The following is a 1,153,433-nucleotide window of genomic DNA, read 5'->3' on the forward strand; positions in this document are numbered from 1 at the left end:
AAACACCTAATCTAATAAGAAAGGCTAAAATATGAGAACTGAGAAGGACTCTGTGGCATAGGGATTTTACAACATGAAGAATAGTCATTGTACAAAGAAGGTGAAATACATTTGGGGATAGGTTAGAGATTAATCATGAAAGGTAATAGGAATTACCTTTAGGCAGACAAAGCAAGGACAGATATTTAAGGCAAAGAGAATTTCATAAGCCAGAACAGAAATAGAATGGCCAAACTCAAAGATCAGCATTTTTCTTCTTAGCAAACATAACCTAACTTTTTATGGTACACTATAAGGTGAAGATGTTGAGGTATTAGAATGGTCATATACTCCTGATGCAAATGTAAAATGCTACAGCTACTTTGAAAAACAGTTCACATTTTTTGATAAGGGCCTAATATCCAAAATATACAAAGAACTCATACAACTCAATAACAACAAAAAAACAAATGATCCAATAAAAAATGGGCAGAGGACCTGAACAGACACTTCTCCCTAGAGGATACACAAATGGCCTACAAACATATGAAAAGATGCTCAACGTTGCTAGCTATTAGGGAAACGCAAATCAAAACCACAATCAGATACCTTCTCACACCTGTTAGAATAGCTATAATCAACAGGACAAGTAATAACAAATGTTAGAGAGGATGCAGAGAAAAAGGAACTCTCATACACTGTTGGTGTGACTGCAAATTGGTACAGCCACTATGGAAAAGAGTATGGAGGTTCCCCAAAAGACTAAGAATTGATCAACCATATGATCCAGCAGTCCCACTACTGGGCATTTACCCCAAAGACTTGAAAACCCATATCCAAAAAAGATTTTTGCATACCGATGTTCATAGCATCATTATTCACAGTGGCCAGGACATGGAAGCAACCAAAGTGTCCTACGATAGATGATTGGCTAAAGAAGATATGGCACATATATACAATGGAATATTACTCAGCCATAAGAAGAGATGAAGTAGTGCCATTTGTGACAACATAGATGGACCCCGAGATAACCATTCTAAGCTAAATAAGCCAGATTGAAAAAGTGGGAAATCACATGATATCACTTATATGTGGGGTATAAACCTAAAAGTAACAAATGAACAGGACAAACAGAGGCTCAGGGATATGGACAATGGACTACTTGTTAACAGAAGGTAGGAGGTGGGGGAGTAGGGGAGAGGTAGACAGGGTAAAGGGGGTCAAATATAGAAGGGTAGGAGGAGAGCGAAGTGAGTAAAGGGGATCAAATATATGGTAGCTGAAGGAAACTGGACTTTGGGTGGTAATCACACAATAGAATATATAGATGTCAAATTATAATGTACCCTTGAAAATTATATAATTGCATTACCAATGTTACCACCCAAAAACTTAATAAAATAAAAAAAAAATCTCTTTAGCAAAATCCCCCCAAAATAAATGAATGAATGAATAAATAAATAAATAGATCGATAGATAGATAGATAGGTAAATAAATAAATAAAATGATCGACATTTTTCAAAAAAGTTAAACCTAAACCTACGATATCACCTAGCCATTCAACTCCTTGGTATTTACACAAAAGAAATGGGAGTATACAGCAAAGTAAATACGTCTCCACAAATATTTACAAAAGATTGATTTGCAATAGTCTAAACTAGAAATGGCTTAGATGTCCATCAACAGTTGAATGGCTAAACAAATATTGAAATATTCATGCAATAGAAAGCTACTCAGTAATAAAAAGAAATTATTATACACATGTCAACATGGATAAATCTCAAAATAATCATGTCAAATCAAAGAAGTCAGAAAAAATAGCACTTATTGTAGGATTCCATTTATATTAAATTATAGAAATTCAAACTAATCTATTTCGACAGAAAGCAGATCAGTGTTTACCTGGATGGGAATGAATTACTCATTATTATGATTGTGGTGATGGATTCACATGCATACACATTTGTCAATATGACTCAAATGTATAATTTAAATATATGCAGTTAGTTATATATAAACTATATCCCCATAAGGTTATCGAAATAATCAAAAGTTGATAAGATTAGAAATATATAAATCTATAATCTTAGCTATGCATTATGAAAAAGGTTTTCTCTGTAATTGAAAGAAAAATCAGACAAAAAGCAGTAAGGAAGTAGAAGACTTGCAACATTATGCTTAACAAAATTTTACTAATTTACATGCATATAACAATGCAAGCAACCATGGTAGAATGCACATTTATTATTTTCAAATAAAATATTACACCAAAAATTTGATGAGGATTTTAATAAAGTATAAATATATTTTATGTGACTCAAATAAATTAAAATAAGATAAATTATATATGGTTACAGTAAAATTAAGCTAAAAAATAATATCTAGACAATCCCCAATTATTTGGAAGTTCTATGACACACTTCTAAACTTCCCTTAGGTCAAAGAAAATATCTTAATAGAAAACTATAAAATATTTTTACTTAAGCGAACATAAAATTATATGCAGCACAATTTATAAGATGCATTTTAGTGTTTGCTAGGATATTTGCAATCTAAATTTATATATTAGGAAAGAAGAAAAGCTGACAGTTAGTGATCTGAACATCAATCATAAAACCAAAACAAAAATAACTGATTTAATAGAAAAGAAATAAAAGGAAGCTACTAGTATAGAAAGCAGCAGAAATTAAGGACATTTTAAAAATATAGTAGAATAAAATTTAAAAGTCTAAAAATTGATTATTTGAGAAAATAATATCATAATCTGTGTTCTATTGAAAATAGATCTTAAAACAACAACTTTTGAACAAGAATAGTGTATTTAGGAGATTATCCTAAGGATCAAGAATGAAGACCAGAGACACTGAAAGAGAAAAGTAGGAAAATCGATAACAGTATATTATCAAGATGATCACTACTATGTTCAAATAAGTCTCAGTTCTGTTGATACTTATCAATGTTTGTCAGAATCATTGATTAGAAGATTAAAAATAAGTATTTATTCGTAATTTTCCATTCACCTATATTTAATATTTCTCTAGGGACAGTATATCCCCAGTATTTGCATGTCAACAGCTTCCTACCTTAATCACATGCATTGATATTGTAGAATCTACTGAAAAAATAAAGTGTGATGTATAAGCTCAAGTTAGACATGGTACAAAGTAAATTAACTGAACATTTACTAAAAATGCATTTGGAAATGGCGATAAGGCCATTAAGATATGAGGTGAGCCACAGAGGCAGCCAATGAGACTTAAAAAAAAAAAAATTTGATGAACAACATGCAACACTGTCAAAAGAAAAAAAAAATAATACAAATTACTAATATCTAAAATAAAAAGGAACATAATTTCAGAGTATGTAGATATTAAAAACATAAGATATCACAACTTTATGCAGATATTTTTAATTGACATGAAAAGTAATAAAAAATATAAATATATTTTCAACTATCAAATAAGTTGAATAAAATATTTAAAACTGGTGGGCTTATACTACCAATATTAAGAGATGATAAACATATAGTACTTAAAACACATCTATATAAGCACAAGTACAGGGAAATAAACCTAGAAATAAACATATACCTGACACCTGTGACCCTGCAGTATTGTGAATAAGGATGTTCTTTTTAATTAATGATGATAGGTCAATAAAATATACATGTGGGGGGAAAAGTTTCTTGAACTCTATATCACAATGTATTTATAAATTATTTCCAGATCAATAGTTCTGTCTCAATTTAAAAGGGCAAACAAAAAAAGACTTCAGACTAAAATATCGGCATTTATCTTCAGATCTAATGAGACCTTTCATTATTACTTCCATTATTAGTCTCCTTTGATGGTTTTAATAACTTCTTGGGAGTCTATAGTAATTGTAGCAGCTATTTCTCTTTGCTTTTCTATATTAAGATAATGATTTTATAGAAATGTAATGCATTGTGAAAATTTCTGATGAACAGATTGATATGTGTTTTCACATTAAATTACAAAACATATATTACGCAAAATTTGCAACAGGTAAATTCCATTCTTATCTAATGCCACTATACTAATGTGGAAAACTTTTGTTGGCCATTAACTAAAAAAAATATTAATTTATGGAGGGATTATTTTTTCCTCATTAGTAAACCTGCTATAGAATTCTATAAAAACAAGGAATTAAAATTATCGATACTTAAGAAATCAGTATTATTTTATATAGAATGAAACTTCACTAAATTTTACTTTTAGGAGAAAGGATACTTTTAACACTGGAAAAGAAGAAAAATTAAATGCATTTGTTAAATTTTGGTTTTTAGCATCAATGTTATCAATTTTTTTATATATTAAAGGATGCCTAAAATAAGATTAAAGTGTCTATACTCAGAAAAAAAGAAAAATAAAGCTGATCACAGAGGCAATTTCAAACATTAAAATATCTTAAACACAAAAATGGTTTAAACTTATAAATATACACTTTAATTCTGAAACTATATGTATACAAAATAGAATAAATAATCTAGGAAAAAAGAACTGAGAAAGACATAAACTCAAATATATAAATTAGGAGGCGGGGAAGCACAGTGAAGTTCTTTGAGAACAAAAAATTAGAGACCACTACCAAACTCAAGCAAGAGAAAATAAAGAAGTTATAAAAAGAAAAATGATAATTAAATAAACAATATGCCAAGATAACATAGCAAAGTAGTCTTGAAAAGAAAAGGGAAATATTGGGAGAATGTATCATTAGAATACATTTCAAAGGATATCCAAGAATAACTGTTACAAAAGTTATGAAACTGATACAGCTTTTTGTTTGTCTTATAATTTGTCAGACAATCACTTTAAAAGACATTCTGGTAAACTCCCCAGGTCATTTTATGAAGTTATCAAAATCTTAACTCTAAAGCCTAATGAAATAGCTCAGAGTGCAAACCAATATTATTTATGGTATTGTTAAAAAAAGAGGCAACAAGCCTAAAACAAAGTTATGTTCTAAGCCTCAAAGCCAAACCAAGATTAAATAATTAACTTAATTTTAATATTTAATTACCATTTCAGCCTCCCCCCAAAATGGATTCTTAAACTAGTTTATCTGAATTACCTGGTCAGCGGCACTGAAGTAATCTCCTGATAGATCTCTGCTGTCCTCTAAAGAAAGGTGAACTGGCTACAAACAGTCAGCTAATATAACTTCTTTGTCCCACCGCTTTTGCCTGTAAAAGTTTGTAATTTTGTACACCTCCGTGGAGTTCCTTTCTGTCTGCTAAATGAGATGCTGTCCAATTCATGAATTTTCGAATAAAGCCAATAAGATTTTTAAAATTTACATAGCAGAACTTCGTCATTTAATTCTACAAAAGAATAAATATTACATAATACAGAATAAAATTTGTATCTTAAGTGTAGTATATAATGTTGTTATCCTTAACGAAGATGATTTATTCCAGAAATAAAAATATGGCTCATTAAAAACTATCTTTGTAGGATATCATATCAATAGATTAAAGAAAAAAGTCAAATAAACAAAATACCTTAAGAAGAAAAATATAATGCATTTTTACAAAAATTCAACATCAATTTTTCACATGATAAATTATTAAGTGGGAAAAATAAACATATTTTCCTTATAAGATGAGTAAGCATCATTATTAACCTAAAAGATTAAAATATTCATAAAATATAAAATATCCATACATTTACTTAAGAATAAATATGTATGATATAAGGAACTAAAAAAAAGAAACAAAAATAAATCTTAACTAAACAAAGGGAGGCACCAAGCTATGTGGATGGCAGCCGTGTCATCAGTAACATAAAATCCAATTCCGTTTTATTAGTCTGTATCTGTTTTTGTGCCAATACCACACTGTTTTGATTACTGTCACTCTGTAGTCAGGGAGTGTGTAACTCCAATGTTCTTTTTTTCTCAAGATCGCTTTGGCTATTCAGGACCTTTTGTGATTCCATACAAATCTGATGGTTTTTTGAGAATAGAAATAAATATATGGGCAAATAATTTTTGACCAAAGAGCCAAAATACACGATGGAAAAAAGAAATTCTCTTCAATAAATGGTGCTGGGAAAATTAGAAGCCACCTGCAAAAGAATGCAGAAACTAGACTGCTATTTGTCACCGAACACAAAAATGAGTTCAAAATGGATCAAAGACCTAAATATAAGACCTGAAACAATAAAATATATAGAAGAAAATATAGATACTAAACTTAAAACCTCAGTCAGAGAGGATTTTATAAATTTGACCTCAAAAGCAAGGGAAGTAAAAGCAAAAATAAATTAAAGTGTTGGAGAGTATGTGGGGGCCGGCGGGGTGGAACAAACCCTCATACTGTCGGTTGGAATGTAAATTGGTACAGCCACTATAGAAAACAGTATGGAGATTCCTCTAAAAATTAAAAATAGAGTTACCATATGACCCAGCAATCCCTCTTCTGAAATATTTGAAAACATTTATTTGTAGAGATATATAGACCCCTATGCTCATTACAGTATTATTCACTATGGCCAAGACATAGAAACAACCAAAGTGTCCTTTAATAGGTAATTGGATAAAGAAGAAGAGGTACCTATACATAATGGAATACTACTCAATCATAAGATGAAATACTGCCATTTGTGACAACATAAATGGATCTTGAGACTATCATGCTAAGTGACATAAGTCAGATAGAAAAAAATCAAGAACCATATGATTTCACACATATGGGATGTAAAACTAAACACAAAAAAAATAAATGAAATAGACAAACAAAAATTCATAGACACAGACAACAGTTTAGCGGTTACCAGAGAGAAGTGGGAGAGGAGGTAGAATAGGGTAAATGGGATCCATTACATGGTGAATGAGGAGCTTTGACTTTAGATGGTGAACCCACAATGCAATATACACATACATGATGCATTGTAGAATTATATACCTGAAACCTATATAATTTTATTAACCAACATCATCTCCAATAAATTTAATAAAATTTTAAAAAAATTAAAAATCTTTATCTTGCACCAAAATAAATTCTAAATAAATAAAAGTATAATTATGAACATTCATTAATACTATGATGGAGTAATAACAATTAGACATAACCTCTCACTGTAACAAGAAAATTGCAAAATTATTAAAATAACTAGTCTCCAACATTATACATCAGGAGCATGGGACAGGGATTTTTGGTTCGTGACCCCTTTGAAGCCTCCCAGGTGTAGTCTGAAACTAGCTCTTATATGCTGAGGACAGGGAGAGGACAAAGAAAATGGCAGACCAGTCCATACTGGTAAGTATCAGGTTTAATAGCCAAGGGAACTTATTTATGAGATTTGTCTTGGGTGGCAGCAAGACTAGTAGTTTTCTGCACTTGCCTGTCAAATCTCAAAAGTTTATATAGAGGCCCTAACTGGGATCAGTCGCATACCCAAACCAGGTATTTTCGACACCACATTTCTATCTCCAGGTTGTACTCTTAAAGCAGCTTCTGAGAATGGGGAAGACAGAGCAAGAGATGATGTTCGGCTCTTCAGTCAACTGGCAGTTACATTTTTGATGCCCTCCTCCAACACTCACTTATGAATGGCTCTTACAATCTCACATGCTTCCCTTTTCCAAAATGTACCCTGAGCAGTCAGCAAGGAGTTTCACTAGCATGGAGGTGGCTCATTTGGTAGGTATCTGATTACAATATAAGCACATGTAAGAGAAGACACATATTAAAACAATAATTCCCAAAATCAGTGACAACTTTGTCCACTAAGAGCCCCATGGTCTGAATCATTCAGAGCATTTACTTGTGCCTTCATGGGATTTAATAAACATGACACATTAGCAGACTCATTGGATATGAACACACAATATACTGTTTGGGTAATGACAAAGGTGCCTCCTTGAAAAGCAGTAATAATGTCCAAGGCCGTTCTGTTTTAGACAACAATTTTTTTCATTGAGACATTTCGATGTTCAGTAAGGACAGGCTTTATTGGCTATCCTTGAAGGCTTACCAAATGAACTTAGTAAGTACTTCTATGTGTGTTAAAATGTCCTCCAGGCCAAAAGAGAGAACAGAGATGGTGGCCAAATGATTGTACTAATGGAAACAGAATACATCCATTTGACCTTGAGGATAGGGCAGTTGGTAATTACTGTTGCTGTGGGGTGGGTTCTCTCCTGCACCCAGGGAAAACCCTGGGTGCTGCAACTCAACTACCCAGGCCAAAGATTTGTGTTATACAACCATTGAGTCAGTCCTATTCCATGCCGCCCAATAAATACTAGGATAGCACAAGCAGCCAGTGTCAAACCAGTCACTATTCTGTAATATGACAGAATGACTACACAGTTCCAGTGATATCCATCCCATATGCCTGGTATAATTGCTTGTTTTGTTTAGAGTGATTTTTCTCTTTCCAAATATAGGGATGCCTGGGTTCTCAAATGTGGATAACCTGGGGTGAGCCACATGAAGCTATCCTAATATAAGCACAGCCATCCATGGCTCTAATTATGCTATTTTTAGGCTCTTTTCAGTCAGTAGTTTAATGAGCTGCCTATGTGGTTTGATTGACAAGAAAAGAAAACCCATGCCCAATGTTAGTGTGTGCCACAGAGCAGGTCTTTGGATCAATATTAGTAATATAAGATGAATTAAGAGTACTAGTTCTGTCTTGTTCTTCCTTAGGGCCATCTAATCTCCTGATGCTCCTAAGAGGTGTGGTTGCCCACATCCCCAACAGCTGGATTGATTACTTTGTTGGACAAATGAGTGAGCCCACTGTGGAAAGGTATTTCCATTAAGAGCCCATCCCATGACCAGACACCACGGGAGCAGCAGAAGTTGCAAAGACAGATATGTAGTAGGAACTTGTAAAGGGAGGTCTTTCCCCTCTATAAAAATTAGACTTGTGGCCTGATCATTAGATGTGGCTGCAACTTTAAGAATCTGACCAGGTTGTGCACACCTTCCATGTCAGCGGGGAAGGCACCACTGTCAGGTACGGGGCAGGATATGCCAAACCAGGACCCCCACATTCTCCCTTCTTTTAATGGTGCATGTTCTATTTTAACTGTAATGTGTTTCAACAGGTCCATCTTGTAACATGACAGGCCCTACTGGTTGATTAGTCAAATGTATTAAAACCTAGAATAGAACTTTACTTCACTCAGCCAAGGTTGTATTATCTGTTAATAATTTAAGGGGTTTTTTTAATATTTCTTATTTTTCTTCCTATCAACCCTGTTGCTTGTGAGTTATAGGGGAAATGGAATCTCTGTTGAGTACCATGTTCTTTTGCCCACTCTTGCATACCATAACCTTTGAAATGTGACCTGTGATCACTATTCAGCATGAGTACCTACCTGTACATGGTACTCACTTTCTCTAATCCCCTAATGGTGACAACTTGATTTGCAGAGCAACAAGAAAAGTTTGGGTTAAACCAGACATAGCGATCACATAGACCAAGGCAGATTTAGAACACCAACTTGAAGGGAGGGGCCAATATAATCAATTTGCCAGCCAAATAGAAGAGGTGATAGGGTGAAGTACTGGGGGAGTTTGTGTGGAGCTACTGTGCCCTCTCCTGGTGCACCACCCTCTCAGAATTTTATCGTGTTCACCAAACCGGGAGCTCTCAAAGCTTGGCAAGGGTTTTCTAGGGATTTCAGGAAGTAGGCATGACTGATTAAATCACTGGTCATTGGTGATTGAATTCAATCTCCAGCCTCTTTCCCCTCCATGGCGTTGGTAGGTGTGTTGAAAGTTCTAATCCTCTAACTATCTGGTGACCAGCCCTGTCCTGAAGCTATCTAGACATGCCAAGGGTCACCTCATTAGCATAAACTTGGGTAGGATTAAAATCATTCTTTATGAATAATAAAAACTTTCCTATCGCTCAGGAAAATTCAAGGGTTTTAGGAGCTCTGTGCCAGGAACTGAGGATAAAAATTAAACATGTTTTTTTTGTTTGTTTGTTTGTTCGTTTTATAGCACACAAGATTTTTGGACTGAACATCTGGAAGAACAGAATTGCTATTATTTGAAAATGGGAAAACTTCAAGTAGTTTTAGTTTTGACAGGAAATAATAGTTTAGTTTCAAAAATGTTAAATTTGAAATGTCAAATAATTCTCTAAGAGGAGATATTAAGTAGCTATGTCAAGAATAATAAACTAAGTTAAAATTTAATAAAATATTGCTATAATTATTAACATAAATTGCAATAACACACACATATTTAAAGTGAGCTTATACTAATAAATAAGAAAAACACTAGACTTACGATAGAAAAATAATTATGCCATGCCACTCATTATAGAAGAAGCACAAAAGCCTAATCGGCCTGTTGAATAACCCAGTACTTAATAAGTCAAATTAAAATATGATTTTGTTTCTTAACAGACATGAAATTAGTGTTAATATTGGCAAAGGTGAAACTGTTATGATAATAACATTGATGGGGAATGTGTAGTGTTATTATTTATAGTACTAATATAATTTGAGAGGGAAGAACTCAGTGATCCATATCTAACAGCTAAAATATATTCATCTCCTTCCATGAAATAATTAATTTTATACATTTATCCTAAGAAAATAAGGCTTTAGTAGGATCTACATTTGAAGTACTATGATTTTATTTATGATTTTATTTAATTTTTTCCTTCTTCTAAATGGCTTATTAGTGTTGAAAGAACCCATAATTATTTCGAAGACAAGAATCATGCCTTATTCCACTTTAATAAAACTATAATATTTAAGATTTTTAATCATTTAAAATGATTCCTGTTTCCCAAGTGTTATTTATACAATAAATCTGAAAGATCTGCTATTAATTCATTTCAGAATACCGTATTTCCACAAAGCTGTTTATCACTTAAACTCTAGGCCCATGTGAGTAGAAAATTAAATTAATAAGAAATTATTATAATAGCATCTCTAATGTATTTGATATAGAGGAACACTGATTAACTGGGCAAAGACCTTCATATTCAAATATAGTACTTCAGTAGTTGTCATGCACAATTATTTAGCTATTAGGAATTATATCAACATTTGCTATCTAAGGTAGCCATATGTCCCTATTTGCTTGGGTCAGTGCTGGTATATAATTGATATTCCTAAGTAAGCTCTAATCATACTTTCACCTTTATATTTAAAAAAGTCCTAGTTTGAACAACATCTCCACTTACCCATACTGTAGGCTTTTCTTTAAATATAAATGTGAAGATTTAATTATGTGCCAAGGAATATTCTTTCATACCTAGAGAAATAAACCCATAATGAATCCTATTTACAAGCAAGAATCCTCCAGTATTGGTTTACAGTAAGCTACATATTCATCCCTTTCTATTAAGTAGCATAGGCACAGATTCCCAATTAGATACATGAGTAAAACTGAAGAGAAATGCCTTTTATGCAACAAAGATTACAATCCAATTTAGTAGCCATATTTAACTCTTTTAATTATTTTTATATGAACAACTAATGCCTATTGAAAACTCAAACAAGAAAAATAATATTATAAATAGCTCATATTTTTAAAATATTCCTTCCAAATATTTCTCAAATCGATGAAGGGCTACCACCTCAATCTGAACCACTACGATTTCCTCTGGACTACAGGAGATGTAACTAGGCTCTGGACATGCATTGAGTGTGTCCTTAAATCTGTCCTTTCTTTAATTTGATGATGTTATACTCCTCCAACTCTGTACCCTATTCACATAATATACTCTAATTTTAATGACCAATTGATTCTTAGTAGTTTCAAATCTCCTAACTCTCCAGCTTCATGTACCACACTATTTCTGCCATCTGTACTCCAACACTCCAGCCTCCTTCCAAATCCTTGAGGTGTCATACTGTCTTCTGCCTTACTCATTGTACGTGCATTTCTCTGCCTAAATGCATGACTTCCCAACACCTATTTTATCACCTCCGAAGTATTGCTTATATAATTTATTTATCCAGATTCAGCTCAATTCCTAGGACAACTTCCTGAATAAGTCAGTGATGAGACAATATGAGACAATATTGCATGGTCCTGAGTACCCATTTTCCTACCTCTTTTTGATAACTTTTCCAAGAGCTACCTCTGTTAACCTAAATAGTGTATAAGGAGAAACCAATGCCACTGGCTGATGTCAATGTGCTTGGTATCAAGAATGTGCCCAGGTATGAAGAACCTATTGTTGGGATGCAGATTTTAGGCCTTGGAATGTTATTCTTTGGCCCGGAGATCCCTTGACCTATGTCCTGTGCCTGTGTGTTCTCAATTCCTCTTGGACCACCCTAAGTAACAAGGTTGTAAGGATGAAGTTTGTTCTCATACTTGGAGTAAACTCAGCTATGTACCCAAGATGGTTTCTCGCTACTAAAGCCTTGGCCAGAATGCATGTGAGGCATCCACACATGGCCGAGGCTGTGAAATAATGAGAGCTCAGGGGGCTGACTAAGTGTACCCTACTATTTTTCTGGTTGCAAGTTTCCCTTATTTTGTATTTTCATGGCATTCCTTTTTTTATCATTTACTATGATCTCAATTGTTACATTTGGGCAATTGTTTGGTTAATTTCTGTTATTTCATTTGAATCTATGCTTCATGAGGAAATGAAAGAAATGATTGTTTTGATTTGTTTTGTTTTGCTTCATTTTGTTTTGTTTTACATGCATCTCAAATTTCTGGCACAGTGTCTTGTACATAGTAATAAACCCATAGTTAATAAACATTCTTGGATGAACAAAATATATGATAAATCATTTAATTCAATGAAGTGGATGATATAATAGGTATTTGCAGATGGGATGACATTTCAATGCCTCTCAAGTTATCCCACAATGAAAGATAAATTATATGCTTCTGGCAAGAAAAAAGGACAGATTTAAGTGTTTGATGATATGGACCCATCCTGTTAAGCTGATGTTACATAGATTATTTAAATTATGTAATTTATGAATTAGAGGTGTAAAGGATGAGAGATGATGAAATATTTGTCTTCATTTCAGAAAGAGGTGATGATATAAATGAGAATGTTGATAAACTGTTTTCTTTAAGATTTTTTTTAAAGGAAGATGACGGCATCTTATATTTAAACACTCATAAGGAGCACTTTGCATGGATTCTCTAATTTAATTCAGTATCTACCACAACAGGACCTCAATGAATACTTCTGGATTTATGTATTAATAAACAATATATCTCACAGAAGTTTAGCAAGGAAGTGTAATTAAAAAATCCAAAATGTTTGCTCTGAATCTAAAAATTTGTCTGTCTTAATCGGCCACTAAAATGATGAGGCATAGAAGTTATGTCATTATACAACTTTTTATAAAAGCCTTGCTATGTATTAGAAATACATTGGTTAGGTATTAGCCAAAACTTTGCAAGTATGAGTTTCTCAAAATGGTTACTAATGTTATTGTAAGATCTTTGTTTCTTTGAATTCATTAAGTTTTAAATATCCTTGCTACCTTTGCCAATCTCCTTTTTATCAATTTTATTATATACGAAATAATCTTATATTATATATAGTTTATTATGTTGATAATAAATAATAAATATTATAAAACTTGAAAAGATAAAGGCCCATAATAGTAAAATTTAAAAACTTGAATAATAAAAAAAAAATCTTCAATACTTCTGAAAGGGAAAAAAAATGTAAACCAGACAAGAGCAAAATTTACAATGGCATTGTGCTTTACAATATCTAGGTTTGTTTCTAGAAGACATAAAACAATATCTTTAATGTTCTAAAGGAAATTCAATCTTGAATAACATATGTATGCAGTTTATAAATCCACATATTTTATACAGGCAATAAATAGTTCATTCAATTTATTTCTCATGAATTATTTATTGGAATGATGCTTGAGACCACATACAAAAATTTAAATCTAGAAAGAAGAAAACCTGGGATCGATGAAAGAAATAGATACAAACCATCGAGGAAAGTCATAGGATGAGTGATGCAGCAGAGTTGGGGAAAAAAAGAGCCCTGGTTGACTCCTCCCTACCTTACACCATCCAAAACATCAGCCCAGACAAGTAATAGACTGAATATAAGATAAAACATTAAAGTCCATTGACAGTCTTGAAAGATAACTTTATGTCGTTGGCATGGGGAAAGATTAATTAAATGGGATAAAAATGTACTGACCATAAAGTAAGCAATAAAATCAATCAAACTGTATGAAAATAAAGAAATAACTTCTAGTCATAAAATGATATAATAAAGTGATCAAAAATGCAGTCTAGTCAATGAAAGTGATGATGTGCAACACATTTAAACAAACCTATATAGAGAAGTTATTGTCAATCAATAAGAAATTTGGCAGAAAACCCAATAAAAAATACATAAACATAAACAATAAACTTTTTTATCATATAAAAAGGTAAATACAATATATACAAACAACCAGAGAAATATAAATTAAAACCAAAGTAAGATGCCACAACAGATCTACAGAATATCTAAAACATAAAAATTGAAATGCTATATGTTAAAGATGAAATAGAGCCCTAGAAATTCACATATAATGTTGGAAGTAGTATATACTGGTACCTCCACAGTTGTAAACAGTTTGGCAATATTATAAAAATTGAACTTATGATATTTACAGCAATATTTATTTTGGACAAATTCATTCTTGGCCAACAAGTGGCCTAGCAATACATTTAGAAATTAGGACTGATTACAGTCTGAGTAATTCCTCTTGGTTAAGGCCACTAAGGGAGTTTTTATAGCAGATGAAATGGATTCAGGAAAGTGGAAATATGATGATCTAAGCTAGCATAGTGTTAAATATAATGAAGGAATTTAAAGATTTTATCAACAAATCAACTTGACTATCCCACAGTCTGTCTCATATACAGAACGTTTTTGGCCTGCAACATCCTCTATTTATCTGGTCATTTTTTTTTTCACATATAAATACATTTGTTGCTCTCGTGTGCTAGTTCAGTGAAAACAGACACTTATCAACATCAAATATCTCACACTAGACCATTATACGTACTTTAAATCAAGATTTTCAAAAAGAAGTTATATAGAAAATGCTGTTGTACCATGCCCATACCCCTCAATACTTATAATTCAGAGCATCCCAGCCTCACTATAACCCCTTTGACTGAGCTATCCCTCTAGCCGTAAGAGCCTGCCATCTCTGCCTGTAGGACAAACTACAATGTTGGGCAATTAACACTCTCTTGGTGCAGTCCTCAGACAAGACCAATAGGCATTGGTGAATAAATATCAAGCTCATTTATCTCTCAGGCCAGAAAACCCTGAGTCCTACCTACATTGATACTACCCCCCAGGTTTCCTCAGTGACATAAATCTATAGTGGCCCACAGTGGTAACTTGCTCTGTAATGGACCATTTCTTGACATCTTCTCCCTTCCTTTCTCAATTACCCATCTCTACTATTGTTTCCCAATATTACTTTCCAAATAAATAAAGTAATCGCAAAGAGGTCGGACTGGGTCACTTGCCTTCTCAGAGTGATCCCTAACCCTCAGTGGTCAGAAAAGAAATGGATTATAGGGCAGCTACTTTAACTTCTTCCCCATCTAAATACAATGTTCAATAATCTCTGTAGACAGTTTTTTTTTGTTTGTTTTGGTTTGGTTTTTAAATATTCTTCTACTCCCTTCATTGACTATCCTTTTGTCAGAGATATTTTCTAAATTTATTTTTAGTCTCATAATTATTAGCTTTCATTATGCTTTTCAAAAGTAAGCTAAAAATGTGTGTGCTTTTGAATGGCGGTTGGTAGAGAAGCTAGTGTACATTTTTTCTGATGGTCTCAGTAGTTTCATTGGAGGGATATCTAACTACAAGGATCTGTAGAATTGTCTCCTCTCATACTCAGTCTATGACATGGGAACATCAGCATTCCACGAATATCAGAAGTAGTTACCCCAAAACTAAATCATTGTGCCAAAGCCTATCTCTATTTCAAAGTGAATCTAGTGGAATCAAGTCTTTTTGCTTATAAAACTGAATAAAATTAGATAACAATTCCAAGTAAGAAATAAAAATCTGAAATCTCAAGAACTTACATGATGATTCTCATACCTAAAAAAGAGAAAGATACTGTGATCTTACCATGTGCCCCAGATGGAGGAAAACTGAAATGGGTTTAAAGAAATAATCATGCTCTTAAATATTCACTGAAAAGTAGATGAAAGAAAATTTTTCAGGAAAAAAAAAAAAAAACACCATTTAACCTAAGAGAAATCAAATAGCCCTTGGCCAAATAAAATATTTTAAGAGAAATTCAGGAGGGAAAAAATCATGAAAAAGCCTAAAGATAAATGAGACTAAGAGCATTTTAGGAAAAAAAGAGTCTGACGTGACTGTGGAACTGAAAATAAAGGAGAATAATATACATGGATCCTATTATTGGTGATGTAGTGGATCTACTTAGGGATTTGGATATATTTAAAAATCAGTGGAAAAATATAAAAAGATATTAACAATAATGTGATAGGATTGAGATCACATTCATAAAAATACCATTGCAGCTTTTGTGGAGGAAAGACTTGGAGGAAACAAAGGAGAGAATTAAAGCAGAATAGATCAAGAGGGCAGACTAGGTAAAAGCGAGGTTCGCCTCGTCTCAGGTCCACATTGAAATTAAAACCAAATTATAAAATAAATTAGAACCAAATAATCAATGTGGAGAATCACCTAAAATTCAGCTAATCGTTACACTTAAGTCTGATAATTTAAAGAAGGAGCCACATCAAAGCCGGTAGGAGGGGCAAAATCGCCAAATCCAGCTGGACCCTCACCAGCAGGTGGCGGAGGGTCTGCAGGAGGGAGAGCGAGCCGCAGAGGCTCTCCTGAAGGAGAGGGGGCTCCTGGCCTCATTAGGGGCTCTCCAGCCCAGGGTCCCAGCCCAGGAAAGAGTATAAAAAGCAGATGGGATTCCATCGATTCCAGTCCTCTGGGTAAGACGGAAGGAGACTGAAACCCTAGACGCCCCTTTGAACAACCCGCGCACAGGCTTTCTGACCTGGACACTCACTCAGGACACCAGCGGTGGGGCAGAGGCTCGCGTGAGATTCATACCGGGAAAGACCGCATTTCCTGGCACTAGAACAAGGGCTGAAAGGGCAGCCACCATTGTGCCTTAGTCCAGCCCCGCTATGGGGCAATCTACAGACCTCGCCAGCTTTACTGTCCAGACACCCCCCACAGGGCCTTTAGGAAGCGCTGGCTTGAGGACATCAGCCCACCCCACCCAACATGCAGATTCCCCAGGGGCTTTGTTGCTAGATGGCTGCCACGCCCTGTGCCGATTCAGGGCTAAACGTTCACAGCTGGCAGCCAGCACTGTGAGTGAGCATTTTGGAGATAGATTCAGGCATATTACTGCTGCCAACACAAACTTAGGTGGATCTTAGAGATCCATGGGCCAGTCCCAGACAGCAGCTGGTCTGGGACTTCTGTGGGAACACACAAACGGTTACTGAACTTGCTGCAAGACTGAGACTATATTAATCTGACTCCCATTGTCTATCTGACACCTTGCCCCACCCAACCCACAAATTGCTCCAGGCATCCCATTGACAGTCAGCAGCCACTGCCCTGCCCCTCCCACCGGGTCTCCCAATCCACACTAGCAACAAACTTTGGCTAGCACAGGGTGGGCACTGCAGGGAAATCAATTGCAGCCAGACCTCTGCTGCCTGTAAGAGTTGCAGTATTGCGCCCAGGGATCACAGGGGTCTGTGGGACCACCCCAGATGCAGCTGGTCTCACAATGATCTGTGACTACAGTGGGAATGCCCAGGCACAGAAGTTGCAGCAAAACTGAGGCTGTATTGGCCTGATGGCCCTCATCTCCCTGAGATCCCACCATCCAAGCCGCAAAGTGCCAGCAGTCCATTGACAGGCAGCCTCCCTTGCCCTGCTTGGCTCTGGGATTGAGCATTCTGCGCAGGCGATAGACCTTGGCTAGTGCTGTGAGTGCATTTCAGGGAAAACAGTTATGAGCAGACCACTGCTGCCTGTAGGAGCTGCAATATCTCTTGAGGGGATCACAAGGTTTGTGAGACTGCCCAAACAGCTTGTCTTCATGTAATCTGTGACTACTGTGGGAACATGCAGCCACAGAAATTGCAGAAAACTGAGGCTATTGGCCTGATGGCCCTTGATTCCCTGAGCTCCTGCCCCATCCAATACACAAAGTGCCCGCAGCAAGTTTATAGGCAGCTGCCCCTGCCCTGGGGTGACGCATTCAGGCCTGAGGTGTGCAGCAGCTGACCTTGCTACAATTGGAAACTTTTTCAGGGAGCCACAGAGACAGCGCTGGCATATAAACTGACACTGCAGTAGAAGGGGGAATTTACTCAATGGATCCAGGAGACTTCCAGGGTCCCCACACTACCCAACACATATCTCACCCAGATGTTATTTTAGTTTCAAAGACTTATGGGCACTTGACAGACAGTGTCAGGCCTGGAGGAGCACTGGGCTCTCTGCTAAACTGCCCGAGGTCAGGGACAGGTAATAACCAGACCACTGCCTACAGCATTGTCTCTTCCACTTACCTACAGTCCAGCATAGGCAATAACCATCTGGGGTTTGCTTTGCAGTTCCCACTGGGTAGCCCTGAGCAATCAAAAGCAATGGCTGACCTTAGGCCATCTAGCCAAGGCTGAGAGATGAAACAAATATTCCTGACACATAGAAATAAACACAGAGAGGCTAATAAAATGAGAAAACAAAGAAAGATACCACAAATGAAGTAACAGGAAAAAACTCCAGAAAATAAGCTAATTGAAATGGAGACAAGCAACCTACCAGAGACGAAGTTCAAAATAATAGTTATAAGGATGCTCACTGAGCTTAGGGGGAGAATGGAAAATACACAAACACATGGAGGCTAAATAACATGCTACTAAACAGTAAATGGGTTATCAATAAGATCAAGGAAGAAATCAAAAGACATCTAGAGACAAATGAAAATCAAAATCTATAGGATGTAATGAAAGTAGTCCTAAGAAGGAAATTCATAGCAATACAGGGCTACCTCAGGAAACAAGAGAAAGCTCAAACAATCTAACCTTACACTTAAAAGAACTAGAAAAAAAAAACAGCAAACAAAGCTCAAAATGAATAGAAGAAAGTAAATAGTAAAGATCAGAGAGGAAATAACCAAAATAGAGTCTAGAAAAACAATACAAAAGATTGATGAAACCAAGAGCTGGTTCTTTGAAAGGATAAAAAATATTGACAGACCCTTAACGAGACTCATCAAGAAAAAAAAAAAAAAAAGAAGACTCAAATAAATAAAATCAGAAATAAAAGAAGAGAAATAACCATGGACTCCACAGAAATACAAAGGATCATAAGAAAATACCATGAGCAATTATATGCTAACAAATTAAATAATCTGGAAGAAATACACTCATTCATAGAAACATACAATCTCCTAAGGCCAAGTCAAGAAGAAACAAAAAATTTGAAACAATGATTACCACCAATGAAATAGAATCAGTAATTGAAAACCTCCCCAAAAAACAAAAGTCCTGGACCAGATGGCTTTGCAAGTGAATTTTACCAAACATTGAAAGAATTAACACTTACTCTTCTCAAACCATTACAAAAAATTCAAGAAGAAGGAAGGCTCCCTAATTTCTTTTATGAGGCCACTATCACCTCCATTCCAAAACCAGACAAAGGCATAACAAACAAACAAACGAGCAAACAAACAAACAACTATAGTCCAATATCTCTTATGAACATTGATGCAAAAGTCCTCAACAAAATATTAGCAAACCAATTCAGTAATACATTAAAAATATCATACACCATGATCAAGTTGGATTTATTCCTGGAATGCAAATCAATTAATGTGATACACCACTTTAACAAGTCAAAAGATAAAATCATATGATCATATCAATAGATGCAGAAAAAGCTTTTGACAAAAATCCAGCATCCATTTATGGTAAAAACTCTCAGCAAAGTGGGAACAGAAGGAACATGCCTCAACATAAAAAAAGGCCATATATGACAAACCTACAGCTAACATTATACTCAATGGGAAAAGGCTAAAAGCATCTTCCTTAAGATCAGGAACAAGACAAGGATGCTTACTTTCACCACGCCTCTTCAACATTGTATTGGAAGTCTTAGCCACAGCAATAAGACAAGAAAAAGAAATAAAAGGTATCTGAATTGTAAAGGAAGAAGTAAAACTCTCATTATTTGCCAATGACACAATACCAGATAGATAGAACCCTAAAGATTCCACCAAAAAAACTATTAGAGCTTATCAATGAGTTCAGTAAAGTAGCAGATTACAAAATAAATATTTAGAAGTCAGTGGCATTTTTATACACCAATGATGAACTTTCAGAAAGAGATATTAAGAAAACAATACCATTTACAGTTACACTGAAACCTATAAAATACCTGGGAATCAAATTAACCAAGGAAATAAAAGGCTTATTTTCAGAAAATTATGTCATTGAAGAAAGAAATTGAAGGAAATACAAATAAATGAAAGCATATATAGTGCTTGTGGGTAGGAAGAATCAACATCATTAAAAATGCCATACCACCCAAAGTGATCTATAGATTCAATGAAATCCTTATCAAAATACCAATGGCATTTTTTAGACAGTTAGAACAAATTATCTTAAAATGTATATAGAACCATAAAAAAACCCTAATAGCCACAGCAATTTTGAGAAAGAAGAACAAAGTTGGAGATATTACACTACCTAATATCAAACTATACTATAAAACTGCAGTAATTAAAACAGCATAGTAATGACATTAAAAACAGATACATTGAGCAATGGAACAGAATAGAGAGCCCAGAAATAAATTCACACCTATACACTCACTTAATATATGATGAGTTTGGTAAAAATATACAATGGGATAAAGATAGTCTCTTCAATAAATGGTGTTGGGAAAATTGGACAGATATGTGCAAAAAAAAAAAAAAAAAAACTGGACCACCTTCTTACACTGTATACAAGAATAGACTCAGAATGGATCAAAGACTTCAATGTAAGACCCAAAACCGTATAACTTCTAGAAGAAAACATAAACAGTAAACTCTCTGATACTGCTAACAATAATCTCTTTTTGGATATATCTCCTCGAGCAAAAGAAACAAAAGAAAAAATAAACTGACTAAAAAGTTTTTGTACAGCAAAGGAAACCATCAACAAAACAAAAAGACAATCACCTGATTGGGAGAAGGTATTAGCTAATGATACATCTGATGAGATTAATATCCAAAATATATAAAGAATTCATACAACTCAATGACAAAAACAAAAAAACAAACAAACAAACAAAAAAAACAATCCAATTAAAAAATAGAAGATACTTCTCCGAAGAGGAAATACAGATGGCCAATAGCATATAAAAAGATATTCAAGATCACTGATCATTAGAGAAATGCAAATTAAAACCACAATGAGCTATCACCTGACATCTGTCAGAATGGCTATCATCGATAAATCAAAGCGCAACGAGTGGTGGCGAGGATGGAAACAAAGGGAACCCTCATACATTGTTGGTGGGGATGCAAATTGGTGGCTGCTATGAAAAACAGTCTGGATGTTTCTTAAAAAATTAAAAATAAAAATTTTAACTCAGCAATTGCACTTCTAGGTATTTATCCAAAGAAAATCTTTAATTCGTAAAGATCTATGCACCCCAATATTCATGGCAGCATAATTTACAATAGCCGAGATATGGAAGTAACCTAAATACCCATCGAGAGATGATTGGATAAAGAAATTAACATTCATCTATACAATGGAATATTACTCAGCCATTAAAAAAACGAAATCTTACCATTTGCAAATGACATGGATGGACCTAGAGGTTATTATGCTGAGTGAAATAAGCCAGAGAAAGAGAAATACCATGTGACTTCACTTATATGCAAAAACTAAGGAACAAAAAGAATAAACTGATCAAAAGCAGACTCACAAATATAGAGAACAATTAGGTAATAGACAGAGGGGACGAGGGTTGGTAAGGTAGAAGAATGGGGTGAAGGGTTAAAAAACTACAAATTAGTAATTGAGATGGTCACAGGGATGGGGAGCACAGTATAAGGAATATAGTTAGCGTTAACATATTGGCTAGGTGGAGAGCGAGAGGAGAGAAAGAGCAATTAGGGGACTCATTTTATAAACTGTACAAATGTCTAACCAATGTACTGTATACTTGAAACCAATAAAATAAAATTAAAGCAGAACAGATCAGAGATAAGCATATCTCACAATAAAATGGTAACTAAACATTTGGTATATGTTTAAAATGCATTTTTTATGATTAAAAATCACATAAATTTCAAGTTAGATTATACTTGTGAGATTGAATTCAGTTTCAAGATATGGTTTCCAAAGTTTCTGCAATTAATGAAGTTGCTGTTATATACTAAGGTGAGAAAGACAGATAAAAGGACCAAAGTTCACTCTTTGATACTGTCGATTTTGTTATGCTAAGCTAAAATCAATGGAGGTGTAGAAACTAGCCTGGAAAGAGAAAAACAAATTATAATTGTATTTTAGGTAAGACATAATGTCTGCTAGTGCGGGTGCCATGAGAGAGAAATCAATAACAGTTTTGGAGTAAGAATATTCAGAATTCCATCATTTACTGTGTGATTGGTGAGAGAAAAATAGGTTCAAGGATGTCTCCCAAATTTCTCCTATAGGTGTTTGAATGGGCAAATAAATTCTCATAGCAAAATGAAGAACACTTCAGGGAAGGATTGACTGCGTTGTAGACCATCATAAATAGCATGAAGGAATGGCATCATGAGTTTATTTTGGGGAAAAGAATTTCAATTATGGTAATGTCTGTCATTCAATATTCATATTTTTCTTAGTCCTCTATCTTTAATAGTCAATTTTGTGCAAGTGTGGCATAGGGAAATTGTGCCACATTGTAGTGATAATATTTTTTCCATTATAAATGAACTGCCAAGAATAAATTATTGAAATTAGCCAAAAATGATTAAGGAAAAACCATTAGTTTAGTGAAATTTACCAGCATTTGGAGATAATAAGAAGCACTGAAAGAGAAAAGGGACAGAAATTTCCACACATTTATTTTAAGGGAAGAGAAGATTTACAATAATCTCTTTACATAATAATATGTAGCTATTAGGAAGAATGAAACAGCTTTATTTACTGTTATGGGAAAACATATTTAAATATTTCAGAATAAATTTAATTTGAAAGTATAAAACAAATAAGCCTAATCTTCCTGTAGAGTGGCCCCATGAATTTAGATATGTGATTTTCACTTTACAAAAAATATCTATTTTGATACTATAGAATCTTAAAAATTAATAAAATGTATTTATTTCTTCATTAACTTACAACATTAAGCTATCACTGAACTCATAATTCTGCAATAAAAAGTGAAAACAAAAACCTCTTATCTGATGAAACTGCTAAATTTAATGGATATGAATATTTAAAACTTCTAGCAATTACATTTGATTCTTTAACATCGTTTTTTTTTTTTTCTTCATGCACACACATATAATAGCCACACACGGAGGAATTATAGAGCTTTTGATTTACATTATTCTGATTTATTCATCCAGATGTTAATTGGTATTCTTAAATACAGCACTCTCATATACTTAACAGTAAGTGGCCCTAGTTTTATATTCCTCAGATTATACTATAATGTTAGACACTGACATTTAGTTATGAAGTACATTTATATGCCATATCTAGTAATAGTTTAGTAACTTTTATATAAAAAGTGAACATTTTTTCAGTTAAAGAAGATATCATGAATACTCCTTGATATCTTTGATTAAAGTACCAACTACATTCATTGATTGAATTTTCATATATTTGGAGGTATAATGTATAATCATGCTTTCCTGACTTTGTAATTGAAATCATACATCTTCCTATTCAAAAAATAATAATCAGAGGGAAACAAAATTGTCTTACAGCTAGCCCAATTCATGTAAGTCTTTTTCTTTAAAAAAAAAAAAAAAAGGAACTAACTTATGTTTGAATATATCAAAATATTAAGATCTACTTCTGAAGTCCAAAATGGGTCTCAAACATTGCTTGACATATGGAAACACATTTCTCTGAACCCAGCTGCTTACTTGAAAGAAAGAAAACAGTTCCCATGACTTTTATCTGGTTCTTACAAGGATTCACTCTCTTCTAAAGGCCAAATGCCTGTGTGCACCTTGGTTTCTGGTCAATATGTTTCTCTTTTGAAAGTATAAAGGTCAAAAGAGTTCCCTGAAATGTGTAGCTCCCTTTGATTCCCAGCCATGATGTGAATATGCGATACCTGAAAAACAAAGACTGCAGGACCTGAACTAATTTTTTTCATTCACGACCTGCTGTTGAGACAGCATCTGGTCCTTATCATTCCAATACTATATACCCAGAGACTTGTCAGGAAATTCACAGTAGCCATAAAATTATAAATAATGGTGAAGCAAAATTTAATAAACTAATCTCAGATTTTGGATACTTTGAGATGCACAGTTTTAAAGTCTCTTTCTCATTTAAAGTGTCAATTATTTTTAAATGTCAAAAATTTTGAGCAATTCTGAATACCATACATAATATAAATAGAAATTATTTTCTATTTCATTCAAAAAGAAAGATCAACTTAAAGAGTATCTAATATAGTGCGTTTTGAACCCCACCCAACTAGTCAGAGTAAATGATCTGGAATGATCCAGAATATAACAACATTCAGATCATGTTCTAGAAATATATATATTTTTAAGCATTGGCTACTCAATGATAAAAGAAGTATGATAAAGTGTCATGTTTTCTCCAGGAAATATGTAGCATGCTTCAATAATTTTTGTATTAAGTATTTATAGATTCATGGTTGTTTAAATAGCTCTATTTTGAGATGCTTGAGGCCACTATAAACATAATTTCAACAAAGAAAGGTTTTTTAAACTTTCAGTGTACTATATCTATTTAGGAGTACTCACTGAATTCTCGAAATAAAATTAAATTAAAAAGTAGGATCAAGCAAAATAGACTTTTCTAATAGTTTTATATTTTATTTTGTGATATGATTGAAAGACAAGAACATGGCCAATCAACATTTTGCAAGGTACTTTTTTCAGAAATCATGAAAGAAAAGAATGGATTTATCATGCTTCGTTATTCATTAAAGTACTAAATATCATCTCTAAAACATACCCTAAATCAATGTTCATCCATCTCATCTGCTGCTATTTTAAATCTGGAAATAAGGTCTGAAATTAAATAGTTGTAGATTTTTTTTTTTTTTTTGGTAGGGGGAGTGGCCCTTAGAGAAGTTTTTTTTAAAAACTGTCATTGGTATTTGATTTTAGTGAAGACTTGATATTTCCATCATCTGTGAAATTATGTGCCTTAAATGCCATATTTATTTGATGTTTGTTTGTTTGAGAAATCTGTCAAGTGGCCTTGGTTAAATGAGAGGGAATTTTGACTTAATTATTTATGACTTAACATAAGAAAACAAAGTACTGTTCAAGGGTGGAACTTTCAAAGAAATCAAAATACATTTCTTAACATGAGAATCATACAGAAATACAATTCAAATAATTATTTTACTTATTTAGCTTATTATATGGATAAGCTTTTCCCCCTAAAGATGAATCTGCTGATAACAAGCATTTTTAATTGTTCTGGTAAGAAATGGAATTTTACCCAATCAATGATATAATCTGGTTCAAAACACAAACCATATTAAGCAAATAAAGCAAGTTTCTTTAGAGAAGACACTCTTAGAAGTCTTAATGAAGTGCATTGTAAACCTACCAGATAGACATGCAGTAAAGAAGTTTCCTAAGTTTACATGATCATAGAATAATTTTCTCATCAGGACACATTATTAATATTATGTAGTTCTGATATTTAATGAAGCACACCGTGTGTGAGAAACCATCACTTCAGTTTCTCCTGGACATTCTGCAAACATTCCAGACTCTAAGACCATGTTTAGACTCCTCCCCTCTTTCTTTGATCTACCTGTATCTGAACTATATCCTAACCTGGCTGGAATTTGCATATAGCCTTAATTTCAAACTCTGTGTTAAAAATGTCCCTTAAAGATCTATAGAAAAGAAATAACAATTTAGTCAGCTCAATGTATAAAGGATAATTTGGAATTCTGTAGTTTTAACTTCAAACATCGTGTTCCTTTGATGTAATTTTTTAAATAGAATTTCTTTTCTACAATAATTTTTTACAATTGTTACTAACTTGTTTAATACAGCATTTGTGAAATCTCAAAACAGAATAAAACTAAATGATGGTATTTTCTCTATTTATTAAGCATAGAACTAGACCTTTTATGGGATAAATAATTATACAAGAAATGAGAGAAAGCCAAGAAAAATTGTCATAAAATGTAAATCCTGGAATGTAGCTTTGAGATTATCCAAACTTGCTCCCTTATTTTACAAATGAGTTATATATATGGGGTCTAGAAAGGTTAAAATAAAATTTTTTAAAAAGTGCCCTAACTTGACATAGAAATGTGTTTATTTTACTACAGGTAAAATGTGTGTTAGGTATTTTTGAAATAATCATTATTAGTGGTTTTTAGTTACTAGTGTTACTATATCCGAAGTTGAATTTAGGACTAATATTAACATAATAATACCATTATTTATATGGTGTAGGTAAATAAGGGCACAGCTGATGAAGATGCATTTTTACCATGGCATAATGTCTTTTCACTCTTACAAAATGATATTTTTGTGGGACTATAGTTATCTGCCTTTCACAAAATTTCACGGCCATATGAGAAATTTAAAAGGCTTGTACATATTCCTGACAAGGTAGCAATTTAGTATCACAGATCTGTAAAGGCAGAGAATTGAATAGGAGAAGAAATGAGAAGGTGTAAGAGTCATAATGTAGGAGAATTGGACTCACCGTGAAGCAGATTCACTGTATTGAAAGGACGAGGACCTAAGCAAATCCTTCCCAGCATATGCTGACATGATGACATGCCTTATTTCATGCTCCATTGACAAAGAATGCAAGAGTTCAGCTTTAATGTTCATTGTCACTTTTCTCTCTCCTGCTGATATGAGAGCCTTCATCATTGTGTGTAAATGTGCTGCAGCATGCAAAGTAGTATTCTGTGGGTCGTATTTTCTTGTCATTAGTAGGCCTCTAAAATGGGTGCGCAGTATTGCTATATGAATTTACCTCTGTAGTCCACACTTCAAAAAATGGTTGTACGTGGGCAGCAAAAATGTGCAAATGAAGTTCTAAATATAAATGACATAGATCAGCAAAGTATTGTCAACATTACAACATTAATTAATAATTTTTGTGATGAGAAGCACAGCATAAAGAATGTGGTCAAGAACAGGGGTGGAAATGCAAGCCCTATGGTTCACTAATGGTTTTACTTTTAGAGAGCAGTGTTACTTTCCTCAGGTTTATCATCTCTAAGTTACAAATAGAAATGCTTCCCCTGAAGAGTTATTATGAAGATTAGTAATAATGAATCCAAAGCCTTTAATAATATCACATGGTAGCTGTGACTAGAGATGTTCGAGTTGATCAGTTAGGGTTCAGTGAGAGAGACAGAACTAATATGAGTAGTATAGAATAATGAGTTCATTATAGGGATTAGACCTTGACAGTTGCAGAAACTGATGAAGAAGTCTATGAATTGAGCTTCTTATCCATTTGATTGGTCAGTCCCATGTGCCAGGAGACACATCCACAATTTGTTTTGGCTTTTTAGACTTTTGTGTGGTTGGGGGGTGGGTATTTTGAGTCTATTCATTTACTTCCAAGAACCACATGTTGTCGTTTTTTCCTGAGTCATTTTATTCAATTAAAAGTATTTATTAGTCACCAAATTAAAGGGCCAGCCAATCAGACTATTAATTTGGTCTGACACAATGCTAAGTTCTATTTGGCCTCTGTCACTCAAATGATATCTCAACTTTATTTTATTTTATTATTCTATTTATTGACATTTAATATCAATTTTATACTTTAATATTTGCAATCGACACGAAGTTACCTTACAAGTCTCTGAATTTCTAGACCCTCTTGTTATTGGAAGACGATTTTCCATGAGAATGTCCCTTTTTCATCTCCCACAGATGAAACACTAATTGCCCTTTACTTCTTATTCTCAAAGAATGTTTATACAACAGCCTTGGAAAACAGTGTCCTCCCTCCCAGAACAGTGTAGACATGCTTACTCTCTGAGGTAATGAAGATAAAGTCTCCTAGAGAGCAAAAAACAAGTATGTTTACTATCTACCATAAAATACTTGTGCTTCCCAAGATGAGTTCCTCTCCTATAATGCAACCCATTGCGTGTGCAGATGCCAACTGGCCCTCTCCCCAGCACCCTGTGAGAGACTCAATACACTACCATGATCTGCCGACACTCTGGCTGCTACTATTTCTATAACTTTGTTCCTGACTTGGAAGTCTCATGTCTTCTATTGAAATGTCCCCATGAAATTGTAACAGGCTAACTAGCTTGCAAGTAGTATATAATCTCAGACCCCTGTAAGTTCTTAATATTTTCCTGTTATATCTACTTGCAAGTTGACAATTTTTTTTAATGAACTTATCTCTTTTAAACACCCTCTGGTCAGATGTAGCCGATGAAAACAAAGTGCTCTATTAATACTGTTTTTCAATATCTTGGCCTGAAGTTTTTCCAGTAGTACATTAGTACATTACTGCCTTCTAAGTTGTCACTTTTTATCAAATGATTTACAATGGATTATGTACTTTCTGTGACCTAATTAGTTCCTCACTACACTCCCTTCGGCACCTAACGCAATGTCACACTTTATTTTTGTTGTTGTTGTTACATCAGAAATCCACCCCCAGTTCCACCATGGATTTTATTATTCCATTGACAATTCACCATCCGCCATAAAGGCAGAGAACTGAAGAGGAGAAGAAATGAGAAGGTATAAGAAAGGTATAAGAAAATCTTTAAAATTTAAATGATCTCACTATTATTGCCTATATATACCCTAGTTAAATGTCATTTTAGGGGGGTATAAAAAAGGGATCGATAATGAACACCTACATTTTTTTTTAATAAAGCTTTGTCTTGGTTCTTTGGTCATATTAAAACTTCTCTCTTTTCTTTCTGTAACAGAAAATATAGGTCCTAATTCCCTTTGTAACCATTACCGGCTATGTAAGCTTTTCTCTGTTTCCTCACTCATAAAACGGAGATAAAATTATAAACTTGAATCTCAGAGTTGATGTGAGAACTGAGTGATGTCATACAGTACTTAAATAAGAGCTGACACTCAGAGTTACCACTATGTAAGTGTTAATGCATATTAAAATTTTCATAAAATAGATATCTTCTACAATTTTTTTTCTTATCACCAATAATTCCAACTTAACACCTACATGTTCTCTTCTGTGATTTTTATATTATAAAATTCTTTCCTCTTGACCCTGTAATATAACTTGCTTCATTGTCTATCTTCAGAATCAGAAATCTGGTAGGGTATAATTTATTCAGGCTCATATTATTCCGGCTAAAATTGAAGAGAATGTTTACTATTAGGTAGTAATGATTAAAATTAAAGTGTAAAAGAAAGAAGAACATAATAAATGATTAATTAAGGAAATATAGTTTTTCTAATTTAAACTGCAAAGAATCATTAAAAGAAAAGTAGCTTTGTGCCACTATCTCAAATGAAGAGTTACCCTAATCGGTGACTTTATTAAGTTATTTTATTTATTCAGAATTCTCACTTGTGTTGTAAACTTCATGGACTTCTCATTCTCTTGACTTTGTAACTCTTGTGACAGTTTCAAGTGCATGTTTTAAGAAGGCAATTGTCACATCTATTTATTTAGTCCCGTTCTTTCTTCTGAAGATTGATTCAACACTATTTTTATTTAAAATGGCATTGTTACCCACAGTATGGTAAATGTATCATTTTTAAATGATTTTTAAATGAATGAAGCCAATATCCACAGTATATTTTAGAACAGTTTTATTTATTCCTCATCCATTTAATAAATACTATTGTGCATGTGTATGTACCAGACTTCACTCTAGATGCTGGGGATATAAAGAATAGTTAAATGTGTTTCTGATTTCAGAAAATAGATGACCTAGAAAGCAAGAGAAATCAAAATGTAAAAAGTAAATAAATATGACTCAATGTGGTTAAGATTGTAACAAAGATCTGTATAAGTATATTGAAGAAATAACTTTATATTGTTCAAAAAGTGAAATGAGCTAAGATTGTTGAATTCATTATTTCCTAATCATTTCTATTTTACATATATTCTATAATTTAAAAAAAAATCAATGGCAAACAGCTCTTAAAAATAAATTCTAGTTAAAATAAAAGAATAACCATTGGCTCTCTTTACATTCTTAAGTGAAGAGGCCATTGTCTTCAGAAAGATTTTCATCTCTGAGTTGCATAAGTGGAAATGGACTCTCATCTTGGACTCTCATCATCTCACCATCTCAATTAATCACTTTCCAGAAGAGGAGAAATTTTTCATTTTTTTCTTCTTTGTCAGTAAACATATACAAGACCTCATTATGTTTTGTATGGCCTCAGTTCAGACCTTCTACTTTCGCTCTTCATCCATGGTTCATGCTTTCATTCAGAGTGTAGTGTAGAATAAATAGCACCAATGCTCTTCCTTAGAGCTTAGAGCTAACATGCACATCATCATGTAGGAAGTACTAACATTCTAGTTTTATCTTTAAGCTTTCATTTCCACCAACCAAAGTTAAATTGTGTTCCCCAGACTAAGGATAGTGGATTGGACTCATACAAACTCATGACCACATTATGGATGAACATACTTTGACGTGTCTGTAGAATGAATTTCTCTCCTTTGCCTAAAGTAGTTCAGGAGTCTCAAAATCAGGACCATGTCTCTTCTCTGTTCATTTTATTTGATCAATTTCTATTTTTCCCGATACTTAGAGTGTAGTTCTAACATCCATAAATACTACCTCATATTCAGTGATGACCATGATGATAGTCTTCCAAATGTCCTCAGAAAGTACTTGATTTCCTGAAGTTATTCTCTTGGTAAATTCAGATTAATAAATATAAAGTGATTTTAAATAGATTTTTGTTTATGTATTGAAATTATAGTCTAGTTGACATTAGTATCATGAAATTCTGTATATTTTTGTGCTTATCAATCCAAGTTACTGAATTTAATCAGATAATTTATGTCAATAGTAATGATTTATACACAACAAATAATAAATACATTTGTTTGAAATTGTCATATTATTTAATATCTTTTTCAATTGATGCATTTGATGAAATCAAATTGCTCAAAACATTTTCTATACTTCCAAACATTTAAAACTATATTGACAAACAATTTTTGCTTTATATAAGTTTGAATTCTTTCAAAATTATTATCATTTACTGTCTAAATACATTGGCAATCTATGCTGGGAGAGAAGTATTTTTTTTTTTCAAGAATGTATAATGGTTGTTGCTAGAAGAGTAACCTAAAGAGTTATACTCAATTTTTTAATAAATATTTATAACTTTAAATAATACATTTACTGAAGTTTCACAAATATTTTTTTCTCCAAATATTATATTATATTTATTATGTTTCAGAAGTAGATAGCATTAATTCTGGAGAGACCATCACAGTGTTCTAGTGATAATATTATAGAAACTAAGAAAATTGGAGATAAATCTACGGTTATTATTTATATAGCAAAATAGTAAGAAACATCAAAAAAAGTTGATTTTACTCAGCTCTTTTTAAAAAATTCCCTTATATATTTTTGTAAATATTCAATGATTACTTTGTGCTTGCTTTTTTTGGAAAAGATATTTTTAACTTTATTTTGTGATAAACAATGCAACATTAAATAAATATAAATATTCTGTAGAAAAATTACACTTTAAGATGAAATCTAAAATTTAAGAAATATACACATAACAGACTGTATCTTTTTCAGTGACTGCACATTTTGAACTGTAACTTGCTTCTTTTCAAGTTCACAAATTACATACAGAAACTCAAATTCAATTTTGATTTACATATCTGAGATTCATAAAGCAACAAAAACCACAGCATTTATGCGTCTGTATTTCTAATACAACTTATTCCTTAAAATAATTTCGCTTAATTTTTACATGAAAAAAAAAAAAGAGCTTTTTGGAGGATCCATAACTGCGACACATGCATGCATCACTTTTACGTTCTGTGGATGTAAGTCTGAAACACTCACAAACAGATGGCTGACCCTTTGAATGACATTATTCATGTTAAACAAAATGGCTTTCTGGCGATCATAATATAGCACCTGCTCTGATATTGTTCTTCTAAGGGTAGAGGAAATTCGGAATTTGGTGAGACTGCCAACTGTAGTATCAAGCTTATGTTTGCTGACTGCCTTATAAGAAAGTGAATTGCTAATCGATTAGCAACGATCCCTCATTTTATAATGCTCATCACAAAGCAGGAATAAAATTTAATTTGAGAAATTATACAGTTATATTTGTTTATCAAATAAGAGAAGAATTTAATGTACATTTTGGTAAACCTTAGGGAACAATTTTTTTCCCCAAATGCACTAAAAGGCTAATCTGAACTTACTACTAATTTTTTTTATCCTTATATACTTGCTACTAATTTCCCAATCTTATTTCAAGTATCTTATAGTATTTCCTACTTATACTAGATGGTTATTTTATGAATCAAAGTTTCTCCTTGTGAAAATACCCTTCAGATTAAATTATTTTTCCTGTTTCTTATATAACTGTATTTCTGACAAGTCATTTCAATATACAACAACTTTTCCCAATGAAATGTAAACCTATTTACTCGATCCATTTCAAGTTGTCAGTGAAATACAATTAGTCTCCCCAAAGGTTTTACTTCTCTGTACTAATTAATGCTTATTCTGTTAGCATATTTTCAGTTAACTTTCTCAAATACTTTATATGTTGCAAATTTGTTCCCTGACTATTCTGCCAGTCCTATTACTCAGACATACAACTGCACCATACTAGCTGCACCATCATGACCAATCATAGAGCTAAAGGAAGACTTGTCCCTATAGATTTTTGAATCTGCCACTGTCACCAAAATATATTGACATTGTATTTGATGCTCTGGCCTACTTCAGAAAACTAAACACCATCAATAATTAACATAGAAAGATTGTATTTTTGCTATACTTTGTTAGTAATGAAAAGTTTATTTCATGGGTTCTCTTCCAGATGAAAAAAAAATTCATTGAGTTTAGAAAGTATTTGATTATGTACTTATTTATAGTTTTAGACCTAAACTTCATAATGACATTTTAAACAATATTTTGATGTTTTACATACATAAGGGAAATGATAGAATGAAAAACAAACTTTCAGCATACTAAAAGTTACAAAAGTTACTCACTTTAATACAAATTGTACAAATCTTTAAACTTAGTGTCTTAAGTAAATAAGCCAAATCCTTAAATGCATATATCTGTCTGCCCTGGATGAATACATAGTATGTTGCTTTCACATTCTTAAAACTTGAGAAAGTGGAGGATGAGTCATTCACAATCCAGCCAGGGAGATGGTTGGCTTATTTGTGATAGAGTGACAAACTGGGAAAATGTTGAATGTCTCTCAAAGTTCTTTTGAAGTTCTTTATCTCTTTCTCTTCCAAAAATTGACCTTTCAGTGCCATTTATATGCAGTACATAAAATAATTTCCAACCTAGTTTAAGGGCTATTTCTTAAAAAAATTAGCTGTCGCTTTAAGGATAAAAAATTGTAATAGTTGTAGAAGAGTTACAAATAATATAAAACTTGATACACAAGAGTTGAGATAGTGGAAAGGATAGCATCTGCTATAGGCAAAGAGTCAAGAGTTTACATGAATGCTTTGTATTTTTAATAAAAAAAAAAACACCAATGGTTATAAAATTAATCATATTGCAAATCAACACATTATACACCTTATACTTGGACAATGTTATGTCAATTGCATTTCAATGATAAAAAGAAATAAGGAAGGAAGGAGTACCATGTTGACAGATTCTTTGAGATTCTATAAGAATCTTAAATTAGATAAATTAGGAATTTATTTTGCCATCATACAAATGTAATCTTTCTAGATAAGTGAGATTCTCTAGCCCTGGCTCCAGCTCCATATAGAGAGAATATAAGTATACATCTCTTTGAAGGTGACAAAGTTTTACTCTTAATAAGATGGTTATGGCCTCAAAAAGAAACCAGTGTAGTTTGTAACTGATTGCATCAGTCTTAAGACCAATTTGGCTAATTTATACGATGTTATGCTCCAAGGAATAACATAATTATTTTGGAATTTTCATACCACGTTTCCCTGTTTTGAAGCAGTGTTTTCCGAGAAAAATTTTGAGACGCTGTGGAGATTTTTTTTGTACACATCTCTGTGTTGTAGCATTTTATTTAACTCTACTCTGGTTAGAGATTTTAGTTTCCATTAAGATTTACCAGTCCAACCTTCTCCTAGATTGATTACCAAAACACATAGATTTACCTTTAATTTCCTATGCTGAAGATAATTTAATCTAAACGTACCTCAAGAATGTCAAGCATTGTCAAACGGGCAGGGGAGTGAGATCATCTTGAAAATACTGGCATGAGATTCTTCAAGCAAGTTTATTTCAAAGGACTAAGCTGTTTTTCTTTAGAATGTACTCTTTGCTAATTTAAGTCTAATACCACGGTAACCAGACAAGCATCCATATATTGTTTTCAACAATCTGTTTCTAATTTTTTACTGTTTGGAAAGATTTCAATCCATTTCCACATTCAGGAGAGGTTGTGTTACTCGTTAATATCTACGTTGCCAAGTATTTTTTGTTGTTATTTTCTGGAAAGTAGCAGTTTTCTTAAATTAATTTTAACCTTCACCCTCTCTCACAGAGATCATGCCTGCTCATAAGTGAAACTTTTGACCTTTTATATATATCAGAATTTGCACTCTTCAAGTCTTTAAACTCAAATGCCTAGAATGTTCTAAGTTGGATTAATTTATTCCTTTTTTAAAAAATTATCAGTTTACTTTAGATGTCAAATATTATCAGATATGAGACTACCAAAAATAATCTTTATCAGATGGATATTAGCCACTTGTCTTTAGCTATAGTTTTATTTGAGACTGCATTTTTACCTTTACAAAAAATTGTGGAAGCAAACCTTTTAGAAATGGTATAAAATACTTTCCCAAAATCCAAATATGTGACAAATGCTTTATTTCTTTCCTTCATCACTAATTTTGGGATTGTATTTAAATCTGTCACATAAATCTGTAGTGATTGATTATTTAAACCTCATGCTATTAATTATTCCTTTATGTTTTTAATATTTATAACATTTATTTTAATATAGCATGTCTTATTAAGAGGAAATTAACAAAAATATATTTCATATCATTGTTTTCCTTAATCTTTCTATTTATAATTCTTTAGCTTTGTATTATTTTATTGATTCTTCATTTTTCAGAAAAGGATTCCTAAGTTAACTATCTATGATACCTAGTTCACTAAAGTATTAGCCCAGAATGTTTAATGTTCTTAAATTATTTAAAATTCAATTTTAATATTTCTGTCCCTATTAGAGTAAGAATTTTACCAGGACAGAAAATTTGGCATTAGCCTTCATTCCTCACTTTCCTACATATCCCACATATATATTGATTGCCCTTTTAAAAGGTGTCTCTACTCTGTTCAGCTTTCTATATTTCAGCTGCTACTAGGCAAATCAGCAGCAGCTTTTTCTTCAACTACAGCAATTGTCCCTGAATTGGTATCTCTTTTCTTGCTGTTTTATTCCAATTAATTTTCTGCATAAAATTTAGAATGCTTAAACAACGAGAAAACAAACAGGAAGGCATGAATCTAATCAGGTCAATTGCCTAATAAGAGTGTTTTCATAACATCCCTTCGCTTTTAGAGGTCTACATTATCTACCCTTGAACATGCTTTATCCCTCTGTCCACGTCCATAGTCACTACATTCCAGTTCTGCTTCAAAATGATAATCATTGCATGTGCTTGATTTTTAATATTTTCCACCTTTAAACTTGAGATTTGGGGTCTTGGTGCCTTGACAGGTAACATATCATTGTGGTTATGGTCTGGCACTGGAGTCAAACCACCTTTAGCTCAACTTAACCTTTCATTACTAGGACAGCCTCAAACAGTTCACTACATCTCTGTATTGTGTTTTCTTCACTTATAAAATGGGGCTAATAATATTACTTGCCTTAAAAAGCCACAAGGAATAAATAAGTTAATATATGTAAAGCACTTATAGAAATGTGTAATATATTTTAAGCACTTAATAAAGTTTTATTAAGCACTTATTAGAGTTATTTCAATCCAATGTTCTCAATGATTCCACTAGTAACTCCTAAAATAATTGCAATTATATAAGTATAGCTATCTCTTCAATGACTCTTGCTTAGTTTGCTCCCTTTAATTAGATTCTTTCTGTTAGTCTCTAACATCAAACCCTTATTTTTTTTAATCATGTTAAAATCTTAACTATATATGTATTTATCTATTTATATGTGTATAATCCATACAGCCCACTAAACTTTAAGGTCCAAGCAAATAAATACTATGTCTGTTTTGTTTACCACCGTGTAACTAGCACCTGAAACTCTAATAAAAAAGGAGACTAATAAACAAGACCAATAAATATTGAATGAATACTACTGATAGAATTGAATTTCTTTAAGCAACTGAGTGGGGCTAGCCTCTAAGATTAGAGTGTGAACACCCCAATAGGAGAGAAACAGCAATTTATGAACTTAACAGAAATGGCAAAAGAAGACAATGCAGCAGGCTGCTCTTAGCAATACTTGAACTTTCAGACAACATAGCAACAGGCAGATTCAATGAAAGGATCCAACTGGAACATGGACTGATGAGTGGAGATAATGTGGTAGATATCTGTCAGTAGACAAGAGGCAAAATCCAGGCAATCTGTAAGAGGAGAGTATCTGCCAATAATTAGAGTAAATATCTAATCATTTGAACTGTTCTGTTCTGCATCAGGTAAAGTGATAACAACAGGGAATGAGACTTAGGGAAACCAGGTAAGAATTAGTATCCCAGGTAGAGATTTTTTCATAAAAAGTGAAATAACAGGTCAAAGCCTAAATATATTGTGATGATGGCATAATGCTGACCAACACAATTAAAAGGACTATGTCTTCTTAAGTAGTAATTGGAATTTTTTTTTCTTACCTTTAATTTTCTTATGTTCTCACAGAGGGATATTTATTTAGAGATAGTTGTGGGGGTTTTTTGTTTTTTTCTATTCTTTCTTTCTTTCTTTCTTTTTTTTTTTTTTTTGTATAGACTATACTAGGCACACTGAAAAGCAAATTAGACAAACTTTCTAAAATGAATGAAGTTACATTTAATGTGTATTTTACTTGATGATTTCATTATGCCTCACTTTGTCTTTGATTTTCTCACTTCACTTAAATTGTTGTAGCAATTTTTCTTTGCTCTACATCCTCTGCCAAACAGCTGATCTTACTTGAATTAAAAATGCAGCTGTCTTCATCAATTTTTCATGGGATATATGGGTTTAAAAAATAAATTTCTAAGTACAAAAACTCATGACATTATTCAGCTTATGAGCTAAATCAAGATCTGTTTGTCATGATGTGGCTATTTCCATTCCTATGCAAATTCTGCTTTGTTCTTAGTATTGACATTTTCTTCCATTTTGCAGTTGGCAGAATTAAAACATAGACTAAAACTTTACAAGTAAACTTCCATTATATTAATGCAAAAGCTCAAATTATCTTAATTATAACTATTAATATAATTAATCTACAAACAAATGATAATGCCATTGTTAGTTTATTTGACATGTTGATCATTTCAATTTACATATCTTTTTTAGGATTCTCTGTTTTCGTATCTCTAAAATGTTACAAAGTTTATGCAGAAATATCCAAATGCTTCTGTAAATTAGTCACAATAGCATAAAGCATGAAATATAAAATTTAAAATAAACTAATATTTGACATTTATTTTTTTCATATGTTTGAAAATTATTTCAGAAGCTGGAATATCTATTTTGTACTGTAATTAAAATTACATGTTTATTATTCTTTTTATATTGCAATCATATGCATAGTTAAGGAAGAATGAAGTTATTCTCTAGATTCGGGTCTTTGGTATTTGGTATGAGTGAAAAGTTGCTGTCAAAATAATGTACATCTAAACAAAAAATAATATTTATGATCACACAGTTCCAACTTGCCAACAGTACTGGATTTATGAAGAAATATATGCTTTAAGCATGTTCTTACTTTCAAGCTTTTGAACAAATCATTATGCCATTTTACTGAGATCACAGCTCACTCATCTCTGAATGTTCTCAATCACATTATTAATTCATATTAAATTAGTATTAACCTTGTCTCCACTACATACAATTTTATAAGACTGATATTCCTATCTGTCAACTAATCACAACAAATAATTTCACTGCACTGGCATAATTAATAGACCATAATATTTAAGAAGGTGACATTTCTCACTTTTTTAGAACTTTCAACTCGAAATGTGATTTTTAAAAAATCAGTTACTGATTTTAATCTGGAGTAGTATCTAGTTGGCAGTTAACTGAAACAGCTTTCTTTCCTTTAACAGCAATCAAATAAAAAAGGACTAATTACCCCTTTTTATAGGTGCAATTGAAACCTAAACTCTGGAGACAGAGTAGTAAACCACTATTATAGTCTACTTTACCATCTGCACCTTAAAATTATCGTTACCAAATCAACAAACAAAAGACTGAATCATGCTAAGTATATTATTCCAAGTTTTGAAATGGTTTATTAACATTCTCTGTTGATTCTGTATAGTTAAAACAAATATTCATCTAAAAAATAACCAAATTTTCAATTCATATGTGGTTTTAGATAATTAGAACTTTTAAAACTAAATATTAAACAAGTCATAAATCTGTTAAAGAATCATTTTAAAAACTTTATCTTTCACTGCCTTTTCTTAAACAAATTTATTTAGCTAGATAACAGAAGTTGTCTGTTCCAAAATTTGATCATAGAGTGTTTCTTGAAGTAATTACAGCACAGTACCCTCTTTAAAATGGAAACCAAACACAATGGTCAACAGTGTATTTATTTATGTCTTAAGACACTCTCACTCTCTTTAAGCAAAATAAGTTTTAACTATATCCATGAACATAAGAATTAATCTTAGGAAATTAATTTTTACATAAAACAAATATAGCAGCCTTAGACTTAGGGGGAAAAAAAACATATGGCTGTATTCTTTGATTATGTTTAAACCCAACATAAAAGTTAATCTATCCATATATAATATATATTTTAAAAATAAGGCAAATTCAAAAATATGATGTGCTGTTTAATGATTACAGGTATTACATATAAAATCACATTTAATCTGAAGACCCACAGAACTTTAAATCCCAACTTTTGAATAAACTCAGTTGAGTTAAAAATACAGGTTTTGGTTTTTTTTTTTTTTTTTTCAACTTAAGTCAGGAGAGTCTAAAATAAGATTAGGCATAAGAATAGGGTTTGTAAGACTATACAAATTATCTTAAACAACTCACTTTAAATTTCAAATCTGTGTGATATGCTTCTCAAAACTTTAATAAGAACACTTTTTATAGTCTGAAACTACGTTTTTCCAAATCCTGTTCATAATTTTGAAAATTAACATAAATTAACCTTCTAAAAAATTAACCATGCTACAAAATTCACAGGATTCTCTTCTCCACACTCTCAAATACAAAATCACATTTTTATTATTCACTGGAAAGAGACTTATATTTCACTGATACAAAATTAGATGCAATGCATTATTGGAAGTCATGATATCATTTTGCTATGCATGTTAAAAAATTGCCACCTTATATGCGTGCCATATTCTTGCTAGGAGAATAAATGTACATTCTTTCTCCAAATTGTACCATCCTGCCAACAAAGAGAAAGGCCAGAATACTTGTTAGTGTGTATCCAATTACTGACGACTTGATTTAGATTACATGAGCCACCTATCTGACCAGGTTTTCAATTAGAGATCGATTTTCTCTTCTCACTGAGAATAAAATAAAAATCCTGCTGTTTCTGCCATGCCTACTAGTTACAAGAGATAGGAAGTGATGGAATGTTCAGAAGAGGCAGAAATTAGAAAAGAAAAAGGAAGAAAGGAACAGTGGGAAGAGTAAGAGGAGATGTAAATCTGGCCTAGTAAGTTGACAATATTGACCAAATCACATTACGGATTGCACATTGCACAACATCTGGGTCAATCTGAGAGCATATTTCCCTAGAATAGAAATAAAATGTTTAAGAAACATTATGAAAAGAACATGTACATATTTGCCATCTGGTTGGTTCTTTATTTGGTTCGTTGGTTAGCTGCCTAATAGGTTGGTTTACTGATTAAAAAGGCCTTGGAAACATGCCATCTCATGAGTGGGTGAGACCTGTCTTGGCTTCCAGGATATTTGAATGTCTTCAGATATTATTTTATATGCCTAGTGATCTCTGGGGCATTTTGTACTAAATGAGCTCTTAAAAATGAAATCCATTATTTAACCTACTTTTTACAGGTCATATTTTAATATTTGAGGAAAATACAAAAGGTAGTCTTAAGGACAATGATGCCACCAAGATGACGACACAGGTCATTTTCAACTTTGCTCCCATCACAAACACAACTAAGAACTTTTCAGGGACAAGACACCACTAGAAAATTTTAGAACACAGAGGTGAGGCTGAAGTACCTCTCTGCACACAAAGACCAAACCAGACCTCATTAGGATGATGGATATCAACTAAACTTATTGTAATTATTTCACAGTATAGGTAAGTCAAGTCATTATGCCGTACACCTGAAACTTATATAGTGCTATATGTCAACTATATCTCAATAAAACTGGAGAGGAAAGAAGCTAGTCTATTGAAATACAGTTAATTACCTCATTCACCAGAATACCAAGATTAGTCCTCACCATGTAACATATAAAGACATGCAAATATCTATTCGGGTACTCTCAGGAAGACTTGATTTGAGGTCCTACCATCTTTTTTTTCTGGATACAAACTTTTCAATAATTTTTAAAACATTTCCATTAAAAAACTTTAATGCTAAATTATATATATAGATATAATTTGGGAGATAGATTAGCAACTTTAAATTCTTTCTCTTGCCAGAACCACCTTGCAACTCATACTACTATGGTTTTTACTTGATTACTCAAAAATCGATGTTAGAGAGTGATTTTTACACTTTCAGCATATTGTTTAAAAGACATGCCTCAAATGAAAGAACAAAACGAAAGTCCAGAAAAAGAACTAAAACTAAATGGAGAGAAGCAATTTACCCGATGCAGAGTTCAAAACACTAGTTATAAAGGATGCTCAATAAACTTAGAAAAAGAGTGGATAAATTCAGAACTTTAACAAAGAGGTTAAAAACACACACACACACGCATAAAAATAGAGATGGAAAACATAAAAAAGAATCAGTCAGAAATAAAAAATACAATAACTGAAATGAAAAATACCTTTGAGGTATTGACAATAAATTAGATAAAGCAGAGAATAGAATCAGCAATTTAGAAGATAAAGTAGCAGAAAATACCCAATCAGAACAGCAACAAGAAAAAAGAAATCCAAAAAACAAAGCTAGTTTAAGGGGTCTCTGGGAAAATATCAAGCACACATCATAATAGCACCAGAAGGAGAAGAGAGAGTACAAGGAATTAAAAACTTATTTGAATAAATAATAAGAGAAAACTTCCCTAATCTGGTGAAGGAAATAGACATACAAGCCTAGCAAGTACAAGATGCACCCAAAGAGGCCCACACCAAGACACACCATAATTAAAATGTCAAAGGTTAAAAACAATGAGAGAATCTTAAAAGCAATAAGAGAAAAGCAGATAGTTACCTACAAGGGAGTTTGCATAAAATTGTCAGCTTGTCAGCTAATTTCTCAACAGAAAATTTGCAAGCCAAAAGGAATTGGCAGGAAATATTCAAAGTAGAATTGGAAAGAAAGTTAGTAGTCACCCAATAAACTTTATACACAATTCAGAACCCTCCACTATGGCTTTCTTTGGTATTTTTACTATATTTGCTTTAACAGCAAAATAGAGAATTCATAACATTTCCTACCCGATGCTTCATTTTCAGACATCTCCAACTTCCAGGTACATCTTTGTCATATAGGTTGGTTTGTTTTTTCTCGTCTCTAAAAATGTTAGGAAAGAAGGTTGAGAAGATGGATAGATATGAGTTAGTAAAATCTGCTATTTGCTGTCTACATTCTTCTTCTAAGTGTTAAACACCTCAACATTGCCAAAGATTAGAATCCAGCTATCTGGTATACAACTACAAACCATGTAGAATCTTAGCAATTCTTGACTATCTCTAACATGCAGAAACTATGCCATAGAATCTCTCTTCTATTACTTTAGCCTGAGTAGTTAGTCCATTCTTCTTCTATTTTATCTTTATATATGCATAAATCAGAATATCAGGACTCTTTCTTCTGTAACATAAACCTAATTCGAACTTGCAATCTATTGGTGCAAATAAATAAAAGCTCAGAGAAGAATGGCTTGGAAAATGTGACACCCATATTGTTAGCAATATGTCTTACATCACCTTTTAGATGTATTGGCTTCATTAGCAGGTATCTCCTCCTATACCCAAAAATTGCCACCAGAAGCTCCAGACTATATTCCACCAGCTTGCCATCTCTAGGAGAAAGTTGTCCTCTTTTTCTGATTTCACCAGCTAAAATAAAGAGATTGAATTTGTTTGACCTGATCTAAATTATATGCCTTCCCATGATCACCTTTGTGCTCAGGAAAACTCAAAATAATGAACAGACTGTAAAGGACTTTAGCAGAGTCACCAAAAGGATTATTTGCATTCTGTACCAAAAAAAAATGCTGAGTGTCAGCCAGGAGAAAGTACAGATACAGTCACCTACATCTGTATCTACATCTGATAATGGGCAATAAAGTAATTGGCTAGAAAACCAGAAGAGTGACTGGACAAGAAAAATGCAGTATCATGGACGGGAGCTACTATGGTCCACTTGAAGCAAATGGCCACGAAGATTAAGTGCCATCAGACTGCCTTGTTCAACTGTAGAGAAATAAGTAGCATGTTAGACTTTTGTCCATCATAAAAGGAGTAAAAAGAGAATTAAATAATTTAGCTGCAGTGCTTAAATCTTATCACGCAGTTTAACCTGTGTGAGAAGAGGATTCTCAATGAAAGTGTAGCAGGGTCATTGAACTATAGGTACTGATGAGGTCCGAAAGAGTGGATTTTATAGAAAATGCTGTGGAAAGCCAGGAGGTATTCAGAAAGTGAGTGCATAAATTGATCCTGTGGTTGGGAAAGAGTTATCGCAGATAACAATGCTTAGGCCAGTGTGAGAACTGGGGATAGACTGATAGATGGATCTAGATTGATGATCAAGATTATTAAAGGAAAAGAAGACAAGACACTGAAATCCAAGCAATCTGAAAGATTACTGATAAGGAGCAAGGACTTTTTCTTCCTCTTCAAGACCTATGGTATTAAGAACATGGGAGGAAAATACCACCAATTGAGAGGGTTTCAAGGAGAAAATGTGTTCTCAGCAGAGTCAAGAGTCTCTTAGAGAAAAAAGTTAAGGAGTACACGATGTAACGTGCATGTGATTATCATTTATACTTTGAAACACTAAATTTTTTAATTAAGCTCTCCATTTTAGAGGGTTTTAGTGCATTTCGTCAGGGAAAAACTATTTTTACAGGGTAGATGCCAAGTCTATGAGAACAAAAGAGATATGTAGGCATCAGTATCTAAACTTATAAAAACATCTGGTAATGATGAGTTTCGATATTTTTGAAAATAAATTGCTCATGAGTCATCAATCAACTATTCTCCTTTAATTAAGGAATTTGTAAAGTAATTGAACAAACAGCAAGGATTAGAAATGAAACCTCACATAGATTCATCTTTAGTCATTTGTAGATTGTAAGGATAGAAATAAGTTAAAATGTTTATGAAACTTTAGGTCTGGAAATTAACTTATGATCATCATGATTTCAGATTGAGAGATTCAAAACATAATAACATATTTTCTCCCTTTTAATTTTACTACTGAATACAGTTTCCCCAAAATCCAAACTAATCGCTATTACTTTTTTTATCTAGTTTAAATATATACACTAATTTTCCTGAAATAAATATCTTTATGTCCTTTGTCACATTCACAAATGGTATTAAATGTGAAAGTAATGCATTTAGTAAATATCAATGTTTAGTGAAATAGAGGTCCTTATAAGTTAATGTTAGTAGAATTACTTTGGCTATCCTGTATTTATCTAACAGAACTAAAAAAAAATAAATAGTTACTTAGCAATACATTTAACAATTAAGTTGAATTCTTTATTTTACTATACGGATTATTGAACCACACTATTATTTACTTCTTTTAAATAAGATTTGGGTTTTTTTTTTTTTAAGGAAAATAAGATAATTCTACAGGACATTAACACACAACTCTCTTTCCTTTAGACTAAGCACCCAGTGACCCATACGACCATCTCAAAATTTCTTAAACAATTTGCTGTAAAAAATAGATAAATGAAGCCATGTGCATTAGCCTTACAGAGAGGTTATATTAAAGATGAACCAAATTAGAAGTGGGAAAATACAAAATGTAATCGCTTCTGTATGATCGTAAATGAAGGGCAGTGCCTACCTTGTCTAGGAAGCTGAACTAATTCTGAGTCTTTGAAAAGATGAATGCGGTTCCCATTGATGTGAACCTCAGCACTGTTTTCAGGTGTTAGCACTAACATTTCTAACTCAGAGTTTTATAGTTACAATTCTTGTTTTCAGTAATAAATAAACCCATGGATAAAATGACTCCTTGGACACTCAAATTAATTCACAGTTATTCTAAGTCGTGTGTAAGAGAACTTCAGTTAAATGTTTCTTGTGAATTTTTTTATTTTTTCAGAACAACTAACAGGGGATCAACTCAACAATTGTATACTGTGTATCAGGTTTGTTCAAGTCACTGGATACAGCAGGGTAACAAAACATCTGTGACAACATACTCTTGCAGCAAGGAGTTCAAAAATCTCTTTCAGGAGATGGGAAATGCTTGTGATTCCGATATCAGAATCCTCGTGTTATTTATGTGTATATGTTTTCATCACTTGGTGCCTTTTATATACATGTTTCACTCATCTGTCATCCTAGAATATTTTAGAGCAGGGGCAATTTCTGTTTCTATTTCGTGTCTGCAGTCACACTTAGAACTGTCTTGCACATAAAACAGTAAATATTGAGAAACGCTTCGTGGAGACTTTTTGTGTTTGAGCTATCTATTTTTATGCTCAAAATGCCTGTTGAATGAGAGGCATGAATACAAAAGATGCATACCACCGAGAGAATATTCCGATTAAGTAAATAGCATGAGCAAAAGCACAGAAAGGAGAAATAAGCCAGAAAACAAAGAAGAGAAAGATTATTTACTTTAGTTGATGTATTAAAGTATATTTTAGAGGGGAAATCAGTTAACATAAATAAAGATTATATCAAGAGGATAACTGCGAAGTTCAGATCTATTCATTTCCCTTTTGTTTTATTTTTTCCATTACTTTAACAGTATAGCAGTTTTATTGTATTTGTTTCTTTACAATATATTCGGGTCAATAGACCATAAATAATAATTAAATATATTCCCTGTAATGAAAAAGGCAGTAATCACAGCAAAAAGTAATAGAAGAAAAAAAAGAGACATTGCAGAGGTGAAACACCTCGGTAGCTGTATTATACATATAAAAGACAAAAGTACATTTGAACATGTTTTCTAGTTTGGGTGTTAGAAAACATTCATGACCCAAGTAGAATAGTAACATCAGAACCCAGGTCCCAGCTCCAAGTGCAGAGGTGATTCTTTCTCCTGAGGCTGCAGCTGCTTCCAACTCTACTCAGAGTCCTGGTGAGTCCACTGGGACCAGAACTTATCTGGGACTGCATTAAGGACAGTAAATGTAGGACAACTCCACTCTGCTAAGAGTTTGGCTCCTAGACGTAACAGTTTTAAAAACTGCTGTCTCGACATGCGTCCCCTACGTGTTAAATCCTGCTCACGATTTAAATCTTTTCCTCACTCTCATTCCCATTCTGACCTTTTTTTTTTTTTTTTTTTTTTTTTTTTTTTGCTTATTCCTTGCAAACTTTTTTAGCTTCCTGATTTCTTAAACTATTACTCTTCGTTTTTTCAATCCATATAACTTGGTAAGATCTCAGCTGAAACCTGACCTCAATGTCCAAAGAGCTTCTTAGCTAATAAAAGCAGGTAGGTAGGGGAGAGTAAAATAACTCGCCTCTATTTCAGCTGAGGCAGCCCCATTTAAAGAGCATCCTCACATTTTTATTAATGTGACTTCTTCACCATTTTCCAAATATACCTTTCTTCCTCTCCTCTGTGCCTTTTCTTGAACTATTTCTTCTGCCTAAATCTTTTCTCTTTTTCACATGCTGGTTTCTTATTCTTTATTAGCCTTTTCATTCCATTCAAACTTTAATTTTGGTGGAACATTTTATTTTTTAGAATTTTACCTTATATCCTGGGGTTAGGTTTCTTTTCTCTATGGTTGAGAACACTACTCAGAAATTAACTGAATTTTTCTTTGCTTGAGTTTTTACTTGTCTTGAAAAGAACTATGAGAAAAAGAAAACAACCTCATATAAACAGATTTCTACAGCAATATCAATAGTAACATCTTGATTCCCTAAGTATGATATATCAATCTATGAATTAAAAATTTGACCTAAACTGAATCCGGACTTTGATTATGGCCTGAGCTAAAGAAGCTCAGCCACTTGCACATCTAGCCCCAGACCTCCAGCTGGAGGAACTTGGGGTTTCTACAGCCACAGACAACAGCATGGAGAGACTGTGCAGGACTTTGCATCCTACTTGAGTTCTAGGATTTCATGGCAAATTTGGTTTCTATATTTACACTAAAGAGCTTCCATGAAAATAACTGATGGATGTAATACAGTACAGATTGCCTAGGACACTGGCATGTGATAAGGTAGTTTATAAAGTACAGATCTGAGGGATTCAGCACTAACAGGTGAACTAATGCTCCAATGCCTGGGAACATAGCAAAGGAGGAACATGATCTCCCCAGAAGAGCATGCTGGGGAGCTATTCAGTTAGCGATAAGGCCCTAGATATACTTCCAAGATGGAATGTCCTTCTAAGTTGTCCTTAGGGCAACTTAGGTCTGCCCTAAGTTGAGAACCTGGGATGTGAGCTGTTTACTCACCAAATGCAGCCACCTAGAATGACTGCCCTGGTCATATTAGACTTTTGCTTATCAGAGACTGAGTCTCCATTGTTCTCTTGGGGATCCAAGCCACTCAGAGATTGGGCCTGTGCTCTAGGAGGGCTGGATGGGTAGATACAATTGTGCAGGGCCCAGTCTGAGGAAGAGTATATGGGAGGGGAGAGCGTGGAGGGCTGTGGAGGGTCATACTACAAAGCTTGAGGATTCAAGCACGGGCAGCTTCCGACTCCCTAATGCACTGAGGATGTCTCAGGACCTATTGTACAGAGATTCACCCCACTAGATGAAGGTTGGCTCAATTAACCTCTTCTTGCACATTCTCAAACACCCTGATCACCATTAAGCAGCAAATCTTGCCACCTGGATTACCATTATTCATTTGATGGGCCATTTTATCTACTCCAAAACAAAAACCATCAAGGGGTCAGTGTAAACAGCAGAACCTAAAAGAATCAAGGTCCAGCCACTCCACATGTGAAGAGCAGCCACTTCTACCTGTGATGGGACCAGCTGCTTCCCCTGCTCGAGGCAGCACAGGTGGGATAAAAGCCAGGAAATGGCTCAGTCCCCCAGGCCAGAGGTCTGAGCCAGCAGCAAAAGGGAGCTAGGGGCTCTTGCCTTGACAGGACCACCAAAGGGTTTGGTGAGATTATGTGGCTGCTTCTTGGTTCCTAAAGTGCACCCTGCTCCCCTGAGCCGGATGCACAGATAAGCCTAAATGACCTGAAAGAGCCCTGAGGCCAATTAAATATTCTTTTTATTTTTTCCCAAATTTGCCTAGGAATCACCTGGAGCCTACAGTTAAATCCTCTAGTCATGGTCTTATAAATTCTTTTAAAGTGCAAATTGCAATCCGAGACTCGGTTTTCGTTTTGGTGTTGGTCCATCCCACTTCTGACATGAGGCAGAACGCTACGGTTTCCCAAATCAAACATTCCAAGCCTGAATCCTGGGCATAAAACTTCCTGGCTATGAGACCTTGGTGATATTTTCTACATCATCCATGCTTCAGTTTCACCACCTATAAAATGGAACTAATAAAAGATGTTGCGTGATAGAGTGGTTGTGAGCATTAAATGAGACTGTTAATTGCAAGTGTTTAGCACAGAACCTCTCGGATTGCAAGTGCTCAACATATGTTGGTCAATATCCCTCTCTTTGTCAGAAGATGGCTCAAGGGTGGGTTTTATCAGGCCAAAACTAAGAGGGACTGGCTATAGCATGATAGATAGCATAAGAAAATACCACGTAAATTGTAAGGCCCAATGCAAAATGAAAATACAGGGTCCCGTATTTGCAAGATATCAGCATAGTGTCTCAGTAAGACAGCAGGTGTGGGTGAAATGGGAAACAGAGTCTAGGACCAACTGTATGCTCAGATCTACATCATGGGTTTGATTGCAGTAAGTATCTTTATCTTTGATTTTCTTGCACTATGTTCTTGCCTCTTTACATATGGTTCTTTTCCTTTTATCCATATTTTAAAGGTTACTATTTTATGTGTACATTTATTATTGTCCATGATTTCCTATATTTCTTGGATAGGCAGAATAATAAATAAAACAAAAGTTCAGAAGAGAGGAATACTGTAGCCATTGAGCGATACAATAGAAGAACTAGGATTGGATTAAGCCTGGAAGAAACAAATTTCAAAAAATAGAAACCACAGGAACATCAGAGAATGAGAAGTGAGAGGAGAGCACTGGGTTTTATCTGAGGAGTCATTAGTAACTAGGGAGAGCAGCGTTTGTGGGCTGGTTGGGGGTGAGTCAAAGCAATGAGGAAAGATGAAGCTATTCTGGGACAAAAGGCATTTGTATTATGTGCATTTTGTACTGACCACTGTGCACAACTGAATTAAAGTTTTCTAAATTTGTCCACGCTGGAAGCATGCTTGATCCTGAACTGTGGGCAGAGCAGAGCCTGTGAGCAAAGGGTCAACTAATGAAAGCAGACATAGCAGGAGCTAAAGCCAAAGAATTTAATCTGTGGCCCTAATCTGCCAGGGGAATAATTTTACTTCTTTCTATATGTACCAAACTATTACCTCTACTCCTGAGAACTATGGTTATACACAACGTAAATGTTGCAAATCTACTGAAAATGTAACTCAAAGAACATACATGTCCTCTTTAAGTAGGGTTGGCTTAAAGTCCCATCGATGCCCTTAAAGGGAGCCATTTTCTGGCTTGTTGCCATTTCTGGTTCATTTAAAGTGTTCATTTTCTTTATCTAGCCTTATTCTTGTCTATTCATGATTATAATAACTTGGTCTCTTTCATAAAAGTGGTTCTGATGATCATTCCACAGTCATATGTGAGTGTTTTTCTTTCTTCATTAAATACATATGTCTGTAAATTATATCTAGAGAGCTATTCATGGGCATGGAGGGAGACTCCACCAAATTCGTAGGTATATTGTGGGGTAGACGAAGGCAATTTGAGCGAAACACTGAGTGTATCACCTACAGTCTACACCCTGCACCGTTTAGACTCCACCTTTTATTGATTCTTTGAGTTAATGGGTGGTCACAATCCTGAAGAAAATAAATGTGGTTAGTCAAACTAGCGTTTAAACTGATACAGTTAGTCTTAAGAACATAATTGATATTCATGATCTCTCTTCTACCACTGCTTTTAGAGTCTTGCTCAGCATCTCTGCTGGTCTAGATTACTTGACTGGTGGGATACATAGATCTTCAAGACAGGATGTGTAGGAAAGAACTGAGTTTTAGATTGCTATGCCCTTGTCAGGTCAAGGTTGCTATAATTTCCTGTTCACTGTTGTCTCTGGGCATGAACACATCACGAAATGCTCAAATAAATGTCTTATGCTATGCGCATACTCTTCTTTATTCCCATTATATAATATCACTGCTAGTTCTTCATAATGGCCAATGTCAAAAATTACAGGCATGATAGTAACTTTTATTTAAAATCTTTGTTTAAAAATCTAATTTTTCAGCATGAAAAGGACACAATGACCAAAGGGGTAGCTAGCCACTATTATATGTTAAGCAAAAACATTACTCTCTCTCATAAAAAGACCATATTCTCCCAAGAACCAAGGCCTCAAATCCAAATGTGCCTTCCGTTGTAGAACAGAACATATAAATCACTCAAGTGATTCATTGGGAGTGGTGGTAATATGGACTATTCTTTCTTTTATTCTTTGGTCCCAGAGATTTGTTTTCTTTATATTAGAGATATAAGACAATATAATGACTACTAATTTAATGCACACACTGCATTACGAAGGATAACACATAAATTCTACAGGATGTCTTCTCCAAGCTCTGCCTTTAGGAGGACACTCCAACTTTCTATTAGTCTGGCAGCTAATAGGTGATAAAGTAGATGACCTGTGAACTCTCTGGTCATGTGCTTATAGCTGTATTCTTTGCCCTCAAGTGAGCTCCTAATTCAAAGCTATGTAATGTAGAGCCTTGAATGGGAATACCAGACAGACACTCTGTGAGTCTGCAAAATGTGGGTTTAAGAAAGCCAAAATACACTGTTATAAATTCCAGAAAGGAATTTATATTCTGGTAGAACAGATGTGATATAATCATCTATACACAACATAACTATTTGTTCTCATTAAGGGATGATGATATATTGAAGTATCAGAGATATTCTCATCTGCTGAAAGGCCAGTAGATAAATCAGCCTTGATGAGATGGAGCTCATGCTATGGCCCCCCAGTATAGCCTCCATCCCTGTCACCTTGACTATTCCATTAATGGTCCCAGTGTGAAAAAACTAAGATGAGCCATTGTATCAATCTAGTGTTTAGTTTTTCCACCACTGGGCATTGATGTGAATCACAAATATGTACACATTTTTGGATCAGTTTTAATGAGCATTTATATATCTCTTCTCTAAACCTCCTTTCTGTTCCCAGGCCCCTGAACTTCTAGCCAAGCCATTTGCAATTGAACATAAGTCCAAGTGTATCTTTATCTCATATCAAGTGAATTATTCAAATCCCTAGCTACATGGAGGATTTCTTCTCACTTCTTATTTCAGAAGTAGCCTTAACCAACAGTAAATTTTCAGCTCACGTCCACCTATCAAGGTGATCTAAAAATAAATCAGCCCTGAGTTTTTCCTTCTGTACCAGCTGTACATCGAAGGCTAAACTGAAGTTGAGGTTACGCTACAAGAGATTAAAATGGCATGGGCATTTGAATAATCTTCTTATGTGCCTTAATTATGCCTTCTGGATCTCCTAAGACCTGATATCGAATGCACCATTTTCATCATATAATGCATTTCTGCAATATCTTAAGACTTGATGAATTCGATAATACCTGGCTCATGACTCACTGCTAATGAGCAGGTGCTCAGCCTCTTCCTGAGCCCAGCAGCATGCCAGAAATTGCTTTTGGACAGTACATAATTCCCTATTTTACAAGCCATGACTTTCCTCCAAGACCTTAAAGGAAACCTTCCTATTGTGGTTTTCCAGAGAGCATTTGTATCTATAGCAAATATCAGCTTATCTGGAATAAAAAGCGAGGTAGTGTTCCTGAATCACCTTGAGTGCTTCTCGCATAGCCCCATTCAAAACGGGCAAATATACGAATGCAAAACAATGTTTAACTCCTATTATACCTCCAAAGGCATGTAGGAAAGTCTTTTCCTAGTGTTGGTAGTTAGGACCATGAGATGCCCCAGCTTCTTTGTACCCTCTGTAGTAGCACTTCTGAATCTACTAATGCTATGCTTCATCTGCATTCTTCCTGCCAAAGTTGTCAGTCAGGAAGAAGCTGAAATATTCATTCATTTTATATAGGGCATATTCATTATTTATAACACTTCACTGTGTCAAATACTCTAGGCCTATATCCTTTGGACAAAGTTGAAAACTTAAAGAATAAATGTTAAATACTAAAATTTTTCAAATAATCAGCTTGATCAGAACATCAAACTATCTAAAATTTTGACATCTTCTATGGAAATGTTTCATCATTACCACTACTCTCTATCTCTTTAATAAATATCCTCTCATTAAAAATGAAAGTCTGATCACTGAATTGAAAGATAAATTTTCTTTTGATAAATGGCAGGACTGAAACAAATCACCAACCCTATAACTTTAAACATCCATTTGAAAATAAAAACAGAAGTAGCGAGTACTCTAGACATATTGAAAAGACATTTACCTGTCTGAGTATGGGGGGAAGTATGACAACGATTCAGAGGCCTTCTACCTCAGTGAAATTTCTAGGAGTTCAGTGGTATGGGGCATGTCACAATAGCCTTTCTAAGGTAAAAAATAATAAGTCGTCTTATCTATCTGTTCCATCCTAAAACCAAAAAAAAAAAAAAAAAAAAGATACAACACCTAGGGGACCTCTTTTGATTTTGGAGGCAACATATTTCTCATTTGGGTGTGTTACTCTGTCCTATTTACTGAGTAATCCCCAAAGCTGTTAGTTTTGAGAATAAGAGAAGCCTCTGCAATGCAGGGCCCCAGCTATGCAAGCTGCTGTGCCATGCGATCCAGCAGATCTAATGGTGCTTGAAGTGTCAGTGACAGACAGGAATGCTGTGTGGAGCCTTTGGCAGGGTCCTGTAAGTAAGTCACAGCACAGGACGTTAGGATTTTGGAGCTAAGCTCTGCCATCTTCTATGGATAACTATTTATTTGAAAAATAGCTCTTGGCCAGCTACTGGGCATTAAAAGAGACTGAACACTTCACAGCATCCTAAAGTGGCTGTTTTGACAGAATGGTAGAACAGCCCTTTGAAGACTCAGTTACAGTACCAGCTAGGTGGCGATACCTTGCCAGGCTACATATACTCTAAATCGGTAGTTAATATATTGTGCAGTTTTCCCACAGCTGGGATTACTCGGTCCAGGAATCAAGAAGTAGAAATCAGAATGGCATCATTCACTATTACCCCTAGTGACCCACTAGCAAAATATTTGCTTCCTGTTCCCATTACTATATGCTCTTCTGTCCCAGAGGTTTTAGTTGTAAAGGGAGAAATGTTTTCACCAATTTCCCCACAGGTACTGAGGGACAACTTTAGTTGTAAACACCAGTTATGAGCATGTAACCAGTTACAGAAATAAGAACTGTAATTGCCATGAGTATTTACTCCTTATTTTATTTATGAATATATTGGGATGTGTATGTGTATAAAATATCTTTGTTTTCTTTCCTCTTTTATTCTTTTAATATATAACAAAATGCATTGACTTTATATTATAGTATTTTATGAATATTACATCATAGTATTTAAATTATAGGATATCAAGAAGAGCAAATGTCACTCAAAGACTTTACTTCCTCTTCTGGAGAAGGGCTGAGGGTGTTTTTGGTTGATCACAGGATGGTTGTATCACATTAGGTAGGTTTATGACCTTATTATTTTCTTTACCTGGAGATTAACTGTGATTTAAGGAGATATGTCTGGGTGCCATGTTGTCAAGGGGTGGATGCCCATTTGACTGGGCCATGGGTTGCCCAGCCACTTAGTCAAACACTATTCTAAGTATGACTGTGATGGTGTTTTGGGGTGAGATTAACATTTTAATTGATAGACTGAGTAAAACAGATTATTCTCCCCAATGAAGGGGAGTCTCATCCAATTAGTTTAGGCCTGAGTAGAACGAAAGAGGCTGAACCTCCAGACAGTAAAGCGAATTCTTCCTGCTCATCTGCCTTCAAGCAGAGACATCATTTTTCCTGCCTTGGGATTTGAACTGAAATGTCGACTCTTCCTGGATCTTAAGCCCACCAATCTTTGTACTAGAACTACACTGTTGGCCCTCCTGAGTCTCCAGTTTGCTGACAACAGATGTTAGGGCTTGTCAGCCTCCATAATCACCTGAGAAATTCCTTGTAATAAATCTTTCTCTAGTAAATTTCTCTTCACATGCTACATCCATATACAGTGAGAGTATATGTATATATTATTATTATTATTATTATTATTATTATTATTATTTGTTCCCATTTGTTCTGTTTCTCTAGAGAAACCTGACTAATGCAGAGAGCTAACAGTTAATGTTTTTCTTGAAATCATTTGTTCATCAGTGTTTGTAAACTCTTCTTCTAATGAGAACTGCAAAAACATTAAGTCGACTATGTTCAATATGCTGAGATATTGATATGGATTCAGTAGCTATCCCACTATAAGATAAAAGGATTCACTGGTTCATATGAATGTGTTGAAATACAATAGCTTATAGAACTACAGAAGCCTCAGATATTTCTTTGTGAAAAGCTCTAATTAATTTTTGCAAATGCAAGGAATTAATTTCTCTAACTCTAAGTGTGAATCCAGGCAAATGACTGCCAGAGTGAGTCCTTCAAAGTCTCTTTGACCTCAGAAATTTTTAAAATCTTGCAGGAATTGATTGAGCAGGAACTGAGACTACGCTAAAACCTGTAAATATAATAGTGGTGTCAAGGTTGCCTACGAGCCAGGCAGTCTCGGATATACCTATCACCTTGCCCAGCTCCCATGGCCTTCTGTCCTGTCTTGTGCACAGGACATGGTAACACTCAGTCTTTTTTATTATCCTGGTCTATATTTTAAGTAACTCCCAAAAAGATCTCATTTGGTCTTTTGTTAAAGACTAAGTACTCCTGTGATTGGTATTACATAACTACTTACGGGAATGGAGCATTATCTCTTATATTGTGAAGCTATGCCATCCTTCACCCTATTAGCTGTTGTAAAAGTCTGATGAAATCCTGAGCTTATTATCACACACACAAAAAGTCTCTTAGCTTTTAGATTCCTTTCTATACATATCTTAGGTGATGTATAAGTTTAAATGACTCAATTTTCTATTCATCACATTTTTAAGCACTGAAAATGTAATCCGGATGGCTGGGGTTGGAAACAAGAAGAAGCAATTTTAAAAGGACATTTTTCCCTTCTATATCAAATTATGTGATTATACTACAGTGCTTTAAAAAGAAAGGGCTGAAAGTGAAAAGTTGATTAAAAGAAAAGTTTGGGTAGAAAATAAACTCCAAGTATCTCTAAAAAGATAGACTTTAAAAAAACTATTGCTCTCATTTGTACATTCTTCTGTGACCAATTCCATCCAGATCTTCAAAAAGTGAAATTTATATGGATATGGCATTGCATATATATGCATATTGTTTGAAACTTAACTTCGTAAAAGTATTACAAAAAAATGCATGCTTTGATTGTACTTTTATAAATTTTTACATTTGGAGTTCTATAATAAACTTTATTTTTAAGAAAATTTTCTGATAAACCTTTGATAATATTCCAGTTGACATAATAATTTAAATTGGTATGATAAAATTTGTCAGTGACTTTGAAATGATATGAGGATATTGTTGTGTTTGTTCTCACCAGATAGTCCTCGTTCAGCCCTGACGTATTTAGAAGGCAGGAATAATGTCATCCTGTTTGAGATACAACACTACACATGACACTATATTGTGCTGAACTCTCAGCAATGTCATTTGATTGTAGTATTTCAAATTATCACAGCAATAAAAACTGTCATACAAAAGTAGTACATGTTCCAAGAGCAATTGACAAAGTACTGCCTGTCAACATTTACTCAAATCATAGATTGTTAACTTTATTAATAGAACTTTTAAAGTTCTTTTCAATATCGACCTCTGGCAGGGATGGTCACTGTTTTGTTTTCCATCTTTTTATTAGAGAGTGTCCTCTGCATTCAGACAAGACAGTGGTACTAATAGTCATGGATCAAAACGGCAGAAAGGGAATAACTTAATGTTTTAAATTAGCTTAACTTTTCAAAAATATTTTTAAATGCTGAGCTCACAAAGAATTTGATCTTTGTCATTACCCAAGAACTTTGTGTTCTTTGAAGATGGAGCTCATGAATAAAGTTAATAGTAGGTTATATAGTAAAAGAAAAGAATAATTTTGTATGGTTTACATTGGGTAGATTAGGGCTAACTGTAAATTCTTTGTCTATAGCACATATACATGCTTTATAAAATGAATTGAAACTGCATAAATAATTTCCAGGCAATAAGCCCTCACATCTTTGTGGTAAAGCAATATTAATGTATCAACTTCTTGTGCCAAGAATAAGGAGCCAAAAAGAAAATAAGAAAGCAATCATTTCTAGAAAGGTAATCAATATTTGTCCACATTTACTGAATTGTTATCTGCAACAAGATGAGTTCAAGACCTACTAGTTGCTGGAGGCATTGTATATCACTCCATTTTTTTTCTCCCCCCCTTAGGAATAAAGTATTCACAAAATATCCATCTGGCTTGCAAAGTAGCCACACACATAAAATTTGAGTAATGGACTGAACTTGGCTGAGGAATCCAATCAGTTCTCAAGAGCATATTAGAGATGATAGAACTCTAGCTTTGATTTGTCTCAGAGTTCAATTCTCTTTAAAATTAATCACACGTGCTATTTTTTAATATTACATGAGGACCAGGAAAAAAAAAAACAGTCAGAATTAAATAAGTACGTCAACCAAGGATATTCTTTTTGAATCAGAGAGGGAATCTATGACACTAATGAAAATTACAAAGGTGTTGACTGATTTTTGTTGTAAACAATTTGTGGAGTTAACAAAAAGGTTAATAAGAAAGAAACTGCTGTAAGATGATACTTACCATTATATCATAAGATTATAAATGATTGTTCTTTGAAAGCAGACAGCAGTTGACCAGTGGAGAATTATGTGACTGTTGTGAATGATTCCCAATTGTACTTTTAAGCTTAAAATCTCAGATAAAGAAAATGTTTCATTCAGATTAACAAGCCCAGTTAAGGTGAATTTTACAAAGTGGAAGATGGAAGAAAAGCAGATGAATTTTTGCCCTGAAGTCCCTCCCTTACTAAAGATGAAAGGTTTCATCACTTTAAAACACTTAATAATGATATTTGCTTTCTTGTTTCAGTTTCTTATAAAATAATACATATATTTTAGTTTTTTTCCCAAACTACGATAGTCCTAAAATTTCGGATATTGTGTATGTAAATACATGGAACATAGGGGCATTGAACAAGGGGCTTATTAATGGACATCTTTAATCCTAATTATTTTCAGTGAGACTTGATCCATCTCATATAGAGAAAGGTAATTAGTCTGCTATGAGTACTCTCTGCATCTTTTATCGTGACCCTGATAGAGCTAATTTGACACTGATGGTTCTAAAAGAATTCCTTTTTAGCTTAGCTTGTTTTTCAAATTTCCTGATTACTAATTAGTAAGCTTTCTTATTTATCTAGACCCCAGATTACAGAAAGTACTTGTTTCCTTCAAGGGAAGCCAGTTCTTTGTTTGTTCATTTTATTTTCAGTTGTTTTGTTTTGTTTCGCCTTGTTTTGTATACTGATTTTTTGTATTCCCATGATATTTTATCCTATAGGTTTAATTTTAATAAATTGATAGATAAAATAGGCAAAGTGTGATAGTATGCACCAAAAATTATTTATAATTATTCAAACAATCCTCAGCTTTGAAAACAAAGTAGCAATTTAAACATGTAAACACTCAAGAGTTTCAGATAAGTGGTTAAAAAAATATATGATAAATGTAATATCTATCTGCCTAATGATTGGATATTAAAATGCATTATTGAAAAATATCAATTCAAGTACTGGAAAAGTATAAGCTTTCATTATGATATATGGAGAACAGAATCTACGATTTATATCCACAGAGTGAAGAATAGGAATTTAAATGCCGTTCACTTTCGTAATGAGTTTTTTGGCTGAATTAATTTTCTTAAATAAAATAGAGAAAATTTCCAGTTTTTAAATTATAATTTTGTCAGAAAAATATTAAATCAATTTTAATATTATTGAACCAAAAATTGTATCATGACTTAGACATGGTTATCAGAATTCTACATAGCTGTCTTGCTTGATTAGAAAAAATTAAAATTATTTGGAGTATTTACTCAGCATTATTTTTGATAAAGAAAAACAAATAAAATAGTTTATTAGAAAGTTATGTCAAAGATAACTGGGATTTTTATAAAGTTATTTTTCTTAAAATAGCTTTAGTTAATAGTTTTTGTGAGTTTTTGCTACTACATACCTACCTGATACCACATTAAGATGTGTTCATCTATGCTGCTGAGATTTTAAAAAATATAACTTCATTGACAAGTTCTGAGTGATAATCAGAAAGAAAATTTCATCAGATCAATTGGAATCTGTAATTATGTAAAAGGTAATTAATAGTTTCTAAAATATATTTATGAGTGGATATTTTATGTTCCAGGTATTGATTATTGAGTCATAAATCAAACATCATGGATTATGCATGATATAAATATTTTGAAATGTATTTTTTCTTTAAATGGAATCATGAGAGACACAGTTGTGTAAAAACTATTAAAGAAATATTAAAAAAATATTAAAGAAGGTGAAGAATGGTGATTCACTCAGATTATAAGCAAATAAAATTCTTATAATAATCATAGTAAAATTAATAATGTTCATCCTTAAATGTATCAAAGACTCTAGAGAAATCTTAATTGCTTGGGTAATGTGATAATATTCTCTAATGATACTGCTATATTCTAATACATCCACATCAGAAACAAGGGCACATAGTTCAAAATATTGTTGACTCTAAAAGTCCAGGGGCTCTCCTGTGCATTTACAGCTGTAGTCTGTTGAACAAACTGCAAACAGAAATAGATTACCTTAGAGGAAAGCCAACTGGTAGACACAGAAATCAGATTCTAAACTTAGTTTCAGAATCTTCTTTAGACAGATACAACAGCATTCAATAGGCTAATAAAGCAACAGACACGAACACCAGTATAGTATATATGTAAATGAGTGCTGTTGTTTTTAATTCTGTTATTTTTTTCTTTTTAAAAAACCCCATCAAGACTGGCATATCTACTGTGAATCAATGAGGCATAGCTAAATTTCTGGATTTCTCAGCAAGAGAGATGGTTTGGATAATGAACTATAAAAGTATATATAATTGAGCTATTGGCAGTATGTAATGTTTTAGCATAATGCAGAAATCCTCATTGTGCTACAGGTAAATGGGAAGATTCTTCTCTATATGTAGGCAGTAAAAATTTGGCTATCTAAATTTGTAGACAATAAAACAGGTTTTTTTCTTTTACTTTTTGTTTTGTTTTGTTTTTGAGCCAAAAGGCCAGGAGATGAAAGAATTAGAAAAGAAATGTATTGAAGACAAAAAGATGAAGAAGCAGTAGAAATTACAAATGGTCACTTTAGCAAACACACTGATAATGGAAGGAAGTCAGTAATTAACAACCAAAAACAGGGGGGAAAATTGCAGTCTACTTAATTCAGAAAAGCTCATAACATTTTATAACTTATATTTGATTGAGGGTGAGGATGGTTCGGCCAATTTACCTGGGGTTTAAGAGCTCTAGAAATACTTCCAAGAGTTCTAGGCACCCTAAGGCAAGATTAAACACTAAAGAGTAAATAATATAATATATTTTATTTTCATTTACAACATAGTTTATCTGTTATTGACTTTCATATATGAAGCAGCTCACCCACTGCATTCCAAAGAGTATGGTAATCAGATAAACCATACTGTTTTCTAGTAGATCAGAATCAACAGAGTGCAATGCATTGTAAAATAAGTCTTCCTCTGAAGATAACTAATTTTGTCTAGGGAAAAAAGATCCTGAGTATCACTATGTGGCTTGAAAACTTTAGAAAATGCATGAAAAAAAAAAACAACTTTTTTTTCTACTCTAAATGGAAGTATAGATTTTCCCAGACCTCATCAGTCTGTGGGATTTGATAGGATTGCAGCGTGGAAACAAAACAATTTACACATGGACTTATAATGTATAATGTCCCTGGAACCACTGCTTCCTTGGTCTCTCTGGATCACTGCATCAGTCTTCTGTCTCCTTCTGAACAATTTACACATCAATATCACTGTTTATCCTCCAGCAGAGTTGAATCTATTAGTACTTCTTCAGTCTATGAGACATATTTGTGAATGTCTGAACCTTAATATAAACTAAGTTCAAATCCCTTCCTATGAAGTCTCTGGGTCAGTCCCATTCAAACAGGGACATTTTCAAAATAAGTGCTTAAGTGACATCAAATAGTTCTTGATAATTAATGAACACTTTGGCTTCCAACAGAATACAGACAATTTTTAAGAAGGTTCAGTCAGGTAAGAGTTCAATGTTACCTCTGATTCAACCAAAATACATGTCTATGTTTTACATTGATTCTTTTATTTTTTTTCTGCCTTGACTGAAGTAAGTCTTGACTGAGAAGAGTAAATTTAATCTATTATCAAACCCTTTAGAAATTTCCCTAAATAGATAAATTGTATTAAGAGAGGAGGCTTCCAAAAAATGCAAAGGAAAAGGGCTTGCAGAAGTGAGTAACAGCGGTTATAGGTTAACCACACCCTATAGATCTTTAAATGGCCTCCTGGAAACTCTTGCCACGCCTAATAATCTGTAAATAGATAGAACTGGTGGTCCTGAATTCCTTCCCCCTTGCAGTCTCTGCCAGAAACTCTCCCTCCCAGTGCACACAGACCCTCAGACAAAGGAATGCCCCTTGCATGGAACACTACTAGGGCATAAATCATAATCAGCTAACCGGACCAAGCTTGTACACTGGCCTAATAAATTCTGCTTCCTCTAACAAAGTTGTCTGAGCATCCAAATTTTCCTCCGTCGGGTGTCACTTCCTGCAACAGATTCTGGAGATACACTTTCTTGCACTATTTATAACTTCATCAATTCAATTCTAGATGGTAACATGCAGACAGAACATTTATGCCAATTTTTATAGGATATCTTTTAATGGGAGACAGGTACGGCTAGATAAAAATTCTGGAAATTAACTTTGTCACTGAAAGAGAGGCTCTTCTTGGCTTAGGAAGTGGTAGAGCCAGAATCCAAATATCCAAATAAATCAGACTGTAGAGATGACGTTTCCAGCTTGCTTAATCTTTTAATTTTAACTTTCATTATCCTTTCTTTGCTCATTTTCCCCCAACTGTTTATGAAATGCTTGTATTAGTAAAGTCTCTGTATTTGCCCTCTTCATTATTCTTTACATGAATAATCTGAGCATTCTCAAACACACAACCCAACCTTCTACTTGCCTCTTACATGATATTGAAGAGCAAATCTGTGTGGAATCATTTTCAAGAAGTTCAAACGAAATATTTAATAGCCTCTTTACCTCACATGAGAGTCTCAAACCCTTCTCAAAATTAAAATGTTCAAATTCAACTTGTCATTTTTTTCTCTCTATTTTACTTTAGAGAGACAGATCTAAGTTTGAATTCTGGCTCTGCTACTTTAGTCTTTTTATGTATTTCTCTATGCTTTCAAATCTTTATAATACTAGGGAAATAATATCTATATTATGGTATTGTTTAAATATGAGATCTTATTTCAAATGAGTCTAAATTGAGATTATTGTTATTATGCTTGGTAGTAATACTATTATTGTTAATAGCCTCAAAATTCACCCAGATAGATGAGTAGAACTATTGTTTTCTCACAGACTCCTCCAATATTCATTTTAACAAATAAATCTTTCATGAAATAGCATTGACTCTTTCCCTTGAAATACTGCTTATTAGGGATCAACAGAAATCAAGATTTGAGAAATATATACATATATATACATATAAAGCCATTAATTAGGAATATAATATAAATACAGATGAAAATATTATCTTGTGTGTCATTCGAAACTCTTTATTAACTGATCTGAGCAGATGTACCCCTCCAGGCTCATTTCTTTCTATAAATGTCAGAATTTTTTTCTGATTAACATAACTAAAACTCACCATTTGCTAAAAAGACTCCATAGGACATATGATACTTTCTTTATTATGAAATATTTTCCAATATCTCCTTATGGCACTTATACTACTCTATTGCATATTCATTTACATACATTTATATCTGCTAGATAGTGAGCTCCTTGAGTACAAGAACCATATATTTTTTGCCAGTATAATTTCAAAACCTTAGTACAATTCCTGGATATTAGCTATAATGTCTGTTGAGGCTCCTTTTTTTTTCCTTCTGTATCACTAATTCATGGCCAGAGAGTTCTTATATAGTGTTAAAAAGATCCGGTTCCAAAACAATTGATTTGCCAATGGAAATATATGTAAGGGGAATATGTAAGGGAAAACTGCAGAACAGAAATCTGAAAATATAAAAGTAGATATCCTTTCATACTTTGGATATTATTCTTACCAACTCACATTTAATGTTTATTGAATGCCTTGGATATTTCTTGAGGTAAAAAGAAACATACTTTTTGGGACTACATTCTAAAAGTGTCAAAAGACCTGGAGGAGACAATTCTATAATCACCTAGTAACTATAATGACAAAGTAGAGAAACAAATCAATCAGAGAAAGAAAAATTACTATATTATTTATATATGACATTTTGATGCTCAAAAATACCCAATTAAAGTTAAAACATAAGTGTATCTGAAAACATTTAATGGTTTTACATCAGCAGACTGCTTATTTAATGTTCTACTTTGAAAACTATATGTAAAGTCAACATTTAACACATTAAGAAAATAAAATTTATGTGAGTAGCAATAAAAATCAATAATTTAGTGTGCTAAGATAAGTGACCAAGAAAAGGTATATTAAGTAAAATCTTACCAAATGCTATACATAATTCCACTAATTATTTCGAATGTTTAATTTAAAATTGTAGCGAGCAGTATAAATAAAACACATTGTGATTATAATCAATTTAATACAATTTATTACTGCTATTTCCATTTTCTATCTTCTTCTGTAAGAACTGTTCAATTTTACATTTTACTTAAAGCAGTTTCATGTTTATAGAGCACCATACAAAGAATTATATAGAGAATTTGTAGATGTTCTGTTTAACACACCACCACCACTGTGGAACTACAAAAGCAGAACAGAAAAAGAAGAAAATATATATATATATTTAAAAATCTGTTTGAAAGCATCAGAGGGTTACTAAGTCTACATGGGCTTGAGGGGAGGAAGAGAAAAGCTTTCAGAAATATAATTTGGTGGCAGCAAAAGAAGACATCAGTGTGTTTCTAAGACATCTCTTATTGCATTTTTGATAGCTTACTAAACTAGAAATTATTTAATAAATGCAGTAGAAGTAAGGAAGTATATACTGGCACTAGTATAGACCCATGTTCTAAGCATCTTTATTACTATTTTTCAGCTAAGCTGTATGAAACTCAAGTTATCAGTATAACTTGACTCTTAGGCTTGTCTTAAACATCCAAAAATAATTTTTGAAGAGAGAATTTCACACATTGGCATGGAACAGTGTAAGGCAAGGATATAAGTACCGGAAGGTAGCCAGTTAGGAACCAGACCACACAGCAGGAGGTGAGAGGTGAGTGAGCGAGCAAAGCTTCATCTGTATTTGCAGCTGCTACCCAGTGCAAGCATCACCACCTCAGCTGCACCTCAGATCATCAGGCATTAGATTCTCATAGGAGCAGTGGCCCCTGGTGCCAAAAAGGTTGAGGACCACTGGCTAAGGTGCTTTCTATCATTTATTCTGTTATATATATGATGTGACTATGTACCTGCTTTTCTCCTATGACTTACTATTTCTTTAAAAATGCTTCAGTTGCAACCACTATTCAGAGTACAACATCTACAACTCTATAAACACAGCGATTCTAATCCTACTGTGTCAGAACAGGACATTAATTTTACAATTAGGTCACTCTAGACATGAACCTGGAAAATCAGACAAATGCAAGAATCACGTAATGAAGAATCATGCAGTCATGAGGAGGGCTTCCTGAAGCTTCTCAAATGAACAAGTTTATAAGTTGTTATGATTGCTGAATGTCTTTTGCAAGTTGTCTCACTGTGTTTTTTACACATAATTGTCACATAAGAATATTTTAATAAATATTTTATCTTGGTTATTCACATGAAAAAGCCAGGTGATTATGCCAATCACATAGAATTATGACTACATGGACCAACAACTCTTGACTCTTGACTCTCCTAGAGTAGACTATAAATACTCTTTAAATAATGAATACAATAAAATTTAAGAAAAATACTTGGTAAACTGTTAGTAGAGGGAACGCCATCTGAGAAAGCTCACCTGAAATGCGTTAACCAATTAAAACTTTGGAAACGGCGTATTCTAGACCCAGATACAATTTTCCCCAAGATTTACACACCACCTCCTAAGCATGTAATCAAATTAAGTCAGGTTGATCATAACTGAGGATACTCCTGGGACTACCAAATAAAACCAAAATAAAACCTGGGAAAGTAATCAATAAGATTGTGTCACAACAGAAATGTGGGAAACATAGATATTCCACAACTTTAATATCCTTTGCATTAGTTTTGCTGGTAGAGTTTATTGTTGTTGTTGTTGTTGTTATTTTATTTTAACATGTTATATGTCTTCTAACAATAATTATTCTAAACAACTTAATACGTTTAATACATATTAAACAATTTAATGTTAAATCAAGCTCATTTTTTTAGCAGTTTCAATTGTGGGCGTGTGTCCACGCATGTTCAGAAGTTTGGAACGTAGTTCACTTATTGAAATATTATTTAATAGATTAGACAGTCATTACTGAAAAAAAATGCCATTATTTGGTCCATATTAACATTCACAGGCATTGTATTTCCTTAACAATTTGAGCTCATTATCGACTATTATGTCAATTTTATAACAGTTGAATTGAACCATTAAATGTCCTTTGATGAATAATAGATATTCTAAAATCTTTCATTCTCTTTTTTATAAATTGAACTGTTTCAAATTATTTCAAATTATTACAGAGATCATTTAAATGTTACATATACATATATATCTTTAAAATAATAGAGTATCTGAAACATGGCACACAATATATTATACTCAGTATAAGGTCATGCATTTTTATGATCTGCAATTAATTTTAAAATAACTACCACTATACACTTAAAAAGAGTCACATCAAAAAGAAACAAAAGGTAAAGAACAGGTCAAATATATCTTTCTTTGAAATATAGAAAAACGTTATATATCTAGCCCTGCTTTTAGTCTTAATTGTAAAATTTTGTTAAATACAAAAGAAAGAAGACATCTAAGGGACAAAATTTTAATTTTTAAAAATCTTCTGAGTGTCAGATTTACCATTCAAATGAAAGATTTCTTGTCCTTTTTAAATGTTTTTTTATTAAAATAATTAACAAAAAAATGGAATCAACATATTTTTAATTACAAATAACCACCAAAAAAGATCCAAACCCAAGTACACCATAACAAGAGAATTATGATTTGGCAATAATTTTTGGTGTTTGTGAACAAATCAGTAGAACATTATTAAAGAAAAAAATCTACTCTCTAATTATAGTTAAAATCTGCCCAGATTTATTATACAGTTGTGGGAAGAGTTGACAATTTTCCTAATTGAGAGCTTTTGGTTAGAATAAAAATAGAAATGCATTAATGCTTAAAGTTTTCCAGAGAAATGCTATTGTTAGCAATAAGTGTTTTGCTGCCAAGATGTGGATGGTGTGAGTCATCTTGTGTAATGACTGATGTATTCCTTTGGCAGTCGGATACCATCCAGCCTGAACGTGGAAGCGCTGAAGTCCTTGGCAGTGGCAGCTGTGTTTGTGTATAGAAGCTGAGAGGTATGATTCAGGCAGTCGGAAACAGATCTAATCAATGCTAGGATCCTTTTCTTTATGATATAGGCTTTTGGGTTTTGTAATATGAAGTTCAACTCAAAAATACGTTTTAAATATGTATTTTCTTTCTACTTATTAAAAATAAGTACGTAAAACCTAGTCGAAGACCATATTGGCAGCAGAAAAGACAACCCAACACCATAAATTATCTCCTTTGTAGAAATACAAAGCTCTTATAAAACCATTATATTTTACTCTACAACTTAGCTAAATATGAAGAATAATATAAAAGTGACATAAAAAAGGACAAGTTCAATATTTTAGAAAATCAGAGTTTATCATACATATTTTAATCTTTTAGATTCTGTGGAAAATTTAGAAAGGCCTTTGCAAATAAAGCTAGTGATATACATTTGAAGCTGGTGAATAATACTGTTTTTCAGTTTGAAGCAAATATCACTATAAATTATTTCTTTCATATATACATATTCACATTTTAAAATCTGAAAGGAGCTTATGAAGACACCAGTAAGAAAATATTTTAAATTCAAAATATTGATTCCAAATAAAATATAAACAATTGAGACAAATATCAGAAAAAGTAACCTAAGAATATATAAATTGTAAATTTCATCTGAGTCCCAATGGAAAACTTTTAATAAAAGTTGGCTTTCTTCCTCAATACTTAGTCCAAAACCAAATGCAACTCAAAATTTTTCTTGTGATATTAATTAGCTTTGACAAGAGACCTATTACACACATACACAGTCAATAAGAAGTTTTAGGTTAGCAAAATCAATAGTTTAATATTCACTTTTAGAGCATCTGTATACTTAGTTTATTCATAGTACTTGTTCCTCACAAATAATTATATAAAAGAGAAATAAAACCTCATGGTAAAAAAATATTTGAATGATATAAAGCTGAGAGAATTAACAGAAATAGAAACACTCCTACAAAAGTTAGCAATAATTAAATTAAAACCGAAAGAGACAGTCTTTTAAAGAGAGAAATTCAAATTATTAATCAAAAATGGCTTTAGAATAAAAATCATCACATTTCATACAAAATGTAATATATTTGCTGAGTGCTTATGAGTTAATAATTTACTTGTTTTATTCTTCAATTATCTGCTGTGAAATGCAGTAATATTCTCTTCTTTCTTTCTTCTCATGATGCTTTAGGGCACTGGTTCTCAAATTTTCCCACGTATCAAAATCACCTATATGGCTTATTTATTAAAAGACAGATTTCTGGCTACCACACTGAGAAATTCTGATTCAGTAATCCTGGGTGGGACCATATTTCTAACAAGTTCTCAGAGATCGGTGATGCTCTTGGTCAGGCAATTACATTTGAGAGCCACCACTCTAGAGTAATGATTAAAACTTCATTGGGATAGAAATTTGAAAAGAAAATGATGGAGAGAGGGGGTATTTCAAAGCATAACAGGAGCCAATTCAAATCCCACTGGCCTAAGGTAGAACAACTTGATCAGTAAAATAAAGTCTTATTGGACTATAAACCAGAATATAAAATAAATACTGATGAGTTCATACTTATGTGAATGTTTGAACAAGTAGATAATAGGAGGAAAATAACCAAATCTCCTTCGTAGAATTCCAAATAATTTTTATACATACTCTGCCCTCAAGGAGATGAAAAGTAATTCCCCATCCTTAAGTGTGGGCTGCACATAGTGATGATCTTCCAAAGAATAGAGCATGAAAAAGAAGTAAAAAGTGTAATTTTAGAACTGAGAAAGCTGACAAATACTATCTCATCCCTCAGCCAAGTGATCAACAGTTATCATCAAAAGCGATGTCATTTTGACTTTACATACCCTTGATATTACGTGATAAAAATGACACTTTACTTATGTGATCTCCCTCCCAAAAACTCATGAGAACAAAATTAGACAAATTCAAGTTGAGAGACATTCTAAAAATACCTGATGATTCAAAGCTGTTAAGATCGAGCTTGAGGAAACAAGGAAGGTCTCAGAACCTGTCATAGTCAAGAGGAACTTAAGTAGAAATGGAGCCTAAATGTGAACATGATATCTTGAATAAGATTTTTGAGCACAGAAAGGACATTAGAAAAAAACTTAGGATATCTAAACAAAATATAGATTTTAATAATGTATCCATAATGGTTAATTAATTGTGACACATGTATCATATCAATATTAACATATAACCAATAAAGGAAATTGGATGTTGTTTTTACAAACTCAGTACTATCTCCACAACTTCACTGTAAATCTAAAGTTAATATCGAATAAAAAGTTTGTGGCAAAAAAAAAAAAAAGAAGCAGTGAGGATGAAAATGGTTAAGAAACTGGGAGAATGGGAGATAGACTATCATGTCATCTTTTATAGTCTTTTTGGTTCTCAAGAAAGCTTCTAGTGATGAGTCTCATTTATTTTCATGGGTTTTTAGTTGTTTTCCCAAATCCATTTCCCTTTCACCTGAGAACTACCCTAGTTTTCCCTTAGGTAGTCAAACCTTCCCAATTGAACCCATATTTTTCCAAGAAACTGACACCCTTTGGTTCAAGGAGTGAGCCTGATGTGGTTGATACAGCTGAAGTCTAAGATAATGAGCTGGATTTGATCTTCAGAGCCACAAATATTGACAAGTGTAGAATCTAATTAAAACAGTCAGTCTGAGTAAGACCAGCCAGCACAAGAGGTTTCGGGGCGGTGGGGGCGGGAAAATTTTCTGAATACTATAGCACACAGGTATGACATCTGAAATCATTGTTGAAAATCCCAACACAATGGGGTCCAGCTAGCCAGCTGTTGGATCAAGCTGACACTACTGAGGAAATGAAGGAAAGAAGGAAGGAAGGAAGGAAGGAAGGAAGGAAGGAAGGAAGGAAGGAAGGAAGGAAGGAAGGAAGGAAGGAAGGAAGGAAGGATGAAAGGAAGGGAAGAGAGGCAGATGAGGAGGGGTTAGGGAGGGCAGGTGAGCAGTAAAGAGGACAGTAACAGCAGCAACAACAATAAAAGGTTACTGATAATATTATTGATTTTCATAGACCAAACGAACCCAGAAGAAGCTGTTCTATCTCCAGACTCGCAATGACCTAGACTAAGTCCTCCTTATTGTTTAAGTAAATTTGAGTTAGAATTTTTGTTACTTGCAACTGGAAACGTTTTAGTGATCAAAAAAGAAAACTTAAAATATATTCTGCGATAAAGATATCAACTGAACTTATTTTAATATATAGAATAATTTGAAATAGATTTTTAAAGAACAAGTGATATAGCATTTAATTAATCTGTAAAATAGACGAATCCATTAAATTAAAAATCTACAAAAATTTATAAAATTTCAGCTACACTGAAATGTGGAAATAAGTTTACCATAATTTTGTGACTGTTATCAGATTCTATTTTCTCTGCTTCAAATAAATATGTATCATACTTCATATTTCATTTACTCTTTAATTTTTAGGCACAAAACCTTTGCATTGACCTGTTAACTATTAAACTATGTTATATATATGAAATGTATAATATTTAATATAATAATATTAAATTTTGACAAAATTTGAAAACATTTTAAATGTTATGATAATGTTCTTTTTTTAAATTTTATTTCATTATTACTTACAAGTACACAGTACATTGGTTAGACATTTATATAGTTTATGAAATGATCTCTCTGATTACTCTATCTTCCCTCTGGCTCTGCACCTAGCCATTATATCACTGCTGACTGCATTCCCTATGCCGTGGTCCCCATCCCCATGACCATCTATCAACTACCAATTTGCACTTCTTTAACCCTTCACCCCTTTCTCCCAGTCCCCCAATCCCCCTCCCCTCTAGCTGTCACCAGATTGTCCTCTATATTTGTGAGTCTGTTTTTGATTGGTTTGTTCTTTTTGTTCCTTAGATTCTGCATATAAGTGAAATCATATGGTATTTATCTTTCTCTGTTTGGCTTATTTAAATGTTGTGATATTTTTAATAATAGTTACATAATTTCTACAAAAGTGACCAAATGGTTCACAAAATTAATTTGTAAAGATAACCAAACCATATTTAAAAATGGAAGATATTTCAATTAGCATCTGGATGCAGATATTATGGGAAGGCTCATTATTAAGGACTGGCAAGGACAACACAATAGCGGAAGATTTGGCAGTGTGCCTAAGATGATATATTGAATAATTTGGCTTTTTCTGTTGTGAGAAAATATCCTTTTGGCAGGTATCATTAACTGAGAATGTTTCAGGGACGCCTAAGGTGGCTTGGAGACCTTGGGAAGAGGAACATTGATGCAAAATCAGCCCCCAGTGACCATAGATTTAATTAAACTTCAGATAAAAAATGTCTGTTGACTAAAGTGCAATAATAGCTAAATGAAATCAAAGGAAAAGGTCCTGAAATAAACACTCGAGTTCATGCAGGATACTACCAAACATCTTTCGCTGAAAAACTTTTGAAAACATAAAATGATGATGAATCCCTAGGATTGTTTGAAAATGTATGCTTTGCACACACCTTCACTTAGACAAAAGCAAGAAACAGCAATACCGCTCTCTCCAGTGTCAGGTTTGGAATTAGATGTGGCTGTTTTGTGTGATTTCCTCAGTCTCGGTGCTTTGAGAGACATATCTGTTACTTTCATCAGGAGAGCTAGGCAGTTTATCAGTGGCTGGCACAGAGATATATGTCATGATTTACAGGGTTTTGATGTTCTAGAGAATTCTTTGTCTCTCTGTATTGAGCTCATGTTTGGAACTGTAAAGAAAGAAAATGATATAGCCATTCATTTTTCACTTCATTTTCCTGCTTCAATTCAGATTCCAACATCCCAATAAGTAGAGGCTGACAACTCTGACAAGCGTTTCAAGCATTTTGCAACGTAGGCAAAGTTCAATAGTATGTCTCGTAGGAATGACATTGGCTTTCGGTATCACCTTTTACCTTTGGACTGAACTGAGAAACTAATAAAGGCAGATAAAAACTTAACACATTACCCTACTTTACAGTCTCAAATAGCTAAAAACATTTCATAACAAAACTTAATTTTGGCTGTTTTTATAATGACTCAATTTATGCAGCCAAGAAATTCAGTGCACTTCAGTTTAATTCTCTCACCAAAAATATTATGAAAAGCAATGCTTGATAAATTAGTTACCACTTAATCTTGAAGTCTTAATTATCAAATTCTTTAGTGTCACTTCTGAGAGTGATGAGGCTTTGCCATTTGTTATTCAATCTCCATTACCATATTTTTTGTGAAATATATAAGAATTTAAGCTGTATATATTACTTTACTGATTTGCATGTTTTTCTTACATATGTAGATTGTATACTATCTATGTTTTGGATATTAAAACATATCACTCAAATATAACTAACAGCTACAGGGGAATGAATAGCTATTTTACTTTAAGCAGTTCCATTTGTCATATCAGTTAGCTTTAGACTCCCCTGGTTAGATACAATCCCTAAACATGTTTTTCTTCAACAATTTCTTTTAAATACAAAACTGTTGGTTAATTTTTAAAACTAGGAGTAATGCGATAAAAGATGTTATGAAAACGACTGCTTTAATATTTTCATAAGTTGCAGCAGCCAACATATTACAATGACGTACATGAATCTAATCGAAAAGAATCTTGCTGACTACTGAAGTTTTCAAGTTTTTGTAGAATATTCTAGGCATTAGGTGCTTCTTGGTTGTGTTTTTTTCCCTTATTGTATCAATTTGGTGGCATTTCAGTGAGGGAACATGCCATTTTCACTAATTTTCCAAATACTAAAAACAGTTTCACAGATGCTACTTTTCTTCTTCCACGACTTTCCCTCTGCCCAGATATACCAACTCTCTCTCAATCCTCACAGACAGAATCTTCCTTAAATTTGCACACATGTGTTTACATATGTATGTGCTAATATGCTCTATCCCGGTGGTGTGTTTTCCTTCATCTTTAGAGTCATGGCCTAAAGGGAGAAGACCCCTCGTCTGCGCTCTTCTTGTTTTTTATTTTTCTTTCCTGAAGAAAATTTATGTCTTCCTTGTGCTGATTATATTATGCCTAATGTATGTAGACTGCTTCCAGGAAAAATTTAAATGTAGGCAGTTTGTTTGGAAATGGGGTGGAACTTTAGAGCACTTAATTTTTTGAGTGTTCTCAGATTGTTGTTACTGGCCTGTGCTTTTTAAATTCAGATTGTGCATTTATTTAAATAGCTTGAAACAACATTCAGACAGCAAACCGAGTGTTTGACCTTAAGGCTAATAGAAACTTATTTTTCTTTTGAGAAAGAACTAAAACCTCCACAGAAGCCACTCAGCATCTCTATGTAGATCATAAATTGTGCAGACTCTGGGCTCCCAGTGATCATGTTGACCTATGAGCGGCACTCACTCCCATTTCATGGACAGATGACCTTTCTGTTCAGGCCTTAGTGGGAAAGACCTGATAGCTTTCTGACCTTGCTTGCTCCAAGGACTGTTCATCTTTGGCTGCTCTGAAAGATACTACATCGCCTTAAGCCCGTCAGGATTTAGTTCTGCCCAAGTCGGATGTAGATAAAGTATCTAGTAACTAATATTGTGATTAGATTCTAAGTATGTAAAAGTGCTTACAACAACTTAATAAAGAGTGCTTGCTTCCATTTTAGCTTTGGCTCCACCATTCAAGTCTTGCTCCATAAATGTGCTGTGAATATATAACAAACCAATCTGAATTTGCCTGGAAAATTGAACTGAGAGATTTGTCCAAGAAACTCTGTGTGTTTGATGGTCCATGAGTGCCCTCCATAGGGTGCAAAGCAGATTTTTTTTTTTATTGTTGTCTCTGCTTAATTTTCTTGAGTGTTCTGTCTCGGATCATTTCTGTATTAGAGAAAATTCATAAAGGCTTGCAAAGAAATTAAATTCCTTGATCTAATTTAGTGAAGGTTTAATCATTTAAGTTAAGAAGCAAAATGTCAATGCCAGGCTAACCCTCACTCCCACTGTACATCATCCTGCTGCATCCAATTGCTTGATAAGGAGATTCTGAAAAATGTTACTCTGCTTCTTAAACAACAGGTAATGGATTTTTAATAGTTTTTTTGAGCTGTTCTTTCTGTAGAAAATTGAGTTAAGAGCGTAAATGTTGGCAATTATTCTTGTACTTCGTGGCATTTGTTTGGAACTAGTACTTAATAAATCTATTGCAGCATTTATACTTTTCTAGAACCTTTATTTCCAACCCCCTGCTTAGAGTCCTCGTAACATAAACCTCCTCCTCATTTCTTCAAGGGACTATTGTGGGACACAATTTAACTAAGAGACAGCAAAGATTGAGCTGTATCCATATTTATTGATTTTATAAATTAATAATTTGAAATGGATAGAAAAAAATCATTGTGCACTGCTAGAAGGAATAAAAGGAATAAATAACATTCATATTAGAGGATAATTCCTTTTGAACAAATAATTATTGTTCTATCCATTCCTTTAGAGTCAGCCTGAAGAGAAAACCAGGCAAACCAAAACCAAGGAGACCTAATGTTTTGAGCAAAAAATGGCTCTGTCAACCTAACCACTGAAAATGTATTGTCTTAAGGACAGATGCTGAATAATAACAATCATATTTCTCTAAATGGTAAAAGAAAGGAAGATTTGCTAGCAACACAAGTGCCATGCCATATTTGACATGAGATAGTCCAGGAAACCTCCACCCTCTCCAGCATATTCTCTGGCCCCATCAAGCCTGAGGACCAGCAGTGCTGAGGTTCTTATGTGCTTAGGGTTGCTCCCTGAGTCCTTGACGAGGGCTGCTCCTTTCACAATGAAAGCCATAAAAGCCACACCAGTGCCTGGAGTGAGATAGGCAATATGCCCTAGCTCTGGCAAAACACACACACACATATACACACAAACATATTTACTCGACATGGAAAAATATTTAGTTAGCTGTAAATTCCATTTCCTAATTATGGAAAAAAACAAAACAGAGTAAAAGACAAAAATAAGAAGTCTGATTAGTGAAATGAGCTCTGCCACAACCAGGATACCATTTAGAACATCTTCAAAAAGAAAACTTAAGGATGTGTTTTAGTTGACTTCACAGTGACTGACAGAACTAACCTATAAAATAATTTTAAGAAATTTTAGTTGGTTAGCTGTGTCTCATAAATATTTTTAATAGAAGAAAGCACATTTACAAGCTATAGGGGCCCAGGCTTCTTTTTCTTGAAGCTACACCATCTGGAAGAGGCGGTTTTCAAGGTTACTGCAGGTGAGGTAGAAAGCGTGAAAAATATTACAGGATAATTTTTGAAAACAAGGACTGGAGGTGACTTATCACCTCTCCTCACAAACTATTGGCCAAAACTCAGCCAGTAGCATCCCGTCATGGCTGCAGGCGACAGGGGTGGAGGGATGATCTGATAAATGTCTGTTTGTGTCTCTGGGAGGAAGAAATGGTCTGGTGACTGTGCAACTTTGCCCCTGTCCCACCTTCTTCTATAAAATAAATACCTAAGTACGATCTAAGCACAATGCCTTCACTTTGGGCTAATTTTTCCAATATTATACAAATCATCATTGCTTTTATGGCACAGTTGTTTTTGCTTTACTTTCAATATTTTATAATGCAAGCACTTAAATTTAACAATTGACTACTTTTCCTTCGTCTTATTTTGAAACCCTTTATCTAATAAGTTCAGGTTTTTTTTAGGTTATTCTAAAGAAACAAAGCTCTGGGAAAAGCTGTTAAAGTTCAATTTACGATACTTCACTAAATTTAGGTAGACAAGTTAAGAAGAAGCTCTTTAGAGCACTTACTGGGAATTGAACACTCAGACATTTACCCCAATTTTATAATAATGAGATAAAGCAAAAGAAATTCTTGTCAATTTAATAGAAAAGTCATCATCAGAGAGAATTCTATTGGCTTTGAGTTTTGCAGTAAGGTATGTTTATTGCTTGATTAAATATTAATATGATTAAAAGTCATGATCTTTGGTAAAATCCCATTAGTAACCCACAGTGAAGTAAAAACAACTTCAGTATTATTTGTAATGTGTTTAGAATTATATGACTAAAGGCTCAAAAGTAAAGACTCGAGTTTCCTTCCATATACAAGCCATGGACCAGAGGCTGCCATGATACAGAGTCAGAGTCAAGGGGAGATTTAATATGCAAGATATGAAAAAGGAAGAGCTTCATTCTTCTGACAGCCTAGACAGTACAAAAGCATATTTCAAATCTAAGAAGATCAAATTAAAGTTAAGTAAGTATATGTGTCTGTGTTAACCAATCAATCGTTATGATTCTACAGAATAATTAGGTAGAGTTGAATTGTAGCCTATCATAAACCGGTGATTAAATAGTAAGAAGGGAAATTCAAAGACCTGGCTCTATTAATAACTCACCATGTGAACACAGATAAATGGCTAAAGTTCTTGGTACTTCCATTTCTCTATGTGTAACATCAGGATAATACCCACCCGAACTTCATAGTTTTAGTATATTTTAATAAAGAATGCCACTTAAAATGAGTAAAGATTCAAGTAGGAAATACGGAGAAGATCAGTAATAACTGAACAAACAGTGTAAAGACTCCTTGTCCATGATGTCACTGACGTTTTCTATAAATACCAAAATATAAACTTAGCAAAACTGAATTATTAGTTAAAAATGTGTTATGCAATTAAAAGGCGAGCTGCCAAGTTAGGTCAATTTCTAGCTCGATGTTTATACTGTAGCGGCACTTAGGGATTCCATTTCAATTACTACTGTTAAAAATGTCTCTAATCTATAGTATGTTCAGGCCACTTCTTTTTTTAACGAACTTTTCTCCTTGAAAAATCATCATTTGAATTCCTTTATGAGAAATTTCTCTCTTGATATCTTAATTTAATAGGATGTATTTTCTAGTGAGATAACTAGAATCCAGAATTACATACTAATTCTTTAAACCTAGTTTTACTTATTATGGTCTAAGGTCAAGACCTCCAGAAGGTTAAATCATGCATAATTTAAAGTCAGACACCACTTAAAACCTTATATATATATTTTTTCTTTCTTTCTTTCTTTCTTTCTTTCTTTCTTTCTTTCTTTCTTTCTTTCTTTCTTTCTTTCTTTATTGCTTCAAGGACTTAAATAAGAAGTACTGTGAAAAATAATACCTCCTTTTTTTAGTTGTATTTTGAATTGAATGAGTATGAATAAAATTGGGATGATATTGTTCCTAGATAAACAAGATAAAACTCCACTACTGGTGTTCCCACAAAGAATCTAGGGATTTCTATGAACGAGATAAGCCTCTACATTAATATAAGATATAATTCGATTAAAACTGACACATCTTTCTAAATTGCACAAGGAAACACTGCATATCACACAGGAACTCTGTATCACACATATACCATGTAAGAGTAATTTATTTCAGATCTTTTCACATGCTCCTCTTTCAAAGGGAGTCCATGACTCCATACAAGATCTGACTGACCCAAAAGACCTCTTGCTGACGTGTATCTATAACACAGGCAACCACTGTGCAAATTTCTCCACAAACCCGGCATTTATGTGTGAACTACACACACCCTGAACTGATGACAACAGGATATTTGTTGCACTTGGTTTCCAGGGTAACGACACTTTACAGGATCCCCACTTAGCCTGCTCTATGCGAAGCTGCTTTAGAATTGCCTTCAAAGGGCCCTTGTCTCCATCTGTAAGCCGAAGGTAAAATGTTGTGATGGCAGCTGCTAATGAGCTGCCTGGCCTCCATCAGGGCAGCCTAAATTTATTTCTGCTGTCCCCCTAGGGAACCGTCAAGCTGGAATATGAGTGAGAGGAGAAGAAATGATTGCCTCGTCCCAGGAGCATGGCACTCTCTCTAACACACTTGCTAATTTGATAGTTACAATAAAGGATGGATAGTTAAGGGGGAAAATCCGTGTACTTTTGCTGGTACTACCATGTCGGCTAAGTGTTTGCTTCCTAACTTTCCCAGTGGCAGTGCCTCCCTGCCACACTCTCTGTATGTGCCTGTGACTCTTTGTATTGTCAGCGGTGCTTACTCTTAATTGCAGATTTCACGTAGTGTACCCTTTCCTGAGGCCTCTGTTCCTTTGTTCCTAATCTGCCATTGATAGTGAAGAATTTTAACAGCGGCTACTGGAAAGATAAAAACATATGTTTGAAATCACTGGTTTAAGACAATTTTTTGTTCTGGTAATACTCGTTAATGGGTCACTGAAATAAGAGAACTAATAGCAGGTGTCCTCTGTTCACTGAGTCACACACCAGGGTCATTACTGTAAAGTAGAGCCACAGTAAGTTAAACTAAAAAGACCTGATTCTGAGGGACAGTTAGATAAATTCCACTGAGACTGGAGCAAATTGGTGAGTGACAGTATGATTCCGGTTTCATATTTTGGGGACTGTTATAGTTCATTTAGAGGTAAGACTGCTGACTAAATTTACAAAAGGTGAGACAATTGGTTATCACTTAATTGTACCCTCGTTTACACATCCGCTACAACTCATCTGGCTGGACTTATCGTTTACTTACAGAACAATATGTAATCTAGTTATCTAGGACTTATACTATTCAATTAAGAGAAAATGATGGTGAGATTTAGATCACTTAGGCTTTCAGAAGCAATTCACTTCTTAAGGAAAGCTCGAAGGAGGCAGCAGAGTATATTATGGGGTATAAGATCGTATAGGATGTATGCAGATAATGTGGGGTCATGTGTGTGCCTCTGTGAGTGTGTGTGTATATATGCACATTCACACTTGTATATAATGTTCTTTGATTCAGAAAGTTACAGTAAAATTATAATAAGAGAAGTATATTTATTTCTAATATAACTGAAAGTAATCCTTATAAAAGCGTAGCTAGAGATAGTAGCTAATGAAAATAGCAGACTTGGGAATATGCCTCAAAACAGTTTGAAAGGTGAATGAAGTGAGAATCTCTAAAAAATAACAAAAGCGATTTTATGGATGGAAAAGGAAAAAGCCAGGTGTGAAGAGAGAAGAAATGTTCCAAGTGCCATTCTTACATTTCCCCTCTTCCAAACTTTGTTTCCTCCAAATGCCAGTGCAGCAGTGAGAGAAAAAATTGCAGGTTCTCCTTAAATATGAAGTTGAATGAGACACACAGCTGAGGACATTACAAAGATGGCAGAACCACTGATGTCTTCTAAAAGAACTTAAGCTAATGCTCTAAAGGGAGGTTCTTTCTGCTATTAGGTTCTCCAGAGAAATCCCACAATCTGCCATTGCAAGCTGTATACCCAGGAAAGCCAGTAGTGTGGTTCAGCTCCAAATGCAAAAGCCTGAGGATGAGGGGCCCAGTGGTGTAAATTCTAGTTCAACGGCAAAAGACCGATGTCCCAGTTCATGCAGACAGGAAGCAAAAAGGGTAAATTTCTTCTTCTTTCAGGCCTTCATATAAAATTGCCTATCATTCTGAGTCAGACATTTAAAACTCCTTCCTCTGTCTTTTAAGTGGATAAGATTAAGGATGCATATAAGCGGAATTTGGAGAAATGGGGAATATTGATCTCCTAGAGAACTAATGTATAGATATTTGTCATACATTATTCAATGCAAAATAATCAACATTTACCTTCTTTACACTTCTCTGTTTATCACTCTTTTCTCTATTTCTTTGTCAAATATGTTTACTTTTCTAAACAGAAAATTACTTCTGCCTCCTCCCCCCCCGCCCATTGGGGTTCTATCTTCTTCCCGCTTATCTGAATCCTCTCCTTCAATATAGTTATACTCCTATCCAAAAGTGTATAATTTTAGATGACATCAACCACATGCCTATTGACTCAACTTCTCAAAAGGAAAGTAAGTTAACAAACAAATAAACAATGTATTTCTAATGTGTGTTCTAAAAGAATCAGAAATGATGCTCCTTGGTCAAGTCTCTCTGGAGAAGACCATTTGAGAAACTTCTCTGATTGTTCTGCCAAGAGGAGACTGTGGTCAAATACATGCACAGATGTGTGTGTATCTTGGTGCCATGGGAAATTTTAACAGCCACATTAATCACTGACTAGATGTTTGCCATTAAGAAAATGTCCAGTCAGGTAATTCTACTATAAGAATATCTGCCCCATGTATCTAGTATTCTTAGAAATCCTAGGACAGTTAAATGGGTCAGTTAATCCATATTCCAAGAAAGGCATGACTAGGGAATTTGTTTAAAAGTAAACTACATCTGCTGATATTTATGTATATGTTTGTTTGTTTCTATACTGAAACTTAGGTAAAGATAAACTTTGATTCATTCTTAATAGATGGAGAAATAAGAGCCAAAAAAAAAAAAAAAAGCTTGATAATGAGATCTAAAAAGAAATAAAATCAAGAGTATTATGGCATTAAGAAAAATAGCATACAGTAAATAGTGCTAGCTATAGAAATGACTCTTTTGTTTGTTTTGTTTTGTTTTTCTGAAAATGCCTATATTCAAAGCCAACTAAGTTTCCAAGAACTAGGGGTGGCCCTGGACTTTTGATATTTTCTCATTTTTCAGAGCAGTCAAGCAGTATAAATCAATAAACTGTAGCAAAAATATCTCCAATGATAAAAAAAAAAAATTGGCTGTGAAAGCCTTATCTGCAGACTTTCAAGCTGATTAGCATATTTATGGTTGTGACTGAATGACTTCCCTTCCCTCTGGAAATTACAAGGATCCCCAGTGGCCCCGTTATTTTTCTCTATCCTCCAACTCAAGGCCTTCATTATCTTAGTCTCTCTCCACTTCAAGTGGTAGCCCTAAGGTCTAAATTCAGCCCATATATTCATTTGTGTGCTTGGTGATTTAGCAAACAAAACAATTTTATAAATTGAGAACCTTTATTATAAAAGCCCAGTTGCCAACTACTTTTGAAACAACTTAAGAAGGTATGGCAATACTAAATATGCTAAAAATGAGAACCAGCTACCTCTGTAGACCAAAACTTTACTTTCTAATTCAACAAAATCCCCATCACTACCTCTCATCCAATACCTGTCCTAGTTCTACAGTTTGAGTCACCTGAACAGCTTCCTAAAGCATTTCAATTTGAGGTTCTTAAACTTCTTGATCCTCTTTTTCCTCCAGCTTGTAGATTAATAAACTTAATTTTCACTTTTTAAATATTTTGTGTATCTGGACAATAGGCCAATATTTTAACACTTCAAATTTACTTTAGTTCTTTAAAAATCTATGTTAAGCTTGATAGGTATTTGGGAAAGCACCTAAAAATGTTACTGGGTAAGCAACCATGCTATATTAGTAAAATGAAAAAGTTTTATAGTGGTTGGTCCTTTTAGTTAAGCTATTTCTAAATGTAAAATAGCTGAGATAAAAACATAGGGATTAAAGGAAAGTAGTAGTCAAATCAAGGTCAGGGAAAATCAATGAAGCAGCCACTAAAAACTGGGGGAAAAAATGTCTTAGTCCTGCGTTACAAGGGACGTGTTTAATTTTTTTTTTTTTTTACATTTCTCAGAGACTGATGAAATAAAAGCATTGCTCTAACATGCTGTAAAAATATATGTCCGTTTGCTAATGAGAAAAGATCAAATGCGTCAACAAATGCTCCTGGTTCTATATTGTTTAGTCCTTGATGCCAAAAGACTTGTAGAAAGTCAAAAGGGCATTAGAAAATGAGTGCCCTATGGGCACAGCTCTCTGCTCTCTCATGGTCCTCACACAGCTGCATGAGAGAGAGAGAAAGTGAACCCTCTCCTGTCTCTTCTCATAAGGGCACTAATCCCATCACGAGGGCTCCACTCTTATGACCTAATTGCCTCCCAAAGGCTCCATTTCCAAATATCATTACACTGATGTTTGGTAATAGGGTTTCAATCCATGAATTTTGGGGAGACACAAGTATGCCATCCAAAACTTTGGGTAAAAGGACATTTACATTTAACATTTTGATAGTTACTGAAAAATTACCTTCTTAGTATATTATGTCGATTTCCACATTCATCAATGATAGAATATGGAATACATACTCATTAATATTTTATTTATCAGGAAGTTCTGAAATCAGTTTTCACTTTTTTAAGGGGGCCCAAACTTACCACCTTTACCAAATCTAATACTTCCAGTTAGTTATGTCTTGGAAATCTGCTTGTCTTCTCAGGACTTAACTTGGTCACAGTTGTATATTTATTCCTGAGACCATTTTATCGTGTCCCTCAGCTAGACCCTAGGCTTTCCAAACATGAAGGGATATTTTCTCTTGCTTTTTTCTTTATTGTTGTTGAATACTCAAGACCTAATAGAGTATTCAAAAAAATATTTGCTTAATGAATTCCTTTTATTGAATAAATAAATGTTTTGCTAACTCCTTAATTATTGCTAATGTTGCCTAGCTTTGACTTCAGTCATCATTTTGGATGTTCTCTAATGTTTCTGCACTTTACTTTGGAAACTTTTTTTTTTCCAGGTCCAATTTATTGTCCAAATTGAGTATTACATGATGAATTGACATTAATGTAGACATGGAAAATTAACAAATGAGGTACAGTTTAGAAATTCTTATGTTGCTTTCACAGCTAGAGATTTTTTAAGACCTTAATTTGATGTATAACAATAGCAAAGAGGTGCCTCCATATATGGCCTGCAGACAATTAATTCTACCTCTGAGAATATGAGTTGAAATATTTTTTGATACCATCAACTGGAATTGGGCATCAATTGCATGATTTCAGTCTTGCAAAAGGCACAAATTCTGCCTGGAATCTTCATATTAAAAGATAGTCAAGGATATTGTCTCAAATCATTTTGGAAATTAGACACTATATAAATTAAGGAAATAACAAGTTAATAAAATGTTAATTCGTTTGGTGAATTCCAACATGCACAGAGCAAAGAGGGAATTATCTGTGTTATTATAGATACCATGCCATTAATGAAGCTTGAAATTTATAACAATTTTAGAAACTAACTCACTGTTGATTTTCATTGGACTTAGAAGGGTTTGCTGTTGTTGTTGTTTTTAATATAAGGATTTTCTATCCATTCTTTGATTTTGCACTTGGTTACATAAGAGTTCACATTTATTACTATTAAATGTTGCCTTATTCGATTCACCTTATAGATACAACATGTCAAAATATTTTTGGAACCTGATGATAAATCCAAAATCTAAGGTTCAGAGTACCATGGTCTCCGACAAGAAGCCCATTTTTCATTCATTTTAGGGCTTTGCCTGTCAATATGAATAGGAGGTCTAAATTAAACTGCAAATATGGCCATTTGTACGAATATGGCTATTGCACTATTTATGTATTTTTCCCATAACATTCATTGAGTTCTTTGTGTAATACTCATCCCACCTAACCCCTTTTCATCTCTTCCCCTACTGGACTGAGTAAAAAAAAATGTGTCTTGCTTATACTACATGCCTGTATTTATTTTAACAGTAACATATATTGTTGATCAAAACTTGTATTCATTCAACCTAAAAAGCATATGCTGAGCTCTTATGGACTTATAAACCACGCTATGTGCTTGATATATAAACATGAATAAGACAGAATTGGAGAGCAGAAATTCATGTTCTAGTAAGGTGACAGTGCATGAAGTATTAGGAAACAATTCAAAAGTGCACATATAGCAACAAGCAATGAATATGTGTCAAATGTTAAATTGAGTTGAAATAATCCTGTCTGCCCGCCTCTTTAATTATTTTTAGTCCTGAATTCCCAGAATTGCAAGTGGTGGTATGAGGTCTAGAGGCAATCAATCAACTTATACCAAGCTATTCATAGATATCTCCCACCCAAAGAGGAGTTACCAATGTATTATATCAATTATATTATATTACACTAATTATATTATATAGAGAGACAATCAATGTCCTAGATAGCTCTCATCATAATTCTGTTTTGACTAAGATGAGCTCCACTTATCTAGACCTCAGAAATGTGTAGGATTCCCCAATGTATGTACACTGAAATTTTGATAAACTTTTCAGCACTCTCTTTTTTATAATAAAATCTTATTGAATTTCTAACTCAATTTTGTCACAAGATATTATCAAATTATTGGGAAGAAACATATGATATAAGCCCTCCTCAAGCAAGAACTTGAAAGTGGAAAAAATGTAGTATATTGATATAGTCATCAATCTTTGTTACATATTTGTTACTGTGTTAAATGTAACACACACACACAAAAAGCTCTTGACCATGGAAAGTAAATAAAGTATAAAGGTAGATCTATATATTTATTTGTTTATTTAACAGGCATTTATTGAGTCCCATTATATATTCAGTATTAAACTGAGTTCTGGAGAAATAATAAAATATGTTTTTTGTCCTCAATGATCTCTGAGTTTAATGAGAGAAATAGATCCAAAAGCACAATTACAACACTGTGTTTTACTTGCAGAGGCAGAGGTGACATATAGGTTTTTGTAGAAAGTGAGAAGGACTCAGTCTGTTTGTAACACCAAGTTAATGTGGAGATCTGAAGTGCCAGGAAAGTCATCTTGAGGCGACCTTGGAGCTTAGTTGCATACATTGGAATCTTTAGTCCTGCTAATAGTTAAAAGGGCAATCCATGCAGAAGGGGCAGCGTGACTAGCGCTAGGCAAAGAAGGGGGTAAATCCTAGATTTAGGAAGACCAATTTAGGAATGTACAGCAAGAATTTGAGGAAAACATGATTTACCTGAACTAGGACAAGAGGTAGAGGTATGGAAAAAAAGAAAGAAATTCAAAATGTTTCTAGGTGTTTTGGTTAAGGATGAGAGTCTGAGAGGATAATTCCCACATTCCAGGTTGATTAACTGGGTGGATGGTGATTCCAATCTATTAAGTTAATTGGTTTAAATTTAGCAGACATCAGGAACCCCTAAGGTCCAAAATGGTTATGTGGATGCTAAGAAGAAATATTCATTTGATGAAAAGATTCATTCGATGAGAAAAAAAATGTATCTGCTAAGATGGATTTCCCCTGGTCAACTGAGGTCCCAAATTTTATAACTAAGAGCCTTGTGGCCATTTGCTGTCAGGGGCTTCTCATGTACTCTGTATGCCGGGAGGAATCTCAGACTGAATTCTGGGCTGCCCACATTGTGCCTTGTGTGTTAAAGCCATCTGAGTCAAGAAGTGCAGAAAACCCTTGTTTTGTCCTTTTACCAGTGGACTGAGATCTGCCGCGTCCAATCAGAACTGCGCAATTTGGATGCCCCACTTATATAAAAGGGACCTAACTGAAAACCTGAGTGGGAACTTTGACTATAAAAGGCGACCTCTCCCCTTTGTCCTGTGGAGCACAATTTAGGTTGCTACCTGAATCTGTGTCTCCCTGGCTGCAGTTCCTCATGATCAAACAAATGCTTTTTATTCTTTATTATAGTCTAAAATTAATTTTGTTTATAGTTAGTAGGGTTTTGGATGGATAAACCCCTCAGCAGATCACCACAAACCTTGAGAAACCTGCAACATTTTCTTGGAAGCATCTTACATATAATCACTTCCTACAAATGGTCTGGCATGAGAAAAGGTTAGGAGGTAACTACATGGATAATTTTGACACAAACAATAACAATTACTGCTCTACTAAATATCATGCCATAATAAATCTTTCAGAAAAGAAATATTGGTGGTACTTTTTCTGTTATTGAACTGACATTGGTAAAATAAACATGTGTGTAATGGATACAATTAAGATTTCTTTTTTCAGCCATAATTGAGTCTAAAATGGTTTTTTGTTAAGGGAGCTACATAGTTTTAACTCCTAGCAAAAAAAAAAAAAAATCCACAACTGGAATCTTAAAAGACATAAAATAAAACTCCAGTATATCTAAACCTGGATAGAAATTAAACATTAAAATAAGATTAGGCGAGGATTTATTTTTTTACCTGATGGTGAAGTAGTAGCAAATATACCTTAAATGTTGTGAGTACCCAAGATAAACTGTGTAACATAATACATCTCTCATAACCATAAATAAAACATGTCCACGACCAAGCTCATTATCTCCTTCACTGTTTCTTACCCATTTAATGTCATCGCACTTGCTCCCATCATTGTCCAGGCACTATCTTGAATTGATGTTCTGCTAGAATTTGGGAGATGTTTTTCTAAAGATGGATAAAGAATCAAGAACTAGAAAAGGCCAAACAGGGCTTAATGAACATAGGGTAGAGGAATTTAGGCAGGCAGATCTACTTGTTGACATATCCTACACCAAGTTGGAGGAGGCAATTCAGCACTAAGGTACTCAATATTTGATCAACAATTGAGGTACAGAAGGTCAGAGTATGATAGTCTATCAGCTGGACAGGCAGTTTGGGGATCAAAAGTAATAGGTAAGGAGTTCCTAGAAAAGTTGCTGGCTGAGTGAAAGGCTGAGCAGGAATCAGAAAATTCAAAAGAAGCAAAGAGCCCAGCAAGGTCAGAAGGTCTACATCCACATCAGCACAAGAATGAGAAAATTTGACAGGCAGAAAATCTCACCAGCATTTCTTCACCCAGTTCTGATCGAATACGACCAACAGTTTTGCTGCTTTGTTCTTTATGGATTACAGAATAGTTCCAACTATTAATGTCTGGCTTTTAAAGATGGAAATGTCACTTTGAAAACAGAAGTCCATAAGGCTGAAATGACAAAAACAAGTAGTTTAGAACATTGGTCCACAAGTTCTAGTATTGCAACTTCAGGATTATAAGAAAGCTCAGTTCGCTTTTCATTTGTTATTCAATTTAAATAAACACATCAGCAGGACAGTCTTCATGCAAACTATAATTCACACAATAGCATCAGGATTCTTATTCAGCACTGAGTATCAAACAAATTGTGAGGCAGGCAAAATTAACTTCTGTGCCCCTGTTCTTTCTTTCTTTTTCGTTTTTTTCTTTTCTTTTCTTTTCTTTTTTTTTTTTTTTTTTAAGTGCCATCTCACCTCCTACAACACAAAGATGACTGAAATGATCCTGGTTTTTATTGATTGACTTGTCCCATCTATAATTTCAAAATAGATTTGAGATAGCTAAGACTACCTCCATCTAAACTCATAGTCTAACATATCTCTTCAGGCTTATCGAAAGTCGTATTATCACAGCTTTCTAAAGCTATTACTTCAGACTGTGTCCTCAGCCTCCTCTTTCTATCTTCTCCGACATTCACTTTGTCCTTCAATTATTCTCTGTATTTTGGAACTTTCACTTCTCTTACTTCTTTCCTTTTCCTCTTTGGCAGAGAGCATACAATATGTTTTTCTAAATATTATAACACAATTTTTCCTAAATATCATAACTCAATATTTCCTAAGTGATATATATTCTATTATAACCAATATTTAAACCTACTAGTTAATCCTTTGACCCTAATTTCCTATTCGATTTCATTTTACTGCCTGTATTCTCAAATAATGATTTACTCCAGCTTCTATTTCCCCTCCTCTCCATTCTAAACCCATTAACATCTTTCTTCTTTCACCAATACTTTGATGAAATGACACTTCCCAGTGTAGCATGACCTGTTCTTAATTACTTAATTCCACAATATTTTGCCTGTCTTTCTTGACCTAATCTTAGAGTTTTACTTCAGAGAACCCCTCATTCTCTGGCTCTGGTTCATTGATCTCATCTCTCCTATGACTAGCTAAGATAATAATTTTAAATATTTCAGTGGTGGCTTTTCTTTCTCTAACCATTAAATGCAGATTAAACCATATTTAAACCTTTAATCCCTTATTTCCTCATTTCCCTTTGACTCAGAAATGTATCATCTCTTTCTGGTTCAATTAGCATTTCTAAATATAACTATTACATCTATATTGATGATTGTCAGACTTAATTCTTTTCTGCAGCTCTGCCCTGCATCTCTGGGGACAATCATTATATTTAATCAATGAAAGATATTTTAACTTTTCTAAAACTGAATGGAGTTTTCTGTTTTCTCTTTGGTACAAATCCACGTCCTCGTTCATTTGTTTCATGTCCTTCGAGTTTAGTTTCTCATGCCCACTTCTCATCTTCTCTCCCTTCTGAAATCTCCACACTTAATAAATCAAAATCCCTGTGGTTTCTTATTTCTAGAAGACTTCTATATTAGTCCTTTCTTTTCTCCGTCCATCGCCACTGTCATAATTTAGGCTCGTAGCATCTCAAGTTTGTTCTGTGAAACAGATTCTTTAAAGTCTTCTCTCACTGAAGTTTCTCCACATAGGAATCTGTCTTGCAAACAGATTAACCTTTCTAAATCCTGCTTTGGTAATGCCAGGCATCTGATTTAAATAGTTTGGATCAAATCAAAGCATCTCAACATGGAATTCAAAATTACACACAATATAGCCCTAATGTATCTTTGTAGACTTCTTCAACTACTCCCCAACCGTCCTTACAAAAACAGACAGATATTTGTATTAAATGGCACCTGTGTTTGGACCACCCAGATCTCTGAGTTTTTTTCCCCATGTTCTAATGAATGTCCTTGCCACCAATCTGAATTTTTCTCATATTTCGAGACCAAATTCAAATTTAAAGATCTACCATAAAATACTTTACTCCTACTCATAGTGACCTCCTTTGTTCTGTATATACAACACTTGGCATATTTTTCACGTAAAACCATTCAATGTGTGCTATTTTGACATATACAACATATCTTTTTAACTCTATTTCAATTATTGTACTTCAGAGAATGTGTCTTACATTTCTATATTAGCCATTTGTTTTTTAGTTCACAGTAAGCACAGAATGTTTTATTGCTATTAAAGATTATAATATTTATTAATGAAACATAATAATTAAATTGCATTTTCTCTCCTCAAAATTTGTATGTTACATGTGTGTATCTAATCTATTGTTTTATTTTGCATTTTTAACTTTTAATTTTATGGAAAAAAATATTTCTTTTTCCCTATTTGTACCCCTATGTGTACACATACACACAAGCATTTTTACTCTCTAACTCCTGAGATTTAGACAAACAATGACATTCCGTACCTCAATTTCTTCCTTTTTAAACTGGTGATTATATTACCTGTCTTTATCTTCTCACCCTGGGATGTAAATATGGCTATTTACTATGTTATAAAAATATACTGGGTAGATATAAATACATCGTAGCACTTTAGAGGAAAACTAGTCTGTGAAGCTAAGTTATTATCATTATTATCTTACGTTATGAGTAGAAATCTTTACAATGAGTATACATCAGGATTTATCTAACCAAAGCTACTATTATGGAGTGACATATATATCTTCTTTATGTATTTTTCCCCCTAAATTACACCTCAAGGACCAGTAAAATTAGCTTGATAGAAGTGCCAATTTAAGTGCTTAAGGTTTTCAAATTGTCTGAGAGATAATATAAATGGTAACAAGTTTATTTTTCTTTATTTAGAGTATTTCATATTACAATTCAAATTTGCCATGTCGAACCCTAGGTTTTAAATCTTCAGTATCTATTATAGCTGCAAGCCGGTCTGATGTAGAGCAGCAGTGCTCTCTAGTGGTTACTTTCTTTTCCGAAGCTGTATACGTTTTTACTCAATAATTTCAACTCCACTTTGACTCTAATTTATCAGAAATGCTTTTTAATAAAATATGTTACAAATTATAATTAGATATTTTTTCAAAAAATATCTAAGAAATATATCAAAACATATGCACCAATTAACAATTATTTCCAAGGGTTTAACAGGTTTTTTTTAATATAGAAATTAAATCTCTACATTTCTGACAGCTTTCCATCTGAGCCAGTTACATTCTCTTGCCGAATAAGACTAAAAATTCAACATACATGTAAAACTCTGAGGAATTTTGTAAAAAATGTTTTCATTTATTCTATCTATGAAAAATGTTAATATAAAATGACTAAGGAGCCCGTGAAAAAAGGGAACAGCCTGATTGCAAGCCCAAATATTTATCCCCTATTACTAAGTTTCCTAGAATACATAAATACGTTCAAATAATAATTATCTTTCAGTGGCTTATTTATATATCTAGGAAAATGAGCAGTTGATTATTTGCAGTTTTATCCCATTAAATAAATATTTATCTAATAAATATTAGTGGTAGGTGGTGACAATATGCTAATAAATATACTATAGTCATGAAAAGCATTTCTCCAGCACTTGTTTTATTAAAATAATGTCCCATAATTGTTTCATTAGGTTCTCGAATATCAATAATCTTTCTACTTAACAAATAAGAGAGCTAGAGGTTAGAAAGTTTAAAAGGTGTTCGAGTGCATTTTGAATACCAGGGCCAGAACCCTGCTAAGCAGTCATCATTTAAATCTTTAAAGCTGTCAACTTTAAAATACATAGTGTTTATCAACACAAGTACTCATATATATTGATCAAAAATGTGGAAAATAATTCCGTAAGAAGTAAGGTTTTTAAAGCTTCCAGGTCATGCCTATAATTTTGAGAATACATTATACAAGACCATATTGTTTTCATTAACTCTTTAAATATAAAATTAAGTTGTAAAGAAATACTTTATTATTCTGGACCTATTTTGTTAATGCATTCAGACTGAAATAGTTTTCAAGTTTCAGTTGTGCTGGGTCTCTTCCATTTGCCTCTTCACATCATCTCTGTATCCTGTCAAACTCGCCCTCTGTGCTGGAAGGCTGGCATGTATGTACTGTCGAAGTGGTCTTTCTTGCCTTTTTTGCCCTCCAGGAAATGAACAAAGGGAAGGAAGAATTCCCTTCCCAGCCTCCTTTCCTCTGAGGTTTTGTCTGTCTCTCCACCAACACTCATAGCATCTGGCAGGTGTCATCTCCACATTGTCTTCTCTGAATCTGCGTTCATACAACTGCTACTTCTCCTGTTCTCTTCAGGTCTTGCCTCACTAAGAGCACTGTTAAGGATTGAATTGTGTCTCCCAAAAACATTTATATGCTGAAATCCCAACCCCCAGTACCTTAGAATGTGACTATATTTCTCGATAAGGCCTTTAAAGAGGTGATTAAATTAAAGTGGGACTATTAAGAGTAGGCCCTAATCCTAGCTGGCTGGTGGCCTTATAAGAAGAGAGACACCAGAGATGCATGAGCACATAAAAAAGACCTTGTGGGGACACAACAAGAAAACGACCATCTGCAAGGCAAGGAGAGAGGCCTCAGGCGACACCAACCCTGCCAGCACCTTGATCTTGGGCACCTGTCCTCTGGACCCCTGAGAAAATAAATTTCTCTAGTTTAAAAGACTCAGTCAGTGGTATTTTGCTGTGGTAGCTTTAGCAAACTAATATAAGCACCCCCTTGAAACTACCATCTGTAGCTTCCCTACACCCTGATCATACCCTGATAAATACAGTCATGCATAGGTTAGCGACAGGAACACTTTTTGAGAAATGAATCTTTAGATAATTTTGCTGTTGTGAAAACAACATAGAGTGCCCTCACAAAAATCTAGATGGTATAGCCTGCTACACACCTGGGCTATATGAGCTAACCCATTGCTCCTGGGCTACAAACCTGTGTACTCCTGAGTAGTATAGGCAACTGTAACACGACAGTAAATATTCGTGTATCTAAACATATCTAAACACAGAAAAAGCCAGTAAAAATAAAAGATAATATTTTAAAAAATGACACACTTGTATAAGGCACTTACTATGAGTGGAGTTTGCAGGACTAACAATTGCTCGAGGTCAGTGAGTGATGAGCGCATGTCAAGGCCTGGGACATTACTGTATACTACTGTAGAGTTTGTAAACACTGGACACGAGCATCACCACAGATATGTGAGTAATGAGTTGGGCTATGACCTTACAATGGCTGTGACGTTACTAGAGATAGGAAATTTCAACTCCGTTGTAATCTTATGGGCCCATCGTCATATATGTGGTCCATCATGACTGAATTGTTATGTGGCCTGTCACTATAGTCACTGTTATATTGTCTCAAAAACCCAATTAGAGTATGCTGCTTAGTTTCTAATTGATTCGCCCTCTATGCATTAGCCTTGATATTTTAAAAAGTTAATGGCAATATGAGTCTATTAGTTTCCCAGAGCAGTTCTGGTGACTGAAAGCAAGATGTCGACAGGGCCTTACTCCCTCTGGGATCTCTAGGGGAGAATTTTCCCTTGCCTCTTCCACCTTCAATGGCCCCTGACATTCCTTGGGGTACAATACTCCAATCTGTGCCTCCCTTTTCACGTGACTTCTCCTCTGTATCTTCTCTCCTCTTCCCTTCTCTTCTCTCCTCTTCCCTTCCCTTCCCTTCCCTTCCCTTCCCTTCCCTTCCCTTCCCTTCCCTTCCCTTCCCTTCCCTTCCCTTCTCTTCTCTTCTCTTCTCTTCTCTTCTCTTCTCTGCATACTGGTTATGGAATTGAGGGCGCACCCTACTTAATCTAGGATAATCTCGTCTCAAAATTCTTACCTCAATTTTTTTCTAAAGAAGATCACATTTATAGGTTCTAATAGAAATATCTTTCAGAGGACTAGCATTCAACTTACCACAGATAGAAAAATAAATCACAAAAGGAACTTAATATATTCTTACCTGATGCCTTCTATCCAGTGTAGCATCACCCTTGAGAGAATAAAAAGTATCATTACTAAAAAGCTTAGGATCCATATAATTAATATAGAAGTACATGACTTACTTTTCTTAAGCCAAACTAAGACACATGAATATTTGGAACATATAAAAATGTTAACTAAAAGAATTTTAATAATTAGGGTTTGAATTTAACACATTTTAACAAGTATATAAGAAACCATAGTTATTTAAAAAGAGCATCTGTTAACTCCTTTACAGAGTGTTTTTATATCTACTATGTCCAAGATACTGCGCAGTCAAAAAGAAAAAGAGTAGTGGTTCTTAATCAATATTATGAATCACAAAATAACAAAATTTAAATTTAGAAGTTTATTTAATGTAATCATTTATTTACACATGAGAAAACCAAATCTCTATTCATAAAGCTTTTTAACCTGGACGTGGGTTCCTTACTCAAATTCCATACCCCCTCATTAACTCTCACATTAATGATCTTACTTTTTTTTTGGCAGTTGAAAAAAAAAGAGATCATTCATAACTGTCTTTTTCTATAAAAGTGTAACAATGTCTAAAGGGAGAGATATAAACACACATGCCAAAATTTAATCTCTTAAGACTGCAGATGTTCAATTATGGCCAGAGAACTATGTCTCTAGGTATTTTTAATATTATTATTCTTTTGCAAGAAATCATTTCTCCATAAGGATTTGTGGTCTACAAGACCCCTACCAGGTTTCAAATACCATGTTGCAAAGACAGATTGTTTAAAACTTGATCATAGCACTTAGTGAATTTACTGTGTACCAATTAGCAGCTCACAACAATTCCGGTCCTGCAATATCCTTGACAGGTAAATAATAATGTATAGCATCCTTGTTTTATTTTTATTTTCTCTTTCTCTCTGTATTATGCCCAACTTACTTCTTTTTTTCCCAAATAGGGAGTAAAGAGAATATTATTCTCTAACTTCTGAGATGTTTACCTTACCTGAGGCTTGATGATGCTTTAACATTTCAATCACAATATGTCGAAAAGAATAGACTTGACAGTGAAGAATGTATTATTGCTTTAGGACTATTTGACTATGTATAATTACAATATAATTCTTCAAATAAAACCATCCTTTATGATTTTTAAAACTTCTTTTGAAGGCAGTAAATTTGTAGTGGTCTTGTACAAAAGTAATGGATTTAAGATACTTCTATTTATATTTTATTTATATATGCTCCCTGAACTTTTCTTTCCTCCCCAGGAGAATAAGACACCAACACCAAGCCAGTTTGATGTCTGATGCCTCAAGAAATGACCAGGCAGAAAGAAAAAAAGTAAAAAGAAATCAAAGTATTTTCTCTTGGGTGGCAGTTATATTTGGTTTATATTTGATTTATACTCAGATTTAGTCATTTCTATTACATTTATAGTCATCAAAATGCCTGCTGAAAAGCAACCATATATTGATACTCTTCGAGTATTTCTGAAGGAGGCTGAAATGCGCATCGGGCATTGCGGTGCAGTGATGTTTTTTGCTTTCTGTGACTCGTGGCTCAGTAGGAAGACGCCATACAGTGGTGGAGTCATTAAATCTTTACAACTGGACATGTGAGTTAAGTTCATGCCTGATTCTTAATTTACAAAAAAAAATATCTGCTTAAGAAATTATTACTAAAGATTTGAAAATATAAAGGACTTTGTATATAGGCATCTATGTATTAACGGTGATAGATGCCATCTTCAGTATCAAAATCAAAATATATGGACAGCCATGGAAGTCGTTGATTCATTGAAAAGTCAAGGGTATAAATGCCATGAATCAAGCAGCATGATTTTCTTTTTAATTTTTTTTTAAAGTGAACTTTGCGATGACAAGAGTATAAAACATTTGTTTCTAGAGGTATGAAAATAAGATGGGCATAATATTTAAAGATCCCAGATAAAAGCTAAGCATATCTGGATTTTCCTCACTGTACTACGAGGCCAATTCCGGGTAGGGAAATTGCAGCTTTAAATATTTGTGAAACTCGGGGCATAAATATAATTTACAAAAATTGTAAGAGAATAGTATATCTGAGTCTGCAACTTCTACGTTGGTCCACCACGCCCTGCAAAGATTCTGCAGCAAGCTTCCTGATTTTCATACCAATAATGCAGCTACTGGTTATAGATACTTCACTGTCCAACAATCCAATCAAAATGAACGATTCACTCCTTTTTGTTCCCACTTTCTTTATGTTGCTAGCAAATAATGTAGTCCTTAAAATAATTTGTTTACATACTTCCAAGTGTTAATTAAGTGTCTTCGTGTTCATCCACCCATTCCCACCCAGTGCGATGCCTAACACTCAGTGCATTTTACTGGATTGCTGGTAAATCTAACCATAATGGACCTCATCATATGTTTTTATCCAAATGCTGCCTGTAAGCAGCTTATGGATTTTGAGCAAATAACTTATTCTCTCTAGGGCAAGCTCTTAATCAGTAAAATTAAATGTTTTAACCAAACCTAAAATTCTGTGGTTCCAAGTTGAGTGTGCTTAAATAAAAAATGTAAAAGAGCGGTCTTACAATGAAATAGTCTTGGTCTTTGGGGTAAAAAAAAATTCATGACTGAGAAAAAAAATATTTTGTTTTCAAAACCGTGGGGAAAATCTATATCCTTAACATGGGTGCTTAAGATTAAAGGCCTAGCGATCATTATAACTAGCAGCTACATATGCATCAGTTAGCACTACACTAAAGGCTAATTGGTTTGAGAAAGCAACATTTGTTCATAACTGCCGAGTGCATATGATATATAATGATTAGTAAAACAAGCCTAGTGTATGCTTTCTTCCCACTGTTTAGCTGTAGTTATTAGTGGCTGCCGACCTCCCCGCCTCCAGCAACATAAATGTCTCTAGAGCTCTTCAATCCATTTACTTTCCATTCACTGCTTGTCTCACTGCCTGCAGATGTATTAATATATCCCAGAAGAATTTGTTCCCATCAATTATGGGAGAAGTTGTAGTCACAATGCTGTGACACATTAGCACTACTGCAAGCAGACCAAAAAAAAAAAAAATACGTAGAATAAATATGGTAAAAACAGACTCAGCTCATGAGTGGCTGTAATTAAGATGCTAAGATGTGAGAAGAGGAGAAAAATAAAAGGTGCTTCTACTTACAAGATAAATTATTTGACACCTAAGATGCTGTTAAACGTAGAGTATAATAACGATTTCTAGAATGATAAATACATTTTGCATTAGTTAAACTTTCAGAGTGATACTGAATAAAAGGAAAGAAAGGTGTACAACACTGGAGAAAGAGACTAATTACTTCAAGATGTTAATTGTGACTCCCCTGAATTTTAGTCTTAGAAGTTTAGTTTTCCTCTTAAAAATCTGGTTAAATGTTTACTCCTGCTACTTGTAAAATAAGAAATTCCATGCACTGATAAACGTTATGGTATTGCTAAGATTTAAATTATAGTCCTAGAAATAAAAATATTTTCCTACATTTTTATTATGATCATTAATTATGACTTATATAGACTCCCGGAATTTTAAAGGCAGAATAAACCCTGGATATCACAAAACTACTTCATTTCATTAATGAAGAAACTGAATTGTGTTACTTGGAGACTAAGGGTAAATTTGAACCAATCATAGCACTCTGTTTAATACTGTAACCTATTCATCTCTAAGTACTCCTGGCCTTTACAGTGATCTACTCTTTCTTTTTCTTTTCTAAGTTACTAGCTTCCAATATTTTATTAACTCTATTTATTGTTTTTTCCCTCTCATTATAATGTATCCACCAAGAGAGCAGACTCTTTTGTCTATTTTGTTTGCGAATTTGTCCAGACCATATAATGTAGTATTAAAACACAGTAAGGATTGAATACATATATGCTGAATAAATAATAAAAGGATGGGATGATTTATAGGAAAAGTTCCCTAAGAAAGTAGGAGGAGAGAATATTCTCAGTCACATAAATGGAGAAACATTTCTACCAATAAAAATGAAAGAATAAATAAAGGGTAATTATGGCTACAGATGGAGGGGTCTTCATAGTTTAATATAAAAAATTAATAGGTTTTTGTAACCCAATATCGTTTTATTCCAAGTGAAGTATTTGGGCAAGGATATCAGCTAAAAGAGAAAATTGAAACATCATAGAATATGATTCTTGAAGAAACAGTGAAGAATCAAAATAGCCAGTGGGGAAATAGGAAAGAAAGTTCACCAGGTAGCAAATCCCTTCTAAGAACTGAGAAGACTGAAGAAGATGAATGTCGAGTGGTGCTAGTTCAAAGACCTCACCAATCTTTTCCTTTATGAAACCAACCATTCAGGTGTAGTTATAAGAAGATAGACAGTCTGAAATAACAAAAAACCCAGGACTCTACTTTTCTTGTGTTGTGGAGATCAAAGGATACAGATGCTCTAATGAAAATGGTTGACATGGTCTTGACACTGAAGGTCATGCTATTGTCAAAGGAAATTTGCCCTAGATTAAGGAGAAAAATCACAGCTGCAAAGCTAGGAAGTTGTATTCAGAGTGTGGAATGTGGAAATGTGACTTCAGAAGTGTAAGAGCCTAGTTAAAGCAGCATGGCCCCAGCTGGCCCCATTTTAGAAGGCAAATGAAACAGAAGAGGAAGTTGATGTTTTCAGAGGCATATTTGATGTCATATTTATGCATGTTGAAGTAACCCAACATGAATATAAGAAAGAGGAAAAAGAAGAAGCAGAAGATTTATCTAAATATGACCTGTTTGAAGGAAATGACTAATATATTATGAAAATAAATATCAGCAGAAGATAGTATAACTATAGAGCAGAAACCTCAAAAAGAAAACTTCTGTGCAAGATGCTGTAAATAGTCTGAAAGGAAAAATGGGTGACTAGAAGGAGAAGAAGACCCTGAGTTGGTCCCTTCTTTGCAGAAGAGATAGGAAAAGGAGTAGTCACAATAAGTTTAAAGAGGAAATGGATTTCAATTCGGACAAGAAGAATCAGAAAGTGCTCTGTGAAAATGTAGAAGGTATAGGAGTATTTTGTTCTGATGCTAACTTGTTTTGCTTTTCTTTTTATAAGGAAATGTGTTTCTAGTGGTTAGTAATGGTTGAGAAGAATGTTAACAATGGGAAGATGAGTTGTGGGAGAGGTAGAAATTCAGTGAAGGTGATTGGTGACTTTTCTTGCATTTTGTTCATTTCTAGAGGACAATAAAACCATGTATATCTATTCATGAATCATGGAATAAGAAGGACCTCAGGACACATGTAGAAAAAACTGAATAGGCATCCATTGTGTAATCTTTGTTCTTTAAAATTTTTTAGAATTGCTTTATAGCTATAGATATCAATTTTAATAAATACTCCAGATTTATTTGAAAATAATGTGTATTCTGTAAATTTTGAGTACACTATTTTACATGTATCAATTATATTAGTTGATAAATATTTAATTCTTCTGTCTTTATATTCCATCAGCTTGTTCTGTTATTGAGAGATGAATAAAGATATTTATTCGTAGTATCAAATATGATACTACATTTTTTATTATTTCTTTTTGATCTTCCAACTCTTGCTTCATGTATTTTGAATTTATATTATTAGGTACATTTGAAATAAATTTCAAGGCCCAAGATGGAGCCACTTTTACCCAAAATGCCATGTCAACAAACCCAAACTTCTTTGTTTGTGTCCCTGTAAATGTTCCACTTGACCAGAAATGCAGTATATCCAGTCAGCCGATCCCCAAACACTAAGCCAACACTGGACTCTCTACTTATTTCCTTGTTCCTTATCAACCCAAATAAGGTTGACTATGTGGTCCCAGCCAATCAGAAATTTTCTATTTATCTCTTCTTTGTTCTTTATTTTTCATCCTATAAAAGCTTCATGCTTCCTGACCATTTTGCAGTTCTCTGAATAGAGACTGTCTGCTTCATGAAGTATCAAAGTTTGTTTGTATCACTTTAATTATCTTTTTTCACTAATTTTTAAATGTATACTAAATACATAGAATTAAATATGTTCCTCTTTATCTTGATTAATACCTCTTTATCTCTGTTAACACTTTGCCTTGTCATTTTTTCTTTCACATTTTTTTAGAGTCTAATTGACATATAACATTATGTTAGTTTCATGTGTCCAACATAATGGTTCCATAAATTGTGAAATGATCACCTCAACATGTGTAGTAAACAGCCATCATCACACAGTTATATTTTTTTTATAAAAAAGTGTTGTTTTATTAACTACCTATGTAATTTTGGGCAAGGGTCCTCCTTACACTTCAATTCTGTTTTGTTTTGTTTTGTTTTTAATATTGGTAAACGTTTTTATATAGCTGAAATAAGATAATTCATTTTAATGCTTTGCATGGAACAAAATAAAACTCTTAATGTTACCCTGTAACATTTAGTACTACCACTAGCAGTAATTTAAAAACTTTGGTCCAACACTAAAGTCAGATGGCTTCCCTGGGACTTAGTTAAAATATTTTAAGAGAAAGTAATATAAATATACAAACTCTCCAAATGTTTTTGAAAGAACTTACAGAGTTCTGAAAAGTTATGGGACTAATGTGATCCTGAGATAAATATCTGAAAAAGATGTGACAGGAAAGGAAAACTACGGATTTACCTTATAAACATGTATTCTAAAAAAAACATGATCAAATATAGCACAACAATATACAGAAAAGATGATAATAAAGTATATAATAAAGTTATAATAAAGTATAACTTGTTTCAAGAATTTTAGGGAAGTGAATATTCATAAGTAATTATTATTCACCATATTAATAGAAAAAGTATACAATTATTTTAATGGGCGCTGAAAAATCATTTGACAAAATTCTGTACCCATTCATGATCAAAAACAAAATTAAACAAAAACAAAATTTCTGAGCAAAGTAAGAATAGCACCTACAAAAGACCTGTAGCTGGCATAACATCGTATTTGATGTTAAATATTAAGAGCTTTTTCCCCTGACACTAAAAATAAAAAACATATATAAACTATCATCCCTTCTATTCTACATTGTACTGAAGGTTTTAATCACTATGAAAGGAAAGAAAAAACAACACACAAGAATTGAAATAAGGGGGAAATAAAACTGTCATTATTCAGAGATGAAATGATTCTGTGCATGGAATTCCAGTAATTTAGCATGTGAATTGAATACAAGTCAACATGAGAAAAAGAAAACTGTACTGATATTGTTTTCTAGCTATAAATATATGAAAAGTGAAATTTTAAAATATACTGTTAATAATAACAATGGCATACCTAAATAGATTATAGTTTTAATGAAACATATGTAAGAATACTATATTTAAAAAAAAAACATAAAAAAGATAAAGAAGACCTACGTTATTCAATGTATTAGAGCAATAAGTATCATAAAGGTGTCAATTCTTCTCAATCAGATATGAAACCTCGGTGAAAAATCTCTTATTTACGAGGAAGAGACAATCTGATTCTAAAATTTATAAATTAATGAAACAGCTAAAATAGTTAAGATAATCTTGAAGAATAAAAACAAAAACAAAAGAATGCACATTTACAGATAATTTATAGACCTGTATCAATTAAGATGTGTTATGATAGTTCTAGATAATGAAGGTAGAAAATAAATAGGAACAGAATATAGAGCTCAGAAACCAGTTGACACATTATTTAACACTTGCAGTATTATAGAATAAGGTAATTCTTCTCAACATATGGTGCTGTATCAATTAGAAATCCAATTGGAAAAACATATCTTGATCCCAACAACATAGTATATATAAAAATATACCAGATCATTTGCATATCTAAATATAGAAAGTATATGAATAAATGAATCAATGGATTAACAAATGAATAAACAGATTAATATGTAAAAACATATTTTTGAGTGAAAAGGATACAGTTAATGTTAGAAGTGGGTTTGTAACCTTTTTTCTTACTGGGAATGCCTGAGAAAGAAAGAAATGGTCTGATAAAATCACCTTACAATTCTGCTACTAAACAGATGTACTGGTAAAGGCAACACTTAAACCTCTCATGTTAAACCCAAACCAGAACATGTTCAAATGCAAGAGATAAAGGGCATCTGGGGGATAGAAATGACAATTTTGGACCTCCTGAAAGACTAGACATGTCTTTCGCTACTGCCTGTATCATGAGTTAGTAATTTAGTAATGATTAAAAAATTGTTTAAATTATATTGCATCTGATTTGACAATTTGAACTTTACTGTGGGCAAAAATTCCTTAGTTAATTAGGTAGGAAATCCTTTCTATGAATAGACAAATGCATGGTGTATGGTCCATAATGGAATAATACAGAGAATGAAAATAAACAATCTATAACCATATGCAACAATATTACAAAAATAACTTTTTGAGGAAGAAAAAAGTGGGAGAAGGCACTAAATCATAGGTACTATGATTCCAATCATATGAAGTTCAAAATATTTGGGGTTAGATGTCAAATTATAGCTTATCCTTGAGAGGGTCTTCTGGGATGCTGGTAACTTTTCTCTTTTAGATTCTGATATATGGGTGCAGTCACTTTGTGAAAATTCATCAAGGTATACTTGATAATTTGTGCAGTTTTTGGTATAAATGTCATGCTTTGATTTTTAAAAAGATTTAGAAAGATGAGATGGGTTGTCAGCAATCACACAATTATGTTAAGGAAAAAGGTTGATATCCAAGTCTTGTTCTACTATTTAATTATGCATACATATGTGAATAATAAACACATCACACAAACAAACATACAAGCCTTTAAAGGCTTGTACTTGCAACTTTCTAATAATTTTTATGGATTTGCCAACAAAAAAATACTGTACTGTATAAATACAACTAAAAGGAAAAACACCTTACATAAAACACCTGTAAAGACTTGCCCTAGGTCTCAAAAATATCATGTTATAGCAAATGTTAAAAGCAAAACTCTAATGTTAAAACCAAAGAGCTAAATCACAACCAGTTGCTAAACATCAGAGTACAATCTATTTTAGTTGAGAAATAGCCCAAGGTACAGAGAACCTAACTGCTAACTATTTGGAAAAATAATAAATAACAATGGCAAGTAAAGACTATCTGTGCCTTTTCCCTGCTTGAAAACCACATTTTGTCTGAATTCTAGTGTGCTTTGATCAAAATTAAAGAGAGTAAATAAAAATATTCAGAAAACATTCTTAGTAAAAATGGCAAAGAAAATTAAATGTTATAAGTAAAATATTAATAACTTTAATAGGGAATATGAAAAATTTTTATAATAATATTGATATAAAATTGAAGATTTCCATGATTAAACTGTATATGGATGCTAGTAATACTAATTATGGCTGTTTGGAAAGAATGTACTTTGCTATTTAGGACCCAAGAGTTTAGAGATAATCTAAAAATATGAGAAAACAAGCAAAGAAGTTTTAAAATTTTTATTTTTCTGACTTTGAGTAAGGAAATAGGTTTACATTAGAGTCAAGAGCATTAGGATAAAATAAACTAAAAATAAGAGAGAGGGTATTTAAGTTGAATTTAGGAAAAAATGACTTCCTAGAAAAATATTGCATCCGGATATGTCAAATTGGAATAAAGTGGTAAGTGTTCAAAGAAAGGAAGGAAACAAATCTAATTCATAGAATTCCAGGCTAGACTTCAAAAACCTTTGATATTAAAATGAGTTTGGAAATGATTGATTAATTAATTAATTAATTAATTCGGTATTTTGATTTCATGAGGATGGTGGAGAAATTAGAAAGAAATACACCGAGGTGCAGAAGATTGAAACTAACTTTATTCTGGGCTTTAACAAAAATCTCCGCACAAAATATTGTCCTCAGAGTCTGAAAATCTGAAATAGTAACATTTCTTCTATACACACTCCAAAAGAGATATACTATTTTTAGAAATATAAACATATTGATTTACATATATATTTTCTGCAATCTATAGGGATGTCATCAAAATCAATGTTCGATTGGATAGCTGTCAGTTAAGCTCAGTTTACCAGTTATTTATTTATGTTATGGTTCAAATTCATTAATATAAATGAGAAAAGGTGAATAAAATAAAGTGAAATAATATCATTTTAGTTTAAATATTCTTAAAACAATTAGATGTGTAAATTTGTATGAAATAATTAAATTCATAAACATCATAGATAAAATTACATGAACAGTAATAGATTTTCCAAAACAAGGTTAACTAAAAACAAATTAAACATAAGACAAAAGTTATTACTATTTGATTATATTTGAAGAAAAATGTGTTTAATTTATGAAAAAACTATTTTCTCAGATGTTGCTTACATGTTTTCATTTTTTTCCCCCACAGCATTTGATTAGATAAATTAAGATTAATTTGTACAAAAATCAAATCTGTCCTGTGGTTATAAAGCCTTGAAATAGATCCTTGAAAAACAATGTTTGTACTGTTTTGCCTGCCTGTTACTACTATATACAGTTTAGGGAAGTTTCTTTTCATTTAAAAAGGGAGAAAAGAGTAAAAAATTATTGAGATAACGAAGGCTGAACTTTACCAATAGAACTGCGTGTGGAGCTGGGAAAATGGCCATAATTAAGACCTGCCTTTTTGTTTTATCGCAATAAGAAACATTTATTCTCTAATCTGTCTTCTTTAGTTTTTGTTTTTGACAGACTGATAATTTGTGTACAAAGTTTATCAGGCAATTCTCACCCCACCCCCTATCCCTGACATCAAGCATTAGGGAACAAAATAGATTATTCTACAAATGAAAAATTATTTGTGGCATAATAAGTCATATATTTATTCTTTGATTTCTTAGTAAAATATAGATTATACATAACATCTATATAACTTACTGAATAATAACAGTAAAATTGGTGACTTTATATACATTATTGTATTTTATCTTCATAATAATTGATGTGCTCAAAGCCAGTATTTTACAGTCAGCAAAAAGAAGCTCAGAGCAGTCAAGAAAATAGATTAAAGTCAATTGACTAGTGATGGAATGAGGCAGGAACTATTAGCAATACTATAAATAAGGAAACAAAGCCTCAAAAAGGCTATGTAACTTCCTGGAAGCCACAATCATGAAATGGTAGAGCCAAGATTTATATCTTGGTAATCTGACCCCAGAATTCACTATAGCAATCATTACTCCCTGCTTCTTCCCATTACAGATCTCTGATTTTAGTTTGATTCCAAGACCATAATATTCAGACTTGATTGAGTTCTAGTAAGAAAACTATTGATGTCTCATGATGTTAATCAGAACAAGTTGCTTCCTTTTGTTCTTTCATTATGCTATCTTTCTGATAAGTGTCAGTCTTTTTAAAAATAATGACTGGATAGATAACCTCCACTGACTCAGTAATACTGTAACAAGAACACATAAAAATGAGGAAAGAGTTAATGTTCTTTATCTTGTTCATTTCTTCTAGTTTAGTATTAATGAAGCAGAGTCATGAATTTAAATCCCCATTTGAGTCACATAAATACTCTAGCCATAATGGTTACCTATTGCCCAACTAGATCTGATCTAGTCATTTTTTTCCCCTGAGTAATGAATAAGGCTGCTCACAAAGGAAGCAAAAGATGAAAGCATATAAATAAACTTGAATCGCTACAAAACAAGTCAAAGTCCATTCACCAATGATGTCCAGTCATTTCATCTCTATTTATACACTAAACTTGTAGATTTGGGTAGAATTTAAATTCTAATTTAAGTTAAGATTGTGTCATATATGCTTTTGAACTTTTGCACCAGTACAGTTTATATGATGTAACCTCACATAATTAGACCTGGTTGGATTACAAATAGCCTACTAACTTCTCTGGTCACTGTACTATAAAGGGCTGTGATCAACACAGAGCACTACTCAAAAGAGTCAGTACAAGACTTTACAAAATTTGTAAATACCTATACATGAACTAAGCTGAGAGATTTCCCAGGAATGGAAATTCCAGTGCAAACACCAGTATAGTTTTGCACAATCTAGGATGGTTGGCAACTGTATTATTATGACAGAGAGTTGAAAGAATTAGAGAAATTTTATGTGAGATAGCTCTGGAAAAATGTGATTGAAGTTGCATTAGTTGGCTAGGGCTGCCAAAATAAAATACCACAAACTGGGTGGCTTAAGCAACAGAAATTTATTTTCTCATGGGTTTGCGGACTAGAAGTCAGAGATTAATTAAATTGTCAGAAGTTTTGGTTCTTTCCGAGGCCTCTCTCCTTGGCTTGCAGATGGCTGTCTTCTTTTTTGTCTTCACAAGGTCGTCTCTGTGCATGTATACGTCTTTGTCTCTTGTATGTTCAAATTTCCTATCAGTTCATCGGTCAGATCGGATTAGGTACCACTCTAAAGATATCATTTTAATTTAATCGCCTCTTTAAAAAGCACTATCTCAAAATAGAGTTACATGCTGAGGTAATGAAGGTTAGGATTTCAGCATAAGAATTTGAGGGGAACACAATTCAGCCCATGACAGAAGCATTCCAGTATTTAGAATGCTCTCACTTTGAATAGGTTTTAAAATGTTCTTTTTGTCTTCAAATGCAAAAATTTGACCGGAAGAGAAAATTGCCATAAATACATTTGTGACTCAAAACTACCCACTGAATATGCTGCCCAGTGGGTGGTAAACACATTTTAATCAACAGCAGCTTGACAAGCCTTCACAGAGATATTGTTCCTGAGAGGAAATTTGGACTTGATTACCAATACCGTCATTTCCTAAAAGTTGATGAATTCTAAATAGACCTCACTTGACATTAAAAATCTGTGTATGTGTTTTTTGCATACAAATGTATGTATGTGTATACATATGTGTGTGTTTAAATTATATAAAAACTTTACATTTGTGTAAAAAAAAATAATAAACCAAGCCACTCTAAAATGGAATCAGAGCTGCCAACCCAGAGGAACTGCCTTGCACGTCTTATACCTCATATATTTGGAAAGTTAAAATAGGGCAAAATAACCTTTGGACTGGGCCTAAAACAATATTGTGCCCCAAAGAACTGTTTGCCAATATAACAACAAAGCAAATATTATGACTAATGGACTGACGACTACAGGACTGAAATTAAAAAGATTACTTAGAATTATCATGGCTATTTAGCTTATCTGCACCAATAGAAATGTCTTTCTTTCACTGATATAATTGTTCCTCTTCCTTTTCTTATAAATACCCCTTGGTTTTATTTACTAATTCAAATACAATTTGGGTTTCTCCCTGAATCATTGCTTCTCTAGTAGCTTTGTTTGTTTGTTTTTATCTAAAATAAATGCTTGCTGTCTCTCACTTTCAAAGGTTTTTTTATTTTTAGGTTAATGTATAAAAGTATTATACAGAGAGAAATCAGAGCATAAGATTCAAGCCGATGATAGATGATAGATAGATGATAGATAGATAGATAGATAGATAGATAGATAGATAGATAGATGTAGGTAGGTAGATGATAGAGAGAGAGAGACATAGATATAGATTAGACATAGATTAGTTATAGATATATAGATATAGCATTGGGGAGGGAGATCCATACTTTTGAAGAACAGAGAATTAAAAAGAAAAAATAGTAATTTTACAGTAAAGCACCCTAACAAAAACTACATTACCCAAATAATGACTGTTAACATTACCAGTAATTAAATGTCAAAACAAGTGTTTCCTGATACTATATAATGAGATCACATTATCCTGTGGTATTCTTTCCAAAAACTCACAGCCCTAGTCTAATGAGGAAAACATCAGATAAATCCAAATTGAGAATATCCTGTACAATCCTTGGCCAGTGTTTCTCAAATCTCACAAGGAAGCAAGGAAAGACAAATTCTCACAGACCAGTGGGTCTGGAGACATCTGACAACTAAATGCAATGCGGTATCCTGAAATGGAATCTAAAACAGAGAGATGACATTCATGGAAAATGTGGTGAAACCCAAGTAAAATCTGGAGTTCAGATAAAGTAAAATACTGATGTTGATTTTATAGTTTTAACAAATATATCATGATCATGTAAGATGATAAAAATGGAGGAGGAAACTAGTTGAAGTGTACGACAGAATTCTCAGTATCATCCTTCTGTAAATATAAAATTATTATAACTTAAAGGGTTATTTTTTAAACATGATAGCTTAGAGGGTAGAATAGGGATGGATTAAACATAATTCAGGGTAAGCATAGCATAGCCCACATAAAAGATTTACAGATTAAAATGAACATTATTTACTTTTGCTACTCAAATCCATTCACCAATGGAAGATGACCCCACTCCCACTGTGGGTGGTAACCACAATTCCTCCATTTATTTTTAAGTTTTCAAGTTTTTAATAATTTACTACTTAAATTACTGTTAGCATACAATATTATATTCATTTCAGGTGTACAACATAGTAATTAGACATTTATATAATTTACCAAGTGATCACCTTAATAAATCTAGTACCCATCTGGCACCATACATACTTATCTCAATATTATTGACTATATTGCCTATGCTACACATTACATCCCCATAACAATTTTGTAACTACCAATTTGCAGTTCTTTGTCCCTTCCCCTTTTTCACTCACCACCCAAACCCTTGCTCATCTGGCAACCATTACAATTTTCTCTCTATCTATGAGTTTATTTCTGTGTTGTTTGTTTGTTTATTTTGTTCTTTAGCTTCCACATATAAGTGAAATCATATGGCATTTGTCTTTCTCTGTGTGACTTACCCCACTCAGCACAATATCCTCTATGTCTATCCATATTGTTGCAAAGGGTAAAATTTCACTCTTTTTTATAAATATACCACCTCTTTTTTATACATTCATCCATTGGTGGACACTCAGGTAGCCTCCATATCTTGACTTCTAGTTGCTAATTCACATCATAAGTGTAGAACAGCCGGTGGTTCAGCTAGAATTTTGAGATGTATGATTAGAAACCTAACTCTAATTAATATCCAGCATGTGGGAGTGAAGCAAGACTGTCTGTCAGTGATTCTCAAACACAAGAGTAAATCAAAATTATCTGAAGAGCTTGTTTATATTCTGCAGGCTCTGTTACCAGAGTATCTAATTCTGCTTTGGGACTTGGGAATGTAGATTTCCATCAAGTACCCAAAGACGACACTTCAAGAAGTACTGGTCTTAGTATGTAATACTCACCTTTGGTCCTCATTACTCTCTAATTCAATGAATTTCCCAAAACATTTTTTACTGTTTTAAGAAAGACGTTAGGTAACAGACCCTCCCTTTCCCTAGTCTTTTTCTTCCAGTGTTAGACGTGATGATAAGAGAATATGGTGCTTCAACTTGGCATAGCCATAAGAGAACCAAGAGAAAAGTCCAAGAGAATTACCAAGGTACCTATTCAATGTCTTGATCAGCCCCAGATACCTATTTAATACCCTGCCCAACCCTGAAACTGACTTCTTTCAGAGTTCTTGATATGACAAACAAATCAATGCCATTATTATTATTTAACCATTAGTCAGGCACTTTGCTACTCTTAGCAAGCATTTGGAAATGCTTACAAATGTTCTACTATAACTGATATGAAAAGCATTCTTCTGGCTGTAAGTTATTTTAGTGCAACTATGTTTTGCTTAAGTCCTATAAACTCACAGCACAGAGCACAGTTTCTTGAACACAATACATGTTCAATAAATATCTACTAATTTTAATGGTAAATGACAGCAGTAGTTTGACTTCAGTATAAAATAGTTTGGGATTTTTAAGCATGAAAAAGGTTTTCATGTAATTTCTCCTGTTAGTTAATCAAACAGATTGCAGAAGTCACGTGTTTCTTTTTGATATTATAGTTCATTTTTTCTTTTAGGAAATATTTCTCTCCCTCTAAGATTTGAAATATGTTCTTCTACCACATATCAAAAAATAGTTTAATAAGGGAAAAACCTGTGGTTGCCTTTCGAAATCATAAAATAATGCAGGATAAAAATATGGAGTAAATGTACATTTTCTTGTCAAGGAATATTTTAAAGTACACTTAGAAGGACATCATTTCTCAGGATCTTCTAAGGGCCTTAAGTCAGATATTTAATAGAGAAAAATACTAAGAAATATGATTCAGATAAAACAGTCTTATGGCAAATAATTTCTTTTTTCATATATAATTTTTTAATGCTGTGAATGTTCCTATAATTTAGACTTGCACATATTATATCAAACATTTCTTTGGCTTCCTTGGAACAGAGTAAAATACAAGTTTCATTAATAATCTGCATTACCAAGCCCTTAGCAATTAATGTAGATTTTTATATTTCTGTCAATAAAATTAAATCTTACCCTTAATAGATGTAGATAAGGATCATAATTTTATATGAGAAAATAAAATCTGTACAAAGTCCACAAATGATCTTGTTAAAAAAAATAAAAATGCCAAAAGTTCAAACTACTACAGCTATAAGTGAAAGTAATTGCTCTCTTGTTAGTATTACATGGGCTTGCTTTGTCTCTAAGATTATAGCAGTTGTTAATGGTGACCGATAGAGTTAGCAGTTTTCAGCCTAATAACTTATCACTTATTCAAAATTAATTAAAGAAAAAATATATATATAGTTTTGAAATCTCTTTTTCCCCTATATTTTAAAATGATTGGGAAAATACATTTTTGATGTAAGAAAATATTGACTCTAACTTACTGTTTTTAGTTCTATTTCATAGCAGCAAACATTCTGAAGACAGGCTTTTCTTTTCGCTCAACCTTTACTTCAGTTTTGGATGTTTTTAACATTTGCCCGACTAGAAATAATAATTTGGAATGGGCTTTTATATGTGATTCAAATCAAATAAAAAATTGACTAATCTTTCTATTAGATTTTTACACGAGGCCGTAATAATTTACAGCCTCTTTTGAAAAACAAAACAAAACAAAACAATATATTTAGGATCTGACTCTCTTAGAATTTATGTTATAATTATAAAGGTCAGCATGAGAGAGACTACTCAAATGGAGATGCTCTATTTCACTGTCTTAGATATTTCTACCAGGTAGCTGTGTGGTCTCGTTCTACACACACAAAGTAAATATCTTGGGAAAGCTGCTAAATTCATCATGACCCTAATTCTCTGAGAGTAAATTCCTGTGCCTATGTCTAGGCTGCATGACCTCTGCTCCCCTACCACAGAAGAGTAAGGTACAACCGTGTATTCTGAATCAGAATAGGCTTATCTGACCTCTTCTCCCATGAAGTAGGAACCTGGAATGCAGAACCATGAATCCCAAGCGTACTAGAACCCAATCACATCTTTTGCTGACACACCGCAGAGTCCATGAAAACTTTCTGGTATCTCTGGAACTTTCCTCATTCCTGACCTTCCTAGAGCTAGCTTATTTAGCTATTCCTAGCTTCTTTGCAAAATTTTCTTTGTCGAATGTGATAGTCAGTTTACAAATCACGCATCATATCCATATATAGACATAGAAAAATGTACGCCTCTATTTTTCTCTCTATCTGCCTATCTACCTATTTATATTTCTCTGTGGATATATGGATACAAGTGGATAGGTAATAGATTACTTATATATGACATATGGATATATAAATATTTATATATCTATATATAGAGATATGTAATATACATGGCTATATATGACATTTCATATTATCTATTTCATATTACACGAAAGGCTACAGCAGACTTAAAGAAATGTCCCTTTGAAAATAAAATGTCCTTGACCACACTGAATAACATAATGGTCACTGGCTTATATTCTCTGTTTAAAGTCATCTATCTTTTTAATACTACCTATTCGTACCAGTAGACACAATCACATATCAATGACACTTTAGCCAATAGCACAGATCCTTGATAGTAACTCAACTGGAATAGTCAAGAAAAAAAAAGATAATAAATCATATCGATAAAGTCAAATTTCCTATTCATTAATGAAAAAAATACAAGGAAGCCCATAATGTATTTTAAAATTGCCAAACTCAATAATTAATTGTAAAATGTGTTTGTTAACATAGGAGAAAAAAATAGAGAATAATATTTTTAGGGTATGAATGGGTAGTACAGTTAGTTATTCAGCCAATTATATTTTCTTTATAAGAAAGCAATTGTATTGTCCAGTTTCCTGGAGCTGCTATAAGAATCTTTTCTAGATTAAGACTGATTCAGTCAAATATTTATGTGAAGAACAGATAAACTGGAAAAGGATTAAAACATGCATACACACGCGTAAACACACACATATATTCATTTATAAGAAATACAATAAAAAGAAAGGTAGTGAAAAGAATATAGAACTGTTATTATAAAGGGCAAAGTTGGACCTATTGCTTGTTCCTTCGTGTAATTATGAAGTCCTGTTTTGATCTATCTAGCATGCTTTCCCTGATTATAATCAAAGCGACTGACTGGCCTTGGTCATGGTTATGGAGAGAGACAGCCTTCAGAATTTATCAATAAATATAAGTACAAATTTAAGGGCCATAATCACAAAGTGCACATTTTATAAAATAACATTCTACTAAACAACCTGAGCTGAATTTTAAAATAAACCATACTTTTTTTTTCCCCCAGTAAATGACCTTTGTTGTATTTTATATAGACGGTTACGCAAACACAAAGAGAAACTAGGACTTTGATAAATCTACCTCTCATTTTTATGATGTACCAGAATCTCAGCTTTCGATAAGAATGTTTTATTATTCTATTTAACTCATTTATTACTTCTCTGCCTTGGGACTTCAAAAATTGGGCTAGGACCATAGCTTGAATAGATTTCATGTCTAGCCCTTGAAAGTGATTACAGTAGAATTTTATTTGGATACAAACAATAACATCCATCTCTTAGTACCTATCACTGTAATCACGTCTTATTGAGTCATAATTATCAATCTTATGTTATTATTTTGCCTTCATATCAAAATAACTACCTAGAATTCACATTTTCAATGAGATCATTGATACTCGAAAGTATTATGGAGTGGTTTTTTCTTATTGTCCCAACCTCACACATTCTCATTTATTGGTCTTAAGTTATCACTTATCTAATTCTTTTTTCTTTTCTCACGGAGTTATTACACTTGACATTTTGTGTATTATTTCTATTGCATCTCTGGGCATGTTTCCTCTTACTAATTCTTACTTCTTGTCATAAGCTTCTTTATTATTGGTCTCATTTCTTCTTATTTTTTTTTTGCTTGTGCCATTCTTTTAGACTCAAGCAATACTTTATTTACCATAGTATTTTGTGAAATTATTTTGAGCAATGTTACTTAAAAATTATGAAGTTAATGCAAACCGAGTCCATTAAATGATTATATATGTATCACACTTTGGCTTTAAATTTTTCTCATCACCTTGTGTTCTGTATTATTAGAAATATTACTAAAATAATTGACTATCTGACTTGAATCTCGCACATTAAAAAATAAATTTATATATAGATTTAATTTCAAGCTAGTTTCTATAAAGATATGTACAAGCTATGAGACTTATTCTACCTTCAGCCTCTCTTTTCATTGAAAGAAAATATTTGTTTAGTGATATGAAAATAAATGGTCACTAACAAATGGGTGTTACACAATAATTATGTATAAGTATTAAGACAATTTAAACTTTCCCTCTTGATTTTGTATTTCTCTTTTGAGTGGTATTTACTTCTAAAGCAACTTCAGACTAAAGCAATTTTATCTTCAAAAAAGATGAATCGTACTATCTCTCCTTAGAATTTTTATTTTACCTCACATGTTAGCAATTCGCTTCAGCTCACCTTTACACAATAAAACAATGCTCATATTGTCTTGCCCTTTACTCTCACCCCATAGGAAGGCCACAGTGGTTGTGTTAACTTGTTGACTCTCCTTATGTTACTGAATGTATTTAATTCTTCTGTCTCTCAAAAAAAAATAAAAATAAAAACATGTGAGCAAGTTGTAAAGGCCTTCTTGGCCTTTGCTTTGCAGGGAGAGAGACAGCAAAGATCTACTGGAGCAGACAACTTACACTGATATTCCTGGCATACAAACATGAAGACTTATCCCATACTCCCAGTGAGTTTGCCATTTGAGTGACTAAGTTTGCCTGTAAAAGCCTCAATAAAGGTTATCATTAAGTTTTCAAATATACGCATCATTTGTAGAACATGTTTAAGACACTGTGTCTATCCCATATGCTTATTCATTGGTATATGCTTGTTTCTGCACTACATGTTTGCTAGGTTGAGTAAGCATTACTTAAGAAACATGAAAAACACCACATTACGCTGTTTTCATTTCAAAACATAAGATATAAGAAAACTGAAGCCACTACAGGAATCACAGAGACAGAGATTTAGACCATGTACTTTTATTTTATTTGGTTGTTCAAAGTGTTTGAAAAAACACAACAGCTAAAATAACCATGAATGGTGACTAAGTAGAGAAATAATTTATTCTACACAACAGCGACATAGATACTATAGATAGAAAATAAAAGATATAACTAATTTATAAGCGTGAGATTACAAATCCACAAAGAGAATACTACATTGCCCGTGGGTTTTTTTGTTTGTTTATTGGTTTTTGGTTTTCTTTTTTGGGGGGGGATGAGGGATATATCAAAAACAGCCTAATTTCTTTTAGGAGATAACTTGCAACTTTGATACAGTTCTATTAAACTTCAGATTATTGAAACCCAACACTTCTGCCCCTGACAGCAGGAAAAATGAGTTCCATCTCTGCTAGTTCACTCTGTAGTTTGTAGCATTATAGAATATGTATTCCAGTGCTTTTTTGGTATATCCATCTCTCATGGGTAAGAAAGATTTAAGAAGTTTTGGAAAAAATGATCCTCATTTTTATAAACCTTTTTACTTCCCAACTCATCTTTTTTAAAGACCCAAAAATTGGTTTCCTGAAAAATCATTATGTGAGTACTTAGCACAAAAACATCTATTAGTAGGAAAGATATATATTGCATGCCTTTGATATTGCATTTTGAGCTTCTCTGGCTTCTTTTTTGAGATATTAAATATTCAAATAAGATTATTTACTTTCTGTATTGCCCATTCTTTTATATTTCCTTTCTCCCCTCATTTAAAAAAAGGAAAATAAAGAAGCTGTGAAACTTTCAAGTGAGATGTATGTGAAATCAATGGGTAGAATTTATCATTATAAATTTTCATAATAAATAAATTTAAAAACTTCAAGTTATGCTTGTGTTGCTTGTTTTAATACACACTGACCACCTTCCAGAGTATCACAGACATAGGTCAAGAGGATTTTAGATCTAGGAACACCACATGGTAATATTGAAATTTGTAGTTCTTAACCACTTTCTGCAATATTCTCAAATTTTAAAGAAGAAAAAGGCTCATAAAATAGTATAGTTTTTTTTTTGTTTGTTTGTTTGTTTGTTTTTGTTTTTGTAGGAAATATATGAGACCAAGTACCAGGATCTGGAACTGTGCATAAAAAAGAATAGCTATGGATGACCTGAAGGCCTAAGGAAAAGTTGGAAGAAAATGGGAGAAATGGAGATGAACTAATATGGTTGCCTTAGTATGGTTTTCTTTGGGACAGGGTGAAGGAAATTTCCCAAGTAATCAATACTCACCCCATAAAGTGGGACTATGAATAGTAGATTTGTTCATCTGAAAATTTACTAAAACACCTAGATACTTTTCCTTTGTTTTAGACCCAAGCAAATAACATAGTAAAATATATTTTAGATAATCCACTAAGTTTACTAAAATCTAAGAATGATTCTATCTCTATTTTAGTTTTCATGGTGTTTGAGAAAATTCAGAATCACTTTATTTGTAACATGGAAAAATAAAGTTTTTTTTAACATTAATAAAGATACAGGGCTATATAGCATATAGTACTGAGTCTGAGAAGTTCTAATGATTAGCAGAAATAAAAATAGTTAAAATATGATTTCAGAACAGAGTTTATGGGAGATTTTCCAAATTAATGTTGCCCATTAATAATACTAAGTCCTCACCAAATACTATTATAATATGTGACTCTTGCACTATGTACTTCCTCCCTGCCTTAAATCAAAGTTTTAACTATTATAAAAAATGTAGTTATCACAGTTTATATGAGAAGCAAGAAAACTGACCCAGATGGAATTACATAATAATTTACTATACAGGTTCACAAAATTTTTCCCATTTTTTTAAGAAGCTAAATATAAAATTTAACATTTTTATCACATAACAAAAATAATAAATATTAATAATTTATCCAAATGCTTCTTGAAGGCCAAGGATGACAAGCTGATTCCAAGGAAATCCCAGAGTTTAAGGTATCAATTGCATAATTAGATAAGAAAGTATAAATCATAACCTCCAAAAGTCTGTCATTTAAACACTTAAGAAGAAAGTGACCTCTTATTTTTTTTACAAACATTCATTTACATCCAAAGGAATTCTATAATCTTCCAGGCCTTCCTCCTGCCTCCAAACTTTAGTCAAATAATAAACGGAAAAGCTGGAAGTGCGCTGTCCTTGGGGCTGTGTTCCTTAGCCAGGAGAGCCAAGGCTTTCCACAGCCAGCTGCAATTGCTTTTCCTTCTGGCATTTATGTTAAAGCATGTGATTTTCTACTTTATGTACATGCAAATTTTATTAGCAGCAGAATGATTTCTCTTTTATTCAGAGGAAATCGTAATTTAAGACCATGCCTGAATACTCCGTATTTTTTTCTTTTCCAAACTGAAGGTTATTACTAGAATACATTTATTGAAATCTAACAGGGCACAGCTTGCTCTCTGAAAGGTAGAATTACATATGGTACCACCTCAAAGCCTTACGGAGCATAAATTAAAAAGTAGGGAACTAAGTACACATACAAAGTATGGTTAATTATTTATTGTTCAGTGAAATAAAATGAAACATTAAGTGTGGGTAAAAAAAAAACATTACACTCTTTTGAAGCAGTTCTTATATTTTTCAAGCGTTGCCTCATTTCTTAATCTGTAAATCAAAAAAGGTAAGACATATAAATATATATAGTGGAAAACTTAGAAATGATGAAATGGATAAATGGGAAAAACTCTAATTGATTACCTTTTTTGTTTGAAGGGCTAGATGTTTTCCCTGTTTGTTGTTGTTATTGTTCTCTATATACCAGAAAAACTTAAAGTTTTCAAAGAAGTTTGGAAAGGCTAAGCCAGTAAGAGACATTGCAGTCAATGAATGAAGAAGAGAAATATCACCTTTAATAATCAGTAATTGAGTCTCAATGATATATCAACTTGAATTAGATGGCATGTCCTCATAATAAAATAAATGAATTCTTTTTATTCCAGTTTTATTGCGGTATGAATGACAAATAAAAATTATATATTTAGATTTAATATAATTTCCATAATTGAGTTGACTAATGCATCTATGACCTCGCATAGTTAACTTTTTCTGTGTGTAGTGGTGATAATACTTGAGATCCGCTCTTAACAAATTTGAAGTATACAATATAGTATTATTAACTATAATCATTATGCTGTACATTATATCTCTAGAACTTATTCATTGTATAACTGAAAGTTTGTACCCTTTGACCAACATCTAATTTCTGTCACCCTCTAGCCTCTGACAGCCACCATTGTAATGCCTGGTTCTTTACATTCCATACATGTTAGTACACACAGACCCAGGGACCAAAAATCTACCTCCAGAGAATGATTGAAGAAAGAGGATGGCCACTCCAGTGTGGTAATTAATAGAGTTTATTAAAGGAAACATACATATGAGGCACATCTCAGGTGGTTGCAAGACCAAATGGATTCTCATGCTGTTTAACCAGCAACAAAGAATCGTACAGGGCAAAAAGAGGATAGTTACAGGTACCAGTGCCTGAATGCTACCAGGCATGGGAAACTACTTTACAGCTTGACCAGGTCAAGACAGTGGTCTGTTCCAGGAGCAGCCGCAGTAGGAGGTATAGGAGAGGTGCTGGTTTCTGTCAAAATGAATGTGCATTATGACCAGACAGTCTCTAAAGATGGTTAGTAGGAGTAATTTGGCTTGGGTCAACAGCAGTCACATCATGAAACAGTCTCTTCCAAAATGTGTACATGAGATCACCTTCTGTGTCTGGCTTATTTCTTGTATCATGATGTTCTCCACATTCATCTATGTTTTCAAAAGTGGCAGAATATCCTTTTTTATGTTTGCATAATATCCCATTGTGTGTATATACACCACAAAATGGCCAACAGATATATGAAAAGGAGCTCAACATCACTAATCATCAGGGCAATGCAAATGAAAACCACAATGTTGGGATGCTGGGATGACTAGTATCAAGACAAGTGAAAACCGGTTGGAAAGGCGTGGATGTAGTGACCCCCTTATGATTTTATCACCCTTAAAATTTTTGGCAGCTAGAATTAACTAATTTTATTCTTGATTAAGCTTTTGTTCACATGTTAACTGTTCTTTCTGCTCAGCTCCTTCTGTTCTCACAAATGTAGTCATAACCTGTTGATACTGCATCTCTTTGCCAAGCAGAAGGAGATAACTTTAGGGTCACAAGGAGAATTTATGACTTTGTTCTGCAGAAAGAAATAGTATCTCCAAGGTAGCTGGGATCAGCTTCTGCACCCAGAAGTCTGGCTGCATAAAATGTTATCTGTGAATAATGAAATACAGAATTCTCTCTCAGTTCCTTGGAATGCCCCCTCTGTACTCCATAGCTACGTAAAAACGTCATCCTTTTACTTTGGGGGGAGACAAATTTGAGAGACCTTGCTTACCCATCCTCTTGCTTTGACCAAATTGAATAAACTTTTTTCTATAACCAAGCACCAATGTCTCAGCGCTTTGATATACTAGCACATTGGCACGCAGACCTTTATTTTGGGGAGGTAATTCAATAACATCAAGAAAAGGGAATGTGAATTGGTATAGTCATTATGGAAAACAGTAAGGAGATTCCTCAAGAAATTAAAAAAAGAAATACTGTGTGATTTCACATCTCACTTTTAGATGTATATCCAAAGGAAATAAATCAGTATCACAAAGAGATATTTGCATTATCATGTTCATTGCAGAATTATTCATAATTAAGATATGGGAGCAATCTAAGTGTTTTTCAAGGAAGGAATAGATAAAGTAATTGTTTATTTTGCCAGTGTGTGTGAGGCCCTGGTAAGAGCATAGAGAAAAATTATATAGCATGTCTCCCCAATACGTTTTTTAAAAGTTGTAATTTAAAAAAAAAAAAACAAAAACAAAACAAAAAAAACTGTTGTATAGAGGCTAAATCACCACTGAAATATGGGAGAGGAAACTTTTCCCTCATTACTTCTAGGTTCTTTGGCTGATCTAATTTTTGAATTGTCATAAAGCACATTAACAAGAGGAAAAAAAACTAATTTTATATGTACAGGAGCCCCAAAGATACAGAGTCAAAGAGTGACCAAAGAAGGCCACTTTTGTGCTTTTTAAGACAACAAAACAATAAATTTGTGAAGACCTGACAAGACAAAGGGGTTTGAACTTGATGTAGCAAATTAATGAAGAAGTAACAAGATTTGTTTGTACACTCTTCTCAGCTTTGAATTTCCCATCTGTGATGATAAGGATGCCTTTTATCCTCCAGGTATAGGAAGGACGCGCTCACATAGGAGATTTATTTCTTGCTTTCAGGGACAGAACTTACACTAGCTGTTTCATAAATAACTTTAATTCAAAATAGTCAAAAGGCCAAAGCAGCATATTTTGGGGTGGCATATTCTGCTCCCCTTCAGAAGGGAGCCTCTTTGTTTCTTGTCTGTAAGCGAATGGCTTGGAATAGAGAACATCAATTATCCACACAAGATTTCTTAATCTCTGAAGAGCTAAAAATGAAAAGATCTCAATTCAATGTTGTCAACTAAAAATAGAAATTTGTAGAATTTGTTTGAATTAATCAAATGTATATTCCATAATTTTGTTATTTTTACGTAAATGTGGTCTCTTCGTAATTTGCACAGTTTGCCTGAACTTTACCTCTCCTCCCAATCCCACCTCTCTCTCTTGCGTCTTTCCTTGGATTATTTATCCATAATCTTTCTTTTGTTTTACTCCTTTGTCATCTTAGCTTTATTTATTGGTCGCTTCCGCAGGACCATATTATGAAACAATATCTCGTCATGTGGTCATCCTCGCAACACAAATTTTAAGTCTCTGGCTCCTGGTTCTGATTGACTCCGCTTTCCTCTTTCTGCAGACACACACGACTTCTTCCTCATTGTTAAACTGCTATTTCTCAGGTTCAAGAACTTCACTCTGCTTCTTCTCTTTTCATCTCTCCTTTAAACATTTCCAAGTAAAAAAGACTTTTTTAAAAACCCTGATCAATTAATTAATGAGTATTAAAATAATTAAAGATGAATTCTACGTGGTATTTGCATCTCAGTATTGGATTCATTGAGGTTTATTACTCCAACAGATTGATTTTTGTTCTCACATTGTAGCCCCATGATAGGTAAGTAGGGACTTGCCTTACTTTAATCTGAGATTTTCTCAGTGCCTATAACCCATGATATCTAGGCAAATGTTTTGTTTGTTTGTTTGTTTGTTTGTTTGTTTGTTTACTGAAAGTCATTTTATGCACCAATTTTTTCTTGTTTGTACTTCTCATTTTTATTTTCCTTGAACAAACTTCAAATTCTCAAAAGAAATTTGAAAGTAGATACTATGTAAATGATTCAAATTTCTTTATTTTACTTTATTTTAATAATATGTGAGACAATATTTAAAGACCATGGTGTTCTTTCTTCAAATATTGTCTTTTACAAACACAGTAGTTACTTGACTGTGTCTATTAGTGATTTTCCTCATTAAATGATTCCTTTCTAACTACAATACAGATCTCTGCATTAAAGTTATTGTGGAAAAAACAGCAATTCTAAGCAGAAATTTCAAGACTATATATACTCTCTCACATATATCACACTCACATATAGCAAAGATTTGTAAAAACAAATTATTATAATGTATTATAATTTACCACACTATGTTGTTTATTGCCATTGTACATAATCATGAATAATATTTTAATCCTATTTTTAATCTTGTTCCAAGATTTCTTTTTTTCAAAGGCCCAATTAACTATATGGCAGCATTCTGCAGCCTTAAGTACTAGCAATTTGTCTCTTTTGGGGATGGAAACGTATTTTCTTTGTGTTCATAATGCTGTAAAAGGATCTTAGTTGTGACTTTCCCCATCAGTGGAATGTTTACAATCACATTAGGAAGCATAAATTAAAGTCATGTCAGAATTATCAACAAAAAGAATAAGAGATAATGATTCACATTAGGTGAAAAAAAAACTTAACTTTTAAAAATTTAATATATACTGATGAAAGCAGTTTTCCATAGGACATTTATAAAAGTGTTATAAATAATTTTAATAAACAAAGGCATAGAAAGAAACTCCTCTTTCCAGAAATGAAGGCTATATTTATTTTAGAACACATGGAAATAAATTCCAGACAAGCCCAATATCCAAAGATAATTGAGAAATTTAAAAGGGCACTGAAAAAATTCCACTTTTAAGTTATGACCGTAATTACATACCAAATAACTAAAGGAGGGGAGGAATATCTGAATAAAACATTATTGTGAAAAAAGAAACTAAAAACTATGATACACATTTTACAACCTATTTCATAAAGTTTTGCTTAAAACTGAAAACATGTTTAATCTCCGAGAATGGAAACTACATTAATAAAATTCATTTTTCCTTTCTGGAGAAAAAAGAGCAGGTAGAGATCTTAGTTTTTTCCTAATATTCTTACTATTATTAGTGGTACAAGGTATATTAATATACTTGATGAGCACATAATCCAGAGGAAAAAATGACAATTGCAATGTGCAGTGGTTGATTTTATATGTCAATTTGACTGAGCTACAGTGCCCAACATCTGTGGTCCAACATTATTTAGGATGTTTCTGTGAGTGTGGTTTAAGATGAAATTAACACTTAAATCAGTAGAGTTTGAGTAAAGCAAATTGTCCCCCCCATAATGTGGGTTGGACTCATTCAATCAGTTAAGTAGAACAAAAAACTGACCTCTCTTGAGTAAGAAGAATTCTGCAGTAGATGGCCTTCAAACATGAGCTGCAATATTTGTTCTTTCTTAGGGTTTCCAATCTAGTGGCCAACCCAGTAGATTTTCAATATACCAGCATCCATAATTGTGTGAGCGAATTCCTTAGAATAACACACACACACACACACACACACACAAAACTGGTTCTAATTTTGAGAACTCCGATTAATACACAATGTAAATAAAGAGTTGAACAATTTAAGTAAAATGTTGTAAGTGCTATAATAGGAGCCTTTTCAAAGAACTATTGAATTCACCATCTGAACAGAATAACAGAACAATCCTATGTTTCTCTCAATAATTGAAGGAAAAAATTGACAAAATTCAACATTTATGATTAAAATGTAAAAATAGCATAGATGCTATTTGATAAATAGCATCCATAAAAAAACCTCCTGTCGATAACATATTTAATAGTAAAATATTGAACTCATTCTCATTACGATTGATTGAGAACAAAGCAAAAATATCTTCTCTGACAACTTCTCTTCACCACTATCTTGGAGGTCTAATCAAATGCAATGAGGCAAGAAAAAGAAATATAAGCCATAAATATCAGAAAAGTAAAATTATCCTTATCCCAGACAATATATTGTCTATATAAAAAACAAGAAATCTGTTAAGAAACTACAGCAGTAATAAATAATATGTCAACATATAAAAATTAATAGTCTCTATACGCTATCAATGAAATATGGAATTTTTAAAAATCCTCATATAATAGCATCAAACAAAAATTTTTGAAATAAGTTTAACTAATTATGTATAATACCTCTACACCAAAAATTATAAAACATCTGCGAGCTAGTTTATGACAACCTAAATAAATGGAAAGATGTATCATGTATAGAGATTAGAAGAATCAATATTTTTAAGGTAATACTTTTCCCCTGATTGGTTGATATGTTCAAAGCTATCATCAAAATTATAGCATATGTTTTTAACAAAAATTGGCAAAATGATTGTAGAACTGACATGGAAATTAAGGACCAAAAAATATTGAAAACAGAACGACACATTTGTAGGATTTATACTATTTGACATATGTACTGCTTTAAAATTGTAGTAATCAAGAGATGAGAGATTAGCTTAAAAATAGATATATAGATAACTGAAACAAATTGGAGAGTCCAGGTATAAGTGTATATTTATAAGACTGATTAATTTTTAAAAATGTACAAAATTTATCAGGAAAAATTTTATTTCAACAAATCATACTAGAATAAATAGATATCCATATAGAAAAAAGTGAATCTAACTTCACACACATTATATACCTCACACCATACACATGTTTAAAAAAAAATTTAAAAATATATCATTGACCTAAACATAAATGGTAAATCTTAAAGCTACTAAAAGAAATTAAAGAACATCCTTACTATCTGGGTTATAAAAAAAGAAAAAAAAATGATGAATTTGATTTCATAAAATTTTAAATGGAACAATCTTTATAAGATATGTTTTCCACTTTAGAAAGTTCATATGATCACGAGAAACACTGCTTGCTCATGGGATTTTGGGGGCACCTACATTAGTCTGCATTTGTTCCTCAACCATAAATTTGGGGTAAAAAAAAGCCATGAGTCTGGTCAGATTGAGTCTCTTCAACAGGTGTTATAGAGACAACATTCAGAGCTCACCCCTAATCTTTTCTTTGTCTGTAAAATGCTTAGTTTGTGCAGTGAGATGTTAATCCTGTGGCTTTCTGTTCTTAGAGATAACTTCACTTCTCATTTGTTTAGCTACTGCTACATGTCAGAAATTTTCTGAATGGAGGTGTTTTGCCCAACTACTTTGTAAAAACAGCTCCAATTGCTCTAAGCTGCGCTATGACTTTTATTAAAAGATACCCAGTGACCATTATTTAATTTAATCTATTTAAGAACCACTTGAGAGTTTCATCTTGAAATCTCAGAGTTCTAACACAGCTCTCTCACAGTGTGCATTCAGTATTTCTGAGTAGGTGACAGGTTCCAACCCTGGACATGGATGCCAAACTAAACTTTGTCATTCCTTCTCAAAACTATTACTCTCTAACTTTCTAGAAACTGCCTAAGCATTCCAATTTCCTAATTTTTTTAATCATGTGGAAGATTCCAATAGCCATTTCCAGATAGTGTCTGAGTTAGCTAAGTGTCAAGATGTAAATTGGAAAACAGCTTAATCTCAAGCCTCCTTATCTTTTCGTTCTAATTGAATGGCCTTAATACAAGGCTACTAACAACAATGAATAATGGACAAAGAAGGAGGTAGCAGTACCAACTATGTTTCCATTAAACTCCTACCTTAGTCTCAATGCAGGATTCTCTCCCAGTATAGATAAAATCACTCTTAATAAAGGCTATTACTAAAAATGTAAGGAGGTTGTGGTCACTTCTCTAGAATCAAGCTTAATAATCTCTTGGTTCCCAAACGAAATTGGGTGTTCCAAGTTTATCCAAGTACTCAGGCCACAAAATGTTAAACAGATGAATAGGTTGTATCGATTATGGACCATCTAGAAATAAGAATTCAGTCATCTGTTAATGATTTTAACCCACTGGCATTAGAAATTGTCACCCGGTCCTTAATGACCTATCTCCCCAGAAGTAGAAGGCTTAGTTTTGTTGCCTCCTTTCAATCAAGACATTCTCATTAGAAGTGAGAGCCTATTTCTCACTAGCCCAACTGTTTTCTCTTCCTTGCTGAAATAAGTTTCCTACTTCACTTTCACAAATAAAACAATGTTCGGCATTGTTTTGTATCCCTAAACCTCTAGGGCAAGGTAATCACATGGAGAAAGTAAAGCAATCTCCAGTACATAGCTGTACCACCTTGGGTTCTTAATGACAACCACATATCAGCACATTTTCCAAATTAAGTGGGGACATCAGAAATTGCTTGTCTATTTGCTCTGGGACAGAACTTTATTTCTTCCAAGTGAGTAGAGATAAGGGAGAAACATATGTAGCTCCAATATTTCTGGTCCAATTAAACAGAAAAGCCTCAAATAGTCTAAGGCTGACACCATTCGCATGCTCACTTTCCATCTTAGTTTGTAACCCTGTATCAAAAAATTATTATAACAACAGACCACACAGGTTGAAGCCCTTTGTGTAAACACTGTGCTCAGCAAGTCACCTGTAATTTTCTCACTTCCTTCAACAATCCTCTGAAGTAGTTACAAATGCTCTCTATATTTCACAGTGAGAAAATAGGCTTAGATGGGTCAAAAGCTTTGCTGAAGGTCACACAGTTAGGGACATAGAACAAATTCAAGTACAAGTCTGTCTGATTTCAGAGCCTACTTCCTAAGCCACAATGCTATGTTGCCTAAACGTCATGGGCTACAGTATAGAAAATTTAGCTTTGGCTGTTGACAGCCTAGTTCAGGCTGTTTATACACCTTATTGTATGGAACAATACATCTTATATTAAAGAATGTTACCTATCTTTTGAAATAATTACATAATTTTTAAGGAGAAACTTAGAAATCTCTGGGAAAATCTCTTAATTTTTATATATGTGTCTCAAGGATAGTATGTTTATTTCAAATATAAACTTTGATTACTCTCATAAACAGCAGTAGCACTACTTATGTATTAAATCATTTATTTATGATTTAAATTCCTGATGTAACTGGCAAAATAAATAGCCTTTGTGTATGCAGATGTTTAAGTAAAGTGAATTATAAATAACAACATTTTAATTGTTCATTTAAAAACCTATTTCACTAATAATTTCTAAGATAAAAATAAATTTGTTGATGGTGGACACTCATTCTATTTTAAGATCTGGAAATGAATGCTGAAGTTCTAAGGAATCTCCTGGAGGAGAAAGTTAATCTTGAAATACCCTGTAAGGGTTTTACCAACTAGGTTAATTCCCTCCTGGTGGGCTCCTTAAAATTATCTATTAAATAATTCCCTAGTATCTGTTCAAAAAATAATTGCAGTAATTCCATTTCTTTGAAGAAAAATAATTATTTGACTTTTCTAATTAAAGGATTTACTTCTCATGTTAATTATGTTCATTCAATTTTACTCAAGGAATTCATTTTATTTTAAATAATTCCCAAAAAAGACTGGGTTATTCATTTTAATAATATACAAGTAGCCAGAACTTAATTTTTCTGAGGAAACCAAATCAGATTTTATCTTGATTGTTATTCAATACTATGCAAGGACAGACTCTTATTTTTCTCTTTTGGACTTGATTTCCTCCTCTCAGTTGTTAAATTTAGTCACAATTATTTGCTACCCCTGCTCTTCTAAAATATTTTTTAGAGTTTAATAACTATACTTGTTTTCTCCAAAATCACTGATATTCACTGTTGATATCTGACATACAACCAGTGTCTCTTGCTGAGAAGTAAAGGTGATCTTCTCTCCCTGAGCACAGGATCGAAGGGTGAGCAGACATTTTCTTTGCAAAGAGCTGATGTTCAAAAGAGAATGTTAATAAGAGAATAATTCCAAGATCTGGGGAGCTTAATAGGGGTTTGGAAATTGAAGTTCTGATGGTCTAGCATGTAGAGGTCATGACTCTTCACCAGCACAGATATTTCCTAACTGTAGATATAGTTTTCATGTAACTCAAATATTGATGAGGAAATACCTAGAACTTATCTAATAGCTTTGTATGAAAGAATACAATTACATGATCCCATTGACAATCATGAAGCTTTGTCATTAAAATTAATGACATTAAAAATAGCGTCATGTGCCCCAAAAAAGAGTTATATATTTTTATGTTAAAAAGGCTTTGGGACAAAAGAAAATATTTTGTCCTAATTGAAAATTTCAATTACTTGGAATTCTGATAGAAGGAAAGATCCCAACAAGGTATAAAGTATCACATTAACATGGGGGGGCGGATGGTGCATCCAACATCTAGACAATCTTTCCAGAAAACGATTTCAGAATACCTAAATCTTAAATTAGAGCTTATATTAAAAGCACGAGTATGTTCTTTGAAGCTTTGTAAATCAAACTTAGTTCCTTGTGATATTTTCCCCAATGCAGAATAAAAGACTTCAAATATTCCAATTATTAAATTTCTAATACTCATATTTCTATCTTTGATAACTAGATCTCAAGAAACTAAAGATAAGTATGAAAATGTTTTCTCTTGGCTCATAAGATCGAATCTGTATTAAAATTTTCAATAGTTCGTATTTATCTATATTTCTATTTAACAAACAACACTCAAAACCAAAAACTCCCATTGAATTTTAATGTGACACTATATGCTCCTTCTCTACATGTGTTTCTCTTCTCTCTCTCTCTCTGTCTCTCTCTCTCTCTCTCTGTCTCTCTCTTATGTATACTTTGATTTGTAAGTATTGAATAACTTGAAAAGTTATTTTTACTTCTTACCTACGTGTGCTAATTTAAACAAACCTTGCTTAAGAAATTATAAACCCAAAGAATCCCGATGTCTAGGGTAAATCTTAACTATGTTGCTAACCATTCACCCTCAATGCACTTGGAGGGACCATCACATTAATATTAGCTTATCGACTCCTAGCTTATTTCTCTCCAAGAGCCACAAAGTGGAAGGTAGTCACTCAATCCTGCATTGGCTTCCAGAATATTCAGGGGTAGGTAGCTTTTGGTCTCAAGAAAAGTCATAACAAATATTTTATAATTGCACTACATCATTTGGAAGCAGAAATTATAATGAGAGAATAAAATTACAACTAGAAGAACAATTACCTTGTACTTGCCATGAATGTGAATCCTGACATTGGATTGACAGTAATGATTAGCTCTAAAGTCACCTGAACCAAAATTTATAGCCTGTTATTCTGTTTTCATTTTGAACAGCCATATAAATATTGAAACTTTTCCACTCACAAAGTATAGAAAACAGGGAGGAAAAGGAAAGTAACAGTGAATTTAATAATAAATAAAACATGTAAGCTGTCCAAAGCATAAGCTCTGTTCTGCTTTTTGTAATTATAGAAAATTATTGAAAGAAAGACAAATCTCCATTCCAGATAAGCATACAGAACTTTTCTGTAATGCTGTCCCAAGTTAGCTCGAAGGCCTCCATGTTGCCCATTGGTAAAACGAGATTTTACCCTCCTAAGAAGAATATGGGCTTTCATTCTGGGGGTGCTTTATATTCTAAAAATGTATACATTTGCAGTTTTGCGCAATGCCATGACCTATCATCTCATAAAAAAGATGCGGCAGAGAAATCTATGACCAATTCACTAAAATAAAAATGGACATTTAATTCAGTAGGAATTTTTTGTGAACTGCTTATAGCTAAAATAACTCCATAACAATTGGTAAACTGATAGCAGTGTTTGGTACATTATTTCATATCCCCTTTTCATGTTCATGATGGGCTTTTATTAAGAAATGCTATTTTACCTAGATCCATACTCCCAAGGATCTGAATAACTGTATTATAATAAAATTCTTAGTAAAAGCAATATATCTGAAGTGGAAAAGAAGAGTTCAGTGTTAAAAACACAAAAAGTAGGTCAATCTTTTGCTTAAATTTGATAGAACATTGTATCATACTATTGTGCTAGTGATTAATCGTGGATTCCTTTAAAATGAGTAGGGTAAAAAAAATCAGATGATTCGTAATGAATACCACACATAACTATAAAATTTATCATCTAGATCCATACATTAGAAAGTCTCCCTGGCTTTGTTATTGTTTCCAGTGTATACATGGAATGAATCTTTATATTCTAGGCTCCTATTTACCTCTGCTTCACCTGACAGATGTAATAACTTCCAGTATTTTATTTGAAAAGACTGGAATTTATCTATACACATGGCAATCGAACCCCTGAGGCTGACAACAGGGGATGCCAGGAGAATACTGACATTTAAGGCTGCCATGGATTTTTTTCCCCTAGCAGAAGGAGCATTTAAGTGGGTCATGGCCCAAAGGTATTGAACTCCTTCCCTTGCTGACAGCTATTTACCAGAGCACAGTCGAGTAAAGGAAGAAGAGGATTAAGGAGCTCCAATTGATCAGAAAATAGCATTCAGAGTTGAAACCTGTCTCTTCTCCCAGGACTCAGCTTTTGAAAATCTTTTAGCGAAACCATTGTCAAGGGATGGCATAATCACAGAATGAAGTAAGAAGATTTAAATTTCTTAAGCAGACAAAAATGCATTGAGATTCTGTTTTAAGAGCTCATAGGAAATAGCCATATGAAACTGAATCACAGGGAATAGTCATTGATCCTTTCAAACTATCACAAAAGGTTTCAGAAGAAAATAGACCCTTCCATTATACAACTGCAGATGAAATACATGTTAGAAAAACACATGAAATAATGGAATGTGAATTCTATTTAATTTGAATAATTCATACGAGTAATAAAAATATAAAAATTATTTTCACTAACCAGAAAATTAATCTGTACTGTGTACAAAAGAATGCAAAAATACGTATTGAATGAACTATGTTCTGTGGTGTTTATTCCTTTAGAGTTTTCATTTAATCAATTGCTTCCATAAGTTGAAAATAAAAGCCTTAAGCAAAAATACAAGCAATGAAAACTTGAAGAGTAAAGAATTTAAAGAAAAACTGGGCCAAATCTTATGTAAATTATATATATATATAGAGAGAGAGTATTTCCTAATTAAAGGTTTAGTCCCCCATTTTGAGTGGATTCCTTATAAAAGGGAAGATTGGTGTGTCTCCTGGGTCACAACACAAAAGCTTATGTAAAATGAACTGAAAGTCATTCAACGATTACAGTGAATGAGCCCCAAATTTCTTACTGCTAAGATAAGCACAATTTTGAAAGTTTGGTTTCCAGAATGAAATGAGAGTAATAAGTGGTAGGTTTAGGAAGCTAATCATGAGATACGGATTCTTTAAACAACTTACATAAACTAACTCAGTTACAGTCGCAAACACCTATGGAAGGAGGCTCAATGAGTATCCCCATCTTATAGAGGAGGAAACTGAAGTACATAGGAGTTCCATGATTTAACAAAAGTCACATAGTCCATAAGTATTATAATGTCAAGGATTGGATTTATGAAAGTTAATTCTCGTGTACACAAAAGGAAAGGAGAATATTGGTAGAACATGTAGTGGTCATGAAGTCAGAAGACACATGTGTATAGACTGCTTTAGTAAGAGACCCCAACTCCTAGCTACTTCCCATCTATAAAATAGATTAACAATCCCCATCTCGCAGCGTTACTGTATGTTTTAAATAAGGTTAAATAAGTGAAGTGGTTTTTCTAAACTATTAAATTTTGTATTTGATATAAAAATTCTATTTTATATAAAACTATACTTTTTAATTTTTAACTTTATTACATTTATTGGGGTGATATTAGGTAATAGAATTATATAGGTTTCAAGTGTACAATTCTATAATACATCATCTGTATACATGTGTTTTCACCACCCAAAGTCACATCTCCTTCCATCACCATGTACTTGACTCCCTTGACCCTTTCTACCTCCCTCTCTTCCCTGTTTCCCTCTAGTAACCACTAAAATGTTGTCTGCATCTATGAGTTTTTCTTTGTTTATTTTTCTTATTTGCTTGTTGCTTTCAATTTTATTCCCACATATGAATAAAATCATATGGTTCTTGATGTTTTCCATCTGACTTGTTTCATTTAGCAAGATAGTCTCAAGATCAGTCTATATTTTTACGAATAGTAGATTTCATCTTTTTTTATAGCTGGGTATTACTCCATTGTATATATGTGTGCCACATCTTTATTCAATCATCTATCAAAGGACACTTTGGTTGTTTCATGTCTTGGCCATCATGAATGATAGTACAATGAAAATAGCAGTACATATACCTTTACGAATAAATATTTTCAAATTTTTCAGGTAGATACCCAGAAGAGAGATTGCTAAGTCATATGGTAACTCTGTTCTTAATTTTTTGAGGAACCTCCATACTGTTTTCCATAGTATCTGTACCAATTTACATTTTCACTATCAGTGTATTTGGGTTCCTTTTTCTTTACAACCTTTCCAACACTTGTTATTTCTTGTCTTATTGGTAATAGCTATTCTAACAAGTGTGAAGTGGTAGCTCATTGTGGTTTTGATTTGCATTTCCCTAATAGCTAGTGCAATTGAGCAACTTCTCATACATCTCTTGGATACTTGGATGTCTTCTTGGGAGAAATATCTGTTCTGGCTCTATTATTCTAGCACATTCATAAATTGAAAGAGTTAACATGGTCAAGATGGCCATATCACCAAAAGCAATATACAGATTTAATGTAATTCCCAAGAAAATCCAAATGGCATTTCTTAAAGAAATAGAACAAAAAAAAAAAAACCTCTGATCCATATGGAGCAATGGAAGACCCTGAATAGACAAAGAATTCTTGAGAAAAAAGGAGAAGGCTAGAAGTATCACACTTTCTAACTTCAAATTATACTACGAAGCAAAAATATTCAAAACAGCATGGCATTGGAAGAAAAACAGATACACAGACCAATGAAACAGAATTGAGAGCCTAAAAATAAACCCACATATGTATAGGCAAAAAATTTTGAACAAAGAAGCCAAAAAAAAAAAAATACAATGAAGAAAAGAAAATGTCTTCAAGAAATGGTGCTGGGAAAATTGGAAAGCCATATGCTAAAGAGTGGAACGATACTACTATTTGTCACCATACACCAAAATTAACTTAAAATAGATCAAAAATCTAAATTTAAGAACTAAAACAATAAACTACATAGAAGAAAACATAGGTATTAAATTTGTGGACATTAGTCTTTGAGAGGATTTTATGCATTTGACCTCGAAGTCAAAGGAAGTAAAAGAGAAAATAAATGAATAGAACTACATCAAACCTAAAAGCTTATGCACTGCAAAAGAAGCCATCAACAAGACAAAAGGCAACCAACAGAATAAGAGAAGATATTTGCAAACAACACCTCTGATAAGGGGTTAATACTTAAAACTATATTTTTTGAAGCTCTTGAAATAAGGTCATAATTCATTTGATAAATATTAGCCTCATCTCTTCCTTTTCCTTAGTGAAAAAACAAAAAGAACAACAACTCTTCTAAGGCACAGCCTTTAGGTCAGAAAAGCAAATTATGTTTAAATATTTTTATTAGTAGAATGCCCATTCCGCACTTACCAATTAGGTTAATATAACTTACCTATGTGATAAGCATAATTTTCAGATATATTTTGAGGACTAGTTTTGTTTCAAAAAAAGAATAAGACACAAGCTGGAATGTATCTTGAAATATTGAGCAACTTTAAAATCAATGACAGAAATATTTAACTTATACTAATATGTGGCAGTTAACTATTTATTTATTTATTCATTTGTTTGTTTGCTAAGCCTAACAGCAGAAACAGTACAAAATAGCTAATCAAAAATAATGGTTTTTGACATTTATAAAACTAAATTATAAAACAAATGCACAATGCAAATATAATGGGTTCTGGACCTCTGAATAGTAGAATGAGACCCTAGTACAATATGCTATTTAAAATTATATAAATGTGAAGCGGTACATATATACAATGGAATATTACTCAGCCATAAAAAAAGGAATGAAATTTTGCCATCTGCAACAACATGGATGGACCTAGATGGTATTGTGTGAGTGGAATAAGTCAAAGAAAGAAAGTACCCTGTGATTTCACTTACATGTGGAATCTAAAGAATAAAATAAACCAAAAAAACAAACTGATAGATACTGAGAACATTTTGATGCTTGCCAGATAGGAGGGAATTTGGGGGGTGGATAAAGAAGGGGAAGGGATTAAAAAGTACAAATTGGTAGTTATAAAATAGTCACAGGGTTGTAAAGTATAGCATACAGAATATAGTCAATAATATTTAAATAACTATGTACGGTATCAGGTAGTACTAGATTTACTGAAGTGATCACTTTATAAATTATATAACTATCTAATCACTATATTGTACACCTGAAAGTAATATATTATTATATGCCAATAATAATTGAAAAATTAAAAAATTATTTTAAAATATTCTGGTTTTTTGTAAAAAATAAATAAATAAGTAATATAAATGTATCATGTAATAATGCTGTTTCCATTACAAGTCATATACTAATAAATTCAAGTTTGATAATATTCTATGCTTAGAATTTTGATATTTTGTTCAAAATTCAACTAAATAAAAGGAAAAAATCAAATCTTACTGATTCCTCAAAATGTGGCATGAATCTTCTTATCGTGTTGCATCTATTGCCTCATTTAATCATCACACACAGCCCTATAAGGAAGATGCTATTATTATCTCCACTTCGAAGAGGGTGGCAATGTGACAGAAAGTTTGCTTAACTTATCCAAGTTCCCAGAGTTTGTGAGTGTATGCAATGGGGAGGTCTAACTCCAAACAATATTTTTAATGACCCTCCTGGAGTAAAGTATATCAGTTCCTAAGATCAATTAGACACAATGTCATAATCCATTTTTCTGATGCATAGACCAGTATTCTCCAAGTATACTCAGAGAACCAGATGCCTTCTTGGATCATCCAGGGTCAACCAAATCAATATCTCTGGTGATGAGTCTGGAAATCTACATTATTTTAAAAATATAATAAACAATTTAAACAAAATGCCCAGATGATTGTCAAACACATAAATTTGAAAAAAATACAACATACTTTTTAAATAGAACTATGTTTATGTTCTTAGTCCCTAGAACATATATAGCAGGGAAGCTCAGTAAATTACGAAAGAATAAATCAGTATGTAAATGAATCATCTTCTCCCTAAATCAGTAATAAAAAAAGCAAAAATATTTACCATAGTAGACACTTCACGCATATATGCTAAATGAAACCAACCTCTCTGGGTGCATCTTTGAAACTCAATGAACTACAGTTTTTCCATCAATAATATGATCACAGAAATTATTACTTTCTTTAATATGGAGCTATTAGCAGAATTAATCAAAAATTTTTAAGTGTAATGAACTATTCAAATGCAAAGCATTGTAACAAAACAAAAAGGCAATTTGCAGTGGGTAAATTTGTAAAAGCAAATATAGAAATGAATATGAGTAAACCTCAAGTAGCCAGCAGTAATTCTTAAAGATCATATAAGTGATTTTATCTAGTATTGGATATAAAGAAAGAATTGACTTTTAGAGCAGATTGCTTTCAATGGTGTTTAACTATAGGAAAGAATATTTATACCAAATAATACAGAGCACAGATTAATTAAAAGATTTCAAAGAAAACCATATGGACTAAAGAGCTTCATGATTTTAAGAAAGAATAAATGAATGTTCTACAAAATTCTACTTGAAAGCATCTTTTTGCTATAACTTTAAAGCATTAATTAAATCTAGTTCAGTGTTCTCATAGTGAAATTTAACTTCCATTAAATTATGGCTGCAAAAAACCCCACAAATTGAAGTACAATCATGACTAATACAGAAGTTTTCTGTTTTAGATTTATTTTCTAGACAAATACGGTATATCAATTTTTGATTTCACACTACCCAAATTTCCATAATAAATAAATGAATGTTTACATGCCTGCACACATATTTTACATGTAATCAGAGTATAATTTGTTATTAGATTTTTTTTTCGGTTAAAATCTTGACCGAAACTCAGAATCAGATACAGTTAATAGTTTTGGAAATTATTTATAGAATGTAGGGGTAAGGAAGTTCTTAAGAAAGAAAGTATAAAGCACCATACAAATGTGATGAAATGTTTGGTTGTTGCTTAACCATTTTTGTATGTGTTAACCTCTGTTTTACTATTTGTTGGTATAAGGAAAGGTCCAGAAAAGAATTAATAACTATGGTCACCTTTACTTTAATCATTGTAATTTTGCAATTTATCAGAAGAAACTGGAATAAGATGAGGGACAGATGTTTTTCAAGTTTTCCAAATGAGATAAAAGTTAATTACAACATCTCTGCAAAACTCCAGAATAAATTATTAATTACGATGTTTCATGAAAATTTATAAAGTTAGCACCAATGATTAGAAGGTGCATCTGAATATATCTGGTCCTTGCCAAAATCTGAGGTAACTAACCTTCTTTTTGGCTAGGACTAAACTTTAAGGTCTCAAAATAAACGATGAAACAACAATTCCAGAATATTAACCAGAATATCTCCTATTCTATTATTTTCAACACAAAAGTATACAGCATGTGGCTAGCATCAAATTAGTTTCATCATGCTATTCCTGAAATCTCTTCTTGTTACATCAGTCAGGGTGAATCAGGCCACTCCTCCCCATCCTCCAGGGTATTGAACTGCTTCAAAACTTAACAGGACAACTATTCCTAGTAGCGGTAAGGTCTGACAATGACTTCATTGTCCCACTGAAGGCAGATCTCATGAGTAGGACACTCACTACTATTTAACATTAATATTTAAGGAATCAACTTGTACTCTTGCTGAACTGAGATTGTTTTTACCAGGTTATTTTAATTTTTTGCCATAATAAGAAGTTCATCTTTCTGAGAAAGGTACACAGAACTCTTTCTGTGACTTACTTGATAAAATAATTAACTATCATAAATAATTACTTCCAACTTTCTCCTGAGAGAAAAGAATTACTTGATGATTGATGAGTATAAAACTACAAAAGAGAATTGAATGATTTCCCATATTACCTAAGATCTCATGACACATAATAGATTGTTAGGGCTGAATAACAATATGCCACAAACTACGTGGCTTAAAACAACAGTAATTTATTGTTCCCCTTTTCTGGAGACTAGATGCCAGAAATCAAAGTGTCAGCTGGGCTGTGCTCTCTCCAAAGCATCTAAGATCCTTCCTTGCCTCTTCTTGCTTCTGATAGCCCAAGGTGCTCCTTGGCTTGTGGCAGCATAACTTCAATCTCTTTGTCTCCATGTCACATTCTCCCTGCATCTCAGTGTTTTCATATAACTGTTTTACTTATAAGGATACCAGTTGTATTGAATTAAGGGCCTACCATATGCCAAAATGAGCTCACCTTAATTTCACTAAATACATAGGCAATGACCCTATTTCAAAATAAGGTCATAATCTGAGGAACTGGTGGTTAAGACTCATATCTTTGGGGAGATGACACAATTCAACCCATAACATGATACAAAACTAAGCTAACAAAATTTTCATGATGTTACTAAGTATTACATAATTAGATCAGAAGACTGTTGAAGGCATAGTGTTTCCAACTATTAAAAGAATTCAGAGAACACTTATCAGAGGAGAAAATTCCTCAACTTTGTCTAAAGGATTAATAGAAGGGCTCCAGGAACAAAGGAGAAATGGAGGGAGAAATAACTCTAGACTTAGAGAATATTTTATCCTAATAACTGAGGTCATGATAAAGCAAAATATATTTAGGAAACTACAAAAGATTCAGAATTAAAGTTTTCAGATAAATGGCAGGAACTGAGGCTTAAGATAAATGTAAAAACCCTTTATCAAAATTCTTTCAGTTACATTTCAAAAACTTTTATATTAATTTTTCTAAAAGCAAAGGGAAGTCAGAGCATAGTTTAAATAGCGGAAATATAGGTGACCTTTGTGTTGTAGAAATCCAATCTTGTGGAAACGCCAAGGGATAACTCGAAAAAAAAGTTTATCAAATGTTCAGAAAATGTGTTCTGGAGACAATGTATAGGCATTCAGTGGATATTATTGACTGAATAGATAAATTCTATGTTTTAAAAGAAAGAATTTGCAAAAACATGGAAATTACATTAAGAAATGTGTTCTATATATGAGAAAGTAATTTTTAATTAAATAAGTATCCAAATTATTCAACAATGGTTTAGGTTGCCTCAAAGGTAAACACTTAAGTATATTTTGGAAAAGTTTCTTATTAAAGAAAAGAAGGAAAAACGTACACAGTACCTAAAAACAAAATTTAATTACCTTTCAAGATGGTGGCTTGAGTCAACATGCTGAACTACTCTCCTTAAATGTTGTCTTTGAAAAAAACAAATAAACAAAGGGAAAATTCTTAAGGCTTTTCTTGAAAAGGATGTAATCAAAAGAAAGAACCATAAAGAAATTTTGACATGATATTGTCAGTGTGACATTCTACTGAGAAACATGCCGGCCTGACTGAAATTCAGCATGTTCTGAGAAAAGTTGGTGTGGGGAGTAAGTGAACTGGATCTTTAACATAATCTAAAACATGCCAGGATAAAACAGTAAGATCCTATTCTAGGCCAGTTCTTAGGGCATTTGCAGGCCAGATGGAGCACAAATTTTTATTCTATAAACTGATGCCACAGGTATACAATCCTTTGCCTCTCTTTACTGTGAGTCTCCTCAGCGAAGGAAAAAAAAAAAAGTCATCTGGTCAATTTTCTTGTAAACATGTTAATAACAAATCAACTAATGGTCTTGTTACTGGAGCGTCCCATCCTATGGACTGCTTTTAGACGAATTGATCTGTTGTAGGAATGTACATGGTAAACAATTTGGTAACTGTGGACATATGGAACACAGTTGTCTGGACAGTGTCACATAGCTATATAACTTATAAGAATAAGATGGAGATGTTTCAAAACCAAAAGAACTTTCTTCTGTGTAAGTAATGTCACCGTCTACATTATTAGCGATTTTGTACACTAATGTGGACCAGCGTGCATCCTGATGCAGTGAGAAAGAACTGTAGGAGCTATATTGGGGTTCCAGACTTCATCCCACTTTGCTTGTGCCTTGTGACTACTTGTATCTTTGAAAATTATTAGAAGTCTTGGAACGAGGTGAGATTCCAAATGTGAGTGAGGCTGATTTTGACAATCCAATAATTTGTTTTACCTCACCAGTACACAAAGCAGAAGATTGTGACAACTGTGACTATCTTTCACTTGATATGTACAGTATAAGTGAAGTGAGGCTCCTGCCAGAGTAGTTCCAGTTGGACAAGATGAAAAATTCCCAGATGTGCTTGAGCTACCATGGCAGCAATGAAGAATGAATTTGTCCACTTAGATCTGAGTCTTTCTTCCTCACCGGTATCTTTCCTGCTACTCACCTTATAACTAGACCCATGAATAATTAATATAAAATTAACCAAAGAAAAAAGAATGTCCTTTTCTGTTTTATCTGGAACCCAATATATTGCACAGAGACTCACGCCTCCTCTAAGAGAAACTATTTAAATTATCAAAATCAAAATAATATAAAATCTCCTCTAAATATATATTTAAAAAGCCACTAATTATGGCATATAATGTTATTCACTAGCAAAGATATATATCCAATATACAGTTGACCCCAAATTTTATTATCCTATTTTTTAAAAATTACTAAGAACTGCAGCTTTCACAAAGACTGAAATGGGTGTCACAAAATTCATGAGTGATAAGGCACACCAATCAGTGATAAGAAACCTAATGGGTAGGGAGGAGTTATGAGCTGAAAATACACCCATACACACACATACATATTTTTAATTACTTGAATTTACGCTCTGGTAAACTAAAAGTGTATCTAAATAAATAAATAATTCAAGTGAAACTTAAAAAATAAAATAAAATAATTTGAGCCAAGAAAAACTTAGATCTCTTTAAAATTCTTACTGAACGTGAGCGATATCAAAGTGTTAATTATAGTAAAGTACAGCTGATGATTTATGGAAGAAAACTAGGCGAAGCTGCAAGTATAATACAAGTGATTCCAACTTAACAAAACTAGACTCAGAAGCTGGGTTCATTCAAAAGCAAAACAAGAGATTGTTAGAGCTGAAGAATCAGTACAAATGCCACACTATAGGATACAAGAGAAAATATTTTAAATGAATAAGAAGAATGAAATGCCCGCTCTCCTTGAACAGTAACGATTGTCTTGGATTCATATTGACAAGGCTCTTGAGATACAATACGTGTCGCCCAGGATCAAGATGACTGACCTATAAGAAAAGATACAAGACAGGCCACACAACATACACAGTGACAGCTAGCAGAGGCTGTGTGACTCTCAGGCACAGAATGCAATGTTTCTACATTTCTCCGCATTTGGACATGAGTGGGCTAATGGGAAAAAAAAGCTGTCTAGGTGGGTATCAACTCAGCACAGGGAGGTCGGCAGCTCTGGAACCCCTTTGATCTTTATACTTTGATACTCACATGACTTCCTTGGGCTTTCTAGTGCCATGCTCCAGTGTGGCTGCATCTCATCTATTACTAGTGACCTATTGCTTACAGATTTCTCAATAAAAATTTTGGTAACACAGGATGCACACTGAATTGGTACAGTGTATATTCTGCAGTTTTTTTTCCATAGTTCATTTTGATCATGTAAATGTTCCTTAAGTTAGTATCGCAAGAAACATTTGATCAGAGGAAATGTCACAGATAAAGTAGTAAATCTTTCTTTTCAAAGAAATATTTTTTTAGTGTTTTCAATTGAATTAAATGAAAGAGAAATTTTGAGACAATCAAAAATTGTTTTCAGATGAGTAACATGAGCTCCAAATTGAAAAATTCAAAGAAGTATATTGAATACTGAAGATATATAAATCAAGGACATAGAAGACTCAAGATTTTAAGAATTCAGAGGAAAAAGTACATATGTGCTTTTTTAATACATAATTTTTAAGCATTGAAAATAAATTAAAATTTAAGAGACATGGATATAGATAATAGACCCAGTTTTCCTATATATGAATCAGGAATTCTAAAAAAAATTACATAGAAGAAAAAAGAATAATTAAATATAAGAACACTTGTGTGATTTAAAGATTTGAATAAGCACATTTATTAGGTGAACTTTATGATAAAATACGAATCTCCAGGAACATCTTTGAAATGCGAGGACCTGGGAGGAGAAGGTGTAAGCAAAGTTTCACGGCAGAAGCAGATGTCACAAGTAGAGCTTAGATCTTGAATGTTGCCAAAATCTGTTTCTGTATAAAATAAAGATGTAAAATTAAGAACAATTAGAACCTCACACCTTTGAAAGCATCTTTGAAGGAAATAAGCCAATGAATGAAAATGTCCTGTCTTTGATGGGACAGAGTGTAAAGAAAAGAAGCACTCCTAGGAAGCCGCGCTTCTGATAGTGAACTAATAATGATTTTTAGCTACAACTAACATCCTCTATTAGCTATAACTAAAACATAGTCCAAAAGGAGAGTTGGCTGCATCAGAACAGCTTCTTAATGATATAAATAAGTAAAGATTTTTTTCCCCATTGTTAGCATACTGACTTTATTCCCTTAAATATGATAGCAAGGTAGGTGGGGAAAGTAGGTATATCATGACTGGCTTAGGGGGTTAGACTAACCATGATTCTTTGTCAAGGGCTATGCACTTTATACTCTAATCAAAATTGGGGTTCTGTTAGCAAAGAAGGGGGAGAATTTTGGTTATGCAACTAACATTGCCACAGACCAGCACACATGAAACGACTAACCAACAAACAAAAAACTATGTTACAATGAAAGGGAAATAAAGAGGGAAGAATTTTTCTTTTCTTTTTTCCCTTTTTTTTTCATAATCCATGTTTTTAAATTGTTTCTTTTAATGTCTATGTAAAAACATTAGACATAATAAATAAATACAGTAAAGTTTCAGGACACAAAATCGATGTTCAAAATTCCATAGTACTCCATACTCTAACAATTAATTTTCAGAAAAAGAAATGAAAAAAATTTATTTTGCAATTGTAACAAAAAGAATAAAATGCCTAGGAATAAACTTAACGAAACATGTGAAAGACCTATACACTGTCTATCTATAATGTCTATAATTGTAAGACATTATTACTGTCTATAAACTATTAGACATTATTAAAAGAAATTAAGGAACACACAAAGAAATGGAAAGATGTTCCATGTCCTTGGATTGGAAAAAACAACATAGTTAAAATGACCTTATTACCTAAAGCATCATACAGATTTAATGCAATTCCCATCAAAATCTCATCAACATTTTTTAAAGAAATAGAACAAAAAATCATCAAATTTGTATAGAAGCAGGGAAGACCCCGAAAAGCCACAACAATCCTGAGAAAAACGAACACGGCCAGAGGTATCATACTGCCTGACTTCAAATTATACTACAAAGCAACAGTAACCCAAGCTGCATGGTATTAGCAGATAAACAGACACACAGACCAATGGAACAGAACTGAGAGTCCAGAAGTAAACCCTTGTATAATATGGGCAAATAATTTTCAACAAAGGAACCAAAAACATACAATGGAGAAAGGAAATTTTCTTCAATAAATTGTGCTGGGAAAACTGGAAAGCCACATACAAAAGAATGAAACTAGACTGTTATTTGTCACCATACATCAAAATTAACTCAGAATGGATCAAAGATCTGAATATAAGACCTGAAGCAATAAATTGCATAGAAGAAAACACAGACACTAAACTCATGGACCTTGGATTTAGAGAGGGTTTTATGAATTTGACCTCAAAGGCAAGGGAAATAAAAGCAAAAATAAATGAATGGGACTGTATCAAACTAAAAATATTCTGCACAGCAGAAGAAACCAACAAGGCAAAGAGGCAACCATCTGAATGAGAGAACATATCTGCAAACGATGCCTGTGATAAGGGGCTAATAGCCAAAATATATAAAAAGCTCATACAACTCAACAAAAAAAACAAATAATCCAATAAAAAAAAAAATGGGCAGACGACCTAAACAGACACTTCTCTCAAGAAGACATACAAATGGCTAACAGACATATGAAAAAATGCTCAACTTCACTAATTATTAGGGAAATGTAAATCAAAACCACGATGAGTTACCACCTCACACCTGTTAGAGTGGCTATCATCAATAAGACAAATAATAACAAGTGTTGGAGAGTTGTGGGAAAAAGGAACATTCATACACTACTGGAGTGAATGTAAATTGGTACAACCACTACAGAAAACAGCATGGAGTTTCCTCAAAAAACTAAGAATTGAATTGCCCTATGACCCAGGAATCCCTCTTTTGTGAATTTATCAAAAAGAAAACAAAACAAAAAACCCCAAAAATGTTTGTCTGCAAAGATACATGCATCCCGATGTTCGTAGCAGCATTATTCATGGGGCCAAGACATAGAAGCAAATGAAATGTCCTAAGATAGATGACTGGATAAAGAAGACAGAGTACATATATACAATGGAATAGTGCTCAGCCATAAGAAAAGATGAAGTACTGCCATTTGCAACAACATGGATGGATCTTGAGATAACCACGCAAGGCAAAATAAGTCAGGCAGAAAAAGTATATGATTTCGCTCATATATAGGATATAAAACTGAAAGCAACAAAAAGACTTGACAAACAAAGAGAGACTCAAGAACTCAGACAGTGGATTAATGGTAACTAGAGGAAAGGAGAGAGGAGGGAGGTAGATAGGTGTAAAAGGAGTCAAATATTTGGTGATGGAAGGAAATCTAACCATCGGTGGTGAATACACAGTGCAATATATATACAACATACTGTTAAGTAATACACTTGAAACTTATTTAATTTTATTAATCAATGTCACCCCAATAATTTTTAATTAAAAAAAACTAATTACTGTTCATACACACACACAAAAAGAACTCAAATTATGACATGTGGGTAAGCCAGAAAGAACTGAAATATATTGTCATCATTCTGTCAGTTGGTAAACCATTTGGCAACACATTTTTCTACCTCTTTATTTTTCAAATTTTATCAATGAAAATGTACAATTATATAACCTTAGAAATTTTTGGTAAGCTAGGAAATAATATAAGCTAAGTTCAACGGACCTTAATAATGGAACAAATTTTATTGAGATTAACAATTTATCTGAAAGGAAGTTTAAATAAAACTAAGAAATAGAAAGTTTTCTAATCAAAGAGTAGAAGTTACTGAATTCATCTCCTCATCGAGCCTCTTGTTCTACATATGACAATATTCATATGAAAGCACTTTTCTGCAACAAGATCATCCTCCTAAGTTTGATTTCTGAATCTGCCACTTATTTGCTAAGTGACAGTGGAAAAGTTAATTAACTTCTCTATCCTTTAATATCCTCCTCCATAGAAAGGGAATAATATAAATTTCTACCTCATAGAATATATACGATGATTAAATGAGCTAATATTTTAAAGTGTAACTACTTACGGTACCTCTCACATGTCTATATCTGTGTATATTTATACATACATATGTATGTATGCATATAAAGAAAGTTTCTAAAAAAGAGTTTGTAAAATAGAATAATTTCGTGAACTTGAAATTGAAATTGGAAAGAAAAACAGACATCATTACCAAAAAAAAAAAAAAAAAAAAAATTTAGAGATGGAAAAATATATAAATAAAAAGAGAAGTTTTGTTAACATTTGTTACATTTATAGCATAGAGCCTGGTACAGAGCCAAAAATAAATGTCACTTTATTTCTCTCTTTCCCCCTTGAATAATATATTCTCGCTATTTTTTATTCAGGTTATTAAAGGCTTTTAACACCAAGTCTGCTTGAGCTCAGAATAGTGATGCAACTGAATCATCAAAATATCTAAGAGAAATATGTACAAGTACATTTGAAAAAATATCTTAAAACATTTTTTTTTCCTGAATGTGGAATAAGGCAAAACAGTTTCTATTAAAAAAAAAAATGATCACAACATTTGAAACTTTGAAATTCTTATCTGCATATATATTTTAAAATTTTAATTATTTATCTATGTCACTATATAAGTAGTTGTTAAAGATTAAGAAATAACCTCACATATCATATATCAAATTCACATATCATAGAACACATGACAGAAATAGACACAACCCATGAGAATCTGAAGGAACCATTACTCATTGTTTCTCCTGCAACAGAGATGTTTAATTTACTGACAGAAGCCTTTCGCTCAATGGAAATTTACATTGTGGGACTTCTTTGTCTACTAATCTCATAAGTTTTTAGTTGTTTTCAAAGAGTGTAAGAAATATTGCAATTTCAAGCATTATTCAAAGGCAAGACAGTAGATAAGATTTGAAAACCTACTATCCATGATTTTAAATTCAGATTTGACTGTGGAGTCTTTCTAACCAGGCAGATTTGCTGATTACAAGAAAACATGGTTGGTCAATCAATATGAATAAAAATTTCAATAAAAATAACTTTTCAGCCAGCATGTAACTTCTCTACTAGATTTTCCTTGAAGAGATTTTAACGTTTGCATTCCAAAGATGTCTTCCTTTAATTTGGCTTCTTAGTGAACTAATACTGTTCTATATAGTATTAATCATCCATGAATAGGGATTTCTTCTCCCTTAAAATCTCTGGCATCTTACTTTTTTATATTCTATTAAGGTCTTATTTGTTTAATTTTTTCATTGTTTCTACTGTTGCATTTACATCAAGAAAACATAAATGACATGTAACTTCGTAGTCACTCTTGCTTTTCTCTACTTCTTTTTCTAGCTGTTGGATCCCCATCCCTTGTCTAACCATCACCTTATAGCTCATAATTTTTCATAGTGTATTCACTTGCACAGCCCTTCCACACCCCCACCCACACTCCATTTCTTTTGTCGATTCTGTTCATGAAACTGCAAAGTTGGCATTACTTAGCTCTGACTCTGAATTAAACCTATCAGGGACTTGCTTATTTTTGCTTCTTATCTTAAGCAAAATAACATAATGGCTTTTATGAATCAAAAGACTAACGAGCCCATCTGTCATATTTTGCAAGAACGCCACAGTGAATCACTTTTTCTGACTTTAACTGGCACTGGGAAAGTACGACAACTAAATAGATTCACTGAGATGTCAAAACAAGAGTGTTTCATAAAGGGATTTCTGTACAGTTTCTCCACAATGTTTGGCTGGGCTTAGAGATTTATTAGACAATTGGAAGAGGTCTGGGCACTAGAGTTTAAGAAAGATGTTCAGGATTTGAAGAGGTTGAAAAGGAGTATGAAATAGCAGGAAAATAAAATTTTCTCTCAAGTTAGCAGAGGTTATGGTGTTTGGAAAATATCATTCAGCTAAATGGAAGCCTAAAGAATAAAAATAAGACCACAGATAACACCATGAACCTATTGATAAAAATAAATACATAAATAAATAAACACTTAAAATACTCTCTTTAGAGATAGAAAATATAATGGCTCTCCATTTGAGAACTTGGAAAAGAATTCTTTTTCCATTAAAATATTGGGCAAATTATTAATGCCAAGGTGAAACTATTTCGTATTTAAATGAAGCACACTTAAATCTCTCTTTTGTGTTTTGCTTTGTGATAATGTTTCTAATACTTTTTCCAGGAGGAGAGGACAAAGATGAAGATGAGACTGATATTGAACATGGCTAATGATCATAACATCCCTGACATCACCCTAAACACATTAAGGTATAATCTGTTAGCACTAGGGGAGATTTTCTTTTATAGAGAACATATATCTTTGTTCTATAGAGATATATATCAGTGAGGGTTCTATTATGTAAGGAGAACCACCGAGCAGTATGAAATAAGGACTTTATTTTAAGGATTAGACCTTTCACAATTATGAGAGAATCCCCACAGGGAAGGATCAGGAAAGGTATGTTTGGAGGATCACAGAAAAGTCACTAACAAGGAATTATAGACAAAAGTTGGTGAAGTCTATAGAAGACTTTTGCCTCTGTATTTGGGAGTTGACAGGTTGTAGAGGTGGGCAATTGTGAATAAAAACTGTGTCTAAGATAAGAGAAATGAAAAACAAATAAGAATCCATAAGGACAAACCTAAACCTATGAGAACAACTGGAACTCATATTTGTCATTCTGCTTTTCTTATTGTTTCTAACCCTACATGCAATGTAGCTTTAAGGTGACCTGCGGAGAAAGCTGGGGTCCTTCACCTTGGCACTGCATACAAGCCTGACCCACAGTGTAAAGAACCTGAAGGAACTCTGCTTGCTGCAGTCCCTCACTAATGAGATGAGCTAAAGGGAGATGAGATGGCAAAATAGCAGGAGACCTGCAGAGAGGCCTGGAACCCCAGCATCTACCTCTTAGTTTCCTAGGTACTGTTTCACATCCACCCTCCAATTCTCGTAAAACTCTCTCGTGGCCAGCGTAGCCAAGAACCATACAGAGAAAGGCAATTGGGGAAAAAAAGTTAGAGTTTAGCTAAATTGACACATACAAAACTGAGTTTAGTATTTAAATCCAGACTACTTGAATCTATTTCCTGAAACTAGTGCTTATAGGTTAGTTAGTCAAGAGTTCTGTGCCTCAGTTTCCACATCTAAAATGGGAATAATAGTACCACCTAACCCATAGGTTATTGTGAGAATTAAATGAGTAAAGACATGTAAAATTCGTAGAATTACATGTGGCAGAGTATATGACAATTACATGTAAGTAATTATCTTTATAGGTTTTACCTCGTTTTACGCTATTTTCAAAATAATCTCATTAAGTGATGTCTTCGGATCCACTCCCAAATTACATGCTTCTTTTCTGAGGCAGAACACATTGCGATTTTTAAAAATTATTATATGACAAAATATCAAGACATCAAAGGTTTTATCTTCCTTTTATTCTTTATTAAGGATAATACATTGCTTTCAGCCCTCTGCCTAAAGACAAAAACGCCAATAGCCTGAGAAGTCTTTTGCCCAAAACTGGCATTATAATTTTCAGTGGATGTAACCAAAGGGATGTGTCAACAATAATTTTTCTTAGGTCATTGAAGGCTGAACTTAAAACAGATGGTGAAATCTACTTATAGTCTCCATGAAACTTACACTGTTATCTTCTAGGTAAAATTTTATATTAGAAAAATCCTACTCAGACCCTAAAGGAAGGAGCGTACCATTCCATAAATAAATTAAAGAGAAGTGTATTCAATAGACCAAGAGTTCAATCCCGAAATAAAGGCATGGAAATTGCATATATTATCTATTTGCTTAATGAAATTATGTGGTTATCTTATTAAAAAAAAAAAAAAAAAACCACTGATCTCTGGAATGCCTAAATTAGAATACGGCGTATAATTTTATTAGTGAACCCTAAGAAAGGAAAAATTGTTACCTGACCAGGAATAAGACCATCTGGTCTCAAAGGAGAACTTTTTTGAAGCTTTCCTTAACATTGGGGCGATTATCATCCCCACTATATTGATGAGGAAACTGATCTGCAGGGAAATTAAGTAAAAACTATCCACCGTTTTATAGTTAGGAAGAAAAAAAAAAAAGAAAGAAAAGAAAAAGAAAAAAAGAGAAAGAAACAGAAAAAAAGGCCAAGATTTGAATTAAGGAAGTAGGACTCAAAAGCCAATGTTTTCAATCTCTATGCAAACTGCCATCCAGGGTAGAGCACTAAAAACTGCTACTAAGGTCTGGAAACACCAAATTCCTAATTCTTCTATGCAAAGACTGACAGAGCCCATTTTAAGTTCATTTAATATACTACATATTTTTAATATCATTGCAGGTCACATTGATCATATATTAGGATGGTTTCCCAAATTTAGTATTTACTAGTATTAATATTAGTAGTAATGTTCCAAATATTAGTATTTATTAGTTTGAAATGTTTCTTAACATTAGTAGTGTAGTGTTTAATGGTGTAGTAGTCCCAAGTCAGATATTTAAAATAACAGCTACAAAAGAGAATTTCTGAGTTTCTCCCCAAGCTAACTCTTTGAAAATTCTGTGCTTTTAGAACTAATGTATATATAAGTCACCTGAGGATCTTGTTAAAATGGAGATTCTTGATAAATAATTCTGAGGTGATTCTGCATTTCTAACAAGCTTTCAGATGATATTCAGAGACCAAGCTTTGAATGGTAAAGCTATAACCTCTTCACATTCTCTCTAGGTACTTCATGGGGATGAGAGGCAGAAAGATCATGCACCAGGAAACCCTTTGGTTACATGTGCCTGGGACTTGCTGCAGTCATGCCTCTAATGTGTTTCAGACCCAGAGTGATATCTACATGGCAAAGCTCACTGACAGCATTGTCCTTACTGCCCAAATCTAGCCATGCTATTTGTACTTAACAAGAAGTCCAAGATCAAAAGCTTATTTCATACAGTAGCAAGATCAAGTGTGCTTGTTATCATTACATGCCTTGAGCCAACATGTTGTCATTAAAATGATAACAGCACTAAATCAAATTGCTAAGTGTCATGGGTAACACATAGGTTTCACTATGTGTGAGGTACTGCTGGTTTTTGATTTGATGCCCACCACAGCCTGAGTTTTTATTATACTTTTTCAGTGTTGAAGATTTTTTTTTTTGACCACATAGAAATGGTAAATTCAATTGAATTTGTATTCTTTCCAACCACAAAGTAACTCCCTGCTAACCAATAAAAATACGAAAGGCAAGAAATTCCAGCAAAGCTAGATAATGATGTTAAGAACTGAATGTTTATATTCTTCCAAAAATATGTTGACATTCTAACCACCAAAAGGATAATATTAGGAGGTGGGACATTTAGGAGATGATTAGGTCATGAGGTGAGGCCCTCAAAAGTGGGATTCATGCTCTTAAAAAAAAAAAAAAAAAAAAGACCCCAGATAGCTATCTTGTCTCTTCTGCAATGTGAGGACACAATGAAGAAATGTCCACCTGCAACCCAGAAGAGGGCCCTCATTGTACCTTGATCACGCTGACACCATAATCTCAAACTTCCAGTCTACAGTACTGTAAGAAATAAATTTTGTTTATAAGTCACCAATCTATGATATTCTGTTGTAGTAGCCTGAAATGAAACAAATGGTGACTTTAGCAGTGTTGTTTGGGGGTGACTCTAGTCATGCACTCAGTGATGTTAAAGCTGGCTAACATCATCTCATCCAAAACATTCATTGTATAAATGCAGAAGCTACCACTTGAAGAAGTCAGTAAACTGCGTAAGGTAACATTATTAGCAAAATCGAGAAGATAATTTTAGAGTTTTAACTTCCTGGCAGGCATTTAGGAAAAAAACAGCCTCCCCCCATTTGCATATACATTATATCCATATAACTATACCGGTCAGGGTAGGCTAACTTAGGCTGCATTAGAAAATTACTCTCAGGTCTCAGTAGCACATAATAACATCCATTTCTTGCCCATGTTGCCTGCCTATCATTGGTCAGCTCTGACTCTGCTTCATATTATCTCCATTGTATGATGGGTTGATAGAACAGCTCTATCTGGGAGACCACTTTTCTCATCATAGAGGGGAAAAAATGACCTGCTTTTACTCACATTTCATTAGTCAAGAAAATCACATAACATGGCAGGATGTATTGTCCACCTACTGGGAGGATCACAGCAAGTGCCATGGTTAAGCTTGATGTTAGTGGAGCAGCAAAAGATAGTTTCCTACCAGGGTAGTGCAAATAATATTTTTTAAATGATACTATCTTCTAAAATCACAAATGGTGTGAACTCTGTTGCTTTTGTTTAGTAGCACTTATAGTGTAACCTCAATAAACGGTGCCCAGTCAGTTCATTTTTATTTCCTCGTGGTTCTGAGTTCAACAATATTTCCTAGTAGAGATTGGTCAAATTATTCTGAAGTACTTAAACCAGAGTGTTCTTTCTTGTGAACTAAGAATACAGCTATGACATTACAGCAACACTATTTTATAGTTAACAAAACAATCCATAGATCACATCGAAGAGATGAATAGGCAGGAGTGTGAAGGTGAGAGATGGTTGGAGGGGTACCATTTTCCCTGTATTCACAAAAGGCCACATGTGTAGCAAACCCCCAAGCACAGGAAGGCTGTCAAGCTTAAGGTCAGTGCCCATCCAGCTGATGTACACAGGTGGATAACTTCATTTTCACCACGGTCACTTCTACATATGTAACTATAAAATCATTAGGATTCTATAGTAGTGGCAGCAGAATGACAGTCTCATTCCAGTTAGCCACCGTTACACTAGATAAAAATGTGACATAGAAAAGAACACGAGACAATTTTCCAATAAGCTATTTAACTCCCTCAAAAGCAGGGTTACTTTAGACCCTGTATTTTGGATATCATCTGCCAGATGGTCTCAAATGTTAACAAAATTAATGGACTAAACCAAAACAGAAGGGAGGGTGTGTTTAGGAGAAAGGAGAGAAGGTGTCCTTTCTTTTGTGTTGATTGGTCATGATTGAAAAAACAAATGAGAAATACATTTAGTTACCTTCAAGCTGACACCAAGATCCAAAGTGGCTGTTTTTCTTAAATTGTTAGACAAGCTCTACTTCTCCCAACAACAACTCTGGTAAGGACAGTTAGGCTCCTTAAATGTTTCTAACAAATTTCTTGAAAGTAGAAATAGCATTTTGGGCAATTATATTTTGTGTGTGCGTGTGTGTGTGTGAATATGTGTATGCTTTTGTGTAAATGTGCATGGTTCCGAATATGTAGCTATAAATGCATGTGTGCATGTATATATTTATAGGTATGTAGTCTGTAGTTCTAAATGACATATATAGATTCTTATGGTAACAGCATTCTCCTAATTATTTAGCATTGACCTAATTATGGGTCAATTCATATTGAGCAAGATTAGTTCCTAACGATCTCTTCGGATCATTTCACTTAAGGGTTATTTTAATTTCTAGATCAGAAACATCTAGAGGATACAGATGTCTTAAGTGTTTAGGCTCTATTTTTATCACAGGGTTATTCAGCTTGAATTTTAATTAAATTGTGAAACATACCAAACTTTGTTCAGCATAGATACTAGCTTATGTAGTAGGAAATTCAAAATGTTTCAAAAAATAGCTTTCTTTGGTAGTCTCCTGCCACTTAGAAAAAATGCATTAGATATTTTAATTACATAGCTATGTTTGGAGATCTCTCTACAAGATCTCTGTTTATTCTTTATCTGCACAGATCTCAGTCTGGCTGTCATCAAACCTACCTGTTTGCTCTAGCACAACTTTTATTTAAGGGAAATGGGAGTAGGATTATGTAAAATGCTGGAATGGTTTATTGTTTCCTTCCTATCTTCACAAAGTAGAGACTTCTTGATTGAATTTTTAACAACATGGTTCTGGTGAAAAGGGGGAAAAGAAAATTTAAAAGCAGAAGTGTCACAAAAATGGTGATTAGGTTTACATGTCCAAAATCTTGAAACTGTTTTTTTGAGGCCTTTTATGTAAAACTTGGCTTAAATGTTACAATCAATATGACTTTTTTCTATTACAGTTTGTTTTATGTTCACTCTGTTAAAATTGCTACCTCACTCATAAATATTAATCTTATAATTAATTAAAATGTAAATTGATATGACCATTTAATATTAGTTGTACAGAGAATTGATTAACATGGTTTATTTTAAATTGATTCAGTATGAGTAGATAGGCTTCTTTTTCAGAACTAATTCCTTATAACCTCATTAAAACAAAATAAAGATCATAGAAAATGTATTCACAATCGATAATTACATCTAAGGTCTTAGTAGGACATGACATGTGTATATTCTCAAACGAATGAGTTTATCATGTCCAATAGCTAGAGATAAAGTAAAAGCAATGTGGATCTTTTAAAGTCAAGAACAAACAACAGGAAGACTAATTTTTTAAATGCTTAAAATATGCTGCATAGCTTGTAAATTTATTGAAAGATTTCACATTTGGCTCAATATTAGGACTTGACATATTAAACAATATCATTTCCACTTCATTAATGATATATTAGATAAATCGCAGAAAGCCAATGCCTTTAAGAGATCATTGCAAACTGGGGAGATGGCACGTTGGGCTCGCCAAACAAATGCTTTATGTTGATAGTAAGACCACATATTTCCACTGTCCAAAAAATATTTAAGATGATCTGAAATTTAATTTAGAATATTCCAGAAAATTAAAGGTTAAAATAGGGTGTAAATACCTTAAAAATAAGGTATAAATACCTTATAAATATGTAGTCATAAATACATGTGTGCATGTATGTATCTATAGGTACGTAATTAGGAGAATGCTGTTTCCTATAAGAATTAAAGAATTTTAAAAGCAACTAAGAAAAAAGCAAAATCTACATGATGTCTTAATTAACATTCTAGTGGCAGTCTATTTAAAGTTTAGAACTAATACAGTCCTACTCTGGGATAATTACTTCTGGAAAAGAAAAATATCATTAAAATATTATAAAGAATTGCTACTTTCAAATAAGCAAGGAAACACTTTCTAAATAAATTATTTTAATTCTTTTAAAGTGCGTCATGAATTAGATTTAAGTTCCCTATGACAACTCATAGTTACAGTTTTTCTGTGCAGTAGCCGCCCACCCCATAGAATGCACACATTCCAAGACCCCCAGTGGATGCCTGAAGCTGCACATAGCATCGAACTCTATATATACTATGCTTTTTTTCATATATATATATATATATATATATATATATACCTATGCTAAAGTTTCAGTCTTAAATTAGCTCATTAAAAGAGATTAATGACAACTAATAATAAAATAGAACAATTAATAAGGATACACTATAAGAAAAGTTATGTAAATGACTTTGGGACCATTATTAAGTAAAATAAAGGTTACTTGAACTGGTACCAGCACTGCTATCTGACAACCAAAATGGTTACTTGGTGACTAACAGGTGCATATACAGCATGGATAATCTGAACAGAGAACTAATGTCCTGGGGAGGATGAAGCAGAAAAGCATGAATTTCATCACACTACTCAAAACAGCAAGCAATTTAAAACTTATGAATTGTTTATTTCTGGCATTTTTCATGTAATATTTTGGACTGCGGTGACCATGGGTAACTAAAGCCTTGGAAAGAGAAACCATGGTTAAGGGGGAACTACTGTAAAAGCGAGGTAGAGTAATAAGCTGATTAAATAAAACTGATGTTTGTTTTACTCTCACATTAGAGTGCAGATATGAAAAGCCAGGGCATGTGGCTTGGTTCTGCCACTGACAACAAATAACTCCTAAGCAGTTTTCCTCCCCTTTTAAAGCCTTCAAAAGAAAGCAGAAAATCCCAGCGAGCTTCTTTACAGAGACCATCCAGAAGTTGCCCATATCTTTTTCTCTCACATCGTGTCATCCCTGATCCTAATCATGTGGCCACATCTAAACTGAAAGAAGACTGAAAACCAGGAGTTGGAGCTGGTGGCTCACAGGTAACTCGAAGAAAATTCCATCACTATAGGAGGGAAGGGGAGAATGATCTCGACCACAATTTTGTTCATGTAAACTTTTTCTTATTTTGACACAATCTCTCCTGGGATGTGATGTAAGGAATTTAGCTTAACATGTTATTATTGTGGTTAATTCCTTATGTCTAACCAGCTTTACCAGGCTCATGCCTCTATCATTGGCTTTATGGTCCTAAATAATGATTGAACAATAAAGCCACGGTGCTGATTACTGTGAGATATTTTATTTTTAATGTTTATTTCTAGCTCTTAGCAGTGGCAGCAGCATTACTTGAAACATTCATTCAACACATAATTCTGGATACAGTACAACATTATTTAATCAAAAGCACAACTACATACATGGCCACTTTCATGTAGGAACTGAGACTCTTAATAACCAAGAGGAAGTAAAATAATATTCATATAAAAAAGCTATACATTTACCTAGTAAAGAATGTTATATTTATTTGAGTGGTATCTACAGAGACATAAAAATGAAGTACGAAATTTTACTTGGGAATTTTGAGGCCCAGACCAGGCCAGGAAATTTTACTTTCCTTAACCAGATGATTTCTTAATTGAAAATTATATTTATTCTTTCAGTTAGGAAAGAAAAGAAAACAAGCCTTCTGGAATTGTTTTAATGATAATTAGAGAGTGAAAACTTACAAACTGACATGGAAAACTTATTCTGTGGAAAAAAGTAAAGCTTATATAATACTTTGGTGATGATAACAGTGCAATTAGATAAAAGAGCACTGGGAAAATTTGACAAGTAGGCAGACTCTCTTTCGATATCAAAAAAATCTTTTGACCTCCAGGCACTAAGATGATTAAAGTTAAAAAGTAACATGGTGAGAAGATAAATCCTGCCTGAGCTACAGATGTGGCTGGCACAACAATATAAAATCATGGGGTTGTGAATTGGTAAGAATTCTGGATACATAGGGGGTTTCTTTGAAAATGACCTAAACTAGCAGCTGATCGGGAAGAACATGCTGACATTTTTTCAAAGCTCCCTACTAACCAACTAAGATGCTATAAAAAGTGTGGTAACCCCCACTAGGAAAAACCAATCTCTCCCAGCCTAGTTCATTTTTCTTTCCTGAAATACAAGTCTATTTTTGAATACTGCCATGAATAGAGTTCTCTCCTTCGAAACAGTTAAGTGCTATGTAGTTCAGCATGTTCTAGTATAATACTTTTTATTCGAAACTTTCATAATCCACTTTACAGACAAAAGTAGATTAGGGTGATAGGCTTGGTGAGAGTGACATTCATATGGCAAGGTAAGAAGCCACATGGGGAGCAGGAGCAAAGGATGAAGAGCTAGGAAGCAGAATTTGCATTCGTAAAGGGAAAGTAAATATGGTTTCACTGTAGTCAGACAAAAGAAGGATAAAAGAAGCTGCAATGAAAATGAAAGGTCGGTTAGAGACATGAAGGAAAAAGACCTTAAGAAAATGTTTTAAAAGACATTGTCTCACATAGGTGATTGTTTAGGTGTCTGAAAGAAATCTGGGGAAGAAAGGCTTTTTAATGTGAAGAGACATAAATCACATACTTTTCTTTGGAAGGGACCATGAAAATCATAAAGTCATGAAATTTTAGAAATGAAAGTGATTTTTAGATCAATAACTTTGTTCTGCAGATGAGAAAACTGGAACTCAAAAAAAGAGTTTTAGTGAAATGCCCACAGTTTCATGGTAAGGGTCAATGAAAATACGTAAAGGTGGTCTACTGTCTACATGTCTGGTGCTTTTTTCCACAACAGCACACCACCTTCTTTGCATGGCAAATACATTTTTTATCAATTCAAGGCATCGGGTTTTGTAATTTTAAACAGAATATTCCGCAGGGCTTTCTTCACTATGAACCTAAAAGTAGTAAAGGAATCCAGCTCCTGATTGATGGGACTGCTAGACGATGCAAGAGATTATTAGTAATTGAAAGCAGTTTTGATCTATCTATTTGCAGTTTTCGTGAATTCTTCTATGAAATAGTATTCGGCTGTTAAAATAAAAAATAAACAGAGACCAGTCTTGAAAATTCCCCGAGCAGATAAAACCAGTTTAGCCATACAAACAAAGCTTCATTTAGCTGATTTTGCAAGACTAACCTGACCCGGGTCATTTCTTCTTTATGTCTCTGTGTCACTGTTGGGGCCAACTGAAGCTTAGTGTCACGCCAGTGGCAGGGAGGAGAGAGAGAGAGATAACGATGGCACAGAATGGTTAGCATTTTCCCTCGGTTCTTCCTCAAGCGATGCAGTGAAGAATTGCAGAATCACAGGTCATCGAGATTTAATAGCCTTATTAAAAACATATTTTAGAAAGACAAAGTATGCCCCAAGGGGGCACATGGTTCCAGCACAATAACAAACAACAAAGGGGCCAAAATGGCCACAAAAGGGCAAAAAGGCCACAAAAGACCATCAGAGAGAGAATTCAGAAGTGGGAATGTCTGCTTTATATTTGGCCTGTGATGATGGGTGGTTCCAAAGGCATTCCTAGGTGATTGGCAAGTGAGGTCATTTTGATTGACACCTGGCGGTTATATAACTCTTTGCCTAATGCACATGTCAGTACCCAGAATTCTGCTACTATTGGGGTGTTTTTTGGGCGGTCTCTAGGCTGGGCCTTTATCCCTTTGTTCCCCTTGTCGCTCTTGTCTGACTAGATACCTAACATCTGGAAATTATAAACAAAACTTGAACTCTTTCCCAAGGTTGACATGAGGTAACCACTGAAAATTCTATTACAATCAATCACTACGAAGAGTAAACAGTCATGTCTTCCTTACTATATACACTGTTTTATAACAATATACTTCTGAGCCTTATTTGTGTTTTGATTTAAGTGCTCCAAGTTTGCAAACAGTCTTTCTGGTGCATGTACAATAAACTTTTACTAATTACTACCTCAGTGATTTATCAGTTTACTTCAGCTATTTTTGAACTTTTGACACAACTGAAAATATTTTATATAAATGAACTGACTATATTGACTACTCAGTTGTTTTCAGAGCCAAGGAGCTTTAATACGACATCTAAATTCATTATTAGGTAGAGTTTTAGTTGAATAAAATTTATGTAGTTTTTAGATTAGAAATTATATTGGCTGGACTTTTTGGAAAAGCCTAAATTGAAGCTGAAGCTTAGAACATCCTTCTCTAGAAACTAAATAAATGAGTAATAAATTAGTTAAAATGTAGTCAAAAATTCACCAGAAGAAAAAAAAAAGCAAACAGACCAAACCAAAATAACAGAAACAAAGTACATGGCATAAACTTTGACCAATAACAAGAATATTAAGAGACTCGACACTTCTGTTTTTTCTACCATTCCCTTACAAACTCTCTCATCCCCATTAGTATTGCTGGAAAAAAAAAAAAAAAAACTCCAGAAGGTTCTAATTTTCCATTAATACCTTGCAATTTGTAGAAAAGCTGGTCAGATTGGGGAGTAGGCAGCCTAAGAAAATTTCTCAGGTCTAGCTACCCCTAATGTCCAGTGACTACAGGGATCGCAATGGAAATAGGAGGAGACCACAGAGGCTTGTTTTTTTCTCAGTGTTACTCATCCACTCGTAGGGAATATAGTATGCAGCAGAGTGACATCACACACACATTCACGAACAGAATAAAACCCACGTCAGTACAAGAAAACTTTGGTACAGGGTGTAAGGCAAAATTACAGAAGAGAGAAAGGAATATGAGCCATCATACAAAGGCTGTATACTGTATACAACCTCACGTAAATTTATCCTGCTCCCTCAGTACCTCCCCCAACCCCTTAGTTTATAGAAAGAAAAAAAAAAAAAAAAACATTAGTATGCATTCCTCAGACTGAAGCTTACACAAATGCAAGGAGAACTCACCAGCTCTATGGGAAAACCATGGGAAGGAGCCTAATTGGAACTAAGGGAAGCATAAACCATATAAAAAGAAACAGCATCATAGCCATTTAAATATACCTCAAAAGGAAGGAAGAAAAACAGGGAGAGAGAAAAAAAGGAAGAGAGAAAGAAAGATAATAGTATATAAAATGCTACCAAAAGACTAATTCCAGAAGCAAATTCAACCAAATAAATTTTTCTACATTTTATGAAATAGGAAAATAAGTTCAAGACAAGAACTCAATAAGATAATGAAAATACAGAATCAAAGGAGAAAGATCATGATTAAGCAAATCGATTGCAATCTGAATCGACAGCATAACAGCATTATACAAATAATAATTTAGAAGCAGCAGAGAGTTATACATTGCATACAATTAGTATGTATGAGGTAGTTACCAATATTATAACAATTAGGAGAAATGTGTAGATATAAAATAATGACTAAGAGAATCTAACCCGAGAAAAATTGGACCCTAACCTCAGTAAAACATCTACTAAATAGAGCAACAAAAAAAATAAAGACTTTAATAAAGGAAGGTTACTTTTTAGATAGAGAAAATGAAAAAGGTACACCATATGCCAAGAAAACTCAATTCAGAATAATCTATGAATTTACTCTCTATTGAACCTCGAGTATGAAACATATTATATACAAAATTAGACATATAGTTAGCTTGAGATATTTCCACAATTATATTCTGTGTAAGAAAAACAATATTAAAAAATATGTTCAGAATTCTAAGGAAAAAAATAAACTTGTTATTTACCCATGCATATAATCCCCAGAAAAATATCATTTGAGTATAAAAAAAAGAAGATTTCTCACATATGAGTGAACTCAGGAAACATAGAATCCATCAGCCCTTCTAAAAATAATGCCCTTCCCCCCCCAAAAAAAAAAAACCTGGTTGATGATGATACACATGTAATAAAAAGATAAATGGAATAGTCATAAAAAAAGACTAATTAAATACTCAGTGCCAGAGAATACAGAATATCTATAAGATTCTTAGGGAAAGACAATTCAAGACCAAATGTTTATATGCAGCCAAATTTTTCCTCAAATATTAAAACAATGAAAAATAATATTCAGTAAACAAATCTCTGGGTTATAGTACTTAAGGGCCCTCACTAGCAAAGATATTTAATAATTTTTAAAACCCTACTCCCCCTTTTTTTCCCAATAAGATCTTAATCAAATAGTCCTCAGACTTTGTACAAAGGAGGATTATTGTCCTCTTGCAACACCTAAAATTTAAAGAAGCTTACCAATTAAATATTAGAATAGTATGTAAAGTTATATGGGAAGTCAAAGAAAAAAAAAATATCCCAGGTTTGTCTTTTATGTGTTAATTAGTAGAAACTCTTTACACATTCTGGAAAATATTTTCAGTTGTAAACTGTTAAGGATCCTTCCTACACGTGTTCTCATTCATCTCTGCACAGTGACATGGGCTTTCCTGAATGTTCTATCCATACACAGGGTAAGCGAAAAACCTAAGAGTTACGGCCCCAGGAGCTACTCTCGACCAGTGGGTAAGGATATTTGGTGAATAAATATCCTGCTTCCTTGACCCTTGACTGGGATAATTCTGAGGTTTTTTCTCATTGTCTCGCACAGTTCCCAGCAGGACTGTGTGGTAACTGGCTTGATTCGAATGCCTATGTTGACTCCCCATGCCCCTGTCCCCCCAACCCCGACCCTTTCCCACTTTCCAGCTCCTCTCTCCTGGACTTTCCTTGAATTACCTCTCAAATAAATTGAGAATCTCATACAAAACTTTTTGCCTCAGTTCTGTTCTGTTCTAGCCAAACTAAAACATATGCAGTAAAAAAAATTTTTAAAGGAAAGAAAAAAATGAAAAAATCTTCTAGTCCGCATCTTTAGTTTTTTACTTTCTTAATATCTTTTGTTTAAGCAAAAAAGTCAGTGTTAGCATTGCCTAAATTTATCAGTATTATTCCTGATTTGTCCTTTTATTTTTGAGTTCTTATTTAAAAATTCCTTCCGTACCCACCCTATCATCAGAAAGATATCTTTCTACATTTTTTTCAGATTCTTTTTTCTGTACACTTTATGTATTCTTAGCCCAACTGGAATTTATTTTTCTTTATGGTGTGAGATAAGGATCTAATTTAATTTACCCTGAAATGAATAACCAACCAACCCAGCATCATTTATTGAGAAGCCATCCGTTCTCTACATATTATCAGTAACACCTTTTTCATATATCAAGTTTTCATATGTGAATCAAGTTGTCCGTGGGCTCTTAATTCTATTCCAATTAAGATATTTTTCTACCCCTGGACCAAGATCACACACTGTTTACTATTTTAACTCTGTAATGAATTTTGTTATCTAATAGGGCAAGTTCTATTTTATTTTAGTAACGTTTTAAAATTTCAAGACACGCGGTTTGTTCTTTTTCACACTAATCTGTTTGTTTTATTTCAGTCTTTCTTTCATAACTGTTGCATTTTTTAAAGCTATTCTTTCACTCACTTATTTGAACAAACTACAATTTCTTAAAACATATAATTTAAGTAGAATTTATAATATGAATCCTGATTTTATTTCTGAACTTAACTATTACAATAGTTATATAATTAACTATTTTGGTTTTCATTCCTATATTTAATATAGCCTCACTTGTGCTTGGAACAGTGTGTCAACTTATTTTGCTACCTTTTCCTTCCCTTGCATAAATTCAAAAGAAATATAATAAAGTTCTACTTGATTTTCCAAAAAGTAATTGCAGCTGCATCAGCTATAATAAAGAAAACAGTAATTGTGCTTCCATCTCTTTGGGTCCCCAAATTCAAGAGTCACTCTCAAGCTCTAATTTTAGCAAACACTCTGGCCCATTACTAGAATCTTCTACTGAATTACAAGTAAAATTAACCTCTCTCAACTCCATCTGCAGTATCTCTCATTTCATGTATATTTCAAAGTGCCTAACAATACGATTAGCATTAATTCAGTTAAATAAAAATATAAATATATTCCACGACATACATTTTTAAATTTGTATTCTATATTTGTATGAATGAAGATTTCAGAGTACAACACTCCATTTTCTTCTTTCAAGGCTAAAGAAGAAGGGAAAAAAAGTAGCTATTGCTCATTTTAGCCAATTACAATGTGCTGACATTTTAGCATATTAAGGTCCTCTGGTCTAGGACTTCATTACCTCTGGCTAGTTCTACTTACCAGAACAAAAGGCAAATGGGTTTACTTCAGAATAGGTTTGATTTTATTTATTAATTTTTGAATTCTAGATTCATTGTTACTCAAGGTATGGAAATTCCAATAATAAGCTGTACTTGTCAGAGAACAGTCCTGATTTTCCCAGAAAACATAGATCTACAATTATGAGTATGGTTATCGTAACTGTTTTCTTGCTATAATTGATGTGTTTATAGAGATAAAGTCTAGGGCAAGTGAGCAATGTCCTCCCTACCCAGAACACTTTCTTAAAATAGAAACAAATGCTTTATTTCTCTCACAGCAGCTACTCCCATTCATTGATAACTGCATGAGGCCATAAACAGTAGCCATATGATACCTTGTTTAAGCAGACTTTCGTTTAAGTAAAATCAATGCTGTCTTACAATGCATAACTTCACATGGGTGATATAAGGAATATAACAAAACTTGTGATTGTTTCAATAAGAATACGTAGATATACATTTATAACGTCTACACCTACATAGAATAGGAGAAATGCCTTAATAATGATCTGAGTCAGAGCATAAAAAGTTGACCTGTTAGGAACTCTGGACAAATACCAAACGCCATACCTAATGACTAATTTGTTTATCATAAATTTTAGATTTTTCCTAATGGTTTTCAAAATGATAAAGTGTCATTTTTTTTTTTTTTTTTTTTTTACAGCATGCCCTTAATTTCATCCTCCTCGACAAATGGCCTGTTTAGCTAATTAACATTTACAACTTTAGGTATCTTTTTACTCATTAACATCTTCTTAAAGATTAACTACACTTTAAAATTTACTTAACGTATAGAGACATAATGTTGCCAAAGGGACATACACAACTGGTTTACACTGACTAGTAGGACTAGTGTAGACTTATGTTGCTGCTATCTAAATCTTCGTTGAAAACTTGAGAGATTTTGCTCTCCAATTGGTGCAGGCTTTTAAATTCTCTCACAGGGTTTAGATTAACATATATCTTCAAAAGGCAAAAATGGTGTCAAAAAAAGGTGCACCTTCAAGGCACCATTCTCTCAGCATCTATGAAGTTATATTTGTGGCTCTCTTTGCTATTTTGGTGCTGTTCTGTGTTGGATTAATTGCACTGTCCTGGCTGGTAATCAGGGGATCAGAAAGAGGTAAGTCACATGAAGCCGGCTTTTGAAGATGCCCTCAGATAGAGGTACCCACTTTAATCTCAGTTATCCTGCCAGTATGTTTTATTCATTGCTGTGCTTTCATGACAAGATATTTATGTTGCATTCAGACGTTTCTGCTGTATTTCACTTCATGGAATTTTAGAAAAATTAGTTGGTATATAATTTGCAACGTATTTCAGAATTCAAGCATGAAACTAAATTTTTAAACAAAAATAATGTTAAGTTTCTCAGTTTCAACATATAAAAAAGTAGGTTTCATAACCTGTGGGCTAATTCTGAGAGAATTTACATATCATAAACATATTAAAATATGTTGACTATACAAGTCGATAGACAAAGTTAAAGAAAAAGAAATGATCTATTTCTAGAGAATGATATCTTCATTCTCTTATTAGGCCAACAAGTTGAATTGCAACAATATAAGGAAATGTAGATGTAAATGTAGACTTATAAAGAGCTCAAGCTACCTGAGTAGCAACTTGTAATAAACATGGAAAAAATAAGAAAATGTAACCATTGTTTAGAACTAAATTATTTGTACCAACAGCTTTTCAAGGATCTTCAAACATATTTTCTTGCTACGACAAACCTATGAACAAACCTATGAGTTAGTTGTCATTGTTACCCTCATTTTACAGGTAATGAATCAGAGACACAGAAAATTTAAGTAGCTTTTTTATGTTTGCGTTATGGTAGGTCACAGGACATCCCAAACTAGGCAATCTAACTCTAGAATTTGTGCTCTTATTTATCATTTATTCATTTATAGGATAATTTGTCTTTTGTTTAAATTGCATAGCAATAACCTGAATGTTGGGTTCATTTTTTCTGCGAAAACTTTCACATTTTTAAAATTAGGAATTATATATATATATATATATATATGAGCATATTAATTTTTTCTGAAAACTCACAAGGTAGAACCTTTTAATGTGATTGATTTTGGCTTTACCAAAAAAATTCTCAATCTTTGAGTTAGCTATTTTTCTCTAGTAAATGGATAAGTTTAAATTAGAATGCAATAAATATGATTTATGGTTTTACAAAATAATTCCAATATAATCCCCAGTTTTAAATATTATAGCCATATACAAGGGAGATATTTTAAAGAGAAAGTGGTCTTGTGGGGATTTGACATGACTATATGAACAATTAAAGAAATTATAGAGGTTCATTTAGACTTTATGAAAGGTGGCTGCTTGGCCTTATTTAAATGCGGTAAATAACTTTAAAGATGTACAATCATTTGGAAGTCCACTGGAACTTCTAGTGTTCAATCAAAGTACAAAAGTTAGCGCTCTTACTAGTAAAATGGAAAACAAATATTTGTAAATGTTAATATGATTAAATAGTGAATAACTGAATATTAAAAAATCTAGTCAAATCTATAATTAAATATCAGAAGACATAAGACATACTACCTTTAATACAAATTATTTTACTTTTTTATTTGAGATCATTTCAGACTTATGAAAAGGTTGCAAAAATTGTTTCTATATCCTCATTGTCCAGTTTCCTCTGCCAGGATCTTGTACATCTGTAGCACAGCTGGTACAGCCAAGAAATTAACGTCGGTACAATATTACTAACTGAACTGCACACTTTATTCAACTCCCACCAGTTTTTCCACCAATGCCCTTTTACCTGTTAAGGATCCAATGAAGACTTCTACCTAAAATTCAGTTATCATGCTTCCTTAGTCTCCTCCAATCCATGACAAGTTTTTCTTGTTTTTTCTTTTCAGATTTTCCTTATCTTTCATATTTAACTATGCAAATCTAAATGTAATTTTGAGTTTGAAAAAAACAAAATAGTATAAATAATATGTTACATCAATTATGCAATGATAACTATTTAGACTAAATGCATGTTTATCGTTTGAAATATTATTGCTAATATTCCTTCTGAAATAGGACATTTGTTGTTAATATATAATAGATCTTGGCTTCTAGAGTCAATCAATTCTATGCCCAAATTTTACATCTGTCACTTATGACCTCTATTACCTTAGGAAATTTTCTCCGTGAATCTAAGCTCCAATTCCCCATCTGGGAAAGAAGAAATAACATCTTCTCATACTAGATCAATGTGAGAATTATGTATCATTATTATTATATTTACTTATGATTTCATCATTGTGTGAGTTTCTATTAAAGCAATTCATTTTAAATATAAATATTTATCAAGGAAAATATTCTAACAAAGGCATTATGCAGAACTTAATGGCACATTTTAGTACCCATGTTTATATTCAATTTGTTAGCTTTTCCCTTACATTTTTTCATATTGAGATAATATACTTTCTGCAGCAATCTCAATGACGTTCTTAATGATGACATTCCTATCTAATGGCAAAAGGTCATACATGCCAATTTTATAATTATTAGAATAAAAGAAGTAGCTTCAAAGCTAGATTTCAAAGTAACAAACACACTGAAATCTTCACAGCAATCCACATAAAGAAAACCAGCAGTGTCCCTGGATGCTAGGTGTTCAAGAAGTATCTGAAAGCACCTACAAAACTTTTAATGGTCCATTTCTCACCATGTTTCTTTGAGTCAGTTCCCATAATTGGCGGAAGTTGATCATCCCTGTATCTTCCAAAAGGAAACTCCAAAAAGCTTGGAAGCATGGAGGGTGGGTTAGACTTCAAAAAAAAAAAAAAAAGGAAAAATTAATAGGACAGAGAAATTTAATTTTTAAACTTTTAAAACAACCTGATAGGGGGGAAAGCAGCTGATTATGAAACATGAAGACTGCATAGAAAAAGCAAAAGAACTACTGTGCCAAAAGCAAAAACTTTGTCTTAACTGGAATGAACCTATTCTATTTTATAATTCACATTTTTAGTGTTTTATTTCTTATTAATTCATTTAGATGCAGCATCTGGAAAAAGTCACGAAGCCAGAGGGACTTTTAAAATAACATCGGGAGCTACGTATAATCCTAATTTGCAAGACAAACTCTCAGCGGATTTCAAAGTTCTTGCTTTTGACCTTCAGGAAATGGTAGGAGACTTTCTTCAGCTGGTTTAAAAGCTCATAACAGAGTTTCACTAACTACTTGCCAAAAGATACAGAAATCCTGTTTTCTTGCCTTGAAAAATTTAGTAAATATCACATGTTCAGGATGCTTAAATGTATGAATTTCATCTCACCACAGAGAAGGAAAACACCCCAATCCAGTTCTAAGCAGAACATAAAGATTACTGTTTAAATTTTTAACGAAAGCTTAAATCTTAAATTTAATATGCTTTTTTTTTTTTACCTTTTCACTTTTTAGATAGATGAGATCTTTCAATCAAGTAACCTGAAAAACGAATATAAAAACTCAAGAGTTTTACAATTTGAGTGAGTATAGCTCAAAAATTTTATATTGATAGCACAGAATCACAAAATAGTGATCTTTTATTTAAGATTTTGTAAAATCGTGTCACTACTTTTAAGAGAAAAAGGAATATTTAAAATTTTCAACATTTTTCTGAGGATTGAGAAATTTTCATATTAGTAAAAAATAAATAATAACTCCAGACAATTGATCTTATGTTAACATGTTTCTCTCTTCTGAGGGTAAAATCTTGCAGAGACACTTGCAGGGGCTCAGGTTAAATGTATGCAGATACAGATAGAGTGTTCGATTTACTATGAGCATGGAAAAAAATTTCTCAATATACTTCATTTATATTTTAAGTCATAAGAGAAAAGGACTTATTCACTTGTACCCAGGGAGCATCAGACTGGATGGAGAGCACAGTGAGTGAATAAATGAATGAATCTTAGATTAATAGCATTGTGATGTAATTCTACTACAGATACTTGAATCAGGAATTTTGTCAATATTCATTCATTTTACTTTTATCTATTTATCACTTATTACATGTGCATCATTTATAATTTACTAACTAACATTACTAGACAGCGTGTAGCGAGTTACATACACAGTTTGTGTAACAGGAATGCAAGAGAGAAAAAGATTTTAAATGATGTGTTCTAACCTATGTTTGCCTGCTTTGGGCTAGAATGCCCACAGCTTCAGAAAGAAGCTCATTCTCATTCAACGACAACAAAAAAAGAGACCCATGCTGCTTAAGATGGATTCCTGCATATGAGGATATCTGATAAAAATTAGGACTCCATTTTCAATGTCACAATGAGCATCATTGTTATTACTGTGTTTTATTGGTTTCTTTACAAATTCGGTTGCTAAATAATTATTTCTTACCTTCAACCAAGTCTTTATTTCTTTGGTGTTCACCCACTGATCCTGGTTGTAGTTATTATTCTTCTTACAGAATAAATATATCTATATCTTCATATTTCAGCTTTCAATCTTTCAATTGTTCCTAGCGTTAATTACCCTAAATACAGATAATCTCTCAGGTTTTGTCTCAGAAACTCATTTTGACCTTTCATTTCTCCTTCCCACTTTCCACAGACTGCAATACCAGCCTTACAATATTACCCGTAGGCCCTCAAAAGCATCCTGCTCTCTCTCTTTTGTATACTCTTCCACTCCATTTCTTCCTTACTATATATAGTTCATCTATCCTTACAGTCCACCTGTACATGCAATTAAGAACCTGTCCATGTCACCTCCTCAAGGAATGCTTACCTAACAATCAAGTCTGGGTTAGGTACATCTCTCACCTGCTCACTCACTTAGAACATCGTACCTGCATATAAAGTAACAATCTTTGTACTGTAACATAATTGTCAATTTGTCTGTCTTCTTACTAGACCATGGTGTCCCTTAGAGCAGAGATGATGCCTTTGACATCTATATTTTCAGAATCTAGTTAATGTCTGGCTCAGAGTATGTGCTCTATAAAGTCCTAGCAAATGAACACACCATTTATTTAACACCTGTTGTTGATATGTTGAGTACTGTATTAGGTGTTACGTGTTTTCCTTGAACCCATGTCCTATAGATATAAAAATAAGTACACTCTTACTTTGCTTTAACTTTCTGTTAGAATAGGATTTTAATGTTAAACATTCTGAACTAGTTCTCTAATAGCAAATGATTGTTAATGTATTAAAGAACCCCTCAGGTTGGAAAGGTGGATCATAGACAGTTTTGTAAAAGATGTGGGACACTGTCTGAGAAACATGGGTGGCGACTACATAAGTAGGGAAGAAAAGAGAAGCCACTTCTGGTAAAGAAAGAAAAATTAACGTAGCATGTCAAGGATATGATCTTGCTGGCACTGAGGGTCCATTAAAAGTATGTCGAAACATCTGAAGGATGTCGAGTATAAGTCTAGGAGTCTGGCCATTAACTTTTTCAAATAGGAACCGTAGGAACTCTAGGTGTTGGAGAAATCCAGTGAGTCTGACTTTATAGAACAGCTAATCTCTTTTCTCAGGTCAGAAGCAATTGAATCCGAGAGACTGGAGACAGTGGTGTTTAGTACTTGGTCTTCACAGGGATCCTGAGGTGTCATTATTAAAAGAGTCTTTAGTTTTTAGTGATTTAGGGGTAGGAAGGTCAAGTCAATGGCAGAGATCATGTTTAGAAAAACAATGATACAAGGTCAGTAAGGATTATTTAATGGGCCGAAGAAAACCAAGGCCTTGTGATTTTCTGTTGGAACAAAACTAACTCTATTAGTGGAAGGCACAATGAAAAAAAGTCTAAAGTTTCATCTTTTTATATATTAAAAAAAATGAGTTTAAAAATATTTTTCTTCCTTCCTTCTTTTTTCCTTTGTTCTTCCTTCTTCCTTCCTTCCTTCCTTCCTTCCTTCCCTCCTTCCTTCCTTCCTTCCTTCCTTCTTTCCTTCCTTCCTTTGTTCTTTCTGTCACTTATTCTTCCTTTTTTTCTCTCCTTTTTTCTTACCTGTTTATCTGCATGTATTTATCATTCTTTATTTCATTGTATATCCATGACATGGTCGTCCTAGAGGCAGGCCAGCCCTATCCCCATCTACCGTCTTCATTCTTTTCTAACATACAGAGGCTTCTACTCCTGTTCTCCAGGGTGTACTACCGATAGCCTCTTTAATTGGTTCAGCATCAGGACCAAAAGGAAGCATAGGGACTCTGAGGAAAGGTTTTTGTTTTTGTTTTTGTTTTTTGGGGGTTTTTTTTGTCTTTTTCAAAGTGCTTTTTTAAAAAAATATTTATTTTGTGAAGGTAAAATCATGCATACAATATTTGTTTTTCCACTTTAAGCTATTTGCCTACTTTGGACAATTTCTCTTTTCCAGTATTGTAGAAGACTGAGTGTGAAGATTTGCATTAAGCATCCATTCAGATTTATTTGTCAAAGGTTTTAATGCTCCTTGAGTAAAAGTACTCAGGCACCTACCTGCTTCTTCTTCACTGGGTTCTGCTCAGTGAAATCTATACACAGCACAGTATCCACTGAAGAGTTTATTAGGATAATTTTCATACTAGGACTCTTCGTGTTCATATGTTATAATACACTGGATAACTTCATTTTTACTAGATTGAGAAAATTTGTGGAATATAGACTTTTATATATAGGTCTGGGGGTTATCAAAACCCTAGTATTTTATTTAATATTAATAAGTAATCTTTTATTTCTCTAGATACTAAAACCACTATATTTGAAACTAAATTCTTTGAGCAAAGGAATTATTTCTTTCCCCTTCTTTATAGCTACCTCAGAGACCAATATAGTACCTAAACTGCGATACAAATTTTGTAATGATTCTCAAATAATATACATCATCAGTGTAGAAATACTTCCTCCTAGTTGTATCTGAACTGCATTTAAATCAAAAGTGAGTTTTTGAAAGATGCAATGCAAAAGAACTTCATGAAAATCTCTGTAAGATAAATTGCAGGTCAGTACTTTGGGAAACTGAGAAGAGAAGGAAGGGGAAAGAAATTCAGAAGCAGGGAAGAAAGTAACAAGCAAATATTTAAGTTCACCTTAAATACTCACATACAAAATGACATATTTCGCTCAGAGAAAAAAGTGGCAGATTCCTAATTAGCTTTATAAATTATTTTAATTTTAAGCTCCACTCGATAAAATCAAGACACAGAAATGAGGTCTCAACTAACAATATTCACACCAACTGTGAAAAACATCTAAACATTCTTCAAAGTACCTATTTTCTTTTTTGTTACTGATTTTAATTAAACTTACACCACATGCATGTGTATACAGTCAAATCATAGCACTAAGAATACTAAGTCATTAACCTACCTTCTTATTTAATGTAGACTCCTGCCCCCTGGGAAAGTGTGTGTGTGTGTGTGTGTGTGTGTGTGTGTGTGTGTGTGTGACCACTCCGCAGGTCAAGTAAATGTTTTGCTCTCCTCAGGGAACACTTTTTGTTATTCTGCTTTGTGGAAAGTGCTTTGACTTAGAGAGCATTTAGCAGTTGATTCTTTTAATAGAGTGCTGTGTACTCTCTGTGGCAATATGCAGTTTATTCTGCCCTTTGAGCATAGATGAGTCACAAAGTTAGTAACGAAAGACTTTTGTTTACTCAGCAACCCTAGAGGTTATCAATATCATTAAGAAAAGTAAGAGATAAGAAACATTTTGATTTATTGCACACAGGCTCTCTGTACAATGACAGGATTTATTTACTTTAAAATAATATTCCACTGGACCAAGTACTTTGAAATGAAAATGAACATTGTTTCCTTTTTATTTTCCAAAAGGAAGAATTCTCATTTACCTTAATAAAAAAAAAAAATCAATCTCACTATAGCAATAAAAATCATTACTAAACTACTAAAAGAACAACTTTAGTGTCCTTATTATGTAAAATACAAGTGTTTATTACCATTTTCCTCATTTCTACTCTATATCTTTCTTATCTCAACATTTACACTGAATAAGAAAACAAATTTTAAAGAATATAATTGTATGTGGATGTAGGATCTGTAACTGCTGTCCTTGAAAAACATAAATTATTAAATGCTATGTATAATTCACAACAAAGAAAACACATCTTTCATACAATGTTTTATGCCTGAGGATGAACTAATCCAGTTACTTTCAACTCAGTGAAGGAAAACTTTAGATTTGTACTTCCTCTACCCAAAAATATCTTACCTCTTCTACTCCCATAAATGAAATAAAAGCAAGTGTTCAGTCAAATTAAACATGTGCAAATTACATAAAGAGAAAACTCAGACTTAGTCAGAATTAAAACAATTTACTGTGCAAGCAAAGATAAGGAGAAGATGTAGAATCATAGACAGAAAAATTAATGGATATTATTCATGATCACTTTATTTTAATTGTATCTAATCTTGTTCATGTAAATATTAGGGTGGGGGTGAGGGTGGTTAAAAAGTCATAATTAGAAGACGAAGGGGAGGAGGAGGAAGAGATGAGGGGGAAGAGCTAAAGGATAGGGAGAGGAAGACAAGAGGAAAGAGTCTCTTGAAAGTATGAAGGGAATAAAATATCTATTCCTCCTCCTACCCCCCAAAAATACAACTAGCTATTTTCCTCCTCTATTTGGATATAAAGTTCTGGTAACAATGCAAGTTCATTGTAAATGCACATCTGGGTAAATGTGTTTATTGTCTCTTTCCTGGACACATAGTTCATAAAGGTATTGATAGATGTGGTGTCGGGGCTGGGGAATGAGGACTACACAAAAACATCTGGAAGACAGATGTTCTGTCTCTAAATTTCATTGCTATTTCTAATACTAATAAGCTCGCTAACTCTAGGCAAAGTTACCTACTTTACTCTCAGCCTCAGTCTCCTTATGCCGAAAATGACAACTTGGCCAACATCAGGTGCCAAGAATAAAGTAATATCCTTTTTCTGGAGCTTCTATTTAAATAAATATGGGATGAGACTTGAGAGTTGTATACCATTTAGGAATTTTTAAATTGTAATTAACAGAACACATAACTGAAAGTGCCTTAAAACATAAGTGTTTATCATCTATCACCACAAGAAATCTGAGGTTTCACCAGATTTAGAGGTTAGTTTGATTGTACAATAACAGTGACATAATCATTCATTTAGATGCTCTCCTTCCTTCATTATGCTATATATAGCTTGTTAACCATAGCTCGCCTTGTGGTACCAAGATGAATGTAGCAGTTCCAGCAATCACATAAAGACATAGTAACATTCGGCAAACAAGAGTAGTAGTCCACTATGAGCTATTATTTTGTTAGATATGAAAATATTTTTCAGTAGTTTGCCATAATTTTCTCCTCATATTCCATGGACCAGGGCCTAGCCATGTATCCATGAATAAAACTGCCATTGGCATGAGGAATGATTGCAGAAGCCATCACCTTTTGTGAGAAAAAGGAAATTGTTTTCAAATAAAATTAAGGATTGGTCAGCATGGAAAAATAGCAAGTGTGGAATAGCATATAAAAACAGTGTCTGTGACAAAACGTATCTTTATCAAAACAGCATATGATCCCATGCACAGATAAGATTGGGGAACCGTGAACTAAATAGTTGCTAGGGAGCCTTGTCATTGACAAAATTTGGTTACTGTGATTTAATCAAATGATTGGAAAGTTAAACATTCTAACATTTTTAAATACTTTATTTAATAGAAGTGAAGTGTGCAATTACTGTATCAAAGTATATTATTTACTTCAAAAATTAAAAACCAACTACATAGAAAGGAATCACTTCTGTTAAACTGTGAACCTGGGTAACAGCATAGACATTAAGAAGGAATACGCTATAGAAGGGACATACTGATCTACGATGATCTTTCAGGAACATTTTGATCCTGTATACTGTCGCAGAGGGGGAAAAAAAAACAACATTTATTCTAAGTTCTATCAAGATAGATATACGGACAGATACACAAAGAACTCTTTTGGAGTTGATGAAATCCTTCAGGAAGCTCAATAACTAGCAACCATACCATGCAAAATTTGGTTCTCCCTAGTCTGTGTCTTAAGTATCCAAGTATAGTTTGAGTAATCCCAGCTTGCTGAGGGTTACATAATGAAAATCAGAGCTAGAATTTGTCTCCCAAGTGGTTGTATCCTGAAAGCATATCATGAGAGAAACAGAAACGTAGGCAGGAGAGCAAAAATCTCTCAAATAGTATTATTAAGCCAAAAAATTATTCATTTTTTTTTGTTTTTTAAACTGTAAACAAATCACCAGAGACCAGAACTTTTAAATGCATGCTGTAGAGCAAGGAATAAAAAAAGATGGCTTTGGCCATGTCTCTCAACTCCAATGTTATGGTCTAAAATGATATAGGCAAGGTAAGCCCAACGCTAGACAATAAGAATGAATATTCTATAAATCCTCATTAATACAGGTATGCTTTTCTTCTTTCTATCCCTTAAATTCAGAGCAATATATATTTAGATATTTTATATGAAAGATAGAAGAGGAAAAGTAGATATAGATTAATTGCAAAAAAAGCTTGGTATTAGGCCTTCATAAACTATATAAAAATTTTTTCTTTGAAATCAGTAAAACTACCTTAGACTTTTCTCAACTTAGACATCATCTATGAAAAATGACAAATTTACACTCCATTTCTTCAAACAGTAAAATAAGAATAAAGGTCATGATACCACGTGATTTCATTGAATTTATTTGACACAAGTAACTCTGGAAAATAGCTTGGCCTGGAAATTTGTGTGCTAATGTGGAACTCAGAAAATTCAAATTCCAGTTCTGGATCTGTCTCTGTGTAAACTTGGTAAACATTTAGTCTTTTAATTCCTTTTTTTTCCACCTGTGAAATAAAGATAATATTTGACATAACTTATCTTGTACGGGTGTAATGGAGATTAACAAGGTGAGAACTGTAGAGAATTTCAAAGAAATCTTATATAAATTGAGCACAAATCACTTGAAGAAGTCTGATTTTTTTTCCTCTTATGTCATCTTTTACATTGCAGAAATGGCAGCATTATAGTCATATTTGACCTTTTCTTTGCCCAGTGGGTGTCAGATGAAAATGTAAAAGAAGAACTGATTCAAGGCATTGAAGCAAATAAATCCAGCCAACTGGTCACTTTCCATATTGATTTGAACAGCATTGATATCACAGGTACCTGTGAACATTATTTGATTTCTTTGAATCATTAAGCTATGAAATTAAAATGCTAGCTATACACCAGAGAAGCAATGGGCTCACCCTTGAATTCAGGAACGTGTCTTATTGCCTGAGGTAACACGTTTATCTGAGGAATTCATATTTGAAGAAATATATCAGTGAGGAAAACTTTATAAAATATCAAATATCAAAAATGTTCTGAAAATATCAGCATGCATAAATGTTTGTGGGTCTTATCACATTCTTGGCATTAGTCCAGAAAATCCTAACTTTCCAGGAAGTGACACTCATTACTTTCTGAGTTATAGATGTTATTAAATTACAAAGTCAAGTAGCAAGTCCAGTCTCTAATTTACAACTTAAAATAAGGAAAGGAAAGAAAAAGAGGGGTCGATCAGTTTGATTCATCCTAGTTACTTATTTATATTTAAAAAACCCTTTATTTTTAAAATGATAAATAATTTTAAAATAAGAATAAATTAAACGTGAAAAGGTATAGGGCATCAAAAACAATAGCAGACTATATGTCTATCAATGTTTAGGTTATTCTGTTTTTCATTCTAGTTATCCCCCATTCAATTCAATGCACATTTACTCTGTGCGCTTATTTTGGTTGAGAACAATATTAACTGTCCGGACCTATATATGTAAGCCTTGGAACTAGTCATGTTTTAGAATTCAGAAATTTTAAGAGGATAGAAAGCTATTCAACATACAAGTATGATCTGCATCAAGTGGAATAAAGGCAAATTGCAAATAGTCTAATGTCAGCCCAAATAGTTTTGCTATAAAATGAGATCAATCAATACAGGTTTGCCTTTAAATCAAATATGTAAAAAAAATGCAGAAGTTTGTTGTTCTGTTTTGTTTCATATTTGTAATAGTAGATACAAAATTGTGAACTTCTATTGCTTTTCTTTACAACATTGTTCTTCAGTTTCCTCTTTCATTAAGTCTCCTGCTATAGCTTGCAGTGCCTCTTGAGTGAGAAGACAGCTAACATTCTTAGTTCTTCCTCCACTGATTGGTTGGTACCCTCTGGCACAGATGCTAGAGCAGAGACTGGATCTTTGTCTGATTCAGAGGCACTGAAAACTACTGCTAACTATTATTAGCTAAAACAGATGCTTTACCTATCAACACGTTTACTTCTGTATCAATCCTATTGCATGGTGCCTTTATTATCTCCATTTCATAAATGAGAAGACCAACACATAGATAATTTTGGTAAATTGCCTTAAATCACACCACCACTGAGGGTTGGATTAAGGTTTCTGGCCCTGGTGGTTTAATCCTAATGTCTGTGCTCTTAATCATTATACTAAAGTTTGTTTGTAATGGTTTTATCTTTGAACAATGGTGACAATTTTTTTTTCAGTAGTCAATTTTCTTCTAGAAAGTTGAGTTCTTACTATCTTTGTTTGAATATGCATCAGTTTCTGGAGGTCTGTTATAGAAATGAGTTGATAGGTGTGCTAAAACCTGTTTGAGGGAGGAAAGTTTGTGGTTTAAAAAAATATTTGTTTATTCAATAAAACAATGTCTTATGAATTAACTTAAGTACCTTGACTACAATAACTATATCACAATATCAAATCAAGAATATGCTCCACAGATTGAAGTTACATTGAATTTGTTGAACTATGTTTGTTTGAACATAGTTTAATAAAATTATCAAGCTTAATTTTAGGTAAGGTTTAAAATTCATTTGTATCATGTGAATTTTTAAATTTATTATGGTGTTTTAAAATTAGTTAAAAATTGTATAAATACCTTGAATTTTTATATAGTATACTATATAATCAAACAATAAAAATTAAAACATCTTTTTGGAAAAAAACCTTTCTACCATATATTATTTATGAAACTGCTATAGATCTTGTAGAAACAAGATAATGCAGAAATAAAGAAATACTATAACAAATCCCATAACCCACTTACAGTAAATTCAATAGTTTTGACTAAAAAAAAAATTCACTAGATAAGGGTTTATTACACAAAAATACATATATTTTTAAAACTTAAACATGTGAAAGGGTGAAGAAAATAGCTAGTTTTTTTAATATGAAGAGTACTTTATGCTTAGTACTTAGTTCCCAGCAGATATTATTATTATATTATATTATTATTATTATTATTATTATTATTATGCTGTGTTTTAATACAATGTTGGTTCTAGGTCTGACAAGATCAGATGTGTAATGTTTTACTAGGTGTCTTAAAAATAAATTATTCACTATAACTATGATGAATAAATAGACATTTTTCTTAAGTGGGTAAAATAAAGCAAATTTTTTGCATAGGTAAATTTTATAGAAAGACTATACAGATTCTGAAAATTCATCAACTGTATCATGACCAAATAATAATAGGAACATTTAGAATGAGAAAAAAAACAACAGGAATTCTAAAGCATCAAATGTTCTTTGAATTAATATTCAAATTTCACTCAATGTTTTGGAATATATGCATGTTAAAACCCAAGCTTCAAATCAACCTTACTTTATTACAGCATCTTCAGAGAATTTCTCTACAGTAAGTCCTTCAACAATTTCAGGTCAGAACCATAGTATTTAAAAAATTAACTTGATGACTGTCCACAACATTAGAGAAGGATTCATTTTTTTAGGAGCTCTTTTTGAGACATTTAGTGTTTATATTAAAATGTATGAATCATACATTTGGTTAGAAATAATGTAATTGAGAATATTGCTGAGTTCATAATTCCTAGTTAAAATTGCCAAAGATATGCAATTTCCAATTTGATATTTTAACCTCTAAATGCATTTGTATTCACTCATAGGTGTGAGTGAGTGGGTGTGTGTCTGTGTGTGTGTGTGTGTGGTGTGTGTGTGTGTGTGTGTGTGTGTGTGTGTAATCTAAAAGTAAGGTTCTGATCACATACCCTTAAAGATGAAGCCATACATTTACAAGGTTACTAAGAATGACGAAAGAAAGTTTCAAAATGTATTGCACTCTCTGAAAAGGAGCATCTAAGGCTTAATGTTAACTTTGCTCTATTCCAGCATTTTCTTCACCTCATCTTTCTAACTACAATTAGTTACTACTGCCCTTTAAATTTCGAAACTCATTTTGCTTTATCAAAATCACACCACTATCAAAAGAGTTTGTTAGGGGAAATTATCCATAATTTTAGAGTTAACTGCATTTTCTTAAAACATAAAATTATTCTGCTGTAGAAATATCATTTCAAGTGAAGTCAGAAAACATGAACATTAATCCTGTTTCTACCAACTACCAGAATCACTGCGCATGTCTTTTTATCTCTCTGAAAATCTGCTTTTATAAATAATGAATTTTCAGAATATTTTTCTGAATATTTCAGAAGTCATTTCAAATATCAAATTTTTATATAAATGATTTTTAAAGTGAAAAATTATTATAAAACCTTAAAGAAATGGTTTTCTTTATAATCATGGCCATTTTATAATATTTGAATCTCTATTTTTTAAAAATATCTACTTGGGCCAGGTATTATATTTTTCAAATATTACTTCATTTAATTATTAGAATGATCATGTGGAGAGGCAATATTTTTTCCACTTAAAAAGAGTCACACCATTATTAAATGTCAAATTCAGAAATTAAAAGAAATTCATTTGGATGCCAAAGCTCAGGATCTAAGCATATCCTGAGCTTCTAGTTCAAATAACATCAGATTAACCTAGAACATTCAAGTTTACACCCATTATACAATTAATAAATGCTATGTTTGGTTATCTATAATTTTAAAAGTCTTCTTTATTTAAAAAATAAAAGATAACTTAAAAACCTAAAAACCTCTGCTCTAGAATTCTAAAGACTGATGAAAACATAGATTTATTCTTTGATCCGGATACAAATAATATATTCTTAAGATAATAGTTACTGATAATTCACAGTAACTTTAAAAACGGTCAAGTTGAATATTAAACAGAAAGAATATATAATAAATTCCTAATACTCAGTTTAAAATGTAATAGTTATTTCAGTGTCATTTATTTTTCCGGGCAGGCCAACAACCAGCAGTCATCTGGCAACCCCAAGTCAGTTTTAATGATGTTTCTCTCATTTTAAAAAAGTTTCCACTAATGTTTCATTTCAGACTTCTGAGAATTATTTGATAACATGGCAGTTAATATTACCACTGTTTTATAGATTAAAAAAAAAAAAACTAGATTGTAATAGTCTGCAACTTTAGCCTAACAATTCCTCAAAAGTTAATATATTTGGGACTAATACCCAGATTATCTGACATCACTTCAGCCTTCTATTAGAACCATGGTTATTATCTATTGCTGAGAATGCCACCAATGGGATTAAAATGTCGGTTTCATCAGATGTGAGAAATTTTTTTCTTTATTTTCTCTGCATGCAAGTTAGATTTGCTTGCTCTTTTCCTTGTCAGTTTTAAAAATAAAACCGCCAGTTATTTTATGCAAAATGAGTTTACTCAGAAATTGCCAGAGAAATTGAAATTCAGGACACACAAGCTCTGTATGGCAAAACCAAGAGAATGTTAATTTATAGTGAAAAAGGAGGATTTGGGAAGAGCTGTCAAAAACAAGATGCGCTTTGGAAGAAACCGGGAGTTGGAACCATAGTGGCTTCCCATTGGCTGAGTAATGGTGGTTTATCATTGACTGGGTTTGTGGCTACGCAAGGAGAAAAATCTTTCTTCTTCCTGCTAGAGTCAGCAAAGTACAGTGAGTGCTAGAGTATGTGAGAGCTCCCCCTTAAAAGCTGTCTGATTCCAATTCTATTTTAAATGAGATTTTCTGTATTTTCACACCCCTTAATACTTGTACTGGTTGTCAAACTAGTATCAAAGTAACCTTGGATTCATTCATTCACCAATTTTTCATTAAGTGCTTAGTTTGTGCCCACTCCTGGTAGGTACCTTTAACATGACAATTTATCTGGATTTCTAGTAATTATCTACTGTGCTTTTATGTATTTACTGGTTAACTAAAGTGCCTTCATTTATCCTAACTTAATTTTCATGTCGAATGACTTAGATGTACCTTTAATCTTTTCAGGTAAACTCTGTAAGGCAATATTGGGTAGAACTTCAGCTCCTGAAATAATACCACCACTTTCATGTTATTAGAATTTATAGCAAATGTTATATACATACAAGGAGAGCACATTAGTGAAACTATAAATATACTTCTGGGTATAACTGAATAATTCTTGCATAAAATGGTCGGTGTGATGTTTGAAAAGCAAAGTGATACATGAATCATTAAAATGCTTTACAAAATAAATCATCACACCTCCAAATCCATAGAGGTATCTTATGGTGTGATAAGCCTGCCATGTGTTGCATTTAGGTGTTATCTATATACATAATGAAAACAAAAAATGCTCTTCAGCCCATACATAGTCCCTTCTCTGACATAGAAGACCATGTCATCTAAAATTACCTTTCAATACACTTTCACAAAATGCTTTTAGAATCGATAATGGCTAATTCTTTTAGTCTAAAAGTAAACTGAACAATAATTTTAACACATTTTAATTAATTTCTAAAAATTCAGAAGTCAGCAACAAATGTCCAAATTAGTGCCATGTTTTCTATTTTTCTGTCTGTTTATTGATTCATTGAGTGACTCATATAATCCATAATTATCGAGGATCTCTTAAGGATATAAAATGTCCTGAGAGAAATATATGGAACAACTTAAGGGGGAAGAAAAGTCATTGTTAAAACAAGAAATTCTTGGACTTAAAACAAGTTTTTCCAATTTGCTAGCCCAAAGCATACCCATAAAACATGTAAGAAGTGACTTAACCATATGCCCAGTTTCTTCTGGCCAAAGGAGATGATGAATGGGAGAGAGAGAACATTGGGTAACATTCCTCCCCTACTCTTCTGCCCTGGGGAATGGAGCAGAAATCTCCTTTCCTACACGCAAACTATAGGCATGGGATCAGTATGCATTTAGTCTTGTCTTTTATGCTTTATTTAAGCATTTTGTATTCAAAATGAAGACCAAAAAGTAACAATTTTCAATCAATAAAAAGGCATGGTGAACGCACCATTAACCAGTTTCACCGGTTACTCTATATGAAGGGTTTGGCAATCTACCTCATCTTTTAAAACTTTGCATTTATTGTTTGAAAAATGAAGATTGAAATACATATCTTAGAGACTGGTCATGAGGATTGAGAGAGATAATACAGATAGTACTGTACTATCTCAGTTCATGACTGGAACAAAGGAGAAAAATGACAACTGTTAGGGCTCTTATCCCTTCCCTCTCTGAGTTAGGGGATAAAAAGCAGCTTGATACTTTTAGGGGGAAAAAAGCAGTTGGATTCTTTTTTAAAAAGACTTTTCAAAAACTGAACTTAGGCTAAAACAATATGGTTGTACTCACTACAGCTCATTTTATTCTGATCATTTATTTGATGAAAAAAAAAACTCTATTTCTGAAGCTTCCTGTTATTGGAAACTGTACAGAATTGCCTTAATCAATCCCCCAAGAAATATAATAAGGTAAGTAGGTGGCAAAATATCACATTCTGGAGACATGAGTCCCAAATCATCCTTCCAATTTATTCCTCTCTTACGATAAGATACTACAGATTTATAGAGGGAAACAAGGCAATTAAACTTGAAACCTGCACTTTCCAAGCCATAATTTATTATGCATATGCTTTCCAGGGATGGTAAGTTTATTCTCATTTTTATATGCCTGGAAGACAGAGTTTGAGAAAAATCAACAAATGCATGCATCATATACTTGGCATTAATACTATTATAAATTCTGCCAAAAAAAAATTTTTTGTATTATAACAGGTACAAAGTCCATGAGAATTATGTTCTGTTGTTCAACTGCCTTTGTTAACAATTACCATAAAGTTTTACTAACCCATTTGGAACACTAGAGGAGAGAGATGAGAGCTAAGGTTGCATTACACTGATTGATTTCTTGGCTGCTAAAGAGCACCTAGAGGGGTTGTTTTGGGCAATTGTTCAAATGCTTGAAGGGTCTGTAGCATACAGCTTATTCTAGCCTTTTGTTGCTTACTGTGTAGGCAGTGATTGCAAAAAAACAAAAGTTTCACTATCATGGGCTTTCTCAATCTCATACAAAATTCAATCTTGCTGCAGAGGAGTGGTTTGGGGATTGAAGAAAAAGAATTGGCTGATTTGGTGAAGAACATGAAATTAGGTCAAGAGAAGCTAAGGTAGAATAATGTTCCTCAATTGAATTGCCCCAGGACTATAAAACAGAGACTTTATCTGACACCAAATGTGTTATGACTTTAAGTGTTTTTCTTTTTCTGCATTTGAGAGAACAATGCTTGTATTGCTAAGCACTCTCTTCTAATTTAAGACATTCTTATACACATGATATTAAAACTATTGAAGTATCTTTTCATTGTAATTTCATTTGGATTGACGAGTGATAGTCCAGCTAAAAAGATTAAATTTAGTCTATCAAAGTAGAATTTCTGTAGGGTGATACCTATTTTTCCAATGCAGTGTAGTGAAATGAACTTGGTATCTAAGGGCATGCAATCTTGGATTCAGATTCTACTTCCTCTACTAAGTAAGCTATAAAGATTTTGGGTTTACTTTGTCGCAAACAGCTTTGGCCAGGAAAAGTTATTACCCTCATTTAAATAATAGGGAAAATAAAATCTAAGATTTCCAAATATGATTTTCAAATTATTTTCTTGAATGCAACGCTTCTTGTAACTGGTTGGGAATTTTAAAAAAATGGATTTCAGTCTTTATCCTCCACAATGCCTAGCACAAGGCCTGCCCAAGTAGACACATGAAATGCTGGAAACTGTTTTGACTTTGGAACACATTGAGGTAATCATATTGAGTTTATACTGATTCCTTCATGACACAAATGTAAATGGACAATTAAAACCGTCCATTTTCAGAATTCCAAATAACACTAATTTACTGGTGAGTTTTTATAATATGCCAGAAAATTAGTATTTTGAAGATAAAATATCACACACATAAAATATGTGCAGATCTTTTTCCTGTTCAGGATAGCAGTAACTAATATTCAGACTATTTGATCAGCTTCTAATAAATAGATCCAATTATTCTCTTTAAATATTACTTAATTTCTTCTCTAAAAGTTCCCTATTGAGAAGTACAGTACAGACTTAGAAGATGAGAAAGACTGGAGAAAATAATAAGAAATGAAATATCAAATAAAGTAGTCCACAAGTCAAAGAACTTTAGTTTTAAGAATGAAAGATCATTAAAAAAACTGGCATTTGGCTAATTTCTGTAATAGTTTATGTCTTAATCAATGGTTTTATTGGAAATTGTCATCATACATGTGTATATACAAAGAGGGACACAGAAGACTAGGTAAAAATATAATCTGATAAAACCCTAAAATGTACTAATTACATTTATATAACAATTCTTTTTATATTTTCCATATTAGTTTCAATATGAGGAACTTCTGTTTTTTCATTGACCAAGGCAGCTGAAAAGTGCTTATGAAACAGAATCTGGAAAGAGAGAAAGTACAACCTAAACTAGAGTACCTAATATTTCTACTTCCAAATCAAAATTCTTCAAACTAGAGTCATTTTCTAATCCCAGCAGCTCTTCCTTTTATATTCACTATTGTAACTAATGACCATTAGTAATTTTACTGGCCACTCCAAAAGTGCAGGTATCATTCTTAGCACACCTTTCTCCACCTGCTTTTAGTTAAGAGCACATCTGGCCACTAAAGCTCACCACGTTTACTTGTAAAATAGCAGTTGAGTCCAAGTTCCATCTTCTCTGCTGAATTCTAACCCTTATCAACTTTCATCTTGACCATTGAAGTAGCTTCTCAATTTGTCTCCTCTCTATACATGATTCTCCCCTTGGTGCCAGCATTGTATTAATGAAACATGGACTGGTCACGTCACACATATAACTAAAAACTTCCAATGCCATTGCCATTAGAACAAATATGTTTAACATTTTGCAAAGATAAAAAAGAACCTTAAAATTTAGCACTAAACTCCCTTCTTTCCATGACTTTCACAAACATCCTACCATCAAGAAAAGTTAGATTCATCTGTTTCCCATGTACTGATGAGTTTCTGTCACATTATCATGCATACATTTAAATAACTCTCTTCCTGGTACATTTCTAGGCGTTCAAAACCTAGCTTAGGTGTAGATATTTTCAATCTCTGCCTCAAAAGGAACCTAATGGCTCAATCTTTTGTTGTCCTATAGCACTTTTCTATATCTCTTTTTAAAAACTAATTAATTAATGATCCAGTCTCCCACTTAACTCCATGAGAATAGAGGCTCTGTCTTACTCATCCTTTTACCTCCATCCCTAAAAAAAAAGAGTGACACAAATAAATAGACGATAAATACTCGTGGAGTGAATGATCACGAATGAGATCAGTGCTGTCACTCGCCAATGTGGTTTGGAGGTTGGATCTACAGAGTTTAATAGGCAACAGAAGAGACGTGAAACATCCGGAAGTGACATTCCCAATGGGAAGAGTTACGTCTTCCTAGCTATGTCCCAACATCTATTCTTCCAAATGCTGAATACTTAGAACTGTATTAACTACTTACTAAAATGACACATAGAGTTTCTAAAACAAAGTTTTTCTGTTTATTTATGTAGCAAGCACTTATGGAATAGTATTGACACTCTGCCTTTCATGGATTAGAGACTCAATAATTAAAAACTCTCAGTGATTATCTCATGGATATGAAGTTAGAATATGCATTTGAGCTTACTCAATATCATTTTTCTCAGTTTTAAAAATCTTTTAAATTGGGATATTTTGTCATTTGGAAATGGCTCTGATCATTATCCTGTTCTATTTTAAATGTTAGGTGATCCATGAATTTCCTGCTGGTTTATACCCTTCTTAATTGGAGCTAATCACAGAAGTCTAATTTAGTTGTACATATACTCAGTAACCCTGTCTATAAATGTTCCTAATTAAGCATTTATTACCTTAGTAGATTCATCAACACAAGCACTTTTATTTTCTCAATTAATTTCATGGAGCATTTGGATAAATTTTAGAATAAAATGCTTTTAAAACCCAGCAGATGGCAGTGCAGTGACGATTTTAAGATTAAGAACAATAACAAAAAATGCTATTGAGTTTAAAGAATTTTCATAAACTTTAAACCATTATTGTTATTCTAATCAGACAAAAATAATCACATTCTCACATTGCTCTAAAAAATAAAAACACATGTCTTTATCTAGTGAGCATATAACAATATGTCATTTTTAGAATTGCATTTAGAATTTCCAAGTTAATTTCTAGAAGTAAAATATGTTTCCAGGTGCATCTCCACATGTAGGTATGTGGAAGAGGAACAGGTGAAAGACAGGACAGGTCGAGAGGTGCAAACTGATCATAAGGGTATCACATAAAACTCTTAAGGAACGGTATTTGCATTTTTCCTACTAAGAAACTGACCCAAGAAGCAAAATAATATTGAACGGAAATTGCCATTGGGTTTTACAGCAATGTTCTGGGCATTTTAAGTGTTTTATTTTACTATAAAATGGCATTTGTTGACAAATTTTGCTCTGCAGAATTCAAACCTTGACTTCAACCCACTATATTTTCACATAATATGTTTGTAAGTAAATAAAGTGATTACTAGGTACTGCAGATGATGTGAAAAATGTTCTAGTAAATTGCCCCATATAACTTATATACCAATTCTGGGAGGTGTAAACATTAGGGGCCAAACACCCAAACTGTAGTATTGATTTATCAAGGTTAAAATCAACAATGTAAACATTCTATGAAAAAAATTTTTTGCAAAATGTAAAATTCTAAATCTTTATGAGATTAAATACAATAAATATTTATATTAGAAGTTGAAATATATACTCATCAATAAGAACCTAAATGACAAAAAAAAATACATAATAAATAGTCAAACACTGTACGTATGGTAAGAAATTAAATCTACTATGCAGTAAAGTTACAAATTCAATCTTTTTTCCTAAAGGAAATGTCTCAATCGAGTGCCAGCCTGGTTCAAGGCCTTGTGCTGATGCCATAAAATGCATAGCAACTGATTTATTTTGTGATGGAGAATTAAACTGTCCAGATGGTTCTGATGAGGACAGTAAAACTTGTGGTAAGTAATGTCCTCTCTCTACTCTCTCTCCCCCTTACTTTAAATAGACCATGTATATGTACATATACATAGACCATGTTATACATACACGGGCCATATATACATACATAGACCATGTATATACACTGTCGATGTAAAAAAAATGTCCAAACCCGTGGACAATTTTTATATGCATTTATCTGAGCTAAATTTAAAACACATGCTGGGGAGCAAGATCTCAAATGTTCCAGAAAATAACAGCTTTACGATTTCTTTTCTGTATTTGAAATTAAGGAAAGAATGTAAGGACGATTACATGAAGGTGGGAGAAAGCAAGCAGGGCTTGGATTGCAGGTAGTTACAATTATGTGCTCTCACACTTTAGAAGGAGGGATATGAAAGGGGGCATTTCAAAGGTATGTTAACCTGGATGCACAAAAACAATGGACAGGGCTTGCATAAAGCAAAGATAAGCTATTTACTAAAGAAGTTATAAGGCTGAGGTATGACTACCCACTGAGGCTTGACCAGTTAGGAATTTATGATCAGATCACCTTTCTGATCATATTCCTAACTTTCCATAGAACCCTTTTTTTCACCCACAATATACAGACCATGTATATATATACATAAGCCACACACACACACACACACACACACACACGTAGATCCTCGTTGTGTGCACAAACACAAATTAACACATACATAAAAATACGCATACACACATGTACCTCAGGTACCAGAAAATACTGGAGAATAAGATATCCCAACAACCACGATCATAATTTAATACAAAATGTAAAAAGTAATTATATTAATATTTTTCTTAACATTATTACAGAATATTAAAATCAATTTATTAAACAGAATTTCATTTGATAATTATGGGAAGGATGCGTGATTAACAATACCTGTCATAAATGGGGGAAGGGAATGGCATTCTTTTTCATCCCTTATTCAACTATTCCAAACTACTCATTAGGAATTTGAATGATTTTTCATCATCATATCATAATATCAGTGTTTTTTCCAATTTTAATGGTCCCTAACTTAGTAATTGCTATTCTTTAATTTTGACCATTGTTTCATTAGTCTTCTGGCATAGAAACAACAAATGGACAAAAAGTGTACTTGAGTTCTACTTCTATGAATAATGGACACCAGTTTTGAATAAGATCTGAAACTTTCATGAATAAAACACGTGTTGTATTTGTAAATTTTGGCACTTGTTAATGTTATTATTAACACTCAAAATAGATGTTATTATTAATAATAATGTTATTACTATTATTAATTAGTGCTTAAATAGTACTTACTATATGCCAAACATGGCCTTAAGTGATTTAAACATATTTACTCTTTAAGAGATTTATTTCTTCGTTTTATAGCTAGATAACATATATATGAAAGATTACCACATAAATATAAATACAGATTGATAAGCAATATGAATAACTATTTGAATAAGTCTAACCTATATTTGTTCTTGAAAAATTAAACAGAAAGCATGAACTAAATAATTTTTTCGATGTGGTTTATGATCAATTTTAATATTGACTCTGAGCACAATTAGTTCCAGAAATAAGTAAAGGCTATAGTTCCTATTTGCTGTACTTAGCTCTTCTATTATTTGTTTCACTTTGCTCTCCTTGCTTGATATTAATTGAAGATGAACCTCCAATAACAACCGAAGTTTTAAAAATTACCTAGCCATTTGATACATCCTTTAAAAGACAGGCAGTTTGTCTGTTTCCCAGTACCAACTCAAAAAAAGGCAACTTGACTAAAGAAGCTTCCACTAAGAAATCCCAATTCAAATGTTCTTGGATAAAATTCAAACCTTCAAAGTTTAACTACCTACTTTGAAGTGCACTCAGAGCATATTGGAAGAAAGTGCAGGCTACAGAATGTTTTTTAATCTATTTTATATAACTAAGTTATTCAAAGAAGAAAAAAGAAACATTCTTTTTTGCTATGGTTTTCAGGCAGTTTCCAAAACCTTTTCAGGGAAAATATGATACAAGTGTGCCATCATGAGGTAATACAGGTGATGACTTATATTTCAAAAATAATAATGTATGTCAAGGTGAGACACAGAGCTTTATGGCTATGTAATGATTGTCAAAACTTTAAATGAGAAGGAGAAATGTGTAAAATGAATTACATCATCAGAAAATGAACCACACCTATAATTGGTCTCTACTACCATGGAGTTAATAATTTTCATGATAAATTAACATTAGTGCATATCAAAAAATAACCATAGATGTATCTTGAAAGTGTGACAACTTGTCCTAAAATAAGTTATAACACCATGAATTATTTTTCTGAGCCACTACAAACTCATGACATGAGTCTCAGTAATTAGAACTGTATTAACTCTCTAACTTTACATTAAAGATAATCAGAGCACATTATTATTTTCCAGTATCTTGGAGTTTCTGTGTTAATTGAACTTTAGTAACAACTCGCCATCCATGTCACTAATTTTCTTCATTCCCTATATCTCCATTTCCTATTTTTCTTGATTCTCTTCATTACGTATATTTTTATGTCATCATGCTATCTATTTAGGAAAATAAATATAAAGAATTTGTGAATTAAAGAAGTGGACAAATTAATCAATTAATCTGTATTTATCCAGCTAGGATTCAGGCACGTGAGTTGTTTTATTATCATTTAATCGTTAATGATGATAAACCCAAAAGCCAGTGACTTCGCTTCAGCACCAACTCGAGTAGCATGATTTTTATATGAAAGCCCTCGTCCATCAATCTATATTCACAGCAAAATTAATTTAAGAGAATTATTTTTATGTAAAAGTGGCTTATCCTCCCTCTATATTTTTTTCCCCTCCAAATGTGAGCTCTAATTCTAGTTCCTGTTATTAACAGAGTCACATTAATGTTGACTTTTTCACACAGCTTCCTCTTTAGGCCATTATTTAGGTTTGCACAACTTATAGCTGACTATAGCTGAACCAAGATTTCTTTAAATTGTTTTTCTTCTCTTCTGATTAAAATTGCATCAGCAGGAAAGTTCACTTTTTAGCTAGCCTGTAAAAAGGAGAGATGCTGACTCACAGCCTTTAGGCCAATGTTCAGGCCTATTTGGAAGTTGGCAAGTGTCTCCACAGGTTGTTTATATGTGACTGTGTATGTGCACAATAGCCCTGGCGGATGGGCTGCGATCCCATCCACAGAAGTTGGATTTTCATGTTTTGGAGAATTCAATACCCTGAGCAAACACACAGTTAATATTGAGCCAGCAGAGGGAGCTCTCAGTGGGTCGTAAAATCACACCCTTACAAATCCCATCCTATTACAGGCAATATTTTGGAGAGAGTCATAGAACAGCTGATATTATTTGACAGGCTCATTTATAACTCATTCAGAATTTTTTCTGGTATTGTACTGGAAAACACTTTATAGTCTAAAAAGTTATAACCCTGAACACCCAGTAATCCCACTCAGGCACACATGGGTTATAGCTGTTTTTCCAAAAGGTTATCCTGTTTCATTGCTCTATGTTAAATCAGGTGCTCCAGAAACATCCTGAAATTAACTGAAAGAATATGTGAGAAAATCCTTAGCACAAACCTACATCTTGAAATAATAACATTTTGGCATTCCAAACATAACTATTATAAGTAGTTCAATCCCATTGTAATTTTAATATAAATACCTTCAGGAACATTCATCTTAGTTTTTACTTGCATTCAGGAATTCACCAAAGGCCCTTTAGAGCTGAGCTTGACCTGTAGATTATTATTCCCATTAAAACTCAATAACTTTATAGAAAGCTGGACAGTCGAATTGATCATATTCTTTAGGACGGGCTAAATACTATGATAAATAATCTTAAAATTTAAGACAATAGCAGTTTATCACTTACGTGCTAGCCCAAGAAAGATGGCAAAGGGCTGTGCTCTTATGGAGGCATTCAAGATGCCAGCTCCTCCACCATCCCCTCTGTCCTGAGTCTTCCCCTATATCCTTTGCAACTGGTTGACAAACAAGGGAAGAATGTTATAGAAGATGCTTTTAGAAATGACATCTGGAAATACACACAATATTTTCCACAGTAGTTTATTGACCAGGCTCAGTTACGTGAATCCATTGTGGAAGGTATAGTTTAGTCATGTGCCTAGGAAGTATAGCAAACATATAATGATCTCTGCCATAAGGACATAACTCAGCTTTATGGAAAATTGTGAACCCGGTTGTGAGGCACAAAGATGTTGATCCCTTTCCCAAAATATATGTACTGAGTGAATGTGAAGGATGACTAAAACAAACCAGCTTTGTAAAAAGGTTTTACAAGTTCTTAAGTTGGTTTTGTTCTGTTCCCTTTTTTACTCTATCATTTTTTGCTTCCTCCTTGTTGTGGCTTACTATTGGAAATGTGATCTACATTCCAATTTTAAGAACGCTGGAAATTATGAAAAAAGTTTTTAATTTCCAGTTACTTTCATTTACAATTCCCTCCTTGCATTTAAGCTGAAAGAGTGAGTGATATCATAATAACTACATTGTAGTATTAAGCAGTATATCACAGTGGGCTCTGGAGTAAGACTGCCTAACTATGAATTGTCACTTACAAGTTGGGAGAATTTATGCTAGTTACTAAACTTTTTTGTGCCTCAGTTTCCCTACCTGTAACTTCATAAAGTTATGAATACTACATTAATATATATATAATAACTTTAGAATAGTGGCTGGCACATAGTAAACACTTCATAAATTCTAGCAGTTATATTTTAGGGCTGGTAGGACTGACTGCTTTACCTCACTAAATGCAAATCATGATAGCAGTGGACTGTCTTGCATTGCCTATAATCTTGGAGTCCATATATTTCTTGACAAACCGCAATTACAAAACCCTATATGTCACATTTTTAAATATAAGCAGACACTATTCTTAATTTTATAGTCACTGAAGCTAAGTGATTAATTATCTCAATTATTCGGCATTATATGTGGTGGACAGAGTTTAGGGTAAAGGAGATTTTCTTTTCCGTCTAGAAAATTATTAAGCTCTGCATTAAAAAGTCATATTTTGCCATTTATTTTCGAGTTATATATATCAGCCTTAATCATCTTCGTTTCCTGCAGTATTATACAAAAGAAAATGTAGTTCTCTCAACCAGCCACAGTTTTCTTTATTTCGTTTCCTGAGGTCTGTAACTGATTGTTTAGAGTATAATCCTTGCATTTCAGGTGGTTATTTTCTCGGTTTTGTTTGTTGTTATTTTTTGTTGTCTCCTGCTGGGAATTAGGATATCAAGTTATAATCCAATGCTACAGACTCTTAGGTCATTCTTAAACAGTCTTTGAATCTTAAAATTTATTTATCAAAATAATTGTTTATACTTTTAAAAATATATACCAAAAATTTCAAAAAGTCAATCAAGAACATGAGATTTTAACAAGATTTTAATGTGCCATTTCATTCTTCAATTTTTGTTTTTCATCTAAATAAAATATTTGCTGTCATATAATAACTTGTATTTTACAATTTAACAGAGTTGCTGTATAACATCACAATGGGGTTTTCTATCCACAAATAGGATTGGCTTGCTTATTCAGCACTCAGATTCCAAGAGTAGTAATTTAATTTTGACAAATTTCTTTGATTTTCCTATCCTTCATTAATACTTCTTGCATATGAAGATTTAACAACCTACCAGGAGGAAAAGAACACATTTTATAATGTAGTATCAACAGAACTAAGTAACTAAGCATATAGAAAATAACCTGAGAAAAACTAAAGATTGTGAAAATCAAATGGGTTTTATTTTTTTACACATATGATACATTGCAAGTGTATACATAGCAAATGTAAGATAAAAATCTTTAAGGTATGGCCGCTGGTTCCTGCTTTCAAGATGATTTTAATCTAGTTGAAAGTGTTTCAGATATAAATTAAAAATGCCTAATAACACATGACACTGAAAAGAGGGACATGAAATAAATGTGCCACAAAAAAGCAGAAGAGGAAAATGAGGAATCATGGAAACAAGACTTTTTCAAAAATATTAAATGAAAATATTGAGCTAGATGGCAAGTTCATATAAAAGGAACAAGAATAATCAAGTAAAACAGACTTGAGCGAATGGAATTCTCCCCAGGCGACTTATGTCATATGTATCATTTGCCTGGCCATATTCTGATTATTTCAGGAGGGTATAGCACTTTGTGTATACATTTCAAATTTATCCTATCTCTAATTTAATGAGGAAAAGGACAAAAAATAGTAGTTATTTGTCTAAATTGTTAGTTTATAATTCAGATATATTTGTTCTTTATAAATATAAAAGAATAAACTAAAAGTGCAACTAATAAGGTATCAGTGTTTAGAAATAAAATGCTTTTCTAAAGGACTCTATGATGAGGTGTGTAAGAGTATTTGAAAATAACCAATGGATTTTAAGTATGGGATTTGATCTACTCCTATTTGATCTTTTCAGTTTTGTAAAATAGCTTCATAGAATTTAGCCATGAATGTTCATTAACCAATCTGAATCCTATCTGATTTGAGAAACCCTTCCAAGATGGTTTTCGTGTAACATCAACTGTCATATTTTCACAGCCACAGCTTGTGATGGAAGATTTTTGTTGACTGGATCTTCGGGGTCCTTCGATGCTACCTATTACCCAAAGCCTTCTAAGTCAAGTGTTGTTTGCCAATGGATTATACGGTAATATGCCATGTTCTATTCTCTGTTCTTAAGGCATAAAGTCTTTCTGTGATGCAATAAGTCTTGCCACCTTTAGTAGTGTATTTATTTTTTTGACAATTGTTTTCATTAGCTATGAAGCGCAGCCTTTCCAACCTGTCCAAGAAGTTTCTCTCTTGTTCTTAACCTTTTAAAAAGGGATTCTGTCCTATAAACAATACTGTCTAATAAGTAAGGCCATCTCACTGGGCACTGTAGCATGTTTTTTTTTTTTGTGATTGCACAAAGCAAGCACTGCCAGATTACACAGCACATACGTATGTCTACATACCACAAGAAATGGCACTTCACGCCACCTACATCCTGGCTCCAGAATAGTTCCTTTCTCATTTTTTCTGTATTCCTCTGAAAATCTCCTACGGTGTGACTTAGTCATGGCAGATTATGAGGTAGAACACACTCTATATACATTCTTTTTACTGTATCTTCAGTCATACCTGGATCAATGTCTATGTATATAACCTCCAAGCTCTTAATCAGTTGGTAAATCCAATCATGATCATCAAAATAATCAAACTGCTGATGGCTGATCTGCCTTACTGTTTGCTTCAGCATTTTTCACAGTGAAGTATTACCTTATGTTCCTCCCAGATATTCCGAGGAAAAAAAATAATTTTTACTCAAATAAATATAAGGAACACTGAAATAAACATTACGACTTTTAAAAAAAGGTACAGGACTTCTCATGACCTTAAGTAAGTTAGCATGCAATACAAATCTCTAAAAAATATATATTTCCTATTAAGTCAGTGAACATTTTTTCCCCAGAGAGCATTCAGTGTAAGTGTTGTATGGAATTTACTTTGAGAAATGACAGTCTGTTTAGTTCCTTTCTCTTAACAGCTGGATGGGATTATGGTTTCCCAATCTGACCTACTGTAAAATAGTTTTAATCATGATGATGACTCACTCGAAAACTAAGGGAATCAATATAACAGCTGATTAAAGAGGATTAAAGGCAAAGCTTCAAGTTCTTGCCAAACAAATGTTAGGAAATGGCCCCAGGGTTGTTTTTCTGTGCAGACACATCCCAGAGATGAGATGGGGTATGAAGGGAAGATTATTCTAAACACATTTACTAGACATTGTTCAGGGAAAGAAGAACATCCTGTTTCTTTAGATAATTTCTATTTTGGAGCTAAGCTCCATGAAATTCATGTAATATAACTAGGAGCGTAATTTCCTCTGTTTTTATGTCTAGACAACATGTTACTTCTGTGCCAAAGATATGATTTTGTATTAAAAATGGCAGTCCTAAGTAATTCTTGCCAAGTGAAAAATTAACCAATTTGGAGGATATTGTTTCCAATATAATCACATGAAATTCGTAAAGCACCATTTATAAATGGCTATTAGCACTGTTCATAAGTAAAATAAAAGATATTCTATTCCTTACCCTAAATGTCAGCAGAAAGCCATAGAAAAATTTTAAATTATTTCCTCTAAAAATGGAAAATCATGAATCCTAAATGATTTCTTCATGCAATCTTTCAAATTGTATTAATACCAAATAAAAATTATTTAGTTGTTATAGTCACTTTAAAAAGCTAGGTCAAATTTACAGGGCTTATATGCAGAATGCAATAAACTTTTTCATAATAGTGATATCACATATAATAATGACACTGTTAATTAAGGATGTGTATAATTCTATTCTTTTCACTTTGTTTTCTATTACTTAATTTTAAAAACTATTTTAGGGAAGCCACCATTAGAGTAAGAATGATTTTTAAAATCCAAAGAGTCTACAATATTACCCTAAACAAATACTGTACTTCATGCTGAAATCAGGATTTAATTAATTATATAAATAAGATAACTATTTTTTTTTCCTCAAAACTGATTACTACATTAGAGAGGCATTGTATCAGGTAATTTGTTTTTGCTAATGGTGATCAAAGTGGGAATAAAACAGTGATGTTTCCTATAAACTTAGAAGATCAATTAAAAAGTGGAGAAATGTTCAAGATGTCATTAAACTATATTTTGGGCTAGACCACCCTAACCCTAGAATTATACTAAAACCACATTTAGCAGAGTGTTGACCATTAAGAATGTGAGCACTGGAGACAGTCTGTGTGGATTTGAATATGCCTCCTTCAGATGCAAGCTGTGTGATTGCTGGCAAATAACTAAACTTCCTTGACCCAAATTTCTACATCTGTATAGTTCAACATCTCTAACTACAGGGGCCAAAGACATTATTAAATATAGTAATGAATGGAGAGTGCTTAGTCACATATTAAGTGCTCAGTAAAAGTGGCCTATAAAAAGATTAACTATCGATACAAAAATGCAAAATACATAAACTAATTTAGAAAAGTACCCATTCCCTTCAAAAAAAAAACAGAAGGTTACCATAATGTCTAATGTTATAGAAACATCAGATATTACATTCTTTTATCTTACTTTTATAAATTCTTGTGTTTTCATTGCGAATTGGCTTTTCCGAATCAGAAGAAAATAAAAAGTAGTATGCTCTCATTTCTCTTCTACCTTCAATTATATATTTTGTAAAAGCAAAGGACTCCTGAACACAAAGGTTCCTAGGGAGTATCTCTTGCAACCCTTAGATTCATACTTTGAAAACAACATCACATGATGAAAAATTCACTATAAACCTGCCTGGAGACACCAAAACTTTAATTAAAAGAACAGAAATCATCCCTGAAGACTGCTTCATTTCTTCTTCCTCTGTCTTCTTCAGCTTTGACGCTGTGTCCCCAGAGTTTTCACCAACAGGCTCACTCCCCCAATGGCTGCACTGAACTTACAGAGGCGGAACTTAATATAAATGGCTGCACCACCCCTCTTCCTCGCCTTTTCTCGGTCCGGGCTGTGAAGATCTCCTGCCCCTCGCCTCAATCCCCTTTTACTCCTGCAAACCTCCTGCGGTTTCCTGAGATCTACTGATCTCCCTCCAGTGGCCCTCAAACCTGAGAGCACTTCACAATTACTCCTGGAGTACTTAAAATTATACATTCCAGAATCCACTCTAGACCTGTTGAACCTTACATCTCGGTTGATCCAAAAACCTGGGTTTCTGCTCAGATGTCTTTTAATCCTGTTCCAATAGTCACTGTTATTTCAGTGTCATCAATCCCACTCCTTGAAGATTAAACTCCATCCCTTAACACTAGCCCCTGACCTGGATTCTAATACTGTGTTTGCCAAAACTGAGGTCTTGACACAAATGGACATTACCCAAGGATGATCTTTAGCGTTTCAAATTAACTACATTTATGATGAATGTCCCAAATTCCCAATTAGCCAAAGTATTACTGATAACTTACCCAAAAACTAAGCTTGCCATGCCCTTGGCCAGTAGGCCTTGTTCACCTGGCATCCTTCATGGCAAGGCTCTGAGGCCAGGTCACTTCTCAATCTCCTGCTTGGCTTTGAAGGCTATGTATTTTCCTATTATTCGCTCTCTCAATCCTTAGCCAATTTAGACAATATTACCCATGCTTTGCTTTGTGTTTCAGCCACCTTCCTTCTGAGGCATTTGGGGGAACATTGCACCCCGAACCACTCAAATTATTCACATTTCTGATCTTACTACTTCAGTGGGATAGTATAGTTATAAATAGAATTTGCCCTAGACAGCTTCCCCCAAACGTAATATCTGAAAATGAAATCTTACATTTAAATACTAAATTAAAACTTTGTAAGGAATCTGTCATGCTTTTCCTCCTATTCTCTTATACTGGCAGCTACATAGGCTAATTTTTTTTTTTTAATTTCTATTGAACAGCATGTACTAGTTTCCGCAAAGTACTGGAGAATATAAGAATGAATAAAGTAATCTCATATTCAAGTCATACAAATTCTGGTACATAAGACAATTAAGTCCATAACTAGCAATTGTTGTGAAACAGATAACCAGGGGTATCTCCTCTGAGTACTGGGTAGCAACTGATCAAAATCCATATACTTTTTAAAGGTTTCCTACTTAATCTTGCTCCTTTTAAAAGTAAGTATTTATTGAGATTTTTTAGAAAATAAGTACTGAAATATAGTAAGTGAATATAATATAAATTATACATAATTTGTTTTAAAACTTTCAAATGAGAAAACATTCATATATCACTACATTGGGCTGTTTCCTAAGTGATTTTTGACCTTCTAAAAAAATCAAATGAAGTTATCCATATTGAAAAGTTGATTTTTGATAGTATAATGTACGTATTCTTTCCATTGTGTTATGTTGTAGATATATTGCTCTCACAGTATAATTTAAGCATAATAATTGAGCCTAAATTCATCTGAAAACTAGTTTGAAATATCTATAAAAAATATATTCAAGAGTAATGTGATAGAAGAGGTACCCCTAGTTTTTGTTCCCCCACAGAAACACCAATTTAGCAATGATAATACATTCATGAGAAATCCAGAATTCAATTAAGTTGCAGTTATCCCCAAGTGAGCACAAAGCCAAGAATAACCACATTGAAATGAACAAAAAAATCAAGCTCGTTTTATTTGTGTTAGCTCCTTCCCCAAGCCAACACAGCTCAGCATCAAGAGAGCATCTGGTCTTGCCTCACTACTTCTCACTTGGAGGGGAAAAGGAGAGTGGAGTATGTGTCCAAAACTGTAGCTTTTCCAAGGGCTGCCCAAGGGACTAGTTTTTGTCTTACCTCATTTGGAGCACTGATAGAACCAGGATAGTTTGGACACCTGAGGAGTGCTGAGAACAAAGAGAAACAGGGGTGACTGGCTGTGGCCAGCATGGCTTGACATAATTTCACTCAATGCAAAGCCTCTCTCTCAGGATGGAGGGAGAGGAGTGCAGCATTCTTCTGACATTGCAATTGCTCCAGGGGCTGTCCCAGAGACTTTTATTTGTCCCACATAACTCAGGGAGGTGAGAGCCTGCACTTTTGAATATCTGTTAGCTGCAGAAAACAAGGGAATATGGGGTGGCTTGATGCTATAAAACCAGAGAATTTGCAGTTCCACATAGAGACACCAGAGAGAGCAGGAAATTAGGACCTTCTGAAAAAGAAACCAGCAAGCCTCTAATTTCTCTTGAATAACCAATGGGTCTTAAACAAATATTTTTTAGAAATTAGAAAATATCTGTAGGCAAATGAAAATGAAAACACAACATACTAAAATTGGGATGGAGAAAAAGTAATACTAAATGGAAAGTTTATAACAATAAATACCTACATTAAAAAGAACAAAGATCTCAAATCAACAATCTAACTTTGTTCCTCAAAGAACTAGAAAAAGAACAAACTGAACCCAAAGCTAGCAGAAGGAATAATTAATATCGAAGTACAAATAAATGAAAAAGGGAGTAGGAAAACAATTTTAAATATTAATGAAACTAAGTTGTTTTTCAAAAATGTTGACAAAATTGACAACTATTTAGCTAGATTAAAAAAGAGAAAGAATGGTCAACTAAAATCAGAAATGAAAGAGGAGGCATTATAACTGATGCTAAATAAAATTAAAGAATTATAAGCGACTAGTATAAATAATTATATACCAGCAAATTGGACAACCTAGAAAAAATGGATAAATTTCTAGAAACATAAAACCTATCAATATTGAAAAATCTAAACGGACCAACTACTAGTAAGGAGATTTAATCAGATATGACATATTTAGAGTATTCAAACTCACAGAAACAGAAAGTAGAATGGTGGCTGCCAGGTACTGGGGCAGTTATTGTTCAATGCGTATAGAGTTTCAGTTATGTAAGTTGAAAACATTCTAGAGATCTGGCATACAAACAACATTGTGATATTTATGAATACTGTACTAAAACATTTGTTGAGTGTTGATCTCATGTTATATTTTTTATTACAGTTAGAAAATTGTGTTCACATTCTAGAATGCATTAAGAGTTGGCAATTGTTAAGTGTAGTAATCTATTTTTTGCTTTTACTTTAGTGTAAACCAAGGACTTTCCATTAAACTGAGCTTCGATTCCTTTAATACATATTATACAGACATATTAAATATTTATGAAGGTGTGGGTCCAAGCAAGATTTTAAGAGGTAAGTTCAAACAAATATACAATCCATTATCAGAATGAAAATACGTGGGGAACCTTTTGGAGTGATGTGTTTTTTTCTTTATTTTGAATTAATATAGATTTAAACTTGAAGTTTCTAAAAAAATAAACAAAACTAGTCCTCATTACAAAATTAATAATATAGAGCACTATGTAATCAATCTTAGTAATAAAACAGTAACGATTGCACATGATCTTCTTTTAATTGATATTATTTAACATCATGTGGGATTTAAAAATATATAATTATATCAAAGATATAATTAAATAAGTATAGGCTTTGTTTGAGCATTACTCTCCATTAAGCAAAATTCAGACAAACAATAAAAACTATTATACTATTTTTCTCTGACATTGCATAGGTTATAAACTCATAGAATCTGTTTTTTCTATTTTCACTACGCATCTGTTTCTCAGTCTCTTGCAGGGCTACTATGAATAAAGTGGGTAAAATAATAACTAGCTCCCAATATAGGTTTAGTAAATGGTAGATGTGGGTAGTATTGCTATTACATAACCATTTGTCATTATATGGACACTGATGGAAGCTGAGAGGAGGTCAGAGAATGCAGTAATTATATACCTGTGCCCACACCTATTTTATTCTATGACTCCAAAATGCAGAGACCTATTCATGGTAGCCAACAAAAGTAGGCATAAAATTCCAGGAGAAAATAACATAGGAATGAAGAAGTGAACATGGGAGATGAGTCAAGGGAATAACTATAATTTTCCTTACACTTTACAAGAATAGTCAAGTGTAAGGCTAAAGTGAGATTGCAAATGGCACCTGTTATTAAAGTGTATATAATAACTGTATATATTTTAATCATTTTGACTTTCAAATTGTATTGTGAGCAAGGAAAAGTGGATTATATCTAATAAATTTTTTTGACTGACTTATTAATTTGAGAAATATATATGCTTACCATAATATATACTTTTTATTGAGTACTATTAATGTGATACTCCATACTGAGTGCTTTATGTCGATATTCTTATTTAACATTTTCAATAAATGTGCAAAGCGTGCATCACAGGAGGTGAAAATGAATTGAAAGGGATTAAATAACCACAAGTCCATGGAGCTAGTTAGTCATGGAGACTGAAATCAGACCCCAAATTTCTGACTCTAAACACAATGCATTTCTTCATTGTACTTTAAAAGACCTGAGTACAAATATAGTAATGAGTGTACCTAAAACACATGAATTCATGGTAAGTTAGTTATATTTACTTTAAATTAAATCACCAAGCCATTTTATAATCTACTTATTTTTGCATTTGATAAATCCAGTTCTTAAACTTGTCAACTTAAATATTTACACAGACAAGTCAGTTCATATGAATTTCTTCAAGGGCTAACGTAATAATAATAATAAATTTTAGCATACATCAATCACTGGCAATGTGCAAAGTAGTATTCTCAGCACTTTAACTCAATAAATGTTCTCCAAAACCACATTAGTTAGCTGCTATTATAATCTCTACTTTACAGATGGTGAAAACTAAATTCGTAGAGGTTAACTGATCAGAAATGATAGGTGTAAGTTACCCTCGTGTTCCTTTATCCTTCAAATATCTTGATTTGCCTAAATACTATTTTTAGTTATCTAATATGCTCAGATTATCAGTAATTCATAGATAAATATTAGAATCATTAGGCATAGTGATGTGAATAATGCACAAATGATTCTGATAAAAATGTAATAAAGAAACTAAAGATCCAAATAGAAAAAAAAAGTATGAAATGTACTTAAATTAAACAAGTAGGTAGTTTAATTTTTAAGATCTTTTAAAATATATATCTATTTTAAAGTTTTAAAAGTTAAATAATTTAATAACTTGAAAAATTTGAGAAATGGCATTAACTGCCAAAATCAAGACAGAAAAAATGTTAAAATCAATATAAAACAGAGTAATATAATCAAAATAAATCAATATTAAAAATTAATATATAGTAGAACAAATTCCTTGTTATTAAATATTATTTTAAGGACCCGTGGTTATATGGATAGAGAACCAAAGAAATACTCTTATTTCTATTATTGCGACTAAGTTCAGCCCCTGTTAGTATTGCATAGGAAATATCTGATAGAGCCAAACTATCTTTGAACTTTATAACTGCCTGACTTGTTTGTTTCTTAGAGGAACTATTTCAGTAAAGGAATGCATATTTTGTAATATGTATATATGATGTATGTAGCTAATAATTAAAAATAAAAATATAGATCTTTCAAGCAATAAATATGTATAATAATTTGATTTTCTAATGCTTTGGAGAAGAGTTGTTTCAATTAAAATAAATAAATCATAAGACTAATGCTTTTAATTAAGTGAGTGGTATCAGATAGATTGATAGATTAATCAATAGATCCATGGATGGATGAATGAATGGATGGATGGATGAATGGATGGATGGATGGATCAATCGATAAATAAATGAATAGATAAATATGTACATATAACAGTAATTAATTTTCTTTTGTAGCTTCTCTCTGGGAAACTAATCCTGGTACAATTAGGATTTTTTCCAACCAAGTTACTGCCACCTTTCTTATAGAATCTAATGAAGATGATTATACTGGCTTTCATGTAACATACACTACATTTAATAGCAAAGAACTTAGTAGTAAGTATTGTTTATTCTTTAACTTTTGAATCTTCAGATATTTTAATATCATAATGGAATTTTTAAGGTAGCAGAACCTAAAATTTTAGAACAAGATCATAATCCGTTTTATTATGCAAGTTCTTTAATGACTATCTCTTATGCATTCCTCTTCCTACCTAATACATGGAAAGAAATGGACAATTTAAAAAGTCCACATTATTCAAAAATATCAAATAACTAAGTTGAGTAACAATATAAAACAATGTAATAATTAAATTTTATGTACTGCAAGTATTCAAACTAAATTTTTTAGATTAGCATTGAACTAATCTGTGACTGTTCTGCATTAACTTAATTTTGACCAGGGTATTAAAGTTAGTAATAGAGAGAAAACAAAATATGGTACAGAGTTTATGTTGGTAAACGAATGGAAGTAAGATGTAAAAAATAAAAGGCCAAAAAGCTTGTCTTTGTTAAAGTTTTAATTGGGTATAAGAAGGTTATTACTTCAACACAGTTGGCAACAAAAAGCTATTTTTTTAAACTAAATGGAATAAAACTGAGTTAAGAGAAATCAAAAGAAAGATTTTGTGCATGCCACTTAATTATAAACTCTACAAGGTTAGATTATTTTCAATACAATCTATTGCAAGTAGTCACATGTGGACTAAATTTGAAGTATTTTCTTATTTTTTTAATTCATAGATTATGAGAAAATTAACTGTAATTTTGAAGATGGCTTTTGCTTCTGGATCCAGGATCTAAATGATGATGGGGAATGGGAAAGAGTTCAGGGAAACACCTATCCTCCTCTTACTGGACCAGATTTTGACCACACTTTTGGCAATGTTTCAGGTATAATTTATATTAAATTTGTAAACCACAAGGAAGGTGATGTGAGTTGTTCATCAGACGAAAATGAGCAGTATTAAATGCAAGACAATTTTTTCATATTTTTTAAAATCATGGACTAATAAATGCATTTAAATGAAAATGGTGATCAAATAGGCAAGTAAAAGTGATTGTTTCAAAAATACATATATATATTATCATATATTTGCACAAGATATTGAAAAGTGCAGAGAGCATTAGAGACAAGGAAACAGGTTGCTACCCTAGATTTGGCGCTTATAATTAACTAAGTAAACTTATGTGAGGTAATTAACTTTTCTGAACTTTGGTCTACTTTGCCTTAATTTCATTTTCTCATTGTTCATTGTTACTGCATAGAAATATAATTTATTATTTATACTGATCTTGTAATCTGTAGACTTGTTGAACTTGTTATTAGCTCTAATAGTTTTTAAGAATTTCCTATTTTTCAATATACAAGATTATGCCATGTTGAAACAGAGATAGGTTTACTTTTGTCATGCTACTATAATGGAATACCACAGATAGGTTGGATTAAACAATAAAGATTTATTTTTCACAGTTCTGGAAATCTGGAAGTCTGAGGTCAGAGTGCCAGCAAAGTCAGGTTCTAACAAAAACCCTCCTGGTTCACAGACAGGTGTCTTCTTATTGTATCTTACATAGCAGAGAGACAGAAAGAAAAGTGGGAGGGAGGGAGGGAGGGAGGGAGGGAGGGAGGGAGGGAGAGAAGGAGGTTAAAAAGGAAGAAAGAAGGAAGGAAGAAGGGATGGAAGGAAGGAAGGAAGGAAGGAAGGAAGGAAGGAAGGAAGGAACCCTATAAGGTTACTAATCCCACCATAAAGGTTCCCACCTCCTGACCTACCTCCCAGAGTCCCCATCTCAAAATATCATGATGTTGGAAGATCAGATTTGAACATATAAATTTGGGGGAGACACAACCATTCAGTCCATAGCACAAGGACAGTGGAAGAACTGATTCTGAAGCATGACCCTAAAAGAATGGTTGTGATTTGTGAGTACATTTTTCATGTGAATGGAATATTAGAATTAAATTTCTGGTGGAAATGTTAACAAGAAACAATAATATTTTACTGAGGAGACCAGAAATCATGGGGATTTACCAAGAGATAAGGAACTCCTAACAGAAAGACCACCCATGAAAACCTTTGTAGTATGTACCCATAACATCAAATGTAATCACTGAGAGTCACAAATCTAGAAATATATATATATCTCATAAAGTAAGAAAAATTACAAAAAGGAGAGAATAGAAATTAACGTATTTAGATAATTTTATTAATCAAAATCTATCCCACAATATAACCATTTGTAGGTTACTGATCAGAATATGATTTAATTCTAAAAGCACATATGAAAATCTTCCTTTAACCAGGCCTGATTCTAGGCATTGAGGTCACTTCTAAGACGTGTCTCCAGAACTTCCAAATTAAAACTTTCCTTTCTGTTAATCATTATAAGCACCTCTTGCTTTTCTTATCATCTTATTTGTTTCTTTTCATCCCAGTGTTCTTTTCAGGAGCAAGAATACTGTCTTTGTTATCTTTGAATTCTTAGTGTGTTTTCACTGCCTGAATCTAATTAATACCTATGTAAAATTATTCTTGAATATATGAATGAATATCTACAACCTTGACTCAATAAGTCATTTATGAATGAGTGATTGACTGAATGAAATTGCTTATAACAAAAATAATTTGAGCACAAGTCATTTATTATTAATGGTTACTTCTTTTACAAAGGTCAATATTCTCATTTTTATAACCTGAAAAGTAAATGGCTGACTTATGTCAACTGTGAATTACATCTAATAAAAGGATATTAGAGAATTATTTTTTTCATGGTAGAAATGTATCTAATCCATATTCTTTAAACAATGACACCCCTAGAATAACAAAATGTGGTTCATCACATTACTTCATCTTGATCAAAATATTTCTTAACAAAAAGTGACTACTTTTAATCTATTTCCACATTCATCACTAAAAGCTCCATTCAAGAAGTATTTTTTGAGTTCCATGCCCTATTCAAGGCATTCAAAATATATCTGTGAATGAAAGAAACCAGACTTTCAGCCCTCATGAAACACATACTCTAGCAAAGAAAAAAAGAGCAATAATGCATGACAAGTAATTACATTTTAGGAGTATGTTAAATGTGAATAAGTACTATGGGAAAATATAGAGCTTGGTAAAGGCAATGGAGAAGGCAGGTATGTGGTGCCATTGCAAATTAAAATAAGGCGATCAGGTCAGGGCTCACTGAAAAAGTGACATTTGAATTAAAACTTGAAAGGATTGAAGGAATTAGAAAGAGATTATTCCAGACAGAGGGAATAAGCAGGGCAAAGACTCTGAAGGGAGCATACCTGACCTGTTTGAAGAAAAGCCAGGAGGCCAGCATGGCTGCAGTAGCGTAAATAGAGCCAGTAGGGTCCACATCATAATGGGTCTTCTATGGCTTTGGCTTTTTTTTCTCCATGAAATGAGGAGTTATGAAAGGTGCTTGAGCATAGAAGTGGGAGGATTCACACTGACTGGTAGAAGAGTTTGTGGAAGGGCAAGAGTGTTGTCACAGAGACCAGTGGAAGGCTTTTCCCTACCTCAGAAAAAAGATCGTCAAACTGTCAGGTCAGTGGGAGCAGATGTGGTGAGGAGAAGGGCGGATTCTGTGTATAATGTTAAAGTTAACGGGATCCTGCTAAATTAGTTAACAGTGTGACCCTACGAACAAAAAAATATACTCTGTGTAGATGACTGATCCCATTAAACCAAACATGTTTAGTACCAAAAATTATGACATCCAAATCTCATACATAATTAATTTTCTTTGAATAAATTATTTCTCAGGGCTGGATCCTCTGTGGATAAATTTGTTATCTATACAGCTGAAGACTAACCCCAAAGTGAAAATCACCCTGACCCTCTAAAGAAGCCTGGCCTAAAACAGTCACATAATTTGACCACTTTTTTACTATTAAAAAAAAAAGTCTCTACCACACTTGGAAAAGTTAGAGGAAAGTGCAAAAAGCATTTATAGCTATTCACAATGACAGATACCTTTTCTGTAGTTGAAATCTTTGATGTTCAAATTATCATTTTTCTACTTTTATGTCATCAGATTAATGGATAAAATAATTTCCCTGATATTTGAAGGATATAAGTACATTACAGGAGAGAAATGGTTTCAGCTTGCCATCAGATTAAATAACTAACGAGATAAGATAAAACTGACCGAAGTAAAACAGGTTGAATGTCAGGTAAAGGTTTGAAATAGTTGAGTCGGAAATGGAGTCTCAGGAGAAAGCGTATAGCAAGAGTTATTTAAAGTGAGGCACGTCAGAGCAGTTCAGAGCCCACCAGAGGCAGCAGGGTAATGAGAATGGATGATGGGGTTTAATAGGTCTTCTCCAATTCTCATACCAGTGATTTCATAATCTACCAGTCGTTCCCCACCCCAGGGCATTTTTCTTCCAACCTGCTTTTTTATGTCAGAACATCCTACCTCTGAACTGGAGGAGGATTAAATCTCTCCTGCTGTTCCTTTTATCAGTGCAGAGGTTTTTTGGTTTTTTTTTTTTTTTTTTTTTTTTTTTTTTTTGTTCTTTGCCTTCACTTTAAATGACAGGAAAGTCTAACTTAAACAGATAAACTTTGAATTAACATTGCTTTTAGAAAGAATATCTAAGCCCCTTCCTTTCTGAGTTCTTCTGAAGAACTCTGTCCTGGTGAAGTACTTGCTCCTAAATCTGTCAATGCTCAGAGTTTCTCTGTACCTCTTAGAAGCAAAGGGATTTGGTGGAGATGGTGGCACTGATTTCGGGTAGCATCTTGGCGTGCTCAGAAGTGGCCCATTTGTTCAAAACGGTCAGGGAAATTGAGGTTAGTAATTTGTGAAGACTTCAGAAGTGCAGAGGTCGCAAAAGGGCTAGACAGACCAAAGAAAGCACATCTTTGCTGGCCTTTCTCAATGAAATCATAGTCGTTGCCAATGGTTAGAGGTTAGCATGGGGTAATCGTAAAGATCATTGAAAAAGATATCTTGAAGTCTTAGCTAGCTTTAAATCTTAACTGTGCCATTTAAACAAGTTACCTTTCCTCTCCCTGTGCCTCAGCTTCCTCATCTGAAAAGTGGGGTTGATGATAATACGACCTGACTTTAAAGGCATGTTATGAACATTAAGTTGATTAGTTGAAAAGTGCTATATAAATTTTGGTATTATAATAATTTTTTTTTTCTTCTCACGAGTATTTAACAGACACAGGTTGGCTGTGGTACTGTTCTAAGTAGTATGCTGGGAAGGAAAATAGTTATATTGCTAAATTTAAAAAATATATATTAAGTCTTTAGATATCTGCATTTCGTTTAATGTATAAACTCTTTATAAAATAAGCACCTCTAGTGTTTTTGAAATAATTGTCTATATTTCTTTATGTTTCCTGTGATGTTGAATTTTAGAAAATAATCTTACTTTTCAATATTGACAGAATCTGAATTTGGTTGATTCTCCAATCTAAAACTTTCAATATTTATCTACTAGGTTCAGTTGATTTTACATATGCATTCATGACTTACAGAGTGATTTACCTCAGCCTATTTTCTTCTTGAGAAGGGATCTCCAAGTTTCCAGAAAGTTCTACTGTCTCTCCAGTTGCTCTGTCTCTGCGTCAGCGTCAGCACAGATTCAGTACTTTTACTCTTTAATTGCGATGCTGGATAAGAGAGGTTAGGTTCAGCTCATGGAGAAATATGCTGAAAGAGAGAGATAGAAGGAAGTTGTAAGAAAAACCTAATGGCTCAAGAAAGAGGTTTATTCACTGCGCTTAAATTAATTAAATGTATTCAATTTTCTGGGTTTTAAGCTGACCCTGAGGTTAATTGTAAGACCTCTCAAAGACATTTAAAGAAAGTTGAAGGATTTTAAAAGAAATTATCATTTGACTGTATAAATTTCCATATGGTTATGGAAAATATCTATGTAATGATTCCTTTTGAATAGTACTTTAATAAATTGAAAAATAAAAAAGCAAGCCAAATTAGGGTAACATGAATATATATAGTATAACATGAAACAAAATTCAGCTAATCCATATAGAGAATTCAAAAGAATGCTAAGTATCTTTTCCCTAAAGTTCTAACAAGTTTAAAAAGTCACATATGGACATAAATATTATACACAACAAAATTTATAAGTAACATCAGAGAAGTACACCCGAAACTGTGAATTCTAATTGGGAAGACTAACAGAGGTTTTTCCAAAGGAGATGGCAATTGGATTTAAATGACCTCAAAAAATTAGTAAGATTTGACAGGTAAAATTGGAAGAGAAAGTGGAAGGACAGGAAAACAGAAAAAAGATTATAAAATTTCTGGGTGTTAAAAAATTAAAACAATCTCCTTTATAGAAATGCTGCATATAAATAAATAAATTATAAGAACTATGACTAAAAAATGATATTTGAGTCATAGTACAGAAAACTCAAATATTAGAGTGAATTTGTACTTGGTTAATAGGAAATAAATAGACAGTAAAAGATATTGAATAAGGGACCAATTAGATTGCACAGAAAGAAGCATTATTAAGCTACGATGTAAGTAATGAAATATTCTCATGGAGAGTTAAGAGAACTAAGCATGATGGTCTGAACTTAGTCATTGTCCCAAGTGTTTTGATGTTCTAACTCTCCACCTGGTGAGAAATTTCAATGACAATACTCTGAGAGGAACCCCCTGCAGTGGGCCCAGGAGGCAAAACTAGAAACAATAGGTGCACAATAACTTACTCTTAAAAAATAAAAGAGTTTTCTAATTATGTTAATTAAAATGGAACAGGCTGCCTCAAAATGCAGTGAGTGATTCCTGCCGCATCTGATCTGTGTTAGAAAGAGGTTGAGTGCCCCCTATAGTCAAAGCATTACAGATGAAATTTAATGACAATTGGATAGCTAAGTTAATTTTTTTTTGTAAACTAGAATTCTCTACTATTAAAATTCATAATTTTATAATTTCTTTTATTTACTAACTTGTTAACTAAAGAATTAAGCTGGTATCACAGAAATATTAATATAATATTTTATTTTACTATATTCCAAAATATGCCATTCTATATATTTACTATATTGTATTTTTTAAATTTATTATGCAAAATTTATAAGGTACTATAGTTCACAAAATTGTTTTATCTGGACAATGATACAAAACTCATAACATCATGATACCCTCCTTAACAAACTAAGAACTCCTAATACATTACTGCTTAATAAGTAAACAATAGATTAAAAATATTTTACATTATAACAAATTGACTATGAACATGGCCAAACATTAAAAAGGTCATGATGTGTGTTTATGTTATATAATTGCAGCTAACTAGAACTATTTCTAAATAGGCTAGTCATTCCAGTACTTACTTGTGGCATTCAGTGGAATTTTAATTATTTCCTCCCCAACTATATTCTAAGCAACTGAAAGGTCAACTCAAAAAGAATTTAGAGTTCGGCATTTAGAGTGAATTGCTGAATACCTCCTTTGTATCCATGCTACTTTTTTCAGTAAGTTGAATAATTAGGCATTAACTATATAGCTAAAATGAGTACTCATGAAATATTATAGCATTATATAAAATATAACTAATATGTTAACAATATAAATGTTAAGCATATATTCTTTTCTATTTTATGTTTTGTAATCTAGATCCAAAGAATGTGTATATATTGTATTTATTAAGATGTTTGACCATGATTTCACCTTGATAAAAATACTGATTTATTCTGAATAATTTTTGCCTCACTGATCTAAATGTGCTTTAATCTACCTATTGGCAGTTCTACTAGCACTTTTCTTCATGTCTTTGTGTATTATAAATAAGTTTCAATTTTATGCACAGCATTGCCTATAAAAATTCTGTCAGAAAGCACAAGAAATAAGATGCTTGATTTCAAATAAACTCTAAATTTCAGCATTTCATAAAGAATTACATTTCAATAAAATTAGATTTATCTAATATTTCATTTGCTTTTTATCATATTTTGTTATATGATTCTTATTTCTTGTCATAATGTATAAGCTACAAACTAAGAATAAAAAACTTCAATTCTCCTAAGGAAATGTTCAAGGTGTTCTCACCCCAATAACTCTTCCCACACTTTAAACAACTCAATTCATTGGTTGGAATAATGAGTTATAGACCAGTGGGCACTTTATTCAGTAGCTTCAGCTATTTAGAAAGATTTTCTGTGGATTAACATGCTAATTGCTTCTCTGTAATCTGATTAGTTATCATTCAAAAGAATATGAAAAATGAAACAATTATAAAATTAGATAACTTCCGATTTAGAGAAATCCAGTGTCATTAATTGGATAAAAAAAAGGACGATCTTTGAAACTTTTAACTTTGCTTCGAAAACCGTACTTGAGTTATCATGAGTTATCCCACCAGTATATCTAAATACCTTCAGGGACTGATTGTCTCTAAAGAGCAAATTAATCAAAACATCTAATAAATGAGAATTAAAGTGGTATTTGGACATGATGATATGATGCAATAATCGTGAAGACTCAATAGTAAGTCAGATTTTGATATATTCCTAGTAGTGCCGAGTTCAAGATTCTTGTTTTGTAAACTAGGAGGTCCAGAGTCGAAAAGTGATTTTTTCCTAAATAACAATTTGTTCTGCCAAATATAGTGCCTTCAGTCTAGTGTCCTTTTCACTCTACCTAAATATGATTTCTTATATTTCCATCTTAAAGTTCCTGCTAATGAATATGTTACATAATATGAGTGCTGATATTTCAGTGAAATGAAAACGGTTTTGTTGTTTTTACAGGGTTTTACATTTCCACCCCAACTGGACCAGGAGGGAGACAAGAAAGAGTACAACTTTTAAGTCTCCCATTGGATCCCACTTTGGAACCAGTCTGCCTTAGTTTCTGGTATGTTGTATACACATGTTAAATACCATATTATTTAATCAATAACATTGTCTTTCTCATGTTTCCAGGCTCAGATTTCACTAAGATGTTATCCCAACATTTAAGGAATTCGACATTACTTTTCTAATTGATAAAGAAATAAAATGCCGGGTGATTCCCACCCCTTCTCTAGCAACTCCCTCATCAAAGGGAAAAGGGGTTATTTCAAAAACAGTAAAAAATTTGGAAGAACTCCAAGATGCATTTATTCTAACGTTGTAGGAATTTATTTATTTATTTTTTTTTGTTTCCAAACTAGGTACTACATGTATGGTGAAAATGTCTATAAATTAAGCATTAACATCAGCAGTAACCAAAACATGGAGAAGATAATTTTCCAAAAAGAAGGAAATTATGGAAAAAATTGGAATTATGGACAAGTAACAATAAATGAAACAGTAGAATTTAAGGTTGGCAAATACTTTCTGTTTCATAATCACATATTTTTATCCTTAAGATTGTGATACAATTAGAGTTTATGATGATATAATGAAAAATAAATTATTTATTTTTCTGAATATAGCTCAGTCACTTTCTCTACTTTCTTAATCTACCTTTTTCTCTTTTTAAAATCTTTTCATATCTCTATTTTTATTTATTTATTGACTTATTAAAAAACCATTAATGAGGAACAATTTACTTCAGGAAAGTACTACTTGTAATGAGCCATAGAATCCATGAAAACCTTGTAGGATATTTCAGCTTTCTTCAGCAACTTTCTAGCACAAGCTAATCTTGTCTTCCTGTGCCCCTGCCCAACTAAGACTTCCAACTTGTTACAAATACCACCTAGATCGGCTCTGCAATTTTCTAAGGAATATCCTTGCCTCTTAGAAGATCGGTGCCTACCAGTATCCAACCAATCTGCCCCACTCTGACTTAATCTCCATATATTTCCTTAAAAAATTTTATCAGTTGTGTCATTGGGAAGTCTCTGATCATTTATTTCATATTAGGGTGAATTAATTTTTCAGATAATGGCTTAATGTGTTCTCTTCCTAAGGGTGTTTACAATTAAAATATAGGATAAAATAGGTGAATAGTTTAACTAAATTAACAATGTCTTCATTGCGTAACTTCAGACAAGAGAGTATAATTTTCAGAAGATGTATTATTTGGACAAACATTGTTATCAGTGAAGGCTTCATTCAGTTCTTTCCCGGTACTTGTTATAAGGCAGGCAATAATCAACGACCCTCATCTATATTTCTCACATCTTTTTTTCCTTTTTCCTTTTTTTATTTTTTCTGAGTCTGTCCTTAAGTTCTGTGAAGTTTTTTTCTACACCTTTATTTGTTTTCTGTTAATATAAAGAAGAGTAAAGGAAAATAGAACATCCCAGGAACAAAGAGATAGCAGAAACAGGGAAGTAAGTATTGTAGTGACCAAATCTGGCTGAAGTCACTGAACAGGTTTTGTTTTGTTTTGTTTTGTTTTGTTTTGTTATAAAATAAGCACAACTTTTTTTTTAAAGTTAGCTCATTAAACAGAGTGAAAGCATCTAGTTCTAAAAATATTTTCACTTTAGTTTTGCCATTTTGTTCTGAAATCTTGAACAAATCACATTAGTTCCTTTGAAATTCAGCTTGTGTATTCATGAAAGAGAAAAGTAATGCATATTTGGAATAGTGCCTGGTGTGAAGCACATGGAATGATTGTACAAATGAGTGAATCAATGACTACACGATAATGTCGGAAAAATTAAATGAGATAATGTATAACATGTGCATAGCATAGCAATTAATGTATAGAAGACATTCAGTTTCTATCTTTTCTCTCATACATAGGAGAGGATTCAAGAAAGTGCAGCTAATAATACCCACTGTCCCAAAGAACCTAATATAATTCGTATTACCACTGAGCCTTTCTCCCAAGTCTGTGTCTGTGTTCTCTGACCATCACCTCACACAGTATCCTACACCAGCTTCCTAAGTGAATTACAGCTGGAACTAGCTGGCCCTGAATGATCATACTGTACTTAAATTTTCTCTAGTCTTCTTCTTCTCCAATTCAAATAATTTAATCAGTGTATCTTCTCTTCGGGACATATGCTCTAAGAAGGCAGATACCTACTTGGATTTCTAATATCACTGGAAAAGAATCTGGGAGAAGTTCTTCCCTGCTGGACAATGTATCTGCATGACAGAGTACAGTAGAGTATGACAGTATCACAAGAGAAAAAGGCTAAAACAGAGAGAAACTGACAATATTGCCTGACTAAGAAGGAAGATACTAGTGAAAATTTAGACTAATATGAACACAAAATAAGGGAGACGGGCTCAACAGAAAGACCTTAAATAACATCAGTGTTTCCCTATGTGGTAATTTGTCCTTGGGTATTTGGAGATGGCAGTGTTGACTCTCCAGAGAACACTGGGTCATAAAAAGAATCAAGTCAGGAACATTAGAGTGGAATCATTTCATATGCCTTTCTGAATTGCAGGTTGCTTTTAATGCTTTTAAAAATCTGCTCCTGAGTGATATAGCATTGGATGACATTAGCTTAACAGATGGGATTTGCAATGTGAGTCTTTATCCAGAACCAACTTTGGTCCCAACTCCTCCACCAGAAGTTCCTAGTAAGTAACCTTAACAGGTATTTTCCTTAATTAAGCCATTAATATTTTCAGGTAGATCTTTCTTTGGCTTATATATTTTCATCTTGGCCTAATATTATTCTTTATTGGAAATCAAAGATGTTAAAATAGAAGTAAAATGAAAGCTAATGGAATATTACATGTTCTACATAAACCCATAATAGAAAATCACTCAGTACTTTGTTATGCATCTTATTTGTGATAACTAATACCTTTTCATTTTTGAAAATAATGAAGGTACTGATTTCTATTTTGTTTTCACTAGAATACAAACTAATTGTGTATGGGCCATTGAGCATAGCCTATAGTTTTTTGGGAAGAAGCCTTAAGATTCTCATAGCCTTCTGAAAGAGTGATGATAAGATCTCAAGAAGAGTTAGGTTAAGCCTGGCATTCGTCAAGCCCGTTTCAAAAATAATTTAATATTAATGATTAGCCTGGACTTTGAATATACAGACCTAGATCACACAAAAGATTTCTTTCATAAAACGGAGCTTCTGTAAGACCCCATAATGTGCTTCCTTAACAGAGGCACTAATATTTTGCAGTTGAGCAGCGACTAGGCTTTCTGGTGTCCTATGGCATTTTTAACTCAAAAAAAAGTAAAATGGAGCCTGTGTCTACCTGTGCTAGGTCAAAACAGAAACACAACATTTCAGAGGGAAAGGGGCGTTACCATTAATTTTATCCATGTCTACAGAAACGAACACTTCGTATCACTTTCAGACTATGGCATTTGACAGAAAGAAAAAAAACATGTAATGATAAATGATATCAAACACCTTTTATTTTTCTCTTGGGATGCTTTCACTGCATTACGTTTTAATGTAAAAACATCTTTTTTTTGTCTTTGGTGGCTGGAAGCTGACCTAGCTCTACAGCTTTGCTGTGTCAAACCTCATGGAGATTTTGTTCTGTCGTGGGTGTGAACCCACAAACAGAGCACTTTGTCCAGTTCTCATTTTCTTCCAAGCACACTTGAGACTCTTCTCTTATTCACATCAGCAAATCAGATTGATGAATCTATCCAAATTTGCTTTCACTTCAAAAACCATGTGTCTTACTGCTTTCCAATCTTTGGTTAAAAAGAATACAGGCTTTTCAGATGAGTAGTTTAACAACTAAAAAGCTCTAAAGATGACTGATATTTGACAACATATAACAAATGAGTTGCTTTTAAGATAAAGATAGTAATTACATTCTCATGTTGGTTCCATGATATATTGAAAGTGTACTTATATCCCAGCAAAAGGCTATGCCTTTACAGGCTATAAATGAATTTCTCAGTATCTCAAACATTCATTCAAATTTTATAAATAACTACTATATACAAAGTACTACTTAAGAAATATAAGATGTAGCGATAACCATTGATACATAGAAAAATTAATAAATATTAAAAGCAATATGTAATTATGTGCCCTAAAAGTAAAAAATGAGAGAAGTCTCTTTGGAGAAGAGAATGTGAACTGGAGAAGTCTTTAAGGAAGCATTAAAAATAAGAGACTGAATAACACCCATAAACTTGAAACAAAAGCATGGAAGTACCACACATTCCCATGTCATAATATTGGCCACAAACTTGTGGCAAGAAGTGAATTTCTTGACACCATACTCTGGGTCTAATTCACCTTTGCTTTATGCATGTCTGACTCGTTTGTAATATCACATAAAAAGATGATGAATAAATATTATGAATTAACAACCTCTCTTTCCTTCTCTCTCTACTTCGTACTTTTCTTTTGGTGAAACAAACATTTTGCCAAAAATTTGAAATAAGAACTAAAGCTTGAAAACGATGATGGGGGTAGGAGAAAGTATCAACATGAATGCAATAATTTGGGGTTTGTGGCATTGTTTAAAAATAATTATTTCACTTTATTTTTTTTAGGTGCCTTAGGCTCTATTCTCTATTATATAAAATATTTTCATACAAAAACAAAAAACAAATTATAATTATTAAAATCACTGCCAGTTTGATAAATAGTACCTATGTATATCAAATACTAGTGACAGCTTATTTTGATATTGGAATTGTTTAAAATAATAGATTTTATTTGTAGTCTTTTCAGCCAGTATGTTTTTCTATTCATCAATAAGTGGTCAATAAGAAAGATTTTCTTGGTGGAAGTAATTTAGTTTCACAGGCTCAGTATTTTAAAATCTCATTATCTAAAATAAACAATTTGAAGTAATTTTTGTGTGTAATATCATATATAAATAAAACTTTAACTATGATTTCCCACATTAAACTTTTATCTACATAATCCATACAGTCCTTATGTTTATTACAGTCAAAAAGAGAGGAGGATAATACCTCGATTTCAAAGAAGCATGTTATACCTGTATATTTTAATAGGGAAATTATAATGGTAGAATTACCCATCTGATTTTAAAGTGTAAACTTCAGAATTTTCCCAGAATGCATTTGTTCTGGTTTCAAAATGGTTGGTTCACTTCAAGGAAATATTTTAGCCCAGAAGAAAATGTTAGTTATCATCAAATACATTCTGAACAATTTCATTCTAATACAATTGCACAGAGATTTCCTGGTTCCAGATCGCTGATTTGTTTAAGAGGAAATGAAAGGAAACCATGGTTGACTGGCTAATAAATTGGCTTTCTTTAGCTCTGATAGAGCATCTATATAAGAAAATAATCCCAGACAAGTAATTGACTAGCAAATATCAGTTTCCTTCCCTTTTTTTTAGGGATCCACATTGTGCCCAATTTGTGGAAATGAAAAGTTCACTTTCATAACTGCAGGAATTCTATTTTGTGGCTTCAGTTGCTGCCACATCAGCTCTAAGATTGTTGCCCTGTAACACTGGCACAAATTATTTAAATGTGGATATTGTACTGAGAATGTTTTTTTTTTAAAGTTAACATTTCATTACACAATTATCATGCCAATTTGCAACACAAATGAGATAATTCATGACAAGATATCTATGACATAGAATAGTTATATAAAAAAAGAAATCCTTATTTAGGCCCCCGACTTGTTTCTGTGACTATTAAAGATAATTAAGAAAAAAAAAAAAATAAGACAAACTATAGTTTTAGCTATTTTAATAATCAAGCTTTATTTCTACAGTTTGCTCTTTTGAGCCATTATTAGGCCGTTTTCCATTTCCAGAGACAAAATAAAAGTTAATTTGGAAAGTTTAATAAGCATGACACTAAATGCAAACAATCTTTAACTTTAGTTCTTCATATAGAAATAAATCAATAGCTATCCACCTCTCTTATAATTGATAGCTGTATTTCAGCAGAGCTAATTGCCTTTTTATATTATTAGTGTGACTTGACATTCAAACCCCTAGCAAATGACATATTAAGTGTATTCCTATAGTTCTGTATCATCGTGTTTTGGGCAATTTTATTTTTTCATCTTTTTACTTTTAAAACTAATAGCCTACTTATTAGAGCTAACATTAGGTAAATCGCTATTAATTACAAATAAAATTTAAACCACAAGAAATGAAAATTTAAACTTTATTGTCATAAATTTAATTTAAAAATATTACCATTATATCTGGGCACTATAACCTTTTAATAGAAATATAAATTTTCATTAATTGAGCACAAAATTTAATGGAAAATTTCATAGTACAATCTGAACTTCTAAAGTGTTTTCTGTAATATTGTAAAACTATGCATTACTACGGTAATGAAAAATAATTATTAATTTTAAAATTAGTAACTTTTAACATATTCAGATATCAATGTGATATATTATTTCTCAAGCTACATCTATTATTTCCTTCACATGAATACCAATCAAAAACCTATTTTTACCATATTTTTATTTCTTGTCTTACCAAACAAATCGTTAATTTGAAACCAGCTATTTTAAATGAAAGCTAGCCTCTCCTTTTCACCTCAGAGTAAACATCTCCACATTGACACATACCTCATGGACGTCAGGGGCTTAAGCATGTATTAAAAATGACATACTTCAAGGAAACTATCTATCCCTGACAACTACTTTGCAAAATACTGCATATTATTTATATAGTGTATGTAGTGAAAATTCCTATTGGCAGTGTAAGAAATTAATCAGAATACAAATCTTTGAAATAACAGCTCCAAGAAAAAGAAAAATGAGAGTTTAACAACTGTAAATAAATAGAGTTCCTCATACAAGCCAGGCTATTTAATTCTCGTTCTCTGGATAAGGATGATTTATCTAATAACACAGCATGACTGTGATATCCAGAATTACATTTCATGAGTCTTTGGCTCCTCTATTAAGAAGCACATGTTACGTTTCCACTACAGCAACACCACCATTAAAACAGATTGTGTCATCAGATTTAGAATGGTTGAAAGTGTCTTTGTCAATTCCTCACAGCCATTTATATACAGAGAGTAACTGAAATTTTTATCAGACTAGAGATATACTGGTCAGTTATTCAATATAAAAATATATATGAAATGCATTTCAAAAAATGTTTCTTAAGTATTTTAAAGAAATGAATTTTCAAGACTTCTGTTTAGTGGAGAAATGCCAAGTAAACTGTCTACCGTTAACAGGCTTAACAGTTACACTTGACAACATTTTAGTTCAGTTGAGATTTTATTTAAGTCCTCCTTACTTATCTACATATAATATAATGTACCGTTAAGTATTCAGTTATGTGAAAATTCAATACATTTTCTAAAATGGTGGCTATTTACTATATTAGGAGTATCTGCTTTTGAAATTGTCCTATTCCTTGAAGAGAAAATGAGCATGATGGTTAAAAATCAACAACAAAAACAAAAACAAAAATAAAAACAAAATAAAAATAAAAGTACTGATCATACTGGCCGTGGCTAAACTTGTGAAATAGAAAAAGCTGGTTTCCCCAGTCTTCAATCTGCAGTTTTGTTTTTATTTCTACATTATACTTTTCCTTCCCCGTTAGTTTTGTTGAAGATTGAAGCAAGCATTTCATGACACTTAGAATTATTAAAATTAAATGAGTTGTGTGTATGTGAGAGTTGGGAGAGTTGTAGTAGGTTTTTCTACAGAAATCTTTGCAAGATAATTTGTCACAAGATTAAGGGAAGTATTAGCTTCAGAGCAACAGCTTCTTTGAGAGCAGACGATTCCCTCGGCCTTTCTCTCACGCTTACCAGTAGAGAAGCTGCCCTCATTCCCCATTATCACTCTTTCTGTGATTCAAGTATCTTCTTCAGCACCCTATGGACAGTGCTTCCTTTCTTCTAAATCTATCTATCATTGACCTTACTTGTTAGTACTTTCATTTATAGTCTTTTCTGCCCTCCTTCTCTTTGTCTATACCCATCACAAATATGTCATATACCCACCATCTGCCACTTATTGTGACTCAGTCTAAACTCTGCTTGTGGCTTAGACCAGATGGTAGAAATAATTCAGAGTTTAATCAACCTAATAAGAGACAATAAGATGCTGTGGGATGAGTTTGAAATAAATTGAGCTGAAGTTTTGTCTTTGACAATAAATGAATGTGCACAGTATTAGCAAGTTACTGAATACCTCCGGTGCTTAAATAGACATATTAATAGTAATTATTTAATCCACAGAAATGCACTGAAAGCCAGTACTGAGAATGCTGGGCAATATGTAGGCACTTTCCATAAATTAGGTCTGAATTTTACAACGACCTGAAAATCTCTAATACATATCTGTTTTATACATGAGAAAACCAAATCTTGAAAAGACACAACTAGGAGCAACAATTTAATGCACCAGTTCTAAGATATCTTCCTTTACACACAATGGTCTTTTCCCAGATGAGACAATGTGTGTAGAAGCACTGTGCAAAAGACAAGGTTTTGTAAGAGGTTTTTTATTCACGCTAAGCTCATCTGGGTCCAGACAAGCTTGACCCAGGAGGGTGTATAAGGTAGACCAGACCCTAACATTCCGCAGAATAGGATAAATTGACAATGATACTATGATCAAGCCACAACAACTGCTTCTCTGTCTTAGCAAATACATCACGAACCCATGGCCTTCAAAAAATCTGCGTAAATAAAACAAATGATTTGTAGAAGAGAGATCAGAAAAGAGGGATGACTAAAGGCATTGTCATAGGAGTAGAGACATTTAATTATCCCTCCTATAATCTGATTACTATCTTATTGGGTTTCCAGTATCATATGTCTTTAATAATAGGAAATATCTATGTACTTATTCTACTTTTCTATATACTTCAAATTAGGTTCCTTTTATTCTTTTGATCATATATATGAAATGATAATAAAAGTAAGATAAACTAGGAATACTAAAAGTAGCTTATGAGTTTTTATGCTACTCTAGAATTTTCTTCTATAAGAAGATAAATATAAAGTATGTTAAAAATTTCATTAATTAAATCTACCTTCTTGAAGTATCATACTTTTAACTGTAAGATTTGTGCTCTTTCTAATAAATTGTGTTAAGCTCAGTCCCAACTTGATTCCTGGACACTATTGAGTATCAGATCACTCTGTGGCAATAATTAAGCAAATGGATTTTCATTTGTCTCTCTTTCCTGACAGTCAAGTGCCTCAATACACAAGATGTGAAGCTTCCTCTCTACCAAAAAAAAAAAAAAAAGGAAAAAAAATTTTAAAAAAGGGAAAATGCAAGAAATGACAAGATTAGTGATTTATTAGCCTTTCTCATAAAAGACTGGCAGATACAAGATTTGTTCTATTATAAAGAATCATTTTCTTTCTTACTGTGCAAGGTTGATAACTTACTCATGCAGACTATGAAAGATGTTGAGCAAAATGTTTCCTTGCCCAAATATTTGGGAAAATGAAGTAATCTATTATGTGCTTTTGGAGATTCACAAAGAACAGGAGTATTTGATGTTTTGAGACCTTCCTCAGTAAAGAGACTTGTTTACTGTATTTTTCCTTTATTTAAGTTGCAAGGTTTCCTCATACACAAAGTCTAAAATTTATCTGACAAAACTAGTATTCCAAGAAATGGAATTGAAAATAAACAGTATTGATAATGATTTTACATTGCTTTTCTTTTCAGCGGACTGTGGAGGACCTTTTGAACTGTGGGAGCCAAATACAACTTTCACTTCTATGAATTTTCCAGACAACTATCCTAATCAGGCTTTCTGTGAGTCATTTCTTTTCTATAACATGAGAAACAATTGTATGTATCAAGGTTTCCCTTCAACACAGTAAAGTGGGCTACAAATTTCTCATATCTGGATACGCCTACTACATTTATGAGAGTATGAGATAACAATAATATATTACTAACTTTTTTAGTAATTATTTCAGGCCAGGTTCTGTGCTAGTGTTTAATATACATTTTTTTCAGTCAATTCTTACAATAATTCTTTGAAGCAGATATTATTAGAATTCTCAAATCTAAAAGTTGAATAAAACCAGTAACTGAAAGAGTTAGCTTTACTCCAGATACCACTTTCTTAATCACACTCCTTGGTTATACGTATAATGTCTGTAGTGTATATAACAAGTTTGCAATTCTATAGAATGAAGTTAATGAAAAGTCTAAGCAGCAAAGAGCCAATTGTGACATTCACACCTTTTGTAAATATAGAGTTAATAAAGCAGCTAGAGTAATATGATTAGATTCTCAGTATAAAAGATGAAATAATAAGGAAGATCACTAAAACACACACACACACACACACACACACACACACACACACACACACCCATAAATCTAGTGAGACTAGTTTGCTAAAACTAGTTAGCATGAAGCATAGGTCTAGATCATTATTCCTAATAAGAAGTTCATTATTGCTGAGGAGAAATTATGTTAAAGATACTGATCCTCCAGCCCATCCTACAAAGATTCCATTCTGGTGGGTCTGGAAAACAGACCTGTTCTTCCTACAGCTGCACCTCGTTAGCACCACTGGTCTAAATGAAGAATTCTACTAGTGAAAGGTATGCCCTAATGACAGTGAAAAATGTGCTGTTAGAAAATGTCAACTTTTCTTGCTTCAAATGATCCAGAGATAAGTATCACTTTTATAGAATAATAGAGTAACTATTATAAGAGGATATCTGATTTAAAAAAGTAAACAGCCATTAATCTAATTTGACGTGTTTGGAAAACCAGAGATTATCATCTCTACTTCACATTGAAGACATCTTTTAAACATATCACTTGTACAAAGTAATGATTTAAAATTCTGAAAACCAGTGGAACACTGAAAGATTTGGAGAAATTTATTAAATGTATTGATTTATTCAAAGTAACTACTTCAAATTTTGTGGAAACTTTGCTATAAATATTTATTATTAGACTAAGGTGTTTCCTCACATACACATAAAACATTTTAGAATACTGCTTTTCATAAAATGGAAAAAAAATCAAAAGCGATATGAAATTCTCAAGAGAGTGAAGATTTAAAAGAAATGAAGTGTGTTCTAAACTAAGTGCTATTATTTATTACTTTTAAGGTGTTTGGAATTTAAATGCACAAAAGGGAAAGAACATACAACTTCATTTTCAAGAATTTGACTTAGAAAATATTGCAGATGTAGTTGAAATTCGAGATGGTCAAGAAGATGATTCCTTGCTCTTAGGTAAGTCTGCAATTTAAATATTATGAAGGTTGGATGGCTCAAGGCATTAGACTGAAAGAGAGAGCATTTCTCAATAAGTGTAATCACTCTTACAACTAACAAAATGAAAATCTAATAGTAGCATAGCATGTGGTATTTTATGTGGAGCTTTTAATATGGGGGTGTTTGCAATGATGATAGTATAATATTCCTCTCGAGGATTCTTGATAAACCAGGATTAATATTTTTGAGTCAGCAGTTCTTATTACCTGGTATTAATTCACTACAGTAAGCATTGTACCTTGGAGACTAAGAGCTAATAGTACCCACTATGTGGTTTTTGATGGATCATGTGCACATCAGATGTCCAAAGATAGCTATTGAATCAAGTTTTATTTCATTCCAAACTAAGAAAACAAATTGTTTGTTATGCAAAAATTTTAAATAATTTTTATTTTATGTTTTATTATTATTTTGATTATCTATATCTCTAGTACTAGCTACTTTTAATAAATATCTAAGATTGGTTCAAAAACTGACTGAAGTTGATTTTTTCCCACAATCTATTTTGTATTGATCATTAACTTTTTAATAAACATGGGAGAAATGTTCTATTCTGGAGGAAATTGTTGTACCTAGATCATAAAATACATGTTAACATAATAAAAATCTATCAGTCAATATAATAGCTAATCTCTTATTTAACCACTATCAGTTTTTAAGATGTGTCTCTTGCTAACTCATACGTTAAATCATAAAAATGATAAAGGGTAAATTAGAATGCATAAAACAACACTCATTATAAATAAAGTGTTTTATCTAACTGTGCTTTGAACTCATATTAATAATTTTCTATAAACTGGCCTGATGCAATCAGGATGCAACCACATAAACATTGCAACCAATGGATGAGGACTGCAGAAGTCACTTTCTATAACAATGAAGGGGCAGAGTGATGGAGAGGGTTCCACAGCCATAGTAGTCCATCGCCCATTATGTAGATTTCTTCAGCAAAATTCCACAAAATTCCAGAATACGAGCTTCTGGGGAGAGGATTTTGAGAGCCACATGAGGACAAATAAGCAATGAAAGAATCAGTGGAGCCAGGAGGTTGGTGCTAGAAAGAACCGGGGAACTTTATATTTGATTTTCTAACATACAGTTATAAAGACATTTTGGATAGTTTTCTCATTTTTAGGTTATGTCGTCCTTCTAATAAATACTTCAGTGTTCTCATGATCTAAGGAAAATTAGTTTTTCATCATTTCACCTCTTACAATTTACATCAGTCATTGAAAAGTAAATAAGAATTCCAAAAGGATCTTAGAATCATAGTTTTCAAATCTGTGGGCAAGAAGTTCTTTTGAAACAGAATTACTTTCAGGGACTCCAAAATGGAAATTATTTACTAATATGAACATATTTTTTAATTAGCTTAAGCCTTTATTGTTTAGTAAAGAGCATTTCATTGTTTATGAAACCCCCAAAGCCCAAAGATTAGTTCAAAATATTTTAAAAAGCACCATTTAGGTTTATTTTATCTGTCTCTAATTAATCCATCCTTCAGATTAGGCTAATGATTCAACTCATAAAAAGTATCAAACAAATTTAAATGGAATTACTAAGGGAGGCTATATTTCCATTGTTTTATAAAGGTCTTTAAAAGGAGGCAAATAATCATTTTTCTGAGATAACACTAACTTAGAATAGTAGTGGTGCTAAGTCAGAAAATGTTATGAGTAATTCATCATTAAATTTTAGAGCTACAGAAACCTCGAATAATATTGAGAAAAGTCAGGAGAGAAGTTGGCTTTCCAAGAAAAAGTGCCTAAAATATAAGAAAGATATACATTTACTTACATGTGGCTGCTTCATGAGCAAGCCATGTCATATGTTGTGTACCTCTAGAAGGTGGAAACGAGAAAAAAGGTGTATTTCCTTTTAGAGTTAAAGGATCATCTTTCTGATTATCTTGTTTTCCTTTGGAACAGCTGTGTATACAGGGCCTGGTCCGGTAAAGGACGTATTCTCAACCTCCAACAGAATGACTGTGCTTTTCATCACCAACAAGGAATTGACAAAAGGGGGATTTAAAGCCAACTTTACTACTGGCTATCACTTAGGGATTCCAGGTGAGTGCACTTGGGATGACATGTTGCATCATAACTTTTAGAGCAACACAATGAATGCATATTTGGACTTGAAGGCCTCAATGTGATTTCAATGTTTGCATTCCAAAACATTCTTTTTTTTTTTTTCATCTTAATGAAGATTTTCTTCCTTTCTTTACATTTGCTTAACCACTGCCTGAATTTGTTCAAAGCAGGAATCCATACTATTTCTCAGCAGATTTATTTGCATCTCTTGGGGACATAAAGAGTCGTGAATTTTATTCACCGAAGAGAGCCATTCTAAACATTAAAAATGGGGTTGTTGGCGCCATGAGCAAAGAGGACTGTCTGTCATGTTCCCTTTGCCAAGAGCATTTTCAGAGAACAGCAGGAAGACAGGCAAGTGAGCTGTTTGAATGCCAACAACATCCAATTAAAATATTAACATCATTAACTTCTTAGAGACAAGCAGCGTAAAGCGACTGCCATCAAGGATGAAGGAATTCGATGCCGGCTTTTGCTGGTATGCACAATCTTCTTACCTTTTGTTTTTTATTATACCCATAATATAATCAGAAGGGGAGGAAATTGGTGCCTGCCTGCTCATCATGGATATATCTATATCTATAGTATTATATGCATGTATGATACAACTATTTGCATTCAATAATCTACAGAGAATTTTTTATTGACTGCTACTCCTCTTGGACTATGATTTTCCTTAGGCTACTGCCCACACCCTGTGGTTCTCTCTAAGTAAATATGTCAGGAAGACAGAATACAGGTTTCTTCCTCCATCTATCTTTCCCTTCCATAGGAGACTATGGTCAGTTTGTCTTTAACTAGAATGTCTAGTAAACAGGTAAGACTGGAGCTTTGATTCTCATCTGGCCTATTATCTTATCCTAGATCCATCTGTGCAAATATCTGTTCCTCCACTCAAAACTGGCCTAGATCTTTGACTCCATCACAGAAAGTTATATGTTTTCAGCTTCACAGCATATATGGAAGTTGACTTGTATCTTGTCTACCCTCTGGCTTTCAGTAGAAGCCACAACAATTGTGAGATTCTGCAATGTGCATGCAGAAAAAACACAAAAGTACAATTTAAAAATAACAGGCATTTCCAAAGGAAAAGAACTAATCAAAACTAACAGTGAATGGTATAATGGGGGAAAAATTATATAATTATTGGATGTGATAAAAGTGACTTAAAAATCATCAAGTCTTATTGCTTGCTATAAAAAAATTAATAATTAGAAATCAGTGTTATAACATTTACTATATAAAATTTTAAATTTTGTAAGGAAAAAGTTTTGGAAAATTCCTAAGCAGAATAAACATCACTTTTTAAAGGTGTTAAAAATCATATCAGCTTTATAGTTTACTCATTTTATTTTGAATACTTAAAGACAGGTATTTCTAAGTTTTTGAAGAGAAATTGCTGCAATAAAAAAATGTATAGGCATCAATATTATTCATATTTGAATGGAATAGAATATGTGTTCATTTCTGCAAAGTATCTTAAAATAGAGTAAGGAAATACCTAATACTTATTTTACTGAAGAGGAAGGCCTTCCAAACTTTTTCCAACAAAGATGTTATGGAAAGTATTTTTGAAAGAAGTATTATATTTTTAAAGAAACAGTGATAAATAGTAAAACCAACTGAACCAATGAGATAAAAAATCTAATAGCACTAACCAATAGGGGAGAAAATTTTCATAAATCAAAAAAAAAATGAAATAATTATTGGGTATTCCACCATCTGAAAAAAGAAATCATCTTAAAACAAAATTTTAGAGAAATTAGTAGGTCATTAAACTCATATTCTAAATTGCAAATGAAGAGGGAGGAAAGAGGTGTAGAGATAAGAATAGATTGTGAAAAGGCAGACAGCAATACATTTCTTTCATCAAAAATATTATAGTTAATGGTTTTTATCAGATTCTTATAATGAAATAAATACAACATCAAAGATTATGAAAAAATATTACAGGTAATTCCTATTCAAGATAAAAACCAAAAGAGCATAATCTATGGCTTGTAACACAAAATAGAGACCAGATTTATGGTGTAGGAATTGTATATAATGGTTTGCCTTTTCACTAGATTTCAATGACTATGATGACGTTGCTTAGGAAATAAATCATTTAGAGAAACAATCCCCTTGGCTGAATTTAGGATGGAGTTTTCCATGACCATCACTGCTTGGTGAATATGCTGGGAATGTGGTTTCACATTCCTCCTGGATATGGTACAGATGCTATCGGGGAGTAAGAAAATTGAGTGATTGAGTCATCGTCGGCACAATCTTCTCCTGGGGAGATGTTTACACCAAAAAACTGAAAAGCAATTACAGAAACAGGGATTTGGCAGTGAAAGATAATTAAGCTGGTAATGGAAAGAGAGTTTGGGCACACATATCTGTTTATAGTGATGTTCTGCTTTGCTGGTCATTTTGGAAAAAATATAAAAGGGATATCATAAATGTTCAATGTTTATGTGCTTCATTTATTTCCTGAGCTATTTTGGGGACACCTTCCAAACCTTTCAATTGAGATGTAAAACAATTACATAACATATTTTTTTATCTTCTTTCTTTATCCTATTTCGAACATTTCCAGTTACATTAAACTAGAATATATAAAATACAGATTTATTGAGATCTGTCTCCTATAAATGTCCTTTCATTGCTCTTTTGTGATACTGAGAGTCTTCATTTAGAATTCAATAGTGCTTATCAGGCAACTGTGGAAGTGGCAGCTGATTACATTTAGGGGTTTAGAGCCCTCCCCAGATTGTGTGGCGTATGCCTTAGAGATCGATTCAGTTCCATTTAAAACCAAGCATATGTTGACTAAATGAAGCAAGGCTACTGGAGACTTCATAAAAAGAAGATAGGGAAAGTCAATTCCTAGCAATATTTCTTTTTCCCTCTCTCACTATGAGCATAAAACAATCAGAAATAAGATTTCAGAGGCCACAGAGAGTTAAACTTTTGGGTTAAAGACTTCTTAATGAAGCTAAACTGCTATATATTGCAAACAATCAGAATCCCGTTCATTCATGTAAGGGAAATTTTCAAAGAGTTTATTTATACCTCTCCTCAGAATTTATAATTTCTATTCAGTTCAGCAACAATAGATCATTTTGCCCTATTCAGCATTTTTTCATTCAGTCCATTCCTCTTATAGAAACAAGTGAATTTTTCTAGATTCATAGGGTATAACCTTAAAATCTTTCACTGGAGCACAAAAATGAATTATAATTTTCAGATCTTTATATCTGAAACTCATTCATATTTTAATTTCGATATTTAAATTTCTATTCAATAAATATGTGCTTTTTCAACTAAATATGCTTTGACAACACTGGTAAAAAAGTAAAATTATCAATAAATTTAAATATTATTACAAAGTAATGAGATAATTTAAAAATAACTAGTGATGACTAACATTCTATAAGTATATTAAGATTTTTGATCATGGATATTTAATTAGGCTGTCGACTTTTTAAATAAATATAGCACATGTTAAAGTATAGATTTTAAATAGAATATATAAATACTAATACATGTATATCTAGCTTTAAGCCTTCCTTTTTAAATAAAAATGAATTTTAGGAAGATATATAAAGTCAGTTAAAATAGTAATGTTTGCCTGTTGAATATTTAGTTGTCTTTGCCCACTTATCATCTTACTAATCTGCTTAAAAAATACGTGTTTGTGAAACAAACTGGTAATTACATTTACTAGAACTTCCTTAATAGTATTATATTTGATATATGTATCCTACTTCTCTCATGGGACAAAGATTTATATAAATGATCAGCCTAGCTATGTCTTCTTTAATTTATTTTTTTATTAAGTTAACTTATATTTGGGTTGAAAAAATATAGAATTTTTCAAAGTTTAAAAGAAAGTATACAAATATTTCCAATTATTATTGTAAGATACTGAAAGGAATAGATTACACGTGATTTCTTGTTGTTTATATGGTTATCTGGAAGGGAAAGAAGCACAACTGGCGCCTGGAAGTAAGAATGTTAAATTCAAATTATCAGTAAAAAGGATGATGTTTATTTTTTTAAATTTTTTAAAGGACGATTTTTAAATGTTACTACTTTTGCTGTCAAGAATATAATTTATTGAGTGTTCAATGTGTTTATGTTACTATACTAAATACATTTTAGTTTTCTAACTTACTTTCATGATATACCTAAGACATAAATAATAGTTGTTCCCATTTGAGAGTCAAGAAAACTGACTCTCAGAAAAACTAATTTTTTTGTCCAAAATCAAAAATAAATTAAAAGAAAATGGCAAAATTGAGTGTTAAACCAAGTCTATATGCTTACCAAGCTCATACTTTAATCACCATTCAAATTCAAATAAGTAAATTTTACTGTCATAATTCACAAAACCGACTTCTATTTTTCAAATCAATAGTGTTACCATCAACCAATCAATTGCCTAATTTAAATATATTTTTTAAAATCATACTTTTAAAGATTGCTTTATATGGTGTCAACTCTACTACTGAGGCTTATGTCAATTTGGGGGGCATATCACTAATTTAACATAAATTAATTCAGTTAATGTTCAACAAATATATGTATTTCCTATTTTGTATCTGGCATTTTGTCACACTCTGGGCATATAAAGATAGAGAAACCAGGCATTATGAGTATTACAATTAGTATATTGCATATTCAACATACAGAATGGACTCAATGAGAGTATAAACCAGAAAAGCTTATTTTTCTCCATTTACTTTATTTCAAATCTCCCTCTTGCCTTTGAATATTTCAGGCAGATCTCTTCAGTTTGCCAGTTATTTCGGGTATCAAGTTTTCTTAACTGGGTAATTAAGACTCACTTTTAGATATTACAATGTACTTTCAAATACAGCATCAAAACTTTAATATCATCTAATCAAAAGTTGTATTTTTTTAATCTCAACAAGAGCACAAAACTTAGCCCAATAACATAAGGCAGAGGAGGATAGAAATACTGTCTTTGACTCATTTTTCACTTTCTTTCCCTTCCATCTTCCCATACATAGCTACAGTGTCAGGGAAGAGGAAGACCAGAAAAAATTCTATCACCACTATAGTTTTCTTTTGGCTAACAATGGCTCTGGGCAAAATGCTGGCTCCTTTGTAGAATGGAGTTCTGGATTTTTTTGGAGCATTCCTCTCTCCCGCTTGCTCAGTACAGTGTAGGCATGAATAACATTCTTCTAGATGATCCCTTATAACCTGGCTCAGCTTCTAATATTCACCATCGGTCTCCATCCCTTCACTTCTTTGTACTGGAGCCTGCTTTTCCTGTCAGGCAGCGGTCATCCAATTATAATTCTCAGGGTCTAATAGGAAAATGGAAACTCATACACTGTCCTACACATAGATAAAATGCACAATGTTTCCACTGCCACCCTCTCTCCTAGCCTGAACTACCATCAAGGGGAGTTAGAGCCAACTTCTGAATTCATTAGATAGGAAGCGAACATCAATCTTCATACAGCTATCTGCCCACAAACTCTAGTAAACTAGAGTTATTATCTTCCATAAAATTTTTCACTGTACTGAAGCTTTGCTTGATATCTCTCAAGCGGTGGGCTATGAAATTAATTTATTTGGTTTTGACCAGCATTCCTTGTCATGGAATGAGTGGGATGGGATGGGATGGGATGGGGTAGAACAGAACAAAATAGAACAGGACAAAATTAAGGGTATTATATTGAGTCATACGCACACAGATTGGTATGTCTTCAAGTATGGTTTGAAGTCTATTTCTTATTCTAGTCACAGCTGAAAAAAAAAATTCAAAAGCCCCCGCACTAGTGCCATGAAAACACCAGTCCTTGGGATTCTGCACTGTAATAAACTTTCGCCTGGGGAGTGAGGTGTTGGTCTCACTCCGTTAAAGCAACCAGTATGAATTGATCGTCTTGGGGCACCACTCACTTGTGTGGGGTGACACCATTTTCCCCTTACCCATCCGAAAGTACAGCTCCTCAAGAACTTTATGCAGTCTAATTTTTAGAAAAACAACTCTAATTCTTTTTTTTTTAATAACTGGAAATAGGTGATGGGTATTGATAGTGGGCCAGTTTTTGGTTTTGTATACAGTAAGTATAATATGGCTGTAGTAACTCTCTTTAAAGTGCAATGGCATCATCAGTGCTCTCAGATCAGATTTGGAATGACCACCTAGATTCTAAAACAGGAATGCTTTCTTCCAAGTGTCATTACATTTGGTCATCATAAACTGAGAAAGTCCGCATGAAGATTAGTACAATTTGGTTTTGAAATCATTTTAACGTGAATTTTAAACCTATATTTTGAAAGCTATTAACAAAAATTAATCATGCATTATTTTTAATATAAAAATTTATGATTAATTTCCTTATCAGGTGCTTTTGCTTCCCTATTACGACTGTCCATGTGCCATACAGGAAAAGAAGCATTAGGCCTCTTCATTCAAATCACCATTTTTCTTCTCAAGGGACCCAAATTCCACGTGATCCTCAACAGAGATCCTAGTGTCGGCATGTAGCTATCCCTCTTAAGCCACAATTAGAAAAGAGATCTCAAGGGAAGCAAACCCCTCTTTCTGTGAGATGACATCTCTCTCAGGACACAAAACCCTTTAAGATCAATGAGTTCCAGGAAAGAACACTACCCACTCTCTTCAAGCAGTCAATATTTCTAGTAGGCCTCCTTTCACATGACTCAGACTCTGAAAACCACCAAATGCCCCCAGATCTACTCGATTCCTTTATTATTCAGTCTCTTCATTTTCCTTCAGTTTCTTTACATTTCAAGTACGTTCCCAGGACATTAATCCTGCTTTACTTGTGGGGAGCTCAATCCCCAGCTTCCTTTCAAATAACTCTTATTGCGGAGAGTCCATTTCTCTGTGACTACTTTTTCCCACCTGACTATACTTTAATTGAGCTCACTGTTTCTAGCCTAGGCCAACTTTGTTCCTGGCAAAAGGAAACTTCTATATTTCTGTATAATAAAGGTTTGGAGGTATCATTTGGATGGTAGAACCAAGAGATCTCTCTGTACTCGTGTAACATTCCAATGGTTGTTGCTCATACATTTGGAATAAAGGAGTTCATTAAAGAGAGAATAACAAAGATTGTGAGGGAAGAGTGTGTGCTAAACCCCTCAGCCATCTCTTGGCACTACCGTGTGCAAAGGATATGCTTAAGGTTTTATCCACACTCTTCTCAAGCCATATCTCTGGCTTTGACACTACTATTTCTGAGCATTCCGAGCAACCAACTGTATAGTCTTATCAGCAGAAAAGCCAGCTCAACCATGTGTGGTGCCAAAGGGCTGACATTAAAAGGGACGGAATGGGATAGGTCATCCAGAATGATCTATTTGTCACTTCTTTATTTTATACAATGAATATTCTTTCCCCATAGAACCCTGCAAAGAAGATGATTTTCAGTGTAAGAACGGAGAGTGTATTCCGCTAATCAACCTCTGTGACAGTCTTCCACACTGTAAGGATGGCTCAGATGAAGCACATTGTGGTATGTAGTATTTTTAGGAAAATATTTTTGTCACTTTAGCTTCTACATTTGGATTCTACAAATGTGAAAGGAAGATTAAGGATGTGTGTATTGATGCTTTGGGGTCTGAACATCTCTCACTGATATCATGGCTCTTGTATTAGTTTTTTTGTTTAAATTTACTACACTTAATAACTTTAAGTTGAGGACAATCCATATTTACATAGAAAGTATAAAATACCACAGAGAGGCAGTAGCCCACACAAGGCAATCGAGCACCATTTTTAGTGGCAATTATACTCCATGCATCACCTACATACAGAGGCACCTCAGTTTTATTTATAATTGACTTTTTACTTGGCCCTTTGCATGCTTGATTCTTCACTATCTACTACTACTCCTGCCTTGAGTATTCAAGTAAGTCCAGCCCCACTCCAGATCTCTATGACATGAGTAATGGCTACTTTTACTATGCCTTACTTTCATTTCTAAGAAGATATTTATTGCTACTTATTATGTGCCATGCACTGTAACTAAGTGCTATAAAACAATCTTAACATAACAAGAATTAGTTCTATTTCAACCATGAGAAAACTGAGGCTTGGAGAAGTGGCTGCCAAACATGACACACCTAGTAGGAGGTCAAGCTGTGTTTTCAACCTAAGTGTGTCTAATTCTGAAGTCAATGCTCATATTCTTCATAACAGGGTAAAAACAAAAATAATAGCATTCACTTACATAATTACAATACGGTGATTTTTGGTAAAATTTCCATTGGAGATTTTATTCTTATTTGATAAACTAACTTAGCTTGATTCAATCCCTAATGGCCTTAAAACTCTATCCAAAATGGTTGTAAGGTGGTGAGAAAGATGATGGAAACCGAACAGCAAAAGAAAAAGTGCAAGGGGAGTGGTATCTGGAGAAAGAAGTAGGGGACAATGCCTACAGTTGTTCCTGAACTTGAGTTTCTCTTCTTTCAGAGACTAAATGTGTAAGATACTCTCTTTGTGAATAACTTTACCATATGTTCATTTGCCATATTGATGTGCAATGACCTTGCATATTTCTTTTTTTTTATAGTTATATTTTCAACTTAGGACTTCCAATATACTATCTATCTACCTATCATCTATCTATCTATCTATCTATCTATCTATCTATCTATCTATCTATTTTTATTCACTTAATGTCATTTACATAACTTCCAACTTTACATATTTGATCCCCTTTACCCCATGATCTTTCCCCCTTCCCCCTCCCTCCTACCCACTGGTAACCACTAGTCTATTGTCCATGGCCATGAATCTCTGCTTGTCTTATTCATTTGTTGCTTTTAGGTTTTTATCCCACATATAAGTGATATCACATAATTTTCAACTTTTTCTGTCTCGCTTATTTTGCTTAACATGTTTCTCTTAAGGTCCATACACATTGCCACAAACGGCAGTATTTCATCTCTTCTAATGGTTGAGTAATATTCCATCATATATATGTACTGCAGCTTCTTTAGCCAATCATCTATCATAGGACACTTTGGTTGCTCCCATGTCCTGGCCACTGTGAATAATGCTGCTATGAACATTGGTGTGCAAATATCTTTTCGGATATGGGTTTTCAAGTCTTTGGGGTAAATTCTCAGTAGAGGGATTGCTGGATCATATGGTAGATCAATTCTTAGTGTTTTGAGGAACCTGCATACTGTTTTCCATAGTGGCTGTACCAATTTGCAATCCCGCCAGCAGTGTATGAGGGTTCCTTTTTCTCCATATCCTTTCTAACACTCGTTATACCATCCAAATATACTCTTAAGAAAAATTACAATAAATCTTTAAACTCTAAATGTTAAGAATATTGCATGTTTAGTTCAGAGTCCATCATTTATCTTCATCAGCTTAGGTCAAAATGACTCTGTGTCTAATCTTTTTAGTACGTCTTTCCAATGGCACCACGAACACTGGTTTGGTACAGTTCAGAATTCAGAGCATATGGTATGTAGCGTGTGCTGAGAACTGGACCACCCAGATTTCAAATGATGTTTGTCAGCTGCTGGGACTGGGGTAAGTAATTCTACTTAGCTCTCTTTTAAGAGATTCTCAAACTTTTTTATTGTTATCAAACTGGGTTTATTAAGATATTTCAAATTTATGGAAGTTATGGATTTAGAAAATATGCATGAGCAAAATCTTGCTTAACCCCATTCTTAAAAAATCTTGATTAACCCCATTCTTAAAAAATAACTGTTAATAACTTTTTATTAAATATTATGTAAATATAAGTATATAGAAATATTATATTATAAAATTATACAAAATAGTACATTGTGCTCCATTTAATAACCTACTTATACATGAGTATCATGTCATTAAATATTTTCTATAGATTATTATTTTTTAAAAAATTAAATATTCCATTTTATACCATAGTATACATAACTAATCACAAGCATGAAGAGAATATGCTTTTGCTATATCTTTGCATAATGTTTACAATAGTTTTTTTTTTGGAAAATTTGTAACAGTATGATTATTGTGAGAAAAAATATGCACTATTTCAAGATATACTCAAGAAGGGTAATGCAAGTGATAAATTCATATTAATGACTCACCAAAAATTTTAATACCTCCAGTCTAATGTCATAATATATTACATCAAATATAGATGTTCACCATATTCAATTTTTATCTTCCCATCAGTCTCAAAAGTAATGAGTTGGAAAATGGAAGGTAATAATAGTAGCAATAATTTTCTTTTTTTTTAAGTTGTACAATCAATCAGTCAACTCTAATTCACCATTCTGATTATTTGGTATTCATAATTTGGGAGATTTAACCATAGTGGGTCACATATGGTTATTTTATCACTTATAGCACTGTATTACTTATCGATTTGGCTTGTCATATTAAACTATAGAGTTTATAAATGTGAGAATCATGTTTATTTTATTTATTATTGCATTTTAACACCTAGACTTATCATTGTCTCAAAATATAGGTGCTCAATAAACATCGTTGAAGCAATAAATAATGAATTATATATAAATATATGTACATATAAATGTAGATATATCTATCTAAAAATATGTCAAAAGTTGTCCAATATGTCATTACCATTTATTTTTTCTGTCCTGAAATGGAGAAAGATTTTCTAATTTGTTCTAAAAGATTTCATAAAGTTACGAAGGAAAATAATTTAAGCCCACATCTACATTTACCCTCAGCATTTGGCAATTATTTCAACTATTCCTAGTTCATCAAAATCAAATATAATTAACTGATTGCTGTTTGCTGTTTTTTAATAAGGGGCCCTCATTATAACTGATTAATAATTCATATATCAGTCTTCATGTTATATACAAATTTTTCAAAATTTATTTCAAAATGTTTTTTTTTAACCAAAAACCTGTCTTCCAATAGAAATAATAGGGTAATAGTTAGGTCTTAGCATAGCCCATAATAGGTATTTAATTTCTAGTAGACTGGGAGAGTTAGATTGTGTATTAATGTCAGGGTAGTACTAACCACCACATACAGATATTTTACTAAAGGAAAATGTGTTGAGGTTCTAGCCAGAGTATCAGAAATGTTCCATAGCTTCTTGCAATTGGATTGAAAGCTTTCAACTCCCTTACTTCCTAAAATTCTCTTCATTCAGAATGGGAATTCCCCAGCTCCAAACCTCATTCAAGTGATGTCAGACTCACCAGAAAGTCAATTTCTATCAAGAGCAGAGAGAGAGAAAGTGAATTTTATCATCTATTATGTAAATAATCATCAATTTAACTTATGTGGATCATTTGGAAACTTCCTGCACTCTATATATATTATCCTTCCTGGTATACATTATAGCTTGCATTCTAACAAAAACCCTTTCAATGTGGTGGGCTTTGAGACCTAAAGAGTCTTGGAGGTGGGCGAATTGCAGGAGGAATAATATATTTTGAGGATAAGTCAACAAAACACTGAAACTGACACTTGTTTATTCTCACTTCAAGTAAAGCACTGGGTAGGTAAGTGGCATTGATTCTGGGTTCCCACTTTCATGTTGATTTCAATGCAATGGCAAGTTCACACAGGTGAAGCCGTAAGAAGTCATTTTCTTCCACTACTAAACTTGACAGTTCTGAGGAGCTGTTTTATAGACTCGGGAACTTAGTAAAGAACAGGCTAAGGAGATTGGTAAATTGACCTTATTTCCACAATTAATGAATCCAAATGCCCTGGATCACATGTGCATATATTGGGCTTTCACTGCACTGGGACTTATATTCCAATTTACCACCTTTCTAAGTGTGACTTTATGACTATAAACACTGGATTTTTTCCTATCGTGGTTTGTGCATCTTAACTAAATTGTTTCCTGAAGGATATATGGAGATAAGGCAAAACATTTACAAAGGTGAAAAAGGTCAACATATTCTTTGACAGAAATCTCTTTTAATGTGTTTGAATGAAATATGTTGCATGGTAGCAAAATGCTGATTACTATAATTGCATGAGAGAGCATATTGGAAAGGAAACATATATCTTTATTACTTTATAACAGCTTCTAATATAAATATATTATTTAGATTACTCTGATTATTCCTGGATCAGAAGTCTAATCATTTATTTTTTCTGTCCTGAACTAGAGATTTTCTAATTTGCTCTAAAAGATTAGCAGTGATATTGTGTCTGTTCCATGGATGAATAAGTCATAGGTCTTGTTCTAAGCGTGGTGAGGATAGACACATAAATAGATAATTACAATATAATGTGATAAATTCAATATGCTGTAGGAGAACTTATTCAATCTGTGCATGTCAGGAAAGGCCTTCTAGAAAATGGCCTGAGCAGAGTGGATGACAGCCAATTCCACACAACTGTGTACTATTTACATGTTTTCCCCCAGCCAGATTTTACTCTTTAGTTCACTGACCTCATTTCCTAGGAATCACAATCCTTCCATCTGGAGACATGGACAAAGAACTAGATTTTTTTAATGTGCATAAAACAAGCAGTACATCCCACTGCCTTAGCTGCAATATTTTTGATGAAGGTCAGGCACTTGCTTTCTTCAGAAATGAGGTAATCTCTGCAAAGACTTTAATCTTTGGGCCTGCACTTATTAAATAGTCTCCATAGTGCCATGATAATTGCAAGAAAGTTATAGCCTTAATGAGAATATGTCTGGTAACACAAAAGAAACTTAGCAAGTTTAAAATGATGTGTTTGGTACAGTGAAAAGTAATTTAGGTGTCAATCTACTTAAAAAGCACTGTAGTCTCTCAAGATTATTTATGCAGATAAGGTACAAAATGCAATTCCCCAAACATTCTAGTACATCATACGAGGCAGATTTCATCAACCTTTCCTTCTTTAAATGAAACATTTTCATTCCCTGCCATTTATAGCGTGCATAAGTAAAAGTACTTTGGACAACATGTTCATGTCTCTGATCAAAGCATGAAAGAAAATATTTTATACTGATGTGAGAATAAACGTTAAAGAAATTTGAAGTAGTTATTTTTAAAATAATATTTTTGGGGAAAGCACACTACCCTGTTACTAACTAACCCAGTGAATGAACTATGCAGTAGATTTGTTTGCTAAGCCATTAAAAACTAGAAATCATCAGGTTTGTTACGGCTTTACAGAATTTAGGAAATACTAATGTGTTAAAAATAGATTAGTTACAAGTATCCTTATTAGGCAACCTATGAAGAATTGATGTTAATTTTTCAATTCCATAATAGTTCTGTGCTAGATACCTTCAGCTCAAATATCAGAAACATCGCTTGAGCCTCCCATTCTCAAATCCAGTATGAGAACTGGAATTACTTCAATATTCTTCCATTTCAGAAGTGTTTAAAAATGTAGAGGGTGAGGAGTAAAAAATGTTTTTAATAAGACGTCCAAAAAATTAGAGTATAATGATTTAATATTCTATGTAAGCATGCAGCAAATTCGTATCTACAGTTTAGGACTGGGTCCTGGAAACTGAAAATAGAACTGGTTTCATATTAGTTTGAGAAGTCGTCGAGAAATAAGTGTTCTTGTTCTTATCATCGTCTCCAGTTTTCACTTATGTGAGAAAAACCTTAACACAAAATTACAGCAAATATAAGATGGGGGAATTAGTAGAAAAAATATTACTATCTTCGACTTTAAATGATTTCTTATTATTTGTTAACTTTACCCAGAAATAATTAAATAGTGTTTTCTGTTATTTTTAATTTACAAATTTAGCACTAAAGAAAAATAATTTAATTCTTAGCTACGTTCCTAGTGTGGGAATGAGGAAGATGGAGTACTGAGGGCGAGATGGTGGGGAAAAATACTATTTTACTTGGTTTAATTGACTAAGCTAAAAGCTCATCATTTGCCTGAAGTACAAATTATAACTTAGATGTCTTTTCTGTTAAAAATAAGAAATAAATTAACTAAAAATAAGAAAGAAGAAAATGCTTAATAGCAAGCACGGTAATTTTATACTTTCTAAGATTAATATTTTATAGGTTTATTTTCTGACAGGATTGGGAAGAGCACAATGAGTTAGGTAATTATGTCTGCTGTGGGCAAGCGAGTGAAAGCACTAGCTTGCAATCCAGGAACTGGATCGGCTGCTCCCTAACCTGGTTATATAGTAGACTCATCTAGTCTTGGTCCCAGATGTTTGGATTCAGGGTAGTCTAGGTCAGTGCTGCTCAGCCTCTGAGTTTAGAACCAAACTTGAAGCATCTGCAACAACTGGGATGCATGTATAGAAATGCAAGTTTTGAAACACCACCTCAGACCTACTCATCAGAGACTCTAGAGTAGGGCCAGCAATCTGTGTTTGAATAAACCCTTCAAGGGACTCCGATGCACCCTGAAGTTTGAGAATGATAATCTGGGGGGGGAGGGGGAGTGTCCTTGTCCTTAACCTTCTTTTGTGTGTCATACACACTTTTGGAAGTCTGGTGAAACTTACCAACTTCTTAGGTTCAAATTATTAAGTGTATAAAATGCACATAATTACAAAGGAAATTAATTACATTAAAAATAATTATCAAATATTATAAATATGATATGCTAATATATTTCTTTATCAAGAGGTATTAAGTCAGATATCCTGGTGGTTGTAACAATTACTGTCAGATCAAAGGTGAGCAAAAATGATATTTTTAGATGTATGCAGCAACTGCAATACGATATGAAGATATCTGTAGTTAGTGACAAAATTATAAGTGCTGCTAATAATATTGTGGTTACATGTATCAGAAGGAAAGATTAAATTTCAATTAGAGGTTAATAAAAATAAAGACATAGTTATTTTTCATCCAACTGCAAACCCCTCCATAGTATCGCAGACGACTAGACTCTCTATAGACTCCGGTCCGGGACCTTGGTAGTGTGAGGCCCAGAGGTCTCGGGTCTTACAGAGCCCTAGGTGATTCTGATAAAGCAGAGAAACCCATGAAACTCTGTGTATTTGTTTCAGTAGAAAATATAGAACTTGTCTAAAACATCTCTAAAATTGGGCAGTTTGCTTTCACCTAGCATTAAAAACAAAACAAACTGAAAGAAAACAAAACATCAAACATTTTATTTTTCTACTGTAGCCAGGTTGAAGACCATCTCTGACTTGATCCAAGGGATTCTTTAGCTTGTCATTGTGACACCAGCCTATTTTAATTCTATGGAAAAATTTTTTTCCTCTAATAAACCAAAACAAGAGTAGGGAGTTTTAAAAGGCCGCTATAAGAAGTATATCATTTAAAAGGTTAAAAAAAAAAAAAATCTACGACTAGATTTCTGTCAACCACAAGCTGGTAAAATGGCTTGCTTGGAAAAAATCATTTCTGACTTCTCCCACCAAGTATTTGAAAACATATTATTGGGCACTCTTTTATGTGAAATGCCACTTATTTGTGTGAATACAATTCAGGGAGAATTCTCATTGTCTTTAACTCTTATTTTGACTTACACTCTAATTGGTATTTTGTAACCCCCCCAGAAAGATTTATGTGGCAAGAAAATTACTAAGAATTATGCATTTAAAGGGTTAAGAATTTTTTTTACATATTTTGGTATAATTGTGGATCATTTTCTAATTAACTTTCTGGAACATATAGCTAATTAATCTATAAAAGTATATTACAGCCTTTTTTTCCTCAAAAACTTTTTTTACTCAAAGTCTATTTGACAAAAACAAGAAATTATAATTATCCCAAGCCAATATCTTTACCATGCCCTTAGATTCTGTCACACGGGGAAGGGGAAACTTCTATATTCTAAAATAGAAAGAGATAAGGACATGAGAAAACTTTCACCCTATAAAATAAATAACAAAAGTTTTCTTGTTCATTCTAATTCCCTTCTAAAAATTATTTCCAACTGTTCAACCTGTAAATAATGTTGCATATTCTATGAGACTAAGGGCAATTTTGAATAACATTGATAAAAATCTAATAGAATAATATACCTTCTTCCTTCCTTCAATTTTTCCTTCTTCGCTCTTCCTTTTCTTCTTTCTTCTTTATTTTTTGTTTCCTTTCTCACTTCCATATTTTCTCCCTTCTTTTTTCTTTTATTTTTTTCCATCTTCTCTTCTTTATGGTCTTATCTCTTTAAGAGAAAGGGAGGTGATTTATAACAAAGAGTGTGTGCAGTAAGTTTAGGAGAGTAGTAGATGAAAATAAGGTCCAAAGAAATAAGGAAGCAAATCTATAAGAGATACAAGGTCAGCATAAATACTAATGTTTGTGTCTGAGATTTCTGGAAACCTATGCAAAAAGGAAACATTAAAAATTGCATAACTTTAGTTATGAGATAAAGTACATGCTACCAGTTCCATAGGGAAAACAGATTTCTCTTGACACTAAATTCTAAATGAAATGTATGTATGTCCTTATACAGTAATAATGCACTAAAAAATATATGCATTTAAAAAACTATAGTAAATATGGTGGTATATATTATATACCTCTTATTCAACAATAAACTTCGATGGAAGCTGAGAAAAAATGTAACAAACAAATCATGGATACACTACAAGAGATTAAGACCAAGTTGTGCAAGATGTTGCTCACAGAGATCCCGTCTCTGCCAATTTCTGCTAAGCATCACTTCTTTCAGCCATATTTTTGGTAAGAGATGCCAGGAGTTCGTTACCATCCTAATACCATTACATCTGTAAGACAACAGAGAGCAGCCAGCCACCAGACTAACCTATCAGTTTCTCTCTTGTTCTTAATACAGTAGCTTGCGTAAAGGAAGAAATTGATTACGTGAAGATTATTCTTTTTCTATTGGCATTTCTTCTGTGTGTCACAGAATTTTAAGAGTTGAGGTCAGAAAATCTAAAATGAAGCTTACCTGTGTGCTAAGCAATCATAGTGCTGGATGAGTGCTAGGTGTGTTGCTATAAATATGATAAATTAATAAGCAAATGTAGTTGAAATGTGTCCAGTTCAGTCACAGTGTTTAACGAACAGCACACATGTCTTGACTCTCCTAGTGGGAAGCTTTGCCATCCTTTGGCTTAAATCCCTTTCTTTCACCGATCTCCAGCCTGTTAAAATGCTCTCTCCTACTTTCTGTCTGCCAAATCAATCCTCTTCTTTCCCTCCAATCTGAAAATGATGGTCCATTCTTCTACAGAAAAAAAAAATATATATATATATATGTATATATATATACACATATATATACATATATATATATATATACATACATACATATATATATATAACCTTTTCAGACTAATTCCACCGGGCTCAATTCATTACTTAAACCTTCTTTTGGGGGTGTGAAATGAGCTATAGTGCCTGGAAGCAACATTTGCAGCATTTGTTATTATTCTTTTTAGCTTTAATGTGTTCAAAAGCTTAAGACATCCCTACCTAAGCTCCTGCTTTAGGGAGGAATTCTTATCACAGCAAACAGTCTGAGGAGCAAGACAAAAGAAGGAAACCTAAGCAGGGCCTGAGAAAAAAGACAGAAGATTGAATACTGTGCAATATGCCTTGGGATATCCTTCTTTCTTTCCCTAGAATTCATCTCTGAGTATAATTTTTATACTCTGTATACGACCTCAAAAATATTAGTGGTGGGTTGCATCTACGTGTGTTTTTTCTCACATAGATTAAAGTTTCCCTGAAGTCAAGGGAGCCCTTTGAGGCCATACAACCTATAAAAATGATAATAAAGGTTTAGAAATATTCAGGAGGCATTAGCATGTTGAAAAGGTAATGAATGGTATATGGGCTTCTCTATGTGATACCAAAACTTTTGATTTCCAACAGCTATGACAGTGTGTGATAGGGTTGTCTAAATCTGCAGACGTAGAACCTTTTCAAAATTTAAAAACTGCAAATTTTAGTTGTAATCTGGACAGACCACCTCTCTAAAAACTAGCTGATTTCCTTGTAAGAAAAATAAACTAAGGCAGGGAGAGACTAAGTTGCATGCCTTGCTTGTAGAACTTAAAGTAACGTATTCTCTCTTAAGAATTCAATTGTTCAGTTGTTTTGAGGTTTTGTTTTTCAAAAACAAATGGTGATAGCATAGAGTTGCTAACCTTTTATTTTGCTAGGAACATTTTTAATATATTTCTATTGTTTCCATCATTTTTTAAAATAAGAAATAGTTTGTTGTAAACTTTGTCTGCCACTTATATTCTGCTTACTGTGAATACAAACTAGAATAAATTGTGTTCAGTCTGAAAAAGGATGAGCTATACTTGGCAGAATTTCAAATGCAGGTAGTCTGTCTCAAATTAAATTTCAAATTCTAACATCCAGCACTGACATCTGGAAATGTTCGTATGAACTGATAGTCACTTAACACCACTCGCAGGTTGCTGATACCAGTATTTCTTATGAAAAAAAATAATTAATTAATTATGTGATTACTTTAGCTTTTTTTCAAAAGAAGGTTTTATCTAATTATTCTAAATAGCCCAAAAACAACATAGCTGTACCATTAACTGTAGTCTGTTTTCTCATGTAAAATTGAGACTAAAAATGTGAAGAAGACAATCTGAGAATATAAGATGTGCTTTTTTCATGCATGCATACATAATCTCTATTTTTCTCATCCAGATAGTGAAAACGTCACTATGAAACAGTATTTGAGACTATCAAGGTAGAAAAATTAGCACTTACTGAATTCTTTATTATTTAAATACATTCTTTATTTAATATATTCTTTATTATTAAAGCTTTGCCTCTAGTCTTCCTTTATAATAAACTTATGTTAAAAATATAACTGCCAATTCTAACATAGGCCAATGCAATGGTAAATGTATAATAAATAGATACTAGATTTAAAAAACTGATTTATAAATTATTTTTAAATATTTTTCAATATTTAATTTTGTTTAGATTATTTCTTAATTTCTAGAAAAATTAATGCATCTCCCTCACAGTCTATCTTCAAAGAGATAACCAAGGGATGGAATAAAAACAGCTAGAGATAATGAAAAAGTCTTAAATCTACTTTTCTGAGATATATTTTCATGAATTACCCTTCAAGATGATCCTACACAGATAACAAGTCTTGACTTAACATTGTCTGTAGATTTGCAACTTTAAGTGAAACCACGTATAATGCTAAGTTCTGAGGCATTAGACTTCATTGTTCCAGTGGATGAAAGGTACAGGACAAACACTCTTTCAGTTTCTTTAAGGCATTGTCTCATCTGAAAGAGAGTGGAAAACACCCTCTACAGGTTTTTTTCCTCTTATTGATCATAACAGCTATGAAAGTTCCTTGGAAGTCCCCTATACACAGATAGAAAGGGGTGAGTGTTGGCTTAGTCTAGAGAAGACATTGAACCTTCCTTTAAAGAGAGAGTGGGTGGGTTTGCCAAACTGAGTCAAAAAGAGAGAAACTGTGCCTAATCTCTTCTGATCTCAGAAGCTAAGTAGAGTCAGGCCTGGTTAGTACTTGGATGGGAGACCACCTAGGAAGACTAGGTACTGTAGGCATAAAAAAAAAAAAAAAAAAAAGACAAAAACTACAATCTCTCTGTAACCAGTAGAAGATAGCAAAATTAATATATTTCCAGCTGAAAGGCATACTTTTATACCAAAATTAAAATTTGGAATAAATAAAAGCCAGGAAGAAAGATCAGGAGTGGAGAAATCATGAGTCTCCAGTCGAGTCAAAGGAGAAGGATCAGGATAATTGAGAGAAATCTTCAGTTAAGACAGTTGAGAGCACGAATGTAACAGGTTTTCAGGGAAAAGAAAGACTAGGAACTTAATGGCTCATGTCGCATGGAGGTGTCTCTCTTTCCGTCCTATTCTGACTCACCAGTTGACACTTGCAGGTCCAGTTTATGTACTTCCTTTTTCAGAGCGGTCACTTAGCTTCCGGCTTTAAATTAGGGCTTGTTGGACTTTGAATTGAATGAAATATGAAGAACAAAGCAACATTTGGAAAGGTAAACAGAGATAATCTCCGTTTTCTAGGTTGTTTTTAGCATGCATTTTTGAAAAGACGAATTACATTCAACAGGAATAAAGTTTAATCAATTATGGTGCAGCAATTCTGTGAGGTTATCATTAAAATTGATCATTATGGAAACTGTTGAACAATGTAAATAAGTCAAATAAAAAAAATCAGACACCCAAGTTAAAGGCACTGATTTTAACTTTGTTAAGTAATATGTGAGTATGCAAAAAAGAACTCAAGGTATTAAGCAAAAAACGAGATTACATTTATTTCATTATGGGTAATTTTTCTACTAATTTGTATCATCTTTCAGATAGCAAAGCATTTGAAGTTTTATATTATAATTTCTTTGTATGGTATTCCGTAATTTCTTTAACTATCCACAGCATTAAATAACTAGAAATTTAGTTTATGTTTTTTTATTTGTTTTCATTTTATCTGTATGTGTTTTTTTCCCTAGGAGTGGAAACTCATCAATGCCAGTCTTCTCTACCGGAGATGGACCATTTGTAAAATTAAACACAGCACCTAATGGCAGCTTAATACTAACACCAAGGTAAGTTCCAAAATCTGTTCTCGGACTAGTTGTACATGGATGGAAAGGAGGTAGATTTTTGAAGCCAGTCAGATTTTAATTTTACCACATACTAGCCATATAATATTGAAAGTATTTAACTTTTTAATTCTACAGGTAATCTCAAATAGTCTATAATTGATCCTGTCTGATAACGTTGCCTAACCTCCATACAAATAATGACAATCAAATGAGATATTATACATGTAATTGTTAAACACGCTGTTAGCAATTCAGTAAGTCTTAATTCTATTTCCTTGTTATATATAGCTTCAGATTCATAAACAAATAAGTTCCGTTGAAAGAAATTGTGAAACTTGGGATAAATAGGTCCAATGTGTATCAGATCAGAGAGCAACACCAATTAGCTATCATCAAAAGAGAAGACAGATAGGAAAACATCAGGTTAATCTTTTCTCTCTGCCTTAGAAAATGAAACACGGATAATAAGTGAAGGAGTCCAGACTTCTAGTGGTGCCTACACATTCTCTTTTATTCTTTAAATTAGGTTTACTTTTATAGCTCATACTAATGTTTTCAAAAGCAGCATTCTTTTTATATTCAAAGATCTGTTTTAGCTTAGTTTATGTCATTTCTCCTATTTGAGCATTAACGGTAATTTTTGTTGACATTGACTTCTGAATTCTACAGTTTCATCAAAGGCCATCTGTGGGTGGGAAGAAAGTAACGGCAAGAGCAGCCATAACAATGAACGAGAATTTAAGATGTCATTGCTGGTGTATTAGCCTGTAGCTTTTTGTTTAATATACTTAATGATGAAAATGAAATTATTCAGCTATTCATGAAAAGTTACCATTTCTGTGAGATCAACCAGTAAAACAAATTTATAAAGGGATATTTTTAGTACCAAAGGAATTTGCAATTGAGTATTCTGTACGGATGGTTTCTGGGCCGTAAGATTTTCGATCTTATAAGGGCTGAATGAAGCAAAGCATCTGCAAGAAAGAAGACTTCTAGCTCTCCTTTCTGTGAGGCATGTCTAAATTTACATTGCCATTATAGATCTTGAGCAGCTTGCACATTGAGATTTTCTTTCATTTTTATTTTATAGATATTTAAGAATGATAAAAACTAAGGAGACAATATAAAAAAAAAACCTTTCCTCTTAATTAGATGCAAGTTGGAGAAAAAACTAAATTATTCTATGCATGCCAACAAAATGCCAGTATCATCTTACCTTGATGTCTCTATTGTATGAATGTGTGTTATTGAAAGAGACCCCTTTTATAGGCACAAATACTTGAACCTTTCATCACCTCAACAAGCCAGAGATATCCTTGGTGAGCCACCTTATACTGGTTTGGTGAAATCAGACATATACTTCATTAGTTAATTTATTTATGTATGTATTCATTTATTGCAGGGATTATTACAATAATAATTTCCACCCCATAAAAAGTGTTGTTTTTGAAAACGCCTTTGCTCTAGTGGTACTAATTTAAAAAATAAGGAAGTAAAGAGAATATCAAGGAAGATAATTCTCCCAACTATGAAGATCTACTGACCTATATCCCCATTTTTTTCTCCTATTGTGAGGCATATGCAAGACTCAGACTATTATTTCTCACTTCTGGGAAACATCATGCAACATGAAAGCAGCAACCTGGAAATGTAGGATTTAGGCAGCTGCCAGTGCTGGGTATCCCTCCCTTCTAATTCTTCACACCACTCCAACAGCAGTTCTAGAAGTCAAATAAAATTTAACATAATGTATGTTGATTAACATTGTGTTCTAAGCACGGTGCTAGATGCAGGCAAAGTGCTTATCAAACACTTTGTTGAATGCGTATCATGTGACTGACACTGCAGTAGGATGTTTACAAAGGCCATTTCCAGGCCTACAGCACTGGTCGTGTTGTTCTGCTAGAAGGATGAAGAAACAGAAGCCTGATATTGATCACTGACGTGGACAAGTTCACAGAAGCTGCAAGGAACATAAAGATTCTAACCCTTCAGACTCAAAAGCCCTCTACCTTTTCTCTCCACTGTGCTATCTTCTAAGTTCCCCAAGGCAACAGCTCACTTTCAATAGCAATTCTGGAAAGGGGAAGGAAAGAAAAAGAATAGCCTTTTCAACAACAACAACAAAAACAAAAAGGCCATGTTGTTAGGCTTATTTTGGTAGGGAAATGAGTTCATCTTGTTAATAGAACAGATAGAAACCCATCTATTTACATCACAGTATTGCCCCACTAGGCTGAGAGAAAGACACAAGATAATGGCATTGCCTCTCTTCCTGCCCAGAGGGCTAACCGAGCTCTGACTCCAGCGACAAAGGCCAGGACTGTAATTCCCTTACTCTCCGATGTCTCTAAATACACCTGAACAAATAATAGATTCACTGTTCATTCTGACCAGAGGTTAAGCAACTTACTCTTCCATGATGAGACACTGCATGTTTATGTTTGAGTATAAAATTTTTGACTAAAATGCATGAAGAAAGAGGTTCAAAGTTTAGTTTAATTTTCTTTTCTGTGCTGACTAAAAAGAAATTCATCAGTTTTATACATACCACAGAGTATGAATCATAGTTTAATATCTAAGAATGATGAACTATTTTGAATATGGATTTTCATTGATGAGTATTATAGATGTAGAAAGAGTTTAGATGAAACTTGACACATTCTAGAAATTATTTCTTTCTCAACCATGAGTAGATAATAGAAGGGGGTTTAATTGAGGCTTTTTTGAGGAATTGTGAATACATATTGTTATATCCATATCTAGTTATACATACATGCACATTGCTTATTAATAAGATATATTTCCTTATACTGCAATTGGAATTATCTTCTATTCTAAAAGCTTTGTCAATCAGATCACATTAATGCGTATGATTTTAAATTAGCCTCTTTATGTATGTTCCACAAACACTAAATTGCTTTGATTATACTTATGATCTCATATCAATCTTGGGTCTTGTTTTGTGTTTTGTTTTGTTTTCCCCTAAAATTTCAGACCCTTAAACAACATGCACCATAGATGTAGTTAAATGTATAAACAGAAATCATTAAAATGATATGGTTGTGCATGTGTGTGTGTTAACGTGACCAATATCTGCAGTGGTTGCATCAGGAAATAGTGTGGGCAAGTACTTTAATTCCTTGTGTTATACTGATCTCTAGTGGTTGGTAAGTATAACACATTTTTAATTTTTTTTCTTTAGGTTTTGTTTAAAATAGAATTTTTGGCTTTGAAAAAGTTGGCATGCAAATATTTAAAACAGGTAGTGAGTTTTAAGATTATTTATTCCTAGACTTTATTATATATTTGTCTATTTATATGTTTACCCTCTTGAAAGCAGGACCTAGGATTACTTCATCATTGAATTCCCTGAATAAAGTTCACAGCCGCCCACACAGAGTGAGGCCCTAAATAGTTGTCCGATTAGGAATATTGAGGCATGTTCTATGTTACAGAATGAAGTCCAAGATTTGTTCAAACAAAATAACAGTAGCTGTCATTTACCAAGTGTTCTTTGTATATAAGGCACTCTAATTCCATTGAAATTTTTTTTACTTCTCAGAAATTCCAATAATGTAAATGCTATTGTCCTCATTTTATGGATGACAAAGGGGAGTCTCAGGGATATTGAGCATCTTACCCAAAATCTTATGAAGTATAAGTGGTAGAGTTAAGGGTACAAACTCAGCTCAATTGACTTTAAATTGAGAGTTTTTCTGCTGTGCATTTCAGCCTCCCTGCATTTCATGTGTGATACTTTCATTTAAAAGTCCATTTTACTAAGAAAAAAAAAGATAAGTAGGCTAACCTACCCTATGTTTTTCTTTAAAATGCTAAGTGCAAATTTCTAAAATATAATTGTTTTTCTATTGCAGTAAACAGTGTTTACAAGATTCCTTGATTCTGTTACAATGTAATCACAAATGTAAGTAAATATTTTGTCATGTTTTCCTCCAAGCCTTCAGTTTAAAATTCTGGATAGAGTTGATATGTCATCTGAAGTTATTTTGTAGTGATTCACTCAATTTTCATGATCAGAGGAAATCCAGCAAAATAAAAGAGATGCCCTTTCTTCAATTATTTTATTAGCATGTGGGGAAAAAATGGTGGTTCAAAAAGTCAGCCCAAAGATTGTTGGAGGAAGTAACGCCAAGGAAGGAGCCTGGCCCTGGCTCGCTGCTCTGTATTATAACGATCGACTGCTCTGTGGAGCTTCTCTCGTCAGCAATGACTGGCTGGTGTCTGCTGCCCACTGCGTGTACGGGTGAGTGTGACATCATAATGTCTCTTCTCAAATGAGATGACCTCAGGAGACACCGTGCATCCCATTTCACGCAGCCTCACAAAACCATCCCATCAGGAAAATGTGCCCACTGTTTGTGACATTGTAAACTTTACAATCATTTTTTCCATTAAAATCATGTATAAAAATAGAGTAAGTTCAATTAAAAATCCTTCTTCATTAGGTACATATATCAAGTATTATGTTTCCTACTTACATAAATATTTAAATTTTGACCTATTCACAAGGTAAGCATTTTAAAGGTATAAAATTAGTATTTAATATATATATATATATATATATATATATATATATATATATATATATATATAGTGCTGATTTTATTGTCATAAAATTGTCAGTATCTACAAAGCATGTATAGATAGCTCTCTAGTTCCAAGCAAATTGTGCTTGGAAATTTCATGTGTAAAGACTCTGTTATGAATTAGGATAAAAATGTTTACTTATTTCTAAAGTTAGATCTATGTTGATACTACCCATAACTAAAACTTAGAACTAATATCAACCATGCTTAATTTTTTTTTGTAATATGACAAAATACATGTTGAATTCCAGCATTTATCTTCTCTCTACAAGCAGCCATTCTTAATGCAATGCCACAGGAGAAAATAGAGTGGGTAGAAGGAACTGGGAGAAAATAAATTTTCCTGGGCTCAAGAACATGTTCATTCTCTGCTTGTGCATGAAATATGGAACTTCTTTAGGTAATCACATTCCAATTCTTCTGGTAGCATCCTCAGAGAAGATTCATAAACCTGAACCTAGGGCAATTTCTTGCCGCTAATTAAATAGAAGAAGCCTCCAGAAAATGACCTTACTTGTAAGGGTTAGCCAGCATCCAGAATCTCTGAGGAAAGAACCACATGTGCTCAGGAATGGAAGATGCAGGCATAGTTAGTTAGTCAGATTAAAAGACTTACTCCCTACCAAGTTCTTGGATGGATGGAGACAAATTGTAGATACAGAAGGTTGTGAAAATGTTAGAGAAATAGGGAGGACTAGGGAGAATGAATATTAAAGCATTGAGCCTACACCTAAATACCCATTGTACCAGAGTGGGGTTAACCCAAATTCATAAACCTGGGAACTTGGAAATGAAGACCCTCAGACAAATCACAGGTTGGCCAGTTACCTGGTCCACAAAGAAACTGTTCATAGTACTGCCCATCTACATCTACAGCTCTGATTCTATGCACTGAGCCTTACAATTCAGTGGCTAAACTACAGCCTCCCCCATATCTAAAGTGTACCTTCTTGACCTTGCTGCCTCTCGATAATTATATTTTAATCTATTTTAAACCATAGCTTCAGAAAAGTGGCTACAGAATTTGATCTCCACATGTATTACAGCAATTTTCCCATTCCCCTGCTAAACATGACTTTAACCTTTACCTATATATAATCTATGTCTTGGGCATGTCACAGATGGGTGACCTATATCCTAACTGTGTTATAAGTAAACGGTATCTGTAGCTAAAGATTCAGTGTTCTCTGTTGCACACAAGTAGGTCTTAGTAAGTTAGCAATCTCCTGTATTGACCTCGGATTTGGTAAATTCTTCTATTTGATGTTCTTGCAGAACACATGCTTCCTAAATGTCAACCAAGCCTGCAGTAATTTTAGTGACATCTTTCAATTACCTACCTTACAGTTGTACTTATTGCAGGCCAATGATACCAATATTGAATCTTTTCAAACCACAAATATACAAAAAGCAGTTTCATTTAATATAAACACATGTTCAGTCATATAGAACATAAAATGTCTTTTCACACAGTTTCAGTTTGAACGCAAGCAAACAATGGTAAGCTATAATAGAATTGTGATGAATGCCAACTTATCCTCACTAAGCTTGCATTTTACTCTCCTCAGTACTGTCATTACTTCTCTTTCCAGTTCCCAAGAGTTCTAGTTTCTTGCTTTCTACTTCATGTCCCTATCGAAGCAAGAAAGTTTCTGATCTTAAGATATTTGATGAAAAAATATTTTACCAGTTAATGCTACCTGTTATCTGTCTTTTAAAAGTCCTAACAATGCAGTAAAAAGCTTAATTTCCTAATACATAAATAAAAGAACCAAATCAAGCAACTTACTGAAATCTAGTTGTTCTCATTGTAAATTTGTTCCAAGTATTTTACCCTGCAGGTGGTTAAATGGTTTAATTGGACAACTCTTCTCTGTCTCCATTCTTCTCTGTCTACATTCCCATTTTAATTCAGCCTCAGTGTTCAGGATGACCCTAACAATTCCTGTCTCTGTTCTGTTTTTTTGTCTTCTTTTCCAACCTTTGGAAAGCATGGGCCAACTTTGTTGTGGTTTAAAGTCTAGGTTGACTTTGAACGAGGGGACGGAATTTTGATTCTATTTATGCTACTGATTTCATGTGACTTGGTATCTCTGTTTTTCAGTATCTTCATATGTAGGGTGTTTATAGGTATCTACTTCCTGAGGTGATTGTCAGTACGAAATTAAGAAGCTATAATACTTTCTCATACTGTGAATATAGTTGTGCAATAAAAATTTTATCGTGCTGCTATTCCTGCACAAGGAAGGTCCATGAAAAAAGACTCTAACTCTTGCTTAGAAAGTCAAGAGACATTCAGCATATTTATTTTTCAAATGTTTTATATTGACATAATTTTAAAACATGGACAAAAATTACAAATAATAGTGCAGAGAATTCTTTTATAGTTTTACTCAGACTCACCAATTGTTTAAATTTTATGCTGTCCAAACTTTTTTATTCTTTCTCTCCAATCTGGAGAAATTCTTTTTCAACTGTTTTATAGTAGTTTAGACATTGTGCTTCCATACCGTTAAATATTTCAATGTGTCTTTACTAAGAACAAGGATATTTTCTTATGTAATCACAGAAAATGACGGAAATTTAACATTAACGCAAAAACAGTTATCTAATCTACAGTATGTATTCATTTTTGTCAATTGTCCTAAATATGCCCTTACAACATTTTTGGCTTGTTTGTATTTTGCCACCCAAGAACCACTTCAGGGTAATGCACTTGGTGGCTATGCCTCTTTCATCTCCTTTAATCTGAAATAGCCTTTCTGTCAGCCTTTCTATCTTTCCAGCTTTCTTAACCTTTCTTTCTCGTTTTTGATTTTTTTTTTAACATAAGCAAGTTATTTTGTAAAAAGTCCTTATATTTGGAAAAATTGTTTAAGCTCTTCCTTTTTCAGTACTGATATACCCTCATTCTTTGAGAATGTCTTTACTTTCTGGCAAAATAAGATGTTCTGAGTTCATCTTTTACCTTCCCTTCCCCAGCCCTCAAATCAAGCTTTCTCTAAGGCACTCCAGTTCCATTTAGCTAATTTTAGTTCCTTCTACTTTTAATATTTTTAAAAAAGATATTGTAAGAAAATTTTAAAAAATGAAACAAGGTATCATGTGCTCATTGCTATTGCTTTTACGTCCTGCTCTTAGGCCCTCTCGACAGACACAACTATATATCTATAAATATATGAACTCAAAATGATAGCTCCATCTAAAATAGAACACCACGGGGTATATTCTTGTCATTTCTCCTTCCATATTTGTGACTATTATTTGTGCAAACCTGGAACCCAAAAAGTAGTTTGAGAATTGTAACCTTACTATTTTTTAAAGCAAACTTAGCAACCAGAGTTTAATATTCGTTTCTCAGTTTTTCCCAGGGACATATAGCAAAATGCCAAAATCTTCAGTGTACAATTTGGTGAGTTTTGAAAATACATACACCTGTGTAACTCAAATTCTTTAAGACATTTTCATCACCTGGAAAGTATCTAATACCTCTTCCCAGTCAATGACCATCCTACTTGCAGAAGCAACTACTCTTCATTCTGTTATTTGGGCAGTTATATACAGATTTACAGTGTGAATCACATCTATCAAATAGACATATATCAATGATGAAATTATTCATAGAGGGGCCTTTTTCCACTTTTCCATTCTTTGATTTTTTTAATTTAATTTAATTTTAACTTTTTTTTCATAACCACTTGTGCTGATATGGCTCGACGTACAACTCCCCTTCCTATCATATGTGACCACTGGTCGTGTTCAATCTTTCTGGCTCCTGCATTGTTTCCCGTTTTTCATATATACATTCAGTCAAGTGAGCACTTGTGGGCCAGGCATTGTTCTAAGCTTTTGAGATGATATACTCTAAAGACCAACGAAGTCTTAATAATGCTTATATTCTAGACTAGGGTAGAAAAAAACAGAAACCTCAAGAAGCCTTGCTATTTCTGTTGACCAGGAAGTGATTGGCTGAGGGGTAGGAACAGTATTAGACCAAATTGTAGGCCCTGGTGAGGACTCAGTTGGTCATGGTAGATGGGATGTCAGACCATTTGGAAGGCTGAAGAGTGTTATTATCTAATCCGGCTGTTGGTGTGGAGGTGAGAATGCAGGGAGGAGCAAGGGTGAAAATCGGAGAGACCAGTTAAAAAGAAAACAGTAGCCAGGGGACTGTGGCTGAGGAAGCTGGATAAATAGCTGGATCTCATTAGTAAGTTCAAGTGGTTAGAGTCATTCTTTTTTCAAGAATTGTATGTTTTTTACTCTACATTTAATTTATATATTTATATTTATGAGAAATTAATCATAATTGCCACACCATGTTGCATACTTTAAATTTAATATTGATTCATAGATATTATATTTTGCATTATGATTACATTTTATATAACTGGTATGTTATATTAATTATAAATAATATTAATTATAGTAATGGTATAACATTTAAATCATAACTGATAAAATTTGTTCAAAGGCCATATAAGTTCATCATGTAGAGTTAATAAAGTACATGTAATTATCAAAAAATGATAAAATTGTCTCTTTAAGTGCTTCGTACATATTTTATCTTCAAAAATAATCTCATAGAAATTGAGAGATATAGGTAGTTTATTTATTATAGATTTTAATCAATAATAAAATAATGTAGTTCAGAAAAAGACTACCTAATCTCCCAAATTCTTCTCTCTTGTAAGTACTGTACCTCATCTAAAAGTATAAATGATATGAGAGAGCATATAGGTAGCACAAAGTTTAGTAATAATCATTTCTTCTCTATTTTCAGGTACCGAGTATTAAACATACATGCTTCAAGCTATTGGTCTAATTAAATACAATGTACAGTGACATTTTTAGTGATTTCCAAAATTGTCATTGTGCTACATAGAAAATAGCCTCTTTTGCATGTTTGCACCTATGAGTAGCATGATTGGAAGGAACTATTTCTCCAACATCTCTCAAACATTTACATTTATCTCTCAAGTCCTACTCCATGAACCTTTCTGTGTCTATGTAATTTCTTACCATGGCCCCCCGAACAAGTCCAACACCACATTAAACTAGGCATTTGCAACCATTAAGAATTAAATCACTAGCTCTGCAATAACTGAAGTTATTGAATTTTGACTTCATAATGAATATGGTTTAATTGGCATAATTCCAGCTATTCACTGGTAATTTCTTGGAGTGAAAATGTTGCTGGCCAATAGCACATTTAAAAGCTCCTGCACACTTTCAAAATATAATACCCAATTTAATCTGTCATATAATATAAATGTTACCCTTTACCAACACATTATCAATGGCCCACATTGTACACAAAAATTATTCAGGTTCATTGCATATTGAAATTACTCAAGTTCGTATAAGCATCATAATAGCTTTTATTGGTTACCTTAACTCTGTGTAAATTCAATGTCTCTCTAAATGGGAAAATGCTCCTAAATTTTCTTCCATTACTACAGTAGTTGCTGTGGTTGTCTGAAGAAACCCTGGACCTAGATACCATCTCCACAGTGCATTGTGCTCTAAAGCAGTAGTTTTCAAACCTGGCCATTCATTAGCATAAACTTGGAGATTTAATTTAAAAATTAGTTTTTAAAAATTCTCCTGTTCCATCCAAGACTGTTCATCAAATCAGATCTAGGGAAGGAGGAAGCAGATATCAGTGGTATTTAAAACCACTCTGGGTGACTCTAATGTGAAACCAAAGATGAAAAAAACAATCTAGAACTAGAGATCGAGAGATGATTTAAGAGAAGTGATAAAGAGTGATTAACATTCACAAAGGCTTCTTCTGTGGTCTAGTCAGAAAAATAAAAATTAAAGGAATATTTTTAAGGAAGAATCCTTCGGAGAAATTCAAGAACATTTTGGGATGGGAACATCCTAAACGAAGACCTCTAGGACATAATCGCGGTGGAAGGAGAGTTTCTTATACTTCTTTATTATAATCTTCAGGAGAAATTTAGAGCCATCTAAGTGGAAAGCGATCCTAGGCCTGCATATGACATCGAATCTCGCTTCTCCTCATGTAGTAACCCGGCTGATAGACCAAATTGTCATAAATCCACATTACAACAGACGAATAAAGAACAGTGACATTGCCATGATGCATCTTGAATTTAAAGTGAATTACACAGGTAAAATCAATCACTTTTAGTCATCTTATCTGCTCAAATTAATTCAAAATCAGATTTGAAATATCGTCAGTACCAATGCATTAATAGTCCACAAAAGTTGGAGAATTTGTTTTGGAAATGATTATAATTTAAATGGAATTAAATATTGGAAAGAAATATATTAAATTACCTTCTCAAGGTGTTTAAATCCAACTTTCTGGAAAGTTGACCATAGAATAAAACTCTCAGAGCCACCTGTAATAGTAAACTCGAAGGAGCAGCCCAGAGAAAATAGGGCATGTTATAATGTATGCTTTCTCTATTTCTCATGGAAAAGAATGGCAGGTTCATCTGCCACAATAACTAGAGAAGGACAAACTGAGAGAAGGGCATATGTTCTAATAGTAAAGTGAGTAAGAATCGCTATCCATAAAATAAAAAATTTTAAAGGAAATTCAATAATATTAATAAAGTGGCTGATGGAAGACTTCCCCCCAAATATCTGGAAAACATGCAAATCACCTGAGAAGTGAACTTTATCCTAAAGGGCTCTGCTCAGCTCCAACCTCTACCCTGAAGACCTTTCTGAGCCTGGTTAGGGGAAAGCACCGCCATCTCTGTGCTTATGGGATTTGATCTCCACGAGTATTACTGCACTTACCAAAGGCAGGCTACTCCTGTGGTTAGTTCTATAGCCCTGACCTTGAGGGTAAACACCAAATCTGATTCATTTTTGAGTCAGCTCTAGGTCTTACATGTAGTGGGTGCCTAATAAATGTCAGGTGACTTGCAAATTGTTGGAGAAGGGCTTTATTTAAAAGTCAGTGACCAGTGCTAATGCTTCCATAAATGCCTGGTGAAACAATTGCCTAACAGTTTTTTCAATATGGAAATAAGTGGAGGATGAGGTGGTGGTGGGGGAACAAAACTCAGAACATTTGCCCAAGTTTCTCTTAAATGACCCTGAAAAACAGCCTTACCAAGACTGTCACAGAAACACTTTCTGTTAGGTACTATTAAGCATTATTTTCTATTATTTAAAAATAAAAATGATTAACTCCAGAACTCAGACATTGTTTATATTCTAAAAGAGTAGTTAGGAAGCAATGTAGAGGATCCTAAGAGGCCACCAGAGGTACCTAATCTATTGTCAGAGAAGTGCTGATAAGTCTGAGATGCTTCTTTCTCCCAAGATTGATGTCTAATGTCAAGTTAAAGAATAATACAACTTGCTGTGGATGAAATGTTGAAAATGATGGATTTTTAAAATTTGTTGAAAATGCATGTGTGGTCTGTCGTTGTTTTTGTTTTGTTTTGTTTTTCAGATTATATACAACCTATTTGCTTACCAGAAGAAAATCAGCTTTTTCCTTCAGGAAGCATTTGTTCCATTGCTGGCTGGGGGAGTGCTGTATATCAAGGTAAATTATCAGATTTGAAAAACAGAAAATGTTTAGTGGGGGAAAAAAAAGTATGCTATTGCACTATCTTCTGACTCTTTCCAACACTTTTTGCAGCTCTTAGACTGTAACAATTTTCTGCAATATCTCTTAAAAACACTGTCAGCCAAATATTCACATGTTGAATATTCGTATCATTAAGAAAATGTTTTTCCAGATTGTGTAGCTCATATTATAAAACTATAATCCTTATTGGAGGGGAATTAAAGCATCCCCCAAACTCAATATCTAATGTTGGTATTATGAACACTCTAATAAAGAGGAAAGATACACCTATTAAAATGAATATAACCAATGGTTCCATGATATTTACAAAATTTAATTGTATTTAAATCTTTTGGAGAGATGCAAGTCCCGGAAGCAAAGCATTCACAGCTAAAATATTCTTACTTTTTGTAAAAGGGAGTATAAAGTTTAGGTCAAACCCCTGCTTGATGATTCCGACAGAGGTTCTCTGCTGCAATTTCATTATGCTGCCGAAAATGCCTAATGTCTGCTGTCCATAAAAATGTACTGAAGTCAAGGACTGTATATTCTTTTATTTCTTCCACTTGAAAAATGTCATGATTTATTAAATTTGAAATCTAAAAAGTAAAAATGATTCCTAGATAGATATTTTCTCTATCAGACTTCAAACTAAAAGACATTTATGACTACAATGTAGACTTTTCAAAACAAATTATCCAATAACAGATAAATTTAAGACTCTTTATTCCAGAAGAAATGGGTGTGTTTTTTTCAGAGCTGAATAAACTTGGCTGACAGTTACTTATTGTTACTAAAGATATGCATTTAACTGACTTAAGAAAGGTATATAAAAGTGGTATGGAGCCAAGAAAAGATCTGTATCTGAGTTCAATTTCCTTTAGGAATAAACAATCAGCTCATGTTTAAATATTTCCTAGGTGACAGCAATTTTAATGAATTTTATGAACTCTGCCTTGTGGTTTCTAGCTGCTTCATTTTATAAAATCCCAGTTCTCCTTTTTAAGTATATTACACTGACTAATTCATAGAAAAAATCATGAACATATTATTTACCAAGAAGAAATGAAGTGATATTAATTGATTAAATTAAGACGATAAACTTGAAATACATTTACTGATTTTTGAGGATTTTGTGTGTGTGGAAATACGTATATTCTCAATCATTCTCATGCAATTACTATTAACAAATAAATATTAAATATACGAGAACTGCTCAAATTTTCCTTACCAAAGAGTTTTGTCATACACCCAACCAATTTTTTACTCCTTGACAAGCAGCAAAATTGGCTTTGATTTTTATTATAAACATGTCTCCCCGCCTATCCTTGATCTTCATAGAATGAATGACAGTGAGATGCTCAATTTTCTCCTGCATCATAACCTCTCTAATTCACAGTCTTAAAGTTCATTGTCAAACTTTAAAAGTCCCCCACGGTGTGCTGCTGGAGTCACTGGCAGCAGCTGGGAATAGCAATTTGTACACATCTCCCAATTCCATGTTCATTGTCATGCTGGTATCTTGAATTCGGCTATGGCTGGAGTGTTTATACCACGCAAATTGGCATACAATGCACATTGGGGCTTTTTTCCTTGAAAACCGGTTATTAAACATTTACCTATGTCACTTTGCACCTAAATCACACGCACACACAAACACTTGTTCGTTTCCTGTCTTTTCAGTGTGTTGATTAAACTTTCTGCCTCTCTTGAGGAGCCAAATAGATTTTCTAATAAATAGATTTGCTTATCATGTCTTTTTTTCGGAGTCACTAGACACCTGTTTATTTCACTTCTCTCCTGGGATTAGTATTTCAGTAGAGATCACGCTTCCAGTAGATGAGTCATTTTATAAAAAGCGTGGAAGTACAACCTGCTACAGAATACCTCCTTTTTCTTCACCTGTACGTGGAGGACAAGCTGATTGCCCTTAGACCTGGGCGCAGTTCATCTGAGTTTTGTCTTTTGTCCAATGTGCACCTGCTCACTCATGCAGCATCTCGAGGAGCTGAATGCCGTTATTTATAAGGGAGTACTCCTTCAGGTGCCAAATGAAAAGCACTTCTGATTTCTCAGCTGTTGCTAATTTCCTTGAATAAAACTCTATGTTGGTGGGCTTCCTCCCACCTTCCATAAGCAATACTGTAACCATTTAAAATTACTGAAAATGCCTAAAGACTGTCTGGTCCAACCCACTTCTCCTGCTAGCCCTCAGGCACTCAAGAAGTACTTTACTGTTATCCCTTTAGCAAAACCCATGAATGAGCTTTATTATGTGTTTTAAAGTATAAGGTTTAGCATTTAGTTCCATTATATATCCGCACAGTACTAGATAATGAGTGAACTGTTGACATAAGTAAGACTGATAGTGGCTCATTCAGCGATGCATGTTGATCACTTCTGACTGTCTGGCTGTAATATCCATTTTGAGCAGGTCCCACTGTAAACATATTGCAAGAAGCTGATGTTCCTCTTATATCAAATGAGAAATGCCAACAGCAGATGCCAGAATATAACATTACAGAAAATATGGTGTGCGCAGGCTACGAAGAAGGAGGAATAGATTCTTGTCAGGTAAATATGCAAAACTGCTTGCCCTTCATCTCCAGAAAGCATTGCAGTATAATGATTTCATTGTTTAACAATGATTCAGGAGTAAATAAATCCTTTGGGCCTTAATTTCCTATTTTCTTTTACAGAACTGTGACTTTTCGCTTTTGTTTGTAGATTGTTTGCATAGTACTCCTAGGTGGACCTGATCATTAGAAACAAAACTAATTTTTACTGACAAGAGTTATAAAACAGATGTCTTTAGAGATGAGGCATAAAATGTGTAAATGGGAGACAGCCAGGTAAACTGCACTGGTGGGCCTGGGGGTGAGCTGGAGAGGATACACCTTAGCCAAAAACATTTATTTTCAAAGTTCGATTCTTTAAAACTCCTACCGACTTAAAACAAACGAACAACAAAATAGGTCTCAGGGCCAATTTGGCCTAACAGCCTCTGATATTGAACCCTGATTTAGAGCACAGCCCTGATGTTCAGTGACGCATAATAATTTCTGGATGAAAACCAACCTGGTTAGCCCGGTTAGACCTAGTTTACAGCTAACTACTTGTAAGAAGGTAACTTAACTCAATAGCCTGGCACAATCCTGGCTCTGGAAATCCTATACTAGAACTTTCATATTATCTTTTACATTTCATTGGAGAGAAGTAATAATGTGAACTCGCTGCATGTCGATACTGCAATATATTTGAAGGAACAATAGCTTTAGACATGTGTGACCTTCAGAGAAAACTCTTACCCACAAACTCCCCTCAATGAAGACAAAAACATCTACTACCTAGAAATAATCTATTAGTTCCATGAAATTCACATACACTCAACAAATAAAAAGTAAATTCTGCTAGATCGTAGAATTATACTTCCTTTTCAGTGCCGCATGGTGTGATCATGAAGAACATGGATCCATGCTCGGGCCATTCTCATTTGCCCCTCATTTGTGAGACTTTGGGCAACTCATTGAGGCTTTATTGAGCATTTAAATAAGATACTTTATGTAGGACACTAAGTCAGCCCTCAAAAATATTGTTTTATTATGAGATGTTGTAAATAAATTTTCTGTCGTGTTCTGTATTTGAAAATTAATAAAATATTAATGCATTAACTTCCACTGGAATAGATTACCTGATAGCAATACCGAGCAAACAAATAATTTACAAATGTAGCAATTGATACTATGGGAAAATGGTTTTACTTGTTAAGTGTAAATAATATGTTATATATATTAATACATAAATATAATAATTTGACATGATACAAGACTTTTTTAACAGACATTTAAGCAGATGAATCTATATACATATTCTTTAGTTAAATCAATGTCTCAAGTCATGTTAAATTTTCAGCTTAGTTTTACATTTATCTTGTTTTGATAAACTCATGAATTCAAGACAAAAAAAGGATGGCTTTCCTCACACTTAAAATTGACCTCTGGGTCTTATATTTCCTTTTAAAATGAAAAGTTTGAAAATGGTAAGATATAGTGCCACTCAGAAGGTGATTCACAGAATTATTGTTCAGGGGAGAATTCAGATGGACAACCTCGATTACAATTAATGGGGATTACGTGGCAGATACCTCATGCACAAGGTAGAAAATACGACTGCTGAGTCCATTGATGTTAGAGTTATGCCAGTAATGCATGCTAGATCTCTGAAATCTCATTTTCAGTTCTGATTTCTAGAGTCTAAGCATGTTGTTCATTAGCATGTAAGAAAGCTCCCACATAAAGCAGTAACTTGTATAGTATAATGTTATTATGACTGAGCAATCAATAGTCCAGAGTCATGTGATTTTCTTTGCTCAACTTTAATACTATGTTACACAAGAAGATAGATTAAATAGGAATACATTATTTAAAATTATGAATATGTTATTATTGACACAGCACTTGGCTAAGTTTTTCCCCTATAGTGTCATTTGCCTTTTTAGTCATTCACTCATTTCTGAATATCTTCGAGCTTACCGATTTCAAGGCACCATGAGTGGCTATAGAATATCCTTCCTTTACAAAACTAAGTAAATGGCACAAAGAGCAAACCTGTTTTGCTAACCATTCAAAGCTTTAGTAGTGGTCTCCTAAGCGTGGCCTCCAGTCCAGCAGATCAGCGTTACCTGAGAAAGTGTTATAGATGTAAAATCTCAGACCCCACCACAGACCTACCGAATCAGAAACTCTAAAGGTGGGCCCGCCAATGTGTGATTTCTCAGACCCTCGAAGATTCTGATATACACTAAAGTTTAAACAAAAATGGTCATCAACCGTTAGCCTCAGACATCAAAGAATGTGGTGATTTGGGTTTTGTTTTTGTTGTTGTCTTACAAATATAGCATCTAATGGAAATATAAATTTTAGGTTAATACTTTATATTCCAGACACTTACTCATATTTTCAAAGTATTTACACATCTCTGAGATAGTCAGAAAAAGAACTATCTTCACTGAACACATCAGAAAATAAAGACCAAGAAAGGTTATAAAACTGAACTGAAATGGTATAATTAGAAGATGGGAAGTATAAGAATTAGATATAAGTCTCTCAACCAGACAGACCACCCAGTTGCTGGGCACCAAGCCTGCTGGTGGACCCTTTGAATAACAACAGCTGATATAAATTGGGTAATTTAAAAATCCTTGTTCATGTAATCAGTATCTGGCTTTTACTAACTATCAAAAAATTTAGATTATTTTAGATAACATGAAGAAAACCAAATGATTTTTTTCAAAAATATCAAAAAAACAGTTGAGGTTTATTTTTAATAATTTCTCAATCAAATATAATTTTGAGCCTGTATTTATTCTTACCTTGTATTGATACTATTCTATAAATATTTCTGAACCCATTATGAACTAAGGGCTTAGGATTCAAAAATAAAAACCCTAGTACTCAACTTCAAACAGCTTAAACACATTTGTTACATCTAGAATAGAAGTAGCCTGTGGTTACTAGTGCAATTTATGCACCTCTGCACCCAAAAAAAGATGATTTTATAGACCACATTTTCCCCTTAAATATAGGTCTGTCTCAAATACAGTAAAAAATCAGGAAATAAATCTCTCAAAATATTTCTAATATCGATTGTGGGGTGAAATAAGCTATTGGACCAGTGTTTTTAAACAAACAAACAAAAAAACCACGAAGCTTTAAATAATTTCACATATATATATGCAGATTAATTTAAATTTTTACACAATTAGTATAAAAATACTTGTTAATTCTGTCATTAGTGGCACTATATATTTGCACTGTATTCCTTTGTATTACACAAGAATAGTCATGTGCAAATAAAACCTATGCAATCAAAGTAACTAGAAATTGCTAATATTAATATTTATGAAAATTAAAAACATTTCAATTGAACTCTCAGATGAAAACATGTGTACCTATCACTAGAAATTATATCACTAGAAATTATATCATAGATTTGCCTGTTTCAGTTGAAATGTTCTTTCAAATCTGATTGCATTTGTCTAATGCCAAAAAGTTAATGCTACCTGAGAGAACTAAAATCAACTTTACATTGAGATTTTAGTTTTCCTAAAGCACATAATATGGAATAATTGTCTTTTCCACAAAGGTCTTTATAATTATAATATTTAGAACATATCTCTTTTCATTTTAAAAAATAAGCTTTTAATATGTATTTTGGTTGAGATGCTTCTCATAGTTGTGCCTTAGAGAATTTCTCAGTACACATTAAAATGCCATAAGAAAGTAAGGTAACTCTTATTCTAAAGATGCATTATTTAAAATTACATATAAACAATGTATAAATCACAGTTTTTCTGTGTTTTTTACTGAGTAGCAAAAGGTTCTCATTCTTGACCTTGAGTGGTGGTGAGGGCATAGACAAGGGACTTGCAATTAAATCACATTTTTTATCTTTATTTTTGAATCGATTTGCTAAAAACAATTTTATACATTTTTACCAATTGACCACACACAATTTTCTTCTGTAATTTACTCTTTAGGGGGATTCAGGAGGACCGTTAATGTGCCAAGAAAACAACAGGTGGCTCCTGGTTGGTGTGACATCATTTGGATACCAGTGTGCACTGCCTAATCGCCCAGGGGTGTATGCCTTTGTGCCAAGGTTCACAGAATGGATACAAAGCTTTCTCCATTAGAGTGTTTCCTAAATGAAACAGGAAAATCAGGCAGTTTTCCCATTCCACTCTAAGGAGCATGTAAATTGAGAGTTTTGTAAAAAAAAAAAAAAGTAGTTCCTAAAATTGTTCTTACCTAAGCCACTGAAATGCTAGGGGGGTAGGGGGAGGAGCTAAATTAATATTTACAATACTAAGTAACTTTAAAATAATAATATATTTTGGTTTTATTGTGGGCAGCTCTTCTTTCACTTATATAGTTTCTATAGTGTCGTTTGCTCTTAAACATTTTTATCATATTCTCTTATTTAAAGGACTGTTATTTTAAAGTGTATATTATACACTTAAGGCAGCTTAAGTAAAATTCGGAAAAGAAGTGATATAAACTGCTTTGCACAAGGATGTTATTGTTTGAAATAAACTGCTGTAAATTATCTAGTTCTTGCTTAGATTGCTATTATCAGGATCTCAATAGTCTTCCTGCTTTTCTATCCAAATGCATTTCCAGTTCATCTTGACCGTATTCCCCACTCATAAAAATATGTAGTGCAAGCTTACATCACAGACCTGGACACACCGTACATTCCTCTCAAGCTAATTAAAAAGCAAACAAGCACAAGTCTACATATTTCCTTTGTATGAAAATAAAAGGCAAGTTAACCGATATTGTAATTCTTTTATTGGATCATTTTTTACCTGGATTATTCATACTGTCCATTTAGTTCAAGATAGTATTTTTTAATTTTCAAAAAAAAAATCAGATATATCAAAGAAATGCAACTATTAATTTTTTTTCTGATAAATGTTACAGTGGATGTTTCTAACATGTGCAAAAACTTATTTAAACACAGCTGAATTGCCTATTTGAAGGCCAAAAAATGTGGAATAAATGAATTTGCTTCACTGCTTTAATCTCTTGGATCATTTCCAGAGTAAGTGCAAACTTCAATTTAGCTTACTACACAAATCTATTGACTTATTAGGGAAGACAAAATTTATACCTACTTAATACACACACATGCACACAGACACACACACACATATACATTCTTGCAAGGGGGTACATGGTTCAAAGTGATAGAAGAGAAAGGTTTAAAGGAGTTGAAAGACAGGATTGATCAGTCTAGATTGGTCTACGGAAGAAACAAAACTTGGGCTACACCCAAAAGGAATGATCATTATTGATATACCGAGGAGGCGTTGAGGACCACCATGTAGATGGAAGTGATCTTGAAAGTTCAGCGAGAGAGGACAATAGATAGTCACGGGTTGTCATAAAAGACTGTCTCTCTCTGGAGACTGGTCAGAGAAAGAGAGAACAGTATCATATAAAGAAGGCATTGCCAGATGATTTGAAGACTATAAACTCCTGGTAACCAATTGTGGAATTTATTCTTAGGACAAAAATCAGGAGTTCCTGAACACACTATTCTTTTTAAGACCTTTTTAATTACCTGTTCCTAATACTTAGGAAGGATGGAGAAGCAAGGATACGGTGTACTGTTTGATTTTATTACCTGAAATGTCATTCCACAATTCACCTGCATTTCAAAACACATATTAGCAGTATGCTCTGAAAATACAATATATTCACAACAGATACCCACACCGCATACTCCTTTTTTATTTTTCAAAGTTCAGCTAAAATTTTAAGAAATGCTTAAGACAGTCTTACTGCCATCTTCTAATAAGAGAGAAGTTTACTGTCCCACTCTTAGTAATTTGTGAGTTCAGTAATTAATACCAGAAGAGTCATCCAGACCTGGATCAAGATAAAAGGCAAAGCCAAGGCCCTTCCCCATCGCTTTGCCTCTCCTGCATGCAGCTGTTGTAGTCATGGGTGGCAGAGGCAACGGGGAAAGCCTAGTCTCGTTCCATCAAGTCCTGACTAAAGGAAGAAATGCATGGTGGGAGCCTGGTGGGAAGAGGTAAATCCCAGCAGCTGGTTTCCCATTCTTCCGAGAAAGATGGGCAGCCAAGAAAAGAAAGAGGAGTGCTAAATGTGGGCGGATCTAAGCTTAGAATGCAGCTGCCATTCTCTCAGTCTCTAAGCAGCTGAAAAAGGGCCAAGGCCCACAAATGTCTATTTTGCTTTTTAGTTTTGCTAACTAACTCTAGTTGTAAATTGCCTTAATGAAAGCTCTTTATTATCTAACTGAAAAGGAAAAAAGATGAGCTTTAAAACACTCTATTACCACAAATTCCATTCTTACCACTCTTAAACAGTAATTCGTTTTCGTCTTCATGTATTGATGCACACATATCTGTATTTTATCCACTTGAGAGATTTAAACAACACCAATGATCATTCTTCAGAAACAAGAACTCTTTATTTGGTTAAAAGGAGCACAGGGACATTTGAAGGTAAGATAGTTACAACTCTCGAGAAGAAGGAGCCACAAGCATTGAAGAAATTAGGAGATAAGACAGAAAGGAGCCCCGGTTTACTTTCCCAGTCAAATGCTCAACAATGAACATAAGATCGTTGATGCCCTCCAGCCCATTTTCACACTAACTCATAGTTTCTTTCCTTGCTAAAATGTTAGCGTGCTGTGCTAACCTCCACAGCAACGTGACAATGCATCTGGTCCCAACTGTAAAACCCCTTAATACACTAATAGAGGCTAAACAGAGCTAGAAAAAAACCTTAGCCAAACTATGCAGCTATCTGCCTCCAGTTTCAGTCCTATATCCTAAACAACCCTCTTTATTCTGTGTGCAAGGGAGGGACCAAATTGATTGCAGAACCCTCAGGCAGCTACTTGTGGTTATATAGGCAACATGTGAAGACATATGATTTATATTGTGTATGCCACTTGTTTCTGTCTTCTAGATCGAGTATATTATTGTTTATACAGTCATTAACAAAGTTATTACAAAATCTGTTGAATTTTAAACTAAAAATAATTGTAAGGCACATGTCTTGCACAATTGAAATTAGACAATTCTTGCCTCTAAGTAAAATATTTGAGTAGATTTATACCACAGTTCATGAAATAGCTTCTTATTTCTGAAGAGATTTCCTACACGTTGATATAAAGCAGAGAAACTGAAAAAGATGAACCATTCTTAGACAAGAAACTTTCTCTATGGTAATACATTTTTGTGTACATGAATTCAGTTGACAACAGAGATAAATTTCTTAAACAGCATGTACTGAAAAATGAAATACCATAAAAATAAATATTAGAACAGTGCATTTTTATCAAACACTTATGTAAAGGTAAAATATTTTTGCACACCATAAATTTCAATACAATTTACATTACATTAACTAGATCACAGCCTATGAAAGGTAAAAGAAACAAAAATAACTTCTTCCAATATACGTACTTCTGATGTGCTGACAGCAATTTTATCTGCATGGTCCATTCCATTCACTAGAAGTTTGGGTGTATCATTTAGCAAAATAAGTATGTCTCACTCCATGATTAGCACAGCGTATTTTGTAAATGAAATAAACATAGAAAAACCATTTAAATATTTGCCTCAAGGGGGAGCTTAAAGTTCATCTTGCAGATCCTTTGAGATTTCAAGCCATTCCAAGCTAATGTTCTGATGCCATTCCTTACACAGATCCAGAATTATACAACTCCGTTGTCTGGAGCCAAATCGGTGAATTATTACACTTCCATGCCACTTTCTTTTCTCGTGCTTTTTGAAATCCACAGTGTGGACTGGTTTGGGCTTGTTTTTGTTCTTCCTTTACTGAAAGACATAAGAAGAAGTAAGTTCAATGTATGAGGTTTTTTAGCACACTAGGCTTGTCTTGGTCCAAAATGGAGACATCTCAGAGCCTTAGTATAAAAAGGTCCTTCTCTCACCAGCATATTTTTTCATTCCTACAAAAATTCTAGATTATTCCAGTATGTGAAGGTGGTAAGCAGTTCATATGAAATAATGAAAAACAAAGCAAAACAAAAAAACCAGATCGTTCTTTTCTACCCTTTATAGTTTAGAATTCAGAGACACACAGATATGTCTAATACAATGCCATAATTTTCATTGTAATCACCAATAAATCTTCATTTTCTTTGGTCTGGAAATCCTGAAATGTTGCTTTTTGAATATTCTTCCACTAACATATACTGTATTTAATGCTAAACCATCAAAATAGTGCTTTTGTCCTAAGTATAAAGGCCTTCCTAATTCCCTCTTTCCATCAGTTTTCCTGTCCTAAATTGTCACCTAATCCCTGAACCTTTAATTTTGTTTCAGCCTCTGAAACCAAGGTAGTTCAAAGCAGATTCAGATCTTGATAACTTCTGGGTGTCTGAGTTCCCCTAGATCTGAGATTGAACTTCACTCTTATAGATATAGTCTGAGTGCACATTTTCTGCCTGTGCCTTGGGCCGTACTATCTTCTCTCAATTAACCAGCCACTTCTTGGGCTCCTGCAAAAGTGCCTGCTCCTGAGCATATCTAGTCATTGTATACTAGACTACTACCCAGATCTAGACTCTTTGTGGTTTAGTTTCCTGAGAACGAACCCTCAGCTGCATCACTAACCACTCCTGTCTCAATGTACTGCATTCTGCATTTCCTTCCTCTCACAGACAACCTTTCCAACAGCACACTTTTCGATCCCCACATGCCTGCCTTCCACTCCATTCCATTCACTCCCTACCAGGCTTTGCAGATCTCCTTCAAAGAAAGAAAAGAGCTCTTCCTAAACAAGGCTGAGCAGTACGATTTTACAGTATTACTTAACTGGCTTCAATTTGTGAAAAGTTATGAATAAAATATTATGTCTAAATTATATGTTTTGGAGATTCGCATCCAAATAAGATGAACACATCTTAATCTATGAAGTCATCTAACATGAATGGAAAATACATCTAGCAAAGTTTATGAAAAACATAGTGTTTTTAACGGTTAAAAAAGAGGTATTTGTAATTCATGTAGTTTTTGTGTTGCATTAGTATTTAATTTTAGAGTTACTACCAGTTAAGGAAATAAGAATTATTTTGAACATGACAGGTAATGATAGAAACCATCATGTGTACCAGATTGCAATTTAAACTTTCTGCAAGTCACTCAGATGATAATGGAGTTGAGTCTTTGATGAGGTTTCTCCTTGCTTTCCTAGAAGAAAGGAAAAGGGGAGGATCTAAGAATGAATGAATGAAGCACTATAGCTAATTCGGCATCTTGAGATAATCTATTTTGGCTTATTTTCTCTCTCTCTGAGCATTTCAAACTATGAAAACTCCACAGATCTTCAAGATGGAAAACCTGGAAGATTTCTGATTGAAGAGACTCTCTACAATAACACACAATTTGAAAGAAGAAAAACAAACTTTAGCGAAAACTCAGTTGGCGCGTTAGTAAACTTTATCTTAGAAATGAGATACATTTCTAATATTTTAATATATAATATATTACATAATATTTTTCAAGTCATTTTTTTCAAGCTGACTTATAATTTACAGATCTTCCTTAATCATTTGGCTGAGTTATAGGGTTTTACATCAAATCCTACCTCTACTTCATTGTTTTACATAATCATAAATCATCTTTCCATCAACAGTCTTAGGAATTAAGAGAAAAAGCTCGATATTTACTATTGTCTTTATTCTTTACAAAATATTGTCAAACAATTTTAACTGTGTTTTATATGTACATTGGAAAGCTAAGAGGACAAAATAGGTAGTATTAATTTGCCAGGCTTTATTTATTACTATTACTCAAAATGCCTTACTTAAACAGCCAGTAAATCACGTGTTAGGTCCTTTTCAAAATTTATGTAAACCATTCAGAGTTTACATCTATTTAATTTTTTTCTGGAATTTTTGTTATTTAGTGAATTCTTTAGGGTTTATTTCAGGAAAAGAAGAATATGAAGTAAAGTCAAAAGAGAAAAATGGCTCATTTGCAGGTCTTCCCCTGACAGAGGCATTTTCTTGATCATTTTTCATCTGAAACACTCTGACAAAGATGTCTAGTTTATTCAAGCAAACATGCTCTTATTTAAACCCATGATTTTTTTCTCTTTTCATTTGACACAGATTTATATTTCATATATTACTTTAATTGATGATTGGACACACATGAAAAAATTTTACCTCTAACTCAAGGGAATAGGTAAACAGATACAAGCATACTCCCAAGCATTTGGCCATTAAGATATATCATTTTATTTTAAGATGCTTACTAAAAAGTGACCTCCTGTTATCGTACTTTATTTCCTACACTTAAAATATACTTTTGAAATAAAACAGAAGGCTATGACTTGAAATTTTGAAACAGTTCTACAAAGTACACCTACAAAAATCAAGTCTTGCATACAACTTGAGGTCAAGTTTGAAAGGCACACCATTGCTTATACTTAATAAACAAGGGACAGTATGTATAGTTGCATGTGTTGTAAGCTTACAAGCATTCAAATTTCAGATCTACCACACACACTAGCTAGCTATGAGACTCAAGGCAAACTGTGTAACCCATCTAAGGAACCATCTTCTCAACTGAAAAACAGACAGAAGCGTACAGACTTCATTTGGCTTGTGAAGATTAAATGAGATAATGCATGAATCCTGTGAAAAGGTATATCTAATTAGATTGTTATATACTGTATTTGTACTGAGATATTAAAATGAGAACTTTCTTAATGTAAATTAAAAATATAATTTTATACTAAACATTTGTAAAGAGTTCTGAAAACATTTAAAATTTTTCAAGATGTCTCTACATATATGAATTATTTACCTTTTATGCAACATCTGGAAACAGCAGGTTCCAAAAGCAACCAGTATCAATAAGAGCAGTGGGATCGTTGGTATAACAACATAAATTAGGTTGGGAATTATGCCTACAAAAGTAAAACAGTCTTAGTGTAAAAAGACGGTTGAGGCAAGATTTGATTATCACGTTACATAAAAATTTTTCAAAAATTTAAGGTAAAATCAAATTATTTTTAATAAATAGATCCTAAGCAAGGTTCTTCCCTTCATCCTAAATAATCTAAAAAATAATATGTTAATGTTTGTGAAAAATTAAAAATCAAATCACACTGTACTGGTTGCCAAGCTCCAATTCAATGTCCATATTTTTAAAACTATTGTTATACTTGAAATTCGGATAGAGGCTAGGTTGTATAATGCATTAATAATCTTAGCTATCTCACTTCATTAATCCTTCTCCGTTCTTACTTATAGAAATAAGCACTGATTATTAAATAATAACCATTATTTAAAAATTGTTGATTTATTGGACATATAATTATCCTAACTAATAAGCTCAGTGCCATGATGAAATGAAAGACTCCCTGGGATTAAACCAAAATATGTAAATATTAATTGCTGATATAGTTGTAACCCAGAGACACAAGACTCCAGAAGCATGGAGACTTGATCTTAATTAAATTCTAAAATAAATCAATTTTTAATCCCATCATTTCAAAATGCTGGGTATTCTTAGTAAAATATAAAACTGAAGTCCCATAAGCTTAACATAATTTTATTAAAGATTTTTTCAGTGTCACAGAGGGGAAATATTTTTAATATAATGATTACCAATATCTTTAATTAGAGTTAGATGTTCTGAATAGTTTTAAAATAAAGAAACTGAAAAGTGAAAAGCACTGTTTTAATACCATGTCCACACAGAAAAGTAAATTGAAAATTATGCATTTAGCTAGCAAATCAAAAGCCATCATCATCATTATTATTCTAAATAATTCCGGAGAAAGTGGACCGAACTTAGACCAAACTATCCATTTAACTGCACATCAATTCCTTTCTTAATGGAAAAAGAATTATTTAATACAACAAATGTTTCTGTCCAATTAGCATAGGGCCCATACTAAAATTCGCTATGGTTTCACCTACTCTTGAGCTTCTATCTAGTAAATGACTTCAAGGATTTTGAAAATTCATGAAATACTTTCTTTCCTTTTCAAAATACCATCGTGATCCCTTATACATAATACTAAAGATAAAGAGAAAGTATTTCCTACTTTTTTAAGGATTTTGGATCACCTGTGGAAACACTTTCAGACTTTAGGTCTTTGACTCTATCTTCACAAAGCACTAGAGTAAATCAATGTTTCTGTCCAATTAGCATAGGGCCCATACTAAAACAATACCTGACTAACATGCGGTTTGCATTGGGATTTCTCTGTTTCTTTCACAGACAGTAGTGTGCTAGAGGCAGCTGGGTTGAGAGCTCACTGTATGCATCCTTTCCACCCCGCTATTCAGTGATGGCACTTTGGTAGCCTGAAATCAGCCAGGGACGATTTACATCACAACAAAATTGCAAAGGCTACAAAGCAGGCTTCCTATTTTATACCTACCTCACCCTAGCAAATCCTTAAATGTTTAGCAGCACACCACTGTATGCAGGCCACCGCGGAACGTGCCAGTTTATATAGCATAGTGCTTACATGTTGTTGGAGAAGTTCCTTGTACATAAGGATTTTAAAGGGGATTACTCAGTTTAGTACTAGATATATCCAATTGAAGTGAAAATGAGGAAACAAAATAGGTTCCTCTATTCAAAAACCAGCTGAGCATCATTTGTTCTAACTTTGCTGAAAGGTAAATTTCCATAGATTCAAATTGAGCGTACCGCCTCACCAGCGAACAAGAAGAGTTGGGGCTAACTTGAAGCAGAGTTTAAATATGCAGTTTCTGACTTTAATAGAGGCATTAAAGACACAGGAACAAATTACCTGCTTCAGTAACAACCACGTTTTGATGGGTGTCTACTGGTTGATTTGTAAAATAAGTCTTTTCTCCAGGAGCTGTTGGATTAATCTCTGTAGATAATAAGTACAGATATCATATATGATGATAAACAAGAGAAAAGAAAACATAGATGAAAATAAATGTTTATTATAAAAACATATAAACACCAGAGCTTTGACTTATGAACAATTTACAGCTAAAAGGTATATTTTGAATTTAAATGCACATGAAATTAACTAACTAGAAAGTCAATATTTAATTATCTTTAAATCAAGGATCCACTTGGTGAATCCTTGCAACCCAAGACTGCATTTAGCAATCAACAGTGTGTCTATGCTGGTGACAGCCTGCTATAGGTAATAATGACAAAGCAGGCACAAAGTGAGGCAAAGACAAGTAAAAACTGGTGATCATAAGAATGCGAGCCACTAATTACATTTCAACAAGCAAAGATTATTTTTGCTGATATCAGTGCAATATTTAGGTTTCTCTTCACAGTAATAATCAGCAGAAGACTGTATGTGGATTGCATTTGGAATTGATGAGTCACATAAAAATGTTCTAAAGCACATTTCTGCCTTATGCAAACAATACCATTCTTAGATTTGCTTTCCAATCATGTCTGCCTCTTTAAAAAATAATAAGTTAAGGCTTGTGAATTGTTTCTTTCCCTGGTTTTATGAGATGAGACCTCTTTAGTTCTCATTCTCTTTAAAAAAATTTTTAAATATCATATCATAATCTGGTACTACTCTGTCACTTAATTTTTTTTCCAGGTCTCATTTGCTAAACTAATAGTTCGGTAAATATAAATTGAATTAGTAAGAAAATACTTCATAATTTGTTTTCATTTGTTCCCAAAATATAATTTCCTGTTTATTTTTAAGTGATGGAAAAGAAAAAAAAAATACATGCAGTCTCTTATATTGCTTTTAGAATAGTAAATCATTTGAATGTAATGTTTACTACTCTAATTTGCTACATAGTTTCTATTCATTGGAAGTCTAATTATGCAATACCCTGTAAAAATATTTATTATTCTTGTCTATCTATTGTCTATACCCTGACACTTTAATAGCCCCCTCTAGGTTTCAAAGACAGTCCTATCCTACATGTACACTCTTCTACAGAACCTAGGTACTCTATGCCTATGCTTAATTGGTATTTGCTGAACAAATAATCCCATATATATTATTTTCTATTGTCTAAGGACAAGATTATATTATACAATTTCAATAAATACAAAAATTAGATTCAGATGTAACCCCATAAAAAAATGTCTTTAGATAAAGGACAAGATTATATTATACAATTTCAATAAATACAAAAATTAGATTCAGATGTAACCCCATAAAAAAATGTCTTTAGATAAGAGATATGCAACTTATAGTACAATTTTAAAAAAAAACAGTGGAGAAGAGTGTGAGAAAACTCAGAAGTGAATAATGCAGTTTCTGCACAGCTAGGTTAAATTTTACCACTCTGGATGTCATGCTATTCGATGGTGTATGCGAACAGGAAGAAATGACTAAGTTCAAATCATACACTAGTCCTGGTGTAGTTGAAGAATAAAGTTTAAAACAATTAGTGTTATAATTTGTAAATTTTAATTAGTCCCACTGGTTAATTCTCCAATCCTCTCCCACTAAAAAAAAAAAAAAAAAAAAAAAAATCCTAACCACTCACCACGAATAGAGCTCTGACTCTATAAGAAATTTAATCAAATCAACATCCTTCATAAATAAAACACTAAGCTCTAGGAAGGTTAACTAAATAAAAAATAAATAAAGATGAAAATACTCAAAGTAAAATATAAAGAATAAAATATCTAAGACCAACTATAAAACTGCATGTGCTTCAAAAACAATAAATACATAAAAGAATCTTGTTCACAAAGTATAGATATTTGAAAATTTTGGTAGAATAAAGAAGATAAAGAAAAAAATAATTTTATGTCTGCAATACTCTTCCATGAGTAATACAAACCTAGATTATTTAATACGAGTCACGAAGATCCTGGGGTTAACAGCACCCTAAATAATGTGGTAACTATAAAGGCAAAATAAATAAATGAATAAATAAAATAAACAAATGTACTTAGGGTCAAACAGTTTATCTAAAAGCTCAAAGAAAGAAGATAATACTGTCTTAAGAAGGTTCTACAATATACTTTGTTTCATTTAATAGTTTTGAGTACACACTGTTACAAATTTAAACTACCAGAGAATTTCAACTTCATATTTTTCTAAGAAAAACATAAAGACAAAGAACATAAGAGCATAAGAGATTAAGCTCTGTAAAGGCTTCTAGGAGGGTAATGATGGATTTAGCAACCTAGAGGTTTAAAGAATAAACTCACCAGGGACATAGAAAGTTGGCTAATATACTGAAGAGCAGGATAAACATGAGAGAAGAGTAACTCTAATCCAAATAATCCCTTGTGCTTTATGGTTTTATGAGAAAAGGAATCATGTAATTTCAAGAGAATAATGGAAAAAGCAGTACTTGATTATAATTGCCTTCCACGAACACATGAGGTCAAGCCTCTCAGAAGAGTTAAAATGACATTTACAAATACTGAGAAGGAGACAAACAGCAGAAGAATCCCAAAGCCTAAGTACCCAATTTGACTTTCTTAAATGATTTTTACAAATGGGTTTCCACAGTTTTGATTAGTCTCTTTTGGCCAACCATCAATTCTTTTGAGCTGTCTTATTTAAAGTAATTCAAATTAACTATTTCCACAGGAAATCACTCTGATGTAGTTCAGGTAAACGCAATCGTCCCATTTGCTGCACATGGCAACAAGTTGGAGACTTCAAATGAGAGCTGGTTAAGGAAGTGTATTTCAAAGAATGAGGATCATAGGAAGAACGTGGCAGGTGCCCCTACTTTTTTTTTCACTATGGTTCAATGACCTATGACCCGTTTGACATTCATTGAAGAGCGCATGACAAGTATCATGACATGAAATGATAAGTCAGTGTTCTACAAGAAAGTTCCCTTAAAATTCCCCTGATAACCACACGTTGATCGGAGGTGTGAATCTATAGGTTCCTTGATGATGTGTACCTGCTTCACACCGGCTATACTAAATATTTAAAATATTTAAAAATAGATACTTATTTTTCATAAATTCTATTTACAAAAACACAATTTGACCTTAATATTAGAAATGATTATTTTCCCTTAAAGTCACTTCTCCACGTGTTTCTCGTTACTCCCTAGTTCTATTTCTAGTGACTGTAGTTTCTATTTCTAGCTATTCTAGTTTCTATAGTTTCTAGTTGCTTTAGTTCTATTGAACTCATCAGGCAGTTTGTTCTACAGCATATGGTGTGCTTCAGTATACTGAGTGATATGAGAAGCTGCAAAGTAATGCCATTTTCATAGCAGAAAAACAAAAGAGCCAAAGGTAGTGAATCTTAAAGATAAAACTTAAAATCAAATGTGCATAAAATGTGCTTACCAGCTTACAGCACTTCCTACCTGGTTCGTACTTGCAGATGTAATTGTGCTTCATGTTGCACCTGTCATCATTCCACTGGTAAAGGTAAGGGCCTCCGAGGCCAGGATTGGCCGTTGGTTGATGATACATCACCACGCACTTTTCACTTCCACAGGAAGGTTCATCCGTATACCAGTTTCTGCAAATACAGAGCAGCAGGAACACTTCTAGGTGATCCAGGTGATTTTACCCCTTCTGCTCCGCCATCCTCTCCAGGTAACAGAAATCTCCTTTTGCCCTTTCAAGTTCCCCAAAGCATATTCTACTCTCCAGGACACTACTCACCGGTACTGGGAACTGCTTCCATCAGACCACTGGTAGAGGTCTGGGCAAGCACCAGATGCTTGCCCCTCTCCACTTCTCCAAAGCCCTATCCAGAAATCACCATCAGAAATCCCTGTTCCTGGTTTTGTCAGGTTTTGCAACATGCTTTCTATTAACTTCTGTTCTGCTTCATTCTCAAGGGTGAGAAGGGCTCCGCCCTCACTCTCACAAGCCAGGCGCGCCTCCTGAAAGCTCACTCGACTGGACAGTTCATGGAAGTAGGCCATTTTGTAGCAGGGATGCCTGAAGTCAGCAAAACACACTTTTTGGCCTGGAAAAAAAAAAAAAAGATGAAGACTTACATACACAGGCACCAAAACAAAAAGTTTGATTAAAAGAACTCTCGAAATTTAATTTTGCATATCCCCACACATATATTAAGCAGAATGAATTTTCCTGATTACTTAGGGACATTACTACAAACATGCATGAACATGTCGGATCATGACCAAGTATAAGATTTAGCTAACTCTACCAGCAATGAAATTCCTACTGTTCTATTGCTTACACCCTCCTGCTTCTACCACCAAACACATATGCCAAGATTACAGAGGCGATCTCCTGAATGGTCATGCTGTTTCGTTTTGGTTTTCATTAGTTTCTTTGGTTCACTTCTGATCTCTGCTGTCAACTTTTAAAATTGCCACGAATCCTTCTCTGTCACTATTCCTGATTTCCAACCTGCTGTCCATGGCCTCCACTAATCTTCCTCTGATTTCAGCTTAGGTTTTGCCTTGGAAAAGATACTATCTTACTATTTTACATAAAATTAAGTTAAATTGCTTTAGCCTAAGAAATTAACCATTTTCTTACGATTCATCTGCACGAAGATTTTTCTTGTTGAGATTGAAAGCTTATTTTCATTATGTATTTAATTTTATAGCCAATCGAGAAAACTTGTCAGTAGTAGAGGGCTGGGTGTGGTATTATACTTAAAACACTGGCTAAAAATTAAAGCATTCAATCTTTGTACTCTTAATTACAGTACATCACACTGAGCCAGTGTTGGTACCATATCCATTCTCCCCCAGAATCAGCAATTAATAGCCTATGATGACAGTCTTGCAGGAGGGAGCAGAAATCAGTGGAAGGCCATTAACCTCGCAACAGTGTTCGAGTGATAGGCACTCAATAACTTGACACAAGCTGAGAACGGCCAGCGAATAGAATGGCAGGTCCAGCCATGCAAGCAAGATAGCTAGCTGTCCTCTCTGTCTCATTAACTGATCTAGACCCAAGAGCAACACCCTGAATAATATGAACAAATTAACAGAATGTCCCAACCAATTATTAATAAAAAAATAATAATAATAACAATCTAGTACGAATGACCACAGGAAACTGGAATTAAAGAAATTTCAAATGGACAAATCAGTCTGAAATAAACATTCCTTCAGAGATGATTATGGAAATCCCAATGGTTGATTCTAATACAATTATTCTTTTTTTATTTCTCTTAATTTATTATTAGGTTTTGTGATGACTTCCTTATTTAAAATTGTTCTTTCTGGTAATAGTCTAACAATCCCATTAAGCCTAGTGATGTTTATGCCTACATTTTAAAATCAAGTTCTGTTTCCATTTTTCATCTTCTACATCCTCTACATATTTCTGTCTCAAAATATCTCTTAACTACATTCCCTTGCGATTTCAATTTGTTTAGCTCTTTGCTCCAAGAACTCTCAGACTTGGATTTGATTCCACTTTTAAAATATTAAACTTGTCCAACAAGATTGTTTTGCTAGATGTCAAAAAGCCAAAATAAAATAAAATAATTAGTCAGAAGTCTTAATGAGCAAAAATTATTTATGTAAAAAAGCCAGCACATTCAGAGGATACATGTTATTTATATGCTAAAAGTCTATGTTCGTTATCTTTGATAAAGTAAAAAATAAATACAACACAGATTTATTATTTAGGGTTAGGATATACAAATGATAATGAGAACTAACTTGTTTATAAAATTAAGATAGCACTTCTAATTAAACACATGAGAGCTCTAAGTGTCATGAGGAATTCCTAATACCATTCTTAGGTACTGGAAAGTTTAACCTGTAGATTAATGTTAGTCTGTAGAGAAATAATAATAATAAAAGAAAAATCTACAAAGGATTATATGTAAAATAATTAAGAGCGAATACTGCATAGGCCCTGGACAACAGCTAGCCTTGATGCTCACAGTGGCTGTAGATGATGGAGTGGCCCAGGGGTCCTGGGAGAGGGGGTGGAGACTGTGGTGGCTGCATCTCAGGGGGCCTCTCAGAGGATCAGGACAGTGGTTACTTACCAAGAGCAGATAGATATCAACTCCGAAGTGTACTCTTTGAAAATCAGTTGCAGCCACAGACTTTGAACTGAAAAGTCCCTAGCAGTTCAGCTTGCAAGGCAGTTTTCAGGAAGTTATAGATACACTGCAATTTATATATATATATATATATATATATATATATATATATATATATATATATATATTTCCAATGAAAGCTGACACTGTGAATTTCTTTACATCCCATTGTATTTCACTACTTATTTCCACTTTATTGTGCAAATTTGGTCCCACTTGCAGCAAAACCAGCAAAGGAGGAAGCTACGGAATTGCTGCTCACTGTCATTTCAGTTAATCGCATTTGGCTATAATCGCAGTGAAACTCCAACAGCTGGGAAACAAATGTTGCCCTAATTCCCAAAGTTCCACTAATATGGATCTTCTCGAAGCAACTTTTCCCACTTCTGTAAAGGCCAATCTTCCTAGAGAACCATTATAATGACCTCCCCACTCATTCTGTGAGATCCCGGAGAGAATTTCCTTTCCTCTTACTTTAAAATAATATATTTGGATAAAATTGTTCATTGACTATTTTGAAATACAGGAATTCTAATCTTCCATCTATTACATCTAATTCCATCTACTACATCTAATCTTCCATTCTATTATTCTACTATCCCTAAAATATTCAGATAAATAATCAGATAACCATGTAATAGTTTTTATTACACTAAGATTATCTTGATATTGTCTAACAATAATTTACTAAATGTTCCCTAACATTTAAAATGAAAAACATCCTTTGATTATTGGTTTATTTAAGCGGGAGAGAAAAGACCTTCCATCTACGAGTCTACTCTATTGGCTTCATACACACACTCACATTCACACTCATACACGACTACGAATATCCGCATGAACTTTTATTTAGAGAAAATTCGCATCTTGCCTGTCACAGCAAGACCAATAGATGGTTTTGCCTTTTTTCTTAGTCATGAAAATGCCTTTAGAGTTAAATATTAGCAGAGTTTTAAATGCTTTTAGCAATGATATAAAAGTGGGGCCATACTCATAAATTCATGGCAGTTTACTTTTTTCTTCCTGAATAGAAAGGATCTATAATTTGGTTTTATTTTGTTAATGTTAATTAACTTTCTGATGGTTGAATCCTCAGTTAGGAAAGTAATACAATAACTTGTTTCTTATACCTCACATTATAATCATATATTACCAACATTAAATGAGTATTGAATTTATATTGCATTTTTTCAATAAAAATGTGTAAGACATTTTATAAATTCTTTATTTCAATTATGATCTGCCCTTAGTTGCGAAGAGAAAGTTGCACAAAACAGGATCTACGTGATAAACCAGACTGACTGGACTTTGAACATTTTCCCAGAATTCGACGGAATAATTTTTCATAATTCTTTCTAACTCCCCCCAAAATCACACTGATAAATATGCTGATACTATAATAAACAGTGTAACATGGCCTATGATAGTACTGCCAACACCTTAGAACTACAAAAGAAGAGGTGCTATTGACCTTGTGTTCTGCTTTCAGTGTTCTGTATTACAAAACTTCTAAGGAATTTTCCTCTACTTAAAAAAAAAGTTTTCTTATAATAAACTTTGTTTTTGCAACAGAGATTTCCTAATGCAATTAACTGCACAGTACACTATTAAGATTGGGCTGGCATCATTTTTCCGACATTGGTAAATGAAATCAAAACTATAGTCTTGGGTGTATAGTTTTTATAGACGGTGGTAGCAGTTGTAAGCTCTACCTCTACAGCTAGGAAATACCACCAGATTCCTAACAAGGGAATAAGACATGTTTCCTTAAAAAATCTTAATATTTAAAATTGAAATCTAAATACAAATGATAAACTAAGTAAAATGTGTGACAAGATTTCAAGCATTCAAGCAGTAAGAACTGGCTTGGAATCTCAGAGCTATACTTGAACCGTGCGTACCTTGAAGACATTACTTAGGCCTGTTTTCTTACCTAAAAAGTGAGAGTGGTTATAAATTTTAAGGAAATAATGATGATAATAGCTTGACATTTATCAATACTTTTGCATGCAGGGCCTCGCTGATAGCACAATCCATGCCTTTGGGTAAATTAGGAAAAGATGATCTCTCTTTGTGATATTGGCTGTTCAACTAGAAAAAGACTATGTTTTCCTCTAGGTGGCCTCAGCTCCAGGCACAGCTTCTTGGCATGCGCCCCTGCATATGACACGACCCGTACAACAGTATTCAAACCCCTTTCGCCTTCCAACGACCCAGTGCTGTCAGTGTTCTCACCCCACTTTTAAAACAAAGGGAGGCATAGAAAAGTTCAATGATATGCCCACGTTCACAAAGTCAGGGTTTAGAACCAGGAAGTCTGGCTCTCCCATTCATCGGTTTACTCAGATTGTCATGCTGCCTCTATATGTGTGCAAAATATAATAATTTTCTAAGGTGAGAGATTTCACAAACAGTGGGATTGATGTATATATACATTATTCAGATTTTCTATGTTATAGTTATTAGCATTGACCCACTAGTGATTCTTGAATGGCTAATACATGCAAGGAATTGTGCCTTGAGACTTTGTCTCTATGCAGATTGTGGATTTTCTATTACTGAACATTTAGACTCAGGATTAATATTGGAACATTGATCTCAGATTTTTCAGACCATTTATGTCCTTAATGATAGTTTTATCTAGCCCAAATAAAACAAACAAAGCCCAAACTGATTTTTTTCCCCCAACTACAAGGAGGATAACTTTAGTCGAGTTGTCTGGCCATGTTATATAATCAGTAATCTGTTAAAACCTTGAAAGAAACCATCTCTCATGGCAGTTGTGTACATCTATCTACCTGTATGTGAAGTGCCTAGCACAGAAGGCCATTATAAGAAGTAAAAATTGTTAGTGAGAACATCAGCTGGATTTCTGCTCTGCACCCCTTTATGTAAAACTGCCTGTTTTTAAGTGTTAATGGAATAGATATTACCATTTTCAGGAAAAAAGAGTTCGAAAAACAAAACCATAAAACGTTAGAAAACAGCAGTTAAGGATTAATGGCTGTGATAAATGTGTAGTTTATTAAATGACTAGTAATAAGATTAATTTGTTCCTTTCTTGCCCAAGAGATACTTAAAGTAATTGCATCTTTGAAAACTGCATTGTCATCATTTTATGCTTTTGATGATGTCATGGAATAGTACCATAAGCTGGGATAATGGTTTTTATATCCCTTTTGCTGTTACATTAATCTATAGGCCTCTGGACACTACCATGATTTTGCAATATTCTACAACATTTGTATGATAAAAGACAGGTCTCTAATCATCCTGTTTCCTAAGTGAAATGTTTGCCAATTTTAATGTTAAAATTAATGTATTAAGTGTTCTGCAGAAATTTGGAGGTACCATAAAATACAATTAATGCCATTTTGCAACATAAACATGTTGGGGATCACTAATGTGTTCACTAAAAATAAAGAGTAAAAAGAAAACACACACACACATCACTTGAAAACACTTCAAATGTTTAAAAATGTCCACATGCTCTTTGAACATATCCTCTCATCTTAAAGACCTGAATTTTTGAACTCTTCTTTTTTCATTTGTATCCACATCCCCATAAGTAAAATCCTCTTACCTTTGTCCCAAAGAAGGTATCGTTACTTACCAGTCACTTCACAATGACTACAGCTCCCACTGGTATTCTCTGAACATGATCTCTGTTCAGTAACGAATCAGTATAGGTCTAAGACCTTAGAAGTAGTTTCCAACTTAGACTCACAAATTCACTAAATACTCTTTGATTGTTATCTTCATGGTTATATGTTTATATTGCATATTCATGCTTCAAAATAAGCATGGTTATTAACCTATAAAAATACTTTTCTATTACTGCTAGATGCTATTAAATCTTACAGAGCAGATTATGATGATGAAGTTGTTTGAAATGTTATTTCTTGTTAAAAGATTTTCACTTCATTTATAAATAATGTTCTTAACTTTTAAGAGGGTGATGTATTTTAAAGTATTAGAAAGTATCTTACTGAATATTTTAAAGTACTAAGATGAAGAGAATTTCTATGAAGCATTATTTTGTGAGTTCCTATCTTTTTTTCTGGGGTAAATGATTATTTTGGTCTACTACACAGAAATTATAAATGGTTGTATTGCTATTTAACAAACAGAAAAGGTATTCCATATGTTCTGTCTTCCTAAGAGAGCTTGTTTCAGTCAACAGACACATGAGAATTTTGGTAAGTGGTTCCTAGTGATGTGAAAAAGTTCATTTACTTCTCAAGACCTAACATTGACCAGGCAGACATTAGACCTACTACTTCCAAAATGTCCAGTTTTAAACACTTTGTGCTCATGTCATCATGGCTGAAATACATATTTTTAAAAATTAATCTTCAAAGGATAAAATTGCAAATCAATTTGTAATGGTTAAATGTCAATGTGAATTTTATGGCCAAAGACAATTAAATTATTCATAAGAGAAACATAACTGTTTTAATATCAAGTAAACATCATCATTTATGCTAAATCAAATAGATCATGTTCAGTTAATTAGAAATTTTCCAGATGTCACTTACGAGATGCCTATAAATACTTAACAGGAAAACAGGAAAATGTTTGCAAAATTTTATGCTATAATAGGACACAGAATAAACTTTCACCAACCATTTTTTAGTTTTAGCTTACTTCATATGTCTTTTTTCTCCCTTGAAAGTTTAAGGCACACAACAAGAATATACCAAGAGGATACAATTTAAGTCAAAGAAGTATTTCTGTGTGTTTAAAAAATACCTTATGCTCAAAGATTGGTCTCTGCTGTTCATTAATTTGCAAGAATAATTCCAACAAATACACAGAGAGTCAGATATGTAATTCACACATTCAGATGAGTCTAAAGAGTGAACTTTTTCTTCAAAGCTAAATTATGGGAGAAAGGGAGCTAATGTTATGGATTCTGTAACATTCTTATTTGATACTGTAAAATTTTCATTTTATAAACTGCCTGATTTTCTTCTTCTTCAAAAAAAAACATAAGCAGCATGCATTTTCAAATAACATTTTATCTAATTACACTGTCTTCAAAGGGCCTAAAAGTTAATAGTAATCGATAACTAGACATTTAAGAATTATATTCTGAAGATGTAGAACATCACACATTGCTGAGGGGAAATCAGTAACAATTAAGCTTAATGAGCAGTTTCTAAAGGTCTAGCTTCACTGCTGATTAAGCTGCTGTCATCTGTCATCTATCTCTACCTCCAGTGACACCTGTTATCAGATGCACAGAATATTAAAAGAAATGTGTGCTTTTTACATTAAAAAACCTTCCCGCACTTAAAACACATGCCCATATACATTCAACAAATATTTATTGCAACACTTTAATTAGCATCACAAGAGATTTCAATAAGCATAGCTATCTATGCTCAGTTTTCACGTATGGCCCTACTCATGCATGCTAGGCTTTTGAGTATCTTCGCGGTTTTAAAGAGACCTTTCCAAAAAGAGAGAAAGAATGAATCAAATATAAATTGCTCAACAACCAGAGAGTGAAAGTAGAAGAAAAAGAAAACCCAAAGCCAACGCTGGGAAGCTTGCCAATTCTGATCCATTCCCCGTGCAATGACTCCACCGACCTAATAGGGCACCTACTGTGTGCACTAACGTGCGGTCGTCACCGTGCACACCTCAGTCCAACTCGAGTCCACTTCATTTTCGAAGAAGTCCGCAACTTGGAACGAGGTGTGCAAAAGAAAGGCCAAGTCCCCTGTTCTTTGTCAGTTCTACTGAGAACAAAGGCTGCGTGCCCGGGGATGGCGAGCGACCCACAGAGAGCAGATTTGATCTCAGATACCGTCAGAGCGAACACCGTGCAGAGACTCAAGTCCAGCCAGCCCATCAGGGGTTCTCTGCTGCAGCGGCTCCTCTGCCTCCCGACTCCCTCTGCCTCCGCGGTACCCCACCCCTCTCGCAGGTGCCGCGCCCCGCCCTGTGGCCAACCGTCTTACAAAGAAAGTGGAAATTACGCCTGGAAAGCGCTGTGCTGCTTATGATGAAGCTGGGTTCGCTTCGCAGTTATTGAACCAGATACTTTCAAAAAAAAAAATTAAAACTTTTTTAACGTGAGTTTTGGGGGGCGGGGAACAAAGCAGAATGCAATCGGGTACCCCCGCTTCCTCTCGGCCCCCTACTGTGGGCACGGGTTCCCAAAGGCCGGGAGAGCCTCCACCCCGGGACAGGCTGCCCCGCACCGCCCTGGCCCGCGCGCTCCACGGGCCCCCGCCCGGCTCGTCCGCGTGGCGGGCGGGCAGAGCCCTTGACTTACCGCTGACCACCCGGCGGCAGAAGACTCCGTGGCCGCAGAGCAGCGCGGCGCCCAACAGCAGTGAGACCACGCGGCTCATCGCGGCGCGGCTGCAGCAGCAGGTGTCGCGTGCGGCTAAGGCGGCCTCTGCTCACTGCGCAGCCCGGGCTCGAACCCCTGGCCCTCCCTGCCTTCTCTCGAGCCCTACTCCTGCCGCCCAAGCCCAGCCGCCAGGCCTCCCGTACGCATCGCCTTTGGCCGGACCTGGCGCCGGGCGCGCTGGGGCCGCGCGCGAGTGTGCTGGACTGGAGCGCACGACCCGGCGGGTGCACTTTCGGGGAGAGGGAAGAGAAGTTAGGGGGTCTTAGGGGTGCCTATCTCAGGGGTGAAGCAGGAGCCCTGGGTTGGAGCCCACCGACCCTCTTTGCTCTTCTCCCCGGCCTCTGGCGATTGAGGGGCTGAGCCCTTGCGCCCTGGTCGCAGCTCACAGCAGCAGCAGCGTCTCTGCGCTGGAGGCGCCGTCTTATATACCCACATCCCAAGGTTCCAGCCCCACGCTAGTAATAATTTTTAACTACTTCGTCTCTCCCGCTGTGCGGAGCACCCCGGCCCCTCCCCTGAAAACCCAAGCCACTTCGAAAACAGTCCAGTCAGCAGCTCCACCTCCTCCACGCCACTCCTCCCGGTCTCCTCTATCCATTCGCTAACGGACCCGAGACCCATTTGTGTAGAATGCGACAGCTTTGCTATTAAACTCTGGCAAAAGTTGGATCCATTTGGTTTTTTCCAAGATTAATGTCCACGGGGATGCCAAGTTGTGGGGCCTTTCTCTTTTTTGTGCTAAATTGCTTGATCATATGTACTGAGAGATGCGGGGCACCAGCCACTATTTAAGATGGATCGCCAGAGTGGGAGCCAAAACTTGCTCAGTGAATTATATAATGTGGCAGGTTTCCCCTCACCTAGGTTCTGCAAATAGATTACTTCCAAGTAGGTTGTTTGACTAAATTGCCAGAGGAAAAAATTGAAGAGATATTTGAAGCAAGTTTTCCCAGTGGATTTCAAGCTCGTATTTGCAGTTCCAGAGAAAACCATCAAGGCAAAATATTCTGAATACTTGGGAATTTCCTGGATATAAATGTATCTATTTCTTTGCAATCACCAGTGACCTACAGTTGTTTACATTAGAAGCAAGACTCGTTTTAAAACCAACAAAGGCATTTTCCCATAACCTTACTGAGCCTTTATTAAAACAATCCACCCAACCATGCTAGAGTTCCCTGGATCATTAGAGAGAAGTTCAGGAGTTTCATCTGTCTGGTCCATGAGAGGAATCTTGTGGATGTTCTCATAACGAATGAACTTCAGTAGAATTGGTATTTTGCCATTACGCTGTTTTAAATGCCCTAGGGTTTATTAAATACAATCTTTTGGTTTTAATGGGTAGTACACTTCCCTATAACACCTTCCTGTCTTTGGTTTTCTTAATTCACAAGTTCACTCTAAACATCTGTTGGACTATTTTCTTGAAAAAAGGTCAAGTCCTACAGAAGACAAAATTTTAGTGTTTGGAAAGGCCTTAAAGATTATTAAACGCACCCTACTCAAGAAAATAGAATTCCAAAATAATTATTAAGACATTTATCACTTTATTTTTTCTTGTATAACCATGAAAAAATACTAATTTTATGTCTGGACATGGGCAATTAATAAATCTATAGAGGGTATAGGTTTTTGAGTTTCACCGACAACTAAACATCCTAAAGAAACAGGCACTGCTAGGATTTTTAATGGAAAATGAAAAATAGATACATCCTCAAGGCAAAGGAGGATAGTTCAGCCCTGTGAACCCTTTCAAAGTGTCACTGGTGTGGCTGTGGTCCAGGGACTCACAGTCCAGTGTGGACAAAGAAACGTAGTAACAACTGTGTGTATAAATGATACAGTGAAAGAGTAAATGGAATGTCATGGTTAGCACAGAGGAATGATGAGGAATGAAGTATTTTTGCAGGAATTTTCCAGTAGCAGTCCAGGTTGAGGCTGATGATCCTCATTCACTGGTGACCTGAGTTACTTCTCCAAATGCCTGCATAACTAGGATTCTGAATGGGAGTTCTCACGCCGGCCTCCGGCCTAATTCCAGATATTTCTGTAGCCCAGAGCTATCATGAAAAGGTCCCTCTTTGGGAAAGAATATCAGTGGATTACAATATAATATTGGATATAATTTCCTATATGTCAGTAGACCCCCAAACATCCCAAATGTCTCCAATATCCAAAAAGCCAGCAAATCCTCAAAGCCATTATTGGCAAGGGGGAGCCCCCTGGTTTTCATATTTCAGAAAATCCAAATTACAGTAATACCTGAATCTTTGATATGGTTGTACAGACGCCCTAAAATATAGTTTCTTATCTTTAGGTTAGAATTCTCTCCTTTCAGGGTGGCCCTTCTGGTTTACTAGGGCTGCTCAGCAGTTATTTGAATAGCTGTTTGGTTTATCAGATAAACAAAGTATCAAGGGCTCTTATTAGCTATGATGTTTTTCAGGGACTGGCTGGTAAGACTAGCTTTTTTCTTTGTTCCTCCATCACTAGAAAACATCTGGATGGAACATCACTAAATTGAGAGAACACATTTTGGGTAGTCTTAAATATAGAATATAAATGGTACTAGATATCCCTTTTGAAGATCATGGCAGGGGGGAGATGTCTCCCACATAATTTTTTTTCATGCAGTGTAGTAGGAGATATAAACCCAAAACTTTCAACAAAACTGCATTTAAAAAAATATAGCAGTTACTGGTTGTCAGGGGGAAACAACAAATATTCACTTTTTTAAATAAATGACTTTCACTGTTTTTCCATGTGGAAATATATAAGGTATCACAGCAGGCAAATGACTTTCTCATACAAATATATTTTAGCTCCACATTAGTGGATCCAAATGAGAAATTTAAGAACTGCTTTCAGATCCGTCGAGCGACAGGGGCTCACCCAAGGGCCACCTTGGGGTTATATGAGGAATGTTTGAGCATGTGCAGAGCAGGGCCTCAGATGCCCTGAAACCCAGCATGACCGGACCACATAACTGGTGACTGGCAATCAGGAGAGAGGTCCATTACAAGTTAACATTCTCTGCCCAATTTTTAAAAATTTCAACTGAGAACTTCAAACTGATGAGGCTAAGGAGGTCAACATTGATTCAAAATTTAAAACACATCTCTTCCAGCTCCAGAATAGAAAGGTGAGCTCAATAAGAGTGATTCCCGATGAAATCTCCAGCATGAATCAATTGCTGAGTCTCCTGAGGCTCTGCAACATCAATTGAGCAACGTTTGGAATCCAAAGTTTTGGAAAGTGACATCAGGGCCCTTAATAGTACACTATGGAATCTGTATTTCCCAAATATACAAATTACTCTTTCACTCTCCCCATTCCCTTCAAATATCTGCAATTCCCAGTGAGCATCTGTTTCACATGTCCATTAATAAGTCTTCAGGATAGACAGTCTGAATTCCAGGCACTGATTTGCATTTCGTGGCTCCTCACTTGGGCAACTTGAGACAGGGGTTTCAGCCTCCGTCACAGCAGGGTTCATCATATATGTCCCAGAACAAAAAAGTGGCAAATATGGTTGTCTTAATGAGTTCAGGCTGCTATGGCAAAGCACCATAAACTAGGTGCCCTATGAACAACATAAATTTATTTCTCACAGTTCCAGAGGCTGGAAATGTGAGATCAAGGTGCTAGCACAGTTCAGTTCCAGTGAGGGCACACCACAGGGTTACAGATGGCCGACTTCTGGTTTTATCCTTACACAATGGAAAGAGGACAAGAGACTTCTCTGGGGTCCCTTTCACGAGGGCAGCAGCACCACTCATGAGGGCTCCACTCTTATGACTTAACTGCTTCTCCAAAAGTCCCACCTCCCAAAACCATCCTATTGGAGATAGGATTTCAACATATTAACCTGGGGGATACAAACATTTAGTTCATGTCAACAGTCTACAAAAGAGATTTGTTACAATGTTTGAAATTATTACAACTTATTATATTTGAAATGTTAGTGGAATCCAATATTAATTCCATTATACTTTATTTAGTGATAGTTAATGATTCTCCTAAGCCCTATAAATACTATTGCTAGGACATAATAAAATAAATATTTGAAAGTGAAAATATAAAACCATTCCTATATAACTACTTTGATAATAGGCAAAAACTGTTTGTTTGTTTGTTTGTTTTTCTGAGTAATTATTAGCTGTCAATTCCAGGAAGACAGCATTGAATCCAAGAGTTTTCCTCCCAATTCTTCAGAAATGACACATTGGCATCTGTGTGGACATGTACCTGGCTCAAATGCAAGGATGAGCAGTTGGCCAAATTCCCCCCGAGATTTATTTATTCTTTACAAAATATGTCTGTCCTATAGAACACATGACCTCATTCGAGTGCTAGTTCTATTCTTCCTCTAACCCCAGAAGTCTCAGTCATCACAGGGCTATCCAGGGGACTGCCACTGTTCATAACGTTGTTAGAAATTTAATGAAGCATTATACACACTACAAAAAAAAAATCACACTTTCCAGCCATTTAAAATATTAATTTAGGAACTGTTGAGTCTGTTACATGCTCTGACCATTCAGGTGATGATTTAAAAATATTTATGGAACTCAGTTACTAGAGACATATCTTAAATCTGAAGAATCATACACATTTATGTGCATGTCTAACTACATACCAACTCAGTAAATTAAAATTTCCTTTTAGTACTTCCTTATTCTTTTAAAGCAATGTAATCCAGTACTGTTATAATTCTAGCATAAGCACATACTTTTTATTCTAATGTTGGTTTATCACTAAGTTTGGTCTTAATATACATTAATACAATAAAACAAAATTGAAATTATTAAACCAAAAAAGGTATAAGCTAAAGTCATCCTTGCTTCAAGTGTCCAGCCTGAATTATCTAGGTATGCAATTGACAAACTCCTCATCGTACTGTGATATGGAAAAAATCACTTGGCTAACAGAAACATAAATGTAAATTCTCAGTTAATACGATCTTGGGCAAGTTTCTAGACTTTTTTGGTTTTCGCTTTTAAAATTTAAAAAGAATGGGTCAAAGAAGTTCTGTACTTCCCAAATGGGTAGCATTCTGCCCCAGAAAAATTCAGTTATTTGACAAATTTTTCATTCTTAATATTTATATACATTAAGAATTATCCTCAGCCAGAAGAAGTCATGTTATCTGTATGTATGCAATGAATTTCCAAATGTATATAGTTTATTTTTTAAATGTTACTAAATTCATAAAATATTCTTCCATATATTTTTGATCAATAGTTACTGACAGAACAAATGTTGTCATGTAGTGTCCTTGAAAAATATGTACATTAAAAATAAGGCTTAATCCTCAAAAATGTTGGGAATCACTAGGCTAGATTATTTCTAAAGTCCTCTTTAGCTTTACAAAAGAAAATCTAACACTATTTTTCCTTCCTTTCTTCCTCCAGCCCTCTCCTCTTCCTTTCTTTTACTCTTTCCTCCCATTCTTTCTTTCTCTCTTTCTTTCCATAAAAAGATGTCAGTTTATTAGGAATGGGTATACTCTATTATTATACAGATTAATCAGAAAATAGGACTCCTGGAAAAATATCTGTAGTTCTTTGTATAACAGATGGACATATTACAGATGCCATATAAATAGAAAATCCAAACAAAGCAAAATAAAACTGAGTGCCAAGCTGAGTGAAAGAAAATTAAACTAAGAGACCATAAAGCCATAAATGAATATTTGATGAACCAATATTTTTTTTCTATAAAAGTGCTCCACTTTACCAGAAAGAAAATTGTACCACGAAGAGAAATAGCTAAAGATCTACAAAGCATAAAACATGGCTTTATGACATTCACAAATATCCAGTGTTTCTCCAAATACATCAAGTGATTAGAAAACAATGGTACCAAAGCAGCCATAATAGCAATAAACTGGGTTATGTAGAATGACATATAAAGTTAGCAGGAATTTGAGGGGAATAACACAGGTATTAGAACCAAAAAAAAATCAATTTAAATATCCTTCTGGAGGTACATCTGTCACTCCTCTATTTTTTCACACACCGTTTCTAAGGGTAAATGGCTCATGTGTCAAATGCATGTGTAGAATGCAGCACAGCAAAATGGAAATTTGGGGCATAGTAAGGAACATACTGTTAGGTAACTTGCAGATACTGGTATCCATAAAAGTCTCTTTTATCTGTAGACTGTGCTTTTTTAAAAAAAGTAAAAGTTACCATTTATCTGTAATAAAGTTTAAATATTCTGCTTTCAAAAATACTTCTTTAAAATAACCCTGAACAGAAAGGGGGAAAAAATGACAAAAGTAAGTACATTTCTGCCGCCAATTCCTTTACACCAAAATAAATATATAAATTGACCCTGTCACATAAGGAATTGATGCTAGATGCTATAATATTTCTCTCCAAGGACTAGACACAAGGATTTATAAAGCAGACTTAATTTTCAAGAGCTTTCAAGACAGAAGAGAGGCAAGAAATCATTGTGAATGTATTAGCTAAGTACCTCCTATCTTCTCTAATGGATAGGAGTCATTTAATAATCTGAGACTAAAAAACAATTTTTTAAATGGTTTAGATTTTTAAATATTTATGAAGTTAAGTAATATACTCATTGCAAAAAGATACAAAGTTCTTAATACAGGACAGAGGTGGGCCTCAATATTTTAATCCCCTAATCAGTCCCCCCACCCATCTACATCAACCCCTCCTTAAAACACCTTCTCTACATGGCTTATTCTCTACATGTAGAAGGTCACTAGGACCCTGGGATCTTCTTCCAGACTCTACATGGTTTTCCCTAATCCAAGTTAATAGTTCAGGGTGCTAAGAAGTTCTTCATGATGATCATAAAGGGAGTGAAGACACTGTCTTTCTGTCTCTACCTTGATCTGCAAAAAGACCTTCCCTGACCACATAATCCAAATCCACCCCGGTTTATCCCTCTGCTAGTTTGTTTCTGTGACTCCATCTGTTATTTATTCAACAATCATTTACTGAGCACAAGTTGCACTTATTCTGTTAAAAGTGTTACTTTCTTATGATATCAGGCTTACAAATTGAAAGGTTTCCCAGTGTAATCCACATCACTTGCATTTAAGAATCTTAGGTTAAACATTCCATTCCTATTTTGCAGAAATTGCGATCGCCCTCACTTTCGCTGCATGTATTTTTTTGTGAGAGTAAATATGAATCCCAAATTATGATGTACATTCCTAGATGATAATATTAGAGAATATAAATTTTGTTTCTCCCTCCACACAGCTATATATTTCCATCAGTAACATCTTCCTTGAATACAGTGGCAACACATTATTTGTCTGGCAAAGTCCTAATTTGCCCAGAACAGTACCATTCACGTCCTGACACTCTCCAAGTGGTTGACTATCACCTCCTATATGTTTATTTTTTAATTTCCAGAAAAAATATTTCCTGCTCTTACATATTTTCTAATATTACACTATATTTTTTCTTCAGTAGTTAGTTGGGGACATTATGTCTCTTTATGTGTACACATCAATCTCTTTTAGAGCAGATACAATATTATAATATATCCTGTATCCTAGTGCTTAACATTAGGAATTCAATAAATTCTGACTTCAATGAAGAAAATTTTAAAGCCTACAAATAGCAATTACAGAATAAAATCTTACCCATCTGAATTTTAATATAACCACACTTTTATTGAGGATATCTAATAAATATAAATAAAAACATGCCATTGCTTGTTCAAATGGTTATCTGAAACTCATGTGAAAAATTCTTAGGATTTAAAATAATTTTATAACTTTTGATCAAATTGCTCCAAACTTTCTGAGTTATGAAATACCTGTTCTATTGCTGAGTTTCACAGCTGCAATTTCTAGTATGGTGTTAAGATGAAACCCAAAAGAAATAGAAAACATCTCAATCAAGTGGCCATAATAACCATACCTCTTTCCAAAGAAGCCATAGAGATATTTTGTGGAGCCCTTAGGATTCATAAAACACACTTTGAAAACCATAGTTTCAATCAACAACTAGCAATAATATCCTGCCCCGAGGGTCAAAATGTTCAGAATCTACCAAAAGCAATCAAAGCTCAAATAGGTTAAAAAGGCTTTTGAAAAGATTCATAAAAAAATGGAGGAGAGTTGATTCATTTTATTTAATAACTGACAGATGATACAAATGTAATGATATTCTAGCCCTATACAATTTTAAGGGGAAAAAATTATTCATTTTTGAACTCAATGATAATTTCAAAATTCTCCCTGCATTTATAAAAATTAAAAAGGAATACCATCTAGCTAAATATGAACTACTTGTCTGTCTTTTCCGTCTCACCTTTAATGTTCTAGTTTCCAATTGCTGTTCTAAGTTGTCATAGCAACAAAATGCTATTTTCAATAAGTTTTGGTAGAAAACCTGTTCAGAACACCTCATTTATTATAAGTGGAATACATTCAGTTGGTTGCATGTATGACAGATTTTTTAATTTTTTTAAGAAAGCATTCGATCATATTATTCCTAATGACTACTACTTCTTAACCCTTTTATGACATAAAATAACTCTCTTAAAATTCGTACATAATAATAGGAATAACTTTCGTGCAGACACATCTGCAGTTAATTCAAAGAGTTAACTGGAATTTATGTTTTAGCTTCCCTCAGCACCAGTACATCCAATTATCCTGTACCAGTCTATCAACATATTGTTTGTCAGAAATATAAGTTTCTCATATATTCATTATTTTAACCTCTCGACTTGCTTCCACTGTTAATATAAATACACTTGTAGAAAAATAATACCAAAATTAGAAGAAAATTTTTTGCATACTGCCACCACCAAAAGCTCCCATTAAAAAAGAATACGCTGATTTTTACATATTCTACTACTCAAAGTTTTCAATTTATTCTTTTTGGCCAATACGATAAATTTTGAATTCTTCTTTACTGTATATGAAGCCCTCCAAAATTTGATCCTCTTTATCTTTCTAGATTCATTTACATTTCCTACTTTCATAAATCAGCCTGTACTACCAACCAGGTGACCAAACTTTTTTGGGGTGTTTTCTCACCTCTGTGTGTACTTCTACAATTTCTCTACCCTTTCCATTCTGGTCTCTTTTGCTATATCTGTCCTAAATATTGGCTCCTCTTTCATCTGAAAAAGCCATCTCTCAGACGTCTTTCTTTTCTTCCCTGAATGGATAAAAATTATTCACTTATTCATTGAATAAAATTCACCTCGTAGAATGTTTCAGACTACCAATGTTCACAAATTACTTGGCTGCTTACATGTTTACATTTTACCTGCTCAACTGGCAGCCGAGTTCATTCAGAAACAGAACCATATCTGGTATGCCCTTTTCCAACCCAATGTTAATTTTGTCTATTTTATTTAATAAAAGAGAATTTAGAATGCAAATCATATCCCAGATCCTTCCTGCCTTCCAGTGACACATGTTAATAAGTCACTTTACACCCACACATCATCAGACATATGGGAACATTTGAGGGAATTAAAGATGAAGGAATGTATTGTTCCTTGTCTCTTCTTTACATTGCATTACCTTATTCCCAGATACTGTATAAATGTTACCAGCAACTACTTACCTCAAGAATTACCGATCAACAGAGACCTTGGTATACCCATGAAATGTACATATAAAAGCTGTGAACAGGGGTTGAGAGGCCAGGAAACAATACCAGAAATAAGCATTTCTTATGCCATCTTAAGGTTTCATGACAAGAAAAAGAAAATAAAACATTGTACATTCTTGGTTCCTTTTCCTATACACCTAAAAAAGTCACCTGACGTCCTTCCAGAAACACAATTACCTGTGGAGAACAGTCTCCATTGAGCCGGCAAAGACCCACTTTCCACTCACAGGGCAAGCCTGACAGGGATCACGGAGTAAGAGTGGAGCATTTGAATGAGGACACATTTGTTTTCACGCACAGGAGTAGCTTATTTAATGCCTTTAAAGTTAACAAAAATAAGGTGTGGTTTTCTTTCTTGCACTTATTTTAATGCAAACAATTCACCAAGAGCCTTGGGCATGGCAAATTTCTTTATTCTGGCATTTAAAAAAGTTCAGCTCTATTGATTCATTGTGTGAATAATACAATTTGAAATATCATTCTTCAATATATCACCAAAGAATTAAAATATCATGCATTCTGTATTATGTGTTTTTTGAAAGTTGTGGTCTGAATATAGACAGTATTTTATTGACTTAAACTTTTAAACCTTGATAGATTTATTGTTTTAAGTCGCAGTGTAAAGTAATAAATAATACAATTTTGAATATGAAATCCTTTCATTGGCACTTTAGAGGAGCAGAAAAGAGAATGCATAAAGTCTTACCAGAAGTAGCCTAACCATTATGAACTAAGGCCAAAGTATCTTATTTTTAAAAAAGATTCAAAATATTTTATTTGGTGTTTCATTAAAGTATTATTAGCTGGGCTGTTAAAGCTAAACTCAGGTCTTTGCACTGCACAATGTTATTGGAGACTCTGAGATTGACTTGGTCTTCTCTTTTTTATGAGGCAAATAATAATAAAAATAATAATAGTAATAATAATAATAATGTCATTTTATAGTTATGTGCCAGGCAGTGTTTTGAAAGGTTTATATATCTCAACTCATTTCATCCCCACAAAAGTCTGAGGATCCTCTTGTTATCTCATTTTTAAAGATAAGGAAACTGAGGCACAGGATGCTAAGTAACTTGCCCAAGGTCACACATGGCTAACTGATAACGGCCAGGATTTGAACCCCGGAAGTCAGGCTCTAGAACTTGTGCTCTTAACACAACTTCACACCACATCTTGTGCAACAGAAATAGAAAGACTGGAAGCTCCACTAACTGCTGTTTGCCAAGATATTTCTTTCCTATTCCATGTACCTATTCCTCTACCCATCATCACATAGCCATTCACCAGCTCTAACCAAAACTAAGTCAATGTTTCCCAAAGATGATTGGGATTATTTTAGGTGAAATACAGATTCTTAAAATTTTAATAGTTATATATGTACTTTGAGATGTATTAAGAAATCAATAAAATTAGCCCATAAAAACATAATCTTACAAATATTACTGCTTGGCAAACCCAAATAAAATGATAAAGAATTTACACACGGGGTAGAGTTTTTGAGGCTCTCGTTACTAGTGACAGAAGCTTACCACACATTAAAGCCAAGCTCTTTTCTGAGAATTGGGTTTGCAGATAGGCCGGCCCTGGAGTGTCTCTGCTAAACTAAAACAGAATTACTTTCTAGCCGTGTCACAGTGTGGCTAGACTTCCTCACCTTTTTCTTATATAAAACTACGTACTTTCTCCTGTCACAACGCAGGGTCACCAAGGCAGTCGTACCCATCATTTAGCTACGGCCTTTCTAACCCGAAGCCCATGTCGAGCCCAGGGGAGCTCACATCTCTTCAATCCTCAGAACACCTAGTTGGGCCCTTTGGTTAAAGGCCTGAGGAGCAAACAGGAGTGAAAGTGAGAACAGATGGAAAGAATAAGAAATTGTGTTGCTTGGGGGACCAAAAGGGGAAGGCAGCGACTCGTGCCTAGCAATGTCTTAAGCACTGCAGTGACTAGCTAGTTTACTCATGTGAATAAGTCTGAGGTGAAAGCATCGTTGTCCCTGTTTTACAGATAAGGAAACAAAGCCCACAAAGCGAGCAGGGGGTGAGGCCAGGCCCTGCGATTCCGAAGCTGGAGGACTTATACTATATTTTGCAGTAAAGACTGAAGGAGGTAATAAGCAATACATAGAGGATGAAATGAAGCTAAAAGTTGACTCTGAAAAGATAAATTTCAAATCCTTATTTTAATAGGTTCAAAGGTAAAGTAAGACAGAGCAACGTGGTCATGTCCCCAGAGTTACAATCTAGATATTCAAATGGCCAGCTCAGGGCTCTTCCTAGCACCTTTTCGGAAAAGGCTTAGGCAGTCACTGGAAGGTATAGCTGAAGAAGATGCTTAAATTAAACCAAATGGAAGGAAGCACTGCTGTGCCAAGTCACAGAGTTAGCACACATCCAATGGCTGGCAGCCATGGAAACAATTTCTGCTGAATAGGTTATAAAATAAATAGGCTACTGCAGGGCACACTTCAAGCAGTGTCATTTCATGATGTTGAAATAAAAAATATTGAGTATTTAGTGGGTTGGCAGGGATTGGAGCTGACAGTTACCCTGTGGAAAATCTTTATTAGAAGTACTGATACTTTCTTGTAACACCAATTAGTACATTTAAAATTTTAAATCCTCATATATTGTTGGTGAGATTGCAAATTGGTACAGATGCTATGGAAAACAGTCTAGAGGTTTCTCAAAAAATTAAAAATGGATATATCTTTTGACCCAGCAATTTCACTTCTGGATATTTATTCAAAGAAAACCCAAACAATAATTCGTAAAGATCTATGCATCCCAACATTCATGGCAGCACAATTTACAATAGCAAGATATGGAAGCAACCTAAGTGCCTATCAACGGATAATTGGATAAAGAAATTATGGTTCATAAATACAATGGAATATTACTTATCCATTAAAAAAATGAAATCCTACCATTTGCAATGACATGGATGGACCTAGAGGTTCTTATGCTGAGTGAAATAAGTCAGACAGAAAATTAAGTACCATATGACTTCAGTTACATGTGGAATCTAAGGAAAGAAAGAACAAAGTAATCAAAAACTGACTCACAATTATAGAAGACAACTTGGTGACAGAAAGAGGGAATGTGGAGTTGGGAGTCTAGGAGAATGGGGTAAAGGGTTAAAGAAGTACAAATTAGTAGTTGAAAGATGGTCACAGGATGGGGAGCACAGCATAGAAGATATAGTTAGAATTAATTTATTGGCTAGGTGGAAAACCAGAGGAGAGAAGGAGTAATTAGGAGGATGGTTTTATAAACTGTATAAAACCGATGTACTGTATACTCGAAACTAATAAAAAAAAAAATAAGAAAGAAAGAAAAGAAAGAAAGAAAAGATGAAAGGAAAAAAAGAATTTAAAATTTGAGTTAAATTGTTTCTTCAAAGACAAACTACAACAGACATGTTCTTCTCAGTGACTTACCATATCACCAATTAAAGAGCCATCTTTGCTTTCATCTCCCCATGGTGTCTTGCCCATGATTGGGGTTATATAAATGTTTTTTTTGAATTGAATCAAACTCATTATAAAAGTTGAAACACCTGCGCAGAAGTAAGTGAAGATCCTTTAAGTATAAATGAAAGAAATCATAAAATAAAAAAGCATTTGTATTTCTAGCAATTTGTATTTATCTTCTTCTATACTCATCTGTTAGGAAAGTCATTATCATAAAAACAATTTTGATCAATAATGACAAAAATTATGCCAAAATTATTATAACTGTGCTTACTCAATGATTCATAGTCATATATTTTACCTTCTTGATTGGTATTTTAATGCATAATGCTGTTATTTAGAGGCTTATTAACCCACCTTTTAACTTCAGACAATCCTCTTTAACCAAGCATTTTATTTTTAAAATGATGCCAAACATAAGCTTTCTGTTATGCTAATTTCTTTGCATTTATGAGTATTTCCCCCACTGTCTTTAAATATTTTATAATAAATTATAAAAACATATTATATGCTATTACAGATAATGAAATCCAAGTAATCATAAGCCTAAACACTTGAAATTCTGTTTAGTTATTTCCTTTTCCCTTCTCTAGTAATCATAGAAATGTAAAGCTGTTTAATTTAAAAGATCACAATTTCACAACAAGGAACTAATAATGTTAATTTTGTAAACCTGAAATGCATGATTGCCTCATTGAAAATAATCTTTTCAACATAGTAAAAGAATAACTGTCTATGGCCTACAATTTGAGTGATTTATATTATAGGGTTCTACTTCTTCCCAGACCTTCAGTCTATAAGAAATTTTCCAGCAAAGCAAATTTTGTGTGGAACTAAAACTGTGAAGACCCTGAGTGGCACTGAGAAAATTATCCAAGGAAACAAGGCAAGATATTTTTAAGGCAAGAGTTTCTTCTTAGGGTAAGTTCAGAAACTTTCCCCAGCCTCACCCCCATTCCCACTTAAGACCATAATTACATTTTATTTGGCTACAGCCTCTTAATCATTTTAGGTAGATTGTATTACTTTGACAAATATTGACCCTCCCATCGAACCTTCTATGGGAGAAGTAAAATTCTCCACTTTATTGGTTTTTATTTGGCCATGTAATTTACTTTGGTTTTATGAGACATGAGAGGATATAAGTCACATCCAAGCAAAAACTTAAAATGCTCATGGGTGCTTTGTCTTCTTCTCTTGCACTTTTGATCTCTTCACAAGGAAAGATCTTTCCAGATAGCAACTGCTCCTTCGGCCTGGGTGCCAGGATAATCTGATCCCCAGGACAGTCTAGAGCAGAGACCCCCACAGTCAAATCACAGGATCATTTGTGAGAATAAGTTGTGTGGTTGTAAGTTACCAGCATGCTTCAATCCATTGTTATGTAACATCAATAAAGCAAAAAAAAAAAAAAAAAAAAAAGCCAACTAAACCAGAAGTTGATACCAGGAGTGGGTAGTTGTCTGAAGGAAAATGTAAAATTTGTGACATTGGCTTTGGGCACAGAGGTGGGTAGCCACAAATTACATATTTTTTGTAAATTATCCTGTCCTATTGCACCATTGAATGTTGGTTAGGGAGGAAGAGTAGATATGACACAGAGACTATGATAAGATCTTAAACTTCAAATCTGATGCCATAAAAGCATAAAATTTTGAGGGAAGAAAGGAGTCTTCATTGGCAAAGAAGTGAATATGTTTTGTGGATGCAAGAAAGGAAATTTAATATTTGTTATCCAAAGACAAATTATGGGTAGATTATATAATTATACCACAAATATTCATCCTCCTACCCCACCACCGGAGAAGTATACATTTCCACCCTATTGATGTTTGGTTTGATTATGTGGTTTGCCTTGACCAAAGGAATATGATGGGATATGACAAACAACCTATTCAGACAGAGGCTTTAAAGATGCTTATGGGTTTTTTGGTTTGGCCTCTTATCTATTCCCAGCCATGAGAAGAATATGCCCTAGTCAGCTAATATTCATTCTGTTTGCATCTCAGACTGACAGAAATGTTGAACACACCTCAATGCACCCAAAGCCTGGAGAAGAAATGTCTCAGCCATCTTGCAGATCTGTGAGTATAGAACAAATGTTCCTTTATGGAAGCCATCATAGGAAATCTTACTAATTTATAAGTCCATAATAAAAAAATGTCAAATCATCACTCCATACTCATGAGATAGCAAAAGTTATGATTTCACCTGACTTTGCCTTCTCCCTACTTTCTATTTTCATGTATTTATATGTGTGATATTATAGTTTTCTTTGTAGTTCTGCTCCATCATGTCACAAACATATATTTTTCTTTATGTCTGCTGTTTTAACTATACTTCCCTAGGACATCCAAGGGGCTTTAGGAGGTTCACAGATAAACTGTGGAGCTCCATGAGGTCAACCTTGCTATTCTCCCAAATATACCTTACAGACATTTAATCTGAAAATATTTATCTATGTTTTGTAAATTAAAAAAGTGCTGCTAAAAACTGTACTGTTGCAGCAACTTTATTTTGTGAGGTAACACACAAAACAACAAAATCTTTGTGATTGCATCTAGTAGGGGCCTCATTATTTAATCACCCTATATACGTTTTAGCTTGTTATATCAATGTTTTTAGTTGAAATGAAGCATCTTCTGATTTACAATAATCCTAAACCTCATTGATCACAGCTACAGAAAAAAAATCTTTGACAAATCAACCAATTTAAACACAAGAAGGAAGTTAGATATTAGGGATTTAGGATTTAAGAGTCCTAGCTATACACAGAATTAACAAAAGGATTTGGTTGGCTCATAAGCACCTTTTTGTGCCAGAGTAAACACCAGGGATCTGAATACACAGCTGGGATACTCAGATGACATATGTGACAAGCCCCCAAGGAACTGTCAGCCAGATGCCCATAGTAAAGCCAGCGTTCCTTGTGTGGCACAGACATGAAACTAACAATGTACCATGATGCAGCCATCGAGATAAAACCATCTGTGGTTTATCCATCCGCCATTTTGTCACTATAGATGTGCATGAAGCAAAAAACATGGCTGTGCATGAAGAAAAAAACATGACATGGAAACAATTTACATGGGGAGGTTTTTGGTACGTAGACACATCCTGATGACTATGCATATCTAAAAATTTAAAACTGTCTATCACAATGCCGTCTTAGGTTGTACCATCCACATCGTGCACGTGACCTCAACCACTTGAAAAATTAAACTACTGGCATCAGTTATGAGGCCAATAAATTAATTATACTATGAAATGTTGATATGGGATGTAAGAGTCTTGAAGAAAGTCAAACGGAAAAATATCAATAATTTTTAAAAATCATGAACAAACATCACTACTATTTGGAAGAGCTAAGTTTGTTCCTGTCAAATGAAAAGATGCAAAATTGAAAAATTAGTGTGATCCAACCATAGCAAAACTCATCATAGTGGCTTTAACACAAGTCTCGGTGTTTGAGAAAGTTAGAACTTGGGAAACTATTATTCACTTTTATCACAAGCAGTATTTTCATTCAGATGTTGTCAGTCACTACCGTTTGCGTTGTAGGTACATCTACCCAGCAAAGCTTGTAAAGCGGAGGCTTGTAAATTTTCCAGTTAATCTATACCATAGCAAGTGAATAATAACATGTTCACATGATTAAAATTTCAAAAACATTTTTATACAATTTCATATTTGATTCTACTAACTATACAGCGTGTTACATTCTATCGGCTGCATTACACCACGAGACACCTGGGATGTGGTCGAGATGTCCCTATCCTCCCCCCCCCGCCCCCCCCCCCCCCCCCCCCGCACACATATTGTCATTCAAAGAGTCTAGACTTCAATCTAGATTTTCTAAATCTAAATCGGATTGACTTTCCACTAAGTGAAGAGGTGATTTTATTTACTAGCTAAATTATCATGTTTTCCCTCTCAAAAGAGTATTACATGGACAGGACAAAAGTTAAATAGCCAAGACATATGACAAACATGCTGTAAAACTTTAAATGATATTTTAAAATGTAAATATCAGACAAGGAAATCTTAACAATTCATGTTAAAAATCTTGACTTATAACAAAATTATTTATTTTGACACTTGTCACAATTAGAAATTTCATATTATTTAGGTCAATTATCTTCCTTAGTATTTGTTTGGCAAGAAGATACAAATAAGTAAAACTGGCTAACACAGGAATGTTTTAGAAGCTTTCATATAAAAGGGTTGAACATTTTTTCTGGAGTGATAACAAGAACTTACCACTTTCTCCGTCTTTCTGTCAAAAAAAATTGAAAAGTTTTGCTGCTTTAAAACAAACTCTGCACTATTAGTTTAAATGTGTGAATTTACATATTGTTTTATTTTAAATGACAGGAAATATGCAAAGTTCCAGAAAACTATAATAAAAAATCAATTTATATAAAAAATAAAAGGTATTAGAGCAACACTTCTATGATTATTGCTAAGAAACAGGAAGAGTATTTTCTATTTAGTATATAAAATGCAAAACATTTCCTCTCAATCACAAAGCATTTCATCTATAACTTAAAATATTGAATCCATCCCTTGGAACTCTGGGAAAAAGAAGCAATTCGTCTTCCCAAGTGTGAAGGGAAAGAATCTTTGTGAAAATGACATACCTCAGTTTCCCCCCAAAGGCATTAAGAAGATGAACCTTACAAGGCAGCAAAGTTTACCTTTGGTTCCTGTCCACATCTCCCCCTACCTCCCCTCCCTTCCTGCCTTTTCTCCTGAATGCATGGGATTCCCTTGTTAACAGTGAATTGCTCCAGGTAGAGTATATTGTCTTTGAGTTTTATTTGGGTCTTGAGGATAAATATCCCTAAGACCTAAATAATTAATATCTTAGGAGACTTATTGCATGTTTGCATGTCATTTGTTTTGAGGAGATTATCTGTATTTTTCATTAACTTGAAATCATAAAGATATTTACTGTGAAGTATCTTCTCATTCTGATTTTGTTCCCAATTTTCCTGGTTCCTACCCATCCCACCAAAAGAGTCACTTTTATTCGTCTCTTATGTTCTTTCAGATATAGTTTAAACACATATATAGAAGAAAATTAAATACAGATTTCCCTCACTGTCCAAAAGTAGAGCCTTCCTATGAAACCTTCTGTAAACTGAAATGGTATGAATCAAAGAAGCAACTACCATTAATTTAAAAGTGAAAATCATCTTTAGATTTCTTTCAGTTAGCAAAACAGATACTAATGCAGGTTTTTTGAAAAAGTGAAGTTTTAAGAAGTAGAGAATAGCTATATGTAGTCTCTCGTTTTCCTGACTATTTTTTACTCAAATAATAGAATAACACACACAATGTTTTTGGTTACTTTTTTAAAAAATTCACAATATATTTTGAATATTTTGAATTCAACTACATGAGATTCTTCTTTTAAATTGCTAAAATGTGCTTTCTTTATGTTAATAATATAAGGAGATCTGTTAAAAAAAATACATAATCAAGTTATATAATCAGTTTACCAGATTTTTTTCTACTGATGGACAAATAAGAATGATTACATTTTAAGTGGAACTATATGTATTTCCTTCAAACAAAATATATCACCTCTTAATAATTGCATACTTAGGGTTATTACACAACCAACAACAACTATTTTATGCAGTACACGAATCATAAAATGAGTATGTGTGTGGGTAAAAATTTTCCAATCTTGCAGAAAATCAGTCCTATCACATAAAAAACTAGACTGCACTTCTACCCAAGCCTTTTTAAATGTAAAATTTAAGAAGTATAACATACAAAAAAGTGCACAAATCATAAATTTCCAGTCTATTCATTTTCACAAAGTGAACACACTTGTAAAATCAGCACCCTCTTAAAGAAATGGGCTATTTACCAGTACCCCCAAAGCCACCCTAATGAAAAGAACAGAGATATTATATTAACTGAAAAAAAGAAGGAATACCTCTTATGAGAAGTTGAAGAAAAGAAAAAGAAAAACTATGAAATTCCTGAAAATTTTAACTCCAATACCTCACTCTCTGCCTGTACCCTCCAATCCTCTCTTATGGCATTTGGTATGCCAAACTATTCATGTTTGAAATCACAGGAACATGCAAGTTTAAAGATAGAGCATATTCAAGAAGGGTACAAAAGTCCACATTCCCAGTCCCAAGAGAATATAACAAACTCTTTACTGATTTGTGTCTGGAATTTAAATCTCAGAGATTAGACCCAAAACAGAAGGCAAGGAAGAGTCAGAGCTTCTGGTGCAGCTTTTGAACATCCGAGCAATAATAACGAGGAGAGCTGACGATTACTGAATGTTTTGCTGTGATAGAAACTGTTCTAAGCACTTTACACGATTTACCTCATTTAATCTTCATATCAGCTCTATGAGATAAGTGTAACTATGATCCCCATCTTCAAATAAGCAAAGTCAGGCAGAGAAGCAATGGTGTGATAAAAACAATTTATGATGGGTCATCTTGCTGGAAGGCAGGATTCAAAGCCAGTCACTCTGATTCTAGTACAGTGGCTCAGAATGAGTCTCTAAAGAAGTCTGAGGAATCTAAGAATTAGTTTGGCAAGAAGGAGTGGAGCATAGAGAAGACCTCAGTCAATAAGGCCACAATTAACAGTAGGGCTCCAGGCACAGGAGCTTGGGGAACTACTGCCCAACTCAATATTCAGTCTCAAGGAGATTTAGCATGGTCTGTGTTGGGCTCATCCTCAGTTATTCCACTGTGATCCCCTCTAAAGTAGCACTGCCAATAGTTGGATCTCCAAAACTGAAGTAATTTTCCTCCAGCAATTGGTATTCTCTCGGTCAGTCTCTAACACTGGCCTCTTGGTAACAATAGGCTTCTTTTATTTTTCCAGTCCTTGCCACTGAGGTATTATTCCAAGAAGGCTCACAGATATCTTCTTTCCTGAGAAGAGAGTTCTAAGCCTTCTTATATTACTATATTAATAATACTATAAATATACAAATATGTATATATTTCAATGGCTTTAGACAATAAAAGTTTATTTTATGGTCATAGAATCCAATGTGCCGATGTGGGTAACCTAGACTATCTTCTAATCATGCTCTCTGGTGCTGTTGGTCACCGTGGAAAACTGATAGAGGAATGGAAGAAGCACACCTACTGAGAACTGCCTCGGCCTATAAGACTTAACTGCAGAGGAAGCTGAGAAGTAGAGTGGCAGACGTGGGTATTTGGTGAACCCTATCTGCCCAACACAAGGAGCTCACTCTTCAGAAGTTAGAGATTCTTGTTATTGTTCTCTGTTCTGGAGAATTGATCTTGGCATTCTGGTTATTCGATTGTCTCAAATTTCATTGGCCTTTTCTTTGAGACACATCCAAGTCCTTATACAAATTCGCAGTGTGGACATGACCCTCTTTTAAAAATAATTCATTTTAATGTAATTTGAATTAATTTCATTTTGTAATGCAAGAAAAAAATTCCCTATGATTTTCTCCTAGTGCCAATGATGGCACTGTATAGATGCTGGAGATAGAACGGTCTAGAAAATATACTGATTGAGTTAATTCTGTGATTCTAGATTTCCATGACATTTACCACTCTACAATTTCTAAGCATTTTATGTGGTTGTTTACCTCTAATCATTGGCTTTTTACTTTTTAACATTTTTTCCATTTAATTACTTTTTAAATGAAAATTGTCATAGTTTCATGCCACTAATATAGAATTTTACTGTCAGTGAGTCTCTTTATATCCCTGTACATAAGCTGTTCTTAGAAGTTTTATGTTTTCTGGCTGTATTCAAAATGCATGATATTAAATATATATTTTTAAATTGTTTAAACGGAGTTTAATAATAATTTTCAGTTGGATGAAAATACTGCTCCATCCCCCAATTTAGTTTGAACCTCAAGAGATGCTTGAGGGTATACATAAACTAGACATAGTAAATTTTTCAACTATATGTTTCTTCAGGATTTTTCTCTTTCAGATGGTCCCCAGGGTACCTGTTTCAGTTTAATCCAGAGGATTCTTGGTAAATAAATGTTCAATAATAATAAGGACTCCAAGAGTCCAGAACCAATCAAATCCTTGGGTATAACCTTTAGGTGAAAACTGAACCAAAAAGCAAATTCAAGAATTAAATTGGCCTCTGAGTCACAAATGGCTTGGGGCCACACAAACTGAACGTGCTAAATATTAGACTAAAATGAATATATTATTCTTTTGGATTTAAGTAAAAATATTTATACACATATACACACACTTATATGTATCAACTCAAACTAGCTTAAGACAAAAGAGAATGTAGTAACTCAAAGTAATATGGAAATCAAGAAATTAAACTAAATTTGAGCATGTCTAGATTAGGAATGCAAAGACAATAGATATCAAGACAATGCCACTTTATAGATCTCTCTGCTCTGCTTGGCCTCATTCTTAGGCATTTCTCTCCACATGTAACAAATGTTTGCAATCTTGGCCGCTCCTGCTATCATCCTGGTGAAGATCAGTCACCCTATCTCCTAAGGTGGGTGTCGGCAGTTAGAAGGGTATGGCCCCACCCATGTTGAGCAAGATTACTATGGAATAGTAGAAGAGGAAATTTCCCAATGGAGGTGACTCAAGGAAAAAATTTTTCCCTGAACTGGTGGAAATTAAAGGATATGAGTCTGAATTCTCTCTTCCCTGTGTGAATTACCTAGAATGAGCCCACACCTGCAGAGAATAATGAGGCAAGGTCCAAGATACTTATCACGGACGCCAACCTAAGAACACAGCACTGTCTTTGGCAAAATTATGTTTAATTTACTTAGGCTTATTGTGGTTATTTTATCATAACTATCTTTGCTTATATTTTCCTGTTTAATATCATTTTCATTTACTGCATTTATCTTTTCGAATTCTACTTTTTTCCTCTTCCTGTCCATATGTTACTAATTTTACATTATTATTTCCATGCTATTTTTTTAAAGTATCATTCGAACAATACACTTTCAACTGAGGCAGAAATGATGTTGGTCAATGCTATAAATCAGGGATATTAGGTGGCTGTTTCATATGTGAAACTGGCCAAGGTTCAGATGCTGTCTGCACTGAGCTGGCCCCGCAGAGATTCTTCTGGCTTGGCAAACTTTAGCTATACAATAAATAGTTATGGAGTTATATGACTGTCTCTTGTTTTTTCCTTATGGGATTTCCCTAACTATAAAATTAACATACAAATTCACTGATATTAGATTGTCTCCCCAATTTACAAATGAAGTACTGGGGATAAGACAGGCTAAGTAACCTAACTGAGAACAATATGTGATTCATTGAGTCAGGCTTAGAATTTGTGTAAATAATCAAACAACTTGACTTAATAGACACATGTTGATGGTTCACTATATGCAAACCACTTTGCTAGGTTTTAGGAAGATAGGAAGATAATTAAGACATTAATTATCCATCCTAAGCAGAGACTCTAATTGGAAAAATACATAAACAAACTGAAACATAACATGAAATAAGTGCTGCTTAGTGGTAAAGTAACAGGAAGTTCAGAGACAGGAATGATTCATTATCATGAAGAGATCTGGTAAAGCTTTCAAAATGAGGTGACTTTTAACATTCCTTTAATGCGTATATAAGAATTTCAGAGGCGAAGAATGGAGAATGTTGAGCTAATGTAGTAATGTGAGTCATAATTCAAATCAGTGAAAGTTTAAGGAAATGGGATATGGGGAGAAAATAGGTGACGATGAGGTTGGCATTGCACATTTATTAGATTCATAGACAAAAGAGAAAAAAACAATTCAGTGATCGTACACCGATATTTTTGAGCGGAGACTTGCTACAGCTCCCCGTGTAGTTTAGAATTTTTAGCACGAACCTTTCCCAGTGGAGGAGGAATAACGCTGATTCAGTTACCAAGAGTCTGTCTCTTCTTCCAACTTCCTCAATCCAGTTCACTGTTTACAGTGGCGGGAATACTGACCTGCCTACACCCTGACAAGTGATGAATAAACTCATCTTGACCTGACCTATTTCCATTGGCTCAGCTCAGTTCTTGTTCCAGTGCCTTGATTTTATAAATAAAAATCCCTATTTTGGCACAGTGCTAATTGAAATCTCCATGGCCTATGCTACAAGGGTTTTAAGACACACACCTAAAATTAGATCAGATGCCCCTGGGTTCTTAGCATCTGGTCTTGTTTACTCGACCCCTGTTCAAATTTATACTTAATCTCGGCTGCGTTCCCTTAACACCCAGGCCTACCGTAGCATTTCATTCCTTCTATCTTCCTACTAATTTCCTCAACCTCTAGGCTCAGCCCACAAAAGGGCTGATACCATGCTAACATACCCAAATCCTGTTTGTTGCAATAACAGAGAACTGTTCTTTGTGTCACCATAAGATAAACAGGAAAATTGGACATTAATAACATTCTGGTTTGGGGTTGGTAAATATTAAATAACACAAAATGATCAGTCACTTTGGGATATTTTGTTTGGATTCTAGGTCAGAATAGATTGTTTTCCAACTTCTTTGAAATTATACGCGTTTGGGTCATGCTAATAGCCATTTCATAATTGATAAGCAGTGTGTACTGGTACAAGCCTTACAGATATTAAAGGCTAAAAATGTCCAAATAACAATCTAAAGTAGCGATGCTGGCTAAATGTTAAGAGTGTCTCAAAAGATGTACTTTCAATCAGAATATTACTCACAATTCCAGTAACACATGCCAAAAGAAAAATTTTCATGTATCAGAGATGGGACCTAGATAATTTGCTTGACATCTAACAATTTAGGAAATAGACCATCGCACCTCGGTTAATGTTTCCTGAATGCTGAATGAAATCAATATGTGTGATTGCTCTTTAAATGATAATACCAAGAGTTCCTCCAAATAATATAATAGTATTTACACATCTCACTGCAGATAATTAGCAATCTCCCTATGGAGACAAAATTTTTTAAAAGTAATATTATCACAAGAATCACAACACATAAATTATGTATAAAGGAAGAAAGAATAAAAGAAAAGGATGAAGAAACTATTCTCATTTCAAGAGAATATTTACCAAAACTTTTTTTATATGTCTTAGTAAAGTCCAAATATCTTATTAAATATCTTATTAAAGTCCAAAATATTTATCTCAGTACATTTTAATAATTTACTGTTTTAACTATAGTTTATGCAAGTTTTAAATTTACTTAGAACACTATTCTTTAGCTGTGGCTTTATTTATGAATTTTTTTAGTATAATACAGTTGTATCTCCGGTGAAAACATACAAAGGCTCATTAAATTTAAATAGTATATAATTATGTATATGTTTGCATTGCTTTAAGTCTAAATTTACAGACTTTAAAAATAAGAATTTTGCTTCTATTTAGCTTTCGAACTAATTTTAAATTTGTCTGTGCTGTAATAATCAGAAGTAACCTTTTCAAAATAAGATATATGGTTCAATACTTGTATCTAAAACCAAGGAGTCTTTTATTATGTATTGATTTCCGTGGGCAATTATGGTGGTTTCAGATATTAAAATTGCTATTAACTACACTATTGTTGGGGCAGTGGCAAAGCCTTGCTATTAGTTAACATTCTGGCTGATCTTTATTGACTTTTTTCAACAATAAATATAAACTTACTAAACACCAGTGTTCATCAACTATTTCTTTTCTGACAGTTACAGCAGTAGCAAAAGAGATTCAAAATGTGTGTTGCATGACCAATCCCATACCTGAAGCAAAATTAATTACTGTTTTATTTATGTTCATATGGCAGTCTGTACATACCTCTAATGGAACACTTACTGTCAAATGTTATGGTTTACTTTTGTATATTAATTCTAAGTTCCTTAAATTCCAGCATCACATTTAACAAAGAGGTTCCTGAATATTTGTCACAGAATAAATATTTTCAAATGAATAAACTTATGATGGACAAACAAATTATTTTCCACCAGCAAAAACAAGACTAGAGAGGCATGTTCAATAAAACTTTGTAACAACTGAAATGTTCTAGGTCAGTGCTGTACAATGGAAAAATCACTAACCACATGTAACTGTTACAGACTTGATATGTAACTGCCACCAAATTTTAAATTTTATTTAATCCGAAAGAAGTTAAGTCAAAATATAAAGAGATATCAATTTAGTGGCTGCTGTTTCAGACAGTACACTTCTAGAGATTCTTCAAGTAATAAACTTCAGTAATCTTTCAAACCATAGATAATTTTCTTTCTTAAATGCTGTCAGTAAATCAGAAATCTGAAGTGAGAGTTCAACCAAAGATCCCTTTAGAGCTATGAGACATGTGTCACAGTCAAGTTTTCATTGATTAAGACCAAAAACCACCAAATTGCTAAATAGTGAGACAACCAAATCCAAAGGCCCTAAAATTGATGATTTTTGTTCTTGTGATTAGTTACTGAGCCCCAGAGCAAAAATCAGCTGAAGTAGAAGCAAAAGTTAATTACTTAATTCCAAAGCCAAAAAAAAAAAACCTGAAATAGGCAAAAAGATGTGAACCTTCCCTCAAGAAAGAAAATTAAATGCAAAAAAACTGTGACTGTCTACAGAGCTGGCCATTTGCGGTGACCTTTACCAGCATTTATTCATCTTGAAACCTGCAGGTCTCAGGCATGAATTTTCAGAATGTAATAGGCTAACTCACAATGCATCAAGACCATATGCCATGCCACCTAAACTCCCCCTAATCTGTTTAGATTCTAATACTAGCTTTTTCCCTTTGGACTCATTGCTTGGTCATTGATTGCTCTTAATTTAACTTACTTTACTCTACGTTAAGTGATTCATTTATTCACCTACATGCTATTCAGTATCTTAGGCACTGGGATACAGATCTGAACAAAGCACAGCAAAATCCCTGCCTCCTAGAGCTTAGAGTAGGAGATACAGAAAATGAACAAACTACATAATTAAAATATATCATATGCTAGTGAACAGTAAGTGCTATGGAAAAAAAATAAAGCAAAAAAAGAGGAAGTCTAGGGAGTGTGTGTGTATTTATGTTTAGGGTGTAGGAGAGCAAGCCATGTAAGTTTCTGCGGAAAGCCTATCAGGCAGGGGTAAGAAGAGGGATGGAGGATGGGAGTCTTTGAGGCAGAAGCATGCCTGGTTGTTTTAAGGGAAAGCAAGAGAAATGTGTAGCTAGAACAGAATGCAATAGGAAAAGAACAGGAGGAGGCAGATCAGAGAGGCAATAAGGTACAGGTGGAGTAAACTTTGAAGACCATTTTAAAGACTTTTACTTTGAATGACATGGGGAAACCCTGGAGGAGTAACATGGCCTTTGCTAGAGTTCCTCTGCCACTCTGATTACTTTTGAGGTGAGGCTGCAAGGGGTCAAGGGCAAAGCAAAGAGATCTAACTTAGGAGATCAGGATTAGGAAATTGCAATAGCCCAGGTAAGATATGATGGTGGCTTGAATTAAGGTAGTAACTATGGAGGTGGTGAGATGTCATCAATTTCTAGATATGGTTTTAAGATTCAGCTAAGAGATTGGAGGGAATGAATGGATCTACTGTAGATATAAGAAAAAGGACTCAAGATTTTTAACCTGAATCACTGAGCAAATGAAGTGTTATTTCCTGAGATGGAGGCAACTGGACAGTAGTGATCTGGGGAGGCAAAATCAGGAGCTAAATTTTGAATTTGTTTGATTTAAGATGTTTCTCAGACATCTGTGTGTGGTCATTGATTTTGAAAATTTTAAAGTTCACAGGAAAGGTTGGAACTACAGACACAAACTTGACAGTCATCAACATCTCGGCTCTGCATGAAACCCACAGATACGAGGGAAGACACCAGAAACAGAGACAGGTACAAATGGGTGCAACATGTGCAGACATGGACCTGTCCGAAGGTGAGGTGTAAGGTCTTGCCTAGAAAAGCCATGAATCCTAAGGGCAGGGGACAAAACAAAAAACTAATGTTGCTTATTGGCATCTAATATCATCACAGTACAACAGGCAAGGATCATAACAATAACCTTGAATTCCTCAAAGGAGAAAAACATTGCATAATGTTCAAAATATCTGTTCATTAAACAGAAAACTCTGAATTACATTTTTAAATTTTTCCACTATAAAGGTTTGCACATAAACATTTTCATAATGAGAATTTTTATCTTTCAGTAATTCAGAATACCTATTCCTCTAGGATATACACTCCTTCCATTCCAAAAACTGAGGTGTCACTACTACTGCCACCTGAGATATGTGGGACAATTAAGCAACTCTTAGGAAAGAAAACATGTTCCTTGTTCTTCATTCTATTCTTCTTTCCATATGCCTATTGAGCCTCTGGAAAGTCCAGAATTATATAAGGGACTCTACATCTGCTATTTGAGCCTTTTATCTGTAGCCTGAAGAAATTATTCTTTTGAAGGTATATGAAAAAAAACCCAAGTGACACCTATTAAGTAAACTAAACCCTTTGTAGAAAATGTCAGTCTCTTGGAATTAAGCAGTATGATTTTTTTTCAATGGAGATATTACTCAGGGGTCTTTTGTAAGGTATAAATAGGGGTAACCAGGTGGTTTTCTTTCTAGAAGTTACAGTCTCATTATGATCACAGAAAAATAGTTTCTAAGAGTTGCTTTCTTTGCACCTATCAGTGAAGGAGGAAAGAAAAATATTTTTAAAGTTCTATGTATTTTGAGGAAATGAAATGCTATCTGTGTTATTACGTAAAGCAATCCAAACTCTATTGTGTCTTGAAATTCACTCAGGGGTGTTGAGTGTTTTCTCAGGTACAGTGCCTCAGATGGAAATAAGAAACTGAAATGGAAAAAAATGCCTTATGTTTTGTATTAAAAATACATTAAATATCATAGAGTGACATACTCTGACATTTAACGTAGTTGCAATCTGTTTCTGAAAGTATAAGTATCATTACCACCATTCATTACCTATTCCCCAGATAACTGCGGTACTCATTTTAAAACAAGCTTATCAGATAATTGTATGTCTTAGAGTCAGGCATCCATAATGGTGTCTTAATAGTTTCTGGTGAGATGCCAGTTTCTATGAGTTTTTTACTATTTCAATAGTAACAATATTTTTTTAAAGTATACAGAATCTTAATTGGTAAAATGTATAGATGCCTTGAGATTCTATCCTAAAGTTTTAAAAATTAATCAAATATTATTAAGATGAAGTTTTAAATTTTTTTCAGTGAGCTGATAGATTTTTTTAAAGATTTTTGTCAATCACTGAATTATCTCCTAGTTATCTCTTCTAAGAGTATAAAAATGTGTCATAGTAGACTTTGATTAATGTGTTACTTTAATTAAAATATTTTTGTTGTTTATTTCCTAAATAGTATAGCAGATTTTGAATAAAAATGAGATGCCAAATACCAAGGGACACTATGATAGGTTATTTTGACATATATTCTAAGATTTGTATCAGTTGTCTTCAAGATGGTATTTTTCCGTGAGGGAATCTAAGGATAAAAATGGGGTCCACAAATTAATTATCTCATAAAGATCAATCGGTCATGCTTTGCTTACCTTTGCTGTGGATCCAGCTACCTAGGTTGTCCCAAATACTAGATAATCTTCCTTTTAACTGAAATTATATCAACTTAGTGACTAAATTAAATATCTCATGCTGAGCAGAGTTTGGTAATGCATGCCTTTGATTAATATAAAATTAGTTATGCATTATTTCACAAATACTATTTAGTCCAAAATATATGGTAGACGAGAGAAACTAATTTTAAAAGACCCATAAATGAAAAACTTACAAATGACAGACTTTTAAGGAGCCATAGTTAAAGACTGAAATTAATGTAATTTAAATTTTTTATAATTTCACTTATAACAAGGAAATGGAATGTATAGCTAGAAACAAAACTTGCAATTATAAATCCATATTAATGTTTTCCATGGCAATTTAAATATAATTTAGAAGGAAGGATGTTGGAAATTTTAAAGCAAACTGTATGTTTAATTTTTATATAAGCATACATTTTTACTCATAAATTGTTTTGGTAATCACTTAAGAATACTATGAAAATTTGTTCAAAATTTGATTTAAAAAAAAAGATATATCAGCCTCAACAAATATAAGAGTTAAAATCATATCAGCTATATTCTCTGATCATAATGCTTTAAAACTAGAGATAATTGTGAAAAGAAAGCAAGAAGAACCACAAATACATGTAGATTAAACAACATGCTACTGAAGAATAACTGGGTCAGAGAAGAAACAAAAAGAGAGATCAAAAGATACATAGAAACAAATGATAATGATAGTACAACATATCAAAACTGTTGGGACATGGCAAAAGTGGTCATAAAAGGAAAGTTCATATAATTACAAGCCTATCTCCAAAAACAAGAACAAGCCAAAATAAACAACCTAATGCTTCATCTTAAAAAACTAGAAAAGGAAGAACAAATGAAGCCTAAAGGCAGCAAAAGGAAAGAAATCATCAACATCAGAGCAGATATAAATGACATTAAAAAAAAAAAAACAATAAAAAATAAATTCAATGAAGAGCTGGTTCTTTGAGAAGCTGAATAAAATTGACAAACCCTTGGTTAGACTCACTAAAAAAAAAGAGAAAGGATACAAATAAACAAAATCAGGGATGAAATAGGGGAAATTATGACTGACATTGCAGAAATACAAAGGATCATGCAAGAATAGTATGAAAAAGTATATAATACCAAATTTAATAATCTAGAAGAAATGGACCAGTACTTAGAAAAATACAATCTTCCTAGACTGAATCAAGAAGATCTGGAAAATCTAAATAGACCAATCAGCAGTATAGAAATTGAAACAATCATCAAAAACCTACCAAAAAGTAAAATCCAGGACCAGATGGCTTCGCCAGTGAATTCTACCAAACATTCAAAGATTTAATACCTACTATCCTCAAATTCTTCCAAAATTTCAAAGAGGAGGCAATACTTCCCAACTCATTTTATGAGGCCAATATTACTCTGATACTGAAACCTGGTAAGGATAACACACAAAAAAGAAAACTACAGACCAATATCTCTCATGAACACAGATGCAAAAATCCTAAATAAGATAGTGAACCAAATACAACAACGTATTAAAAAGATTATACACCACAATCAAATGAGCTTCATCCCAGGGACACAGGGATGGTTCAACATACACAAATCGATTAATGTGATATACGACATAAACAAATTTAAAAATAAGAATCGTAAGAGCATATCAATAGATGCAGAAAAACCTTCGACAAGATACAGCATCCATTTATGATCAAAACACAAAATCAGTATAGAAGGAAAGTACCTTAACATAATAAAGGCCATATACGACAAACCCTCAGCCAACATTTTACTTAATGGTGAAAAACTAAAAACATCCCCTCTAAGATCAGGAACAAGGCAAGTCTGTCCACTATGGCCATTGTTATTCAATATAACATTGGAGGTCCTAGCAAGTGCAGTCAGAAAAGGGAAAGATATAAAAGGCATCCAAATAGGAAACAAAGAAGTTGAACTGTCACTATTCATGGGTGATATGATTCTCTATATAGAAAACCCTGAAGACTCCACAAGAACACTACTAGAAACAATAAGCAAATAAAGTTTCTGGATACAAAAGCAACGTTCAAAAATCCATAGCATTCCTATACTATAATAATGAAGTGTCAGAAAAGAAGTATAAAAAATAATTCCTTTTGCAGTTGCAACAAAAAGAATAAAATACCTAGGAATAAATTTAACAAAGCATGTGAAGGGTCTATAAGATGAAAACTACAAGACCCTACTAAAAGAAATCAAAGAAGATACAAAGAAATGGAAAGATATTCACAGTTCTTGGATTGGAAGAATCAACATAGTTAAAATGACCTTATTACCTAAAGCATTACACAGATTTAATGCAATCCCCATCAAAATCCTATTGGCATTTTTTTTTAAAAAAAAAAAAAGAACAAAAAATCATCAGATTTATATGGAAGCACAAAAGACCCCGAATTTCCTAAACCATCCTGAGAAAAAAAAGAACGAGGCCAGCGGCATCACTGTGCCCGACTTCAAATTATACTACAAAGTGATGGTAATCAAAACAGTATGGTATTGGCAGAAAAACAGACACGTGGACCAGTGGAACAGAATTGAGAGTCCAAAAGTAAACCCACATTCATATGGGCAAATAATTTTCGACAAAAAAGCCAAAAACATACAGTGCAGAAAGGAAAGCCTCAATAAATGATGCAGGGAAACCTGGAAAGCCATATGCAAAAGAATGAAACTAGACTGTTGTCTATCATTACACACCAAAATTACCTCAAAATGGATTAAGGATTTAAATATAAGACCTGAAATAATAAAATGCATAGAAGAAAACATAAGAACGAAACTCAAGGACCCTGGACTTAAAGAGGATTTTATGAATTTGACCTCAAAAGCAAGGGAAGTAAAAGGTACAATAAATGAATGGGACTATATCAAACCAAAAAGCTTCTGCTCAGCAAAAGAAATCGTCAACAAGGTAAAGAGACAACCATCTGAATGGGAAAATATATTTGCAAGTAAAGCCTCTGATAAGGGCCTAATATCCAAAATATACAAAGAACTCATACAACTCACTAACAACAAAAAAGCAAACGATACAGTCAAAAAATGGGTAGAGGACCTGAACAGACACTTCTCCCTAGAGGACATACAAATGGCCAACAAATATTTGAAAAGATGTTCAACATCGCTAGCTATTAGGGAAATGTAAATCAAAACTACACCTGTTATAATAGTTATAATCAACAGGACACATAATAACAAATGCTGGAGAGGATGCAGAGAAAAAAGAACCCTCAAATACTGCTGGTGGGACTGCAGATTGGTACAGCCACTATGGAAAACAGTATGGAGGTTCCTCAAAAAACTAAGAATTGATCTACCATATGATTCAGCAATCCCTCTACTAGGTATTTACCCCTAAAAACTTGAAAACCCATATCCGAAAAGATATCTGTATACCGATGTTCATAGCAGCATTATTCACAGTGGCCAGAACATGGAAGCAACCGAAGTGTCCTGTGATAGATGATTGGCTAAAGAAGCTGTGGTACATATATACAATGGAATATTATTCAACCATAAGAAGAGATGAAATACTGCCATTTGTGACAATGTGGTTGGACCTTGAAATAATTATGCTAAGCGAAATAAGCCAGACAGAAAAAGTCGAAAATCACATGATATCACTTATATGTGGGATATAAACCTGAAAGCAACAAATGAATAGGACAAACAAACAGAGATTCATGGCCATAGAATATAGACTAGTGGTTACCAGAGGAGTATAGACTAGTGATTACTAGTGGGGTGGGCAAGGAGGGAGGGATGTAGATGGGGTAAAGGGGGTCAAATATAAGGGTATAGGGGTAGAGTGAAGTGTGTAAAGGGGATCAAATGTATGGTAGCTAAAGGAAACTGGACTTTGGGTGGTAAACATGTAATAGAATATATAGATGTCAAATGATAATGTACACCTGAAAATTATATAATTGTATTAACCAATGTTCCCCCAGTAAACTTAATTTAAAAAAAGATATATCAGCCCCTTCAGCTGACTTTTCCTCTCAAAAGTCAAAAGCCACTAGATACTAAAACTAATATAATATTATATGTAAACTATAATTTAAAAATAAAAATAAAGTTAAAAAAAAAAAAAAGAAAGCCACTTCTCAAATGGGTCTTAAAAACTTTGCTTCTATCTCAGCTCCTTCCATCATGATCACAAAAGAATATATATGAGCCAGGATCCTTGTGAACCAAAGATCACTAAATAAGGGAATAATTTCGATAGTTTTAAAATTTATTTGATCTGCAGTTCTGAAACCTACTGAATTTAAATGCAGTTTCTTTTTAATAATTGGATTAATCTTTACTATTAAAATATTATTTTTTATATTGGATGACATTCTCTAACAATTTTTCAAGGTGAACTTTTCTTTTAAATTATTCAAGTTAGACATTGAATGATAAGCTAGCTTTGGTAGATGTAGAATATTTACTGCCCATATTAAATTGTACAGGATATTATAACATTAAGAACCAAGAAGGACAAAGATGAAAATTTGATCTTACTGTACTGAAAACCAAATGACTTTTCTATTAGTATCAGTCCATTCTGTTAAAAGTGAGAAAGAACATTTATACAAAATTACTAAGAAATATGAAACATTCAATTAAGTACTAATGCTATGTTTGTATACTTTCCATTTTTCAACCACATTATCAGTGAATCATTTTAACTTAAAATGTGTTAAATAAGTTAGTTCAGAATCTAACTAACTTTACATCTCAGAAATTATTAAAATAAAAAAGTAAGTTTTTAACAATCAAAAGCTGTCACAAGCAGCTTTATGAACTTTAATGAAAATTGTTTGTAAAATATAAACTTCATCAAAATATGTTTCTGCCTTTCTTTGATAGATAAGGAGAATTACAATATACACTTCAAACCCTTTCAGGACGCAATCTCTAAAATCCAAATGATTCTCTGCATTTAAAGAATAGAGCTTTAAGAATATGAATTAATTAAACAATTATGTCCTTTGTTCACTATAAAATTAGAAATGGTTCCTGTCCTAGTTTCATACATCAAGGAAAAGAAAACAGGTTTCAAAATAAGTAGCTACGAAATGCTTCGTTGTTCATTTCCTTAGGGAAGTTCAATAAGTCAGCTTATCTTCTGGCCTTCAAACTGGAAGCCTTTTCTGTTATTAAATTAGCATCAAATTCATAAGCAAATTACTCTTCTGGGAACTAGGTTCAAATGTATTAAGGCTAAATTTTGATTACCTTTTTCAAATCAAGCAAATGATTTTGTACCATAAGAGTTTATGGAAATAAATTTTATGTAAACATTTTAACAATTCCCTATTTATTAAATCGAAGCATTGTAATTTGGGGGCATTAACATGCTTACAGTAATGAAATAAGGAAAGACTGGGAATAATAAAAAGATCAGTGACCTTATTTATAGTTGAGGTCTAAACTCAGCTTCATTAAACTGATAGCCTGCTCCTTTATATCACTGTGTTATTGAGAATGTGATATTACCCAGATATTCAGATATTAAAAATGCTCTGTATTTATTTATTAGGGCTTCCATAACAAATTACCACATACTAAATAACTTAAAACAATAGACATTTCTCCTCTCACAATTTTAGAAACCAGAAGTCTGACATCGGAGTGTTGTTGGGGCCATGCCCCTTTGAAGGCTCTAGGGAAGAATTCTTCCTTGCATCTTCCTAGTTTCTGGTGGCTCCCAGCCAACCTCGGCATTGCTTGGCTTATAGATGCATCATTCCAATCTCTGCCTCTGTTTTCACCCAGCTTTCTTCTGTGTGTGTTCTCTTCTCTTCTTATAAGGATACCAGGCACTGGATTTAGGGACCATCTTGAGATCCCTACTAATTAAGTGTACAAGGACCCTATTTTCAAATAAGATCATATTCATTGGTACTGGCAGTTAGGATTTGAACATGTCTTTTAGGGATATGCAATTCAATCCACTACAAGCTCTAAGTAAGTAATTAGAATAAAAAATTGAATTGATTCAATCTCTTTCTATTCTAAGAATTGTTAAAATTTTGGTAAATGTATAAAATGTCCAAGATATGTGAGAAATGAGATGAGGGGCATATAAAAGAGGAAAACTGGTTATCTTTGTTCATAATTACTTTTTACATTCACCTTTCTCTCTAAAACTAATTATATTTCTAATTACATTTCTAATTAGAGAGGAAGAAATACCTGACCGCCACTGATGAAAGTACTTTCTTCAGGAAAGAAAAAAAAAAAAAGAGTAGGTGAAAATATTCTGCTGCAAGTCTACTATCTTGAGGTAAGCAGTGTACTTGGAAGTTCAATTTGATTACTGATTCATTTATATTTCTAATTTTATACATTTATAAATGTAATTAATTAGATAATTATATCTACCATTTATCTTTTTGTTGTTTTATGGTCTTAACAATATTATGACTATGCAATTAAAAAATATTCTTTTAAAGACCTTGAAGTGAAAATTTCTATATGGTAAAATCCTTCCCTCTCCCGTCAAAAAAAGGCAGCACCAAATGCTAGCAAGAATGAAGAGCAATAGGAATCCTCATTCACTGGTGGTGGGAACTGATAATGGTACAGTCACTTTGCAAGATAGTTTGGCAGTTTTATACAAAAGATTCTTATCAAGCTCCAGCAATCCCACTTCTACACACTTACCAAATGAGTTGATGACTTAATGTCTACATAAAAATCTGCACATGAATGATTTTAGAAAGTTTATTCATTATTACCAGAAACTGGAAGCAACTAAGATGTCCTTCAAAAGGTGAATGAATAAGCAAACTGTGGTAAACCCATACAGTGGAATGTTATTCAGCAATAAAAACAAATGAGTTACCAAGCCACAAAAAGACATGGAGAAAACTTAAACAGATATTGATAATGAAAGAAGCCAATTCGAAAAGGCTACTAACTGTATGATTCCAAATACATGGCATTATAGAAAAAGTAAAATTATGTCGGCAGTAAAAAAATCAGTGATTGCCAGAGGTTCAGGGTAGGAGGGGTAGATGAACAGGTGGAGCACGGGAATTTTAAGGCAATGAAACTACTCAATATGGCACTATAATGGTGGATATGTGACATTACGCATTCGTCAAAAACCACAACTGAACTCTCGCATAAACGATGGAATTTAGTTAACAGCAATGCATCAATATTGGTTCATCGGTCATAAAAGATGTACCACACTAACCAAGATGCTAATAAATAGGTGGCTTTGGGTGTGGAGGGTGGTGAGGGAGAGGGAGTGTATGGAAAAGAAACTCTCTGTACTCAATTTTCTGCAAACCTAAAACTTCTAAAATAAATAAAAAATAAAAATAATAAAGTTGTGTTTCTTTTTATCCTAGATCAAGTTTGATTTAAATAATGTAGCCCTTGAGAGTTTTCTAGGATTACCCTCCTGACCTACAATGCTGGGTTTCTAAACAATCATTCGATTTTCCTCTTTTCTATATTTTCTGGTGCTCTCTTAAAATGATATCTAAAAGCCAGCAAATAAATCAAATCTGTTTTTTCGGAACTAAATCTCTAAATGTAAACTTATTAGCATTTTAGATTTCCAGTAGGAAATTACTTAATTAATTTATTTTAATTCCTTGGCCTGTAGGATCTCTCTCAATCTCTTTAAAATGGTATTAGACAGGGGCTGGAAATTTCATTTTAAAAAATACCATTTCTTATTAATTTATAATAGTTTATATCCAAGAACAACTGTATGTGTTAAATGACAGCATCGATACTCTACTATATGCTTATTTTTCTATTTCCTCTGTGTTCTTCGGGCATTTATGGGGGCAGGCTGTCCACTGCCACAGAACATACCTTTTCTTTTTGGTAATGTTATTACTACCTTTTTTTTTTTTTAAAGTTTCAATGTTTGTGTAGGATACATGACATATTAATATAAAGAGCACACCCGAAATTCACTGAATCCAAAGACATTATATTCCCTCAAGAATATAATGGTTTTTACCTTTCTATAACACTACCACAAACACCACCAAAATTTTTTTTAAAACCTTGCTCTTTGGGAATTTGGAGATTTCCTTCAGATTTGTATGGGGATAAACTATGCCAAAGAACAATATCAAATCTTATGAACTAAATTTATTATGGATTCATATAAAATTATATTTTTTTTATATTTTAAATAACTATAATAAATCTTTCTGCCATTTTTAGTTTAAACATCACTATTATATAATTACAAACTATAAAATATAGGTTAGTTTTTGAGATATAAAGGAGGAAATAGTAAAAACAGTCGACTAAAATAGTCTATATAACTTTGTTGCAATATTTATATGATCTTCTATAGAATGATGCATATCATCTTGCTATTGCTTTCCCATCACCCCAAGATTAATAGAATGTAAAGCCTCCATAACCTATTATGTCTACCTAAGGAATATGAGAGTTCTTTGCATAATGCACTGCATAGCATCTAACTGAAAATCTGATTAAGTAGAACTGTAGATGCTAAAAGTACCTATGTGCTTTCAATTGTCTGTTATTTGCTGACCTGTAGATAACTTTTCAATTGTTTATGTTATTTGCTGACCTGTAGATAGATTTCAGCTTGCTATTTTCAAATAAATAATAAAGTCCATTAAGAACAATGTTTTTTTATTAACTAAATGCCCTACGATTATCAACTCAACTGTGTATCTCTCTCCTTAATGGTAGCCCAAAATGCTTAGGTAAGTTTGAACTTGCATGAAATATTTACTTGGTTGCATTTGCAAATTGTCCGCTCACATGAATAACTGTGAAGTAGGCATGGCTTCCCTTTCAGCTTGTACATTTGCTTTCTCTGTCTCGCATTTTATGGTCCTTTGCCTGGGTGTCTTTGGCCTCCATCGCCATTTCTTGGGCTTCTTTGGGACCCCACTGTGGCATTCTGTATGACATCCGGTATGCTATACAATTGTGTGATTTCCCTAAGACTCTCTGGCAAGGGCGTGAGCTTTTGGCAAGCACTGGTGGCCTCAGGGTGCAGAATGCTGCAGGAGTCAACAACACAGAGCTCTAGTTGTGCTAAGCAGATGCGGCTGAGGCAAACATTATAGGAAAAAGAGATAGTGGTTATAGGGAATCAATAGTGTTAGGTTTAAATAGGCAGCATAAACACACTTTCCAAATTAAGTTACTCTATGTTGTTTTGAACTCTCTATCTTTAGGGTCAAGAAATGAACTTTGGAGGAGCTGAATTCAATTCCTATTGATTTTCCATAGGCTCAAAGATCATTCTACCAACATGGTCTCTCTCACTTTGTCTCTAAATGATTTTAGTATATACAATAAAGTAAACTTCCCATGTGTGTCTTTGTCATCCTTCAGTGATTACTCAGAAACAGGTAGTAGAAACAGTTAGTGTGTCACAGGACTAAAAATGTTTGCTCATGAGAGATGGCCAAAGCTTTATGATTATATACAGCACACACTCAGTTCAAAAACAAAATTTTAGATTAGAGATTTTATTAAAATATGCTGAATGGGAAACAAAGAAACCTCAAATAAGACCTACGATGGGCATTTCTGACACCGTGCATTTTAAATTTTACAAGAAGACCACGTATTTTCCAATTGCTCTTCTCTGAGAGAGGAGGCACTATGCACAGTGGGCTAAAATCTGACCTAGAGTTGAGCTCTCCCAATAGAGTTGCAATTTATTTTCAAGCTGTGGATGATGGATGATTGGCATTCTGGCAGAAATAACACTGAGAAGCATCCTCAGATACCACCGGGTCCCTGTTATAACCCTTGGCAAAAGATATTAGACTCTGGAAGGATAAATTGGCCTGAGATAATGCTCCAGAAGACGGAAATTTGCTTGTTTTCTAAACTTGTGTGATTGAGGCAAGTGTAATGATAATCTTTTGTCTTATTAACTCTTTGGTCTCTTTCAAAAGTCAAGCATGTCAGAAAGTTGGTCCTGCAAACGTGGAAGGCACTGTGTGACGGAGCCCACTCCAGGTGGACACAAGCCCCACCGCAGCTGTAGAAGAAGCCCAGCTCTTCCTCTGCACTGAGAACATCTCTGAGACTCAAGAAAGAAAGACGGTGGAGAAGCCTCTGGATTTTTCACTTACAAAAGTTAAATAATTCAAATTTGGATTTCAATCCTTTGGCCATTGGACTTTAACTTGCAAAGGAAATTAAAGTTTGGATATTAATTTTTCCCATGAAATTGATGAGCAGACTTATACTCAGATTTCTTATATTCCTGTTTCTAGCACTTTATTATTGGACTATAAGCAATTTTTTCTTGAAACATACTTTAATCTTTACATTTCAGTAAAAAACATTTAATGTAATTGGACCGAGTATTAAATGAGAAATAAAAAAAGGATATTCAGTGTTAGTTTCATTGTGATCATGAAGTCAATTTCGTTACTGTCCTGTTCTAACCATTTGTTTCCAGAAAGATACCCAACAGGGTAACGGCTGGAATCAGAGAAGTGGTCTCATGGAGGAAGCAGCCAGAGACTCTCTGGATTCAGCTGACCTCCTCTATACCGGATTGACAAGATAACTTTGTCACTTGGCATCTACTATTTCTGTATAATAACCCAGGAGACATTCAGTCTCCTTTCTCAGAGAAGGGTATTTGAAGAAAAAAGTTCTGTGTTCTTGCGAAGCTTGAAAGAGAAGAAACCTTTGGGATATATTAAGAGAAAATGACTTTGTTTCCTTCCACATGGAAGTCGATCAGAGAGAATAATATTCCCAGCCTCTCTCTCACTCTTTGCTCGCTCTGCCTTTGCCTGTGGAATAGAGGCCGCCTCTGCGTCTACAACAGCAGGACTTGGTTTCCATAGAAGGACCTTCTTCTGGTGCTGTTGTTAACATGATAGGAAATTTTATTGGCTTTGCCAACTAGCTTCGTAAATCAGCTGCTACAAAGGATTATTGCTTATTGTTTTAAGGAGAAGTAAAGTATGAAAAAATATAATATATATTAAACATATAAATATATATTAAAGTATGAAAAAATCCAAAGATGTTCTGAATAAAATTTAATATCCATTTTGATATAAATAAAGGCATACTTAATAGCATATATTTAACACATTAAAAAAGTACTTTTAAGATTCTGGAAAATTTTATGAATTCCCTTTAAGTAATGCTTGCTAAAACTGATACGGTCACAAGGAAATGAGAAAATTATCGAATAGGAGGAAAATATTTGTGAGAAACATAAAATCATGTTCTTATGTGACACAATATTTGACGTGCAGATGTTTAGAAGAACATTGCTTTTTTCATTTTAGTTTCACACTGCGTTTTCAATAAATGGACAAAAATTCGGTGAAGATATTTATATTTCTCTAAACAACTCCACTTTCCTAAATGGATTCATATTGATTTTGTAAATGCCTCTCCCCTCACAACAAGTAATGTGTTTGTGTCAGTTATACACGCCAGTCACCACTTACAGTTAATTATAACATAGCAATGCCGTAGGAAATGGAAACAAATATTTCTAGTTGAAGACAGAAAATGTATTTTTGAAAAGTCTTCCACAGTTAAGGAGAAAATTTCCTAAGATTTAAAATGTTATCTTTTTCATTTCATTTTAATAAAAGCTTCATGCTAAAAATTTTATAGCAATAGTTGTTTGAGATATGGTTTATAATAAACATGTTATAAGGGGATATAATTTGAATGATGTATAGAAAATCTTAGACACTAAGGATTAGTATTAATAACAGGTATGATATTCTTGCTGTTACTGTACAATTTTTTCACCAAGTTTAAAGTTGAGATTGATGTAGATACTTAGTAATTAAGGCTACTCACAGCCTAAGATACAGTTTACCACAGTGCATTATAAAAGTGTATTTATAGAGCTGGAAAGGGCCTTAAACATTGTTCTGATCCAACACCATCATATTACGCATGAGGAAACTAAGGTGATAAGGATATAAATACAACTTACATGTCACACAATATTTACCATACTGAGAAGGATCACACATGCTTCTGAGCTTCTTAGAACTTAGTTAGAGCAGAGATGATATACCAGTTACTGTCAATCTATATTTTTTTAGTGTGGCCATTAATTTAAAAAGTTCATTTATTTATTCTTCAAGTACTTTTCTGTGTCACACACCACTATTGGCTGGGAACATAGTGTAAACAACACAGATAAGAGAGAACATCCTGAATTTTCATTAAGTTTGCCTTCTATTGGGAAGAAACCAAAAGTAAATCAATCATGTGTAAATCAGAATCATACAATAAATATTATGTAATTATATATATTAAATATAATTATTAACCTACAATATAATAAATAAATCATAAAATTTGGTGCCATGCAAAGAATTGAAACAGAGATATAATAAAGAATGACTTGATGGTCTCAACTGGGGCTCAGGGAAAGCCCCTCTGATGGGTGACATTAAGATGTGACTTAAGATACAAGGAGGAGATAGCCATGAGAAGATTAGGAGGGAGCTGTTTCCAGGAAAAATGAAACTTGGCTCTTTTAGGGAACATAAAAGAGTCCAAGGTGGCCAAAACATATGAGATAAAGTCATAGATGTGGACAGGAGACTGGCCATACAGGCCTTGGGGATAAGATCTATGTTATTTTTAAGTACAATGGGAACCACTGAATAATCTTAATTTGGAAGGGGGGATAGGGGGACCAAAAGGGCAATCTGATTTGAGATTCTCACCATTTTTCCAGTTTCTTTAGTAAAAAAAAAATGGACAGACAGAGGGTAACAGTGAGGGAGACCAGTTAGGTGGCTATTTGCATAATCATGGCAAGAGATAGTTGTGGTTTCGACAGGAAGATGGCAGTGAAGATACAGAGACATATATTTGAATACAGGATATCCTTCAGAGAGAGGTTGGTTGGAATCACTCTACTGAATGACAGGAGGAGAGGAAAGAAAAGAGAGATTTCAATTTGGAAATTGGGTGGATGGATGATGGTGCCATTTACCAATAGAAGAAAATCTAAGAAACAGCTTTTTAGGATGAGGAAGAAAAGCTTTATCAGTAGGTTTAAATATCAAATTCCCTTCTCTGAAAACTGAGGAAGTGAATAGGTTCTCACCAACGACATGACTTTTCTTTATATAAGAAATAACCTCCTTCTGCTACTAAATAACAGGCTTCCTGACCCTTTTTACTGAGACTTTTTAAATGAAAGCTTTATACTATTTCGAGATTCCAATAATCAGCACCTTTACTTGTAGTGAAGTATCTATTCAATTTTGCAGAAACCATTACTACATTTGTCAACTTTTTGCCATAAAGCACAGTTAAATAGGAGGATAATAGGGATGACTGGACAATAAAAAACAAACAAACAAAAGTCAGTAGAAGTAGCTTTCATCATAAAGGGTTTGTGTTGTGTCTCTTGTTGCACTAGTGAAATCATTTGTAAGATTGTATACACGCCTAGGCTCAGAATCCTCAGAATCCTTCATCTTTAAAAGTCACCACATTGGACCACCAAATGTCTTTGTAAAATACAGAAGCTCATAAAATATAAGACAGAAGGGAGTCATAAATAAATAAATGAGAAAATTGCCAAATATATGAAACTTTTACAACACAAATACTTTCTAACTTGCATAATCCCTGTTAGGCAACGTTTCTAACAACAACAAAGTCATGAGGGTGGGGGTGGGGGTAGCTGAATCATAAAGCAAAAAATTCCTTCTTTAGAATGAAAATATCCTTCCAATTTTCTATTACATTTGAAAGGTCATTCCTTTTAGTCAGTCTGCAGTACATAAGGTTGGTTGTACAAAATAATTTGTGAGTGAAAAGCTGACACCATCAGCTCATTTCCTCTGTGCAATTCGGCACTCCCAGTTATCGCGGGGCTCCCCTAATCGTGTCGAAGACAGAATTAAATGAGAACAGTCCTACTGTGCGCTGCCACGTGAGACTGACAGGCCACTAAGAACCTGCACGAGTCCATCACTGTGGGCACTGCCGTCACAAACCATGCTCGACTCAAAAAGTGATTTTTTAAACCTCACTTTCTTATATAATCTTAAAGTTTTATGGAACCCTGGTTAAGAAACAAGGGTCTAAAGAGTTTATTATTTAAGAAACAACACTTTAATAAACCTGACTTGTCTGGATGTATGGGATGCCGCTACAATGAGAATGAAAGTCACACAAGCAAGTAAAAAAGCCAGGTCTCCATAACTCAATGGCTCTCCTACATGGCTAGTAAATTATGCAGGTAGTGCACACTAGTTACTCCAAAACCAAAATATCAAAATATATTCTGGCTTGGAAAAGTGTTCTTAGGAAGCTGCCTATGATGCCGTGAGGCACCCCAGTTATCAATGTGGCATCTGGTACCCCTTTCTTCTCCATTCTTAATTATAAATAAAGGTCAGTTTTGAGTTAAATTTATATTTTGTTTGAATCAGATTGACAATTTAGCTATTGATAATGTAGAAGGAAACAAAATGTTTTATTTTGGTCTCGTTAAGTCTGACATGCCTATTAAATGACCATGTAAAATATCAAACAGGCATAAGGATTTTAAGCCTGGAGTTGCAGTGTGAGTCAGAGCTGAATATGTATGTATATTTATGAGCGTGAGAATAAATGAAATAACATAGGGTAAAGAAGTCCAAAAATTAAACCCCTGGTATTACAATATTTTAAGGATGAAACAAGAGCCAGAAACAAAGTAGACGTATATGTAGTAGCCAATGAGAAAGACAGTTTAGAATATTGTCCTAAGATAAAAATGTATTCTGAAAAAAAGAAAAGGGTCAATTTTAACAATGCTGCTAAACATCAAGAAAAAGGAGTTATGGGATTCAGAAGCACGGACAATGCTGACAAGAGCATATTCAGTGTAACGTTGGGGTCACTCCACTGCTTTGAGGCTGTATGATATGGAAGTGGAGAAAATGAGACCTCAAGTCAAGGGTGTGTCCTTATTTAAGATACAGGGTAGCGTAGAACTTTATAGACTGATGAAAATAAAATACTAAGAACACAGTGGTGTATGGATGGCGGGGATGATTTCACAAACAGAGCACTTAAGTCATGGAGGAATGAGATTCACAACAGAATAGAGATAACTTCTCAGGTAATAGAAGGAAAGGTAGAGAGCACAGGTGGTTATTTTGTGCTAGGAATAAAAGAGAACTCATGTCAGCTTCTATTTCCTCAGTGAAAATCAAGACAAGATTGTGAACTAAAAGAAGGATTATTGTAGGAGGTTTGAGTGAGTGGGAAAAGAGGAAAGACAGGAGTAAACTACACCAACACGACAATTATAACAAAAATGATGCGATAAATGTCATAAGAGATAACATAAGATGCTACAGTGTCATCAAAGAGAAAGGTCAAATCCAAAAAACAAACAAACAAACAAACAAAACAGTTAAGTGCAAAGCATTAATGGAGGGGAATGCATTTGGGCTGAGTATCAAGGAAGTAGGATGGTCAGAGGTAGACATGATGTGGGAAATGTGGTCCAGGATGAAGGAACAGAATGAAGGGAAAGAAGACAGAAGAGCACACATGTGATAGCCCAACAGAGTTATCCTATCTGGCCTGACTTCAGGGCGCATAAGCAGGAGTGGCTGACTCCAAAGGAAGGTTTGAGCTAGAGCACTGAGGTCTCCTAATGTCACATTAAGATCCTGGACTTTCATTTGGAAATGAGAAACCTCAAGTAATCCCACTCCATTCTGCCCAAACTCTGCATTTATGTCTTGATTACAGTACCTTCCACTTTTGCTATTCTTTATCTTATCATGAATCTGTTGTTTTCAACAAATTGAAAGCTCTCCAAAAGTATGGTGTCACATGCCTAAAGCCCTAGAGCTTTGCATGTTTTCTGGAACACAATAAACGCAAGACACATTTTATTTTATAAACAAATAATCAAAGCTGGACATTATGAGGACTTATCTAGCAGCAACCTACCAAATGCATTTCTAAAAAGAGTGACTGGAGGAAAAGTTACCAGTTAGAAGGTGACTTCATAAGTCCTAGTGAGACAGAGGTTCTAACCTAACCTAGAGGTATTACTGTGTGTATGTAATAACTTTAAGCAAAATGCTAACAAACAGAATGCTTTTATGTTTGGTATCATTGAGACACTTAAAAATATGCAATCTACTTAAAATATAGGAGGATAAACAATTGAGATATAAATATGTATTCTGATTTTACTACTAACAGAGATAAAAAATGTGAGGTATTTTACCCTTTCATATCCTAAGTAAGTAGGCAAACATTTGTGTTCTGATTTTCAGGCCCTTGTTTAGATAAAGGGAAACATTCTTTAGATTTCAGGGCCTTGCTAAAGAAAACCTTATAATAAGCATGCCTCCCCCCCCCCCCCACACACACACCAATAATCCCTCTCTAAGGAGCAAGCCTCTTCCCCATTCCCATAATTAAGATGGAATTTATCATAATTCCTGTCTCTTAGGTTGGCCAAACCAAATATTCTCCCTAGCCACAATAGCCACTTCAGGGATGAGTCTATACTGATTCGGAACATTCTCTGAAAATTTTGCAAAACCTAATAATAAAGTGAACCAACGCCTGCTAGAGGCATCTATCAGTGGAGAGAACCAGCTTGAGAAAACAGCCAACAAGGAGGAAAATCAGAGCAAGGAGCAGACAGGGAGGGATACTGTTTCAAGCCCTAGGCCAACCCCATCTGAAGCCAGTGGTGCCTATTGAGTTTCCATTTCTTTATACCAATAAACCCACCTTATGTGCTTAAATGAGTTTGAGTTTGGTTTATGTATTTTGCAATGGAATGAGCTTGACTGATGCAAGCCACCACCAGGATTATCTGGAAGTTGAAGATCCACTGAGAAAAGAGAAAAGAGATTGTTGGCAGTTCCCTGAAAAAGGGAAACACAACTCAGCCGAGGAGAGCTTGTATTTGCAAGCCTGGAGTGATAATGGGGATTTGAAACTTTTCATTAAGTGACAAAGAACTGGATCCCATTTGTCCATAGTTCTCCAGACAGGAATGGCTTGCAAGACAGACCTAGAGAGTCTAAACACTAGCCACTGGGCTTTAGGAATCCTGATGGAAGACCCTGTCCCCAGTTGGCTCAGGAGGGTGGCTCACTCATGCCCTGCAGCAAATTCTCCCCACCCCCGCGCCCCGCCCCTGGCCCAAGTACTGAAATCAGGGTCTTTCAAAATTTGGGAACCTAAAAGCTTCGCAGAAGTTTCTATCTACCCATAGTGTCTGATATTGGCCTTATGACTTACAGTCAGATTCAGTTCAACTTAAAATAACGAATAGTTTTAGTAGTTTACACACTTGGGTATTATACAGAAAATTCATAGCAACTACATATTTTTTAAACCAATACCTGATTAGACTTTGTAAAAGTGAAACTAAATAAGTGTTTATTTCTAACGTCTTCACTTCTTCAAAAATGTGCTTTTTCTCCCATTCTCATTAGCATTTTATTTTATTATTAGCTTTAAGTATACATACAGTATGTTAGTTAGACATTTATATAGTTTATGAAACAATCCCCCTGATTACTCTATCTTCCCTCTGGCTCTACTCATAGGTATTACATTACTGCTGACTGTATTCCCTATACCGTGCTCCCCATCCCCATGAACACCTATCAACTACTAATCGGTACTGCTTTAACCCTTCACCCTTTTCTCCCAGCTCCCCCAGGCCCCTCCACTCTATTTGTGAATCTGTTTCGATTAGTTTGTTCTTTTGTTCCTTAGATTCTGCATATAAGTGAAATCGTGTGGTATTTATCTTCCTCTATCTGACTTATTAATAACCTCTAGGTCTATCCATGTCATTGAAAATGGTAGGATTTCATTTTTTTATGGCTGAGTAATATTCCATCGTATATATGAACCATAACGTTTTTATCCAATAGTCTGTTGATGGGCATTTAGGCTGCTTCCATATCTTGGGCATTGCGAATTACGCTGCCATGAACATTTGGGTGCATAGATCTTTATGAATTTAAAATGTGCTTTTAATAATAAGTCTTTTAACTTGATTATTTTCCAGTTAAATTTCTCATTAGTTTGAACTTCATTTACTATTACACTGATGGTCTTTATTCTGTTTCAAAAATAAAAGGAAAATCATCCAGATTTCAAAGTTAGCAGATCTATTTATGTAAAAGAAACCTCCAACCACTAAAATTAGCTACATCTGCAGAAAACTCTTTCAGTTACTTTTAACTCAAAATCCTTTTTTTCTTAATATAAAATTGTTCAATTTGTGATTTCCTTTTGTGATTCTTTTGTAATAAAAAATCAGAAAATAGGTGAAACTACATAAGTTCATTATTAGAAAGAGTAAATGAATTCTAAATATGAATAATTTATAGTTAAATCTTATTTAAATCTAAAGTAAAAACAATAATTTTGGAAAAGTAAACCTTTGATATTTTGCTTTTAATGAGTTTTTTAAATCATGGAAAATGTGTGTTCCTAGGCAAAAAATATAATCAGGCTTTCAAAAAGCTAGGACTTCATTATTATAAGTGAAAATTCACATTCAGATGACACAAATCACTATGACATTCAAATAAAAGGTGTTCTGTTTTTGTTTTTAAATTTCTGATATTGAACAGAGGGTCCCTGGCCTATTCTGTAGCTCTGTCCCCTAGTTTGCATAATATAAACAAAAGACACACCCCTCCTAAAGGATTTTTTTTGTTACAATTATGGTACATAGAATTGTGACATTTTATATACACAAATGCTACTCCTATCAGCAAATGCAGGGAAAATAAGGAGCAACATTGCTTCCTTCTTTTTGTGGCTCCAGGGAGCTTGAGTCTTTATTATTCTTTCATTGCAAGTAATGGAACTCAAGCTAGCTTAGTGAAAAAAAAAGTAGAGAGAAAATTATTAGGAAAAGTTGGGGATGTCTCATGAACACCAAAACCGATATCAGAGTTAGTTTCTCAAGAAAGACTAGAATCTCGATTTTAATACATCCCTCCCCCTTTATCTCACACGCGCGCTCCCTCTCTCTCTCTAGATATTTTACCTTCTATATCTTATTTTTTTCTTTCTGCACTTAGATGACATGATACAATTGGTACAATTTATCCCAAATCATGGCTGGAATCCCTTGGATCCAGTTTTAGATTCCGAAGTTAATAGGTTAATATAAACGAATATAATATAAACATGTATTTTAAGGAGTATCCCAAACCCTTATGGACAGTTGTGGGAAAAAGTAGATGCATTCTCAGACACAGGAGCCCAGAATGTATCTGCTCCAAATACCTTTTTAAAAATGTATTTAGAAAGCAACATAGAAGTTTTTCAATAGTTGTCCTTTTTAAAACTTTGGACAAAAAGCTTTTATATTTCCTCAATATAACATAATTTCATCTTCTTTTCTATACTGTAGACCATGTAAGATGTAGGTTTTATGACCTCTGCTTTTGGCCCACCTCCATACACCTTGACTAATACTAACTTTTGCAGTACTGCTGTAGAGAGTGTGGGTGGCAGTCAGAGCAACAGTCAGAATACCTCATCTTGACTAAGTCCACAGAATAGAATAACAATTGGGTGACAGGGATTTTGCCTTATATAGTAAAAAAAAAGAAGAAGAAGAAGAAGAAGAAGAAGAAGAAGAAGAAGAAGAAAGCATTCCTGGAAAGGGCTAATGCACTTGCTTTTACTTTGGAATCCAGTTTACATAAAATTGATTGAAAGGGTGTGAATTTTACTTTTCCATTTAGATACGAGTTATTAAAATAGGATTTTATCTTTTCATAATTGTTTTTTTTCATTAGGTTCCATTAGGACATAGGACACACATCACGGAAAACAAGGTGTATTTGAAACGAAAATATTAAGAACCAATGGACGTTAAATGAAACTCTACTGCTCAGAGTGTCCCTTGAGGACTTGTTAGGGCCGTAGAGGAGTCTAGGCCTGGGAACCAGCTGGGCCCAGGCTCGAGTCCTGATGTCTGTCTTCATCTCACACTTTTGAGACAGCCATGGTGATAAATTACCTGAATTCTTTCTTCATTATGAATTTAAAAATTACTATTCTAAGTAGTGTGCTCGTGAATTAAAACTGGTAATCGCGTACTTCTAACTGGAATGTAAAGTGGTACTGGTTCTATTCTCTTCTGACAGTGCATTAATACATAATTATTAATTTACCTACACAATATTATCTTGGAAAGACTCCTGTCAATGCTGCTGAAACATTGTGTATCACTCTGTAAAATGGTACAGCCAAAATTAGGTTAAACATAGTTAATGTATAACCCAGAAATTCTACTGCTAGGATATATATCCAAGAAAACTGAAAGCATACTTCCACGCTAAAATGTATACACGAATGTTCACAGCAGCATTATTAATAATATCAAGAGTGGAAAAAACTGATAGGTCTATCAGCTGATGAATGAATAAACAGAATATATATGTTTATTCAATGGCATATTATTCAGCAATAAAAATGAATGAAGTATTGATATATCCTACAACATGGTTGAGCCTTGAAAATATTACCCTAAGTGAAAGAAGTCAGTCACAAAAAACCATATAATATATGATTATATTTATGTGAAATGTCCAGAATAGGCAAATCCGTAGAGACAGAATGTATATTAGTGGTTGCCTAGGACGGGGGAGGATGGAAAGTGACAGTTAATAGGTACAGGGTTCTTTCCCTTCATATTTCTATTCATATCACCTCATCCTACCTTAAAATAAACAAGAATAAAACAATAAATACCCTGAGCACTATTTAAATGCTAATATTACTAACATTAAATATTACTAATAATACCAATATTAAATAATATTACTAATATTGACTAGTAATGACACAATTAATAAAATTTATTGCCATTCATTATAATTTATCAATTACTATGTGCCAGGCACTGGGCTAAGCTTTTTTTTATTCATGAATTAATATTCATAATAATCCTATGAGAAGTGAAGTGCTAGTAATCCAATTTACATACGAGGAAGTTGGGGTTCAGAAAGCTTTGATTAATTTTTCTAATTTGTAAGTCTAATAAATAACAGAGCAAATAAATCCAACTGTAGCTGATCCCACAGGCCAACTCCTCAAACAATATGCAGCCTCCCCTACAATAGCCTGATGGGTGTGTGTAACTGATTACAGAACACCTTGCTTGATCGTGTCTTTAGAATTTTCCCCAGTATTTTAGGTAAATTCATCATATAAACCAGCCTAACACACTGCTGTCTCTTCTGTAGATTTTCAGTACCCTGAGAGGACATTCAACTACCTTCTGAGTTAGATATTGTAACGATAAGCATTCTCTTAATCACCATTTTCAATTGGTACAAACCAGTTCAATACCAACAGGCTCACTAGCACCCTTCACATAATTAAGGCTAATTGTGCATTCATCACAGAGCACCATGTGGGTATCCACTGGGATTTTGAGTGATGCACAATGTTTCAGCAACATTCACAGGAGTCTTTCCAAGACAATATTGTGTAGTTAAATTAATAATTATGTATTAATGCACTGTCAGAAGAGAATAGAAGTTTACTGCTATGGTATGAACTGTGGGTTTTTAAAAAAAATTAACAGAAAAGATGCATCCCATGAAAGTAGAGCCTTGTCTTAAAATGTTTACAATAATAATAGAAGTTAACACTCATCAAAATGCCTACTATAACCTAGGTATTAGTGCTTTACACGTATCATCTGATTTAATCCTAAAACAATACTGCAAACCAGGTGCTATTATAGTATTATTCTCTTTTTACAGATGCGGAGTACAGGACAGAGGGAAGGACTCGAGTAAAGATATCAGGCATTCTAGCATACAGCCCATACCCTTAACCACTGCTCTACAGGGACTCCATATGCTTAAAATTAGTTCCAGTTTATATAAATCATTAACTGATGTCAGCTTAAAATATATATAAAAGAGGATTCTATGCTAAGAAAATAATTTAAAAACCAGTGTTGAGAGATGTTTCGGAAAATAACTAGAAATATTTTGATTGATTTGTTACATGTATTTCTAAATATATTCTGATATTGTTAAGGGAAAAGAAAGCTATTATTACAACAAATTTATTCCTACATAGTAACAGGAAGAGGAGAGTCAAAATAAAGTGAAGCCCCCTTGATTTATTAATCTCCAAAAGCTGTTCTTAGGTTAAATTGCCCTAGGGTAAAATTGCCCAACTCTAGATTTGTAGGAATAAAGGGGCAAAGACAAATCTTTATGGGTCTGGAGGAGGTGTCTGAGAAATTCTGAAACAAAAGCCATAAAACTGGCTTGAGCTGAAGCCAGTTATAAATCTGAAGCCATAAACGAGAAGAAAAATTGAATTGAGAATGGTGAGTATAATGGCCAAGATGATTTCAAGGTGGGATTCTGAACCCGAAATAATAAAGATTGAAATCAACAGAGGCAGAATCTAAGAGTTAGGGCTAAAGGCTGAAATGGGCCAGAAATGGGTAAAATGGCAAGTAAAAGAAATGGAGGGCAAAGCAGGCACCTGGCTGAGATTTTTTGCCAGGCAACTGAGTATTCTTGTACTACCTCAAAATTCCACAAATGAGGGTTTTCAAATCAAGACCCTGAGTTTGTTGAAGTTTCAATTGTTTAAAAGCAGTATCTAAGGATGGCTTTATGTGACTGCTGGTGATCAATCAGCTCTCTTTTTAACAATATTCAGTTCTTATCAACAGAAGACAGGGTTTGGGGAGACTGGCAAGAATGAGGTGAGCTTCCAGAAGACATTCCTTTATTATCCTCAAACTCTGGTATAATTCCACAGCAAAATTAATATGGTGTGTATCTTAAAGCTGAGACTCAACAGTAACAAAAATAATTAAGATAACTATAATAATTCCTAACATCTAATAAAACTATATTTACTAGTATGATATGAATTGGTGATCATCTGAATCCAAACTCATGACCTTTCAGAAATGAAGGGGAAAAAAGATAAAAGATAAAGCAAAGTAGTGCAAAACATAAAATACCACCACCTTCTCATGTCACTGAAACACACAGATAATCTTATGGGAATGCTATAGAATGCAGGTTATCCAATAGCCATGTGAAAATAACCTGAATCCAGTATTTAGTTATGAAATTTCTATCACAAAGTATAATTTGAATTATAAGATTATATTATAAAAATATGGCTTTACAGTTAAAGAATTAGCTAAAAGACCTCCAAATTTATTATTAACAACCATAGCCTAAAGACTGAGACTTATCCCTACTCACTTTCTCAAGTTTCATGTCTATTCTGGGAACTAGATAAAGAATGAAAGTATTGAAAAACATCCCTGCAGTGCTCTTGTTAGAAATAAATATTTTCATTTGGACCAAGTACATAGCATTTTTTCAATGATTAGCAACTTTTTTCATCAAGTGACATTCTAAATCAATTTAGTAAACTCAATTAGCTTTTCCTGAAAGTGTATTCTAAACAATTTACTGATGACATGGTACTCTAAGCTAGTTAAACAAACTCGGTTAATTTTATTAAAAGTGTATTTTGAACCATTTACTAATATTGTGAATTAGATAATATAATTTTACATACATTTCAATACATGACATTTTGGTAATTAGATTTAGGGAAACAAACTATTGATTATACCGGTATCATTTTGTTTGTAAATGCTGGCACATTTTCTGGCTTTATGAGGTATCTATAAGGTGTCTGAGCACTTCAGTTTTGAATTAAAAAAATTTCCTTTGTAAAATAGATTAATACTAAACTGAACAGTGTGGCACACCATCGAGATAAAGTCGAAATACAATTCCGTAAGTTTCGCATGTCAAGAATTATAGTGAAATACATACAGGAAAAACAAAAGCAAATGATAAATGTCTGCATAATATGAAGAGACAGACTGCAGAAGTAAGAAGGACCTAGATTTAAATTTCAGCTCTTCAGCTTTTTTGCTGTTTTTGAATTTTAGACAATTTATAGCTTTTTCAACCTTGGTTTATTAAATAGAAAAATAGGTTTAACATTGCCTGCCTTGCAGGCTTATTAAGAAGATTTATAATAATATCTGTAAATTCCTTAGCATGGTCCTTAGCATACAATGAAAGCTATAGAAATTTCTGCTCTTGCTAATGTTATTTGTATCATTATTATCATACTTAAAACTCTGGATAAATCAGAAATTGTGGTGTACCACTCATCTAAATTATTTATGTCTCAATCTAATATCAATAATATTTTGTTATTAACATCTAAATTCTTCTATTCTCTCTGGTCAGTAGATACTGAATCTTTTTTTCCAACTCTAACTCTACTCAACTTTATTTCTCCTGGGTTTATGTAACAAAAGTCCTTCTTTAAACTATTTTTAATACCCTTTTATCATCTGTACCTTCATAATATTTCAATGCATGCATTTTGATTTAAAATACTTTCACATTTATTAATAAATAAAAATTTATCTTTCCCCAGTAGTTAGAAAATAAGTTTGGTACTGTGCCCCAAACACTGTACTAGGCTCAGTGGACACCAAAGAACACTGTCTATCATTTGGGGGCTTATGATCTAGTGTAGGATACAGAAGTTAACCTGATGTGTCATAGAGAGGTTCGGCATGCCCGAAGAACTCAAAAAAAAAGTTATAGCTTTTTTATGATAATATTAGGTATGTGACAGATGAAAAGGCAATTAATTTTAAAAATGGATTGTTCTGGTAACAAACTAGGAAGATGAAGCCGAGAATCACAATAGATACCAAAAGAATGGAAAAATTCTATAATCTACTGAATGTGATATAAACTCAGCAAGGAATAAACAGGAAAAACAAGAGATTGGCTTCAATAGACACTTGTTTCTCAGATTAAATGAATGCCACTCTATGGTTTATTCACAGATGTTTATGTGATAAGGACTAACTCTGGCTTCCTGATGAAAAATTAATGTCCCTCTATTAATAGTTCCCAGAACCTCTAATGTACACAAATCTTATTTGATTTTGTAGAACCCAACTTCCAACTCCATTTCCCAAACCTATATCCCCTACTGTGTTTTTGAGTTATTACCCATCTCATGGTCCAAGACTCTCTGGAAATAATTGATTCCTTCTAATCCCTTACCCGCCTCACAACATAAGATACTTTTCTTTCTGCAATAAATGTTGCATCTACGCAAACTGATCCAGGGACACCAGCATCTCCATCACCTGGGAGCTTGTTAGAAAGGCAATACTACAGCCCCCTGCAGATCTCCCAGGCAGAAATCTATCTTTCAACACGCCTGCCCAAGTGAGTCCTACACATACTAAAGTCTGAGAGGCACCAGACCAGAGCCTCCCACTATACAAGCAAGTCTGGCCTGCTCACTGCTGCAGTTCTCATGCCTAAAACACTGGACCCTCGGTGACCGGTCAGAGGGAGGCACCATTGGTTGGCTGAGTAACTGGCAAACCTGCAGGCCAAGGCAAAATCCAGCCTGCAGGGGTGGTTTGGCCTCCCGCTTTTTAAAATTTGGATTCATTTACAACACTAAAAAATCAAGAGAACTCACATAAAAATTCAGAACTGTGGTTTTTCAAAAAAAAAAGCCAAGGGCCCCAGCAGCAGCTATAAGCCAGAGGGGCCTCGGAGCCTTTCCACGAAGGTGCAAGTCCCTGGTTGCATCTGTTTCCTTCCTTTTGCCCATCTTCTGTTAGCTGACCACCCTCCTAATTGCTACCCCTGCCTCCAATCTCTCTTCTCCTCTCCCTCCTTTATGCTGCCCTGACAGTCGTTTTCCTACATTGCAACTCTTATCATAACATTCCCCCATTTCAATAAGCCCTTTTGGATTCCAAAAAGGGAATCTGTCGAGACATACTTTAAAAACACATTTATTTTGAGTGCCCTTCTCTGCAGTAATTATTAATATTTGGAAAGAATACTGATTTGGTTGATCTCAAGGATAATAGATGGCATCAGATTAAGAGGCCTTTAAAAACTCACACAAGGACATGGTTCCACAGTGTAGCAGTTAGCAGGTGCACTTTACAGAAGGTCCTGGGTTCCCATCCCAGTGGAGCCACACATGATCCATGATCTACGGCAATGCCACCTGAACAAGCCTGATGTCTGATCTCAGAAACTAAGCAGGGTTGGGCCTGGTTAGTACTTGGATGGGAGACCACTTAGGAAGACCAGGTGCTGTAGACATAAATAAATAAATAAATAAATAAATAAATAAATAAATAAATAAATAAATGGCAAGCTACTTTGCCAGCATAAAGGAGGCAAGGGTCCATTTTGTTATATTTGTCTGGGAAAAAAATGGATTCCATTTATTCATATGGATTTAAATGTAACAAATACACCGTTATTGCCCAAATTTTTCTCTATGCTCAGACTTTTGAGTTCCAAATCTATGTATTAGACTGTCCACTAGACATCTCTATAATATGTCTAAAAAATTTTAACTGAACTAACATATCCAACACTGAACTTTTGACTCTTCCTGACCACCAGAAGTGAGTTACCCCCCTGTTGCTATAGTATCATCTTTAGCTTTTTAACAAACCAAGGTCTTTTGTGCCTTAATCATCTTTCACATATCTAGAATGCTCTTCCCGTTACTCTCTGGTTCATTCTTAAAACACAAAGTTAGTTTGAAAGCCACCTCCTCAAACAGGCCTTTCCTGATTACTCAATAAATTAAGTAGCTGCTTCTTGAATATGTTCTATCTCAGTATTCTATTTCACACAATTGGTTATAATACTTCTGTTTTACAGAATTTCTATTTCACAGAACTTGTTACATTATGTCATTTATCAGTTCCTTTTATGCCTGTCTCCATTTCTAATTATAAATACCCTGAGGGCAAGGACCGTACCTTTCCTGTTCAATAATATAGCTCCATTGTCTTACACAGTACCTGGTACATAGTAATACCTTTGAAAACATCTGCTAAACGAATAAACATACACAAAAGAAGAAAAAAAAACAGCACTAGATGACTATGTTAGATATCACTGTAAATGAGAATTCCCTTACAAGCTACTTTTAAACTGAATCTGTACTGCAATTTAGGAAACCTCAGTATATAAAAGCAGAAAAATCACATTATAATTATCTTAAAAAAAGATAGCTATTTCAAACAATAACCACTTTGGTTTAAGTGCTTTATAGACAACTACTACTTAATTCTTTCTACAAACTTATAGGATAGCAATAAATATTATGCATACTTTACAAATAAGGAAACTAAAGGGCAAGTCCACGTCTTGCCCGAAGTCACACAGTTAAAACTGGAAAGCTCAGGATCTGAGCACAGGCAGTCTGGCTTCAGAGTCTGCATGTTAAACCACAATAATTTTGCCCCAATGCCTCTATACCTAGGCATCTCTCTTAGTATTTTAAATGTAGTTTAATCTGAAAAACAGAAAAAAAGCAAAATGCAAGCAAGTCCTCAGAAGTACATCTGTGGTACAAAATGAAGGACAACCATATCCCCATCCAGGCCTGACAAACAAGCTCTGTCAGATTTGAACATGGGTATATTTTTCCCTCTTTGACTTAAGTGGAACCAGTTTGGTCCCATCCTTTCTAATTAGACAAAAACATTTTATGCTTTTCAATATTTTTTTGTACAAACATACATTCATCCATTAGGTATCTTCAAAAGCTCTGTCAGCAAAAGTTCCATTTTCAAAAAATGACAAAGTAAGAAAAGCTTATAAACTTGACCTTAAATATGTAAGTTAATAGCTAAGAGCAACTGTGTTTTATAATCCAACGTGGTCCTTAAAGAATTTTAGAATTACTGATGTCATAAAAACTTCATTTAATTAGAACTTTCGCATTAAGATTCAAGGAAAACTAGTAGATATTGAACCCAATTCTTGGAATAGCACTTTATCTAGTATTAAAAAAATTTAATTGTGAGAAATAATTCCTTTGTGTGTTTTGTACATATAATTTTCAGAGACTATCACATTCTAAGTGTCCAGACTTCTAGCCACTTCTGTTGCCATAAGTAGAGCAGGGATAAGGCATCCTTGCCAACTACTGCCCAAACTGCAGATGTGTGAGTAAAATAAGTGTTATTGCTGCATTAACCACTGAGTTTTCAGTTTTTTTAAATGCAGCAATAGATACCAGAATAAATAAAACAAAAATAAAAGATTTTAAAGATGGAAAGGAGGTAGAATTATCTTTATTTGAAATGGTGAATTATATTATCATATAATAAAAATCTAAATAGATCGACTAAAATAAAATCAACCATATAACACTTCAAGTAAGCTTTGTGGTTAATTTAATGAGTCAAGAGATAGTAATGATGACTTATACAAGTGCAGTGGTTCTCAACAGGGGTTGACTTTCCTCTTCCAGAAACTAATGGTCAATTGTCTTTTGGGGTTCAAGACCTAGGAACTGCTACTGGCATCTCATGGGTAGGGGCCAGGGATGCTACTAAACATACTGCAGCACAGAGGACAATCCTCCACAATGAAGAATTATCTGGTCCAAAATACCAATAACACCAGACTTGAGAAACACTGGCCTAGTGTAATGGTGATGGAAGTAGAAAGAAGTGGGCATATTCCCAAGTACATATCAGAACTAGAATGAACAGAATTGCTTGTGTGAGATGACGGAAAGTGAGGAACAATGGTTACTCCTGAAATTTTGGCTTAAGTAGCCAGATGGATAGTGGAACCATTACTAAGAGGGGGAGAACTGAGGGACAAAGATTTTTTGTGTTTGGAATAATCAATAGCTGACTCCAACAATTTAAGTTTGAGATATCTATTACAAATCCAATTAGAGATGAAAATTAAGAAGTTGGATAGGCAAGTTTGGAGCTGTAGAAAGACCAGGACTAATGATATACACTCAACATCCTTAGAACAGTTCTCCATCAATCTACAACTATCTTATGATGTAGGTGTCATTCTCATCCAACATTTCAGGAAGTAGAGGCTCAGGGAGAAGTTAAGTCAGTGAGGCAGGGGTTGCCAAATCTAACATTTGAAACCAGATTTGCCTAATTCTAAAGCTTTTGCTTTTAACCAACAAGAACAAAATTACACCAGCCAGAGAACCAGACTCCTATGTTGTCTAGACAACAAACATATAGGATGAAGAGTATTATTGTGTATCAGATTCCTAACTTTTGACAGTGGTCTAGATCCTATTTATACTGCGGCCATTTTTTAGTGTTTTTTGTGTGTGCGTGCGTGTGTTGCTTTAGACTGAATTCCTGGGCTCATGCTTGAAATCAAAGTACCTTAATTAAATTTCTCCTATAGATTTGAATTCACTTGCCATCTGGAACAGAAGCAGCTCAGAGACTTTTAACTTAATTGGGGTGCAAGCCCTTTTGTTTGGCCCCATGCTGTTTGGCATTCCCAGTCCCGTTGCCTCTGTCTGGGGCAAGCTTCCCTTCAGACTGCAGTCAGCAAAATGAGATGTCAGGAAAAGTGCTGATGCCTGAACACTGCAACCCAAAAACACTTAATTAATATACAGGTTTAATGCATTTGGTAATTAAAATTTAATTCTCTTAAGATGTACAATAGCAACAACTCCTTTCGCAAGCATTTAATCCATTGTGCTGCTAAGAGTAAAGTTGAAAAGGGAATTGAAATGAAGTTGTTCCTCTTTTTCTCAGCATTAATTATACCCAGATCAGTAAAATGATAGTATGTGCTTAGCCCTGGCTGATTGATCACCATTCTTACTGAGTTTTGAGTCCTCTCTTTCAGAGAGATGCTTCTTTTATCACAGAAAATCTGTGTGTGCTGAGAAGCCCGTATAAAAATATGTTTTATCATTGAAGTATAAACAATGCTTCAAGAAATTTAAGCTATCCTTCAAACAAGCAAACAAACAAACAAAAAAATTCAGTATAAGAATTTAAGTTAGCAGATGGATTATGGTCCAAACCATATTTTTATCCTCTTGAGAGTCTTAGTTTTAAGAAATTCACCAAAAGAGATCACAATATCCTATTTGGAAAAAAAAAAAAAATCCAGTATCTATTTAGTAAGGAAGTATGGAGCCTAATGGAACTTTCATCCCTAATTATATCCTGCTCAAAACAAATAAAAATGCTTCCCTGTCAAACAAATTTGAGAAATAGTACATTTCATATTCACTCTCTAAGAGAAACACAATTTACATTAGCATCTTAAAGCTCTGGGAGAAAAATCCTGCAGCATAACTAAGAACAAAAAACAAAATGTCTTACTTTGTTCAATCCAATATTCCCAAGCTATGGAACTCTTTTAAAAAGTGATACTCATTAAAAGCCTGCAGAACTAATACACCAAAAAACATGTCTGGAGAAACACTTGACTTCCCCTCCCATACTAGGACATTTATTCATTTAGTAGTGCTATTAAAGTGAGAGTAAAGTACTTTAGCTGCCTTATACTGATTCATCTATTCAATAAGTATTTACTTACATTTATGCACCAAAAGTCATATATAAAAATATCCATAGTTGCACTATTTGCAATGGCCCCATTATAAACATCCCAATATCCTTCAACAAGATGGATAAATATATGTGAGATAAGTATTCAACAGAACACAGTACAGCAATGATACACATGATTATAGGGACAAACCACATGAATACAACCTTGGGTCAAAAAAAGACAGAATATATACTATATGGTTTTATTAAAGTTCAAAACCAGGCATGATGGGTTGAATTGTGCCTCCCCCTATTCATATGCTAAAGTCATAAACTCCAGTACCTCAGAATGTGACCTTATTTGTAAATAGGGTTCTTGAAAATATAATTCAGGTGAGGTCATAATGGAGTAGTGTGAGCCCCCAATCCAATATGACTAGTATCTTTATAAAAGGAGAAATTTGGACACAGAGACATACACATTGGGAGGACACCATGTAAAGATAAAAGCAGATATTGGGTGATGCTTCCTCCTCAAGCCAAAGAATCTCAAAGATTGCCAGCAAACCACCAGAAGCTAGGGGAGAGAGACTGAGCAGATCATCCCCCACAGCCTTCAGAAGGAACAACACTACAGATAATTTTGATCTTGGATTTCTAGCCTCCAGAATAGACAATAAATTTCTTTTGTTTAAGCTGTCCAGTTTGTGGTTCTTTGTTAAGGCAGCCCTAACAAACTAATACAACCGGCAAAACCGATTTGTGGTATTAGAAGTCAGGACGGTGACTATTTTCAGGGGTGGGTGTGGGAAGAGGGAATAGTAACTCATAGAGAAGTCGGAAGAGGGAGAGTGACGATGTGCTTCTGGGAAGCGGACAGTATCTTCATCTGAATGACGGTTACGTATGTATGTCACTTCATGAAAGCTCAACAGCTATACACTTAGGATTTGTGTACTTTTCGGTTGTAGCTTATACTACAGTAAATATTTTTTTAAGGAATATTTACCAGTGGACAGGAACTTTCAGGCTAGAGGGAGATGCAGACAAGGCAAAGGGAAATCGGAGTAGGGGAAATAACTTCTGATGGGTTCAGTATGAGTGCAGCAGAAGCACACTGAATCTCGGGGGTTCGGGGGCATCCGGAGACAGACTTCCCAAAAGAAATTAATAACAGAAAACTGAGGCTTGAAAAATGAGCACAAACTGGCAAGATGAAAGAGTGGAAAAGACATATCAGTCAGAGCAAGCAGCACGTGGAAGAATAATAAATACATAAATAACGGAAGCGAAAGTAAGTGACAGAGAGCATGACCCATTTAAGGAACTCAAAGCAGTTCCAGCACAGAGTGGAAGGTGTGGAGTGTGTGAGGGAAGCTGGGAGAACTGAGTGACAGCCAGGACATGGCGGGCTTCGGAAGAAGCCATAAAGCTTTGTAGGCCTGACTACAACTTCATTGAAAATCAGATCATTTTAAATATTGTTTATTCAAATATTAGAAAACAACCTGTACAAATCTATGGAAATACACTCTCCCCTCTGCCAGAGAGAATTAAACTCTGAAAATTCAAAAAAAAAGGATTCTTTGTTCAATCTAATCACAAGCTAGCTTTCACACTTTATAAAGAGAACCAAAACTAAAGATAGGGGTGTGTATTTTATACTTTTAGAAATAAATAATAAACTTTCATCTAAAAATTCATTTAGAGGTCAGTTCTAAGACCATTAGTTCTAAAGTGAAATGTACCTGCCTTTGAGCACGAGTCCTCCCACCTCCTAGCTGGGCCCTGTGTACATCTGACAATATGTTTATTTCCCCATCTGTGATTTGGAGAAAATGATAACTTCTTTCTCCTACGGCTGTTAAAAAGTTAAATGAGATATACAAATAAAATACTTGCATTAGTTTTCTACTGCTACCATAATGGATTACCACAAACTTAATGGCTTAAATAAACATAATTTTTCTATCTTACAGTTTTGTAGGTATAAAGTTTGATGAGGGTCTCACTGAACTAAAAGCAGGGTATCAGCAGGAGCATAGTCCTTTTAGAAACTCCAGGGAAGAATCAATTTTCTTACATTTTCCAACTTCTAGAAGCTGTCCCTATTCCTTAGCTGATTACCTACCACCATCTTCCAAATGAACCATAAGTTAAGTCCTTCTCACATAGCCATCTACCTACTCCTCTGACTACAGATGTTCCATTGTTAAGGTATCATGTGATTAAACTGGGCACACCTGGATAGTTCCCAGCTCAAAGTCCTTAATCTAATCACATGTCCAAAGCCCTTTTTACCATTTAAAGTAACACATTCACAAGTTCTGAGAGTAACAACATGAACATCTCATGTAGGGAGTCATTATTGTGCTACCATAATACTGAACACAATGCCCAAATATAGGAGGCTTTCAAAAACTGCCTTTTTATGATTTTTTAATTTTTCCCAGTTTTATTGAGGTATAATTGACATACGACACTGTATAATTTTTTTTAACAATCAAATTATAGTTAACAATCAAGTCATAGGTATGGAAAATTTACCCCAATAATATTTGAAGTCATCTCACAAGACTAAGGGTTTCAATGTCTGATAAGGCTTCCTTTGGGGACAAAAAAATCTTAAAACAGCAAACTTCAAATGGCGATTGAGGGACACAAAACACTTCCCATATTAAATCATCGCCATTTCCAACCTTATATGTCAGTCCTGTACAGGACAGGAGAGCGCTCCCCCCACCCCACCCACCCACCAAAAAAAAAAAAAGTATTATCTGGCACAAAATGTCATCTGTGCCATGGTTGAGAAACCTTGGTATAGGGCAAGAAAACTATTATGGCATGTTTAAAAACAAATGTTTGGCAGAGAATTAACCGGCATATATGTGCAGAAGCCTCTGTGACCTCAACAGGCTAGATGCCATTAGCATTCTCCCTCCATTGTGATGAGCAAACGTGTCTTCAATACTATGAAATGTCCCCTGGGGTGGGGAGTCAAAACTGCCTACAGTTGAGAAATACTGCTTTAAACTAAAATATATAAACTCTCTGTTTAATAGACTCACATTTAAGAAATAGCACTGAAAACAAAAGCCAGGACACGCTGCCAAAATGTTTATAAAAAATGAATCTACTTAAGATATATGCTACATTCCATTTGCCTAGATCCACAACACAATAAAAAATTCAAGAGTAAATACGTATTCTAATGCTTGCTTTTCTTGAAATGTCAATTTTCAGCAATATTTCCTGAGCGTGTAGGTGAAGTGAATAGGAAATATAAATGGAAGATGCAGGTGCAAAGTAACACAAGGGAGTCTGTCTTACAATTAAGTCTTTTGAATAATCTGTACTTCTGCCTTATACTTAGCAAAGCAACACCAATGAGGGCTTGTTACAAACAAGACCTTCTGCTGCCCCCTTTCAAGTTACAGGTAGATGCTAAAGGGGCCATATTCATGAAACCATGGGGGTTGGACAAATAAAGTGATTAAATAGTATTCAAGACTGAAAGATAGAAAATGATCTACACAACACCTATTGTATGTCAGACCCTGAATGTTTCCACTTTCATAAAATGGAGTAATTGTCTTTCATTTTCACTCCCACCACTTAAAACAGCTTGCTTCTAGTATCTCTAGAAGTTCCACTAATGATGAACACCTGAATTTTCAATTAAAAAAAACTTCTTGGAAACTTATGTGGTTGAAATGAATCCTCAAGTAAAACACACTACAGACCCATCTTAATATTTCTACTAATTTTTCAACTTATTTCAACTGGCTTTTCTTCTTTTCCCCACTTCTTTTCTGGAATATGTTATTTTCAGTTTTTTAATCTATTATACAATACAATAATTATATGCAATTATCTTGGCAATAGAAGCTTTAAAAATAGTAAAACCAGAAAGCTGGACTTAATAAAATAATTTTATTTACCTGATCCCAATTTCTATGTATAGAAAAGTGTATAGATTATGAACATTTGATAATATCAAATTGAATAGGATGAAATAATCCAATCCGAAATTTAGCAAAATAGTGTTACTACAAAAAAACTCTCCAGTACTAGGTTGAGCCAGTATTGCACACAACTATAAAAGACCTGTGTATACATTGGACTCTATCCAGTAATTACTACAGATGATAAGATAGTTTTTATTCACATATTTTATTCACATGTTATGGCCCAAATGAGAACATCTGCCCAAATGCATTATGGGCAGGCCATCTGCTATTTGGCTGACACAACTTGCCTGAATGAAGAGAAATAAACTCTTCACAGAGATATATACAAATGGATTTTTTAATGTAATATATCTATAATGTTACTAGTAAACTAAATAATAAAAGTATCATTGCATTTTTCACTTTAACATTTGTTCTCATCACTATTATTAGAATATGTAATTTCATTTCTTTTTTTGACCACAAATATTTTTTTCTGAATAGTTCCCAAGTGAATAATGGCAGGTAAGCAAGACAGACTGAAGCTAGGAAGATAGCCTCAATTGGATAATAAATATGTACCATAAACATCGCAACAGATTGCACTTTCAAAAACAGCCTCAACATATCTTTAATCTACACACCCCTGCTTCTACAATCTGACCTTGGCACTCCTCCAACTGAGAGATGGTGCCTGTGTCCACTCCCCTTGAATGTGAGCAGGTGTGTGACTCACTTGTAATCAACAGAGGTGATGGCAGTCATAAGAGTGGCACCATATGGTTTCTAAGGCCATGTCCACCTTGATCTTTGAAACACTTGCACTTGAACACTGAACTTCAAGTAAGCTACCATGCTGTGAGAAAGTCAAGCCACCTATCAATGCCAAGTTTAGGCACATCTGTCAGCCATGTTGGACTTTGAATCCTGCCAACTGAGGGGCTACATGTGAGTAAACAAGCCATCAGATGACTACTCCCAACCATCAATTTACACCCCACCTAACAGCTGTTGAGTCTTCCAGGTGGGGCAGAAACAGGTCATCCCCACTGTGCCCTTTAGAAATTCCTGACCCACACAAGCCATGAGCTCCATAAAAACTTGTTTTATACCACAGCAATAGTCACTCGAGCAAATAGGGTGATCGTAAGCAAACATTAATATGACAGTCATATTAAATTTAACAAGTATAACGATAACAAATCCATGGATAATATTAAACTTCACTGTTACTTACTACAGTGACTCAGTAAGTAGACTTTAAAATCATATCCCTACAAATTTTGCTTTACCAGTTATACGAGTGGTAATTTCTATTTTTGTAAAGTAAAAATAAAAATAATTTAAAAAATAAAAATTTTAAAGGTTAAATTTGTAGGCCATCACTCATTTTTAATTGCAGCAATTTATTTTTCTTTGAAAGATAAATTAATTGAAAGTAATTTGCTTTTCAGAGTGTCTTTTTATCCAAACAAAATTTTCATCAAATTTCCTAAGCAGAGTAACTTTAGTTTCCTCCTAGAGTGCAAGATCAAAAGAAACACATTTGGCCATATTTCAGCAGAGACTCTCTCTCCCAGTTGCTCTGAGTATCTAACTACAGTTCAGCAGTAGTAGCAGTTGGTCTCTGACCTGACTTTAAAAGTACTCCATGTTCATAATGCCTGTAAATTACTTGGTTCCAGGATTTCCTTTTAGTGAACTGATGACCCTGAAACTAAAGCTATTTAACGTAAGTGGCCTTAGTCTAGCATTGCTTAGCAATTTAAGCTAGGTTCAAAAGGACTAGAATTGAATCAGTAGTCTCCTCCCAACTGAAGTACTAAAGCCTTAAACTTCAATTTGAAAGAACGATTGCAGTCAAGATTACTGTTTCCATGGCTGCCTTTCTAATGCTGGTAACCTGAGTGAGAGCCAACAGCAGAAGACAGCTTAATAACTTACTTATCGACTGAAGTGTTCCATGAGTAATGTGATTTAGCTAAACTCAGTGGTCTTGTTTATACCACAAGGTTTCTCTGAAAACCTCAAAGTTCTCTCCTTGTGTTTTACTGTACTATATTTAATTAAAATTATATCTGGAGGATTTGTTGAAGATGAATACTATTTCTCTCCAGTTGAGGACAAAAGTTTGCAGAATTAGTGGGGAAGAAACTCTTCCCTCCTGGCTCACATTCCTGGCCTCTTACCCATCCTGTCACTCCCTCCTGTCCAGAGGGGAATATGTAAGAAACTTTCTTTGGGCGTGGTGGGCAGGGCGAGCAGACAATATATCTACAAGGCACATAAATTCTGGGTTTCTCCATGCCACTGGAATTACAAGGGCAGGTTCTCCCAAGGGAAGACTGGACACGTGGCAAACTTGGGGACTGAGACTGGGTAACTCTGACTTCTTAGCCTGTTCTCTTGTATTAGATTTATCAATTATACCAGTGATATTTTGATTTCTTCAACTTGACTTTTATCTCTCATTTGACTCCAAATTCTGGTGAGGAACAGGTGTATTAATAGTAGTCCCCTCTGGTGTCAACAGACAATAAATGTCAGTCTAATTCTCTATGATGGGTTAATTCACAGTACAGATTTGCTAGATGCCCCTTTCAATTCTCTCAATCCCTAGTGTTAATTCAAGGTTGTTCTTTAGGTCACAGCCCTATATATGGTAATGTCTGTGTGCCTGCCCACCACTATCATCCCAATCTACTTCACATATCCTTCCCAAATACAATCTCTGCATATATCTATCACACTACCTCTTATATGAACTTGAATTTTTCTCCCATTAACTTTAAGCTCTTAAAGAACAGTAAATAAATCATTTTCATTTTTGTGTTCCTATATTTAATGCAGAATATTAAACACTGAAGGTACACAATAAATATTTGTTCATTTATTCATATAAAGGATGTAGTAAGTAGAATTCTAAAGATGTCCTCCTAAGTTCCGCCATCTCCTGGTTATTCAAACACTGATCTAACTACTGTTATGAAGAGACACTGTACATGTAATTAAGGTTCCTAATCAGCGAAACTTAAAATATGAAAATTGTCTTGGATTTACCCAGGTGGACCCAATAGAGTCACATGACCCCTTAAAAGCAGACAAAGAAGACAGAAGAGTCAGATATATTGCAAAAGAAGGAGACAGAGGAGATATGAGGCAACAACAACAACAACAAAGATCAAAGAGATTTGAAGTCTGAGAATGACTCAACTCACCATTGTAAATTGAAGACAGAAGAAGGAAGCCATGAGCAAAGGAATTTGGCAGCTATTAGAAGCTGAGGACGACGCCCAGCCAATAGCCAACAAGGAAAGAGGGACCTCGGTCCCGCAGTCACATGAAACAGAAATCTGCCAACATTCTAAATGAGCTTGGAAGTGGATTTACCCCCGGAGCTTTTGGAAAGGAAATCAGTCCTGCTGTCACCTTGATTTTGCCCTCATGAAACCCAGAGCAAGAACCAGCTGAACCAAATTGTGCCTGGACTACTGGCCTTTTAAACTGCTAGATAATAAATGGGTGGGTTTTTAGCTAAATTTGTGGTAATTTTCTATGGCAACAATAGAAAACTCATACAGAGAATGTTAAACAAAATAATAGCAAACAATCAGTTATGTGTAGGCTGCCATATTCAAGAGAATACTTAACATGATAGATACAGAAATCACCAGTGAATGACAAGACCATGATGAAGCCCTATATCAGGGCTCATCATTTTTGCTGATGGCAGTGGCTAGTCTCCCTCCTGACTTCTTGTCAGAAAATTTATTGGTTGTCTCATAATTATTGTAGTAACTTGAATATGTTTATGTATGAGGTAGAATTTTAAGATGATCCCCAAGATCCCTACCCCCTAATGTACATACCCTCCTCTCATAGGTGATAGGATATTTGTGTATATGATAGGATATTTGTCCTCGATTATGTTACATCATGTAAGATCCAACAAAACACAGTGAAGTGGGATTTTCTTTCTGGTTTTGAAGAAATAAGCTGCCATGTTTTGAGAGGGCCACGGGGTAGGCCCTGGGGGAGGCGTCGAAGAAGTGACAGTAATCCTTGGCCTGTACCCAACAATTAAATGAGGACCTTAGTTCTACAACTACAAGGAACAGAATTTTGCCAACAACCTCAGTGAGCCTGGAAAAGGACTGTGAGCTCCAAGTGAGAATCCAGCCACAGCCTACACATTGATTTCAGTCTAGCGAGACAAGGAGAAGACTCAGATGAGCAGTGCCCAGACTTCATAACTCAGAAGTGCATGATAATAAATAGGTGTGCTTTAAGTCATGAGGTTTGTGGTGGTAATTTGTCATACAATATAAAACTAACATAGATTTATTCATTTAGTTCAAGCCTATTGTTTTATAGGCAATGATACAAAGGACAACCGCCCTTCAGAGGAAAAATTACTGCTAAATTGTACAGCAGGAATTAAAAGCCAGGTTTTGGTTCTGTGCTTGCATATTGTTATCTGTAGAATGAATTATTCACAGATTCCAAACCATTCCACAAACTATTTTATCAAGCTTCCTCAAAATATTTACTACATATAATAGTTACTACAAAATATTTACTACAGTATGATACTTATGTTATATATAAACATTCACATACACCCACGGAGACATGTATACACAATTACATACATATGCCTCACGCCAGCAGCCAGCTTCCCATCAAAGGACAACGAGACTTTTTGGAGAGCCACTTAAGACACTTGGTGGTTTTAACTTTTACAAAACTGGTTTAATTTTACACAAGAAACTTTAAATGCTTGAATATGTATAACTGATTTGACATTCTCAAGAGGTAAACAGCTACACAGAGAAGCTTGAGCCCCCATGCCCATTTAGGCTTCATAGGATTAAAACAGCCCAGAATAGCCGAAAGACTAATCTTACATGTTGTCCATAAGCAAAGAAGAATCTTCATGTAGACAAACCCATGAGATTCTTTCTCTTTAATAAAACTTCACATTTCCTGTAAATGTTGGATTGCTATGGTTCTGAGGACCCTATAATGTCTACTGATTTGAACACCAGTGCCACAAGAGCAACTGTGCATGCATCTCAAGGACAGTTTTCCATCAGCATTTAAGCATCAGGAGTATACATATGAGGATGGTCCATTCAGTGTTAGACCCCTTTTTCTGAGACAGACCATGACTGCCAATTATTGCCAGATGGAAGAGCAATAAAAAAAACAGCAAGAGAACTATACATCTGAATTCAGCTTTTCTTTTCTTGTTTTTCCTTTCAAATGTCATCAAAGCTGAATCCAAAATCTGACTCTCATTGTTATGTTTTACTTTTAGAAATCAGGAAGAAATTAAACAGGACAAGGAAACAAGTTCAAACAGAATGTTCAGCAAGGAAAAAATAAATTCTCCAATTAGAAAGCAGGACAACTGTTATTAAGAGCAAAACTATTCACTATAGGCAAAAGAACTTATTAAAATAAATTGTCCTTACCCCATGATCATTATCTGAATATTTTTCCTTTGATAGCCAAAATTTTGAATTAAGATTTAAATTATTTGAAATAATTTCCATTCGAATTTTGACACTAAGTAGAAAAACAAAGATATTTGGGGGGATTTAATAGGAAGTTTTTCAATGTCATCATGTCATCAACAAAACTGCTCAATTCTATGGAGTTTTAAGATATGAAATAAGCACAATGTAAATATATAGTAATACTTCTTGGACAAAGAAGGAATCATAGAGAAGAAAATAATTCACATAAATATGAGTATTTGGAGTCTGGCAATGTGGCTTCATACCTTATAAATGGCTCTATGAGGTAGACTATATCCATTTTCTGATTAATGGAATATTGTAGATATGTGCATAAATATATAAACCTGTGCAATAAATAAACCTCTATAAAACCTACAAATTCTCTGCAAAAATCCCCAACTTTTTAATCAAATTTTATTCTCTCATTTCTCTTAAATCTTAGGAACTATTCTTCAATGTGTATAAAAATTATACTAAGTGTCAGTGCTACACTCCAGAATTAAGAGATCTTGAAAATAATACTTAGTTATTTTGCAATGATATCTTTTTAAAAGATAGCTTTTCAAAATACTTATCCTTTCATGATATTTTAGGTTTCTAGGGACAGAAGGTTTATCTTTGCTGCGAGTTTGGTTCTTATGAAAAAAATTTAAAATATCTATTCTTAAATAAATAAATAAATAAATAAATAAATAAATAAATAAATAAATCTCTACCAAAAAAAGTGATACCTATGTGTGTCACAGATGAGGGTGTAATGATGAGTTGAAGTTAACACAAATCGTCACTATTATCACTATTTGATAATAAATGTGATATAATCACATCCTCATAAAGTAGCTGCCTACGGAACCTACTTTTCTTGTGTGACCTTCGCTTGCAAAAGAGTTACCAGAAAGCCCCAACAGATTTCCTCTCATGTTTCTATGTTCAGAAATAAAATTTACATCTATCTCTAAACCAATCACTGGCAAAGGGGATCCGTATTGGTTTAAATCAATCATAATTTATTACCTGAAGCTGAGAAAGGAGCCTACTTTCATAAGTATGTACTTACCAACTTGTACTGAAAAATATGATTTCAGCGAGGAAAAATGGAGAAGCTATCAGATAGCCCAGGTGTTAGCAAACTACAGCCACATTCATTTATTTCCATATTGTCCACGGCTCCTCCCCTGTTACAACAGCACAGTTGAGTAGAAGTGACAGACTAAACGGCCCACAAAAGCTAAAAATATTTACTTCTTGGCCCTCTGCAGGAAAAGTTTGTCAATCTTTGAGATAAGCCAATCAATAGTGCCTTCCTTAATTTACATGGCTAGATCAAAAAGTTCTGGAACCCCTACTATAATTATGATAAAAAAAAATAACTGAGGTTATGTCCACAAGCCATCCATAGAGAGAAGACTCACTGCTTTAGAATCCTGTCATTTTATTTAGCAGATTAAGCCAGTTGTTAGGCAGTTAACAGAGAACTGGGAATGCAACTAGAATAGGAAAAATGGGAAGTAGCATGAGGACAACCAGTATTCAGAAAGGGGAAGGGTGCTATCTCAGACATGTGGAAGACTAACTATTTCCAAAATCATCGAGTCTTCCAGAGAATATTCTTCTTAGTCTGTAGTATAGATTACGCCTCTTCTGTGTATTCCTCTAACTAAACCAAAACATTACTCTAACAAAATATTCTCTCCCAAGTGATTTTTAAACTCAAATACAGGCATAAGAAGAATTCAAACCAATGTTAAAACCTGTCTAGCAAGAAACCCCAAAGGATTGTAACATATTTAAAACATATTAAAACTATTTCCAGTGGTCAGAACATAAAGCTCCTTTCCCTTAGCCAAGTAGAGTACAGAAGGCCAAGAAGTTGAAGCTAAAAGGATCAAAAAGGGATTGGAACAAATGAGTCACTTTCCTCTCTCTTCTAAGATGCCCAAACATGAGCACTCAGAGAGGAAGAAGGTAGACATTTCAGGTTTGATCAAAATAACATTAGTCAGAAATGCCAGAAAAGCCAACAAGCTGGAAATAATTTTGATGGAGTAAGTAAAAAGAGCAAGTTCTAAAACATCCTTCTTTACAATATTTAATACAAGCAAATAATAAGACAAAGGCTCAGATTAACTGATTTTCTTGGTATAAGTGAAATCAGAGAGATAAGCAAACAATGTATAGGCACAGTATACTAATTAAACTTCATCCCCACTTTTCAAACTTTTTCCGATGTGCACAGGATTCTTTCTCGATGTCCACAGTCACTCTGACTCACAGAGACAAAACTCCGAGTCCTGGGTTAGAGGCATGGGAGAGTAGACATATGTGTGTCTACCTGTGATAGATGTAAAAATCTTTCTCAGTCATCAATGGAATCATCATAAAGTGAAAGGAAAATTAACTATCATCTAGTTTCTTCGATCAATAAACACACTCAGACCAGGTTCTCAGGCTCCAAACTGGAAGCCTCTAAGATTCTTTATGAAGTCTTAGAAACAAGAATATAAAACTTGATATAAAACGATGGTAGAAAACAATGGCGTATAATTTGGTGGAACCACAGGTTTTCTTTCTTAAACACATCGATTCTGAATAAAATAGTTTACTGCCTCATTATAACAGTTCCCCTCCATTCTGTGCTATTGAGCTTTAAGAAAAAACAACTTTTAGTTGTCGGTCGCTCAATCTTTTCACATATAGGTTCAATACAAGCTCAACATCACTCTGTCTGTTGCTTTCCATTGAATAGTATTATAGAAACGCTCCTTGAGTTAAATATTGTCCCTTTGTCCACAAAATATATTTGTAGTAAATAAAAGTTTTTAACAAGACAAAGATCACTTTTTTAAGTTCTTGTTACTACAAACAATAACTGAGTTTAAATGAAATTCGTTACAATTGACATGCAAACAATATATTTTCAAAGCTTGGAAGTAACAATTTTTCATTTAAAGACAATAGTCTTTTGAATCTTTACTTTGTTAATGTGCTTCTGAATATAACCTGCTTTCAGTTAAGGCTTTTTATCTTTTCTATTACAGAATTCCTCAATATTTACCTCTTCCTAAACTTGTTTGTCCTGCCCACCCTGAATTCAACAATAGTGTAAAAAGAAAAATAAAAACATCTTCATACACCAGGGAAAAAAGTTACATCTCTTTGCTAACCTCCAGAGAAGGAAGGGGTGAGAAAATTAAACATTTTGGACAATATAATCTGATACAGATATCTCAAAATGTGCTTTCTAGAGAAGGAGTTATAAAAGCTTGTTGCATCATGGAATATGTCAATGGGATCCTTGTGGTCTTTGTGAGAATGTAAATCGCTTTAAGTTAATTAAGCACTTATGGAAATTGCTTTATATGACGTGAACTAGAAATCACTGCTGGCGACACAGACACAGTTCTATGTAAACGTGGCCTTAAGGTTAGTTGCATATGTAAAGTTAAAAGTGATAACTGAACAAGCTGCATTAATTCTTCTAGTGGTAGAATTTAAATTCTTCTACTGTTTTATTTTAATAAAATATTCCCTATAGCATTTCAGTTCCTCAAGCTAAGAGGTTAACAGAAAAAAAAATATCTATAAGTGATGTAATGCAATATAAAATTATCAAACATGAAGGACTATCTTTTCAGTGATCAAAAAACTTTGGTGTGATTCCTTTTTAGTTTGAATAATCACAGGAATCTAAAATAAAACAAGTTTTATGAAGAAACATATATACCTAGCCTCAGGTACTACTGTTAAATCAAAGATGTTATCGACCAGACTCAAGTAATCCAACTAACTACAAGCAAATATCTTTCAGATAAATCTGGGTAGTTATCAAATTACTAGGCCAATTCTGCAAGTCCTTAAAATCTTAGTTATGTTATTGCTTCAATATAATCATTTAGGTTTTGTTAGAAAAGTTAATGAAAATATAATACCCCAATATAAAAAGAGAAGGGAAGAAATATTCAGTTATATTGAATAAATGTTAAATATGTAATTTTGTAAGAGGCTAGCCTAATTAATATCCATAAACGGGAAGCAATTTTTCATAAATTAGGATGTTATTATTTCGAAACATCTCTGTAAACTGTCTGAATACCCAAACAAATACACATTGATTAATAATAATGGCCAATAATTATATAGCATGTTTTGAACATCGTGCCTAATGATTTACAGATTTAAATCATCTTATCTCAAAACACCACTACAGAGTAAGAGTTATTATTATTTCCATCTTATAGATAAAGAGGCACATTGAGTTTAAGTAACTAGCGTAAAGTCACACAACTAATTTGGGGAAACGAGGATGCCAACCCAGGAAAACTAACTCCAGAATTCATACCCTTAACCATACAAATTTTAAAACAATAACCCATTTGCAATAGTAGCCATTGACAGAAATACATAAGGGAATTCACCTCTGTATAAAATCATTACTAGTCATTAAAATTAAAATTATGAGATTTTTCTATTTCTTATAATGTTAGACATATAGATAGTGAAGAAATACTGGATATTGGAGAAAAGTAAAAGGATCAACTGATGTGAACATTTCAGCTAAATACAAGCATGGCTACAGTATTCCTACGCCTTTATTGCTCAATATGTATGGGGTAACTTAGAAGTGCTTAACCTAGAGAATGTGCTCCTAGCACTTAGTGCTTTGACAAACATTATATTTATGTAACTATCAATTCATTTATAAAGTGTCTTTCCCCAGGGTTTACTAGAAGTCAGTTCTAGCCACTGAAAGAGTATACAAATATGGAATGAAAAAATGAGTAAGATAATTGGGCTGTCAGAGTTGCTGAATCCTCTGGTTTTAGTGGAATCTCAACTACAACTGAGTTGTGTTTCTCCCGTCCTGAAATATATTTACACTGGGTATCTAAAATCTTAGGGAGTGCTCTATTTAAGCAACCCTAACACAGAAATGTGTGACACACTTAAGTATTCTGCAACTGTTAAATGCAAAGTAGATCCTGGCCTGTTGGCCAGCTTGGCTTAACACGTACTGACCTAGGTATTGAGCCAGCTATCATCTGCATATATTGTCAGAAAATCATATAACATCTGATGATTCTCCTAGCAGATCTACATATGTATTTAATAAGAAAAGACCACTTGAACAGCAGGAACTCCAGACTTGGAAATTCTTGGAATATAAAACAGATGGTAGAAAGAGGAGAAGGAAGAGAACTCCAATGGAAGCAGACACAAAAAGGCCTTTCAGGGTAACACGGCCCAGGTGGATTTGCCATGCTCTGAAGTCTGGTCATCAATCTCTCAAGGCCAGAAACTAAGACTTAACATTGCATCCAGAAATAAGTGATACAATTACTCTAAATTTTCACAAAACAGATATATAAGTAAGAATACCAACTTATTAATTCATAGTGGAGGATATCATTTCTAATGTCCACATTTGCTCTAATCTTTATAGTCAATAATTAGACCAGTAGGTAGACTGATGACACAGGATTAAGGCAAAGTCCAAGGACAGACATAGGGAGTATTGCACTCAAGCCATGATGAGGCCTAAGAAATATTTCTGCCCATGGCTAAGAACACACTTTGCTCAGGAATAAGCGAAGTCCTCCGAAAGCTGAGACACTTTTCTTCCTGGACAGTTGTGGAGATGAAAGTCCAAAATGTTTTTTGTTAAAAAGACTTTTGCTCTACAGGCCAATTCATTTATTCTTTAACTACATTTTTCTGAGCAGGTCTACAGAATACAATTTCTATTCTCAATAATTATTATTGTTTTGTTTTACTCTAAAAAAGCAAATATGTTTCTATTATCTGAGTTTTTTGGAGGCACCTTCTTATTATTCATGCCCCATGATATGATCTCATTGACATATAAGGTTGGAGAATTCAAGTTTTAAGTAAAGCCCATGTCAATTTACAGTAGATCAATAATACCTGGGCAACTGCCATCAAAGGCTCCATACAGGCTAGTCAGACCTTATAGTTTTTTTAAATGCTCCTTAATTCTTACCCTCAGTTTGTTTGTCTCTCTGAATTATATTTCTCCTACTGATTTATAAATGTATGTGTATGAGTTTCCCCCAATATCACATTACCATTTTTTTCCTACTATTTCCCTAGGGAGATCTACTCCAGTTGCCACCATATCCATGAAGATGACCAACGGATCTGTATTTCACTAACTGCTCTCAGCATTTCAAAATATCTAGAAGCCCCACCTGTACAATATGCTGTTACCTTCAGCTGTCAATCTCCAAAATGAATTCATCATCTTCTTTTAAAAGCCCAATCAAATCCAATCATCTTCTGTGTTTCCTATTTCTAATGATAGCTCTACTTCCCAGACACAGACAGGGACATTCAGACTGTCTTTTCTCTACTTCTGTCCATTTTACTTCAGGGTGTGGAGTTGGGCTTTTTTATTATTGTTATTTTTTCACATATTCGAAGGGGTTAAGGAAATATCTTCCTAATTAAACTCCCCATTTTCAGCATCTCTATTTCATTTTATCACTTCTAAATTATTCCTAAAGCGCAGTGATGATTAAACAACCTTCCTGCATAGAAAACTTCAGTAGCATTAGCCTTTACTTGCCAAATAAACTAAAGGGTCCCCGTGATTGTTCCAAATTCATTTTTCTAGGCGTATCTGCATTACTGTTTTTTGGGTGTTTTTTTTTTTTAATTTGATCTTCTCCATTTCATGCTTGATGCATTCTTCTACCTCATGCTTTTTTGTCTTTGTCTGAAATATCTTCAACTCCAGTATGGATTAATCCAATAAGCCCTATTGAAAAGAACTCTATTTATTTACAGTATGTAAATAGCTCATGTCATACTCAATGTAGACATCTAACACAAAGCAACAAATACATAAGTTTTATGTCAAAATTCACATTTTTAAATGTGAAGAAAGTTCAATACAGCAATGTTACCAAACGATGGACATTTATTAAAATGTAGGAGCTCTAAAAGTACCATTAAACTTCAAACACACAAAGGAAAACCATCCAAGTTTATCTTTCCTTTATGACTCATCTCAAATGTTCTTAGTTCATGTTACTATCTTGAATTCTCTCATCCTGCTTCCCCAACAGCTCCCTACTGCCTCATCAACTAGATTTTAACTCCACATCTACAAACTATGTATTTATTAATAAACATAATTCTAACAATTATTATTAAATCTTGGATTATTTTCATCATGTTGCACATATATCCCATGCAAGAAGTTAAACTTCTTGAAAAGAAAGTTCATGTCTGATTTATTCTGATATATTTATGTAGCGTAATATAGTCCCTTGCACAAAAGGCAGTTCAGGTATTAAATGACTTTATTCTTCACATCTTTGATGTTAATAAACTTTGATGTTAGGTGCATAAACAAAGTTTACTTTCCACATTTAATAAAAAATTAAATTTTATGTTGAGTTGGGATGTTGCCTTTCCAATGGAGTGAGTTTAATGTGTTTGTAATGATGTATAAGTATGTGTGTGTGTGTGTGTGTGTGTATAACATGTATTATATATTTATATTATATATTACATAGTATAAGATATATATGACTATATTATTATATAATTATACTGTAATTACATACGCACACATACACATATCGATCAATACCAACACCATTACCAACTTTTCACATTATTAAAGGAAAACAAAAATATGAATTATTTGTACTGTCCAAGTAAATTCCCTACTGCTCTCATTTTTTAGCTCTATTTTTCCAGCTTTTCCTGTACCTGGGAATTTTCAGATCCTGGAGTAAATAGTGAGCTATTGTGGAAAGGACCTCAAAGTAATATTCAGTTTTCACACTCCATAGCTTCCTCTCCATCTGTATGGAACGGGTCTACAAGGGCTTTTCATATAATTTTATGAGCTCCAGGCAAAAGGACATATTGGAAAGCCACTGGCAAAGTCAAAGAGTAAACAGTGGCACATTAGAAGGGTTATATGTTTGCTACATATAAAATTCTAGGCATACAGAATGGGCAGCAGTTCTGAGCTCAGCACTGTCCCCTCTGAGACTATTACAGGCCTTTTACATTTTCGAGATTTTCAAGTTTACTTTCCCATTGATAAGAAAGTGATTAAGGAGTAAAGAGTTAAGTAAATTGTCCAAGCCAAGGCACTAATTATCCATGTCTCGAAAATTTTCAAGTTCTTTTAGTCCTTTTTAATCTCCCTCATTTACCCTAAGCTCCTAGGAGAGTGTTCTGAGACAGAGGACTCCAAAAAGATGCACTCTTCCTAGAAATCTAGGCATTTGTATTAAATTAGTCTGGGAAGTCAGGGAAAAAGTAGACATTTACTAACACTTTGTTTCTGTGAATTTAGGTGGCAGATGATGGAACTGTACAATGAGATAAGGCGCAGGAAAGAGATTGGGACAAATAATTCAATTAAGATAACAGAACCATTTTAGCACCATAATCCATGTGATATTTCTTCGGTTCTCCCAAGTTTTCAGTGTCATTAAATCCTTGTATAGTTTCCCAGTCCCATCTCCACCCTTTTTCCTGTCAATTCCAGACATTCACATATAGGATTCTTTAAAAATTAATTGATAAACATAATTAACAGAAAATACTACATAGTACATACAATGAATATTTGAAATTTCTTAGATGTTTCAGGCTACAAAAGTCATTGCCATTATCTGTAATCATTGATGTTTTATTTAGTTTTCTAAATGGACCAACAAAGCCTTGGGGTATCAGAATTTAGCTTCCCAACTTTCCCAGGACTCCACTGCACACCGTGAATCTTGAATGCAGCCAAGAACTCGTGATTGGCACTGCCTAGTACATCATCTTTCCATTGGCTCTGGCTCTGTTCCCAAATTATCTGAGCTGTAAAATTTCTTGTCTCAAATTCCAATAATAAATTCTATACCATGTAACTCCACCTCACCCCCAAAAGGGGGAACTGTATCACTTTCATTGATGATTGCCATTTGTTTTTGTTTTTTTTTTATTTTCCGTTTGTTTGTTTTTTGGTCATAGAGTAAATTTCTCTCCTATAAGCTCTCCAGTGGCCATTCACTGTACTCAGCCAGCCCTTTGTTGTTGACACTGTATATGTCCTCTCCCTACATCACAGTCTTAGTACCCTTGCATTTTCCAAAGAGTACAGAAATTCCTACTTACACTATTGAACGTCAGATGCAACTATGTTTATATGGCCATGTGCCACTTAACAACAGACATACATTCTGAGAAATACGTCATTAGGCAATTCTGTCATGTGAATATCATAGTGTGTACTCACATCACACAAACCCAGATGGTACAGCCTACTACACACCTCGGCTAGATGATAGAGCCTATTGCTCCTATGTTACAAGCCTGTACAGCATGTTACTGAACTGAATACTGTAGGCAATTGTAACACAGTGTTAAGTATTTGTATATCTAAACATAGATAAACATAGAAAGAATGCAGTAAAAACATGGTATAGAAGATAAAAAAAGTAGTACACTTGTACAGGGCACTTAACGGAAATGGAGAGTACTCTGGGTGAGTGAGTGAATGAGTGATGAGTGAATGTGAAGGCCTAGACCTTACTGTATGCTACTGTAGGCTTTATACACATTCTACATTTAGGTGACACTGACTTTATAGAGCAAGACGAGATTAAACCAAGCACAACAGAAAATGATACAATCTAGCGACAGAGCAAACATAAAATGTATGAGGCTGCTGCCAGCATAACACAGCATACTGTTTTACAGCAAATTTTTTTATTTAAGTAGAAAGAATACAATAAAAAGTGAATACATAAACTAGTAACATAGTCATTAATAATTAAGTATCATAAACTGCACAGAATTGTATGTGCTTTACTTTTATACAACTGGCATCACGGCAGGTTTGTTTACACCAAGAAGGAATGCACACACACACACACACACTATGAACACCTGAGTAATGCATTATGCTATGACATTACCAGGGCTAATGCACTAGGTGACAAGAATTTTTCAGCCCCATTATAATCTTATGGGACCACCATCGTATTGTATATGTGGTCCATCATTGACCAAAATGTCATGATGTGATACATGACTATACAAAGATTAACTGTCGAATGACTATAATTAACATAGTTTTTATTTAGGTAGAAACACATACGCACACATACACACTGATTCACATATTTATTCATAGGCATGTACACACACACACACACACACACACACACACACACACCCCAGCAGCCTGGTTGTAGCATTATTACCTTACGTAAAATAACATTAAAGGGAATCAAATAAAATATTACCGAAACTATCTGTTAGCTTTTTCATCTCTACTGCAACTACACTTAAGCCCATCCATGCCTGTATCTGCAGTTGAGAGGCCCTGCTCAAAGAAATGAGACATCAACTCCTATTTGATATATTCCTAGGTCTTGGCTGAGAGCATTTCATCAGAGATGAACTGCACCTAATGCAATCACCAGAATTAAAGCAGTTAAGAGAGTGAAACTCTCTGCCAAGAAAACTCAGCTATATTGTGCTCTTGCTCGCTTGCTATTCCAGAAAGTACGTAACTAGTACTAATAAGTCGCTGGCTGCCGTTCCAGAAAGAGTAGCAGGAACAAAAATGCTGACCTCGGTACATTTGTCCTCACTTTACAATCCATGATATTCTCACTGATTGATCTACAATGCAACGCATCCATCCATTCCATTACTGTTCTTTCCAAGAGCCTTTTAGGAACTTGCAAAATCAATATAATTCTGTAAATAAAATAAATCTCCATCAATACGATAACAGAAAAGTGTCATATTTTAACTGATAGTTATTTAAACCAAAAAACGTGGGGGGGGGGTAGTTAATTCGATTACAATGATTCAATTTTACTTCAAGGAAATTAAGTAATTACTATAAAAATAATAAGAAAAGGTATTACCCTAATTAAAGTTTATTTAAAGCTTCTTAGATTTCCATATGCAGTTAAAAAATACATAAAAAATTTCTTTCATTTAGGCTTATATATGATCCAATTCCTAATACATATGGACATGGGATAGAGTGAGTATTTTTCAGTGTAAAATAGGATAAAGAACACTTTTTGGATTGGTTATAATTCTGGAACTCATGTATCAAGAGAATAAGATAATTCTGAATATAAATTGTCAGACATATCAAAAATAATCTATTTTAATGATGAAGTTATGTAACAAAATGCTTTTTCATAGGAAAGGAAAAATTAAGCTTGACAATACATCTTTTAATTTGTGTGCAGTTTTTCAGTTATTTTTTTTCTTGGAATTTTCAATTTATATTCCCAGAGACAAATTAAGTTTTTAAAATTTAATTCAGCTGGAAAATATTCTTACTGTGGATAACAAAAATACACATTGTATATCTTTATACAGCTAGATGTGCATACACACAAATCAGCATAACTGTAAAGAAATGGCGACCTGAATGAACCATTTCTCCCAGCGAAGCCAGCACTTCCAAGTATACAAGGAAGCAACACACACACACACGCACATACACACACACACACACACACACACACACACACAATCTATATATGGTAATCTTCCCTTATCCACAATTTTGCTTTCCATGGTTTCAGTTACCTGCAGTCAATCATGCTTCAAAAACATTAAATGAGCCATTTGTAAATTTTAAATTGCATGCTAGTCTGAGCAGCATGATGAAATCTTAGTCCCAGAGCCTAGTATAGTCTAAAGGTTGAAAGTAAATTTGTCCTGCACAATGAAAAATGTAGAGTTTGAGAAGTGAAACTTGAGAGAAGTTAGAAAGAAACATCTTGACAATTGGTGTAGATTATTAGAGAAAGGCACTTGTTGGAAATGCTCTAAGATATTTAGCAAATTAAAGTTTAAGTTGTTGGCTATGTTGTAATTCTCTTTCAATTCAAAAATGCTAGTAATGACAGTTATTTTTAGTTGATTTCTTTGGAGAAGGGAAATAATGAAGAGAAAGTTGGTAGGAGAGAAAACCAATCACTGAAGCAATGTGAAGTGATAATACGGTAAGGGAACAAATTCAGAATTAAAGGCATCTGGACCACATACATTCCTTGAAAATCCTCAGGAAAAAAAAAATGAAGAGAGTACTAGTTTCACACTGTATATTGATAAGGCTTTTATCCCATTTTAAGTGTATATTAGAGGAAGGCTTGGAACTACTCAGGATACCCAAAATCTGTCATTTATCATTAGTACTAGAGATATCAAGCACAAGCCATTGTCATATTATAAAAACTGATCATTTAGTGTGATCCAATGTGAAATGAGATGGACAGGAAACAATCTTTGCTCTGTATATCACAGTAAACGGCATTTAGAATTCAAATTAAGCACATCTGATTGAATTATTACACTGGGACTGATTATACAATGTGCCTGTCTTAGCTCTGGCTGTCATACCCAAATACCATAACCCAGGTGGCTTAAACAACAGACATTTATTTCTCATAGTTCTGGAAGCTGGGAAACTCAGCATCAGTGCACCAGCATGGTCTGCTGCTGGCAAAGGCACTCTTTCTGGCTTACAGATCTGCCGACATCTTGCTGTGTCCTCACATGATGGAAGGAGAGAGAGAGGGAGGGAGGGAGAGAGAGGAAAAGAGGGAGACAGGGGGAGAGAGAGAGGAAGCAAGCTCTCTGGTGCTTCTTCTTATAAAGATGAGTACTGTCATGAGGGCTCCACTACCAGGACCTCATCTAAACCTAATCACCCCTCCAAGATTCCACTTCCAAACACCATCACATTGGGTGCTAGAGCTTCAACATATGAATTGGGGGGTACGTAATTCAGTCAATACTTCATAATGAAAACTACCTATATATTACATTTATATTATATATACATATTTTTATATATCATATTCATATGAATAGGAACATATACATATATTAGTGTATATATGCAAATTCTTTATTGAGGGAATTTGTTTCTCTGTAAACTTATTCTGTAAACAGTCTAGACAGCTTAAATTTGACACACTTTTGCCCAGCCCTTATATGTACACAAACACAGAATAACAGAGTAACACAGGATAGACTACTAAGTGAAAATGTAACCTGCAACAAATAACTATTTCTCTGGGTAAAGCATCAGGTCCAGGTAAAATATTCAGAGGTGGCTTCTTTTAGGGTGGTGATTAGCATTCATCTAAGAGATGATGCTCCTCATCCCCAGGCTGTGTGGTATAGGGGAAGTATTTTGAAAGGTAAAAACAGTGAACCTAGACAGTGTACAAGTTCTTTCTGGGTCAGCTCTATAATGGGACTCAAATATTTTGAGCAAAATATTGCAACTGACCAAAAAATCAGAGATAATTAATTACTCATTGAGAATAGAAATGAATCCTAATTCCAAATCAAAATACTTTAATACTGTGCATTTCATTCCTCTTCTTCCTGATGTTTGAGAATCGAGAGTTGATTGTATTTGTGGAGTGAAGCTAACATACAAAGGAGATATGCTTTAAGGCAGAAATGGTATTTTAGAAACTCTTACTCATCCATTAATTCATTCAGCAAATACTTACTGAACACCTACTACACTAGGAGGAAGACAATAATGAATGAGTCACACCTGTTCTCAAACAGTATCTGATCCTGTGGTAGTGAGAGATAGCCTGCTCTCATAGAGCAGGATAATGTACTGTGACAGATGGAGACTGGACTGCTGTGACATCTCAGAGAAGACTGCAGGTTAGAAAAGACTTCCAAGAATGAAAACTTTGATGTAAGGAAGGGAATTTGCTAGATGAAAGAGTGGGAGACAAATGGATAAAATTCAGTAGGAACATGACGACAGTCTACGAATTGGGGATGGAAGAAGATAACTGGGTAAAGTGCTGGGGTCATTCCTTGCTTCCAAAAAAGCAACTCTGTTTTTGTCTGTTTTTAAAATTTCATCCAAGATTTTATATGAGTGAAGCTTCATGAAAATAAAAAAAGATTAAGAGCTTACAGTAAGGAAATTTTAAGGGTTTAAAATAGCTGGAACTGAGAGGGTATGTATAAAAATGATAGAAAATTAAATGAATGGGGTTGTCACAGGACAAACAGTAAACTTGATTAAATGAGAATCTAAGTGGAATAGGATGAAATGGAACTTTCCTCTTATATAAAAGTCTCCAATCAGAACTGGCAATATCACACCTCATTAGAAAAAAAAAAAAAAGAGAGGAACATTTATTTACAGTAAGTATGGTTTCTCATAATGGAAGCATGGCTGTTGTGGGTCAAGGAAAAGCAAAGTAAATGGTAAAATCTATTTTTCCAGACAGAACAAAATTGAAGCCAGGCTAATAAGAAAAAACACGTTTTTCTTAACTTAATTTTTTTCCATTTGAACTTTCACCTTGTTGCGATATGTTTGTGTCTTAGGTAATCTGATAAAGTCTAACACTCTACGGTACTGTGCACATGAAACTAACAGAAGATAATGCTGAGTGTAAATAGTAATTGAACAAAAATAAAATAAAACATCAAAAAAAAAAAAAGACTAACACCCTCTAGTGGAAGATAGGACTGGAATGAATGCCACTTCCCTTCTGTACACTGAATGTTTGTGTCTCCCCAAATTCATGTGTTGAAATCCTAAATCTCAACATCATGTTGTAGAACCTTGGGCCTTTGGGAGGTCCATGAGGGCAAGAGCCTCCTGAAGGGGGATTAGTGCTGCTATGAAAGAGACCGCAGAGGACACAGCAAAAGCATAGCCATCTATGAACCAGGAAGAAGGCTTTCACCAAACGCTGAATCTGCTGGTGCCTTGATCTTCCACAGCATCCAGAACTGTGAGAAATAAATTTCTGCTGTTTATAAGCCATCAGGTCTTGGATAGTTTTGTTATAGCAGCTTGAAGAAAAACTAAGATGCCATCGCACAACCTTTATGCCTTAGAGGACAGATCCACTAGCCTTTGGCTGAATCTCAAAGTGTCAATCAAGTCTGCAAGACTTAAGGTGTAATGCCCTCCTCTTGTGAAAAAAGTAAAGTACCTTGACAGAAGGAACAAGAGCCCCAGCATGACGAATTTAAGTGGATAGCTGAAGAGGGAAGAAAAGGCAAAAGAGACTATAGACTTCAGTATGAAAGGTTCGATTTTCATAATACAGAAGACTACTAAGTCTACACTGTGTCTAACTTTGTCCTTCAGCCCATGTACTAACATTTTGAGAGTTTTATGGCCATTTGGTTGCAAGGTCTACATTCCCTACATTGTAGTCCAGTGTGTTCAGTCTGAAGGAAATGAGCAAAGCAAGATGGCCCAAGGAAGTGATGACAGACTTAGAGGCATAACTACAGAAGTGGGATGTCAGCTTCGCCAAACCACTTCCATCCTTCCCTGGGTGAATTATATAGTGACGTCACCACTGTTTGTTAACAGCAGCCGAGAGACCCATAAACTACTAGTGGCAGAATAGATCATCCAAGTATAAAAATAGCAAGATCTGCCACTAGTAGTTTAATGACAACAACAACAACAACAAAAGGTAATTTCATCATGGTGATGGAGAACTACTGAAGGGTTTATATAGAAGAACATAGATATGTATATATAAAAAGGTACATGAGAGCATGATATATCTTCTTTTTCCACACGAAATGTGAACTTTGCCTAGATAGGTTTTTCCCCTTGCCAAAGCCAATTACTCAGCTATATCTCTAGGTATAGATAGCTAGATTTATAGATACATAGATAATTGATACTGATGATATAACATAGTAGTAAATATATAGTCAAGCTGAAGAGTCTGAAATTTTAAACTGCTAGCAAACTAAGTTATCCTGACACAGTTTCATTAATGCTGGCAGAAGACACAAAACAAAGGACTTAATTACAGCACAAGAGGAAGCATGAGCTTCATGTTCACACAGGTTCCTATTGGTGTGATGCCCAGGTGAACGCTACACATATGGTGAGTCTGTTAGAGCTGAGGAGCCTTGAGCTCTTCCAACCTTAGAAACCTCCACTCTTATAAAGGGGCTACAAGCAAACTTACTCAATCTTTGTATTGGAAGGAGATATCACCTTTATGATCCTAGACAGCAAACTTACCTGTTTTCAACCCCAAGGAGACACTGGTTGTTATATACAAACTTACTGTAAAAATCGTCCAGAATAAAAGCTGATAAAAAATATGCAGAAACGAAAGAGCCACATGGTGAGTTATATATGTGCATATGTATGTGCGTATGTGAATTTTCTTCTAATTACTTCATAATTTTTAATGTTTAGTTCTTTAATCCATATGGACTTTAATTTTATGTAAGGTCTCAGAAGATGTTTTCTATTACATATAGCAAAATCATTCTAAATGAAAGAGAAGAGTGGACTATTCAAGTTATATAATTATTTATTTGTGTATACACAGGTATAGAAAGAAGACCAGAAAAAATAGGCATCAAACAGTTGACAGAGGATACCCACAGAGAGGGGTCTAGAGGGAGTGCATACAAAGGGCTTTCATATTGTTTCAATTGTCTATACTGTTTGCTTCTTACAGAAATAAAACAAATTAATAGATTACTTAGGTACATATTAGTTTACTTTAGGTGATGCTGAGGTTACAAGAATCCCAAATTACCAGTATATAACAATGATACATTTTTATTTCTAATTCAATTAAGCTGGGTTTAGTATGGTTCTGTTCTACATTCTAGAATGGAAGCTGAAAAAAAATACCAGCCCCTATAATATATGCTCTTCATGGCAAAGAAAAAAGAATACTCAGAAAACCATAAAATGGCCCTTAAATTTTCTGCATAGGCCTATCACACACCCCTTTCTCTTGCAAAGCAATGACCATGAATAAAATCAGTGAGACAAGGTTGCATAATCCATTTTCAGGGATGATAAGAATAACAAGTAGGAACAATAATAAAATAATACCACATGTAACTTTTAAGAAAAAGAAAAGGTAATTCTGTTTCAAAATGACAGAAGAATGAAAAAGAAGGGAGAATGAAATTAAGAAAAAAAGAAAGGAGAGAAAGGAAAAAGGGAGATTTAGATGCTGTGTTGGTGATAAACTAGAAATGGACCAAACAGGAGAAAGAGAGACCAGCTACAAGGCTCTTGCTTGCTATCGTCTATATAAAAAATAATGAGACTGCTAGGGCGCATGCCCAATGATGATGTGGGACCTGTAGTGCTATGACTTTCATCTTTATTAAAGAAACTATATCTAGTATAATTTTTTAAACAAAGGTCATGGTAAGATCAAATATTAAATACTTAAATTAAAGCATGGAAGTAATAGGACAAATTGTTACTGAAGGTAAATTTTCCCTGTGTGTAATTTAAACTGTTTACCCAAAGCCAATATATTAGCACTTTCAATATTCTAGCTTATTGTTACATAAATAAAAGGGTTATAAATTGTAAGGTGTAGCAAAGTTGTAGGCATAGATTTATATTGGAATGTTTCTAATAATTTGTGATATTGCCTATCTATGAAACAAATGTTTCTATCTCATTATATTAAGATATTGTTAAGGACTGAATGTCTGTGCCTGGTAAAAATTCACATATTGAAGCCCTGGCCCCCAATGCCTTAATATTTGGAGATGGGGCCTTTGGGAGATAGGTCAGGAAAGCACAGCCCTTGTCTGATGAGATTAGTACCCTTACGAGAAGAAATCCCAGAGAGCTTGCTCCACAATGTGAGGACACGTGGAAAAGGCAGGTGTACACGAGCCAGGAAGAGAGTCCCCCCACCAGAACTTGCCCACGCTGGCACTCCGATCTCAAACTTTAGCCTACAGAACTGCAAGAAAATACATTTCTGTTATGTAAGCCACTCAGTCTCTAGTATTTTGTTATGGCAGCCCAGGCTAACTAAGACAGATTTATTAACAAAATAAATAGGAGTACAGACATGGCAAACCAAAAAAAAAAAAAAAAAAAAAAAAAAACCCTTCAGAGTGTTTCAGTATTTGAAAAGATTCAGTAAGTACGTAAATAGTTGCAATAAATAACACTCTTCTTTGGAACCAAGCCACATCTGTCCATCTCAAAGAATAGAAAAAGCATTTGCCAAGCCGAAGTGTTTGGAAACTATCGTACATCTTTTTACAATTTGATCTTGTGCTTCCTTCAATTAATTTGAAGAACATTTTTTTCAGACAGATTGGTTCATGCCTGTTACTATGGCCAATTCCTTATGGCTCTCCATGCTACACTCTCCACTGAACGTTGAATAAATGAATGATTTCATTTCGATTTGAGGGTAGACTGTAAGTTCCCAAGAATCAGGCCCATCACCCCTTACTCAGCTCCTAGACTGACTTTCTAAAATGCTTTTTATTCACATAGATCCACTCTATACCTATTTAAAGTATAGAAACACCTCAGGCTGTCAAAATATCCATTTCACTAGTTAAGAGCTATTTTAGTTACACACAAAGGTGGAGAAAAGATGTGATCAGTCCTACTAGCCATCTTTGTGGATGTCTGTAAGCACCAGGAATAGTAATAAAACAATAACATCTACTGAGTAATTCGTATGTGCCAGACATGGTAATAACTATTTTACAATACTTTTTAATCATCAAAATAACCCATGACAAACATACTATTATTATCACCATTTTACAAATGAGGGAACGGAAGTTAACAGAATTCAAGTAAATATCTGGATTGTTTACTGCCTATCATAGCCATGATCACATGAAAAAATAAAACCAAAGTTAGAAAAAAAAAAGGTTAAGAGATTAAGACACATTTATCAATTTGATCACTATTCCATCTCCTTGCTGCAGTGAAAATCTGTGTGTAGAAAAAAACTCCTTGGCTTTCCAAAATGTTTGCTTAAAAAGATCTCTGTCATAGAGACTCTATTAAGACCACACACACACAAACACATACACACAGAAAATATTAGAGTTGCATTTATTATCCAACTTTTTTTTGCTTTGCAACTGCCAGGCACTCATCAGCTACATTCCAGGAACATCACACCATTTCTATATTATCAGAAACTTATCCACATATGATTTCCCCAAGGATAAGTGTCCCATAGGGAGAGTTTGATGAATGTCCTCCTGCAGAGAATTTTAAATGGATATTTACTTCTGTCTAAGATGCTTTAGTTGAGGCTCTGCTGAAGGTAAGGCAATGCCAGATGACCTGTTAGGGTCCCTTCTAAATCGCAAGCTCTAATATTCTGAAGAACTCAAGAACCTTCGCCATCTATTATTCAAATTCATGGAATTTCCTCTGGTGCTGTGGCATAACATTTTCCTCCTTAATACATTAAATTATGCAATTCATTTCCATTTTTTCCCAGCCCACCCCACACTTCCTTCTAATATGATGCATTCTGAATATACGCTGCTAGAAAGAATAATTCCTGCAAATTAATAAGTCTTGTCATAGAAAATGTCAACTTAGTCTTGGAATAACAGAACAATAAACCAAAAGCAATTCCATAAAGTAATGGTGCATAGCTAAAGAAAAATCTGTCCTTTGTCAGGTTTTGGGTAAGTATAATAAGAGAGCTAGTCTTTAAGATAAAAATTATTTTTAATATGTTTTAAAATGTAGAATTTTATTAAAATAAACCCATCATTTTTTTTATCATTAAGGAGCTCTTTTCTTATGTATAGAAATTATTGATGTGGAATATCCAGCAACTGATGTGAAGAAAATCCAATAAGATATAAAACAGATTTGTTTATTAAATATATTTCAAATTTCTTAGTATATACAGCTCATGTAGCTAACTTTGGCACCACACAGAAGACATAAACAACATAAAACTATTAAGTGGAGTCTAAATTATTTAAAAAATACATCCCACTTTGAATTTAGGGGACTAAAAGAATTACACAGTTTTGCGAATCTATAATGAATTTCATAGCACTGCCATTACTAAGTATGGAACATTAAAGTAATTTTACAAATAAGTTTTATGAATAAGCATACAATATATCATGTATGTACATATATGAGATTATGATATATAGGAATATATTTTGATATGTAAATTATACATATTATTGATCTTCTTATTGAATATTATATTCCCCATACCCTCTTCTCTTACAATAGAATCTATCTTCTCCTAAAATTATAAGTATATAATTATATTTAGTATGATGTTAATTGTTTATTAGCTGTCTCATTTCCACTAGAATATATGACCATGTGGGATGAAATCTTTTTAAAAAACTTTTGTATTATATGAAATTTCAAACATATGCCAGAGTAGACAGAATAGTATAATACGCCCCCTTTACTTGTAACCTAACTTCAACAATTATCAACTCATGGCTATCTTTTTATATCTATACTCGTATATTCTACATACACCCTGGATTATTTTGAAGTAAACTGCTGACTACATATTTTATCTTTAAATATTTCAGCATGTATCTCTACAAGAAAAAGCCTCTTTGTAAAATACATAATTGCAATGATACTCTCACACCTAAACAAAATCAACAGTAATAGCTTAACACCATCAACTATCTAATCACTATTCTGAAGTCACTTACTGTGCTGCTAATTTTTTCTACAAATTTTCATTTGAGTCAAGATCCAAATCAGTATTGTCACTAAAAATAAATAAATAAGAACTTGAGACACAGTGAGTATTAAAGTACACTTACTACTAGGCAAGTCAGTGAAAACCTGATCCAACACAAAGAACCTAGGTTCTGTGAGACAGGGTCTTCAGAGTAAGTAACAAAGAATAATCAGAGACCATTAGTTGAAGTATTGAGAATTTACTCATGTATAGGAATATATAACAGCCTCTTAGAAGATTATCATCCAGACCAAAGGCAAGGATAAGGGTGGTGGCAAGGCAAAAGCCTCAAAGTATTATAAAGAAAAGCAACTGGTCTTTTTAAAACAAAGTCCTTGGCTTGTTGGTTCATGACAAGGCTGAGCAGAGGCAGGTGGCTGACCTCTGGTTCCCTTTACTGAGGACGGGTAGAGCAGCTGAGCAGTAGAATGCAACAACACTAATAGTAGACACTGAGCAGGAGACACTGCAACTAGGCACGACGTTCACTATCAGGCTATTGTTCTGCTGCTTCTGACCAATTTTTCCAAGAAGTCTTGGCCCTACTTGCAGAGTAACTCACATCTTCATTCTTCCAGACTCCAAATCATGCAGTAGGCAAGTCCTTATGCATGTGTTCAAAGTTCAGAGGGCTTTCTTTGTTAAAACGTTGTAATTCCTTGATTTGACCCTTACGTCGCTCATAAGTTTCCAGTCCATCATTTACTTATTTTTAATTTCCAATTTATTTGTTGAGTTCTCAGTCTAGAGTCCAGAATAGATTTGCTACCTTTCCCTGTGATAACATATATTGTGGTCCTTTGCTGTATTTCCTACATATGGATAGTGAGACTTTGAAGCTTGATCAAATTTAGATTAAATTTCTTTGGTAAACAGAGTTCATGTATTTTGTTCTTCAAGGAGCATACAATGTCTGATTGTCAATTTATATCTTAACAGTGTTTCATGATCAGTTCCTAAGATTAATTCATTAGAAGTTACCAAATGATGATTTCATTCCCTCTCTCATCTCTTCTTTTTTTATTTGATGGAATACTTCCATAAAGAGAAACTTCCCCTCATCAAATATTTGAGCAAAAAAAAAAAAAAAAAAAAAAAGAGTAAATTTTAAAAGGTAGGATAAATGTTAAATTCTTTTTTTTTATTTATCAGATTTAAAAATGGGTTCCTTCTCAAGCATCCTCCAAATATGATTTTAACAAGCAAAATTCTAAAATAACCCCCAATAACCTTTGCAGATATAAAAGCTCCTCCCCTTGAGTATGGGCAGGACCTATGAATATGAAGGATCATATCACTCCTGTGATATCAGTACATTACATTACAAAGGTAAATGTAATTTAACTTAATTTAATAAGAAGCAAGATTACCCCATTTGGTCCTCCATTAATTATATGATTAAGATTTAAAAGAAGGACTGTCCTATTCATAGTAGCATCAAAATCAATTTAAAAAAAAAACCTAGGAACAAATTTAACCAAGGAAGTATAAGATCTGTACAATGAAATCTATAAAATTTTGTTGAAATAAATCTAAAATGACACAAACAAATGGAAAAACATCCTGTGTTTGTCTTTTGGAAGAGTTTATATTGTTTAAATGTTCATGCTACCCAAATCTATGTACAGATTCAATGCCGTCCCTATCAAAATTCATAGGGATTTTTCACAGAATTAGAAAAAAAAATCCTAAAATTTTATAGTATCACAAAAGATCCCAAAGAGCCAAAGCAATCGTGAAAAAGAACAAGACCAGAGGCACCATTCTTCTTGATTTCGAACTATATTACAAAGCCATAGTAATTGAAATAGTATGGTTCTGGTGTAAAAATAGACACATAGACCAATGGAACAGAATATAGAGATCAGAATTAAATGCCTACAAGTGCAGTCAAGTAATATTTGATAAGGGAGCCAAGAACATACAATGAGGAAAGAATAATCTCTTCAACAAATGGTATTGGGAAAACTGCATAACTGCATGCAGAAAAATAAAATCACATCCCTATCTTCTACCATTCACAAAATTTAAGTCAAAATGGAGTACTTAAACATAAGATCCAATACTGTAAAACTTCTAGAATAAAACACATGGAAGAAGCTCCTCAACATTGGTCTGGAAAATGATTTTTAGATATGACACCAAACACACAAACAACAACAACAACAACAAAAAACCACTGGAAATATATCAAACTTTAAAGCTTCTGCACTGCAAGAGAAATAACAGAAATAGAAGGTAACCTACAGAACGGGGGAGAATATTTGCAAACCATGTATCAGATAAGGGGTTTATATCAGAAATTTATGAAGAACTCACAGAACTCAATAACAAAAAAATAACAAACAAATAATCTGCCCATTAAATAATGTGCAGAGGAACTAAATAGACATTTTTCCAAAGAAGACATCCAAATGGCCAAAAGGCAGAAGAAAAAGTGCTCAACATCACTAATTATCAGGAACACAAAAACCAAAACCACAATGAGATATAACCTCAAACCTGTAAGAATGACCATCATCAAGAAGACAAGACATAACAATGTTGGTGAAGATGTGGAGAAAAGGGAACCCTTGTGCACTGTGGGTGGGATTGTGAACTTGTCTGATACAACTTGGAGAATAATATAGAGGTTCCTCAAAAAATTAAATATAGAACTACCAAATGTTCCAGCAATTCCACTTCTGAGTATATATCCAGAGGAAATGAAAACATGTAATAGAAGAGATTACCTGCACTCCCATGTTCATTGCAGCATTATTTACAATAGCCAAGACATAGGAACAGTCTCAGTGTCTGTCAACATTTGAATGGATAAAAATAAATAAACACCATGAAATTTGCTGTTCATACTGATATTCAGCCTTTTAAAATAATAATAATAATAATAATAATAATTAATAATAATAATAAATGCTCCTTGGATTGTTACAAGCCTTTGACTAATTTCCAGATTCTGGAAAAGTTGATTCTGAGCATCTATGCCAGTGTTCCAATTGTCTTCATGGAGGGCAAGATATCAGGAGGTTTTATTCTCATTCTGAAAATGCTTCTCCATGGTTCCTTTTCAAGGAGAATGGTATTTATAGACCACAATATGGTGCTAAAAATGCTCATTACTATTGCTCTTTGGTCTTCTATTCTTTCTATACCTTCTCTATGTTTAAAGTTAAAGTATAAAAATTAAAATAAAAACACTTCATAAGTTCAACGCATTAAGTTCATACTTTAAGTTTAAAACCACAGGATCTGCATTTAACTTTACCAATCTTGATCTATACTTACATTCTCCTATGATTAAATTACTAGTTCTCAACAAAATCAACCACGTTTTTGTCAGCATATCACTGGGATATGTATTTTTGCTAGATATTGCACACTACCCCTTTATAGGGGTTGTATCAGTTTGCAAATATATAAGCATGTCTTTTTCCCCAGGGCTTCACCAACAGATATGTTGTCAAACATCTGGCTTTTGCCAACTTAATAATTGAGAAATGGTATTTTAATATAGTCTTAATTTGCAATTCTCTTATTTTCAAAAAAGTTTAACATTTTTATTAAGGTTGAAAGCTATTTGCATTTCCTTTTCTGTGAACTGTTCTAATTTTTTATTTTTTAATGAGCTTAGTACTCTTTTTTAAAGTTTTTTACATAAGTTGCGATGTCTTTTTCAATTCTGTTATTTGTTCTTTTACTTGGTTATTGTTGTTCTTTTCCATGTATAAAGCATTTTTTAAAAAATTATCAAATTTATCAATACTTTTCCTTCTAGATATTAAGACACAGTGAGAAAAGTATTCCCCTATTACATTATAGAAGTACTCATGTTTTCTTTTAATTATGCATGATTTTATATTTTATATTTGAATATAATTTATTTGGAATGTATCTGGTGAATACAGTAAGAAGTGGACAGGGGTAGAGTCCTTTGCTTTTTTTCACTGATGCATTCCAAGTACCCAGAAGAGTAACTAGCACATATTAGGGGCTCTGAAAACATTCACTGAAAGCATAAGTAAATAAAAAGGGGTTAGGAATAAACATGAATTTAATAACTAAAACATCACTTGTGCTTTAACATAGATTATGTCAATAATAATAACTTTCTAAATGGCTTTTTATTTTCTGGCTTTTTTCCCTTTAAGGAAATGAGAGATCAGGCCGTTGGTAAGTGGCAGAGCTGCAAATCCGTGTGCCACGCTTGATCTGTGTCGCTCCCCACGCAGGCACACACATGTTTGCTGCAGGGCAGGGTCCTTTTCAAGATCCTAGGTCTGTATTTAGACAGATTTATAGGCTCTAAGCTTATCTCTGCCACTTGCTAGCTCTGGCCAATTTATTTCACCCTCTATGTGTTGGGAGTTCATTTTGCTTTGTTTTAATCTATGATAATTGTACCTACTTCATAAGTTTACTGTGTGAACTAAATGAAAAAAAAAATACATGTAAAATTCTTAGATCATGGTACATGAAAGAGCTTGGTAAATCTTAGCCATCATTATTTATTCAGAATATTACTCACGTTCTCTTTTCTTTCTTCTACCAGTTTATCATCAAATGTCCAAAACATCCCCAGAGGGTTTGGTTATATGCAAAGCAGGCCATTTCTTCCTATGTGTGCTTTCAAGTGCTTCGGTTTTCCATTGACTGCCTTCTTAATGTTCTTTAAAATCTTAAAATTCTAACCCACTCATGGATTAGAACTGAGGTAGCTATTTTGTTTATAGAAAGCCAGTTAAAATACAGTTGTGCATGTGGGGCCAGATATGTTTATGCTATCAGCTAAATGCCATGTTTGACCCCCAGGGATGGATATACAAGAGGAGCCTATTTCCAAGTACAAGGCTAGCAGTGACATAGCAAGATATCCAAGGATGATGGGCAGCAGCACATTTGAGAAGGATCAAAGAAAAGAACTGGGGTGGGGGGCAAGAGAGCATCACCTGTTCGGATCACCTTCTCTTCATCCCCTTTATGAAGGATAGAGTTCTGCCATAGGGCAATGGGATGGCCCAACACATGACACCTGACACTGGACAGATGAAACCAACAGTTTATTAGTCACGGCCCGGAGGGAAGAGGACACTGCATGCTGTGGAGGGTCACATAGATAGATGGTACTCAGAAACAGAAGGAACAACACGGGGTGATGGACGGTAGGCTCTGCAGCATCAAGGGAGCGAGGTGCCCCAGTTCCTATAGGAGAGTGTGGATGGCTTATTTAAATAAATCCACAGGCTGGCAGGGGACTGAAACCGACGTCTCACAGATACGCAGGAACTCGGTGTGACTTCTTTCATAAGGAAGGTTGCTTTCTAGGGGGGCCTAACCCAACAAGAATAGAGTATAGCAGGAACTTCAAGTCAGGCCAAATGAGCCCTTCTGATTTCATCACATGTCAGGGCAGCACATGATATTGGTCTTTAATTTTAGGCCAGAGAGGGTAGGTGCCTGAAGGTAAAAAAGAACACCTGCAAAAGCTCCTGATGGAGATCTTTAACTCACCCCTTTGCATAAGTCTACCCTGACTTTAATTATACTCCTATACACAGTCCTGTGCATGAAAGAGTCTGGGCACTTACTCTGTTGCTTAGTCAGATATCGTAGATGTTGAGCCCTAAATCTTCAACATGGAAAGCCAATTGCTTATCTCAATAATCTCATACAGAAACCAAAATAACCATCCAAAAAGAATGGTGTAAACTCATATACATAAATTGATGATTCAATTAATATATAACTATGGAGAAGAATATGTTGCTTTATATCAAATGATAAATATAAAGTGATTAATGAAACCACATTACACTGACAGACACCTTAAACTTGGTAAAACAAATAAGCAGGCCTGTAATGGAAACATCACTGTTAGAGTTGACAGGAAGTATATATCTATTTGATAAATGCATTTTGTAAATATCTAGCCATTAGCTTTAATAGTGTTGTATTTCTAATCTACATATATCATCTTTATTGTACACTACTCTCATTCTCAGGTAAGGCTATTTTCAATGGTGTTCTATTCTTTGGTGATGTTACTTCTACATCCACATTGATACAGTAGATTTCTCTTATTGACAGAACCTGTTAAAATAGAAAAAAAAAAGAGCAGAAACATGTTCAAGGGTTTGACAGTTATTGAGTTGTTAAAGTTTGGCACAGCCTTTTAATTAGCCATTCGAGCTCACAGAGCATTTCTTCCAGAAAATGGCAAAACAATATGCTAACTTTATATTTAAGCTGCTCAAATTAATTATCTTCCTTCGGAAAAAAAAAGCTCATCTTTTACAAGAATATAATGCAGTATATGGACTTTGTCCAGTGACTGTAAGAAAGTAGAAAATATTAAAAGACACTAAAAGATTTTAAGAGGAATATATGTGCACTGGCAGTTTTGAATGCATCTCCTCTTACATATATTATTTGGTTTCAGTTTTTTAACAAAAATCAATTACAAATAAGATGATTTAAACTGAAATAGTTTAGGAATTTATAACTTCACAGTTTTTTATGCAACATAAAATTAAAATCTTCATGAATAGAGATTAAAACAAAGACATCATTTTTAGAAAATTTAAGATGATAGTTCTTAAAAGCTATCATTTGCGTGGGTTAATACAACCTTTAGTTTATTTAATATAGATAAACAGATGTATAGATAGATAGGTAGATAGATAGATCATTTACTAAGTCCATGGAATTGATGATAAATATCTATCGCATGGAATTTATACTCTGAAGGATGGGAGAAAGAAAAAGTAAATAAGAAAAAAAATATTAACTAGTGACCAGCACTATGCAATTATTAAAATTAGACAATACTATTAAAGAGTGTGCTACCTTAGATTGAGTGGTCAAGGCCACTCTAAAAAGTGGCACTAAGGCTTAGTTCTGAATATTAAAAAAAAAAGAAAAAGCATAAATATCAGGAAGAGCATTCCAGTACAACGGCTCTAAGGCAGAAATTGGTTGAAAAAAATTAAGTCTAACATGTTTCAAGAGGGAAGGCAGTATGAAATTAGTCAAAGAGTAAAGACTAGGCAGGGTCTAGATAAGCTGAATAAATCAGGGTAAGGAGTGGCTTTTAGCTCTCTAAGAGAGTTAAAAGCAAGTGTGACATGATCACTCTGGATCAACAAGAAGAAAGGGTTGTAGGGCTGCAAGGGTCAAAGCAAGAATACCAGCAAGGATATAGTATCCAAAGGATTGGATATGTGATTATAAGGGGAAAAGGAAGAACCAAAAATAGCTTGATTTTTTTGACTTAAGTCATGTGGGCGAGAGATGCACTGCAAGTATTAACCAAAATGAGAAAGATGAGTGAGGAGCCAGTTTAGGAGAACAGAAAAGTAAGAGGCAGGAGTTTGGGCCATGTTAAATTTGAGATGTTTCTCTGACAATGGAAATGTCATGTAACCAGTGGCTATATCAGTCTGGAATTTTCGGTGCAGTAGGAATTAGAATAATCTTTTTAAAGATAATATAAATAAAATCATGGAAATGGATGAGATTGCCAAGAGAATGTATAGAGAGAAGAGATAGGGATCTTGGGAACTTCAAAAGTATGAGTTTGAGAGGAGGAAGAATCACCAAAGACAAAAAAAAAAAAAAAAAAAAAAAAAAAAAGAATAGCCAGTGAATTGGATAAAAAAATAACAGAGAATCTGGAACATGGAAAAGTTTTAATGTCTTATAAATGTAATCCTTGCCTTATAATTAAAGGTAACTGAAAGACAACTGGCTGTTTATCATATCATCTTCTCTGAGCTTGAAAGAAATGAGATTTTCATTTTATTTCTCTTGGTGACGATTGTATTGGAGTGTGCCTACATGTGTGAAAGCACATGCAATTTGAATACAGAATTTCAGTTTTTCAAATTTATCAGAGGATTAAAATGGATGAATAGTTAAGAAAGAAGGCTATTATATTCTGAGGATAGTCACAGAGGTCTTTTCCAATATCGATCGAAGTAAATGAGAAATATAATTAGTTATGTATAAGATAGGAAAACACTTTTAAAATATATATATATGTAGATATAGATAGGTACACATACATATACACACATATTTTTTAAATAAGAAGGTACAAACAATACACAGGTTCATTTTCCTTTCCAATAAATGTTCTATATGAGTTAGTTTCATCTATTTGAGGAAAGGAGAAGAGTCCAACTGAAGTGGGAAAGGTAAAAGAAGATCAAATTGGCTCCTTCTATAGTTTCAGTTCAGAGATGTATGAGTCTGATTACAAATGAAAATAATGTAGACAAATGGCCATAGAAACACATTAACACAGCCAATATTAATATCATTATTTCATTGCCTGCCCCATACACAGGGTAAGTTTGTCCATGATACAAGTCAGAAAATAACTTCATAGTGGCCATAGCTCCATAATTTATATATTTAATACATACCATCAGCACAAAGTAGAACAATTCTTATTCTCAAATGTCTACAAATACATGTTTTTTTTCCTTTGCTCTAGTAGTTTTAGAATTACTCCAAAGCTACTAGAAATTATTTTTCACCTAGTCACTAAAGGAAAGGGACCTGTGACCACTGTCTCAGGGCTGTTGTGCTTCTGGGTCTCACTGCTAATTAAAGTAGTTAATTTTAGCAGACCCTGGTATGTTTTGTTATCATCTATAGCAATATTATTTTTTGAGAAAAAATTCTTACAGATTCGAAAATCAAGAGGCTTGGATCCCAGCTCCAGGTAGGTCACAAGTGAACTGGATGGCCCTGAATACCTCCCTTTCATGACTAAAATAAGAGCATCAACTAGAGGACTCTTGAGATTTCCTCCAACACTGAAATATAATTTTACAAGCTACCTAAATTTCTATCTTTTTTCAACTTTTTTATTTATTTCCATCACTACTCTATGCTCTTTCCTCCCCTATTCTGTGGCCCACCATAAACCCCAGCGCTGAGTTCATGCCAGGCTTCATAGGGCAGCTTCTTAATTTAAAACAGCTCTACATCATGTCCAGAAGTTCAGAATTTTGCTCCTCTTGACTTCCATAGTTGAAAATTCTCCTGCTTCCCCTCAGACAGCTCTTAAGCTAATGTGATCCTCTTTTAGGGCACAGGCCAAGATCATTTTGTAAGCAACCCCATCCTTGGCTACACCCGTGGCTAGCACTTTGAACACTACATTACAGGTAGTCTGTAAAGTTTGGACTGGAAATAGAACTTAAAACAAACAAACAAACATGAGATAAATCCTCTTAAGTTTGAAGTATATAACACATTTGTGTTGACTATAGGTGAAATATTCTACAGCAGATCTCTGGAGTTTATTCAGTTATTTTGCATAACTGAAACTATATGTCCATTGATTAGTAACTCCCCATGTATCCTCCTCCAGGTCCTGTCAACCACCATTCCACTTTGATTCCATGAATTGACTGTTTAGATATCTCACATAAGTGAGATATGTGTCTGTCTGTCATCAGCTTATTTCACTTAACATAATGTCCCCAAGGTTCATACAAAGTATAGTTAGCTGTCCTTTCAAGACAGTTAGAAAAAGAAGTACACAATTAATGACAGAGCAGTGGCAGAGACAAGTGCTAGAAGAATTCATAGAGCATTGTTCTGTTATTGAACAGTGTGAAAAAACTGTGTCATTCCTTCCTGAATTAATTGGTTAGAAAAAAATGATCAGTTCTATATAGATGTAGTGTCAAGTTAATTATATGAAATATAAGACCCATTTAAGTTGCATTTGTTAACATTTTAGAATCATTCCAATAGTGGCTATTATGTGTATTTTTACTGGAATAGTAAATTAGAATAATGGTGGATAAGCCCAATTTATGTACTGAAGTTCATAAAATAGAGACTTTTATAAGGTTTTTGAGAAATAATTTGAGAACGTTAGTGTTTTTGAAGAGGAACTAGTAATCGAAAGGTGTTGTCTGTCTTATTATCATCTATTTTGACTGATTTGTGTTCATCTCATTCAAATTATCTGCCCATTAAGGTTGGGATTCATTTTGCATCTTCCAAAATATCCTAAACAGAGCTTTGAAGGAGTTGATGTTCAATAAATATTTATTGAGTAGATTAGAATAAAAAACTTCTTCTCCAAAGCTATTCATGCAGTTTGTCAATTAATAAAAAAAAATTATTAATAAAAGCACATTTTAATGATTGCCAAATCATTAAAATAAAATATACATGTGCTTCGAACATTGTATTTTAATCGAAAACATACAAGCACACAGAGTTCCTCAATTTTTTAATGTAGGTTTCAGGTCTTGTTAACAGGACTCCAACGAGGTCCCCTATATTTTGTGTACCATACAAACCCCCGTAACATTCCTGCCAAACCACCTCAGGTTTCAGTTTCTTGAAAATGGAGTGAAAACTTAAAGATTACTATGAAGTAAGTCAAAGATAGAATTAAAATTAGAATTTTTCCGTAATTTTGCAAGGATTCTTGCTTAAATTTAACTGCAATTTTTAAACCAGTCACCTTCATCAAGTTTTCTAAATTTGACTTAATCTCATAGCAATGCTCTTCTTTTAAAAATTTTTTTCATTTTTATTGGATATTTAATTAATTATAATAATTACGATAATTATAATAACTCATGTGTTTATTGTTTTTCTCTCTACTAAAATATGAGCTATATGAAGATACAAAATTTACTAGTCTTGTTCATTAGTCAGTTTTTGGGTGTGGGGGGATTTCACTGATGCATTTTTGTATGACTGAGTTAAATATAATTGGCATAAGCAGGATTGAAAATAGTCACAATTGACTATATTGGGTACGTTAAGCTAACAACTGAGATTGCAGGAGGAGCCTCTGAGCTGGGAGCCTTTAGTTTGAATCAGACATCAGTCAATATGGATTACAGAGGGAAAGGAACTGTTGCTTAATCCTTAAGAGGTGGTTAGAGGTGCCTTAAATTATAGACCTTCCAATATGTGGCTCATCACAGTACTAAGTCCTGAGGAAAATAATACTGTTAGAATTGTTGGGATATGTGATCCAATACAACAGTCCTGAGCGCTCCAGCTGCCCAAATCTCTGCCCAGCCATTCTAAGGGCTGAGTAGCTCAACACCCCATTCATTGGTGAACACTTGCCATGGGAAGCTGGGAAGCTCTGACTCTGAGGTCCTGCTTTTAGGTTCTGAAGGGTCCAAACAGCATCAACTACCTACACCATTGCTTTACTGTTGATAGTTGTTTCATTTATGGCCTGACCATGTTTCTACTCCTTTTGGCTCCTCGTGTCCTCCTGGCTGATCCCACCATGAAATCAATGTCAGTGTTGCTCCTTGCTGAAGCTCTGGCTAGCTATGAAAATGTGAGCCCAATGGAGGTAGCTGCCTTGGCTTCCCTGAGTGCTCCACCTTCTGTTAGTTTCTTTGCTCATTCAAATAGCCACAGTGATTCCCTACCACAGAGAGAAGGAAGATCCTTCTCTCACTGTCACTCGTTTCGGGGTGTCCCACAGCAAAACTGCTTGAGCCGCAAATTCTGAAGCTTTCTAGCAGGAGTTATCTTTTGCCTTAACCACATTCTTCCCTCCAAGAAGCACCTACTTCAGCTGGGTGGTGGCATCTAGATGATTGATGCCCTGGGTCGGCTCTCCCCTTCAAGGACCCACTAATCTCAGACACCTCTCTCCAGCCTCCCTTTCCCGAAAACCTGGCCTTGATTAGGGATCCCTTAATCTATCATATGCATTTCTCTATTTTTCAATTCCAACAGAAAAAAAAGAACTCAATCTTTTTTTTAAAAAAAAATTAAGTTTATTGGGATAATATTGGGTAATACGATTATATAATTTTCAGGTGTAAATTATCATTTGAAATCTGTATAGTCTATTGTGTGTTTACCACTCGAAGTCCAGTTTCCTTCACCTATCATATATTTGATCCCCTTTACCCTCTTCACCCTCCCCCTAAGCCCTATATTTGATCTCCTTTACTCAGTCTACCTCCACTCCACTAGTAATCACTAGTCTATAGTCCTCTGGTAACCACTAGCCTATGGTCCATGTCCATGAGTCTCTGTTTGATTGTCCTGCTCATTTGTTGCTTTTAGGTTTATATCCCACATATAAGTGATTTCATGTGATTTTCATCTTTTTCTGTCTGGCTTATTTCACTTAGCATGATTATCTCAAAAAAGAACCCAATCTTGAATTAATCTATAAATAAGATGATATTGATCTGAATTAGAATGGCAGCAATGAGAATAAAGATAAGTGGAGAGATCATAGAGGTATTTAGAAGACAGGTTCAGTGGGACTTGGGGATTGACGGGAGACCGAGGTATGGGAACCAGCTTTTGGTTTAGGCAATGCTATTGGGTTTGGGTATTTCTAATTGAGATTAGGGGAGTGAAAAAAAGAGAGAGAGAAATAGGTTTAAATGACATGTTGACTTTAACTTAAATGTAGAAGTCTACACAAACTCACCATATGGGTCAGATCTCAGGAGAAATTTCACTTCATTTAAGTAATCAAAGCCATGAGGAAATTAGATACCTCGAGGAAGTCTTATAAATTACATAAAAAGAAAAGAGTACTTTGCATGGACTTCTAAATAACATCAAATTTTAAGGAACAGACAGAAAAAGATGCATAAAAAAAATATTTCCAAGGCTTAGAAAATAAAGTAGGAGAATGTTAAGGAACCCAAAAGAAAAGAGTATTTCAAAGACAGTGTTCCAAAATGTCCAATACCACTGAAAGTGTGCACTGGATTCAATCAGTCTATATTTGAGAGATTTACAGAAATGTTCTTACGGCAGAATCAGCCGTCAGTTTCGGACAATAGAAGAAACATCCCATGAAGAAATAGGATTTGTCTTCCCGCTAAGGTTCCAGAGTCCCTTTCAGCCACCAGTCTGTCCATGCTCTGGCAACTGGGGACTCTCGTGCTTGTCTGCTCATGTGCTGAGGACCCTGCCAGGCCCAGAGGCAGCGATGACCTGTGCTGGTGACCTGATTGCAGTGGTGGTGGCCTCTGATTCTGGCCACCTCATGGCCCAACTGGGACCTACCATTTGACTATCGCAGTGGTCAGAGAAGCGGGAATATGCCATAATGCCCGAAGGCACAAGCAAAGCCTTCATGGAGGTGAACTCTGACTCACAGAGAGATGTACATCCTGGGACTGGCCCAACCACTGTGTCCCAAGTGAAGCAGAAGCCGCCTCATGCCAACCACCATGGAGCAAAGCCTTGCTAGCCTAACAGTCTTGTGTTTTTGCCATTGCCATGTTGCTAGTTCAAAAAATGAACTAGCCTGTCAGTTCAACATGGAGAAATATACAAAGCAGAGGTGCTCCAGCCAAACCCAGCCTAAATCAGGTGATCCTGAGCTTACCCACTGATGCATAAGAAATAAATGCATAAGTGTTGTATGTAACCAGTCTAAGATTTGAAAGTCTCTTCCCACAAATAGGCATATTTTATGAATTACTGTAAACTCTAGGAACTCAGTTATGTCCTGTTGCACCAATTTATTCACCTGATAGATCTCTCACACATGGAGAGTGTAGGTGAGTAAAAGCTCAATACTAGTCTTTAAATCTAGCACATTATACTTAAATATCCACCTAGCATGGCAGCTGTCTTAGCTTGAGTCTAAGAGAGATACAGACCTTTCGTGAGTGTGTCTGGAGAACTTGTGGAGCAGAACAGGAAAACTCTATTCACAGCATTACTGAGGAGGCTTTGCAGAAGAACAAATCCTGAAAAGGAAGGAGCCAGGCACAATGAGTTTACTTCAGTAAAGAAAAACTATGAAAACTAAGAGCCTCGGTTATTGGAAGAGAGAGAGAATCTTGAGCACACTGAATGTCTGTTACTTGAATCTGTTTCATGTTCCAGGGCACTATGACTCACAACTTATACTTACAAAATGAGGAATTTTAAGTTATTCCAAATAGTGGTGAACAAATAACAGTACTTCCCTTGTCCCATTTTAAAGCGTGTTACAAAAAGAGAATTTATTTTATAGTTTTTCTGTCACGAAGACTCCAATCTTTAGTGATGATGCCTGGCAGAGCTCAGCTCTAGCTGTTGGCTGGAATGAGTGGGATAGCTGGGTCCCTCACTCTCCAAATGGCTTCTTCCAGGCATGACAGCTGGGGCTCAAAAAGGAGCATTCCAAGAGGTAAAAGCAGAAATTGCAGATCTCTTAAGATCCAGCCTCAGACACTAAGTAATATTTCTGCTGCATTCTGTTGGTGAAGACAAGTCACGGAGCCAACTCAGAATCCAGAGGGAGAGAAAAGAGTGATCTCTCAATGGAAAGTGTGATGACAAATTCACATCCATCTTCACTTCACCACATGAGACACCCCCTATGGATTCCTGGAAATACCTGGGAAGCACTTTATATGAGGTCAATCAATGCCTGACATTAGAAAGAGGAAGCAGAACTCAGTGGAAGTGGAATATGAGTGTCACTGCAAACCTGTCTGTACCTAGAAAAGACTGGGGAAATTCAAATGATAACAAAGCTATTTCTATCACATCCATAACATGCCCAGTGCCCATCGCACATATCTCAGTGTCCATTTCCAGCACCATACTCTCAGTCCAGAACTTTCAAAGCACCTTATATGTTTTTCCTTTTTGATTTTGCAGCTACTTATGGTCTTTACTTCCCCCATCTCATGCGATATTTTAAAAGAGTATATCAACTCCAATCTCCCTGACCATGTTGAAAAACTACCTTGAGTATCAAATGTGTTCTGCTTACTCCTCTAGCTTTTTGCTTCTTGAATTTAGAGCTCTTTTCAGTTACTCCACCTTAGGTCACCTAGGAAAAAAATACTAATCTCACCTTCCTCCTTCTTGCCTTTCATCCCTTCTCTGTCAGAGTTTTTGTTACATGCAACAGAACAAAATCTCTTGCAGACTTAAATATATTTAAACTATTTAAAGCATATGTTGTAGCTCTGAATATCTAGAAAGATTTCCTGAATCTCTAGAAAGCTGGAGCTGAGGGATTGAGGAGGCGGAGAGGATATGTATGGAGAAAGACAGGAATAAAAGATGTGAAACCTCAGCCAGGACCATAGCTGAAGCCATGCCAAAAAGTAAGTCCCCTAAAAACTTAATGCCAATTTTGGGACACTTGATGCCATTCCTGGACCACAGCCACAGATCCCCCTTGGAAACTCGATTTTGTTGCTACTGCTGCTGCAGCTTATTAGTACCAAAATGGAGTCTCCATTTCAGTTGCCTACTTGAGTCATTAGTTACCCATGCAATCCCATGGTGACTGCATCCAATAGTCCAAGTGTACATCACGTATCCCAATTCTAGCTGGAAGAAAGGCTAGGATGCTAAGTATCTGATTTCCAGATTCTGTAAGAGAAGGGAGTGTTCTCTTTTCTCTACTATGACTCATGAGGTAGGCAAGTCCCAAATATATGAAGGGGGGTTGAGATGATTCATGGGGGAAAAAACTAAGTAATTAATATAATTTATCTCTTTGACTTCACAATATCTGCAACCTTCCTTAAATTTTTAAGGTTTAAAAAATGCTGCCACATAATTAATGTGATAATTATTACCTTTGTGCTGAAAACACCCATAGCTTTTATATTAAGGAGGGATGATCCAAATTTTAATTTTAATCAACAGTCTGCCATAAGCCCTGAATCTGTTACAACTATAGTCTGCCATGACCCTATTTTGATATTCTTTAACATGTGTACTAAATTGTAAATTTAACTGCCAACAACTACCTCATATAAAAGAGTAAACAAAATAAAAAGGAAATACACATGCACACTTACATACATATAATGATAAGTCAAAGAAGAAAATGTGGGAGAAAACTACAATCTTGCATCTATAGCCATTCATAAAGGTGTTTTTGTTCTCATGAGTCCCCTCCTAGTCCTCCCTTCTCATGATTCTTTTTCCAATAGCTAGCTGGTTAGGGTTTTCCCAGTGGAGTGACCAAATTCTAATTTATAACAGGTCCTACCAAAATAGAAATGATTTATACCACTTCCGAAGGTGGTACTAGGGAGGAGCCAAGGTATCAAGTGGGTTCTATTCATATATATGTCTTGTCCTTTAAAATATATCATACATATTATTACCCTTGACTGTCAAGATCAATCATTAGAGCCAGTATCATAGCCTTCCTTTTTGATTGATAATTTGATGCTTCAAGGAGTTCAAAATGGCTAGATAAAGTCTTTTCTAATTCAACATAGAATTTGCTGATCTCTTGATGAAAACATTTCTCCCTTGACAAAACACACACACACACACACACACACACACACACACACACACCTTGACACTAGCAGAACATAGTGTTTTAGGGACAAGAAAGATACTTAATGACACAGATGTCATTAAGAACATGCCACTCCCAATTCTATCGATTAGTAAATGATACAACACCCTTCATTAACTGATGGTTAAGAGTAGCTAATGCATCCATGTCCTAAGCATGCAACTGTCTCTTCATAGACATGATCATTTTTAACCATTCCATTGTTCTGAAAGGCCAACAGCTAGCTATGAGATCATGGAGTATAAAATAAAGTCAGGAATCTGAGTGAATGTCTTGGTTAGAAGCAAGATTGTGGGCAAACATCGTTTTAGTATAAAAGGAAATCAGTAAATTTATGGATTGTCAAATGCATGAAAGGTGGGCCAAGCAAATTCCAGTTCAGAATAATTGTCTACTCTACACAGTAGAAGTGTAGTACAATCAACCTGTGATTATATCCCTAATTAAGGGTTATAGTTTCCACATACTTATCAATAAGTTTCTCCACTAGGGGCCTTTTGCCCAGCTTTCCCATAAGAATCAAAAAGTCTTACATCTAAATACAAATTCATAATACAGTCTTCTTCTTTTTTCATTTTTCTTTTAATTTCCTTAACTTCACCACCAAACTATTAGCCATGGTCTAGCAAGCAGTGTAGCTACTCAGCTCAGGCCATGTCTCTGCCCAGGCCATGTGGATGAATAGGATGCTTTGCTGCAGATTCTTCCCAGTGGGAAGATTTTCTTTTTTCCATTTTCCTTCAAAGCAAATCTGAAGTCAGCTATCATTTCCCATCATTCAAGGCTCGCTTTTACTAGCAACTATTCATGAAGCTAAAGATATAAATTGAGGGAAGAGAGCAATGTGGCAAAATGGACACATTACAAGCCACTTGTACAATTTGTGCCTTCAGGGCAGGCTAAGGCCTAGTACCGCCAATACCAAGTTGACAAAACCCTTTATTTTTTGTGAGATATGCTCTTCCCCTGTCATGCATGTGTGTTTTTGTGGTGAAAACAGAATTCATATAATAGTATTTGATTTTGGGGTAGAGAAACAAAGTTTAGCCAGACTGATAGCTGCATACCAGGAACTAGGTACTTTATTGATTTGTTACTATTAACAGATCACATCTGGTTAAGCTTCCAGCAATTTAGTATCATAAAGTTCATATCCAACCTCTGTAAGCAACAGGCAAGCTAGCAGATTAGAAGAAAATGTGAAGAACTCATTATCCCTGTTTCTTTCAAGACTGAAAATGGCACTAGTATTTGTATTTCCCTTAGATGTACTATTTATTAGGGAGAAGGTGCTCCAGAGATTTCCGTTTAGTTCTTTTTATCTCTTGGTCTAGGGTAAGAAATAAAAGAGTGAATTCTGCCGGTTGCTAAGCATATCCTTTCCTTCTAGACACTCAAGAGCAGGGTAAACGACCACAGTGTGGTATCAAGGTTGCAAAGAGCCTGGCATATGGCAAACGAACCAAGACTCCAATTGTGTTCTGACTCCCAGGATGTCCTGGGGTCCCCAGGAATTAGAATTAACACAGATCTAGTAGAAAAAAAAAGTTGAAAAGTTTGTATTTTACTTTTCCCTGTGCCAATTCAAAGTCTTTGAGCTACCTGTAAACAAGGACACTTGAGGAATTACAGTCTCATTGGTACCTATTATGTTATCACAGGTTTCAGCCTCAAGGGCATTGTCTGTTTTGTTTGTTTGTTTTTTGTTTTTGTTTTTGTTTTTTTTTAATCAAGGGCTCTGAGTGTGTGAACTAACTTAGGTCTGAAAATTGGACATAGATCAATGACTATCAAAAGATGAATCAAGTCAGAATTCCAGTTGCCAGGCTTGAAAATTTTCCACTTATACTAATCAAATAAGCACTTTGTGGGCTTGTCATCCATTTTATTCCTAGGAACCCATCATTAACTTGGCAACACCAAAGATCCTAGCTGGACCAATCACTGTGATCATAACGCAGGACTTCCGAACAATAACAGTAACTGTGCCCTCCTTCACTCCTAGAAGTTAGGTATGGGTAGTTGGCAACTGCTCCCTGAGATCCTGTTATCTACACTGAAGTCAGAGAACTCACTCCAAAAGCAATGTTTCTACAATTTCTGGCTTAGAGAGAATAGCTACAAAAGGGATTTTCAAGAATGCTGTAGCTACCCAGAGCCTTGGTAAAAGAAGTATCTTCTGGGCTTCTTAGTGGACATAATTTAGGGATGGACTGTATTAATTCCTCACATTAGAATCACCTACAGATTATTTTTTTAAAGTATCAATACCTGAATCTTGGACATACAATGTGATTGATTTGGGTTGGTTTGAGGCGCTGGCATTCCTCAAACATTCTAGGGAATTTTAATATAGAACCAGAAGAGGAAACCACTACCACCATTTCCCTGTGAGTTCGTGACCTGCGAAAACTCTTCACAGTAAGTTCCATAATGATCAGTATTCTTAATTCAAGGCACAGAATCCAACTGTGATTTAAGGAAAAATACATAATGAAATGATATTGAGTAAGTCCCGAAATTGGGAACACTGGAGAACCTGGCTTGGATAAAGCCATAAATAATAAGGCAGGAATCAACCAGGATTAGAGTAAAATTGTGCAGCAAAACAAGTCCGGTGTGCACAACACTGCTTGCTCTAGAGGCTGCAGCTGTCCCATTCTCCCTGCTGCTCTTACACACGGCTGTGACCACGGGTTTCTAGGATGTATTTTCCAAGGCCCTGATTTTTTATATCACTAGATCACAATGCATCTTATGGAGCAGCCGTGACTAGTTAAGCCGAGGTCAAGATGGGTTTACCCCTAGTTGCCAAGAAAACTGCGAGAGTGAATATCTGCCCTTTTCAAGTTCTTAGTGTAAGGTACTCTCTGAGTATCACCAGAACTCAAGGTAAATAACTTTGAAAACATAAAAAAGAAGGTTCAGCTGCGAGTCAGCCCAAAACTGACAGGTACTTCCCTCACCGGGTCATAGAAAACTCATCAATTATAAAACACCATCAGGGAAAGAAAAATTCCATGAGAAGGAAACCTTGAAACTAACTACACATTTAAAATATGCATACGTCATATTACAGGAGACACCAAACAAAATTCAAAGTGGTGTTATTGGAATCATTAGGAACAGCAATCCGTGATTTACGGTATAAAATGATAGTTACTGAGATAGTTATAGCCTTCTATTATTTCATTAAAAAGCCCCAGAACGCTAGACTTTTAATGTCCTGTGCTTTACATCTTTTTCCCCCTTGGCTGCCAGGTTCTTCAACTATGTCTCTTTTTAGCAGTTTAGCTCTCTTCTAATTTTTTCTTCCTAATTTGCTGAAGGTTAGAAAAACAAGTAACTGCGAGAATTGGCCTACATTGCATTAAAGATCCCCCCCATTGTCTGAGCCTCAGGTATTTTCTGTGATTAAGGTAACAAAAACCCTCCTGACTGCTGTTTTGAATGCTCAGGGGGCAGTTGTGCTTATTTCAATGCTTCCCAGGTATCCTGGTGACATTGGAAAAGGTGATCTCTAGATTCAAGAGGAAGGAAAAAGAGGAGAATTCAGTAAGGTTTTGTGAGAGGCACTGTAAAGACTGTAAAGACACTGTCTCATTGGAACTCACAACTACTTTTGGGGGGTAGGGTTTACAGAAGGGGAAGCTGAGGCTCTGAGGTGTTGTGATAGATTAGGAGGTGGAGTCTAATCCCCTTCTTCTTGAATTTTGGCTGGTCTCTGTGTCTCCCTAGATGAAAAAAAAAAAAAAAAACGTGACTGATGGAATGTTCTGGAACTTCTAAGCCTAGGCCACACGAAGCCTTGCAGCTCCTGCGTGGGCCATTGGTATGCTCGCTCTGGGAAAAGCCAGCTTCCCTGTGAGGAGTTCAGCTTCCCTGACACTGACATGCTGGAGATGACAGGCACTGGCTTGCTGTTCCCCAGCCCTGGCTGAGCCCGGCCTTCTAGCTCTCTCCAAAACGGTGCCAGGCATGCACAAGAAGCCATCTTGGCTCCCCCAGAGCAGCCCACCCACCATGTGAATACCACTGAGAGGAGCCAACGCCACACAAAGCCAGGTAAGCACTAGCTGTATCCACTCAAAATCCTGACCTGCAAAATCATGATACAATAAAACAGTTGTTGGTTTAAGCCACCGAATTTCTGGGTAGTTTTTTTTCAATCCGAATTAGATAACTAGAAAAAAGAATGAACTCAATTGATTGGTTCCTTCAGCTAACTTGTGTTTAAATCAGGAGTCAAATTCAGGCTGTTTTAACATCAGGGCCTATAATCTTTCCCTTCTTTCATCGTGCCTCCAGTGACGAAGAAATTCATACTTTGAAGCTATTTACTTTTTAAATAAACAAAATGTCAGTCTATTATTTGAATATTTGATTTTTGTCTAAAAGCTTATAGCTTAAAAGTATTTCATACTTTCTCATAATTTCTTTCATTTTTACAACCAACCATTGAAAGACATCTTATCATTTCTGTTTTGTAAAAGAAGCAGCTACAAAGAAATGAAACTTTGTCTCCCATTGGGTTGCCTGATTCCAAAAGGGACACTCTTACCAGTAAATTAAAATACTTTTTCATCTATCCCATACTGGGTTCTTTATAATACAATTTTTAAAGAGAGAATAATCTATCTTCGGTTTGGATTCCAGTAGAAAGCTTAGTATTATTGCTATCTTTGTGCCAAGATAAAACTTCAGGATGAGAAGGCAGAAATTTATGCCAAGGAAATTACTTTTGTTACTTTCAGTTCCAATTTTTACTTTAAGTTTTATAGTATTCCATTTACTAAAGTTGTCCCTTCAAGCACTAAATAGTTCTATCTTGCTACTCAACAGAGAAATCCAGAAAGTGTTTCTATCAGCAAAATGTTCATTAGCCCCCTCAAATGTTAGAGTGATGGAGCTGATGGCAGTATGCATGTATATTAAGTTCCATCCTTTCCAATTAAGACAGAATGCTTCTCTTCCTAGTAATTCTTTTAGATCCTAGCTCTTCTCTCACGTTCATTTTTATGACTGGTCCTACTTGCGTAAAAACTATGAAATCAATAAATGAGTTAGACAATTATAAAGAGTAATATGTATTTCTTCAGAGTTTCACACAATAACTTTCACTCCTTTCAGTGAGTATTTTTTAAATAGCCCTTGTTACAGATACCATTAATTGTTTTAAAACCTTTTTCAAAATTGAACGATACATTTTAAACAAACCAGAATAAAAATAGGCTTTCATTTATACTCTTTCTCATACAGATGATTGAATAGACTCCACCTAGAGCTCCATCAGTTACTCCATCATGCAACTGATATAACCAACAAGTATATTTAGTCTTCTTGTACAGTTAAAATCCAGCCAGTGTACAGTCCACAGTAGTAACTCACTGTGAAGAACAGACCTAGAAAATATGTAGATAAAGGGGCATAAGGTACAATTCTCAAATGGCAAAAGGAAGTATTGGGCATTACTTGTGTGACTAACAAGGATGAAAATCCGGAAGTTGTAAAGAATAACCTCCCTTTAATGGAAAAGTCCATTAGATTGGAGTGCAGCTCTGCCCTAAAGGAATAGACTAAGGAGATGAGGGAAGATATAAAATGCAAGGTCCACAGCAGCTCTCTGTCTCCTATGACATTAAGCTTACACGCAAATATCTTTTTATCCTGGCAAGATCTGCTGAATTATATAATATACATCAGTATTAATTCTTGGACCTGTGTAATCAACAGCTACTCATCTTTAATTGTAAATTTTCTCTTTAAATTCCCCCCCCTTTTTTTCCCCCTTATTAAGTTTTGGACCACTTCATCTGCCTCAATTAAATACATACTTTTCAAAACCAACCTGGACCATGACCAAACAAATATAGATTTCATTATGGAAACCAAATGTGGATTTCTCTCATTTCTCAGAGTGCTACACAGTAATTTCATTAATGCTCTTTATCCTGGATGAAACACTTTCTTATATACTCACAAATACAGACATCAGCAAAAAAAATATGTGGTAAATAGAAATAGATGATGCTGTTGAAAACGTAGCTGCTGGCTGCATTTCTTACCTTTCTGTTTTTCAGTATTGACATATTCGCAACTGTGATGATGATGTATTTCAAATGCAGGTTAGACATATTTTTTTACTATAAAATATTCAAATATCTACCCTCCAGCTCTTTCAGTATTAAAAGAAAATATCTACATATTTAGTACTAAAAAAATCCTAAATAATTAAAGGGTATGAATGAGAAAATAGGGGGAAAAAATAAATGGAGGATAAAAAATTAAGACACCATAAGGATTCCAGTTAAGAAAAACAAACACTTTAAAACTAGAATAAAGATCGCATTACTTCAAACCTATACATGTATACACACACACACACACACACACATGTCTAATATACTATATGTATATGTGTGTGTGTGTGTATACATACATATACATATGTATAGATAGCCATCTCTGATCCAGTACCTCAATTGACTGCTGAGTAAACTGAGGTCTCACACACTCGCTGATTTGCCTGAAGTTGCAAAATCAGAGTAAAAACCTTAAGAACACTATCTCTGTATAAGATGAATTTCCCAAGATAAACGAAGTTTCTCAAATACAGCTGATAGGTACTCTTGCGGACAGTTTATACGTACACATGCTCAGCAAGCTTTGGTAAAACTTTAATAAGGTCCTGGCTGACTCTTCAGTTTGTTCCATTTTACTTTTTTGTGCTCATCAAAGCAATATATGCACACGATTAAAATGCTAAGTGATTTACATCCACTTCTACTCATCCAACTTTATTCCTCCTGAGAGTCGACATATTCGAACGGTTTCTATTATTAGTTTTCCAGGTATTCTTGTATCTTTAAATAACATAATAATACTACATATTGAATTACTACCACACAGAAAATGTTTCAGCTCTTTACAAACCAAACACACACCACCTTCTTCCTTCCATGTCCTATGCCAATGCCCTGGTATAGTTATAGTTCTACTTTGATGTTCCTCCTTTATTTACTCCATCAACCACATGTAGTCTATCCTAGCTCATATTTATGAAGATACTATCACTCCTGTTAATGCCCTCACTTCTGTTTGCCTTCCACTTACAACTGCTGCTATCTGTACCTTTACTCTTTAAAGTTTTAAGGTTGAAAATGTGTCCATCCACGCTTTATGTATAGTTGATTCAAAATGTTGAATATGAAAAAACAGCATTTACATTATTCAGACTACATAAATATGTTTCATTTAATTTACATGGGGTGTTATTATTATTGCCCTCTTTTTTACAGCTAGTTTTTTTTTTTTACTTTTCCTAGAATCTCTAATTGTCCTTATCGTTTTCCATTCTCTGTCTGTCATGTCACACTCTAGCACACTACTGAAACTATGCAAAACATGTTTTTACTTGGCTGTCTTCTAGAGTCCTTCATTCTCCTGTCCCAATCAAGTAAAACCTACTCTAGTCTTGCTTCGCTGAAATCATCTGACAACTTTATGCCACTGCTCTTCAGAGTTGGATCTGAATTAAAGTCCTGGATGATATGCATCCTTTTATGGTTTACTGCCTCACTTCACTTAAGTACACTCTCAAGTAACTATCAAAGAGTGTGGTGAAGTAAATTTTCTGGATTGCATGAAATATATGTATATCTGTTTAATAGTTTAATGAGCACAGATGTTTGGGGTTGAAAATATTTTCCCATTTGAACTAGAAATTATTGCTTTTTATCTTCCAGTAGCCAGCAATACTGGTAAGAGTTATGATTCCAACGGATTTTTTATCTCTTATTGGGTGATTTTTAGAAAGATTTAGGATTATCTCTTTATCCTTTTTTTGAAATTTAACGATGACACATTCAGAGTTAGTTCTTTTCTTTTCCATTACATTTGACATTAGCAGGCCTCTAGAAATTGGAAACTTACATCCCTTTTTAGCCTTAAGAATTATGATATAATATATATTGTCTTCAATATATTATAAACCTGCCTTGGTTTTCTCTGGTTTTTAAAACTCATGAATGGATACTCCACATTTTTTATATTCCTTCTCATATTTCCTACCTCTCTTTTTTATTCTCCACTTTATATTAAAGCCTTTTATGAGTCTATTTGCATACTATTCTTATATTAGGAATATAAAAACCTTTCAATTGTTGAAGTTCTTAACTAGACTCTTCTTTCAAAGTCATCTTCTATCACCTAAAATACCTCTAGAGATCATTCTTAGGTTGATCATCAACACACAACCAATGTCTCCTAGGGAGACAAAAGTCATATTATCTGTCCTAATTATTATCACTCAGCTTATTCATTTTTCTAGAAAAGAAGTCGCTGTTGTTTGTTGTTTTGTTTTACCCTTGTTTGTTTTATGTTTCTTTTTTCCTTTTTTTTTTTTTTTGCCAGAGTAAAACACCAAGCTTCTAGTCACTCTATGCTCAAGTGTAGCTAAAGAAAACTGTTATTTTTATAGGCAAACAGGAGTTATAATTAATCACTATACACTGTACACTGACAGCGTCATTATTTAATGTTTATTCTGACTGTCCACTTCAATGTATTTTTTGTATCAACAGTAAAGTTTTTTTAATATGAGTCTAGAAAAGAGCTAAAGAACGCCACCCACCTAGCACCCCTTTCTCTCTCCTGCCATTCATTTACCTCGCTATTTCTTGGTCTGCAACTCTCTCCTACTATAGAACTTCTTGTAAATATTCATGTTGGAAACTTCCTTTACCCTGTCTCCTCAAGGTAAACTCACTCATTTGATTTTGATTTGCAATAAATGTGTTAATATATCCTGATAGCCTTCCTGCTATCCCCTTCATTGTTGTAAGTTTAAGAGCTTCTTATTGCTTCATAATTTTAATAGGGGTCTCAGAAAGAAGAGTTCCACATAAGCTCAAGCTGTAGCCTTAAAGTAGAAATTAAAATGTATTTAATATCTTAGAATAAATTATAGTTTGATAAAGACGACATAAGGCAAATTACAAAATAAAATATACTCATGTGTTGATTTGTAAAATAAAATATATTATGGAATCTAAATGATGTTTTTGTATTTCAGCTGCTGTAACCAACCCAATTGATTAGAGAGTTTATAACATGTTATTCTATGACTAGACTAATTTAAGTCAACATAATACATGAGAAAAAAAATATTGTCCCCTCACTTTAAAAAGATGAACCAAAGAGAAACTAAACTTCTAATAAAATATTTAAGTTTGTGAGTGAAATAAGGATATTGTGAAGCTGATAAAACTAATGGTATGTATACACTAAAAAATGATAGAAGGAAATAGAGGAGAAAACTGAGTAAATAATAGGATAACTAGGGAGAAGAAACTGTTAACAGAAAGAACAGAAGAATAGAAAAAGGACATCAAATCATCACCAGCTGGGGTATGGACTCCAGAAGGTGATGGTGAGAGACAAGGCTGATAAAATAAGTTAGGGCTATGCTGCGGAAGGCTGTGCCTCTCAAACTGAAGTTTGCAAGAAACCACAGGGATATGCAGCAATTTGCCAGATGTTTACATACTCCCTGGAACATATTCCTGGAGCATCAAAGTAAGGAATTTAATAATAAAGATTTAAAACATTATTGGAATATGGTGACATTTTAAATAAATTATAATAGAAAATATGAAATATCAACGATATATTAGTTTGGGAGATGGCTATTGCATTTGCCTGAGAAGTTTTCTTCACTATCTTTAGCAGTTAGGAGTACAGTGATTAAAAGGTTTAAGAATCATCATTACAGCTTTATTTTAATGAGCAGACAAGGATCCAAGTTGTGGTACAATCAAAACAATGTTTTAGTGTGTCTAACCAGAAGCAGGAAAAAAGATGGAGTGACAATGGGATAGATCTGAGGTCCTGGAATCTTTCAGGAAGCTATAACTACCCCCAAGCTAGAAATTATCAAAGTTAAAACAGAACAGTACATTGTAGATGAGAACAAAGATATAAAAACAAATTCATCATAGCTGATGACTCCATCAGAGCTGGCATGTGACTACATCTGGGGACTGAAGAAAAGTCTGGATAATCCGTAAGATATTGCGGTGCTATCGATGGAATGACAGGAAGAGGTTCATAAAGTTACATTTTGGTTTGGGGCTCACATTGCATATGGATGTACGATTACAGTTTCTTTTGTTTGTTAATTATATAATATTCAGAAATAAATGAAGGTTAGTATCCTGAAGAAGATATTTTTGTGTTCACAGAAAGAAGGAAATATTTTGTGTAAGATGATTCCATCAGAGATTTAACAATTAACCTCAGAACCAGTCACTCTGACCGCTGTAGAAAAAGTAATTAGGCACCTACAGAAATGAAAGCACTGCTTGGCAGCAGATGCTCAGGGTAAAGTTTAAGGTGGGAAGGAGGGTATAGTGGGAATAATTAGCCGCTTCATGCACCTGTAGCAAGGAGCAGGCTAGAGGAGAGTAAATAAATCAGAGTTCTAAGGAAAACTGAGCCATTCTGTGAGGGAAAATAACAAAGAAAATTATAGTGTCTACATATAAGGGGAGATCAAAAATGCTTTACTGCAGTAATCAAGATAATTAAATCATCTCCAGGATCTTATTATTTTCTTACATCTTGTTTCGTCTTCGTATCCCTTGTATAAAGCGAGAAATTTATATTTATTCAATACTTGAGATGTCACTTGAATTAAACTTTTACAGAATAGCACAGGAACATAGCTTTGCTTGAGAAATAATGTGTCAGTGGAATGAAAGGAAAGAAATTTGAAATAAGAATCAGCAGATCTGGCTTTAATTCTAACCTTCTATAATGAGCTCTGGTTTTTTATAAAATTCATGTTTGCATTCATTCATTCATTTATTCACTAATCATTAACTAAGTCCCTACTCTCTTCCAAGATCTGTTCTAAGAATCTGTGATACATCAATGAAAGCAAATATTCCTGCTCTTATGGAGATTATATTCTTGCTGGAAGATACAGAAATAAAAAGTAAAAATATATAAGTAAATTTAGTATGTTAGAACATGGTAAGTGCTATGGAAAAACATTAAAAGTAGAATAAAGGGAATAGTAAGTTGGGAACAGTGTTGGGCATTGAGGGAGTCAATGTTTAAGGTGTGACCCAGATAGGTCTCATTTCGAAGAAGCCATGAGGATAAACGGGAGTTGTGGGTATGTGAGAAAAGTATACTATTTTGGTATTACTCAGTATTATATCACAGATATAATCAAATTCTAACATATTTATGTTTAATATATATAAATATTAAATTATTTTATCTCTCTATGCCTGTTTTCTTTTCTACTAGATGAAGGAACTGAACCAGATTCAGAGTTGTCTAAGTGAAAACAGCAAAGGTTAAGAGCTGGTTGTATTAAAGAGAATATGTAAAAAGTCCCTGATATGGGCAATACTTTGGCCTGTTCATAAAACAGAGAAAAGGCCAGTTTTGCTGACACACAAAGAACATGGAGGACCAACTATTGTGTAAGATAAGATTGGAATTGAAAGGGGGTCCTAGATCAGTGTTCTGCAACATTAGTTGGTTATGATTTTAAATTATAAAATCCAACACCTACACTTTTAAAAATAAATTGAATACATTGGATAAAAAGATAAACTAATACACACAGTAAAGATACATTTTATGTTCTGAAGTATCTGTTTCATGTATGTGTGTCAGTGTTTGTGTGCATAACTGGTCACCATATAAAGATTTCTTTTGGGAAACACAACAAAAAAAGTTTGACAGAGATCATGCAGAACCTTAAAAATGATGTTAAAGCTTTAGAAAGTATAACACAAAGGAGACTTCCAGGCCTAATCAGGGTAGCTGGAGAAGACAAATCTTAAAGTTGCAGGTAGCTGTATTTATGCGCACCGTAAGAAACAACTTCCTAACAGCCCCATCGGTTGAACCATGTGATTGGCTTTCTGTCACTGGAAATTGAACGCTCATCTGTCAGAGATGCCATAGAAAGGACTCTTGCATACCTTTGGGACATGTGCCTTCAGAGCAAGGCTTTGCCCCAGGAAGTGGCAGATGCATGCTAATGTCTTTCACATCAGGAAAGTTGCAATTAAATTTAGTTTTGCATTAACATAAAAAATAGTAATAAACAACAAACAGAAAGTGTGAAAGGAGTGATACAGATTGTAAAAGTTTAAAGGTAGGTGAGACTACTCTGAATCGGTAAATTAAGGAAATTTTCATAAGGAAAAGAAGAGTTTTAGCTAAATCTTGAGGCAAAGGTGGCCATAAACAATTGGGAGAAGAAGAAAAAAAAGAGGGCCCCTTCTCCATCAGGAGAAGACAAATGTGCATGAGACAGGATGAGCAGGTGCAATCTTTTTGGTATTTATAGATAAACTCATTTGGGAGATACCACTAAGGAGAGGGACCTCACTGAGTCAGGGTATGTTATAAATTGGGAAGTTAAAACTGGGTCAGCTTTTCTTGGACTTTATCTTAAAGTATCAGTCAGATGACGAAATTGGTTCAGGAAAATTATTTGGACAGATGTGTCCATTTACATTAGAAACACTGTAAGAGAAAACTGAATATATATATAAAGTGTATCGGTCATGGTCCAGTCAGGAAAAGAAAAAACATTCCAGGCATTTCAATCAAGAAGGAATCGAATACAAAGCATTAGTTATCTATGAAACTCATGGAAGGGCTGTCGGAGTAAAGCCGAAGTAGGGGGTGGTATAAGCCCTCCAGTTGACTTCTAGCTTTCAGAGGGTTGAAAACTTCAGGAATTGGAGGGAACCTAAACCTACAATCAAAGCTGCTTATAGCACCCAGCGGAGTGATTTACAAGAGGCCACTGAAATCTCCCCATTTGCCAAAGTCCACACATCAGCCTGCTACAAACAAAGGAGCAACAATACAGCTCTGCTTCACTTCTGCCAAGTCTCACGCGGTGCCTCTCTGTGGTGAAACTGAAAGCTAGACCTTGCTGGGTGCAGAGAAGTGTCGTTCCTAGACATCCAGACTCACTACCCAACAGAAAGCCAGCAGGGGGTAAAAATGATTGCTTGTTAAAAATATACATGTATATACACACACATATACATATATACTTTTATGTATAGTTGTAGTTATATATATATATATATAATTGTAGTTGTACACATATATTTATAGTTACATAATACAGGAAGTAAGAATAGAATAAATTTCTGATAGCCCACTAAAAAACAATTGGCCAGAAATTAAAGTAAAAGTGAAGTAGGAAGGTAAGGTGAGGAATGCCAATTTTTGATAATAGAGTTTTCATTTACCTCATTGGCAATAAACAGTTGTTTTGACCAGCTGCACCTTCACTCATTCTCAGCAGCAAGCAGACGCCATGTAAGCAGAGTGGTTACGCACACAAGCTCTGATCCAGACTGGCTGCAAATCCCGACCTGGTCCCTGTTAGCTATGTGACCATCAGCAACTTATGTAATATTTTTGACCCACCATTTCTTAAGATGTACAAAATATTACCTACCTCATAATGCTCTTTGAGAACAAAATGTGACAACATTCATAAGTTTCCTGACACAGAGAAGACATAATAAATGCAACAAAACAGCACTGAGCAAGTAACATGTGGTGGAGAGAAGCATGGTGATTTTTTTATATAAATATGATGTTCTCATCTTTGAGAAACTCATACTCAGATAAAAAATATTGACTAATAAAAACATAGCAGAAATAAAAATAAATTCTAGTTACAATAACAGAAGTTATTAATAATTCAAAAGTCTTTGAAGTATTTCAGTACTATCATCTATTGAATACTTGTTATTTAGTAGATTTAACAGTCTAGAAGGCATACATGTATTAATTCATTTAATACTCACAAGCACTCTAAGGTATATATTATTTCCCTTATACAAATGAGGAAGCCTATGTACAGAAAGAATAAGCTACTTATCCAGAGAGAGACAGCAGGCAAATGGCAGAGGCAGGGTTAGAAATCCAACTAGTCTGACTCCAGAGTCCATGCTCCTAATAACACACTATACTACAATTACTCTTAAATCTCTCCCCTTATTTCCAGGCCCTTTTACATAACAACTAGCAAAGTACGCCTCTAGTTGGGGTGGGGGATAAAGGAGGAAGATGACCATAGATAACAGTTAACGAAGGCAGATGTAAGGATCACAGACACAAAATGAAAGGGCACCTGTCAGTAGGAAGAGGATGAGAGTGACCAGTGTAGGACAGTTTGGTCAGTGGCAATCATCATCATAATAGCTGCCATTGATTAAATACTGTGATCTATTTTTCCATTTGTTCTTATCTACAAATTATCCTCATCTTAAAAATAATGAAACTGAAGCCCAAGGAACTTAAATATCTTGCTCAAGTTCTCACTGGTGGGAGGAGAGACCAATCTAAGTGTGTCTGACTTTACAGTTTGGTTATGATCCTAGTGGATTATATGATATACATAGGAAGAGGGATTTCTTGGAATCTGTTTTGGCACAATCCTTCTAATTTATTCTCTTTCTAGAATATTTAAAACCACAGCATGAATATTGTAAGTTTTCAGAGTCTGATGAGGCATAATTCACTGTAACCTGGGAACCCATCTTCTTGGAAGTGGTATCAACCCAGAAAATGGAAGCGGGAAGAGGAGAGCATTCCTCAGTCCTGTGGCTGGGAACTGTGTGCTTACAACTAAAAACTGAATTTCATGACTCTTCTGGGTAGATGATAAATGTCTTAGTCTGTTTAAGATCCTTTAACAAAATATCATAGACTGGGTTGCTGATAAAACACAGAAATGCATTCGTCACAGTTCTCGAGGGTGGGAAGTCCAAAATAAAAGTGTTGTCAGTTCTGCTGTCTGGTGAAAGCCAGCCTCCTAGCTGACAGACAGCTGTCATTTTGCCGTGTCCTCACATGATGAGAAGGATAAGGGAGCTCTTCGGGGCCTCTTTCACAAGGGCAAAAATCCCATTCATGAGGGCTCCGCCTTTATGACCTAATCACCTCCCAAGGGCTCCCCCTCCAAAAATCATCATATTGGGGATTAGATTTCAACATATGAAGTTTGTGAGTACAAAAACATTCGGTCTATGGTCTAAGTTATCATTTTGAATTGGAAGTGGTTCTGAATATAAGTTCATAAACTCAAATATGCAAGGAGACTTCTTAATTTTTCAAATTCAATCGACCGAGTGCCCACTTTTCTCCGGGGTTACGTCTAAATTCAAGGAGCCGGTCTCAGAACATTTCATTGGCAGTCATCTACCTACATCTCAAATGTTGCCCCTGCACAGATGTATTCCATCACATCTGATCCTCAGTGCCTGGTCCCTGTAGATGCATATACCCTCCAGTTTTTCAGTGTGTCCTCGAGTCTCTCTCCTCCTCTTCTCCCTCCCCACAATCAACCATATTTTTCATCTACACTTTGAATAGGAATTCTTTCTGTGAAACATCATGGAGACTTTGATATTCTGGTCTTAGCCAGGAGTAGATTAATTTTTCTCTGCATTCTTTTCTTTCCTTGGGCAATAAACACAGAAAACTCTAATAATAGAATGAGGAAGAAAAAGAAGAAAATTTCGGGGGAAATTTTGAATAATATTTCAAAAAGTGCATCCTACTATGAGTTAGGCAACTTCTTTTTTTTTCTCCTCAACTGCTTGAAACAATTAGGCAACTGAAAACATTTAAAATTTTTTAAAATTTTTAAAAGAACAAGGAAAACATATTTATCTATTTCCATCTCATACACTAAACAGTGGATCCTGCCATGTTTCAATGTGTGTGTGCATTAGTATCACGTACATATTCCTGCTTTATCTTAAAAAGAAACTTACACGAGAGCTACATAACATTCTTTAGAACACCAGACACCAGCAAATCTTAACAGTAACTTAAAAATTCTTAAGAGTGCTCCCATATTGAAATGTTCACTGCTTAAAATTTGTGTTATTAAGTTTTGCTCATGTGGCTAGTGAGTTGTGTCTAAGTCAGAAGTTATTTAGCAATTATTTTTCATTGTTCTAATAGCCAGCTAAGATTTCTTTCCAGGGATAATTCTATAAAGGCTGATGGGCAAATGAGAGCTTTCTCATCACTCAATCATGTGGAGAAGAGTGGCTACTTTCTATATAATCAATTCATCAGCCATTATGCTGGTCAATAGCTCAACAATTCATTCAGCAGTAATCCATTAGATTCATTTGTCTCAGTCACTGAAACGATCAAAGTTTTTTTCAACATTTAAGTTCATATATGAGATTAATTTCATGTGTAAGTGACACAAAATTAAAATTTTGTCATAAAATAAAATGAGCTATTCCAAACTTAATATTATGAAATTTATTTTAACTCTTTATACTTTAAAAATAAAGGTTACCACTTTAATAAATTATATCAAGATAATAATCTACATATAATCTGTAAATAATATATGATGTATTATATAAGGGAATTGAATAATTGAATAAAAATTAAAAATCAATAATAAACTTATTTGGGAGTGTCTGAGTTTGGGGGATAAACCAAGTAAAACACATCCTGTGGAAAAGCCATTTTTTTTATCCTTAGCCATCCTTCCCCCCGCCCCCCCCCAAAAAAAACATATTTAGAAAGAAATGAGTTGAAATCTCAATGTGAATATTACACTTTTTAATTCAGATAAATAATGTTGCTTGAATAATCATTAGAGCTCACACAGTAAAACGATAAAGTAAATGGGAATTTTTTTTTCTGGCTGGAAGTGAATAATTTGTAGGAGAAAAATCATAGAATCTTACCAAAAGTTTAAATCAATTTAATATAATCATTGGAAATACAAAAGGCTTCTTGCTATGCCATATATTACTGATACAAGAGACGAATGATGATTAAAAGTAATTATTCAAGAAGACTGCAACTAATGCATTCATTTTTGGCTAGAGCTTTTCCCTTTGATTCTCCACCTGAAGTCTGAAGCCCTTGCACTTGATAATGTCAATTTTTAAAATAAGAAGAGTGAGGGGTGGGAGAGGTTTCATCCACATTTGGTCTCAAAGCTCAGGGCTCCTCCTCTATAATGAAATCCACTGAGTGTATGAGCATCTCCTGGCCTTCATTGTGTCATGCTGTGGGAGTTAGGGCTCAGAGAACAGTATAAATGCTGATTCTCTGGCCATTGCTAATGTCGTAAGTTATAAGATTCCTTGTCACTTTCTCAAGAGTCGCAATGAAAACTGTGGCAGTTTACCTTGCAACTAAGGGAAAATCTCAGACTCTTCATAGTTATTGACACCTGGTAAACCTCAATATTTAAGGGTTAAATGAAAAAATTGCCTCATGATATTGAAAATGGCTAGTGAACTAGTCAGAAAAAAAATGGTGCTTTATAACTCAGAAAGGAGAGAATTTTAAAGAAAGAAATTTTCAGCAATGCAGAGATGGCAAGTAAGATGAGACCTTCAAAAGGTCAATTCAATTTGGTAACGTCAACAAGAATACTTTCGAGGTGAGACGGGGTGCAAGAACGGGGTCCAGCTGGGCAGAGGGGTGAAGTTCAGGAAAACATATGGTGAGAGTAGATTAAAACATCTATTTAAAGAAGTTTGGTCTCTAATAGAGGTTTGGTCATGAAGAGAAGTATAAACACGAGGCTACAGTTTAAAGAGAGGGCAAGGTTAATAAAATTATGTGTATGGTTTTATTTTAAAAAATACGAGAGGAAATCAAAATAAATAAAAGATATACCTCAGTATTTAGATAAAAAGAGAAAGACTGAAGTTTGGGAGGAAGAAGAAATTAAACAGATCAAGAATTAAAATTAAGCGAATGCCCAAATGAACCTATATTTTTTAAATCTTCCCAGCAACTCTTTAGGTATAGAAACAGAAAAGTTGGAGAGTCTATCACAAATGACCTTTCTGGCTGGACTACTGGCTAAGAATATCACAGGTAGAATAAAAGAAGAAAATTATTTGGACTAGCAATGCTTAAGAGAACCATACTGCAGATAATAAATTAAAATAAATGAAGGTTTATGATTCATATATCCACATTTCACAAGTATGAAGTAAAATAAACCAAATCAAGGGTATGTTAGTTTCCTAGGGCTGTTGGGTGGCTAAAACAATAGAAATGTATTGTCTCACAGTTCTGAAAACTAGAAGTCTTAGATCAAGGTACAAGCAGAGTTAGTTCTTCCTGAAATCTGTGTGGTTTGCTATGGGCCTTCCTTGCAGAAACATCACCTTGATCTCTGTTCATCTTCACATGGCATTCTCCTTATGTGTGTGGTGCCCTTGTCCAAATTTCCCCTTTTTTATAAAGACATTAGTCATATTGGATCGTGGTTCACCCTAATGTCCTCATCTTATGCTGACTATATCTGCAATGACCCTATTTCCAAATAGGGTCACATTATGAGGTGCTGGGGGTGAGGACTTCGACATATCTTTTTGGAGGACACAACCCAACAAAGTTTAAACTCATCTTTCAAAGAAAAGTCTCCTCCCACTAGCTCAGATAACTCTCTAAATTGCTTGTGAGTCAGACACCAACATGTTGAGGTGCTGCCTACGAAGAGTGCCTCGTACTATCTGGCGTTAAACACAGCTCACTAAGGATCTTCTACATCCTTGTATTTGTTCACTAGGACAGCCATAACAAATAATCACAGACTGGGTGACTCACATAACAAACATTTATTGTCGAACAGCTCTGGAAGCCAGAAGTCCAAGAGCAAGGTATCAGAAGATTGGTTCCTCCTGAGACCTTTTCCTGGCTCGCAGATGGCTGCCCTCTTGCTGCCTCTTCATGTGGCCATCCCTCTGTGCATGCCCCTGGTATCCATATGTCCAAATTCCTCTTCTTTTTTAAGATACCAGTCAAACTGGATTAGTGCCCGCCCTAAAAACCTCTTTTTAATCACCTCTTTAAAGACTCTGCCTCTCTAAATAAGGTCACATTCTGAGATACTAAAGGTTTGGGCTTCAACATATAAATTTGGAGAAGACATATTCCGACCCATAACAGCCACCTAAGTTATACTTCCCAGAAAATGTGGTAGCAAGGATTCCAGCATATTTCTGTTCAGAAAATAACAGAAGACTTATTTCTTCTACTCCCTACGTGATTTTTTTTCTATCTCCATTCCAAAGGCCATTCCACAAGTTGTTATGAGATCTCATTCATGGAGAGAACGGGGTGGGCTCTCTAACCAGTTACCAGTCCCTAGAGATGGTAATTCAAACCTGTAGCATCATATAAGAAGGAACAATACAGAAATAAAATACAATATTGAAACATTCTCCTATTGTGATTTAAAAAGCAGATACAAAACTGTATAATTAAGAGAAAGAAACCCACTAGAATCCTTCTAAGACCTGAGTAATTTTTGGCCTGAAAACCTTAATTTACAGGAAATGAAATGCTGCATATTTATGAAATAAGACTGGAAACCAAGTACATAATTTCCTAGCTTTTTAATAATTAAATTAAAAACATAACCTTATACTTCATAGAAAATGTAATTTAGCAGCATAAATCATAAGTTGGGAGCATAAAAAATTTCCAAGTTCCCAAGTAAATCTAACTCTAACCCAGATTTAGAGTCAGTAATCAGTACCAAAATCCTCCATTAACCTAACAAAATTTGCTATGGGTTTACATATTGGGTGATCATTAAAATATAACAAACAGTTGCCTTTCAAGTCTTCCGATGAAGTGGCTAAATTGGAGTAGGTTATTTATGTTAAATAGCAATGCATCATTATCAACTATAGGCTTCCTCCTACCCAAATGTGCCATCACAGCATTCATGCTAAAAATGGACTTTTAATGCATTTCTTAATACCCTCAAACAATTAACCAAAACTTCACTGGAACTTTTCTTGCCAAGGAAAATGAAAATGCTGTAGTCTTTCATATTCTATCAAATGTGCCTCCAATATTGCATTTAATGAGTGCCTCTGAGTGATAAATGACCACTTGCTTTGCTAAAACACTAATGTTCTCCTTCTAAGTGTCTTAAAAATTTTAATGTGATGACCATCTGCCTGGGGTTCTTTACTCAGGCTTCATGGACAACTTGATTGCAATCTCCAGGAGTGCCATGCTTTGGTTTAAATTCTTCACTTCTTATTAAAAAAACACTCTACTCATCATCTTATCAGGAAAGAAGTAACACTACCAACATGAAATTTTAGGTATCCAAATACATACGGCATTCTCAATTCTCAAATATCCCTGTGTGAACTAGGCGCATTATATATTAATCATAGAGATGCATGTCTTTGTGCATTCATTTATTCATTAAATTCACTCATTTCTCATAAAATGATTTTTTAGAGTATGTTTTGAGGCAAATACTCTATTAGGGCTTGAAGATTCAAAGATGAAAGAGAAGGTTCATGCTTTCTGGAGGTTTACATGGCATTATAATGCCTAGTAAAACACAAGACCAATATCTGTGTGTTGAATCAGAAAGCAGGCATGACTATCAAGAGAATCTGTGCATGTGTGAATACATGTGTCTGTGTACATGCCCTTGTATTCAGAGAAAGAACGGCAAGACAACCATGATATATTAGTGGGTACAAGGAGTAATCTTTTCCATGAGCTTACCCATAAAACCTATCCTTCAGCTGGTAGTGGCAACCACCATTTTCAGAAGCATGAGCTGTATCTCATTTACAAATGATCTTCGTTCAGATAACACACAATGAGATAATTGCTAGTATCACATATACGAACCATTTGAAGCCATAATTCTATTTGTGTTAACAGCAATAATAGCAAATATTCTTGTTTATTCTGCTTTCAGTTAATTTTAGTTAACTATAAACAGCTGCTGAAATATTAATGAGGCAGACACTCATTACACATCTTTAATTCGGATTCATTTTGATTAATTTTATCAAAACCTATCAAATACCCATTTTCTCTCAGGCCTTGTATTAGGTAGCAAGAACAAGTTACTAAGTAAACAATGACAAAACCCAACCTTCTTGGAGCTCTCATGGGAGAGACTGGGATCATTTAAGTCAAACACAATTAAAATAAGTTGCAATTGTGATGAGTGCTAATGGAGAAAGGCACTTAGAGAGACCTTTGACCCTGGGCTGGAGGCAAACAAAGGAGTCTTAGAAATAAGTGAAGACTGATCTATGATCTCAAGGAGTAGTAGAAGTAAGAGGTGAAGAAGAGCTTGAGTGTAAGAGGACGTCATCTATAAAGAGGAAGTGGCCTTTACTGAGAAGCAACTAATGACCAAAATCATACTGAGAAATAGAGTGAATAGAGAACAGAAAGTAGGAGTGAGAAATGTGTGTGTGTGTGAGAGAGAGAAAGAAGGGGGGGGAGAGAGAGAGAGAGAGAGAGAGATGCAGAGGAGGATGCAGAGATGGATGCCAGACTACTTGGGCCTGGGGGCTCTTTTCACAATTTTGGTCTTTATCCTAAGAGCAATGAGAATCCATAAAGGTATTTTGTTTAACTAGGTATTCTATTGAGGTATACTCGACATACAAAAATCTGTACATATGTAATGTATACAACTTGATGAGTTCATAAAGAACTGTATACCCATAAACATATCTATCGCCTCCAAAAGTTTCCTCTTGAACTCTTTGTTTAGTTATGCTTCTTTCTATAATAAGAACGCTTAACATAAGATCTACCTCTTAGCAAATTTTTAAACATAAAATATAGCATCGCTAACTACAGACACATGCTGTACCACAGGTCTCTCGGGCTTATTCATCTTGCATAACAGAAACTTTGTACCCTTTGACCAACACCCTCCTCTTACCCCCCAGGCCCTGGCAACTACTATTCTACTCTCTGCTTCCATGAGTTTTATTATTTTAGATTCCTCGTATAAATGAGATGATGCAGTATTTGTCCTTCTGTCACTAGCTTATTTCACTTAGCATAATATCCTCCAGGTTCATCTACATTGTCACGAATGGCAGGATGTCCAGAGGTAACTACTTCTTCAAAGTGTTTTTTTAAGTAATAGTTTTTACATAATTATTTGATCATATAAAAACTTTATATGCTTACAATTTCAAATATCACAAATATATTTTAATTCACTATTATTTAACCAATCAAAACCTAAAATCTTCATAAAAATTTATTTTAAAATAGTTGTGGTTCTTTTCCTTTTTTCTCGACTAGTATAAACCTGCTGGGTTTCTTGCAAATACACCTATTTTTACCCCAAGGGCACATGATTGATTCTCACTTAAATCAATTATTTTTCCCAGAGAAAAATCTGTATACGAATAGGGACAGTTTACTCTAAATTAATGTCATGCTGTTCGTCTTCAATATATGCTCAGTAAATAAATGAAAGGAAGTCAGTACAGTAAACTAAGACGCATATTGAATCTTAATTATAAAATTCATTCTCCCACTGACACATCCTTCCAGCACTTTCTGCCATTTTCTCGGCATTCTTCTCTCTAAACTCCGAGTCAACCAGCAGTTCTACACTGATTCTGTTACTTTGCTCCTCAGGGATTCATGAATGATAAACACAGCTGGATTGTCAACAAAGGCTTCATCTGGAAACCATCTCTATCTCCTCTCCTGTAAACTTTTTTGAATCCACGCTAATTCCATCTTCAGTTCTTTGAAGCACCGTTTCACTTCGACCATCATTTTTGGGACTTTCATCAAACCAGCCATATTCTAATGTTTTTGTCACTCTTCTTTTGAGTTTTTTCAAAATCACAATTGTAATTCTCTATATTATAAAGTAGTATTATTTTTTCAAAATGAGAAGACATAATGGTTCTCTGTAGGAGCTCTTTTTTTTTTTTCTTTTTCTTGATCTAGATGAAGATTTTCCTTTTATAGTTTTTTCTGTATCAAAGTTAACATGCCAACCCCCCAAACTTAGATCAGGGTCTGGGCAGCTGCTTGTTTTTTTCAAAAGTTTAAACTTTGTGCTATTTGATAGATCTTCTTTGTTAGCGAACTCACACTCTTTATCATTTTCATGGACTGGTGGGCCTTCATTTTTTGTTCTTTCTCCTCTTCTCCTTCTGCCTGTTGCTCTAGTGCCAACTTCATTTTCATTGTCTTCTATCAAGACTCAATCCAGGGATTATGTCAGTCACAAACAACACACTGTCATATGCCATGTCCCATGATTCTATATTCAATGGCTTATTTTGATGATTATGTTATGCTAAACACAGTATTTTTATCATCTTCATTGTTTCAGATATCTGGCTTACATAAATACTGAGAACCAATTAAACAGAACCTGGGTTGTGTCAAGTTTAAATATCATTAGCATAGTGCAGTATCACGTTCAAAATTTACACGTTTTAGATGCTTATATCTTCCCTGAGGCCCACTTTTGCATTCGTCTCATTGTCATCATTGTTGCTGCCACCAATACTGAATGGCAAAGTCTCTGTTGGCGCTCCCTCTGTTTTCATCCCATTCACTTTCATAACTGCAATTGTTCGAGCTAAAGTCCCATTATTATCTCAAAATCCATATTTGAAGACTTTAACATAATTTTGTCATTTTAAGAGTTTGACTGTCTTTGAGAAACTAATAATAAAGTCTACTCTACTGACACAGAAATATTTTCATCCTTTCCTTTCGTTATGCATTAGTTATCAGTCTCTTCACCTAAACACAACAATGCTGCCTTGTCACTTCTCTATAAAGTATAACATTGGGATGTTTTTGCTCTTATTTTAAGGCTTACATGTGTTTGTACTGTTAGTATTTCCTGTAAATTTCCACTAAAGGAATTATCAAAACAACTATGAATTTTCTTTAGTATGAAATTCACTTATAAAATTTTACTACTTTTTTTTGAATCACTTGACCCTGAAGTAAATAAACTATGCTGTGCCTTCATCTATTTACCTTTCAGATGAGTCCCTGGAGCCTGGATACAGACAAATGATTTGAATATGTTTCAGAGGTTCTCTGTCACCAAATAGTTTAGTCAACCAGTAATAAACCCACCAGTCTGCTGTCTTCTTTTTGTTTCAAGGGGAAAAATTTGCTATTGTATGTTCTGTGACTCAGCAGTACTCAGGTCTTCAGATTGGCATTCCCTCCGGCTTGGGTTAATCTATATTTATACTCATGGTGATTCAGCCAGTATAGAATCTTTCTGTGAGGTGAATTCAGTTGCCAAATCTTGGTCTGTAGACTGTCATGATGATCTGATAGTAGATGACCTGATCTCCAGGCTTCTGGCTTCCCAGAGTGTCGCTGACCCTTCATCAAAGTGTCTGATTCATTTTAAATTTTAAAACTATCTCCTTGGCTACAGAGGGAGTATTGGTTGGAAGGAGGTAAGAATAGATACAATCAGGAGATTGCCACATCAAGGAAACAACTGGGTCTTAGAAAGGGCCTGGTTGAAATGGAAAAAGAGAAATGTAGACAAATTTAAGAAATATTAAAAAGGTAAAAGATAATGGAATGGTGGAACGATAATGGAGTACAAGGCTAGGAGGGGAGGGGGCTGTCAAGAATGACTTCTGGGGTCTTGACTCAGCTTACAGGATGAAGACTATCATTCACTGAAAGAGAAAGTATTGTGAAAACACTGGGTTTTGTAAGCTGAGAGCGAACAGCAAAGTGTACTATCATGAGTTTGAGTTTACCAGAGGGACCTTTAGAGGATACGACTGAAAAAGTTGACATCTGAATAAAGGTCTGGGGACCATTTGAGATGACCAGGGGTATTAGTCTACTCATGCTACCGTAAAAAAAATACCTCAGATTGGGTGCTTAATCCTTTTATTTAAGACATATATTAAGACATTTATTCGGCAGCTGGAAGTCCATGATCAAGGTTCTTGCAAATGTGGTTTTTGGTGACAGCCTTCCTACTGGCTTGAAGATAGCTGTTTTTTCACTGTGTGCTCACATAGCCTTTCCTCTGCCTGGAGAGAGAATAGAGAGAGGGAGAGGGAGAGGAAGAGGGAATGGGTGAGTTGAGGGAGAGGGAGAGGGAAAAGGGAGAGAAGAGAGAGAAGAGAGAGACAGACACAGACACAGACAGAGACAGAGAAAGCTGTTTGGTGTCTCTTCTTATAAAGACACTAATCCTATCTGAATCAGGGCCTTACCCTTATGACCTCATTTAAGCTTAATTACTTCTTTAAAAGTTCCATCTTCAAATACAGCCACACTGATGGTTAGGACTTACACATATGAATTTTGTGGGGACACATTCAGTCCACAGCACCAGGTCAGAGATGTAATTTTGAAAAGTGTCCTCATATTGGTGGTGACTAAAGCAAGGAGAACTGATAAGACTGCTTTGGGAGAGAATAAAACAAGGAAGAAAATAAAAGCATCGCTGAACTTTGAGACATTACAAACTAATCATGATTATAGGAGAATTATTCTGCAAAGGAGGCAAAGAATAAACTGTATAACACATGTAACGAAAATCATAAGCCTGAAATCCAGCAAAGAGGTGCTCAGGAAAGACCAGGAAAGCATTTAAGTGAAAACTATCCATTTTTTTTTCTTTTGGTATTTGGTGACACATTTCAGAAATATTTATTTTAGAAAAGTGACAGGGCTGGAAGATGGACTAGACTGGCTTGAAAACAGAGTGAAAAAAAAAAAAAGGAGTTTGCCTATGTAAGAGAGGAGAGATTTAGGGGATAAGGTAGGATTTTTTAATAGAGGGTATTTAAATATGTTTTAAAGATGATTAAAAGGGCAGAGCCCAGGATTTTTCAGGGCAGTGAACTATCATGTTGGTAGATGTCATTATACATTTGTCAAAATGCACAGATTTTACAAAACCAAGAGTGAACCCTAATGTAAACTATCGACTTTCGGTGATGACAATGTGTCAGTGTAGGTTTACTGACTGTTAAAAATGTACTGCTCTGGTGTAGGATGCTGACAGTGATGGAGGCCATGCCCGTGTAGGTTTAGGAGATACATGGGAATCTGCACTGTCACTCAATTTTGCTGTGAACCTAAAGGTACTCAAAAAAATAAAGTCTATGTTAAAAAAAAAATGATGACAACTATACACTTGAAAAAGAGAAAGGGAGAGAAGGAATGAGTATAAAAAATATGTGAGAATGAGGGTGTGGCATTTTATGGAAAATGAAAAAAATAAATAGCCATATGAATACTGAATATTGAAGGCAGAAAATCCCAGCCATCTTTTCCAACTCTACTTGCCCAGCTCTATGCTCGGAGCCAGATCTTATCATCAAGGATAAGAATAAAAAATAATTTCCTGGAGAATATAATTCTACCTAGAAGTAATACCTGACTTTACAAATATAGGAGTTCCTCAACATATGGCTTTTTCAAATCATCCTACAATGAAGCTCTACCTTGGGAACACTACCTGTGCACTTAGAACTTCCAAACTACTTCTGGGCAGAAATACTAGATATTTAGAAAAACTTCTAAAATAAAAATTTAAAAATCAAAAAACATGGAAAAAAACATAAAATGAAAAGAAATCTATAAAATAACTACCATTAATATCCTCAAAAAATCAGGGAAAATATTGCATTCATGAAACATTAATAAAAACATGATAACAGAAAGGAAAAACAAAATAGCAGGACTGAGAGATAAGTTTGAAGAAAACTTCCAGATGAAGGATATGAAAATTAAAAGATGAAAAACAGGGGGAGAAAAGAGAGAGAGGCAGTACATGTTGTCTAACGCCTGGAAAAGAAAAGATCCATAAAAAAATAACAGGAACTCATGAATGACAGAATTCAAGAAAAATTTCCAGATTTGAAAAACATATGAGCTTTTGGATTACAAAGCCTCATGGAGTAACCCTCACAAAAAAAAAAAAAAAAAAAAAAAAGAATAAAAATAAGTGTATGCCAAAGCACACCACTGTACAATTTCAGAACACTAAGGACAAAAAATAATTCTACAAACTTTAAAAAGGTTAGTTAATTAATTAAAAATTACCTACATGAACAAAATTTGAAATGGCTTCACAACAATGAGACTGAAGAAAATAGACACTGGGAAAATGCCTTCAAAATTCTGAAGGTTAATGATCTGCCAATGAGATTTCTAGATCTCTTCAAACTACTATAAGTAATATATGTGTATATATATATATATATATGCATGTATATACACACACATACAGATATATATCACATATGATATATGTCATATGTATGCATAAGAAGATTTATATGTATGATTTGATGTGTGATATATATCATAAATTATACATATTTGTCATATAAATTTATCATGATATATCACACATGTGTATATGTGTGAATGATGTGTGATATATAGCTATAGGGAGAAAAATAGAGATATAGATGAGGATGTTAGACATAGAGATAATAGAGATAGGGATAGAGATATATAGAGAGAAAAATAGAAAGAGATAGAAATGATATAGATATAGATATAAATAGATATAGATGATAGAGAGAGATAGAGATATGGAGAGAAAGAGAGAGAGAGAGGGAGATTATAGGGATAGAAAAAGAGAGAGAAAGGATAGACAGGGATAACATGTATCTGTGATAAAACATATAGCTATGGTTATCTTGATACAGGCTGATATAGGGCTGCTTTCTTTGTATTTTTCAGTCCTCAGAAATGCAACAACTCTGCAAAATAATCTACTTCTTCCTGCACAATTCCTTATCTACCCTTTGTATGTGTCATTCTATTTTCAAATGAAGCAGAAGAAAATTTGTCCAAAATAAATATTAGTAGGTAGGTAGGTAGATAGGTAGGTAGACAGACAGACAGACAGACAGAAATAGATTTCTTTTTTTTCTCTGAAAGCATGCTGCTGTTGACTTGCTTTTGTAAGACTACTTGAGAGTCTTCCAATAGACAAGGACCAAATGGAAGTTCAGTTCTAAAATACTAATCTCATTTGCAGTGAAGTCACTGTAAAATTTTGGTCCTTCCATCCCCACAAATTAATCAGTGTCAGACCAGCTCAGTATTTTAATGGAAACCAAACAAAACTATTTTGGCTACTTCTGCTATTGGAAATTCTTTAGGCAACAAAATGTCTTCCGAGGTCAAGGCAGAACTTCAACATCAGCATTTCAATAAACAATACCTTTGTTAGTAGTGCCAACAGCAATGACGTAAAGATCCTATGGCTCTTTGGCAGAAGAAAAAAATATTTCCTCTTTCTCATTCACCATATTCATTTTATATTATTATATCTTTCCTCTTCCACTATATTTAACTGTTGGTAATAGTGTATATTCCATTTCCAAAACTTTTGTGCAGAATTGTTCTGATGCAGCTAGCACATTTAACTCTTTCAGTCTGGGTCTCCTCTTGCATTCACCATTTGTAAGTTTCTATACCATATATGTAAAGAGCTTGGGGCTGAAAAGTGCTACATAAACCATATGAATATTAAACTTATTGAGATGCATGCAGTGTATCTAATGAAAAATTCAGTATACTCTGCAGTACTTTTTTCTATTTCTTCAACATGTGAAAATATTCCTCATCTATTTAGACATGGATTAAATATAGCTAGCTAGCTAGATAGCTAGATAGATAGACAAAAATATGACAGATAGATTTGGGGGGTCTAAAACTTTTATTCTCTTAGCTCAAATTGTCAACCAGAGCAATCAGGTAGAAAATATCATCAACAAAGTCAAAAGGGACAAACTTAATTCTCATGTTTCAGGGAGCACCACTCTAAAATATTGGCCAGAGATGTTTTCCCTCATTCAGGACAATGGTTGCAAAAGGTCTGATATCAAGGACAACTAGAGCTGGGCAAAATAGAAAAGATGAATCAATACTAGTCAAAAGACGTCAATATGTTTGAGTAAAAGCACATGGAGACACAGCCCACCCTCCCTAGCAAATCTTTTATATCTATGGTACGAATTCACAACAAAAACTGCAATTTCTTATTTGGTTAGTACTTCTAACCAAGTACAAATGCTGTGCTTTTAACAAAGGAACTCACCAAGTATTTTGTTATTTACCAAAAGGAGAAACCAGGCCATAAAATGCAGTATTGTGATTTGAAAAGCAGCAATGAGAATCCCCAAGTTCTAGCCCTAGTTCCTCCACTAACCAGCTGTGAGTTTGGCACATTTCACTTATTTGGAACTTAGTTTCTTTCATCTGTAAAATGAAGAAATTGGAGTTAGGGAAAATCCTTAAGGTTTTTTTTTTTTATAACACCCTATAAAATTAATCACTACAATTAGAAAAACAATTCAAATCCATGCCCTACTAATTCTCACTACTCTTATGTGAGTGAATGAAGATTAGCCTTTGGTATGCACAAATGCCAAGATTTCTGCTGATCTATTTAGTGATAAACTTCTCCTGGTAGATTGCTCACTTTACTCCTGGGAGCAATTTAAACGCTGGAAATAAAATCCTACCTGCCAAACAAACTTCTAGAGAAGCTGAGAATGACAGAATAGCCAAACTGTTTTTCCTACCTTTAAAATCATATTCAACTCTTTATCATATCTATCTACTGTATAATATACTCTATAATAGATGCTTTGACTCTCAAGTCCACATTTTTATTAATACTAGAGTCTAGTTTATTTTCCTGACCACTGTTTTTCCTTATAAAGTATTTTCAAAAGGAAGAAACATTTTAAAACTAGAAAAAGGCCTTTCTTAACTTATAGAAATACAAGATTCTTTTTAAGGCCCCAATAGTGTGGGGTAAGCGAAGTGATTTACTTTCTTCATCAACAGCAAACTTTTTATCATCCTATCTTTCTTCCTAGAGCATTAAATATTTAAGAAACTGTTAACAAGGAGTCTTTATTAAATCACTAAACTCACTAAATCACTAAAGCCAGAAAAGCCAAACATTTCTTAAAGTCTCTGCCAGACTTACAATTTGCAAAGTCACACTAAAAGCATTTTGCTTGGCACTTTCGTTTAAGTTCTAAAATACTCTTTTATTACACTTCTAAAATCTGGCATGAGAGTCATCATTTTCAAATAAATGTGACATTGCCCTTACAAGACATCTTTAACAACAACGCCATCATATTATATAGTAACGCAAAGGTAAAACCCTCTGAGTGAGTCAGGTATCCATGTCATCTGTATGTTTCCAATATCTGTTTTATTGTATAGGAAAAAAAAGCCAACCCTTTAGTGAAAACTTTATTTAAAAGCAAATTATTTAAGCTTACAGATACCATTTTAATTATGGGCCACTAGCAATCGTTAAAAAATGGATATATTTGTACTCCAACTTCAAATACTTTTTTCGTCTGCTTAAACAACCCTCTAACCCTCCTAGTATAGCCTAATAGGCACCTGAAACTCAACATGGGCCAACCTAAACTCTTAGGTCTCAACACCGCCTCCCAAACCCACTCCCAGTGTTAATCTTTTCCCCCAGTCTCCCCATAGCGAATGGCACTAGTATCTACTCTGCTGTTCAAATCTGAGTCATTCTTGGTTCTACTCTCTCCTTACTCTGCATATCCAACTTATCTGCAAGTCTTGTCATTTCTACCCCTAAAATATGTCTTGACTCTATCTACTTCACTCATCTGACTGCTACTGTCTTCACCCAACCCACTATAATCACTGCCGTGAGCTACTGCCTTTAAATGCATCCGCTGCATTCGCTCTATGCCTTTCCATCCACATCACAGCAGCCAGGGTAGATTTTTAAAACAGAAATCCTTTTCTTGCTTAAACATGTTCAAGGGCTTCATGTGGTAAGTCATATAAAATGCAAACTCTTTCCCGAGGCCTATGAGGTTGTGCAAATCCAAACACCTGATAATCTTCCAACCGATCTCACTTTGCGACCCTTTATTCACCATGCTTTGACCACCCGACCCCATTTCGGTTTTTGAAACACAGGCTCTCACCTCTCAAGAAAATGCTCCTCCATGGAGGTACTTTTCCTAAGGACCCTATCTAAGCAGGGTTCCCACCACCTCCTCCCCTCTCCCCATTCTGTCAATCTTCACATGTTCTTTTCACTCCCTTAGCATTTACTGTGTTTAAACATGTAACTGTTTGTTTGCTCAACTCTCAGCTGACGGTTTCCTCCATAAAACTGACAGCTCCCTAAGGGCGGAGACCCCAGCTTACTGTCTCTCCTGAGCCTAACCTGGTGCTGACACCTAGTAGGATCTCAATGAATACTGGTAGGTGTGTGAACTACATTGGCATTATGGGCTAAACTGTCTCCCCCCAAAAAATCACATGTTGAAGTCCTAATTCCAAGTACTTCAGAACGTAACCATGTTAAAAGACAAAGGTCTTTAAGAAGTTAATGAAGTTAAAATGAGGGCATCAGGATGGGTCCTAATCAAATCAGACTGGTGTCCTTAAGAGAAGATAAAATTTGATCACAAAAAGAGACACCAGTCTACGGCCATGCCACCTTGAACAAGCCCAATCACATTTGATCTCGGAAGTTAAGCAGGGTCGGGCCTGGTTAGTACTTGGATGGGAGACCACATAGGAAAATAAGGTGCTGTCGGCATAAAAAATAAGGGATTGTAAGGTGACAAGGCTCTTGCAATCTGTGTGATCAACCAAGGGTTGTCTTGCCTAAAAAATAAAAAAAATAAAGAGACACCATGGATACATGCACACAGAGAAAAGACCAAGTGAGGGCATAGCAAGAAGGTGACCATCTGCAAGCCATAGAGAGAGGCCTCTGAAAAAAATCAAACCTTCCAACACTTTGATATTGAACTTCTAGCTTCCAGAACTGTAAGAAAACAAATTTCTGTTGTTTAAGTCATCCAATCCTTGATATTTTATTATGACAGCCCTAGCAAATAAAAGTGGAATTAAAATATAAAAAGAAAAAAAAATCACATTATATTCCTAAGAGTAGTATTGTTATGTATTTGATCTGAAATTTATAGTTATAACACAACATAGTGTGAAATCCAGATCTGTTCATTATCTAGTCAACCTAGTTAATAAAGACATAAATTCTAAAATTTCCACTTGGACTTGACAAACTAAAATTTCCCACAATGATTTGTCAAACTTATTAACTGCATAAATGACCATTCTAACTAATATGCTTCTATAATGCATCCAAGTCAGCCTCATCTGAACTGCTGATAAGATTATTTGAATGTGTCACCATCAGCCATTACCAAAGCTGTATCTTATAGACTGAGCTCTGTTTATACTGCAAAGACTACATGAGAACAATGTAGGTCATAAAAATTCTTCCAAAGAGAAAACAGTAATATTATATAGTTCCGTAACTCTCAATTTTTAATTTTGAAATGACTAAATAATAAGCAAGTATTCTTTAGTCTCATGTGAAAATCACTATAAACCAATTATTTTTTCAAAATTTTGAGGTCCTGAACATTAAAACATATCTGTAACCAGCACGCTTCTATAAGTCTAAAACTGCCTGTGGGGAAGAGGTTGCATTTCTGCCTCCCAACCTCACTAATGTAAAGATGGATGTCAAACAGAGATGTTACATATGGTAAAAACTGTAACTACTGTAAATTCAAATTGGATCTAGAAAAAGATTTTATCTACAGCATTATCAATATGTTTGGGCAGTTCTGATGCTTATAATTACTCAATTTAAAGAACTGTTTCATCAGTTGGCATGCCACCCATTTTGAAGTTCAAAGATTATAAACAGGTTTTTCCATAAATTTAATCCTCATTATAGAAGTCTTGCCAATTTTTTTGTCCATAGGGTTCAATGGATTTCAGAATTTTTCTTTCTCCTTTTTTCCTTTGGTGCTTCACTTTTTTTTCAGCTCTTATTGACTCCCATTTTTAAGTACAGGGGTTTTCTAAATTCACAGATATGAAAAAATACATCAAACAATATGTAGCTGTGAAGTCATAGATCCTTATATTTAAGTCCTCCAACAATTTCTTTCTTTCTCTCTTTCTCTCTCTACCTCTTCCTCTCCCTCTCTCTCCTCTATCTAAATTGCCTTACCAGGAATTATCTCATTTTACAATACATGTATGTATGTATGTATACATGTATGTATGTATATATGTGCACACACACATATACATATAGGCACACACACGCGTGTGCACGTGCGCACACACATAAACACACACATGTAAATTACACAATCCTATCTATTTTCGCAATAATTTTGGAGCTAAATAGATGCCAAGAAACATTTTCAAGTTCCTTCAGAACTTCCACTTCTACTTAAGGTTTCAGGAGAAAAAAATTACACTCCATTATTACTGAGAGAAGAAAGTCAATTCTTCCTCTTTTTCTCAGGAAGATGTAGGTTTTAAGTTTGACTGCTTTCACCTGATTGGACAGTTACCAGTGTCAACTCCTTCCTCTGTTAATAGTTTCCATGCCATCAAATAAAACTAATTTCCACACTCTTCACAAGCACAGCACATAGTAGGTGTCCAACAAGTCCCGAATGGATGAAAGGAAAAGGTGTAATATTTTCCTGAAGACTGTGAAGATACAGCACAAGCAAAACAATGATGGAGTGGGTAGCCGTTTTTCTAAGATTGGTGGTTAGAGTCATAGAACCCATGTCTCATCTTTTTTTAAAATGGTCTCTTGTCCTCTTTACTCAAATTTTGTAATCTCATCAATTTTTGTCACAGTCATCTTCCAACAAAGTGCTTTAGGTCAGACCTGGGTGTATAGCTTAGAGAAAAGTTGATAGCTTTTCTTCAAGTTTCCCCTGAGAAGAAATCAGCTACCTATATTCATAGGACACATGATGGTTGAGCCTGTTTCCAGCCAAAATGAGGCCAGGACCACTATCACTATGTATGGCACTCTGGTCTTTCCCAGTGTTGCTGGTTATATATTTACTGCAATGGTGAATGTGAGAAGGACCAGTGATGTATTATTCCCTACTTTGGTCAGAAAGAAGCTCCCCTGCTCAGCCCTGCCCAGGCAAAAATACTTTAAGCAGTCTAAAGTGATTAAATTAGTACATAAAGTTAGAAGCTATAGAAAAGGAGTTGAATGTATGTGAATAGTTGAAAATATTCCATGTTTAATATAAAAATATTTATTCAGACTTTGAGAGGGAACACCGTATTCAAAGCAGTGGCCTATAGACTGTATATTCTTCATTTTACATTAAATAATCTCTCTCTTACAATTATCACTGCCAAGCCACCTATATATCTTTTATCACTATGGCAACAAAGTAGTTCGGTTAATCTAATTAGGCAATATTCAATTACCTGTGTTGGGGAAAAAGATATACTTTCTCTTCCTGCCAGTGTCATTATTGATTAAATGGAGAAGGGTTAGAAAGAGCAGCTATAAGCCCATATTTTCAGACTTCTTGAGCCAAGATTAAAGTAGAGTTTGGGCAAAAAGTTGATTCTTTCAATTCTTCTAGTTGGTAGATTGAGCACTCAAGCAAATACTCAAGTGCATAAAATTGCTTATTCGGTGGGAATCACTTGCTATGTTGTAATGAAAGTTATCCCTAAACTTAAAATTCTCTATATGACCTGCGAATTGGTGTAGAAATATCAAGTATGGAGACACGAAAATTAGCTCGGCTCTTGGAACCTTGCCCTTAAAGAACATTAGTCTCTCTAATTATAAATGAAGGCAAGAACTAATTACTGAGTGATAGTAGTTGTGAACAGATGTCCCCATGAGATAAAACGGTTATCTTATGAGAACTAAACTAGGAAAATCAAGCCATCATTAAATGTTAAAGGACACGTTCATTTTTTTGAGCAATACACAAGTGCAATTAATCAGGCCTTTTGCATACATTATCTCCACTAGTGCAGCCTAAATAACACTTTCATCTGAATTTCTAGACCTTAATCATGTTTAAAGGACTCCTGATTTGCACCCTTGACAGGGCATACCTTTCTCTCTACTAATGATTGCCACTTCAGTAAACAACTTTGTTGCTTTTCATCTGTTTGCAATAAAATTTCAGAAGTCATCTTTGATCCCTCTCATCCAAACCCTTAGCAAGTCCTGTTATGTCTTTCTCAAAATATATCTCAATCTGGTCCTCTCACTCTATCTCCAGGACAGCCAGATTTCTCTGGGCCACCATTATCTCCCAGTGGGTCAACTATTGTAGTCTTCCTGTTCTATTCTTTACCTGATGGCCCATTCTCCACACTGTAGCTTAAATGTAGACCAAATGATACTCTAGATTATCATCCATCCATCAATGGCTTCCCATGACTCTTACAATAAAACCCCAGCTGCTTCCCATGGTCTGCCCAATCTCTCAGAATCTGGCTTCTGCTCACTTCCCTAATCCCCTCTCAGTCTCCTCCACATGCTCACTTTGTGATCTCTTTCTGTTTTTCAAAAAATGCCAAGCATATTAGTTTTCTAAGGCTGCCAAAATAAATGACCACAAACTGGCTCAAAACAACAGAAATTTATTCACTCCCAGTTCTGGAGGCCAGAAACTAAAAATCAAATTGTTGGCAGGGCCGTGCTTCCCTGACGTCTCCAGGGGAGGGTCCTTCTTTGCCCCTTTCTAGTTTCTAGTGTTTCCAGGTACTCTTTGGCTTGTGGCAACTTAACTCCAGTCTCTGCCTCTGCCTTCACGTGGGCTTCTCCTCTGTGGCAATGTTTTCTCCTCTTCTATCTGCTACAAGGTCACTTTTCGCTGGATTCCAGTCCCACCCAGTCAATCCAAGATGATCTCATCTCAAGGTCTTTAACTTAATTACATCTGCAAAGACTCTGTTTCCAAATAAGGTCACATTCACAGGTTCTGGAGCATGGGCAATTCTTTTTGGAAGCCACCGTTCAACCCACTATGCCAATGGTTTCTCATCTTTAGGCCTTTGCAATCCTTGTTTCCTCGGCTAGGAGCACTCTCCTCTCAGAATTGGACTTACCATTCAGGTCCCACCTGAAATATTACACACTGTCCTCACTTAGTTCTTCCTTGGCCATCCTACCCAAACTAGCCTCCCATCACCACTTTTGCCCTCATCACACCATATATTATCATCACAGAATTCATCTAAATCTAAGGAGGTTTTTTTTAAATTTATTTATTTGTTATTGTCTAATGAAATTTCCATGAGGGTGCAGAATCTGTCTCTTATTCACTGCTGAGTCCCTGGCACCTAGCACAGTGTCCCACGTGTAATAGTTGCTCAGTGAATATTTACTGAATAATAAATTTAGCCCTCATGATAAAATTTACATGAAGTAGGATAAAATTAGCCATCTGAGGACGGCTTGTAGATAGACAAGCTTACAAATAAAATCTAAATCTAACTAAGGAGATAATCTCAAAAACACATGACTCAGTTACTATTGATATACTAAAAGGTTGTTTGGTCAATTATATTGAAATCTCTCTAAAGGGGAAAAAGTCTTTTTCCCCTTCTATAGGAAGAAGATAATCTTGAAATCTTGAAAGTGAGAAGCCCTAAAACAGGAAAATAGCAATGTGTTTCCAGAATGCTACACATTGTTCTTTTAAGGATCACAAAGAGTCAGAACTGGGGACATAACTTAGGGGGCCAAGTGCAAAACAAAAATACAGAGCCACTTGTTAAGAGTAGAAGAATATATCACTAAAGGTACTAAAAAAATTAGGTGTTTTATTTCTTCTCTTGATTTTCATGGTGTTTTTCATTTACTATTTAATGTCTAAATGAAGAAAAATAATATTTTAAATTATTATGAATTTTACAGTTTATCTTGTAATATTGTGCAATGTTAATTTTAAATGCAAATTACAAGCATTTAATTATAAGTTAAATCATCGAAATTACGCAGTTTATACTCTGTAGCTCATACGTCCATGTGTATTTCATTCTTACCAGAAAAGTTGAAACACTGAAAGGAAATGGAATTATAAGTTGCTCTATCTTTTTTCTTCTGTCATCATTTTCAGCATTAAGTGATAAACTAACACAGGGGAGTAACATGAATAAGAAAGAATAGGTCATTTGTGCCTCTCAAAACACCAGTGCCGCCTTCTGCATTCTAAGGAAGTTCTGGTTAGAATAGAAAGCACGGCCTCTTGGGCTGCCAGTGCCCTGCTTACTCAGTACAAGTAACAATTTTTGAGTCTCTGTGAACTCCCAAACATCATGGGTCCACTGGGATTCTGTGTTCATGGAGCATCTTGAATGAAACATAAGAATGGAGTGACAAGAAACAGCAGACATACATACTGCAGGTATCTCCTCTGCCCACAGACATGCTCCATTGCCCCATCGGATTTCACTTACAAAACACGTATTCAAAGACAACATTATTAAGAATTTCAAGACTGCAATGGCAGAGCATTACACCAAGAGTGGGTGCCTTCTGAGTGTGGGCCCTGTGTGACCTCATGCCCTTGAAGTCAGCCCCGCTATGAGTATTCTGATATTCTAGGCCAACACACATGTACTGTGGAGACAGATTCATCTAGAAATCATCTCAGTGAACTGAGTCATTAAGAGGATACAACCAATTTCCCTTGCTCTGCACCTCTGATGCAATCTTACAACTCTAATGTGTCATCCCATATACACTTTTTTTCAAGTAAAAAATAATAATTTATTACTCAGAAGTTAAACTTCTCACTACAACACTATCATTTTGGTGTATGCATAAGACTATCATAAAACAAAGACAATGACCAGAACACGATCGTCTCTTAAGTATACTGCCAAAATCAAGTTTTCTATACCAAGAAAGATAAATATTACATAATGACCAAAGTTGACACATTGAAAAATCAACAGTACTGCATATTAATCTCCAAACAACCATCCAAAATCCACATCTCCGTTATTTCACCTGGTACTCAAAAAAATTTTCTCCTAAAATGTTACATGATATAAAGCACATTTTTAACCAAATAATTTAACTTATTGGTAAGCTGTTTGATCTGTGGAATAAAGGAAAAATCACTTAGCTATGATTTTGCTCACCTGAATTATAGTTTCCAGATTTGCTTCATACTGTCAGAGTAACAATGGCAAGTTTTATCACTCCTCCATGTTTCAAATTCCTCATTTGCAAAATATGGGGATTTAGAATAATCTCTAATATCCCTTCCTGAATTAGAATTCTATAATTCTATAGTACCCAAGAAACTAACAACGAAAGTGCATGTTCTTATCACCATAGCTCTAATGCAGGCACATGCCTCCTACACATCTTGTAGGCCTCAAAGACGAGGCCATCTCAAATGGGATAAAGAGTATTTTCAGAGGAAAGTGAGTATAAGAGGATCATTCATCTGAGATGTAATTAGCAAATGCATATTTAAATCTGTGCCATGTTCGGAAAATTTTTTTTTGGAAAACAAAATAAATCATTCTTCCTGAGAAAAAAAATTAAAACTAAAATCTTGAAAATAGAAAATATTCCCAGAGGCTTTTCAGCAGGAATGTTTGTGGATTTATTTGAATCTTAAATTGGATCTTGAGTATATGCTTTTCCCAGAAGCCTGTAGGAAACTATCCATTGGCTCCTGAGAAAGGCTATCTAATGTTTCAGGCAAGAATGAAAAGAACAAATATTTTTCTATCTCTCTAAATTCTGCCTAAAAGTTTTTTTTAAAAAGAGTTTAGCTTCCCATGTTACATCATCCCAAAACTGGAACACAAAAGGTAGCTTTCTTTTATATAGTTATTGACAATCTATAGTATATTTATTATTGCCTTTGACACACACCAACACGTACATGAGTCATAAAATTTGTCACTAGAGTAGACTTGAATAAGTCTTTCCCTTGAATCTCAGTTGTGATTCATTAATCAACTCATTTAACTTCTGTGAGCCCCAGCTTGCTCATTTTTAAAAGAAAATGGACTGAACTAGAAGATGCATTTATTTATTTGAGTCTATTCTAAAATGCTAAAAAATTATAGTTCCTAGTTTATATTTTCTATTACTTTTGATTTCTGATGAGTGATTTAATCTTAAATTACACTTAGATTTTTATGATTACAAAACTACATTTGCATGATTTGTACCTGGGTCCTAAGTAAAATATTATAACCCAAGTTTATACATATTGCAGTAAGCAGTAAGATGGTGTTTTAACAAATAGGATTTCATTTCTAAAATAATAATTGATGCTGTTTCAGTGTTTTACCTTAAGATATTTATATGTTTTTAATACTCAAACTATATTTTGACACAGGCATAGTTATTTCCATTGTATAGTAGAGAAAACTGAGACTTAGGTTACTTACCCAAAGCCCCAAAGCCCCAAAGCCAATGCCAGGATTCTAACACGATCCCTTTGTCTCCTTGTGCCATCCTTGTCATTGAGTCTCTAGAGTATACCTTCTTTATCTATGACGGCCAACAACAACAAATGAATAAAATGATGTTCTAATCACTGATCAAACAAAATCAATGCAAAGATACACTTTCAGCCTATAGGGGACAGTTTTAAAATTTTTAAAGTCTTTAATAAGTATTGTTTCTCTCAAAAAAAAAGTGTGGCGGGGGGAGTGGGGGAAGAATCACAATTAAAGCAAGCTGAAGAACATTTAAAATGCAAATCATATGACCAGAATAAATTGTAAATTTTAGTTCATTTTGATTTTCTACTTTCAAAGGAATCTAAAACCAGATAAGAAAATTTGGTAGGCAATTTACTACCGATATAATCAAGAAAGGAGGAAAAGCGAGGGAATAAAGAGAAATCATTCATTAAATGTTCTCTAATTAAAGTATATCATGTCCTTTTTATACCACTTGTAACTAGGCAAAAGAAATCTGTTTTTGAAAAAAAAAAAAGGCTTTGGTTAACATTCAAGATCCATTAAAATAAAATGTCCTCGATTAACAAAATGGCATGAAGTTTGATAGCCTATAACAGTCTTTTTATGGAAAAAAAAAAATAATACCCTGTAGCTTAGGAGCAGTAGTGTAAAACACACCTGTTAGGCATTAAGAAGTCTTTTGTTATGAAACTCTGAAACGGTGATGCATCCGTGGTATCAGCAAATACATCACTTTATTGCAGATATTCGAGGCTCACAGCAATTCGACAGAAAATTAATTAGTATCACCTCACCATAAATCTCAACAGTATTAGCTAAAATGCCAATTTTGTAATCACTTTTCATTAAAGCCAAAAATACTAATTAAAATTGATTTTTGCCTGTGCTTTGGTGAACGCCTGCCAGTTAATGGCTTTCCGTTGTAATGCAGACCTTTACTTAAATTAATTTTGTATGTTGTCTTCTTTCTTTTTATAAAGATAATGAAGTGTGAAAGGATAAGAGATGTGGGTGCAGAAAAGGGCAGTTAACATGCAGGGAGAATAGTGAAAGATAAAGAATTCTAGGGCTTCTGCTAATGCTAGCATGACCACCCTCCTTTTTAAGGAGTTTTTGAATTTGTTATTTCATAAGCAAAAATAAATAAGCCTCCTTAACATATAAATGATAAGAATTTATCCTAATAAGTGATTCGAATTATTTAAATAACATATTTCTTTCTAAAGAGTTTCTGAATAAAATCACATCCCTATTTGTAGAATCTGACCCATTTGTAAACAAACAAGCCCATGTACTTGGCCCATATTTGGAGGATCACCTGGAACCAATCAAGAATAATTCAAGTCTCAATATACAGTAAATGAAAGGCAATATCTATATAAATGTCAAAGCTGTTTCATTAGAGCTAAATAGAAAAATAACAAAACATACGTCTCTTAAAGGTTAATTCACAGAGGATTTAATTGTTCTTTTAACTTTTTAATTAGAATCATTAATATGGTACCAAAGTTGAGCTTTAGGTGGTATCAGGATGGGATAGATGAAGATGAGGAATTGGGTTTTTCCAAAAGTACTAAGGGACACTGAGTCACTTACACTCAGGTTCTCTGAGGAGCCAAAAATTAGAACAAGAAACCACATGGGCAAAATCATGTTCAGAGTTCTAGAGTTCTATAGATGCAGAGTGAAAAGTTGGCTAATATTTCTGGATTTGGATCAAGCATATACAAAAAGGTAAAAAGGAGACCCCAAATAAGAAGGCCAGGTTCAAGGCTCTAAGAGCCAATATTCTAAGAGCCAATAAGCACAGGCAAAAATCCATTTTAATTTGTATTTCAGGCTGGAACAAATAATTGTAAAATTAAGGTTAAATCTTAAAATCTTAGATTAAATGTTAAGATCCCTAAAAGGTAGGAATACATACTCGGTGTCCAGATTCAAAGACTCGCATGGAACCTCTATCATTTTTTATAGGATTCTGTGTGCTTGAAACTTTTACTTCTTACCCCCAGCTTTACTCCCTAACTAAACAACTACAAATACACTTTCTATTCCATTCTCAGACAAAATCAAAATACATTTCTTCTTAAGACACTAAGAGGGTAGCAATCTTAATAAACAAGTGTACTCAATGAGTTAATAAATAATAGTTGTAAATCTCTCAAGTTTATTTGCAATGTGTTAACACAAAGGAATTATTTAGTACACCCTCAATGTTAGAACAGCATAAATCCTAACTATTACAAATCTTCCAAATCAGAATTACCACTATACCAAATTAGCTTTCTCCCAAAATGGGCCATAATATCACTGAAATTTTCAGTTTGAACCATGTGTTCATAACAAAAAAAGACATTTTGGGCTCCCCATAGGCTTGCCTTATGATCTCTTTATTCAAGTATATTTTGCTTATATAGCTAGGATCATATTTTAGATTCTGATTTCTAAGCATCATAACAGAATATTTCAGAAGTTCTACATGCAAGATGACATGAAGAGGAGATTTATGATTGATGTTTACCATTAGATTGTTAGACACTCCCAATATCTAAAACTCCTCCAAACTTTCATCAAGTCATTTTACATTCATCTTAATGATATAAAAACCATCCAGGAAATATCTAGTGACCATTATATTGTTTTATGCAGCTCTAATCTGAGGTATGTGTGCTCAGTAATTTTCCAAGAAGTGTCCCAAAACAATAATTTAGCAACTGTTGGCAGGTATTTTGCCATTTATGTGAAGTGCTCATCAAACATAGAGATTTTACTAAACTGGGTTTGAATAACATAGCATAAGAAACATTCACCCTTGTCACTGAAAATAGAGCTAAAACAGAAAAACAATTGAGTGAAATGTCATAGAAACAACTTTTATCTTGTGATACAAAATCCAGTTAAAAGCTACAATCCAATTGGCTTCCTGAAATTGACTCAAGAAATACCCACGGTGAATTTCTATCATGATTAGCACTTTTCTTGAATTTGTAATTTTTATCGACCATTCAAATGTCTAAGGTTAATTTATAGTTTATTTTTGTTTGATTTAGATGTGAGATATATCTACTAAGCCTTTGAATATTTGAGAATGTCTTTCTATTGTCCCCAAACATAATTCTATCACTTTATTATGGCATTTAGTGCTGAAGAAAGCTCCAAAGGTAGACTTTTTGTTCTTGTTGTCTTTTTGGAAACAACCTATTAACCTTTCCCCAAAGAAGGAAGTACCAGATACTTTTCTTATTTTTTTTTTTCAAAATTTTTGTAATGTTATTTTTCGATGTGGACTTCTGTCATTGATTTCGCAGAAGTAAAAAGGAAATTTTCAATCTGTACACCAATCTTTTTCAATTTTAGTATATTTTCCTCACTTAAGACTCTGGTAATTGTTGCTAAGTGTTCTAATGTCTACGTCAGATGCTCTACAATTATCAAGCATTCTACATGTTCTTTTCCCTCATATATCTTTATTTACTCACTCTTTTTTATACCTCTATCTTTATTATCTCAAACATTGGAGATCTTCTACAGGTGACGTCCTACATCACTATTTCAGTTCTTCTATAGTATCAATTGTTTTTCACTAAACCCTTAAAATACATAATACCTGTCAACCAGTCAATCATTTTCAGACATACAAAGAAAGGAGGAAAATATGTTCCATAGTAAGGAGAAAGAAATCAACTAATAAAGACAGATCAGAAGTGCTAGATGACAGAATTAGTAGAAGGGGGCATTAAAACTTGCACATAACTATTTTTTATATATTTAAGAAGGTAGAGGCATGATTGAACATTTGAAGTAGATATGCTAGTAAAATCTCACTCGCTATAATGTTGTAAAGGTCCAGGCTGAACCTAAGGTTTTTCCCTATCATAATAGATGGGGTGGGCAAAAAGATGCTTATATCTAGGATACTGTTTCATCTGAGATGACTAGGTCTCTCTGAATTGCCTGAACAATGAGCCAGCTGATGCCATCCCTCCCCTTCTCTAGCCATAAGATTATACTTAGACTTCAATTTCCATGTTACTAGAGGCTTTCTCATCCATGGAGAAGGGACTTCAACTTCCTATGGACCCTTCAAAGCACCTAAGAATTGGGCTGCAATTTTTCCCAGACGATTTATGTAAACAGCTGGCTTCTAAATGCAGACTTCCCAGCAACCCAGTAGTCTGTTTATATGCCCACTAACAATGCTGCTCTCATAATTGTCCTACATAAGAAGTCAGAGTGACAGGAAAATGGAGACCCTCCATGCTAATGAGAATCTACTCTGTACCTAAATTAGGTTACCTAGACTCTGGCATTACCTCCAAGAGACAAAGAGAATGCAGATACCACATGCCTCTTGCATTCTTACTAGTGCTTGATTTGTAGGCTTCCCCCAGTAAAGCCTGTTATCTTAACTCTGACTGTGTGACACTGCAGAAGTCTTCCCGAACAAGCCCTGACATATGACAAGTGGTGGAGACCCTGATGAGACTCAACCCGCACCATACCTATCATGTCTTTTATACTCAAAATGATTTACAGTGATGACATCAATCACCACTCATTTTTGGTCACTTGGTGAAGATCAAGTTAGATCTTCTAACGAAGATCTTTCAAAGCACCAAGCAGGCAAAAGTTTTCATGACACAGTTAGAGAGATAAAGTATTAAAAAAAAAAAAAAAAAAACAGTTTATGCTTTCCTAACATTACCATCATCATAAATTATTTCATAAGACTAGAACATCCTCAGCCTAATTGTACTGTGCTTTCCTAATGACCATTTTAAATGTGTGCATTCCCAGAAGGAAGCACAGTCATACTGCGAATGACAGGAGGAAGATGATGGGAAAGCTTGCTGAGTCACTGGATGAGCCACCGATAGGGTTTCATGGACCTTGCCGTCAGTGAAAATTCCTCTCAGACTCTAGAATTAGGCTGATACTCGAACTTATTTCAAGGTGCTATGAGTTTTCTCCTTTGTCTTATAGGCATTTTTGTAAGACTATAGTAGAGACTATGTCAATAGATCTTAATTTAAATAGACATCTTTGAACTATGAGTCTTGATTCTCTACTTTTATCTTGAGCTCTTTCCCGGGATGTTTTCATGGTCTCTCATATAAATATATATTCTTGATGGCTCCATCTCACCAGTCCTTCGGAAATGGAGAGTTATGTGAAAGAACTCTGATTACTACAAAATACAAATGGGTTATCACTCCTATAGTTCCTCTGCTGGGAGTGAACAACTATGTTCTAATCATCCCATAAGTCACAGTGATTTGGACCTTGTAGTCTGAGGTTATAGGACTGTTACCTAGTGGAAGCTTACTGCAAATAAATATACACATTATTAATTATAAGTTTCAAAATTATTTTGTCACAGGATGCTACAGGAGGAATCTGTTCTTGACATCACCTGAAGAAAAAAGAGAGTGCATAATGGCAGAGAAGTAACAGGTGGGCTGAATGAGGTGTATCTGTGAAAAATGGTGATTTTCAAAAATAAACACTAGCCAATTAGTAGGCTGTGAACTCAGTTATATAGTCTCAATCAGCATTTTTGAAAATAAAATATGAGAGAATAAGAAAAATAGAAAAATAAACCTATATCATACATACTAAGAATACACATGATTGGGTATTTGCATGGGGTATATGCACCGGATCAAGCTAATATTTATCTTTCTTGGTGGGTGATGGGCAAAAGCCAGTTTCCTAAAATGTAATTCCAAGTTGGGTTCTTTTTCTACTTCTGCCTTGAACACTGGTATGTTTACAAAAATTGAAAAATAATTTTTCTTTAATTTTTACATTGGATTATGTTACATATACTTATCTAAAATCTATAGTTATTAAAATATGTAAAAGACCATGGACATCAATCTAATATTCTGTTTTCAGTGACTGCATAGTATTTCTTGGTATGGATGTACAATAATTCATTTGATCAGCTATTTGGGTAGTTTGCTTTTGGTTTTCCAGTTTTGTCATTAATTAGCCTGTCAAAAACATTCTAAAACACACACGCCCTTAACTACTGTAATTTTATTTCTCTGGACTAAATTCTCATAAGTTGGAATGCTCTTAACAGGATTATAAACTGACTTATAAAGTCATTCCATAATATCTTTCTATCTTCTTTCAGACTTGTTTTAGTTCTAGCTTTATGTTTTAATTCTGGCTTTGCTGAAATTATTTATTATCTTTTCTTCAGAATCTGGGTGTGTCAGTCTGGGTTCTTGGTTGCAAACAAACAAACAAACAAACAAACCCAACTTGGGTTGCAAACCAACAATATCTAATTGTGAAGTATATCAGTCACTAACACAATTGAGAGAGTGCTGGAATATTAGATTTAGAACACTCAGAACAAGGGAGGAAGGCATCCAAGTCTCATCATGGGTATAGTTTTGTGAAAAGTCATCTGATGCCATACTACTTTTAACAGATTTGGATATTCAACACTGAAGCCTTAAAAGTCTTTAACTTTCTGTGAGTCTATTCACTCCCTAAAGATTTCTAAGTCAAGGGTAGAGAATCCCTTTACATGACCCACTTCATGAGTTTCTAGGAATCAGTCACCAGGATTCTACGTCCCCCTTAGTTTCCCGTAAAATACGAAGGCCAGTGCCTCCTATCTGCTTCCATTTTCTGATGCCTTCTGAAGACACTGGAGTTCACAACTTTCACTACCCAAGATCCCCTTACAAACTTCTTTCCACGTTTACCATTCCAAAACAAAAATTTTAGTGACACAATACAGTTTTTTCTGATATAGTCACAAAAGTGCTCCCCTTCTCCCAAACCTCATAAATTACTTCATCTAGATTATAATTATCCTCCTATAGTTTTTCACTATTTTATCTGAATATTCTATAACCAGCAAACTAACTTGTAAATTTCACCACACCTATACATTAGTACAGGAAAAGAAAATAACGACAAAAAGAAAACTAGTTCAACTGACTAAAAACATTAAAAACACAGTGAAGAAGAAAATATACACATGGGTACAGTTCTTAATTCTGCACTGGCCATATAGTTGATTTCTTTCCTCCACTGTGCACTTTATATTCTCTTTGCCTTAAAACTACTTCTGTCAAGATTCTTTATTTAGTGAGATATCTCAAATTTTTATTCCTAAGGGATGAGAACTTTGTTGGTCACCTCTGCTGTGGTAACGACTCCCAAATCTCAGAGGTTTACAAGAACAAACATTTTTTCCCCGTCAAGCTGCATGTAAGTTGCTAGTCAGCTGTGAGTTGGCTTCAGGCTGCCCATCTACTCTGTCTCTTGTTGATGGATCCACACTGAAGGAGCAATCATGCACCCCTTTCCTGATCCATTCACTCTTCTCCCCAATCCACCAACACTCCCCTTCCCACTCTCCAATTAGGCTTTCGCCCTCATCTCTCAGTAAACAGCTCTCATTAAGCAGGTATGGAGTTTGAGTGAGGTAAGTGAGGCCCTTGTGTTGGGTACAAAATTTAAGGGGCACCAAAAATTCATCAGCTAAAATAATTTTCATGGGATTAAGAAGTTCAAATTGCCAGTTATAAAAAACAGTCACAGGGATGTAAAGTACAGCATAGAGAATATAGCCAATATTGTAATAACTATGTATGGTGTCAAATAGGTACTAGATTTACCACGGGGATCACTTCGTAAGGTATATAAATGTCTAATCACTATGTTGTACACGTGAAACTAATATAATAATGTATGTCAACTGTACTTGAAAAATATTTTTTAATCAAAATTAATGCTTAAAGTCACAATGAATTTATCAAATGTATAAAGGCAGACTCAATATTACTCATGCTTCCTTTTGCCTCAGTCTCCAATATGGCTCAGCTTGATACTGTTACCAATTCTATCATTATTTAAACTTTTGACATTGTGTTCACTGTGGATTTTTGCAATAATTTTAATCTTTCAAAATATTGCATTGAGATATCATTTAATTGCATTTACATACTGAGATATTTGGAACCTAAGACAAGTACCACACTTATCTTACCCTAGTTCTGGCCATTATTAAGATAACCAGTGATATCTATATTGCTAAAACAATGACTCAATTCTCAGGCTTCATCTTACTTGACCTGTGGGCAGCATTTGACATGGACAATCTCTGTCTTCCTTAAATATGTCTTACGTAGGTAGCCTTGAGGACGTGTCGTTCTCCAATCTCCTAGCTCACTAAGCACTCCTTCTGAGGGTCTTTTTCTGGGTCCTTAACCCAGAAACATTTTCTTAACATTGGAGGGCTAATATTTCTGTTCTCTAACCTCTTCTCTTCATTTTTTCCATTTACTCCCTAGGTTATTTAATTGAGTTCCATGGCTTTAAAAAATGCTTTTAATATAAAAATTCATATTTACATATTGTCTTAGTCCATTCAGGCTGCTATAACAAAAATGCCATAGACTGGGTGGCTTATAAAGAACAGAAATTTTTCACAGTTCTGAAGGCCGGGCAGTCCAGATCAGGATACTAGCATGGTAGGTTCTGGTGAAAGCCCTCTACCAGTGTGCAGATTTGACTTCTTGTGTCCTCACTTGGGAAGGGGAAAGGGGCCTCTCTGGAGTCTGTTCTGTAAGGGCACTAGTCCTATTCATGAGAATTCTACCTTCATGACCTAAGCATCTCCCAAAGGCCCAACCTCCTAATACTATCACCTTGGAGGTTAAGATTTCAACATATGAATTTTGGAGGGATACATACATTCAGATCATAGCACTGTGAAATCCAAATTTGCACATCCAACTGCCTCTTGCTCATCAACTCATTTCCCTGTCTGTCTTCTCTTAGATTCATTCCCTGTCTTTCTGTTTCCCTCCATTCTGGATTCCAAACCACTTCAGCTAATGGATGACACTGGAAGAAGACAGAGCAGGAGAAAACAGTGTATTATTTTTACCTCACTCTGTTTTAGGAGAAGTAGCTACTGCTTCTCCTCCATTGCCTCTGCTCTAGCTACACTGCCCTTGCATCCACTACGAAATGCTCATCTTGGCTCTGTATCCATTATGGCTGTAATTTTTTGACTCTAGAAATATTACCTCTTTTAGTGATTCCCCCAGTTCAAAGAGTAGAAGCCATTTCCTTCTGTGACTGATCTCAGGTCAAAAACTTTGACTCTTTTCTCTTATACCACAAACTCCAGCCATCAATAAAACTATCTGCCTCTACTTTAACAATATATCCAGAATGCGACTACTTCCATTACTACAAACTTGTTCCAAGACGCCATCATGTCTTACCTTAATCATTGCAATTTTAGTTCCAAATTTAGTTGCAAATTTAGTATCCACTTTTCCACTTAGTATACTCATTACACATAAACCAGGATAGTTCTTTTAAAATATAATTCAGTTCACGTCACACCTCTGAACAAAATTACCCGTTTCCTAACTCACTCTGAGATGACTTACAATACCCTGTATGATCTGCTGCCTCATTCCTTATTCCCACCTCACTCACTATGTCTCAGCTACTCTAACTACCTTTACATGGAGGTCACTGTTTTCCATACTCTTTGCATTTTCTCTTCCTTATATTTGGAAATTTCTTCTCTCAGATAATTTCACGGTATGCTCCCTCTCTTCTATCAGGCCTCTATTGGTGTATCATCCTATCAGGTAAACTTAACTCCAATATTAAATTACAGTGTCCCACCCTCTGACCTCTCCTATTTCCCTTGACTCTATTTTACTTTTCTGCATAGGATTCATCAGAATTTTGTATGTCATGTACTTAAATGCTTATTTGTTTATTATCAGTCTTTTCCCTCTATGATGTTCACTCTTAAAGACATAAATTTTTTCTCCTTTGGTCACTGCTATACTTTTTGCTGAGGTTACTAACACAAGATAGTACTCAACAGCCATTTTTGAATAAATAAATGAATGAATAACATGCCCATGTCACACAATCACATTTAAGATAGCTGCATTCCAGGTCCTATCAGCATAGTATAATCAATATAGTGAAACTACATGATGATGGTATTCTGGGTGAAATTTTGGAGATGCAATGCTAGCTTTTAAAAGTTCTGGTATCTTCTGCTCAATAAAATAAAACAAATAGGAAAAAATCATTTTTCCGGTAAATAACTCCATACCAGGTGTCAGGTACGTTGATTTGCTCCAGTAAGGAGCTCACATTTAAAATAGCAGCTGCTATTGAAGTAACCACCTGTCATTTTCTAGAGCTCATCTGTCTTCAGCACCAACCATATTGGAAAGATAAATGAGATGGGGTAGGAATCAACTGCCCACATCTTTCAAGTATTTGACTGTGGCTCTAATCTCTGCTCATCACCAGTGATACAATATTACTTGGGTCAAAACTCTATTTATCAGCTGACTCTTCACAGGACCCTAAGCTGACTGGTAGTCTGTGGTAGCACTGTGAATCCTTAGAAATTCATGTCTGCTCACAGGCAGTGTCAACTAATCATAAAAATGGTACAGTTGTGATGGCAAGTGGAAACAGGATGATTTAGAGAATCTTAGAATGAAGATTTACACTGTAGGTTTCTTCTTCCTCAAAGGTACTTTAAATTCTCTTCATTCATAGATGCTGGGTCACTGAATTGATTCATTTGACAATTAGGAAAAGGGATGTAGATTCTCTAATAATGTAATTCATTGAGCCTCAGTCAGAATCAAGCAGGATCTTAGTGGACTGGTCAACTATTTTAATCCCCCTACCTAACACAGGATGAAGGTAAGTCATTCTGATGCTAACTCTTGCTCACTTTATCAGTGACAATGAAAGGCTGCTCCCTGGCCTATACTTCCCCATGATCCAACCATCTTTCCTGCAATTAAGGAAACAGTTTCACCTCCAGCAACTCATAGTGAGCCCAATCTACAGGGAACCACCTCTAAAGCCCCTTTCTGGGATAACATTATTTCTCTCACAAATTTATTTTTCAAGGTCTTGGAAAATAGAGTATACCCACTGGGTCATAGTAAATATATTCACCCCATTGCTTCTGTCTCCCGAACTATTTCTTCTCCATTAATACCAAGAAATTTCTGGCATTAAAGAGGCCATAAGAAGGCTAAAGAAATTAAGGAAAGTAACAAAAGGAAGAAGACATAATGGAGGACATAACATGTTTAGCCCACTTCATAATTTTTCATGTCTGGTTCTAAACCAGACCAGGCCCAAAAAATAAAAGCAATAATAAATTTTTTAAAAATCTCCTTTCATTTTTATCATCAAAAAAGAGATTTATGTTCTGTTTGTCTTAGATGATGAAGTATATGTCTATAAACTGAGCTGGGCTAAGTAAGTTTCTTTGAAATTATTTATTCAACAATATTCAACAAATATATATTGGGCATATATTATGTGGTAGCAACTGTCTAGGCACTGAGGATAAAACAGTTAACTAGACAAACCTAATTCTTGATCTTATGAAGCATATATGTAAACAGAGATAATAAACAAGTTACATAGAAGATAAATAGAAGTGCTAAAAGGAAAAAAGGTGCAAGGACAGAAAATAACAAGGAGAGGAAGCTAATTTACTTGAAGTATCCAAAATATTCCCTACAGACAGATGACATTTGAGATTTGAAATGTGGGATTTCTTACTTTTTGTGCGTGTATTTTTATTAATATTGATTAATAGAGAAACTGAAGTGACTCTTCGATCACAAAAAGGTATAGAATTGAGAGTCAAGCTAAGAAAGAACAAGCCAGTGGTTAATATTAAACGGCATCATTCTTTACTTGAGTGTTTGCTTCCAACCACTCATTTCAAGAAGAAATTCTCATTACCTAAGTTAAATCTAAAAGTATGAAGCATATCAAACTTGAAGTAATTCACATGTTATTCTCCTATGTAACTATAGAGCAATATTAGCATCATTAATAATAATTTGTACTTTGCTTCTTTTCAATGATTCCCAAATCTATAATTAGAATTATTCAGACTTGTGCCAATTTAGTTTAAGAAAAGTATTAAAAAGGTATGTTATTTCTAGAAAAGAATTTTTAAAGTTATTAGTACTTGCTTTGTTCTTGAGTTTCCATTGTTGAAACAAACAAAAAAAATTATGAAACTCAATTTTAAACTTCGTATACTTCAGAAATTGTCATTTTGAAATCTGTCTAAAAAAGTGATGATTGTGTTTAACCTTTAGACTATAAAATTTCTTGTAGGCTCCTTGATATTAGCAAATTGTGTCTTCCACATATTTGTGTATAGTCAGCACTAAACACATGCTTACTTAAGACTGATTTAAAGGAATCGAATGGATTTCATTTATGTAAAACATCCTTTGATTCCTTTTAATCAGTAATGATTTGGTGTTTGAAGAAAGCAAAGGAGTGAATTTTCTGAATGTTAATGCATAAAATGCAGGGAAAGTCACATTTGTTCTAACCCTGCCATAAAGTGGAGCTGTAATCTCACCACGCATCTGCTCCATCTGCCATCGATTAGTTTAATGAAAACAGGCTAACGCTGCAGAAGTGATTAGCAGGAAAGATTAAATTCACTTCAGTTTTAATTACAAGTCGTTGCCCTTAAAGTTTTATTGGCTTGAAAGGACCCTTACTGTTCCCTGTTTCTCCTCCACAGTTGATGTGCATTTTATTTTTTCACTTTGAAATTATTAATGCATTTTATGTGGTACTTATTTCTAACTACAGACTTTACCCACAAATATTCCTGATAGGCCCACATGCCAAAATAAGCACAACTAACACTATTCAGATCTTACTAATTCAAGTACAAACGAGCTTTGGTAGCAAAAGTGGCATGTTATATGTAGAGAACTCTGTGGTTTATATATTTGTCACTCAACTTATTTGTTTCATTCATTGACTGATTCATTTATTCATTCAGCAAATATTATTTAGTACCTTTTATTGCCCAGGCACTGATACAGGTGCATAGGATACATAAGTGTACAAAAGAAACAAAAATCCCTAACCTCACAGAAACTATTATAGTGGCTGGAAACAAATGCACTGTTATGGGCTGAATTGTGTTTTCCAACATTTGAACATTGCAGTTCTAATCTCCAGTACCTCTGGATGTAACTGTATTTCAAGACAAGGCCTTTAAAGAGGTAATTAAGTTAAAATGAGGTCTTTAGGGTGAATCCTAATCCAGTATGACCGGTATTCTCATTAAGAAGAGGAAATGTGGACACAGTTATGCATACTCAGAGGTAAGACCATGTGAAGACTAAGGAGGTGGACAGCCATCTACAAACCAACCCTGTCCAAACCTTAATCTCAGACTTCTAGCCTCCAGAACTCTGAGACAATAAATTTCTGTTGTTTAAGACACTCAGTCTGTGGTATTTTGTCGTGACAGCCCTAGCAAACTAATACACCAGTAAACAAACAAAAACTTATAAAGAAATAAATTATATCATATTTTAGAAAGCTGTTTGCATTATAAAAACAGCAATAAAAGAGAACTGTAAAGTAAGAGAACATTCATTTACTTCCATCTCTGAGAAGATCATTATAAAGTATGGAAACCCACCAATTCTATAAAAATAAGACAACGGCCAGAAGGGTTCTCGATGAGGGAAAAAATGTTCTCATAAGACTCTACCAAGTGTTTTTCTTCGACCATTCTTCCCTTGTTAATAGCCATATAGCAAAATGTCATCATTTATGTTTTGTAGCATTAAAATTTTCTACTGTGTTTAATATGTCAAGATTAAGCTAGCCAAGAAACCAGTATTGAACCAGGCTGTCTGATATTTAAGATCTTATTTGATAAAATTTTCAGAAGATATATAAATGTCTACTTTTAAATCTTATATTTTTCGTTGTGTCTCGAGTCTAAAACTCGGTGCTTCTGAATCTGATATGGCAGAAATTATGGACAACATAGCTACTTTAAAAATTGTGAGAAGTCTTTTTCCCTTTAACTCTAAGAATATAACCAGAAACTTTCTTATGGGTGCAGTCATTTTGTCTCTGGAAAATATTACTCTGGTGTGCAGACTTGGTCAAGTAAATATAAGTCACAAGTACATTCACTGCTTTTGAGGTTGGTCCAGACACAAGCAAGTAATGTAAATGCATACAGTTCGACCTTGTTAAGGTTTCTATTTAATAACATAAAATTTCCTGGTCAATGAGTGATGGGTGGTGTAGAAGGTACGTCTCCAAAGAATGTATACTTCCATTACCTTCTGTGGGTTAGCCAGGTCAAGTCCCATGGCATTATTACAGCCCTGCATGGACTTTTCTAAAGATTGGACTTCTAAAGATTGGAAAAATGCTTCATGATATTATCAAAGAATGAGGTAAGGAATGATTCGGTGGATCTGGCCCCTACTCACTCCCTCCCACCCCCGCCATGCAGAGACCTACCCTGGCAGTTCCAAAAAGAGCCATCTATAGACTGACCATCTTCAGAATTGCATCTTTTCAATTAGGCAAGGAAACAAAGAAACAAAATGTTCCCCCTTGAGAACAACCTCAGATTTGTTCACAAATCAGGAAATTCCATTATATTCCATTTTTATATTTTCTTTCTTGTATATACCTAAATAAACCAGTTTAGAAACTTGATTTTGCCTCAACTTCTAAGTCTTACAGACTTTATCAAAACTCAGGATTTGTGCCTGGCCCTACTTTTTCTCTCTCATTGTTGTGCCCACAATTCTATCTATCAGAGTATAAAATTCAGAATTAAAGGAAGAAAAGGACACTAGTTGTCCCTAGGCAAACAAACAAAGCCTTGTCTTTATTATCGTCGTGAGAAAGATTTCCAAAATACATTGTAAGCATTTAGGTTTTGAATTTCTTCATTGACAACTAAGTTAATTAGGGGGAAAAAATGAAAGGGAGATAGTTTTAGGTGGAAATGCAGGGGAAAAAAAAGATAGTCTTATCAGAATCTCCAGTTAACAATTTCAGCAATGTGAAAAAAATACATATTAAAGATTGCAGAGCAGTCAAAGTTATTCCCATAGTGGGGAAAAACCCTCTGCCTCCTGCCTTCTCTTTTACCATAGCTAATCACTAGTTTTCATGCTTTGAAAAGCAGATATTCTGTGCCCTTTCAACTCCTTTCCAAGGCATGTTGATCTTGCACAGAAATTCTTTCCAGGAAAGCCATTTGTATACTTTTATTGATCCTCATAGCCTATGCATGACAGAGAGAGATGGAATGTAAAAACATTTACATTTCATGACTTAAAAATATTAAGGTTACACAGAGGTAAAGGGCGATTCCTGCTTTAAACCCTACATCTTCTGACTCCCATACCAATATAATTAGTAAGGAGAGACAAGAAGCTAGAGCATATCTACCAAAGATGATACAGGGGACAAGGTCAGAAGTGTCAGATGCTGTACCTACCCAAGCCAGCTGTGTCTTTATGGAGTAGAACTAGATGCACAGCCAAGAATTCCACACATTTTGACAGTTGGTTGCTCTTCATTCCTGACTGGGTTCATGGCTCCACACACTAGCATCCTTTTGTCACCCAAACTCAGCGCTATTCCTAACCCACACTTTTCCCACCCCACCTCCTACCATCACCACAGGGTGGCCTCCATCCCGTATAACTACCAGCTGGAACTGGCTCCAGTAAATAACATCCCTCTCAATCTAGTGCATACCACAACCAACTGGCCGGCCACCCAGTTGTTCATAGCGCTGAGACCCCACACCACCTCCGGCTGAGAGCAGCTCCAGCTGGGGAATCCCGTTGTCACGAGCTGGCCTCACCCTTTTATCCTCAGCTGGTCTCAGCCAGTTCCACAGTTAAGCAATCAGACCCACTGTATCCTGACAGGGGCCAAAACCAAGAATACTAATGAAGTGGGTAGTTTCTCTCTACTTTCAGCGTCCCTAGACACTCCAAGGCTAGCCCTGGCCCATTCTTAATCTCAGATAGCTGTCAAATAATTCCTATTTAATCTTCAATTAGGTATTTGGGCAATAATCATTAACATCTTAACGCATGCCTTCTTCCCTCCTTCCACAATCCTGCCATCCTAGGTTTATCTCTACTGAAGAGGAGAGAAAGAATTAGACTTCCCGTTGTTTTATACCACCAAGTTTGTGGTCATTTTTACAGGAGCCCTAGGAAAGTAATATAAGGACCTTGACAGAAACTCCTTTGTATTAGTCAGTTCAAGCTGCTACAACAAAATACCACAGACTGGTTGGCTTAAACAACAGATATGGCAAGTTTAGCATCAAGATGTCAGCAAATTCAGTTCCTAGGGATGGTCTTCTCTCTCCTGGCCTGCAGACAGCTGCCTCCTCATTGTGTCCTCCCACGGCAGAGAGAGAAGCAGCAAGCTTTCTGGTGTCTCTTCAATCCCATGATGAGGGCCCTACCTTCATGCCCACAAATAAACATCATTCTCCCAAAGACCCCATCTCCAAGTATCTCCAAGTATCATCACACTGGGCATTAGAGCGTCAACATATGAACTGGGGTCGGGGGAAGGGCCCACAAATATTTAGTACAGAACACTCTTCCCGTGATGTTTCAGGAACACAGATCCCTCTCAGGGGATGACTTGGTTCTCCTTCCTCCACTGTCACGCACTCTCCCATCACTTACCACTCATGAAGAGGGGGCTTTGCATTCTCCACTATGAGGTAGTAAGGAAAACACAGAGGCTTAGAATCTCTAAACACAGTAGGAGGAAAAAAAAAAAAATGGAAGACATTATTTGACAAGACGGAGTACACAGACCTGAAGTTTAGGAGATCCTGACTTTAGTTCCAATGTTTCTTCTGAACAACTAATAAATTCGAACCAGTCACTTAAGCTTCTTGACCTCAGTTTCCACAAGTGTACAATTACCTGTTCAAGCAGAAGATACCAATTAAGTTATCCTATAGTCCTGTGTGCATTAATAAAGGTGATGCCAAGTGCTTTAAGATTATTTGAAGAGGTATTCTTTAAAATTTTTCAGCAAAGGATGGACTGATAGTGATGCATTTCAAAGATTAATCTAGAGAATCACTTAGAAAGTTGGAGGCTACTGCAGTAATCTAACAGTGAAATAAGGGTGTGACATGGAGACTGTCAATACAAACTGAAAGAGGAGACTGATGTATTAAAGCAAAAACATTTGTAATGACAAATGAGAGTAAAGGATCAGCAGTCACAACGTCATTAATTTTGGTGCCTGCGAAGAGGGTAACACCACTGGCTGAAGGCCTAAATACTCACATCATCAGTGTCCAAATGACCAACCACTAATCTTTCTTGGCTCTATCAGTATCCTCTAAGTCTTCACCATGTCAAAACAGAGAAGATACAACATGAATTAACTTCAAATAGAGATTAAATGCACTTGCCAGAATAAAAGACATCACTTTCCTTCAACTTAAAAATAGAACATTAAAGATGCACCTAGAATGATGTCCAACACATAGCAGGCACTCAATACTTGCTGAGTGAACCAAATCCATCTGTAGTCAAGAAGTCCCATAAAACAATCTTGCAAAATAGCATGCTCTGCAGTATATTACATCTAGGAAATCTGCAAAACCTCCCTTGGCAAACTTGCCTTATGGATATGTCGTGACCTTTTGCTACCGTTAGTAGTATGAAAAAGAAGGAAAATAACAGCTTCCTATTACCTGAGCTTCAAAACCTTCTGACATATGCTAAGAGAGTAGATGATGTATTCGTAGCAAGGCTGCAGAGCTAAGGACTAAACTTCAAGCTTGAGAGAACAATAACAGCAGGGTCCATTAAAAATAAAAAAACTGCCTTTCAGTAAGAGCTATAAAAGACTTATAACTATGTGGGACAAATTTTTCTCTCTTTACTGGTGGGAGAGGGAAATTCTCAATAAAAGTAAATAATAGCTATGCCAAGTTATATTTTTATATTCTTTTCCCTAAAATCCAATGGAAGAAAATATGCCTTTCTATCACTTGAATCTTCAAGACCCGAGCTCCAGCTTTTGCCTGGAAATACCCATTTGTTGTTTCTTTCTTTCCTGGCCTTGCTGTCTACTCAGACTGTAGCACCGATTACTATTTACCTGTACTTATTCTTTCCCACCAAAAACTTAGGGAAAAGTAGAAGCATTATAGTACATTTTTTTCTGAGCCAAGTTATCTGCAAAAATTCTGATATTTGCCAACTCATATTTAATATGATTATAAAATTTGGACAGGTACATAATATCATGCTTCCCCCATTTACTTATCCTCACTACCACACATTTGCCCCATTACAGAGTAAATATGAGACTTAGCAGCATTACATACAACGTATATAACTGGGACATTCCCTTTAAATATTTCACCATATTAAAATTCTACTAACTTCAAAAAGCCCTTTTGTTGAAACATTTGGATAAATGCTCCAAAGTCAATATGTCTTCTAAGAACACCAGAAAGGGGTCCTTGTTAATACTATTACTTATGCTCTCAAAGAAGAATCTTGCTTCCTGAAAGCTAGACTAAATCATTATTTTTTTTTCTTTTCACCTTGTTCAAATAAACAGAGCTGTTAAAATTTGATGGATCTTTCATAGTGCTGGTGCTAAAAAAAAAAACTTAAGTGGAAACACTAGAAAATCTCAAATTTTTCAGGCTTCCCCTGAATAGCAAGTTTGTTTTTAAGCATTTTTGTTTCTATCTCCCTCAAATAGTTGGGATTTGAATGCTGCATTTCTTCCAGGTATAATCCATGAATGATTCACATTATTAAAAAACCTTACCTGAGGGGAAAAGAGCCAGCACAAGGAAACTATATTTGCAGAAAAGCAGACTCCTGATAAAATAAAAACAGATTTTAAAAAGCAGATGTAGAAGACTGGGACTTTGAGATGAAATCGGTGGGACTATTATGATGAGTTTAAATGTAGGACACAGATGAAGAGGCAGGTAAGTTGCAGTGATAATTTATCAAGAGTTCTGGCTGTAGGTCTTCAGCAGATGAAACTTATCCAGTTACTTGAGGGAACAGCTGACCCACCAGGCAACTTTTCTGAGTTGATCCACTTTTCTTTTCAATAATTCTAACTGTAGACAGCCCAAGTTGGCCATATGAGAATTTGAACACGGCAGTGATTTCAAAATAGTGTAGATCATGTCTGTGTATCTCGCTGGACTTATTTGCCCTGTCTCTATTCCTTCAGCCTGATTATTATTCAAATGGTGTTCTTTTGAAAGGTAAATCAGCCAACAATTCCAATGCATTGTGAATTCCAATTAGGTTGTATAGCATTAAGAGTAAATTTGAGTCTTAGAGCTATAGATTATTTTTCATATTTTCCTCATTTTATGCTTATTATTTATTTTCTAAATAAAATTAAATTTACATTTTATTGTCCAATTAATTGTGTATCCTAGGCATTTAGTAATCATTCCTCAACTCCCAGGTATGTACGTTCATGGGAAAAATATATTTCTGTATTTAATTTTAGTTTTTTCAAAAAATAAAATTATATCTGTTGAGCACAAGTTCAAAATAAAGGTAACTAGAGGAGAAATGATCGCACATTTAGTACAACTCCCATATTTTTAGTTATATAGTTTGAAATACATGAAAGAATAAATGACCATTGGACCAAAACCATTCAACTAAATGGAACCTTATCCATAAAGAGAATCATTTACAGAGTATGGACTCATTTGTCTATAATGGAAAAAATATGAGAAGGCAATGCTTCAGTATAGCAAAAATTAGAAAGTAATGTAACAGTGTGTTGATATTTTTCACTTTTATTCAGCACAGAATTCTACACAATGAATATGTTTGAAAACTAATATTGCCATAAGGTGAGTACATCTGAAACTCAATATTATTTTAAACTGGGTTTATTTATTTCAAAAAACATCAGTAATCAGAGTGTATTTCTGGGACGTTTCATCTACTTTAATGAACCTTTCCACAGAGTAACCAGACCAGGCTAATTTTGAGTCATTTATCTAGAACCAATATGCCAACAGAGAACCATAAAATAAAATATGATTTGGCCATCCCTATCATTATAGAAATTGGCACAATTTACACAAGGGAAATTATAAGGCTTAAACAATAAATGTTTCCCAACTCAATATGTTATAATACCCCTAGGAAAGCTTTTTTCTCTGGAGCAATAACTCCCCATGATTTTTTTTTTCACTGTCTTTCAAATAAATGCACTTACTTAAAACTACATAGTATAATAAAAGATTTGTGCATGAATTAGACCATTAGAATTCAAGAAAATATCCTACTATTCTCCCACTGACCAGTTTTCAACAGTTTCAAACTCCATGTGAAGATTTTGCCTGAACCACTATTGATCTAAAGTATATTTAATGACATAATTTCTACGTGGAAAATATAGAAACTTTACTGTGTTTGATGCCACCATATTTTTTCTATAAACTGAAAAACCTTCCAGGAAGTTTCTTTGTATAACCTCTGCTGCATGGTTCATTTATTAGCAGAACCTTAGTCTGAAGAGAAAAAATAGTAGTTTAATTTAAAGAGCTCATGGGTCCCCTTGACCTGTAGAATGCCCTAGGCAACTTAGACAATGTATATAGTCAATAAATGCCCATACTTCTTCACATTAATATTTTTGAAACATTCATCACAATGCATGTACCTAATCAAAAGCTAAAAGTGTAATAAGTACAGATTTGAAACCAAAGTATTTAAGAAAATTAGTGCAAATAATGGCCTACCAGCTTGGTGATTCATAATGAAGTATACAGTAAATACATATTGGATAAATGCAGAAACAGTTCATTGGGAAATATGCATATTTCCATAATGGTTATTCGATAAGGCTACAATGAGCCCTCAGCCCATGTCCTGATGAGCATACCTTTAGGTTCTATGATCCTTAACCATGTCTGCTTGATTTGACTCTGAGACAACCACATCATAACCCTTTTCTTTTTTTCTTAAATTAGTTTTCTTTCCAGTTCAACTCAGCAAATATTCTTGAAATAAGTAGTTGTCTGAAAATCTACTATGTATACATTTGTTATGAAAATCACTTGACTATCTTGATTTTTCAGTCTAAACACATCAACACAAAATATTTAATGACGTAACTAAATTCCCATTTAAAAAAAAAAAAAAAGCTCTGTTATTCAGTGACAGGTTCATAATTACATCTGTAACATCAAGCCAAGAATTGTTAAGCTGAGGGCCACTTTTGAGGTGTCAGACCGAAGGCACTAAGCTGCTTAATTAAGTGCTTCATAAAGCTGCCATATTGCAAAGGAATGGCAGAAAAAAACAGGGTAGCATTACAATTCTGCCACCAGCTTCCTGGTAGCAAAGTGTTAAGTACTGGAAAGAGTTACCAAGGATGTCTATGAAACCATTTTAAGAAATATATCTCAATAGAGAGATAGCCCTTTGTGAAATGTTCTAGGGGTAATCTAATCAGTTTAGTAACTACACCAAATCTAAATATCAGTACAGACATAACCAAGTTCCCTTCTTTGGGTCTGTTTGTTCCTCAGTGCTCCTAAATGGGAGGAGATCTAGAACAAGCAACAGAAGCGGCAGTAACATGTATAAATGAGAAGAGCTCTTTGCTGGCTCCCACCTGGGACGGAGACATGGATGGAGAGAGGAGCTCCATATTTCCTTGAGTAGATGTGGATTCTGTCAGCTCCGAAAAGACCCCAGCCCCTTAAACGGGGCCAGTGATAGTCAACATTTGTGGAATTTACACAAAGATGCTTTTGACCTACAGGACTGTCTGGTCCTTCGCTCTCTACTGATTCTGGAATATCTTCCACGTAACTTTAACACTAACCTTTTTAGACCTGTGGGTTATAATACACTCACAAAAATTCCTAACCAAAGCTATTTAAAATTGCACTTTAAGTCTTCTTTCCAATATAGACTGTAATTTAGAGATTCTTTACTTCGTTAAGCAAACACTTTATAGCACTTTCTATATACTAAGCACAGTTCTAAAGTGCCTCATAAACATTACCTCCTTTCACAATTCTAACAACCCTAGGAGTCAGGTATTATTATTATTATTATTATTATTATTATTATTATTATAATACAAATAAAGACACTAAGGCAGGGACAGCGAATATGCAACTTGCCCAAGTCATGCTGCAAGGAGATGGCAAAGTCAAAACTCAGATACTCTGGCCCACGTCTAGGCTCAAAACTGCTCCGTTATGTATCTATCATGTGTACTCTTTTTTTTTTTTAACAAATGTCACTTGCTAATGAATAAAGATGTATTTGAATCCACAATCTGTCATTTATCAACAATTTGACAAATTATTTGCTTTCTCTACCTATAAAATGGGGATACAGTAGTCCAGTATCCCAGTGGATGCCAAAAACCACAGATAGTACCGAACCCTGTGTATATAGTATATTTGTTCCTATATATACATATCTATGATACAATTTAATTTATAAATTAGGCACAGTAAGAGATTAGCAACAATAACTAAAAATAAAATAGAACAATTATAACAATATACTGTAATAGAAGTTATGTGAATGGCTCTGGAGCAATTATTAAGTAAAATAAGAGTGACTTGGACACACGCACTGTGATACCACAATAGTCAATCTGATACCCGACATGGCTACTAAGTGATGAAAACACAGGGAGTGTCTATAGCATGGACCCACTGGGCAAAGAGATGATTCACATTATGGCTGGGACAGAGAGGGACAGCATGAGATTTCATCACGCTATTCAGAACAGCTCACAGTTTAAATCTCATGAATTGTTTATTTTTTGAATTTTCCATTTAATAGTTTTTGGGCTGCAGTTTTAAAACCACAGAAAATGAAACCATGGATAAGAGGGACTACTATAACATGGCCTACTCAAATTAAATGTTGAAGTAAAGTTAAATTCAGCATCGTGTCTGGCACCTATGCATACCACAGGTGGTAGTTGTTAGTTTCTTATCATAGCATTGCAAGTAGTGACAGCAGGGTATCATCACACAAATAAAAAAATACTAATAGCAATTATGTTTAGGACCTCCAATATATATATAATTTTTATTAAATTCATTGTGGAGATGTTGGTTAATAAAATCATACGTTTCAAGTGTACGATTCAATAATATGTCATCTGTATACCGCATTGTGTGTTCACCGCTCAAAGTCGAATTTCCTTCCATCGCCATATACTTGACCCCCTTTACATTTATCTACTTCTCCCCTTCCCTTTTTCCCTCTGGTAACCACCAAACTGTTGTCTGTGTCTATGAGTTTTTGTTTGTCTTGCTCATTTGTTGCTTTCCATTTTATATCCCACATATAAGCAAAACCATATGGTTCTCAACTTTTTCTGACTTTTTTTGCTTAGCATGATTATTTCAAGATCCAGACACATTGTCACAAATGGCAGTATGTCGCCTTTTATTACAGCTGAGTAATATATATACGTACCACATCTTCTTTATTCAATCATTATCGAAGGATACTTCAGTTGTTTCCATGTCTTGGCCATCATGAATAATGCTGTAATGAACATTGGGGTACATATATCTTTATGGATGCTTTCAAATTTGGGGTGCAGATACCCAGAAGAGGGGTTGTTGGGTCATATGGTAATTCTTTTCTTAGTTTTTTGAGGAACTTCCATATTGTTTTCCATTGTAGCTATACCAATTTATACTCTCACCAGTAGTGTATGAGGGTTCCTCTTTCCCCACAATCTCTCCAACATTTGTTATTACTTGTCTTGTTGATAACAGCCATTCTTGCAGGTATGAGGTGATATCTCATTGTGATTTTATTTTGCATTTCCCTAAGAGCTAGTGAAGTTGAGCATCTTTTTGTATGCCTATCAGCTGCTTGTCTGATTCTTGGGGGAAGTGTCTGTTCAGGTCCTCTGCCCATTTTTAAATTGGATTATTTACTTTTTTGTTGTTCAGCTGTATAAGTTCTTTATATATTTTAGATATCATCCCCTTATCGAAGGCATTGTTTGCAAACATCTTCTCCCATTCAATTGGTTGCCTCTTTGTTTTGTTGATAGATTCTTTTGCCGTGAAGAAGCTTTAAGTTTGATATGTAATTCCAAGTTAAATTATCACTTTTTGCAGACTACATTATTCTTTATATAGAAAACACAAAATATTCCACCAAAAAAACTATTAGAAACAATAAACGAATACAGTAAAGTTGCAGGATACAGAATCAATATATAAAATTCCATTGTGTTCCTATATATTATCATTGAAATTTCACAAAAAGAAATAAAAAACAATTCCTTTTGGAATTTCACCAAAAATAAAATACTTAGTTATAAAATTAACAGAGGATGTGAAGGACTTATACACTGAGAACTACAAGACATTAAAAGAAGAAGACACAAAGAAATGGAAAGATACTCTATGTTCATGAATTGGAAGAATCAACATAGTTAAAATGGTCATATTACCCAAAGCAATACATAAATTTAATGCAATCTCCATCAAAATCCCAACAGTATTTTTTAAAGAAATAGAACAAAATATTATCAGATTTGTATGGAATCACAAAGGACTCTGAAGAACCAAAGCAATCCTGAGATAGAAGAACAAGGCCAGAGGTATCACACTGCCTGACTTCAATTTATACTATAAAGCAATAATCATCAAAACAGCATGCTATTGACAGAAAAACAGACACACAGACCAATAGAACAGAATTGAGAGTCCAGAAATAAACCCCTGTATATATGGACAAATAATTTTAGATAAATGAGCCGAAAACATACAAGGGAGAAAAGAAAGCCTCTTCAATAAATGATGCTGGGAAAATTGGAAAGCCACATGCAAAAGAATGAAATTAAACTTCTCTATGTCACCATATATCAAAATTAATTCAAAATGGATCAAAGACCTAAATATAAGAACTGAAGCAATAAAATACATGGAAAAGAACATAGGTACTAAACTCATGGACCTTAGATTTGGAGAGAATTTTATGAATTTGACCTCGAAGGCAAGGGAAATAAAAGCAAAAATAAATAAATGGGTCTAATATATTTTTGACAATTCATTGTCTAATTTAATCTTTGCAACAATGCTACAAGAAAAACATCATTCCCATTCACATATTAAAAATATATAAGAAACCAAAACTGAGTAATAAACAGGAGATTTCATATCTATAAAGTAGTATGAAAGTTTGTGTGATTTTTTTGAAAGACTTAAAAAAATAATAAAACAGCGGGCAGAGAAGTGACTGCTTCTGTGTGTTTGAGAGAGAAAGAGAGAGTGGGTTCTGAAACACACAAACAAATGAATAAACGAGCCGTAAAATTTAACCGTCCTTATTTGACCTGATTCTTTTCCGTTTAATTCAGATGACTGTATGCTTTATTTCCTAAAAGCCATGGGTATATATTTCAGGTACATCAACAAGCATAATATTGACATCGTTCTATTTTTATCTTCCCAAGAGTATTTGTGTTGTAACTGATGTGTCATTTTCATTTTATTTTGTTTTGTTTCAAAATCCTTGAGGAAGATGTAATGTAGTAGAAGTACAATATACTAATACATATTGCTTCAGACCTTTAACGCCGCTCATAGAGTAGATGCTAAAATCTTCTTTCTTTTAAGAACCAGTTAACATATTAATTTTTATTGCAAGGGAACGTTGTCTATTATAATATCCATTAAACACAATAAGTACTTTAAAATATATATAATCAAATATGTCTCTTCAAACCAGCAAAATATATGAAAACAGAAGAATTACCAATTTGCCTTTTCTCAGACCAGTAATGCTCTGCTTAGGTTCAGCTGTTAAAAATTTTATTTGCTTAATTATTTTTTCTAAGAAAAAGGCAAGCTAATGAAACATTTCTCTTAATTGGCAAATTAAGGCAGAATTAAAGAAATTTTTGCATCTGCATTTTGAGTTATATATAGAATAACTGACATCCATCCCATCAGTATACTATTAACTGAACATTTTTCATTAAATGAAATAACACATGTAAAGTGTCTAACAGTCTCCTTATTACTTAGAAAGCAAATCAACCAACATTGGCTTTCATTTCTAATATTATGCTTTAGATTGATAATATATTTGTCTGAAGTCTGTACGATCTGCCAGTGTAGACAGTATCAAAAGTGCTTAATTTAAAAAGGATCTTAACTAACGGGTTTGCCATTGCATACCATCTGCCATCTGAGTAAAGTTTAGCATGTATTAAACAGCAATTCTCCTGTCAGCATTAAGGTAAAAAAGGGAAATGTATCAGAAGCTAGATGAAGCCAGTGGAGGTAAACACTCAGGGCTCTGGATTTTAACAGCCCATTTGTCACCAAAGAGTGTGAAATGTATGGAACGTGCCCTCCCAAGTACATGTGTTGAAACTCTAACTCCCAGAGTAATGGCGTTAGGAGTTAATTAGAGAAGGATTGGTGCCCTTAAAAAAGAGACCATAAAAGAGACTGCAGCCAGTTCTCTCACCCTCTTTCCACCACCACCACGTGAGGATACAACTCAGAAGAGGGTCTAACCAGAACCTAACTATGCTAGCACCCTGTTCTTGAACTTCTAGCCTCCAGAACTATAAGAAATAAATTTCTGTGGTTTATAAGCCACCCAGTCTATGATACTTCATTATAGCAGCCCAAATGAAGACAGAGTGCATCCATCCTAAAGACATTGGTGTCTCTGTCTACCAGCACATATTTCCATGGGCCCTGTAAACAGTTTAGAGTGGAAGAGAGGATACGTCTTCCACCCCATGAGTCTGTGGGGCCCATCGGGACTTGCACGTTAGAGCCATGGCCAAGGCAGAAGTCCCTTCTCTTGGGGGCTAATGTGCTCATGATAAGTTCATGGGGGATCTAGTTCTGCTTGTAGACACCCTGCTTCAGGATCAGAACCACATGCAGTTCATACATCTCAGAGCAGCTACCTTACTGCACTCTACTTAAAGCCAGTATGTGAGAAAAGAACTTAAAAGCTGGAAGTAAATATTAAAACATTAAAGAAAAAAGGCATGAAATATAAAAATTATAATAACAAAGTTTTAAAAAAAGGGGAAAATGAAGGAAATTAGAACCAAGCTCTTCTTGACATCTTTAAGACTGGGATTTTATCTATTAGTGTTCATTTCTACACTGGCCTTTGTAGCATGGAAAAATAATCTTTAAAAAACATTAAATAGCTAAGGTCGGTATTAAATTTAATCATTTAATTCATATAACTTGACATGTCTAGAAAACAAGTAGATAAAATCATAAACTGATTTATTATTATACTCATGGAAAACAGACTATATCGAGATATTTTCTACAAAAGTGATCTATTTTATAATTACTAGATTTGCTTTTGCTTTTTTTGGCAAAGAAGTGGACAATGATGATAGAATTATGGGAAATAATCAATGAGAGAATGAGGCCGACTGCATGGCATAAATTTTCTCCCTTCACTACCTAGTCCTTTTTAACAACTCATGAAGAACCAACATATCACAGTGTAACATACTGTAATAGGAAGACTAAATGTACTTGCTGGCAGCAGAAACATGAGTCTCCTCAATAGTCCCTGAGTAATCCTTAGCATGATGGATCTGCATAAGCTATTACGGCTTTAACTGTTAAATGAGGCATGTCATTACACTGTATTTATAACAAAAAGAAAGACATCCTCATGGGCCATTTGCCTAGAGCCTCACGGGCTCTTTAAACACACCCCTAGGAAAGTTCCCCGTATAGGCAGCAAGGCCAGTAAAACCGAAGTCTGGCATGTTATCAAATAGTTATCAAAATTCCCTGAAGTGGGTGGCCCTTGTTTTCATCTACTCTGGCTCCATTAACCGAAAATGCCCTCTGGTTTTCAATTCAGCTATAGTCTAAATGTCATTTGGCTCTCTTTTTTCACTCTGCCTTGCCATCCCCTGCATTTGTTCTGTGGTCTCTAGACTCAAGGCCTGTATACTTTCACATCTTCCCTCCAGTGTTATGTGGTGGCCCATACCTAGCACTGGGCAAATAGCCTCTCATTCTTTACCTGGCCTAATCCCGGGCTCTGATTCTGTCATACAGCAAATTGTTGTTTTTATTAATTCATTTGTTTATTCTCTGTTTAAAAACAAAAGCAAAAAGTAGAGTATGCTAAACTAATCTTTAGGATCAGGTTGCAGCCTATTTTTCAGGAAGTTCAATGTTGACAGCTGAAACCTATCACAAAGAGGGGAAAAAAGAAGCTGTTCTGAAAGAAAGTTTGGATTTTGAACTTTCACCCCTGTTATTTTTTATAATTAATATGAGTATTTATCACAGTGCTGTCAGCAGACCCACATTTCCCTCTCTTGCCCATGAGACCACTTTAATAATTTATTATCGGTGTGGGGAAGCTAAGGAAGCCCTTTCTCCATGAAATGAGGAGAAATACTTCATAGAAAATCAGGTGAACCTTTTTCTTATTCCCCAAGAAAGCTTTTAAAGTTCACGAGAGAGGAAGAGCTAATGTGTTTCCCTCATTTGAATGATGCTATGGGGAAAAATATATATATATATGGATTAAAAAGTGAATTCTTGGAATAAGAACCACAAATGGGAGCAGTAATAAGTACCTAATTAGACATCTGGCCCAGTTACATCACATGTAGTTACCAAAGTCCATATAGGACTCAGGAAACCAGGAATGACAAGCAGAAGAGCACTGCCCATCCCAAAATATCGTAAAAATATAACTCTGTTGAATTTTATTTTGGTCACATATTTCCTGCAGACCAAGGGACAAGCCTGTGCTATTCTTCTATGCATTTAGCAAATAGCCAGTGAATTTCACCTTTGTGGTTTGTTTAGGAAGATCTTGGAACAGAAGGACATTAAAATAGGACTCGATCTCAATTATCACTGAGGCCCTACATCAAAAAAACCGATTACAATCATATTCTGAACCGAGTTTCTAGACTGCAAGAATATAACAGTATTTGAAAAAGAGATGGTCAAAACTCAATTTTATGACTTTTATTTTAGCACTTACTTTATGTATATAAAAGGTTGAAAGTAGATATTTGAGAATTTCTTTGAAAAAATTGATTGGAGTGCTCTGGCTATTTCTCTCTCTCCTACTCTGAGAACAAGGTGTGTTTTCTCTCCTCAACCCTAGCATGATTTAAAAAGATTCAAAAGGTCCATTTGGAGAGGTTGATGCATGTCTCCTAGTATGACCAGCTGGAGACTGCCCACCCATATGTGAAGAAACTGCAGGAAAGGGATCCCCGGCAGAGGCAAGGTCTGTAAAGATCCTATAACCTGCCATTTTCCACCTACCAAGGCTGGAGAATGCTGACGGCTTGACTTATTAAGTAAAACTTCCCTGCTCCCTTGCTCTGCATGAACCTGGTAGAGCCAGAAACACAGGTAGTAAGAAAAGGGAGAATACTAGAAACTTTCCCTAGGGGAAGCAGAATAATTAGTCCCATAGTATGGATTTGAAGAAAAGGTGGGAAATAAAACTGAAATTGCTTTATAATTGACACTAATAGTCTCATTTGTACAGTGATCTGCTTACAAAAATAATTTTTCATGTTCTTCTCTCAGAATGAAATGTGTTTTTCCTACAAGCCAAAGAAATGGTTTCATTTGTTAAGTTGATTTTTTAAAGTAATATACAGTTAGTTAATAAAAATTGTCTTGTGAAATAGACAATTTAGTCTTTTAATTCCTCTAAGAATTTATGGTAGATAACACATAAATTCAGGTTTTTCAGGTCTCAGAGGTTTCATCCAAAGAGTACACAAATTTCTTCCATAAATTCCTCAAAAGTAGTCAACTTACTTCTGATTAGACACTCCCAGGTCCATGACTTTGTGAGGCATTTCAGTTTGCTGGAGAGTATTTATTATTAAAAAGTCCTTCCTCATATTCAAGATAAAAGCTAAACTTTCAGCCCATCCACTGAATTATCTGCTTGGCAAAAATATGCTCATCCTTTTGATTCTCACTTCAAGCCCTTCCCTCCCAACACTGAACGCTTTCTGTGGTTCCCAAGAGTTGACTTGATTCCCTCCTCTTGTGTCCCACTGTGCCTCTTCTTTACTTATACCATTTATCACAATGTGTTTCTCATCTTGGTTTATCTCACTGCCTCCTTCTCCAGACTAAGCAGATGCATGTTGCTTGTTAAGCCATTGTACCGGGTCTTGCAGAGGATTCCAAGATAATCCAAACATGGTCCCTGCCCTTGGGTTGCAGTAAACCCACAAACAGGAATAAAGCATGGACATAGATAATCTTAACATAAACTACAAGATCTCAAACCAAATGAAAGAGATTCAGGGACCCACCTCTCACTTTAAATCTTGAAGAAACGGATGTCTTCTCCCAACCCTTCAGCAAGTAGGCCAAAAGCATGAAAATCACTCTTGGCTGGTCAAGCGTTCTCCAGCAAGACCCTGAATATATTTGGGATTGACCCTAAGATGTAGAGACAGTTAGAAATCATTAAGGTTTTGGCAAAAGCTGAGCCAAGAGCCCAGTTGCATAAGAGTTGGGATTCTTATTTAGTATTATTTAAAAATGTGATTCCCACAAAAACACCAGAATTTCTTAGAATTAATTCTCAACTTCATATACAATTGATATTTCTAGAATCCAACATTCTTAAATTCAGCACTGAAAATCACCTAAACTATTTGAAACTGTAGTGAAAATGTTAATACATGGTCTATAAAGATACAACAAAATATTCTTACATACCACCATGTTAGTTGAAGGCAAACCTCTCATTTTCTGTACAGGAAAAAAAAAAGGATGTAAAAGAAAATCTTCATAGTAGAATTGATAGGAAAATATACACCATATGTTTTGTGTTGAATTCCAATAGGTATCTGGCCAGCATTACTCTTCTCCAATATATATTTATGCTGAACCTTTACAAGGCATAGGTTAGAACTTTCCATAGAAAATAATAGCCAAAAGCCAACTAGTTGTGTCCAGGTTGATGAGGTAGGCCCAGCTTAACATGAAGCCTGTGAAGTTAGTATCCCACTATATCAACAAACTTAGCAAGATCCATGACTTCCTGCTTGTGAATTATTCCTAAGATCACCAAATGTTCTATTTTTCTCATGACTTCAAATACCAAGAGGATTCAGGTAAGGCAAAAGTTAATGCTTTTTGCAACTGCTGGAAATTTTTATCCTCTACATTGTGCCAATAATACTGCTTTATAATTATATTTTACATTATACTTTTTTTAGAAATTTGGAGGGAGATAAATGACTTCCTTTGAGGCCAAATGCCTTGTATTCACATCAAAAGGTTTGCCCCAATGCACCCTCCTCCCCCAAATTGTGTCTTTCTCAGAGTCATGAAGCAGGGGACCAGTTCTAAGTATAATGTCAGATGGCTTACAATTTTGTTTTAATAACCAGCAGTGGGATGCTTGTTATTCACATTAAGCACATAACAGACACAGCAGGTGGTACAGTTTTTGTTCCTGATAGATCATAAGAGACTGAAATATAATGATGTTTTCTATAGTACATTTCTCCTCAAGCTCTCTCTCCAGAATCAAAGAAAATTTGTATTACTGTGATTTAAAATACTGCAGGGGTACCTCTTTGCTTTGCTTTGTTAGGGAAAAAAAAAACAATTATGAATACATATTATCTTTTAAATATTCTCCTTTGGCAAGGGTCTGGATAAATGCTCTGGTTACCTAGGAGATGAAGACAAGATGAAAATTGATTGACTTATCAAATTGATTGTGAGCTGAGCTTCAAGTGGCAGCTGTGTGTGCTGCACATGAAATGTGGCTGCTTGGAAGTGACTTTTTTTTTTAGTCACATCAGTAGTGATGCCACATAGATTACCACGTAGAATAAAGTGGCTATATTTTCTTAGAAAATGCAATATTGAAGTATTATCCTAATGATTACACTGGGGGAAAAAATATATATGTTAAAGAAGTAATTCTGGCCTGGATGTTTGTTTGAATGTGTCACTAAAAATGATGGCATTGATGATGGCTAAATTTTATCTGTTGTAGGAGTCCTGTTGCTGGTTTTCTTTTAAGTAATAGTAACCCTGCCTTCAGTTGGCTGAGATTGCACTGGTGGGAAGACAACTTATGGGTCTTACTGGAAAAGCAGCTACAAGCCTCCATCCCCTCTGTTCCTTATGCAATTATTCTATTCAATGAGGCAGGACAAGCTATAGACCAAAAAAAAGAAAAGTTTCCTTCACTGAGCTCTCCCAACTTCTCATCAATATCCTCTCTTTTCAAAAGACCATGCCTCTTCTTCCCACTTTGTCATTTTGTGATGTCCCTTTTCCACCCATAGCCATCTACCATGGTCCACCCTTTGAGGTACCTATTTTTGGCACCAGCCTGCTATTAAAACTTCTACATCCAGAGTCTCATAACAGTCAGGGTCATGCCCTTATACAGCAATCCAGATAAAAATAATTTGCTAATTAAGGGTTACTAGGTTATAAGAGTCTAAGGAGTTATTCCTCCAAAAGTTGCTTTCATTGTGTTGGAGACAGAGCCTTAAACCAAAAGAATGGACCCATAATGGTGGAATATAGCTTCTCCTGGGAGACGAGGGTCATAAGAACCTTCCTCTTTACTCCTCAGTTCACACCCTGTAGTCACCATAAAATTGCAACATATGAGCCAGAACAATTTATCTCAGGAACTAATTGAAAACTAGACCAAGAAAAGAAGAAAAACAACTGGAATTTTCCTTCTCTCATTGTAGAAATGCCATTCTCCCATGACTGTGTGACTCCATGAGAACTTCTAGTTAATGCAGATGTTGCCAAATTTGCTTCTAACTGGTGAAATTAAACAGATAAATAGCAAATTCCAGAATGAGGTGAGTAATGGAACTGAGGAGCAGATAACTAATGCTGGAAACAGCAATTATCCAATTTAGTGATACCTTTGATGTAATGAAGAAAGACTGCTAAAGGAGCAATTAAGAAACATGCTGGGTTTAAGAAAAGAAAAATTCACATCTTACTGATGGACATAAAAGAAGAACTGAAAAATGTAGTGATAGTCAATAGTCTCTGGCTAGGAAGTGTCTATATTATAAATATATCATTTTTCGGCCAAATTAACCTATAAATTTAATGCAATTCTAATCATAATCTGAATTAGAGTTTTGGGAAATAGATTATAAGACTCAATGTCATCTCAAAATTTGTGAAAACAAAGACTAATCAGGAGGAACTGTCCCTATATAAGATATAAAAATGAATTATACAGTTATAATAAATCACGAAATATTTCTAACATACTAGGTAACTTATTAATAGAATGGATAGATTCAATATATGTAAGGATCAAAGAATCTAGTAAGTGATAATGAAAGTATTTCAAATTAGTGAAAGCAAATAAATTGGATTTCCTTAAAATAAACTGTTATATTCATATCTCCAAACTTATACTAAAATAAAATATAAATCAATTAAAGCATAAGTGGAAAAATAGTATAAATAAGAAGAAAATCTAAGGGTCTATTGATATAAATTTAGGGTGAGGAAAGTTTTTCTATATATAATACAGGAGGCAAAACCCATAAAGAAAAAAACTAGTGCGACTACATAAAAACTTAATATTTTTAATTAAGAATACTTCACACAACAAAAGCAAAAAGTAAACAAGTGAGATCACATAAAACTAAAATGTTTCTGCACAACAAAGGAAAAAATCAGCAAAATGAAAAGGTATATATGCCCTAACTAGAAAATGTCAATTTTTGAAATATACTCCAAATAAATAACCAGACAAATGTGTAAGAGGTTTGTGCAGGGACATTTATCCAGACATTTATAAACAATGTAAAAGAAAAATGATACAAATACCTTAAAAATATGGACTCTGTTAAATGACTTGTAGGAAACTACAAATGTTAATGCTGATTTTATGGGTATAGTCTTATAATGATATTTATGGCATATCTGAGTTTAAAAATAAGGCAGGTTAAATGTCATTTTTTTACAGAGATAGAAAAAAACATTCTAAAATTAATGTGAAACCACAAAGGATTCTTAATTGCCAGATCAATCTTGAGAAAGAATAAAGCTGGAGGCATTATACTCCCTGATTTCAAAATACACTACAAAGCAATAGTAATTAAAACAGTATGGTACTGGCACAAAGACAGACATATATTCAGTGGAACAGAATCAAGAGCCTAGAAATAAACCTATGAATATAGAGTCAATTGAACTTCAAAGAGTGCCAACAACACACAATGGGAGAAGGATAGTCTCCAACAAATGGTGTTGGAAAAACTGAATTTCCACACACAAAAGAATGAAACTGGACCATTATTTTACAACATACACAAAAATCAACTCAAAATGGATTAAAGACTTAAACTATAAAACTCCTAGAAGAAGATGTAGGGGAAAATCTTCATGACATTGGTCTTGGCAATGACTCCTTGGATGTGACATCAAAAAGTACAGGCAACAAAAGCAAAAGCAGTGGGATTATATCAAACTAAAATCTTCACACAGCAAAGGAAACAATCAACAAAATGAAAAGACAACATATACAATGGGAGAAAATATTTGCAAACCCGATATCTGATAAGAGGTTAATACCCAAATATATCAGGAACTCCTACAACTCAATAGCAAAGAAGTGAGTAACCCAATTTAAAAAGCAATTGAATAGACACTTCCTCAAAGAAGAGATATACATGTGGCCAACAGATATATGAAAAGATGTTCAATATCACTAATCATCAGGAAAATGCAAATCAAAACTACAATGAGATATTTAAGATGGTTATTATCAGAAAAAATAATAAAATAAGTATTGGTAAGAATATGGAGAAATTGGAATGCTGTTAATATTTTTAATTAAAAACACTTTGCACAACAAAAGCCAAAAATAAACAAGTGAGACCACGCTCAAACGCAAAATGGTACAGCTGCCATGGAAAATAGCATGGAGTTTCCTCAAAAAAAAATAGAACTATCATATGATCCAGCAATCCTATTTCTGGGCATTTATATAAAAGAACTGAAATCAGTATCTTTAAGGGATATTAGCATGTCCATGTTCACTGCAGCACTATTCACACACGATTGCCAAAATATAGAAACAAACTTAATGTCCATTGATGGATGAATGAGTAAAGAAAATGTGCTACATACATACAGGGAATATTATTAACTCTTGAACATGAAGGAAATCCTGTAATATGCGACAATGTGGATGAACCTTGCTATTGAGTCATTTTGCTAAGTGTAATAAGACAGTCACAGAAGGACAAACACTACATGATTCCACTTAAATGATGTATCTAAAGTCATCAAACTCATAGACCCAGAGTGGAATCATGGTTTCCAGGGTCTGGGGAAAGGAGGATATGCAAAATAATTAAGCTCTAGAGATCTTCTGCCCAACACCCTGTCTACAGCTAAGGATACTGTACTGTATACTTAAACATTTTCTAAGAAGACAGATCTCATGTTAAATGTTCTTACCACAATAAAAACATTAAATTTATTTTTTTAATTTTAAATAAAAAGAAAATATCCACCCAAAATAAAATAGGTTAGAAAGAATATGTTAAAAATTCATATCAGTATATATATGACAGTGTACATGTTAATGAATAATATGATTACATTTAAGTCAAAATTAATGTAAAAGTCCATGTGATGGCGTTTTATGTGTATGCTTTACATGTGAACACATTTTTTAAAAAAAGTGACCTGCTTTGAAAATATGTTAGGAACTCAAAAAGTAAAATCCTGATTTGTTTCTCCCTCTACGTGATGCAGAATTACTGTAAAATTTTACTAAACTGAAAACTACCTTCCTATCAACCAGACTGGGAGATATATAAGGCCATTGTTAAATAGTAAGAAATAGAAAAATCTCCACGAAGACTAATAATAAAAGCCCTCCATAGAAATACTTGGGCCTACGTCAGATGAACACATCCGTCTTTATAATTTGGCTTTCATAAATTTTTATTTTATTTTTTATCTTTCACAGTCAGCTCTATGCTAGTAAATAATAGGATCATTATGTGATATTTTATTAATCCTCACTCTTTGAGCCTCTTCCAGTATTACCACACTCAGTGTAACAAAAATACATTGCAAATAGGTAAATGGCTTAGCCACTCAGATAAAGGTGTTTAGTATGAGGTAAAATCTCATAGCGTCTAGCTATGAATTACATCCATGAGTCTCTCTATTATCCATCACACATGCTTTTCTCAAACTCATAGCACTTGAGTATATATAATTTGGTAAATGTTTGGTTTATTGTTCCTTCCTTTTCTCCAGAGCTCAGCTGACTGTTATTTCTGTTGGCTCCTGTTATTTCTGTAGGTGCCTTGGGACAACTGACATTTGCAAGACTTAACCTGCGCCCCACCAGTTACAAGAGCTTAGGGGCCTCAGCTGTCACTTCTGTTTCCATGGAAACTCAAATCAGATTGCCAAAAATGAGGTTAGTCACTTAAAAATCATATTTTTCAAAAGAAAGAAATACTGCCCACCACCATCACATTATTTGAAACAGTGCTTTGTTGAAAGCCGTTGTCTTGTTTTTAAAGATTAAATACCGTTTCCATGGTAGCAGATTAATAAACTACAAAGACAGAGCTGAGCTCCGAAAGTTCTTTCTGGCAGCACCTACAATTCAAGCCTATTGTGCTCATGAAGCCACCGCAGTATGGGGCTCTAAACATGTTTTTTTAAACAATAATAAATAACTATGTTTCTATGCATGTTTCCCATAGGTGGAATACATTAATTAAATATAGAAACAGGAAGTGTTTTGTAATAACAATAATAACTACTATTTATTAACTGTCTCCAGGGGGACCGAAAATGCATGAGGTGCCTTACCTCAATTATCTCCAGTCCTCAGTGCAGATATTATTATCTCCTGTTTAAGTGGAAACCAGGACTCACTGAAGGTCACACAGGTCGTGCCAAGGGTGGGAGTTGTGTGATTCAAATGCAGATCTGGCCTACCTTGAGGCCACAGCTCTTCTCTCATCCTATTCACAGTGAAGAATGGAACAGAAAGAAAAGTTTGTCCCTGCCTTCACTGCCAGCACAGGCATGTGTGTGTCTAGTCACGTACACAGTATATTTTGGGGACTCCATCTATATAGGGTGAATGAGATGAGAGAGCATCATACTCAGAAGTGTTTAGGACAGTTAGCTCTTTCTCTGACCAGGTCATAAAAGAATGTCCAGGTACCCCTACAGCCCAAAAACAGAACCGGATCTCACAGGGCCTTAATCTTTCAGTGGAATTTGATGCAATATCCTTTCCCTCTTCACACCTCTCCCTCCTACTACCAACCAACTATCATATAAACAACAAAGTCTTAGAGTGTGGGCTTTACAAACACAGATGCACTGCTTTAAATGAATGAACTTCTTCCAATTTCTTAATCAAGTGATGAAAATATTAGTCAATTTAAATGACTGCAGCAGGAATTGAAGAGATGCATTATTTTATCCAGCAATAATATTCTTCTGGTCTACTTGAGAGTGGGCATTTCTACTGCGCAATCAAAGGCACAGGTGAACACACATTCTTCAGAAAATTTGATAGGGACTGTAATGGTCATTTATATCTTATTCTAAATTAATTCCGTCAGGGTTAAAAATAAAACCCCAAAAGCTCTGAGGATGTACGTAGTAGAAATTGGATCCATTTCTACATTAAAACTGCTGTCTTCCACATTTTCTTCCTCGGGCAAAATGCAGATGGAAAACTAATATAACAGATTTTGTCTCCAGGCAAAATGAAATGGATGATTTTAATGTCAATATAGAAAAAAAAGGGAAAGGGCAGGTCCCAAAAGAGCAACTCAATACTTGCTTTTAATTTATGTCAATATTATTCCATTGAAGTAAGAAAAGAAACCATGAAATAGAACATTTTTTAGAAGAAAAAAGTTGAGACATCCCTGACATCACAATGACACACTGTTTGACCTTGAACTACTTGGATGCTTTGGAACAGGGCAAAGTTATTTTTAATTTAAACAGCTTAGAAAACATGGCATCAAAGGCTTTAGTGCCATTTAATTTGAAGATACAATTACAGTGTTTCCTAAAATCACGAGTACCTCTCCAAAGACCAAACACTCGAAAACCAATACAAAATATAATTTTTCAAGGAAGGAAGTAATTTTTCAAACAAAATAAAAGTTGCCGTTTGCAACTCATTACTGCCAACAGTCTGCTTTTCAAATTTCAGATCCCTGGAAGTGATACTTAGAATTCCCAATCCCCTGTGCTCGGCCATAATGTTAATCACTGTGGCAATCCAAATAAAGCAACAATAAACCAAAAATCTGAAGTGATCAATGAAAATGTGTCCCAAATGTACAAGCAAAAAAACATTTTTCAAAATTCATTTAATCACATCTGCAAAGTAATAAGTTAGAACCAACAAATCAAAGTAAAATCTGCCTACATGAGACATGGAAGATGAGAAGACCCTAAACTATAGTTCTGTATATTTGTTTAGCCATAAGTTCCAACTAATTGAGAAAACAATCATTAAACAGGGAATCCTATACCTAAATTTTATCTAACAAAAAATTAATAATTCTCTCAAATATTCTTCTAAATTAAGAAAAAGTTTTTCTCTCGTCTGCTCCTCATTTGTCTGTGGTAGGCATAATGGTCCCCGCGAAAGGTCCATGACCTAACATGACCTAATCCTTGGAATCTATGAGTATGTTACAGCATGTGGCAAAAGGTGCCTTTTAGCTACAATTAAGGTTATGGATTTTAAATAAGATTATCCTGGATTATCTGGGCAGACGCAGTCTAATCCTATGAACATTTCGAAGCAGAGAATGTTCTCCAGCTGGAAGAATATAAGGAATAAAAAGGAGATCAAAGCACAAGAAGGATGTGCTTTGATGGCTCTGAGATGCAGGCGCACATGGGCAAGGGCCAGAGTGGGCCCTGTTGCAGCTAAGGGCAGCTCTCAACTGACAGCTATCTCAGTCCTACAGCCATAAGGAATTGAATTCTGCCAATAACATGAATGAGTCTGGAAGTGGATTCTTCCCAGAGCCTCCCTGTAGGAATCCGGAAATTGGCACCTTTTTTATTATTGAGATATAATTGACATATAACACTGTGTAAGTTTAAGGTGTAAAACATAGCAATTTGATACATTTATACTGCAATACGATTGCCGTTGTAGCTTTAGCTATTACCTCTATCACATCACATAATTATCATTTCTCAGAGGTTGGCATCTTGATTTTGGCCTTGAGAGAGCCAGAGCAGAGAACCCAGCCAAACCCATTAGAACTTCAGATCTACAAAACTCTGAGATGATAAATGGAGTTGTTTAAGCTACTAAGTTTGAGGTAATTTGTTACATCAACAAGAGAAAACAAATACATCACCAACCCAAGAACCTGTTTTCCCTCCAACTCTTATCTTCCATTTACCCTCTTAAAAAATAAAAATCAGTAAAACATATCTTAGGATAAAATCTCAAAGAATTTTATTTCTGCATTGAACAATCAGAGTATGCAGTAATGTCTATTCTTAAAAAGCATCTCTTGCTCTTCCTGGAAGATGCAAAATGACAAAGTACAAAGAACTAAAGGGGGAAGAAGATGAGCAAGTTCTTTAATTTCTTCAAACTTTAGTTTCTTCATCTATACACTGGGGAGAACGCTAGCTCTTTGACAAGATTGACGAATGAATAAATGGTTTAATGAATGTAAAAGCATATAGAAAATGTTTAATCCTAATCAGTCCCCTCGTCCTTTGAAGTTTTCTGGAGGCAGCAATGCCAAAATCGAGAAACACTGTTTCCACCTCTCTATCTATAGATGGCTGGAGAAAGCAATGAAGGTTTATGTGACAAAGTTGATAAACATGATTTAAATCTTCCTGGAAAGCATTGCCAAGAATCATCCCACAAAAGTCAAGCCTGATGTCACATAACCACTAACTGTGCTTACCAATGACTCAGATGATCTTATTATTTCAAGTTTATACTGGTTTTCTTACAGCCTGAATGACAGAAATAGTTTGAAATGCTTTTAATAAATTAGAGGGAAGAAAAGACTGTATCCCCCCCACCAAAAAAAAAGATATGAAGAGAAAGAGAAGTAATTAAAGACAAGAGCGCAGTAGTACAAGTTGACCAAAAAAAATATAATCTGTCCAATCCTAATGTCAAAAATTATAGTGTTGTGTGCACACTAACGATTTTGTAGCCAAAGAGTTGTTAGGAAACAGCACCAAGAGTTTTGAACTTGGTGAATTGGTTGAACTTGGTGAATTATTAGATGAATTGTTTAATGGGAGAACTGATTTTCAGAGATTGGGCTAACTTCTCATTGGCTCATAAAAGGTGCCCAATAAATATTTGTTGAATGAATGGTGAGTACTGGTATTATGTGTTTCCTAAAAATTAGTTCTGAAATTCCTGGAATAATACAATATTATAATTAAAATAAAAAGGACTGAGTATCTAGCCCCTTTTCTAGACATCTAAAGTGTAGAAACTAAAAAACAATAAGCAGAATGTTTTTCTTTTAATCCATCAGTTTTACAGTTTTCCCAAGTTAACAAAAAGCTCATCTCTCACAGAAACTGCAGAGGATAAAATATAATGTAGTCTCTGTGAAAATATAACTCATTACATTAAATGTGAGAATCATTCATGACTCAAAATTATTTTAAAATCTGGACTTTCATGAAGAGTCAAAATATTTGTTAATTCTAATAAGGGTTCTAAAAAGGAGTGTAAATTTTGAGAGCACTTTGTGTCCCTGGTATTTATTAATGACTAATTGCAATTCAGCATAAGAATCACTGACGTTGGAGCAAGGGAGCCATGTGAATATGAAGAGAGAAAGACATGACTAACCCTGAAGGACAGAGCTTCCCAGCAAACAGAGCAGGAGGCACACCCCTGGCGGAACACTGCACAGGAAACATCGGATTCAAGGCCTTGAGGTCAGGAAAAATTGAGTGGGTTTGAGGAACTGAAAAATGGCCAGTGTGCCAATAATCTGGCATATGAAGGAAGAAAATACTGTAATAATATTCAAAGTCAGGCAGGAGTCAGCCACTGAAAGGCTTTGTAGGACATTTATAAGCAATTGGATTCTTTCCTAAGAACAGCGGGAAACCTAGGTTTGAGGTATAGGTATTTCTTACAAATTTTTTTTTTAGTTTATATTTCTATTTCAATGGTCTTACTGTTTCTTTTTTAAAGGAGTTGGATATAAATGTTTAATAGTAATAACATACCTATAATCTATTAATATATTACATATTAACATGAAGAAAATGTTACTGGTCTTTCTAAATGCAACTTCAAATATCTGTCTTGAACAATTAATAAAATAGATATTTTACCTGCCTTAGCAGTAATCTAAGTAATCTTCTTTATAAAAACATTTGATATTTGGCAATCCTTATTCTCCTGATGTAATTCTTCTTTCTAGATTTATGCACTATTAATGAGCCTTTCATTAGTGATTAAAGATGTTTTGCTTTACAAGGAATTATCTCTTTGGATGTATCTTTTACCAAATTAATCTTCAAATGCTTACCATACAATATTAAATAATCCAAATTTCAAGATTTTAAAACTGATTTTTACAGACAATTATATCAAGAAAAAACCTTTGAAAATATGTTTATTACCTTTTCCGGTGGATGACCCAAGTTAGAATACACTGATATTCTTATTTCAGAAAAGTGTATTTATACTAAAAATTCTATAGGCCAGAAAAGAATTTAATCTACTTGATTGCCTACTAATCAGGTAATTTATCATAAATGTTATTTCAGATCGTTTGTTATTATTGTTTTTGTTTTGCAAAGCCTTACTTATATTTCAAAAACTTTTGGAGGATTCAAAGTGGTCTGAGACTGGTAGGAAAGTATAAGGCCACCAGAATGAGAAATTAAGAATGAGGAGCATGTGCTCCTGGAGGAAGCTCACTGTGGGGCATAGGAGCAGATAGGTCATTATAATTTCTTACTGCATTCATTTAATCTGGATTTTAGCTGAATCTACCCTAGATGTATTTTCCTAATCCATCCTTTACCTTGATCTTTCCATGGTTAGAGACTGACAAGAAGGAAAGAGAAAGAAGGAGGAGAAGAGGGTAGGAATAAAGAAAAGTATTGCTAATTCTAAGTATTACTTTTGCCAGGATGTATTTTCTGATAGATAATAACCTAACAAGGCAACTTTGTAAGAAGTCTGTGTATTTTTAGGGACAGAATCCTTTGAACATGCTTATCAAGGAGGTTTTAAGCTTCTGGATAAGCATCAGTAATGCAATTGAGCAGGCGTGTCTTGGTCTGGGTAGATCAACATTTTAGGAAAAGCTTTGTTCTCTGTAAGTAAAGCATTATTCTCTACATTATTTCTGAAATGGATGGTGATGTCCCACACACTTACTTTATTACAGTAACTGTGGAGGTTTGGCAGAATTCCTCTCATCTCCTGTTGACTTTGGAACAATCTTGGAAATAAGACAGAGAAGACAGATAGAAATAGAAATATTAGATTTATTATTATAACCTGATTGGAAAAATAAATTTAGTTCTATGGTCAAAAGGCATACTATTGCCACTGTTCCCACACCACCACCATCCCTATGCACATATACATGCCTTGTACTCGAGGAAGTCCACCAAAGAAAATTCCAAATCTACACAATGGATGCGCTTATCACTCACACTGGTGCAGGGCAATGTGAGAAGGAAAAGAGCGTTGAGGTTCAACTATCCCCAGGGCCCAACAGAGAAAACAAACACAGATGTCACTTATCAAGTAGGAAACTCACTTCATTTCACGGATGAGAATGAACAATGGGTAGGCGAGAGCCGAGGAGGAAGCCCCTCGACATGGAAACATGAGGCAAATGGGAAGGAGGTTTGCTCCATCTGAGACCCAACAGTAGAGCCCAAGAATTCTCCAGATATTAAAAATTAATAAATCATAAGGTGGCATCCACCTTTAGAACATCAAAGTTCAGAATCTAGACTGAATATCATATCAATGCCTCAAAGAACTCTCCTACATATTGTATGCCATTATTTAAACTATCGTGCTGTACGCCCAGGATTTAGAAAGAAGAGGGGGAAAGCCACTCTGTTATTATTCTAAACCACTCAGAAAATAATAATTAGTTAACTCTAATTTTCTTGTCTTAAGATTTTTATATACTATCACAACAGAGAAAAAGACAGCGTTTCCTTAAAAAAAAAAATGTAAATGTAACATAAGCCAATATTTATTTCCTAATAAAAACTTAATCCACCTTTTACTTCTGAGCTGTTTGTGAATTTGTTTCATATAACATTTTTATATAGTAGTCATTTCAAATGGTATTAATAAAGAAATCTTAGCCTATCCCTTTTCCTCTTTGCCTCACATTATCCTCTTAATTTTTGTCCTTTCATATAGTTACTCTATTCTCTCCTTATGATAAAAAATGTGAATTCATAAAATTCAAAACATCAAATGAGTGTTTACATTTAATTTCTATATTGCTATAAAATGTTTATAATAATTTGTCCAATGGAGTGACCTATTTTTCTTTTTGATAATTTAACCTAAGAAATTGCAAATGAATGTTTAAGATAAAACAAATATGAGAAAAATATTACCCAAGACTTTGACACTGGAAGCAAGTTATTTATGCTTTCAACTTATGAACTGTAAGATTTCAGGGGAGAAATGGCTTCATTTAATCATGTTGAGCAAAAGAATAAATTAATTCTATAAAAAGGGGCAACTTAAATAGATACCCTAGGTGTCCACACTCCTAAAATATGTCATTTTCTGGACAGTTACAAAAACATTACTGACGGCTCCTGGCAAGCCACTCACTCTGGAGCATAAAGAAACTCTTATTCCTAAAGGTCCTTTGATTTCTAAAGTTGAAAGGCATTCAGTAACATTCCCTGAGTTCTGAAATGACGCAAGTACCAGATGCACGGGAATCAACAGTGAAAATAAAATAAAAATTTTTTATTCCGTCTAAAAGAAATGACCTCCATGGTGAGAAATTCCAAAAGAACTCTGTACTGATCCCTTTGGTTACAATTTGATAAATGCTTATCAGGTATCCACCATGTGTTTGTCACTTTCTAGATACTTGGGAGAGGGGAAGGGAAACTCAAAAGACTGACAAAGCATGGGTCTTCCTTCATTGAGTTCATCCCAATTTTGTTGGGGGTAAATATGATAAATAACAATATCATATAAATGATACCAATAATGTGCTCAGTTTTTTATCTTTGATTTTTAAACAAAGCTTGGAAGACTACTTATAAGAAAATTAGGCTATAAAGAGGAAGGACTGGTTCCCAAATGTAGCATCCTTTGGAATGAGCTTTGGGGGTTGGTTAGGATTAGATATAAGCTGACTGACAACAGAGATTTCAACAGGTAAGACAGGCCAAAACTATGAACAAGTTCCCGACAGCTGGCAAGTGTTTGGAGGAAGCTCTAAAATTTCCCCCAACCCAACACACACAATTGCTAATGCTTGAGAGTAAACACACATTCCCAAGAGACCTGAGCAAAAGACAGAATGATCTCAAAATGGTCTGAGACCAATTTCAATGTGGGGTTCCAAGCAGTTCTCTGATACCAGCTAGGTATCCCACAATTCAATGCAATTCTGACACTATCTATAGATGGCATTAGATTCCAAAGGTTAAGGGTTCCGTCCCACAAGATTGCACCCCCATATACTTCAGATGCCAGTCACGAGACCAGGTTATCAGCTGTGCTTCTGAGCAACTATAGATCAGAGGTTTGCATGAAGAGTTACGTAATGCAAAGTATATGGAAAGGGATGTAGAGCTCCAGGCCACTGTCCCCAAATCTCCACGTGTTCACCAACCCAGCAGCTCTCCGGAGAATGCTGTTCTTTTGGGTTTTTTGGAGGCTTCATTACATAGTCATGATTGATTAAATCATTGGCCATTGGTGATTAATTCAACCTCTGGCAGCACTCTGCTCCTTGGAAATCAGGGGGTGGGACTGAAAGTTCCTACCTTTGAATCTCAGTTGGTTCCCCTGGCAACCAGCACCCACTCTTAGTAGACCTAGGGGCTTTCCAAAAGTCATCTCATTAACATAACAAAAGACATCTTTATCGCTCTCCTCACTTAGGAAATTCCAAGTGACAGAAATGGGGACAAGGACCAAATATATATTCCTTATTATAAATAACAAAATCACAGCCTCGCAATGAAGGAATTCAGCAGTGAATGCTACCTGACATCACCCTGGAGCATATGGAGATTTTTAGGAAAATTCCTGCAACAACGAACATTTTTTTAATGCAGACCATTCATTGGTCTACTCACGGATTCTGAAGTATTAAACTACATAGTTAAGTGACATCTCTCATGTGTCAAGCAACAAGACAGGCACTGGTCCTGCTATGATTCTGCCCTTCAAAGAAATGGTAATTGTTGGGCCCATAGTAAGTACATAAACTATTCCTTGAATATTCAAATATCAATTGATCAATTGATTGATTGACCCTATACCACTAGAAACACATCAGAGACTGCTTGGAGCAAGACTCCAGTTCCAGAAAGAAAGAACAGAATGAACATTAGCTTTGCACTTTTTTTTCTTTCTCCCTTCTCCAAACCCCAACCACAGGTCTCCTGTTGAAAGGAGAGGAACCTTCGCAAGTAGAAGTGATATTGTTAATGGGAAGAAAGCATTTTGAAAAACGTAGTGGAACCTACTGGGCTCATTCAGTTCAGCAAATCTTAGAGCCTGAGGTTAGTCCCAGAGTCTAGTCTCTACTTGCATTAAGAAAACCCAGGCTCCGAGGAAGAAACTGTGATGAGAAATCTGGGGGGAAAATATAAAGATACATGAACCTAGAATGAAAATTTCTCACAAAGGAGAGGATATTATGGAGTGTGCCAGGAAGACAAGGGATTTTTTTTTTTCAGTACTGAAGAGTAAAAGGAGATGAGTCCCCTTTGGATAGGCTTGTCGTCACCGAAGACTCACTTGCATTGTCAGCAAGAGCACCGCGCTAACTGTGCCCTCGTTCAAGTCTCTGGCATAAATACCTCGATAGCTGGAAAAGTAAAACTTCCATGATCAAAATAAACTATAGTTATTTGCCAGCTACACAAAGAAGCTCAGAGGCAAATAAATCATATCACTAATGAACACAAAGTGGCTTCTTTGGGACGTTCTGTATCATCAGAAATGGAACTGGAGCAAATGGAAATCAGCAGCAATAGAGTTCCAGGCAAGAGGCATTCCTGGGAGTTGCTAAAAGGGGGCCAAGTACCGAAAAATCGCCCTACTTGAGGCCCTTTTCTCCTCTCAACAAAGTGGATTACCTTGGCTCTACGAAAAATGATGGGAGAGCCTGCGAGACAATTCTGGAATGGTGGATACATACAGAAAACAAGAAACAAGCGTAGTATCCAATTCAGAGGCATACACCCAGTCCTGTACTTCTTGATTATAATTCACGCTTTTAGTGCTTTTCCTGTGGTCTAGGTGGCCAGAGAAACAAGGAAGGCCTCAACCACTTTCCATATAAACAGGTTAATCAAAAGGCTTTCTTGAACTCTAAGGAATACTGGGAAGCAAATAATTTTTCCCTCTTCCTTCCTGATACCTGGTGCTTGCATACTCCTTCGAATTCCTCTTCTTCTCAGCATACTCCCTGTGGCGTGAACCTGGAACTATATTTCAACCGTCACTGCCAGTACCAAACACTTTCTTCATGGCCCCCTAAATTTAATTCAAGACTAGAGTCATGAGCCCAAATCCGAAGTAAACTGCCCAAGACCACAAGTGCCATTTCTCCATCAAACACACAGAATGTTAAAATGTTAGGAAATTATATTTTAATAATGATGTAAACAAGAACTAGAAATTTCCATATTGTGTCAGAACCACAATCCAGCCCAGTTTTCTGTTGCCTAAACCAGTCTCTCAAATGTTTTTTAAAATCTGAGCTTCCCTTGATAGCCATTTATAGCGCTGTCAATTAGTAGAATAATTAGGTAATTTTTAATTTAAAATTGGTCATGTAACTCAATTTTTTTCTTTTTGTGATAAGATGACCCTGGGTCTTTTACGCATTCATCTTTTTTTCCCCTTTACTAATTTGTATCGTGTTCTTCTTTAATGTTATGCTATTCTCTCCACTACATCTTAATGCCAGGCACTGTGAGATACAACAGTCAATAAGACGTGGGCCCTGTATTCAAGGAACTCAAAATCCAGCAGAAGAAAGTGACTTGCAAAGAGTCACTAAAAATTGGAACAATTGCACTTTAGGGGTATGAACAACATGTGACAGAAGCCTGAAAGAAATGGTAATTTGTTTGATGGAGGAGCTGTGATGAAGGCAGTATGTGAAGAATAAACAATCCATGAATCAAAATCAACATCATGATGATGAAGATGATGGTGATGATGATGATGATGATGAGGATGATGGAGAAGGAGGAAGAGGAGGAGGAGGAGGAGGAGGAGAAGAAAGGAGGGCGAGGAGGGGAAGAAAAAAGGGAAGCGAATGAAAAGCATGTATAGGGAAACAGAAGGATGCGGCTGGACAGACTACATAATGTGTGAAGCGATGCGACAGAGGCGAGACCAGAGGATTCTGCCGTATGGTGAATGTTGAATTTGAAATGAGTAAGCTTGAATGTTTTCAGCACGCCATGGGAAGACTTGGGAGGTTTATGAAGTGGAGAGTGCAAGATTCCCCACTCCGTGTTTTAGAATGAAAATTCTTCTGAGTAGAGACTGGTTGCGTATGCTGTGAGGAGTAAGGGGGGCTAAGTAAAATTATTACTAAATCGAGACAATGACAATGTAAATGGGAAATTAATGGTTTTAGAGATGTCATGTAGAGGAACTTTCCAGATGAAATTAAAGTGTAAATTTAATCATTCTATGAATAGTCTTTTTTGAAGCATGAGTCTAAATGAAGCAGAAATTTTCAAACTGTTGTTTACTGATTGCTTCCAGATGTCCTTGGCTTCTATTTTATTTGTCTACATGTAACAAAGGAGCGCACTAAACGGGACGAAGGGGAAACAGCAGTTACTGACCTAACACATCTGTGGCACCATGACATATATTTAAAAATGGCAGTTGGCAGCTATTTGTTCAAAATAGATCAAGCAAATGAGAAATAGATCATGCAAACTAAAAGTTACCTAAGATACCCAGACTGACAGTCAACATTGAGTATGTAAGATAGACCACAAAGTAAAGAGAGATTTTGGCAATGTGTATAGACATTCACTAATAGTTAAACTAGGATTTCTGTTTTGAAAATATCCCTCAACCTATTAGAAACAAAGAATTAAAAACGAATCTTTTTAAAACAAACACTGAAACAGATCGGACCCAATTCTTACATAAAAGACCACACTATCCACAAAAGTACATCCACTTACTCAGAAAAAAAGGAAAATCATTCTCCTTTATAGCTACCAAGTCACTTCCACTGAACTCTTTGCTAAACTAAATTGTTGGCTTCTTTATTTTTTAAACAGAAATAAATGAATTCTCTTCAGCTTGGGCATTTTCCTGTACACATTTTAAGTAAGTCTATGTGTGTGCTTGTATCTGTGTATGTGTATATATTCATTCTCTCTGCACTTCGAATTTCCTTTTATTCTATTTAGATAAGTGCTATAGCTTTTTGCAGGTCATTCACATGTAAAATATGAAACACGTGTATCTATCACTAATTGAGATGAATTTGATACATATAAAGCAATTTTTGGTTATTTCAGCTTCAAACATAGCTTTTCTCCCATGAAGGAATTTCAAAACATGAATGACGTGGTAATTTGTATAATCTTTGATTTAACAAGTCTCTTGATTTAATACCTTCAAAGTCAAAGACAAATAACAGGGAGTAATTATGCCCTGTGAATACATTTTCCCTTAACTGTGTATGTTGGTGAATTTTTTTGGCAAATCGTTTCTATTGATGGGAGAATAAAAGCCATTAAAAAGTAAATATAAAGAGATTTCATTTTAACCAAATGCTTTTTATGTTTTTCATGCTTTTCTCAGAGCATTTATATAAAAGGTCATCAACAGGTAAAATGATAAGGACACAAGAGGCAGAGCAGTGTAATGGCATGCCTTCAGCTGCATAATACGGAGAAACTTTAAAAAGATGCAGACACCAAACGCAGAGAAGAAAAAGGCGGGAAATGTCTGTTTTCTGGCCAGAGAGATGATAATTATTAGGATGGTGCTTTCTTCTGGAATTTTCCCTATCTGACATTTTTCTGTGTAAATATCTATTTGACAAAAAGGTTAGCAAATTAGAAAGGGTTTTTACTACCTCAATTTTGGGATATAATCTCTGAAGTAAATAGCCATGGATGCCTAGAATGGCATCCCTGACACATCCAACTTGAATAATCAAGAATGGATAAAGGTAATACTTTTGTGAACACTTTTGGAGAGAAGGATTAGCTGAGTACCTTCCATGAAGGGAGCGTTATTTCTTAACAACAATTCACACTAGATTTATTAGGTACTCACTGTATTTGTGATAATGTAATTTATTTTTTCAAAGCTTTTTGTATTTCAGGGGGGAAGAAATATTACTTTAAGAGCTGGGCTTCCCTCCAGTTTTTCTGAAAGTTTCCTTTTAATGGTCACATGTGGCAATAAGATAGCTCCCAGGCCCAGGTATCAATATTATAATAATTACTCACAGATGGCGAGTGAGCCATCCCAACCCAGACAACGAAGACACATACATCTCCAGGGTCGCTTTGCTCGTCTGCATCAGACCACTACAAGAGAACTGCAGAGAATCCATGTATCAGGATCACTGCCCACATCCACCTTCAGCTCATGAGGAAACTGCTTTCGGATCAAAAATATGAATAAATTAAAACCTGACCTCTCATCCAGGACATTGAAATAGAATTGATTATATCCTCGATTCTTCACTTTGTACCAGTTCAATTTATTGGAGAAAAAAATAAGCCATTTGGGTATTTATATGTTCCAAAGTACGATAGATAGATAGATAGATGATAGATAGATAGATAGATAGATAGATAGATAGATAGATAGATAGAATAAACAAACAAACAAAAAAACCCAGAGATATTTAGGATATCTACATTACACCTTTATAAGAGAATAAATATTCTTGATTCCACATTTTTGAGAAAAGTATAGAGAAAATGCAAGTTATTTCTGTTTTTTCATGCCTTTGAAAATAGGTCCCTGGACACCTAGCCATTGACTTTAGAAGTAATCCAGTCCCACATATGGAAGACCCTGAATTTACTGATGTGGTTTGATCTACCAGGATCAGGAAAACTCCTAGAAACTTCTGTTCACGGAATTGAATTTGTCTTGCTTCCAATTCTTTCCAGCATCTCCAGCTCTTTTGATGTGGCCACATGAAAGAAGGAAGAAGAAACAATGAAAACCTTAGGAAGAGCAAACACTAGTCCCTTTCTTCTTTTCCAAATAAGTCCATTCACTCTTGTCCATTCTTTGTATGAGCTCTCAGATACTGAGTATTTATTTATCATCCAAAGCTTGTTTACATTTGAGAAGTGCTATGTTACCATCCATTAGTCTTCTTGAACAAAAACTGTATTAGCAACATAATCCCATCTCTAAAACATATTTTAAAGCTTTTGTTAAGAGATGTGTTTGTCGCCTGCTCATTGGAAATGGCTCTTAAGGATTAAAAAAAAAAAAATCACAGTTTAGGAATTGTGATAAGTCAATAAATCAGGCTTCTCTCTGCTCAGAAGCAAGCATAAGGATCAACTGGGGATAGGTGAATTAAGTGATATACTTCCCCTAGTCGCTGTTTCATTTACTGATCATGTTTGAATACTTTCCCACAATATTTTCCCCGGATACCTCTGAAAGGATTTTAAATAAGGATGCTTCTCTGTGAGCCATCTGGCAGCTTCCTGGAAAGCAATGGCACAAAATGCCCCTACTCACAGAGACTGATGAGATTCCCAGGGGAACCTTTCAAAGCTGGTCATTTACAACAAGATGCTCACTGTGGGCCAAACTGGCTTTTAGGTAGCTCTAACTGAACCAATACGAATACAGGCAATTGACATTTCAAAGATAATAAGCTCAATTCTTAGACATAAAGAAGTGGTAAAAGAATGGGCTATTATAACACTGAAGTCTTACACAAAGGGAAAAAGAAAAAAGAATTTCCCCCAAGAAAGTGAACATTCAGATACAGTGTACTGTTCACTCAACAAGCATTTACGTAACAGACATTAGGAACTTGGTATATGGGGATGACAGGGGCATAAATTTGTACCCCAGAAGCTCATGGTCTTGTAAAGCAGAGAGCCATACAAGCAAACATACTGCAGTTTAGCTTGAAGGTTATTAAATACAGGCAGTAAAACATAAAAGAAAGATCCCAATGAGAATAAACACAACAGAAAAAAGAGTAGAAACTTAAGAGATATAAACAATTACATATTCTTAAAGATTCATTGGATGTTGGAGATGTCGAAAGAAAAGCATTCAGGTTTTGGAGACTGAGCAGAAAATGCAGGAGGAAGATAAAAGAGAAATCTGGAGGACATAGATTGGGGAATCATCAGTGTATCAGTATAGGTTAAGGTCATTATAGGGCTAATAGTCTACTGTGCTATAAGAAAGACCAAGAACAGATTCTGAACAACGCCAAGTTTTAGAAGATAACAGAATAAATCTGGTGAAGGAAACTGAGAATTAACAGTTGGTGAAAAAGAAAACCAAAATACAGTAGCTTCTAGGATGCCCCCAAAATTTCTTTTTTCAAAACAGGGAGCAGCCAATTGTATCAAAATGTCTCAGAAAAGTTAAGATGGGAACTGTAAAATATTCTTGGGACTTGAAATTTTTTAAAATGTTATTATAGTTTGCCAGAGCAGTCAAAAAAGCCTTGAGAGTAGTGTCGCATGCTGGGCATATTGGTGTTTGAGGAGCTATTTAATCTATCATCCAACATGACTGAAGAGCTTAACAAATCACATTGGCTGAGAAACTGGAATATATATTAAGTCAGGCCAGCTATAAGAGACAGACTTTTTGTCAACTTGCCCAAAATATTCTGGATCCCACAATTTTAGATAGCTGTAGTGCTGCTGTGCCTGTGGCCAGACATTAACCCTTTGTTTGCTGTTACCATGGAGAAGTACAGAGCATCTCCAAGGGGGATACGGCTAGGGCCTTGAGTTGGAAGGATGTAGTGGCTTTTTACCAACGGAGTAGAAATATTTTACCAACCTGTAATTTTACCAGCCTGGAAGTTCATGTCAATATGTAGAGAGTGATTATCAGCCCTCAGATAATAACCAAAGTTGACCATGCAGATAATTTCAACTTGAGGTCATTAGCTTTTTAATCATAGAATGCTAAGTGGTAACATATTTTTTCAATTTACTGTGCATCCTTTATTCAATATATACATACTGAATATATTTTGCATTGTTTCAGAATCCAATATTGTTTAGACAATAAGAGATCTAAAACAGGTGGGAGGCCATACCCCGTGACCCTAAATTCCATTCAGGGAAACCAATTGTTTACATCTAAAACAACTGGAAGTAATTACTAACATCTAAGCAATAGTGTGGCAACAAGGAAAATAAAAGTAAATTTTATATAAATCCTAGTGGACCCCAGCTCAAGGGAGTGATCAGGTCAGGATGGTACAATGTTATTTAAGAAAAGCTTCAGAGCTGAGACTTCTGCTAAAAAAAAAAAAAAAAAAAAAAAAAAAAAAAAAAAAAAAAAAACAGAGTACTAATGAAATACTTTCTTAGTAAATACAACAGAAACTCTTTACTAGTCCTTTGTGCTCATATTTTGTCACTAAGTAAAGAGGAGTTATTGGTAGAGTAAAACGAGCTCTTGACACAATAGACCAGAATCCCACACTTTTGAAATACTTTGTGGCTAGCTCCTGAAAAAGCAATCTGTCGCTTTTTTTTTTTTTTTTTTTTTTTTTGTCTCAACTGACCTTATAAGTAAAAGGGCTCTTTGGATTACTTGCTTTCTAATTTCTCCTCCAGTTCTAGGAGTCCAATCTTCCACTTCTAAGACTCTAAGGCCTCTCTGGTTGAAGAACAAGGCCAATATTAGCACAGAGCAAAAGAAGAGATTAAGATGAAGAATTATTTTCAGGGCTCTGACAATGGCATCTTGAAGAGCGGATACGCACATCCAACTCTGCTACATCATCCAACACAGGATGGCCTTCTCCGCCAACTCCTCACCCCATAATCATCTGCTCCCCTATCATTTCCTTACTGCTCACCAATCAAGACATCACTGCTGATACCACTAAAGTTTTTGATAATACTTTACAGTGTAATCACTAATATTTTTTAAAGAGCAGTAATTCCATTTTAATTTCCTGAATTCTAAATGTGATTATACTGGAATATATTTGTTATAACATTGAATCAGCTTTTTAAAATTAAAACTACCATTTAAAAATAACATCAACATTGTCCTAAGTATGGAAATGTAGGAAAATAATTTTCTTTCTCTTTCTTGATAAGACCTACTTTCTCAAAATTAGCAATATAAATGCCAATCGACTCGATTGGTTAGTTTTTGGAAGTAAAAGGGGAAAATGAGGTAATTTCCTAGGAGTGAGTTAAACTTGTATTCTTTACAATAATAGATTTTTCTTACTTGTATTAAGTAGTAGGTATTGTAGTCTATGATTCTGTATTCTTTTCTTTTTTATTTACCTCACCTGTATTGATAAATGAGAATTTTCTCAAGTTAATACTCATAATCAAAGCCATGATTTTAATCAAAAGTCAGAGTACAGAATTTCCTAAAAATCTTTTCTGAATTCCAAGTGGCTCACTGATTTAGAAATGGTATCTCAAACTATGTCTTCACATTAACAAACATTTGTATAGACACTGAGAGATGCTAAGGCAATGATAAAACCAAAAACAGTGAACCAAGTCAAGTTGATTGGGAAATCCCAAAGACACATATATATTCTGCCTGAGCCAAGGATTTACCACCGTTTTATTTTATTCCATAACATAGACTTCATTACTTCTAAGGGTACAATCAGAAAGATGCAGGAGGTATGGGATACCTCAGAGGCAGGACTAAAATCTGACAGCAGCAGATATATTTTGTAGAAACAGTTACCATCTTAATGGCTAATTTTAGTTGACTTTGTTACCCTCCCCCACCTTTCTTTTTAATCTTCCTATTTTTTTATTTCCTTTTAGTGAGGGTGATTAGATCCTTAACAGAGAAATAGTTAGTGTTTTTGTCTTTACGAGCAAGCAAGAAAGGGCAAATTGAAGAGATTTAAAGAAAGGGAAAAATATCCATGGTACAGAATAGTGTCAGCCAAAAGAAAAGACAGGGAAATCAGGCTAAATGCCTCATCTTGCAACAAAATAGAAGTAACATAGTGAACCACTCTGGACCAAAGCTGAGCACTGAAAGACCCATGAGCAGTTTCTCCTATATTCAAAGAATGGACTGAACTTTCCAGTTTAGAATCAAAGTCTCAATGCTAAATAAACCTGTCTTTGTTACATTTCTCTCTCCTTGTATTTATTTCCCCCAGGTTTACACAAAAATAGCATCTTAGACTCTTACTTTATCACTAACTTTCACTGAGAAAATCTTAATTTTGGTTTTACAATTTTCCCTACTTGTATCCCCTTGGCTCTCAACACTGCATGCTTATTCCTACCAGGGATCTAATGGAAACAGATGAGCATCTGAATTTTTTTTGATACTTTTGCAAGCTGGCTCTGCACATAGACACTGAACAAATGCCTGTGAAGATCATATTATTGGAAGAGAAAAATATAAAAAGTAGTAGGATACTAGGATATAGTAACAGTAGTTCAACTTGCCAAGTGTCAGGAAGCAACCTTCCCTTTCTTTTTGGCAATGGTCTGACCTTAACAGAAGACTGTAGCTAGTGTTTGTCTTTTCAGTTTAAAATAAATGTGAAGAAATTTGAGAGAAGCTAGAGGAGAGCAAAAGAGTAAAATATAATGAGAAAAAAATGGAAAGCTGTTATTTGGAGAAAAGATTAAAGACACCAAAATTGTTTAATCTGGAAAAGAAAAGCCTACAGAGAAATTTAATAAGAAGTGTCATAGTGAGTAAAAAAAAAAAAAATCAACACAATGTATATATATGCCTTACTGTTAAATTGCACACTCAAAACTTACTGGAGTTTGTTAACCAATGTAACCATAAAAAAAAAAAACTTAAATAAAAATAAATAAAAATAGAACAATAAACCAAATTATTTTTCATCCTGACCAAGGAAACAATAAGAAGAAATGTGCTAAAAATTAGAACGAGGATGAGAGAGCCTGGTTAGGCATAAGAAAAAAACTCTTGGTCTTGACATTGAAACTTTGGAACATACTGCCAAAAAGAAAGTTGTGAAACTGCTTGGAAACATCAATAACAATCTGTACTAACTGATGAAGGCATTTCTCTGCTGCAAGAAAAAATTTAAATGAGAAAACTTCTTGAAGTCCCGGTTCTGGAACAGAATTTAGCTACTAGGACCTTTTAAGGCCTTGTGGTTATTGAAAAGAAGATAAGGACATTCTGGTTTATAGAATATGAGACATCCAAATTGACTTTATGATCAAGGCTTATATTAAAAAGGTAAAAAATAAAACCATCTCCCATTTCTACATTTCCCGGTCCCTTCCAAGATGAATTTCCTTCACCACATTAATAACAGCCTACCCTATGTGAACAACAGAATGTGGAGAAGAGAGAGATGAAGATAAGAAGAGAGGAAAAACAAAATCAGAAAGTGTGAAAAAAGAAGAGTGAGAAGCTTGAACTTTATCTTGATGGGGGAGAGGATCAGACATTGAAAATTTTTAGGTAGAAAAGTTATATAATCCAATGTTTATTTTATTGAAATCATTCAGAAAGCGTGGAGAATAAAATAGAGTGAGGTGAGACTGGATGTGAGATATGAATATGGCTTAAATATGGTACTGACAGCCAAGATGGAGCAAGTCCAGGAGTTCCAGAGGTATTTAAGAGGCAGAGTGACTGACTGGATGAAAGACAGGCTTGGTGAATGAGAGAAGAATCAAGGACAATTCTCACATATCTGACACAAGGAAAAATTGAGAGAATCAAAGTGCTTACTTTCCTGACTCAGTCACTGACGCCCACAAACTCCAACGGAACATAAGAGAAGACTCTCCAGAAGTTATACAAACTCCTCAAAATCCTTCTCTTCCTAAATCAAAAGTATTCAGTTAAGCAACTAGTTGTATTGCCTTTAACATATTTCTGAAGCTCATTTCTGAGATAGCTTTGCTTAATTTTCAAAGTAGCCCCATAAAGTATTTGACAAATGAAGTACTGGAGACACCAACTATAGAATTTGTAAACTAGTTTGCAAGCTCGGAGTCCGAATATCAGGAGTAGTTTCAATAGCACTTCGTATTTTTGTAAAACCCTATTCACAAAACTCAAGTGATTTTTCTCCCCCTTAAAGTATATAATTTCTAAAGACAAATCAAACTCTAACTACTCTGAATCTTATGTGCAGTAGCAAATTTACTCACTATATGTTTTCAAGTTTACTTGGCTCCTCTAAGATAAGCTGCTCTGGTGGTTTTTGCATTAGCAGTCTCCTGGTGGCTGTCTAAAGGGTCGTCATGCAGAGTTTTAATTGAAAATGCCCAACACGCTCCTGGAGATTACAGGTAAGTGTTTCCAAGAAGAAAAAAAAGTAATAAAACAGAAGAGCTTAAAATCAGGCTGTAAGAGAAAGGAGCAGAACAATCATGTAGCATTTATACCTATAATGATAATGGCACAACCCCTATAAAAGAAATACTTAATTCAGGATTCGTTCTCCAGGAAACTTTCTCAAAGGCTGACAACAGAGAATGAAGAGTATTCATTTAATCATTCACTGATTGCTATATCTAAAATCATGAAATAGTTTCCAGGAATATTATTTGATTCCATGACTTCAGGTAGGTAAGGTTGTTTAAGGGAAAGAAAAGAAATCATAATTTTTTTTTAAATGGCTGAACTTTAAGTCAATTGGTCAAGATGATAGGCTAAAATTTCTTAGAAGAAAATTGCTCTTTGTTTACAACACCTTAATGACATGTTTATTTATAAAAGATAATGCCAACCAGGCATAGAGAAGATGGGAAGAATTTAAATAAAGACAAGATTAAAATTTCAGCATAATGAATTAACAAAAAGTGTTCTATTTTCCCTCACCAGGCAAGGAGAACTTGGATTTTCTTACACCTTTGAATGTTTTTCTATTCCATTTACTCTCTTTCCTTTTTTAGGGTACACACAAACACACACACACACACACACACACACACACACACACATATTTCTATTCCTTTGTCAGTATTCCTTAGTAGACTATATCCTGTAATCATTTCTATGTCTGTGTTCTATCTCATCTCTGAGAGAATGTTCACCATGAAAATTTCAGTCACGTATATTTTCATTTTTAGTTGCTTCCAAATATGTCTTTCATCTCTATAATATACTTTTATGATTGGAGAGATATTATATATCTATAATAAAATGCACCAATCTTCATCTACAGTTTGATGAATGTTATCAATTATATTCAGCCACGTAACTATCATCCCATTGAAGTTATAGAACAATTCATTCTACCTGCTCTCGTACTTCCCTTGTGCCTCATGTTAAGATGCTATGGGATGATTCCCTTACGAGGCCTTGAATTCCTTTTGTCTAGCTGAAAGGGTCTACTGTGCCTTAAATATCTCTGAGGTTTTAACAAAATGTCTAACAGTTACATCTTTGATCTTTTACTCTCAGGTCACTTCTTACTTTGAGAAGCTTTTCCAATTTGTAGAGAATGGTGACTAATTTTATTTTCCAATCAAGCAAGTTCTGGACCTTATTTCTTCTAAATTCTGCTGTAAACTAGACGATCCTTCCTTCTTTTTCTGTCTCTCTTCTCATATTTTATTGTGTACAGCTAAGAGAAGCCACTTGATAAATTCAAATTTTTGCCTGGTAATCTCCTTAGCCAGAACCATAAATTTATTAGGTATGTTCCCTAACTTTTCAGCTTGTCTCAGGAAAGAATTTTGCCATTATTTTACCTAAGACATAAGACAAGTCAATATTTTTAAACCTCCAACAAAAAAATCATTATTTTCATATCTTTATCACTTTTTCAGCGCCTGATTTGCTGACCAGTACAGGTCAGCACTAAGCATAATATCTCTCATTTCAGTCCGCAATCTATATTATTTGGCAGGTTTATGACAAAGTTTGAGGCACAGGAATTTAGCCATTTCCTTTTTCATTAAAAATAAAGAGGGCTCTCACAATTTCCCTTCCCACATACTGGCTTTGTTTCTTTGGTGGCAGTTTCTGAGTGAATAGAAATGGAGATAAAACATCTTTTATCCACAATTTTTAACTAAAAGTTCTTTCTTAAAAGAGACATATGATATTTAACTTCCAACTGGAAAGCCAAGTATGTGACACAATTAGGTTTCACTTCCAGAATATATATGCTTTTACACTTCTCACCCAGACAATTTAATCTGGAAAACTTCTTGAGGCCAATGTATTATCTAGGATTGCTCTGCAGCTTTCCAGAAATCAGGTCGCAAAGTCAGCTAAATTACAACTGAGAACTGGGAATCCATTTCCTTCCAGAGATTATTCACAAGAAGAAACAAACACTAGGTTGTTTTACGCAGCTTCATGTCACTACTGCAACCACCATTAACACTGCACTCAGCGTTCATAAAACCAATGAAATCGGTTCTCAGCTAGAAGAGGTAAGCTGAAAGTAATCAAATCGTTACATAATTAGACATTCTAAGTCTATATCCAAACTTAGCATCCCATAGAGCTATATGTACCCTGTGAAGCATTTTTAATCATACAAATAATAGTTTACTCTCTGAGTGATTTCTCCACATTCATACCCTGTAATGCATTCACAAACTAAAAAATGCTTTTCACAGCACTTTCCAAATACATACAAAAAGCACCTCCCACGCGAGGGTGAAAGCACCAGGGTGAAAGCAATATGAAACCAATTTCATAATTCCGATTTAGTGTTAATTATAGTCCTATATTATGCTCCCAATTTAGCAGGCAAAGAACTCTAAAAGTTTCCAATCTGCTACGAAGAAGCTGTAACTAAATATTCTTGAGGTATGAAGGGATGTTCTCATTGGACAAAACACAGTAGTTTCTAAAACAACAATCTAAGATTCCTTTTTCGTATTCAGCCTTGGCCAACATATACCAACTAATTAACTTAAGTTCACCTCATACAAAATAACATTGATAATAAAGAAATCATTAAATCTCTGTTTCTAAGAAGTTTGTGTATGTGCCCACCACTTTCACCCCACTACTCACTGCCAGATGGGTATCAGCAAAGAAAATAAAACATGTTTCTTATCAGAAATGCAGTGGGGCCAAGGAGGGGAGGCCACCAACAGTCTACATAATGGTAACACAAACATTGGTCTTGAAACTTTCGCTCTTTCTAACCTTGGAAAGGTCGAGCATCCTTGTAACTCAGAAGCAAACTGTAGGAATGACATAGGCCTTAAGAACACTTATTCTGCACTAACTAGTCACAGTCATTTAAGACTAATATCCACAGCAAAATAAATATACATACATATTAAAAAGAAAATTCCATGGTTCTTATATCAGGAATTTGTGATCCCAACTGGACAATTCAATTATTGGCTTAAGGAAGAGTCCATTAAAATAATCACTTTGAAAAGACCCCAAAATTGATATTTTTATGACAGGAACGTTTTATTTTTTTTTTCAACATTGTCATTATATTATGCATTGTATGCTCACCTCCCATAGTTAGATTTCTGTCACCACATATTTGATCCCTTTTACCCCGTCTACCTCCCCTCTCCATGCCACCCTGTGGTAACCACTCGTCTCTTGTCCATGTCCACGACTTTCTGTTTGTCATGTTTGTTTGTTGCTTTTAGGTTTATATCCCACATATAAGTGATATCATGTGATTTTCAACTTTTTCTGTCTTTATTTACTTAGCATGATTATATTGAGGTCCCTTCACGTTGTCACAAATGGCAGTATTTCATCTCTTCTTATGGCTGAGTAATATTCCATTGTATATATGGAATATATAACCAATAATCTATTGCAGGACATTTTGGTTGCTTCCATGTCTTGGCCACTGTGAATAATGCTGCTATGAACATTGGTGTTCAAATATCTTTTTGGATATGGGTTGTCAAGTCTTTGGGGGTAAATACCCAATAGAGGGATTGCTGGATCATATGGTAGATCAATTCTTAGTTTTTTGAGGAACCTCCACACTGTTTTCCATAGTGGCTGTACCAATTTGCAGTTCCATCAGCAGTGTATGAGGGTTCTTTTTTCTCTGCATCCTCTCCAACACTTGTTATTATTTGTCTTGTTAATAGTAGCTATTCTAACAGGTATGAGATGGTATTTCATTGTGGTTTTGATTTTCATTTTCCTAACAGCTAGCAATGTTAAGCATCCTTTCATATGTTGGTCATTTGTATGTCTTCTTGGGAGAAGTGTCTGTTCAGATCCCGTTCCCACTTTTTAATTGGATTCTTTGTTGTTTGTTGTTATTGAATTGTATGAGTTTTTTGTATATTTTGGGTATTAGACCCTTATCAGAGGTGTTGCTTGCAAATATATTTTCCCGTTCAGATGTTTTATCTTGTTGATGGTTTCTTTTGCTCTGCAGAGCTTCTTAGTTTGATGTTGTCCCATTCATTTACTTTTACTTTTACTTCCCTTGTTTTTGAGGTCAAATTCATAAATCCTCTCTAAATCCAAGGTCCATAAATTTAGTACTTATGTTTTCATCTAAGCAATTTATTGTTTCAGGTCTTATATTCAGATCCTTAATCCATTTAGAGTTAATTTGAGTGTGCGGTGATAGACAACAGTCTAGTTTAATTCTTCTGCAGGTGGCTTTCCAGTTTTCCCAGTACCATTTATTGAGGTTTTCCTTTCTCCACTGTATGTTTTTGGCTCCTTTGTCAAAAATTACTTGCCCACATAAACAAGGGTTTACTTCTGGACTTTAAATTCTGTTCCACTGGTCCATGTGTTTGATTTTTTGCCAATACAATGCCGTTCTGATTATTGTCACTTTGTAGTATAATCTGAAGTCAGAGTGATGCCTCCACCCTCATCCTTTTCTCTCAGGATGGCTTTAGCAGTTGAGGGTTTCTGTGCTTCCATACAAATTTGATTATTTTTTTTCTATTTCTTTAAAGAGTGCTGATAGGATTTCTATGGGGATTGCATTAAACCTCTATAATGCTTTAGGTAATATGGTCATATTAACTAAGTTGATTCTTCTAATCTAAGAACACAAAATATCTTTCCATTTCTTTGTATCTTCTTCAATTTCTTTTAATAGCATTGTGTAGTTTTCATTATATAGGTCCCTCATATGTTTCATTAGGTTTATTCCTAGGTATTTTATTCTTTTTGTTGCATGAAAATTGATTTTAATTAATTATTTCTCAATTTCTACACCTTATATCAAATAATATCAGTTATATATATATAGCTATACTTAAAAGAGAAAAAGATAATTTTTATTTTTTTATGGTGACATTGGTTAATGAAATCCAATAAGTTTCATCTATATACTTTACCAGTAAGGTATATATATGTTTACACTGTGAGAAAACTGTAATTTTTCAAAAGTTCATTTTCATCTCATTCTGCAACCTGCTCATCATAAACAGGGAGAAATTCAAATCTGTCCTTCACTTGTATGGTCACGTCCAGTTTTTCAGATATTCACAAGCAGCATCTCTACTAGAGGAGAGATGCTTCTGGCCGCTATTAGTATACATCATCACTGTTGTGTATGTGCTTGGTCAGGCTAACGACATTTCACAGCATTCTTCAGGATCCAAGACTTTCAGATGCCTGTAAAGTCACTTCTTCCTTTACAGTTCTTCCCTACTAGGAGGGGTCCTTGTTTGACTCGATTTGAATTCTGCCAAGAGCTTTAAGCGGTGGCCAATCCAAGCTGCAGTCGTTCCCTTTCTTCTACGCCACCTGATCAGCTGTCCTTCATCCTCCACCTCTACAGCGACAGCTTTCATACCCCAGAGAATCATATGGTATACCAGGTCAGGTTCACCGTGTAAGGCATCATCAAAAGGTTGCTCTCAATGAAGAAAGGAAAAGCTGTTCTTTATTGTCCACCCAATCTACCACAGTATACTTCCTGATGACTTATAAGAACTTTAATACCATAATTTGGGGCCCAACAATTGGATATTTTGCAGTCTGGACTCTGAAGCTGCTTACAAGGCACCTGTTTGTTCTTTGGGCGCAGAAACTGCCCACGGGGCAAACAGGCCCCCTGTACTGAGGGTGCTGTCTGATAAATCGCACTCCCTATCTGGCTGATAAGCAACACCCTCTGTATCGAAACTGTTTGACCTAAAAGCAATCTGTTCTGCAAGGCCTAAACTGAGACTATGATGCTGATAAATACTCAATCATAGGCTACTGTCTCTCATTGTGCTTATCTCACAACCCCACTTGCTGACTACTGAGCCAGCTGAACACTGAAGGTCCATTTGTCCTCATCAGTCAGAAAATGATATAAGTTTATGACAATGTTTCCCAAACAATCTATCTCTGTTAGTTACCCCACTATAACTTGCATCTTTAAAAACCCTGCCCCATTTCACCCTGTCCCAGAGCTATGTTCTTGGTTCATGCCAAAGACTATGTTCTCTGATTTTCAAATTACATCAAAACAAAACATTTTTTCTTCTAATTTCTCAAAAGGATCTTCTGGACTTTTGTTTATATTCCCATCAGCATTTCTGTGCCTAGTTCTCAACAAGCCCTATCCTGATACCATTTGTGTCCATTTCTAGCCTGGGGAGAAAAAAAATTGGGTACACATCTCAATGTTAGACCACCCCTTATTCAAACGAGGAGTACTCGCCAATGTTTATATATCTGCCAAAAGCAGAAAAAGCACTGCCCCTTTTTAGTTAAAATAACAGGGTCCCAAACACCTACTATACCAGAAACATAATGCACAACAAGGGAAACGAGTCTCAACTTGTGGTGGCCTCAGACTGACTACCATTTCTTACAAGATGGGGCCTAGTCATCGATAAGTCTGACATCCAAATCTCAGAATGCAATGAAGGAAATGGAGTTCAGAGCCTAATGGATGGTGAGGTAACACAGCCCTCTACTGTCAGTGAGCCCCAGAAAGCACGACAGTATCTAATGTATAGTTTTGGCTTTAAAAAAACTGTGATCCTAACACCAAACCACCCTTGAATACTTCCTCATTTGTCATCCTAAGCATCTCCTGTAATTATTCTTCCAATTAGAAGCTTGGCCAAAGAATGGAGTACTCTATTACTGAAATAATGTTAGTTAACAAAAGTATGGGTCAGTGTAACCTTTTTGCAAATTTAGTTGAAATGGCAAAGACTCAGTATACACAAGGAAGTAGATTACTGAAAAAGAAGAAACCTTGCTCTCTCTTTCTCCATATATATACATATATATGGATATATGTACATACTTGTACATATATTTGTCTTAGTCCATTCAGGTTGTTATAACTGAATGACAAAGACCAGATGGCTTATAAACAACAGCTCTGGAGAGTGGGAAGTCCAAGATCAAGGTGGCAGCTGATTCAGTGTGTCTGGTGAGAGTCTACTTCCTATTTCATAGCCTTCTTCTCACTGTGTCCCTACTTGGCAGAAAGGGTGAGGGAGCTCTCTGAGGTCTCTCTTTCTAGGACTCTAATCCTATTCCTTAGGGCTCCATTCTCATGACCTAATCAGCTTCCAAGGGCTCTACCTTCAAATGCCATCACACTGGGGATTAGGTTCCAATATGTAAGTTTTGAGTGAACACAAACATTCAGTCTATAGCAATATTTATATGTGTACATATATTTTAATCACACAGGTACATCATGATTACATGTTAAAGTGTTAAAACATGTCAGATAAGATCAAAACTCTTCTTTAAGTAACACTTTCCCCTAGTCTCCCTCCCCTCCCACCATGCCCCAGGGATAACCCCTGTTCTTGCAGCTTCCACTCTCACCGTCTTATAACCCGGCCACCTCAATGCTATGAAAAAGCCTAGTCAAACCTACCAGAGGGTGAGAGATCATGTGGAGGCAAACTGAGGAATCTCAGCCAATATCCAGCACCAACTGCCACACATCTGAGTGAGGACAATCTGGACACCTTCTCCAGTCACAGTGGAGCCTTCAGATAATTGCAACTTGGATGATCCCTGGTGACATGATGATATGGCCTTCTCAGACTGCCAACCTATGGATAATGAGAAACAATAAACCACTGCTTTAAGCCATCAGATTTTCGACTGGTTTGTATACATAGCAATAGATAACCAAAACATATCCTTTGTCCATTTTTCTATTAGGCTAGCAAGTTTTCTTTTTTCCTAAAATATTGTTTTAATTTTTTATTCTAAAATCTACTCCTTTTTCTAATTTAGATATAATTGACATATAACATTATATTAGTTTCAGATGTACAACATAATGATTCAATATATGAAGGTATTGCAAATGATCGACACAATAAGTTTAGTTAACTTTCATCACCTACATAGTTACAAAATTATTTTTCCTGTGATGCAAACTTTTAGACTCTTTCAGATATAAAATACAGTGACCGCACTGTATATTACATCCCCATTACTTATTAAAATCTACTCTTTTTTAATGATAGCTTTCACAAATATTTTCTTCTAGTCTATCGGTTCTTTTATCAGTCAGCGTGCATCAAGAAAAACAGAACCAGTAGGAGATATATATTAACAGGGTTTTTGTAAGGAATTGGCTTGTGCAATTGTAAGGGCTGGCTAGGTAAGTCCAAAACCCATCAGGCAGGCCCCTGCCTCTCCATATGAACCGAAGCTGCAGTTCATAGGGTGGAATTATTTCTCTTTCAAGGAAACCTCAATTCTGCTTTGAAGGACTTCCAACAAACAAACTGAATCAGGAAAAACCACATTATCCAGGGTAATCTCCTTTATTTAGTGTCAACTAATTACAGTCTTCTTCTAAAAGTATTGGTTCTAGAGATAAATGTAACCTTAAAAAGGAAAACAGAACTTTGCCTTGTCAAAATAGAAGAGCAACCATCTTTAACAATCAAGGGTTTCACTACACCAGTAAACATTTTGAGACCGCCTGTGAAAGTGGCAGCATTTCTGCACAAACATGACAGAATCCAGTGGAATAAATATGATGACTAATGGGATGAGACAGTGTCGATGATAAGTATAATACCATCGGTACATACCAAAGCGAGATGGGAAGAAATGGTTTATATCATATAATGATTAACCAAATTTAATGAAAAGCAATCCAATAAAGTCAATGTGTGGATTGGGGAAGTAGGGGGAGGGATTTTTTCAGAGAGCTAGATTCCTCACTAGCAAGTAAGAGCAAAAAATAAAAGTCATACAATTTGGGAAACTTAAGAAGCTTAAAAATATACTTTTTTTTTTTTTTTCAGTGGTATAGGTTCGTTCTATTTATACTTCCCGGCTAGGGTTCTGATGTCCAAAAGCGCATCCAGGACATGTGCTTTATGTGCTTTGTTTCATTTAGCTTTGTATCCTTGACCTTTAGCACAGCACCTGGCACACCTTAGGCACTTAATAATCATTGTTAATTATCTGACATATGAATTAAATGGGGTGACAAACTGCGATTAAAAATCCCCAGAAAAACTTTCCACCAATACAAGTTATTTGAAAGGCCTATTAAAATGAAAACGTGAGAAGATAGAAAAGTTTTCCAAAAACTAAAATCATAGTTTATAAAGAGCCAGGTATAAAAAAGAAATCTAGGCTTCAGTGATTAGGGAGATGACATTCAAGCCAACGTGAAGATTATCAGAACCACCGAAATATAAAATGTATCCATGGGGAGACACTGTATTTTTATGAAAAAAAAAAAAAAAAAAAACAATGAAAAAAGATAAGAGAAAACTATTAGTATGGCCTTGGGCAAATAATTTAATCTATTTTAAAAGTTCACAAACCTGAATCACCCTCACTTTGAGTTTTTTCTGCCTGTTCCCAGGACACTGAACACTACTGAGAGAAGACAGAGAGCTATTCAGCCTTAGTACACATAAATTCTTGCAATCTAACTTCAGAAGGGCCTTCTGTATTCAGCAATTCTGTAACCATAACCAGGTTTGCTCTTCTTCATGGCTAGTTCAGAACTTCCCTTTTTTCACTCTCCCCTCCCCTCCACCTCCGTCTATGTTCTCAGTCGTACCCTGTCCTAATTTCTGTGGACTTCATTTCCCATACGTATCAATTATCTCCCCAGCATCTTTTCCATGTTGCTGGGTTCCTACACTTTTTATGATTTCAAATACGCAAATATACAGCGTAACTTTAAAACAAAACATAATAAAACAAAAATCATCTACGGACTCTGTTCACCTTCTAAGTACTGTAGATTTTCTGTGAACTACCAAATTTTTCCAGGTGATCTCTGCCTGATAACTTTTTCTTTACCCTATTGTATAATATCTTTAATTCTTTGAAAAGAATTTAAGGGTTTTCTCTTCTATTTTTCAAATCTACCTTCCAGATTTACTTCATTATTTTTTATAAATGATTTATTCTCCCAAACCAAAACCCATTAAAGTCATTTTGCCAGTTTCTTTTAAATCTTTGTACCTCACAACCCATCAGTCACCAAGTCCTGTCAGTCCCTCCTTGACATTGACTTTTAGATTTATCTCTCATTCTTCATTGTCTAAATCCCTAACCATTCATGTTTGGGATACTGAAATTGCCTACTAGCTAGTTTTCTAGGCTAGGAAATGATTCCAATAAATGATTACAAAATCTCAGTGACTAATAGTATCAGAGTTTTATTTCAAGTTTAAGATACGGGTTGTCAGGGAACTGTGTTTCATTCTTCTTAACTCTGCAATTCAGGTTAATGGAGTAACCCTGGTCTTAAAAGTTACCACCAGTCTGACAGCAAAGAGAAAAGAGAGCTTGGCAAACCACAACTCAGCTCCTAAAGCTTCTGCCTGAAAGTGTCACTCATTACTTTTTATTACTTCCAAATATCATATTCCCTTTCTGTCTTCACGCTCGTCTCCACCTTCAAAACCTTCAACATTCTTCAACATTCTCAGAAGGTATTTCCTTGTATCCATCTAAACATTCCAGATCCCTAATTATTCCTTCCCTAATTACTGTCTGTGCTATAATCTGAGAGATTTAATATATCAGTATACAATGTGAGTATAGATATGGCTAGTTTTCACATTAACGGCATCTATATATCTCCAAATATATTGTAGATATTTCATATCAAGGACAATGCTTAACAGTTGCCATTTAAATCAGGGGTTTTTGCTTATTTCTAAGCAATCTCTAATGTCTCTGACATAAATAAATTTGTAATGTCTCTAAGACACATCATGAGACAGCCATGCTCCTAACTAGTATAAGCTTGGTGGGCGATATAGAGGAAACAGAGTAATAAAAGTAAACGTGGTTAAGATAAACAATCTGAGTTCACATCCATTATTTCACCACTCACTGGCTAGATGACCATTAGCAAGTTACTAGAAAATTTTTTCTGTTTAATGATTACATTAATATTTTATATCATATGATTGTTTTAATGAATAAATGAGTAAATACATAAAAAGTGATTATAAATTGACTAGAACATATTAAGCCTTCAATAAAGATTAGGTGGTGGTATTGCCGCTACTGTTAGTGAGGAGTCTAAAATCTCAATAGAGCTTTGTTATTTCATATTCTCATGATCATCAGAAATAACGTGTATGAGGAAACATATTCTCTATCAGTACTTGCAAATCTGATGTCAGGAAATAGTTGTCAAATATTCCAAGTATTTATTATATTTCTTTTCCTTAGCACTGAGGGCTGCCCAAGATCCATTCAAGGTGTTTAATAAATATTTGTTGATTGGCATAACCTCTCATCTCTCAGCTTCTAAATCTTAAAAATAGGAATAATAGCTGCATACTTAAATTAAAAAGTTATTTTAAATATAAAATTTGAATTTGTTTTAGAAAACAAGATGAAACAAAACATATGCACAAAAATTTCTTTTGATGGGCTATTTGGGGTGATAGGAAAAAGGAAAAAGAAAAGATATAAATTTTGCTAGTCAACATTTTAGAATGTAGAGGTAATATGAGTATATTTTATGAAGATGTTATAACAGTAATAATTAAAAGTGCCCAAATAATATGACATTCTTGCTTTGAAGTTAGAAAAGCAAAAAGTGACATACTTTGAGAAACTATAAGGAAAAAAATCAAGTTCTTGCCATAGCTTGAAAATAAAGGGAGAAAGGAAGAAAGGATCATGGTTAAGAATTAAGCTCAAGCTGAAAACATTTATGAAACAATACTAAAAATCTGGAAGATTTAGAGAACAAGAGTGTAAGTGGCAAGAGGGTAGGTGAGGAAGAGAAAATTAATGAACTGTAATATTAACAAAATAGCTCCCCATTGCCATTTACCAAATTCTGTTAGGTGCTAAAATATTTTTAACTCCAGAAAATTACTTTTCCTATTCTCAGCATTTTGTGGTATATTTTTGTTCATGTATTCTATTTTATTTTACTTATTTGTACTTTTCTATGTTAAAATTAACTTTCAGTGAAATTGGGTTTAGAATTGATAAATTATTAGTGATATTATTCTTGTTGTGAAAGTATACAGTAGCAACCTGACAAAGACATTAGTTTGATGAATATAAATATCCTGTATCTGTTTCTGAAATACATGTTCATTTCAAAACAAAAACACAAAAGTATTGCTTCTGTAGTAGATTTCCATTTGGAAATGTAAAATGTTCTTAACTGAATGTGTGAGCTTTCTAATAAAGGCTATATTTCCTTCTGCCAAACCCTTAGTTTACCAGCACTTGATGTTAGAAATAACTCCTTAGTGAAAAATAACATTGTACCATCACCGGATCTCATCTTTTATGTTAAGTGAGCTTCTAATGACTATGATACATGCATGGGGTTCAGGTTGGAATTTATCACTAATACTATCTTAGCATGGAAATCGAGACATAGATTTATTATGTCTAAGCCTACTTTCTTAAAATACATCATAATACATTATATAGGTTTGAAAGCAAACTCAGCATAGTAACTGTAAATTCACAGTTCATAAGTAAACTGTACTTCACCCATCCCGAACATTCCTCCTCTTCCACGGGCTCTTGGTGGTTTCTACAGCAATGGAAGTGGAAAGAGCTTAATTTTCGGGAAATATGTCTATCCTTTCATTATTCTCCTACTCAAGAATGTTACGTAGTTCATCTTTTTCTATAGCTTCAGTTCCAAAACTTTTTATGTTATGGGTCTAAGATTACTTTCCCAACTCTTAGCCCTCACTATTACCCAATTTGTATTTCTGCTCTAGTCTGTTTTCTGAATGTACCATATTCATCGCTTCTACATCTTTATGCAAGCTGTTTGTCCCAGCACACCCTCCCTGTCTCTCTCTATCCAAGCTTCACTGCACTTTAGGAGTCAGCTCAAGGCCCGTTTTCTGTGTGCAGCCTTCCCCAGAGTCTTGAACTCAAACTGGCCTCCCCTTCTTCAGAAGCTTTTATATCCCAGAGCATCCCACTCGCTCATTTACATTAGTGATCTATACCTTTTATGGTTACCGACGTTTTCATGTGTGCTAGTCTTGAGACTCCAGGGAGATTGTAAATTAATTGAAGACAGGAGTATGATTTATTATTCTTTTAATACTGTGTATTAAATTTCAATACGGTAGAACTAGACAGAATTTCCAAAGAATTGATAAACATGAATGTTAATTCTTAAACTACATTTAAAGACCTGAAAGATTAGAACTCCTTAAATTTAAGCTCGTGCATAATGGCCATCATGCTAAAGAATCTGTTTTGATTCACAGTCAATTTATTCAATATAATGTGACGAGAACCATCGAATACTTCTGCCTGACTCTCCCTGCACTCTTTCCAATAACAATAAGCTAAATTTCCCCCCCATCAAAGTTAGCCTCACAAAAAGGAAGAAAATTTTTATTCTATACTTTGGACAGGTAGAAAAGCAGCTACATCTTCCATTTGTCCTTTTAGGTCTTTATTCATTTATTTAACAACTATTTATTGAAAGCCTACTATATACAAAGGACAAACCTACTAAGGACCAGAAAGCTATCATCCTCTGATCCATTCCCTTATGCCTTGAAAAATCTTCCAGTCTTCACAAATAAAATTCAAATAAATGTAAATACACTCAAGAGAAGAAATACTCTGAACCATTATTAGGTAACACCTTTACCAGGATCACCTGACCTTCTGAGTTAAGAATGTCACCTGGAAGCAAGGGACAGAGAAAGTACTGAAGGAAGATGTGGTAAGTGCTAAAGAAAACCTCACCTATAATCTGGTCTAGGAAACGATAAAAACCCTTTCTGTAGAGGTAAGTAGGGGTTTACTCAACTCTCTTCCATTTCCCTGTTTTGTTAGGGCCAATCTTCAAGTTTTCTTCAAGTTTTTGAAATATATATATTTCAAATATATATACATATATTTTTTGAAGGGCTTTCTACCTGAGATAGATTACAAATGGAGAGGCAATTTCCAAAATGGCCCCCATAAAGTCAATCACAAGCTTTATCTGGTTACAAATCAAATAATTTGAGGAGAGGGAGCTCTTAACATTGTTACCCATAGTAGCTTAAACATTTGTCCTTGTTAAACAATGCATTTTGAGACCCCAAGCAAGTTTGGCTCTTGTGTCTAACTTAAAAGGAAAAAGAATTTTTCATTTCACAAAGGAAAGGCTAAACTTTCATAAAATGCCAATACAAATTTCAGCACGTTGTTTCATTAGTTGAAGTAATACAAATAATCATCAGGTCAGGGGCTGTCCAAGAACCTGCTTTTCAAGATTTTCCTCCTGCTCTTTGAGAACTGAGCTATGCGGTTTTGCTGCCCTCTTGAGGAGAGTCAAGATTCCTTACATCTACTAATTGGACGTTTTCTGATATTCTTCATTATGTTTATTAAAACTGATTTAATTACTGACTATGTTAATCAAGTCACAAATTAAAATAGTAACTATTGCAATAAAAATAGCTCTCTAAACATCTCAAAGAATTTATAATCTCTACATTATTAAACTTCCAAACTAACCAATACAAGTTTTGAGGTCTACTAGTTATGGACAACTAACATGGAATAACTACAAAGTGTGTTCCCCACTTAGAGTCCCAGATTCCTTGTATAAAATGCACTGAATAAAATAGCCCCAAAAGAGGAATCTTTCAAATTCATTATAAACTTTCTTTTATTTGCAGATGAATTTAAAATTTATGGATCTTTTTTCTAGAAATATTGCCATTTCTACAATTTAAATCTTTCTCCCAACTCACAAGAGTAGAGAAGCAAATCACATAATAAGTAGTTCCCAGTTTATTTATTCAACAAGATTCATTCCGAACCTTCTGTGAGCTCTTCCTGAATTATGGCACAGGTTGGATGAGAAACTGATGACTTTAATTCTCTTCTGCCTGCCCTACAATATGCCCTCTGATACTTCAAGTGTGTGACAAAATTTACACACAGCATGAAAGTCAGCTATCAGGAAACTGACCTAGGTGCATTCATCCTCACTCCTTCACCTGAGTAATCAAACCATGACTATGTATAAAAACTCTCTGCCTATACAGTTCAAACGCTCTAAAATTTTAAACTGGAGGAATTGGAGTCAACTTCCAGATTTTCTGCCACAATCACTGCCCCCATACATGTGTTGAGTTATGGCACCGAGCAACCACTAGAGGTCGCATCAGGTGCGCTTTACTGAGGCTGCCCCTCAGCAGAACGGATGAAACAGAGAGCACCTGGACTGTCCTCAGGGCTTTCCTTCCCCCTTTCTTCTACCCACGCAGGTTCCTAGTGCCCCTTCCTTCAGTTTGGTTGCCCAAATCTCCCACTACTGCACTCTTTACCTGAGACTTCCCAGTGTCTTCGGCTCTAGACTATCCTTTTTTATAATTTCTACACCTAGAATGTCTTAATCCTGAGTCCCATAGATGGGAACCTGCTTGATAAGGCGGTATCAAATTGGATTAATTAATTCAGACTACGGGCTTAATGAGTGATAACTGGCTGATATCTTTGTCTACTTACATAGCATTTTTTTTAACAAACCAAATAAAGATCTTCATGGCAATATAGTAATTAAGAGTGCACCTAGTTGAATTTTCAAGATGGATATGACAGTGCATAGAAAAGAAAAACAGATTTTAATTCTCTCGGGACTCATCAATTTCCACCCTGGACCTAGACCTAGATTAAAGTAAACAGCAAGCAAACATTATCTCTCTGTGTTTTTGTTTTTGGTGGTGGTGGTGGTGGTGGTGGTGGTGGTGGTGGTGGTGGTGGTTTTTGCTGTTGTTGTCTTGCTCAGCTAAAAAGTCCTCAGCCTCTTCCAGATGGTGAAAAGTCCAGAGCAGTTCCCCTGATCACATAGCTGCAACTGTCAATTCAAGTTATAACTTCTCCCCATTCCCAGCTCCATCAGCCTCAGAAGCCTGCATTACTAGGTAAATAGAATAAGGCTGACTTTCTTTCTTTTCCCAGCTCACCCCTTCTTTTGCTAGGTCAGGCCTAAGTATGAGAAACCGGCAGGAAAAGGCAGCGTTCTTATGTGATGGTACAATTGTGATACTGTACCACTGCCCTCTGGTCTCCAAGGTTGATTCTTCTCTAAAGGGTGTTTGGGTCAGGCCCTTAGAGACCCTCTCATTGGGGTTCATCAACACCCCCTCCTCCGACAGACCATTTATTATTCCTCTCCCCCCAGCCCACGGGCATCTGACTGTCCATTCCTCTCATGTTTACTTTCACCACTGACAGCAACACTTCATAGTAGAATGAAGAACAGTGTAATAAATTCCCCATGAGACGACCTTTACCCAGCGAGAGACAGTAGACATGAATGAGCTGGCAGATAAATTTCCCTTCCAGACCTCCTTCTGATGGACTAGTCTGTGGCCCAGTTTTTCTTTATGGCCGTGGAGCAGTGGCCCACTTGGCATATCGCCTTGAATTTGCCTCTCGTCTTCATTCTCACTACACTGGGGTACGCCTCTTAATTAAGTAGTATCACCTCAAATTTGCTTAAGACCTTTTTTTTTAATTGGACTTGACTAGAAAACTAGAAAGTATCATATTTCATAAACTTCCCTTTATTGTAGAGCGAATCCAAAGAATTTATCCAGGAAAAAAAAAATAGAAATTTGGAGTTTGCACTGAGACAATTTGGTAAAAGACTGAAAGTCTGTTACTAGTCACAGCATGATTAATTTAGACAGCTGCATACCCACTGTACCAACCTAGATCAGATCAACATCACCTCCTGCCTAGGCTTGTCTCATCAATTCCTAACCTGCTTCAAATCATTCTTAATGCTACGAGAATGACTGCATTGGGGTAGCTAACTGCATTTGGGACCTCTGTTAAAGAGGTCAGTTTCTCACCCTAAACTTCTTAGGAATGAGTCCAGTATGAGTCCCTGTATGTCTCAAACTTCACAAGGCCCAAGTGCTCCTAAACACCCTTCACCTCTTCCAAAGAAGGGGAGGAACAGCATGCCAACAGCACTATCCAAAGAATTCCTGACTCTCAGTTTAATTTAATAAAAATAAATAAAAAATAAAAAGCTGAACACTGCATATGCTTCTCTCTCACACATGGCACAGTTCAACAAGAGACGGAATTTAAATGAAGGCCCCGTTCCATCCTGGCTTTCAGAGACCCAGCTTCCTTCCATCCTATTACAGTCCTATTCTAGATTCTCCACTTCCCACCTGCCAAGAAGCAAAGAAAGACAATATAGAAGATAGTGCGCAAGTGGCTCAGAGGCCCTGCCTATAAGGAGCACATATCACTTCTGCCAAATAGCCCTTGTGATGGTTAACTGTCATGTGCCAACCTGGAGGGTGTTTTGGCTGAGATTGATGTTTAAACCCATGGACTCTGAGAAAAGCAGATTCCTCTCCAAAATGCAAATGGGCCTCACTCAATCAGTTGAAGGCATGAAAAAATAAAAAGAGCAGCCTCCCTGAGTAAGAGGGAATTCTCAAGCAGACTGCCTTTGGACTTCATCTGTACCATTGGGTCTACAGCCTGCAAGCCCTCATTGCAGATTTTGGACACGACAGCCTCTGTAATCTTGTCAGCCAACTCCTCATAATAAATCATGTATATCCTGATGGTTCTGTTTCTCTGGAGAACCCTGACTAATACATCTTCTTGCCAAAACTCAGGGATATGAGCCCTAACTGCAAGGGAGCTTGGAAATGTGGCTAACATGCCCTGGAAAAAGAGGTGAGTAATGAACAGTGAGTGCCAGCCATTTCTGAAACAGACATTTGATCACTTAACTTCTCTGTGATAAATCCGTCAGAGACTTCCCATTGCCCATGGAACAATGATGTCCAAAGCCAAGATCAAGTCATAGGTGCTCCAAATTCTTACATTTATCTACATCTGCAACGGAGCTTCTAATCACCTCCCACGAGCAGTATACACTGTTAAATTTCTTTTGATGTGTCCCACAACCTACTGACTCCAGGTCTTCCTAAACACTGTTAATAAAAGCTGCCACTTGCCGAGCACTTACTGTCTGCCAAGCACTATCTACCCCAAAACACTCAAGTGTATTTTTCATTTAATTCTTACAACAACCCTGTGAGATAAGTTATTATGACTAATTTTACAGATAGAAAAATTGTAGCACAGAGTAGGTCGGTAATTCATCCAAGGTTAGAAAGCAAATAAACAGTAAAAAGAATGTAAATTCACAGTAAAAAAAGAATGTAAATTCTTCATCTAACTTGAAAATCCCCTTCGCCTCTTTACCATACTCCACCATCAGCCCCTTCATCTACCTAACATCTTATCATCCTTAGGATATCAATGTAAATCTCACCTCTTTCAGGAGCCATTTATGACCCCACGGACTTCACCAGGTCTACCCACTAAAGCTTTTGTGATATGCTTCATCTCCCGCATCATAGCACATTTATTGTAACTACTTGTCCAATTGTAAATCATCTCACTTAGAGTTTAATTTCAGGGATGGAATAAGTACACACACACACACAACAAAATATTTTATTTATAATTGTAAAAAAAAAAAAGATGAATATGTAGAGTACTAAATATCTCTCATTTACCCCTCCAAATCCACTCTTGATCCTTTCTCAGTTTAGGCTGTTACTGCGAAGCACCATAGACTGGTGAACTATAAGCAATAGAAATTTATTTCTCAGCTTTGAAGACTGGAAGTCCGAGATCATGGTGGCAGCCTGGTCAGGTTCAGGTTCTTGTGATAGCACTCTTCTAGGATGTAGACTGGTGACTTCTCATTATTCTCACATGGTAGAAACAGGCAAGAGAGTCTACAGCCATGCCACCCTGAACGAGCCTGATCCCGTCTGATCTCAGAAGCTAAGCAGGGTCGGGCCTGGTTAGTGTTTGAATGGGAGACCACATAGGAAAACCAGGTGCTGTAGGTGTAATAAATAAATAAATAAATAAATAAATAGGGATTGTAAGCTGACAAAGTCCTTGTAGTCTGTGAAGTCAACCAAGGGTTATGAGAGAGAGAGAGAGAGAAAACAAGCAAGAGAACTTTCTGGGGTTCCTTTTATAAAACCTACCCTCATGACCTAACTACCTCCCCATCTCCTAATACCATCACATTGGGGGGTGGTGGGGGGTGGGATTTCAACATGTTTGCTGGGGGGACATAAATGTTCAATCCATTTTACCCTTTCTACTCTGTGCCCAAGAAGGCTGACATTTGCAGGCCACATCAATGACCTCCCTTGCCCTCTGGCTCCTGTAGTGTTCGTCCCATGGGAGGGCACTGACAGGGAACCAGATGACAAGACAAGAGCAAGGTCTAGTTATCTCCATCTTGGGTTTTCTCTGTCCTTCTACAGATCGCCACAGCTCCTATAGGGTAGACCTCTCCTGTAAGTGTGTAAAATTTATATGAAGAAACTCTAAAATACTATTAATGAACACAAAAATAGGTATGAAAAATGGAAAAGCATATCTTATTCTTGAATAGGAGGAATCAACATAAGAAAGGTGCAAATCTCCATTCATTAATCCATAATTTTATATTGATTCTAGTAAAAATACTAGCAATACTTTTAACTAAAGAAGCTAATCTTAAGGTTTATATTAAAATATGACAAGCAAAAAAAAACAGAAAAATTCTGATAACAAGGAGGAACTAGCTGTACTAATTATAAAATATATTAGAAAGCTATAATATTAAGAATAGCACAGTACCTGCTCAAGAATTGATAAAAAAAATTCATTGGGATAAAAGAGAAAGTCCAAACATAGACCTAAGTATATAATTTAGTATGTCATAAAAGGGTTATTTCAAATCAGTTAGAAAAGATGAATTATTCAACAAATGATTTGGAGAAAATCTAGATATTAACTGGAAAAAAAGTAAGCTTTCTTCTCTTTTTTTTATTTTCGTTTTGTTTTTTTTTTTGTAGATATATTGAGGCATAATTGATAGACAGAAACTATACATATTTAATATAATTTCATGAGTTAGGATATATGTACACACCTGTGAAATCACTATAATCAAGGTAATAAACATATCCGTCACCTACAAAAGTTTCCTTGTGTCTTTTTTTTCATTTTTTGTTGTTTATGTTTTCATTTGACGGTGAGGAAGGGGTTGCAGGACACTTAATATGGGATCTGCCCTCTTAACAAGTATTTAAGTACACAATACTCTATTGTTAATTACAGGAGCTACGTTACACAGTAGATCTCTAGAACTTATTCATCTTGTAAAACTGTAATTTTATATCCACTAAACAACAACTACTCTCTTCCCCTCCCTCTGTCTTCGGCAACTACCATTCTATTTTCCTGCCTCTGTAAGTTTGACTATTTTAGACACCTCATAGAAATGGAATCATAACAATATTTGTCTATGACTGGCTTATTTCACATATATGTTCCAGATCCATCCATGTTGTTGCAACTGACTGGATTAAAACTATGTTGTTCTTTTTTAAGGCTGAATATTACTTCAATGTACGTATATACTACATTTTCTTTACCCATTCATCTGTAAATGAACTTTTGGGCTGTTTCCATGTGTTAGTTGTTGTGAACAGCTGCAATGAACACGGGAGTGCTAATATCCCTTTGAGATTCTGATTTCTTTTGGATCCATACCCAAAAGTGGGATTGCCGAATCACATGACAGCTATTTTTAATTTTTCAGGAAACTCCGTACTGTTTTCCTTTTCTCAATCTCAGTTCATTTGTGCTCCCTTATCCCTTTTTCCTGAGGCTCTGTTTAAATTCTGTGGTTATTTGTAGTACCTAGGCAACAAAAGAAGATCATCTAGTTCTGTGTGTCATCTGAGCCTAGTGGCATACACTAGCATATCCACTGCCTCCTTCTGGTCCTTGGTGCAGACAGAGCGTATGGGGACATGCCTTATCCCTGGTGCGTGGCCCCTTCACGTCCAACACAATCTCTGCTGCTTCTGGGAGACTTCTGAGGGTTCAGACATATTCCACATCAGTACCATGCTGGAGTACAAGACAGCCATGTGACTGTCTAAGGTGCCACATCTCTAGTCATGACATGCAGTCATTTCCTCCAAATACAGCACTTCGAGAAAATGGTTGCGCTAAGTGTTCTTAGTCATCCTATATACGTATACCATTCGAGATTACAGTATTAGTAGGCTCCAGGTTTCTAGAGATCAAAGACGGGCAACAGCATGTATATAAGTCAGGATCCAACCAGGAAACAGAAACAGATGGGACCTTACGATCTGCCCAGTGCTCTTAATCACACATTCCACAAATTCATTTGAAATATTACTATTTACCTGGAGAAACTCTACCCTACTCCCATCCCCAGCTCTGCATTTTTATTTTAGGGGGTCTTAGCATTTTGGAAAAGAAAAGTCAAGGAAAGAATGGGAACCAATTTGATTTCACCAAACCTATACCTTCCACATCCTATCCAGCAATGAGCACAGAATAACAAGGCTGCTTGAAGACAGGAAAGAGAAGAAGAGGGAAGGTAAAAATGAGGGTGAGAAGGAGGGTTTGGATTTCAAAGATCTATACAGTGCCATATTTATCATATAAAAAGATCCTTTAAAAGGACATTGTACACCACAAAGAAAACAACGAGAGAATCGACTGATCTGCTTGACAATAATAATAATAATTAAGCACACCTAAGAATGAAAGAGAGAAAACAGAAAAAGTAAATTCTTTGGGCTTTCCTGAGAAATTCATCTGGATGACTTTTATTATAAACTTCTATTTCCAATTGTATATACGGAAGTACTTTATTAAATCTACGGCAATAACCATTCTCGACTAACACCCTCCCTTTCATTTTCCTCTTAAAAAGAAGCTCTCCTCCCCATCTATGTTCTTCACTTCAAAGTGTCACCACTAGGACCTTAATTCAACCAACAACCCTCCCAGCATCTCCACTGGCTCCTTCCTCTCCTTATACCAACATGCTAGGGCCTCTTGTCTTGTATGTACCTTCAGCCCATCCCACGTATATGTTCCAGACCATCTTCCTGCCTTATCAAAACCCGCAGCCTTACTCCAGCCCTAGGGCCATCTTAAACCTCACTTTCTTCATTTGTAAGTGGACATTTTAATAGTCCATCTCTTAGGGAATTATCACATTAAAACAGATAGTACATGTAATGCAATTTCCTTTTTGACTGTAAAATATAATATGTACCTCTTGCTCTTGAATTCGAGCTCTCCAAATTATGGCACTTTAAGAGAATGGTCATGCTAAGTGGTCTTAGTGGTTCTATCCATGTATGTCACTCGTAATTAAAGTATTACTAGGTTCCAAGGCTTGTAAAGATCAAAGGCAGGCAGCACAGTATGGAAATCCAGATCTAACCGGGAATCACAAACCACTCCGAGCATTTAGGTCAGAAGGAATTTTGTGCAGGAAACTGATAATACAAGTGAGGCAAGAGCTGAGAAGCCAAATAGGGTTGGTGAGGTAACCCGACTGGCACCAACAGGCTTGAGGAACAAGACAGGAGGCGGTGTTACCAGAGCTCTAGGCCTGCATCACCCCGGAGAACCTAGAACCAAGGTGAGCTTCATCACAGACAGTAGGAGCCACAGAGGAGATGCAGCCACGCCCAGAAATGCCACTTGGGGCAGAGACAGAGGGAAAATGCCCCAGTTGCCTGTGTGTTTCTCATCCCCGCAGACCCCAGCAACCCGCCTTGCTGTCCTTCTGTGGCCTCACTCTTGCCCTGTGGTCCTGACACTTACCCTTCTTCCCTGTTTTAAACTTGGCTCAGGTGGCCCTCACATCCCTGCATCTCCAGATCCTAGCCCATCCTCACAACGCAAGCGGCCCAGCTCCCAAGACCTCGCTTGAGTGGGATTTCTGTCACTGGCAAATGAAAGAGTCCTGACCCAATTCACAAATATCAACGTGGTCTGTCATTTGCTCTGTAAATCTTTGTGCCTAAGAATAATCTTTTTTTTTTTTTTATGCACTTTCTGACTTTCAATTCATTTTCATCACCAGCCGTATCTCTTGACATTCTTTGGGGAGTTATTTTTCATAAAGAAACATAGTTTTAATACTTTATCAGCCATTATGTTCATAAGGACAAGCAGGAATAATAAAACCCTTGTAAACTAGAAAAGCTACACAATCTTCCAGGCTTAAGGAAAAAGAAAAACACATTTTTAAGCTGGGGGAAGGGAACATCAGGGGAAAGCACAGCAAGGCATCAGGACATCTGATTTGGCAGTTGGACACAGCGAGTATACACGCAGGCTCTGGAGCCAAGGTGACATCTGCCGGTCCCGTGACCATCTTAAGCCTCGATTTCTTCATTTGTAAATGGACATTTTAATAGTCCATCGCTTATGGAGTTATCATATCAAAACAGATAATGCATGTAAGGCAATTTCCAAAGTTCCTGGCACATCGTTAAACTGATAAAGCACCAGCTATTTTTTTCAATTGCTGTTAGAAGTGGCAGAGGGTGAGAACAGATGGAAGGCAGAAACTGGCATTACCTAAGGCATTAGAAAATAAGTGAAGCGTGGATTTATGGAATTGTTGGTCAAAACATATGCCTGTCATTTTTAGCAAATTAATAAAGGATTCTCCTCATAGCCACTTCAGTGCCTGAGGCAAAAGGAAAACTTGGTAATCCTAATCTTGTATTCACTTCAAATTCTGATATTTTGTTCATCATGTACTTTTACATTAATTTTTAGTTTCCAAACATTGCATGAAATATTCTTCTTGATTACTGAGGTTTTTTTGGCACCCCATTAAATTTCGTACCCAAAGTGGGGGCCTCACATGCATTGCCCTAATTCCAAACCTTCTGGAATAAAGTTTAAGTACCAGGAACTTATATAGTTGTGCCAAGATATTAGTCAGGATGGAGAGAGTGGGTTGTCTTCTCATCTGTCAACACAAGCATTCTTTGAGATGCATGTTGCTTACCTGGTTGCATGTTGCAACTTGATCCACCTAGAGTGCTGGCAGGTCATCAACTGACCTCATCTCCGAGACCATTCAAACTTGGTCCACACTCAATCACTTCCATGCCCTCTCCAGGATATTCAGAAAGCTCTGATCTGTAATCCCATGTCTCTCTGTGGCCGCGGGTCAATTATTAGGATTCTCATAGATACTTTACCACTTCTGGCCTGCTCTGGGATGCATGGAAGTTGTTCTACTCCTTCCCATGGCACGAAGAGGCAGGAGCCGTGGGAAGCTGACTAAGGCTCATGCCCTGCCTGCACCACACCACGAACTTTGCAATTGATGTGAAATTTCAGAAGATGTCTGGTCCTTAGCAATTCATCTAGTTTCCCAGGTCACTTCTGGGAATGGAGGCACAGGTCTAGCGGGCGCTGATAAATATTTAACAACTAGCTCTTCTGGGTGGATTGGAAGAGCATTTGCTGATCTCCAGAGAGTAACACTCTCACTCTCCACAGCCGATTTCCAATCACCAAAGTGATACCAACACGCTCACAAAACTCCTAAACATCTAACAATTGGCTCTTGAAAGCTGGGACAAGGCAGGTCTAGCACACTGCGGCACAGATCCCCTCGATTTCAGAGCCCCCAAGCCTATCCAAGGTCTCTGTCACCCTAGGATGGCAGTCAAGGAAGGCCAAAAAGCAGTGTCAGGCTCTAGTTTTCAGTGGCAGCCTCACACTTGGACTCTTGTTGACCTTCTCACTTTCTTCCTTCTGGGCTGAGAGAGTCAGGAACAGAAAAACAATGCTTTATCTAATCTTTCAAATCCACTGTTCAGGACAAACTCCTGGACACAGAGATAGATTAGCCGAGCACTTAACTCTTTTCATCATCTGACTTACCTGTGTTGTCCCTTCCCAAAGGCAATGAATGCATAACTTTTCAAGTGGAAGAACCAGTTCAGGAGATCTGAAAGGAAAAAAAGCATCAGTTCATATCTCAGTATATATTATTCCACCGCCTAATCAAAACAATCTCCAAAAGATAAGTGAAATAATGATCTCTTATTTAACAATTTATAATTTGTTTGCTCGAAACAGATGTATTGCAGCTATGACATGCTCATCAAATGTCAGGGTCTGTGCTAGGTACTAGATATATAAAGATGAGTAAGGCCACCTAATCTTGAGTTCACAAATCTCACACATATATATTCTCTAATTAGAGTATTGGTTAAATATATATATATGTACATATATATACATATATACACTTATACATAATTATTATAAACCATAAGTGTGTAAACTATATACATACCACATATAAAGTATACATGTATACACACATTATACATATATACATATATAGTGTATAGTGTATATAAACTTAGGTGTTAACACTTTTTAAAAAAGTGATTTATCATTAAAAAAAAATCACCTTTAGAGGTGCAGCGGGGAGTTCTATGTAAGGAAGAGGCTTCTAGATGCTGGCCAAGCTCTATTTCTTGATACAGGTGGTAGTTACATTGGACTTAACTGGTCATTACAGATCTAGTTTCATGCCCTTTTTATTTTCTTATTTTTTATTTATATTTTATTATTTTTTTTAAAAATCTCCCCTAAGTGATTTTGCCATGTGACTGTCAAGAATTTTTTCTTTTTATACCATATATTTTTCAATCCTAAGAACAATCTTATCTAGGTTTCTGGCGAGTTGAGAGTTTTTCATATTTTCAAGAGCAGCTGCGGAGAAACAATATCTTCGCATGTCTCCTTAACAATGATATACATGCAGCCTTGGTTTTCTTTTCTAAATAGCAATGGATATATTTTATCCTTCTTTCCAAGTAGATATTAAATTACACTGAGATCAGTGTTCACTGTGACCCAATCTTTCCCACTGGTCTAGGATTGGGACTGGGTGTCTCCATGCAGACCTATGAATAAAGGAAGCTTGGACCAGTAAGAGTAGGCAGTAACCCAAGAATCAGGGCATAGGGTAAGGATGTTCCCATAAACAAAAAGGGAAGTAACAAAAGGGAAATCTGCAAAAAATTTTAGTCCTCAGATCAGAGACTAGTGCCTAGATGTTCAAAAGGCTCATGTCAGACTCCTGACTCAGCTCCTTACTAATTATACGACCTGAAGCAACTCACCCCACCTCTGAGCCTGCTTCCTCGTCTGTGAAGAGGCAGAATAATAATAGTAACTTCTTTGGGGTGGGGGGAGAGGGGGTTATAGGACTATAATAATGTATGTTGAGTGCTTGGTAAATGTAAGCGTACATTATCATGGCAATATGTTCATTTTAAGAGAATTTCACACTAAAACAATTGACCTGTTTTCTAGATTTATTTTGTTGGCATTTTATCTGGAAACTTCCCAGAAGTTAACAATGTATTTATTATTCAGGGATAGAGAGATGCTTTAGGTTGTCTAATAGCTGATGCTAAAAGAAACAAACAATTATAATCAATTTACAGATCCCATCTAGAACACACATTATGCAATATCCATTTGTCGTTAAAAATAACTGAATATAAAAATATTATTTTCGAGTTGCTTTGAGTGAGAATTCTAACATACATTTCTAAAAACCCACAAAAATACTTAAACTCACATTTGTGGAAGACATAAGGGAAGTTTTACATTCTGTTGTTCTACTTTTGCTTTCAAGACTCAGGTATTCAGCGAGGCTGTTAGGGCGAAATCCCATGAAAAGCTCCACATTTTATAGGACGGTAGAGAGGTCTCAGATCAATCAACTAAGTGCCAGGAACTTGGTTTCAGAAACATTTCAATCCTTGACATAGACTAACTTCACTGTAACGCTCAATAGTTACTGTGCCCATACTCCAATGGATTTTGCTACCTAATTTTCCAAAACAATGGTTGAAAGAAAATTTTAAAACTCCAGGCAATTTGTCCCTGACTTATACAGTCTCACCTAGGAACACAGCTGGGGCAGGTACTGATGCGATCATTCTACCACGCTCCCTACAGCACCTTTTCTGCCCTCCACCCACCGCACTGACACTACTCCCTTCCGGCGCCCAAGTATTTGTTCCAGGGATTTCTTCAAATCCCAAATCCTTACATAATGCTTGAAATTTCATGTGATTCCGATGCAGGAAAGGAGCAGGAGTCCCCTGTCATTACCTCAGCCGTCTGATAACCTCCACTCCCCCTTCCCCTTTATTAACTTTAGTAATGAAAAAAATAACCCCACGCCCAATCTTAAAAACCCCCTTCATTAATCAATCAACAAATTCTACTTTCTTACCTATCAATCTAATCAATGAACAACAACTACTTCATCGTGTCGCTACTGTCCTTACTATTTTACTTAATCACCCCTTCCTCTCTCAGTCCTAAGCCCCTTCTCCTCGCTCAACCACCCTCTAGAAAGAACTTTCCCACCGACCTGTGTGAAGCAGGCTTCTCTCTAGACCTTCTCATTATTCCATCGCAACACCGTTTGAGTCTTTCATAATCTTTATGCCAATATAATTGTTTAATGTTTCTTCTTTAGTGTTGATGATCCTTGTTTATAATTCCAAAAGGCATTTTGAGCACCACAGGGCAGGATCTCGTCTGCCTTGTCCACCTCATTGTCCCAGCACCTAGCCCAACACTTAACATACAGTCTGTCAAAAACGGGGAAGGATCAGAGATTCTACCCTATTTGCAAGCTAATAAATTAGGCTGCCACAGTTTCATAGATACTGATAGAAGCCACAAGACTATGGATCAGAGAAGTACAGTTTATTAATCACAACAGCAGCAGTAGTCACAGTATTGGCATTTTTGCACCAGGTCCCTGAGCCCCAAGTCCTACAGGGTAACGCGAAAAGGACCAGATGACATCTGCACGCACGGTGGGTTGTGATAAAAAAAAAAAAAAGTTCCCTAAGTATAGAGAATCCAAAATGTTACAATGGGCAGTAAGTGTTCCTGCCCTTCGCTCCAAAGGGAGACACGATCTCTGTCTTCCAAGGCCATTCACTATAGGAACACCGTGAAAGGACACTCTGGGTCAAAGGCAGCCAGTGCCTCTCTTGCAAGATGTGCAGAAACACAAGAGACCCTGGAAAACTGCCGACAAGTAAAGAATCAAAAAATATTTGTTGATTGAATGAATAATGAATCAGAGGTAGAATTAAAAGTATAAAATAAAGGAAAAAGTAAAGTAAAATAAAATAATAAAATAAGATAGGAAACCTCTTTTTTTCTCAAAGACACCTCTTTACCTAATGGTATGCCGGCAAAATGTTTAACTACTAACTCCTGGAGGGAAAGGAGGGCCTTGATTTGTAGCATTTTTCAATTTCCTTGGCAAAAACATTCCCGTCATGACCAACTACAAGCTGCTGATATCACTGAATGCAGAGCTGGTGAGAGCAACACACCATTATATAGTATGTCCACCGTACGAATACCAAACATCTCAATGGGTGATTTTACTACTAATGATATAGTAAAAATGCAGTAAAATAACTAGGAAACGATGAGTTTGAGTGTGTTTTCCTAGTTTTAAAAGCAATTTTAAGTTCATATGGTCTAATTTTTAATAATGTCTGTGTTTAACAAGTGGCTCGCCAATTCTTGAAAACTTAAAAATAGACTCTTACGAGTGGGTACAAGCCTGCTCCAGCAGACCACAGCTATCCCCTCCCTGACTTTGGTCTCATTCTTGTTCCTCCGGCCTCCATTCCTAGATCTTCTTTCTATTTCTCTCAAACCTGGCTCCTCATCCTGCTTCTCAAGGCTGAGCTCAGCCTCACTTCTTTTCACCACTCCCACCCACCCGGTCCCATTCCTGAAAGCCTTCAGGTCTCTACGTCACCACCCCAGCCCCTCTCCCACCCACACACGCACAACACACACAACACGCACACATACATGTCCAGCCCGCAGAAGCACCCTGGAGAAGAATCTGGGAAATTCCACTTAGCTTTCCTCAGTAATTAAGGCCACAGCAGAGGAGAGGGGTATGCATTCTCAACACATTTTCTCATGGAAACATCAGCACAACTTTTTGTTAGGCTCTATTACTTTGGGTGCCATATTTTAAGTACATCATGTATTATAATAGGGATTTATAAACAAATCTGAGGTGCTGATCTCTCTTCCTGTATGAAAAAAATGCATTTGGTTTTCCAAATTTAGAAAGAAACTTTGGGAACCTACTCAAATAGAAGACTACTTGATATGTATTTATATACATTTTATTTATTGAACTATGTCCACCAGAGGGCAGCAAAAAAAAAACTGTATGTAAAAACATTTACTCAATAATGAAATTAAGAGTAAACCTGTATTACTATTGGCTGATAAACAGGAAATTATTAGAGTCCTGGAGAGCAACGTGACTTCAAGTTTATGTGACCAAAAACAAACAAACAAACAAACAACAACAACAAAAACATCTAGGAGATTTTCTTAAAACTAAAGGGAAAAAAGCATGAATGCATAAATGTTCCTATTTCTTTTTTGAGAGTTTCCATATTATGGAGAAAGATCATTTCATTTTTTTTTTTTACTTCAAAGCCTCAATATTAACTTTCATGGTAGTTTTAATTGATCTTTTAAACATATATTATTTGAACACTTTTTATGTTTAAAACGTTGCGCTAGCAATTACTACTTCTGAAGCATAACTTGAGGAATACAGAAATGACAGCCTGTCTTTATCAGGGTTCTCCAGAGAAACAGGCCAACGGGAGATATATATGTATAAAGAGATCTATTTTAAGAAATTGGTTCGTGTAATTACAGAGGATGGCAAGTCAGGAACCCGTAGGGCAGGTCGGCGAGCTGGAAATTCAGGCAGGAGTTAACACTGTGGTCTTCAGACATAATTTCTTCTCTAGGAGACCTCAGCTTCTGCTCTAATGGCCTTCACTTGACTATGTGAGCCCCACCCACATGATTGAGGTTAACGTCCTTTACCTAATGTCAGCCAATGGTAGATGTTCACCACATCTACACGAAGAGGCTTCACAGTAACACCTAGATTAGATTTTAATGAAGTACTGGGTACTACAGACTAGCCAAGTTGACACGTAAAATTAACCATCACGTGGTTCCAAAAACATCTCCCCTCTCCAGGCGCCCTGTCCCAGAAATGTCACCCTTGGGAAACCATGCTTTGACTCATGGGTTACTCCTCCCAGATATCATCTTTTAAAACATGTACATCCCTGGTAGGTTAATAGACCTAGTGAGACACTAATATGTGCCTGTCAGGTTATCACATACACTGCTCCAGACAGAAGAGTCTGTGGAGTCCTGAAAGCAGAGTAGCAGGAGGTTCTAAATGCTAAAAGGGAAGCTGTGACTTATCATCCACAACCACCAATTTCCTAATTTTACATACAATTTCCCCTCTCCGATGGTGTTCGTATTTTTGGTATGTTGTGAGAAACTATATTGTTGTTTTTAGAAACTAAATCTAACTTGTAACTCGGCAACTAAGCAACGACAGCATGATGTCTCTCTCTCTAACTCCTGTTCTGTGTGCTCTGCAAAGTTTCAGTTCAAAATGCTTTGCTTGTTCTTCAATAAAGAGTCCTCAAAACAATGCATGACCTGACTCTGATAATGAGGAAACATGAGACAAGCCCCAAATGAAAAATGTTCTACTAAAAATGGGGGGAGTGTGTTCTTTAAAAATGTCAATATCATAAAAGACCAAAAAAAAAAAAAAAAAGGCAAAGAGGAATATAGACAGTGGATTGGGTTTTTTCTTTGGTTGGTTTGGTATTTTGTTTCATTTTGTCTTGGGTTTTTGTTTTGTTTTGAGTTTGATAAATTCTGTGACTGTATATGGAAGAGTCTCCATACTGTTAGAGGTAGACCGAGTTCAGAAAAAAATATAAAGAATATGTAGATATGAGAAGAAAGAGGAAGAGATGAAGCAAATGGAACAAAACGCACATGAACCAGGGTGAGGAACGCACAGGTGTTCTTTGTGCTGTTCTGACAACTCGTCTTGTCTTGAAATTATTTCCAAATGAATTTTTTTTTTTTAAGTTTACTAGAGTTAGCTATGCTCCATTGTAAGAAGTTCCTTCATATGCTTTAAATTAATAGCAATACTGCTTTGGGAAATCAACTCATCAGGATTCTAGCTTACATCATATCACATCACAGTCCAATTGAGTGGCAATGAGAAAAAAAAGGCTCTGTCCTATGCCCACAACTTTGGGACCAGGGTCCTTGCCACCAGAGAGGCCTCATCTTCCTTTGGATCCCTGGAGTCTTCTCCAACCAGCCAGGGAATAAAAGAGATTTGCAGATGGGAGGTTCTCTATGTGCCAGTCAGGAAATGGTTCCATCATTCCCACTCATGGGCCAATGCTCAGAATCCTCATATGGCTACATCTACCTGCGAGAGAGTCTAGAAAATGTCATCTACCTGAGGGCTCAGGAAGAGGGTGGGAAGCACTAGCTTCTGCCACGATTAGTATTTTATTTTATAGAGATTCGGAGATACTTAACTAAAAAACAGAGAGAAATAACTTCTCCCGAGTCAAGCAAGCACAGAAAATTATACATGTAAATCTTGAGATCAAATACCATGTTTCTCTCTCAAACTCTTTCTCTTCATGGAGGACAAATAGTCAAGATGGTGGCGTTGAAACCGTAGGTAACTTAATATCTGAAACTGGTTTTTAAGAAAGCAGCCACAGAAATCATTCTATATGTGGGCACCACCGCGTTAACAAAATCACAGAGCCACTGATGCCTGCAAAACTTAGGTGCAAGCTCAGGGATGATGCACGCGCCTGGGATGAGTTTGTGAGGGCGGGGCACCTGCTCCTCCCGTCTGCTTGTCCAGTCCCCTCTTTCCCATCCTTCTCTTTGTAGGAACATCTCAGATTATGTCTCTTTCATGAAACCTCTTTGCTCCAAATCAGATTAATTTCTTCCTATTTGTCTCTTATTGCCTCTATAGCTAAAATGAAATGTTTTAGACTGTGAAAACTCTTTTGTGTATAATTATTGGAGGTTCAGAAATATGGACGGTCTCTATTTTGTACACTTCACACTTAGCCCTGTGCTGGGCCCGTAAAAAGAGATGACTAAATATTTGTTACTTGATTTGCTTCCATTTCTAGAGTTGGGCAAGAGGGCTGTCTCCTTAGAACACCTGGATCTTAGTTGTGAACGTAAATCGTATGCGTTCTTTAGCACACTTTCACAAACAACGCAAGTGACAGTAAGAGAATGAGCACCGTCACTTGAATAAAATGCTAAAGGAGACATTCTTTTTAATCAATTCACTTTTTCCCCTCAAACCCTCTTATAAAGACTTTGGTGATTGCTTTAAAAAAAAAAAATAGATACTATCTAATACCCCTAATACCCCAGATTACAACAAGGATGGCAAAAGCAACATTCTGGAAAAAGGACTGATTTCCAGATTTTGCTCCTCTGGGTCCCAGATGCAGACAGCTGTTTTCAGGTAGTGTCTTCCCCATGTAGTCGCCTACAATAGCATGTAAAGCATACTCTCATTCAAGAACCTTGTGACAATAAAAGGATTAATTTAGACTGAATGAATAGGCATTGTAAAATAAAAAATGGCATATTTTACTATATAGTCGACTAATAATAAATATAAATATAATCATAATTACAAACTCAATACAAATAATAAATAACATACAGAAAAATTCTAATATTAATTCGCAGTATTTTCCTAAATACATCTTTGGTGAAAATCCTTAGATGATTCTTAAGAGAATCATCGCTGTTGGTGTTTGATATGAGTCCAATTTCTCTTGTCTTCTGCTTTTCCAGTTTCTGTTGAAAGCCACATACTGTTTGTGGTTTTACAGGCGTGCATCAGAGGTCATTTCCTCCTAGCAGAATCATTATTTTTACTATCTGCTCACGGGCTTGTTCAATGTTCCATTTAATATCCACTCTTAATAGTTACGCTGTTAACACAGTTGTCTTCACTGCTCTCTGCTATATCTACAAAATGCCATCTGCCACTTGTCACCATTCTATGCCCTCTGTGTCCACTTTGAGTCTACTCTATATAAGGTACAATTTTCCTCACATTCAAAGACAAAAAAGCTACCCATAAGAGCAGAGCTGAAAAGAAAGTAACGAGGAGGCCATGCTTACTGCTCCTGAAACTTTCAACCTAGAAGGTGAGCTCAGGAGTATTTCTCAATGCTCAATATCGAGTGGGCAACAGTAGAGCATGTATTATATTTTTCAGTATTTCTATGGGCAATCTAGCAAAGTATTAGGGAAACAAAATTACTTCCTGAAATGCATTGAAATATTAAATCAGTGGCAAATACAGATTGCCAACATTTCAGAGAAGAATTTTCTTCCATGACTGTCAATCGATGTTTCTGCTTTCTGAAATTTCTCAGCTGAAATGTCTCACCTCTCTTCTCAGAAGGAAAGAAACATTTCACATTTTCATAAATTACGCTTCTAACATTCACATAATAAAGACTATTATAAGTGGTCTCAATAACCATCACACTCTGAAGTGAACAGAGTCACAGTAACTCATGACAAATGTAATTCTTTGCTCACTTAACTCTGGTTTACAGTTTGACACATTTCCTACCTTTAATCCATTCAGTCAATTCTCACACAGGCCCATTGAGGTCAAGGCCACAGAGTTCAATTTAACAGGGATCAGTTAGAGCTTCACTCCTCTGATTTGGAACAAACCACTAAAACTTTCCTCTTGATCAGTCCTCCTACAAATTCACCTCAAGGGTCATAGGTGAAATCAGACAAATATTCATCTCAACTATTTGAAAAATAACTCCAAATGCATGCCCTGACTGACATGGGTCAAAAAAACCCAGTTGCTCCAGGAAAGATGACATGCCTTAACTGGTTTACAAATCTTGCAGGCAGCAATGATAAACATAAAGTCTTTCTTATGTCACTTACAATATCATAAATTTTCAGAAGATATACATAGGCTTTTGGCTATGGTTAACAAGTTTAACCTACCATTTAAATAACATATTTCATGATGAAAATCATGCTGTATAATATACTGTAATTACCATTTGTCATTCAAATATAGAAATTCAGCACATTTTGTACCACTTAATCAAGATCAATATTGCATTTCTCACTGTGTTTATTTCTACCTATGTCAAAACTGACAAGTACAATAGTATGCTTATAGCACTCAAACAAATAGCAAAATAGCACTCAAGGATTTAGCAAATGGTTAGTTGGGATCATGTTTTAGAATAAGTGACTTTTAAGTTTCATGGATCATTTTGATCAACGATCACACTACTTCTAAAACTCTATTTTAAGTTTCTAATATAACCATAGTGTGTAACATTGTAACATGAAATGAGTATCAGAGACATGACTAGTTATATTGGTCAGGGTTCTTCATAGAAGCAGAACCAACAGAATATGTGTATTTAAGGAATCTATTTAAGGAACTGGCTCACCTGATTATGGAGGCTAAGAAGTCCCAAGAGGCAATCCTCAGATTGGAGACACAGGAAGAGCCAATATTCCAGTTCATGTCTAAAGACAGAAAAAGATCAATGTCCCAGCTCAAAGCCATCAGACAGGAGTTCCCTCTTACTCAGCCTATTTGTTCTATAGTCTTCAATTGACTGGATGAGGTCCACTCACATTAGAGAAAGCAGTCTGCTTTCCTTAGTCTACTGATTCAAATTAATCTCATCCAGTCACACCGTCACAGACACAACCAGAATGTTTAGCCAAATGCCTGAGAGTGCTATGGTCCAGTCAAACTGACACAGAATTAACCATCACGCCCATATATAAACAAAAAGCTTATCATTTAGGGAAGAAATAAAACAAATATAATAGTGTTTAACAATGACAAAATGGCATAACTAAGTGCTATATTGAATGATAATGCCTGTAATTCCTACAGAATTTCATTAAAAAAAAAAACAGAATTTCTGATTAACTAATTGTATAATAAACGTTTTCATTTGTCTACAGGTCATTAAGTCCAAAGAATTAAAGGGTAAATAAGAGCTGACTGTTCATCAACAAAAAGCAGCAAAAAATAAAATGCCTAAAGTGACTTAAAAATGAAAAAAAAAAAAGAAAAAAGAAAACCTCCAGCACAGATATAAGGGAGAAAATAACACATTGCCTCAAGATTTTTCCCGTCTGAATCTTTACCATTTTCCACCTCCATGAGAAAGGCGGCTTTAGCTCTGAGAAAATTGTTTTTGATGCCACATATTCCAAAAACACCTGCTGGTCTTAAGCGTCGCAGCAAATTATTCAGCCTGCTTGAAAGTCTTAGGTTACAAATTTTATATTCATAGCTTCTCAAAAAATTTTAGAGGTTTTCAGCAGAAGAGATAAAGCGACTGATTCCAAGTTAGACAATCTTTCAGAGTAACAGGTATTATATTCACTACCTTAGTGTGCTACCCACTACCCTCGAGATCCTATTCTCTCACGGGCAGTATTTTAATGAAAGAGGTACAAAGAAGTATGTCACATTGAGTTATTTTTCCAAGGATTAGGGCATGACATATAAGCAATTTCTTGGCTACTCTTCATAGCAGTTTTTACAAGGAACTGATACTAGAAACTATTATGTAAAAGTTTGACAATATCTCTCTAATCTTTCTTGAAGATAGCAATCCCAAACAGCTTGGCAGTCATCAAAGACTCTGCAGCTGAAAACACATCACGTTTGTTCGGCTTAAATTTCAGTATTTCTAGATCAACTCACCAATCTTATGTAACCACAGTTTTCCAACAAGGCTCAATAGCCTAGCAGAGGCTGACTGAATGCCACCATTACACTGACAAGAATGGCAAAATCGATTCCACTTTTCTTGATTCTCCCAGCTGTCTTATGACAATGATTTCTCACTGGTTACTCCCTTTGCTGGCATCAGACTGATCGAAATTATGTCTCTCAAATGTTTCCTGTAAAAACAAAACAGCCTTGCTCAGTCATGGAGGATTAGACATGAGCTGATGGAAGTGAGTCTCCCTATCCTACAGATCCCAGAGTTCCCATGGTTCAAGCTAGGGAGCTGGGAAGCCTTGGTGCTGAGAGTTTGAAGGGTCTAGTACTGGGAGAGTGAGGCCATAGAACAAAGAACTTTAGAAACCCCACACAAATGGAAGAGACTACAGGCTTCAATAGGGGGGTCCCACCAGGAAACCCAAGTAGACGAGATGGGATTACCTATACCTCACTGGAACCCAGCCAAAGAAAACTAGGCACTAAACAGGCTAATCACTCTTCAAAAGAAACCAATAAGAATAAAAATGGTAGCCAATACCAGAAGGCTGCCTCCGCACTGTGTTAAACAATTCAATCTTTTCTCAGAGCAAAGGAGGCAAAGAGGAGACCACATGAGAGGCAGGGGGAGAGTCCTGATAAGGAGTCTGTACTCTGAACTGATGGACTGTTATATTCAACCACCCCCTAAAGACTAATCAAAAAGACTGTATCAATCACAAAGGTACTTTCGTTAAACCAGAAGAGGCTGAGTTACCTCTAACAGGCAAGTTGAGTGTTTTTCTAGTATGTTCATGCTCTCACTAGCAGCAGAACTGAGGTATCCGGAGCTAGATACGATTTATTATAACAAATAAAGACACCATGTTTTTGAGATATGTACTGTAGTGTAAATTTAAACCCCCAAATTCTGAAATGAGTAAAATGTACTTCATACATTCCTTGAACTCACTTTTTATACAGCGAAAAATTCCATAAGAACATAATGTGTTAAATGGAAAAATAAAGTAGGTCTAAGCACAAATGTAGCCCAAAGAATAAACTGATAAAATACATGTGGAAGGTAAGAGGAGGATAAAAAACTTTCTGGAGAAGAGAGCTACGTGGGGCTTAGAGGATAGAAAGGAGTTCATCACGCATTGGTGAGAGTTCCACACAGGTACAGAACTGTAGGTCAAAGGCGCTGAGGAATGGAAGAGTTACGAGTGTCCAGATTTGTCTCACTGGAGCATAACAAAGAAACCTAATCTTCAGACTGAATTCCATTCTCTGGTGACAAAAACTGTAGCTTAGAGCAGGGGTCCCCAACCCCCAGGCCACAGACCAGTACCAGTCAGTGGCCTGTTAAGAACCAGGCCACACAGCAGGATGAGAGCTGTGGGCAAGCAAGCGAAGTTTCATCTGTATTTGCGGCTGCTCCCCAGAGCTAACATCACCACTTCAGCTCCGCCTCGATCATCAGGCATTAGATTCTCATAGGAGCACCGGTCCCTGGTGCCAGAAAGGTTGGGGACCACTGCCTCAGAGGACTGAAACTATTGTTTCAAAATGTTAAAATTCGATTTTTAAAGAGAAAATATTAATAGTGTAGGTAGTGGAAGGGGGAGAAAAACTGTAGTATTGTTCAACCACCAAAAATTAGAAGTGACATTTCAAAGATAAATTTGTGAGATTATTGTTCCTGTCCTCAAATCAGAAAATAGACTCCAAATGGTTACAAATGTTTATTTCTAAGATGTAAAAAATAAGGTCTGTTTTTATTCAAGATCTTTAGTAATTTCCAGTTTTAAAGAATAACAAGTCTCCATGCAGGAGGTGCTTGATGTCACTAATTAACCATTTTGTTTTGAAGATTCTTAACGACTATTAAAAATGTTTATCCTAGTGATTTTTGTGTCCTATTGACAGTAATTGGGTATTTTTAAGCCACCATTTTATATATTCTTTATAATTCTTGCTCAAAGGTTATTATGTACTATTTTCTTTAAGTGGTATTTTAAAAACCAGCTGTTTCAAATGACCTCAACAGTATTTTTATTGATTACTTTTTTCAGGTAACATTCAAAGATTAAGCTGAAGAATAGAATATTGATTTCACATGAAAAGAAGCACTTTTAGACCATAGCCAAGACTATGGGGGCTGTTTTAGAAATACATGATATGACCTAGCAGTGGTCCCCAACCTTTTTTGGCACCAGGGACTGGTGCTCCTGTGAGAATCTAGTGCCTGATGATCTGAGGTGGAGCCGAGGCGGTGATGCTAGCACTGGGGAGCAGCTGCAAATACAGATGAAGTTTCGCTTGCTTGCCCACTGCTCACCTCCTCCTGTGCTGCCTGGCTCCTAATAGGCCATAGACCAGTACCAGTTGAAGACGCCTGACCTAAGGGATTTAGGAAGGCCCACCTTCCCAAATATATTTCATCTATTTGTCAGGGCACCAAGGATGCTCTATTAAAGATAAATGGCTCTGAATTTCAAAAAATTGTTGACCATCATTAACCCTGTATTATAGTACTAGGGTTAATAGCTAAAATAGCTTTGAGCAGCATTTCCTAGCAAGTGTTTGGTGCTTCCAGAAGGGATACTATGCCCAAATAAGGTGAAAAAATACTGAACGTTATTTTTCTTAGAGAGTCACAATATATATTAGTGTTTTAAAAGCTCTGAAAAGACTAACGTTTAGGGAAAAAAGTCTCAAATTTTTTAAAACTCATCAATTCGGGTAGGCTGAGGCATAACCTCAGAGTGGCAGTGAGAGGGCACCAGAAAAAGGTCAGAGGACCTGACCAGTAACTAACTCCAAGGGAGACCCTTCCTACGGCAGAGGGCTGAGAGAGAGTCCACCTTTTCTTCTGAAATCAGGTTGATCTGCCAACAAAATGATGAGGTATGACTTACAGGGAAGGAGATACACATGCACGCACGCACATACGCACACATACCTTTTGTGTGTTTGGGTGAGTGGGTGTAAATTTAGAGGGCAAGAAACCCCATATTATCTACTCAGAATCCATTCTGTAATGAGAAGAAATTGTAGGACAAGCATCTGTATTCCAAAGGGCTCGAAAAAACATGTCAATATATAGTTGATTGGTCACATCAAAGAAACCACATTCAGATATGGCTCCTGAATATCACATTGCTGACTTTATTATCTATTAATAAGCAGAACCACAAGTATTTTAATGTTATAACTTGAAGGTTAAAAGCTCCCTCTCTCACTCCTGAGAGATAAGCAGCCAAAGAGTAAAAATACCAGAATCTATAGAGTTGGGGAAACTGTGACAGGCACTTTGATTCTCATTATGGTTTTCTCAGGGCACAATTATGGTCTGAGGGCTCCTTATATATGATATTTTGTAGGTTAGCTATTCTGGAGAAATTACTGGAGGGGGTAGCATTAATGCTTATATAATTTTTTCAACTGAAACTACATTGATTTATTTATTACAACAAACACAGAGAGTTCACCATGTCCTGCCACATAATGGGGGTGGCGCTTATAAAGTCTAATAAAACAAGATCCCTGCCCTGATGGGGTTAGTTAAGGGTCCCAAAGTTCTGACTTTTTTTTCGTCAGTTGACATTTAGTGCCTTTCAAAATCCCTGACCTTTTGCAGCAGAGAGAGAGTATCGGCAGGGACGGGCGTGGTGCTCCTAATGAGTGCACTTGCTTTGGGCTCTTTATTGATTTTCTCCTGAATTCTCTCTGAAACCTGAACTGAATAACCCTGGCAGCCCACTATGCCTTCCTGATATAAGAGTTGTATACTACTGCCGATAATTCTGTGTTATTTGAGATTTGCCAGAGAATGGAAGTAAGAACAGGAAGTCAGGTCCCCACACTTCTAAACAGGGGTTTGTTTTCTGTTTTTTTTTTTTTCTTTTTTTTTAAAGGAACTTCTGGTAATCCTGGGCATTATGTCCCTAACTTCACATTTCCATTAATTTCATCTCAATTTCTCTCCTTTCCTTTAGCCCAAATTTCTTCAAGATAGATCTACCCTCACCACTTTCGTTCATCTCCCATCCACTCCTCTACTCACCGCCCTCCTCACTCCATCAAAACCACCTCACTAATAGGCAGACTGCCTCCATGTGGAAATCTGAAGACCAATCTTGAATCCTTTTACTTGAGTTCTCAACAACATTCAACACATGTGGCCACAGTCTATTCTTAAATATTCACACTCCTTGACCCCTGTTAGACTAGACCCTCCTAGGTTTTCTTTCCTATTCTCTAGCCACTTCTAGAATGTTATTCTCATTATATTCTTGATTCCTCTTCTATCTCTACCTAACAATTACACATTAAATTCTGTCAGAAAAGTATTCTAGACACCCTGTGAACATCACTCTCCATTCTCACACAGGGACAGGAGTTGGATGTGAATGGCGCCTCTTTGCCAATAACTCTAACTTGTATTTCCAGCTAAGAGCTTCCTTTTAAAGCAGATCAATTGGTTCACACCCTCTGCAACATCTTCATCTGTGTATTTCAATAAACCTTGGTACTTCATATATTCAAAACTGAACTTGAGACTAGCTTTGCCTGCACTGTGCTATCTCAGTAAATTTCTCAAGACAAAAAACCCAGCTTTCTCTGACACCTTTGTCTCCACTACTGCCCATATCCAATCACCCGCTAAAGGCTGCCAATCCTTTCAACGTACATCTTGAACCACATCCACTTCTCTTTCCCCGAAGGCCGCCACCATAGGGCAAGTCTCCAAATGAATCCCCACCTGAACTAGTCAGCAGTCTTCTAAATCAGTGGTCTCCAACCTTTCTGGCACCAGGAACCGGTGCTCCTATGAGAATCCAATCCCTAATGATCTGAGGTGGAGCCAAAGTGGTGATGCTAGCACTGGGGAGCAGCTGCAAATACAGATGAAGCTTAGCTCACTTGCCCATCACTCATCTTCTGCTGTGCAGCCTGGTACCTAACAGGCCACAGACCAGTACTGGTCTGTGGCCCAGGGGTTGGGGACCCCTGTTCTAAATGATCGTCCCAAATTACTCCAGCCTTCCACAAGTCCATTCTCCACACATCAACCAGAGTATGATTTTGTAAATGTGTAAGAAGTATGAATTCCATATAATCAGAGAATTCTACTGTGCGGAAATATAACATTCTTTAGCTCTCTAAAAATCAGCTTAGTTCTAAAGCCCCATATATACTTAGAAGTGGAAAACTGAATCTTGAAAAATCAAGGTACGGTCCATCATTTGGGTTAAATGCACCAATTTAACCAATCAACCAATTCAAGAGTCTCCTCAGAATTCTCTAAACTGTTTCTTCAAACTAACAATGATGTGATACAGTGATGATTACATGTTCTCCCAGCCTCAGGAAGGTGGTGTATGAAATAACTCCTCTACAATTATCCTTTATTCTTGGTGAGTTCTGCTGAAATTTGCCTCATCCTGACTGACCCCAACCAATGACATCCTCTGTCCTTCCACAGCTTCTGACAGTCGACTCACTGATGATGATGATGACTGGCTTTTACTTTAAATCCTCTACATATATCAACTCATTCAATCCATAAGCCTTTGTGTCTGCCTACTGTCTCTCAGAACACTCCATCTTCCCTTCAGGAAACACAGTCTCTGTTGCTCTTTTCACATCCCACCGCATGTACATGCTGCCCTCAAGCCTATTCAGCCCAGCATCTCACTTAACCACCATTTTTCTATCACTCGGGTGTCATGGTGGGCATGAGGCTTCTCTATGATGGCTATAGTCTCCCATGCTCCCAGAGAAACAAGATACGGGCTCTCTCTGCTTTCATATTTGCCCAATAGGTCAGATGTTCCTGTAATTTGCCCAATCCTGCCCCCATTGAGGTCTAAAACTTGGGAGGTAAAAGGATACCTCGACCCTCTCTTAGAAACACACACCAACTGCTAACCCTCTTGCTCCCTTTTCTCAATTCTGAAGCTCTGCTCACTTGCCAAGAATGTGTGTGTGTGTGTGTGTATATATATATATATCAGAGGAAAACTGGCTTTGACTCTATTCTCTCCCACACTCTTGTTTATGGATAAATTCTCTGCACCCTTTCTTCAGGCTTTGACAATCGATGTTAGTTTTGGGGAGAGTCATAAAATTTTTCTGGCTCAAGAATCAGGCTCTTCACTGAAAACTTAGGCTTTCAATTATACTTCAGTAAAGCTGAAATAAAACCTAGGGCTTTCGAGTTCCTTATTGCTCTGGGTTTCAAGCAATCAATGGACTTCTTTTTCTAGGCTGCATCCATTCTTCTTTTTAGGTAATGGATGCCACTGCCTGAAAGAGTAAAGACCATGGAACACTGAAAAGAAAAAAAAGTAGAAAAGGGAAAAAAATCTCAGTTTTAAAAACCTCCAAATTTTATCCTGAGACAAATGCAAACAGGATTAGGCTCCCATCCCAACATACACATGTTCCTCTTGAAACTCTATGCATTTGATTGGGATATAATTGACATAAAACATTGTGTAAGTTTAAGATGTACAATGTGTTGATTGGATACATGTATATATTGCAATATGATTACCACCACAGCACTAGCTAACGTCTCTATCGGGTCACATAATTGTTTCATCTTTATGGTGGGAACAATTAAGATGGAGTCTCTCAGTAACTCTGAAGTTTACAATACAATATGTTGTCTATCATCACTATGCTGTATATTAGATCTCCAGGACTTATTTATCTGCAGCTGCAGGTTTGCACCCTTAAACAGCTCCACTATTCACCCATCCCTCAACCCCTGGTAACCACCATTCCATTCTTTGTTCTTACGAATTTGGCCTTTTAATTATACTCTCTCTTAATGTATAGCTCATATACAGAAAAGCATACAAATCATGAATAAATGGCTTGATGAATTTTCACCAAGTGAACACATACCCTTGTCAGGGCCACAGGGCAGGAAGTAAAACATGACCAGTATCTCATCTACACCCCCAAAAGATACTGCTATCCTGACTTCTGTTACCACCCATTAACTTTGCCAGCTTTTAAACTTCATGTAAATGAAATCGTACACTGTGTTTTTCCTTGTCTGGCTTTTTTCCCCTCAAACTTAAGTATGTGGGATTCATTCAAAAGTGTTGCCCATGACAACACTTTATTCACTCTCATTACTTTGTAGGTTTCCATTGCACGACTATATCATTATTTATTTGTTCATTCTGTTGCTGATGGACATTTTGGTTGTTCCCTCATTTAAGGCTATTGTGAACAAAGCTGCTAAGAACACTCATGCACATGCCTTTTGGTGCACATATCTATGAATTTGTTGGTATCCACCTAAGAATAGTATTATTCATGCATAGGGTTATATGTTTAGCTATGTAATAGATATTTCCAAATGATTTTTTCAAAATAGATGTGCCAGTTTAAACTCCCACGAGTAACATTTAGGAATTTCGATTGCTCCACATCTTCACCAACACCTCACCAATACTGATGGCCTTCTATATAGTATATAGTGTATAGTGTATAGTGTATAGTGTATAGTGTATAGTGTATAGGATATAGGATATAGGATATAGAATATCATATAGCTGTTCTTCTGAATGTATACAGGTATCTTATTGTGATTTCCTAAGTGATAAAAGCATCTCTTGTTCTAATATCTGGTCTTGGACCCTGGCCCTGACACAGGGCTCCTAAAACCTTTGTAAATTCCTAAGTGAGAAAAACACCAAGAACATATCTTGTTCTACTGAGACAACTCTGAGTGGGCTCCTGAATGGCTCTTAGATGGGGCCTGGTCACCAGAAATCCAAGCCATGATGAGAAGCTTGGAATTGTCAGCCTCAACCCCTATTCTCCAGAGAGAGGAGAGGGACTGGAAATGGAGTTAATAACTAATCATGCCTACAGGATAAAGAATCCATAAAAATCCCCAACATACAGGGTTTGGGGAGCTTCCAGGTGGGTGAACACATCTGCATACCAGAAGGGTTATACACCTAGACCCCACAGGGACAGAAGCTCCTGCACTTGGGACCCTCCCAGAACTTGCCTTATGTGTTTCTTCATCTGGCTGTTCTTCTATATACTTACAGAGGTCCCCAACCCCTGGGCTACAGACCTGTACTGGTCCGTGGCCTGTTAGGAACCAAACTGCACAGCGGGGGATGAGTGGTGGCCAAGTGAGCCAAGCTGCATCTGTATTTGCAGCCGCTCCCCGGCACTAGCATCACCGCCTCAGCTCCACCTCAGATCATCAAGCATTGCATTTTCATAGGAGCACTGGTCCCTGGTGCCAAAAAGGTTGGGAACTGCTGCTTTATCATATTCTTTAATAAACTGGTAAACAGTTTATTATTTTCCCTGAGTTCTGTGAGTTGCCCTAGGGTTCCTCAAATTCATTGAACCCAAGGAGGAGGTCATTAGAACCTCTGATCTATAGCGTGGTCAGAAGCACAGGTGATAATGTGGACTTGTTACTGGCACTTGAAGGTGGGGGAAGAAGGAGGGGATGTCTTGTGGAATTGAGCACTTAATCTATGGGATCCGACACTATCTTCAGGTAGATACCGTTAAAATTGAGTTAAATTGTAAGACGCCTAGCTATCGTCACAGATAATTGTTTGGTGTAGGGCAAAACCTCCACACATTTGCTGACCAGAAGTGAAGTCTTCTGTGTGAGTACTAAAGGACATTCATGAGTAGAGAACAGAGTTTCCCCTACACAGAAGGTAGAAAACTGAGTTTTTCTAATACAACCATAGTGCCTTAATTTCTATAGCTATATAATATGGTTTCTTCTTTTGCTTCAAAATTGTCTTGGCTATGCTTGACTTTTAGAAAATTCCATATAAATTTTAGAATCAGTTTCACACTTCTATAAAAATGTGTTATATATATGTATATAGGTATTTTATATGTTATACACAATATGTACATACATACATAGTTTGGAATTTTGATTGGGGTTGCATCAAGTTTATGAATCAACTTTTTTAAAACAGAAATCTTTACAAAATGACTTTTCCAATCTTTGAATTTAACACAGTCCCCCGCTTATTCACATCTTTAATTTCTCTCAGCTTAATTTCGTAGTTTTTGTGTGTGTGTGTGAAGGTTCCACACATATTTCATTAGATTTATTCTTGCGTATTTTACTTTCGTTGCCATTGTAAGTGATTTTTTAATTTTATCTTTTAATTATATGTTGGAAGCATATAAAAATAAAATTAATTTTTATATACCGGCACCATATCCAATGAGTAGTCCTAACTTATAGATGGAATCTAAAGAACAAAATAAATGAATGAACAGAACAGAAACAGACTCACAGATACAGAGGACAAACTGATGGTCGCCAGATGGGAGTGGGGGCTGGGGGACTGGCTGAAAAAGGTAAAGGGATTAAGAAGTACAAATTGGTAGCTATAAAATAGTCACAGGGTATAAAGTACAGCATGGGGAAATACAGTCAATAATATTATAAAAACTATTTATGGTGCCAGATGGGTACTAGACTTATCAGGGGAATCACTTCATACATTATATGAGTATCTAATCACTATGTTGTACACCTGAAGCTAATATAATATTGAATGTCAACTGCAATTTAATAATAAAAAAAATGAATAGTCCTATGCAAATATTGAATCAGTATGGTGTACATCTGAAACTAATATAGTGTTATATGTCAATTATACCTCGGTTAAAGAAAAAATCCTGACTAGTCCAAGAGGCACCAGAGGTAGACCCAAGGATCAGATGGGATCTCTGGGATCTGAACTCTCTCCCGTCTCTTGGCTACTTTCCCTACACTTGGCTTCTTTTTCAGACAAGCTTTATTCATGTTGTGTCAAGGTGGCTGCTGGCAAATCTAAGGAGAAAAAATTCTCTTATCCAAGCAACCACATAAATTAGACTACGACTAACACTACTTGGAATACATCCCACCCTTAACCTAATCCTTGTCTCCAAAGAGAGTGGGTGCTCTTATTAGCTATCCTGGGATGAGAACCCACTTAGGTAACTAAAAATTATATCAAAATCTCAGAGTGGACAAGAGGCAGTTTCTTTAAAAGATGGAGAGGCTAGACAGACAAAAGAATTTTGAAATGGTCATTGCATATGGTTCCCATTTCTCTTGGAATATGGCATAAATATGAACTCTTCAGTCTCACGTGAACTATATCCTCCCTACCTTTCTAAATTTGTCACATACTTCTCTCCCCTTTTTCTTGTGTTTTATCATGTTGATATTTCAACTAAAATGCATTGCGTTCTCTCTAGATCAGGGCCTTTGCTCATGCTGTACTGCTGTACTCTCTGTAATACTTTTCTCAATTTTAAGCACCCCGCTCACTTATTCACTTAAATATCGCTTCCTCAAGAAGGCCTTTTCCAAACTAGCTATAATCACCATCTTTCAAGCTCCAACAGACTGTTCTTTTCTTGTGTATCATTCATAACAGAAGTAAATTCTATTTAATGTGTCAGTCCCCTACACTCTAAGATCCATGAAGAAAAAGACTACGTCATGTTCATGGCCGGATTATTAGCCACAATACAGTGCCTGGTCCACAGGAAGCCATCAGTAATCCTGTTTTGTTTTGTTTTGCTTAACTCAGTAACCACTCAGCCTAATATTTCTTCATTGCCTTTCAACAGGTGTTTCCTCCTCAAATGTTTTTTATCAGCAGAGTTTCTTGGTGGTCCTCTCTGCCTACTCTCTATCCAAAGGCAATCTCATCGTTCCACGTGAATAAACTACTCGCTATATGCCGACTTAAAAAAATATTCCTCCCACCCTGGCCACAAGCTTCGGATTAAATATCTAATTGCCTATTAAGTATTTCCAACTGGATGTTACACCGACACTTCAAACTCGGCATATTCTGAGCTCGTCTTTTTCCCACTGCTCCACTCCCACACCCCCCTGCCCCTCCTACTGTTACGATCTCAATTAATGGTGCCATCATCTGCCAGTTTCCTAAAGCAGAAATCTTGCAGTCATTCAAAACTTTCTCTTTGTCTACCCACATCTTTTCCTTAATTATTCCTCCCACATAGTTCTAGAATGCTTCTCCCCATCCCTACTACTGCTGCCTAGTCAGGTTGCCATTCTTTCTTCGCTTGACTACTGAGATAGCTTCCTAATCTCTCGCTTTAGCTCAATTTTGACCTCCTTTGGAGCTTCCTCCTCATAGCAGCCTGAATAACGCATCTAACTCTCAATTTGATTATGGAGTTCCCATGCTTAAACCCCTGCCAAGGCTTTTTATAGTCTTGCTATTTAGTAAACCCACCAGGGCCTCTGTAACTTGACTCTACTTTTTCACTTCTACTTCCCATTTTACTTCATAATAATCCCTAGCTGCTTTCAATTCCTATTAAACAGTGATGTTTCCTTCATCCTTAGCTTCCCGTATGGTGTTCCTCAAGCCTAGAATGTCACTCAGCTCTTACCTATCCTTCAAGATTATCTTCTGGGAACGTCTCTTGCAGAAAGCCCACATCTCCAGGTTGGACTGAGTTCTCTGCTCTCCCATAACCCCCCAGCAAACTTCTCATTATTACCACAAAATTCAAGACTAGTTGTTCATAGTCTGCCTCCTCCAGCAATCATAACCTTGAGAGCTGGCCCAATATCATATTTGTTTTTGTGCCCCAGGCTGTAGTGGACAGCCTAGCACGTATTACATATCTAAAAATAGATACTGCACTGAAATTTTTGAGATCATTTTGAATCTCTGTGACAGAACCCAATACCCACTTTGCCCTTTCTTCCTTCCTTGTATTCTGTTAAATTTTATTCCAACTGACAATATGCCAAGCTCGGTAACTACATTTCCTACCCATCTTTCCCATGACAGAAGACCAACGAGATGTAAGAACTTACAGCTGGCTTCCTGGAAACCTCTTTAAAGGTGACTGACTCAACTAGGGGCAATATTCTTGTCACTTGCTATCCTCTCCTTCTTCTTGAAACCTGTGATTAGGCTTTTAGGTCCCTGACAATCTGATTACAACATTAGCCATCAGCCACCAATAGGTACAGCGACTTACCTCAGGCTTTCTACTAACAAAGTGAACAATCAGATAAATTGTTTGAATTTATGTCCACTGGAAGAATTTTCTTTTTCCACTGTCCTACAGGGCCACTCCAAGGAGAGGAAAGGATGTCACTCACAGCCATCTACTGCTAGTTGGTGCAAATGTATGCAGAACTACTTTTAACCAGACTCAAACAGGTTCATGTTCAGCCAATAGATCTGAAAGAATTCTCCCATGAGAGAGGGGTGCTATGCAGGAGGAGGAGGTAAGGTGACAGTTAATGAAACTACTTATGCCACTTATTTCTGCCTTCACAACTGGATTAGACCTAGGCCCGGATACATCACTTCCACGTGCCGATGGAGGACTTCAGGCATGCCCATCATCCACGTTGGTTTCTAATCCTCACTACTTACTGTCTAATCCTTTGTTCTTCATCTTATGGGTAAAAAAATAATTCAAACTTGCTCCACTTCACACTGCTGACCTCACCTCCTACGATTATCACCTTGGCTCACTCCACTCCAATTACTCTCTTCTTCCACCAAGCTAGCCATGTTTTTGACTTTGCCCTTCTTGTACTTTCCTTCTAGAATACTCTTGCCCTAGAAATTCACAAGGCTACTACAACACCTCCTTCAGGACATGGCTCAAACATTACATTCTCAGTGACACCTTCCCGTCAACCCTTTTTTTAAAATTGAACCTTTCCTCACCCTGCTAATTTTCATGTATTCTGATTTATTTTTCACCTTACACAGATCACCTTCTAACATACTTTATGTTTCAACTTGTTTATTTTCTGTCCTCCTCTACAAGAACACATTTACCTGAGGAAATTTTCATCTGTCTCGTTTAGCATTATTATCTTCAGTGGCTAGAATGCTGTATGAACATATTGGATATACAATAAATATTTTAATGAATGAATGAATAAGTGAATGAATCTTTACCCCCAAAGACCTAATAAATTTTAAATTTTGAGAATGTTCCAATGGATCGAAATAGTACTGTTAAATGACTATGTCTAATCTTATCCACTTATATTGTCTAAAACCCCCCAATTTACTTTCTCCTTTTTTCCCTTACATTATTCCAATCTGTATATATTATAAAAAACTTGAGCAAGAAAAAATCAGGTCGTTTTGTTCTTCTTTCCCAACATCTGCCAGTTTTTAGAATAGTAATGCCATCGGTTGTTTTTGATTCAAACACAGTATGAGGCTTTGTTTCTTAGACAAGTCAACAGAACAAGCCAACAATCAGAATTACTCCCAGCTTGAAGAGGCACATTGAATCCAGAATCTCAGTGAGAATCCCCATCATGCTAAAATTGGCCTGATCTAAAACCATCAGTTCCCCTACGGCCTTACGACCTCAGAATCCACACACACACACATACTCACGCACGCACGCACGCACGCGCACTGTAAAATTCTGATATAAATTAACAAAGTTTTGCAGTTTTTTGTGGGAATTCTTTCATCTCACAAATTTGCTTTTAAACTGGTTCCCAGGGCATATTGGGATCTGACAACAGTCAAAGCTCTGGAAACGAAGCGAGAAGTGAGGGTGGGACAGAAGAGGAATTGGCCTCCCCTGGCCAGGTAGATCCTTAGATGGGCCTGTCAAAGGATTCTTTAAGTGTCTTCAAGCAAAAGCGAGAAAGAACAGGCTGCTTGATGTGGCAACAAAAATCAGTGGGGAATTGAAGTTCCTCCACGTAACAGAGTTTCCATTCTCAGCATCCTACTTCTTGATAAATGCCTAGACTTCACATCAGACACACCATAAGGATGTATATTCAACTGACATTGAATTTAGGCAACCCACAGACTCAGTGTTCATGTGTCTTTTGACTCGATCCAGTGCTGCAAGAAACGTGATATTGCTTTCTCAGAGTCAAAAAAAAAAAGTCACCGATTTTCAATCCATGCTTTAAGCAGGAAATTGGCACCAGTGAATTTATTATTTAAAGCTATGTGGAAACTTTAATAGTAAATATTATACTATACAGGTCTGGCGTTTCTCTTTGTACTGGCCTCTAGCAGAAGTTAACTAATCCCCCAATGCCTTCCTTCATTAGCCCTATATTCCAGAGTCAATAGTTTAATATACTGTGTCACCTCTGCCTGCCATAGTTTGCCAGAGACCCAATTCTTACTAGCAAGAGTTTTCACTACATTTATCTCTGTATCAGTTAGCTATTGCCACAATACTGCAGCAAAACAAAACTACATGACGTGATATAATCACTTATGCTTGCTCTTGTAACTTCAGGTTGGTAGAAGTTGGGTGATCTACCTTGAGCTCACCTGGGTCTTCAAGTTGTTCTACATACTGCTCATCCACCTCAGAACAACAGGCTAGCTACAACATATTGTTTTTTCTCATAGCAATGGCAGAAATGCAAGAGGCCACACCACTATTGCATACCTCGGACCTTTGCTCACATCACATCCACTAACATCCTACTAGCCAAAGCAAATGACACGGCAAAGCCCAACATCAGTGAGACAGGTTAGAATGTTCCACTCACAATGGGAGAAAAAGGACAGTGAATATTTTTGAACAATAATCCAAACTACCATAATCCCTAACAAGGTCAGACAAGTAATCCTGGGTCCCTTTATCTCATTGAATGCCTGTACCTATACAAACTTCTGATTTAAATTTCTTTATCAATAGGTTCTGTGTAAACAATGGAAACCAACTGTCAAAAAATAAAAATATTGAAAGAATACTGAAGTGTTAACAGATGCAACAGGCGGATTGAAGAACTAGGCTCAGAGGCTCCAAAATCAGTACTAGTGCATAAATCATGGCACAGATTTGGGTCTATGTGAAGACATGGCTTCCATGCCCCTAACCTGTAGTCCTGTACTGTCTGACATGGGACTCACCAGCTGCATATACATTTTGAGCACCTCCAATGTGACTGGTCTAAATTGAGATATGTCCTATACCAGATTTTTGAAATTCAAAGGAAATCATTGTAAAATAGCTCATCAATTGAAGTTGATTACACATTGAAATTACAATATTTGGGTTAAACAAAACATATTCTTAAAATCAGTTTTAACTGTTTCTTCTTGCTTTTTTAAACAAATTAGACTGCTAGGAAGTTATAAATGGCATATATGGCTCACATTACATTTCTGCTGGATGGCACTGCTCTTTGTACTGCAGCTTGCACTCAAGACTCAGCCAGCACTGGATGCTAGTAACTGCTGCTGGCACCACCGTCAGTGTGGTCTCCAGAAAGTGGAGGTTGCCAAAACAGCCAACACTGGCAGAGAAGAGTCTTTCCTATCCTGTCTTCTTTGCATCCCAAACATAATCTGGGAAAGATCCACCTGCTTAGCAAAACCAGGGTCCCATTCTTATGTCCTAGCTTCAAAAGAGGCTAACAAAGTGAATATATGGTGTTTCTAGCTTATACAGAAGGAAATAAACTGTTATCTACAACCAAGACTCATAAGGTGGAATTTCTCAAATATAGGTAGAGATTTTGACATTGAGTATTCAAAGTCAGTAAAAAAAAAAAAAATCCACTTTTTGACCCAGTATTTCTCTTTTGAGGAATATAACCCTAAGAAATAAAAATGTAGGCAGAGATGTCTTTACAAAGATTTTTATTTTAGCTAGGTTCCTCCAGCAGCAGAAATAAATAGTTCATTTGTAAGATAATCCAGACGCATCAATAGGGAGTTGAGGAAGTAAAACGAGGAGAGTTCCAAGGTCTGAGTCCTGGGGCCACAGAACGTTTAGAGATTTCTGATGCTTATTAGACATCTAAGAAGAATTCTGAGTAGGAGGTTAGGCATGTGAACTTGGAGATGAGGAGAGAGATCTGAGTTTGAGAAGTAAATTTGAGAATTCTTAGTACGCAGACAGTATTTAAAGCCATTGAACTATATGAGATCACCTAGAAAGTGTAGAACATGAAGAGGAGAGATCGGAGACTGAGTCTAAAGCCCACCAGTATTCAGAGATTGGGGATAGATGGAGGGACAAGAGCACAGGGCACAGCACAAAGGAGCCTGAAAAAGAGGCACCAGTAAAGGAGGAACAAGAGTGCGGTGTCCTAAAAGTCAAATGGATAAAATATTTAAAGGAAAAGTGATCATCTCCGCCAAATGCAGCCAACAGCTCAAGTAAGAAAAAAAATACTAAGACTGAGCATTAGTTTTAGTTATGTGAAAGTTGCTGGCAATTTTATCAGAGCTGTTTTGTAGGAGCCCTAAGAATGAATGCCTGATTAGAAAATGGGAGATGAGCAAACTGTAGCTATCAAGTAGATATACTACTGATAAGATCTGCTTTTTACAGAAGACAGAAGTAATCTAGTAACTGGAGGAGGTAACGAGTCTGGAAAATTTCTTTCCCCCTAAAATAGGAGAAATAATATTTTATAAGCTCATGAAATTGAGCAAGCAACAGAGAAAACATGATTTTACAGAAGAGAAAAACCAACTGCTGATGTGATATCCTTGAACATGTGAGAGGGGGTGAAAACTAGTGAGCAAGCAGAAGGGACTGGCCTTAGCTAGGAGTGTGGAAATTCACCTGCAGAAATAAAGGGCAGAGCATGTAGGCACAGAGCAAACAGGGAGATGGAAGTGGTGGCGGAACATGCTGAAACTGTACTGGTGGCTTTTAATATCCCAGTAAAATAGAAAACGAGGTCTGAGCAGAGAGTGAGGATGGGCGATGAGGCACTGAGGAGAGAGAATGCAGAAGAAAATAGCCTCCGGGCAATGGGTGAGTGGAGGAATAGAGAAATGCGTTCCTGACGCCAGAGAATATTCGGAGCCCACTGGCAGTTAGTACCAATGAACTGAAAATGAGAGCAGTCGGCAAGGTGGTGTTTTTCTCCAGACCTGTTCAGCCATAGGGAGGCAGACCCTGAAAAACAGAGCTAGCTTTAACCAGAGTTGGAATTAACAAAATGGGAAAACGTTCACAATTTTGTAAAAAAGAAAGATAGGCCATTTTACATAGAGCACTTTCATAGAAACAAAAAAAAAGACTGAAAGGGAAATTTATATGTAGGTATGGTTTTATAGGCAATTAAAATTTCTTTCTTTCTTTCTTTTTTTTTTTTTTTTTTTTTTTTTGCAAAAATAAAAGCTACTCGATCTATCTTAAACATCCTAATATTTGGGACTATCCAATAAACCCAAAGGCAAGAAGTAGGACAAGACAAGATCTCACAAGAAATTTAAATCTGAAAGCAATAAAACAAGACAACTCTTTTTGCCCCTTCTCTGACTGAGCACATCGTCTCTTGAACTTACTGAGCACAGACATCTTATTTCCTTCCCTCGATTCCCTATGCAGGTTAACACACAGGGTCCCAACGTTACTGCTCTTGTCTCAGCCCATAGTTCCAGAGACCACCATCATTTTACTAAACCTTTATCTTTCCCAGCAAAATCCACAAGAGGATAACTCACTGGCTCAGCTTGAATCAGGGCTCTTTGGATCAATCAGCTGGAACCAGGAATGGGAAGTCAGCTGATCAAAATATGTCAAACACCCAACCCTTTTCCCAGATAACACGTTTGTGCATTTAAAAGTTCAAGTAAATATAGAAGCATATAAAGAAAAAGGAAAAGGCTCCTTTGGTCTTACCCATCTCACCTCTGAGTACCCCCAATTCCACAGCCCACTGCAGAGAAAAAAGCAGCCAACAGTTTGGGCTGTACCCATTCAACTGTTTTTCTAGGTTAGGTTATTTACTACTTTGTTCTCAAGACTTCCCTTTACTGTTTTTAAACTTGCTTTTCTTTCTTTATGCTGATGGTTTCCTGTCAGTATTCCTTGTAAGTTATATACATCACTGGCCTTGCATCCAGGCCCTATAAAGTCATTTTTAGTAGTATACTCCATGATCTAACCTCTTAAGGCACTCATATTTCACTCACTTTTTAAAAAGCAGATATTTTATGGACCGGCAAAGCAATCACTTAGAAATATACATCTCTGAAGCCATAATCATTTCATAATTTGTTCCACTTCACAAACAACCACAGCCAGCCTTCAAAGAGGACAATCCTTTAAACCAAATCTCTACCATTAAAGCCGCTTATGGCTATTTCAGATAATGGGAGCTGTCCAGTCTATGATGTGCTCAGTCTCTTCCACTTAGAGAGGATCTCCAGTACTAGTAATTGACTTGAAAATGAGCTCTGCACTAGAAATTCAGCAGTAAATAACAAAAATAAGCGAGCTTACAAAATTTATTGGATTTTCCTTCTGAAGGTCAAAGAATGTATCAAGCACAATAGCAAATGTGCATTTGTTAAACAGTGTATCAAATTCTTGTAAGACTGATGTAAAGCTTATGGTGCTACTATTTCAAAAGAACAGGTTAAAGATATTTCGACCAAACCTACTTTTTCAGTTTGTCTAAATTTCTTAAATAATAAATAATATGCAATAAAGGGAAAAAATATCCAAAGATTTCCCCTAAAAAAAATCCCCCAAAAGATGTCCTTTGCGGACTTTTTTGAGTCATATTTGTGTAGAATCACCCAACTGAGAGTAGAAAATTCCCATGCCTATGGCAAAATGCTTCTCTCTCAACCAATAAGAAATGGGAGTCAGTGGACAAAGTCTTCTACTTCTTAGAGGGATAATTCTGAAGTCCATTCTATACAGTTCCTTGGAGGGTCCCCAGTGAAACTGAGCACTAGTTCCCATAATGCGCCATTTGCCAGCTTCCTGGAGTCATCTTTCAAATAGAGTACCTATTCCCAAATGCTTGTCTCTGCTTTGGGGGGAAATCAAATATATAAAGTGCTTTTAACAGTGCTCAGTGCAGAATATGTAGTTAGTACATGATGTCTCCCTTCCCTGCATCTCCTCATAAATACCATCCATCTACTGATTAATCTGTTTTCTAGTCCTTATCAAGGACTCACACTTGACAAAATAATGCTCTAAATACAATCTCCAATAAAACGGCCACTAGCCACACATGGCTATTGAGGACTTGAAATCTGGCTATTCCAAATTGAGAGGTGTTGATACTATAAACTATACAACAGACTATGAAGACTTGGAATAAAAAAAAAAGAATGCAAAGTAACTTGTTAACAATTTTTGTACTGACTGGTTGAAATGATGTTATTTTGGATACAGTGGATAAAATAAGTTATTAACATTAATTTCACCTGTTTGTTTACTGTTTGCAATATAGTTACTAAAAAGTTTTGAGTTACATTGGTGACTTATAATTCTCTTAGCGCTGCTCTAGAAATTGTGGGAAAGAGTTATAGTGTAAAGGAAGGAAGGAAGGGAAGGAATATGTGTAGGTAACTAAGTATATTCAATAAGGTTTAATTATAAGCCACGGAAACAATGTACACTGATATAAACAAAAAAATATTTATTAAAGAATAAAAGAGGTTCCAAAATCTGATCAAAGAACTAAGCTTGGAGGCTGCACAGCCAGGCACCATGTCTGCAGATTGTTTGCAAAAAATGGCTCCATCATTCCCTTTCCTGTATCTCAACCCTTGACAATATGACCTTGAAGGTCCTCCCATTAAGAAGTTGGGTACATTTCTTTACACCTTGATTTTGACCTGGCTTTATGACTTGCCTTGGCCAACAGAAGCAGCAGAAGTGATAGCTGCATCAGTTCTGAACACAGGCTTCACAAAGTTGTCCTTCTTGGAACCCTACTGAGCTGTCATGTGAACAAGCCCAGCCTGGCCTGCTGGGTGAGGGGGACACAGTAGTCCAGTTGTCCCCATTGCCTCAGCTGATTGTCAGCCAAACCACAGAAACAAACCTGACTAGCTGAATAGAAGCTGAAAGCAGACAGACACATTAGTGAGCCTAGAGCCACCCAGTTAAACCCAGTCCAAACTGCTGATTGCACAGAATGAGCTAAATAGCCTACCAAGTTTTGAAATAGGTTGTGTCAAAGATAAATCTGAACACTAGTTAAAATAGTAAGGATAGACTATTCAGTAATAATCATTGCAATGATAAAGAGGATCAGCATGAACTCAACTCAACTCTGATCTATGCGGCAGTGACTGAGAGCTCTTTTTTAAAGAATGAAGGAGTAGGAAGGGGAATGAGCTGAGACTGTGTTTGCTAACTGGCATTTATCTGGAAGAAAAGCAAAATTCTTGTACCTCTATGACAGGAGGTAGTAGTATAAGTTAGAGTAAGGCACTCAGCAGATTGGGAGGGAGAGCTGGAGTTACCTCCCTGAATGTTTATATTTCAAAGAGATGGCTCCTCAGTCCATCTGTGAGAAGAGAGTTCTGGGTGGTTGGAGATCCACTTCTCAAAGAGGGAGAGAAAAGATTTACAACTATAAGCTTTCCAAAGTAATTGCTCTAAGAGAGGAGGTTCTGGGACCTGTTACCAGGTTTGGGCGGGAACAAACAGTAATTCTCCTGGCAGCCTTGACCTTCCTCTGAGGCCTATTGTGATTCTAATTTAATACTGGGTATAGGTCACAAAGGTTTAAGGTCACTAGCCAATATTCTTTAGTACAGGGCATCCCAAAGATTTCCAGTCCATTCTTGGGTCAGTTAAAATCGAAAGGAATCCAAAAAGATATGTTAGGTATTGAAGTTGACTAAATAGCTAATATAAACTCTAGAGCAGTGGTTCTGGATGGGGAAGGTGGGGAGAGGCATCAGATGGCAGGGGGAGGGGTTGCTCTCCATAGGACGGTTGGTGATGTCTAGAGAGAGGTTTGGTTGTCACAACTGCAAGATCCTAATTACCAATGTTTTAAATGAGAAAAATTATAATGTAGCATACATCAACCACAAACCTGCAGCCAATTTCCTAAAACTCTATAAAACACCTCTAAATAAATAACAAACTATCATGTTAAAACATAAAATGTTTAAAATATTACTTCCCAATACCCAAAAAATAATATAGCTAACAATTAGTTGTTTGGTACACAGCAACCTACTGAACATCTCCTAGTCTTAATAGTACAGAAGAGGCGACATAACTGTGGGTGAAGCATTAACAAAACCCTTTGTTGTTTATGAACAAACTTTATAGCACTGTTTCCCTGGAAACCTGAAAAAGGTAGAATGGAAGTGATGCTCCTAGGCAATATTTCTTAAGGTAAAAAATGACAAATTGAATCTGGCAGGAGAGAAACTATACATGAACTACAAATACCTGGTGGGAAATGATAGCTTTGGGCTCCCTGAGTGTGATGACTCTCACAGCTCAGCAGGCCCCTTGCAGGGAATCTGGCGTTTCTGCCTCAAACATTGTAATAAGAGATGTTGGTCCCTATTAGAGACATGAGGCTTTCATGCCAAGATGGACCACATGTATGTGTCTTATTCTCCTTGCAGTTGAACTGTCAACTTAGAAGCCAGAGGTTAGTCCCTTGATTGGCGTGAGGACTGATGCAAGAAGTCTTACTGAAGAGGGATGGCATAAAAATCAAAATATGCTTAGGTACAGGCATCGTTGCTAGCTTTACCCTTTCTGACAGTTTTGATGATCTATTTTGTTTTCATCACAGATATTTGCATTAGTGGTTTCTCTTTTTTAAATAAGTGTACATGTATCAAAAATAAAAATTACAATCTCTCTTCTACACTACATTCTTTTGCACCTAGCCATTATGTATCACAAACCAAAAGTAAACAAAGGGAACAGTCAAACACCATTAGAGAAGCTGGTGACCACAGAGTAGACAGGAACGAAAAATGGAAATCCCAAAATCATTCTAAAGCAGAAAAAAAAAAATGTAAGGATGCTTAGACTTAAAGGTACTTGACATGAACTTTAAAAAATAAAGCAAACCAAGAATAAGTCCTGAATAGTTCCCATGGGCATATAAATTGATATTCTAGGTTTGTCAGAAATCATTGTACTACCCTGAGTCACCACTACTTTTTCTCAAGTTTTCTATATAAACTTTTTTCCTATGTAAACTTTTAATGAGCCTAACATAAAGAGTAAGTCAGTAAACCTAACATTCTATGACACGCTTTAGAGAGAATAACACTCATCCTGGGCATACAAACATTTGTCATTTGAACTTTAGTTATGAAAAAGAACTCGATACAGGTAACTTTCCTTACTGAGTTCTAGGTATAAATTCCACACCCTCATTTGACAGCTAACATTACCATTTGTACATATCAAATGGCTTTGCCAAAAAAAAAAAAAAAAAAGGTTCAATATACCCATGACTACATAGCTGGTTTTGGATGATAAAGCTGCAGGGCTTTTTGCTTTTGTTTTTGAAGATAAAAAAAAAAAAAAAAAAAAAAAAAACATAGTTTTCCAGATAATTAAAGTGATATGTTTAACAATCTGCAATTCTAATTTATTTTCTAGACATACATGAAAACTTTACCAATAGCCTGTAGCAGCACACTTACACTGCCACAAGTTTATCGATGCATTCTAATCAGTCAGTTACATCCTCCCGGGTGTGTAAGAAAGAGCTATAAGTGGACATGGAGGAGAAAGAGGCAAACTATCCCACCTGATTGCTGAACGCTATAGTCTTCTCCACCAAGTTCATGTCTGACCAGGAAATAAATAATATGGCCAAAACTGCCTCCATTAGTGCCACTCCTTCTGTGGCGATGGAAAAGAGCCTCCCTCAAATGCTGACTGAGGGCACAATCCATGTGGGCCCCTGGCAGAGACGACTGGACAGACTCCCGCTATCCAACCGGGTCTTCGGAGAAGACTAATCAAGTCTACTAGTCATGCTACATTTGAATACTAATAAACACTTTCCCTGTGACAACAGTGCACTAGATAGAGAACTCTGAATTTGTTTATACTCCTATCATCGATTCCTTGAGGATATGCATGAACCGTATCTTATTACGCTTTTCACTCTAAGTCTTACATATAGCCTGACATTTAAACTTAATGAGTGAATGAGTGAAAAAATGGTTGAATGAGTAACAGTATGGTAGCTAATTAGTCTCAGAAGCTACTGGAGATACAGCTACTCTATCAGGATGTTTTTAGCTGCAATCAACAAGTAACAGAATAGTAGACCAAGATGGATTAAATGAAGTAGACATTATCTCATTTACAAAGGAAGTAATTCTACAGTAGGTACAGTTATTCAATTATGTCATATCAGTCCAGGTTTTTTCTATCTTTCCACTCTTCCAGCCTCGGTACGTTCGTGATGTCCGCCCTCATAGTCACAAGATGGCTACTAAAGCTTCAGCATCACACCATCACAAGAATAAAGAACAGCCAAAACATAAAAGAAAAGAGCAAGCAGAAACAAAATAATTTGTCTCATAGGTTCTCCACTCTACCACACCTTTGCTTACCTCTCACTGGACTGAGTCACTTGTCAGTTATTAAACTAGACAAAGAACAGAAATTTCCCATTACTGGCAGAGAATAGTTCTCTATGGTTAGGCAACAGAGGTACATCCTCCTTGCCCTACTCCACCAAATGAACAAAATGAGGATTCTGTTTACATGGAAGAGAAAGAAATGACTATAATCCACAGTTATTTGCACAGCTCACTAATAGCATGATATATAATAGATTCTGAAAAGTCAGGACACTCTCAAATCATTCATTCATTTAGTCAATGAATATTTGTTGAGCAACTACTATGTGACAGCTCCATCTCTGATGTATCAGTGAACAAAATATAACTTCCAAACCTCATGGAATTTACATTCTAGAAGAGGAAGACAGACAATAAATATGATAAATAATAAGATATATCATGTATACATTTCATATTTATGAAAATAAGTGCTTTTTTGTTGCTTTTTATTTTTTAAAGATCAGGGTAAGGTGGAGCTGGGTGGAAGCTTTGAAGAGGGTGACCAGAGGACTCCTGACATTGTGACAATAATTTGAAGGTGAAAAACCCTAAGATTAAGGCCTCCTGGCCCGAAAAAATGAATGATTCTGGGTACCAAATGGCAGAAGCTCAGACTGTTGCCTTGCCAGCCCAGCCTAATTTTTCAGATGACCTTGAAACAGCTGTAATTAAAATGAAAGAACACATCAGAAGATCAATAAAGCAAAAACTGAAATACTATGTTGAATACATGCAGAAAAAATTTTGGTTGTGCTCACTGACACATTAGAAGCAAATAAACTAGATTTCTAAGATTAAGGAAATTGTGTTGTTAAAAAAAATCTATGAACCAAAACCCAAAAAACCATGTGACTCTGAGCCATTTTACATCCATAAGCCTACAAACAGCTGCAATATATATATATGCACTCCCAAACAGAACATATTTCCAAAACCCATTTCAGATGTGGCCAAGAAAAATAATAGACAAGAAAGGTCCTTCCATAGAGCAGAGCAGGGGCCACACAGAGCAATGGATAAGAATTTCCTCCCAAAGAGCAGAAAAAGGGTCCAATCAGGAAATTTCCTCCACTGCAGGAGTACGGGTCGTTGAAACTCCTGCCCAGCTGGTCTCCATCAGTGCTATGGATCAGTGACTGCTATTTCCCATTCTTCTCTTTTCTGAATAAGAGTTCTGATTATCTGATCTACATGAGCCACATCTGGACTTGAGTGAAAGAGCTGAACAGCACCTAGGCATTGTGAGATTTGAGCTGAATATAGCAACTAGAAAGAACTTTGAGTTGTCTCCTCTGGCAGAAGGGGTGAGTGTGCTCTGTGCTTTGCTTAAAGAAAGGATGAGTATGAGAGATATGCGCAGAAACTAGGCAACCAGAATTGCAGGCTGATATTCATCCACCCCTGATTCCTGGGCATGTAATTAGGTTATACTTCTCAGTCTCCTTGACAGACTGATGTAACCATGTGACTAAATTCTCAACAGTGATATATGAGTAGATGTGATATGTGCCTGCCTCTTCAGGCCTTAAACAAGGTATATCTCCTCCACATTGTTCCCTTTCCACTAGCTGAAACCTAGATGTGGTGAACAAGCTTTGACCATGCACCTGAGGACAAGGACCCAGAGGATGAAAGAGTCACAAGATAGAAGAATCCTGAGTTCCTAGATCATCATGTGGAAGAGAACTGCTAACAACCTAGAGCACCCCTGACTACTACATGAGAGAGAAATAACCTTCCCATTTCCTTCAGTCAGTGATTTTCTAGGTCTATTTTCACAAGAACTTAGTCCACTCTAACACAGGAATTTAACTCCCTGGCTAATGCAGAAATTATCTTCTATATATTTTAAGATGGCAAAAAGAATATAATATACTTTAGAAAGCCTTCATCTTAGTTCGCGCTGCTATTACAGAATACCACAGTCTGTGTGGCTTATAAACAATACAAATTTATTGCTAACAGTTCTGGAGGCTAAAAGTGCAAGATTAATATGCTGGCAGATTCAGTGTCTGATGAGAACCCACTTCCTGTTCACAGCCATCTTTTCGCTGTGTCCTCACGTGGCAGAAGAGAGCACTCCGGGGTCCCATTCATGAGGGCTCCACATACATGACATAATCACCTCCCAAAGGCCCCATTACCTAATACCCTCACATTGAGGGGAAGGATCTTGACAGATGAATTGGGGAGGGGGACAGGGTATAAACATTCCGTCTACTGCGGCTTTCTTTCAAAATAGCTAAAATGTTTAAAGTTTTAAAACCACCATTTTCCAGTTACTTTGAAAAAAAAACTATAGTGAAACTCCTCATTTCCTACAGATTATAGATAAGTGAATCATTACTATACTGAATTATGTAAGATTTCGCAGAATAATAATAATGAAAAAACAGGAGAGAAGAATATTATTTGCCAATGTGGTACTTACACATCATTACAGTACTACAATTAAAATGCAAATATATTTCAAAACCATTAAAATCTCCATTCCAAAAGCGATTGCTTAATGTCTGTTTCTTGCACTAGGCAGTAAATTTCTCAAGAGTACAGACTCTGTTTTGCTCTCTACTTTATAATGCTTGGCACAGTATCTCACATGTAATAAGCATTTAATAAAAATTTGTTGAAGGATTGAATGACTGAATGAATGAAAAAAGCATGTTTGTTAATTTTAACTTTTGTGGAAAAGTAACATTTGGTAGAAATAAACCAAAAAACAAAAAAGTTATATTCTTTTCACTTACCCTTAATGTTATCATCTTCCATCAACAATCTTCCTAAGTTACAGAAAATTCTGAAAATTTTAAATTTTAAATCCTGAAATTTTAAACTTTATTTCTAACTCAATGAGTGCACTAAAAGTTAATTCAAACTCTACCTTGAGTATTCCATACCTAGACATCTGATACTTATACAATGAAATACAAAAATAAACCTCTGGTAAAATATTATGAAACAGACTCTTTTCTAACTAAAGACATCAATCCTAAACTTTCCTGTTATCACCCTGAATTGAACAGTGGGAATTGTGTACATTACTAAAGACTGGATTTGGCCCAGCGTGGAAAAAAAAAAAAAATCAATAGCTTGATAGTTACCTCCCAATCTGCTCCCAGCAACGCCAACAGTGAATTTATCCATAGACTGAAAATAGGTTTGGTTTATTCTGCTTTTACAACAGAACAATGGATCAGCAGACAGCTTACCTATAATGTTAGCATTACTGAAACCATAGGTGGTAAATCCCTTTAATGCAAATATTTGTATCCCAAACTTTGAAAGGGATGCTTGTCTAAGCTTAAAGGAGCCATAATTTTAAGACTTTTTTTTTTTTAAGATAAAGATTTCAACAGAACAGAACTAGACTCTGTCTAGACTTCTGTTAAAAATCAGACTTTTAGAAAATGGAGCCACAAAACTGATATAAGCCTGCTACATTGTTTAATCTGATTGCAAATTTTAAAAAACATATGTAAGTTAATTTTTGCTTTCTTGTTTATTAAAAATAATAGTTCAAATAGGTATTTTAACCTCAAATATATTCTTTAAGCGAGCATTAAATCTAAGATTACATTTAGTTTTCAGTGTTATTAATCAATTTTAATTTTTAATATCATTTATTCACTTACACATTCATTCAAGAAATATTTATTGAGGACTGTGCTTGTTGCCTGTTTCAATAGTCATACTCTCTCTCTTAAAAGCCCTGATTTTTGGCTGGGTATATGGATGATGGAATAAAGGCCAGCATCTGGGGGGGCAACCTGAAATGGTATGTGGCAGTTACTAAGAAATCCTTAAAAAGCAGCTGGTCTGTATTCTTTGCCCAGTGTTCTCACCCTCCTCCACCCTGAAGTTTGGAATGTGATTCTATTGAAGGGGCTTATCTTTTGCACACAAAGACCCACAACCTAGGAATGAAAGAGCATGTATGCTTGAAGACTCTGTGGATCAGAGTCACCACACTGGCCCTAGACTGCCCAACTCAAGACTTTAATGCAAGAGAAAAAATAAAGTCTTATCTTTCAAAGTCACTGTTATCTGGGGATTTTATAGTGAAACCTAGTCCTAACTGATATGAGCACAGTTATAAGATATCGTGTTAAAATAAATACAAGATGAGTAAGGCGGAGTCCTGCACACAACCAGGTTAAAATTTAGCAATGAATACCGAAGTATAAAGAGTACCAGAATGGATGATGATAGTTTTGCCTGTTTGTTATGTTTTCAAACAAACTCCCTTCTTCTATTAACAACCACTACTTTCCTTTGGATAAACTCCTCTCTCATAACATGAGATCAAATTTTAATTCCTATAGCCCCATTCCTGCGGCATCTTCAGTCATTTGGGGAGGTAGGATGGGGCAGGGGGCAGGTAAAAAGGTAATGCAAGCCTGTCCAATTATAGTACTAGCCATTGTCCTAGACAAGAAAAAGCTAAAGTTCATCACCACCAAACCAGTGTTATAAGAAATATTAAAGGGACTTAAGAAAAAATATGAATAATAAAATGGCAGTAACTACATACATATCTATTAACAATTACTTTAAATGTAAATGGATTAAATGCTCCAATCAAAAGACACAGGGTGGCTGAATGAATAAGATCACAAGACCCTTACATATGCTGCCTACAAGAGACTCACTTCAGATCAAAAGACACACACAGACTGAAAATTAAGGGATGGAAAAAGATATCTCATGAAAATGAAAACAAACAAAAAAAGAAAGATGGAGTAGCATTACTGATACCAAACAAAACAGACTTTAAAACAAAGGCTATAACAAGAGACAAAGGACCCAGTAATTCCCCTTATCTTCAAAACACTAATTTGAAGAGACATATGCATCCATATGTTCATTGCAGCATGGTTTGCAATGGCCAAGACATGGAAGCAATCTAAGTGTCCATCAATGGGTGAATGGATAAAATTGTACATACATATATAATGGAATACTACTCAGCCACAAAAAGGAGTGAAATTTTGCCATCTGCAACAACATGAATAGACCTAGAGGGTTCTGTACTGAGTGAAATGGGTCAGAGAGAGAAGTACCATGTGGTTTCCCTTATATGTGGAATCTTAAAAACTAAATAAATAAACAGAAACAAAAAATCAGGTACTGTAGTTTAATAAAGAGATAATCATAATCTGAAGTAATGAATACAGAGTATTTTCTTTTAATAAAAAGACAACACTAAAAAGTACTAGCCATTATAACTGATTGAGGAATGAGCATATGTATTAAACACAGTCATTTAGAATCCAGCTGTATTAACAGATATAACAACGAGATGAATAACAGAACAACCCACAATTCCATGCTTACAAAAACATCTATCATGGGTCTGTAAGTCAGCTGGGATTACTCAGCTTTAGGTTACAGATTGGGCCCAGGTCTGCTCTACATGTCTCTTACCCCCCTTGGACCAGAATGGACTTTGAAGGACGGACTGAAAAAAAATGGATTAAAATCAAAGAGAAATGCAAAGAACCTCTTGTTTGGTGAATAAATGATCCATTGACCAAAAAAAAAAAAAAAGGCAAGAGATTGTAGGCAGGATGGAATAAGTGCAGAATATCTGTTCAAAGTTAGAAACCGAGGCAAAATATTTATTTTCAGACACTGTAACAGACAAAACAGAAATGTGATCCTAAGTCCTAAGTAGTACGGAAACAAATGAGAAAAACAGAGAACAAATTGCAAGATGGTAGATTTAAACCGAGCTATATAAATAATTACATTAATTATAAATGGATTAAACATACTGATTAAAAAACAAATTGTCAGACTGGGTTAAAAAAGCAAGACATAACTATGTTGCCTACAAAAAACATTAATACAAAGACAGAGCAGGTAAAAACAAAAAGGGGAAAAGATACACATGGAAACACTCATCATAAAAAAGCAGGTGCAGCTATATTAACATTGAATAAAGTAGATTCCAGGAGAAGAAATATTACCGGAGAGTAAAAAAAAAAAAAAAAAAAGAGTGCCGTGTTCATCAAGACATAACAGTCCTAAATGGAAAACCACTTGGGCAATTCTACTCCTACGTATTTACTTACAAGGAAAAAAACAAACAAACATAAGTATACAAAAAAGACTTTTAAATGAATATCCATAGCAGCTTTAGAATAGCATTGCCAAAACTCCAAACTCAAATTGTGAAATAATATTCAGCAATACAAAGGAATTACCATTACGAAACATCATTGGGAATCTCAAAAACATGCTGAATGAGAACAGCCAATCACAAAAAAAATACATATCGTTTAATTCCAAGTACACTAAGTTCTAGAACAGTAAAACTTGTCTTTAGTGATATAAGTTAGATGGTGGGCTCGACTGGGAAGAGGCATAAGGGAATTGCAGAGTTGTAAAAATATTCTCTATCTTTTTTGAGGCTGTGATTACACAAATATATGCATTTCTCAAAATTCGTCAACTGTACTTTTAAAATGGGAAAATTTTATTTCTATAAATTATACCTCAATATGTTGACATTTAAAAAAAAAAGGGAAGTGTTTTAAGAAGAATAGAATTAAACACCATAGATAACTCTGAGAACTGAAAAGTACTTGTTTCGCTACAAGGAAATTGTGAGACTTTAGAGACCACTTTTGTTGAAAAAAATAGGTAGAATCCAAGATGCAAGGCATTTTAGTCATATTTACCTGGCATGAGAAATTCAAACAGAAAACGCATGAACTTTTCTATTTCAATTAGTGCTTATCTACCTTTGATGTGCATAGGAATCGCCTGGAGATCCTGTTAAAATGCAGGTTCTGATTCAGAAAGTCTTGGGTGAGAGTTGATATTCTACATTTCTAACGTGATAACAAGTGATGTGGATGTTGCTGTTTCATGTACCACAATACTTTAAGTATCAAGAGTATTGACGGTTTATATCCAGAAACAATTTGGTCTAGAAGTTCCCAAGATCAACGATATCCATTCCTACCATTAGTCAAACGTAACTTAGACCCCTTCCCATTTGTGAATATAATCAGTGCAGACGCTTATGATGATCTGGAAAATGACAGTAATTTTACATCAGCAGCCTTGGGTTCAAGTCCTAGTTCTGTTTCTAACCAATTAATAATCTGGGTTATCACCCCGATGCCGCAAAATGAGAAAACTGTTCTTTCTAGGCTAGTGTAAGGATTACAATAGAAAATGTAAGTGAAAGTAATTGCAGGAACCGTAACCTAAAAAAAAAAAAAGACTTCAAACGTCAAGCAAAGAGCAAAATAAGATCTTACGTACCGATTTTTAAAAGAAGCGGGATCTAAAATTAGAGGTGGGGCTCAGGGATTATCCCTGTGGGCGTGCAAGGAATGTGCCATGTTATTGAGGGGCGCCCCACTTTAAAATTAGTACGTAAAATATAAGCATCTGTATTTAATATTACCTCTAAATTATGAAACTCCAAATATGAACTTTCCCTTCATTATATACTTCAACTGACACCTAACTCAAACTTCACTAATACTATTTTGCTTCAGTGTGCTAATTTCGAAGTCCTACCCACGCAGCTCTGTCGCTTTCTCGCATCCACTCGTCACTTTTCTGGCCCCGCACTCTACGGCCCCCGCCCCGGGGCAGTAGTTTCCACTACGGAGAAGGGAGAGGTGGTAACGGACTCCTCTATCTACTTGCGTGAGGTGGGGGCGTAGCAAGAGCCACGTTCCAAAAACGGTAAGAAACCCCGGCCAAGAGACGCAGAAGCCCAAGAAAATCCGAGTTGACGACGCGCCGTCGGGGCAGGAGGGGAGACGCGGGGCCCCCGGCCGCGGTGCGAGCGCGCGACTGTGCTCCCCGCCGCGCCGCCACCCCCGGGGCCTTCAGGGATGGCACGGGCGGGAGGGGGCGGGGCCGGCGCGCGGCAGCCGCCTTCGCGGCGGCCGGAAACAATAGTGCAGGAGCCCGAGCCGCGCAGAAGAGCTGCGGCGGCGCGCGGAGCTGGACGGTAAAGCCCCTGTGCCCTCGTCCCCGACCCACCTGCGCCGCGGCCCCCGGCCGCGCGGGCTTTGCGCTCCTGGGCCCGCGGCCCCCCGTGCTGCTCCGCTTGCGACGCCCCGACGGACGCACGGAGAGACGGGCTCGGCACCCCGAGGGGTGGGCGCGCGCTCCCAACGCCGGAGACGGGGCGGGGGCCCGGCTTCCTGAAGCCGCTGAGGCCGGCGGACCGGCTGCCGTGGCCCTCGGACGCCTTTTCCGTGGGTAGGAGGAAATCTGGGGCGTGGGGAACCCACGGCTCCTCTGGCCCGGTTTGATCACCCCGCCTCCGGCAGTGCCCGACCCGACCCGCACAGTGGAGCCGCTGCCCGGCTTTGGACGCGGGCGGGACGCCCTCTCCGGGTGTTCGCGTTTCCACGTGCGTTTTCCTGCCACGGATCTCCGGTAGGAAGCCTCGCTATGCCGTGTTAGCGAAGCGCGGCTCAGGTTCCCAGGGAAGTTAGCGAAATAGTGTCCCGAGCTGGTCGTTTTTCCTGCGTGTAACAGCGTTAAGTAGGTTGACAGCCCCCCGGCAGCTAAAAAGGCCTTGCTGCTAAGTGCTTTCTGTGCGTGGTCTGGGCATTGGGGGATTGAGTGGGGGACTAGAATCCCTGCAAACTGCTTTTCTTCAGATTCCCTCCTCAACCAGATGAAATCTGGGACCAAAAAAACACTTAAACTTAATGTCAACTATGGCAAAGATTTAAGTTTTACTAGGCTTATGTCTTTGCACAATTAAAATATGATATAGAGGTATAAGTATGGTGATGCTTGTTTGATGGGGCTGTTGCATTAGATAAACTGAACAAAATCCTTCTCTTTTCCTAGAAGTTCCTAGTATTGCAGTAACCACAGTTCTTGAAATTGCGTAACTTGCTTGTCTTGTCTGTTTCTTAATAGGGGCACTATGAACGAAGAGGAGCAGTTTGTAAACATTGATTTGACTGATGACAACATATGTAGTGTTTGTAAACTGGGAACAGACAAAGAAACACTCTCCTTCTGCCACGTTTGTTTTGAACTAAATATTGAGGGTAAGGACAGTACAGATTTATCTTATGGCATGCTTTACAGTGCTACTTTACCGTGAACTAGTTATAAGGTAAAGCGAAAATTTCTTGAATGATTGGAAATGGTGCCAAGTATAAAGTGTGGAGAACTGTTAAATATAAGTGTTCGTGGAAATGAAGCTGAAGTTAGCACAGATACGAATTGAAGAGAAATTTTTGTTTAATTCCCCCAGTACTAACTAACCCCATTTTTGCTAATATAGCAATAACTATTGACTGATAAACATTTTCTGATTTGAGAGTTTAGGTTATCAGATTAACAGACATTTGTGTGAGCATGTGTGTTTTGTTTTAATATTAAGAACTAACATAACTATACATTTACATTGATGGACAAATATAATTTTATTCTTTTGGCCTACTATGATACTACGTGACTGAAGTGAGCTAGAACACTTTTCCCCAATGTTATTGTATTATCTAGAAAACATTTTTAAGTTTTAGATAACCTTTTTTCAGTGAACACATTTTTAATAATTTTTTAAAACTAAAAACTAAATTTCTTAATATCTCTAAGAATATGAAAAAAGTTGAAATACTAAAAATCTTATTGGAAGTATTTGTTTGGATTAGTGCAGTCGATGTATCAATGAATATCAATAATCTGCCCCCAAGAAACATGTGAGACATGTTTCTTTAATCTTGATGTTGTCGTACTAAAACTCTAATTTTTAAAAATATTTGAGCCACACTAACAAGAATCTTAATATTCTGGCAATAAAAAAGTTTGCGTGTCATTTGAATTTTGAATTGATAATATCAGTAGAGATTTTGTTAGACCTTTAGATTTTGAGTAGTTTCAAAGCAGTATTTCATTCTAGTTAGCATATATTTGAAAAAAATTTGTTATCTTTTTTCTATATATTTAGGAGATATGAAATGTTCTTACAGAAAAAAAAAAAGGAAAAATTAGGATTATCTACTTTGAGATTCCTATTAGGACTTGTTTTTCAGAAATTGTTATAGGCACCAAATTAATATAGTTAGATATTCTGTAGTAAGTCAAAATTATAACCAACCATAAGTAGACTACTAAAAACATGTAGAGTTAATTATATAACATTCATCTTTCATTTAAGATCGTATTGGTTATGACAGTTTTGCCATTATACTCTTGGAAGAATTATAGTTACCGAACATGATAACTGATAGAAGATCATGGATTTCCAATGAGTTTCATAGAATATATATAACTTTGACTTTAATAAGTAAGTGTAACTAATTTCAAGAGGATGATTTAAAAATATGATTCTTTTGTAGCATTTAAATTACCGTGTCCTCCGTTGTGCTACAGTGAAAGATTATAAATTTATGTTCTTTGGAAATAGAGTTGGCACTGTATATTCTTTACATTGTAGATTTTAATTTAGAGAGCAAAAGCATCAGAAAGATCCAGCTCAAACCTGTATTTTACACTGAAGGAAACTGAGGGCCAGATAGTCGGACTGTTCAAGGTTGTTCTAGTGGTGATGACAAGCCATTGTTAAGTGCTAGGCATTTACTGTGACAACCTCCGTGCCAGGCACTGTACTAAGCACCTTACATGGATTATTTTATTCAGCTCAAAATAGCTCTTGGAAAGCTACTTTTATCCATTTTAAAGGTGATGGAACCTAACCTTTGAGACCTAAGAAATGCATTTTGAAGTTACACAGCAATAATTGGCAGTCCTGGGCTTTGAAGCCTGGCAATCTAGTTTTAGTATAGATGACCTTAATTCTATTGATCTGTTGTCAATAGGTATTTCAGTTAGTTGATAGGGCTAATATTAGCAACTTGTTTTTCCTGAATCCTAATCGACTGCCTTGCTATTCAGTCAGCCAACTTTTCCTAGCCAGTGATTCCTGCTAAATCATCACTAATGGTATTCATACTATGATAGAATTTTTCTACAGAAATCTGAACTTTCGTAATTGCTTTTCTACCTTTTTTTTTTTTTGGTATAGTGGTTCTCAATCACTATATAGAGAATATGCATATATTCTTCAGGTGCCATCTTTATAAATATTTCATCTCTGATAGCATCATTTCAATATATAAGCACGACATAGTCCTACATTGTTGAAATAATAGTTGTCTTTTAAAGACAGTTCTCAGTTTGAATTAGAACTATTTTATATTCTTCGTACACTCAAGGTTTATTTTTTATAATGCAAATTAAACCTTTGTGGGAAAAATTATTTTAGAATTAGATATTCTAGATTTATCTGAAGTCCATTCTCAGTTCTTAGAAATATAATACATTTTAAGGTTTACTACACTGATGAGCTAATTCATTGTAGCTGTTGTAATATCATAAGATTATTTTTTTAAATTTTAGAAATTTTAGGGGGGAAAGTGGGGGGCAATGAGGGCCCTGAATTCCACAAAATTTTAGTTGTACAGATTTTTAGAAATCAATTTTAAAAAGCAATAATCATATCTAAAAATAACAAGGTTTATTCTCTATGTCAGTAAACATTTTAAAATGTTTTTGTAGTGTTCTTTGCCCTATTAAGTTCTTAGTACAATGCCAGTCCATAAATATTAGACTATAAGAGGAACTTTTAAAAATATGACACTTAACTTTACTAGGTTGATATAACTTTTTGTAGAATGGTAATGTTGCTGTTGCCTGATTTCTTAGCTAACTAATTGCTAAATTTACTCTAAAACATTCTATTTTTTTCAGCTAAGAGCCCAGTTAAAAATTCTCTTGAGGAATTTTCAGACTAGTTTTGAGTGCAGAATTAGGCTAGCTTAGCGGCCACACATTTGTAGTAAACATTGCTTACGTCAGACCAAAACTGGTCTAATCAAATGGCCTTTTGTTTAAAAGTCATATGTGTGCCTACATTTATAAAACGAATAGAAAAGAAGAAAAATAACAAAATAATCTTGTAGGAGAGATTTCACATTCTGAGCATGCTCTAAATTGCCTTTTTTTCTGTGACTATAGAGTAAAAGGAAATGGGTACCTACATTTTATATATGTACAAAACATAGGTAAAAAACTTAAAGGACCTAAGAAATGTACTTTGAAGATTCAGATATTTTCAAATGTTTACTAGATTTTTTTGTACCTATAATCCACCATTAAAATAACATGTCTACTTTTAGGATTAGGATAAAGAGTCATAAACTTCTTAATACTTATGGCCTGTCCTCAGCCTTAAGATACTATAAACTTTTTTATGCATGATCAAATGCACTACTATGCATCGTAGTTCATTGTGCTGAAATCTCAAGTTATTTACTGATCAAATTACTACCATACCCTAGGCTGTTGTGGCTGGGAGGAAGGTAGCCCAGGTGGTAAGAAGCCAATAATGAAACAACTGTAATGTAACAAAATCAGAAATAAGACTAGAGGGGGAAAAGGAGCCAGAACTCCAGTCTGTTACTTCATACTGTTTTCATTTTGTGCCAAAATGCTGTGCAAATAATTAGTTTTTCTACCTTCCTCTAATAATTTGGTTCCTTTTCCATAAACTTATTTTTATAAGGTGGATCAATTCGCCTTAGGCCAAGCAAAGTCTCCAGTGTAAACTGATCTTGCTAGCTGATTAGTAAGCATTACTGATGCTTACTGGTCCATCTTAGACTGTAGAGTCCACCTAAGTCTTCAGTCTCCATTAATTTGCTGAACTTTCTAGAAGCCAACCCAAATTCAGATTCTTGATAATCTCACCAGCAAGAAAATCCGTAGGTATTTTCTCTTGATTAAGGCGGTGAACCCAAAGCTTACTTTTAATCTCATTCTTCCTTGCTTCTCTGTGTCTTTGATATGCTATTCACATGGTCACTAGTCAGGGAGCAGTTTGAATCTCAATATTAAATCCTTGATTTAGTTTCGAAGTTAAGACTACTCAATGTCTATTAACAACCCTCCCCTCTGTCCTGCTTCTGACACTAGCTTCCCTAGTAAAGGGAGCCACCACTTGTGATAGTGAAGGTGTATATAGGTAATTCAATCTGGCTTTAGCCTTTCTCTTGTTTCCTATAATGAACTAAAAGAGCATTTTTAAATATAAGTCTAATGTGACTTTTGAACTTTAGCTCAGCTTTCTTTGATGTACTTGGAAATACAGATGCAAGGTTAATTTTTTTTTCCTTAATTGCCTTTTAATGTCACTTTAAATAAATTTTGAATACTTTTTAAATGGCCCCAATAGCAAAACCGCATTATTTGGACAGAAGTTGGGAGGAATGGAAGTGGAAAGTGGATTAAATTGGTGCTAGGTTTAAATTATAGATATTTTAAAAGAAAAATAATTGAAAGTAGGCTAACAACATCTAGTTGAAGACATGTGACTTAACTAATAACCCATATGAGGAGCCAGGTTCCAGATTCTTATCCCTGTTCTGATTGTGATGGCCTCTCTTTAGTTACTCTTAACTTTTCTCCCTTTTTAACTTTATTAAGCTTCCTAATTATAAAGTGTAGGGTGAATTTAAAATTTAGATCATACCCAAATTTCGATTGGGAAGACATTCATTAGGAATTAACTGATTAAAACACAAAATACAAATGATGATGAAATAAAATGCAACTATACAAGATAGGTTATATGTTATCTCAGTTTGATGAATTAGGGAAAGTAAATGGAGAATCTGGGTAGCTAATCCAAAATCCCACAGCTTAGTTCAAACTCAAGGTCCCTGGTTCCAAAAAGCCCAAGTGTCTTAAGTCATTTCTGCTTAAAGAAAATTAAGAATTTAGGAGATATTAAGTAATTTTTAGACAGAGTTAGAGATGAATTACACAAATGTGAATATTCAAGTAAGGAACAAAATTTAGGTCCTAAGAGATACTTAATTTTTAAAAATTTTACCCATGGTATTATATGATTAATACACATTCAGTGAAATATCTAAAAATACATATTTCTGATGACCCAAGAGAGTGGGATAATGCATTCTCCATATTGATTGTAATGTAAACAAACAACACTCTGTCAGAAAAATATAGTTTTTGGAACTCTGGATTGAACTGATGATCAGAGAGGAGGGAGGAACTAGGAAAATAAGAGGCACATACATGACAGGGACAATCTAGTTGAACCTTAGACTGACATTTGCTGCAGAATCATGCAGGTTCCAGCTGGTAGTGAAGCAGTGGTTGTAGCACTGCTGTGTCGTTCGAACCATCCAGGTGAGGGAGGCTCATGTAGTATCTTGATTACTTGTAAGGAATGGAGTTCCGCCTAATGGGAGATAGTGCAAACACGAGCGAAAATGTCACACCAATCCTGGAATTGCACACCATCTCCGTTTTATTCATCAGCCCCACATCTGATCCTGGGGGCACTTTTCTAGGCGGAAACAGGTGGTTTATGACGTGAGGTTTCTAGTTTCTGAGTTTAGAACACAGTGAGCATTAAACTTCGGTAACATCAGTTGAACACTTTAGTGCATATTTAGAAAACCTGACCCTCTGTTGACATTCTAATAAAACTTAATAAAATTGTCCAGTGTTCATTACTGAATATAATATAAAGACAACATGACTTTGTATTTGTATAGCACTTTAAAGATTGGGGCATATCTTAATCTTCACAGTATATAGGAAATTAAGTGTGAATTTCAAATAAGGTAATATGTACTGAAAAATATATTAAGTATTTAAAATCAAATTTGCTAAGTAACATTGCAGAATTTGAAAAATGTCATCAACTATAGTTCTAGTTAGAGTGGATTTAAATTATTCTAATCCAATTTGGCACACCATCTGTTAGGATCTTGATGGGGGAATAAACCGTTGAACATTAAGCCTTGGATTTATAGTTTGTAACAAGGGAACCATTTGTTTGTTTACATGTAATTTTAAACTAGTGTACCTCTTTCTGGCAGCTTTTTGCCATCACTGTCTCAACTATAAAATAGTGAGGCAAAATAATGACTTGTGTGTACCCATCAAAATCTAATCTCAAAATTAAAGTTATGTAGTCGAGTCCATTTTTAGCAGTTTTTAGACATATTCATTAAATCGATAATGTTTTTCCATGTATTACTTTATTTATAATCACACTTAATGTTCATTTCCTATATAATAACAGATTAAATTTAAAAGACAAATTTAAATTTAAAAGTAAAAGTAACTTCTAACCTCTAAAATGCTACACAGATACACTTAAGTAACATGTTTAATATCTAAAACTCCTATAATGAATTTAATGAACAACAATTACTAATTTGTTTTGAAAACAGAGCCCATATGTTAAAGAAGTTTGATGGTATTGCGAGTGTTTCAAAATTAACATGAAATATGCTTACTCGTACTTTCATTTTTCTATCTTCAAATATTAGAGGATCATTAGTATTTATTGGTGACAGTGTAAAATATTTTAAAATTTTTATAGGTATATAAAAGGTAAAGGGGGTCAAATACATGGTGATGGAAAGAAATTTCACTTTGGGTGGTGAACACACAATATGATATACAGATGATGTATTGTACACTTGAAACCTATGTAATTAATCAGTGTCACACCAATAAGTTTAATTTTAAAAATTAAAAATAAATAGTCAAAACAGTAATAAAGTTTTTATATTCTTTCTATGTCCTCACTAACACTTTGTTTAATAGTGTTTGCCCTGAAAACATTTCTGTTACTTTAAATTTTTTGAGAATCCTTCACATTTTTGACCATGTTACTTTGGGTCACTAAATGATCTTCGGCATATCAACAGTCAATTTTCAATTCAGTGCCAAGCAACATTTTGGCTAGTAATAGAATAAATACTCTATAGATAAAATATAATTCCTATATCAGAAAGTTCTCCAGAAAACACAAAAGTTTTAGGTTACCAATGTATTAATGAAATGTGTCTGATCAGTATCAGTCAGTAAGTATCTTGAGAAAGAAATTAAAACCTCAAATTCTCTATTCAATTGAGACTGGAAATAGAACAGTTTCATGCTTCTTAGAGCCTGTCTTTTCCACCAACCACTCTCCTAATTTAATTTATTTACTTCTCCTCTATTTGTTTTACCTTATACTAACTCATCTTGCCTACCTACAGTTATCTTCTCTGTAACATGACAGATTGACCAAAAAGACGATTAGAGTGATAGAAATGGTAGTGTCTCCTATATATAAAAGACAACAAAAAATCAAGGGAAAAAACTTTTTTCCGTTTCCCTGAAACCATCATTCTTGAAAGAAAGTGTTCATTCAAGGTCTCCTCTGTCTCCTCCCAGCTTCCTCTTCATCACCCCTATAATTCGCCAACCTCCTTTGCTTTCACTAGTGACCTCCTAGGAGGCGGTACAATAAATAGTTTCCTCTTTTTGCCATTTTCAAGATCTGACATTTAACATTGCTCTTTCTTAAACACTCAGCTTCCTAGGTTCTGTGATAAAATAGCTCTGGCCTCTTATTTTTGTCCACTTTTCTGTCTTCTTTCCAGGTTTATTGCCTATTACTGGTCCTTAAAATGCTAGGGTTTCATTTAATTTTGTTTTCATCTGTCTGCTCATATTGTGCTCATCTATTTCTTTCATCGCAGTGGCTTCAACTATACGTCTGGTAAGCTAATGGAATTCCCCAAATATGTTGCCAGGCGAAGTATTTCTTCTCAGTGCCAGACCTATATATCCGCCTGCCTGCTTGACCTCCCGAGTCAGATAATCTGCAGGTCTCATGAAGTTAAGTTTCTCAAACTAAATTTATCTCCTTACATCCATATACGCTTGTATTTTGTATTTCATTCATCTTTGGTTCACATGGAACTCCAGGCTCCATCTCCCAGAGATGTTGATTCTTTAGGTCTAGAGTTGATTCTGGGAATTCGCATTTTAGCAAGAATCCCAGCTAGTTTTTAATGTAGGTGGGCTAAGGACCAAACTTTGAAAAACCACCCTTAGTGAATGAATGGCTCCAGATTCTTCAGTACTTTCCATGTAGAGTTGTGTAGGTACAGTGACAAATTAGGGCTGAAATCTTACCTAAGCTCTGCTTGTCCGCCTGTGCGCCCTGCTGGCAGGGATGGTTTTCCAGTTTGCCTTTTCATATTGGCCAATGGGCTAGCAGCAGCCCTGTCCGTTACCTTCACTACTTCCCTCCCTCCCACCACCCACCCACCTTCTCTCCAAGTAGTCTGTCCCTGAGTCCTCTTGAGTCTCTCTAGTCTGTTCCCTGCTTTCCATTCCCACTGCTACACCTTTGTCCAGGCCCACATTCCTTCAGGACCCACTTTAATTAGTTGCATAGGCTTATCCTCCTTTCCCCATCACTACCTCATACCCCAGTTCTCTCTTAGTATCACCAGAATGTTAAAGGACACATTTGGTCATGCCATTTATTGATTCATTGTCTTAGTACTTTCCATTGATTCTTTGCTGTTTTCGTGAGGTTAAGATATTAACTCACATGACACAAAAGACATTTCATGGTCAGGTACCTGCTTAACTGGCCACCTTCATGTTCCATTACCTCTCCAAAGTACAAGCCAGTCCATGTGCCCACTCCCTCCAGTTCCCACCGTTTCTTTCTCATTTCTTTAGTTCCCTCTGTCCTACATAGCGTTTACTTCTCCTTCCTCCTAGTATGTAACTGCTTAACTTTCTGAGTACATGTATTTAATAGAGGTGATGATAAATATCACCGCCTGTGTGTTCACAGGGCTGCCGTGAGGAGCACAACAGATGTTGATAACAGGAGCCTTTTGGTAAATACAGTTTGTGATGCAAATGTTAGCATTAATTTGAATTCAAGTAAAAAAAGGTTTGTTCTCATCTTAAAAGATGAAATAACTACTGAAAAGATTGCTATGATTGTTTAGTGTATTAAACAGTCTCTCAACTGACAATTTGATATTTTATGTACATGGAGGAGATTTGACTTTATTCTGAGTTTACTTTTATATGAGTTGGTTTCAGTAGGTTTTTCTGCTCTAGCTGCCTTTATTTCCATCATGTAGCAGCTACTCAGCACAAACCAGTTTGTTTCTTAATAACAATGATAATTGTGTTCGGTTCTCAGTGTTCCCCCCCCCCCCCCCCCCCCCCCCCCCCCCGCTTCCTTTGGGTCTCTAAGGATTGCCAGATAACACTATAATGAGGTCAGGATTTTTATTTGGGGGGAAGGGACTGCTGTCATTCAAAGGTTAAATACTTTTCTTTGTGAGATATATTGTTAGCCTGAAAAGAGATTCTCAGTCTTAAATTCAGAATTTCAGCTAGTACGTGTGTCTTTTGCCATTTCAGTATCTTCATCTTTGTTGTTCCACTTAGTTCATGGGAACATACAGTGCAGTACATAAAGACTAATTTGTTTTAGACTGAAGAAAAATATGTTCTTTCCCGAACCAAAATGTATTTCTTCATAGGCATTTTTTGTTTTTCATTGGAAAAGCAAACTATGCCTATTACAGAAAAATCAAAATACAAAAAGCAAAAAGAATATTAAGATTCATAATCCCCCCACCTACCAGTAATCTCTTAATATTTTTGGTTCTAAATTATTTCTGCAGTAGAGAGAGACAGACTGAGTGTGTGTGTGTGTGTGTGTGTGTGTGTGTGTGTATGTAGTGCCTGCATGTGCACACTTGTGGTAAATTGGGTTCAATAAATGAAATCAGGCTATATACATTTTTTTATAACCAGCCTTTTAATTTAATATGTTAAGAAAATTTTTTTCCATGTTCATATCTACCATGTTGATTTTTTTTTAAAGGTTGCATCCCATTATACCATTATTTAACCAGTATCCTGTTGTTGAATGTTTAGTTTGCTTCCCATTTACTAGTACTAAAACATTTTTATGTGTACATCTTTTTTGCATGTCTGATTAAATTCCAATTCAGTTGGGTCAAAGGTGTGTTCCAGTTTGCAGTTCTGTCATTTGTTATAAAGTCTTTTATTACTGCTGAATAAATACCATGTAATTAACCATTTAAAAAAATCTATAAGGGAAAATTTTTATTTTGCACCAGTTCTCCACTTTGTTTAGATCAAAGTTGTTTTACTGTAGAATTAAGATGCAATTGTAACACAGTCAAAATATTTCTCTTAGTATTTTGCAGTGTGATTGGTGAGTTGCAATTGTTTCCCATCAGCCTTGAGTTCTACTGTTACCTATAGCAGTGACTGAATTATAAATGTCTTCAAATTCACTAGCTAGTGTATATCTACCAGGTGCTGCTGTAAAGCATTGTTTTAAAGAATAGTCAACTAGAATTTCAGGAACAGTGGTTCAGATGTATGCAAAAAAGTTGAAATGCAAAACTGGGATTTTAAAATAGCTGCAGGACAGCTTTTCATTTTTTTTTTACTCTTAAGACAGTAAATCTTGCAGAGCCTTCACTGGGCAGGGAGCAGTTCCTCAGATGAAGGACAGAGTTTACAAGGCTATCACATTTCCTGCCTTCAGAATTCTTAGGTTTACTTTGTGCTGTGCCCCATTCATCTGGTGTTACTATGAAGGCCTTGTTTTCATGTTCTTTTGTTTAAGTAATGAGTCTCTTTAACCTTGTCTAGCTTTAGGAAAGATTTTTTTTCTGGAAATCAGTGTCTCTACGTGCCACATATAAAGCTGATAATTCAACATAGTTCATTTGAGTAGCTTTTCAGGAGTGTTATGACAGCCTCATGCACAAAAATTTTTAGAATGTCAGTACATTCAATTAGAGCTATTTAAGGGAAAAATGGAACAAGTAGAGTGTTACTTGGGTCAGTTAGATTATTGGTCTAATTTATATTTTAAGTACCAGAAAAACAGATTTAACTTTTTATACTCCGCTGCCGTGAGCTTAGTATTTTGCATTAGACCATTAGTAAGAACATGGAAGACCGTGGATACCTTTCATCAGGTTCTCGTTGCAAATATCATTTTGCTTAATAAATAACCTATGGACATACTGCTCTGTCCAATTTGGTAGTCTAGCCACAATGTGGTTATTCAAATTTAAGTTAATTAAAATTAAAGTTAAAACTAGTTCCTTGGTCACACTAGCTACAGTGCAGCATATTAGCATAGATACAGAACATGTCTCTTGTCACAGAAAGTTCTCTTGCACATTGCAGGTTAAAAACCAGGTAGCTACATTAGGGGGTAGAATTGAGTGTGGATTGTTATTTTTGTACCGTCAGTAATAAACAGTTGTTATGTAGGTGTATTTCCCTATTTTCCAACTGTTCAAATGCAAAAGTAAAATTTACTGAGGTTTTCTTTTTTGACAAGTCACTCGTAATTTAATATGTCTCCTATCAACATAAGAACTCAGGTCTATCCTGGCTTTCTTGGTTATTTAAGGTTTAGATTTACTTTTTAGCATCTTTCTGAACTCTTTGTTCACTGAAATTTGCCTTTATAATTCACTTATTGGATTAAGCTGCTTTAACTGCTTAACCCTTCTCTTAGCACACACACAAAACTTTAAAATGGAGTAAACATCTCTAAGCTAAAATCTGTTATCTAAAGACCACCTGTTGGTTTATCTTTCTTTAAGGCAATGATTCTCAAAATGTGGAAAAACAGGTTGCTGAATCCTATTGTATATTGGCTTGGTGTGGTTGCCAGCAATGCCATCTGCTACCAATGCAGAGATAAACAATTACCTATTACTCTTAAACAGTGTGTTGGGTACTTGAACATGACAGACCCTTTACCTAAAGGCGTGAGGAGGAGAGTAGTGGGGCACTCTAACACAGTTCTCACTACTGTACGTAGGAAAACCAATAAAAATTTCCAGGAGGTAGAAGCCTGTCCTATTGTAGGTTTAGAAAGGAAGTAGTAGGTACTTTTTTGTCCTTCTCACCTTTGGTCTAATCTCTTACCTTTAGTCTATGGCTGAATAGACAATCTGAGCATCCTCCTACTGCGTGTCTGTGATTGGAAAAAGGTATAATGCTATTAACTCTTACTGAATGTGGTTTGGCTGCTGCTGCTTGCTCATCAGATACAGAGTTGCCTGGTCAAATTGGGTGTCAAAGCATCATTGAAACAAATATTTACAAGGAAGCAATCTAGACCTATATGCTGCACAGCCTTGGTGTAGTACAAGTGTCACTAACCAGCACGGCTGCAGAGCTTGCTAAGTCACAGGGACCTACACAGTCATGAAGGAAATGATAAGAAATGTTTTGAATTGAAGAGCACTTGCCCTATTTTCAACTGGTAGCTGCTCTTCACTACTAACCAGTTGCTGCCAGATCTTATTTTGTTCTTAAGAGAAACCAAGAAGTTAAAAATTGTAAGTGGATCTAATTTTTTTTTTTAAAATACTTGTAGTCTGTCAACAAAATTTATCGGCAGTGTGGATCCAGACTCAAGGCCATGGCGATGCCACTCTACTTAACCGAGCTTTTCCTTCATTCTTTTTATCAGAAATGGGAATCCGATCCTCAAAAAGAAGTGACATTTCTATCCTCTGAGTCTTAGTACGGCAAAGTTCAGCTCTCCTCCCATTTTTACAATTAACACTTGCTTAAAGAAATTCAGGAGTACTTAATGTAAGCAGCACATAAACATTCAGGTGCTCGTTCTCTTGGCAACCAAGATAAGACCATGATAAAAAAAAAAAAAAAAAAAAAAAAAAAAAACACCTCACTCTTGGAAAATTCTTTAAGCTGGGCAAAATGGGAGCCTTCATTAAAAAAAGATTTTAAAGCAGTACTGTGTGGATTGTTGCACAAATTGTTGATCATATTTCAAGGCAATATGTTTAAAATTTCTCCACAGCCACAGCATGTTAACAACCTTGAACTTAAATCATAACTAAATTTTCTTGCCTTATTTAAATATTTAGGAGTACAGAAACTTACCATTTGGAAAACCAATACTGCCAGATTTCCAATTCTGTTTCAAGTTTGAAGTTAAAATGCTCACTGTCTTGGAGCTTTCCAGTCTGTTACCCATGTGATAACGTTTATTATGGCTTTGTATCCAACTACATACAGGTCATATTATATTTGCTCTACCTATGGAACACCAAATGATATGAAGCCATTCCTTTGATTGGGAAATGAAACATGGTAATCCGATTCAAAATGAAGTCTTATCTAATTGACAGAGTAAACATGCATAAGGCAGGCAGATGATATGATTCGGGCATGTGTGAGCTACAAAGCCATGTAGCATGAGTGTAGTCAGTGGAAGGACGGTGCTGTTTGACAGGACCAGCTGGTGAACCATCAGAAAAAGGTAGCTTACCTCATTACCGCCAAATCATAAATAAGCTAGTCTTCAAGAGGATGGGAGTGGAAAGGATTCTGGTCAAGATGGCGGAGTAGTTAGTACTGGAGGGCCTGAAGTACAGCTTTATGACTTAAAGTCTGTTTCTTGTTCCCACATACTACAAGGTGTTTTTTTATTTGTAACAACTACTACTTTGAGCAAACCATTCAATAAAAAGAAACGTTACTGAAAAAAAAAAAAAGCTGGGAGGAAAAGCCAAGAATAGTGGGACATGTGGTAGAACTAAGTGTTTTGGTGTTCGTGGCTGTGTTTTAAGATGATACTTAGGGAAAAAAAAATGCGTAAACTACCATAGGCAGGTTAAATGTAGCCACCGGAGTATTACTTTAAAAGGATGACAGTGGTAGAAAGACAAAAGGATCTACATTTGAGTGGCTTTTGATCTTTGGGTTTAATAACCAAGTTTTCTTACAGTAAATTGATCTTAAAGAAGGACTTAAAGAATAGAAATGGTGATAGCATGCCAGATGGATTAGTGGGAGGGTTCTCAAAGCATGTGAGAATGTTATAACAATCGGAGATGAAAGTGGGAAACGATAAAAAAAGAAAACTATTGAATAGGAACAGCTTAACTTTTTTTTAAATACCACTGTTAATACAGAAATATACTGCCTGTGTAAATTTCTAAAAAAAGCCTCTATCCAAAAAAAACTAGTACTTTTTCAAATATTAGCAATTATGGTTGCCAATTAAGGTCTTGGTTCTATATAAAAAGAACCTCATGATAAAAAAAAAAAAGTTACATGGGCATCTTTAAAATATGTTTTAAAGAAGTTTTCATAATAGTTAGGCTGTCAGTTATATCGGCCTTCACATTTTTATCAGTAAGCAAGCATAGTACAGTTTTTGTTGAACTGGTTTAGAAATTCCTTATATCTCAACTCAAAAGTTTCACCTCATTTAGTTGTATTTAGGTTCATTCCCTTTCAAAAGCTGCTGAGGAAACAAATTAGTGCTCAGAGCCTTTTACACTTATAAATACAATTAAAATGGAAAAGTCAGTTGGAAAACTTGCTTGGGGTCTCTGAAAATAGCAATCGTTGTTTCTCTTACATTCAAACTGATGAACTGGAAAAACAAAATCACTTCAAGAGATTTTTAAATGGTACGTATACTGCTGATACAAATTAAGGGGGCTACTTACATTCTTTTCTAGATTAAGAAGTAATTTGTTCAAGTATATGAAATAGTCAACGTGTTATATTTTTTTAAAAGTTTGTGTCCCTTGCTACTGCATGAGATATTTTATACTGTTTATAAAACAGATACTTTAAAATTGAACTTTAAAACTCAGTTAAGTTTTAAATTTTTAGTGAACTGAAAAGATAGAGGTATAGATCTGTGAGAACGAGCTATAGTTTACATAACAGTCTTTTATATTCAATGTATGTAAATTTCTATTAAAAAATGTGTAATTGAGTAGAAGTTCCTGACTTTGCTTGGCAGATCGAATGACGCCACAGGAATGCCATCTCTATACCAGTGCCACCCATCCGTTCTGAAGGCCAGTAGCCCATTAAACTAAATATAGGAGTACCTTCAGCGGATGCCTTTAATTAACCTCTGAGCAGCCTGGAAAAACCGCACACCACGATTCCCTTGCTAGCATGGGCACAAACATTTCATTGCGGTAGCCCTTGCATGGTAACTGGCAATAAGTTTTGGATTAGTTTTTTAATATTTTATTTTTCCTTTATTCGTTTACCCACTTTTTCTTGAGTTCTCACTGTGTCAGACACTACGAGGATGCATATAAAACGGATATGAACCCCTTTCCCACAGAACTTCACTTTTTAAACAGGAGCTAAAGGCCTGTGAAGAGACCATTGGAAAACCTGGTGTGATCAACTAATTCAGATGTTATTGGTTAGGAAAGGTTTCTTGGGGGAAATGAGAACTAGATAGGAAATGATGATCATCTAGATAGTGTGGCAGCCAATGGTAATGAAATGAGGCAGAATTTGAGATGTCGTGGTGCTGGAATTTATGAGGGGAACAATCTATAGACAGCAAAGGATCTCAGAGAGAGGGGTAGTAGGTGCTGTCAAGGATGACTCCAGGTTTCTTCCTTAAGCAATAGGTGGCCCCAGACTCAGGAAGAGGATTTGGGGTTTGCGTGATGATAATGAAGGAAGAGGAGTTTATTTAGGCAGGATGACTGGGACATCTAAGTAGAAATGTACACTGTATTCAGAACTGTTCTTGCCCATGACACTTTTTCATTTCTTTTTTGGAGGATTTTTCTCCTGAATGTCTAAAAGAAATCTGAAATTTGTATTGCATTTATGTATTTAAAAGTAAATTGAACATTGTGATTTTGTGATTTGCTGTTCATCTCAACAGATTATGTGCATATAATCATGTGCTTATGTGGGTTTCTAGCATTCACATGGGGATTTAAGTAAAAGTTAACAGATAAATTATTTCTGGAGAAATAAAGGTTACATTAGAATGAATTACTAAAAAGAAACATTGAATTATAAAGGCTTTAACTTTAAAAACTCACATTTTTTTAAACAGACATCTATTGTTGAAGCCGTAGGGTACATCAGGAAATTCGTTGTTTCATATAATTTTTTATCATTTTTAATATTTCTGAAGTTTCTAAATTTTTTAAATTAACAGAATTAATTACTTTGTGTAGCCTAGCTTAGAACCCTTTTTATATATAAAGAAATTTTGTACAGACTTCAAGAAGACTCTTCTAATTTACTGTTTAGATTCAACTAAATTATTGCTACATGAATTAGAGCCATGGCAATCAGATGAGAATGAGACCAATGTTTTGGGGATTTGGCCAGCCATCTGTTGGTAACAAGACCTAAAAGAGTTTCAAGTCAAGAAGCTCTTTAATACATTTTCTAGAGCTAGTAAAGTAGGCAGGTTTCAAGTTCTCTCTGCCTACCTGCTGTGTACCTAGAGCAGGAAGTATTAGACTCAAAACAGCAGATTGGAGCTCTTCATTTGGTTTACATTGCACTATCTTTTTTGTCTTATTTATGACCTAAAACATACATAATAACAAAACTTAGTTTTTTTTATTCTAATAAGCAAGGTTTATCAACTTTTTATGTTAATTTACCTAGTTTCGAACGTGTACACTGGGTTATCAAATAGAGCTTTGAGGTTTTACACTCAAGTACTTTAAACTTTGCTGGAAATTTGACCTAATTAGAAAATAACTGGTTTAAAAAAATACACATACACACACAATTGCAGTACACGTAGCACGTAAAACATATATGAAATTCTTTTAAGTCCAGTTTTTGTGCTCAGTGGAAGAAACAGGCCGATATATTTGAGTTTGCCTCTCAAGACCGGTTGGTCACGTGTCTTTATAATGTCAGTGTTCGGGTGTCCTCACATAGCTGGCTTGTGAGGGGACTGACCAGCCCATTTAGCACTAGTTTTGGCAGTCGAGCAGGTCCCACCCACCATTGCCTGATATTATATCGTTTAGAACAAATTAATATTTGCAAGCACTTTTATACCTGATTTAGTACCATTAAAGTGCAAATACTTCATTATCTTACCGTTAGCCAGAGTTTGGAGCTCAATTTTTAAAACAAAGAATGAATACAGAATGTGTTTTTTTCTGATGAAGTGGCTAAAACTTTTTTTTTTAACCGAGCACCTGAGTGGCTCTCCACTTAATCTGTTTTCAAAGCTCAGCAGCTTTTGAGTGGTTGGTTCTGGCAGGCGTAATCTTCAGCCCTACGTCCCTTACTCACCTTCAGTATAGAAGCACTGCTGCTTGACTTTAAAAGCATGACTCGAACTTATGAAAATGATCTTAAAGTTTTCATAAGCATAAAACAGAAACTGAAAACATTTTAGATGCTTTCTTTTCATACTTAAAAAAAAATCTTTGACTTTTTGAGGCTTTTATTAATGTGTATTTTTCTGGTTCTGGTTTATCTTTCCCCAGTAAAAACATAACTAATAATTTAAGAACATGATTTACTATGGGGTTTTTTTTTGGGGGGGGGTGGTATTGTCATCCATTTCTCTTATTGAACCTTGTAGAAACTTTTGCGAGTTTGTATTTCAGGAGGATTATGAAGAAAGCATTATGATCTAAAAAGACAAACATTCTGTAAATGTAAATTGCTGGTTCAGTAGTATTATTTTATATTGCGTGCAATAACATGCCTCTGGACTAAGGTTAAAATTGAATCCTTAAGTCCTTAAAAAGGCTTTACTATTCGTAAGAATTTAATAATACTGAATGTATAGTTATATTGAAGCAGAAATTAGTTCATATTTTATATTAATACCAATATTCTTTAGCATTTTTCCTCTAATTTACAAACTATTCATGACTCTGTTTTACTTAGGCTTTGTGTATTCTTAATGCAACTTATAAAAAAAAAAACAAAATCTCAAGTCTCCTATTCCTTGTTTTGTTTTCTATAGGAGTACCAAAGTCTGATCTCTTGCACACCGGATCATTAAGGGGTCATAGAGACTGCTTTGAAAAATACCATTTGATTGCAAACCAGGATTGTCCTCGATCTAAGCTTTCAAAAAGTACTTACTATGAAGAAGTTAAAACCATTTTAAGTAAGAAGATAAACTGGATTGTACAGTATGCACAAAATAAGGATGTGGATTCAGATTCAGAATGTTCTAAAAATCCCCAGCATCACCTGTTTAATTTCAGGCATAAGCCAGATAAAAAGTTACTCCCACAATTTGACTCCCAAGTACCAAAGTATTCTGCAAAGTGGATAGATGGAAGTACAGGGAGCCTCACACACTGTAAACAAAGAATATTGGAGCAGAGGGAAAATACAGACTTTGGACTTACTGTGTTACAAGATTCGGGTGCCACTTTATGCCACAAGAGTGTATTGTGGCCTCATAGTCCCAACCAGGCCCAGAAAAAAGAAGAGACAATCTCTACTCCAGAGGCTAATGCCGAGGCCCAGCATCCGCATTACAGCAGAGAGGAATGTAAGTGAAATGAAACAAAGGTGAAGATTGGGGTTTTGTTGAGTTATTTTACGTTTTTATGTATGTCATGTGTCAAGAATTTTGCTATAGATTTATAAATGTGGAAAATTAGAGTATTTATATGACAGATTCACCCTAGGAAAAAAATAAGATGTCTTAAAACTTTCCATTGGTTCTCTGGAATACTCCTCTGTGTTGCCAAGCTTTGGTATTCTACAGTCCCATCAATCGTTTCGCGTTCCTAATTATTAAACTAAATGGAATCAACAAACTGAACTGAGAAGTTCAGGGTTAGTATAGTTTAGAAATACAGCCTCAACCTCATCACATTTCTAATTCCTACAAGACTAATTGGGGGTGGTGTTTCGAAATCAAAATCTGACATTTTACTGAAGACCAAAGGTATTGTGTTATTTTGAAGTTGGAAAAATGACTCATTCGGTTCGCATCTACAAAAACTCACAGAACTGAGATAATTTTAATTGACTTCAAATGATTTTAGAGCTAGAAGGGACCATGAGGATATTTTTATACAACTTCTTGTTTCTACATATGGACTATCTAAGGTTATTTAACTAGATAGACAAATTGATTTTTTCATACTGTTTCCAGAGTACTTTACAATAGTGTTTCCAAACTGCAGATTATGGACTGTGTAGCGTCTAGCAAAATCAACTTGATAAGTAGTGAATTACACTTTATTTCTGGTGGAGGTGTACCAGAAGTGATGGAAAATGTTTCTTAACGTGGGTCAAGGTTAATTTGAAAACTCCACATTGTAGGAGTTAATGAATCCTAGGATATTGCTGAATGTTATATTGGCGTTTAAGTACAAATACTATTTTTTCTAGGATAATATGTTAGTGACGTAAGCAGCTTTTCCCAGGTTGTGGTACTAATGAATATATCTTCACGTTTCAGTGAATTCCATGACTTTTGGTGAGGTAAAGCAACTGAAGGCAAAGCTCCGACAGCAAATACAAGGTAAAGAATCAATCGGTGCCAGTGTTTTCTGCATGCGAAAATTTTGACACAGAAAATCTCCTATTACAGGAAACCATTAACTTTATCCGAACTTGAATTTGGAAGCGGGATTAGATCCCGTTAGTTTCCAGAGCAAAAAGAATAAGAAAACAACTTCTTTATGAACCGTGGGGGAAATTGATTTTTCTTTTTTAAGTGAAAATGGAGAGTACGACTTAAAATCTGCCTCCTCACTATCTTATTGACTCCCTGCTGTTGTGCCAGGCACTGTGCCAGGCGAGCCCCCCGAATAGTTCCTTAAGGCAGGTTTTAGCCTTGGGTTTTATTGATTTTTGTTTTTAAATTATGAACGAGTTCAAACACAACAGTAGCGGGAATAGCACACTGAACCACCTGACCCACCTTTAGCAGTATCAGCTGTTATCAAAAACATAGCTAATTTTCCTTCATCTCTCCTTGCACCCATTCCCCTTGTCCCAACCCCACCCCCCAGCATGGATTATTTTGAAACAATTCCCAGACATACTATTTTGTCCCAAAATACTTCAGGGTTTTCTCTAACAAACACTTTTTTTAAGGCAATCATAAACTCATCACACCAAAAAAAAAAAAAAAACCTTGTAATTCTTTAACATTATGAAATATGATGCTAACACCAACAGTTAACAGTGTTCAAATTCCTCAATTGTCTTCTTTTTTTTTCACAATTGATTCCTGTTTGCAGGGAAGAGATGCATTTCAGAGATCATTAAGTAATTTACAGAGTTCATGCATTCAGTCAGTAAAGAGTCTCACCCCTGTCTTTTTAACTCCAAAGCTAGTGGTCTTTCTTGACCACACAGTCTCCCAGAAAAATAAAATAAAAACAATAATAGTAATAACAATTTACATTTATCAAGTATTTATTCTGTGGTAAGCACTTCACAAGTATGATCTTATTTCATCCTCATAGTAACCCTATGAGGTGCCTACTCTCATTTTTAAGATTATACTTAAGAGGAAATTAAAACATAGTTTAAATTACTTGCCTAGGAGTGATAAGACTAGGAACAAGGATTAATAGTCCAAGTAGTCAGATTCCAAAGCCTCTTAGAGGAGTTTCCAGACCTCGGTACCAATGGGCACTTACTTGTCATAAGTCATATTAGATATTGACGGAACTGCATAGTCATTGCTTATGACTCTTAACTTTCACTAGAGGAATGCCACATTCCTGTTGGCTATGCAGAGTACACACATCCTAGGATGATCAAAACATAAATTTCCTTGGTGTCAAATCACTTTCATTACAGACTTCACCCAATGCATTCAGTCAGGGTGCTAGAAATATAAATCACAGGATTAGCTTTCTGTGTATTCATATTGAACTCCTTTTTAAATCTTTACAGAAGTTTTTGAAAAGTTAACACACCAAGTACAAGAAAAAGATTCTTTGGCCTCAGAGCTCCATGTCCGCCACGTTGCCATCGAACAGCTGCTCAAGAACTATTCCAAGTTACCATGTCTGCAGGTGGGGCGGACAGGATTAAAGTCACACCTACCCATAAGCAACTGAACTACACTTACATTTACGTCCTGTGCCCTGCTGTTGACTGGACTGCCAGACGTGCAAACTTTGAAAAAGTTACAATCCATTTTTTATGGTCATTAAATTTGCAAAGCTTAAAGGCAGTATTTAACATCTTTTTCAAATAAAGCAGATCATTACACTCTAGTCATCTAGGGTTAATCATTCTGGTTTACTTTGAGAATCTTTTCCCGTAATTTCTAAATGGCCCTCCCTAACTTTTAGCACATGTGACTACTTAAATATACTGTTACAGTGTGATTTTATTAAACATAGTTTAATGTAATTCACCTTTCAAAACAATAAGTTAATAAACTCGTTAGATTAGTCTGAACTACAGATAAATTTTAAAGGGAAATGGAATTCATAATATCACCTTATTTATTATAAGCAATATTTTAATATGAAAATTTTATATATAAAAATGCTATTTTAGGTACCTTTCCTTTCTCTGTATAACTGTATCTGAATGGCTCTGTATATTATATTTACACTTTTATGTGTGAATATGTTACCCATATTTCAGATCACTGCATTTTATTCTCTTAATATACTGTTTTTACAACTATTATCTTGTTTTCCAAAGAGAAATGTATTTTGGAGTAGAAATCTAGTTGAATTATTTGACTTCTAATAACTCTTAAGAAAGAGGAATTAATAACTTTTTAAAGCAAATATACAAGAAAATAAAATATTTTTCGTAACAAAAGCAGTTCTCAGTTCGTTTAGGAAGAAAATGCTAATCTAGCTTTTGTAAGTTAACTTGTCTCAGTAGAAGTAAAAGCCTCTTCTATTTCCTTCTAATGACTTTGTTAGAATTTGAACAGAGTAAGTCAAGCCTCACTTCCAAGTCAAATGTAATATCTTCAAATTTGAATGCACTGTGAAATAATTGTCCTATCTTTGAAAAAATTAGAATTATTTTGTGTGCCACTTCAGATAAAGGTACAAGGATCCTTAAACTGTCCAAATTCTGTTATCAACATCATTGAAATTCGTGCCCAAAGAAAGCATTGTGAGGTATTTTCCTAAACTTTAGAATCGAAAAGGAAAGAGAAGACTGCTTGACACAGAAAAACAAAATTCTAATTCAAAAAAAAAACCCATTTTAAAAAGGATGTTCACATAGTTGTCTATGATGTTTCCAAAGAGTTCTGAACTAATAGCTGGATAAGTTTTCAGTAATGTATTATAGTAAAAGCTGTAACATTAAAATGGGTTCTAAATTCTGTTCTCAATTGGTGGTGCTTAGAACGTATTTATAAGGTAAGGTCCTGTGCTTGAAGAATCTACAGAAAAGCTCAGAACTTGGCAGCTTCATGCGTAAAGATGTGAATGACTTCTGCCATGAACTTGGCAGCCCGCCCCAGCCTGGGTCACATTTTAATCTTAAACACAAACAGTATTTGACTAAGCAAAGGAACACCTCAAATTAATGGAAAACAGCTTTTGTATTGCTAGGGTATATTAAATTTGCCTGAGAGTATTACTTGATATCTCATTGATTTTTGGTGTTTTAGGTGTTTTGTTTTTTTTTTTTTTTTTTTTTAACTTTGAGGTCTGATATAACTGCTTTTTGGAGGAAGCTTTTGGAAGATGGTTTCAATTTCTCTTGATTCTTTGAGTCATCCAACATGAATTTAAAATCCAGGGAGTGGGGGAGGCATTGCCTTACTTTTGATAAGCTTTAAACTGAATATGTGCAATATCAAAATCTCTATAAATTTACAAGTTGAATAAAGGCATTTCTGGATGATGCTAGCGAGTATCTTAAGTGCTCAGTTGTCATGGTCACATTTTCAAATTTGACTTCACTCTTTTGGCATAATTCATCAAGAACGTTACCAGCCAGTGTGCTTGCACACTTTTGTGCTTCTATTTAGATCAGTTAGGGACAGCCATCAGAGCTTGGGGTATGTTGCACTTGCTCTCAGTAGTAGCATATTTCCAGAATGTGAACCATATGGTGCAGCCTTGAATACAACAGTGTTATCCAAAGAAAGTATTCACTTATTTCTGGCAAATATGTAGCTTTACTAATGACTTTGGAACAATTGGGATTGTGCCTGTACCAAAGTCTTAATCTGGCACTCTGATTTATTCCATTTAGATATTTCTGCTTAAGCTCTTCAAAGGAAAGGTGCTCTTAAAAAATAACCTGAGGTGCTGATACTCACATTAGTACTTTATTTGGATAAATATTCTAGTAAAAAATTATTTTAAGTATTTTGCACAACAGTTTATCCAAATGTTTGATAAACTTATTTTGTATTCCAATGTTTTCTTAATTGAATATGCAATTCTTGTATGTACTAAAATAAGGTTAAGGGACAGTTGAGTTCTACCTTACGATAATATCAAATACCACAAGTACCACAAATATTGGTTACTAGGTTATTTTTCTGTACAGCTAGTACTTTTTGAAGAAGTTTAGAAGAGAATCTCATATACCTTCAGTTTCCAGAATGGCAAGACTGACTACAAATTAGCCATCAGTAATATTTTCAGAGCTTATGTGATTAAGGGAGCGAAATACACTAATATTTTTTCACCTTAGATTTCATAATTAGATAAGTTGAATTGAGTTTGAAAAACTCAGATTGAAGTCAGAAGTGATTTTAACCACACAGGACTGTTCTCTTTAAAAATTAAAGTTCACATCTGGTCTTTCATCATTCTTTGATCCTAGTATTTAATACCCTAATTTATTCTTTTAAAGACATGCACTTAAGATACAAATAATGGATGATGCAGGCAGTAAAATTCATAGTGTTTTGTTCCATTATGTAGTTTCTGATGCACAATGTTAGGGCAAAGAAATGTTTTTACTTTTTCAAATTATATGCTCATTTCACCACAAAGTGCCCATTTTTATATGCATTCGAGGATTATTTTTGAAATAAGTTCACATTAGAAAGTGATTTCAGAAATATAAACAAAATACATTCTATTTTGTTGGCATCTTGAGATTTCTTGGGTTTTTCATTTTACCATATTCTTTACCACTGAAAATAGTTTTAAATGCTTCCTTTTTTGTTTATATATTTTTTTACTTTGGTGTTTATACTTTTGAGGCTTGTCAATTTTCGCTATTTTTTTTAATTAATTTTTTATCTATTTGTGCATTTCAATGTTTGCCAGTTTTTAAGAAGAAGCTTGCATTGTTAATATAAAATATAATAACATTTATATGCTCAACTTAATAGGAACTTATTTGTTTTGATAAGAAGTTTATTCTTCGTAAAATTAGGTTATATGACATGAAAACTTTTAAATGGTACAATGTGAAGTTCTTATAGTGTTATTTTTTTCTGATTTATGCCAGTTTACTTACTGACAGATGTTACTGCTTATGCTAAAGTAAGGTATTTATTTGAGTATTTTTAAGTACTTATTAAAAAATTTAGGACTCTACAAAATTCTTTATCTTTTGTTCAGATGTGGCTATAAAGCAAAGATATTTTCATTTCAATGTTTGCATTTTTAACTTTAGATTGGTGGAAATAATTATTTGAGGAAATTTGTGGTAAAAATCAATAAGAGATAAAACTCAACAGGATACTCTCGCCAAAATAAGTTTTATGGTGGTAGGGTGAAAGTTTAATCACCTGAATAATAAGGTAATAGGGCTCTGCCACAAGTACAGGTATCTTAGAGGAGGGCTAGAATCCAGTGTGTGGGATAACAAGGTTCTTTGTTGCATCTCAGTATTTTCATTCACTTCATCCTTTCATAATTGCACTTGTTATAATGCACCTAACGTAATTAAGCAATTTGGTCATCATAGCAAGTGAGATTTTTTTTAGCATCTAATTTGTAACACATACTTTTCCTGTTTTTAGCTTGAGAGTCCAGATTACTAATACATTTTAGTAATATTGAATAGTCCACAATTTTACCAAAGTGAAAAAAAAAAAAATGGAAATGAGTATTACCCTTTGTTTCTCTCCCCAAACGTGCTAATTGAATTTCCCTCACCTTCACAATGCAAAGGGAATTTTAGTGAATATATATTTATTTCTTTCAAACAGCTAGAGTGTTTATTTCCATTCTACTACCTCCAAAAGAGGTCGTTTAGAAAGTGTTCAGTGGTGACTTCTATTAAAGCCATTCCTCTTTTAATAATCTGTATGTATGTTAACCTTGCTTTAAATCTGAGTAGTTTATACTGTGGTCATTGCACTTAATCGCTCTGGTGTTAGAAATTTATAAATTGTGCCAAGATGTTTGGAAAAAGAAAATGCAACTGGTAAGAGCAGTGATAAAAAACAAGTTGGTTTCAAAAAGTTTATTTAGACATTACTTGGCTATTAACATGTTTAAAGCTGCAATAATTTACATATTTGTATTGTTCTGCTTTGGAACTGTAACTACATATGCTTGTACACTATTTTTAATTTTACAATAAAATAAATATTTTGTTATCTGTTAGTTTCAGTGGATATATTTAATAGAACTTTTTTTAATGGTTGACCTGTATAAAGGGTTTTGTTTTGCAGGCTTAAGGAGTCTATACTTAGAATTGTTATCTAATGGTTTCTACCTTAACTTCTTGTGAGAATCTTTCTTTGAAACTTAAGTGAATATTCTCTGTCCCAAGAGTCCAGAAGCAAGTAATATTTGTGACTTACTGTATATCTACGTAACTTTTTTAATCGGATTGTACTTTTACAATAAATATACAAATTTTACTTGCGTTTGAGTTTTAACAAGTCCCTATAACCATCACTCTGTGATCCTTTCCAATCTCCACCAGCATTTCCCTTCTTCCACTGTTCTGATCTCTGTCACTGTAATTTGCATTTGCCTGCTCTAGAACTTTACATAAATGTTATGCAGTATGTGCTCATTTGCCTCTGGCGTTTATCACTGACTGGATGCTTTGAAATTCATATTAACACAAGGATCAAAAGTTCGTTCCTTTTTGCTGATGTATTCTACTGTATGAATATATTATTTGTTTATTAACTCACCTGATAATGGACATTTGAGTTGTTTCCAATTTGAGGCTAATAAGAATGAAGCTGTTGGGAATTTTTTAATTTGGCTTTAAAAAAATATAAAAAATAGAAATAATAAATTCAAGTCACTTGTAATTAGCATAATCTGAATATTTATTAAACTACCATTTTTCCATGATTTTAAAGTAATTTATAATTTTGCGATAATATAGGAAACAGTTGTACAAAATGTCGGACAGGTTACAAACTAAGGGATGTTTGAGAACACAAACATTTAATGGGGTGCTGAGAGAATCTTAATCATCCTTGAAGTTCTTTTCACAAGTCTTAATAGTCTATGTCTGACCACTTTGTTTTCCAAAAGAAGCAATGATGACCAAGAGTGGTTTGGCAAAAGTATTGGAAAGAGCGTCTTTTAAGTACAGGTTAGTTTTAAGTACTTTGTGACATTAAGGGAAATGTGTTGCTTTTCTGAGCCGGAATTCACTCAGCTAGAGCAAACAATGGGTAAAATGTAAACCTGCCAAAGCATTGTCACTTTGGTCCTTGCCTGGGAATTTCAAACTATTCGTAAAATGATTGCTCTCCCTCATTTGTAAACGGTGTTATAGGACCTGGAATTCTTTGCAAGTGTCTTAAGGACTGGCAAGTAGGTATGAGTGTGTTAGACATAATAGGACCGAGAGCTGCAGGTAGAACAATATCCTTTATATAATTTATACACTGGTATTCTGAATTATTTGTAACAAGCTCTTAAAACATTTTACTTTTAGAATCTGTTCTAGGTGATGTCTTAGATCCTTTTATCTTGAAAATTCCACATGACTTGCAAGCTGACATCATCAGGTCTTCTACCGGTGGCGGTGGTGGCGGTGCTCTGCCTCCAAACCCCATTCCAGTGCTAGGAGAGCACAGACCACCTTCACCTCTAGAAGCAAAGCTTTACAACCCCAGCCTCCCTTGTATCTTAGGTACCTCACCTTGGCTGATGACACAAACGAGGTAGAGGATCCATGTTGAGAGCAGCAGTGTCTGACTATCAGTAGATGCAACACCTGACGTCCTACATCCAGCAGAGGCTCCTGGCATCCGGTGTTCAGTAGCCATTGCCCTGTGCGAGTTTGTGTCAGCCCCATGCTGATCGAGAAGGGAAGGTTTCCGTGGTGAGACGCCCAGTTGAAAGAACACACGAGGAGCCAACGTGAGAACGAAACGGCAGGCACAAACTTTATTGCGGGGAGCACGCTTCCGCGTTAGGGGACCACATGGGCTTTATATAAGTCAGAGAACAATAGTAGCATTCTGCCACACATGCAAGATACAACAAGCTGAATCATGCTTACGTAAGCTAAGCACAGGCACCCTACTACATTAATACAACATGCTAAATCCGGGGGCCTATCCCTAGCCATGAGCTGATGGGAAAGTTCTGAAAAGAAACACTTTGGCAATGCATATGTCAGATTTTCCTGTTAATGTTCATTGTTCACAGGTGGGGTGACTTTGGAGAACTTCCCACTGTCTGCCACCAACTGTCAAAAATGCTCACAGCTTGTAGCTACCAGTACCTAGGAGGAGGTGGTCTAACAGTCACAGCCAGAACCTTCGATCTGGGCCAGGCCTGTGTTCTCCCTGGAGATACTGATTCCCACCCCAGTGAGCATCTGTTGAGTGAATGAGAGACTTCAGAGACTGCATCAGGATAGCATGTCCTCTAAAACTGCATCGGTAGCTAGTCAAAAAAATGTCTAAGGCCTTCATCCGGTGGCTGAAAACTGCATATCCTCTCCATACACCCCACTCTCCACAACATCTCCACGAACCTATTTCCAGCCTTTGCTAACTCCCACTTGTTCTGCCTCCATTTCTCCTCCAAACCAGTGGTTCTCTGACTTGGAGGTTCATGAAATGTATTTCAGTACACACCTCCAGAGTTTCTGAATTAATAGGTCAGGGGTGAGACCTAAGAATTTTCATCTAACCAATTCCCAGGTTATGCTGATACTGCTGGTGTAAATAGCATGTTGCAAAAACACTGCTCCAAACCCTCCGTTGCCCCAGAGTTTACTTCCCAAAAGATATGATAATGCTACTCCCCTCTTAAAGACTTTTCTAGATTACCATGGCCTAGAGAATAAAAATCAATTTTCACAGTTCAGCATTAAAACCCTTCCACCATGTGGCTACTGCCTACTTCCCATTTTAATTCTTTCACCAAATTGAGATTTTTATTATGTACTGTGAAACTTAACAAACTCTGTAGGCTCTGGGTTGAAGAGATATAAAAGTCTTCAAGACTTTGTCAACTGAAAAGGATTCTGCCAAGAGATTAAATAAGGATTGAAAAATGTCCATTGGATTTAGCAACCAGGAATTCAATGAGTTTTGATGGACCTGTGGGAGCAAAGATAGTTCACAATGGATTGAAAGTGGGTAGGGAGGTAAGACAGCAGATTTTGGGGGGTGATCTCTAAAAAGTTTAGCCATGAAGAAAAATTGAAAGCAGATAGGATGTGTCCAAGGTTATTATTATTTTTTTTAAGTTGGGAAGTACATGAATGTGAATAAATGCTGAGAGGACCCATCTAGTGTAAAGACTAAAGGCAAAAGGTAGAAATCATCAAAGGAGTAAAAGTACTGAAGAGATGGCACAGGACAGCACATCTACAATGGTCTGTCTTTGAAGAGGTTTCAGATCACCTCATGCTTTGACACTAAGCGAAGGCAAAACTGTAGGTGAGTGTACTTGAGGGAAATTCACTGCAGAATAGGTTGAGAAAGTCCCTATCTGGCTGCTTCTATTTTCTGTGAGAGAAAGAAAAGATGATGGGGTCAGAGGCCCAAGGGATGTGGTGAAGTGCTCAGTAGCTTCTTCCTGAGAAATGAGAGACATCTTGGCTACAATGGTAAAGGTTACTGGACTATTTAGAAGAAGTGGATATTGAGGTCTGTGACTCACCGTTGGTTGAATCTCTCTAAATTTGCATTCAGATTTTGTTGCCGTAAATATATACAGAGGAGGAGTATTTTTGCAGTTGGAGTAAACTAAACTGAGTTTAGTTTAAAATAGAACCTGAAACTTGGATAAATGTGTGGCTCAAAAAGAAAATTTACAAAACCTTACCCACTAGATGAAATTTCAAGTGTAGGGAAAAAATGAGAAATTTGAAAAGCTACTGCAAATAAAATGGGGGTGGGGTGATTAATTATGTAGCTTTAATTTAAGAAATAATTTTCAATCAAGTATTTTCATTCATCATCTCAGTACTTGCCTCTATAGGCAACAGTAGACTAAGACTGTGTTGAAGACCAGGACCTTATAGGTCAGTCAGGTATCAAGCTTCAGCAGAGAGAACTGGGGGAAGTGTCTACCCTAAACAAAAAGAGGTTTATAGAGGCCTATCAGTATACAGAATGTGAGAGAAAGCCAAGGCACAGCTAAACAGAGTTTCAGATATGTATTTTCAAAGCAAGGAAAAGGCAAAGTAAAAAGAGAAGGGCTTTTCTAGGGGAAAGAGGCAACTGAATTGAAGGTGATGAAAAAGAGGAAGTCCTAATGAGCAAGGCGACTGCTAAACTAACATTTGAGAACTTGGCTTCTAGCCCTCCTCTCTACTCCTGGGCGCTGCTTTACCTCTCATAGACTCTCTTTCATCATCTGAAAAAAGTAGAATTGAACTTGATGATCTTTAGGGGAATTCCAGTTCTAACACTATAAGGACAATGAATTCTAAGAAACCAGCAACAGAAAATCACCCCAGTGCCTGCATGAACAGCAGAGCTAAGCTGAAGGGACAAAAAGGAAGTGTGGTTTCATTTAAGAAGAAACTGTGAGGCACTTTTACAGCAAGATGTTTCTATGACCATCTGTGACAAAAGAGAAAAGATAGCAGAACGAACCTGGCTCATAAATGGCTATACAGTGCTTTATATACTGTTTGCAGAGAGAAAAAGGACTATAAGTCTTGATGCCTTATAATTCTCCTGCATTCTCATATCAGGGAGAGTACTTTAAGAAGACTGTTCTCTTAGAAATGACATTGGGATGGATCTCCCACACAATCAAAAGTTGGGTCACCTACAGAACAGTTCCTAAACTGTTTCAGACATTTCCACCTGTCTGTGGAATATGAAAAAATGTATAGGCAGTGTGGTAAGCTGTATAGTAAAACAATTTATTCAATCAACAGAACTGTCCTTTACTCTGATGTTATATCTTTCCTATCGTGGGAGTAGAAAATTGTTCTTTCTTTTATGAAGTGATAACAGAAGATAACAAATTTTCATTTTTGCTTGTTTAGTTATGAGGGCTTACTTGGTAAAAATTAAAACACAATCTTATGATCTTATGTTGATATATCAGGGTCCTCCAGAGAAATAAATAAAATCAATAAGGTGTGTGTGTGTGTGTGTGTGTGTGTGTGTGTGTGTGTGTGTAGATGGATGGATGGGTGGGTAGATGGGTGGATAAGATAGATAGATAGATGATAGATAGATAGATAGATAGATAGATAGATAGATAGATAGATAGATAAAGAGGTTGACTTGTTATTTTAGGAAATTGGCTCACACAATTATGGGGGCTGGCAAGTCTAAAATTTGCAGAGTAGGCTGGCAGGCTGGCAATTCTGGCAAGAGTTGATGTCGATGTTGCAGTCTTTATTCTAAATGCAGTCTGGAGGCAAAATCCCCTCCTCTTCAGGGACCCTCAGTCTTTTCTCTTAAGGCCTTCAACTGCTTGAATGAGGCCCACCGACATTAGGGAGGGTAATATGCTTTATTAAAATCTACTGATTTAAATATTAATCACATCTAAAAAATACTTGCACAGCAATATCTAGACTGGTGTTTGACCAAACAACTAGGCACCCTCACCTATCCCAGTTGACCTTTATAATTGACCTCTATTTTTTCATTTTATTTTAATGCTCCATGAATTTGTGAAGTCTGCAAAGCATAGATCTGGCATTACCACATGCAGACAGCTGCCTCTAAGAAGCACTCCTCAAAACTCTGGATGCAGGTCTTCATGATCTCCAAAGAAGGAAATGCACTCAGGAAGCTCTTATACTACTCTAAATATTCCATGTGTTCTAGAATGGCTTAGAAAAACAACTTTGCATTATTTTTTGAAATAATCCTTAGTGTAACAAAGACAGCTACTAATTATTCTTTTTACTCTTAATCTAGTGTTGGTCTTAAAGACTGAGGTTTAATCAAAATGTTAAAGATATATACAGCTCCTAGTAAACATTTACCCAATAACTTTAGATAAATCATCTAAGGCTGTTAAACTATTGAATGTTTAGTTTGTCTCTTATCCTCTCTGCTCTCTCCTACCTCCACCCCATAAATAAATCTCCAGGGAGTTATTTTGTATCAGAGAAAGATATAACTCATTTTCAACTTCTACCAGCCCGAAGCACACATTCTTGAAACAAATATATATATAGTCCTGGGTGGTAGAGAGAGCTTGAGAACCACCCCCCACCCTCCCGAACAACTGTGTTAATAACTGAGACTAAAAAATGCAGCATCTGGACCCCCTGCTAAGTTTTTCTCCTCTGTTGCTGCCACATTGCTTCTCCCAAAAGAACCAGGAAAATGTGGGGCCTTGTGCACTGCTGCCAGCCTGCAGAGATTAGGGGAGCTTCCCTCACTTAACAGAAAAGAAAATGCAGGGGAGCTGAGCTAGTGACCTTCAAACCCACATTACCTGTGTGAACAAAGTATGGGACACATCCTGCAGGGTTACACTGCATTTCATCCAAGTACGAACAGAATTTGTCCCATATTGACACAGATCAGTCTCATCTCAAAGAATAAAGTGAACTTGTTGCAGAAAAGATCCAAAATCAGACCAGTGAGAAACCAAGCAGCACTTGCAGAGTTAGAGAACTCAGGTTTATTACTCCGGCTGTCCCAGAGGAGCTAGTGCTCTGAAGATCTGGGCCCAGAGCTCAATTGCAACATACCTTATATAGACCCTTTCTGGCATGAGCTGATTGGTTATTTTGTCCTCAGCCTGTTACAAACCATCAGGAGTTGCTATAGGTTACTAGCAGTTATAAAGTGTTATAAAGCCCGGGAGTTGCTAGGGGTTACAAACAGTTACATCTGTTGCTTAGACAGATCAAACAGAATGGAAGGTGAGTCTTTAGTCAATTTCAAGTACAGCCCATGCAGCAAGCATATTTACAGAGGCAGAACAGAGAGCTGATTAGCCTTTTAAATGAAAATTCCTCTTTAAACCCACGTGTGAGATATATAAATATCATAGGAAATCACTAAATGTGTGATGCTAAAGGGTCCTTTGAAGGGCTCATAGCTTTGATTTGATTTCGTTTTATTTTAGAAGAGCCCTTTCTCAAAAAGAAAAAAAAAAAGTCCTTCAAGAACAACTAAGGTGTAATGTATATGAAAGTAGAGCTGCTGCTGCTCTACGTGAAGGAAAACACAGATTGTTTAAGCCTCCCTCACATCCCTCTCAGTAACACTCCCCAGTTACCTGAAACTGCCACCATGAGTCCTGAAGCAACCAAGTGACCTATAGGACCCTGGGTATCTACGAAGTGCCATTTAGAAACTGCTGATCTAGGTTCACTCCCTTAGATGACCTAAATTGCTTAAGAGACTTGCAAGCAGCCTAACAGACCTTATTATCCATAGAGGCAAGGACCAAACCCAAAATCTCCTGATTCCATTTCCAGAGTTCCCAAGATATGATGCCACCTCCATCTGCGCTCCTAGTATTTCTGTCATACAAGATCTTCTGTCTAATAGAATCGTAGGCTATTTCTCCACACTCCAGTGGATCACAGACACAGTCAGGAGAGGAGAACACAGGGAAAAGGTGGGGCAAGTTGTCCCTGCTGAGTAAAGCAAGCTTTGGCACAAGACTCGTGCTAGTGAATCCAGAAGGCATCTTAAATTCCTCATTCTGGAATACAACCAGGGTAGGCTCTGACGGCAGCTCCCAACACAGCCTATATACAGCAAGTGCCTTTCTTATATCAAAAAGCCAGTTTCAGCAAAATTCATTCCTAGGAAATATCAAAACTTATAAATGCCCATCGCTATTACCTAGAAAAAAAAGGAAAATACGTACTCTGCTGATCTTAAGTTGTTCTTCAAAGCAGAGGTACTAAGGTTATATAAGTCATGATTGAGAGTCTGTGCACCACACGAATAGGAAATGGCGAAGCCCCAAATGTCTCATATTGTATTATAGATTATATTACTTATGTTATCTTTTGCAGAAATGACATATTGCTGTACCACACCCTAGAACTAATGAGAAGGCTAATGTAGCTGGCCCAGCAAAGAAGCTCATTAAGAAGCCACATTCTAATCATATACCTAAGTGAATATGAAATGGAAACCTAGTTAGATACAAAGAAACTTTAGATACAAAGATTTGAAACTGTTAGCTAAATAATCCTCTTACTCATTACCCCTAACTTAATGCTCATTAGAAAAAAAAGGAGGACCTATACAATTACCCACTGCTTGATTTCCTGTTGTGCTAACAGACGGGAAGAGAAATAGAGACTGTGGCCAAGCAAGAATTCGTGCCTGAGTGCAGCCCACAGCTCGGCCACTGTCTGGGTGTGCTGAGTTGTTCTGACCATAGTAAAATCTCATTACTGGAGATGCTAGAAATAGCACCAACGAAATGCCCTAAGAAAATTTAAAAAGGTTGTGTTGCCCTTTCCTTCTGGAACAATTCAGTCCAAGATCTATTAGGTGGGACAAACGAGGTAGGTGTCCAAAGGGGTGTAGGAGGGTGTCAGGCATTAGAGATGGAGCAAGTGAGCTTGGGGCTGATGTAGGCTGTCAGGCTGCCAGAGGGGTAAGGAGAGCACCCATAGGGGCATCGGAAGGGATGAGGGCCTGGATGTGGGGTGTCAGAGCCTCAGTGGGCTAAAGAGGGCATCTTTGGGAGAGGGGACAAAATTGGCAATGGAAAATGGGTTAGATACACAGATTGATCAAATAAGTAAAAGTCACTTAAAACAAAGGCTATTAAGGTTGTGGTGTGGCCCCTATGCACAACACATCTTACGCCTCAGTTCTTAAAACTGCTATTAAATTGCTAGTCTGCTGCTGAATTGGATTAAGGCGGAGCCATAAACATCCTGGAACAACCACTGCTCTATGGACGCAGCGTGGACAATACTGGCTCCCTGCAGGTTTCACCTCCTCCATTCGCATGTTGGAACTAACCAGTTCCTGTTAACCCAGCTCCTGATCCTTCATTTGCATGAAAGAATTATACCATGTAGTTTTTGCCTGTATTAACCCTGTCTTTCTCTGCTCTCTCCAGAGCCCAGTTCGAGTCGTTAATTGAATGTGTCTCTAGGATTCCAATGCTTTAAGACCCCAAATAAACTTATTTTACAGCCTCGGATCTTTATTGGTTAATATTACAAACCATCATCTACCAAATCAGGGCCCTTTGGGGGAAATGATTAACTTTTGGGGAAAGGAAAGAACAAGATGAGTTATTTTGTCCCAAAAAGTATAGAAGTGCTTAAAAAATTATGTAGGCATGTCAAGACAATTCAGGAGCCATGCCGAAAAGGTTCCATTGGCCAAATCAGACACAATTTAAATGTCAAAATAATTAGTGAACCGGTTGAATAAAATAGAAAATATGTGTCCATACTGATTTTTAAAAATTAATAAATTGAGAGTTCGTCATGAGCAATGGGACAGTTACATAATCACAAAATACCTACCCCTAAATAATCATTATTTACAAAGGGGAGAACTTTAAGGCTCCACCTTCATCAAGTGGTCAAAGTGATACTAAGGAGTGAGGGTGAGATGAAAAGAGGCAAAAGATTGCTATTTTCCATAAGAATGTTATAATACAATTTGATATTTTAAATGACAAAGCATAAGTGATTAAAAAAATTAAATTGAAAAAATTTTAATAAAAATTCTTGTCTATTCTTAGGTCTTATTCACTGAAAGCTAGAAAATAACAAATGTCAATTAAGACTTCTATAATAACATACTGCTTGAAACAAAAAATAAATGAAAATTTTTTTCAAAGAGAAAAAGAAATCACATAGTAGCTCTCAACACAAATCCTGATCCTTAGAGTTTCGAACGTTACCAGTGTGAAAAAATCAATTCTAAAGTTAGTGAATATTATTATTATTTGTGATAAATAGTAAAATTCTATTTAGCATTTGTAGCGTTACTGAAAGATAAGCATTATTCTTAGTGCGTTATCACATTTAACTCATAATTTCTCAGTGAGGAAAGTACCATTATTATCCCTATTCTGCAGATGAAGAAACTGAGGTACTGAGAATTTAAGAACCTGGCTCCACATCACAGTTAGAGGGCTGAACTCAGTTGTTCAACTTTTGTGCCTATGTGTTTAATCATCGCACCAACAGTTTTAATCCGTAACTCTAACCCTTTGTTCTCTTTCTCCTCACATTTAATCAGTTCTCAAAGCTATTCATACTGTCCCCTCAAACATCTCTAGGAACTTTCTCTGCCAATGTGACTACCTCGACCTTAATTCTAACCCTCCTATTTAATGCCTTGGTTATTAAGGAGACTTCTAATTACTGTCTGTTATGCACTGAATGTTTGTATCCTCTCAAAATTCTTATGTGGAAGCCCTAACCCCTCAATGTGATGGTATGAGGAGGTGGGGCCTTTGAGAGGTGATAATGTTTAGATGAGGTCATGAGAGTGACCATGATGGCATTAGGGTCCTTATAAGAAGAGGAAGAAAGGCCAGAGCACAATGCTTTCTTTCTCTCTTCTCTTACTCCCTTCCCCTCCCCCCATTCTCTCCCCACCCAACTCCATTCCTCTGCCTTGTGAGGACATAGTGACAAGGTAGACGTCGCAAGCCAGGAAAATAGCCCTCACGGAATTGGGTGGCACCTTGATCTTAGACTTCTTTATGCTAGCCAGTCTACGGCATTTGTTAAGGCAGCCCAAGCTGCCTAATATACTCTCCCTACATCCAGACTCTCCCCATACTGATCCAAATTCCAGGCTATCTCCCAAATTAACTTTCAAAGACAGGCTGATCCATATCATACTTCTACTTAAAAAAAAATTTGTAATGGTACATTGCCTGAGAGTGGGGTTCAAGCCTTCAAACCCATCAGGAGAGCATTCAGATATCTGTATCACTGGACCAGGTACTTTCACTAACTTTAATTCTCACTATACTTTTCTATGAAATGTTCCCTCCAGCCAATTCCCTAAACACATCTTATATGGCTCCTTTTCTCTGCTTCCTTAGATGCTCCTGGGCTATTTCCAGAATGCTCAGTGCCCCTGCTTCTCACTCCAGAAATTCCTCTTTACCTTTTAAGACCCACTCTAAGTATCCAATCATCTGAAAATATTTCTCAAAATTTCTGTGCTTCCATTAACTATTTGCTTACAGCTCTATTTTGGCAAGCATTTATTTAAGGTCAGTTTCAGCCGAAAACTGAAAATGCCCTAAGAGCAAGGACAGTATCTCCTCATTTTTTCTATCTTCATCCCTTGCATATAGACAGGTAGTTAGTAGATGCTCATTAAATTAATGTCTAGGTGATGAATTAAATCTATAAACACACTCAAATTTTGATATCATTAACTCTGGCTGAAGTAGTAGATAATTTTAACAAATAGAGGTTTATTTTAGAGATAGTCTTGCTTATCTAATTTCCTAAGGTTGCCTTTTTCCTGCAGTTCCACATTCAGTTCACTGAACAACTATCAAACTGAAGATAGCTTGTCATTACATCTGCAGTGAGTCACTTGCCCGGGGAAAAGCACATGTCAGGCATTTACATTTTGGCCTTAAGGTAAAAGCACTTTTTTGTTTTCAGAATAGAGCAAGACTCTTGAAAACTAAAACAGTAAATTCAGTGCTGATTATGGTTGGTGATGAAAACCTGGTGTCAATTATAAAAATGTAGTTTTTGGAGGTGCATTCCTGGTCTTGGGCTGGTATCTGTGACCATTATCACCACTGATGAGGCGCCCAACGCTAAAGTCCCACCCATTGGACTTGTGCAAACAGAGCCTGTAACAAGTAATTTGGACAAGACATTTTCTTTGAGAAGATTGTCAGCTGCTAACTATATCGCTGGGGACCTTAAAACTTCCACTAGAAAAAGAGGCCCAATATTTGTATGAAAGGTCCTCCTGGGGCAGGATGGTACGAGTGATGGCTAAGGAGAGATCACTTAGGAGGCACCTACAGCAGTCTAGATGTCTAGATGGTCTTCCTCAATTTACTCTTGTTCTGTTTTGTACAGCAACGGGCTATACAGGCTTATAACATAGGAGCAATAGGCTATACCATATACCCTAGGTGTGTAGTAGTCTCTACCATCTAGGTTTGGATAAGTGCACTCTATGATGTTTGCCCATGATGAAACTACCTAATGATGCATTTGTCAGAATGTATCCATTTTTAAAAGATGCATTACTATATTTGAAGTACAGATTGCTACATTAGAGACATGTGTGTGAACACATACACACACACTTTCAGTTTATGTATTTACCACCATAATGTAGCATATTTGAACCTACAGGTTAGGTTCTCTTCTGGGTAGCAGTGGTATCAAAGAAAGAGCACTCAACTGAAAGTCAAGATATCTGACCAGAGGAACTTGCAATGAATGAGAACAGGAAATAATAATAAAAAGGTATATAATAATTACCATGTGCTATAAGTTGTTCTAGCGATTTACATACATTAAATGAGTTATTTTCTTTAACAAACCTAAGAGATGGGTATTTAACAAACCTACAGATGGGAAACTGAGACGCATCAAGATTGGTCTGACTGCATTGGGTGGGTGATGGAGCTGGGATGTGATACCAGGCATCTGGCTAACAGGGTCTGTGCTTTTAGCCACTAGCTCCAACATTTAGTAATTGTAGTCTCTATTTACAAAATGTACTGTTTTTGTCAGCTCTTTGGAATTTTCCCATTTGTTTGGATTTTTAAGCATGAACAGATTTGCCTTTTGACCTGCCCTCATGCTAAAGAGTAGCTAGCTAGCTATATGAAAGGAGAAATTATACATTCAAATAGTCATGTGATATTAATAAAATGGGCCAGATCATAGATGATCTTTTAGTTTAAAAAGTAGGAGACAACTAATAAAAGATGCTATTTCTTCAGCCATGATTCAAACGCCCATTCATAAACCTATCCTTAGGTCATAAAAACTCCCATTTTGTAGCAGGTACGTAAACAGACACTTCCTATAATTCAATGACTCTATCCCCATCACCATCTGTATCACTTCAATATCAACGAAATAAAAAATGCTTCTCTTAAAAACCGGAAAGTAAAAACCGTGTTGAAATCACTGCAGATTTAACCCCTCTGGTGCCCAAGTGTTTTCTCTTTGGCAAAGCTCTTGAAGCATAATTCAACTCAATCATAACTCTTACTACATTGTATCACTTTACACTAACAATCAACACAAATTAATGTTCAGAAATTAAACCAAGTGAGAGAAGTCGAATATGCTAGATGAGAGGAGGCTTGCAATTCTTGAGTGTCTAGCAACCTGATCTCAGCAAAAATGTCTGGTAAACTCGATTTGCCTCATGATTTCACAGTTCCACTTTCACCTAGATTAGACTTCAGGATTTCATTTCTTTTCCCAGAGCGAGAACTAATTCGACTGTATCTGTTTCTCAGCGTGCAAGTTGTATGGGGGCAGCGAACTTGAGTACATTGTATTACTAAACTATAGCAGGCAGTAAGTTACATGGAGAAAAACAAAAGCAGACTCTGCTGAGCAGGGTGTGTGTGTGTGTGTGTGTGTGTGTGTGTGTGTGTGTGTGTAAGAGAATGACTGACTCTACCTTACTCTCAAGGAGCGAATAGTGAAACATTTCTTAGGAATTTGTCATCATACATCATCTTTATTTTGTCTTTAGGTCAGCTATATAAAGAAACAAGCTCCACACAGGGGGAGGTAAGCTGAGAGAACACTGGTGCTCTAGCAGTGTGACACTTACCAAATAAACCCTGTTTCAGTAACTCTTAGCATTTTGCTTTTACATCCATGGACAAACACACCAGGGAGAAAATCAAACTCCAATATTTCAACCTTCTTTCCCCCAACTGCTGAGTGTTAGCAATAGCATCTTTTGTTCACAGAGTTCAAGTTTTTCAGGCAGAGGTGATGGGGAAAGGAGGAGGCAGAACAATGCCATAAAATAGACAAAAACCAGCCACAGCCCCAACGAAGTAAAGACTATGGGGGTGGGGTAATGAATGGTAGTTCCTTGGGAGGCCGAGAGTATTCCTCTCCCATCAAACCTATTTCTAACTAGTTGTTTCAGCCCACTCCCACTCCTAAAAGTGGAGCAGAATTTGAGAGATGAAGGCCACAGCATGTGTACTAAATAGGAAAGCACAAAACTCAGTAGCATCCCTGCCTCCTTCAGTAATGACATGAGCAATCATCACCAAAAGATCCTTAATAAACACTCATGTGTGTCACACTATCAAAAGATGTCGAGGGAATAAAATTGAAGTGACATCATCATGCATCATGGGATGGGAATTAATGTTTTAATTAGGTAGATAGGGAACCTGAGGTTCTAAGACTTTCTTATATCTTTCTTATGCCCACAAAGCTTCAAAGTCTCTGTGTAGCAATTCTGAGAACATGAAAGCTGCTCAAGGTCAAAACCACCCATTGCACTAACTCTGGATCTTTGAGAGCCTCCCTTTTGAATAAGTTCTCAGGCTCTAAAGAATTGGAAGGATTAAATTTTGTACCTTGTTCAGGAAAAAAAGAAAGGTCAAATTAAAATGTTTCCTAAGATTAATATAGTCATAAAAGTCTTAAATGTTATATGGTCTCTTTAGAAACGGATGCCTTTCACCACTGGAGAGAGAGTTAAGGAAGATATTTGCACTAAAAGTGACGAAAAGCAACAATTTTCATCAGAAGAAAAGGGACTCTTACTAGAAATTCAAGACTTCAGAAATATATAAAGGTCCATGAATTTCAAAGATTGCTCACCTTTAATTTTGGTGAGAAAACTAATTAGCTCTTGCTCAAGAGGGTTCTGTAAAACAAGGCTTTTTCAAGGATAAAAAAAAGTAGGAAAAAAAGAAAACAGTATATGGGAGTGGAGAAGACAGCAATTATACTCCTTAATAAAAATATTAGAGAGCAGTCTGCTCACCACGACAGATAGAACCATGTAATCAAAACTGTTATATCTCAAAATGGAAGCTAGCAGAGTGCCTGAAAGAAAAAATAGGAAATAGAAGCATGTGCTGCTCCCAAACATTTTTTAGGCTATCTCTTAAATCCTAGCATCTTGATATGTTAGCTCTAAAAGGAACATTAGACATCCGTCCATCCTGACTGACATACAGTAAGTCCGCACTAACCCACGGTTTTGCTTACCCACAGACAAATGAGGTCCAAAAATATTAAATGCACAATTCCAGAAATAAACAATTAATAAGTTTTAACTTGTGTGCTGAGCAGCATGTTGAAATCTCACACCTCCCACTTCATCTTGCCCGGGAAGTGAATCATCTCTTTGTCCAGCATATCCATGCCATATACACCACCTGCAAGTTAATCACTTAGCAGCCATCTTGGTTATCAAGTCGATTATCACGGATTACAGTGCTTGTGTTCAAGTAACCCTATTTTACTTAATAATGGACACAAAGCACAAGAGCAGTGATGCTGGCCATTCGGATATGCCAAAGAGAAGCCATAAAGTGCTTCCTTTAAGTGAAAAGGTGAAAGTTCCCAACTTAACACCGCATTTTATCATTTCACATCATCACAAGAGAAAGAGTAAGTACTGTATAATAAGATATTTTAAGAGACCACATTCACACATTTTTTATTATAGTTTATCATTATATTTGTTCTATACTATTACTCATCATTAGTGATCTCTTACTGTGCCTAATTTGTAAATTAAACTTTATCATAGGAAAAAAATATAGTTTAGTAGGGTTTGGTACTGTCTGTGGTTTCAGGCATCCACTGGGGGTCTTGGAACGTAGCCCCTTAGAGGAGGGGGAGACTACTGCACTTAGATGTTTGAGGCCATTTCCAGGCAGCCCAGCCACTGCTCATATACACCCCTTTTGTGAAATCTGTCTCAACTCCTTAGGCAGAGGGACAGTGGCTGTCCCTCTAGATTGAATCCACTAGATTCAAAGAGCCCTTTCTCATTTTCATGTTGTACTGGGTTCCACAAATTATCTTTTGATCCCACGCTTTTGAAATCTCGGCATTAGGACCACATGGGTGGCATGTCAGCATGACGCCTGACCTCTGTGTGGTGTACGCCAACCCATTATCACAACAGAGTGTTGAAATCTAAATCTTCAAATGCTACTGTCCTTCCTCTGGGAGTTAAGAAATACAGTAAAAGGATTTCTTTGGATTCCTTCACAGGCTCAAGGGAGCAACAATTTCCAAACAATGCCAGCAACGATGGTTAGTCTTGTCATCAGTCATAGTCCAGTGACACGCTGGCACAGTCCAATTGTTTTTGGAGTCTATCGAATATCCTCCTGGGTAAACAGATCAGGGGTAATTGGACAAAGAGATGAGGAATAATTCTGTTATTACACTCACACAACTACCATGGATCTCACAATCTGGTGCCTCAATCTGAAGCATCAGCGTCACCTGGGAATTTGTTAGAAATATACAATCTCAAACCAACTAAATTAAGTTCTGGGGATGGAGCCCAGCAACCTGAGTTTTAATAATCTATCCAGGTGATCCTGATGGCATTGAGAATCCCTGGCTTATTAGAAACAGAGGAAATAATATTTTCCAGTTATAAATATACAGCATCGGTTATAATAAATGTCTTCCACCGTTCAACCCATTTTATTCATTCATTTAATTCATTCAAAACTACTTTTACGCTTATACTAAATACATTGTGTGTGTGTGTGTGTGTGTGTGTGTGTGTGTGTGTGTGTGTGTTTAAGCCCCTCACGTGAGTCAGGCACTGCGGTGGATATAAGGGTAATGGCCCATAATCCAATGCAGGGGAAGATGAGAGACAAATTCATAAACATGAACAGCTCTGCCCAGAATGTCAGATGAGAAGTAGGAGAAAGTGCAGCAAGAGTTTGGCCAAAGGAGAGATTACAGAGTTTGTCGGGGCAAAGTTAGGGAAAATTTAATGAAAGCACAGTGCAGCTATAATTTTGACATGTAGTACATAGGAAAGAGAATCTTCCAGGCCCAGGGATAGCATAAAGACATGAGGTAGAAAAGAATAGAGTGTGTTTCCAGATAAGCATCTAATTCCGTTGTGTCAGAGTGTAGAGTCTGTGAAAAGGATTAATCTGAAAATAAGCCAGAATAATGGTGTGAGAGGGACTTTCGGAGGCAGGGCTCTGAGTGGGAGGCAGAGTTCTGGCTTCTGCGAGAGAGAAGGGTCCCCTGCGGCCTGTAATGGAGGCAGGTAGCACTGCCTCCTCAAGTTCCTGCTCAGTCTTTGCCATGTGGGGTCCCAGGGCAAACACTTGGGCTCTCTGAGACACTGTTTTGATAAGAGCAACACATGCATCTCCATTTTCATAGGTAATGAGCCAGGCAGAAAGGAGCCTGAGCCATTCGGAGGTGGAGTTATATTGCCAGGCCTGCCCCTGTGGCACCAGACATTTCTTCAAGGCTCTTGTCAGCCGGTGCATGAGATGCTATTTGTAAATTGCTTTTTTTATTCTTTCACATCAGAATCCTTCATGGTGACCTTTTTTTTTTTAAGTCAAGAGTAATTTGTACTTTGGAAACTTTTCCTGAGCAAGGCTATGTTTAAGCTTCCACTTTTAGACACCAGACTTCCAGCTCATTTCTCTCCACCCTCATCTCCTGTGTAGTGTCACAGATGGACTAATCAGTAGCCACAAGCCTCTTTAAATCCAGGGGCAAGAGACATCCATGACAGCAAGATGGGCCCTGAGGCGGGAGAGGACTATCATTTATTAACTACCTTTCTAGCTGTTTCTGCCAGTTTTATAACACTCGCTCTTCCTGACTTTTCTGAAGCTAGAAATATGTGCAAATAAGTTGCAAAAAGCAAAAAAAAAAAAAAAAAGAGTCAATTAAAAAATATGTATGTGCTTGGGAAAAAATATTTATCTCTTGAATGTTAGTTCTTGAGGCAAAGGCTATCTCTAGTTAATTCTGTTCAGCAGCCATGATATAAAGTAATGTGATACTTTGAGGGCCTCATTTAAGAAGCAATACAAAAATAGCTAAGGGAATGTAAATGAGTACTACCTCTATGTCCAACAAGTCAGCAACGCCCATTAAAACTTGAAATACAATGTGAGCCAAAGTTATACTTTTAGGACTTTATCTTATAGATATCCTTAAATAAACAAACTGGCTCTATGTATTCAATGAGATTTTGTGTTAATAATTTTTTTTTTTTTAATTTAGAAACTGGTTAAATAAAGCATAGCCATGGAATGCTTGGCAACCTAAAAGAATGTGGAAGCGCTTCGTGTACTGATGTGAAGAAAACTCTAACGCATAGTTTTTCACAAATGGAAAAGGCAGCACAGCATGGTCAGCATATTACCAAAACAATCAGGAAAAAGAATTTATATATATTTGTTTGCTTATACAAAAAATATGTGTACAAAAAGAAATATAACAAGGACAGGAACGTGGGGGCCCGGACATGGGTTGGGGGACACTTTTCACTGCATATCCTTTTGTTCCTTTTGAGTTAAGAGTTCCATCAATGTATTATCCATTTAAAAAAATACATGTCACCATAAAAAAATTTAAAAATTAAAAAATAAAAATAAAGTAAAATAAGAATTCTAAACAAGATTTAAAAAACAAATTAGTAACTTGAGAAATAAAATAGAAATTCTAATTTTTCATAAAATAATCATTCTAAAAGATTCAGTTTTGAAACTTTCTTTCCTAAAAGCACAACAAAACTTCTCTCTACTTTATATATAAAGAATACTTTAAAATCCTGCTAAGTAAAACAGGGTGAACGAAGTATGCTTCTTTACCCTTACCCCAAAGACACAAGGCCAAAGACGTGAGCCAGGAAGGAAAGCGTCACTGGAATAGTGATCATGAAAAAGCAGGGCAATGTGTGAAAGTTTGAAAGGGGAAGCTACAGTAAGCTGAGAATTTATTTCGATACCTCTTGTTTCAAAAATATCATTGAACTTGGTAAATTACAGACCACACAAAAATGCAATGTCCATAAAAATCAACTGATTGCTCAATAAAAATTAAGCAGTCACTCACTCAACAGACTCATATGATTTTATAATGAAACCAAAGAGAAAGTCATTGCATGTGACCTCATAAGGACAATATCATGCCATGTAATAAATAACTGACCTAACAATAGCCTTAGAGTAGTAGCCACTGGAAGCTCACGCTGCTGTTATTTAAGCTTTTGAATGTGGACGGACGTCACAGTCACAAAACATACTTGAGTTTTGAAACCAAACTTAATTGTACAAGGGACCAAAAGAATGAAATCTAGATAAGCAGCCCTGCCATGATCTGCTTAAGCTAAGGTTGGATTTCAGATCACCAGAGGAATAAAAGGACTATATATTCTTCAAGCCGCCCTCCTTACATATTATACTTCTCAGCAAGCTTTCGCTTCTTACAGAACGGTTGTGAATTTAATGTCATAATATACTTCCTGACAAGTGCCGAGAGATATTCTCAGGTGCTGCTGTAGGCCAGAATGATGGGCTTTAATCATCAGCAAAGCTAGCACTGAATTAACATCCCTTAATACCAGCTGACAAGTGTTTCCATCCTCTGTGAAAGTAGAAGATCTAGCTACTTCTGCATAGAAGTGACCTGATGAGAGGGTCAAGGTTTCCCTCAGGAACATTTTAGACCCATTCCAACATGTGCACAAATGGAGGATTGATGCTCAAAATTTGACCAAAGTTTAATATTTTTGCCTGGAAAAGATAAAGACATATATTTCAAAAGTTTATCTTAGTCATTTTTTAAAACCAGAAAAGCACACAGAGAACATTTAAATTTGAGCAAATTGCTTCATGGTAAAAGACCAAAAATAAACTGGTTGCAAAATGTATGTCTTGATAACTAAATCAGTTGACTTACATGGATGTAAGCAAAAATCAGTTAAATGTTAGAGGATACTTAAATAAGAAAGCTGATATGGCTATATTTTACTGGAAGTTATTCTTTCTGGCAGTGTATCAGTTAGAATAAGTTTCAGCCTCATGTAACAGAAAAACCAAAATAACAGTGGCTGAAACAAAATAATTTTATTTTTCTTTCACATAAAAGTAATCTAAAGACAGGCAATTCAGGGATGATGCAGTGACTCCCTTAGTGACCAGGGTCCAAGGTTCTTCATATCTCTTCCTCAACATCTTATCCATCCTAAGGTGCTTTCCAACTTCAAAGTCACCCATATAGTACTAAGAGAGGAGAGGAGGCATCCGAAAAATGCAAAGGAAAGGACATGCAGAAATGACCGACTCAGCTGGTTAAAGTCCATTCCTGACTGTCCTCCCCCCTCCTCCAGGACTCTCCAGCTAACATGTTTTCCCATAGCTACCTCCCCCACCTCAAGGCCTCTCCAGCTCATATCTGTTGATTCATTGCTATCCAACTAATGCTCTTCCTTATCTCTGTAGCTGTGTAGGAATAACAAGACTGTATAAAATTGCTTGTCGTGTTACAATCCAGGCTCAGCCTTCGGATAGGAATCCGCCGAGCGGGTGCCATCATCAATAAGTGCTACTTTCTGCTTATAGCCCCGTCTCTCCATTCAAGAATCCAAAACAGTGCTGATAACACCAAGATGGTAGGTTCTACAAGGCAAACGACCTGTAAATAGATAAGACCAGTAGTCTGGAAATTTCTCTCCCCTCACAGCTCCCCACCTGAAGCTCCTCCTCCCCATCCTGACTCATGAAGCACACATGAAACCTCAGACAAAGGAATCAAGCGCCCCTTGCATGGACACCGCAAAGGTATATAAGCTGTAATAAATCTAACCAAAGGGAGCTCATGCGTTGGGTCTGTTCAAAGCCCCACCCTCTCTGCCAGCATTAAATCCTCCTTCCTCTAACAAAGTTGTCTGAGCGTCCAATTTCCTCCATCAGGTGTCGCTTCCTGCAACAGTACAAGACAGTGGCTGCAGCTTCTGCCAACAAGCCCAACTGAGTGTGGGGGAGGAAAAGTAAAACCAAAATCTCCTCTCCAATCCAGAAATCCTCTCCACAAAGGTATTGATAAAGAAATAAGTGTTAAACAATAATGTGATGCACATCACAGGGAATCTGATAAGAGACTGCAAAGACAGACAGAAATCCCATCTTTCACCCACATAGCCAGAAGGAAACGACCCATTACATACATGTTCTCAAGGTAAACAACGACTAGACCTAAAGTCGGCAGAGTGAATGGCACCATTTTATTTCACATAATTCATCCTAAATTTACCTGGTAATTGAGGTGCCCATCTGTTTAGTTAATTGACTTTATACAAAAGAAACACAAACTTCCCACATCTTTGTGATAGCAGGTAGTTTTACAAATTGAAGCCAGGTCAGTCAAAGTTAGGCTCCTACCTCTTGCCGAAACTTGGAGATAGGGCACTATCCTCCTTGAATGTTTACAAGGAAAGGCAAGGATTCCCAAGTTCTTGTGAAAGGTATTCCTGAGTTGATAAGCTGACCAAAGCCCTATCTAGTTTTCAAAATAATTTATAAACACTTTGAAAAGAAGAGAAACTACTTCCAATTACAAGTTTTTAAAGACGATGCTTTAAGGAAAAGGGAAGGAGGGGAATCTCTTCCCTAATTTTCAACAGGGAGAATTAAGCTTCTTAACGTTTCATTTTTATTTATCCTTACATATATCAACAGCCTTTAAGGGATGGTCCCATTTACAATAGCAACAAAAATTATAGAATACCTTGGAATCATCTTAAAGCGAAATGAACAAAACCTGAAGGTAGAAAATTTTAAACCCTTTGGAGTACACAAAAGACGAACTGATCAAAAAGTTTTCTCGTACTTTGTTTTAGTATGAGAAAAAAAACTTACAGCACATAAGTGTCGACTACTCATAAGTTTTTTATCTTTTTAATACAATACATGACTTTTTTTTTAACGAGATAAGAACACTGAAGGTCATTTCAAAACAGTAAGTAGGCAAAAACAGCTAAGAAAACTGTGACAGTGAAGAGTAACAGGAGGACTGGCCCTTCTAGATGCTGAAATATATTATAAAGCCTTAACAGTTACAGCAGTGTCGTCTGGCCCATGGATACACAGATCAAATCACAGAATAAAATGTCCAAAAATAGACCAAAATACATAAAAGGATTAAGGGTGGTGAATCAGATCAACAAGGAGAAGGCAAGCTATTTGATATACACTACTGGGACAACTGGGTAGCCACTTGGAAAAGAAAAAAAAAAAACTTTAATATAATTCAAGTCTCACAATGTACACCAGAAAAAGTTTGTAATAAAATCAAAAAAAATTTTAAAAAGAAAGTTATAAATGTACTAGAAGAAAACAAGGAAAAACCTTTCTGACTATGACCCCAACATCCAGAAGTCTTAGAAGACTGATAAATTGAACCACATAATCAAAACTTCTGCACGACAAAATAAAAGAAACCAGAGAATCAAAAACCAAAAGTTTAGAAGCAAAATCAGAAGACGAATGCCAAATTGGTAAAGATATTTGAAATTTATTGTAGACAAAGACCTAATATTCCTAAAATATAAAGGTTTCAACAAATAAGCACAAAAGCAACAAAAATGGATAAAGGATATGAATAGATAATTCATCAAAAAGGAAATGTAAATGGGTTTCAAATATATGAAAAAAGGAATACAGGTTAAAACTGTCATTTTTACCTGTCAGATGGTTAAAAAGCCAAAAGTTTGATAACACGTGGTGTTGATTAAACTGTGGAAAAATAGGCACTCTCATACATTGCTGGAGGGGTTATAACTTGACACGACACCTAATGGAATGTAATTGGATGACATCTACAGGAATAACAAATTCATAACATTCTCTTTGAATTAGCAATTCCAATTTTAACATTTTATTCTACTGAAATACTTGCACATATGTAAAATAGTGTATGTACATAGTTACTCACTGTAGCATTTTTGTAATAGCACGAAATTGGAAACAATCCAATAAAATATTATGCAGTTTGAAAAAGAATGAGGAACTATTTGTGTATTGTTATATAATTATCTGCAAAATATACTAATAAATATGAAAAGAGATGTAGAACAATTCGTATAGTATGCTGCCTACAATTTATGCAAAAGGGGCAGAAAATAACATTTGTATTTGTTTATATATTAATAAAATTAATTTCCATTTCTCTCCCTCTCCGTCTCTCCACCTTCTTCCTTGTTCCTCTCTCCCCCACAAATATACAATAAAAAGTTCAGGATTAATTAAATAAATGTGGTTATTTTTTTGGAGGGAGGTGCTAAATGGGGCGACACAGGATGGGGTAGAACAGAGACTCCTCTGTTTACAGATTTTTATAGGTATTTTTAACCAAGCAAATCAGTTACTATTTATTTTAAAAGTAGTGTAGGAAGGGAGCCAGAGAATTAAACTGTTAAATCAAGCCACATTCAGAGACTGCAATGTGCTGATCGGCCCTGTAGCCAGGCCAGGAGGATGCCTGCAGAACAAAGGAAGATTTCTGCTGGGATTGCTAACAGCCCATCTCCCACACCTATGTAGGGGAAACAGGAAAAAAAGATGTAGCACAATTTTTAAGTGGCTGCCCTGTGCAGTCATTCATTCCCTATGGCTAAAACCGTGGGGAACCTACTGTTTAAAGGCTGGGAACTGCCAGCAGGCCTTTCGCGCTACATATTCTTACCTTTTCACACTACATACTGTTCTCCTTCCCCTTCCTGTATGCCCGTATCAAAGGAAATGGGTAAACAAGTCTTTAAACTACAACTCACAGGAACTGAAGAATGACATAGAAGCTAAATTCCCCGAACACGTCCCTCTCACTGCCTTTACTCTCAGCCTTATTTTCTTTGTATTCTTCACTCTGTCTCTCTCACTGTCCTCGTCTCTCAGGCTCTCTCTCTGCCTCTGAGAGGAGACCACACTCTGTCTGTGGAGTGTTGCTCCTTTTCTAATTAGCTTTCCTTTTGACTCTAACTTTGGCGTCTGTGTTGGATTCTTTCTACATTCTCCGCCAAAGGACCCTCTTCTCTCGTTGCAGAGCTTGGTAACCCCCACTCAGGGGAATTTGCCCTGCCCTGCATCAAAAGTCAACAATTAAAAATTTTCATAATAGGATCTCTATTAAGCACACACAAATTACGCCATAATTACTTCTGCTTTTAGTCAAAGCTGGAAAAAAGTCAATTAAAAATCCTAAGTGCCTATATTTTTCTAAAACATTTTACACCTAATTATATAAATGGCCACTAGTAGAAGCCTCAGGTCTAAAGTCTCCTTGCTGAATGTTTATCTGGGAAGCTCAGACTTGCAATAATATATGAGGAACAGACATTCAATTTAGATGATGTTTCCATTTAGTTAACGTATTTATAATTTACCAAATGTGATAAATTACTTTCTCAATTCTATCAGATGGAATTGCATTGGCAGAACTGATTTAAAAAAAAATTTTTTTTTTAACTGGCTAAGATTTGGCCACTCCTATTTAGAGTCTTCTCTGGGTAACTTCTATGAGATTTTTAATTTATGTATAAAATAGAAGGAAACATAAATGAAACGCTATTGCAAAGCAGCTCAGCATCTCAAAGATCTGGCAATTGATCTAATTATCATATTTAATAAAAGAGAGCCTTCTAAGAACTGAGCGTCCACAGCCTCACTCATATACTGTATAATTTAGGTAACTATTTCACAGTAATTGCTTGGATTAACCTATCTGACCATCTTTCCACACAAAATTTTTTATACCTGAATTTTTGTTTTTTTAGTCAATGCAAAGCTTCATATGAAAAATCTGAATGCAGTAGGGTGCCTGTGCAGGAAGCAAAGATGCTCGATGTGGTTTAAAAATAAATTAGAAAAAGTCACCCAGAAGCAATATCTCTTTTAGGAAACAGCTCGAGTGGTCTTCCTTAGTTAAGTAAATGATTTAAGGGGGAATAGGCCCTTATAAGAGTGGGTGAAGGGCTCCAGAGGATGAAAAAGAACCTTTTGTTTTTCAAGTAAGGTTTTTATTATTCAAGGAAACAGCAGGTAGCAAAAGATTTTACTTGGGAGAAACCAGTCTTTTTACATGTAGAATCCAGAGACTCCTGGGAGTGAGTATCAATAGTCCAACTGGGCTCGCAGAGGCTTGGAGTTAGGCTCGGCATGGGTCAACCAGGGTGGCCTTCCACGCAGTGACCTGGAGAGGAGGGTCAGTGTGACTGGGGAGCTGGGGTTTGTGAAGGAACTGGAAGTCACTGTTGGAGGTGGGGAAGCACTGGGTTGAGCACAGTGAGCCCAGATGGATCTGACCTCAACAACTGTGTTTAGAAAACAAGCACTTCGGCCCCGGCCCCTAAGATCGGCCCCCTAGGTTTGTTTCCAAAAATCAAGGTTTACGATGACAGCGCAAAAGCAACTGGCCATTGGAAGGCTGTGAGGATTACAGTGAAACTGACCATTCAGGACAGGCCCAGATTGAGGCAGTACCCTCTGCCCCCGCCCTCATCATCAAAGCTCTCAAACAACGGCCAAGAAACGGAAAGAAGAAAAAAAAATTAAGCACAATGGAAATACCACTTTCGAAGAGACTGACAACATTGCTCAACAGATGTGGCCCCGATCTTTCGCTAGAGAACTCTGTGGAGCCATTAAAGAAATCTTGGGGAGCGCCCAGTCTGTGGGCTGCTATGTTGATGGCTGCCACACTCGCGATGACATCAACAGTGGTGCAGGGAATGCCCAGCTAGGTAAGAACTACAAAGGAACATATTTCAATTAAAGATCATTTGACAACCAAAAAAAAAAAAAAAAAAAGGCATCAAGAGAACTTTTCGACCAACTGCATCATCGGACTCTGACGGTGTTTGGAAAGGCTGGTGTGTACAAACATGACTGATCTGTCTGGAGTCCTTAAACAGTTGGGCAGGTCCTCACGGTGCAGGTTCTAGACTTTCTATTGATAGAGCAACTGGATACCAGAGCCACTAATTAACAAATAAAAAGATGCAGGCATCTCCCCTAGTTCTGAGGTGGCAATGCAAAACTGAAAACATCCTATGTAAACTTCTGAAACTTTGTTTCCTTTATCTGCTCACTCACATCAGCTCTCTCAGCTGACTGTGGTTTTTTCTTTCCCATGTAGTGGGAAATGCCTTCAGGTATGAGGCTGGTAAAATAATTGTATCGTAGAATAAGCAATGTTTGTGACCCCAGAAAACTGAAGGGTGCATCTCTCTTCCAAGGGAATGTGCACACAATGACATTTCAAAGCCTGAACTGATTAAGACAAAGAAAAAACTATCATAAGTCTATAGGCTGAATTTAGCATCTATCTCAGCTGCCACCTTGATACCCTACAACTTCATTGTACCTAGAATCTGTTTTAATTTATTCAAATGTTTCTGCTCCCTGCAGGTCACCGTGGAAGTCTTTTAAAGGATCCCATAAAGAAGAGTCAACATATTACTGGGCCACAACTCATTTCCAAGCCCTAGGTCCTAACGATCCAGAGACGACTAAGACAAGTTCCTTCCCACACACAGTCTGATATTGTCAACACCATTTGTTCAGTTTCCTGTCTCCAGTCCCCTCCTTTCATCAGGATACTTCTCTGTAACATTGTTGGATAAACCCCATTTTACCTTCTTTAAGGCCAGGTGTTTGTGTAGTATTTAGAAGACCCATTTCCTTTAAGTACTAGAAACCTATTCGTAGTGCTGCCTGCTCTAGCCTACCCACACCTTACCCTCTTTGTCCCCCCTGCCGCCGAAGCCCTGGACACTCGTGAAGCCTGACTTATGTCTCTGACTGTGCCTTTTGTGCCATGCACCCAGCAGAGTTCCTGGCACACTGTTTTTCGTGTACTTAATGATTTCAATTGAGTTCCGTCGATGTGGAATTCTGGTTAGTGTTCCTGACCTTTCTCTTTGTGAGTCTGTTGATATGGACCTGAATCTTTGGACATTAAAACCAGACCTAATTTCCTGGTCTCTGATCCTTGCCTTCTATTTTGGTGTGGTATTTTGACTTCAGTTTTCCCTTTTAGAAGCAGAGTTTCCTCCTCCACCTACTTTTCCCCACGAATAAACATTTCTACACTAAGATACAATTTCTATACTCTCAGCTCTTCAAGATTGAAGTTTGTCCTGTTTCTTCTCAGTTTGTCCCATCTTCTTATTACTCAAAATTCCCCTGATATTTTTGAAGGTATCTTTCTGTAAAGCTGCTTTTAGAAAGGCAAGACAGTTAAAGTGTAAAAGTAGAATAGAATAAGATGTAAGTCATACATAGGAGAAAAGTGAATCCCCATCATCTATTAAAAATGATGAAGCATCAATAGGAAGATTTGGGCTACAGAATAAAAGCCTTGCCTTGATCTAGCTTACTTGCCCTACTCTGTTCCCCCATTCATAGTCCTCAAATTACTTGTTTTTCTTTTATCAAGGAAAATATCCATGTGATTATACAGTTATGTTATAGACTACTTTTGGCCACTTGATCTCTTTAATTCTTAGGTAAGAAGCTGCTACCTGTTTACCTCCTCTAAAGGTTTATTTCCTGAGTGATTTCCACTCTGGGTTTGCCATTTAATTAATGAACTCCATCTCATTCCTGCAGCCACGAGACCTTTCTAACCACCTGTACATTTGGTTTTGCCAATGCAAATACTTCTTTCCTTCCTCGTCCATTTATTTCTCACTAAATCCCCATAGGGCACAGTGATTAAGGCTTGGCAGATATTTCCTTCAAGAATAATTTTTTTAAAAACAGAAATTACCTAATTAAATATCAAATACTTCTAAATATGCTTTCTAAATAGATGTTAAGTTTTAGGGATGGCAGTAGTGAAAAAGAAAAGTCAAACTCCAAATTATTCCCAGTTATCTTGATTTCACATAGTTTTCCTCTGGCAAAATTTTAGAATTACAACATTTTGCAAATATGGGATGAAGGCCACTCTTAGAGATCAGTCAACTGAATCTTGTTCATCTTTGACTTGATCATTATACTATGCCTACAACAGTAGTCTAGTTTGATTGTTTCAGAAGTGATACATTTCTTAAAATCACAGTTCATTTTGTTACTAAACGAATATGAATAGTATATGAATATAAATAGTGCTGGAAGCCCAGCAATTCCAATTTTTCTCAAATCACCATCTCCCAACCTCAGAATCAGTTGTTTAACATACTTTCCACACAACCATTATTATGTGATGATTTGGTTCCGAGGCTGAGGGCAAAACCTCTTCAACCCTTCCTAGAAAAAGGCTACCAGGTAAATTCCTAAACCCAGAGTTTCAGTTTGGACTGTATCAAGTATGCCCATAATCCCAGAGTTATGAAACTCTGCTCTGGCATCAGGAAAAAGGAGTGACAAGATGGGTGAGTGCTGGCAGTGAGGCTAAGACAGGGAGAGGCGGCAGGCATGTAGAGGCCTGAGTATGAGTGACAACACAATTTTGTCAACTGGAACAAGAGAATAAGGAAGCTCCTGATATCAAGGAGAGACACGAACTCCATAGAAGCCACAAAACAAGAAGTGTACATAAAGGATGTTTGTAGAATGCATGCTCATGAGCGAGAGAGTATGCCTCCATTTGACCTTAAATGCTTGTTATGAAATATTTTGGGACTTTTCTAAGGAGAGAACTGCAATTGCTTGCTATTGCCGGAAACTGCCTTGCCAGTGGCCTGGCATCGTGGGAATTTGCCTGGCTTTTTGTGGCTGCCACCCAAAACTGGTAACCACTAAGTCAAAGTTAAGTATAAGCTCAAATTAAATTACTTCCCTTCCTTGTTTATGTATTTCTGCTAAATGAGGACATTTTAGTAATGATTTTATATTCATTAGGAGGATGGGATGTCACACAGCAAATCAATCACGGTCATAGTGAAAACACTGAGACATTATTCTATGTTTTTCCACAATCTACTATGTTTAGTTGAGATAAAATACTGAAAACTGAAAACTATTCTTCTAGAAAAAAAAAAAAGGAAAAATACATAGTGTTTTCAAAGGGAAGAGAATCATGATCGACATTCACAAAAATGGAGGGTGGAACGGTGGGGAGTATGTTAAGTATAGACATGTCAGAAGCTTGAACACAGGAGTGTTTAGAAGAGAAGAAATATTTCAATGATTCTGAATCCTTTCGGAATTGCTACCTACAATCCACAATTACACTTTTTGCTTCATGATAGGTTCCATCCTCTGAAAGCGTGCAACCTCTTCGTACACTCTATAGGCTTAGAAAGTAGATAATAACATGTATCATCATTATAATATCTTACAGAGTATTTTCACTGCCCTAAAAATCCCCTGTGCTCTCTATTCACCTCCAATCTCTTCTCCACTACTGGCAACCACTGATCTTTTTACTGTCTCCGTAGTTTTGCCTTTCCAGACTGTCATAGAGTTGAAATCATACAGGGTGGAGGCTTTACAGATTGGCTTCTTTCACTTGCAATATGCATTTAAGTTTCCTCTGTGTCTTTTCATAATCTGCTTATAATTTTGTACATCTGATGACTAGAAAAAAGTTCCCCTAAACTAGCACCTAACACCCTTCATTTCAAGCCTTCTTTCTTCTCTACCGTCCACTGACCTAGGGACCATAGAATTAGAGTTTGAGTCTACGGCCATGCTACCCTGAACAAGCTCTATCCTGTCTGATCTCGGAAGCTAAGCAGGGCTGGGCCTGGTTGATACTTGGATGGGAGACCACCTAGGAAGACCAGGTGCTGTAGGCATAAAAAATAAAAATAAATAAGGGATTATAAAATGACAAGGTCCTTGCAATTTGTGAGGGTTTTTAAGGGTTGCCTCACCTTAAAAAAAAGGAATTAGAGATTGAGTTCAGGGTAAGGGGCACCATAGGACACATTTGGGAAGCTATGCTTACCCTGGAACAGCTATCAGGAACCTAACCACATGTGGACTTGTGGACTTGACCAAGACCCCCCTCAATTCATTCTAGTACATCCCATCTGAATATATCCTCGCCTCGACTTCCCTCAGCCAACTGCCAAAAATGCCCCAATGTTACCCAACACGAGGTGAAGCATGATGAAGGAGTGAGAAGCGGCCAGAATAGAAGGAGACCACAGTGATCTGAGGGTTGTGGTTCCTCTCGTAAAAGGTACAGAAATACGTAACAAAGCCTGCACGTGGTCAGGGACCCTCCCCGAACCCAGGGAGGAGCCTGTGCTGGCGAAGTGTCCTGAAACTTACACTCCTTTGCTTCGCAATAAATCCGTCTCCTTTTTCTCACATGTAAAATTGGGATAATATTGGCCTACCTTATTGAAAGGATTGAGGGAAGAAGATATTCACGATCATTTTGAAAACGAAACGCTCCTGGGAAAGTAGATACATGCACACCTGACATGGGGAACTCTGTGGCAGACAGGCCTCCAAACCTATCATCTCATGAACGTAAAAATGAGCACCTTTCTAGTTTATTTCCATCTGCGCTTGTTTTCTTTTCCTTTTATCCTCACTTTTGCATTAATTCCGGTATCTCCTTCCCTCCATGTTGCTTATACATTGTTCTTTTTGCCATGTTTATTTCCCACTTTTCCTGTTCCCTCTTTTTCCCTCCCTCGAGTCCCTCATCTCCTCCTCAACCCCGTGGTTTGTGTCCACTTATGTTGCTGTAGAATTGCTCCCTTAACTTTTTCAAAGTTGTTTCCATATCTTTAAAACCTACAGATGCTGAGATAGCCATCAATCTAGGAGAGACAGGTAGCCGCGTGATGCCTGCCTCTCCAGATGTGGTTTCAGGGTGACCCTGTCTGATCACCAGGCTCAACTTATGAAATACAACCACTGATGAAATTCGTGGCAGGCAAACTCCCCACACGATGTGGGACAACAGTTTGATGGATGGGCCAGCAATGATGGATCACCTCTCTCTTCCCCTTAGTCTATGAATTTTGGTTCATGAATTTCCTCCAGCAGAGACTGAGTTGTCCCAGAGATAAGATAACACTCATTTGGGAGCTGGACTCTGGGCTTATTGCTTGCTTGTGGATAGCACCCTCATTACTCAGTAAAGTAAATTATTAATGACAATGTAAGGTTTTACTCCATTTCGGTGCTTTTTAAATTTAACAGACGGCCTGGCACATGGATCTAGATTCCTAGCACTGTAAAAAATCCTCTTCTAAAGTATGGACAAAATATGGAATTAAAGTAAAAGGGAAGATATATATATATAGAAGCTTAATAATCCTCTTTGTCATTTGTTCCTTCTTTTTGGGAAATAACTATTACAGCTCACTATAATCTTAATCCTGAGTAGTTGCTTTTCTTTAAATACATCATCTTTTTTTAGTATTAGGAAATGAAACTGAAATTTAAATATATAAAAAAAAAAACTGGGTGACTTTGATATGCCTGCTAATGTTATCTCATTAATCCTCATGGTGCTCCTGAAAGATGCATGCAATGTATTCTTATCTCCATTTTACAGAATGTGAAACCACGCTATCCCAAAGCTCTTTTACATACTTAAGATCACACAGTGGCTCAATAATATAGTCTGAAATAAAAGCCAACTTTTTAAAGAAGAAGGGCTCTGATAATTAATCAGAAACACAGCAAGTCCGCTCTTTGATGACTAGAAATTTTATCTGAAACGAAAGCTGATTTGAGCAGGAATGAAGTTGTCACAGCTGGTGATTTTATATCTTTAGGAGATTTTCAGTCCAAAAACCTATAACAAAACATGAAGCTCCTACTTTGATTTGCTACATCACAGTAAAGAAATTTACAAAAAAAAAAAAAAAGACTTACAAAGGAAACCTTATTCTCCCCTACTTATTTATGAAATTCAAAAGTTATTCCTATAGAAAACAGAATCAATAGACGCCAGTCAAAAAAGAAGCTGCAATGCAGAATTAAAGATTTTGTAAGCAGACAGTCGAGCATCTTGGAAATTAGACTCAGTTACCTCCTAGGGCTTGTCCCTGGTCCTGAAACTGACAGTGCCAAGTGTGAATAATTATAATAGGCACATCTACGTGAAACAGATGTGGCTAAAAGTCACCCCTGTATCCCCAGTACTTGGCTTAGCCTAATGAGCAGGTATTTAATGCATAATTATTGACTGTAAAGGGGGAGGATATATGAATAATCAATGATATTCAAAGGGGCCACTATCACTCTGCCCAACACATCTCCGTCTGCAGATGATCTTATTCCTGGAATACTTCAAGTCCTTTCCACTACCCAGTGCTTTTCCAACCAAGAGATCTCTTCCATCTACCTTCAGCAAAGAGAATTTCCCATCACTATGAATACCAAGCTTTTACATTTGTAACTGCCATCATGTCACGTTATTGAATAGATAACCACTACTAATTCGGTAGTTTTCCAACTTTATTGAGCATATTAACTACCGGGGGTGCATGTTAAACACAGATTCTTAGGCCTCCAGCAATTTTGATTTAAATGGGAGGGCAGCGCTCAGCATTTAAACAAGAACCTCAGGGGATTCTGGTACAGGCATTCCAAGGACCACTCTTAAAGAGAGAGAAAAAAAAAAAAATCTCCCTATAATAACCCTATTCCACAGATAAACCAGTGGGGGTTCAGAAAAGTTCTTGCCCAAGGCAGCTAATTCATTCTATCATTCAGTCACTTGACAAATACTTATTGTGAGTGTATATGCTCAGACACTATTGGTTTGTGCAGAATGGGAGCCTGATCTGGTCCCCAATCCATTGCTATTTCTACGCCACATGCTCGCAGGTGTTATGAAAGTTCCAAATAATACAGGAGATGGGCTGTGGGCGGACTCAGGAAAGGCTTCCTGGAGCAGGCAGAATATGGATAGAATTCCAGCTGTCAAGATGAAGAGAAGGGAACTGGGCCAGTGAAGATATTAATAACAGTGTAACGGCTTGTGTCCAGAAGTGCAGGTTGTACCCAGAAGGCCAGACGAGTGAGGCAAAGAAGGCGCAAGGATGATATAACTCAGGGATCCCACTAGGCACATTTCAGGGGACCTCAAATTCTTGTCTCCTGCATCTCCTAGGAAGTTCTCACTAACACATTCAAGTGTGTTGATATTCCCATTGGGAACAGGAAAATCCCACCAGCCCTCCCTACCCAACTGCCCTCTAGTCTCCAGTGTCAGCAGCCTTGTTCTGAGCACCTCTCTTCCCCTAGGATTTCCAGTAGAAATAATCTCTTCTTCACTAACAACTTACTGATGCAGAAGGATAGGAAATGAGATGGACAGGGATGCACACAAAAACTAGACAAGAAGTATAAATATGACCTGGGATAAGTCCTCAGGATGGTGGGGCCTCGTGAGGGAAGAGAAGCATTAATAAAAATGGATGAGCATGAAGTAATTCTTCAGGGCATGTTTGTTCTCAGCTCCAGCTGCATACTAGAAACACCTAAGTAGCTCTGAAAAAATACTGATGCCTTGGCATCGCCATGACCAATGGAATCAGGAGCTCTAAGGACTCTTTCAGACATTTTTAAAGCTCACCAGGAGGTTCTAATGTGCATCCAGGGCTGTGAACCACTGACCTATTAGGCAGAGCTTGAAGACAACGTATACAAAACAAATGTGTTGGAGCCAATGAGTTGAGATGCAGATGGCTTTAAGCAGATTTATTTCCACCTCTGACTAAGAGGTCAAGGAAGAAAGGCCTAAATAACCCAAACAACACATTAAAGGTGTGAGCCATCCAATCTAAGGGAGTAACACCTAGAGTTTTTGCCTGTGGAGGACCTGAAGTAGTAAGCCAACATGTGCCAGTCTAGAGAAATTGATTTCATAAACAAACAAATAAATCTATTATTATCTCCAATTTTCAAATAAGGAAACTGAGTCATGCAGAGGTAAAATTGCCCAAAGCTCTTAATGGGGCATTTGCTCAAAATAAATAAATAAACATTAATTCAGCTGCTGTCGATGCATGCAATTTGGTTGAATTTATAGGGCATTGACATTTTTGTAAGTCACAAAAAGTTGCACATAGGCAACTCTTCTATTCCACATGGCTTATCTTAATAAATTCCCATCTTTAGATGTGTTTCTTATTCAGTTGTTACTGCTCACGTTTCCACAGAATGGCTAACTGTATCTCGACTTGGTATTCCACTAGAACCTTCTAAAGACTAATTTAGAAGATTATAGGGCTACCAACCTTAGCATGAAGAATAGAGATTGACAAGCTAGCTTTCAGGTGTCCATAAGATCAGGGGCAAAGCTTGCAGTAAAGTAACAGAAATCGTCTACAGCCATGCTACCCTGAACAAGCCCGATCCTGCCTGATCTCAGCAGCTAAGCAGGGTTGGGCCTGGTTAGAACTTGGATGGGAGACCACCTAGGAAGACTAGGTGCTGTAAGTGTAAAATATAAATAAATAAAATTTAAAAAATAAGGGATTATAAACTGATAAGGTCCTTACAACCTGTGAGGTCAACCAAGGGTTGCCTTGGCCTGCCCACCCCCCCCCCAAAAAAAGTAACAGAAACCAAGCCTGTGAAGTTAATCTCTAAATTTTTTAATAAAAGTAAAGAAGAAGAGCAAATTTTCTCCCCTCAAAATTTCCTGGGTATCAGAATATCCTAGAGGAAGCTATGCTGGCTCTAACACTGGTTCTGTAGGTAAGACTATGCCAAGGGAGGTTTAATTTGATTGTCATCCTATTAATTTCATACTCCATCACAAGGTGCCAGCTTTCACTCAACCTCATCAGATTACATTCAGTCAGCTCCATGAGGCCAAGACTACCTGTCTTATTCAGTATTTGATTACTGGTGCCCAGCATAGTACATGGTATGAGGTACAGGGAGATAAGTATTTTGGAAAGAATATGTTTATAAAAGCATGAGTTGATATAGTCACATTACAATGGCTGGTTTTCTAATCCCAACTTGATGACTGGTTACGTGATAGTAGACGAGTCATTTAAATTCTCTGGGCCTCCTTTTTCCTCATGAGCATCAGGGAAGATAGTCATGGAATCTCTCTCCACCTCTGTAATTCCAGTGCACAGAAGAGAGTCGATTGGGTTAGTCTCGTGCAAGGCGTAGCTAACATTTCTGTGCTCTTCCCCTACTCTACTCATCGGTCCTCTCTAAACTTACCCAGAGACGGATAGGGATGCAAAATTTTAAACCAGATTACAAAGAATTTTCAGAAGGTTTCTCGAGATATCTGAATTTTCCTGACCATATGAGATTTTACAGTATAGCGAGAGGCTCATAGGGACAAAGCCTCAGCATGCAGAAGTAGGATTCTTTGTGCAAGTCCGATTCTATTTAGGAATAATTTCTCAATTATATTTCCTTTTATGAGGTCCACATTTTAATCACAGTTTAATGAATGTTCTTTCTCTCTTTTTAAAAACAATTGAAAATTTTTCATTAAAAAAATAAAGTGCAAGAACAGATAATGGCCTCTTCTTTGCAAGGTCAGACTTTTGAAGTTCTCTGTCCCTGTTGAGAGATACAGCCCCCAAAGGGCAAATGCCTTCTGTCCTAGTATTTCATTCCATTTTGAAAAAGGGAAGGTGACTTCAAATACCATAGCTTTTAACCCTCTATTTACCAACCTCTCCATTTTCATTTCTACAAGGTTTATAGCTTAGATAAAAAGGACTATAAGGGAAAGGGGGAAAAGGGGAGAGAAAACACAGAGAAAAGGACTTGGCACTCTCTATATCTACTCATCTAATAGTGAAAAAAAATCCTCGAATTCCAATGTACACCCTTATGCATGTCTAGGCAGAAAACAAAAAAGGTGTTAGACGATCTCTTAATGAAGCTTGAACAACATATTTAAAGTGTTAATACATTTTTGGAACATTTAGTTGTAGCACTTATGAAACAACTATGAAGAAAATACCGCTGTCTGGTCATAGTCTGAGAATGTCACATATCTGATGACTCCATGAGTTACTGTTGTGTAACAGATCAATCCAGCCTTAGTAGCTGAAAGTGATACTCATTTTATGATATCTTAAGATCTTGTATATCAGAATTCAAGCAGGACTCAGCTGAGTGATCCTTCTGCTCCCTGTGGCACTGGCTGAGGTTGCTCAGGGTATTTGGCTAGAGGACAGACTGAATGGAGGATCCAACATGGCTTCATGCACTAGTCAGGCACCCAGGCAGAGATGACTGACAGGCCGGGCTCAGCCCGGGCCACTGACCAGGGCACCTCTGCCGGCATGATGGTCTCGGGCAGTTGGACTTCTTACACAGATCAGTACTCTTGAAGAACGTTGTCTAAGAACCTGAAAATGGAACCTTCAGTACCACGTCATTTCCGCCACCTTCTACTGGTCAAAGCAATCACTGGGTCACATATTCTCAAGGCAAAGGGACATAGAAACCCCCAACCCCAACCTCTTTAGGTAGCCATCTTTAATATGCTACATCTGGCAAGGTTCCCCCAAGGCAACACTCCTTGGGGCAGCCACATCCGCAATTGGCAGGTCAACATCGGCTGCTGAGACCTACCTACAAAAAAGTACAGGAGGTCTGCCCAAAAGAGGGTTGGGAAACACCGACGCCAGTGCCAGGATGCAGGTGTGTGAATGCGAAGAGAAAGTTCTGTGCATAATCAGAAATCATCGGTTTGCAATGCTCGAGCTGGAAATAGAAACCTCTCTGAGCAGATCTGGTATGGATAATTAAGATAGGTGTTATATCGTGAAATGCTCATTATATTGTCCTTTGATCCTGCTGGTGAGGAAACTGGGGTCACAATTCTTTTCAGGACATAAGGCTCTGAAAAATGGAAATCGTGTATTAAGAGTTACCACCTTTAGAGATTTGTTAAAAATGATGACAGCTTTCCTACTTTGGAATTTAATAAAACAACTTTAACATGCTCTATGGGAAGTTTAACTTTTACACATCTTTTATCCTTCTACATGTAGTAAACGTGTGTGAGCCCTCCAGATTGCCTTCTCGTCCACTGGAAGTATTAGGGCCAATCTATGGTTCTCAGCTGAGTTCCTCCCTGAGAATCACTCTCCTCTGAAGAGTCACCTTATCCAGCTTAATTACTGGTCCTTCCCATACCTTTTTGATGACTACGTTGCAGTTCGATTATTCCTTGTGCGCAATCTTACCTCCTTCTCTCCTCCATAAGAGTCGAACTCAAGCACATTCCCCAGTAAGTTTTTGCACACACAAATCTCCATCTCAGAGTTTGTTTCCTTGGAAACTCAACCAAAAATATAACAGCAATTGGGGTGGCAACAGTGATAAGATGAGCCTGTGTCAACTTGGAAGCCCTGTGAGTGACAAAGCAAAGCCATACAGGGCACTCGCCACTTACACCTCCCTCGACAGGGAAGCCTAGACTGGCAACCACAGAACCAAGGGAAATGGCTCTGAGTGCTTCCTGGGGGTGAGCCTGTTCTTTATTCCATTCAGCTGTGTGCTGGCAGACTGCCTCTGTGGGGAAAAGGAAGTATGTGTTATTTGTAGCTTTTTCCAATTTCTTTGGTGTAAATACTTCTACCGTGTCTGATTTCAGGCTATTGACTTAACAACTGGGCTCATCAAATTGTTAAATTGTTTCACAATCAGTTCTTGGGGACCAGTAGGAGCTGCCTCCAGCACACCACTGCATGTGAGCATACTGTCCCCCGCTCAGACATGCTTGGACCAGCATGAGCACCAAACTTACTGGCAGAAAAATCTAGTATAGCTCTGTCAGTTGCCTAAGCTTGTGGCATGAGAATCAGAAAAAGGTAATAGTGATTAAACAAACAATCAGATCCTCTCTGGGTGAATTTAAGTGCAAAGTGTATAGAGAATGCGAGCAGCAGACACCAGGGAGTAGAAGCTAAGGCTGGAGCAGTGATGCCTCCGAGACCAGAAGATGGTGGAAACTATGAGCAAGGAGGTGGTAGTGAGAGGTAACCCAGCGCTGGCAAGAACAGAAGCCGAAAGATACTACAAGCGATGCAGAGACAGGAGGAGGAGGTGAGCTGTCTTAGTGGGGCCATGCAGTAGAGAGCAATCGCCTGGCATTGCTGACGCAGTGACGGTGATGAGGACTGCCTCAAGAGCTGCACTGAACTTCAAAAGCAAAATAGAGCTCTGCTGCCTGAGCGGACTGCCTATCCAGCTGAGATCCTCATCCTCCTTATTTTCACAGTTATCCTTACAATCAGCCCCCGTTATTTGAAGGAATCAGAGAGAATCTCTGGTGCTTGCAGTGACACAAGTTTATTAACCCCAGGTCACCATCTGAGTTGAGCAGCCATAATGCAAAAACAAACATAGTGTGTATGCAAAGGTTGTCGGCATCATCAGAAGTGATCCAGACTAGACAGCAGAATCCCTGTAACAACAAAGGGAAGATAAAACGATTTTCTTCTGAAAGTCTAAATCCACCAGGGCCACATGATTGTCACTCTTTTACTCTGCTAGTGAAGGAAAAAACTGTTAGGGACTTGGTACCACTCGTCATCAATTCAACAAATGTTTAATGAGTGTCTATTCTGAGAGCCCCACACTGTGTGGGGCTCTGGGGAGACAATGGTAATCAGAAACAGACAAAGACCCTCCACCATGGAGTCTATAGTCTAGTGGGGGAGATAAATAGTTGATCAAAAAATGTCCAGAGAAAACATAACTTGACTGAGCTAAGTGCTAAGAAGAGATATGTGGAGATGAGACTTCCCAGTAGGCTTGAAGGTATTTGGCTTAGTTGAGGAGATTGAAGAAGAGTTCCCTGAGCAGTGATAATGAACTGAGGTCTGAACAATGTGTTCAAGTGAAGAGAGGAGGAAAGAGTATTGAGGAAAAGCAGGAACAGCACGTACAAAGGGAGCACGGGGACTGGCAAACCTGTGGATTCAAAGCAGAGTCCTGGACCAACAGCGCTGGCATCACCTGGGTGCTGGTTAGAAATGCAGAATCTCAGGCCTTATTCCTGACGATCTACTTTACATGATTGCCAAACAATTTGTATACTTTCTAAAATCTGACAGACTGAAAGACCAATGTGGCTGGACCTAAGAAAGTGAGAGGTGGGGTGTGGTGTAAGCTGAGGCTGGACAGGCAGAGAGAGCCCAACATCCAGAGTTACATCAGCTGTGGTTAGGAGTTTGGCTTTATTCTAAAGGTATTGAGAAATCATGAAGTGCGTGTGTGTGTTTGTGTGTGTGTGTGTGTGTGTGTGTGTGTGTGTGTGTGTGTGTGTGTTTGGGGGAGGTAGGAGGGAATCTATCTGCAATGTAGAGACTTATTAGACAGGAACAGGATTAACATTGATTTGCAATTAGGTGGTGATTAAAACTGTCTGAGCAAGATAATGAGGGAGTGTGGGCTCTGAAGGTGGAGTTGGAAAAAAGGGAATGAATGTGAAAAATATTCAGAAAACAATGTCAACAAGACATGATGATGGTTTGGATTTGGGGAGGGGGATGATAAAATATAGGATGCTTTCAGATTATGCAAGTGATATTCATGGTCTTTGTTGATTTTTACTATCATATTCATAGAGCCAACATTTATGCCAGCAGATGCCCAATATTTATTGAATAAAGAAACGAGTGAACTGAATAGAAAGTTTGAGGTATAGTTTTAGGGAGAAGATGATGAGTTTGGCTTTAGAATTCAGGATAGTTAAGAGTTGAATCTTGTCTCCCTACAAGATATGTCAAAGTCCTAACCCCTGGTACCTGTGATCTTATTTGAAATCAAGTCTTTGCAGATGTAATCAAATAAAGATGAAGTCATTCTGCATTAGGGTGGGCCCGTAATCTAATGACTGGGGTCCTAATAGGGAGAGAGAGATTTGGTGACACACAGACACATAGAGAGAAGACGGTCATGTGAAGATGGAGCAGAAACTAAAGCAATGTGTCTATAAGCCATCGATGCTGATTACCATCAACCACCAGAAGCCAGAAAAGAAGGGAACGGAACGGATCCTTCCTCAGAGGTTCCAGAAAGAACCACCCTGCCTACGCCTCAATTTTGGCCTCCACGATTGTGAGAAAATAAATTTCCATTGCCTCAAGACACCCAGTCTGCGGTATTTTGTTACAGCAGCCCTGAGAAACAAACACCTACACACCTGTTCAAAATCCAGGAGATGTTTATGTGGTTCAAAATTCAGATCCGAAACTGAGCAATTACCCTAATGAAGGCTCTTAGTTAGAACCTGCTATTATTAACGCAGACACCTTTAATAATATCCCTCTTAACCACTGTGCCCTGGGAAATGTGGGTATCCACCTTTGTTGTAAAGAACAGTCTGCGAGATCCCAAGCATTCTTTGCCAATCTTAGCATTGAGAAAAGACCGAAATAACAGAAAAGAAAGTGTTAAAAAGAAAACAAGATAGGATAGAGAGCATCAGGAAAGTTGTTCTATAGGAGTGCTCCCCTGCTTCAAGGGACAGAGGGCGCTTTTCTTACGCTTGAGATTGGCGTGTTATTTAACTACTTGGCTATAGTACAGCGGCTGCCCAGAAGTCACTTGGAAATTTTCTCTAGTTCGGTCATCATTTCTTAAGAAGGGCTGGAAGATGAAGTTTCTGGGCCTTTCCTGGGATGTAAATATCATTATCAATTCCCTGTAAGACTTTAAAGGTCATCCTCATTTATCATGGGCCAGTCTGCTTCCCATGTATCAGAGATCAAATTGTTGCTACAGGCTCATCCCCAGTGGTATTCTATATCCAGTATAACTGGGCCTGGAGCCCAGAAAGAGTAGGAAGTCTAACTGCTTGGGAAAGAAGATCTCATTGTTCATCCTGCCTGGGTTTCTCCAGGTTTCTGTGCATGATGGAGAAGCCCACTCTGCCTCCAGAGCTGGCCAACAGGGATTACCCTAGGCTGATCCTAAAGAGTATTTGCCTTCAGCAGGGTGATTAATTAATATCAGCTACTAGAGGGCAAGGAACAACAAAGACATTTCACATACATATGGTTAAATTACTGAGAAGAATCAGTAATTTAAGACTTATCTCTACTCTGATAAGAAGTACTCAGTGTCACCAAGCCAATTTAGGAAGTAGTGAAAATTTGGGGAGTCAGAAGCCAACCCTGGCAATTGGACTGTGCTTCTACCTTCCTTTTGTCCTCTCTATAGGCGCCTGGGGCTGTGCAGCCAGTCTCCTTGTCTCTTTGGATCTGGAGTGGGAGGGGAAACATGGAAGAACCTCTAACAGACTCATACTTGCTCAGCAGGTGGTGGGAGCATGGGTCCCAGTCTTTGAGATAATGGAGGCTTTTTCTCGGAAGCAGATGACGCACCAGAGATTCTTTAGGCAGGAGCAGTAGTACTGCCTTTGACAATCCTGCCTGGATAAAGTCCCCAGCTCAATTGAGCTCATTGATGAAGAGATATGAACCTGCAAGGAACTAAGAGTACAAAAACAGCAAAGGTATAGTGAAGACAAACAGTCTCTGCTACTCCTCACCTGCTTTCTGTGCACGGGGTGCCTATGAAGATCAAAGAGAAACAATTCCTGCAGAGGGAGGGGAAGGAGGAGAGAGGGAAGGGAAGAGAATGGGGGTGGGGCAGTGAAGAGGAGGAGACAGAGGAGAAGAGGAAAGAGGAGAAGGAAGGGGGATGAAGGGGAGGGAGGTAGAAGAAGGTGAGGTGACTAAAGAGGAAAGTAATGAGGCTCTAAGAGCTGATGCTGGGCCCGCCTGGTTTCCCCAGCCCCTGACCTCCGGCTCCCTGCAGCAGATGTCGCTGATGACCACCTCCCAGAGCAAGTTCTTGCCTGACCCTATGCTGTAGTCAGAGAAAACAGGCTTAACCACAGCCTTCCTTTCTGATATGACTCAGAATTGACTCAAACTCCTAAGACAGGGCCTCATGACCAAGTAAGAGGACCTGTGCTCTACAGTTGCCTGCTGGCTAAGATCCTTTTGCTACTAAACAAACTCTGGACTTGGAATCATTTGTTTTCCTACCAAATATTTTGATCCAGCTGTGAGTTTCCAGCTGACTCTCCTTTCTGATTGTTTTCCTAAAATTCTGTGTTCTTTTCAGCATTAGGCACAATAGCCAAGTGGTGGAAGCAACCTAAATGTCCCTGATGAAGAAATGGATAAAGAAAATATCTCCAAACACACACACCCACCCACCCACACACACACGGAGACGGCACACACGTGCATGTGCGTGCACATGCACGCGACTATTATTCAGCTTTAAAAAAGAAGGAAATCTTGTCATACTTGACAACATGGATGAGGACGTTATGCTACATAAAATAAGCCAGTCACAAAAAGACAAATACTGCATGATTCTACTTCTGTGAGGTATCTAAAGTAGTCAAACTCATAGAAACAGAAAATTCAATGTGGTTACTGGAGGCTGGGAGAATGAGAAATGGGTAAAGTTTCAGTTTTGCAAGATGAAAAAGTTCTGGAGAGCCGTTGCACAACAGTACGCATGTAGTTAACACTGCTGTGATGTACTCTTAAAAATGGTTAAGATGGGGTAAACAATAACAGTAATAGAGTCATTTTAAAACAGAGCCAGAGCCAGTGGAATAGAATTGAGAGTCCAGAAGTAAACCCATATTTATGTGGGCAAATAATTTTCGACAAAAAAGCCAAAAACATACAGTGGAGAAAAGAAAGCCTCTTCAATAAATGGTGCTGAGAAAACTGGAAAGCCACCTGCAAAAGAATGAAACTAGACTGTTGTCTATCACCACACACCAAAATTAACTCAAAATGGATTAAGGACCTGAATATAAGACCTGAAACAAGAAAATGTATAGAAGAAAACATGGTAACTAAACTCAAGGACCTTGGACTTAAAGAGGCTTTTATGAATTTGACCTCAAAGGTGAGGGAAGTAAAAGCAAATATAAACGAATGTAACTACATCAAACTAAAAAGCTTCTGCCCAGCAAAAGAAACCATCAACAAGGTAAAGAGACAACCATCTGAATGGGAAAATACATTTGCAAGCAATGCCTCCGATAAGGGCCTAATATCCAAAATATACAAAGAACTCATACGACTCAATAACAACAACAAAAACAAAATGATCCAATCAAAAAAAATGGGCAGAGGACCTGAACAGACACTTCTCCCTAGAGGACATACAAATGGCCAATAAATATATGAAAAGATGCTCAACATCGCTAGCTATTAGGGAAATGCAAATCAAAACCACAATGAGATAGCATGTGACACCTGTTAGGATAGCTGTAATCAACAGGACAAATAATAACAAATGTTGGAGAGGACATGGAGAAATAGGAACCCTCATACATCTGGTGGGACTGCAAATTGGTACAGCCACTATGGAAAATAGTATGAAAGTGCCTCAAAAAATTAAGAATTGACCTACTAAATGATCCAGCAATCCCTCTACTGGGTATTTACCCCAAAGACTTGAAAACTCATATCCGAAAAGATATGTGCACACCGATGTTCATAGCAGCATTATTCATAGTGGTCAGGACATGGAAGCAACTGAAGTGTCCTAAGATAGATGATTGGCTAAAGAAGCTGTGGTACATACATACAATGGAATATTACTCAGCCATAAGAAGAGATGAAATACTGCCATTTGTGACATGGATGGACTTCGAGATAATCATGCTAAATGAAATAATCCAGACAGAAAAAGTTGAAAATCACATCATATCACTTATATGTGGGATATAAATCTAAAAGCAACAAATGAGCAGGACAAACAAACAGAGACTCTTGGATATGGAATATAGACTAGAGGTTACCAGAGGACTATAGAGTAGTATTAGTGTTACTAAGGGTTTGGGGAGGAGGGAAGAAGTAGAAGGGGGTCAAATATGTTATGTGAATTTTGTGTTATGTGAATTTCACTTTAATAAAAAAAATTAAAACTTTAGAAAAAAGCAACACACACACAGAAGTCTTGGGCTAAGGGGAGATAAGGGGAGGGTGAAGTGGGTAAAGGAGATCAAATATATGGTAGCTGAAAGAAACTGGACTTTTGGTGGTAAACACACAATAGAATATACAGATGTCAAATTACAATGTACACATGAAAATTATATAGTTGTATTAACCAATGTTACCCCAATAAACTTAATTTTAAAAAAATAATTATTCAAGTCCTTAAATATTCTTTAGAGGTATCATTGCCACATAGTTATTAAAAAAAAACTAAAAATAAATAATAAACACACAAACAAACAAAAACAGAGCCAGAGCTTCCATGCCAGAGGAACTGCCTTGTATGTCTTACGTCTCAAATTTTTGGAATGTAAAAACAGGGAAAAACAACCTTTGGATTGTGCCTGGGGCAACACTGTGCTCTCAAAAAAACTGAGAGCAAAGATAACAGGAAAGCAGTTACTATGACTACTAGGCTAATGACTACTAGACTGAAATTAAAATATTGTTTAGAATTAACATCACTATGTTATATCATCTACGCCAATAGAAATGTTTTCCTTCTGATATATTCTTCTCCCTCTCTTTCTGATAACTACTCATCTCTTTTGTTTCCTAATCAGAACATAATTTGAGCTCCTGCCTGAATCAATGCTTCCTGAATAACTATTCTTATCAATCTCATTAAATGCTTTTTGCCTGTCACTTAGAAAAGCCCTTTTACTTTTAGGTTAGCAATAGTAAATTTTGTTACATGTTTTTTACCATGGTTTATAAAAATGGAAAACAACCCAAGTGCCCATCCCTGGATAAATGGATAAACAAATCATGATATATTCATATAAGAAAATCTTATTTGTGCATAAATAGGAGTGGAGTACTGATACATGCTATAACCTAGATGAACCTTGAAACCACTATGTTAAGTGAAAGGCGGCAGACACGGGAGGTCACATGTTACATGATTCCATTTATAGGAAATCTCCATAATAGGTTAATCCACAGAGACAGAAAGCAGATTAATGTTTGCTAGAGGATGGGGGAAGGGAGGAATGGAGAGCAACTGCCTAGTGGATATGGGGTTTCCTTTTGGGATGATGAAAATATTTCAGAACTGGAATAAGGTGGTGGTGGTTGCACAACATTATGAATGTACTAAATGCCATTTAATTGTTTGTTCACTTTTAAATAGTTAATTTTATGTTATATGAATTTCACTTCAATAAAAAAAAATAAAACTTTTAAAAAAAGCAGCACGCGCACACACACACACACAGAAGTCTTGGGCTAACAACTTCTTACTATCTAACTAGATTAGATAAGACAATAGGGACCATCCGCTATAAATCCCCTTAGTTTTAAACCCTATCATCTTGCATGCAAATGTGTGGACAGCCACAATTTTACTATTTATTCGATGCTAAGAGAATAAGGTGTCCTCATGTAAATACAGCTCAGCCAAACCTCTCCATTCTTTCTTTCAAGCTCTCGCTCTTCCAACTTATCTTTTCCTCTTACATATTCATTCTCTTCTTTTTTATTCTTTTCTTCCTACCCTAAAAAATATTCTACTAACCTTGAACTATTCCCTGCAATTTGCCTCCTCCCATTCTCTGCCAAGTTTCTCAGATAGCAGTCAGCATTCACTGTCTGCCTCAATTCACCTCCCCAAGGTCACCAATGACTCCATTCTATCAAATCCAATGAGCGCATTTGTCTTTATTATAAAAACGATTCCTTTGATTTCTTTCCACATTTCCTCTGTTGATAATGTTATCTCCACCCACTCTTAAGATATTCTTGTTCGCAAAGGCCCACTCTCATCCCACTCATGCTGCTCATCTGTGCGATATCAGCCATTCTGTGGTTTTAACCTCCTATATGATGATGAGGAGTCTCTAACCTACACCTCCGACTGAGAGTTCTCCCAAAGCTTCAGACACGTCTAATTTCTGACTCAACATTTCCACCTGGATGCGCCTTGAGAACCTCAGATTCAGCATGTCTAACATAACACATCGACTTCCATACAAAACTTTCTCCTTCTGTAGCAGCTACTCATTTGGCTAAGTCAAAAACCTGAGCACCATTTTTGAATCTCTGAACTTCCTCACTGTACTCTCTCCTTTTAATGTATTTTAGAAATCCCCTAATTCTTCCAATTAAGTATTTATCATAATTGTAGATCAGATGATGAGATCCTATCACACTCTCCAATGTCTTTCCATTGCACTTGGCCTAAAATGAGAATTCCCAGGCCCCACACATCTGTTACCTCTCCCTCTCCACCCCCATCTCCCACTGCCTGGCACCTCTCTTGCTGGGCTCTGGCCACACTGTATCTCTTTGTTTTCCTCAAATACTCGAGCCCATTCATATCTCCAGGTTGTGCCACCTGAGGCTTCCTCTTCCTGGAAAGGTTTCCTGCCAGCTCTTGGCTTGCTCTTCCCTCAGATCCACTTTTCAACACAAAAGCCATCTCTGAGAGGCCTAATCCCGCCCTAACACCCTCAGCAAGCCAACCCTCCTAGACACAGCATCACTTTTATTTTTTCATGGCATTCATCACTGTTTGGATCATCTGATTTATATATTATTGTCTGACTCCTTTCCTAGAATAAGCACTTATCATTTTGGAATTTTTTTTTATTTAACTAGTTTTTGGCCCATCAACCCTACTGGAATTTAAATTTTATGAGAGTTGAGATCTTATAGAGAGAGAGAGATAGATATAAATATTATATAGATTTATAGATATTATATAGATATATATATATATATATCTTATATAGCGACTCCATACCCCTTTCTGGCAGGTCATGGATTCCTCCCTCACCCTCCTGGCCCAATACGGCTGATATCTCAGCATGCTTTATGCCTGTTCTTAACTGAACTAGGACAAAGAAAGCCAGAAAGACAAACATCTGCCTTCATTCTCCTTCTGAGAAAGGGTCTGGAGCTTCTAGTTTGAGTGGCGCCAAAAGTAACTTGGCCCTCACAGTCGTAGCACCATGTTCACATAAACACTCTGAGTTCAACATTAATTAAGCATGTCCATGTCTCTCGTACTATATTGTGTGATTACACTAGTGAATTCAGCATTATCTTTGGCCTATGAGAACTTATATATATATATTGCTTTTACTGGGGAAGACACATGAGCAACTGCAATTGTGGTAATCAAATACCTTAGATTATCTGAGGTGATTGTGATTGCTGGATCGTGTGTCCTGGTTTGTGATTCAGAATATCTTGACCTTGTAACTATAAACACAAAATGATAACTTCCAATGGTATGAACTAAGTTCTTCAGGAGCATAAAAGAAGTAATTAATTTACTGGTAGAATCAAAGGAAATTTCACAGCAGATCAATTAGACCTTGATGCAGCTATAGGATATTTCAACTGGAGAATATGGGGAACAGTATTCAACGCAAAGAGAAAGCTATGAACAAATGTACAGAAGTGAGTGGGATCAGCAAACATTAAAGAAGAGAGAAAGGAGAAAAAAATACACACAAAGTGAGTGACTACAGAATGATGGGAGCTTGACAGCTGACAGCCTTGGATGCTATGGTGAGGAATACTGATTTTTGCCCCCTCTAATTCACTGGTTCCTCCACACCTGTGCAGAATTGGCTACGGAAGAATTACCTGGAAAACGTGTTTAAAATACATATTTCTGGGTATCAGACCCAGATAACCTGATTCAGACCATTTGTAATGGATCCCTAGAATCTTCCCAAGAAATTCTGATGAACTCAGGCTGGAAACCAGGGCTGTGGAGAATGGAGGAAGCCCCTCTAAGTTGCCCTGCCAATGTTTCCTGATCTGAAACTGGTCTGCTTAGCCTCAGAGAGAGTCTAAACGGAACAGGAAGTAGTTTGGTTACACCACACTCATTGGAGGTTAGTTCTGCTGTCACTATCTGTCGCCCAGAGTTCTTGGGCACTCCAGCCTTCTCCCACCCTCCCCATGTGCCCAGTGCATACAGCTGGACTTCTATCTCAATGTCCTCACCAACAATCCAGTTTTCCCATAGACGTGTGGCTTTTGGAAGAACCCAAATTACTTGGCTGGGTCTTGACAACTCACCCAACCCCGAAACTCCTTTCTCTGTAGGGGCCGGGTGCTAACTGTTATGAAGGTCTTACTTCGAAGCAAAGAGATCCCCAGAGACACTGGTCCTCATCAGAATCATCGGAGTTGTGGCAAACAAAGCTTTTCAGCAGGAGGGTGACACAGTCTGGTCTGTGTTTTAAGAGAATGGCTTCCAAAAAATAGGAGAAAATGCAGAAAAACATGTAGAAAGCTGTTATAGTAGTTTAGAGGGAGGGACAGTAAAGAACTGTGCAAACCGTAGCAGAGGAAATGGAGAGGAGGGGACTGAGACCTTGGCCTCAGGTCAGAGGCAGAGAGAACAAAAACAAAGATGAGGCCAAGGACTCTGGTTTTATAATGTGATATTTTAGTTGGATTGGCTATTTGCTTCTCTATCATTTGGTGCCTATTTCTGAATCTTACTCAAAGTTTTCATTGCATGGGGAAGCACCATGATTAAATGATGTCACAGTGTGTCACAGCCCATTTGTAAAAAGCACTTTATGAGCCTCAGCTTGAAAGCCTTTCTCCTGTTGAACTAATTTTCTCCACCACAAATATCAAAGTGCCTGGAAATGTACAAAGCAGTCTTTTTTGACCACCAAAAGTAATGCTATTATTTGGACCTCAAAGTAATCCCTTGAAATATTATTTTAGAGAAACAAAAAGCATTAATAGTTGACTTTGGAGATGAGACTCTTTTTGCATTCGAGGCTGTTAATCTGAAAATAAAATAAAAAAAAAAAAACAAAAACAAGTCTCGAGCCACTCTTTTTTTTCACACAAGTATTTCAGCTTTATTTAACTATTTTACTTCTGATTAATTTCAACAAATGCGCACTGCTTTAGCATTTGGCTTGGAGAAGATCTTTTTTGGTAAAAATAATGCAAAGTCATGTTTTGTTTCTGAAATGTTCATTTTTCCTGAGATTGTGAGAGATGTTTATAAATGTAAAATTTAGACTTACTTTTGGACCTTAGAGTTGTCATTCAATTTATAGCGCTACTGACCTAAATAAAAACTACTAATATTCAAATGCCGTCCAATTAACATGTCTGGATTCCTTGAAAGATTATAGCTGTCTTCTTTGAAGCTGCTAAGTAGGACCAATAGTGAAATTCAGCAGTAAACCGTTGATGTAGGATTCTTCATTCTTAATTTGGCTAATGCCCAGCTCTAAATTAGAATACAAGAAAACCCTCAGGTTTACTTGCTATGAAACTTAATTCAAATGCTGAGTCCACAAACTTCCAAAATGCAGATTTTGCCTTCCTGACTTGCCAGCCACAACCGCTGGGGAAGCCACCACGGACCTGTAAGTTAAAGCAACTCTTCCTTTTGCCGGAATTTTCTTTTTCCTAGCTTTCTTCTTTCAACAAAATAACGAAATGACTGCCAAACTCCACTTCTGTTCCACAAATACTTTGCTACCGTGGAGGGAGCTTTAAAAACATGCACTGTGAAATTATTTTCCTCCTTGATGAGCTTGTTGCAGCCTTGCGTGCTCAAGGAGAATGCTCCTGGCCACAGGAAGGGAGTTGCCAGCTCCCTCCCCGATATCACGTCCCTGCCAAGTGACAGTTGGTAGGCTGCCCCGTGATTTTCCACACTCCAGATTCAGAGGGAGTGACATTCTTCTTCGTTCAGATAAACTCAAGAAAAGGGAAAAAATAAATAAAGGAGCACTAGGTGTGGTCTAATTCACTGCTGCCTGAACTTCTGACAGAGAAGCAAAACCCTCCTACACCTGCATGTGCGAACAAAGCTTAACTCCATCCAGAACGGAAAGCCAAGTTGCCAGCAATAAGCATTTGGAATTACCTTAAGCCAAGTTGTGCAGAAAGTCAGCACAGGCTAGAACTTGATGGGATGCCTGAAGCCTTGGCATCTCCCTCCTGCAGTTTCTCCCCAGCTGGTGCGTAAGAATAGAGATGGCGTACCCCGAACCCAGAGTTTTCGAGAAATTCAGGAGAAAAGCTTCCGTGAAGCAAAACTTATGTATCTTCTTTAAAATGCCATACACTGTGTGTTTACCAAAGTTAAATTTCCTTCTGTCACCATGTATATATTTGACCGCCTTTACCCTTATCTACCAATGCAATATCCGCATGATGTATTATTGAATTGTACACTTGAAATTTATATGATTTTATTAACCAATGTCACCTAATAAATAATAAAAAAGTGCTCTACACTTTTAGTAAAATTCTATGTACTGGCGAGTGTGGCAAATCCAGCTACATTGTCCCCATGAAGAAAGGTGAGAGAGGATGTAAAGAGCTGTTGAAATAACTTTCTAGGCCCAAGATGGATCCTCTCCTGCCCAGAAGGCCACATCAGCAAACAGAAACTGAGATCACTTCCATGAGCTGGAAATGCTCCGCTTGTCCAGAAACGCAGTATATCCTGTCAGTCAGTCCCCAAATGCCAAGCCAGCGCTGGGCCTTTACACCTCCAGCAAGGTTGATGGTGTGGCCCCAGCCAATCAGACACTTTCTGTCTCTTCCTTGTTCTTTATTCTTTATCCTATGAAAGCGTCCCACCTTCTCTGAATGGAGACTATCCACTTCATGAAGTGTTAAATAAAGTTTGCTCATGTCACTTAAATTGTAACCTTTAATCATTTAATATCACAAAGCCGAAAGCGGCACAGCCACATCAGATTTTCGGTCCTTCCAGTAGGGGTGAATGTTGGCTCCATGTAACAGGTATTGTAGCTGAAGTTTGGAAATGTTACATCACTAGCTCAAGGCCAAACGACTAATATTTGGCAGAGCCTGAATTTGAACCCAGCATGGCCAAACTTCAAACCCAGGGTTTGTCCCTTATCCTAGTGGTTCCCAAATGCCAGCCCCCGGGCTGATGCTGGCCTGGCTGTTCCAGACACCCACCTAGGCAGCATTGTCAAAAGGCCTGAGCCACGGGCTCCAGAAAAATCTAATCCAATAGGTCTGGCATTCCAGACCTGAGAAATCACATTTTTAAAACAATCTCCTTGACATTTCTCTGTGGCCACACCTGAGAACCATTGCAATTTATATTCCTCTAAGCTTTTTCCGCCGCAATTAATTGATTTCATGGAAATCTTAGCTCATCTCGCAAATCAAACTATAATGCATCTATCACTCTTGGGGAATGTATATGATCTTTCTATGAATCATAAAATGTATTTTCCAAATATTTAAAGTTCCAGTGGTGCTTCAGAAAATATCCTTGAGTTGGGACTCAGAGGTGCTTCTTTATGTTCATAAAATTCAGGTGCATCCTTGGGGCTCATTTATCACCCACAATTATCTTGCTGCAAAACTCTTTAGCTTCCTGCAGGGTTCAAGATTTTCCTTATCTCTTGGTGGTTAAAAATGCCAAGGCTACATATGCTCAAGGCAAACTCCTCATCTCTTAGACATTTTGGATGTACTGCACCCTCTGGGCTTTACTTATTTTAGACATGGGGCTATGAATCTGCTTCAACTAATTTTCTAAAATACATGTTTTCCTAAGACAGTTTTCCTTTTGGCTTCTTGCTAAGAGCTCTGTCGAGCATCTCTCGAGACTTGAGGTAAGGCTTTTCACATCCTGTGCTCCCCAGCAGAGGTTCTTTGTGTGCCCCTACGTCCAGGTCTCCAAAGTTTATTTCTCTTTCTCACTCACCCCTTTTCTGTGAAGGGGTCCACAGCTAAACTGAAGCAGGGTTCTGCCAGCTGCAGTTCTGGGGTGAAACCTAGCCTGACAATTTTTGTAAACATTTCATTGGAACACAAGCAAGTCCATTCAGTTGCTCGTCTATGTCTGCTTTCATGCTACAGAGCTGAAATTGTGTAGTCAGAAGCAGACAGAGACCATATGGCTTGCAAAGTCAGAACTATTTTCTATCTGGCCCTTTACAGAAAAAGTTTACCAATCCCTGGACTAAAGAAACATTTCCAGTGAAAATATGTATAAATTTTCCTCTGATACAGAAACACTACATATACTTCCAGGATTACTTCAAACCACATATGCTATGAGAATTTTGTTTTTTGTCTGTTTTCTTTATTTTTAATCTGTAGCTTTAGGGCATAACATGTATATTCTTTTTTCAATCCCATGTCAGAATTCACTGGTTGTTAAAGAGGCAATAATAGGGCCTAAAAATAATAGACAATCTTGTCAATAAAAGCCATTCTTTAATGATAATGAATCACATTGTAACATGTGTGAGAAGAAGGAGTGTGGAGAGTTTTTTGAATCTCTATTAATTTACCATAATTGTCTCCATTTAACTTTCCCTCCATCTAATAAAATAAAGCCTGATTTCACCAATTTGTAACTTGCACTGCTGCAAACAAAACAAAAAGGAATAGTTTTTTCTTTTGATTTTCCCCAAACCATTTTGATAACTGGTGATGCTACAAAGTAAATATCTAACAAAATATTAACCCAGGGAAATAAATTTTTAGGGAAAAAATCTCAATTCTTTCTATGAAAATAAGAAGCAATATGCCTTAAAAAAAAAAAAAAAAAAAACCTCAATACTCTTTTCAAATCCTTATTACTCTTTTATGAAAGGTACTAAAGAAAATCTTCCGGATTTCGTATATAATGACTGTAAAAAAGCAACTGGCTTGTAGCTGAAATTTGCACCTTGTCTTTAATTGTGCTCACTTTGCCGGCCATGTTATTGATATTTAAAAGTACCAGCGTGCCCTCTTGTGGTAAATTGTAATTACTGTTCTTTTCTACTAAGAATTTAGAAGTTTGGTATGGACTCACTACATTTTATGTAACTCATTTTACAAGAGCCCACTCTACCTTACATTCCATCTGCAAGTGATTCATATGGAATAATAATCCATAGTAGATGTTGGGACTTGCAGAATGAACTGCTAAAATTGCCCTGGACTGTAATGAAATATGGCTACCACTATCTGACACTCAGTCTGAGTTCCCAAGAGCAGCAATCCGTCTTTGGGTCATAGGACTACTTTATAAGAGAAAAAAACATAAAGTCTAACATTACCACATTCTTGCCCATCGGGTTGTATGAAGAACTTCCATCTGCTCTGCTTTCCAATTTGAGGATGTGGATCTATACAGAAGTGTAAATATTTTTATCAAAGGGCTCATGAAAATTCCCCTACATGGAAGAACAAAAAGGCTTTTTGACAATCAAATCTACATCACAATGGCTGGTTGTCTCCTTTCAAAGGGAGCTTTGGGAACCTGTTCTGGCCACTTGACTTTGTGAATTCATTGGTTTAGACCATACTGCAAGCACCATGGATCCCCTAGTTTGTATTTTGGCATTTGTGAAACCAACTACTCATAATATATCCTCTTGACTGGTCGGGCTTTTTTGTTGCTGTTGTTTTTAAACATATACAAACCCCGCCACTTATTAGCTTAAGTGGGATCCCTTGAGCCAGTTACTTTAATGCTATCAGCCTTAATTCCTCATCTGTAAAATCGAGAGATTCATAGACAACCTGGTATAGCTGTCACGGGGATTAAGTACAAGAAGTTTAACAAGCATTACAATCAGTATGACTTCAAGGCTTCTGAACATATTCTAACGCTGTGATCCCTTAGCATTCCTCCTCTCCTTTTATCACTCCCGACTTTTCCAGTGTATTTTTTTGGTCTGATAATTTTTTGTTTATGTTTGCTTTTGCTTAGTGTGTAGCAATGGGAAAGCTAGATTTAAAAGTGTAGGTTCTTGTTTTAGAACCCTGCATTTCGAAGGACTTATTATCATCTCTAACCCAGGAAGACTGCACAGTAGGGCCAATACCTAGACATATAAATAGTGGGATCTCTCTGTGGTACTCAGATGTGACTCTTTAGATACTGTTTCTATTGGTGAGCTAAAATACACCAGAAAGAGCTTTTTTTTTTTAAAGTATGAAGAGCAATATAATGAAGTACTTACCGTTTGTCCTTTCCGTGGTCAGGAGATTCTTCTGCATTTATCTGGAAGTTTCTAATGCAAGTTGCTTTTGTGAGAAAGAGCTCCCACATCATGGGCCTGTCCATTTTAGAAGAAGAATAAACATTGAATATGACACAGCATCACTGGACAGAACAGATGCTTTAACTATGGAGAGTAATTTTTTGCCCACAGCTTCATCAAACATCAACAGTGACTTTCTAGGTCAGCTCCAGCTGAAAAGTACTTATTTTAGAATGCTCGTTTTTTGTTTCCCTAGCAATGCTATGACATCATGTCAAGGTTCTTACACTCAAAATTAGGGCCTAAACACACTTCTTGGTTCCTTTGTACAACTTATATTTGGAAATGTTTCAATGTCCTCATTAGATATAGTGAGCCTAAAATTTGCTGGGGGTGGGGAGGCTTTACAAAAAGATAATATTTAATAAATAGAATTTTTACCTATGTCTATCTTGGTATCCATGATTGTTGCCTGTTACCTAGGAATTAAATGTTGAGTTGAAAGGAACGATCACTATAGTAACTGGTAGGACACTGGAACGTTGTAAATGTGGGAAGATGTTAAATTTAGATCAAAGTGAGTATATGTCACATTATCAATTTTCTTCCTGCAGAAGCTAATATTCTTCAACAGATCTTCCTTATACATCACATGAAAGGCCCTTTTTGTTCCTTTGTACCAATTTTCAAAACCTTTTAAATTAGCAAACATTTTTTTTAGTATTCAGAAATAACTGTTTTTGTTTTTTTCAAACTATAACTTAAATTAATCATGTCTCAATGCTATTTAGCTTTTCACTGAATATTAAATAGTACAAACGTCTTGTGTTTTCTGGATACACACTTGTAAGTAACCCTTTTATTATTATTTTTTTAACCCCAGAAATGCACCATCTGACCCACATTGTGACTGCTGTGAATCACTCAAATCTGGCATGTTGTAGGATTTTACTGCTCCTTGTGGCATTAACGTCCCAACCCACAAACGAACAGCCTTCAAACTACCCAGATGAGATCAAACAGTTGATGGTATTTATATTTTTCCTAGGCCTCAAAAAGAGGAATTCAATCCCACAAAATTAAATGCCTTTAGGAGAAAAAAAAGTTACCATGTGGATGTTTGACATCAAATACAGAAATATCTGCTGTCTCTGTTTAGTATTCTCAAACTCCAGGCAGCCTTTTTCATTTTTTTGCTTTTTCTCCATTCTCTTTCTCCTGACTCTCTGAATTATAATTAGGAACCTTCAGGATAGATTTGACCTTCACTTGTGCTCATTTTTAGTAATACACGAAGTCTAATGAAGGACTGTTCTGCTTCACAAATGATTGATTCTGCTTCTTTGGTGTTCCTTACACAAATCTGTGGGTTGTTTGGCAATTGTCTCACCAACAATAAATTCTTGAAGGAGGACTGTGTTCCAGATAGTGCAAAAGCTTGTGTTGCTAGTTATATGTCCTGCTTTGTCCATCACCTATTGTTGACTAAAAATAACAAATGCTCATGACCCAGATTTTTACTAAAACTTTCAGGAGAAGTTGACCTTCCTTGAGGCTTATGTCTCTGGAAGAGCTGGGTTAAGGGTTGTGTTCTGAAAGACCGTATTTTGCTTCCAACCAGACCTCCTGATAAAGCAGGCGCCTCCTACTGGTCTGGACCGAGGAGAATCCGGATGAGAGGGGCAGTGGGTCCATGGTCCAACATGAACAGCTGGATACAGTTCATAATAACCAAAATATATCCCTCCTCTTTTCTGCCTAAAAGTCTGAGAATGAGGTATAGTTCATTACCAAAAAGAAACAGTCCTACTATTAAGTTCAGAGTTCAGAGAATGTCTAGCGAGTTGCCTGACAGTCCTCACAAAATCTGTCTTGAGTGGGAGCCCAGGGGTCCCTTTTCTCTACAGTCTCCTTTCTCTCCCCATGTCCCCACCGATGCCCAGTCCCCTCCCTGGGTGCTGCCTACATCTTGGGGGTGGAGTAGGCAGTAAGATTTCTTGAAGCCATGATGACCATTTCTCCTAGACAACTCAAACTCCATTATACTTGCCTTCTCCCTTGTAAGAAGAGGCTTAGGCATTTCAGAATCTTCTAATGGAGCATTTAAAATAAATCTCGACCTTTTTTCTTATAACATTGACCATTGCTCATTGTATCACATTTAATATGCTTAAAATCTCACTCACTTAAGTCTGTATTACAAAAATCCCCTCATCAGAGGTAAGGAAAGAAGAAAAGATTTAAGAAGTCCAAACATGAATTAGTGTCTTCTTTGAACTAGGAATTGTAGTAGGTGCTGGGAGTACAGAAACGAATAATTCATAGGCATAATCTCAGTGTCTATAATTTCAGAAATTAGCTGAGGGTGGGGTGGGAGTGGTAAACAGACATATAAAAAATTAATGGTGTGCAGTCCTGTAAGAACTTGCATCTAGATGTGAACAAAGCCCTGTGTTCGCTCCAAGGAAGGCGCTAGTCCCTGGGAGAGCCTGGACGAGTGGGAGGCAGGCACAAGGACACAAAGGAAAGCATGTCCCTTGATTAATTCTCCTGAGCTTAGCCTCCCCAGAGCCGTTTCCAAAGTGGACACGTGACATTTTACAACAGTGGGTTTGCATTCCACACGGCCACTTAACGACAGTGAAACAGCCCCAGCCACCAAATGCCGAGCAGAGATGCCAGGAGAATAAGGCAACATTGGTATAAATAAACTTTTGATGTTCAGATCATGGTAGGGTATATGCGTTTGCTACAGCGACCATAACCAAGTACCACCAATGGGGTGGCTTGAACAGCAGGAATTTACTTCCCCACAGTTCTGTTTAGAAATCCAGATTAAGGTTTTGTTAGGGTTAATAGCTTCTAAAGGTCTCTCTCTCTGGCTTGCAGATGGCTCTCTTCCTCTGGTGTCTTCACATGGTCTTCACTCTGTGCGTGCATCTGTGTTTTATCTTTCTTTCTTATAAAGACACCAGTCATACTGTATTAAAGTCCAGCCATATGACCTCATTTTACCTTAGTCACCTCTTTAAAGGCCCCTGTCTCCAAATACAGTCACATTTGTAGGCACTGGTGGGTCAGGACTTGAAAGGTTCTCTCCTTGACAAAACTGAGCTTTCTTTTTGCGTAGGTCTGATCTTGGGCTCCCATGTCCTTCCTTGTAGAGTCCATTTATAACAAAAAAGTCCTTCTAAATCAGCCATCATCATCCAGGTGAATTGATCAACCTGGTCTGCCTTCAGTAAGAATCCTGTTAGGTTCATTTAGCCAGAATTCTCCCTTACCCTGATGTCTCCTCTCAGCAATTTTCCATCTGCTGACCCCACCCTATTTCATGGCTACAAATGCCCATTTCCCCTTGTATTTAAAGTTGAGAAAATCTCTCTCCCCTACCACAAACCCCACAGAAGTGGTTCCTATATCTATCGTGAAAGTCCTCCTGAATAGTCTGCTTAACTGTTCTTTAACAAGTGTCATGAATAATTTTCTCTTTAACTTCAACATATGAATTTTGGGGGCACGTGATTCAGCCCATAACAGAAAAAGTGTGGGAAAAGTATGGTAAAGAAGCTCCAGCCACGAGCTTCTCTTACAGGAAACAGGAGGAGAGGAAAGGAAGGCAAGGGAAGAGGAGGGAAGGGGAGAAGAGAGAGGAGAGGAAGGAAGGGGAGGGGAGGAGAGGAGAGGAGAGGAGAGAGGAGAAGAAGGAAGGGGAGGGGAAGGGAGGGGAGGGGAAAGATTCTTGGTTTTCCTAGAGCTCTGCAGTGTAGGACACTGATTGGTTAGGATAACCCGAAGCTCTGTATTAGGGAGTAAGGAGGAGAGAATGGAATAAAGTAGTTGGTTGTCATCCTATAGGATGATACTTCCATTTGGTTTAGGAAAAACAAACTTAAGGAAAAAAACAAAATCACAAAATACAAACTGCCGTATTATCTCACAGCAATTGAAACTCCTGCTACTATTTCATCAAAGAAGAATAATTTTTATAATTATTACCAGTTATCGATTGCCTACTAGTTCAGTCCAGCAGAGAAGTTAAGGGCAAGGGCCCTAGAGTCAGAGAACCAGTTCTACCACTTACCAGGTGACCTTGAACAATTCGATTTCTCTGCACCTCATTTTCTCACCTGGAAAATTTGAATAATGACTGTGTCTTCCTCAGAGGGCTTTAGTGAGAATGATATGAGATCATAAAAATTATTTTTATTTATTATTAATATTTTTCAGGGACCATAATATGTTAAGTGATTTTTATATTTTATCTATATTAATCTCCAAAAAAGTCCTATTAGGTATATATCATCAACCCACAGCCTCCTAGTATCCTACCTATCCCTGCTATCACTGACAACAATTTCCATGACATTCATGAGAGCTTTATTCCCCAAAACTGATGGAAAGAGTAGCTTCGAGATCATTTCCTTCTTCTCTACTTTGGAGGATGCATTCTATTCTGTTAGTAGCTGCTTTCCTGGCACGGTTTCTATGACAACCTGTCTCTGGGATATTTTTCTGCTCACCCATAGTACTCATGGCTTTTTTTGTTACCAAAAAAAAAAAAATCTATCAAATCCAGCCTTACATAAAGGTTTTGTTAATGGAAACCCTTTTGTTCATGGAGAATCTCACGAAGGAGTCATGATGCTACAGCAACCAAAGCGGTCAATTGCTTTAAACTGTTTTTGTTTAAATGTTACTAAGCCCCGTATACTCTCACTATTTCCAGCACAATAACTGGAAACATGTACAATTAGATCTCACAGTTCCTAGTAATACGCAAAGCAGACATCCAGTTTCGTTCTCATGTTGGAGCTTGATTTTTCTTTGTCTTTTATTATTTGTTGTAATTGGCCTTAAAATCCCACAGTATGTAAACGTTGGGAACTCTGTGTACATAATTTAACTCTAATCTACATCCTAGGAATCAATAAGCATATGAAGGGGACTAATAGAGTTAACAAACTAAGAACTGGCCAGGTGGCATTCCTATGTATTCTTGTCAAAATGATGAACATTGGAAGTTATATTATTTAACATTAAAATTTCTGATTGACAAAATAAGTGGAGTTGAAGTTATGTGATTGTTAGAAGTTGGGCACCTCTACCTTTGCAGGAATAACATACAAATAAAGACCAGTCCAGCCACTAATTCGTACCAGGGAAATAGTTGGTAAGGTCCTGTGCCTCTCTCATCAGTGGACTATCCTGTCATCCGATCTGACTAAAAGGCCTGATCCTCCCTCTATCAGAACATGCCTGTCTTCATCTTGGAGAGAGCCCTTCATGAAGGTGCTGGTGCCTGTGTAAAGGGCTGAGACTGAAAATATTGCAAGCAGTATGACGGTTTTGTGCTTGCTTGCTAGCAAATCTTTGTTTGCTTAGAATATTATGGCCTGGAATGTGCTTTTACTACAACTGCCTGGTAGAGAAGGTGGTGGGTTGGACACACAGAGCTCACACCCCCACTCTAAGTGCTGGAGAGTTCCGATGAAGTCCAAAATGACCTGACATTCATGGAATGGTAAACTGAGTTAAGCTGATTCAAATTCTCATACTTTGTTCTTCGATGTGTACCTCATAGTAATCCTGCACACCTGAATTTCCTCATGTCACACTAGCATGCGTCTTCATTATTGGCTCATTGATCTTTATTCAAGTATAGTCTACTGGTCAGAATATCATATTCGGGCCATGTAGAAATGCTCTGGTTTCCATAACCACCATTCAGGTACTGAGTCATGCATGAATCCTCATGCCAGCTTCCAAACTGTTTTATTTTCCTTTTAAATTCATTTTTAGAGCACTTTTAGGTTCACAGCAAAATTGAGTAGAAGGTACTGAGATTTCCCATTACCTTCTGTCCACACACACACACACACACACACACACACACACAACCTCTCTCACTATCACCATCTCCCCACAAAATGGTACATTTGTTGTAAATGGTGAACCTACACTGGCACATCATTATCATCCAAAGTCCACAGGTTACATTAGGTTACACTGACAAATGTATAATGACATTTATCCATCCTTACAGTATCATACAGAATAGTTTCAATAATCTAAAAATCCTCTGTGTTTTGCCTATCTATCCTTCAACATATGAACGGGGTGGGAGGGGGGCGGGGGGGAGAACCCTTTCCCCCTGGCAACCACTGATTATATTGTCTCCATAGTTTTGCCTTTTCCAGAATGTCAAATAGTTGGAATCTCACAATATGTAGCCTTCTCAGATTGGCCTTTTTCACTTAGTAATGTGCATTTAAGATTCTGCCATGTCTCCTCATGGTTTGATATCTCATTTCCTTTTAGCGTTGCAAAATATTCCATTGTCTAGATGAGCCATAGTTTACCTGTTCACGTACTGAAGGGCAACTTGGTGCTTCCAAGTTTGGGCAATTATGAATAAAGCCCCTATAAACATTTGCGTGCAGGTTTTTGTGTAGACATAAGTTTTTAACTCCTTTGAGTTAAAGGAGTTAAAAACTAAGACATTGCTGAATCATGTGATAAGAATATGTTTAGTTTTAAGAGAGACCACCAAATTGTCTTCCAAAGTGTCTGTGCCATTTTGCATCCCCACCAGTATTGAATGAGAGTTCCAGTTGCTCCATGTGCTCATCAGCATTTGGAGTTGTCAGTTTTATGAATTTTGACCATTCTAACAGGTGTGGAGTGGTATCTCCTTATTGTTTCAATTCACATTTCCTTGATGACATATAAAGTAGAAAATCTTTTTATCTGTTTATCTTCTTTGGTGAGGTGTTTTTCAGGTCTTTTACCAATTTTAAAAATCAGGAAGTTTGTTTCCTTATTGTTGAGTTTTAAAAGTTCTTTGTGTATTTTGGATAGCAGTCCTTTATTAGATATATCTTTTGCGAAGATTTTCTCCCAGTCTGTGGCTTATCTTGTCATTCTCTTGACCAGACTCATTTTTAATGTAGGAAAAACATGAGTATATGCTTGTGCATTGAACTTATTGAACTTATTCATTTATTTGTTTTTTCATTCATTTGGCATGTATTTATTAAGCATGTGCTAAGTATAAGGCACTGTGCCAGGTATGCAGTAACCAACATAGGCATAGGGTTGCATATGCCCTGTGCCATAATAACTCATATTTTGAATCCTCAGACATGTATTCACACCCTTTGTGATTCAGCCTCTGAAATACCATGGAGCTTGACCTCTCCTCTCTATTCCCTGTGATTACCCTGGTTACTCTCCTTAACCTGGCAGATGATCACACCTAACTGGTCTCATTTTTCAATCAGGTCCTCCCCTTCCAATTCTTTCTCTATATGAGTGACAGTTATCTTTCTAAAATTTAGATACAAGCAAATTATATTTCCGGCTAAACCAGTGGACACAGGAAGTGGGGAGATTGAGGGGGTGGTGGATGCATAGGAAGTTGGTGCACATGTCCTTGGGGCCATTGCTGAGTTCTCAGAACCCTGGGAAGCCAAACCATACACTATGGATGTGCTAGTCACCTGTTCACTGGCCAGGTCACCCCCTCCTAAAGTTTGATCTGCAACCCGAGGCTCTGAGAGCAGCCTCCTTCCACGGTGCTGCCCATGGGGTCACCTGCAGAGGTCTATGTGTATGTTTTACAGCTGTAGCAGGTATCAGTTTTGTTCTACAACGGTGAAGTGCAAGAGACATAATTTCTTTTAACTTCCCTAAAATAGTTAAATTATGCAGAGACCTCTTTTACTCAATCTATGAGAAACTCAATTCCAGTCTTTTTACTGGGCTCCTTCCTTCCACCAAGGCTCTCCTGAAATGTACAAGAATCTCATACAGAATATTCTAGAACACTGACCTCAGACCTTTACCTTGACTGTATCCAGGTGGTCCTGTGAAAGTAGGAAATGCCAAGCATAGCTCTTTGGAAATATTTGGTTTCTGGTGCTCGCTTCAGCAGCTTAAGTACTAAAATTAGAAATATCTTGTTTCTGCCCAGCAGTACAAAAAGCATCTGAGACAAGGAAAAGCAGAAGTTAGGCAACCTCTTTGATAGTAGAAGGTTATACACACACACACGCGTGTGTGTGTGTGTGTGTGTGTGTGTGTGTGTGAGAAACAAGACCATTAGTAATATTTCAGATTATTCTACCTCATGGAGAGAATCCAAATTCCTTAGCAAGGCTATAAGACATATCTATACTTCCCAATTTCACCTTCATCCATGATATTCTGGAGCCAGTTCACACCAGCTCATGAGAGCCAAGTGCTAGATTTTCAGATAAGTTGTGAGCCAGTTGTTAAACATAGTTATTATTAAAAATTAAATGACATAAATATCACTCTCTCCCTCTTGCCATCTCCCTAAAGAGCTGTTCAATCATCTGAGCTCCCAAAGCACTTTGTAAGTGTTTATACTGCACAAATCTGACATTGTTCCTAATTGTTCTTTTCACTAAAACATCCCCAGACTATGAACTTGTCCATAAGATTTTTTATTCATATTTGTCTCACTTGCTTCAAGCAGAGGGCCTGGCACATAGTAGGAATTTAATAATTGTTTGGAGAGTGAGTGAGAAAATGACTCTTGGAGATTAAAATCTATTCCCTTCCTGGTATCTTGGGATCTCTCGGCAGCACTCACAGTTTCCCAGCTCAAGCTTTACATACCTAGGAGCCTGAGTCCTTCCATTCATCGATCAGTCTCTACAGGAAAAGCTTGGTTTCCCCTCCACCAGAGATGTGACTTTCATTCTCCAAGACTTTTACTCTGGGGAAGAGTAAAAAAAAAAAAAAATGCAGATTAAATACAAGTAGTAAAGAAATAAAGAATGTCTAACAATTCCCTGACATATAGAAAGCAAATTACAAGTGTCAGCATCCATACATAATGCCCTGTGTGGCGCATGAGCCTGAGATGGAAAGTCCATGCGGCTGGTTAGTAAGCCAGTGCAGGGCTCCCTTCAGCCCCATTGATATTTTGGAGGCGGACAGTGGATATGGTGAAAGCTGTGGGAATGGCCGGGGTGCATAGCTTTGTTGAGTGGTTTGGTAGATGGACAAAATGGCAGGAGGGCTGCTCATGACGTAGATATACCTGGAAAACATCTTTTAGAAAAGGATGTCATAAACGTTCTGGAAGGTTCATGCCAGAAATGTGACAAAAACTGGGAAAAACAAAGGTTTAAAACCAGTGCTTTTGATTTTAGACTATGTAACCCCAAGTAAGGAATGGCTTAACCTAATTTCTGATTCCACAAACAGCTTTGGGGAATAGTCATTGCTTCGCCCTAGTCTTCTCAGAACGAGAACCAAACATCCCTGAGGACACCAAATGACACCACCACCCCACCGCCAAGCTGGCACCAGCAAAAACGTAGGCTATTTGCAGAGAGCACACCGCCTCTGCTGTGAGTGGGCAATAAACTCCCAGGGAGATGCGTGCTGCCTGCCTGGAGACAGGGTTGCTAGGTACCTCTGAAGTAGTGAGACCGAGAGGTGCACATTATTTCCCCCACACTTCTTATTTTACACAGCAGTGACAGTTGTAGCCTGGAAACAAGAGCGAAGAATAGCATCTGTGGTCTTAGAAATAAGGGCCAGCCAAGTGCCCTATGGGGCAGAAGGAGCAGGGTTGAGGCTTTTATCAAGAGCAGGAGAAAAAAAGTAATGTGATTTGGTTTCACCATAATTGCTTAAGCAGTCTGGGTGAGAACTAATTATGAGTTCATCTGGCTCCAGAGAAACCCCCCTCTTCCCTTCTCCTGGATGGTACTAAAATATCAGCATTGCATCACCAGAACTCACTCCAATTGGTGGCCTTTCTTGAGACGAGCAGTGTGCTCTGTCTCTCTGAAAGACACTGGAATCTGTATAGACCCAGGAACTTATATCTTTCCAAGGCAAATAAAATATTCCTGGCACTCACTTGTCACTTGAAAACTGAGAGGGCTTGCCCATTATTATATCATAGAGAAAGCGTTGTTTTAAAAATGTAGGAATGATTAAATGTAGAGAAGGAAGAGAAGGGACAAGTTACAGACCCTACGTCACTACAACAGCCCCACTGTTAGACTCAGGAGAGATCCTGAGTTTCAGAATCATTGATGATATCTGGACACTCTAGGACTTTCATTAATGGTCTTAAAGAGACAAGTACTTTTACTTAGAAAGTTGGTTGCCTAATTCTCTAAAGAGTAGAACTAACATTGAAAGTCAACAAGAAAGGACTTGAATTCCATCTAGGTTAGTAGTCCGAATTACAAATCTAGATGAAAGCTATGTAATGATGCTATAATATGCTTATTTGAACTCTATATGAGCTCTGAGAATAAAGTGAGTTGGACTGTGGTAGCAGAAAGAACATGGATTCAAATCCTGTGTTAAACCTGGGTTCAAATCCTGACTCTGATGCTTATAGCCACATGTAAATTACCTTCTTTCTCCGAGTGTCATATTCAACTGAGAAATGAGGTAAAAATATCAGTTCTCTTGCAGCATCTATGTAAGGATGAGAAATAACATGTGAGTGTCTACATGGCACTTAAAACAGAAGATGCACAAGATGAATGGTAGCACATAGCCCAGTTCTCTCTTGATGAGAAATCCCAATCTGAGCATCCCTCCGCAAGTGGTACTGTGGAGGTTATACCATGCATGACTCTGGTCACTTCCGAACCATCACGATTTAGTTAGACAGGGAGGGGTTTGGGGGCAGAGGGGAAATAAGAACTGTCCTCAGCAAGCAGCAACGAAACAACACCATAGAATCAGATCTGAAATCATGTCATGCAAATTCTAGGTGGGGTAAGAGTCCAGGGAGAAGGAAGAACAATGCAGATGGGGTAATAACTTCAGCCTCTGGGACAGAAAAACAAACACAGTGGGATTTGCCAACTGCTAAGATTTATGCAGAAGTCAAACTACAGATTTAATAAAACAGAAGACCAATCTACTGAGAAGAGGCTTATTTTAGCACCGAAAGGACATGGTAGCAAAATCAGTCAGCTCTGAGTACTTACTCCCCAAAGTCACAGTCTTAAAGACTGGAGCACTTTCTATGTTCTAAGCGTGGACTTTATCATGGCTCACCTGTAATGGATAAGAGCTAAGTGGCCATCTTTATTTTGCAAGAAAAGTCAGCTTACGGTTAGGAAATGAGAAGCAGAAATAAACCATCCAGCTCCATGAAAAGTCCAAACTGCAATACAAATTTAAAATGTATTACTTTATAAAGTTACATGGCTTCATGGCTTACTCTACCCACCACTCTGCAGATCTCTCTCGTCACAGATTCCTTTATATATATAAGGGGCTTATGCCCAATTCCATAAACGTGGAAGAACAATAAATACCACTGAATTTTTTGTAATTCATAGTAATTTGAATCCGCACCCCAGGAAAATCCAGCATTTGTCATTTTTGACCACCTGCTTAATGCTAGCAGAAAAAATACAGTAGCACTGCTTATGTATTTAAGTTACCATGCTTTATATTTTATTTGCCTAAATACCATATGATTTGGACTATAACTGATATTTTCTCCAAAAAGTATGCCAGAGAAATAAAAGGAATTGCCTTATATTTGAGTCTTTACAAAGTCTCTCCTGTTATAGGAGGTCTATTAAATTATTTTGAAAAGCTAATTGTATATTTCTGAATCAAAGGTATAATTTTCTCCCTGTTTTTCCTTACAGAAAAAAAAGATCAACTTATATTTGAATTGGTCCAAAGTCTTTCCTGTTACAGGAAGCCTATTCAATTATCCTGATTCAGTCTCAATAAGTGGAAGTTCAAAAATGCTTGTAGAAGTCAGCTAAAGAAAAAAAGGAGGCAAAATATTTTATATAGATTTGAAATTATTCCTGGAAGTATGAATTCTAAATTGTAACAATTGGGTGAAATTGTAAATAATCCTTTCAAAGATCACCAAAAAAAGACAGTCCAGTAAGTGATTAGACTGGAAAGATTATATAGACCCATGGTATGGACTGAATATTTGGGTCTTCCCAAAATTCACATGTTGAAATCCTAACCCCTAATGTGATGGTATTAGGAAAAAAAGGAAATGTGGCCTTTGTGCGTAATTAAGTCATAAGGGCAGAGCCCTCATGGAAGTGATAGTGTCCTCACCAAACACCAAATCTGCCAGCACCCTGATCTTCAACTTCCCAACCTCCAGAACTGTGAGAAATAAATGTTGGTCATTAAGCCATTCAGTCTATGATATTTTTTTATGGCAGCCTGAGCAAACTAAGACAATGCACATATGAAATAAACCAACTGTGGACTAAAGATGACTGACTGAACATACTCATCATTTCTTTTTTTTATACTTTTCTGAAACCCCACTAAAATATAGTAAAGATTTTTTTTTCAGGACATCAAATTATAAAGACATAGAATGATTAAAGACAAGACAGCATCAAAATTTGAAAGCTGAGAAGATTCGTGTAAGGTAACTGATGCGCCAAGTTCCAGCGTGCTGGGTCCTGAGATAGGAGAAAAGCTGAAGAGCATCTGCATACACGCAAGTCTTGAGAACTGGTGGCGCTGGGCAGCTCGGGAACTGGACTAAGGTAGAGCAAAAAAAAACAAGAAATAATTAGAGCCTCAAATCTCCTAATCACCCTCAGCAAAAGCCTAGAAGGTATTTTTTAAAAAACTAAAACAGGGGGCTCTAGGAAAGCTGCGGGCGGTAGGCGCCAATACTGAACAAAAAATTAACATTAGGTAGATGTTGGCGTATTGAATACAAAACTCCTCCCAACCTCCTCTAGTCTTCTTCTCTCCTTCTACTCAGCTCTCAGAATGCTAGCAATCAGGCCTAAACTCTTCAGAAAGGAGTTCAAAGCTATTTCTCTAATGAACCCAACCCAATTCACTGAGAGAGAGAGAGAGAGAGAGAGAGAGAGAGAGAGAGAGAAGAGAGAGGTCTGAATTGTCCAATACAGTAGTCACTAGCTACTTGTAGTGATTTACATTAAAATTTAGATTAATTAATTAATTTAATTAAGTAAAATTCAAGCATCAGTTCCTCAGTCGCCCTAGCCACATTTCAAGTTATCAATAGACACGTGTAACTAGTGGTTATGATATTGGACAGTGTCGCTATACAACATGGCCAACACTGCATAAAGTTATGTTAACACTGACTTAGATCTTCCTGTAGCAAAGTCAGTAATATCCACTCTCATGCTCTAAGTGTGCTGCACTCATAAATACATGCAAACACAAAGAATCACCAGATACCTTAGATATCTTTTAAAATAAAAAAGAGCTGAGTAACAGTTAAAGCAAACTGGAAGAACCAGAAACAATACAGACAGACAAAACACATCATTAATATTGTTATGAAGGCAAGAGAAGACATAGCTCCTATGAAACAAGTATAACATGTTGTAAAAAAAAATAAAATAAAAATATCAGGTAATAGAAAAATTTAAAAATACAATGGTATAAATGAAAAACTCAGTAGAAGTGTTAGAAGATAAAACTGGAGAAATTTCTTAGAAAGTGGAGCAATAAAAAAAATAAATAAATGTTAAAGAGGAGGGAAAAAAATCAGAAAGTTACAGCACAAGTTTACAAGTTCAACATTCAAATAAAAGGAGTTCCCAAGAAATAGGACAGAGAAAATGAGGGGAGAAAATTATTTAAGAAATATCTTAAGTAATTTCCCGGAACAGAATGACCTAAGTGTTCAGTGTGAAAGTGAATCCAGAACACCCAGGCAATAGCTGAGAATGAACCACACCAAAGTCACATCACTGTGAAATCTTGAAACACTGGGCCAAAGGCAAGCTTGAGGGTAAGGGAGTGGGGGAGAGATAGTCATCTAAAAAAAGAGAGAATCTAAACAGATTTGGATTTTTCAATAGCACATCGAGTAGAAGAACAATACCTTAAAATTTCTTAAGAGAAATGTTTTCCAGCATGGATGTCTATATCCAGCCAATCTATCAATTAAGTATGAGGGAAGAATAGGACATTTTTAGACATTCAGGGTAACAAAAATTTTACATCACCTGCACCCTCTGCCAGATAGCCACTCACAGGCTGTGCTTCATCGTTGGTAAATTAAGAAAGAAAGAAAAAAAAAAAGACATGAGACCCTGGAGACAGGAACCCTACAGGGGAGAGAAGTGAAGAGAATCACAGAACTCCAGTCAAAGACAATTCCATGGTCACAGCCGTGTGGCGGCCCTGAGGACAGAAACACCGAACACCATATATGTCTAAACACAGCAAGAAGAGATTTAAGCAAATAGCAGAAAGTTTCAATTAGGAATACACAAAAACCTGATCCAAAAAAGATTTTTTAAGGCAAGCATTTAATCCAGGGAAAATGCGAATGGAAGGAATAATCTTACTTGTATAAATCACTGTATTCTAGAAGGCATAACTGTGAATAGCATTTACATAGCATCGTCATAGTAATATAATAATTTTTCTTTAACCTAAATTATAAAATAACTACACTAGATAGATGGGAGCAAAAAAGAAGGTATATCATGGGATGGGGTGTAAGTATGAGGACTAAAGAAATTCCATCATCTTCTAAAATGGGATATATTAATAATAATAGATAATGACTAAAACCAAAAAATTAAGAATAGAAATATTAGTATATCATTTAGAAACAGGAAGGTCATATACCCAAGGGGAAAACCCCAGAAAAATAAAAGAGTTGAAAGTAGTAGCTTGTGGGTACAAAGAAAAGGGTGAGAGAAACTAATGGTTTTGTGGGGTTTTTTGTTTTTGTTTTTCTTTTTCTTTTTTTGCTTTTTTTGTTGTTGTTGGACTATCCTCCTGAGTTATTTTATTCTCTAAACTTTGTGCACCTATAACTTTGATTTTTCTAAAAAAATTTAGGGGATATGGGATTGAAAATTGGTCCAGCCACTCTGGAAAACAATCTAGAGTTTTCTCAAAAAATTAAAAATGGATATACCTTTTGATCCAGAAATTGTACTTCTGGGTATTTATCCAAAGAAAACCAAAACATAATTCATAAATATTTATGCTCATGAACTCCTATGTTCATGACAGCATAATTTCCAATAGCCAAGATATGGAAGCAACCTAAATGCTCATCAACAGATGATTGAATAAAGAAATTATGGTTCATATATACAATGGAATATGACTCAGCCGTAAAAAAATGAAATCCTACCATTTTCAACCACGTGGATGGATCTAGAGGTTATTATGCTGGGTGAAATAAGACAAAAAGATAAATACCATATGATCTCACTTATATGTGGAATCTAAGGAACAAAAAGAACAGACTAATCAAAAACAGACTCACAAATGTAGAGGACAATCTGGTGATGGCTAGAGGGGAGGGGGATTGGGAGAGCTGAGAGGAAGGGGTGAAGGGTTAAAGAAGTACAAATTAGTAGGTTAGATGGTCACAGGGATGGGGAGCACAGCATAGAGAATGTAGTCAGCAGTAATGTAACGGCTAGGTGCAGAGCCGGAGGAGAGAAAGAGCAATCAGGGGGATTGTTTCATAAACTAACCAGTGTACTGTAGACTTGAAACTAATAGTAAAATAATTTTTTTAAAAAAATTGAGGGGTAAAAGGGTAGAAAAAATTCCAAACTTGCTGTCCAAATGTTGTCCTATGAATAATTTTCTACCTACAGCATCGTACACAAATTCCTTTCACTCTAAACGTTGCCATCTTTTCTTCTAAGCTTCCCATAGGTTTTCTGTTCTACATCATGATTCCTGCCTTCAAATTCCTCCATTCAATTTCCCTATGGCCCCTCCCATGTATCACCTGTCTGCATTTCTTGCTTAGAGATATAAACCTAATACTTCTAGATAGTCCTATATAATTAGTCTGCATCTCTAATTATAACAAAATCCTTGAAAACTACAAGTAGGTCTCGTGCTTCTTTGGAAATCTAGCACTTGATTCTATTCTTGCAACAGTATGGACATATGTAAATATTTCCTGGTAATAATTTATTGAACATACATAATGTGATATAGTCACTTTATACGTGTCATCTAATTTAATGTTAAAACAATTGAGCAAGGTGAGTTTAATATTCGCAATTTTACAGATGAAGTGGAGGAAAGAGAAAGAGCAGTGAAAATTTCACCATAACTCTGGGTATAAAAAATATCGTATTTCCTTATTTTGTTTAAATCAAATTGAGCTGCTTAGAACAGCAAACAGCTGGCAGGAAACTCTATTTCAGACATTTCTGTACTGCCCTCCTCCACTCTTATTTCCAGGCAATACAAAGGTTGGGGTGAGGGTGTCTTCTGCAGTCCAAAAAATTGAATGAAAAGCTTGAGGCTGCCACTGGTCCCCACTGATATGCTCATTGTCCAGGCCACATCATCTGGTCCCTGAGGAAGTGGTATTCATGGATGAACTTGAAACGAGGGTCTCTGTCACCTCAATTCCTGAGACCATGGCTCCTAGAGTTCTTCCTCCTTAGTGTCCTGGAGCAATCCACCCAAGTGGGAGTTAACAAGCAGGACATGTGCTATTTCTTTGGAAACCACCCAAAGTCCCATCCTCCTGTTCATCTCAAGGGACTGCTTGCCTACAGCCAGTTCTATTCCCACTTCCCCAAAGTCCTCATCTTTCTTCTCTTCCACTTTGGGAGATGTAGCGTCGTTCCCACCGTGGGTCTAGTGTTACGAAACAAAAACAACAAGAAAGCATGAAGCTGTCCTCTGGCAGGATCTGTTTTCTATTCAGTAACCCAAAGCTCCCTAGGCAAAGAAACACAATGGCTTGGCTACTTCCTTAGAATGGGAAAGGGAAAAAATACCTTCAGCAGAGAAAACAATGTGCAATTTTTTTTTATTGTAGGGCAATAAAAATTAAAAATACCACCTCTAACATAAATACACATATACCTATGTAATATAAAGAAGCAGGTATCTATAGAATTGTATTTAGAACACACACAGTTGAATGAATACCTGTGCGAAAAGGAGACTGGCATTGTAAAAGCAGTAACTTTTATTACTACAATGACCCATCTCATCCTCTAGTCTTCTACTATTGCCTTTGAGCCACATTCCAAACCCAGGGAAAAAACATGTTTATAAAACTGCAAAGGTCAAGGCCAGTAATGGAAATTGATTTTACACGCTTAGGGGAGTGTTTTTAAAACCATGGAACAGTCTAAGGGAAAAGAAATCTATTTAATTACTCGACAGTCTTTTGCAGTCCATTAAAAAGGCTCCACAATTGTCTACCTCTCCTGAACCAACTTAACATAAATCCCTCCCATTAAAGAAGCACTTCTTAGAAATTGCATAGAATGCGCCCTTTGGAGGAGGTAAAAACTCCAGAGGATGAACTCAAATTGAGAATAATGATTCCTACATGAAGACAAGCTGCTTCCTTTAAATGTTTTTAATGAGGCAGACATTTTCAGTTGAAACTCCTGCCCAATACCTGAGTAGCTGGTTCCTTTGAACTTGTCTTTTTCTCCCTTCACTTTCCATTTGATGAGATGATGGGGAAGAAGTCAATAACAGTCTTTACTTCAGGAGCAATTATGGTGTATTTTTGCCTTTATTCTTTTTAAATATCAGTCTATCACGGGCAGCATTAAAAATCTTTTTCCCATATTTCAAAGTAAATTCATGATAAATAATTTGAAATGTGATTTCACTGTTATTAACAATTGACTACGTTTAAAATACTTAACATTTTAGATGGGAAATAAAGAAGACAAAAATGGTATATAAATTAGATTTTAAGGAACTGTATATCTGAATGACTTCTTGGTTATGCAAGCAAGTGTGCTTACTACGATAGGTTGGTCAGTGCTCAGATGAGTATCCTGGGACAATTATTCTCCAGCTACGGGAAGTCAGACTGTGAGTCTTTCTAAAGATCATTCTATTCATTTGATCATTAATTTAATGGATTCCAATTAATTAAAGTTCTCGAATAAGGGCATAGTCAAGCACTATTATCTGGAATTTTAGCAGTGTTTCTATATAAACCATAATTACTTAGTTATACATTAATTATACAGTATCTATTTTAGGATAGTAAGTTGGAAACCACAATGATTTATACTACCACTATTAGTTTAAACAAATTATATTTCAGATTGATTTATACTGTTCTCTCCTTATATTAACAACACTTCACTATAACTATATGTCAAGGTAGGTACCAATCTAAAGCTACTTCAACTTTCTTGTTTTAACTTTAGCTTTTAGAAATTTAGCTTTCTCCCAATTCCTTCCTTTGCAGCGCATTGCATTACAGCCCAGTTCCAAATCTGCATGACAGTTGCCATTTTTCTTCTTCCAAACTGGTGGTTTCAAAGCTATTTTTAAAAACTACCCTCAGTAATTTCTATTGCTCTTTTGAAATTCATATTCTATGCTTATATTATCCAGGCCCACATCAGCAAGTTACCATAACCTTCCATAAGGTTCTGAATAACTAGGTTAGTTTTCTTCTCCATCTATGATAATCTAATAAATGGGACCCCAAAACACATCCATGCCCTAATCTTTGGAACATGTAAATGTTACCTTATTTGGGAAAGGATTTGATGCAATTAAATTAAGGATCTCGAAATTAGGAGATTGTTCCAGATTTTCATTGTGGGCCCTAAATGTTGTCACGTGTCCTAATATGAGAGAGGCAGACGAAGATTTAACACACATGTAAAGAAGGTAATGTAAAGATGGAACAGAGAGATTTGAAGACACTGGCCTTAAAGACTGGAGTGATCCCAAGGCAAGGAATGCCATAGCCATCAGAAGCTGGATGAGAAAAGGAACTTTTCTCCTTTAGAACCCCTGGAGGGAGCACAGCTCTGCCAACACCTTGATTTCAGCCCAGTGGTACTAATTTTGGACTTAAGGCCTCCAGAACTGAGAGATATTAAATTACTGTTGTTTTAAACCAACAGATGTGTCGTACTACAGAGTCGTAGGAAACTGATATGCTATCTTATTCTTTACTTTCATTCTCTAAGACTTTAACATCTATACAGTGCCAAGAAGTCATATAGAAAATCAGTAGAAAAAGATTCATAGAAGCCCATGGATTGTCTCAAGATCAAGGAAGTAACAAATGTCTTAAAATATGACCAAAAAGTTGAAATAAAGATTCTAAAGTGCCTGCGATTAGAAAATTAGAAAGTCTTCAATAACCACATGAATAGTTTCAGTATGCTGGTAGAGATGGCAAGTCAATATGATGAGCAGTGAATGGAAAGTCAGAAAGATGAAATCAATGATAGATCTAATTTTTAAAAATCATGTTTGTACATAAAAAGAGAAATATAAGGTAATTATCTGGTGTGGAATATGGAGCCGAGGATATATTTATTAATCTTAAGGAGGAGACGAGGATATTCATAAGAAAACAAGTAGAGGGAAAAGACACAAGAGGAGAATTACTTGAGATCTCTGAAGAGGCAGGCAAGGCTAAGCACAGGTTGCTATGTTCAAAGTCAATATAGAAAAGCCAACTGTTTCCATATATTAGCAATAAATAATCAGAAATTAAAATTTACCATTTACAATGGCATCAAAATATGAAATGTTTAAGGATAAATTTGACAAAGGTTATTTGTGACTCATATAGTAAAAATTACATTGCTGAGAACAATTCAAGAAACTTAAGTCAATGGAAAATGTACCATGTTCATAGACTCAATATTATTAAGATGTCAATCTCTCCAAAATGATCTATAGATTCAAGGCATTCCATTCAAAATCCCAGCAGGCTACTTTCTAGAAGTGGCAAGCTGATTTTAAAATTTACAAGAAACTGCAACAGATCCAGAATAGCCAAAACAACTTGGAGAAAAAAACAACAAAGTTAGAGTTCGAAAACAGGTTTTTGAAAAGTATTTTTCTAGAAAGTTATTTCTAGGAGTATAACTACTAGATAAAAGACTGGAAACATCTTTAAAAAAAAAACAGATCTTATTAAAGTACTTTCTACAGCTCAAAACCCTTTTAGATTTGAAATATTTTAAAAATAAATTAGCAGTTGTCATGAGCTTGAGAAATGCCTGAGAAACTCCATCTTTCAGACATTAGGTGAATAAAATGGGATGGGGTGAGGGTGCGGCATGGAATTACTTGCCAGTAAAGTACATGATAGATAGGAAGAAAAAAACTAATTTGCTAAATACATTAATATAATGGTAAATTTACTAATAAATAAAAAATATATCTTATATAAAAGATATTTTACAAATGGTTGATGCTTATAATTATGCTTTAATAAAGCAAAATAATAACATCAGTTTTAGGAGCTCCAGTAAATGCACTGAACTGGGAACCTGCTGACCTAAAACTTTAATACTGGGTCTGTCACTAACCAGCCTTTGGGCAGGTAAGTTTACCTCTCTAGGTCTTCAAATGATTATTTAAGGAAATAATTTCTAAGGGCCCCTTCCAGATCCATACTAAAAGTTCTACTTAGACCTTTCTGTATTTGTGGGGGGTTTTTCCAGTGTCACTACATTTTGAGATAATGTCTATTAATTTATTCTCTAAAGAATCTAACTCCTTGAAATTTACAGATCTTTATTAGAGAACACTACTATAGGATTGTTGTGGTTGTGTTCAAGAAATCAGGGCCTATAAAATGGTTTTCCTTTTCACCATCCAGGACCCGTAGTGAAGCATTTAGCATGTCTCTACCACTGATTACGGATACTTCAATTTTTTCTTCTTTCTGTAGTCCCCCAAAATGTAGTCTTTGACATATCACATGCACTATTCTTTCTCTCTACTGATTTCCAGAGCAAGCTAGAGTATACGGGGATACATAAGTAAACTAAAAAAGGTTCAGCATTCTAAGTGGAAATAACCAGTTTGAGTTTACCAACCACCCCTCTCTAGCTATCTCTGAAAAGTTCTCTCTGATAGTTTTGTAAGTCTGATTCCTTACTGGAAGAGCTATTGTGTTTATAAGAATGCTAGTCCAAAAAGAGCCCTGTTTAGCTTATCTCTTTTTAGTGCACAAAGCCAGAATTTAAAAAGATAAGCACAAAAAAGATAATGAATGAAATTTTGTAAAGTGTTAAAAAGTAATTTATCTTAATTTTAGCTATGATAAAATGAGGTATTCCTACCTTATTCTGTCTCAGTCAGTTCCCAAATGGTAGATCCTCCCTACAAGGTTTATGCAGAGTTTAAGAAAGATGAATCTCCTCTCATCATACTCCTGGCTGGGTTAATAACCTTTTGAAATTTTCTTTCCTCTTCTGTTCACTTTATTCCAGAACATACCATCATTGCAAAAGACCTGCTAATTTCTACTAGTGTGTATGAGGCCATGATGATGTAAAAGCTTCAAATAGTTAAGGAAAATTCCAGATGTGATCTCGTGTTACACAATTACCTTAGCACAGGTTTAAAGAATTGGATTTAAACCTTGGGACTATCTTGACTATTGCTCTAGCCAGAATCATTGCTCCCTCCTTCAAACCCTTCACACCTGTAGAAACGGGCTCTGACCCAAGTTTGCTCCCTGTAGAAGTTATTATCACTAATGACCACCTGAATTGCCAACTTAACTTGTGTTGCCTAAATGTTGCCTTTGGGAAAACCTGACCAGTTTTTCCTGATCCTATTTTAGCTGGCCCTCCACATCGATGTGCAACTCTGTTATGCTGCATGCTTCCCTTATCTGTCCTTTATTATAGTTCTTTTCATAGTTGTTTCCATTCTTGATCTTTCCTAAGGCTGTTAACTCACATTGTGTTCTCTTAAGTTTCCCTCTGAATCCACTCAATCTTTTACTATGTGGAACTGAAACTGGAAATAAATAAGTTATTTATACCCAAATTCAGACAGTTTTTAAATGGTGTGAAATAAATCTCATCTTCTGTTTGTTGTCACCACAATCAAGTGGTGTCTAGTCTACTGCACTTGGGGGTGGCTAGGCAGCACAAACGTCTTTAGTTTATAGCCTGTCATAGATGGCAGTAAAGTGAAGAAATGTATAAAATAAAAACAATATCAAGAGTGAATTTTTTAAAAAGCTAAAATTGTTAATACTGTCATGTTCATCTCACCAGGTCTCTACGAGAATGGATATTTGATATGCTTGAGGTGTTGCTGGGGTCTATATTTATTACTGTACACTAAATTTTCAAAGGTAATTCTGGCAATGTTTTAGTGTACTTGGAATTCATAAAAATTATTTCATCAAAAAAAAGTATAAGTTGACATCGGTGAGTGCCAGCTCACACTTAAGTAGCTACGAAGTCAGCTGCCGCCTGGCTGCAGCTGTACTTTCATTTGACACTTTCAAATACTTGGCTTAAAATGAAGGAGTGTGCAGGCCAAGAGAAAGCGAAAGAGCATGGAAAGCAGTGGAGCAGTGAAACTGGGTACGAGCATAACATTCTCTGTTCAACTGTTTTAATTTATAATCTAAGACTATGTAAAAGCAACAAACTGTAAAACTGTACTAAACCATTTACCACTGAATTTTACATGATTCTACAGTAAGTGTCATAATCTATCCTCAAGAAAAAATCGTCGGTTCTAAATTTCAGCTAAAGAACCTACAATGCCAATATAACCATAATTCATTTAGTGGGTTAATACATTTTACTATTCAGATTTCCATTATCCTCTTAATATAATATTAATCTTTCTACAACTATTTTAATGTCTACTACACTCGATGTCTCCATTTTTCTCAAATTCAGTTCACTTTAAATTCAGTAGAAGGGAAAAATCATAGAGATTCCAAGTGTAAAAAGAATACCTTGTGCTATTGCTAGCTCTGAGATGTAGGGTCCCATGATCAAGGACAAGAGAGAGGATTCTGGGAACTAAGGGCAGCCCCTAGCTGACAGCCAACAAGGAAACAGGGACCTCAGTCCTGCAAATATAAGACATGGGATTCTGACAACAGTCAGAGAAAACAGCTGAGCCAAACCAACTTCTGACCTATAGAACTGTGAGATAGTAAATTTGTACTGTTTTATGCCGCTAAATTATGCAAATTGTGGCATTTTGTGATCATTTGTTACGGTAGCAATAAAATAATACAGACAACGACACTGGATTGAAATGGGTGGGGGGCATAACTCATGAGAAGAGAGCTGGGTGGATAGATTAGAAGAAGAAGGTAAATGAGGGGGCAGCTACTGCGGGACCTTGTAGAGCATCGTAAGGCCAGTTGAATGGGTCAAAAACAGTGGAAAATCAAAGGATGAGTCAAGAGGATTTGCTCATAGATGACCTAGTGGGTGTTGGGCGAAGAGAGGAGTTCTTTGACTCCAAAATCATTAGCCTGTGCCAAAGGTAGAAGAATTGTACTGAGGTAATGAATAACTCAGGACGACAAGTTTAGTGGGGGTTGAGAGGAAAGGGCAAACATGGGTTATCTTGAGACATGTTATGTATGAAATGCCTATTAGACATCTAAGTGGAGATGTTCAATCAGCTGTTAAGTACACAAGTCTGGAGTTCAGAGGTTTGTCTGGAGCTGGAATTACTAAGCAGGAAGTCTACTCACATCAAATGTTTAAAGCCATGAGATGATGAGTTCAAACACCAAGAAAATGAATGTAAAGAAAGGTGTGGTGCATTGTGACATACCTCTTTTTGAAAGTTTCTCCTAGATTGCATTTTTTTTTTCTGACTTGAAAATAAAAATATATAAATAATCCCACAAACCGAAATATTTTTAAATATTTAGTTATGCATTTAATGTTTCCTGCCTTAGAAATAATAGTAAATGAAATCCATACTGTCACAGAAAATCTAAAATAATGATCATTAATTTTAGGCATTCCCAATTAAAAAGATTATATAGTTGAAAAAGTCCATTGAAATTTGCATAAGCTATGCACTCATATCGAAAGATTAATGAATTACTTTCCTCCAATAGCTGTTGCTCTGAGACATTTTAATGCCCTAGAATTGTGTACATTTTTAAATAACATTTATGCTGAACATCTGAGTAGTAGTCTTCCAATTCACTTTGGTTCCTCAGCACTATGAAAACTCTAGTATTTACATGTTTGCAATTAAAAACAAAACAGAAAATTACCAATGTAACAACTTTGTTCTATTCTCTGTTACCTTCCACACATACTGCACCCACCGTGTTTCAGTCATTGCTAATGATATGGGTCAAAACTGGTTTATTATTCTCACCAACTTCCTTCCTGAAAAGAAAAAAGTATTTGTCAGCACTTTAGGCTAGTATAAACATACTAAAAAAAAACCCCTTCTCTCTGTCATAAGTTGCTGTGCCATAAACATCTGTCTCTCTTCTTCTCTCTTGCTCACTCTCTCATATATATATATGTTTATACATAAATAAAATTAGTAATAACTCTTTATAAACACACACATACATACTTATATAATTAGTGATAACTTTTTATTTTGGATTTTCTGTGACAGTATGGATTTCATTCAAAAAGCATATATTTACATATACATATATATATACACTTTTTGTTCCACAAAAAAAAAAGAGTTGTCGAAACTTTCCTACAAGGTAGAGAAAAACCTGACCTGCTGCAATTATCTGCCTAAAGCATTCTTTTAAGCACAATTAGAAAGTATTTTTGCCAACCACATCACTAATAATTATTAATGTGGTAACTTTAGCTCCATGTTTTGAGCTTCTCCCAGGCGGGGTGGGGGACGGGAACATGCTCTTTATGGTGACACTTCATTAGATCATCTGCTGACAAAGCAAATTTTTAAACCTTATCCATAATTACCCTAATTGGGCCATCAAATGTTAAGACTTGCTGTGTGAATTTGATGAATTCTAGCCATCTCTGCGGCACAACTGACATTTCCTACAACAAAGGAATGACTCTGCCTTAGAAACAATTTTCTTATGCTTATGGCCTCTACCTCTCTACCTGCCTGTATTGAAAAAGTAGTAAGGAAGGTAGGCAATGCTATCCCCACAAGTCTGTGAAACTTCCTTTCAGCTGGAAGCACAATCAAATCTAAACCCTTTTATCTACCTACAGCACTATTGCCTTTATACGCTTTAGTGGCACTTAATTTATAATACAGTTTATAAGTAGATTGTTCATACGTCTCTATTTCTACTAGATTTGTTCATATTTTGACCCTCTCTAATAGACACGCTGTCCCCAATGCTTTAGCACAAATATTTGACGTGGTTATACAGAAGGGGGCCCCTGAAAACTGACACCCAATCCTCTCTCCCCAACTCCACTCATCCTAACCACCATACAACTGACTAAAAAGAGCAGAGAAAAGTAAAAACAAGGGGATTTGTTTTCTTAATGAAAGCATGCTTTATGTCATTCACTAAGGGATTTATTTATATACTTAAACCCATTTATCTTGTACCTTTGAAGAAATACTTTTGTCGTGATTAATTTCATGTGTCTACTTGGCTAGGCCATGGTACCCAGTTGTTTGGTCAAACACTACACTAGATGCATTTTGTAGACGTGATTAACATTTACAATCAGTGAACTTTAAGTAAAACAATTACTCTCAATAATGTGGGTGGGCCTCAATCAGTTGAAGGCCTTAATGGCAAAAAGTGAGGTTTCCTGAAGTAGAATGTATGCTACTTCCTTAAGACCGCAACAGAATCCCTGCCTATGGATTTTGGACCCAACCGCAACTTCGACTCTTGCCTGAGTTTTCAGCCTGCCAGCCTGCCCTACAGATTTCGGACTTGTCAGCTCCCATGATCAAATAAGCCAATTCCTTAAAATAAATTTCTCCATATATGCATCCTATTGGTTCTGTTTCTCTGGAGAACCCTGACAATTTTATTTCAAAGCAGTTCCATCTTTTATAACATTTGTGAACCTTTTGTTAAGTGAATATAATGATATTCTTAATTTTGTGACATGTATTAAGAGTAGGGGTTTGTACACTACTTATTAACAGAATTCAGTTTCTCTGCTATTACGGAAGATAACAGAGTATTGTCAAAGGAACCTGATAACAATGTACCTCTCATGCCAAGCAGGGAAATTTACACCAGGGGTTTTTAATATCAAGCTCTACTTGAGCCCAGAGCATGTAGCCAACCTAAGTATTATTGCCTATACATTTTTCCAAACCTAGTTCACAAGAGTTAACAAATCATAAACAATTACCAACAAAGAATCTGAGAAGTTGGATCGACACATTTTTTGGAAAATATAGAATACATATGGGGCACAGCTGGGATAGGGAGGAGGGTTTCACCAGTTAATGCAACTCAAAATAAAAAGTTGGTGTGTCCAGTTTTCATTGCCTCATTCATCAACGGAGTTTGTGTTGTGTCTTTTGGAAGTCAGTTTCATTGTATGATGTAATGGAGAAAATAATGTTGATTACAAATTTTCTTTATGCCTATGTTTTTTTAACCACTGCTGGTTTATATTTAAGAAATTTAAGCAAAGAAAGATTTATTTTAATTTAGCCTAATGATTAAGTCTGAGAAAACTTTAAAGAAATATATCGATTTTTAGAAGCAAAAGTCTTGGATCCCACTTGCTAGACCTCCAATGGCTCCCAAAGGGCCACTTCTCCCTACAGTTATATAATAGAACTCTGTCCATTATAAATGTGACAGTATTATATTCAAATTCCAACTTGACATGTGGATTAAGATAATACCTGAGATTGTTCTGTTTTAAATACTGAATTTCTCTTCTTTAAAAGGAATAACAGATTTTAAAGAGTTCTATAGTTATTTAAGGTTAAATAAGTCCTGATTTTGAAAGCTAAAAAGCCGGTTTTTGGTGACTGTGAGCCGTGTTTTCTGTGACTTTGGGATACAATCACAAGATATGTGTGATTTTAAAGTCCCTTCCCTACTAAGGTGGCTCATTTTCAAAAGTAACCACTTATGCTAAAACTACACCTATCATTAACACACCATCTTAGTGAACAGTTAAGAGTTCACTGTGAAAAGGAATCAGTTGTGAAAGGAAAAATACATATTAATGTGTAATTGTATCAGCTCTGCTCCCCTCCTCCAGCCTCTTAAAAAAGAGCCTCCATTGCTAGACCAACTCTGTGAGGCTTTTGTGATTCTGACTCAGAAGGAAGTGGCGAGTGGGGGAGGGTGGAGATCTGGAGCACATAGCCAGGGCTGGAGAAGAATCTGGCAAGTTTTGAAAGACAAAGGCACACAAGCAACTACATTCTGCAAGAACAGAGGATGAGAGAGAAAAGAGAAATGTTTTAAGATGTATTGTTTGTTATTTATCTGCCTCGCAGTGTTCAGGCTATGTACTGCTAAGTCTGGACCACGTGGGTCACAGATTTATAAACATTACACAAAACAGCAATCTTGAGCCACAGAAATTTCCGAACAAATTTTGAGTATTGTCTGTGGCTACCTAGCTATTTTATGAAATTGCAAAGATAAAAGCCTTTATCAGTAACATAACTTCAATCAGATTGCTATGAGTTTAGAATGAAAACACCCTCACATCTCCTAGAATACTCCAGGGTAAAATATCAGTATTCTCTTTAAATTGATCAATCCGGTAGCCCTACGTAGAAAAGCATAGTTTTTAAAATATAAAGTTTATTGTCTTGGGAGTGCATATTTATTACTGCTGAAAAGTTATCGTTTTGAACTGCTAATAGCCTACAATCACTAACATTAGTAATAAAAAAATTTAAATATTCATAAAACTGGGCTGAAAATATGCTTTCAGGCCTAGTGGACTGTGAGGAATCTGGTCAATCTGTAACTTGAACAATCAGTTCTTGAATAATTTACATATTTTAGTCAGGTTGAAAACTGGCTCTTTTAATAATTTTTAAGAAGTAAAAATATATTTGGGGGCTTGATGCATTAAAGTTCTTTCACAAAATGAATACCATGGTGCCAATTCAATATCAAAGGATGAAAGGATGTTCCTCCTTTTCTTCAGAAAGTTGATGTACATTTTCAACTTTTGTATTTGCTCGAAGAATAAGCTTTGAATCTGGGAAGCCGCTAGATAGAAGCATCTCAGAAATAAAAGCCTGGACTCAAGGTTTCACTCGTCCCAGGAGCCCCTCCTTTACGCTAGACACTGTGCTCAGTGCCAGGCTGGGCAGGACGCACAAGAGGTAGGTAGTCTCTGCTCTGAGGGATCCACCAGCACGATCAGATAGGGGCCCAAAGTAGCTCTAAATAGCCTAAAATCGGACGTGGTGGCTGCGCAGTTGTGCCTGCAATTACTGCAGCGAGAAGGACGAGGATCAGACCATGAATGCAAAGTCTTCCTTCCGTCTGGTCCGTATCGCCTCCCTCCGGACCCCAGGGCCTGGGACTAGAGAACGAACTGGACCTCTACAGAGCTGGCCCTAGAACTCGCACTCCAGCCGGAGGATGTGAGGGCACAGAGTGGTAAGAACAGACCAAAGAGCAAAGAAGTGGCCCGTACACCCCCGAAGGTGCTGGACCGGGTCGGGCGAGCGACAAGGATGCCCTCGGCGCTCGGAGCGGGATCGTTGGCAGGGAGCGGAGGACGCCCCGGCGTGCGGCCCTCGCCGTCGGGCTGGAGGGTCTGCGCCGCGCGCGCAGCTGCCCGGGTATCGGGGCAGAGCTCTCGGCGAAGCCACGCCCCCAGGCTCCTCCCCCCAGACGCGCGAGCCGGTCCCGCACGGCGCCAACCCTTTCCCGGGTCATCGCCCCTCCCCTCTTCCGGGCTGCGAGTCCCCCGCGCGCCGCCTCAGGGCCGCGCTCGCGCGCGCTCGCCCGCCGCCCGCCCTCTCAGCGCGCGCTGGGCCGCCCGACGACGCGGGAGCCGCACGCGCCGGACCGGGCTAGCAGCGCTGCCTGCCGCGGAGCGCCAGCCCGCTGAGGCGGCGCCCTCGGTTCCCCCGCCTGGAGACGGTCGGGGCCGCGGAAGCTACAGCTCCAGAGCGGCAGCGGCGTTGGTGAGGAGACCTGGCCCGGGAGGCGCGCGTGCTGGGGCTTGAGGGCGCCGCGGGGAGGAGGGTGGTCCGGGCGCCCCTGCGGCCACGTCGGAGGCTCGCTGGAGGGCGGCGCGCGGAGGACCGGGGAGGAGTGCTGGACCGAAGCGGGTTGCATCGGGTCGGGCGCGGCGCGAGGGCAGGGCTGGGGGCCGCAGGGGCGGCCCGCGAGGATTTCCGCGGGACCCTCGGCGGGATCGGGACGGAGGGGACGCCGCGGCGCGGCTTCTGCCACGTTCCCTCCGCGCGTTACCTTCTGCTTCGGGGCGGGCGACAGCCCTGCGTCTTCCCTCGCCCCGCCGCCCCTCTTCCGCGTCCGTGCGTTTTCTGGACCTGGGAACCCAGCTTCTTGGCCGAGGGTCGCGCGTGAGGGTCGGCGGGTCCTCGAACTAGGGCCATCCGGAGACTGGACCCTGCCGGGGGGGGCGGCGAACCCACGGGCAAGCAGTGGGCGCCCCCTGCGAGGCTCTGGGGGGGGGGCGGAAGGGGATGGGGCCTCGGGGCCCTTCCCCCCGAATCCGGGGAAAACCGCGATTGCAGAAGTTGGACGCGCTTGCAGGCGGTTCCTTGAGGAGCGGGCGGAGGAGCTCGATGCGCACTCCCCTCGCGCCCTGAGGAGCCGCGCGCCAGCGCTCCGCTGCGTGGCTTTGCTGGCTTCGAAAGTCCAGCTCCCGGGCCCGTGGGGATCCCGGGCCCCCTCAGCGTCCGGGACCCGCTTTGTAACGCGGCTGGGACTGGTCCAGGGCTCCTCACCCCCACGGCCGGGGGCCCCGGCTTCCTCCACCTTGGGAACGTGTATCTGGAGACATTATTTGTTTCTAGAAACGGTTGCGATTAGCTTTTCGTTACAAGGGAGGAAAAACTACAAAGTTACAAACTCCTGGAAGGCGAGGCTGGCTTTTCCTCCGGGCTCTATGCACGCCCCCGTGAGCAGAGGAGCCTGTGGAACAAAGTACAACTTGAGGAGCAGCCGCCGCGGTGACGACGTCCCGGGATGACGTCACCGTGCGATATTTAAAATGGGAGCTTTTCGCTCCGAGTGTGGGTGGAGGAATTGCGGCTACTTACTCGAGGCGCCTAAGGTCCTACGAGCTCCGCTTGCTTCTGGTTTCCCCTTGACCTTATCACTCTTCCTCTTTTACCTTTTGGTACTTCTAGAATACTGTCTTGTGGGGGAGGGTTCATTTGTGAGCTATTCAGGCGTCATTTCTTCAAACTGGAAAAAAAAAAAAAAGTAATTCCGTATGACTCATCTTGTGTTACAACCAAGAGCAACCACTAAGTGGTTCTTTCCTTCCTTTTATTTTTGATATGGAACAGAGCAAAAAAGGAGGAGGAACAAAACCCCAAACACAGATATGTAGAACGGAGTTGGCAATTTAATGAATGAGGAGAAAGATCTAGCTAAGGATTTGGTACATTTCTTTATTGTGGTTCCTTGTTTAGTGGGGTGGAGGCTAATGTAGTTCCATCAGCAACTTTTATTCCAAACCATATATTAAATTGCAGTGGGTTTTCTTTTCCATCATAACATGGTGGAATATAAATATAGCTTTATAAAGTGGAAATGGCTCACTTTTTTCCCCCAGAAGTCTGCACAGCAGTTGTAGAGAGGGCTTGGATTGTGTGTGCTTGTACACTCTGGTGTGCAGCCCAGTACCTGATGCCTGGTAGCTGGCCATAGAAAGTGAATTTGGCATTCTAGGATTCCAGGAGGAAGGTTTGGGTATCTTCCCATCCAGGATCAGGGTGGCTATGCTGCCAGCACACCTCTCAGATAACTATATAGAATTTATTTCACAGTAAGATCCCTTGTTTGAATTTGCACAAGGGTTAAAGCAATCATTATGAAGAGAGACTTTAAGAGCAGGTTTGAGAAAAGAAAAAGGTAGCTAACAGAATCAGCTTTATTTTTTGAATGTAAGAACACACTATCAGGTTAGTCAAGTTTTATACTAAACATAGCAGAAGCTGTAAGTCTTTAATAATTGGCTTGGGAAAAGGTGATGTTGCTTAGTAAATGCAGCATCTGACTACAAGTTACAGCAGCCAAATGAATGAGCTCATCACATACAGACAGAATATACATCGAAACAATCCCAGGACAAGGTTTTTGCCTTTATGGATTAATCAATGATAAATCAGATCTGCCATTTAGAGTCCTCCTTGAGGCACTTCCAAAATGCAGCTAAATCTGTAATTATTTTAGTTTGATTTTCTGTAGATGACAATGAGTTTCCATTCTGAGAGAGTCACTATTTTCTTTCATATCTTTTAGGTAAATTTCTTTTTCTGAAAGAATGCTTGCAGACACTCCATACTAGATTTTTTTCTTTACGTATAGCAGCTTTACTGAAATATAATTTACATACCATACAATTTACACATTTAAAATGTGAAGTTTGTTCATTTTAGTATGTTCATAGAATTGTACAACCATTATTATTACTACTGTCACTTTTAGGATATTCTCACTGTCTCAAAAAGAACCCCCATACTTACTGACATCATTTCTTGTGTTCCTCTTACCCCTAAGTCAGTAATCTACTTCTCGTCTATATAGATTTGCCTGTTCTGGATATTTAATATAAATAGAATTATGCAGTTTTTGGTCTTTTATGACCAGCTTCTTTCCTTAGCACAATGTATTCAAGGTTCGTCCATGTTGCAGTATATATCAGTACTCCATTTTTGTTGGTGAATAATATTCCATTGTACACATATACCACATTTCACTTGTCCATTCATCAGTTGATATTCGTGTTGTTTCCACTTTTTGGCTGTTATGGATAATGCTGCTATAGACATTTGTGTACACGTTTTTGTGTGGACATATGTATTCATTTCTCTAGCATATGTCGCTTGGAGTAGAATTGCTGGGTCATATGGTACTTTTATGTCTAAGCTTTTTAGAAACCGCTAAACTTTTCTATAATGGCTCTATATTACTGGATTTTAAAGTGAACTTCTTTTGTGTTTTAAAGTTCAAATTATTTCACAGATTTTAAACTTAAATTATTGCAGCTAAATAGTAATACTTTCAGTAAAAACTATATAGTGGTATTATAGTGCTTCTCTTTAAGTGATATCTCTGATTTTAGTTTGGCCAACAGGAGCAATTTTGTATACTCTTGTCACTGAACTTCACAAAGTTAAATGATAAGGTTCTTAAACAGTATTTTGTGATAAGGTCTTTATGGCATAGATTAGTGATTGTTCTCTACCCCAATTAAGAGTCAATGAAACGATAAAATTGGAAGAAAGAAGGGGAACTGCAAGAAGAGATACTTGGCAGAGCTTTATCTTCCAGTTCTTATGTTTTTTTTTTTTTTTTTTTTTTTTTATTTTTGAGGCAACTGTTTTATCTTTGCAGGGAAAGATGAAGAACGAAATTGCTGCCGTTGTCTTCTTTTTCACAAGGCTAGTTCGAAAACATGATAAGTTGAAAAAGGAGGCAGTTGAGAGGTTTGCTGAGAAATTGACTCTAATACTTCAAGAAAAATATACAAATCACTGGTATCCTGAAAAACCATCAAAAGGACAGGCCTACAGGTAAAGGATTAGATCAGATAGTTGGATTGGACAAAGTAAAGAGGCCTATTAGCTCCTGAAATGATTGCAAGGCCAAAGGACTGAAGGGTGTCCAGCCCATGCCTTTCATAGTTTATCTGCAAAATATATAACTCTGAAGTGTTTTGGTAGTTTTTTCTTACTCATTTTAAAATACATGTAGTTGTTGAAGTCCCTCTGACTGGACTTGGAGGACCAATGCTGTAGGCTCATAAGAGTTATAGTCTTCTTGTGATTATAGTATGGCTCCTGATACAATGAATTCTTCTATGAAGCACAGGTACCTGGGGATTTTTCACAATTCTAGAGGACCTCTAAAGCTATCACACGTAAATAGACACAGTAGGAGTGGAAGGAAATGAGTCTCCTTGTATCTAAAAGCAAATTACATGATACATGTTTTTTTCAAAAGATAAAAATTTCTTAGTGAAGGGCAACTAAGACGATTGGACACCTATATCCTGACAGGATTAATTTCATTTATAATGCTTAATTCTTTATGGTAGAAGCCAGTGCAGTTATTTTGTAAAAGAAGATAATATCCTGTGATCCACACTGATAAATATTAGCTCTGAGATTTGAACTTGGGTCTAACTAACCCTAAATTCTTATGGGGCTTTCTGCACACCACAGTGTGAGCACTGACTTGGCTAGCTCAGAGTCTTTTGTACTGTGGTTTATAAGTTATATTTACAGCTTATAGTAAAGAAGGGCAGACTCCTGCAGAACATGTCCTGGCATGCTCACTCCTTAGTATTTATGTGAGCATTTGGAAACCTGGGTTGAGAATGTTCTGCCAAACTCATCTGTCAAACTTTGCTGCATTTGTGGATGTGGCCACAAAAAACAAAAGTGGAACAGTTGTGGCTATCATGACTACAGGAATTCTTTTATTTATGCATATTGCTGTCCTCAGAGTTTCCTTCCACAGATTAGCACTTGTGTGCTATGATGTAAAGAGGACTTCCTTTCAGTCACTGAGCTCTTGCAAATGCAAGACTATTGAAAGACTCTACAAAGGAGGTGAAAATGTTTATTTCTCATTTGTTAAAAGCCAGGTGAGCTTGTATTCTGTTGAAAAGAAAAGAAAGTAATTGATGTATTTTCCCCTTCATTTTTATCCAAAAGTTTCCTGGTAAATTGGAAAATGGGAATTAAAGTGGAAATGTAGATGTTCTATATAAAGCAGATTCAGGTTATCTTCTCAGTTGATTCTCTTAATTTTTCTCTTCACATCTTCATTTCTAATAAGAGTGAACAGCTTTTGTGAAGAGCTGTTGAGGCTTTTTACACTGATGTAATTGACATTGGACAAAGGCTTTTGGAAGTGCCAGGCCACCATACTATTATTGAAAAAGGAGACACTGTCAAGTAAATGCTTAAAGGTCAGACAGTGTACAATTTCATTTCCATTAATTCTAAAAACTTGAGAGAAAAAGTTAGCCAAACAGGATTAAATTGGCATATTATCAGAAGTATCATTAAGTCATTTTGAAGCCATCTTTGAAATAGAAAACTATCAGACTTAATAGTGGGTCTTTACTTTATAAAAATGAATAAAATATAGGATTAACCAGAGCTAGTATACTTTTCAATCCATAAAATAGGTTAAAAGTGTTCTCTTTTGTTCTAACCTGTTTATAAATTAAAATTGTTTTGCCATACTTTATACAAATAAGATGCTTTTGGAGGGCAATTTGGCATTAATAACAAGGTCTGTAAAAATATTCTCTTTAAATAGTAAATCTAAAATCTGTTCTAGAAGCATAATCAGAAATGCAGATCCATATATATGAATGTGGATGTTTCTTTTACTTTATAATTGCAAAAAAAAAAAAAATGGGAAGAACTAAATTGTTAACATTAATTGATAGACTTTCAATGCAACTTTTAAAATCCTGGGAGGTTTTTTGTGTGTTTTGTGGGTTTTTTGTGATTTTTGTATTTTTTTTTTATATTTTAGATGAGGCAACCTTTGGTTGACCTCACATATTGCAAGGACCTTGTCAGTTTACGATCCCTTATTTTTTTATTTTTTATTTTTTACACCTACAGCATCTGGTCTTCCTACGTGGTCTCCCTCCAGGTACTAACCAGGCCCGACCCGGCTTAGCTTCCGAGATCAGATGGGATCAAGCTTGTTCAGGGTAGCATGGCCATAGACTAAAATCCTGTTTTTGAAAAGTTGTCAAGGGATAAGTAGTCACAGTATATAGAGTGGGAAAAAAACAGCATAAAAATATGTAAGATATGTAAATTTTGTTGAGTCTGAGTTTCTAAGCATCTGTATTTACATAAATATTTTTTTAAGCTTTGAGCCTGCATCACTCTTATTGTAGGTAACAAAAACACATAATATCTAGGCTCTGTCTCTGTACCCTTAACTGCTTTTGATGCTAGGGCACATGGGACTATAAAATCAACCTACACAACATTAGAATATATAACATGGGACCATCTTACAGAAAGGAACAAGCAGCATCTTACATGGCTGTAAGTTTTTTTTCCCCTCTCAGTTTGCTAAATTGTTAAAGGTAACATTAAGACAGAACAAGATTTTGTTTAATAAAATGAACTTTGGCATTTTGATCTGGATTTGAACCCTGGATTCACCACTTTCTAGCTATGTGTTATTGGACAAGTTACTTAAATTCTCTTTGCCTCTTTTCTTAAAATGGGAGAAACAGTATCCAACTCGCAGGATAATTAAGAGTTAATATTTGCAAAGCATTTAGGAAATTGTCCAAGGCATAGTAAACTTTCAAAAAGAATTTTTAATTACATTCGACCCTTGAACAAGGTTGGGTTAGGGGCACTGACCCCTGCATAGTTGAAATTTCTGCGTATAGCTTCTGACTCCCCCAAAACTTAAGTTGTCCTTCAGTATCTGTAGAGGATTGGTTTTAGGACCCACCTTGGATACCAAAATCAAGGAATGCTCAGTCTCCTATATAAAATGTAGATCATTGCATAGTTAGCCCTCTGTATCCATGGACTTCAATAGAGAGTCAAAAACAGAAAAGATATTTATTAAACAAAATTTGCATGTAAGTGGACCCACATTAATCAAACTTGTTTTCAAGGGTCAACTGTATTATTTAGATATATGTATTAGCTGTTTCCTTAAGAGAACTTTTTCACTTTTAAATGATAATGCAAGTCAACTAATAAAAACTTTAGTACATTATTCTGTTGATGTTATTGTATTTAATGGTATAATTACTGTTTGTCAGTTACATTGTATTTTCAATATTTAAATTCACCCAATAAATAAGTACTAGTACTAAAACCTGGGTTCTCTTGATTGATTTCTTAGTAGTAGGCAGTAAATACTTTTCATGGTAGCTACTATTTCTCTATGTAAGCAGAATGCTTATCTTAACATGTATTTTTGCATTTGTACTGGGAGCCATCTTTGAGCATTCGTCAGGTAGATGTGGTATTTCTTAGGTTAAAAAATAATAGAACAGAAAACCTATTGGTTAAGACATTTTTTCACTTATTTTAACAGCTATTAAAAAAAAAGAAAACCCATGGGTAACAAGTTGAATGAAATAAGCCAATAATACTTTTGGATTATATATTTTAATCTCAAGTATGTGATATGAAAGGTTCTGTGTCCCTTACAGAATCTATATTTACAGAACAATTATAGGTAAGGCAAAGGATATCCTTCTTAACAATTATTATGTTATCTAGGACATATAAGCAAGGTAATGACAGATCAGATCTTGTCATGAAGAATTTCCAAATATTATTTGAAACATTGATTGGGGTCTTTTGTTTGGAGGTTTTGTTATATATAAACTTGGCCTATTAAAATTTGTACCAGAGAGGAGGGGAAAAAAACTTTTACCTTCAGAGGTCTAAGTAAATTTCATATAACTTTCATATTCCTTGCTCATTTAATGTAGATGATAGCTTGTAGTTTCTAGGTAAACTGAGGTAGAGCCATTTCTAGTGATTTCCCTGAACTGGCTCTACCTCACACAGATTCCCTCTTCTTTTTACCATACTGAGTAGTCTTGTTGATGCTGCCCCATTGCCTTTAATTCACATTTATTATCTATTTAGGATACTATATACTCCTGGGTTCTCCCCTAGTTGTTTATTATTTTTTTAAGTCATGCTGGCAAATGCTAATAGCTATAACAAGGCTTATGGTTATGATTCAGTTAAAACTATTAACATGACTTCACTTTGTTGTAGATGCATTCGTGTGAACAAGTTTCAGAGAGTTGATCCCGATGTCTTGAAAGCCTGTGAGAAAAGCTGCATCTTGTACAGTGACCTGGGCTTGCCAAAGGAACTCACTCTCTGGGTGGACCCATGTGAGGTGTGCTGTCGGTGAGTTCTTGAGAATTTGGTGGCTGAACTGATTACTATGCTGGAATTGACTATGAAATTCTCTCAGGTACTGCCTGACTCTGTCTCTATGGACAGAAGCTAGTTGCTTGCCTTTCTCAGATTTGGATTTTGTAAAATATTCTTCCGGAAGTGATAGTGAAAGATTGGACTGGTTACATACTTGTTCTACAGCTAAGGAAACTCAAAAAACTGACTGGGCAGGGTTTTTCTAGGTCTTTGCCAAGAAATTTATGGTACACCGAGACATAGAATCTAGACACCTAGGCTCCTGTAGGTCAGTTGTTGTCTTCTTTCATTATTGGTGCACTTGTTTTCCCCTTTTGGAATTAGGAAAGAAGCTACTTCCAAATAATAATTGGATAACAACTTCTGGTTTGTCTCTGCATCGGTTCTTGCTTTCCTTTTCAGTTTTTAAGTGACTGATTGATATCTTCATGGTTTTGCTTTCATAATGGAAATTATTTCTTTTAATGAACAGAATTGTAAAAGGTGAGTGTTAGGTCTAAAATCTAATTGTACTCCATTCTAAAAACATAGTCCAGGCATTCTTAGTTGTGGCATTTTTTAAAATGAGAGTGTCATTTGGCTTTCAGGTTGTTCAAAGGGCAATAGGTTAGAAGAAAGAACAAGCAGATTACAACAAAGTGTGATTCGTGCTATAATTAAAATATGTACAAAATGCAATAGTTGGTGGCACAGGTTAAATTACTGCATCTATCAAGACTCAGGAAAGACTATTGAGTAGATGATACTTGAGCTGGTCAGGGAAGAATGAGTTTCACTTTGACTAGATGGGAAGGTGGGAAGGACATGTCCAGGCAGGAGGAACAGGATAAACAGATGCTTGGACCCTGCCCTGTGAATGACTTCTTAGAGCTGTTCCTTTAGAGTATTTCTCTTTGGTTTTGAGGTATAATTTACCTGTTGACTGTAACAGAGATGCTTTTCAATGCAACCCTAATACATTCCAGAGGTATTTATTAATAATAGCCGTTCGACCTTATCTATAACAATGAAAGTGAAGCTGAAGACATGTTATGCCAAGAATGCATGGTATTCGTTTACTGAATTTTCTGGACTGCCCTGAGGCTACTTGTTATAACCTGTTGGTATAAGCTTTTTGCTTTGGGAAACTAGATATAGGTCGAGCTTCTCTAATACTTCCTTCTCAGTTAGAAAAAGGAAGAGCAAGACATTTCAAAGTTTGATCCAAGTAGGTCAAACAATTTTAGATTCAGTATCTAATTAAGGATTCATCTTGAGGCCAAGGTCAGACTTTGTAGACTTTGGCCACTGAACCCTTTGCAAAAGACCTCAGTACACAAGAAATATCATATCCATCACAAATTTACTATATTGAACTGTTTGCATTTTTATTAGGCCTTCACTTAGATCCTGATTGACTCTTTTTAACATACAGTTGTTTAAATAGTTGTGTAGTTTTCAACCCATAAAAAATTATAAACAGCATTTGAAAGGGAGTTCATAGTAGTCATAAATCTGCAAAAAAAAAAAAAAAAAGTCCTAAAGACTAACAGATGGGAGCAAAAAAGCTAAAGCCTTAGTATAAATGTATTATGTATCACATAGTCAAATAATGCATTATTAACACAATGACCTTAATTTATTAGGGTGAAGTTTCTGTGTCTAAGGATGATTAAGAAGTCAAGTAATTATGTAAACATTTTGGACATATTTATTTGAAATGTTTAAATCTTGGCACCTAAAGATAAAATCTTTAGTTATGTGGACATCCTTCTCAGTTAGAAAAAGGAAGAGCAAGACATTTCATTACTTGATGATACCAGATAATGAAAAATTATTGTGCTTTCATCCTGTTAATATAAGAAAATCTTTATCTTGTAGCCTTCTAAGTAATTTTATATATGATTAAAATTTTGCCAAACATTGGCTGTGATGCAATTTTTTTCACAGATATGGAAGTCACCTTCAGAACGTGGGGTGCTCATTCAGTGTTAACAGAACCCTCAAAAGAAAGTTGTGTTGGCAAATGAGTAGAGGTGATGCTACCAGGTTACAGGAGATTTAGACAGTGATTAATGCTTTTGGACCAAAACTGGAAAGAAATATTCTGAAAATTAAAGCTGACTTAGCAGTTACACAATTGAATGACTATCTGAGATTCATTAAAAATAATAACTCATTTGGTGTACTAGAGACTAAGGTTATGAAAAAAAATTGAAATGCACTCAAAAAACATTCTTCATAGAGTTACTCTATCAGTATAAAACATGGGAAGGATGCATAGTATTATATAGTTAGAAAGGTTATTACTTAGTGAAATATTTGAGAGGATACAGAATAGATAACAGATCTTTCCATTAAGAAGCCAGCAGCTTTATTATCTGCTCAACATGTTTCTGTACCTTTTTTTTTTAATTTCTGTAATTCTTTCTTTTCCCAAAAAAAGAGCATTAGATACTAGTGATTTGTTTCAAATTAACTAAATTGGCCTTAATGTTTTAGCAGTGTGTCATGGAAAAATGTAAAGTTTAAAAGTTGTTCATTGCTAATTCTAAGGACCTAACTGCACATTCTAATTTTACAATAATGTAGGTAGCAGCTTCACTTAACCATGAAGAGAGCAACTCATACCCAAATACAAAGGGAAAGATGTAGAACCTAATTGAACTTGAATATCAAAGAAATCTGAGTTAATACAGCTGATCTTTAATCATTAGATGTCTGCCCTTGATTTAGGTTTCTGCTTCTACAGAGACAGGGATGTTTCTCAAATTTCCTGCCTTTCTGTTTTGCTTGAATTTTGAATCCATTAATGGGCAAAACTAAACGTAGGCCTGTACCTCTTAATATTGAGGTTAACATGAATAACCTTTGGTTGTATCAAGATTTGCTAAGACTAAATTTTTGTTGTTAAAACCCTATGCTAAGTAAACTTGAAATTATAAAACATTAATTCCTTGTTGTGAGGAACTCCCTTAACTAACTAGCCAGCATTCAACCAGCTTCAGCTTCCTTACCCAGCAGATAGGAAATTGAGGCCCAAAGAGATTAAGTGACTTGCCTGTGGCCATAGACCTAATTAATGGCAGAGCAGGAACCAGAAATGTGTCTAGCGCTCCTTCTGCCATTTTGTAGCCACTTCTCTTACAAGGTAAACTGAAAAAGGGTACAAGAGAGAGTTATGCACCACATTTGGGTAACATTTACCGCCCAATTCAGCCTGTGAGAATGGAAGATAGCACAGCTATATAAAGAAATGGGACTCACCTATGAGACTACTTGATTTCTATATAAACTTTCAAAGGCTTTATTGCAGTTAGTATTACTTTTGTTACAGATACCTTGATTCAGATATAATTTGAGACAACAGTTATTTGAAATGAAATTGATGTCGTCAATTATAGTTAATGAACCTTTTTTTCTACTGAAGTTTTCATTTTTTAAGCTAAGAATCACTTTGTCTTTCCCACTTTAATTACTGTTGTATAAGAACTGCTTAACAGTTCATTTCCTTTGTTTACTAGAAATTGTTTTATGGTGTTTATGTTATGCAGTCTATTTAGATTTGTGGGTTTCCCTTTGTCCTCTGAATGACAGCTCTTTAGTTTTACTGTTTGTTATGCTATTTTCCCTCGTGGCAGAATTTATTTTCCTTTTTTTAGTAACCAACAACCGAAGTTACATATTTTGACAATTATTTTTCATAGATCAAGGCTTTTAAAAATGTTTTGGAAGGATAAAAGGGCTTGCTGGTTTTACTTTAAAAAACAAACAAGCATTAAAATGAGAAGTGAGCGGTTATCCTAGGAACCTGTGAGGTAAGCAGTATAATTCAAGCAAAACCTTTATTTTTCTCAACAATAGTTTAAAAAAAAAAAAAAAAACTTTAACCTCAACAGTTACCTCAGTTCTCATTTTTGTCAGTATGGATATAGGAAACACAAGCCCCTTTTTATTTAATCATGGTAAAAGTAAGTCTCACAGAAAATGTCTACTTGATCTTAACATATTATTAGGATCTACATTACAAGGTCAGTTAAAAATACATTAGAAAATTTTACTGTATAGACAGTTTTAATGATACATACAAAAATGTAATCAAAACAACTTCTCTTTGTTGTTTTAAACAACTATTTTTATTAGGAGGCAGTAGAAAATAAAATTGGGAAAGAAAATAGAGTCATTTGTATTTGTAGTTAAACAGACCAGAAGTAAAATTGTGGCCAGCCTATGGGCATGGAACCTGAGTTAGGATATTATATATGTAGGGTCAAGTTCTGGAAGGGTTCTTCCTTTTCCTTGGACCTATGGTATGTCCAGACCTATTTAATTGTTTTTATGGATATTTCTTGTTTCATGGATGTGACTTCAAGGTATGTAAGATTTTGTTTTCCCTCTTAGCTATGGAGAAAAAAACAATGCATTCATTGTTGCCAGCTTTGAAAATGAAGATGAGAATAAGGATGAGATCTCCAAGAAAGTTACCAGGGCCCTTGATAAGGTTACCTCTGATTATCATTCGGGATCCTCTTCTTCAGATGAAGAAATAAGTAAGGAAGTGGAAGTGAAACCCAATTCGGTGACTGCAACCCCAAGCCCTGTGTACCAGGTAACTGTGAAACGGCTTCATATTGAAGGTCTATGAGCAGGTCTTGCCGGGTCATTCCAGGTAGTCCTGCTCATGCTGCCGAAAGTTTCATTGATTTGAAAATCTGGATCAAAGTTCTTGCCTTTCCACACAAAGCTGTTCCTCTAAGAAGTAAATGGGCATCTTGAGTCACTATCAAAGGTCCGCTTTCATATTCAATAAGTAGGATAAATGTGTTTCAAAAAGTGTGGCGAAGAAGAGAAAAGACCATGGTGATAAAGCATTCCTGATGTTTTAATCTTTGCCATATTAAAAAATAGCCAGTCGTTTTTTATAGTTTTTAATACTTCCAGTTTGTACCTTTAAGTTTAATTTTCTTGTTCTTCTTTTACATGATTAAAGAGAAAGCTAACTAAATTATATTTCAGTCAAATTTTCACTCAAGCCAAAACAGTATCTCCTTTGCTTTAACAGTTGAAGAGTTACATAGTTACCATGCATGCACTTAAAAGATACTTTCACTTATTTACTATTTATTCCTCACATACTAAAGAATATTTAACATACTTTAAAAGTTCTTAACAATACTTTTCAATAGAAAAGATATTTTTAAGTCAAAAGAAAATTAAGTCTTGAGTTTAGCCTTAGTCTGTATGTGTTGATATTTTTCCAATTTTGAGCACAGTTGACCCTTGCACAATATAGGTTTGAACTGCACAGGTCCACTTATGTGTGAATTTTTGTCAATAAATACCTGTACTGCTGTTTGGTCCGAGGTTGGGAGTCTGAAAATAAGGAGGGCCAACTGTATACATTGATCTATATCATTTATATAGAGGACTTGAGCATCCTCAGATTTTGCTATCTGAAGGGAATCCTGGAACCGATCCCCTGGGAAGACCAAGAAACAGTGGGTGTAGTTAAGTTTTCAGGGAGTCAAGTTATATGTCAATTTGGTGGGGCGTCAGTGCCCCTAATCTTCATGCTGTTAAAAGGTCAACTGTACATTTTAAAATATACCTATTTTATTAATTTGGTCTTAATTAGACAATGAAACATACCAGGTTTCTGGTAGAGTCGGATTTGGGCTAAAATGAGAATTTAGATGTTAATAAGTAAGAAATCAGAGTATCAAAGTTTTAAGTATGAGAAGCTAAATGTTTATATTCAGGTTATGTTTATGTAATGGACATCCTTTCAGTATAATGAATTTTTCATTTCTCAGGATTTTTAGTTGAATTTTTCTCCCTAGGCTTGCGAAGAAGATTAATTCTAAAGATTATCGTATCATTAGGGATATATGTATATATGTGTATGATGAGATAACATACACCTGCTTTCTTTTTAACATGTTAAAATTTGTATTGAACTCATGTAGGACCCAGGCAGCTATTATATGTTATACATATGGAGGCAAACTGGTTTCACCATGAGGAAGGAGGATTGTCACTGGAACCTCTGCTGGAAGAGCAGGAATTTGCTAGTCTACAGATAAGAGTGGTTTGGTATTGCTATCAGCTGCTTAAAATTTATAGAGCTGTAAAATTGGTCAAAGAAAATGCTAATGCTGATTCATACAGCCCTGGAAAGTGTATTAAATAGAGATGGTGCAGTGAGCGATGATAACCGAGTCACTGAAACAAAATTTCCTTGCAAGAACAATTCATTCAGCAAACACCTAGAGAGATAGAAAATATCTGATCGAGTGGTTGCCAGGGATGGTGGGATGGGGAATGGGGAGTGACAGCTAATGGGACAAGAACATCTTTTAGGTGATAAAAATTTTAGAACTAAATAGAGGTGATGGTCACAAAATATTGTGAATGTATCAAATGCCACTGAATTATATACTTTTAAATGTCAATTTTATGTGAGTTTTAACCAAAAAAAAAGAGAGAATACAAAAATCCCATTTTACATCTTGAAAAATCAAAAATCTTGAAAGACCCTGAATTTGATGGAGAGACTTTCCATTTTGGAGTTTCCCTGGGCCTGCTCCTCGCTGGAGGGGGCGCCCAGGATGGAACAGGAGAGAATCTTGGTGTGGGAAGAAAGGCAGGAGATGATAGTTATGATTTTTTCTTTATAGATCGAGGTAGCACTGAGCAGTCCGTAAGTGCATTCTGATTTAATCAGCACCATGACCTTATCAGGTGGCATCAACACGTGTCCTGTAGATGGAAAAACAATGTTGTCTGGCTTGTCCTTAGCAGAGGGGTTACCTGAGTGTGTTTGGGGAGGGCATGTGGATTAGTGAGGAGGTTGGTGTGAGTCACCCAGGCTGGGATGGAGGTAGACTCTACCAGTTTCCGGGCTGACATGCAGAAGCCTAGTCTTCCTTCCCTGAGTACACGGTTGGTCTGTAGAAATTGCTGGGGCTGACCAGGTTAATGCACCTGGCCTGCGGTCCCAGCACTAACTTGCTCACAGAAGTATGTGACTGCAGGAGGAATGACAGAACCAGGTTTATTGCTCTGGGTTAAACCAGTGGACACAGGAACTGGGGAGGTTGGCGGGGTGGGTGCATAGGAAATTGGTGAACATGTCCCTGGGGCCATTGCCGAGTTCTCAGAACCCTGGGAAGCCGAACCAAGCACTATGGATGTGCTAGTCACCTGTTCACTGGCCAGGCCACCCCCTCCCAAAGTTCAATCTGCAACCCAAGGCTCTGGGAGCAGCCTCCTTCCACGGTGCTGCCCATGGGGTCACCTGCAGGGGTCTGAGCATGGAGGCGGGGGCTGTGGTGATGCCCTCCACTGGGCCAAGTCCTTAGGAAGACGCCTTGGTGGAAGAGGTGGAGGCCGCCCCCTTCTTGTTGCGGGCTTGCAGCAGCACCATCTTCTTAGGCGTGCTCACGCTGGCTTTGATTACCACATCATGTGTTTGATCTTCCAGATCCCAACTTCTAGGCCCTTCTTGAGCTTTGTTGCTGCACAATGCATGCCTTCTTGGGAGCTATAACATGACCCTTACTTGGACCCCGGTTCTGTTCTGAAGCTGCCACCACTATTGGGCTCTTCTCCACCTTGGAACTAATCTCTCCATGATGCATGGAACTTGGGCTGTGACTGCACTGTGAGCAGTCATGCCCATACGTACCTGCTTTTAAAATACAACTTCACACAGTATAAAAGTATGATAGTGACAAGTCTCCCCTTTTCCCCCAGCCGCTAGTCCTGTGCCCTTTCATGAAGGTATTCATCACCAGTTATATTTATATTCTTCCTGAGAGATTTCCTATATAGATAAATAAATATGACATTTGTATTTCAAAGATCATTTTTAAGACCTTTGCCTTAAATATGTTGGACATTTTTTCTCTCCATGATGTATTATATGCTGCAAATTATCATTGTTAAATTGCCTGGAATTTATTCAGATGCGTGGCAGTGTTATTTCAGAATTTTATTTGTCGTTACTCAACAAAGCAAGAATGTAATTCCCAAATTGAACTGATTATTGCTAATTCCTTACAAGTAAATTGACCTTGAAATTTTAGATTTTATTTTTAAATTGTATTTCCTCCCCCCATGTTGAAAATCTTAGGGTAAACATAACAGAAAGGTAACGGACATGGAAGTTTATTTCTTGTGTTTTTTAAATAAAACATTTCTCCTTGACATTCACAAACAAAAGATTTCATGACAGAAGCATGGCTATTACAGGCCATTGTGTAGGAAGCTGGAGCAAGTAGCCAATTTTAATCTTTTCTTCCAATCTACTTTTTCATTTTGAGCATGTGTTTCCAAGAGCTTTTAAAGTGAGGGTTATCAAGGGACAAAAATTCCTAGTTTTGGATCTTTGTTCTCTAAAGAGTTGGTATTCTTTTGAAAGTTTCCCTCAGATATAACGCTCCACTAATTAAGAAGTAAAGATTATGTCATTTCTCCCTAAATTGATCTATAGATCCAGCTCAGTATCTCTCAAAATTCTAAAAGGTTTTTTAAACTAGAAAGTGACAGATTGATTCTAAAACTTAAAAAAAGAGTCAAGTTGGAGGCCTCACACTAATACAAAGCTATTATGTTTATATAGTATGGTAATGGTTTAAAGATACAGATATATTGGTGGTAACAGAATAGAGAGCCTGGAAATAGACCCACACATGTTCAGGTGTTTTTTGTTTATTTGTTTTAATAAAAGCACCAAAGCAATAAATAGGGAAGGTCTTTAAGAACTGGTACTGAAACAGTTGGGTAATCTATATGAAAAAAAAAAAAAAGAACCTAACTGCTGCCTGATACCATACACAAAAAAAAAATAATTTGAGGTGGATCATAGACTTAAACATAAAAGCTAAATCTCTGATATTTTAGGGGGAAAATGGAGTCTTTAATTTTGATGAAGTCAAATCTATCAAAATTTTGTGAGTTTTTTTTGTCTCCTGGAAGAAGACTTTGGCCATCCCAAATTAAAGATCTCTTCACAAAGTTCTGTTCATTCTGTGTTTTGATTTTTTCTGGTTGAAATAATCAGAAAACTTTCTGGTGCTTCGGAGTGCTGTGTTTCAGTTTATTCATTTTCATTTATTCAGAAAACACTGATTGATCACCTATTATATATGAGGTTTTTAACATATTTAGATTTGACCATAGGAATGTCACTGTTTGGGTCATGGGTGAGTGATTTTTTTTTTAATGCTGAGTCTGGAAACTTAACTAATTTTTATATAACACCTGAATAACTTTTCCTTTGAATTAACTTACTGTATTTTCTTCCCTACAGATTTCAGAACTGATATTCCCACCTCTTCCAATGTGGCACCCTTTGCCCAGAAAAAAAACAGGAATGTATCGAGGAAATGGCCATCAGAGTCACTACCCTCCTCCTGTTCCATTTGGTTATCCAAATCAGGGAAGGAAGAACAAACCATACCGCCCAATTCCAGTAACATGGGTACCTCCTCCTGGAATGCATTGTGACCGGAATCACTGGATTAATCCTCACATGTTAGCACCTCACTAGCTGCTTTTTTGATTCTTTTGGTGTTGAGAGAAGGTAGACTAAGCCTGACTATATATTAAAAGTTAAAAGTTCATATTCATAGTAGTAAAAGTTAGATGGGTCAAACCATCAAACTTATTTTTATAGAGAAGTTACTGAGAATAATCTTTCTTAAAAATATATATGCACTTTAGATATATTGATATAGTTTGAAAACTATTAGTCAAGTGCCTGAGTTTTTAATATTGGACTTGAGTATTTATATATTGTGCATCAACTCTGTTGCATACGAGAACACTGTAGGAGTGGACGATCTGTTCTAGCACCTTTGAACATTTACTTTATGGAGAGTATGTAAGTTATTTATATACAAGGGAATATATTTTATGTTCAGAAGAATTGCGTGAAATCATGTAGTTGCAAATAAAAAGTAGTTTGAGGCATGACAATGTGTGCTTCTGTTCTGTGCATAAAAAAGGAAGAAAGCAAAAGAAATGTTTCACTTTACTGTTTAATTAAATATTTTAACAAAGAAAAAATAAGAATTTAAAATTTCCTTTAAAAAAAAATCTTTTTTTCCCAAAAGGATACAATATCAAAATATACATATAAAAGTCTAAAATTGGTTAGTAGCACCTAATTGAAAATATAATAAAACCTCTTTCAGCCATCAAAGTCACTCACCACATAGGATTTTCCTAACCAAGAATTTGACCTGTACTAATTTTGATAAGACATCTGACTTATGGGCCATTGCATAAAGCAGAAATGTTCTTTCAGCCACTCATTTCTGTGCCTTGTGCATTTTTCCAACACATTAAAGTCTTTACTAGAGGTTTAAAATAAAGCCAGAGTACAGTACTTCGGATTCTTCAGTAGTCTGTCATATTTATACCACTGTAATGCCATCAGTCTTGTAAGTACAGTCGAACTACAAAAAGAAAAAAAGAAGATATGTGAATTTGGAATTTTTTCCAAAGGTGAATTAAAAAAGAAAACATCAGTACTTTTTTCCATCACCCAAATCTTTAAATTTGTAGTCTTATTTAAAAGAAAAACAGCTTGCTAATCAGATGGCCTTAGCTACCCTAAATATTAGTTATTTTTTTCTGATAAATTCTATTGATGTATAAGATATCAGAAAAGTACACAAATCATAAGAATATATAGCTCAAGGGTTTGAAAGTTTGTGGAAATTTAAGTGGAGACTTTTCTAGTTTTAATGTTATTGTACTCTGATAAGCCATATACAACTTTTAACATTTTAAAGTCATATGTAGTTTTTCCCTGAAATACATAAAGGGTGCCTATTTAAATTTCAGTTTGTTTTTCTTAGGGGTAACTGGCATTACAAGGGAAATTAGTTTATTTAAGTTTGAATTTTTTTTAACTGTTACTGTTCCCTTATGGTTCTAGGGAGTCTGGTGTGAAAATGGCAGATTTGTGAGTAATTGTAAAAGTGGCAAGTTACAAGTATTTTTATCATGAGTTAGATTATTTGCTTATGATGTAATTATAAGCTTGTTGAGAAAATCGGAAGTATACCTATACTGTCCAGAAAGGATTTTTTTTTTTTTTTTTTTTTTTGGCACATACCTGGTAACCGGACCTTCCTTTCCACATTAGATTACTATAAAATCTAAATTTCTTGTCTGTTAGTACTGACAACTAAATGCCTTAGCGTCTTAGGGAAAATAATAATTTGGGATTGGACTGTATTTTAGATAAGCTACCAATAGAAGATTCTGCTTTTCATTGACTAGCCACCACCCACCTGGTTAAAACTTATTTCAATCAAAAGAAAACTATACCAAGATAGCTTTTTCAGTCTATTCCTAATGAAAACAACCTTTTCAGTAGCTAGGTGTTAAATTCAGTCTGGTCAGCATGGGGTACAAAAGTTCCTCCTAACTTTCTCGTCGTAATTAGGATCCTAAATGTAACCTCTCTGTCTACTTTGTATGACTCCAAGACTGCTCTGATGAAGACAATGTGGCTTCAAAACTTTCAGCTTGAAAGCCTCGGCCATGAGGCTGTTTGTAGCAGGAGTGTATGTGACTGAACAATGATAATCTATTCTCCATTTTATATTTGTAGGCATAATTGCAAAGCTTTAAATTTAGAGGTTAAACTTGGACATGGAAATTTGTTTTTTAAGTATAAGTTCTTTTGAAAAAAAAGTACAAAATTGTTAACAGGACTTAGTGTTCTTAGAGGCAGGATAAGGGAGGCAGATAGAACTTTATTTTTCTACATTGTACATTTCAGTCTTCAAATTTTTATACTGAGCATTATTACTTTGTAACTGGAAGAGTAAAAAGGCAAACATTTTTAAAAGCACTTAATTTAAGACACATTCAGTGGATCTATTTTTATTAAATACAAATACTATATACATCCCTGCTAACCAAACTGCATGTATGTTTTGAGGGCAGTCTGACATTTCTGAATTAAATGATTGCAGTGTGGTTACAAAATTTTGTTTGCTGATCAGTCTGTACCTAGAAGGAGATATTCCAAAATAAATACTTGTAATAAAGTGGTAATATTACATACTTTGCCTCCAGTGTTCCAAATTATACATATAAAACTATTAATTTCACAAGAAAAAATTTAAATAGTAACTTGTGGGAGAAAAATCCCTATTAAGAGTATTAAATACGTGAAAAACTTTAATAACAGTAGTGAGTCCTGTAGAGAAAATTTTTTTTTAATTTGCTGAAAGACACCAAGAAATGACTAGAATATACCATATTTCTAAATTGTATTACTTTCCAAATATGTAAAGTCAATATAAATCACAAGATCCCAGTGAAATTTTAATGGAACTTAAAAACTTGATTTAAGTTTACATGGAAGACTTAATTCTCAAGAATAAGCAAGAATTTTTTTTTAATGGAAGTGTTCTTCCTTTTGAAAGTGATTTATTAATATACTCAAGTAAAACATAGAAGTAAACTAATAAGGAATGAAAAAGAATTACAAGTGCATTACCAGAAACTTATACAGTCATGAGCTGCCTAATAAGGATACATTCCAAGAAATGTATCATTAGGCAGTTTTGTCTTGTGTGAACATAATGGAGTATACTTACACAAACCTAGATGTTATAGCCTACCATCTCATTTTATACCTAGGCTATAAAATTAATAGTGAACTCTTTGGCTATGCATTTTTTAAAGTTAAATTCCTACTTCAAGTTATAAAAATATAAAGATAAGTCATGAAACAAAGTACTGAGAAAATATGTAAGGATTATTTAAAAACTAGGAAAAGTTCCTCCATGATGACAGGAAGATTGGTGATTTGGAATTGGAAAAGAAAAACAAAAAGACAAAAAGGGAGAAACTCCAAAATTTCCACAGAACATTTAAAAAAGTGAATATACAAAAAGCTACATAAAATTTATTTAGCAGACTCAAATATAAGCAAATGGGTGAAAACAAGATATGCTAATGGATACTAACGTGAAATAAAAGTTGAAACCATGAAATACTGTTTTGTACCTAACAAATTGACAAACTTTAAAAAGATTGTGGTTTGCATTCTTTGTGGAAGGCAATTTGATGTCAAAAATGTATTTTCTTACCTAGTAATTCAAATTCCACATATTCAGAAGATAACCTGTGGAAATACTTTTGCAAATGTGTACAATTGATGCAGAATTATTTGCCACAAAAGATTATGATTCATTCATACTACATAACAGCATAAAGCCAATACAAGAATGATATTTCTACTGATGTGCAAAGTTGTCCACCATACTGTATGAGAGGTGAAAATAGGTGCAAAAAAATGAAGATAATAATAGAACTTAACAGGTTTATCTTAAAAACTGAGTCTCAAGAGTGTTCAAGTTAGTTGCCACAGGTGACCTGAATTAGTAGGGTTGCAAACCCAGGCAGTGTGACTTCAGGACATACGCTTTTAGGAGCTAGATAGAGGATTGGAAAGATAAACTAAACCATTAATAATGGCTACCCTTAAACTGTCAATAATAGTATGTGGGCATTATTATTTTGTCATTTAGAAAACGAGATGTTTTGGTATTATTTAGACCGGATTTCGGTGAAAAGAAACAAATCACCTTTTAAGAAGTATTGGCCACTAGAGGGCATCAGATATTTTCCAACTTCCAAGCTAAACGTTGTATTTGCAAACTCCCTTCTCCATTAAAAGCATTAGTGGTTAGTTTAAATCACTGCTTTTCCAATAGATCTACATGTAGAACTTGCCATTGGTGACGGAGAATTTTAATTAAATATGCCATAGTTATCATACACAAAACATCAATTATTTTTCTGTTAATAAAAGTAACATTCATTTAGGGGAAAAAGCTAAAAGCACAGAAAGACCATTAAAATCACATATAATCTCTTCAGCAAAGATAGCCACTATTAATATTTTAGTGGATGGGGGATGTTTAAAAGAGGGAGCTTTTAATTTGCATACTTCCATACTGTTATGATATGAAATAGATTCATTTATGGTCAGTTTGAAAATGGAACATTTTATGTCATTAATTTTTTTCTAAAACTTTTAAATTTCATGATATTCATATGTGTGCACCTTAGATATTAAACTACAGATCTCTTATTAATATCTTTTGAGTAATATATCTGAATAGATACCACCTTTGTTGAGGGTGGGATCAGGGGAGTATTTCTTTCAAGACCAGAAATGGAGAAATTGATCTTGTAATATAGAACTGCCAACTTTTTAAAACCATGCAATAGACAATTATAGACAATAAATATTTTGGAGTCAAATTGATAAGTAAAACTATAAAATTCAACAGAAACCAGCCAATGTGATTGACTTTCACTGAATTCAATGAATAAAATGTTTTTGCATCTTATAGATCATCCATCAAACATTTCTTGTAAAGAAGTGAAATAAAATTTACTGAAATAAAATTTAATGAAAGTGTGTTTAAAATTTTTGAACTTTGTCTAAAGGCCCAGGAACATGAAAAGTGCAAAATTCACTTTTATCATCTGAGTTATGACTAAGTAAAACCTATTTGTCTAATATTGCCCAGTAATAAGGCAGACCATGCTTAAGATCTGCTATTGATAGCTAATAAGATCCTTTGGTAAATAATTTCAAAAATACCATGTTTGATACTGTGAAATATGGAAAGGAATGTACCAAAAAGTTAAAATATAGGATATTAAATAGAAATTTGGCGTGCGGATTTACAGTAAAATCTTCTATGACACAATTTAGGAGAGCCAATCCAAAAAATTTAAATGTAAAACTATTAAAAATTATTTGTTTTAAACATTTTTAAATGTATAAAATATATCAGTACACTCTTAGTCAAAATTTTTGATGGAGAATTAAGAATTTTACTTAGAATTTGAATAACTCCATTGCTAGGAGTTATCTGTTTTCTCCATAACCTACATCCATAACTATTATATCAATCTTCAAGTTTGGTTTCTGTGCAGTGAGTGAAAATATATTTTCGAATGTGCCACCAGAGTCATTTCCTCAGATATGTTGTCTTCACCATATCTAGTACAGTTGATATGTACAATTTATTCAAATTATGTAATCAGCAACATAACCATAAACGGGCTTGGTACCAATCAGAGCAGACTTGTCAATCATACACTGACTGCACTGGGGCCATCACGGGCATCCCTGAGAAGAGTGCAGCTGTCAATGCTCAGTGTGCCCCGGGCACCGGTTAGCATGTTTCGGAGAGGGATCAGAGGGCACTAAGGGCCAGGGTCTGCTCTCTCACTGGCCGCCTCCCTGGCTGGCATTGCTGGGAGTGAGTGAGAAGTGAGAGAGAGCTACACACTTCCAACTCTTCCCTTTCCTTTCACATAGTGCTCTCAGGGCCAGGACCTTCAAGGACTCAAGGGTCCTAGAGAAATGCTAGACCAGGAATCAGGAGACCTAGACTTTGTTCCTACCTATGTGGCCTTGGGAAATCAGAACCTTTCTGGATCTTGGCTTTTTTCATAAAACAATGTGGAAGTAGATAACATCGCCTATGTATATTTTGGGATTTTTTGTTTGTTTTTTACAGAATTTGAAGTTCTATCTAAATTTTCTTAACTATCACAAATCTTTTGCCCACAATGTTACAAAAAGTTTGAATCAAACCCACATAAACATGTTCATAAAGCCCTGTGGGGCTACTATACAGTTCATCTTTACCTTGTCTTGGACATATCAGAAAGTATCTTTTAGTTGGCAGGACAGAGATTACATTTCCTTTCACATAATTATTCTGTGTTCTGTTGTATCTATGAACATATAAAATGTCCCTTCCTTATCAGCAGAACGAAAGACTGGTGGAGGCTGACTGTCAGAGGATTGTGATTTTCCAACAGGTTACAAATCATTGGCATCCTCTCTTATTGTACTCTCAGGGGCATTCAACTGTTCCCTAGAAATGTTCGCACTGATGACAGTTCTGGGACTATGTTAGAGGAAAAATGTCTCACTTAGCAACATTAAAAGAGCACAGTGCCGGTAGCCAACATTCAACTTGGAATAGTGTATGACAGCTGACCTTAATACATAACCTAGACGTATCTTCTTTTCAAGTGCAAGATAACTAATTTTCTTCATTAGTTTGTGCTGATTCCATAAAACTGCTCTGGGCAAAAACTCCAGAAACAAGGAAACCAAAGAGAAATTAAGAAGAAACACACTGTGATGGGAATACATGTGGCAATGGCTTGACAGGAGCATAGCCAGAGCTGCTGCAGATATCATCATCGACAAAGATTACTGAGAATCTATTATGTGTTGAACATTTGATGTAAAGATGCTCCGCCTTTGTGAAATCTTGACACCTGCTTAGGGAGAGGAGGTAAACACAAAAGACAGGTGAGGGTACTATTTCAAGGAGGGAGAAGTCAGGTTGAACAAGAATAGTTTAGGAAGGATTAGGATTATGTAGTCAGAGAAGGGGGTAAGACCATAAACGGAGTCAAAGAGAAAGGAAAACCTGGCAAAAGTCTTATTGCATATAAGAAAGAGCTAATTTTATTAATATTTAAGAACTCCAAATTAGCACAACATAAAAGGAAAATGGGCAAAGCATATGGACACAGTTCTCAAATGGTTTTTAAACTTAAGATGCTCAACCGAACAAATAACAATAGAATTTTAAACCATGAGGTAATTTTCTTCTCAGGGAAAAATCAAAAAGTATTGGTGAGGATTTAGGGAGAGATAAGCACTCTCATCCATTGCAAGCATAAGATGCTACACTTATGAAGGTATTTTAATAATCCCTCAAGTTTTTTACTCAACACCTCCCTTTCTACAAGTTTAAAGATGTATTTACACATAGGCAAAATGATGTATACACATTCTGCCTGTAATTATTACTCATCATATCAAAAAGATGGGATCAATTTAAAGTCATCAATTGAAGACTTTAAATAAGTTAGAGTGTATCATTTTGATATAGTTTTGAAAATAAGGTTGTTTTAGGTAGATAGGTATAAAAATGACAAATATCAGATGCACAGATATAGGAGAGGATTTTCGAAATTAAAAGAACTGTATAAAACCTTTTTAAAAAAAAAAAATATATACGTGTGTATGCAAGCATTAAGTATGGTAGTAGAGGGCCAGCTATGAAACTGAAAATCTGGGAAAGTCACTGACTTCACCCCAGACCGACTTAGTTATAATCTCTGAGGAAGGTTTTAGAAACTGATTACTAAAATCTCTATATTTCTCCACATTGTTTGTGAATAACGAGGCTTGTTTTTAAGTTGGCTCCTATTGAGTCAGGTCACCCCATTCCGTATTTGTGCAAGTAAACTTTTAAGCCGTGTGCACTTTCCCCTCACCACACACGATCATTCACCCTTTTTCTCTTGACACTGCCTTTTGGGGAGAAACCAGACCAGCTGTCTTGCAGAACATAGGATGTGAACTTACTGAATGCGTACATGTCCTTCCTGCCCAGTTTCCTTTCTAAAAATTCATTTGGTATTTACTGAATATGCCAGAGTTAGGAACTGGGGATAAAGGTGAATAAACCAGGTTCAAACTCATAAAAGGGATATATTAAGCATGTTAAGCAATTAGATTACGCAAGGTATTATTAAAAGACCTGTACTGGCAATATCGAGGGCCCAGACGCACCCCTAAGTTAGCTCATGGGGGGCAGGGGTGTGAATCAGGGAAAATGACTCAAAGGAGAGTGTTTGGACTTATACTGGCGGGGCAAATATGCACTGGGCAGGTAAACAAGGAGGGCTGCTCTCTTGTTCATGAAATTACATGTTCACAAAGATATGAAACCCTGGCGCCTAGCAGGCTCGCAGAGGTGTTCCTGGAGGTATGGAGAAAATAAACCATAGAGAAATAGAATGGAACGTGAGAGACCTTTTATATCAGGTTAAGATGACCTGGTTTTTAATATAATCATGTTCACATTTTAGGACAACCAATCCACTTAGATTGGGGACAATGATATGGAAAGACAAATCAAGATCATGATGACTTCTAATACTTTGGGAATGACATCAGGCTTCACTTCTGTAATTTCCTGTATCTTCTCCCACCTCATTTTCCATTAGAATTAAAATTTTCATACCTCAGCAGGGAAAACAGGAAGCAAACTGATCAAGGCCCTAGTCCTTCATTAACTAAAGTAAAACTTTTCTTGGTTTTTCATTAACGCCTCAAATTCTTCTTTTTCTGTAGTTACCTTAGGACGACTTTTTTTCTATAGTTTTTAATTTTAAAAAAATCATTAGGTGACAAAACGACAAATCACATTTCATTTATATACTTCGGAAATACCAACACAAAAACTGAGCTAAATTCCTAAGATTGCTTTCCTGATCTTTTCGGTTACCTTTATTGCATTTAAGAAATTACATTTGATTATGGCTTAGAACTAAACCACTTTTATTTAACAACAAATTGCTTTATATGTACTTTTGTTTTAATTTCATCAGCCTTACCATTTGGTATTTATTTAATCATCCAGAAATATGATTTGGCCTGTAGAGCTGCAAGATTAAAATATAGTTTAAATGAAGGCATTAAATTATATTCTTTAGTTTCACTGAGCACCTTTTATTGTAATCTTTGTTCTTTGAAAATCTGTGTATTAAAATCAGCATCCCAGCTACCAGGGACAAACGCAAAGACTTTTCATTACATCTCTTGTATACGGGTATTTTTATCCCCATTTTAAGCACTAGGAAACTGAGGCATCTAGTAATGTGTGGTGTTCAAACATGACTGACCCCAAGGCCTATACTTTTCATCTTTTAACCTCTAAGTAGAAAATTTGCCCTTCACTCCAGTGGACATTTGGCAATGTTTAGTCATGTTTTTGGCTTTCACATCTGGTGGGAGGTGGGAGGAGTGCTCCTGGCACCTCGTAGAGGGTCGGGATGCTACTAAAATACCTACATAGCACAGGACGGTACCCCAACAACAAGGAATTATCCGGCCCAAAATGACAGAAGTGGCAAGACTGAGAAACTATAGTATAAAGAAAGTATTCCTCAAATTGTCTTCTTACAAAACCATTACCAGCCTATACAGGGTTTTCCTGAAATCAATGTTTAGAATCAATGAGAAAAGCTTTAAACCAATACCAGATGTGCATATATTTAATACATATATGCATGCACATTTTTAATGCAGCTAAAAAACCTCTGATTTCATATTGTAAAATACTATGAAATGATGACAGAACTTTGGAAGTTTCAACCCCAAATATTACATTACAAACTATCATATAAATGCACAGTAGAGTAGGGATATATATTCATATGTCTGACGTGTTTTCATTGACGTGATTGTTTTTTTCGGATTTTTATTCTGTTTAATAAAGTATGCAGGGGAGGAGGAAGAAACTTTGACTCAGAAAAGCAGGAGGAACAGCACACTCAAGCTTTATAAAGTAGGCATTAAAAAAAAAAAAAAAGGTACAATGAAGCCACACCATGAGGCAGAAAACTACTTTCTTGATTTTATTTTAAAAGTACACAAGGTCACAAAACTAGAGCAAGTTCTTGGTTTTTTAGCCATATTTTGTTCGTACAAATTTCAAAATCTGCACCATTGGATATTTAAGCCAGAAACTAAATATAAAAATCATTTTTTTTTTGAAACTGACACTATCAATTCTCTACTTGCATATGTGAAGTGTCAAAATATTTTTTTCTCAGTAGTACAAGTGCATTTATTACAAAAATTCACAGTTAGGGATGAGAATAAGTGAGTTCTGGTCCTCTTAACACTTGTGTCATTAAATAAGTTAGTTGAAAACACAAAGAACTTCCTTAATTGAAACTTTCGGTGTCCAGGACCAAAACTAAACCCAACTGATATTCACCGCACTCTCATATTATCAGATAGGATATTTTGTAAAACTCGGTTTTAACAGTAAGAAGCCAGATACAGCAAATCTTTGCTGGTGTTTACTATCCATAAAATAAAATATTTGCTGGTGTTACTATCCATGAGATAAACTATTTGCTGGTGTTACTAAACAGAACTGCAATTAACAAATTTATTTATTACTCTTTCCGGCTTCTATAATATTTATAAGTAGGATTTAAGCACAGTTATGGACCACATTTTAGTGTCGAAATAGGCAAATGAGTAAAAAAATCCAACTGTAAAACATGTTGCCTTTACTCCAAGAATACCCAAAGGCATCTGAAATAGTAAAACTTGCCCAGAACATTTACACTCCTAAACACAGAAATATTACAAAGATATATATACATATATATAATATATAATGTCACAAGCCACTAAAAAGTTAAAATGGTGCCAATATTTTCTACAGACTACTCCTTACATGACACATCAAAGCATTAACCACATAATATGGACTTTTTCTGTTTACACTGGAATAAGGCATCTGAAAGCCCTAAACACTGTGGAGGTGAAAAGAGATTAGAAAAAATTTTAAACATTCACATAACCTCAAATTTACATGCTGCACGCACACAAAAAGACAGAATGGTTATTTTAAGAAGCCATACATTACAGAATCTGATATCCAATTTCATGCAATGAGTTCTTTTTATATTCAATCAAAATGTTTACTTGCCCCTTCACTTGTTCCAAATTTCTAAAACGCAACCTTGAAAATTAGCTTTTTAATGAAAATTAGATATTAATTCATACCAATAACCAAACTGTGTTTCTTGAATTAACCTCCTCCTAAAACACACTCAGACTGTGTTTCCACTGTAATGACTCCATGGCAGATAGATCCAAATTTAAAGGAAGTCATTTACTTGGAGTAACTGGTCGGTATAAACAAGATATTTTTAGGGGGCGAGGGGCCCTCTAACAGGGAATATTATTAGTAAGACTACCAATAAAAAAAAAAAGAGCACCCATAATCTACATATCAAAGCACAGACCTACATCCTATACGGTATCGCTTGTTTACAAGCTTTCCTATGTAACTCAGCAAGATGGCGGTGGGTCTCTTCTGTGAAGAAATGGTTTTGCCTCGAAGATGCAGTGCCATCCTGGTCTGATATTATTTAGCTCTAATGGAAATGTTTAACAATTTCTTGTTGAACTGCTTCATGACTACCAACAATAATTCTAGAACCAATATCTGATCTCTGGTTCAACTGAAACTATGGGTGTGGATTCTTTGGGAAGTCATCAGTACTATCTGACTTTTGGATTAATTGAAATTTACAATAGGAGTAGCTGGAGACATGGCCTACAACTGAATTCTGTCCCTTAAACTTCAGTACTTCCAATAGGTCTCTTCAGGTTATACAACTGATTTTTTATGGGCTCGTTTCTCAGGTTGTAGGTGATATGTACCTAGACTGAAAGAGCTTCTGGAAGAAATTCTGATTTACTTATAGCTAATCCTAGACTAACCACAAAATCTAAGAGAAGGTAAGTCTTATGTGTCCATTTTTTTGCAGCAATTCCTACTTAGATTGATTCATTACATGAAAACGAGGAATAGAAAGGACCAAAAATTTTATTAATGTTTGTGCTGTTATTTATTCTTGTATTTATCTTATAAATTTTATTCACATAAACAAACCAGACATCTGGCATTCAAAAATAGTTACTGTTAAAAAATCAGAAACACAGTCAAAGAGTGTTGGGGATGTTGAAATTTTAAAATCTCCTTGAATAATGCGACCAGTTAACTTACATCCAAAAAGAACAGAAAAGAGGAGGCAAGATTGACAGTGTGAGGATAGAAAGGTGTGTCACAGTGATGCATTTCGAAGAACAGTACCTTCACCTCTAAGCACCTTCCAGGTGATAGCTAGCTCATAGGCACCAGCAATTCATAATAAAAATTAAATTATCCAAAAGGCACAGAAGAAAAAAGTTAACACAAGTATAAAAGCAATACTATGTAAGGTTAAAAACCTATTTAAAAAATGCTTCCAAATGATGTAAACTATACGCTAATCCATTACACAGACATTCAGCTTAAATTTACCATTAAAAAGTGTACACAATACTTTTCCTAATCATAAATTCACGGCAAAATTAATTTATAATGTAGCATGTACCACCAAAGCACCCAAAGAGATTAACAGAAACCAGCTCCCTACTAAAATCTAGGGAAAAGGTTTTAGAGCTAGTGAAATAATTTATTGCAGGCCTTATTTACTATAAAGAGACTGTCAGCTCATTCTACTATATCTACACTCCCTCACAATCTTAAGGGAAATACAATAAATTTACTTTTTTCTACTAAAACAGTATTTAACACATTTGGCAGTTAAAGAGTATTCCTTTTACTCCTTTTCCTTTCCTTTTCTTTCTTTCTTTTTTTTTTTTTAAAGAATAAAGCACTTTCACAAAACTAAAACTCAAAATTTTCAAAGCTCAACTTGATTTTCTGCAACTACACAAAGACATGTTGGCCATACAACAGCAACTATACATCCTCCCAAGTCTGAAATACAGAATTGATGGAGCACACCTACTAGCTTAAAATGTATTTCATCATTCTGAATCTATGAAGAAACATCTTCCAGTAACCACATTCAAGAAGGCAAATTTAGAATTACATGTTTCTATAACATATACCATGCAATGGCATCTGAAAACAACAATAAAACAATGAACCAGAAGAGAAAATTTGAATTTGGAACCAATAATTAGGTAATTCAATCTCTATCTGTCAAATAATAAGCAAGTTCTGATGTTTTCTTTTTAGAAAAAAGTATCACCTAAAGTAGAGAGCCAGTATTTAGTTGGGAACTACAAATATTCCATCCTTGATTCAGCTGGTCAGCGTTCTGAAGACCACCACAGGCCTCCAGGTATCAGATTACTCATGATCCAGAATCCATCCTCACTACTGCCTCCCTAGTGTCATTGCTCTGTGTGCTGACAGCAACTTTCCTAAATGAATCTGCAGATGCTCCTTTATTTTAGCATATAAAGAACTTACTATGTCCCTGTTGCCTGTAGTGGTCTATCAATTAAATACTTAAATCATTCATAGATGAGGTTTATGAATGACTTGAAGGAAAAACTAGTAATTTCTAGAACACTGTAGTGTTTTCTATGTTATTAGAGCTATTCTAAACACTAAATTTAGAGTTTTCCAAGAAGCTATAAAAACAATAACAAACATAAATTATGTAAGTATTTTTGCCATGAACGCTCCTTTATCAATTTTGAGGGGACTACTGAGTCATAAATTAATTGCAAAAGGCATCCTAAAAATAATGGCAGCTATTATAAAGTACCACTTCCAGATAATTCAAGTATCAACTTGGTGTGCAGGTTAAGTTCACCCATTTCTTCACCTATGATTTCATATTCAAAGTGCTATATGTTGCTTAAGCAATGACATTTAGAAACCTATAAAATCAACCTCTGAAAGGAAATCTTTTTTGAGGTGGTGAACTTTGTCTTTAGTTACCTTAATGCCTTTACTATTTCAATATCACCAAAGAAAACTTTTGGAAGCACAGCTCTTAACAGGTTCTGGTTAACTTCTTTTGGATCTATTTTGAGGCTGGTAGCAAAATTTGGAACACAATAGGTTTTCACATTTTAAGAAGGGAAACGTGGAGCACACAGATGAGAAGCATGGAAGCTCTACGCTATACGATAGACCCGTCCTTGCTCTGTGCAGGAATCATCACGGGTACCGCTCCCATCCTACTGAGATTAGGGGCAGCTACCTTAGCAGGTGGGAGAGTCGGACTCTGAGGAGCATGTTCAAAGTCTTCGCTTGGCACCTGGTTATACTGAGTCTTGGAATACCCTTCCATGTTGGAAGGAGACATGGACCCCAGGGACGAGTGATTGCTGCCGATGTAGCTTCTGGCGGTGGACGTCCGGCTCTTTGGAGGAGGCACGTCTTCCCTAGAAAGCAAAGATCCCAACACAAGTTCAAAGAACAAGTTTCTCAAACTTCACAGTTATGTAACCTGTGAATCATGGGTGGGGGTGAGGGAAAGATACTCCATTTAAGCATTAAGTATACAAAAGTGTGTATGTGAAGCAAAAAAAGCAAGTACAATAAGCACAAGGTCATGAACTGTGTATCTGTCCCCAATTTTTTATTTATAGGTTATCTTCACACACAATGAAATAGTTTTTACAAAAATTATGATTCTATGTTGTCTTACCAGCAACAAACTTAAAATATTTTTATATTCTATTATCACCAATTGAGATGATCTAATTAGTCAAATAACACTTATATTTGATAAAGCACTAATAGCTACAGATATATTTCAAGCAAAAAAAAATAAAATAAAACCCTTCTTGTTATGAAGGTTACTTATCTAAGACCTTAGCTGAAAATAGCAAATTTAAGTCTGCAAAAACTAGGAATTTAGGCATAAGAATCTTCATACCAAAGACTGACTATATATATATGAGTTATCTCTGGTGCATTTTAAAAATATAAGTGCCCAGAGTCCACCCCCTACCTACCCAATGTCAATTTCTGGGTGTTATTTAAATCATGTTATTATTTTTAAAAATTCTATAATCCAATATGTCAATATGCAGTTCTAGTTAATATCTACTAGATTATTCTAAAAAATAAATAGAATTATTGGTAATATGATTTTATTTTTTAGAATATTACCAATAATTCTATGAACTATCTATGTCATTTGATGCAATCAGGTCTTTTCTTTTAAACCTCAACATCTGGTCCAGTTTTTGAAAAGTTCATGCTTGCACTTTATTGGGAGAAGGCACCACCTTGAGATAAGCCATTGTGCAGTGGTTCTTAAAATAGGGTCCAAAATTGGAGGGGGGTCGGGTACAGGACATGTCAGAGGTTTGGCTGGATCTGCACACTTGAATTGAAAGCAAAAGCTTTCAAATGTGTTGAAGGGGAGAGCAATAGCTTGTATTCAATATTCACAGGGGTAAATGCTTTGGACAGTTAAGAGAACTAATGCTTTAGAGACAAAGATATACAACAGTCAACTCTTGTGTCACTTAATTACCTGATATCATGATGAACTTCCTTTTCATACTTCTTTTCTCTGCGCTTTTTATGACAGCAAAAGACGATGAGACCAATGAGCACCAGAGCAAGCAAAGTTCCTATAACAGCTCCTGCAATTGTCCCAGCTCTATTTGAAGCTAGAATAAAATGTTCATAAAATTCTTTTTTTAAAAAGGAATAAATAGTAGAAAAAAAACTCTATTTAGTCATGTTAATGATAAAGATACACACTGACAGACTGATTTCATTGTGTGTAATAATGACACATTAGCTTTTTTTGATCCGGAGGGAAATTCACTAAAATAAATTTCCTCCTATTTCAAGCAGAAAAGTGATAAAATCAGATTAAAAGATTTTAATATTTCCAGCTGTTTTGGTTGGTATGTAAGAATGCTCTAAATAGCTTGTGCTTATAATGGCTAAATATGGTTTAACAGTTGATTTGATAACTCTTACCTTCTTACTGTCACTATAATAACGAAGGTTTTATTATTAATTTTTCCTTTTCACGACTTAGGAAAGCTAACAAGCAAACCACATTAGCATCCACTTGCTCTCCAAACACTCTTGCTGAATGAACCAAAGAGAGCTGTATAAAGGGAAACAAATGTTATCATAACAGAAAAAAGATACTTACCAGGAACAACATCCAGGCGCAGGAGGCATTGATCAGAGCCCACTCTGTTGGTGACTGTACAACTGTATGTCCCAGAGTACTCAGTAGTGGCATTTTTTACAGATATAACAGGTGAAGTCATTTCTATGAAAAGAAACACGGGGAGAGCAAAACCCATTTTTACAGGATTCTATTGTTGAGTGTTTAGTAAAGCAAAAACCTACTAAGTTTGACAATCCAAGCAGAAGTAAGATAGGCTGAAACTGGGTGCAGAACATACTGCCAGGGAGACACACACACCTGTCTCCAGAATGCAAACAACTGTGCCAACGGTTCATTTGTATCAAGGCGAAAATAACCATGACCTCCTTGGCCAGGCACAGGGAGTCTCAGTTTGTTTATTAGTTTGAAAATGAAACAGAGGTGGAGAGAAACCCTACTTAAGATCAAGAGTGGCAGGAAGGTAGGGCGCGTAATCAGTATAAACAGCAGGTCAATTATAACAAAGTGAACATTGGATTTAACCAATTTGTAACTTTCTAGTTAGTGCCACAGAGATGTTTGCTTTAACAGGCACACCATGGGTAAATTACCATATCTGTAACAGGAACCAAGCAAAATTCTTAAGATCCAACTCTTGTTTTAACTTAGCCATTAATTTATAATCATGAACATTTTCCATTAGTATTACCATCAATTTAAAAATCTATAACAAAGAAATCAATTATATCCAACACTGTGAAATTGTTATAAAAATATCTCTATATCATATGACATCAAGTTGTCATTATAAAACACTAATTCCCATGAAATCCTGATCGTTCTGTATAGAAAAGGAAAGGAATTTGGGGATTTAAAAATAAATTAAACACACACATACCCTACTAGGTTTAAGTACAAATCAGTGGCACATGGTATAAATTGTATAATCAGCAGTACCTGTTATCAACGATGTGGGCAGTTTCTTTGAGTTGGACAATTTTTGCCATTCGTATTGCAATGGAAGTGAACCTTCTTTCGGTTCACACTTTAATTTAAAGTCATTTCCAATTTCTTCTGGTCCATCAACATAACATCTTGTACCTGAAGGCTTAACTGAGAAAAGAAAATAAATTGTAACTTTATACAAAATAATGGAATTCATGTTTACCACGACTAAACACAAAGCACGCTGCACAACCACTGACTCATCGCATGATCCTGGGTTCAGAACTGACAAGACTGAAAGGCTGTAACATGCTGTCAACACGTTTTTCTCAGCTTATACCAACACAGAACAGCCAAACATGAGCTCAGACAAGCAGCCATTGCATAGGGAGGTCTGGCAGCTTCTCAGGCACAGCTGTGTGCCCCCTCTATTCCACGGGGCATCCCTCAAAAAAAGCAAGCGTGAAGTGGACCATACCTCTTCAAACTCAAGGAAGCTTCCCCTCCATTCCTAACCTATTCCTCTATGTGTGACATGTAGCCCTCTGGGAGTGTGTGCCACGTCACATCCCTCTGGGTGCTGTTCGCATGCCAATCGGGGGTGAAGGGTGGGGTTATAATAAATAATCCTGGTAACAGGGACAATTCACTTAGTACAGCAAAGACCAAAAACGTAGAATTAATATTCTACATTTACATTAACCTGAAAGCAGTGTTACAAAGAGGTGTATCTGGGGTTATCTACATTCCAGGTCTCTCTGGGTGACTGTTTAGAGCAGCTGTTAACCCTATTACCTGCAACTCACCCCAACACGAGATTAATATCTTGGCATTTCATACTTTTGTTGAACTTTAAGGCATAATATACATACAATCGCATGAACACATTTTAATAGTGTGGGTTGATCGCATTCAACAAGTGTGTACAAGTACATACATACACAAATACACACATACACACCGCCTTGTTAAGCACCACTCCAATCCATTCCCAAGCAAGTTCTCTTGTGCTGGTTACAACTGATCTTACTCTACAACCCTTGGCCCCAGAAGCCACTGTTCAGATTTTATCATTACAGATTACTTCTGCTTCTTCTGGAGCCATATAAATGGAATAATACAGTACATATTTGTCTTCTTTTATTCATTGTGAGGCTCTTGAACTTGATCCTTGTTTTATATATTCCAAAAATCTATTGTTTTTTTATTGCTCAGTTGTTTTCCACTGACAGACTATAACATACATTTGCTTATCCATTCATCTATGGAGGAACATGGATTTCCAGTTTGGGGGCTACCGTTAAAGCCTAATTAGCTAAGCTGCCCAGGAGCAGGCCCGTGGACTGACTGACTGACCAGTGAGGAAGGCACTGGGGAGAGCTGTGGAATGTCACTGGACGAGAGAGAGGAGGGACTCTGAAGGATTCCAGAAGAGTCTAAAAGTGGAGATCAGTTCTCAATCTGATGCTGTTTCCGAGGGAGGATTAGGAGAAGCCACGATTAAATGAGGGCCACATAGCAACCAAGTACCCCAGGAAAAAATGGGTAGCACAAAGCGGGTCTTGGGGCAACATTGGGGAGACAGCGGAGGTCCACAGTTTACTGCTGTTCCACGACTTTGGGAGAAACGACGCTCCCTATAAACTCTGCGACTGGCTACAGCTGCACCTGTCCTCCCAAAAGGCAGGACTGCTGCCTTTTCCTTTACAGTCTGAGCTGGTTGTCGCTCTTTCGGTCCTGGGTGGGCTTTTATTCTTTTACTACTGTGAATAAATGTGAGTGGGCTTTACAGTTTTACACTATTATGAACAACACTGCTTGGACAGTCACATTAATATTGTTTTCCTTTCTCTTGGCACCTATCTACAGTATGTGAATGTTTAACTCTAAAAGAAACTTTCAAACCGTTTTCCAAAATTTGGTCAACAAGATCCATCATATCCAGTGGGGCATCTTTAACCAAGGCTGTCAGGCATGACCTCACGTCTTCATACACTTCTTGAAAGTTCTTAAACCCGATGGTGTTTCTCCCCTTCATGTGTTACTGCTAGTAGTTTTTCATAAGGATTGAAAGATGCATTTAAACTGCACTGTTGATTTTCATAAGCAAATCTGTGTTTCAGATTGATCAGTTGCTCTGGAGACATCGACTGGACGTTTAAAAACCAGTTTTGCAAATTATTTCATTCTGTGAGTATTCCACAAACTAAGCCTTGTTCTCCATTTCTTCAAGGTACCAATAAATCCTTTATTTCATAAACTAGCAGTGAGCTATGAAAGCAGTGCTTTGTATATCAAACATCTACTGATAATACAGCATTCTAACCCTAACTCTCATTTTTTTCTACTGAGCATGAGCCTTTCCCATTTAACAGTCATATCCGACAAATGGGCAGTTACGCAAAGTGGCTGCTCGGGAAATTCAAGACCCCACTGAGTTTAAGATCTCAACATACTCCATCCACTACCGAACAATATTTTACCAACACTGGTTTTGAAATGTCGCCTTAAGAGTGGCCCACCTACTTCCCATTAAGAGAAAGTACAAGTCTTTTACATGCCAACTCCAACCATTATACCACAGGGAAGATTAACTCTTCATCCGTGGCGCTTGGCTGGATCAAAAGAAAAATAAAACCACAAAGGGACACAGAGAAAGTGTTAACCCCTAATGTTTCTTTGATCTTGGGTTCCAGGATACCTAGCCATTGTCCTCAGAACATTTGCCTCTATAATCATTAGCATAGCTAACTAATAGTTCTTCTCGGGTTAGAATACATGAGTGTCAACTTGTAATTAGCCACATGTATTGCATCATTACCCCTCCATGCTGGCGGCCGACCTCAGCCTGTAAGAAACACACTCTAAATCCCCTAACGGGGAAAGGGTACGCTTGTATCATCACATCTTTCATTCAGAAATGCTTCTTTTACATGGTTCGAAATGCCCTGACTCCAGGTGAAATCCATGCCTGGATGCTAAAAATCAAGGAGCGAAGTTTCAAGACAAACAAGATTATCTGCATAGTTTGAAAGAGGCTCCCTGAGATGCACTTTTTTTATTTACAAAAGGAAAAATCATAAGTGGAAAAACCTATCAGATAAAATTTAAACAAGTAATCATGATTAACAATGAGACACGACATCACGTGCTCCTTGACATGCGTGGTAGGGGCTAAGGAGACGTAAACAAAACCTAGATTTTAGACTTGGTCCTAGCACAAAATTACATTAGTAAAAAACAATGAAATTCAAATGAGGCCTGTAGTTCAGTTAATAGTATTGTCCCAACATTAATTTCTTGGTTTTGATCATTGAACTGTGATTTCGTAAAACGTTAATATTAGGCGAAATCAGATGATGGGTACACTCTCAGGAATTTTCTATCTCTAGTATTTTTGCAACTTTTCCGTAAAACGAAAACCATTTCAGAATAAAAAGTAGGATGGGGGGGCGGGGAGGTCCTGCTGCCTACCGATGGCTTCTAAAGCCGTGTTGCCGGAGCCACCGCACGCGTTGCCGCTGTGTTCCGGGGGCGCAGGTGCAGTTTCAGTGCACTGCGCATGTCCAGGAAACCGCCACCTGTGCATGCTCTACTCTGCAGAACAACCCAGCCTGTGTACACCCGCAGGTCTCAATCACAGGCCTTTTCGGAGTTGTGGGGAAGGGCTCTGGTGATATGTGGCCACCATACCAATCCTCAGTTCACCCCCTTTGTTAACGCCACCCCCTTTCGGCTTGCTGAGCTGCATCCACGTGCACATTTGGTGCATGTGAAAGAGCAGGCAGGCTCTGGCAATGAGGCACACGATGGCAACGTCACCCCTCGCACTCGGGCAGCTAATGGTCCTCCCGGTTCGCGTCCACGCAGCGCTCGGGGCTCGGCCCACGAGTGCTCGTTACTCCGTGAACAGCACAGTGCTGTGTCTGTCCTCCACGTCTCCCCCACGCAAATCGAAGTTTAGGCAGAGCCTCTAATAGCTCCACTGGACCACTGCACAGTCTGGTCCCTGGAAACCACTTCATTTTGTCCTCCAGATTGTCCAAACAGATTTTTCAGGATAAGTTGACAGACAAGCTTCTGTCCAACTCTCACTTCCAAGAGAAAATTCTAGTGGTTTCTCCCACAGCATGACTCACTTGAAAATACGGAAGAAAATCTCCTGCAGCTGAGACAGCCTTGCAGGATGAGAGTATCGTCACCCCCACTTCGCCTTGGGATAACTTCCTCCTTTGTCCTCTTGCCCTTCTTTTAACCCCTCTCCTTCTCTGCTATACAATCTGGATTCCTTCCAGGACATGTGCTGCCTTGTGCTATAATGATCCCTTCAGCGGAAACCTGCCAATTCAACCCAGAACCTGGTCCTACAGAATCTCTCAATCTCAATCTCAATCTCAATCTCAATCAATCTCTCTCTCTCTCTCTCTCTCTCTCTCTCTCTCTCTCCCTCTCTCTCTCTCTCACACACACACACACACACACACACACACGTTTGTCCTCACCTCTTCTGGGACTACAGGCCAGTCACATGCCTCCCAGTGTACCTGCCCCCATAGAAATCACTATAAAAAATTCTGAAATTCTGATAAACTGACATATTCTGTCTGGTACATCATGAACCAGTTAAAATTCCAGAAACATCTTCTCTCAGTGCTTTCCAAGGAGTAGTGTTCTTTCAGAGAAGATTTAGTGTCAGGGTTATAATCCCAGGTACGCCTGGGTTGGAATGAGGGTTTAGGCAAGTTATTAAACTTTTACCTACTTTCACGTTTTTTTTTTTTTTTTTTTTTTTTAAAAAGGCAACTCCATGTTTACTGAAAGTAGACATGGAAAGCTAGAATTTCTAATGTTACCATGTTGCTTTACTTGGTTCCCTGTTCCGGTTCACTTGCTTTCATACCACAGGGAATACTTGGAATGAGGGCCATTTAGAACGAAGGGCCTTTTACCAGGCCCCCTTGTGTGCCCACTCAATGCTGCTGCCAGCGGAAGACCGCCTTCCGGACCGAGACTGCCCCTAGGATTGCCACGGCAACGTACAAAAATCTGCTTTCTTCCTCCTGCTGATACTCATTCTTCAGAAAAGAGTGATATTCAAAATGAGTCTGGAACCCAACACACATAGCCCCTAAATTAGTTTTCTAAAACAAAAGGAATGAGGTAGAAGTTGATGTGGGGGAGATCAGCTACGGTAGGCAATTCTAGCAATCAGCATTTCCTACGTAAAATGGGTCTCTATGTCTCCTCCAAAACCTGACACCTTAAGTCACAAAATGGGAACTTGCTGTTATAAAATAGTGATAGACAGCTGTTTACCTATATGGCACTTTTGTGTAAAGTCTACCAAAATAAGATTTAAGAAATATATTTATGAACAATAACCTTTCGGAATTTCTCAATTTAAAGATCTTTGGAGTGTTTGTGGCATGATCACAAACTCTAAAGAAAGAGAATAAATGTCGCAGTCTTTGACAGTTTAACTGTACTAGAGAGAGCTACAAGACACCCTGGTGACCATCTGGCTAATCTTCCACTCTAAGGATGAAAAACAGGGATGCTCATGGAGGTTGAACGACTATGATGTCTAACAGCCTCATCCCAATTCAACATTCCTTCTACCATATTCCGTCTCCTCCATTCTAAATACTCCAATTACTCATCATAGAAGCATCATTACTTTAAAACTTTTATGAACTGCTCAAAAAAGTCATTTATTTTTTCTATCTAAAAAAAGTATGCTAGCTTTCTGTTTTATGCTCTTTGAGGACATGAGAATTACTTCGAACGTTTAAAATTACTCTATAAAACTAAGCCTTGTCTCACATGAATACTTCTGCTATCACACTGTGACCACTCACCCTATTAATAAGTAACGTTATGACAAATAACTTACCAAGAACTCTCAGCTGAATCTTCTTATTTGCAACACCGGGGGCTTTTTTCACTTTGCACTGATATGTGCCAATATCTGACAACTGTAAATTTGTTACATTTATTGATGCGTCACCAGATTTGAGATCACTACTTGTAAAATGTACTCGTCCTTTCAGATCTTGATAGTAGTTATCATAAATTTTGTCTCCAGAATATAAAATAATCTAAAAGAAAACCAAAATAAAACAGAGAAAAAACAAAACAAAAAGCAAACACTATCTCATTAAAGGAGCTCTGGATAACAGCATACCACTGTGGGATCCTAAAAATAGTAGGAACACAGTATTATGAGGAAATCTATAATTATTCAAAGTACAGGTTAATAAAACAGGAGGAAGTCAATATGATCCTTGAGTATAGTCACACACTCTCATTTTAAAAGAGGAAACTAAGACAGAACATGATTATGTAGTACAGCCCAATATTAGAGTGATTTAGTAAAACTGAACAAGAACACAGATTTATGAATTCCTATACACTTTATTTTTCAGTTGCCTCAAACTGCAGTATGCCAATCGAGTGTATAAAATCAAGTACACACCATCACTACAAAAAAAGGGTTTATAATTTGCCTGTGAAATCTAACAAAAAAACAAAAAAGACATTTTTTGTCTTAACACTAAGTGGGAGGGGTAATATTTTATACTTGAGGGTTCTAGACTCTAATAAATAAAATCATAAAATAAATCTCTTACAATATGTGTGCCCAGGTTAACAGGACATTTCTGTAAAAGCAAAGACCCTTTTCCTAATTCCACTGAGTTTTCTGAGCCACTGCTACAGGCTTTAACGGAAATAACCAAAGGCTAAATTTAGAGGGAAAATAAATTCTGTGTTAAATATGATTTAGAATTATAATCATCATCTCTAACTATAACTAAAATTAATTTAACACAATAATTTTTCACATTTGCTAAAAAATGTGAAAATCCTTCATTCTGGTCGTCTGAGACCCACAAGTCAAGAAGCAGAGGCGCCAAACTCAAATAATAATCAGAAAACATCCTGTGAATAATTTTTACCTGAGATGTTAATTATGAAGAGTACAATCAGAATAAATATCATCTGTAGGAATTTCTCAAGGGCAGGGACTTGAGTTCTTTTCTGTTTCCTCGCCTCCCCTACCATGTTAACCCCACTCTTCATTCACTAAATAGCTTTTATTTATATATTAAGTGTCTGCTTCTAGGAAGTACGCGAGAGCAGTTTGCTAAGTCAATAAAAGAATCAGTTGAAGGGTCCACAGCTGACTTACTCTGTAAACACAGCTATTACACCATTTGCTCCATCTTCTCGCCACACCCACTGTCAACTGTCACACTGAGAACTCCTCGAAGGAGGCTGTCATATTTTCCTTTGTATTTAGCTTTGGACTGCCCCATAAAGTTCCATCTATTTTTCAATCCCTCTCTTTGCTACACTTTCCTAGTCTTTTGAGAAGGGCCTGACCAAGATGTGGCTCCACTGTTAGTTATTTTGTAAACAATCTTAGTGTTTTCCCACAAAGACAATGTTATAAACAGCAGTTAAGAAATGGGGAAGAAACATTAACAAGGCAATTTTGATTCCTCTTTACCACCAGGCAGGATGGTGGCATTATCTACATTTAATCTTTAGCTTGAGGAAAGAGGTGGCTCTCACAGATCAACTTTTGCAAAAGTCACTCAGCTAACACGCAAACCAGATCCCTCTGAGTTGGCACAGTATACTGCCTTTATTAACATTTCTATATGGCTTGTAGATGTACAAAATACTTACACATACAGTATAGTATTTCAGTGAATTCTCGACATAATCCTGAGCTCTGTGCTGAGGATTTTACACCTCAGGAAACAGGCTTATGGAACATGGGAGGCAGTACAGGATAGTGCAAAGGAAAATAAGGTGCAAAATATGGTGGCAGGGAGGGGGTCAGAGAGACCTGGGTTCAAACCCTAGCTGTATCTCTTACTGGATGTGCGACCCTGGGCAAGTTCCTTCAAATCTCTGTGCCTCCATGTGTATAATAATAATCTTCAGTTAAGAGTGTCGTTTATATAATTATATAAGTATATATAATTAAAGTATATGAAATACCACAGAGCACATAGTAAGTGCATAATACATGGTAAATGCTTGCTGACTAAAGAGATCACACAAGGAATAAGGATGGAAATACCTCAGGCTCAGCCATCCCTGCTCCCCCTGCCCGCTAGAATAAAAGTATTAAAATAAAGGCTCATCTAATATATAATGCAGCTAAATTCTATGTAAGCATCTTCTTCTGCACCAGTCTCTTCCTAACCCTTCTATTTATTTTCCTTTGGTGTGATCTTACTGTGTTGTAAGTTAGAGACTAGGATTTTAACCCACAAATGGACACTTAAACCCAGTCCCTGGTTGCTTGCTGTCTCACAAGTCCAGCAGGCAGCAAGGCTACGCCTCTCGCTCAGCACAGAGCTCCTTCCATGAGGGGACACACAACGCTACAGGGCACACTGGTGCTTTGTGGTCTCTAGAAGCTCCCTGTCATGGGGCCTCACTCGTGAGCCTTAAGCCAGAAGCATCTAAGACCGGTGGTCTCCACTCATTCATCTTAAGCATGAGAACAGAGTCCTGGACTCGAAAGGGAGACGGCACTGCACTGGCAAGGGTGTGGGGGATCCGCGAGACCTCTGTTCAGGGTGCTGGAGCTTCAGTGAAACAGAAAGGGGAAAGCAGAGCAAAGCGGGGAGAAAGGCAACACGGTGTCTGGGCTGAGTGGACAGAATGAGTCAGGCTTGATTCATTTTGCTTACAGTAACAGAAGGAACTGCCAGCAGCAGAACCAGGGCAGAGATATGTCCTTGCGGGGAGGTGGCCCTAGTCATTCACGACTTGGGAAAGCACCGTAATCATTTCCTTTACAAACTTCTTTAACTGCCTGGACTTGCCAAATGTAATAATGACCTAAGTGCAGTGACTGATTCAGCTATTAAATGGCAGAATAACCTCTTATTTTATATGGACCATAAGTAAAAATAAAATTTCTCACCCAAATACATATACAGTTGACCCTCAACATGGGTACAGGAGTGCCTTCCCCCACAGTCAAAAATTTGCATATAACTGACTTTCAAAAAAGTTAACTAAGAGTGTACTGTTGACTAGAGGTCTTACTGATAACATAGTCGGCCAACACAACTTTTGTATGTTATATGTATTACATACCATATCCTTAAAAAAAAGGCAAAATAAAATGTTATCATGAAAATCATAAGGAAAAAACATTTATAGCTTTAATAAAAAAAAAACAAACACATATAATGGACCCACATATTTCAAAGCCGGGTTGTTCAAGTGTCAACTGTATTACCACATTCCTCTAAATATTTGGACTTATTTTTCACTCCCTGGTCTAACATAATTTATTAATATTGATTTTATTTTTAATTACATGTCAGATGAAGCTAATATGCAAATTAAGTGAAATATTCTGTACCTTTAAAAGGCAAAGGGCGAGATACACACACACACACACACACACACACACACACACACACAATTTGAAGATGAGATTGGGCGATTTTCCTCCTTTGTGCTACTTTTGGTTTTCCGGGTTTTCTATATTAGGCTCTTTATTTCTTTGTAATTAGAACATTTTCTATAACAATATTTTGATATTTAATTTTTTAAATTTAAGATTAAATAAATACTTTATAAATTGCTATTTTGCTCTGAAGACTTTGTTTTGCTTCTTAAGAAATTCATTATATAGAATATTTAACTTGAAGAAATAAGGAAAACAGACTTGAATAATAAATAACCATGTTACACTATATTACATGTGATAACACTTTTTATGAGTAATGGGATCCTTGTGGTAAAGTTAAAAATTCAATTCTATCAACTTCTCACAAATGTGTATGGTATGTGTCCCTTAACACATACCATACACATTTCTGCCAAGCTACTGTGTCTTCTTCACTCCTTCTTGACCCACACACACTTCCCAATCCAGGTTTTCAGAAGGTTAACAGGTTCCCATGTGCCCCACACCTATGTGATCAGTGCAGTGATGCACCTACGACTAGTTCCACAGACATCTGGTGAGTGAGCAAGCACTTAGCAAACTTACCACTTGGTCCACCTTCTGATTATCAGCTGGTGACAGCAGCCACTCGATGTCCAGTGGTCCCTGGTCTTCAGAACTAAGGGTGAATTTGCATGGCAAATAGGCAGTTCCCCCTTTGGCCTTTTCAATCATCTGGTCAGCACTAGTAATACTCAAACTTCTGGTGAAATCTGGAAAAAGAAACATACACATAGACTATGCATCTGCACGCTCGGCGCTCCCAGCACACTCAGAAGGGCAAGGATGCGGTGGAAACGGGATGAGATTTGGGACCAGAGTAACAAGAATTCAAACTCAATGGTGCAGTTTTTAGTTTATGGCTTTGTGAAAATGAAATGACAGTATTAATCTCTCTCTTATTCAATACAACTTCCTCTAAAAGCACAGTGAACTTCCCACCTTTATATGTTTCTATTTGTAGAGGGTGTTTTATACGCACGTAGATGTTCAAAACTAAATTTAGCTACTAGTCTCTGAGAGGTCAGTTGTGCTGTACTAATTCAAGGCTACATTAATTCATGCTTGCCTCGGTGCCACAAACATACTGGGAATTCCTTGTCACTGAGGCACATGCTGATGAATTTTGACACGTTTTCTGCCAAGACTTCAATTCTAAATTTTTATTAAACTTGATTCTATAATTTTTATTGACTGCTTAAAAATATTTCTAAACTAAGAGAGTATATCCCAAGAGTTCTCATCACAAGCAAAAAAAAAAAAAATGTTTTTTTCTTTTTCTTTTTTTTGTGTGTGTCTATGAGCTATCGGGTTATATTTCTAAGCAATAAATTTATGATAATTCAAAATGAGGAAACTGTCAATTTATATTTTAAATTTACCAAATAGTTGACATCAACATTATCTTTAAAACATTTCCTTCATCCCTTCCTAGTTCCCTTATGAAAAAGTCAGTCATATTATATTATTTTTAAAAAGACATCTTAAAATACTATAACTTATTCTAAAATTTATATAAAACTTCCATTTAGATCAACATTAAAAGACAGAATACTGAATGGTAATATTTGAAAAATATGGAAAAGCCAAAATAAGATGCCCTGAGCCCCAAAAATTCTAAGCTCTTTTGATTGAGTTTGTTAAAAAGAGATGGCTTAAACCCACTGAAACACTGTAAGAATTTTCAAAAAAGTGTCTTCCTTGCTGCTAATCGCTTACAACAAAACTATTCTCTTTCATATGCATTAAAAGTAGAAAGTTATTGAGCAAAATGGCACAATTTCTTGATCTACATAAGAGAAAAAATAACAAGCTATATTAAATCACATACAAAAGCAGATCTGATAAGACTGAAGTTTAAACAAGGCAACTTGATATACAATGCAATTTAGTCTATAAATGAACTATCACACAAAACCTTATTTTATTTTACCATTTACACTCTAAAAGTTTGCATAGCACAAGTTTATCAATCTCTGTTTTTCTTACGAGGACCCAACATTTTCTTACGTATAAATTCAAATATCTAATGTATGTAGAACCAAAGTTTCAACTAAACATTAAACATTAAACACCATTCAGACCTCTACATCTCTCAACATGGGCTTTCAGGGCTGGATAATGATCTGGAAGAGGCCTGAAGCACTAAGGTTATGGTACATAAGTCCTGGCTCTCTCTCTCCTCCTTTTCCCCTGGTCCTACCAGAAAAATAAACACATTAGAGAAAAATTTAGAGTAAGTAAATCCAAGCCCCAATTCTCCATGACTACACTTTGATGCTATCTTTCAAATAATAAATTCCAACAGAACAGACCAAAATGAAGAATTGTTAGCCATCCCATGATACTTTCCATTAGCCCTACGAGAAGCTAACATACACTATCACTTGTAAAAAATGTTAAAATTAAAGCCAATAGATTCAATATAAGAGAAAAGCCAGATTACAGTCAAGACCACTTATATTCCAGCACCATTTCTAAGTGTTTAGCTACATGTAAGTGCACTCCTCAAAGAGCAGATGAAAAATGAACACAAACTCTCTGCTCCTTTAAATCAGAGGCTGGCGCTGTGTGAACTTCAAGGCTAGGCTCCAAGAGGTCTTGCTGCTCCCACCCCTGCCCCCTCGGACCCCTGCCACCTGCCACCGAATGGACAAACCACAAACCACGTAGGAGAGAACTGAGGTGTTTGACCAACAGCCGGAGCCAGCTCAGAACCCCCAGCCCCGCCCTGGAGCACACAGGCCTATGAGCGGGCTCAGGACTTCCCATCCCAGGTTAGCCTAAACCAGCAACCCACAGGATGAGGAAGTAACACATGATTTTTGTTTTAAACCTCTAGAGTTTGGGTTGGTTAGTTACACAGAAAGAGTGATGATACACCAACCAACCCACTGATTTAACCCTAACACTGCCCAAAATAGTCCATACTACTCCAATCTGCATTTCATGTCCACATTTCTATTTGAAATTATAGGAGATGATAGTTGCGTATAATATCGAGTGTCTCCTCTGAATTAATATTCAACTCTCCAAATACAATCTTAGAGATTTGTTTTTTCTTTATAAACTTTATTGTGAAGCTAAGGTAGGCTCCTTGGTTTTAACATATCTGCTAGATGGTGATGAGCTTATCTTCTTCCCATACTACCTTGTATTTTTAAGTGAATTTTTTAAATGCATGTCCTGATTTACCATGAAATCACTAGCTCCATTAGGGGTGGGAGAAATTGTGGGTACCTCTACTTCCTGTTGTAGCTCCTTAGCAGAAAAGAACTGGTGACTAGATTATTAGTTTGATCAAGTTTAGAAATGCTGAGAGCATTAATCTGCCAGAAGTTGTTCCTGCTGCTTGAAGATCTACTTTCCATAGCTACTACAATTTGTCGTCTGCATTTGTCTGGATATTAATACTTTATGTATTAAAATAAAAACAATCTGAGTGTGCTCCAGAATGAAAATTCCATCCCCAAACAAATCAAGACATAGCCCCAAATATGGAGGTAGGAATATATGAGAATGAAAATTTGCTATATTAAACTTACTGATTACTATGCTTTTGGGGTTTTTATTTTGTAAAAACATTTAAAAATTTTTTTTAAAAAAGAAGAAAGTTAAACAATACCAGACATCTAAATGTGTCTCAGTTCAAATCCTAATGTTGCTCTCAGTATTTCTAGGATAGTCAGAATAAAATCCAACTTAGTTTTCATGGAAGGATCTTTCATGCTTTCTTCATACATAAAAATTACTTTATCTTAAAAAGAGTACCATAGAAAAGTTCCATATGTATAAAGATACCTTGGAAAGATATACTAAACTGTTAAAAGCAGTGAGTGTTTGAAATTTAGATTTTAAGAAAGGTGATTGCCTGTTTTTACTTTATACTGAGATTTTCTTAATGTGTGTACTGCTAAAGAAATTTTAAATAGACTGTTAAATGGCTTTCAGTATTTTTCCAAAAAAATGTTTAAAACATTTAACTGCTCTTCATTGTGTAGTACTAGAGATGAATTAAAACCTCAATATCATAAGAAACAGTTATTGGGTTTCCTAGCAACAATAAAGGAGCCCCTTTGCACAGAGGCAATTTTTCAAGTGTTGATGTAGGCAACAGTCACATACTGTAGTAGACAAAAAGCAGACACTTGGTCCCATGCAGTGTCTCTAGGGATTCTTTCCTAATACTGCCAATTCTATTTACGGAGCAAAGTGAGTGATAATTTACTTTGCAAATGACTTGCAGGTTCAAACATAGTCTGAAAACTCAATCAGATAAAATTTTTTTTTTTGTAATTTTATTCAAACATATCCAGAGTGTGATGAAATATGTAGCAGATTATCAACAAGTATTTGCAGGGTCCATTTAGTAAGTGCTCAGTACTGGATTATATAAACAAGCTGAATCACACACGCCCCATTTTGACAGTGACTAAAAAAAACACCCTCCAGTTTTCTGCTTGCTTTTTTTTAATCTCCAAATTCCAAATCAGTTGGATCTGTAGAGTGTCTCCTCTGCCCAGTCTAACTTCTGACTGAGCATCACGGTGACAGAGTTCATCAGTCTTTTTTAGTCACTGAGGTTCTCAATCTCCTACTGAGGCCTTCGACTTCTTTCTACCCTGAGAATGGAGAACTGAAGATAACGGAAGGTGCTAGTTCCCGAGAAGGCAAGCAATATTTGCAACTGATAACCTGCCTTGATTTCTTTCATTTTTTTTTTCAAGTTTAAGGTACACGTTAACCTGGATGGTCTGCAGCTATTTCTTTTTTTCCTTCTGGCAATCTTAAAATCATACAAAGTTGTGAAGGGCTTATGAAACTTTGTAGTTGATTAAAAAGAGAAAGAAGTAAATGTGTGAGAACTTTTAATAATCTTTTGAGTGAGGAAGGCCTAAGAGAAAAATCGAGAAGAAACACAAAAACCATAAAGGGAAAGAAAAATTTCACTATATTAAATATTTTAGGTTAGGAAAATCACCAGTTCAAAAACCACTTGCTGAATGAATGAAGGGAGGTTTTCTATTATTTTATCGCTGAGGAAACAAAAAGAATGCTTTGGAACATGTTCTCCATGTATTTTTCTATTCCAGCAAGATACAAAATGTGAAGTCTGACCAGTGACAGCATACTCACACAGATTTTAAAGATCATGTCTGTGTGTAGAATTCAAGCGGCGACAGGTGAGATCTTTCCTGCCACCCTGTAGCCCCAGTATTTCGCATTTCATTTTGAAGCCCAAAACCACGCTTCCTGATTGTCATTAGTTTCCCGTAGCAGAGTGGAATTTCAGGTACTCGGCTAGGGATAAATACACATCTCGTAGGCACAAGGACCTTTATATAAGAGAAGGGAAACCGAATCTGGCAGAGATGAGAGATGGTCTATTTCAAAATAGTTAAGAAAAGTTAAGTTGTAATGTGGCTAAAAGGTGAAAATAAAGTAAGACCTTTATCTATTAAAGATGTAACCATAGCACTGAAAGTGTCCTGGTCTGGGACCAACTACACAAGGAAACCAAAGATCAGAGGAAACACAAAGGGATAAAGAGCAGTCCCTGTGTGTAGAGCACTCGCGTTTCTGCATGCTTTCCCTGTCTGAAATGCCCATCTTCTCTCTTGCTCCACTTTCTCCCACTGCTGGTACCCGCAGCAGCCATTTATCAAAACTTCTCTTACCTTTAACCTCCTCTCTAAAGTCTTCCCTGATCGCCGCAGGCAGTGTTAACTGCTTCCTCCTTTCTGTTACACAACACTCTGCTGGACATGGTTATTTACCTGCCCCTATCCTTAAGCAAATAGTTTCACTCACTTAACAGGTTCTCAAGGCTTCACAGCTGGAGGGTATGTCCCCAGCCTTACTGAATAAGCAACCCCCCCCCAAACGCGCGCGCGCGCGCGCGCACACACACACACACACACACACACACACACACACACACAGAGCTGTGGTTGGAGACAACTGCTAAACTGCAAGTGGGGGTGAGGGCTCAGAGGAGAGGGAAGGTGAAGAAGGAGCTATGTGAAGAGGTGCAGTGATGGGAGAGAGGGCCACCAGGAGACCGTGTATCCGGGGACACAAAGGGGTGGGACAATGGAGCCCAGAGAGGAGATGCAGCTTAGAGGGGAGCTGAGGAAGCCTGTCATATGCTGATGGAAGCACAGACTGATGTTTATCACTTTAATATCCACATTACAAGAAATGTTAACAAATCTGCTAAAAAACTAACATGCACTTTATGTATGCAACATATGTAATGTTAATGTGAGAGAAATATGCCATTAAGAAACACTTTTATTTGTGAATATTCTAAAATCACAACTATGAAGACAAGTTGCTTGTCTCTTTCAGCTATGTCTAGGATAACATGAAGCAGAAAAATAATACACACTGATGGGTGGTTTCTCAAAATATCTGGAGTCATTCCAAAGACGTTAACAAAAAAAGGGAAAAATTTAGAAATAAAAATAAAATGTTTAATTCCAAAATTCTTGCATATTTCTTTGGTTTCTTAGAAAGCAGTGTGTTATAATGACCTTAATGTTGGTTGACATAAACAATTTATTTGATATTGAGGTTTTTGAGAAATGTCAAAGAATGTCTTAGGGTTACCATTTTAAGTAGAGAAAACACATTGGATTGGATTGTTAAGTTCAGATCATAGAATTCAAGAACCTGACATAAAAACACAATAGTCAAAAATGATTGACTAGAGCAACATTAAGAAGTAAAATGGACAAATCAGGTACTAGTCTGTTTAAGGGATTAATTGGGACAAGTATAATTTAGTTATGTGTTTGATAAATAGTACAAACGTCTGGGTCAACAAGCAAATCTCTGTGATATTCTAAACCACATGCAAAAAACAAACCCTCATGTTATCTGGATTGCGTCCCCTCCCCCCTCACCAGAGGCTAACTCCGACCTGTGCAGCCAACTTCCTCCTCACCAGGAAGTTGCTTGGGATTAGCAATATTTAAGTCACCTAAATGTATTTCTAGAAAGCAAAAAGAAAAACACTTTAAATGTTAACATTAGTTAACTACTCTGAGTAGGCTTTTTTTTTTTTTAGTTTTTACAAATGTTTTATTTTAATGAAGCTGGTACAATGTCCATTTAAAACCCATATCCCAGGCCCAAAAGTATAAACAAAAGCAAAAAGAGCAGTGTTCTGTTGTACACACTTTTGCATGCACATTTTATGAACTGCTAATGAAAACAGAACTTTTCTGAGATCTTCTGATATTTTTTCTTTAGTCTTAAAATGTTTTCTCTTCGGTAAAGCCATCTTTGAACTTAGTCTTTACTCTCACCATATCTGCCACCTTGACTCCTCTGTCATATTCCTCTTCCTTTTGGTCCAGACCCTCAGATTTTAAAAATGGCTTCAAGTTAAGGAAAGGTCACTTTTTCCACAGTTCGGTTCTCTGAAAAATGTCCATCTGCCACTGAAAGTCGTAGTCCCAGAGAGAAGCCATCACGCGATAGAACTTTAGGGCTGGTTAGAAAGTCATTACGAAGACCTGCATCAGTCTGTCTTACCACAAGCTTGAAAATGCCCAGTCCTGAAGCAGGTGGCCTTGCTGTGCATGTATATAACATTTAAAAAATGAGAGAGCAATAAGAGGGAGCTGCGGTTTGATCATCAAAAATCATCGGCACAATGAAAATAGACAATAATGAACAATGGGTACTAGAATTCAAATTTCCAGATGTTTTAATGAGATAGGGTGCCATTTCCATTTTGAACAGCACAGTACAAAAGAACTATTTGTTCCTGATAAACTTCAATCATATCTTTTTCCATTCCCAATTCTTTGGGAGTGTGGTTATCAGCAATTCTCTGACCTTCAAAGAGAAACTTGAATACATTCACTGGAACACTCCCTGTCTTTGACAGTGTAATTCTCTGAATTTCTTGAGATGTACTGCCATTTTCACAAGTAACTCCCACTGCTATCCTGTCCAATGACTGAGTTTAATGTATTCTCCTTCCTTCTTATCCTCCAAGTCTTCAGTTGACGGTTTTGCCTCCTGGTCACACATGGTGATGGTGGCTTCACTCTAACTAGGCTTTTAATAATGCTGGAGGACTGAAGAAAACATAGAAAGGTAGAAATTATATTCTTCACCGTCTAAGAGTTTTGAGTGTTTACTCCCTTGTGTGATACTCAGTTCTGTATGTTAATATGTACCTAGAGCTATGAGAAATAACATTAAGTATACTTATCTGCTTTTCAATGCATTTTTTTTTAAATACAAATGCCCAGCTCCCCACTTTTGATGAGAAATGAAAAAGCAGGCACTCAGGAAATAGACTGAGATAGAAACCATCATTTTAATAGTAAGTAAAAGTGACTGAGTACTTATGTACCAGGTACTTTTCAAAATACTTTACACAGATTAATTCTTTCAATTCTCCTAAGAATTCTGAGGGAGGTACTACTATTATCCCCACTGTATCATGAAGGAACAGAGACTGCGGCATCTAAGCTACTAGGGGGAGCAAGACAGAAACCTAGGCAGCCTGGCTCCCAGGCCACACTCTTGTGAGGAAGCAGTCTATCAGTAAACACCCCTGGACATAGAGATTTTGTTTTAACAACTTAGAAACACAGTGTGTTATAGACCCCATTCCAATTACTGTAGTCATGTTCTAAGGGGACATTTGAGGTAGCACATAGCTCAGGAGTTTGGGTGAAATAAATACTATAGTAGGAATCCGTTGTCAGGATTTTCACAAGAAAAGCTTGATCATTTTGGACATGTTGCTTCTCTAGGGCTCAACTTAAAATAAATTAAGGGTGTTGAAATGAATTATCTATTTTGGATCTAAATATGTTCTGATTTTAGAACATCAATCAATCAACCAACGTAAAGCCTCGCCCGGACATCCATCTCCTCCTCTCCCCATGCCCTCCCACTCCGACCCCCCAACTCAGACGCAGAAGCAGCAGTTCTGCCAGTTCACTTCACAAGGGCAGACGTTTCTGGAAAATAGTAGCATACTGAATTATGGAAGCGGCTCTGCCCATTAACACTGTGAGCGCTAAATGCAGATCTGGGTTCAAATTCAAACTGAGCTTTCTAAATGCTTGGCCGCAAGCAAGGTTCTAGCCTTTTTAAGTCTTAAATGCTTTCGTCTTTAAAATGGGAATTAGTAAGTAACAATGCCTACTTTGCTGTAGGGATTAAATAAAATAATGCATGTAAAGCATTAGAACAATGCCAACACAAGCTGGTATGATCCTTTCAATAAACAGTATCTGGTATGACAGTTCATCATCATCTTATAAACCTGCCACTTCTACTAGCACATAAACTACTGTAGTGTTGGGGAGGTATCTTTTAATCTTTATCCCTCACACTTTGCAGTGAATTCCATATAGTAAAAACTCAAAATCTGTTATGTAAATAAATGACAGTGAAATGTATCTATCTACTAGGTTTGATGATCAGAACATTATTGGCATCCCAGGCCTAATTTGAGCTAGTTAAGGCTTTGTGGGGGGTCGCAATGGGATACGTCTGACTACAGAGGCTAAGGTATGTGAGTAGAGACAGCTGTGACTGACTAGTGTGTTTTGAGGAACCTGGCTCTTAAGGACAGGAGAAAACCCGCAGAGTGTGATGTGTGTGCAAAGAAAGTTTGTTTTGAAATGAGAAATGTATAGCATGTTTGTAAGTCAAAAGAAAAGAGAATAATAGAAGGGTGAAAAATACATAGAGTAGAACACTCAGAGACAGAAGGATCAAGACCCCAGAAAAGAATGATACCTAGAAAACTGGAGACTGGACACTTTTAAATGAAAACAGAGGGAATGACATAAGGATCAACACAATTATGAATAACTGTGGAGGATGTGGAGCCACTGGAACTCTCGCAGTCTGTTGGTGGGAGTGTCAACTGGTATAACTCTGGAAAACTGTTTGCCAGTATCAAGCACAGCTACACTTAGAGCCAATGTAGGCACATGGGCAATGAAACCCACACATGAGAATGTCAATAGCAGCATTTTTTTTTTTTTGCCACAGCAAAAAAAATGAAGCAAGCATCCATCAAAGGTAGAATGGGTAAGTCGACTGTGGTACAAGTGACAAGAGAATACCGGAGCAATGCCAATGAACAAACTAGAGCAACACAACACGCACGATCTCAGCAACAGGACCGTAGGTGAAGTGAGGCAAAACACATACACGGTGTAACCCCATTCGTATGAAGCATTAACACTAATCTACATTGTTAGTGATCAGAAGAGAGTGAAGTGACTGGAGAGGGCATGAGGGCACTTCTGAAATGTGGGTTACGTTCTGTTCCTTGGTCTGGGTGATAATTACTTACATGTGTCTCCTTTGTGATAATGCTTGTCTGCACACTTACCAATAATGCTCTTAACTGCCTACTTGCCTACGTATGAATGCCATACTTCAAATCAAAGGTTTATTTAAAAATAAATTTTAAGGGGTGGCTACCTAGTGTAGTGGTTAGCACGTCTGCTTTACATGCAGAAGCGCCAGGGTTCACGGCCCAGGTGTACCAGGCCCTGGGTGTGCGTGGGAGGAGACACCCCGCCTTCAGAGATCCAGTTCTTAAGGGGAAACAGCAACATCCCAGGTCAGGGGTGGAAGTGGCGGGGAGGGAATTAAATAGGGGGGAAAAACAAATTTTAAAAGAGCTGAATGAGTTAGAGACAAAAGTTATTTTTCTTTTGTCTTTGTAAAAATAAAAATGTTCTGATGCTTTACAGAGAGGTACTTAAAAAAAAAAATTAGCCAAATTACAGAAACCAGTCTCCACAATTTACACGGCTGTAACTTGGCACTTCCTCTCCAGCTGTGCACCAGCAGGAGCAAAGAACCCGACCTGTAGGACTGCTCCACATCGGGGACGGGGGATGAGGTCAGACCATGGGACTCGGGGTTGGTAGAGAGAGTCTGTTTTAAAGCAACCAGATGACTAGCAGCAGGTGAAAGCAGGGCAAGAACTCAGATCTCACTGAAGCAAGAAGGTGACATAAGCTCAAGAAAGCTGGGAGACAATGACGACGGAGTTCAAGATTTCAGAGGAAGAACTAAGTATAAGGAGAGGATTGCCTAAGTAAAATGGATAGAAAAATCACTGTATTTGAAGGCAAGAAACTGTGGTGTAAGGATGTTAGAAAAGTAAACTGTGAAAACTGTAAATCCTAAGATGCTAAGAGAATGCTAGGATGGAGCATTGGGGAGGGGATAGGAGTATGAGGTGTTGGGGTTCGGAACCAGTCACCCCAATATATGCCGCTGTGCTATGCAGATCATTTTGAACTAAAAGCAACAGAGACCCTTTGGATTCAAGAAAAACTTCTGCCTCCCCTTTTACCTACGAGAATTTAAATTAGGGGCCTTGCCCATAATAAGGTATATTGCAGGGCAAACAACTAATCACTGAACATCTACTCTTCCTATTCTGCAAGGAACTTCTGAGCCCCAAGGCACCTTTCCTCATTTAACTTTCCACCCCTGAGACTCTCATGTATGTGGGGTCTCCGACTCTCACATATATGTGGGGTTCCCATGCTTACATATATGTACTAAATTTATTTATTTTTTTCTGGTTAATCTTTCTCATGTAGATTTAATTATTAGATCAACTGAAAATTTCTTTCTCCCAACAATGTCAAGGCATTTCTCGGTCAATGTACAGAAGCAACCAGAGGTTTGGAATAAGCAAGAGTGTCAAGAGCTAAAGGGTTAGTACACACGGTGGAGGGGAAACTGGACTAGAGAAGCCAGTGGGACCCCAAGAGAATAATCAGAAAACCATGTTTTTACGTCGCATAGCACGCCTGCTCTGATCCCCGCCCTGCCCTGCGATCATAGCTGAGGATAAACGTCTCACTTCTTTCTCCAGACTGAAGCTCGCTGGCGGTACCAGACTGGTGTCTTCCTATCTCCCAAAGCACTTATTTCAACACCTCGCCTATATATTTACCCCTAAACTTCATCCAATGAGACTGAGGTTCTGTATAAGAAATAGTTGATATATAATTTATAAGTCAGGACCAGGGAAAACAGAAATTATAATTGAAAGTCAGACAAAGAGAGTTAAGAAGAACGTGAACATGCAAACAGCTTTCCTGTATTTATTGAATGAGATTGAGACTAACCCCTTCCCCATTCCCCTCACACACACACACACACTCATCTCAGGAAAGCATTCAAATTTCAATTCTGATCAAAATTAAATCTTGGCCTTTCTTCAATCTACATAGCATATTACCTTCCCCATGTTCTCTAATACATGGATGCTGATTTCAAAATTCTATGCCAAAACAAATGCAAATAGGGTATTTTGCATTATGGGTAAAGCAGACCGTTGCCATGGTGAATATTTTCATCATCTTCATAGAATAATCTGTATTGCTCCATTTTAAGAAATCTGCCTTTGCCTCTTTGCTCATAAAAAAACTCAGGCTCTTTTCCTTTAATTAGCACGAGACAGGAACAGCGACTGAGTACTTGGCGTTAAAAAACTCAGGTACAAAGTGTCATAAAGATGAGATCACAGAAAATAAGAAATGCAAAATGAATAACGTTATCTATTTATGGAAAATGTCAACGTTAATAAAGAAAGGGTTAATTATAATAAGAAATTCATCTCTGTTATAAGCGTGTCTAACTCGATTGCCTTAGTCTTGGCATTAATTCCTTTCTAATATCCCAAAGTGAATTCAAATTTCCCTAGCAACCATCACCATGGGCCACTCTATCCTTATTTTCTATCTCCTCATAAATGCATTTATTTTCCCCATAGGAGAATTAAAAATGTGATTTCTGTGCGTGTGTTTTTTTCTGCCTTATAGCTAAAATATAAATGCATGTAACTTGAGTACATACTGTTGATATACTTTTGTGTATGTATAACAAATGCTGATGATTATAAGAAAGAGACTTTAGCTTGTTGCCAACAGGAGCAATGCCAAAGGCATGTGCCACTTAACAGAGCTATGTTGATGACATACCACACCCATGCTGTTTTAGTCGGAATGTTCTGAAACCAGATACAGTGAATGGTGACTGGAACTAAAGCTCCAACTTCCAGACCTGTGCTGACCGAGAGAGCAGGTGCTAGCCACACATGGCTACTGAGCACCTGAAATGTGGCTAGTGCAAGTTGAGATGTCACATGCTGACCAGATCTCTAAAAGACTTAGTATAAAAATTTTTTTTCATCTCATTAACGCTTAATTTGACCACCTATGGAAATACTGTGTACATATGGGTTAAACAAAATATATTCTTCTTGAAGAGCTAGAATGTCTCACAACTCTGGTCCTATTATTCCTACAAGGTATAACCTGCTGGCGCCAAGGAAGAGCCTGAGAGCTCCAAGTCCTGAATTCCACTGTTCACGTAACATCTGCTGATGTGCTTCAGACAGACCAGGAAAAATTTTTTTTTAATTATATATTCTTTAAATAAAATAAAATTTTAAAAATGATATCGTTTTCATTTATAAAAATATATATTAATTTGAATGTCTTCAAATTAATTTCACTTTTTCTTTTTACTTATAAATGTGACTACCAGAAAACTTTAAATTACATATATAGTATGCATTATATTTCTATTGAACGGCACTGTTCAAACCAATGCCACAATTTTTTATATTAGACTTATGCCTTGGCTTTAGGACTCGGTTCCTATGATGAGAATACACGTAATATGAAGTGCTCTTCCCTACCCCAAGGTTGTCAGGAGTGGATTCAAATGAGATGCCTATGAAATTGTCTTAAAAAATAAGACATGATCACTTTTCTAGCCCAGAATTACCAGTTCTTTCTCAAAGTATCAGATTTCACATTGTACAACCAAGTAGGTTAGAAAGTCTTTTCAATTCTTACTGTAGAAAGAATTGAAACAAAACACTTTGAGAGTTTTTTGTCTCTTCTATTAGAGAAAAACTTTCATGGGAATCGTCTGGTATTCAAGACTTCAAAGTACTCCTCACACTGGGGAATCAGACAGAGGAGGGTCAGCTAGAGTCACTCCCGCAATTTAACAAAGATGTGGCTCAACACATTTGGTTCATTATATCTAAATATTCCTTGAGAGCATTTCATCTGTGCAGCCAAACCATCCTTCCTTTGGAGAAACCTATACTCACAGAGAACATACATCTGCACTGTAACAAGGTGAAAAAGTAACCATGATTAGTTATGTTGTTTCTTCTTGAAATCTATACACATTTTCATCTCCTAGAAGTAAATAAAAACAAAGTCATTTCCATTTTAAATAAAATATATTCAAAAGGATTAAAGTGATGTAATAGTTCCCAAAGGAAGCAGTATGTATAAACACTGGTTAATTTGACCACTAATCCTTTTTCTCACCAACTATCAAAGGACAAACTAAACTATGCTACTGACCTCACACATACCCTAAAATAGACTTGCTATCTCCTTCCCTTTGATAACTGGGCAGGCAATAATAATAGTCTTTTCTTCTAAGAGCACCTAGCCAATTTAAAAAATTGTAAATACTGCTGAGTCAAGACCTTTAAAGCTTAAATTCTAATTGGCTATTAGAAACCACAATGGGTTATTCAATAAGGTGAAGAAAGGCTACAGAAAAGACCAATGAGAAAGCATGAGATCAAATGTCTCTTTTAGTCATGGCATTACCACTGAATGTAGAAACATTTTCAACTTTTCTTTTACATGACACAGGAATGGATTCAGCAAAGTGAAGAAATACCACTAACAGAGCCTCAAGAGAACACCAAAGCAAATCACGAACTCGTACCAACTTCCTGTAAGATCACTTTGCCATGCCAAGGTGACGTTCTTCCATACCCCTCACTCCGCCATTTGTAATTTCAGCACCACTGAAGAAACCAAGTGGAAAATAAGGTAGGGAACCAGAGCTACAAATGGTTACTGATCCTTCCACTTAGCACCACTCCGAAGAGAAAACAAACTAATTCTAATGCCAATCTAACAATAATTTTAGAATGTTAGATTTGTTTTCTTAAATACGACAAATGAAAGATAGTAAAATAAAGCCATAAGTTCGTTTTAGGTAGAAAAATTTTCATTACTTTCTGGGTTACTTTAATAATTCTTTTAATATTCACAGACATTACTTGCTGGCCACCAAATGCACCTAATCAAAAGTTGCCAGTCTCAATTTTCACCTTTATTTAGTTACATATGACACTGATTTGTGTATGAGAGAGGAAAGGTGTAAACAAGAGATGGAGAGAACAGGCTGCAAACAAGAGGTTAAAGGGAGACTGGAGTGGTAACAAATTCATTCCATTTCTGAACACATGGCAAAGCTGATACAAAGTTGGCTTGTGCAGAATGCTGAGCCCAGCCCTGCTCACCTCTTCCAAGGTGGACCTCTTCTCGATCTTCAAATGCTCCTTCCCCTCTAGGTCTTCTCAAGCCAACAAATGTGAATCATGTCTAATACACTTTTCCCTGATTTTTCAATTAACATGTTCTATGCCACATATATGGGAATAAAAGGAATAAACAGACAATCCCTGACCTCATAAAATGGATAGTCTGTCTGGTGAGGGAAAACAACCACAACAAGGGACTCTGGTTAAGTTACAACGTGCACCAGTATCAGGAAGTGCCTGAAGCACAGGAGAAAGTTCGCATAGCTCACCAATGATGAAGCTACCTCAGCTATCTCAAGAGATACTGGTATGTTATTCTAGTATAACCTGGAACAGTGGCTGGAGAGATACGAATGACTTAGAAACTGACGGGATGTAAGCAAGTGAAAGAATAAGAATGGTCAAGTAAGATACTTTTATTTCTGCCTGGGCATTTTGGTGGCTAAAAATGCCATATAATGTGAGTGCAAAAAGTGGTATGTAGACCAGTTGAGTTGGAGGTGCCCGTGGGAAGTCTAAGCAGAAATGTCAAGTGGGTGGTTTGAAATTATGTGCAAAGGTTGAGGAACAGACCAGAAACAGACTGGAGGCTTGGGGGCCCCAGGCCTGGCTGGTTCCAGGTCTGGCCCAGACCCGGCACGTTACATTAAACACAGTAGTTTGCTTGCGCGTAGCTCACGTAAGGATGACTGGGCTTGTTGTACTGCGCAAGTGTGGCGGAATGCCACTATTGTTCTCTGGCATGCATAAGCCCACGTGGTCCCCGAAAATAAAGGCATGACCTGCCCTCCTGTTCTCATGTCAGCTCCACCTATGTTTTTTCAACTGGGCATCTCACCACCGAAGCCGTCCCTTCTTGATCAGCTCACCGCTCACAAGGCTGTGAGGACGTAAGTGGCAACTGAAGCTATAACTTGAGAAACCCCAACATTGAAGGTACAAGGAGGAAACTGGGCCTACCAGGGAAAATGAGGAACAAGGTTCTAGGTCTGGGTGGCGGGAAATTAAGGAAGTGTTTTTCTGCTGGCTTGTGCCTTCTCCTTCGAGTCTGCTACTGTTCCCCAGAATTACAGCCACATGTACAAAGTTTCACTGTCAGGCCAACTGCAAGTGTACAGTACATTTGTCGTTCTCCACTTACCTGAGGCCCACTATTAAACTCTAGCTTTCCTCTCACCACTACAGAAACTGTCCTCCCTGTGGAACTGATCAATGTCCTGAATGTTCTCAATAATCTAATGGTGAGACCCACTGGCCTGATTTCTGTGTCAGCTTCTGGGACCCCCTCATCCTGCAGTTCTCCTATCACTCCTTATCGTTCACCTTTTGTCCACTTGCTAGATGTTGATGTTCCCCAGCGTCGTTTTTCACCTTCTCTTCTAGCCCTACCTGTTTTTCCTGGTTAACCCCACACAGATGCCACATACCAGCAATGTTCCCAATTCTCTAACACTAATCTTTGCCCCTCTCCTGAGATCCAGTCCTTTGTTGAAATCTTTCTATTGGATATTTTTTACCTTCATTCCCCTCAGGCACCTCAGATACAACCTGTCCAAACTTAAGCTCATTGTCACCTCCTAAAACTTTCTCCTCTTTTCTTTATACCCTGTAGATTAGTGACATCACCTTTCACTCAAGCCAGAGATAGTAAGTACTGCATTCTGTTTTTTCTTGCCACTCAACCAGCTAGATATCAGGTTTCACTGCATCTCCCTCAAAACAACTTTCCAGATCAAAGAAGCCAAACGCCACTCTGCTGTTTCAACAGAGACTGTTTACATACATGTCAGCCCAGATGCAGTCCTCCATTGGCTCTATCAGTTCTACCTGCTTCCAGAACAGCTACAGTTCTGTGTCATTCCAGAGAATAATGTCCATGTAAAAATGGCACTTCTTTAATGCCTCTACGAGGTTCTTAGTGCCAATGTTGGGTGGGGCTTTAATTTTACAGATGTCTATCATGTCTCATGTAATAAACTCTTGAATAGCATTTAGACCTTTGCCTAGCCAAAGTGTGGTCAGCAATGGCATCCTGGGGGAACTGAAAATGCAAAACCACAAGCCCCACACTTTCTTATAATGACTCAGGTGCACATCAAAAGTTTTAGAAGTGCTGGTTAGATTCTTGATACACGCTGAATTTCTCAACGTCCAAGACACATCATATCTTCTCAGAGCTGTACCAACTGCTGGGACTGTCCTATCTAATCTTCTGCACCTTGCAAAGTCCTATACTACTGTAAGGGCCCTAGCACAGACACAGTACATAGTAGGCCACCAACATGTGACTGACTGGATCACTTAATCAATTAATTAACAGATGAGACTGAGGTACTGAAGTGAATTCAGGTGGAAGCTGAATGTTAGGCAGTTGGAAAGAGGCCCGGAAGTCAGAGGAGAGATGGGCTGAGCTGGCTCTATTTTTACGTCACTGGTAACTATTTGGAAGTTATAGTAACGGGTAAGTGCGGTCACCCAGGTTTAAGAGACTAAGATGAGTACTATGGGACAAATCACTGAGAAGGCAACCATTTAAGGGATCTATTGTAGAAAGCAGTTAAAAAACAGGTAATAGTAGGAAAGAGTCAAAATAGATGTCGAGGAGCTCCAAAAACAAATAAACGAACTTGGCATGCAGTTATTGTTACCTTTGCCAACTGAAGGGGGAGGCAGGTGGAAGAGGGGGACACAGAGCAATGAGGTCAGACATAAAGCAGACACTTAACTTCTTTAGACTAATAACTGTACGAGATAAGACTAGTGAAATGATCATTTACAAGGACCATCTTTACTGGGTGAGAAAAGAAAGAGAAATGGAATTGATGAGAGCTATATCATATACATGGGCGTAGAGTGTCAAGAGTTTGGAAACTTTCAATCACACAACATTTGCTGAAATCTTGCTATCTGCCAGGTGCCACAAGCCAACACTGGGTCTACTACAACAATGAACACAGAAAATGCCTCTGCCCTCTGGCCTAGTGCAATGAGATAAATTGAGTAATTGATGGAAACTCCATAACAAATAGAGTAAGGAGCCAACACAGTGAAGAGAGGCAACTTTTGCTCTGGTGGTTGGTGTAACGGCAGGCAGGAATGTAAATATTAAGAAAGGTATACGGAGAGGCTATAGTTTACATCCATAATCTTCATTTATTTACATAAAGGAAAAGACTCGAGAAAAGCAAAATGATAATTTCATTTTTTGATTCTCAACAATTTTGAGATAGTAGGATCCCCATTCTTGACACGTAAAAGCAAGTGAGGCACAGAGAGGAAAAGGGACCACTATATCAAATTGCTAAGAAGTGGCTGGGAGACCAGAATCATTGCCCAGTACTTTAGTTCCACTGGTGTTGACTGAAAAACAGTAGCACCCCAAACTTTAACAATACCCCAAGGTGGTGGTGGTGGTGCTGCTGCTGCTGATACACTGGACACGTTACTCTACATACCAGTCTAAGCCCTGGATCCTCATGTTTTCACTGTGCCTGAAAGTATTCAACATCAACAGGCTGACAATTTAAAGAATTTAAAGAGCCAACAATAAAAGCCTTCATACTAGCTTACAGTTAAGCTAACAGCAGGTACTTAATAAATGACTTACAATAAAAATTTAGGGTATGGATTAGAAGTAATCAAAGAGGGAAGCTGCTTTAGAGGCAGAATAGCATAATTATAAGAGCAAGGATTCCAAAAGAAATTTGTGAACTTGGCAAGTTAACCACTCTGTGCCTCAGTTTCCTACTGAGATCATCATAATATGTAACCTCTAGGGTTGTTAGGTAGGTCAAGTAAATGTAAAGCCCCTAGAACAATGCCTGGTATTTAATAACTGCTAGATCAAGGCTCTAATTTTATTGCTATTGCTATTGTTCTACTACTACTGCCACTACCATTGCTAGTACTTGTTACCTGGTTGGCAATTAAAATTCATCAAAAGGAGTTCCACCAGTAACCAGAGTAGACAACAAAACTCTTCACAACCCACACAGAGACAGATCTAGAGGAAGAATCTACCACTGACGGCACTGCAATTTTTAAAATATGTAAACCTCCACCTTGTTTTGTCAACTGTAGGAGCCAATCATACTACCACTCAACCTGAGTTCGTAGCAATGAATTTCTAAAATGGCAAGAAGTTTCTGAAGAAATACTTAAAGCCATATTTCAATTACATATAGTTTTTCAGTTGTCTCCTAAGATGGAAAATTAATATTAAAAATAGTCATCTTGTTTAGCTAAAGACAATAGTCCTTTAATGAGATGTTCACAGTACACTTTCTGAGAATAATTCTACCTGTATCCAAAATATCCTTGGTTGAGATTGTGCTTACAAAAAGCAAGAAATCCAGAAAAAATATAATCTGGACAATTGCCCGAATATCCCTGGAAAAAGAAATTTCTCTATACGGTTTATGTTCACTCTTCTGATTTAGATGTAGTCTAGAACATTTTTTCCCCCCACAGAGAACAAAACACTGTGTTCTCAGTTTCGACTTCAATTTAGTCCTTAATAGAACAAATACGGAAAGGTACCGCGTAAACTGGTTACTTATTGCTATAGACTCAGATCGAAGATTAGACTTGTTAATGGAATGCTGATCCCAAGAGTGAAGCTCACAGCTGTGGCATCCAACAATGGAATTAACATTTCAACAGGAAATAGAGAGCCATCCCAACAGAAAGGGCCACCTGATCCTGCCTTAGAGCACTTAAAAAAATTATCCTTTTAGAGGCTACACAAAGTGTGCCTTCTAAGGTCCCACCTATACATTTATTTAAATGAATCATTTGGTTGAGACAAGTGCTTACTGTGACAAACATCAGTTGGTTAAAAAAAAAAATGACAAGGACAAAAATCAGTCTGTTAAAGTGCCAAATGATCATACTTTCCAATGGTCCACACATTTTTTAAATGGCTCCTTCTCCCTCCTGAGAAAGGCGCAGCTGAAAATGTACTAGAAGAGAGTCCCTTAAAAATTATACAAGTCATCTCGTCTTATCTTTAAAATGAACCAACTAATTACAAACTCAAAACCGAGGTTATGACTTTCTCCTTTGCACTTTGCCCCAAGACTGCGGAAATCAGTACTGCATTTTGCCTACTTCTGATTTTCCACGATCTACTTTGTGGAATCACCGTCTCGCTCACAGCTTGCGCCGGGGCTAGCCTCTCCGACGAGACCAAGAGCGCTCAGGCTCGCTGCTCAGCCAGCACGGGTTTCCTAGAGGCAGCCCAGCGATCCCGGACACTGACGAGCTCGGTGTCCATTTAATCATGGCGTTTGCAATCCAGTCTCGACACCTGAAAACTCGCCGCCCAAGGCTTTTGAGATCGGGTGACCCTGGACGGACACTACACCGCGGCTAACAAGGGAAGGGCAAGAAGAGCAAAGAAAGCAGAGCTTGCGGCCGCGGCAAATGGGGCGGGGAAGACGCCGGGCGCACCCATCACGCCGCATCCCGGGAGCCCCTCCACCGCTGCCCCTCATTCCCAGAGCTCGGTCCCCGGCTCCGCAAACGACCCCCAACCCATCCCCCGACACCTCATGCCTCCGCACGGCTCCCTTCTGAGCCGCTCCACCTTCCGGGCTCGCGAACCCAGCCGGGCAAAAATCGCCCCATGCAATCACGCCCGCAATGCTACCACTGCCGCAGCGCCCCCAAATCGCGCCCGCCCCCTCCCCCACGCTTCATTGTTCCTGGGTGGCCGCAGGCAGCGAGCACCTCGGGGCTGGCCAGGCAATGAGGACGCTGGGGCCAGGCTGCCACACTCACCAGCGACTCCGCACAGGAGGAGGACGCGCAGCAGAAGCGCCATGGTGGCGGCCGGGCCGTGGGCGGCGACTGCAGGTAGGGGGCTCTCGCCCGGGGTCTCGGTCTCCCCGCGCCTCGCGCGCTCCCGACTGCCAGGCAGCTCTGGCACCTCTGCGCCCCCGCCCCACCGCGCCCTCGCTCGGCAGGTGAAACGCGTCACTTCCGGTAGTGGCCAGCTCCCCGGCGCGCGCGGGCCCCGCCGGACGCGTGGGTTGCCATGGCACCCGGAGCACGGGGCTGCTTGGACCCAGGACGCTCTCAACGAGGAACTCCCCGGCTGGCCTAAGGAAGGGTCCCCAGCCTCTGCTTGCCAAGCGGGAGCCCGGCTCCCCGCCTCCACGCCTCGGGTTAAATCAGGGTTGGTGCGCGAGTGTCGGGCCAGCCCCTCTCCCCAGTCAACTGAAAGTGCTGTCACGCCCCGGCCCCAGGGCGCGACGGCGTCCTACTCTCGCCCGCGCGCCTCGGGACCTGAAGGGCGGCTTTTGGATTCGGCCCTGCTGCACTCACACCACTCTTCCCTCGGGGAAGGAGTGGGTGGGGCGCCCTCCAGCCTCGCGTCCCACCTCCGGCGGTTTGCTGCCAGGCCTGCTCCTGCCTAAGGCCCCGGGGGAAGCGGGCTGGGCAGCCCCCAGCATTCGCCTCTTATCTTACTGAGTTGGGTGGACTGATGGAGAAGGAAAGCTTTTCCCCCAGTAATGACTCAACCCCTAAACTGCAGCTACAGATTTGGGAAACTCCCTGATTGCCTTTTCCCCCAACTGTGTTTAAAGGTGGCTGTAGACGACGCCTATACCACCCTGAACAACCCCGATTCGGTCTGATCTCGGAGGCTAAGCAGGGTCGGGCCTGGTTAGTACTTGGATGGGAGACCACCTAGGAAGGCCAGGTGCTGAGGCGTAAAAAATAAAGGATTGTAAAGTGACAAAGTCCTTGCAATCTATGAGGTCAACCAAGGGGTTGCCTCGTCTAAAAAAAAATTAAAGAAAAAATAATTTAAAATTAAGGTGATTCTAGCCCTGAAATCAGGCAACAAAGACGAATGAGTTTGAAAAGCGGGGCTAAGTCTTGATGGTTAAACGCTTGCGGGTAGATGGTTTCAGGAGCCAGGAGTTAGAGATTTTGAGCCGCCGGGTCAACCCTGCAGTGTACCTTCTGCCTCCTGGTGCCCTCCATACGTGTCCTTATGTCATTTCGCAATTGCTCTTTCCAGATGATGTTTATTTATAGCTGCTGAGACACTGGTGTTCTCAAGAGTTGCCTTATCAGGAATGAATTAGAGGAGTGAAGCAGCGTTGCGCAATGGGTAAGTTATTGGGGCCCCAAATGGGGCAGTAACTAGGCAAGTTACTTGGAAACAATTAGCTCCTACCTCAGGTGTAGCTATGAAAATTAAATGAAATAATGTAGAAAAGAATGGTTGGCACCATGTCTGGCACAATAGTAAATACTTAGTAAAGTACCAGAAAAGAGAAATTAATTATCAAGAAGACCAAAACTGCCCAGCTGCAATTTAGCCCAGTGGTTTGCAACCCTGGCACATTAAAAGTACCTGGAGAATTTTTACAAAATACCAGTACCTGATCTCCACTCCAGAGATACTGGTTGAACTTATCTCCAATGGAGTCCTGGCTGATCTAAGGAAAGGCTTATTGGTTGAGGATACAGGAATTCTACTGGATATAATTGAAGGAATAAAATACTTGGGACTTAAATTTTTGCTCACTACATTGTATTTTATGGAATTAGAGATTAAGCATTAAAAGTCTATTTCCAGCTGCTTTATGAGAACTTTTCTAGTATTAATCGCTCTAAAGTAGCATAGATTTATTATGAAGTTGCTACCCTGAGTATCACCTTCACTGGGTAGAAATTAAACTCATCTTTCAGCAGTCATCTCAACCTTTAGAAATCTTTAGAAATTACCCAAAAGGGCTTTTTTTTTTTTTTTTTTTAGCCTTACCTTTTGCCTCCTGTGGTAGCTAGTTTCATACTTATCACAAACTTCTCTTACACTGAATATTTCTAGAAGGCCAAAAAGACACATTATTCATCCTTGTCACTCTTGGAAGCACAGCTCATTGTAGGTTTTCTAGTATTTGTTTAATTGAATATATTCAATTTATATATAAATATATTGACATGTATTAATAAAAAATATTTAAATATCTATGAAATAACTCCCAAAGCATTACCTCTTAATATATCTTTTTAGACTTTACTTTTAAAAATGTAAATTTTAACAAATGTTTTATACTTTATATTATACTTCTGAATGTATCATCTCTAAGATTTAAGTAACTTTGAAAGGAGCAGTTTATCTTATTTAGGGAACTATTGTTCTTTTTTAAAAAAATTATGTTGAAGTTGAGAAAAAAGGGGGAAAAGTTATATGAAGTCATCTTTGGACTTTAGCTTGTGACTACATTATTTCATATAAACAGTATCTAAAATTATGAAGTTATCTGAAACTTAAAGACACCTTAAAGCCTTTGTAGCTATTTGTCAGCTTGGAAACTATATCTCCTGGAAGCTGAAATGAAATAATCTTATTAATTCTGGAACATACAAATTATTGATTGTTTGGTATCCTCAAACCAACCTAACAAATAGTGTACAATCATAAAATAAATCGCCCTGTCTACGCCCATGAACAAGCCCAATCCGCCTGATCTCAGAAGCTAAGCAGCGTCGGGCCTGGTTAGTGCTCGGATGGGAGACCACCTAAGAAGACCAGGTGCTATAGGTATAAAAGATAAAAAATAAGGGATTGTAAATTTACAAGGTCCTTGCAATCAGTGAGGTCAACCAAGGGTTTCCTCACCTCAAAGAACTTTTTTTTAAAATAAAATAAAATAAATAAAATAAAATAAAATAAAATAAAAAATTGCCCTAAGTAAAGCATCAAGCACTCCACATTATATGGCCTCCATACCAGAAGAAAGGTGATTCATGGCCTATCAAGATAGTAATAATTATAGAGACATAAATAATTCTGTGGTTAATGTAGCATTTGTCCTTAGAAAGATTTCTTAGCAGTAATGGTCTTTTGAACACACCCACAGATGATTAGAATCCTATATCACATTCAGAGGTTGCCTTACCTTTACTAATTAAAGGATTTTCACCTCTTCCCAGCCAGGAATATGAAGGCATGTGAAGGAAGAAACTTTCTTTAATACATGACACTACAGATTTTTATATTTTCTAGAAAGCGATAATACTATTCTTAACAGGAAATGACGTTTTCTCACAAGTGTGTTCCGCTTAGATTAGCAAGCCTGTTGGTTAAATGGATTAATACCATCCAAGACATCTATTTGCCCCAAAGCAAATAAACTTATAAATACATACATTTTTAGTTTTATAACATGTACATAATATTTATAAATCGATCCTTAGCCAGTGACCCAGAACTTTGTTTAGGTTCCTAATAATGTAGATTCCAAATGAACACAAAAGGCATAAGTTTATACAGACACAGAGCAAAATTGAAGATCGAATTGATGGGCTTTTAAAATGTTCTTATCCAAGGATCACCTGTTTCTTCCAGTTGCTTTCTTCTTTGTTTTGGTCTCTGTCAATTCATACTAGTCGCTTTATTCTAATTTCTGCTAATTTATTATTTTCTGCTTAAAGGTTAAAATAGGGCAGAAAAAAAGAAGCTTATTAAAACTTCGGGGTTATGTAGGTGGTACTTTTCAATTGTGATATCAAAATGGGTCAGTTTGAGGAGATTCCCCCCCCCCAAAAAAAAAATTACTTTTAGAAAAGACCACTAATATCCAGCACTCGGTGTAAACACAGGGCGGTTAGCTTTCTGGAAAAGGGCTAGAAAAGCACTGGGGGCATCCACTTTAGAATATAAATCCCTGAATATACAAGAGTATCCCCACCCTAACCCTGCTTGATAGCGCCTCTTTTTACCCACCCAATCTTACACCTGCTTGCAGGAGAGGGAATGGTGGGAACTGTTTAACTTTCTAAACTGACTTTGAACCATTGCCCCGTTTTTAGCCCCACCTTCATTCTACTCTCAAATATTCCTGATGCCACCAAATCCTGAAACTCTGAAGGTGCACTTTGACCACTGCTGGCTTAGAATTCAGCTTTCTTGAGCACACTCAGTCAGTGAACTTGCATCCATCTGCTTTCTAGTTTCCAAGAATTTGGTGCTGTTGTCTTCCATCCTCTTGCCGTCATTGTCCTTGTACCAGTAGGCCTTTAAAAAAATCCACTTACTGTAACTTTAAAGAGGTTTTCTGGAGAAGTAGAGGCATGTGTTTAATTCTCTATCTTTATTTTAAAATTCCTCAGGGTGAAACATTCTCATGCATATAGGAAGTTTAAGTCTGAAGAGAATTAATGTCTTTACTTTTCTCCTGAATAATACGAGGACCTTAGACTTGTTTAACTCCTATCAAATCCCTCTCCTATTTTATCTTGTAATTCAGTGCTTTTGTTCTGTTCACCTTATAAATTAATTACACATTGTTAGTTTTTATATACTCAATGGTCAATTATATTTATCTACATATCTTTGTTTATCATTTCCTCTTGCATCTTGAACCACTTTTGGGATCATTTTCCTTCCAGAGTACGTCCTTTATGAAGTTCCTTACTAAGTATCTATTGAAAGTAAACTTTGCTTCTATGTATCTAAAAATATCTTTCTTTAATTTGCCCTCATTCTTAAAGTGTAGAGTTCTTGGTATAGAATTTGGGACTTACTGGTCTTTTCTATCAGTATTTTCAAAATACTGTTCCACTCTATTCTGGCTTCCTTTGATGCTCTAATGGAATAAATCTAGTGATTCTTATAGTTGATCTGGCTGTTTTTTAAAATCTTTTGATTTGTTGTTCAATCTCATTATGCTGTGTCTAGTTTGGAATTTCTTTCTATTTTTTTTCAGCCAAGAATTTCCTGAACCTGAGAGAATTGCTGTCATTCCTCAATTCTGAAAAAATTCTCAGTATTCAAGTTCTTGTTGAATATTGCATTTCCCACACTCTGTTACCATCCTCTGAGATGCCTATTACATAATATTACACCTTTTCATTCTGTCCTTCACATCTTATTTTCTTCATGCATTTGATATTCTTAGCTAAATTCCTGGTAAATTATTATTATTATTATTATTATTATTATTATGACATTGGTTAGTGAAATCCAGCAAGTTTCAGATGTCTAATTTAGCAGTAAATATATATATTACGTTGTGACTGATCATTTCTTTTCAGTTAACAACTTTGCTGTTCAGTTGTGTTGAATCTATTCAATCCTCCAAATGGTTTTTAATTACAATTACATTTTTTCCATTTGTAGATATTATGTTTTTCATATCTGCTTGGCTTCTTATTTTCTTCTCACACCTCCAGTTATCTCTTATTTTTCTTTAAATATAATAAACACTTTCAATATATATTACATGTGCAATAATTAAATGATTTGAAATCATTTCTCATTTTTTTTTAAAATTCAGATTTTTGCTTATATTGGACTTCTTTTTTTCATCTGTTTAATGATTTTTTTTTCCTCAGAAGCTCATGTTTGTGGAACTGTGTGTGTGAAGTATTTAAGGATTTTAAGCGCTATCCTTGAAGGGAATTTGTATTAGCTTCTGCAAGAATCCTAGGGGCACTAACCAATCCAGGAAAATTTTAAATAATTTTTGGCATTAAGTTTCTCAGATTACACAGTTAATGTAAATTTGAATCAGAAACCAGCATGAGGGAGCGCTTATAGTTATAAATTCTCAGATGAGTTTCGTCACTTCGTTCTCTTCAATAGCCCTTTTAAATAAAATAACACTGCTGTACTCTGTAAATGAGCTGTACAGAGAAACCTAACCACATCTTCCTTTGTTGATAGCCCTCCAGGGTTCTTAGCTTGTGCTACTCAGTTTGTTGAGTCAGTTGAAAAACATTATATTCTGTTCCTTTTGTGACATTTTGTATCAGGCATTTCTGCAGCAAGTTTTCCTCAAAACATCTAAATTAGGGCGTTGGCAAGGCCACATTCCACCTTTCAGGGGCCCCAGGCGCTTTTGCGTTTGTGGACCTCTGCCACTTCAGAAGACATTTTAAATTGTTTTTTTTTTTATGACTGTATTGGTATAAAGACAAATTTAATCCAGGCTGGGTCATATTCTTATTTCTTCTGATTTTAAAAGAAACAAAAATGTTTTCACAGGCTCTGGATAAGTTGGGCTCTGGGCATTGCCTGTCTTCCTCTCTCCGTCCACCCCTGATGTCAGTTGTTCTGGTGATACCAAGGTTTCCTACAAAAGGGCTGGAAAGGAGCAAACGTGTAAATGTCCCTCTGCCCTCTGTCCCTGTTTCAAGTCTTTTGCCAAAGTCCTTATCCTCATGCTATCTGCCTTTCCAGTCCTTTTTCTTTCCTTTTCTTCTTAGGCCCAAACAATCCACAAAGTACTAAAAGATAAGAAAGACACCGATATTTACCTAGAAATAAAATTTTGTTGCTTGTTTTATTTAAGCTCTTCCTTCATTTTCACAGTTCTGTAGTTTGTATTTTGGCTTTCGGGTGTTTTGTTTGCCTATTTAGGTGAAAGAAATAGGATTGGCAGAATAAACCCAGCGAAAACTCAGAGCATCTACCCTCTTTCTGGGATTTTACACTAACTTTGGTGGTGAACTTTAGAAAGAAAATTAAACTTTGTGAACTCTATCATTATCCTCAGGAAGAAAGAATTATAAAGCCTGATATTTGTGACATACACTTAGGTTGTTTTGAGAATAGTGACTTAATGTTGGCACAGTGCTCTGGGCCTTTTAGATCAAAGATGCTGTGTGTACCCAGCATTAAACCCATTTAATATATACCCAGAGTATAAACTTAAATATTACAAAAGTGGATGGAGGCTCCATATACTTAACATCTTGCTGGTTTCTTTTTGGCTGGAGGCAACTTTCTGTCTATAGGTAATGACAATACTTTACATTTACAAGCCATATAACATCTGTTATCCAAGGAGTTCAAAGAACTCAGCAATTATGAATCATTGTTTCTTAAAATATCTCTACACGCATTGAGGTAAACTGCTTATAGGTAAAGAGACTAGACTCCTGGAGAGTTGCTGCCAGCAAAAGCCTGAGATGTACTGACCGGTTGCTCAGGCATAACACACAGTGGACAAGGATCACTCTTCTTAGAAATCTGACTTTTTGATTTAGCAGTAGGAGCAACTAAGGTTGTGTGTGTAGTGTGTATCTGTGTTATCATTGTTGTCGTTTTTGTTTTAAACAGGACCTGTCATAATCCTATCTGTGTTTTTTCCAGGGTGGTGGGTAGGGGGATGGGGAACCTCTAGAGGCAGTACCAAAAGATGGATCTGAAGAGAGTAGGAAGAAAGAAAAGGAAGGAGATCATCGAAGAAATTATTGTCACAGTTATAGTAAAAGGTGGCAGGGTCTGAAACCCAAGTTGTGGTAGCGAAGGAGGTTTCGGGGATATTTCAGAGAAAGAACTAACAGGATTTGAGCCCAGTTAGATGTAGACAGTGAGGAACAGGAAACAAAGCCATCTCTGGTTTCTAGGTTTGGGCAATCAGTGGATAAGGGTGCTATTAACTAAATAGGGAATAGAGAACAAGCAGGTTCAGTGGAGTATAAATGTTAGGTTTTTGGCACCTGAGGGACATCCAAGTGGAGATGCCAGAAAGAGAGACAACCTGGCTGGAGATCCAGATTTTAGAAGCCAGATTACACTCTGAGGAATTAGTTTGCTTTTTGTACTGGTTGTAAATCTCATTGCAGCCATGCTGTAAATGTGGTTGATTTCCCAAGGTAACCCATAAACACCCATTTAGACTACAGAGTACCTGACAGAGCAGCATGAATGTCATTCATGAGAATGTCTCTTTGCGGACTTGTGTTCGTAAAGCCAACTCAGCACTCCAGTAAAGCAACTTCTCCAGCTTAGATATAGAATTGGGTGTCAAGACGTCTTTGACAAACTTTATTATCTTCCCAGGAACAATGGAGCATAGAATGTTTAAGAGCAGGTTACATATATTGTGGTATGGAACTAGTATTGTTTGTAGTTTTAGGGAGAAGGGACTGCATTTGCTTTTAAAGCTGTAAGAGGGAGAAGAGGCAGACCTTTCAGCTAGGGAAGAGGGATCCAGCATGGGTAGAGGCTGATGGGGGTGCAGTGGAAAGTCAGAGCGAAGGACCCTGGTCAAAGTTTAAAGAGCGAGTAGCAGGGGTGGTGAATCAGCAACGATGGAAAACCTGAGACCACAGATCCAGGCTTTGGCTATCATTGAATGGATTTGGGAAGATATCACTTGTGGTATTGTGATGTATAAGAAGTATATATATTTATTCAGATGACCGAAATTTATTTCTCATGTATATACCTGGTCTTCATCCACATTCCTGGCTCACAGCTCCCTAAACTCTCCTCATTCCTGAGTGATAAGAGCAATGAGAACATCGTTTGTTATAATGTTTGGTCTTTTATTATTTGTAACAAGCTTCTTTCTACCACCACTGGGCTTATGTTAATGAGGTGCCCTTTGGAAATCCCCTGAAGATGGGGACTGATTGCTGGGGCGGGGGGCGGGGACCAACCAGGAATAAAGAAAGGGGTGGACTTTTCAGTTCTCCGCCCCGCCCACCCCCAATTTCCAGGAAAGGGAGTAGGGCTGGAGGTTAAATCAATCACCAATGACCAGTGATTTAATCATGCCTAGATAATGAAGTCTCCATAAAAGTCCAAAAGAAGGGGGGTTCGGAGAGCTTACAGGTTGGTGAAACAGGACTCTTCCATTGGCCACTGCTGGGGACAGAAGCTCCTTTGTTTGGGGACTTTGCTCTATGAATCTCTTCATCTGACCATTGATTTGTATCCTTTAATATTCTTTGTAATAAACCTATAATCTAGTGAGTAAACAGATTTCCTGAGTTCTGTGAGCCCCTCCAGCAAATTAATCGAATCCAAGGAGGTGGTTGTAGGAACCTCTGATTTATAGCCAGTCAGGCAGAAAGAAGTACAGGTAAAACCTGGACTTGCAACTGGCTTCTGAAGTCTGCTCTAGCAAATAAACAAACTCCAGAGCCTCCAATCTATAGCCAGTTGCTCAGAAACACAGGCACAGGTGATAAATAACCTAGTCTTAATTACTGGCCTCCAAAGTGGTTGGTGGTGGTATGGGAGTTGGGACGCATCTCTTAGGACAAGCCCTTACCTTGTGGAATCTGATGCAGTTTCTGGATAGGTAGTATCAGAATTGAATTGAGTTGCAGGACACCGAGCTGGTGTCAGAGAGTAGCTTGATGGTATGAAGAAACACCCCCAACAATCATATTGTAATTGGGGAGCAGAACCTTTATCAGCCATACATTCTGCTAATCAGCAGTAAAGAAGAGAAGGAAGGTAAGGTGTGGGGCAGGGGCCGGGGAGGAGGGTGCCCAGAGGCAATGGGAATGGGCAAGGAAAGGGTGTTCTTTTGGTCACCAGGTGACTCCCTGGCCAGGACAACCATTTCTGGGGATACTGGATATTTCTAAATTTTAGATTGCTAGTAGTGAGAATGTTATCCCAGTTCACAATTCAAGCTCTAAATGACTAGGAAATTTGTAAACTTCTGATAGAGGAGGAATTTTACTATTGTAGAGATGGGCATGCTCCCAAGGTGATCTTACTTGTCTCTACTTTTACAGGTTTACAAGTCAGTTAAGCATTCCTGATTCAAAAACACTCAAAAGATTTAAGAAGTCCCCTTTCATTCAAAAGCTTTCTTGTCATTGCTGAGCATTACGATTTCACTTTTATGTAAATATTTTTGCACGTAAAAATAAACTGTGGCTGATTTCATAGGGATTTGTTTGTTTGTTTGTTTTTTCTGTTTCCCTGGTGCGGCTATTGCTAAGCAAAGAAGGAATATAGTGAGTGTCACTGAAAGGAGATTAATTTCTGTTGTGTCAGTGAATCATACAAACCAGTTTGGCAAGAGATGCTGGGTGGGGGTTGGGGTCGCAGTTGTCCCTCTGTAGAAACAAGAAAATTGAGGAAAGTACATTTAAACATGTTTAATATATATTTATTAAAAAGGCATTTAGGTAGCTCCAACTTGTAGTGTTTTATTTGGAATGTGTCAAACCAGAGAGTAAGTGTACTCTGGTCTGACCAAATAGAAATGCATTGAATACATAGTTGGACTCTGTTAACGTGATAGTAATTTTCCTCACTGTCCTGTAGATGTGGTAGGCCATATCTCTTTCAAATTCTTTATTCCAATATCGTACATTTCCTACTTGCTAGATTAAAGAAAAAAATGTACTTCTGGTGAGTAGTCCCGGCATACCCCATATGGCTCTCAACAAACGGCTGCTGGTTTCCTGACATTCCTTTTCTGTAGATGCTCTTTCATGCACTAAAATTGCTTAATGGACGGGAGAAGAATCAAATGGACAAACATTGGCAACTCAAACAGAAACTCAGATGACAACTCAAAATGGGTAATTAGGTTTGGTCTGCAGAACGGCAAAAAACCATCTGCCAGAGGATCTGCCTGCAGATTCCAGGGGCCAACTTCTTAGATCGCTAGGACTCCAATTAATCTCTTAAGAAGGATGAGAACCAAGTAAAGGCAGTAAGAAGGAAGGGTCTCAATTCAAGCCAAAAAAATAAAGCAAAGTAGACTGTAATCTTCAACGGAATGAGGAAATAAACATTTACCCTCCTGATAGTCTGGGTCAACTGCTTTTTCACTTCTTGTATTTTCCCCTCAGGTCCAAAGAGCTGCTGAGAATTTTTAAATAGCAATGCTGGGTTGAACCCTCATGAATGGAATTAGTGTCCCTATCAATGGATCCCAGAGAGCTCCTCAGCTCTTTCTGCCACATGAGGACACAGAAGGCCATCTATGAACTAGAAGGCAAGTTTCACCAGACACGGAATATGTCAATACCTTGATCTTGGACTTCTTAGTCTCTAAACTGTGAGAAATGTTTGTTGTTTAAGCCCTCTACCCCCAACCTATGCTATTTTTGTTAGAGCAGCCCCAGCAGACTAAAACAAGTATCTTGCTAAACTGAGGGAATTGTCAACCTTGATTTGATTCTAGTAAGGTGATCTAAAATTCCTCTAGGAACAACACAATAGCCTATTTGATCTTACATTTTGTTTGTTTATTGAGGGGGGTGATGCAATTGTATGCCTCCAATTTTAGTAGCTGTAAAGGATATAAAAATAGATTTTTTTTTTTCCTTTTGCCCTGCCAACCATCTGGAATTCCTCCAGAAGCAATAACTTAAAACCAATTTCTAACACAGTCATATTGATGGCTGTGGGAGGGAGATTCTTAGCACCTTGGAGAATGAATCATTATTGAAATTTCTATGATGTCATCGTGATGTTGAAACAAAGACAACATCATAAAATCAATAAATACGGTCCCCCATACCTGCTCCAAGTTAAAAAGGAGGCTTTCTGGTTTACCGGTGAGATTTATATCATGGCACAGACATTGCACATTGTGATATGCAAACTCTTATCGTGGTAGGATCAAGATTCACTGTATGTCCCTTAGGCGTGGGTTATGTCTTAAAGAATGGCTGGTGACCCACTGGTGGGGATGCAGCACAAAGCTGCTGGGTTCTGGTACAGCGCAGGGGGTTAGACAGGCAGCAGACTGGTTTGCTGCTGAGACAGAGCCTTTCTCTTAAACAGGACCTGGCCAGCGTAGATATCATAAAACAACTCTTGGAAGACGAAAGAATTCCATGCTTTTGTTTTCCAGGGGGACCAGCTGATCCAAAGAAATGCTAGCAACGTGTTTGGCTTACATGGCTCCCAGGTAGTGTCTGAGTAACTGGGGGTCATTGGTGGGGAATGGGAGCCATGGTTTATGGGCAAAAATCTCCACTTTTTGGGTGCCAGAAGTACAGGTGTTTCAGAAAATTTACAGCTACTAAAATTTGAGGCATAAGCTAGAAAATATTGAGAATTATACCTGTTTCTTAACTAATTTAAATAAATTATGGCCAAAAAGGGAGTGGGGGAAGGGGGACTATTGTTCATGATTTCACTTCTTGATCATCTGCCAATGCTTGTGGTTCCTGATAGTCTATTTTAAACATAGCCCGACTTCCCCTAAGACTGACTCTAAGGTCTCAGTCTAAGGTTGGGTCTCTAAAGCCAACCTGATGGCCAAGGAGTTTGGGCTTTGGTCTGAGTGCATATATGTGGAGTGGGGAAGTGTGGGTGTCAAGTAAATCTGATAGTTCCACTTGCCCTGAGTTGTTGAGGGAGATGTGCGCACATAGGAGTGAATAAACAGATTATGACCTGCGTGTCAGTTCAGGTTCTTCAAGAAGCTGATGTCAAGGCAGGACTTGAAGTAGAAAAAGTTTCTTAGAGAAAATGCCTTCAAAAGAAAATGGAAAGGGAGCAGAGGAGGCTGAGAGAGCCTAAGCCCTTAATACCAATCTGAATCCTGTGAAGGAAAGAAGGAAGGAAAGAAGGGCTTGTGGGAAGAGTCTTAAACTAAGGAGCAGCTCTAAGTTTCCACAAGGCAAATGGGGAGTCCTTAAGCCAAAGTCACTGCATAAGGAATGAGCCTGCCTTTGTTTCCCTTGGTCATTGGCTGGGAGCAGCTTGTGGATAGCTTGACTTTGGCACTCACCCTGTAGTAGGTTCAGAGCATAGCACTCAGGGTCATCCCCCATGACCAGGATGTTTTTACAATTTTGAAGATATTTACAATAAAGTCGTATAGGAATTTAGAGTATTTCAGGATAGTAGGGGAGGGGAAGCATCATTCCAGTGACTAACAACAACCTGGACAACTGACATTCACATGTGTACCAAACATTTGCTAAATAATATGCATGCATTAAATCATATAATGCTTGCAGTAGCATTGTGAAGTGCTGTTCTAAATAGGACTCTTTTGGTTGAAAATGACAGAACTAAAATTGACTTGAGCGAAGAAAAAGTATTTATAAAATTTATCTGCTCATGTAACCAGGATGTCTCAGAGCTGGGATTAGAGGTAGGCCACTGAAGAAGGTCATGCAAGAGTAGGACCCTGCTTTTATTTAAAAAAAATCAATATATTTTTTTCCATAATGGATTTTTGGTATTAATTTTCAGTTTGAAATGTATTATTTAAAAATGCTTTTTTTTTGATGACTGAGGGGTTTTTTGGCATCCCCTTCAGTTTTGCTCCCTAGATGGTGCCTCACTTGCCTCATCCTAATCCCAGTTCTGCTCCAGGGATAGCTGGATCTGGAGGCTCAAATGCTCACATCGGGACTAGCTAGCTCTTTCAGCTCTGCTTCTTCTTGGTTTGGCTTTATCTTAGGTAGGTGCTTTCTAAGTGTAGCTTTTAGCACTCACAATTTCAGAGGGAGAGAGACTTTCTCCTATACACTCTTAGAGGGTTGAAAGGACTCTGCTTGGATCCATCTGAAATCTGGGACATTCTGGAAGAATTTCGAACTAGGGTATACTTCAATCCAGGAAAACCTTGAATTTCTGGATTGATTCTTATTGCCTTCTTCTTGGAAGTCAGATTCATTGGAATAATTTCTCATTGGAAAGCAAAAAAACAGTTTTAACTAACTCCTCATATTGACTAGGTGAGAAAACCAAAATGTCTTTCCTTGAGGCAGCTTTTTATGAAATATTAATATATTCCCCTTTGTGAAATAATATATCAAGAATATTTTGTAACTTGAAGAAAGCAAGATGTAAAACTCTACCATATACCATCATTTGTGTGAAGTGTGTGTGTGTGTGTGTGTGTGTGTGTGTGTGTGTACATTCATATGATTATTTTCCCTGAAAACATTTGGGGAAAAAAAACTGAAGGAGTAATTGTTTCTGAGGAGGGTCGTTGAGTTTTCACTGTATATCCTTTTATATCTTTTGAATTTTGTACTATATGCATGTATTACCTATCCAAAAAATAAATACATTTTAAAATATTCTTCCCCCCACCCCCAAATGTGTAATGGATACTATTATAGACATTAGGGACAAATTATGGAACAAGACAGACAAGTATTCTTTGATCCTAGAGTAGATTACCAGGCCTTGATTTAGCAGAAAATGAAATTCATTATAAGCTCTGTGGAGTATAATAGAGTCAAAATGACATGAATGGTTAATATTGATATAGAAGGCAGTTTTCATTTTTTCACTCTTGACTTCTATTCAAAAGGAGATACTGGCAGAGGTACAGACCAGGAATGCTAAAGTTTTGACAAATTTTCTGAGATTAAAGAGATGGAAAACCAATGTTAGCTGGTAATGGCGGTCTGTTCTTAACAAAAACTGCAAAGTGGAATTCGTTACTGACACCTGCTATTGGCAATAAGTATTGGTGTCCTGTCAATAATGTTAAGGGGCTATCTGAGCCTTTAATGAACATTGGTATCTAGAATTCCTGGAGCACCTGGGTGTCAGGTCTGAAGGGAGGTACTTTAATTTCATGAAACTTGTGATCTAAAGACCAAAGAATTTACAGAGTCCCTCAGGTTACCATGGTGGGGGGCGGTTCTGGTAGTGATAAGGGAACATACAGATCTCCATGAATTTGCAGGATCTCTAGCTACTACTCTAGGTGGTCGTAGGTGGCCATGACAAATGGTAGTAGATGCTAAAGATCTTAGAATGCTCACCCTCATACACTGTTGGTGGGATTGCAAATTAGTACAGCCACTTTGGAAAAGTCTGGAAGTTTCTCAAAAAATTAAAAATGGATATACCTTTTGACCCAGCAATTGCACTTCTGGATATTTATCCAAAGAGAATCAAAACGATGATTCATAAAGATCTACGCACCCCTATGTTCATGGCAGCACAAGATATGGAAGGAACCTAAATGCCCATCAACAGATGATTAGATAAAGAAGTTATAGTTCACGTATACAATGGAATATTACTCAGCCATTAAAAAAATGAAATCCTACCTTTTGCAACGACATGGATGGACCTAGAGATTATGATGCTGAGTGCAATGTCAGACAGAGAAAGGTAAATACCATATGATTTTACTTATATGTGGAATCTAAGGAACAAAAAAGAATGAACTAATCAAAAACAGACTCACAAATATAGAGGACGATCTAGTGATGGACAGAGGGGAGGGGTTTGAGGGGCTGGGAAGAAATGTGTAGGGTTAAAGAAGTACACATTAGTAGTCGATAGATGGTCACGGGGATGGGGAGCACGGCATAGGGAATGCAGTCAGCAGTAATGGAATGGCTAGGCGGAGAGCCAGAGGAGAGAAAGAGCAATCAGGGGGATCGTTTCATAAACTATATAAATGTCTAACCAATGTACTGTATACTTGAAACTAATAATAAAATTTTTTTAAAAAATCACAAAATGCTTATGCTAGGCTGGGTGATGGCAGTGTATGCTCCTCCATCTAGGAGACCTTAAGAAATAATTGGAAGAAATAGTGAATCCATAATAATGAGTATAGTTACCTCCTATATGCTCCTATGCTCAACCCCGTTAGGTCCAGTTTCTGGGATTAAAAACTTCAGTCCCAATATTTACTCACGGAATGTGTCAGTTCTTGGGAGAGTTCAAGGGTAAATGATAATTGACTTCTGTGAACATGATAACAGTAATAGAATTTCCAGAGTCTGTACCTAACTGGGTTAAACTCTTTGGTGTTTCCAAGATCAATATCAAGAGCTGAGGGAGGACATTTGGATGTGCAGGAACCATGGGGCCAAATGGATATCCCATACCGAAGGCAGGAGAAGGCACCATCATGTTTCCGGCTTGTCCACAAACAACAACAACAACAACAACAACAACAACAACAACAAACTACTCTGCTCCTGATGCAGCTCCATTTGAGGCTTCTGATAATTTCATTCCTGAATTATTTACCTTACAAGGATGGAAGAAACAGCTTTTCTACCTTTCTTTTTATCTTTTTAAATATCTTGAATGTTGCTTGTATGAACACAATCGCCATTAAGAGGTGGGTTATTCAAGTCTGTCTGGACTTGTTAGATGATTGCCTGGTTGGTGTATTTAGTCTCAGTGTTTCCTCCTCTTACAGTTTTAAATCACCATAGGTTCTTTTCTAACATCTATGTTACTACATCACAAAACTTTAGACACAGAGAAAAGGCAAGAAGTCGATGCATTTAATGCACTTTGCAAATGTGGATGCTGAGGTTTAGGGAGGGAAAAGGTATTCATCTATATTCAAAAAAAATGATTTCGCTAACATTAGTTGACAATTTGAAAAAAAAATGTTTAATTAGTTCACTTTCCAACAACATACCCAAATGGATTAAAGAATTAAAAAATAAAGGAATAAGACAACCAGAGGAATATAAATATGTATGTGTATGTGTGTATATATATCTATATGTATATATATCATATAAGCTAGAAAAGAATTTTACAATTTTTGGTAAATTTTATTGAACTATAACATACATATGGGAAAATGCACAAATCATAAGTGTGCTGGATAAATTTTCACTGAGCGAACACTCCTGTTTAATTACATTAAACCAAGGGAAAAAAGTCACAAGGGATATGATTGATAAGCCTGACAACATAAATAAATTAAAACATCTGTATATCAAAAAAATGTCAAACAGAATTACAGGGGAAAGTTACAAATTGGGAAAATGTTTTCAAATATATAACAAGGATAATTACCTCAATATTTATTTTTTCAAAGTAAAAAAAGTCATTAAGAAATTTGAATACCCCAGTTAAAATATGGGTAAAGTACACAAGAGGTTATTTTATATATCTCTTTCTCTTACAGTTAAAGAAATTAGAAATCCTGAAAAATATATAACACCCCCTAATGGAAGATGCTGTGAACAGGCTTTCATATACATTTCTAGTGAGGGTATAAATGAAGTCCTGTTTGAATGCAGGGTGGTGGTGGGGGCGGTGGCTGTGTGCAATTCGTAGTTGATATCATAAGCCTGTAGCATGTATGGACACTTTTACCCCAAAATTATGCTTCTTGAAGTAAAACAAGAAATCATTTAAAATGTCTAAAAATTGGGTTTGATTAAACAATATATGTTATCTTCTCTAGCCATTTAAACACATTAGAGAAGAATAATGAATAAAATGAAAAATATTTACAATATGTTGACATCAAACCATAAAACTAAATGTATGCTAAAAACTCAGATTTTGAAATAAATGATATACATATATATGTGCCAAAGGGAAAAAAAAAACTCATAGATCTTACATCGAAATATAAACAGGTGAAGAAATTTGGTGATTATTTTTCTTTTTGTGCTCTTCTAAATTTTCCAAGCTTTCTGTAGTGAATATTAATTTGCTAATCAGAAAATATATTATAGGTAATAAAAATAATTTTAATGTTTCCTATAGTGTGATTGCCTAAAGTCTGCATCTAAGTAGTAAAAAATTCCTTTTTGTGTGTTAACTGCACAGAAAAGAAATAGAAACATTGACTCATTTTATCTTTTCTGTCCAAAAGGATAAGAAATTTTATACTTATCTCTAAAGATGTAGAGGTTATGTTATGGGTGCCTCTGTGGTGAAATCCAGAATCTTGACACAGCATTAAGATATACCAGAAGATTAATCAAAAACAACCACAAGTAAACTACCAACATAATGCTCTTGAAAAACAATAGAGATAAATATACTCCTGTAACACCAACTACACAAAATATATTGAATTACTTGTGTATCAAATTACTATGATAACAATGTTTGAAGGGTTCCACTCAATTCCACCAAATTATAAGTATGTAAATATTAAGCTTTTATGAACTTGCCTAATAAGATCATCTGGAAGAAATTACATGAATATTTTCTATCTTTTCTTTTGCAAATGATGTTGGCATTTCCTCCTTGTGTGGGAAGAGGTGGAAGATCACCTCTGAGCAGATCATTATGCATTTTGTATCCCAGAAGGACGTGGGTGATGACCAGGAGAAAGGTGAAAAGTGGTGTTTAGTTTAAAGCCAGCCCCTGGGCTGAGAAGTTGAGGGAAACCATTTTTATCAGAAACCAGGGGCCTTCTGGGAAGTGAGAGACAATTTTCTCTCCCTTCCCTCTAAGTGTTCTATCTGAAGATTGTTTTCCAGTAGATTCACAGGTTTGGACTATGGTGATCAGATTTTGAAAAGCAGACAAGTACAAAGAAGAAAATCACAACCATAAATATTCCTAACCATCTGGAATAATCACTAAACATATTGTCTTATTTGCTTCTAGTGTATCTTAATTATTGATAAAAATTACTCAATTATTATAACATCAGCATATGCAGATTATAATTTGTGGAATGCAGTAAAGTACAAAAAGGAAAGCGAAATATCATCAAATTCTGTCATTAATAAATAACACAGTAGTGAGCCTCACTTAAGATATTTTTCTGTGAAAGAAGAGAAGATGAGGGAAAGATAAACTTCTGTACAAATGAGATAATATAAATTCTATTTCTAAACACAATTTAAATATATAAGAAAATAAACAAGTGAAATTAAAGGAATTGTTGAAATTCAGAATCAGTCTACAGCCATGCCACCCTTAACATGCCTAATCTCATCTGATCCTGAAAGCTAAGCAGGGTCAGGTCTGATTAGTACTTGGATGGGAGACCACCTAGAACTACCAATTACTATAGGCTTAAAAAAAAAAGAAAAGGAAATTCAAAATCAGGATATATCTTTTCACTACAAGAGATAACATTTTCTAAAAGATTCTTAAGTTAATGAAGAATTTATGAAAAATACAAAGAGAGTGGAGTTGTGTTTATTTTTTAATAAAAACTTTACATCTTAACTGATAGTAATTCTCCTTAGATCGAGGACCTTAGCACTCTCACAATTACTTCTAATGTTTTTGTTATTTACATTATTATACTTTATACATTGTATAGTTTTTTACATTTATTTTCCAGTCTGTAGCACAATTTCTATAGTAATTTAGTGTCATTTCTCAATTTTAACAGTTAACTACTCATATTTTTCACAATTTCGGTTTTTCCTTTCTTTGCTTTAATCTCCTAAATGGTTGATTTTTTTTTTCTGAATAAGTAGTTCTTTTAATGAATCTTGCATTGCGAAACGTTCTTAAGTCATGGAAATATCTACCTGTTATTTTGTTCTTGAATAATATTTTGTCCAAATAATAATTCTTGGGTTACACTGTATATTATTCTTGGTCCCCACACTATTTCCCTTTTTGAGGATTGTTTTAATTATCGATTACTGTGTAACAAACTACTCGAAATTTTAGCCACTTACAACAAACCTTTGTTATCATACACAGTTTCTGAGGGTCAGGAATCTGGGAGAGGCTTGGCTGTAGGGTTTTGGCTCAGGATATCTTGTGATAACCCATTCTAATTGTAGGGTAGGGCTATAGTCATCTCAAGGGTTGATGGGGCCTCAAAGATCTGCTTCCAGAATGGTTCACTCATGGTTGTTGTTGAGAGGCTGTTTCCTGCCTGGTGGCAAAAGACTTCATTTGGTACCTCAATGCCTTGGTCCTTGCATAATAGTTAGCTTACTCCAGAATGAGTGACCCAAGAGAGTGGCAGTGCAACCAGCACAGAAGCTGCAGTGCCTTTTATACCTAATCTTGGAAGTGAGGTACCATCACCTCTGCAGGATTCGCTGTTGGTCAAACGGACCAACCCTGCTAAAACGAGGGAGGGGACTACATGAGGTGTAGATTCCAGGAGTCAGGGATCACTGAAGGTCATCTTGGAGGCTAGCTACTATTGCTCTTCTCCCTCTGGCATTGAGCATTGCCACAGAGAAATCAGAAGCCATACTAAATTCTCTCCCTCGCTAGTAGTTTACCTATAAAACCCGATGCCTGGGGGGAAAACTTTATTTTTGAAGCTCATTAGTTTGTCAGTTTTCTTGGGGGTGATATTTTGTTCTGCAGAGAGTTTTTGGTTCATTTTAGGGATAGTTCTTGATATATCTTTGAATAAAACTTTCCTTGAGTTTTCGGGTTCTCTTCTTCAAGAAGGTGAGTTATGCTTAGATTATCTTTATCTTCCATATCAATTAGTTCTTTTCTAATTGCTCCAATCTTTGGCTTTTTCATTCTGCTTTCATTGTGATTATCTCTTTTACTAATGTAGTTTTTATCTGCATTGATCGCATCTCATACTATTTACTATCAATTCATTAGTTGTGTATTAATATTGTTTTGGTATTTACTTTTTTCTTTTAGGACTTCAATATTTCTACCTTCAAAAATAACATTCTGTTATTTGATGATTTATCTGAGAGTTTTTGATTTATTCAGTTCATGTTTTCATTAAGCTGTTTTATAGTGTAAAACAATTGAGAGACATTTTCTTCTGTTATATTTTTTATAATATGTGGCCCTAAATATCTCCCAGTATGATTTGGTCAGACAAACAAAAGTGAGAGAAAAAAGAAATAATATTAAGTAACTCATTGCAACTTTCAATCTCTCAGGTCTGAGGCACCACAAAGAAGTGATTTTTTTTCTCAGCTCTTATGAACATGAAGAGCGCATGATAATACTTAAATAACTATGTGGCCCTACCAGTTCTGAGATGTTAGTAAGAATCCGGAAATGACAACCTGAGTACAAGTTTAGTAGAAGAAAATTACCAATAATGTACAATCCCCTTTTCTCCATAAAATTATATAATCACTAATCCTTCTTACAACAAATTCCTGGAGATTATCCATTTTTTTCCCATTGGAATTTTGCCATGTCATTATTGTTTAAAATAAACATCAGGAAGGAGGGGCTTGGGATATCATTTTGAGTTCTAAACCTTATAGATGCAATTTATTGGTCCTTTGTTCATTCTTAATTTTATGGAATTCAAAGTGAGCAAGGTATTCAATCAAAATATCTGAAATAGCTATTGCCACAGACCACCCCATCAGTAATTTCTAATATATATTTCCAGAATCGTGCCTACTTTTTTACTTATGGATATTAGAAATCTTTTAATATCAGAACACAGAGATTTAATTCAATTTTTTAAAAAAGTACCATGATTTGGTTACCCTCTTTGCTGCAGATAAATATTTATTTCTTTTTATGCATATTTAAACACTGCTGCATTAAGCATCTTTGTTCATATGTGTGTATATATGAAAGTATGCCAACAGGACACGTTTCCAGGAGGAATTCATGAAATTCTTAATGTAGGTTAGATATGACCCACCAGACACCATCCTGTAAGAGATACTTCATTTTGTCTGTATTTTTTTGATTCTGGGCAACTCAAATGTTAGAGGAGTTTATCAGACTTGATGTGCTCCTTAATAATGCCTGAAAGTCCCCGAAAATTATATTTTTCTCCTTTTTATCTGATAATTTTTAATTGGTGCTTTAAAAATAAACAACACTCATTTTGTACTAGGATTATTTAATTAATAAACGAGGTATGATTTATTACATCTCCTGGATACTTGGTTCACCCAGGAGTAAGTCAAATCAGGGCCTATGCAGAGCCTGCTTCTGAGTATAGCACCGTGTCTGCCATTTATGTTCTAGGCCAGTCTAGGTCCTAAAGTGAGGAGTTGTAATTAAAGACCAAGTTCAAAATGGGCAGAGCTATTTATTGCATTAGAATGTGGAGAGTGCCATTTTCTCCTTCCTTCTTACCAATAATAGCAATATCAGTACATTGCTTAGCTCATGCTATAAACGGAATGCTTGTGTCCTCTCAAAATTCCTATGCTGAAATCCTAACCTCCACTGCGATGGTATTAGGAGATGGGCATTTTGGGAGGAGATTAGGTCATAAGAGTGGCACCCTCATGAATGGGATTAACACCCGTGTAAAGGAGACCCCTTCCATCATTTGAGGATACAGTGAGAAGGCGACCGTGAACCAGGAAGGGGGCTCGCACCAGACACTCATTCTGCCAGCACCTTGATCTTGAACTTCCCAGTCTCGAGAACTGCATTGTTCATAAGCTACTCAATCCGTGGCTGTTCTATTATAGCAGCCCAAACGGATTAAGACAGTATGTAATAAGCACTCAGCAAATGCTAAGGTGCTTTATACGCTTTATGTTATCTAATTATTAACACAATTCTGTCAGGTAAGGGTCATTAAAGTTTTCTCGTCTTTTAAGTATATAAGTGTGCGTCAGTAGTAATATACCTAATGAAATTTGAACCCTGGCCATCTGACTTCATAGATCAGACAAAGGAGATGTGGCCTTCTACATCAGATGTCTTTAGTCGCTCCTAGAACAATTCTGGAGGAATATGAGAAAATTGGAGTTCCCAAAGGATAAAAGGAGCATATCTGGGGAAATACAAATTTGTGGCTGTGGTTGTCTATTGTTTTACCCTGAGACTTGGCTTAAGTTTAAATACATATGCATATCTATATATGGTTCCTGACAGTCTTGAGAACCAAGATATTTAGACCATATATGACCATAAGGGTGTGGACGAAAAAACGGGTTCTTTGGAAAGTAACCTCAGAGGGTGGTCAGATCATAAATTCCTAACTGGGCAGGTCACTAGGAGTAGTCATTCCCCAGGCATATATCTTTTTTTAGTGAAAGGTTCCTCTTTGTCTCAAGTGAGCCGGGTCCATTGTTTCTGCGCATCTAGGTTAACACGCCTTTGGAATGCCAGAGTAATCTATCTTTTGACCCCTTGGAGGCAATCGCCTTCAAGAAAGCACACAATCTTATTAACTGTCCTGTAATCCAATCCCAGCCTTGCTTTCTCTCACCTCCAAATAATGTTTCTTACCTTCCTTCCTTAATGCCAAATGCAGAAAAGAAACTACAAAACTGTCATTCTCTGAAGCATTTGAGATCTTGCTTCCTGCCAATTGTCCTCACTTTGGCTCAAACTCATAAAAATTCTCTACAGGTTTGGACATTTATCATTATCGCTTTGACAAAGATTTTGACTCAACACCTTCTCAGTAGTATGTTAGAAAACCTGTAGCTGAAAGATAAACAGCTCTAACTTGTTTTCCTAATAGTCCTGGCTCTGATTCACCTGCTGATCCTTTCGAAACTCTCATACTGGTCTTTATCCTGGTTGTAATATACAGATTCACAGATTCATGCCAGGCTTGGAACTTCCTGATATGGGGCTAAATATAGAAACTGTATGAAATTCCCAGTGACTATCTACAACTGTTCAAAGTTTAGACTGAAACACTCGGACTTTTCATCTACATCATGCTAATCGTTCTAGAGATTTCTGTTTCTATTTGCTACAGTCAGCTCCGTGTATGTGGCATAATTCCCCTTTTGCACTCTGCAAAATGGCTTTCTTTGTGCTTCTACTGCTATGCTGGGAGGATTTTAGTGATGGCTACTTTTGGAGGGAAGTTCCAGGTAGAGGGCTTTATGAGGGCTCTCCCACTATTTAGAAGCAGTTTTGGTTATTTGAGGCCTTACCTCCATCACTACCTCATTATTTATAATTATTACATAGCCTGAAGCAGGAAGTATATTTGCATACGAAGAGCAAATTGTTAAAAATGAGGATCTGGAGTCCGACTGATTTAGATTCTGGTCTAGACCTTGTTCTTCCCAAATGTGTAATCTTGGTCAAGACACTTAACTTTCCTAATTCTCGATTTCCTTGGCTGGAAAATGACAATTAAATGAAACCCAGCAACAATTCCAAAACGTTTCCACGCCTTTTTCTTTTGCATGTTATAAACACTTAAATGGCGGGGGCAGGCGGGGGTGGGGGGCGGGGGGGTGCGGGCAGGCAGTGCCTGCCTGTGTATGGGCTCCTGACAGCAGCCCCATCCCCTCCTGCTTTGTTATCCTGTTGTAGGACCTGCTCAACTTCTGACTCTTCAGGACGTGAATTTCAGGCCAGAGACTCCAGCTGGTTTGACACCCATCTGCCAATGTCAGCTCAGTTTCCACTCCATCAGGAATTTACCATTCAGCAATCCAGCCCTGTTTCCTCCAGTCCAAATACTGACCTAGTAAGAGCATGCAAAACCTCTGTGCTTATCTGTAAATCGAAGAGGATGAATTAGTTCATCTCAAAGGTATTTTATAGCTCTAAAGTTGTTACTCTCTGTTTAAGACAAACAACTAGTGATCCTGTTGTAATAGGCTAGATAAGATTCTCCTACAGAAATTCTTTCTCATGCTGTTGTTTGTCTTATTTACATATAAACACAAATGCCGTAAGTTTTATGTTTGCTTTGAGGGTTCAGCCAACAGTCAGCAAAGGGTTAATAATTTAGGAGATAATATAATCTGTTAGTACAAAGAATTTCATATCCTGAATATAATCCTGAAAAAATTGGAGATCTCCTAGGGACTTTTGGATGGACTACATTGCCTTTGCATAAAAAGGTTTTGACTTTCACTCTAATACAGCCTTAGCCCAGGGGAAGGCAAGTAGCTTGATATTTGATAGGGCTATTTGCATTTCAAAGCTAATCAGTATTAAATAATCAGCTGCTAAAAGAAGAGTAAGAGGGTCATTGTGCGTATTTTATTATTGTGTAAACTCAGGAAAACAAACTGAGAGGCTGAGAGAACTCAGTCTAATTCTAGCAGATAAGAAAGAGGCTTATGTAAAAGGTCTCTTAATGAGTGAGTTACTCATTTCCTGGAGAGAGAGCCCAGGAGGGTCAACTGTCTGCTAGGGCTCTATAAGGAAGTAAAAACAAAATGTAGAGAGAATAACCATATTTATTTACAATACAGACCTTATGCTTAAGGTAAAAGTACCTTTTAAATCTTTAGCTTTCATTCCTCTGTAACTAGATGGTTACTTCTCAGGATCTTTAAGAGTTTGAATTAATTGTAATGTTTCATTGGCCAATTCGGATCAAACTTGATTGTAACTCTAGAGTCCTCAAGGGAAAAGAAAATATTGTTGCTGGTTCCCTTCACAGAGAGTGGATATAATTAGTTTAGAGTGTGGGACCTGGCCATCAATATTTTTCAGTAGTTACCAGTTGATTCTCTAAAGCTGAATCAGGTTGAGAACCACTACTCTAATTTATATCTGAGCATTTTTTTCCTGAAAAATAAAAAGGCCTCATTGACTTACTTTCCCAATGTCTATAGCTGTGGTCTCAAATTTTGATGGCACACATTTATTAATCAAAAAAAAAAATTAGAACACATACTAAAGTATCTATCTGTATGTTATGTACTATTTTACTAATATATTATCTGTATCGTAAAACAGAAGTAGACATTTATAAAAGTATAAATAATAATATATATTTTTTCCCCAGACTCTGAGCATCCTTTCAGTCATTCCAACTTGGAAATCACTGTTCTGCAGAATAAAGTCCAAATTCCTTAACAAGGAATCCAAGATTTTCTCCAAACAGAATTTTATCTATCTCTTATCATCATTATATACCCCACTGTCTTGGGTTTTGTTTTTGTTTTTGTTTTTCATATTTCTTACTCTCTTAGGTCCTCTTTCCGTGGAAATAGACTGTTAGATGGAGCCTTGCATGTGGAAATTTCGTAGAGTGAAGGAAGTAGATGGGGCAGAAGATGAAGAAGATGCAGTTGTAACAAGGAGTTACGGAGCCGGGGTTGACCCTTCAGAGTGCCCCACCTTGAGGCAAGGGAGTTAGGCCTCATATTCCCACCCTTCGTCTAGCATTGAATAGTTATCTGTGTGGGCTGCCCTGGTAAGGTGGTTCTTTTTGAGAGCAAATCCCACAGAGCCATCACTCACTAACCTACCGCATTCCTTGAATCAGGCCTTAGGACAGTCGTTTCTTACACTGGAATATTTTACCCTCAATCTCTGCACGCAGAAACATTTCGTTCCCTGGAAGCCCAACTCAAAATGACACCGCCTCATAGAAGTTTCTCTACACTCTGTGGCTAGGAGTAGAACTGGGAGACATAGTGGAGAGAGTAAGGGCTTTGGGGTCACTGACACGTAGGTTCGAATCCTCTATTTTGGAACCTTAATTCCTGAGTCTGACTGGAACTATTGAGACCTCTACAGGGTTCATGCAAGGATTAATTGAAATAATCACTCAACCAATGGTATATTTTCTCTTGAGCTTTTACTGTCTTGTTTCCAGATTTATGTAGTTTACTTAAATGATTTCAATGGTGAAATAAAAATAATTAGGATGCTCTCATGATTTTTATATAGGTTTATTCAATTCAAAACCTTATTCTTTATTCTGGGGTAATATGTCTACGTTGATGAAAAGATCTTTTTTCAGCTTTATGAAAATCTGATAAGATTAACAAGTTTTTGTTCCCATAACAATTTTATGGTGGTGTAATTTATGTAACAATAGATTTCTGAAGCCATTTTACTTAGGAAAATAAACTTTTGTCATATACACATGTATATGTGTATTAACTTAAAAATTACTGGCTCACGAAGATAAAAAATGTGCAGATACATGCACTACATTTTAACACTAGCCTATTATGCTAATATGTATACACAATTATATATTATATATATTTATTAACTTCTTATGTAAGGGTCAATTTTTTGTTGATCACCTATAATATGGAAAACATTTTAATTAGTGGCATTAGAGAAACGAAGATGAAATGGGATCTCTATTCTGAAAAATTACTTAACTGATAAAAACCTAAATAATAATAAGTATTTTAAATAACATTAAAAAAACTGTAGGAAACATTTTAGATCATTTACACAATTAGTACTGATATTTTTAAGCATACCGTAGAATTTCATGAGCCAGGCTGGTCTGGAGAAGTTCTCTCAAAGGATGGATAGGATTTAGACAGGTTATAACTTTCTTCATTAGTAGTCAACTAATCTGGTTACTACTTTGTATGTCACACACTGCTTAATATATACTAGTCCCTCAGTTTTTTTTTAAGTTATTAATACATACATACACACGCACCTCTATAATTTAAATAAATGCAGAGCGAAGAATGGGGAAGGATCCCAGGCCTGTGGAAGAGTTTGAGGGAGACACCAGAGGTGCTGGAGTTCAAGACCTGCTGGGAGGTGGGAGAGAAAGCCGCGTGGGAGTGGAGCGCCCAGGAATGGAGCGGGCAAGAGCGTCAACGTCAGGAGGAAGGACAGGGGTGATCTCTCCAGACATTGACTAATACAGTTTAGATTGTGCCCTGTATGAAATAGGGGGAATGCCTAAGACGGTGCTCAGGAAACACAAACCTGAACATATTACATCCAAGTCCCTGGATTTACATGGATTAAGTCCGAATTCCTCAACCAGACTCCATTCTTAAATTTCTCAAGTCTCTCTTCATTCCTTAATCTTCTTGTTTTCCCATTCCTCTGACATCCCCACGTGGTTGCTATACACGCTGGCAAATCCCCCACTTGGAATTAATCTTCTCATATTCAAGAAGCTCTCCATGTAATCCAGGGTTATAGCCATTGTTAGTTTGCCTTTTGAGTAGAGGTGGGTCTCTGGCACCAGACAGTATACATATGCATATATGGAGAGAACAGAGAATGTCTTGTTCATCTTCATCCCACCTCCTTCCAGCATTCAGCGCAGACTAGTTATTAAATGAAGGTTATTTGAAATAGGGATTTCTTATAAACTAGTAAAAATGCTGAATGTCGTTTCCTCTTACAAGCTGACATTAATACACATTACAAGTCGGCCAATCATGAAAAGCTGCTTAATGGATGGTAAAAGACGCCGTCATATAAATTCTTCTGCTGGAAGAATTATTTCTACCAGAATCACAAGGTGTTTTTGATCCAAGTAACATAAATAGTCATGTCAGGTCTTAGAAATATTTGACAGGGGTGAAAAAAAATATGGCAAAGGTCAGTTACTATTAGGAAAAAGTTTTCTGAGTGAAAGAATGTTTTTGTAAACGATGAAAACTAAACCTCTTATGACTAAACTTTCTGACCTTCCTGGCTTAGTTGTATAAAAGAAAGGCCATTTCCCTGTTGTTATTTCTTGATTAAAAAAATAGAAGGAATGGCCATGTTAATGGATTTGACTTTCAGTTGTTTATGAAGGTCATGTCGTCATCTGTGTTGGTACAGGGCTGGACTTTATTCCATTGGTTGATAAGCGTTATCAACATTTTACAAGACAGAAACTTTACATGAAAGCCAGCATTTTTTCTCACCTAGTTCATAGTTGGTTTCAAATCTCTGCCTGCTTTCCTGCTTTGTGCTTGCATTGATTAGTAAGTGTACTTTCATGTCAGGGATACAGAGAGTCTCTGGACATTGAGAAAGCCAAGGGAAACATAAACCTAGGCTATTCATTAACGAATAACTAGGAGGTATGAATGAGTGCCACAGTGAATGCATAATGATCTACTTGTTTTGAAAATGTGTATTAATCACAATTACGCCCAGAAGGCCCGTGCTAGGTGACTGTGTCATACTTATTTATTTATTTATTTATTTTAAAAAATCCTCTTTGATAAATGCACAACTGCAGAGAATGCCATATCTAGAGCTCAACTCCAGAGAAAATAATGGAGTTGGGGAACATGGGAGCCCTGCTCCTCCTAGAAGGTATTTAATAATGATTCTTAAATGAAGAAAGGAATGAATTAAAAGGAAGAAGGCAGTTTGACTGAAGCCATTTTTGAAGTTAAGGTCATTATTATATTAGTCTGAACAGGGTGACCTGTGAATAAACATGACAGTGCCATATTAGCCATACTAGACACTCAAGAAAATATGCCTCCCTAGGAAAATCGGTTAAAAGAGAATAATTCCACATAAAATTACTTTAAGATATGTTTCCTGATGGAAACACTAGGGACAAATTCACATCGATATGAAATTTAGAAAGTTTTTCCTGAATGTCAGTGCTCTCCTTCCCATACTGCCCTCCTCCACTTCCCTTTTCTGAGGCACAAGAGCTGTCCTTTAGTTTGAGTAAGTTAAGAAGCTTTGGTGAGTTATATTAGCTATTTTTAATACAACAGATGTGTGAGAGACCTGTTTGATACAGGATTTGCTTGCCAGCAATTGGATTCGAGAAAGTCCAGGCTTTGAGCCAGATTCTGGAATGAGGCAGAAATGGAGACTAGACAGAAAAGCTCATAGGCTCCTCAGACTAGAACACAGAGAATGCAGATGTAAAACTAGGGTTCGAGCAGTAATTTAGAATAGGTATTGATTTAGGAAGACCTAAACGATATGGAATTAATGGGAAGGTTAGTGATGGGCCTCTTGAAATGAGAGAATGATGGTAAATAATTGAACGTGTTCAGGTTTTAGTCATTGTGTATTTTAATACTAGGTGCTAAAAAATAGTAGCTAAAAATAAATAGTGGTGAATTTTCAAGTAGTAGATTTCTTCCTTTTCATGAACTTCTAACCTTATTTCATGAACAGGAACCTAATTTTAAAAGTAAAGGAACCTACTCCTAGGCAGCAAAGTAGAGAGATTACATTAGTTCTTTAATTACTAGTAAAGAAGAACTTATTGAGACTGGAAAATTACTATTTGTGTGCTTATTTATGGTATTAATTTGCAAATTTGGAGCCTTTTTCCACATATAATTTAGGCAGAAATGATAGTCAACTTAGGATAACATCACACTGATGCAAAACTTCCACACCCAGCCATCTCCCATCTCTAGAACCCAGGTGGCAAAATAGAATAAACCCCCAAGACTCTATGCATATAATAGATGATTCATGTATTCAGTGAGTCAGTACTTTTCAACCATAAAAAAAACCCACTCAGACCCTCATTCATTATTTATTTACTTGAATTTTAGACATAATTATAGTAAGCTTAGTTATCTGAGTTTATCCAGCCCATAGGAGACCAGAGCAGCACATTGCTGCACATTTCCTTGGCATTAACAATTATACAAGGAGCTTTCACATCCATTATTAGCTGCTCCAGGCAGACATAGCAATAACATCAAAAAGTGGCAGTTGACTGCCTGACAGCCCTAAGACTTCGAGAATTCTAAATAGTAGGCACATAAACCACAAGAATACACTAGCCTACAGCCATAATTAGGGACAAAAAGAAAGACATGCATCCCTCTTCCCAGGAGTCCAGACTCAGAACCTCAAATGAAAATAGAGGGTATCCAGTCTAGCCTGTACTTTGGTTTGCGCATCTTTCTCCCGGCTGTGAAACCACGTACTGTCATGTACATAAATTGTGAACCTAACTGAATTATAAAGATGAGTTCCTTTTATATTGAACCAAAACCTGCTTCCCTGTATAAGTTTTACTCACTGGTCCTAGTTCTCTGCTCTAGGTATTTACAGATTTAGGCATCTCCACAAGACACTCTCAACATTTAAGTATTTATCTTCTTTAAGTTTTGTTTTGTTTTGTTTTTGTTTTGTTTTTTTAAGCAAGGCCTCTCTAATTCTTTCACTCATTTCCCTGTCCTGGCCTTATTTTAAGAACATTTACCATCCTAGCTGCCCTTCTTGGCTAGAATACTCCACTTTCCTGATGTCCTTCCCAAAATGAGACATGCAGCACAGTATGTCAGAGTTCAGGAAGCAAGCAAACTCATACTCCTGATTTTTTCTGCACTTCATGTGTAGGCTTTCATTTCATCCATTTCTTTGGAAGTTGTGTCACATGTCATTGAAGCACAACTCACCATGATGAATAAGAGATGTTTATCATGGTGCTGAGTCATCAATGAAGCCTGAAATCATATTCAGCATTCTCTGTTTAAGAAGGCCGGGAAGCATTTAGTGCACTTGATGTGTTTATATAAAAGACGCAAATTCCTTTTAAAATTGGTGTTTGTTAAAGAGATATTCACACAACTATCTGGAACACTAAATTCTCAAAAACAAACAAACAAACAAACAAACTCAATTTGCCTAAGGATCTAGGGAGACAACATTTAATTGTACCACGAATCAGAATGAATCAAGAGAAACCATTCTAGAACACAGCAAGAAGCCTAAAGATTAAAGATAGATTGTATGTGCCAGTGATTTCAAAGCTTTGTTTTAAAATACCCCAGAAGATTCAGAATTTTAAAAAAGTTACATGGTTTACCAAGGTCACTTGAGAAATTAGGGATATAGTCCCAAATCCCAGGTAAGAGACTAAAATGCTAAAAATAAAGTGAACTTTAATATTTTGCCTGTAAAAAGTCATGCATCTCAAAGATGATGTATTTATGTGAACAAATGATCACCGTGCACTCAATTGGTGTTATGTCTCTGCAAACTCTATTTATTTTTGAATTTTTATAAGAGTTATTTGAGCCAAACTGACAATAATGCTTAGGAGCAAGAAGTTAAATGTTCCATTCCTTTTTTTTTTTTAAGTTGGTTTATCTATAAAATCATTGGATTTCTATCACCCTTTAGAAGCTGTTCTTTCTACAAAAATTTGAAATACATCAGAGCTACCAGTGAACGCCTTTGGGCAATACTTTAAGTGACCGAAAAATTATCATCTACCACCTCCATCATCTGTTCTCTTCCAAGAAATAAGGCTCATCTTCTATCAGCAGCACTTTGATCATGTTACTACCCTTCTCAAAAGCCTCAAGGAGCTCCCAAGTGTTTTTGACAGCAAATGAAGATTCAGAGTTTGAGGAGTTTGAGGCCCTCTTACAAATCAACCCTTCTTTATCACAAAAGGCTCTAATTTTTCTCCTACGTAGTGTTTCCACCTCAACCAGGAGAAATTGTCTATGTTCCCCCGCAAGAAGACTCACCTTCACCACCTCTAAAGTTTGAGGTCATGTTTGTTAAGTTAGTTCATCTTTTGTAAGAGCTCTCTTTAAGGTTATGAGATGTCTGGAGGACCCTGCCTTGTTAGGAAAAAAGTTCTGGACTATTCTTATCAACTTTTTACTTATTACTTAATTCTTCTTTATGTCCCCACTCTGAACCTCTTTCTGAAGGTGAACATACAGGAAAATAGTAAAAATAGTAGCTAATACCTGGTGTTGAGTATTTCAGTTATGTGGGGGATCTTTGCCTATTTTATCACTAAACTTGACAGTAATTATACAAGGCAGAGGTTGATACACTTATTTAAGATGTAAAATTGACTGAGAGAAGTTTAGTAATTGCTAAGGATCCCACAAGTACAAACCGCCGAAAAGGCAAATAAAAGAAAATTTGCAACTCATTATTAGATACTACTGTACCTTATGGGGAGGGTGGAAAAAGGACATTTATGGAGGCAGACATGTGTATATAAATCCAAGAGCCATGCATGGATTCTGTTATGAAAAAATGGAAGAATTATGGATTACGGTATGAAGGCAAAGGAGTGGGTATTAGGGTATGTTTCCCTAACACTGAGTCAGATTTACTTTGAAGTTGTAACTATTTGAATTTTTGAAAACAAACTGATAGGCAAGAGAGTAGATGCAGAGAGCTAGAAAGTCTTATACTTTTATTTTCTCATGAACTTACCATTAAGATTTGGTAAGTCACATTTGGGTGGGGATATTTCTATGTAGTTGATGTTTAAACTGGATTTAAAATGGAATTTTTGAGAACTGAGTTTGTGAAACACATGATTCAATAACATAAAATACAGTGACCGGAATATTTCAGTCAACTCACCATTTTCCATGATGACAACCTGGGTCAATAGTATCTATAGATAATTTCTGAATTTCAAGTTGTTGGTTGTTCTTTATCCAAATTGCCACAATATCTACCAAAACTACTAAAAAGAAATGATTGAGATAATTTGAAGATTTGCTTTCTCTTCCTTTCCAGGTTGCTCATGTTTGTCTCATGAAGGAGCAACTGGAAGGAAATAGATATGAAAAGGGTCTTCATAATCTATACATTGACCAGTCAGCCTTTGAAATAAGTAGATGTTACTTTAATATGGTAAAAATAAAGGTTACCTCTTATCTATGATATATGTAAACTGTTTGGTAATAACAGTCCTTGCTTTATAATGTTTTATTTTTCTACACGTGATATATAAATATCAATGTTAACACCAGTTTCAGGTGCATGATAAGAACCCATGGCATTTCTGCCCTCGTTAACCTCGCTAGACTACAGCCACATTTTTAAAGAGTTTCCTGATATTAACACTAATTCGGGCCTTTGTGTATCCTTAGACTCCAAATTAAATTTGAAATAAAAATTGGAAATTTATTTTTGTATGTATATAAAAGCAGGAAGCTAAGACCTATATTTCAAAGGTTTCTATGAGTCAGACAATTATATTACTTGCTATATGATCAGGATCACAAACTAGGGTAGGTGGACTATAACTGAAAGGTTCATCTATATATTTAAAGAAGTTGAGAAATAGTATTAGGTGATTACTATGTGAAAATAAAAGTCAAATAATAAGGCAAGCAGTTTTTGTCCTGGATGAGACATTCTTTGAGTCTTGGAACTTAACGACCATCTGGAAGAATTGTTGACTTAGGAGGAGGATGAAGAGATTGGAGCTGTTGTTGGAAAACAAAACAACAACAAACTCTACCTTTGTCCCTTGCTTCTCTGCAAATAAATGTTAATCGACCTTCTCCATTGACCTTTCTCATGGTCATGCCCAACTTTAAGTTTTGAAGCTTCTAAATTTGCAAGATAAATCCGAGAAAAATTTGACCTTTTGCACCAATATAATTTCTATTCTCAGTTCTTGCAGACCTGGGAGTCCTCTTCTGTTTCTCTTTTTTCAGGATTAAGTCCTGCATAAAGCTGTAAATTCGTGCTTATTACCAGCAAAAGATTTATTTACAAAAAGGAAACTACAAGTGAATAGAGTTGCTATATAGTCCCGTTTTGTTAAATTTAAAAATAAACCTCATGTTTGTATAATCTTGTCTTAGCTAGTTCTTAGTTCTGTTTATTCAGTCAGGTTATTTCCTATACTGATCACGCTTTCACTGGGCAGTTGATTTTTTTTTTTTTTTTTTTTTTTTTTGCTTTACGTCACTTCTCACTACACCTGTTTTGAAGTGCTGCCACACACAGCTTGTGGTTGTTTTAGTTAAGCAAATCTCACCCAAAGTGATCATCTTAATTAAGCAGGTTCTTCCAAATCTGTTGATTCCAGATCATTCCTTCTGTAATGAATCACACGGTTTCATTAGACTTTACAGGATTTATCTTCTCACCTTTACAGAAATGACTGTTCTTAAGTATGATTTGATAAAAAAGAGATCTACATTGTATGTTGGGGAGTCTTTCTTATTTTCAGTGTGCCCCCTACCTACTTACCCAAGTGACTTTACTTTTCCTTTTTGCCTCTCCAACAAAATGAAACAGTAGGATTATATCAGTTGTTCTCAAGTTAGGGTACATATTAGAAGCATTTTCAGAACTTTAAAAAATATTATCACTTGGTCATAGCAGACAAGCTAAATCTGATTTCCTTGAGGTAAGACCTGGGCACTGACGTTTATTAAAAGTGCAACCAGGATTAGAAGCCACTGGATGAATGATTTTCATGGACCTTTCCAACTTTATGATTCCCTTATTCTTATCCTTACTGATTTGGACTCCGTTTTCTACTTAATCTTTATAGACAGTGAAGGAAGAGGGCTTTCTTGATTTGATTCATTAATGCTTATAGGTATGAGCTATGCGGTCATCATGTGATATTTTAACTACATGAGGTCGAGAGCAATAAGTACAACGGAGAGAAGAATTTGTATCCCAGATCTCTTAAGATTTTCTAGAAGGGTTAATTTTTATTTCCATTATTTTAAAAAAATGCCCCGTATATTCTAAATGCTAAATGTACAATTAAGATGCCTTCCCTGGTGTCTCTACTATGGGAGAGAGTCAAGAAAACTAGAGATTCAGAGAGGTATGCACAAGATGCAGTGGGAGCCAAGAGAAGGGCCACCTGTCACAGACTGGGGTACAGCGAAGAATTCCTTACGATCCTGTTTCTAAGCTGTGAGTACAAGTATATAGAAAAAAACGGGAAGACATTGGAGGGTGGGGTGACAGGGAAGATATGATATCCTTTGAGAAGTACAAATTCAGAGTAATGTTGGCAGTTAGGGATGATAAAGATAGCGAGGTTATGAGGGAGCATATTATAAAGACCTTATTGAACTTTATCCATAGAATTATCTCCCCTTACTTCCCAAGAGCTTGATGTAATTGCTCAACCTCTCTCTACCACTCTGAAATTGGATATTTTCAGAAATTTGTACTATTATATTTAAATAAATTTAAACAATAATAAACTCTGAGAAAGAAAATAATTCAAAATATGCATATAGCAAATTCCTAGTTTGGTAAAACTTTCATTCACTTTGTGAGATTTTAGAAATTTTTATTTATTCTTCTAAGGAGGGAAAATTTTTGGTAACTGGAGGGCCCTTTGTTTGGCTGATCATTAAGACAAGTTTGAGGAAGCAAGTTGAGGAGAACTGAATTGTTTGCAAACACTCCCTAGTGCAGCCGGATTTAGCTGATAAGGAATAAGAACAGACATGTCCAGTAGGGATTTTTCTGGGAGGTGTGTTTTGCAAAACCTGTTCTCCGTCTTTCCTATGAAAACTCCAGTTATGTTTATTTAAGTTTTTGCATGAGAAGTTTCTTTAAGGACATCAAAGACATGCTGAGTTCATGTATTGTGGTAGTCTGAAGCATGGGACAAACACAAAGACAGCTATATGGACACTATGCCACCCTCCTCCCTGCCCTAATTAAGAGACATCTGAAATCTGTGATACCTTGGAAAAATGTTTGCAATATTTTTTATGAAGTTTTAATAACCTATATAATAAGAATGGTCTTAAATTCAGTTAGGAAGAGGAAAATAAAAAAAATAAAAGGGCAAAGGCAGTTCAAAAAATAAACAATACAAATGGCCAATAAGCATAAGGAAAGCGTACAACTTTACTAATAATCAAAATAAAGCACATCAAGAGTAACAGATATATAAATCATCACCTATCAGATTGAAAACATCTATCTATTTTTCATGTATCCAAAAACAGTCTTCAGATAATGGCAAAATTGTGAGAAAAAGAAATAATCATACATTGATTGATGATGAGATATCAATTGGCAATATTCTTCTACATAGCGATTTGGAGTTTTATTTACTTTAAAATGAAAATAGATGATAGATAAATAAATAGTACATTACATTTTACTGTTTAATCACAATTTTGAGATTAAACAGTAAAATTTAATTAAATACAGACAAAAGTATGTAAAAAGGTGTTTACTGTAGAATTGTTTATAAGTATAAAAGTTGTAATGAACTCAAACAATTAATGGTAAGATATTTGTTAAATAAATAATGGTACAACCACATTAAAGAATACTATGCACCCGTTAACAATGATGTAGTAGATATTTATTTAGTGACATGGTGAAATTTTCCTGATTTGCTGTTAAGTAAAAAAGGCAACTTATACAACGAAATATAATTTGTGCTATCATTTGGCTAAGAAAGATTTCTCTATATGTTTGTATCAGAATCCATATGTATCTATGTATCTACAAACACACACATAGTCTACATGTTTCGAAGGTAGAATTGTAGGGGATCTGGACGATTGCTATGCTTCTCTATGTTTCCTATTTTTACATAAAACAAACGTGATTAACTTGTATGATGATAATAATAAAGATTTACAGCCCCATTGGTATTTTACTATTCCCTGAAAAGTACTTAAGTTCGTTCTTGACTTTAGTTTATAACTTTAAACCTTGTTCATTTAAAACAAAGCAGCAGCTTCTGCCGACATCTCTCTTAGGGTGCTACATCTTTCCTTGTATATTTTGGCATGAAAGAGCTGGAAGGAGGGCAGGTCTTCTCATCAGCCTCAGCAGCGTTTACAGGTAAGAACATTACTATTTTGGCACCTGTTCCAACATTACGCAATTCCACCGAACCAAGAACTTTCTCCGTGTGTGTGTGTGTGTGTGTGTGGTTTAACATTCCAAGAAATGGCTAGTTAAACAATAAAAGAAGAGTTGGATGAGAGCTCTTGGGAATGTGTGTGCATACATTTTCAGACAGAAGGCCTAAAACCACGCCAGCAGACAGACTACATGGACAATTGGACCATTTTTCTTGCTACTTTCTATGTATCTTACAAACCAAACCAATGTTTGCAGATACTCTTGCGTTTAAACCTGAGTAAGCTGCCTTTAAAATACCTTTTAATGTGCTTGTTGAAAAGACAGAGTAAAGACTGCTGGGAATGTGGGGATTGAGAAGGGCAGAGCATGTGGACTAGGTAGGCCATTCCTCCAGCCATGTAATTTGATGTTTTAAATATTAACACATCTTTTAATTGACAAAGAAGTTATGGGGTAGCTTAGAAAGAGAAATCACTTAAATCTTAAATGTAGGATACAGAGAGGAGGATAGAATCTCACAGTGAAATCTTTTAGTAGCATCTAAGTCCTTGAGGTATTTTTAGTATATCATAGAATTTACATTATAAAAGAATGTAACCTGCCATAGATATCTGTTCTCTCATGTGTGCAGACTTGTGCAGATGAGGATGAAAAAAGGTGTGTCTGCTTTGAAATGTGATCCTCTGGATCAGACTGTTTTTAGTAACATTAACCCTAAACTGTTAATGAACTGTACCTACTTTCCTGATTTGCTAGTAAATTATTGGGCTAAAAATTTATTTTAAAAAATAAAGAAAGAAAGAACTAATAAACTACTCGAGTCATCTGAGCAGACTGAGTAATTTACCATATTGACTGGTTACTACGTTCAGAGGAGGATTTCTAGAGGGAGTTATTGGACAGACAGGAATGGAGGATGATGAATTTCTTTTTTAGTGGCCTTTTACCGCCACTAAAAAAAAGTGCCGATTACTACAAAAGTGTCTGGATATTTTAATATTTTCCTGCAAGTTTTCTATTTCTTGTTTATGTATTCCCCATTTCCTGTAGAGGAAGGAAGAGCAAGAACTTGGTGATAAATGAGACAATGACAGTGGTTTAGTAGGCTATCATGTCTTCCTTTTGTGTTTCCAGGATTTGCCTACTGCTAAGGAAATCACAGTACATAGAGTATAAGTAGGGCAAAAAATTTCACCACTCAGCACGTTAGTAAGAGCCACAGTTCTCAATATCACTGTGATAGCTGTAGACAAACAACCAAACAACAACAACAAAAAACAACTCCAGAGGATTTACTGTACATGAAATGAGCTGGATGCACTGACTTCCAGCTGTATCTTACTATTTTGTTCACATTCTGCAGGCTATCCAAATGATTTTTTAAGATGCCCCCAGACCATCACAGTTTCCATAATGACTCTTGCTCTCTACAACTAGCTAAACTTATGATTTGTCAAAGGTTAACTGAAAGGAGCAGCCAAGAACTCAGAAAATAGATATAGAATGAAAGAGGACAAAAAACCTATTTTGAATGGATATGATTGGTGATCTAACCAGGGAGCAAAATGGCTCCAGAGTGAAATGCAAGGGACAAAAATAGGAACCCGGCTGAGTAGAACAGAAAAAAACATGAACAGTCAAAACAGAGCAATGCGAATATGGCTCTTGAGTCCATTACATTTCTGAAACTGAGGGGGGTAAACATATTAAATGTCTTTATTTTAGCAAACTGTTTTCAAAAGACAGAATTCTTATTCTCAAAGAGTGAGCTCCCTGTTTAAAGTTTGTCTCAGTATTTTTCACATGGTTAGAATTGGGATGCATCAAGTTAATAGAAATACTGTAATTCCCCACAGGGTAGTAGTAAAGTTAGATCCTGCTGATCAGAGCAGTTCCCTTCTGTAGGATTGTGATCTCATAAAACAGCTGGCATTGCCTGAAAGGGAGGTATTGTTGGTAGGTAAGCCACCGTCCTAGAGGCTGGGACTTGGCCAGCATCTCATATAACAAACACACTGCTGATCCGCTTTTGGTTGTTTTCCCAGACAAAAATGATTGCGACACATTTCGGGGCCAAGGCAAAAACTTTGCCTTTGTAATGTATTAACTTGCCCACAGTAATGAGATGTTCTAAATTGCTAGATTAGACAATATCCAACTCAAAAAACAAAACAACAAAACAAAACAAAACAAAACAAAAACTCAGTTAAAAACCAAATTGGCCAAAGGGTTGATTGTATATTTTATAAAGTGATCACTAGTTTTGGCTTTTTTTGGGGGGTGGAAGGAGAGACTTTGGGTATTGCTAAAAGGAAAAAAAATCCATACTTCTGTAAATACATTCTTTACTTCCTTTCACCAGGCATCTCTGATGAGTGGAACACATACTAGATTCAGTTTTCAAACACTTGGATACTAACTGTGTTACTTTGGGCAAATCGTTTACTCTCCCTGAGCCCCAGTTCATTCATTTGTAAAATGAAGATAATAATACTTCCATTGACTGTGCACTGCCTGATTAAAATGGTTAAATGAGACATTGCGCTTGAAAGCATTTATTAACTCCGAAGTATGATACTAATGTGAGGGCTGTAAGGGTTATCTTTCTTTTCCTTGGAGCAGATGCTGGTCCTGGAGCACTGGAAAAGTAGGGGAGACTCTGCCCCAGTTGTATCTTATTTCCCCAGGTCTGAGAAGCTGAAAGAAGAGAAAGAAGTGAACCCTGAGTTGACAACTCCGATTTCTCCATAATATGCTTAGTAAAATAATCTTCAGGCCTCTCCTCTCCATGAATTGAGTCCCTTAATTTAAAGGTTAGAGAAACTCATTAATTATCAAGGCTTTTCCCCAGTGGTTTCTTTATCTAGACCTGTGTTGTCCAATACAGTACCCAGTAGTGACTTGTAGTCATTGAACTCTTAAAATATGCCTAATGAAAATTGAGGTGTGCTGTAAGTGGAAAATACATGCCAGAGTTTGAAGATGATAGTCAAAAAAAAAAAAAAAAGGCAAAATATCTTGTTAATATTTTTTATATTGATTACATGTTGTAATGATAATATTTTGGATGTATTAGATTAAAATATATTGTTAAAATAAATTTAATCTGTTTTCTTGCTTGATAAAATGTGGTTACTATAAAATTTATAGTTACATATATGGCTTTGTGTTTCTAGTGGATAACAGTGCTCTAGTCAGAGGGGAAGGAACGACATGAGTCTACGAGCCTTATTTACATGCTTCTTGCATTTCTCAGTCTCTCTCCATCCTGGTGCAGGACTCTTTCCTTTTCGGTTCGGTTCTTGAGCAGCCAGTTCATGAGAAGTACATGAAGAAATCAAAGGAAGATCAATAAGAAGGCCAATATCACCCTTACAGCTCATGGTACAAAGTAGGCACTCAATATTCCTCCTTCCTTCCTTCCTTCCTTCCTTCCTTCCTTCCTTCCTTCCTTCCTTCCTTCCTTCCTTCCTTCCTTCCTTCCTTCTTGCATTAATTAAAATGAAGAAATTTAGCAATTTCATATCTTGAAAAGACAGAACGGGGATGAATAATTTCTCTTTTCACTCTTTTGAGTTCTGAGAAAGGAAAGATGGTATGCTTTAACTTTGTACTGTTCTGTGTCCAAGTCACTTAATAAAATCTTATTTTATAAGATGGTTATTTACATGAATTTCTTACCTCCTTTCTGAAGGTCTAGGTGCTTCGAAGTCAGGAAATGTGCTTTACATATCTTGCTTTGTACGCAACAGATGCTCAGTAAATGTTGTCAAATATTACAGGTAAAATAAATAGTCTAATGTCTATTAATTTATCTTTCTGACCAAAATTAAAATTTGAACCCAAAATATCGTATAGTTGATTTGATGTTGATGATATATGCATTTTTTAAAATGTGGCTTGTGGTTTAAGATATATTACATTGTCTTTTATCTGTTAAAAAAAAATCTTATTTTTAAAGCCCCTCCAGAAGTATTTAAGGGTGAATAAATTCTTTCCAGATTAAATCCTGGTTGTTGAATGAAACACTTATTCCTAAGATACAATTCCCAGTCACTTTCGTCATCTGAGCAACAAACTACAAATTGTCCCAGTAACAAACTGATAAATTCTGTGTGAAATAAGAGAACAATGAGAGAAGGACAATATGAGAAGAACAATAACCCCTTTAACCTGGCAGACGGGAATGAAAGCTCAGTGGGGAAGTGGAGCAGGTTGGAGGTGGGGAACAGCCCAGGGCGCAGTCAACACTCACGGGCTCCGGGCCCTGCAAACCCCCAGAGTCAAAGGGAAGACTTGGGGGAAGGGCCAGGCCTGGCTGCAGGGATCAAAGAGAAGCAGAGGAAACAGCCAGAGCCGTGTTGCTCTTTGAGCAAAGATAATGGAGTCCTCTGGGGTGAAGAGAATGAACACAGAGAGATTTAAAAACACAGCAGACCCAGAGCTGATCAGGTTCCTTTATTCTGTACCTCACACTCATCAGGCTTCTCCTCAGTTTAAATTCCCTGTATATTGAATTATGTATCTGATATGTATAAGAGGGTTGGGAAAAAAAAAAAAAATAAAAGGACATCCCCGTTTAGTGTTTTCCAGATGGTAGGTTCATCTCCTTAGTGTGCAAAATCAATTCAGTGGGTGAAGATTTGTACTTAAAAATGAACTAAAATGGAATGGACAGTAGAAGGGATTTGTAAGTACTAGGGATAAATATTGTTTTATGAAAATTTTATTGTATGTTCGTGCGTATTTGTGTGTGTGCGTGTGTATGTGTGTTTGGTACAAATGAAATTTATTTCTTATTATGGGTCAATCTGTAAACTAAGGAAAAACTGATCTAATTTATCCCCCTGCCTTATTATCAAGATATACTAAAATCAGTCCTGGAAAATGAGGCCTTGGGGAATAGAGATTTCGAAACCTTCACGGAGATATTCCTCCTGCAGTCTACAAATGTAGAAAATGTTGCATATTCAGTGCAGCCCCTCAACAAAGACAGTCAATTCTTCAGGAATGAGGTCCAGGGTCAGGCATTTCATTCTGATGAAGCTAACGTTGTTTGTCAGAAACTGTGGGCAACCTCCCTTTAAAGCCCCTAATTAAGGAGAGTCAACAACAACAACAACAAAAAGGTAATAGCATGCCTCAAACCTGAGGTGGCCATTTGGCCACTACTCATTAGGGAGCCCACAAACTGTAGGCTCCATTTAGGGAAAGTCTGGGATGGTTTGAGGGGAAAACGAAACAGCATGGGTCAAATGCTTCCCTCCTTACTCCTAATTCTGCTCTCAGCTTACTTATCTCGCCTTCATTTATTTCTTATGCTTAGTCAAATTCAGTTTACAATTTACTTTATGACTTAAGAAGCAGAGAAAAAATAAATACAAAAAGAACCAGAAAGTAAAGAGAGCAGAAGCTGTATAAAAGATTCTGGCAAAGCCTGAGGACGTTCCCAGATCCACTATAGATAGCCACCTAGCCACCAGCGGCCAAGCAAACTGATTTCCATTTCTAAGTCTCAAGAGATTAAACAAAATGCAAAGACAGCTAGGTGAAGGAAGAACCCTTAAAGACAGACTTCATTATTTTCTGCAGACCATGTAAGACCAGGAGAGAACCGTGGAGGGAAGACTCCCTAAAAGAAGTGCGAGCAAAGTTGTGTAACAATAACATGGCAGACCTCCTCCCACGCAGACACAAAAGAAAGTGCTGAAGGTTTTACAATGGCGTGGCCACTAAAAATGCCATTTAAGGATGAGCCAACTTCTTTATCGCCTCAAGAAATCAGAGTAAACCATTGGAAACCCAAGCCGTAGGAAATCCCGCTGCTCAGATATAGTATCCGACCTGACACTGAATCAGCATATCACTTTCAGAGAGCAAGGAGGCTGCCTGGCTTAACCTCCAGTGAAACCTTTCCCTGGCACTCAGTTCCAAGAAACAGACATTCTCTCAGCTGTATCAGAAACATGGCTTTTAGCTGTAATTACGGTCTGCTGATCTGGTGTAGCCCTAGTCAGACAGATCAGCACATCGTCATTAGAGCGGCAACCTAGTTTCTCTCCCTTGCACAGGGTTTTGGGCTGGGAGAGAGAACTATTGAAAAGTTTGCTGGCTCTTGCCAGCTTTGCCTCTATCTAATCTTTTAGGAGCTCAGTTTCTCCAAGTGGAGAAATGCGTGCCACCCTCCCATCTCACGGAGTGCTGGGAAACACACACACACACACACACACACACACACACACACACACACAGAGGCAGTGTTCCAACATGTCGTAACTGGGCACTGAATTGCTGCAGATGAGTGTATGTACCATTTCATCCTCTCTCTCCCACCTACCCGGGGAAACTGGCACCCAAACTGGGTCTTATTTTCTGTTTTTCTATCCTTTTATTCCCCCAGGACCTTCTCTCCTCTCGGTTAACCTAGTTAGAAGCCTTGGGGGGCGTGCTGTCATATTTTAGATGCAGAAGACTATTTCAGATTAAATGGTTATTTTCTCCCAGTTCTTAAATAAAAAAAAAAAATGAATGTATAATGGTGGGAATTTCAAGATAGCTGAAAGGCAGTATTGGAGATAATTTTAAGCAAAGAGCTCTTCTAGTATTTCCTAAAATCATACCTGTAACACTTGCCTAATTTATGAGCCCCTTAATATACACTTGTCTCCTCTCTTTCCTTCCTTCCTTCCTTCCTTCCTTCCTTCCTTCCTTCCTTCCTTCCTTCCTATTTCCTTCCTCTCTTTTTTAAAGACTATTTTTTAGAGCAGTTTTATGTTTACAACAAAATTACAATCAAGGTCCAGAGATTTCCCTTATGCTCCCTGCCCCCACGTATGCATAGCCTCCCCCACTATCAACATCACTCACCAGAATGGCACTTTCCTTCTCTCTCTCTCTCTCTCTTTCTTATTTTACCAAGGATGAACCTACATTGACATACCATAATCACCTATAGTCAACAGTTTACTTTAGGGTTCGCTCTTGATGTTGTATATTCTATAGGTTTGGACAAATTTATAATGACATATATCCATCATTATAACAACATATGGAGCATTTTCACTGCCCTTAAAATCCTCTGTGCTCTGCCTGTTCTTTCTCCCCTGGCGATCGTTGATTTTTTTATTGTATCCATTTTCGCCTTATATAGTAGGTGTAGGGGAGTCTGCCTGAGCTGGTGTTGCAGGTATGTCCCTTGTGTGGGTTGTACGTGTCCTCCTGTTGTAGTCGAGCCTCGATTGCTGTTGGCACATTAATGGGAGGGATTGGCCCATAGAATGATTAGTCATTAGGACTGGCTGTGACTATAGCAGAGGAGCTGTTGTGCAGGGGTTGACCCTGTGGAACAGGACTCACTTTAGCGGGGCTCTGATGCCTTCAGAGTCTGCCTTATGGGTATGTCATTTTTTAGAGGTGGTTGGGTGGTGCTCTTTTGTGGTCTGAAGCTTGCTACCAGATGTGTTGGTTTTGGGGCCTCTTTGGAGGGGCTCTGGTACAGACAAAGGTCAGCTGCTGCCTGTGCCCTGCTTGGGCCACTTGGTATGCGCTACAAAGTGATCTGGAAGTTGCCACTTGTGCTGGGGTTGGAGATACCTAGAAGAAGCTAAGTTGTGAACTGAGGCCAGCTGCTGCTAGTGCCGGGCTTGGGGCTGCTTAGAAAGATGTATGGAGCATGCTGAGGCCCGGTGCTGCTTGTTTGGGGTTTGTGAACATTTGAGAAGTTTTAGGAAAGTCCGCAGCATGAACCAAGACAGGCCATTTGCATGGAAAAGCCATCGAAAGGGGCTTAGGTGGGCCTGCAAGTTGCAAGGGGCAGGGTCTCAGGAAACCAGTGGAGTAGGGCCAATGGCGTTAGCCAGGTTGATGGAAACTCAGATATGGTGCTTACCTGAGAATGCAGGTTGGGTGGGGGTAGGGCTCAAAAGAACAATGGCTTCTGCCAGCACTTCTGTCTGGGAGATAGCTGCCCTTCCAGCCCTCACCTTGAAGCCAGATAATTTAGTTCCTCCCTGTACATCCCTGGTGACTTTTGAGCTGCTGTGCCAGTCCTGGAGTCAGAGTGAATGACTCCATCAGTAAGTCAGTCAGAATGGGTTTTTTAAGAGGAACGCCTGGGACTCCCTCAGTCCCTTGAGTGAAAACTCCACTGTTTTTCACAGCCAGATGTTACAGGGACTTCTCTTTTTGGCACTGGAACCCTGGGCTGGGGAGCCCGCTATGGGGCTGGGACCCCTCGCTCCTCAGGGTGGACCTCTGCTGCTGAGATATCCCTCTCAATTTTAACTACCACATGTAGGTGTGAGACCGGCCCATTCTGTATCTCTGTCCTCCTTCCAGTCTCCATGTGACTTCTTTTATATGTCCTTAGTTATATGGGTCTTCTGTAATTTAGTTGTGCTTTTGACATAGTCATGAGAGGAAGCAAGCACAGCGTTTATATACTCCACCATTGTTACCAGAAGCCCTTCTTTCTTTATCAAATATTTCTGAACATCTACCATGTACTAGACAGTCTCTAGTACAATCCCTCTTCCAGAAGCTCAGAGTTTAGTGAGCAAGGTAGATAAATAAACATAAAAATTGAAAACAGATGTTATTATAAGGGATGTATTTCCTGGGCCTTGGTGGTGCAGGGGTTTTTGGAGAAGTATGAAGTAAGTCTTAAAGGATGAGCCTTATATGAAGTGAAGGAACAAGGGCATTGAAGACAGAAGATGACAGAAAGGGAAACACATGAGAAACATGATTGTTTTTCAAGAGTCGACGTATGACTGAGCAGCAAAAGATAGGACTGAAGAAGTAAGTGGGGTCACACTCTTGTTAAGGACCTTGCTTTTTATTCTATAGATCAATGATTTTTTTTTTCCTAAGTGATTTTAACAGCATACTTTTTTTTTTTTTCAAATTAGATGTTGTAAGGCACACCAATACAAAGTAAAATTAAGAGGAAATCTAATTAGTATACATTTATTTTATAAATTAAAATAATAAAAATGCTGACATTTGTTTAAATATAAAATTAATATAAAGAATATCAATGACAACTATATCACATATTAGCCTCAGCTTTACAATTCTTTCATGTCTGAGTTCTGTTTGTTGTACAGTGGGAAGATAATCTTGATTCATTGCAAATGGTAACAATTTAAAAATGTTGTCTGGGAATCCCAGGATATGTTCTACAAAAAGAGGTAGAACAGAAGGTTTAGTTCTTAGGTCTACACAAAAATTAAATTCTGGTTTGGATGACTAGGAGGATGATGGCACCAAAAATGAAAACTGAATATACCAGGGGGAAATTTCCAGGAAAAAAATGAGCTCAGTTTTTGAAATTTTGTATTTAAGGTATTTTTTTAAAATCAGAATATAAGAAGCTTATTATAGTTATGGAAATAGTCAGTTTATTAAAAATCAAACATGAAATAGATATATTTTTAGAGTTGTCTAGCCTCGTTTTTTTTCTGACTTACTGTGGCCTGCTTTTAATAAAATTTTAATGCTTCTTTTAAGAAACTCTTCACTTCTAGAAATTCTTACAGCTGCTCAGGCCGTGGTTCAGAATTTTGCTGCTTCACCATTTCAGATTTCTTGACTCAGCTACAGATTCATCCAGACCAATGTCATTTTATATTTAGCAAAGTTAGAACAGTTCAGAGGGGACTCTTGTGTCCTGTTTGATTGCTCAACACATTTAAGCTAGGTCATGCAACTACTTTTTCCCCTCAGTCATCTGAATGAAAATGTGTTTATTTTTTGAATGGCTTGTTAAACAGCAAAATGTTCTTGATGTTTCCCAGCACTATGGCACCATCATCACTCATTTATTCATTTACTTAGTTACTCATCCAGTGGAAATAGATGCTAGGTTCATCCTTGATTTTGAAAATATATGATTATATGAATTTGCTAAGGTTGCCATAACAAAGTACCACAGACTAGTTGGCTTAAATAGCAGAATTTGTTTTCTCAGATTTCTAGAGCTTGGAAGTCCGGGATCAGGGTGCCTTGGATCAAGGTGAAGGTTTGGTTTCCTCTGAGGCCTCGTTCCTTGCCTTGCAAATAGCCACTGTCTTGCTGCCTCTTCACATAGTCTTTTGTCTGTGAGTGCACCTCCCTGGTGTTTCTTTATGCATCCAATTTCCTGTTCTTATAACACCAGTCAGAATTAGGGCCCACCTTAATGTCACATTTTAACTTAATCATCTCTTTAAAGATCTTATCTCAAAATACAGTTACATTCTGAGGCACTGGGGGTTAGGGCTTCAACGTAGGAATTTTGGAAGATGCAATTCAGCCCATAGCAATGATTGAATATTTTGTTTTGAGTCTTATAAAAAAGATAAAACTGACCTCAGTAGATTCAAATTTTCTCCATAGCATCATGACTTCTTCCATTTTTATTTTTATTTTGATGAGACTCAAACCAATCTTTCCCTCCCTCATGGGGCAAAAAGAAGGTAAATCTTTTCTTCTGGAAGATGTTATACATAATACAATATTTCTCAGCCTTTTTACTGTCCCAGCACATAGGAGGCATATTACATATCTACAACAAACGAATCGCTTACTAAGCTTGAGCTGTAGAATCTCTTATTCGTAACCTGTGTTTAAAGTCTTATCTTCTTAAGAATACTGTCTAAGCTACTTTAACAGAGATCCCAATAATACCCTGGCTTAAGAAGAGAGAAATTTGTTTTTCACTTCTGTGATATCCCATAGCGAAGCAGTACGGGGTGGGATAGAGCCTCACCCATCCTCAAAATACAGCTTTTATCTCTTGACCATTTATATAAGCATCCTTATGTTCACCAGAAGTGTTACTGTACAATCCTGCTAGGTAATGGGCACATGAATCTCTTTTCTAGAAGATCGGGAGTTTCCTTGACTCTGTCCTTGTCCCTTGGGCCTTTCAGCATTTGCTCGTATCATCACCTATAGTCATCACCTATCACATGAGTGAGAGGCTATGGTCTTTCTATTAACCCTTAGCTTTACTCATAAGGTATCCATCTTCGAGAAGGGACAGTACTGGTTTTTCATGAACAATATAAGACTGTGAAGTATCAAAGATATATTTTTTAAATCAGTGTAAATTGTTCTACTTCAGATTTTTCTAAACTTTTTTGGTTCATGGTGCCATTAGTGTCAATAATTTTTTTTGGTGACACCCCTGGGCCAAGCCCCCTGCCCACCCCCCCAAACCTAACAGTTTTATTTCTTAAGTTATTAGGTGCAATCACCTTAATAAATATTTATGTTTTAACAACCAAGTATCTATTTAGAAAACATATATACATAAAGGAAAAGTAGTATTTAGTTTTATCCTTGAATGAATATAATTCCTAATAGGCTTCATGTGCCTCTTGGGCACTGTCCACCTTCACCAACCTTAGAATGTCTGGACACTGATGTTCTCATTTCCTGTTCCACATTGATTTTCATGTGCTACTTGCTTTTTATTGCAGCAATCATTGATAGCCCAGTTTTGCAAAGAAAGGAGTGTCACTGGAAAAACAGTAGTAATATGATCTAATGAAACTGTGAATCACCTCAAGGTAATAGTGGTGTCCAACAGATGCTGCTGTGATGTCCTTGAAAACTTTGAGTATCTTCTTCAGTCTCCTGAATTCTCTGTGGCACCTGGAGCACCTCAGGGCACAGTTTGGTAACTGCAGTGGTAGGTGAAGGAAAATGAAAAAGACATATTCCGTGTCAGGAGCCCAATTATAGTATGGCATATAGGTACGTGGTCATTTAGGTATCCATCCCATAAGGCAGGGTACCTCAATCGAGACACAGTGGGCATTTTTTTTTTTTTAATCTGAATCTCTTTCCTAAATTTAGGAACTCTGTACTACGTGTTTCTTGGGTGGTAGAGCTCGTTTTCCACTATAGAATCTGAATCGGCCTAAAGTTTAGTTTTCGGTCTCCCATGAGCAAAGGCCGTGGTTCTTAGGCTTGGCAATCAGACCCATGTGTCTCAGATTTCAAGTGAGAAACTGTTAATACAGAGAGTCAGGAACATTGAGGAACTCTTTCTGGATATGGAGTGTCAATGTACACACTGGCAACAAAGGCAGCGGTGGGGCGGGTGTCAGTGCTGGCAGCTCGAGTGGCAGTGGCCCTAATACATGGCTCTGTCCTCGCTGGACTGTTTCTGTGACATGATTTTTGCTGTGGTTTGGGTGGTGAAGCCTCCCTTCGGTCTGCCCATTCGCAGTTCTCTAGTCTTCCTGACGATGTGGACAACCAGATAGTCTTCCAGTAAATATCTTTCTCTGTTTAAATTGGCCTAACTTCTCTTAAAAGTGGGACAAATAAAAAGGAATATGACCACAGATGTCCAATACCAGAGGAGAGGCAAGAGTACAGAGAGCATATCTCACTGATTTCACCAGATGGAACAAGGGTCTGAGAAAGTACTGAGGTGTGCCTTCTGAAAGCTCTGGATAGTTAACAATAGCCATTGGAGAACTGGTCCTCAAATGCTGAAAAGCTATTTACGGGGACGGTTTAGAGAATATGGGCAGATTTGAGAGAGAGGAAGGCTTGGGAATTTAGCACAGACTGCATCAGATTCTTGTAGGTGAGTTTCAAAATGACACCTCTGTGGTAAGTAGGGAAGTTTGTAAAGTAGATGTCTTTAGAGACTATGCTCAGAAAATCCACAGGCTCCCAAGGAAGGCAGGGCGATGCAGTCTAAAGGGGAGCTAGCCAGGGCAGCAACAAATAGAAATCAGATCTGGGATAAATGTTAGGTTGATGAGAGGATTAATTTTAGGTGAAATTATCCAAGTAGGAGAAATAAGGATGGACAAGATTTATTTGGGTGATGAATGCTTTCTGTAAACCGAGAAGTCATTAAATTTATATTTGTCGCTAGCTGGCACTCCATAAGGCCAAATCTAGAGGAGTGTGTTAGAAAACTAGGCTCGGAAAGCAAAGGGAAAGGAAAGCAGAGTCTATCTGCAATTTAAGAGGCAGGTAAAATGTTCGAAGCTCAGGTGAGCCTACCTGAAACAGGAAAGGAACAATATCAGGAAATGAAATCCTAGAAGCATACTCATGGCTGAAGAAAAAGTTGTGGCAGGAAGAATCGTTCTGTAGTAACACAAGTTCCTCAAGATGTAGAGGCAGGTGTGGAGGTATACATAGTAGAAGACATGAGTCTTTTCTTGCTTCAATAGAATAGGACATGTATTCATGAACTCTCTTTAAAATAAAATTAGTCCATATTATTGGAATTCACAGATTGTTAGGCTTCCAAGAAATGAAGCAATTTCAGATATGACTCATTTTTTCCCATGGTAAGTGATATCATGATGTCATGTACACATGCCATTGTTAGGTACCCACGGGCTCGTGGGACTTTCATGCTCTTAGGAGAACTACTTGGTGAAAGTATTTGGCACAAGAGCCTCTCAAATATTAGGCAACATTGTAATTTATGTTACCTGTTCAAAAATAATTGCTGCTTATAGCAGCGCTGTTAAATATCTTTAGTGTGAAATCTCATATCATTTCTCAAAACTCGGTTTAAAAACAATTGCCTAACTTGTTTTAATTACGTTTTAGTGTTCTAACCTATCCACCCATCTCGTTGACCTATATGCTCTGTGTAAACTGTCTCATCTATGTTCTCGTAAAGCAAGTCCTTGTACACCAGCTCTTAACCTCTGTCTTGGGAAGAAGGTAGTTTTATCCAGAAGAGGGATCTCTTACATTATTACACTGCTATGGGGATATATTGCTTTTATACTGTTGAAATTGTGAGATGTGAGACAATTGGTTGTGAGTTTGGATCAAGATTTAATTTTAGGATTCAGTTTTCCTTTTAGGATGGTCAAAGACAAAGAAGGAAAGCATCAGGTTGGGAAGAAACCCCTGGTAATTAAAGGAAATTATCTGATAGAAGATGTATACTGATTCCATAGGGCAACCAACGCACCTGAGTCTTCCTCTGGATGCTGAGCATAAAATGTATCAGGGAGTCTTCCTTATCCCTTTAGAAAATAGATGTGGGAAGAACCTTTCACATCTGACCACAATTAGCATTTTAATACTATAACCTACTCTAAGCAACCACCCTACAGAGTTCCTTCCTCATGATGTTCTTTCTACTTCAAGACCTTTTGTGATTTTGTCCTTTGTTCCTGCTCTTGTTTCTTTAACAAAATCCTAAGTCTTCTTCCTCCCTGGTTTAGAGTCACTTGCTCTGTCATTTGTGCCCCCACAGTGCTTGGTTCATAACTCTGTAAAAGCATAGCGTCTGTGTTACTGTTCTATTTTTGTTGTCTTTTACCTTCACCACATGGGCAAAGTCAATCGCTTAGTCATCTTTGATCCTGCCTCATTGCAGGAATATTCAAAACGCTCTCAAAATGTCAAATTGCATCCTGTACATTAGTGTATTTGTGGTCAAACTTACTATCTAAAACGTTTAAGGTTGAATGCATGTGTTTGTCTCGATTTTCACTTCTATAGTGATATGTTGTGTGAGATAGTCACTTAAATTAACTAGACATTTTGTTTCATCTGTTAAAAGTTGTGCTTTTCTAGATGACTTCTAAGATGCCTTTTAGCCTTACACCTTAGTCTATAATTCAGATCTTTCAGTGTGACCTTGGGCAAGTTACTTAATCTCTTTGTTTATGAAGAAAATACTTCCAAATTCCAATGATGGTTGTGAAGATTAAATGAGATAATATCTGAAATGAATTTAGACTGGTTCAGCAAATAAATGTTTTCTGAGCATCTGCCCATGTGCCATGAACGGTGCCAGGTATTAAGACTATGGAGATGACTAAATCACTATCCAACTCAGGGAGAAGTTATGATCTGGAAGCCTTGCCTGGGACATAATATGGACTCAGTAATTGTTCGTTCCCTTCTTCTTTTCCCTCCCTGGCCTATCAGTAATTTAACATTAGGATTTGGAAAATGGAATGAGTAGATAGTTTTACATTTTACATTTATTTCTTACATGATATTAAATTACTTCAAGACCTGAAGCTAAAGCTCATGTCATTCCTTAATAATGAAGGGATGACATAATTTGGAAATAACAAGGGCAGACAAGAACAACCCTAGTTCACGCGGGAGTTGCGTGCTTCCAGAAGAAGAATGTTGTGGGAATAACAAGTCCAATGTACTTTCAGCCTGGGAATGACATTTAAGGTGCCCTTATATTATAAGAAAAAAAAAAAAATCGCTTCTGGTTTATTAGCAGAGGAACAAAGTAAACACAGTGACTAATTTTCCTAATGCAGGAGTTTTATATGTGTTACATGTAATGAAACAATTGCTTAAGAAGGTTATGCTACTTTTTTCAAAACAAGCCACCCAGTGGGTTTGGCTTCCAGGAAAGCTACCTACACATTAAAAAATGTGCACTAGCCATCAGTTTTGACACTTTCCTCCTGCCCTACTGGTTTGCTTCACTTCGCCTCATTTAGCACCATGTCTCTGTGTCATTCATTTACATATGTCTAAAGTTGTGGTCACACAACACCGGACTCCTTGATGAAAATGAGCAATCCAATGGTTTCTTTTCAAAAATGTACTTAACTACCCACAATTTTTAAAATATCAAGATAACAAAGTCAGAAAATGCTGAACATTTTTTTTTCTTTTTTAATTATAAATTCTTTGGCTGTTTTTGTGGAGTTTGGCTAATTGTGTTAATATAGTGAGTTATATCAATAACGAATAATGGATAATAATCAAAGTAGAGGAAGGAATTCTTGGTAGAGGAAAAAGAATCTCAAATAAACCCTGGGTAGAAAGGAGTGCTCAAGGATGTCAAAAGTTTATTTGGATTACAAAGTGAGCACTGAAGCTCATAGGAGTGATTGTGCCTGTATGTAAGGAGTCCTGCATGCAGTTCCAAGGGGTGGGACACTTTCTGTGTGGGGGCCACTGAATGTTTTTAAGCAGGATAGTGCAAGTCTTGTATTTGTACTGGCATTTTGTCAGTCTGCCCACATGTCTCTAAGCCCACCCACACTGCCTCTGTGCCTCCTACAGGAGTCGGTAAGGACTTCCAGAATTTCTCAGGTCCAAGTGCCATTCATGGTCTCCGGCTGCAGCATCTAGAGTGTAGAAGCCTAACTCTGGAGCAATGGAGCATTTAGGATGTGTAGGTGGAGGAGAATCTCTGTTGTCCTAGAGGGAAGAGCATAAGGACTGTCCTGGAGCATCAGCAAGGGACTACAAGGTTGCTGCCATTTTACAGACAGAATGAAGCGTGCTTATAGCACTTACCTCCATTTGCAACTGTGAGGATTCTGTCCCTGTGCAAATGATATGAATTGAGTAGTATGTCAAGTGACACCAATGCCAACTTGATTCTTTGATAGAAAGCCCGAACTTTGTTTATTCTGAGAATTGAAGTCATCGTTTTTTACCACCCTCGACCTACCACATTGAGGGAAGAAGCTGACGAAGTGTCACAGATGTGATAGCAAACCCTGCAACAGCTGCCGCCATTCTATGGAGAAGCACAATGGAATGAGGAAAGATGGCCTCAGCTCAAGAGTTGGGTATGTCTTTTCTAAAGGAAGTGCTTTTTTTCTGCTGACGATTGGTGTAGAAGTGGCATGTGACCCACTTCTAGTCACTGAGATGCATTTCACAAAGTTCTCTCTCAAAGTGCTGGCTGAGAAATCAGCCCATCTCCTGCTGACTATGAGCAGGGAGCATATAGCTACAATTGTACTGGCAGCCACCATCTTAGGACTCAAGGTTAAGTTAAAGCTTAGGGCTGAGAATAAAGATAGAAAGAATCAAGGTCTTGATGTCATGGTTGAGTCTTTGAATTAACTAGCCCTGAAACCCATTCCACCTCTGGCCTTCCAGTTAATGATAATTAAAATATTTCTGTAAACTAAAATGGTTTAAATATCTATCTATCTATCTATCTATCTATCTATCTATCTATCTATCCCTTGTTTTCTACTTCATTGCTTTATATCACCCCTCTTTTTAGAATCATGCATATCTTGGCTCTGCTCCTTTCTTCCACAGTCATTCCCTTGATTCTTAGGTCATTCTTTTATACTCACTCATTTAGGAAATTGACACCTGACTGATATATGTCTTCTCAATTCCTGCTGTCATCCTTGGTAATTTCAATATCCTTGGGATATCATGTCCAGCATCCTTACACCAGGGACACTGAACCCCTACTCTGATGACTTTTACTTTTGTTCCTCCCCAACACTCATTTCTGAAGTCACATTATCATAAAATGCGCTTTTCCATTTTCTGACCAGAATGCTCTATCCCTGTTACTTCTTCCTTCCTTTCGACTAAACCTGTTTTTCTACCTTATCACACAGCCCAGCTCCGGCTTCCTTCCTGGTTTCCCATTTGTCAAGTTCCTTCCTAGTTTCACTTCTCTCCCTGAACTAATCCAGAATTAATGTTTGTGCATCCCTACTACCCTTTTATTGGTACCCTACTTCTCTCTCCCCTTTGGCCATCTACTAGTTTTCAGTAGTTCTTAGCTTTTGAATGATATGGTCATTATTTTTACAGCTAGTATTTCTGGGTGAGGTGTTGCTGAAGAAAAGGCATAAAATTAGACTGACTCCATTTAAGTTCATTATTTTCAATTCATATGGACATAAGTACTATTCAGTGTTCTTTATATTTATACATGTCTGTGATATTGACCTTCTAAAACTTTTATCTACTCTTCAAACCTCTATCCATTTTCTTACTTCCTCATTCTTAGCAGATGTCCTGGCTTCCTGCTTCACATAGAAAAGAGAGCCACCAATATGACTTACTCTCATGTTCTTATTTTTAACCTTGCTACTTCTTTCTCCATCTTTCCAATTTCTGCTTCTGTCTCAAAGAGAAAAGCACTTAGTGGAGAAAGACCTTTCTTAACTTTTGAAGTTTTGCCAGTTCTAGTTTTAACCAATGATTGGTCAGATCCACATGTATCTTCTCTGTTCACAATCTCTGGGTTTCTGCTTACTCTAGTTCTTTCTCATGGAAATTCGCACGCGCTAGCTTGGTCCTGGCAGATTCAGTAGCAACCATTTCCTAAGATGCACTTTACCAGAGTAGGTGGTCTTTGACCACCTCATCCTCACCAGCTGATGGCAAGGGAGTCACCTGAGCTGTTGAAGGGTCAGTAGCCAGCCGCCTGGGGAGAGTCCCAAGCAAACTGCCCACTAACCTCTACGTTCCCTTAACACTCTGTGACCAGACTTCTACCTCACGCTGCTGCTTAGCTCCCTGGTCATTGCTGGGATTAGAATTTCTGTAGAAGTTTGCCTGCTTGGCTGGTGCCATCGGTCATGTTGTTTTTAGTGCAAAACCACTTTTGTCATTATCTTAAGCGAAAAGAAAATCTTGTTAGAAGGATGTTGAAAACTCTAAGTATCAGTGAGAGACTGCAGGAAAAGTGTGACAAAGGGCAAGAAGCAGAGCAGCTCCAGAAGATCAGGAGGAAGGAAGAACAACGGACATCTGACTAGGAAGCTGTGGCTTTGCTACAGACACTGTCCCTATTTTTGGAGCTGTGAACAGATTTTAACTGTTCAGTTTTCTTTGCATTACTTACTCAGAATTCAAAGTCCTGGGCAAAAGCCTTAGATAGTCGCTTGCTTATGTCGCGACTATCAGGGTAGGAATGAAGGTGATGGCAGGGAGGAAAGGATCCGATTCCTTCATGTTCCGTAGTGGGAGGTAGGATGCTTCAACCAATCAGGACTACTCGAGTAGCCATCTTTTTGGCTTTCCAATATCCGCGCACATTCTCACAGTTATGAAAAAGATGGTACGGTTTAATGTAATACCTGAAAACGAAAGCATCTCCTTCCTAGTGGGATAAGAATCCTGATTTACTTCACTCAGTTACAAATTTAGCGGTTCAGATTTTCACTTCATTGACTTGAAAAGGGAAATGCTGCCATTTTCTTTATAAGGCAGGTAGCAAGATTTAAAAATAGTCGTGCCTCCATTGCCTCTGAAAATGAGTTTAAGGAATTTAGAACCATTACGGCAAATAAGCAGCAGTATGTTTATTTCATAATGTGATAACGTACCCCCAACCTAATTTCCAACTAATTTTCTTTCATAAGGCTTTTTTGTTTGTTTGTTTGTTTTTGCCAGTAGAAAAAGAGGCACAGCGGGAAGTTCAATGCTGGAGTAAGAACGTTCTCTCTATGAAACCATGGTGTAACCCAAGGATTAGTACGTTTCTGTGAATACACATAATGAAATACCAGACCACAAACACACAAATACCAGTTCTCCTAACTTCCTCCCCTAGAGACTTCCTCTATCTGTTGACATTCCCCAATCCACTCTTAAATGTGAATCCTACATAGCATAACCATGGTCTGAAAAACAAGACAAGAGGATAAAGCATTTCAGCGAACCCTTCTATATAGTAAACATGAATGCCTGCCTTTCCCCTCCTCTGCTTCCAGCAAAGGGCCTGAGAAACCCCGGAAACATTGTTAAAACTAGATATTTTCTTCACACTCTGTCGACCCCATTAAATCGCATGGGTTTGGGTGGGTAGCTTATTTACTTTCTGTTAACAGTATGGCAAACTTAAGCTAAATGCCATTAATTAAGAGCCACATTTCTCTAGACTGTTCAGACTGTAGACTAGGACACCATTAAAGATTTACACAACCCCACTTGCTGGAATTTTCTCTATCATCTTGATTATCGGTGTTGAAAGACAAAGCCAAATGCTTTTACAGAAGTGCTCAACAGGCTTCTTGGGGCTTTAAGACTAGGAATTGCTTTGTTTATTAGCTGTTCTCAGGTAGACCTCAGAGGTTATGAAATCTCGTGTCCCTGGTCTTTAGTATAGAATAATATTGCTTTATAGCAATTTATAAGGATTTAAGGGCTTACCGATTAGAATGATTGTAAAACTTTATTAGTATATCAATTATTTATATAAACATCATAAGTTAATTTGGCAAGTCAAATTGTTTTGTGTCTTATTTGCGTTTCGGTATTGGAGTTTTCACAGTTTATATCCCCTTTAACAGATACAGCAGGCAGGGAAATGTGCCGCATCTCTGGCTGTGCTGTGGGTAATTGTGGAAAGCCCCAGCTTCTGGCCTCTCAATCTATTATTGCATTTCCCCAAGGGATACACTTCCCACAAGCTGCTTTCAGCCAACAACTAAGCATGCAGGCACACTAAGGCAGGTCGATTCTTGCAAAAAGCAAGTTTCCTCTACAAGGCAATTTTGTCTTGAAGACTCCTCAATGTTCTGGCTGACGCATCTTAGAATGATCCTGAAGTCTGAGTCTCTACTTATCCAATCCTTCATTTCCTCTCACCTTCACAGTCGGACCTGCACTGTGGTCTGAAGGTTTGCCTCACCACTTTTTTCTCCCTGTTATTTTTTTCTCTAACAGGTGTTTCAAATGTATCTCTTGCATGTTTAATCCCATCTTGGTGTCTACTTATTTTAGAGTATCTTTTGAATTCTTTTACCACTTATAGTTTTCAAAGTGACCAATCTTTCTTTTAAAACTTTTTTTTAAATAAAAGTTTTGATTTATTTCTTATTTTTTTAAAAAAATTATTTTAAATTATAGTTGACATACATTATATTAGCTTCAAGTGTGCAACAAGGTGATTCATTGTCAACATGACCAATTTTTATGTTTGCTGCATCTGCTAATTCTCATCATGATGGTTCATTTCTTTATGTGTACTGTAATATTTTATGGAGATCTATTTGCAGGAAAGACTTGTTGAGGGGTTCTTTGATGCCTAGGTTATGAATATAAAATGTTAGTTTTGAGTTTTCTTTTGAACGAGCCCTAACAATTTCAATGATCTGGATGAATTATAATATTATATCCATGTGTTTGTATTCATGATTTTTTCTATTCATGTCAGGTCAATCTATTATGTCTCTATATGTCTCAGTAGGAATCTGTAGCATTGATTATCTTCTGAGTAATTGTTACCAATTCAGTGTACATTTCTATTGCTCCTACCCCTTCTATTAGCTCTGTTTAACTTTTTAAATCATTTGTCTTATCCTGTTTCCCTTGAGTAGTTTATAAACTTCTTGGGGGAATGTATCGTGTTGTTCTTTTTGTGTTCTACCTGTCTTCAAAAAGACCTACCATAATAACTGTTTAATGAACATTGTAAAAATGGTGGTTCCATGAGAAGTTTTAAGAATGTGCGTTGACTGGTGAAGAACTATATCCCTCACCAAAACAAGATTCAGGCTTTGGAATGGAAGTGATGATGTTTTGTTTATGGTTTGTGAGAATTGATAAATTATTGAAGTGTGTCTTATTAACATGAATCATGACATTCGGGTCATATGAGCAACAAGGTCACCTCTATGCCTGCTTTTTATTACCTTAGAGTAAATCTTTTTACTCCAGTCATTGCTATGGCTACCAGCCAAGGCAGGTGAAAACAGACTGTACCTTGTCTTAGCTGTACTGTGAGGCTGCTGCTTTTTCTCCTGGCTTCTCTGTCACAGCCCAGGGGAGATGCCTGTGGGAACTTGTTTAGCCATTCTGCTGCATGGACAAATCCAAAAGGGAGATAATGTTAACATCTCAATAGGGCAACTCTTTGGGATGAGTGGAGGAGGATGGGAGACTGAAAGACTACTTTTTGATCCCTATGGTGAACAACTCTGAATCACACTCTACACAACTTTTAAAAGAGTCTCCAGTAGGATCAAGGTCCACTGGCCCACATTGGGAGCTAGTTGATAATACACATTGGTTTTTCTTTGACTTCCCAATTCTGCTCTACCAACTTTTTTATTCTTGTTTCTTAGGATTAACTGTCCCAAATTACTTTTACTTTGTCACAGGCTCTGTTTTTTTTTTTGATGGGAAACAAGCTAAGACAACTAAACTGACATATTATAGAACAGTTGGTGAAGAGGCCTAACTTCCATGAAGAGAAGGTTCATCTTTATCAACTAATTTATAAATCTTATTTAGAAACGTATGTCTAAGTGAGAACATATTGGCCAAATTCAAGAGTCAAGGCCAAGTTCAAGCTTTTAGGATCCCGGAGCCTTGGAGAGATCTCCAGAAAGACAACTCCAGTTCTGGTGGAGGAATCTTGAAGCCACAGATGTCGGGGAGAAGCAGGGAGGTGGACTGACTCTGCAGGGCCCAAAACACCAGAACTTAGGACTTCAAAAGAAACTGTATGTTGTTTTCTATATTTTGAACTCTATATTCTCAACTATGCTCTTCTTTTTCTTTAAAAAAAAAAAAAAAGCCAAAAAACTATCGTTGTTTAAAAGATGTGTTATATGAATCAAGATTCTGGTGGCCAGAGTGTATAGACCAGATGGCTAACAGGTCCTGCAGCATGCTCCTTTAATAAAGCCCATTCTTCTTTGACTGATAAACTAGTATGTGACAACTCAGAGTATGAAGCCCAAGAGAATAAAATATTCCTTAGGTACTTTAATCCTAGTTGTTTTATTCTGCTTTGACCAAATTTTGACAGTGCATATCTCCATAAGCTGGAGAATTGTGTGTGTGTGTGCGTGCGTGTGTGTGTGTGTGTGTGTGCGTGTGTTCCTTTCACAGTGGCTCTGATAAGCCTCATAGTTGAGGATACTGGTTTGATTTTTAACCACAACTCTTTTTGGAGTTATGCCAAAGGGAGCTTGAAAGGGACTTATGAGACAGAAAAATCTTGTATATCTCTCGAGTAAACATTTACAGATGGACTGGTGTATAAATTTATCATACCAAAAAGAGCCAATTTTATATGAAGTATGACTTTCTTAAGATAAAACAGGCTGTTTTATAAATAATAAGTGGTAGTGAAAACAATAAGAACAAATTATCAAGAATCTATCTGTGCTAGGCTAAATACTGTGGCTAGATACTTTCCACATACCATTTCTGTTCCTCAGAACAACGTTGCAAGGTCGATATTATTCTTCCTTATTTTCCAGTGGAAGAAAGTGAAGCTCAAAATGTCTCACACAGGGACATACAGCTGGTGAATAGTAGTGCATAGATTAGGATAATAATCATCAGCATCGTTATCATGAAGATTGATGGCACTTATTGTGTACGCACTGATGACCACACCTGGGATGAGCACCTTACATATATTATTTTATTTGATGCCCATAATAACTTCTTAAATTAATCATATCATACCCATTCTCTATATGAAGAAAGTGAATTTTGAAGGTTAAGTGACTTCATCAAGGTCATACAATGGCAATATAGCAGCTCTGGAATTTCAACTGACTGGTGAAGGGCTCTAATGCCTTCAGCCCTTACACCAAGGGCTGCTCCGAAAACAGATTTCTTAGGTTCTGCCCTCTGCCTGTCTTAGTCGACATGTGTCTATCAAGCAAGTGCAGGAGAAGTTTTATTTCTCATTGTTTCCCTCAAGGGTCTGACTAATGCTGCTCTCTTTAAGGAACTGCTAACGTGTCTAGTTTAAGCGATGTGCAAAACAACCGATGCGAATAAAACCTCTTCCTCCAAGGCTTCTCTTATGCATGGTTCATTTTCTGGACTAACAAAACCTAGAGGTGGCCCTGCAGAGCCAGCCAATGAAACATTGGTAATTCCAGTGCCTCTTGAAGCGACGAGCAAGATTTAATGAAAAATAGCCACATTTTATGGTGAGTCAGTTTCATTTGTGAGAATTCCTGGAACATTGTCTAAGAAGTTGTGACAAGCCGGAAAACTAGATTGATGATTGATTCAGATATCTACTGTTATATTTCCCTTCCTTTTGACACAGCATATTTTTTCCTTAAATAGAAGAATGATAGATCCTCAGGATGAAAGGTAGGGAGAAATAATGTCATATGTAAGTTGCATAGCAACTTTCTGGGTTTTAGCAAAGTGTCTTTGAAATGTTTGTGTTTAGGGAAGAACCTAAGAACAATACAACAGAGAGAAGCAACAGTCTCATTCTTATTTCTAGAGTTAGCAACAAGGTGTCAGACAATTTTCTTATTTTCTCTTTGAATTCTTAAAATGCCCAGCCTCCCTTTTTACATTCATTCCTTAAAATGTCTCACCTAAATAGAAAGCATGAGTTTTGTTGAGAATTTCTTAAAATAAACAGAAGATCTATTAGCTAGTTCCTAAATACCAGGACAAATACAGCACACAAAAATATAGTTTCCACACACACTTGAATACATAAACTAAAGAGGTATGTGCATGGCTGCAGTTGGGACCCATAGCTCATTAGCCGTACTGTGTTCGAGAAGGCTCTTGACTTGAACAGTTTTTTGTATCTGTAAATTGAGCCTTTCTCTTTTAAGAATCTCTAAAAATTTCTCCAGGTCTTAAGATTTTTATGTATTCTACTTTATACAAGTGTAAGATTACATTATAGGTAATACCTGAGGAGAAAAGATGAGGAATTCCTGATTATAATCTGCTAATTTATGAAATAATTTTTATCCCCTTTCCTTTCCACGTCTCTTATATGGTCTGTGGTTTTCCTTTACTGCCTTTCCTCTCAGCGTCTCTGAAAAGGGACACCAATGAGTTATTATTATGCAATCTCTGTTAAGAGATCATGTCCCACAAGAGGGCAATCCAGCTGGCCCAGGCCAGCCTTTGATTTGACAGGGTCACTAGAAAAATAATTTCTGCCCATGATTTAACAAAGTCCAGACTCAAGAGTGAGAGCAGAACCCAGGGGGTTGATCTGATTTTCCAAATCTTCTAATGCAAATTGAATAGTCTCACAGTGTGGCCTTTCATAGGCTAATAGCGTCACTTTCTTCTTGCATCACAAATACGGGAAAAGAGTATGGAAACTGGTTATGTAAAAGAAAAAGTAAGCTCTGTCCTCATGCCCCAAGAAATAAGAGAAAAGGGAGCTCTAATATTTGTTGAGAATCCTCCTTAGGTAAAGTACTTACTATGATAGATCACAGGAAAGAACGAGCAAGAAAACCTTAACTTCTTTAATTGACAGATGAAAAGACCGAGGTTCAGAATGGTTAAATATCTCGGAAATTACACAGCTAGGCACTTACAAGTGGGAATTTCATCCTAGACATCTCCTTTTCCTGTCCTACTGTGCTTGGTTTTGCTGTGCGAGTAAAAGCACGGAGTGACCTTCTGAGGAGCCTGCTGCCTATGGCAATTGCTGCCATTAATTAGGTTATTTCCCTATTTTTGAGTTTAAGAATTTGAGCTGAATTAGCAAATGTTTTATAATGGAATCCTAGTGAAAAATAGTGCCATGGACATCTTTACCAGAATTTAGTGCCAAATATTATTCTTTGTACCTATCAATTTTTCATGGCTTTATACGTAAATGTACTCAGAGGAGGTGAGGAAATATGTCCCCATTAACAGAGGGTTTTGGGGCACCAGATACACATCTACCAGGAAGCAGCCTCTGATAATAGCTTCCATACATGGCTTTGCACAAAATTTATCATTGGTGGAAATTTAAAAATGACTTTTCCCTGAACTCTTGAGGAGAGTAAGTCAAGGATGAAGAAGTGTCATCTATACCACATTTTCTTTAGTTCCAATCAGAAAATGTTAGTTAAGATTTCTGAAAATCAAATTACAATCAGGAAGTTGGTGTTCTCCTAGAAGCCAGTATCTGTTAGGCTGTAGTAGCGGCAAGAACATAGCAAAGAAGAATAAGCGTGGGCCCCCCCGTCATCTTTATTTTCACAATTTCCTTTTCCAGATTGCTTAATAACGTCTGCTAGCAACAAAAAACCCAGCTAATTATAAACTCACTGTTCATGCTTTGGAAGGAAATACTGCTGAATAACTCATTTCTGAGTAAATATTCCTGAGGCATGCTACAGCATCATCTCAGTTTGCCCTCATATTTTTGTAAATATTAAGGAATATTATTTCTATTGCAGACTCCGCCCACCCCTTTGCCCTCAATCCACGAAAACAAAATAAATATACCTCGGAAAATCCAGTCAAATGTAGATTGGACTTGACATTTTTACTAATATTTTTAGTTTTGATGAAGGACAGGGAGACCAAGCCCTGTACTGAGAGAAGAAGAGGGTCCTTCGGCAGAGAGTGAAAAAAGAATTCAACACATGCCAGAGTTAGAGTCAAAAGGAAAGTTTGTTAGAAAAAGGATGTGGTCTCCTCTCAGAGGTAGAGAGTGAGAGGGACAGTGAGAGAGAGACAAAGTAAAGGCACTGAGAGAGACTGAGTGTTCAGGGAATTCAGTTTATACGTCATTCTTTATTTCCCATTTCCTTTGATATGGACGTATGGTGAGGAAAGGGAAGGGTATGTAGCTTGAAAAGGTAAGGATATGCAGAGTGGAAGGCCTGCTGGCAGTTCCAGGTTTTAATCCCTAGGTTCCCCACGGTTTTAGCCTTAGGGAGTGACTCTTGGTTCCTGCACCCCCCACCCCCCCCCTCACAGATGTGGGGAATGGGTTGGGAGCAATCCCAGCAGAAATCTTCCTTTGTTCTGCAGGTGTCCTTCTGGCCTGGCTGCAGGGCCGATCAGCACATCGCAGTCTCTGAATGTGGCTTGATTAACATTTTTAATGCTCTTGCCTCCTCTCTACATTAATTTTACCAGATGAAAAGTAGATACTTTGCTCTCTCCCTATCTCCCTTCTTTCCTTTCTCTCTTCCACCTTTCTTTTCTTCTTTTTTTGTTTTTACTTTTTATTTATATCAAGGATACAAATGTGTGAAGCTTAGAGTCAAATAATTATGAAAAGTAACAATCCTTATTTCTTTTTTTGTCCATCTTCTCCCCAAAAGAAACGACATTCACCCATTTTAGTTGCCTAATTTTGTATTTACCTTTTCGTCTCTCAATAACATGCTTATTTGGCTACTTCTTGATTTTTTCAGTTTTATGCATTATATATCAGTTTCTCTAGAAGATAAGGATTCAGTTCTTTCCACCGTCAATCCTTACCACATCTTTGTAATTTTTCCGTTAACTCATCGTTCTATTGGTTATACTATAATTTTGTTTGCATCAGTGTTCACATTATTTTAAGGAATGGTCACAGGTTTGCCATGTAGTAAATTACATTGAGCTTTTCTTTTTTGCAGATACAAAATTTTGTTTATACCATTGTGGCCCTCATCCCACTTTACGCCTGTTGGTCTGGTGTAATAAATGTTACTGTCAGTATGTGCCAGTTTGGAAAACATGCCGTTCCACTGAAAGTCTTTGCAAATTATCTGCGGTATTCTAGCCTTTAAATTGTATTCGAGGAAATTTCTTCCAGAACCTTTTGCTTAACTCGAGTTGGAACTGATTGTCCTCTGTGCCAGCGCACGGCTGTCATTCTGGGAATTACATTTACATCATCCGGTGGAGTCCCTAGGAAACCCTTTCTTGTGTTGATCTCCTTTCCTTACATTCTATGACTTCCTCTGTGTTGATTCATTCCCCGTTAATGGGCCTGGGAGCTTCCACTTTCTACTTTATCCACTGGCGTAACTTTTTTTTTTTCCCCAGTACTGCAAATCTATATGTAGAAGAAAAGGTTAAATGAGACAACTTGACTCTATAAAATTTTAACGTATTAGCTTCCTTCTCTATTCACTCTCTTTTTTTAACCTCTGCCCCGCCCCTCCTCCCACCTATATTGTCCAGCACAAATGAATGGACCCTGAGAATTAACAGCCTGAAAGGCTTTACAAAGTCAAGCTTCCTTTGCTGTGGAAACAGCCCGAGGATCTGGGAGAGATTATTACAAACATCACACCGACAATGAGGTTTGCTGTTTCTCTCCCAAAGTTCTGTGAGAAGGGCATGTAATCACTGCGCTGGAGTGGATGAATGCTAGAGTGAAATCCAATCATCCCTACCTGGGCTGAGGAGGTTGTCCTATGGGCCTTTGGACAATAACTGGTCCTTAAGATGAGTGGGCTGTCTTTATGACCTTAAAAGCACTCCCCACCCACCCTACGTTCTTAGAGGCATTTGGGGGCAGATTAATTTTTCTAAAGCTGTAATCTCATGGCTATAATAAAATTACTGTGCCCCAGGATCTCTTCCTTTTAAAATTGTATTTTAATTTTTATGAACAGATTTAAGTGCATAGTTTAAAATGTCAAATAGCTTATGTCGGGGGGAAAAAAGCAGTCACTTGTTCTAACTTTCCCATCACATGAAAACCATACCTTGGAGGCAATACCTCATTCCACGCTTTAGTTATTTCTCCTTTTTAAAAAATAACTTATGTCTACTTCTCTTTCTTGATTTTCTCCTTTAGATATTACCTAATTATTTCCTGTTTTGAATGGTAGGATTTACTACCATCGACGTCATTTTACCTTCCTCAACACACTCTTCCCTTTCCTCTCTTTCCCCATTATATTTAAGTCATTATTTTTGGTTAAGTCAGCATCCAGAGTTTACTTTGTCATGACTTTTTACTTTCAAGGGTAAGTCACATAGTCTTTGGGAGACAATTCTCCATGGGTCTTTTGCGTTTCTGCACATCTTGTGACCAGGGGCTGATGGCGTGTGTTCCAGACTACCATTTCAAGGATGTGTGCATTGTGAACAGCCTTGAAAGATAACACTAGTTTCTCCTTCCAGGGTAGAGGACGGGTTTGTTTACTGTCCAGTATGATAAAGATAATGTTTCTCTTTGGGGCACAGGTCATGCAGGTTTGCTTTCAGCCCATTATAAAAGACTGGGGTTCCCTAAGCTCGGGGTTCCCATGTGTGTGCAGCATCCACTTCGGCTGCTCATTATCCACCTCCACCCCCGCAATGGAACTTGCAGCAAGGGTACTGGAAAGTCCAGAAAACAAGCTTCTGCTGCTTATTTTTTCTGAACTCTTCAAAAAATCCTTTGTTCCTGGTCCAGGGGTCTTGTGTCTGTTGCTGGCATCTGTGCAAATAGGGTCAAGTCTCTGATACTACCTCTTCTTTACGATAGTGAACTCCGTCTGGCTTCATTGCCTTTCCTGTACTTGGATAAAATTTCCCAGACTTAATGCTTGCTTTCGTTTTTGTTTTTTCTTTGTTAAGTTTGAGAGTCCTGATGAGATGCACTGAGACAAGCTCACCATGGGTACTGTCAAAGACACATAACTTGCATCTGGGTCTGAGAAACATCGTGAAGGCCATTCTACAGAAGGAAGCTTGTACTCTGTAAAACCGAGGACGTCTAAGATGGAGAAATACTTTTTTAGGTTGAAATTGTCTAAAAAGATAAGAACTAAATGTAGCTCATGTTCCTTGGTCAAACTGTAGACCAGGGGGAAGAAAAATAGGCAGTTTCAAACAGTTGATAAAACTTGAATGGGAGAGTCCCTCATTTGGGGGAAATAGGCTCTGGATTATTTAGAAGTGATTATTTAGAGACTTCATGTCTGAAGCTTTCTTTTAAAATGTTCAGAGTACAACAATGATAAAGAGTGTATTACCTACACACGTGCACACACACATGCACACACACTGGTGGGGAAAGAGAGAGAACAAGAAAGAGTTGACATCCATGTATATTCGGTAAAATGTTAACATTTGGGAAGTCTGAATAAGGGATATAGGAGGTCTTTGTTCTGATCTGGAAGTTTTAATGTAAGTTATTTCAAAATAAATTGAAGAGTGGGGCACTGAAATGCTGATTGCAAGCTCTGTGTTCATGAGTGTCAGGTTTCGCTGTGGAGTGATCAGGCACGATGTGGTTGTCTTGTTGCGGGACTCCTGGTGTCCATATTTATTCGGGGTAGACAGTTTCCTCAGAGGACTTCTCCACTCCCTTGCGTGATGAAGTGTAAGCCCGACGACAGTCAGCTTGCTCAGGGTGCAGTGCGGCAGGGACTAGATATCTCACTTCTGAAAGCAGACTCGTTGAACATCTCTATTGTCAGTAGAGAACCTACGGTCTCCTGTGACGTGTAGTCACGTGCCTGCATGGACGGTGTGGGAGAACGCAAAACCCTACTAACTCCATTCAGGCTTTTAAGAAATTCTCCTATCTTTAGGTCTAGTTGCAAACACAATGCCTTTGGGAGCCCTTGGCTCCTCTATTGATGGGAATGTTCTTGGTTCTGTGGCATGACTCAACTTGCTGCTAGTTGGCTTTTTTCTTCTTTGACTGCTTAGCAGAGCAGAGAAAGAAGAAACCTAAGTCATTTACCCTAGGTTAACAGCGTTCCATCTTTCAATATTTTGTGGACAATGATCATCTGCTGTCATCACGTCTTCTTTCTCTGTTTTTGTGGGATCGTGCCTTTAAAAAAGAATTTTGTTATTTTAGTGAGGTTTCTGGAAGGGGCAAAGAGAAATATGTTAGTTTGTTGTTGTTGTTTTTTCTGTTTGTTTTGTTTTGTTTTTCTATTTGCTGCAGTTAAGAGGAAGATTTTTTAATTACTTGAGCTTTCTTTTTATGGAAGACTAACTTCCTATGAGTGAGGAAATAGATGTACTACGTAATCATTTGGCACAGACTCCAGGCTAACACTAAAATACCATTATATTAGAAAAGAAAACATTTTTAAAATATATATTTTTATTTTTATAAAAAAGAGAGAATTCTTTTTTGGATACTAATTTCTTTCCAAAATTTTTAAAGTTTATTTTTTATTTTCAGATTGCTTTTTCCTCATATCCAGCTGATATTTGGCTAAAATGGGTGGAGAAAATTTAGAATATTTTACATTCAACAAGCATTTATAATAAGGTAAAACTTTCATTCTATTTCAAGACCATGGATAGAAATAGTATCTTCATTTTTCTTTTAACATTTTCCTGGAATAATAGAGAAACTATTTTTTGCCTATCTAGGAAGTGTTTTGAAACATCCATTCAACTTTAATTTTCATCCCTGAGAAAAGGATCATTGTCTACGGTTCCCAAATTTTGTATTGAGGCAGTCTAGGGAGGCTGCAGTGAACTTAGAGGGGGATATATGACATTTTTAAAAATTTTGAAGGAAACAGCGTCATCTATTAGCCACCGCGTGAACTATTAGCTCAAGGAAGCTTGTAGTTGCGACCTTACATTGTGCTGCATTACTTTTATAGAAGACATCGCTTTTTGAAGCTGGGTGTTCAGTGGTTGCTGTGATAAAAAGCAGACGGCAAGTGAAGATCAATGTGGAATGGAAAATGAAGGCAGCAGTTCTCAATCTGATTCCAAAGTTTGAGTGTAGATCGCCTATACTAGTCAGGGTTCTCCAGAGAAACAGAACCAATAGGATATACTTCTATGTAAATATATAAAAGGAGATTTATCATGAGAGATTGGCTCATGTGATTACGGAGACTGAGAAGTCCCACAGTCTGCCTGTCTATATGCTGGAGGCCCAGGAACGCTTGTGGTGTAGTTCTCATCTAAACCTAAAGGCAGTAGAGCCAGGAGCGCTGATGTCTGAGAGAAGGAGAAGATGGATGTTCCAGCTCCGTTAGAAAGCAAATTTGCCCTTTCTCCACCTTTTTGTCTCTTTTTTTCCTATTCAGGCCCTCAGTGAATTGGATCATGCCCACCTGCATAGGCGGGGGCGATCTTTACTCAATCTACAGATTCAATCCTAACCTGTTCCAGAAACACATTCATAGACAAACACACTCACACCCAAAAATAGTATCTTACCAGCTTCCTGGCACCATTAGCTCTGTTGAGTTGACACATAAATTAACTGTTACAATGCCCAATAGGTGCAGGCACCTTACTGGTAAGTGTAATGGTTTTAAACTGTGTCCAGAATTATTCAATAGTCTTTCTTTTAAGAAATGGAGCCGAATTCCTTTCCCTGTGAGTATGGGCTGTATGTAGTAACTAGCTTCTAAAAAACAGAATATGGCAGAAGTGATGGTGTGAGACTTGCAAGTCTATGTCATAAAAGGCATTATCACCCTGTCCTTGTTTTTCCCGTTGGATCACTCACTTTTGGGGAAGCCAGCTGCCATGTTGTGAAGACACTCAAGCAGCGCCATGGAGGTGCCCATGTGGCAAAGAACTGAAGCTGTTATCCAAAAGCCCATAGGGCAGTAGGACCTCCTGCTAACAGCCATGTGAATGAGCCATTTCGGAAGTGAATCTTCTAGTCTCAGTTGTGACTTCAGGTGGCTGCAGCCCCGGCTGACATCCCAGATGTGACTCAGGAGAGATCCTAAGATGTGGCCATCCAGCTAAGCCCCTCCCAGATTCCTGACCCATAGAAATAGTAAGATAATAAATACTTGTTTAAGCCACTACATTTTGGGGATAATTTGTTAAGCAGCAATAGATAATAGAATCAGTGTGAAATAATGAAATGATTTTTTTCTTCTTCTTTTTTTTTTTTTAAAAAATAGCTATTATGTTGTTAGAACCTAAATACTCTTGTTATTAAACCTAACTATTCAATCAACAGAACCTTTTTTTTTTTTTAATGGCCTGAGACACTTATAAAAGGTTTCTGAGACACTCAAGTGTCCCATGCACTGACAAATTTGGGAAACTCATCATTAAGTTAAAGATAGTTGCTAAATCTTTTTTACCCTTTAATTTCTTTAGGCATATACATAATTGTTATCTATTTTTGGAATGGAAAAGTTTATTACTTCTGATACTGAACTTTTTTTCTTATTATGTCAGTGGAGCCATGAAAATAGGAAAAAGGTTACACTTAGATATAATTTCAAGGAAAATGATCATTTGAAAGTAAATTTACTAGAATTCAATAAACATACATGAAATTATTGGCTTAGAGATGTCAGATATGTAAAGACTAATATGAAATTTGAAAATAAAGTAATGTGTACAGACGAGAAGAACGAAAGTTTGTTCATATGGCAACATGTGCCTTCAATGCAGCAGTCTGTTTACTGGAAATAAGAAGAGAAGAAGCACCCTCTAGTGGTAATTGTTGATACAATTCAGTGCAGAAAAAACTGTAAGGTTCCTTCTTTATCTTGGGACAGTGTTTAAAAAGATACTTAACCTGTTTTTAATTTCACTGCTATTATTAAACCGTTGGCTATAATTTTGGATTCAAAGTTTTTGAATGCACCCACGACTTTTTAGGCCAACCCTAGCAGCATCAGGTAGCCTTATTTTATATAGGAAAAAACAAAAACCTTTTCATATTAATATATTAAACAATAAAAAGAACAAACTCAAGAAAATATGAAATTTTCTCAATGCAGTTTGTCTCAGCACAGTGCAAGCAATTTACAAGCATAGAGTTCTCCTTGCATTATGAATTAAGTTGGTTGTAATGTAGCATCTTTCACCTTTCTTGCCCACGTAGTAAACAAATATTTAACATACTAACTTTGTGCTGACCACTTTTAGCTGTGCTGAGTGAGGGGTATGGGGAAAGGCAGGGAGGAGCTCAGAGAAGTGAATACATGCTAACTTTGTGTTGAACATTTTTAATTGTGCTGAGAGGTGTGGGGAAAGGCAGGGAGGGAACTCAGAGAATTAAACGAATGTGGTAGGCGTTTGTGAATAATGGGGAAAGTACGAGAGGCTGTGGGAACCCATACAAAAACTTCAACTGGGTCCAAGGGAACAGACAAAGCCTCCAGGAGGAAGAAGCGTGCAAAGACATTGAGTCAGAGCTGACCTGGTTAAGTTGTTTTGCTGTCTTGATTTAGCCGAGCCTCACAAAAGAAAGGTCTTAATAAACTGTTCCTTGGATTAAAAATAAATTGCTTTAACAAAAGGATAACAACCATGCATTGTGAATTTGCTAATTACTATTTGCACTTATAATAGGAATATCTATTCTATTTTTCTTAGAGAACTGCGACACCTCTCAGAACAATGAGTCATTTTTCACTAAGAAGACTTCTCCAAGTGCTTACTTAACCTTGTCTTCAGAATTGCCACCCATCTATTTTCCAAGGGTGATTAATAATTTATGCCATGTGAATAGAGGAGGAATGATGTAATCCACAATACAGCTGGCAAAGAGCTTAATTTTAAAAATGTGCAATGATCTCAACTTTAGTGTGAATCAAAAACAATTAGTTTACACTCTTATGGAGACATGTAGTTAGTTGGTAGACATATATAAACTTGGTGGAATTTTAGGACCCAATAACATGTTATTTAGAATACTAATTTAGCTTTACAAATGTCTATACCTCACAACTGAAACTGCATTGTACCCTTTTCCCCGATTCCAGAAATATAGTCACCTATAGGGAAGTCACTAGAGAAACATAGGATGCTAGCAGAGTAAACATAAACATTTGTAATGAATACCATTTTTTTCCACTTAATTATTGAAACAGAAGCCTTAAAAGTATTATATTAGTTTTACTTAGATCATGACTACTATTATAAAAAATTGAATTTCAAACATGTAACAATTTGGCAATTATATATTTGTTCCTACTTATTTCTTATAACCATGAGTCAGAATTCATAATTCTTTTAGGTAGGTAGGTTGCAAGTGTAGCAAATGAGGAATAGCTTTGTTCAGGAGAGCTTGGATACTGTTAAATTGTATCGAAAGGTTTGTATATTATGCATTCTTTTGGTTGCAAGTGAAGAAATCCAACTCAGCCTTATTTAAACAAAGAGTAGATTTATTGGCCTGTGTTAACTAGACTGAGGAACTGGCACCAGGTACAATGAGCTTGAAGTAGAAACAAAGTGATTATTTCTCTTCCCACCTCTGCTTGCCCACAGCTGGGTGTTCTCTGTGTTGATTCGTCCGCCTGGTATTTTAAGAGTGCACGACCCTAGAGCCCAGAGAGAGGTCTAGGTTCTTGCTTCTCCCAGTATTATCTACAGATCAGTAGCAGAGGCATCATCTGTGAGCTTCTTAGAAATGCAAACTCTCAGGTTCTTACATCCTCTGAATCAGAATCTGCATATTAAAAGATACCTAGTTGCTTGATGTGCACATTATATTTTGAGAGTGCCCGTATCTACCAGTGTGGGAAGGGAAAGGGGTTTTTATCATTGACTGAGCCTGGGTCTCAATGGCCTTTAAATGAGTATAGAGGAATGGGAGGTTGACGGACAACCCATTGGTATCATGTGATTGGGGTGAGAATGTAATCAGAAGTGTAGGATGGACAATGAAAAACAATTGCATTATCACCACAACTGACATATTATGATTTTGGTCGCAAGAAAGGAATGGTTTAAGATAATCTTATTTCTGAGAAAATACTGAAAACAAATTGGGGACTTCTAAGATTGTTTCTAATGGAAAGATAGTGTAAAGAAGAGAGTAACTGTGTAGATATTTTATTTATTATACACATCTGTTACTCTCAGGGTCTTCTTTACAAGATAAACTGTGAGTTTCAGAGTAAAATAAACAAGTGGGTCAAACTTCTTACTTTGATGATCTGCCTGAGAAAATTATTTTATTTCTCAAATGGACTTTGTCATCCTTATTGGCTGCCTATGTGGCCCTTCCTTCTGATGTTTGGGGAATTTCGTGTTTTATGTTACTTGCTGGGAGGCATAGCCCTTCTTCTGCTATATGAGGAAAATGTCAGGTACTTGCTTTCCCAGAATGCTGTGTAGCTAGAAGAATGGGCACAAGCTTAGGCTCTGTCAAATGGATGTTTCTACCCCAGAAACTGAATCGGGAGCTAGTGACCCACAGAAACCAGGGAACATAGAGAATTTTCTCTTTAGCATTGATAGTAGTTGCAATAAAATTAAATTATTTGGTCTATGGTGGCAGCAACACAAGCTATATAGCCTGAAGTTACGGCAGGGGCAGTATGTCTTCAATAGACTAAAACGGGGCTGTAATTTTGCGTGATGGTTCTTTTCTGTGCAGCTTTGAGTCTTGTACGTAACTTTACTGGAAACAATTGTTACTGAAATTAGCCAGTGTCATTTCTTGCTTGTACGCAGGATCGGCTTTATGAGTTTGTGATCTGTGAAGTCACAATGGTCTCTGCACTTTACTTAATGCTCAGATGTCATCATTTAAAAAATCCTAATAATTTTAACAAGGAGATCTGCATTTTTCTTTGTACTGGGCCCCTCAAATTGTGTAGCTTGTCCTGCTGTACCTAACAATGCTGCCTGAATTGGCTAAGAAATCAGGAGTAAAAAGAGGTGCTCCCATCTACTACTTTCTTGGGCAGTTATAATCTTCCCATGTGCCACAGTTGTTTGTGTATCCATGTTGTGTCTTCTATTACATCGGGAATTTCTGAGAGTACAAATCATATTCCTATGGCATCATATCACTACCATCTATCTATCAATCTATCTAATCTATCATCTATCAATCATCTATCTACATGTAATTGAATAACACATTTTTAATTATATAATCTCATTTGATTCTCATCTAATCTGCGTAGGTATTGTTATTATTATTATATACTTATTATTGTTGAAGGGCTGTAACCCAGGGACATCATATGTGCAAGTCTGCTTCCTCCATTTCAATGAGGTTGGGGTTAAAACACAACGTGATGTGGATGGCTCCTCTTCCTATGTGCTTCACACTTTCCAAGGGACTTCTGTAATCATCTCAGGGACGAGAGCTTCCATTGCACTGACGAAGATGTTCCAGAGATCTTGAAAGACTGCTCAAAGTACAGACATAATAATTAGCAGACTTAAAGTTTGATCTAAGCCTGAATCCATGGAATTTTCTATGGTGGTAGAAAAAAAATTGAGGTACATGTGCAACCGAACTGTTGTAGTTTGCATTCCTAGAGATTTTTGAAAATGGTATGTTTGTACTAGCAAATTTTCTTTAGACAGGAGGGAGGACTAGAAGATACTACCTGCTTCTTTTTATCTCTGCAATTTCATTTATTTTGAAAATGTTTCTTCATGTGCATTCCGGCTGCCACAAAATCTCTACAAACATAGTTAAAATAGTTTCAGTTAGTCTGATAACATGAATGTTTTTGAGAACATAACCAGCAGGTATAGTCAGTATCTTTAGAGTTTATGGCAACAAAAATAATTATAAGAGTTATATATACAAGTCATGTTGTTCAAGTATTTAAACAAATATTTGATTATCTCATTAGTTCTAAAACAAATATTTCCAACTAATGATTAAAAAAATTTCTATTTAAAAAATACACTATTTTTTTTTTGGCAGAAAGTGAGATTTATGTTGGAAGGAAACACCTTGATGAAATATCAATTTTCTGAAATTAAATATAATTTGAAACCTGTTATGTAATGTTTATACAATATGACTTGTAACTCGTTTAACCTCCATCCACATGGACATAGGAAATTGGCTAGTTTCAAAGTTCCCTCATAAAAATAACTTTTATTCTATTGCCCTGTGATGATATCCGCTAATCCTTTGAAATAAAATAATTTTAAGAAATGTGATCTGTTTTAAGAAATACAGTCACTTTTTTTGAAATTTGAGAGTTCATTAGACATTTAATGATATCAAGGAATTGTTGATCATTGTTGGGTATGTAACAGTCACTGTTTAAGGTGATTGTTTTTCTGTTAGTATTACCAGGAAGCAACGTAGCAAAGACTTCAGGGTGATAAGCGAGACTTGCTCACGAATAAAAATCGACACCCTCCATTACAGAAAGAGGAAAGGAGTTATTTTCCTCGGCTACAAAATCGAGAGGTGGAAAACTGCCTGTGGTCAGGAGTTTAGTCACCTCCTGTCTTTCTTCTTTCTCATGGGGAGAGTTTTTGGCTAGAAGCCATGGAGGGAATCAGAAATCTGGCCTGTAAGTCTGGCTTGAGGTCAGCACAGACTCATTTCGCCATGACCTCTGATCTGGGCCCGCTTCACCGGCTTGTCACCCGTGCAGTCCCCCAGCGCCCCACACTCAACAGGCCCTGTGTTTCTTCTTGTTTCAATGCAGCGCTTTTGTTGTCTTAAAATTCTTCATAATTTTTGGGCAAGAAATCCTGCTTTTCATTTTGCAATGGAGCCTAACCTAGGTAGCCACAAGCTACGTGGTCACTCCGGCCTCTGACGCTGCTGAAGTGGAATCTCCAAGCTGTGGACAGTCCTGGACCATGCCCGACTTTCCTCTCTCAGCCAGGTTTTGCTTTTTTGTTTCACCAAGTGTGAATCACCTCGGTTCCCAAAGTGCGCCTGAAAAGTTACCCGGATCTTGACTTCTTGTTCCCCTCCTGCCTCCTGTAAAAGATAATCCTTTCATTTGGACCACGAAGTCTCATCGTGTTTTACATTTTCCAGGACCTTCTTCCATCATTCTCCCTCCCCTCCCCCCCGCCCCCCAGGTCTTTAACCTTTCTCTCTTCATTGGTTTATTCTCAACATGCAAAACACATGCTTTTCGAACAGCCCTCTTGCTGTGCAAATTGGTTTAACTCCTAGGCAGCTTCTGCAGGGTCCACCTGTCTGATGGGAACAAACCCTTGCTGAGCCAAACGGCGCAGGTTCAGCTCTGCCTTGGTTCTGGTTGAGAGCGATGACGGTGGAGCCCGCCTGCAGTCCCCCTTCCCGCTCCGCTGTTCACTAGCTGTGTGGCCTTGAGCAAGTCGCTCCACCTCTCTAGGCCTCCATTCTATATGAAATTGGAGGATAACAATAGTACCTTCTTCAAAGGAGAATAACTAAATGTGTGGAGAACAGTGCAGGGCACACTGTAAGTGCTATCTAAGTGTTTCTAAGAATTACTTTGCCTTTCTTCAGATCCACCATCTCCCTCCCGCCCTTTTCCTTCACATCAAAAAAAAGACATGTAGGGGACAATAGAATATTAATCTGCTTGTGGAGGAATTTATTAGACATTTGGAAATAAGTGGAAAAGAACGGGCATCGTGTTCTTTCAGCGTCAGATCTTTTGTGCTCAGCTGTGGTTTTTAGTTGTCACATCTCAAAAATGGAAACGAAGTCATTCAGTATCCTGCACTCTTCTCTTTCAGTTCATTGCTAAATGAAAACTAAAGCATTCTGTTAAAAGCATCGCCAGACCGGTGCTTAACCTGGGCTGTGGCATCTTCCTCAGAGGGATGTTTGGAAATTGCTTCACGTGTGTATCACCAAAGGGATATTCTTTTGATCCTCTGTCCCTCCATGTTCTTCCTCAAAACTGTAAAGGTAATGAATCCTTAGCATCAAAAACTAAAAATGTCAGCATCTTCCAAATTCCTGTTCAACCACCAAATAAAGTTTGGATTTGCTGGGTATCTTCATTGAAGTAGTACTTATTTAACTTTTTTTTTTTTTTTAAATAAACATCTTGTTCTTTGGGTGAAATCTTCTGAAACTTTGTCTGGTAGAGTTAACATCATCAAAATCAATCTAGGAGCCCAAGCCAGGAAACTAGGATATGTCGAATTCTATATGTAACCCTGCCCCCTACTCCCTGAGCCAATGGGATAAGAAAGTGTTTAAACTAGAATGAGGAGAAGGGGGTAGGTGCGAGAGATTGGAGGTAAAAAGCAGGGGAACGTAGTGATAGAAGGGATGGAATAAGGGGTGTATATTTATATTTGTTTATTTACAAGCCCACCCCAGGCCCAAAGTACCAGAACCTCTGGGGATGAGGCCCACTATTACTGTTTTAAAAACGTTCCCATGTTGTTCTGATGTTCGTCCAGGGCCGAAGACTTTCTTGGGCAATGCAGAGACTACCTGGCAGCTCTCACTGGGTCTGCTCACCCTCCTCCATGGATTCCAGGACTGACCCCAGAGTGATCCTCTGGCTGATAAATCGAATCATGACTTGCTCTGCTTAAACATCTTCATGGCTCCCTTTCCATATAGGTTACAAACTAAATGAAGTTCTTCGTAATTCCACTCAAGCCATTTTTACCCTAACTGTCCCATCAGTTGCTCTGTATACTTTTACATCAAAAATGTTCGCAGTTTTCTTCTGCATTATGTTTTCAAGACTTTGGCAATCTTTATTTTGTTTCCTCGGCCTAGAATGCCTAGACGATCCGTCCTTATTTTAGGGGTTACACCCTTTCTAAATGCTTTCCTTTTCCCTTAGATTTTTTTAGGTGCTCCTTCCTGTATGCTATCACTCCATCCTGTGCACACATTTCCCAACCCCCACTTATGTAACAAGACTAACATTGATTTAAGAATACTGCAAATGCTCATGCTTAAATCGGTCTCTTCTCTATGATTTCCTTCTCCTTACGGATTCTTATTCATCCCTAAATGTACCTCGCTCATAAAAGCACTGTTTGTTAAATAATAAATGTGCTTGAAATTATGTCAGAAACAGAGCGTGAAAGAAGATAATCATGGGAATGGGACGAAGGACAAGGAGTATCTAAAAGCTTCTGGTTCTCTCTTCTTGCGTGTTTCTGTCCTACATTAGCTTGAAACCCAGAGAGCCAGCCAACCCTTTAAAGAACACTTTGGCACCAGCTGAGAGGAGTGGTAAATACAGAAATGGAGGCAACTTTAGAGGATATAGTGCTTGTATTGTACTTTCTCCCCTCCACCTCCAATTGCGCTCACCCGGGTGATGCGACACCCAGTCAGATGATGACAACCATACTGACCACATGTCCAGTTGTCCGGGACAGTCCTGGTTTACTTCTATTTTCTGATGTAATTACTAACAGTGCCCCCTTTTACTCTCAAAAGTGTTCTAGTTTGGTTGACAAATTGCAAATGAACTCAAATTTGACTCATTGAAAATAAATTTCCTATGTTTACTAACTCATTTGATGTGAATGAGTTCCAATATAAACATTGTGAACACACACATTAGCCTTCCACCTAAAATAGAAAATAAATTCTTTCCATGAAAGCTGAATATTCTATTCCCTTTTCTGGTTTTTCATGGTGACAATGATGGTGATGTTTGTGAACATATTATCAGAAGAAAAACTCATGAAAATCAGATTAATTCCCTCTATTTTTTCATTTTCTCACTTTCTATGTGCTTTAAAACTAGAGATAAGCCATGTCGATGCATGTTGAACATTTTGATATGTGTTTCCTATTACATTTTACCTTTAATTCATAACTAAAAGTTTATAAGTGTAAGGGGTGCTGAAACCAGGGCTGTTTAAGACATGATTTATAAAAATGTGAGCAAAAAGAATATGTATTTTAAATTATGTAAAGGTCAGGAAGAAATGCTTGTGCTTAAGGGCTAGCTGAAAATAAGCTGGTAAAAACATGCTTAGGACAAGAAAGAGAAATGAAATCGTATCTTAAGGGTTTGGTTTACTAAAGCTATAAACATCACTGGCTTCAGTATTTGTTAATGTTTACTGAAGCCTAGTTTAGGTATTTTAATAAAAAGATTTTTCTTTTTCCTTTTTGGAATAGAATGGGGGGAATTATTGGTTCAGATAAAATCTGGGCAAGCTCAGGATAGAGCTACAATTGTAAGCCCCAGGCTAACTTCAGTCTTTGAAGTTCAGAGTGACTGACCATGGCAAGATATAGTCATGTGGAGGCAGGAAATTCCAGGACATCTTTTTAAATTATAGGGATAGTTTTTGAATGCTCCGGTGGTGAAATTGCAAAACAAACAGCAGGGGTAGGAGTAGGAGTAGTCCCAGTAGCCGTAGCCAACATTTATTGTGTGCTAAACTTTTGTCAGCATGAGGCTCAGGATTTTATATGAACTATTTCCATTAATCCTCACAACAGTCTTATGATAGAAGCCTGTCTTTGACTCCATTTTGTAAATGAGGAAACCTAGAGCTGGTCAATGGCTGAGTCTGAAAAGGAATATCCTTTAGTCTGAATCTAGAGTCCAGCTTTTTAATCGATATGCTAAGCTGCATCTCTAAGAATAGTGTCCTAATGGCTGTTGCTTATTGAATATTCACATTGTGCTGAATGCTTAAGAACTGTTTTTAATCTTCACAGTATAAATGTATTAGTTCAGGTTTTCCCAGAAGGAAACTGAGGCTCAGAGTGCCTAGATTAGTTTTTAGTTGTGCAAATTACCACTATTTTAACAGTTTAAAACAACATCAATTTATTCCCATACAGTTCTGGAGGTCAGAAGTCCAAAAATTAAGGTTTCAGTGGTGCTATTTTTCCTTCGATCTCTGCTTCCACCATCACAGTTCCGTCTCTGACTTTAACCCTCCTGCCTTCCTCCTCTAAGGACCCTTATAATTACATTGTGCCCACCTGGAAAATCCAAGATAGCCTCTGCATCTCAAGACCCCTAATTTAATTACATCTACAAAGTTCCTTTTGCCACATAAAGGGACTCACGGGTCCCAGTGACCAGGAGGTGGACAACTTTGGAAGAGCCACATTTCATCCTAACTAATTACTCCCAGGTCACAGGGCTGGTAAGTGTTAAAGATGAGATTTGAATCTAGATATCTTTAGCCTCTTAAATTCACACTATTTCTGCTCTACCACATTAGTGGGGATCCCATCTGTTATTCAAAAAAAACATTTATTGAGATTATAAAGAGCCAGACACTGTGGTAGGTACTGGAAAAATATAAACTGTTTTAATGAGTTTGAGTCATCTTTGGGCAGGTGCCTTATTAATCTCTGTATTTTTCAAAAATGCAGGAGATTAAAGATTAATAAGCTTGAATAATTAATAAAGAAGAAAAAATAACTCCCAGAATAGGTATTATTAGGTTCTACTTTTTTACATGAAGATATTTCTTTACTGAGTTTTTTTTCTATCTGAGATTAACACAGGTAAAAGTTTCAGATAGTGTACTTTTTAATACTTGATTTTTTTTTCTCAGATCCGTGAAATGGAAATCATTCCTGGACAGATTAAGGATAAGAGCAACATCTGGTTCTGTTTTTTTTTTTTTCCTTCACTTTTTTCGATATCTCCTTCCTTTGTTACTAACAGAAATAGTACAATGCTTGGTGGTCTTTGTATTTTAGAAGAGGCATATATATCCACTCCAAACCTTTAACTATGGCCTAAAATGCTGCCTGCCTGCTTAAAGTGGGTTCCAGAGAAAGACAAGTCTTTTTACCTGGACAGCAGATCAGCTGAGTATCTTTTAAGAGCCACGGGATCCATGGCCGATCTGTGTGAATGAAGTCTATGGCAGGCGCTACCAGGAGAATTGCAATGTTCTCTTTGACAGATAATTATTCTTTTGAGTAGCAGCTCTTGGTTTTCTCCTCGTTCCTGAGAGAGATTCAGATCCTGGTCATGGCACCCTTTGTCTTCCTAGGACCGGGAGCCATCAAGGACTGGTTGATATCTGAACCTAAATCACACACTTAGGTGATGTAGCAGCCCTTTAATATCAAGTTGAAACAGTATATTTCAGATCCAAAAGACCAAATTAAATCGAAGTGTTTATACTCCCAATGCACTTACTCTTGTCTCATGGTCACATCTCCCCTCAACTCTTTCCTCAGATTTCAGAGGGATTTACCTTTACATGAGTTGACTGTGAAAAAAAGAATGAGCCTATTTACTGATGGCCAGAAATGGATTCTGGCCAGATTATACCCTTAGAGGTGGCCCTGAGGTGAGGGGGAAGAGAAATCCTCCCAGATGACAGCACTTGGACCAGAACATTTTATCGTCTAATTTGTCTGGAAGATGGCCCAAGAAAACAGATCTCTATCCAGAATATTTTCAGAGAATCGTATGGAATAATACTGGAGGTCTCATGACTAAGGCACTTGAGAAAGCAGTAGGTAGGTGCATTTTTGGGGGATGTGGGAGTGTATATGCTTTATGTGCATGCTTATAAGAGGTGACCTCTTGTGGACAGGATCTCAATGATTAAGCAGACATGAAGACTTGTTACATTCATGTTTTTTTTTCCCAGTACTTGCTTAGCGGATTCATATACAAAGTAACATAGTGACTACAACCAAGACTCAGATTATGCATGACTTTAACAAAATAGATTTTCTCATACCCTAGCTATATTGGTGAAGCATGAATAACAGTAGCAATGGTAGTTGTAGCCAACATTAAGCCAACAAAGCTTCATAAAGTGGAGCCTAATAATACCTACTCTGGTAGATCGAAGTATTGCAAGGTACCAAGGTCTCCAATCCATAAGGAATACAAGTTTGTCATTTCACCAGATAAACAACCTTGAATTGCTAGTTTAGGGCATGGATGATGTGGCAGGAGAAGCGAGTCTTGTCAACTATAGGCTTATCACCCCTTGTAAAATTGCATTATTTATTTCTATTTCCACCCTTGTTCTCTCAATTATTTATTTTAACAGATATTCTGCTGTCGTGCATAGGATATGCTGATAGTGTCTAACTTTACAATTTAGACCAAAGATTATGGAATGTCATGATGGGGATATTATCATGATATAGATCTAAATATAATATCTACAGATCATGGATCGTGGATATTACAGATAGCTCATGGCTTATATCATTATAAAATATTTTAAGAAATAACATAAATTGTAATATAAATTAGATTAGATTACAGATAATGGTTTGTTGCAAGTGTTTGCAAATTTAAATATAGAAGAAGATATCTGTTGATTTTACAAAGCGAAGTAGAGGAGTGGAGTGGACCCTTTTAAGCTTTGTTATTGTCCAGTATTTTTGGAATACCTTACTTAAGAAGTTTGGAAAAATTTCCATATCATATTGGGAAGTTATCTTCTCCAAGATAGAAACCTGAAATTAAGTTTCCCAACCGTTTTTTTTTTTTTTTTGCACTTAGTGCATAGACCCTTGGCTTTACCAGCAAAGTGCTTAATATTTTAATATGGAAGAGTGGGACTTGAGGACCGTGTGCCACACAGGATCCATTCTTTTCTGGGAAGGGAAATCTGACTTTTAGGGGAATCGGTGGTATGGATTCTGTTTTTTAGTGTTTAGAATCAGAGCTTTGACCTACAGTGTCTGTACCCAGTGATGCTAATCTGAGATATCTCCACTGGGGGCCATCTTAGTGGTTTGGTACTCTTTCTGCCTGCAGAAGGCTTGAGACTGATTTTTTTGGCCCTTGCGGAGATTGTGAGAGCCACATAACACATTTTTATACCTTTTTTTTTTTTGGTAGTTTCTGTCTCCCTCTCATTTTCTCTCTCAATCACATCATATCACTTACTCAGGGCCAGCTGCCATGTTGCCCTGTGGAGCGAATCATGTGGCAAGGAATCAAGACTTCTTTCCAACAGTTGTATGAGTGATTAGTGAGCATGGAAGTGAATCTAGCAGCCTCAGTCAAGCCTTCAGATGACTGCAGTTATGGCCAATATCTTGATTTCAACATCGTGAGAGACCCTTGTAACCAAGATGCTCCCAAATTCCTGACCCACAGACTGGGGTAATAAATGCTTGTCATTTAAAGACACTAAATTTTCAGGCAATCTGTTGCATAGCAATAGATAACAAATACAGGCAGATGTAATGAAAGGAGAAATTCCAGGATGATCAAGGATGAATTGCTGGCATAACTGAGTTCACAGGTTCCCTGAACTTCAAGATCTTGTGCGTAATGCCTTATTTACTACTTGTCCATATCTCCTTTCTACTGCCTGGGTTGAGGCCAACACCGGGAAAGCAGAATCCTTGAAGTTGGCTGCATGTGTCTGCTTCCCTAGGGAGCCCTAGTGAAGCAGTGTACACTGACATTGGATATGCCAGACCCTCAGGCATGTACTACTGGAGGCCTGTAGAGCTCGTGGCATACAAGGAACTCATCAAACATTATCGAGCACAAAAGTGTTGTTCCATTTATGTAAAGCTGATGGTATTGAGCATTTACCCAGAATATGGAAGACTCAGTGACAATAAACTGCTTTGTGAACTAAGCCTAATCTTAAGAGATGGGAAGTTGGAGATACAATCAGATGTATGCCTTAGAAACAGCAATTGATCACACTGGCTGCATTCTCTGTTCTTTACAACCCTATTCATTCTGTCTTTCCCCAAATAATTTCCCTTATTTATTGTTTTGACCAGTTAAATTGTATTTACCTTTAGAGGAGCCATTTGGCAGTTTACTGATAACCTCGTCTCAGTCGTCTTTCACTGCTGCTGAAGTGAACTGGTTCACTTTCTGATACCACGTGGTCAAATTCTTCACCTCTGCTCATTTCTGAGACATTCCACCAACAAGTTCTTGTTCTGCCTTCATTGTGTTCTCCCTTTCAACTCTTCAGGTACGATAGTTATAATGATAGTGAAATCAAAAACTAAGTTCGACATTCTGAGGTTGAGTTAATAAGGAACATTCAAATACAAACTTTGTTAGGAATGGGGAAAAGGGCCATTGAATAAGTCTGACAACACAGGCTTGAGAGTCACCTGCATAGGCATGTGATTTGAAGAAGGTTGTGCATCAAATCATGGGGGAAAAGGATAGAAAAAGAGGCACAGAGAATTAGACTTAGTAGACCTATTTAGATAGTTGGAGAAAAAGCTAGAAGAAATAAATAAGTTTAATTTAAGTTACGTATTATGATTATAATGGAATTTCTATCTTTTACCAGAGCTACTGAAAAGAATTATAATAATACCAACTGATTTTCAATTGTACTTCTTATTTCTTCTAACCTTTTTACGTGTAGGGGCTAAGTTACTAAGTATTGACAGAGAAAAGGAGAACTAGAAATTTGTATGCATTTACTGGATTTACTGGTCACTGGAAGAAATTAGTTTATTATTAATTAAGCAGTATTTTAAATGTTTTACTAAGGGTGAGTAGGAGTCAGATATCATTATTGAAAGCTAACTAGTCATTGTTCAAAGATGAAATAATCTCTGGTAAAATTAAAAAGCTTAATTTTCTCATATAGAAAAGAACACAAGTGATTCTTATTCCTTAGGAAATCTATTTGCTGTGAAAGTGTAATTTCAACATTCAAGAAGAGAGCAAGCGATCCTAAATCACTTTGAAATCACATTAAGTCAGTAGATGGATGTATGAGGAAATGAAAAGAGGGCAAACAGAACTTGTGAGATGTGTTGTTCATGAAATGGTTTGAAAGTTTTACATGAATGAAATTCTTGTATACATTTATTTGCTAAATTTTATGGATACAGCATAAATGTCTCTTGGGAAGAAAAATTAAGAAAACCTTCAAAATGAAGAAAAATGTTTTAAATATTTTTGTTTATTCTATAGTAGCAAATGAATGAGAGGAGTTTAAATTACTGTTAAAGTTTATCTGATTGAAAGTTGTAGTGACCTGGCAGCCGTGGTAGGCAAAATAATGGTCCCCAAATATGCCCATGTCCTACTACTTGGAACCTGTGAATATGTTAGCTTACATGGCCAAAGGGACTTTGCAGATATGCTTAAAAGAAAGGCCTTAAAATGGGGAGATTATTTTGGACTCAATCTAATCACAGGAATCCATAAAAGTAAAGCGCCTTTCTGGGGAGAGTCCTAGAGATGAGAAAGAAAAAGGAAGAGAGATTTGAAGGTTGGGAGAGACCGGACCTACAATGGCTGGTTTTGAAGATCTAGGATGGGGGCTGAGAGCCAAGGAATGCAGGGTCCTCTAGAAGCAGGAAATGACACTCAACCAATAGCCAGCAAAGAAACAGGGACTTCAGTCCTACAACAACAGGGAACTGAATTTTGCTAATGTCTTGAATGAGCAAGGAAACAGATCCTCTCCTAGACACTCCAGATAGGAACACAGCATTTGATTTTAGGCCAGTGGGACCCATGTCCTCCAGACTTTTGTCTTCCAGAACTGTAAGATAACACATTTCAGCTACTCAATTTATTGAAATATGTTAGAGCAGTAATGAAAAACGAATACAGCAATTTTATTTGAGATATGCATAACTATTAAATAAATGACCTTAAGTAAATCTCCCAGTCTAGATAAGTTTGTACTAAAGCCCTTAATATACTTTTGGCAAGGAGCTGGCTTTTAGCTTCCAATTAAAAGCAAAATCCAATTCAATTTCTACAATACCTATCATTGTCTTAAATTACAATTTAACCGAAGAAGAGAAGGTTGGAATCATGTTTTCAGCTGTTATTACAAATCATTAACAATAATAGATAGCTCCTTTAACTTTCTCATACCTACTACAATATATTTATTTGTGAAAGGAAGAATTTTCTCTCACTAATTCTATAAAATGATAACCTGGATGGATAGTGTATTGGTTATACATGCAGATCTGATGGTTTTCCCGGCTACGCTGAGAAGACTGACACATAAGGTACTATAGATTTCTTTTAACGCAGTAATGTTTTAATGCATGCAGTACGGTATCGTGGAATGAACATGGTTTTGAAATCAGAAAACCCATGATTGAATGCCAGCTTCACCATATATTGTGTCAGGCAAGTCAAGGAATCTCTCTGAGTGACAGTTTCCTGATTTGTGATATAGGAAGAATATCTACCTTAGAAGTTTGCTCTTGAAAAAGAAAATTGCTCTTCAGCTCTTATACTGTCATAAAATGTTTAGTGTGATATTCAAACCCTGAGTACCAACGTGTTATTCTGGAACTTCCACCAGGGATTGAAACAAGTGGAACCAAATTCATTATAGAAAAGAAAAGGTGGGGTGGGGGAGGTACGGTGGAGGAGGAGGAATGTTTCCAGTAAAACTGACCCCAGTAGCAAGAAGAGGTGCTGGCCGCCCAAGTGACTGAGACCAAAATGGAGAGGGCAGTCTCAAATTCCATCAGACTAGCGCCGATATTCCTGAGAAACTCAGAAGAGAGGAACCTGTGCTGTGATTCCTTTGGGCGGTGCTGGTTTTCATGTCAGTGTGGGAAGCTTCTGGCCAGGGCTTATTTAGACTCCAGGGTCTCTAAATTCAATTTAGAGGCAAAGGGCTCCTGATGGACCACCTGGTATGGACCTTGTGGACTATGAGGGTGGGCAGGGCTACATGTGTGGGTGGTAGCCATCATCAGAGGTCTCTGAGACAGGACTGGGGATGGCAGAATGAGATAAGAAAGGAAGGAAATGTAACTGAACCCTGGGCCTCTGGGTGTCAATGGGATTGTATCAATAGCCATTGGTTGAATTTCTTTACTTGTGGTCTCACCTGAGTAAAGCATACTGGCCTATAGCTATTTTAACCCTTTAGGTTGAAGATGTAAATATAATTTAAATAAAAAGAGAGATTTTGTTTGCAGAAACTGGAACGGCACACAAAACTTCAGGCTAGGCTACCAGGGTCTTAGGATATAGGTCTAACAAAGAACTGAGGGCACGTAGGTATCCATTTCTGGCTCTTTTCTGTTTTTTTTTTTTTTTTTTTTAAATTTATTTTTATTTTATTTTTATTTTTTATTCTACAGTTACTTCATTTTTTCCCCCTCTGCACACTTATTTCATCTCTTCTTTCTAGAAGATTTTGGCCTCCAACCGCTTTCAAAGTTCACGTTAAACAGGCTCAGCCACCCAGAGAGGCTGATCGATCTCTTATTACCAGGTCAAAAATCCCTGGGGCAAGAGCTGCCAGTGGTCAAAGCTAGAACAATGTGAGCAACCAAAAAAGTAGTATTGAATTATAATTTGGAGTCTAAAATAAGTATCCATGAATTCATGCTAATATAAATGAATGAATGAATGAATGAATGAATGACAGGAGATACAAATCTGTGCAGAAAAATTCTAGATAACTTATGTAGGTATTATGTCTTCAAAGAGGTGGAACATTATTTCCCAGTCTTTAAGTGTGGCTTTCACATGGTGACTTCCTTACGCATACAGTGTGTATAGGGGGAGGGAAAGTAAATTTACAGTGGAGAAAACTGACAAGCACTACCTCAGTTGGGTGAGCAACATTCATATGGATAGTGATGAGTCATATTGATAGAAATCACCCTTGAGAGATGTGATTAGAATGACCATTTGTCTCTGTGGTCTTTTTCCTCAAAACCCGTAACTTCAGTCTAATCATAAGAAATTCATTAGATACATTTCAGTTGAGGGACATGCTACAAAATACTTCACAAATGCTCCACAAAACTGTCAAGGTAAGAAAAACAACAACAACAACAAACCCACAAAAAAACGACAACTAAAAAACAGAAAAACAAGAAAAGTATTAATGTAATGGTTCATTAAGTGCAACAAGTACTACACTGAGGAAGATGTTAATAATAGGGGAAACCTTCACAGCTTTTCTATAAATCTAAAACTATTCTAGAATAAAAAGTTTGTTTATAAAAAAAAAGTCTTTGGAGAAGAGACTGATGAACTCATCTTGGCTCAGATATATAGCTTGAACCATCAGCTGAAGTCAACAGTGGTGAGGCCAATCTCTAGAACATGGTAGCTTATTGTAACCAGGTGTGTGTGTGTGTGTGTGTGTGTGTGTGTGTGTGTGTGTGTGTGTGTGTGTGTCTGTGTGTGTGTGTAAGTGAGCAGGGATGTTAGTGGAGAAATCCAAGATAATATCGCTGGGCAGATAGTTTAATAGATGCTCATTCAATTTGGCTTTTTTACCCATATCCCTGGTATGGTTCTGTGGGAAATCTGTGGGATTCTCTCCTGATGTCACAAATAGTTCTTTCATTGTTCCACTCCATCTCCTTCTCTCTGACACCAGGTCGATGTCTGTTACCCTTACCCGACCAATGTCCCTCATGCCCTTCATAGCACCACTGCCAAGGGAACTAACTGCCCAAGGCACTGACCCTGGGGAACAAAAGTCTTGTTAGAAAAAAACTCAATAGACACTTTAGAAGATAAAGATGAGAAATTGGCCAGAAAGCAGAACAAAGCTAAAAAAGATACATAATCCGAGAGACCAGAGAAACCCAGAATTCTGCAAAGAACAAAGAAATAGCACAAAGAACACTGTCAAATAAAAAATACAAGGTGATTTCCCAGTGCTGAAACTTGCAATTAAAGACTGCACTGAGTTCCTGGCACAATGAGTGAAGACACATCCCCAAACATGTCATTGTGAAAATTTAAATTACTGAGGGTAAAGAGAAGATTCTAAAATTTTTCTTGAGAAAAAAATGTGACCTACAGAAAAATGACAAGTCTGGTATCACATTTTCCATCAACAATGTTGAATGTTAGAAGACAGTGAAGAAATGTCTTTAAAGTTCTAATGAATAATGTCACAGGATTCATAAAATATTTCCTGTACTTTTGAAAGGGAGGTTATTTGAGGTTGGACTATATCTAAATGAGGAAGAAAATTAAGACAGAAAAAATCTTGGCATTTTTGAAGTAGTGGAGCTAATTTGTCTCTAGAAGAGCAGTGAAGGGAAACTCCAGAATTACAGCTACAGCAGTACTGGAGTTCCACCAGTATAAACTGAGGCAGCAGGAGAAATGATGAATCAATAGAGTACCTATTACCATTTTGTAGTAACACCTATTACTATTGATACAGGAATAAAGGTAAGAAAAATCACTACGATTAGGAAATTAAAGACTGAATGTTGAAAACATATCACGATAATGTTCGCTGCTTGGATTTGCAGGAAATCATGTTTATGTTCTTAATATTCTTATTGACTTTCATCTTTTCCATCGATCTACAAAGCCTGGAAGAATTAATCATATATAACAGTGTTAACCTCACCATTGCAAAAGTTGTTATACAGATGATAGAAGAAGAAAAGAACGGAGTGATGTTGAAATGAAAACTATGGTCATGAATATCATGTTAAAAAGTGGGAAGAAAAATTATGGACATAGCATGTTTGAGTTTGCCTTGGTATTTGGCCAAAGTATGCATTTGGTTTACTGCTATAAAATATACTGCTCACAGCTGTTGAAATAAGGAAAAGAGATGTTCATATTTCACTAAAGATACAAAGTATCTGCATGAGAAACTCAAAATAGAAATATAACAACTGGTTGGAAAGGGGCCGGTTGTAAGCCAGTTCATTCTTCATTTATTATAATAAATTAGATTACATCTAAAATTTGCAAAATAGGAAATAGGATGAAAAGCATATCATTAAAAGATATGGAAACAAAAGTCAAGCAAAAATGATATAGGGGAAGAACAGATATTTCTAGAAAATGGGCTTATAGATGGAAAAAGAGGTAAAGTGTACATATTAATTTAATAAGTGGAAAAAATATTTAAAAGAGATGAAGAGTAACAAAAATATGTCTGGTGAGGATGAAAGAATTATGTTATTATATTAATAGATCTTACTATAATTCATCTCAGAGAGAAAAATGTGTTTATTTAGAAAGCTCTTTTGATAAATTGCTTAGAGCTGAAAGTCCTTTTATCTTCTTTTAGTAATTGCGCATACCATTTACATTCATCTAATAGTATTTCACTTCAGTTATTTTAATATTTCAAAAATATTATACAAATAAAAGATGTCTTTTATTATTAGTCTAGTCTCAATAAGAACAGTCTATTCAAAATGGGAAATTCGAGGAGAGTTTGCTTACAAAGGGACTATTTACAAAGGTGCAGAAAGGGGACCTCTAAGGGATGGTGCATTGACTTGGAGCTTAGCACAACCAACATGTCACTAACCTCTAGGTCTAGAGCAACAAGGAGAGGGAACAATTTCTAGAACCGGGAAGGAAGAGGTTGTGCATAGTGTCACCATGAATGGGGTATTGACTTTGAGATGGAGAATATTGCCATCTTAAGGTGACCTTGCAAAGAAAGATTTAGAGGAATAAATACGGTAGTTTCACTTTCTCACCTCCATAAACTCTCCCATCAGCGATTTTCATTGGTAGACGCCAACGAGGAGACAGAAGGTATGAGCATCTTGAGATAGGTCAGCTCCTTGGGGCTAAGAGAAGGGTGGAGAGGGGAAAATGGAGGATTCTCAACCCCTGACTGACTCCCTGCCAATTTTTCTTTATGTATAGGTGGTAAGCTTGTATTTCTAACACAAGGGGACAAATAAATTTTTAACAGCTATCATGTCATGGTGGCATACTGTCGACCTGTTGCACTCCTGTTGAAGTCTACATTATTCACCGTTAATATTCTATATAATGTAATAGGCAGGAGAAGAAAAAAAATAGAGTAATGTAAAGCACAGCTGGTACATTCCTGTCTTTATAGATAATCATTAATTCTAAATTGCATGAATGTATTAAGTGATGCTCCAGCAAATTCCTTGGGTTTCAAATGGCCTTCCTTATCCCTAATTTGTACTAGTAACTCTATTTTCCCCAAGCAGTTTCTTTCAATCTCTCCTCTCAGGAAAATAACCTCCTTTCTATGCCTTGTGGTTTAGAGTTATGAGTAATTCAGAATAGTTAAAGGGCAGTTGCTGCTTCCAACTCGCCAGACCCATCCCACGTTCTCTGATGAAAACATCTTCCTATTGGAATATAGAACTTACAAACACACTAAGCTCATGATCATAAGATGGGAAGCAAAAATATTTCTAATAGTTTATTTGAGTATTTCGCAGAATATATAATAATATATAGTAATGTTTTGTTTTAGTGGTTGCTCTAGGTATTATTTTAAGCATCCTTAACTTCACAGGCTACTTAGAGATAATGTTGTATAACTTCACATGACATGGAACTATTTGCAATTGTACAAAGACATTTACTTTCTTCACTGTACTTTATGCCATACAAGTTATGTATATCACATCTGCACATTGTAAAACCCATAAATCAATGTCATAATTTTGCTTTAAACATATGTATTTTAAAATACTCTCAGATGAATAAATTTTCATATATGCATAGGTATTTACTGTTTTTGATGCTTTAATTACTTCCTAAAGATTTGAGTTTACTTCTAGCATATTTTCCTTTCAGTTTGAGAAACTTCCTCTAACATTAACAGCGTATAAGACTGCTGGACTATAATATTGAGTAAGAGTCAGGCAATCTTTATTTTAGATATTCAGGACTAATTATTTTTGATCATGGATTTCTTAAATTGAAGCTTGTGTTAAAAATAGAGGTGAACAAAGTGCTAAAACCTTTTAAAGACTTAAAAAAGAAGAAATATTATAGTGTAATACAGATGTCCTCAAAGTGTGTCTCTTAGAACACTGTAGCATTTAATGAGGAATAAGTTTCAAGGTCCACAAGAAATTTGTGTTGACACAAGATTAGGGTTTAGATACTTTTGTCTCTTAATGTCTACTCACTCATAAAAGAGTCATTTCAGCACTCTTAATTTCATATTTTATAATTCCTAAAGTGACACATATCAAATTTTCAAATACCTTCACAATTCAGGCAGGATACTCAGAGGAATAAAGCATGTAGTGAGAGCAGCATGGCTTGGTGAGGACGTTGGTAAAGTAGAGAATATGTGCCTTATCTACACATCGGTGGCTTCTAGAATTCAGCCCATTATTATTACTTGGGAACATCAGTCTAGTTTTCCCACCCAGATCTTTAAATATCAATGTGCCATCTCCACATTTCAAAATGCGATAATTTAAACTGTTTAAAAAGATTGTGTGTGCTAAACAGCACATCTCTGCAAACTAGATTCACCCTATGGAGGAGCAATCTGTAACCCTTGGATTAGATCATTTTTAGCCAATCTTCAAATAGTGATATTTGTGATTCTATAGGACTAGATAAGAATGAAAAGTATTAAGTCAGGGCCACCTATTAATAATTTTGGTGTATTGTTGCTGCCTGAGCAACTTATTGTGGAATTTTAGTGCAGCATACAGAAGTTAGTTATCCTCTGTTTTTGAATTATTATTAAGGCATAACAACTATTTCATTTATTGAGAAAGAAAAATGTTCGGAGACTCTAGTCTACATATGAGAAAGCTTTTAGGAGATCTGTAAGTAGAGCTTTTATGAAATGTTAATGCACACATGTGGTAGATGGTTGGGGATCAACAGGATAAAATTCCAGTGGGGTCGTAACTCTGGACTAGATTTATGGGACTCAACTCAATCACCAAGTGTATTACTAAAAGGACGGTAAAAGCCTATGTAAGGATCCAGCTATTGGTCACATGACCTGATCCAGGGAAGAGATAAAAGCTTATATGGATCTTGTGGAAAACTGCCAATACTTGTCTCCACAATACATGATAAAACTCTGACAGTAAACTACTCCCGGGAGTTTGGTATTAAATTAGAGAGGCGGCAGCTCTCTTTTCTGCTGTTCTCAGATATATAGGCATGGCTTTCTAATATGCTGCTAATGTAGAAGCCAAAAGATGAAAGTTCTATTTTAATATCTCTCTGACACTTCATCTTTTCTATCTCTGCTGTAACATAGTTCAGGGTTATGGAAATATTAATGTGTGATATATTCCATTGCCTATGCTACGACCTTCTTAGGATCATATCACACATGTATAGATTAAAGACTGTCTCAAGAAAAAGCATCTCACTCCTTGTACAAAATATGTAGACAAGTACTTGTGCTTTAGTCAAAGATAATCTTTGTCTTGAGAGAAAGTCAGTCAGTCTAACTTACATTTAATGAGGAGGAGTAAATTTTATTTTTTAAATAGCAATCACCATAATTATTTTTGCATAGAAGTGTCTTTATTTAGAATAATAATGACCCTTGTAATAGAAGAGGTGGAACTTGGTATGCCCTGGGCAATGGAGAAGGGGCTGAGAGGAACAGAAGTGGAAAGAGAGAAAAAGAGGAAAATAGAAGACTGTATTTACATAATATGATTCCTCCCTGGAACCTCCGCAAATCTTTAATAAAGTCCACTAAACTCCTAATTTACAAAATTTTAGTAAAATATATATAACACAAAATTTACTGTTTCAACCATTTTTAAATGTATATAGTTCAGTGGCATTAAGTACATTTACATTGTTGTGCGACCATCGCCATTGTTCATCTCAAGAATTTTTTCATCATCCCGAACTGAAAGCCTGTACTCATTAAACACTAAATTGCCATTCCTTCCTTCCCCCAGCCCCTCGCAACCACTATTTTACATTCTGTCTGGATGAATTTGATTACTTGTGCAAGTGAAGTCATATGATATTTGTTCTTTTGTGAGAAATTCTTATTGAGATTGTTTTGAGTTATGGAAATCAGTGAAAGAGCTGAATTTAACATGAGGTACATGAGCGCTGGGTCAGAGGACTCTGAAGAAAGCACAGGAGGCTGGGGGTAGAGGTGGCTCCAAGAATATGACAGAGGTGGGAACGAGAGCCACAAGACCAGATCGGGCACACAAATGTGATTAGTCCATAGAGTGCTTTAAAACATTAAAATTGTAGGGCATCATTTACATTGGGGAGATTAATAAAGATCTGACTTTCTTGCCCATCTTGTAAAATCTGATAACAATGGACACACATTTCCCTAGCTACAATCAGATAAGCAGCATATGCAACTCCAGTTGTTTCCTTATATCCATAATGTTTTATTTATCCATCCTTAGTTTATTTCCAAGATGAATAATATAGTAAACTGAATATTCATAGTGATTTTAGAATAGGTGTTTAAATCTCCAAATATATGGAGATGGTTTCAAGTTCATCCAGATCTTGAGTGGCAGGGAGGCTTCATGTGACATCTGGGCTACAAATCAAAAAAAAAGGCATTTACTGGGAGGATATAGAGTTGTCTTTTGAGGGGGGTTGGTCAGTAGGTTTTGTGGGCACCCTGAAACAGGAGAGGAGCCAGGCAGCAAAGCAGACCCCTTATTGAGCTTTCATTAAACTGGGAAAGCACACTTTCTACTCTTTGCATCTTCTATATATCTGCTTTATTCATATTCATATTGCTGTATGTCTGCTGTTTCTTTAGGACAAAACTGTTTTTACTATGGCTCTTGTAGACACTTACAATTCTTCCTGTCCAAGTGCCACCAACCAACTGATTAGAGATTCTGAAGCCCAATTCATGTCCTCAGGAGAGAGTATCTGGTGGGCTGGTTGAAGTCCACTCAGCCTCACCTCTGATTTAGCTGTAGCTGGAGTGGAGAGCTCTGGACAGGCTTTCTCTCACTTTGGGTTGACAGACTCATATCTTTGCTTTCTGCCCTGGACTCCTTTGATGCTAGTGATGCCTCTGGGAGCTCACTTAATCCATGTCCATTGGTTTATAAGTGTGAAGGAGTTAACATCCCTGGGAGTTAATACCCTCTCCAATAATGAGGAGTGAGAGCTGCTGCATAAAAGCTCTGCTCTTCATCCACCTAACAGGTGATTCTGGGAGGCATTCTGAACACTTCTCTGAAAGTCCAAGCAGAATCAAGCCCCTCATGTCCACAGTAACAATCTCAATAACATATGCTTCTATTGGTTCTTTCTCCTTTACTCTTTTCATCCCCTCACCCTTCTTACTGGGATTACTTCCTAAAAAATGCTAAGGCATTGAATTCCCTTCTGATATCTAAGCCAACCTGCTCACAAGTCTTGTCACAGGCTCTGCTTTTTGGGGAAGCCGTGCTGAGACAAGCTGGTTTGTGTCAGGTGTTTATCCATTGTTATAGGTTAAATTGTGTCCCCCCTCCCAAAAGATATGTTGAAGTCCTAACTCCAAGTCCCTCATATTGTGACCTTATTTGGAAATAGGGCTGTTGCATATATAATTAGGCGAGATGGGGTCATATTGTAGTAAGGTGGGTCATTAATCCAATATAACTAACCGATGTCCTCATAAGAGACGCAAACAAAAAGAGAGGAGAATGCCACATAATGATGGAGGCAGAGATTGAAGTGCTATAGTTGCGAGCCAAGGAACATCAAGAATTTCCAGCTACCATCAAAAGGTAGGAAAAGGCAAGAAAGAACTGTCTTGTGCTGGTTTCAGAGGGAACACGGCCATCCTGAACTGTGAAATGCTAGATTCCCATTGTTGTAAGCCACCTTGTTTGTGGTTCTTTGTTACATCTGCTCTGGGGAAATAATACACTATGATTGTAACTTCTGTTGCCAGATAGTAAGCACATATACGTGGCCTACTGTCCACTTATTGGGGGCCAGACTATCAGAGAAGTGGATGTGAGTAGGTTATTTATAAGGGGGATAGTGAAAATTATGGGTATGTATAATATAAGTGGAAATATTTGTAAAACGCTAAAATGATTATAACTAAAAAATAAAATGGAGAATTGATTTAAAGTCTATTAAAAAAGAGTAGAGTAAAAATCTCTACTAGCACTCTACTAGTAATAATGCCATGTTTTCTGACTTTTGTTTTCCTCCTAGATATACAACTAGACCATGTTTCTCAGTATAGTTGGTTGACAAAATTATGGCCATAATCAATTTAACGCAGTAAGTTGATAAGTATATTTCTGATGCAAGTGATATAGGTCCATATTGATTTGATACAAGAAAAGCAATCAAATAATTGTAAGATAATATAGAGTTTTCTCAATCATACAATATCTGAGCTCTCCTAAAAGCATTTAACTCTCTTCTGATATATTTAAACCAACTTATCATCTATGAACCTTAGGATCAGACAAAGTCTTAGACAAGACATGTCTGTGGGGCCTCTTTTGTTCAACGTTCAGTGAGGATCTAATGAGAATTTCCACATGACTAGTTAACTAAGGAAGACAGTTACTCATGTTATACCGATACCACCAGAATGCGGATTGCTGCAGTACTGTAACCCAACTTTGGGGTGCTCCTGAATGTCAGTGGAGAAGGAAAATCTTCCTAGTTGGCAGAAATTTAAGCAGTAGTGTGGACCTTGTTCATTTTGCCTAGAAAGAGAGATGACTGGAGGTACAGATCTATAGTATTTCATGGAAAGCTAATAATTTGACTTGATAGGTTAGGGGCTCAGAAGGAACGTGATCAGAAACTCAGTGACACAGAGATTAGGGGAAAGAGTATATTAATAGGCCCCTCAGAATGGGCACAGAATGTTTATATTTGCGTCCCATGTAAATGATCACCAAAGAGCAATTTCTGCAGAGGAAAATTATAATAATACATGGACAATATGAACTATTTTCTGGACATAAGTCAGCCTCTTAAACCAAAAACTCTCATTCTTGCTCAATGGGCTCATGAACAAAGTAACAAAGGCAATATGAATGAATTACACATGGGCTCAGAAGCATGGATTTCTACTCACTAAGGCCCATCTGGCTTCAGACACCAATGAGTATTTAACCAGCCAATAGTGGAGACCAACAATAAGCCCCCAACATGGCACCCTTCCTGGAGAGCACCACCCAATTACCTGGTGGTAGGGTAGTAGCATAGAACCATTCATATCATGGAAGAGGTAGCATTTGTTTTCACATGCATTTAACTTTTTTTTTCCTGTAATACTTTTGCCAAAACCATCACCAACAAACTTACTGAAAATCTTATTAAGAGTCATGGCATTCAGTACAACATTGCTTCTGACCACTAAACTCATTTTACAACAAATGAAGTTCTGTGAAGGACTCATGCTCATGTAATTCACTATTTTTACCACATTCCCCTTATCCTGAAGCAGCTGGCCCAATAGAGTATTGGAATGGCTTTTTCAAGCTCTTTTATGGTGCCAGCTATGTGGCAAGACCTTGCAAATTAATGATAATTTTCTCTAGGATACAGCACATGTTCTAAATTAGTGACCAATGTATTGTGTTATTTCTCCTGCAGCCAGTATTCACAGTTCTGGGAACCAAAGGGCAGAAATGGGAGTTGATCCTTTCACTGTTAACCACAGAGATCTACTAGCAGTATTTCTTGTTTGTCTTTCTCACAGTTTTGGGCTCTACTGGTCTATAAGTTTTAGTTTCCAAGGGAGGAACACCTTCAGCAGAGTGTACAGCAATGGTTCCACTAAAATGGACGTTGAGTCTGCCACTTTGGACTCTCTAGGTCAGTAAATCAGTAAACAAAGAGAGGTTTCACTCTACTGGCAGGGGTGATTGATCCTGACTGTAAAGAGGAAATCGCTTCTATCTAATGAGGATAAGAATAAATATTTTTGGAATGCAGGAGATACTCTGAGGTGCCACTTTTTACTTCCAGATCCTCTGATTAAAGTCAGTGGAAAACTACAAAGTAAAACACATAGAATGCCAATGATGTAGACCCATCAGGAATGAAGGTTTGAGTCACCCCTCCAAACAATGAACTGTGATCAGCTAAGGAGCTTGCTGAAGGCAACGGGAGTATGCAATGGGTAGTAGAAGAAGGCAGTTGGTTGTAAATACTAACTTTGACTACATGAACAGTTTCGGAAACAAATATTATAATAATTGAGAGATTCTCTTTTCTTAATTTTGACATGAAAATGTTACATGTATATATATAAACCATTTTTTTCTTCCCCTAATATCAGAAGGAATATTGATGCTCAAAAATAGCATGTAAAGACAAAGAGGTTTAGATGTAATAAAAAAAGTAGCTATTCGAGGTGTCTTTCATTACAGTTGGAGTATCCTCTTTTTACATTTGGAAGTTGATTAACTTAATGAGGAGGATGTAAGAATCAACACTTCTGTAGTTCTTGTATGGTTTATAAGAACAGAACCCGATGGTTCAGAATGGAATTCTTCTTGGAACAAATTGCAGGTGTTGGAGACTTCGCTGCTTTCCTGTCTCCAGTAAAAAGTTAGTTTTTCCATTAGAAGCAAAGGAACAAAAGTGTAAATGTGTCTATCATCCAATGAAAGGAAAGAACAAAGCATTATGGGATAGATGGATAGCTCTATATTACATAGAGCTGCTATATGATTATAGTAACACAATTTTTAGAAAGAAATAAACTCAGAGGAATTTTCTTTCTCTTTCTTCTTTCTACTTAGAGCTTCCTGGGAGACATTATTCCAAACAAATAAGAAAGTTTTTATCAAATAACCTACATGCTGTTTTAATTTGAAGAAGCCTATCATGAAACAGCTAACCCACCAGAAATAATTAGACTATATGGAAAGAAATGAAAACACTAATTCGAAAAAATACATTCATCTCCTTGTTCATTGCAGCAGTACTTACAATAGCTAAGACATGAAAGTAACCTAAGTGTCCACCGATAGATGAATGTATTCCACACACACAATGGAATACTATTCATCCATAAAAGGACAGAAATCTTGCCTTTTGTGACAACATGGATGGCCCTTGAGGACGTTATAGTAAGTGAAATAAGTTAGACGGAGAAAGACAAATACCATATGATCTCACTTATATGTGGAATCTAAAGGAAAATAAAAAAGAAAGAAAAAAAAAAGAAAAAAAAAACAAACTCAGGTACATAGAACAGATTAGTTTTAGGAGGTGGGAGAAATGGATGAAATAAGTGAAGGCGATTAAAAGGTAACAACTAGATATAAAATAAATGAGCCATGAAAATGTAATATACAGCATGGTGACTACAATTAATAGTACTGTATTGCATATTTAAAGGTTGCTAAGAGAGAAAATCTTGAGTTCTCATCATAAGAAAAAAATTATGACTATGTTTGGTGATGGATATTAACAAGACATGCTGTGGTGATCATTTCACAATATATACAAATTCTGAATCATTGCGTTGAACACCTGAAACTAATACAATGTCAATTATATCTCAAAAATTAGATTATGGTTAAAAACAAAAATAAACAAAACCAACTTTTCATGTGCTCACATAAAGGACTATGCAATATTGTCCTAGTCCTAGGATTCTCATCTGGAGGTGATTTTGCCTGTCAGAGACATTTGGCAATGTCTGGAAATATCTTTGATTGTCACAGGGGTGGAGTGAGAGGGGTGGAGTGGAAGTCAGTTAACACTGTCATCTAGTGGGTTGGTCAAGATGCTGCTACACATCCCAGAATGCACAGGCCAGTGCCCCACAACAAAGATTTTTGTTGGCTAAAATTGCCGAGGTTGAGAAACTATCATAGAGTTAAACAAAAACTATATAGATACTGACCTTGTAATGTGTTACACATCAGTTCTCCAATAATGTTTTTTGTATCAGTTATACATTCTAAAATATAAATTTAATATTTGCTATGTTTAGCCCTTCATCTCTAGGGTGAGAATTTTAAAAAATCTCCATTTGAGCTAAATATATATTTAGTAAAATAAGACACAAATCTTCACATCTATAGTCTTTAAATATTGTAATCTTTAAATTAAAGAATGCATATTCTTGGAGATGAGAAAGGTTTTCTAGAGGATATGTCATCATGGGTCATTACAAGGAAATTAATTTTTGTACCCACACTTCCGTATGCACTCTTCTGAAATTAATCTGCTTGAAAACTTCTCTGTGTGGTTTTCCAGGTCTCTTTCCTTACTCCCCTTTCACAATACATACCTCTCACTCTTTTACAATCATATTGTTGCACTAGAATTGTAAAAGCCTCTGGACACCATCAATGGGATTGTTCGAGAAAGTATCCTTACTGAGGGAGAGCCAAAGTTTCAGTATGAAATCTTAAAGGCAGTGGTGGTGACATATTTAATTTAGGATCCAAACCAAAGACAAAGTTATTTTTGCCTCTGCCTATTTTTCTCCCTATCTGTCTACTTTAAAAAATAAGTTAGAAGTGAGAAGGTTGTCACATACATGGATATTAATTATGTGAATTTAAAATTAAGCTAGAATTTTGGGGTTTTGTTTTATTTGTTATGAAATGCAATTATTGCCCTGCTTGTAAATGCAGAGATGCCACCACGGACCAATCAAAAAGGTTGTTTTGTTTATGTCTCAACTAAATAGGCATCTCAATTGGTTGTATGCCTTTGGTCAATTTCTAGAGTCTTGAAGTTCTAGAGTCTTGAAGTTCATTTTTTTCTTTTGACAATTTTATTTCTCTTTATCATTGCTTTTTGGGGAGAGCTTTTGCTGAGCTTCTCATTCTGTCTTCTTTAAAATATCTAATTGTTGATAAGCATTGTTTACTTCCCAGTTTTCAGTCAAGTTGCAGATAGTTGAGATGTGTAGATGACAAACAAATGTATTTTACCTGTGGCTCCATAAATATAACATTCTGATTTCTGGAAATAGATGTAGAAACAAACATATACGTGAGCAAGGCTGATTTTCTTCATGTTTTGGAATGAATGTTTTGTACTTATTTTTAGTGCTTTACCTAGTTCAACTCTAAGATGGAAGATGATGAAATAGATAAAATTGAAAGCTCTTGAAATGCCTAGATAGTTGAATAGATATTTATGTCTTTTCTTTTTTTCTTGATGACATTTTAGTTGTATGAAGTAGAGGGAGTCAACCATTAGTGGTAGAACATGTACAACCTATTTGAAACCGAGTCTTTGAAGAATCCCAGGAGCTGACCTGACAAGCTTTTGCAGGTCAAATGCACAGCAATCGTTAAAAAAGAAAAATCTGACACGTTACACTTGACCATGTTGGGAAATAAAATAGAATTGCCTTTAATTTGGTAGCTTCAGAGGGATTGTACAGATATTTTTTAATGGATATTCTGAAAATAAATTATGAATTTTATGTTTAGAAATTCATGATCAAATTTGCCTTCTCATCTGTGAGGCGTTCGAGCAAGAAACATGTAAGTTAAGAAAAAAAAGCAGGAACAAAGTTCCTCTATTTAAGCGAAATGGAATTTCGCTAAAACAATGAAATTTAAAATTCAAATGTCTTCAAAGCAGTTGTAGTTATAATTGTTTCCACTAAGGTGTGCTAGATCTCCAAATATTATTCATGCTCTCCTTGTGTTACAAATGCACTGCCCTGAATTCAGCAGTGTGTACTGCTTTTCTCTGGGCTGCCAAGCCCTCTGCCACACACGAGGTTTCTGAACTGGAATAACAATGTACTATGCACGGATTCAGCTAAAACACAAAAGAGGACAAGAGACCATTTAAAAATTTTAAATGAGAAGGACAAATAGTAGCATTTTGAATTGGTGATTTTCATAAACAGACTTGGATATTGGCTTTGGTTTTGTAGAATAATTTGGTTTGTCTGTGAAATTCTAGAAGGTTAACCTGATAAAAGGGAGTTTTTCAGGCCATTTTTCTTCTACTAAAACTCTTTAATGTCCTATTATCATTTATAACTAGTGTTACAAATGTGAGTTATCTTTGCTTTAATAGCACATCAATTTGACTATCATTATTCATGATGATTTAAATCCCTGTTGGTTTCTGAGATCATCTAGTGAAATTTGAAAAACAATTAACACAAAAGAGCAGTTCTAAATAAGTGTTTCAGGCAGGAAGTGGCACAGATCTGAAAGAACAACAACAAAATTTTGTGGGTAGAAAGAAAAATTAATTCTTCTTATCTGCAGTGCTGAATTTAATTTTCTCTAAGTCTCAAAGCTACCAACCAGAAATTTAGCTATCTTGTTAAAACCCTTCTACGTGGCTGGTAATTAAACAGTAGATTCTGAAAGATTTGTCAGGAGACTATGCCAACTTCCCCATAAACCAAATACAGATTTTGCATATAGGGTTCTACGCGTACACCTTAGTCTGGAAGCACTTTTATATATGCAAAGAACTCTTTTTGGTCATGCAATTCTATCCAGAATATGCTTTGGAGCTCCTTTTTTTTCTTTATCTTGCAGTGGTTTCAGTTTAAAAGACACTTTGTACTTTCTACCTCCAAGTCACTGTTATCATTGGTTAGCATCGGCAGCTTATCTATTTCCATAATTCGGTTTTATAATTTTAAGTACATTGAATGATTGTTGTGATCAATGACTTTAATAATAGTTAAAAAATGTTAGCTCTAAACTTAAATCAGTGTTAAAGAAAATCTCATACTATAGCAATTAATCTTAAATTGTTGACATGATTTATTTGTGTAGGCAAAAAGTACTTTATATTCAGCTAAACAACTGGGAATCGACTGATAAGTAACTGCTTAGTTAGAGGTTGTTTTAAAAACAAAACATTTTCAGGCTGAACTGAAACCTTCCTACCAAAAATATTTCTTTATAGGTAAAAACTATGGTTATAATTCTATAGTTTATATCATTATAAAATATTGACTTCTATATCCAGACCAAACTTCATAATATTTAAAAAATCTTTTTGACTATGGTGAGACTCCTATTGTTTTGATGAATTTCAAAATAATGGTAACGTGCATAATCAAGTAAGTGAATTTTCATGTATGTAAATGAGTTTCTGAAAAATTTCATTTAAGTATTGGGGACAATGACATGTTTTGTCTTTCTACTTTGTCATCTGGTTATTAAGGTAATAAGTTGGACAAATGTAAAATGACATCCGTACTTTTGCTGAGAGATGTTATTTAAATAATTAATAGCAGAATAATCAGGAAATGCTGCAGGACTGTAAAGTTTTTACAATGTTAACCCAGAAAACCCTTTCATTTGTGAGATTTTTTTGAGTTGATTTATTGAAACAATTGTCTCCATAATTATTGCCTGCTAAGTAATGGTGATTAATTACTATTTTCTAAAACTTTAAATAAGAGAATAAGATTCATTAAACTCATTTTGAATATATCTAGAAGTAGAAGGGAGTAGTATGTTTCCCAACATAAAACTTTAGCAAAATTATTTTCAACATAACATAAAAATAAGTCAAATACAATTCTTTATGCCTGACATTAACTTCAAGTTGTGTAAAAATACTTTCTAAAAACAAAGAGGAATTAATGTTGAATACCACAGAGCTAAAAGCTAATGATAGAAAATTAGGATCATGCAGAAAGGTATCTAAGCATGCTAATTAACTTATTAAAATAACACAAAGGGCAACATGAAAATCTTCAGCATTTAGAAAACCGGCAACCCCACCGCAAGGGAACCCCTGTCAACCCTGAATTTTAGGAACACGTCGATGGTGCTTTACTTTCATTAATTCAGGTGTTTTCTAAGAAGTGAGACCTGTTTGGAATTTAATTATAAGTGTGGAACTCCACCAGGAATATTTAGATCAATTAATGCTCTATATTTAATATGAAAAAAATTTAAAGAAAAAACACCCCATTTTCTATTTGACAAGAAACTAGACTAAAATGTTTTTTCAGAATTGCTTTCCCAGAAACATTTAAAATAAATATAACCAATGTGAATTCTATGCATAATGCTTTTTGAGAAACATGTGCATGCATTATAGTAACTTCAGTTATTATTATTATTTTTTGCTTGAGTAAATGAAATAAGTTGCAAACCTCATATAAATTAGAAAACACTACTCATTTACACTTGAAGAGAAATTTTGTTTGGTTCCATGTCAGCGTCATATTGAGACTAACCCTAACTACATAAAGCCATTTTAAACTTTGCTGTGAAGCCATTTTAGTATGGAAATGAGCAATTCTAAACAGGTTTTGGAGCAGAAATGAAGTTTGGCTAAATGGAGGCGGTGGAGCTGATGGGAGGCTGGGGCTGAGTGGAGGCCGGAGGCCCCTGTGGCGGTGGCGCTGGAAGCCTGGAGCCTGGAGGAGGACTCTGAACAGGACAGAAGGAAAGAATGTAGACTGATTTCATTTCACGATTTTATAAGGATCATTCTGAATTGATTTGTCTTCAAGTAGAAGGATGATATTATACATATGAAAGCTTAAATATGGAAGGAGGAAAGCCAAATTGGGAAAACTTCCAAGCTGTTTATGGGCTAGGGGGATTGGGTGGTGGTGACAGTAGGGGACAAATCTTGGGAGACACAGCAGCACTGGTATTATACACATATCTTTATTCCAGAGAAAGTGAGGTAGCTTATAAAAATCAGGACCAGAGAAAATATAATAAGAGGTCAGAAATGAGAAAACTATAGGCCTAGGATCTGAAAATATTAATAAAGGGTAAGCTGTAAATTCGGCTTTATATTTCATGATACTCAAGGCAAATTACTTTCATCATCCATGGGGAGAAATTACATCAGTTTCTCAGGAGAAGCAAATGATTTCCTTTCACTGTGTTCTAAAAGAATTTTAACAGTTTATTACTTTGCATTACAATTTTGATCCTTAATTTTTCTTTTAAAATGCAAATATCTCAAGGAGAATATATGCTTATTAAGTTACTAATATGTACAAATTATAAATCTTTTTCTTGTAGTCTGTGGTGGTAGGATAGGCTTAATTTTACCAAGAGTGAGCCATAGAATCAGTAAAAGAATGGTTTAGAATTTAGATTTCTCCTTCCCCAGATTTTATTAGTTCCGATTCTTTGAATTCAGGGTTACCTACACTGGAAAAGACACAGCATCACTCGTATAGAAAATTATTTAATGAAACTACTAAATGATAACTAAGTGACAGTTTTAGATGGGCACATGGGAACATCTTTATGGTTGCTGGCTTAATCTTTATGACCCATGTTTTCAATAGACCTTCACTTTTTAACAAGCAAAGACTATGGATAATTTTTGAGAACATATTTTCTACTTAGGTCATGTTGACCATCGGCCGATTTGGGGAAACTATTTTTTAAGAGAAGAAATATCCATAGAGTAGCTTCTTGATTTGTCCTTTGGCTGACTCAGGGTGAGGGGAGTAATCATTGTTTATTTAAGGTGTGGGCTATAATACGCTTGCAATAAATATTCTCCAATTTTGATAATGAGAAGTAAATATTTGATGTTGGCAGGTCATATCTTCCTTCATGTTTACTGCTTCATTTCTTCAAAGTGCTGCTTATCTACTTTATTAATATTTTAATTATTGGAGCTAAAGAAAGCATTCTATCTCAGAATATTTCTTCATATGCGTTAGTTTTCTTTAATTTTTTTGTCTTTTAATAATTAATGTGCAAATAAAAAAATAAATTACGTTTAAAAAGCTAAATAAACTCCACAACTCAATAGCAAATTAAAGGGTGAGATTGAGAGCTCTGACAACATCAAAATTGTGAGTTAAAATATAATCCATATTCATTTTTAGTTGTAAATATTACCTTTGTGATTGATTTTTAACATTACAGTCCTGTTATATATATAAAAGAAAGGAAATGGCAGCTTTAATGGGCTATGTATTTTGTATACTTTTTTCCTTGAACTGGATTTGAAATGATTGAATAATATAGTTTTTTTTACTGTGGTCTCAAAGGACAAAATTGCTAGTTTCTTTCTAAGATGCCCAAATATTCCAAAAGAAAATGAAGCATTTCAGTGTGTTTCTTCCATCTGGTCTTTCATAGGGGGCTGTTTAATGTCCCTGAGAAGCCTAGAAGATGCTCATCAGTTTGCCTCTATTTTATCTCCTGCTCAAAAATCCTTTGTTGTGACCTTCCTCCAGTTAAAGAAGAGAAGATGGGGTTTCTTATTTTAATTGGTCAATGGGGAAATACCTGCAGTGTGACAAATCTCTTTTTTATTATTGAATGAAGTATTTTGCTTTCTTGTGTATCCTGTCCTCACAGTCTGGAAAATGAGATGTTTTTATCTAGGACACAGCAGTAAGAAGGTGCTTCTAATAGTCTACTGGACAAGGCATTGATTTCATTTGTATTAATTTTTCTAGCTGTCTTCTTGGGAACTCAAAAACCACAGACAGTCTTTCAAACAGGATAGGAAATATTGCACGCGCACAAACTATTTCTACCTTCTACAACCTTTATTCAAAGTAACTGCAAAAATAAGAAAGGAGAAGTTATAGTACTGTGGAATTGAAAGACCTAGGAGCCTGAAGAGAAAGGCTATTATGAGATGCCAATATCCTAACTCAGTTCAATAAAGAAGAAACTAAAACTTCATTTTATTTACAAGAGCGGGGCTAGTTTTTAGATGAATGTCTTTCATTATGTAAGTCAGGTAGCCAAAGGAGTTATCATCAGTATATACTTTGACTAGCTAGCAATTATAACATTAGCTATCTGTTCTTATCTTTTTTCTTAGGCAGAAAAAGTTCTACTGATATTTTGTTATCAATTATGTAATATATGACAGCAGGATTTTCCTCTTCTTAAAAAGTCCCAAGCATAAATATTTACTATTTCTAATACTTAATAGAAAGTTAAATGTAATATTTTCGTAGCTTATTTAAATGAATTCTTACATTTTGGTAGCAACTGCTACTTTTGGTAATTAACTGAAAAACTGAAACTTGTATGCTAATATAAAAACATATGAAAGTCAAGCTTTAGCCTCCTATGTTTAATAAATAAATTTTTATTCACGATTATAACATTTAAAGTCAATTAAAATATATCATTTATTTTTGGTAGATCAGTTGTTTCAGGCTCCAGTATATTTTTGATAGGTATATGTATATTTTAAAAATTTATTTTCATTTGTTTTTTTATTCCTGAATAGCAAAAGTCTCTAAGTTTTCTGAGTAGTATTTCTGGAAAACATATCCTCCTTGAATTTTCCCTATGTAGATATGAATTATAATGTTTATGCTTAATGGATTTTTAACTGTAAAAGAGAAGGTCACACTGACAAATAGACAAGAAACAAAAAGCTGCTTTTTTTCCCTCAATACTATAAAGGATTTCTGTCAGAGAGTAAAACCTAAAGTTAGAATTTATTGGACAAGGGATGGAAGGCAATCTGTGGTTATGTTTGGATTTTCACAATTTTTCAATTTAAAAATTTGCCACAGGTTTTATGTGGCATTTATAAAGGAAAATATCATCCTTTCTGTATGAAGTCATGAATATTATTTTATAGAGTGTTTTAGGGGTAATCATGGTTTGAATTTTTGAATTAATGCAGAAAAACTAAGGAAACCAACATAAAACAGTCTAATGTTTATGTGGACTTATTTAGTCAAAATATGGCATTTATCTGAGGTAATATTTACACAGTGCAAGCAGTCAGAAGAAAATTTCTTTTCCGTAGGATCCTCATAAAACAGTGTCCCTAAGAGACAACTATTAAACTATGTGTAAATACTTTTAACTTTCTTATTAACCTACTCCTCAACACTGCTTAGCATTCCAGAGAAGGTCAGAAAATATTTTGGTCTCATTTTCATTTGGATTATTATAAACAACATATTTATAGATGTGAGTAATGTATTCTTTAACTCTTTTTAGTGTGTAATTCTGGTTATAGCTTTCAGGAACTTAGAAAGGTGATGTTACATAAGGCTGCTAAGTGATACTATTTATTAGCTATGTGACAGATGGAAGAAAATGACCAGCAGATGTTTCTTATTAATGACCTTAGGATTCTTGTTTTAGTGAAAGATTTCAGTACATGAAATAAATATAAAAGTCCTAAGACATAAATGCAGTAAAAGTATATATTGTATGCACCACTAAAATTGTATGTCACACTGTTTGAAAACTTTAAAGTTCAGAGGCAGTCTAAAAAGTCAGGTGAAATTATATTTGCTAGGGTATATATGCGTTTTCAAAATTAATGTATTTTTTAAGGAGAGTAGTGGAAATAGCTGTGGAAAATTCAGGCATGTAACATAATACTTTTGTTGGTATGCTCAAAAAAGATCTGCATCTTACTACTAAAACTAGTTTCTATTTTATGTGCAACATTTTTATTTTATGCAGTCCTCAAAAATTCACCAAAGTTTATCATTGCAGGTAGCAAAAAGCCACTAAAAATGGGGTCATAGTTGAAGGACACCTTCAAGGCAACATGTACCTGCAAGTAACAAAGTTGTATGTCTAAATTTATAAAGATTTTTGCTTTACGAAACAAAATGTTGAATCTAGAGGTTAAGATATTGGTCTTACTTACATACAGGAGATTGATTTAGTTTTGTTAGAAATATACTATCTATTTAGTTCGGATATTCAGAAGTTCATAAAATAGAAACGATAATGTTATCCTTAAGCACTTTCAAAAGGTCTTAGGGGAGAAAACTTTCAGATATTAAGATGGTGATCAATTAAAATTCAGCAATGCAGCCTAATTTAGAATGATCTAAATTCATGGATTGTCTACAGGCTTGAAAAACATTTTTATTATTTTTATGTGCACAGCCAGGCAAACCAAATAAACCTATTGTTGCCTTTTTAAAGTTGTTTTAATTACTAGCTAAGAATAATTTGTAGTTGAGTGTACAAACATAACAATACATGCCCTTGCTTATATAGCAATTACTTGTATGAAAGTAGAGCCTTGTAAATTTGTAAAATAATGTTTTCTTTAAGAAGAAATTTTTTTCCTTTGGAATTAACTTATGAGGTTTCCTTGTCTATAAATAGTGCAAAAGTAATTTCATCGAACTTCTGAATGAATTAAAATAAGTTCTATACAAATCAGCTTTGAACTAATTAGCAGTAGGGCCAGTGCATTTTCAAATAAGAGGAACTTGTGTGTTGCTTGTCCCATACATATATATATATATATAGAGAGAGAGAGAGGGAGCATTTCTTCATACTTATGTGATTCCTAGATTGGCCTAAACTTATGCAATATGAAGTCCATATACAAAAAATTCCCTATTGGCACCTAAGATAAATTGGAGATAATTTGTTTTAGAAGGGATTCTTCACTTTTATGAAAATATTCACATCAGAATTACTTTGAATAATAAGATACTCTTGATGTCATTTAAACACACACGTTTTAACTCATACGTTTTAAATATTAGAAGTCAGTTTCAAGATCGTCTAAATCAGTGCTTTCCAAGCTTTAATGCATATACATGTCACTTGAAGATATGTTAAAATGCAGAAATATTTCATTATTGGGGAATGGGGCCAGAGATCCTGCATTTCTAACATGCCTTCAGGTGCTACTGATTGAAGGACCAAACTTAGAGTTACAAGGATCTAAAACATCTTCCCAAACGCAGTGATTTTAAGGGTGATCTGATCATTATGAAGTTCTTCACTCCATTAAGATACATAGTGCATGATTGTGATAGCAGATTTTTTCTACATTACTATTACCTGAAAAACTCAGCAAAAGGAAAACAACTATATTCATAACTGGATTTAAACTGAATGAGTTTTCATAGACTCAACCTACGTCTGTCTTTTAAAATAAATTTGTTCTGATTTGTAAACTGGCTTAAGACATTTTAAATCTCTGGGTTCTAGTTTTATCATCTGTGAAATCAAGGTATGGAATAAAAAGCTGAGCCCGAAGAAGGTATTCGTTGTATGAATAAGAAAATTACTTCCAGCTTTATATTTTTTGATTTTAATAATAAAGGGTGAGGTGCTTTCCTTGAAAAAAAATGAAATGTAGATCTAGATATTATTACTAAAGAAATTAATTATTAGAAAAGCAATTAATTTATTTAGGTTTAAAAAACACTAGGCTGAGCTTGTGAATAGTAGGTGAAGAGAAGCATTTGGATGGGAGTGTATTACAATTGTATTTTCAAGTGACAATGCTCTCAGTGACTCAGTCTCCAAAGTTCTGAGCAGCCACACATACATTAACTTTGTCTGAACCTACTTATCTCAGGAAAAATTCACATTCCCTTACATGGTCTACTTGAGGGACTGTTTATTTAAAGCTGAAAGATGGTCTCCACGCCCTTTATTTCAATTAATCTTTTCTGTGTAATTTACAAAGCATAAAGGAAGTCTCTAAACCCATTAAAAACCACACATCTCTCTCTCTCACCATGCATTTATTTTCATATTTGGCTTTCTTATTTTCTCAGAGAATAAGTACTTTTATGCTTTATGTAAGATTTGTTATATGCCCTATAGTTACAGACTACAGTGACTAAACCAAAAAGTGGTGAACATGATAGAAAAAATGACACAGGCTATTTGAAATTATAATATCCAAGATGTATGTTAGCACTAACCATAAGTAAAAATAAACTGTTCTTCTTTTCCATACCAACTCTATAACTCTACACCTTCAGTTTATGTTCTCAAGAAATTTCTGAGTTATAACTCAAGAGCTTCTGAGAACAAATTTTCCGGCTGACTCTGTGTGTGTGTGTGTGTGTGTGTGTGTGTGTCTGTGCATTTTCAGGGTGGACAGTGGGGGAGGGAAATTGGACAGTGGGGGAGGGAAAAGTGTTAAGGAAGGCAGAGTAATCAGTAATGGAAAATAACACCACATGCTTGCTCCAGTCTCATTTCTAACTGGGCAGAGCTGACTCATGGATTGTGAACACGCCATCTTTAGTAGGTTTAACCTGGCAAGTAGAGAAGAGCATATGGAAAGCTTTTCTTTTTTGACAAATAAGAATTTGGATTTAGGAGAAATAATTTTTAAAGGAAAAGTTTGCTTAAAGTTGAAATTCAGCTAGTAGGAACCCATATGACCATGCTAGTTATTAAAAAAAAAAATACTAAAATACCTCTCTTCTCTCTATTGTTAAATGGCTATCTATTGAGTCCTCACCCCCCTCATCTCCATCCCTAAAAGCCTTCCCACGTTTCTGGATTCCTTGGCTTCTCTCCTAGGCCCCAGTTATGTAACTAATATTTTTTAATATCACCATTGAATGCTCTCAATTTAAATAACATCTATCTTCATATTCTAGAAAAAAAGACAGAATTTGAGAAGGGAAAAGATGGTCAAGTATATTCAAAGAAGAAAATATGGTGCATATAAGGGCAAAGGTAATTTAGCTGGCTGTGCGCATGGTAGTAAGATTTCTTTTTGACTGTTGCTGTCAATGACCACTAGAAAAATTGGCAACAGAAATTTTCTTGCCAATCAATCTCCAATGAAAAGCTTTTTGAGATGCAACGAAAAAAAACCAGGAGAGACTTCCCCCACCTTCCTAATCTTTGTTGCCTTCTTAAGAAAATTGATTCTGGGACTGAAATAATAGTATCATGGTATGGCTTTAAAATAATCACAGAATATCTTAAACAAATTTGTCCACTTATAATCTCACTTTTAGGATAGGTTAAATTAGAAGTTGCCTACATGATTTTATTTTAAAGGGTGCTTCTTCCTAAATATCTGCTCAACCAAGTGCCATGATCTTTAGAAACTCATTGATATGAGTTTTTGTTTTCTTTTCCATTTGATTTCCAGTTCAGTGCAAATGCCCCTCAGAACATTCGTAGCTATGGTGCACAACTGGCTCTCAACTCTTTTTCCAACTGTGAAGGAATGTTGATTGACTACAGATGAAGAACAGGGCAGAGTTCTAGTGGACACTGAGTTGGCAGAAGGAGTCTTCCTGCTCTGAAACCAGTGACAACTATTTAGAAATGATGGTTACTAAAGGGTACGCAATTCTGATGGCGAAAGGGGCATCATCTCTGGGACACCTGCGAACGCTTGCCAAGTAAAGGAGAAACTCAGCTCAGAAAAGTGTAGAGACACCATTTTTGTGGGTTTGTTTCTGTTTCAAACTTGAAAAGAGAATTAAAATATAATTATTAGCTTGAAAATTAATTAATGCTGGTAGTTCTTATTAGAAGTAACATGCTCTATATTCCCCCCAAAATGATTTATTTCCAAAATCTCTGTGGCATTTGACAGAGTTGATCACACTATATCCATAATGAGAATTTTTCTCTTCTGATTTCTTTGATGTTGTCTTGGCTCTTTGGATATCTCTGAATACTAATTTTGGGTTTATAGCTTTGCCGTCTCCTTTTGCTGTGTCTTTTCTTCTTCCCACAATACCACACGGTTTCTTTCCTCATACGGACTCCCTGCCACCATACACAATTTGTTTTTATTCAGTTCTCACCATTCAAGATGTAGCAGCTCTGTATTGCTTCATGCAGATGACTCCCAGTTCTACAGCTCTGCTCCTTAACTTTGCCGCAAACCTTCAGCTACACATTTCTAACTGCCTTCTAGGTGTCATAATTTACATCTTTCATAGTTATCTTCAAGTAAAAATTTCTCGAACCGGATTTATCACCTTCCTCCATAAACACAATACACTCTTCCTAAATTTCCGAATACTGCCAAATATCATGACTTTCTCCCTTTAACTTAGCCTGAAATATATAGTTTTGTTGGAGTCTGTCATTTCTGTTTAATCAGATATCTCCTTTCTTTCTGATTTTAAATTCTGCCTATCACTGCTTTAGTTCACAGCTTAATACTCCTTCCCCACTTTAGCACAAGTGCTGTTGTAAGATCTACTTATGTGCTTGATTTACTCACACCAGAGGATTTAGAATTTATATAGCAAGAATTGTGACTTCCTACTTTTTAAGCCTGGGCACATGGTGTAGTGTCTCAAGCACAGCAGATATTCAATCGATATTTGTTTAATTAATTATTTTATTACTATTAACTCCATATAGTAGGAGTGGTGAAAAATAGTAAAACAAAAATAACGCTCAGACTTGATCATTAAAACAAAGCATCAAAACCTAACAGGTATTATTTTACTGGCTTGATTTGGGAAAAAGCCTTGGCTGGCCAATTTAAGTTTAAATTTACATTGGAATTTCTTTAAATTATTTGACTTCAGTGTGACAAATCCTGTCTCACAAGATTGACTTTAATAATTTAAATGTTTCTTTGGAAGTTAGGCTTGAAAGCTAAGTGTATGTGGGTGGAAAAGGATGATTCTGACTCGAGTTAATAGGATTAAAAAATAACTCAGCTGAGTAAGCTTTTGTGGCTATGATTCACTTAAAATGCAAAGGGTAGAGAGTTGTATAATGCTAGAGACAGAGACTAATTTTAAGTATAGGAGAGAGATTTAGACTTCTAAATAGCACCTTGCTTTATGCAGTCAAATAATTTTACATTTTTTTCAAAACAAGAATTGAAAATTGCATTTGTTTTAAAGCAGCCAATAAAACCGGTACAATAATCAAGTATCTTTATTCTCCATCTAAACAAAAATCATATGACAAAACTGGGATGGAAAAATACAGATGGAAATACCCTTGGGCATTAGAATTGCCAAGACATAGGCTTCTTAGTATTCAGGTCAGCTTTTGCATTTGGCGGTAGCTTATCGTCAGCCCTTGCCTTCCCTAGTTCTGATCATCTGGAGGCAGAGAGTTCCAGCACCTTCAGGTCCAGTGTTATCCAATTTTGGAGTCAATCCTAGACCAGACTGGATGAACATTCATAGCCCATAATTATCCATAGATGGGAATTACTTGAGTCCAGACTGTTCTGTGTCATCTTCCTAATCCTTATTCCTCTCTGGCCTTCACATTTCTTCCTATCCAGCTTATATTCTACATATTAAGAATTTTTTAAAAACATGTATTTTTTTTTGCCTTGAGCTAAATGAGATCAAGAGTGAAATTAAGTTCAGTTAGAGAAAAATAGAATGCTATATTATTTTTTACAAATAACCAATTTAAATACCTCTCTCAAATAACAAAATTGGTTTGCTTCTCTGTCTGTCATCCCATCTCTCTGGCAAAACAACAACCCTGATTCAACCCATGAGCAAGTGAGCACTACTAGAGAAAATCATGAACTCAGCAGATTGCTTCTAACATAAATTCATTAGTTTCTTCCTTGGACCCTAAACACCGCCCAGCAAGCTTGCTACATTTTACTGGCCAACTCTCTCCCACTCTGCGCAGAAATGATTTCAAAACTTTTCCACTCTCCTTAAACTTCTGGATGCAACTTTTTTATATTTCTTCAAGAGTATATAGAAACCAGTAGATGAATTTTCTCAACTTTCATCACCAAAACTATGCACTTACCCATGCAGTGATATATCTGGATTCATCCTCTCTTCAGTTCTTTTGTATAGAGGATGAACTGACCTTTTTCTTAGCTAAGGTCCAGTCCTCTCAACCTCTTGGTTTCTAATCATATACCTTATAGTCTTTTGTACTGGCCAGAATTCTTCAGAGAAACAGAATATATATTTATAAAATTAGGTAGGCTCTAAGTCTCATGATCTGCTATCGATAAGCCGGAGACCCAGAAAAGCTGGTGATGGTGTAATTCCAGTTCAAGTCTGAAGGCCTGAGAACCAGGTATTTGATGGTGTGAATCTCAGTCCAAGGCAGTAGAAGACCGAAGTTCCAGTTCAACCAGGCAGGCAGAAAGGGAACAAATTCTCCTTTTCTTTGCTTTTTGTTTTATTCAGGCCCTGAAAGTATTGGATGACCTCCACCCAATGCAGGGGAGGGCAATTTACTTATAGAGTTCACTGATTCAAGTGCTAATCACATCTGGAAATACCTTCAGAGTGGATCCTCAAGCAATTTTTAGGAGTGAGTAAGGAGTAAAGTTTAAGATCTTTTATTTATGTGGATATTCTAAATCTTAATGAAGATCTATCGATCTATCTATCATCTCTCTCTCTATCTCTCTCTCTCTCTCTCTCTCTCTCTCTCTCTCTCTCTCTCTCTCTCTGTCTATCATCTATCACTATCTGTCTGTCTATCATCTATCTAGCTAGATAGCTAGCTATCATCTATCTCTAGCTATCATCTATCTAGCTAATCTATCCATCTACACTACTTTTTCTTTTTCTTTTTCTTTTAATTCTACCTGCTTCGCATTTATTAGGCCCCTTTCAATCTGGTGACCATTGTCTTTCTTTAGCTTTCAGAAGTGTTTTTTTATGTTTCTTTAATGTTTTCCTTTCATTTTGTCTCTCTATTCTGTCTTTTTTTTTGGGAGGGGGTTGATTTTCTTTTCTATCCTACTATTAGATGGATGTTGGATGTCCAGGATTAGATTGATCATATATGTATATATGTATATCTACATATATGTGTAAATATATATATATACATATACACACATATGCATATAAAAATTTAAATCATTTTCTTATCAAATGTCTTTTCCTTATCTTTTTTGCCTTTTGTGTTCTTGGATGTGAACTCAAATTTTTTAAAAGTTATCCGATATTCATTCCACACCCATTTTATTCCCTATTTTTTAAACAACAGAACTAGTAAGAACTGAATGAATGGGTTAACTCTATGTACTTTCTTAGAAACATAGTGCATGGAAAAATGTTCATAAGTTACATTACCAGAATTAAATATTCATTGACTAAGTGCCCATTATGTGCTGAATATTGTTATTGAAACTGGGGACGAACTGGTGAATGAACAGACAAGCTCCCTGATTTTATAAACTCAAATTCTCTACAGTGGATATAGGAAGGGGAAAAAAAATAAATAAACAAATAATTAAATGATAAAATGTACCAATATGCATACATGCATTCAAAAATATGTGTATGAAGAAAAGATCGAAGGAGTAAATAAGAAAGCGTCATATCATGATAGTGTTGTGCAGAGAATTAAAGTAACGGTTATGTTCTAGAGATCGGTTAGGCAGTTACTTTAGATTGGGTTGTCTGGTACAGCCTATTGGAACAAGTGACATTTAAGTTGAAAACCGAACAGATGAGTAGAGAGAATATTTGAGGCAGAAAGAATAGCTTGTGCAAAGCCCTAAAACAGGAACGGAAAGAAGACCATGGCGGTTGAAGTGTGGTGTGCAAGAGAAGTGGTGTGAATGGGGTCAGAAACAGAGGCAAATCCCCTAGGGCTTTGTAGGCCATGGAATTTGGATTTTCTCCCAAGTAAGAGGAGAAACCACCAGGGGGAATATGAGGAGGGTAGAGGGGCAATCTGATCTGTGTTTTAAAATGATTGTTCCAGTTGCCACATGAAGAATGAATTGCAGTGGGGCTAAGGTGGAAGCAAGGTCTGGGATCAGCGAGGAGGCTATTGTAGTAGTTAGGCAAGACGTGATGGTGGCTTAGGATCAGGGCTAATGGCAATAAGTGGACCCAATGAGATGGCAGTTTTTCAATTTTGCAAGTTCCACAAAAAGATTTTACTACTTTACACTCCTCCAATTGTGTATGAGAATGTATAATAATAATGTAAAACTGGAAATTGTCTTAGAGATCTACACTTCAGTTTTATATGCAGTGAAAACAAGGCCCACTGGTCTTACATGCATAGTTCAGATGGCGAGTTCCTTTCCTGGGAAGGAACCCCAGCCATCTGCCAAGTTCTGGTGATCTATTATAGACCATAATGTTTTCTCCACATTTCTCTTCCCTGTGCTGTATGTTCTTTCATTTGATACTCCTCTGTAGCACCTCTCCATATTATATATTCACGAGTATATATTCTATTTCCTCTTTTATATTATGAACTTTGAGGGCAGGCAGAACCTGTCACCTATGTCGTAGTATTCAGCAAGACTGATGCTTAAGAATCACCCAGGATCACATGAGCAAGCCTCTGAAAAAGGAAAGTGATCGTTCATTATGTTTATGTTCTCTGCCATAATTTGGTCTCTGAAAGTAGTGAATCCCCACTGTTTTATAATTATTATTCAGTGTCTATACTCACATTGCAAACACTATTAGAGAAAGAATCCAAAAAAATTCCTTCTAACTGTATACAGTGGAAAAGATTTAAAATTTATATTCAGAGACCTTGGATTTAAATACTGGCTTTGCTCCTTTCTGGTATTTGTGATCTTGGGCCTTTGTTTCTTCAAACCAGGCTAGGTTACAAGATTTTTGAGATTCTGAATGTTATATGTGAAAAGAACTTGTAAGCTCTAATAAGTACCCTATTTAGTAAAAGCTACCGTTGATCGAACTCTTGGCTATGCTGCAGAATACAGTTCTAAAGTTTCACATGTCTCAACTCATTATTCCTCATGACACTCTTATGGGGCCAAGGTTATTACTATACCCATTTTTTCAGATGAGGAAATAGAGGAGAGATTAAATAGCTTGTTTAGCTAAGGTCACACACAGAATAAATGACAGAGCCAGGACTTGAACCCAGGTAATTTGACAGTATAGTCTCAGCTTTCAACCACTATGCTCTGTTAGTACTCTGTAAAGTTGATGTTATTAAAATATTCTGAGCACACGTGTTAATATAAAATATATACTAGGCACTGTGCTAAATACTGACGATACTAAAAGGAAAAGGCAGGGTTGGTCAAGGTCTTTTAAATATCTGTGCAGGTGAAGAATTTTTTTCTTTAGATGAAGATAAAAAAACCTCATGCTTGAACAATTGTGATGACATTTAATTAACATGCATGAATTCACAGGTAATGAGTCAACATAATAATATAGATTGGTACATATTTTATTCCATAAGTATCTATTAGTAAATATTCTTTATTAACTGAGCCATATTTTTTTCAGAAAAATAACTTTCTGCTTTAATATTCCAAAAAGATTAATTTTCTTTCAAAGAGATCATTATTTTAGTTTTCTTTCTTAATATTTGTGGATTTTCAAACACATCTTTTAATCATGAAAACCTTAGCTAATGGGATACCACTTTTATTTTCAATTTAGTGAACAGAGTGACTTTTACTTAAAAAATTCTAAAATAAATGTGCAGGTGGGTTTATAACTATATATTTTTTATGACTATAGTGCCATGGAAACTGGATTTCTATGGCTTTATAGAACATCTCATCTTAGCTGCCTAATGGAAGTATGATTTTGGAATATTTAAAAGAATTTTCTTCAGTTCCATGTTGTACAAATTTAATCTCTTCTTGCATGAATTTTCCTGAGACACAACAGATGATTATGCAAGGCCATTTATGTAAGTGAATTGCTCAGTGATATTATCAGCCAAAATTGTAGGTTGAGGTCAAGTGATGTCAAGTCATTATTTAAAGAAACAAAGACAAAGAGAAAAGACAAATTATAGAGGAGAAATTTAATACATTTTGGCAACATAAGTAGGAAGGTCAGTAAAGGACAAGAAGCTAGAGTGATGTCATTATAACTGGCTTCAGTTCAGAAGTGGCAGTGTGGCAGTTAGCCAAAAAGGCACTTTGATGTTGTTTGTTTATATATTGCTATTTAGCTATCCATATCCAGAAGTGGAGATTACAGCAGATAATTTTATGGTGGAGGATTGAATATTGTGGTTTCTGCATAATTTTAAACTTTATTTCTAAAGTACAATTACTATATCTTATTTAGAACTTTCATTTTTAAGATGCATTTCTTCCACACACAGATCTGCAAGCCCGCAACAATCTAGACAGGTCCAACTGCTGTACAGGTAATTGTTTGATGAAGTGATCTGGATATAGATTTTTAGTTCAGACAAAGCATTTAGAAAAGAGTCCCGTGATCTGCTGAAACTATGAAATAATCAGATCTCTGCAGTCTTCTGTCCTGCTTCATGTGTGGTATTTATGTCATGCCTATAAAGAGGGAGAAAGGAGTTGGCTGGAAGAATATATGTTTTTTGTTCCTCATTAGCTTACATTATGCACCTTTTCCCCAAGCAGATGATGGCCACCTAAATAGCTCTTACTCTATTGGCTAAGTCACATGTATTAAGGTGAAATTTTTGTTGCATGCAGATGTTGTAAAGGAAACCTGTCCAATAGAAATATAATGTAAACCACTAATATGAGCCACATGTTATTTTACACTTTCAAGTAGCCATATTAAAAAAAGTTAAAATTAAGTTAAGGATATATATTTTTTAATGCAATATACCCAAAGTAGTATTATTTAAACATGTAATCAAAAACAGCCCCAATACTGCAGCTGGTTTTGAGGCTACATCTGACACTTATTGCCTTATTCCTCTTCTATCCAGTGTAGATTTTCTTCACCCTTGGTTATCACCTTTGCTAGTCTTTGAGGCTATTCTAGCAGGTGATCCTGCCCACGTTTTCCTCAGGCTATGGACTCGCTGTCAGATCTAGGCAGAGGCATCCACTTGGTCTTTCTCGCTGATGGTTCTTAGCTCCAAGGGCTGAGACAACAACCTGGGAGACGAGGTTTGCTAATTACCGAGTATGTCTATGTAACATGGAGAACAGAGGAGATGATTACTGGGTTGTTCCATGGCTTCATTGTACCCATTGTAAATTGGACCTAGTGAATCAATTTATTACCACGTGCCTCCACTCTGACATGGAGTCCTGGATGACTCTGGTTTTTGAATAATAAATATGACCTTGAAATTTCTGGGTATTATCTTTCTCTAGTGTATGATTATCTGAGTAAATGGCCATAGGTTTCCATGAAAAAGAACTGATTGAATTATTAGCATATAATATCGCCTTAGTATTACATGGTGATGTCTCATGGATTCCTTACCTTTTCTTTAGTATTAGAGGCCTATAGAGGAGATTGGAGTAGATCCTGAGAGGAACATGTGTTATACTGAAAGGCAGAAATCACTGCAACGTTTTCTTTTTCTTTTCTTTTTTCTTTTTTTTTTTTTTAGGTGAGGCAATCCTTGGTTGATTGCACAGATTTCAAGGACCTTGTCAGTTTACAATCCCTTATTTTTATTTTATTTTATTTTTTATTTATTTAAAAATTTTTTTACATTTATAACACCTGGTTTTCGTAGGTGGTCTCCCATCCAAGTACTAACCAGGCCTGACCCTGCTTAGCTTCTGAGATCAGAGATTTTTATCTGCTGCCACAGATTCTCTCTGGTTTTCACCTTTTACCTTCAATTGGTAATTAATTATGTCCATCTTTTCATTGTTTTTCTCCAAAGAATTAGCCCTCAGCAATAGCTTTCCTTCTATAGTCTCTATAATTTTGTACCACTTTCCCCAAATCTCGCGAGTGCTTGAGATGTTACCTGTAGCAGTGCCTTTACTTTCTATCAGTTTCACTCCTGGTGTAAGTCTTAATAATTTCATTACTATGGTATGCTATGGACTATTAGCACTCCACCTATCACCAGCGATGGGGTTCTTACTGCTAGCCATTAGCAGATGATTTGGCTTCAAAATCCCATTTTAGAATCTGATTCTTAGGATGACTCCTCACTTCTACGGCTTTAGGTCAGTATTCCCAGAAACAGACATTGAGATGGAGACTTGCATGCAGTAATTTTATTGGTGGATGCTCCCAGAAATTAAATTTGAATGCACTGAAAGCAGTAGTATTAGGCAGAAGGAGAGATGGAAACTGTCTTGTATTTGCAATAAGAAGCTCGGGAGTTTACAGCTCTTTATAATTGTTCACAATTAAAGCACAGGAGACTGGTCCTTAAAGACCCCCTATCCCTCTTCCTTAACCAGTCATTGGATGTGGACTGCCCTTCGGCATAACCTTGGGTTAGGAGGCTCCCAGATTTTAGGAAAGAAACTCAGCTATGAGCTATTAGCAGCCTATACTCCCTGAAGCTGGGGTGTGAGTGCCTTGGTTCAGAAGGATGCTTTACTATAAGGATGCTCTACAGGCACACACATGATGAAGTAGTTTGAGTAGTCACAAATTGGGAAGCAGAAATGTAATTTTATGTTCTAGCTCATTTCCTCCCAAAAGAAAACAGTTATTTTGAAAACAGTAATTACAAAATTATCTCTGAATCTATGGGCTGGGGTACATACCCTAAGTAAATGACTGAGGTCTTTCTTAATTGTTCACTTATTAAATAAATAAATTGACTGTGGAATAGTGTTTATCCACATTTCCATAAGAATCACTTGGAGTATTGGAGATTAATTCATTCCACTAATTATTACTGTGGACCTGGTGTATAAGTCAATGATTTGGAAATTTTTATTTTTACGAATACCTTCAGATGGTTGTTATGACCAAGAAAATTTGGGAAACACTGATTTGAAACATGCTTTTTTCAACTTCACTTGCAGATTTTAAGTCTTGAACTATGGATCCCAGAATGACCCACTGAAAAGTCTTATTTAGTCCAGTTTTAGGAAAGTAAAGTAAGTTTTCTGAAAATTTGGTTTGATAATTTCTCCTCTTTAGAAGCACAACAAATACTTTATTCCTAGAAAGCAGTGTTTATTGTTTCCATTTCTGGCCCAGCTCTTCTGGATCATGTTTTCTTTGGGGCATCCATTTTCTTTGAGTTGAGGTATAGCAAAACAAAAACAAAAACAAAAAAAAACTAGTTCCTTATTAAAGGGCTGTTACCTTAAATAACTTTTGCTTGCTCTGTTTTGTTCCCTTCTTTTCTGAAACTTGTTAGAATTTAGGGTGCTTTTCACCTTAAATCTCATATTGATTACTCTAGACATGCCAGCCTAGATCTCGTTTTTTTGGGTTCAACTCCCTTTGAAGTCCTGGGGATATTGCCTTTTCCAAGGTTATTATCTTAGAAATGTAGATGATGATGAAGTAGATGTAAAAAAATCACGGAAGATTGAGATCGCTGTTGACCTTAAGACAGAGCTTCAGGTTATAAGGAACAGGGATCTTCTCTTTGGCCATGAAGCTCTTGGCCAGAGTCCAGGGAAGTCCCTTCTTGCCCTCATCCTGCATGTCTCTGGCTGTCAGTCCAGGCACAAGGCATAACTGGCCACATAGTCAAAGGCCATGGCCTTTGAGACAGCACAGCAGCTCTTGCCCATCACCACTCTGTTTGAGCTCCTGGTACCGGCTATGGTTGTAGGTGGACATGAGGATGGGCAACCCTCAGGGCATAGGTGCTGGATGATTTCAGGATCAGCTTGCTTGGTACTGTGCTCTCCATCTCTTTGGCTTGGTCTGAGTAATTCCTGCCCACTTCCACGATGATTCTTCCCCCACGTTCAGAACTGGGACAGTCACCTGGGGGCTGCCATGTCTTTATTAAGTGCTCCTGGAGTCACATAGATGCTGTCTGGCTTGTCTACAGCTACCTGGAGAGGACAAACTTACCTTGGAATGCTGGCCTATCCGCAAAGACCTGCTCCGCTTTGTGCTCTGCAGAGTGCCCAGGAGTTATGTGCTCTGGTTCTTGGAAGCCATTGCTAAGTGGCTGCCTCATTGCTATCCAGCCTTAGGACAGTAGCCTGGTCCCCCGAGAAGGGGGGGGGGCTCTATAATAATTCATTTCATTCTCAGGTTTAGTGAGGATAGGTATCATCATCTCTTGCTTTCTAAACATGTGTCTGTTCCAAATATTAATCTCATTTTTTTCCTCATAATTTCTCAGTCTCTCAAATTTTCCTCCCACCCTGCAGGATTCTCGTCTCCATGTCCTCCTTCCCAGAGGGTGTTTGGGTGCAGAAAGAAGCTTTTATTTCTTAATTCATTGGGGGAGGGGCATCTGGCCCTGGCTCTTCTCTGCTCACTCTCACTGATGTTCAGCCCACCTCACCTGGTCTTTAGCACCAGTCTATGCCCTTTGCAGAGTAGACTGGCCTGCTTGATCTATTGAGTATCCTGAGCTGATCCTCCCTGTAGTGTGAATTGTCCCACTGTGTTCTTGAGGTATGTTCTCTTGGTGACTTCTCACCACTGCTTTGAATTATGTGGTTGCCCTTGCTACCCTGACCTATCCTTTCTGCGCCTGTCCTGCAGAACAATGCTCCCTTGCATGGCTGCCCTCAGGCTCTCTTGAATAACCACTTACCTCACTAATTGTTATTTTACATACTCATGCTGTACCATACTCTCTATTGAGTTTCTTTAACTGACTAAAGATTTCTCAGTCTAGGCCCAGGGAATAATCAGCTCCAAGATGTTTAGAGCTATCCTTTCTCTCCCCCGATGTATCCAAGTGTGTTTCTGTCAGTCCCACAACCTTCTCACCTCAGGGGTCTTGATTCTAGACTACCTCAGTCTCAGTGTGTCAGTCAGAGTCTTGGAGGAGCCAGAGATGGCACACTCAAATTGGGCAATTTCAGAAAAGTTTGGTAGAGGGTCTATTTACTAAGGCTTGGGGTAACCACAAAGGACAGTGCAGGACTTGAGCTAGAAACAGCAAAATGGTGAGACAGCGGTTGGGGGTCTTTGGTGGATGTAGACAGTTTGTGACAATTCCATAAGGAAAGAGATAGTAAGTGCCCTGACTCCCTTTTCTCCCTCTGATCTTTTCTAGGTGCTCTTCGTTGGCTGGATACAACAAGAAGCCAGAGGGAGGGGTGGCTGTTAATGCAGCCCATCCACTGATGCAATCCAACATATCTAGGTACTTCATTACTCTGGTAGGAAATCTGGAAATTGCCCTTGATCTTTCCCTCTTTTTATCGCTCTGCTTTTACCATAGCCAATAATGATTGCTAACAGTTACTGCACTCTTACTGTGTGCCAGAATGGTGCTGAGCATTTCACACGCATTATGTCAAATGCTATCTTATGTGGAGACATTATTTAACTGACAGGCAATTGAGGCTTAGAGGAGTTAATTTCCCCATAGTCCTCCTACTATGGTGGAACAAGATGAAAACTCTGGAAGTCTAGTTTCAAAACCTGCTTTATTAACCTCCGCAGTGTATTGTCCCAACCAGATTGCCAAGTCATGTGTTGACTCTGTCACCCTTTCTTTGTTCTCATCTGGGATTAAGCAAAGTCCTGATGGGTGTACATATTTCTGTTTTTTCTTTTTTCATATTTGCTTTTTCTGTCTCTAATCCATACTTCTTATTGTTATTTATTGCATTCAAAAAACAAATCGGATTACTCTTTACTTAAGTCCTCTTGTTAGTTATCTTTTGATGACAAGATAAAGGCTACGTGCCTTCCTAGGGTATATGAAACTAACCATGAACTGGGATCAATTTTGTTCCGTTTTTATTTTTTTACTCCAAAACTTCTCTTTATATATGTTCACTAGTATCTTTTTCTTTAATAATTCAGATTTTTCACAATTTCCTGAACATATTGGATTATTTGTGTGTCTTTTTTATTCACTTATGTTTTTGCCAGAATGCTCAATCTACCACCGCCATCTTTCACAGTTAATTTTTTATACAATCGTCAAGACTCTAAATGTTATCTCCTTGGTGATGCTTTTCCCAAATTTCCCCCCCGTGAGAGCTTTTTTCTCAGTGCCTCTGTAGCATATTTTTGCTGTAGGTATTATTAATTCATCTTATAATTATGGTGGAATTGCATCAATGAACATTTAACTTACACAAATTCATCTACATCTGTTTGCCAATGAAAGGAAGAATTTGAAAGGTGGGGCAAAAGTGTAGACTTTAGGCCGTGGATGCACTTGAACCTGAAACAGGCTATACATACCTAAAGAAAGAAAGTTAAGGATTTTCTCTTTTTCTTCTTTGGCAAAGAAGAGAAACATAGCTTTTATGCTCCTGGGCAGGTGGATGATGATGGCTTCCTAAAAATAGTGTAAGAGTAAGTATTGTACTGAGAACAATTCAGAAACATTGATTAGAAAAGTTATATATATATATAAAAAAGGATAAAAGTTGTCTCCATAAGATGAAAATGATTATAAGAGATAGGAATGGCTGACAAGTTGATATTTTCATAAATTTGCTAAAGCTTTGTGAGTTGTAAAACATGTGCCATAATTTCTGAATATGATCTAAGGAAATATATTTTTACATTATCGAATATATAGCACATTTATATGTATGTTACAGAGTAAAGTATATATAAAACCATGTGCACTCTATTTTACAGAGAGCTTAAGGACTTTTATGGATGACTTTGTAGTGCACAATTTTGACTTATGCTATGACTTTAGAATTAATAAATTTTGTGTGTAAGTTGATATGTTAGTCTTAAATTTTTTCTCTATTTTCCAATCCCCATGCCTCACTAAACCTACTATTCTTAACGGGGGAATAGCATATTCTTGGCAGGGAATACATATCAGAATCTCTAAGTGGAGACTTCTCAAAATACCCCAAATACCATGATTTCTCAAAGATTCTGGTATATACCCTCAGAGGGTAAGGGAATGCTCACAGCAACCATTAACCATGAAGAGACATATTACTGATGTCTCATCAGTAATATGATTTCCCATCAGTAATATGTAAATCATGTGCTGCAAAAAAAAAAAAAAAAAGCTAAGACTACTACATGACTGTGTAGAGCTAGAGCTTATCCTTCACAATTCTTTTTCTCAGCATTAATCATGTACCTAGCACAGAGGAAATACTCCAGAGATTTATTAATTAATGTTCTTTGGATCTGTTTTTATCCTAGGAAAACAAACCTGAAGTCAAGGTGTCTTTATACAGTATAATGGCTAATTTTATATGCCGACTTGACTGGCTAACAGATGCCCAAATAGCTGGTAAACTATTATTTTTAGGAGTGTCTGTGAGGATGTTTCTAGAAGAGATTAGTATTTGAATCAGGAGACCGAATAAAGATCTGCCCTCACTAATGTTGGGGCCCCTGGACTTCTACCTTGTTCTACCCTTGGACATTGGAATCTTCCCCCTCTCTTGCTCCCTCAGGCTTTTGGCTTCAGACTGGATCATACCACATGTTTTCTTGGTCTCTAGCTTGTAGATGGTAGATCATGGGAGTTTTGAGCTTCTATAACTGCTGTAGTCAAATTTTATAATAAATATTCTCATATATATACCTGTTTGTATCTTACTGGTTCTGTTTCCCTGGAAAACTCTCATGCACAGTTGTCTTACTTGAACATTTTCTCTAAACTGGGCTGATGACTATTGGAACTCCTCTCTTGGCAGTGATAATCCTTGCTGAAAGAACCCAGTTGCTTATTTAATCAGAGGAATGTTGCCTAAAATTTGCTTTTTCTTTGTTCTTTCTTCAGCAGAATTTGTCTATTTATAGTTATTTTTTTTCAAAATGAAATTTGTTTTCCTTGTAAAAATTTTCCTTCCCACCTGTTTGCAGAGATGTAGCTGGCTGACTAAAAAGAAGGGTAATATTGCTCCCGCTCCTCCTATTTTATCTTTACAAACAACCCCAAGATTTGATTCTCTAGTCTTTCTTGGGATAGTCTCCATGATCAGGCTTTCTCTTCTAACATCTAATGGTCTTGGTGGCCATCCTGGGAACTCCCTCCACATTTCCCATGGCAGCCTCTGATTCTGGTCTAGATGGATATTAAGGATGTGGAATGATTATATACTCTAATGGCTACCATGTAGCTATGGTAGCACAGAACTTGCTTTAAAAGTCTACCATGTTAAGAGCAGGAAAAATGGCATAGATGATAAAGGTGCTTTTCATCCCCCTGGTGACCAAATCAAAGTTGTGATGGAAACAAGGAGCAGCAGCAAGGAAAAATCACCTGGGATCTAGAGGAACAAGCCATACAAGTAGGGAGAAGTCCAGGAAAACATCTTGCAACAGCAGAAGGCAGGACCAGGTGAGGACACTGGCTGGCTGTCTGGTCCTGAGCAGCTGAGTGAGACAGAGGCTGCGGCAGTGGCAGAAGCCTCTTAAAGGGGCCGCGTCTGTGAGCAGATTTTTGCAGTGATGGACCTGCTCGCTCTGAGTATCAGTGCCCATTCTGCTGCATGCAGGGGGCACCAGGGACTTACAGGGAGATGTTGTCAGAGTGAAGGCCCAGGTGAGACAAGCTCTGTACAGAAGTGCTGGTGGTACCCATTGTTCCCTGTTGAGCCCTCCCCATCCCCCAGTGCACGGACCCAGTGCCGCCATAGCCGTGATGTCATCAAACTGGATAACAGAGGTTGCTGCACCCAGAGGATTTCCTGAAAATCTACCCCTCGCAACTTGAGGCTCCACCCAAGCCATATCCAGGTGTGTCCTCAGCGAGTCAGGTGCTCCTTGCTGAGACTCACACTGGAGGCAGCTACCCTCAGTTTCTCACGTGGCCTTTTGTACCAACTATAAGCACAGCATCTGTGGATTGTTTGCTGAATCTTAACAGGTGGCCCCGGAGGGGTAGAGGCTTGGGCTAAGTTTGGCCTGTAGCTGAGCCCCTCTCAGCACTGAGCCACTGGACACTTACTTCACAAATTCACACTAATTAAGACCGGGAGACTTAAGAGCTTTGCTTAGTAACTAGAAACAGAAACGGAAAGGCAGCCAAAATGAGAAGACGAAGCAGAAATCATATGACAGAACAGGACAGTGATCAGATATAATGGAGACAAGTAATCTAACAGATGCAGAGTTCAAAACACTGGTTATAAAGATGCTAAATGAACTTTGGCAAGTGTAGATAAATTCAGTGAGAACTTCGACAAAGAGATAAAAAACATAAAAATGGAAGTGGAAATTATAAAAAGGAACCAGTCTGAAATGAGGAACATATTATCTGAGACAAGAAATATATTAAATGGAATAAACAAAGAAATAAACAAAGTGAATTAAGAAGAGGATCCAGTGCCCTATCTAGAGGACAGGAAAGCCAATCAGGACACTCAATCAGAATGGCAAGAAAAATGATGCCAAGACTATAAAAATAATTTAAGGAGGATATGGGACACTAGTAAGGCTCCAAATATTTGTCTGATCGGTGTAATTGAAGAAAATCAAGATGTTGAACAGCTGTTTGAAGAAATAATGTTGGAAAAATTCCCTAACTTGGTGAAGGAAATGGACATAAAACCCCAGGAAGCTCAGAGAATTCCCAAAATCAGGGATCCAAAGAGGCCCACACCAAGACATATCATAATTAAAATGCCAAAGGTTAAATACAAAGAAAGAATATTAAAAGCAGCAAGAGAAAAACAAATAATTACCTACAAGGGAACACCCATAAGACTGGCAGCTGATTTCTCAAAACTATGCAGGACAGAAAGGCTTGGCAAAAAATATTCGACAGGATGAAGACCCAGGATATATAACCAAGAATAGTTCATCCAAAGCTATCATTTAGAGTTGAAGGACAGATAAAGAGCTTCCCAGACAAAAATAAGCTAAAGGAATTTATCATCACCAAGCCGATATTACAGGAAATGTTGGAGGGATTTTTTTTTAAGAAGAAAAATCATGTATCAAAACAGGAATAAAGAATAGTAACAACTACATCCCTATCAATGAGTACCTTAAATGGAAAAGAATTAAATGCTCCAACCAAAAGATAGAGTGGCTGAAAGGTTAAGAAAACAAGACCCGTACATATGAAAAGGAAGGAGATGGAAAAAGATATTGCTTTGATGGACCTAGAAAGTGTTTAAGTCAGACAGAGAACGATAAACACTCTATAATTGCGCTTACATGTGGAATCTAAGGAATAAAAAGAACAAACTAATCAAAAACAGACTCACAAATATAGTAGACGATTTGGTGTTAGACAGAGAGGAAGGGATTGGGGGTTGGCAGAATGGGTGAAGGGCTAAAGAAGTACAAATTAGTAGCTGATGGATGGTCACGGGGATGGTGAACACAGCAGAGGGAATGCAGTCAGCATTAATACGTTGGCTAGGTGGAGGGTGAGAGGAAGGAGGGTACAACTGGGGAGAGCATTTTCTAAACTATATAGATATCTAACCAATGTACTGTATGCTTGAAACTAAGTAAAAATAATTTTTAAAAAGTCTACCATGTTATATCATTTCTAATCATTTTTTCTCATTTCTCATCTACATGTACGAATGTTCTTTTATTTCTATTAAAATGTCTTATTTTAATCTTTATGTACAACTTACTTTATACCTGGAAACATAATCAATATCATTTTTCATGTACTTTGTAGTCCGGGAGCAGCAAATTCAATTACTGTGAGGGTCAGTCAGGTAACAAAAGTGCGTGAAGCTGCCAGATAGGAGAAAACGGGGTGATGTTGAGACTCTGAAAAGAGGAATACATGGTTTACCTCAACTTACTAAAATTTAACATACCAAAACCACTTTTCTTCCAAAAATCAATTTAAAAATTGTCTACAGGTCTGATTCAGTCTCTGATTTCAATCGTTGACAAAAATATTAGTAACATGAAGGCTCTAGTGACACTTTTGCTCATTTATTTATTTATCAAGCATTTATTGGATGCTTCAGATTTTCAGGTGTTTATTTACAATGCTGTGCCTCTACATGCTGATACTAATACTAACGCTAATAATACTAAGAATTAGTGTCTCAAATTTTTGAATCTTGTAAAACAGGCAGAAAAATAAGTGCTTAATTATAGAACTATGTGTGATTAATGCAATGAAGTAGTGAGGTTCCAGAGAAGTTGGAAACTTAGAAAAGTGGGTGGGTGACACTTGATGTCTCAGTGTTTAACAGACGAGCTACCTCTTGCTACAATCTCAATAAATAAGTTCATGGATTTGGGACTGTGGGAAAGAGAAGTCTGGGAAATGTAGGCAGGAGACAGTATTTGTAAATCAGTAGGTCAAATAGTGACTCCCCCCAGCCCCCTTACCTCCTCGCCAAGAAATTTATATACTTGGAAACATTTGCTACATTCATTAAGATTTGTAAAATTTCAGAAAGTATTCCTCACAATGCTGGTGATAGTTCATTATAGGTTACATTATTCTAAGGGTTTTTAAATAAAAAGAATAGTTGTTTTAGAATTATTCATAATTAAGGTTAAATACTGGTCTTTCTAGAATACCAGGAAATGCTAACTAGTGAGCAAAGGGAAAAAAAGTGAAGTGTTACATCCTGTCCACCTTTTTGGAGTTTTATAATACATATGTACACACTAAATGCCTCCTTTACCCCCCTTTTTTGTTTTTATAGCTATTACCATTCTGTGAACAGTATTCTATTGAACAGCAGTTTATAAGGTTCTGATCAGCCCTATAACAATAAAATTGCTGAAAAATGAAAGGTTATAGTCATCCAGGGATATTTGGGATATCATGGCCCAAACAATGCTTTTAATTCTTTCTTTTTCTGCTATAAGCAAAACCTTATTGATCACTTTACCAGTTCATTCTTCCACTGAATTAACTTTTTTTGAAGTTTAATTGAATAGTGATACAGGCCTCATCTGTTATAAATAAAGGGAAATAAAAGGTATTTACAAAGATTACATAATAGTGTTGCAGTAATGATTAATTGTGCACTAGTGTTGTTAGAAGGCAGGTTCTGATGATATCTTATTAGACATTTAGTGTTCTAAAAAATATAAATAAAAAAGATATATTATTGAGTATTCAATTAAAATTTAGGTTTATGCCTATCAAGTCACAATGTGCATAAAGGATAAGAAATAACTAAGAAAATAATGTATGAATCTTTAGGCTGGTAGGGGCTTCCAAATAAAGCTAAGTGAAATTTTAAGAAGTATAATGGAAAGTGACTGCTTTCTTTCAGCTTTAGTAAGCACTTTTCAATTTCTTTGTCATGTCATTTTTTACAACATTGTGCAGTGTGAACAGAAAGTGCCAAAACAGAGTTATTTACATGAAGGCAGCTAAAATGGAGCCAGGAAGCTGGAAAGAATTTTGACGTTTGCATGTCCCACTCATGATCTTTTGAACTTATAAAACCAACCATGAGAACCACATCTTGGACTGGACTTTCTTCTTACCATGGCAACCAGACCATCTACATTCTTGACTTTGAAAGGAGTTGATCCTTTTCACCAGCAAGCATCCTTCATTTACAAGGAGGAACCAAATGAGAACAGTACTTTTAGATTTTGCCTCCTTCATTTGCATACTGGCATTAACCAATTCCTGTTAACCTAGCCAGAATCCCTCATTTGCACATAGGACCTAAATGAAAATGGCACTGTGGTTTTTTGCCTTTATAACACCTTGCCTTTCTTTGTTCTCTTTGAGCATAATTTAGGTTAGCACCTGAATCTGTGACTCCCAGATTGGAATCCTTTGCTCATGTAAATGCTTTTTGTTCTTTATTACAGCTTAAACCTCTTTTTCTGGTTAACAGGAGATGATTGCAGGTTGGAAATTAACCTGTAAAGAGTCTGTTTTCAATAAGTGTAACATCTAAATCATAAGACACTCAATTACTCATGTTGTTCTTAAATCTCTGTAGAGAAAAGCAAGCAGGACTCTCCCTAGAGATCTTTTTCTTTTGCAAAGGAGTTGCTGATCTGCTCAGGAGTGGTAGACAGCAAATGCCAAGGTCTGTGTAAGACTTAAGTATGAGCAGCCAAGCTGGAGAAGAATCAGAACAAAAGAAACCAAAACTCACATGTGTGAAAAAGTAGCATTCAGCTTTGTTTGAATATTAAAAACTGAAAAAAATCCCCCTAAAAGCACATTGATAGAGAACTACTTAAATATATTAATGCATAGACATGAGATAAACTACTTATTAAAATGAATGAGATAGATCTTTATGTAGTGAGGGAAAATATTGCATTTGTTAGGAAAGGGAGAAAAAAGAAAAAGAAAAAAACCATCATACAGAACAAGGTATCAAATATATTCTTCATTTTCGTCTTTAAAAAGATGAAGAATATTTAGGCCTGGAAATTTCTGAAAATATACATAAGAAATGATGATAGTTATCTATGAGGAGTGAGACAAATGTCTAGGTTAAGGGTAGAACTCACTTTTTAGTGAATAAACCTTGTGTGTATGTGTGTGTTCTATGGAGTTATTCTTTTGTTTAGAAAAAGCCAACTAGACTATGACAAAGTCAATTTGGTGTTGTTGAGCTAGGAATGAGGAAGAGGTTTCCTTCTGTATATACTGGATATTCATTCTCATAAACATTGCAAGCATTCCTAGGAGAGGCCATTGGGAGCAGTAGAGAATGAATGGACTGTGAAGTTAAGTAGATTACAAGAAGAACATGTTTGAATCTTGACTTTTATAAGCAGTAATTAACTTAATGGAGCTGAGCCTTGGTTTTCTTGTCCGTAAAATGGAAATAACAGTTCTTGCCTTCTGGATTATTATGAAGCAATGCCTGATGTTTTGATTTCTGTGTAATGGATTGCCATCTTGCTTTTAACTATTTTAAATTTTATTAATTATATTGATCTCATGCAATATGCCATCTTTTTTTCTGTTTCTTTTCTAGATATCTGAAAGTTAGAGCAGTATTGGGGAGGGGAAAATTTTATCCTACTCACCTTGGTTTTTTTGGCTGGTCTAATAGTCAACTTGACATAAGACAGATTAGCAGAAGGAAAGCAAACATTTAATTTTGTATGGAAGCCCCATAAGTATGGGACCTAAGAATTGACTGTAGCAGATGTTTATATACCTTTATAGACAAAGAAACAATTATTTGTGAAGATTTGACAAAATAAAGGGATTTGGGCTTGGAGTAGCAAATTAATGAAGAAGTATTGAAGTTTGTTTATGTAGCTTTCTTTGCACCGATTCCCGATCTCCAGTGAAAAAGATGCCCACCATCTTCCTGGCATAGGGAGGATGCCTTCACTTGGGAAGTTTATTTCCTGCCTGTAAGGGAACAAAGGAAGGTCATAGTATTCTCTTGTATTGGCTATTTCTCAAGTAAATTTAATTCAAAGCAATGACTATGCCAAAGCGGCATATTCTGGGGAGGCTGATCCTGAATCCCATCAGTAGTACCTAATAAAGTTAACCCTTGACGATATGAAGGTTAGAGACACTGACTCCCTGTGCAGTCGAAAATCTGCTTGTAACTTTTGACTCCTCCAAAACTTAGTTGTACCTTGGTATCCACAGGAGATTTGTTCCAGGACCTGCTGCAAATGCCAAATCCACGTATGTTCAAGTTCACTACATAAAATATCATAGATCAATGCATAGACTCAGCCCCCTGCATCTGCAGATTCCCAGCTTTGGATTGAAAACAGTACAGGTATTTATTGAAGAAAAAAAAAAAAAACACCAAACACTTATAAGTGGACCCGCACAGTTCAAACAATCTTGGGTCAAGTGTATATGTTAAACTCTTAAGATATAATAGTTCCCCTACATTTTTCTCTAGGTGAAGAATAAATCTATTATTTTTGCTGTATTTTGTCCCCATTTTATGCCTCTATGCCCTAAAATATCTTTTGATAGCTAATCATTCAAATTATGACTCCTAGGACAACTCTTCTTTTCTTCTTTCCTTCTTCCCTTACTCCTCTCTTCCTCCCTTCTTTTAATTCTTTTAGTCCTCTGCTTTGGCAGAAGTACCATCTGGAAACCCATTTTTATTTGAAATTTGTGCACTGAGAAGCTCTTTATTTGTTTTTCTTCCCCCAGTTTTCTTCTCGTAATCGATTTCTAGTTTCTTACCTTTGTGGTTGGAAAAGATACTTGATATGATTTAAATTTTCTTGAGTTTATCAAGACTTGTGGCCAAATGTGATCTATCCTGGAGAATGTTCCATGTGCACTTGAATATGTATTCTGCAATTTTTGGATGGAATGTTCAGGAAATACCTATTAAGGGTATCTGGTCTAGTGTGTCATTTAAGGCCAATGTTTCCTTATTGATTTCTGTTTGGATGATCTATTCATTGATGTAAGTGGGGTATAGTCCCATACTATTATTGTATGACTATCAATTTCTCCCTTTATGTTTGTTAATATTTGCTTAGTATATTTAGGTGGTTCTATGATGGGTGTGCAGATATTTAGACTGTTATATTCTCTTCTTGGATTGGTGGCTTTATCATTATCTAATTCTCGTTGTCTCTTTTTACAGTCTTTGTTTCAGAGTCCTTTTTGTCTCATATAAGTATTGCTACCCTAGCTTTCTTTTTATTTCTATTTGCATGGAATATCATTTTTCATCTCTTTACTTTCAGTCTCTGTGTATCCTTTGATCAACCATTTCATGTCTTTTATTGAAACATTTAGTCCTTTTACATTTAAAGTAGTTATTGATAGGTATGTATTAATTTCAATTTCATTAATTGTTTTTTGGTTGTTTTTATATTTCTTCTTTGTTCCTTTCTTCTCTTGTTTATTTCTTTTATGGTTTGCTGGTTTTCTTTAGTATTATATTTGAATTTCTTTCTCTCTATTTTTTGTGTTTTTTTTTTTTTTGTTGTTTGTGGTTAACATGAGGTTCTTACATATCTCTATATATTTACATATATATATATACATATCAATCTCTTTAAGCTTATAGGCATTTAAGTTTGAACACATTCCAAAAATGCTATATTTTTACTCCCCCTCCACACTTTGTTTTTGATGTCATAATTTTGATCTGTTTGTTTTGTGTATCCCTTAAACTACTTATGTATTTATACTTGATTTTGCTACTTTTGTATTTTAACTTTCATACTAGATTTTTAAGTGGCTAATCCTCTACCTTTACTATATATTTACCTTTACCCATGAGATATTTTTTCTTTCATATATTTTTTGTTTCTGGTTATAGCATTTTTTTTTTCTGCTTAAAGAAGATCCTTTAACATTTCTTGTAATGCTGGTTTAGTGCTGGTGAATTCCTTTAATTTTTGCTTGTCTGAAAATTTATTTTTCTCTCCTTTAATTCTGAATAGTAACCATGCTAGGTAGGGTATTCTAGGTTGTAGGTTTCTTTAGTTCAGCATTTAAAATATATCCTGTTACTCCTTTCTGGTCTGTAAAATTTCTGCTGAAAAACGAGCTGGTAGCCTGGATTTCCTTTGTATATGGGCAGTTGTTTTCTTCTTGCTGCCTTCAAGATTCTCCCTTAATTTATTTATTTTTTGCCATTATTATCTTTTGCCAATTTAATTACAACACACTTTGATGTGGGTCACTTTGTCTTTTTTTTTTTGTTTGGAACTCTTTGTTTTCTGGACCTGGATGTCTGTTTTCTTCTCCAGGTTAGGAAAGTTTTCAGCAATTATTTCTTTAAATAAATATTCTTCTCCTTTCTCTCCTTATTCTCCTTCTTGAATTCCGATAATGCAATGTTAGTGTGTTCAATGTTGTCCCAGAGGTCCATTAAACCATCCTTGTTTTTTTCTATTTAAATTATTTTTCTTTTTGCTCTTTTCATTTTACACTATCCTGTCTTCCAGATTGTTGATCAAATCTTCTGTATTATCTGATCTTCTGCTGATTCCTTCTAGTGTATTTTTTCATTTTGATTCTTGTATTCTTTAACTCCAATGGGTCCTTAATTATATTTTCTAACTCTTTGTTGAAATTCTCACTGAGTTCCTCTATTCTCTTAAGTTCAGTGAGCATCATTATAACCATTACTTTGAATTCTTTATTGGACAAATTACTTATCTCTGTTTCACTAGGGTTTTCTCCCTTGTTCTCTCATTTGGAACATATTCCTTTGTCTTCTCATTTTGTTTGACTTTATGTGTTTGTTTATGTGAATTAGATAAAACTGTTATCTCTCCCGATCTTGAATGAGTGGCCTTATATAAAAACCACCACTATGTAGGCTGTGTGTGCCATATAGTTTTGGCAGGCTGGCTGGAAATGAAGTGGGTATGTGTAGTGTCTGGGGTGCCCTAGTTGGCCAGCTGGCTTGGGACATACAGCTCTAGGGGAACCCTAGGGAGCCAGCTGGCCTGGGTCTCTCTGTGAAGGCCTTGCAGGGTGGCTAGAACACTTAGACTGAGCGCCCACCTGCATTATCTAGGTGGAGGGGGAACATAAACAGTGGTGTTCATTAGCACCTCTGGTCTCAGAAAGTTCCTGCCAATCCTGGAGAATTCCTGCTATCCTCACCTGTTTGGCAGGCACCTTGGGTTCAGTAAATACATTTTTTTCATATCTATGCTAAATACCCTGTAAACCACTGTTTTTACTGCTGTGCCTCAGGGGCAATGAGTCTGCCTGCATAGGTGCCTCAGTGATACCCTTCTTTACCGCATTTTGCCCCTTTGGGTAAGCTTCTCATGATTACTATGTCTCCATTTTCCTACCCTTCTCTGAGGTACCTCTCTTGTTTGTTGTCAGAAGCTGTTCAGTCAGCCCCCAGTTATTCATTAGGAGGAATTGCTCTATATGTTGGTATATATTCAATGTGTATATGGGGGGGAGGTGAGTTCAGGGTCTTCCTACACTGCCATTTTGGGCCTGATCTCATGCACGTTGAAAAACTCTTTATGTAAAATAATCTATTCCTAAAGGTTACACATACACACACACACACACACACACACACACACACACACACATATTCTAGAGAAAATAGATGCCTAGGGAAACCACATTTTCTAAGAACTCATTGGATTCTCTGTATGTGCTTCCATCCCACAACCTAAAAATGAATTCATCACTGCCAGCATTTATTATGTGATCTTATAATATAAGATCTTATAATATAAGTTTTATGTGTCAACTTGGCTAGCCTATAGTACCCAGATATTCAATCAAACACTAATCTAGGTGTTGCTATGAAGCTCTTTTGTAGATGTTGTTAATTGTAGAATAAAATTGACTCAAAGGAAATTATCCTCAATAATATGCATGAATTTACATCATTTACTGTAACAAATATGTAAAAATGTGAAACTGGCTTTAGAATTAAATACTGGGTAGAAGTTGAAAGAATTTTGTGGTGCATGATAGAAAAAGTCCAGATTTCCTTGAAGAGCCTTGATAGAAATATGAATCTTAAGGATATCTCTGGTGAGGTCTCAGAAGGACATGAGGAATATGTTGTTGGAAACTGGAGGAAAGATGATTGTTATAAAATGGTAGAAAACTTGGCTGAGTTGTGATCTAATATTGGGTGGAAAGCAGAACTTATAATCTGTGAACTTGGATATATAGCTAAGAAGATTTCCAAGTAAAGTTTTGAAAGTAGAGCTTATAGTAAAATTCAAAAGGAAAGAGATAAATTGAAAGGGAGCTCAAGTAAAAAGCAACAAGCACTTGATGATTTGGAAGGCTCTTGGTTTATACACATCACAAAGGATGCTAAAGTTAGGAAATTCACTGTCAGAAAAGCATGTTCTGGAGACAGGGCCAAGAATGTGGCTGGACAACCTTTTGCTAAAGAGATTAGGTATATGACTCATGGAGCCAATCAACCATTTTAGCAGAAGCCAGGAATAGAGATGGAATCATTCAGGAAGGTCTGTTGAAAACCCTCATCTGTTGCATAGATCCCCATGAATACACAGAACACTGACAACGTTTTTAGAATTTTATACCAGCAGAAATGCTACCAGCCTGGACTGAAAGGGGAGGTTGGATAAAATGAAAGAATATTGGACTCCCAAAGCTATACAAACAGACTGATAAAGTTACTTGGGTGCAAACATATACTTCTATTCAGGAAAAAAGAAGAATGACTCTAAGGGCAGTACTGCAAATATTGAGACAGGGGTTGACAGAAGCTCTACAGACCCAGAGGCTGGGGTCGATGGACCATCCATGGGCTCAGAGGGTTGAGCTTTGAGCTACGGAGGATTTTCTCAGGCCTTAAAACCTAATGAAAATTTCTCTGTTGAGTTTTATACTTGCTTCAAGCCAGTGATCGCTTCATATTTTCGTTTTCTCCCTTTGGGAACAGGAACGTCTATTCCATGTGTGTCTCATTATTGTATTTTGGAAGCAAATACCTTGTTTTCTAGATTTACAGATCCACAGATGGAACGAAATTTTGCCTTAGGATGGATCATATAGAGAGTCTCACCTGTTACTGATTTAGATAACTTAGAAGGTGAGATTGGAATTTTTTTGAGCTGGTGATATTTAGATGAGATTTTGGATTTTGAGTTGGTGCTGGGATCAGGTTAATGTATTTTCATATGAGACTGATGTGAATTTTGGGGCAGACTGCAGTTGTTGAATAATGTCCTTCAAAGAGAAATATCCAAGTCCTAACCCCTGGTATCTCTGAGTAATATTTTATTTGGAAATTGAGTCTTTGCATATAAAACTAAGTTAAAGGCATTGGGTTGAGATTTTCTTTTATGTAGAGTGGGCTCTAGTTCCAAAGACAAGTGTTCTTATAAGAGAAATAAGAAGATCTGAGACACATGGAGACACACAGAGGGGAGGGCCATGTGAAGAGGGATGCAAAGATTGGAGTAATGTACCTGCAGGCCAAGGAATGTTAAGGATGCTGACAGCCACTAGAAGCGAGGTGAGAGATATGAAACAGATTCTCCCTCAGAGCCTCCAGAGGGAACCAACCAGCTGACAATTTGATTTCTTACTTCTGGTCTCCCATATTGTGAGAGAATAAATTTCTGTTGTTTTAAGTCATTTTGTGGCATTTATTATACAACCCTAGAAAACTAATACAGATTATATTCCAAAAAGATAAAATACTTGTATTTAGCTCCCAAGGTATATATTGTTATCTTTTTGAGTTGACATTTCAAGTAGATTGAACATGCAATTAAAATACTGCCTTATTTTACCAGGAGTTCTATACTTTTCATATTAGAAGAGATATAAAATATTAAAGAATTGCAAATGGGCAGATAATCAGAAGTACTGTAAAACCAAGTCAATGTCTCAGTGATTCTCTTCTCTGTTTATCAACCACCAATTCTGCCTCAGATAGAGTTACACCATGCTTCAGACATGTCTTTTTCTAAAGTGGGTTTTGTCATTTGAACTAAAATATAATTCCATTGTGTTTAATCTCTCCTATAATACACATAAATTATGTTGTAATACTTTGTAATGTTTACAATTATTACAAAGTTTCCCAAGATTTTCTAAAAGTGCTTCTTTTGCCAAAGGGTATTTACTTGCAAAAATATTTGGGACAGTATAGATTCACAAAAGTTTGCAGCTGAAAACATCCTCAGAGATGACATATCCAGTGATCCCCAACATTTTCTCCACTGGAACGAACGTCAAGGATGATTATGTTTGTACTTCAGAACATGCTCATGAGTGAACTCTCAGCTGAGAAATGCAAAGTGTTTTCCTTTTAATCCCAACTAGCTTTACCTTTTTCCTTTTAAAAACATACCCATAGATAAAATCGCTAAGAAATTTTCAGTGAAGAGAAGTATAATTTATGAGAATTATAATAATTCATAATCACTAAACTATTAAAGGTACATATGGGCTATTACATGAGATAAAATAGCTTGTATGTTATGAGGGATTCCATCGTTATTCTCTGAAACTCTACTTCATTTACTCCACCTTAAAAGCAAGTGGTAGTACTAGTGACTGATTTTGATGTCATAGTGGGGATGGTTCTAGGTATTTTTGCTTTTAGCATTTTTACCATAAATGTCTTTGCCGCCAGCATTTTCTCCACACTAATTGGCTGTAAGTCAATTTCACTGTAAAAGATGAAATAACAAAAAATAAGAGAGACATTTGAAAGGATAATAATAAAACATGAAAAATTAACAACAAAATTAAAAAGAGTTTATTGTGCAAAATGAAAATACATTGTCTTCAAAGTTTTTTGTTCACAGTATTATTCTTTTTTTTTTTTTCACTCGTTGATTCTTCTCATTCAGGATTGCATTCCCCTCACTCCAGTTTCTTCCTTCATTAAAGGAGGTATCAGTTTCCAACTAAGAATCGATAATTAATGTTCTTATAGACTTATGAATTGATAGTTGCCTCTTTTATATTTGCCATAGCTTGGTAGATTTTTGGCTTTGACTGGTGTAAAGGGTGACTACGTTCACCAAAGTTTTTTGCAAACTGATATGTTGTCATTTTCTAGTATAATCTGCAATCTGCTTTACATATAGTTTTGTAATCTGGCTTTATATGTAGTTGTTATCATCCAATATTTTAAGACCACCATGTGTACTCATCACTGTAGAGACCATTTTGAGGAATAAGACATATATAAAAATTGGAGCATTGTGAGAATTTCATCGGTGGAGAACTAAAACCAAATTGATAACTAGCTGAAATACATTAAGTCTGACAAATGTAAACCAAACTGTCAACCAGTTATTTTATCTTTTACCGGGAAATTTCATTATGGCATCGTTGCTGCAAAGATACTGCTTACTGCACAAATACCGACATGAGTGGGGATGACTTTGGAATAACTCTACATTTTAGAGAGAAAATTATCTGCAAATCTTGGTAAGTTAACTATTATTACACTGAACTGTTTGTGACATATTGCCCAGTTGCCCACGACATAATAGTGTATCATGACATTAGATCTGTGAATTGTACTTGCTCAGCTCTTTCTTTTTATGAAGAATAAGCTGAGACCTAAAGAGTGACTTACGTAAAACCTCATGGTGCACTAATAACAGGACCGGGGTGAGGGGAGGGAAGGAAATCAGTATAGAGAATGCAGACTATGCACCTGGTATTGTCCTAGTCATTTTCTACGCATTCTCCCAAATTTTTACAACTCTTTAATGTAGATGTTAATTTTTCCATTATACAGAGGCAACAGCAGATTTTCAGACAGTTTAACAGCTTGTTTAAGAATATACAATAAATAACTCACCCAACGAGGATCTAACACAGGTCTAAATCTCTTATTATTCTGCTGTGCTTAAAAATAGAACCTATGCCTCTTAACTTCAGTTGTGAACTATAAACCATGTTAAATTTCCTCTCTAATAAAAAAGTTATAAAAAGGCAAATATGTGTATTATTTATTATATTGAAGATGTATTTCTACATATATAGACATATTTGTCACCACAATTTATTACATATTTTGCTGATTATTTTCAGAGCAAAATAGCACTTCCTCTACATGTTTGGGTCAACTATTGAAACTGTTGCTATAAAGTGCTTAGACTGACCAATAAGGGTCAGAAATGTTAGCAAATCACTGAAAATGATTGATTGTATTTCTAAACACACCCAGTTGACAATTTTTTTTTCTTTAATACTAGTTGAACTAAATTGTTACTTTTGTCATTATGGTGTGTTGACCTTAATTTAATCATTGAAAAACTGATTATTGAGATAATTTAGGTAAAACTGCCTTTGGTGAATGGCATGAGGTTTAAGTAAAATCTTAAAAACCTAATACTTTACCTGAATTCATATAGTCCATCAGATAATTACTTACCTATCACATTGTTTTGTCTATATAGTCAGTCTATTTTATTATAAACATGAATTATAACTGCAGCGATAATAGAATTCTTTCTTCTGTCATAGTCCCTTGTAAACAGTCATTAACTAATTTATTTTGGAAGATGAATGGCAAGCTATGAAATCTCTAGTTCAGAGTTGTATTCAAGTACATTGTTTTCACAATAACAGGAGTTATGGTCAAAGGTGTCAGAATAATTTTAGCTGTGCTTATTTCATTTATAAATCTTCTATTGTGCTATTAGCATTCATTTTTTAAACCATAAATGGCTATATCATACTATATTATAAAGGATTCATCTGTTATCTGGGAGTCCGAATGTGCATAGTTACTTTTACCATCTGTATTGACTATTTTTTTTCCCTCATGAATGTGTTATATCTATCTTCTATTTATCCACCTGTCTATCTTTTCTATAAATATATCTAGAAATAATAATTGACTTGTTGAAATAATCTAATTTTTACTTCTTAAAATTCATTATAGAAAGCTTAGTGAATTTGAAGGCTTCAGTATATCTTAATATAAAATGGAGGAGAAGTTATACCCTGATAGAAAATTTACATTTTCCTTAGGAATTAGATTGATACTATTGAGCTAAGAGAAACTTTTAAAGCTAAAATTCTGCATCCAGCTGCCATAGATCATGTCAATAATAGATAAAAATATTTTGAATGATCAAAACTAAATAGAATTTATATATTTTTTTCAGAATAAAACTATAACTAATAAAATTGAACACTGTTGTAAGAAGGAATAAAGATATGGCTAACTACTCATATTTTTCTATATGGCACACTGAAGCTGCCTCAAATCCTTTGTATGTTTGTCTAATTAAAAGAAAGAAGGTAGGAAGAAAGGAAGGAAAAAATCTGTGAAAAGTTATAGTAAACCTCTTCACAGAGTGATCGATAGACCACAGGGGTGTTTTCGAAACACTGCAGAGGTGTGAAGGAAGCAGAATTAGGAGAGGGAAAAGTTGAACTGGGGTGCAGCTGCAACAGACATCTTAGCAATCCTATGGAGAGATCTGGAATTGAGTGAAAGAAGCTGGACCTTTACACCACTGCATCATTCATTGGTTGCAGGCTTCTCCGGAGGAGCGGTCATGACATAGGGGTAAGTGGCTTCTTTTAGCCAAGGCAATTCCTGGAAAGGGATTCATCTACAAGCTGTCAACAATCAACACTCCCATGAGCTGGGGGGAATTAGCGGGTGATGAGTCAGATCGGGGAGGCAGACAACATTATCTACTAGAATGGAAGACTCTCAACGTAAGTGACCCTTGGCCTTTTAAAAGAATCTTTAATATAAACATCCTGTTGGAGTTAATTCAGTAATTCCCATGGCTGTCTCTGCAGTGAAGGCCTTACCTAAATTGTTGTTGTATCTATTGGCTGGGAACCTGCATAGATGTTTTGGGTCTCTGCCCTGGGCCAATTCTTCCCACTCCTCCTTACAGAATGCTGGCTGGTCCTGTTTAACATGGAACAATATCTGGCAATGATTGCTGCTCACCTTCCAATCACTGTCAATATCTGTCTCTGTACTCCTGGATTCCCTTCTACTGGTTCCTACATATGTGAATGGATACATTAGTAGGGTATGAAAGGGACAAGGGTTGTGATACTCGCAGGCCTTCAGTACCCTGCTGGCCTCTGAATGTCTGCTTCACTTCAGCTAGTCATCTGCAAGCCCTGGCTCTGCTACAGTGAGTTTGTTTCTTTGGGGCCTTCGCTTACTCCCCCAGTCTGAAGCAGTAATCAGACTCATTCTGACTTAGCCCTAGACTTTACATTAAAATAGCCTACACCATTAAAATAATAGGAATATCCTGTGCATTGATCATGCTATTCATCTGTAGTCTCAAGTTGCAAGAATTTTGCAAGGCAAATTTTGAGTAGTGGAAAATTTGTGTCATATATAAAATTGGATGAAGTTTTGTGAATTTTTTAACAGTTAAAATTTAGTGCAGCTTTAGCCAAGCAGAACTTAATAGAGATTGAGGCTTTTATTTCTGAATCCCATACTGTACATTAATTTTGCATACATTGAGACTTTACAGCTGTAATGAAAATGAGTGGTTTGTTGGATTTAACACACTGTGATTTTAAGCCAAAACAAGAGAACTACTTTGGTTCATTAAATCATTCTACTTGTTACTGTCTTGATTTCTGCTCAGCTACATCATTCACAGAAAAAGAGGAAGGGGGTGTGATAGTGTGTCCATTTTCTTCTCTATTTTATTGTTTATATCTCTTTCATTAAAAAAAATCTGAATATGTCACCAACTCTTTGATGTTCTATGAACTGCTCAAATTTAAATATTCAACTCTATGTGAAGTTAAGCTTACTGGATTTTTGTCAATTCTATTTTCTATTTTCTTTCTTATAAAATAGCTACCTAAGAGTACCATCATTTACATGTTGTTATCTAGAAGTCTTTTATTTATATTTTCTAGTTTAATAGGTTGTCAAGAACTATGAAGATTGTACAATTTTATCCTGATTGCAAAGTAAGAAGCTAGCCTGCCACAGTTTTGTGGATGCTGTAAAAAGGTACATGACTCTTGGGTCAAAGCTTGTTACTCACAGACATAGCAGTAACTAGAGGATCATCAAAATTCATTATAAGAATCGTTTCTGTGAGACTAGGTCAAACTGGTTAGATGGGAAGGTGTGAACATTATCTGAATCTTACAGGAAGAAAAATTCTTCCTGTAAGGTGACTATTATTGACAGCTGACTGCCTTCCTGAAGAGACACTAAAATAATATGTTGATTAAGCAAAGTGAAATTTATTATTTATTCTCCAGTAAGGAAGACCACCTTCTTGACAGAATCTTGGTAGTATCTTGGAAAAGGAGAGATCCAAGACAGATATTTATAAGAATTTGGGTCTTTTAATGGCAGGGGGCTAATTGGGATTGAATAATCCTCATATATAATAGTTTAGGATTAGTGAACATAACAAGGTGAGGGTTTTAAATTAAGTTTTGATAATTAAAGGCATTTGGTAAGCAAGTGATTTGCCCTTTCAAGTTGTATATTGTCCACAGGAGGAGTTATTTACTGTAATGAGCAATTTATTGCTTTGAGAAGGGGCTAGTCAAATAGTTGATTATTTGGATAAATGAATTTTCAGGATTCTTCTAACTTTATTTTACTGGAGAAGAATTTCTTATAGTAGTAAAGTCATGTTCATATACTGTCTTAGTTTTTGATCCTGTTAAGATGTTTAGTTGTAGGCAGCTTGTTCTCTCAAAGCATTAATTTCTTAATCCAAGGACATTATTTAATTAATTAAATGTAGGAAAATCTGTGGGAAGGAGAGATGAAGATGTAATCTGAAAGAAGTAGAGATATGAGTCAAGCTGAGAGGTGGAGGCAAGGCTGTGAATCACAAGAAGGAGTTGAGCAAATGGAGTGAGCATCGAATCTAGAACAGGTGGGATAGGATAATTCTGGGCATTGAGCCCTGGACAACAGGCAATGTGGGAGTAGCTTGTGTGGCCGCTCAAGGGCACTAGAACCAGCTAGGCATATGTTGTATAATAGTTTGTCTGGCTTTTGCCTGTGTTCCTGGCAGGGAGCTCTTAAAACTCCTTAGAACTTCTGAGTGATAGGAGTATCTTTTTATGCTTATGAGGTGACTCATGGTAGGCTCCTAGACAGCTTCAGGATTGGGGCAGGTCACCAGAAAGACCAAACGTGTGGTTAAAAGGTTGTAACTGAGCCAGCCTGAGCACAGGGGTGGAGAGGAGGGCTGGAGAGGAGATTGGGTTCAATCACGTGGTCAAGATCTCATCAATCATGCCTTTGTAAAGAAACCCTAATAAAAACTCTGGACATGAAGTCCAGTGGAGTTTCCTGGTTGGTGAACACATAGATGTGCCAAGAGGGTGATGTCCCTGACTCCATGAGAGATGGCATGGAAGCTCTGAATTCCCTTCTAGACATTGTTCCATGAGTCTCTTCACTTTTCTGGTCCTTATATATGTATTCTTTATAATAAAACCCAAGTTCTGTGAGATGTTTTATTAAATTAGTGAATTATCGAATCTGAAGTGGGTCATGGGGACCTCCTGGATTGGTAGGCAGTTTGTCAGAAGTGCAGGTGGACTGGGGGACCCTCCAAGACTTGGCAGCTGGCCTCTAAAGTAAGACTAGTCTTATGAAAGACAGTCTTTAAACTGTGGAGCCAGCTACTAACTTGGTGTCATAATTAATTGCAGTACACCCAATTGATGTTAGACCATTTGAGGTGGAAACAGAATAGTATACCACTAAATAAATTATTTCTCTAGATTAAAGTATGTGTGGGGGGAATTTTCCATTGCCTTGGGTAGACAAAGGAAGCAAGAAGTATAGTCCTAGTAAAAATAGGAAAACTAAAAGAGAAATATAAATATTTTTCCTTTTTTATAGTTTTCTTTAAAAAAATGATTAAAATCTACTTTGTTTCCTTAAAAGTTATGACACTACTTTCAAATTTAGAAAAATACGATTCTTAGTTTTTTATGGTTTCATTTCTCCAATTGGTTCAGCCTATAATGGCTATACAATTTTCTAGTAGTGTAAAGCTTCGGAAAATTTTTTTAAACTAAGGATGTATTCTAAGTATAAGAGAGCACTTCATAATTGACTTAATTTCCCCAGTTATTTCAATGATTCAAAAGGAAAGAGAAAGAGGAGAGAAACAAAAGATGTATACTCAAAATCCCTACCAGAATACTGGCAGCAGCTTTAATCACTGGAGAAATTTTACTCCTTTTTACACCTGCAGCTATATAAAGCATTAGTTCTCTAGCTATTGAAATAAAATAATTGCTAGAGGTGAAATGTTCAGATTGTGTACTTTGCTGCTAAAAAACATATCAGTAACTTTTGAGATTTTTTTCTATTTTATTTTTATTTCTATAAAAAAGAAAAAAGGAGAACTATCACCTCTCACAGATAGCAAAAGAATGGAAGATAAACACAACCAAGTCTCTTTGCTTCAATCTCATCTCAAAAAATGTATAGAAATTGAAGAGCATTTTTATACTTATCCTTGTCATTATCACAAAAGGCTCAGAAAACATAGTAGAAAAGCATCTCTCTTTATTGACTGTTGTGAAAGTGCATTGAAACAGAGATTTAAGTTACTTTCCGGGACTTGTAAATAACAACCTCTATGTTATTGGTGGAATAATTCATTCGTGTTAAAAGAGAGTCTTCCTTGGAGAATGCTGCTATGACTTCATAGTTTACCAAGCCTTTGTCAGAACTGCTGCCTGTTGCAAGAGAAGCACACCAAATTGAGTTTATGCAAAGGAAAAAGGTGAGCAATATCAGCAAACATGAAATTATGAGACTAAGAAGGCTAATAGAGTTAATAGAATGTGAAACATAAAATCTATAGAAGAGTGAAAACTGTGTTTAGTACCAATTGATGATTTTCAACTGATTAAATTATTACATTGGAGTTGCAAAATTATTAATTTTATGATTATCACATTTATTTTATACTTATCTGGCATTCTTCTTTGAACAAGGGGCTCCTCCCTTTTCTTACTTTTCTTTCTGTATTTTTTTGGATGAATTTCCATATTTTAAAAAAATTCAACATATTATAATACCTTTCTATCATTATTTATCGTGGTGCTCATAGTATTCCCAATTTGTGTCCCAATCATGTTAACGGCTTTGAGGTATAATTGATATATAGTATATAATTTGATAAATTTCGATATATGTATATACTTGAGCAGCCATCACCACAATCAACATGGCTATCATTTCAGAAAGTGTCCACGTGCTTCTGTATAATCCCTTGCTCATGCCTGTATTCACCCCCATCAACCCTAGGCAAATGCTAATCTGATTTCTATTACTATACATTACTTTGCATTTCCTAGAATTTATACAAAAGGAATTATATAGTATGTACTTTTTGTCTGACCTTTTTACTCAACATATTTTGAGAGCCATCCATGTGATGTTTATCAATAGGCCATTTATTTTTATTGCTTAGTATTTCATTGTATGTCAGAGTTTGTTTATTTACTTAACTGATGGTAGACATTTTGGTTATTTCTAAATTTCGGCTGTTACAAATTAAGCTGCAATGCATGTACAAGCCTTTGTATGGATCTATTATTTTATTTCTCTTGGTTAAATATCTCGTAGTTAAATGGCTGGATCCTATAGCAGGTGTACTTTTAACTACTAAGGAAACTGCCAAAATGTTTTTCAGAGTGGTCCAACCATTTTGATTCTAACTAACAGCAAATGAGAGTTCCAGTTCCCTTTATGTCCTCTCCAGCACTGATACGGTCAGTCTCTTAAAATTGTGGCCATTCTAATAGGTGTAGTTTATCCAACTGTAATTTAAAATTGCATTAGTCTAATGACTAATGTTATTGAACATCTTTTTAATGTTCTTATTCTCTATGTGTATAACTTCTTTGGTTAAATGTCTGCTCAAATCTTTTACCCTTATCTTTGTATTGGGTTGTTTCTTATTACCGAGCTTTAGAGTTCTTTACATATTCTCAGTATACTTTCTCTGTGAGTATGTGATTTGTAAATATTTTCTTTCATTCTGTTGATTGTATTTTTATTCTTATAATAGTGTATTTTAAAGAGCAGGAGATTTTAATTTTGATGTAGTAAAAGGTATTGATTTGTTCTTTTATGCATTATACTTTTGGTATATAAGAAATCTTTGCTTAACTCAGTCATCTAAGTTTTCTTTCATGCTGTCTTCTTGAAGTTTTTACAGTTGTAGACTTTACATTTAAGTATATAATACATTTTGAGTTAATTTTTTTATATAGTGCAAGATATATATCAAAGTTATTTTTTATATGGATATACATATGGAAAATATTCCAACATCAAAATATTCCAGCATCATTTGAAAACACTATTATTTCTCTAACAATTTTGCCTTGGTATCTTTGTTGAAACTTATTGTCTATATGTGTATGGGCTTATTCCTGGGCTCTTTTTATTCGTTCTATCAATCTATTTGTCTATCATGATGCCAATATAACATTATTTTGGTTACTACAGCTTTATAATAAGACTTTATATCATTATGTAGTGTTAGTCCTCCTAATTTTTTTTTTCATTTTTTTTGTTTGTCTTTTAAATCCTTTGCATTTCCTATGTGAATTTTAGAATCATCTTGTAAATTTCTGTCAAAAAACTTGCTAAGGTATTGATTGGGGTTGTGTTGAACCTATAGATAAATTTGGGGAGAATTCACATTTTACCAAAACTGGGTCTTATGACCCATGAACATAATATATGTCTCCATTTATTTAGACCTTCTTTGAATTCTCACAGTATTAAAAAATTCTACATACAGATTATTCATTTACTTTGTCAGATTTGTCCCTAAGAATTTCATCTATTCTGATACTATAAGCAATATTTCTAAAGAGTTCTATTTCAGATTTTTTGTTTATAGTCCTAAGAAATGCAATTGACATTTTATATTAATCTTGTGCCCTATTAATTTTGAAAACTTACGTATTAGTTCTAGAAGCAGATATGTATATTCCAAAGGATTTTATATATTCTAAATAATTTTCTAAACAGACCATCATGTTGTTTATAGATAAAGATAGTTTTCTTTCCTCTTTTCCAACCTGTATGGCTTTATTTCTTTTCCTTGCTTAATTGCCCTGGCTAGAAACTCTAGTACAATAAATAGAAGAGATGAGAGTGGACATCACTGTCTTATTCTTAATTTTGGAATCACATTGTTTGCTACCATTAATTACAATGTTAGCTGTGGGTTTTTCATAGATACTTTTTATCAAGTTGAGAAAGTTCCCTTTTATTATTTGTTCTCTGCAAGGTTTTCTTAGGAATGGAAGTTAGATTGATTTAAATGATTTTTCTACAGGTATTGAGAAGAACACATGCTTTATCTTTTTAGTTTGTTAATATTATGAATAATATTGGTTTTCAAATATTAAACTAACCTTGCATTTCCTGGATGAAGCCTACTTAATTATAGTGTATTATTCTTTTTATATACTGACAGATTTTTCCCCTAAAATTTGATTAGAAATTTTTTATCCATGTTAATGAAAGATATCAGATCTATCAATCTATCTATCTATCTATCTATCTATCTATCTATCTATCTATCTATCATCTCTTTATCTGGTTTTGATGTCAGGGTAATTCTTATATTACAGAATTATTTGGGAATTATTCATTTCTTTTAAATGTTTTAGCAGCATATGTATAGAATTGGTATTATTTTTTCTTTAAATATTTGGGAGAAATGATCTATAAAACTATTTAGGCCTTGAATTTTCATTGTGGGAAAGTTAACTACAATTAAGCATCTTTTTAATTTTTTAATTTTTGTTTTTTTATTTATTTTTTAATTGAAGAGATGATTTAAAAATTTTCCCCCACCTACCCCTCAAACATTTTTAATAGATAAAATTTCTGTTTTTTTTCTGGCATTAGTAATTGTACCTTTGAATGAATTTGTCCATTTCATCTAACTTGCTAAATTTATTGCCATCATATGTTCACAGTGCTCCCTTATTATCTTTTAAATATTCATGGTATCCATAGTGATGTTACACTTCTCATTTCTGATATTGGCAACTGGTGTCTTCTCTCTTTTATTTTTTTCTGGTCAGTCAGGGTAGAAGTATGTCAATTTTATTAATATTCTCAAAGATAGATTTTGGTTTTATTGATTTTTAAAATTGTTTTCTGATTTCTAGATACATGATTTCTGCTTTGATATTTATTTTCTTTCTTCTATCTACTTCAGAAGCTTTAAGTGCTTTAAATTTCTCCCTCAGTTCTATTTTAGTGGCATCCTACGTATTTTGTTTTGTTGTATTAGTTTCCTAGGGTTGCTGTTACAAAGTACCATAACTGGATGTCTGTAAACAACAGAAACATGCCTCACAGTTCTGGAGCCTGGAAGTCCTGAATCAAGGTGTCAACAGGGCCATGCTTTCTCTGAGACTCTGGGTAGAATTCTTCTTTGCCCCTTCCTAGCTTCTGGTGGTGGCAGTAACCTTTGGTGTACCTTGGCTTGCAGGTGCATCACTCCAATCCCTGCCTGTCATCATGTGATGTTCTTCAGTATTTGTTTCTCTTCTTTTAAGGACACCAGTCATACTGGAGTGGGGCCCACCTTATCCGTTACTTTATCTTACCTAATTATACCTCTAATGACTCTATTTTCAAATAAAGTCACATTCTGAGATACTGGAGGTTTAAAACTTGAACATAAATTTTTGGGGGGACCCATAACAATTGTGTTTCAATTTTTGTTCTGTTCAAAATATATTCTAATTTGTCTTTTGACTTCTTTTTTAGACTCATGGATCATTTAGAAGTGTGTTTTTTAGTTTTCAAATATTGGGTTCTTTTTTAATTTAATTTTTTCTGTGTATGCTGATTATAAATTCTTTTGGCTTTTGTGTCTCTGAAGTAAACCTTAAATTTTACTTCATTTTTCAAAACCAATATCTCTGGTTATAGAATTCTAAGTTGATAGTTTTCACCCCTCTGTACCTGAAACATATTGCTCCGCTGTCTTCCCTCTTGCACTGCTTCTGACAAAAAATTTGCTGTCATTTTCATGTCTTTTTATTTTGTATGTCTCCCCGCCCTTGTTTGCTTTTAAGACTTTCTCTTTACCACCAGTTTTGAGCGATTTTGTCATGATGTACCCTGGTGTAGTTTTCTTTCTGTTTCTTGTGCTTAGGGTTTATTGAACTTTTTGGGCTGCAAATTTAAAGTTTTAGTCAAATTTGGAAAGTTTTGGAGGTTATTTGTTCAACTATTTTATGTTTCCCTCCTCTTTTCTCCTCTCCACAAAAAACTTTGAGTATACTTATTTTGGATTGCTTGAAGTTGTCTCATAGCTCACTGATGCTATCTACGTTCATTTTTTTTTTTGGGGGGGGTGTAGGAGTTAATTTCATTTTTATTTTGGATAGTTTCCATTTTTATATCTTTAAGTTCATAATTCTTTTTATCCTCAATGTCTAATCACCATTAATCTTATCCAGAGAATTTTTCACCTTGGACTATGTGGTGTTTATCTCTAGAAATTTGATTTAATTTAAAAAATCATCTATGTCTTTACTTAACTTTTTAGATATATGGAATATAGTTATAATAACATTTTAAATGTATTTTTTGATAATTCTAACATTTGTATTAGTTCTCGGTCAGTTTATAGTGATTCATCTATCGTCTCATTATGAGTCATATTTTTTGGCTTTTTGATAATTTTTTTCAGCTTTGTTGAGGTATTACTGACCCATAAAAATTTATGTATGGTATAAAATATAATGTTTGATATATAAATGATTACTATAATCAAGCTAATTTATATATCCATCCCCTCATATAGTTACCTTTTTTCTGAGTGTGAGAACTCTTAGCAAATTTCAGCGCATGATACATTATTACTAACAGTAGTCTACATGCTGGGTATATTGAGCCTTTAGAACTTATTTGTCTTATAACTGAAAGTTAGTACCCTTTGACCAACATCTTCCCACTTCCTCCATACCTCTGGTCCCCCATTTTACTCTCTGCTTCTATGAATTTTACTATTTTAGATTCCACATGTAAGTGAGGTCATGAAGTATTTGTCTTTCTCTGTTGGGCTTATTTTACTTAACATAATGTCCAAGTTTCATCCATGTTGTTACAAATGACAGAATTTCCTTCTGTTTTAAGGTAGAATAATATTCCATTATATAAATATATCACATTTTCTTTATCAGTTTATCCATTGATAGATACTTTGATTGCTTCCATATCTTGGCTACTGTGAATAATGCTGTAATGAACATAAGAGTGCAGATATTTTTTTTTTGAGAGTAATTTTATTTTCTTCGGATATATATACAGAAGTGGGATTGATGGATCATACAGTAATTCTATTTTTAATTTTTCTGAGGAAACTCCATACTGTTCTTCTTGAAGGCTGTATCAATTTACATTCGCATCAATAGTGTACATTTTCTCCACATTTTCACCAACATTTTTATGAACACTTGTGATGCTTTGTTATTTTGATAATAGCCATACTAATGGGTGTGAGGTGATATCTTATTTGGTTTTGACTTGCATTTCCTAATGTTAAGTCTTCTTAACACATATGCATACACATATACACACATGCACACACACAGTAGATGGGGTGGGAGGAAGCTTTTGGGGGTAGTGGATATGCTTATGACACTGATAATGGTGATGATTTCATGGGTATATGCTTATCTCCAAATTCATGAAGTTGTATACATTAAATGTGTGCAGCTTTTTGCATGTCAGTAATACCTCAATAAGTTTTTTTTAAATAACTTACTGTAGTTTTAGTAGATTTCAGAAAACATTGCAATTAGATTTATGTGCTCAATCTACTGTATTGAAGTAGAGTCAATGTTAGTAACTATTAATTATTAGCATTATTCTAAATATTCTCAGAATAAAACATATCCTCAAAATGTAGACTTATTAAACTTCAAATGGAAGGTTAGATTTTTGCCCCTTTCATAGTTAAAAATAAGGAAAAGTCATTGAAATTATGTTTCTAACTTTCTGGAGAATCCTAATTCTCACATTCTTCTAGAACAGAAGCACATTCAAAAAAGATTGATTATTTGGGGGACTTCCTGTGCATTATCATTTTGAAGATGGTTTGGCTTATGGAATTCTTCTTTAATTTATCAAAAAACTCAAAAAATAGAAAGGGAATGTTGAAAACAAACAGGCCATAGTCCTTTAAAAAATTAATCTGTAACACCTGAATGTTTTTCTTTGTAGTCCTAATTTCCCACTCAATCAATTTAGCCCTACTTTGTTCCAGGACAGATATGCTAAATACTATGTAGTTGGTCTTGCCAATGACCTTTGTAGTGTGAGCTTGAAATGCTCCCTCTTTTTGTGCATTAGTTACCATGGGATTTTTTTTTTTATTAAAAAACAAGGCTTATCCATTTTTTTGCTAACCTGGATAAAATTATCTCATCACTATTTTGTAGTGTTTACATTTTCTAGTACCAGTGTGATCAAGTTTACAAAGTTTTGGCATACTTTGGAGGGAAAGCCAGTTAAAGGAGATGAGTAATGTGTTACAAATTCTCCATTTTTAAATATTCCTTTTCTTGCTTCTGACTCAATTTCAAATGAAATAAGATTGCTCTTAAGAGTTAGAGAGATTGGACTAGTGGAAATTTGTAACTCTTAAAAGTTGTATCAATTGTAGTTTAGTTTTGATTGATCTTGTAGGAAAGTGCTCAAACTGTCCTTTGATGCAAGGTTTCATTTGAAAAGTCTAGACATGCACCTAGAAGCTTGGATGTTTTCGTTGAAATGATGTTGGCCTTTTTTTTTTTTTTTTACCCTTGTGGATATTTTTCTGTATTTCTAGGTGCCAAAAAGATTGGCCCTTTCTAATTCTATGAAAATGTATACTTACTATACAGATGATTTTTTCCCTCTAATCTTTACCCTAGTTCAGGGAACTTAAGTTTCTTTTGTTAAGTCATTATTAGGAGAAATGACTCCTACATTCTTTGTGAGCTTGCTTTAGGGAAAAAGACTTTTTATTTCTTCCTTTAATTTAAAAAATACAACTGGCCTTTCAAAACAAATCTGACTCTAATCTAATTTTATAATAAAAAGTAGAGGCTGTGAGGGAGAGTTTGTGTATGGTTTCTAAAACTATACTTAGGTACAAAGTAATTACTATCTTTTTTGAATACTTATTTATGAAACTTTGGAGTGTAATGAAGAGTAGAGAATAAGAACAAATAAAAAAATAAACGTGGGGGTAGAGTTATTTTTTGAAGCACTGCCATGAATTTTCTGGCTCAGCTAGTGGGAGATGTCAAACAATAAACTGAAATAAATGAACACTGAAACCAAATAAGACCCATAACTTATTCACACAAGGATGTGTTTTAAGTTTGGGAGAAATAGTTTTTGCTTTGGCTTACAACACCCTGTTGTTCAGTTTTGCTTGTTTAATCAGAGCATATATATTGACATGCACTCCGATATACATGCACAGCTTTTCAATGTGACTCTCCCTAATATTAGAAATTCTTGGCTACTTTCCAGTCTAAAGAGAGGTTAGCCAAAGACTAAAGCTTTACTAAGACCACCCAAAATATCAGACTCCACTGTTTCTCTGAATCTATGCCACTGTAATACAAATGGATAAAACTTGAAGAGGGTAGAGTAGAGGGCATTTCGGGAGAGGAAAGAAAAAGAAGACAAAAGAAAATGTAACTTTTCATCAGATGAAATTAGATTCTTTTTTCCTTCTGCTCTCTGAATGTATGAAAAGATGTAAAACAATTAACTGGTCACTTCTTACAAGAATTTTTTTTTGTGTGTTTGCTGTTCTTAGACAGAAATACACATTCTGATTTTCTATTATACTCTTATGTTGCCAACTGTAATGGGTGTTTTGGGTCTTTCTCAGATTTTAGTTTTAGCATACAGAATATTTTGAGAACATCTGTTCTAGAATATTTGCCTAGTTCCAATTTTAGCTCTAAATTTGTAGTGTAATATTTTGTATGGCAGCGAACTATATAAATTAATTCCATGACATCTTGAAAGCATCTTGGAAAATTCTCACTCACTTTAATGAATCTTTTTGTTTGGAGGTTTTTGGGTCAAGATGCTGGGTTCTGCTGAGATCTAGCTGAACTAAGATACTTTAAAAGGTTACCACAAATGTTTATTAGAATAAATCAAATGATTATATGCTTATCGACAAAACATTCTTAACTGTCCTTCCCGAAGTCATTTCAATTCCTTTTCTGTAAGTCTCCTCAAATTTTTAAAAAAGTTAAATGTGAGCTCAATAAACAGAGATGGTAAGCAGTTTCATGTGCTGCGAAGGAACTCACAGTTATTTTTTTAACTAGCCATGAAATGAATATGAAATGGAGAAATGCATAGTTTTTCTTCAGAGCATGAGAAAATATTCCATATTCCAGAAGATCAAGGAAGATAAAATTCGAGAGAAAGAGATTAGAGAAAGCAAATAAGAGACAATGAGAAAAAAGCGTGATGGAACATTGAATGGTGAGGGGAGGACAGATGTGAAGTGTAAAGATTTGGAGAAGAGAACTGGACGACTGTTTGCTCTGGAAGAGATGTGAAATCCACTGCTTCATTAAAGTGGAACGGGTAGAGAGGTTGCAAGACTAATGACAAGGAAGAGATTGAACATTGTGATTGTATGCTGCACATGGTTCTCTTATAACTCTCCATGTGTGTGCTCCCAGGCTTTTACATTGCAATGTGCATAGAATTGATTTATTCACTTCTGTGACTATTGCTCACTTTATATAAACATTCCCTTAGTGGTTTAAACATTTCTGGGAGCAATTATGTTTCTTAGAAGTAACTTCATGCTTTCCAATTAACATGCTATGAAAAATGTTGCCAGTCTTTAAAGTCAGACATTTTCTATTATTATGAAGGATCCTTAAAATTCTCTTGAAGAAATCACTGTCAGTGACCTAGGATCTTGGAAACTTCTACATGTATACATCTAAATATGTATCTACTTATCTATCTAAATCTATACATATGTTTTTAGATGCTCACATTCTGTTATAAATATGTACATACTCACAAAACTGGCCTATGATACTCTTCATAAATTCATGTTTCAACATCCTGAACTTGGGAAAAAAATGATGAAAGCTTTATTTTTTTTCAAGCAAAACAGGTTTGAATTACAATATTCTACAAACAACAAATATTGCCAGTCTTCATTTCTCAAAAGTGAAAGAAAGAAAAATCCACTACTTTGAAGTTCTGTCACTTTAAATTGTGCATTTTACAACTACTCAGATAAATTCAAAATTTTAATCCTCAATTCATTGACAATGCAAATTATTTGCCAGCATTTGGAAGTCAAATAGGGTGAGAGGGGAGAGCCTTTACATATTCCAGGTTTAATAGCTGAACACCAGATGGAAACAATTCTACAATGAAAGAAAGAAATCTGTTAGGATATTTTGGAGATCTGTTCAGTTCAGCAGCACGTCACTGGTTATGGAGGCCAATTTCTCAGAGGACTTATTTAAATTGCAGATACTGAGGTAGTGTACTTAATTTAACTCAGAAAATGCTGAATTTTGGAGTCATTTCAATTTTAATAGGTCTTAGATTAATAAATATCCATTTTTCTTTCAATAATGACTCATACACCTGATACAAAGACTTCTGAGGCAGATAAGCATGAAGGGAAGGAGTGATTTTACATAAAATTGAAATAATAAAAAGTTTTACTTTTAACATCTACAACTACAACTATTTAAAGAGAATGTACAATTGTCTATGTTTAATCTTCTTATGAAAATCTTTCATTCAGGACAGTTTATGGTATTTAATATGGAAGGAATTGAAATGATTAACAACAATTAAAATAAATAAATTAGCTTATGGATCTTTAAATGGCGATTTTCAAGTGAATCTGAACAGAAACAAAGGGCAACAAAATCTGCTTGGCGAACAATAGACGTTGAGAGCTTTGACAGTGAAAGACTGGGGAACTAGTGGGATATTAAGCAATAACTCTCAGAGGGGGCCTCTTTCATATTCATACCTGTGTTTTCTGGCAAAATAAGTGTCAAAATTTGCAGCCATATGACAGCAAAATTATGCATTACATGGCGAGTTATAGATTTTGGATGAAATCCAACTCAAATACTTTCATAAGAACTTGACATGATAAACAAAATACATGGCTTTTCCAAACTGCATTTGTTTAAAATAAAAGGACAAAATACTATTATTATAATAGATGATCGGAATGTCAATCCTTCTTATTCCCATTGCTGGATTTTCATTTCAAAGAGAAGATTGTGGGAGGACTGTATCTACATACAATGTGCTGAGTGCCTGAAATAAATGAGGATGGAACTAATGGAAAACAGGCAGGGAGTGAAGCTTGTCCATGCCTTATGGGTGTGGAGAGAATAGTGGGAGTCTTTGTAGTGAGCAAAAGAAATAGAATATTTAGCCTTTAACTTTCTGACTTGGTCCTACCCTTTCTGCTGTATATTTGGATGTTTTGAGCAGAGAGGTAGAAATAAGGCTAAGAGGAGATAGGAAGGAATTTAAAAGCAGCAAAGAGGAACAGAAGAGAAGCATAGAGGAGATAATGGTGAGGAAACACTATCCTCTCGAGTCATCTATAAGTCTGAATTCTTGGTTTCTATGTAAAGGATACAGCTCAGTTACCTTTGTGGTTGTCTCTGAGACGAGTTAACCTACATTCTTAGTATTAAATCAAGGGGATGATCTCAGACTCTCCAGAGAGTAGACTTCATTGTGCTGAGGTTGTCTCTGAGCAATTTAGGGATCAAGAGGAGTAATTTACACTTCCTCATATGGACTTTACCTATGGGTTGCACCCTTAGAAAAGATGGGACAACTTTCTGAAATTATCTGCAGTTGCTCTAAAGAGGTGGAACTAAAACTGCCAAAGGATGACTGGTCCATGAATCAAGAAACCTGCACTTAAGTCCTACTCCTGCAGCTAACTGTGCGAGCTAATCATATTGCTTTTCTTTTCAACACTGCAGTATTCTAGCCCATAAAAGAAGGAGATTGGTTTAGATGATTTCTAAAGTCTCTTTAAACTTTAAAAATTGATATTCCTAAATTTGCTTTATCCTAAGAACTGAAACACCTGTGCTTCCTCAATATACTGGGTATACCAGATATGTAATAAATATCTGAAAGGCGCCTGAGAATATTTGAGTGTTACCCCCACTTACCAGTATTATTCTTATTTCTGTTTTCTTTCTGTTGGAGTGTAGAAATCTGTGCCTTAGAAATTTAATATTTGGAAACCATTGATTGGATAGCTCAGTTTATATTGCTTGACCTATTGATTGACTTTATTATTGAACATAATCAGTCCTGGCATCATGGAGATACTTTTCTGAGGCAAATTGTTTTTGATAATGGGAGACCTTACTAAGGCTGATAATATGCAGTATTAAAAAGGAGGGTAGAGAGAGGAAATGGGTCAATAATGGACAGTCTTATATAGTGAATGGAAAAAAAATATTTTTAAAGTAGAGAACTACTTGCTTACGTACTCTGGAGTTATAATCCTCAGACTCTGATTTCAGAGAGTTAGCACTTAATTCTGATTTCACATTAAAGTCACTGGGGTCTGTTCTTTCTCATATCCAACTTGTTCTGTATTGGTGAGGTATAAACTTACACGGTCTTTCTGCATTAATTGAGGAATTTCAGGGTTTGAGTACATCTTACTGGTGATCTTTTCCAACTTACTACTTAGAGATGATTACACCCATAGTAAAATGTTTAAATGTTTATTAAAGTGGATTTAGAATAAGAATAGTGTAATCCCCAACTTCTTTGCCTTTTAGCTGATGACTTTGAGCATTTATTTTTTGGGGGATACAGCTGCCTTTTATTTACTTTTAAAGACACTTTTATAATACTTTATTGAGAGTCCCATAAAATATATCCTTTTAAAGTGTATATTCACAGAGTTGTGCATTCATCATCAGCACTATCTAATTTCAGAATATTTTCGTCACCCAAAGAGAACACTCATACTCATTAGCCATTCTCTCCATTGTCCTCTACCCTACAGCTCCTGGCAACCACTAATCTACTTTCTGTCTGTATGGATTTACCTACACTACATTGTTTATTTCATATAAATGAAATCATACAATACACGGTCTTTGGTGTCTGGCTTCTTTTCTTTAACATAAAGTTTTCAAGGTCACCTATGTTGCAGCATGTGTTGATATTTCATTCCTTTTTGTTTCTGAATGGATTTGACACATTTTATTTATCCATTCATCAATTGATGGACATTTAGATTATTCGCATCTTTTGATTATTATGAATAATGTTGCTCTGATATTCTTGTGCCAGTTTTTGTATAGACACATGTTTTGAATTCTCTTGGTTATATACTTAGGAGTGGAATTATTGGGTCAAATGGTAACTTTTGTTTAGCTTTTTGATGAATTTATTAGTTGTTTTTCAGAGTGTCTGCATAATTTAAAATTTTCACTAGCACCGTATGAGGGTTCTAATTATTTCACTTGTTATTATCTATCCTTTTATTATAACTATCCTAGTGTATATTAATTGATACAACACATTGTGGTTTTGATTTATATTTCTCTAATGACTAATGATATTAAGTATCTTTTCATGCACTTATTTATCATTTGTATATTGAAAAATGTTTTTTGGAATTCATCTATTTATAAATTGTATTAATTGTCTTTTTTGTCATTGAGTTGTAAGACTTCTTTAAATATTCTGGATACAAATCCCTAATGAGATATATGATTTGCAAATGTTTCTCTCATTCCGTGAGTTTTTTTTTTTTTTTGATAATGGCTTTCGAAGTGCAAAATGTTTTAGTTTCAATTAAATATAATTTCTTTGTTTTTGTTGCTTTTGCTTTTGGTGCCATACCTGGGAAGTCACTGCCTAATCCAAGGCTACAAAGATTTTCTTCTGTATTTACTTCTAAGAGTTTTGTAGTTTTGGTTCTTACATTTATTTAATTCTATGGTCCATTTTGAGTTAATGTTCATTTATAATATGTGATAGGGTCTAATTTCATTCTTATGCATGTGGTTACCCAATTAGCTCAACATTATTACTATTTTTTTAATTAATTTATTTTTAATTCTTGAATTTCACCACATATTTGACCTCTTTTACTCCATCTACGTCCTCTTCCTCCAACATTATTTTTTTAAAAGACTGTTTTTTGCCCAGTGAATTACTTTGGCATCTTTGTAAAAATTAATTGACCATAAATTGAAAGGTATTATTTCTGGATTCACGGTTCTGTTACATTGTCTATCCTTATGTCAGTATCATACCATATTAATTACTGGAACTTTGTAGTGAAATTTTGAAATTGTAAGTGTGGGTTTGACAACTTCATTCTGCCTTTTAGAGATTGTTTTGGCTGCTCTCGGTCCCTTGCATCCATGTGAATTTTAAGATAATCTTGCCAACTTTTACTAAAAGAGCAGTTGACATTTTGATAGGAATGCATTGAATCTGTAGATTGATTTGTGAAATATTGCTGTCTTAATATTGTCTTTTAATCCATGAACATATGATGCCTTTCCATTTATCTAATTGTTCTTTAATTTCTTTCAATGATGTTTTATAGTTTTCCAGTTAAGTACGGCTTGTACTTCTTTCAAATTTATTCCTAAGTACTTTATGTTTTGTGCTATTATAAGTGGAATTATTTTAATTTATTTTTCAGATTATGTATTGCTAGTATCTAGAAACATAATGGATTTTTGTATATTGAGATTGCATCCTGCAACTTTGTTGGTTTGTTAGGTTTAATAATTTATTTTTGTGGATTTCTTACGGTTTTCTAAATATAAGGTTATCCATCTGAAAATAGTGATCATTTTTTTTCCATTTCAATCTAAATGCTTTTTATTTCTTTCTCTTGCCTAATTTCCATGGCTAGAACCTCCAGTACAATGTAGAAGCGTGAGAGTGGACATTCTTGCCTTGTTCCTCATCTTAGAAGGAAAGCATTCAGTCTTTCACAATCAAGTATGATGTCAACTGTTGACATTTTATAACAGATGGTCTTTATCCAGTTAAGGAAGCTCTCTTCTGTTCCTAGTTCAAGTGTGTGTGTGTGTGTGTGTGTGTGTGTGTGTGTGTGTGTGTGTGTGTGTTTTATCGTGAAAGGGTGTTGAATTGTGTCGAATGCTTTTTCTTCATCTATTGAAATGATCATGTGCTTTTTGTTCTTTATTGTATTAGTATGGTATATCACATTCATTGATTTTTGTATTTTGAACCAACTTTGCACTTCTGTGATAAATAACACTTAGCCATGGTGTACAATCCTTTGTTTATGTTATCGGATTTGACTGCTACTATTTTGTTGAGAATTGTTGTATTTATATTTATAAGGGACATTGACCTGTAATTTTTTTCATTACAGCTTCTTTGGTTTTGGTATCATGGTAAAACAGTCAAGTAGCATAAATTTGGAGGTGGTCCCTCACTTACTATCTTTTGGAAAAATTTGTGAAAGATTGATTTTGATTTTTTAAACACTTTAGCCAGTGAAGCTATCTGAATATGGGCTTTTGTTAGTGGGACATTTTTTGATTGCTAATTCAATCTTTTTGCTTATTATAGGTCTATTATGATTTTCTGTTTCTTCCAAAGTCAGTTTTCATTGTTTGTGTCTTTTTAAGAATCTGTCCATTTCATCCAGGTTATCCAATTCGCTAGCATACAATTGTTTGTAGCATTTCCTTTTAATTCCTATTAGAAACGGAACTCTAACTATGCGAGGAAATACACAATGCAATGTATATATTTCTTACTGTTAAATTGTACACCTGAAACTTACTGGATTTTGTTAACCAATGTCACAAAAAAGAAAGAAAGAAAGAAATTTAAAAAAATTGAAAATGATGTTTCTTTTTTTTTATTCCTGATTTTACTAGTTTTAATCTTTTTTTTTTTTGTCAGTCTAGCTAAAGTTTTGCCAATTTTGTTGATATTTTCAAATCCACTAATTTTGTTTTGTTGATTTTTCTATTGCTTTTCCCCCTATTTCACTTATTTTTGCTCTAATCTTTGTTTCCTTACTTTTGCATACTTTGGTCTTATTTTGCCTTTCTTTTTCTAGTTTATTAAGGTGAAAGACTGTTTTATTTATTTGAGAACTTTCTTTTTTTTAGTAGTAGTATTTATAGCTATAATTCTTCCTCTAAGAACTACATTAGTAGCACTTACAAATTTTGGTAATGTTTTGTTTTTGTTTTTATCATCTCAAAGTATTTTCTAATTTGCCCTGTGATTTCTTCTTTGATCCATTTTTTTTAGGTGGGTGTTATTTAATTTATACATATTCGTAAATCCCCCAATTTTTTTCTGTTGTTTATTTCTAATTCTATTCTATCACAGTTGAGGAACATACATTATATAATTCAAAATTTTTAAAATTTATTGAGGTTTGATTATGACTTACCATATGGTCTGTAATGGAGAATGTTCTATGTACACTTGAGTAGATTATGTATTCTACTATTGTTGGGTAATATTCTATAGATTTTTGTTAGATATAGTTGTTTTATAATGTTTTGCTTCCTTCCTGATATTCTGCCTCATAATTGACAGTGGGATATTAAAGTCTCTGTTTTATCGAATTGTTTATTTCTCCATTCAATACTGTCATATTTTGCTTCATGTATTTTGGGACTCTTTTGTTAAGTGCATAGAATTGTTTATAATTGTTATGTCTTAGAAATGAATTGTCCCTTTTATCACTATATTATCTCTTTCTTTATTTCTAGTTCGATTTTTTCTTTTAAAGTCTATTTTGCCTCATTCATATAGCCATTCCAATTCTCTTTTTATTCTATTTCCATAATATTTCTTTTTTCATTCTTAACTGTCAATTTGCTCATATTTTTGAACCTAAAATGTGTCTTTTATAGGCAGCATATAGTTAGATCATTTAAAAAAATTTATTTTGCCAATATCCATATTTTGATTGAATTCTTTGGTCCACATGCATTTAAGGTCATTACTGACAAGGTTGGATTTATATCTGTCATCTTGGTATTTATTTTAGGTTTCATGTTTTATTTTGTTTCTTTATTCCTCCATTTTTACCTTCTTTTTTAAAAATAGACATTTTCTAGTATATCATTTTATTTTTTATTATTTTTTAACAGTATTTTTTGTTATTGGTTGCTCTGGAGATCACTGTTAATATCTTTTAAAAAAAACCTAGTTTGGATTAATACCAACTTGACTTCAGTCTTATACAGCTTTGCTCCATTATAGCTTCATTTCCTCACCCCTTCATTGTGTTAATATTGTCACAAAAATTATAAAAATACATTTTAGACATTGAGCATTTAAAAATATCTTTAAATTTTGGTTTCTTTATTTGTAAAAATAGTACTAATAGTAGTTCTGATGTCAAAGTGTAATCATTAATACTAAATGATGCAATCCATGTGATGCTAACACAACACAGTTCCTTGTCTGGACTCAACAAAAATATTATATAAAATTGGGGATGTATACACCACTTTAAAAAATACACAAAGTTAAGGGCCACTAGTTAGCCACTCTTTGAAATACCTCAAGTGAAGAGACATTCTTTGACTAATGTAGCTTTTGATCATTGTTAAATAGCTTTGTTTTTGCCTTCTTATTCAGATCCTTGTCTCCTTGTATTTTCTACACATTGATTCCAGACTAATCTCCTGGAAAAATATCGATGAGGTTTTTCTGCCCCTTCTAAGGGGCAACCCTTCATTTGGTTTCTTTAAACACCAGTGATATGCAGTTCATCAGCTCTTCCACAATGAACATAGTCTCTGGACTTGCCCTCTCTTGATGGTGTTTTTCTATACTGATCACAGTTTTTAATGTCTCCTATAAATATGAAACTTAAAACTAGTCCTATTATAAATATGGTTTAAACATGGACAAGTAAAAGATGCTTATGAGATCTCACGGCCACTCAGCCCCATTTATAAGTATATAAATATACACTTGATAGAGCAGATAGAGTGTGCTTTTTCTCTTGATTGAAACTCCATGTGTTTGTTCTTTCTCTATCCTCACTTTATTCCATCAATTAAAACAAAACAAAACAAAACAAAACAAAACAAAACAAAAAGACCTCAGTGAATATTGAAAGTATGTTTTAAGAACCTTGAGAGAAAGTCAGATGCTAGACATCCAAATTAAAATTAGACAACACTTGTTTCATTGAGGTATAAAGTTTATTAGTCATTCCCCCCACAGGCATAACTTAGATTAATCCTGTTTGAAAGTTATTACTTTTCTCTCTCATGATTTATTTAGACACAAAACATATCTCTATAATTTTCTGTTTAGCCATGGAAAGCTATACTGAAAAGCTCCCAAATGCTTTCCTCCTTTACAAATAGAAAAGTTGTTTATATTCAGTTATGTAATAGGAGTGAAAACTCAGAGTTTCACCTACAAGTGGAAACTCACATCTCACACTCCATTTGTACTCTTTCTTCTGCACCTTTTTTCGTGGTTTATGGAAATCCTGGAATCCCAGAAATTCAAACAATATTGGTGAATTTCCACACCTGGTCTCCCAACTCTCAGAGACTCTGTTGGTCTCACGGTTTTATGAAAACATGCACCCAACAACCATATAGTGAAGGGAGTCTATATTTTAGCTTTAACAGGTAGTGATTTTTTTCTACCAAATTCTAAAATCATTATGACCAAGGATCATTTTTGAGTTTCTAGAGGTTAAAAAAGTATCTGGGGGTAAAAAAGAATATTTAAAAAAAATTCTTGTTGACTAAGCCAAGAATGAAAAGCTGTGAGTGAAAACCGAGGACAGAAAAACAAAATCTGTGACAGTTAGAATTGGCTAAGAATAAGGGAAGGAATATGAGAGACAGTCTTTATGAGATTGCAAAACAATCTTTTAATTACCCTTCTTGAATTAAATAAAGGCTATATGGTATAAAGAATATAGTCTTTGTTGTTAAAAAGTCTTTAAATTTCAGCCTTGCCATTTTCTAGCCATTTGATCATGAGCATAGTAACACACTCAGTAAGGGGTAGCAATTATTATGTATAAAAAGAAATAATAAGGCAGTCCTTAATTTATAAAATGCCATATAACAGAATTACAAATTTATTTCTTAAGTTCACTGAAACAATTCTATGTCAAAATATACCTTTGCTTTTTATAATTACAACACTGGCATTTCAAGTAAATACAGAGTTTTGAGGCTAGCAGACAATATAGTAATCAATATGATATTAGACAATAGATCAAACTAAAGCAATTATCTACATAATATATATCTGTGAGGCAAGTATTCTAATATATGTAGCTTCAGGAATAGTCTATTAGCAAGATCTACATTCATCTTACTTTAAATCTAACAAGTGCTTAGAGACCATCTATTTTGTGAATATTTCACACAGACAGAAATGGATAGAGCAATACTATATACTTGGTGCTGTTTTTCTGGTTTGCTTACTCTGGGCCCATAACCTTGACTTAACCATTGGAAAGTATATATATCCCATTCAAGGCAGGTATCTGATAATATTTACAGTAACTACAGGGTTTCTTTAATTTGTGACTTTTTAAAAGTGGCAAAAGAAATCCTATATTATGTAATAGAATGAACCCTAATTGTAGATGACAACTATAATTAAAATACATTAGGCTCCTGATAAAATTTCTAATTTATTAAGAGACACAAAAGCCATTTTCTAAAATTTCATTGTGGTTTTGTTTCTATACCTGTTCTTTTTGTTCTCTTGATTCATGTCTGCCTACTGAAGTGGTCTTGTCTCACTCTCTTCTGTACTGAGGTGTCACGTTTGTGTATCTGGACTCTAATCTCAGTATCTACTAATGGATCTATTCAAAGTACAGCTTTATCACTTTTGCAAATCGTTAGAGATGATTGCTTTCTCCTGTAGGGTTGCTAGAGTTCTTGCTGTGTATTTTATGTATTATCAAAGTGAATTTCCTCTCTTTGCACCCTCTTTCTCTCTGTCCTAACGAGTGTGGGTTTTTTTTTTCTTCCTTTCCTGTGCTACCTTCTTTGCTGCACTGCACTTGGGACAGGTGTTTTGAACATTTCTTCCTGATCAGGGTCCAAGCTGCAGATGCATTTCTTTCTTTTTGTCAGAATTAATTCCTTTGTTAACACCATTATACATCTTCTATCCTAAATATAGCAGATCAGGGGACACTCCTGTGAAAATGTTTTCTAATTGATATTGTGAAAGCTGTACTCACATGGAGGAAGACACCAAAGGCTAGATTATGATGCTGTGCAAATAACCCCCAAATATCAGTGGTTTAAAACAATAAATGCAACATGTTCATCCTTGTTGATTGGGTACTCTGCTCATTCTGATCAGCGAGAGATAGAGGCTGACAGAAGCTCCATTTTAATATATATTTTCATGCTTGGCAAGTTAGAAAGGAAACATAGCAAATTGCACACTGACACTTAAAATTTCTGCTCTATAGTATTTCATGCCATTTCTACTCATATTTCTAAAACCAGTCACCTGAGCACAGTTGATATAAATAGGCAAAGAAGTAGGATCCATTATGTGTCCCGAAATAGGAAGACTCAGCAAAAATTACAACTTTATAGGAGATAAGAGATGTAAGCCCTCCTGAGGGGTAAGTAACATATTCAGGATTATCCAATCTTATTAATTAACTCAGCAACAATGATTAGATAGGATCTTAACTGAAAATTCATTATGGCACAGCTCATGTACTTCTCAACTGAAATGGGTCTCATAAAGGATCTGGATCAAACTTGAATGGTGAGCTGAAGAGAACAATGGCAACCTGAAACAATGGTTTAAACAATACACATACTCAAAGAAGGTGCTATGACCTTGGCTTGCTGGGAAATAAGCAGCAGATAAAGTAGCTTACATACAATATCCAAAGATGAGTGGATCCTTCTGGGCAAAAGTTGCAACTGTCTACAGTATGCAAAGAGAGAAGTTAAGACACAACATACACTGCATAGAGCAGGTGGAGCAGACTATCACAGAATCATTCTTACGTGAGCAGCAAGCATGGAAGGCCTCTTTCCTCCATGCCTTGCACTGGTCCCTCTACAGTAATCACAAATAAGTAGCATTTTCCTTCTGGCGGAAGGATCACAATTTAGAGAGATTTTTTTAAAACATGTTTCCAGGAGCACATATTCCTCATAACGATAAAGCATTTGAAAATATAATGTGAAAAGAGTGTAACCTTAATTAAAATGCTCTCCTGTTGCTAATTCTATAGTCAAAATGAAAAATTAATAGCAATTTTTTTTCTGTCACTTTTAATGATCTTTGGAATCTTTCCAGACTATTTTTTTTTTTTTTGGTGCTCACTGATGATGATGAATCAGATTAGACTTGCTAAAGTAGAAATGTTTACACGTTCTAAGAAACCTCATGTTTCCCTCAATATTGGATGCGACATGCTTGCTTTGTAACATAGTCAGGTGGAATTGAATATAAACTTGAAATGTGTTTACTTTTACATTTATTACATAAGCTTTAAAGAAGTTTGGTATCCATGTGAGTGCATTTTCACATCAGTAAGAAGGAGGTATTTCTATAAAATGTTACCTCTCCTGCTTGATTTGAAATCACATCTTTCAGAAGATCAGTGTAAGTTCATATTATCAGTGGATCTTTTTCAAAAGTAGCCAGTCGAATTTTGCTAGGAATGAAGTCTTTCTAATTCACTTACTTATGAATTCCTAATTTTACATGAGCTTAAGAGTTTAAGTTTGAAATGTTTATAGAAACTGGAGATTTTTTTTAATGGTACAAAGATTATTTAGATAAAAGTAGAGACATTTAAAATTATAATACACTCAAGTATATCATTCGTATCATACTTATTAATGTTTAAAATGCTCTGACAGCTTGCTGATTTTTCTAACAAAGTTAAACTGAACAATATTTATATCCATACATTCAAGTTTAGACAAGAAATAGTGGGAGGTCTGCTTTCCCTTTGTCTGAAAATTTCAGTGCTTATTTTCTTTATATGTTCATACAAAATGTACTTTATTTCAGATGAAGCAATTTTGTAATAGTTATGTGTAAAATGATTCCAGCTGGTTTATTTCAGAGTTTGCAGCACCAATTTTTTCTCTTCTTTCAAAAGCAGTTTGAGCACTCTTTCAGTTATCTATTTCTGCGTTACAAACCGCCCTAAAACTTAGTGTCTTAAAAAAACTATTTTATTACTCATTATTTTGTAGGTCAGGAATTCAGGCAGAGCTCAGTGGGGGTGGCTTGTCTCTGCTTCACCTGGTTTTGTCTGGGTGGCTCATCTGGAGGCTGGAGGGTCCAGGAGGGCCTTCCTAAAGTATCTAGGACCTTCGTTCATTTCCAAGTGTCTTGTTTCTTCATGTGGTCATCCTTCATTTAGTTGTCTTTTCTGAGTTCCTTTACATGAAAAGTGAATTCTGAAGAAACAAATGCAAAAGTTGTAAGAGTTTTCAAGACACAGGCCTTAGTCACACAGGGTCACTTCTACTCTATCCTACTGGGCAACCAAGTCATGACAGCCTAGGTCTCAGGAGGGTGAAAATAGACTTTATACCTTGATGGAAGGAGTGGCATTATCACATTGCAAAAGGGCATGTGAGAAAGGAGGGGTTGTTGGAGCTATTTTTGGAAACAATATGTAGTTGACCCTCTGTCATTGTGGGTTCTGCATCCACAAATTCAACCAGCCACAAATTGAAATATTCAAAAGAAAGAGAGTTATGTTGTTGCTGTTATGTACCATGTAGTTAAGCCCATGATGGTTGCATTATACTAAACATGTACAGACTTTTTTCGTTGTCATTATTTCCTAAATATTTATGTAGCATTATATTGTATTAGATATTAAAAGTAACCTAGAGACAATTTCAAGTATACGAGAGGATTGCATAAGTTACATGAAACTACTGTGCAGTTTTATAAAGCAGAGTTGAGCATCCATAGATCCTGGTATCTGTGGGGGGTCCTGGAACCAGTTCCTCCATGGGTATCAGGGGTGACTGTATAACAAACACGAATGGATGAATTACATTTCTAAGGCTGCTACTATATGTTCCTTTGCCCAAATCATAACCTAGTAGTTTATCGTATGAAAGTCTGCATCATTGTATTTCTATTTGGGAGCTATCAAATGTCTCATGTCTCAGTAAGTTGAAGTGAATAGTTCATTATCCTGTCTTTCAAATCTCTGGCAGTTTGATGTGATTTGGAATATGCTTCACAAAATGAATGAGTTTGGGGACATCATTAGCAGTATCAGAGACATTCATTCTTCAAACATGTCTTGAGTACTCACTGTGGTTAAGTACAATTCCAGGCATTGGATATGCAAATAAAGATGGATAAGAAATAGTTTGTATTCCATGTTATTTGATTTACTGGTCACAACTTATCTCTCCCTGAATTGATTTTATGCATTCGCAGCCTGGTCATGGATCCTACGGGTGGACTGTACAGGGGTCTTCAGTAGAGCCAACTGCCAAGTGACTCCCAGATCTGTGAGAAACATGGTTATTGTATGCCTTTGACATTTTTTTGGTTGTTTTCTATATACAAAAGCTGCTTGAAATAAGTTATATGCTATAATTTAGTGAAGGAAGACACGTAGACAGACAACTATGCTATAATGTACTATAAGCAGCAATGGAAATCTCCAAGGAGGGGCAGCTACCCCATTTTTGGGGGGATGTATGTGGGTTTTCGTAGAGCATGAGGAAGTTATACTAGAAGGAGGTAACATAAAGCTGAGGTTTCATAGTATAAGAAGGGATATGTAAAAGCTAACTGAATAGGAGAAAGTATTACAAGCCAAATGTCAGTGTGAACAAAGGCCGAGGGGTAAGCTGCAATGAAGAAAACTATAATAGCAGATCATTGTTCCTGGAAGTTTAGTAAGTTAGTCAGTCCTGATTAATAGAGAAGCTCAATCCCTTAAGTTGGCTTTGCCTTAGGTTCCAATTCTAAGAGCTTTCTACCATGATAATAACTAGGATTGACTTGAATTTTGTTACTCTAGCTAAACATTTTAGAGTACATGCACTACTGAAATTAATATGAATACAGTTTTATTGTTTCTGCCTTTACAAATAATAAAATTACATCTCACTTAAAGATTTCGATTGTGCAGCCATAAAAAGCATAGACGGTAATTGTAGACATGATTCCAAAGAGGAAAATGATCATTTGAAAATGAACAAGAAGTAATATTGACCTGGCCTGATCTTTTATGTGAAATTACAAATAGTCTTCCTTTTAAATAGTAGCTTTTAAAAAGTTTATAAGTAAATTACATTGGATATCATTATAAAATTATTCTGACAGAGAATAATTTTTAGAACTATGGGTAATGTGTCTGTTTTATAAGCAAAATTTTCTTCTTTTCTCCTCAAGCAAAATTTTCATACTATGACTTTTTATTAATGCCAGGGTTACCTTTATGCAGAGTTATAGTTCAACAGGTGATTCCTATTTTAATATGAATTTTAGAACTAAGGGTACCTTTAAATATATTTTATTGATTATTTAGACCTTAGTTATTTTTCTGGTTCTGTCCTTTACTCTCTATGAGAACTTGGGCAAGTTTCTAATTCTCTCTGTATCTCACTGTTTTTACCAGTAAAATGGGGAAATAATTCTTACTATACGTGGAGCTCTAGTAGTGATTAAATGAGATCTTACAGCACTCTATGTAACATATGGCAAGTACTCCAAAAAAAAGTTAGCTACTGTTATTTTTATAATAGTAATAATATAATGAATAATTACTGTTGTTACTTAATCTTATGGGTGAAGAAACAAGAGACCAAGAGAGTTTAAAGGACTTGGGCAAGATTTGTGCTTGCAGCTTCAGAACCTGAAAGATGTTTGGTTACTGACTTCCCCACCAGTGCTTTGCCCAGAAGAAGGCCAGTCCTTGCATGAAGTTTACAAGGATTCATAATGAAAGTGAAGAATAATATTGGAAACCACTGCACTGGTGAAACTGCTTTAAATAGGAAGGACATAGATTGCTAACTGTAAATATCAAAAGGGTGGATAATTGTCCTCAAACACATATGTACAATATACAGTATATATATTTATAGAATCAAATACAAACATATTAATTCAAACACTTGCATTAAAATTAAACTTTTCTTTCAGGGAGCTCTTCATTTATGATAAATAATTTCACTTGTAGTTTCAAAGCTTTTGGTCAAATTTCAACAAAAGAGGTGGTAGAAAATTTTTACATGAAATTATTGAACCACTTTCTAAGGGTAAACAAAAAGGGCTGCTATTCAATTTAAAGAATATAACTGTTGGAGCTTTCGGTTTTATCCAAATGACTGCACATAGTTCTACTTCAATTTCATTAGAAAAGTAAAATTAGAAAAGCTAAACATTAAATCTTATAAAGAAATATAATTTGATTTAATGTCATTAGAAGCCAGTGCAAAGTAGAGGAGACTGTAGAGCTGGCTTAACTGCTTCTGTGCTGAATAAAACATCAGCCCTTAAACCATTCACCTACATGCTCCCTGCTGTACCTATTGAAGCTCACTTTTACTCATTAGCTCAGTTATTTTATGGTATGCCATTTTAGGGACACATATGTTTCCTATTAGCAATAATGAATTAATGGGAGATGTGTGGTAATCTGATAGCAAAATTCAGTAAAAATTCTATTTGAACTTAATTCTGTGGGATATGAGCATAACCCACAAAGGAGTACTCTGATCTATGGTGAAGAATAATTTGCCTACTGCTCTGGTTTGCAATTAATGAAAAGTCCTCAGGAAATCCCAATTTCTGATTAAAGAGAGTTGATTATGATTAATGTATCCAAATTAACTGCCAAAAATGAAACCACCTCATAATTATCTACATTATTCCTCCAATTTTAAATTCCTAAGGCTACTCATATCTGTGTCCTTTTCTTTAATCCTTAAAGATGTATATTTCATTTTTTAACTTTTGATTAGCATGACAACGGTTGTCCTTTGTTTCTGCATGTAGACAATATTCAGGGTCTTATGAATTTTCTTTTCACCTTTCTCTGTCCTTCTGTAAAAAATGTCACTGGTGTTTCAGAAAGTTCCATAAATCCAAGATGTCAACTTTATGATCTTGAAAACACTGCCTCACTCCCGAGTACTTACTCTTAGCCATTGCGTGTGGCGCCTTCCATGTCACTTGGTTGAACTTTGGGAAGGCAAAAGACATATTTCAGGCAGATATGGCATGGAGGGCTACTAATTTCACTTTTTGAGCTAGTTCCCTAAGTAAATAAGTAAGTAAATTCTTACAGATCAAATTTTTGTAACATTATAAGTTTTTGCATTTTTAAGGGTATTTGCAAATATTTTTGTGGGAAATTTAGAAATGTTGCATCAATGTCTCTTAATTGGATGCTATCCTAAACTGGAAGTCCTCCAAGTACGGTATGTATGTTAGAAAGTAGCTACATATGTATTTTAAAAGCAGCAAGAGGGTATTATAATTTTTAAGCTCTTTTAATTTTTAAGTTAGGAATTAGTCAAAAGGATTAATATTTACTTCTCCAAACAATTCAGTTGGTTTACAGAATACTTTCCTCCTACAGGAATTTCTTTCAATACTTCAGTTGTATTTTGGTATTAACCTATTTTACACATTACTTAGAATTACAGTAGGAAATTTGAAAACACAGATAAATAAAAAGAAAATTCAATCAAGATCTCATTATTTAGGCACAAGCACTATTAACAATTTGGCACTTGTCACATACTGTTTTGTAGTTTAAAAAATGCGTACATATATCTTTTATTCTAAAATAAGCTTATTTTAGAATATTGCTTTGTAGCCTACATTTTAAAATTTAACAATATATATGGACTTTTTCATAACATTTAAAAAATCAATATTTTTATTTTAGTGTGTGTATAGTATTTTGTTGCATAAAAGTACCATTATTTAGGTTGAGTCCATTGTTTTTGCAATTATAAGTAAAATTGAAAAGATCATCACTGTAGCTAAACTTTCATGTAATTAATCATTTCTTTGGAAATGTTTACACATTTAATTTCTAGGTTGAAAGATATACTTTTGAAATAATTATAATTTAAAATGCTTTTGAAAAAGAATGTTCCAATGTCTACTGTTAAGAGTAGTATATGAGAGTCTCCATTTCTTAATAACCTCACTAATAGTGGAGAATATTTCTAGTATTGGATAATTTCATAGGTTTGACATCTCATTGTTGTTTTAATTATTATTCATTTGGTTATAGTTTTTAAAGAAGAGTATTGATCATTTGTATATTTTTCTAAAATTTCTTTTATTGTCATTGACCTTATTGTTCCACTTTAGTATTTATCGTTTTAAAAAATTATTTTGTAAGAGGTCTTTACTTTCCCTTTGTCTTTTATAAATACTGTAAATATGTTTTCAGTTTGATGTTTATTTCTAACCTCTGTTTCTATTGTTTCTGCCACCAGTTTTTAAAAACATTTCCATACTCAAATCTACCAACTGCTCTCGGATACCTTCAAATTTCATTATACCCAAATGTTCTTCCAAACTTAGTTTTATCTACTTCATTCCAAAACTTAATCTAAGCCATGATGCAGAGTGTGCAACTTGCAAATGTAAGTAGTCAGAGAGATTCTGTACTTCAAAGGCACAGGGAAGTGGTACATATGAAAAAGTGTAAGAGAAAGGTGTCATTTCTTTGCATTTGTATGACCTTTTGCAGAACACTTTTCAAGGACAGGAAATCTTAAAACTTTAGCATTAGTCAGTTGATGAAAACTGTAAACTTAAATGTGAATTCTAAGCGTTCCTAACTAGAGAAACTAAAAATGTTATGTCACTTGAATTAGGAGATCTGACACCAGAAAGTAGTCATTAAAATGGAAATTGTGTCACACATGTGCAGTATGACACACCAAGGGAACATATCGTGAAGAAAGCACATCCGAACAGAAGCAGGATAGAATCTTTGACAGACTTTCTACCCATTCGCTGAAGCGAGTCTGAATAAAATATTAACAGCAGGCCTATTGAGTATAATATATTAAATCTACTGTATTTATAATCATATTTATATTTATTAATTTGTAAACTATATTGTTTTTATTCTAGAACAAATATCCAATGATTCTTCGCAAATTATTTATTTTTATTAATATTGAATTAAAGAATGCTTCTGAGTATGTTACATTCTCAATACCCAGGCAAGACCCTTTCTGTTATTGGAACCTGGATTTCAGTCCCCGGAGTTTGCTAAATCAGTAAGAAGTACCAATTACAGAAAGGTGACTTGATGAAGTATATTCCTGCTTGTGTGTGCTCTATGGGGCACAAGCACAAAATTAAGTACTTCAGGAAGAAACATAACTGTTTCCTGCATGCTCATTCACTTTTATATTTTGTATATTATGATATGGAGATACATCATTAGAATGTCACTAAAATGCTGAAGACTGTCAGAAATAGCTAATGTATACTCTGAAGATATGATTCTGTCACTCAATAAGGTACTTGGTATTCTGTCACTGGAATTGCCATTATTTTCAAAATCTTAGAACTCAATCTGGTATTGATTACTTCTCAAAAAAAGGGATAGTCTAACTAACTCACTCACTCACTCACTCATTCACTCCACCAAAATTAATGAGATGATAATGAATAATGGGTAATTTCAAGGTCTACTTTGTAATTTATTTGTTGAGTCAATGTTACATGTTATAAAAAAAGAAATCTAGAAACATCTACCTAATGTAGCCGCCTATTTCTCCTGTTTTTCTCTTTTTGTTTAGAGAAGGAAAATGTCAATGAATAAACATCTATAGCTTCATTGTCACTAAAACTTATTGAAGAGGGCATTTGGGAACCTCTCTTTGCCTCTCATCTGTAAAAATGGGAACAATAATACCAACCTTATAGGATTGTAATAAGGGTGAAAATGTTTGTAGTGGTGACTGATACTTAGCAAGCATCGACAATATTAGTTATTTTGTCATCGCCATTATCATCTGCAGCAGCTTCGCCTTTACATGGGTTCTTCATGAAGCGGACCTGAAACAAGGGCTTAGGGCAACTGTATGATCCCAGAGATCCAGGTGAGCAATAGGGAAGGGAAGCACAAAGAAGAGGCAATGCAAGATACCTTAGCAAGTTGGCCATTGTTATAGATGCTTGGTTTATTGATCCTACAGAATCATCTGGGAAGCAGTGTAAACTATGCCTTGGAATCCCCTGTAGGCATGGGAGTAAAAAGAGAGCCTATATCTATTGGCTTCCATCTTTGATTGGTTAATATGTGGCTCCATGGAACGTTAACCCCAGATGTCTCCAGGTTGTGTAGATATGGGCAGCAAGCAGATTTTAGTGGGATCCCACCCAGCAAAGCCCTGTATAAGGAGGGAGGAGACATACATTACAGACCTATGACAAAGATCTGTCACCGTAGGAAGATGGACAGAGCTTATGCAGGGCTGTTGAGGCCCAGGGATTGGAATACGCCAGGCAAGGCCAAGGGAATTCTTCATGGTTCCTAGGAAGTAGTTGATATCATCACCACCATCTTCATCATCATTATTGTCATATGTTAGCCATCCCCTACCTCTAGTTACTAGAATCTACCATTGTTTACAGGAAGAATCACAGTGGATGAACGGCCAAATTGGCTTAGGTCAGTTTTTAATATATCTTTTAACAAAGCGAATCGCTTTCAATTATACACCCTTATAAACATCTGGATAATCCTGTTCGTTCTTGTTTTTCAAGTTGCCATTCTTATCTGTTTTTTTCTCAGCGCCACCATTTTGGTGTTAGAATCTATTATGTCATACCTCAAATATCTTTATCCTTCTTGAGTTCTCTCTTTGTTCCTAGTGACTCTGATAGTCAGTTTCAACATACTGTTACTTAATCGCATTTTATGAAATGCAAATTTCATCCTACTAGTCTTCTGCTCCAAACTCTATCTCCAGGTAAACAAAATATGACTTTCCACAATATGGTCTTAAACTACTTACCAGCTTTACTGGCTCTTCTGGTTAAGCAATGCAGTATACCCTTTGCTATCTGAACGACTTTTGAACTTTTCTCCTCAGAAGCTCTGGTGTATGCTGTTCCATCTGTCACATGATCTCTGGTTCTTTGAGGAGCTAAATTCTATCTTCTTTGGACACCTCAGATATTGCCTTGTTCACAAAATATTTTAAGTTTTTCCTGGGCAGACTTTTGCATTTTGATCTAGAAAAATCTGTAAACTGCTCAAACCACTTATCATTGGTACCATTTATTTAACAATCACAGACATACTGATTTATGGCATATCTTCTGTTATTATCTGAGCTCTTATTTTAATAGTTGCTCTCATCTTGAAAGTTAATGAATTCAGGTCTTTTGTCTTCACAGGCAGGGCCTATGACTTACTTTTCTCAGTGACTCTCACAACATGGCACAGTGTGTACGTGCAGAATTTGAAATTTCTGATGTCCGTGGGTTTCAGGGTTTCTCAACCTCAGCACAATTGACTTTTTTTTTTTTTTTTTTTTTTAAGGCGAGGCAACGCTTGGTCGACCTTGTCAGTTTATAATTCCTTATTTTTTAATTTTTTATGCCTATAGCACTTGGTCTTCCTAGGTGGTCTCCCATCCAAGTACTAACTAGGCCTGACCCTGCTTAGCTTCTGAGATCAGATGGGATCGGGCACGTTCTGGGTAGCATGACTGTAGACACATAGACATTTTGTATTGGATAATTCTTTGTCTTGGAGGGCTGTCTTGTGCATTATAGGATGTTTAGAAACATCCCTGGCCTCCGCATATGGTATCCCATAGCACTTCTCAGTTTATGACGGCCCAAAATATCTCCACTTGCTGCCAAATGCCCCTGGGGGGATTTACCCTCATTGAGAACCAGTGGGTTACATGAAAAAAAAAATAGTGAAATTCAGCATTTAATGAAGGGTTTGTCCAAGAAAAGCACTCAGAAGCAATTTATTCCACTTAGATGTGGGTTGACTATACTTCTTCTCTTAGATTTTATCAGAAAAGTGCCCTTGCTTTCTTTAATCGCCTACACAAGATCGAATAGTTGTCATTTCTCTGCTTTCTCCAGGCCCTCTGTCTCTCTGGGTTACCTAAGTTTTCTTCATCAAGCTACATTTCCTCCTAATTAAAACTCCCTATCACCTATGCAAAACTGTTCTTAGCAGCTGTTATTAAAAATGGCTGGGGTGAGAATATAAAACTAATGTTTAGTTGTATCTGCTGTTTCTCACATCTAATCAATCACCAGTGTCAGCAATTTTATTTTCTAAATATCTTTCACATGCTGTAAAAGTTTTCCCTAGTAGTCATGTTTCAAATTAATATGATGAAATAATGTAGGACCATAGACAATTGGAGCTAAAAGTTTAGAAATCAGTGAAGATTTTACAGAAGGGGAAACAACCTCACATTTCCCAAGTTATTGCGTTGTTAAGGTTATGGTCTGGCAGGAATAGTTCTCGAGTTCAAGTTTTCTGATCCCTAGTTCAATGGTCTTAAGCTGTGATTTGTCTCAGGTGGTATGAGTTACAGTTCCTAGGAAGAAGCAGGACCCACAGTAGCTGGAGAGACTGCACAGAGCTGGAGGCAGAGGAACAACATGGCAGAGAACATGAGGACAGCAGCTTTATTTTTTTCATTTTAATACTAAAGAAAATTTGCTTTAATAGTGCTTTGTACTTGAATTTTCTGGAGTGTCTCCTGCTAAGGGAATAGAATGACAGTTTACTGAAGTCAGGTTTCAAAATAGTATATCAGCCACTAGTATCTTTTCTTTTTGTTGTTTATAGTAAACCCCTCGTCTTTATTCTCACTCTATTCTACTTCTTCCCATCAATGGTGCTCCCTTCCTCCATGTCGCTTTCTCTACCCTTCCCCCTCCCCCTTTCCCTCCCTTCCCCTCCCCCTCCCCTCTCCTCCCCCGCCCCCCTCTCTGTCTCTGTCTCTCTTCCCCATCTCCTTCTTAGTTACATTTACCCATTTTAATTAACCCTCAATTAGATTTATGGGTCATTTTCTAGTTTTAAAAAGATCACTTAATACAGTTTTGGACTTGGGTTATTCTAAGTAGCTCCTGGAGTGTCTACTGGACAGAACGTCGCCTAATGAAAAATTTCTCTTTTGTCTAAATCTATTTTCCAAAATTTTTGATTTATATCCCTGTCAATAAGAAATATTTGAGCAAACAAGTATCTTGTGATATAAATATTTATGTCGGTAACATGTACCTTATAAGTCTGAATATTAATAAAGCTTGATCACTGACTTTTGGATATCGTCAGGAGCCATTTTGAGAAGCCATTATGAGGCACTGAAGAAGTCACATAGCTAAAAGCCATGGTATGGCTGATGAGTTTAAAACAATGGTCTTGTAGCTAAAAGCCATGGTATGGCTGATGAGTTTAAAACAATGGTCTTGTAGCTAAAAGCCATGGTATGGCTGATGAGTTTAATACAATGGTCACCTTGGTAAGCCTCATAAAGTCACCTTTTAAGGTAATGGAATGTTATACTACCATGGAAACAAGAACGTGTAGGATCTTATGTAATTGACAAGCATTGTTTTAGATATGTATGGTGTGCTTTGCTATGGTAACGTGGTGATTGATTATGGTATTCAAAAATCACATAAAAAGGCTATGCTAAATAAACTCGGGGCTGCAGCTCTGACTGTATGCCCTCCCGGAAAGATCTTTTCTGTCTTCTCTTTTTTCGCTTAAGCTTCACCCCCCTCTTTCAGGTACTGATTGACTTTAGCCGGCTGGCTCTGGCAGGATATATGTAAGAAGTTCTAATATGTTCTTTGCATACCTCCATAGCCTCTCTTGCTTATCTTATGGGGTATATGTACCCTACACGTTAGCCCACTACCAAGAAAACAACTCGTATTTATAAGCCCACTGCCAAGAAAACAACTCGTATTTATAAGCTGATGTACTTTCACCACTGCAGTTTAGTTGTTAAATTTTCTTCAAATAATTCTGTGTCTAGAATGATAAGGAGAATACCCATGTAATGTCCTGTCTTCACTTCTTTATTGCTTATTGACGTACTTGACGTAATTTACCAGATGATTCTAGCATGGAGGTGAAATTATATAGAGCGTTTGAGTAAAATCTTATCATTCTGAGTTGCTTCAGAATAAACTCATTGTTTTTCTTAAACATTCATGGACCAATTAGAAATGGCAGAACTTTTTAAATGTTCGTAACAATATTTTAGAACCTCTGTTTCTATTAATACCATTAGGGAGCAACATTCTCATTAGACACATTTCTTGTGGCTGGTAGGGCTGGAAAGATTGTAGCATAATGATTTTCAGACCTGCAGCCTCCATCAATCAAGAATGAGAGAGAGACAGAGAGACAGAGACAGAGAAAGAGAGAGAAGTGCAAAGGTACAAAAGGATAATTACTAAAACATGTGTTTCAGATTTTAAAGACAATTAGCTGGAGACCTCAAACTTTCTCATTCAGCACATAACAATAAAAAATAATGCTTTGTATTAGGTAAGCATTTTATGATTTATGAAAAAAAAAACGGGATTGTTTCATTTGATGTTTATATCAATCCTGTGAAGTAGCCAGGAATTATTTTCTCATTTTTTTTTTCATTCAAAAGAATTGATAAAGAGGGGATAAATGACTTAAAGTTTATCCAGCAAATCTGGGTAGAACAAACTAAATCTAGGGCTCCAGTGCTCTGAGCCTACTTTTCTTTAAAAAAATTGTTTTTGTTTGGTGGACCTTTAATGATTTAGTTGTCTATTTATGTAAATAAGATTTTCATAATGTTAATTATAATCACAAAAAACAACTCTGTAACCTAAGTGGAATAAATATTATTTGTAAGTTTGGGGGCTCAGCTGATTCTCCATTCTGAAAATCAGAGAGTTGGAAAGAAACTCACTACTGTTCCTTTGAGCTCTCTTAGATTCTGGTCAACCCTATTTGCCTATCCAGTTCTTTAAACTCTCTTGGAATGAAAATATGCAGATTTACTCATAATCTTTTTGTGTTTTATAAAAATAGAATATAAATTTAAATGTGTCATTTTGGCAAAATTTCTTCAACAGAACAATGACATTATAGCATATAACAAATAATATTAGAGTGTGAAATTGAATAGGAAAGTGTTACATTACCAAAAACTCAAGATAGTATTTTGGCGGGCTTCCTAACTTGCCTGCTTTTACAAAGGTAGAATCTTTTCCTGAATAAAATTCACGATCTACCTCAAACATGGTAGCAAGTGTGTATAATTTATAGAAAAATTATTATTTACTAGTATCCATTTAGAATGGCTTTAATCCTTAAATCTTCTAATCTTTAATAATAATCTCTGTTATTTTCTACATCAGCATCTGAAATATTTATTTACTATATATGTGTTATCCTTTATTAGGGAGATCAAATAATTTAAATTCCTTCTTTCTAATTATAGAAATGGCAACAACATTAAATTTTTTTCAGGATGCATAAAGTATGTCTGTCAATTTGTGGTAAATTTTATTTATTATCCGGTGATCCTGATTAGAATATACCATAGGTGCTGGTCTAGTTCAATGATGTGAGAGAACTATGTAAAAGGGGAACTCTTCTGGTAGAATGATCTGGGAAGAAGCTGAATTTCAGCAGAATCCTGAACACTCATCAGCATTTTCTTAAGTCAAAATTTGATGAGCAACAACTTAAGGTGAAAGCATGAAAATGAGAGAGGAGATGAATCAGGGGCAACAAGTAGTTTTACTTAATTTTCTCTTCTAAATCATATTTTAAACTCCTTAAAACGGGCCTAGCCATCTAATTCTAGCTTTGTAACCACACGAAATGTTCCTTTGTGTTACCTTTATAAACTATTCATTATGTAAACACACCCTTAATTCTTAAGGGAAGAAAATATGAATTGTCCCTATTATTAGGGACAATTGTGGGGCTGCTACAAAGCCCCACAAATCTCTGTTCTTGTGCAAACCTAAGAACTATTTCCATTGAAAGAAAATGTTCCCTTCTACTTAATCCCCTTCTAGTAGAATTGATTCCACGACTCCTTGAACTGCCTGGTCATTTGGTTTTATAAATACGGGCTTAAATGTTTTCAGATATCATCCCTATAAGCTAAAACCTATGTTACATTTTACAAGCTATTTTTACTATATACCATATTTTATTTTCTATTTACCATATTATTACGTTAAAATTCTGCAATTATTTCTTTTGAAACTGTTGAATACTATGTATTTATACTTCCTTTGGGAAGAAATGATTGGTTTTTAAATCACAAACACATTTCCACTATTAAAAATATAAATGGAACCAGATTTGTTGTCTGGATTTTATTGGGGAAATGTGAAAACAACGTTTTACAGTGTGCTGGTTCATGGGGTAGATAGCAAAACTCCTGTGACTTACTGCTACCTGACTGCAGCAGAGGTCCTCGGGATGCAGCAGAATCACTGTGTGGTCTTGGGGTGCACTTGAAAGGTGTGAAGCTTCCTCATCAAGGATTCAACCAGGGCAATCAGTGGTTAGAGAGGAGTTTGAGGTTCTATACTTTTTGGGTTTAGGTAATATCAGAGGACAGAAGGTGGGAGAATTTCAGAAAGGTAGGCGGATAGGTCCTCACGATATCTGAGCAGTTACCATAAGAGCACTAGGCGTAAGGACTGAGGAAGCCCAGCCTGAGGAAGTATTTTCCTCTTTATTCCATTTGCGGCCTACTCATAGGCAGGTCCCCAAGATGGCAGGTCTCATTTGATCATTCTTTGAATGTTAGCCATAACTAACTAATGTGATTGTGATGTGGATCGAACAGAAAAAAGAGTTTGCAGTTTTTGGTAAATTTGCGCTATTTGGTAAATATAGCACGGGTCTTCCATGAATGGAAAGCATCCTTGTTTGGGTTCAGCTGTGTAAAGAAATTTCACTACTGCCTTCTGACTACATTTAAAATTGATGCTTGGTAAGGTGGATGGTGAGGAAAAAACAAAGGAAATCTTTGGTTCTATCTTCCATGCCTCGATCTGAAGAATGAGAAAATTCTGGGTACTTGTATTTCGCTTTGCTCTTAGTTTGAAGTCCGGATCTGAAGAACAAAGTCTCCAGTAGGTTTTTTTGTGCTATTCATTTAGGGTCAGGGTGACCTTGTTCTCAGAGGGCTTCTGATGTATTCCATTCGACACTCCTTCCTCTGCTTTGCTGTCTCTCACCTGCCAGGAAAAGCTCTGCCTCCACACCAAGGCAGGACCTTGAGTTTCAAAACGAGAGGATGACAGTCGGCAGCTGCTATCGAGACAAGCCTGCTTGGCAGAAGCTTGTCAGTAACCTCAACAAGAAAGGACTGGTCCGGAAACAACTTGCACTGGGCATGGGCTGATTATAGGAGTCATATCTCTGGAGGATTGCAACAACTTTGAAGTTCCCCACAAGCATGTTTTTTCATTCATTAGTGCAAAACAAGTTACAATATATGATACTCAGAAAGCAAAATAGTCAGAAAGCAAAACAGGTTAATCTGTGAAACACGTCTGGGAAAAAGAAGCTCTTTTTCTTTTGTAGCTCTTAAAAACATCTTCCACTTGGCAAATTATGTTTCTTTAAAATATAGCATAGAGTCATGTGGTAGGAAATGAGAAAACAAAGGGGAAAGTACTCTAATATACTTTCGGAAAGTTATGAATTAAATTTTACCTCTCAGCTTAATCTGAAAATAGTTGGTTTTTACTGATGAAAAGTCATTATACTTGTTTATCCAAACTTTTCTTTTCTTTTCTTTTCTTTTCTTTTTAAATAAAGCTATCCCTAATGGAAGTTCAAACAAAGTTTTGGCAGGAGGCTGTTGTTCCACTTTATCGTTCTATTTCTTAGAATGTGTTGTTTTTCAATTAGAATGTCAACGAAAATACTTTTAGAACTGTAAGTCAGTCCTTTTCTGCCATTTCTGTAACAATTTATTTTCACTGCCTTTTTTAGTTATCATGAATGTAAATTTTTATTGATTTAAATGGCATTTTGTTATGGGGAATTTTAAACAGAAATAGAGGAGAGAGAGCAGCAGAATGGGTCTGCATCGTCACTTTTGAAGTTCTTCATGAACTCCTCTTCATCTGTCACTTCCACCTCTCTCTACGGGATATTACACCAAGTGTAATATATACTTTGTATTTATTTCAGTATATATCTGTAAAAGATAAAGACTATTTAAAAATGCAGCGGTAATATAATTAGCATGCCTAAAATATTAATTGTATTCTAAGTATCAAATATCCATTCAGTGTATAAATTTTCTCAGTTGTCTTGTAATTTTTAAATTGATGTGCCTGAAGATGGAAACGTCTAGGTATGTTAGGTAGTTAGTCAAGCATAAGCAACAGGAGCCAAAGCCTTACTCAGTAACCACAGAAACTTCCCTGGAAGACCATCCTTAAGGACCTCCCAGAAACACCACCCTTCAAGGGTTATAAATTAGCCTAAATCCGAGAGCACAAATGTCATAAAAGCTGCTGGCTAAACCAGCTACAAACACATGCTCAGAAAGTACTGCCCAAACTTCAGCCTCATTATACCATCATTATCATCTCATGACTATGCCTGGAAGTTCTAATTATAACAGACTGAATTCTGGGTAACCTCCTGTGCAGTAGGTAAAGTTATATAGCAGCCAACTGTCAGTCAAGGTGACCTCCCGTCTAGGATCTCCCATCACAGCCCAAATATAAACAGACCTTCCCATTTCTGCATTGTTACAGCTCTCTTGGCTGAAAACTCACCCTTCTCTTTGGTGTGTACTATGTTATATCTTTACCTCCCAAATTTCACAGGGCTGCAGCCTTCCTTAGCACAGCCTGTCTCCTAAAATGTACTTTCAATAAATTTTACTTTATCTAAAAAATAAATAAATAAATAAACAAACAAACAAATAAATAAATAAATAAATGGAAGTGCCCGAATCAGTGTTTAGACAAGGTCCACGCATTGTGTTTGTGGAGATGTACTCTGCTCTGTCTCGTCAGTCTTTTAATAGTTAGGTTTGCTTGCCCTCTGTCTCTTTTTCCCCTAGAATTTATTTTTTGAACACACTGATCGCATTGTCCTTTGGAGTTTGCTACATGCTAGATAATATTAATTGTGTCTGTGTTGGATCATATAAGTTTCTCCGTCTCCTATAATTCTTGAACATTTTTAGTTGTATCTAGAGGCTTGATTTGATTCAGGTTTGATTTTCTGGCAAGACCTTTTCAGAGGTGGTGTTGTATACTTATATCACCCACAGGAGGTGCATAATTCTGAGGGTTTCTCTTTGTGTTATTAGCGGCCATTGATAATCATTTCTTAGACTCATTTTAGATGGACAGACTTCTAATTCCACCAATTATTCTTTATTTCTGGTTATGTACTGAAGGTAGACACATAGAGATATTCAAGATAGAGGTATATGAATCCCTTTATATATCTCCTTATACTGAATATATATCCAGCATATATAGAGATAGAGATATATGAAGGCATTTGTTAGAGTGATTTGAACTTATGCAGTTCTAAGAGCTGTTTAAACAGTCTCTGTAAAGCTGTTATCTTTGTGTTTTATATTGAAGCTTGAAGTCAATGGGTCAGACAGTTGGGAAGGAAAAAAGGATGCAAAGTGGAGGAGAGCAAGAACAGCATATACTAGAATATATAAGCATGATCAGTTAGTTCATGGTGCCTTTGACCTTGATGGTATGAATCTCTTGAAAAAACCAGGTGTTTTTTTTTTTGTTTGTTTGTTTTTTTGTTTTTTGTCAGAGAGGTGTACTTACATGGTTGGCCCTGGGATCAAAAAAGCTAAAGGCTATGCTAGGAGAAAGTGGAGCAATTGCAGGTCCGACTTTTGCCTCATGTCAACAAGGAGAACCGACAGATAAATGAAAATAGATGGGAATTACAAAATGGCTGCTGCTTTACTTTTGTCCTCTAAATCTTCTATAAGAATCTCTCTTGAGACCCAACCTACCCAGAAACGTATTGTAAAGGAATTCTGGGAAATGTAGTTTAGTCTAGCCAAGTTGATACATGACAAAACCACCACAATATCCAAATTGAAGTGTTTAATACATAGTTGGATATATGACTGTGGAACTTAGGAAAAATAAATGAGGAAGTTGGTAGTTATATAGATGGTTCTTAAAGGCTTGAGACTGAATGTAATTACTCAGGGAATGTGATTAGAAAGAGAAGGGAACAGGTTTAAGGATTTATGCTTGGTGCTTACCAATTTTAGGAGATTGGTGAGAAGAGAAAATATAAGAATAAACAGTGAGACACATGATGAGTGGAGTAGCAGGAAAACTGAGAGAGTAGGGTATCCTGGAAGCTTCAAGAAGAAAGTATTTTGAGGAGGGAGAGACCAACTGTGTCAAATCCTGCTGATAAAACAAATATGATGAAGACTGAGCATTGAATTTATAATAACCTAAGGAGAGTATATAAAGAGATCCAAGACTAGTCAAGTGGATCCAAGCAGTTACTTTCACCTTAAGAGGTTGAGCAGAAAAAGAAGGCTGGGAAGGTGTGGCAGGTGAGGGAAGAGGAAAATCAGAGAAGAATGTAATTCAAGAAGAAATGGCAGTGAAGAAATACAATTTCTTGGTGGTGTGCTAGTTTTGATTTTCCTGAAAACAGAGACCAAGACTAAAACTTGGGTGCATGTAATTTATTTTTAGAAGTTGACCTCATGAAGCTGAATTGATGGAGTGAGAAGAAAGACAAGAAATAGGAAGAAATTAATAAAATGTATTTTGAGCTGGTTATCACGTCAAGGCTTCTTGTAGAAAACTCTTTAGAATTTTCCCTCCAAATAAATGGAGACTCTCAAGAATTTTGCCCTGATTAGTTAAGAATTGGCACCAGATGGGGTATTACTTTGCTAGGGCTACTCATAATAGCATAGACCGGAAGGCTTAACCACAGAAATTAATTTTTTCACAGTTCTGAAGGCTAGAAATCTGAAATCAAGGTGTAGATAGCATTAGTTCTTTCTGAGGGCCTTGAAGGAAGGATCTGTTCCAAGTCTCTCTTTTTGGCTTGTGGATGGCTGCCTTCTCCCTGGGTCCTCACATCATCTTCCCTTTATACATGTCTGTGTCCAAATTTACTCTCCTCATAAGGACACCAGTCCTACTGGATAAGGGCCCATTTTGATGACCTCATTTTAACTTGATTATCTCTATGAAGATCTCGTTTCCAAATACAGTCAGATTCTGAGATATTGAGGATTAGGATTTTAACATGTAAATGTTTTGCGCAAATGCAATTCAACCCATAACTGGTAGTGTTTACCTTCTCATCCTTCTAGGATGTCTTACACTAGGGTTGAGCAAATTTCCCTGGATTAGTGAAAGACCTCTTGAAGAATATCTGAGCAACTCAGTTGGAGCTTGAGGTGGAATTCTGTGAGAGTATGTGAGAATTGTTCACCACAACTGCCACCAAATTAGAAACAGGCCCAGGGGATAGGGTTCAGGGTACCCAGAACATCTGCAGTATGTACTGGTATCACTGTAAATTATGATTACTAACCTGAAATGGGCTCTTACCATCTTGCAAAGTTACTAGTAATGTACATTTTCTTTCTTATCAAGTCACTTTTCACCTCTGTTGAGCACTATTTCATCCCTTCTCTCTTCTAATCTCCAACAATTCTTTCTTCAGCTTTAATCCCAGTTGATGAACTTGCTGCTGATTTCACTGAGAAAATCAAGCAATCAGAAGAGGACTTCCACAAGTCCATCCACACCGTGTCATGATTGATGCCCAGCTAGTCTAACTTCTCTCCTGTTACTTGGATGTGTGTGCTGCTAGCTAATGTCAGCCCATCAACTATCTCCTGTGCCCTCTTCCTCGGTCTAGGATATTTCTTTAGTCTCTTATATCTTCACTCTCACTTCTTTGACATTAGTTTTTCCCTGACTATTTAATCTATTCCATTAGCATAAACAAGCTATTATTTCTCTCGAGTTCAACTTTTCCATTGTGCTACTATCCTATGTTTATTTCTTTTTATAGCAAAACTTCTTAGGATAGCTGTCTCCACTTTCTGTGCCCAATTTCTTCCCAGTGGTCTCAATTGACTCCTTGCCAAATAGGCTTTCACTAGCCTATCTACAGTCTCCAGTGTGTCCATCAGTGTGTGTTGCTGCCACACTGGAGACTGTAGATAGGCAGGTTCAGTGCTCACTCCTCATTTGTCTTGATGTATCCATAGCATCTGATGTGCTGATGATTCTCTCCCACTGGAATACTTACCTCACTTTGATTTCAGGTGACTACACTCACCTCTTCTGTTACCTGGGTGACTGCTCCCTCTCATATATATATATATCTCTACTTAGATAATTAGTAGATGTTTCAAACTTAACTTGCCCAAAATGGAGATCTAGAAAATTCTCCACCAAACCTTTTCTTTCACAGTTTTTAACACATTACTGAATCTTCTTATTTTTCTGTGTTAGAAACCCTGGAGTTATCTTTAACTCTCACTTTCTCTCATATCCCACGATCCAATCTTTCAGTAAATCCTGTCACTTTTGCCTCTAAAAATATATCTAGAGTCCAACCACTTCTTTCCACTTCCACACTACCGTGATTTCCATGCCACCATTGTCTCTTTCTTGGATTGCTCATGGTCTCTCTGAGTTTGCGTTCATCCCTCTTCAACTTATTCACAACAAAGCAGCTGGAGTGACTTTGTTAAATACAATCAGATTCAATCTCTCTACTGCTTAAAGTCTTTTAGTGTTTTTCTTTTCACTTAGAATAAAAGGTAAGAAGTACTTACGGTGGCTTTTTCCATCTTACTTCACCTTTTCATAGTTGCGTTCTTGCTTTTGCTTAAACATACCCATCACACTTATGCCTCAGGGCCTTTACGTTTTCTTTTTTTCTTTGTTCCCCATCTGCCCTAAAGTTATCTTTTCCTCCCTTGGGCCTTTGTTCTTATGCCACCTTTTAGAAAGGCGTTTCCTGATCTTCCTATCTAAAATTTTGAGCTCCCTTCCAATACTTCTTATTTTTCTTTTCCGGCTTATATTTATTCTCAACTTATCACTATTTAGCATAGCACCTATTTACTTATGGATATTGTTGATTTTTGGTTACCTATTAGAGTGTAAACTCCACGAGAGTGAGGATATTTGTTTTTTTTTTTTTTTTTTTTAACCTCTGCATCCCCAACACTAGGACCAAGGCTTGCATGATTCTAGCCAATTGGTCTCTTGTTCTGAATGACACACTTTTCTTGTCCCATTGACTCACAAGTCAAGTCAGTATGCTTTATATTATTATTTTTACTATGATGTGGAATAAAAAAAAGCCCAAACAGGAAAAGGTATGTTTTTCAGAACTTAAACTAACATAAGTTCAGGGTACTGAGAAACCAGTAAATAAATCAAGATATTGGCTTTGAAACCATGCTGGTTGAGCATTTTCTGGGCCACTCAATATGTTAGCAATATTTTAAGGTCGAATAATACATTTGAGAATTAAAATTCTTAGAATTTTAGCTTGCTGTCTGACCTTGGTTTTTTTTTGTGAAAAATGTAGAAACTGACAAAGGATAAGTAAGAGATACCCTTTTCTAATGGTAAGAGAAAATGATTGAGAGATTGTTTTATAAAGAAGGAAAATAATGAGTTAAAAAGCAAGAAAAGAATTGTAGTATATGAGAAAAAATCACAACAATCGAGAAAAAGGTATGCAAATAAAAAATGGCGAAGAATAAGAATAAATAAGAAAGCTGAATTATCAATGGCTAATTCTTAAAAAAATGATCATAATCTCTCATCTAGCTCTTATGAACCTGTTTTCCAGTTTAGAGTGCCTGTCATTCCCTTCTTTTTCTCCAGTTAATTATTTCAAACTCCCAAGCTATCCTCATTGTTATTAATATTTATTCTTGAGACTTCATCCCAAATTGTCCAAGAACCCTGAGAGTGGACTAAATGCTAAAGGTGTAAATCTTGCTTCCAAAGGCCAAATGGGAGGAATTGGTAACCTGCTCTGTCAACGGACACCATTCCTGCTCAGGCTGCCCTCTGTAGCTGCCGTCGAAGACTGGTTCTGCTCATTCTGAAGAACGCAGCTGAGTTTTGATGCGCCGCATCTCTCACCAACTTTATCATGTCCTTCACTTTGGCTGCATAGGAATGTGTATTTCTGATCTTGAATAGGATGTCTTGCCTGGGCTATTATTGGACTTGGAGAAATGTCAGACTTTAATCTGACATTTCTGTTAGGCCCGACCAGCTATTTTCCTATTACAGTCAGTTCATAGTGCTCTGCATCGAGCCTGGATTCCTAGTTTAAACTCTCCTTCCCTTCTTTTAAATTCTAATATGAGAATTTTTCCTTTGGTTTCTTTTCTTGCTGCCTGATGTTAGATTAAGCAATTCTTGTTCATTGGAGCAATTTTACCTTATTTTGAATCTTGGAAAGTAGAGTTTGTGTTCTCAGTACCTTTCCATTTCTATGTCACTTTGCTCCTATGGAAATTGGTCCATAACTCCAATTGAGATGTGTGTGTATGTGTGGGGGGTGGGGTGGGGTGGGGTGGGGGGGTAGGATGGAGGGACTGAGGATGATGGCATTAGCCCAACTTTTTATATTAAGGGCTAAAGCAGACTTAAAAATTAAATAAAAATTTATATCTATTTGCCTTAATCTTGTGCAATTAACATGGTTCACTCAGGCGGTAACATCTCTGAACAAAGAAAATCTGTTCCGGTATTCTCTACCTGCCTTATTAGTGATCAATTTATATTAATAATGAAAAAGAAACAATAAAACATGCAAAGTGACAAATATCTTAGAAAATATTACCCAGAATTGGAAAGGCTATGAAGCTACAGATATCCTACTGGTTTGAGTGCAACTTGATACAAATATTTGTGTGGGTATCGATATTAAACAGTATATCATTTATTTATTACTGCATAGCAAACTACCCTAAAATTCAGTGGCTTAAAATAATAAGCATTTATTCTTCCTCATAAGTCTGCAAGTTGGCTGGGAAGTTCTGCTAGTCTTGGCTACTTTTATTCACATATCTGCAGTCAGCTGGGATTAGGTAGGTAGCTCTATTGATCTTGGCTGTGCCCTCTCACATCTCAAAGATTGGCTAACTGCAGGCTTGTCTAGGATGGCTTTGCCTGGGATAAATGGACTCTCCTCTCTGCACTTAGCAGGCTGGAACAGGCTTTTCACATGTGGTGGCAGGATTCTAAGAGAGTGTGAAGAAGCATGAAAAGTCTCTTGAGACTGAGGCTTGGAATTTACAAAGTTCCTCCTGCCAACTTATATTGACCACACAAGTCATAAGTTTAACCTAAATTCAAGGGGTGAAGAAATAGATTTCACTTTTAAATGAGAGGTACTGCATAGTCACATTGCAAATGCATGCGTAGTAAGACTCTGACTCATTTTTTGATATTAAACTGCTGGCGGCTTTTTTTTTGGCTGGCAGCTTTTAATCCTCACTCATCCCATTACCCTTTCTGCCCTACATCTGGGTAAACTAATAAGGAAGCCTAGGTGCATCCTCCTTTGGAGCCAGTGAGAAGTTCAAACCATTTCGAACCCCCATTCATGCAGGAACCTTTACCCCAGTACCACCTTTTAACCATCATAAAACCTCAAGCTAGATTGTTTTCCTGATTTCTCAAAGCCATGTTTGAATAAATATGGGAGACATGCTCTGCTCTCCCTTAAACTTCTCATTATTTAAGTGATACATCTTTTCATACCCTCTTGTTGTGTGTGTGGCATCATTAGTCTTGACATCAAAGTCAAATTGGGTGTCCATCCTGAGTGACACAACAGTGCGAATACAGGTAAATGTGTAGAAATACAGCCATTTGTGAAACTGATCACAATCAGCATCTGCCATAGTATGTCAGTCACAAACAACCCTCCAATCTCAGTATTTTATAAAAGACAAAGGCATATTTCTTGCTGATGTTAATGTCTCCTCCTCCTTCTTGTCTTCCTCCCTCTTCTTCCTCTTCTTCTCCTCTATCTCCTTCTTTTTCTTCTCCTCTTTCTCCCCCTCACCCTCTTCTTTCTCTTTCTCCTTTGTGGGCTTTATTCTATTCCTATTGGTGTGGCAGTGGCAATGGCTCCTGATTCCACCACAGAAGGTTGGTAGGTACTATTTACATGGCTTTGTTGCGTGGGTCCTTTGCATTCTGGAATCCAAGATGATGAAACAGTTCTTACCTGGGACTGTTTCTAATGCAGTTCTAATGTCAAAGGAAAAAGAGCACAAGACCTGTGGAAAAAATTCATTGGCTTTTAAAACTTCTACTTGAATGTGGTATGAGTCACACCTTCTTATAGGAAAATGGACAAAGTCAGGCAAGTATTCATGCTCAATGGCAATGGGACAAGAATTTATACTCCTTCCACAAGGGCATCATAAATCACATGGAAATGAATGAATAATTTTCTTAATGGAAGGGAGGAGATTAATTGGGAATGATAATACAATCTACCCAGAAAATTTTATAGTAAGGTCAAAGCTTTAAAATTTTCCTTAGTTTTTGATCTGCTAGGTTTATTTTTTATTTTTTATTTTTTATCTAGGAATTTAACCTAAGCAAACAAGATGTTTGAAAAAATGGAGCTATGAGGAGGATCATCACAGCCTTGTGCAAGAGACACTCCCATTAAAGGGAAATTGTTAACACATCATATACTCTATTTATTCATTAAAATAATATTATAGGAGAACAGTTAATAATATAGGAAAATGTTCACAATATTGTTATGGTTTAAGTTTATATAGAGAGTATATACCAAAAGGCTTGTTTGCTTTTAGAAAGTTTTAATTGTGGTAAAAAAAAAAAAAAACAAACCAAAACTCCCAAATAACATAAATTTTATCATCTTAACTATTTTAAAGCATTTGAGCTTATTTGTATTTAAGAAATAATTATTTATATAACTATGTATTGGGAAAATACCAGAAGAAAACATATTTAAACACTTATAGAGAGATCTCTGTTAGGTAAATTTTATTTTCTACTATTTACTTACTTTTATCTACTAAAATCTTAAAAAGAACATGTAGTGGCGAAAACTTGGACTATTTTTGATGTAAAGAAATATAGGAATGCATTTTTTTTAATGAACGCAAAGTGTTGATAAATAATAGAGTATAAGCAATAGTATTTGCACAAGTTGAATTTGACACCCAGATTGTGATCTTCTAAAAATGTTAGTGGTTTGGTGATTTTCTTCTCATTCACTGATTTAATTAACAGTAATCAAGATATCCCAAAGCATGCTATTGGAATACCTTCGAGTTAGAGTTTAGACAGTTAGCATTCCTTGATACGGGAAGGAATGTATGACCATTCTGGGTCCTTGATTTTCATAATCTAGACTATTTTCCCCCAAGAGTAGAAGAAAAATATAAAAACACTTTTTATTAGCATTCAGTTGGATTTTTAATATCCGGCTATTTGACAGCCCCTCTTTGGTGTGTCAACGGCTGGAAAGCAGGAGCTGTATCTGGCATATACTATGCCAGAATGGATCTGCATCCCTGAAATGGGGTGCTGGTAACTGATGGCCAAGATCTCAGCAAGGCTACAGCGAAAGAGACCATCAACTGTCTCAAACAGTGCGTTGTTAAAAGGAACAATGATTGTCATTTTCCTATTACTTTGTCAATAGTTAGGGACTTTTAAAAGTTAATTCACACATTCCTCCCATGTAACCTACATAATTTAACTACATTTAATAAATGAGACACTAGGTAATTAAGTGGAATGTTTGTATTGGGATTGCAGGAATTTTGTAAATTATTTCTCTTTCTCTTAAATGTCGAATCAATGTAGTTTTACGTTAGTAAAATAAGCATATAGCATATTTATAATAAATGTAGATATGATGCTATTGCACTAAATCGACAGGAGGAAAAGGCAGAATATAGACACTAACTCAGTATTACATATTATGCTATTATGGGTTGTTTTAGTGTAGGGAGCAGCTGGCCTGCAATGTATGATGTTTCCTGGGGTATCAGTATGTTATTTTTCATACCAATTATTCTAAGTTTTAAGATTAGAGTCTCTATTTAAGAAGAAAGAGATATAAAACACATGATTTCAATTTGTCTACCAGTAGTGATTGTATAAAAATAATTGCAAAAGAAGAAACTTCTTTTATTTAGAAAATTGTTCATGTTCTTGATCGTTGAGTCATTTTGTCTTAAAGAGGTCAGGTTATTCTGTGAAATGATGGGGAGAATTTTATTTGCTGTGTTTTCCTTTAAGCCTCGGAATAAATTCTTCAAACAAAGGCTTATATGGGAGTCTAGTTTATTACATGGAGCTGCTATGCCTGGGGCAGTAATGTAAGAGAGGGGATGGGAGTCCTGTTTATCTGGCATCCTTGATCCAGTTCTCTTTGTTGGTCCTCATGCATCTCAAGAGATCTCCTGGGCTCCAGGAGAAGCCAGTTTTAACTGCTAATTTGAAGTATAAAGTAGCATAGTTTTACTCTTACAAGTAAATTCACATATGGTCCCTTCTACCATCAACACTTTAAAAAATAACCCTGCTAAGACCCTGCAAGCTTCTAAACTACATTCAGCTTTCAAGAGTTTACAATTTCTACTAAGGAAATGTTTGAATTTCAACATTTGCATTAAAATGATTGAGCAATCACATTTTCATAAGGAACATCTGTTGGAGTTAAATTTAACATGGCTTTACCTGTAATTATGGCCACAAAAGAGTTATTCAGACACTTGCACATCGGGTTTAGCATGCCACGTGCACCAGTCTCATATTTTAATATGAGAGAGGACAATCTGCAGCTCTGTAACGTGGAACCAAAGGTTACAAAATCCAGGTAATATGAGAAATAGAGGACATAATTTTTTATGTATGGAAAGGGGCAGATTACCTAGAGTTTACAGGCAGAACAAAGAAAGCTTTGAGACTTACATGATGCAGTTATTAATGGAAGCAGTAAATGTTTAGAACTAAGCTATGTTCAGGAGAGGAGTGCAGAGATGTGATTGAATTCCTTCAAGGTTTTGATCTTCGTGAAACCCAATTCTACATCAATTATCTTATGCTAAAACCAATAAGCTAGTAGATGTGCGGGGCTGTACACAATTTGTGGTGTCCAGTGCCAAATGAAAATGTGAGTCTCCTTGTTCGAAAATCAGGAAAAAAAAAAAAGGCGTACTAAAGGTAGCATGAAGTTTTGTCCTTCCTTTCACGGTTTCTCTCTACTTATCACGATGAATTTTATTTGCTTTTTAATGTCATTCTAAGTAAAGAAAAATTAAAATTCGAATTATTAGCAAACTTTCACTGTTAATTTTTATTTCATGCGATAGCAGTTTTAATGCAAATTTAGGAGCATTTAACTCTTTTGCAGAATCATCCAAATTACCCAATTCATATTTTGTAGTTCAAGCATGCATATATATTTTATTTCTACCAGAACATTAGAAACACTACCCAAAACTAACTCGACTGTTGTTATATCACTTTTTGATATGTTCACATTCTACCAATACCCTCTACCTTCAGTTTACCAATAACTAAGAAAAGATGGAAAAGAAAAGGTACTATGGATTATCCAACTTTCCCTTTCCATGTGATTATTTTCAGCATAAATGATTGGTTAACAGACGGAAGTAACATGAGTAGGGAAGAATGCGATGGTGTTCCTTTGACATTTCTATTTCTGAGAACACTATTTCCTGCTTTAGGCATTTGAAATACATTCTGGTTTGAATGTAGCATGGCCTCTCAGGGCTGTCAACATCCCCACTTAGTTATAAAGGGAACATGCTTATCTTGGGCTCTCTTTGAGTCTTGTTGAATTCTGACACATATCTTGGGTCCACCACAATTCTCTACTCAGTGGTATCTTGAATGTTATTTGCAAATGGCAAAGGAACCTAAGTAATAATTACCTCGGTTATCATTACTATTACTACTATTGTTATTGTTTTAGCCTGTTCATTACCTAGGTAATTATAATTACTCTTACTATTGTTGTTGTCTTAATCTATAACACAACAATATGTCAAAATACCTGCTATAACTACTATTACAATATACCACAGACTGGGTAGCCTATAAACAGCAAACATTTATTTCTCATAGATCTGGAGGCTCGGAAGTTCAAGGTCATGGAGCCTGCAGATCCATTGCCTGGTGAAAGCTTTTGTTTTGGTTTATAGGTGGCCGTCTTTCCGCTGAGGCCTCACATGGTAGGAGGAGCAAGAGAGCTTTCTTCAACCTCTTTAATAAGGGCATTAATCTGTAGCCCTCATGACCTAACCACATCCCAAAGGCCCTGCCTCCTAATACCATCACCTTGCAGGTGAGGGTTTCAACCTGCACAGTGAATTTTGGGGAGATCACAAACTTTTAGACCCTAGTAGTGATATAATATAGGCTGTGTCGTCTAATGCTTTTCATGCTGTGCTTGTCCCTGCCTTCAGTTTCTTCTCTACTCAGCAGTGTCTGTTTGTTTGCTATGTACAGTGTTTCTTATCCTGGCTGACCCATTGGTCAAAAAAGAGAGAGAATCAGTGGGAGGTGGTAGATGCGACTTTCCCAGAAATACCATTCCCTTTCCCCATGCCTGGTTTTCTTTCTTGTGAGTCTCACCACTTAGTTATATTTAGATCTTAACATCCTGTTTAAAGTTCTTCTGTCACCTAGAAATGTGGCTCTAATAGTGTGATTGAGCCTTTTGTTTTCTTGATATCTTAGTTTTTAATGTTCTTCGGATTAACTTTTTACAGTAGGCTGAAGAGTGGTCCCCTCAAAGATGTCCATGTCCTAATAGCTGGAACCTGTGAATAAGTCACCTTACATTGTAAAAGGAACTTTGTTGATGTGCTCAAATTAAGAATCTTCACATGGAAAAAAAATTAACAAATAACAAGTGCTGGTGAGGATGTAGAGAAAAGGGTACCCTTGTACACTGTTGGTGGGACTGTAAATTGGTGCAGCCCTTGTGGAAAATAGTATGAAGATTTATCAAAAAATTAAAAATAGAGCTTCCATACAACCCAGCAATACCATTTCTGGGTATTTATTCAAAGAAAACAAAAGCACCAATTTGAAAAGATATATGTACCCCTATGTTCATTGCAGTATTATTTACAATAGGCAATATATGGACTCAATGGAATATTACCCAGCAATAAAAAAGAATGAAATCTTGCCATTTGCGACAGCATGGATGGACCTAGAGAGTATTATGCTAAGTGATATGTCAGAGAAAGACAAATATATGATTTCACTTATACGTAGAATCTAACAAAACAAATGAACAAACAAAACAAGACAGAAACAGACCCATAGATACAGAGAACAAGTTGATGGTTTCCAAAGATGAGGGGGATGGGGAGAGATTTGAGAAAATTAAAAAAAAAATAAAAAGAATTTTCACATGGAGCGATTATCCTGGATTATCTGAGTAGGTCCAATGTAATCACAAGGGTCCTTATAAGAGGGAGGTAGCAGTAACAGAGTGAGGGAAAGAGAGAAGAGAAAAGTCGGAAGTTAATGTTAGAGCAGAGGGAAAACACTACACTGCTGACATTGAATGAAGGAAGGAGCAATGAGCCAAGAAATATAGGTTTCCCCTAGCAACTGGAAAGGAAAATGACATATATTCTTAGAGCCTCTGGAAGGAATCAGTCCTGCTGATAACTTGATTTTAGCCAATGAAACTGATATTAGATTTCTGAACTCTAGAACTATAAGATAAGAAATGTGTGCTGCTTTAAACCACTGTTTGTGGTAATGTAGTAGCAATGAGAACCTGATAAACTGCTCTTCTTAATATTTTTGGTAATTAAAATATTTCCTTCAATAGATGGATTATTCTACCAAATAAAATATGCCCTCATGTTATGATAATAAGGAGAATTTTGATCTTAGTGATTGAGTATCTCCAGAAGGGTGTATTAATCTGGTCTAATGGAATTATATAAAATAAGATCAATTTCACTAAATTCTTTAAAAATTGCAGAACACAGTTGATGATGAAAGTAAGGAATTTATTTTAGTCTGTTATCTAATGTTAATATATTGATTATAAACTATGACCAAGAAGGTGTGTATGATACAAAGAATAATACTTGACTTCATGGAGTTTATAATCTGGTGAAATAAAAAATGCACAAATAACTGTCAAAATATGAGTGCCAACCTTGTAAAACTGTTACTATTTTACATCTGTTAAAATGCACATGTCAAATATGGATGCCACGAGAGATATAATGTGATATAGGAAATTAATATAGGGCACTTCTAAAAGAAACCTGGGAGGGTAAAGAATTTCAGGTTGAATAATTTCCATGTTCCTATGTTGATGCGATTGAATTTGTTGAGGATGAAAAAAGTTTTTGAATGGTAGAAAGCATGAAAAAGAGGAAACGAATGATTACTGCTGCAAATCCAAAAGGGAGTTAATAATTTAAAACTAATTTAATTAATTAAAATTAAAATAATAAAATTACATAATAAATAAGTTTTTAAAAAGTGGTTTGCAAAGAATAATGAGTGAACATGTGCTTAATCAAATATAAAATGTATAACAAGTTTGCATTAATTCAAATGCATGGATTTACAAAATGACTAGGCAGACTAATAATTGGATCAAAATACATAGTCCAGAAATAGATTTGAGTAAATATAAGTTAGCATATGATGGTGAGGGTTTTAAGGGTCAGCAGGAGGAGGGATGGCTTTTTCAATGTATAATGTTGCATCAATCTTGTAAAACTGTTAATATTTTACATCTGTTAAAAACCAGGCTAACCTTATAAAATTAATAAAGCCCAATCTTTTCCCTACTCTATGTACCGAAATTTGCAAATGACCCAGAGGTTTAAGTATAAAAACAAAATTATAAAAAAATAAGTATAAGTGATGAATATTTTGATAACTCTTCAGGTAGGTGGTTCTTTATCAACATGAACACAAATTCAAAACTTAAAGGAGATTAGTAGTGTCGAGTCTCTCTAAAATATTTCATAAAAGGTGAGGAGTGAGAGAGATGGAAGGACATTAACTAGAATGTTAGTAATCACTTCTGGAGAGTAGGATTTTGAATCATTTTTGCTCTCACATCTATTTTTTTTGTATATATATTTTTACAAGTAAACTAATTTTTAATTTTGCTAAGAGATAAAAGGTGTTCATTATTTGGAGGTATTTGGAATACAAGAATTTGGGCTGAAATGAGTCATTAGTTGACACTGCTTTGTCAGCCTATGTGTTAAAGTAGGAAAATAAGTTACGAAGGATACTAAATATTAAGGACTGAATAAAGCAGGTAGGTGGTATATGAGCTTTTAAGACACTGGCGAGAAACTCATTAAAGGGGGTATCTGTATACTTCAGGGCAGACTGAGAGATAAAGCAATGTAGAGAGACAGTTGACTAGGGGGCACGGAGTGGAAGAAATCAAGCCTGTGAGGAAAAGGACAATAGAATCATTAGGGTGGACCTGATGGCAGGACAGGGGAAATTCTGAGTTCTGGATTTCAGAGATTAAAAAATTCAGAATGATGGTCAAATACAAAGAATAAATGTTTCTTATAAAAAGTTGAAGTAGATCGGAAATGAATGTAATTTGAGTTGTTCAGGGTGACAGTTGTCACCCAATACTTTTATAGAAAGGACTCTTAGAGGAAAAAACTAAGAATGCTCTTAAAAGTGTAAACAATTAGAGCACTATGTATTATATATTATTTATTAATATCAATGATATAATTATCTTAAAAAGGTAATGATATTAATAAAATTTAAACCATTGCACAAAATCTGTATTTATACAATTTGTACAATTTGTAAACTGTTTCTTAATCTGCCTTGACTATCTCCTCCCATTTTTTTTTTTCTTAAGTAACATTTAACTTTACTTCTGGACCCCTATTGACAATATAATTATTATTATTATTTTTTTGCAGAAACGTGCACATTTAAAAAATAAAGTTACACAGTCTTGGCACCTGTTGAGTGTATTTTAAATGATTAGTTTTAATGTGATCAGCACTATTCGGTGACCTCTATGATTTATATTAGTTGAAATATAGTTTTATGGTTTAATAAAAGATCCACTGAAATAAATCTAAAGAGAAGTATTGAATTTGTTTATGTGTCTATGGTAGAGAAGGGTATAAATGAATCTTACAAAAATTAACAACCTTTTTCCACTAATGGTTCACTATCCCTGCCAACCTCTCATAAAACTCAATTTTTATATCAGAAAATCTTTATATTCTGATGTTAGCTTTCATTACATTGTTATATGATTGCCTATTTATGACCCTCTTTCAACTATTATCCCCTGTTAAAGGCAAAAAAGTTGGTCTTACTATCTTTTTTTATGCTCAGTGAGGTTAACTGATTAGAACAAGGATACATACAAAAATAATAAATAGTATTTGCTTAGAGTTAAAAGTGCAACATAAGTTTATTCCACAGAACCATGTTTTGAAAATACTTTGCACATAAATGTAAATATAGTTTTTCCTAATTCTGGTGAGTAGAGATATTTAATGAAAGGTTAGATGAATAAGCCACAGACCTTTAAAGGCAAATAGTTTTATTGACATAATTTCTTCAGTTTGGTGAGAAGTCAGTTTTAATTCTTAATATCAAAGAGTTTTTATTTGGAATTTTTCTCTTTTTTAAATTTATGATAGTTGAGACAGCATATTCTGTAAAAACTTGAAAGGGCTAATTGGAATAATTTAGGCAATGTTCTAAATTTTCTATTCAAAATTTTCTATTAAAATCCCCAAATAAACTTGAATCAAAGGAGATTTTTCTATAGTTGGAAATTTTCTCATACTCGAGGCTCTTTAAATGCCACATGTACACTTTACAACATTATTCCATCTTACTTTTGTTTGCAAATATTTTCTACTTGTAAAACTGAAGTGCTAAGACACCGAGTGATGTTATCTTGCTGTGGACTGAGTTATATCCTCCTCCAAATTCATATGTTGATGTCCCATCCCCCAGTACTTCAGAATGTAACTGCATTTGGAGGTAGGACCTTTAAAGAGGTAATTCAAGTTAAATCAGGTCAGATGGGTGGACGTTAATTTATGTGACTGTATCTGTAGATTGGGCCTTTGGAGAGTTGATTAAGTTAAAATGAGGCCAATGGAGAGGATGGGGCTCTAATCCAATGTTCGTAGTGTCTTTATAAGGAGGGGAGGAACTCCTAGGAATGCACATGCACGGAGGAAAGGCCATGTGAGGACACAGTGAGAAAGTGACCATCTGTAAGCCAAGGAGAGAGGCATCAGGAGAAACCAAACCTATGTACCTTTGATATTGGACTTCCAGGGTTCAGAACTGCAACAAATGGAATTTCTGTTGTTTAAGCCACACAGTCTATGGAATTTTGTTATGGCAGGCCTAGCTGACTAAAAGATGACTCGCCCCCCACCCCCAACCGGAATATTCTATAAGATTGAAACTTCGGGTTTTAAAATCAATCATTGCTTTATTATGTCACTGCTCCAAGGCAAATGGAAGGTTAGATTCCTGGACCTCTAGTGTATTGGGGACCTGTGTTACTAGTTCTGGAACATTTAATTGTTGGTGTAAGAACCTCCAGAATTTCCTCTGCCCAGGTGATTGTGGAAGCATGAGGTAGGATTGCCGCCTGAGTACCTATACACTTTTATATAAAAACTTTCATTCTTTTATTGAGTTTGGGAACTGAAGGTCATCGTTTGTTACCACAAATTTATTCTTTAATTTATCCTTTCTGATATAACTGTGTGTTATATTAGTTCAAAATAAGTGACAACGAACTAATATTTTCCTAAAGTTAAATAATACATAAACAAACAAACAAACAAATAAAACAAGTATCACCTTAGGAATACATGACCAGCAAAATCATTTCGATACCTTTTTTATGCAAATTATTGAAGCCGCAGAAAATTTGATCATTCCTATTCATCTCCCTAGAACAAAGTTAAAAATATTTTATTCATATCAGGGGAAGAATATTTGGGTGATTAAAGGCCTAGAGCTGGCAAATGTGACTCTTCACTGTTTATAGAACAGCATTGGCAAGATTCCTAAACATCACCATTTATAAAATCATAAAAACCCCTATTCAACATGAAACAAAGCCAAAGTTCATTTGCACAGTTTTGCTGCTGTAATTGAAACCATTTAGGGTTGTTTATTGTTCTAAGATCAGAAACAATAAAGATAGCATAAACGAGAAACTGACCCAGTATGATGCTATCGGATGAATCAAAGAAAAACAACTAAGTTTTTACATATACAGTTGAGCTCATTCTCTTCCCGACTGTGGTCAACATGCCAGCATGAAGCTTTATATTGTCTTTTTTGAAATTAAGGATGGGGTAAAGGGCAAGTCTGTGGTGATTATAAAGAGAGCTCTTTCTCAGTATGTTTCTCTTCTCTTCTTCTTTTTAATGTATACACTATAATATAAATCTGATTAGGGAGGAAATAAAACAAATATTTTAGTGTAACCAGTCATTCTGTACTTCACAAAGACAAAATGTTTTTCCCTTTATTAAAAAAAAGTTTGGTTCAGGAATTCAATATGCATTACATAAAGACTATAAATATTAAGCAAACATAACAAAGACCAAAAGTTAAAATAAAGTGAACTGATTCCCAAACGTTCTACTAGGAGACAATAGCAAACTGGAGCAGGGCTCATAAATTGAGAAGGAGCAACTGAGTGGTTATTAGTCTTTCAAAGAAGACATTGGGCCATTCCATTTGTTTTGTTTTCACTGTTCGTGTTGGTAGATTTTCAGACCTGATTCTATTGATATATGTGAATGAGACTCAGATAAGAGAAATAGGATGGTGACAGTGAGAATTCTTTTAGGGTCATATCCTTTAGGAGTTTACAGAGGGTACCCACTTAGACACCTCGATGCCACTGAATGCTTGAATAGAGCCATCAGCTGAATTCTTGGAAGGCTAACATTAGACAGGTGTGAGGACACCTGTGGTTAGGTTCAGGAGAGAAGAGACAGGTTCTACCAGCTACAACTGCAGCTGGGGAAGTAGCCAGCTGTCCAGGGTCCCGACCAGAGCAGCTACCCAGGGTCATTCAACAGTAAAGTCCAGTGAGTGACAGTGAGTGACGAGGTGCTCCTTCTCCATATGGACACATTATTTTTTGTTTTGTTTCTGTTCGATAATTGTATAGTACGGTTAGAAAAATTATTGAGAGCCTAGAATCTAGAGGCTAGTTTACCTGAAAAAGATTGTATTATGACAGTAGAGAGTAAGATAATTATTTGCATTATTATTATGTAATTTTCCCCTGATACCCAGTGGAAGGTGGGCTCATGGATGATAGGTTTAGATTCATTATATAAATCCAAGAAGCAACAGACTTTTGCACAAGTGGAGTTGTACTGTGTATATTCTTGCTCCTTCTACAAACATTTATTGATATTTGCTATAAATAAGGTATTAGGCTAGTCATTTTACTCATTAGTCATATTAATTAAAACATTTTAATTGTTAACTTTTTCAGTACACAATTTGTTGTGGTGATAGATTGCTCTTTTTAGTGCTCTAATTATTCTAAGTGCCTATATTTACTTAGGTTTAATTTAAGATTTAAAGTTTAATTTGCCTTCACTATTTGGGAACATGTCTTATCTATAGTGTCTTTAATTTTTGTTTCACCTCCATTATATGCTTCAGAGCAATATATTTGTTTATTTGACATCTTATCCCTCCTCTCTCCCTCTCTCTCAAGTATATTACACTTATTTCGCTGCCTACAATATCACAGGTACTCCATAAAGGTTTGATGAGAGAATGAGTGAATATGTAATTTTTTAGATTGTATTCAACTTGAAGTAAGATTGCAGATACCGTATAACCCAGAGCATACTCTACAATTCAGAATAATCTGTTTAAAAATAATATTTTTTAACCTATTGATAAATGTTAATGTAGAAAATCAGAAGGTGAAAGTGTCTACTATCAGACAAGCAAAATGTATAAAAGTGTGCAGTTATGTTGTCTCCTAATTTTCAGTTATTCTTTTTTATGATAGCAAGATATACATATAATGTTATCTGATAATAGCTAAAATGTAATTCTCCTTGGGAGTATTTGTTTTGTAAAGGTAGTTTTTTGAGTCAAAATATCTCCAAGAGACCATGAAATGACAGTGGGAAGATGGCAGATTGATTTGTATTTTGAGTTGGGATTAAATAGTAAGAGAAGATGGAGATCTACTGAATCGTCTTGTCATAGTACAAGAAAAACTCATTTAAATATACTCTGTCCCAACTCTGATTTGACTTTTGTTTTTCTATAAATATGCTCATATTGTGAATAAAGGAAACAATAGTTCAAATTTAATGCGAAAGTCCAGATATACTAAGAGACAGTGTTGAATAGTGTTTAAGACATAGTCCCTAGAACCAGAAGGTCTGAATTCCAATCTTAGTTTTGCTACTTACTAGATGAATATCCTTAGGCACATACTTAACCTTTCCATGTTCATCAGAAAAACTGCTAAAATATGAGGCTTGAGCTCACAGAGCTGTTGCGAGGATTAAATGGTTTAATGAATGTTAACAGTTCAGAAAAGTGATGGCACAGGGATAACTAACAATGGGACTTCTGATCACTTCAGATTTGGAAACAATCTTGGAGGAGAAGGAATCAGAGGATAGAAATTGAAGTAATTTATAAAATAGAAGAATTAATCTCATGAGGGAAAAAGGGGTATAAAATATGTATCACCTGGCTAAGGAACAGGAGGGCAGCGTAATAGCCACCTACTCATCTTTAAAAGATTCAAGTCATAAGGAGAATTATTTAAGACAGTCCATAGGAATAAAACTATGATTAATAGGACTAAGTCTAGAAAGGAAAACTTGTTGACTGAACAGCAGGAAAGCAAAAAAGAGATAATTCTTCAAAATGAGGATGATATCATTGTGGGGAGCCTCCCAAGGAAGGTGAGTGAAGCCTTTCTAGTGAAAGCATTTTCACACTCCGGTGTATAAGATACTGTGAAAGGTCACTGTCCTGCTCAGTTCGGCAGGCAAGCTAGAGCAGCTTTCAGTATGCCAAGTAAAACCCACTCTTCTTTCTTTCTCCTGTGTCAGAGAGATGACAGTTTACCAGCAAAAGTTTCAGACCGTTGTGATACTTATTACGTCTGCAGGACCCAAATATTCAGCTCATGGCAGGAATAGACATGCTTAAATAAAGTAAAAAATGAAAATACGTTTTTCTTCTGAGACAATATTATAGTAACTTCCGTTTCCTAGCTATAGGAAAGCCAGATCACCACTCTGTGTTTCTGAGAGTCGTGGGCCTCCCACTAGGCCAGCTGGCAGCCTGACCTACCTTCGCATAGAGAGGACATGTGTTGTCCTGCCTTTGCTGGTCTGGTCTGTCTAAGTTTGTGTTAAGCATGCACAATGGGAGAGACCAAACTTTCTTCTTGGGTACTTCTTATTCTTTAATACCATTAAAAAAGGTGAAGCTAAATTTTCATGTCATAGGAGAAAATTTAATAAGCAAAACCAAAGACCCAAGTCAACGTATATGGTTTCTAGAAAATGGGAATAATGGGAAATATATTTCAAATACATGATGTATTAGGTGAAAAGCAAAATAAAAAGCAGAGAGCAGACTAAAACTAAAAATGAAATAGAGCACACAGTACTTGCTATAATAATTTTAAAAGCATGATTTAATTACCCTTTGGAGGTATCCATAAGGAAGAAAAATATTTTAGAGTTGTTTACTTTCTTCCTAGAGTTGGCTATGTCGAGATTCTAATGAAGACAATGTAAACTAATGGTCAGCTTGGAACTATAAAAATAAAAAGCTGGTGGCAGATTGTTAATCTTAGATGGTTTAGTTTAGTACAGTTGAATAATAACAGTATCTTACACACTTATAGCACTTTCTAATTTTCAGGCAATTTCATATATATTTTCTCGATGATCAGTTTTGATATATCATTTTAAGAGATCAGTCAGGGAGGAAGGTTAAGAAATATAGACAAATTGCCTTGTTTCTACTGGCTTTAATGTATAGAGATTTTTTTAATGTATAAAGATACAGAAAATCAGAAAAATTTCCAGAGAAGAATATTAGCAATTTCATGAATTGTGTTCCTTTTATGCTTGTATTCCCAAAGCTTATTCAGTGTTTTAACCACTCAAAATTGGAGGTCAAGATATATTATTTGTTTTATAAATCTTGACTTCACACTGTAAGTTAGAGTTCTCAAATATTTATACATGCTAAAATTGACTTAGAGCCAAAGCCTTAATTGTACATTATGATTAATAAAAGCAATTCAAAATCTACACAAAACACTTTTTTTTCTGGTTTCATCATGCAACAACCTTATTTTTAATTTAATTTTTAAAATTAAATTTATTGAGGTGATATTGGTTAATAGAATTATATAAGTTTCAAGTGTACAATTCAATAATACATCACCCGTATATTGGGTGTGTTCACCAACTAAAGTCAAATCTCCTTCTGTCACCATATATTTGACTCCATTTGCCCTTTAAAATTACTTTTTTTTTTTTTGAAATTGATTTTTTGTTACACCATGACTTGATGAATGAAAACTGAAACAAAATCTCAATCCAAAATGACTGAATCTAGTCTAGGTGCAATTGAACTTGGTGATTAAAAATAATTACTCTTAATAATTTTGAAGGTAAGAGATTAGATAATCCAAATAATTGTTTGAAGATAATATGCATTTTATGTAGAATTTTAAGCAATAAATTTACTAATCGGTCTTCCCTGCCACAGTTATTCCATGTCTGGCTTACAATTATGTTATATATGGAAGTTGAGAGATACTAAAAAAGCGATTCTGTAGTCTTGGAACACTCTCCTTGCCTCCCAAGCTGCAGTTAACCTTTTAATTTTACCTCTTAAATGACGGGATCCTTGGGCACTAAAATTTTCTGTTTGAGCACAGGGCTTCATTGAAATAGCTTATTCAAATAATGTCAAGCCAGAATAGCTTTGTTTTTCTTTCTTAAGCACTCCTGTGTTGATAATTCCTCCTGAGACCGGCCACTTACAGCACAGATCTTGTCTCTCTCTCTGACATAACCGAGGGCAGCAAGAGGTAAGCTGGAGGTCTAAAGCAGGGAGCGACCTATGCCCGTGATCCGGTGGGTTGTGAGAGTCAGAAAAGCTTTGCAGGAAAGGGACGTTTGGTGTGTGTCTTGAAAGAAGAGGAGAATGTAGTTCTTCAGGAGGACAAAGGGGGAAAAGAATACTAGGTATAAAGGTATAAATGCTAATGTGGGAAAAAGAAGAGTGTTTTGGGTCCTGCATTGACAAATAAGTAATTTCATGAGCTTGAAGCACAAGGGATGGGCTTTTGGGTCAGTGGGTTTCAGCAGATGAGCAGCCCACTGGAATTCAGAATTTAATTTAAAGAAATGTATATATATATATTATATAGACTTTTTATATATGGCAGTCTAAAGCAAGGATCCCTGGGTACTAAAATTTCATGTATGTATGTATGTATGTATGCATGTATGTATTATATATGTATGTATATATTTTTTTACTGGGCACTGAGAACACAGAGAGGATAAAATAAAAGAGCATATTCCTCAAGAATCTTGCAGTCTGCTATCTACAGACTGCCTCCTGCCCACATCAAGCTTCTCACAGTTTGTATGAGAGCATTTACAGGGGAACAGCAATAGGAGTCAGTATAAAATGATCCCAACTTTGGAGAAATCCAATAGCAAACATTTCATTTTGATGGCTGACCAGTAGCCATTAAACTTTTCATATGAACTTTTCATATGAAGACTAGTTCATTGGAGCGAAGTAACTAATTTATTAATTAGTCATAAATAATTCCGTCAAGCCTGACCTGTGTCCACATGTTTCTAATTTTTTTTTTCCTGGAGCAGCTTCTACCCGCACCATTATAGTACTTGTCCAACACAATGTGGTAGAAGAGCAGTGTACTTGGGGTCAATGGCCCAGGGCCTGATTCAAGTTCTGTTACTTTCTAGGTGTCTGCATCTAAGGTCACTGAGTTTTATTTCTCCCCTGGTAAAAGCAACGTCCTATTTTCCTCTGCCTCATAGAGTTGTGAGGATAAAATAAGATGATGGATATAAGGGATTATGTAAACTGTAAAAAAAAGCTATATAGCTATAATGAATTATGGTGCAGCTCAGATGTAGGGCATTAGCTGCAAAAAGTGGCAGTTAACCACATTTAACACCTTTATTGTGGTGGATAGACATTTAAAAACCAAGCTTAACAGTGACTTCTATAGCTCCATTAGATCATTGAGAAAACAGCCAGCACTATCTGAATATAAAAGTATCCAGATTATGAAGAAATAGTATATTTTAATAAGTTATCTCTCTTCAAGTATTTAGATAACATTTTGAAGGCCTTCTATTTTATTAACCTCAGTGGATAAAGAATTGAGAATTACATTCTTGTATTGTATGAGGAATTTCACTTTATCAACATCTGACATGACTTTAGAAAATGCTGATGGTTCGGAAACAGTTTGTTGCTCAGTGCTTCTCCCATCACTGAAAGCATTAGAGACCCTTATCAAATAAGAATTGATTAAACTTACAGCTTCCCAGAAAGGCTATTAATACAGATTAATGAGTTTCTGAGAGATTAGAGTTCAGGAGTTTTGATATAAAACGTGTACCAAAATGAGTAGAATGCCATGTCAGGGAAGAACAAAGGAAAATGACATTCAAAACTTTCTGTCTGATCATCCAATCTTTATTTAGTGTTCAGCTATTGGTATGCATACTTTAAACAATGATGATGTTAAAATATCATTAATATGTTTTAAAGACTAATTTTCTAGTGAGTGTAGACATGTAATTTTATCCTTCACATGAAAAACTTTGGTTATCTTTAATTAGGTTAAATTCTATATTTGAGTATTGCTATAATTTTCACTGAACTCAAAAACCAGTGTCCCTAAATACCAGAGTTCAATTTATTTGTACATCCATCTGCCTTTTATTTCATTTTTGGGAAGAAGTTAACAACTATTCAAAAAGCGTAGGGTAAGATTCTCCAACAATGCTCCACTAAAAACTTTAGATTCAGGTTAACAAGTTCCCCCAATACTGATAATTTTTAACATTGGATTACTTAAAATCTAATGGTTACTTTAAGAAAGAATCAATAATTCTTACAATAATATTAAGTAAACATATCCACGAAAAATAGCCTTTCCATTAATTTGGGTTTTCTTTCAGGCCATTTCAGAGAGTATAACATTTACTCCATTAAGCTCCTATATATGTCTTGTTAGGTTAATCCCAAGATACTTTCCAATCTTATTTTTATTATATTTTCTCACTGGTTATTGTGCTGGTGTAGAGCAGGGTTTCTCAACATTCTTACCATTGACATTGAGGGGTGAATAATTCTTTGTTGTGGAAGGCTGTCCGGTGTATCATAAGATGTTCAGCAGCATATCTGGCCTGTACTCACTAGATGCCAGCTACACCTTCCCCTCATGCCCCACAGTTTTGACAACCAAAATGTCTCCATATATTGCCAAATGTCTGCTGGCAGGCAAAATCACTCCCAATTGCGAACCACCAGTGTTAAGGAGCGTTTCATTTTTATTTTTGCATGCTAACCTTATATTTAACAAGCTTGATGAACACTCTCATTAGTTCTAATGGTCTGAGGATTCTCTTGGTTGTTTAAGAATTATTTACCAATTGCACATAAAAATGTTTTTATCTCTTCCTCTCCAATTAAAAAAAAATTTTTCTTCTTTGTTGCATTAACTAGGGTTTAACATTCCCTCTCGAACTATAGTAATAGTGCTGACAGTACTTGTCTAACTGTAGACTTTAAAGGGAATTGCCTGAAATTCCTCCATTGAGTATATTTGCTGCAGTTTATGATAATTTTTATCAAAGTGGGAAAGTTGTCTGCTTTCAGTTTTCTACAAGTTTTCCTTTTTTCTTCATAATCATGAATAGGCATGGAATGTTCTATAATTTTTTTTGCATTTATTCAGAAAACTATATATATTTTTCTTTATTTCATTCTTGTGGTAAATTACATTGCATATATGAGATAAAATCATCCTTGCATTATTGGGAAAATTTCTACCTGGATATCATTAGATCTCTTTATGTGTATCTATAGCTCTCTACATTAATTTTTGTGAATTTGAATTAACTTTTATATTATGTCCTATTGCATATTTAGTCGAAGTATCAAGTTTATACTAATTTCATAGATGAGTTGGCAAATTTATTTTCCTGTACTCTTGAAAAATGTTCATTACATTGATATTGTCTCATCCATTTACTTTGCTTTTAATCACTTATTGTCTTTCTTGCTTAGTACTTGTACTCCTCAGATATTTTTCTGTCACTCATTTGCCCCAGCTTTCTTTGAACTATCTACCACATTCACCAGAAAAGTGGACTTGGTGGTTGGGGGTAGAGAGAGGTATAGCCAGGCCATAGTTTGTTCTTTTCCGGGTAATCTTAGGGTGTTTAGGGACGTGATTAGGGCAAACAGCCTACAGTATAGCAAATCGTATTCGTTTAGTCCTCATTCGGCCATCTTAGCACCTCTGGTGTTGAAAGCATAGTGGGGTTAATAGCTCAGCCAACTGTATTAGATCTACTAACTTTTTCCTTGATGAGGATCATGTATAGGTATTTCTCTTTCAGTATTCTATTTTATAAATGTTTTACTATTTTTGATTTATTTCCTCAAGTGACAGGTGAAGAGATTCTGAAATTCTGATTTATTTCATAATTGGGTCAAAAACACTGATTTGTTTTTTTGTATTAGTTATCAGATACATTTTCTTAATCCCTGTAGGTACTAAGATGGTGTTCCCTGTCATGGGACTAGATCAGGGTCATGTCCAGACCCCGCTTCTGATTTCTTTTTGTGCTATCTGGAAAATTACTGGTTGGAAATTACTGCTTGGCTATTGCCCATGGAAACATGGGCTGTCACCCATGGGAACATAACATTCTAACAATAAGCTTTCTGCTTCTGTACCCCTGCTTGCACAACCGACCTGTGGGTTGACAGTAAATAGAAGAAAAATAGACTTTTGTGTTAAGACAGAATAAAGAATGGGGTTCAGGGCTTAAAAACCCTGTACCTCTACATTTTGGAGCTGCTTAATTTGGGGTCTGTGTACCCCTGGCAGACCCGGCTGGCTGAATAAAGAGTTCCTATAACTCACTGATTTCTGGTGGTCCATGTGTCTATCAGGGGCAGGCAGCTACAACATTTTAAAATTTCTAAATGATAAATTCTCCCATTGCCATGGTTTCCAGTTCTCCTGCCACACCTTGCCCAGTACCACCTCTCTACTATCTCTGCCCAGATATATGGCTAACTAGAATCCTTCATTGACCTTCAAAGCAGGCTTTCATTCTGCTTTCCATATTATCTGTCTCAAATGTTCTTTAGGCAGAATATCTGACTATCTATCACGTGAAAGAACCAAGCACTGTGTTGTAGCTACTTTGGGTGGCATTAACTAACAGATACTTCAGCACTAGGTTCATGGTTTCTGTCAAATGTTCAAAAGCACATTTAGATAGATTCAAGTGAAGCTTTTGCCTGGGTAAAGCTGAAGTCTTGGGAGCTGAGATCTCCATGGTGAGATGCCCTGGCCTGGGGGCAGAGCCTGAAGGCCCATTTTTCTCCAGGTTTAGGGATGGTGTTGAGCATACACAATAGTTTGTATACGCTGATTTTTTGGGCACGTGTTTTTATTTTTTATCAACATAAATACTTTATGGGATTGCTTTGGCACTAAAACAACAGCTAAAGAAGAAGGAAAACAGTTTGGTTCTGGTGGAAATCTAGTGTTATGATTGCACATTGTCCTCATTATACTAGTTTTGCCTCTAATTCCTTGTTCGCATTTCTTTCTTCCCTAACACATGTTTGAAAGATATGTGTGTTTCCTACCTACTCTAATCCTACCCACTTTCTAAATCTGTTTTACCTAATCCATTAAACTTTCCCTGATTATTCCTTGCTCAATTAGTCTCTCTTTAAATTTCTTAAAAGAATTTGAGTCTGTGCTCTAACTTTTATAGTTAACGTTGTCTCCTATATTTAGATATATTTTTTTCACTTTTATTATTCTTGCTTCCCCAGATAAACTGTTGGTTTCTAGATTGGTGGTTGCCAGAGTTAGGAGTAGGTAATAGGTGAAATGAGTGAAAGGGTTAATGTTATAAACTTTCAGTTATAAAATAAATAAACCAGGGGATGTAATGTATAGCATGGTAACTATAGTTATTCATAATGTGTGGCATATTTGAAGGTTGCTAGGAGAGTAGATCTTTAAAGTTCTCATCACAAGAAAAAAATATTTTTTGTAACTATGGTGACAGATGTTAACTTGTGGTGATCATTCTGCATTATATACAAATATAAAATTATTAGGTTATACACTTAAAAACTAATATAATGTTTTATGTCAATTATAAAACATTATATTAGTTAAAAAAAAAGGAAAAGGATAAAAAAAGTTGGTCCCTGAATGTGGACTTTGCCTAGACTTTTTTATAGCTCCCACAACACTTAATAGAAATAAATACAAAGTTGATGTTAAATCGTGATAGACATTACTAATAAACAGATAGTTAGAAGACGACATTTATTTTCTTGACATTTTCCAAAGCAAACAAATTTTGGGAAAACCTTGTATATCAATCAGTTTTTAATTCAAGAGCATCTAAAACAAAGATATGTTGACTGCTTTTGTTTTATTTTTGCTTGTAATTAATTAATTAATTTGAGTACATAGAGGAAAATTGATTTGGTTCAATACATAGACCACAGTCTAAGCAAAAGTTCCAGAAGTCCATCCTGTTGGATTCTGGCCTGTAGCGAAGTAGGATTAAAAGTATGGAGTCTGGCAAATAAATCCATCTCGCTTCTTCTTTACACTTCATTTTGCAGAATGTTTTTATGAAGCAGTGGCAGCACCAGTGGTGGCTTTGGTGAAGAGAGCCACATTAAACACCTGTGAAATCCATGTAAATACAATGAGCTAATAATACAAAAAATGCTTCAAAAGAAGCTCCTTATTCTTCTGCCCTCCAAGCCTCTTTCCAACCCCTTCTATCTATAAATTCCGGAGCTGACACCATTTTGGAACATAGTGCGATGAGATATGATGGTCCTTAAATTTTTTTGTGGAGTTTATTCTGTTATTAAGTCTTATTAATTTAAGAAAAGCATGATTTCTTCTGTAGAACAATTGTGATAACTCTGCAAGTCTCATTGTCATTAAAAGTATTTAAGACATTGCTAGACATTAAAAATTTTCTCTGGTCATTAGGTTTCATTACTATGATACCTTATTGGTTAGCAGCTATGAATTTTGCAGGGTAAGCCATATATTTAATTGGTCACTGGCTCTTGTCCTACTTTTTTGGATATGTGTTCACCCTTTTTACTTGCTAAATATTTATTGTAATATATATGTATTAGTTCCTGATTCCTCTAGTCTACATCTTCTGGTCTCTCATTTCCTCTAGGTGGTTAAATCACATTTTGTTCTAAATGTCCGAGGCTGTGCTGTGAATAGGAAAGGTGAGAAAAGAGTAAGTTCAAAGTAAAACTTACAGTTGCCTCCATTCAGCTACCAATAGCAAGGAAAAAAGAGAGGAGAATATTTGAACACTTCATCTCATAGTAAGACTGAGAACAGAGACTACATCTTTTGTGTGTTCCTTCACAACCATTAAGTGATTTGAAACTGTTTCTGCTTAGAAAGTATGTATTCTCTCAAGACCAGGAAAGGGACACAAAGCCTCACAGTGTAGTAGAATACAAGAATGGAACAGATGGAAATTTATTTCATTTAATTGGTTTTATAGGCTCTGAAGGGAGGGAGAAAAGTAATTTTAAGGAGGTCAACCAGGGAGGAAATCAGTTTCACAGTTAGAAGGAATGAATTTTCCATGCAAGAAACATAATAAATATTAGAAATGTACCCTAAGAAATACTATCTAGTGTCAATAACATCAGTTATGTATCATAGCAGTCAAGAGGAACAAAAAATTCCTTGAATTCAGAGTCTTTTTTGTTTGAGATTCTGTTCTTTAAATCTGTGAAGTTATGGTTATCATAAATAGAAGGGATTTATGATAGTATAAAGTGAGTTCCACATATGGAAGCATCTACTTAGAGGGATAGATTATGATGTTGAACTTGCAGATTTGAAGAACATGGATTCTGCAATTCTATATCCAATCTCTCTCTTATAGATCCGTTTGTGGAAATCAGATTACAGGAGAAAACAAAACAAAACAAAACAAAACAAAACAGAAAAAGAAATCATGTGTCTTGGAATGGCAAATGTAGAGATTATGAGTTAGAGTCTCATCCTTTACAAATTTATTACTTTGTGCCTTTAGACAGGCTGCCTAATTGTTAATGCTCTCCAATTTCTCACCTATGTAATCTGAGATCAAAATTCATTCTACATTTAAATCTGAGAAACCTAATGACAACATGGTCTTTACATTGCTATTGAAGTTTGGGATGAGAATCACTCACTCACTATTATGAAATCACTAAAAATTATAAAGGAGGATAAATAAAATTTGAATTCCATCTTCTAAATATATTAACACCTAACATCTTAATTGAGCCATTTTTAGTTTTAGAATTTCCCCTGAGAACAATTTTGATTCTGGGTGGTAATGAAACATATTTCCCTAATCAATTCCTTTGATATTTTAATTTTAAAAGTTGAATTTTCTAGTGCAAATTGTTGACATAAAGTTTAAAAATGATTTCTAAAGAATGTTTGAAATAACAGGTATCTCACAAAAGAAAATGAAAAATGTTTATAATGCCAACTTAAGAAACAGTTAAAAGCACAGTGACAATCTTTAATCCACCACTGATTGGTTACAAATGAATTGAAGCTAGTTTTTAAGATAATTGAAACTCCTCTTAAAATTTTTGAATCTCATTTAAATTATTTTTTACATGGGTAATACTTTCTACATTCTATGTTGATGTGCATTGGGCATTATTTAGTTTCTTCTTGATGACTTACAGTTATCACTAAGATCTTACGTTATTTTCATGCACTAATGCAGATGCTCTTCTGGAAGTTTTCTTGATGTTATTCAAATGGCCAGGCTCCTAAGCTTATTGCCTTCTCTGCTTTTTGTCATCTTTTATTTCTCCCCTTGCTGTCATTCATTCTTAGGTGTTACTTCTTACTGCTGTGGTGTGCCTCCTTTTACTCTCCATTCATTTCCAATTTTTTCTTTTTAAACTTCCATTGATCATGAACCCCAAAGTTAATGAAACTAGTTAATAAGATCTACTTTTACAGAAATTTCAGACCTAATATTCAGGATGAAAAGGATGAATTGAAAAGGAGTGTGCCATGATGAAACCGATTCTGATACATAGAAATGAAGAATAATGTACTGCATAGATGTGGTGATAACATAACTCAGGGGGTAAAGAATCTTTCACAAATAACATGCTAAGTTACCTGCATCAGGAGCAGTATACAAATAACAAAAACGCAAAATAGTTTGTATATGAGGAACACAGCAGTTGTACTCAATTTGCATACTTTCTGTAGCTTGAATTGTATAGTTTTTGTTTATCCTTTTTAGAAACTAAAAGGATGAATAGTTCCTGTCCTGTGTAAGTAGCCTGGGAGTCTCTTCAAATATAAATAAGTACAGAAGAGAGGAGGAGGAGCTGGGGTGAATCCACCATGCGTTTATCAATAACCACTTGATGAGTGTCTGCTCTGCCTAAGGTGCTATAAGGCAGACGTGTTCCCTGCTCTCCTGAAACTTATTGCCTTTCCTGGCACTCTGAACAATGTTTAAAATGTTAACTTTAGGGGGGAGATAAGTGAGAAATATGTGAAAACTGTGTACTATTTTTGAAACTTTTATGCAAGTCTAAAATCTTTTCTAATAAAAAAATTAAAAAGTATAATGACATTTATGGTAAGTTCATTTGATGAATGAAGATGATCTGGTGGTCCAGAACAGAAGATCTAAATCCAGCCAGAGGAAATGGTATATGGAATGGATCTGTGGTGAGAAACAGCAGCAGTGTGTGAGTGAAAATGAATAACATTTAGGGTGGCCATAGCATTGGGAGTGAGAGGAGAATGGATGGCAGCCCACTTGGCCTCTCTATTATGATTCCTGCTCAAATGACAAGGATGCTGGTGACAAGGTTCTTGGAAAATCAGAGCTGCTAATTCTTAACATGTAATTTTGGTCTGACCTCTTTTCCCTTCTCTAGTACTCAGTTATTGATGCCAAGCCACTGCTCAGCCAAGGTTTACATTATACTTTACCCACTTCCCTTTTCATATAGATCAGAAACTAGATTTTGCCAAGGGAATATGAGACTACAGGAAACTGGAGCCACAAGATAGGAGATGCCTCAGTCTCTAAATCACCACATGGAAGATACTCTCCTGTTAACAAAGAATACTTTCATTAAACTTCTACTGTGTTAAGTCACTAACATTTTGCTTTTATTTCTTGTAGTAGCTAGGATTGCCTTAACCAACAGAGATATTAGAACTTTTTGGGTTTGATGTTAAGAATCCTGTAATTTCCAGATTATTAAATGACTTTGCAATATGGATGTTGGTCCTCACTCCTTCAGATATGTCTTATCCTTTGCTCTAATTTAACAATTATTTGTTGAGTATTAACCATAAGCAGTAAAGGCAATATTGTAGAGTAGAAAGATCCCTGAATTTGGGATGGGGTAGGCAGCATTCAGGGCCTTTCACTTACTGCTGGCTGAGTGATACTAGATAGTATCCTACACTCTGGTTCGCTTGTGAATAGTACTTAGGCTCAGTATAGTTTTTTAGGTTTTCGAATATTTCTGTTTACATTATCTTATTTATTTCTTGAAAGAACTCTATATATGATTTATTATCACCTTATACTTCCTTTTCATGGATGCATTTTATAGTAAAGAAACTCAAATTGGTGTGTCAAGCAATTTTGCCAAAGTCAAAGGGCTGATAAATATTGTAGCTAAGTTTTCTGACTCAGAATCCCATGTACATTCCTCTTTCTCATAGCATCTCGTCTCCTATAGAATATGAGGATAACGTCAGGAAAAAAGAAAAAAAATTACATGAAAGTTGACCTGATATTTATTATCTATTTTCCTTTCTGAGTGTTCAGCCTCAGTTTCTATTGGCCATCACTGTATACAATTATACTCAAGAGTCTATATTAGAAAACAAATTTCTACTCAAGCCTCTTGATGTGCTTGTAGTTTATAGAAAATGAAGTTGCAAAAAACACAGAGAAATTGGGTGATGGGTACACGAAGTTCATTATAGTCTGTATTTATTGCATGATTGAGAACATCATAGTCAAAGTTAAGGAAAAAACATGAAGGGCAACAAAACCTTTATTCATGCCATAGATACATTTTTCTTCTTTGCGTCTCAGCTAAACAACTTTCAGGAACAACTATATCACTTCATCATTCTCCCCTCACTCTGCACACATCTCCCTTTCTCCTATCTCCTCTAAACCTTTGCAACTGAAAAATCGGTCATCAATAAATTCTCTATTGTCAGTTTAACGAGATGAGTAAGTTCCAGAGATCTGTTGTACAACATAGTGCCTGCAGTCAGCAATAGGTAATCGTGAGCTTAAAATTTTGTTAAGAGGGTAAATCCCTTGTTATGTGTTCTTATCACAAAACAAACAAAAACAAATAAGGGACATAAGAAAACTTTTGGAGGTGATGGTTGTGTTTATCACTTTGATTATAGTGATGGTGACATGAGTGTATTTATATATCCAAATTCACCAAATTGTGTACATTTATTATGTGAAGTTTTTGTATACCGGTTATACCTCAAGAAAGCTGGAAAAAGAAGTGCATGGAGATTCAGCAAGACTACAATATCTTAGAAGAAGAGGCATTTGGAGGAGATTTTCACTTTTATTGTGGAGGGAGAGAAAGAAGATATGATAAGAAGTTGCTATGAGATGTAGATCTTTAGGAAGAGAAATGAATTAAGAGGATTTTAGGAAGTTTTTGTGTGTGTGTGTGTGTGGTGTAGAATGTAATTTCTCCTCTGCTGTCTCCTCATGAGACATTCAGTAAAGACTTATCTTACTTTAAGAAAAAATCAAGGATCACCCTAAATCCCTACTTCACTTGAAATTTCCTTGGCATTTATTATTATGGCTGCCCAATGTCGAGGCACACGATATTTTATGATAAAAAAGTTATCTTGGATTTTATGATAGGAAATGAAAAATATTTTCTCTGGTTTTAATTCTCAGCCTTACTGGTGGGCTCTTTCATTGCTTCTGCCTGTGATGTAGCTATCCCCATATGTCTGTCCGCATTTGGTCCTTTTCTCTTTTAGCCTTTATGTACAGAATGATCTCAGTCTTGTCTATTCTTTCCACCATCTAGTTCCATAAATAGCTCATGATTCCCAAATGAGTATTGCATTTCTAGATCTTGATTCTGAACTTTAGAGTAGCTACTGGATATCTCTGTCTGTGTATCCCTTAGAAAACTCAAACTCAGCATGTCTGTGATGCTTTTAAAATGTGACCACACATTCCTTGGTATGCTTCCCTTCAAGAGCTGGAGCTTACTTCTCCACCCTATGAGTGTGAGCTGGACTTAGTAACTCACTTCTGAGGAATAGAATATGGCAGAGAGGATTGTCTGACTTCTGAGGCAGGGTCATCACAGGAATAGCCACTTCCTCCTTGGTTTCTCTCTTGTATAACTCGCTTTGGAGTAAGCTACTTGTTATGTTGTCAGAATTTTCAAATAACCTGATGGAGAGGCCCAGTTGGTGAGGACCCGAGGCCTCCTGCCCACAGCCACCTGAGTGAGTATGGAAGCAGGTGCTTCAGTCCCACTCAATCCTTCAGAGGCCTACAGCCCTGACTAACATTTTGATTGCGACCTAATGAGAGGCTCTAACCTAGAATCACCGTGAGAAGTGCTCCTGAATTTCTGACCCATAGAAACCATGAGATAATATTTACTGTCTTAAGCCACTATGTTTTAGGTAATTTTTAATGAAACCGTGAGATGTTTCAATATGATATCTGAAACTGAACTCGTTATTGTCTCCACATCAGACACCTCTCTCTTTTCCTTGATTCTTTATACCCCAAAGCCAGAAACATCCATTTTCCTCACTTTCTTTGGACAGCCAGTAGATCTCAACAATTTAAAATCCATAATATGGATGCTTCTCTGGAGCTGCTGCTACTTAGTAGCATATTACAGACCCTTGTCATCTAGACTTTTTCGACATTGGTCTCTTCAACACTGGTCATCTTACTCCTTATCGAAATAGTCTACATATTGCTCTCTGAAGATTTTTGTCTAAATGTAGTATAGGTTTACTTCTTTGCTTAAAGTTCTTTAATATCTACCCCCATTTTCATCACTTATCATAATGGTTCCCACACTCTGTGAATAAATGACATGAGAAAATTTGGCTTTTTGTGTGGAGTTGAATTCTAAAATGTAAATTCAACATAAAGGATCATCTTTTAAAAGGACAATTTTAGTATTCCAAGAAATAGAAGAGTAGTTCATTGTTTTTGTTGTCATCTTATGTGCCCTTATGTGGCAATATGAAAGATAATTTCAACTTAAGAAAACAATTTTTGGTTCATGAGATTCAATAAAATTGAATCCTGATCTTTCATCACTCCCACAAGGAATCATTATATAGTAGAGAGCAAAACCAGTTCTAGTCTTCAAACATCTGGAACTATCTTATATCTTTATGTCTTTGAATGCTTTAGTTCTTCTACTGGGAATGTTTTTTTCTTGAACTACTTGGAAAACTTCTATTTATTCCTGAACACTGAGCCCGTTCGCCTCTACTCTGTGAAACTCTTTCTGTTCTACCCAAGTGGAATTGGTTACTGACTGTATAATTGCACCTGCATATTTCTGTTACTATGATTGTTTTATTCTTTTAATATTTACTTATATATCTGCCTCTCATCCTAGACTTTTTAATTGGAGAAACCAAATGCATGTGTAGTATTTAACCATTATGGGGAATATAGGATTGAATAAGACATGTTAATTTATTCAAAAAGAGATAACCTCTTAAGGAAGATAAAATCTGTATTTAAATAGCTATGACACAAATGGATATCATGTTAGGGGAATAAGCATTTACTATAATTCAGAGAAAGAGAATTTCTAGCTGAGATAATTGGTAAAGGCTTCATGTAGGTGTAGTTAGCTTATGAATTATATGTGTAGGGACACTGGGATTTTTGAGATCAGGAAAGATATTTCAAATGGTAGGAGAAACCGAATGTGATATATATGTCACATTCGGATATATATGTATATATATATCCAAGTGTGGAAAACTTTTAATGTAGGTCGAGAAATTCAGATGCAAATGGGAGCTATAGAACACTTTGTGCAAAAGGCAGCGGCCTGATCAATTTAGATTTAAGTAGTAGGACTGTGGAGAGCAAGCCTGAGTGTGATGAGACTATGGAGGAAATGTTATAGAATCCCAAACAAGAAGCAAGTGGAATCTGAGATATGGTGAAAGTAGTGGGAATAGAAATGGGGCAAGCATGCTGGAGATAAAACTTCGAAGAAATTGACAACTAGTGGAATATAGAAAGTGAAGAAGAAAAAGAAAGGGAAATGATAATTGGAAGTTTTGAAACTGTGCTATCTGAAGAAATGTAAATGAGGTATTGGAAGAGTAAAGTGGTCTATTAATTTGACCTTATATCTTGCATAATTTAAAAGAAAGCTATTTTAAACAATAGTGAGATGACCAAGATGGGATCAAACAAATGAATCACTGTTGAAATACCTCATTTTAAAATAATTTAACCTTAGTTTATAATAGTGTAAGCTTTAAATCCAAAATGCATATTCTTTTTATTTCAACAGTGTCTATCATATCCTCCCCACTTACTCCCCAGCTACCCTAGTTTGGGTAGGAATTTTTATTTGCCAAATGACAAAACATGTGGTTGGGGCCATCTGGGACTAGGTAGACCATAGATGACCTTCCAAATGCCACAGATACATGGTCAAGGTCAAGCGTGGCTCAGACCAGTGACTGCCCATTGGAGTTGTGAACTAAATGATTGGTTGTTGTTTAAGCCACCAAGTGTTTGGATAGATAACTGATATAGTCATCTTATTCCTCTCATATTATAAGACTTGCTTAATTTTACCCATAAGATTGTACCAAGGGTGGAGATTATCTTTTATTAGTTATCTTTATACAGTGCCTATTGCAATACTTTCCAATTACTATTTGTTAAATTTTATCCTAATGTTATCAGAAAATGTTGGCATTTTCCTTTAAACTTGAATTAAATCCAAGAGAAACATATGAAAACCTCTGGTTAGATGTGAGCTTTGCCTAGTCTTTGTCTAAATGTGATTGATGGTTGGCCGAGATTGACTGATACTTTTTGTCACCTAATTTTTTAAAAAAGATTCCTATTTGTCAGAATATAAACTAATGTTTTTCCATTTCAAAATCATATTTCAACTCCTAGTCTAATTTTGTACAGGTTTACCTTTTGGCTCTCATGTAAAGTAAAAGTTTTCTAAAAGATACAGCACTATATTTAATAGCTAGTGCTAGGTAGAGGCAACCAGAGCATTACTGAAATTAAATTAATTGGCCAGGAGGTACTGTGCCTGGAAGCATTTTGGATTAAAACTGTTCTGTTTGCTGCTGTCTGGGACAATATATTTCAAATGAAACTGCTTTACATAAAAGTTCTGTTGCAATTCAATTCTACAGAGATTTTTCTTTTCTCACAAAACATCTAGAGTGTTTTCTCAATAAAAAACATTGAATTGGGATTCTGTTTTATCTTCTTTCACATTGACTTCACATATTTCCCATGATAAAATTAAAAATAGCTCACCTGTTTTATGCATCATGTTGGAGCGCCTTTATATAAATACATTATAAGAGTTTAAAGGTGTATATGTACCTCTATTTTGTTTATGAGTCTAGCTACTGGGGCATTTGTAAGATGAGAGAGAGCCTTAAGTAGCAAAGAAAGAAAACTCTTGGAGGAATACATACTGTTAAAATTTGCTCGTGTTCTCCTGAAGTGTTATTATTTCAGAAAACGCACTGGAGAAGGCAAATCTTCACTTTCGAAATAACTGAAAACCTGAAATAAAGAGAGGATGTTTCGAAGACTGCATACATATTTAAGCAATTTAAGCTGTATGTTATTTTGACATATTTTGTTGGTAAGAATTACAATAAAGCATGTAAATGTAAAAAATGAGAGACATATTTCCTAAATTACTGTACCATAGCTCCTTTAGAAGGGATAGCACAGAAGATTACTACTTCTTCATGAACTAGGCAGCGTCCACTGCAAACAATAGGTCGGCCAAGTATTTCTTTGGCAAAAAAAAAATTTATTTGGGATAAAGCAAAGATGGTAATCCAGTAGGCACAGCCAAGGTGAACACATGCAAAAAGAGAGCACATGAAGAAGAAGCTCTTTTATAGAAGGGAAGAGGAAATCAGGGAAGGGGCTGTTACAATCATAGATTTCTCTTTTAACTGTAGAGTTCTTTCCGTAGGGCTTTCAAGACCAGCGTAAGATGTGAGAGTTCCTCCTAAAGGCCCTCCTGATTCCTATTTCAGTTAAGATCTCTGCCATAAATTTTGACAGCTTTAAGGAGTTTCTTCAGGTCTTACTAGATATCTTTGAAACATGCTTATAGTCTCAATTTGCATTTTCCCTGATCCTTGTGAGGATAGCTAATAAAAAAATTTTAATTTTGCTTTCCATTTTCTTCACAACAGGGTTGATATGTGATCTTGATGGAATGAAGTATTGAGAAATAAGACAATATTGTTCAGAAAAGGGAAGTTGGAACAAAGCTTTCTTTCCTCCAAAGTAGAGGCTCCCCCTTCACCTCAGTCAAAGGAATTAGTCTCTTGAAACCTAGAAGATGTCAAAAGGAAACATTTAGTGAAAATTACTAGGGATGAGATTTCATTTTGACAGTTGTAGGAATTTGTCAGGGTGAAAATGACTTAAAACAGGCATGGATGGAAGTTATGGAAATGTAGTTAAAATAAGTGTGGTACTGTACATATTTTCTCTTAACAACCACTTTGCTTTTAATGCTAGAAAGAAAGGTCGTTTGAGGAAAGTTATAATCAGAATTCAAAACACGGTTAAATTTTATGAACACAGATCTTATTAATGGGGGATTTGTGGAAACTGGATCAAGACTTGGGTTAAACTTTAGAATTTCCTCTTGTATTATTAAAAAATGAAACCAATAAAAAATTGAAAGTGTATTACAAATACTCATATAACCTTTACCTTGATTCACCAATTGTAAACATTTTGCCATATCTCTCCCTCCAATGTTCTTTAAAAAAAACTTTTTAAAATACATTGGTAATATCAAGACAGTTGACCCTTAAGTATTTCAGCAGGTAACTCTGACATAATCACAATTGTATCATCACACTCAATTTTAATATTGATACAATAATTATATCTAATACATAATCCATACTTATAATCACCCAACTGAGTCCCAAATGTCCTTTTTAGTTTTTTTTTTTAATTTTCAGTTCAGAATAAGATTAATGACCTTACAGTGCAATCGTCTGTCATATTTTTTTAAACTCTAATTTAGGACAATCTCCTTATACTTTTTGTTTTTCATGATTATGATATTTCTGAAGAGTCCAGGATAGTTGTCTTGTAAAGTATCTCACAATCTGGGTTTGTCCAATTGTCTTTATGATTTTAGTTTCAAGTTAAACATTTTGTCAAAAATAACACATAGATGATATTTTGTCCTTCCCATTGTATCAGATTAGAAAGCTAATGATTTCTGTTCTTTTATTTGTGAGGTTAAATATGATCACTTGGTTAAGGTAGAATCTACAAGATTTTCCCATTGCAAAGGCGCTTTTTCTGCTTGGTAACTAATGCATATTCTATATGTTGATACTTTAAAATTATGGGTATATCCTGGTATATCCTCGACGAGTTCTTAGCCAATAGTTTTAGCAACTATTGATAGTTAAATCATTACACTGAAGTTTGAAAATTATATTCTAATTCTTTCAATTCTGTCATTTTATATTAATTAACAGTCATTATTCCACAAAGAACTTCTAGTGACCCACCTTTTTTAGATAATTGTGAACTCTTGGATTCTTTTTCATTAAATAGCTTAAAACCCATTATTATTTTGTTTTTATTTGATATTAGCCCACAATTAGCCAGTGAGATATCTTTCAGCCTGGGTCCTATGCCCTTTTGAAATGTCTCTATTAATACTAGAATCCTTCAGTAGTGATGCTGGCCTGTGTTACCCAGATCACCACTTCATGACTAAAGGATTTATTACTAATTGCTCAAAGATTGAGGGCTGACACTCTCAGCTGTCCACTCTTTCGGGAATTGTCTTTGGTTGAAGAAAAAGCTGCCTTATTCAAAATCATAGTACCTTTTTGCAGTGGGAGTGTTGAGGGGAAAGCTGTAAACCAGTATCCAATGACTAGTGGATGAAGGTTTATAGAAGTCTTGCTCCCTCTCTTCAATTTAGGACAACTTGGAAGAGCCATGACAACTTCAGAGCCCCTATGAGTTTGTCAGCACTTGCTATAAGTCTACCACAGCTCAATTTTTTTCTTCACCCAAATTTGCTTTTGTTCCCTTTCTCACAGTTATTGATACCAAGAGCATTCCTTAATGAACCTACAGTTTGCTAATTTTCATCACAGAGTGTACTTCCTGTGGAACTGAACTGTGACAGTTTGTCTGACAATGTTTTGATAAAACCGATACTTGAATGAGATTTTGGAGCTGAATCACCCACTGCTCAGTGAGCAATGAGGTAGAGTATAAAGAGGCCCTTGGCACAGGGGAGCAATTATAAAGTTTTCATAATAGGTAAAATGGGATGCTATACTTGTGAAAGAAAATGCAATAGTAGTGCATAGTATTAAACATTTGAGATACACAGGAAATAGTGATTTAAAGGGCAATGATATTGAGTAGTGCTTGCTGGGAGCAACCGATGCTTTAATAAAAGCATCAATAAAAGACTAAGTATAAAAACTGAAGGGCCTCCTTGGAAAAATAAGAGATTCTCATCTCTTGTAGCCTGAGTGCAGAAAAGACTTAGAACTAGGTTCAGGACTTAAGAACAGCAGAACTCTAGTGAAAGTTAAATTTCCCACTAGTTAATTTTACCATGACAAGGCAAAAACCCACTTGGCAAATAACTGGACATAAAGATATCAGATGAGGACATGTGTTTGATGCACTTGCAAATCTTAAGTTCCCAGATTCCCCAGGATGCACTGAGCCTACAGAAATAGCCCACCATTCTAATCGAGAAAAAGTTACTTCATCTAAAAATAGGGTGTGGCTTATCAAATTCAAATGAAAAGCTAACTGTGAGATATAACCTCGCCCCTGTCAGAATAGCTTTCAATAAATCAGCAAACAACTAGTGTTGGCGAGGATATAGAGAAAAGAAAACCCTCATGCACTGTTTGTAGGATTGCAAATTGGTGCAACCACTTTGGAAAACAGTTTCGAGGTTCCTCAAAAAATTAAAAATAAAACTACCTATGACTCAGCAATTCTACTTCTGGATATTTACTCAAAGAAACCCGAAACTAATTTAAAAAGATATATGCATCCCTACATTCACTGCGGCATTATTTACAATATCTAAGATATGGATGCAACCTAAGTGCTTGTCAATAGATGACTAAATAAAAAAGTGGCCGTAAAAAGAAGGAAATCTTACCATTTGAGACAATGTGGATGAACCTAGGGGGTATTATGCTGAGTGAAATTAGTCACAGAGAAAGACAAATACTATACACTCTAACTTATATGTGGAATCTAAAGAACAAATGAAATGAACAAACAAAACAAGTAGACTCATAGATACAAAGAACAAATTGATAGTTGTCTGATAGAAGGAGGGTTGGGGGCTGGGTGAAAATGGTGAAAGGATTAAGAAGTACAAAAATAGTCACAGGGATATAAAGTATAGCATAGAGAATACAGTCAATAATATTGTAATAACTGTATATAGTGCCAGTTGGTTACTAGAATAATTGGGGGGATCCCTTCATAAATCATATACATGTCTAAGCACTGTGTTGTTCACCTGAAACTAATATAAAATCATATCGAATGTCAACTATAATAAAAAAAATTTTAAACAGCTAACATCGAAATGTAAAAATTGGCTTTGATAGAAATTTAATAGATATAAAGGAAAATAGACTTTGATGAGAGGGAACAAGTAACATGTTATTGATTCAAACATTTAGAGCAATGCAAAAACACAAATTTCAAGTAGAATTTTTATAATTCTCATGAAATAATGAGTTGTTTGGGATGGGAAAGTGACAAAGCATAAAATAATCTATTGGTATTAGATTTTTCAAAGTATTTGTAAGAGAAGGTTTGCTTTGACAATAAGTTTAGACAAACAGATTTTATTTATTACTAAAGCAGACAAGTACTCTAGCATATAAAACATAAAGTTAAAAATATTTTACACAAATGAAAGATATGCATGATGTTTACAAGTACATTTTTTTTGAAATAATAATTATATTGATCGTTTTGTAATGCTCAGCTTTTACTGGATGCCATTTGAGCTTCACTGAAAAATAAAAAATCAAGTGAGAGGTTATATATCGGTCTCATTTCCTGGCCAGATTAAACCAGGCACAATACTATAAGGCCACTGGCTCCAAACCAGAAATTTTCAAGATTAAGGTTGACGGCTGTTTTATATCCAGCCAAAATTTATTATCGCTAGAAACAATATGTATGTCTTCTTCAATTATGGAAATTCAACATGTCTGGATATGATACTTCATAGAAAGAACTAAATTCATTTGTTAATCGTTACCCTGATGTGGAAAACTGATTAAGAAGAAAAGAGCCTCTCTATTGACTCAACAGAGGCAACATATAAAACAAAGCTGACACCTGAGCAAAAGCACAGGTATGTAAAGAACAAAGATTTTGAGTTATGGGCAAGAGCACTAGTGGTCCACAGTTTAACTCAGAGCCCCACATTTAGACTTTCTACTAAATAGCTGCCCCATGTAAAGAGAGGGCACTCCCCCGAAATGCATACGCATTCCCCCACCCTTTCTTCCTTCCAAACCAGGAAGGATGAGATCTGAAATAGACACATGAAACTTGAACTTAGGCTGGGCAGCATCCTTTCACATAGGTTTGTCTGTACAATGATCTGGGTGTGATCATGTTCTCTTAAGAATTTGAATCAAGAGACAGAGAGAAAATATGACTATTTTTCATATTTCCTCGAAATTCATATAATATTTTGATTTGTGGAAGGCAATAATTCTTCATGGGGGAAATGGTAGACTCAGGTATGTAGAGCTGGGAATGGCTATAGAAATTGAGAGAAGGGAAAGGGAAAGAATGAAAGGGATGCCAAAAGGCTGGCCTGACTTGAACAGAGAATTTTATATGGCGCTGAGTGAAAAATAAGACCTTGGAGAGTATATGGGGTTAGGTGATTGCCCGCTGAATTCCACCCAGTCAACAATAACCCAAGATCTTTCTAAACCATAATGCAAGAGAGTGGCATCATCAGAGCAGATTGCCTGAAATATCATGCAGCAGTTACTGGCACGGGAGGTGGGGGCAGAGGTATCTGCATCTGGGGGGTGATGAACATCTGGCCAGGGAAGCCAACCGATAAAACGGAGCCTCAATTTAACACTGTTATTGTTGCCTTCTCATTATTTTACTTTTTCATTCCTCCTTCTTCATCCTATTCCTCCAGGTTCCCTTTCTATCTTCTATGCTATTGTACTTCTTGCTACTACTACTCTATGGCTATGTTTTTATTTACTTATTAAAAATCGCCCCCCCCTTCCCGGTTATATGTTTTAAGCAATACCACTGTTCCAAAATTTCTTGAATAATGACTCCCCTCCTATAAACTGCTGTATTTCTAATCTTATAGGTGAGTTTTCTGAAATAATTGTCTAGAAACTTTTTTTTTGTATAAGAATATATATTACTCCAAAATGTGGGAGGTAGGTATTTTTCCTAGGATATAGAAGTTTTATCAGTTTTCAAAAATCATTAGGCTGTATACACACACACACACACACACACACACACACACACGTCAGCATTATTGAGAGATTCTTTGAATGATTCCAGGTTTATTTACGTATTAAGTGTCAAATGATTATTTTCTGACTATGTGGTTAAGAGATGAACAACAAAATGCTGAGGCCAACTGAAAAATAATAAGAAATGAAAATAAAACCACTGATATTTTAATGAAAGTAAATTGGAAATACAGAAAAGATTTACCAAAATTCTATCTAGTCACAACTTTTTAGTACTTCTGGATGAGTTCAGGAACAAATTTTGTATTCATTTTACTTATTCACTGTGTAAACCTGCTTAGTTTTCTTGGTTACTATGCATGTGGATGAGTCTGATTTTTCATGGTGGGGATGGTGAGAGGAGGAATTTTTTTTGTGTGTGTGGGATTAAGGGAAAGTTAGTTAGCAGTTTTTAGTTTGTTCATATTCTAGTTAATAGATAGGAGTTTACCCCTCTCAACGATCTCACCAGTAAACTATAGCAGGTTATCGAACAATGTCTCTTCGTTGAACACGGTTTAGTTATGCTGTTGATGAGATGCCATAGGAATTTAACTCTTGTTTATGTCAATGATCCTATGGTAAAATTGATTTAATTAGACTCATTTTGCTTAAAGTCCCAGAACTATTGATGATGTTAAGTGAGGACTTACTATGTAATTAAAGGACAGAAGTGTTGTTAGTTGGTGCTTCACCAGTCAGAGAGCTCCAGCCGCTGTCATTTTGATGCTCACCACACCCCACTTTCCCCATAACTTGGAGACCTTCAATTTTGTTCTTAAGTGGTACTCCCCTACAAAACTGTGTGTAAGCCTTGATTTCAGGAGTGGTGGTGGATGGATTTCAATTTGCAGAGGTATTACCAGATTTGTACCCATTGGACCACTATGAAAATTTTGAAACTCTATCAATAAATTGTGAGGTAGCACAATTTTATGCCCTTTACATGTTTTTTCTTCTTTGTGCTTTATAATTTTTTCTTAGCACTTTCAGGCATGCTGTTAATATTGAATATGATTTTCCTGTCTGTACATTTTTCCGTTTTGTATACCAGTCTTCGTCCTTCATCTCTGTCAAAACTCATCTCAGAATTAATTTCTTACAAGGAGTTATTCATGATTAGTCTGGCTTGATATTCTTGATAACTTCATTGCTACAATATTCAGAAATAAATTTCGAGCTATATTAAGCTACATTAAATTCACTTACATGTTATCTCCCCATGTGTACTTCGGTTATTGCTTTAGTGGAGAATCCTGTGTGTATAGTTTCATCAAGAGTCCCTGAATTCAGGAACTGTGCCGTAGATTTATTATACCTTCTTATGTCTCTCTAATTCTTTTTCTCAATAAAGAAACATTGCTGGCTGATGGCCTGGGACCAGAACAGGGCAGAACCTGGGGATTTGCTGGGAATTTCCCCAGGTGTCTTCTTCAGCCCTGTTCTTGTTCCTCACACATGCCACACTAGGTGCTTACCTGACTGTCAGCCGCCAACCATTGAGGCCATTGTGGAAATTCCAAGCTCTGGTTTTGCTTTTCCTGCCTTTGCTTCAGTGGCAGAGCTCACACATGGCCAATGTTTTCATAATATGATGGTTTGTGAATGCTAATGTTACGCAGGTTAAAATACCCACCTGTTTTCTTCTGCCTAATCTTCACCGATCCCCTGCAGAGTCCTACAACCAGGCTGTGAAAAGTCCCCCAAATCGTGCAGCTGTTTAATGGCTCTAACTTATTCACTGCAGCACTCATAAATGGCAAATCACAGAGAATCAGAAACTCAGATGTCAAAACAGACATTGAATATTCCATGAAAACTTAAAGGCCAGAATCTTCCTGACTTTTGTTCTCTTAACTGCGTCTTTGAAGAGACAGAACCATTTCCGTGGGCCACGACCAAAATGTGGATGAGCACACACTTGAAAACCTCAAGGAGAGCTTTTCTGAAACTGGCTCATGGGAATCCTAGGGAAGATGGTGAGCACAAATTAACTAGTTCTTGATCATCTATCACACATACACAGGCACGGTACTGGGCACTTTCATAGACTTGCTCACTTTCATTAAATAAGCTCCTCTTGTATCCGAAAATTTGTTTTTTTTTTTTTTTTTTTTCCTGCTTCTTATTTGGGCCCCATCTTTTCCTGAGGGAGCAACTAGAGCAATGTGTTGACAAGAACGATCTTAGGGTCTTCAGAGGATTTTACTTCACCACACATAGGTCCTCAAATACAATTGAGAATGAAAGGACTTAAAACAACCCTCAAGATAAAGTTAATGACTGGCAAATGTATAGAAGGAAAGATACCAGACAGTATAACCTTTTGAGAGAGTCGTGCATCATAAATGATACATTTTGCATATGTGATTAATTTTTAAATTCTTTATGTTACAAAACTGAACAATAAGTTTGTAAAAATGTGAAGCAAAAATAAATTAAAAAGCATTTCAACACAGAGAAAATCATGTTAAATATATAGGCAGCTATTGCTGTATAACATCTACTCTGAAATTGAAAAGAAGACTCATTTAAACTCACCTGTATGTCTGCCAATCAGCTTGTGGTGGGATGATCTAGGCTGGACTTGGCTGGTTTTAGTTTCAAACCTCAAGTCTAGAGGTTGGATGGGTGGCTATCCTTCATATGCCTTTCATTCCCTTTGGAGCAGTGGGCTGGTTGGGGTATGATCTTCTGGCTGAGGTGTAAAACACCAATTAGCCACCAAGCAAACACATTTCAAGTCTTTGCTTGTATCACTTCTAACAGCCTAGAGGTCACAGTTAAATCATATGACCAATTCTAAAATCAGTGGACAGTGAAATATATCGCGTTTAGTGGGAAGGTATGTAGGAATGAAGATTTCCTGAACAATAATACAAGGTATTTCTTCTCAGAGGTTCCTCTCTATCCTACAGATAATATCAATATTCTAGTGCAAACTCTTTTCTTGATTTGGTACTTTAGGTAAATTTTCCTTTCAGATTCCTGCCCTTTCCCATGCAATTCCCTCTACTTGAAATATCGTTCTAGCTCTACAACTAAATTACACTTATATTTCAAAACTTTCTTAGCTTCAGCTGCTCCTAGAAGATTTGGCTAAGTCCCTCTCCCCATTTTTAGTGTAGCACTTAACATATTATTTTGAAATTCTTTAATTACATGTTTGTCTCCCATAATTGACTGTAAACTTCTCCAGGGTAAATTTGAGGTCTTAATTTTAGAAACTTAGTAAGTTTCTGGTGGATTGAAATAAAAGCACATAGCACATGTCCTGTGTATGTTCCTTTCATATCTGCTGGTCACCTAGAACCATCTCCCAAGTGGTTTAAGGCAATGTGGATATAATCTTCCAATAATAAAAACAATATCTCCCATCTGCATAGGGCTTGAGAGTTTATAAGGTGAATTAATTTGAGACAAGAAACCTCTTTTGTTCTCAGTTTCTCTATTTTCATTCATTTCTATTATATTAAATCTGTCCTTTTACTCGATTGTGCTGGCCTGTCTCCTTTCCTAGTTTTTGATTCTAATACCAGCAAATGATGCTGAAAAATATCACAAAAGTGTGAGCACTCTTTAGATTTTAATCTCAGTTGGGGTTTTAAAGACAGTCATTTGGCAATCTTTTATCTTGTCAGAAATCTCTTCCAGTCTTCTCAGCTGCTATTATAATTCTTCACAGCAATTTTAGTCCTCTAACTCATGTCCTAACCCATTTTATTTTTTCTGCATTGTTAATAGGTGCTTGCAGAAAAAAAAAATTGCAGGAATTATCTATGCTGTCCTTTTTAGAAGAATGTATACAGTTGCCTAGACACACAATTTTCTTCTTTGCCCTGGTGTTTTGGCACTATATCTTCCTTGTCCTTAAATCTCGATGCCTATCCTTCCTCTCAAAGCCTCTTCATTCACAATTAGTTTTACCTTTTTTCCACCTAATTATGTACCCTTAAAACACACATATTAATGAAAAATGATCACATCTTCATGTGTTATTCATGAAAAAATGAGCACCTAGGCATGATCATTTTGGTACCTGTAGTACCCGTTATGCTATAGTTTTATGTACATCCCACAGCAGTGTAGTTCCTAGTGCGCCAACTAGGATGTGGTTCTGGAGTAAGATGGAGTGATAATCCCCCCTCAGTGTTTGGTACATGGCCAGAGGATGAGATAGACAGCAAGGGCAGAAATGGAGAAATATATTCAGTTTTTGAAAGCAGAGGTGCCTGTGCCAAAGTTCAGATCAAAGAATCAATAGTTACAAAAGACGAGTATGAAGCATGGTAGAGCAGGGTGCACTGGATTATCAGCTCAGTTGTTGGGGGATATTTGTGGGATACTAGGCATTTCTTTTATCAAAGTGTGTACAAGCATCACACTTATCCATTACACAAGAAGGCTTGGCGCAATGGGTGGTGCATGACACTCGACTGAATGATTGCCATTGAATTGGCGATGACGAGTATTATTATTTTCTTTTTTAATGAGTAAAATTAGTACTTTATTCAAGGGTTCAAAACAGGAACATGGAAAGTCTCACTCTCAGACCCAGATCTTTATTCAAACTAGTTCTTTACATATTTGGAACTAAGTTTTGAATTTATTCTAGAGAAAAACTGTGTCAATTAAATACAAATCTCTACCATCCTTCCTTCCTAGTTTACAGTCTTTCCATAAAAATTTTATGATCTTCTTAAATATACCACAACAGGCACATTCCAAGAATGGCAAAACATTTCACATCTCAGAGTCTCAAAAATTTCTCGGTAGATGGATAAGTATATAGCCCTGACCTGGATCCACCTCTCGCTTTTCAATGAATTTTAGAACTTTCTCCCAGTGGCAGATACAGCCATGCAATTTTAATGCCAAGGCGCTTCTGTTTTATCTACTTGATTTTTTTTCCCCAAAATCATCTAGATTTTTATTTTAGCTGCTTAACTTCCATTTTATTTTCCTGACTTTCATTCTCTTTTGTTTTCAAGTATCTCCGCTGAGAGTGTTTTTAAATTCATTCCACTCAGTTTTTAGAAAAGACATAGTGATGTAATTTGACTTCCATTAAATTTAATAAGGAAAATTAAACTTCATGTTATTTGCTCAAAATTTTTGTTTTGCCAGAAGCGCTATTTCAATCTGAGAGACATTTGATGAAATTTCACTCAATCTTTAAAACTGCTTTAAATGACTTCTCCTCTTTCCCACTCAAGTAATCTTTACTCTTTTTGTTTAAACCACCAGTTCAGTAATCCTTACATTGCATTTGACAAAGTCATATGTTTGTATGTTTCCCATGTAGGCCATGCTTTCTTTGAGAACATCATGTCATGACTTATGTAGCCAGCACTTATTATATTTGTGCTAAATAAATGGATGAGGGCTCAAGTCTCAAGAGGATTATTAAGAAAACAGGTGTAAGAGGGAGGAGCATTGATGAAATCCACGAATATCCATTGTGAGTTTATAGGCCATGTATGATCACAAGCCATTGTTGTTAGGAGTCTGGGAAAAATAAAAACTAGAATGAAGAAATTGGTTTTCTTTCTGAAATGATCACTTGCTCATTGCATCATTGTTGAAAAATGAATTTAAAAAATCAATTGTGAATTAATGTGTTGAGGTCTGGGTGGAGAACAACGCTTATTTTGGTCACTGAGGCTGATTGAGAGTGTGATCAGTGCTCAGGGCAGAAAATCATCCCAAATTACCTGAAAATTTATTATTTAACCCCCCAATAAGGCTTAGTTTAATGCAATAGGAAGTACCTTCCAAAAAGATTAGTTTATCTATCCATCTGCCTCAATCTAATTTACAATTTGCAATTATAAGCATTTCATTAATCAGTTAACAAGGCATATTTATAAGGCACATTAATTCATAGGTTACAGCAGTAAACTGACTTATTTTGAAAGCAACCTTGGTATTTTAGCAAGGAAAAGCTAACACTATTTATATTAAAATATTGGATGGAGAATTGGGTTTAAGATGTAAATCAACCTTTATGTTAAAAACTGCTTTAGTTTATAATTAATAGTTTAACAAGGTGAATTGTTGATTAAGTCTGGGTGATATATGATAGATGCAACATGAATACCAACACTTAAAAATATACAGGCAATAGAAGAACATGATTAAAGAATTAATCTTTCATGCTGGCATGTTGGCTTCCTGTCTTTGTCACCTCTGTGAAATGTGATCATAATATCTTGACTATTTTTTTAGAACTAAGTTTTAAAACACATAATCAAGAGAAATCATTGAATCCTTAAATTTGTAGGGGCCTTTATAGTTAACTATTCTATAATATTTAAGCTACTGAATAAACATTTTTCAAAAGATAATGTAATCCTGGTTTCCTGCACCTGTGAATTATATGTGATAATTATCCTAAGCAAATGTATACTCTTTCAGTTTAATCACTTTTAAGCTCTCTTTTCTTTGTCTGAAAGTCTGCTGCTATTGGGATAGTTTTGAATCTCAGTGAGTATATGTGTTTTCTCTTCAATTTCTCACTATCTAAATTGAGACAAATGCCAAATCTTCTTTTAGATGGTTTCTGTTCTTACATTTTTCATCTTTCTCTCCTTTTCTGAGCCAAAACAGAGTTCTCAGTCACTCTAACCAGACATTGACCATCTAATGTGAAAATATTATCAGAAGCACAATCAATGTTTGCTGAAATTCCCACTTTCTAACAGCTAATACAGAATCTCATGATTCAATAGCAAATCTTACCTGATAATTATAACCCTACTATCACTTTAAAAGTGGACAAAAACATGTAAATCTGATTTTATATTTTCTATTCAGCAGTGTTGCATATGATTAGCTTCTAGTGCCTGGAGCAAAAGTATTGATTAGCTTTCAAATAATGCTATGGGTAGTAAAATGTTGAATTTTGCTGTGGGTAAAACATGTCCTGCTTAATAATCAGTAGACAATTCACATGTGTATTTGAGGAGAGAATTCACATTTTTTGGCAGGTCATAAACCCACACAGACATTTAGTATTGATCCAAGTGTTCATATTAGTTTTGAATACTTACACAGTCTGAGAAACACCTTGGCTTTGCATATTTATTTACATTAATATTACTATATGTTCCTTCCATTAAAAATTACCTGAAAGATAATTATTGTGTTCATACAGTTAAGTTTTCTACCGATGAAGGAAAATGGCCACGCTTTAAAGCTATACTGAACATATTATCGAGTCCAAGGAGTGCCTACTGAAGAATGGTAAGACGTTATTTCAGATGCCATGGCTTTAGTGGTCAGTCTCCAGGAAAACCACCCTTGCTGGAGTCTGGATTTGGGCAATGAGCAGACCTGGGCGTGCAGGCATGTTGACTTGCCTCTCTGGATTTTAGTCAGTACAAAGTGAAGAGTCTATACTAGAATATTTCCAAAGTCATTCACAGTTCTAGGAAAAAAATTTTTTAAAACACTTAAATTCTAATTTTCAAGCAACTAGGCTTCTCCTTGCTTTTTTTTCTTAAATTATTTGATATGTTTTAGGAACTGCAATATAATTAGCCATTCAAGTAACTACCGTTCTTCAGCCCTTGTTGACTTAATTATGACAACCTTTTTTGTTGTGACCATTTCTTCATAACTTAAATGAAACCTAAGCAGATCTCTTGTGTTACATAAGTGAATGAATATGTGAATGAATTAAACAAAAAATATTTAGCACTCATAGTTAAGATCTCATCTCAGAAAGGCAAAGGTGTGCCTAAAGGCTCTGTTTTGATAATCAAGAAATGTGGCAAATGATGGGTAGGGGCCAAGTATTCAGATAGCTACACAATTGATTCATATTACACAAAGTTGGAACCTTCATTTTTCAAAAGCTTTTGAGTAAAGGTCTGAATTGCTACCATTTTACCTCTAGAGAACATAACACTTTCATAATATTATAAACTATTTCATTAAATAGCATTTAATACCTACAATAAACTATGTTATAAATGGCTAAGCAAAGAATATAGATTTAGGGCAGTTTATGACCTTGCCATTATCAGGTACAAAGGAAGAAGGCAATTTCTTTGTGTATAATTGCATTTAAATTTTACACTATAGTAGTTGAAATGAGCATTGTTAGCCATTTAAAGAGGGACTTTAAAGATTAATTTAATGACATATACTTGGGCTATTTAAAGAGGTCTGAAAAATAATAAAAGGGAGTTCTATTTTGAAAAACTCCTCATTCTTTGCAGCCCATATCAGAACCTATTACTGGATTTTTGTGCTGGATGAATAGGTTTGCGTGGGTGGCAGGGAGGAGAGAAGGGGGCTGGCCTGTACCCAGAAACATTTTCATTTTCTAAAATTGAAAATCCTCATCACCATCAATTAACTTTAATTTAAATCATTTGGTATCAAATATTTAAAAACAATAACAAAATTGAAAAGGAAAACAAAAAAAGACAAAGCGAGAGTAAGAAAAAGTGTCAAAGAGCTGAAAATTCCTTATAAAACAAATAAACAAAAAACCAAACTGAAATTATGAAACTCTTAAGGCGGTGATTTAGTAATTCAGTTTGTTACTCATGCACCAGCCAAACTCCAAATTATAAGGGTTATGGAACCAGATCTGTCCCCCTTAGTTTTGCTGCTGACTCTTTGAGAAACTTGGAGCTTACTTAAGGAAATTTGAAAGGAATACAATCGATGCAGTCGATAAGATGAGGAGAAAAAATGAAGGATAGAAGTTTGGGGGTAAAGAAAATCTGCATAATTCAGAGAAGACCTGAGAAGAGAGAAAAACTGAGAAATGTGGCATGATTGGGAAAAATGAAAAGTGATTCAGATGCTTTTGGGTTATTGATATCTGTACGTTCTAGAAGATTTAGAAAAGAAAGCAACAATGGGAGCCTATATTTAAGCTATTTCTGCCTAGAGAGAATTGACTAATATTAGAAATCAGGAAATTAGGCTTCTTTGAAATCAGCATTATTATTTTGCTGGCAATATGGGGCCACATTATGACTTGTTTATGGTCGGTAAATACCATTTTCAACATCATGGGTTTTGATGACTTTCATTTAGTCAAAGCTATATTATTAGGACATTGTAAACTATAAAGCAGGGGTCCCCAACCCTTGGGCCACAGACTGGTACCACGCATCAGGAGATGAACGGCGGGCCAATGAGCGAAATTTCATCTGTATTCGCAGCTGCTCTACAGCACTAGCATCACTGCCTAAGCTCCACCTCAGATCATCAGACATTAGATTTTCATAGGAACAGCGGTCCCTGGTGCCAGAAAGGTTGGAGACTACTGCGATAAAGGATTCGCAATGAAATCATTTGTCATTTCAATGGGAGTTTTAGTACTGTTGTGTGCTATTAAATACCCAACTTCAATATCTAAATTTAGCATTCTGAATTAACTATGAAGCTTTGTTTTAAAGCAATGTAATAATAGAACATTCATACTATACTGGCTTTGAATTGGCGAAATATGAATAGTTGGGGCTCAAGTTTGTCTTTGCAAAGCAAATGCTTTCTTTATGACTATTATCATTTCAATGGGGCAAAAATTTTGGTGAGGAAAAATTTTACATATTAAGACAGTTTACTTCAAAAGCACCAAAGGACTTCAAAAGTACCCACTCCATTAAGAACAACCATTATGCTGGTTATAGAAAATTTTAATTTATTTTTAAAATAGGTTTCTAAGGGTCTTACTGAGTCCTCTGTTAGCATGGTTGAGTTGGTATATATGAGAATATGGAATGCTTTTGTTACCTTTTAAGTAAATCACTGTGACAAATACTTTATTTCCTTACTTCATATTTATCTTCCTCTTCTTACTATTAGCAAAATATCAGTTTTGCTAGGTATACATCTTTATCTAGGTATATATCTTTCTCAACTTCATTTGCAGCTAGGTTTGGCCACGTGATGTAGTTCTAATGGTCTGAAGGGTTAAAATCTAACCAATGAGATCAAAATGAATGTCTGCAGGGGTTTCTGGAAAAGCTATATTGTTCTCAGTGACAGGCAAAGCAGTTGATACTGCAGTTATATTTTCCTTCTTTAATAGTGTAGATGTACTGCCTGGGACTTCAGCATAAACTAGAGCCTGTAACCATGGAGAGACTAGCAAGATGATGAAAGTCAATACTGTTAAAATGATGAAGGAGAAGAATGGGAAAGAGCCTGGGTCCCTGGTATCTCAGAACAGCCAGGCTAATGCTAAAAATTGTGTACCTTTGGACTTCTTGTTATTTGAGAAAAATAAATTCTATTTGTTTAAGTCATTCTTAGGTATTTTGCCACCTTGTAGTCAGATCCTCATTTAAGTGATACACAAAATATTAAAAGATATGTGTTTGTGTCTATGAATATGTATGTATTTGTTTGTCCTTATCATTCACTTATTGTGAATGATGAGGTGTATAAATATGGATTTGTATTCATGCTTAGCTACTTTTAGAAGCATTCAGAGAGAAAAATATAGAGAAAAGGTGAAAATAAAAAAGAAAAAGTAGAAGAGAAAGAGGTTGTGGAAAAGGAAGGTAGCAGGGGTTATCATAAAAGAAATATAAGGGATAAATTCTAAAAAGAAACAAATTTAAAATATAATAGTAAACCTGAAAATGTGATATAATTTATGTGCCTGATTACCTTCATTAGTCACTCCATAACTTAATTTATTCAAACTGATTTTTAAATGCATATGATAACATTGTTTTGCCAAGAATTGGACATTTGATTTTAGAAAGTGATGAAGCTCAGAGGAATGAAGGCACATTTGATGACCAGCACATGAGGGTTTCTACAGATGGGTCTGCCCACTCTGTGGAGGCTCTCTTTTGAGAATTCTCAGCCAAATCATATTTTTCTCCAACCTGTTAATGTTAATTCTGCATGTAAAAGAAATGTGGTCCTTAATGTAATGATGGTGGGGCCCCAAACACTCAGAGAATACAAACATGAAAGATGGAGCCATGTGGGACATGCTGCTTAGACTCTCAGAGCAATCTCTTACTTCCGTGGTGCCAGGATGGGGAAGGCTCGGTGACTGAGTAGCAACCACTTAAAAGAAAAGTGCACTGAATTGTACATTTATTTGTTGATAAATTTTATTTGCTCAAAAAATTAAAAATGGGTCTACTTTTTGACCCAGCAATTGCACTTCTGGGTATTCATCCAAAGAAAACCAAAACAATAATTCATAAAGATCTATGCACCCCAATATTCATGGCAGCACAATGATAATACCCAAGATATGGAAGCAACCTAGATGCCCACCAACAGAAGATTGGATAAAGAAGTTATGGTTCATATATACAATGGAATATTACTCAGCCATTAAAAAAAATAAAATCCTACCATTGGCAACAACATGCATGACCTTAAGGTTATCATGCTGAGTGAAATAAGTCAGACAGAGAAAGATAAATACCATATGATTTCACTTATATGCAGAATCTAAGGAACAAAAAGAACAAACGAATCAGAAACAGACTTACAAATATAGTGGAAAATTTGGTGATGGACAAAGAGGAGGGGGTTGGGAGGGTGGGAGAATGGGGTGAAGGGTTAAAGAAGTATAAATGAATAGTTGATAGTTGGGCATGGAAATGGGGAGCATGTCAGAGGGAATTCAGTTAGCATTAATATGATGGCTAAGTGGGGGGCCAGGGAAGGAAGGAGCAATTGGGGGGATTGTTTTAAGAACTATATAGATGTCTAACCAATGTACTGTATACTTGAAAATAATTTAAATAAATAAATTTTTAAAAATTGTGTTCGAAAGGCATTAACAATCAATCTTGTCATTCTTTAACAGAAAAAAAAGCATTTTCCCTAATTCCTTCCTCTCCATACATCTCTACTCCTTCACCCCATAAGTGTAGTCTTAAAACTTTTTCAATGGATATATACATAATATACATTTATTGCCAGAAGTACAGAGATTTTTTTAAAAAAAAATTTGCCTATCCTCTCACCACCCAGAGTTATACACTGGAGACATTTTGGTCTCCAAAATCATGTGTCTGCATGTGCATTTATCTTTTCTCATCCTTGCAAAATTATTTTCTTCTGTATATATATGGATTTGTATCGAGGCTTATTTTTTTGTAATTTTGCATCATGATCATGTGCTTAGGGAAGTGTATTTCCATTGGTTCAGGGGCATTTTCTGAGAAACAAAGTAATGAAAAACCCATCACATCCCAGTAAATAAGTGGAAGGTGGAGGAAAGCAGATAGATATATGTGAAATGTAGAAACCACAAATAACTGAGTGATGCTGATAATCAGCAAGGTTAGAAGTCACTAGTCTAGACTGAAGCTGGCAAACCGATGGCTTGTTATCTACATCTGGCTTGCATATGTTTTTAGTTTGTTCATAAAATGGTGGTTTTTAAAAAATTGAGTTAGTGGCCAAGATTTATAAATTGATATAGTCCATATACAAAATCTGATGTTACATTTTTGAAAAGCCATAAAAACTGACAAATCAAGGGCCACATTCCTAATGGCAAATATTGACTGGAGTTCATAGTGGTGACTCATAGCTTGTGCTTTCTAGTTTACTCATTGCCTGATGATCAGCTTGGCTTCCATATGTCATTACATTTGCAAAACTAGGGGCTAGTCTAGATTTAATTTTCAAAAAATTATTTATTGTCATTATTATTTTTGTGAGAGTGTCACTTCTCACTGAGCCCAACCAGAAAGGGTAGAGCAGGGATCATAGTTTTTTTTCTTTATGGCCATCATGTCTTGGTGACCTAGAGGTTTTCAGTAAATATTTGAAAATTAACCAAACTCTTTGATAGATAGAAAATTTTAGTATAAAATATTTCAGCATACATATAAGTTGAAAGTATATTTTAAAATATATTTCTAAATGAGCAACGTAACAATAGTAACAAATTATAGCTTCCATCAAGCTTCCATTTGTGCTAATTGAACTAATGAGAGGCATCATTGAAAATGGTTTTTATTTAAATAAAAACTCTAGTATTTTATATTCAGCCTGCCAAAAGAACAGGTCTTCTTTTCATGCTAGGCATATATGGGTGGTAGGGGTAAAGAGTCAGGCATAAGGGCTATTAAAAATTGTAATTCATAAGCAATATAGCAGTGGTGACCTTTGTATCAAATGTTACATCTAGTCTTTCTGAGATGAAGATCATATTCCCGAGTACATTAAGGTAGTCATCAGAATGAACTATAGAGCTTTTGTATTACATTATAACATCCAAACAAAGGAAGAATACAGGCTATAAGGCCAAAGAATGCCCTATGGAGCCTTAGAAATTAAAAACAATCTCATAGGAGTAATGACTTTTAAAATCCACATATGGATAGTGATTTGAAATAGTTGAAAACTTTCTCATATCTTATGGCCCTCTTGACTCCTTCTAAAGTTTCATGCCCTCGTTGTGGAAGAAGAATGAACTGAGGGAGAAAGGGATTTTCTTTGTATTCAAATCATCCATTTTAAATGCAATACAATATGTTTTCCATTTCTCATTTTGTGAGATCTATCTTGTTCCCTTCCCCCCCACCCCCACAACCCCAGCTGCCTTATTCTTATAAGGAGAAATATAAAGGGGCTTTCTTTGGGACCACTGACCTTGACTTATTGGTTATCTAGGTCTCTGCTGAGTACCATTTGTTTTTGACATTTACCAGATGCTAACAGTAGAATTTACTGGGAGCAGAAAGTTAAGGGTTGATAGGACAGAAGGCAAGAAAAGATGAGAGAGCAGTATTTAGGTGGAATTGGGCTGGAGTTTGTCTTCTTAGACATATGTCTTCTTAAGACAACAATGGACTCAGAAAGGAGCTTTTTCTTCATCTATATGTTGATAAGAAGGGTTTGGATTTTAAATCCAAACTTTCAGCAATTGATTTCTCCAAAGCATTTTGCCAAATTAATGGCTTTCACTAAATCAATAACCTTGGCAGTTCTATATTCCTCAAGTGCAGGGTATTGTGATGCGGCAAAACACAAAGTATCCCGCTTAACAGTCAGGTATTTTCAACGGAATACATGGATATGTTTATTAACACTTTAATGGAGTACTTATTAATCTCAAATTATATGTAGATACATCTTAGAAGAAAATACCATCATGAGTGAGATTTCAAGAAATACACTATATAGGCATGGATTATACCTTTATCTACAGTAGCTTGGTATTAATTGAAGATCAGTTTCCATTCCACAGTGTTTACTTCCAGAGCTAAATTATGGCTTTAAATTACCCTCAACTTTTGATGTTTAGAAGCTTCAGCATCTTACTATCAGAAGTCTTCATCTGCATATGTACAACTCTAAGAATCCTCAATACTTTTTCCAGCACAAGAATAACTTGAAATGTCAAAAATAGTCTCTTGTCCCACACTATTTCAACCATCTGGTCTAACCTTTGGGTATCTGAGAAGCAACCTAGCTTTATCAGAACGAGAAGACTTTTACTTGTTAATCAGGAAGATATACATATGCTCCTTGTGGTAAGCTTCTAAACTTTAACAACGGCTGTTTTAAAAAAAATCAGGACATAATTTTCTGGATTCCATCTATTGTGCACCATAAATGTGTATCAAGGTGCTGTAAAGTTACCAGATAAGATCACAGTCGAGCTCTCCTCTCCTGCCTCAGTGCTGGTTGTGAGATTTAATTGAAGTAGAGGTGGGAGGCAGAGAGCAGAAGGCAGAGAAGAATAAAGAGAGAGAGACACACAGACAGAAAACAGAGAGATGAACTGGGAGGGAACTGGGAATGAAGGCCACCACTAGTGTTGGGGGTCCTTCCGGTAGATATTTTTGTAGACATCTGTTTATATGAGCAATTCAATTACAAATCTGTTATAAAATTTATGGGCCCAAGTGAAGAATAGTGAATATTGATGATGATTTAAAATAATGAAGTTGGGAAGAGGTACTTATTTATTTATTGTCCAGTCACTACATGTGAAAATTCATTATAGGGTCCAAGTACTATTTCTTTATGTTCAAGTGTAGGAAACATTTCTTTATGTTCTTTATTGTCAAATACATCATTCTTGGCTAATTTTATTTCTCTCACCATGGGAAAAAGCTATTGCTCATAGTTCAGACTCTTTTATTGTAATTCCTTGAGAATATCCTGAGCTTTCTATTTTATGCCTCTGTTTGCATATTTTCAAAAAGATACTATTACTTTATAAGTAATTAGATTGTGCAGTATATGGCTATTGCTCAAAGGTTATTGCTCATAGTGTCATGGCTCTTTTGAACCTGTTTATATTGAATCAGTACCTGCCCCCACCCCCAGCACTTGTGTACTATGGACTACATTATCACTTACAGTGCCACATCATCCATCATGCTGCCCATAAGTACCAGCCTCCACTCTTTCTCTCCAAAGTAGTATTGTGCCTTGTTGGTGATAATATGAGCATATGTTATTCAGGTATGTAGAATACTGTGAATGGTCATTTATTATTTGGTCATGTTGTAGTTTCTCTTTCTAATTTCATAGTGTAATCATGGATGAGCACATCTTCTAATCATATCTTCTCTTGAACTCTTTAGTCCATAATCACTGCGTTTCTAAACCGTTGACCCCATCCAATGTTTCTATGTTTTTTTAAAAGGAAAAAAATCTTTATACATATATCTATGCTTTTATTTGTGTGAGACAAACCCCTCCCTGCCTTGATGATCTCTTTAATGTCACCCAAAATGTCAGGGGAGAGATGATCCAACTCAGCCCACTTTGTTTCTGGGACAATCAGAAGAAGTGACTGTGAAACAGTAATGGATGTATACAATCATTTAAAATTACTTTTAATTAGTCGGCATTACTTTCTTTTTCTATTTTCTTTTAAGAGTAAACACCTCAGGAATTACTTGCTGTTGTTCATGACCCTCTTCTCTGGATCTGATATTTTGTTGTTTTTGCCTTATCCTGTCAGAAAAGGGCCTCCCACCCCACAGAGTCTATTGCTGCAACAGACTTCACTTCCGTTCCTAGTATTCAGGGAGATTTTCACTCCCAGCTCTTCATTTTGTCCTTTGGTTTGTAGCACTGCGGTTCAGTTGATGACTAAACAAAATCCCTTTAAGTAATTATAGCGACGCTTTACATGATGAAAAGCTCAGGTCCATTCAGTGTTAAGTTAAACATTACCCAGCAATGGGTGCTTAGGAGGTTTTGAAATCTAATAAATGCTGAGAAATATGACGATCTTAATGCTTTTACTGCTCTCATGCTGTTGCACACAGTTGCCATGTGGCCCACTTGTAGGTTCTGAACCTACCTGTCAGTCAGTTGTCAGAGGACAGATTTCCAAAAACAGGGACTTGTGTGCATAGAATTCAATTATTGCTTGGGGAAATCGGTGTAATTTATAGTCATATACTGCACAATCTAATTACTTATAAAGTAATAGTATCTTTTTGAAAATATGCAAAGAGAGGCATAAAATAGAATGCTCAGGAAATTCTCAAGGAATTACAATAAAAGAGTCTGAACTAAAACTTTATAACGTAACGTGTATGAATGTTTAGGTACTCTTTTAGATATTATCCTGATATATTGCATTCCATTCCATTCCTTTCTTTGGCTTCTAAGATGGTGGTAAAGATTAGTTTCATGATCCACCACTAGTTTTCACCCACAATATAACATACACTGTTCTAGAAACTAAAGATTCCACAGAGAAGTCAAGGAACAAACATGATGTTAGAGACTTCTTGGAAGGAGATCAGGAAAGGCCATAAAAGGCAATCGAATGACATCTTTAAAAAGCAATCTAAGTTATTAGGCAATTGTTAGGCAATAATTTAGGAGTCACTATAGGTTTTTGAGCCAATGTTGCATTATTACTGCTAAGTTTTGGAAAGACAGATCTGGCAGCAAATGTGTAAGACGGTGTTGGAGAGTTCGTTAGCATACTGGGGTACTAGTCTAGATAGGAAATCTGCATCAGAGTAGATATGGAGAGTGGAGGAAAATGTCACAGTAGAATTTATACAAAATATATTTGAACAGAAAAAAGTAGAGAAAGGAGTCAGAAAGAATTTGAGTTTGGAGTTATTAGAATTTTGGGGTAGTTATGGGCCTGCTTGTGTTCTCTCAAAATTTATATGCTGATGTCCTAACATCAGAATGTGATTGTATTTGGAGAGAGGGCCTTTACGGAGGTAATTAAATTAAACTGAGGCTGTTGGGATGGGCTCCAACCCAGTGTGACTTGTGTTCTATAGGGAGAGGAAATGAGGAGAGAGTCCAGGGGTTTGTGAGGAGAGAGACCAGGGATACTTGAACAGAGGGACAACCATGTGATGAGGAAGCAAAAGAGTGGCCACCTGCAAGCCAAGAAGAGGGGCCTGATCGGAAACCAATCCTGCCAGCACCTAGATCTTAGACTTCTAGTCTCCAGAATTGTAATAAAATGAATTTCTGTTGTTCGTTAACCAATAATAAAAGGCCAAAGTGAGAGGCAACAAGCATTTATTTGGATAAAAATGAAAAAGAATAGCTATTTGGGAAGCACTGATTCAGGTAAAAGTCCAAATAGTGTTGGGATTAGGAAACAAAGCCAAGGGGTATTTATGAGAAAGAGAAAAGGAACAATTATATGAATAGAAAGAAGGCATTTCTGTTGGCACAGATAAGCTAACTTAGTGACACTAATTCTAAACAATGTTTTAATTTTCAGCCCTGTAGTCATAGTATCTGCTTGTTTTGTTATCCCGGCAGTTCTTTGGGAAACGGTGTTGCCTTAGGCCCAGTCCAAAGGTTATTTTGCCCTATTTTAACTTTCCAAAGGTTTAAGGCATACGATGTGCAAGGCAATGCCTCTGGAATGGCGGCTTGGCTCTATTTTAAAGTGGGTCTGTTTTATGTTATTTTTCACATGGTTAAGTCACTCGGTTTGTGATATTTTATTATAACAACCCTAGTAAACCAAGATAGATATATTAACAGAAATAGAGATACCAGGAAAAGAGTTACACCTAGGGTTTGGGACAGGGTAGAATAGGGAAATATTTTTTGACCTTGGATACATTGAGCCGGCATATTGATACGATAGGCAAAAAGGCAATAAGAAGAGAAACAAGGACACATGATCTTGTTATCAAAAATACACCGATACATACATACTATATAGATTTATACATAAAATACAAGTAAACTTATAATTGTTTAGAGAGATTATAGAAAATTCCCCATATATTTTGGAGGTGTCAAAAAGTGCCACTTGCTGGAATTTGAATTTACTGTTTTGCATTTGAGGCTTAAAAATTATAATTCAACGTTGTACTATGTTTTTCTGAAAAATGTTGGTTTGATCCAAAAAAATAATGTTATAATCTAATTTAATGTAATATTTTACAGGTTTTTTAGTTATTGTCAAATTCTTAGACAGCAGCAGATCACTCATATATAATAGCATGCGTAAGGAACTGAACGGGCAAGTGGGTACTTGTGTAGAACCTGCGAAAGATATACAGTCCTCTTTGCAGGAAATTCCATGACTAAGTTTAATTTTAGCCCAGTTTTAGTCTTTTAGCTAAAACCCATAACTGTGACAAAGAAAGGTATACACTGAAATTTAACCATGTTTACAAAATTTTGCTGAAATTAAATTGTATTTCATGAAAGTTACAAGCCATTTTTTTCTTTTATTCTGCTCAAAATGTCTTTTTTAAAAAAGCAAAAATATGATCTTTATTTTTGTGTTTCCTTTTCACAGAAAAATATAGCATGATATATAATGTTATACTCTACTCCTTGCTTTTATCACTTAACAAATCTTGGAGAGCTTTATATATGGGAAAATAGATCTCTTCCTCAAATTTTACTTACAACTGAATAATATTCCATTGTATGACATCTCATATTTTAATCAATTCCTTTTGGTGTATATTGAGGTTGTTTTCATTAAGTTTATACTATTGCAAGCAATGTCTCCATAAATAGTTTTGAATATGTGTTATTGTGATGGACAAAATTTAACCTTCATGATCTTCGCCCTCTAGTTAGGCCTGTGCATGTTAGGACACACGGTAAAAAGGAGTTGGGATTATCGTTATGGACCTTAAAATAGGGAGATGCTCCTAAATTATTTATGAGGGTCAACTCTAATTACATAGGCCTGGAAAAATCAGAAAAGGAAGGCAGAAGAGTCCGTTAGGGCGATGCAACCATGGAAGAATAGGCAGAAGAGACCTGGAGCATGAGAAGACCCACTTTCCTAGCTTTTAAGAAAGAGGAAGGGAGCCTATAGCAGCTGGTAATGATTCTCAGCAGGCAGTCATCAAAAAAGAACAGTTTTTATTCCTACAACTTCCATGATCTGAATTCTGTTAACCACTTAACCACTTGAATTAGCAGGAGATAATTTTTCCCTGGAGCCTTGGGAATGAAGTCTAGCTCAGCCAAAACTGTGATTTCAGTCTTTTGAAATTCTAAGCCATAAACCAGCCTACCTCACCGGACTTCACTTCCAGTATTGTGAGATAATAAATATATATGTTTTAAATTTGTGGCAATTTGTTACAGCAGCAGTAGGAAACTAATACAATTGTTTTCATGTTTACCTGCTAGGAAAATTTCTAAAGTGGAACTATTGAGTCAAAGAGTATGTGCAAAGATAATTTTGATAAGTTCTTTAACACTGGCCACAAAATAGGCATCAGCAATGAGAGTCCGGATTTTCCTATTATTGCCAAACTTTTGGATCTTTGTCAAATATGTAGAAAATGTTGTTTCGGTATGTTTTCACTTATATTTATTTTATTTTAAAAGTTTTGCATCTTTCACATTTTTAAGTCACTTTTATTTCTATATCTATGAATTTAACATCGTATCTTTCACCCATTTTCAGTAGCATTGGCAGGTGTATCTTGTTGATTTATGAAGTTGTTTATATACTATAGAAATATGTTCTTTGTCTATAAGTTGCATTTTTTCCCAATTTGACATTTGCCTTTTGATTCTGTTCATGGTGGTATTTTAATGCAAATTTTAATTTTAATTTTTATAGAGTCAGTTGTATTTGTCCTTTATTTAATGGCTTCCAGGTTTTATATTATGCTTTAAAAGGTCCTTTGTTGGTAAAGGTCTAAAACAAAAAAGTCACTTAGATGTTTTTAGTACTTTTGGTTTCATTTTTGACATTTTAATTTGATCTTATGTATTGAATAAACATTTTCTCTACTGATTTGAAATGCTGATTTAATCATATTTTAAATTCTTTGTATTTTGTTTATTTCTTTTCTTAGTCTGTTCCTTTCATGATTCTGTTTACTCAAGCCTTAACACTGTACTTTGGATTATCGAAGTTTTAAATATATTTTAATATCTGGTAGTGATATCTGCTACATTGTTTTTCCTTTGTTATTTTGTTCATAACCTTTAGAATTGCCTTGTTAATTAAAAAAAAATCCAGCTAGTGAGTTTGCTGGGGTAACAAATAATTCTATAGATTAGCTCAGGGAGAACATTCATCTTTATGATAATAAATATTCCTATCCAAGAACATTACTTATAATTTTATTTGTTCAGCTTTTTATTTAAGTCCAATAATATGCCATGCTCCCCATCCCTGTGACCATCTATCAACTACTAATTTGTACTTCTTTAACCCTTAACCTCTTTCTCCCAGCCCCTCAAATTCCTGCCCTCTGGCAGTCACCAGATTGTCCTCTATATTTGTGAGTCTGTTTTTGATTAGTTTGTTCTTTTTTTCCTTAGATTCCACATATAAGTGAAATCATATGGTATTTACTTTTCTCTGTCAGACTTGTTTCATTCAGCATAATAACCTCTAGGTCCATCCACATCATTGCAAATGATAGGATTTCATTTTTTTTTTTTTTATGGCTGAGTAATATTCCATTGTATATATGAACCATAACTTCTTTATCTAATCATCTGTTGATGGGCATTTAGGTTGCTTCCATATCTTGGGTGTTGTGAATAGCACTGCCATGAACGTAGGCATGCATAGATCTTCATGGATCAGTGTTTTGGTTCTTTTGGATAAACACCCAGAAGTACAATTGCCAAAAAGTAGATCCAATTTTAATTTTTTGAGGAACCTCCAGACTGTTTTCCATAGTGGCTAATACGGATTTTAATTTGTTTTTAAGCTTATTTCTAGATAGTCTCTCTTTTCATTGCCATTGTAAATGGAGTCTTTTGTCATATCTTCTAAATGGTTGTTGACTGTAAGTATAATAGCGTACGTATGGACATATACGATGTATGTTTTTCTGTAGATTAACTTCATTCTCATCCATTTAGTGAATTCTCTTGTTTTTCTATTGACTACTTTGTTTTTAAGTATAAAATTGTAAAATCTGAAAATAATAATTTTACCTCTTTCTCTCAAATTTTTAAACATTTAATAGTTTCTTGTCCAATTATATTAAAAAAGATAAACAAAAAAAGTTGTAAAAAGCCATCGTGTTTGTAGGTATAATCCTGAGAGTACCCTTTTCCCTTGAACACCATAATTCAGACTATTTGCTTTGTCCTTTGTAGCTGATCCCAACAGCCAGCTTCTCCACTCAGGCCTGGTTCCAAGTAGGCCTAGCTTTTTCCTTTTTACCACGTACTATAGTTGCAAACTTTATCTTGATGTAAAGACATAATTTAATGATTCCCAAACATGGTTATGTATTAAAATCACTTGAGGAACTTTCTGAAAACAAATTAGTAAGCTTCAAATGATATCTAACTGAACCAGTAATTTGGGAGTATCTTTCGTAAAAGATCCCCAGGTGATTGATTCTAATGCTACTACACAAAATCTATCAATCCAAGATAATGGTTCTCAATCAGGAATGATATTGTTCCCCAGAAGATATGAGCAATGCCTAGAGATTTTCGATTGTCAAAACTAGGGATGAGAAATACTACCGGCTTCTAGTATATAGAAGCCAAACATGTTCAGAGGACAGCCTTCCCACGACCAAGAATGTTTATGACCAAAACATAACAGTGTTGAGGTTGAGAACCCTGCCCAAGACCTGCATTCTGGGAACCATCAGAAGGCTCATCCTTACTGACCATTGCTAGTAGAACTGCTGTTTAATTATTTCGATAGTAGGGGGCATATCAAGTTACAAAACAATATGCCCAAACCATATGGTCTGATCATTATTATGAACTAAAAAATAGATAGGTTTTCCTTGAAATTGTAAGAGCTAGAACTTCCATTGTGTCAGACACTATGACCTCATAGTCATGATTTTTTCTCACTAACAACAGAACCTCAATTTAGATGAAGGTAATAATATTCCTCCCTTGAAGCTAGGGGTTCCCATGAAAAACAGATCTAGCTAATGAGATATGAGTAGAACTCTCTGGTGGTGCATCTGTGAAATCTCTTTAAGATGCAGACAGATTAAGTTGACACATGCCTCTGCCTTTTATGTATCTTCCTGCCTGAGACATTGATGTAATGTTCTGGATAAGGCACTTATCTTGTGACTGTGGGGTGGCAAGCATATGTTAAAGACATCTGAGTGGTATGAAGATTCCTGAATACATTCAGACTAGCCATACCAGTCTAGCTCTGAACTCCCTTCAAATGAGAAAAGCAAACAACCTAACTTGTTTAAGTTATCATTTTTCGGCTGAGTGAAATTTGTAACTATGCTGTTATTTTCATAATGAAAATATACAATGTCAATAAGGTTATATAATCTTTATTTTAAAGACATTATAAACTGTTAAACATATATAATAATAAAAATTATAGTGTTAACTCATGACACTTTTTTTTAATAGGAAAGGAATTGCCTTTGTAAGGAAAACAACAGACCGCCTAGGCCTTGGAAGTGGGGCTTTCAGGAAAAGAGTCAGCAAAAGACAAAGATTTAAAAAATATTGCTAAATATTGCATAAGAAATTAACTTGAAATTATGGAAAATAGTGAGCATGTATGTGGGAAGTGGGCTGAGGTTATAGTGGTAAAAAAAGCTGGACAAATGGCTGAAATATTTTAAGAACCAAGGATATATATGTAATTTTAAGATGTTTGCATCACTTTGCTATAGAACTCTGATGCAAAAATATTCAGTAAAGTCTAATATATGTTTTGCATGTGCATTTTTATTTGTTTATTATTATTATTATAGTGTAATTCAAGAAATAAGAGGCCAAATTTCATATCTGGGTTGGAAAGAAGAGAATATGAACTATCATTGGATGGGAGAGAATATGAACTATCATTGGATGGGAGAGAATATGAACTATCATTTTAATCCAGTGGAAAAAAATATTATGTATATTTCCTATATATTTATTCATATATACATATATTTCTATTGGTTCTGCTTCTCTGGTGAACCCTGACTAATATGAACTTGGAAATCATTATAAGAGTAGGAATCTGGAAAAGAAAATTTTCTTTCTCTGGTTCTTTTGGACAACCTACACGTAGTGATTAAACTGTCAATAAAAGAGAAAAAGAGTCAGTGCCCAAGCAGAGATAAGCAGCCATGGCAACTTTGACTTCAGGCCTGAGCCAAAGACTGTGTACAAAGTGGAACACAATACTAGGCTGCAAAATGCACTAAAAATAAATGTTATGAATCAATAATAACATTTAACAAAGACATTCATTCATTTAAATGTTGTTCAGAAAATATCTTTTAAAATAATGTTTTTAAAATTTTGTTCAAGTCTACTGTAAAGAAAAGTTACAGCTTTGAACATTTATACTTAAATGAAGAGCAGCCAGCCACTTCTATGTAAAGCCTTAAGGAAAACAAATGTATGACTCAAAGTTTTTCTATGGCTATAGCGAAATCATAATATTTGTCATAGTATCCAAATTTGAACAAATATACCTAATGGGAGACCTCTTATGTGCTGAAAATTTAAAAATTATGTCATGAAATGATAGCGAATGTCACAATGGATATAAACAATGTTATTAAACAGATAAATCTGTTTTAAAAAAGTAGGTAGTATGTCCACAAACCAAGAATAGTTTCTAAAACTTGTCTACAAATTTTAAAAAAGATATATTTCATAAAAACAGAGTTACATATCTTATCAAAATCTTATGTGTTTCTACAATGAGTTCCATTCAAGTCTATATACATGTGCTTTAACTTATTTTTACAAAGCAAATGGAAATATGGTAAGGAAATTTGATGGAGGGCAGTTGTATTGAGTAAAAACAAAATCAAAAAAGTAAACACATACACAAAAATCCAGAGAATAAAATCTAATTAAATGTAAGAGTTAAAGTAATAAACAGAAAACAGTTAAGCAAATTCTCATTTTTTGTTAATTTAAATAAACAAGCCTGTTTTTTAAAATCAGGAATAGTCTTTGAGGAATAGTACAGATGTTGTTTCATGATACTTAATGTTTTTTATTTAAGAGAAACAAGATGAGATGTGAGATATTTCCATCTATGGCTACCTATGTAATTTTTCACACAAAATTTTGCATCTGTGTTGTTAGTTCAATGGGCATATTAGGCAAGAAAACATGTACTACAGACTTGTCTGAATCACTATTTCCATAGATATTGGAGTCCAGCTTACCCAGTGAATGGGCTTTTCGATTTTAAAAATGTCTAGATTGTTTTAATGTAATTGGCATTTGGCTCTGCATGGAAATTCAAATAAATATTCACTGCTGAGTTCTAATTCCTGAGGCAGAAATGAGTTTGCTGTAATTCCTTCCTATGTATTAACTGCCTATACAAAGTCTGAGAACTAAAAAGAAACTAATGAACTGCATCTTTTATAATTTATTTAAAGATAAGAAGTTATTAAATAATTTAATATCATTATCTGTCAAGTACAATCTCCTTTATAAAAGAGAGCACTATTTGTAACAAAAACTGTATAGTTTATAAGCAATTATGTGCACAAATGGCTGTAGGAAAAGAGATATAATGAGAAAATGTAGAACTCCTAGAAGTAAATCAACAAGAGAATTAAAAGATATTCCAGGTTATCATACACCTTTCAGAAATTAGCACTTCAGTAGCTTGATATTATGGGTAAAGATAGGTGGTCAAGAATGTTCTAATCCATTCCATTCATCTAGGCATAATACCCAGCATAAGGTAAGCAAAGGATTAAGAATTTATTTCTCCTACTCCTGGTTCTAGTTCACTTATTTACAAAACAAATGTTTTTTTCAGCACTTATTATGACCATTTCTTTTGCTTATTACTATGCAACACACACAAGATAAAAAAGAAAAGCTGAATCACACTCTTGGACTCAAGGGGTTTTCAGTGATGTTGAATATGTGGTAGGTCAAACCTCTACAGAAAAGACCAAGTGGAAAATTTGCAGCAACCTGGTAATTTGGGTCTTTACAGCTAGATTATCTGAAACATTTGGGACAGAAGTAAAGCATAGTTGTTTCCTAAACCAATAATTTTGTGAATGATATAAGTGGAGATGACATTAGTGAAGAAAGATGTATGTAATGATAGAATTTCAAAATTGATGAAATATTAACAACCATTCCTTCTTAGATAGTGTCTTCATTTACAAAAAAAGTTATTAATGAGTAATGTAATAGGCTTTAGAGTAGAAGTCAAAAAACAAACTATTCTAATTTTGTTAACATTGACTTTATCATTAATGTCATTTTGGTGCCTATTTCTTTGTAATATATGACATTATGATTATACATTTTCAAAGTAACATTTAGTTGTAATTTTTATGTAGGATTTTAACTTAATTTTAAATATAACTAAAGGGGGAAAAAGTATCACCAAAAGAAAAAGTAAAAATAAAATATTTTGAAGTGATTTGGCTATTGTTGCTTTTGAATGAAAAAAGCTGAGTTGGAGAAAATAGTGTACGTATCTTTGACCTTCCAAGTTTTTCATTTTGTGTTTTTGTTTTTCAGCCCTCTCCTGCACATAAAACATGGTAAAATATATTTTCTCTCACCCCTCTTATTCCATATATTTTGCTGCTACTAATACTTCAACTGTCCTAATCTACTCTAAGTCTGTTTCTTGAAGCTTTGAAATCTTCTTGGACTTTCCCGTTGTCAAGTGTAAGGCTGCCTGGGCCAGGGTGCATTCTGGCTTGTATAGCTATTTACACATCTCATATTGAATTTGTGGTTATAGCCCCATGACAGGTACTGGTTAATTCCTACTGTTATCCCTCAGTTGCTGACAATTCTTTCCTTAACCGTTCTCTGATTGCTTTCAATCTGTTATTATCAAGCTTGAGTGCTTTGATGTCTTGGAATTTTGGTCCTGTCCATTCATGTGTAGTTCAAACATGGTATTAGGTGATTAACATGACTATTGCAACCTAAAGCAATAATACTATCCTGGAAAATCCACACTTTAAACCTGGGATACAGTGGGTATTCTTTATGAATTTTTCACACACACAGAAACCAAGGCCATTTCTGGGAAAATGAATTAAAATCAAAAGCACTAGGCAAGTAGTAACTGAGCCCAGAGAGTTTTTATTTATTTTTTTAACATCTAAATTTAAATAGATTTCCCACCTTTCAAGTTTTTTTCTGAGTTACTTCAACCATTAATCTATGTTTCCATCAATCAATCTATCTATCAAATATTTTCTGAGTGTTAGACATTGTCCTAGATATTTTGGGGGAGAGAATAATAATATAGATATTCTCATTATCTTTGAAATGCTTGTAGTTTGATTAGCAGTAAGTAATTAGGAAATTTAAAAATGTGTGTATGTGTATTATGAGTTTTGAGAGCAGAAGTTAAAAGTTCTGTGGCATCATACAGGAGAAGGAGCTATCTGGGATTTGAAGATTAAGAGAAGGCATCTTAAAAGATGCTGAACCCTGGAGTTAGAGTGACAATGAAAACAGGGTAGAGGAATAACACATACGAGCAAGCAAGCACTGTAAGTATATGAGGAACCAAAGGCAGTTTAGCATAGTGGGAGGCAGTTGTAGGGAAGCAGGGAAAGAAGTAGGAAAATAGAGTGGATTGTTAACCAGAGTCCTAATTATGAAGGCCCCTAAAGGTGAAATTAAATCACTGGGACCTCAGAACGGCACTGAAAGGCAACCACAACAGTGTCTTGGTTTAGGAAATGATGAGATAGAGTGGAGAATGGATTGCAGGTATGAAATCTATTTAGTGGAAACCACACTTTGAATTTTGAATTTCGATCATTTCTCAGACTAGCAATGTGCAGCACAAAATTGTCTTGTGATGCTGGGCAGCGGCAGCAACCGACAGCTCCCAGTCAGCCACACAAGTGTAAGGGTAACAACCGATACCTTGCAGTGTAGTATTAAATGTATTTTCAACTTATGATATTTTCAATTTACAATGGGTTTATCAGGACCTCAGCCCATTATAAGCTGAGGAGCATTTTTATTATTAAATCTTGAAGTCAGGCAGTGCTAGTCTTCCTACTTGTTCTTCATCTTTAATAAACTGTTGACTATTCTGGGTCTTTCATCTTCCCATATAAACTCTTGAATGGAGTTATTGATTGCCAAAAAACAGCTTTCTGAGATATTGATTTAAATTACCTTGAAACTATAGATCAAGTTGGGAAGAATTAACATCTTAACAGTATTGAGTCTATCCATGAACATGGAATATCCATTTATTTAGATATTTCTTAATTTCTTTGATCAGAGTTTTGTAGTTTTTCTGTGCATATTTTGTTAGATTTATATCTCAGTATTTCATTTTTTTGTGCTAATGTAAATGGGATTGTAGTTTTAATTTCAAATTCCAATTTTTATGTTAGTATATGAGAAAGCGATTGACTTTTTTATTAACCTTGTATCCTGTACTTTTGCTATAATCACTTATTTATTCCAGGACGTTTTTGTTGTTGCTGTTATTGTTGTCGTTACTAATGATTTTTTGGGATCTTCTACATAGGCCATATGTCACCTTTATACAAAGACAATTTTGTTTCCTTCTTCAAAGACTATATACATTCTATTTCCATCTTTTCCTTATTTTGTTAGCTAGGTCTATTAGCACAATGTTGAAAAGGAGTTTTGAGAGAGAATATTTTTGCCTTGTTCCCAGTCTTAGTGGGAAAGCATCTCGTTCCCCACCTTTGAGTATAATGAACTATAGTTTTTTATAGACATTCTTTATCAATTTGAGGAAGTTCTCATTCTCAGTTTGCTGAGAGTTTTAAATCATGAATTGGTGTTTGACATTAGGATGTGTTAAATACTTTTTCTTTTATATCAATTGATGTGATCATATGAATTTTCTTCCTTAGCCTGTTTATATGATTAATTACATTAATTCATTAACACTTGTTGAACCAGTCTTATATATATAAATTCCACTTTGTCATGGTATATGACACTTTTTGCTAATATTGTGTTAACAATTTGTGCACTTATAAGAGATATTGGCTTTTAGTTTTCTTTTTTTGTAATGTCTTCGTCTGGTTTTGCTATTAATTTTTAAATGGACATATTCTTGGTTTTTGAATTAGAATTTTTAGCAATGAGATAACATTGATTTTATTCTATATAATTAAATTAGGTTTGATGTATTTCAATTTGATTTAATTTAGTTTGATTCAATACCATCATTGAATAATGTATAAGACACTCAGCTATATACTGAAGTAGATGAAAGATAAAACAGGTTGCAGAATTCTCGAGGCTGACAATAAGATTGAATATGTTCCCTTAAGAAAACAAACTCTAGGTTATATTAGTTGTCGATGAGAAAAGGAAGTTCTTTAAAATTTGTTTCACAAAACTTTGGTAAGTGAGTGAATTTATGTATCTACTTGAGAATATTTGTTTTTAATGATTATGGACTTTATCTACTTTTGTTTCTCTTGTCGCCAGGGCCTAGAAAAGCTCCTGATACAGAGTAAATATAAAGAAATCTTTTTTGAATAAAGAAATAAATTGTTGGTCTATTTCTGAATGAAGGTCTGCAACTGATATCCTGAATCCAGGCATCTTCAACTGTCCTAGAAATGTTTTTAAGTGCATCATTTAAGTGCTATCCTTGATCATTTTATTTATAATTTTGATTATAACATTTTATTTTCTTCTCACATCTTAACATCATTGAAGCTGCCAATTGTAAAGATTTTAAAATTATGTTTTGATGTATTTTTAATTGATCATTAAGAGGGGATATAAAGAAAGTAATTTTATTCTAAAATTAACCTATCTTTAAATCACACAAAGGAGTTTGTTCTTATTTTGATGATATTCTCACTTCACCACACACAGTGCCTGTCGTCCTCCTTCCCCTCCTCATAGAGCACTCAATATAATAATTATGTTCATCGCCTTCTGTCAAAAAAAAGTTTCCTTCATTGACCCATGTGTAAAAATTTTTTTCTTTGCATTATGCCTACTTTTTCTTAGTTCCTGTGCTGTATAATACAGTATACTGATCATAATTGCTTACTGAGCATTGAAATGTGGCTGGTGAAATTATAATATTTTGGATACATTGGATTAAATGAAATGTATTATTAAGTGGATTTTACTTGTTTCTTTTTACTATTTTTTTAAAAAAATATAGCTACTTGAAAATTTAAAATTATGTATGTAGCTCACATTTTTCAACTGCCTAATATTGAGACTGTTAAAGGTATGTGAGATTCCTATTAATTTGGTATTGGAAATAAGCTAATAATGATTTTTAAATTGCTTAGTATACATCTACTGATTTTTCAGATGAGCAGAAAAAAGCACAAGCAGCTTGCCACCCAAACATTCATGTCTCATACAAGCTTTTTCAGTGGTGGGAAGAGGTGGTAACAAATTGGTGAGTCCAACATTTATGAAAGACTATGACCCAGATGAGTCAAATGACTTATCTAGAAAATGTAGAGGAATTGTTCTTGGCTCTCAAGTTAGGTGATTTTATCTCTTTCATACTGTTAGAGTCTATCTCTAAATTTTCACCTGGTTTGAATTCATTGACCGTATTCAAATAGGAATAGTTTCTCTGGTAACTTTTCAGCGAGGGAGGCAGCTTCTATTTGACTCTGTGAACATTCTTCTTATCTGTACTAGTAACACTTGAATCACAGTTAGTTATTTCTTTAGCCTTGAGGTCTGCGCCTTTCACATTCTGTAGACCATCACATAACTTTCCTAAACTGTTTTTTTTTTTTTTCTCAGCAAATTTCTCTTGGGTAATTTATGCTTCATTTATTTTTCCACGTGAATGAAACAAATCTAACTCATTCATCATTTTGATTGCTATTGTCTGGAACATTTCCTATATTTAAACTGTTCTGGATTAGAGAAACCTCAGTGTCTTTCTTTCCTGAAAATAAATGTAATCTCCATTTTGAACCAGTCCTGTTCCAAAAGGGTAGGGCTCGTGTTACACTTGCAGTTTCAGTCTCAAGGCCAGCTTACCAATCACATTCTATACCAAAAGTAGAGCACTGTGTCAATAACACTATGAAAGTCAACACTGTGTACTAAAGTGTTTCTATGACTACCACACATTTTCAATTTGGCATGGTAACAATGCATCTTCTTTTACTGTCATGGAATAACAGAAGTCTCTCCAACATGCCTATCTTTTAGCAAGAGGAAGAGGAATCTTCCCAAACTAATGGTTGTGGGAGCCACCAGGGTCAGCTTGGGATTTAAGCAGCTGAAGTGTGGGGCATAAAACTCCATTTTTGGTGATGGATTCTGCCCTGAACCCTGTCCCCCTTTATTCTGGTTTGCCTACTTTCTTTAGAATGAAAGTTTTGGTCACCATGGTCCAATACAGAAAAAGTTGTTTTTTTCTTTGTTTTCCATTTCTAAAACAAACAGCCCCATCCAGTTTCTTATTAAGTATTTGCCATTTGCAGAAATGAGGCAATAGCAGTCTTTGCTATATGACATGACCCTTCTCCTTTTGCTCAGTGATTTTACAGGTACATATGAATGGTGGAAAATAATCTGTGTACGAAACAGGCTTAAAGAACTTCAATTCCCTTTGGTGAAAAATCAGTCTTAGGCCACACTGGAGCTCCACCAAAGGCGCTGAGATGGAGAGAAGCTCTTGTGACGAAAGCCAGGGTACAAGTTGATGAGGATAGAGCCAGTGGGAATGACAAGGTCTAGTAGAGGAACAGGATAGACTTGGGGGCAGCTACTGAGATTCTAGCTCTTCCTCTTACTTGTGATAGCTTCCCTTCTGACCTTGACTGAAAGAAAGCCTAAGAAGTAGAGAGAAGATGGATCAAAAGACAAAGTCTTAGCTGGAAGCCAAGGAGAAAAGGGGAGATAGAAGAATTTTCAAGGTATTTTCCTTGTTATGGATGTATATCCACATTTTCTCAAATTTGTTTTCTCTGAGATCTGACTATTCTCTGTATCAACAATTTCCTTTCACTTTTTAAAAGAGACCTTAACTATGCCATGGTTTGTGTTCGGCTATCTCTGTGATTATGGAATTCAACTTTAAATTTATGGGAATGATACTCATCAAGGGGCTATTATGTAGTAGGTGTCATTTCAGAATCTGTACAGAGACCAAGATCTTTAAACTTGGGTCCTTGGAGTTTGTGAGCTTGTAATCTATATTTAAAAGCATGCTCCTTAGAACATTAGCTTCAAGTGAAAAAAACGAAAGTGACTTGAGGTTGCTTGTGATACATGTGAATAAGCAAAGTTTAAAAAGTTTATTTTCTTCAGAATTTCACTGATTTCTTAACACAAGACATAGTTTGTAACTCTCCAAACTCATCATTCCATGTCATTATTAGCCAGAGAATTTTATTAAAAATACTATTTCTGAAAATTAGGCCTTTTTGGAATACAATATGTGAAATGCTGAAATATATTTCATTTTGGTATCATTTTCCCACATGTTTTAAGGCAAGGCCTACTCTACGACATAAAGCTAAGAGCTCAAGGAAAAATATTTGTCTTTTCTTGGTATTTGTCATGCTGCAATTTTATTAGCATTACTTATTTGAAATCAACTTAAGAATTTACTTGGAAAAATGAGTTCTATAACAAAACAAAATATGATAACCATTAATCTAGGCCAAGTGCCTCATTTTGTAAGTTTGAAAACTCAGGTCCAGACATTCCTTGAAATGATTTATTATAGATCTTATAACAAGCTAGGATCAGAACCCCAGTATGGTGTTCTTTGTATTCCCCAAACTATAGTGAATATGTCCAGTAAAGCTTAGACATAATAAAAATGGGCTATAAAAAAGATCCCACTCAGTGACAAAAGAATTTAGTTCTTCCCAACATGTTACTCAAAAATATTTGCTGATTTATTTTATGCATAACAGTCTTTCTCATGCTAAATTAAAGTGTTTCATCAAAATTTTATTCTTATACAGATTGTACTTCATTAGATTAATAAATATGCTGTAATATTTTCTTAAATATTATAATATTTTCATTTTGTTTCAATTAAATGATTGTACTAATGTATGTTAAGAATCTTTTTGCTACATATTCCAAATGTTCTCTATTTCTTTTGGTTCTATTTTCTTGTTATTGGCTTAAAATTCTCATCTACCAGACATTGTGATGAAGGAGGATGATAGGCTTTGGAGTGGATCATAGCTGTCCTTGGATTCTAGCTGCACCATTTGCTCGGTGTGTGACCTTGGGTAGAACACAAACCTTCTGTGACCCTAACTTTCCTCAACAGAAATATGATGTGATGTCTGTTTCATGGGTTACTGAGAAGTTCACAGACTGTTCTGTTCAGACTTCAGGCAAAGTCTTAAACCTCAGGTCTATTCTTTTTGCTTCGAGTCTAGGAGCCTGCCTTTCTCTCTGTTGCTGTTGCTGTCGCTGTCTCTGTCTGTCTGTCTGTCAGTCAGTCTGTCAGTCAGTATCTCTTGCCATACCTCTCTCCCTTCCTCCATTTCTCCTTGGGTTGCCGTTGGGGATGTTGTTCCCCAACCTGCATTGAATTAGAGGTTCTCCAACTATCCATCTATTTTATGACTAAAAAAATAAGGCCTTTTTTGTTTTAAAGCTAATCACTTCATTAAAGTAGACAAGAAATCACAAATAAAACAGGCCATGGATATTATCAATAAATAAAAAAACAGCAAGTGTTGGTGAGGATGTGGAGAAAAGGGAACCCTCATACATTGCTGGTGGGATTGCAAATTGGTACAGCTGCTTTGGAAAACAGTGTGGAAGTTTCTTAAAAAATTAAAAATAGATATACTTTTTGACCCAGCAATTGCACTTTTGGGTATTCATCCAAAGAAAACCAAAACAATAATTTGTAAAGATCTGTGCACTCCAATTTTCATAGCAGCACAATTTATAATAGGCAAGATATGGAAGCAACCTAAATGCACAACAAATGATTGGATAAAGAAGTTATGGTTCATATATACAATGGAATATTACTCAGCCATTTAAAAAAAAATGAAATCCTACCATTGGCAACAACATGCATGACCTTGAGGTTATCATGCTGAGTGAAATAAGTCAGACAGAGAAAGAAAAATACCATGTGATTTCACTTATATGTGGGATCCAAGGAACAAAAAGAACAAACTAATCAGAAACAGACTCACAAATATAGTGGAAAATTTGGTGATAGACAAAGAGGAGGGGGTTGGGGGGCTGGGAGAATGGGGTGAAGGGTTAAAGAAGTATAAATGAGTAGTTGATAGCTGGGCATGGGGATAGGGAGCATGGCAGAGGGAATGCAGTTAGCATTAATATGATGGCTAAGTAGAGGCCAGGGAGGGAGGGAGCAATTGAGGGGATTGCTTTATGAACTATATAGATGTCTAACCAATGTACTGTAAACTTGAAACTAATTTACATAAATAAATTTATATATTAAAAAAAACGGGCCATAGAAGCATTTGAAAGTTAAATGTTATTTTTTTAAAAAAATATTTTGTATGCCTTTTCTAGAGATCCCAACTCATTTTCTTTCCTGTTGTCTTGAATTCATATTAGACGTCTGTTCTTAGCTTTCATTTCTAAAGTTAGGGTTCATCACATTGTACCCTTCTTCTCTTTACTTCTATCCCAGAAATGAAATGCACATTTTGACCCATTATATTCTAAAGAATCAGGTAAATCATTGGTTGCTTCCTTGCTTGGAAGGGGGAATTGGCATCCTTGAGAATCTCTGCACAGTGTATCCCCCACCTTCACAGACACTCCACACATCTTCACCTTCCATTGTCATGAGGACTGAACAAGACAGCACATTGTCCATGTAACACTTCTCTGGGCTCAGAGTGTACTGTTGGGAGGTGTTAGTTCTCCTTTCTCCTTCAAAGAGTTATTCTGAGGAAGGAAGGAGAGCAGAAAATGTCACCAATTCCATGTAAAGAAAATTACTAGTGACTAATTCCATGAACTAACTTACTACATCATAATTTAACTTAGCTTTCTTACCTCTTTCCAGTGTGCTTCTGACTGTTTTGACTTAGGTTTTGGCTGCCCCTACTCTTGAGGAGCTTAGTGACAGCCTCTTCCCCTTATTTTAAATTTTTATTCATTTTTTTTTATTTCTTGACTTTTTTCTGCTTGAACTTGTTTTTAACTATGCCTTTTATTCTCTTGTCTATGCATTTTTTCAAGATGTCACTTTGCCTAAAATATCAATCTTGTCATCTGCCAATCTACAATCCGCGTGTGTGAGTGTGTATGTGTATATATATATATATATATATATATATATATATATATACACATTCTCTATGACTTTCCACCCTCATCTCATTATAGCCTCTCTTGTTTTATAAATCAGACACAACTAAATCCTGTCAACCCATGTGAAAACCAGGGGTTGCTTAATCAATACTCCATCATAGATTCTTCCACAATTGGCCCAGGATGCTATATGCCAAGCAGGTAGAATAATAAAGTCCTAACAAGAGTAGTTATACCCACATCTTTCATTAAGAAAAAGCTAAAAGGCTTGGTTATATTTAAACTCTGCTACATATAAATGGAAAAGCTTGCATTTGGACATTTGTCTATGTTTTCCTTCCAGAGAATGTCCAGATACCCAACTTTTTGCTCATTTATGAAGACATTCTGCCTTTAAAAAAAATTCAGATAGGAAAAATTTGCTGCATCTATTACAAAGTTGAAATTGAAGCCAAAATACTCAAGCTAATATTCATGCAAGTATATCCTTTGCTGTACAGTTTATAATTTGGAGTAATTACATCACTCATGAAAGATAGTTTAGCATGTCCCAAATGGCACTGTTTAAATTTTCATGTTACTGTGTTAAATCGCCTAAATGACATAACTAAAATTGAGCGAGTAAGTGAAATTAAGGATGGGGTGACTGTAACATTGTTAAAGCATTTTGGCATTTTAGATCTCAAATTTCTATGCTCACCTCGCAGTGGAGGTCACTGGCATTATAACATTTTCTTTTGTTCCCTTCGCGTTGCTGCTGTCAACATTATGTTATCTTTAAGAGTCACGTGTAGCTGAGAAAACTGACAAATAACCTGCAGCTCCTTCCACGGTTATTTTATGTTGAAGTGGAAATCCGTTCTTTGTGTCAAATTTTCCAGTATGAAGAGAAGGGAAAAAAAAAAATCTATCTCTTGGCCAAAATTACTAAGAAAATCACTAAGGATCCAACATAGCTTTAGTTTTACTAGACATTCATTTTGTTATCTTGATGAGATTCAGGGAGAAAGTAACAAAATGTCAAGGACCAATTTATGTAGATTGGTCCCTCTGAGGGATGTTGGTACTCTGTATTAGGGACAGAAGTCTGGCTATTATTTTATGTATCCTTAGAAACTTAAAAAATGCAAGATAAGACTACTGAAAGACCCTTGATGTTTATTATTTGGATTGTAACCAAGATTATAAAAGAAAGTATATTTGTGAAGTATCTGGGATTCTTCCAAGTACAAAAAGTGCTCTAAGGACTAGTGATGAAGAGAGAGCAATAAAGGATCCAGTGGCATCTACGGCATTCTGGAATTTCCATTCTTCAGTATGCTCAGTTTATCTTCATTCCGTCACCTATTGTTCCTCAGTGCTTCCATTATTATCAGAATTTTGTCTTATAGGCACTAGAATTCTAGAAGGACAAAAAGCTCTCCTACATCGTCTTTTTATTATTATTATTATTACTTTTTTCTTTGAGAATAAAACTAAGGTGTTTTAGGTAACTGGTATTTATAATATAGATATAAAAGGCCTAAGACTACGACTAAACTTTACAAACCTATTTCACTAACTTCTATTGCTTGCAGTGTACCTTTAGTATAATAATTTACACCCATCTAAAGCATAGAATATTTTCTTCTTCTTGGAGTCATGAATATCACAAATTTACTACACACTATGAAAAATGTTCCTTCCTTTTATCGAGTTTTTTTTTTCCCATTAACTAATACTTTCAAGTATCAGAGTGACATTTAAGTCATATATTTTAAGGCTTGGCTTTTACTCTGTCCGTCTTCTTCAAGTACTGTTTTTGATTTTACCTAAATTTTCAGGTAAAGATATCTGATTTTTTGTTTTATCTTAAATAGAAATAAGCTCATAATTTATTCATCGTGAATGCCTTTCTATCAACACACCTAGCTTGGTTTCTTTAATTCCTGAGGTATAGATTTCTAAGATGTTAAAATCAAGGACCTGTATTGGTACACAAGCAAAATGGCTTTAAGAAAGTACCCTTCCTTATCATGCTACTACTACCTTCTGAGAGCAGTCTATATGATTCACATATTGTTGTTTTTCTATAAGCAGATTATCTTCCGTTCTTCCAAGTAGAAGCTTGTCTACTCCTTTTCTGCCCTATTATTTTGAGCTCAGTAAGAATTTTTGCAACTTTTATTTATTTTTGTATAAGAAAGCTTAATGTTAACTGAAAATTGGAAGATTTTCCAGTGTCTCACTTCTTCTTCAACACTTTCAACTGTATTCCCTAAGACCTTATCATCACTGATAACTGGGGAAATAAATATATTATGATTCATCCCTTCTCTTAAGACTATAAGACAGAGACAAGTGCAATTTTACTTTTATACAAAACTTGTAAAAGAAAATTTAAAAGTGTGATACCAACAATAAACTTCCTATGAACCTATTTTTAGCCCACCAGTATTAACGTTAAGATGTGGCCTTCTAAAAACACTTAACCATGGAAACTTTCTAGTCACAAAGACTGGCAAAATGAATTTGTTCATGGATCACTTCCTGGTGGTGTTATCCAAACTAAACATGTGAACCTTTTGAAGTTTACTTTCTTTAAAAAAAAGATTTTAGCTCAGAGTTTTGACTGTGAAAATTCTCAACCTACATGTGAATACTTGATGGATAATGACTATATATGCTACAAGAAAAGATGCAAAGTATGATTCCATTTAAATCTGTCAACTTAGACCATAATCAGTATAATTCTATATTGTTTTAGTTACATTGCGTCATTTGGTTTTAAAGCAAACAAATATTTCATCACAAGAAAAATGTGTAAATGTCGAGTCAGCAGAGCTTAAAGTAATTTCCTGTGCTTTAACATCCAGGAAATCTTGCAGAGACAAGTGTTTTCAAGACTTCTGAAATAAAACTAGAATAACAACAGCAAATTTCACATTGTTTCATGCAATTGAAATAAAAGGGAAGAGCCCTTGTTATAAACATTGTAGCAAAAAAAGAGACATCACGATAAGATGTGTATATTTCAATGAAAGTCTTTAGCATGCTAGGCACATTTGGAGCATGCAACAAGTATCGTCAAAGAGTTTAGAAACTGTAAGAATTTGACTTTTGGATTACTTTCAATGCTTTTCATTTTCAAAAAAAGAAACAGACAATGTGTTTCCAGGGTATTCCTGGCCCTCTTGAATGGTATTCATTGTGGATCCTCACGTATGTCATCACTATTTCTTGGTAAGGAAGAATGTCTTTTAAAGCAAAGGCTGAACTTCTGCGGCCAGATGATCATATATTTTTCTTTGAATACTGATTTTGGGCTGGGTGCGAGGATGGCCACTTCATCCTCTGGGAATGGTTGTGTTCTTTTGGATCCTCCCACACTGTGGGCATTTGTCCTTAGGCAACTTCAGATGGATCGTGCTGGGCTTTTGAAGGTTGAGCTTTTTCAGGGTTTAGCTCAGAAGAGGAGGTTGAAAAAGAATCTTTTTCATCTCCAAATGAAAATGCAAAGAGATTTTTTTTTTTTTTTTTTTTTTTTTGAGGAACAGAATGTAATTAGCCAAAGTGGAATTGGGCCAACTAAGAATCATTCACAGGCTATTCGTGTCCCCAGTTCTTGGAGCGTTCCAAAGACGGGCTCATTCTTGACTGTCATTGAAGAAAAGGTGAAGCATCTACAAAAGTCTAAAATGAATAAATGGAGATATGAAAAGAGAGAAACAGTTCAATTTTCTCACAAATTAAAGATGACAACTGAAGCTAGCCACCCCCTCTCCAATCTAAAGACCCAGCGACTGATTTTTCTAAGCAGGCAGTAGTATGTTCCTGCTAGAAACAGGACAAATAATATATGTAGCTGGCACTCTCATTCAAGAGGAGCTATTGTTCTGTTTGGGGAATGGATGCCAACTTTCTTTAAGACTTAAAGAAAAGCTAATTTAGGACACATCTAAAAACAAATGAAATGAGAAGAGAAAAAAAAAATCTCAAGTTACTACTGTGTAGTGTGCCAGCTGACCAAATGTAAAACAAAACAAAACAGCACCCCCAACCAACTAAAACAAAAGAAGAAAAAAACATTTGCCTTTGTGCTTGCTCTGTACTCATTTTTTTTTATATTTAATATAAATATACATTTATACTTTTCCAAGTTTATATTTGAAATTCGATGACTTTCAGAAACAGAAATGTTCTTTTCTAGCTGTCCTTTTAATCTATTTCTGTCAAAACCTTTAATAAGAAATCAAGGAGAACCATCATTTAAGAAGAAGAAAAACATACAAAAGATGTTTGTTTGATTGACTCCGGGATAAAAGATAATAGAAATATAGTAAATTTACCCAAAGAGGGGAGATTTTGTTAGTGAGCAGAAAGAAGTCTGAGAACAGTACCTTTTAAAATATGACATCTAAAAATCACTAGAATTAATGACTTGATTAAAAAAAAAAAAAACCTCAATTAACAAAAAAACTTCTTGCCCAGAAGTTCTATGTTTTTAACAAATAAAATTTAACCCTGTGAGCTCTTTCATTTTGGGTGAAAAGACAATAGAAATTTTTGAGAGAAAGATGTGTTTATATGCTTTTTAACTCAAAGGTCATTTTGATTTTAACATCAAACTCTTTCAGATTTTGGCTCACCATGAGAGCAAATGCCTCCGGACATTTATTTTAGTCATAACTGAATCCCTTATATGTAAACTTGAAAGAGATCTTCACAGTGTCTCTTGCAAGGGCATTTCATACAGGCAGTGTGGGCTGGTAGAGGGAACACTAGGCTGAAAACTGAAACAATTAGATTTGAATCCCAGCCTAGTGACACTGGAAAAATTACTCAACTGTTTGGAAAATTGTGATAATAACATTTAACTTCTTATCACCATAGATTTTATCGAAAAGATTAAATAAATAAAAAATGTGAGAGCACAGTATAATCTATAAAAAGTTATATAAAGTAAGGCAACATTTTCCTTGGTATATGCTCTTTTTTTGATGTACTTGTTTCCTGTTATGAATTTCTCTTCAAATCTTTATTTCTATGTTGTCTCTTTGAGTGTACTTTTTGTTTTTAAATACTGAAAGTTTTTTTAAAAAGAATTAAATGGGTAGTTGTTTACATGGCTGAGTTTTTCTCTTCATTTATTTCTGTTAATAATTTCTGGAGGTAATTTTAGAGATGTTGAGTCAAGTCAGGTGACTAACTCTGAATCTACCCTTTGTCCCACTTTATCTCAAAGCTCAGGAATCTTGGACAAGAACGGAGGAAACCCAAAGTGATCTTTAAGTGATTACAAACACTTAATATTCCCTGTAAGAATATGAACATTTATGAGTAATTATGGAGAGATTAAAAAGATACTAGACAAAAACACATATATGAAAAATGGTGGCAGCCCCAGTAAAAAATAGGCAATAAAATGGGACCGTGGAATCAGAATGAAAGGATATTTTAGAATTATCTAGTAATACTCAAGGCATGATAAGTGAATCTCTTAAATAACATCTCCGCTGAGAGATATTTGTATTGATTTTTACTTTTTATTTGTGACAAAGCTGTTGTGTCTTGAACAAGATTTCTCAAACTCTAATGTGCATGTAAGTCACCTGGAGACCTTTTCAAAATGCATGTTCTGATCAAAAGCTCTGGGGTGGCAGATGAGCTAGTGAAAAGATTCAGTGTTTCTGACAAGCTTTCAGTCAATGTCAGAACTGCTGGTTCTCAGACAACAATCTGAGTAGCTAGGCCGAATGTCACGAAAATTATGTTTCCCTTATGAATAACACTCCAAGAATGATATATTCATGTTGGATAAATTGTGACTATGGAAATATTACTCAAAAAATATTCCATTTTTATATAACTTCATTGAGGTGAAATTGATGTGCAATGAAATGGCATCTGAAAGTGTAAGCTTCAATGTGTTCTGACATATGTGTACAACCATGAAACCATTACAACGTTCAAGATGAGCATTTCTATCACTCTTAAAAGTTCTTCATGCCCTTTTGTAATCCTTCCCTTACTCTCTCCCATCCCACATGCCCACTAATTTGCTCTGTCATTTTAGATTATGTTCATTTTTTTGAATTTTATATAAAAAGATCATACAATATGATATATATTCTTATTATCTAGCTTCTTTCATTTCTTTCACTCAGCATAAATATTATGAAATTCATTTATTTGCCCATTTTTGAAAATTGGGCTTTTTGTCTCTTAATTGAGTTGCATATACTTTTTTTTATTGCTGAGTTATACTCCACTGAATATGTGTACCACAATGTGTTTATCCCTGGTGCTACTGGTAGACATTTGTATCATTTCTAGTTTTGGATTATAACATATTGAACTGTTATGAGCATGCACAAACATATCTTTACATGACCATATTATTTTATTTCTCTAGGAGGAGAATGACCAAATCATATGGCAGGTTTGGCCTTTTAAGAAATTATCAAATTATCAAAAGTGACAGTATCATTTTACATTCCCACCAGCAATACTTGAAAATTCCATTTGCTACTATGAAATGAAAAAAAAAATGAAAGTCTTTTATTTTATCCCTTTTAGTGATTATATAGTGGTATCTCACTGTGGTTTTAATTTGTATTTATCTAATCATTAATGATATTGGTCAGATTTCATGTTTATTGGCCATTCAAATATCTTCATTTGTGAAGTGTCTGTTCAAATCTTATTATTTTTTAAAAAGTGGATTGTTTGTCTTATTATTATGCCACAGAAATTCTTTTATGTTCTAGAATCAAGGATTGGCAAACTTTTTCTTTAAAGGGCCAGAATGAGTATGTTAAGCTTTGTGAGCTGTATGATTTCTGTTGCAACTAGTCAACTCTGGCCTTATATCATGAATGCAAACACATATAAGACATAAATGGATGACTATGACTATGTTATCAATACAATTTTATTTACAAAAACATGTAGCAAGTCAGATAGCACGTGGGTCTTGTTTTGCTTATTCTTGTCCTGGATGGAAGTTATTTGTCAGACATACTTTTTTGCAAATATGTTTTATCACTTTGTTGCTTGTCCTTCCACTTTCTTAATAGTGTCTTACAAAGAACAAAGGTTTTACATTTTAATGAACTCTAATATTTTCTTGACTTTTTTTTATAGTTCATGATTTTTGTGTTCTATATAAGAATCTTTGCTTAATCCATTATTTACTTCTAAATTTTTCCCAAATTAAGGATGATATTTTTTTCTTACCTCAAATGGATATCCAAATTGTTTCAGCACTATTTATTGAAAGATTGTCTTTTGTGGAATTACCTTGGCATCTTTATCAAAATCAATTGACCACACATGCATGGGTCTTTTTGAGGACTTCCTTTACAGTTTCAATGATCTATTTACCTAGCTTTACACCCATCCCAAACTAACTTGATTATTGGAAATTGAAAATAAGTCTTTAAACCATGTAATGTAAGTCTTTCAATTTTCTTTTTCTTTTTCATACTTTAGCTACTTATGACTTCTGCATATAAATTTCCATAAGAACCTGCTTAGACTTTCATTGGGATTCATTGACTCTATAACAAGAGTTTGTGAACTGTAGCCCATGTATCAAATCCACTTCCCAGTCTGTCTTTGCACTGCTCTAAGCAAAGAATAGTTTTTTACATTTTTAAAAGGTTGTAACAACCCCCCCCCCCCAGGGGAAAAAAAACCCTAAAATATGCAGCAAAAATCATATGTTGGCTGCATGGGATCCTAAGGACATCAGAGCAGTTAGAAGTGGAGGTAAGTAAGGCCTGAACTGAACTGGCAGGCAACAGTAGATCTATTACCTCCACTGGCAGAGATTTGTTAAAATTTCACATCAGAGCCTAGATATTGGCCCTGGGCATAGTCTCATCGAACTGTTAACAAATGGAAAAGAAAAAAAAAAAGAGAGAATGGATAGTGTTTAAAAAAGGAGTTTTATTAAACTGGTGTGTTAAGATTTTAACAAGAATGGCAGAAAACATTTTATGTTGATATATTAATTGCATTTCATTTCAAGTGGAATTGAGTTACCATTAACTTATACAAAATAAATGTGCACATGAGCATCATGATATTTTACTTTTTTCTTCTCTGATTCTGATGTTGACAGCATGGGCAAACAGTAGTGTAGGAAATGTGTCAACTTTTGACATTTATTTAAAATGAAACAAATACTTTATGGGGGGTAAAAATAGTTTTTAGGTTAGATGAAAACAACATAAATGGTGACTTTAAAGTTCTTGCTTTTTTTTTTTGGTTACAGTGTTTTATAATTTAACTAAATACAACTATATAAATGTCTTATGAAATATACTTACTGAAAACTGGAAATGTAAGCACCATTTTCTGTTCCAACTTCTGTTATTATATTAGATAAGATCTTTGATCATTGATGCTTCAGTTTAGGCAATATTGTAAACTCCTGAGGCAAAGGTTTATTAGAGAATCCTAGAAATTTTCACAGATCAAGAAATGTTACGGTGGGCTAGAATGAAGCTGTGGCAGAAGGTCCCTTTTGTCCACTAAGGATGATATAAGTGATGATTGACTTCTCACTATCTAAGGAATTTAAATTTATTACAATATGACCTCATTAGTCACTGTAATGTCTGACAGGTAATGCTGTTAAAACACACCTGACCAAGAACACAATTTCTATAAAATAAATGTATTGCAGCTGCAAAAGTTTAGTGACTCCTTCCCCAAGGTTAGTTACTGAGTCAGCATAGGGCCAGGAATGGAAATAAAAAATTCAATAACTTATATATCTTCATTTTTTTTTTTTGCAGCACAGAAAAATAGTTCAGGAGATGAATGACATACAACATGCCGAATCTTCGTTCCTCCCACCTGATTGCATTAGCTTACCTTCATTGGTTTTTGCCTCAAGTTAATTTTACTTATTAGGTCTGTGAAAAACATGGCCATGTCCTTGGGCCTCTGGACATGCACACAGAAACAAATCAATTATTTGAAATGCCACAGAATAAATACTATCAGAATAAGCTCCTTGGGAGAAGAGAGGTGTCATATAATTCAAAGCAATTTATAAATATCTACTTTCAGACACAGTATGAGACCTGATCCAAACTTCTCTGAAGGGTGTTTAAACAGAGCTGCCAATATTATGATTACATTTTCTCTTGTTTCATGCCTAGAGTAATGTTAAGGCAACAGAGTTCAAGTATTTTCTCTAATATTGGTAAAGCAGTGTAAAAATAATGTAATTACTTACAAAGAGATATATAGAAAATTACTTTCACTTTGATAACTCTAGCTTTTAAAGTAGAGATTTATTCTCACTGGGATAGTAGAATCTTTGTTGAGATTTCGATACCATTTTTTGAGTATTGAAAAATACGTATAAAGTAAGATATTAAAGTAAATGAATTTTAGATGTTATGTGGATATGATCAAAGTTCTAATAATTGCATTCCAAACATGATAAGAAATGTTAGAAAAGGGAAAGTCAACATAATAGCAATTGCGATGAAGACTTCTAGGAATAACACATATTAAACAAGTGGAGTAAAAATATTGATTAAAGCAAGTTTATATAAGTGTTAAGGAAACTGTAATTATGTAGTTCTTGAGTTAAAGTACCAATTTATGCATAAAAAAGGAGGAAAAGAGAATAATTTAAACTGTAAATTTAAAGTAAAGAAAAGTAAAATAATTTAGTATCAAGATGACTGTAAACTAGTCATTGGAATTAGAAATTGACATTGATAAAGTATCCAACTTTCAAGGTTAACATTGTACTATGTGCAAGACATATCAAGATCATACATCTTTATCCTAAAGGAGATCAGCATTCACAACCCAGTATGAGAAACAAACAAGAAAATAATTACAAGAAAGTGGAATAAATGTATTATTCTGAAAGAAATATGCAAAGGATTCTAGGGGGTCTCAGAAAAAGTTACCAAATCTAGATTAGTTTAGAAATGAAAAGGCTTTGGAGAGGCTTTATCTGGAAAAATATGCAGGGATTACATTTAAAATATGTGCCCAGCCTGGCATATTAAAATAAATCATATTCTTAATTCATCATTATTATTATTGTTGTTGTTGTTATTATCATTATTAAAATGAAATGAGAACAAAGACATTTCACTGGGGGCAAATCACATCTGTAAAGTGTGACAACAGGAGATAGCATGGCATGATTGAGAAATATTAAGTGTTACATATTAAGTGGAGGGTCAAAGGATGTGGTTGCAGAGAACCATTAATTTAGATTCTCAAGGCGGAGCTTAGACTTTAGCTACGACAAACACCTTTCATTGAATTCCTCTGAATTCGTAGTCTAAGAACCATTTGGTTCTTTAGTATAGTTGGCATATATCTCTTTGATCCTCATTGGCATAAACAATCTGTCTCTATACATTTGTAGAAAGGCACTGAATTATTGCATACATTATAATACATAGTTTCATATTCAGTTTCTTATAAAGAGTTATTCTGCATTCTCTCATCATTTTTTTTTTCTAAAACACAAATTAAAATTTTTATGTCTCCTCAAGTTTTAGATTCTGTTATTCTCTATTGATGCAACTCCCATACTCACTGTCAGTGACTTCCCATTGTTTTGAGAAAGAATATCATGAACATTTCTTTTTTTTTTTTAAAAAAAAATTAAGTTTATTGGGGTAACATTGGTTAATACAATTATATAATTTTCAGGTGTACATTATAATTTAACATCTGTATATTCTATTGTGTGTTTACTACTCAAAGTCCAGTTTCCTTCAGCTACCATCTATTTGATCCCTTTTACCCACTTCGCCATCCCCCTACTCCCTTATATTTGACTCCCTTTATCCCATCTACCTCCTTATATACATTTCTTTGAAAGATGCCTTTCAGATTTTGATGGAGATCTCATTAAATCTGTATATCGCTTTAGGCAATATGGCCATTTTAACTATGTTGATTCTTTCAATCTATGAACATGGAACATCTATTTCTTTGTGTCTTCTTAAATTTTTTTCAATAACGTCTTGTAGTTTTCAGCATATAGGTCCTTCACATCCTTTAAGTTTATTCCTAGGTATTTTATCCTTTTTTTTGCAAATGGAATTTTTTTCCCTTTTCTTTTTCTGAAAATTCATTCTTAGTATATAAGGACACAGTGGATTTTGTACTTTGATTTTGTATCCTGCAATTTTACTGCTTCATTCCCAATTTAGATGCCTTTTACTTTTTTCTCTTGCCTGATTATCCTGGCTATAGCTTTCAGTGCTATGTAAGAGATTAATATTTAAAATATAAAAAGAACTCATACGCTTAATAAGAAATAACAGTATTAGAGAGAATGTTGGAAAAAAGGAACTCTGCTGGTGGGAATGTGAATTGGTGCAGCCACTATGGAAAATAGTATGGAGAGTCCTCAGACAATTCAGAATAGAGCTATCATATGACCCAGTAATCCCTCTTTTGGGTAACTATCTGAAACATTTGAAGACATTCATTAGTAAATATTTATGTGCCCTTATGTTCATTGCAGCATTATTCATGATAGCCAAGAGATGGAAACAACTTAAGTGCCTTTCGACAGATGACTGGATAAAGATTATGTGGTACATATATACAATGGAATATCACTCAGCTACATTGCAACAACATGATTGAATCTTGAAGTATAATTCTAAGCAGAATAAGTCAGATGTAAAAAGACAAGAACCATATGATTTCACTCACATGTGGGATATAAAACAGAAAGCAACCAATGGACAAACAAAAGAAAACAAATACAGACACAGACAACAGTGTGGTGGTTACCAGAAGGGGCGGGGGTTGGGAGGAGGTTGAACAGGATAAAGGGGGTCAAATATATGGTGACGGAAGGAGACTAGACTTTGGGTAGTGAATAAACAATGCAATATACAGATGATATATTAGAGAATTGTATACTTGAAACTTATATAACCTTATTAACGAATATTACCCCAATAAATTTAATGAAAAATGAATATCATGTATATACCATCTCACATTGCTTTTGTATTAAAACTCCCTTGCTTATGAAGGTCGATTATAGTCTCAGAATCCTTGCCAATTCAGTTTATCAGAGTTGGCATTAGAAATGAAATCAATTTACAATTTCTGGTTAATTGGATAAGGTCTTAGTTTTTAATCTGATATCAACAGAATTCAAGTTCTGCTCCTAATCTGACTTTACCACTAAGTATGATGTTAGCTGTAGGTTTTTTATAGGTGACTTTTATCAGTGCAAGGAAGTTCCCTTCCATCTCTAGTAGATCAGAAGTGGATGCTGTAATTTATTAAATGTTTTTCTGTATCTATTGAGAAGGCTATATGTTTTTATTTTAAGTTTGTTAACATGGCAAATTATGTGAATTAATTTTTTTAAAAAAATATTAAACTAACCTTGCATTCCAGGGATAAATACAACTTAGTCATGATGTATTATCATTTTCATGTACTGGTGAATTTGATTTTGCTAAAATTTTATTTAGAATATTTGTATCCATGTTTTTGGAGAATATATTCTTTGGCTTATTTTTATAATTTTGTAAAGTCTTTGTCTAGTTTTGCTTTCAGTGTAATCTTGGCCTTATAGGATAAACTCAGGAGTATTCAATCTTCTTTAGTTTTCTAGAAGAGTTTGTGAGAATTGGTGTTATTTTTTCTTATTATGGGACAGAATTCTCCAGTCAAGACATCTGGAACTAGGTTTTGTTTGGAAAAGAGTATTATCTAAAAATTCACTTTATTTAATATATAGGGCTATCCAAGTTATCTGTTTCTTTTTAAAAGAGTTTTAGCAGTTAGTGTCTCTTAGAAAAAACTTGTCTATTTCATTTAAATTGTTGAGTTTATGGGCATTAAGTTTTAAAAATAATATTCATTTATTAATTTTTAAACACGTGTGGAACGTTATAATGTTCTCCCAATTCTTATTTTGCCACATAAAATAGAATTTTAAAAGAATATCAAAATCATAAAATTAGTATTTTTCTCCATTGAAAGAGATGTTAAAATTTAGGAAAGCTTAAGAATTTTGAGAGGACAAGAAGAGTCAGACCTTGAGGAATGTCTCTAAGCAAGTCATAATCCCAGACATGTACTTCTACATTTCTGATAGGTTTTGTAGAACAAAATTAGAAAGGACTAGTGCCTTGCTTTTTTGGAGTAGTCTGATGTGAATTCAAGTACCCAGAGAAACTTCTTGAATAGTAGAATGTCAGTACTTGAATAGCAGAATGTACGAGCTGTCTCAGATTTCTGCTTGTCCATTATGTACATGATTGAGCATACCGAAGTTTCTCAGTACTCAAGTGAGAGAAGGGAAAAAAAGGGACTGAGAATGACCTGGAAGACTTGACCTGGCATCATAATTGGTATGATGATGACAGAGTGTACCTGAAATAAAACTGGTGATTGAAGGGTAGATAATATACCATGAAAAATGATCCATGAAAAATGTTCATCTTGGTAAAGGTCAGTGGAGGACAGAATGCTGTCATGGACCATGCAATCCTTCTAAATTCTACAATAATGAGCAAACTGCTTAGGACTTAGATCACCCCAGGTGGGGGAACTGTGGGAACTCTAAGACAGATTGAGTATTCAAAACAATCTGTGGAAAACACAATGGAAACGTGACTGATTATATGAGAATGGTAGTTCGAGAGTTGGTAAAATTCAATTTTAGGGGGGAAAAGGCTAGATTTTTACATATCTGCAAGTTAATGATGTAAAACTCCCATTCAATAGACACAGAATCCAAGATAACAAAAGGTTATATTTTTGTCCTCATTTTATTGCATTTAACAATAATATTCGATGTTCACCAATTCCTCTTTTTAAATATCATTCTTCTTTTGCAGAGATCGTTAAACATTTTCTGTAAAGGGCCAGATAATAAGTATTTTAGGCTTCGCTTTCTATGTACTTTCTGCTGCAACTACTCAACTTTTGTGTTTGTAACACAAAAACCATTCTTAGCTTAGGGGGTGTGCAAAACAGGCAGGGTGGGAGTTTGTAGGCAAGGAGCAGAAGAAAGGTCAAATTGATTCATAGGTTATAGTTTTGCTTACTCCTATTTTTTAAGAGTCTGTATCACACATCTTCAATTTTCCTTCACTTTGTTCTTTTTAGCCCCTTTGCTGGCTATTCTTCCTCCATTGTATTTCTTCTCATCGAAAATCAGTCCTGTTTTCTCCAGTTATAAATCTCTCCAAAGGTGATCTCATTCATTCCTATAGCCTTTTATTTTATTTTGTTTTATTTTACTTTATCTTATTTTATTACATTTTATTATGGTTTTTTTGGGGGGGAATTTTTGTAGAGAATTTAATCATGTTCTTAAGTTTATAGGGATTTATTATCAATTTATTCAAGGAATTGCTTTTCTTTTTATTATTAATTTTTCTCTTTTCATTGTTTTTGTTGTTGTTGTTACTTATGGTCTTTATTCCCTCTTTCCTTATGCCTTAGCATTCATTTTTTCCCATTGTGGTAAAAAACACATATGAAAACTTACCCTTTTATCTATTTTTAAGTGTACAGTTCAGTAGTTTTAAATATACTTATGTTGTTGTGAAATAGATTAAATAACATTAACATAGATTAAATAACATTAAGTAACAAACAACTCCCCTTGCATTTCTTGCTCCATTCCCTGGTAACCACCATCCTACTTTTTGTTTTTATGAATTTGACTGTTCTGGGTACCTTATATAAGTAGAATCATGAAGTTTTTGTGATTTGTAACTGGCTATTTCACTTAGCATAATATCTTCAAGGTTCATCCATATTGTAGAAAGTGATAGGATTTCTGTTCTTTTATAGGATGAATAATTACCCATTGTATTCCACGTTTTGTTTATCCATTGATGGTTATTTGGGGTTGCTTTCTCTTAGCTATTGTGAATAGTGCTGCTGTGAACACGAGAGTGCAGATGTGTCTCATTGAGACCTTGCTTTTAATATTTTTGGATATATACCTAGAAGTGCGATTGATGGATCATATGGTAGTTCTGTTTTTATTATTTTGTAGAATCTCTATACTGTTCTCCAGAGCAGTTGCACTATTTTACAATTCCATTGATAATGCACAAGTGTTCCAACTATTGCATGTTTTCACCAACATCTATTATTTTTTTTTCTTATTTTTTAAAACAGTAGCTATCCTAATAAGTGTGAGGTGATATATCATTGTGATTTTGATTTGCATTTCTATTGTGATTAGTTATATTGAATGTATTTTGGTATGCTTGATGGCAATTTGTATATCATCTTTGGGGAAATGCCTATTCATTTGGAGATATGTCCTTTGCTCATTTTATAATTGGGTTGATTTTTATTGAGTTGTAGGACTTCTTTATATATTCTGGATATTAACTCTTATCAGATACGTAATTTCCAAAATTTTCCCCTATTTCATAGATTGCCTTTCTCCACTGTTGGTTGTGTCCTTTGATTATATCCAGTTTTTAAGCTGGATATAATCTCATGTGTCTATTTTTGCTTTTATTGCCTGTGCTTTTGGTCTAATATCAAATAAATTATTGCCAAATCTAATGTCTTGAGGTTTTTTCCCCATTATTTCTTTTAGGAGTTTTATGTCTTTCATTTATGTCTTCAGTTCATTTTGAGTTAATTTTTATATGGTGTAAAGTAAAGGTTCATTTTCATTCTTTTTCATGTGGACATACAGTTTTCCCAACATCATTTATTCCTTCCCTCTTAAGTGGTCTTTGTATCCTCATTGAAGATTATTCGACTGTACACCTAAGTGTTTATTTCTGGACTCTCCATTCTATTGGTCTATTTGTCTGTCTTTTTGCCAGAACTTTACTGTTCTGATTATTGTTTTCTTAAGGCATTCATTCTTGAAGTTTTATATATATAGTCTTACAAAGTTTCAATCCTAAAAAGAATAGTCTTAGTTGTTTATAAATTGTCATAAATGGCAGTGTGCTATATTTTCATTATATTCATTCAAGTCTCCAATTTTAAGATCTCTCCATGTTGCCAAATTTGTCGCTTCTGCCTGCTGCATGGTATTCTTTAGTATGCACTTGCCACAATTCAATTAATGATTCCTTTAGGAAAAAACAATTAGTTTATCTCTAACTTCCTATTAGTGCAAACAATGTCTGGATGACAAATCTTTGTATACGTCCTCTTACAGACTTGTACAACAATATTTAAAATATACTTACCTAAGAACAAGATCATTGTATCACAGGTCAAACGCATAAAAATTTCCAAATTTCTTTTGATAATAATTAATTCATTTTACATTCCCACTGGTTATGCATAAAAGTCCTCATATGCTCATATCTTTGACAGTATTTGGTATAATCCAAGTTTTTAATTGTTGTCATTTTGATCAATTTGAAGTGGTATGCTTTAAATTTTTATTTTTCTGATTATTGGTGATTTTGAGCATGTTGCAATATGCTTCGGCATATCCTTTTATGAATTGCCTATTTACATCCCTTGTCTATAATTTCTATTTAGTTTTCTCTCATTTTATTTGTTTTTCAGGAGCTCTTGGTATATTTTGGCTATTAATCTATTGTCAGTTATAGATATTGCAAATATTTCCCCAGTCTTAACCTACTTGTTTAATTTGATCTATAGTGGCTTTTTTTGAATAGAAAATTCAAATTTCAGTACAGTCCATTTGTGCTTCTTGAAGTCTTCCTTTAGCCATAGGTAATAAAGATATTCTACTACATTTTCTTCTTTTAGGTCTATAAATTTGCCTTTTATATTTAGCTCAATAATTCTTCTGAATTTTACTTTGTACATACTATGAGGTATGAGTTCAGCTTTATTTTCTCTATTGAGTGACGAGCTCTCCTGAGGTTATCTACATAACAATGTATTCTATTCACCTTCCTCTGTTTTTCACTTTTACCATATGCCAATTTCCTATACATACATAGTTTTATTTCTGACATCTGCATTTGCTTTCAGTGATCTGCTTTTTCTGTTCTGCAGTATCATATTATTTTAATTATTTTGGATTTAACTTTTATTAATATTTGTTAAACTCTGTCTTTATTCTTTGCATCTGTTTTTTAAAGATGATTTAACAATTTACCATTTGAACATAATTTTTCAAATTCCCCTAAACGTTTTTTGAGATTCTGAGTAAATCTTATCGAATTTAAGTTGTGGCGAATTGACTTCTTTACAATGTATATTAATCTTATTTATAAGCATATATATTTCTCTTTATTAATATCATATTTTTATCCTTTATTTCAAATTCTTCTGTAATAATAATATGCATTCTTTGTTAATTTAACTTTTAGATTCTTTACAAATTTTTTGATGTAAGAATAGGTCGCTATTTTTTCTTCTATATTTCTATGTTTATTGGGGACATAAAGAATGTTATTTATTTGCATAAAATGACCAGTCTATTGAATACTCTTATTAGTTCTATTAGCTTTTCTAGTGATTCTATTGGGTTTTCTAGATAGATGATTTTATCCTCTGGAAAGGACAGTTTTACATGTTCATTTCAACGTTTACAGCATTAATGCATTTTTCTTTTTCTTTTTTTTTGAGGAATTTCTGAGTAATGGGCCTGAAACTTATCAGTTGTATCAGGGTATAATCAGGAGACAGAAACCATAAAGTAATTTGAAGAAAAAACAATTAATATAAATAATTATTAACAGGATTAGAATAACAAAAGACTGATGAGTGCAGAGCAAAATATTCTAGAGACTAGAGGAATAGCAGATACAGGAAACAACCACTACCCCTAGGGATAAGAAAGAATAACTTAACAAAGGAAAAAATCTAGAAGATTCCTTTTACCCCAGGACTGAGATCCAGACTTCACTGGTAAGAGTACAGCCATGGATCACTGGCAGAGATGTTAGCTGAGGCTACAAGGCCATCCAAGAAGGTTCTGGGCAGGTTCCAGGGGAAGCCATGCAGAAGGAGGTGCCATGTTAGCCGCATTTGTTGGGAAGCCACTCTCTAGGATGCGAGGGGTAGCTGACCTGGAGAGGTGCTGTCTCATAGAATTCTCTGTGAAGCTGCCCCTATGGTACATCTGGCAAAACTTTTAATAAGTACTGAGCTAGCTGGATTCTGCTGTGCAGCTACCCAAGAGGGTGCCTTGGAGAAGTTATTCACAGCCGGTATCATGCTTGTGGCTCATCACTAAAGAGCCCCCAGAGAAGAAGCTGGTAGAGGTGTCTGTGGGGACTTGCTATGTGCTAGTACTTCCTGGTGGGTGCTGCTGGAACCACAAGCTGGAGATGCCACACATGCTGCAGAAGCCTGGTACTGCAGAAGCCTGGTACTGCAGAAGCCGTGCTGCCTGTGCTGCAGGAGCCTGGTACTGCAGAAGCTGTGCTGCCTGTGCTGCAGGAGCCTGTCTAGAGAAACACGAAGAATCAGGAAGAAAAACCGCTCCTCCTTCCAGTGTGCCCTTGGCACCTTCTACTGACAAAGCCTAATACCATGCCTGCTGCAAGAGAAACCTATTTACAGGTGTTATGGGTAGAATTGTGTCCCCTACAGATTCCTATGTGGAAGCCCTAACTTCTAGTACCTCAGAATGTGACTTTGAGTTGTGGTCTCTAAAGAGGTAATTAAGGTTAAATAAGATCATTATAGTAGGTGTTGACCAGTGTTCTTATAAAAAGAGATTAGGATGCAGATACACACAGAGAAAAGGCCAACTAAAGACACAGAGAGAAGTCTGTCTGCAAGCCATGGGGAGAGGTCTCAGAATTAAATCAATCCTGTTGACACTTTGATCTTGGACTTCTAGCCTCCAAGATTGTTAGAAAATAAATTCTGTCGCTTAAGCCATCTAGTCTGTAGTACGTTGTCATAGCAGCCCTGAAAAACTAACACACAGGTTCTATTTCTCTTTCTGAGTAGCGGGTAGAGTACGTTTGAAGTTGAGTGAGACATTACACATTGGTAACTGACACATCGAGTTTATAAGCTTAGAAAGTTAAAAAATTCCCTGAACCTGTTTTCTCATCTGTAAAAATGGAATCCTTGCCAGAATTGAAGGCTCTTTTCAAACTTTTAAAAGTTGCTTCCATTTTCTCCCTATCAACCACTTACACGAAGACTTTCTTATTCATAAAAGTATTGTCAGGTAGAGCCAAATGTTTGGAATCAGAAAAACTTGCCTGTTTTGGCACTTTACAGGCTTTGTGACCTTAGCTAAGTTACTTAACTCTCGGAACCTCACTTTCTCCATACAGAAAATGTGGATTATCCTAGTACTTACCTTATAGTGTTGTAAGGATGGAGTGAGAGGAAAAAATATATATGACACTTAGCTCTGTGTTTGGCACAAAATTGGTGCTGGGTAAATTGCAGAATCCTATTATCTTTGTAATGCCAATATCTAACAGAAATACGTATTTGTGAAATATATATTTGTTGCTGAACAAACTGAACTGACAGATTTTCAATGGGAGAACTTCAGACATAACAACTGTCTGTCTGTCTGTCTGTCTGTCTCTTTCTCTCTCTCTCTCTCTCTGGTATAGTATGTTTACACATAGTAAATATCTACTTAGCACCTTTCGAAATCATAAAAATGTCCCTGATTACTTGTAGTGAATTAGGTGTGGAGGGCCACACAGGAGCATATGACCATCTAGTGTAATAGGGGATAATAGATCTCACTGAATAGCCAGGGGGAAAACAAAACAAGACAAAACAAAAACAAACTAAAAATGACTTAAAAGGTCACCCCTGAAGAGTGAAAAGTTGGAGAAAATAGTTATTTTAAATATTCAAAAAAGGAACTAGCAACAAAAAAAAAAAAAAACAGGAAACCCATCAAGCCTCAACTTGTTTTCAGAAAATTCCTAATTAAATCATAATTGCTAAATCTGACAGGTACAAAACAAAATCTGATTTTAATGACTATCGACTTCCTAGCTTTGGGGGCAACTTTAATATGGGCTCCCCCACTGTTTCATATTGTAGAATATTTCTCCTTAAGATAACATGGCAGGAATCAATAATTTTGTTTTAAATCTTACATCTGAAACAAGGTCAGGCAAGGTCGTATATCTTCAATAAAGTCATTGTTTCAAGCTGAACTTGTGTATTATTGCTGAGGCATGAACAAACATAAGACTTCAACACCAGAGCAGGAAGAAAACATACAATTCTATGGTGAGATTTCTAACGCTAAATGAACAGAACTGATGTTTTTAAAATGAAAAATCTGATTTTTAATTTTTGCTCTCAAGGTATAGACAGTCACACACACAATTACAAGATTTACTGCTTAATATCTTCTTAACCACTGAAAGTAATTCTGTTTATGTTAGAAAAAAGAAGCCAAGTAGAAAGGTCATTATGTTGTGTCTGCAGCTCTCACTGTAATATGTGAGTCTCATTTATAAGTAGAGGAAAAAAATCAATAATCCTTTTAAGTTACCTTGGATTCCAAGTGGAAAATGCTTTAACCCACTGTACTGTGGTGACTTAGAGCCTCTGTGAGATATTATGCAATATTGTTTCACCAAGGATCCCAGCTCACTTCAATAGCTTTTAATTGCATTGTTGAATCTGTCTTGGCTGGTGAAGAAAATAAATGCTGTCACCGCTTCCTGAAAGCTTAACTCTTTTATTCATCAATTGTTCTTGATCATCTTCTTGAAAGTTAACTTTGTTTTTATATGTTACCTGAAAGATTGAAGTAGTTTCAGAAACACAGTTCCAGCAGCCCCAGAACAAAAACCTTTAAGCTTTTAATTTAATTATGTTCAACTAATATTTACTAAGTACCAACTGTGTATAAGATCCTACATACTACATGAAGCAGCTGACAAGAAATGAGTAAGACAGGTTTTGTTTTCAAGAAAGCTTTAATTAGCCAGGAAGAATGAGTTAAGAATCTTAATATCTACAATTTGAAGTTCTATATAAATTACCATGTAAAAAGAGAAAAAAAACTTTGTCCAAAGTACAAAGGTTCAAAGGATCTCTGTCCCACACGCATAAAATTAAAGAGAAGACAAAAGGTTTATTGTCCTTGAAGAATGGATGAAAATTTGAAACAAAGAGTTGGAGAATTTGCCATGTGGAAACAAGTGAATTGATGAGTAAAAGTGAAGACAAGATAAATACCAGACCTTTCCCAAGCTGAAGCCCAAGCATTAAAAGCAAGTGAATTTGAAAGCAAGTAGAGTCTAGGTTGAGAAAATGTTGCTTCTCTGAGAAAATTAGTAACATGATCAAGGTCAAAGGCTGGAAGGAAGATTATTCTGGTAGTAAAGTAAGATTATTCTAGTCAGTAGGTATTAAGAAGAAAAAAACAGATAAAAATAAAGACATAAGCTATATTAGATTAGACATCAGATGCTTTAGAAGCATATAGTAAGTATATTGTATGTTGATTAGTTAAAGATGTACTTAATCTAGAACAAATTCTGACTTTATGTCTCAAAGGTATGGGTTCTGATGCCATTTCTTCTATGAATTGTAAGAGCTTGGTAAGAATGAATTAATGAATAAACAATTGAATAAATAAATGATAGTTATGTTCAGACACTGTGCTGTATACTATGTATATCATCACTAATATCCACAGTGATTCTTTAGATAGGCATCAATAACTTCATTCTACAGATGAAGAATTAAGACAAAGAGTGTGTAGGTAACTTATCAAATGTCAGAGAATTGATAAATAGCGGAGTTGAGATTTGAGCCAAATAATTCTGACCAAAACCTGTGCTCATCCAACTCTAGGTTTGAATAATTCCTGCCTTGCCTTAGCTGTATAACTTTTTACATATCACTCAATATCTTAGTTTCCTTTGGAATAAATCTGGATAACTTTAAACCTGCTGGGTTTTCAAAACTAGATTAAAATGTCTATCATAGATAGTGTCCCTTAAACTTACTTTTTAAAGAATGATGAAATTAAGAACATAAAAAAAAAACCTATAAAACTTGTTTAAATGACTGTTCTTTGTCTCCAAAGTAAATGCTACTATTTTCAAGTGATTAAAAAACAAAACAAAACAAAAAAACCCCATGACTTTCATCCTAGTTCTTGTAGCCTCTCCATAACCCATGTCTAATTCATATTATTTTATTATCTCATATTCTTTTTAATTTTTCTACCTCATGCTGTATGTTACATTCTTAAATATGAATATGTGAGTGTTCTGAGCTTATGTAGTATAAACACACTCAAAGTGCTTCATTAATATAACATATTATATATAACTTTCTTTAATCTCCATCGGTGAAAGATTAGGTGACACTGAATTTATTTCCCTTCCATTTGATTTGGTTCCCATATGCTTTGAAAATAGGACAAGCGAGGTAGGTGAGAAGGTTTCCAGATGGTTCTGATAGAAAATTAGATGCACACTATGGAGCAATGTATTAAATGTCTACATATCAAAAGAGATTTATATTTTAAAATGTATTGTTCATTAAAAAGTAAAAAAGAATAAAATATACAACAAAACTAGTTTATAAAAATTAAAAATATATGGGCACCAAAAACATGCATTTTAAATAAACATACCAACAAAAACCATGTTAAGCTCATTAGAATATTTGCCTGTGGTAGGAGGAGAAAAGGCATTGGCTATGGGAATATAATGGAATTATACAGCAAATGCGGGTTTGTGTGGGCCAGTGCTGATAATGTGCCATGAAATGAATGCTATAAGGTTAACCCTCTGCATTGGAGTCCTTTAAAAACTAGTAGAAGAATGGAGTTCTCATGAACCTTCAAAGAGGAGGGAATCCAAATTTAGGTCAAAGAAATTATCCTACATCAAAAGGAGGGAAGTATTGAAAAAGGTAGTGTTTAATGACACAAGGATAAACAAGAAATAAAAGCGTGGTGGGTTAAGGGTGTAAAGCTGCTTTTTGTCAGTCTCCATAGAACCTTGCAACATTTTTTAAATTCTCTAATCTACTTCCTAACGCTGACTTTATCCCCAGAGACAGGGTTTAGGAAGAGTACAGTGACCTTTGGAATCAAGAATTGCTGGATTTAAATTCTAACCTCCATCACTTATTAGTTGTGAAGACTAGGACATGGTATTCAATCTTTTTAAACCTGAGCATCTTCATACATAAAATAGCTTCTTTACTGTGCTGATGTGAGAAATAAATGAGTATAATACTTAAGTTTCTAGCTGGATTCATGGTAAGCACGCTGTCAATTGTAGTCTTTTCCTGGCATCGCCACTATGAATTTATTCAACAAACATCGAATGAGATACTACTTTGATTTATGCACTGTATATACGAAAATGGAGAAGATACACCTACATTTTCAAAAATAATTGTAATTCAATAGAGAAAACAGAATTAAACAGAAAATTATATTATAAAATGAGAAAAGATTTAATGAAAAGGGATGCAGAGGAAGGAACTCAGAATCAACATTTCTTGGAAGAGAACTTCAGTACTGTCATGTAGATTTAGTAAGAGACAGTTAGGATGCAAAGTTCCAGAAGAATCATTCTGTGTGAAGAAAATTGCTAAACTATAATTAATGGTCATTCCAAAGATTAGAACTGATAAATGAGTCTTTTAGTTGGTTCTCCATTGTATGATTTTATTTTTTAATAAATAAATTTTTAGTTCCTGAAATATATAGCAATGTGATAAAACTGCCTACACGACTTCCCAAAGTGACACATTTCATGACATTTTACTTTTATATTTTACTTATTTCACTTTGCTTTGCTGGGATACTCAATTGGCCAGTGTGGGGATAATCTCATTTTCTATCAGGTTAAGGAGACTTCTTTTTAGAGTCTTGAAATTCTGGGAACTATTTTTCTAAACTCTGATTTAATCCATATATGTTTACTCAGTGTTTGTTTTTTATGCTGCTTTTTATTAAGTTAGTATTATTTTAAACACTCATATGTTGTATGTATTTAAATATATGTACGCATATGTATATATGTATCTGTGTGTGTATATATACATAGTGTGTGTGTGTGTGTATATATATATGTATATATATATATTCACATACTTTTTTTTCTTTAAAAGAGAAAATAAGAAGGGTTATGTTTGGACAGGGCGTTATAAACCTTATACATGATAGTGATGTTGAAAATGTTTTTCCCTTACAACTTCTACTGAAATGGCAAGATTTTCCTGAAACAACACTTGGTGTTTGTTTTTAAAACAAACCCATGGGTTTACTTTGTAAAAATTTATGAATTTTTTTTATTCGTCTCACATCCTTTTCAGAGTTGCTCCATGCCAAAGAAAATATGATTAGGGGAGCTCAGGAAGCGTTTTGGTCAGCAATAAGACACAATAGATATATCTTGTTGGGGATTCAAAAAGCAGAATGGGGATATTTTCACATATGCTCTTGGGTGGCGGTGGGGGAGCAAGTTATAATTCTTAAACTCTTGTCAAATTATAACTCAGTAACTCAGAGTTGTTGTTGTTGTTTTTTTTTTAACACCTACGACACCTGGTATTCCTAGGTGGTCTCCCGTCCAAGTACTAACCAGGCCCAACCCTGCTTAGCTTCCAAGATCAGATGAGATGGGATACATTCAGGGTGGCATGGTTATAGAAAATAACTTAGACTTTAAAAAAATAGTTCCAGATTCTGATTGATAACAGTAGCTTAAATTTAGCAGCAAAGCTTCTATAAAAAAAAAAAAAAAAACCCTAATAAACTAAGTCCTAAAAATTTTATAAAACCCAGTGGCAATACTAAAGCTGGTATTGACAAAACACTTAAATAGATCTATTCCTTGTATGTTCACTTTTGTGGTTTAGAGTTTAAGATGTAGTTTACTCTGGAAATTCTTCTCTCCTTGCCTTAAGTATTGACAGAGTTTGAAATAAAATATGTCTATAATGAAACCAATAGAATAGATTTCTATTGAAATCTGCCCCATTCCCAGATTGCAGAAGGCATGCGGATTTAGAATTTGCTTTGATGTTAATTGAAATGCTGCATTTTGCAGAAGTACATGGGCATAAAATGGACGAGGTTAAGAAAAGAGAGTGTTAGTTTCAAGAATGGGTATTTTACCTTCGAGAGTTTTCATGTGCACAAAAGGCATAGAATAAATGTCTTCTCCAAAATATATTCAAAACCATTTAAGTCACATAGATTCGTGCTTTCCACTTTCTCTTTGGAAACCTAAGAACTAGGAGCTCTGAATTTTCCCATGTGTCCAACATGGATATAAACAGAGAACCAAATCCAAGTTGCATTCTATAGGTGTCTATTTCAACAGCTCAGTTGATATTAACCAGTCAATTTTAATAACTGAATGGAACACAGTAAAAAGGGCAGTGAATGGAAAAGTGGAAGTGATTAGATTGAAAAGTCGCTATTGCATTTTGCAGATATTGTTGTCTCTTGAAACTGAATTTATAAGAAAAGGTAGATATTATTTGCAAATTTTTTGTGGTTTTACAAGAAAATAAAAATTGATGATGTTGGCTATATCAAGTAAAGAACACTAAGAATACCTCCCTGTGTGTATGTGTATTTGTAAAGTTCACACCTTCACTGGAATGTCTGGATGGCCTCACCAATGCCTGGCAAGTTTTGAAAGAATGTTGACTGACATGCTTTACCTTGGCTTTGATTGTGCCAAAGTTCAACTTTGGTCTTGGTAATTGGCAACAAATAGCTCATCAGCCTTGGGTTTAGCTTTTGTATTTGTGATACCAAACAGTGAATGCCTAATACAGTGTCATTTTTTCATACTCAAATAATATGTTATTAACAATCATTATACACATAGGTTATCATCACATTCAATCAACTTTAGGAACACAGACAGATATATCATTTGAATTTATTTTTGACATCTGACTATACATTATAGATGAATGTAAGTTGGAAATACAAAATCCCCTTAAATGTTTTCTATGTTCAAAATCCATTAATCGGTTGAAATATATAGATATTTTAAAGTTAAAACACTTTACTAATTAATTATAATAAAAATTCATATTTGTAGAGTGAGCAAGAACTTTAAGTAATTGAAGTAAGGAAATAGCATTTATAGCATTAAACTGCTTTAAAAATATTTTGATTTTTAATTTTTTATTTACAATTACGATATCAGTTAGGACATGTATCTTTCAAGAAAATGTCTTACTTGCTTATTTCGCATCTTGTAAAAATGTATTATGAACAAAATGTCCAATATATTTGGTTCTCATTAATTAAACCTCAAAACAGTAGACACTAAACAAATGATTTAAGAAGATAGTTCCTTCTAGTTCTGAATTGATGGAGGCTAATTAATCAAGAGTTTGTCAAAACTCTTTATATTGCTTTATATTACTGCTCAGCATTTGCAGCAATGAAGATAAAGAATTTGCCTAAGATGTGGATCTTAGCTACAAATTTCCACAAGAAAACATAAGGGAAAAGGTCATCCAGAATTATATTCTGCTTTGTGAATATTATTGGTAATGTTATTAAAATTATTATGTTTATACCTTATATATGAGACATACAGAAGTGACTAGGTTTTCTTGCCTTTTAAAAAAAAAAAATTTTACAGCAGAATGAAATAGTGAAGAATTCTGCGCTTCTACCTTACTCATTGGTTAGAAATTACTGTGTTTTAGATAGCTGACATTATGCGAAGTCTTATTGAAGATATATTTTCAGAATGAAAAAGCTTTCTAGAAAGTATTGTGAAGTTTTCATGAACAATATAATAAGCATGGAGATTTTTTTTGTGTTCACACTCATCAGTTGTGCATTTAGAATAATTATAACATACCATAACTGGCCTTAAGTCAAAGAAGCTACATGACATAGAGCAGATGTTCAAATACTTTTTCAAAAACTATTTTAGATTCAGTTTACACATTTAGAAGAATGCTACTTGAAAAAAGAAAAGTTTAAAAATGTACCTGTGGTTAACATTATTGATAGAGCAAGATGTAACCAACGGTTGTGACTACAGGGTACAATGGCTGGAATTGGCTTATGATGTAACAAAGCTGTATGCCATTTCTTCCATGTTACTTGTCATAGGATCCACTTACCATCGTTTCTGGGACTAATACTAGATTTGGTGTGTAGGCAAGAAAAGCTGAGCTATAGAGAGAAATTCTGAGATTGTGCTGTTATCTTGAAATCTAATTTCACTGTTCCATTGCCAAGATTTAAGGGAAGAATATTTTTGAGGGATCTCATGAAGCTTCATGTTCACTTAAAAATATTAGAAATAAAAATATAAATGAGGGCTATACTTTTGGGGGGAAGATTTCTTTTATAACAGCTTTATTGAAATACAATTCATATGTCATGCCATTCACTAATTTTTAAAGTGTATACTTCGATGGCTTTTATTATCACACAGAGTTGTGTAATAATCACCACAGTCAACTTTCTAACATTTTCATTATTCCAACAAGATTTCACCCCTTAGCTGTCTACCCTCAAACCTTCATCCTTGACCCTAGCCCCCAGCCACCACTAATCTACTCTTTGTTTCCATAGATTTGCCTATTCTGAACATTTCGTGTAAGTGGAATCATTCAATAAGTGGCCTTTTATAACCGAATTCCTTTATTTTGCATACTGTTTTCGAGGTTTCTGTGTTGTAGCATGAAATTGATACTTTATTCCTTTTTACTGACAATTGTGTAGTTATACTACATTTTCTATTGTATAAATATACCATATACTGTTTATTCATTATCATTTGTTGGACATTCAGGTTGTTTCCATACTTTGGCGATTATACATAATGCTGCCATGAACAATTGCTTATAAGCTTTTGGGTGAACACATGTTTTCAATTTTTTAAAAAATATATAGTTGTAAGTTGAATTGCTGGTCATATGGTAAGTCCATGTTTAATATTTTGAGAAGTTGCTAAAATGTTCTCTGAAGTGGCTGAACAATTTTGCATTCCCACCAACAATGTATAAGAGTTCCAATTTCTCCACATTTTCACCACACTCACTATTTTATGTCTTTTTAAATTTTAGCTATCCTAATGGGTCTGAAGTATTATCTCATTGTAGTTTTTATTTGCATTTCAATAGTGACAAATGACATTGAACATCTCTTGATGTGATTATTGGGTATTTGTATACTTTTTAGGAGAAGGAATTCTATTCCTTCTATAATTGTTAGCATTCTACTGTAAGGTAGAGATTTCTCTTCCATTCTTGTTTTTCAATGGGCTAAAATAAATTATCATTATTTATTTTGATATTAAATTTTTTCCAATTTAATCAGTGTGGCACCTTCAGGTCTACTCCTCTGTGTTTTCAAATATTCCTATCAACCTTTGAGTAAGCTCTCTTACTTTCTGCCATGAGAAAATGTTCTAGATTAATTTTATATTTTTCTTACCCAAGCCCTGGAATAAGCCATTTTCCCAAAACACTATTTTCTTAAAATTGTGGAATGAATTTAGAAACCACACTCTGGGAACCAGGTGTGTATTTGTTATTTCTTGGGCACCACTGCTTTTAGGATTCCTAGAGGACAGTTAGAAAATGTGTGTATGTGTACACAAACTCACATATATGCATATCTTTATATCAGTATTGGTAAATAAAGACCGTAAGTTTACCGTGATACCTTAAATTTACTCTAGCCTTTCTCTCCTTTCAGATTTGTACTTTATTTTGTCCAACAGTAAAAATATAACTCTTATTATTCTGAATGTTTATTTATTTGTTCAATTCTTTTGTCTGACGAATTCTGCAATTCTGTGAGCTGTTTCCTTGGTGTCGGCCTTATAAAATATGCCAGTTATGCTGGCTAAATTCCTTTCCAGCTCAATAGCCACTGACTCATGCCTCTGAGTAGCTGAGTTCCCACAAGAAAGAAGGAAAAGAGCTAGCCAGAATATTTTGAAGAAGTATTTCTCTCACAGATTCATAAAAAGAATTATTTTGGCATTGATCAAGTGAAAAAATGAGTACTGTGAATCCTGAAAGAGTAGAGATTATCTCCTGCTTCTCAGTAAATGTCTCTGCAGAAAGAGCAAGATAAACAAATCCTAAAGAGAAATGGCTACATAATGATTCTAGTAAGAAGAAATGAGACAGTCTTTTGAAGTGACTGGGTCCCAGTCAAAGCATGGAAGCCAAAGAGAGTTGATGATCTAATATAGTCATGTGGTTAGAAATAAGAGATGTCTGTGAAGAGTAATGATTGATGACTTGAGAGTGTTCCCTCCCACAATGCCTTGGCATTCAATGAAGATCCTGGAACCATGGAATGGCCTTGGAGATGGGAGAAAGCTGAGTGACTTAAGGGAAAGGGGCTCGGAATCAGAAATAAAACTGAGTTACAGAAAATAAGGTACTATTTCTTGAACACTCAAATTTGTGGATTGAGACTCATAACTACCACATATGGAAATTATATAACCCCACAAATATAAATTAAAGGAATTGAATATTAATATATAATTTAAAATGCCCTTAAAGATCATATGACTAGATTTTTTTTTACAGTAAACTATAGAGTTAATGAAATCATTACTTGTCATAGCCTAGGGGAAACTGGAAGATTAATTTAATTTAATTAATTTATTTTTAATTAATTAATTAATTTTTAATTCTTTAATGTCACCACATATTTAACTCCTTTTACTCACCTACCTCCCCCTAAGATTTTTTTTTACCTCAAATTTTATGACAAATTTAAGAAATTCCATTAATATAAAAAATTTTAATGATAGATTTTCTTTTCTGTAATGACCTCTATATTCACAAATCTTTCTTTGCCTTTTGTAAGTCATAATCCTAAACTGAGTTCCCAGCTCACCTTGATAAATGCTCATATTATGCATATCTCTTCTGCATCTTTTAACATTAGGAACTGACATTGGACTATAGAATCTATTTTTTGTCAAACAAGCTTTCCATTTACTTTGCTTGTCATAGTGGGTTGTCTTGGACTTCTTTTTTGCTGACTCTGCCTATTCCTTCTTGTTCTGCATAATATATACAAAACAGGTCCCAGACATTTCAGCAGTTACCTAATTTGAATCACAAAACAATATGAAAAACTATGTTTATGTCCTATTGCTTTGACCTAACCTCACATATTGGTTCCCTGCTTCTAAGTAGTCACCTGTTTCTATAACCTCTTTTTCTTTGCTCATGTAATGCCCTCAGCAGTTCTGAAGTTTTGATCATCAAGGCCTAAACTTTCCTCTAAGGTCCTTTTTAAACCATATTTTCTGACAGAACATTCCAGATTATTTTCATGTGAATTAAGTTTTTTCTTTCTTAGTCCTATCATTGCAATTTGTATTACATGTAAGCATTTAACTCCCTCTTTGACTTGATTATAATTACTTGGGTAAACGCAAATATGAGAAGGCAAATTTCAAAGCTTCAGAGAAAAAGTAGGTATAGTTTCATGACATAAGATTTGGAAAGGAAGACTGATTTTGTGTACTTTCACAAATGGCTTTGATTGTTCAAAAAGGACCTAAAGAAATAAACATAATAGCACAAATTCAAGAATGTAGAACGGCGGTCAGCAAACTTTTTCTTTGAAGAGTCAGATAGTAAATAAGTAAATGTTTTTGCCTTTGCAGATCATACAGTCTCTGTTGTAACTACTAAATTCTACCATTGTAGTGTGAAAGCAGCTGTAGACGACACATGGATGAATGGGTGCAGCTGTGTTTCAATGAAACTTTTTCTCATATCTATACGAAACTTGTGGTGGGCAGGATTTGACTCATGTGCTTAGTTTCCTGACTGTTGGGCTAGAAGACCTTCCTAAAGAGGGTAAGAAAACTTCAGTTAACTTTGCCATAAGGGTGATTCTAATGTTGGTGTAACCAGTTTTAATTTTTCTTTGATATCTAGATCAATTTCTAATTTCCCACTAGATAATTCCACTATATGTTTTATAGGCACTACATATTCACCATACCTGAAACACAACTAATTTTCTTACTTAGGATAAGGGTCAGTCCTCATCTATTTATTTCAAAGATTTCATAATTTTACTACCAATTTAACTTCTAAGTCTATATGCTTTTTTATTTACTTACATTTAATGGGTACCTGAGTGTTCTTATTCTAACTATCTGTCAGTAATTGTTGAGAGAGAATTTCTCATGGGTCTCTCATTTCTGAACTTCTTGTAAGCGGAGGTATTCACAGTTTTTTTCAAGACTGTCTTTTGCAGGAGTCATGGATAGCAAATAACCTTGCAAGATAGAGAAAGTGTCTTTTCTCTAGAGCAGATGACAGGTTTCTCTATTGTCAAGTCTAATAAAGATAATGTGTTTGTCCTGGACAAAGGTTGAGCAGGCTTCCTTGCAGCCTGTTATAAAAAATTGGAGATTCCTACAGTTGGTATCTCAGCTGTGACTGAATCAAGTATGGGTAATTCATCCTGATATGAATTTCTTCTCCAGCTGTGAACCTGTGAAACCAGACAAGTCATGTGCTTACAAAATACAATAATGTGACAGCCTAAGGATAGACATTTTTATTCCAAAAGGGAGAAATTAGAAAGAAGGATGTTGTCATGTGTCCCCAACAAGTCAATAGCCTAGCAGGGCAAATTCCTTTAGATTTTAATGCTTGAGATAATCTGTTTTGGCTCAGTCCTCAGTCCTCCAGGCCCACTGATCTGGTGGCTTCATCTTCTGGGCCCATCTGGGTGGCAGTGTTGTGCCCTCAGCCCAGGGTGACAGTCCTGCTCCACTGAAACAGGAAAAGACAGCATCATCCTGTGGGCCTGTGCCCTTTGTACCTGTGGTAGCGGTTGCAACCCTGCTAACCTCTGTGTCACCTTCAGAGTCATTCTTCCATTGTCTTGAAGGGTAATGCTTTGCAGCCAAATAGCTCTATTGAACTGTCCCATGCCTTTGATATTTTGTTTAGAAACCTCCTCAGCTAAATATCCAATTTCATTGCTCACAAACTCTACTTTGCACAAAACACTAGAACATAAATCAATAAAGTTCTTTATAACAAGGATCACTTCCCATTCATGTCCAATAGTATGTTGCTCATTTCCATTTGAGGTTTCACCAGAAGCATCTTCTCTATTTCTACCAACAATTTGTTCAAAGCAATCTTGCCTTTTTCTAACATGCACCGCAAAACTCTTCCAGTCTTGAGCCTTTACTCCCAAGGTCACTAGTACATTTTTAGATATTTTTATCAGTAACACCTCATTTCTCCGTACCAGAATCTGTATTAGTTTTGCTAGGGCTGCCGTAACAAAATACCACAGTCTGGGTGACTTACACAACAGAAATTTATTGTCTCACAGTTCTGGATGATAGAAGTCCAAGGTCAGGTATCAACAGGTTTGGTTTTTCTGAGGCCTTTGTTCTTGGCTTGTGATGGCTATCTTTGGCTGTGTCCTCATGTGGTTTTTCCTGAATGTGCACACATCCTTGTTGTCTCCTTGTGTGTCCAAAATATTTCTCTTATAAAGACACCAGTCAGATCAGATTAGGGCCTACCCTAACAAAACTCATTTTAACTTAGTCTCCTCTTTAAAGACCCTATCTCCACATATCATCGCTTTCTAAAGTACTAGATGTTAGAGCTTCAACTAATTAATTATACCAGGTGCATCCCATACCACTTGGTTATTAACATTCAATGAAGACTTTCATTCTAAAAAACAAAGTTGTTGAGGCAATCTGTTATCACTACATAAAAGCATCAACTTCTGTAATTAATCACTTTTGTCGTTGAAAAGGGGAAAAAAAGCCCATGGTCTCATCAGGTGTAGTTTCATTTTTATCCCTGTTTTTGAATAATAACAGTGTTAATAATTATCCTTGAATATTAAAGACAATGATGTAGATAGTACTTGCATTCCTTAACTAAATTTTTTTTCTAGATTATTCTATAAATCATAAATTTTATTTTCTGATGTAAGACCTCAGACTACTTGAAAGCTATGTTGCTCGTTGCTTTGTAATTAGCAAAGAATAAAATTTATTTTCTTAATGTCTTTAAAATTTTCTTTCCTAACTTTACACATAAATTTATTTTCATTTTCCAATTTTGCTTCCTGCTATTAAGGTTTGCTAGAGAAATTAAACACATGTAGACTGTGTCCACTAGTAAGTTATTCTGTTTAATTTTAGTTAACCTCTTCGCACTTGCTCAGAATGCTTCTATTCATTAGGATTTACAAATTCTTATATTCCCTACATAACACATGTCTAGCTTCTCTAAGTACTTAACTTCTATTCTTCTGTCTTACCTTCATTATTTGAACAATAAGATTATCTAGTGGAATAACTCTACTTTATCTTTTTATTGAGATAATAAGAACTAATGTATGAGAATTCCTCTGCTCTACATCATGTCTCAGAAGTGTTCCATGTCTTCACCTCCTTCTCTCCACTTTTAAAAAATTCTTTAGAGGAAAATATATTAGATATATATTTTTTCTTGCCCTGATTTTTCTTTCTTTTACATATACAGTCATTAAAAAATATTTTTGGAACTTGTTCCTTCATTAATTCACTTTTTTTTTTTTTTTTTTTGCCTATAATGGTCAACCTTAGCCTTCTAGAAATTCCTTCCTATTTGGATGTGGTGTGATCACAATCAATCTCCGTATATCTATGTGTCTAATGTTTATCTATAGTGTGCGTATTTGTGATGCTAGTTCTTATAGTACAGTTTAATAAGAATATAGAAATATTTCATTCTGTTCAGATCAAACTTCCTAAAAAGCTCGTCTAATGCTTTGAATTCTTCCTTCTTTAATTCGAATCAAGACCTGGGAATAAAAACAATTAAATCCTAAACCCAAAATATGTTTTCTGGGAATAAAATCTGTGAAATGTCTTTCTGGTATGACTGAAAAAGATAATCTATCCTGCAAGTAACTGACTCCATGTGATTGAGGAGTTCCTGTATATCCATTTTCAGTCAAGATTACTTGGGAAAATTTGGAAATTGATTGTAACAGAAAATTAAACCTAAATTAGTTAACTACTGTCAGAAGGAGAACATATAAATAGAAGAGTAGTCATTAACTTGAATTCCAACAAAAGTAGAGCCCGAAGCACAAGGATTGTGCCACTATGTCTTTAAATCTATCTAGGAGGAAGAATTGCTAATTAGCATGTAGATGTTTTTCAGGATTCAGGCTGTTCCCAAACTTCACATTTTTTCTACAGCAGTTCAATTAATTCTGGGTTAAAGTACAATTTCTTAGTATGTAAAGCCTTGGCTTAATTTTGTTCCTGGCTACATGGTTATTTTCATCTCCTGTCACACCCGTATTACACATATATCCCAGACATAATAGATTGCAACTTGAATTTTTTTTGTAGTAAAGTAGTCCATATTAATTTTCTACATAATGTTGTTTCTGTTGAATAAATTTCTTATACTTTATTCCTAGTTAACACCCACTCACCCTTAACACTCTGCACAGATGACCCCTGCTGAGAAACTTCATTGGTCCAATTGTCTAAGTGCCTTCACTTGAGGTCTCGTGTTCTTGGTGCTTTCCTTTGACATCACACTTATCACGGTGAATTGTGTTATCTGTGACTGTTCTCTCATTTGACTGTGAGCTCTTTGAAGACATGGACAGTGTTTTATCTATCTTTGTGTTTCCAATGCTTACCATATGACTTGGCAAATAGGATTTAAGAACTTGATTTTTTAAAAAAAGTGAATAAAGATATCACTATAGGGAAGATGAGTACATCAGGTTATTATAATTTGGTATCGATAATTATTATCCAAAACAAGAAAAAGCTATAGGAGTTCATCACCACGAAACCAGTATTACATGAAATGTTAAAGGGACTTTTTTTAAGAAGAAAAAAATATTAATAAGAAAATGACAGTAACTACATATATGATAACAATTACTTTAAATGTAAATGGAATAAATGCTCCAATCGAAAGACACATGGAGAGTAAATAGATAAGAAAACAATACCCATACATATGCTGTTTATAGGAGACTCACTTCTGATTGAAAGACACACAGACTGAAAGTAAAGGGATGAAAAAAGATATTTCATGAAAATCGAAACAAACAAACAAAAAAGCTGAGGTAAGAGTACTAATAACAGACAAAATAGACTTTAAAACAAATGCTAGAACAAGAGACAAAGAAAGACCCAGTAATTCTACTTCTGAGTATTTATCCAAAGAAACCCAAAACATTAACTCAAAAAGATACATGCTTCTATATGTTCATTGCAGCATTATTTACAATTGCCAAGATGTGGAAGCAGCCTAAGTGTCCACTGATAAATGAATGGATAAAGAAGAAGTGATACATATATACAATGAAACATTACTCAGCTATAAAAAAGAATTAAATCTTGCCATCTGTGATGATATGAATGGACCTAGAAGGTATGCTAAGTGAAATAAGTCCTTCAGAGAAAGACAAATACCATATGATTTCATTCATATGTAGAATCTAAAAAACAAAATAAATAAACAAACAAAACAGAAATAAACTCATAGATTCAGAAAACAAATGATGGTTGCCAGATGTGGGGGAGAGTTGGGAGGATAAGTGAAGGGGGGAAGAGATTTAAAGGTACAAACTGGTAGTTATGAAATAGTCATGTAATCTAAAGTATAGGATAGAGATTATTGCCAATCATATTGTAATAACTGTATGGTGTCAGATGGATACTAGCTTTATTGGGGTGATCACTTTGTAAGTTATGTAAATGTCTAAACACTGTGCTATACCTCCGAAACCAACACAATATTCTATGTCGACTGTTGAAAAGTAAAAAAATTAAAAAATTAAAAAGCAATAAAGCACACATGCAACACTGTTAAAAACTCTGAAGTGGTACAAAGAACTAAATAACAGTATTTAAGAGGAATATAGAAAAAAATCATATAAACACACAATGAATTCGATATCACTTCTGTTTTATACACAAGTAATATCTTTTTACCCACGTTATTTCAAACTCTTAAAATCTGATAGGTTATATTACCAATGCTCTTTTCTTAATTTAATCTAAATGGAGGTGAATTGCTCAGAGATCCTTCTAATTTGGGTCGGGGGTCAATCAGCTTTAAAAGAGAATTGTGTAACAAATATTCAATATTTAATGAGCACATACCAGATGCTAAACACCTGGTTACTGCAGGGGCTACGAAGATCTTTATGATGCACTTCCTGCTCTAAAGTAGCTCATGGTCTAACTCAGGAAAGGCAATGAGACAATACATAGAGTGCGAAGAAATTGGTCCTGTAATTAGCATACCTACAAACTATGTTTTAGATTCAAAAAGAGCTTCTGTTTAAACTTCGTTTTCTCATGCAAGTATTGTTGGCTTATGTCTGTATTTGTAATGATTGTCATATCCTATTATACCATTAGAATAAGTGCTTATTAGAATAAATGTATTGGTTCTCTAGAATGAAAAAAAATCCATTAAATTAATCTAACATCATTTCTTTTTCTTTTCCTTTTTACCACCAAGCAAGTTTCTGACTACACGTTCCTTTTCCTTTTGTAATTTGCCTCATGATAGAAAATATTCTGTTGAGGACTTAAACCACTCTCACTCTTGGCACTTATATCTTTCATTGTACCCTAAATGTTGAATTGTGATATGCTGCATAGTTATGTTTTCCCTTTTAGATGTGTTTTCCACTTTTGATTCTTTGCCTCAAGTGATTGACTTAAGTGGAATACCTCAATGGATTCCTTTGTTCATTAGCTTATTGTCGTGTTTGGCCAATGGAAACCCCTAAAGTAGATAAGAGGGAGGGATAATTGAGGACTCAGAATATCATTCCTCCTTATGCCAGTGACTTGCTATGACCCTTAACCAAAAGTTAATAATTCTTTCCAGATGGTCATGTCTATAACACTAGCCACTTATGGATTCTGAACACAACTCCCTCTACCTTTTTTTTTTGTCCAGAGGTATTAACAGGCATGGGTTTCCCTTGGCCAAACACAAGAAACTAATGGACAAAGGAACCATTTGAAGCATGCATTGTCTCTTTGTGATTTCACTTTATTTAGTTCCCCACGCCAATATATCCTAGGTAGAGTGTACTTTACTGGGACCATATTGAGGATTAGATTTGCCATATTTTGTCTTGAGTATATCATAATTGGTTCAAGAAATAGCTTTGGGATAAGATCCTCAAAATGGAATTCTAGAATAGAATCACTTATAAATGCAAAGAACACAGGGATAATAACTCCTTGCTAAAGGCATGGAGCATGGGTAATCCATGGCATAGAGTGGCATTATAATTAATCAAATCAAGTCATTAGAGGAAGCACAGATGGAGGGAGATCAAGTGGCTGTGACATTTAGTAATTATAGGAACAATAATGATTATAAGATTGTTGGATTCCCTGGATTCAGTTTATAGACTTAGAGATGTACATATAGGAAAAGCAAAAATATCAGCTATGGACAGACAATTATGGATACCTGTGGAGATCCTGAAGGCTTGTTGGCAGTTTTGAAAAAATTCTTCATCTCAGGAATTTATAGGAAACATGAGACTGAAGACTAACAGGGTTTGATTGTAAACATTAATTAGATATTCCACCTTGCTAATTATCTTACACTAAGGACTGTGATGGGGGAAGGAATAGGACTTTTATGTATGAAATAGAGATATTTACATGTACTTATCTTGTTTTGCCTCAAGGCTGTGTCAAATCTGCTCTCCTTTGTGAAATAGTCTTGGGCACTGCTTCTCAAATTTTAATGAATATATACATAACCTGGAAATCCTATTAAAATACAGATTCAGATTCAGTGGTCTGGAGAATGAAGTGGATGTGGCCTGAAAAAATCATCTTAATCCTTCACATCTAAGACATTCTGCTAACTGAAAATGGTGCACAAGAAGTAACGAGCACCATAAATTTTCCAGTAAACTATATGTGTGCCAAGGAATAGAAGATAAATACTGAAAAAGTTCAGTGGTTTGCCAAATCAGTGAAATTTGTAGGGGTTCATGGTAAGATGGACCTTCTAAAATATGAGACGAATTATTCTACCTAACACAATGAAAGAGACACAAAGTTTGGTGGGCCTCTTTGGATTTCAGAGGCAATATATACATCATCATCCTTCTCTAACCCATTTAATTATGCAGACCTGAAAAGGTGCGAGTATTGATCAGGGTCTCGAATAACAAAGAGCACTGCAACACACATTGTACAAAACTCTTCCAAACTCAAATAAGAGAAATCACAGCTCGAACATCTGTTTAGGAGTGATGTGATGCCCTTTATATTCTTTCATAAACTATTTCCATTTGAAATCTTTCAGTTTGCTTGGACTCTGGTAGAGTAGATGCTTGACTTGGTAAAATCCTGCAATTATGTGAATTGAACTATCCAAGATGAACTTTATATATATCTGATAGAATCACTCATATAAAGAACACAGGGATAATAACCCCTTGCTGTGCATAAAATTAGATATGCACAGCAGCTTTACTTTATAAAATGGAGGTGGTACATAGCAAACTGAGGGCCAGCCAAGCTGCTCTGGGAGACACAATAAACACCAAAATGGATGACTCAGTTTTACTTGTATCAGTTTCACTGCTCTGTCACCATGGAGAAGAAAAACAGAATGAACTTAATTTACTGATAGATCTGACTGTTATGCCAACACTAGATAACAGTAGATAGCGGCTCTCGAGGTGACCTTCAAAGACACTGGCTATAGTGGATGTCATGGTGCAGTGTCCAGAGTCTATCCTCTAGGATGACATGCTCATTTCTCATGTGGCTGGGAGTCCTGGCAACCGCCAGTTCTCAACTGAGTCTTGTCCAAGACTTGCTCTTAGCTAAAGGAAGTCTACCCACCTAAAGTCATGCCTCCTTCCCGGGGGCAGCCCAATCCAAAAATTGGTCAAGCAGAGGTATTGAGGCCTCTGCCCCCATATCACAATACAGAACATCTCTGAAGAACCATCCCAGCTCCAAAATTGGCCATAGGATCAGCTAAAGTCTTTGTTGAGACCATATCACTGTTCAGTCTTCTCCTGCCCTATTCTGCTTCTTTGCTTCATAGCTGTTGGTCTTGAGCATGTCCAAATAAACTTCCTACAGATGAATCACTATCTCAGAGGCTGTTTTCAAGAGTACTGAATCTGTGACAGTAGGTATCAAGAGTGGTCTGAGCTGAGGTGCTGGCAGAGTGTAAAGGGAACATGGAATAAGTTGTGAAGTAAACAACTTTGTTTACTAACTCAGGCCTTTTTACTAGCCATAAAAGCAGAGTGTTGCAGTTATTTCAATGTTAAATTACTCCTCTATTTCCCTCTTTAAAGTTTTAAGTGAAGAATATGAGTAACAGATACTATTTCGGGTTTCAGATTGGAGTATGGCCAGATTACCACAATTATATGTCACCTGATAACATTTGCTTGTCTTCTGTGTAGGGAATAAAATTCCAAATGGTGAAGGATGAAAGCGTATTCTAAGGGGAGAAAGGATATACAGCACCAGGTAACTTTCTTCCTCACTTGATCTAGTCTCTTTCCTTCTCTGTTCTAATCTATGTGCTGAAAGGCTAATCTATTTAGATTATATCAATGAGTTCTCTTGCTCTTTGATTTGTGATTGGTTTTATACAATGAGAGTCCTACAAAAATTATAAGAGAAGAAAGAGAGGGAGTTGGGTTGTTTTTTTCCCTGGATTCATTTCTGTGGGTTCCTTTGAGCTTCCTGTTTCTTTCTACCAAAAACTTCTTCCTTCAAGGCAGCCCTAGGGCCTAAAACTGTTAAGCATTCTGCCTTGAGGTACTGTGTCATTTTCTTATATTGTATTCACTTTTGTAAGTAATTTTCTGTTAACCTTCCTTGAATAAATCCTAATTTAAATGTGTTTACTATTGGGATCCTTACTGACATACCTGGAGAATTATCACCCCCCACCCCACCCCGCCCCTCTTAAAAAAAAAGCATGTATAGGTAGTCAGTTGACTTTTATAGGCAAGGTCCATCTTCTAGTTTTTATCTATAATACAAATGTTTTCTTAAGTTTTTCAATCTGACTTAGTTCTCAATTCAGAATGGAAATAACATTTTTTAAGAGACACCAATGATCAAGCCTACCACTAACATTTTTAGAACCTTGGGGAGTAGTACAAATGCCATGAGTCTAAGTATTCAAAAGATATATATATATATATATATGTATATATATATATATGTATATATGTATATTATATATAGTGCTAACAAACTATTAAATAAAATATATTTTATTTTCTTATATTAACTAATATTTTTTCATAGCAACATAATAGATAAATGTTTGCTTACATTTTTAGTATTTTATAACCAAAAGCTGGCAAAATATCAAAGAACTATATTATTGTACATGCCTGGGTATTCTGTTGATGGGCAGTAATGTTTGAGAATAAAATTCGGATACTCATAATAATAAATTTTATATATATTTTATAAAATTAATTTTTCTCATCTCTGTAGGAAATTCACTAATTATGTTTTTATAATTAATATCCTCAAATAATTTATGTTCTATTAATAACAATATCAAAATAAATAACTTTTTCTGATCAATCTTATGTATTTGAATTTGGAGAAGCTTTATTCTTCTGAGTCAGTAGCTAATAGATTTGTCAACAAATTCTTAAAACTAAAATTTAGAAATAAACCATAAATTTTGCATATCATGATAAAACATTATGAGTCACAAATAATAACCTATTATATTGGATGATACTCAACATTCAATATCATCGTATAAATCTGTGTAATTTATATAGTGCAACTCACCATTTGAAAAAATAATATCTGGACTCATAGAGTATTTATTAAATTTTTCTTCCTTTAAACATTTTATTGCTGAGATATTATAGTCTAAAAAATACAAAGTTGACCCTATACCTTAATCTGTAAGGCCTAGAGATTAGTCTCTATTAATATTAATTTTGGGATTACCTGTATGAGTATTTTCTCTTGTATAGTCATGCAAGAATTCTCATGTTCTTATAATAATTGTTTATATTATATTGGAATACCACTTTTGTTATGGATTTCAAAGGCAATTTCTTTTGATATGTAAGAGCAGTCTCTTTAAAACTTTAAAAATGCATATTTTAATCATTTTAAATGTGAAATAGTCAAACTTCCATTTATTTTTATAACTTAAAAATATTAATAAATTTCAACAGTGAATATCAAATAATTTTGAATTACACAAATTAAACGTTATTATATTTTTCTCCAAAGACCAAAATTTTCTTTAGTTTGAGGCTCTTTGGTTGTTTTCCTTATTTTTTCAAGTGCATTTTTTATTTTGAATATTTTAAATAGTATATAGTCAGCATTCCTATCATGTTTCCGAGAATGTTTGTAAAATTTATGCCTTTTTTCAAGATATTACGTCTTTAGGCAGATGCAAAAAATATCACATTTAGTCTCTGAATTCTTTCAAAGTGTATCATCACTTCTTTGGATCCAGTTGAGGTCTCCTGATAACAAATTCAAACTATGTGCTACACATGGCGTGAGAATGTATCAGGATAACTGGCCAAAATTCTAGTTTGTAAACCACCTTCTTAATCAGTCATTCTAATGACATTACGAGAGTATTGTCCTCCATAATCTTTTTATCCAAGGCTTAAAAATGCCAGTTATTTTCTTTTTGAATCCTTCATTTAAGTCAAAATAGGTACTTTTTAAAACAGCAAGTGTAAAACAGTAAAACATTTGTTAATTTCAACCTCCCTCTTTTCTTCAAATGATGACAATTCAATATTATGCACAATAAATGTCATTTTCAGCTTGGGTTTTTTTTTTATTCTTGTGCAATCTAATTGAACTGATAAATATTATTTGCTTTTTAATTTGTGTAAAATTTCTTCACTCACTTTATTATTCATTAAATTAATCTGATTTTAATTTTTCCATTCTAAGTAGTAACAATATTCTTATTTTAAATATATCTTACATATTTGGCCATTTTAACATCAATTTTAAAATGATTTCTACTAAACCAGAACATTTCTATTATTTTCTATGATCACTGTGCTGTTTGTGCTTTGAAAACGTTATTATGATTGGCTAATTATTGACCAAATAATATATTCTTTGAGAACATTATATTTCATATCTGTGTTTATATTCAGTTAATAATATTGATCATTTACTAATTATTCAGTTCCTTTTATTTTGGTTCTAATAATTAAATGTGTGCTTTTTTTTCTGTATAAGGGAAGTTTCATTACATTTAATTGAGAATAATATATTGAGTAACAAATTTGGCCAAAGCTCATTTTAAAAATTGGTCATGACACATGTAACAGTCTGAAATATAATACTCAACTCCTGTATTTCCTTTCATTTGAAATAATTTTGGTGTATAATAAAATATTACAGTTTCTGCTTTGTTCATCTAGTGGAAAATCTCAAACTTTAATCTGACCCAGATTGTATTTAGCTGGAACCGTCTCATACTGTAAGAGAGATACAATAGCCATTTTCCAGACTCATAATCTAAGAAATGTAATAAAACTAGAGGTTTTATTTTTCTTTTCTCAATTTTTTGTTTAAATGAATTTAATTTTTGTTATCTTCTAAATAGCTAGCCAGAGTTGCATTTGTTGCAGCTCTGATATAAAAATTCCCTTTCTCTTTGTTTTGATCAGTAATAAAATCTTCATTAAATAGTTAGAATTGCAGCGATTTCATTTAAACTGTACCAGTTGTGAATAATTATAGTGCCCATTCTCATTGTTTTGATCAATAGTTACACCTTCTTAAAATAAAAACTTACAATGTTCTATTTATAAGTTTTATGTAAGTCATGCTCTACAGAAGTCAGCTCCCTTTCATTATTTCCTGGTTTTAAAAATTTAAGCAATCCTCTTTGAAGATCTTCTATTTCTTTATTCTTTTCAGACTTCTACCTTTTTGATCCCTGCTTTTCTATTTTATATTTTTATCAAGATATCAACTTGTACTCATTCTTAGTGTCAAAGAGATTAAAAATTAAATGTAATTATATATAAAATTTATAAAATTCGAACATATGTTAATAAAAATATTAAACACATAAAAATGAAGTTAAAATTATTTTTATATATGTTAAATTCATTTTTCTTCTAAAATAAAAAATATGCTAAATGTACAGGGAAAGTTATAATTATTAACTATAAACAAAATTTTAAGGAAAAATTTCTAAATCTAAAAATTTTGTTTTCATTTTTGGAAAATTTAATTAAATTATAAATTTTTAAATAAAAAACTTTATAAAAATGCAACTATTAGTTATTCTAAATTTAGTGTCCATCTAGATAAGAATATAAAAACCAATATTACTGTTCGAGCATATTAATTCTATACCTACTTATATATTAGTAAGGGCAGGATAAATTGTGAAATATTGTCAAATGATCAATCACAATTATGACTCCTGCAAATACAGCGCTAATTTTTAAGTATCTCATACAAACTGGAAGGTAAAGAAAATGAAGAAAATGGATTTTTGGTGCCACTGGAAAACCACATTTTGTAATGCAAGAGTTTATTTCATTCATGAGAACTAAGAGGAAATATTTAAAAAGTTAATTAAGATGTCTGATTTGTCCTTTCCTAAACTCTTCTGTCATTCAGATCCTCCCAACATCCCATCCCATTTTTGGTGGTAGCACAATACGCAGACTTTGATAACATTGAGATTTCTTTGTTTAGAAGGCGAGAGCCATGACCAAAAGTGTTTCTGGGGATATTAAAGCTAATGTTTGTGGTTCTTGGATGCATCTTTCCAGAGGGGAGGGCCAAATCCTGAGAGAAGGAGTTGCCTGTATCTTCATTACCACGTTCTGTGAGTGTGCTTGTGGTTCGAAGGGCTCTCTAATGGTGAGAGGGATCCCACCTCTCTGGATCAAAGAGTGTGCTTCCAGTGACATCCTCATTTCCATATCCAATGACATGTCTATGTATTTTACGTCCTCAGCCTTTTTGTTACAAACAATACTACATTGATTACCTTCGTATTCTTGAAAATCTCATTTCATCATGCTCTTCTACTGCTCTACTTACCTATTTGTTGTTGTTTTTTTCTATCAATCCTTATTCTATGTAACTAAAACATATTTCATATGAAAACATGGTGAGATTTTATACTCTTGACATACCAGCATAACTTAGTCATTCAAGGATAACTTTTGAAGACAATCTTCAAGTACAAGTTAGATATCTAATTTTTTTATTATCACTTTTTTATTCTTTCAAAGTCATAATCTGTCCTAAATAATTTAATGTTTTATTATAGCAAACATAAAAATGAAAATCTATATGATAAACCTGTAAACTAAATACTCTAAAACAGATGTTGGTAAATTTTCCATGTAAAGGGCCAAATAGTAAATATTTCAGGCTCCGTGGGCCATATAATATTTGTCGTAATGGCTAAAACTTACTGTTATGGCACAAAAGCAGCCATAGAACCCATCTAAATATAATATGGCTACATTCAGTAAAACTTTATTTATGACTGTTTTAGATTCTACATATAAGTAAGAGCATGTAGTATTTGTCTTACTGTGTCTAGCTTATTTCACTTGACATAATATCCTCCTGGTCCACGCATGTTGTCACAAGTGGCAGGATTTCCTTCTTTTTAAAAATGCTGAATAGTCGTGTGCATGCGTGTGTGTGTGTGTGTGTGTGTCTCACATTTTCTTTATTCAGTCATACAGGTTCTTTCTACTTCTTTGTTACTGGGAATAATGGTATAATAAACATGAGAGGGTAGGTATCTCTTCAAGTTCCTGATTTCAATTGTTTTGGATAAATTTCCAGAAATAGGTTTTTCTGGATCATATAGTAGTTCTATTTTTAATTTTTAATGAAACCTCCGTACTTTTTTTCTGAAATGGCTATGCCAATTTTGAATTCCCATCAGTAGTGTGTAATATCACTTATATGTGGAATCTAAAATACTCAAACTCATAAAAGCAGAGAGTAGAGTGATGGTTTCCAGGGGCAGTGGGGAGAGAGAAATGGGCAGGTGACAGTCAAAGGGTACAAAGTTTCAGTTATGCAAGGTAAATCATTTTTGGAGATCTGCTACAATGCCTATAGGTAACAATACTACATTGTATATTTAAAACTTGCTAAGAGAATCAATCTTATGTTAAGTATTCTAACAGTCCCCCTAACATAATAATATTAAGAATATAGAGAGTGGGAGGAAACATATTTATAGCCTTGTTAGTGGTGATAGTTTCACAGGTGTATACTTTTATCCAAACTCACCAAGTTGTATATATAAAATATATACAGCTTCTTACATGTCACTCATAACTCAGTAAAGTGATTTTTAAAAATCCTTTATTCATGGACATTAAAATTTAAATTTTATGTGATTTTTATATAGAATGTCATATTATTCTACTATTGATGTTTTTTTTTTTTAAACATTGAAAAGTTTAAAAATCATTCTTAGCGCGCTGGCTGTTCAATACAGAGGGAGGTCCAGATTAGGCTCATGGTTTGTCATTCCTGATTTTTAAACAAAGCATTTCTGAAATTCCAGAATCCCAATTCTTATTTTCAGAAGAATCCTAAAAATTGAACATCAAGTGATAATCACTTTTATTTTTCCAATATATTACATACTACTGATTCAGAACAAAAAAAATTAGTATGGAATATGCCGATAGGTACTGGGTGAAACTTATTTAAAGATGCAAAGATGAATAAAATTCAGTCTTTGCCTTTTTAAAATTTGCACACTGTTAGCAAAAACAATGAAGCAAGTAGCTATGAGACAAAACAGTGTGATAAATGCTACTATTATAGAAATTTAAAAACATCTTATAGAATTCCGGGAGATGATTGAGTCTGATTGAGAGGAAATAAAAAGGTATCGTGGTTGTGTGATTTAAGGTATGCCTTCAGGAGTGAGTACAGCCATGAGAAGTAGTGATGGAGCTCATGTTTCAGCAGGAGAAAACAACAAGCCATAACTTGTTGGCTTGGGATACCGCATGACCTTAGATGAGAGCAAGGATTAATATTGGGCAGACATAATTGGAGGTCTAGATGTTTGGAAATATTGAGTTGAGGGCTTTAAAGTCCAGATTGATAATTAATTTAATTTTATTAATTTTTTTAGCATTTTCAACATGGAAATTTTATTCCTTTTTAAAATTTCTGTTTTAAAATCCATAAAAGCATTGTTTTTATTTAAAGATTTGCTAGAAGATTAAAGATAACTTTTTTCTTGAATTTATTTCATTACAAAACTTTATATATCTGCAGTTAGCATGTAAATGTTGACATTATACTTCAATTTGTGCTATATTGAGCAATCATTTAGTCTCTGCTCTACTCATAATATCTTATACCTATTATGAAATAAACTCTTGGCTAGAATTAATTTCTAGTTTGTGGATCCAACACTTCTAAAATTTAGTAAAAAAATACATAATTAAAGTGGGTTGTTCATTAACTAAATATAAATGAATGAATAATTATTCCCACATCCTTATTGTATTGTGAATTTCTATCTCCTCTGTTATTTCTATTACATAAAAAAAAAATTGTCAATTTCCACATATATGAGTTAAGAATCAAAAGGAAAGGCCATAGAAAAGGAAGTCATAACCAGAGGTAAAATCCAATTTGTACTGCAGGATTTGAATGTCTCTTATTAATCTATGGCATTTCAGAATTACATGTTATGTTATTTTAGAGTAGTTGTTTGACAACGATATTAGGAAAAAGTGACACTCCCTCCTGATTTAAATAACATTCTTGTCTCACATTTAAAGATGCCATGTTTAAAAATTCTACTGAATAAAAATGGCAAACAACTGCTTTGACATTTAATGATTGCTTGTCCATTACCTGCAGTTTTGCAATAGTGCTTAGATCATAAAATTAATGTAAACATCCTTCAAATAAATTCCTGTAATTTCTGAGGGTTAGTAACAGAAAAACTAAAAAAAAAAAAGACTATAAATGTTTATATTCCATCTATCTCATTGAGTGTAATAGTAGTACACATTTCATAATTCCAGCAATATAATAAGATATAATAGCGATTCTTTGACTATAAATTGGTGTTTATTTAAATTTTTGCTATCAACTAACAAGAATCAATATTTGTTTAAAAGGAGAATGTAAGACAATTCAAGGTAGAAAAAAAGACTTCTTTCTTTAAAGCTTAATCTATTTTTATCATAAGTTCTCTCACTTTATGTTAAATTTTTCTTACCATCCATTTCATACTCAGAAGGGAAAAAAATAGCTGTTTATAGAAAATAAAGTCAGTTGTTTACAACAATCCATCAAGAACTTACAGTTAAGGAAATAAATACAAAATGTACATAAATCACAACAGCACAAATTAGTTCTTGCAATGACCCATTTGGTTAGTCTGATTATTTGATATTGCCATATAAAGTCCTGTAGTTAAATTCTTGCCACCTTTATTTATTTGCTCATTAAAGACCTGAGTGGATTATATTGAATACCTTCCAACAAGTAAACATAGCATTTCATGCTGCAGTTGTTGGCACCAGGTTTAGATGATGAGTCGACAGTTTATAGTCAATAGTTTTATTAAAACTTGATTGCTATATTTCAACAAAGGAGAGCTTTAGTGGTGTATCCATTTCATCACAATTCTCAAGTCACTCGTGTATCATTTATTTTTATTTTCAAAACTGAAATTACATTATGCATTAAGAAGTGTATGTGTGAGGGGGAAGTAAAATAATAGAAAAATGGAAATAGATTATATTCAGAATTCTCTCTAAAATGTTATGGAAAAATTTCTTAGTGAGGTATTTTAATATTCGGATTTACTGGAGATATTTTTTGTCGACAATAGATCTCAGCTTTGAGCTTCCATACATCATTAACGAATATAGTGAAGAACATTTTTGCTACATTAAAGTTTATTTCCAAATGTTCTTTTAAAGTCTTACAAAGTAAACTTTTTGATAATTTATTACTTTATTCATCATTGCTATATTCATCATGTATGGGTCAAATTTATTATATTAGTGTTATGATTTATACTCTATATGTTTATAGTACTTTGGAGATTTTTCTATAATCAATATAGCTAGTACATTTTATGTGGCTTCAAACATAATTTTTAAATTGCAAATGTTTTGAAGATTTTTAGAGATTTATACAATATACCCTTGTTATATGAAGTAATGTTAAATACAGATCAATAACGAAACCTACCTCTAAAAGCCTTCAGTATTTAAAAATAAAAGAAGGAAAATGAAAAACATTTAACTCATGAATTTAGAAAATTAATACTTCAGAAGAAGTGAGTAATAAAGATGATAATAGAATTAGAAATATCCAGGAGTAGAATTACAAATCTCAGTAAGTTGTTAATTGTAAGTAAGTAAGTAAGTTCAAGAATCAGTTTTAAAAAGTGTCAGTTGAATATTCAGTTGCAATCAGGTTAAAGAACAAAAGCAATTTACCATCCTCACCCCCAAAGTATTTGGAAATGAGAGGGCAAGTAGGAAAACTAAAGAGAAGATTAAAAATATATATTTGGTAATTTCCTTGGATAGGTTATAGATAAGTATGTATTATTAAAATGAAGCCAAGAAAGAATAACAATATAACAATAACCCTTGAGGAAGTTTTAAAAATCTGTCATAAATCTACTTCCATAAAAGGTTCTGTGTCCAGACAGTATTGGAGAGAATTATATTTAAACTTTCATTGCAGTGCTTTCTAAATTGTTACACATGCGCACACACACACACACTGTGGAGGCTTTCAGTTTGCTTTTATAAAGCTAGCAGAACCTAATATTGAAACCTGCCAAACACTGTCTAAAGTAAGAAAACTCGGTAATCATAGAAAATAGAATAATCCTAATATACCTCTGACCTTAACATATTTTTCATTTTCTCTGAAAGCATTCCCTGAGGTCACTGGTTGTATCTATTTGTAAAAATGTTTTCTAAAAAGCATTATCCAAGCATATAAAAATAAATGCAGTATATACATAAAAAATAATATATATTCATATAAAAATTTAAAAAGCATATAGAGCATGTAAAATATAAAATGTATGCATATATACATGTGAAAAGTCAAGATACTAACATTGATTTATCGCTAACGTGGTATTACAGGTGATTTCACTTTCCATTCATGTTTAAAATTCATTATAATTCTTATTTATTTGTTATAAAATACATAAATAAATAATTCATACTATAATTATGATGTTTATCTCATGGAAAAATATAATCTAGAATGTTAGGTGATTTCTAGGAACTCACGGTGATAAAAATTATTGCCCACGAGTTAGGTTTTGTTTTGGTCTTGTTTTGCGTTTTGCCTTTCTGAGAAAGACTCACTACTAACTGGGCCTTCCAGAAACTCTTTGTGCTACTAATATGCCTGAGGGTTCCTGCAAGGGAGAGTGAAAGTCTACCAGGGGAAAAAGAAATTACCAGTCACCCAAGGGGTGGATGCCAACATAGCAGGTCCTGATCATGTCGCCCTCTGGCTGTTCATTGACAGTTACAAGCAGCTATTGCATTTTCAGCCTTCATGGCTGTTTGGGGAATGATTCATTGACAGGTCTTTGATTTTACCCTCTGTTGCTTCTTACAATTTCCATTTATTATGTTGTTTTTTTTTTTCAGTTTTCAGATATTACTATTTTTTAATTGCTAACATATACAGATGGTAAAAACCAAAAGTAATCAGAGTTACTCATTGACATGTTATATAAAAGAAGGTTGTCCTCCTGGCCCTGTCTCTGAGTCCAGCATATGTCTTCTTAGATGCAAATTTGCTTCTGGTTTTCTATATATCGCTCCAGAGATATTCTCCGCACACACAAGCATGTGTGTATATATCTTTCTGAGAAAATTAATGCTAACATAGTATGCACACTATTTAATATATATATATATTTTTCATGAATCATTGGTGGAAACACAACCTACATTGCTGGTGGAAATATAAGTAGGTGGAACTTTTATAGATGTTTTGACCATATTTAAAATGACCTTAACTTTTGATCCAACACATCCATTTTGTGCTTAGAGAGAAACTTACACAAGGAAGTTTATAAATGGGTACTCAATGTAGCATAATTTGTCAAACAAAAGGTTGGAACAATTTTCCGTGGTTTTCAGATTTGAGTTTCAGACCAAGTGCTAGAGCAAAGGAAAGAAATGCTAAAGAAGACAAAGCAACATTTTAGCCACTTTTGCTTAGCAAAAGCATTTTTAATAAGAGGGCTTGGCATAGCAGAAGGTTGATAGTGTAAAAGAAACAATTTGGATTAGGTTGCAGGAGAAATTTATCTATGCTTTCCCATTTCTTTAAAATCTATCAGCTGCCAAATGTACACCAACCTAGCTAGTTTAGGGGCATGTGCACCTGACTTTATTTCCCACTCAGAGAGCTGGGAAGTCTTCCCATTAGATAACTTATAGTTATTGGATGTAATATTGAAAGAAGAAATGAAGTCCATTAAAAGAGAATAAGAAGGAGAAGCTACTCTTGAAAATTACTTCACTTTTGTTGTCGATCTGGCCTTGGAAAACCTCCCAGCTTCCAATGACTCCTTTTACAAACCTGATGACTCCTATTCTAGGCACCTAGGTCTACTGGAAAGATCACTCCTGGGATTCCCAAGTAATGTCCTTCCTCCTTTGTCTCTCATGACCTGTGTGATGTAGAGCAACTCTCTAAACTTCTTAGGGTCACGGTTGATTTGTCTCTAAAATGAGGCCTAGATAACCATTGACTTTTCTTCCAGATATGACATTCCTTGATTATGGCTTCATGTTTATTTTCAAGGGGATACAAGTCGGAAAGGGAGGCTGACAGTATTTAGCCTTCTAAAAGCAGGATCTGGTATTCATATCTAATGTACAAGCAGAGGCTGGCTCTACTGAAACATATACCCTAATGATATTTAAAGCTGTATGCTTCAAATTGATGTTTTTCAGAATTTGAGATTATGTTTTCTGCATGTCCATGGAGTCTAGAGAGGAGAGAAACCCTAAAATATCGCAACCTCAACACACATTTTAACTTCAGTTTAAAGTCGTTAACTAAATGTTTACTATATTTATAAATCAACCAACATCCAAAGCAAATGACACATATCCATATATTACAGTTTTATCTAAAAGGCAATTTTGAGGGAAAACTGTAGAATTTGGGCAGGTTACACTGCAAATACCCACCTATTTGAGGACTCATAATCAACTCGGGAGCTGTTGTTGATAGTGAAGTCTGATCCTGTTTTATGTACGTCCCTTTATTTTATTCCCTTGCTGATTGTTTGCTGGCCAAACTTCAAATAGATGTCCAGGTTCAAACCGGGTCTTCTTTAATTTTGCTATGTCCCTAGCCAATCTAATTGTACTTTCACAGATTCAGGTTTTGTGTACTGAAATTTCAGACAATTATTTATATCATAATAGACCGCTATTATGAAACATTCTATCTTATAAGAAGGACACAGTGTACAGAACACTGTATTAGAGAGATGTTCTCCTCATTGCTCATGATGATCACAAAAGAGTCAAAATGGGAATTAAATTGGCAGGACATACCTAGAAGGAAGATAAGAAAAGATAAACAATTTTTTTCTCTTTTTATTTTCCATTGTTTTGAAATGAGTTCAACTTGAAGAATAAGTGAAAAATAACAGATGCTACATAAATTCACCAAAGGGCTTAGAGTTTTTTGTAATGTACACATCTATTTTCCCTTAACATCCTAGGGGTTAACAACACTATAGTCCTTAATTGTGTTCCAATCTGGAGAATTTACCTACCTTTTTTTTTTTTTTTTTTTCCTGGGAGGAAGGTTTGCTGGATCTTTATGTCATCTGTAATCTGAGATTTGAATATATTTGACTGTGGGACTAGACACAATATGTGTCATTCCAGTGTGTTCTGCTGACTGTGCGTATTTGGTCCTTTGGGTGACTGACGCCCAAAACCAGTTGTACAGCTGAGAAGCAGTAGGTACAGAACACGATGTACCCCACACAGCAGTGGAGTCACTTCTGTGCTCTCTTCATTCACATGGCAGTGAGCATATTTAAGTGTTTAATGTAATGGTAGATCTAATCATGAATGATCACTGTTCTTTAGGCAGCGGTCCTCAACCATTTTGGCACCAGCGACCGGTGCTCCCATGAGAATCTAATGCTTGATGGTCTGAAGTGGAGCTGAGGTGGTGATGCTAGCTCTGGGGAGCGGCTACGAATACAGATGAAGCTTCGCTCACTAGCCCGCTGCTCACCACCTGCTGTGTGGCCCAGTTCCTAACAGGCCATGGACCAGTACTGGTTTGTAAGCCCAGGGGTTTGGGGGCCCCTGCTTGAGTGAAAAACCTTTGCTTTAGCTAACTTGTCCTGTAAATATGACAATTTCCACCTCTAGTTTTTTTTTGTTATTGTTGTTTATATAATTATTTTCTTACCTCCTAAAACTCTGCCTCATCTTAGCTTCAATTTTCTTCTTGAATCTTACTCTTATATCCTCATTCTTTTTCTTGGCTTTGAATTCTGTCTTGAATCTTAGTCTTAAATCATCTGACTCACTCTCTGAATAAGATAATATATGCCACTCATTTGTTATAAATTATCATGATAAAATGTTACATTACAATCTTTTATCTATTTTACTCTCACATTGTTATGAAGCTGAACACATATGCTTTTGTGTGCATGTATGTGTATATGTGTCTATGTATCTAAAAAAATGATAAGCCCACCGAGGAAAGCAACTACGATTCTTACTATGTGTACAATTTTCTAACATCGGTACCCAGTATTGAGGAGGAATAGGGCGGGGATTTCTAGCCTTCCCCCCAAAAAGATTCAGTTATTTATGGTATGACTTTCCAATTCATGCCTCGAACCTTACAAAACCCCACACATCATCACGTATTCAACAGACATTCATTTAGTCCTTACTGGACCATGCACCGCCCTGGACACTAGGCACGTTGATGTGAACAAAACAGAAGCATATGTTTTGGTGTAATATCAGTAGTGCAAACATCATTTCCTCTGTCCCTATCTAGATATCTTTCTAATGTTCTAAACAATTAAAATATTCCTAACAGTTAAAATATTTCAAAAGAATTTAGGATTAAACATGCAAAGTTAGGAAGGAGAAATTCTTTACTAGAAAACCAAAAGCTCTACAAGAAAAGGAAAGTAGACACAACTGTTTCCACTAAAATGTAAAAATTTCATAACAATTTATAGGGAAAATTAATTAAAGAAAACATATGGGAACAGAAGATATTTGTAAACAGATGACAAAGGATTAATATCTATAATATTCAAATAATTAAAAAAATATATGCTTCAAAGGGCAAGAGAGACTCAACCACAAGATGATGATCACCCAAATATACATAAAGGGACTCTGTCTTCTTCTTGGGAGAGATTTGGTATGTAATTATTGAACAAGGGAGCTTGCATCCTATTCCCCAGAAGCATGATTTAAGTATTGTTTTTAACTGGATGTTGAATAGAGTTCAAAGATGGACGTATGTGCCAAAAGTAGTCAAGAGGTTCATACTGGTGCCTTTTTTTTTTTCAGTGTCAACTTAGGTTAAGCCAGAACTATGTTTCTCTAAATATGCTTCTGGTAGGGTCCCAGGTTAGGGTGGGCTGTGAAAGAAATTTGAAAAGCTGGAGCCACACGAGATGTGGAGGATGGAAGCGAGCCAGCAGGATCTACTTTCTGAAAGTCAGGGTAAGGGCACCAGATACTACTGCAGCTTTCTCACATCGCGGTGAATCTGCCAGCTATCTTGTTATGCAGCAGCAGCCAGGCCGACAAGCCCTCCAGATTCCTACTGGCTCTTCCACATCAATATGTACAAGTTCTGGAGCAAGTACATTGCTCTGTGGCAAAGGGGACCAGGTTCTCCTGCAGGAGAACTTAGGCTAGGTCAGAGGCTGTGAGAATTAGATGTGAGTTCTTGTTTATCTTCATAGGTTCCCATGCATTTGAATGGGCTCTAGTTTATTCCCACTCTATCCTGCTCTATCCAGTGAAGCTGTGCTTCCCATCTGCTGGCCTTGGTGACTAGAAATCACCTCTGGGACATCTGACACATGGAACACGCCTTTCCATAGACTTCTTCACCAGCTCCCATAACTGCGTGAAGTCTAATCTTTATAATAAATCTCTTATTCCTCGTGGTTCTACTTCTGTGATTAAACCTTAACTGATTCAACTCCCAAATTCATTTTAAGCTATAATTTTTAATATTTCTATTACTTTGTAACATTAATTTAGTTTTCTGTAATATTTATAGATTTTTAATCGTAGAACTATATTATCATTCTTATAACTTATAAATGGAAGACATTAATCATATTCTGAAATCATGTAATGCTTTTTCTATTGCTCCAAACAGAAGAACAAATACTGTTTTCACAAGTAAACTTGGCCCTACTCAATAATAGCTAATACAAAAATGAATATATCATTACTTATAGGGGAACTGGCTACACTGAAACAATAGAAAAAAACTTGAGTATGTTAGAGTATAGGAGAATAAAATAAGGGAGGAAAGAACAGGAAAGAGGAAGGAGAAAAGAAAACCAAATGGAGCAGCCAACATAGGGAAAGAAAAAAACCATGTTTCTCGAAATCTAGAATTATTGCCTTTTATTCCCTGGGAAAAATCTACATGAAAACTGTATCTCTATCTGTCTCTATCTCTATCTCTATAGAAATAAATTTTAAATTAACAATTAACTATAATAAGTGAATATAGATTTTTTGATAATGTTTAGAGACCTATTCAAAAATTATGGTTGATCTTTAAACTGGTCACCCCCACTTTATCAAACTCTTGTGCTTTCTAGAATTTTCTGATTTCACTACAAGACTTAGTCTTCCCCTTATTTTTCTGACAACAGCCATATTATGCCATCGTCGTCATTCTTTATCCCAATTAGTTAATGACCCTTTGTATTATTCTCTATCAACTTATCCTACCTCACACACACACATACACACACACACACTCACAGACATACACACAATTAAATTAAGGGACATTTTAAAGTTTTTCTTTAGGGAAAAGAAAAAGCCATTAATAGGGAACTAATTCTCATTTACATCTCCTTTTAATTCTTTCATGTACTTTAGCACATTTAATATATTTGTCCCTAAGGTCGTATTTCAGTTTATGGGGTACTTATGGACAGCTCTTCAAAATAAAATTGCTCAGTTATCAAGCTTTGTATATTCGGTTGACTCAGCCCCCCAAAATGACAATTGATGCTAGATAAGATAAAGAACTTTGCAAAAATCTTAAGTCACAATGATTTTTGTCACAGTCGTCCTAGTTTAAATGGGTCAATAAAACACAAAAGCAGGGCAATTTTGTTCTCACTACTTATATAGAATCAATATGTTAAAGGAAAAGAAAATATACACTCTAGATTTAAAGAGAGAAGGAATAACAAGAAGGGGACGGATGAGGAAAGTTAGAATTGGAGGAATAAGGACAAGACAGCCATTAGCTAAATCATCTTCATTTATTCATATATGTAAAATGCTTCATTCATCCTAAGTACCATCAAGAGTTGAGGCTACTAATCAAAATAAAATTCATGCAAATATATGTACATGATTTGCAAATGAGCCATGGCCTCCAGGTTTCTGGAAATTTGCCAGTATTGTTCTTGGTAAAACAAAGTTTAGTCCCTTCCAAAGCTCTGAAATTGTCTTTTCTTTGTTAAAGATGCAGAGCTCAAAAACAGTGATAAGGGGATAGAGGGAAATAGGAGTGAGGGGTGTTCACCCACCCGCGGTCTTTCTAAGAAGTACACACCGGGTCCTCTTTATACCACAGGAGAGTTCTGAGCTCTGGAAGTTAATATCTCCAGATATATAAAAGATATCATATTCAGCATAAAGTCTATATGAAAGAATATGTTAAACAGATTTTTAAAAATTATACCTATTTAGAGAATGTGATTTCAAAAATTTCGAAGTATAAAAATAATTTTATAATTTATAAAATTTATCTTATCAAATATTCTATAGGTCAATGTTAATTAGAGCTGAGTTATTGTCCTTTTGCTAAAATGAAAAACAGATTCTGCATAATAATTATAAATCATTGGTTCTATATTCTGGATTATTTGGAGGTTTTGTAGATGAGAATGCTATCCTAAAGAAATAGTGCAGCATATTTGTCAGGGAAAGTACAAGGTAAGTAAGTAGGAGTGTAGAGGAAATAAAATTTATAAAAACTCAGTCTAAATTTTGTGAATATAGGGCACATTATTTGTTCAGTCATTTACTCATCCAACAAATATTAAATATGATATTGAGGCCAAGTGCTACCAATATAGTGATAGGTGAGACTCAGTTCCTACCTTTAAAGTACTGCTAAAAGTAATAAAGATAGACAAATAATCAAATTGTTGAGGCACATAGGGAAAAGCATAATAGAAGAGCACGGGGTGCTGTGGCCCTTTAAAGAAAAGGGAAAATAAGTGGCATTTATTTTAACTACTCTCCAAAGATGGCTGGCATCAGTTTCTGCTGCTCTCCTTATACACACTTGGCGTGCCATCCTTCAATAAAAGGAGTGTCTTTCCTCTTCCGCATTAGTCAGGGTTCTCCAGGGAAACAGAACCAATAGCTTATTTATTTATTTATTTATTTAAAGATCACTTGAAGAATTCAATTTAAAGGCAACTCGAAGAACGAGACAGAGACAATCTGACAAAGAGGAAGGAAATGAGTGCTCTAGACAAAAGAGTGACAAGTGCAAAGGCCCCGAGGTAGAAGAACTGGGTATGTTTAAAGCAACAGAAAACGTCTGTGCTGTTTGAAAAGAGTAATTGATCTCGCTAAAGAGGTTTTTTTTTAGAAGGAATTGGCTTGTGTTGATATAGTGTCTGACAAATCCTAAGATTGGCAAGACAAGTCAGCAAGTGGGAGACTCAGGAGAGTTAATGGCTTAATGCCGGTATGAAGGCCAGCAGACTCAAGACCCAGGACAACATTTCAGTTTGAGCATAAAAGCAGGAAAAAAGTTGATATCCCTGTTCAAAGGCTGGCGGGCAGGGAGAATCTCTTCTTATTGAGAGAGTCCATCTATTTGTTCTATTTAGATGTTCAAGTGATTAGGTGAGGCCCACCCACATTAGGAAGAACAGTCTGCTTTACTCAGTCTGCCGATTCACGTTATTGTCACTCAAAAGCACACATAGAAACACTCAGAGTAATGTTTGACCAAATACCTGAGCGTCCTGTGTGACTCATTTAAGTTGACACCTAAAATTAAGCATCGCATCTCCCTTTGGGCTATATTTGTTACTTGCTTTGACCAATAGAATGTGGCAGAAGTGTTGTGATGCCAGTTCCATTCCGGGTCTAGATTTTAAAAGGCCTGATATCTTTCCTGTTCTCTCTTGGAACCAGTTGCCACAAAGAAGTATAACCAGCCTGGAACTACGATGCTGTGAGCAAACCCATGCTAGCCACATTGAACAACCACCTGAAAACATGCCAGATCACCATACATTTGAGTAAGGCCTTATTTGTCCTTTTAGCCCCAGGCCAGCCATCCCAGCTTCTAAGAGTGAATGGCTGCTGCACTTGGAGGGAAGAACCACCCAGTTAAGCCTAATCAAACCAAGATACTTGAGAAATAATAAACCATGGTTGTTTTAAGCCACTGTGTTTTTGGTGTTTTGTTATACAGCAATAACTGAAATAACTGAAGGCCACCAGTCAGCAAAAACTTTACAAAGAAGATCACATTTAAATTAAGCATAAAGATTGCGTTGGAATTGTCTAGACAAGCACAGAGAACAAAGAGTGAATAGCATGTTCAGAAGGTACAGAGTCGAGAATGAACGCATACAATTATTTTGAGAAATACGTCATTTGATATTGCTTAAACACTCTGCTTATTGACTTCACTTATTATAGACCTTTTCATGTGTATGAGATTCTATTTTAGTTCTGGGTATTCAACAGAGAACACGTTTGTCTCCAATTCTGTGCAGCTTATATTTGTGGGAGTGAGAAATAAAGATAAACTAACAAATAAGATGACATTAAATAATAACGAATGCAATAAAGGAACGAGGATAAAGGGACAACTCTGTATGTATGTGACATTTATTTTCATAGCATAGTCACAGAGGTCTTATTGTGAAGGTTACTCTTAACCCACAATGTGAAGGATGAGAAAGAGCCAGTCTGACAAAGAGCAGGGAAATGAGCACTCTAGACAAAGGAGCAGCAAGTGCAAAGGCTCTAAGGTAAAACTTTGCAAGTTCAAAGTAATGAAGGAATATCAGTGTTGCTTGAACAGAGTAACCAAAGAGAAGAATGGCAAAGTGGGGTGAGGGAGAGGGGAGAGGCTTGTTCGTGCAATGCCTTTTAGGACATGGGAGGGAGTTTGCATTTTATTCTATTAGAAATATAAGAGCATATTCATTTTCTACAGCTACTGTCACAAATTACCACACATTAGTTCTTAAACTAATACATGATTATTATCTTCCGGCTTTTGGGGTCAGAAGTCTGAAGTGGGTCTCAATGGGCTAAAATCAAGATATCAGACCTGTGATCTTTCCTGGAGTCTCTTAGGGAGAATGTATTTCCATGTCTTTTCCAGCTTCTGGAGGCCCCTGGCATTCCCTGGTTTATGGCTACCTCTTCCACCTTCAGAGTCAGCAGTATAGCACCTTCTGATATCTTTCTGACTCTGACTCTTTTTTAGTCCACTTGTGATGACATTGGGCCCACTCACATAATTCAGGGATATCTCATCTCAAGGTCAGCTGATTAGCAGCCTTGATCCATTTACAACCTGAATCTCCCTTTGTCATATAACCTAACATATTCACAGGTTCTGGGGATTAGGACATAGACATCTTGGGAGTGAGCCTTTATTCTGCCTATACCAAGAGGTAAGACTGGTAATGTGGGGGTTCATCATGGAAGAAACATTGGATTATGTTGATTTCATATAGTTGGAAATTGTACCCCTATCTATATTTATGTATGCAAATACAGTTACAGTGAAAGACTAACATTATATTGAAACAAATCATTTTTATATTTTAAAAATAAGACCTGCATGGATAATTCTGATTGCCGAGTGAAGGTTTTGTATTGGAGTCATGTAAAGGAATCTAGCTTTTTTGGGGGCTTATAGAATAATCAGACAACCTGTATGTATAGTTCAAATTATTATTTGGCCATCAAAAAAACTGGTTAGATAACTTCTGGGTCAATTTTGTTAAGAAAGCAAAACCAGAAGTTCCCAGTTTCCAGCATAACAACGCTCACTTCCTCATTGGAAGCCTTTCTCAGGAAATGGATTTTAGAGCAACTCCGACGCTCTTAGTTCCCTTTGTAGTGGAGGCTGATGAGAGAAATCTTCCTTTCAAGGCCTATCTCTAAATCATAAACCATGTCTTGGAAATAATTTTAAAAATTTTAAAGAAATTTAGGTAGGAAGGGATAAGGCCAACCTCTCATTGTGGTCAGATTCTTTCCCTAAGGCACACATATGACCGAAAAAAATTATTTTCCAGTTTTGAGATTCAGTAGTATTAATTTTATGTACTGCTTTATTAGAACTGCTTTATTTTGATAAGGGTCACAAGATTTGATAAATATTTAAGATGTCCTAGTTATGATGTTGAACATATCTAGAGCCATACAATATTACAGTTAGGGAATTTATTTCCATCTATTAGCTTTGTAAAACCCATAGTGACATATATTTTTAAATCATATTTATTTGCCAGAAATAATTTTATTACTTCTATCAGTTCATGTATTCCAAGAAGTGGAACTGGGAACCATTCAAAATGCCTCTAATGGTTTTTATTTATAGTACCTTTAACTGTAGTGAAATCCTCCTTGTTGAGATCCCCAAGTTTGCCAATGTCCCTGATTTGCCAGGAAGTGATATTCTTTACTACATGTAAGGATAGGGTTCCATAAGTTCCTGAGTATGTACAGAAGGATTTCTGAAAGAATTTTGTGTGCATTATTTCTACACTGTCCTTTTTATTTAATTGTGGACTTGCTATAACTAATTAAATAAGACTTGCCTTTAAATATGATATTTCTTACATTTTTAAAAGTCAATTCTTTTCTAGTAGGAAGTAGGCTTTATAGTTATACAGTTATGTAAATAACTATATTATACCATGAAAAAAATATAGAAACTCAGTAAAGACATTTTGAATGTTTTGAATTTCGTCTGAACGGTTTTCCAAACAAGACTATCAATATGCATTATTATTCTAAATAATTATCATCTTTTCCTTTATAGGGTTATAATCTATATTACGATTTCTTATAGAATATCTTTTATAAATTCTGAGTGGTCAATCTTAGCAATGAAAAAAATGTTTCATTCCAGTTTGTATAAATTTATTTCACTAGAAGGAGGGTTAGGTATAGATGAAAAGGAAAGAAAAATATTTGCCCCATATGATCACCAGAATTTAACATCATAAACAATGCCATTAATATTTCAGTTAAAAATACCAATTAGATTCCTTTTGCCAGTTTCATTTAGTCTTGCATAATTAATTCTTTTCCCATAAGAATTGAGTCTTATGTCTGGTGTAGGAAGTCATCAGCTCCTGGACCAAAGGTGTTTGGGCAATCTGATGTATTTTTCTGGTAAAGTCTGACAGGTATCTGCTTATGGTGGTCAATGTACTTATACTGAGAATTCTGGAAACACAAATCCATTCCTTTCAATACCAAGGGTAAATAGTGACTGATATTGCCCTTTACTGAGACTATCATTTTTTAAGGCTTGCTCCAAAAAAACCATAATTTCTTCCTACAGCTTATATATCCTGGTCTTTTGGCCAATATGGGGGAAAAAGCAGGGTCCACTTGTTGATGATAAGACTGAATGGTCTTGATTAATTTTGTAACAGTCACAAAAAAATATGAGCACTGGGGAGATTTGAATTGCCTATTTGGGCATAATTCAAAATTCCTTAGAGAGAATCAAGTTAATGATTACTCTGAGTATGCTAACATATTATGAACACCAACGGCATTCACATGTTATGAATACACAACCTCTGAACCATCTAGTAAAATTTGTCTAATATGTACCACCAGCTGAGAAGGGTATATAAATGCAGAAACAAAATATTTTAAAGGATTTATTTATCCTAGCAATCTTGTGCCAGGCTTTGCCCATGAATGTAAGAATGCTCCAATTTGTCCTGAGAGCATATATGATTGTGAGACCATGTTCATATTAATAATGTCTTACTAGTACATAATTGACTGAGAGAAGGTTCAGCTTCTCTATTTGATTTGACAGTTCTTCTTGAACTGATAGTTTGACAAATAGAGTGGCTCTTTCACACAATAGTGTTGATCTAATTAACATATAGCAAATACCAAACCTACCTAATTATTTCAAAGCCACTCCTCTTTCAGAAAGTAAGTGAGAAAATGTTATTCCACAAGAGAGTGAGGGCATAAAAGACATCTGAACAGTTTTATAATTCTGAATTTGATACCTAAGCTTGGTAAAGGCAATATAAAATAATTTGATGAGAGGATGATTGACATGATACCAATTTACAAGCGTAAGTCATAGGTAAATTATCACAGTCGTGATTACTGTGTTAGAGTGAAAACATATTAAAATGACATTGCAGAAGGTAACATACTAATGTAACTTTAATTCTTTCAGAAGTAGGAAACTTTTATTATATATGACCAAATAATGTATAAGCATGATAAGACCTTAGTATCTGAGGTGAAAGAATTCTGACGAGTTAAGGAAACTCTGTTACTTGGGCAGAATACAGATACTCATCATCTCTTTTTAAGAAAAGATTAAATGCTTCAAGACTGATTTTGAATTATAAGTCCTCTTTTCTTTATTATACCCAAGCTTTATTTATCTAACGATTTGGATGTAAGTCTATGTAAACCTATATAAGCATATAGTTAGATGACAAATTGAAGTTTTCAACTTTAATTTGTCATACTATAAGATGACATTAACTTAGCATATTATAAGATGATGCAACTTTCCACTTTATTTAGAGGGATTACTCATTCATTAACTTAATTTAATACTATCTCAAGGTCTAAAAGTCAATTAAGGATTCTGGAAATTACATTTAAATTGGTCTTATGAAACAACACAATCAAAATTCATATCAAAGGTTTGTCAGAGAGACATTTTCCAATCTTATCAAGATAAGGTAGGTAGAATAACTAAGTTCACTTAATTTGCAGCACTGCCCCTAGTTCACAAAAGGATAGCTTTTAGAAGATGTTAATTTAACTTAGTTGAACACACATGTTTATATTCTCATAATTTTAATTTATGGAAATGCTGCCCATTGCTCTCCTTTTGGAATAGAAGCAGCTATTGCAGTTCTCTTGCTCCCATATTACCCTCTTATATCAGGTTGGTTGGCAGCAGATAACTTATGTGTTTTGTTCATAGTTACCTAGGTGAAGAGCAGCTGCGTCCAGAGAGTCACATTCACATCTAGACTATAAGCAGATCACAAGAACCTGGACTTCAAGCCAGATACCATAAATTCCCAAACTGAATGAGACTTTTGTCATCTGGGAAGGACAAGCGTATTTTATATATAGGAAGAATAATTTGTGGCCAGAAGGCAGTTTGTGGTAGATTGCAAAAATTGCTACAAACATTTCATCTATTTAACATATCTCTTTGTAATTAGATTTTATAGCTCCTCCCATCAAGAGGCAGAGTCTATTTCTTGAATCCAGCTCTTGAATCTGAGCTTGGTCATGTGACTTGCTTTGGTCAATGAGATATTAACAAATATGACACAAGCAGAGGGTCTAAAGGACTTGCATATTGGAACCTGCTCTCATTATCTGCAATTACCACCATGTGAACAATTCCAGGCTGGCATGTTGAAAATGAGAGCCAGAACATCTCCATCACCTCAGGTAACACTGAGTCAACTGCCTGAAGCCATCCTAGACCATCCAGCTTCAGCTGAGACAATGCAAACAAGAAAAACTGCTTAGTTAATCTGTTATTTCATATTAAAGAATAAAATTATGGTTGTTTGAAACCACCAACTTTTGAGGTGATTTGTGATGCTTTAAAAGCTAACTGATATTTCTCACTGTGATAAGATAGAAGGGAAGATGCATAGTTCCTTTAAGCTGAAATTAACACAGCAATCTAATTCCTTGAAAAATTTACCTTTATTATAGGACTATTATACAAATGAGGATGCTTATCATTCTTTCCTATTTATATACCAAGTATTAAATAAAGAATCTTTCACTATCACATTTAATGACTATCCCATTTTAGTGATCATTTTAAAGTATTGTTTCATGTCTAGGAATTAATCTTTAGCATCACAGTTTGACTTTTCCTGAACATTTATTGAAGGATTCTTTTTCTTTAAGGGGCAATACATTTAAACCATACAAATTAAGTTTTTCTACTTATTTACTTTAAATTTAAGAAATCATGTAGTATAGTTTATTGACTTCCTGGTGAGGAAGGTAAAGATAAACCAATTTGTTTTCTCAGGAAATAGTTAACATTTGTATAAGAAAGAATTGTATCAAACTCTTGGCCAAGCTAGAGAATGCTGATATTGCCTCTTACCTCCAGAATATGTTGTTTGTCCTAGTGTTAAATGTTGGCTATTTTGACTGGATTAGAGTGTATAAACTAGTGAAGGATGGGGTATGCAATGTATGGAAAGAAATATTTCTATTTCTCTATGTAAAAGAAGGAAAATTATAGAGTTTTACAGATTTTTTGCATAGCAATTATCACAAGATCATGAAGCTTCATACAAGCCAATAGATAGTTCCATTCTTCTTATGTCAATATACTTTTAAGGCTCCCTCAAATAAATGTTGACATCAAAGCAAGACCCTTTACTATCTAAGCCATACCAAATTAGCTTCTATTTCTTAAATTATTTGCAAATCTTTCTATCCTTTTGACAATAGAACTGCCTGTTTTAATTTGATATCCCTATTGCACATGATAATGAAATTCTTATGATTTACAAACTTTTAAGAATACATAAAAAAATGACATTATGTAAAAGATGTACAATTATAGACCTTGGATTGTAAAAGCTATATCCCCTCCTCTGACAAGGAAGCTTTTCTTAGTAACAACAACATACAGGAAAATGATAGCATTAGACAATTAAGGAGGATGGATTATAGGAAGGGAGAGAAAGGTAGGCACTAAAAATGGTTTCCACGTTCTTGACTTTAGCAGCTTAAGGAATTTTTTTTTTTTTTTTTTTTTTTTTTACTTTTATTTATGGGAAGGAAAAATGCAGCAGAAAAAGATTTAAGAGGAGGAAAATGAAGAGTCAGATTTAGACATGTTACATTTTAAATGCTTGTGATACATCCAAATAGAGACATAAAGTAGGAAGAAGGATCCATCAGTCTGGATCTCAAAAGAAAATTCAGGGCTCGATATATAAATTCGGAAGACTTAATAAAGCTAACAAAATAGATGAGATCACTAAGGGAAAGAGTTTAGGGAGAGACCACAACGAGGCTTAAAACTGAGCCCTAAGGAATAATTTGATATAAACTCACAGAAGGCGAAGTATTTGTATTTAAGACACTGACATACTCAAACAAATTCTATAAGAAATGAGATATATGACAGAATCAGTCATTAGTAAAAAGCCAGGAATAATTTGCCTGTCCAAGCTGGAAAATAATTGAGTAAATTAGGAACATTCTTATGATATGTTTTAACTAAAAGTGTAAAACTCTAATTTTAGTAGAATTTATTGGCCTGAAAAATTATCTGATAACATTAAAAAGAGGGATAAGTAGATTATAAAATCTTCATGTGTAATAAAATACTATATAAAAATGAATATGAACATAAAATAAAAAAAGCTAGAAGTATACATCAAAATATCAAGAGTGGTTGTTCCCTGACAGTGTGAATATAGATATTTACATGTTATTTTTGCTTTGCTTTGTGGTAAAGGTTTATAATATTGAGCATAATCATGCTTGAAAATTAAGTTATCTGAAGAGTTAAAAAAAATGACATAACATACTAAACAATTATACCACAGGAGATGTAGGAGGAAATTTCTGTGACAATAACACAATTGTTGAGTGCTTAATTTTTCCTAAGTACTATGCTATGCTAAGTGCTTTACGTGGATGATCTCATGCAATTCTTATAAAAATTAGATGGGACTATTATTATTTTATTTTGAATTAAAAAAATTTCAATTAAGAATTTTTGTTAGAGCAGTTTTGGGTTTACAGCAAAATTGAGGAGACGATACAGAGATTTCCCTTGTACCTCCTCCTATCCTCACACCTTCACAACCTCCTCCATTATCAACATCCCTAACCAGTGATACATTTGTTACAATTGATGAGCCTACATTAATACATTATAACCACCTAGAGTCCGTCATTTACATTACAGTTCACTCTTGGTGTTGTACATTCTATGGGTTTGGGTAAATATATAATGACATTTTCTATCATTATGGTACCATACAGAATATTTTCACTCAAATCCTCTGTGCTTCACTCATTCATCCCTTGCTGCTTCAAATCCTCAGCTTTCTCTGGTCTTTTTACTATGTGCATTGTTTTGCTTTTTCCAGAGTGTCATATATTTGGAATTATACACTATGTAGCCTTTTTATTCTTTCTCTTAGTAATATGCACTTGTAGTTCCTCTGTGTCTTTTCATGGCTTGCTGGCTCATTTCTTTTTAGGACTGAATACTATTCCATTGTCTGGATGTACCAGTTTGTCCATTCATCTACTGAAGAACATCTTGGTTGCTTCCAAGTTTTAGCAGTTATGAATAAAACTGCTATAAATGTTCATGAGCAGGTTTTTGTGTGGGCCCGTTTTCAGCTACCAAGGAGTATGACTGCTAGATCATATGGTAAGAGTACAATCTCTTTTGTGAGATAATGTCCTCCAAACTTTTCCAAAGTGGCTGTACCATTTTGCATTCCCAATAGCTATGATTAGCTTTTAACCGTTTAAAAACCCAGCACTTAGAGAGGTTACATTACTTAACCAACACCACACAGTTACTAAATAGGAGAGCTGGTTTGTGAGCAAACATGTTTAATTCCAGCAAGAGCTCTTTTTCTATCCAAGACACAAGTATAGGGAGAATGAGAGTCATCCACTTCCTGAGGTAGCCTTGAGGGTTACCTCAGTGGCTGAAGGATGTAGAGATTAGACATTTGTCTTCACTTCTCCAATAAAACAAGCCGAATCAACACCAGAATTCAAAGAAGCATCCACGTAGTAATAATGACTAGTATTCAATATATCCACATTTGTTTATAATCTACTTTTTTCACCTTAATTATAATTGTAACCTCATGCAAAAATGTATTTGTGGATATGGATTAACATGACGGTGAAAACAAGTTTTTGAGGACATTGAGAACATAGAAGTGACCTTAGAGATAATCTGATCCAATACCTCCAATTTGCAAATGAGAACATTCAGCCCAAAGTGAAGAGTGTGGCTGAGGATAACACCAGAAATAGGAAGGAGGTCTGAAACATTCCTGTCTGGGCAATTTTCTTCAGCTGTTCTCAAAATTCGATCTGAAGAGGCACAAAACCTTGGCAGGGATGTACGAGGTTAAAACTCTTTCTGTATCAATACCAGTAGTTTTCTTGAAGCTACATTTTTTATGACTTCACAACAGATTGAAGGCAAAAAGCGAATACGCAAATACAGCTAGACAATTAAGCCAGCCAATAAAGATATTTATAAAAATGTAAAACAATGTCACTCTTTTGAATAATATATTTATTTAGATACTAGCACACCTTTTCATAAAAGTATTATTTATGTTAACATGCAATCTATTTACTTTTAATCAATTAATAAATATTTCAAAACATTCTCAGTTTTAGTTTCTAATATAATAAATAGCAATAAATACAATCCATATAAAGGTACTTTGGGGCCTTTGATAATTTTGAATAATTTAAGGGGCTTAAGGTCAAAAGTTTACATTAAAAATATTTGCTTAAAATATTGTTAAGCTCTATGCCTATTAGGAAAACTATCAATTTAATAAACATATTTCAGTGTTTAAAAATCTTTACATATTCTAAGACATTTTTCCTTAATTTTTTAATATCTGTGACCAAGAAAAGACCTTCATATTGTAGTAAATATATCTTATCTAAAATTTCCATATTTTAGTTTTTAATTATGCTTTTCAATGATTAAATTAAATCTTACATAAATGTATTTTTAAAAAATGTTTCTACAGAATATTCCAGCACAGGAAGTAATTTTATAATCTAAGTTAGATTACTTCTCATCTTTATTACTAATTTAAATCATATTTCTCGAAGTTAAAGAAGCATAATGTTTCAAGAAAATTAGATACTTTCCCACTGGTATTATGGCACACTTAAAATATATGCTAATATTGCAGTGAGAATCATTATTGGGTTTCTCTATATAGCACTGAAAGGAAAAACAATTAAAACTGCTTTAGAGTATCAATAATTCATGAGGGAAAAGTCTATCCCTACTAGACTATGTCTTAAAAAATCCTACTGAGACAAGAGGGAGCCTCCTGAATCTTTCCCAGGAGAGAAGCCCTTCCCTCCACTTTATGAGGGAGTTCATTTCGAGCTGCCCTTGGGCTTCTAAAATAGCAATATATCTTCCTATTCTTAATCTGTCTTCTCCGGCAATTTAAAAGAAGAGATGAAGCTTTCACAAGAAGCCACTTGTAAAAGTAAATAAATAAATAAGTAAATAAATGCCCAAGGAATACCTTCTGTATCTTTTTGATTACCCAGCATAGCACCTAGCATGATGCCCTCCATGTTGAAAGAGCCAGTAGACAGCTGTTTAGACATTCCATCCCCAGCTCTGTTGTATAGGCTCCATCCCTCCAGGTCTGCTTCTTAAATCTCCCACTTGCTTGAAACCTGGGGTCTCATAAATGATTTCCAGGCCTGCTGCCATATCTGATTTTTAATAGGAATCTCTAAAGTGAACTATAATTTGAAACTACGTAATCAAGGACACTGTGGGATTCTCAGCTTTAGGCAATATGTTCTGTTGGGTAAAAGAAAGCTCTGGCAAACAGCAGACCCAGATCCTTTCACCAGCTGTGCCCCCGACTTGTTCTATAATTTCAGACAAGTCACTCCAACAGCCATTGTCTGTCTGTTTCACTAGTGGAATCTACAGAAGTCCTAGCCTGCCTGACTCCCTGACAACGATCATGCGAGGATTAAGGAGATAAAGGCTGTAGAACTATTTTGTCTCCTTGGGGAAAGACACTGTGAAAAATAAAGGTATTAGAGAAAATCTCTGGATATGGCTTTCAAGAACTCAGATTCCCAAGTCTCATGCTGTATGCATGTTTCCTGGCAATTAGATCTTATTGCTTTTTCTCCTATAATAAAAACAATACCAGAAAACAATCTCCTTTTGAAATAGACAAAGAAAGCACACTTTTCTTTTGTTCCTTTCATGTACGATGTATTTTCTAAATACAAGCATATTGCGTTATAGCATGAGTTGGCAGCTTTCCCCTCAAATACACTTACATCTGTTGACTGGACCTCAGTTTTACATACTCAATTGCACATTGTTTAATTGCCCGGCTCTGCCAGTAGCATAAATATATTATATATTTGTATTAGTAAGTTTCTGTATATGTGTGTACATACATATAAACATGTATATAAACATTCAGCTTTTATTGAGTTCTTGTGCTTCAAATTTTAAAAACATGATCCTGTCTATGCATTTTAACAGAAATAAAGTCCCTCAAGGTTTCTGTTTAAAATCATGCCCACAGGCATAGACTGAGGGGGCATGCCTGCTATGATTTCACCTTCACATACTTCAAAAGGATGTGCGCATCTTTGTGTTTGGGGAATGGATAATGTAGGGAAAGGAGGGTTAGGAAGAAAATCCTCTGTGAATGTGAAATAATCCCTGTGTATTCTTCAGCATCTGAATATCAGCATTCAATGCTTTCATATGGTCCTTCAATTTAAAATGCTGGGCTTCGGCTATATTTTATCATGGCCTAATTTGATATTATCCAGTCACCAAACCCTAGAAATACTTTCTTTCATGCATGATTCTCTTTAAAAAAAAAAAAAAGGATAAACTCTCTTAACTCTGCTTTAACGCTAATGAAAGCTTTCAAAGAAGTTGCAAAGTATTGAAAAATGAGATTTAGCATGAAAATGCCTTCCAAATAAACCACAAAAATGCCTCTGTGATGGTCTGTGATGAGGGAAACTTGCTGGCTGTGGGGTACTGACATGTGAAATTCCAACAGCTCCTTCTGAATTGGGGAGATAATTGCTTCAATAGAGTTCATAAACTTGCAAGCTTAATGGATCCAGTAAAAAATCCTAAATGAATGTCACTGGAAAGGAAAACCTCTATACATGATTATCTGCTGCTCTGTACCAGGGAGAACTCCTAGTCTGAAGACTGTCAGTTTCAAAATCTACAGTAATGCGTGACCCTACAGGACCCCATCCAGGCCAGCAAAAACAGATGCAGCATATTTGTTTCTGGAGTGTGCTCCGCTGGGGAAAAATGCCCCCCCACCCCACACCCATTCTCATTTAAAGATTGAAGGTTAGAAAAAATAAAACTTGCTTTTGGATTGAGATTTATGAGACATTTCAACATTGAATAAATGTGCATGACTTCTTTATAGGAGCCCGAAAACAAGGTCGAGTATTAACACGGAACACCGTTGCGATTCAATGAGAAGCGCTTTCTGCTATTGCAAAGTGGCATTATTTTAGTATGAGAGGATATGATGAAAATACAATAGTTAGGAAAGTATTAACTATATTGGGCAAACATTCAACTTACCACTAATGTCCCAGCCAAAAAACAAATCCTAGACATCAAAGTAACTGTGAAATTCACCAACTATGAAATGAAATCCATTGCTAATATTCTAAAGCTTTTAGAGTTTTAAATACACTTCGAAACTGAAGAATGGTTATATCCTTTATGTAAATTCCTTCCCCCCCCCAAAAAAAGGAAAGAAAAAAGAAAAAAGAAAACCTACACAAGTCCAGGAATATGTTAATTAAATAAAGTCTATCCTCCAACTAAATTAGGACCAAGTCATATGTATTTAAATAGAATTTAAAATCTTTAAAAATTCATGTTAATTTTATTAATAGTAATATTAGTTTTAAAAGATGATATAAATTTGCAACTAATTTCCTCTTCTTGTTAGAAAAAACTCTTTTTACATGTAAAAGCTTCCTAACTTTGTGATCTACTCTTTTTTGCCATGATAATGGAAATAAAAATCTGCACTAGGAGGGAGGCATTCTGGTGGAAACAATGCAAGAGTGTCCAAAAATAATGTGATTTACCTCAAAGGAAATGAAAACCAGAGAAATTCTATTCTAGAAGCTTGAAAGGAAAATGACTCATATTCTCCCAGGGTTTACACTGGGTCATGGTGGTTAGACGGGCAAACTTGGAAGCTAGCAGCCACTGTATATCACCTCACAATCTCTTATGAGAGAATGCGTTACAGTAAAATGAATGGTAATCTTAGACTCTAAAAGCTTTCTTTTCTTTTCTTTTCTTTTCTTTTCTTTTCTTTTCTTTTCTTTTCTTTTCTTTTCTTTTCTTTTCTTTTTTTTCTTTTCTTTTCTTTTCTTTTCTTTTGAGGTTGTGAAGATGGACATCTATTGCTTCACTTCTTTTCTTATTTTGAAAGAAAAACTTGAAGTCGCTATCTGGGTTTCCCATTTTCTTCTGAAAGGTACTTTCTTAGCATGATATAAACTTGTGATGAGGTTCACCCTTTCTGCAGAAAAAGAAGACAGTGTCTCAGAATTTATACATAAGAATTGCATTTCAGAGAGAAAAGAGAGAAGCACTCAACTGTTAGTACCTAAAGCTCCACACCCTACTTTGGTTGTAATGCATATATTTTTATAATATGAGAGTACATCCTAAGACCAGCTCCCCAGACGGCCTTGTGATTAGCAAGAGAAGTAAGGGCTCCTGACCCTTGGAAGATAGAGGAGGTGAACTTTATAATAAGTTAGCAAAGATCGAGCAGAGAATTTTAGAAGAATCATAGCATCCGTACAGTAAAACATGAAGTGAGGGAACTTAGAGTTCTTTAAAGTGATATCCTGTTATGAAGAAGTCAATTTTCAAAGAGGTATTTCTTAAGTTCAAGGGCTTTAAATATGCGGCTCATTAAAATGTAATATACTCTTGGTGCCTCTTTGGGATCTCTAGGAATTTCTTATACTGGCTGCTGCAGGAGCTGCTGCTTAGCTCTTGGGTGATTAGAGCCCCCAGACTTGGGCAATTGGGTGACCATTACAGGGATGCAAAATCCTTCCTCTCTTACCTACAAAGTGGGCTATGTCTGCAGGCAGTGCAGGCCGTGTTCCTGAGCCTGCACAGGATCGGACTGGGGTGAGGCTTCACTCTTGGTTTCTCCCGTTCTTACCCTGCTTTCCTTACTCCCTTGCATGTGTCTCTTGGAAACGTTCTGATAAGAAATCACTTGCACAAGAATTCTTCTCATTGTAGAAACTGCTTCTAGGGTACCCCCTCCAAGATACGTGACACTACAAAATTGGCAAAGTTCTCCACGTACCAAGTAATAGGAAGAGTTTTCCAACTTCACAGTCTTGAGCAACCTGACCACTCTGGTGTTAGAGCTGGCAATGACAATATAATTTGTTTGCTGATTAGGAAATTCAGGAAACTAAGGCCCCAGAATGGCTTGTAGAAGGTCACTTAGCAATTTAGTTGAAGGGGTCAGGCCTAGCACCCCAAAGACCTAACCCCAAGTCTGGCTCTCATTTCACTTCAAATACATTTTTCAAATGTATGCTCTTTTCTTGACTTGCATTTCACAAAAATATTTGCAGACTCATCACTATTTTTTCATCTAACTATGAAAAAATTTCTTCTCTAATGACTCAAGCATATCAGCTCAATAATCAAAAAAGATTCCAACTCATAATGGAGAATATCTGACCTGGGCCACTTTAGTAATAAAAATACTAAAAACAAAATAAAATGTAACATTCGAGGTCTTATTATGAACTCAGCCTTCTGCTAATTGTGTTATGTGTATCACATGTTATACTTAGAAAAGCCTAATGTGGCAGGTGCTGTTATAATCCTCACTTAAGTGATGAGGAAATCAAGGCTCAGAGATGAAAATGGATACGCAGCTTTTTGGTATTAAACCCAGAGCCAAGGCCAGATCTGACTTACTCATACTTGACTTCATAACCTCCAGATTGCACTGCTCTGTAGGCTCCAGGAAGCACATTCTGAAACAGAGGAGCTTGGTGACTCACTAGATCACTCTCTGTTGCCTTCTTTCATTACTGATAATTCTGTATGACATTAACCAAAGAAAGCATGGCAAACAAATAAGAGAAATAGAGTGTCTTTCTTTGGATAAAAAGATTCAAGAGAATAATTTACACCTTTCTTAAGATAAAACTAATGCATATTACTTTACACTAATCCAGAAGTAATTTATTTTAACTAATTTATTATTCTATTTATCAGGAAAATACAATTGATGAATATTTCAGAACTATAATAGTTACATTACACTGTGATGAGATAAAATGTCAGCCCTTGTGATGTCCACGAATTTTAGCTAATTTTAATTTGGAGCTATGCATGACTTTATAATCCTTCCTGACTGACGATGTAAACATAATTCCTTACTACATAATATGACATTATCTGAGGGATGGGAAAGGGAGGACTACGGGTTGTATAAGCAGTCATTTAACATGGTTCCACGAGGAGGGACTCATCTCAGAGTGGACGCTACCCTCGACAGTGAAATACTTTGATTAGTGAGTTGGATTTGCTCTAATTGGAATATTAATTTATTTTTAGTGAGATTTTTATAATAGAGGTTCATTTCATGAACAGAATTGCAATATACAAACTGATTCTTTTTCATTTTAAATTAATAATTAACTCAATAAATTGGTATTTATAAATTATGTAAAAATAAACCATAAATTTTTTAACTTACTCTGATGGAAAATTTAATATTAAAGATTTATGATCCAGTGATCTGCTTTTGTGTTCCAGTTTTGATTCAGAAGTTATGATCCACCCCAGTCTATTAATATTCACAATTTTTTCCCCAAGCGAAATTTAATAGTTTATATCTTATAACCATCAAATTATTCTAACACTCTTCTTTTTTTTCTCTAGAAGAAAAGAACCAGAAACATCTTTTGCTCTTTTTAAAAACTAGCAATAGAATCTCCATCCTGCTTTGAGTTGTAACAGTTGACTGACATTTTGGCCTATTTTTTGAAGAGTGGCTTGCATGTAGCCTGTGAATGATCTCCATACTCACCCCAAAACCACAGTACAATTACACTTACTTCCACCAGTTGGCCTTGTACTGAGACAGGGCAAGGCTGGGAAGGCAAGCTATAAGCTACTTCTACAACTTCAAGCTAATTCGTTAGATACCGTTATTTTGAAGTCACCATTTCTAATTTCAAATTAAATGAGCATCAAGGAAAAAAATTATTCTTGAAAAACAGCGCTCTTATTTACCTTAGATTTAATTTTTTTTCTTGTGAAATATATTACTTATGTTGTGTCAGGTTTGCTCTCATTATGCCCAATTACTTTTAACTACATTTGGCTGTGGATTACTCTGGAATAACACAGTTCTAATGTTATCTGTATATGGTTCCTTCAGGAGGGATTCAAAGGATACATTTTTGTGTTTATACAAAAGACATCCCTCTCTTTCTCCCAAGCCTCAAAATCCATGCCTGCTTCTACATAAATAAACCACAAGTCTCTTTCTCAATCTAATATTATATTGGAAGAGGGGGCATTGTTTAGACACGTACTCATGCTACTACTGACTGTTGCTATAAAAACGCAGTTTAATCTCTGCACAATTTCCATTGCTTTTCTTTTGAAATCTGGTGTTTATTGCAACAGAATTTCAGATTTTGCAACATGAGAGTCTGAAAGACAAGCCAACACAGGCGGCTCTTTGAAAACAAGAGACCTGGAATTTTCAACAGCCAAAAATCCAGCCAAACACCAAAAAAAAGAGAGGAAAGATATCTCAGGTAGGTTGCGTATCTTTCTTAGACCTCTTTTGTTTCTTTGCTAGAAAACTTCTTTTGACAATGCATGGGCACTATTTTTTAATTTTTTTGGTTGGTCTGTGTTTCTGTTAACCATACTCTTCTGGAAGAGATCTTGACCATCTGGATGTGGTTTTTGTTTTTGTGAGAAGAAACGTTTTTGTGTCCTTGACATGCCACTAGTATAAATAAATGCTCAATGAGAAGAACATGGATCAAGATGCTACATATCTCCAGGTCAGATTAGGACAACCACTACAAATTATCTGGTATATGACAATTAAGCATGCGAGCTTGATGTGCATAAGTGCATGAAAAAAATATACTTATTACAAATATATTTATGGGACATTCTGGAATAACTTGAGAGCTACTTTGGAATAATCACAGTAAACATGACCTTCTGCATACAACGTGGTCCTCTGTAAGAAAAAAGGTACTAAATGCAAGTCTATGCACTATATAAACTGATGAAAATTTTATAATTTTATTTCAAGAGATCTTTATATGCTTGCTTCATTATAAAAACAATTGTGGATTTAAGATATATATTTAAAATTTGCAGCAAACTGTAGCAAATTGTTCAAGAATTGTTTAAAATAAATGTAGCTTTGACCAGCTATATTGCACATAAACAATATCATTCATGGCAAGACAGTAAAATCAAATCAAAGAATAATGTTTGCGAAGCATAAAATTCTTCTATTCTTCACCCTTTGCTCCATTGGCAATCCCTATGCCATAACTCATCCTCATATATTTCTAAGGCAGTGAGTTTTTGTTATCATTTCTGAATTTGAAAATTGAACATCCAGTAGATTTCTCAATTAAATCAAATTATTCATATTAATGTTGACACTAAAAAGTACAATATTCATTATTTTATACTTGAAATAAAGGCAAAGATCTTATTTCAAGATTGGGTGTTATTTTTAGTTGGTACTCATTTCTATACCTTCATTCTAAGGACTTAAAACCCAATAGGATATAATGAAGTTCTTTGTCTTCTAGGTCTGTGCATAAGATCATTGAGCTTTCTGTAGCTATAGCTTTTGAGACAATAGCCACCAGTCATCTCTGTCATTACAGTTTTCATTTTCCTACCTGGACTTGTGTGATATTATTGTGGCCCTCAACTCTGCTCTTGAGCTGTACTTTCCTTTTCTTCACTATTGAGTCTTAGAGCCATGGAGATGGCATTAAAGTTAGCCGAGACTCTTTTTAAAGGTCATCACCTAAAGCCATAAGAACCTTTTCTAAATTTCACCATTATAACTAGAAATTATAATTTAATCGATTTAGTTTATATAGAATATTAATTAAGTGATTTTTAAAATTTTAATATAAGTATATTCTGGGTTAACTAACTATATAAAATCTGACAAGTATGTACTAAAAAATTTATGTAAAAGTTATTATATTTTGAGAATTCTGCATATTTAGAGAGTTTGTTTATAATTCTGTAGTTCTTAATCACAGACACCATAGCTTTGTCCTAAAATGCTAGATCTTTGTAAACATAGCTATAGATCTTTGAAATCAGTATGAAAATGGTACATTTGGATAACAGTCGGGGTATATCTCATGCTAGAAAGACTTTGGAAACGAGAACAGAAACTATAATTAGGTTTTACTTGAATGCTATACACTATGCAATTATAAAACAATGAGTTAGATAAATAGGATTATATTTCTAGTTTTAGTCTAAATATCAATATTAGGCATTTATCATCAGGCCTGTTAAAAACCACTACTTTTAAAATAGACATAGTGATGGATGACTTAAATACAGACAAGAGCATCCCCTAAAAGCGAGATAAACCACAAGGAATTGCTTCCTTTTAGTATAAGAAAGCTTGGAGCTCTTAACAGATCAGTAGATGATATATTATAATGATTTTTGTATTTATATACTACTTCTATCACTTGAACTGATTGTATCATCCATAAACTAAACAAATAAATAGATTTATCTAAAGATAGATTGCTCAGTAGCATGTTGTTAACGGGGACTGAGCCAACCCTACAGTTATTTGGAACATCAATTAGGAATTGTTCAAGAATAAGTGTAGCTTTGACCAGCTATGTGGCAAAAAAAACAATATCGTTCACGGCAAGACAATAAAATTAGGTATAGTCTAAATTTAGGCCTTTATTACTCATAAACTACCACTGTGAATGTTTTTCCACTTCTTTAGTAAGCTCTGCTACAAATCGACAGAGTAATTATTATATAAAAGAAAGTTTTCTGACTGATATTCTCATACTTTTCCTTCCGCATGAGAGATAAGGAAATTTTACTTGGTAAAAACAAACAAAACAATAACAACAAAACAACAGATAAAGAAAATAAAACTGAGTACGGGGCTTCTAAACCTCTAAAGACAGTAAAACAGATAACTACAGTTCACATTATATATTGTATTATATGGGTACATCAGTATTGATGTATGCAGAGAAGCTGTACCCTGCTTACCAGGTACTTTTTATTGAGGTATTTCTATGTCAGAATAGTTTCACTACCTGGACTTTGGGCTGCATCAAGACAGAGGTGACTGTAGTGTCAGACAGTTATGCTAAGAATGCATTTATATGCAAGTGCGGTGGGGTTAGAAAGTAGTCTAAATCCAGAAAGGCAAACGATAACTTCAGTGAGGTGAGCCAAGGGAAAAAATGGTTTTCCTATTTTCTAGGTCTGAGCAAGCAGGAAATCAACTCTGTAAAGTTTAACCCTTGAATCAGTAGATGATGTATTATAATGTTTTATGTTAATATACTGTTTCTATGATGTTAATGGGGAACCCAGTCTAAGGAACTTACAAACAAAAGGGGTGGAATTCAAGGCAAAGTGTCTGAGTATAAAAATGAATAATTTAGTTTAGAGACTTGAAGTAACAGGTGTCTAATATCAACTCTGAACGAAAACTTTGAGATCATGGTGTCCTTTATTTTTCTTGATCAGTATCAGGCTTGTGAATAAGGGATAGGTTTTATATTATCTCCAGTAGTTTATCGCTTTCCTAGTTTGTTAATGTAATTATCCATTGTTAGAAATTTTTTTCAGGGTACTTCTTTAACTCTGTTCTGTACAGTTTGATATATGATATCTTCATTACTGTAATGGTATTGGAATAATAAATAGCAGATAATCAGCAAGTGTGCTGACAAGATGTTTGATAAAACTTAATACCCATTTTAGATAGAAACATTTAACAAAATCTAATCCATGAATACCAAAATTTATCTTCTTCAACCTGGAATCTGGAATTATTCCCATTTAAATCAGGGAACAGAAAAATTCTATATTATGGCTATTACTTAACCTTCAGTAGAATTAAATGTAATTTTTTTTACATACTTATTAAAACTTTTGATCTTTACCAAAATGCTTGGTTAAAGTACTTTGAATTTATAATTATCACCTGAAAAGTGGTATTGAGCATCTTTTCATGTTTTCATTTTATTTTATTTTATTTTCCATAACTATATCCTCACAACTTTTGCCCATTTTTTTTTTTAAACCTGGTTGTTGGGTTTTCTGGTTTGTAGAAGCACTTTAATGAGTTCAATATGTATTCTTTTACTATTTTAATTTGTCTTATGACTTTATAGTTAATTTTGCTATCTTGAACATTTTTAGAAGTAGAAATTTATCAATCATATTTTTAAGACTTCTGGGTTTTTTGTTTACTTGTTACTTCCTATAATTTTTTTGCCTTGAAAAACCATTTACACCTCAGAAATGCTAGTCAATGCAAGTAAGAAACATGAACATATTATGACTATAACATTTTTGAAGAGAATGTAAAATTATCTTATTCGTTGACTAATACTTCACACATGGAGAATCTTAAAGAAACAATTGAAAGGTCAGAGTGAGAGAATTCAGAAAAGTGTCTGGAGATAAAATTAATACACAGAAATCAATACCCATCATTACATGTGCATATATAGTAGACTAGTTAGAAGCTACAACAGAAGAAAATCCCATACTAAAAGTGACTACTAAATAAAATAAAACACCTGGAGTAACACAAAATGTGCAAGATATATATAAAGAAAACTTGAAAATGATACTCTGAGATGCAAAATGTGTCTTGAACAAATAAAATGGTGGCGCATGTAGAGAAAACCTCAACATTATAGAAAAGATCGTGTTTCTAAAGTAATCTATAAATCTAAAGCAATTCTAATAAAAATATAAATTTAAAATTTTGATTATGAAGTTTACATGGCAAAAGCAAAAGAGCAAATCTAAATTGGAAAATTGAGAGAAAGAAGGGCAATGAGGTATTATACACTTTCAATTTAATATAAAGCTCTGATAGTTGAAATTGAAGTAATGGTGTTGAAATAAACATATACAAATGGAGAGGAACATAAAGTTTAATAACAGAGTTATACAGTTGGGACTTTAATATATAAGAAGTTGTCATTTTTAGTCAGTGGAGAAAAGATCGAATTATCAAAAATTGATGTTGGGATAAAAAGGTAACAGTCTTGAAAAAAATGAAGATGGTGCTAATAAACTCCAAAAGGGTAACTATTTAGAAATATTAAAGAAAATCATAAATTCTAGGAAAATAGGGTGAAAAAAATCTCTTAAAAATGTTGGAGTGAGAATGATTTCCAAAGCAAACAAACAAACAAACAAACAAATAAATTTCAATTTCTATATAAAGTACTGCTTAGCAACAACCACCCAAAGAAAAGTTAAAAGAGAAATTAAAAATAGAGAAAGGATCTCTTGAATTCATAAATCTCTCCCATAAATGAAAAAGTTCAATTACTTATTACACAAAGGAAAGTCAAAAGGCAAATTAAAAATTGAGAAAAAATATTTTGAATTCACTGATGTGCTCTTGCAAATTAATAAAATGCCAAAAACCAAGAAAAAAAATGGACAAAAGATGTGAACAGAAATTACAAGTGATTTGTAAGTATGAGAAAATTCTCAATAACATTTGTCATATGATAATGATAAATTAGAACTATTCTATTGTACTAGTTGCATGTAAAGGTTTCACAGAGACTCAATTTTAATTATCTACTATGTTGGCGAAGGTGTGAAGAAAAAAGCACTTGTGTTATATTATGTGTGGAGGTTTAAATTGGTACAATTCCTTAGTAACTTGTCAATATCATCCAAAGTTAACAATGTGCATAACTGTTGATCCAGCAGTTCTACTTCTAGGACACACACATATATATATATATATACACATACATACACACTACTTCTAGGATATATATATATACACACACACACACACACACACACTCTCTCTCTCTCTCTCTCTCTCTCTCTCTCTCTCTCTCTCTCTCTCTCTCTCTCTCTCTCTCTCTCTATATATATATATATACACACTCTCAACTCTTTAGGGAATAACTTCTTTTGCTGCAGAGGTCAAAAGACTTAAAATAATGTAAAGTTCATTCATGAGGATGAACTTTAGAGGATGGAGTAAATACATTGCACATATTCAAAAAACTATTTAAAATAATAAGGGAAATTTTATTATACTGACATATGAAGAACTCCAACATTTGGTACTAAATACTAATCAGCGCTGTGTAAATAGAGATAGTATTTTATCATTTGTGTTAAAAAGCAAAAATAAGATGGTAATATCTTTTGAAAATGTGGACTGTATTGACTATTCAAACAAATAATAAAATACAATTTTAAGAAAAATGTGACTATTATACATTAGTATTTTTAAAAACACTTGAGCCTTTCTTCTTTTGAGACCCAGCTTCCAGTTCTGTTCTCCCCTCTTCTTAATTTGTAGTTTTACCAGCTGAGGGGAAGTGAGGTTAAAGATATGGCATGACACAGCATTTCTTTTACTTTCTTATTATAAGGTGTTCAACTCACTTTATTCATCAACAAAGCATTTATTAAGACAATGTATGAAACTACATATAAACATCACTCCTTTTATCTCCCTTAATAATATTTGTATGAAAAAAAGTTTTAGAAATTTTAGTTGTTCTTAATTTGAGGAAATGCGTGTTATGAATTTTCTATCCCATTTAACAGAGGGCCATTTGAAAAGAATGTTCTTGTTATATTACTTTTATTTTTGGATTGTACAACATTTATTAGTAATCATAGAATACCTTTAAGCTAGTTTTAGAAAATATTTTCTCTAACTGTAACCAATTGGTTCATTTTTTCTTCATCAAGTGCCCGCTCTTTGTCTTTATGGAGCCTGCTCTCAGTGTTGGATTTAGATGACCGCTGGTGAGACCTCCCTGGGAAGGTGTGCTGACTTCTCACCTACTCCTTTGACTCTTCTGCTTACTATCCAAAGCCTGCCAGATGTAAAAGAGAAGGGAGAGTAAGGATTTACATCGTAGCTCCAGGTTGGGCTTTTAAACCCTAAAATTTTTAATTGCAGCCACCCAAGGATGGAAGAAAAGATTGACTCAAATTAAAAATCAGAATGGGAGTAGATAGTATATATATTAGGCATATTTTAAGTAGAGGACAATGGAATTGTCAAGCAATCTTCCAAATGATAAATTATCAGTTTGCAATGTTATGAATTCCCAGGGTATCTTCATATATAAAGGTAAAAAGAAACCCACATTTCAAAGCTAAATACAAATCATTATTATTATACACCTTAATTGTTAATAGATAAATTTCAGCTAACTATATATTATAAAATAATAGGCATATTAACTGGTGCGTTTGAAAGCTTTTGTTAAGCTCTAATGTGATCTATAAGTGCTAATTATGTTTTTATCCCAATAATTAAAATATTGTTACAACAGTCAGTGGTTCAGCAACATTTATTGAATTTTCCTTTGTATTGGAGCCCTGTTATAAGAGGTGTGAATGATAAGGTAGAAATAGTCCTCTGATAAGTTCCTTGGATAACACTGATGGAAAAACATGCCTATGTGCACACACACACGGAAAACTTTGTTGACAATTGTCTGCAAAAAAGAATAAATTACAGAGTGAGATGCAAGATAAAAGGGTGGTAAGTGTCGGAAGATAGCAGAAAATTCTTCTCCAAGGTGTTGTTTTGAGTCATGTTTTGAGGAATGAAAAACATAGGGGAAGATAATCCAGAAAAGATGACAAAGTCCTTAATGGGAAGAAAATGTGAAAAAGTTGTGAAGTTTGAACTTGACTAAAGTGAGAATATCAAAATGGAATTAGTTTAATTGGGCATCAGTCTAGTCATGTTTTCAAAAATGCACAGGTCTACTAATGGCTACTAAATTTATCTTGATTCTTTCTAAAGAACATTTTCAGTTGTATTTGTAGGTGGTTTAGTACAACTTCACAAAACCTACTTACATTTCTTTTTCTTGACCTAACCTAAATTGCTGCCTTTTGTTGCTCAGTTGAACTTTTACTTATTTTCAGAGTTTTCAACATAGGCCCTATAGGAATGTATCATCACCTTGGAAATTTTGTTTTCCTCTCTTCTTGCTGAAGAAGTAACATAATGAGAATACTTCCATTTTTGAAAGCTTAACTTTTTATGCTATTGCAATATCAGAATTTGTTGTCTGAAAAACAAATCATTTTTACAAACATAAGGTTAAAAAATATTTTTATAAGGGATCGTTTGAATGACACACATCTTCCTTCTTTTTAAAATAACTCCCTAGTGCGAGGTTTTATTCAAACTTTCATTAAATAGGGAATGTCAGAGGAATGGAGAACATAGAGAAGCAATTATAGAGGATGAGTCTAAGCCAAATAATAGGGACGTTCATATATATTTAGGTCTAAGTGTGGTACACAGCCACCTAGGTTTCCTTCCCAGTCGTCCTACCATTTATGAATTTGCTAAGCTTTCATAATCTTAATTTAAAAGGCTAATTTGTTTTTTCCACACACTATGAAAAATCATCTTTTGGTTTGTAACTATTACAATTATTTACAGATTTTGGTGGCCTTGCCAGTTTTGTGCGTTTTGAAGAGAATCACTCCTTGTGTTTGCTGCACATCAAGTTCAAGCTGTTTCCTCTTTTCTCCTCAACTTTCCAGGCTAGCTCTGCTGCTCGGGTTTCGCTTCAGTGTGTCTTCATGATGTATCCTGAGACTTAAATTTTCCTTTATTTAGCAGAATCATTTTAAATAGATTTTTAAGAGCAGTTTTAGATTCACAACAAAATTGAGTGGAAAGTTCAGAGAATTCTCATGTAGAGGCCCTCGGACCTCCTTCATAGCCTCTACTATTGTCTAAATCCTGACCAGAATGGTACCTTTGTAACAATCAATTAACCTACAATGACGTATTATTATCAGCCAAAGTCCAGAGTTTGCATTAGTGTTGCATTGGTGTTGCGTATCCTACAGGTTTGACAAATGTGTATGACATATATCAATTATCATGTAGAATAGTTTCACTGTCTCACAAATCCTCTGTGTTCTGCCTAGTCATTTCTCCCTCCCTATTAACCCGTGGAAATCTCTGATCTTTTCACTGTCTCCATAACTTTGCTTTTCCAAAATGTCATGTAGTTGGAAAAATAGAGTCTGTAGCCTTTTTAGACGGGCTTCTTTCACTTAATAATATGTGTTTAATGTTCCTTCATGTCTTTTGATGTATTGCTAGCAGATTTCTTTTTAGTTCTAAATAATATTTCATCATCTGGATTCAACAAGTTTATTTACCCCTTTATTATCGAAGGACATTTGGTGTTGCCAGTGTTCTTCTGCATTTTGGCCATTCTAATAGGTATGTGGTAGAATATCATTGTTATTTTAATTTGTAATTCCCCTAATGACCTATGATGTTGGACATCTTTGCATATACTTATTTGCCATCTGCGTATCTTCTTTGTCTGTTCAGGTCTTTTGCCCATTTTTAAAATAAGTTTCTTTTCGTTGACTTTTAAGTTCTCGCTTGGTGTTCCATAAGCTTCTTGGATCTAGGATTTTGTATCTAACATTAATTTGGAAAAATTCTCAGTCATTGTTGCTGCAAAAAATTCTTCTGTTCCTCTCCTTATTTTTCTGGTATTTTTATCACTCACAGGTTGTACCTTTTGTAGTTGTCCCATAGTTTTTAGATACTCTTTTTTTTTTTAATTGAATTCATTGAGATAACATTGTTTAATAACATTATGTAAGTTTCTCTTAGATATTCTGTTCCATTGTTCTTCAGTCTTTTTCCTCTTTGTTTTTAAATTTTGGAAGTTTCTATTGATATACTCTCAAGATCAGAGATTTTTTTCTCAGCAGTGTCAAATCTACCAATGAGAATGTTCAAAGGCCTTCTTTATTTGTATTACAATGTTATTGATCTATAGCATTGCTTTTTGATTCTGTCCTAAAATTTCTATATATTTTTTTTATCAAATGACCTATCTGTTCAGTCATGTTGTCTATTTTTTCTATTAAAGCCCTAGCATTAATCATAATTATTTTAAATTTTGTTCCAATAAGTCCAATATCTATGCCATATCTGAGTCTGGTTCTGATGCTACTCATTCTTTTTAAAGTGAGATTTTTGCCTTTTAGTATGCCTTGTAATTTTTTGTTGAAAGCTGGACGTGATGTACTGGGTGAAAGAAACTCTGATAAAAAGGCCTTAAGTGATATGGGGGTAAGAAGTGGGGGAGGGGAGAAGCATTCTATAGTCCCATGAGTAGTTCTCAATACTTTGATGAGCATGTGGGACAGGATGGCTAGAAGGGGCTGGAGCTGAGTATTTCCCTTCCCCAGGGAAAGTAGGCTTGATAAAACTTGAATAGTTTTGGCTCTGGTAAAATAGTCTCTCTTGAGATCAGGCCTCGTTGGAAAGAACAGAACGCTCTGGCTTATTTCAAAATGGTTACTTCCCCTCCCCATCCTTACACACCTGGAATGCGAGGGGAGTTTTCTCTGATATTCAGTGTGAGAAACTGGTAGATCTTCTGGAGGTAAAACTCACAAAAGTGTCATCACTGCTCAAAACTGAGCTCTCCTGGAGTTTTTAACTTTCAGACTTGTCCACATTCAGCCTCCAGCAATGCAATCACAGTTCAAGTTTTCCTACTCCAGTACTAGTTCTCATGGGGGTTTTATGCTGGTGTATCTGTTTCAGTAAGTTGTGATTCTTTATATGCACCTGTCTATCTCTCCAATTTTTGGGATAGTAGTTTGCCTGTGATCTTATATCTCTGACAGATCTAAGAAGAATTGTTTATTTTTTAGTTTGTTCAGATTTTTACCATTTTTTTAAGACGGAGTGCCAATTTCCAAGTTCTTTATATGTCAGGCTATAAATCCAGATTTATTTTGCTCCTTAGATTTAATCATGAATGAATTTACATATAGGCCCATATTCAAAACCATATTTACATTTTTAAGTGAGTGAGTCTCCACTGGGTTCTATTATTAAGTAAAATGTCTACTCCATGGGAGAAAACCAGGCCTAATCCTAAATGGACAATATACTTCATTGCTTCATCAAAAAGCATAAAAACCACATTTTTTTTCTTTGGCTTGACTACTTACTTTAAAATATTTAGAAGACCAGAAAAGGAAAGAGGGACTGCTAAGTGCTTTGTTAAGGGTAATTTTATTTATTTATTTATTTTAAAAAGTAATTATTATCCCTATTTGGATGATGGACATTTTGGGACTAAAGCAATGGACTCTCCTTCTAGAACCAAAGGTATATAAACGTGAACTTTTGTATTAAATTTTAATGCCATTAAAAGTCTGTGGAACACAGTTTAAATGCCTTGTTTTGAAACTTATTTCTTCTTAGATCTAATAGATAATCACAATTTCTGGTATTTATAGCAAGTATTTTCTTCATAATATTCAATTAAATGTTGCTAAGTGATTATTAGAACTCTTCCATATATAATTTTCAAAGTTACTATTTTTTTCTAAGTATAATTTTTATGATGTCTTAAAAATCTTTTCTTAGTTGAGTTACCTTTAAATATTTATTTTTAATAGTAAATATGCAATTTATAAAACTCAGTTCTAACCATCTACTTATTTCAATCTAGATAAATTTTATTAAGAGATATTTACACACAAGTTCAAATCCTCCCTTTCCTGTTCACTGTCTTTACAGACTTTGGGCAAATTGTTCCTCCTTTTTGGTCTCAGTTTCATCGTTAGTAATGTGGGGATTAAAATACCTACATCATGAAGTGGTTGTGAGAAGTAAATAGCTTAAGGACTTCTCTTAGGGATTGTACCAAAGAATGTTCTCAATGATTTTGAGCTTTCCATTCCATGTTCTTTACTTAAAGTTGGCTCATAACTCCAGGTTATGTTACCTGATATAAATATCTGATGCTGGCATGTAGCAGTGGGTAGAGTTATAGTCTCGTAGAATCTAATTGCAATTGAACCTTCTGTGCCAAATAATGTTAAATTATGCTCATAGCTAACCTGTCTAAAATCCCTCAAAATGAAGTTGACATTTGTGAATAGTCCCAGGCTTAGAGCCTTAAAAAGGTTGAGCTCTAAAACCTCCCTAAAGACCTTTAGAATGTCTGAAGCCAAATGCTTCATGTAGGTAGCAGGAAAATTCCTTCCACAGAATAGTTGAGTAGGGAGCAATGGCTCCCTTACAAATGGAGAATTCTTCCATATCAAGAATGAGAAAGATGGTAAAATGGGGAAAAGAACAGAGAATTTCAGTATCCTACTTGTATTTAACAGAGGAAGAGGTAAAGGTGCAGAAAATATTGAAAACAATATCATAATTTATCAAGTGCTTTCAAACATCTCCTTTGAATCTCACAGAACTGTCACATAGCAAAACAGTAGATATCTGTGTCTTCATCTATAGATGAAGAAAAAAATCTGAGTGGTTTGGTGACTCACTGAATGTATATGCCTCACTGGTGGAGCTTTCCATCATTCCATTCTTCCCTGTTCAGTTTAGAAATTTCTATTATAATAACATAGTTTCTTTATCTAATTTTTTTCCTGCCTGTACTCAGTCACTTATTAGCTCTCAATCGTTTCTTCTTGGTGCTTTCCTGAGAGATTTTAAGAGAATGTTCTAGGTAACTTCTCTGTTTCTTTATTGAAGAAGAATTTTCATCCTCCAAAAAAAAAAAAAAAAAAATGACAATCGAAGAAGTTACACAGCTAGTAATGGCCAGATATAACTTAGAGTCCAAGTTTTTCTTACTCTTTCTGCATTCCAAGCAAATAATTATCTTACCTAGAAATTCTAGTGTAGAATTTTTACATCTCAATGGTAACAACTGAAATGTTTTTTCTTCCCTTCCCTTCCCTTCTCTTCTTTCCCTCCCTTCCCTCCCTCCCTCCCTCCTTCCTCCCTCCCTCCTCCCTCCGTTCCTCCCTTCCTTCCTTCCTTCCTTCCTTCCTTCCTTCCTTCCTTCCTTCCTTCCTTCCTTCCTTCCTTCCTTCCTTCCTTTGTCACTCCAAAATAATCAGCAGTAATTTAAGTAGGGTGTTGTTTCTATAGATCAATAGTTCTCTAAACTTATACCAGGTACTAATCCTGATACTGTTCTTGCAAGGGTCAGTGAAACTAAGCCTTGGCCATTATTGCAGAGATTCGAGTGTTACTTAGCACACAGTGAAACTGAGGCAAGTTCAAGACTCATATATTTTCATAATATTTTGCTTCTGTTGTTATTCCCACTTGCTTTGGAAAATGATCTTGCATTTTATTAGACCGTTTTAGAAGAGTTATTAAAAAGTGAAATAAATTAAGCTATACACACACACACACACATACACACACACACACAAAGACACATACAGAAATGTAAAGCCTCCAGCTTATATCAGAATTTAAATTTAGGTATCATCTCATGCATTTAAATTTTATCCAACATAGATCTCTCTCTTTCTCTCATTTACCATGTCTTTTGTACTGCAGGCTAGTTTACAAATCTCATAATATTAAACCTTTTGTCTATAGTGTCCTCCAGAAATATACAATGAAATTAAATTACTTTCTGAGCTAATATACCCAGAGTATTCTATGTATCACTCTTTAAATGTCCTTGTTGGGGCTATGGAGCTCACTTTCAATCTTTATAAATGATCTCCAGCTTCTCGATTTTTAAGACATTATCCCTTGGGAAAAATTATTTCTCCCAATAAGATCTGTTACTCTGTATTTTCTAGCCATTCATAGGTTTGCCATGATTCATATCTTCTAAGGAAATCAACAGGGCCTATGAAATTAAACCTTCCCAAGACAGATTCTTCAAGCTCACCTCACTATTCCAAACTCAATTCATATGATACTTTGCAATTGACCCTTTCTCAAGATCAGGCAGAGTTAGAATAAGAATAGTGCACAATGGCCTTAATTCTTCCTTCTATAACTTGGTGAGGCTGGAGGAGAAGAGGGAAGAAAATAAGAGGCACTACCCCAACTTGTGTGTGAGTTTTTACCTTCGGCCTCCTATCTTTGATCCTCTCAAGAGTGAGTACACTATACTGGGAGATATTAACTCTGATTTTTTAGTGGCAAAGTTGCTTCAGGGCCTAAATATTTTATAAGCACTTAGATATTTATTTATAGATATATCATATATAGTGTGTTAATACACAATATATTTTATAAATATTTATAAATATGGTATAAGGGCCTTGATAATGGGTATAAAAAATTCATGGTCATAAGCTCCCAGCTTCACTCTTCTTATACTCCCTGATCTAAAGTCGTACTGGCAGATGTTTTTAGGTTGAGCAAATATATTCAAAACTTTTATTCTTGTAGTTTCCCTAATGGTGGAAGTTGGGGGTGCCATCAGACAAAACTAGGCTAAGGCTTTGGTCTTTGTTGAGAAAAAGCCAATTATAATATTAGCGTTGGGAACTGCTCTAGATCTTCTGTATCAGTTCTCCCCCTCTGCTTACTATCATCAGGCACTGTTCTAACCAATTTAATACTTAAAACAAAAATGGTACACTGAGGCAGGTATTACCATTATATCCATTTTAAAGGAGATGAAATGAAACTGATACACAAAGGTTAATTTGCTCAAGGTCACAAACCTAATAAGTAGTAGAGCCAGAATTCAAACACAGGCGGCATGATTTCAGAATCTAGGCTCTTACACATTATATTTATGTCCTCCAATAATAGATATCTAACGTTATATTTTCAGTATATGACTTTCTTATACTTTGAAGGGCCTAATTAGCCTTATGTGAATCTGTGGAATGAAAGTTGTGCTATTGTGTTTTCAAAGTCGACAGATCAATAATGTAGAGGCTCTTGAGAAAACAGAACAAATTAATTGATAATATAAATGTCAACAAGTGGGGGACTATTGAAAAAAAAAGAGCTTGGGGGCCTCTAACACATTGCACAGGCAATAAATAAGAGGAGGATATTATATGCTGATAATATGGAGAATAGTTTTATCTTCTGGGAAAGTCATATAAGGGATCTGTTTTTCCTTTTTTTTCTTGTAATATGCTCTGGACTGTGCAGTGTGTTGATTCATCAGTCTGCTCATTCTGAGTGTCTTCAGCTTGGGTCTTGTCTTTGTTACCTGTCTAGGTGCTCTGAGCCCAGCTGTAGAGGAAGAACATTTACTCACCAGCACAGGTTTAATGGTATAGTCTACAGTGGACTCACAACTATAACATTAAGCTCTGATGGTTCCCTTGACCTTGCTGCGTTTAGTGCAAGAAATAAAAAGGAGACTAGAAATATTTGCGTGACTCCAAGTCTTCCATTTTCTTATCAGATGCATTTCTACCCAAAGGGCAAAGATAATTGGAACCAACTAGTAGATAACTAGTTTAGAATGTGATCTCTGTCCCTACCTACTGTGTATGTCCCTACCTAGTATGTCCTCCTAAAATATGGCTTCGCCATAGTGTCTCATCAATGTATTTTCTTTTCAAATGAAGATTGTTTAACCTTTTTACATCGCACACACAGACTACTTGGAAATGTGAGTAGGAAACAAGGAGAAAAGAACAGAAAAAGTGGTCGGAGACAAACTATTTATTTTGAAATTCTACTCTGGACACCTACTCTCCTGACACTGACAATTTCATGGTTCCATTGCAGTGCTGCCTATTCATTTTGGCAGCTGTTAGATATTGTGCTGGCTGTATAAAACAATTTACGTTTCTAAATTCTGAACTGGAGCAATATATTAAAGCAATAAGAGCTAGGAAAACTGATGGGCAAGTGAATATGTGGTAGCATGAAGGGGAAACTTAAGAACATGAGGAGGTCCATTTGACAAAAATAATCTCCTTCTCGCTGCTGCCAGAGTAGTTGACCATCCATCGTAGTTCCATCTTTACTTGGAACTACTTCTAGGAAGAAAAAAACACATTAAGTCCATTACAGCATACTAGGGATAGTGGCCAGGGACGATGAACATATTGGTACCCGGAAGAAGTAAGAAGAAGTGATTGAAAGGGGATATATTATTGAAACTGTAAAGCTCCTAGCAGAAAATGTAAAGGAAAAACTTTGTGACATTGGTCTTGGCAATACTTTCTTGGATATGACACCAAGAACACAAGAAGAAAAGCAAATAAATAAATAAATAAATAAACAAACACGTGGGACTACATCAAACTAAAAAGCATCTGCACAGTAAAAGAAATAATCGACACAATGAAAAGGCCACTTACAGAATGGAGAAAATATTTGTAAACTACATATATCTGATAATTAGGTTAATCTCCAAAAAACATAAGGAACTCCTACAATTTAATAACAGGAAAATAAATTACCTGATTTAAAAACGGACAAATAATTTGAATAGATACTTCCCCTAAAAAGACATACAAATGACCAACAGATATACAAAAAAGTGTTTAACATCATTAATCATTATGGAAATGCAAATCAAAACCGCAATGAGATATCACTGTACTCCTGTTAGAGTAGCTATTGTAAAAAAAAAAAAAAAAAAAAGAAAAGAAAAAAGAAAGAAAAAGAAAATAAGTGTCGACAAAGTGTAGATAAATCGAAACCCTTGTGTACTATTGGTGGGTATGTAAAATGTTGCAGCCACTGTGGAAAACAGTATGGAGATTCCTCAAAAAATTAAAATACAACTACCACATAACCTAGCAATTCCCTGTCAGGGTATATCGCCAACAGAATTGAAAACAAGATACAGAAGATATATACACAAGATACAGACGATATATCTTCTGTATCTTGCATTACATTATTCACAAGAGCCAAGACACAGAAACAACTTAAATGTCCATCAACTGATTAATGGATAAAGAAAATGTGGTATATACATGCAACGGAATATTCAGCCTTAAGAAAAGAAGGAAATCTTGCCATATGTGACAACATGGTTGAACTTAGAGGATATTAGATTTAGTAAAATAAGCCAGTCACATATTTTTGATTATATTAAGTACATGAAATTGTCAAACTCCCAGAAACAGAGCAGAATGCTAGTTGCCAGTGGCTGAGGGTAGGGGGAAATGAGAAGTTCCTGTTCAATGGATCTAAAGTTTTAGCCATGGAAGATGAATATCTTCTAGAAATCTGCTGTGTAACACTGTCCCTATAGTTAATAATATCATATTGTGTACTTAAAAGTTTGTCAAGAAGGCAGATCTCATGTTGTGCTCTTACCATAATTAAAAAGAAAAAAAAAAAAAAAGAAAAGAAAGGGACCATATCAGCATCCAGAATTGAAAGTTGAAGTCAGGCAGAGGAAATGTGTTATTGAAGTGATGTGGAGGGAGAAGCATTGCCTAGCAAGATTTTGGGACATAACCAATGGCCAAACCATGGCACTGAAGCATGAAGGGTGTGGGGGAAGAAATCCCCTGGGTACAGTCTGCCAGTGTTCTCTGTACTCACACATAATGTCCTATCCAGAAACCAGAAAGCAATGATGCCTAGGTGATAAAATTTATGGTGTTAGTCTCTAGGGCAAAGCCTAGGGCACAAAGGGGTGGTCAATGAATCTGGAGGGGAAATGGAGAAAATTCAGTACAGGTAGTGAAGAAGGAAGAGATGATATAGCAAAGAATATTTCTTACACTGATCTGTTGTGGGTGGATTCCCAATCCTCATAGGAGCAGTGGCTTAAGAAAGAGTTTCTTTCGTATTTTCTTTCCTATCTTATACGTTTTCTGTGTGGTAACTACATTTTATTTTTGGTTAATGAAAGCATTTTAAAGTCCACATTATCATGAAGCATTTTCAATGTTTTTCATTATTCTTGGATGAAAAGAAAAAATTCAGATAAATCCTTGAAAAATATTTAATCCATGAGGCCATCAGTATTCAGTCTCAGAGTTTTCAAGGGGTTAAAATTCTTACAAGTACTTTCGTAAAGGTACGTCCTCAACCAAGTAACTATGTGGGGTATTTAATTCTAAAAATCCTGCCTCTTCTACCACTGAAGCATGCAGAGATTTCTCTGGAAACCTGATTCTCTTTAGGTATTCCTCCTTAAAGTTTAAGAGCAATTTTGTAGAGTCATTAGTATGATAATAATGCTAAAGAGAGTGAGTCATTTATCTCTCTTGAAAAACAATATTTTGAGTTTGATTCTTCTGACCAAACATGTGGAATATAGATATTTTTGAGAAAGCAAAATTTCAGATACTAAATGTTGTTCTATTCATAGTCTTAAAGCTGCTAATAAAAGAAATGCTTCAGCAACTTTATAGCAATTATGAAATATTTTATTGCTTTCACATAATTTTAACTATGTATATGGGGTCATTTTAAACAGCATTAGTGGAAAAAAGGGTAATACTTGATTATTTAAGTGAATATAAAATATAGCTATTAAAATTTAAGCTTCATTAAATACTATTCTTTTTTTATTTTAGTTCCAGCTATACTGTTTATTAGACTGAAATAAAAGAGCACAACGTTTCAAGATTCTTAGTAGAGACAGAGAAAGAGGAAATGAAGAAAAAAGTTTCGTGGCTTTAGATTGGGTGATTTTTAAAAATTGCCATTATTCTTACTATTTCATTTTTTTATTTTTATGATTATTAATTAACTCCATAAATGTTCGATTATTGAATTAGGGCTGTGAGATAGAAAATTGAGTATGTTAAAGAAAGCAAACAAGTGTCAGTGTTCCAGAAGGAGGCGGATAGCACATTCAAAGCAGGGTAATAGAAACGAGTTAGTGAATAGATTTTTTTTTTTTACAGCAGAATGGAGAAAGAACATCAGAGGTAACTGATAAAGAGTGATGAAGCACCTGATGACTGGTAATATTGGGAAGCCTTTATCATCACTAATGAGACCAGAGGGGTGAGGAGAGGGAGCAGTCACTGAAAGCCTCTAAGAGCAATAATTATAGGAAAGGTACATTTGCCAAGAAATATCTTTTGATTAGAGGAGCATAACCCCTGCTAATGGTCAGCCAAAAAGGGAGGAAGCCTCGAGAATAGATACTCCTACTTCTTTCCTTTTATCTTCCTTGTCTCCTGCAGCTGAACCAGCTGGAAGTGCAGAGTGAGGGTGTCAGAATGGTATGATCTATAGCAGCAGTCCCCAAACTTTTTGGCACCAGAGACTGGTGCTCCTATGATAACCTAATGCCTGATGATCTGAGGTGGAGCTGAAGCAGTGTCGCTGGGGAGCAGCTGCAAATACGGATGAAGCTTCACTTGCTTGCTGCCCACCACTCACCTCTTATTGTGTGGCCTGGTTTTTAACTGGTCACAGACTGGTACCTGGGGCTTGGGGACCCCTAATCTACAGAGATCATCCTGAGTACAGAATAAGGTAGAAAAAGCTGGAAAAGTGCAGAGAATTACCCTAGAGAAGGCAAATCTAGAATACACAGCCCAAGATGCATGTTTAGAAGCGAAGGGACTCCGTGTTTCTGATAACTGGCTAAAGTTAAAATTTCTGCATGAGGATATATCTCGGAATGAAGTTTACTGCCAATATTTGTGGATATACAAGAGAGTAAGAGCTAAATTAATTTTTGAATTTAGATCAGCCTGAATTTCAAAGTTTTACCTTGGGCTCTACATTGAAAGGGAGCTACAATTTTCCATGTAATTGTTACTTTATAAAAAGATAGTAGTAGAAATAAAGAGTAGTGGTTACTGTGGACAAATGCCATGTTAAGTAACAACTGGGCAGCAGAGCCATGAGTCAGTTTCAAATATTACTTTTTCAATGTAATTGCCAGCAGGACTCCAGAAATTTAGACGAAATAGTGTTTGGAGAAGGCTGCATTAGAAATAAATGATGGAAAAAAGAATAGTACCAAGAGAAGATTTCAAGGAAAGAAATTAGGAAAATATTTTAAGTAGTTAAAACCAAGGAGAAAGAAGCTGAAAACAAAGAAAACAGTCTTTTACTAAAATCAGGTACAAATAAAGTTCCTATATAAATAATCAACCATTTTTACTAATTGACATTCTTTCTATCTTTGTTCAAGGAATCCCTGATATTTTGGGTTACATCTCTCTGTGTTTCCACATGTGTGTATATGTGTCATTTAAGTAAAACTTGACATCACAACCAGCAGACAGTTATAGAACTTCCTTTCTTTGAGACTGAGCTCAGGGCGGTAGAGCAGACAATGAGAAAGGAGACTAATACAAGTTCCAGACTGAGATAAAGGATACTGGCAGTAAAATTTTTGTTAAGATGCTAATGGGCCAATTTCTGCTTCTGTGAGGAGTCCCCATAAACTCTGTGGAGAGGAAAAAGATGATTAGCTTCATTGTTTAGCTTGGAAAAGCTCCAAATTTAATGGAGGACCCCAGTCTATGGTTTGGAATTTACCTAATTCCTGCTGAGTGTAATATAGATCCCTTAGCAGTCTAGCTTTCCTTGCTTATTTTCTGGGAAGGTGCCATTGAAGAATACAGAAGGTGAGAACTGGAATTTTATTTAGCATTTGGCACATCTGTGTCACAACACAGATTTCTTTCATCTCATATCAGTGGCTGGTGGTAGTTTGATTTGTGTGTAAACCAAAAAGAAAGTTTACCTTAAATGTTTATCCCAATTGTTGGCTATACCAGCTGAAAGTAAAAAGGATGGAATACAGAGGCATTGGTGGTGACAAAAATCATGCGGAATTATGCAAAAATACAAAAAGACCCAGATTAAGGTAAGGGTCTTTTGCTACTTATTACCTAGGAAAAGCTACCATAAAGTGACTAAAATAAACAAGTGAAATCATTCAACTGAGAACCTATCCTCAGAAATACAATGTTGTTTTGTTTTCCCGTGAGAGCTGCAATTGAATGAGTGAACAGCTGGTAGAGTGCTTGCTGGTAAATTCTATCAGATTATCAATTTTTGTTTTTCCTTTTCTGCTCTCACAAGCTTTTCATTGCTCTTTCATTTTCTTTTCTTTGCCTAAAGTTCCTTGTAAGGGAGAAGACCCTTTTATCACCCCTTGTTCAAGCATCTTACAAGCTATTCTTTCCTGCTCTCCTTTACTCTCCTGTCCTTTCTTCCCATTTTGTTATTACTATTTTTTCTTCTGGTTGTGAAGGAATCATCTGCTAATCTGGAAGACTATGTTCAATAGGTCATCCCTCAATCGGCCCTCAGAAACGTGTCTAAATGAACTCTGTTTTCAGTTTGTTTTTCTTTTCCAAAACGCGTTCTGATCTTTTTGTTTTCATTCACATTCCAGTCAGTCACTAAGATGATTTCCGAATATTATTTTCTAGGTATTCTATGACATAGAGTTGTTTGTTTTCAGTCATTTCGAATACAGGTTATTGTTCTTTCCTTATGATATTAATCTTAGGCAGATTATTTTTAATATCCATATTTGTTGGCTTATACTCATGTTGATATTAAATTATTACAGCGTCCATATGTAAAATGTGAGATGTAAGTACTTGTTAAAACATATTTCCCTAAACTAAAGTACTAATTGATTTTTAAATGTATCACCCTCTTTTTTTTACAATCGTTGCTTAAAAAATAATAATTCACTTTATGTAAAAAGTAATAAGATAATTTAGTCAAAGGTATGTTCTCTTAGAAGGAATAATGAATCCTAAACAGATCAATGTGGATTCTTATTCTAGATCACTCATTATCCAAATTATTTAACATGCATTTATTTCTGCGAAATGGGTATGATAATGCTCTCCTTATGTGTTGCAATATTTAATTAATGATTATGAGCTTTTGCATAATGTGCATTCACATATTAATAGGTTAATAATGTGCATTCTCAATGTACTTTATTAAAGTACATTGGGAGCTAATTAAAAGGAATGTAATTTGTGCTTTTGAGAGGAAAAGTGTTATCTAAGTGTAAATTAGGGAGGGAAGTGGCAGTTAAATCTATACAACGTATCTATTACCACACATTTGAGGCTTAACTCTAATTACAGATTGGACATGTGAGCAAACAGCATCTGGGAGACTTCCACTCATTTCAGAAGGCCCTTCTTCGCATCTACACAAGAAGACTATTCATTTAATAACTGAGATTATTAATAAGCCACTTTCTGCTCAGAACAAAAGGTTAGAGGGAAAAGACTTCTTTCGGAGTCAGCATATTGACAGTATTTACTATTCTCTTTTGTAGACGATGTCTGCCCAACAAGTGTCATGGGAAAGGAGTTTATTATTCGGTCCTTTAACCAGAGGAAAGCATTTTTGTGGATTGATAACTCTACCCTGAAAGAGCATTTATACCTGATGGGGGAAAAAAAAATTTCGTAGACAGATTTGTGCCTGTCTTCAAACCTTTCACCATCTGAGTAACCCCTGAGGTTAAATAGCTGGTAGACATCTGTAGGCAGAAGTAAGAGAAATGAGATCATCAAGGAACGGTATCGTGCTTACAACATGTGGCGAAATGAGTGGCTCTTCACCATCTGTTATTTGTGTGTGTATTTTATTATGTAAATGTTCGTACACACTGCATTCTAAACAAAGGAACATTACTTCCACTTTGTTGGTGCTGCCAAGCTTGCTTATGTGTCCTGGAAAAAGAAAGTGGCAGACAGAAAATTCAAGGTTCATCTAGCCACTTGTGTCCCCACTCCTTTCACCAAGAGGGTGAGAGACTCTAAGTAGGTTTGATTCCTTTTCTACATCCTGTTAACAAATACAAAGCTTGACTGTGAATGGAAAACAATGTCTTAAATACTACAGTTATGGGCTAAAGCTTCTTTTGCTGGCATCCACGGGAAAAAGATACTGGAAGCGAGGATGCCCTGGGATGGTTCCAATGTACACTAGTGATAAATCCAAGCTAGAAAATAAATTTGGACAGAGAAAACAGGCTCTGTTCAATTTTCTCTCATCTGTTTAATTCCTGGCACATATCTCTGGGTCATGGGAAGGTTCTGGTGGACTGCTGTCATTGTCTCCCCCAAAACAAGAGGGGTGTGTGTGCGTGTGTGTGTGTCTGTGTGCGTGCGTGTGCAAGTTTGGGAGGAATGAAAGTGAGGAGATTTGGGTGACACATATTCTGGTTTAAATTTTCATAAAATTACCAATTTAAATTGAAATGTAATTATCCTAACTGGCATCTTTTTGGCAGCAGCTTAAAAAAAAATCCCTCAGCTTTACTGTACCAAGCAAAAGCCCAGAGGAGTCCTGACACTGGCCTTTAATCAAAAGCTGAAAAGACACAAAAGCTTTCAGATAATCTATGCCAAGCTATCTTGGACAGCACGGAATTGCCTGGAGCACCCTTCTGGTGGCATTTAAAACACCTGGTGCCCTTAGAAAAAAAATACATCAGTGTCTGCAATTTCTCCTTCTGTAATTTCCTTAAATCTCTCTATCTCAACCCATTCTCCTAACTTTAAAAGCAGGGACACATCAGCGACAGTAAAATAAAGCAGTTTTATTTACTGAGAGAATGATACTTGTCATTGGCTATGCCTGGAGGTGACAGACTCAGGTGCCCATCTGCACAAACACTTCCTCACTGTTTATTTCATGTGGTTTAATATAATTAAACTATCATTGTGCTCATTGATTCAGCTCAAATTTTAATTTGATAATTGGGGGAAAGGTGTGCATTTGAAATGGAGGCAATTAATTGACACTTGAAAGGCACTTGAACAGAAATAATTTAAGTTGCGCCATACTTAGCAGTGACTTATACTGTAGTGTTTATGCAGATTCTTTTATTTAGCTCCTGTCATTAATGGAGGGAGGTAAATAATGTTACTCAGCTTAAGTCTTTTTGATACTGGCAGTCTAATTTTGCAATTTGGAAATATTTTCGCTGCCGCAAACAATCCCATTCATTTCCTAGTCATTGGCTCTTCTAAAATAAAGAAGTTTTAACTTTGAACTACAGTCTAATCATTCATAACTAGTCTCACGTATATGCAAAATAATTATGCAGATTGTCACATAATTTTGTCACTAGACAGCCTGATTCTCATTCTAACAAACATCTTGCGCAAAGAAATAATGTGAATAACAAAGACACAATTTCTCCATTTATCGTACCCATCTTTCCCATGATTTGAATAAAGGAAGAAAAACAACTAGTTCTTTAATTTTTCTCCAATACCGGTTCAACTTTAACTTGTTGAAAGTGAATTTATATATTTGGGTGAACTTACTAAAACTTAAGAGGAAACTGTCTTTATGGATAAAGCAATTTTTTGTTAATTATCTTCCATCTGGAAACAAACATGCTTTCATTGTTTTTTAAGAATTTAAGAAGAAAGCTAGTTTGTTTTACCAACTTGCAAAATCTCCATTATTATTACTGAAGCTCTTTTATTCACAGAGCCCAAAATAAATAATTTTACTCAAAACTTTAGCAAATTTGATTTCGCAAAATGTTAACTACCACAAAGTATACCTGTAGTAAATAATGTTACTTAATAAGAATTATTAGTTGTTTCTACATATACTCTGAGAGCACTTGTTCTTAACATAAAAGAATAAAACAACTACTTTGCCTTTTAGATGAAAGCTTATGCTCCTGCTTCAATCTATTATTCAATATTTTTAATATTCAGTGTAACTATGGATGAACCTAAGAAAGTTTTGGCAGGCCATTTCAGTTAAGCAACCACACTCTTTTTATTAAGGCTGGAAACCTCATTAAAATAGGCTCTGTGAAGATTTTGTAAACTCTAGCTTCAAATCAATGTTGGCAATAATGCTCCAAAAAATCTTTTCATATAAATGTGGTTCTTTTGGCACTTTAAAGTTTTTGAAAGTAAGAAATGCTAAAAAGCAGAAAAAGGCAGGAAACAAAGCAAACGAATGAAAGAACACACAAAATGCACACATGTAACACACGTACTTGTATACAAAAGTGTGGGTTATCCCAAAACAAATCGATTTCTCATGTCTTTTCTTTCCATTACCTTCTTTCAGACAAAATCCTCCAAAAACATCTTTGCTAAATCAGCTAATGTAGTAATTATAAAGAAGGAAAAACATAATCGTGAACATAACCTTTAGCCATCTTAAAAAGATCCCTCTGGGCCAGAGATTAAAGACTATGAAAACTCAACAAATAATGAATGATGGGACCAGGTTTATTAAACAGATCTTTGGACTCCTTGATACATGCTTATTCTATAAGGCATTGTTTGTAATTTCATCTTTCTGGTGGAATGATCAATTTGACACAATCTCATATCTAGATTAGCAAACCCAGTCAAGATTAGAACAATTTTTATTGTTTTATTTCATTTTTTTTTTGTATGGAAAAGCCAAATTTCACAAATCTAGGTTCTTACTGTCTGAAATCTCCTCATTTTTAGCAACTGCTTAAACATAAAGAACTTTGATACATTGCTGTTAATAATCTTTAAAATTTGAATTAATCAATAATCCCTCTTAACCTGTTTGTTGTTTGTCAATGAATTAACAGAAAGATCTTTCTCTTTTTCACCACCATTTTCTCCCCAGTATTTAGAACATTTTTTGAAAGCCTATTAATCATATAGAAGTACTATATATGTAGGTATTAAAAATGGATATCTCATCAAATAATTGACATATTCTGTTGACGCTTATTTAAATGGCAAAGGCCATGTTCCATGAAGGAAACCCGAAATTCCTCAGTTGCATTTCAGTTCAGCTTAACAGAATTAGTATCCAGTCCTGGTATGGGCTTTTAGGAGGAAAAAAAAAGAAAACATATAAGGTAAAGTTAGTCATCTCAAACTAGTTGAGCAATTCATATACATACACAAAACCTGCCACAACAGTCAAGAAAGGTACAAGATAGAAATAAAAGTGGTATTGTACTGGTAATAACAGGTATTCAACTGATATTATTTATTTGTGGAGTAATTGAATATTTTTCATTTTTAATGCTGTTTCAGACTAAATATAAAATGCTTGAGGAATGTAGTTTCTGGTTCTGTTAATTAAACACTTTTTCTGTGACACCCGATTTGCCAAGAATAGTATCAGGTAAATAGAAAGCAGTGACTTTATTCGAGGACCTACAATCTGAAGTTGTAACTGTGAAAGGGATGAAAAGCTAAGAGCTGGGTCCCACATATTGTATGGAGACAACTAGGATACTTTTGAGTTATGAAGGAACATATTTGGAAATGAGCAAGGAATAGATAAAAATGACTTATCTAAATTCAGTGCCTAGAAAAAGACGTGAAGATATGGAATAACCCACTAATTGCTTGTTGATATCAGTAACAGTTATCTACTCCTTTCTGTGTATTAAGTATTTCTCAGTGTTGGGGAATGTTTAGAGTGGAATTTTTCTATAACTGAAACACATGGCAGTTTCTCAGAAATTTTAACCTTATTTTCAAAGTTATATTTCAATCTAGAAAAATATGTAAATTGACATAATCAGGAAATTGCGATCTAGTTTTCAATGTTAAAAATAAGCCAAAGGTAAATCGAGACGGCTCGTTGTGACCACTAAAAGATAACTGGCATTCATGTAAACAGTCCCCTATTTTTCAAAACCTTGACATTTAAACAGCAGCTTCTACTTAGTTATACTATCTACTCCTCTCTCTGCGTATTAATGTTGGCCTGCTGTTTTACAGGCTTTCCAAGTGTGTAGGAAATTTGGCTGAGTTAGCAGTTTTGTTTTAATATATTCTTGGAAATTTTATCTTTAGCAGTTCTGTGTGCTTTCAGCAAGTGGCTAAAATGGATGCAGGTTTTCTATGTCTGACGAGGTCATGACTAATAACAACATGGGTTGCAAGGAAAATTATGTAGCAGCAGGTTCAGATGGCATACGAGAAATGGCATGTGGTCAACTTGCCATCTTCCCTCCACTTTTGTACATCAGTTTCCTTGTAATAAATTCAGGGGAAAGATCTCTGGGCACTAAAGCTACTCATGCCACTTTTGAAAGCCTTAATAATTGCACTGGCAGCTTAGAGGCCTTATTAAACCAAGAGACGCCATGCGTGCATGACTCCTTTTGTAAGGGATTGCCAGTGGCAAAGACAGATTTTCTGAAAAGCAGCACCCAGTGAGCGGTGAAACTCCTCTCATCAAGTGTTTGTCCATTTAACAGCATTTCTGTTGCTATCAGAATATGTTTACATGACGTCTTAAGGATAGCTTATCAGAATGAATGCAAGGGTAGCATCACTCTACAGGCTTCAAACTACATTTTGGTGTCGTGCGTGCTTCATTCTAATTTCCGTGTTCAGTATCCAGTTCAGAGCTGATGTGGCTTTCCACACACTGCAAACAATGAGAGCCATCTATGCCTCATAGTCCTCACAAGGAAGCGCTAGGACAGTTTCCAAACTGGCGAGGTCAGCCCTCACCGAGGAATCAGCCTTCCCTCTAACCTAGATTCCCAGCCAAGGTCCACCTACTGAAAAGCATCAACCTGCTTGAGTATCAGTTTTTGTTTTTCAAGTGGGAAAAATATTGGCCTGGCCATGTTATTAGAGGAAAAGCACCCAAAGTTTCCACTTGAGTTAAAAATATGAATAGTTGAAATTGACCTGTTATTTACTTTAATTCCCAGAGTTTAGATTTAGTATATTTTAGACTGAGAAGCAGAGTACTCTGAGATGAAAGCTATTGTTTTATGTGTTAATAAGGGTAAGAATGGGTTTTCCATAGCTAATAGCACTCCTCTGAATCACTGCCTTATTTACAGTGGAGGAATGTCGTAGATATCATATTTCATCAGCAGTGATGGCTGGAATATGTTCTGTGAATAATTACAGTATCTTTTCATCTCCCTTTTGTTATAGGAAACCTTTATAGTAAAGGCTTTTAAATATGCAGTGGGAGTGTGTAATCCAAGTATTGAGTCTAAAGAGAAATTGTTTTGGCAAGTTCAGAACCCTCTCAAAATTCATGGGTTTGGAGTTACATATCTAATTGGAACCTTTTAATGTTGGAATAGGTTTGCTCTTAGGAAAACAGTGTAAATCTTTTAAGCAAGGCAGAGAGTGGGGGACACTCTTAAGAAACACTCAGCAGGATTCCATGATGTTAAAATTATGTTTATTTAAAAACAGAAACTCCCGTGTTCTGGTATCTTAACATAAAAAAGTGCAAAAAATAGGAATTATATACACATCGACAAGAATTACAAGGCTTTGAAAAATTGTTTGCGCAAAAGCTTTGTGAGTTACTGTTGAGCCAAAAAATGGAAAAATGCCTTGAGAGTGTCAGAGATGTAATGGGGATTCTGTTCAACATGTTGCCATTTGCGAGACATTTTCTCTCAAGAGTATGTGCCGCCTGAGTTCAGATTTTTGCTCTTCTAATACTAACTTAAACCATCTTGAGATCATTTATTGCTACATTCCTAGGTTTCCCAATGAGGAGGAGCATCTTCTCTCCTTTTTTTGAAAATGTCTTCTAGTCCTCACTTTTAAACTTTGATCTGTACTACAAGGCAGGGCATTGGTCATGCTCCGTGGTCAGATAGAAGGAACTAGAAAACCTATCCTTCCTCGTCTCTTTCCAGCCTCTGCATCAGTGTAGATGACCGCTGTGTGGTTTAACCTTAGTGAGAATGTTATGTGCATTGAGTAGAAAGAATCCTTCTGACCATTAAGCTTAGAAAGAAGTTGCCAATGTAAAACATAATACATGGGTAAGCCTAGCTCAGGAAACATTACTTCCCATCAGTACTGAGCAAAAATTGCTTTGTCAGCATCTACCAAATTGGGCATTTGGAAAACTAGGTCTCAAAGATGGAAAAAATTATGAAGAAAGTCTGAAGTGGGGTGGCTCCCTGGTTATATAAACATATATACTAAATGCCCATTTTGGAACTTCGTGTTTTAATTTTGATAAAGTTTAATTTATTATTAAAAAAAAAATGGTTCAAGCATTTGCATTCTATTGAACGTATTTACCTATCTCAAGGACACAAAGACATTTCTCCTTTATGTTTTTTAGGAGTGAGTACTTTTTAGTTTTGATACTTAGGTGTAGAAATCCTTTTTTGTTAAGTGTTGTATACAGTGTTAAGGAAGAATCAAAGTTCACTTTTTCCCCTCATATAGATATCTAGTTGTCGCAAAATTATTTTGAAAAAAAAAAAATATATTTTTCCCTCATCGAAGGCCTTTTTGAGTATCATTTGGCCAATTGTGCTTGAATCTATTTCTGGACTCTATTTTTTTTTCCATTTATCTATATATTCATTTCTTCCACAATACTACATTCTCTTGATTATTGTATACTTATAGTAAATCATAAAAAATCTGAACATTTAAATTCTCCAATTTTTCCTTCTTTTAAAAACCTGCTTTGGTTATTCTTGTTTATTTGCATTTCCATCAAAATTTTAGATTCGGTTTTTCAGCTTCTACAAAACCATGCTGGGATTTTGATTGCAATTTCATTGAAATTACAAACTTGGAGAAAATGTTTCTTAACAATACACACATAACTACATGTAATTAGTAAATTACAGTATTAACATTGGTATAATGCTATTAATTAATTTCCAGACCTTATTCAAATTTCATCAATTTCTCTATTAATGTCTTTTTTCTGGACCATAATGCAACCCAGGGTCACACATTGAAGTTAGTTGTCATGTCTCCTTTGTCTCTCTTTTTCAGGAAGAGCCCTCAGTCTTTGTCATTGATGTCCTTAACACATTTGAAGAATGCTGGCCAATTATTTTGGTAGGCTATATCTCAATTTTGGTTTGTCTAATGTCTCCTCACAATAAATTCAGATTATTCATTTTCAGAAAGGAAATTGTAGAAGAGATTCTGCACTCTTGTTAGCATGTTGTATGAGGAGGTAGAAGTTGTCTGTGTCTTGTTACTGGTGATATTAACTCAATCACTTGGTTAAGGTTATATTTGCCATTTTATCCACTGTAAAGTTACTCTTTTTTTTTTTTTTTTGAAATTAATAAGTATGTTGTAGGGGATATATTTCTTCGGATTGGATGTTTTAATCTTTACTGACCCTTTTATTTCTATTTCTCTTAAGCCTTCCCAGTGGATTATTTTTTAAAACAAGTATTGCTATTTTTAGCTCTAAAATTTCCAGTTTTCAATATTTGCAGAGATACCTTATGTTTTCATTTACGATGTCTAATTTTCTTTATGTCACTTTATGTCACATAATTATAATAACTTCTTTAAAGTGCAGCCTAAAAATCCCAACATCTGCTAACTTCGGGGTTAGCATCTGTTTATAGTCTTTTCCCTTGAGGCATTTCCTCTGGCTATTTATATGCGAATAATATTGGACTGTATCTTGGACATTCTGAATATTAGGTTGTGAAGAATCTGGATTCAGTTATATTGTTCCAAAAAGTGTTGGTGCTTTTGTTTTAGCAGGCAATTAACTTGGTTAGACTCGAAGTGCAAACAGACATGTCTGTCGTGGCTGGCAGCTTGGATCTCAGATCACTTCCTTAAACCACATCTGTGAGCTGCTTTCCATTTGTTCCATTCAATATGTAGTTTAGTGGTTAGCCAGAGACCCAGGCTGAGTTTAAGCACAAAAATTGGGTTCTTTCTCTGGCTTTCTCCTATCTATTCTGCTCTCACTCTCTGGTAACTCCAGTTGCTCTGTGCTTCTTGCCTTATTTCCTTCAGCCAGTAAGTCCGAGGGTTTTCTATTAGTATTTGGACCGTCCCTATACCACTACCACCATGACTGAGGCTACCCTCAGGGCAAGACTGCGAATAAAATGAAATAAAATGAAATAAAGAATTCAGTCTGTTCTGATTTCTTTCCCCAAGTTTGGCTCTGCTCCAAAATCTGCCTATCATGTAGAAGTCTCCAGATCCTCAGGTAGTTATGTTTGTATTGTATCAGTTTATAGATATTATTTCTAGGAGGATTGCTATGTTCGATGATCATTTCTCCATTAACATGAAGATTTAAGAAATGAATCAGAAACTGGATTTCGAATGGTGAAAAGATGTCCTACAAATTATAGTGACTATAAGAGTAAAGTACTTGAGAGAAAGACTTTTAGATGAACTTCACTTACAAAATAAAACAGATTCCTCTGGGGAACTCCGGACTCATAATGATCTATTTAATTTTTCCCACTTACTTCAGACCTCGTCATATCCATGATTTTAGCATGTTGCAGCCATATTTATACAATGACACCTTGAATCCTTGGCCAGAATTAATGGAGAAATGACTGAACGCCCACCTGGTCTGGGTCCAAATTGCTTCCTTGAGGATTAAGATTTAGGATCAAGGGAGTCCATCTCTCCAAAATGGCCTAAATTCTACCTTATACTATACAATGATGTCTCTGTTCTGCCATTGTGTAAATTGAGTAGAAAGAAAAATACCAGTATACCAAAACAAACCAACAAACAAAAACAAGCAAAAAATTTCACAACACAGAAATAAAGTAAATGCACAGAGAGAAGCAGAATCAAGAAGTAGTGAAAGGCTGTTCCTAGTGGCCAATAATCTTCTAATGCTCCTTCGGTCCTACCTGATTTTTGGCTGCATTATTATTATTTTTTAAATTAAATTTACTGAGGTGACATTGGTCAATAAAATTACGTAGGTTTCAAGTGTACAATTCTGTAGTACATCCTTTGCATATTGCATTGCACGCTTACCACCCAAAGTCTACTTTCATTCTGTCACCATACATTTGACCCCCTTTACTTTAACTATTAGCAATCCTTACGTCCTAATGAGGAATCTCCTCTTTTTCCTTAAACTGGCTTCTGTAATTTGCAACTTTAGAAATTCTGATTAATCCATACACTTTCCATATTACAAGCATTATGAGAAAATTTACATAATTCTAGTGATGGGTATACATAAACGTGTCAGGGGATGTTAAAGTTGTAAGAAATAGGCTAAAACCTTTTTGGTCTCTAAAGTGAGATAATACTTAAAATATTATGTTAAAGTCACCATATAGGTTTTAGGCAAAGATCCTAACAGTTGATTTGAATGAAATCAAAAGAAAATAGATGTAAAATTTTTTATAAGTTGTGGACTTTTTCTCTTTATTTAAGTAAAGGCTAAATAAGATAACGTTCTTAGTTATAAACTCTGTAAAAGCAATATATCTGTCCTGCTCCGGTGCTCACTCCCCACCTGTGAGTCGATCCCATTACTATAATTAAGTTTTTGCTTAATCAATTTTATTTCTGCACTTAATAAAAAGAGGCAATTTTTCTAGATGTTCTGTTTTACCAATTATATAACCACTAAGAAGGCAAAACTTAAAATAATATGATTTGGACATGAATTACCCTGTAACAGAAGGACATAATGAGCCAGATGAAAAATCAGAGCCAGTCTCCCCAGACCCCCAAATAAATAAATAAATCTCGGCAAAAGCAAATCTTGGGATCCTTTGGATTTGTCAAACATTTCATGGATCTTCCAAAACATTTTGGCAGGATAATTCCCTAAAGTGATTCATTATCCATCAATTCATATTTCAATGTCACTTAATATTTGTTGAATATTCACAACATGCTAGCATTGCACAGCTGCTGAGAACATGCTTCTCTGTCTCTCAGCCTCACACTGCATGTTTTTTTAAAATGAAAAGATAACATTTTAAAATTTGTCGAGAGGATAGGAGAAAATTGGCCTAAAAACAAATCAGCATACACACCGTTGAATAATTAATCTTCGTACCCTTATTAGGAAGATATTATTGGTTCTGAAGGCACAAAAGTGTGCCTCTTATTTCTGTTTATATATTTCTCCATTTTATTTATATATAAATTTATGTACACATGTTTGTGTATATCTAGAAATCTAAATTTTAATTTTGGTATTACTTTTAAGTATCTGTATACTTTACTATTACTCCCCCAAAATTTGTTTTGTTTACAATCTAATTTTTAGCCACAACCTAAATTTTGAATCTCTGTTTCGATATATGGGTAGTTCCATTTCTTAATAAATGCTGAAATTTCCTCTTACCTATTTTTCTTTGTATTTACTTTCTAATTTGAAAATTATTACATGTATACTTCTATGTATGTTTTTTGGCTCTCATAAGGAATCTCCTATTTTCCATTTACCTCATAAATCAGCAAGCTTCGCTCCCTCACTTCATTCAAGTATCTGCTTAGAGAAGACTTCTCAGATCACATCATCGAAAACAACGTATTCACAACTCCTGGCCACGTTCTTGACTCTTGTATTTTGCTTTATTTTTCCCTCAGATATATTGGATTGCTTTAATTTGTTTTTTATTATCCCTTTCCACCCACTTTAACATAAAACTCATAGAACAGGGGTTTTGTTTTTATTCTTTCCTGTACCTACATAAATTAGAACAGTGTGGAGCATCTGTAGGGCTTCAGAAATATTGGTGAAATAATGAATCAATTCTCGAAGAAAATGTATGATTTGCCTCTTCATTCAAATCGTAATTTCAAAATAGAACTCAATCAATTCAGGCTGTGTGCTATCTTCCACTCTCACTTCATCTTCCCCTTTGAATTTAAGATTTACTCCTTTTGCCTGATCTTCCCTCTGTTCTGATTTTACAAGGGCTAACTGTGTCCATATTTGTGAAAACATCTCTTGGCATGTTTTTTTTTTTTTTTTTTTTTTTGGTGGAGTTCTTCCTTAATCATTTTTTTCTTTATACTATTTTCTCCACCAATACTTTTTATAAACAATACATATGTTGAGTGTTGAGAAAATAAGATAAATATAATGAATTTCCTTGCAAAAATATTTAGGTGCTCATATATTAACTTTAGTCCAATTTCTCTAATATTTTGATGGATTATAAAAGACTTCAATTAAGATAAAATACAAAAAAATTTAAAATACTCATAAATTATCTTTTGATTTGAATGAATATTAATGTTTTGTTATATCCATTGACCTAGAAGATAAAAGGGGATATAGTAATATAATTAGCTATTATGGGATGTCATTATTTTTTCATAATAGAGGCTCATAAAAAGCATGAAATGCTGTAAGAAGGCTAGGATATTGGCATAGGGAAAATAATTAAATTTGTTTATTTGTCATGATTTTGTGAGATACAGTTGATTTAGTACAGCTTCAAAAAAAACCCATTTGCTATTTTTTCTACTTTGGAATAATAGACGGCTACTTCCCCACTAAACAAGAAGAAATTATGCTGTGGCATCTGGTTGTTTTTTAAAATTTTTTTCAAATAAAATATTATGTATTTCGGTCCAAAGTTTTCTTAAAATGCTGTATTTACCAGTGCACTTCACAGTGCCTAGCGTATTCGAAATTAACATTAAAAGAAAACAATAGTGATGAGCATCATAATTATTCAGTAATAGCCCAAACAGCTGCCTGGTTTTATCTTTTGTTCTTGGTTGAAATTTCTGCTCATATTTTTACAGAAAGTGTGAAAAATAACCTTTTGATTGAAGTTGGGTGTGTTTTCTGAAGGTAGGAATATAAATTATATTAGCTGGCAGTTTAGAAACAGGTTTTCGCTGTTTTCTCAAAGGAGCATAGAAGAATAAAGAAAGATTATGGTAATAATATCAACATGTTTTTGTTTTTCTGAGAAAAAAGTACTATTTCCCAACAAGAATTTTAAGGTGATGTTAATTTTATTGTTATCTGCATAGATATCTGGCTATTTTTTTCTATTAATTTCTTAACCTGAAAATCTACATAGTAAGTGATAATTTGACCACAAGTAAATACTGATGCTGTTTACTCTCATAACATCTTATGTGTATCCATATCTCAGAAACTTCTTTGAATTGCACTGGTCTTTTTATAGGTTTCCTTCTCATTAGATCACGTATTATTTCGTAGAGAGCAAAGTTCATGGTCACATAGCTTTTCACACCAAGCATCAAAACAGAATATATATTATGGAGTCGCTATGGTCACTAAAACAGCATGCTGGACAAGATTTACGTTTCTTGCTAGATACCTAACTAATAAGTGAATGGAATTAAATTGTTTCTTTTTCCCCTTAGAAATGTTTAAGTTTCTCCAAGATATTTGCAAGCGTAGCCAACTGTTTATATCTCTGTGATGACGTTTCCCAAATAACCTAAACATTTTCTATCCAAAGTACTCTGAATGTAAACTAAGCAAATAATTTGGGAATAAGTTTTCTCTTTATTTACATGATGCAGTACTAGAAAGAGTGTTGGGCTGGGAGTTTAAAAATGTATTTTCTACCTTCTTTTCTGCTAATCTGTTGTGTAGTTGTGTGAAATCATTAAACTTTCTGAGGCTCAGTCCTTGCAGTCTGGAAAATGAAAAGGATAGTTTATGTTGTCTCTATTGTCTTGTTCAGTTTAAACATCTCAAGTTCAAATTTCAATGATTAGTTATCTGCAATAAACTGATGCACTTGAACTCTTACCACTTTATTGCACTAGATTAGAATTCATGTCCCTACTCTCTCTCTCTGATAAAATAACCTTATTATGACCTTAGAAACCACTGTCTTCTATAGATGATAACAATAACAATAACAATAACAATAACAACAACAATACTAATAAATTACCTCAGTCTGTATCTCATTTTGTTCCTGTAAATTATACCTATCTGGCTTTGCAAAATTAAACATGGTAATTCTACCTATGATTGCAGGCAAAAGCTTAAAAACAAACACCCAATATTAAATATTAAGAGCCACTATTTATTGAGTGCTTAACTGGGAAGGACCATGAGGTGACTTTTATATTTTTACCTTCTCAATTACCTCACAAATAGTTGAAGGTCAGTATTAGCATTCCTAAAGGGTCAGAGATGTAGCTCTTGTTTTTCTTAAATTGAAAAAAATATATTAGGCTTAAATCTAAAAACTTGTGTGCAACACAGGTAGCTGGAAGCCTAGAATAAGTGATATGTTTACCAAAGCATCACATAAATCACAAGTGAAAAGCAGTCATTCAAATTTTAAATATGAAAACTGAAACCCTTTAAAATGTGAATTTTGATAGTCAGAACATATTTTCTTCAGCCTTTATTGTTGTTGTTGTTATTATTATTATGTCTTTATTACTACATACACCAAAATATTGTCGCATATACCATTTATATTTGCACCTTCCATTTTGGGCTTTTTAGAAGTACAAAGTGTCTTTCATGTACATCTTTAAACAAATCTTTTTCATAAGGTACTTGTTTTATAGCCTATCATTTCTGAAAGATAATGAGGTAGCCTCAATCACCTCTATAAAAAGTTTTATTTCTATATAAATATATATAGAAACAATTTATTTTTTATTATTTTTATTTTATTATGTTTTATTTTTATTTTTATTGGGGTAACATTAGTTAATATAATTATGTAATTTTCAGGTGCACATTATAATTTGACATCTGTATATTCTATTGTGTGTTTACCACCCAAAGTCCAGTTTCCTTCAGCTACCATATATTTGATCTCCTTTATTCCCTTCTCCCTCCTCCTACTCCCTACCCTTGACCCCCGTTACTCCATCTACCTCCCCCCTCCTCCCTCAACTTCTACCCTCTGCTAACCTCTAATCTGTAGTCCATGTCCGTGAGTCTCTGTTTGTTTGTCCTGTTCATTTGTCGCTTTCAAGTTTATATCACAAATATGAGTAATATCATGTGATTTTCAACTTTTTCTGTCTGGCTTATTTCACTTAGCATCATTATCTCAAGGTCCATCCATGTTGTCATAAATGGCAGTATTTCATCTCTTCTTATGGCTGAGTAATATTCCATTGTATATATTTACCACAGCTTCTTTAGCCAATCATCTATTGTAGGACACTTCGATTGCTTCCATGTCCTGGACACTGTGAATAATGCTGCTATGAACATTGGAATAAAAATTTTTAAAAGATAAAGACATCAAAGATCATTCTTTATTGTTTTTTTCGTCTTTTTCACTAATCATCTTTTAAGCCATAAATCGAATAAATAATTTCAACTAGGAATCACATGTCATACTTCAAATTGTTATTTTGTTTATATTTTATGGCCCAAATCATTCTGGAAGATGTTTCCTAAGAAGCTTGAAAAGTGCTTATGTTTAATTTTATGATGTAACAATTGATTAAAACTACTGCACTGAGTACCACCAGCACAATATTTTGATGACTTCACATAAACTGCAGCATGGAAGGGGATGTCAGGTGTTCCAAAAAGACTAGAATGTTTAATTTAAAAATTTTTAATGGATTGGATATTAAAGATGAGAAAAGAGAAAATTTCAAGGATGAATATTGGGTTTCTCATCTGTGTAAGTGGATGCATGTTGTTGTCCTTCAGAAATCAAAGATATGGAAGAGGACCAGATTGAGAGCAGGAACAAAGAAATCATGAAAGAAATCATGAAAATAAAATATTTCTATTTTTTTTAGGGGGGCCTTTGACTTTCTCCCCAATTTTCTTATTCTGATATAATACACATAACATAAAATTTACTATCAACCATTTTTAGGTATCTAGTTCAGTTGTATTAAATATATTCATAATGTTGTACAATCGTCACCACCATCCACATCTGTAACTCTTTTTATCTTGAAAACCTGGAACTTTGTATCCATTAAACAATAACTCCATACTTCTCCCTCCTGCTAACCCTTGGCAACCACCATTCTACTTTCTGGCCTATGATTTTGACTGTTTTAAGTACCTTGTGTAAGTGGAATCATACAGTATTTATCTTTTTAGTGACTGGCTTTTTTCACTTAGCATAGTGTCCTCAAGTTCACCCATGTTGTAGCATTTGTCAAAATCCTTTTTCTTTTTAAGGTTGACTAATATTCCATTGTATATATGTACTACATTTTGTTTATTTATTCATCCAATGATGGACACTTGGGTTACTTCCATTTTAGCTACTGTGAATGATGCTGCTATGAACATGGTTGTATGAAACATACTAAGAAACAAACTAGAAACAAACTGAGACAAGAAATCATATGCAGCATGTGAATTGGTGAGTGGTCTCAGAATTTACATCTATAAGTGTAAAATGAATGGAGAAAATAGGAGTGAGCAAAGGAAAAAGCTGGCTCATAAGGCTACAGAGATCTCTGGATATGATTGACCCTTCAGAATTTTCCAGGTTGAGGTTGGAGAGGCTAAGCATTTATGTCCCCACATCAACCAATCATTGGCTGTGGACTCTGCCCTGGAATGTGAGCATAACTTGGTACATGGCAGTTCCCTGCAGCCCAGAGCAACTACCAGTAAGGGGCATGATTGTGAGTCATCAGAAGTGCCCTGATGACTCATAACTATCACCCACTATGTGTGATGATGAAGAAGATGATGGTGATGTTGATGATGATTCAAAAAAAAAAATTGCTAACACTTACACGGCACTTTGATATACCAATACTATTCTAAGTTCTTGTAATATAGTTTTTCATTTAATCCTCATAACAATTTTATGAGATATGTACCACTATTATCTCCACTTCTTGATGGAGAAACTGAGGCACAGAGATTCTGAGCAACACATCTTAAGCTCACAACAGTATTAAGTGATAGAGCCAGGATTTAACTCCAGGAAGTGGTACTAGATTCAATAAAAAAAAAAAAAAAGGAAGGGTGCGTACAGTATAAAATATGACCCCATTTGTATCAAAAGCATATGAGTGTGTATAGCTGCAAATATACATTTAGGTTAGCAACTATAATAGATATGTGAAATATGAACATTTAAAAAATATGTGATATATATACACATGTATTTTGGAATACCACTTTGTAAACATGAACTAGGGGGACTGAAGTAAAGGGACATTTTTGCTTATTCACCTTTGAAATTAAAAAAAAGTATATTATTTTATCTTTGTAAAGAATCAGTCAAAACAGAATTATTTGACTCTCCTAATTTAGATTGTATCTGTCACTTGGCTACTGATGCGACCTTCCTCACTGAGTTAATCCAGGGCAGAGATATATTTCAAATATTGAAAAATGTTTTTATGTCAATCAACATTTTATATTTTGATTCTAACATTTCTCTTTTTTTTCATGTTATCAGACATTCTTATTTTAACTCCAAGTTTTCTACACATAGGAATTTTATTTATTTGTGAGATCCTATGTTTACTGCATGATTTACTGTCACTAGTTTTCACTTTTCCTTCTGAGCTAATCTGTTCATGAATATAGGTCATGTGGATTTAACTTCTTTAGCAATGAGGAGATCCATTGCAATGCTGTCATGATCTTGTCTCTGTGGAATTTGTGTATATTTTGAATGACTGCACCTGCCCACAGTGGGGGTGAGGGACATCTTTTCAGGGGCTTTGGGGTTATTACTCAGGACTCTGCAGGAGGAGAAGGCCTAACGGGAGTTGTCAAAGGAACAGAAGAACATGTGGAATCTTTCTGTGGCTGAGGGCTGGCAGAGAGTGTGCAATCCATTTACAAACTCAAATGTCCATATAACTAGAAATCTCTGAACTTAATACTTAGCTATTTGATCTTGCTGACACCTCATTATTACAGGTTCCCATCTTTAAAAATTATGTGCATTTTGTGTCTATGATCACATTCTTCTCTTTTTTTCTTACTTAACTCTTTATTTCCTATCCTCTGTTCTTCAAACTAACCCCTTAATTTCCCTATATAGAAAAGGTAATGATCTGTTGCCAAACTATCTCAGAAAAGGAAATGGCAAGGCAATCCAGCTGGAAGTAGAGGAGAAGAATGTGAAAGTCTATGACTTGGAAGGCTGAAAAAAATCTCAAACCTTTAATTTAACTTAATACCTGTCATTGGAGTTTTAAAGGTTGTAACAATAATTAATCACTTCTTACATAGAAGGAATGTAAATTATTGGTACAGGAATCGGTTTTGGTAATTATCTAGTCTGTTTATTTTATAGATGAGAAAAGAGATGTAGAAATATTAACCAGGTATCTAATAACCACATAATCCTACAAGGAAGGAGTTTTGTAATCTGGAGCATACATGAAGTAGAATTTAGAGCTGGAATAGCAACTGGTAAGGTCTGGCTCTCAGAATAACCTTTGTTGTCTAGTATACATAGGCCACTGAGGCAGAGTCCAGTGTCCTGGAGGATCTTGGAGCCTGAAACGCCATTTAAGTTCAACCTTGGGGTCACAGACTTGTTTGTTTGTCCATACTCTTTTGGAAATTTCTGGTTAATAACACAGTGGGCCACATTTTTCCAGATTTAGTACTAATGTTAAAGAAAGCATGCAATTCCACACCAAATCTTTCCAACTATGCAATGGAAAGTAACTTTTCATATTGGGAATTCAATCATTCAGTCTTTGGGAGTGGGGCACAGGGAAAGAGAGAGGGTGGCAGATAGAGAGAGAGACAGAGAGAGAGAGAGAGAGAGAGAGAGAGAGAGAGAGAGAGAGAGAAGGAGAAGGAGAGTGTGAGGAAGAGGGAAGGAGAGGGAGAGAGAGGGAGAGAGAAGGAGAGAGAGAGACAGATATTATTGGTTCATGGACAGTTCATTCTCAGAATGTCCCCTTTAAAAAATGGACATGAAAATCATCCAAGGGGCTCTTCAAACTACACATGGGTGAGCTCCATTCTCTTTGGGCAGCGTTTCTCAACCCTAGCTGTATGTTAGACTCATTCAGATAGTTCTAAGATAATACCTATAGTACTGCCAGGCCTCACCCTAGACAAATTAAATCAAATTCTCTAGAGATGAGATCTAACATCAGTATTTAATATCAAATAAATTCTTATGTGCAACTAAAGTTGAGAATTGGAGAATCCCTTCCTGGGGAAACATGTGCCCTTCCCCTGCATTCTCCACGAAAAATTCCAGCCATTTTGAGCCATCATCACTAATTAAAGGCAGTTGAGGCAGAAAGATCTGAGAACCATCACTCTCACTGTTTCTTTAAGGATGGGGCAAGATCCTTACTTAGACCTGGAGATAGAATAAAAAATATAATTTACCTCATTATCACTATTATTTCAAAAACAATATTCATGAAAAATTATTTCTCCCACAGTTGTCAGATATAGAATAAGTATTTCCTCATTTTATTTTAATATCTAGATGCATTTTTGTGATAAAGTGGTATCTTTACAAGTAAGTGTTAATTTTAGTTTCTTGAGGTTATAACGTCACTATTGAAATTAATACAAATTTTAAAATTACAATGAATTTAAAGCATAAACAGAAACATAGAAGCTATGATGTTTTTCAATTTGTAGAAAATGGGATATCCACACAGTTCAAATTTATGGTCTCATATGAAAATAAGATTATTTAAGAATTACCTTTTCATATTGTGTTGAAGGATCTCATAATGTAGAGAAACTACTTTGTACAAATAGATGCTAATAACTGTTAGTTTGCTTAAATGAGTTTTATCCTTATAAATATTTTCTAAAAACCTAAAATTGGAAAATATATTTTTAAAATTTTAAAATAGAAAATTATTATAAAATAATAATTATGTATTCTGGATGTTATTTTCTGTTTCCATATTTTTAAAGCAGGATTTGAACTTCTTCCTCTTACGTGATCCCATCTATACCATATATATGTTATATATTATATTATTTAATATATAATATACAATATAACATTGGAACTGTACATATATAGTTGTTATATCGTTTTAGATATGATTATATATAGTTCTCTCTATACATGTAATCCTAAGTATAAATATATAGTTCCTTTGGTGATGTGATTTATGGTCCTTTGATAAGAGGAACTAATGCAAAATTTTGATTTCAAACTAAGTCACATGGCTAGGTAGTCAGAATATCAGAAACTATTTTATTGGTCCAGATATTGGGAGGTGCGGTATAGTCTTGGAGCTGGCAGCTGTTGTAGCAACATCTTCCCGATTTCACACTCGCTTTCCTGCTTTATAGCTTCTGGATTGTGGCAGGGACTTTAGCTCCCTCGATGGTCCAATTCTGCAATGTAACTTCATGAACGATTCCTGGAAACACAATCAAAGTTGGTTCTTTAGCCCTTCTAAAGATTCTGTGTCACATTTAATGACCTTAAGCAAATCTCTTCTGGCTATAATAGGTAGAATAGATTCTCTTCTCTGCAACTGAATATTGACTGATACAGATATAACAAACAAGGAAGGGCAGAAAAACTCACTTCATGTGTCCATAAAGTACCAATATTTGACTCTTTAACCTTATAACTCCATCCTCAGACCCGAAATGATGCCTGTATAAACAATATGGCACATCACTATTATTTATATCATATCACAAATTACAAAAACAAGTTGCTACTTTCTTCTCTCTTTTTATTGTCCTCTACTGAGAAACCAGCTGGCCTTATGCACATCCAAGAGAAGTGAAATTCTTTCACTCAAGAAAAGTTCACAAAGTATAAAATCCTATTTATTAGACTGTGAGAGAATATAATACAAATTTAAAAACCAATTTTTCACATTCGTATATTAAATTGTATTGATATATGATATAACAGTGACAGTCATGTTTTAGAAAAGAGTTTCTAGAATGCTATTCTGTCTTTATAATTCTTTAAAAAGGGTAATTATGGATAATGACCGAGCATGTTCATCTACAAAATCTTTCCCTTTTTTAATTAGATTATTATAATTTTTCCAAATTTGTTTTATTATTTTTATTTTTCAAATTTAACACAATTTCTCCACCTGTCCTTCTATCTTTATTCTCTTTTCATGATCATTTTGTTCTCGTTTCAGCTTTGGGATTCTTTCTTATCCTTTGTCTCTTTTACTCAATTGTTTAATCAATCAACACATATTTGTTGAGCGCCCATTGCCTGCTGAGTGCTGCGCTGGGTTCTGAGAATAAAGCAGTAATTCTCTACTTTATTGTAGCTCTCAAAGTAGTGGGTCTGGAAGATTTTTTAAAAAAGCATAAAAATAAATGTCAATCATACCTCGCATAAAGATAGAAAAAATATTGGTTTAGTTGCTCTGTAATTTTACTAACTTCGAAATTGCAATCATTCTTAAATGGAACTATGATGTACTTTTAATCAGTAATAAGTTGCTTGTTTGAGAAAATCTACCTCTTTTGAATTGTTCTCAACTATGATACATTAAATGGGTACTCTGTCTACCAAAAAATGTGAAATGGATTTTATATACTTTTCAATATAGCCATTCAAATATTTAGTGGAATTATTTTCTTATCAATTTATTATTTAATTAGAAGTTTATCTCTATGATATGCTGTGTGATCAGGGGTTCATTATTCTATTAAAGACAGACAAGCTATTAGCAGATATTGGTATAAGGTCAACAGATGAAAATCCTGGTTTGCTGCCTCCCTGAAGAGCCCGTCTCAGCTTGAGGAGGAATACTGAATAGGACTAACTAAAGTATTTAACAAATTTATTACTATATCTTTTTAACCAGAGGTTTTCATACCTGAAAATCTTGTTAAAAGATACAATTGCCTAGTCATACAAGGACTGCATGAGAATCTTCTCTTTAAAAAAAATTTGATATATTGTTATAAAATTAAATCTCCCCTTGGATGTTACCTCCAAGCTTAATTTTCTTTTTCTTGTTTCACATCTCCATGTGATATAACTACTTTCATGAGTTTGGAATGTAAGCTCAATACTTTTCTTGGTGTTTACATGAATATTTTACCTATAGAGTACTATGGGGATTTTTTTTATTCTAAAAAAAAAATAATGTAATAAATCTAACAAATTTTAATCTGTATTCTATAGCATAAATGTTTCATAGTCCTCTGTTGAGGACTTGTAGGGTTTTTTTTCCTTTCAGTTTATTGCTTTTACAAATAATTATGAAATAAAGATTTTTGTATATGTCTCTAGGTGCGAATATGCAAGTTTCCCTCCAGAGCATAAGATGAATTAAATATGAGGTGTTACAAAGTTTTGGATTGGTGGTATCTGTTTAATTTTAAGGGATAATATCAAATAGTTCCCAAAGTGGCTGTGCCAATTTATTTTCTCATCAGCAATGTATAGAGGCCCATTTTCTCTACAAGTTTCTGTAAGACTTGATGTTAGCAAACTTTTAAAGGGTCTTTTTAATTTAATTTACATAGGCCAGATTACCAGGATGTATTAGCATATTTTCATGTGTTGAGTACTTGTGCTTTTTTGTGACTTCCATATTAATGCACTTGATTCATTTTTATGTTTGGTCCTTTGCCATGTTCATGTCTATTTGTAGGACATTTTAAGATCTGTTCAGTTTAGCGTGTGATCTCTGGACCTGTGTTGCTCCACTGATGGTTTATTATGGCCCACAAACAGGTATGTAGAAAAATTGAAAGTAAGTGGACTGAGTTAATTTTATGGCTATTTTATCTTACTTAAGAAAAACACATTTTATATGTCCTTTTAATTTTATTTTCCTGGTAATTTATTTTTATTGTATTCTATAAATGTATTGGTGTGTCAAGGATTTAAAGTAGGAAAAAAAAGACTCTCCATCAGAAAGTTTGAGAAGTACTGCTTTTGATATTTTTAGCATCACAACCATTGCAAGTATTCTCCCTTGTCTTTGCTTATTATTTAGCTTTATTAGTGACATATTAGTGGAACTCATACTATTGATTTTCATTTAGTCAACATATCAACACTTTTTAAAATTTTTGCTTTTTTATCTTATTTACCTGAACCTACACTCAAGAAAACATCGTTCTATATTTTCTTAGAAAGCTATAGGAGTTTGTTTTATATTTTTCTTAAATATATCTAAATTTTATTTTTGTGAAGAGTCTGAGGTGAGATTAACTTATTTGTCTAAATAGTTTGCTAATTTTCCATTCTTCAATGATTTGAAATACTATCATTTTTCAAATAATATTTAATTATATGTATGGGTCCCTTTCTGAATGTTCTATTTAGTTTTACGGGTTTTGTTGTCCATTCTTACATCAATACCACAGTTCTTTTAAAAGTATGCTTTAATATCTTTTGACATTTAGTAGGACGGAATCTTCTGTTTGTTCATCTTCAGGTATATATTAAATATTTTTGCAAATTTATATTTTAAACAAAATTTAGAATCAGGTGCAAAATTCTATAAAATCCTGCTGGATAATGATTTACATTGCAAAGACTTTTTATATTAATTAGGAAAAAATTATGTTGAGACTTCCTATCAATAAAGATATTACATCTCTATTCAGGAATGATTATGGCATTCTATGTACTTTTATAATTTTCTCTTTAGAAGCCACGATATTCTCTTATGACTTAAAATCTTTATTCTCTCTGTAAATATACTTCTTTCTATTCTTAATAAATAAATATTTTATTTAAACTTTCTCTTATTTTTTGGATCAGTCATATAATATTTTTGTTATTAATCTAATCTTTTCATATAATCCAGTTTTACTTTTGTTGGTCATCTTTGAATTTTTAATTTCATAAATTTCAATGTATCTTTTCATTTTGTTTTCGAGAATCTACCCTGCGATTTTTCTGCTGTCATAAGTTGAATACTTATTTTTCTTATAAGGTATATTCCTAAGTACTTTACTTTTCTTGTTATTACTATGGAAGTGATTGTTCTGTCTTATATTGGCAAAATGTAGGGAAGCTAGTTTTTCTCTCACGTGTATTAATAATATTAAAAAATTTTTCTTTTTAATCTTTTTTTTTTCTTATTACATTGGCTAAGACCTTTAGTATAGTGATGGGTTGTAGCTGTGAAATTATAATTCTGTTTCTGACTTTAATAGGAAAATGTGTAATGTTTTTCATTAGCTGTTTCAGGCTCATATAATATGCATCTTGGACTTCCAATGAATATGCACTATCAGAGTAAGAAAGTATTATCTTCCTAGTTTACTAGGAAGATTTTATTTATTTTGGCTTTTTCACTTGTGAGATTATTAAATTTTATTTTTTCTTTAATAGTAAATATAACTTGTATGCATGAAATAATTACTTTTTGAAACTTCCTTTGTTAGTTTGTATATGATCTTTTTTTCTAAGTATTTTACATGTGTTTCAACTAAATGTGTATTGCCTTTTGAATGCTGTATAGTTTATTTTCTATGTTATCGAAATCCTCCCTTGTCTTATGATTGTAAAACATTAATTTCCTCTTTTGTTAGGTTCAAAAAGTTTCACAATTGTTAAATCTTTTTTGTGCATGAATCATTTCTTTTTCAACATGAAATATCTCACTTTGTATTTTCTAATGATCTTAACCTTAAATTTTAGTTTTCTGACATTAATGATGCTATATCGTTATTATATAGGCTTACAAAGCAAACCTCAACTCAATAAATCAATTCTACGAGAAGCATTACCAGTGTAGTACTCAGACTTCAGAAAATTTAAGTCCTGGTGATTGATTATACATGAAAGGATGTAAGAAAGAGAAAAAGTATGAGAAAAGTTGGATTACTTAAACATAAAATAGCATTTTCAGGGACAATTGAAGGGAAACTAATGGGTTTAGTTTTGTTGATATTAAAATTATGACAAAGATATTTCTATTAGGCAAAAGGAGCTTTAGAACTAAAGTTCACCCAGAAACAATTCACATTATAATTTCTTGAATTATTGTTTGAGAATTCATCAATCATCCAAGAATTCAACAATCCATTTTTTCCCCTCCACCTTTATTTCTTCAGCATTTAAATAAAGTGTCTGTGATGTAGTAGGACTATTTTAACTTGACCTGTCCAATTTATACCTATCCTTATTAGTACTACTTTGCTTAATAATACACCCCTGCTCTACTTGGTCTAAGCACCATGAGAATTAGGGGAGTTTACTAAAAGTATTTCATGGTCTTCAGTGAAGCAGACTTCATAGCTTTTAATGCAACAAAGAGATCTAAGAGAGAATGTAGATGGAGATAAAGCAGGAACAGAAACCAGATGGCAGTATGTAAGAAACTGGAAAAAGAAAACATATGCTTTGGATGTAAAGTCTCTCAAATAAATTTGTCAGCAAATAATTCTATCAGCAAGAGGAAGGTAGCTGTTGGAAGAAGCCACAGGTCAAGTGGCGTTTGTTTCCAAGGAAAATAGTGATGGTACGAATAGTGCTGAATACACACTATGGAGTTAGAAATCAAAAACATAGGGACAGAATTTGTAAATATGTAAATGGAAGAATGACTTAAATAGAGATATAGAGAGAAGAGCAGAAAGCAAGGATTAGACCTTAGGAATGGGGAAAAAAAATTATTCAAGGTGAGAGAAGAAAAGCAGAGAGGTGTGTGGGGAATCAGGATAATTTAAATACCCCTGAGGTCGGAAACCTCTGGCATTCGTGTCATTAGAGAAAACAAATTATTTGATACGTGTTGTGGGCAGATGTAACTCCCAGGGTCTGACAAAATTCTAACAGTCTCCCACTTCGCTTCCTTTATTCACTTTCAACTTAGAATCCAGCTCTATTTTTCATCTCTTCATACATCTGAGTCAACTTCCAGACAAGGAGGAGCCCTTAGCCCAGAGCAATCTCTAGTTTGGTGTTTTTGGAGACTGGGCCAAAATCAGGGGAAAGGCCACACTACGGGGATTAAAGCTAATCAAATGAGAGGAACTTTACAGGGGAGTAAGTCACAGACTGGCCAACTCAGTCACTGTTCAGAAGAGGCCATTCAAAGAGAATTCAAAAAGCCAGAGGAGAGAGAGAATCTTTCAATGTATGGGGCTAAAGAAAGACTGAGTGAAAAAAAGCAGGACTAGTTGTTTTGTAAAAGGCACTTCAGGCCTGAAGCATGTAAGGAGTTGCTAAAAGTTTGGAATCTGACCTGTTTCCTTGCTGTTTTTCTTGCTCCAGAATGGTTTTTCAACCTTGCTCCTCCCTAATGATCTTGGCTTTGTATTAGGAAAAAAGCAAAAAAAGAAAAACATAGGATTACCTGGTTAAATTTTGTGATGGACTTAACTTCTCTAAGGAGTAATTTGTAAGTTTAAAAGGAGTGGGTATTTTTTTTCCTTTTATCTTGTTTTTATTTATTTTTTTTTTAAAAAAATCTAAACAAATCTCTAATCAGTAGAATGTGTTGGAGGAAGTGAGCAAAACTCTGGCCTGAATGTTGGTAAATTAGACCAGTTAACTTGTGGTTTCAGTTTAACTATGTTTGGATCAGAAATCTGTATTTTATTAGACTAAAGCTTTTCTAAATTTTCATTTTCTTTATTTTCCTTTACTTTCTCCTCAGTTGTTAGTAAAGTGATTTTCAATTTTTAGCTTTTCTTTGTTAAGAAAAGTATTTCATGGTCTTCATGGACCTAGATGGAAAAGGAACTTTTGTTCATTTCTGGGCCTTGCAGCAAGGAGACAATTTAGTGCCTCTGGAGGCTGAAGTAAAGACAAAAAAGAACCAAGAGGGAGGTATAAATCCTGGGAAGAGAAATAATTCATGCATTAATACATTAATTCATTGCCTACGATGATCTCAGTCTTTACTTGGGCTGCTATTACAGAATATCATAGCCTTGGAGCCTTATAAACAACAGAAATTCATTTCTCACAGTTCTGGAGGCTGGGAAGTCTAAGATCAAGGGGCCAGCAGGTTCACTGCTTGGTTCATAGATTGCTGTTTTCACTGGGTCCTCACATGGTGGAAAGGGGAGAAGGAATCTCTTTGGGATCTCTTTTATAAAGACACTAAATCCTGATAAAAGAGGGCTTTGTCTTCATAACCTAATCACCTCTCAAAGGCCCCATCTCCATATATCATCGCTTTGGGGGTTAGATTTCAGCATATGAAGTTTGGGGGGACATAAGCACTCTGTCTATAGCAATCTTCCATACTTTCCCTTTCTTCACAGTTTTTTTTTTTTTTTTCTGTATTTATTTCTAAAACATAGCCCTCTGTAATACTATTAAAGAACCTGGCTACATTGTCTTGCTAAAACAGAATCTTCAAGATTAGGATTCAAAATCTTCCTATTTATCAAGCTCTTCTCAGAAGGCTTAAATTTTAAACTGCCTGTGAGGCATCATGATACATGATACAGTGAAGTAAAACTCTACTCTTAACGAGTCTTGTTTTGTGTTTGCGTATTCACCAAACTCAGAGTTGAAAAAAATTCAACGCGAAGATTGTAAGAGTTCAGTTATTTCATGAGGCTAGGAATTTCTCAGATTAAAAAAGTATCTCTCCAATCATTTTATCATTGACAGAAAAATTTCCCAGCAGGTGATTTTTTTAAATTTTAATTTTTTAAATGTTCTCATATATGATAAAGGCAACACTAAGTTCAAACAACTTGTAATTTAATTAACCAGCTAGCTATCTGTCATATGAAATTGAGATTACAGTACCTTATATATATAGTAGATGCTCATCAAATATTTACTTGCTGACTGACAGGAAGAAGGTGAATATTTTCTAAGGAGGAAGAGAACACAAAATCGAGTTATGTGGTCACTAAAACAACAAAGTTATAATTTGATTCTTACTTTCCCAGAAATGTTGCAATGTGCTATCTCTTAGTAGCTTGCTAACATATAATTCTACTTTCTATTAAAAAAAATACACCTTTTTTTAGGTATAATTTTTATTTAGGGGAATATACTTTTCTTAAGAACAAAATGTGTGACAAATGCATACATCTGTGTTGCCCACACCCCCGTGGAGACAGAATGTTTTCATCACCCCAGGAACTCTCTTCGTTTTCCTTCTCAGTCAATTAATGCCTCAGAGGCAACTAATGTCTGATCTCTGTCATGGATTCATTAGTTTTATCTTTTTATAGAAATTCATATAAATGGAATATTTTTGGAATCATCCAAGTTCTTGAGCGTATCACTAGTTTTTTCCTTTTTATTACTGAGTAGTATTCCATTGTATAAATACACTATTAGTTTAACCATTTTATTGTTGACGAATATCTATATTGCTTCCAGTTTTGAGACATTATGAATAAAGTTTCTAAGAACATTCTTCTAGAAATCTTTTGTTCGGCATGTTTTTATTTACTTGGACAAACAAAGGGATGAATTGCTAAATCGAAGGGTAGATATGTGTTTAACTTTATAAGAAAGAGTCGAACGGTTTTCTACCAGGTATGTATGAGAATTTTGGTTGCTCCAAGAGGCCAATATTTCAGGTTGTCAAATATTTTTATTATAACCATTCTAGTTTATGAAGTGATGGTTCATTGTGGCTTGAATTTGCATTTCTTTGATAACTGATAATGCAGAGTGCTTTATTTTTACATACTTATTTTCCTTTTGTATATCATCCTTATATTTCTTTGTGAGGTGTTTATTCCCGTCTTATGCCCATTTAAAAATTTTTGGTTCTTTCATTGTTATTACTAAATTGTAAGAAGTCTTCGTATATCTTGGATACAATTCCTATGCTAGCTACAAGGATTCTGAATATTTTCCCCAAGTTGTGGGTACCTTTTCACTTTTTCACCAGGTGTTTTAGATGAGCAACTGTTTTAATTTTGACGGTATCCAATATATCTTTTGTACAAAAGCACATTTTATATTTACAGATATATTAATCATTCCTACCCTTCATTTCTTCAAATAAATTTGAGTTTCTACATGGTAAGTATTCCTTCAAAAGAACTTGCTTTAACAGCGATTGAATTTTGAGTATGCTGGGGACAAATTGTCTCAACATTTGTTTAAAAAATATTTTTTTTCTTTTCTCTTTATTTTTGAAGGATTTTTTATGCAATGTATTGAATTGTAAATTGATGTTTTTATTTCAACATTTAAAAATATTTTTCCATTGTCTTCTGGAATGTAAAGTGTCCTATTTAGAAAGTCAGTGGTTTTAATATTTTTCTGTATGTAATGTGTCTTTTTTTATTTTGTTGCCTGTAAGAATTTTCTATTTATCTTTGAGTTTTATCCATTTGACATTGAGGTGGCTAAGTATGTTTTTCTTTATGTTTATCTGCACTGTGGTTCTTTGATGTTGTTGGTATGTATGCTGATGTTTTTTTTTTTTTAAAAAAAACATTTTTACACATAGTATCTGTGCTTGATATTGACCTATAGATCATTAAGGCCTTTTTCTGTTTTCATTCATTTACAATTTGTGCTTCAATTTGCATAGTTTTTATGGCCTGTCTTCAATTCAATCTGATTTTTTTCATTTCAGATACTGTATTTTTAGAACATTTTTTTTATAGTTGACATTTCTCCAATAAGATTTCCTACCTTTTTATTTATTATGTCCATTTGTCCTTTAAATCTTGACTATTTGTTATAGTTATATCAATGTCTTTGTCTCAAAATTCTACTATCTGTATCATCTCTGTGTCTGCGTCCATTGACTATCTATTTTTTATTTTTCTCTGTATATTCACATGTCTAGTATTTTTGTTTGTATACTGGACACTGTGGATGTTACTTTGCTGAAATCCAAATTATGGAGTGTTTTTCAAAGAATATTAAGTTTTGTTCTGGCAAATGATTAATTTACTCGCAGATTAACATAGTCTGTCAAAGCTTGTATATGTCTAGGATAGACCTACTCCTAAATCTTGGCCTTTCTGAAGTCTGAAAGTCCATAGTTTTTTGGTGAGGTTTATCTACTCTGACTGGTTAGAAACTCTAGTACTTTCAGTGCTGAGAAACCTCTAGAATTTTTATGCAGCTTCCATTCAGATCTTTTTCAGACCCTATGATGTCAGTCCCTGTGCAAATGCAGCTTAATATTTCATAAAAGAATCGAGAGAGACCCCGTGCGGATTTCTAAATTTCCTTCTCTGTGTATATCTCTTCTTCCCAATATCCTGGTTCATAAATTCCAGCCACCTCAGGAACTCCAAATCCTCCTGATTTCTGTTTGTTTGCCTAGCAGTACTATTGCTCTATATTTGTCTCCATTTCTCTGTGGCTCAGTTTGTAAAGTGTCCCCAGATAGGAAGCTGAGGTAAATATAGAGTTCACCCAGCATGCATTTATTTTTTTAAGGATTATAGATCTGCACTATCTGTGTATGACAACACCATTTTATAGCTGTTTAGGGTGGAAGAGTCAGTCTACATGTATTATTTAATAATGGCAATAATCACAATTTCTTTTTTCTTTGTAAAAACAAAGTTACCTTTGCATTTTGGCTTATTTTTTTTAAGGCACTTTAATACATTATCTCATATTATTCTTAAAATATTATGAGGTAAATTAGCACTCATGATGATAATCAGAGAAGAAGGGAAATTTTAAATTTCATATTTCCGGTAAGGATATTAAGCTTTAATGAGAGTAAGTGATTTTAGCCTAAACCATTTAGATCGTATCTAGTTTTCTAATTTTTATTTTAGTATCTTGTTCACTGCAATGCAATCTCAAGGAAAAATAAGATTCTTAGCTTTTTAAATATATATATGTTTTTATTTTCATTTTTTGTTTGAGCATATGCTTTCTTTTCACAAGTTACAATTTACTAGAAATTTAGAGATGTTTTATGTTTCTTTTTTCTTTAAGATCTTCCTTTGCTGGTTTTTCTTCCTTCCTTTATGAGAAATTCAGCCTCAAATGTGCCTAGTTTTATGACTGACCTTGTCAACAAATTACATAAAAACATGAATGACTACCAGTTTTATTTTAATTAAAATTCTGATGTGGATGTTACAAATTCCCGCATCATAATTTTAGATTTTGTAATGTAATTATAATGTCCAGAGAAAGACATTTCATCCACCCTGTTCTGATTGTCAACTTACCACAGTTGTAGTTTAGTATTAATACGGTCTTGGCACCATCTTTGATTCCAAGTGTTCTAAGACAGGTAAAGACCATTTACCTTGTTTAATCGCTAGTCCTTTCTATAGTATCTGGCTTATAATAAGTACTCATTAAATATTTATTGAAAAAGTAAACCACGAATATTGATTAGTTCATATCTGGGATTTTGCATCCAGCATTATAATTTAACAAGTATTGTAATTTAACTAGGTTATGAAGAATTGGATAAAATACAGGGAAGAGTAGCATGGGTAGTAAAGGGTACAGAAAAAAACTAATTGAAATTAGAGCTATTATACTGAAAAAATATCCCTAATAGGGCATATAATGAGTATTTTAAAATATTCAAAATTATCTTATGTAGGCTGAGTGGTAGACTTTTTCTGTGATGCTTCACAGAAAAGCACTATCTTAATGGGTAATGTTTCAGAGATAGAAACTTTCAACTCAAAATAAGTAGGAATTTTCCAGATACAGGTATGCAATTGGAATTAAAGGACTTAAAGAAATATTGGGACCTATGCCACTCTTTTTAATTCTAGGCTGTATTTGTCATTTGGGGCCTTGACGCTATTTTTTGCATAATCTTGGATAACAAATATGGTGAGCTTTAAATTTAACTCTTAATTAAATTTATAAAAATGCGATTCCATCACTGAACAAATGTTTATTTACTCCCAGCACATGCAACCCTCCAGGAAATTATTGTATACTGTAGAGAGGACTTATTTTCAAATACTCGTTTCAGAAGAGATTCAGAAATTCTTTTTCCACCCTCTTATTTGAAATTGTGGCTTCCTTTGACAGATGTTACTAATAGAAGTGTTTGAAGCAGGCAAGCATGTGCACACACACAGACACACATTTATCATTCATACACAAGATTATTATTTTTTTCAAATATACTCTTGACTTTTTTGGATATAAACACATCAAGAGGTTTTAGGCTAGGCACAAAGTGGACATTTGACTTCATAAAATTCACAAACGTGTCAGAGGAGAAATGAATGTAGATAACGTCATGTCTTTGTTTCACTCAGAGACATGTTGGGTAGGGCACATTGCTTTCTGATTGATTGATAGTCTCTTTCCGAGTTTTATGCTATGAAGTATGACCGATATCCAAGTATTATGGACTCTGTGTTCCTGCTCTCCAACGTGATGGTATTAGTAGGTGGGGACTAAGGGGAAGTAGATCATGTGGTTGGAGCCTTTATGAATGGTATTAGTGCCTTTATAAAAGAGACTCTAGAGAGCTCTCTACCTTGCTTTCCACAATGTGAGGACACATAAGAAGATGACTGTTTATGACCCAAGAAGCCATCCCTCACCAGACACTGAATATGCCAGTGTCTTGATCTTGGACTTCCCAGCCTTTAGAAGCATGAGAAATAAATGTTGTTTAAACCACCCAGTCTATGGTATTTTTTGTTATTGCAGCCTGAGCAGACTGAAATACCAAATCTCTCTAAAACTTTTGCTTCAGAGGCTAGGCTCTTGCCCTTGAATAAAATTTGCTAATGGCGACTGATTTTTTTGCTGTCTTTTTCCCTCACTTTCTCTACTGTGATTGCGCCACTCAGCTTGAACTTGACATAGCCTTTAAATCTTCACCTTCTGTTTTGCCTTTTCTCTCCCCAGTGCTTGCCACACAATTTGGGGGCTAAGATAAACTAATCACATTTGCTCTGTAAAAAGGCAAAAAGAGCATGTCCTTTGCCATAGTCATTAGGTTGTTCACAAATTCCTAGTTCATCTTTCCTTCCTGGTCAATTGGAGTGCTTCCCTTTTTACTTTTGGAAATTAGTGGTGGCCATATTTTTTTTTTACTTTGGCTAATAATATGCAAGTAGAGATGATGTATGCCATTTCTAGTCAGAAATTTTTGAAAGCTATTTGTTTTTGCCATGCTCCTTTTTTTCCTGTTTCACCCACATGGGATCATGTATTGAGATGGAGGCTCTATCAATCTGTAATGCGATGAGCAGAGTCCTTATGCTAATCTGCAAGGCATGGACTTGGTGCGTGAAAAATAAACTATTGCTATGAAAAGCCACTGAGATTTGGGTGCACTTGTTAGTGCACAGCCTAGCTTATCCTGATTAGTATACTCATTAATGTAAATTAAAAAGCTGGTTTCTTGGCAGATGATCCTATTTAGTTTACAATCACTTATTGAAATCTGCGCATAAAGAAAAGCACTGAGTATTTATTTGGAATGCAGACATAGAAATCAGCAAGACTCAGTCATTGCTCTCTCAGAATTTATTCCCATGAGACTTTTATGCTTAATAGCGAAGTACAGGTCATGTTATACAGGTCAGTTCTATTATGCATGATGGAGAAATAAGATTTATCAAGGGGTAGAGTATTTATTTGTGTGTGCATGTGCGCGCGCATGTGTGCGAATGTGTGTTGGTGAGGAAGGAGGTGTTTTTCTAGAAACAGACTCCTTATGTACAAAATATAAGAAATGCAAATTCAAATGGTCCAATATCCAAGGCATTTAAACCAAAGAAACAAGGCAGGAATTGGTAGGAGATATTATCAAGAATTAGATTATTTACCTAAGCAAGATAATGCCAATAGAGAACCTTCACGGGAAGGGAAAGGCTAATGACACATAGGTGAGCCTCTCAGTTACTGCGACCCGAAATATTGGGGCTCAATGCAAATGTAAGTGTAAAAAGAGATCTGGGGTGGGAACCAGAGATCCAGCAAGGAGGACAATCAGAAGCATCTGCCAGATGCTCCAGGCGAAAAGAAATCATAGGCCCACGGGGATGCCTAACCAAATCCCTACAATATGTGACACTAATGTAAAGCACAAAAGTTCTATCCTGGTGCTGCCATTTCCACGTTATGCAAATTGGAGCCTGTCACCTAGCTTCTATGTGTTTTAATTCCTAATCCGTACCATAAAAGCAATTTACTTTGATGTCTTCCTCATAATTGTAATGTGAGCATTAAGTGAATTAATCCCTATAAAGTTATATCATAGTATCTGACAGACAATAAATGCTTAGCAAAAGTAAACTATCATTTTTATTATGGTTACCATTATGTAATTATCCTTTCCCTGGAGTCTCAAGCAGTGAGTGCACTGGTCCACAAAGTTTGGATGATTCCATTAAAAGTAAACATATAAAATAATACTGAAGCCTCTCTGATTTGGTTGAATCAACATGTAGTGTTAAGGCTAGTAATTAAACAATCATTTTTTCTTTATTTACTTTGGTGTCTGGTTTCATTATTTGGGTTATATAAAAGTATGTATTTTGTTTTCATAAGAGGACTTTAGCATTTCTTTCTAAAGGGAAAATAAAAGCGTATGGTGAAGCCATTACAAAGAGTTGATTTTTCTGATTTTTTAAATTCCTTTCTCTTTAATTCATTATGCTCCTTTTTATTCATTCAGTGCAATTTGGTTAACATTTTTTCTTCTTCTTCCCACTGCTTCCAAAAATGCATTTGCTATTAAACTCATTTCGTAAACGTGATACATTCATACAAATTTTCTTTTTTATTATGCTGACACCAGTAAATGCTAAGAAGAGGTTGAAACTGTTGAGGTTCTATGTAAGGTTGATGACAGATATTTTTAAGTTTCTTTTCTACTATATGATTTGAGCGGTGGTCTCTTTCCCTCCAAAATGTATAAAATAATTTTCCTATAATGTTCAGAAGAAGAAACAGAGATTAGAAAGATTACACAGGCACTCTGGCTTTAAGAAATAAAGACGTAAGAGAAATTAAATGTACAACTTAGATTTATCCAAGAATATTTTAGAGCTTGTGACTGTTTTTGTCAATGATTATTTGGGTAGTAAATACTTTATCTTCTCTTATGACAAAGCCAATCTTGCTTCTGAGTCAGACATTTTGATAAACAAAGAAGAAGTATTTTAAAATATTCTTTGCTCTTTTGAGGATTGTGAAAAGGAAAATCTGCATATATTTAGTTTGAAGTCACTCTACAGAAATTAGTATTTGGAGGAAGAAGGGATCCTTATAAAAGGAGGCAGATGGGTAGAGAATTATTGAGAATGGGTAGAGTCTAACTAATTTATGAAATAAGAAAAACACTAGTATTTAGCTGTGACACTCATATTTTCAAAACTGTTTTCTTCCTATGCCATCCTTTCTCTTTTCCCTCGAAATATTAGGCATACACTTTTGTTTATGTGCTTATTTAAAATGCTCTCACTTATTTACATGAATCCTCATCCCCTCCCCCATTTTTTATTTCCAATACACTCAGATGTGTTGCATGCCTGTGAATTATACCCCAAGTGTGACAGACGATGACTATTTGGAGGATGCCAAGTAGCAGTTGCCCTAGCAACAATAACCAGGGGATGCTTCTCAGAACTTCTGCCTCATCTCTTCCCCATCATTTTCCATATTTTGAGAGTTAGATAATGTGGATACCAGAATTAGTGGAAGCTGGTTGCCACTCCCCATCCATAATGAAAGAAAAAACTTACAATGTCTGCCTTTACCTTACTATCGGGGGAAATTTAGCATATCTCCGTAGTAAAGACTGAAAGGAGGGGAACTTTTAGAGGGAAAATAGCTGTGTGCTCTCATACTAATAAATGCTCAATGGTGGAGAGAGTTAAATGTCAGAACTGCTACTGGGAGCCACTTGTAATGCAAAAAAAATCATTGTTGAATTTCCACATGTGAGCTAAAAAAACAGTATGAGAAATGGATTTTAAGATGCAATGTACTGTGAGTGGAAATTTCTGGTCTTTTCTGAATCTGGTATGGCAGATTAAATTTTATACTCTTGAATGAAGAAAACCTAAAAAAAAATGGGAGTGTAATCCAGACAGCAAGATGGAAAACTTTTAATTACCTATATGACTTTATCGATATTTTAATTACATGTGACTTTATTGATATTTACAGCCTTTCCCCAAAATATATATTCAGATTAACCAGAGGATGAAGTTCTTGGAAAATTTTTTGCTAAGAGAAACAGAATGGATTTCTGTGAAGCAAAAGATTAAGCTTCAGGGTCTCTCACTTGCAAGGACCCATTTCAAATCCCCGTATCTAAATTTGCATTTAAAGATATATTATTTTATTCTTAAAAAGCCATTCCTATTAGATACACTTTAAGCTCCACAAATTCTGGATCCACCTCTGAAAAGAAGGGAAAATATAAATGATTCATTTGATCATTTATTACTTCTATTGTATTTTTTAATGGTATATATATTTCTAAACTTGTAGTTCCATTTTGGATACTTCTGTCTCTTTTTGCTTTTTCCCTTATAGATTTTCCATTAATCTCAAGCTTGCACATGTTTAAACAAATAGAATAAAAAATGTTTGGTTTGCATGCATCATTGTACTTTCGAAATCATTAATAAAATTGTGAATCTAAAATGAAATGGTAGATAACAGAAATTAAATAGGACTGATCAAGAGTTATTTTAAAATAGTTAATTTATTTACTATCATGTTATTTGGAGTCTATGTAATTTGTGTGGAAAAATCAGATTTCTGACTGAAAAAGTTTTTACATAATCTTAACAATAAACATAATTAAAAAGGTGCTAAATGCAGATTTCTTTAGAATTCTTCTTCCAGGTTCTTTGAATGAATAGTTTTCATCACATATATACTAATAATATTGGAAGATTTGACCTATAATACGTCAGAGATTTACATTAAGTAAATTACATTTTATAAATAATACACAGAAACATTTTAGTAATTATTGAAACCCAATACTTCATGGTAATTCTGGAAGGATTTTAAAATGTATAGTAACTGAAAACTCAGTAGTTCTACTAATTACATTGATCACAATTTACCTTTTATAGAAATATCCAGTGCTCTCATTGAAATATATTTTTTTGAAGGCGGGGACTATGTGTTAATTTTACATTCCAAGAGATAGTACATTGAACTTAAGAGGTTCTAATGTGTACATTTTAGTTGAATCTGACATAATTAATGAATTGCTCAAGAACTTTGCTCTCAGACTCTGTAGCTTATAGAACTGGTTATGTGAACTGTATAGTAGGTAGCAGTACTGGGAATTTTTATCTTTACAAAAATATTTCAATATTTAAAAAAATAACATTTAAATAATTTGAAATTAAAAATATACAAAAGGAAATAGGTACACTGAAAAAACTTCATTCTATTCCACTTTCAGAAATATTTTAGGTATATAAAAACAAACCTGTACATATTCTTTTTAGCATAGTATGTGAATTGTACAGTCTTATTTGTTTTCATCTACACTCTTTTAGACTGGCCCAAATCTGCGAACAAGCTAAAAAACTGTGTTCTCATACTCTGTTATTGTTATATTGCATTTTATTTTATACGGATGTAGTACAATTTATTCAACTGGTATTTTGTTTATAGGTGTTTAAATATTTTTAAATTATGCTTACTACAAACACATTACAATGAAAAACCTTGTACACACATGATATCATTTTGTACAGATGAAAACATATTTATAGACCATGTTCCTAGATCTGAAATATGAGTTGAAAGTTATGTTTTTTTAATATTGATAAACACTGCCATATTACTTTCCATAGGGGATGAATTGATTTACATTCACAATCAAAATACCTTTTTCTTTCAGTCTTGCTTATAGAATGTGCTATTAAATTTTCAGTCTTTGTCCGTAACATAGGTAAAAGAGTGTTGTCACTAGATTTAATTGATTTTTTCAATTTTTTGAATTTAGACTTTTTTTCATGAATTTAAGAACATTTGAATTTCTTTTTACTTTACCATAACACTGTTTTCTCCTATGTGCTCAATACAATGTGTACAGTGTGTAATTATTTTATTTATTTATTTGTGTCCTTGGTCGTCATTTGTGTCTTCTCTTATTGTACAAGCTCCTTGAAGATCAATACTTGGTTTTCTTGTTCATCTTTGAGTCACCAGCTCCCACTACAGCAACTTTCCTAGCAAGCATTTCGTAAATATTTGTTGTACAAATGATCTGATAGAGCAATGGAAGTCCTTTTGGAGGTTTCGAGTGTGCTGCCACAGAACCCTGTATTTGCTTCTGAGCCCAATTACCTTTGAATTTTCTAAAACAATTAGTTATCTTTTAGGATTTTTTGAACGCTTGAAATGAAATAATTTGGAATGAAATTGAGAAACTCGATACTTAAATGAAAGAGACTCATATTTAATATATTGGAATGCGATTTCTCTAACAGTATCTCTAAAATATATAAATTGCAATACAGTTTAGTTTTCCATAAGAAAGAGGGTTCTCTAATGAGAATTTTAGTTTAACTTATTTTTTTCAGTACTAACATAGAAAGGGATATTAAGATGAATCTAGGAAATATGGAAAGAACAAACATGTTTATTTACAGACCTCAATATCACATACTGGGAACTGCATAACTTTTCTGTTAATATGGTACACCATATTTGCTACACTGAACTTTGGCTTTGCATGAGGTTGTAGTGTTTTCAGAAATGTAATTATTTTAAAAGATCACTAAAAATTAGGCTTTAATAATACAATGGGCAATGATTTAAAACTCTTTTCCACAGGAAGTAGCAGACCTGCGTTGTGTAAATTCTTTTAGCAGTTACAGATACATAACGATTGTTGAAATGTAAGATAGATTTGTAGTGTATTTGAATGACTAATATAAAAATTTATAAGCATTATTGTATTTTTAAGCAGAATTCATTTTATAATTAATGACTCTAGTATAAAGAACAAGTGGTTTCAGGGTCTATCTAGTCTTGCTAATTATATTAGATTGTTAAAAGCCCCCAAATAAGTCTTTGTTTTCCTCTGCAGTGCATCAGAGTTAAAAACTTAGTAAGATTCAAAGCTTACTGTGTAGGAAGTGTTTGAGATGAGAGGGTTTAAAAGGCTTTGTCAATTACGTAAAAGTCTGGCTTTATTCAGAGCAGGGCCACACCCCTGAAGCGTTGCCATGTTAACTGATTTTGGGATTTGCACTGAGGAAACAAGAGATTTGGAGATCTAGGTAGTTGGAGAGAAGGGTCTCTGATTACAGGGCAAGATAGAAGAGCCTTGCATTACAGCTTGGACATAAAGAGCAGGCATAGGTAATACACTCAGGAGACATATATAACCAATTTTAAGTTTCTTTTTCTGCATTGTAATTCCTTGACGCAATGCTTAAGACTTCCGTTCCATTTGTTAAAGCAGTACAATCTAGGTATACTGCTATAAGGAAGCCAAAGTGTAGTGATATATCCATGTCCTCAGTGGGAAGGGAGGCGTGAGGTGGGGCGGTGAAATTGACTGGAAAGAACAGGATCAGCAAAGAGATCCAATGATGAATGGACCAGATGCAATTGCTAAAGAATCCCATCTCTGTGGTCAAAATCGAGAGGTGAAAAGTGACAGCCTAGATATATAAGTGCATCCCACATTATGGGAACCTCAGAAACAGTAGCGATGCGGTCTGGACTTCTTGTATTCATGAGGGTGGGACTTGGATTAAAGTTAAATAGTAAAGGGTAAACTCAGAAGACTGGGCTAGTTGGAGGATATTCAATTATGGCTTATAGAAATTGCTTATGGATATTTGTTATAAGTCCTCAGTGTAGTTTAGAGTGGTTCTTGTCATATAGTTCAGTGCTGACATTATGCACTTTCAAAAAGTTATAGTGATACATTGATGTACATTAGAGTCTTCTCCCTGACTAGATTGAAACTCCTTGAAAATATAAGGATTAATTCTTATACGTCATGCTTACCTCTTATAGTATCTAACATGGTACTAAACCAATATTTTGGTTCTCAGTATACATTTATTAAATGGACAGTTTGTTGGACAATACTTTTTAGGACTACATGGCTTATAGTCTCAAATGACTGTAATAACATGAAATAAGATCTAAAATATGTTTTACATCTCCTTTCTTTTTGGAATGTGGACTTTTATGATGTATTTGCTTTTTTCCTTCTATTGTCATCTCTTGACTTTAAATGTCCCATGGTAGCACCTGAATTTCAGGGTTCATTGCAAAAAACAACAAAATAACTGAACTAAATTCTTCAGTTACCCTAAAATAAAATCAACAATTCACATCTCAAATTTGTGCTCGTGCTTAGGCATGATTCATGAATGCCTAAGTTGATGTTATATGGTTGTCCAGCTATCTATACAAACATGAAGTATAAACATGTTTGAAAGCTCTGAGCAGATCTCTGATCATCTGAGACTTCTAAAAATCTTTTTTTTTTCCTCCAAAGAATTCTGTTTCCAAAATTTTATAAGCCTAACTTAAATAACCATTCTCAAAGTTATATAAGTTTAACTTGTTTCTTATGACTGTGAAAGCCTATAGATTAACAAGTGTCGGGAACAGCAATAAGTAAATAACACACACTTCATCCCACTCTCAGGATGGAGGAGGAGAGGGAAGGAAAAGGAAACAATTGGTGGTTCAATCCCATGTGCACACGATGCTCTCACCAATGGGGGTACCGAGCTTGATCAGGAATCCTGCCCACTCCAGCCCAGGAGTTAAGAGACCAAACCACCCTGAGGATGGGTATGTTATTTGCTTTACCAATCCCTTTCCAGAACAATACAACTACTACTTCCACACAGGCTGGGCATTTCAGGTGGCTACATCATGGTTTTGAACAGTGAGTTCCAGGCTTAGTAGCTGAGGAAAGATCTTCTCCATAAAAAATTAAAATGGAGGGTTGGGGCGTGAGATTAGGGCTGGGTTGTTCCCTCTGCTGCTGTTCATGCACGGCACGTTCCTAAGACTGTGCAGCTGACGCGAAGCAGACTTTTAGTTTTTGTTCAGGTCTGGTTTTGATCTGCAGTGTTCAGGGATGAGCAATTCCTTTCAAGTTATTTGCAAACCTTGTCAAAGCCTGATTGCAGCATGACATTGATGACAGACTGATTATTACTTGTCTCAAAAAGCAGTGTAAGAACATATTGGCTTTCATGCAAACATCCAGCTTGTCATTAGCGTACAGTGCAAATGGCAGCGGTTTTATACCAGAATCCTGGAAGCACAGGCAAAAAGAGGCGTCTCTGTTTCTATTGATCCTGGAAATATTTCAATAAAATTTTAGGGACAATTTTTGTTAAGTGAAATGCCTACAGCACCAAGACAAATGTTCTAACTTTGAAATTTCATTGGTTATCTCGGAGACATTTATTCTCGTAAGCTAGACAGAAAAAAAAAAATATATATATATAAGTGATATAAAATAATACTAAAATATAAATGACTTTTTTTTCCAGTAAAGCAAATCTACTAATGTTTAGAAGTGAGTTTAGTTGCAAAATTTTGCTTACTTGGAAGCTATAAGTACTAAGTTTTAATAATTTCCCAGTAACTTGAGCTGGATCCAACCAGATGAATAAATTAGCTGCTTGCTATCTGAATTAAGCCTTGCAGTAGGTATTTATCTTTTGCAAACCACAGGAACTCAATTGTGTTAAAGAGGCATATGAATTCTGAAACCCTTTCCAAAATTAAAAATAACTATGATTTTAATTTTACTTAAGAGTCACCAGACTTACCTGGACGTCTGTTTGATATTTAGAAAAAAGTTAACAGCTAGAAACTAGTAGTATCTACAATTAGGATCTTATGTTGTCTCTTCATATATGTTCCTTTTGCTATTTCTTCTCTTGATAGAAAAGTAAGGAGATAATTTCATTAGGCTAGAGATAATCATTCACAGAAGGAACAACCACCTCAATTAAAAAAAAATATTAACTCTACCAAGAGATGACTTATTTAAAGTTAATTGCAACTTTTAATTGCAAAAATAATATATGTACGTGGCAACATTTAAATCAAATGTGTAAATGGATGTTTAATAAAAGCAAGATCTTTCTTCTACTGCAGATACTCAGTACTTTATCCTAAGAGGCAATCACTGACATGCATGTATATTTTATTGCCCTCCAATTTTTACATAAATTGAAGCAGGACTCGACATAGTACTCTTAAGTGTGTGTGTGTGTGTTTTTTTCCCTTGGTAATATTGGAAGGAAGCTATGGAGATAGGACTTCAGGCAGTCCTGAATTTATATCTTACTTGGAATGGTGAGATCTTAGAGATGGCTGATATTAACATTTGATTTATGTCAGTCTGATATATTTTCTTATGAATGTGCTTGAACTAATCCATGTTTACAAATTGTTAAAAGAGAGGTAATTATTTCAAAAATAAGGGCCACTAGAACTCTGACAGGTTTATATAATGGAATATTTAGCAATAATAAATAATAATAATTGCATTGAAAACTGGTAATGTTGAAGAAAATAAATTGCTTGATAGAAGTGGGAGGGTCAGTAGGAAGACTTAGAAATTTTAGAATTCTAATTTTTCATTTACATAGTAGGTAGTAAACAGATATTTTGTAATATTGACAGATCAATAAATAGAGGTGAAGTGTAAGAACTGTTGAAATACTAGAAAAATTAAAGACAATTGATTAAGTAGGAATTTTAATTTTTAAACTTATTATCTAAAAATAATATATATGTGTGTTGTTTCATAATGAACATTTAAAATCATAAAACATATTTCATATTTGAGATTACTAAATATGAATTAAAAGCTGCAGAACCCCCATTCTGCTAATGTTGATGTATATATACAACAAGACAGCCATTAGAAATATAGCAAAACTAAAACCTGTCCAAGTTAAGACTTCAAATAAGCCTCAGCTGAAAGTCTTCTTACCTAGCAGCCTCAATAAAGACCATTCCCTGGAATCTTACACAAACAAGCATATGTATTAGATTCAGTGGGGAGAACTTGGCAGAAAGACAAAAAAGAGTCTCCAAACTTCTTTGGAAAGTGTTTTGCCACTTATCCTAAAGCTATAACTCTGCCAACTGGAGTCAGTGGGCTATTATAAATTTATATATGCATTTAATCTGCCTGGAGAATTTTTTTACTTATATGGTACATCAACATTTCAAAACAACCTTTTAAGATACAGAATCTTCCAAGAAGAAGGCTCTTTATATGTGAGAGGCAGCTTTCCTTCTGAGGGACAGCAATGACTAGTTTGTTTGAGTACAAAACTGACAGTTGGGAAAGTCTGAAATATAATTCTGGCTTTTCTACTTCCTTAGGTTGGCCATACAGAATAAACATGAACCTGTTAAGCAAGCAGAATTTTGGAGGAAATACATACACATTTCAAAGAAGAACTGGAAAATGTATGGGTTAGCGAAATACCTTGACCATGATTTCAGTGACCTTGTCTGATTAGATCTAGATGGAGACCATTGGTAAAATTATCACAAAGACTTCATGAGATTTTGCAAAATGAATGGAGAATAAGATAAAAGGATTCTGTAGAAAAGTGCATTATTCTGTGAAATTATTTTGTCTTCACAATATGAAAAGTTTAAATGTTGTGAAGATTTTTTTGGAGATTAATGAAAATTAATGAAATAATGTTACAGTCTGAAGAAAAAATTCTCATAGAAATTCATTTTGTTGTACTCTGGAAGATGAATCTTAGCCTCTGATAAAACTTCTATGTAGATATGGTCCCCTATGAAGATGTGGCCTTTAGTGTTAGGTATCTAAGAGAGATGCTGATCCCTAATTGCTGGTTGAGGTATACTCTGCAAATAGTATGACTGCAAATGGTATTTGTAGGGAATATCTGCAGTCTTTTTAGTTTAAAAAACTTTCTGTAAGGAAACAAAATTCACCACAGAGTCTGAGAAAGTTACTTCAAACTATCTGATGGAAAATGGAAATAAAATAAAGTTCCAAGCTGAACTTTATTTTGTCAACCGGAAGCAACTAGGGAATTGAGGAATAAAATAGAGGATATAGTAATTATAGAGGTATCAGTAGAAAGGGGACCTTCTCTTTCAAATGGGCTATCGAAATCCTGATTTAGAAATTGTTAGGACTATGCAATGGATTAATCAGTTAATTAGATTGTTTGTCAAAAATTTAAACCTCTCCAAAATGGAAGCCCAGTCTCTTAAAGAATAATTATCGAATTCAATCTTTAACTAAATTCCTGAAGTAGGCTAAGATATTAGACCAGGAAATAAAAAATAATTGATATAATCACATATGATTTTAGTGGTTCTGGATACATAACTTACAAGAGGTATAGCCGTGACCAGTTCACAAATCCTGAAGTGAAACATCATAAATTGATTGAGGAGATCATGAATCTTTATAACTTGATTAAGCATGTAGTAGGTCCATTCATATAATGGTAACAAGCTCTTTGTTATGGTCCCTTTATTGCGCTTGTCACAAGAGGATCCAGTAGAACAATGATACCAAGTTTAAAATATTATATCTATCTGTGGGGTGTTACGTGATTAAAATCCCCTGACTTATGTTGGGCTATGTTTATGATTCTTTTTAAAACTAGTCTACATAGTGGGATAATCTCTAGGCCAAGATTTTCAATTTTCATTTTTGGATTACCTCCAATCTCTGGGATCTAACTATTGATCCTCAGACCATACATCAAATTATTAGCATCTGCACTTAGATAGCTCAAAAGAGTGACTTTAGACTCATGATGTCCAAACCGATTCATATTTTGTTCAAACTTTGTCCTAATCCTAAATTCTTCGTCTTAGAGACAGAGTCTGTCATCTAATCAACTATCTGCAGAATCTCCTTCTCTCCTCCACCATCTGCTCTCCTTTATCCTGCCTGAACCTACGTTTTCTGCTGTAACGTAGGTGGGAAAGATTATCCTTTGTCGTAATGATTAAGTGAAAAATTAAGGTTAAACACTTCATTCACTTTAAAACCTTAGACAAACTCTTTTGTCATAGGCACAGACACATACACACACATACCAATATGGACACATGTAGACATAGTATATTTCATGGAAGAAAAGTAACCAGAATACCATTAGCATAAACAAGTTTGAAAGATACTGGGCTCTCAAGGAAAATCCTACCTTGAGAAGTAGGAAAGATTGCTTTATAGGGTTTTAGCAGAAGAAAATGAGGTGAAATTCAGCCAATTTCAGAAAAAATTTGGTCAAGTATGTTTTCAGAGGAGGCAAGAATTGCTTTTGGGAAGGAAGAGTTAGGAGTTAAGGTCATGTGCAAAAGAGTTGGACGAGAACACCCACGGGGACAAACACATGTGAGTGGCACTGTGGAAAAGTTCTTCAGCCTTTAGGGTCTCACGGGTTCCAAAAAAAGAATAATGAAATTAAAGAAATCCTGAATAACCTCTATAATTAGCAAGTGGATGGCATCTGCTTATTTTATTGTATTTTGTCTTGAAGGCTTTTTAAGATGAAATTTTCCTTGACTGTAGCTTTTATTAAACAAGAGTATGCCTGTATTTATATAAATATAAATTGTTTAAATATATCTATTTTACATCAAAGGATCATTTTTAGAAAACATCTCCATAGCCTCATTTTAAACAGAAGTGTCAAGAGTATTAATTTAAAAGTATATGTGTACCAATATATATTATAAATATTTTAGTATTTGCTAGCAAAACTCTCTGCTATATGATTGTACCAATCATTCTAAATCCAAAATGGAAACAAAGCACAGTGTCTTATATTTCATTATTAATTTTTTTTTTAAAGATTGTACTCCTATTTTTATTTAAAATGTATTTTTGGTGGGTTTGGGATTAAGGTTAAAGTTTTTACAATTTGCAATTTTACAATAGGCATCTAATCCTGAGGAATAAGATATGATGTTTTGAAATAATTGCAGTGAGCAAAGGAGAAACACAACCAATATAGAAACTTCTTGACAACAGATAATACTGATGTAAGAAAGGATTTCACCAAAAATTGGGATCTAGAATTGAAAGAGACATAAACGTTTAAATTGCAATCATGAACGAGTTAAAGAAATCATGAGCAAGTTAAAAATGTTGACAGATTAAATATTTGATAGAATAAATTAGAATGTGTGAGATGGAGGGCATGCGAGAAGGAAAATAGGAGAAAGAAAATATTTAATAGGTTTGCTATAGATTCTAATTGAAATAAAATATTTTAACCAGAAGTTCTGGAAGATTAATAGTCAAGACAGGAAAAAAGATTTTAAAGTAGAACCGTGTTCTTCTGTCAATCCGCTCCGCCCTCCACTTCTCTTCTCCTTCTTAATCATCACGTCTCAGGCCCTCTCTTCCAGTTACTGCCTTTTCAAAGAATTAAGTTGCACAGTTTCTGTTTTTTGGAGTGCAAACAGACTTTGAAGATTCCTTTCTAAGCGCTTCATCTTATAACATTTTAATAGGTATGTTTTTTTTCCTAACATATTAGATTGAGATTACTGTCAAGTGAGCAATACGAAAGTGAGAATGATTTCTTTGCACCAAGCTTCCTGAACTAGTAGTGGAGTCATTCATTCAGTTTTGGCAAGAACATCACACAAAAAGATATGTTCTTCTTAGCACAATATATCAGGAGGCACGTGATGGTGTTTTGTCCTATACTGAAGGTATTAACTTTGATTCTTTGACTAAAGTGATATTTGCTAGGTTCCTCTATAATGAAGTTGTAATTTTTCCCTTAGTAATTAAGAAATAATTTATGATGAGATTCGTTGAGACTCCGAATTGTCCTCTCCTTCATTAAATTTCACTCACTATTTTAGAATCCATTGATTAAAAATTGATTAAATTTCTGTTACTTATTCCACCATTACTTACTTACTTGTTGGTATTCTACTACAAGGAAAAACATCCTTTCTTCCTCCCTCCCTTTCTTCTCCCCTTTTTCCTTCCCCTTTCCCTCCATCTCTTTCTTCTTTCCTTCCTTTCTTCTTCTCTTTCTCACTCCTTTTCCTCCTCCTCCTCCTCCTCTTCTCTCTCTGTCTTTCTGTCTCCCCACTTCTCTCCCTCTCTCAGTACGAACCCAGGGATTTTTATTTTATTTAATTTATCATTATGTATTTTGAGCTCAAAATGGCCAGATTTATTTTATTTAATTTATTATTATGTATTTTGAGCTCAAAATGGCCAGATTTGGCCAATGAGAGCCCCTTTAAGTCCTTTGTCCTTTTAATAAGTTCAGATTATTTTTGAGTACTTTATTATTTTCTGAGCACTAAGATGTTCTAGAAAACTTTCTCTTTTGCTAAGATGTCCTAGAATCCAGTCTGTCCTTGACACTTTTAGTGAAATGGAAATTTGGTTCTGTCAGGTCTTCCCTATTTGCTTCCTCCTTGCTTGATGCTGTGTCCCAGCTAGGAGAATGAGTCAGCACCTTATGCAGCCACTGATATAAATATTTTTCCTCTTAATCGAGTACATTCCTTAAAGAATCTAGATGGTTTCTGAAAGCTCTTTTAATTTCCTTAGAAGATACAGACTTTAGTCACTTCATATTCTATCAGCCTTTGCAGTGGATGTCACAGACAAAGGCACTTATGCAATCTTGCTCACCATGTCCTTCCTATTGGAATTCAATCGATCAGCCCATGGCTATCCAGTGTTTTATTTTATTCAAATTACTTTAAAGAAAAACAACGACAACAAAACGTTGCACTCTTTCTCATTTAGGATCCTAGCAGGGCCTAGATTCATCTCAGATAGTTCACACGAAAAGTTTTTAATAAAAGGATAACATATTAAGGTGTGAGCAGGGGTAAGAGAGCAAATGGACACAGGAAGAAGGACACAGAGTTATGGTGGGCCACTGGAGTGAGGACCAGGGAGGAAGGGCTCCGTGATGACAACGTTGGTTGTAGAGAAATATAGCCACTACCATACTTGTGCACCAAAGCAGGGAGGGAAAAGGAGAGTAAATGTAGATTTTTATTTCTTTCCATCCTCTTCTGGTTATGCTCTCATTGGCTAAAACTAACTGAAGGTCACCCTGCAGGAGAACCCAGTATATACAATAATCTGTCTGAACACTGTATCAGTCAGGGTTCTCCAAACAGGACCAATAGGAGATATGTATGTATATGTGAAAGCTGGTATTATAATTCAGTCTGAGTCCAAAGGCCTGAGATTGAAATGGAGCGAGAGGTTTGATAGTTTAACTCCCAGTCTGAGTCCAAGAACCTGAGAATAAGGAGCACAGATGTCCACAGGCAGGGGGAGATAGATGTCTCAGCTCAAGCAGAGAGAGCAAATTTGCCCTTCCTTCGATATTTTGTTCTATTTGGGCCTTCAATAGATTGGTTGATGTCTACTTGCATCGGAGAGGGCCACCCATCTGCTTTACTCAGCCTACTGATTCAAATGCTAATCTCTTTCAGAAACACTCTCATAAACACACCGAGAAATAATGTTTTACCAGCTATCTGGGCATCCCTTAGCCCAGTCCAGTTCACGCATAAAATTAACCATCACAAGCACAGAGAAAACAGAGAGGGGAGGGAAATGGTTTCTGTGGACAGAGAAAGAAGAGCTGGCACACATGCTCGAACACAGTCTTCTTCACCATCACTAGGGAGCTTAGTGCAATTTATTCTTTAGCGAGGTTGTGGATGCTGAGTTCCCTGTGCTTAACATCTCAAAGATGCACTTTTAATTTGGTTCAAAAGATTCTGCCGTACAGAAGCCATATCATATTTGTTTTATTATAAGGAGCTTGTACCTCTTTCTTGCTTTTGAAAAATCCAATTTGTTGTTCCACAGAGAGAAAGTACGTCAGGTGCATATGTGGATAAGGCCGTCGTAAACAAGTCTCCATTCATCTCGCACAATCTAACCCTGTTAGAAGCTATCATTAGGGTGTTTTCAGTGGGGACTAAAGTTGATTATGAGAGAACAAAGAAGCAAAATCATACTATATAATAAAAATGGAAATTAGTTTAAACTCTCAGCTCCATTTCCTGAGCAATGAACATAAAGTTCATGTTCTGCACATCTGTTTGCTGAGATGGATCTATAGCTATGTTCGGGTAAACTAAATTAAACCCCGAGTAGGTTTCTAGGGTCATCCTCTTGGTCTCTCTGTGGGTGGATTCAGGGACATACCACTTGGGGTTTTTGTGAGGGTTGTGATTTCCTCATTTTTACAAGAACTATAAAATTACAGTATTTCCCCATTATATTTTCCCTTTTAAGCTTGGCAAGCAAGTTGTACTGATCTGGTGCCAATATGATACTTAAGGCCAAATGTCTGCATTTGAGAAAATTTAATTATGAAGAAAAGAATTTATCAAAAGCCTGCTACTGATAGAAATATTTTCATTAAATATATTTTCATCCAGTTATGAACCCAAGCAGCTTTCTTTTTTCTTTTTCTTTTTTCTTTTCCTGAATCATTTTGCTGCTGTGTTTACAGCCCGATACTGCAGCACTGTGCTAGCAAGGGAGACTAGGAAGCAGACGTGACCAGACACAAAGGTGATAAAGGCTTGTCTCATTTCAATGTTCAGCCAGAGTGGAATGCAAATAGCAAGCAGTGTATGACAAAAAGTAAATTAGATCTTTAAAATCCTTCTTTTAATAATCGCAGATGGTATTGGCAACTCAGGTAAGGCTTTTCTACGAATATAGGATTTTTAGCTCAGCAAAATCCCCTTAAAAGCCAGATAAGAGGTAATATAACGTTGTCCCTTCAATAGAAATGACATTTTTTTCTTCTTTTTTCTACACTGGCTTTTAAACATACAAACACATGCATACCTATATTTTTCTGATGGCATCTCAGTCTTACATTGTTTAACTACATACTCTAATACCTACTATGATAGGACACTGTCCTGGGAACTGGAAACTCAAAGGTCAACAAGATAAAAAATGTGTCTTCTGGAAGATTACAGGTTGCCTGGAGGAGCCATACACAGAGACAAATAACAGTCGAGTACAACATGGCAAAATGCTCTAATACAGGTGCGAATACAGTGCTTGTTGGATCACTAACAAGGGAGCAAGTAGCTCTGCCCTTGGAATGAAGGTGTCCAAAAAACATACATAGAACTAGATTGGGAAAGATCAAATACAAAGACTTTTTCAGATGTAATAGACAGAACAAACTATTCAAAATACAGAGTCCTATGATGATAAAGCCCAGCAATTTTGTATCTTCTTTTGTTAATTTCAAGATGACATAGTACCGTCAAGAAGAGTGGAATTAGCTCTTTACATTATCTTGAGTTCAGGTCAGTAGAGCTTTCAGACATGCATTGAGATATGTATTGAAGTTAACCCATGTTTGAGTTTTGGTCTAGCCTTGGGCCACCTGGTTGCTAAGAGCTTTAGTGTTCTAATATTTTAAATAATGGGAATAATTCTCCATCAGAGTTACAGGGCACCTGAGAGATCATTGCACACCGACCGATGTATGAATGAACTTGATTAGCACAAGTTTTGGAGTCAGATAACCTCGGGTATAAATCTCTTTCATACTACCTTCTGAGTGAGCCTGGGCAAGGTAAATGACTATTCTGACAGTGTGTGTTTTTAGCTGTAAGATGAGCACAATGGGGCTTAGTAGCACTGGTGGTAAGATTGTAAATACTGAACTGAAAGTGAGTCTTCCTCAACACACTAGCTGGTCCATAGCAGATGCTCAGTAAATGAGTGACGGGAAAATGATGCAGAGAAAACATTTCATTTATCCTAAAGCATGATGTAGGGAATGAGGGCAATACTGTCTTAATATGAGAAATTATACATTCCACTTTTAAGGAACCCACACCAGCATACCTCCTTTCTCAAATAATGTTTTGTAGCCCCCAGCACTTTTGAGATGGCATTTGCAACTGCTCACTCTATTCTGCAGTTTACAGGGAAGATGGTGGTGAAGCAATATGATAAGTACCAAGCGGAGGGTAGATATAAAGAGGAAAAAGATGGACAGGACATTCTTGTTTTTGCCATTCTAGAACCCTCTTCCCCTCAATCCCCACTTTCAACAGAACAGGTGTCTGACATAAGAACACAGTGGTTGTTGTATAATAATGTTCCTAAAACATGCATCTGAGATAGATTAAAATCTGTGAGGCTCTCCTCTCCTATTTTCCTCCTGTAGCAGGTTTCTTTGTCTCCTGCAGCCACGCTCAAGCTGAACTTGTCAGCAGCAGCACAGGAAGATCTGTGATCTGAATCTCGGACTTAAGTTGTTTACCGTTGAGTGTATTCAGGCATCGTTGCATTTTCTTCTCTTTAATATGTTACTGGCAGTTGGATGGCTTAAAGCATCTCTGTCCAAATGGAAGCTTTTCCTGCTTTGTTCTCCCTTCCCTCTGCCTCAGACACATGGCCACCTGGCATATGCTGTGAGTTCTCTGTGCAGAGACTGCCAGCACGCAAACAAAGCCTGGTGGACACGCATGACCAGGGCAGCATGATGGCTGTGAACTCAGTTAAACCGCTGGTCAGTTGGTCAAACATTCAGATCAAACGGTTTCTTTGACTAAATTAACCGAAAGAACAGTACATTCTGTCATGTATAGACACAAAAAAAGAACAGTAGTAATTCACAAGTTTCTTTTCAACGACTCACATCACTGAAAAACAGTTCTCTAAAAACTTTGATATTTAAAAAGTTCAGACTCAATCATTATTGGCCAGATGCTTTCTAAAGAAAAGCCAAATCTTTGGTTTAAATGACAGTCCCCATTTTTTCCTAAAAATTACAAGGATTTTTAGAAAGCTTTTAAATAGCTACTCTAGACATAACAGGCACTATCAGGATTGGTATATCCTAGGAGGTACTTTCTCTATATGTCTAAATAATAATAAAAATAATTTGGAAAGAGAAGGGAACCAACTTGCACATAGAGGTAGCTAATAGGATTTTTTAAAGTGGTAGCCACACATATTTTTGGCATTCTTTTTTTCTCGAGGTGATACTCTACACAGCACAGCTTGCTTTTCACAGAGTAAACATAATAAAGAGTGCATAAAAGATTCAGTGTCTTAATTCCCTCGTTTTTTCTAAATTTACATTTTACTATTGAAAGATAAATACAGTATTTTTTGGAGCTTTAGGTGGATGCATAATTGTTGCTATTTTTGCTAAGAATAATTTGTTAGTAAACATGGTACGTCTCACTAAGTTTAACATAAAACATTGTACTTACTGTTACGATAAGAGCGCTTCCTCAAGCTGGCACATTTTTTCCCCAGGTGCAGTGAAATTGAACAGCAGAGGCCATTGAACTATATAAGAATATTGAAGCTAAGTGCTATATAGTCTCAGGTCTTTGAAAGGCACGGTGTATGGATTTGATTTGTGATCAGCATTCGTAAGATAAACCACAGACAGGTAAGTCAACATAGCCATGCCCTTGCCCAGGGGATCCAAATTTCAAAGAAAACAGTCAAATGCCATGGATGGCAGCAGCTGTGGAGAGTAAGTCACATTAACTATCCAGCTGTGGTCAGGTCAATTCAATTTTGTTGATTACCTCTACACCCTCCATTGAGGGGTAGGATTTCAAAATATACAATGAAGGGCCCTACCTACAGTAAACCTGTCTGGCTTATGCAAAGAAAGCAAATTAATAGTACAAGATAATAGATAAAAGATGCCAAATCAATGGGTTCTTTGATTCCTCTCTCTCTCTCTGCCCTGTCTTTTCCATTTCTCCTACTTCCTTTTCCATTAACCAGATATCAAATTATGTAAATGATCTCTCCTGGAATGTTATATATCCTGAATTATAATTATCCAGGTTCAAGTTGTCAAAATCCTCCTTTTACATTATGTCAACACCCTATTATTTCATTCCTTGGCCTTAAATTTGCCAGACTATCTCTGTCAATGTCTGTATCCGTATCTATATCTATATCATCTATATCTATCTATCTATATACCTATAGCTGTAGCTGTATCTGTAGATCACTTGTAGCAGGATCATATATTTATCCTTTAATAAATCTATATTTTCTGGAGAAAAACATTGTACCTGAACTTTCATACTTTCACCCTAAGCCAAATTTCCTACTTAATTTATTATAATTTCCTTTTCTGACAGACTATGTGTGTTTGTGTATGTGTAAATGCAAAATCCTTTGATAGATCCATAATTTATTTTCTAAATAAAAAACATAAATTTATACCCTTTAGCCAGATATTCATAATTTCTAACAATCTATTCCACAAGCTGACTTTTCTACCTTATTTATTATAGTTCTTTATTTAACACTCATTCTCTATTCAGGCCAGTTCCTCATATACAGGAAATATGTTCTCATCTTCCTGTTATTGATCATGCAGTTGCCCAAGCTAAGCATTTTCTTCTTTTCATTTCCATGTTTGTAAATTCTATGCATTCTTTTATGTTTGACTCAAGTATAACTTGTACCATGAAGCCTTTCCAATTCAACTCAACTCAACTCGATTATAGTTATAGCATTTTCTATATGCTACTTGGGGTCATTACTTTTTATAATTGTATTTTTTACCCAATATTTATTGAGAATTTTTATGTGTCCAGTATTGCAGTAAGATATGGAATAAAAGATGGAAAAAACCATATTATCTCTACCCTTAAGTTGTTTCAGTCTGGTGGTGAGACAGACATGAAAACAAATATAACATCATGTTGAAAAGGCTCTGGAAGTACAGAACAACAGATGCTATTGTAGGAATAAATGGCTTTATTATTATCTAGGGCATTATGAAATATATAACAGAAGAAAAAATGCTTGGATTGAGAATGAAGAATAAACAAGAGTTCATAGGGAACCATAGAGGGTATACAGCTGGGTGCATGCAAAAGGGCATTCCAGACAGATGAACACATGCAAAGTCATGTGTTTAATCACATATTTGAGGACAACTAAATAATTCAGAATGCCTGAAACTTAAGTTGCACAGAGGGAAATAGTAAGAAGATGGGAGAGGCAGTGAGGAGAGAGATGGTAAAACCCTTAGCTTCTCTACAAGTTTGTAGCTCAGCTTGTAGGCTACAAATAAGGAATATGATCAGATGTGCATATTAGAATTGTCATTTTGAACAAGTTATGGGTCGAGGGGAACAAGTCAGAAAGTTATTTAAGAGGAGACATAACATTAGGTTTTCTTTTATTTTTTCTTTCTCTTTCTTTTTCTTTTTCTTTTTTTTTTTAATGCCTAAAACATGGGTCGTAGGAATAGAACGGTACAGAGAAGTTAGGAAGGTGCTACATATGTGTCTTGGGAGGTACTATTACTATACTAAGAGATGAGTGAGAAGGCACAGGTTTGGTCCAAGTAGAATGAGTATGGCTCCAAATTGGGTGAGTTAAGTTTTCACCATTTTTTTCAGATGTTTCTTTAGATTCATTACCTTTGCTCTTAGCCTGTTAGGTCCTTTAGGGAAGAATCTGTAGTTTTTTCTTCTACATATTTTCATTTCACATAATCTAGGGTCTTGTATGTAGCAGTTAAATTGGGAATTAGTAGACCTGGAAGTTTATGTAGATCTCAGAAACCATGCCAATTTGGCTCTTTAGGGGACTTCAAGTCTACAACAGACCACCTCTGCAACTTCAGAGGCAAAGAAGATTCAAAAACTTTTTCCCTTCTGTCCTAGGGGTTTTAGATGAACTCAGTGATTGGCATGAAGATGTTCCAGACAAGCTGTGGTCTCTTTCAGACAATATGGAATCCCTGGAAGGCTTTTGCTAATTCATGTGTCCTGTGAAGTGAAAACAGTTGGATAGTGATCAGCTACGGTTTCCCTAAGCCAGCTCATCAATTTCTGGATTCAAGATCCCAGGAAGTACTGAGTGGTTTTAAGTGACAACAATATTAATGTACTAATATCTCAAAGGCGATCTATTACCTTTGGAAGAACTAGGGTACCTAAGTTTAAATCCAGAAATCCCTAGAAACATACATCCTAAAGATTTCTCACATATGCTTTGTTCGAACAGTAACACCAGGACCATTTTCTATTGAGGTAGAAAATAAGGAAGTATTAAAAATATATCCAGAACAATATGTTTTTCAGTTTGTCACCAATTTGGGCTGTTACAATTTACTTATGGATTTACAAAATATTTAATATATTTTTAGTTCAGTGTTTAGCTTCTAGTGTTTGCTTATGGTCTACTTTGGAAAATGACTGATTTTCTTTCTTATATCAACTCCTGTCCAGCTTTAATAACACTATAAAATAACAGTTTAATTTCAGCTATTTCTTAGAAATGAGAACAATGATTTTTAATTGGTGGGATTTCAATTTCCCAAGAACTACCCAGTTTATAATTTTAAAGGATTTTTTTTCTACAAAGCTACTTATTACCCAAATAAAGATATTGTCTAGTTCAATTTTATGATATCTCTGAAGGGAGCAAGAAAAAGAAATATAATTGAACAAATTGAAGCACTTTTTTTTTTAGTTTTAGTGAAAATCTTAATATTTGAGAGGAACAAATAATTCACCAAATCATTACTGCAGTATTACATTTTTTTTTGGAATTGTTAGTAACAACATTATACAGTATTATTCTAGTTTGGATATACTATAGTTCTAATAGGTTTTTACACAGGAATAATATGGCAATTTAACACAATAAAAAGAAGTATAGAGAAGACAAACAGAAAGAGAATATTTAGATACATTTTACATATCATTGACCTGCTACATGCAAACACAAATAAATTCTATAATGGAAAATTAGTCGAGGAAGCAAGAGTAAGAAATTCAAAGCAGGTGATATCCATGATAATTGCAGATCATTAGGACAGAATTCCTCAGAGTAGAGCTGCCCAACTTCTGTTGGCTCACATGCTAAAGCAGCTGCAAGGAAGTGAGACCATGTTTTATTTCCTTGACTGAAACTTGTTTTTATTAACATGATTCTTTTCTGGCTAAAAAAAAAAAAATGTTTAATTCTATTCTTCTGACTTTAGGGAGTTATACAATTTTATAAGAGATACTTATGAAAATAATCGTAAAACATGTACTTTCATGCATAGAGAATAAGGATAGTGTATAAACTTGTCATTATACAGGAGTGGGAATATGTGGGACCGTTTATTTAAAGAATGATGGTTCCTACTGCAATGCAAGTGTTGAAATAACTTTATCGTTTCCTAGACAAGAAAGCCACCATTTCAGGAAAGTCTCCATGGAAAACACAGAGTACATTTAGATTAAAGAAAAAAGAAATGTAGTAAGACACTCCACCAAAATGGCACACCAGCCACATTCCATGTTTCCAGAGATTGTACTGCATGTTGCAGTCTTGCTTTCAAGGAATTTCATTCAATTCCCATTTTGAGACAAAAGCTATGTATCAAGGTCATCATTCTTCACTTTCTATTGAGGGAAATATCTGGGTATCAAATCCCTTGTGGATAGGATTGAAGAGCAAAAACACCACTATTTTATTCTGTGACTGTGCAAATATTTTTATTGAATAAGTGATAGGATCTCATAGTTGGGACATTTGTTCTCTTGGTTGATCTAGTGGACAGGAGAGACTTGGTATACTTTGCCTATTTTTCTTATTTGCTCACTTACATCAAGGCAGGAGAATTTAGAAGCCATCATCCTCTAAGAAGGTTGCACCTGACTGTGTAACTCATATCTTTCCTAAAATCATGGGTTAGTCAAGATAGAAACATACTTGAATATACATTTGTACAGACCTCTATAGTATGTACTGTAGAAGTTACCAGAAAAGTAAGTAAGATCTTATTCTAAGGAGTTAATTCCATAAAATGCAGAACCAGGAGTCAGAACTTAGGTTTATAACTATAAAACTAACATATATCATATTACATCACAAATTAACAAATGATATAGAGAAAGGAATATTTCATTCACCGAGCTTAATCTTATGATGAACAGAACATTTTCTGGGGCTCATCCAAAGGCCATATCACAATCTACAAGAAAATAAAAAGGTAATTTTTGTAGATTTACATTAAATATATTAAGATACATTTGTAATTTTATTATGATAATGAAGCCTAAAAGGCTAGTTTGAAATTACCTTTTCAGGGAATTTTCCTGTTGTTATATAGTTTTGAATCCCTTGCAAAAGTGCTCTTTTCTGAGTTTTCTAATATTTATTCTTTACATGATTTGAATTATGTAATTTTAGAATTGGAAAAATAGCCATTTATCTTTTGTGTGTTACAGGGATGCAGAGGACAGAAGGGCTGATAAAAGACTGAATAATACCTAGCCTCCAAAACTATCCCCCTAGGCCATAGTTTAGTGAACACTGTATCACAGATTCACAGAATATTACAGAAAAGACTTAAAGATCACCTAATCCAACCTCACCATTTTTATAGACCTGGAAATGAAAACCAGGGGATTAAGTGGTTCATTCACATTCAAAAGCAAGTTAGTAACTAAACCTGAACTCAAACTCAGATATTCTGTCTCATGGTTCAACTCGTTTCTCCAAGTCATCCTAGTTCTCTAAATAGTATAGCTTAATTTTTAAATTTTTTGAAAAGGTACTATAACCACATGGATTTTTTTAAATAAAAGATATAAAGTAAAAAAGTACATTTTTTACTCCTTTCCTCTTTTATTTACTTCCTGTTAGCTCCTCTCTCATCACATCCTCATCCAGGTAACCTCCTTCAAAACACTGCTCAAAATCACTACCTCATTGAGGTCTCCCTTGCACACTCTACTTAAATCAAGACTCATACCTCCAGGACTCTGGATCTCATTTACCTACTTTAATTTCTCCACAGAACTAATCACCCTTTACCATATTATATATTCTACTTTTTTTTTTTTACTTGGTATTTATCTCTCCACACAAGAATGCACAATTGCACTATTCATGAAAGAAGGAGTCTTTGTCTATTTTTTTAACTGCTATCGTTCCCAGTGTTTAGTGGAAACTAAATAAATATTTGTTGGATTGAGCTAAATTGAACAACTGTGTGTCTTCCTGTGTGTTTAATGTATTACTTTTTGAATATTCTATAATTTCTGTTTTCTGAATAACGGAGGGATGCTGTTTAGTACATGGGTACTCATAACTATTACATCTTCATTGTGGATGCACCTTAATAATTGTAAAGATCCTCCTTTTGTACTTCTCCATGTTTTCACCTTGAGTTCCATCTCAGTTGATAATAAAATTATGATTCTACTTCTTTTAATTTGCATTTGCATGGTGTTCTTTTGCCTGTCCTTTTATTTTCATATTATCTTGCTATGTTTTCTAGATTTTTTTACAATGTTTTTTGTACACTTTCACTATATGGCCTTTTTGATTTTGGCGCATGTATATGCAGTGTATGTGTAGGTGCAGGTACATGAATGCATTTAATGTTTAGCAATATTTTTTCCTATTGTTATAATCTTAATACTCTTATTTTTTTTATTATTTTAGATCATGTCTATTAGTTCTTGATAATAATAAAATTGGCACATTTTCTTCTCTTCCCTCTCCTCTCTCTTCCAATGTTTATTATTTTTACTTTTTTCCTTTGTACTGTTAAATGTGCATAAACTTATATTACTTGACTTGCCAAATTTAAGTGATATATTTAGTTTTAAGGTTTTTTAGATGAGACAATCAGTAAAACTTGCTGTACAGCCAGTTCAGTTTTTCGATTCTCCAATGAATTTTTGTTTCGTATTTATAGTAAGAGGTTGGAAAGTAGGTGAGAAAATAAATTATTTTACAAATTTGGAAAATTGATAACCAATGTATATTTTTTCTATTTTTGTTATAACAAATTAGCACAAACTTGGTGATCTAAAACAATCCAAATTTATTATCTTACAGTTATGGAGATCAGAAGTCCAAAATCAGTCTTTGTGGTCTGAAGTCAAGATTTTATTTTAATAGGGCTGGTTTTTAAGGGCAGCTCTGTGGGAGAATCTGTTTCCTTACCTTTTCCAGCTTCTAGAGTTGGCCTGTATTCCTGGGTCCATGGCTCCTTTCTCCATTTTCAAAGCCAGAAAAGTAGTATCTTCAGCTCTCTCTCTGCTTCAGTCATCATATCACCTTCTCTGACCTTGATCCTGCCTCTATTTTATAAAGGCATTGCAATTACTAGTTTTGGGCACATCTCGATGACTCAGGATAATTTTCCCCACGTCAAGATTTCTAATTTAATTACATCTGCAAAGACTTTTTTTGCTATATAATGTACAATATTCACAGGTCCAGGGATTAGGATGTGGATGGACAGCTTTGAGGAGGCATTATTTGGGCATTACTCAACCTAATATACTGTTAGGCAGTGGCAAAATAGTTGATAAAATTGTTGCTGTAAATTGAAACAATTTAAATGTACCCAATGATCTTGTAATCCCAAGCAAAATGGAAGGTTGGGTAATGGTTCTAGGCAGAAGGTCAGAGCACATTTTTGTTGCTTTTAGCTGAATATAATAAGGTACTACAAGAGAGAGATGAGCTCAGAAAAGTAAGAGCATTCTTTTTAAAAAAATTTTTTAATTGAGGGAAATTAACATAATGGTATATTAATTTCAGGGGTACAACATAACATACATCACCATACATAGTCACAAAATTAAAATGTTTTTATTATGATGAGAATTTTTAAAATTTACTCTCTTAGCAACTTCCAAATAACGATAGCATTATTAACTATAGTTACTATGCTATACATTATATCCCCACGATTTCTTTATTTTACACCCCAAAGGTTGTACCTTTGGACCCCCTTTACCCACTACAGGAGGGCTTTTTTCAACTCTAAGACTCAAGAGGCCTTGTGTGGTTCTTAAGTCACTGCCATAACCATAAGATCATGCTTTGCTAGATAATCCATTGTCCCCGAAAGGACAATACCATGTGTGTGAGAACACCTGGACTCACACGCTTGCTTTTTGAAACATAGCTTCCCCAGCCAAACTGCACATTTCTTGGGTATTAAAAATTATTATCTTAATCCCTGATTTTTTTTTTTTTGCATGATTGTGGTAATGGGTAAATTTCAAATATTATATTTCATTTATTTTTATATTTATAATATAATATATAAATATTATATTATATTTATATTTATATTTTGTCTTCTGTAAATGATAGTTCAAAAGAGACAATAAGGAAATTATCCTGGTCTTTTTCTACCTTCCTTTTCCTAATTTTTTCTTTTATTGTTTCTTTATCATCAGGGAACATACCATTGCCTGCTCTGGCTTAGCCTAATCTTTGCATGCATTTTGCAGTTAAATATATTCAAGGCTTTCTTCTAGTTTTCTTGTTATGTTTTCAACAATCTTTCCTTAATTAGCTGAAGTCTCTTCCTCTAGTGGTTTTCTTAAAAAGGCCTCTTGAGAGTAAAATCCCATTTCTTGCACATTTAAAACAATTATCTGTAAGTTTTATACTTGAGTACGGGCTTGTCTGAACATAAAATCCATGGTTCATGCTTTCTCTCCTTAAGCATCTTTTAGATAATTGCTACACTGACTTCTGGTATTGAAAATTCTGTGGAGAAATTGGAAACCAGCTTCATTTTTTTTCTCTCTTTATAAATGTCATGATACTTTTACTTGTCTCTATGTCTTTAATTTTCATTGTTTTTAATGAACTATGTCTTGGCCTGTTCTTGGTCAGTTTCTTATGACACAGGGTGTTCTTTTTGTTGTTGTCATGAAAAGACGAGCCCTCTTTTATGATTTTTCTTTGCCGTGGCAAACTACGCTTAACATAAAGTTTACCATTTTAACCATATTTCAGGGTACCGCTCAGGAATGTAAAGTACATTCACATTGTTGCACAACCATCACCATCATCCATGTCCAGAACTGTTTTCATCTTCTGCAACTGAAACTCTGTGCCCATTAAATCCATTAAACCTATTAAACCCATTCCCTTCTCCCTCCAACTCCTGACAACCACTATTCACCATTCTAGTTTCTGTCTACGAATTTGACGACTTTAGATGCATCACACAAGTGGAATCATACAGTATTTGTCCTTTTGTGATCTTTCATGAATTTTAAAAAATTATACCTTCAAATATATATTTCTGCTTTTTGTTTTGTTTTGCTTTCCTTCTCAGAGACTCGAATTATGCATATATTGGGAACACATCCAGCTACTGTAAATGTATGTGATTTTTAAGTCTTTACCTTTCATTTTTCATGCTTCTATACTCTATCTTGCTTGTTATGTTTTGTTTGTTTGTTTGTCTGTTTTAGTGACCATTCTTCTTTGTGGCCTTCATGTTTATTTCGGCAATTATTTTTTATACTTCTTTTCTGAGGTAAGATAGTTCATATTTCAGCTCACAAATTTCCTTGACATCTTTTGCTTGAGTTCTTTACTTGTATTTTCAGTCTAATGTTATAGAGGTTCTAACTTTTTTTTCAATTCATGCTGAAATATTTGTTCGTGATTTTCACAGGCGCCACAGCAGTGTGTTTACTCTGCAGTGTTCTTTATGCTTCATTTGGTATATTATCTTTGTATAGCTGCTTTTCCAGTTCCTTTTATATTACCCATCACTGTAGGAGTTGGAGTTTTCCTGCACAATTTGTTTGCAGGAAGTTTCTATAGAGTTAGTATTCCATAGTATTTTTTAAAATATCAAAATCCAGATGATCTCTCCTCTGCTGACAAATAACTTTCTGGATTGCTTTGTGCTAAAATTTCTCTTCTGGGAAATTTTATTTAGCTCTCCCTCCTCTGCTTCTTTCATCCAAACCATTTCAGGTCTGGGTCGAGAGCAGATTTGCCATCAGTGCTGCTCAGACCTGTTCCCACTCTCATTACTGCAGGAAAAAAGAAAATCTGAACAACAAAAAGGTATAGTTTCCCAGTTCTCAATGAGCCACTCACCTTCAGGAAATATACTTTTGCTGGTGCCTACTGAAATGTGCTGCCGCTGAGAAATTCTATGACTCTCATATTATTCTCTGTAATTTCTTCTCGTGGCTTTTCCTCAATACATACATTTCAATTCTGCTTCCTAGTTTCTCTGAAAATGCAGCTCGAGAGGTTTTCATTATCACTGTGGCTTTGCATGTTTTTAAGAGTAGAAAGGGAACTTAGGTGCTGACTTATGCAGAAAGATGTCTTTAATCCTTTCTTATCTGAGCTCCAAAGTATAATTTAAATTTCAAATTAGGAAATAAATAGCCTTCATAGTATATTATACAGTATTTGAGGTTAGGTTCTATGACATTATCTGCAGTGTGCTCCATAGTCACTTCTAATATTATCTTTGTATTTATCTTTTTATTCACTGCTGTATTCCAGAGTGTTTATCACAATATTTGTTACACAATAAGTGCTTAACTAAGGTTTGTTGGAATCAAATAGATGAGTGAATATGTAATATTTAAATAATGGTGAATTTTTTAAGCTTATCTTACACAAAATATGATAAACTGTCTCTCTACTCAAGTATTTTTGCCTACTTAACTCTAACCAGTAAACATGTTATCTACTCAACTATTTCTCAATTGACTTTGTTTAAATTTAAGAGAAATAATTTTAAATATGACCATCGAGTGACTACAAATTTAGACAATACTAGTGCTGACTTATAAAGATAAATCCTATATATTATGAGAAGTGCATTTTACCTCACTAAATAGATTAAATTTGATGTGCCAAATAAACAAAACGATGATATAATAAATGTTTTACGTTTATATCCGTATCTGAGAATTAGCACAATCATTTACTTGCAACATTTAAATTTATCTGCTCCTTTTCATCTAGTTCAATAGTTTACAAGATTTCACACTCTGGACAAGAGCTGATCAATAAAGAATGGAAACTGCCATTTTCTTAGCAGAGGACACAAAGTACCTTTTTATGGACTTCCCCCAGCAGTTACATGATTGTTTATTTTAACTTTTTAGTTTTCTTGCTTTATCTTAATGTAACATTTAAATTAACATGATATTAGAGAGGTAATTTATGTAATTACAAAGAGTTTTCTAATCTCTGGATTTACACTGATATATAATCTTCTCAAGATGAAATAAAAGCTCTTGGTTAGTATGCTGGGTAAGAAGATGTCAATTTTCAATTACCATCAAGTATACAGTATCCCCACTGAGCATGCATACTATATTTTTTATTAATTATCTTAATGTAATTGCTTTTTTATTAATCTTAATACTTACCAACTGAGATCATATCTGCAATGAATTTTTCAAGAAGCTTTGTAGAGGTTTATCATCGCTACCTCTCCCCCTTGAATTTTATTACAACAAATATAAAATTTATTTTACATCCTTCACCTTTGCATATTTAAAAAGATTTTAACCCACTTCTTAGGAATTAAAATGGTTTGTTGATAAAAGCTAAGAATATCAGTTCTTAAATATGATATTAATATGTATTACTCCGAGAATATTTACAATGTCAAATACAAAGGCATTATTTGACTTATTTCCATGAAGAAAAAATACAGTGTTTCTTCATACTCTATTTTGTTATATGAGGAATACATATGTATATGTATATATTTAGCTGAACTCCAAAATAAATAAATAAATAAATAAACAAACAAATAAATAATTTTTTTTAGAAAGAAAATATGTTTTATTATAATGTCGTATGAAGTTAAAAACAGAGACAGACCCTTCTAAATAAAGGATCGTAAAACAACAAAGGGCTGTTTTATTGAAAATAAAATAAAAGCCTCATGAATTAATTCTGGAGATCTAGTGTATAACAATGTAACATAAATACTGCATTCTTGATGTTTGCAAAAAGAGTGGTCTTTTGTTCTCACCACACACACACACACATACACATGCGTGCACACACACACACACACACACACACACAAAGGTAACTATGTGTAATGATGGCTATGTTAATTAGCTTGATTATGGTGATTATTTCACAATGTATACATATATCGAAATATCAAGTTATATACCTTAAATATATACAATTTGTATTTGTCAGTTATAGCTCAATAAAGAGGAAGAAAAGATAGGATTTAAAAAAGTGAATTAGTCAAGTCAGCCTACTTGAAATCGGGGGATTACACAAGGCTGTGAATACTAGAAGGCAGGGATTATTGGGGGCCATTTTAGAGACTATCTATTACATTAATCAAGGGTGATCCTGTAGATTTCATGATTCTCCCAGTTCTAATTGTTTAAAACTGTATTAAATTTAAATATTTATATTAATATACACATGCTCACATATATTGTAGCAAGCATTCTGTAAAATACAGAGATACATATTAGAAACTATTAGAGTTCAGTTTCCATACTTATTTTTCTCCAGAATGTATTCATCCTGTACAACTGAAACTTTTTACCCCTTGATCATCACTTCTCCACTTCTCCCTCCTTCTAGTCCCTTGGAAACCATCATTCTACTCTCTGCTTCCAAGTTTAGGTTTTGAAAAGATTTTGCCTTCCATCCAAAATGTTCCACCACTCTCAGTCTCTCTCTGCCTCTCTGTCTCTGTCTCTCTCTCTCTTTCAGCCTCTCTCATTTCTTGCGCTGAGCCAAACACACTGCCATGTTGTTAGCAGGTCTGTGGAGAGGTCCCTATACCATGGTAAAGAAATGAGGTCCTCATTTCCACAGGCTGTATCGAAGATTTTTGATTACTACCCAAGCAGCTTAGAAGTGGCTGTTTGACCCCCAGCTGACTTTGAGATGTAGCCCTGACCTATAGTTTGACAGCAACCTCATGAGAGACCTTGACCCAGAGTCACCCAGTTAAGTTATACCCAGATTCCTGATTCACAGAAACTATGACATAATAAATTTTTGTTGCTTTAAGCTGCTAGGTTTTGGCATAATTTATTATGCCATGGTCAGTAAGTCATACAATTACCAATAACCTCACCTCCCTAAACCAGGTGATTTTTCTGACAAAGATTATTATGCTAACTTTTCATGGGCTATAGACAAGTGTTTCTTCATAAATACAAGATTAAATGGATTATCTAAACACTCATAATTTAAAAATGTATTTTTGTAAGAAATTTTAGAAGTCAATAAAATGGAAGAGAAAAAAACCTCCTTTAGCACTTAAGATTATGAGCTATTTTCAGAATATATATATATATATATATATATATACACACACATATATATATATATTTCACTTGATGTGCTAGAGGTATCAGAGCTACATCAAATATTTTAAATATATCTTCAGCTCTATATTTTTCTAAGCTCGTACCCATGTATATATAGCTATCTACTCAACATCTTTATCTTAAATTTAACATGTTTGTAACCAACGTGATTATAACATGATCTTTTCCTTTTCTAAACACACTCTTCTGTTTTTCCTGTCTTAGTTAATAGCCTTGTCATGCCTCCATCTCTGGACTGTAGAATGTGAGGAGTGATCAGTGGCAGTTCTTATTTTAAGTACCTGATTTAGCATAGTGTACAGAACACAAGTGACTCCATCTTTAAGTTAATCTGCCATCTTAGTATTTGGGTGAACCTGGGACCTTGATCCTTTCCCCCTGGAATACATACACAGAGCTTTGGGCTTTTCAGAAGACTCCCATTCATCCTCTCTCTGAAACAAGCACCCTCAGTATTTCTCCTACCTCACTCTGGCACGAAAGACTCTTGGCATCTGATCCTTTTGATCATCCATACATTCTAACTCCTTCAGGTATAAAATGCAGTGTGTGGGTGGGAGTTGGGGAGGTGGAAGGTGCGGAGATCTATTTGTCTTGCTGCTTCCTGAGATGCTTCTGTACTCTATTTTCCCTATTAAACTTTTTTAAACAGACAAGCTGAACTTGTTTGCCTCATTCTTTGGCTTATCAACTCTTATGGCGTCTGGGGGCCACTTTGCCTACATGGACCTTTCACAAAACACATAAATTATATAATATAGAAGCATATTTTCATATGGCTTCTAAATCAGTGGTCCTAGGTTGTTGGGGCAACCTTCAACACTGATGGTCAGTGTTGAACCCATCAGTTCTGGGTTCAACACTGACCATCTCTCATTAGGAAAAGAGAAAAGGCAGAAGAATAAAACACATGACCAAGCAGTAGCATGTATCACATGCCCCTGGACAGAGTTTAGTCACAAGAACGCATCAAACTGCAAGTGAGTCATAATCTGAGAAACGTAATCTCAAACTGGTTGGCCATGGGCCTAGTTAAAATCTGAATGGGTCTGCATGGTTTGGGATTAAGATTATAGACCCTTAGGGCAGACTGCCTGGGTTCAAATTCCTGCTCTACCATTTATGCACTGTGTAATCTTGGATAAGTTATTTTGTTTCTCTCTGTAGCAGATTCCTTATATGGAAAGGATACCTAATCTCATCCACTTCATAGATAAATATATACAAAGTATTTAGAATTGTGCCTGGTATACTTTAGTGTTTTTCAATTAAAATAGGTGTTGTTAAACAGGAGATAAAGGATATTGGTGGACAGCAAGCACTTAAATTTCTTTTTCATTCATTATTCACATTTAATCTACTACCAAATTTTGTTGATTTCTCTCATTGTCTCCATGTCAACTATAACTTCCTTGAATCTACTTTCCCTTCCTTTCATTCTAAAATCTATTTTCAACACTGAAAGCATGATCATTTTATTCTCCCTCTATTATTCTCCATGGTTTCTCAAAGCTTCTTATGGTTTTTGAAAGGAAAAAAGGAAGAAAGGAAGAAGGGAAGGAAGGAAGAAAGGAAAGAAGGAGGGAAGAATCAAAATGTAAGAAAGGAAGGAAAGGAGCAGGGGAAGGAAGGAAGGAAGAAATGCTTCACAAGGCTCTCTATGCCTGGCTTCCACCTATGCTTTTAGCTTCCTCTCTCCCAGTCTCTCAGCACTTTACCTGAAAATGTCTTGCTTTAGTTTACTTTGTGGATATATCATGTCTCCTCTAGTCACAATTTCCTAGCACATAGTTCTTGCCCCTTGCAGGGAATATACTCACTCCACTTTCATTGACTTAGTCTTTTTTTCAGATTTAAATAATCACTTACTCTGTGATTATTTACTATCTAGGTAAGGCCTGCTGCTCTCTAAAGTAATATAATCATTCTTACAAAACACATATCATAGTTTGTGATAATGTAAATTTTGTGTTGGGTTGTTTTCTTTTTAAAAAAAAATATTTGCCTCTCACTGTATTGTGAACTTTTAAATATGTCAGTTAGGACTGTTTTACTGTTTAAAATTTGATATCTAGCTTCTAGCTAATGCATGACATAGTAGGTATTCGAGAAATATTTGGGATGAAAAAAATGAATAGCTATAAAGAAAATTGTATTAATGATGAACACTTATACAAATAAGCCATGGAGTTCGAACTTAAGAGTGTCTGTTAGTAGGCAAGGTCCAGAATTATATTAAGATGAACCATGTGTAATAAATTTAAAATAACCCAATAAGAACATTATCTTAAAAATGTACTATTACTGAAAACATTTCTCCATTAAGCAGTGAATCAGTGGTATTTATAAAATATACTCATTAAAACAACAAGGCATTTATTTTTACTCTTTATTTTTAGAAAATGTATAAATATACATTAGTACAGTGAATCCTCATATATTCGTTAGCAGCATCAGCAGTCATCAATATTTTGCCATATCTACTTTTTTGTCTATCTAGATGAACCCAGCATTCTGGCCATTTGAATCATGACACCAGATGTCTTAGACCACTTGAGCTGTTATAACATAGACTATGTGGTTTATAAACTACAGAAAGTCATTTCTCACAGTTCTGGAGGCTAGAAATCCAAGATCAAGGCACTAGCAGACTCAGTGTCTCGTGAGAGCCCACTTCCTGTTTCATACACAGCCATCTTCTCACTGTATCCTCACATGGCAGAAGTGGTGAGGGAGCTCTCTGAGGTCTTTTTTTGGTAAGTGTCCTTATTCCATTCAAGAGGGTTCTATCCTCATAACCTAACAACCTCCCAAATGCCCCATCTCCAAATGCCATCATGTGGGGTGTTAGAATTTCAACATATGGATTTTAAGGGAACATAAACATTAATTCTATAGCACCAGACTTTTGAATGAAGTTGTCTCGTACCCTCCAGACAAGCCCATCTGCCAGCTAAATAGCATCGGTGACCTTAGACAAGACCATATGTATCAGAAGAATCATCGTGCTGAGCTCTGACTAAATTTACCTCTCACAAATTGTATTATAAAATGACTGTCATTTTAAGCTACCAAGTTTATTCATTAAGTGGCATTAGCTAACGGGAATCTTACAGGAAATAAGCTTTTCTCAGAACTGTCCTGAAACTTCTAATCCTTGTATAATAGCGGTAGGCCATAAATCACCTAAAATTTATTAAATGTGTAATAGTAGAACACAGTAAAATAATACAAGAATATAATTATTTGGCTTTGCCAATTTTTTCCCTTTGGAAAATCTCTCCCAAACTCTTATTCTAGAGTGAATTGATAACTAGTTTAACTACATCTTTTACCAATAATACCACAGGTTTCACCTCTTGGTTTCCAAGTTCAATATAGGTGTATTTTAAGTGAACATCTTATAAAAATGTCCATCCAGATGAGGGTCAGAAACAGAGGAAGGAAAGAAATAAAAGCTGGAGAGACATTAAATATTTAGCAGTTAACTTCTAGATTGATGTATGCTACATTAGGTCCTTATGTGGGCTTCTGTTTGCTTTGATTTGCAAAGTTGAACTAATTTCATCTTAATAGTAAAATCTGTGAGGAAAAATGAATTATTTTAAAACAGAATGATTTCTAATACTTTTTCCATGGAGAGCTAAATTCTACTTGCAGGATACCAAAGGTCAAATGCTGAAAAGATTAGATATTTTTCATGGGGTTTTATCCAGGAAGTAAGATTTCAAATCAAAGAGGTTCTTCACAGTATCTAAGTCTGTGTATTGTACTCTACTGACAAGATGCTCCAATGCCCTTAAGAATCCTCTATGCTTATTCAAACAGACTACTTCCTGTATTTCTTTAGAAATACGGGTATATATAAAATTTTCCTTCCTAATATTCCTTCATAAGTTTAATTTCTTTTCTCATAGGCATAGAAGTTATTTTCTGAACATCGTCACATACAACTTCTTCAGTTGTATATATAAAAAAAAATCTAACATTTAATATTCTAGGACAAACTAATTTTTTGAGTCACAAATGCATTGTCTTTGTCTTATATTACCAATGCATAAATACTATGTTTTAATCTCTTCTTCAAATACTATTTCCTGAATTTTCAACAGCTTTTTTTTTGTTTTATCACATATTTGCATTTTAAACAACTTCATTTATGAATGGTGATCAAGCATAGGACCTGTAACCCAAGTACAGCGTATTTGGTTTTCTTTCAAAAAGACAAAAACGTATTTCTCTTTGGAGTGATCAAAGGGACAGGGAAGTTGGCAAATTTCAGATCACGATTATGAGTTAAACATTATCCTGTTCCCTCAAGGCCAACTGCTGAAAGAATTCATTGGCTAAGAAACAGTCTCAGTTACTTTTTTTGGATAAAGTTTGTGTTTAATTTTATTTTTCTGGACAGCTCTAAAATGCACTTCTTTCTTGTGGTTCACAACCAATAAATTTCCAATATATATGTCAATGGCAGAATGAAAACATCAAAAATCATAGTGCATTTGTCAGGAACCAAATAGTCGGCAACCTGCTGAGGTATCCACAGCTAGAAACCACACCTGAAAGGTCTGTGGTGATTCCCAACCATCAGCAAGCACTAGCAAGTTTTCTCTCCAAATGCTTCTCATAAAAGACAGATACAGAGAATTTCACACTTGTAGATCCCTGCTTGTCTTCTAACTAAAGTATCAGGAAAGCATCAGTGTAGCATCTACAGCAAAAATAGTCACCTATTTAATTCATATGATTAAAAAAAAATAATAGACCTCTTAATGAGCTTCCAAATGAGTCAGCTTGGTCTCATCTTCAGTGGGTGGGCAGCTGACTTCCTTCTTCTTTTAGGTTTCGGGTAATATTTTACCTCCTTTCATAAGTCAGGACCACATTCATGAACTAGAGGAAATAAAAAGCAGGTGCCCCTTATTGAATTATAATTTAGTCTTTTGAGCTAAAAATAAATAAATAAATAAAAAATAAAACAAACATAAAACACAAAACAACACAGTAGAGAGTAAAAGTAAATTAGAGGCCTGGACTTGTTCTATTGAAATGTATGTACGATGGCTAGATAGCATGTAACCCACTCTGTGTCGGCTGATTGTTGCTTAAGAAGGCACTTGAGTCGGGTAGCAGAACATACCTTGTTACCACTATGTGCAAATCCCAGGCTTTGAAGCTACAGGAGCAACAACAACAACAAAACCTAAAATAATCCATGCTTTTATATATTTTAGAAGAGAGAAATCTTTACAGATGACAGTATGTAGGAGAGGTTTTGTGTCGTTTACAGGCAGAAAAGAGTAGAGAAAGCAGAGACATCGATTGCGTTTCATCTGGATTTACGTTTTTAGAGTCAGAATAGTCTGAAAAGAAATCCTGGGTGAGTCTTGTAGCAGCTGGCATTGCCTTGGGGCCTGTTACTTAAATCTTAGCCTCACTTTGTTTAGCCCTATAATGGGAATCAAAGAACATGAATATTGTATTACAGGAGTAAAATAAATTTTGAGCTGCATGTTTCACATTACTAAATCTGAGTTTAAGTTATGTAAACTTTTATTTAAAGTAAAGTTATTTTACTGAACTGGAACTGACAACACCTTAGTAAAAATTTAATAGCTAACATCAGAATGGGAGTTTCCTTAAATGGTAACATTTCCTCCCGAATAGAACTTCTGCTAAGCTTAAATTGTCCCGTTATTTAAAAAAATACAGTTGGCTAAATTATACTAAAACTTAGAACCCAAACTTGAAAATGTGTCAAGATATTTGATTTTTTTTATCTGATTGTTTAGTGGGGCAATTTATAGTTACCATGGAATGCTAAACGGGAGACATAGGTAAGCCTTGTCTACTGCATGCTGACCACAGATATTTGTAATCAAACCAAGCTAATTGCAACTTTCTAAATTTCCCAAATTTACTTAATTTAAAAAAAAAAAATCCTGAGACCTTGTTAACTGCATGAGGATTATTTAAAATGATATGAAAGGACTAAAAAAATATAATGTAACTATGATGGTTTAATTTGAATAAGTAATAAGTCAACTGTGCTTGGATCTTTTGTATATTAGCACTTAAAATTCCAAGCAATAGTATAAACTAACATTTTATAGAATGTATAAAACATTATTCTACATGATCTTTGAGGTGTTTCCAATTGTGTGATATGTTTCTTTTGATTATTCTTAGTCTTAAACTTCAGCTTTAGTTATAAGATTTTTCAAAACAGAGGTACTAAATATCTCTGTGCATATATTCAAGCTCCTCTAAAGGATTAGATTCAATACTTGAGCCTTCTATGAGAAAACAATGTAAACAATAAGAACAGATAATAGTAACTGGGAAAACAAAATATAAAAGAAATAGGGGACTTGATTTATAGAAATCTCTTTTTATATATGTACTCTCTCTCTAGATATATATATATCTAGAGAGAGAGTACATATATAGATTGTACTCCTTTGCAACGGGAAGTGTTTGCAATTTTTTTTCAGGGAACTCATTTCTACTAAAATAATGATAACTAGCAGATTCATCTTGTCCTTTACCTAGGAATAACTCTATATTGCTTTAGCCAGAGTTAAAAAGAAATAATATGTAAGCATCATCTAGTAACTCTACCCATGTATCCTTATCTAATTATAATCCTTATTAGCATACTACTTTACCCCAGAGCTAGAATGAGATAAGAAACAGGGAAAAGGAAGGAGGATGCCTAATGAACCATAAAAGTTTCTTTATGGTTTATTTTTTAAAAATCTAATCTTATAATAAAAAACTAAAATTTCTAGATCTTTGGAGAAAAACTGTCATTTAATCGCATGGCTTAGAGCGACAACATGAAGCATGGCAGATAAAGAGAGAAAATCATCGAGATCAAAAAGATGAGAATGAATTGTAAAATCCATTAGAAAAAAGGAAGCAAATGATAAAGAGAAAAAGAAGTTCATGACTTTAAAGACCGTTATTGAATAAAGCTCCCTGCTTCTAGAATTATCTATCAATTTAGCAATAAGATGTCAGTCTGTTGCACAACAGTCCCCTGAAAAGAATAGAGATTTTAAAAAAAAAGTAGTATCTGCTGAACACCGAAAAAGAGACCAATCTAAAGTAGATTTCCAAACATAGTAGAAATCTAATGGTGACAAGTCGAATGTCAAAGGCTTGACTTTGGCCAAAAGGAAATAAATAAAAATTTACAGGCTTTGATTTGATAGTTATGTTTAAATAGTGGTTAGTTTTACATTAAGCATATAACGTAGTTATAAGGAGAAATATATAAGGAATATAAGGAAACAAATGAATATAATGAGGTGTGTTCATCTTTTATTAAATTCAAAATAAGTAGGAATATTGAACTATAGAGATGTTTTGTTATAAAATTACATTCATATCTGTCTATAAAGTATACATACAAATTTATCTGCAGCTGTTTAAGTAAGTGAGGATGAATACTGGCAAAAGTGAATAAGCAAATTAGTTCCATAAAATGTAGAAAAACAAGACAAGAAAGAATGATCACACCTGGTTGTTACACATAAAATCAGGTGGGTAAGGGTCCAGCATGTGTAGCAAGATGATGAATTAATTGTTTTAGGAAGAAGGTGACTGTATAGTCTAATTAGTCCATGATTCTCAATGATGAAACTCCTAAATACTCATTGTCATTATTTGGAAGATGTTAAGGAAGATGTTAAGGAAGTTAAATAATGATAAACTGAAGCAGGCATCATTTGAGCAGCTGCTGATAGATGTGGCAGTGAAAAAAGGAGACAGTGGGGAAAGAACCCGGGACAGAGATGGAGAGAGCAAGGAGAGGCCACTAGATCTCTGGAATGAATAGAGGTGGAATTCCTCACTAGCTCAGGGGCCCTGGAAAGCTTTTAGGTTCTCTCGTGAGTCATGGGAAAAAAAGTAAAAGTCGCTGTTTCCATGCTAGCTGACTATATGAGGTATGAATAGGAAGTGGTCTTTATGGTAAAACTGATTTGGTAACAGTGGCTTGGAATTTTGAAAGGGTTCAGTGCTTGGAAAAAGATACCAGGTGGAGGAGGGTCAATGTGAGGCACCATTTATGCTACGTTTACCTATTTACATCAATAAGTACTTCCTCAGTGTTTATTCTTCTTTGTTTTTAGATGGATAAATAAAAAAAAAAAAGATTGATCTATATCTTTATTTATATCTGTACATATATTTTTAGTTTTAAGCAAGTCACCTACTTTTATCCCTACATTTTCTTTAAAATGATTATAACAATGCTTATTTATGTTCCCTTTCTTAGGAATCAAATATTTGGTGATCTCTGAGGCTCCTACGCTGTAATTAGAAATCATGAGTGAAAATGCTTTGTATTCCTCCCAGGAAAGACTCACTTTAAAGTTATCATTGCTTCTATTGTGTCTTTAAAGTGTCTTCTTGCCTCTGCAGGATTTTATATAATCCAAAGTGCAGACAAAAAAGGGAAAATCATGACCTAAACAGCAAAATAGCATTTAAGCTTAGCTCCATTACATTACTTAAGGACTTGCTAAGAATAATAGACACCAAAATAGTACAAAACTACCACTACATTAAGGGATCATGCAATATTCATCACTCCAGATAAAATAATGCATAATAGAAGCATTCAGCACTTTCCACACTAGTATACTTTCGGGTTGGCTGGTGGCTTTTGAGCCATTGTTTAAGTGTACCAACTTTGAGGGAGATAATACATATTATTAAACCATTATTCATATAGCCATCCACTTTTAGAATGTCTAGTAGTGTTAGGCTTAGACATTTCAATTAACCATTCTGAGTCCTATTCCACAGAGTAATTATTGGAAAGATCAAAAACTGAAGGAAATTTTATTTTAATTGCCCTTTTACTTAAAAGAAATTTAAGTAGAAATTGACAACATGGTATTAGGTTTAGCTGGCACTTGTGAATTTCACTCTATTAAATGCTTGAAGTGGAAAGGTTTATGTACATTCAAAATGTACGTATGAATTGAGTCATATAAATAAATTTTCAAGGAAAGTATAGTAAAATATAAATAAATATAGTAAAATATAAATAAAACACTACAAGCTCTGGTAAGAGTTTGACTCTGAATTTTTACTTCTTTCACAACCAAATTAATATTAGGTCCTGGATTTCCACAAGGCTTGTTTGTATTTGTTTAAGGAACCACAAATTCATGACTGCTAATATGGCATATAATTGTCCATATAAAATGGAATAAAGCATTACTGAAATATTTAAGTGCTCCTTTAGACACAATAGGAAATACTGTTTAGTTGATAATGTCAATGAAATTCAAAAACTCTTGACTGAATTCAATTGAATCTCAGCAAAAGCATTTGTTGGAAAACTCATTCACTTGCTTAAGTGACACCTTTTTGTATACTGACCTCTATAGTCATGACTCAGAAAAATTGCACATCATGAAATGACATTGGTCTCTGGAGTTTGTTTTGAAGTTTCGAACCTCAAGTATTAAATCAATGACTGCTATAATCCACTGCAAAGCATTTTATTTCAGAGACATTTAATAAAAGTTCATTTTGCATCTCACAAATCAGTCAGTTTCCAAGCAAGTTAAACATTCTTTGGATGATCTTCTACTATATAGTAAAAAATATGTGTTAAGAAATTACTTCCTGAAGGAGAGGTGGGGAACCATTGTATTATCATGGTGTTTATTTAGAAAATTTAATAAAATTATCTAGATAACATTGTATGCATGTATATGTATATATATGGACATACACACATATATATTCAAATACAGATAATATATACTATATGTATACACATGCATACATACATACATAGATAGATGGCTAGATAGGATAGATAGATAGGTAGGTAGATAGATAGATAGATAGATAGATAGATAGATAGATAGATAGATTTCTACTGAAGTAATTTTTGTTGGATGTACCATAAATAATTTTTTAAATCACATGAAATACTTCCGTTTGCAGATACCCTCAGCAGGGGTACCTAACCCCTAGGCCCTGGAGCAGTACCAGTCCGTGGCCTGTTGGGAGCTGGGCTGCACAGCAGGAGGTGAGCGGTGGGCAAATGAGCAAAAGCTTCATCTGTATTTGCAGCCGCTCCCCAGTGCTAACATTATCACCTCAGCTCCACCTCAGATCACCAGGCATTAGATTCTCAAAGGAGCACTGGTCCCTGGTGCCAAAAAGGTTGAGGATTGCTGTTAGGGGAAAAACCTTAAGAAAGTTAATTTAGGTTAATTGTCACCTATCAGGACTATACCATTTATCCCAGGTAGTTAGCTAGAGTATAATAATTAGAATTAAAAATATTTTACCCTTTTCTACCTATTTAAACCTTGAATCATCACTGCTTATTCCAAATAGATTTTAATCTAGTCTCTGAATGTATTCAGTTTGTATTTGAGGAAAATGGTCTGCCCAGTGAATCTGAAGTTCAAGAGTCTGAGGTTCGTTCTGCAAGTTCCCAGGCTTCTGATCTTTCCCTCCTTTGTATAAAGAGTACACTAGAGAGACAGCTGCTAGGATCTCATCTGATTCTTGGAAGTTATGAACATCTCCCTCTCTGAGAACCGGAAAATCTATTTAAATCCTGTACTGTGCTTACTGTTAGAAGGTTATTCCTTGGGTCCAGCTGAAACTTATCTCTCTGTACTGTCAGCCTCCATTCTCCAAGTTATCTCTTAGTCTTCAGAGTCTTAATTAGAATCTAAATCTGTACACTGCTCAGGAACAGGTTCTAAATTTTGATACTCTTTCAGAGCCAAGTCATTCTTATTTATGTGTAGCAATATTCTTTTGATGAAAGTGAAGTCAACCTTTGGCTCCCTTCTTAAAGAAGCTAAAACAAAAGGGGCCATCAAATACGCTCTCTGCTAGATTATACAAACTATTATGTATGATGGAGGAGACCCCCATCAGTAGGCATGGAGATTACCTGGAATGTCCAGATGGTTCCTCAGAATGGGAGTTTTCAAAAGACCATTGCTAGACATATGTGTCTGGTTAGAATGTTTAACCTTCATGGTCTTTAATCATGTAGCATTATGCGAAATGCCACTGGCTGAATGGCTTGATGAAGTGTTTTGAGGCTGTAGAGTTTCCAATCTCCTGGCCACCACCAGAGGCCCTGCAGCCACTGGGTCCCTACAGTTTGAATGCCTTGCTATTGGTCTATGAGAAAAGAGGGCAGATGGGCGTCAGCGTCAGCCTTCACACTGTGTAGCATGGGCATAAGGAATGTAGTGATTAAACAAATGAGAAAGAGGGAGAGAGAGACAGAGAGAGAGAGAGAGAGAGAGAGAGAGAGAGATCAACATCTAGAGTGGCAAGGAAATACCTAAAGGGCTGTGATTCTGTTCCAATCTTCCCTGTTGATAATGTCAAAGATATTTTCCCCTCAAAAGCAAATTCACCTGTAGAAGATTCTCTTCAGAATTTTTAATTCTCTGAAGGGAACAATATCATGTCACAGAAGTTCATTACTCTGCATACTATAAGTACCGATGACACCAGTACATGGGATGCAGTTTTGCAGTAGAAAACATTTGCGTCAGGGCGTCCTGACACTGAGTTCTGGCTGCCACTATTAGTTAGAGCAAGTATCTGAACTTCTCTAAACTTCAGTGCTCTCATCTGCAGAAGTGAAATAACTTCAGGGTTGTGGTTAGAGTTAGAAAGATAAGTCATGCAAAGGGCTTACTGTAACGACCAAAACTTTGTCAACTCATAAAAGTGGCCATTATTATTTATTAGGATTATAATGATCATATTGTACTTATGAGGAATGCTGATAATGCTTTAGCAGCAGAACCTGACCTAGGACCTTTCTGTGTAAACGACTTGTCCTGTATGTGTTGATGATGTAGGCCATCTCAATATTCATTTATCTGACATGATGTTTTCATTTCAGATTTTTTTTTAAATGTTGGTTACCAGACCTCACTGTGATACTTGTGAAGAGCACTGAGGCTTAATGGCAACATCTCTTGCCCGCTTTTTCGAGTCCTCGTTCTGTCCTAATAGAAGCATACGAGTCCTCTCTTCCATTTATTGGAGGTCAGCGTCTTTGTTGTTGCTGAAACTCTGGAAAGACAGCGGTACATGGAGCCATGCTAGCCAATTTGGCGGCATACTTTTTCAGCCCACTTGGCTGTGCACAATATTCTGTCTGAGTTTGGGAAGATCTGTCTGCCTTTCTCCTTTGTAGAGAGACTATGAGGAATGAGCAGTGGATTTGTCTTATACAACAGCCTGGAAAAATAGGCCGTGGCCTAACAATGAGAATTACATGGCCTTCTTCCAGAGAGTTTCTGGCTGAAGACAGGAGGACAGGTTGAGGCGCCT

At 35.3% G+C, this 1,153,433-nt stretch overlaps 6 protein-coding genes, 3 long non-coding RNA genes and 10 pseudogenes across 19 annotated transcripts; 11 read left to right on the forward strand and 8 right to left on the reverse strand.

The window, feature by feature from the left end:
* The first annotated feature begins 158,605 nt into the window (after window positions 1-158,605).
* On the forward strand, window positions 158,606-257,732 carry TMPRSS15 (transmembrane serine protease 15). The gene is made up of 26 exons (XM_016148492.2): window positions 158,606-158,750; window positions 161,649-161,779; window positions 162,054-162,121; window positions 169,616-169,767; window positions 172,286-172,330; window positions 173,757-173,819; window positions 180,764-180,895; window positions 187,466-187,574; window positions 193,518-193,624; window positions 196,133-196,273; window positions 196,961-197,110; window positions 204,976-205,081; window positions 205,380-205,530; window positions 207,564-207,699; window positions 214,724-214,813; window positions 216,136-216,261; window positions 218,232-218,372; window positions 225,797-225,907; window positions 227,817-227,946; window positions 238,769-238,864; window positions 242,743-242,792; window positions 242,957-243,131; window positions 249,433-249,614; window positions 250,919-251,014; window positions 253,473-253,612; window positions 257,577-257,732. The coding sequence occupies exons 1-26, from the start codon at window positions 158,606-158,608 to the stop codon at window positions 257,730-257,732; spliced, it is 3,129 nt and encodes a 1,042-aa protein (XP_016003978.2).
* A 2,229-nt stretch (window positions 257,733-259,961) lies between these two features.
* CHODL (chondrolectin) lies at window positions 259,962-546,994 on the reverse strand. 3 transcript variants are annotated; one of them, XM_036218782.1, is made up of 12 exons: window positions 546,503-546,994; window positions 515,853-516,052; window positions 514,573-514,651; window positions 505,013-505,079; window positions 487,632-487,812; window positions 423,432-423,534; window positions 381,640-381,729; window positions 270,195-270,504; window positions 269,891-270,048; window positions 266,386-266,472; window positions 264,420-264,522; window positions 259,962-261,419 (listed from the first exon to the last, which is right to left on the reverse strand). In XM_036218782.1, exons 5-12 carry the CDS (start codon window positions 487,647-487,649, stop codon window positions 261,335-261,337), a joined length of 954 nt encoding a protein of 317 aa, XP_036074675.1. In that variant the 5' UTR covers window positions 487,650-487,812; window positions 505,013-505,079; window positions 514,573-514,651; window positions 515,853-516,052; window positions 546,503-546,994; the 3' UTR covers window positions 259,962-261,334. The 3 variants fall into 3 exon arrangements, with proteins under 3 accessions (XP_036074675.1, XP_016003987.1, XP_016003988.1); XM_016148501.2 differs by lacking the exons at window positions 381,640-381,729; window positions 423,432-423,534; window positions 487,632-487,812; ... (2 more) ...; window positions 515,853-516,052; window positions 546,503-546,994 and adding an exon at window positions 278,864-279,384 and having other exon boundaries at window positions 259,962-261,414; XM_016148502.2 differs by lacking the exons at window positions 381,640-381,729; window positions 423,432-423,534; window positions 487,632-487,812; ... (2 more) ...; window positions 515,853-516,052; window positions 546,503-546,994 and adding an exon at window positions 278,864-279,384 and having other exon boundaries at window positions 260,896-261,419.
* LOC118602028 lies at window positions 333,662-333,776 on the forward strand (annotated as a pseudogene).
* On the forward strand, window positions 415,652-415,770 carry LOC118602511 (annotated as a pseudogene).
* LOC118602207 lies at window positions 498,992-499,110 on the forward strand (annotated as a pseudogene).
* On the forward strand, window positions 546,823-573,683 carry CUNH21orf91 (chromosome unknown C21orf91 homolog). 3 transcript variants are annotated; one of them, XM_016148498.2, is made up of 5 exons: window positions 546,823-546,934; window positions 548,135-548,268; window positions 565,902-566,441; window positions 567,363-567,425; window positions 568,814-573,683. In XM_016148498.2, exons 2-5 carry the CDS (start codon window positions 548,142-548,144, stop codon window positions 568,978-568,980), a joined length of 897 nt encoding a protein of 298 aa, XP_016003984.2. In that variant the 5' UTR covers window positions 546,823-546,934; window positions 548,135-548,141; the 3' UTR covers window positions 568,981-573,683. The 3 variants fall into 3 exon arrangements, with proteins under 3 accessions (XP_016003984.2, XP_016003983.2, XP_016003985.2); XM_016148497.2 differs by lacking the exon at window positions 546,823-546,934 and adding an exon at window positions 547,147-547,205; XM_016148499.2 differs by lacking the exon at window positions 546,823-546,934 and adding an exon at window positions 547,530-547,639.
* Window positions 573,684-602,811: 29,128 nt separating this feature from the next.
* LOC118602579 lies at window positions 602,812-602,930 on the forward strand (annotated as a pseudogene).
* Window positions 602,931-607,435: 4,505 nt separating this feature from the next.
* On the forward strand, window positions 607,436-607,554 carry LOC118602109 (annotated as a pseudogene).
* A 12,287-nt stretch (window positions 607,555-619,841) lies between these two features.
* Window positions 619,842-638,239, reverse strand: LOC107512692. Of its 4 annotated transcripts, XR_004950608.1 has the most exons (6): window positions 637,476-638,239; window positions 635,711-635,810; window positions 634,899-635,054; window positions 627,044-627,139; window positions 626,135-626,203; window positions 619,842-621,856 (listed from the first exon to the last, which is right to left on the reverse strand). It is a non-coding gene; the product is annotated as an uncharacterized LOC107512692 (long non-coding RNA). The 4 variants fall into 4 exon arrangements; XR_004950609.1 differs by lacking the exon at window positions 619,842-621,856 and having other exon boundaries at window positions 621,871-626,203; window positions 634,912-635,054; XR_004950606.1 differs by lacking the exon at window positions 619,842-621,856 and having other exon boundaries at window positions 621,871-626,203.
* Window positions 638,240-655,745: 17,506 nt separating this feature from the next.
* Window positions 655,746-658,444, reverse strand: LOC118601614 (basic salivary proline-rich protein 1-like). The gene is made up of 2 exons (XM_036218936.1): window positions 658,424-658,444; window positions 655,746-656,747 (listed from the first exon to the last, which is right to left on the reverse strand). Exons 1-2 carry the CDS (start codon window positions 658,442-658,444, stop codon window positions 655,746-655,748), a joined length of 1,023 nt encoding a protein of 340 aa, XP_036074829.1.
* On the forward strand, window positions 655,780-673,846 carry BTG3 (BTG anti-proliferation factor 3). 2 transcript variants are annotated; one of them, XM_016148494.2, is made up of 5 exons: window positions 655,780-655,912; window positions 659,322-659,500; window positions 663,728-663,865; window positions 668,273-668,480; window positions 673,185-673,846. In XM_016148494.2, the coding sequence occupies exons 2-5, from the start codon at window positions 659,328-659,330 to the stop codon at window positions 673,422-673,424; spliced, it is 759 nt and encodes a 252-aa protein (XP_016003980.1). In that variant the 5' UTR covers window positions 655,780-655,912; window positions 659,322-659,327; the 3' UTR covers window positions 673,425-673,846. The 2 variants fall into 2 exon arrangements, with proteins under 2 accessions (XP_016003980.1, XP_016003981.1); XM_016148495.2 differs by having other exon boundaries at window positions 655,781-655,912; window positions 659,301-659,500.
* LOC118602718 lies at window positions 661,565-661,682 on the reverse strand (annotated as a pseudogene).
* Window positions 673,351-721,269, reverse strand: CXADR (CXADR Ig-like cell adhesion molecule). Of its 2 annotated transcripts, XM_036219906.1 has the most exons (8): window positions 721,045-721,269; window positions 700,422-700,588; window positions 696,285-696,489; window positions 690,404-690,559; window positions 689,486-689,608; window positions 688,847-688,985; window positions 687,560-687,743; window positions 673,351-674,334 (listed from the first exon to the last, which is right to left on the reverse strand). In XM_036219906.1, exons 1-8 carry the CDS (start codon window positions 721,085-721,087, stop codon window positions 674,293-674,295), a joined length of 1,059 nt encoding a protein of 352 aa, XP_036075799.1. In that variant the 5' UTR covers window positions 721,088-721,269; the 3' UTR covers window positions 673,351-674,292. The 2 variants fall into 2 exon arrangements, with proteins under 2 accessions (XP_036075799.1, XP_016003979.1); XM_016148493.2 differs by lacking the exon at window positions 673,351-674,334 and having other exon boundaries at window positions 683,366-687,743.
* Window positions 704,643-713,334, reverse strand: LOC107512691 (annotated as a pseudogene).
* Window positions 721,270-721,278: 9 nt separating the features above from the next.
* On the forward strand, window positions 721,279-735,966 carry LOC107512693. Of its 2 annotated transcripts, XR_001597375.2 has the most exons (4): window positions 721,279-721,441; window positions 722,294-722,386; window positions 731,842-732,050; window positions 735,838-735,966. It is a non-coding gene; the product is annotated as an uncharacterized LOC107512693 (long non-coding RNA). The 2 variants fall into 2 exon arrangements; XR_004950610.1 differs by lacking the exon at window positions 735,838-735,966 and having other exon boundaries at window positions 721,281-721,441; window positions 731,842-735,770.
* On the forward strand, window positions 721,863-721,981 carry LOC118602126 (annotated as a pseudogene).
* Window positions 735,967-736,041: 75 nt separating the features above from the next.
* On the forward strand, window positions 736,042-737,425 carry LOC118601786. The gene is made up of 2 exons (XR_004950611.1): window positions 736,042-736,093; window positions 736,752-737,425. It is a non-coding gene; the product is annotated as an uncharacterized LOC118601786 (long non-coding RNA).
* Window positions 737,426-895,811: 158,386 nt separating this feature from the next.
* On the reverse strand, window positions 895,812-895,930 carry LOC118602459 (annotated as a pseudogene).
* Window positions 895,931-1,005,590: 109,660 nt separating this feature from the next.
* LOC118602417 lies at window positions 1,005,591-1,005,709 on the reverse strand (annotated as a pseudogene).
* Between the last annotated feature and the right edge of the window lie 147,724 nt (window positions 1,005,710-1,153,433).

Source organism: Rousettus aegyptiacus, unplaced genomic scaffold, assembly GCF_014176215.1.
Source record: "Rousettus aegyptiacus isolate mRouAeg1 unplaced genomic scaffold, mRouAeg1.p scaffold_m13_p_4, whole genome shotgun sequence".
NCBI lineage: Eukaryota > Metazoa > Chordata > Mammalia > Chiroptera > Pteropodidae > Rousettus > Rousettus aegyptiacus.

Coding starts and splice junctions, on each gene's coding strand:
- CHODL (XM_036218782.1), bottom strand. Junction 381,730..423,431: donor TTGGGGCTTTGGGGCTTTGG/GTAAGTAACCTA, acceptor CTTCCTTTTCAG/GATTTGTTCTTCTGCAAAGC. Junction 264,523..266,385: donor CGTGGTTGTTACTGAAGCAG/GTAATTTGTTCC, acceptor TTACTTTTGTAG/GCATAATTCCCAACCTAATT.
- CUNH21orf91 (XM_016148498.2), top strand. CDS start 548,142: ATGAACGAAGAGGAGCAGTTTGTAAACATTGATTTGACTGATGACAAC. Junction 548,269..565,901: donor TTTTGAACTAAATATTGAGG/GTAAGGACAGTA, acceptor TGTTTTCTATAG/GAGTACCAAAGTCTGATCTC. Junction 566,442..567,362: donor GCATTACAGCAGAGAGGAAT/GTAAGTGAAATG, acceptor TTCACGTTTCAG/TGAATTCCATGACTTTTGGT.
- BTG3 (XM_016148494.2), top strand. CDS start 659,328: ATGAAGAACGAAATTGCTGCCGTTGTCTTCTTTTTCACAAGGCTAGTT. Junction 659,501..663,727: donor TCAAAAGGACAGGCCTACAG/GTAAAGGATTAG, acceptor ACTTTGTTGTAG/ATGCATTCGTGTGAACAAGT. Junction 663,866..668,272: donor CCATGTGAGGTGTGCTGTCG/GTGAGTTCTTGA, acceptor TTTCCCTCTTAG/CTATGGAGAAAAAAACAATG.
- TMPRSS15 (XM_016148492.2), top strand. CDS start 158,606: ATGGTGTCAAAAAAAGGTGCACCTTCAAGGCACCATTCTCTCAGCATC. Junction 173,820..180,763: donor CAGTCATCTGGCAACCCCAA/GTCAGTTTTAAT, acceptor TTTTTCCTAAAG/GAAATGTCTCAATCGAGTGC. Junction 249,615..250,918: donor ATTTAAAGTGAATTACACAG/GTAAAATCAATC, acceptor TTTGTTTTTCAG/ATTATATACAACCTATTTGC.
- CXADR (XM_016148493.2), bottom strand. CDS start 721,087: ATGGCGCTTCTGCTGCGCGTCCTCCTCCTGTGCGGAGTCGCTG. Junction 700,589..721,044: donor CCTCCTGTGCGGAGTCGCTG/GTGAGTGTGGCA, acceptor TTCTTTTTCCAG/ATTTCACCAGAAGTTTGAGT. Junction 688,986..689,485: donor GCGCCTGGATGTTGTTCCTG/GTAAGTATCTTT, acceptor ATTTTATTCTAG/CTTCAAATAGAGCTGGGACA.
- LOC118601614 (XM_036218936.1), bottom strand. CDS start 658,444: ATGGGGGTTCTTTTTGAGACA. Junction 656,748..658,423: donor TGGGGGTTCTTTTTGAGACA/GTGAGAATATCC, acceptor TAATGTCTCCAG/ATACACGTTCCCAAGGTGGA.